This window comes from Hemitrygon akajei, chromosome 7 (genome assembly GCF_048418815.1).
Source record: "Hemitrygon akajei chromosome 7, sHemAka1.3, whole genome shotgun sequence".
Taxonomy (NCBI): Eukaryota; Metazoa; Chordata; class Chondrichthyes; order Myliobatiformes; family Dasyatidae; genus Hemitrygon; species Hemitrygon akajei.
In genome coordinates this window covers 27,217,333-28,370,765 of record NC_133130.1, presented here as the reverse complement: position 1 = coordinate 28,370,765, position 1,153,433 = coordinate 27,217,333, and the positions used below count along the sequence as shown (strand labels likewise).

The following is a 1,153,433-nucleotide window of genomic DNA, read 5'->3' as shown; positions in this document are numbered from 1 at the left end:
GTGTGTGCCTTCAGGCTTCTGTACCTCATACCTGATGGTAACAGTGAGAAAAGGGCATGCCTTGGGTGCTGGAGGTCCTTAATAATGGACGGTGCCTTTCTGAGACACTGTTCCCTAAAGATGTCCTGGGTACTTTGTAGGCTAGTACCCAAGATGGAGCTGACTAGATTTACAACATCCTGCAGCTTCTTTCGGTCCTGTGCAGCAGCCCCTCCATACCAGACAGTGATGCAGCCTGTTAGAATGCTGTCCACGGTACATCAGTAGAAGTTTTGGAGTGTATTTGTTGACATGCCAAATCTCTTCACTCCTAATAAAGTATAGCCACTGTCTTGCCTTCTTTATAAATGCATCGATATGTTGGGACCAGGTTAGATCCTCGGAGGTCTTGACACCCAGGAACTTGAAGCTGCTCACTCTCTCCACTTCTGATCCCTCTATGAGGATTGGTATGTGTTCCTTCATCTTGCCCTTCCTGAAGTCCACAATCAGCTCCCTTGTCTTACTGACGTTGAGTGCCAGGTTGTTGCAGCGGCACCACCCCACGAGCTGGCATATCTCACTCCTTTTGGCACATCTTCATGGAGCGGTGCCTTCGGAAGGTGGTGTCCAACGTTAAGGACACCCGCCACCTGGGACATGCCCTCTTCTCATTGTTACCATCAGGTAGGAGGTACAGAAGCCGAAAGGCACACACTGAGTGATTCAGGAACAGCTTCTTCCCCTCTGCCATCTGATTTCTAAATGGACATTGAACCCTTGGATACTACCTCACAACCTTTTTTATATTTCCACTTTAGCGCTATGCATTTTAACTTAACCATTTAATATACATTATATACTTACTGTAATTCAGCTTTTTCCCTTTATTATTTATCATGTATTTCAATGTACTGTTGCCATGAATTCCACAACATATGCAGCTGATATTAAACCTGATTCTGACTCTGACAAGATAAACTGGTTAGTAGGTTAATTTGTCATTGTAAATTGTCCCATGATTAGGCTCGATTACATGGGAAGATGGCTGGGCAGGGCTGCTGGAAGGGGCTATTCGTGCTGTACCCCGTTAACAAATAATTAAGTAACTGGTCGCCTGTATTGGAATGATGTTTATTATTACTGTATTAGATAACTTGACATTTGCTATTTTACAACAGCAATTCTGTAAAATTATGAAATTACAAAATAGAGGGGGAAAGAAAGAACAATGAGGCAGTGTTCACGGACAGTTCAGAAATCGGATATCAGGTATTAGCATTTATCTCAAACTCTTACTTCACACGATTCCTTATCCATCATTTATGATTTAAATTATTATTCATTTAGATATTATTTGCTTTTCCTTGTATTCTTCTTTTGCACATAATTTGCTTGTCAGTCTTTGAGTGTGGTTTTGCATCGATTCCATTGTATTTCTTTGTTCGACTGCGAATGCCTGCAAGAAAATGAATCTCAGGGTCGTATATGGTGACTAAAGTGCTAAAGTCTTAGGCGCCTATCTAAATCAAGGGCGTCGAAGACCTTTTCGCAGGACTGTAGTAATCTTATGAATCGCACTGTTCTGCTGCCGCCAAAAAAGGTAATGATAAACCTGATTCTGATACGGGTCTCTGTGGCTGAGAGAAGTTTGGAGGCAGGGAGAGGGGAATCATGGTTGGGAAAAAGAGAAGGGAGCAGGAAACACCAGAGAGACAGTCTGTAATGATCAATAAACCAATTGTTTGGAATCAAATGTCCTTGCCTGATGACTTAGGGCTGGGTGTATCTGCACCTGCACCACCTCCTGACCCTGGCACTCCTCCTCTGCCACCATTCCCAACATCATTTCTCCCGCCAGATTTACAAACTCGCCCTCCACACTGGTTTAAGAGAGAGTACTGTGTCAAAGTCTTCGGCATCCTAGCTATATGCACTGTTACGTGCATAAGACTTTACACATCACTGTACATACTTTGATAATAAATTTACTTTTTATTTTCTCGGATGAGGATGAGGTAATACAAGTATCTGGGAGTACAGTTAGATGAGAAGCTAGACTGGACTGCCAACACAGATGCCTTGTGCAGGAAGGCACAGAGTCGACTGTACTTCCTAAGAAGGTTGGCGTCATTCAATGTCTGTAGTGAGATGCTGAAGATGTTCTATAGGTCAGTTGTGGAGAGCGCCCTCTTCTTTGTGGTGGCGTGTTGGGGAGGAAGCATTAAGAAGAGGGACGCCTCACGTCTTAATAAGCTGGTAAGGAAGGCGGGCTCTGTCGTGGGCAAAGTACTGGAGAGTTTAACATCGGTAGCTGAGCGAAGGGCGCTGAGTAGGCTACGGTCAATTATGGATAACTCTGAACATCCTCTACATAGCACCATCCAGAGACAGAGAAGCAGTTTCAGCGACAGGTTACTATCGATGCAATGCTCCTCAGACAGGATGAAGAGGTCAATACTCCCCAATGCCATTAGGCTTTACAATTCTACCGCCAGGACTTAAGAACTTTTTAAAAGCTATTATTAATGCTTTTTGAGATAGTGATTTAGATGCATATCATATTCTTTACTGAGTTAAGTATTGTATGTAATTAGTTTTGCTACAACAAGTGTATGGGACATCGGAAAAAAGTTGAATTTCCCCATGGGGATGAATAAAGTATCTATCTATCTATCTATCTATCTAATAATTCTATAAAGCTGTATTGGGATAACATCGTTGTTTCTCTTATCCCACTTCTAGACAAGGATTTAAGTTAATTTTCAACGGCTGCTGTCCGTTGTGTCTGACGATGACATGAAACCTGTGCGGGAGAGTTTTCTGTAAAGTGGAAATGCCTTTGCTCTGGGGCAGTTCCACTCTCTCGACATCAGAAGTACGGGTCCAGTGGTACGAACAAGCCTCAAACTGGCGTCTTCCTTGTTTGCAGCGACTGATCTTCCGTGGCTTGTCATACTGGAGCGCTGCAGTGCCGCCTTCGGAGCTGTAGATTTCATCCCCGCAGCCCGCCGGAGCCGACTTCAAATTCCGGGACAGGCATGTCCCTAACACACCGGGTATTGGGCAGCCAGCTACCCCCATCTGGTTTAGCCCACCTGTCGATGCGATTACCGGGGTATGGCCTCTGTCCGATGCAAACATTTATTTGGAGTCACGGATGAGAACTGAGTGTCCGGTGGGGTCAAAAGGTGAGTGAACTGCCCCAGAATGGACACGACAAAGCCCTTCATCAGACATGCTTCTCCTCCTTCGACACTCCATACACCCCGAATTTTCAATAAATTGCCTATTACGGTATACCAGGCAAACCGGCAGAGAAACCTAACCTGGTCCCAACACAGCAGGACGTCCATTGCACTCGTGTCGGTTCAACCCGTACTCTCACGTCAGTGGGTTGGAATTTGAATCCACACCCCACACATTCAGAAATCTTCCTGCAACTAGAAAAGTAACACCTACAAAATGCTGGAGGAACTTAGCAGGTCAGGCAGCATGTGTGGATGAAGGCAAGGCAGTGGATGTTGTCTGCATGGAATTTAGTAAGGCACTTGACGAGGTCCCACGTGGGAGGCTGGTCGAGAAGGTCCAGTCGCTCAGCATTCAAGATGAGGTCGCACATTGGGTTAGACATTGGCTTTGTGGGAGAAACCAGAGAGTGGTCATGGAGGGCTCCCTCTCTGACTGGAGGCCGTGCCTGGTGGTGTGCCACAGGGATCGGGGCTGCGTCCTTTGTAGTTTGTCATCTATATCAATGATCTGGATGATAATGTGGTTAACTGGATCAGCCAATTTGCAGATGACACCAAGATTGTGGATGCAGTGGACAGTGAGGAAGGCTATCGTGGCTTGCACGGAGATTTGCATCCGCTGGAAAAATGGGCTGAAAATGACTGATGGAATTTAATGCAGACAGGTGCGACGGTAGGACCAGCCAGGATAGGTCTTCCACAGTGAATAATAGGGCACCGAGGAGTCTGGTAGGACAACGGGATCTGGGATTACAGGTACATAATTCGTTGAAAGTAGATTGTGTCGAAAGGAAAGCTGTTGGCACGTTGGCCTCGATAAATCAATGTATTCAGTACAGAAGATAGGATGTTATGTTGATGCTGTTTAAGAAGTTGGTGAGGCCTAATTTGGAGTATTGTGTGTAGTTTTGGTCACTTCCTACAGGAAAGATGTACATAAGGTTGAAAGAGATCAGAGAAAATTTACGCAAACACGAGGAAATCTGCAAATGCTGGAAATTCAAGCAACACACACAAAATGCTGGTGGAACACAGCAGGCCAGGCAGCATCTATAGGGAGAAGCGCGGTCGACGTTTCGGGCTGAGACCCTTCGTCAGGACTAACGTTAACTAACTAACCAACTAACGTTAGTCCTGACGAAGGGTCTCGGCCCGAAACGTCGACAGCGCTTCTTCCTATAGATGCTGCCTGGCCTGCCCCGTTCCACCAGCATTTTGTGTGTGTTGTAGAGAAAACTTACGAGGATGTTGCCAGGTCTGGAGGACCTAAGTTATAAGGAAAAAATAAATAGGTTAGAACTGTATTCTTTAGAATGTAGAAGATTGAGACGAGATTTGATAGAGGTGTACTAAATTATGAGTGGTATAGATAGGGTAAATATAAGCAGGCTTTTTTCACCTGAGGTTCTGTTGATCAACAGCCAGAGGTCGTGGGTTAAGGGTGAAAAGTAAAAAGTCAGTCTTCACTCAGAGGGTCGTGAGAGTGTGGAAAGAGCTGCCAGCACAAGTGGTCCATGGGAGCTTGATTTCAAAGTTTAAGATAAGTTTGGATAGGTATATGAATAATAGAGATATGGAGGGCTATGGTCCCGGTGCAGGTCGATGGAAGTAGGTTATTTAAATAGGTTTGGCATGGACTAGATGGGCCAAAGGGCCTGCTTCTGTGCTGTACTTTTATATGACTCTATGCATATAGAGTTGATGTTTTGTGCTGAGACCTTTCATCAGGACCAGTGAAGCAAAGCTCACTTTATTCATAAAAGTTGAGAGTTTATTTTTAATTTATTTGACTCTGCACGGTGCTGAGACCAGCAGCCGCGGCCCATCCCTAGATGTTGGGGAAGTTAACGGCTGAGGCACCTTCTGAATCTGTGCTGTCCTTTTGATACAGGGTGGGACTGCAAGTCCCAGGGTTTGGACATCACCCTGTAAATATGTTTCCAAATGAGGGTGGAGGGGAACCTGCAGCTGGTGGTGTTGCCATGCACCTGTTGCCCTTGTCCCTCTTGGTGGGCGAGGTCATGCGTTAAAGAGAGGGTATCAGAGTGCTGTCAGGGCTGAGAGAATTTATGTCTGGAATTTATGAGAAATATGAATATAAAGTGTCACTGTTGTTTCCGTACGAATGTTTCACAACCTCTTTAAACCTCGCCACAATATATTTCTGCAGATATTTGCTCCTTTGCTCTACGCTTGTAATAAAAATGCACAGCTGAGTGTCGGAGCGGAGCCAAATCGAACAGGCATTGCAACGCTGTGAGATAACTGAAATGACGCAAATGAACCAAACTCGTTCCAAACGGGAGCGTGGTTCTCCTTCCGATACGGTAGGGACAGCTCCATCTGCGTTGTCTGCACCGTTACATTCCCAGTCTCCGGGAACGCGCATGTCCCGTCCGCGCACACGGACCCACGTGACCGTGCCTATTAAAGCGCGGCGGCGGGGGCGCGCTCCGGGCTGCCGCTTGCTCCAGCCGGGGGTCGGGTGAGGGTGTGCGGACGGAGTGTCTGTCTGTCTGTCTGTCTGTCGGTCGGTGAGTCAACATCAAGGCAGCGGCAGTGCAGAGCTCACCTGTGGGTGAACATTCAGAAAGGTTCCCTTTTGTGCTCGTGTGCAGGCAGTAGCGGCAAAGCATCATCATGTCCTATGTGGAAAACCGTGCCATGACCTTTGTCGAAAACCGTTCCACGACCCATGTAGAAAATCGCCGGGTGACCCAGCTGGAGAGCCGCTCGACGACCCAGACAGAGACCGTGCAGTACAATCACAACTATGAGTACGAACTGCAGGACTACATGATGCAAGAGGACGATTGGGACAGAGACCTCCTCTTGGACCCTGCCTGGGAACAACAGCAGAGAAAGGTTGGGGAGCTTTTGTATTTTCTTATTTTGTTTACAGGGAATGAGAATTGTCTGTAGTGCTGACTTTGAATAGCGATTAATTAGAGCCAGAGCAACGCATAAAGAACGTGTATTGCTCAAGATTTCCAGCATCTGCAGCATCTTCTCCATATTAAATTGAGGGCATTTGCCCGCAGCCCTACTTCAAGTCTCTCTTCAAAAGACTTGGGCTCAAAAATGTTGAAGTTCATTGTCTTAGACGTGCTTGTACACGGAAGGAGTAATTGCCATGAAAATAGGTTTTTTTTTCTAATTACAACAGCAGGGTACGTTACAATCTGCCAAGTGCAGTACTGAGGGAATGCTGTGCTGTTGGTCACGGTGTTGTGTTCTCAAGAGGAACAAGAGTGTGATCCCGATGACCAAGTTGGCATCTTCCAGTCTACATCACAAATGGATTTATCTAGGCGTTTACGTTTTCTATATTATGCTAGCGTGCGTGCTGTTCAAACCAGTGTTGGTTGTGTTGTTACGTGCAAGAGGGTTGTCTGTGCAAGTCCATTTTGGGGGTCTCTTAGGTACACCTTAATGTTAACAAAAACCAAAGCAAACCAAATCAAAATTATTTATTGTGGTCTGCATAATATATGTGACAGTCTGCTGAAAAAAATTAAATTGTATGTGCAGAGTAAAGAACAAGAATTAATATTCCTGCTCTTACTCCTATTTTCTGCTGGACATGAGATGTGCTGAGAGTTATAACAGCTGATGATGTCTTCTTTTAAAATAGACGTGACAACTAATAATAACTAGAGTTCCTCTGTATTATCATCTCTCCTAATCCATTGTATTAAACTAGCATTATATGAAGCAGTTGTTCCCTCACATTGATATAAAGCCATGTCAGCCGCTGCACTTTTCACATTAGTCACTGACAAGTAATAGTGTCACCTTCGCCTACTATTAGTGCCTTAGTATCTTGGAAAGAATTGAACAGAGCCACTACTACATCTCCCCTTACCACAATTCTGTTGTGTACCATTCAGCTAGGTCTTCTAACTATGCAGTCACAGACTACAAGAAACTCAGCTGATCAAATTATAAGCATGTTTATTACTTGTAAGGGAAAGTTTACTTCCATTTGTTAAGTTGTCAGTAGGTAGCTTCAATCTTATAGCTCAAAACAGACCATTTTTATAGTAATGTGTTTAAAATCTAGTAATTCATCAACTTCATGTCTTTGAGGTCATTCCATCCCTGAATTGCATTCCTTTCTTATCTGCATTCATCTTGAATGAGCCCATTTGTCTTTGAAGCTTCTTTCTCCCCCTCCCCTTCGACAGCTGTGTCCTGCTTTTCACTGCTGTCTAAACAGTTCCTCCACAAAACACATACCCCCCCTTGCAAGCTTCCCATCCAAATACATCAACAAACTTGCAATGCACTCTGGAGTCACACAGGTTCCATTTTGTCACATCACATGTTTAAAAAGCTTACTTTTCTTCACCGTTGTGAGAGGGTCTTCATGGGGGCCGATGTGGTGCTGGATGGTCCTGTGGATCTGCTCGTTTGTGTTGTGGTCCAAGTATGAGATGCCCAAGATGTTGTGATAGCATCTCATTTCCAGTGCCTGTATCTTTGGTGAAGAAAAGAAAGCTGAGATGGTATGGTCATGTAACAGCCTTGCAAAGACTGTTCTAGAAGGAAATGCGGAGGGGAAAAGGAGAGGGAGACAGAGGATAAGGTGGACGGACAACATTAAAAATGGACAGAGAAAACATCTGCGGTGACCCAGGCCCTGGCACACAACCGCGACAGATGGAACAGACTGGTGAAAAGCTTGTCCTGATGGCGCCCCGACGACTCCACCAGGAGTTAAGGGTGCAAGGCAAGGCAATGTTACAAAAGTTATGAATTCACAAAGTCTTCAGGGTTACAGATATATTTCCTCAACCCCCAACCCCAAATTTATAAATTCTACTTTGGCTGGATTTCTGTCCGTGAAAAGACCCAGAAAAAATATAACAGGTTTTTTTTTTAAAAAAAGAGGAAGTAATGCAGACACAAGAGACTGCAAATGCTAGAAATGTTGAGCAATGCCCAAAAATGCTGGAGGAACTCTTCTTTAATGGGGTTGTTTTGTGGCTGCCTGTAAGGAGACAAATCTCAAGATGGTATAATGTTATACATATTTTGATAGTAATTGTACTTTGAACTTTGAAATCAGTGGGTCAAGTAACATCTATAGAGGAAAAAGGTATTGGATTGAGACCTTCGTCTGGACCTGTCCATAGATGTTGCCTGTCTTGCTGAGTTCTTCTAGCACTTTCTTTATTATTCTGGAAGACTGGTAATGCCTTGTGAAGATTATGGGAGGGACTGGTCAGATCCAGTGCTAAGTGGTGTCATCTACACTTGCTGAACTTAAATATTTGTAAGCATTGGTTGGAAGGAATAGTAGCAGATTATTTTAGATTAATACATCACTTCAGATATCTGGGACCTTTAGCTTTTGAGAGGTGAATGGATCCAAAATATTGTTGAAGATTCAACTTGTGCTATCTATCACTGAAAGATTGGATCACTACTGCATATTTTTAATGGAACATAATGTTATTTTTACCTCTTTTTAAATGAACCCGTGGAACATTTGGTCAGCATCTATTAAAGGAGAGTTTTGTCATTAGTCACATCATCCAGCAGCATATCCACGTTCACTCCATTTCTGAAAATCAGTTTCACTGAAGTTGCTGAAATCAAATATCAAAGCCACAAACAAATTTTTTTGCCTCCATCACCAACCTATTTTTACTCAAACCTGTACTATCTTTCTGTATTCATTCTCCTTGTTGAACCAATTTGTGTGGAAAAAGGAAAGTATGCCTCATTAATTATCTGAGTATGGAATTTCTTCAGGTGTGTAACCGTGCTTGTGTTTCAGAATGCCTAGTGGAATTATGTCAATATCATGCACAGTCAGTTTTTCCTCCGCAGATTACTTTCACGTTGGGATTCTGGTGAAAAGTATTCCATGAGAAATACAATGCTGAGCAGGTTGACTTTACCTCTGGTGGCTCTCTGAAAGGTTGTCACATTTCACACCCTTTCTCCATGTTCCTGTGCATTTTCTTTTGTAAGTTACCACGGAGTCATGTTCCACTGCCTTTAAAGTAAATGAATTGTCTATCACGAAACTTTGCTGCCTGCACAATGTTTTCCCAATCTCAATTCCTTTGGCGTTAGTCAGTCCCCCCCTTGTTGCCAATCTTCCTACCATTGGAAACTTTCTCCTTAAACTCCATACAAACCCTTGGTTATTAGTCTTATTTGTTGCTGCCTGGTCCTACCCCACACTTAATTTATGGAACAGATTCCATCTGGTGAAGGGAAAAACACTAATTCACCTCGCTGAGGAAAGGGCAATTCATTTCATGGAGGTAGAAAAAGCCAGCTTTAATGATAATTATAGAGGGACCTTATTTTGGAAACAATGCACAGAGATCTACAATGAAAGGAATTATAAAGTAACATAAATCACTGATGCCGTCATAGATCTGTGCCCATCTCAGGTTCCAATCGGGCTCTGGACTGTTCAGCAGAGCCAAATGACCTTGCAGCAGTTGTTTGGAGTGGAGCAAGGGAATTAATGAGTCATTAGTAATGAATAATGGGCATTCACTAAGTATTTTGGTGGCAACAAAATTAAATGGAAGAATATTGGAATTTTGATCTGCCACAGAACTGAAGGTGCACAATTCAGGCATTGCATTTTAGTTAAAATTATAAATACTCACAGAATTAAATGTTTTTGTGTGTGAACAGTGTAATATTCCATTACATATTCTGAAGAACCAGTGAAAGTAGTTTGCCCGGATTTCCATGCATTGTTTTAGCTATGGTAGTTGAGTATAATTTATAACTCTGTGAATTCGGGCTGGTGGTGTAGTGGCATCAGCACTGGACTTTGAGATGAATGGCCCTGAGTTCAAATCTGGCCGGGTCCCAACCTGGACAGCAGCAGTATCTGTGTGGAAGAAAAGCCTGGCGATCTACTTCTGTATCTTGCCACAAAAACCCTATGGACAACTACACTATCCATAAGGTTGCCATGAGTCGACACTACAACACTCAACATCAACAACAAATCCCGATTACGTGCTTAATGTCCAGAGGACCCATTCAAGAATTTAATGGTATAGTGATCAGTGGGCCTCAAAAACAAATGTTTGTTCATTCTGGACAACTTCAAAATTGCTACATCTGAATCAGAATCAGGTTCAATATCATCGGTGTACGTTGTGAAATTTCTTGCCTTTGAGGCTGCAATACACAATAATAGAAAAAAAACTAATTACAGTAAGTACATACTTGGAAGCAAATTGGCAGAATACAATTAATGCAGAGGAGGACAGAGGCTGGATTCAGGGTAACATATATACAATGCAGATGTGGATGCAATTGATAAATTAAGTATAAATTTATCGGATTTGATTTTTTTTCCGAAGAATTGGGCCATGTGCTCTTGTGAAAATTATCTGAAATGTGTAGCAGTGTTGTGCAGGTTCGTGTTATACAGCACTGAGTCAGAGCCTTCAGCTTAAGTTGTCCCAGTTGCCATATCCCTCCAGACCTTTCATATCCATACACAGTACCTGTGCCAATTCCTTTGACTTGTTGTATATGTATACACCTCGACAGATTCCTCTGGCAGTTTGTGCCGTAAGCTCATATGGAAGAAGCAGCCATTCAGGTCCTCAAATCCTTCCCCTCTCACCTTAAACCTGTGCCCTCAGTTTTAGAATTCCCTACTCTGGGAGTGGAGAGACACAAATTCCATTCTCCTTGTCAAAAGCCCTCATGATTTTTTTCATCTTTATGAGGTACCCCATGAGCCTCCTGTGTCCCAGGGAACAAAAGTATCAGCCTATTCAACTTCCTTATAACTGAAGCCATTCAATCCTGGTGACATCCTTGCAATTCTTTTCTGCTCCCCTCTCGGCTGAATGACCTTTCCAATATAGCTAGGCGACTAGAACTTCAAACGCTACTTTAAATTAGTAATGCTTTTCTTAAAAACTTAAATGAACACTGGATTCATTTCCATGAGAGTGTCATAGAAAGGTAGAGGAGTTGTATTTGCTTATATAAACTTGTTTCCCCTTTAGGGTGTTCAGTATGTAACACCGTTTTCTGTATTATAACTAAAAAAAAGTTATGGAGTCTGTTCCAGTGAGTTGTAGTGTTAACATATCCCCTTGATCTCATTGTGCTTTCCAACTCTGAGGTGTCTTTTGCATGAGGCAATGAATTGAGACCTCACCTGCAACCAGAGTGTTCTTGGAAGATCCACTTACACAATTGGTGATAACATTTACCTGTTGACTGTGCAACGTTTTACTAACCAATATCAGAATGTTTATAAAAAATCTGAAGTAGTGATTATTTCATTCTTTGTTGAGGGAGCTTGCTGCCTGCCATTTCCCTACTCTTCAGCATTGAATTTGTCCATGTAGTTGATGTAGGTAATGGGAAAAGCACAATACAAGTTCAATTTTTTCCATTGCATGGGCTCCAAACCTCAACCACTGATGTGCAAGGAGCACGAACCATTTTGATGATTAATGAGGATTAGAAATTAATTGTCTGCTGTATCCAAAGCACCTGGTATTTCAGGCAGGTGTATACAGAGCAGCCAATGCCTCATTCAGGGGCTGTTTTTACTTAATTACCTGCAAAAGAATTGGTTTTCATTTTGCACCATCTGTGTTAACAGTTATTTGGTGTATCGCGGTAGTGTAGTGGTTAGCACGATGCTTTACAGTGCCAGCGACTTGGGTTCAGTTCCCAACTCTGCCTGTAAGGAGTTTGTATGCTTTCCCTGTGACTGCGTGGGTTTCATCCAGGTGCTCCGGGTTTGCTTCCCACGGTCTGAAATCATACCAATTGGTAGGTTAATTGCTCATTGTAAATCGTCCTGCGATTAGGCTAGGATTAAATCTCTGGACTGCTGGGTAGTGTGGCTCTCAATATAAAAAAATAAAATCATGCTTTGTAAAGGTGCAATGTATACTTAATCCTTTTCACTTTAAAAAAAATTATTGAAACACTGAAATTTGCTTTGAAAAATGAGTAGTTCACTAGGAGCGCTGGTGAAATCTCATAACCTTTAATAGTCTGTTTAATATCAAATATTACTATATTTGTATAAACTGACCAATCTTATCCATTTCAGAGATCAGTCTTGTGAACCTCCTTGACCTTGCCCCCGAGCAACAATATTATTAGTTATTATTTTTGGGTTGTTTGGAGTTCTGTGGAAGGAGGGAGAACATTAGCCATATTCTGAGAAACCACAATTATTCTTTAAAAACTTAACAGATAGAATGCTCTGTCTTGACCACTTCTGTAAATAAAATAGACGAGACAGAGATTAGATCTAAGTAGATTAGTTTGGATTTATTATGGTTACAAATGTTACAGGCACAATTATCCAATTTGACTTTAAGGTTAAGCATCTGTTACTTTTTATGGCCCTTTATGGTTTAATATTTGTCTATCATATTTCCCTATGTATCTGGTGACACATTTAAAATTATACATGCATTGTTGAAACAGTGATTCCAAGGATGTTAGAAAATTCAGTGTGAGTGGATAATAAAAACAAAATTTTCTGAAAAACGCTGCAGGCCAGGCAATATCTATGGAAAGAAACAGTCAAAATTTTGGGTTTCATCAGAATGAGTAAAAGTTAGTTATCAAACATTGTATTTTTCCTTTTTTCCATTAATCTGATTTACTTTTTTTAAACAGATTGTCCAGACAGATCAATTGCAATGAATTATCTGTTGCACTCTCCCTCGGCTGGCGCAACCAAAATTTGTATCATCCATTCTGTTTTGGCCTTCACGTTCAAAGATTCAAAGCATATTTAATATCAAAGTATTTATACAGCATACAACCCTGAAATTTGTCTTCTCCACGGACAGCCACAAAACAAAGAACCATGGAATTAACCCGTTCAAAGGAAAGCATCAACCCCTATTGTGCGTTTTTTTTTTAAATCGCACAAATGGCAACAAAAGGAGGGGAAGCACAGAATATAAAACTCAAAATCAAAAGGTATATTTCAGCTCAGCGCAGTGTTCACTATCTGCAGGCCACCCCAATTCAGACCCCTTTGGCCACCCAAAGGGAGCAGCCAGAATTAGTACACAACGTGAACCTGAATTAGAGTCCACAGTCCACAAACCTCATCAACTAAGTCTTGCTCTGTCACTGTCCTCTGACAGCATCAGGGTAGAGAGAGAGATCATTCGAATGCAGCGAGGGAGAGGGGGACTGTCACACATTGACACCATTGAATGAAAGACTGGTAGACGATGCTGAACACTCGCTCGTCTTCTGCATTGGCTCCATGATTTCAATCTTCCTCAGCGCTTTAATCAGCTGGAAATGGAGTCAATCATGGGCCTGCACCCTATCTCCTGGCCTCCCTGCTAGACACTTGCCTTGCAGCCTTGTGGAACCCTCTCGGAGACAGCAAAGCGTCCCACCGGCCCGAAAACACTGGCATAACATGGATAACAGGCTCCAACAGTAGCAGGACCAGATCTGAAATAGAAACAAGACATAAAAGAAGTGAAAGTAGTTGCTTCGTAAACTGTCTTGAAGATATCACTTCCAGTAGTGTTGTTTGCTGGTGCTTTCTTCTTCCGGAAGAGCAACACTCACACAGTCGCAGCCATTGCCTTTATTCTGTCCTATCCCTCCCCTTTCCTGCAACTTAAAACATGTTCGATGTCTAACTTCCCTGATCCCTCGATGGGTCCTTGGCCTGAAATGTTAATTCTCCTTCTCTCTCCACTAAAGTTTCCTCATCTACTGAGTCCTTGAAGCATTTTATTTCTATTTCAGTTTTCCATCATCTGCAGTTTTTTGCCTTTTGATTCGGTGTAAATGGGAGTTTATTTCTTTGGAATCCTCTAGAAGTGGAATAGAATGGAGTTTACAACTCAGTGGCCAATAAATTGGGAGGGCAGATCACTCTCTGCAAGCTACGTTAATGCACTCAGTAAACGCTCAATGTCGAGAGTAGAGGAAGCGGAATATAAGAACATAGAAGCATGAGGCCATTTAGTGCCTCCAGCCTGCTTTGCCTTCAAAAAGGATAATGGCTGATCTATTACTTCAGCAGCTTTCTGAATGCATTTCCCTCCATTTATTTAATAATAAACTTCAGTCACTTTCTGTCTTAAACATGCTCAGCAATTGACTCCCATGTTCAAAGTACATTTATTATCTAAGTATGTACACTACATATAACACTGATATTTGTCTCCTTATAGGCAACCCCAAAATACAGAAACCCAATAGAACCCATTTAACAAAAAACACTGTCAAGCACCCTCATTGTGCAGGAGGAAAAGATCAAATCATGCAAGCCACTTATTTGGTTGACTTGTTGTGGGACTGACTCCTGGTTCTTGATAGCCAGGCCAGGGAAAGGTCAACTTCACATCTATCATGGCTTGTTGGAATTCTATACATTTCAAATGCTCATTTCTGCTTCTAATGCAAGTGACAAACCCATCATCCCAGGATTCGATCTGGTCAACGTTAGTCACACTGCCTCTCTCACAGATGGGCCCAATCATGCAAACTGTACCGTAAGATATAGGAGCAGAAGTAGGCCATTCAGCCCATTGAGTCTGCTCTGCCTTTCAATCATGGGCTGATCCAATTCTTCCAGTCATCCCCACTCCCCTGCCTTCTCCCCATACCCTTTGATGTCCTGGCTAATCAAGAACCTATCTATCTGTGCCTTAAATACACCCAATGACTTGGCCTCCACAGCCACTCATGGCAACAAACTCCACAGATTTACCACCCTCTGACTAAAGTAATTTCTCCGCATCTCTGTTCTAAATGGACGCCCTTCAATCCCAAAGTCATGCCCTCTTGTCCTAGACTCCCCTACCATGGGAAATAACTTTGCATATCAAATCTGTTTAGGCCTTTTAATATTTGGAATGTTTCTATGAGATCCCCCTCATTCTCCTGAACTCCAGGGAATACAGCCCAAGAGCTGCCAGATGTTCCTCGTACTGTAACCCTTTCATTCCTGGAATCATTCTCATGAATCTTCTCTGAAACCCCTCCAATATCAGTATATCCTTCCTAAAATAAAGAGCCCAAAACAGCACACAATACTCCAAGTGTGGTCTCACGAATGCCTTATAGATCCTCAATGTCACATCCTTGCTCTTACATTCTATGCCTCAAGAAATGAATGCCAACATTGCATTCGCCTTCTTCACAACCAACTCATCCTGGAGGTTAACTTTTATGGTATCCTGCTCAAGGACTCCCAAGTCTCTTTGTATCTCTGCATTGAGTTCTCTCCCAATCTAAATAATACTCCGCTCATTTATTTCTTCCACCAAAGTGCATTACCATACACTTTCCAACATTGTATTTCATTTGCTACTTCTTTGCCCATTCCCCTAAATTATCTAAGTCTTTCTGCAGGCTCTCTGTTTCCTCAATACTACCAGCTCCTCCACCTATCTTTGTATCCTCGGCAAATTTAGCCACAAATCCATTAATCCCATAGTCCAAATCATTGACATACATCATAAAAAGCAGCGGGCCCAACACCAACCCCTGTGAAACTTCACTGGTAACCAGCAGCCAGCCAGAATAGGATCCCTTTATTCCCACTCTCTGTTTTCTGCCGGTCAGCCAATGCTCCGCCCATGCTAGTAACTTCCCTGTAATTCCATGGGCTCTTGTTAAGCAGCTTCATATGTGGCACCTTGTCAAAGGCCTTCTGAAACTCCAAGTACACTACATCTACTGCATCTCCTTTGTTTACCTTGCTTGTAAGTTCCTCGAAAAAATTGCAGTCGGTTAGTCAGGCAGGATTTGCCTTTCAGGAAGCCATACTGGCTTTGGTCTATCTTGTCATGTGCCTCCAGGTACTCTATAATCTCATCCCTAACAATTCCAACAACTTCCCAACCACTGATGTCAGGCTAACAGGTCTCTAGTTTCCTCTCTGCTGCCTCCCACCCTTCTTGAACAGCGGAGTAACATTTGTAATTTTCCAGTCATCAAATGACTCGGTCTGCCTTTACAGCAAAATCTGACAACAGTGAAATTACACAATGGCCTCCATTGGTCAAAGAGTCATAGAAAGGTCTCAGCTCAGAAACGGGCCTTTTGGCCGATCTGGTCCTTGCCGAGCCATTTAAATTGCCTGCCCCCATTGACTTGCACCGGGACCATAGCCTTACCATCCATGTACCTATCCATATATGGTCTTGTCACTGTCCACAGGAAGTGTGCATATTCAATGTATCCTGGATTACAGTTTGCCAATGTGGCCAAACCGTCACCCCTGGACAGTCAAACTTCCCCATGATGTATTGCGTCAACTACTACCCAGTTCTGACAGGTGGAAGAATATGAACATAAAATCCATCCCAGTCGTCTTGGGTAATTGCTTTTAGTTCCAGCACTATCTGCTGTCTCCTCTTCTACTTATAATATCTAGTTTGTGGGTGGGTGGAGGTCGGATAATATCTAATTTGTGGGTGGGTGGAGGTTGGATAATATCTGATTTGAATGTGGGTGGAGGTTGGATAATATCTGATATGTGGGTGAGTGGAGATTGGATAATATCTGATGTAGCTGAGTGGAGGTTGGATAATATCTGATTTGTGGGTGAGTGGAGATTGGATAATATCTGATTTGTGGGTGAGTGGAGGTTGGAGTAATTAATCCATACTGTCTCTCAAAACAAAAATTATCTGCTCTATATTGTTAAGTGCAACTGACACATATAATCATAGCTGCAGCTTTTGGACATATCCTGGGATCTAAAATAAGAACTGATTCTATTTCCCAGGAATGCGAGAAGGAAATACTGCAAAAATTGCTATCTGCCAAGCTGGAATTTAGAGCTTGTGCCTCTAAGCTTTGTAAGTAATGCATGGTGAAGTACTGATTGTACATGTCACCACCTAGAACTTCGTAACCTGGATAACTGCATTCTGTGACCATTGTGTTACCTTGTAACTGGATGAAAGAATGTTCTGCTGTTTTCCTCGAAGTCCAACTGTTGGTATTGTTGGCGGAGTGCCCCTTGACTCCATAAAAATCCTTGACATTTAATAACCAGAGTTGGTTGATAATTTTAGGATCAGTGGTCATGCCTTGTTTTAAGAAGTCCAGTGACCAGATGCAGATATCAATCCACTTGAAATAGTGAGCAAGCAATTCTATTGTCATAGATGTTTTTGATGGATACTTTTGGTACATTTTAATGAACTGTGATGGAGTCTCAGATGTTGGGAACCTCAGAAGCAAATGCTTCTGGAAGTGCATCAGTAGCTGCTGGGTGTAGTCACCCTGATGTCAGTTTTGAAACTGTATCAGTGTGGAATTGGGTGCAGTGCTGATTGTACCTAAGGGAACAGCACAGCAGCTTACCAATGTTGTCTGGGTGCCTGAAGAAAATGTAAATTATTAGCGCTGGTAAAAAGCTAAGCTTTGACATAGAAATTGCCGGTATAAAAATTGTGGTTAAGTTTGTTACAAGCTTGCAAAAGTTACCTAATTACTAGTTTTCAAGCTTCTAATTTATTTCTAACTTGGGGAAGTTTTGGAGAGTTTTTGAAAATCAAGAACATAGAACAAAGCCGTACAGGCCCTTAAGCTCACAATGCTGTATCAACCTTCAACCTGCTTTAAAGTCTATCTAACCCTTCCCTCCGACATAGCCCTCTGTTTTCCTATCATCCTTGTGCCTATCTAAGAGTTTCTTAAATGCCCCTAATGTATCCGCTTCTACCACCAACCCTGGCAGTGTGTTCCATGCACCCACACATTCCATGTAAAAAAAAAAACCCACCTCTGACATCCACCCCTATACTTTCCTCCCAATACCTTAACATCAAGACATCTCTTTAGCAATGATTTCCTGTTTGTGGCATTCAGTTAGCAGCTCTCTGCCTCAAAACAAGCAAAGATTTATTTATCTCCATGGACATTGCTTCCACCAGGAGTAAAGAGTCTATTTTAAAATAAAATTAAGACTGTAGATTAGAGTCTGGAAAGAGGATTATAATTTACAAATGGGAATAATTAGAAGATTTAATATAATTAAAAATAAAGCCCAAACAAATTGTTATTAATTTTGCGTGCATAGAATTTTTGAACTGCAGAGAATAACTCTTAATACAAGGAAAACAACAAATGTATTCTGTTTAAAAACTTGGGCACTGCATTCAGTAATATTTCAGGGTTTTATTGCCTTTTCAGAAGGCAGGTGTATGGGTTTAAGTGTGATCCTGGATCAGCCATGATGGAATGGCAGAGCAGATTCGATGGGCTGAATGGACTAATTCTGCTCCTATGTTTTATAGTCTTATAGTCAGAGTCGTTGACTTTATTAATTATTAAATGGTTGAAGTTCTCATCAGTTCACTGATTTCTTCAGATTACTTTGGCTCAGTTACACAACAGTGAAACACAAGAAATCTTTGACAGATAGTTGGGGATTTTCATGTTTAAGTACAACTTTGCATACAGTGGGTTTTGGTGACTGATTTTTTTGAGTACATTCTGAACCTGAGTTCTCTCATCACAGATTTTGTCCAGTTGCCTTTCAGGAAGTCATAAAGGAAGGGGACAGTGAAGCTTGTATTTGTAGCCAGGCCAAATTAGTCTAACCGAATGAGCCCGACTAGTAATACTCCACTTTTAAACCTCAAGATGTTTTTTTTAATTCTTAAACTTGCATGCTGGCATATTTTGATTTGTAAATTGGTTTATTATTGCTGTATGTACTAAAATATAGTGGGAAAACATCTGTCTGAATATGAATAATGTAGTGAGAGTTAAGGGGCTTATTTTGCACTGTTTTCTCCACAAATGTTTGGAGTTTCTTCTCCGGGAGGAACAAGGATAGATCTGTTTTCCCTGAAGCAGGTAGGCTGAATGGGACACGACAGAGGTGTATAAAGTTAATAGAGACTGAGGTTAGGAGTGTGGAAAACCAGAGGGGATAGGTTTGAGGTGAGAACGTGGTTTAAAAAGAATCTGAGTGTTTTTTTTACAGAGTAGTTAATATCTGGAATGAGCTACCAGAAGAGTTGGTGAAGACAGAAACAGCGTTTAGAAACATAGAAAATCTACAGCACAATACAGGCTCTTCAGCCCACAAAGTTGTGCCGAACATGTCCCTACCTTAGAAATTACTAGGCTTACCTATAGCCCTCTATTTTACTAAGCTCCATGTACCTATCCAAAAGTCTCTTAAAAGACCCTATCGTATCCGCCTCCACCACCGTTGCCAGCAGCCCACTCCACGTACTCGCCACTCTGAGTAAAAAAACTTACCCCTGACATCTCCTCTTTACCTACTCCCCAGCACCTTAAACCTGTGCCCTCTTGAGGCAACAATTTCAGCCCTGGGAAAAAGCCTCTGACTATCCACACGATCAATGCCTCTCATCATCTTATACACCTCTATCAGGTCACCCCTCATCCTCCGTCGCTCCAAGGAGAAAAGGCCGAGTAGCTGTAGCTCTGAGTTTGTGCTGCAGAGCTCAATAAAAGCCTTTTAATTTTAAGATGTAATTCTGAGAAGCAATCTTCTGGAACTCAGACTGCTGATTTGCGAGGAAACCCTGCATCAGGACACATCAAAATGTCGACAGTTCCTCCCAACAATGCACCTTGATCCAGAGTTCGTCCAGCAGATGCTTTCTTCCTCTAGATTCTGCAATCATCTGCAATCTCTCATGTCTGTGTTGTACTTCTGAGAATATTGGTTTAATGGATGTATGTATAATTAGTGGAGTGGAGAGCTATGATGCTAGATTGGATTAAGCAACAGTACTGAAAGGCATGTTAATTCGCATGACACACCATTGAATGACTGGATACAGATTATAGCAGGTGATATTGGTAGTAGTAACAGCAATAATATCAACTGACTAACAGCAATTTAACATTTTATATTATCTCAATTTACCTGACACTGACATTTGTAGGAAATCAGCCGAATTTTGAAGGAGTTACCCATTCATTGTGGTCTGTTTTAATTAACTTGCAAGTGTTTCATTCTTTTGTGACATTTCAAAGATCCTTTAGACATTGCTATGATATGAAAGGCTTTTGTATTTTGCTACTAAGGTGTATAAAATTTTGACAATCAGAATGTTGTGTTAAATTCACATGAATTTTCCAGACAAGCAATGTAAATAGTCTTTACTTTCTTCTCCTTTCCATAGTTTTGTTTCAAAACCTCTTAAAACAACTGAATCTTCTCATTAACTAGTCCAAATCTTACACATTATTGGAATTATTCTGACCAATTTGCAATATATGGATTTAATGTCCTTTCCACAATGGCACACCCAGAATAATGTATTGCATTGCGCATTACCATTGTATCTTGCAAACTGATCATTTCCTTTCACACTTGGTTTACACCAGTTATGATATCCATGGTTGTTTTCAGCTAAACACTCAATAGCACAAGTAAATTTGACAAATTTATCTTGAGCCTGCTGGTACATGCTCTCATGTGTTTGTATCTTCTGCCTGGCTGGAGAGGGAAGGGAAGGGTGGAGGGTAATGTTGTATTGCTTCAAGTTTATATTGTTGTAGTTAACGTGACCTGCTTGGGTTTCTGATGCATTTGTCCACATCTGATAGGAGTAGGGTCTGTCCATTTCAAAGTCCAAGTTCAAATGGCTGTGGCTTGAACACTGGCATGCTGGTAGAAGTGCTGTCTTGCTCTTTTAAATCAGCCTGCCCTCTGTTCCTGCACAGCTGCAGTGGTAAGTGTCCATCTCATGGTCCAGGTAAACTCCAGCACAGCAGTCCACAGGTTCATTTTAACATGTTTTACTTCTCAGATACAGCTCTCTGACCAGTACCTCAGTGCCACAGTGTTTATTTACTTTGAGGATCGTGGCATTGAATATTTTTTATCTTATTTAACATGGTATTGAGTTTCTTTATCTTTCTCTTGGTTAGAACCATAGAACATTACAGCACAGAAACAGGCCTTTTGGCCCTTCTTGGCTGTGCCGAACCATTTTTCTGCCTAGTCCCACTGACCTGCACCTGGACCATATCCCTCCATACACCTCTCATCCATGTACCTGTCCAAGTTTTTCTTAAATGTTAAAAGTGAGCCTGCATTTACCACTTCATCTGGCAGCTCATTCCACACTCCCACCACTCTCTGTGTGAAGAAGCTCCCCCCCCCCATGTTCCCTTTAAACTTTCCCCCCTTCACCCTTAACCCATGTCCTCTGGGGGTTTTTTCTCCCCTAGCCTCAGTGGAAAAAGCCTGTTTGCATTCACTCTATCTATACCCATCATAATTTTATACACCTCTATCAAATCTCCCCTCATTCTCCTACATTCCAGGGAATAAAGTCCTAACCTATTCAACCTTTCTCTGTAACTCAATTTCTCAAGTCCCAGCAACATCCTTGTAAACCTTCTCTGCATTCTTTCAACCTTATTAATATCCTTCCTGTAATTCGGTGACCAAAACGGCACACAATACTCCAAACTCGGCCTCACCACTGCCTTACACAACCTCACCATAACAGCAGTTCTGAACAGCTTTGCTTCATGCCATCTTTAAAGATAATCTAAAAGGTTGACACTTTTGGCTAGACTTTTGATTTACACTGATCCAAAGTGTAGATTGTCATCTCCTCTTTAAGTCACACCAGTTTTATTCCATAAAATATACACCTTGAATCAGGGGTGATTGAATCATGAAACATAGTGGAGAGTTGGTGATGAAATTAATATTTACAAAGCAATGAGAGGCGTGATACCAGCTGTCAGTTTCCTGAGGCAAAGTCACAACTGTTTCATCCGGTGTCCTCATTATCTGAAAAATGTGCTCTCCTTTGCAACAGTAAAGGTGAAACCCAAAGGACTTTGCAGTACACCCATTCCTGAGTCTGAAGGCATAGAGTGTTGCTCATCACCACTCATTCATGGATTGTTGAGAACTCTATTCACTAATCCTTCTTTTGCTTATCTGTTCCTTTCCCTAGGTCATACAATAGAAATGAGCAGGGACACTTAATCTCAATTTCAGTTATGATATTTTAGAAATGTCAAGGTGTCCCCATTGAACTAAGCCTGAGTATATTGATCCTTAACCCCACTCCAGATTCTCATCCCTGTTCTAGGAAGTTAGGAGAAAACGAGCAGGTAGTGAATTGAGAGGGCAAAGATGAATGTAATTGTTGGAGGACATTGCTACTGGAGTTCCTTCATTTTCAACTACAAATAGGATTGAACATTGTGCTGCAGCAGACAATGTTTGCATGTGGCAAGATCATACAATATTTAATGGCATTTTAATATATTTATTTTGGGGCATGCTTGTTTAGTGTGGAAATGTATCTGTAACCCTGAAGTCTTTCTGAATTTGTAACTTCTGTAAAATGTATTGTGACAAAATGGAACCCATGAAACCCCAAGGTGCTTTGCTGAGTTGAATGTGAGGCTTACAAGACTGAGTGTGTTTTTTTAATGACGGGATGTGTTTTATGGTTGGGGGGGGGAATGTGTTGCCAACAGAGGTAAACAGGACTCAACTTCTAAAGAACAAATATCAGAACAAGGTAATGCAGGAGTGTTATGGAGTGAAACAACCTAATTACTGTGCTCTGTGAAAAGTATTAAAATGTTTGAGAGGTAAGATTTTCCAGACTCTTTTTCAGGAGACAGAACCTCTCTTGCAAGAAAAATAATAAATATGCTATGATGTGATCCACTCTGAATTTGTTGTAATTTGTCTCTGTATATTAGCAGATATATTAGAATGGTACACGGCATTAGCTGCCCATACTGAATTTAAGAGCTTAATGCTTTGTAAAGAAATTGATCACCAGAGCTTATGTGGGGTTGAAATTAGACCTCTTCTACAAAAATTACTGGGCACAATGACCAACTCAAATTTTGTATGACAGACCATCTATTCTACTGGTCCCTGAAGACAGTGAAGTTAACTATTTTAATACTGTGAAAATGATATTATGGTGTACATTCTAAAAACAACCTTTGTATTATTATTGCTTTGTTGTTAATGTTATGTGTGATAATAAGAAGACTGGTGCTAACTACAATGATACTTTGCAGAGGCCACGACTTGTATGCATTCAGACTATCAAACATCCAAGAACAATTTTTCTCCGCACTTTCCCTTTGACCACTTCCTTATGCCAAAATTTGCATGATTCCATTCGGGGATTGATCATAGACAAAGTAAGCCAACATTGAGTTTCGTGGTTTCCATTTTCTGCGATACTTTTCTCATTGCTTCAAAGACCAACAACGACATATCCCTTTCCATAAGGAGACCATAGCCATTCAGGTGGGGGGGGGGGGGGGGGGAGAGTCAATCAGGTACTGCAGTTAATTTTTAAAAATACAGTTAATTCATGAATAAATTCAGAGTGGCGGTCCAGAATTTGGCAGCTTGTCAGTAACATGGGCATTGTGATATTTTAGTCACTAAAACACTTTAGAGTACAGCCCTTTCTGAACTTTTGAAGTTCATCAGGCAGAATTCTGACAGTCAACCAATACTGACATGAGTTGGGATCAAGTTACCACCAGTTGTTAGTCTGCATTGACATTTGTCATCCTTACCCTGTCCAGTAGTGCAATAATGTTTCCTTTATTGTACATTGTAATGTATAAGTAGGAGCACTTGTCTGTATAATGAGATGCTTTACATCACAACAGAAGATGCCATGGGATATTTTGAGGGAAGTAGTGTAAAATGAGCATTGTAAACTGAATCATAGTAATTAAAGAAAATTGCACATTCTCTGGACTAATTCAAATAAAGACAACTACTGTGAGAACTTAAATGATTCTTATGTATTGAGATGTTGGTTTCTTGCATTTAAGGTTCAACCACCTTAATTGCCTCAGCCAGTGTGTCCTATAGAGATGCTCCTGGCCTTCTTCCTTCCATCCTTATTTATTGGGATACAGTGAGGAATTGGCCCTTTGAGCCACATCACTCAGCAAACCCCTGATTTAATCCTAGCTTAATCATATGATTACAATGATCAATGATACAATTTACAATGATCAATTAACCTACCAACCAGTACATCTTTGGACTGTGGGAGGAAACCAGACCACCTGGAGGAACTCTACGGGGTCACAGGGAGAATGTACAAACTCCTTACAGGCAGGAATCGGATGTTTGTAGTGACGGTGATTGTTAGGCATTGGGTAAGAAATTATTTTAGATGGCCTTTGTGGTCAATTCACCTTGGAGATAATAGACTAGAAGTTTATCTTTACTATTTAATTAATACCAAATTTGGCATTTTTGATTTTTACAAACCTGTTTCAAAAACCCACAAAAAAAAATTTCAGGCTTCAAACTTTTTCCGAATTAATGTTGTAAATTTCCCTGTTATGCTCAGTTTCAGCACGCGCTCTTGTATTGATCTTTTACAATATCTGCAGGTAGACTACCTTGCAGTTAAGATCTAAAGTGGTAGCCCTTGCATATGTGTTGTGCACACATGGCACCTTCCTGCTATGATGAGTGTGGGTGCTTCAAGAATATTTGCTGCAATGATGAGAGAGGGACTTGGAATGAATAGGCTTTCTGGATCAAAGTAAATTTATTATCAAAGTATGTATATGTCACCATATACAACCCTCAGATCCATCATCTTGTGGGGGATACTCAACAAATCGATAATAGAATAATAACCTTAAAAGAATCAATGAAATAACCCACCAACCTGGGCATTTAACCAGTGTGCAAAAGACAACAAACTGCAAATACAAATAGAAAGAAATAGTAATATATAAATATTGAGAACATGAAATGAGTCCTTGAACGTGAGTCCATAGGGTGTGAGAACATTTCGGTGATGGGGTGAGTGAAGTTAACCCCTTTGGTTCAAGCGTCTGATGGCTGAGGGGCAGTAACTGGTCCTGAATCTGGTGGTGTGAGTCACGAGGCTCCTGTACGCACTTCCTGATGGCAGCAGTGAGGAAAAGAGCATGTCCTGGGTGGTGGTGGTGGTGGGGCGGAGTCCTTGATGGTGGACGCTACTTTCCTGCAACGATGCTGATATGCTCAATGGTGGGGATAGCTTGACCTGTGATGGATTGGGTGGGCCATGTCCATGATTTTTGTAGGATTTTCCTTTCAAGAGCATTGCTGTTTCCATACCAGGCTGTGATGCAGCCAGTCAATGTCCTCTCCACTGTACATCTTTACATGTGGAAAATTACATCTTCTGCAGGCATGTATATTGGAAGGAGATCAAAGTTCCTCTTAGCAGGAGGTTGCTAATGAAGGTTATGTAGGAAGCTATATTACATGAGTGCAGTCCTATAAATACCAGTATTTTAGGGAAGCCTGCAATTTGTTTTGCTGCCGTGTGTGACAGAAAAGCAGTTGGAGGCTTCTGTCCTTGCCTGTGGAGTTTGGATGACCTTCCTTAAGCAGCGGTTAGCAGCAAACTGAAATTTTGCAGAGATCAGCAGCAGCAGCCTGAAATGAATTTGAAGTTAGGAATCTGAGTGACAATGACTTTGACTTCCTCAGGCAGAGTAACCTAGCCATGGCATCACAGGAAGTCACATCTTCAATGCAGTCCATCTTGGTGAAATCCTGCCTGTATCGAGATAGTTCCAGACAGTAATGATAGTGAGGGTCCTGTCACCCTGCTGGGTGGGTAGTATCTTTAGTGCTGAGCATCTCACACTTGGTCTCCATTGCTGCTTACTATGTTCATACTTCAAATGTACATTCAGTAGCGTCAACATTTAAAATAAAATCTCAGCACCATAACCACTTGGTAAGTTGATTTATTATTGCCACATGTATTGAAGTAGAGTGAAAAACTTGTCTTGCGTACCTTTCATACAGATCAAATCATTACAACAGTGCATTGATGTAGTACAGGTGTCAGCATCCTCTTTCAGGCCAATATCCCCTTCTTGAAGCCTTAACTACTTTCAGTTGGCTAAGTTTGGAAGATCATATAATCTGCGAGTCCTACACTACACGCCCTCAACAGTTCTGAGCTCTCCAGTGGGAAAAGATGACCGGACAGGAAAAATAGATTCAAGGATCTGATTAAAATCTCCATGAATTCCAACATCTGCAATGATTCTTGGCAACTTCTGGCTCCTGACTGCTCAGAGGAGGAGTGGAGCATTCGGATTGACATTGAGAACCTCGAGCTCATGTATTTGAGAGTACGTGGAGACCCTAGTAAGCTGCAGAAGAGCGTACTAACTTCACAGACGACCTACCCGCTCCATCAGCCAGCACCTTCCCTATCGGTGCAAGTTCCATGTATTTTGTTTCATGCAGTTCCCATATTGGCATAATCCCAGAATCCCCACAGTCAGAAATAAAGCATCATTCCAGATGCTGAGAGATTGCCAGAGAAGGCAAATCTATTTACATCACCTCTCAGGGAATCTGTTCCTTTACTGATCACTTTAATATTCCTTTTTCACTTCGCGCTATCAGCCTTTTGTCAATTAATCGCTTCTGCAATCTTTTTGGCTGTGCATAATTTAGGTCATGGACGAATGTCAATCAGCAGCCAGTTTCGACCTAGATGGTGTTCTGTAGGTAATGTATTTATTGCAAAATGAGTCACTTGGTCGAGAGTGAGAAGCCTGCACATTCTGCCAGGGTCTTCACTGTAACTTTTTACCAAGCACCTAAAACAGTTGTCTAAACATTACCATAGTGCTGATTGTGTGAGTTTGCTGTGACCAAATGGGTTATTGTGGTTCTCCTAATTACAATGACTACGTTTCAGAAGTATTGTTTTGGCTGTAATGGTCTTGGATGTTCTGAAATCATCGCTGGTGTAAAATAAATTCAAGTGTTATTTTCTTCTATTGGCTTATAGCAAAAAAAAATTGGCAGGAAAGCAGTAAAGGAAGAGTGATTTTGACCACTATCTGGGGCTGTAAAAAAAAAAGGAAGGAAGCAGAATAAAATTTATGCAGAGAACAGCAACTTTGATGCTGTAACAGCAAGCTGCATTTAATAAAAAAAAACCACTTTAGTCCACCCACTTTAATCATAGCCTACAAGGAACGTTTAAAATACGTGAAATCCATTGAATAGTTCTGAAGTTGAGGCTGATGACAGGGAAGTAAAACCTTAAAACTGGTGAAATAAAATTAATTTTATGATGAATTACTGTTTTTTTTGTAGGTTTAATTGGCTATGAGTATTTTGAACTTGTATCCTGTTTCACATTTATTTTGTAGTTGCTTACCTTAAATTGTTCCATTTACCAACAGCTGTAACTTTAAATAACAAACTTTCCACAATGCATTGTTCATTATAAAGTCATTCTTAGTCATATTGATCCCTTTATTGTTTGGTTTTTAGTATAATCAGTATTACATGTCGACTGGCACACACTGTTATTGCCTTTTACATGAAAATGGTATTTGTGGATTTTAACTTTAATGTCTTGGGTTTCTGATCTTAGAACTATGTTTCCTGTTTTGATCTTGAACATACAGTTCAGAATAGTGCTGAAAACACTGCCTGCCAAATTGAATGCAGTACAGTTGGAGTGTGGTAGTTGAAGAACATCAGAACACGATGGCCTTTTTTAAAAAAAAAAAGTATCTATGGAAATGAATACACCCAGCACTATAGAGAGCACTAGTTAAGAGTCAATATTCCAAATTTCCTTATCCCTTAAAGCACACAGCTCATTTTGCAAATTCCAGTAAACTTCAGAGCAACTTAACTGGAAACCAATGAAGTTCCGTGGTTGCAAGACCCAAGAGTGTAGAAGTTCAGTAAGCACAGAATCAAGATGATAAACTGACTGCACTATTGCTCATAATTTTGAGTAATTATCGTATCAATGTTCTTGACATCGTAGAAGAATTACTGTATAACAATCTGATGAAGAACAATCCCAATGAGAGATCATACCTTGTGAAATTTAAAGGGGTACAAATGTTTGAAGAGAAATGGCAGATTTTGAAAGACTGAAAAGACGCTTCTGTTTGTTGAAAATTCTTGAAGTACAAAAGGAGAATCAAATCATAAGGTGCTGTGTTTAGTCAATTGAAAACATTAGACTAATTAAAAGAAAGGTACGGGAGTCAAGAGGGGCGAGCATAGTGGTTTTGTTTTAATTTACGCGAGGCAAGAACGTATAATGTGGTAGCGTCATAATGAATGCAATACAATTATTTTTACATATCCCATAATGAAATATTTAAATGAACAAGAATGCTTAAACAATATATTTACAGTATTACTCAAACACTATTGAAATATTAAATATACAACATTCCTCCCTGCTTAGCTATAAACTCCAACTCAATATAGAATACATCTCAAATATATACACAATATACTCTATAATAGAACTACTATACAGACATTGACAGTGTAGTAAATTTGAAATTGTCCCATTCAGGCCTAAAGATTTAATTGTTGTGGAGGATTTTCTATTCTTGTGAGATAACATCATGCCTGACGAGGGTAATCACTCTGCTTGGCCAGTGAGACTTGTGGCTGTGAAACGATCTTGGGTTCTGGGGCCTACTCCATAGTGGTTGTAGGAATTAACTCTGACAGTCAATTGAAGTCATTCTGATATCTCTAGACACCTTTCTTCTCCTTTTCCTGGCTTTTCTCTCCGGATCTATTTTGATCCTTCTCTTTTTCTTCCTTTTAGGATGTGCATCTTGATCTTGGGAAGGTACATTTAGTTTACTGGAGTAATCACTTATTAATCCCTCTATTAATCTCTTTATGATCTTGTCTCTCTCCTTGATTTCCTCATCCCCAACATCATCTGACGAATCCTCTGTTTCTGTATCTGCAATGACTTCTTCCTTTTTGGCCTTCCATTCATAGCTGGGTTTGGCCTTTGCAACTGCTTTTGCAGATGACTTTTTGCCTCCCGTTTGAAATTCATGCTTCTTAATACTCACAAAAGCTGAAAGCTTGCAACTTTCCTGGATGCTCTTCCAGTTTAAAGTCAAGCTCCATTTCACAAGAATCTGTGTAATTAACATATCAGAAGCTTTTTCAGATATGTTGCTTACAAAAACGGCTGTAGACAGACACTGCTTTCGTCAGTTCCACGCTTCCTCTGAGCAGTGTGGTCCTTCCTTGGTCCAATATGCTTTCCAGTCAGAGGCACAGAGGTTGGCATCTGCCTTCTGTTGACTCTTTTGCAGGGGTCATGGCATGCAAATGCTAGCTGGATCTTCAATCAAGTTTTAGTTGCTCAGCCAATCACGTCCCCACAGTGCTGGCCCCTCCCATTTTTTTTAAACCACCTACAAGCCCAGTGTGGCTTATTGGCTGTTACAATTCACTGTTATGGATGTCATACACAGAGTTTTCTTTCCTTCAGTACGAGTTCTTAGTTGGATATCTGCAGGCTTCAGTTCAGTATCTTTGAAATGCCGTTCAAGCTCATTTTGCAGAATGGCTGTAACAGCTGAGCCAGTGTCCAATTCCTTTTTAATCAATTTGCCTTTTTACTTCTGGTGTAAGCCATATTGCTTGTCTCTCATCAGTTTTCACATGTAAATCTCAAGGCTACTTCAACCTGAGTCATTTTTCACATTATCAGATATTTCATCAACGGCATCCAGATTAGTGCTCTTTTAAAAACTGCAACTTGACTTTTTCTCTTCCCTCTGCAGTCCATTTTTTTTGACAGACCAACATAATTTTTTTATCAGAATCAGGCTTATTATCACCGGCATGTGCCATGAAATTTGTAAACTTAGCAGCAGCAGTTCAATGTAATACATAATATACAAGAAGAGAAAAATAATAATAAATAAGTAAATTAATTATACATGTATTGAATAGATTTATAAAGTGAGGTAGTGTTCACAGGTTCAATGTCCATTTAGGAATCGGATGACAGAGGGGAAGAAGCTGTTCCTGAGTCGCTAAGTGTGTGCCTTCAGGTTTCTGTACCTTCTGCCTGACGGTAACAGTGAGAAAAGGGCATGCCCTGGGTGCTGGGGGTCTTTAATAATAGACGCTGCCTTTCTGAGACACCGCTCCTTGAAGATGTCTTGGGTACTTTGTAGGCTAGTACCCAAGATGGATGACTAAATTTACAACCGTCTGCAGCTTCTTTCGGTCCTGTGTAGTAGCCCCTTCATACCAGACAGAGATGTAGCCTGTCAGAATGCTCTCCACGGTACATCTACAGAAGTTTTTGAGTGTATTTGTTGGCATACCAAATCCCTTCAAACTCCCAATGAAGTATAGTCACTATCTTGCCATGTTTATAACTGCATTGGTATGTATCCTACTTTGTTGCATTTTCTGCAAGTTCCACTTTTAAACCTGCTTTGATGTTGTGTCTGAGGGCCCCTGCCACAACGGTAACACAGTTTGTTTGGCCAAGCTGGTTTCTGTTTCGGTGTTGCAATTTTGTTCATCCCCACTTTCATTCATGAATGTAACTCTATTGTGTCTCTGTTTGCAGTTTCAATTGAAACAGCTATTTCAACTGTTTTTTTAAATGTAAGGTGTGCTTCAGTTGGGAACTATTTTTGAAAGCTTTCTTGTAAGATTCCACAAACTAAATGATCTCTCAGTGCATCATTAAGTCCATCATTGAACTGACAATGCTCAGGCAACTACTTCAATTCAGCCACGTAAGCTGAAATGGACTCCCCTACTTTTTGATTCCGCTTATGAAACCTAGAGCATTCTGCAATCAGCAGTGGTTTTGGTTCTGAATATTCCTGCAGTACTTTCACGATATCAGCAAAGTTCATTTTGGCTGGTTTGGCTGGAGCAAATTATGCCCCTTTAAATCCAATGGCCTCAGCTAAATTGGCACTTGTCTCTTCATTGGCTATTCCATTTGCTTTAAAATATTGCTCATTTTGCTCCATTTACAATATCCAGTTATCTGTTGTGTAATGGGACACATCAATCTTTACAATAGGTCAGCCATTTCTGCCCTTTTATGATTATTATCACCTGACATTCACTGTTTATGAACCTATGAGTTCTTCTGTTTTTTGCCTTTTTAATAAAGAACTCAATCGTGTCTTCCATTCCAAAGAACACGGGCTGTGCTGCATTTTAACGCTAATGTCTCGCTGCAATTCCACAGATAGCTAGTCATCTCAGGTTCATTTTAAAAATACATTGTTGTTACTGTTTCCTTTTGTGAAATCGAAAACATTGAACTAATAAAAAGAAAGATACGAGAGTCAAGAGATATGACTATGTTAGTTTCATTTTACTTCAAGCAAAGTGTGCACCTATCAAGTGGTAGCATTATGATGTATGAACCATTTATTTTACAATTAGCAATGGATTATTTAGGTGAAGAGAAATGCTTAATCAAACAATATATTTACAATAACTCTCAAATACTACTGAAATATTAAATACACAATGAGGAAAAAGTGAAATGAAGTAAAATTAGAACTTGTGTAAGATGGAAATGGTCTGTAGTTAGCTGGAAAGTAGCTTCACACTCAGCACTTAGTAAAGTGAAATTAGGGTCATGGAGACATCATTTGTGATTTGATTTGCCTTGCAGGGAATTTGTACTTGGAAAGTTAGAGGTAGTTGTTAATATTTCTGGTAGACTAGCCTAAACTTGCCTTGTGAGGCACAAATGTGCACCTGCTCCTCCTGACAGCACGAAATGAGTTAAAATAAAGCTCAGCCCTGCTCTCGATGGAGAACCCAGAGTATTTAAGCATTCTGGGCATCCAGGCAAATTTGCAAACAGATCATGTTCGCTGTATATATGCAGAGATGGAACTTACAGACTCAGATGATCATTCAAACAGGTTGAAATTTAAGAGAAGAAATATCAAAAGTGTAGATGTTGGAAATTTGAAGAAAAACACAAAATGCTGGAAACACCCTTGCCAGAAAATATCTGTGGAGAAAGTACTGGAATAAGACATCCTGGATACACAATGTTAACAGTTTCTCCTTAAGCAGTGGCTGCCTGACTTTAGTGTTTCCAGCATCATCTGTTTTTGTCAACATTTAGCGATGAGGTTCCTACTATTGTCGGTAGTGTAATCTGGCTGAGTGGTGCCACAACAGGGAGCTGATTATTGACTTCAGGAGGAGGAAACCAGAGGTACATGAGCCAGTCCTCATCAGGGGATCAGAAGTGGAGAGAGTCAGCAACTTTAAATTCCTCAGTGTTATCATTTCAGAGGATCTGTCCTGGGTCGAGCACATAAGTGCAATTACAAAAAAGTACGGCAACACCACTACTTCCTGAGAAATTTGTGAATACTTGGCCTGACATCTAAAACTTTGATGAACTTTGTGGGGTGGAGAGATTATTGACTGTTTGCATCACAGCCTGGGATGGAAACACCAATGCCTTTGTATGAAAAATATCCTACAAAACGTAGTGGATATGGCCCAGTCCTTGATGAGTAAAGCCCTTCCCACCAATGAGCAGATCCACACTGAGCACCATTGCAGGAAAGCAGTGCCCATCATCAGGGATCCCCAGCTTCCTGGCCATGCTCTCTTCTCATTGCTGGCATCAGGAAGAAGGTACAGTCACCTCGGGTGTCACACCACCAGGTTCAGGAACAATTATTACCCCTCAACCATCAGGCTCTTGAACCAGAGGGGATAACTTCATTTGTCCCATCACAGAACTGTTCCCACAGCCTATGGACTCACTTTCAAGGACTCTTCATCTCATGTTTTTGATATTTATTGTCTGTTTATTTATTGTTTTTTTTTCTTTTGTACTTGCACAGTTTGTCTTCTGCACATTGGTTGTCTGTCCGCCCTGTCGGGTGTGATCCTTCACTGGTTCAGTTATGGTTCTTGGATTTGCTGAGAATGTCTGCAAGAAACCAAATCTTGAAGTTGTATACAGTGACATATACGGACTTCGTTAATAAATTTACTCTGAACTTTATCTGGAAGATTCTTAATTATATGCTTCCAGTCTGCCCCACAGGAGAATCTATACTTCATTTCATGTTTCTGTACTGTAATTTCCTTTCCTTCAGCCAGAATTTCAGTCTTGCCATTCTCACTCTGGCAGTGGAGTGGATGTTAAATATGACTGCGGACAGAAATAGAATGTATTTTCATTTCTGCCTGTGATCCAATTAATTTTTAATTTCACTGTTTAAAGATCTAACAATAGTGCCTTTGCCAGAATATCATGGCAGAGAAGTACTGATATTTGGCTATTCCGTCAGCTCCAGTTGTATTCCAGTGATTTTTGTAATCAAATTAATGAGCAACCTGCCGCGCCCATCTTGTTAAAAATTATGGGCTTAATAAATTAGATTCTGTGTTATGTGACTTTAGTCTTATAAAATGAATAAGATGAATCTTATAAAAATTACATCAGACTCGGGAGTTACTTGGGGCAGAGATTGCGAATAAATGTGATTAAAATGCTTCTGTAGCCTTGTGCAAGGCTTTCTCTTCTGTTCTATTCAAAGTCCCTCTCTCTGGATGTCCTTGTTCTTATTTTACTGGTGTCGGTTTCATCGATGTCTCTTCATTTTCCAGTAGGATTTTCCTCATTCTTACGATTTTGCTCTTTTTGTCTTCTCTCTCACCCCCATCAACTTTTAAATTTTGCTGCTGTTTTCAGTGTTGGAAAGAAGCAGGTTTCTTGATCTGTAAGTTACAACTTTTAGACAGTGGATGAAAGGGTCCATGCTATTTTAAAATCATTTCACAATTAACTCCATACAGATTTGTCAAAGATGTCTGATTTTGATTCAAAGTTTAATGACCTAAGATGGGAGCCATCTCGATTATAGTCCATTAATGCAGAATAATATTCTGAAACATGTTAGAAAGCAAAAGGTTGGTGATTTTTGTGGAGCATAAGATGGAAACCATCTTTATCATGCTGGAAATATATAGAAACAGGTATGACCAGCGAGTCATATGTGCTGTAAATTCTGCATAATGGAATTGACTGGTTGATTTCCAACAAGACTGTTTGAATATTTAGCAGTAAGATTAACTTTTCCGGGAAATTATCATCAAGATGCAATTATGCAAAATTAGGAAACGTGTACTAAAGTTAACAAGGAATTAAGACTGAGCAAGGTGGATTTAGAAAGAATGTTTTGTTGCTCTTCAGCAGTTTGACATATGAAATATGATTTCTATTGTCTCGAACAATCCCAGGGGAGCAGAAACTTGACCGGAGTTCATCCTTCCCCATAAGTTGCCAAGTTTATTGATGTAATACTTAATCATGATTGATATTTGGATTAGTATATCAGCCTCATGGGTGTGATGTGATACTTTGGTTCTTTGTTCCAACATGGCATTCTGTTTCTTTGGCAGACTGTGAATGCCATACATCCTCTTCTGGCTCCGAGACATTGGCTGGGAATGTACTGAGGGATACACTGTGCAATTGGATATGTTCCTGCAGTGGACACAGGCCTGCTCTTTGAATGTTGAAAAGGTGGGAGGGCGTGTTCTAGGACATCATGCTTTGCCAGTCTAGGCGTCTGAATGGATTACAACCTCAAATTGAAACCAGTGATGTTGTTTGTGCTGGAACGTTTTCCAGCTGAATAGAGGTTTTACAATTGGCATAACAAGGTGATAGTCCTTTCCTGCCTTTCATGTAAACACTCAATCTAATGCCACGCCACTGCTGAATTCCACAATGATGTCCTAAAGAGCTATATGGAAAATCTTGCTCATTATCACTTTAATACCACTGCTGCTTTCAAAACCCTTCATATTTTATGCTCAAGGTTGCAGTCCTTTGTTGTGAAGAAATATTCTAGAATGTGTCAGAAAACCAAATGTTGGGTGCTGTTATAAAGAGGATCAACAAATGTAGATGTCACACTTTTTTGTGTTCATTTCAAAGTATCTGGACAAGAGATTGAGGATATATGACTTTTGGACTTCTGAGAACTCTCTTTCTGCTGCAGAGATACAAAATTAAGAAAACATAAATAAAATCATATTGGAAATCTGAAACGTGAAGAGAGAATCACTCAAGAGGTCAGCCATTATGGCTAGCCCAATGTTTGTGCGGTGTGGTGGCCCAAGAAGCACCTAATGTGATGCTTCAAAGCTGCGGAGGGCAGAGTTCAGTCCCGACCTTGGGTGCTGTCTGTGTGGAGTCTGCATGCTCACTCAATCTCTCTAACCTTGTGCATTTCTCCTGGGTGCTCCAGTGTATTCCCACATTTCAAAGAATTGTGAATTGGTAAGGTCATCTTTGAGGCCCACCGTTGGTCTTGGTGGACCATGGATATTGCATCGTAACTGTCCATGTGTTATGTAAACCAAGGCAGTACAATATGGAGAATAAGCTGTTGCCCTTGCAGTGGGCTCCCTCACTCCCTGCTGCTGATGAATCCAAATAAATGGCAGAGACTGATACAGTTGGGCACCAGCGGCCAACTGTAAATCTCATATTGTCTTAAAATCTTCAGCACCTTCCTTGAGTTTCAGGATGTATATTGTATACACTTCTTCGACATTGAATGTACCTATTGACCTACCGACTGAAACATGGGCCTAGTATATTGCGCAGTAAATTTTTTCATTATAAACTCATTAACATCAGCCTCTTTCAATACACTGTTGAAATTGTTGACTTTATTGAACAATTGAGATTAGCTTCTCCCAATGGGAGTTTGATTTCTCCAGTTTAGAAGAAACCATATCATGATAATTGTGTTCATTGCACTGACTGTAAAGAAGTCAAAGTGAATCACTGCTTCATCAGGAAGAAATATGTCGAGTTTGGAGGGTTAGGAGGAAAGTCAAAAGAGATGTTGCTTTTCCTGAGGTTGGATGGGAAGTGCCATAAAAAGAGTTTATGACAATGGAAGAGTTCACCAGCAAGTCCCAGAGCACTTTTTTATTCCTGACCCAACTATTTCCGGTATTTTATTTTATTTCTTCAGAGTTCCAGTATCTTTAGTTTTATTAATTTTCAGCCCTAGAGGTCACAGTGCTTTCAGAATACCAGAATGGGAGGGGAAAGAATTTCTGGAGGTGTCACCTTATGATAGTAACAGATTTTATGGAAGAATAATGTAGAAGGCGAGAACATGGGTATTCCTTTCCTTGATCTCAGAGGGAGGAGAGTAGGAGAATGCAGAAGTATGGGAGATGGAGCAGCTGTAATTGAGAGGTATATCAGAAGCATTGGTGTAGAAGGTATATTTATCAGAATGGATGGGACAAAACTGGAGAAACTGGTGAATGAAATGGAAATCTTGTAGGAAGAAGTGCCAAGATATCAAAGGGACATTTTGGCTGTCGGTCACTATCCCATTGGATGGGCATAGCAAATACAAATTGCCGCTTTCATTTTCAAAGCTTGGGTCCATTTGACTTCTCGTATTTTTGATTTATAATTGCATTTAAAAGAAAATTGTTCAGTGTGGGAAGTTAGGCCAGGTTAAAGATGGTGGTGTTGGAGCCTGGTGAAGCCTTTGTACAACGCAAAAGTGAAGGGCCTTCAAGTCATTTGGTTATGGGATGGAATTGTGAAAGGAATGGATATACAAGGTAAAAACAACACAGAATTAGAAAACTAGAACTGACAAAGTGTCAGATATTACAAGGGATCACAGGTCTAACTGTGTTGAGACTCAATAAGGAGAGAAACATTATGGGAAGGAATGTGTTTGGTGGGACAAGAACAGGCTGAAATAATATCCTCCATGATCTTGGAGGGGGTAATAATGAGTAGTATTTGGTTGGAGACCAAGGACTGGGGGGATGATCTCCAGATGAGATGATGTCCATGACTGTCTGGGACATGGTGGCCAATGCTCACTGGGATATGGTGTTTAGGGTAGCATGAGGAGGTGTAAGAGAGCTGACATCCAGTCTCAGAGGTATTTTGCCAAATAAAATTATCATCAACCATGTCAGCAGGTTTGATAATATTGTGTTGTCGGTCTGTGAGCATTGTGCTGCATTTTAGAGGGAAGAGTGGGAGGTTATAGTTTGTACAAGCAGTGGAAATCTGGAGGTAATCAATGTCATGCTGAAAGTTGGTGGATTTATTTAGTGATAAAAGAAGCCAGAAGATGATATTCAGGTTGATCAGGGATTTGAAAATTGAGAGATGAGTTCACAATCTGAAATAATGTTCCTGGCCCAAGAAATAGAGACAGAAAATGATCTCAGCAACATGCCAGACTGAATTCATTAGGGGAGGGGTGCAGGGAGATGAAGCAGAGACTTCTGCTGAGGAATGATTCTTTGGAATCAGAGAGGATGATCGAAGTGGTGGTGAAAGCACAGCAAGGCATAAGGCCTTGGTGGAGGATTTCAAATGCATCAGTATATGTTCATTAACTTTGCCTTATTTTCCTTCCATTATGGAGGCACATGATAAAGTAGGCGACAGTCAGCATGGTTTCTTTAAGGGAAAATCTTACCTGGCAAATGTGTTGGAATTCTGAGAAGAAATAGCAAGCAAGATACAACTGGTGCATATTGTGTTCTTGGATTTTCAGAAGACCTTTGACAAAGTGCTACACATGAGGCTGCTTAACAATGCCTATGGTATTACAGGAAAGATATTAGCATGGATAAAGCAGTGGCTGATTGCAGGAGACAGAGTGGGAATAAAGGGAGCCTTTCCTCGTTGGCTGCTGGTGACTAGTGGTGTTCCACAGGGGTCAGTGTTGGGACCAATTCTTTATATGTTATCTGTCAGTGACTTGGATGACAGAATTTATGGCTATGTGGCCAAGTTTCTGGATGATACGAAGTTAGATGGAGAGACAGGTAGTTTTGAGGAAGTAGAGAGGGGATTATGAGAACGGGCAAAGAACTGGCAGATGGAGTACAGTGTTGGGAAGTGTATGGTCATGCATTTTAGTAGAAGAAATAAAAGGGTGGACTGTTTACTAAATAGAGAAAAAAATTCAAAAATCTGAGGTGCAAAGGGACTTGTGCAGGATTCCTTAAAGGTTAATTTGCAGGTTGATTCAGTGGTGAGGAAGGCAAGTGCAATGTTAACATTCGTTTCTTGAGGACTAGAATATAAAAACAAGGATGTCATGTTGAGGCTTTATAAGGCACTGGTGAAACCTCACTTGGAGTATTGTGAGCAGTTTTGGGTCCTTGATCGAAGAAAGTGCTGACATTGGAGAGGGTTAAAAGGAGGTTCACAAAAATGATTCCAGGATTGAATGGCTTATCATATGAAGAGTATTTGATGGCTCTGGCCTTGAATTCTTCTGGAATTCGGAAGAATGGGGGGGGGGGGGGGGAGGTGGCCTAATTGAAACCTATTGAAACCGATCGAATTGTGAAAGGCCTCATTAGGGTGGATGAAGAGAGGATGTTTCCTATGGTGGGGGAGTCTAAGACCAAAGGGCACAGCCTCAGAATAGAAGGGTAACCTTTCAGTGTGGAGAAGAGGAGAAATTTCTGTAGCCAAAGAGTGGTGAATCTGGAATTTGTTGTCACAGGCAGTTATGGAGGCTAAGTCATTGGGTATATTTAATGCAGAGGTTGATAGATTCTTGATTACTCAGTGCATGAAGGGATACAGGCAGAAAGCAGGAGATTGGGCTGAGAGGGAAAATGGATCAGTCATGATAAAATGGTGGACCAGACTCGATGGGCCAGGGGGCCTAATTCTGCTCCTATATCTATGGTCTAATGGTTGTCCTATTAAAAAAAAAAGCTGGACATAATGAAACAGGATATTCTATTGCTTTAACTTTACTTTCAGAAATTCAGTCTTGAGAACCAGTTACTGCATTGTTCTTCAAAACAACACAGTCATCATGTAAAAAGAATTTTTATTTTGTTTCAGACTTTCACTGCTTGGTGCAATTCACATTTGCGGAAAGCTGGCACTCAGATCGAAAATATTGAAGAAGACTTCAGGAATGGCCTTAAACTTATGTTGCTTTTGGAAGTTATTTCTGGTAAGTTGAGTCAAGTTTTCACCCCTTGATCTTGGTGATTTGGTTCATTTCTCTTGAGGGAAATTTTTAAAGTGAAATTTCACTTTGCATCCCCAACCCCACCGGCTTCTCTTTGGTGTGATGCAGCACAGAACACTGTATATCAGAATCGCGTTCAATCACCACCTTATGTTGTGAATTTTGTTAATTTTGTGGCAGTAGTGCAATGCATTACATGATAAATATAGAAATTGGATGGCAGAGGGGAAGAAACTGTTCCTGAATTGCTGAGTGTGTGCCTTCAGGCTTTTGTACCTCCTTGATGGTAACAGTGAGGCAGGGGAACAGTTGGTTAAACCTCCAGCTCTTCATCCCTATACATTTTCGCTGAATTTCTGTAAAAGGTAAACTGCAGCTTAAATTTGATACTTCAACCACTTAAGCAGTCTGCATTCACTCTGAATTCACAGCAGGTACTTGTTTGAAGACCAAAAAGCTGTACTGCCTCATGAACCAAACACAGCAAAAAGTTTATGGGCTATTAGGAAAGGAGAGAAAAATGTTCACTCTCTTACGTATTTATAAAGTGTTCTTTAAGCAATGGAATTTGAGACTTGAAAGGAAAGAAGGTTTTTGTTGAAGCACTCTGTTGAGGATGTAGTGGAACTGTGCATCCAAGATAGGTTTCAAATGGAGATGGGTCATTCTACTTGGAGAGAGATCGTTCAATGTGATCATGCAGTTGTATTTTTATGAAAATTCATTGTCATGCACACGCACACTTTATCTCATTCCTACCATTACACTGGTTGACACCAATAATGGTTCCTCCTGTATAGTTTGTTATTTTCTATTTCAGATTTGGTTTGTGGCCCAAGATTTAATGTCTCCTATTTAAGGTGTCTGAAAGTCTTCCACATTTTATTGATATCTCAACAGACTCTGGTTATATCTGTGCTTACAGAAGGCTTAAATGTATTAGAAACAAAGAAAACCTACAACACAATACAGGCCCTTTGGCCCACAATGCTGTGTCGAACATGTGCTTATTTTAGAAATTACCTAGGGTTACCCATAGCCCTCAATTTTTCTGACCTCCATGTACCTATCCAGGAGCCTCTTAATATTTTTGAGGTACTTCATCATATTTAATGCTACTTTCTATCATTCATTCCGTTTACACATCTAAATTGGCAGTTTGTGTTTTTTTTCATTTATTCAGTCCTCTAATTAGTTGATAATTATATTTCTTTAAAACTGTGTCATTTCTGAGCCTGAACATCCAAGAAGTGAGCAAGACACAAATTAGGAAGTCACTTTAGCCTCAAATTTTGTTGCCCTTCTGTTTTAAGGAATGGCTTGAAGAAAATGAGAAGGCCTCATTTTCTCATTTAAACAGAGAAAACAGAAGGGTTCCTAGCACATTTTAAATCTTTTTCCATCACCCGGAATCCCCACCACCCAGGCCATGCTCTCTTCTCCTGCTGCCATCAGGTAGAAAGTACAAGAGCCTCAGGACTTGCACCACCAGGTTCAAGAACAGTTAATACCCCTGAACCATCAGGCTCCTGAACAAAAGGGGATAACTTCACTTGCCCCTTCATTGAAATGTTCCCACAACCAATGGACTCACTTTCAAGGACTCTTCATCTTATGTTCTCATTATTTATTGCTATTTATTTATATTTACATTTGCACAGTTTGTTATCGTCTGCACTCTGGTTGAATGCCCTAGTTGGGTGGTCTTTTATTGATCCTGTTATAGTTACTATTCTACAGATTTGTTGAGTATACCCACAAAAAGATGAACCTCAGGGTTGTATGGTGACATACAAATACTTTGATAACAGCATTTACTTTGAACTTTGAGTTATGTCTCTTTTTTTTTGTACAGGTGAGCGCCTCTCAAAGCCAGACCAGGGCAAGATGCGGTTCCATAAAATCGCGAATGTTAACAAAGCTCTGGACTACATAGCCAGCAAAGGAGTAAAACTTGTATCAATTGGTGCTGAAGGTAATTTGATTGGAAAGGTTTAGCTTCTGTAAGATCAACCTCGAGAATGAGTGCCCAATAACAGGACTACTGAAGAGACCGCTAGAAAAAGTAATCCAAGAAATTTTCAGCCTCTACTCGTATCTCCTCAAATCACAATACTCTGGCTTGCATTCAGCACGTTAGAGACGTCTTCCCATCTTTGGGATTAAATCCCATTCCAATTTATTGACTGAACTGTGGGAGCTAGCCGGTTCCCTGCCCTTACTGACAGCAAGTTGCAGGCAGTTTCATTCCCGATATCACACCAACAGGATCTGAATTACACCCAAATCCCAATTTGGTTTGAACCTATGGTTACCGGAACCAGTACGCAGAGCAATTGTTCTTCATGCCCAGTTGAGAGCAGTAGTAATTGTTCGGCTATTACACTTTCTGCTCCCACAATACTACTCACTCATTTGTACAGACGCAATATGATTTTCATGTTGTCTTGTTCTGAATCTGCAGCAGAAGTACTTTGTAATTTCACATTTTTTCTTGCATTTGATGGCTGGGGTGTTGTTTAATAGTCAAGACTTGTGAGATTCACATTGATTATTGTTGGAGCTCCAGTATCTGAATGAAGTGAAACATCTATTGATTAAGAATCTTGATGAATGTTCCTCAAGAGGACCACAGCCTTGTCATTGGGTTTGGAGGCTTGCATGCCTCAATATCCAGGTCAGCTACGTTGGCTGGAGCAGGGCTTTATGCTTTGGCTCTTGGTCGGATCAAAGAGTAGAGTCCAGACTAAGAGTGGTCCACTGGTCCACCAGGTTCGGTGGGGGTGGGCAGGGGATTTCAGTTCAGGACTAACAACCCTGACTGGTAAAACAAAATTGTTGCGGAAACAGCAATGAAGAATCCTTCGACATCTGAGTGCGACAGTATTCCTGAGTCTCATCCCGGGACTTGGATGACTGACAGTAGTGAAAACCAAGATGAAGAAAGCCATGAACACCACCAGAGATGGAGGGTTTTAATTTGCTGCCCTGAACTCCGGCAGTGTAATGGGTAGTAAGTATCTGTGATGAAGGTGCAATTACCTGGATCATCATCTCTGATTTTCTTTGCACAGGTGATTTTGAATAGTTGAGTGTTTCCAGCACTTTTTATTTTATCTCATTTATTATAGTTTTACTCTGACATTAAGATCTTTATGCTGAATGGTGTGAATTTATATAACGATTCTCAGTTCTACTAACGGGCTGGTTCTATTTTAGAAATAGTCGATGGGAACGTAAAGATGACACTGGGAATGATTTGGACGATCATCCTCCGTTTCGCTATTCAGGATATTTCTGTAGAGGGTGAGTGAAAAGACTGTCCATCGAATACACCATGTTCTATGTCTCTGTGCTGTATGACTATGAATTCCAGCGATCTGGATGATGAAGCAGTTCACTGATTCAGTAAATTTGTGGATGACACCAAGACTGGGGGTGTAGTGGACAGTGAGGAAGACTATCAAAGCTTGCAGAGGGATTTGGATCAGCTAGAAAAATGGGTTGAAAAATGGCAGATGGAATTTAATGCAGACAAGTGCGAGGTGTTGCACTTTTGGAGGACCAGCTAGAGTAGGTCCTACACATTGAACGGTAGGGCACTGAGGAGTGCTGTAGTACATAGGGATCTGGGAATACTTCATTGAAAGTGGGGTCACAGGTAGATCGGGTTATAAAGAAAGCTTTTGGCACATTGGCCTTCATAAATCTATGTATTGAGTACAGGAGTTGAGATGTTGTGTTAAAGTTGTATAAGATATTGGTGAGGCTTACTTTGGAGTATTGTGAACTTTTGGTCATCTACCTCGAGGAAAGATGTAAATAAATTTGAAAGAGTCCTGAGAAAATTTAAAAGGATGTTGCTGGGATTGGAGGATCTTAGTTATAAGGAAAGACTGAATAGCTTAGAACTTTATTCTTTAGAACATAAAAGATTGAGGGGAGATTTGATAGAGGTATACAAAATTATGAGGAGTTATAGATTTTTTTTTCTACTGAGGTCATGGGTTAAGAGCGAAAGGTGAAATGTTTAAGGAGAACATGAGAGGAAACTTCTTCACTCAGAGGGTGGTGGGAGTGTGCAGTGAACTGCCAGCACAAGTGGTGGATGCGATTTCGATTTCAACATTCAGGAGAAGTTTGGATGGAAGGGATACAAGGGGCTATGGTCCAGATGCAGGTTGATGGGACTAGACAGTTTAAATGGTTCGGCACAGATTTGATGGGCTGAAGGGCATGTTTCTGCGCTGTGCGTCTCTATGACTATAGGGGATTCAAGTCAGAATGTGTATAAAATGCCAGAGGCAGGAAGTTGAAGGGTTTGGAGGAAGCTCCAAATACAGGGAAACGTCCAGCCATGAAGGAATTTGAAGATGAGGAAAGGGAATTGTAATTTGAAAATGAAGGAAAAGAATTGCTGTCTTTTGAGTCGCTGCTGCTAGCATTTGGTGGCAAAGATAGAGCCCGTTTCAATGTCACTGACTTCCATGATAACTTGGTTTCACATTGTTGTTGTGCTGAGAATGACAGCAGTGTTATTAAATCATTTTCCAGTTTGAAATTGATCTTTGCTGCAGTTTCACCTGCGGGGGAAAACGCAAAGATAATTACAATAGAAATCCTCAAAACTGTCCAAAGCACCTCTTTCTGATCGCATATAATGTGTGTTCCTGATGGGGGGAGGGCTCTGCTCATCTTCATGTAATTCCCCACCTTTTTATGCCATCTGCTGTCTGTCTCATCGATGGAACTTGTCCTGGTGTCCCCTTAAAAACGGACTTTTCTCCATAGAAACATCTGCTAAGGAGGGCCTACTGCTCTGGTGCCAGAGAAAGACTGCTCCATATAGGAACGTAAATGTGCAGAACTTCCACACAAGGTAAGTCATGCTCAGTATAGAATGCCAATTACAAGTTATAATTATCGTGCTGGAAGCATGCACACAGAATTGTGCATTCTCAGCACATAATGTTCTGACTGTGATTGGGTACGGGGCAGTGAAGTTTTCGAGTATATTCCTGTGTGCACACTCTGATTGCAGAAGAGATTAAATCATTTCCATGTGATTTTATTTTTAGTATATAAACAAAATGGCTGGCATTGCCTGTTCAGTGCTACTTTTGACTCGTCTCAGGAGAATCTGGACCAGATTGTACTGGGAGTCACCACTGCTGGGACTGATCCACCCAGTGCAGCCTTTGATTGGGACTTCCAGTGTCTTTTACTAACCTTTTCATTCTTCAGGCCCTCCACCTCCTTGCTGCTCTCCCAACTCTGAGTCTTGAGCCACAATCTCATGACTGACAACTCAGTGAACACTGTCCTCAAACAATTTTTGACTGCCCATCGGTGTTAACTTGCTGTCTCCCAATCGCATCATTTGTTGAAACAGGGATTCATCACTTTGCCTCAGACTCAGAATCAGGTTTATCATCACCAGCACGTGTTGCAAAATTTGTTAATTTAGCACCAATTCGATTGTTAACACCGATTCATTACAGTGTTCTGCTACTGTCGATTTCTCTACAAACCCACGAGGAAGCTCAAATGGCAGCTTCCATGGGTCAAAGGTGACCTGGGACTCGGGCCGGCTGGTGTTTCCAGGACTCCCTGTGAATGCAGAGCTGCGTATTTCAACAAGACGGGGTGCACAGTGGAAAATGGCATCAAAGAGCACAGGAGGTGTATCCATTTGGGTTATACTGAGAAATTGGCAGTAGCAGAACATTAAAATAACAATGGCCATGGGATTGACTTTGGCACAAGACTACTGCGTCATGCCAGTGGCTTTTGGGACTGTCTGGTGAAGGAAGTCAATGAAATAAAACTAGAAGAAAATTTTTTAACAAAGACGAAGGCCTCGTTCTAAGTAAGAACTGGAATTCAATTTTAAACAAGGTAGGAAAGTAGAAACTTGATTGGATGAAGACTAACCAATCAGGAGGCATGGACGATGGGGGTATAAATACCACCAGGCTAGACATGCCCAAGCATCATCCCTGATGAAGTTGACAGAGTTTGACATCGAAACATTGGTTAAAATCAGTACCTGTACCCATCTGGAAGCCCAAAAAGAGTTTATTCGTCATATATGCTGGGAAAGCACAAGATCCTTTTTCATTCCTCTATGATTCTCCAAAAAAAAATGTACTTTGTCTGTCCTTGGATTGATAGGATTTAAGGAAATAGTACATATAGAGAATCAAGTCTAATGGAAGTTTTAGAAATGCATAATACTACTTTTTTTATATCTTGGAATTTACAGGGCATGCGTCCATTTGAAACTGATGCATGATTGTGTCCTCATCTTGTTACTCCATAATATAGCTTTGCTTTGAACCTGCTGCAGAGTACAATCCCAGTATCAGGTGTCAAAGTGCAAAATTAGAGAATGCTTAGTACAACTGTGCTGAGGTTTGGAATAGCATAACCTTGGGTTCTGCATATCATGTCCTCTTGCAGGCAATGCAGTGGTGTGGTTTCTGGAATGAAGGGACTCGTGCATTCCCCTAGTTCTGGATTCTCTCACCAGAGGAAGCATCCCAATGACATCTTCCTTGCTGAACCCCATCAATGTTACTGAACAAAATCACTGCTTGTTCTTTTAAGCCACAGACAGCATAAGATCTGTTTACTGAATAAATAGTCAATGGGCCTATTTTGTCTGGAGCGTAGAAGTACAAGAGGTGATTTTGTACTTTCCAATGTAATTCTGAGGTGGAGGGGGAGTGGCTTGATGCTCTGATAATCTGCCTCCTCAGCTGAGGTTAATTGGAATAAGGGGCATATACTTGGGATAAATGGTGATCCAATCATATCTGAGCTGAAGGAGGGGCTCTTTCTTCTGGGCTGGTGAACTTTGAAAATCTCTACCCATGGAAATGTTCTGCTGAATATAAAATATATTTGGATTGTAGACTGCAGGAGAATTGGGCAATGGGGGAGAGTGGGAGGCAACGGACCAGAAAGTGAAGTTGAGGTCAAAATCAGATCATCTATGATCCTAGTGCATAGTTGTGCAGATTGTGGATGATCTACAACCTATTCCCCTTGACCCTTTGTTGCTCTTTCCTTCTCATTTCATAGATTTGTAATTGGGTTGTAATAATTACAACTTTGTCTACTGTTAGGTTGTATATAATTGTGCCAATGATAGGAGGATATAATAAAGCAATATGTTTCAAAGTTACTTAATTACTATTTGCCTGGGCTCCCATATCTTCCCCCCACGCACTTGGGAAGTTCCTTTTACTATGGATTGTCTTACTGAAACAATTAAGAACCAATGAAAGCACAGCTGTATGAACCTGTGATCTGTTGGGTTTTTGTGTGTAAGGGGAGGTTGGGGGTTTGGTGCTACTGTTGTCATTCTTTTCTGTGAGTAAGGGGGATTGTTATGTGTAGGGGTTCGGTCATGTTGGGGTCTGCGAGGTTGTTTCTTTTTTGTGCTGGGGGGGAGTTGATTTTCTTTCAACATCCATGGTCTTTCTGTGTATAATGGTAAAGACAAATAGCAGAGTTGTATTGTACATGTATACTTTCACAATAAAATGTAACTTTGAACCTCCCTAAATGAATATTCAACATTATCAACAAATACATGGAAGGCTCTTGGTATTTATTTACCTTCCAGTTCAGCTGTTAACTGTCTTGCATTTTCTTTCCTAAAAGTGTGCATTGGAAATTACTTCCTGCTTAATGAACATGTTATAGTTGTATGTTATTATTTTAAAGCTGTTTATTCACATAAATTTGTTCCTTCTGACACACTGTAATAGGACATCTGTATTGGAATGGATATATAGATTTTTAAACAAATTGGAGGATGCTGGTATAGATCCTCTATTTATTTGAAACTTGATGCTGTAATTTATACTTAAATTCTTGTTTGGTCTCATTTGTAAAGCTGGAAAGATGGCCTTGCTCTCTGTGCGCTCATCCACAGACACCGACCTGACCTTATTGACTACTCCAAGCTGCAAAAGGTCATCTGACTCTCTGTCTTGTTAGCATGCTGATGTGCCATATGTGCTGCTTGCTCTTTATGCATGTCCCGTTGGAAGAGATTGTTTCCATTGGCCAAGCTGGACAACTTTGAATGCTAAGTGAGAATACTATATAGCTAGCTAAATCTGATTTCCAAAAGTCCTTGGAAATGTGCCATGAATGCTTGTGTATTTTGCTTGTTTATAAATTGTGTTCATCTGCTATGTACTGTTTATTTTCTTCATCTCTTCTTTCATAAATCCATTGGTAGTGGTGATATCACGGCCTCCACGTAGAACAAGCACTAAACTCCCATATTAAACTTTATTCCTCTCACTGTGTCCGTGTGTCAGTATTGATCTGTTCTTAATGCTGCAGGTTGCAGTTAATGTTGTTTGTAACTTGTTGGGAAAACTGGGTCAGATAGTCGCAGAAGTTCATGGGTCTTTCACAGATAAAGTTCGCAAATGTAGTTCCGCTGTTTAAGAAAGGAGGGAGGCAGCAAAAAGAAAATTACAGACCTATTAGTCTGACATCGGTAGTTGGAAAGTTATTGGGGTTGATCCTCAAGGACAAGGTTATGAAATACCTCGAGGTGCATGACAAGATAGGCTTCATGGTTTCATGAAGGGAAGATTCTGCCTCACCAACCTATTGGAATTTTTTGAGGTAGTCTCAAATAAGATTGACAAGGGAGAGGCTGTGGATGTTGTGTATTTGGATTTTCAAAAGGCCTTCGATAAAGTGCTGCATAAGAGGCTGCTTAATAAGGTGAGAGCCCATGGAATTACAGGAAAGATATTGGAATGGGTGGACCATTGGCTGATAGGCAGAAAGCAAAGGGTGGGAATAAAGGGATTCTATTCTGGTTGGTTGCCGGTTACTAGTGGTGTTCCGCAGGGGTCGGTGTCGGGGCCTCTTCTTTTTACACTGTATATCGATGATTTAGGTTATGGATTAAATGGTTTTGTGGCTAAGTTTGCGGATGACACCAAGAAAGGTGGAGGAGCAGGAAGTGTTGAAGAAACAGAAAGGTTACAGAGAGACTTGGTCAGTTTAGGAGAGTAGAGAAAGAAATGGCAGATGAAATACAATGTTGAGAAATGTACAGTTGCACATTTTGGAAGAAGAAATAACCAGGCAGATTATTATTTAGTTGGGGAGAAAATTCAAAAATCGGAAGTGCAAAGGGACTTGGGAGTCCTCATGCAGGATTAACCACCAGGTTGGATCGGCAGTAAGGAAAGCGAATGCTATGTTGGCATTCATTTCAAGAGGAACAGTGTATAAGAGTAAGGAGGTGTTGATGAGGCTCTATGGGGCACAGGTGAGACCCCATTTGGAATACTGTGTGCAGATTTGGGCCCCGATCTTAGAAGGGATGTACTGATGTTGGAGAGCGTGCAGAGAAGATTTATGAGGATGATTCCTGGAATGCAGGAGCTAACATATGAGGAGCGTTTGTCAGCTCTTGGACTGTATTCATTAGAGTACAGAAGAATGAGAGGGGATTTAATAGAAACATTTTGAATGTTGAAAAGTTTGGACAAGAGTAGATGTGGAAAGGCTGTTTCCCTTCATGGGTGAGTCCAGGACAAGAGGCCACAGTCTTAGAATTAGAGGGTACCCATTTAAAACAGATGAGAAATTTTTTTTAGCCAAAGGGTCATGGATTTATGGAATTCCTTGCCATACAGCTGTGGAGGCCCGATCACTGAGGGTGTTTAAGGAGGAGATAGGTATCTAATTAGTCAGGGTATCAAGGGATCTGTGGAAAAAGCCGGAAATTGGAACGAGATGGAAGAATAGTTTAGCTCATGGTGGAGTGGTGGAGCAGACTCGATGGGCTGAATGGCCTACTTCTGCTCCTTTGTCTTGTGATAAAATGGAGAGTTACTTTCAAATAGAAATAAAAATTACTACAAAGTAACTAACTATTAGAAATGTACCTGTGGATGTTATGGATTTGGAGAAGTATTAGTTTTAACAAAAACTTAACACCAAAGACTTTTCTCCCTAAGGCTATTTTCTGCAGGGTTCTTTCTATCTGAGGTTTTGTTTTTGACTGATTGTCAATAGGGTATACCATATGTAATGTGTAACATGTTTAACTTTAGCATTTGGAGATCCTTAATTTGTTTTCCCAGAAGAAGGCAATGGCAAACCATTTCAATAGGATTTGCCAAGAACAATCATGGTCGTAGACCTTGATTGCCCATGTCATGTGACATGGTACATAATGATGATGCATACGTTTTTAATGTTTGCCGAAAGCTTGGCCTTGCACTTAAGAACTTACCAAATGATATTGGTCTAGAGAAGAAGCAGAAAGTTGAGATATTTACTTTGGTCATTGTTAAGTGCATTTCCCATTACTGTCCACCATGAGAACTTAAAGGATGATCTGAAAACCAAACATTGTCAAGTGTTGTATACAGATCTACACGTCTGAAGTAAAGCTGCTTACTTGTGGAGTGGTTGGGGCATTTTGTCCTGCTTTTAAAGCTTTTGCCATTTTCTAGTGAAAGAGTTTAGAACCTTTCTTCTGCTCATTTCTCCAGTTTGGAGGGCAATGTCTCATCCAGTCAAACCTACTGGGGCATTGGCCGCAAACAGTGGCTTACCAGAGTCCTCCTGTCCTGGGCCATGGAGGGCTATGTGAGAGAATGGTAGCCTACCCTGGGATCTGGTTTTTTGACCTCAAAAGACTTCATAGTAAATAGTAAAGTGATGCCTCGGTAATGTAGCGGTCAGACTTCAGAGTTCAATTCTGGTGTCCTCTGTAAGAAAGTTTGTACGTACTTCCTGTGTGTACGTGTGTTTCCTCCAGGTACTCTGGTTTCGTCCCACAGTCTAAAGACGTACCAGTTAGTGAGTTAATTAGTCATTGTAAATTGTCCTGTGATTAGTCTGGGGTTAAATTGGGGGGTTGCTGGATGGCATGAGTTCAGAGTTTTATCTCTAAATAAAACAAAAAGTAAATAAATTGCTTTCAGTGGGGATCAATTGCCTTTTGCCTTGAGTAAAGCTTCTTGAGTCAGTGTCTCAAGTTTGAGGATGAGCAGTTGTTGCAAAAAATAGCAGAAGGCTTCATTAATGAAAATAATGCTCACTCACTCCAGTGAGTGATGGGATCTGTGCCCATTTGGCCTCCTGCTAAATGAATAGCTTCCAATTGTATTTTGGGCCTGTAGTGATGAGGGTGATACTTGTGCTGTTAATGATGTTGCCAAATAAAGGCCAATGAAATCACTACCTTTGTGCTTAAATTAATGACTGTGCTGCATTGCTGCCCATAGTTAAATTGACAAGCCAGTATAATTGAAATTAAGAAATAAAAATTCAACTACCTTTACTCTTCGCCATTTTCTAATGCTGTCTTGTTTATCAATTGCCTACCTTAAAGAGTTTTGTTTCTTATGATATCAATCCTCTTTATTCTCTCACTGCATGCTTGCTCATCTGTCCTGTTGCTGCACTGTGACTGTTGATTTGCACACGTGCATGTAGTTAGAACAGGTGAACATGTAATGCCTTCATTTGCATACAAAGGACTGATCTTATTATATGTGACAAGCTGTGTGTGGTACTTAACCTGCACCTGCCTTTGAATATCGCAAAATATGCTTTAATATTAATGCATGTTATAAAAGCAAATTAAGAAAAATCTGGGTTGATATTGATATTGTACGGTAATATAAATTGGGTGTTTGTCAAATAACCCAGTTCACGTCTCTGGTATTAAATATTTATTAAAGTTAATGGAGGAAATAATGAAAAGTTCACGGTCACCTATTTTTCAGTGTTCTGCAAAGACAAAATCTATGACATGAAGTTTTCGGTTTTGCACCTGAGTACTCGTTGCTGCACACTGCCATTGTGTCCACAGGGTTTAGAAGCCATGCAAGTCGAAATATCAGTTTCAGAAGTGCTAAACCAAGGCAGTTTCATTGTTCTTCTGGTGAATACATTGGATATTACAAATATCTCGACTTTTCCCAGGAGCAGAACTTGATTTACTGTTCCATCATAAATACTTAAGAATCCCTAAAGCTATCAACATTCTAAAAATATAATGTCTGTTCCAAACTTGCACTTAATTAATGTGCTCACGTTTTCCTCTGCTACTTTATTTTTTGACCTCATTAAAATTTTTGGTCCTGTCTAAGGAGCCAACGAGAAGTCTTATAAAAGTGCTTATAGGTAAACAAAGTTCATTCATTTTCCATTACACTTCAGTTCTGCACTTGGTTTCAGGTACATAGCTCTGCATTTGAAGCTGGCCATTCAGAAACAAATTTGTTAGCGATAGAAAGTAACCATTACAATTATGTGAAATAATGCTACATTAATTTCCATTGAAATCCTTTATATATACAAGATAATAGAATTCCATTTGTAACCCGACTTTTAAATAATATTGATATCTTGGTCCCTCATGATGTTTGTAATTATCAATCTAAAGGAATCATACCCGGGTTAAGATAGATTACTCAGTTTTTAAATTAAATTGATGACTATTGACTACACATAACATTTGGCTGTATACTATGCCTTGGTAGATGGATGCATTGCAATTTTCTGACAGGGGTTGTATTTCTGAGTAACAATCACTGAGTAACTCTCTCCTGTATATAGGATGATGCCCTTTACAACTTGAACCTTGCCTTTGAGGTCGCAGAAAAGGAACTGGATATTCCAAAAATGCTGGATCCAGAAGGTAATGAGTTCTCTTGTACAGGGGTTCTCCCTTTCCTCTTGTAACCACTATCTGGAATGCAAATATCAACAACTGTGGGGTAGAAATTGGGAAACTGGTAGTGACAGAACAGGTGCCAAGCCTGATTTCTTTGGGATTCTCAAATGTGTATTTAAGCCACAACAGCCATCTGCAAAAGGTACTACCGTAATTTCAGGATAAAAACTTGCCTGAAGGTTAATTGATCCTTTAAGTTCACAGCATTTGCAGCTAACATCCCTTTTCTTCCACTTTCACCTCAATATGCAGCCTCCCCAAATACTATCATCTCAGTGGGGGGGAGGAGTGGATGAACATGATCATCTCATTTAACTTTACATACCAGAATGCCGTCTGGTAGCTCACCCATTCCCCATTCATCTTTGTGTCGGGGGGGGGGGGGGGGGGGGGGTTACTAATCATCTTTATAGAGTTTGAACGAAAGCAGTTTTCCCCTATAAACTTTTCAATAGTTTTAAAAAGAAAGGTTAAGTTTTGAAACCATAATTATTCCCTTAATTTTATTCTGTTAAGTTCTGTAATTTTATTGTTTCAAATACTAAATAAAATATGAGCATGTGAGAGCATAGATATCAAGTGGAGTTCTAGGAAAAATGACAAATTCTGCCAGTTTACTGGTGCATAGGTGATACTATTTTTCAAGTTTCCACCCCATCCCTTTGTACTTTTAAAGATAAGTTTTAAAGTGACGGTGTGAAATTTTAAATCTATAGCAAGGAAAGCAACCAACATTCATAATTTTAAAGTGGGAACAAAAAAGGGACAGATGTTGGTATCTTCTCTGATCTGTATTTCATAACAAAAGCACTTGTAAAGTGAGGGCACTAGGTTACAAAGCTGTAAGCACGAGAGATTCTGCAGATGCTGGAAATCTTGAACAATACACACACAATACTGGAAGGACATAGATCAGACAGCATCTAGAGGGGAACAAACAGTTAACATTTCAAGCCGAGACCCTTCATCAGGACTGGAAGGGAAGGAGGCAGAAGCTAGAATAAGGTGGTGGAGGGGAAGGTGTGCAAACTCTCAGATGATGGTGAGACCAGGTGAGGGGGAAGGTAGCTGGGTGGGGGAGGGTGAATCAGAAGTTGGGAGGGGATTGGTAGATGAGGCGAACAGCTGGAAAAGAGAGAACGTAAGATGAGAGGAGAGTGGACTCTGGGAGAAAGAAGGAAGAGGGGAACCCAAAGGGAATAATGGGCAAGTGAGCAGAAGAAAAGTAATGGGGAAGAGGGGAGATATTAGCTGAAGTTTGAAAAACTTCATACCATCAGGTTGTAGGATACCCAGTGGAATATGAGATCTTGCTCCTCCAACCTAAGTTTGGCTTCATGATGGCAGTTGAGGAGGCCATGGGGTAGCAAAAAAAAAAATAGGCATGATCTCCTGGTAGCAAAAACAAAGTGTGGACTCCTTTAGGTTGTTGAGACCCAATGCAGATTGAAGAACTATTTATCAAGCCCTTCTGCACTGTCCATCACAAAAGGCAGGACCTCCCAGTGGTTGCCGAGTTCAGTTCAGCTTCCCATTCCCCTTCTGACACGTCTGCCCATAGATAGTGTTTTAAAAGGATGTGGAGATAAGGCAGGTGGTTGGAGTTTGTGAAGTGATCCTACTGCCCTCAATCCAGGCACGTGTCCTGAAATATGCTTCTTGATTCATCGTGGAAAAAGTCTAGTCCAGTTTATTGTCATTTAACAATATACATGTATATAATTTATATAGAAACGAGACAATGTTTCTCCAAAGCAGGGTATAAAGCACAGTAGTATACAAAACACATAATAACTTGTGAAAAAGGACAACAAAAGGGAACTTAACAAAGCATTCAGAAAAAGTTCCTGATTATTTTCATATTTTGCAGCAATACCTTTAGGCTAGTGTATTAGCAATAAATAGTCTATTCAACAAATTTCTGAGTTTATCATGTTTTTGTTGTAGGGATGGTGTTATTTTTTGCCTTTAGTTGAGATGGAAGGAGCAGTGAACGCTAATGTTCTGGTAACAGTTCGTTGTGGTCTTAAACATCTTCCTTTTCAGTGGAAATAAGATTTGGCACTGATACAAATCATCTGCTATTACTCACTGGCTTCTTCAAATGTGCTGGCGATGGTGCCTGATTTTCGTGATCTTTCCTTGTCCAACGTAACAACCTAACTCGATGCTTAGTAAAGTTACAATTTTCTTTCTGTACAGATTTTGTAAATGCAGCAAGACTTGACGAAAGGGCTGTTATGACTTATGTTTCCTGTTACTACCATGCGTTTGCAGGTGCAAGGAAGGTGAGGTCAAAAGCTGTGGGACGTCTGGACACTTGACTTCCAACTTTCTGATTTCTAGCTTCTACATTCTCCATTGTTTACTCAGCTGGACTGCTCATTATTTTTCCCACTTTTCAGTAGTTTTAGACTCTCTGATTTCTGGCATTTTCTTTATTGCCATCTGATCGGTTTTCCAATTTTTCGTATACTTCAGCTGTCAGTGTTAATTTCTCCATCTGAGAAATAAAGTCTAATTGTTTGCAGCCATTGGAGGTCTCCTAAAAGGCAGTCTGATGAAGGATGATCCAGTTAACATAATGTCCGAACATGCCAGTTAACCTACCAACGTCATACTGCATTAGTTCTATTGATCATTCGGAATGAAATACAGCCATTGTACAACAGGAGAGACTTTCTTTTAAGAGTCCTCGAAGTTTTATTCCATTTGTTCATTCTAGAGATGGAAGGATTGAGGTGAAAGTATCATTTAATGAACTGTAGTCCTGGTGTGTAATTTAAAAAAAACAAAGACTACTATGTTGCACCTTGATTATTCCACCTTTGTTGTCATTCTCTTCCCTTTTTCGTCATTTTATTATTTATCATCCTCACCAGATATTGTGAACACACCAAAACCTGATCAGAGGGCTCTTATGACATATGTTTCCTGTTTCTATCATGCTTTTGCTGGAGCAGAGCAGGTATTTGCTGTGTTGCCTCTGATTTTTGCTGGAATGTATTTCGCTTGTGTCTGCATGCCCTGCTTTACATTGATTCTCCAACCCTGATGTATTATTCATAGAGTTCTTGAAAAGTACACCACAGAAATGGGCCATTTGGCCCATCTAGTCTGTGCTGAGCCATTTAAACTGCCTACTCCCACTGACCTGAACCGGGACCATAGCCCTCTATACCTCTACCGTCCAAGTTTTGCTTAAATGGTGAAATCGATCTTGCATGCACCACTGGCAGCTTGTTCCCTACTCTCACAATCCTCTAATTGAAGAAGTTTCCCCTCCTGTTCCCCTTAAACTTTTCACCTTGCATCCTTAACCCATGACTTCTGGTTGTAGTCTTACGCAGCCTCAGTGGCAAAAGCCTGCTTGCATTTACCCCTCATAATTTTGATATCTTTATCAAATCTCTTCTCAGTCTTCTATGTTCTAAGGAATAAAGTTGGAACCTATTTAATCTCTCCTTATAACTGAGATCCTCCAGACCCAGCAATATCCTTGTTCATGTTCTCTGTACTCTGTCAAACGTCTTTACACCTCCTGTGGGTAGATGTGCATGATTCACATTGACCCCATCATTATTTACATGACAGATAGTTATTGCTAAAATTCCAGTTGCCAACACAGCACTTGGTATGTTACTGCAATGCAAGGGAAGAATTCATTTCTGCAGCAAGTACTGTGGGGGTTTTGTTGTGAATGGGGTACCTGCTTTATCAGCTACGTAGAGCAAGAGATGACAATATGAATCAACGTTTTGGTCACTTGTGTCCTCTGTCAGGAAGGCAAAATCTGTTGCGAGCTGAGTTGCGGAAATCAGGGAAGCAGGGTCTGCTGAATCTTTGGTACGCCAAGTGTTATCCAGGTGAGGTACTGAAATATATCAGTGCCAAGGAACTGTGTCCCTGTATGAACTGGTACCTCTTAGAAAAGATGGGAGAAGTGGAAAGAATATCAGACATGATGAATGTGATCTGTCTCAGTACAGACACCATTGGCCATTGTGCCTCATTTTCTAATCTACATCCCTGTTAATCTAGACTTCTCACGAAGAGCTTGGCCTTATCATTTTGCAGCTGTGTCCCATAACAGTGATGTTGGTTTTCTGCCCTTGTGTTTGTAGAACATGTCTCAGGCTGTTTTTAATTTTAAATAATGATGGGTCAATATTGCCTGATTTTTAAAGGAATAAACGAGCCAATGCTGGATCTGATCCTTGCGGTTCTTCCAGGATTCAGGAATGATGAGTAATCTTAATTCCAAGATTTCAGTTTATTTTAGAGTAGAAACAAACATACAAATATTGAGCAAACTAAATAAAGAGCTGAGAAATTATGCTATGGGGTGTAAGACCATACAAATTGTTAGAAAGTACAAATCTTAGTAAAAAGTTTTGTCTAAAGAAACAGTGGTTTCAAACATTAAGCTCTTGTGACATTGGACATAAAGCTTTAAACAATTCCAATCTTCATGTCAAGCTTAGAAAATATTGGGATGTTTGTACTGAAGATTGGTTGAGATTGTGGAAGAAATGCAATCTTAATGTGAAAGTCTGGGGCAGCTGACCTTTTAAATAAGCAAAAAAAAAACAGATTGTAAATGCAACCTATGCACGAATTTCTCCTACTGTAGGTCAACTTTTATAGGCAACAAGCTCAATCTAAGAATGTTTTATTTTCTATCATTTCAGTTTTTCAAAATATACATTTGGTTACATCATATGATTTAACAATAGGTAAAAACAGTTTATATCAGTATGTTGCATTCTCATTAAATATCTATCACCCAAAGCTTTCTTTCAGACTTCAGTGATTCCCAAGGCTGGTAAGAAATAGAAAAGAGTTGCTTCCTGAAAAGTAGGTCCAATTAATTAATTGTGGTTTAGATCAACTATTAATCTACGGGCTTTAGGCATTGCTATACAATGCTCTGGATTTCCAGCATCTGCAGAATCTCTTGTGTTATTGGTATACAATGATTTATTTTCAAAAGAGTTGCCATATTAGGATGAGAATGGATGTACAGTGGAACAATGGAAAGGTAGTGTGAAGTAATAGAGAAGGAAAGGAAGAGAAAAGTGGGTAGGAAAGGCAGATATGAAGAGGGAGAGCAGAACTGAGTGGTCTAAGAGAAATTCTTGATATTTCTAATGATTGAAATATTGAAGATTTGAGCGTACTGTGGATAAAAATCAAACACAATACTGATCTAAAAGTCTTAATGTAGGTATAATGTATAGGAAACCCAGAGACTGAGTTAGACATGTGTCAGATGTGGTACTGGATGAAGACAGAAGGCCGGGCCTCTGCACATCTCAAGTCCCACTGCAGGTTGAGGTGCAACAACAGATCATAGGATGTGAGGTTAGTTACAAGCAGATTTTTTTTTCCATCTTGCCACCCGTCCACAGCAGGCCCACTTCACAAGAAATTGGAAATTTAAATTCACTTTAGGGAGGAGTTTCAGACCAAGAAAGTCAACGTCTGTCTTAAATTAAGTTAGACCTTAAGGCATAAATGAAACTTGTGTGCAAATCCACCTTCCTACCATCTCTACTTGATGTACTTTCCTTTCTCCCTAACTACTGTTCCATACAGATACACAAAGGAGCCCCAGACATTTTGTTATTAATATCAATATTATAGGATCCTTGAATTGTACAGCGCAGAAGCAAGCCCCTTTGGCCTACCGTGTCCATGCTACCCATGTTGGACATCTCTGCAAATCCCATTTGCCTGCGTTATCTCTGTATACTCTGAATTACCAAGGCTTCACAGTATTGATTAACAGTTTTGTGTGCTTTAAGCTATTTCAGCATGCTTAACATAATGTTGCACATAATCTTTTCAAACTTCAAAGTGAACCTAAAGTTGGATAAATTGATCAATGCAGGGTTTTCTTCACGTTTTGGACTTTAATTATGCTTTTGTTGTTCTCTGCAATGTGAACACTTGCTGCCTGGGAGCATCTTAGCTAAATGATCATTGTCACATGTACCAAAATACAGTGGAAATCATGTCTTGCATACTGTTTCTACAGATCTATTTGTTGCAATAGTGTGTAAAGTTAGTACAAAGTAAAACAATAGCAGTGTAGAATACAGAATTACTTTCCTGAGCAGAGCTGTTCTACCACTTTTCTGTACTGCTCTGTGGGTATGTTTGTGTCTCAAATAGTTTATTTTTAATCGCAGGCTGAGATGGCTGCTAACAGAATTTGCAAGATACTGGCGGTTAATCAGGAGAATGAAAAATCAATGGGAGATTATGAGAAGCTGGCCAGCGAGGTAAACTCAGACTAAATTCAACCTTCCCTCCCTTTTAAGCTAACAACTTGCATGCCTGTAGGAGAAAACCTGAGCAGCCAGAGGAAACCCATATGAAGAACATGCAAACTCCACATGAACAGCACTGGAGGTTGGTATTGAACCTGGGTCACTGGAGCTCTACTGGTTTGCACGACTGCATTGCCCTGAGTAACTGTAGATGTTCCATTTGGTGATCTCCCCAGTCGATCACTGAATATACTCATGTATTTTTTTTAACATTTTCTCAATAAGTGGGCTTATGCCTGCAATAACAATGCTCAGTGTGAGTGTGAAACATGGACAGTTCCAAAAAAAAATCCGTGCAATCTCTTCAGAATCATGAGAGCAGAATTAGCAACATGCTGTCCCGTGATTTCTGCTGATGCAAATACCTGTCATTGTCTTAGACATAAGTGGAGAGATGGGGATCTGCCTCCCATTGAGAGCCATTAAGCCATGTAATAGGCGCAACAAACCCTTTGGCCCTGCTCATCTGTGTCATCTCAGCTCGTCCCATGTGGCCTATATCACTCTAAACCTATCCTTTCGATGCACTGTACCTGTCCAAAAATCTATTAAATGTTGTACCTGCCTCTACCACTTCCTCTTTAACGGCTCATTCCATAGACTCTCTATTCTCTGGTTGGGAAAGGTTTCCCAAAAGGTCCCTTTCAAATCCTTCCCCACATTCTCTTCACCTATGCCATTTAGTTTTAGACTTCCATACCCTGTTTCAATCGGAGGAAGTATCTCAAAGGGATTGCAAAGGTGTTGAAGTCAGGCGGTGGCAGGAACTTGTACTGTAATTCTGATTGGTGAGCTGAATTCCTGTCCCCGGCAGCTCCTGCAGTGGATTAAGAGGACCATTCCCTGGCTGGAAAATCGGACCCCGGAGAAGACCATGCAGGCCATGCAGCAGAAGTTGGAGGATTTCCGAGACTATCGCCGTCTGCACAAACCCCCCAAAATCCAAGAGAAGTGTCAGTTGGAAATCAACTTCAACACTTTGCAGACCAAGCTGCGGATCAGCAACAGGCCAGCCTTCATGCCTTCTGAGGGCAAAATGGTTTCAGTAAGTCATTGGAAAAGCCATTGTCAGATTTGAGATTTCAGTGTTAAATTTCAGTCAGGTAGTTTCAGTACTCATGCCTTCAGAGGGCAAAATGGTTTCAGTGAGTCGTTCAAAAAGCCATTGTGAAATTTTCAGTTTAAGGTAGTTAATTATATTTTGAATGGCCGGTGGCTTTACAGAAAAGCTGCTTGATTTCTCATTATGGCCCGTAACAGCATTGTTGTAAGGTTCATACTTTGTTGGAAGTTTTGGTGGCTGAAGTAGCTGTTTTATTTTGCACAGTGCCAGAGTATCACTAATCCTCACCTTTGTCCATTGAGGCCGGCAATATTTATCAATTGTCATTGAATTGTAGGATTGTTGCAACATTGAAGAAAACAATTCAGCCCATTGTGTCTATGCCAGATTCCAGTCGGCAGATCCAATCTCATCATAGTTCCCTGTTCTTTATTTCCCTGGTTGTTCCTTATTAATACACTCAATAAAAACCAGTGAGGGAGAAAACAAAAATATACTGGTTAAGAACTATCAGAGGGCTAGCATTTTATGTTGACCCCTTTTGAAGTTGAGATAAAACTTTCTTTATCCTGAAGTAAATTATTGTTGCAGGGTTGTTGGGTCAGAAATAAATACTTTAAAATACAAAATGCAAGCAGTGAGGTATGAAAAGAGTACAAAATATTCATTGAAAAGTAATAGTGCAAAATACAGATGTGGAATGAAACCATATACGGTACTTGCATACTTAAGGAGGAGGAGTTGTGTCTTACAGCCACAGGGAGAAAGGATTAAGGTTTGATGATTCAGTGATTTTCACCATCTCAGTAATCTGCTGAATAAGTAACCTCCTGGATTTCAATAACCATTTCTTGTTAATCAGTCCTCTCATTCTTTACGGAAACTCTTGTTTCTGTAAGGATTGTACTCAAAGGAGACCCTGAAATCAATGCATTGGGTAGCTGAAATTAAATAGCTATATTGTAAACTGCTTGTTAGCATGTGTAGAACAGCAAAATAAATTACAGCTAATGATGCATTGGAATATGCATTTGTTTATTGTGAATATAACAAAGACTTTAGTCCTCCCTCCTGTCTGACCTTTTTTGTCTTTTTGTGTGATCTCTTTTACTTCCAGTGAAAAGACAACATTGCAGAAGTTCACAATTTCAGGAATAGTTTTGCACTTTTTACATTAAAAATACAAATTATGGGCAAATTAAACTGCTCCACCATTCAGCTAAGTCGTGATCTGATCTTAATGTTACATTCCGTCTACCCACAGTAAAGATGAGTTTTGTGAGAACTCTAAACTTTGTGAGTTAAAATCACGTTGAGAATGAGTGTTAACATGTGAAGTAAAAGACAATAGACAATAGGTGCAGAAGTAGACCATTCGGCCCTTCGAGCCTGCACTGCCATTTTGAGATCATGGCTGATCAACTACTAGCAATACCCGGTTCCTGCCTTGTCCCCATATCCCTTGATTCCCCTATCCATAAGATACCTATCTAGCTCCTTCTTGAAAGCATCCAGAGAATTGGCCTCCACTACCTTCCGAGGCAGTGCATTCCAGACCCCCACAACTCTCTGGGAGAAGAAGTTTTTCCTTAACTCTGTCCTAAATGACCTACCCCTTATTCTCAAACCATGCCCTCTGGTACTGGACTCTCCCAGCATCTGGAACATATTTCCTGCCTCTATCTTGTCCAATCCCTTAATAATCTTATATGTTTCAATCAGATCCCCTCTCTCAATCTCCTTAATTCCAGCGTGTACAAGCCCAGTCTCTCTAACCTCTCTGCGTAAGACAGTGCAGACATCCCAGGAATTAACCTCGTGAATCTACGCTGCACTGCCTGTACAGCCAGGATGTCCTTCCTTAACCCTGGAGACCAAAACTGTACACAATACTCCAGGTGTGGTCTCACCAGGGCTCTGTACAAATGCAAGAGGATTTCCTTGCTCTTGTACTCAATTCCCTTTGTAATAAAGGCCAACATTCCATTAGCCTTCTTCACTGCCTGCTGCACTTGCTCATTCACTTTCAGTGACTGATGAACAAAGACAAGATGGAATAAAAAGAAAGGAAAGTATCTGTCATGATGCTTTCTTCTGCAAAAACAGGCAGAGTTTTAGCTACTTTCTGATGTTGAGAAATAGCTATTTGAGATATTTATAGGAAGGTGAAGTCCTAGGTTTCTTTTGGTATTCCTGTGATCTATTCAGGATTTTTCTTAGCAGTTCCTTGGGTTTGGGTTGTGATCACAAATGATTTGATTTGCAGGGAGAGGCTTGGGAAGAACAAAGCAAAACAATTCATTTCTCCTATTCCCTCCCTCCTCACCCACTCCCCAAATCCAGGATATTGCAAGTGCGTGGCAGCGTCTTGAGCAGGTAGAAAAAGGCTATGAGGAATGGCTCCTGAGTGAAATAAGAAGGTTGGAGCGTTTGGAGCACCTTGCTGAGAAGTTCAGACAGAAAGCCACATCTCAGGAAGTATGGTCACATGGTAAGGAACCATCTGGAAAAACAATCTATGTCTTTGCATAGTTATATCTCTATAACACCCTAGCACCATTAATCTATTGTAATTGCTAAACAGAGATATGAATTAGAATGTAGGCCGATGGTCAATATTACATATGCTTGCAATAAATTCCTGAATAATTGACTAATAAGCCATGTTGCTCTCCAGTTCCTGATCCACTTTCTGTTTCATTCATTCCATCATCCATCATAGCCTCTGTTTTTATCCACACCCTGATTTGAAAGTTCAAAGTAGTTTAGAGCACAAAGCTCATGTGGGCTCCTTTTCTCCACAGAGAAAGATTATATTTTGATGCAAAAAGACTATGAAACTGTTAGTTTGACTGAAGTCCGGGCCTTGCTGAGAAAGCATGAGGCTTTTGAGAGTGATCTGGCTGCACACCAGGACCGAGTGGAGCAAATAGCTGCCATCGCACAGGAGTTGAAGTACGTTCCATTTACAGGCTGACACCTGGTTATGATTCGGTAACAACTGGCCTCTGTATAATCAAACTGTTTAAATTTTGAAAGGCAACAGAAAATGGCTGTGCTTTGAGTTTTGATAACAGCTGAACTCATTAACTGAATGGATTTGGGATTTTTGATTGTTAGTTTCACAAAGGTTTTGACTTAAAAATTAATGGAATTTCCCTCAAGGTAATAATTAATACAGGTGATAAAAGTTGTTTTTTTTCCCATGATGTACGAAGTAAAACCTATATTTTAAAATATAAAACAAATTATTTCAAAAATGAGTTGGTGTAAGTGCTGATTTTTAAGTTTCGAAAGGAGAAGTTCTGCGCACTTTACTCAATCCTGAAGGACTGCTCTTTCAGTTTTGCACATATGTATTTCTTGCCTTGATTACCACGAAGCATGACTCATTTGTTCCATATTAGCTGAAGACATTTAGTGAACTGAAACTTCTGGATCAATAAGAACTGCTTGACCTTGCAAGCTAGGACCATTGGTGGTAGAACTTCACTTATGATTCTAGCCCAGGGGTTCCCAACCTTTTTTATGCCATGGACTAATACCATTAAGCAAGGAGTCTGTGGAACCTAGGTTGGGGACCCCTGCTCTAGCGTTTTGTTCTCAGACATCTGCGTCAGATGGTCAAAACAGTAAACTGGTCACCAGTATTGATTTAAGTGAGCAGTATGCTTGGAGAAAATCTCATAAGAGTTGGAACAAGGTGTCTACTTGGCAGACAACAATAGCAACTGTTAAATAGAGCCAAACTGTTAGATTTTTTTGTAATGTTTGAGATAAAACTTATCTCATAAAGTATCTTTTGGAAATAAACTTGCTCTGTTCAAAAATAAAGGGAAAGTATTTGTTGGGTTATTAAAGCATTGTGCAATATTTTGTAATGTTGGGATCCTGATGTGTTTCAGTGACACCTCATGCTTTTTAAACTGACATTAATTGGTTTCCTTGGTAACTTAAATCTATAATAATAAAATTCTTAATTAATATTTGTGGTATTTTCAGGGCAGAGGATCTGACACGCAAAGTCTGATTTAACAACATTGAAAGAAAAAGGAGTTGTATTTATTTTAAATGGCTCATTTGCACTATTGATACACTGTTCTCGGTGGTGATTTACACTCCTTCATTCAAAATAGCATGCTGCAACTCTGGTTACTCCCAGTGACGACAATATTCAACAAAACTTTCATCGTTCGCCCTCTTTGTTAAGGAGCATTTAACATCAGCCTTGCTTCTCCAATTGGAGCAGTTGGTGGACAAGTAGATTTTACTTTATCTGGGTCAGTTCCCTCAGAGGCAGGGTCAGGCTGCTGGTCCCCTGACTGATTATAAATGAATCCAATGCCTGCAGTTAAATCAGAGTCCTGGAGGAACGTTGTTTTGTGTTTACTGTGTACTGTACCGGCATTTTATGGTCGAAATGACAATAAGAAGTGACTTGACTTGATAATTTTGTCTCATAGCTTGAGTTGCTTGGGCTTGGATGGCATGGGAGCTTTGGTGCAGCTGCCCAGGGAACAAAATCCCCTTGTTCCCATCCTTCTGGTAGAATTCTGACAAGGTAGAAACCTGTGAATTCTCAATTTGCTTTCCCCAAGTCACAGTGGAGCCACTGATTTCTCTCGGCACATATGGAAGAGGAGGACGGAGCAGGAAGCTTGATTCTGTTCTTTTGGCAGTCGACGTCAATTCACTGTAACTGGCTGCATGCGATCTTCATGTTTGCTGAGGTTGCTGTTGCAAATGAGGTAGAATTTTAGTGGTGGGTAAGGTGGACTCTGAAGGCAAACATGGATAGGTAGTTTAAGAACAATTCAGTTCAGTGTTAGTTGCAGTAAATCCACATGTACAGCATGTCTGGCTGGACTTCAAACCTGTTCCTGTTCTTCCCCCAGCCCTGTTCCAACAAGCCTATGTCTTATGAAAACTTCTGCTCTTTACCCTCAGTTCTGATGAAGGGTCTTTGATCTGAAACTTTAACATTCCACAGGTGCTGCCTGATTTTCTGTGCTTTATCCACTGATGTCTTTTTATATTCTTGATTTGGGATGTTGTCTGCTAAGTAATTTATTTTACTTCGCGTAGATCTTGTGCTTGAGCAAATCTCCACATTTTTTGATCTCAACACCAAAAGCCTACTGATGATTGGATGATGTCTTCATGAATGCCACAGGCTGCAAGTATGGTCAAATCACAGGAATTACAGATGTTCAGTCAGAGGAAATGCAGTGTGGCTGTATCATGTTGCGCTGAATCACACAGATGCCTTGTGCAGGAAGGCACAGAGTCGAATGTACTTCCTTAGAAGGTTGGCGTCATTCAATGTTTGTAGTGAGATGCTGAAGATGTTCTATAGGTCAGTTGTGGAGAGCGCCCTCTTCTTTGTGGTGGCGTGTTGGGGAGGCAGCATTAAGAAGAGGGAAGCCTCACGTCTTAATAAGCTGGTAAGGAAGGCGGGCTCTGTCGTGGGCACAGAACTGGAGAGTATGACGTCGGTAGCAGAGCAAAGGGTGCTGAGTAGGCTACTGTCAATCATGGAAAACCCTGAACATCCTCTGCATAGCACCATCTAGAGACAGAGAAGCAGTTTCAGCGGCAGGTTGCTATCGATGCAATGCTCCTCAGACAGGATGAAGAGATCATTACTCCCCAATGCCATTCGGCTTTACAATTCAACCGCCAGGGGAAAGATATGTTAAAGTGCCGGGGTTATGACTGAGCTTAAGTTACCATTCAATGTATTTTAGTAAACTATTTAAGAACTTTTTAAAAGCTATTTATTAATGCTTTTTTTTTGAGAGGGTGATTTTAGATGCATATCATATTTATACTGAGTTAAGTATTGTATGTAATTAGTTTTTGATACAATAAGTGTATGGGACATTGGAAAAATGTTGAATTTCCCCATGGGGATGAATAAAGTATCTATCTATCTATCATGTCAGTTTTGGCTCTTGGTTCCAAATCGAGACATGATTCTTCACACAGTCAAATCAATGTAGTTCCCGGATGTTTGTATGTACGCTGTGAAATTCCAAGACATGCTAATATTGAGAGATTCAAGAGTTGTCAGTTTGCCCTATTGCTGAACTCCTTGAGACCCAGAAACAGAAGCCAATTTTATTGAAATTTCCCTATATCACACAGGGAGAATCTCCTTGTTGCTTCTGTGCCAGGTCTGAGCTGTCACAAGACCCAAAGCACCATTAATAACAATAGGGTTTGTAGAATACAGGTTTAATATTTTGAATTATTTATTAATTGTGTATTTTAAGCTAACTTTATAAACCACTGCTTTAATTTTAAAGTATCTCTGAACTGCAGGGTCATTTGTAATAATGAAATCAACATGGATGGCTCTTAAATACATTGGCAAGCCATTTAGTTGACCAGGGTAATTAGGAAAGAGAAATAAATTCTGACTTTGAGAACGACCAATTCCTCCTAACCATACAGTCAAAACAAAACTGTCAATTTGAGTAAGTAAGAACTCACACCAAATAGAAGGGACATTTCTGTTCTCTCAGTAACTTTTCACTTCCTCAGCTTATCAAGAATCTACTTCTCTGTCTTAAAAATACTTAAAGAGTCTGCTTCTGTTGTTCTTTGAGGAAGCAATTCCAAAAAGTCAAGACCATCTGAGAGAAACAATATCTCCACACCTCTGACTTATTTTTAGTGATTTTTCTACAAAAGCAAGCATTCTTTCCATGTGTACCCTGTCAAGTGCCCCCCTCCCCACAATTTCTTTTTCAGCTGTTACCTCTATTTTCCAGTGGATAAACTCCAGCTCATCCAACGCTTCCTTATATAAAATGTGGGCATTTCAGACACCAGCTTAGTAAACCTTCCAAGAACTGATTCCAAAGCACTTACCTCCTTCCTTAAATAAGGAGTCCAGTGCTGTGCATTGATCTCCAGATATGATCTTGCCAGTGCGCAACATTAACTTTGAATTCTGCATTCAATGTTCTTCGTTCTAAATTAAAACATTCTATTAGCTATCCTAATTATAACTGTACCTGCATCCCTGCTTTTTGGGAATCTTGTACTCGGATCCTCAGATCCTATACATCAGAGAGCTCTGCAGTCTTACTTCATTAAAAAAATATATATTTAATTTCCTACATTTATTTTTATGTTAGATCTTTACCCATGCCCTTAACTTACCCACATCCCATATAGCTTCCATATATCATCTTCATTTTTGCAATTAAAACTTCTGTTTTAAATTGGCGCTCTTGAAGATGTGGGACAGCTTACTGGTAGTTCAGAAGGCAAGAGATTCAACTAAAAATGTTACTTATAATAGCTTTCCTGAAGCAAGTTGTGGTGAGCTATCATTGTAGACAGTGAGGAGGCAGGTGGAGGTGAGGCTAGTTCGAGGGGTCAGCTGTCCTGGGGCATGGTGAGGCGCATCGTGTTCGAGCCAGTGTCGCAGACAGAGTTGCTATTACTGCCGGAATGGAGTGAACGATTTGGAGAGGAGTTGATGTGGAAGAGTTTCGGTGCCCGTCTACCTAAACCGGGTGCAAGGTTGGATCACTCCAAGCGTTGAGCCGATTTGTGAGATCGTGAATGGCTTTGGACTAGGCAGCCTAAGCGTATCGTGGCTCCAAAGTCCGGGTTCTAGAATGAGGCACTACCCTGTGCTTCGACAATTTAAATACTGGCACAGATAAGCTGGAAGCCCCAGTGGCTGGAACAGACGTGAGGGTTGGGCTGACTTCGCTCGCTCTCCCATGAATTTTCATTTCCTCTCTGCGGCGCTGAGGCTGGGAACTGATCTTGCTGCTGTGCATTTTTTGCCCCACTGGTGTGATGAACTGGGACCGAGGGCTGGGCCTACTCCAGCTGCTCCGGGAGTTATCTGGAACTCGGTCTGGTTCAGAATACCGTTGGCTTGCTTAGATTGTTTGCATGATTTGTGTCTTTTTTTCTCTCTTTCTCTGCGCAGTCTTTTTAAAAATTGGATTTGGTTTCTTGTTTTGTGGCTGCCTGTAAGCTGATGAACCTCAAGGTGTATAATTTATACATTCTTTGATAATAAATGTGCTTAAATCTGAATTATCCACAGCATTTTGTACTTGTAAAGAGAGCCAGTTGGTTTTGTGATGATTTTGAAGGAATTTTACTGATTTTCTTTTTGAAGTGAGTTGGATTATCACAATGCTGCTGGAGTAAATGAACGATGCCAGAAAATTTGTGATAAATGGGATAATTTTGGAACTCTCACTCAGAAGCGGAGAGAAGCTTTAGAGGTAAGATTTATTTGAAGGAAACTACTTGCGTGATGGTATTTTCTGAATATTGTCTCTGAGTCTAACCTACATGATGTAAGGGTGAGGCCGGTGTTCAAACATGATCTGCCATTTTCCATGGAAAAACCAGTGTTCCAAATATACACAGCTATTGCATCAACTAACTGTCAGCATGTGTTGTTATAGGACATCCCTGCTGAATACGATACCAAAAAGTAACTTGACAGCACTTGCAGAGTTTTTTTTTGTTTTACACGGCTCAGATATATTGTGACAGTTTATAATCGCAGCTTTAATTTGAAGCCATTGGATAAAATTTGCAATGTGAATGCAAAATTGCTGTCTTTTTTCCTGTCATCGGTAAGACTGAAGCCAATGGAACTGAGTACTGGGTGGCAGGCAATTGTGATACTTAACAGAACATGTGGTGGCCTGGAAGAAATTGTGCAAGATTTTAAGGTTTTTAAGTCTGACACTCATGGTCATGTAGTGGTCAGCACAGCGCTTTACAGTGTCAGCGACCTGCGTTCCATTCCCGCCCCTGCCTGAAAGGAGTTTGCACGTTCTCCCCGTGACCAGGTGGGTTTCCTTGGGATGCTCCGGTTTCCTCCCACAGTCCAAAGACATACCAGTTGGTAGGTTAATTGAACATTGTAAATTGTCCTATGATTAAGCTAAGATTAAATCGAGGAATGCTGGGCAGTGCTGGTTGATGGATAAGAAGGTCCTATTCTGTGCTGTATCTCAAATAGATGGTTAGTTTTTTAACTTCAGTCCTCATCCATTGAGCAGCCCTTATCCTCTAGAAAGGAGTAAACACTAGTGAAGCCATTTGCCTTTTACATTGTCATCCATCTGGGATTATGTTGATTGCTTACTGGGTGGTTTATGAATTAAAAGTATTGAGCATTCCTTGATGTCTCATCCATAACAGAATCAGGTTTATTATCACTGGCATGTGTCATGAAATTTGTTAACTTAGCAGCAGCAATACGATGCAATGCACAATAATATAGATAGAAAATAAAATAAATAGATCAATTACAGTAAGCATGTAAATGTGTATTAAATAGATCAAAAATAATGCAAAAAATGGAAGTAATATATATTAAAAATTGGCCATTCAGTAATGTTTACATTCAGTTTACATTAGTGAATAGCTAATGTTTACTGAACAGTGTTCGGACTCTTGAAAAGATACTCACATTGACTTTAAGTACAAATGGAAATTTAACCCTGGGTCACTCGAAGTCTGTTGCATTGCTTTTTCCGAGCTCTGTGGCCAAAGAACTCGGGTCTCTGGGCGCACAGCCAGCAGCCAGCTTGCTGCTTTCGATCTTCTGTCTCCCACGACGCACCGATTTCCTGTGGAGGCACCAACCTCAATTCTGCCCACCTCCAGAGCTATGGAATCCCAGAACCCCAGAGGCGTGCTAGTCTTCTAGGCCGCGTCCTTGGTATGTCGAATAGTGGTCAGTTGTAAGACCCATTCCCACAAAGATTCGAAGTCAGCGTGTAACTCCAGGTCAGGGTTTTCAAAAGAACCTTGAAAGGGAAAAATAGAGATATTAAGGATAGAAATAGAGCTGTTTTCGAAGATGCAAGCAAAAGAGTCACTGTTAGGCGCCATTATCTCCTAAGCTCCACCCAGTTCGTGGTTTATTGTCCATTCAGAAATCTGATGGTGGAGGGGAGAAACTTCTCCTGAAACATTGAGTGTGTGTGTTTTCAGGCTCCTATGTGTGCCCTAGGTGAGGAGGGGGGTCCTTAATGATGGTTGCCCATCTTCTTGTGCCATCATCTTTTGAAGGTATCCTTGATGCTGGGGAGGCAAGTGTCCATGCTGGAGCTGGCTGAGTTTACTACTTTCTGCAGCTTTTTCCGATCTTCTGCTATGGTCGCTCCATACCAGACGGTGATGCAATCAGTTAGAATGCATCCACGGTACATGCGTAGAAACTTGCAAGAGTCTTCGGTGACATACCAGGTCTCCTCAAACTCCTAATGAAATATAGACACTATCATGCTGCCTTTGTAATTGCATGAATATGTTGGACCCAAGAGAGATCTTCGGAGATGTTGACACCAAGGAACTTGGAACTGCTCATCCTTTCCACTGCTGATCCCTCGATGAAGACTGATGTGTGTTCCCTTGACTTCCCCTTCCTGAAGTCCACAATCAAATCCTTGATCTTCCTGACATTGAGTGCACGGTTGTTGCTGCAACACCACTCAACCACTTAACCGTAACCCTGTACGCTGCCTTGTTACCATGTGTAGTCCTGTTCATCGGCAAACTTACAGGTGGTGTTTGAGCTATTCCTTGCCACAGAGCAGTGTGTTAAGAATACATCCTTGAGGCGCACCAGTGTTGATTGCCAGGGAGGAGAAGATATTACTTCTGATCCACACAGACTGTGGTCTCCTAATAAGGAAGTCAAGGATCCAGTTGCAGAGGGAGGTACAGAGGCCCAAGTTTTGGACTTGATGCAAACGGCGATTAATGTGGTTATTATCATTGTCTGGGTGATCAAAGGCCAAGTGGAGAGTCAGTGAGATTGCATCGCTGTAGACCATATGCAAATTGCAGCAGGCCCAGGTCCTTGCTTAGGCTTGACCGATGTCTCAAAGCTCTTCGTCACGGTAACTATGTGTGCAACTGGGTGATAGTTGTTGAGACAGCTCAGCCTGCTCCTCTTGGGCACTGGAATGATTGTCGCCCTTTTGTATCTCTGACCTCTGACTGCAGCAGTGCGAGATGGAAGTTATCCTAGAACACTCCCACCAGTTGGTTGGCACAGGTTTTCAATGCCAGACCGGGTGCACCATTGGGGCCTGGCACCATGAGAGGATTCGCCCTCTTGAAAGATGTTCTGACTTCTGCCTCCAAGACAGAGATGACAGGGTGTCACCAGATGCCGCAGAATTTTCACAGGTGTTGTTTTATTCTCCTTTTCAAAGTGTGCATAAAAGGCATTGAGCTCGTCTGGGAGTGAAGCGTCACAGCATTCATGATGTTAAGTATCGCCCTGTAGGAAATAAAGGCTTGCAAACCCTGCCAGAGCTGATGTGCATGGGAGTCTCGAACTTCAACCAGAATTCTTTATTCACTATTAAAATAGCCTTCTGTAGATCATACCTGGACCACTTGTATAGCTGGTAATCACCGGTCTTGAAAACCACACATCTAGCCCTCAGCAGACTATGAATCATCTGGGTCATCCACGGCTTTTGCTTTGGGTATGTTTGGCACACACTCATCTACACAAGTCTTGATGAAGTCAGTCAGTCTCTGAATATTGTCCCATGCAGCAACTCAAAGCAGTCCTGTAAGCACTCCTCTGCCTGCCTTGACCTTGCCTCCCTGTCCTCGCCACTGGTGCTGCGGGCTTTCATCTCTGCCAACGTGCCGGGTGACCAGGCTTTCCGATGTGTGGGCAGTAAGTGTTCTTGATGGTGGTCAAGTGTGTTGGCTGCTCTGGCTCCACTGCTGATATGTTGGTGGAAGTTGTTCAGAGACTTCTTCAAGCTGGCCTGAAGCCCCCCACAATGACAGGAAAAGCATCAGGATGTGCTGTCTCGTGTCTCTTGCTCGCAGAGCGTAGCTCCTCCAGTGCCTGGCTGACGCTGGCCTGAGGTCAAATGTACACTGCCACAGGACGATGGCAGAAAACTCCCTTGCCAGATAAAAAGTGCAACATTTGACTGCCAGATGTTCCAGGTCGAGTGAGCTGGACTGGGACAGAACTGCCACGTTCTGTCTCAGTCCTGCTCATGAAAAGGTTAGACGTGAGCCACATTCCCATGAAGCAAAGTACACAGCTATCCCCGACGTCTCTGGTACTGCAATCTTGCTCTGATCTCTTCTATTTTATTTTCTAAACACTAAATTCTCTAGCAGGATAGTCAGGTATTGGCAAACCAGTGCACCATCCCCACTTCCATTTTCATAAAGGGGAACTGCATTCACCACCCAAGTCTGTAGTCTGGAATCTGCTGCTCTCACTAGGTTTAAGTATCAATAGGAATTTTAAACGATGTTGCTTACTGAAGTACCCATCGGTGTGAATGTGGATTTCAATTGTAGCAGGAAAACAGTGGGTTTCGTTTAATTGGAATATATCATACCCAGTATATTTTGGGCCAATTAAATGGTGGCCCCAAATAGCCAAAGTTTCATGGAAATAGCTGAAAGGTATAAAAAAGAGAAACTACCATTTAACTGAGTAGCAAATTATGTATTTAAACAGAACAAATTAGAAGACTACTAAACACGAGGTCCAACATATAATTCTCCGTAACTTCTGCCACCTCCAACGGGATCCCACTACCAAGCACATCTTTCCCTCCCCTCCTCTTTCTGCTTTCTGCAGGGATCACTTCCTACATGACTCCCTTGTCCATTCGTCCTTCCCACCAATCTCCCTCCCGGCACTTATCCCTTATCCTTGTAAGCAGAACAAGTGCTACACCTGCCCTTACACTTCCTCCCTCACCACCATTCAGGGCCCCAGACAGTCCTTCTAGGAGAGGCGACACTTCACCTGTGAGTCGGCTGGTGTGGTATACTGCGTCCAGTGCTCCCGATGCAGCCTTCTATATGTTGGTGAGACCCGACGTAGACTGGGAGACCGTTTCGCTGAAGACCTACGCTCTGTCCGCGAGAGAAAGCAGGATCTCCCAGTGACCACACATTTTAATTCCACGTCCCGTTCCCATTCTGATCCATGGCCTCCTCTACTGCCAAGATGAAGCCACACTCAGGTTGGAGGAACAACATCTTATATACCATCTGGGTAGCCTCCAACCTGATGGCATGAACATTGATCTCTTTAACTTCCATTAATGCCCCTCCTCCCTTTCTTACCCCATCCTTTATTTATTTATTATTCCACTTTTTTTCTCTCTCCTTTTTTTCTCTCTCTGCCCCTCTCACAATCACTCTTTGCCTGTTCTCCATCTCCCTCTGGTGCTCCCCTCCCCCTTTCTTTCTCCCAGGGCCTCCCGTCCCATGATCCTTTCCCTTCTCCAGCTCTGTATCCCTTTTTCCAATCAACTTTCCAGCTGTTAGCTTTATCCCTCCCCCTCCTCCTCCTCCTATCATTTCGGATTTCCCCCTCCCCCTCCCACATCTCTTACAATCTTTTCTTTCAGTTAGTCCTGACGAAGGGTCTCGGCCCGAAACATCGACAGTGCTTCTTCCTATAGATGCTGCCTGGCCTGCTGCGTTCCACCAGCATTTTGTGTGTGTTGCTAGAAGACTACCAAAATTACAACAGTACTATAAAACTGACTATTTGTTCCTAATGGTTATCGACAGAGGAATCCCTGCAGTGTACACTGATGTGTTCTTTCGATTGACTGTAAATGAACAAAATCAGCGTAGCCACCCAGTGCAGATAGTGGATTGCCTTCAAGCAGTGCTTTTGATGATTGCATCCTCCAAATCTTCATTTTAATTGTAACATTCAAAATGATTGTCAATGCATTCAAATTCTTCATAATTTCAAACTTTTTGAAGAAGTGAAATAGCTTCATTTTGACTGCTGGCATCTCCAAGCCTGAAGGCTTGAAACTGCAGCCAGCAAATTGTTTCTGAATTCCCTTTCTGTTTATTGCTGATCAACTATAAGTGACTGAAGTCACTGCTTTTTGAAAACATACAAGTGACGCTATTTCAAAACTGTTCACTCTAACCATGCTGTAGTGTCTATAACAGCCACACGACGTGTCCGCGATTAACACTAGTTAGAAAACATTCGGCAACAGTCTCTTGTCCCAATTAAGCAGCATAGTGTCCCAAATAAACTAAGGGAATCCAGTCTATTTTCCAGATTTGTGTTGGTTGTTTGAGTTGTCTCAAATAAGGAGTTGCCCCAATTAACTGGAATCCATTGTACTTGATGCTTCCTCTTCGTGCCATCTTTCTCTCTCAGAGAAGGTTGACAAAGGGAATGCAATTGTCTGGTGGTTGAAGTTTCTGGCAAAGGCTGATTAATAAATTCAGGCTTGTGGAGAAGGAGGGCTTACCGAGCTTGATAAAGGAATAGAGCACCTGATTTGTGAAGGTTTGGGTCTTGATCCTTTACGCCTCTGAGACCTGGGCTACTCACTGCAAGCAAGCATAACACTGCTAATATACCACCAATCTCTCTTGCACAAAATCTCCAAACTCCCTGGAATGATAAACAAGTGAAGGCAGGTGTCCCCTGCCAGTACTGAGTCTCAGTTGAAGTGGCAAATCATGTTGTTCAATGTCTAATTCCCGATGCTACAGGATCAGGGGATATGGCCTTCGATCTTGAACAAAAAGCACTGAGTGATGTGGGGGGAAACCATACAAATAAATAGTCTATTCAACAAATTTCTGAGTTTATCATGTTTTTGTTGTAGGGATGGTGTTATTTTTTGCCTTTAGTTGAGATGGAAGGAGCAGTGAACACTAATGTTCTGGTAACAGTTTGTTGCCGGTTATATAAAAGAACTTTTGAGTGGAACAAATTCAACGTTAGCATTCATTTCGAGAGGACTGGAATATAAAATCAGGGATGTAATGCTGAGGCTTTATAAGGCACTGGTGAGGCCTCACCTGGAGCATTGTGAGCAGTTTTGGGCCCCTTATCTAAGAAGTGATGTGCTGACATTGGAGAGGATCCAGAGGAGGTTCACAAGAATGATTCCAGGAATGCAAGGGTTAATGTCTGGGGTGCATTTGATGGCTTTGGGCTTGTACTTGCTGGAATTTAGAAGAATGAAGGGGGAGCTCATTGAGACCCTATCGAGTAATGAAAGGAACACATGAAATGCTGGATAAGCTCAGCAAGTCAGGCAGCATCTATGGAAATGAGTAAACAGACTGAGATCCTTCTTCAGTACTGAGAGGGAAGGGGGGAGATGCCTGCATAAAAAGGTGGGGGAGGGGAAAGAGGCTGGCTGGAAGGTGATAGGCGAAGCCTGGTTGGTGGGAAAGGTCAAGGGCTTGTGAAGGAAGAATTTGATAGGAGAGAAGAGAGGACCACAGGAGAAAGGGACCCAGGGAAAAGTAATAAGCAGGTGAGAAGAAATAAAAGGTGAGAGTGGGGAATAGAGGGCGGAGGGGTGGAATTCCTTCACAAGAAGGAGAAATTGATATTCATGCCATCAGTTGGAGGATACCCAGACGGAATATAATGTGTTGCTCCTCCACCCCGAGAGTGGCCTCATCGTGGTACATGAGGAGGCCATGGATTGACACGTCAGACCAGGAACGGGAATCGGAATTAAAACGTTTAGCCACTAGGAAGTCCCACTTGTAGTGGATGTGCTTGACAACAGGTCTCACCAAAGTAGAGGAGGTCTCCTGAAGAGCAATGGACACAATAGACAAGCCAGCAGATACTCAGGTGAAGTGTTGCCTCACCTGGAAGGACTGTTTGAGACCCTGAATAGAGGCATGGGAGAAGGTGAACGGGCAGGTGGAGCACCTAGGGTGCTTGCAGGGATAGTGCCTGGAGGGAGAGGAACAAATGGACAAAGGAATCCCAGAGGATCACTGTGGAAAGCGGAGGTGGGGGAGGCAAAGATACGTTTAGTCATAGGATCGCTTTGAAGATGGCGGAGGTTGTGGAGGATAATGTGTTGGACATGGAGGCCTAGACAGAGTGGATGTGGAGAGGGTGTTTCCGATACTGGGGAAGCCTTGGACCAGAGGGCACAGCCTCAGAATAGAGATATGTTCATTTGGAATGGAGATGGGGAATTTCTTCAGCCAAAGTGTGGTAAATCAATGGAATTTGGAGCCCAAGTCGTTGAGTGTATTTAAGGTGGAGTTTGATAGGCTCTTAATTAGTCAGGGTGTGAAAGGTTATGGGGAGAAAGCTGGAGAATGGGGTTGAGAGGTGAGCTGTGATGGAATGGAGGAGCAGACTCAATGAGCCAAATGGCCTGATTCTGCTCCTTTCTCTTACGCTTTTATGCAACTGGATGCCCACAAGCAAAGCTGGAATCCTGGATGGTCAATGATTTCAAAAGTTAAGCACTAGAGGAAAAGAAATTGTGTAGCTTTGGAGGCAATTTGTGTGAATACAACTAACTGGTTGTCCTGCAGAGCTGATACGGAGAGCCTAAACACCCACCTTTATGCCTAATGACTCTATGACTTGTATCAGTGTGTCTCTTGGCATTTTCCTAATTGTGCAGGCCACTCTTGGTTGATAGAGAAAAGGATCACAATCTTGCTTTCATCCACTAGGTGGCATAAAGCATCAACTAACTGAATGCCCTTAAAAGCTGTTGCCCATATCCACTCTTCCCTCTGCCTTTGCATCTAGGGGAACTGGAATGGCAGTGGGAAGAAGGGATGTGGGCAGCAGATTTCTGAGGGGGTCCCAAACAAGTGCAACCAAAGCTGCAGGTGCAATAAAAAAGTGTTTTAGTTCCATGATTAATGACTAATGACCTCTGTATTTCACAGTCCTTCCACAGCAGGGAAGTAAATGTTCTTGCTCTGTCCAACTTGCAGAGAACTGAAAAATTACTGGAAACTATCGATCAGCTCTTCTTAGAATTTGTAAAGAGGGCTTCACCCTTTAACAACTGGATGGAAGGAGCAATGGAAGATCTGCAAGACATGTTTATTGTTCACAGCATTGAAGAGATTCAGGTACAGTTAAAATAGTGGATAACAATGGACACAGTGATGTTGCTTTGGGAAAATATGCTAATTTGTTCTAATTGTAGACTTGATATTTCCATATCAAGCTGTGGGATGGAGCTTTGCATGCTTTTGCTTTGGCAACACACACAAAATGCTGGAGGAACTTAGCAGGTCAGCAGCATCCAAAAGGAATAAACGGTCAACGTTTTGGTCCAAGACCCTTCAGGACTGGAAAGGAAAGGGGAAAGACACCAGAATACAAAAAGTTGGGAGGGGAGGGAGGAATGTTAGAAGATGATAGGTGAAGATGGGTGGGTGGGAAAGGTAAAGGGCAGCAGAAGGAATCTGATAGGAGAGGAGAGTGGACTACAGGAGAAAGTGAAGGAGGAAGGGACCTGGGGGAGATGATAGGCAAGTGAGAAAAGGCAAGAGGCCAAAGTGGGGAATAGAAGAAGAGAGGAGGGGGAGTTAAAAAAATCTTTATACTAGAAAGGGGACTCAATGTTCATGCCATCAAGTTGGGGGCTACCCAGATTGAATATGAGGTGTTGCTCATTTACCCTGAGGGTGGCCTCATCGTAGCACAAGAGGAGGCCATGGACTGGCATGTTGGATTGGGAATGGGAATTGGAATTAAAATGTTTAGTTACCGTGAAGTTATGCTTTTTGTGGACATAGCAGAGGTGCTCGACAAAGTGGTCCCCCAATTTACGATGGGTCTTAGCAGTTTAGAGGAGGCTGCATCGGGAGCATTGGACCCCAGCAGATTTGCAGGTTGAAGTGTTGCCTCACCTGGAAAGGCTGTTTGGGCCCTGAATAGAGGTGAGGGAGGAGGTCGATGGGCAAGTGTAGCACTTTGGCCACTTGCAGGAGAAGTGCCGGGAGGGATGAATGGACAAGGGAATCAAGGACAGAGTGATCCTGTGGAAAATAGAGAAGAGGGGAAGGTAAAGGTATGTTGGGTGGTCAGTACTTGGCATTGGTACTTCATTAGACCAATTGTTTTCATTGTACTCTAGATAAAACAATCCTTTCAATTATATTTTATTTATTTAAATAACAACATGCAGAAATGTGCTTGCTGTTGTCACGGGTTCCAGAGGAAAGGGCTGGCATTTATCTGCACTCCGAACAAACCAGGGACTTGCATGGACCTGATCTTTAAAAGTGACAATTACAATATTATCTGTGCCACCAATAAATGATCATGATTTATAATGAAGCTTTCTTTCTGCACATTTCTCCTGATGTTCAGAATCTTGTAATGGCTCATGAACAGTTTAAAGCCACCCTTTCAGAAGCAGACAGTGAGAGACAAGCCATTCTGGGAATTCTCAATGAAGTGCAGAAGATTATTCAGACCTATGGCATTTCATCTGCAAAGTCCAATCCATATACCACCATAACCCGTGAAGAAATTAATGCCAAATGGGACAAGGTAAGATCAGAAAAATCACTCTCAAATATCCTACTAAGAACAGAATGCAGGAAATGGGCAACATTGGTGACTTCTGAAAAGCAAGCTAAATTGCTAAAATATTTTAAGCTTAGGGTTTTTGCTATTGCTGATATTTTTTCATTGGTAATGCACCGTCTCAAACAACATTTCTTTAGTTTACCCTCTGGACAGTGACAAGTCTGCCATCGATTTTTAATAGTGGTTGGTTTTATTTTTTATTGCATGACATTTATCATTTTGCTTTATGAATCAGACTGGTTTATTATCACTTTATATAACAGGAATTTTTTTTTTGGCAGCAGTACAAAGCAAAGACACAAGATGACTACAAGTTACAAAACAGTGAAATAAAATGGATAATGGGGTAGTATTCATGCACTTTGACAGAGAGGAAGAAGCTGTTTCTGAATCATTAAGTGCTTCAGGCTCCTGTGTTCACGGGTAGTAGCATGCCCCGCATGCAATTGAGGCAAAAGTGATTTGAACAACACACAAAATGCTGGTGGAGCTCAGCAGACCCGGTAGCATCCACGGAAAAGTGTAGACAGTTGACGTTTCGGGCTGAGGCTTTCAGAGGAGAAAGTGAAGGACGTTTTGGAAATATTAGAAGCTACAGTGCAGTGGAGAAAGGAGAGGGCAGTTAAATAGTTTTTGGCTTTTACATTGTAATGGACTCGACACCCTCCTGTGTGTATTCTTCCGATTTGTGATTCTTAGTTACTCTCAGTGTCACAGCTCAAGATGACATGGGCAATAGCCTCAGGACTCGCACCATCAGCTTCAAGAACAGTTACCACCCCTTAACCATCAGGCTCTTGAACAAAACAGGATAACTACACTCATTTAAGTAATCTTTTATCTTGTTATTTCATGCTCCTTATTGTTGCTATTTATTTGTATCTGCATTTGCACTATTTGTTGTCCATTGTTTACAGTAACTCTTCTGTATGCCCGCAGGATAAGAATTTCAGGGTTGTATCCAGTGACATGCATGTACTCTGATAATAAAATTTACCTTGAACTTTGAACTTAATCCACACTGGCTCAAGAGCCTGGTGGTTGAGGGGTAATAACTGTTCCTGAACCTGGTGGTGTGAGTCCTGAGGCTGCTGTCCCTCCTTCCTGATGGCAGCAGCGAGAAAGGAGCATGGCCTGGGTGGCGGCGTGCTTTGAAAATGTGCCCAATGGCGGGAGCAACTTTTCAGGATTCAAAATTGTTTAATGCCATTTCCTGTATGCAAGTGTAAGCAGAACAAAGTAATTGTTACTCAGAATCTGGTACAGCACAAAAAAACACAAATGATAAAGAACACAATAATTTAAAACAAAAACAAATATAAATACTTAAGATAGGTTACATACATTGATTGTGTGTCCATAAAGTGACACGAGGCTGTGCATAAGATGCCTGACAGGAAATGATAAAGTACTGATGGAGGGCTGGTTAGTGGGCGAAGGTGTTGACCAGACTGACTGCTTGGGCAAAGTCACTGTTTTTGAGTCTGGTGGTCCTGCCGTGCAGGCTACGTAGCCTCCTCCCTGACAGGAGTGGGATATGCATACCTTGAGTAAAGTGGTGTGATCCTTTATGATGCTGCCGGCCCTTTTACACAACTTCCCGTTATGTTTTGTAACTTGAAAACATTAAATTAAAATGAAAGCAAGGAGACGGGAGATAAACATGTGAACTTGTTTATTTACTTTTCGCAAGGTGCACACATATCGTGGTGTCATGATGGACGCAATGCACGTATTCTTTACATATAACCATAATGAATTATATAAACAACAAAGAATGCTTCATCAAACAATATATTTACAAGATTACTCAAATATTACTGTAATATTAAATAGACAACTCTCTCTGTAGCTATGTCCTTTATGGTGGGTAGGCAGGTACTGCTGATGTGTTGGGCAGAATGAACTGCCCCCATTGTGGAGCCTTCCTGCCCTCCACATAGAGGTTTCTGTACTCTGCAGAGATGTAGCATGTTAGGATGCTCTCTGCTGTGCATCTGTAGAAGGACATGAGTGTAGATTTACACAGTCCAGCTCTCTTCAGCCTCCGGAGAGAGTAGAGGTGTTTGTGAGCTTTCGTGACAGTGTACAATGTGCTCTGGGGCCTTGAACGGTTGTGTGATTTGTCCACTTCCAGGAGTTTGAAACTGTTCACTGTTTCCACTGCTGTGCTGCTGATGTAAAGAGGGGTGTGAGTGAAGCGAGTTCTCTCAAATTTGATAACCATCTCTTTTGTCTTATTGACATTGAGAAAGTGATTATTTGTCTGGAACCAAGCTTTGAGCTCTTCCACCTTTTCTCATCATTGATGGTCAGGAGCCCCACCACTGTGAATTTCAGTGAACTTGACAATGCAATTGCTCGGGTGTTTGGCCGAGCAGTCTTGTGTGAGTAGAGCATGTTGAGGATGATGGAGAGGGAGGAAGTGTTGTGCATCCTCACTACCTGAGGTCTGTTGGTTCGGAAGTGCAACACCCAGTTGCACAATGGTGTACTTAGATCGAGGAGGAGGAGTTTGTTCACCAAGATCTGTGGGACAGTAGTGTTGAATGCTGAACTGAAATCCGGAAGCAACATTCGGAATAGGCACGACGGATGAGTTGAATCAGTGGAGGAGCAGGAAAAGTGTGTTGAAGGTGAGGAACTGAGTGTGTTGATGCAGTGAGGAAACAGGTAGGGAGAGATTTGGAGCTTGACAACAATAGATTGCAGTCACTCTCAAACAAAACCAGGCAAGCAGGTCAAGCTTTGTAGAGTCATTGCGTGGAGCTTCTCTTCCCAGAGCGTTGGGGGGTTTCACCCCTTTCTGTAGAGCTATTAGATCAGGGGCACAGATGCCATTGTTACTGAGGGGACTCGTGTCCGGTTTACGGGGGTTTATTCACTGATGAAGAATTTTAAATACTTGCCAACGTTGGAGCTGAGAATGAGTTTGTATATCTGGCAGGAGCAAAGGATGTTGGGAATGGTGAGGGTGGAGTGCCGTGGGAGGGATGTGGGAAGGTGACAGGGAAGGAGTTCATGGTAGAGTGGTGATGTTGCAGGTACACCCAGCCCTGAACCACCAGGCAGGGTCACTTGGTTCCAAATGATTGGTTTACTGATCAATGCAGAACGTCTCTCTGCTGCTTCCCACTCCCTCCCCTCCCCTATCCCCTTTTCTCAACCACGATTCCCCTCTCCCTGACCCCTTCCCATCCTCAGTTCACAATTGAGACTGATATCAGAATCAGGTTTATCATCATTCACATGTGTCATGAAATTTATTTTATTTTTGTGGCAGCAGTACAGAGTAAAATGTAAAATTGCAATCAAGTTGCAATAAAAAATACAATGTAAGATGGTATATAGCAAAGAAAAATTTGGATCCTTCTATGATGGAGGTGTGTAAAAGTCTCAGATTCGCATGTGAATGTGCCGGGAATGGAGGGATGACTCTCTCTCCCTCCTACCCCCTTTCACATGCCAGATTCCCCTCTCCCTGCCCCCTTCCCATTCTCACTGTACACCAGAGAATCAGTCCGACCCTCCTTCTGCCCCACCAGCCCCTTTCCTCAGCTGCTCCCTCCTCACCTCCCCACACCGACAACCTCCTCCAGTCTACCCTCTCCATCCCAACATGGGGTTCCGGATCCCGGAATGTCGAGTGTCCCTCTGCCCCCACAGATGCCACTCAGACCACAGAGTTCCCTCCACTGTGGACACGAGAGATGCTGACAGTGAGATCTGGAACAACACACAGATTCTGTAACCTTTCTCTGACGGGGAGGGGTGTGGGGGCTGGAGGGGGTTACAGAGTCACATCCTCTCCTTCCCTTTGGCCCCTATGCTTCTCTATCCTCCACAACCCCATCTAACCCTAACCTACCGATGTACCTGTTTCTATAACCTCCCACTGGACCCAACACACCTGTCTCTGTGAAACCCTTCAGCCCCTGCACCCCTTCCTGTCTCTGTGAAACCCCCAGCCCCTGCACCCTACCTGAAAATTCTCCGGCCCCTAGCCCCGTCCTTACACTAGGTCCTTACAGCCTCTAGAACCCTCCCTGTCGGAGAAAGGTTACAGAATCAGTGTGTTGCTCTAGATTCCAGCATCAGCATCTGTCGTGTCCCCAGTGGAGGGAACTCGGTGGTCTGAGCGACATCTGTGGGGGCAGAGGGACACTTGATGTTTCGGGGTCAGGAAGCCTGTGTCGGGTAGGAGTGGGTGGACGGGGGAGGTTTGGAAGAAATGGCTTGGGAAAGGGGCTGATGGGGTAGGAGGATCAAACTGAGTCTCTGGTGCACAGAGAGGATGGGAAGGGGACAGGGAGAATTTTACATGCCTCCATCGTATCAGTCTCTACTGCCAATCCTTGGCAGAACATTCCAGGCATACTCCCCCCATGTGTGTTTTTTAAAAAAAAAACTGAAGAAAACTGCAAAGTTCCAATGTCATCGTGCGACTCCGGCTCCTGCTAATCTTTGGGCTTTGGTCCGAGCGGTCTGGGACATGGCTGCCCAAGTTGGTGTTACTTCAGTGATCTGTGAGTTCCACATCCAAACACGCCATAGGATTCCTCGCAGTACAGAGTCCGGGTGGTGGTGGTGAGTTGCTGGTGGATGGAGATGGAGGGAAAGAGGTGAGTTTTTGGGGGATGGAAAATCTGTGCCATTGTATTTCTGCACACACGCTTCCACCTTCTCCTCCTGTGCCCCCTGACCCAGGGATACAGAGACAGGAAATGTACACTGTACACCTGGAGTGAATCTGACCCAGGGATACAGAGACGGGAAATGTACACTGCACACCTGGAGTGAATCTGACCCAGGGATACAGAGACAGGAAATGTACACTGTACACCTGGAGTGAATCTGACCGGGGAATACAGAGACGGGAAATGTACACTGTACACCTGGAGTGAATCTGACCCAGGGATACAGAGACGGGAAATGTACACTGCACACCTGGAGTGAATCTGACCCAGGGATACAGAGACAGGAAATGTACACTGTACACCTGGAGTGAATCTGACCGGGGAATACAGAGACGGGAAATGTACACTGTACACCTGGAGTGAATCTGACCCAGGGATACAGAGATGGGAAATGTACACTGTACACCTGGAGTGAATCTGACCCAGGGATACAGAGACGGGAAATGTACACTGTACACCTGGAGTGAATCTGACCCAGGGATACAGAGACGGGAAATGTACACTGTACACCTGGAGTGAATCTGACCCAGGGATACAGAGACGGGAAATGTACACTGTACAGCTGGAGTGAATCTGACCCAGGGATACAGAGATGGGAAATGTACACTGTACACCTGGAGTGAATCTGACCCAGGGATACAGAGACGGGAAATGTACACTGTACACCTGGAGTGAATCTGACCCAGGGATACAGAGACGGGAAATGTACACTGTACACCTGGAGTGAATCTGACCCAGGGATACAGAGACGGGAAATGTACACTGTACACCTGGAGTGAATCTGACCCAGGGATACAGAGATGGGAAATGTACACTGTACACCTGGAGTGAATCTGACCCAGGGATACAGAGATGGGAAATGTACACTGTACACCTGGAGTGAATCTGACCCAGGGATACAGAGACGAGAAATGTACACTGTACAGCTGGAGTGAATCTGACCCAGGGATACAGAGACGGGAAATGTACACTGTACAGCTGGAGTGAATCTGACCCAGGGATACAGAGACGGGAAATGTACACTGTACACCTGGAGTGAATCTGACCCAGGGATACAGAGACGGGAAATGTACACTGTACACCTGGAGTGAATCTGACCCAGGGATACAGAGACGGGAAATGTACACTGTACAGCTGGAGTGAATCTGACCCAGGGATACAGAGACGGGAAATGTACACTGTACAGCTGGAGTGAATCTGACCCAGGGATACAGAGACGGGAAATGTACACTGTACAGCTGGAGTGAATCTGACCCAGTGATACAGAGACAGGAAATGTACACTGTACACCTGGAGTGAATCTGACCCAGGGATACAGAGACGGGAAATGTACACTGTACACCTGGAGTGAATCTGACCCAGGGATACAGAGACGGGAAATGTACACTGTACACCTGGAGTGAATCTGACCCAGTGATACAGAGACGGGAAATGTACACTGTACAGCTGGAGTGAATCTGACCTGGGAATACAGAGACGGGAAATGTACACTGTACACCTGGAGTGAATCTGACCCAGGGATACAGAGACGGGAAATGTACACTGTACACCTGGAGTGAATCTGACCCAGGGATACAGAGACGGGAAATGTACACTGTACACCTGGAGTGAATCTGGCCCAGTGATACAGAGACGGGAAATGTACACTGTACACCTGGAGTGAATCTGACCCAGGGATACAGAGACAGGAAATGTACACTGTACACCTGGAGTGAATCTGACCCAGGGATACAGAGACGGGAAATGTACACTGTACACCTGGAGTGAATCTGACCCAGGGATACAGAGACGGGAAATGTACACTGTACACCTGGAGTGAATCTGACCCATTGATACAGAGACGGGAAATGTACACTGTACAGCTGGAGTGAATCTGACCCAGTGATACAGAGACGGGAAATGTACACTGTACACCTGGAGTGAATCTGACCCAGGGATACAGAGACAGGAAATGTACACTGTACACCTGGAGTGAATCTGACCCAGGGATACAGAGACGGGAAATGTACACTGTACACCTGGAGTGAATCTGACCCAGGGATACAGAGACGGGAAATGTACACTGTACACCTGGAGTGAATCTGACCCAGTGATACAGAGACGGGAAATGTACACTGTACAGCTGGAGTGAATCTGACCTGGGAATACAGAGACGGGAAATGTACACTGTACACCTGGAGTGAATCTGGCCCAGGGATACAGAGACGGGAAATGTACGCAGTGTATCTGGAGTGAATCTGATTCAGAGATACAGAGACAGGAAAATAAGTAAACTAGGTGAAGGAAATGATATACATATAGATGATCATACAGTAAAGGCAGGCTGTTTTAATGCTTCAATACCCACTAGTTGAAGGAGAGAGGGTGAAATTTCCAACCTCAGATTGTGGTGAATCATTGGAAAATTCACAAGATGTCAAGCCTAAAATCTCTCTGTATTGTCCTGCAGACTAGAAGATCCAATACCTGCATATCTATCGTAATAAGCTGTTGACCAGAGGCTCTTTGTTGACTTTTCCTGTGACAGGAACTGCCTGGTATTAGAAAGTATCAATGGAAAGCGTGCAATAAAGGCAGGCTCACCAGGCTAAGCAGTCACTGGGTGTGTGGTTCTGAATGGAGAGGACTAATTCTTTAGATGAGTGAAGGGGATGTAATTATATTTGGGGGAACCCTTGGATGAATAGAGACTATAGGCTGAGACAATGGGAAGAGAGGAATGGGTCAGGTGATGGGGCTGAATTAGTTTCCTGTCTCATTTCTGACTGGATTTGTGTTGGTGGAGAACTCACCAAAAGGCAACTCTTGCAAAGGCATAGAACCCTTCTCAGTGGTTGAAAGACCGGTGGCTGGGTCCTTGAACTGATGTCTCTGCTTCTTCTGATGCTTTCTACTGTTGGAGAAGAATAGAGAGAATTCACTCTGTGTCTAACCCCGGGAGAGTGTGATGGGATGCTCCAGCAGACCTTTGTTAACTGATTCTACCTCTAACCTCCTGAGCCCCAGTCCCTTTGTACTCCAGCCTCAATGCAACACTGCAATATCAGCCCTCCCCCCCAAAAAAAACCTTATTTCCTATCTAATCACTCTGGGTATTTAGTTGCCTTCCTTACACCCTCACCTGTTATCTCTATGGGCCCATTTACTCTGACCACGTGCCAGTAACTTACCTGCTGTAGAAATGGTTTGTACATTCAGGTAAAGAGCCATTAAGTTTAACATTACCTTTTTCCCTCCACTGTCCATAATTGCTAATGTATTTTTGATGTTATCCTGTGATACTCTGCTTTTCTGGACTTCTCCAGCTGCCTTCTGGTTATTCCTGGTCTTTTCCTGTGGAATCTGAACGTTTGTGTTCCCCTCAGCTGTCCTCCAAGCCCCCTCCCCTCACTTGGGCTGGCCTCTCATTGCCTGTTTGTTTCTGGGTCACTCACTCTACTTTGCTGTCTCCTCTTATCTCCCCTCTCGTTTTTCTCTACTCACAGTATTGTTTTTAGAATGCTATTTCTACACTTACTCTCCCATTTTCTCACTTCCTGCTCTTTCTCTTGTATCCTCATTGCTTTCTCCTTTCGATCTTTTCACTTACTTCACACCCTCACTGTGCCATCACGGACGACTCGCTGCTTCACTTCTGCCGTGAAATGAAGAAATTAATTCTGTAAGACACCTGACTGTTATAGTTCCAACTGTGATGCCTCATGACATCACCATTGTTGAAATTAGAAGTTCAATTCTAGTTTCAGAATTTGGAGGAACAACCACCAATCACCGTGGTAACTGTGACCAGGGAACAAGTGGGTTAAAACTGATCAGGTTCATTCATGTCTCTCAGGGGAGAAAGTCCCTGTCCCCACTTGGTTTGTCATTTAAAGTAAAATTGGATAGGTATATGGATAGGAAAAGAATGGAGGGTTATGGGCTGAGTGCGGGCCAGTGGGACTAGGTGAGTGTAAGCATTGGCACGGACTAGAAGGGCCGAGATGGCCTGTTTCCGTGCTGTAATTGTTATTTGGTTATAATATGTGACTCTGGACCCAACAGCTCTTGAATACCCCCTGAAATTTCCCAGCGGGTCACTCTGTTGCATTGTTACAGCAACATCCAAACAGGAACCCTGGAAAATAGTTTATAATAAGCTTGCTAACTTTGCAGCAACAAGTTCAAGTTGAAACTTACTGTCATGGGCAGACATAGCCAGGGTGTAAATAACACAAAAATAAGCTGTTTGAAGCTGATTTGAACATTTTGCAGACAATAACGATAGAACAAATTATATTAACATAAATTAACATAAATTATACATAATTTATTTGACTCAATAATAACAATTAACTAAATGTCTCAGTGCAAGTTGAGGGAAATATCATCTGAGGGAGGATCAGAACATAGAACAGGACAGCTCAGTGTGGGCACTTCGGGCCACAATGCCTTGTGGACAAATATAAACATCCATGATCAATCTAAACCGTCCCTCCTACACAATCCATAACTCTCCATTTCTCTGACACCTTTGTGCCTGTTGAAGAGTTTATGGCCCTATTGTATCATCCACTACCACCATTCCTGATGGTACATTCTGGACAACTAGCTCTTTGTGTAAACACCTACCTTTGACGTTTCACATTAAGTGATGTCCTCTGCTATTAACCATTGCAACCCAGAGAAAAGTTGCTGGCTATGAACACTATCTGTTGTGCCTCATATCATCGTATGCAACTCTATCAAGTTACCTTTCATCCAGGGGAGGGGGTTTACAAGCTGATGGTGTGTTTGAAGCCTGGTCCCTGAGGGGGACAAAAGCATACCTTCTGCCTGGGGGGGGTGGGGGCGAATTATGGTGCACTCCCTCTGTAACTGTGAGCTTCACCTTCGAAGCCCTGTGATACTCCCTCTCATTAATCTCCAACCCCTCCTCTCTCCGGTTCTTACCTTCCCTTTGTCGTCTGGCAGGCTGGTCTTCCCAGGGTCGAGTTGTCTTCCTGTTGAATGAAGTGGTGCCAAAGTTGGCTGGACTTCAGGGTTGGATACAGAGCAGCTCTGCGATGCTCCTCACTCTCTCGTCTCTCCCAAACATCTGTCCCATACCTCACCTCACCAACGGTCGCAGGGCCTGGAGCTCTGTGACATCACAGAGCAGGAGATGTCCCAAGGAAACCCCTTTGTGAGGGCATGGAGAGGGTGGGGGAAGGCAGGCCTGAGTCTTTCCCTCTTTAAAAAGCGGGTTGGCCCTGCCCCTTGCACCCTGTCGGGCTCCCCTCTGGCGCCTGCACAGCTTGTCCATGAATCCAAGCACTTGACAGGGTAGGTGGTCTGACCTCTTACAATTAGCTTCACCAATAAATAAAGATAATGCAGTTGAACATGTGGTTAAGGAGCTGGTGCAGGAGGGAGGGCATCAGGTACATGGATAGTTGGCTCCCTTCCAGGCCAGGTGGGTCCAGTGCCAGAGGAACGGGTTGCATCTAAACTGGAGGAGAACCAATATCCTTGCAGGGAGGCTTAGTGGTGCAGCTGCTGGTCAGAAGAGTTCAACCTAGAGTGTGGGGGGGGGGGGGGGGGAGGTGCTGTGAAGCAAAGAGCAGATCAGTAAATGGAGGGATTGATGCTAAGATAGAGATTAGTTCAGGGACTGGATCAGGAACGTGGTGGGTCCGATGGGTGGAAGAAAACTTATTTCAGTCCAAGGAGTTTCCGTTGTAAAGCCGATACTCGTGCCTGTGTCAGTGTACAGGAGTATGATGGTGTGGGCATTGTACAGACTTTGTGAGGGAACGGGACTGACAGCTCAGAGTTATAGATGTCAATGCTTTAGACATGCTGGAGAGCGAGGTGAGGAGGTGGTGCAGTTACATTACTCACCAGAGAAATGAGAGAGACAGGCATTCTAATGAGTTTGGGCAATTTGAGATCAAGAAGGAGATGTTGAGTCTCTTCGTAATGATTTTTTAAGAGTAACCAGATTCTGAAATGATTCTGGAGAACTGAAAAATTGCAAATGTCACTCCACTCTTTAAGAAGTGAGGAAGACAGGATATTATAGGTCAGTTTGCATGGCTTCAGTGGTTGGTTAGATGTTGGAGTCCATTGTTGAATATGAGATTAAGGATTCTTGGACATACAGGATTAAATAGGAGGAAGTCAGCATAGTTTTCTTGCCTGATGAATCTGTTGGAATTTTTTGAAGGAGGTTACAAGCAGGATAGACAAAGGAAAATTGGTGAATGTTGTGCTCTTGGATTTTCAGAAGGCCCATCATAAGGTGCTGCACATGAGGTTGCTAATCAAGATGAGAGCCCACGGTATCACAGGAAAGAAACAGATGAAAGATAGGTTGATTGGAAGGAGGTAAAAAAGGGGACTAAATGTTTTTCCCTGGTTGGCTGCCAGTGATTTGTGGTGTTCCGCAGGGGTCAGTGTTAAGACTGCTTCTTTTCACATTTTACGTCAATGATTTGGATATCAAAACTGATGGCTTTGTGGCCACATTTATGGACAATATGAAATTGTTACTTGACTAGTCAGGGTGTGATAGGTAATGGGCAGAGGTTATAGTTAGCTAGTGTTGAGGAAGAGGTGAGTCTGCAGAAGGACTTGGACAGTTTAAGAGAAAGGGCAAAGAAGTGGCAGATGGAATAGGTGGATTGGAGAACACAGAAGATAAATTACACAATAATAAAAATAAAAATAGAATAAATGTAAATACATAAGATAGCTTCAATTCATTGATCATATGTTCGTAAGATGACAGATGAGAAATAAAGTAGTAGTGGAGTTAGTGGGTGAAGGTGTTGCTCAGCCTTACTGCTTGGGGAAAGTAACTTTTTTTTAGTCTGGTGGTCCTGGTCTGGAAGCTATGTAGCCTCCTCCCTGATAGAAGTGGGACAAATGGTCCAAAAGCAAGGTGGGTGGGATCCTTCATGATGTTACTGGCCCTTTCCTAGCACCTTTCTCTATCCAAGTCCTTGAAAGCGGGTAGGCTGGTGCCAGTGATGCTTTGGGCGGTATTGACTACCCATTATTGAGCCTTCCTGTCTGCCACAGTGCAGTTTCCATTCCATACTGTGATGCAGCTACTTGGGTTGCTCTCTACTGCGCATCTGTAGAATGACCTGCAAAGTCCAGCTCCCTTCAGCCTCCTCAGAAAGTGGAGGTGTTGGTGAGCTTTCTTGATGTATTGGATGCTTCCTTGGGACCATGAGAGGTTTTGTGTGATGTGCATTTTCAAGAGTTCAAAAGTGGTTGCAGATTCCACTGCTGTGCTGTGGGTGTAAAGGTGGCGGGGGTGGGGGGGGGGGGCGAGTTCCTCATTCTTGGGCATTGGTGTTTCCATACCAGGTCATGACAGTTAAAAGAGCTTTGACCAGCAGCCAATCCGGATATCGGACGTTCGGAGAAGAGGGGACTTCAAACAGGTCCACAGCCCGAGGATTAAAGGCGGGAGCGGGTCGTGGCAGCGTAATAGAGCTTTGGCCAGCAGCCAATCGGTGTTTGGAATTGATTAGTAAGAGCAAATTAAAGGGAGGCAGGGGCAAGTGCAGTGGACGTTGTCTGAGTGGACAAAGTCAGAGTAGTGATCTTGAGGCTTCAGCTCTTTAGGTCACCAACGAAGACGGGCTTCAGTCAGAGAAAGGAAAGAAAAGCTCAGGTCCTTGTTTCCTTCTTTATATCTGCTCGGCCAGGACAGTAGAGGCATCAGGCAGGGTATTGCATTGCTCCTCTTGCGGGATGTGGGAAGGCAGGGAGACCTCCAGTGTCCCCGACCACTACAATTGTGAGAAGTGCAAACAGCTGCAGCTTCTAACATATTACGTTAAGGAGTTGGAGCTGGAACTGCATGAGTTCTGGATCATCTGGGAGGCAGAAGGGATGATATTTCAAACATGTAGTTACACACAAGGTGCAGGATGCAGGAAACTGGGTGACAGTCAGGAAGCGGAATGAGGTTAAGGAACCAGTGCAGAGTACCCCTGTGGCCATCCCCCTCAACAACAGGTATATCACTTTGGTTGCTGTTGGGGAGGTAGTCACAGTGGTCAGGTCTCTGGCATGTAGTCTGCCTCTGTGACTCAGACAGGAAGGAGGAGAGAGGCACACTGTGGTGATAGGGGATTCATTGGTTAGGGGAACAGACAGGAGGTTCTGTGGGCAAGAGCGAGATTCCTGGATGGTATGTTGCCTCCAGGGTGCCAGGGTCTGGGATGTCTATCGAGTCCTCAGGATTATTAAATGGGAGGGTGACTAGCCAGAAGTCTATAGTCCAGGTAGAATGAGTGATGAGGTTTTGCAGAGGGAGTTCAGTTAAGTTAATTTCTAAGTTAAAGGGCAGGACCTCCAGGGTTGTGATCTCAGAATTGCTACCCATACCTCTTGATAGTAGGGCCAGAACTATGAAGATTATAACAGTTTAATACATGGCTAAGGAGTTGGTGTAGGAGGGAGGGCATAAGATTTTTGGATCACTGGGCTTTCTTCCAGGGAAGGTGGGACCTGTACAGAAGGGACAGTTTGCACCTGAACTGGAGGGGGGCCAATATCCTAGTGCAGAGGTTTGTTAATGCTGCAGGATGGGCTTTAAACTGGAGTTGCTGGGGGATGGGAACCAGAGTGCCAGAACATGTTCATGGAGAGGTTGTGGAGGCAGTTGTTGGTAAGACTTCAGACAAAGTTAGGAATCAAAAGGTTGGGCATGGGGTGAATACAGGACTGAAGGTGTATCTAAATGCACACAGTATAGGGAATAAGGTGGATGAACTGGCAACACAATTGCAGGTTAGCAGGTGTGATGTTGTAGGCATCACTGAATCATGGCTGAAAGATTATAGCAGGGCAAAACGCACCAAATGCTAGAGAAACCCAGTCAACTGTAGATGCTGCCTGGCCTGCTGAGTACAATAGAAAATGGATGCCAAAAGGGCAATGTTACAAGAGTCATGGGGGATTTCAATATGCAGGTAGATTGGGACAATCAGGTTGCTGCTGGATTACAGGAGGGGGGAGTTTCTAGAGTGCCTACGAGATGGCTTTTTAGAGCAGCTTGTGTTTGAGCCCACTGGACGATCAGCTATTCTGGTTTGGGTGTGTTGTGCAATGAATCAGAATTGATAAGAGAGCTTAAGGTAAAAGAACCCTTTGGAGAAAGTGATCAAAATATAATTGAATTCACACTGAAATGAGAAGAAGCTAAAGTGGAGTACATGGAATTACAGAGGCAGGAGAGAGGAGTTGGCCAGAATTCATTGGAAAAGAACACTGGCAGGGATGATGGCAGAGCAGCAATGGCTGGAATTTCTGAAAGCAGTTTGAAAGGCACAGGGTGTGTACATCCCAAAGAGGAAGAAATATTCTAAAGGAAAGATGACACAATTGTGACTAGCAAGAGAAATCAAAGCCAACATAAAATCCCAAAAAAGGGCATAAAATAGAGGAAAAATTAGTGGGAAGCTAGAGGATTGGAAAGCTTTTATAAACCAACAGAAGGCAACAGAAAAAGTCATTAAGAAGGTAAAAAAGGAATACGAAGGTAAGCTAGCCAATAGTATTAAAGAGGATCCAGAAGTTTCTTCAGATTCATGAAGTGTGAAAGAGAAGCAAAAGTGGATATCGAACTGCTAGAAAATAACCCTGGAGAGGTAGGAATAAAGAACAATGAAATGGCAGAAAAAGTGAGTAAGTATTTTGCATCAGTCTTCACCGTGGAAGACACCAGCAATATTGTGGAATTTCAGGTGTCAGGGGTCATGAAGTGTGTGAAGTTACCATAACTAGAGAGAAAGTTCTTGGAAAACTGGAAGGTCTGAAGGTAGGTAAGTCACCTGGACCAGATGGTGTTTATCTCAGAGTTCTCAAAGAGGTGGCTGAAGAGATTGTGGAGGTATTAATCATGATCTTTCAAGAATCACTTGATTCTGGAATGGTTCTGGAAGACTAGAAAATTGCAAATGTCACTCCACTCTTCAAGAAGTGAGAGAGGTAGAAGAGAGGAAACTATAGGCCAGTTAGTCTGACCTCAGTGGTTGGGAAGATGTTGGAGTTGATTATTACGAATGAGGTTTCAGGATACTTGGAGGCACATGATAAAATAGGCCACAGTCAGCATAGTTTCCTCTAGGGAAAATCTTGCCTGACAAATCTGTTAGAATTCTTTGAAGAAATAGCAAGCAGGATAGACAAAGGAGAATTGGTTGATGTTGTGTACTTGGACTTTCTGAAGGCCTTTGACAAGGTGCCACACAAGAGGCTGTGTGACAGGAAAGACTCCAGCATGGAGAAAGCAGTGGTTGATTTATGGGAGGCAGAGAGTGGGAATGAAGGGAACCTTTTCCGGCTGCCTGCCGGTGATTGTGGGGTTCACGGGTCTGTGTTGGGATCAATTCTTTTTAAGTCATATGTTAATGATTCGGATGATGGAATTGACATCTTTGTTGCAAAGTTTGCAGATGATTTGAAGATAAGTGGAGGGGCAGGTAGCTTTGAGGAATTAGAGAGGCTACAGAATGACTTGGACAGATCAGGAGAATGGGCAAAGAAATGGCAGATGGAATACAGTGTCAGGAAGTGTGTGTTCATGCACTTCGGTAGAAGAAATGAAAGGATTGACTATTTTCTAAATGGAGAAAATACAAAAAGCTAAGGGTTAAAGGGATTTGGGTGTTTTTGTGCAGGATTCCCTAAAGGTTAATTTGCAGATTGAGTCTGTGGTGAGCAAGACAAATGTGATGTTAGCATTCATTTCAAGAGGACTAGGATATAAAAGCAAGGATGTTAAAATTTTACCAAGCACTGGTGAGGCCTCACTTGGAATATTGTGAGCAGGGTTGGGCCCCTTATGTGAGAAAGGATGTGCTGAAGCTGGAATGGGTTCAAAGGAAGTTCAAGAAAATGATTCCAGGATTGAATGTGAAGAGTGTTTGATGGCACTGATCCTGTATTCACAGGAATTCAGAAAAATGAGGGGTGACATCATTGAAACCTATCAAATGATGAAAGGCCTTAATAGAGTGGATGTGGAGAGGATGTTTCCTATGATGGGAGAGTCTAAGACCAGAGGACACAGCCTCAGAATAGAGAGGCATCCTTTTAGAATGGTGATGAGGATGAATTTCTTTAGCCAGAGAGTGGTAAATTAGAACCATCGAACCATAGAACATTACAGCACAGAAACAGGCCTTTTGGCCCTTCTTGGCTGTGCCGAACCATTTTTCTGCCTAGTCCCACTGACCTGCACCTGGGCCATATCCCTCCAAACCCCTCTCATCCATACACCTGTAAAGAAGCCCCCACTAATGTTCCCTTTAAACTTTTCCCCCTTCACCCTTAACCCATGACCTCTGGTTTTTTTTCTCCCCTAGCCTCAGTGGAAAAAGCCTGCTTGTATTCACTCTATCTATACCCATCATAATTTTATACACATCTATCAAATCACCCCTCATTCTCCTACGTTCCAGGGAATAAAGTCCTAACCTATTCAACCTTTCTCTGTAACTCAGTTTCTCAAGTCCCGGCAACATCCTTATAAACCTTCTCTGCACTCTTTCAACCTTATTAATATCCTTCCTGTAATTAGGTGACCAAAACTACGAACCCATTTGTCCACTTATTTTCCAGGTCATTTATAAAAATTATGAAGAGTAGGGCCCCAGAACAGATCTCTGAGGCACACCACTGGTGACTATAACTGTGGAATTCTTTGCCACAGGAGGCTATAGAGGCCGTGTCTTTATCTATATTTAAGGCAGAGGTTGATAGATTCTCAATTGATCAGGGTATGAGGGGTTTCAGGGAGAAGGCAGGAGATTGGGGGTGAGAGGGAAATTGGATCAGCCATGATGGGATGGCAGGGTAGACACGATGGGCCAAATGGCCTAATTCTGCTCCTATATCTTATTGTCTTATGATACAACCAATCAGGATACTCTCCACCAAGCATTTAGAGAAGTTTGTCAATGTTTTAGCTGAATGCCAAATCTGCACAAATTTCTAAGAAAGTAAAGGTGTGTTGTGACTTCTTTGTGATAGCACGGTCCCAGGACATGAAATGATAATGTCAAGGAATTTAAGGTTACTGGGAGTTTTTTAATCCCCCCCAGGATGGAAATGTAAAATATTAATGGCCATATTTTTAAGGTTAGAGTGGGAAAGTCTAAAGGAAGTTTCCATTGAATGATTTTCTATTCGCACAGATGGGTAAGTGTCCAGAACGTGTAATTAGGGAAGGTGGTGGAAGCAGATATGATAGCAATATTTAAGAGACATTTAGATGGACACAATGATCAGGCAGGAATGGAGAGATATAGACTATGTGTAGGCTGATTTGCAGTTTTAATTGGCATCATGGTCAGCATAGAGATTGTGGGCTGAAAGGCCGTTCAAGCTGTCTTGTCCCATGTTTATGTGTTGAGTGCATTAGGAGAATTTATTGTCATCTTTCTATGATATATGCTTAGCAATATAGTTTGTTTCTGCTTATCATTTCTGCTGTCAATTAGATATTGGACTTATCGCAATTAGGTATGCAGAAAAAGACTGTTGTATTCATTGCTTGTGTCAGGTCTGATACCACCTGAAAAAATAGTTACAGAAGCATTGAAACCATGGTCTGGTCATTCCTGCTGTGAAAGAGATGCTGGCTTCCTGATGAAATATCACTTGCGATTCTTTGCCAGGGTCTGTGTAAGTCGGGTCTTCTCACCTGAAAGGATTTCTGCCCACTGACCGGGTGGGGGAGGGGGTAAGCATCAAATCGTACAATACACTCCAGGTCCTTTGCTCCATTGTTTTGCAGACCATATCCCTCCATTTTCCTTCCATCCACATGCCTTTGTAAGAATCTTTAAATTTAAATTAAAAAATAAACTATATTGCTAAACATCTTTCATAGAAAGGCAATTCTAAATTCTCCTAATGTAGTCAACATTTGAACATGAACATTACACAGGGTCAATACTGACCTTGTGCCAATTTAAACTTGTATCAGCCTCTACCACCACTTTGTGTTTTTTTTTAAATCTACCTCTGACATCTCTCCTGAGCTTACCTCCACTGATCATAAATGGGCGTCCTCTGGTATTGGCCAGTGCGTCTTGGGAAGACGTGCTGCTGTCTACTCTATCTACATCTGTCATAATCACGTACACTTTTATTTAGTCACATCTCAACCTCCTTCACTCCAAACAGGAAACTACTAGCTTTCTCAACCTTTCCTCATAAGACACGTTCTCTCATCCAGGCAAAATTTCCTTTGCACCCTCTCTAAAGCTTCCACATCCTTCCTGTAATGAGGCAATCGGAAGTGAAAGGATACTCCAAGTACAGTCTATCCAGAGATTTACAGAGCTACTTTGTGGCTATTGAACTCCATCTCCCAACTAATGAAGGCCAGTACACCACACACTTTCTTCACAGCACTATCAAATTGTATGACAACTTTGAGGGATTTATGGACTTGGACCCCACAATCCTAAAATCTGAAACTTGCCTATCGCCACAATGGGTCTGCAGAGGATACAATCTCAGTTGCTCTCTACTCAACCTTGGGTCACCAGGACAATAGTAATACCTATGTCAGGCTACCATTTATTGCCACAGTTCAGCATGCAGCATCTCTGAAGATTATTATAATAATGCAATTACAAAGAAGGCATGACAGCAGCTATATTTCATTCGGAGTTCGAGGACAATTGGTATGTCACCAAAGATACAAATTTCTACAAAGGTACTGTGGAGGGCATTCTAACCATCTGGTATGGAGGATCGGAAGGTGTTGCAGAAAGTTGTAAATTCAGCTGTTCTATCATGGGTAGTAAGTAGCCTCCCAAGCAACGAGGACACCTTCAAAAGGCAATGCCTCGGGAAGGCAGCATCCAGCATTAAGGACCCCCATCACCTCGGACATGCACACTTCTCATTGCTACCATCAACATTTCAAGAACAGCTTCTTTCCCATTTGCCATCAGATTTCTGAATGGACCATGAACACTACCTCACTTTTTTTCCATCTTTTTGCACTAAAAGTTTTTATTTCTTTATTTATTTGCCCAAGACTTTTGCACAGTACTGAACCTCAGGCAAATTTCTATCACCAAGCACTAGACACGAAAACTGCTGTGGCCCAACACTCATTAAATGATTATCAAATTCAGTTTATTGTCATTTAGAAACCACAAATGCAATGCAGTTTAAAAAATGAGACAATGCTCTTCCAGAATGATATCACAAAAGCATATGACAAAACAGACTACACCAGAAAATCCACATAACGTATGGCAATCCCCAATCCAGAGTCCAGAGAGGCTGCTGTGTATTAATAGCACACTAGCATCTTATCAATGCAAAGCAAGCCAGTGCCCTCTATATCAAATGTTTGATTCATTTTGTATTTGGTACAGAAATTTCAAAGTTGAAAGTTTGAAGCAAATCTTTCTTTTCTTTTTAAATCTTTTTATTAATTTTTTAAATAAACATACATGAAACATGAATACAAAGTGTTTGAGAGTACATAATTAATAGTTTAAGTAGACATTCAAATATATAATAATCAATTTATATAGCCTCCCAAACTCATAGTATTTATGAACAAAAGAAACAAAAAGAAAAAAAAACCCAAAAAAAGAGGGAAAAAAACACTAACCAACATGGGCCGTTGCATGATGTTAAATACATACAGTAGTGCCAATAACTCCGAACCTCCATCCAAATAATTAAGGATAATCAAAGTGAGATTTAGGAAAAGACAATTTAACTCACATGAAAATGTTGAATAAATGGTCTCCAAGTTTCTTCAAATTTAACTGAAGGATCAAAAACAACACTTCTAATTTTTTCTAAGCTCAAACAAGAGATAGTTTGAGAAAACCACTGAAATATAGTTGGAGGATTAATTTCTTTCCGATTCAATAAAATAGATCTTCTAGCCATTAATGTAACAAATGCAATCATTCGTCGAGATGAAGAGGATAAACGACTATTATCCACCATTGGTAAACCAAAAATTGCAGTAAAAGGATGCGGTTGGAAATTGATATTCAGAACTCTTGAAATAATACTGAAAATATCTTTCCAGTAATTTTGTAAACAAGGGCAAGACCAAAACATATGGGTCAATGAAGCAACTTCAGAATGACATCTGTCACAGGTTGGATTAACATGAGAGTAAAATCGAGCAAGTTTATCCTTAGACATATGAGCTCTATGTACAACCTTAAATTGTATTAGGGCATGTTTAGCACAAATAGAGAACGAATTGACTAATAGTAAAATTTTCTCCCACTGCTCAGTGGGCATAAGACAATGAAGTTCTTCTTCCCATTCCTTCTTAATTTTTTCTGATACTTCTGGCTGTATTTTCATGATCATATTATAAATAACAGCTACTAAACCCTTTTGACAAGGATTCAGAGCTAAAATTCTTTCCGTAATGTCCAATGGACATAGTTTCAGAAAAGACTAACTCATTATACAAAAAATTTCTAACTTGCAAATATTAAAAAAAATGGGTTTTAGGTAAATTATATTTATTAGATAGCTGTTCAAAGGACATAACGCTATCATCCAAAAACAAATCACGAAAACATGTTATACCTTTTGTTTTCCATAAAAGAAAAGCTTGATCCATAAGAGAGGGCCGAAAAGAATAGTTAGATATTATAGGGCATGATAAAATAAACTTATTCAAACCAAAAAATTTACGAAATTGAAACCAAATTCACAATGTATATTTGACTATAGGATTAGTTATTTGTTTATTCAATTTAGATAAAGAAAAAGGAAGTGAAAATCCTAAGATTGAAAACAATGAAAAGTCTTGTACAGATTTACATTCCAAATCTACCCATTGTGGGCAAGCAGCTGTAGTCAATTCTTGTGTCCAAAATATTAAATATCGTATATTAACTGCCCAATAGTAAAATCTCAAGTTTGGCAAAGCCAAACCGCCCTCCTTAGGCTTCTGTAAATATTTTTTGCCTAGTCTAGGATTTTTATTCTGCCACAGATAAGAAGATATTTTGGAGTCAATAATATCAAAAAAAGATTTAGGAATAAAAATTGGTAATGCTTGAAATAAATATAATTTGGGTACTACCATCATCTTAATAGCATTAATTCTACCATCCAATAACAAAGATAGTGGAGACCACCTGATAGCAAGTTGCTTAATTTGGTCAATTAAGGGTAAAAAGTTAACTTTAAATAAATCTTTGTTTTTTAGTAATTTTAATACCTAAATAAGTAAAATAATCTGTAACAACTTTAAATGGTAAATGTCTATAAATTGGAACTTGCATATTTAATGGAAATAATTCATTCTTATTAAAATTCAATTTATAACCAGAAAAGTTACTAAACTGAGCAAGCAAGGACGAAATAGCAGGAATAGATCTTTCAGGGTCGGATATGTATAGTAACAAATCATCAGCATATAATAACTTATACGTCCCCTCCCCACGAGTAATACCCAAAATATTAGGTGATTCACGAATGGCTATAGCCAAAGGTTCCAAAGCGATGTCAAATAGTAAAGGACTTAAAGGACAACCTTGCCTTGTACCACGGAATAACTGAAAAAAAGGAGATCTTTGATTATTGGTAAAAAACAAATCTATTATCAAAGTGCGTATATGTCACCATGTACCTTCTTGAGATTCATTTCTTTGTGGGCATTCACAGTAGAACAAATAAAAACAAGAATCAATACAAAACTACACAAAGATTGACAAACAACCAAGGTGCAAAAGAAGACCAACGGCAAATAAAATTAATTACATAAAACTGAGAACACGAGTTGTAGAGTTCTTGAACGTTGTGGAATCAGTTCAGAGTTGAGGTGAGTGAAATTATCCATGCTGGTTCAGGAGCCTGATGGTTGAAGAATAGCAACTGTTGGGAACCTGGTAGTTATCAATATGATATTAATATCCTATATTATGATAAGAGAGAATCCTATAAATAAATGGATAAGAATTATATCAGATGCAATAGGAATTCTGATTTTCTTCTGTGTTCACGTACAAGATTGCTTTTGAGAAATTCAAGCAAATGTGATGGAATGAATAGGTTCATTGGCTCAGTTATTTTAAATGGCAGATGAAGCAAATGGTTCCTCAGAGAGACTCGGCCCTGCAAGAGGAGGTTGTACGGCAGCATTCCAATGAGCGTCTCCGTCGGCAGTTTGCCAGCCAAGCTAATGTCGTTGGACCTTGGATCCAGCGTAAGATGGAGGTAAGACACCTGCTAGCTTCTTTATATTAAACTCAGTGTCCAATCATAAAGCCCTTCAAATATATCCCAAGCATAAAGGAGACTGTCTAACAAGGGGGTAAATCAAAGGGTTAACCCTCTCGTTGAGTATTACAGTCACAGAATTGTCTGATTATACAATATTCTGACTCTACTTAACCAGAGTGTTTGGGTTGTCCCAAGCGTTAATCAAACACTTCACCTTTGTAAAAATTTCAAAATGGGTTTTCTCCAATGAAATAATTTTGTAATGTTTATCTTTGTTATTAAATCCTATGGCAATGTTATTCCATCCTGATACAAGAGATTGAACTTCCCGCTGTCTTTAGAGTAAACTTCCTCTGCTCCTGTTCTTCATTATTTCTGTCGTACTTGGGATCCTCCTTGTTTCTTTTCATCAGGCTGTACCAAGGGTATCTTTCTGTACATGAGGAATACAAAACCTTGGAGCCTGCCCCACCATATGGTAAATTACTGACCATTGTGTTGTCTTTCCCCCTACTTAATGCTGTTTAATAAAGATCCATCTGTCTCAGATTAAAAATTTAGCATTTGTCATCAATCTTTTGCCATTTGTGCAAGAGAATTTCAGATTTCTATCAACCTCTGTATCCGAATTATTCCTGAAAATCTTGGCTCAAATTTTTAGGTGGACCCTCCCCAAAATATAATTGCCAGATTTGTTACGAGCAGCTTTCCAATGAATGTGGATTTACTTTAAGCTCCGTGAGAGCTTGTATTTCAGTTAGGATACAAGGTAAAATAGCACAAAATGCTAAACATAGCCTGTGAATAAGTGAGCACAATCAGAATCAGGTTTAATATTACCATCATGTATCGTGGAGTTTGTTGACATTGCAGCAGCAGTGCAATGCAATACGAGATAGGCAAAAACTGAATTAGTTGCTAAATAGTGCAAAAGCAGAAATAAACTCGTGAGGGAGTGTTCATGGGTTCAATATCCATTCAGAAATCAGATGGCAGGGGGGTAGAAGTTGTCCCTGAGTTGTTGAGTGTGTGCCTTCACGCTCCTGTACCTTCTTTCCTGATGGTAGCGATAAGAACAAGGCATGACCTGGGTGATGGGGGTTTTTAATAATGGATGCCTCCTTTTTGAGGCATAGATTCTTGATTGATGTCCTGGGTACTATGGAAGTTCGTGCCCTTGATCGAGCTGGTTGAGATTACAACTCCCTGCAGCTTACTTTGATCCTGTGGAGCAGGCCCCCTGCACCCCCACCCCCCGGCTCAGACAGTGATGCAGCAAGTTAGAATGCTCTCCACGGTACATCTGTAGAAACTTGCAGGTGACTTCAGTGACAAAACAAAGCTCTTCAAACTAATGAAACCTAGCTGGAGTCATGCTATTTTTTTTAGCTGCGTTGATATGTTTTACCAGGTTAGGTTCTCAGAGATACTGACACCCAGGAACTTGAAATTGCTCACTCCTGATCCCTCTGAGGACTGGTGGTTGTTCCCTTGTCTTACCTTTCTGAAGCCCACAATCAGTTCTTTGGTCTTACTGATGTTGACCGCAAGGTCGTCGTGCTCAACGTAATATAACTACATGAATTTAATATAGTGTGATGTATTAGTTTAATTATTATAACTACATGAATCATAATGTAACTACTTGAATTTATGAACAGGATATAGCTCAAAGTTCTATTGCAATGAGTGGAACGCTGGAAGATCAAATGAACCAACTGAAACAGTACGAGGAGGTGGTCATTAACTACAAACCCAATGTTGACAAGCTAGAAGGAGAACATCAGCTCATTCAAGAGGCCCTCATCTTTGACAACAAGCACACCAACTATACCATGGAGGTACTGGATTCATAGAGTTGTAGAGATACAGCACAGAAGAGAATAATGTGAATGTTAGATCTTCTAACCCATTTAATTGAAATTATAAATAAATATATATTGCTAATTGATGCATGGGAGCCTGCTTGTTTTATGTTATGTAGAAAATATCTGTTAATACAAAGTTTTTGGGACCTGAGCACGAAAAATTTACAGTAATGTGCCACAGTAATATGAAAACCTGTAACATGAAAATCTACTCAGAATTGCAGAAATACAACACAGAAAGGCCAACCAGTCCCCTGACCTCTGCTTTGATCTCAAGTCCTTCATCTAACCCCAAGTTTAACCTGATGTATACATATCCCCCACCAACCATCACCACCACCAAATGCTTATCTAGCTTTCTTTTAAATACACCTGTTCTTTTCATATAACTACCTTTGGGACCAAGTTCCATGTCTCTGGGTAGGAAAGAAGTTGAATGTTTCTGATTTCCACACGTTGAATCAGCAACAACAGAGATGCTGGTTACCCATGGGTAGTACCACGATAACATATGCCATTTCTGTTGAATCGTTGTTCAGTGAGAAAGTGAAATGTTCCAATCAACTAAAGTTTGACTGTACTGTTTAATTCTTGGTATGCTGCTGAGACATGTTTAAGAACATTCTTTGTTACTGATTTTGGTAGCACATCCGAGTTGGCTGGGAGATGCTGCTCACTACAATTGCCAGGACTATCAATGAGATCGAGACGCAGATTCTAACAAGAGATGCAAAAGGAATCACTCAACAACAAATGAATGAATTCCGGGCTTCATTCAACCACTTTGACAGGGTACACTGTTCCTTTCATTCAGTGTGGTGCTTTTAAGATCCGCATGTTAAACATTTAATAGAAATAACGAATTCACACTTTATAGTGGCTCTCGTTCTAACACACAACCTCCCACTCCATGTAACATCACACCTCCAGAGTATCCTGGACTTAACCAAAAGTGGATTCACTTTGCATGTTGCACCTCGATTGTGTGTGAAGCTAGGGTGATTCTGGCAAGCTGTGACCAAAGGAATTCAAAGCCTGGCCTGACTCAGCAAGTTTGGACATGTTGGAAATAATAACTGGGAGAGCCAAAGTGAATATAGAGTACTGTATTTACTTTATAATTATTCATTCATGGTATGTGGACATTTCTGGCAAGGCCAGCATTTAATGTCCTTGGGTTTTGTACAACCCAGCTAGCATTTACGTGTGCATCCTTTCCCAATTCAAAAAGTGAATAAGATCAGCTGGAAACAGAATTGTACATCTTTCACATATTTTATAATGTTGGACTGGAGAAGGCTGCTAGAGCATACAAGGTCCTAATATGCATTATTTATTACATTTAAAGTTAAAACATTGGGGAAAATAAACAAATAACAGTCAGCTCAGAAAATATCCTGTTTATGAAAAGTGTGTCATATGAATTTAACCTTATTTACCTTGCATATCTGTTGTTGACTATTTTACAGATGGTCTCCTTTATCATTATAGCTACCTGGCCTGATGTAGTTGTTCCTTGCACGCAAAAAAAATTGAAGTACATGCAACTAAACTAGCTAATATCACAAAATACCAAATTCTAAAAGCTACTCAATATGTTGTCCCACTTTGTTCTGATGTGCAAATTAAATTAAACACTGAACTTGGCAGCACTGGTTAATACAATGCACACTGTTCCAGTGTACCTTGCTGTATAAAAATGTACTCATTGAAGAAATCCTAAATACATTGGCTTCCAATTTTACAGTATTTGCTTTAATCTGAATTTGACTGAAAGGATCACTCTTTATGGAAAATTTAAAATTGAGAAGCATACACTGAAAATTATGCCAAATGTTTCCAAGAACAGGCAGTGGTGTGATGGGATGAATTACTTCTTGCTTTTATTTAAAATTCTGTGGTCATAATCTATCCATTTGGCTGGTTGCTATACTGTGTGGTCTAGCACTATCCAAATGCAATGAAATCTTTGCCTTCCAAGACAATTGATGTCTTCCCAAATTATTGAGGGTTTAGATCTTTTCAGGGGGTATGTACCAGGTCTCAGCTAGCAAGAGCTGTATTTCATGGGCTAGATTCATCTATGTATCTATCTCTTCCTCTCCACTAACACCACCCCCCCCCCCGACCCCGCAGCCCCCAATTTAAACCTAGCCTAATTACAGGACAATTTATAATGACCAATTAACCTACCAACAGTACAAATTTGGATTGTGGGAGGAAACTGGAGCACATGGCAAAAACCCATGGGGTCTTGAGGAGAATGTACAAACTCCCTGCAGAGGATGGTGGGAATTGAACCTGGGTCGCTGGCACTATCAAGTGTCATGCTAACCACTGTGCCTCCCAGGAGAGTTCTGTCTCATGATCTCTGACATCAATTAAAGAGCAAGGTGAACGACGTGGGACCTGTTTGAAAAGAGCAACTTCAGTCAGATGGTCAAGCTATTGTTTCCTTTCAGACCCAAGGGTACAAACACTGGTCATTCACATGGCACACCCAAGACCCAGCTCAAGTGCGCTCTGATTCAAAGGATGCTGAACTTTACACAGATGTAACTGACTTCCCTTCTCACCCAGCCACACAAAATGCTGGTGGAACGCAGCAGGCCAGGCAGCATCTATAGGAAGAAGTAGAGTCGATGTTTCGGGCCGAGACCCTTCATCAGGATGAAGGGACACGAGTCCTGACGAAGGGTCTCGGCCCGAAACGTCGACAGTGCTTCTTCCTATAGAGGCTGCCTGGCCTGCTGCGTTCCACCAGCATTTTGTGACTGTTGTCTAGCTAGCCTTTTACTTCAGATTTAGTGTATGAAAAATAATTGCCAACTTGGGGTTAATAGTAGCTTACAAGTTCGAAGCATACACCAAAATATCTATAGCTGTTTTGTTGACTTAAATAATGTTAATTGGGCTTAGAAACATGTTCACTTTACTCTGTAAAATACATACTTTAACTTTAGTACATCCAAAGTTCAGGCAACATTCAGTGGACGGGCAAGTAGTATATAAAGCAAGTTCATCTACAACTCGAGGATGCCCTTTCTATGCCATGACTTTTTTTTGAAGGTGACCATTTAATAAATAGAGGTACAGTGTTTTACTGAAGAGTGAGCTGCTGTTTTGATCCTCTGCACTGCATGCTATAAATCGCAATGAATACCAGATTAACACTGCATGCTGCAATGATGTGTGAAACTAGATGATTCTGGCAAGCTGCGACCAAGGGGATTCAGAGCCTGCCTCATCAACCTTGAACATGTTGGCAATGATATACAGGTACTAACTGAACTGTTTTATTATTTTTGCATATACAGGTAAAATTCTAAATTTCTTTCTTTTGCCCTTTTGTGTCTTAATTGTCCTTTTATCCTTGGTTTACATCAATGATTTGTTCTTTGTTTCACGTTTGTCCATAATCTTCTCTATTCCACTTGTCTGATTTATCTTTGTGTTAGTTGCTCTGTTCCACTTACAATACTTCTTTTGGCCTTATTTGGAACTGTTGAATCTTTGGGACTTCAAATGAATCATTTGGGTCTGGTCCTTGCTGCTCTACTTCGTCTGTACACCTCGACATCTGTGGGCTGTTCGGGATCCGCTTGCTGGAAATACCTCAACTGTTCCTTTTGCTTGCTGATCTGTTCAATAGAAGAAGAATGGAGCGATGGAGCATGATGATCTCAGAGCTTGTCTCATCTCCATGGGTTTTGATCTGGTACGATCGATGCATGTTTACTATTTTTGAAGTTAGAAATACGTTTTGGGGTTACCATCCATTTTGAACTTACAGCAATAGAAATTATGTTTTCAATAGTACTGAGCTGACCTTGGCCCAAACATTCACAGCAAATGTTTGTGGGAATTGTACCATTTACGTCATGCTTATAAAGTGAGAGTTTATTTAGGATATGTTCTGTAATTCCATAGTCCTTTCATTATTTTGGTTACGTTACCATTTGGGAAGATGCTGGTGAACCTGGTTCCACCGCACGTAAGGGGAATGTATTGTAGACTACAGAATAAATTTACCTCCTCTATACTCTGGCTTTTACTTGTAACTATTTTAAGTTTGAATCCTGAAGTAAGTAATTGTCTTCTTGATGCATGCTTCTCTCTAGCTACTTTGATCATCAGGTTTTACTTGGAGGGTTGTATTCAGTTCTGGTCACCTCATTGTAGGAAGGCTATGGAAGCTTTAAAGAGGATGCAGAGGAGATTTACCAGGATGCTGCCTCAATTCGAGAGCACGTGTTATGAGGATAGTTTAGGCGAACTAGGGCTTTTCTGAAGATGAGAGGTAACTTGATAGAGATGTATAGAATGATAAGTTACATGGGTAGAGAGGAGAGCCAGTCCTTTTCCAGGGCTAAAATGACTAATACAAGGGGGTATAATTTTTAAATAATTGGAGGAAACTGTAGTGGGGGGGGGGGACATCAGAGGTAGGATTTTTACGCAGTACTGGGTGGATGAAAGGTGCTGCCAAGGGTGATGGTAGAGGCGGATACATTAGGGACATTTAAGAGACTCTTAGATCGGAACATAGATGAAAGAAAAGTGGAGGGTTATATGGCATGGAAGGGTTAGGTTGGTCTTGGAGTATGTTAAAAGGTTGGTACAACATCATGGGCCAAAGGGCCTATTCCATGCTGTATGTCTTACGTTTATGTGAAACTTTTCAAATCTTTCAGAAGTTGGAACGTTGGCATATCTGTTGAGAAGGTTTTTTTCATTTTGTTGGACTTTTTTCCTGTATTGTCCCCTCTCTTTTTGTTTTGTCACATTTCAAAATTACACCTCTTTTGGCAGGGGGAGGCTGAGTTTGCTCGGATCATGAACTTAATTGATCCAGATAATACTGGCAAAGTGACCTTCCAGTCCTTCATCAACTTCATGACCCGAGAGACTGCTGACACAGACACAGCCGATCAGGTCGTGGCTTCCTTCAAGATTCTAGCAGGAGATAAGGTAAGTTCTGCATACCAAAGATTCAAAATACATTTATTATCGAAGTATGTATGCAGTAAACAACCCTGAAATCTTTTAAATACAGAAATTTTAATATATTTGCAGAAGGCCTTAAGATAGAGGAGCAGGATTAGCCATTTGGCCCATTGAGTCTGCTCCATCTCTTGCCTTCTCCTATAACCCTTTACCTCCTTACCAATAAAGAACCTTATCAGTCTCTGGCTTAAATACATCCAATGACTTGGCCTCAACAACCCTCTGTAGCAGTGAGTTACACAGATTCACTACCATCTGCTGAAGAAATTCTTTAGCTCTATAGAGACATCCATTTATTTTAAGGCTGTGCCCTAAAATCCTAAACTATATCCTATTAATGTAAACATCCTCTTCATGCAACACACACAAAATGCTGGTGGAACGCACCAGGCCAGGCAGCATCTATAGGAAGAAGCACTGTCAATGTTTCGGGCCGAGATCCTTCGTCAGGACCCGGCCCGAAACGTCGACAGTGCTTCTTCCTATAGATGCTGCCTGGCCTGGTGCGTTCCACCAGGATTTTGTGTGTGTGAGTTGCTTGAATTTCCAGCATCTGCAGATTTCCTCGTGTTAACATCCTCTTCATGTCCACTCTATCAGGCCTTTCAGTCAATCTTCCTTGTGAACTTCCTGGACTCTCTCCAGGACTAGCACATCTTTCTTTGGGTATGGCCAATTATTGCTTTCTGCATTGTGGTTGCTGGGAGCAGCAGAAGATCCTTGTTCTTCATTTTCTAGTCTGCTTGTAATGAATGCTAACATTGCATTTGTTTGCCTTACCAACTGAAAGAACAAGTTCAACCTTAATGGAATCCAGAACTAGGACTCCCCATCTCTTTGCACCTCTGACTTCTTAATTTTCTCCCCATTTAGAATATAGTCTGCCTTTATTCTTCCTACCAAAATGCATGACCCCACACTTCACTATGCTGCCATCTACCACTTCATTTCCCACTCTCCTAAATTCTCCATGTCCTAAGTTTTCTCTACCTCTGGAATGCCACCTGCCTCTTCACCCATCTTGGTACTACTTACAAAGTTGGCTAAAATGTCATCAGTTCCTTCACCCAGATCATTAATGGATAAAGAGAAAGGTTGTGATTCCAACACTGACCCCTGTGGAACTCCAGCAATCAGCAGCAGCCATCCTGACCAACGCCTTTATCCTCACTCTGCTTATTGCCAGTCATCCAAGAATCCTTGATGTGAAATGTGTCCTGTTTCTCTGCTGCCTGACTTGAGTACTTCCAGCATTTTAATGTCTGCTAAGCTTGTCATTGCAGCAAATACCGTAGATTTCGCACTACAGAGCGCACCAGATTAAAAGCCGCTGGCTCTAATTTTAGAAAGAAAATCAATTTTGTACTTGTACAAGCCGCACCGGATTTTAGGCCGCAGGTGTCCCACGTTGTAATATGAGATATTTACACAGAAAGATATTACACGTGAGGATTTTTTAACTTTTAATTAAATCCATATGGTAACATAAACAAATACATATTGCAAATGCTTTTTTTCGAACCGTGCCTGTAACGCGGCTACTTTTAAATATACATACATATCGGTAACACACAAATTACGTTGCGTATACTTTTTTACTGAACAACATTCCAATATCTCCTAACGACTGGTAAAAAATATATATTCTGCAGCCTACCAGGAAAAGTTATTGATCGCCTTTAACTTAAAAGCAGCGTTCGCTCGGGTCTAATGCCGCTCACCCCCCACCTTCCCGTTTATCGCAAACCGGTATTTCCCACAAGACGCGGCGAAACCGGATGTGACGTCATAGCATCCCGGGATGTAGTACAGAAAACAAATATACCGGGTACTTAAAACACTTCTAACTTTAACTAGAAAATACTAACAAATGAATTACTAAGCGAAAATATTATAAACTAAATAACTGCCATAAAGGCAGCACAATGCTTCGAGTGTTTTCCATGTTGATGAGGGTGAGTACAAATGACTGATTTACAATAATTTAATTGTGAAAGTGCGCTTGATTTATCGTACAATTTCATTGGACCTCTGTGAACTACTCATCAATTTTATTGGTCTACTGTTACGAGGCAAAATGTTTTTGGCGGCATGAAAAAAAATCATGCATTAGCCGCACCGTAGTAAAGGCCGCAGTGTTCAAAGCTGTTCAAAATGTGGGGAAAAAGTAGCGGCTTATAATCCGACATCTACGGTAGTTCTTATTTCTGATCATGTAGTTTAAATTCTGTCCTGCACTATGAAATTGGGCACTTTTCAACTCCTCCAATGCAAATTTATTAATTTACTTATCTATTGAGGAACCAGCCCTTCCAGCCCCTTGAGCCGCACTGCCCAGCAACTCCTGATTTAACCCTATTCTAATCACAGATCAATTTACAATCACCAATTAACCTGCCAACTGGTACATCTTTGGAAATCACAAACAAGGGAAAATCTGCAGATGCTGGAAATCTAAGCAACGTACACAAAATGCTGGAGGAGCTCAGCAGGCCAGGCAGCATTTTGTGTGTGTTGGTTATAACTTTGGACTGTGGGAGGAAACCCATGCAGTCACAGGGAGAATTACGGACAGCAGTGAAATAGCAAACAGGTTCTGTCTGTACACATGCCCATAAGCTGATTTTACCCACAATCAAAAAAATACACAAAAAATACTCTTAAGGTAACAATTAACTGCACAGTTTTGTAATAAACAATGTCAAAAGTACATAAAACTAATAAGAACAATTACTAAAAGTGCAGAAAGATGAAACTAGTTCTGCCATTCCTAAGAATTAATTTACATATGTCAGACTTCAGAATTTATTATTATGGGACCTCATTTGCACTGTATGTATCGGTGTCCATAAGTCAGGTATTCATATCCCAGTGGTGGCCTGTTAGTAGAAATTTTGTATTTTAACAAAGAGCTTTTCAAGTAAGATTTTGGAAGACATTAATCTTTATGTTTTAAAATGGACTTGCAAAATAACTTTTGTTTTTCAACAGCCTTACATTCTTCCTGAGGAACTGCGTCGGGAGCTGCCAAGCAAGCAGGCTGAGTACTGCATTTCCAGCATGCCTCCGTACCGAGGACCAGGCAGCGTTCCAGGAGCCCTGGACTATGTCTCATTTTCAACTGCGCTGTATGGCGAAAGCGACCTGTAATGAAGAATTCTCGCAATCTTTTCTTTCCAAAGCTTAAATATTTTAATGGTAGAAAGTGTGGAACAATGAATAACCTTGAATGCAAAATTAGAAGTGAATGTCTAAAATGGATGTAGTGCTGTGTGTAGCACTTTCAAAATGAAGAAGAATGTCAGCCTGGTATGAATTTTATTAATGTCTGGGGAAAATCCATTAGTATTTGATAAGACTGAATACCTTTTTGTGACTCAAATCTGACCCCAAACCATATTTAAAAATTTGAAAATTTACCTTTCCTGGTATTAAAGTTGACTCAGATGACTTGATAGAATTGTTCATGACAGCATAAAAGGAAATTATCTTTCCAGTTGTAATTTAAAATAAGCAGTTCATACTCTTATTACAGTATTTCTATGGAAAAACTCGATTATTCATCATTATTTAAATGCAGTTTGTGACAGCAATCAAGGAATAAAATTATGGGCCAGTCGTGAGCACAAGAATACTGTGCACATCTCTCCCTTTGGCACCTGCTGCTCTCCCATGTTAGTACTTCAGGGAAAAAGAAAACTGCAGATGCTGGAAATCTGAAATAAAAACAGAAAATGCTGGAACTATCCATCAGGTCAAGCAGCATCTGTAAAAAAGGGAAGCAAAGCTCATCTGAAACACTTACTCCAAACACAAGAGGCTCTGCAGATGCTGTAAATCCAGAGTAACACACAAAACGCTGGAGGAACTCAGCAAGTTGGGCAGCATCAATGGAATGGAATAAAGAATCCACATTTCTGTCGAGACCCTTCAGCAGGACTTGGTATAACCCAAAACATTGTCCCTTTATTCTTCTCCACAGATGCTGCCTGACTTGCTGAGCTCCTCTAGCATTTTGTTATGTTACTCTGAAACTTACTAGCTTTTTGCACAAATGCTGTCTGACCAGCTGCTTCGAGCATTTTCTTTTAATTTGCTTCAGACCTGTAGGTTGGTGAATCTGTTTGGTTGGCACATGAAGCTACTAGGTATGTTTGGTTGCACCATGCTGGATGTAGTCTGTGCTGTATACTTATCACTCCTCTATGTAAATTAATTTAATGATCTGTTCCCCCATCCTTTTCAGACTTGGATTCCTAATCCCTTTCCTTTGTAATATTTGTAATTGTCAAATGTATGACATAGAAACCATTGTGGAAGACATTGAACTTGAAATGTTTCACAGATGCTGCTTTATCTGCTAAATACTTCCAATGTTTTGTGACCTTTTTCAAATTTCCACCATCTGAAATATTTTGTGTATTGGGCTTAGTATATAAAAAACACCTCTGTTAACAAACTGATGTATTTTCACCTGGGTTGAGTTTAATGTTGGATGTCAAAAATCAAGAGAGATGTGAACTACTGACTTAACATTATCTGTGACACAAATTGTACAAAGAACTGTCATTAATCATAAAGAATTCCCAGTTTCTGATTTTTTTTTTAGTATTGGGTTTTGCAGATTATGCTTCTTGGCATTTTAAAAGCATATATTTAAAAATGGGCATATTGCAAATCCAGGCCTTATGTATTCCTTAGTTTATTATGGGAGGGTGGGGGTGAGGGGAGTTGGAAAAGCACATCCTCTCCTATTTTACAGGAAAGTAGTAAAATGTTCTGGAGATTTCAGCACTTTGCCCCTGTAAAGTTACTTGTAAAATATAACAACATGTTTTTATCCTTAGTGATGATTGAAACTTTATTAAAATGAATACTTGCTAAACTGGTTGACTCTGTAACCTTATTTCGTAAGTTTATTTACTGTTGCATTATCACTTAATTGATATAGATGATGTGTTCAGTATTGATGGAGAGTGCAAAGAACACACCAGCACGACATTCAACTGAACTTTATCGACATTGCTACTTGTACAACGTGGGGACGGCTGAGTGACAAAGGAATCACCTGTAAAGTACCACAACAAATAATGCCTTGCTGTGAACAGAACACTGAACAACTATTTATTTGAAGCTTTAATAGCATGGTGACATGATAATTGTGGAAACTTAAAACTGCGATGAATTCTTGAAATCTGAATTCTGTATTATTTATTAATTACATAAATAGACATCCGTTAGTCTTGCGAGACCATGGATTTACGTCTTGGAAAGTTTCCAGGGCACAGGCCTGGGCAGGGTTGTATGGAAGACCGGCAGTTGCCTATGCTGCAAGTAAGTCTCCCCTCTCCACGCCACCGATGTTGTCCAAGGGAAGGGCAAGGGCCAATACAGCTTGGCACCGGTGTCGTTGCAGAGCAATGTGTGGTTAAGTGCCCTGCTCAAGGACACAACACGCTGCCTTAACTGAGGCTCGAACTAGCGACCTTCGGATCACTAGACCAACGCCTTAACCACTTGGCCACACACATAACTCAGGCGTATTTCTGTTAATTCATTAATTTCTGTGTGGTGCTCCAGTTCTATTGAGGAGAAACCAAGAATTATTAATATAAAAACATTTGAGGGATCATATTAATAGATGAATCATGAACCGGTTTCTTTTTCCATAGATGCTGTTTGACAAGCTGAGTTCTTCCAGCATTTGTTTTGTTACGGATTCCATCAAATACAAACGAATGAAAAATCAGCTGTTAATCCAAGTCTTTCCATACATGTGTTTGCCTTTGAAATTCACTACTGTGAAGTCTCTGCCAGTGATGCCTACATTGAAGAAGTTTAAATCTTCTCTTCGACGGGAGTTCAGTGAAACCCTCTCTCGCTGCTCCCCATCTATAATTTCTTCAGCCCTTCAACTTTTCGATCTTCTCCTATCATTTCACATTTTCCCCTCCCCCTCCTACTTTCAAATCTCTTACTATCTTTCCTTTCAGTTAGTCCTGATTAAGGGTCTCGGCCCGAAACGTCGACAGCGTTTCTCCCTATAGATGCTGCCTGGCCTGCTGCGTTCCACCAGCATTTTGTGTGTGTTGCTTGAATTTCCAGCATCTGCAGATTTCCTCATGTTTGTCTTTCCATACATGCTTCTTGACTTGATGTTTCCAGCTTTTTCAGTTTGCCTTCCAGATGTGCAGGTTTTGAGCAAATATAAAGAAATTGTGACTTTTTTAAAGAGATTTACAAGGATCAGCCATGGACTGATTCTCTGTGCCAGGAATCTAATCCTGATGAAGGGTCTTGGCCCAAAACATTGACTCTTCGTTCCCCTACATCTACGCTGTCTGACTTGCTGAGTTCCTCCAGTACTTTGTGTATATTGCTCACGATTTCCAGCATCTGAAGAATCACTCTAGTCTTTGCATCCTCGATGTGGTAGAGATGCAGTCACATCTGTCAGGATTGCTGATGTGTAGTAACACTTTAATGGGACAGTTTGCCATCTGTATATTAACACCGCCTGGTGAGGTTGAAGTGACAATTCAAGTTTAAATGTCACTCAACCATACTTGAATGCGGCCAAATGGAAGTGTTTCTCTGGGGCCAAAGTGCAAGCATGGTAGCAACAGTCACATGCAACACATATACGTAATTATGATAGCAGAAAAACAGTTACTATATGCCCAAAACATCCAACTATACTTTTTCCCATAGATGCTGCCTGCCCTGCTGAGTTCCTCCAGAATTTTGTGTGTTGCATCTGCAGAGCTTTTGGCTTGTGATAAGGCAATCCCTTGCACTGTTTCTTGATCCACGCACTGCCTCTGAGCTTGCCCCTTGGGTGGATGTAGCCGCTGACCAGACGATGCCAAGCCAGCAGCAGTTCAGACCTGCAGTACACCATATCCAGCGGTGTCTTGCGATTGCTCGGAAATCCGAAAGGACTTGGAACCGGCGAGGCCGCTGCGACCCAGGGCACCACCATCCTACCGGAAACCTGCCTGTGGACACAGCTGCCCAACCGGGGGAGGTCAGGGTTCGGAATAGCGCCTGCGCACTGGAGATGAGCCGGGGCAGAAAATGGCGCCTGCGCACTGGAGAAGGGACGGCAGGAATGGCGCCTGCGCACTGGAGTATGTGAGCGTGCTGTAGTGGAGAGTGGGAACTGGTTACTGGAGCTCAGGATGGGCTTGTTTGGGAGCAACTGGTCCCGACGAGAACCTTCACGGTGCTGCTGATCGCGGGAGCGAGAGGGGCCCGGGCTGTGGGCCGCGCCGGGTACCGGACGAGGCTGAAAGCTGCCAGGCTGGCACACAGAAGACGCATGGCGCCGGCTTGCGCGACGGGATCGGTGGCAGCGGGTGAGTGGAGGTGGGCCGTGGGCGGGCTGAGCGGCCAGTGGGGTGGGGGCCGCACCGAGAGGGTGAAAGGGGGTGATGGGGGAAGGCCGAAAGGAAGCCCTACGGGTGAGGGTCCTCCTGGCACGGGAGATTTTGCCTAGTGCACAAGTGCGGTGTTTTAGATCACATTGACATGTCCACGGAGGGCACTGAAATTCCGTGCTCACGTAAAGTTGGACGAGTACAATAAATACAACCACACACGCAAAACAATTGAATTGTGCAAAGGTTTTGGCTCAAATTGAAGTAATGCATGAAGATTTGTTAAAGTGACAATGCCGGAATTCGAGAGAGGTGGAGTTAAGAGCAGAGGAATTTAGCACCACCACCTGTGTGTGTGTGTGTGTGTGAGGGAGAGAGAGAAAGCGATGATTGACAAGTTCAGGAGTGGCTGTTGTTCAGTCACCGGCAGAGGCAACATCCACAGAGCAACGAAATTATTGTTTCAGGTCTCTGGCTGGTTTCTGCCGCAATCCAGAGGATATATTCCCATTTAACTCTTGCGTTTACGGGGATGCAGCGCAACTGGAGATCCCTTCCTGCAGGTGCGATGTTACTCGGAGCATCTGTTTGTTATCTCGAGTGGATTTGACAATATTTTCATGTAATGTTGATATTCAACCAAAGGGATTTTAAAATGCTGTCTGCTCACGTATGTTGCTGTTTTGGATCCTCGCCGCGACTTGGTTGGCTGTTCTATTTTGTTGCAAAAATTGATCTTGTAATTTAGGTTATCTGTAAAACTTTGGCATGTCCTTAGGACATTAAAGATACAGTAGATTCCCGTTAATTGGGCCATCGGTTAATCGAGGCAGCCGCTTATTTGGGATAACTCCTAAAGAACGAAAACTAATCGAAGTAGCCGGAATTTCCTTAGTTCATTTGGGACACTATGCCGCTTAATTGGGACAGGGGACAGTTGCTGAAGAGTTGCACTGCACTGTGTTTAGAATGAACAGTTTTTAAAATAGTGTCAGTTACCTGTGTTTGTGTTCAAAACTCGGTGATAATGTGCCACTTATAGTTGGCAAGAAATAAGCTGTAAGTCAGTTCAGAACTGTTTTGCTGACTGCGGTTTCAAGCATTCAGGTTTGAAGATACCAAAAACGGTCGGCAGTGAAAATAAAAGTATTTTACTTATTCAACAAATTAGGAACTATGAAAATTTTGAATGAACTGACAATCATCTTGAATGTTACAATGAAAATGAAAGTTTGGATGCAATTGTCGAAAGTATTGTATAAATACAGTCCATTATCTTCACTAGGTGTCTGCACTGATTTTGTTAATTTATAGTCAATTAAAAGACGTACACTGAATGAATAATTCTGTCGATAACTATTAGGAAATAATGCAGTTTTATAGTACTGTAAAGGTATTGATAATGTTCTAATGTGTTCTGTATTTCATTTTAATATGCAATTTTTCTTAGTTAAATGGTAGTTTGACTTTTTTTAATACCTTTTTAACTATTTCCATGAAACTTCAGCTGATTGGGGCGGCACTTAATTGGGCCAAAATATACTGGTCCTGATATGTCCCAATTAACCAGAATCACTCTATTACACAAGAGTACGTTCTTTTACTGCAATTGTGTGCTGTAATCTTAATCTGTGCATTTCATCATCTATTCTTTATAATCTTTATAAAGCTGATCTTTGTCTTTTGTTTTTATCTGATAAAAGTATCACTAAAAATCTGTTGATGGAATAATCACGAGGATGTATTGCTGAAGCAAAAATGAATTTCTGATGAAAATCCAAATATTTATGTTTTAACTGTAAAGATTCTTTAGTGCTGAGGAATGTTTGTACAGGTTTCCCCCTGCTATCCGAAGGTAGAGCGTTTCTGTGAAACCGTTTGTAAGCCGAAATGTCGTAAGGCGAAAGAGCAATCACCATTATTTTATATGGGAAAAATTTTTGAGCGTTCCCAGACCCAAAAAAATGACTCCTACCTTGGGCCACAAACTTATTAATCACCCCTCATATTTTTAAAATGTGTGTTGTAACTTGCACTTGATTTTAAAAAGAAATCATCTCAATTCCAGAATTAAGGAACTGCACTCAAGATGAATTTAAAAGAATTCTGCAAAAGCGTATCATGGTGCTGGATGGAGGAATGGGTACCATGATTCAGCAATGTAAACTTGATGAAGATGATTATCGTGGTGAGGAATTCAAAGATCATCCTAGGCCGTTAAGAGGGAATAATGACCTTCTCAGTATAACACAAGCAGACATTATCTGCAGAATTCATGAGGTATGGCAAAAACCTTCACCTTAGATTAAAGTTACAGAAATTGTAAATGACAGACTTACTTTGATTAGTTAAAAACCATTGACGATCTTTCTGGGAAAGAAAATCGTGAACATTCTCTACTTCATTTGTGTGGCTGCTGTTCAGTCCTGATTGCTTTCCCTAAAAGGGAAAAAAAAGGTTTGCCACTCTTAGAGAGCAGGATCTGAGTTTTACAGTTCATGTGGTTTGGCATGTTTTGTGCAGATATGAGCAGAGAAACAGTCTGGAGTCCTGAATATTTTGCCTGGAAAGCAATTAAGGGGAAGTCGCACTGAAAATCAGGCCAAAAGGTGGAGAATGTAGGCCAGGGTCATTATCTTTAGTGTTTTTCCCACATTTGAAGAATGCCACACCTTTTTGCTTTCATATTATTCACCTTTCCTCTATTTGCCTATCCAACATCAATTCTGTCTTCACTTTGCCGATCTCTGCTCCATCACCATTTTTGGAATATAGACTGTCATTAGGAACGATAGAAATGGAGTGAGGGAAAGATTGATTCAAGTTCTCAGGAAGGACGTGAGACCCAATGGCCACAAGGGCACTGGAGTAAATGAAGCAGATAGTGATTAAAGTCTGTGTTTGACAGTGTTCTTAAATACTTGAAAAATTAATGTACTGCATCAGGTACATGCTCGTGTGCATAAAGTGTACTGCAGCAACTCAACATGTCATTTTCAACACTATTTCAGACTTTTGCTTTCCACAATCTAGATATGAGTGGGGCAGCTGAATGAGAACATCATATGCAAATTCCCCTCCAAACTGCAAAATATCTGAATTCAAATTTTAACACTTTTTGTTCTTGGGTAATTATCCTTGAACTTTGGGCGGCACGGTATCATAGTGGTTAGCACAACGCTTTACAGTGCAAGTGACCCGGGTTCAATTGCTGCCAGTACCTGCAAGGATTTTGTACGTACTATGTGGGTTTCCTCCCACATTCCAAAGACATACTGCTTGGTAGGTTAATTATTCATTGTAAATTGTCCCCTGATTAGGTGAGGATTAAAGTGAGGGATTGTTGGGCAATGTGGCTCCATGGGCCTATATCAATGTTGTATATCAATCCTAGGCCATTAAGAGGGAATAATGACCTTTTCAGTATAACACAAGCAGACATTATCTGCAGAATTCATGAGGTATGGCAAAAACCTTCATCTTAGATTAAAGTTCCTGTGTTGTATATCAATAGAAAGAACTTCCACTCTTTCACTGAAAGGATTTCATTGGCTCAGGAAGGTGGCTGTCAAGTGGTTGGGTATGGCCTTTTTATGTGAGCTCTGCCATTGAAGGGTAGGTAGTATAATAAGAATGATTGAAAATGAGATTTATAAAAGCAAGTTCCCTGAAGAAAACATGGTGGCCAGTGTAGCGCAAAACTGAATTTAAAAAAGTAATTTCCCAAAAGTTGACTTAAGAAGTATAACATCACTCCTTCCTGGATGATAAAGATTTTATTTCTTTTTCTGAGCAAGGTTGTGTTTTTAATTTAGGAGTATTTGCTGGCTGGAGCAGACATCGTGGAGACAAACACCTTCAGTAGTACGAGAGTTGCACAAGCTGACTATGGATTGGAGCATTTGGTAAGAAATTGTTCTGCTACCTGGAAATGGATGTCATTGAGAAAAAGTATGAGAAGAGAATATCATTTTTTTTATTCAAGATGCTTTTTTGTCCCTGCTTCAGAGATGTTCTTGTGATTAACTTTAGCTGTCCTGGAGAGGTAACAGGAGAAGGGGGCTGGAGTGTGGATAGCAAAGGCCATTCTCAACCTGCTCAACAATTCTTCTGCCATGCATCCAAAACACATCGGAATTAGAATTAGGTTTATCATCATTGGCATACATCACGAAACTTGTTGTTTTGTAGCAATAGAACAATGCATGCAAGTTTGCTGTAAATTACAATAACAGTGTCAAGGTGAAGTAAAGCACAGAAACAGGCTATTTGGCCGATCTCGTGCCAAACTACTTAAGCTGCCTACTCCTATTGACCTGCACCAGGACCATAGCCCTCCGTACCCCTACCATCCATGTATCTATCCAAACTTCTCTTAAATGTTGAATTTGAGCTCACATGCACCATGTGCTGGTAACTTGTTCCACATTCTTATGACCCTCTGAGTAAAGAAGTTTCCCTTCATGTTCCCCTTAAATTTTTCACCGTTCACTCTTAACATATGACCTCTAGTCCCACCCAACCTCAGTGGTAAAAGCCCACTTGCATTTGCCCTATCTGTACTCATAATTTTATATACCTCTATCAAATCTCCCCTCAGTCTTCTACATTCAATCTTTACTTATAACTCAGGTCCTCTAGTCCCAACAAAATACTCTGTTCTCTTTTCAACCTTCTTTACGTCAAATTTATTTACTTATCACATGCACATCAGAACATTCAGTGAAATGCGCCATTTGCTCCAACAACCAACACAACCTAAGGATATGTTGGGGGAAGCCTGTAAGTGCCACCAGCAAAGCATAGCCATTATGTTCAGCAGAACAGCAATGGCACGATAACAGCAACCAAACAAAACAACAGCCAGATAAGTTCCTTCCCTGCCTCCCACTCCACTCACACACAGACAGGCCTCTAACCCTGGACAGGCCACTTCCAGGCCTCCAGCCCGGCTCAGAGACACAGACATCCTGTGACTTCAGGACACACCAACCTAGGACTTCAACCATCAGGCTTTGATTTCTGAGTTGTGTGAGAAAGAGGAATGGTGAGGTAGTGTTCAGAAATCTGACGGCAGAGGGGAAGGAGCTTTTTCCTAAAATGTTGAGTGTTGGTATTCGGGCTCTTTTGGTACTTCCCTGATGGTAGTAATGAGAGGAGGGCATGTCCTGGGTGGTGAGGATCCTTAATGATGAATGAAGCCTTCTTCAGACACCACCTTTTGAAGATGTCCTTGATTGTGCAGAGGCTTGTGTCTGTGATTAAACTGGCCGAGTTTACAACCGTCTACAGCCTCTTTCAATCCATACCAGGCAGTTGATGCAACCAATCAGAATGCTCTCATTTGTAACAATCTGCAAGTCTTTGATGACATAATGCTAATGAAATATAGCTACTTATTATTGTTTGATTGTAGACTAGTCCTCTTTTTGTGTAGTGTGGCTATCACAAATTGGTGGTGCAGGAGTTTTAAAAATTACGATTGCTATTAATAAACTTGTACCGTTTGTATAAATTAGCAAGAACATTGGCCTTGCATGTAATTTGTGTAATTAAATAAACTAATTTCTGTAGGCATGTGAGTGAAGTTCAGCTGATGGTGGTTAGAGTTTCACATTAAGAGCATAATTCTTCTTAATTTTAATTCCTGCCTCTGGGAGTGAAGGCCATGCCTGACCTACCCTTTTTCTATGGCTACGTGCACACTACACCAGATAAATCTGTAACCGAAGCTTTTTCTCTTCATTTTTACCCTCCGTCCACACTAAAACGGCGTTTTCGTCCTCCGAAACTGGAGCTTTTCAGAAACGCTTTCCAGGGTGTGTATTTTTGAAAACACTGTCAGACAGAAGCGCGCCATTTCATTGTTTTCTTGAACGCAACCTAACAATTTCAGAACAGACGGCAACGAGACTGAAGCCAGAGGAGTTAGAAATGTACTCACCAAATACTTTGACCCATAACTTACTGAATAAATAAATATACTCACTTTGCCCTGTTTTCTGTCGATGCTTGTGTGAAGGTGGTTTACCTATTTATGCAAGTACTTCTCTGACAATAGATGTGTAACAGCCTAATGTAACATTGTATGGAAATACAAGATAATACTGATGCAGACATGTCTTACACATTTAACAAGGTGCTTTATTAATGCAACAGTGTTAGTCAGTTTTTCAATGTTGGTCGTCAGCCAGGTCAAGCTGACCATGACTCCCTGTCGGTTGCTCCGGACGCTCCAGTATTTGTTTTTTGTTACTTTTAAATCCTTCTGCGCGAGAGCCAACAGCTGCCCGTCGTTTAAGTTTTTCTAGTTTGTAACTGAACAAACACGCACCAAGTCTTTCACGATGAGATTCGACACCAAACACGTCGCTTGTTTTCGGTAGATGTGTCCTGCGAATGCTCAGTAGGAGGAGATTCGCCAAAATCTCCGTTTTTATGTGGACAGAGATATTTTTTTAAACGCATAATGTGGATACCTATCGTTTTTACGCAAAACTGGTGTTTTCAAAATTACCCGGTCTAGTGTGGATGTAGCCTATATTTGTTTGTTTCTGTTCTCACACTCATTGAGAGATAAACTGTTTCCAGCTAATTCCCACAATTAGCAGATCAGACACATCCCCCGCCCTCCCTGCAGCTTCACAAACCACTGTCTCGGTTTTTAAGTTCTAACAAAAGGTCCTTTTGATTGGAAGCATCAACTCCTTCTCTGCTGGCTAATGTGCCCTGATCTGTTTTAGTTCATAGTTCAGCTTTAATTGCCATTCAACCGTACATAAATACAGCCAAATGTTACTCTGGAGCCGAGGTGCAACACACAGTACCAACAGTCATACACAGCACCAATAAGTCTGGCAAATCCTCTGATCCATGTTGACAGGAAAGCGGGAAATAAAATCACTGAATATAAATTATTTGGGAACTGCTGTGTTTTGGCAAATCCACATCAGACATATGAAAGGTGTTTAAAGGCCAACTGCACAGAGTATAGGGCAGGTATCCCCCAGTAAGAAGGAAGGAGAAGGATGTTGAGAGAGCTGGTGGTGAATTTAGTCAAGCAGGAGAAGGAAACATATATCCAGTTTAGGAAGCTAAAATCAAGAAGAGCTCTTGAGGGTTCTAACGAAGCCAGAAGAGAACACCAGGATAAACCAGGATGGGCCATGAAGTAGGATTAAAGAAAACCCCAAAGCATTCCCAACATATCGATGCAGTTATAAAGAAGGCAAGACAGTGACTATACTTCATTGGGAGTTTGAAGTGATTTGGTATGTCAACAAATATACTCAAAAACTTCGATAGATGTACCGTGGAGAGCATTCTGACAGGCTGCATCACTGTCTGGTATGAGGGGGTGGGAGATACTGCACAGGACCGAAAGAAGCTGCAGAGGTTATAAATTTAGTCAGCTCCATCTTGGGTACTAGCCTACAAAGTACCCAGGACATCTTCAAGGAGCGGTGTCTCAGAAAGGCAGTATCCATTATTAAGGACCTCCAACACCCAGGGCATGGCCTTTTCTCGCTGTTACCATCAGGTAGGAGGTACAGAAGCCTGAAGGCACACACTCAGCAATTCAGGAACAGCTTCTTTCCCTCTGCCATCTGATTCATAAATGGACATTGAACCCTTGGCCACTACCTCACTTTTTTAATATATATTCTATTTATTGCACTTTTTAATCTATTCAATATATGTGTATTATAATTGATTTATTAATATTTTATTTTGTTTTTTTCTTCTATATTATGTATTGCATTGAACTACTGCTGCTAAGTTAACAATTTTCACAACACATGCCGGTGATAATAAACCTGATTCTGATATATCACGAGCAAGAGGATGGGGATGATACGAAGGTTTGTGGTGTTGTGGATCATGTAGAGGACTAGCAAAAAATACTGTGCAGAAGTGTTTGGCTTGACAGGTTTTTTTACATGTGCCTAAGACTTTTGCACAGTACTGTAGATCGTTTGCAAATATGGGTAGAGAAATGGCAAATGGAGTTTAACGCGGCTAAATGTGAAGTGGCGTACTTTAGGAGATCGATGTAAATTGACAGAACACTGTTAATGGCGAGACCTTTAACAATGTTGATGTGCAAATGGATCTTGTAGTCCAAGCCCATAACTCCTTGAAAGTGGCTACACAAGAATGCGTAATGCAGAAGGCACATAGGCATGCTTTGCTTTTATTAGTCGAGGTCAAGAGTCAGGAAGTTATGTTGCAGCTTTGTAAAATTCTAGTTAGACTGTATTGCATTCAATTCTGGTCACCCTAATAAAGAAAGGCTGTTGAGACTCTGGAGAGGGTGCAGAAGAGGTTTACCAGGATACTTCCTGGTTTAGTGGACATGCAGAGGTTGGTCATATTTGGGATGTTTTCTCTGGAGAAGTAGAGGCTGAGGGGAAATATGATAAAGGTTCTAAGATTGAGAGCCATAGCCAGGGTAGACAGCCTTCCCTAGATTCCTTCCCCAGAGTTGAAAAATCTAATATCAGGGAGATGTATTTAAGGTACGTATGGATAAGTTCAAAGGAGCTGGGCAGGGCAAATTTTTTTCACACAGAAAGTGGTTGATGTGCTGCCACGGTAGTGGTGAGGGCAAATATAATTGAGGCATTAAAGAGGCTTTTAGATCGGCACATGAATGTACAGATGAAAGAATATGGACACTGTAAGCATTTGGCATTTGATTTCCAGTTTAATTTTTATGCCATAACATTATGGGCTACAGGGCCTTTTCTTGTTCTGTGTCCTTGCTTAATGCCCAATATTTACTTGCATAGGAAAACAGTAAATATTTATTGTAGACACAAGTCTGTATTTGCTGGGATCTGGAGCAACAATCTGCTGGAGGAACTCAGTGAGTTCAGTAGCATCTGTAGTTTGAAAGGGATTGTATATTTCGTGATACAGGATTTCGCATTCATAGTCAGTGTGGCCTTCAGTAAATACCTATGCACATCCAGTTTACTACAGATGTCATGTTATCGCCACATTAAGGTTACAGCTCGATGAAGTTAAGTTAATCTCAATCTGCATGAAGGAATACAGGATCAAATGCTGCAGTTGACATTATCCAGTGTAGCAGTGGCTGGCTGAAAGTTCACCACAAGCCTGGAGACTGTTGTCATGATCTTCTTGAGTGGGTGGTGCTTAGAAAGTGTTCCAGTTGGTTGGTTTATTCATTTGGAAAGATGTTTTTACACTGGGATTAGTGACTGTCATTTGCTCCTAGTTCTCAAGTAATTGAATGCAGCTCCACCTTCAATACTATAATTACATTCAAACTCATCATCATACTCCAGACCCTGGGAGTTAATGTCTCCCTCTGCTATTAGATCCTCAACATCCTGGTCATCAGACTACAGTCAGTAAGGCTACATCCACATTAGACCAGATAATTTTGAAAACACCAGTTTCGAGTAAAAACAATAGGCGTCCACACTATGCATTTTTGAAAATATCTCTATCCACACTGAAAAGGAGATTTCAGTGAATGTCCTCCTTCTGCACATGCGCAGGACACATCTACTGAAAACAAGCGACATGTTTGGTGTCGAATCTCGCCGTAAAAGTGCGCGTTTGTGTAGTTACTGACTAGAAAAACTTAAAACGACGGACAGCTGTTGGCTCTCGCGCAGGAGAACTTAAAACTAAAAAAAACAAATACTGGAGCGTACGGCGGCAACTGACGGCGTTCACAGACAGATTGACCCGGCTGACGATTGTCGTGGTTTCTCGTGCCTCACAAACGACCAGGAGACACAGAAGATTCTTCAAGAAGTATTAAACTTTAATTTGCAAATCAAAGCTGAGACGTCATTGAGCTAGTCGCTGATTGCCCACCGATCCTTGTACATAGCATTTTTTATAGCAATCTCCTGGTTTAGTTGCATTAGCACATCCAATCGGTCTACAGTTGCGTATCACAAGTACATCCGCCACTATTGTTTCTACCCATTGACTTAATCATGTTTTTAATCTACATCTCTTAGCTACCTCTCATTAACATACCATTATCTTCTACATTCTTAAGATTTCATTCTCCTACTAAATTGGATACATGCATAGCAAATAGCAAACTCAAAGCTGACTACATAGTTTTGGTTACACAGCAAACAGTGCAACTTTTATACTCCAATACGATGAACATTGAAAAACTGACTAACTGTTGCATTAATAAAGCACCTTGTTAAATGTATAAAACATGTCTGTCAGTGTTATCTTGTATTTCCATACAATGTTACATTAGTCTGTTAGACATCTATTGTCAGAGGGGTACTTGCATAAATAGGTAAACCACCTTCATACGAGCAAGGACAGAAAACAGGGCAAAGTGAGTACAGTATACTTATTTATTCAGTAAGTTATGGGTCAAAGTATTTGGTGAGTACATTTCTAACTCTTCTGGCTTCAGTCTCTTTGCCGTCTGTTCTGAAATTGTTAGGTTGCGTTCAAGAAAACAATGAAATGGCGCTCTGCCGTCTGATAGCGTTTTCAGAAGTCTCCGGTTACGCTGTCCACACTGATCTGCCCAAGCAGCGTTTTCAAAAACCACCCTGGAAAGCATTTCTGAAAAGCACCGTTTTTGGGGGACGAAAACGCTGTTTTAGTGTGGACGGAGGGTAAAAGCGAAGAGAAAAAGCTTCAGTTATGGATCTAACCGGCGTAGTGTGGATGTAGCCTAAGAATAGGCAGCAACACCTCATCCATGATTATTATAAAAACTGGTGCAGAAATATGCCTCCAGGGCAACATCCATGCACCATCAATCTACAGGCCGTGACATTCAGGGACCTGGGTTACATTATTACTTTTCAATTTATTTTTGTTAATGAATGTTTTTATATGTGCTGTGTGTGACTGCTGGCTCTGTTTTACAACTGGGCTTCAGAGGAATGCTGTTTTGTTTGGCTGTATTCATTGTGTGTGGTTGAATGACAATTAAACTTGAACTTGAGCTCACTACACAGCATTGCATTCTCAGACCCCTCAGTGTCAGTAAGGTGGAGTTCTGCATTTTGGAAGGGATGTGAAATCAGGTCTTCACCTCTCTACTTAAAACACACTGGAGAAACTCAGCAGGTCGGGCAGCATCCATGGAAACGAGCAGTCAACATTTCGGGCCAAGACCCTTTGTCAGGACTGAAGAGGGAGCGGGCAGGGGCCCTGTGAAGAAGGTGGGGGGAGGGTGGGAAGGAGAAGGCTGGTAGGTCCCAGGTGAAAAACCAATCAGAGGAAGGATCAAGGGGTGGGGGAGGGGAAGCAGGGAGGAGATAGGCAGGAAAGGTGAAGAAGGAATGTAAGGGAAAGCACTGTGTAGTGGAAGGAGGCAGAATCATGAGAGAGGTAGGCAGCTGGAAGAGGAGGCAGAGTGAAACTGGGATGACGGGAGGGAGAGGGAGGGAATTACCAGAAGTTGGAGACTTCTGTTCATCGAAGAGTATTGGCCCAAAACGTTGACTGCTCGTTTCCACGGATGCTGCCCGACCTGCTGAGTTCCTCCAGCATGTTGTACGTGTTGCTTTGACCACAACATCTGTAGTGTACTTTGTGTTTACCTCTCTACTTAATTGGGTGGATTGGTGAACACAGAAATTGACCACCACCCTGTCTAATGTTCCTTCTACCAAAAACATGAATTGTGGAACCTCAGAGTTTATTACTTTTTCCTGAATCGCAATCTCTGTAGCTGTACTTAAATCAATTGATGAAATGTGAGAAAGGACTGTGTGATTGAATGCTCTGTTATCTTATTGTGGTAATGACCTGCAGGTTCTTCCTGTTGAACATGTGTTGATTTTCTTCATCCCAGGTTTATCGACTAAACAGAACTGCAGCAGAGCTGGCCAGGAAGGTGGCTGATGATGTGGGAGCACAAACAGGTTATCATTATCTTTGTGTTGTCAAAATAAGTTGTTATCAATATTGGCCAATAACCACAGAACCTGGAAATTCAGAGACAATTTTATCCAAGAAGTAGGGAGAAGGTGACATTTATGAGGATAATAGATGGTTAAATTGAATAGTTCAGTTCTGCTTCAGCATTATCGAGGGAACATATGGTGTGGCGGAGGAAAAGGTTGTATGGTTTAAAACTGGATACAGAAGAATGGGAAGAGTTATAATGCTATATACCACTTGGATTACTTGGGCTGGCATAACAAACAGGACGCTAATGGTCAATGATATGAGTTGAATGAACAAAATTGATTAACTGCAACAGAGGTGGGTGTAGAAGGAATCAAACTGGGCAAAGGACAACCAAACTAAAAGGTGAAGATGTGGCAGATTTGACATCTTAACCTTCATATCATCAATTATTACACCATGGTAAGAGTGAGCATAGCAACAAGACACAAGGTGGTCATCCTGCATCAGCAAGGTCTCTTCCAATCAGAAATTTTGTGCCAAACAAGTGTTTCTAGGCAGTAAGGCATTTGATAAGGTTCCCCATGTAAGGCTCCTTCAGAAAGTAAGGAGGCATGGGATCCAAGGAGACCTTGCTTTGTGGATCCAGAACTGGTTTGCCCAAAGAAGTCATAGGGTGCTTGTAAATGGTTCATATTCTGCATGGAGGTCGGTGACAAGTGGTGTTCCACAGCGATCTGTTCTGGGACCCCTCCTCTTTGTGATTTTTATAGATGACCTGGATGAGGAAGTAGAAGGGTGGCTTAGTAAGTTTGCTGATGACACAAAGGTTGGGGGCGTTCTGGAGAGTTGCCAGTGGGACATTGATGTGTGAAGTGGTTCATTGTGGTAGGTCCAACTTGAAGACAGAATATAATATAAATGGTAAGAATCTTGCAAGTGTGGAGGATCTGAGAGGTTGACAGGACACTCAAAGCTGCTGCACAGGCTGACAGTTGTTAAGAAGCTGTAGAGGGTGTGTTAACATTCATCAACCATGGGATTGATTTCAGGAGCCGTGAGGTAATGTTACTGCTAAATAAGACCTGGGTCAGACCCCACTTGGAGTATTGTGTTCAGTGCTGGATGTGGATGTGGATTAGGATGTGGATACTGTGGAGAGAGTACAGAGTTAGATTTACAAGGAGATTGCCTGGATTGGAGGGCGTACCTTATGAGAATAGGTTGAGTGTACTTGGCCTTTTCTTCTTGGAGCAACGGAAGATGAGAGGTGACCTGAGAGAGGTGTATAAGCTGATGAGTGGTATTGATCATGTGGATAACCAGAGGCTTTTTCCTAGGGCTGAAATGGCTAACATGAGGGGGCATAATTTTAAGGTGCTTGGAAATAGGCACTGAGGGGATGTCAGGGGTAAGTTTTTTACACAGAAGGTGGTGGGTGCGTGGAATACACTGCTGGCGGCGGTGTTAGAAACGAATACAACAGGGTCTTTTAAGAGCCTCTTAGATAGGTGCGTGGAGCTTATAAAAATAGAGGGCTTTGCGCTAGGGAAATTCTAGGCAATCTCTAGAGTAGGTTACATGGTCGGCACAACATTGTGGGCTGAAGGGCCTGTAATGTGCTGTAAATTTCTATGTTCTATATTCAAATTGTACTGTAACAAGCTCTTCTGAAGAAGCACAAAGAAATGGGCAAGGCTGTGGACTTAAATACAGTGGTCAGCCATGGAAACTGAATACTGCAGATGAGAGGTATGACAAGCTGACATACCTTCTAAATCAGAAGTTGAACACTGCTATCAGCTCTGAACTCACAGAAACCACTAGAACCCAGTATCAGCCCTCTACAGTCCAGAGAATTCTTGTCAGAAGTTGTCTTCATGAGAAAGTTGCTTTCAAAAAGTTATTCCTCCAAAGTGGAAACAAAGCCAAGGGATTTACCTACACCAAAAAAAAACAGGGACTGGGGTGCTGAGCCATGGCAGCAAGTGCTCTGGAATGAGTCACAATTTGAAATCTTTGGCTCAAACAGGAGGCAGTTTATCTGAAGAACTGGAGAGCATTATATGGACGAGTGTCTGCAGTCAACAGTGAAGCACAGTGAAGTTTCCCTGCAGGTTTGGGGCTGCATTTCTGCGAATGGAGTTGATGATCTGGTCAGAATTAATGGAATCCTCAATGCTGAGAAGTACAAGCAGATTCTTATCCATCATGCAATACCATCAGGGAGGCATTTGATCAGTCCCAACCTCTTTCTGCAGCAGGCATGTGTGTTGCCTTTTTGAGGGTGTCCTCAATGCTGGGGAGGCTAGTGTGTATGATGGAGCTGCTTAACTTTACAATTTTCTGAAGCCTTTTCTGATCCTGAGCAGTGGACCCACCATACCAGATGGCGATGCAGCCAGTTAGAATGCTCTTCACAGTACATCTCTAAAAAATCGTGAGAGTTTTTGGTAACATAACAAATCTCAAACTCTTAATGAAGTATAGCCGGTGTCATGCCTTCTTTGTAATTGCGTCAGTACGTTAGTACTAGGATATTTTCATATGTTGACATCCAAGAACTTAAAACCGTTGACGCTTTCCATGGTTGATCACTCAATGAGGACTGGTGTGCGTTTCCTCAACTTTCCCTTCCTGAAGTCCATAATCAGTTTCTCGGTCTCACTGACATCGAGTGCAAGGTTGTTGTTGCGACACCACTCCTCCAGCTTATCTGTGTCACTCCTGTACACCTCCTTGCCACCATCTGAAATTTTGTCAATAGTAGTTGTGTCATTGGCAAATTTATGGATGCTGTTTGAGCTGTGCCTAGCCACGTAGTCATGAGTAGAGAGAGTGGAACAGTGGGCTAAGCACACATCCTTGAAGTGCACCAGGGTTGATTGTATCTTGTGATGAGGAAGTCAAGGATCCAGTTGCAGAGAGGTTTACAGAGGCCCAGGTTTTGGAGCTTGTTGATTAGTGCTGAAGGGATGGTGATGTTGAATGCTGATCTGTAATCAATAAACTGCAGCCTGATGTAGATATTACTATTGTTCAGGTGAGTGGAGAGCTAATGAGATTGCATCTGCTGTAGACCGATTGTGGCGATAGGTAGTTGCAGCGGGTCCAGATCCTTGCTTAGGTAGAAGTAGATTCTGGCCACGACCAATCCCTTAAAGTACTTCTATCAGTGTAGATGTGAGTGCATCATCAGAAATCTAAATCCTTGGACTCCTAACCCAGTGACACTCTGGGAGCACCTTTACAAAATGAGCAGCAGTGCTTCAACTGGACAGCTTTCCTTTTGATAGTTCTTCGGGAGCCATAGATTTTGGACCTACCAGTGACATCCACTTTCCATTAAAGATAATCTCATTGAGTGATAGATCAGGTTAGAGGGACCAAATTGTCTACTGATGTTTTTATTTAAATTTGGCTTGAAAACGTAAAATGTGCTAAGCGTTTATGTCGAAGTACTTAGTATTTATCGGTCTTCCTAGATACTTTGGCTTTCATTTGTTATGCTGTTTGTTACAGGTATCCGAAGATTTGTGGCTGGGGCAATAGGACCAACCAACAAGACACTGTCAGTATCACCATCTGTGGAGAGACCAGACTACAGAAACATAAGTAAGAAGATATTGTCCATCCCATTGGGGAGTTTAGAACTTGTCTCTAAAACCAAGGATTGTGTTAAGATGTAGTTATCCAAGTTACCAGTGATTTCTATTCTGTTGATTTTTATTTTATTTGTTTTGTAAATACACTATTTTACAAAAGTCTTAGGCACTAGTATACAGCTAAAGTGTCTAAGATTTTGCATTGTACTATATATTGATTTAAATGGGAAGGTGGTTGGGAAACAGAAGTAAGAATACTTCGCATTTTATTATATACACGAGAAACTGCAAATGCTGGAAATCCAAAACAACACACACAAAATTGTGGAGGAACTCAACAAGACAGGCAGCATCTATGGAAAATAATAAACAGTCAACATTATGAAGGTCTCAGTGACTTGCTGAGTTCCTCCAGCATTTTGTGTGTGTTGCTATAGCTTTGTATTAGCTCAGTAGTATTAAGTGTTATTTGGTAAGTGGAAAGGCATAATATACCATACTATGCAAAAGTCTTAGGCACTCTAGCTATGTATATGTGCCCAAGACTTTTTCACAGTACTCTATAAAGAGGGAAATTTACATACTGTGCTCTAAATTTATGAGTAGGTTGGTAGTGTCGGCTAAACAGTGTTGTTTGGCTTCAGCGTTTCCCAGTGTTATTATAAGGTGTAGTTTGTACCACATATGGTTTTATAATAGAAACATAGAAAACCTACAGCACAATACAGGCCCTTCAGCCCACAAAGTTGTGCCGAACATGTCCTTACCTTAGAAATTACTAGACTTCCCCATAGCCCTCTATTTTTCTAAGCTCCATGTATCTATCTAGAAGTCTCTTAAAAGACCCTATCGTATCCGCCTCCACCACCGTTGCCAGCAGCCCATTCCACGCGCTCACCATTCTCTGCATATAAAAAAAAATTACCCCTGACATCTCCTCTGACCCACTCCCCAGCACCTTAAACCTGTGTTCTCTTATGTCAACCATTTCAGCCCTGGGCAAAAGCCTCTGACTATCCACACGATCAAAACCTCTCAACATCTTATACACCTCTAACAGGTTACCTCTCATCCTTTGTCGCTCCAAGGAGCAAAAGCCGAGTTCACTCAACCTGTTTTCATAAGACATTCTCCCCAATCCAGGCAACATCCTTGTAAATCTCCTCTGCACCCTTTCTATGGCTTCCACATCCTTTCTCCAGTGAGGCGACCAGAACTGAGCAAGGTACTCCAAGTGGAGTCTGACCAGGGTCCTATATAGCTGCAACATTACCTCTCGGCTCCTAAATTCAATTCCACGATTGATGAAGGCCAATGCACCATATGCCTTCTTAACCACAGAGCCAACCTGCACAGCTGCTTTGAGTGTCCTATGGACTCGGACCCCAAGATCCCTCTGATCCTCCACACTGCCAAGAGTCTTCCCATTAATACTATATTCTGCCATCATATTTGACCTGCCAAAAGGAACCACATCACACTTATCTGGGTTGAATTCCATGTGCCACTTCTCAGCCCAGTTTTGCATCCTATCAATGTCCCGCTGTAACCTTTGACAGCCCTCCACACTATCCATAACACCTCCAACCTTTGTGTCATCAGCAAATTGACTAACACTTACCACCACTTCCTCATCTAAGTCATTTATAAAAATCACAAAGAGTAAGGGTCCCAGAACAGATCCCTGAGGCACGCCACTGGTCACCAACCTCCATGCAGAATATGACCCATCTACAACTACTCTTTGCCTTCTGTGGGCAAGCCAGTTCTGGATCCACAAAGCAATGTCCCCTTGGATCCCATGCCTCCTTACTTTCTCAATAAGCCTTGCATGGGGTACCTTATCACATGCCTTGCTGAAATCCATATACACTACATCTACTGCTCTTTCTTCATCAATGTGTTTAGTCACATCCTCAAAAAATTCAATCGGGCTCATAAGGCACGACCTGCCTTTGACAAAGCCATGCTGACTATTCCTAATCATATTATACCTCTCCAAATGTTCATAAATCCTGCCTCTCAGGATCTTCTCCATCAACTTACCAACCACTGAAGTAAGACTCACTAGTCTATAATTTCCTGGGCTATCTCTACTCGCTTTCTTGAATAAAGGAACAACATCCGCAACCCTCCAATCCTCCGGAACCTCTCCCGTCCCCATTAATAATGCAAAGATCATCGCCAGAGGCTCAGCAATCTCCTCTCTCGCCTCCCACAGTAGCCTAGGGTATATCTCATCCGGTCCCGGCAACTTAACCAACTTGATGCTTTCCAAAAGCTCCAGCACATCCTCTTTCTTAATATTTACATGCTCAAGCTTTTCAGTCTGCATTACAATCACTAAGATCCTTTTCCACAGTGAATACTGAAGTAAAGTATTCATTAAGTGCCTCTGCTATTTCCTCCAGTTCCATACACTTTTTCCCACTGTCACACTTGATAGGTCCTATTTTTTCACATCTTATCCTCTTGCTCTTCACGTACTTGTAGAATGCCTTGGGGTCTTCCTTAATTCTGCCTGCCAAGGCCTTCTCATGGCCCCTTCTGGCTCTCCTAATTTCCTTTCTAGGTTCCTTCCTGTTAGTGTTGTAATCTTCTAGATCCCTAACATTACCTAACTCTCTGAACCTTGTGTAAGCTTTTCTTCTTGACTAGATTTATTACAGCCTTTGTACACCAGGGTTCTTGTACCCTACCATAACTTCCCTGTCTCATTGGACGTACCTATGCAGAGCTCCACACAAATATCCCCTAAACATTTGCCACATTTCTTCCATTCTTTTCCCTGTGAACATCTGTTCCCAATTTAAGCTTCCAATTTCCTGCCTGATAGCCTCATAATTCCCCTTACTCCAAAGTAGAAAGGATAGTGCTGAGTTGAACAGATACAGGCTTCATCTGGACCACCCTGCTTTGAATTATAGCTACAGAGTTTATGTGATTGGTTAGAGGGGTGGAATGATGTGTTTACTGGCGTATTTAAGATCTTAAACGTACAAAACCTTTAGGAGCTGTTATGTCACTGGAAAAACAGTTGTGGGGAAGATGGAGGCAGACTGTGACATGGATCGCAGATGGAATGGAATGCAAGAGTCAGGGTCTGATTTTAATTTTTGAACATCAGGCAGATATTTGGCAAGGAATTATTTTGCATTTTGTTTTTGGACTTGGTTAGACAAATGCACTGAATTGAGCTTTTCTAATCCCGTGTACTCAGACAAATAGTGCTTTAAGCTTGTGTGAGTTATAGTTGGTTAACAAAAGAGAAATAGTGCAAAGCAAACCGGATGTTGCTCAGACAAACTGCTACTTTGAAATCAGGATTGCAGGAATCTGCAGAACATGAGAAAGGTCTTCAGTCACTTTGGCTTGCTCTGTCATTCATAAATGTTCTATACATCCTCTCCATTTATCTGTCTTTTCCACCACACACCTAGCAAAACTCCATCTGGACTCCTATAGCCCAAGTCTTTTAAAGAAAGACTAATAGACTGTATCCTGGGGGAGGTAACTCATTTATTTTGTTGTCTAACTCTTGTCCTATGATATCTCTGTGTCGATAAATCTATTTTACAGCATTTGATGAGTTAGTTGAAGCTTATGAAGAACAGGCCAGAGGCTTACTTGATGGTGGGGTTGACCTTCTCCTAGTGGAGACCATCTTTGATACAGCAAACGCAAAGGTAAAAGAATTAGCAAATCCCAGCCAAAGCTGAAACTAAGTCTTAAAGTATTTACTAACTTCATCTTACATTTCTGGAATCTTGCTGTCCTTTATGGTTACAATCCTGCCAGAAATCTGTAACCTTCAGTAACTGCAAAACCCCAGGTTTGCACTTCTAAGCAGAACTGCTTTACTTGTGGAGCTTAATAGCACGAGTTTGGATAACTCCAATCACAAACGAGAGAAAATCTGCAGATGCTGGTGATCATGGTTGCATCTTAGTAGCTCACTGGTGTGTTGAGGAGGCCACCCAAGCTTAACACTCAAGAGGAAAGGACCCATCTTTAACCCACAAGGGCAGGCCAAGCAGCTGTGGGGGGGTGTGATAGCTCTGGGGCTTTCCTATGGTGCAGGAGTATTGCTCCTTCCAGACACTCCACTGCCTAGCTGTAACACTGCCTGATAATCACTCAAAGTTCAAGTTCAAAATATATTTTTTATCAAGGTACATATATAGTGGCATGCAAAAGTTTGGGCATCCCGGTCAAAATTTCTGTTACTGTGAATAGCTAAGCGAGTAAAAGATGACCTGATGTCTAAAGGGCATAAAGTTAAATATGACACTTTTCTTTAATATTTTAAGCAAGATTACTTTTTTTATTTCCATCTTTTACAGTTTCAAAATAACGAAAAGGAAAAGGGCCCGAAGCTAAAGTTTGGGCACCCTGCATAGTCGGTACTTAGTAACACTCCCTTTGGCAAGTATCACAGCTTGTAAACGCTTTCTGTAGCCAGCTAAGAGTCTTTCAATTCTTGTTTGGGGGATTGTCACCCATTCTTCCTTGCAAAAGGCTTCTAGTTCTGTGAGATTCTTGGGCCGTCTTCCATGCACTGTTCTTTTGAGATCTATCCACAGATTTTCGATGATGTTTAGGTCAGGGGACTGTGAGGGCTATGGCAAAACCTTCGCCTTGCACCACTTGAGGTAGTCCATTGTGGATTTTGAGGTGTGTTTAAGATCATTATCCTGTTGTAGAAGCCATCCTCCTTTCATTGTCTGCTTTTTTACAGACGGTGTGATGTTTGCTTCCAGAATTTGCTGGTATTTAATTGAATTCATTCTTCCCTCTACCAGTGAAGTGTTCCCTGTGCCACTGGCTGCAACACAAGCCCAAAGCATGATCAATCCACCCCCATGCTTAACAGTTGGAGAGATGTTCTTTTCATGAAATTCTGCACCCTTTTTTCTCCAAACATACCTTTGCTCATTGCAGCCAGAAGGTTCTATTTTAACTTCATCAGTCCACAGGACTTGTTTACAGAATGCATCAGGCTTGTTTAGATGTTCCTTTGAACTTTTTGAATAGAACTTTTTGGCCGCATTTAGAAGAATGGGCGGAAATCCCCCAAGCAAGAATTGAAAGACTCTTAGCTGGCTACAGAAAGCATTTACAAGCTGTGATACTTGCCAAAGGGGGTGTTACTAAGTACTGACCATGCAGGGTGCCCAAACTTTTGCTTTGGGCCCTTTTTCTTTTTTGTTATTTTGAAACTGTAAAAGATGGAAATAAAAAAAGTAATCTTGCTTAAAATATTAAAGAAATGTGTCATATTTAACTTTATGCCCTTTGGACATCAGGTAATCTTTTTACTTGTTTAGCTATTCACAGTAACAGAAATTTTGACCAGGGGTGCCCAAATTTTTGCATGCCACTGTGTGTCACCATAAACAACCCTGAGATTCACTTTCTTCCAGGCATTCACAGTAAATAGAGAGAAATACAATAAGCAATAAGCATTGAGACGTGAGATGAAGCGTCCTTGAAAGTGAGTCCATTGATTGTGGGGACAGCTCAGTGATGGGTGAGTGAAATTTTCCGCTCTGGTTTAAGAGTCTGATGGTTGGGGGGTAATACCTGGTGCTGAACCTGGTGGTGTGAGTCCTAAGGCTCCAGTACCTCCTTCCTGATGGCAACAGTGGCCTGGGGGGTAGAGGTCCTTGACAATGGATGCTGCTTTCTTGTGACAGCACTCAGTGTAGATGTGCTCAGTGGTGGGGAGGGCTTTACTCATGATGGATGGGGCTGTATCCATTTTTTTTGTAGGCTTCTCAATTCAGAGGCATTGGTGATTCCCTACCAGGCCATGATGCAACCAGTCAATATACTCTCCACTGAGCATCTGTAGAAGTTTATTAAAGTTTTAGATGACATGCCGAATCTTCACAAATTTCTAAGAAAGTAGAGGCACTGTAGTGCTTTCCTTGTAATGGGACTTAAGTTCTAGTTGATCTTAGGTACATTATGGTCAGTACGACTAAACAACCTGCCAGGTATATGGTCGAGGAACCTATTGTTAATTTCAGATTCGGGGGTGGGGGGGGAGGTTATCACATCCTTGGGAAAACAATGTTAACATCCACTGTTTTAAGGTAATTTGCTTTGCTAATGTTAGTTGTCATTTTCCTAGGCTGCCTTGTTTGCCATACAACAGTTGTTTGCTGTGCAGTATGAGCCCAGGCATATTCTAGTAAGTGTAAAGTACTCCTTTGTTCATCTTTCTGTTCATCTGTCAGCGACCTTGTTTGAAAAGTTTGTTTTTGATTTGCTACAGATTTCTGGAACAATAGTGGATAAGAGTGGGCGCACTCTTTCTGGTCAGACAGCAGAAGCATTTGTCGTCAGTGTATCCCATGCAAAACCACTTTGGTAAGGTAACTGAATAAAACCAAAGAAAGAAACTGGGATCAAACCAGCACCTTTCATGATTACAATATCTTAAAGTATTTCTCATCTGATGAAGTACTACAAAAGGCGAGAAATAGATAAGGAAAGAGATGTTGCATTCTTAAGCTAATTGGCAACAACTGGTCCATAGTTCTGAATTTAAAAGCTGAAAATGCTCAGTATAGCGGTAGAATCAGTGCAGAAAGACTGTCAGTAGAAAAGTTAAAAGTATCACCAACAAGAGTACTCTGTTGTAATGCTATTTGGTGGAATGTGTTCTTGACTATGTTTGGTGTCAGGGATCTATTTTTGCAGTTTGTGCTGATCATCCCATACTTCACATGTAATATATCCCAAGCACCTGTCAGACTATATGGAACATGTAGCAACTATAGAACCTGTGCTCCTTGATTGAATCTGACATATGCATTTTTACTATAATTCAGGAGCATTATTTATAACTTTATTTGATCACAGTTTAAGGGTTTGTAGGAACATCTCAATACTGTAACAAAATGCATTATGCTACACTAATACCTGGTTAAATCTGTTTATGACCCAATTCTGAGGATTTTAAAAATTTCAACTTTTTATCTTGGATAATTTTGGCAAGTGGTTTTGCATCTGTTGAGCTCCTTATCGTCTGTCTGCAAGGCTTGAAGGAGTATTGTGAAGGTTTAGATGAAAATGATTGCCTGCATACCTACAGGAACATTAGTTGACAGTCAGCTGTTAGTATCATTGTGATCAAAACACTTGTTTGGTGGCTTTTCAAATATGCTACAGTAAGCACTTACTGTATTTATGGACAAATAATCATCTTCCTTGGCTATTAATATGTGCCTAAAAATAAACAATTTTCACTTGACCACCCATAATTTATGACAATTAAAGTGATTTTCATTGAATGCCCTTTCTCAGTCTTGTGCCGTTCACAGATTTCAGCATTTGAAGTTTATTAATTTCCCAGTCATTAGAAGGGATTCCTTGATTTTCTTTCTGGTTGGTGACTAGCAGTTGTTAACAGGTTGAATTTTAGCTGTTCACAAGTGACAAGTTACTACATGGACAGTTTTGGATAAATCCACCATAGCGAGAAGGGCAGCCATGAATTCAAAATCATCTGCATAACTGAAGATTGTGGCTATTTGTGAAGATAAGTAGCAGCTCAGATTTGCTTTACATCTTGTATGCCTGGATTTTCCACTTTCTCATGCAGGGGATAATCTTCTTGTACTGACCGTGAAGAAGTTGATCGTTATTTCTATCAGTACTGACTCAATTGAGATGATCAGTTTGAAATTAGCTTCAAAAGAAGTATGAATCAGTGTTTCTCCAACAAAATCTGTCATATTAAAGTACAAGTATAAACAATTTCTTAAGAATCCCACACAGCTCTTCAGGTAGTATACTGAAATGTAAAATCAAACTTTTGCCTATTGCGTGAGATGCAAATGCTTCAAGAAGCTTCCCCCCCCCCCCCCCCCCCCCCCGCACAACACTCAGACTTGATTAATATCAGTGATCATCAAATTCTTATTATCTGTAATCAAGATTTCGGAACTTCCAGACTGTCATGCAAAATTGACATTTATTTATGAACTACCTCTCACAACTGAAGATTTCATCGAGCGTGTTGCGGAAATTAAGGATGTTTGTACTCTCTGAGGAGATTATGAATAAGTTACCACATGATAATAAGTTATTTTCCTCCCAGCATAGGATTAAATTGTGCTTTGGGAGCTGTGGAAATGAGACCATTCATAGAAGCAATTGGAAAATGCACAACTGCCTTTGTGTTATGCTATCCCAATGCAGGTTAGTAGTTTATGTTTTTAATTTATTGTGAGAAACTAATATTAAATACATAGCAAATGCAAATTATTTCAAGGCAAACAGACATAGTATGTTGCTTCAAAAGCCCTTAATGTAATTGGGTTTTTTCATTTGGAACATCTCATTAGTTCAAATAGTCACTATTTTGTAAGTCCCAAAGCCATTGAGAACTACTAGGTGACATTTTTCAGTACTGAACTTGTGTGGACGAGTGAGGAAAATTGATTTAAGTCCCTGTTCACCACTGGGACTTGAGAAAAATAAAGTTGGAGAAATTTGCAAGAAAAGAGAATTTAATATTATGTCTTTAGGGAATCATACAATCAATGGATTTCTTTCAAAATGTGATTTTTTTTCCCCACTGACATGTTTCACAGCAAATCTGTGAGCAAATGGGTCACACAAACAGAAAATAAATCATATTACAAACATAGGAATAGGAGGAGAGTAGATAAATTGTACCCCACAGGCACTTTGTGCCATTTTATAAGATCATGGCTGGTTCAACCGTAATATCAACTCCACATTTCAGTCTAGCCATGGTAGCTTTTCACCCCATTGCTTATTAAGTATGCTTTCTCTGCCGTAAACAAATAATTCAAACATTTGCTTCCACTACCCTTTAGGGAAGAGAGTATCATAGACACATAACCTTTTAAGAGAAAGAAGTTGCCTTACCTCTTAAATGGCTGATCCACTTATGCTTAAGCAATGAACCCTAGTACAAGATTTCCACACAATAGGGAATATCTTCTCCACATATACTCTGCTAAACTACAGTCCTGGAACCCTGTATATTTCAGTGAAGTCATCTCCCAGTCTTTTAAACTCTAGCAATTACAAAACTAGCCTGTACAACCTTTTGCCAAGAAAGGTAGCAAGATGGCTAGCCTATTTCAGTTTTAATCAAATAAACCTCTAAACTTCTCTTGAGTTATGTTCAGGTATTTCTGTGTCTGAGAGTTTTGAAATGCTTTTTCATATTTCCTGCCAAAATCAACTATCTTATTTTTTGAACCACAAGACACTGCAGTTGCAGGAATCTGGAGCACCAAACTAATTCCTGGAAGAGCTTATCAGGTCAGGCAGCACCTGTGGAGGGAAATGGACAGTCCACAATTCAGTTTGAGACCCTTCATCTGAATATAAAGTTTCCTATGTTTTTGTCCATTCACTTAACTTATTGACAATATAACTTTCTGTAGCTTACTTGTATTCTCTTCACTATTTGCTTTTTTATCTATTAGACCATAAAATATAACAGCAGAGGTAGGCCATTTGGCCCATCGTGTCTGCTCCGCCATTCATTCATGGGCTGATCAAATTCTTCCAGTCATCCCCACTCCCCTGCCTTTTCCCCATACCCTTTGATGCCCTGGCTAATCAAGAACCTATCTATCTCTGCCTTAAATACACCCAATGACTTGGCCTCCACAGCCGCTCGTGGCAACAAAGTCCACAGATTTACCACCCTCTGACTGAAGTAATTTCTCCACTTCTCTGTTCTAAGTGGGCGTCCTTCAATCCTGAAGTCGTGCCCTCTTGTCCTAAACTTCCCTACCATGGGAAATAACTTTGCATATCTAATCTGTTCAGGCCTTTTAACATTCAGAATGTTTCTATGAGATCCCCCCTCCTTCTGAACTCCAGGGAATACAGCCCAAGAGCTGCCAGACATTCCTCATACGGTAACCCTTTCATTCCTGGAATCATTCTCATGGATCTTCTCTGAACCCTCTCCAATGTCAATATATCCTTTCTAAAACAAGGAGCCCAAAAACTGCACACAATACTACGTGTGGTCTCGCGAGTGCCTTGTAGAGCCTCAGCATCACACCCCTGTTCTTATATTCTGTACTTCTAGAAATGAATGCCAACATTGCATTCACTTTCGTCACCACTGACTCAGCCTGGAGGTTAACCTTTAGAGTATCCTGCGCAAGGATTCCCAAGTCCCTTTGAATCTCTACATTTTGGGTTCTCTCTCCATCTAAATAATAGCCTACCTGTTTATTTCTTCCACCAAGGTGTGTGACTTTGCCCATTCCCTAAACTATCTAAGTCTCTCTGTTTCCTCAACAGAGGAACCTCAACAGCTCCTCCACCTACCTTTGTATCATTGGCAAATTTAGGCACAAATCTGTAGCTGAATTTCAAAATCATCCATTTTATTTCTTATGCTGCATGCGTTCAAATACAACACTTTCAGTCCAGTATTTGCTGCTTTCTGTTTTAAATGCACCATGCCTCCTTTGCCCCGTAACTCATCCCACTGGCCGTGATTATGCCTCATCTCCCGCCTGTCCTTTCCATCATCTCTGTTGCACACTATCTTTGATTTCTTTCTGCTTTCCCCTTCCTCGACCCTATCACTCTGGTTCCCATCCCCTGCCAAATTAACTTAAACCCTCCCTAACAGCTCTATTGAACCTGCCTGCTAGGATATCGGACACCTTTAGGTTCAGGTGTAACCTGTCCTTTTTGTTCAGGTCTTACCTCCCCCAGAAGAGGCTCAATGATCCAGGAACCCGAAACCCTGCCCCCTACACCAATTTCTCAGCCATGTATTAATATGTCTGATCATGCTATTCTTGCGCTAGTAAGCACGTGGCACAGGCAGCAATCCTGAGATTACTACCCTGGAGATCCTGCTTTTCAGCTTCTTACCCAACTTCCTGAATTCTCTCTTCAGGACCTCCTCCCTTTTTCTACCTGTGTCACTGGTACCAGTGTGTACCAAGACCTCCAGGTGTTCACCCTCTCCCTTCAGGATACCCTGCGCCTGATTTGAGACATCCCGTACCCTGACACCTGGGAGGCAACACACCATGCGGTTATCTATATCAGGCTGATAGAACCTCCGGTCTGTTCCCCTCACTATGGAATCCCCTATGACTACCGCATTCCTCATCATCCTCCCTCCTTTTTGCACCATGAAGCCAGGCTCAGTGCAAGGGATCCGATCGCCATGGTCATCCTCTGTCAGGTGCCCCCCTCCCCGACAGCATCCAAAACGAGATAACAATTACTGAGGCAGATGGCCACAGGGGTGCTCTCTTCTATCTTAGCTCTTCCCATCCCTTCCCTGACAGTCACCCATTTATCTAACTCGTAGTGACTAACTCCTTGTAGCTCCTATCTATCTACTGCTGACTTTCCCTGATAACCTGTAGGTTATCAAGCTGCAGCTCCAGGTCCCTAACACAGTCTCTCAGGAGCTGCATCTTGGTGCACCTGGTGCAGATGTGGCCATCTGGGAGACTGGAAAATTCCCAGCATTCCCACATCTGATACCCAGAGCAAAATACTTAACCCTACACACATGCTCCTTATTCCTCTGGAAAAAAATGGAAAGAAAAAAAACAAAGTCCACTCACCCACTTACCTCACCGAAGCCCACATCTTCAAGTTAACAGCAAATACAGCAACCATGCTTTCATTGGTGTGTGGAAAATAGAAAGGATTGCTATTTAAAAACTGTTGCTGAATTTTTGCTCAAGTTATGCCATAGAATGCTTAATATTGATAACCATTCATAATGTGGTGTCTAGACAATACACTCTTGGTATAATATACTGTTATGTCAGAATGGAAGACAGGCTGTGCAAATCTAATGAGGTAGGAATCTCTGGAAAAGTGAAAAAAATGAATAATGCTGTGGAGCAAAACTAAAACAATGGCTGAATAATTTTGGGTGAGGAGAGTAGGCAAAAATGCATGATGGTAGCTAAATCTAGCTAGACAGTGTAGTGGTTGGCTTAGTGGTTTACAGCAGCCAGGTGTGAGATTAGGGTTCAATTCCTGCCACTGCCTGTTACAAGCTTGTATGTTCCCCCGTGACCATGTGGGTTTCCTCAGGGTGCTCCGGTTTTCTCCCACATTCCAAAGAAGTGTGGTTAGGATTCGTAAGTTGTGGGCATGTTGTGTTGGCGCCAGTAGCGTGGTGAAACTAGCAGGCTGCCCGCCCAATCCTCACTGCTTTGATAAACACTGTTTCAATGTACATGTGAAAAATACAGCTAATCACAATAAATGTTTGTTACAGAAAAACATCAAATAAGGAGATCCTCTAGTTTACATAACTTAAGTCTTTTAATATTTTACTTTCAGGATTATCTTGGCATTAATTAATACTGTCTTTCTCTGGAGAAGTAATGTAAATGCAGACTGATGGAAAAATGACATAATTTTCTACAGTTTACCAAATATAGGAACTCAGCTGAAAAATCGTTAAGTACCTAACGTACACTCAAAATGCTGGAGGAATTCTTGTGTCTCCAAGTGCCTGATGTATCTCCATTGTATTTTTGTTTAACTTAAGGGCTTCCCAATTCATTTGGAGGATATGATGAAACACCTGAAATCACATCAAAGCACCTTAAGGTATTGTTCATTATCTGCACTCTACCTGCTGTTAATTACACTTACGTGTGAGTTCCATATAATGTTCGGCTATCCAATATCATCCTCCAATCGTGTTCTCTTGCAAGGGTAAAGACCATGTTTATTTTAACGCAGACAGTCAGACATCTTCATAAGACCGAAGGAACAGAATTCGGCCATTTGACCCATTGAGTCTGCTCTGCCATTCAATCACGGCTGATCCTTTTCACTCCTCTTCACCCCCTCTCCCTGGCCTTCTCCCCATAACCTTTGCCATGTTGAGTCAAGAGCTTTAAATACACCCAATGACGTGGCCTCCACAGCTGCCTGTGGTAATAAATTCCACAAATTCTCCACCCTCTGGCTCAAGAAATTTCTCCACATCTCTGTTTTAAATGGACGCCCCTCAATCCTGAGGCTGTGCCCCCTTGTCCTAGACTTCCCCACCATGGGAAACGTCCTTTCGATATCTACTCTGAGACGCCTTTCAACATCTCATCAGTGTTTGCATTGCATCACACCTGTTTCCTTGCAAGTGTGTGCTGAAAAAATTGTGATCCTTTCTAATTTTCCTTTGGTATGAAGGCAATGCCCTCCCTATTAACTTCCCTCTTGTTTTCTTTGTTTAAATAAAATCCACCCCAGCCTAAGCATTTTCTCCTCTTAGCTGTGATTCTCTGGCCTTAGCATCATCTTGATAAATCTCTTGTACACATCTCCAATGCCATCACGTCCTTTACGGTAGCATATTTAGAAGAATTGTTTATAGAATGTTTTACACTCTTTGTTCCTGTATTTTGTGCTGCAACAAATAAACACCAATATCTGATATGCCTTCTTAGTCATCTTAGCTACATTCTTTTGGAGGCACATGGACTTGCATTCTAAAATCCCCCATTACTCTATGCTGCCATTGATGGTGTCCTCTCTGCCTTGTTCGCTCTGCTGAAATGTATCATTTCACACTTGATTGATGCAGAACACAAGAAAACCGGGAATAGAATGGTCTTTTGTGTCCGTTTCATTAATTGTCAAGATTAAGGTTGATCTTTTTCAGTGTAATTCAAATGCCCATATTCCTTCTTTCACTTAATATTCTGAAATATGTCAATCTCTGTTTTGAATAAACTCAGTGATTAATAAATTAGTGATTCAGCCTCCACAGCCATATTCTCAGAGAAGAAAAAATGTCTCTGTATCAATTCTAAATGGCCTCGGCCTTCATCTGAAGCTGTGACTGCTGGTTCTAGATTCCTCAGTCAGGAAAAATATCCTTCCTTCATCCAGCCTGTTTGAAGAATTATCGTGAATAAAAGAGCCTTTAATTGCAGGACTAATCTTTTTTTTAACTATCTTTTATTGCAGGAATTTGCCATGGATGGGCTGGTGAACATTGTTGGAGGTTGTTGTGGAACAACTCCAGCTCACATCCGGTACTTTGCTGAATTTGAAAATCAGTTGAATACATGTTGAAATTTAACATGCAAAGAGACAGCTCTTCAAAGTTATATGGACGTGGCTACAAACTGGTATTATTTCTGTCAGTGGGATGTGATGTTCAAAGGAAGAATTTCAGAGTGTGTTATGCCTTCTAGTGATATTATTGCATCCATTCTCAGTTACAGGTTATAAATGGCAGAAATAATAAATAGTGAAATATAAACAGACATTGCTGGCCATAATTTACCTTCTGAAAGAGGTAGTTGAAGAGATGGTGGAGACATTTGTAATAATCTTCCAGGAATCACTAGATTCTGGAATGGAAGATCATCAATGACACTCCTCCCTTTAAGGGGGGTGGGGGGAGAAGCAAAGTACAGGAAACAGTAGGCCAGTTAGCCTGATTTCAGTGGTTGGCAAGATCTCAGTGTTTCTTTATTAAGGATAGGGTTTTGGGGTTGTTGGAGGCACAGGATAAAATAAACCGTTGTCAGCATGTTTTGCTTAAGGGGAAATCTTGCCTGACAAATTTATTAGAACTCATTGAAGGAATAACCAGCAGGATAGACAAAGGAGAGTGAATGGCTGTTGTTTACTTGGAGTTTCAGGAGGCTTTTGACCAGGTGCTACACATGGACCTGCTAAACAAAATACGAGACCATGTGTGTTACAGGAACGATACAGCAGGGACTTAAGATCGACTGACTGGCAAAGGGCAAGGAGTGCGGATAAAGGTGGCTTTTTCAGGTTTGCTGCTGGTGATGAGTGGTATTCTGCAGACAAGAGAAAATCTGCAGGTGCTGGAAATCCAAGCAGCATACGCAAAATGCTGAGGAACTCAGCAGGCCAGGCAGTAGAAAAAAGTACAGTTGACGGTTTGGGCCTATACCCTTCGGCAGGACTAGAGAAAAAAAGTTGAGGAGTAGATTTAAAGGGTTAAGGGAGAGGAGAGAGAAACACAAGGTGATAGGTAAAACCTGGAGAGGGGAAGGATGAAGTAAAGAACTGGGAGGTTGATTGGTGAAGGAGACAGAAGGCCATGGAAGAAAGAAAAGGAGGAAGAACACTAGAGGGAGGTGATGAGCGGGCAAGGAGATAAGGTGAGAGAGGGAAACGGGGTTAGGAAATAGGATTGGGGAAGGGAAGGGTTGGGGATTGGGGGGCATTACCAGAAGTTGAAGAAACTGATATTCATGCCATGAGGTTGGAGGCTACCCAACGGAATATGAGGTGGTGTTCCTCCAACCCGAGTGTGGCCTCATCACAGCAGTGGAGGAGGCCATGGACAGACATATCGGAATGAGAATGGGAAGTGGAATTAAAATGGTTGGCCACTGGGAGATCCTGTTTTTTTTTCTGGCAGATGTGGCACAGGTGCTCAGTGAAGCAGTCTCCCAATCTACAGAGACCGCATTTGAGACCACTTCTTTTCATGTTGTATGTCAGTAATCTGGATGAGAGAATCGATAGTTTTGTGGCCAAGTTTCTGGACAATAACAAAGATGGGTGGAGGTGCAGGTAGTGATGACAAAGCAGGGAGTCTGCAGAAGGGACTTGAACAGATTAGGAGAATGGGCAGAAAAAGTACAGATGGAATACAGAGTAGGGAAATGTATGGGCATGCACTTTGGTAGAAGGAATAAAGACTTAGACCATTTTCTAAACAGTGAGCAAATTCTGAAATCAGAGTTGCAACCGGGCTTAAGAGACCCAAAAGTAGTAAAGTAAGCATATATAATGTTAGTACTGTATTCATTTTAAGAGGACCAGAATATAGAAACAAGGATGTCAAGCTGAGGCTTTATAAGAACAATGGTCAGACCACATATAGAGTATTGTGAGCAGTGTTGGGCACCATATCTAAGAAAGGTTGTGCTGGAATTGGAGAATGAAAAGGTTAACGTGAGGAGCATTTGATGCTCTGGGCCTGTACTTGCTGGAGTTTAGAAGAATGAGGGAGCATCTCAATGAAGCCTTCCTAATATTAGAAGTCCTGGTTAGTGTGGGCGTGGAGAGGATATTTCCAATAGTGGAAGAGTCTGGAACCAGAGGCTGTAGCCTCAGAATCCCTTTATAAACAGAGATGAGGAATTTCATTGGCCAGATGGTGGTGAATTGTGGAATTCTTTGCCACAGACGGCTGTGGTGGCCAAGTCATTGGGTACATTTAAAGCAGAGGTTGATGGGTTCTTGATTAGTAAGGGCGTCAAAGATTGTGGGAAGTAGGCAGGAATGGGGTTGAGAAGGAAAATAAATCAATTGTGATCAAATGGTGGAGCAGACTCAATGGGCTGAACAGCTTAATTCTGCTCCAATGTTTTATGGTCTTATACTCACCAGAACTGGCAGCATTTCAATCTGAGTCATGATTGAGGAAAGTGAGTCCTTTTTCTTTAAACCATCTATGTTACCCTTAATTTTATATATTTTTAACTAAATCTTCCCAATTTTCTTCTTTTCAAAGAAAACTGTGTTTCAGATTAATACAACCCATAGAAAATGCTGGAGGAACTCAGCAGGCAAGGCAGCATCTATGGAAAAGAATACAGTCGACATTTCAGAATCAGGTTTATTAATAGCGGCATCTGTCATGAAATTTGTTAACTTAGCAGCAGCAATACAATGCAATACATAATATAGAAGAGGAGGAAATAAGTACATCAATCAATCATTCAATTACAGTATACATGGAATGAATAGATTAAAAATCGTGCAAAAACAGAAATAATATATATTTAAAAAAGTGAGGTAGTGTTCACAGAATTAATGTGCATTTAGGAATCGGATGGCAGAGGGGAAGAAGCTGTTCCTGAATCACTTGAGTGTGTGCCCTCAGGCTTCTGTACCTTCTGGTGACAGTGAGAAAAGGGCATGCCCTGGGTGCTGGAGGTCCTTAATAATGGATGCTGCCTTCCTGAGACACCACTCCTTGAAGATGTCCTGGGTACTTTGTAGGCTACTAGCCAAGATTGAGCTGACTATATTTATGATCCTCTGAGATTTTGGGCCAAGATTCTTTAGCCCAGTCCTGCTGCAAGGTCTCAGCCCGAGATGTTGACTGTACTCTTCCATAGATGCTGCGAAGCCTGCTGAATTCATCCAGCATTTTGTGTGTGTTGCTGGATTTTCAACATTTGCAGATTTTCTCTTGTTTGTGTTTCAGATTGATTACTTTTCATCAGAAAATCTGAAATATAAACTGTTCTTTACAGCTGGTTTGTGACCTGTTAAATTTTTTTAACATGTACAGTTTTTTAGCTTTTGCATGATAAATAATTACTTTCCTCAGTACTTGTCAGGAGATTAAAATGAAGAGCTGATTCTACAGATGCTGGAGGTCTTCAGAAGATAAAGCCCTTTGCTATAGAAAGGCAACAGTTAACTGATAAAGTGGTCAAACATAGCTATTTACTATCTATGGTAGAAAGTTTGTAAATACTATAGATACTGGCACATTGAGTCAAATAGTTATTTCTATGCTGTAAGTAGTTCATAATTTAAAATATTCTATTTAAAGTCCCCACTTGGTTGTATTTTTTTAGGGCAATAGCAGAAGCAGTACGGAAATGTAGGCCGAGAATTCCTCCTCCTTCTGTTTTTGAAGACTTCTTGTTGCTGTCTGGTAAGTAGATTAAGACCAGTAAATCTGCTCATCCATTCAATTTGTATTCCTCTTGGAGTGTTGGTTTATGTCCTAAATCAGCCTTACATCGTGCAAATGGTTCTATTGGTAGTTATGAGCATTATAAGGGGGGAAAAGGATTAGCCATGATTGAATGGCAGAGCAGACTCGATGGGCCAAATGGCCTAATTCTGCTCCTATGTCTTGTGGTCTAAAATAATTTTTTAAGAAATAATTTAGGACAAGGTAAACAATGTTAATTATGATAATGGGTGTTTATTAAATAATGTGGGTTAATATATATTTTTGGCAGAGAAATTTTATCAGACAACAAAAATGGATGGTGATCGAGATGTTTTTGATAATAGATCATTAGCTCATCCAGGCTAACTTCTAAATCACAGAGTTCCTTTCTCTGATCAGTCTGTGTCCCTTCCTTCGGATGAGACAATCCTGTCCTTTCTCTGCCATGCCTAACTCAAGGCAAACCATTCTTAAAATGTCCTTGTTTCTTCAGCATCTCTACGCTTTCATATATGTTCCCTCACCCTTAAGCCTTGTGCCTAGCGCAGCGATTGTCTTAGACTTGAAATTTTCCAATAAGTCAAAACCCTCAAATGCTCATTTGAGTTCTCTTTTCCTTGTCCTGCTTCTGACCTATTTCATTCTTTTCTCCATCACTGAGTGAAGTCCTTTGATTAAAATATTTCCTACCTTAGCCCCTGGGTTGAGATTTTTTAAACTCAGTTTCAGGATCTTGAAATCATAGGCAAGAGCAGCATCTTTTGCCTATCCTCTATTGCTTTTGGCACAGGTATGATCTTGAGCTTTCAGATAGTGAGATATTATGTTAATTTAGGTTTTTATTGCTATAATTTGAGGAAAAGGGAGAAAGTCTGTTTTACTCAGATACTGTATAGGATTTGTAATGTTTACTGAACAGCTAGTTGGCACCATTAAAGATGTTATGCACTTTGTTGAAATGTTCACCCAGGATTGTGTGTTAAGACCTTTAATCTGAAAGTTAAATAGTTATTGTATCTATATTTTGAAATTTTTCTAAGGCCTTGAACCTTTCAGAATTGCTCCATACACCAACTTTGTCAACATTGGAGAGCGCTGTAATGTGGCAGGATCTAAAAAGTTTGCTAAACTTATAATGGCAGGTAATTATGAGGTAAATTGCGGTTTCATTTTCAAAACCCATTTTCTGTAATCCCATAATTTTCCCAAACTGGGGAAAAGTTTAAATGTTTTTGAATTCAACATCCTTGTGGCACGAGGAAGTAAGTTTCTTTAATAATCCCAATTCAAGCTTGTGTATGGTCGAAGTTGAATTTATTACCATCTGCACAAGTACAATGGAAATTTTATTTGCAATAGCATCACAGGCACGTAGCATCAGATAGGGAGTATTCATAAGAGAAGCATAAATTAAGCATATATTTTACACAATTAGAACAAAAAAACTCCAGTGCCAAGTGGCTAATATTACTTGTAAATTACTTTTATCTTATAATATCATGTGGCGCAAGCATCATTGGAAAGGTATTGAGGAAGGGATATTTGCCCTGTAATGTAACCGGGTTGACGAATCTTTCATGATGCTGTTAGGTGGGGAATTTTAACATCTTAACTTATTAAAGGTAAAGGCCACAGTTTTGGGGGACCTGTATCCAAGAAGGTTTGTTGATTTCACCAGTACACCTTTTATAGTTAGGAGGAAGAGATGCTTTTGTTTTCAGAGATGTCTGAGTAAAAATGCTACTGGCATGACTGGGTCAAGAAAATGTGGAATTGGGACAACCCGAAAATGGCAAGTGGCATTACTAGTGGTCTGAATTTTCATCTTCCTCCGAAAAGATCTTTTAAAGGATGTAATGTAATAGTGTTTTACTTAGGAAAAAATACATGACTTTTTTGATGGAGCTAAATCATCAACACCTCATTGTCGATTGAAAGTAAGGTACAGGTTGTATGTTATCTTCTGCCTGATGTTCAAAGGCCTGTTAATCTGTAATTTCAATGTGATTGTAGGAAGCCTTGAATATAGCAAAGATCCAAATCAATAAGGGAGCTCAGATCCTGGATATCAACATGGATGATGGAATGTTAGATGGCAAGAGTGCTATGGTCAGATTTTGTAACCTTGTCTCAACAGAGCCAGATGTTGCCAAGGTTAGTATAATAATTGTCTAAAAGCAATGTAGTGGAAGCATGATCTAATGACCAGCACTTCTACACAACAGCATTAACTCTGTAACCAACAATATTGGTGGATGTCTTTGAATAACAGTAAGCACTTGTTTGTCTTTTTTCTCTTAAAGGTCCCAGTTTGTATAGATTCTTCTAATTTCAGTGTGATTGCAGCAGGCTTAAAGTGTTGTCAAGGCAAATGCCTTGTTAATAGTATCAGTCTGAAGGACGGAGAAGACGACTTTCTGGCGAAAGCACGAATAATTAAACAATTTGGAGCTGCTGTTGTGATAATGGCATTTGATGAAAAAGGGCAGGTAAGCAATTTGGATGAAACAGAGCTGGTTTATTGTCTTCTTGCTGCACTCTCTAATACCCTTTGCCTGTTAGTTAATGTTATCAATTTCTGTTGAATTGTAATTGTCTCAGTTCTTATTTTCTACTGAATTTGTTTTCTGTTAGAGGTGTAGAGAGAAATTAAGAGCTATTTCCCTGCACTGTGAATAGTGATTCTTATTAAGAGGGATCAGTTCAGAATCCCATTTGTAAATGTTAGTAAATTTTTGGGATTCATTGGATTGAAACAGGAAGAGATTGTGAGGAGTTTATTTCCTGCCTTTCTTTTTGCAACATATCACACTGTCAAGTAGCACCCTATATTGACGTTCCATTCCACAATGCTAAATTTTCACTTGGTCATACTGTCACACAAATGTGTGCCATTTATAAGAATGTACCACTGTTACTTGTCCAGGGCCTCTAAAACACAGATGTGGACTGGAATCGGGTATGAGACTATGAGCATCTGCAGATTCCAGTGAAAATCACACAGTCATCTTGGAAGTACAATGCTGTAAATCTAGTTTTCGGACTCCCTGCCCAATAGCACCGTGGAAGTCTGTGCACCAGAAGGATGGTAGCAGTTCAAGGAGGCAGCTCATCACTATCTTCCTAAGTGTGATCACAGACAGATACTCAAAAAAAGATTTATTAATAGCCATATAAGTAAATGTATGGGGGAATTAAAAGCAGGTTTAAGGAGATGATTTTTAAGGAGAGATGTTTGGAGCCCAGGCCACACTGCCCACATCCCAAAAAATGAACAACTGAATAATTATCAATGCAAGCAGGCCCTGCCTCTCCATGCTCAACTTAAGCTTTGACTGTGCTGTGTTTCCAAGAGGATTTGTGATGGCTAAAAATTGTCCAACACTTTTAAGTTATTGTAATAGTGGAGCTTTGCCACTAGATGTCATCTGGCTATACAGAGTCTTCCAGAAAACGACTCAATCTTTCCCTGTGTGAAGTTCCCACCAAAGGTACTCTGTATCAGATTTGGTTGGCGACATTTCTAGGCCAATCAGCAAATTAAGAAACAAATTCTGTAGTAAATCATCAAAGACATACCAATCAATGGGTTCACATGGAACCTCGATGGTTTGCCCGCATTTTCTGCCAAACTCGTTTTTCAGTGAACCCTCAGGGAGCCTGCTGTTGGCTGTGCCATGCAGTAAAGAAGTTGACCAAGTCAGTCCATCTCATCTGTTTCCTCCTCGGCCTCTCTCTCCCCCCCCCCCCCCACCAAACCTCCACAATGTCACTTAAGCTGTGGCCTGACATGGAGTTGCCTTTAGATTCTTACATGCTTCTGAGCTGTTAGTGCAGAAACGACTCAGCATCTGCAAGCTGTTGGGAGAAAACGACAGACTGCAAGAACTTGAGTTCCACCAGTGGTTTGTTTCTCCAGCTTCTGCAGTTTCTAACTCCTCGGTCTCTGCTGGGAAAATAGAAATTGTGTATCAGTAAGGAGAAAAAACATTGATGATTCTTTGAGCTGGAACTTTCATCAACTGGAGCTGACATTCAGAAATTATAGGTTGATTAAACAACTATTGGAATGTACTTGCAAATTTTAAAACATGTTCTATCTTGTTTAGGCTACTGATATTGATTCCAAAGTGGCAATATGCACTAGAGCCTATTATTTGCTTGTGAACAAAGTCCAATTCAACCCTGGTGATATAGTATTTGATCCAAATATACTCACTATTGGAACTGGAATGGAGGAGCATCGTCTCTATGCTGCAAACTTTATCAAAGCTACTTCAATTATAAAGGTAAGTCCATAATTGAGAATATATCCCTCTAAATTAATCACCAGTAAGGAACTGGATGGTGCATAAGGAGACAAATGATTACTTGCTCCTGTAACCCTCAGGTTCTGTCGGCTGTGTAAGTCTAGGGAAGGCGGTCTCTGGCCCTGCCAAACGTGTGAAATTGAGGTGCAAAACCTCCTGTTTGTGTGGATGCTGTATGATTTGTTCGCCTGTTACAAATCAGTGCTACGGAATAACGGACAATACACCATATGCAATTAAGCGATTTAGCTTTATAATAAGTTGACTCAAGAGTTAGTAAAGAAAATCAAAAAGAAAAGGGCCCATTTCAATGAAACAGTCCAATGTGCACAAGTTGGAGCTCACAGTTTCCCTTTCGCCGATCCTCCATCCATTTCCCCGGGCTTCATTGTCTCCTGGCCCAACTCCAAGTCCAATCCTTTCTGGTGTCTGCAACCTCTCCTTTCCAGCATCTTCTCTCTCCATCTTCTGCTGAACAAAGGACCTAGATCACCTCAGTGTCAGGCACACTTCCCTCATCGGACGGCTCACATTCCAAAGCACCCGTTATCTCTAACCATAACCCAAACACTGCTTCTACAGAAAGACCATTGTGTTAGCAGTGAAACCTTTACCAGCGTGTTACACTCCCTTTCATATGATGTGGTTGGAAATCTGATTTCTCAGAAAATCAATACATGTACAATAGAAAATAATTAATAGGGAAACAGCTAATTTGGACAATGCAACCTGACAAGTTTTGAAACAAATCAGTATTTGTGAGCAAAATATATTGATTATAAGAATCTTGCAATTTCACATTTAATAAAGATTATAAAAAAGATTTTGCTTGACAGATTAGAAATCTGAATATTTCAAAATGTTTGTAGTTAAGCAGCAGAGTTAAAAGTAGCTGAGTATACCCCTTGTCATAACACTGCCTGTTCAATTTACTTATTTATTTGTTGGCTTTATTTATTGAGATACAGCGTGGAATAGGCTCTTCCAGCCCTTCAGCTGCACCGCCCAGCAGTCCCCCAATTGAACCCTGACCTAATCACTGGACAGTTTATGATGACCTATTAACTTACTAACTGGTACTTCTTTGGAGGTGTGGGAGAAAACTAGAGCACCCGGAGGAAAAACCCGTGGTCACAGGGAGAACTTACAAACTTCTTACAAGTGACGGCAGGAATTGAACCTGGGCCACTGATACTGTAAAGTGTTGTATGAACCACTACGCTACATGCCAATTGGAACATTTCACTGACTTGGCTGCACTTGTATTCAATTCAGACAAGGGTGTGTTAATCTGTGTAAAATAGAGGCCATGAAGCCTTTGGAGCAGGAAATGCAACTAATGTAGTACTGTCACTAACATACTGCATAATGTCTGATGGTGCTCTTTGTTGTAAGTTATGTGTGAGCACTGATAAATGTTTATGCAATAAGGACAAGAGTCGTTAAAAGAAAGTCTTTCTAAATTTATTTTTCTTGAAACCAAATGAGCTATTCCAAAATAATACTACAGTCTTTTATGAGATTGCAAAGTCTGTAGTTAGTGTCAATAATTAACAAATATGAGCTTGCAACTTTTGTGTTACTTTGACTTGGTGTCTGTTTCCAGTATGCTACTGGTTATATGTCCTTTAAATTTAATTCTGTTGTTTTTTTCCCCCCCCCCCTTAATCTGTGCGGATGAGTTACCTGAGTATTCCAATCAGTTTCAGGCCTCGAATGAGTATATTGCATGATATTACACTATCCATTTTGTCTTGTCAATGCCTTGTATTTCTCAATCTGTAATTAAGAGCCAAAATGAATTAAAAGTGCTCATCATTTATCGTTCCTTCTGTAATAATCGATCTGATCACTTTCTCCTGCGATTCTATTTATTGTCTTTTATATTGATTTACTTGTATGCTTTTTTATTTGTGTAAAGGGAACACTACCTGGCGTCAAAGTAAGTGGAGGTCTTTCGAATCTGTCCTTTGCGTTTCGTGGAATGGAGGCAATCCGTGGAGCCATGCACAGTGTGTTCCTTTACCACGCCATCAAGGTACAACATGCGTAATACTCTTTCAGCTCATCAATGTGCAGAGAAGTTTCACCAGGATGCTGCCTGGATTAAAGAACTTTAGTTAGGGGAGAGATTGGATAGGCTGGGCTTGTTTTACCTGGAGCAAAGGAGGCTGAGGGGTGATTGGATAGATGGATATAAAATTTTAAGGGGCAAAGATAGATTCTGTCTTTCTACTCTTTATTCCATAGTGATGTGTCAAAACCAAAAGGGCATAGGTTTAAGGTGAGAGGCTTTTAAACCATAAGACGGAGCAGAATTAGATCTCTCGGCCCATCAAGTCTGCGCCACCATTTCATCATGGCTGATTTATTATCCCTCTCAACCTATCTTCTCCCCATAACCTTTGACACCCTGACTAACCAAGAACCTTTCAACCTGTGCTTTAAATATATGCTATGATTTGGCGTCCACAGCTTCCGTGGCAGTGAATTCCACAGATTCACCACCCTCTGGCTAAAGAAATTCCTTATCTGTTCTAAGTTGATGTCTCTCTGTTCTGTGCCCTCTGGTCCTGGACTCCCCCACTATAGGAACCGTCCTCTCCACGTTCACTCTGTCAAGACCTTTCAGTAGTCGATAGGTTTCAAGGAGATCCCCCTTCATTCTTCCAAATTCCAGTGAGTACGGCCCAGTGTCATCAAACGCTCATCATACATTAACTCCTTTCATTCCAGGAATCATTCTCATGAACTTCCTCTGGACTCTCTCCAATGCAAGCATGTATTTTCTGAGATAAGGAGCCTAAAACTGCTCACAATACTCCAAGTGCAGTCTGACCAATGACTTATAAAGCCTCTGCTTCACATCCTTGCTCTTACTTTCTTATGCTTCTTGAATGGAATGCTAACATTGCATTTGCCTTCCTTAGCACCACGTCAACCTGCAAGTTAACCTTTAGAGCAGGGGCTCCCAACCTTTTTTATACCATGGACCCTTACCATTAACCAAGGGGTCTATGGATCCCAGATTGGGCACTCGTGAGGGAATCCTGCTCAAGGACTCTGAAGTCCCTTTGCACTCTGATTTTTGAATTTTCTCCCCATTTAGAAAATATTCTATGCCTTTATTCCTTCTACCGAAGTGCATTTCCATACACCATACACTCCTTACACTGTATTCCATCTGCCACGTTTTTGGTCATTCTCCCAATCTGTCCAAGTCCTTCTGCAGACTCCCTGCTTCCTCAACATACCTATCCCTCCACCTCTCTTTGTATTGTCTGCAAACCTGGCCACAAAGACATCAGTTTCATCGTCCAAATCGTTGACACACAGCGTGTAAAAAGGTCATCTCAGCACTGACCTGTGGAGCACCAGGCAACTGCAGTCAACCAGAATAGAGCCCTTTATTCTGACTCTTTAACTCCTGCCAGTCAGCCAGTCTTCTATCCATGCCAATTATCTTTACTGTAGTTCCATGGGTTCTTATTTTGTTAAGCAGCCTCATGTCTGGCACCTTGTCAAAGACCTTCTGAAAATCCAAGTAAACAACATCCACTGACTCTCATTTGACTATCCTGATTGTCAGTTCCTCAGAATTACAATAGATAGTCAGGCAAGATTTCCCTTAGGGAAACAATGCTGTTTTCAGCCTACTTTATCTTGCGCCTCCAAGTACCCCCTGAAACTTCATCCTTAATAATGGACTCCAGCATCTTTCCCACTACTGAGTCAGGCTAACTGGCCTATAATTTCCTTTATTTTGCCTCCCTCCTTTCCTAAAGAGTGGAGTTGACATTTGCAATTTTTCAGTCCTCTGGAACCATTCCAGAATCCAGTGATTAGAACATAGAAATCGACAGCACATTACAGGCCCTTCGGCCCACCATGTTGTGTCAATCATGTAACCTACACTAGAAACTGCCTGGAATTTCCCTATCACATAGCCCTTTATTTTTCTAAGTTTCATATACCTATCCAAGGGTCTCTTAAAAGACCCTCTTGTATCCACCTCCACTACTGTTGCCAGCAGTGCATTCTGTGCACTCACCACTCTGTGCAGAAAAATTTACCCCTGACATCCCCTCTGTACCTACTTCCAAGCGCCTTAAAACTGTGCTCCTTGTGTTAGCCATTTCAGCCCTGGGTAAAAGCTTCTGGCTGTCCTCACAATCGATGCCTCTCATCATCTTATACACCTCTATCAGGTCACCTCTCATCCTCCATCGCTCTAAGGAAAAAGGGCCAAGTTCACTCAACCTATTCTCATAAGGCATGCTCCCAATCCAGGCAACATCCTTGTAAATCTCCTCTGAAATCTTTCTATAGTATCCACATCCTTCCTGTAGTGAGATGACCAGAACCGAACACATTACTCCAAGTGGGGTCTGACCAAGGTCTTGTATATGATTCTTGAAAGATCATTGCAAATTCTGCACCTCTTTCGGAACTCTGGGGTGTAACACACCAGGTGACTTACCTATCTTCAGACCTTTCAGTTTCCCATGCACCTTCTTAGTAAAAGCAAGTACATTCACTTCTGCTCCTGATCTAGTGTCTTCCACAATGCTTACTAAGTTCATCTGCCGTTACTTTGTCCCCCATTACTCCAGTATCATTTCCCAGCTGGCTAATAATACACTCTCTCCTCTCTTTTATTCTTTATATATCTGAAAAAAAACTTCTGGTATCTTCTTTGATATTATTGGCTTGCTTGCTTTCGTATTTCATCATTTCTTTCCTTATGGATTTTCTGGTTGCCTTCAGTTGGTTTTTAAATGCTCCCAATCCTGTAACTTCGTGCTAATTTTTCCTATACTATATGATGTCTCTTTTGCTTTCCTGCTGTCTTTGGGATGTATCTGTACTGCGCCTTATTGAAAGCAAAAGAGACTAGCCACTGCTGTTCTGCTGCCGTCTGGATGTGTGTCCCCTTTCACTCAACTTTGGCTAGCTCCTCCCTCAAAGTGCATGGTGAATTCTATATTATGATCACTGCCTGCTGAGAGCTCAAGCACAAGCTGCTCTAAAAAGCCATCTCATAGGCATTCGACATATTTCCTGTTTTAGGATCCAGCACTGAACTGATTTTCCCAATCTACCTGCATATTGAAACCCACCACCCCCATAACGATCATAACATTGCCCTTATTACATGCCTTTTCTATTTCCTGTTGAAATTTATATCCCACGTCCTGGCTGCTGTTTAGAGATCTGTATATAACTTCTGTCAGGGTCTTTTTACCCTTGCAGTTTTTTAACTCTACACACAAGGATTCTGTATCTTCCAATTATATGTCACTTCTTTCTAAGGATTTGATTTCATTTCTTATCAGCAGAAACACCCCATCACCTCTCCCTACCTGCCTGTCCTTTCAATACAGGGTGTATCTTTGGATGTTAAGCTCCCAACTATGATTTTAAAGAGAATTTAGGGGCAGCACGATGGCAGAGCAGTTAGCTTAATGCTCTTACAGTCACAGCCACATGGTTCAATTCCACTGCTGTCTGTTAGGAGTTTGTACGTTCTCCCTGTGACGGTGTAGGTTTCCTCCTGGTACGCTGGTTTCCTCCCACATTTCAAAGACGCACTCATTAATAGATTAATTGGTCACATGGGTGTAATTGTGCAGCACAGGCTCATTGAGCAGGAAGGCCCTGTTACTGTGCTGAATCTTAAAATAAAAATAAAATATTTTTCACAGAATGTGGTTGATATCTGGAACTCGTTAAATATAGTCACTACATTTAAGAAGCATTTACACAGGCACTAAAATAGAGAAGGCATGGAATGATACAGATTTAGTTTGAGCAAATGAGATTACTGTAGATGGACAGAACAATCAGGATGGATCTGGTGATTCTCTATGATTCTATGACTAATAACCTTATTAAAGTAGTTTAGGAACTTTTCACCAGTTGTGACTCAACTGGAGCACTGTCATAAAGCCATAGCAAGGACATGTTGCACTGGAGAGGCTGCAGAGTGTTGCTTGGAATGTGGCATATAGGATAATAATAATTAAAAAAAACAAAAGACGTGATAGCTTGCTTTGTTTTCCTGGTAGTGACGGAGATTGCGGGTGGACCTTATAAATGTAGGCAAGATGAAGAGAGGCAACAACAGGGTAGATGATGGAAAACAGAAGAAACTGCAGATGCTGGAATCTGGTACAAAAAAAAACATGCTGGAGGATCTCAGAAAATGTTTAAGTCTGGACCTTTGCTCAGTGATAAACCTTTCTCCTTAAAAAGAGTCAAAAGCTGGAGAACATCCTGAAACTTTAGGGTGAGGGGAGAATCTTAGAGGATATCTGAGGTGGGGAAATATTTACCCAGGCAGTGGTATCAGCAGGCATTCTTAAAACATGGAAGAAGTATCTAAATGGGCACTTGAATCACCAAGGCAGAGAAAACTATGGATTACCCGCTGGTTAATTATTTAGTGGTGGTGGATAAATGACTGTCAACACAGGTATGGTGGAGCAAAGGATCTGGTTTTGTATTGCATGACTTCACAACAAGTTGGAGTTTGAGTTTAATTGTAAATATACCTGTGATTGATATAAGTTCAGTGTCTGATCTCTTGTTGAAGGGATGGTAATTTCTGTACAAGGTGACTTGCATTTTTGTCACAACAATCTTCCACTTCCCATCTACCGCAACATTGTAATAAGTCTTTTCTTAGGCAGGGATGGATATGGGAATTGTGCACGCAGGGAACCTGCCTGTTTATGATGACATAGACAAAGAACTTCTCGAGTTATGTGAGAATTTGATCTGGAACAAAGACCCTGATGCTACTGAGAAATTGCTCCATTATGCACAGGTAAGGTCAAGAATTGGTATTTTATGGGAAAATAAAAGTCCTGAGTGATGCTGGCAACCTTTGTGTGCTTTATCTTCCAAGAAATCACTAGTTGTGATACATAGTTTGATATCAGAATCAGGTTAAACATCACTGGCATATGTCGTGAAATTTCTTGTCTTTGCTGCATTGATACATAATAATAGAGAAAAAACTGAATTACAGTATGCAGATATATATTTAATAGTTAAATAAGTAGTGCAAAAATTAAAAATAAAAAGAAGTAATGAGGTAGTGTTCATGAGGTCAATGTCCATTCAGAAACCAGATGGTAGATGGGAAGAAGCTGTTCCTGAATTGTTGCGTGTGTGCCTTTAGGCCCCTGAACCTCCTTCCTGATGGTAGCAATGAGAACAGGGCATGTCCTGGGTGCTGGGGGTCCTTAATAATTGATGCCACATTTTTGAGGCATTGCTCCTTGAAGATGTCTTGGAGACAATGGAGTCTAGTACCCATGATGGAGCTGACTTACTTTATATTTCTCTGCAGGTTATTTCAATCATGTGGAGTACCTTCCCCCGTACCAGATGCTGATGCAGCTAGTTAGAATGCTCTCCACCGTACATCTGTAGAAATGTGCAAGTGTCTTGATGACATACCGAATCTCCTCAAACTCCAAATGAAATATAGCTGCTGTCATGCATTCTTTGTAATTGCATCAGAATGTTAGGCCTAGGATAGATCTTCAGATGTTGACACCCAGGAACTTGAAACTGTTTACTCTTTCCATAGGTGATCTCTCAAATGAGGACCGGTGAGTGTTCCCTCAACTTCCCCTTCCTGAGTACAACATCACTCCTCCAGCTGATCTATCTTACTCCTGTACGCCTCCTTGCCACCATCTGAAATTTTGTTAGTAGTAGTTGTGTCGTTGGCAAATTTATGGATGCTGTTTGAGCTGTGCCTAGCCATATAGTCATGGGTAGAGAGAGAGGGTGATGGGGCTCCTTTATGATGGATGCTGCATTTTTTTGAGGCATTGCTCCTTCAAGGTATTACGGATGCTGGGGAAGCTGCTGTCCATGATGGAGTTGAGTTCACAACTTTCTGTAGCTTTTTCTGATCCTGTGCCATGGCCGCCCCCTGACCACCCCACCATACTAGATTTTGATGCAGCCAGACAGATGCTCTCTACAGTACGTTATTTTAAAGAGCCAATTAAAGGAGAGGGGAGAGGCTTAGGAAGGGAATTTAAACTTGGGACCAGCTACTGAAGGTGCAGCCAATCTCAGTGGCAGTCAGGAATAAATCTGCATGCAAGAGATACATAATGGGCGCAGTAAGGTTTATTTTTTGGATGTCGAAAGAGCTGGGGGAAGATGCAGTAATGGGGGACAGAGAGTCATGAAAACTTCAGATATGAGGATCAGAAATTGAAATTCAAAGCTGTGATAAGTGTTTGAGCTATCAGCATATTCATTGGATAGGTCTCTGCCATTCAAACCATGTACACTACTTCACCAATTATTTTTTGCTGCTCTGTTTTTTGCACTATTATTCATCAGTATACAGTTTATAATACTTTTAACCATAATCAACCTGACAGTAAGAGTTTGAAAGGATTGCAAGTTATCGGCTCAGCGTGAGCGAGTTAATAACCTATGGTAATTTATTCTTACCAAACTTCTAAACTTGAATTTATTTTAAAGATTTAAAATCCTAGTTTTTTGCCCATCGCTAAAGTATTCATTGAACTCTGTTCATTTTCCACATTGTAAGCTTCCATTTGATGACGACATACTGATGTCAAGAACAACTGAAAGCCAATGTGTATTCAGTTACTGGAATTATAATAAAGGAGCATCTTTCTAGGATATCCAGTTGTTCCTTTGATTGCATAATGAAATGAAAACATTATCTTCCATAAATTTTCATGGCAACATTGGAACAAGTTTGCATTCTAGTGCTGATCAACAAGGTAGATCAGAATCAGACTTATTAATGACTTAGATAACATGAAACCTGCAGAACAATGCAGACATAAAGTGACTATAAATTTCAAAAGTATACAGTGCAATAATGCTGCTCATGAACCATTCAGCCATCTGATGGCAGAGTGGGAAGAAGCCGAATTGTTCAGTGTGAATCTCCTGCTGGTAGTGAAAAGAGGGCTTTACCCAGATGGTGAGGGTAGTTGGTGATGAACGCAGCCTTTGAGAGGCACCGACTCTTGAGGATGTCTTTAGTAATGGGGATGGTTGTGCTCAAGGTGGCTCTGACTGAGTCTGCAATCCTCTGCAGTGGAGATTCCATACAGGCTGCGATGCAACCAGTCAGACTGCTCTCCACTGTACATCGACAGGAACTTGTAAGAATCTCCTCAAACTCCTAACAAAGCAGAGCTGCTCTCATGCCTTCTTTATGATGGCATTAATGTGTTGGTCCCAGGATAGAGCCTCCGAGATGTTGTCGCCCAGTAATCTGAAGTTGCTCACCCAATGTAAATCATGCTGGATTTACCATTTTCCCAACTGGAAAAAATAATCTAAGGCATTTTCTGCTTTAGATTAAATATTTCTTAACTTTGCCATGTGGCACGTTAAGTTTTATCCAACACAATATAATAATGATAAGCATATCCAAAAAAGAACTTTACTTTTGTACATTAACAAACTGTACCATGGTTCTTTGATTATTTTAGAATCATGCCGGAAGTGGAAAAATCATAGTAGCCACTGATGAATGGAGGAATGGTACCGTTGAGGAACGTCTTGAATATGCTCTTGTTAAGGTAAGCAGTTGACTGTGTATTCCTTCTGCAGTCTCTTTTCTGCTTGTGTTTGCTGCATGAGTTGAAGTTCTGTCATTACCCTTTAGGGTATAGAGATGTACGTAATCGAAGATACAGCAGAAGCAAGAGCCAATCAACACAAGTACCCCAGGCCCCTGCATATAATCGAAGGCCCTCTGATGAATGGCATGAAAACGGTGGGGGAATTGTTTGGAGCAGGAAAGATGTTTCTTCCACAGGTAAAACTGGATAAATGTTATCTCCTTATATAAAGTGGTAAAATATATTTATGAAAAACAGATCAAATTTATACTGAACTATATCAATCAGAATCACAAAATAAGATTGCTGAGATAAATTTTTATCACAAATAACCCTTCCAAAATTAAATTTGGAAGAACAGAAAGGATTAGATATGCCCTTTACATTAAAAGAGGTTGAAGAAGCTTTAGGATCACTTCAGAGTAATAAATCCCCAGGAGAAGATGGTTTTCCTCCTGAATTTTATAAAAAATTTAAAGATTTATTAATTCCTCCTTTTATGGAATTAATATATCAAGTGGAAAGAATGCATAAACTCCCACAATCTTTTTTAACAGTGATCGTAACTGTATTGCCAAAAAAAGATAGAGATCCTTTAAAACCAACATCATATAGGCCTATTTCTTTGTTGAATACAGATTATAAAATAATAGCAAAAATTTTATCTAATAGAATATCTAAATATTTACCAAAATTAATACATATGGATCAAACAGGTTTTATTAAAAACAGACAATCAATGGATAATATAACCCGGTTACTTAGTATAATTCATTTGGCACAAAAAAGAGAGGAAATGAGTGTGGCAGTTGCTTTGGATGCAGAAAAAGCATTTGATAAATTGGAATGGGATTTTTTATTTAAGGTACAAATATGAGTTAGGAAAATCTTTTATACAATGGATTAAAACCTTAAATACTAATCCTCAAGCTAAAGTAGTTACAAATGGTTAGATTTCAACACCATTTTGCTTAACAAGGTCAACTAGACAAGGCTGCCCATTATCACCTGCTTTATTTGTATTGGCAATAGAACCATTAGCTGAATTAATTAGAACAGATTCAGACATTGGGGGCTTTAGAGTTAATCAAGAAGAATATAAGATTAATTTATTTGCTGATGATGTTTTGATTTATTTAACAAACCCATTGCAATCTTTGCAAAGACTATCTTTTAGATTGGAAGAATATGGGAAAGTATCAGGGTATAAAGTAAATTGGGATAAAAGTGAGATTTTACCCCTTACCAAAGGAAATTATAATCAATGTCGATTAGTAACTCAATTTCGTTGGTCAATAAATGGGATAAAATATTTAGGTATTAGAGTTGATAATTATGTAAAAAATTTATATAAACAAAATTATTTGCCATTATTAAAAAAAATAAAAGAGGATCTTGATAAATGGATGATGTTACCAATAACATTAATAGGTAGAGTTAATGCTGTAAAAATGAATATATTTCCTAGATTGCAATATTTATTCCAAACTTTGCCAATACAATTGCCTCAGAAGTTTTTTCAAGAACTGAATAAATATGTAAGGGAATTTCTTTGGAAAGGAAAGATGTCAAGAATATCATTGGAAAAATTGACATGTAAATTTGATTTAGGAGGGTTACAACTTCCAAATTTTAAGAATTATTATAAAGCAAATCAACTCAGATTTATTGTGTCTTTTTTTGATGAAGAAAAACCGGCATGGATTAGAATAGAATTAGATAAGATAGGAGAAAACAAACCAGAAGATTTTATATATAAATGGGAATCCAAATGGATACGGGAAAAAAAAGAATCTCCTATATTAAGACACTTGTTTGATTTATGGAATAAGGTAAATATGGACAATGAGATAAAGAAATCTTTATTAGCAAAAAGGACTTGAATTCAAAATAGGCTTATTCCTTTTACAATGGATAATAAACTTTTACATAATTGGTTCCAAAAGGGGATTAAATATATAGGTGATTGTTTTGAAGGAGGTATATTGATGTTGTTTGATCAATTAAAAAATAAATATAAAATATCAAACAACACTCTTTTCTGTTATTTTCAATTAAAGGCTTATTTACGAGAAAAGCTGGGTCAAACAATGTTGATGCCAAAACCTAGTGAAATAGAAATATTAATTCAAAAAGGAAAAATTAAAAAATTTACATCCTGTATGTACAATTTGATTCAAAAACAGATAATTAAATCAGGAATTCATAAATCAATACAAAAATGGGAATCTGATTTGAATATTAAAATTGATGGAAAAAGCTGGTCAAGATTATGTTCTGATAGTATGATAAATACAATAAATGTTCAGCTTAGATTAATACAATATAGTTTTTTACATCAATTATATATAACACCACAGAAAATAAATAGATTAAATTCAAATATGTCTGACCAATGTTTTCGATGTAATGAAGAAATTGGTACTTTTTTACATTCTACTTGGTCTTGTTTAAAATTCAATCATTTTGGATAAATCTAAGACTTTTATTGGAACAAATTACTGGAGTACAACTCCCACATAGTCCAATATTATTTTTATTAGGAGACATTGAAGGGACAATACCGAAACTTAAATTGAATAAGTATCAGAAAAAATTTATAAAAATTGCATTGGCAGTAGCCAAAAAAGTTATCGCAGTTACTTGGAAATCTGATTTATATTTAACTATGGATCGTTGGAATAATGAAATATATAGTTGTATTCCACTTGAAAAAATTACATACAATCTAAGAAATGAATATGATATATTTTTTGAAAATTTGGCTCCCATACCTACAAAAGATAGGATTAAATACATAGGTCCTTTGAAGATAAAATTATAAAGTAATTGGGGAAAGTAAAAATAAATATTAAAATTATTTTGAACTCCATGGAGCATGTGGGGATCCTCCGATATCCAGGCAATCTTTCTCTTTCTTTTTTTTTCTTTCTTTAGCCAAGGGTTAAGGGGGGGAGGGGGGAGGGTTAATATTATTTTTTCTCTTTCTTACTATTTTATCATTACATTTATTCTTTGTAATTTTCTAAAAATTTAATAAATAAAATTTTTTTAAAACAGATAAAAGAGTATTTTGGTTGAATCCCAAATCTGAAAGCTTTTGTGTTGTAGATTTTTATTCAATGTTTTGTAAATTTTGTGCCGTCAGGTCATTAAATCTGCTCGTGTGATGAAGAAAGCTGTCAATTACCTTATCCCTTTCATGGAGCAGGAGAAAGAGAAGCTGTTGATGCAGACGGGACATTTTGAAGAAGCTGTAAGTTATCAGTTCTGTAACTGGGGTTAGAATACTTGTGTTTAGGAAACACCAGCAATTTGTGCCTTCAGCAGGTAGTGAATCATCTTGAACCTCTATAGTTTTTCCTTTGGACTTTGTCATAAAATTCTGAGATCTCTTTATGACTGAAACATCAGGCTGATTTTAAAAACAACTTTCAATTCCCTAGCAGAGATGGCTTTTGAGGTAGAGAGTACATTATTTTGTCTGGATTCCCTCCATCTCTCAAGTACCCATGTAACATCTCTGATTAAAATTTAAAATAATTGACAGGAGGTAATATTCTCTATGATGTTTAAGAAAAGTGTAAGTTGCTTTTAAAGCAAATCTATTTTTATTCATCAGTGACATCACATACTTTGTTTTACTACATGTGTTAACATAACAAGCCTGTAAAATAAAATCTTTAATCTATGCTTTATCTTTTACAATTCTGACAACTTCTCTGTGGGAACATTGTAGATTATATCAGGTTTATTATACTGACACGTCATGAAATTTGTTTTGTGGCAGCAGTACAGTGCAAGACATAAAACTTGCTCTAAGTTGCAATAAGAAATACTAGATAATAAATATTGCAAAAGAGGAATAGTGAGTGTATTTCTTTGAATTAATTTTGCATATATTATAATAACTTTAGTAAACAAATAAAGCAATCTTAAGCATTCTAGTCTTTGATTTAAGTGCAGTTCATCAAAGAGTTGTATCATTTTGCAGAGCCCATACCAAGGAACCATTGTGTTAGCCACTGTCAAGGGGGATGTTCATGACATTGGCAAGAATATTGTTAGCGTGGTGCTAGGCTGCAACAATTTCAGGTAACTTTCATATTGTCATCTTCAGCAACATACTCTTCTTGTTTTTTCTCATTTTTGTTCTAATTTTGTTTGCTTGAAAGTCATGCCCTTTTCAAAGGAGGATGGTTCTGACTTCAGAGAGCAATCATCTCATCTTCAGGACATTGCTGTATGAATATGCTCAGCCCAATCTTTGATTGCTTCATCAGTGACATTCCTTTCAGAGAAGTGGCATAAGGAATGTCCACTGATATTCTGTTCTGAAAAGGCAATTGAGCCCATGCAAGACCTCAACAACTTTCAGTCAAGGACTGTGAAGTGGCAAGTGACGTTCACACCAAATATCATGAGGGAAATCATCATTTACTGGACGTCACTTCAGACCAAATAACTTGTGTGTTTCTCACACCCTGCCCACAAACAGTAATACATCAACACATACAAAAGCTGGATGAACTCAGCAGGCTGGGCAGCATCCGTTGAAATGAGCAGTCAACGTTTCGGGGCAAGACCCTTCGTCAGGACTCATGACTTGGGAGCAGGTGTAAGCCACACATCCTCTTGAACCTGTTTTAACATTCATTTATACCATGGCTGATCTGATTATAACCTCAACTCAGCATCTCTGCCTAACCCTGGTAACCTTTCCCTTGCTTATCAGGAACCTGCCGATCACTGCCTTAAAAAAATTCTAAGACTGCCACTACTGCTGTTTGAAGATTCCCAGATCTCTGAAAGTGAAAAAATAAATCACCTCTTTGCATTAATTGGGTGTTTTCTCAATTTTAATCCGTGACTCCAGTTCTAGATTCTTTCACATTCTCTCATTCTTCTCTTCATGAGTAACATAGCCTTCAATTGAGTTGTCTCTCGCTTTTCTAAATTCCAGTGGATACAACTCTAGCCTGCCTAAACTTCTTTCTTAAGACAACTTACCCATTCCAGGTACAGTAATAATCTATTTAGTGTTCTCTGAGCTGCTTTCAGTGTTCCAAAGATACAATTAAGTAGCAAAACATTTATTCTTCCCTCCTTCCTCGTTTGTGCCATATGCAAAATAAAATTCAAAGTTCAAAGTAAATTAATCATCAAGGTACATATATGTCATCATATACTACCCTGAGATTAATTTTCTTGCAGGCATTCATAGCAAATAGAAAGAAACACAAAACTACACACAATGAAAATGGGCAAACAACCAATGTGCTAAAGACAACTGTTATGCCGTTGGCCCCCTCCTTTGTGAAAATCGCAAGAACTCTAGTTAAGGGGGGGTCAGCTGACCCAAAAGAGAGAGACGTGCGAAAGACCACGTTCTCCCAAGAAGCAGAATAACGGTGACTTTGACTATTGTCTCATGGAGACCACGTGAAAAGCCCTCGGGCAAAGTGGGCTGGTTGAGAGAAAGATCGCATTACCTGCAACTTGATTGATACCTGCGATCCCGTGAAGAAGTATAAAGGCGGGTCTGAGGGGAGGACCCTCAGATGCACCTCAGATGCACCCAGCAGACGCACCCAGGAGACACGAGATCGATTCCCGTGGGAGCGGGACGCCATTTTGAAGGAAGCCACGTACGCTAGATTCCGACTTTGAATCTGTGGCTAAAACCAACGAAAGACTGCTTTTAAAATAACATCGGGGAAGTCTGCTCCCCTGATTCCAAGGATTTGCTCTGCCAAGACGACAGGCAAGTGTGCATCTTTTCTAAATTATAAAGGAAAAAGCCTGCAAACTTCTGAGTGACTCTTAAGACTTCCGTTGGACTCAGTATTACCCCCTAGACAACTGTAGAGCTTATTTCTGATTGATTATGGTTACACCGGTGTTTTAGATTGAGTTTTGACGATCTGAATGTTTTGTATTAACCATACGTTTGTGCCCTTGTTGAATAAAACGTTTGAAAATAGTAGCATCCGACTCAGCTGATTCATCTATCTTTGCTGGTAAGTTACCTGGTTACGGGGTTTTCGTAACACAACAAATTGTGCCTATATGAAAAAGAAAAAAAACACGAAGTAAATCAGCATTAAATATCAAGAACATGAGTTGTTGAGTCTTTGAAAGTGAGTCCACAAGATGTATCAGTTTTGTGTAGGGGTGCAATATCTGCCATCAGGAAGGATGTAGGCAGAAGAAGAATAAGACATCACCAAGTCATCATAGGTTCCCTCTGGTCCTCACGCTGTTTCACCATCCTTTATTGCTGGAACTTGGAACCCAACAGCATTATGATAATATTTTCACCAGGATGACTATTAACAGTTCAGATAGGTGACTTGATATCTGCTCCTTGAGGGCAAGTAGAGTGGGCAGTAAATGTCAGTGATCACTTTGCCAGTGGTGTCCATATTCTCCAAAATGAGTATGGAATATGTAAACCTCACTCCCTAAAGTTGAACATGGATTGTACAGCTCACTAAATCTTTGAATTAATTTTCATATTTTTATTTGTATTTCAGAGTAATTGACTTGGGTGTTATGACTCCATGTGATAAAATACTCCAAACTGCTATCGACTATAAAGCAGGTAAATATATTAGTATGAAGACAAAAGAGAATGCAGGTACTGTGGCAAAGTACGCGCGTGTACACACACACACACACACACACACACACACGCTCTCTCTCTCTCACTCACTCACTGACTGCTGGAGCAGCATCATTGGAGGAAAGGAATCATTGATGTTGAAGGTCAAGGCTAAATACAAGAGATGCTGTAAATGCAGATTAACACACAAAATGCTGGAGGAACTCAGTAGGTCAGGCAGAATCTATGGAAGTGAATAAACCGTTGATGTAGATAGATGCTACCTGACCCGTTGAGTTCCACCAGTATTCTGTGTATGTAACCCTCCTGTTTACATTAGCACCTTGGCTCTAAGAGATTAAGACTAGTAGTTACGCACAGTTACTGATACATTGAAATTTTTCTAAGAATTATTTGTGTTGCTTGTTTTCCTATATTTTTATTTCCTCTGTTCTGGGCACAATGTGCACTGGGCAAGGAAGATAATCCTGAAGTTTACCTAAGAGAATTCAACAGTATTCTTGCAAGTGTGCAGGAGTAAATTGCCACCAGTATATTTTTAAACATAAATATCAGTTTTAGCCATGTTAACTCGATCAGTTTTTAAAAATAGCTTTAGAACTGGGTTTTTTTTGTCATTCCATGATATTCACCTGCTTTTCTACAGCTGTGATTGAGATTAGGAGTTTAATACACAACATTGCCCTTAGTTTCTTAAACCCATCATCCCTACTGGGGCATAAGCCACGAATAGCAGCTGGCCAAAGTCCTTGAGATTTTTGGAGTTCTGTTGGCATCTCTAGCACTGGGTTTTTACGGGATGGGGTGGCTAGCCCCATGCCCAAACCACCTCCTTTTGAAGCTGGGCTTTGGACCATCCATGGTGGAGTTCAGCCATTTGATATTGCAATTTTAGTTTTTAGAGTAGAGTTCTGAATGTATTTTCTTTTCGGCAGATATTATTGGCCTGTCTGGTCTTATCACACCATCTTTGGATGAAATGATACATGTTGCTAAGGAAATGGAACGGATAGGTTTGAAAATGCCTTTGCTAATAGGTGGAGCAACAACCTCAAAGTAAGTACTTATTCAGTTAAAAAAAGGATTTATACTTTCCTGCCATACATGACGAATAAACTCCTCTCGGGCTTCCAACCTGTTTCCAGCTAGAAGCCTGAGAAGAGTTTATTTGTATTTATTCATTTCTGTATCGTATTCAGTAGAGTATTATGGTACTATATATTTACAGTGTACTGTAAAATACACAGTTCTGGTTGTCCCATTATAAGGAAAGATGTCAGTGCTTTGAAAGTTGGTAAGAACTTTCTGCAGGGGCACAGTTGAGAGCATCCTGACTGGCTGCATCACTACCTGGTATGAGAACTGTACTTCCCTTAATCACTGTACTCTGCAGAGAGTGGTGCGGACAGCCCAGCACATCTGTAGTTGTGACCTTCACATGGTTCAGGACATTTATAAGGACAGATGTGTAAAAAGGGCCCATAGGATCACTGGGGACCCAAGTCATTCTAATCACAATCTGTTCCGGCTGCTACCATCTAGGAAGCGGTACCGCAGCATAAAAGCCTGGACGAACAGGCTCCGGGACAGCTTCTTACACCAGACCATCAGACTGATGAACTCATGCTGATTTGAGTGTACTCTATATTACATTGACTGTTTATTATAAATTATTATGATTGCACATGGCACATTTAGATGAGACGTAACATAAAGATTTTTGCTCCTCACATATGTGAAGAATGTAAGAAATAAAGTCCATTCAGTTCAAGGCTGCGGAAAAGGTTTACCAGAATGCTAATTGGATTAGAGGACAAGTGCGATAAACTTGGGTTGTTTTCTTTGGAGTGGTGGAAGCTGAGGGGGCGATCTGATAAAAGCTTCTAAGATTATCAGAGGCATAGATAGAGAGCTGGTAGTTTTTTTCCAAGGTTGAACTAGTGCTAGAGGACATGAGGGGATAGGTTCAAAGGAAATGTTCAAAGTAAATTTATTATCAAAGTACATATATGTCACTAAATACATCCCTGAGATTCATTTTCTTTGTGCATTCATAGTAAATACAAAGAAACACAATAGAATCAATAAAAGACTGCACCCAACAAGATGGACAAATACCAGTGAGCAAGGGACAACAAACTGTGCAAACACAAAAATTTTAAAAGAGCAATAAATATCAAGAACATCAGGTGAAGAGTCCTTGAAAGTGGTTGTGGGAACAGTTCAGTGATGGGGCAAGTGAAGTTGTCCTCACTGGTTCGAGAGCCTGATGGTTGAGGGGTAATAACTGTTCCTGAACCTGGTGGGGTGAATCCCGAGGCTCCAGCGAGAAGAGAGCATGACCTGGGTGACGGGGTGTTCCTGATGATGGATGCTACTTTCCTGCAACAGTGCTCCATGTAGATATGCTCAGTGATGGGGAGGGCTTTACCTGTGATGGACTGGGTTGTATCCACTGCAGTTGTAGGCTTTTCCGTTCAAGGGCATTGGTGTTTCCATACCAGGCTGTGATGCAACCAGTCAATATTCTGTCCACCACATATCTATAGAAGTTTGCCAAAGTTATAGAAGACATGCCAAATCTTCACCAACTTCTAAGAAAGTAGTAGGCTCCATTCATTCTTAGTAATGGCACTTACCTGTGGAACCCAGGAAAGATCCTCTGAAATGATAACACTGAGGAATTTAAAGTTTCTGACCCTCTCAACCTCTGATCCCTCTGGCTCATGGACCTCCGATTTCCTCCTCCTATAGTCAATAATCAACACCTTGGTTTTGCTGATACTAAATGGCAGGTGTTGTTGTGGCACCACTCAGCCAGATTTTCAATCTCCCTCTTTTATGCTGTTTCGTCATCACCTTTGACAATGACGTTATCTTTGTCAGCGAACTTAAATATGGTATTGGAGCTAAGCTCATCCTAGATAGCCATAAGTGTAAAGTGTAGAGCAGGGGACCAAGTACAGAGCTTGTGGTGCACCTGTGCAGATGGTGGTTGTGAAGGAGGTGTTGTAGCCAATCAAAACTGACTGAAGTCTGCAAGTGAGGAAGTTGAGGATCCAGTTGCGCAAGAAGGTACCGAGGCCAAGCTTGAAGCTTATTGACTGTTGAGGGGATGATAGAATTGAATGCTGGGCTGTAGTCAAAATGAAGAGCATCCTTGTGTATGCATCTTCACTGTCCAGATGCTCCAGGGTTGAAGCGGGGTCTGCTGTGGACCTTTTTGTGATGATAAGCAAACTGGACTGGATGCAAGTCACTTCTCAGGCAGGAGTTGATGTGTTTCATCACCAAGCACTGTGTGGGACAAGTTTTCTGTGCAGTCTGTTGGGAGCCTGGAAAGTGCTGCCAGGAGTGGTGAATGAGGCAAGTGTATTGGTGGTATTCAGGAGGCTGCTAGATAAGCATTTGAGTGTGTGGAAAATAGAATGATACGGACATTGTGTAGACAGAAGGGATTTATTGGGCGGTTGATTACTAATTTAATTAGTTTGGCATAATGTTGTGGGCGCCGCTGTTCCATGCTCTGTCTAATTAACTAGTCAGAACATGGATTCATCATTTTCCCCTTTCAGGTTTATCACACCAGTCTTCAACTCAAACTAAAATTTTTTATTACAGCTGTTATATATTTCACTCTTCTTGTCACAAGAGATGCAACTTCCTTCAAAAACTTATTGAGAGGGATAGAGGGAACTTTGAAACAAGTTGTCTTGCAGTTTCATTGCTTGCTGAGGATCTTAAGATGTCATCTTACTTTGTCACGAGCTCCTCAGTGCTTTTCCTATAAACTTCAACACATAATCTAAGAGTTTAGTTTCATCATCCTGTGTTAAAGAACTGCTTCTTAATAACTCTTAAGTGTACTCTAGACCACATGGTCATTGACTGGTTCATGAGAACTTTAACCAACTGACATATTAGATGTATCTCTGTTAGATGGTGCAGCATTTCAGCCAGATTTTCTTTGTTAGACGTCCTCATGCCAAAGAAAGGTTTTATATTATCATTTCAATCTATATTCTTTACAGCACTGGTACATGTGTCTTTTCAGCAACAAGGAAGAAAAAGATGTGGATTTCCCCTTGCATTCCTCAGTATACGTGTGACAATGTGTCCACCTGATGGTCTGAATGTAATGCCTTATTCCAAATGTGGCATGTCCATTATGTAGCATTGGAGTGACAGCTTAGCGTTTTGTGTATGAGTCATATGGCTCCAGATTTACTGTACTCGCCTGAAAAAACTTCGTAATTAAAGTTTAACACTTCTTGAAGAATCTTCTGCGTCTCCTGGTCGTTTGTGGGCCACAAGAAACCACGACAATATAAATAAGTTAATGATGCTATTACTTCACATTCGTTAAAATTCAAGAGTAGTTTTTAATACAGCTCTGTAAAGTATTTGTCATGAGGTGATTCCTTTCACTGTGCCTGTGCAATGTTGCTGCAATTAAGAAATGAGTGATGATTTATGGCTGCCTTTTAGGTACTGCTGTTCATTACTTTCTCTGTTTGTGTCAGTCAACAACAGTCTCTGAACTGTCTCTGCAACCTCTATATTTTGTTCCACTTTTATAGTACAAAATTGGCCCTTTGGCCCACCATGTCCATGCTGTTTTGCTCATGTACGCTAAACCCATTAGAAAGCATTAGGTCCATGTTCTTCTGATGAATGTGTTTGTCTAAACAATTCATACACGTAACAATTGTTTCTGCCTTCACCTCCTCTTTTGTTGTGGAGTTTCTATATAACAACCACTTTCTGTAACAACTTTCTTCTCAGATCCCCTTTAAAACTCCTTCCTCTCATCTCATCCATCTCTCCCTCTTGTTTTTGATATCATTACCATGGGAATAAAAGATTCCATCTCCTCTATTTATGCTTCTTAGAAGCATTAATAGTCTTGTTTGCTCCTGGGAAAACGTGGCCAGCCTATCTCACCTCATAACAAAAGCACTCCAATCAAGGTGATATCCAAGGTATTGTTTCCTCTGCACAATCACATCTTTCTTTTAGTGTGGCAGACAGAACTGAATACAGTATGTCAATGTGGTGTAACAATTGTTTTCTAAAATTCCAGAATTTTTAAACTGAGTGACTAATTTTAATTTGATGCACTGTACCAGACAGAAAAAAAATTATCAATTTTTCATTCTGCACCCTATCCTGTAAAGGCAAACATGCTATATTCCTTCACCTCCCTATTTACCTGTGTTGCAATTTTCGGGGATCTTGAACCCTCAGATTCCTTATTTCATCAGTATGCCTTAGTGCCCTAACAAAATGTGACTGTCCAAAACGCGTTACCTCTCATTTGTTGATATTAAATTTCACCTGCCAGTGCTCTGGCCAAATTCCCTTCTGATCTATACTGTAGTCTCAAACAGCCTTGCTCATTATCCATAATACTACCCCACCTTTTCTGTCATTGCTTTAAAAATTGTTTAGAGTTTTCCTGATTGTGTAACTTTGGTTCTTGTTGCTTTATCGTAATGAATAACTGTCTTAGTTTGCTATCATGATATTTTGTTAACTTGATCTGGTTTACATATATTTAAACCTAAATTGCTATTCATTTTTCCAGAACACACACAGCTGTCAAAATTGCACCAAGGTACAATGCACCAGCAATTCATGTTCTCGATGCTTCTAAAAGTGTTGTTGTGGTAAGTCTTCTGATCAGCTTGTCCTCGCATCTGTCTTGTTCCTGATAATGTAGAGATTTTATTCCTTGTTTTTTGTTATGTTGCTCATTTTAAGTTTTTATTGTCACCATTTCTTTTTGCAGTAGATTGAGGGAACAACTCAACATGATTACAAGGGCATTCATTCTTGTAAGGGAATTGGCACTTCAATCAGGATCCTGTCCCGTATTTAAAACTGATGATTTGATCCTCCTTAGATGGAGAGATGTTGCCCCGCCCACTCATGCGCAATGGCTTAACGACATTATGTCCTGCTTGGACCTCGAAAAAATTCATTATTCAGTTCTTAGTTCGGATCTAAAGTTCCATAAGGTCTGGGGACCTTTTATCGAGTACTTTCATAACCTTCCTCTTGACTAGGGTGTTTTTTTTTCGTTTTTTTTCTTCTTTTCGGTCCCTTGCTTTCAGCTCCCTTTTTTTTCTGGTAGTAGGCATTACTATCCTCTGTTGCTAATTGTATTCACAGTCTGGGAGTTTGACTGTCCTGACATATACTCTTTATACTGTGTTGTGGTCGGTCTGGAGTTGTTTTTTTTCTTGTGTTGTGGGGCTTGGGGAGGACACTAAGCTTGCTTGTCTTTAATTTGGGTGCTTTTTTGTTAAATTCTCTTCCTTTGTAGCATATTGTTACTGTATGCTTAATTTTGCATTGTATTAATGCTCCTCATTGGGATTTGGGGTTTTTAATTTGTAAAATGTTTTGAAAAACTAATAAAAAAATTATTTTTTAAAAAACTGATGATTTTATCCATCATTGTTAAATTACTAAGCAGACCAATTTTATCTTTCCATAATTCCATAGTTGTATTGGTAGGTAATTGGCTGCTGTAAAATTACCCATTAGTGTGGGTAAGTGGCAAAAGAGTCAAAGGGGAATTTGATGGACGTATGGGAGACAATATGTAGGGGAGAATGGAAGAGTGGGTATCAAGGCATGGTATTGCTTTGCTGGGAACTAGCATGGAGCTGATTGGTTGAATGGCCACCTTCTGTGACTTAGTAACATTTCCAAAGTGGATGGCCTCAAAAAATTCTGACCAAACACGTGTATTATCAAGCCCTGGTCCTGACCATTTTGAAATAGCATCTAATTGTTTTGGCATTATGGTTAAGCATGAGCCTCAGACAATGCTGATGGCCCTGGGGAAGTGGAGATGGAGCTTCTTGAATCATTGGAGCCCCCTTAGTCATTGTTTCCTTAAACACTAAGGTTACAGAAACAATTTCATTTTTCCTTGGATGATAGGATGCAGAAGTGGGCTGAGAAGTGGCAGATGGAGTTCAACCCGGAGAAGTGTGAGGTGGTACACTTTGGAAGGACAAACTCCAAGGCCTAGTACAAAGTAAATGTCAGGATACTTGGTAGTGTGGAGGAGCAGAGGGATCTGGGGGTATATGTCCACAGATCCCTGAAAGTTGCCTCACAGGTAGATAGGGTAGTTAAGAAAGATTATGGGGTGTTAGCTTTCATAAGTCGAGGGATAGAGTTTAAGAGTCGCGATGTAATGATGCAGCTCTATAAAACTCTGGTTAGGCCACACTTGGAGTACTGTGTCCAGTTCTGGTCGCCTCACTATAGGAAGGATGTGGAAGCATTGGAAAGGGTACAGAGGAGATTTATCAAGATGCTGCCTGGTTTAGAGAGTATGGATTATGATCAGAGATTAAGGGAGCTAGGGCTTTACTCTTTGGAGAGAATGAGGATAAGAGGAGACATGATAGAGGTGTACAAGATATTAAGAGGAATAGATAGAGTGGACAGCCAGCGCCTCTTCCCCAGGGCACCACTGCTCAGTACAAGAGGACATGGCTTTAAGGTAAGGGGAGGGAAGTTCAAGGGAGATATTAGAGGAAGGTTTTTTACACAGAGAGTGGTTTGTGCGTGGAATGCACTGCCTGAGTCAGTGGTGGAGGCAGATACACTAGTGAAGTTTAAGAGACTACTAGACAGGTATATGGAGGAATTTAAGGTGGGGGGTTATATGAGAGGCAGGGTTTGAGGGTCAGCACAACATTGTGGGCCGAAGGGCCTGTAATGTGCTGTACTCTTCTATGTTCTATGTTCCTCTGCTGTCCAAAACAAAGACCCTGGGTAGAAATATTTGGAATTCACCTTTTTTTTAAAATATAGTTTAATTGTCACAGAACTTGTGTAACTTCTGTTCTTCACTGAACTTCATAGTTCAATATGTTTTTAGCTCGTGGTTCTCATTATACTCCTGTTTTTTTTTGTATTATAGTGCTCTCAACTTCTAGACGATGACCTCAAAGATGACTACTTTGAGGAAGTAACTGAAGAATATGAAGAGATTCGACATAATTATTATGAGTATTTAATGGTCATTATTATGAATATTGAATGAAATTTAATTAGATACTTAAGGACAGCTGGCTACTGCATCTCTGAAAGGGGAGGATAAAGAGGAAGAGTGAAGAGTGTTTTCTGAGAAAGAAAACTGTTCCGATTGAATAGTATAGTATTAGGGTATATGAATTACAATTTTAGATGGGGAGAAAAGTAGATTAATGAGACCATGGAATATTCTTCATTGTAGGGGGAGCAGACAGACATCTCTATGGTCATCAAAGAGATTCTCAATTGGTCTGTGGCACTTCCTCACCCAAACATCGATGCCAGAGTCAGATGTCACAGTGTATTCTGAACAGGAACAGCAGTGTGTGTTCTACGTATGTCATTACGCAGGTATAAGAAGGGATGGGGTCCTGGTAGTAGGTTAACAAGCAAGACCTGTAAAGGAGTAATCTCTGGATTACTTCTGGTGCCAATGGCTACTGAGAATAGGAGTGTGAAGATAAATCAGAATAAAGTGTGACTAAATTAATATTGTAAGAGGGAAAGGCTTTAGAGTTTTGGATCATTGCACTCTTTTCTGGGGTTGGTGGGATGTGAACAAGCAGGCTGGGTTGCAGCTGCACTGGACTGGGTCCAATATCGTGTTCCTCGTGTTCCAGGGAAGGTTTTAAATTCATTTGGCAGGCAAATAGGACACAGAGTAGATGTCTAGTTGGAAGGGAATTACAATCAAGTATAGAAGGAAAGCTAGGTCAGTGCAGTAGGTACAGCCATTGTGGCCAGAGAAAGACATGAGAGGATGGGTGAACAAGATCGCATCAATGTTAATGCAAATGAAACTGACCAGTAACTTGAGATACTGATTTACAGCCTTGCAGCTATCAGGTGACAAAGTTGAAGGAGGTGCAGAACTGGCAACTCCTGTTCCATGGTATGGAATCTTTAGTTGTGATGAGTGAGGATATAAAAGAGGAAGTGGCATTGTAATGATTAAGGAACCCAATTCTTGGAATAATGCAGGAGGATATCTGGAATACTCTTCAAATGATGCTGTATGGGCAAAGATTAAGAATAAAAAGGGGATATCACTGATAGAAAGAACTACAGAGTGAGGCATTAGATATCTCAGTGGATAAATCCCCAGGGCCTGATAAGATATATCTGACGTATTTATGAGAAGTGAAGGTGGTGATTACTGGGGCCAATGCTGAGGTGCCAGAAGACTGGAGGACAGCAAATGCAGTTTCTTTCTTTCCAAGGATAGCAAGGATAAGCTAAGTCACTACAACCCCAGTGAGACCTATGCCACGGATAATAGAAATCAATGGCAAAAGATTAAAAGGCATTGTTGGTGGGTGATCTTGTCTGACTACTTTGAATGAGGATTTTTTTATATTGAAGATGCAACTAAGCATATGTATAAATTTGATATGGTCTGTAAGGCATTTTACAAGGTTTCTGTGTGCTGTTTCCCCAGGGATGAAGGAGGCAGTTGATTTTATAGAGGTATACTTATGGAGAGACACAGATAGGATAGGCAGTGGTAAACTTCTCCCCTATAGTGGAAGTGTTTGTAACCAGTAGAGACGGGTTTAAGATGACAAGTAAGAGGTTTAGAACAGATATAAGAAAGACTTATTTTTAACCCCAAGGGTGGTTGTTATTTACAATCCCTGCATGAGAAGGTTGAGTGAAAGAGGCCTTTTCTCCTTGGAGCGACATAGAATGAGAGGTGACCTGATAGAGGTGTATAAGATGATGAGAGGCATTGACCGTGGATAGTCAGGGGCTTTTTCCCAGGGCTGAAATGGCTAACATGAGAGGATATAGTTTTAAGGTGCTTGGAAGTAGGTACAGAGGAGATGTTGGGTGTAAGTTTTTTACGCAGAGAGTGGTGAGTGCGTGGAATGGACTGCTGGCAATGGTGGTGGAGTTGGATACAATAGGGTCGTTTTAGAGACTCCTGAATAGGTACATGGAGCTCAGATAAATAGAGGGCAATGGGTAACCTTAGGTAATTTCTAAGTAAGTACATGTTTGGCACAGCACTGTGGGCCAAAGGGCTGTAGGTTTTCTATGTTTCTAAGGTGATAGAGGCGAAGACTCACAGCATTTGAGTTTCTAGATGAGGACTTAAATCAGTAAGGCATATCTAATACTGGTAGATAAGATCAGTATAGATGGGTATTTGAGGTGAACTGAAAGGCCTGTTTCTGCAATATGGCTCTGTAAAATAATTCTTTCAGACTCAAAATAACTGAGGATGAGTCCAAATTAAAACAATTACACATTGCCTGATGAAAGAGCAAGCTGACGAACCAAGCAACCGTTCCTTTCTCTCATTTCATTTTTGCATTCTCACAAGTGACAATTCTGATCCAAGGATACAATTGCATTCATTTAGTCAGTGATGTGGATGGGTTGCCTGTTTACTGATTGGGAATCTTAACCTTTTTCAGGAGAGAAAATACTTAACTTTAGAGCAAGCCAGGAAGCAAGCATTTCACATCGACTGGCTCTCCTATCCTAAACCAGGTCAGTAACAGAATTTGGGTATAATGACCTACAGGTCACTCCTGCTGAAATTAAGAATTCTTTTGTTCAGTATGCGTCTTAACTCATTTCTCTACTTCCCTACTCCCAGACTCCTCCCATCACCAAAACCAAAGTTTGAAAGTTGACGCTCTTGCACTCTTCCCTTGCCAGCTGGTTGTGCTCAGCTGAGAGCTCTTTCATGTGTATAATACATGGATACAAGATGCTGTGTATTCTTACTGTGGAGGTGATAAGTGTGTGGGTGGTTTTAGATAAATATGTTTGACAGTACCAACTAGCGTGTTGTGAATGTTCACTAAGAGACTGATGGAGAACACATTCAAATTTTATAAATCTTGCAGTTGTTGGCCCTCTTAAAGTAATTATAATCATTTTGTTCTTTTGCAGTAAAGCCAATGTTCATTGGCACCCAATCCTTTAATGAGTATGACCTATGGAGACTGACAAGCTACATTGATTGGAAACCTTTCTTCGATGTTTGGCAACTGAAAGGGAAGTACCCAAATCGGGGATTTCCTAAAATCTTTAAAGACAAAACAGTGGGTTAGTACCAATTAAGTGACTCTTCAAATTAATTAGGACTTGAGATTAAAGTTGCATTCTTCATATTTCTTTAATATTGTCTCATGTGGTGGTGTGTTTGGATGGCTGTTAGTTGGGCCGTTTGAAGGCCATATCAATCTGTGTTAATAATATGAAAGGTAACCTCAGTCTGGTTCCTTAAGGTTGTTATAGCCAGGGTTGGTAATGGGGACAAGCTCCCACTACCTATTAAATGCTCCCAATGGTGTGCATCTCAAATCGCCTCTGATGGCTAACTCTAGCTCCTGGCATTCACGTGTGGCTTAGCAACTACGTATGGCAGAACTGTTTTTATTGCCAGGAGAAGGGACAAAGGCAAGTTGTTGGCACCTTAAAACCAGTAGTTTTATGCAGATGGGGCTCGACAAGCCATGGTTGGCATGTCATCTAAGAAAAGGAAAACTAATCGCAAACCTTGACTGCCTTGTGACTATACTCACTCAAGGGGTAGGCTTCGGGAGTAAACCCTGAGGAAAAATTCAGAGCTGGAGTCTAGTCTGTAAGGCTGCCCGTGTTGAGTTCATTACAAACTGACAACTCCTGTGACGCCGCTGGTGATGTTCCTTTGCATCAGCTATGTGGAGAGGGGGAGCCTGCTGCACGGGCAACAGCTTACCCTCCATATCATACTGCCCTGACTTGCATATCACGTAGACAGCTGGGATGTAATAATCATGGTTGACCCCAACCAATGGAGGGCCTCAACCTTTGTGATTTTTCTTTTTAATACTGATTTTGATTTTCTTGAATCCACTGGTCATTACAGACATTGTCAAGATTAGACCAAAGGCTGTCAGACACAGATAAGGAAATGTGATGTCTGACTTGCACCCTGCCTCGGAACTCTAACCTTCTCGTAGAATAAAAGACACGGAGGCAAAGCTGGATCATTCAGCTCATTGAGTCTGCTGTGCTGTTCAACCATAGTTGATCTTCCCTCTCAACTCCATTCTCCTGCCTTCTCCCTGTAATGTTTGACACTTTACTAATCAATAACCTATCAATCTCCATTTTAAATACACCCAATAACTATAATATAACCTGATAACCCGTAGGTGAAGAAGCCAAGAAGCTTTTTCAAGATGCACAGAATATGATGAACAAACTGATCGAAGAGAAGAAGTTGAAGGCCAGAGGAATTATAGGGTTCTGGCCAGCTCAGAGTGTTGGGGATGACATATACTTGTTTAAAGAGGATAATTTCCCTCGCAAAGATGAACCTGTGGCAAAGTTTTATGGCTTACGACAACAGGTATGACTTTATCTTTGCAGTTGAAAATAACTCCTCCAGTTTCTCAATTAAATACACTTCCCCTGTTTGGTACAAAGGCACACGGACCTGGTACATTTAAATGCAGTTCCTTATTTGTGCTACAGTAGCTGAGAACTTACTCAGTTTTGTCACTGGTTTACCCAGAGAAGGTAAAAATTGGCCTCTGCCTTTGAAATGTTAGGCTTGTATTTGGAAGGTAATGTTCTATTCAAGATTCTAATATTTTTAATCTTTAAAACTCAATCTGTTAGTTTTTAGATCTCATGTTTACTTTTATTTATATTTCATCAGCTCATATTCTAGTTTTTGAACAGGAAGTTGTGGGGAGAGGCTTTTTTTTCATATCGCACCTCACACTAAGCTTAGGCATTAGTTGCTGAGGATGATGCCATTTGGTTCTGGTTACATTTTAATAGTTTTCTTTATTAATAATTAAGTGGTGCAATCAAGGATGCAATCTAAAAAATCCGATTTCAAGACAGATCCTTATGCTTCAAGCCTAAGGAGAATAGGAGTATTTGTACAAAATATTAATTTGTTTATTACTTGGACTTAGCAAAAATTGAAATGGAGTAATGGCAATCTGGATGTTTGCAAGTACAAAACAATGCATTAATAGAGAGGGAAGCATTGGATGAACATTGTGTTGTGAGCAGTTCTCCAATTACAGTGGCTGGATACAGAATTTTCAACAGGTCTTCAGTCCTGTAGACAGTTCTATTTCTGGTAGACAAATACTATTTTCATAATTGTTGTACATGATGTGTTTGCTAATAAATATACATATTGTTTTGTATGTCCTCCAGGCAGAAAAAGACTCCTTTAGTACAGAAAAGTACTGCTGTATTTCCGACTTCATTGCACCCAGGGACTCGGATGTGCCGGATTACATCGGCATGTTTGCGGTTGCGTGCTTTGGTGCTGAGTTGCTGAGCAAACAGTATGAAAAGAAGGGCGATGACTACAGCAGCATAATGGTGAAAGCTCTGGCCGACAGACTGGCTGAAGTGAGGCTCATAACTGAATAACTATAATATTTAACCTTTAGTGATTGTAATATAAAAGAGGCTTAATTAAGTTTACTAAGATTTTCAAATTGTATCTGATAGTGGCAGGATAACAAGGCAATGTTTGGCTGGGTTTTTTTTCATTAAAAGTGTATTGAACTTCAAAGTAATTTGGCAACACAAAGGAAAGCTTCTGTTATTCCAAAAACAGCTCTATTGATTTTCAACGTAAAATTAACTAATATGTCCCAAAGAAAACTGAACTAGTGTTTGATGATGAGAATTGTCCGCTGCCATTTTATAAGGAGTAATGTCATTACTATGTAGAGAATAGATATCCATAAAGAACAGGCCAGAGTAAGAGATAGTTGGAATCCTTTAAACAAGCTGCTTATCCAATATTTTACAACACCAGTAAACAATATACCAGTTCTTGCTGTTGTATTTGCAATCAGGACAAAGTTTAGTGAGTAGAATGACTGAAGAAATCATTGTACTCATTACATACATACAGTGGCATGCAAAAGTTTGGGCACCCCAGTCAAAATTTCTGTTACTGTGAATAGCTAAGTGAGTAAAAGGTGACCTGATTTCCAAAAGGCATAAAGTTAAAGATGACACATTTCTTTAATATTTTAAGCAAGATTACTTTTTTATTTCCATCTTTTACAGTTTCAAAATAACAGAAAATGTAAAGGGCCCGAAGCAAAAGTTTGGGCACCCTGCATGGTCAGTACTTAGTAACACCCCCTTTGGCAAGTATCACAGCTTGGAAATGCTTTCTGTAGCCAGCTAAGAGTCTTTCAATTCTTGCTTGGGGGATTTTCACCCATTCTTCCTTGCAAAAGGCTTCTAGTTCTGTGAGATTCTTGGGCAGTCTTGCATGCACTGCTCTTTTGAGGTCTGTCCACAGATTTTCGATGATGTTTCGGTCGGGGGACTGTGAGGGCCATGGCAAAACCTTCAGCTTGTGCCTCTTGAGGTAGTCCATTGTGGATTTTGAGGTGTGTTTAGGAACATTATCCTGTTGTAGAAGCCATCCTCTTTTCATCTTCAGCTTTTTTTTTTTACGAACAGTGTGATGTTTGCTTCCAGAATTTGCTGGTATTTAATTGAATTCATTCTTCCCCCTACCAGTGAAATGTTCCCCATGCCACTGGCTGCAACACAAGCCCAAAGCATGATCGATCCACCCCCATGCTTAACAGTTGGAGAGATGTTCTTTTCATGAAATTCTGCACCCTTTTTTCTCCAAACATACCTTTGCTCATTGCAGCCAAAAAGTTCTATTTGAACTTCATCAGTCCACAGGACTTGTTTCCAAAATGCATCAGGTTTGTTTAGATGTTCCTTTGCAAACTTCTGACGCTGAATTTTATGGTGAGGATGCAGGAAAGATTTTCTTCTGATGACTCTTCCATGAAGGTCATATTCGTGCAGGTGTCGCTGCACAGTACAACAGTGCACCACCACTCCAGAGTCTGCGAAATCTTCCTGAAGGTCTTTTGCAGTCAAACAGGGGTTTTGATTTGCCTTTCTAGCAATCCTACAAGCAGTCTCTCAAAGTTTTCGTGGTCTTCTAGACTTTAACTTGACCTCCACCATTCCTGTTAACTGCCATTTCTTAATTACATTATGAACTGAGGAAACAGCTACCTGAAAATGCTTTGCTATCTTCTTATAGCCTTCTCCTGCTTTGTGGGCATCATTTAGTTTAATTTTCAGAGTGCTAGGCAGATGCTTAGAGGAGCCCATGGCTGCTGATTGTTGGGTCAAGGTTTGAGGAGTCAGGGTATTTATAAAGCTTTGAAATTTGCATCACCTGGCCTTTCCTAACGATGACTGTGAACAAGCCCTAGCCCTAAGAAGCTAATTAAGGTCTGAGATTTTGGTAAAAGTTATCTGAGGGCTCAAATCTTTTGGAGTGCCCAAACTCCTGCATGGTGCTCCTTTTTTTCCACTCTATAATTGTACAAAACAAAAATAATACACTAATCTTGCTTAAAATTTTGAGAAGAATGTTTCATGTTTAACTTTATGACTTTTGGAGATCAGTTCATCGCTTAACTATTCGTGGTGGTAGCATCCGTCGGTCTCGAGAGACCATGGATCTGCGCCTGGAGTTTCCAGGGCGCAAGCCTGGGCAGGGTTGTATGGGAGACCGGCAGTTGCCCAAGCTGCAGGCCTTCCCCTCTCCACGCCACCGATGTTGTCCAAGGGAAGGGCACTAAGACCCATGCAGCTTGGCACCGGTGACGTCGCAGAGCAATGTGTTGTTAAGTGCCTTGCTCAAGGACACAAACACGCTGCCTCAGCTGAGGCTCGAACCAGTGACCTTCAGGTTACTAGTCTGATGCCTTGCCCACTAGGCCACGCACCAACATTGCTTAACTATTCACAGTAACAGAAATTTTGACCAGGGGTGCCCAAACTTTTGCATGCCACTGTAGCAAAGTGTATAAAATAGGTACAGGCAAATCAGTTTGAAATTTCTTTGTGCCAGTGTGGGCCTAGTAGTAGTGCTTGCATTTTTGACCCATCTGTTTTGGAGAGGATTTCTATTAATAAAGGGGCTGCAGAGAAGGATTTGGCATTGGATTCCTGAACCACTGAAGGGAAAGTTGAGAGAGAATGTAGGTGAAAGTTATGAATAGCTGGAAGTTTTTTGCTATCTACAGAGTACAATTTCAATAGGGCCTATACAGCAAATGGAAGTGCACTGATTATTGCGGAACAGACATCGGAGTTCAAGTGCATAGTTTTCTGAAAGCAGCCACACAAGTAGACAGACTGGTGAAGGAGGTGTTTAGTGTGCTGGCCTTCATCAGTCAGGGCATCGTGTGTGGAGGCGGGGATATCATGTTGCAATTGTATAAGTTATTGGCGAGAGGCCAGACTTGGAACATGGTGTAAATTTTGGTCGTCCTGTCACCAGAAAGATGTGGTTAAACTGGAAGAGTGCAGAAAGGATGATTGAAAATGTTGCCATGTCTTGATGGCCTGTGTTATAAGGAGAGGTTGGCCAGGCTAGCTCTTCATTCCCTGGACCCATGAGAATTAAGGGTAATATCATGAGGGATATGGATTAGGTGGACGGTCAGTCTTTTTCCCAAAGCTGGAGAGTCCAAAACTGGAAGGCATATTACAGGAGTTTTAAAAGAGACCTGCGAGGTAACTCCTGTACACAGGGTAGTGATTATCTGGCATGAGCTGTGAGAGGAAATGGTCGAGGTGGGTACAATTGTAGGAGGCATTTGGATATGTATATGGAGGGGAGAGGCTTGGAAATCTATGAGCTGAACACAGGCAACTGAGATGAACAGGAAGGGTATTGTGGCTAGTATAGACCAGTTGGGCAGAAGGACCTGCTTCTGTGCTGTATAATCCTATAATTCTACAAAAAAATATATTTTCAAATTTAAATCAAGATAGAGCTTCTTCTTAGAAATGATAAGAGCACCAGAGAATTGGCCCAGAAGTGTATCATTTGAAAAAATGGTCTGTAATTCAATATGATCAGGACTGGAGAGAATTATTTGGGTTAGGATTTATGAGCACTTGGAAAACCACGGCCTAATTAGGGAGAGCTAGCATGACTTTCTGGCTTCGTAACTTGATTGAGTTTTTTGATGAGGTGATTGAAGAAGGTAGAGCTGTTGATGTTGTGTACATGGATTTTAGTAAGGTGCTTGATAAGGCTCCTCATGGGAGGGTCATCCAGAAGATTAAGATGCATGCGATCCATGGTGAATTGGCTGTTTGGGTTCAGAACTGGCTTGCGCATTGAAGAAAGAGGGTGGTGGTCGAAGGGATTTATTCCAGCTGGAGGTCTGTGACTAGTGGTGTTCTGCAGAGGTTTGTACTGGGACCTTTGCTGTTTGTGATCAAAACAATTGACCTGGACAAAAATGTAGATGGGTATGTTTGCAGGTGATACGAACATTTGTGGTGGTGTGTATAGCTTAGAAGACTGGGTTATGGATCAGTTGGTGATATGGGCAGAAAAATGGCAGATGGAGTTTAATCCGGCCAAATGTGAAGTGCTGCACATATCCTTAACAGTGTTGATGAGCAGAGGGATCTTCGGGTCCAAGTTCATAACTCCCTAAAAATGACAGGTTAATAGAGTGATTAAGGAGGCATATGGTATGCTTGGAGTCCTGATGAAGGGTCTCAGCCTGGAACATCAACTGTTTAACTCTTTTCCATAGATGCGTCTGCCTGCTGAATTTTTCCAGCATTTTGTGTGTGTTGATATGGTATGCTCGTCTTTATTAGCATCAAGTTCAAAAGTCAGGAAGTTAAGTCGCAGTTTTAGAAAATTCTAGTTAGGCCACATCTGGAGTATTGCATGCAGTACTGGTCACCCCAATATAGGAAAGTTGTTGAGGCTTTGGCGAGGGTGCAGAAAAGGTTTAACTAGATGTTGTATGGATTGTGCAATAACAAGAGATTGGACAAACTTGGGTTTTCTCTTGAGCACTGGAGGCTGAAGGAAGATCTAATAGAGGTTTATAAGATTTTGAGGCATAGTTAGACAGACAATGTCTCTTTTGAAGTGTTGAAATGTATGATACCAGAGGGCATGCATTTAAGGTGAGAAGGGATCATTTCAAAGGCAATGTGAGGGGTAAACACGAGAATATCTACAGATGCTGGAAATCCAAAGCAACACACACAAGTTAGTAGAGGAACTCAGCAGGCCAGACAGCATCTATGAAAAAGACTAAACAGTCAACGTTTTGGGCCGAGACCCTCCTTCAGGACCTGATGAAGAGTCTCAGCCCAAAACATCGTTGTGTGTATTGATGTAGGGGGCAAGTGGTGGGTACTGGAATGTGCTGCCTGGGGTGGTGGTAGAGACAGAAACATTAAGAGTCTTTTAAGACACATTTAAAAAGGCAGATAAATGCGAGGAAAATTGAAAGATATGGACATGAGAAAAAAAAACACCAGACAGGGTACAAAACCAATAACTTCTTTTGGTTTGGCACAACACTGTGGGCCAAAGGGCCTTTCCTGTGCTGTACTGGTCTATGTTCTGTTTTAACACCACTCTGTATCAGTTCCACATCTTACATTAAAAAAATTGATCATCTCTTTAAGTACATCCAATACTCCCAATGTTCTTTTGAGGTAAAGAATTTCAGAGGAATTTCCTGCACAGCTCAGACTTAAGTAACTTTCTACTTATCTTGTAACTATATCATAGAAACATAGAAAACCTACAGCACAATACAGGTCCTTCAGCCCACAATGCTGTGCCAAACATGTACTTATTTAGAAATTACCTAGGGTCACCCATTGCCCTCTATTTATCTGAGCTCCATGTACCTATTCAGGAGTCTCTTAAAAGACCCTATCGTATCCAACCCCACCATCGCCAGCAGCCCTTTCCATGCACTCACCAGTCTGCATAAAAAAACTTACCCCTGACATTTCCTCTGTACCTACTTCCAAGCACCTTAAAACTGTGCCCTCTCATGTTAGCCATTTCAGCCCTGGGAAAAAACCCCTGACTATCCACACGATCAATGCCTCTTATCATCTTATACACCTCTATCAGGTCACAACTCATCCTCTGTGCTCCAAGGAGAAAAGGCCAAGTTCACTCAACATATTCTCATAAGGTATGCTCCCCATTCCAGGCAACATCCTTGTAAATCTCCTCTACACCCTTTCTGTGGTTTCCACATCCTTCCTGTAGTGAGGTGACCAGAACTGAGCACAGTACTCCTAAGTGGGGTCTGACCAGGGTCTTATATGGCTGCAACAGTACCCCACAGCCCTTGAACTCAATCCGACAGTTATTGAAGGCTAGTACACCGTAAGCCTTCCTAACCACACAGCAGCTTTGAACGTCCTAGGGTTTGGACCCCAAGATCCCTCTGATCCTCCACACTGCCAAGAGTTTTACCATTAATACTATATTCTGCAATCATATTTGACCTACCAGAATAAACCACCTCACACATATCTGGGTTGAATTTCATCTGCCACTTCTCAGCCCAGTTTTGCATCCTATCAATGTCCATCTGTAACCTCTGACAGCCCTCCACCTTTGTGTCATCAGCAAATTTACTAACCCATCCCTCCACTTCCTCATCCAGGTCATTTATAAAAATCACGAAGAGAACGGGTCCCGGAACAGATCCATGAGGCACACCACTGGTCACCGACCTCCCTGCAGAATATGACCCATCAACAACCACTCTTTGCCTTCTGTAGGCAAGCCAATTCTGTATCCCATGCCTCCTTACTTTCTCAATAAGCCTTGCATGGGGTAGCTTATCAAATACCTTGCTGAAATCCATATACACTACATCTACTGCTCTGCCTTCATCAATGTGTTCAATGCACACATTGTTATGTTTATCCAAAGTTATCTGCAGACAGTTCAAGTACTGCAAGAGTTTTACCCAGAGCAAAATCAAGTTCCAGATAGTACTCTCATTACCAGAAGACAAGTAGAGCCCTCAAACCCTCTTCGTACATTAACCCCTTCATTCACCAAATCATTCTCCTGAACCTCCATTGTTCCTTCTCCAAGCCAGAACACCGTTTCTTAGAAAAGAAGCCCAAAACTGCTCACAATACTTCAAGTGCAGACTGACAAATGCCTTAGAAATAGCAACTTCACTCGTTTCTGCCCACTAACACACTTGCATTCTGCGAATGTCTTCCATAGTGAAGACTGATGCAGTCTGTAGCGTCATTTTCCAGTGGTCCGTAATCCACTCTCACCTCTCTTTTACTCTTTATATATTAAAAAAAGAAAATTTCCTGTATCCTCTTTTATATTATTGGCTAGCTTCCCTTAATATTTCATCTTTTCCCTTGTTGTAGCTTTTTGACTTGCCTTCTGTTGGTTTTCAAAAGCTTCCCAATCCTCTACCTTCCCAGTAATGTTGCTATATTATATGCCCTCTCTTTTGCCTTTATTCGGCCTTTGACTTCCCTTGTCAGCCCGGTTGCCACATCCTCCCTTCAGAATATTTCTTCTTTGGTACATATCTATACTGCGCCTTCTAAAATTCCGCTGGAAACACCAGCCATTGCTATTTAGCTGTTATCCCTGCTGGTGTCCCCTTCCAACTTTGACCAGCTCCCATCTCATGCCTCTGTAATTCCCTTAACTCCACTGTAATACCAACACATCTGACATTAGCTTCTCCTTCTCAAATTGCAGGGTGAATTCTGACACATTATGATCACTGTCTACTAAGGGTTCCATTACCTTAAGCTCGCTAATCAAATATTGTTCATTACATAACACCCAATCCAAAATTGCCTTTTCCCTTGTGTATTCAACCACAAGTTACTCTAAAAGGCCACAATGCAGGCATTCTAGAAATTCTCCCTCTTGGTATCCAACATCAACCTCATTTTCCCAATCTACCTGCATTTTGAAATCCCCCATGACTATCATAACATTGGCCTTTTCTATCTCCATTGTAATTTCTACCCTTTGGCAACCTGTATATAACTCTCATCAGGGTCTTTTTATATCTGCAGTTTCTTAACTCTACAACTTCTGAACATTGTCACCTCTCTTTGGATTTCATTTCATTTTTTAAACCAACAGAGGCATTCCATACCCTCTGCCTACTTGCCTGTTCTTTCAATATAATGTGTATCCTTAGATGTTAAGCTCCCAACTGTGATCTTCTGTCAGCCACAACCCAGTGATGCCCACAATATCATTCCTGCCAATCTCTAACTGTGCTACAAGATCATCTACCTTATTCCTATGCTGCGTGCATTCAAATGTATTCACCCTTTTTGATTGTGCCCCAACTCCTGCTCATCCCTCTGACTGCAATTTTGTTCTATCATCTGCCTGCTTTTCCTCACAGTCTCACCGCACACTGCATTGAATTGTATACCAACTGTTCATCACTCTGGTTCCCATCCCCTTCAAGAATCAGAGAAGAAGCTTGCTCACTGAACCTTGTGGAGAACGCATTTCAACCTCCCCGTACTTTACATCTGATAGTCAGATGCTCCTCTTGTTCGTGATAAGTAGTAGAAATTTCTTAACATCTATCCTGTCTTAACCCATTTAACATCTTTTACTTTTCAATCTGATCACCCCGCATAGTTCTACGCTCTGGCATAGGTAATTGGGATAATAATGTGAGGAACAAAAAAAGTCTTAAACCTTTGTATCTGAAAGCAATCAGACCATCACAGCAGAGCATATGTCTTGTGATTTGGAAGAATTGTAGAGTAACATGCAAGGTCATATTACATTAAGAGCGCAGCCTCAATTAGCAGGATATGAGGAAAGTGTAATTGCATTTTCTTCTAAACAAAGTACCTTCTTGTGAAAATCAAAAAGAAAGTTATAGTCAGATTGAATTGCATTGCTTAAATAGTTGCATTATTAAACAGGCATAAATCACAGGACAGATGTAGATCTGCAGATGAAAACTTAGTGAGTTACTCCATAACCAAGCTAAAACAACTCACACTCATTGCAAGCAGACAAATTACAAAAATTTAAATTTCTCTCTTCAAACCACTGGAATGTCACAAATTTTCATATGTCCAAAAGACTTAAAAAAATTATTAACTATGTGCACGAATCCAAAAGCAGAGAAAAGAATCTGGAAGTGACATTGAAAACCTCTCTTGTTCAATAACTATTACAATTAACAGCTACATAATTTCCGTGCCTTGGTGTTGGAAGAAAATATCCTGTGGAAGAATATTGAATTTATATTTACATGGGGAGAATGTTTTAGAGCAAATCACTAATTGAATAAGATATTTTTCTTTAAGCATTCTCTTAAAATTTTTCCCTTCCAATTTTTGAAAGAATTTGATGCTGAGTAATTAAACATTTTCTTCAACTTGGTTACTTTGGAGAGGTTTGCTTAGCATTACATAGGTATACAAGATATTAAGAGGAATAGATAGAGTGGACAGCCAGCATCTCTTCCCCAGGGCAGCACTGCTCAATACAAGAGGACATGGCTTTAAGGTAAGGGGAGGAAGGTTCAAGGGGGATATTAGAGAAAGGTTTTTTACTCAGAGGGTGGTTGGTGCATGGAATGCACTGCCTGAGTCAGTGGTGGAGGCAGATACACCAGTGAAATTTAAGAGACTACTAGACAGGTAAATGGAGAAATTCAAGATGGAGGGTTATATGGGGGGCAGGGGTTAAGGGTTGGCAAAACATTGTGGGCCAAATGGCCTGTACTGTGCTGTATTGTTCTTTGTATTACCAAGATGCAGAATGAAATCCAAATTTTGACAGAGCTCTCCTTGAAAATCTTTGAAAATTAATTTCTTAAAACATTCAACAAATAAACTACTCTGGAGTTTAATTTCAATAGTTTGGGCTGGATTCAGTGTGAAAGGGCTTTTTACAGAGCGACTGCCCTGCTTAATCTGCACCCTGATTGTTTCTATCAATCATAGTTACAGATAAGTTCATACGTAAGCTGTAGACAGCTATTTACTTTGCATATTTAGCATCATCTATGCTTCTTGCCAAGCCAAGACTATATTCCCTCTTGAAAAGAAAGGTATAATTAAGTTGCAACCTTTGTTCATGGGTGTGTCCCAAAATCACAACAACAGATTTTGTCATTGTAATAACTTAAAATACCAGATCTGTCAATTTTATTGTCGTTAATATGAACATGCTTTATATGAGTAATAAGCATCAGAAATGGGAAGAAAAGTACTTTACCTAAAAGCATTGGAAATATCTTCTGTGGGCTACCACAATAGACTGTGTTGCTCTCAAAGTATGTAAATTATGGTATTGTTGAATTGGTCTGTCGACATCTTGTGACAAATATAACACACGTTTCCAGGCATAAAATGTGTTTCACGTTACTGATGCCTAGGCTAAAGTCAGTGGGCCAAATGGCTTTCTATATTATAAGCAGAAATGTGTATTAATACCTCCAACTGGTTTTGTACTTGTTCACAGTTAAGAGCAATGGGTTGAAAACAGGATAAGGAAGGCTCTGTCAAATGATCTTATTTACCATGTAGTAAGATGAAGATTGAGACTTGTTGCTTGATCACAGTATTTTTTGGTTGAAGTTTTCAGAAGTTTTTATTTCTCAATCCCAAGGCCTTTGCTGAAGAAATGCACGCAAGAGTCCGTAAGGAATTTTGGGGCTATTCTCCTGATGAGAACCTCACTGTTGCAGATTTGCATCGAATCAAATATGTGGGAATCCGCCCTGCTCCAGGGTACCCAATCCAGCCGGATCACACTGAAAAGAAAACAATGTGGAAGCTGGCTGAAGTTGAGGAGAGCACAGGTGAGACTCTTCCAAAAATATGCTGTTCACCAGGAATTGATTTGGTGGTTTAAGAATTCTTGCATACAAGAACAACTTTATAGATTGATGGAAATTTTTAGGTTCTCAATTGTTGATGCCTATGACGGTGTCCTCCTTCCTCAAATTATAGCTTAACTTGAGCTTTATTTTTCAGAAACAAAATATTGCCAATTAGATGAAAAATAATTAATTAGTTCTGTACATTTACTTTAAAATTTAGTGCATTTTAAGATTGAGTATTGAGGTTTCTCCTTCTGGACACCAGCCTGAGAGGATTTCTCTTTACTTTCAATGTAGGCATTGCGATGACTGAATCCTTGGCCATGACTCCTGCAGCTGCAGTCTCGGGGCTTTACTTTTCCAGTCCGGAGGCTACATATTTTGCAGTGGGAAAAATTACAAAGGATCAGGTAGGTTGCAAATTTGTACGGCAGGCTTAAGAGTGAACTGCTTCGTCCATAGGAAATGAGAAACAAAGCTCAAGTACGTTGAATTTGAAGGTAGAATACAGGGTTAACGACAGCATTCTTGGTTGCATGGAAGATCCAAGGGATCTTGGAGTGCATGTTCATAGATTGCTCAAAGTTGCCATGCAAATTGGTAGTCGTTAAGAAGGCATATGGTGTATTAGCCTTCATCAGTAGTTGAGTTCAAGAGCCACCAAGTAATGTTGCAACTCTAAAATTCTAATTAGACCACACTTTGAATATTATGCTCAGTTCTGGTAGCCTCATTATAGAAAGGACATCAGAATCAGTTTAATATCACTGGCATATATTGTGGAATTTATTAACTGTACAGCAGCAGTACAATGAAATGCATGATAAATAAATAGAGAGAAAAAACTGAGTTACATTAAGTATATGTATGTCTGTTAAATAGTTAAAATAAATAATGCAAAATAACAAATAAAAAAAGTAGTGAGATAGTCTTCATGGGTTCAGTGTCTATTTATCAGATGGCAATGGGGAAGAAGATTGAGAGGGTACAGAGGAGGTTTACTTGGATGCTGCCTGGATTAGAGAATATATGAGGATAGGTTGAGTGAGCTAGGACTTTTCAGTCTGAAGAGGAGGGCGAGAGGTGACTTGATAGAGGTGTACAAGATGATAAGGTGCACAGATCAAGTGCATGGCCAGACTTTCCCCAGAGCAGAATTGGCTAATATGAGGGGGCATAATAGTAAGATAAACTGGAGGAAAGTATAGGGAGGATGTCAGAGGTAATTTTTTGTTTTAAAAAAAAAGCAGTGGTGGGGGTATGGAATGCCTTGCCAGGAGTAGGGGTTGAACCAGATACATTAGGGCATTTAAGAAACTCTTAGATAGGCACATGGATGATGGAAAAATAAAAGGCTATGTAGGAAGGTAGGGTTAGATTGATTTCAGAGCAGGTTAAAAGGACAGCCCAATATCCTGTGCCAAAGGGCTGTGCTGTAATGTTCTATGTTCTAAATATTGGAATCTTTCTCTCATCATTACGAGATACAGGGCCAGTTAATTAGAATAGAAATGTCTTGAAATTACCTTTTGTCAGAAATTTTCTACTGTAAGGTTACTTAGGTGAGATCATTAGAAGTACTTAAAGTGGCAGGGGATAATTTTTGAACTATTAGTGAATTAATGGTTTATAGGGAACTGGAACAGAAGAGGAATTGAGACGAGTTTGATTCAGTTAGATCATATAGAATGATTTATTGTTTTCATATGTGCTGAGCATGTGTATGGATATGTAAGATTTTGCAGACTATGCATGTATATGTTGGGTAGACTTGAGTGGCCTGAAGACTTTTTCAGTTTTTAGCTTTTGTGTTCAAATTTATTCCACTATTCATAATAGCTAAACAAATGAGAGTTAATTAAGTCTCTTCCTCTCAGAAAATGTTGTAAGATTTCTCCAAAGTTGATTCTGATGCATTATTGTTTAGTTTGCCTTGTTGTGTCCACACTGGCTTCTGTGGTTCCCTACGTTATTAATAGTGATGTTATATGAGCAGAACATCTTGTTCACATCACCATAACAAGTGCCTTCAGGATGTTATGCTTCAGTTATTTTTTTTAAACTCTTCTAAACTGCAGCATATACAAGCTGAACCTGTCCACACACCCTTTCCAAATATGATTCCAGGAAAACTTCAGTTTACATGCTCTGAGCTACCCTGTTGGCAATTTAGATTTTAGAACTGCAGTGTTCAAATTTGCCATTTCTAAATGTGCAAATCAATATTTACATCAGGTTACATTTATTCTGTTTTGAAATTAATGCGTGATTTTGATTTCAGGTCGAAGATTATGCCACCAGAAAGCAAATGAAAGTAGAGGATGTGGAGAAATGGCTTGGACCTATTTTGGGATATGATACAGATTCATGATACCTTCTGATGGTTTGTCTTGACTGAGCACAATTTGCTAAGTTAATCATGAAGCCAGAGAATGTTGCAGGTACTCAGCTGGCAAGAACTCAGCGTGGAGGAAAATAAACAGTCAATATTTTGGGCCAAGTCTCTTCATCAGGACTGGAAAGAAAGAAGGCAGAACCCAGAATAGGAAAGTGGAGGAAGGGGAGGAGCACAAGGTGACTGGTGAGAGGTGAGACCAAGTGACGGGGAAGGTGGATGCAGTGGGGGGGAAGGGGGAGATGATGCAAGTCTGTTGGGGTCATTTATCGCATGCATTGTTCCCACCTGTACATCGGTGAGTCCCAGTTCAATCTGTCATTCCTGCACCAATACAACTAGGGCCTCTTCTGCTATGATGAAGCTAAACACAGGCTGGAGGAGAAATACATCATATTTTGTTTGGGTTACTGCCAACCTGATGGCGTGAACATTGATTTTCCCAAGTTCCTGTAACCAGTCCACTCTATTTTACATGCCCACAGACAGACATACTTTATTGATCCCGAGGGAAATTGGGTTTTGTTACAGTTGCACCAACAAAGAATAGTGTAGAAATATAGCAATATAAAACCATAACTAATTAAATAATAATAAGTTAAATCATGCCATGTGGAAATTAGTCCAGGACCAGCCTATTGGCTCAGGGTGTCTGACACTCCGAGGGAGGAGTTGTAAAGTTTGATGGCCACAGGCAGGCATGACTTCCTGTGACGCTCAGTGTTGCATCTCGGTGGAATGAATCTCTGTCTGAATATTTCCCTATTCCCCTCCCTATTTCTGCATTTCCCCCATTTTGGTGATACTCTCTTCCCTTGTCCTCCCAACACATTATTCCCTTCAGCTTCCCTACATTCCATGGTTCACTGTCCTCTATCATGTTCCTTCTACAGCTCTTCCACTTACCACCACACACCCCTATCTTAGCTGTACTTCTACCCCCCTCACCTCCACACCACTTTATTTTGGCTTCTGTTCCCTTCCTTTTCTGGTCCTGATGGAGAATTTTAGCCCAAGATGTCAATGGTTTATTTCCCTCCATCGATACTGCATGACGCAGTTTCCCCAACATTGCTCAAGATTTCCAGCAGCTGCAGAATATAGTTTCTTAGACATAGTCTTCCTCACCAATGGTGCTGACACTGTTAATGATGTTGCAAAGAAAAAGACTTTAGCACAGAAATTTGGAACATTGGTTCTGAACTTAGTGGAATTTTCATGAAACCTTAATATGTTTAAGAATGGAATTAAACAACATGGTAAGAATCTGCTTTATTTTCCCTTTCTCATTTGCACCCCCTCCCCCATGGACTATAATATTACCAACAGGTACTTCATCTTCAGAGATCAAGAAACAATCTACCAAGATGAAGGGGTGTAAGGAAAACTGAAATAAGTAGGTTATACTGCAATTACAGTTTGAACTGCAAGTTGTGTTAGGTTTCTTATAATCTTTAGGTTAGAATTCTCTCTCTTTTAGGACAAGAACCTTAGTTAGTTTAGAAATTGCTAAGTGTGAATGATCCTTCAGGAGATCCAATTCATTTGCCAGAATGAGTGCTACCTTTGTGGCTCACTTTCTGAAACTCATCTAATTTGTCAGTACCTCCAGAATTCTATATGATAAGCTTATCCTCTGGGGAAAAAAGTAGAACCATTCAGCCAATAATCTTTCTCATTTAGTTCTTCTACCTCAGATTGGTATTGGTACGTATTCCTGAAATAGATGAGATTTTAAACAACAAAGATGGTCATTATGGTACTGGTTATGGTTCTCCCAAATCAGCAGGGATGACTTTTGAATTGCTTTAGCTCAAAAGCAAGGAAGCATTTTGCTCATCATTTAATGTTCTACATGAAAGTGTGCCTCATTTGTTGAAAGAACCAAGAATGGTGGGAGATGGGGAAACAATCATGGGAGACCTTCGAGATCCATCCAGTCACCAGGATTCTAAAGGACATCACTGCTTTGGTATTTGATACCCCTCCTGTGCATTAACAAAAGTATTGATGGGTCAAATTTCTGAAAAAATCTCCATTATGGTCCTCTGGGTGGAAAAAAAGAAATTCTTCCTCAGGTAGTTTCAAAACCTCTTACTTAACTCCTTAAACCTATATACTTTTCTCCCCGTGGTAGCTTCTTCCCGTCTCTGAATTGTGTACCTGCAAGCGTAGCTAGCTTAATTTGAATGATAAACTTTTAACCAGCATCTCAGTCACCAACTTTAAAAAATTGTGAAAATATGAGTGTCACAATACCATCCAAATTGTCCAGAAATTATTCATCTACAGTTAAAAGGTAAACAATAAAAAATTCAATATCATTTTATTGAAAAGAAATTCTTGTACAATAAAAAGTACAATATCTGAAATGAGAAGAATCAAAACAAGAACATTTAATGATGGCTGACAGTGTAATTAATTCACAATTTTTATCATGCCAAGAAACAAATTCACATTTTTTTTTTTAAATTGTAATTCTTCCATGTTCCTCATTGGGATTTGGGGTTTTTTAATTTGTAAAATGTTTTGAAAAACTAAAAAAAAATAAAAATAAAAACTCTCTGCCTTACTGTCTTCTGGCTATCCTGTTTTAGAGAAGGAAATTTGAGCTTATTTAGTGGTTTCAACTGAATTCTGAGCTCAAATGTCCTTTATTCAAAAAGAGTAATAGGGTACCTCAAAAGAGAATCAGTGCAATGTTCTCAGGTCCTTGGTCACTGGGCAATAATTCATTCTTCAGTCAGGTACTAAGCAACCATTGAGCTAGAGCAAGCTTGATAATTTTAGAAGATTCATTGCCTGCTGTTGATAAGCTGGAATGTTTTATAGTATTAAAGAAACTACTAAAATAATTTCTGCTCCCCACAGCAAAGTCAATCTGAAGATCTGATTAGTAATCATGAGATAAAGGAAAAGCAAAATCTGAAATGGGAAAAATTTTTTTAGCAGGTCTGGCAGCATCTGTGGAGAGGAAAAACAATTAACACTGAAGGTCAATAGCATTTCTTCAGAATTAGAAAGCGCCAGAAAATCAACTTGATTTAATGCTGCCGAGAAGAGAGAGAGAAGGTTGTAATAGGATGGAGAATAAATTAGAGTATTTCAAAAGGTGGTGTGCTGCTGAAACTGAGATTTCAAAAAGTGAATGCTTGAAACAACCAGCAGGTCTGGCAGCATCTGCACAGAGAGGAATAGAGTTAGGTTTATGAGCCACTTCCGCTACCATTCAGAAAGGCTTAGTCATCCAAACATTATTAATGTCAATGTTGAATCATTAATGAAAGATGAGATTATGTTCCTTGAGCTATTTGTATTTTGAATACATTCTTTTTGTATGGACAGTATTGGGCTGTTTTCAGTAAAAAAAAATTGTTCAATCCAGAGGCAGTAGAATGGATCATTGGAAATCAGTTACTACAGAAAGTAGGAAAGAATTCAATGATAAGTTAACTAGCAATAGACAGTTCAGAATAATTTGCACTTAAACGAATAAGGAAAAAAAACAAAGCTTTAAAAGAAGGTTGCTTCTAAACTTCACATCCACAAGGCTCACTTTTCACTGAAAACAAAATACACATTTTCATTCTTGGTACTGTGTATACTTGATGGAGAAGGTCTTTTGCATATTCACAGCATTTAGTGGAAAAAAGAAACACTGGAAAATGTACAAATAAACTGACCTTGCATCTGTTACTTTTACTGCATGAGAAACCTGAGCATTTCAAAATTGTTTGTCGCAATCTGATCTTGCACCTGTTTATAATCAAGCAAGTCTTTTGTGATAACACGAGCCAAAAACTCCTTCATTGCCTTTTGGTTTCTTTGAAACTAAAGTCCTGAGTTCATTATTACGAAACAAAAATTTGCATATATTTGCATGGCAGTCAAAGTGGGAGTGTGGAAGCCACAGCTAATGATTTTATATTCTTATTTGACTGCACAACGAAAACCTCACGAGTAACAGTGAATGATGTACACAAATTTCATTCGGTTATCTCTTTAACTATAGTGAAAGATCACATGGTGCTCAACAGTTACTGAATCTAGTAAGTCCACTTACCAGAATACAGTGAATTTTCCGGTGCTGTATCAATGCGACCTCACAGTCCAAGTTCCAAAGATGCACAATGATTTGTCATAAAATGATTCAGATTGTGCTCACTTAGGTTAATCTTTAGTTTTCTTTACCCATTACTCTATCCTAACAAGCTTAATACACTAATACAGTGTAATATTACACTATCTCACTATATCATTATCTATACCTCTGTACCATTTATAGTTTGCTCCAACTCTAAATCAACTCCTGTCTGAAATTTTATTTAATAGTTACCTTGTGGTGGTGGGGTGGAAAATAATATTTAATAATAACTTTGCTCCAAATCAGTATAATCTCAAGTTTGAATTGATCTGGATCATCAAAGAAAATTTCACATAGACTAAGAAATGGATTTGAACTTTAAATTGCATTGCAGTTTGACTAAAACAAACTAAGAAAAAAGATTTTTCCTGGTTTCATGTCCTCAAAACTCCAAATACAATCACTGTCAATAAAAACAGCACTGATCACACTAAAAAAGTTTTCCTGAATAAGGAGAAATCAGTACATTAGAACTTGGGAAACAAAAGAATAGGCCATTTAGGTTCTGCATTTCAACAAAATTATTGTTGCTCTAGTCGTAGCCTTAACACCATTTACCCACTTCCTCCATACAATTTTTAAATATCGGCTCAGATTCTGCAGTCATCCTGAGTATGACTATTTACTGCTGATCTAATAAGGGTGGCACTATGGTGTCCTGTAATAGGAATCCCAAACCTAACAGCAGTGGATGTTACTGAAGCTGGACAAGCAGGTAATTGCATTATTGAATTTTCAGACCACGAACCAGGAGAAAATACAAATACTTATCACAGGGCAAAATAAAGTCCAGAAAATACATATGTAAGATCAAAGTTGAAATTACATAAAATTTTACATTCTATGAAATCTTGAAATATTTGTGTGACAGAAAATAAATTTATAAATATAACTTGGGAATCTTAACAACCAGAGAACATAATTTTAAATTTGTTTAACCTCCTGCAACAAAGAACTACATCAAGGCATTTAACATTATGGATTTGTCACAAACTTTTAAATTTTGAAGAATTCAATTGATTTCCTTCCATTCCAATACAAAAAGACTGTAAAACAGCACAGTCCTTGACAGAAAGAATAAATCATTGACAACAACTCTGTGGTTTTGCTTTGTTTGCATGCTTAAAAGGAAATTGAAGCAGCCATCAGTTTCATCATGTGTATCAGCAAATGAAATCTGAGCTAATGTCAAACAATGAGGACTTTACTGGCCATTTTTGGAAAAGGAATTTGTATCAATTTCAAAAAGTATTAAGGTTTTTGATATTTAATACTTAATGCTCATTTCAATAACTTATCAAGGAGAGTTAGTGACTTAATTTAAGATGCAAAAATATTCAGTGATAACAATTTTAAAAATAGAATAATATAGCTTGATTGGGATGTTCCTGCAGAGCTGATTGGAAATGCTGCACCACAGTCTTGTCAAAACAAGCTTTTCCTAATTTTCCACCCAAACTCTTCAATTCTCTGTAGGACTGAACTTTTTAGCCATTGTAGACCTAAAGAGATTTATTTTTACAACTTTCATCTGTTGCTTCATATGATGAAATAGCCACTTTATAGTCTGTCTATTTCCTTCATTTTAATTTGGATTAATAAATCCTCCTCCATCACTACTTAACCCAAAAAGTGTCCCTCACCAACAGATGTTTTTTTTTAAAAAAAAAGACAATTCCTTGCATGATCCTTTACTATACACATATTACAAGATGTTATTTTCTTAGATTAATATAGTTCTTTTTGTTTCCAATTTAATAACATGTCAAGCACAATTCAAGCTTTTGACTTAAACGTAAATTCACTTAACTATGGTAACTTTGTACATTTTCTTTTGTTAATTTTAGAGACTTAGAATGTTCTTTTTCCTGTAATTAGGAAATAATGCATCTTTTGGTTGTTGAAAATAATCAGCAAGCAAGGAAATTCACAGATCTGAATTGGAAGAGTTGAATGGTAGACTCTCTCTTACAAGGCTTTTAATTCAAATCTGTTTTAAGTTATGCCTTTTAAATGGAAATCTGAAAGGCTCAGATAAGTGGTTAGACTGAACAAAAGGGAAGATGCTTAATGATTATAGGTTGTGTTTAAGTTGTTCAGTTGTGAGAATTAGCTGATCTCCAGCTGCTATGAAAGGCAATGTTTAATGTTCCCAGAGAAATTTAGTTATTAATAATATAGAGATGATGCTTCAGTTACGGTAGCTTCAGGCACAACTTGACAGAATGGAGACCAATTACATCATTTTACTGAGTTTGCAAACAGTTGACATTTTTCCATGAAAGCTACAGCTAGCATAAGTCGCCACTGAAATTAAAATGTACGGGGTTGTTTAGATGATCTGGGCCAAAATACTAAACCATCTAGAAAGAATGGTGAAACCTTGTGTACTCTTCACATTTTGTAAACTACAGTAAAAGCATTTGACAGATGCACCACTGGGGATCTGAAAAAGTGCAAGATATACATCTTAAAACTGTTTAGAAGGTAAAAACCACCATTTTGCACCAAGAAAATTCACAAACTTCTCAGATGAATTTTTGACAGCAATGGAGTACTTAAATATGAACTGAAGACCACAATGATGTGCTGGTTAGAGATAGGAATATTTCTTCCACCACTTCCCCTGAAAAAAAAATTGCTGAGATCCACAAGGAATGTGTCATGACTTATTACTCAGCTACGACTATTCAAAAAAGGTGAGAAAAAATCTCAAGATTTTTCTCCAAACTATTCAGGACCAGAGAGTGAATGATACATACAAAATCATCTAAAATTTATATTTCATTACTTGTGTATTAAACAACTCTTAGAACCCTGATTGTTGATTACATGAGAATAATGTAAACAACAGGCAGATCTACTGAGTTTTTTCAAAGATGGCGAGAGGATGTTGATTGAAAGAAACAAGCAGCTAATATCTTCATAAACCATGTTCATCAAAGTAGACTGCAACAATTAAAAAGCATGCAAGTTCTCTTAAAATCAGAGAGATTACTATATCTGAAGAACCAAGCTGGCTGCAGAAATATTGTCACCACCACCTACAGTCTGATACACCTCAGTACATACCAGCACTGGAGCAACACAGATCTCATAATCATACTCTTCCCAGCAAGAAACAGGTCGATTTTCTTTGAGTGGAATTTTCTTACTCCCTTGCACACGGCTCACAGAAAAAGAATCATCCATGATCAACTTGGCTTTGTTGGGATCAATATCTGGTGAGCCACAAACGTGCCGATTTGCAGTTAATGAAGCTTTGGCGGTTGCTGACATGGTGTTTCTCCAAAAGGACCCTTTGGCAGTAATGATTGCTTGGAAAGCAAGAGTATGAACATGCAGCCGCGTGAGCTTGCGTCGTGTACTTGTTATCTCCTGAGAATTTAAGATGCGATAAACTTCACGCATTTGATCAAGTATACTTGCCACTCTTGGATATGGATCAGATATGAGAGTGATGTTGGCCCCCTTTAACATACTCAGCAGGTTGGGTAACTCCTGTTCATTCATTCCTAGGGAGTCTACATGAGTAATGATGCTTGTAAAAAGATGGTTCATAAAAGTATCATCCACAAAGGAAGCCATTTCAAAATGAATTCTAGTGGTGCTGTCAACTGATAACATGAGATCCTTGAGCAATTTCAGCCGTTCTTCAAGTTGACCTGTCAGCAAAATAATTTTGATGATTAGCCACAATAATGAGTTCAGGGGAAGGATAGTATGCAGTGGTGCTAGAAAGTTAGAACCCTGTAGAATTTTCTCTATTTCTGTCCAAGTCTGACCCAAAATGCACTTAGATCTTCAAGCAAGTCCTAAAACTTGATAAAGAGAACCCAATTAAATAAATAACACAAAACATTGTACTTTTTCCAGAGCAAAAGATCTGCAGAAATATCTAGAATTTGCTGAAGTCTCAGTTCATCTGTCCACTATAAGAAAGACATGGTGTTTGTGGAAGGACACCACGGAGGTAACCACCGTTCTCCAAAAAAAAACACATTGCTACATGTCTCAAGTTTGCAAAAGACCACTTGTGGGATAATGTTCTGTAGACAGATGAGTCAAAAGTTGAACCTTTTAGCAAAAATGCACACTGCTATGTTTGGAGGTAAAAGGGCACTGCACACCAACACCAAAACCACATCCCAACTTTGAATCATGGTTTGGGGCTGCTTTGCTGCCTCAGGGCTTGGACAGCTTGCAATTGTTGAGGGTACAATGAATTCAAAATTGTATCAAGACACTTTACAGGAGAATGACAGGGTAGCAGTCACCAGAAGCTTAATAGAAATTGGATGATCCAACAAGACAACATTCCAAAAGACGAGTAAATCAACAAAATGGTTTAAAAAGAAAAAAACTCCTGTTTTGGAATGGCCGAGTCAAAGTCAAAAATTCCTCCATGCCAACTTGCAGGGCCGACCAACAGTTACCAGAAATGTTTGGTTGAAGTTATTGCTGTTCAAGGGGTTACATCAATTACTGAAAGCAAAGGTTCACATAATCTTTCCAACAAATACAGGTAATATTGGATCAATTTTCTCAAAAAATAAATGAACAATATGTTTTTTGCGTTATTTATCTAATTGGGTTCTCTCCATCTAGTTTTAGGACTTGTGTGAAGATCTGATCACATTTTAGGTCATATTTATGAAGAAATAGAGAAAATTCTACAAGATTCACAAATTTTCGAGCACCATTGTTCATGACTCCCTAACCAATCAGAATTTAAAATAATCCTCAAAGAAAAAAAAGTTAAAAATGTCTTTTAAAACAAGATTTCAGATGACTTGTTATAATAAACTAATTTCTCAAATAGTCAATTTTGAATTGACCAACTTTAAAAGAGCCACTCCCCTTTAATATTTCATCAGCAAGTCATTTTATAATAAATGTGGCCAAAAACCAATGTCGTTCAGATATATCAGAGCCCAAGATAAAAATATACATCTTTGAAAATATGAAGTTCAGCATGAAAAATCATTTTCAAATAGACCCCCAACTATTAAATTTAAGAGCAAAAAAATGATAATTAGAAGAATTCCATTCCTCTCTTAAAAAAGCAACTCACTGGCAAATATTAACCCCCCACCCCAAGAAATAAGATCTAACAAAAACATTTCCCCACATATATTAATCCTTATAACAGCCCTACAGTAGTAACTTGTTTGCTTGCCTCCAAATTGAACTATCATCTAAATCTAATGTCTTGTCAAATCTTTTGCAGAAGCTGAAAAAACTGATTTGAACAGAAACTACAGCAAAACAAGTAACATCTAAATTATTTTGCTTTTGATGGTTTTTAAATGAAAATTTTCAAACTCAATGTTTGAATCAAAATTTAATACTTTAAACTATCTCTGACTATGCTCTCCACTTGGATATTCTGCCAAATCCTCTTGGGCATATTCTGTGTGTGGGCCTCTGAACTGTACTGCTTGAAAGCTAACCACCACAGAGAGGTCATACCAACCCATTTCAGAACCAAAACACCCTAAAACTTTTGGTCAAAGATGGAAAAAATGTCTAAAGGGTAATAGCATAAAGGTGAACAACACACAAAATACTGGAGGAACTTAGCTAGTCAGCCAGCATCTCTGGCGGGGAATAAACAGTTGATATTTCTGAGACCCTTAATCAGGACTAGAAAGAAAAGAGGCAGAAGCCAGAATTAGGGTAAGGAGTACAAGTTGGCAGGTGACTCCTACAGGACTCTCAAGAGATTCTGTGACTCCTTTGTCCCCTTGTCCCTCCCCAGAGCCCTAAACAGTCCTTGCAGGTGAGGAGAACTTAACTTGGGATCAACTATTGTATCCTGTGCTCCTGGTATGGCCCCCTCTACATCAGTGAGACCTGATTGGGGGGCAAGTTCATCTAGTACCTTTGTTTTCTCCACTGCAACAGCCAGGATCTCACAGCGGCCACCCATTTTAATTTCATTTCCCATTCTGACATGTCAGTCCATAATGAGACCAAACTCAGGTTTGAGGAGCAATACCTCATATTCTGTCTGGTAGCCTCCAACTTGATGGCAAAAACATCATTTTTTCTTATGGTAATTTCTGCTCCCTCCCCATTTTTTCAATTCCCCATTCTGATTACCATCTCACCCCTTCCCTTAACACCTCCCTCTGGTTCTCCTCCTCCTTCCCTTTCTTCCACCTATCCCTGCCCAGCTCCTTGCTTCATCACATCTCCCTCCCCTCTCACTTTCCTGTCAGCTTGCAGTCCTTCCCACCACCTTATTCTGGCTCCTGTCCCTTTCAATTGAAAGGTCTCAACCCAAAACATCAACTGTTTATTCCCATCTTTCCTTGCCGAGTTCCTCCAGCATTTTATGTGTTGCAAGATGTCCAGCAAAATATTGTGTACCAGTGGCATCAAGGTGATTGAGGAGGGAAACAGAAAGGCTTCAGGGAAACAGATTAAGATTAAAGAAAATTGCTTTGGGAAATGGGGAGTCAGTTAAAAGTAGTGTGGGCAGTGGTAAAAGGCTGAGCAGCAATTAATAAAGATAAAGAGAGTTATGCTTTGCTTATGCCCATTTACTGTATTTAGGTACATGCTCCCACTGTCAGCCTGATCCCATGTTTCCTCACTTTCCTGCAAATATCCCTTTCATTCTTTGGCCACTTAGCCTATCAAATTACTAGCATAAAGAAACCGGATAACCTGCTAGATACCAGCACAGCCACAAAGAGTATAAACTCCACATAGACAACACCCAGGGTTGGTATTGAACCTGGGTCTGTGGAGGCGCATCACTACATTGGCTAGGGCACTCAAATGATGAAAATATTTCAGTGCAAATTAATGCAGGTGAAGTCAGAAGGATGGAGTATGTAAGGAGCAATTGGTGTGGGGGTGGAGAGGAGAAGGTGGAAGTGGCTGGGAGGCAATATCCTCAGTTCATAACTTCAAACCAGTATTTTGTATTATTCCTACCCAAGTACACAAATGTATCAGCTGGCCTGTCAACACAAACATAATCAGAATTGCTGGCAGAGAGAGAAACTAAATAGCAAACAACTCCTCCAGAAAAGCTGTAGTCAGACAATGGACGGTATGCTGGGTATAGGCTGATAACATTCACGCCACACAGCTTCAAAAGAGGAAGAGGGAACAAAAACGTACAAACACAGGGCAACAGATAGACATAGAGAACAAGCACCTTCCCTTTACTTCTAGTGGAGTCCCTCACCATCACCTCTCCAATGTTCACAACAACGTCTGAAACTTTTCCTCAAAAGTTCTTCCACTATCCACATGGCACAAACCAAGAATCATTGGAATTCACCTTTCTGGAAGAGTGTAAATCCAACACTTAAACAGATCAGTACCATTGAAGTTTCACCACCTCACGTACCACTGTCCTGTGCTGTCATCCGTGAGGCAGAGCAAATCACCAAGACATCACAAAACCTGCAACCTCTACTATCCTTAAGTAGTGAGTTCCACCCCCACAACCCAACCCCAATCACACACCTAAGGAATCCTGCCTTCAGCCTGCGAACATGAAAAAACTTCAAGTCACCACTCACCTTAATGTTCCATTGCCATCACAAGTCTGATCTCGGCCTGCAATGAAGCCCAACATAATTGCAAAGAACAATATCTGAACTTCTGACTCAGCATGTTACAAGCCTCATTACTGAGTATCAAATAACCTGCCCAGGGCAATTGTGATGAAACTGCCACTTAATCAAATTTTCATCTCTCCACAGATGCTACCTATCTGCTGAGTATTTGGCAACATTTATTTCAGAATTGCAGCAACAGTCATGTTCTGCATCTTACAATTTTAAAATCTCCTCCTTGTTTTTTTTCCATCCTCACCAAACAGATGTTTTGCATTCAGCAACCTTAAGCACTGTCACTCACCATCAGTTTCCAATGTAGCCTTTGTCTCCATCCGATTACAGACATTCTCAACCCTACTATCTTCTCAGCAACATAAAACTGCTCCTCCGATACTAACTTTATGCAACTGTGATGATCTCACTGATACTGCCTTTGTTTCCAATTCTGTAGAAAATTACCAACCTACTGAGCATAGTAAACATTTTTTTGCAATTTTTCTTTTCAGTTTTAGTAGAGTACAGATGGTTTTCACATGCTGCATTATTGCCACTGGAGAAAGTTTTCCACCTTGTGAAAGCATTTATTCCAACCACAGAACTCTGATTACATACGAACTCAGAACTGAAGACAAAACATAGATGGACCTGATGGTAGTGAAAGATAAGAAAGTAAAGTTGCTTTTCTGTTGCAAGAAACATGGAAGACAACTGCGGGCACCAAACCAATACTGCACATCTTCCAGTAATCCTATATAACCACACCCAGCAGTACCTTGGGACAAAGAGTCCACAGAATAATGACCATGGGCCCATTCAAATTTCTGACTTCAGAATAATGTATTCTTGAAACTGAATAATAACAAAGAAATCACACTGGCAGGGGGGGGGGGGGGGGGAGAGACAACTGAGAAATGCAAAATACTGTGACATATTGACTGCTTTCCAAGACACCAAGCATCTAACTCCAATATCTGTGCTACATTCCTCAGCTCAGAGATTTCATTGTTAGCTCCTTACAATAATAAGTCCGACTTCAAAGCCAATATATACACCAAATCATGAAAATATCTAATGTTACTTAAACATTCCATCATGAAATAGAGATTTAAGCATATAACCTGGATTAGAATCTTGATCAATGTGGTAGATGCAAGAAATTTGTGACGAACAAACTTACTAAAATTAACTAATTCTTGACCAACAAATGTCATTAGACTGGACTATAATTTACAATAGCTTCAATGCAATCCTATCATTTTATGATTTAGTACAACTTTAATTGAGACCAGTAGGTTTCTGAATCATTTCCCTCCTCCTCTGTACAAACAGATTATTGACTTGGAGCAGGCAGAACAAATTCCAAATTTAACTGATTTTTCTGTTAAGTGGCGTAAGTAGACAAGTGCTGGCAAATGGAACACATTTTCCCTAATACATTTTCTGAATTAAAACTTAGGCTAACAGTAATGCTGATACCAAAAGAAAAATCTAGACTATTTCCCATCAATCTCTGTAAGCCAGTACTGCTATGGGAGAAAATAATGTTACAACACAACTATATTGTTCTCAACCAATTAAAACAATCTGAAAAATAAACTTGGAATAGGATTCTCATGTAGAATAGATGAGGGAAATTTTGCAATAATTCCTGAAATAAAATATGTCAGATATTTAATAACTTTGGAAATGTATTTGAATTGAATTGACTTTATTACTTACATCCTTAATATACACGAGTGAAAATCTTTGTCTGTCTAAATGTGATATTTATTGTAATTTATAATAAATAGTATGTACAATAGGATAGTAAATATAACAGAAATACAGTTGTGTCAGCATGAGTTAAGCAGTCTTATAGCCTGGTGGAAGAAGCTGTCCCAGAGGCTGTTGGTCCTGGCTTTTATGCTGCAGTACCATTTCCCAGATGGTAGCAGCTGGAACAGTTTGTGGTTGGGGTGACTCAGGTCCCCAATGATCCTTCGGGCCCTTTTCACATACCTTTGTAAATATCCTGTATAGTGGGAAGTTCACCTCTACATATGCTCTGGGCTGTCTGCACCACTCTCTTTGGAGTCCTGCGATTGGGGGAAGTACAGTTCCCATACCAGGCAGTGATGCTCTCAATTGTGCTCCTATAGAAAGTTCTTGGGATTTGGGAGCCCGCACCAAACTCCTTCAACCGTCTGAGGTGAAAGGGGTGCTGTTGTGCCCTTTTTCATCACACAGCCGATATGTACAGACCACGAGATCCTCGGTGATGTTTATGCCGAGGAACTTAAAGCTGTTCACCCTCTCAACCCCAGATCCATTGATGTCAATAGGGGCTAGCCCATTTCCATTCCTCCTGTAGTCCACAACCAGCTTTGTTTTTGGGACATTGAGGGAGAGGTTGCTTTTTGGACACCATTGTGTTAGAGTGGTGACTTCTCTGTAGGCTGCCTCATTATTATTTGAGATTAGGCCAATGAGTGTAGTGTCATCAGCAAATTTAATTAACAGATTGGAGCTGATTTACACTCACCTGGTTTAAATGGGAAGTTATCCATCATTTGAAGTCCACTAACTATTAGAAGAGATGGATTGAACTGTTTAAGTTCAACCTGAAAGTCCTCCAGTGATTCCAAAATGGGATTGGATGTGTCGCTGTGGATTATGAACCTATGGAAACAAGGAGTTTTAGCATTAAAGCTGCCAACTCCACCATATTTCACAAAATTAATATACTAAGAATCAAATTTGCATGGGAAGAAAATGTAGAACTGCGGAAACACATGTAGTCACTATATATGAGAATAGACATTACTTGATCTACGTGCAAATTCAAAACTGCTCCCCACAAAAACTACTCCTTTATTGTTCCATTGGCAACTCAGTTTTCAGAATGTTGTGTCCATTGGCGAGGTCAGCATATATCACCTATCCTATCTGCCTTTGGAAAGATGATGGCGAGCCTCCTTCAACTGCTGCAGTCCTTTCTGGAACAATGCTGTTGATTGGGAATTCTGGGATTTAAACTCTGTGATAAAGATTTAGTTTCCCCATTGCAGGGGAGAATTCATCAGCACAAAACAAAGCCATAGAATCAAAGTACGTATATGTCTCCACAGAAAACACTGCCATTCATTTTCTTGTGGGCATACTCAGATAATCCAAGAAATTTAATAGAATCAGTGAAAGACCACACCCAACAAGGTGGGCAAACAACTAATGTGCAAAAGACAACAAACTACAAATGCAAAAGAAAATAGAAATAATAAAGAATAATTGCAAATAAACTTCTCGGGCTTCCAGTCAGGTACAGGTATCGATTTTAACCAACATTTTGATGACAAACTCAGCCACCTTCTTTAGAGATGATGCCTGGGCACATCTAGTCCGATGATATTTATACATTCCCTCATCGTCTGTTCCTCCTGATTGGTTAGTCCTCATCAAATCATGTTTCCACCGGCCCACCTTGTTTACAGTTGAATTCCAGTTCTTCATTTAAGCAAGGCCTTCATCTTGAAAGTGAGTCCATAAGTTGTGGGGTGAGTGAAGTTATCCCCACTGGTTCAAGAGCCTGATGGTTGAGGGGCAAGAACCATTCCTGAACCTGGTGGTGTGGGTCCTGAGGCTCCTGTACCTTCTTCCTGATGGCAGCAGCGAGAAGATAGCATGGCCAGCATGCTGAGGGTCCTTAAAGTGGGATACTGCTTTCCTGCGACAGTGCTCTGTGTTAATGTGCTCAATGGTGTGGAGGGTTTTATTCATGACAGACTGGGACACATCCACTACTTTTTGTAGGATTTTCTGTTCAAGATTTTTATACCAAATTGTGATGCAATCCACTCAACACACTCTCCACCACATGTATAGAAATTTGTCGAAGTTTTAGATATCATGCTGAATCTTTGCAACCTTCTCAAGATGTAGAAGCAGTGTTTTGCTTTCTTCATAAATGCACTTACATGGAGAACTCAGGACAGGTCCTCTGAAATGATAACTCCAGGAATTCAAAGTTGCTGACCTTCTCCACCTCTGATGAGGACTGGCTCATGGGCCTCGGGTTCCTCCTCCTGAAGTCAATAATCAGCCCCTTGGTCTTTCTAACATTGACTAGAAGGTTGTTGTGGCACCACTCAGCCAGATTTTCAGTCTCCCTCCTTTTTTTTTTGCCCAAAGACACTAAATTAGAACTAGTACAAATGAATCAGCCTGGATTTATTGGGTCCCTGATAATGAAAAGAGTTAAAAAGTTAGGTACCTTCTGCATTTGATGGATAAGGTGCTGTGAGGAAGGGAGCAAGTATTGACAGAGATAGAAAATCATCCAGGGAAGCAGAGAAAATGATCCTTTCAGAATGCTGAAAGGGTTTGGGTGAGAGGTGGAAGATAATTCTGAAGGTGAGAGGATGATCTGAACATGTTGACTGTTAAGGATGAACTATGCAGAGGGAAAGTTTGCAAAAATATGGAATTTCATGCACTCATCTAAATACTTCTTAAACCTCAAGCAACACATTCCTGATTTAATACTTTTTTTCTTCGGTTGTCCATCAAAATCCGATGACGACGTCCAATCTTTTAACAGTGAGATTTTTGATGACTGTACAGTCCTATCCTGGACCCACATGCTCTATTGCAGGTGGGACTTGTATAAGTGGTAGTGATGGCAATTATGGATGCATTTCTCCTGGCTCTCTTCTGCTGTCTTCTGGTTGTTCTTTCCATCTCCAGAATATGAACTCCGTCCCTACACAGCTGTCGCCAAGTGATACGGTCAGCAACAACATCATCCAGGTCCTCTGGTCTGATCTTGCACTAATTTAAAGCATTCTTCATCTGATCCTTATAGCGCTTCTTCGGCCCTCCAGCTGAGCGTCGACCATGATGTAGCTGGCCATATACAACACTGCGGGGTAGCCAACATGGGGGCATCCTTATCACGTGCCCCAGCCACTGCAGCTGACGCTGGGTTATCATGGCCTCAATACTTCTGCAGTTGGTCTTTGCAAGTTTTTCAGTGTGAGGCATCCGCTCACGCCAGGTAATTCCCAGGATGCGCTGGGAATACACTTACCAGGAGAAACACATCTTGTTCCATCCCTGCTTCTCAGGCCTTCCTAGACTACCATTCAGTATGTATTTCATAGCCTAATAGGTAATCATAAAATTCATTGCCCCACTTTTTGCAGGTTGAAATTTCATCTGCTAATTCTCTGCCCATCATACCAACTAATCAATACAATTCTGTAGCCAAAGACAACCTTCTCCGTCATCAACACCTCTGTCAATTTTCAATTATATATTCATATCCAGATCATTAATGTAAATACCAAAGAGCAAGCAATCCTATGGTATACACCAATAGTTGCAGACTTCTAATCACAAAAGCAACTATAAATTAACATCCTCTCACCAAATCAATTTCAAATCCAATTTGATGAACTGCCCTGGATCTCATGGACATTTATCTTTTGGACTAATCTCCTTTGTAGGACTATATTAAAGCTGTTAACTGTGGTACACATAGATAACATAAAACACACTTAACCAATCTCCATCGAGAAGGACCAGTAGTAAATACAGTTGTGCATCATCACAGAGTCCAATTTCTCATACTATCTGCCCAACATCACTTAAGGAGTCTTTCACCAGAAGGACAGCAACAATTCATAGTGGGTAGCCATCTTCTCTAGGATAATTAGATAATACATGCTGGTGTGGCCAGCAACACTTATAATACTGGACAAAAGTCTTAGGCACATATACATAGACTTTTGCACAGTATTGTAGTAATTTATGTATTGCACCATACTGCTGCAAAAAAAAGTCATGACATATGTGACTGATTATAAAGCTGATTCTGATACGGGTCTCTATTGTAGGGAGAGGGGAATCATGGTTGGGAAAAGAGGAAGGAAGAGGGGAGGGCGCAGTAAGCACCAGAGACATTCTGCAATGATCAATAAACCAATTGTTTGCAATCAACTGAACTTGCCTGGCATCACAGGGCTGGATGTGTCTGCACCACACCACTCCCACCCTAGTACTCCTCTGCCACAACACCCCCGTGGCATCCACCCTTGCCATCCTTTGTTCCTGCCAGATTTACAAACTCACTCTCCACTCCATGCTGACAAAGACAGTAACGTGCAAAAGATTTAGACACCCTAGGTATATAATATGTGCCTAAGACTTGCACAATACTGTAGGTTCAAAAGAAAACTGAAAGCACTAATCTTCAGAAGTATTAAACCATAAAGAAATTTTGCATAAATCAAAGGCAAGGACTTAAAATGAAAACTAAGATTTTCTTACATCTATATTTTCTTATATATTAGAACCATAGAACATTACAGCACAGAAACAGGCCTTTTGGCCCTCCTTGGCTGTGCCGAACCATTTTCCTGCCTAGTCCCACTGACCTGAACTTGGACCATATCCCTCCATACACCTCTCATCCACGTACCTGTCCAAGTTTTTCTTAAATGGTAAAAGTGAGCCCACATTTACCACTTCATCTGGCAGCTCATTCCACACTCCCACCACACTCTGTGTGAAGAAGCCCCCCCCCCATGTACTCTTTAAACTTTTCCCCCTTCACCCTTAACCCATGTCCTCTGGGTTTTTTCTCCCCTAGGCTCAGTGGAAAAAGCCTGCTTGCATTCACTATCTAAACCCATCATAATTTTATATACTTCTACCAAGTCTCCCCTCATTCTTCTATGCTCCAGGGAATAAAGTCCTAACCTATTCAACCTTTCTCTGGAACTCAGATTCTCAAGTCCCGGCAACATCCTTGTAAACCTTCTCTGCACTCTTTCAGCCTTATTAATATCCTTCCTGTAATTCAGTGGCCAAAACTGCACACAATACTCCAAATTCGGCCTCACCAATGCCTTATACAACCTCACCATAACCTTCCAACTCTTATACTCAATACTTTGATTTATAAAGGCCAATGTACCAAAAGCTCTCTTTACTACCCTATCTACTTGTGACACCACTTTTAGGGAATTATGCATCTGTACTTCCAGATCCCTCTGTTCTACTGCACTCCTCAGTGTCCTACCATTTACCTTGTATGTTCTACCTTGGTTTTTCCTTCCAAAGTGCAATACCTCACACTTGTCTGTATTAAAGTCCATCTGCCATTTTTCAGCCCATTTTTCCAGCTGGTCCAGATCCTTCTGCAAGCTTTGAAAACCTCCTCACTGTCCACTACACCTCCAATCTTTGTATCATAAGCAAATTTGCTGATCCAATTTATTACATTATCATCCAGATCATTGATATAGATGACAAATAACAATGGACCCAGCACTGATCCCTGTGGCACACCACTAGTCACAGGCCTCCACTCAGAGCAGCAATGCTCCACTACCATTCTCTGGCTTCTCCCATTGAACCAATGTCTAATCCAATTTACTACCTCTCCATGTATACCTAGCGACTGAATCTTCCTAACTAACCTCCCATGCGGGACCTTGTCAAAGGCCTTACTGAAGTCTATGTATACAACATCCACTGCCTTCCCTTCATCCACTTTCCTTGTAACCTCGAAAAACTCTATAATAGATTTGTTAAACATGGCCTACCACGCACAAAGCCGTGTTGACTCTCTCTAATAAGTCCGTCTATCTAAATACTTGTAGATCCTATCTCTTAGTATTCCTTCCAATATTTTACTTGCTACTGACGTCAAACTTACCAGCCTGTAATTTCCCAGATTACTTTTAGAGCCTTTTTTAAACAATGGAACAACAAGAAAAAGGTTATAACTGACATATGGCTTTCCAGTACTTACTCTACTCAACAATATTTTACTATAACTCAGACAATTGTCCAATATCAATTGACTATCCATTGTGCCACAAACCTGTTTGCTCTTCTTGACACCAACTGTCCCCATTTGGAACCAGTTGAATATTCCAGGATGAGATGAATGTCAGTTTCGTCTACTGGCTTGCTTGTAACTAGAAGGGTTAAGAAAACAACAATTGAAATGTGGCATAGAAAATGTTGTTTTAAAAAAATCTAAACATTAATATAGGATTGTGCTTGTTATACCCAAGGTTTTGCAGTTTCATCCATATCGGTAGTTTAACTATACACTGTCACTTACAAGGATAGCTGTGAGCATTCCAAATAATCTTAACTCCAGTTTCCAATCTTTGCAAGATCAATTTGATTAACAGCAAAATACTGGAATTATTTACTAAAACTACAGGCTAGAAGTGTCTACAAAACTAAATTAACCTATTGCATCTGAGTTCCCACATACTGCACATGATAAGAATTGGGAGGGATTATGGATTGATTTATCATACAAAGCACCAAATTAAATATGATTAAATAAAAGGAAGGATAAATGAGGAAAAACCACCAACTACTTATTAGCATCTTAAATTTAATGGTGCAAAATCATCACAATCACAATCCTAGAACAAATCACTATGACAGTACTCCCCAACATAATAATGGTACAGACTGCAAGGAAAGCTAATAAGTAGTAAAAACAAAGGCATATCCTGTTAAAATTTCAGCATCTAAAAATACCTCATTTCCTCTTCATCCTAATGCAGGTTAGATTAGAAAATGAAAATTAGGCCATTTTGTTTATAGTAAAAACAAGTGTGTAGCCACTATGGTTTTTCTATTATCCAAATAGAAAATGACAGGCAGTACATAATCTCGATGGAAGATTGGAAGTATTTTAAATTGAAGCTATCCAAAGATTGGATTAAAGTATCTTTTAAGTTATTATAAATTAAAGCTTTGAGGATTTACAACTAATTCCCAAGTTTGTTGTTTGGTATAGTATAATTTTAGAACATCTACACATATAATATCCTGAAGAGAAGCTTTGATCGGTAAAATAAATGCTCAATACCAACGTGTCCTTACTTACAAAATGAACTATTTATACATCTTCCCACTTGACCTCCCATCCTTCACTCCAGATTATAACTCATCTAAAACACTATAGCTCAACTTTTGACCCACAATAAAAGTGCTCATTCCTCTTTTCATTAAAGATCCCTACCGATGTTCCATTTAACTTAAAAATGTAGTCCACATGCACGGGCTTTTTCTCTTCAACCTTATAGCCCCTTCTAAACTATTCCTACAACTCCTGCTAAACCACACCAATGAGCAAAATGTTAATGTCTTGGTCCTATCTTCAGAACTTTATCCAATCATCTTTAATTATGGCTATCCAAAAGAGTTTCAAAACAAATCCTGTCAATCAAGCTTTCTAATGTCCATCTAATTTCTCAACCCCTTTGTCATGACATTTTTCTTGAACACCAATTAAAAGTAAGTTGGGACATAAAGTGAAGGTGCAAGTTGTTGATATGGTTGTTAATATAGATTCAACTTCTTGATATAAAATGGCTTTCTTTACATTATGTAAATGAACAACCCAAATATGAATTTATAGACACAAACCAGTTATGTGCTCTTGAAGAACTGCAATAAGGTCAGGTGTTAGACGACTCCCCATAAGCACTTCACAGCCTTCCTTTGCAAGACGATTTGCCATGACTGGTGCATTTCCACCTAATGACCATCGTACTCGAGGGAGTCCTTGGGTGGCTTTTACCAGTTTACGAAACAGCGTAACATTGGAAATAAAGCGCCTGAAAAAAAAACAACTGTCATTAACAATCATTTTGAAAAAATTTCAGTATTTTAACTGGCCACAAAACTACAATTCAGCCCATAAGATTTGTGCTCCTCCAATTTGCTAGCCAAATATTATGCTTCCAAGCCTATTCCCATACCTTAAATTTTGTTATTTCATGTATTTATCCCCTCCTCTATTATAAGCTAATAAAAATTCTTCTTCCATGCTGTTTCTGTTAAGTTAAATTACATTCTAATGTTCTGTTAAAACCAACCAAATTTTGTTCCCATTATAAAAATATTGTAATTTTATATATTTCAATTGGCTCTTCTGCTATCTTTCTTCCTCAATCTATCCTTCTTTGTAATACAGATCTGAAACCTCTCAATTTCAGCCAGCCTACAGAACCCTTTCCCTGCACTGCTAAACTGTAAGAAAGTGGCCCTCTCAAACACTGAGTCACTAAGGATGCAATGAATACTTTTCAGGACCAGTAGTTTAGAATGCGGAGTATTTGTTATATATTTTTTAATCCAATAACTTGAACTATGAAATACCATGTTATATTAGGAAAAGGCATCTCTTGGTATAAAGATGTTCCATATGCAACCAGGAAAGATTCAAGTTCAATTGCTAGGTAATATATAGATTTGAGCTAGAATTTAAGTGTATAATGGTACAAAAGGAGTTACAAAAACTTATGAGTGGAGAAAAGAATGCCATGGTTTGTATACCTACCTGTGGTACAACACAAGTAAAAATTCACAAAAATCAGTACCAAATAAAAAGTACAGCATATGCATTAATAGTAAACAACTAAATGACTACAGCTCCTCAAAGCTTTGGGGGCACAGATTTAATCCTAGCCTCTTACTGTGCAGAATTTGTATTTCCACTCTAGGTTCTATGGTTTCCTCTCATATCTAAAGACATTAAGGTTAGTGAATTGATTACTGTAAATTATCCCTCCATGTGAACAAAATGAATCACGGGGGAGAGAATAAGGAGGCAGATGGATTGCTGGTTCCTGGGAGGGAACTGATTGGCCAAAAAGCTTATTTCTATATTATAATTAATATTCTATATTTCTGCTCTTAAAAGAATGAGATGGCCTTTTCTTACTGTTTGATGGCTATTCTATTTTACTGCAAATACAGTAATCCTGTTTTAATATTATTTGGGTTCAGTAACTCAACAATTAAGAGCCCAAGTCTGCAAGCCAAGTGTGGAACTGCCAAATACAGCACTCATAATTAACATTGCAGTCATCTTGGACAGCTTCAAAGGAATTACTGGCAATCGCAATCCCAAGAGGAATTTGTTGAAAGCTAAACTTAAGTCTGATTCTTTTTACATTTAACCACTATGGTTCTAATAAAACAAATAATTTGCACTTTCAAATGAACCCATTATTATTGTGATCTGAAATTATGTTACTCTGTTCTTCAACTCCACTGAGCCTTTCACTGTCAAAGAATGAAGATGTATTTTTGCTACAATACACATCCAATTTGGTACATCTCATTCACGCCATTGCCTTACTCGGATGCGGCTCCAGCAGGAAAGAAGTATGCAAAGCTTTCTGCCAACTGTTCTTCTGATATGATGTAATTATGGTGCACTGGATTCTTGCTTGGTTTGATGCCAGCTTTTTTTAAGAGAGCAATTCCATCTGCAACAATGTCAAGACAACCTCCAAAACCTACAGCAAGACCAAATGAAAAAGAGGTAATTATTAAAAGTTAGCGATGTAGCAGCTCACATGTGCATGCTATGTCATATCAAAGAGATAAAAATGCTCAGATAGTTAGGAATATCTCAAACTCATTTCTGAAACAGTTCCTGGGGACACAAAAATTCAGAGGAGGAGACTCTCACAGTTTGTTATCTCACCTGAAAGATGTCAGTGCAACACTCATTTCTACATAATAGACTACAGAGATATGTCAACTAGGAATTTTGTTTGTGAATCACTAACCTTTTGTTCGGATGCAAATTATGCAAAATACAAGCCATATGACAATATCCCAATTTTGAAAAGATGCCGATTGTGCAAGATAGCATGTTAGAATCGTAACAAAAGCAATGACTGCGTTTGAAAGGAACTGTGAAACATTGAATGAAGTCAAAATTTTGAAGGAGACATGGTCAGAAATATTAATCCAAGATGAGAGGCCTAAGAGGAGTAAAACAGTCGGGATACTCCTTCCACAATGAAAGCAGCAGAAACATAAGAACAACCAGAATAGCTTTATGCTGAGTAAAAAAGCTAACAGTTGGAAAACAAGAGGAAGAGTACAATTTAAAAAGCAAACACGAGGAAATCTGCAGATGCTGGAAATTCAAGCAACACACACAAAATGCTGGCCAGGTAGCATCTATAGGGAGAAGCGCTGTTGATGTTTCGGGCCGAGATCCTTCGTCAGGACTAACTGAAAGGAAAGATAGCAAGAGATTTGAAAGTAGGAGGGGGAGGGGAAAATGAAGAAATGATAGAAGACCGGAGGGGGTGGGGTGAAGCTGAGAGCTGGGAAGGTGATTGGCAAAAGGGATACAGAGCTGGAGAAGGGAAAGGATCATGGGACAGGAGGCCTAGGGAGAAAGGGGGAGGGGAGCACCAGAGGGAGTTGGAGAACAGAGAGAGTGATGGGCAAAAAGAGAGAGAAAAAAGAGGGGGAGGAACTATCAAGGATGGGGTAAGAAGGGGAATTAACAGAAGTTAGAGAAGTCAATGTTCATGCCATCAGGTTGGAGGCTACCCAGCCGGTATATAAGGTGTTGTTCCTCCAACCTGAGTGTGGCTTCATCTTGACAGCAGAGGAGGTCATGGATAGACATATCAGAATGGGAATGGGACGTGGAATTAAAATGTGTGGCCACTGGGAAATCCTGCTTTCTCTCTCTTTTTGCCTATCACTCTGCCTGTTCTCCATCTCCCTCTAGTGCTCCCCTCCCCCTTTCTTTCTCCCTAGGCCTCCCGTCCTGATGCACCATCAATAACTCACGCTGAGACTTAGGAAGTGAGATATCGGCTTTTATTGACTGAAGAACAGCACTACATCCTGGGAAAATGAGAGAGAGCAGCAGACCACAGTCGCCTTTATACAGGGGTCTGTGGGAGGAGCCACAGGAGCAGTCAGCAGGGTCTGTGGGAGGAGCCACAGGAGCAGTCATACAGGTATATCTAGTTCACCACATTCTAGTTCACCACACGTCCCATGATCCTTCCCCTTCTCCAGCTCTGTATCCTTTTCAGCAATCACTTTTCCAGGTCTAAGCTTCACCCCACCCCCTCCAGTCTTCTCCTATCATTTCGCATTTTTCTCTCCCCCTCCTACTTTCAAATCTCTTGCTATCTTTCCTTTCAGTTAGTCCTGACGAAGGGTCTCGGTCCGAAACGTCAACAGTGCTTCTCTCTATAGATGCTGCCTGGCCTGCTGTGTTCCACCAGCATTTTGTGTGTGTTGCAGGAAAAGTACCATATTGCCTTCTATGAACCATTCTCATCTTCTTGCATTTACACCAGCTCAGAAATGTACATGGAGATAGGAATTACTCCAGTTAACCATTATTTTTGTGTCACATTCAGATATCTCGAACTCCAAACATCAGTGATTTTGATGGCCAACGGTTGTGCCATTACAGTGAGAAATGGTGAATTTCATCACCAATATTTGCTTTCACTACAAAGTAGCTCCTGATATATCCAAAATGATTCACAGCTTACAGAATCTTGTTAGGACCTTTATTGTTGAATTGTACAACCAGGGCAGGCTGTTGGAGGATCTTTGTCTTGCAATTGTTGAGTATAATATCAATTTTCTTGGATATTTCAGTGAATGCATCAATGAGAACTTGTAAGTCAATTTTTGAACATGCATATATCCCAGTGATGTCTGTGTACTGCAGCTCACTCACTCATGTTACATGATATTGGCTCTCGTGTAAATATAATATAGGTTGAACAGGTTATCATTTGTCTCTGTCTTTTGTCCCTGAACTCTGGGTTTTTAAAGTAATTGTTACCTTGACAAATTTTATCTTCATCCAAGCACATCTTATGAGAAAAGATTGAGAGAGCTAGGGCTTCTCTCTTTGGAGAGGAGAATGAGGATAAGAGCTGGTTTGATAGAGGTGTACAAGAGGATAAGAGGCATAGATTGAGTGGACTATCAATCAATATTTTATGATAATTGGAGGAAAGTATTATGGGGGGGGGGGGGAATGTCAAGTTTGATTTTTCACACACAAAGAGTGGTAAACATACGGAAAGCCCTGCCATGTGTGATGGTCGAGGCAGATACATTGGGAGCATTTAAGAAACTTAGTTAGGCACATGAAGGACAAAAAAATGGATGGCTGCATTAGATTGATCTTCAAGTAGATTAAAAGGTCAGCACAACATTGTGGACTGAACAGCCATTACTGTGCTGTTCTGTTCTATGTACAACTTCCTTTACCCCTCCAGCTTAACATGCTTGCTTTCTCACTTTTCTGAATCTGATGACAGATCCTTGATCCAAAATGGCAACTATTCTCTCTCCACTAACGTTGATTGTCTAGCAGAATGTTTGGAGCATTCTTTTGTTTTGGGGGTCCTGTCCAGCACTGGTAACTTTGCTCCAAATCAAACTCTTTTAAAGTTTGCAATCCAATTTTATTGTCACCAAACAAAATAAATTTTATAATTTATCTTCTCAAGGGCAACTAGGGATGGGCAATAAATACTGGCTTAGCTGGCAGCACCCACATCCTGTAAATGATTTTAAAAATATATTTATTATTTTCCAATGTTGTGAATATTTAGAAGTACTGTAGTGAGAAAACTTGAGGTATGTCAAAAGGCAAGGTGGGTTTGTGACAATCAAGTGTATTCAGAAGAGTTGTGGGACATCACTCTATTATATTACACAAGCCTTTCCACAGTGTCTCCAGAACCATGCCCAAGCCAGCATGATCAGCCTTTTAGCTCCAAAAAATGTTCAAGGAAATGGGGAATGTAAGCAGCAACTATAGGCACTAATCATCACTGGGGAAGCTCCAGGATCTGTTTCCCTTTCCAGCTCAAGGTGATGCTGATCTGCTTACTATTTCAAGGAAGTGCAAAGTGGAAACTTGGAATATCCCCCCATGTTATTTGCATGCTTACATAGTAGAATCAACAGAAATCTAATATATGATTGTGAATTTGAGGTTTGATGCTTGAGAATTCTTCAATAAGAAAGCTAAGCTATCTCCTCAAATATCATTGTTGCTAGATAACATGGATCCTCTTAATTTGCTGTTTTATGAGACCTTTCATGGGAAGCTTACTTCAAGTGAGGCAGTGAACATTACAGGATCACTGCTAAATACTAACTCCATGCCATAACTCTGGAGGAAACACAAGCACGGCTGCACAGGCCACTCTTCGTGGAGAGACTGCATTCCAAGAACACAGGCTATATCTTCATTTTCTGAAATGCAAAGCCATGTCATCTACATGTCAAGAAATGAGAGTTTTAAATAAATTGTGTTAATTTATTTATTATTTTGTTCCCACTTAAATTCTACGACAGTAAAGTTTATGCTCTAAAGTTTATGCTGAAATGTGAGATGCAGGATAATGATTCAAAAATTCGGGCATGACAAATTTCCTGAACCTAAACAGATCTAATATGAAGTCGCCTATAAGTCCTAAACTACAAGCTACAGCAAGTTTAAAACAAAAATTAATTGCAGGCTTCCTTTTTGACCTCCAACACTTCCTTTAAGTATTAGAGGTTAAAGTGAGATAGATCAAATTATTCAAATTCCATTACCACTATTTATTTATTATCACTATAAATAAATAAATCCAAAGTATTTATTTTGAGTAATACAATTAACAAAAATAATCAAGACTTGATCTTGTATGCTTTACTTTTTTTTCTCCATTTACAGTAATGCTGGCCCTAATAAAGTTAAGAACTATTGATTTTGACAGCTAATGCATCCAGAATTCAACAGAAATAAAATAAACAAGCAGATTAACAGTTTGAATTAGTCATAAAGGCACTTTGGGATTCACCTCATGCAAAAACAATCAACTCTGATGCAGTAATTTAAATTACCATTGCTCAATTAGCATTTTTGAAGTTAGTCAAGTTAGACTCAACTAAATACACACATAAATAAGTTGAAACAAGTTAAATAGTCTGTAAATTAACAAAAATTATTTGTCTTTTATACTACAGTCTCCCAAGTTTCATAGTTTGCTTTTTCTGTACCACGAGTCCAATTCCCCCTCCCTTTTTACCACAGCTTTATTTATACAGAATTAATTTTTAAAAAACACATATCCACAGCTTGCACTCTATTCATATGCAGCATTCATCTTTGTTATTAAGATCAGCATGTCGGGGCCTGAGGCGAGGTACAGACCGGTTCAGATTGCTGCTCCACAATGTTTGCTCAGCTCTGTGCTCAACTATGCAACTCTCTTGTGGACTTCAGTTCAGAAACCTATTTGCTTGCACTTTTTTTTTCTAGCCATTGGGTGCTCCAACAGTCTTTTTTAAAAAGTGGGCATGATGATTTTTTTCCCTTTGCACATTGGGCGTTCAATGGTCTATTTTTAATATGGGCTCTTTTGGGTTTCTTCGCTTCGTGACCGCTTGTTAGGAGGCGAATCTCAAGGTTATATAATGTATAAATAAATATATATCTGATAATAAATATACTTTGAACTTTTAATTTGAAGATTGTATTCCCGTTTTTGTGTGGTTACAGAACTTAAACATGATTATCCAAGTGCATAAAAATTGGCCTTCTCAGATAAAGTTTGTCCATTACTGGTACACAGCAAGAAATTATGCTGCTCATCTTATGATACAAGTAGTTTTATGATACATAAACCATCAAAATTAAGATCGTAAAACATAAGAACACAGGAGCGGCATTAGGCTATTTGGCCCACCAAGGCAATACACACAAAATGCTGGAGGAATTCAGCAGGCCAGGCAGCATCTATAGAAAAAAGTAGTCGACCATTCGGGCCAAAACCCTTTGGAAGGTCTGGATAAAAAAAACTGAGGAGTAGAGTTGAAAGGTGGGGGAGGGGAGAAAGAAACCCAGGCAATAGCTGTAACTTGGAGGGGGAGGCATGAAACAAAGATCTAGGAAAATGATTGGTGAAAGAGACAGAAGGCCATGGAAGAAAGAAAAAAAATGGGGGGGGGGAGGAGCACCAGAGGGAGCCAGTGGGTGGGCAAGGAGATAACATGAGAGGGACAATGGGGATGGGTAATGGTGAAGGGCGAGGGGAGGGGGGTAAGTTTGAGAAATCAATATTCATGCCATCAGGTTGGAGGCTAACCAAATGGAACATAAAATGTTGTTCCTCCAACCTAAGTGTGGCCTTATTCCAACAGTGGAGGAGGTCCTGGATGGACGAATGGGAATGGGAAGCGGAATTAAAATGGGTGGCCGCTGGGAGATCCCACTTGTTCTGGCGGATGGTCTCCCAATCTACATCGGGTCTCACTGATATACAAGGGGCCACACCGCAAGCGTAGAGTCACCAGTGTAGGTTTGTAACGTAGACCGAATACAGTATATGACCCCAATAGATTTACAGGTGAAGTGTCACCTCACCTGGAAGGACTGTTTGGGGCCCTGAATGGTAGTGAGGGAGCAGATTGAGAAAGGAAAGGGAAGTGTTGGAATGGACCAGGTGAATTTGAGAGCCAGGTGGAAGTTGGAGGCAAAGTGGATGAAATCGATGAGTTCAGCACAGGTGCAGGAACAGCACCAATGCAGTCGTTGATGTAGTGTAGGGACAGTCACCAGTGTAGGCTTGTAACATAGACTGTTCCACGTAGCTGACAAACAGGCAGGCATAGCTGGGACCCATGCAAGTGCCCATGGCTACCCCTTTTTCACCCTTGGCCCACCAAGGGTTCACTCTCATGAAAGATGTTCTAATGTCAGCCTCTGAGACAGATTTACAGGGTAGTTTTATTCTTCTTTTCAAAGCATGCACAAAAGCTCATGTGGAAGTAAAGCATTACAGCCATTCATGACATTAGGTTTCATCTTGTAGGAAGTAATGCCCTGCAAACCCTGCAGAGCTGATGTGCATCCAATTCCATCTCTAACCTCAATTGGAATTGTTTTATCACTCTTAACATAGCCTTCCATAGATCTGGATCACTGGTTTGAACACCACAGATCTAGCCCTCAGCAGATTATCAATTTCCTAGTTCATCTACCACTTTTGATTTGGGTAAGTCTGTTATGTTCTCATTCACACAGATCTCGATGAAGTCGATGACTGACAACTGTGACATATTAATTTAGATCCAAAGATGAATCCCTGAATGTCGTCCAGTCCACCAACTCAAAGCAACGTGCTGATTGTGATGGGCTCTTGATGTATTCCCATCCAACACAACCATGTTTGCTTGAAGCTTTTCAGAACACAAGGACACCCAGGGATCATGGATATACAGCAAATCAAACAGGAGAAAATAGTCTGAAAATTAATAACTTTTATATACACACACCGATTTTATTTGAGTAGGTTATTGAATGATTCATCGACCCTACTTAATACAATTGTTTGAAGAGATCGAGAAATAAAACTGCAGATACTGTAAATCTAAAATATAGGAAATAGTTCACAATTCAGGCAGCACAGGGAAAGAGAAACAGTTCAGTACACATCGGTATAAACAGAATTTCAAACAAGCTTAAAATATGACTTTATAAGGCTCTCAAAACTGGCTCTGGTCTCAACTCTTTCACAGCCCTTTTCTCATAGCAAACCTGCTTCTAAATGCTCATAAGCTCATTAGGTGTTAAGATGATGAGAGGCATTGATCATGTGGATAGTCAGAGGCTTTTTCCCTAGGGCTGAAATGGCTAACACAAGAGGGCAAAGTTTTAAGGTGCTTGGAAGTAGGTACAGAGGAGATGTCAGGGGTAAGTTTTTTCATGCAGAGAGTGGTGAGTGTGTGGAGTGGGCTGCTGGCGATGGTGGTGGAGGCGGATACAAAAGGTCTATTAAGAGACTCTTGGATAGGTACATTGAGCTTAGAAAAATAGAGGGCTATGGGTAACCCTAGTTAATTTCTAAAGTATGTACATGTTCGGCACAGCATTGTGGGTCGAAGGGCCTGTGTTGTGCTATAGGTTTTCTGTGTTCTAAGTTTCTAAGTCCTAAGCCCATATCCCTATTTAAAATTATCACCTTTGCTTAGTATCTCTGCTTGGGAATAGCCAATGTAACCTCAAAGTTTAAAAGAAGAGGTAGAGAGAAAACCGAATTATTATCCACTTAGCCGGATGCTGGTGGCAGAAAAAATGCTCAAGTCTATTAGAAAAGATGTAATAGCAGCACACTTGCAGATGAGTGAAAATGGACTGTTTTTGTTCTAATTATGATTTTTCTAATGTAAACTGAGAACAATTTATGCTTTTCTTATGAATGCTATGTGATGCCGATGTTTGTCAATAACCTGTGGATTTTTGTACTTGTGTATTTGACAATAAACTTTGAAAGTAGCAGGATCAGATGAAGTCATTATGGATTCAGGAAAGAAAATTCATGCTTGACAAACTATATGGAATTTTTATTTTGAGGATATAATTGACAATGTATGTGGTGTATTTAGACTTTCAGCAGCTATCAGTACAGTCATATGAAAAATTGAAGCACACGGGATTAGGGATAAAGTGCTGCAAGTGATAGAGAACTAAACAGTACAGCGCGTGCTTTCCCTTTGCACCACTATGTACACACATATGATGATAATAGTCTAACTAATCCTATCTGCCTGCACATGATCCATACCCCTGCTTTCCCTGCTTGTTCATGCATCTATCTAAATGCCTCAAACACTGCATCTATCACCTCCAACGGCTGCACCTATTGGGCGATATAAATAAATTTGCATCAAATGTCCTTTAAGCTTTATTTCTTTGCCCTCTAATATTTAAAATTTCCACCTCGGAAATATAACTCTGAACATTTCCCCTATCCAAGCCGTTCATAATTTTATAATTCTGTACACAGTTCAGAACGTCACAAAAAACAGCTTCTCCTCCACAGATGCTGTCAACACTTGTCACTACCTCAGTGAAGCAGCCAGCACAAAGACCTACTCATCTCAGATATCTTCTCTTCTTCTACCTACCCCACCCCGCCACACCAAATCAGGTAGAAGATACGAGAACCTAAGAGTATTGGCTTCTGAACGGTTCCAAGTATGGTAAGATCTACCTCATCTTGGCCTTGCACCTTATTAACTGTCTGCAGTGCTTTCCCTCTGTAAATGTAATATCTTACTCAACATTCAGATTGGTGCTGGATTCCAGGAGGGGGAATTTCCAGAGTGCCTACGAGATGCCTTTTTAGAGCAGCTCAGGCTGAACCCACTAGGGGATCAGCTATTCTGAATTGGGTGTTGGGTAATGACCCAGAATTGATTAGAGACCTCAAGGTAAAAGAACCTTCGGGCAAGTGATCGTAATATGATCAAATTCACCCTGAATGTTGAGAAGGAGAAGCTAAAGTCAGATCTATCAGTATTACAGTGGAGTTAGGGAAATACCAAGGCATGAGAGAGGATTTGGCCAAAATTGATTGGAAAAGAACAATAGCAGGGATGACAGTACAGCAACAATGGCTGGAATTTCTGGAAGGCACAGGATATATATATATCTCAAAGAGGAGAAGTATTCTAAAGGAAAGATGACACAACCATAGCTAACCTGAGAAGTCAAAGACAACTTAAAAGTCAAAAGGGAGGAATATAATAGAGCAAAAATTAGTGTGAAGTTAGAGGATTGGGAAACTTTTAAAAACCAACAGAAGACAACTAAAAATGTCATCAAGGTAAAGATGGAATACAAAAGTAAGCTAACCAATAGTAGTAAAAGAGGATACCAAAAGTTTCTTCAGAGACAGAGTGTAAAAGAGAGGTGAGCGTAGATATTGGACTGTTGTAAAATGATGCTGGAGAGGTAGTAATGGGAGGACAAAGAAATGACAGTCAAACTGCATAAGTATTTTGCATCAGTCTTCACAGCAGAAGACTGTACCAGTATGGTGAAAGTTCCAGGTGTCAGGGATCATGAACTGTGTGAAGTTACCATAACTAGAGAGAAGGTTCATGGGAAACTGAAAGGTCTGAAGGTAGATAAGTCACCTGGACCAGATGATGTACACCCCAGGGTTCTGAAAGAAGTGGCTGAAGATTTCTTGCAGGCATTAGTAATGATCTTTCAATCATCGCTATATTCTGGAATTGTTTTGGAAGGCTGGAAATTTGCAAAATGTACTCCACTCTTCAAGAAGAGAGAGAGGCAAAAGAAACTACAGGCCGGTTGGTCTGACCTCAGAGGCTGGGAAGATGTTGGAGTCAATTATTAAGGATGACGGTTTCAGGGTACTTGGAGGCACATGATAAAATAGGCCACAGTCAGCATGGTTTCCTCAGGGGAAAATCCTCACCTGACAAATCTGTTGGAATTATTTGAAGTAATAACAAGCAGGATAGACAAAGAGAAAAAAATCGGTTGATGTTGTGTACTTGGATTTTCAGAAGGCCTCTGACAAGGAGCCACCCATGAGACTGCTTAACAACCTACAAGCCCATGGTATTACAGGAAATATTATAGCATGGATAAAGCAGTGGCTGACTGGTAGGAGGCAGAGTGGGAATAAAGTGAGCCTCCTCTGGTTGGCTGCCCATGACTAGTGGTGTTCCACAGGAGTCTGTGTTGAGACAGATACATTTTACATTATATATAAATGATTTGGATGATGGAATTGATAGCTTTGTTGCAAAGTTTGCAGACGATATGAAGATAGGTGGTGAGGCAGGTAGTTTTGAGGAAATAGAAAGGCTACAGAGGGACTTCAATTAGGAGAATGGGCCAAGAAATGGCAGTTGGAATATAGTGTCAGGAATGGTATGATCATGCACTTTGGTAAAAGAAAGGAAAGGATTGACTATTTTCTAAATAGAGAGAAAATACAAACTGAGACGCAAAGGGACTTGGGAGTACTCGTGCAGGATTCCCTAAAGGTTAATTTGCATATTTAGTCTGCAGTGAGGAAGGCAAATGTGATATTGGCATTTATTTCAAGAGGACTCAAATACAAAAGCAAGTATGTAATGTTGAGATTTTATTGGTGAGCAGTGGTGAAGCATTGGTAAGGCTTCACTAAGAATATTGTGAGCAGTTTTGGTCCCTTATCTTAGAAAGGATGTGCTGAAACTGGAGAAGGTTCAAAGATGGTTCACAAAAATCATTCCAGGATCCAACGACTTATATGAAGAGCGTTTAATGGATCTGGGCCTGCATTCACTAGAATTCAGAAGAATGAAGGGTGACCTCATTGAAACCTATCGAATGGTGATAGGCCTTGATAGAATGAATGTTGTGACGATGTTTCCTGTGCTGTGAGAGTCTAAGACAAGAGGACACAGCCTCAGAGTAGAGGGGTGTCCTTTTAGAACAGAGCTGAGGAGGAATTTCTCTAGCCACAGAGTGGTGAATCTCTGAAGTTCTTTGTCACAGGCAGCTGTGGAGGTCGTCTTTATGTATATTTAAGACAGAGGCCAATAGATTCTTGACTGATCAGGGCATGATGGGATATGGGGAGGAGGCAGAAGATCGGGGCTGAGAGGAAAATTAGATCAGCCAATATGAAATGGCGGAGCAGATTCATTGGGCCAAATGGCCTAATTCTACTCCTATATCTAATGGTCTTATTCTATCATTGTTTTTCCTTGTACTGCCTCAATGCACTGATGTGATGGTTATCTGTATGGATGACATGCAAGACAAAATTTTCCCACTGTAGTCACAGATCACTACAGCAGAATCACACCTTTCAACCTATCTAGTTCATGCTCAACTATTATTCTGGCTAGTCCCACCAACCTGCACTTGGACCATAGCTCTCCATATCCCATCCCATCATGAATCTATCCAAACTTATCTTAATCCACAGTACATGTAATAGTAATAAACCATTTATACTTCGATCAGGTCAACCTTCAGCCTCTGACACTCTCTCTTCCAGCTAATGCACTCAAATCCAGGAAACATCTGCACCCTCTTTTACCTTTCTATAGTATGGGGACCCAAACTTCATACAATATCCACAATGTGACCGAACCAAAGCTTCAATAAGCTGCAATGTGGCTTGTCAACTTCTGTACTCAGCACCCTGACTAACATCCTACCCATCTGTGTTGCCACTTTCAGAAAAGTATGGACTTTTAAGCAGCTGGCTAACAGAAAACAAAGTGTAGGAATAAGCAGATCTTTCCTGAGTAGCAGATTGTGAACACCAAGGTATCACAAAGATCAGTATTGGAACTCCAGACATTCACAATACATATAAATGATATTGAAGAGGAAATTAAATGCATTTCCAAGTCTGCAGACATTACAAAGCTGGTAATGAGGAGGATGCTTCAGTTTGATTATGACAGGTTAAAGGGAATGGGAAGATACATGATATTGCAAATAAATGTGTGATTACGCACTCTAGTGGCAAAAATAGGAAGGCAGATGTTCACTGAACTGCAATAGACTGGCAGAGGGGCGGTGTAACAAAGCAGTGACTGGTTATGGTAGCAGGATACAGCAGGCTTTCAGAGCAAGAGAATTCAGGCTTTGGAGCAGGGATGTTGTGCTGCAATTGTATGGGGCCACACCTTAAGTAAAATATGCAGTTTTGGTCTCCTTATCTGTTTTTGCCATACGGGAAATTCAGTGAAGGTTCACCACACTGATCAAGACTGACATATGAAGAGTGAATGGATCAACTAGTGTTCACTACAAGAGGGAATCTTGTAGAAACTTTCAAAATGCTAAAAAGTTAGGATCAGTTAAATAGAACACGCAACAGTACAGCAGAGGAACAAGCCTTTTGGCCCAAAATGTTGTGCCAAACAAATTACATTAATAATCAAAGGCCCAAATAATCTAATCATTTCTGCTTGCACAATATCCATTTCCTGCACACTCATGTGTTTAACACGTGTCATGTGTTGAACACATCTACTGTGTTTGCCTGTGCCACCAACTCAGGCAGCACATCCCAGGCTCCCCAACATTCTGTAAATCAAACCCTGCCCCCCTCACCTTAAATGTATGCCTTCTGGTATTAGACATTTCAACCCTGGGGAAAAGATTCCCTATCTATGCCTTTCATAATCTTATAAACCACTGAGGTCTCCCCTCAGTCTCTATCGCTCCAGAGAAAACAAACCTAGTTTGCCTAAGCTCTCCTTCTAGTACATGCCCTCCAGAATCCTGATAACAATTAGGCCACTCGGCCCATTAAGTCCACACTGCATTCCATCGTGGCTGATTTATTATTCCACTCAACCCCCATCCTCCCGCCTTCTTCATGTAATCTGACACCTTGACTAACCAAGAACCTATCAACCTCCACTTTAAATATATTCAAAGGCTTGGCCTCTATATATAGCTGTCCATGGCAATGAATGCTACAGATTCATCACCCTCTGGCTAAAGAAATGCCTTCTCATCTCTGTTCTCAATGAACACCCCTCTATTCTGTAGTTGTGTCCTCTTGTCCTAGACTATAAGAAACATTTTCTTCACATCCACTCTATCTAGGCCTTTTAATGTTCCCCCTCATTCTTCTAGATTCCAGAAAGTACAGGCCCAGAGCCATCAAATGTTCCTCATATGATAACCCAGACTTCTTGAGAATCTGCTCTGGACCTTCACCAATGACAGCAATCTTTTCTTAAATAAGGGACCCAAAAACTGCTCATAATATTCCAAGTTCAGTCGACCAATGCCTTAGGTTCCACAAAGAAGGTTAGTTAGGAAGGTTCAATTGTTAGGTATTAATATTGAAGTAGTAAAATGGATTCAACAGTGGCTGGATGGGAGTTGCCAGAGAGTAGTGGTGGATAACTGTTTGTCAGGTTGGAGGCCAGTGACTAGTGGTGTCCCTCAGGGATCTGTAATGGGTCCAGTTTTGTTTGTCATATACATTAATGATCTGGATGATGGGGTGGTAAATTGGATTAGTAAGTATGCAGATGATACTAAGGTAGTTGGCATTGTGGATAATGAAGTAGGTTTTCAAAGTTTGTAGAGAGATTTAGGCCAGTTAGAAGAGTGGGCTGAAAGATGGCAGATGGAGTTTAATGCTGATAAGTATAAGGTGCTACATTTTGATAGGAATAATCCAAATAGGACATACATGGTAAATGGTAGGGCATTGAGGAATGCAGTAGAACAGAGTGCATTCTAGGACAGATCTAGGAATAATGGTGCATAGTTCCCTGAAGGTGGAATTTCATGTGGATAGGGTGGTGAAGAAAGCTTTTGGTATGCTGGCCTTTATAAATCAGAGCATTCAGTATAGGATTTGGAATGGAATGTTAAAATTGTACAAGGCATTGGTGAGGCCAAATTTGGAGTATTGTGTACAGTACTGGTCACCGCATTACAGGAAAGATGTCAACAAAATAGAGAGAGTACAGAGGAGATTTACTAGAATGTTACCTGGGTTTCAGCACCTAAGTTACAGAGAGAGGTTGAACAAGTTAGGTCTTTATTCTTTGGAGCGTAGGAGGTTGAGGGGGAACTTGATAGAGGTATTTAAAATTATGAGGGGGATGGATAGAGTTGACGTGGATAGGCTTTTTCCATTGAGAATAGGGGAGATTCAAACAAGAGGACATGAGTTGAGAGTTGGGGGCAAAAGTTTAGGGGTAACACGAGGGGGAACTTCTTTACTCAGAGAGTGGTAGCTGTGTGGAACACGCTTCCAGTAGAAGTGGTAGAGGCAGGTTCGATATTGTCATTTAAAAAAAAATTGGATAGGTACATGGACAGGAAGGGAATGGAGGGTTATGGGCTGAGTACAGGTCAGTGGGACTACGTGAGAGTAAGCGTTCAGCACGGACTAGAAGGGCTGAGATGATCTGTTTCCATGCTATAATTGTTATGTGGTTATATGGTAATAAAACCTCAGCATCACATCCTTGCTCTTACGTGCTAGTCCCCTCAAAACGATTGCTAACATTGCATTTGCCTTCCTTACTACCAACTCAACCTGCAAGTTAACCTTCAGGAAATCTTGCACAAGGACTCACAATTCTCTTTGCATGTCTGATTTTTGAATTATTTTCCCCCCATTTAGAAAATAGTCTATGCCCTTATTCCTTCACAATACTCCTGATAAACCTCTTTTGCACCATCTCCAAAATTTCAACATCCTTCCTATAATGCAGTGACCAGAAGTAAATGCAATATTCCAAATGCAGCCTAATTAGTTTCATAAAGCTGCAATGCATCTCTGACTCTCAAATTCATTTCATGGACGAATAAATCCAAGCCTTTGTATGTATGTTTTAACACCCCGTTAACTTACAAAGCCACTTTCGAGAAGCTATGAACTTGGACCCCAAGATCCTTCTGCACATAAACACCCTTAAGGGTCTTAAGAGACAGAGTACTGCCTCTTCACATCTGATCACCCAAGTGTTACACTTCACATTTGGCTGGGTTAAACTCCATCTGCCATTTCGCAGCCCATATATGCAACTGATCTATAACCCAATGCATCCTTTTATACTATTCACACCACCACCAATCTTCATATCATCTACAAACTTCCTAACTCACCTATCTATATTTTCATCCAGGTCATTTATATACATCACAAATAGTGGAGATTACACCTCAGATCCCCGCAGAACACCACTAATCACAGACCTCCTGCCAGAATATGTCTCTTCAACCACGACCCTCTTTTTTCCATGGGCAAGCCATTTCTGAATCCAAACAGGTGGCTCCCAGGCATCAAAATCTTCTGGATGAAACTCCCATGAGAGACCCTGTCAAAGGCTTTACTAAAATCCACATCGTCAACATTCACATCTCTACCTTCAACAATCACCTTTGTTAACTCCTCAAAAAAAAACTCAGTCACGTTAGTAAACGGCTTGCCCAGCATGGTCATGTTGACTGCTCCTAATTAGGGTATGGTTTTCCAAATACTCAAATGTTATCCTCAAGAATCCTCTTCGATTACTTCCCTACCACTGACATGAGACTTACTAGTCTATTGTTTCCAGGATTATCCCTATTTCCTTTCTTGAACATTAGCTATTGCCAGTCCTCTGGGACCTCACTTGTGGCTAGAAAGTCCATCTCCCACCCCGCATCCTCATCACATTCTACAGGGGTTGTATTGAGAGTATCCTGAGCAGCTGCATCACTGCCTGGTTCGGAAATTGCACCATCTCAGATCACAAGACCTTGCAGTGGATAGTGAGGTCATCTGAGAAGATCATCAGGGTCTCTCTTCCCGCCATTACAGACAGTTACTCTACACGCTGCATCCACAAAGCAAACAGCATTATGAAGGACCCCACGCACCCCTCATACAAACTCTTCTCCCTCCTGCCGTCTGGGAAAAGGCACCAAAGCATTTGGGCTCTCACGACCAGACGATGGAACAGTTTCTTCCCCCAAGCCATCAGACTCCGCAATACCCAGAGCCTGAACTGACACCTTACTGCCCTATTGTCTTGTTTATTATTTATTGTAATGCCTGCACTGTTTTGTGCACTTTATGCAGTCCTGGGTAGGTCTGTAGTCTAGTGTAGTTTTTTTGTGTTGTTTTTTTTACGTAGTTCAGTGTAGTTTTTGTACTGTGTCATGTAACACCATGGTCCTGAGAAAACGTTGTCTCATTTTTATTATGTACTGTACTATTTTGTTATGGTCAAAATGACAATAAAAAGTGACTTAGCTTGAAAGGATACAAAGATAACGGTCAGCAACCCAGCAATCTCATCCCCCTCCTCTCTCAGTAATCTGGGGTATATCCCATCAGACCCTGAGGAATTATCCACCTTAATATTCTTTAAGACACAATGCACCTTCCTTTATCTCAAAAAAACCCTAGTAAATTAGCATGCTCCACACTGATCTTCCTATCTGCTATGTCCTTCTTAACAAATACTGAGGCAAAGTTCTCATTTAGGACCTCATCCATATCCTCCACCTCCTTCATACAAAATCGCTCCTTTATCCTTGAGTAGCCCAATCCACTCCCAAGTTATCCTCTTGCTCTTGAGGAAAGTATAGAATGCCTTAGAATTCTCTTTAATCCTATCTGCCAATGACTTTTCATAGCCCCAATTGGCTTTCCTAATTCCCTTCTTGAATTCTTTTCTGGCTTCTTTGTAATCCTCAAGTGCTCTATATGATTTTAGCATCCTAAACCTTCCTATTTCTTTCTAACTAAATTCTACATCTCACTTGACATACAAGATTCTCTTGTATTGCTATTCTTGTCCTTCCTTCTTACCGGAACCAAACTGTCCTGAGGTCCATTCAGTTGGTCTTTAATCACCCTTCACATGTCAGATGGAGACTTGCCCAAAAACCTCTGTTTCCTATTAGCTTTCTCCACTTCCTACCTAATGCTCTTGTATTTTGCCCTGCTCCAATTTAACACTCTCCAGCAAAGTCCATATTTATTATCTCTAGCCATCTTAAAACTTAAGGAGCTACAAATACTGTGTGGATACACCAAGTATGTTCCCAAATGGCAGGGAGTCCAGGACTAGCGACACTATTAAAGACTGAGATTAGATGAAACTGCAGTGAGCAAAGTGATTCTGAACTGTCATTACTTATTTCTTGCAAATTATAAGTGTCAAAAATTACTGCTTTTATTGGCTCTAATCACAGTGTAACATCTTGGGCGGGGTGGGGAGAGAGAGACTCTTACAATGGCGTTAAGTTTTTGCTTTAATAGTGCTATAGTGCCTTCCAGGAGGGAGCTTCTGGAAAAAGCAATTTGCAGGGTGGGTGCTGTCCACATTGGGCAATATCAACATTGGCTGTCAAGGCAATAAGAACTACAAAAAAAATCTAAGAAATGCACACCTCTGCAAGTTTATGTTTGGTAGCTTCCTACCTACTGCCCTTTCAGCGAGTATTAATAATTTGGTAAACTGCCTTCTCTCTCATCTGCTTTATGATACAAAGCAGACCATATTGTGCAGCATTCAGACCTAAATGACATGCTGTCATAATCCCAGTTCTCATTTTGAGACACTGTCCACAAAATGCTGGAGGAACTCAGCAGGCCAAGCAGCATCTCATTTCGGGCCCAGACCCTTGTGGTATATCATCATCATGTGCAGTGTCATATGAAGTGGGTGATTATGGTCTATCCATGACCATTATTGTTTCTGGTTTGCCATTGATGGGTGTCTCCAGTCATTATCAATATTCTTCAGTGACTGCCTGGTGTCAGTGGTCAGTATAACATGTATACACAAACACACCAAACGTTTCGAAAGAAGCTGCAGGATGTTGTAAATCTAGTCAGCTCCATCTTGGGTACCAGCCTACAAAGTACCCAGGACATCTTTAGGGAAAAGTGTCTCAGAAAGGCAGCTTCCATTATTAAAGACCTCCAGCACCCAGGGCATGCCCTTTTCTCACTGTTACCATCAGGTAGGAGGTACAGAAGCCTGAAGGCACACACTCAGCAATTCAGGAACAGCTTCTTCCCCTCTGCCATCCGATTCCTAAGTGGACTTTGAAGCTTTGGACACTACATCACTTTTTTAAAATATACAGTATTTCTACTTTTGCACATTTTAAAATGATCTATTCAGTATATGTAATTGATTTACTCATTTATTTATGTTTTATTTATTATTATTTTTCTCTCTGCTAGATTATGTATTGCATTGAACTGCTGTTGCTAAGTCAACAAATTTCACTCACATGCCAGTGGTAACAAACCTGATTCTGAGATCAAAAACATTACAATAACGTCTGAGACCTTTTCTCCTTTCTACAGGACTTTGCCATGCAATCACTAGAGATGCTACAAATACTTGTTTCTTTCTTCTCCACCGCATTCCCCCATCCCAACAATCCAGGGCCCACGACAATAGGTACATTTATTTATGTCAGAGAAATGTATGCAATACACATCCTGAAATCATGGCTGTTGCCATTTACATTTCTCCATGATCCACATTAGGTCTCCCTTATTTCCCTTTGATTTTCTCCTCCCTTATTTTCCTTCCCTGCAACACAGCTGTTTCTTCGCCTACGATTTCTTTAACACTGAACCAAAACATTAACTGTTCGCTAATTGTCAGCTGCTGCACACCAGATTTTACTTCTCATCTCCAGCAGGTGTGTTATTTTGCCTCCGAAAATCCCAATTTCATTCAGTGTCCCTGGTCTAGCAACATTATTTATAAATGTTCTTCCAAAGTCCTCAGTATTATTGGCATACATGTCAGCAATTCTGGCTTCGCTGCTCAGCACACTGGACTGATAACAATACACACTAAGATAACAAATATACTGAGTGAATAATTACACACTTTGTTTTTTTAAGTATTTCTTTTAGTTACACTGAGTACTGTTTTTCTAAACAGCAAATTACAACTCAGCAGCAGAAGAGCGTTTAAAGATGCCGTCAGGGTAGATTTTTTTTCCAAGAAATCAACTGCTTTTGGAGAAGTTAATCGCTGGAACGATACACTGACAGGACGTCTCGTTTAACAAAGCTCACTTAACAATCGGAAGCCATCCCATTGCACCTCCGTTTCCTCACCTACTGCCACTCGGGGCCGCCGGTGCAGGTCCACCTTCCTTTCGGCTTTCAGTAGCGACGAGAGCACCGTCTCCAGCCGCAAGTCCAGCTCGTGGTCCACCTGATGCCGGTACCAATAAGCCATGAAGACGGCGCAGACGGAGATGACCACCCCGCACTTGAGTCCGTGGCCCATGGCGAGGGCTGCCGGTGGGTCCGGTGGGTCACCACGGCAACCAGAACGGCAGCCGAGATCGAAACGGAGTTCGCGAGCGACAACCTCCACTCGGGTGGGAGGGGTCGTTACCACGGTAACACACGGGTGACGCTGACCCCGATCCTGCGCGGATTCGTTGAAGTGAAAACAAAACGGGGAGGAAATTAGTCTAAATAAGAACTGGTACAACTGTCAAGATCAAAAAGCACGGATGTGTTTCACCAACAACGCCCCCATATTCCGGGATCGAAAACCCCGGAGACGGTTGTTGCCAAGATTGACCTCCCTATCCACCAATAAGAAAAAACCAGGAAGTCCCGTTGGTCCAATGAGGCTTCCGCTGGGGTCAGAATGGCGTCAAACGAGAACGGTTTAACAATAAAGTCAGTTGGAGCGAGAAAGGGGCGGGACGAGACGAGACGAGCACCGTTCCTTGGCGAATGCGGCTGATTAGCAGGGCGGCTGCCCAATCAAATTGGCCGAGAGATATGTGCCTGCGGGTGTGTTGGAGTTGCGCGTATATCTACGTTGTGCAATTTGACGTCTTCAGCCCAACGTGGCGACCTAGTGAGTTTGGATCACGGATTAAAGAAGTTTGGAAAGAGACTTGTTCATGTTATTGTCTATGTGGCGATTCTTTGGAGGCGTTATCCAGTTAGTTCTACGCTATCAGCATTGTCCAATGTCACTGTTATTGACGGCAAGCTGGGGCTCATGCCAACACTGTGTGGTTAGGGATGGTGGGTGTTAAATATCGAAAGGAATACACTTAATAAAAGAGGAATATAGCATCTTTGAAAGCCATGCGTCTGTTCTCTATCTGCATCGTATTCTATGTCGCATGTTTATTATGGTAACTAGTTTCATGAGTGGGGGCGTGGGAAAAGAGAAGGGAATAAATTATGTATTCTTGCTTTTGTAGTAGCTGGAGGCCGACCGATGTTGAATCTTTTGCTGAACATTCAATTATGCTTAGTTTACACTTGGATATGCTTCAGTTTCATCGATCAAGATTATGTTTGCTAATTGGAAATAAAGGATTGCAGTACATGCCCTTGACTTTTGGAGCAACCACTATTTGAGTGAAGTCACAACATGCGAGTATAACAAATTTGTAGTTTTGCCGGCAGCAGCGGTTGTTTTGACCATGACAGTGGAAATATCACCTATCTCGATGAATGGGCGTTCCGGAGTAGAGGAATGAGAAATCTGGGAATACAAGATAGACAAATCATTGAAAATAGTGCTGCTGGTTAGGAAAGCCATGATAAAAAAAAACATGTTGTTAGGTCACTCCTGATGAAGGGTTTCAGCCCAAAACATCGTCACTACCTCCTCCCATAGATGCTGTCTGGCCTGCTGAGTTCTGCCAGCATTTTGTGTTTTTATGTTGTTAGGTTTCTTTCTTTATTGTTTATTTGGTTTATTAGTAAAGAACAAAAACATGGAAGTTATGCAAGGCCTATACTGAACTCTGCTTAGATCAGAGCTATTAGGAGTTTGAATAGATTTGGCATGTCAACAAATACAGTCAAAAACTTCTATAGTTGTACTGTGGAGAGCATTCTGACAGGCTGCATCACTGTCTGGTATGGAGGGGCTATTGCACAGGACTGAAAGAAGCTGCAGAAGGTTGTAAATCTAGTCTGCTCCATTTTGGGCACTAGTCTACAAAGTACCCTGGACATCTTTAGGGAGTAGTGTCGCAGAAAGGCAGTGTCCATTAAGAACCTCCAGCACCCAGGGCATGCCCTTTTCTCACTGTTACCATCAGGTAGGAGGTACAGAAGCCTGAAGGCACGCACTCAGAGATTCAGGAACAGCTTCTTCCCCTCTGTCATCCGATTCCTAAATGGACATTGAAGCTTTGGACACTACCTCACTTTTTAAATATATAGTATTTCTGTTTTTGCACATTTAAAAAAAAATCTATTTGATATATGTAATTGATTTACTTGTTTATTTATTATTTTATTTATTATTTTTTCTCTCTCTGCTAGTTTATGTATTGCATTGAGCTGCTGCTGCTAAGTTAACAAATTTCACGTCACATGCCAGTGATAATAAACCCGATTCTGATTCTACTACGTATAGTTTTCGGTCAGCTTGTTATTGTTGTGTATTTACACCCTATCTTAGTAGTTAATTTGATAGTATATATCATGACACTATGCTTCATGCTCTGAATATGTCTTTATTTTTCATTCTCACTTCCATGCTCCCTGACATCACGTGTAGCTCTGTCTCAGAATAATGACATCATCACTGTACTTGACAAATGTCAAACATCAACTGACCTTACCATTTTAATACATAACATCCCTCAAAACTTGAGAAATGAACTTCACTGTTTCAGACCACATTCAACTCACTGATTTAACCATTTCAATTCAAAACATATTCTCTGATATGCATGACTGTAACCAACATATTTTCTGTTTCAACTTAGTGATAACTCTGGAACAGAAAACTTCATTTTCATCTTACAATAGTTTTCATTGTTTCAAAACCCACAACCCACAACTCTACTTCAGTACAAAATCATTAAACTTCAGAGGTTGTTATCTAACCCTTTGAGTCTCTACCAGGTTCTCTTTGCCTTCAATATCTGGTATTGTAATGGCTTTTGCTCACTATGAACCTTAGCTTGTTCATAACTGTCCATCATGTTGTCCTGCTGTCCCGGTAGCTCATTGTCAAATGTTTGAATTTCCTCCCGCTTGTCAAAACTCTCTCTTGTGTCGAACTTTTTTACACATGTTCCTTGCATACCGCACTCCAGTTAGAGAAATTGATTTTCTGTTTTGCTCACCACCCTGTGTGTTGTTGAGTTGACAGGTGTGGTGAACTTGTCCACTTTTTCTTGTCGGACAAGCACAGTGCCCCCAACTTTTACAGTAGACTCTTCTGCGCCTCTGTGATTGTCTGCATACAGCTTGTACTTTCCTTTTTGTTCTGTTTCCCAATCTTGTACTTCCATTTCTGCTGCGTGTACCTCCTTGATGTCTGGTAACTTCCCCCTCATTTTGTGGTTGTAGAGAAGTTCAGCAGGACTTCTCCCTGTAGTTGTATGTTCCACCCATCTGTACACAGTCCCATACTTTCTCAGATCATTTCCAGTCAAGTCCTTCTGCTCGAGCAATTCTAATTGTTTTCATCAGGGATGCATTTTGGTGCTTCACTTCACCATCTGACTCAGCCCACTTTGGTGTTTTTTTTCAGGTGTTTTTGAGTCCAATACTCTCATAATATTCCTTGAACTGTTCAGATCTGAATTGAGGTCTATTATTTGATTTGATATATATGGGCAGTCCATGTCATCTGAAAATGTTCTTCAGACTGTCAATAACTCTGCAATTGTAGAGGTCAAAATATCATATTCATAAAATCGGCTGTAGTAATAAACTACTACTAGAATGGAGTGGTTTGCTGGCAATTGTCAGAGCAAATCAACAGCTACTTCCTGCCAGGGACCATCTGGTAATGGTGTCGGTTTTAGTGGTTCTGGAAGGTGGGTCTAGATACAGTTTGACAGCCATGACAAGTTTTGCAGTGCTTCTCAGCTGCTTTATCCATACCAGGCCACCAAACCTTGGTTCTGAGATACTGTTTTGTACCAACTATTCCCAAGTGTCCTTCATGATCTCCAGCGAGTGCCCATGTGTGCAAGGATTTAGGTAACACATTCCCTGTCCCTCTGAGGATAGGATGACCCACTACACACAGCTCATTTGCAATGGGTGCATATGCCTTACAGTTCTCAAAGTGTCTATTCATGATGGCTTTACGCACCTCCTGCAGCTCTGGATCTGTGGCTGATGCTCTCGCCGCCTCTCGTGTTGTCAGGGTTTTAAGCATAGCACTCACAGCTTTGAACCTGACATATTCTTCTGAATCGTGCTTGTCTCTCTCTTCCTGAGCAGTTTCTCCGAGAAGCCTTGACAGTGGGTGTGCAATGTTCTGTTCTCCTGGCATGTGTATGACTCTGTAGTCATGTGGTTGCAATCTCAAGGCCCACTGCTCTGTACGTGCACATGGTTTAGATCTTGGGCTGTAAATCATCTCCAAAGGTTTGTGATCTGCGATCAGGTCAGACTTTCTCACGTACAAATAAGGATGAAGTCTTTCACAGACCCATACTAGCGCTAATGCTTCTCGCTCTGTTTGTGAGTATTTTAGTTCAACTTCTGTGAGATTACAGCTCACATAGCAGACAGGTACCATTTCTTTATTTTGTTTTTGTATGAGTGGTGCCCCCAGTCGAACTGGACTGGCATCTGCTTTTACTTTAGTTGGCGCATCTTTATCAAAATAGGCCAATGTACCTGCTCTTGCTAGCTCCTCTTTTACGGCTTTGAATACTTGTCTCTATTCTTCTCCAAACTTGAACTAGTCAACCGCCTCGGTGGTTCTGACAAAGTTGCAAACTGTGGTATGAATCTGCTGCTGTAGCTGACAAGACGTAGGAAATGCCTCACTTCTGTGGTTCACAGGTCTCCATGACTGCTCGCACTCTCTCCTCAGTTGCCTTTCTGTGACGAGAATTCCCACGGTAACTGGTCTGTCCATGTTGAACTGACATTTCTCCTGGTTCAGTGTCAGTCCACACTCTGCGAGTCTCTTTAAGACAGCTTGCAATCTCTCATCATGCAGTTTTTGGTTAGCCACATGTACAATCACATCATCAAGATGTTTCCAACTCCTTCAATTCCAGCTGAAGCATTTGCTATCTCATGCTGGTACTGCTCACTGGCTGATGACACACCAAGTATCAGACTCTTGTACACTCAATTATGCACAGCAAATGTGATTATCTCTCTGGATTCTGGAGTTAGCTCTATCTGGTGATAGCCCCATTTCAAGTCTAGTTTGCTAAACACTGCAGCACCATTCTTACCCTGTCTACAGTTGGAATGGGATATCCTTCCCTCACAATTACTTCATTTGCTCTTCTCATGTCTAGGCACATTCTGATGTCCTTGTCGGGTTTTACTACTGGGTTAACCAAAAGAGATGGGCCTTCAACTTCCTCAACGTCCATTTTCATTAGCTGTTCAATTTTTTTTCTTAAAAGCCTCCCTTAAGTTGGAAGGTATGCATCGGAGTGGCTGGGCCACAGGCTTTACCTTGACTGGGTTAATAGTCTATTAGTTATAGTCAATGTATAGACTGATCTGCTGAGCGGTCAGCTTTCCTACCCCTGCAAACACTTTTGGGTACTGCAGCTTAAGTGACTCTTTAACATCTGTCACTACTGATATATTTTCTCCACTTCTTAATACACCCAATTTTGTAGCTGTTTCTCTCCCTAGGAGTGGTTCACTATTGCCTTTTATCACGATGAACTCTGCTTAGTCTGTTCTGTGTTCAATACTTCTTTTCACATTCAAACACCCACTTAACCTCCAATAATGTGCTAGATCTTCCATTTGGGAATACATGAATGTCACTTTATCTTCTATGACTTAAATTTTTCCCACACATTTGCACCCAGTACTTTACTTCTGGCTCCTGAATCTAATAGCATGCACTGATTTACACAAAAAGTATTTTTTTTTCCAGATGATTCTGTCTCATTAACAACAAATGCAAATTCTTCCTGTTCATCCTCAACATTGTTCACTTTTTGTGCCTTTAATCCTTCTGACTGGCACATTTTTGCAAAGTGGTCCTTTACAGTGCATTTTATGTAAGTCTATCTATGAGCTAAGTACTTTGGGTCTCTATCCAGGTGATCTGTACTTCCACATCTGTAGCATTTCCTTTCATTTGAATTAATAGACTTTTTTTTCCTTCAGGGTGTGAAACATGGTGCACGGTCTCTGCCTGGCTCCCTTGGAGTGACACGGCTGACAACTCACAGAAAGTGCTGGAGGAGCTCAGCGGGCCAGGCAGCATCTTTGGAAAAGAGTACAGTCGATGTTTCGGGCTGCACTGTTCCTCTACTTTTTCACATTGTGCCGCTATTTCCAGTGTGCGGGCAAGCAGTGAGCGTTGCATATTCTGCAGTAGTTTTCTCTCACAGGTAGACCTGAGTTATGTTTTCCCACTATGGCATCCCTGATTTGGTTGTCTGTGTCAGTTAGAAAATTTGCAGTCTTTTGCTGCCTGCCAAAGGCAAGTAGAGAATTGTTGAACCGCTCCACCTTGATCTTGGGCAAGCTGATGAAAATGCTGCTGGGCAAATGGAAGGAAAGGCATTCCATTCAACTGATCAAGTAAACTCTTCCTTTAAAAAATAAGTGTAGGCTATCAATTTAACAAATCACCAAGAAATACCACAAATCACCAAGAAATACCACAAATCACCAAGGATTGAAAAGGCACTTATTTACTCCAAAAGTAGTGATAATGCAGAAGTCACTCTTGCAAAAGTAATTGAACTAAATATAGACACACTCAAGGGGAACTACTCAAAAAACAAGAAGAAGGGTTACACCGCAAGAATGCACTTGTGCATACATGTACTTGTCAGACTTGATCGTAAACGGATCTTGAAAATTTGATGCTGTTAATTTAGAGAGCTGGTCATGCTTTCTTCTGGCTGCTTCTGTCCGGAAGGAGGTGCATACATGAATTTCCAGGAACAGTTATGACCCTTCAACCATCAGGCTCCTGAACCAGCATGGATAACTTCACTCACCTCAAATCTGAACTGATTCCGCAACCCATGGACTTTGTACGTCAGTCTTTGTATGTAGGTTTTCATTGATTTTACTGGATTTATTCCATTGTGATTGCCTGCAAAGAAGGAGAAGCTCAACGCCTTCAATGCTTGCGTTGACTGTCAAACCATGGTTGAACCATCACAAACTTCACAGCCTCTGATGATCCAATGATTTCAGTCTCTGAGACTGACATGAGAGCATCCTTCAGGAGAGTGAGCCCACAGAAAGCATCCGGCCCAGATGGGTATGAAAGACCCCTGCTGATCAACTGGCTGGAGTGTTCACTGAGATTTTTAACCTCTTGCTTTAGCAGTCTGAGGTACCTAACTGTTTCAAGCAAGCTTCAATTATACTGGCGCTTAAGAAGGAAGTGGTAATCTGCCTTAATGACTATTGCCCAGTAGCACTTAGATCCACAGTAATGAAGTGTTTTGAGAGTTTTGTGATGCAACATCAACTCCTACCTAAGAGGTGGCTTGGATCTGCTCCAATTTTCCCACTGGCACAACAGGTCCACAACAGATGCATCTCATTGGCTCGTCACTCAACCCTGGAACAGCAAAGATGCATCATCAGAATGCTCTTTATCAATTACAGCCCAACATTCAATATCATCATGCCTTCAAGACTAATCGATAAGCTTCAAGACCTTGGCCTCAGTACCTCCTTGTGCAATTGGATCCTCAATTTCCTCACTTTCATGCCCCAGTCAGTTTGGATTGGTAACAACATCTCCTCCACAATCTCCATCAACACAAGGCTGTGTGTCTAGCTCCTTGCTCAACTTGTTTCACATTAAGCACAGCTCCACTGCCATATTTAAGTTTGCTGACAACACCACTGTCATAGGCCGAATCAAAGGTGGTGATGAATTATCATGTCGGAGGGAGAGGTGGCCCAGTCCATCGTAGTTAAAGCCTTTTGAGGTACCTATAAGCTTCGATTATACTGGTGCCTAAGAAGAAAGTGATAATCTGCCTCAACGACTATTGCCCAGTAGCACATAGATCCACAGTAATGAAGTGCTTTGAGAGTTTGATGATGCAACATCAACTCCTACCTGAGAAGTTATTTGGCTCTGTTCCAATTTACTTACTGGTACAACAGGTCCACAACAGATGCATCTCATTGGCTCGTCACTCAACCCTGGAACATGAGGACATTGAGCACATCTACATAGAGTATTGTTGCAGGAAAGCAGCATCCATCATCAGGAACCCCCACCACCCAGGTCACGCTCTCTTCTCACTGCTGCTGCCAGGAAGAAGATACGTGTGTCTCGGGACTCACACCACCAGGTTCAGGAACATTTATTACCCCTCAACCATCAGGCACCTAAACGGGGAAATAACCACTCAGTTTCACTTGTCCCATCACTGAACTGTTCCCTCAGCCTATGGACGCACTTTCAAGGACTCTTCATCTCATGTTCTCTATTTATTGCTTAGTTATTTATTATCATTATTATTTCATTTTTTCTTTCTTTTTGTATTTGCAGTTTGTTATCTTTTGCACGCTGGTTGTCCGTCCTGTTGGTGTAGTCTTTCATTGATTCTACTATGGTTATTGGATTTATTGAGTATACCTACAAGAAAATGAATCTCAGACTTATATATGGTAGCATATATGTACTGTGATTAAAAAAACATTACGTTGAACTTTGAGAAAAGATGGGAGTCTCAAGTGGAATGCAAATGTCTGCTTGAACAGATTGGCCCATTAGGTTTGTACAGCCTATGTAATTCTATGGTAACTGGCTGTGGGTAAATTATTGGAAATAATTAAAACCAACTTGATAACACTTCATTTAGAAAAGTAAATGGTTAAATGGGCACAGTCTGGATTTGTTAAATAAAGAGGGTATTTGACAGAATTTGCAACACACTCAAAATGCTGGAGGAAATCTACAGACCAGGCAGCATCTATGGAAAAGAGTACAGTCGATGTTTCAAGCTGAATTTTGGACAGGGTTTGATGGAATTCCCTGACGAAGTTACAGGGAGCATTTGTGAGGACAAAACATTTAAGATAATCTCCGAGGCTTCTGATGTCCACGGGGGCCAGTCAAGAAGTAAAAGCTCATTGTATCCAAAATTGGCTCAGTGGCAGGAAGCAAAACATAATGCTCGTTGGGTGATTTTTTTTTGTGACTGGGAAACTGTAAATAGTGAGGTTCCACAGGATGCAGGATTTGGACACTTACTTTTCGTAATATAAGTTATTTAAATTTAACTGCAGAACACATGGTAGAACATTGACCATGTGGTTGAAAGTGAAGAGGAAAACTTCATAAGCACAAGGTACTCTGCAGATGCTAGCAATCCAGGGTGACACACACAAAATGGTGGAGGAACTTAGCAGGTCAGACAGGAATAAACAGAGGGGAATAAACAGTCAAGCCGCACTCGTTTCTCGCCAAGTCCCTTCATGAAGAGATCTTTATACTGCAGAAATTTAAGAATAATCTGATCATTTAGGCAGTACAGGTGCAAATGAAGTGTGAGGAAATGTATTTGGAAATGCAGAAAAACTAGGAGACTAATAGGAGGATAATGAGTGATGAGGAGGAACGAACAGTACATCAGGGATCCTTTAAGATGACATGACAGGTCAATGCTGTGGTTTAAAAACATGCAAAGTGGTTTTCATTTATTACAGTTACGGATCCCGTAACCTGTCTGCATTGCAGGAGCATTTATTAGCAGAGGCAGAAAATATAAGGGCTTGAACTATGCACAGTACTTACTGGACCACAGCTTTGAGAACAGCGCACATTTCTGGTAATTACATTAGAGGAAAATTATGATTTCACTGGAGAGAGAACAGAGCAAATTAATGAGGATTTAACCAGGATAGAAAATTGTAGCCATTTAAAAAGGATAGGGCTCTCCTTGAAAGGTGAAGATAGAATCAAAGTGATATAATCACAAAGAGAATATGAAAAATAAAAATGAAAAACCTACTTCTCAAAAACCTGATGGCAAAGCCTTAAATTTGTAAAATGATTAGAAAAGAGATGAAGAAACAAATAGTTCACCGCCTGGTAACAGGAACCTGAAACTTGCTGCCAAAAAGAGTGGCAAAAGTAGAAATCCTCATCTAAATAAAAATGTGCTGAAAGATCCATGACCTGTTTCAGATTGTGGGTTGAGGGAGGGTTGTGGTTTTTTTTAATTGATAATAGTTATAATGAGCTGAATGGATCTGAACCAGGCATGGTCGTTGCAGACCCTTGACAAGTGCAGACAAGTGGTATCCAAAACGTGCCTCCACGGGTGTCATAAATTTTCTAGGAGTCTATGAATGTTTTAAAAAATTCATGGTTCATTTGGTGATGGCCTTGAAATTGCACCTATAGTTACAGATGATGTATGTGTTGGTTCTCCAGCCTTTAAGAATGTCCTTCAATATCACATGAACAAATTGCATCACCACAAGTATCCAAAGTAATAAAATATTTTATCGACAATCAAGTTAAAATTAGGTAATTAATTGAGGTTATACTGACTCAACCTCACTCCCTTTTACTTTTAACTTTACTGCTTAACTGCACTGCACTTTCTCTGTAGCTTTACCACTTTATTCTGCTTTATTATTACAGGGAGGGGTAGCAACTCTAGTGAAGGGGCTTGTCATGTCCATTGTGGGGCAGCTCACTCACCCTTGGTCCTCACCAGACACTCAGCTCCAGGTTGCTGTTGGCATGCGGCAGTGGCCACACCCCGGTAAACCACTTTGACAGGTGAGGTTCAGCAGCCTCATAGCCTGTCCTAGCACCTGAAGTCAGCGACAGTAGACTGGGTGGGTGAGATCAACAGTGAGCGGTACTGCAACACTCCATGGAGACTGAAGGGCTTGACAAGGCATAGACGACGTCATGGTCATCCATTGAAACCAAGGAAGACCCCAGTTTGTGAGGCTTGTTCGTACCACAGGACCTGGGCTTCCGAGGTCTGGAGTGTGGAACTGATGCAGTGCAGTGACCTTTCCACTTTAAAACTCTCCTGCATATGTTTCCTGTCATCGTGGGATACAGTGGACCGCCACCAGTCATCTGTTCTACTTCTATGCACAGTGTAATGATTATGATGTGTATGAACGCTTTTCCTTATTTCTTGGTACATGAGATAACAGCATACCAATACCAAAATTGCTTCTTCAGGTATTCTCCAAGCAAAAGATACAAGCTGTCTCTCTCCTTCTTTTCTCTCACCACACCTGGCACCCCAGCTGTTCCAAGCTCTTCCTGTCTAACAACTTTTGCTGTGTTCTCAAGGTCTTGCATACTGTACATCAAACCATACAGTGAAATGCATCATTTATTTTAAAACCAACACACCCGAGGGTGTACTGGGGGCAGCCCCCAAATGTCGCCACACATGCCGGCACCAATATAGCATACCCACAATACTCGGTAGAACAACACTGAATAAAACAAATAACAAAACAACTGCAGCAAAACAAGCCCTGCTTCTCCCTCTGACCCACACACATATGCAGCCCATTAACCCCAGGACAGGCTTCAGCCTGCAGCAGACCCTGATTCAGGCATGCAAACATTTAGCTCCGACCTCTCCAATGGACTCACAAAGATTTTCAGGCTGGGCTGTGGCCAGCGGGCCTCAACTTTCAGACTTCCGATTCAACTCCCCGGCTTTGATCCTTGGCATCAATTACAAGGCACACTGGTCACTTAACATTTGGCTTCAAACTCCCCTGTCTGTTCCCAAAACCATCCTACCATCCTTACAAATCTAAATACCAATTTTTAAAAAAACTAAATCTGGGTTGTGACTGAACAAAGGTTGCAGCTTGGCATGATCTTGAAGAACCCCACTCATCCTACCGCTCTCTCTTCCCAATCCATCACCCCAATTCCACCCCACTCACCCCATATCCTACAACTAGATCCAACCTCTCCCTACTGTAATCCACGGTTCCCACTAGTTTTTAAAAGCCCCCTTTCATCCTGCTGCCAAAAGCAAAATGTAAAATGATTTTAGTTTATAGATGCACCATTAGAAAGCATCCTATCAGGATGTATCATAGCCTGATAAAGGCAAATCTACCCAAGACTGCAAGAAATTCCAGAGTTGTGGGCACAGCTCAGTCAATTGAGAAAACCAGCCTCCTGTCTGCATTATATGCTGCCTAAAGAAAGTAACCAGCATAATCAAATCCCCTCCCACCCTGGATATTCTCTCCCCCCGCGCCCCCCCACCCCCGAGTGGACAGAAGACACAAAAGCTTGAAAACATGCACCATTTTCAAGCCTTTTGTCCCAAGTTGTCAGGAAACTTCCAGGACGGTCCAGTGAGGGGAGAACTGTGTTGGTCTCTAGTCTGTCTCCCAGTTTGACGAATTCCAGAGTGGTGTGTTACTCTAGTTTTCTAGCATCTGCAAAATCTCTTGTGTTTATCGGTCTCTAATGCCATTTTAGGCTGTCAAAACCCATCCATGATGCCTCTCTAGTCCTTTTACTTAGTGTTTTCATTCTATAAGTGCTGGAATTAAATATTTCGTAATGGTTGGTTCTCTGTGATCTCCAACAATGATGGGACCAGTGCGGGAGAGTTTTTGAAGTGGAAAAGCCATTGCACTGTGACAGTTCCACCCTCTCAGCTTTGGAAATCCAGGACCAGTGGTACGAGCATGATGCACCATCAATAACTCTCTGAGACGTGAGGCGAGATATCGGCTTTTATTGACTGGAAGAAAGAACAAGCAGCAATTGACCACCATGCTACATCCTGGAGACTGAGAGGCAGGGCTCAGGCCCCAATCGCCTTTATACCGGGGTCTGTGGGAGGAGCCACGGTCAGTGGGAGGAGCCACAGGAGCAGTCAGCAAGGGGGCGTGTCCAGACAGGTATATGTAGTTCACCACATTCACCCCCCCTTTGTTTTAAAAGAGAGTCCCCATGGGGTGAAGTGTCTGACAAGTATATTTACAGGTTAAGTCTATCAGGTGGTCGAATCTGTCACTGCGATCTACGTAGCACCGGCTGTGATTGCACAGGTGCCGGTGGTGATTGCACCGGAGACGGTGGTTGTGCTGGTTCCGGCCTAACTGGAGGTGTCAGCCCACTAGGCGTCAGTGATCCCTCATGCGTGTGCGAGGCGCCTGGTATATGCGCATGTGAGACGCCCGGTATAGGAGTGTCGTGAGGAGTCTGTGTAGGGCTCGGTGTGCACGGTGTTACCTCGGGTACAGGGTTCATAGTTACCGTGGAGTGTTCGGGGTAGAGGTCTGCTGCTCCTGCGGGCACCAGGTCGGTACAGGATATCATAGTTGTAGGTGGAGAGTTCTATTCTCCACCGCAAAATTTTATCATTTTTGATTTTGCCCCGCTGTTGGTTGCTGAACATGAACGCAACTGAGCGCTGGTCGGTCAGCAAGGTGAACCTTTTGCCAGCGAGATAGTGCCTCCAGTGCCTAATAGCTTCCACTATGGCCTGGGCTTCTTTCTCCACCGCAGAGTGCCGAATTTCAGGGCCTTGAAGGGTACGAGAAAAGAATGCTACTGGCCTGCCTGCCTGATTGAGGGTAGCAGCCAGCGCGAAATCGGAGACGTCACTCTCTACTTGGAAGGGAATGGTCTCGTCCACTGCATGCATCGTTGCTTTGGCAATGTCCCCTTTAATGCAGCTGAAGGCCGCGCGGGCCTCGGCAGAGAGGGGAAATGTGGTAGACTTGACCAGGGGGCGGGCCTTATCTGCGTAATGGGGGACCCATTGGGCGTAATAGAAAAAGAAGCCCAGGCACAGTCTGAGGGCTTTGAGGGTGGTGGGAAGAGAGAGTTCTAACAGGGGGCGCATACGGTCGGGATCAGGGCCAATGACCCCGTTCTCCATGACATACCCAAGGATAGCGAGTCGGGTGGTTCCGAACACACACTTGTCCCTGTTATAAGTAAGGTTCAGGGCTTTGGCCACTTGGAAAAATCGTTGGAGGTTGGCATTGTGATCCGACCAGTCGTGACCACAGATGGTGATGTTATCCAGATAGGGAAATGTGGCCTTCAGTTGGCACTGGTCCACCATCCGGTCCATTTCCCTCTGGAAGACAGAGACACCATTTGTGACACCGAAGGGGACGCACAGGAAGTGATAGAGCCTGCTGCCCGCCTCGAAGGCAGTATAGGGGTGGTCCTCTGGGCAGATGCGGAGCTGGTGATAAGCGGATTTCAGATCTATTGTCGAGTACACCTTGTACTGAGCTATCTAGTTGACCATATCCGCGATGCGGGGTAGGGGTTACGCATCAAGCTGCGTGAACCTATTGATGGTCTGGCTATAGTCCACGACCATCCTATTTTTCTGGACGTAAAATACTTTCCATGTTGTAAAACTTCCAGTCAATAAAATTGATGCACCATCAATAACTCTCTGAGACGTGAGGCAAGATATAGGCTTTTATTGACTGGAAGAAAGAACAAGCAGCAATTGACCACCATGCTACATCCTGGAGACTGAGAGGCAGGGCTCAGGCCCCAATCGCCTTTATACCGGGGTCTGTGGGAGGAGCCACAGGAGCAGTCAGCGGGGGGATGTGTCCAGACAGGTATATGTAGTTCACCACAGAGCAGTTGGCACAAACTGCAGTCTTCCTTGGTTGCAGTGGATGACCATGTCTGCTTCTGTGCCTTCTCACGCCCATTGCTGTTCCAGGCTGTTGGGTCTTACTGGATCTCATCCGTCCAGTCTGTCAGAGCTGACCATATATTCTAGGAGAGGCATGTCCCTATCTCACCAGGGGTAGGAGGCTCACCTGGTTTAGTCCACCTGTCGAAGCAGTGTACCTACTGGGGTGTGGCTGCTGTCGCATGCAAACAGTTACTTGGTATCACAGGTGAGAGCTGAGTGTTCAGTGAGGACAAAAATTGAGAGAGCGGCCCCCTTCACCAGAGGTGCTACACCACCTACCCCATAATATATCAGACAATGTTTATTAGCAGTAATTTCCATAGGTCTCTGAAGATAGTTTTGTATGGTGAATGAAAGAGAGCCTACAGGAGTAAGTTTTCACTTTCTGACAAAATTCTGGATTGCATTTGTTGCCATGGTAACCACTTTTCAAGCTGCCACTTCTCCCCTTTCTCCGGTGATTCCTCTTTCCAGAAGCTGTCATTACTCAAATGTAATAGCCATGATTAAAAGCAAATCTAAGTGGAAATTATAAAAATATATCTCCTCAGAAAAAGAGAAAAAATATATACTATTTCGCTCTGTATCTGAAGGAAAGAATAGTGAATTGTTTTGTAAGATGCATTCTTGCTTTGTATTATTTTTGTCGTTTTGGAGATTTTCCATCAAAGTGAATGACAAATGCCACATTTTATCTGGAGACTGGGAGATTAACAAGAAACTTGACTCTGAATTTTGAATTTGTTTCCTGTAAATGAATATATTAGATTTAATCAGAAATTTAGATTGTTAAACCTCGGAATCATTGCAAGATAAAATCTGCAGGTTAATAATTAGTTGGCTCCTAGAAAGGTGCACTGAAACAGGGAATTGACATAATTTTTGAGTGTGGCTCATTGCAGCTGCATTCCATCTTTATGTAATGCAAAGCAGGTGTTGGCAATTTTGTATTCCCAGACAGGTTTCTTCTCTGAGGTTTGGTTGTGTAAAGCTAGCCAAGGAAGTCAGTTGGGCTACTGTTGCATGAGAGAAAGGGTAGCATAATAACTGTATCATGAGGTACAAATGTCCCGCTTGGTGGCGCAATAATATCAGCGCCAGACTCCGGAGCGAAGGTTCCCGAGTTCGAACCCAAGTCGGGTTGAGCATCAAGCTAGCAACTTGGCCCCATAATAAAAAAGAATAGCTTGCTACGGAAAAACCGTCAAAAAGACGATGCCCCAATAACTCCACTGCCAAGTTAAGGGCTATTCTTCTTCTTCATGAGGTATAATTACAAAGGATCAGGTTGAAGATGAGGCTTGATCAAGTAAGCAAAAAGAGTCAGAAGCTGATGGAGAAAAGGCAATTAGAAGCTGAGAGCTGATTGTACAGACCATCTGGTGTTCGAATGAAGTGATTAGCACAATGCTTTACAGTACCAGTGACCCGGGTTCAATTTCCGTCGCTTTCTGTGAGGAGTTTGTATGTTCTCCCCACGGCCACGTTGGTTTCTTTTCACAGAAAAGACATCTTGGTTGGTAGGTTAATGGGTCTTTGTAAATTGTTCTGTGATTAGGCTAGGATTAAGTCAGTGGGTTGCTGTACAGCATAAATCAAAGGGCTGGAAAGGCCTACTCCACACTGTTGCTCAATAAAAAATAAAATAATGATGGTTTATTTGGCCAGTGTGATCAAGGAATTTAAGGCTGTTAGACAGTTTGACAGGTGATCAATATTGTCAAGCTTAGGTAATCAGAGGTTATGTGACAGTATGGGCAATGGGTGACAAAATATCAGTGAAATAGGAGCCCAGTTTTGATGGGTATGAGGGGAGGGGAGCCTTTGGAAGGAACTGCAGCAGGCCAGGTAAGATTTGGCTGCTGTTAATTAATGTTGAACCATGGGGAACTGAAGTTCCCCATTTGCAGCTTTGACTTTCATGTGGTTGATATCCCTGTGTACCACATGCATATGTGGTTATAAACATGAAACAAATTTCCATTATAGATAAAAGCTAAGAAATTCTATTATGTAGCGCATATTTGATATGACTATTTTGAAATTTCAAAAACAGAAAACATGAGAATACAAGGATTAGAAGCAGGTTGCCTGAGAATGACCAATCATTTAAACATAGAACATAGAAACATAGAAATTTACAGCACATTACAGGCCCTTCGGCCCACAATGTTGTGCTGACCATGTAACCTACTCTAGAAACTGCCTAGAATTTCCCTACTGCGTAGCCCTCTGCTTTTGTAAGCTCCATGTACCTATCTAAGAGTCTCTTAAAAGACCCTTACTGTTTACATTGGTAAATTGATTTATTATTGTTACATATACCAAGATACAGTGAAAAACTTGTTTCGTATGTCATCCATACAAATAATTTTATTACAACAGACAAGGGATGGTATATCATTCCTCACCATTACCATTTTTGTGCTGTCTTCACATCTTAAATTTCTCTAATATCCAGAAAGCAGTTGGAATCCACAGATATTAATTAGAGTTAATATTAAGAAATTAATTTTGCCTCATTTAAATGATGCTCCCAATTTACAATTTCTGTTCTACTGTTTGTTCCTTCTATTGGATTCAAGCCTGACTAGTTTAAGCATGAAAGGTCAGAATTATGCTAGGTACTTTCTCAGGTAAGGACATGTTCTGCACAGCTTGTGGGCCGAAGAGCCTGTATTGTGCTGTAGGTTTTCTATGTTTCTAATTGTGTTTGAGTAGCTTGTCACCATTTTTCAGTATACGGCAATTACATATCCACAGTTTCTGGATGTGAGTGGCAATAAAAATGTTCCCACTTCTTATTTGACCAGGCATGAAAAACCCAGCGCAACAATTTCAAAATGTCATTGTCTTAAACAACAGATGGTCAGGTGGACCTGTTGATAGGAGGTGTGTGCTGAAGCAGCATGAGAATGATGAAATATCCAACCTCTGGTATACTAATTCAATCATAGAGAATAAGGAATAAGGATTTTCTACCTTTAACTGATGCAGGAGCAGGGCCAATTTCTTCCATAAAATAGGAATAATAGCTACTTTTGTCATTTCTTTGATTATGCTCCCGTAAAATGTCTTAGACATTTTTGTGGAACATCAAACATGCAATCAAAATGGAGGTGGTTACTATGGTGACAGGTTATTGCTCAGCATCTACCAAAAGCATGATGGGCACAGAGACTTTGATAGTGGCATGAGTGGCCTTTAATTGCACTTATATGGACATCCATTCATCACATTCATGCAATATGTATGAATGTGCCCATGATTGTACTACTGGTATTAATTTTCCCAACAATTATAATTTCTTTATAGGATAGTGTAGAGAGCAGTTTGCTTGGCAGAGCACACGCAGAGTCGCCAGTTACAGGCGCCATCTTAAACTTCATCTAATATAACATTATATAATATAATATAATTCTATAATATTGCCCTTTAGGAGTATTAAGTATCAAAGATAACCTTAGCAGATCAGAGCTCTTTATCAATGACTAATGACATCTGTCCACCTTTCCCAATTACCAGCTGATTACTACTGCAGTCAGCTGGATGGTATTATAATATGTTCATCACATAGCAACTATCAGAATTCCCTGGGTTTGGTCTAAGTGCTCATATGAGTCTGATGGTGTCTTCAATCGCATTTTGGTGCATCTTATGGCCAAGTTTTTCATCGTATACCTCAGTATTATAATTGTCACATATACTGAGGTACAGTGAAAAACTTGGCTTGCATAGCACTCATACAGATCAATTGAACTGCAAACAGAGTCTGTGAAGGGGAGGCTGGTTTCCATGATCTAGTGAGCTGTATCCACAATATCTGCAGTGTCTTGAGGTCATTGTCAGAGCAGTTGCTATACCAGATTCCATATAATCTCAAAGACTGTGGTTATGTGTAATATGTTGAAGAACTTAGCTTTGTTGTGGACTATGAAGACTTTAGAGAGAGAAGGGAAAGGGACATCTTTAAGAAGCGGTGTCTCAGAAAGGCAGTATGCATGATTAAGGACCCTCAGAACCCAGGACATGCCCTTTTGTCATTGTTACCATCAGGTAGGAGGTACAGAAGGCAGACTCTCAGCGATTCAGGAACAGCTTCTTCCCCTCTGACAGCTGATTCCTAAATGGACACTGAACCCATTGAACTCACTTTTTAATATACATTATTTCTACTTTTGCATGATTTTTAATCTATTCAATTTACATATACTGTAATAGATTTACTTATTTATTTATTTTTACTTTTTTTTTCTTCTATAGTATGTATTGTATTGAACTGCTGCTGCTAAGTTAACAAATTTCATGATACATGCCGGTGATAATAAACCTGATTCTGATTCTGATTGTCAACTGATCTTGGTAGTCAAGCAAAAGATGCCTATGTTTTCATCATATCTTTTGTTTTGGCTATTGAGAAGGACCTTTTCTGAATTGTATTTCTGTTCATCCTATTAATAATCATGTAAAGATTTTCCTTGATGATGCTAAATCAGTGTACTGTTCCCATGTTCTTAGAGCCCATGTGTGCTGCTTCAATAACCTTTGAAAATTGCACTGACTCTGACTGAGTATGCCACAGCTGTCACTGACTTCATTAAAACCTGTGTGGATGAGTGTGTACCTATGAGAACTTACTGCACATTTCCAAAGCAAAAGCCCTGGATGAACCAGGAGCTTCACAGTCTGCTGAGTGCTAGATCTGTGGCATTCAAGTCTGGTGACCCTGGTCCATACAAGAAAACCAGGTATGAGTTGTTGAAGGCTATGTCAAGAGCCAATGAGGAATTCCGAGAGACATCAGATGTACATCAACAATGGCAGGGTTTGCAGACCATTACTTCCTATAAAGCAAAACCCAAAATCATGAATAGCTGTGATGCTTCAGTTCCAGATGAGCTTAACACTTTGAAAGGGGGAATAAAACTACTGCTATGAGGATCCCTGATGTATCTGGTGATCTCTGTCTCAGAGGCCAACGTCAGGCCATCCTTCAAAACAGTGAACCTCTGCAAGGTGCCAGGCCCTGATGGAGTACCTGGAAAGGCTCTGAAAACCTGTGCCAACCAACCAGTGGGGGTGTTCAAAGACATTTTCAATATTTCATTGCGACAGTCGGAAGTTTCCACCTGCTTCAAAAAGGCAACAATTATACCAGTACCCAAGAAGAGCACCATGAGCTGACTTAATGACTATCGTCCAGTAGCACTCACACCCCCAATAATGAAGTGCTTTGAGAGGTTGTTTATGGCTAGAATCAGCTCCTGCCCCAGCAAGAATCTGGACCCATTGCAATTTGTCTTTTGCCATAATAGGTCTACGGTGGACGTGATCTCATTTGCTCTCCATGCAGCCTTGGATCACCTGGACAATACACATACCTATGTCAGGATGGTGTTTATTAACTACAACTCAGCATTTAACCACCATCATTCCCACAGTTCTGATTGAAAAGTTCCAGAACCTGGGCCTCTGTAGCTCCCCCTGCAACTGGATTCTAGACTTCCTAACCAGAAGACCACAATCTGTGCAGATTGGAAATAACATCTTCACCTCACCAGCAATCAGCACGAGCACGTCTCCTGGATGTGTTCACTGCTCCAATCTCTCTACACCCATGACTGTGTGGTTAGGCTCAGCTTGAATGCCAACTATAAATTTGCTAATGATGCAGCCACCGTTGGCAGAATCTCAGATGGTGACAAAAGGATGCAAGATATACCAGTTAATTGAGTGCTGTTGCAGCACTCAATGTCAGTAAGACCAAAGAACTGATTGCGGGACATCAGAAAAGGTAAGATGAGCCAACACACAGCAGTCCTTATAGAGGGGTCAGAAGTGGAAAGAGTGAGCAGTTTCTAGTTCCCAGGTGTCAATACCTCTGAGGACAAAATCTGGACCGATGCAGCCATAAAGAAGGCTAGCCAGCGATATTTCATTAGGAGTTTGAGGGGATTTGGAATGTCACCAAAAATACTCGCAAATTTCTACAGGTGTACCATGGCAAGCATCTAACTGGCTGCATCACTGTCTGCTATGGGGTGGGGGTCGGTGTCTGTACTGGATCGAAGTAAGCTGCAGAAAGTTGTAAAATTTGTCAACTCCATAATGGACATTGGCCTCCATGGTATCCAGAACAGCTTCAAGGAGTGGTGCCTCAAAAAGGCAGTGTCCGTCATTAAGGACCCCCCCTCAACCCAGGACCTTTCTTGTTCTCATTGCGACCATCAGGAAGGAGGTACAGAACTGAAGGCGCACACTCAATGATTCAGGAACAGCTTCTTCCTCTCTGCCATCCGATTTCTGAATGGACATTGAGCCTATGAACACTACCTCATTACCTTTTATTTCTTTCTTTTTGCACCAGTTATTTAAGTTAACTCATATACTTACTGTAATTCACAGTTTGTCTCTCTAGTATTATGTATTGCATTGTGCTGCTGTCACAAAGTTAACAAATTTCACAACATATGGTGGGGATATTAATCCTGACCCTGGTTCCATTCATGAGGCAGCGGGGTTCCAAAAACGACATTTTTTCTGGTTGCATCTTTGCCATTGCAAAGGCAATATAATTATTATAAGTGCAAACATGAGGAAATCTGCAGAAGCTGGGAATTCAAGCAACATACACAAAATGCCGGTAGAACGCAGCAGACCAGGCAGCATCTATAGGAAGAAGTACAGTCGATGTTTCGGGCCGAGACCCTTCATCAGGACTAACTGAAAGAAGAGATAGTAAGAGATTTTGGAGGGGGAGGGGGAGATCCGAAATGATAGGAGAAGACAGGAGGGGGAGGGATGAAGCTAAGAACTGGAAAGTTGATTGGCAAAGGGGATACACAGCTGGAGAAGGGACAGGATCATGGAACGGGAGACACCACTCCTTAAAGATGTCCTGGGTACTTTGCAGGCTAGTACCCAAGATGGAGCCAACTAAATTTATGATCTTCTACAGCATCTTTCAGTCCTGTACAGTTAGCGCCCCCCCCCCCCCATACTAGACAGTGATGCAGAAGTTTTTGTTGACATACCAAATCTCTTCAAACTCCTAATGAAGTATAGTCGCTGTCTTGCCTTCTTTATAACTGCATCAATATGTTGGGACCAGGTTAGATCCTCAGAGATCTTGACACCCAGGAACTTGAAACTGCTCACACTCTCCACTTCTGATCCCTCTATGAGGACTAGTATGTGTTCCTTTGTCTTAGCCTTTCTGAAGTACACAATCAACTCTTTCATCTTACTGAGTGCAAGGTTGTTGCTGCAATGTCACTCCACTAGATGGCATATTTTGTTCCTGTACACCCTCTCGTCTCCATCTGAGATTCTACCAACAATGGTTGTATCATCAGCAAATTTATAGATGTTATTTGAGTTATGCCTAGCCACACAGTCATGGGTATATGGAGAGTAGAGCAGTGGACTAAGCCCACACCCCTGAGGTGCACCGGTGTTGATCATCAGCAAGGAGGAGATATTATCACCAATCCACACAAACTGTGGTCTTCCGGTTAGGAATTTGAGGATCCAATTGCAGAGGGAGGTACTGAGGCCCAGGTTCTGTATCTTCTCAATCAGGATCGTGGGAATGATGGTGTTAAATGCTGAGCTATAGTTGATGAACAGCATCCTGACATAGGTGTTTGTGTTGTCTAGGTTGTCTAAAGCCGTGTGGAGAGCCATTGAGATTGTGTCTACTGTTGACCTATTGTGGTGATAGGCAAATTGCAATGGGTCCAGGTCCTTGCTGAGACAGGAGTTCAGCCTAGTCATAACCAACCTCTCAAAGCATTTCATCACTGTAGATGTGAGTGCTACTGGGCGATAGTCAATAAAGCAGTTCACATTATTCTTCTTAGGCACTGGTATAATTATTGTCTTTTTGAAGCAAGTGGGAACTTCTGCCCATAGCAGTGAGAGGTTGAAAGTGTCCTTGAATACTCCCACCAGTTGGCTGGCACAAGTTTTCAAAGCCTTATCAAGTACTCTGTCGGGACCTTCTGCCTTGTGAGGGTTCACTCTCTTTAAAGACAGTCTAACATTGGCCTCCGAGACAAATCACAGGATCACCGGGTGCCGCAAGGATCTTCACAGCTGTAGTTATAGAAACATAGAAAACCTACAGCATAATAAAGGCCATTCAGCCCACAAAGCTGTACCGAACCTTATAAATTATCTAAGGTTACCCATAGCCCTCTATTTTTCTGAGCTCCATGTACCTGTTCAGGAGTCTCTTAAAAGACCCAGTCGTATCTGCCTCTGCCACCATCATCGGCAGCCCATTCCACGCCCTCACCACTCTCTGTATAAAAAAAACAGAGATCTCCTCAGTACCTACTTCCAAGCAGCTTAAAACTGTGCCCTCTCATGATAGCCATTTCAGCCCTGGGAAAAAGCCTCTGACTATCCACACGATTGATGCCTCTCATCACCTTCTACACCTCTATCAGGTCACCTCTCATCCTCCGTCGCTCCAAGGAGAAAAAGCCACGTTCGCTCAACCTATTCTCATAGGGCATGCTCCCCAATCCAGGCAACATCCTTGTAAATCTCCTCTGCATCCTTTTTATAGTTTCTACATCCTTCCTGTAGTGAGACGACCAGAACTGAGCACAGTACTCCAAGTGGGGTCTGACAAGGGTCCTATATAGCTGCAACATTACCTCTTTGCTCCTAAATTCAATTCCACAATTGATGAAGGCCAATGTACCGTATGCCTTCTTAACCACAGAGACAACCTGCACAGCAGCTTTAAGTGTCCTATGGACTCGGACCCCAAGATCCCATGATCTCCCTCACTGCCAAGAGTCTTACCATTAATACTATATTCTGCCATCATATTTGATCTACCAAAGTGAACCACTTCACATTTATCTGTGTTGAACTCCATCTGCCACTTCTCAGCCCAGTTTTGCTTCCTATCAGAATGTAGAATATATTCTCTCCAACACTAACAAATCTATTCTTTCAATAAACGATCACAATCTTCATTTTTCACTTCATGCAATGCACTTTTCTATTTTTCCTTAATTTCTGTTCATTACATTTCTGGTCACTGTCTGTGACACACAAAAATCTGCACATTGCCTGGTAACAGTCCCAGCGCCTTGTGGAATTTTCCATTTGTGACATCATGTCAACACTCAAGAAAAATTTGGATTTTGGAAGTTTTCAGATTTTGGATAAGGGGTACTCAACCTGTCGTGGTACAGGAAAATAAGGAAAGAGAGAGTGGGATTAAAGGGATTTAACTGCGGAGACCTGATGGGCCAAATTATCTTCTGTGGCCTTATAAGAAATGCCCATGCATTCATTTCAGTTGCCTGTGTCTAGGGTTACCTTGTGCAGAGAAAGTGAATAATCCATTAGTAAAGAAGGCTATGTTACTCTTGTTAGATGCTACTCTTCTTTCAATCTGTGATTAAGCAAATGGACAATAGACAATAGACAATAGGTGCAGAAGTAGACCATTCGGCCCTTTGAGCCTGCACCGCCATTCTGAGATCATGGCTGATCATCTACTATCAATACCCGGTTCCTGCCTTGTCCCCATATCCCTTGATTCCCCTATCCATAAGATACCTATCTAGCCAGGATATCTATCAAAGCCAGGAAAGAGAAAAAGACGAAGAGTTCTGAAAGGACAGAGTTTCAAAGTTTATTATCAAAGTGTGTATACTATTTACAACCTTGAGATTCATCTCCTTACAGGCTGCCACAAAACAAAGAAACCTTGAAAGAACCCATTTAAAAAAAAAATCAAAGGCCCAATGTGCAGAGAAAACAAATGTACAAACAGTAAAAGTAAGCAAATAACATTCAGAAGTGAAGTTTTACGAAAGACGCAAAGCCGCACATCACTGCAGCTGGAGCAAGCCACAGCACCAGTCCATCACAGAGCCAAGCAGAAATTGCGGGGCTACAGACACAAAGCCAGGCATATCAGGACAACTTGAGCAACCACAGCCTTAGTTCAGCACAAAGCTGGGTGCAAGCAGCGAGCAGAACCAAGCAGAACTGGCCCACCTCTCACCTCCAGTCCCAACACCTTGACCTTTTCAATCTGGCCCAGTGCTTAAAATGGCCAAACATCAGATCATTGCTCACTCTCGGACAGCTCTGGGGCTTGGACCCCACCGCCACAACTCAGCCCATACCCGACCTTTCCAATTTGACCCAGCACTTAAATCTATCACATATAGGGTATTTCCTCGCTCCTGCTCCCACTTGCTCCACATCCTCCTGCATTCCTAGCCTCGCCTCTCCATTGTTTGCAGTGATCTTTATCAAAAAAGTGTTATTAATAAGGTGTTTAGTAGTTTTTTTTCTTTTGCATTTGTGGGGCAGCACCTGTGCCATCTTAAACTGTTTGGCATGTGATTTGTGATTGTGTTATTTGTCACATTTTTTAAAAAAAGGAAAACTGAGAAATGATCAAAACATATGTCATATCTTGAGTTAGTTTTATTAACCAATACAATTTAAGGGTTTTCTCAGTAACAAAAATGAAATAGAGTTTTAAACCAGTAATAGTTAAAAAACCAATAGACTCACAGGACTGTAGATGCAGGAAATCTGGATCAACACGCAAGACCAGGTGAAAAGCCGAAGGGTCTCAGCTGAGGTGTTTCTTTCCCTCCATATGTGCTGCCTGGACCATTAAGTTCCTCCAGCATTTTATGTGTGTTTATCCATAAAATAGAACTAGTTTAGTAATTTTGTAGAACAAATTTTAAGCATAAACAATATTCTTGCCATTTTGAGTTAACTTAGTTCACTTTAGTTATTTTTTTCTGTTTTGTTGTCATATCTTTTATTTACACTATCTCACTGAACTACAGAATGGAAATATTTGATGATGCCATTAATTGAAGGGGAATCACATTTTAGCTGGTGAATTATTAGAAATGTTCAACAGGTGGGCTGTTAAAAATAACACAAAGTTTCACAGAAATTGAAAGAACTGAAATAATATCAAGTCATGCAGAAGTCAGGAAAAGATCACTTTGTCCTCTGAACATATTTTAAGTGCATAAAATTATGTTGCAATGGCACTTAATTTTATAAATTTAAATCTGTGCAGCCAGAGCAAATCTCTTTCTAAGCACGTTTCAAACTAATTTGTCTCATTCCTGTAATTGAAACATCAGTTATAATTGATATCTGTACTCAGCTGGAAGCCCAAGAAGAGTTTATTCATAATTTGTCTAATTTTTAAATGGAGAATTACAAAGGTATTCATGGGTTCCAAAAGCAAGCAGCCCGCCCATAGCATGTGGGACTGTGAAGACACTGGAACTCTTAATGGATTTACAAACGTTCTCTCTGCAGGAGGCCATACATAAAGACCCATGGGAAATGTCCCAGGTAGTAAGTAGAGCCAGGGTCAAAATCATTATAAGATACAGAATTTAATAATTTTCTGATTTACAGCTATATTATTGGTACCAGCTTTAAATAAAGGTGTATTAACCTCATGTATCAGCTGTTGATAATTCACAGATTAGGTTAAGCACGTATGATACTTTTGTACCTTATTTCTGTAGCTAAGAAAATGCTAAACGAATCAATTTTGCTGTGAATTTAAAAAATATTCACACATTTCTGTTTTATCCAAGAACAGATGAATAAAGATGAATTTATTTAATTCATCTTTAGCATTCAGGAGCCAGTCCTGTCGACCTGATGGGAGCAGTCCTCAATATACGAAATTCAACTTTTTTATGTGTACTTAGAGATAAGACAATTACGAAGTAACAATGTAAAAAGGTTTAGTTATCACACAGGAGCTACCCCCCACTGAGTAATCAGCATGCTTATTATGACTATAATCTCCAGATAGTGTCAGAGGGGTTTGTGGAATTGGTATTTCTTTGTTCTAGCTTATTGTCTGTAATGCAAGTCTAATTGAGGTTTTTGGAAGGTAGCCTTTCAACTTGGTTGAAATAAATTCATTGTCTACTCACCTCTTCATCAAGATTGAGATGGTTTACTTCCACTCCAACCTGGTGGGCTTTGAGGTGGTTATGAAAGCCAATTGTCTCCTGTAAGTGAGGAAGGTGCTGACTATAGGGATAGTCAGGGAGATAGTTTGTGAAGTGGTCCATCTTCTCTGTCATTTATTCATCAAGGCTGAGTTTTAGGATAATCATCTGCTCATGAAGCCTAGTTATTTTTCATTTGGGGTCAGCTCTTTTCAACTTCTTGTCAGCCAGGAATGGCAGCAAGATGGACCCAGAGTAGCTGCAGCAGAATGGAATCAAGTGTGCTCACATTAAGAACAGAGGTGATATTGAGGAGGTCTTTGTTCCTACCAAAGGGTCCTGATTTCTTTTGTGTCCTACTTCTTGCAATCAGTAAGGTGGGACCTTAGATGTTGGGGCCATAGATAGCTTTTAAAGCACTGAAGAATCCATTGAGCCTTCATCCATCTTCTGATCTTGAGGTACTGGATGATAAGTTGGACCCTTTCCTTCAGGTGCTTTCAAAGCTGTTATTTTTATATTGAGGAAAGATGGTGTTTTCATTCCAGGAGCACTTCACATTTAGTATCACAGTGTCCTCATCATTCTTCCTCAATTTGGTCCTAGCTCAGCTGTTGGAGAAGCTAAGGGTCTCCCCACAACTGCCAGTTGTGGCAGATTTCAGGGTGACCTATAAACGGTGGACACTATGAAGTTGCTGTCAGCTGGGAATTGAAATTTATGTTCTGTGTGACAGGTGCAAGATTTGAGATGTCCTTGAAAACTTTGATATTCATCTCCTTGAGGCAACACTTCTAAAGATTCTATGTTTTGCGGCCAAATTAATTCCAATACATTTTAGTGGAAGCCATTACTGTTTATCTTTTGCTCTGCTCTGTTACCTCAGAGCATCTACAGTGAGTGCTGTCGTAAGAAAGCAGCATCCATCACTAGAGATCCCTACCACCCAGGCCATGCTCTCTTCTTGCTGCTGCCATTAGGCAGGTACAGGAGTCTCAAGACTCACACCACCAGGTTCAGGAACAATTATTAACCCACTACCATCGGTTCTTGAACCAGTGGGGATAAATTACATGGCCAGATCAGCCACGATCTTATTAATGGTGGAGCAGGCTTGACGGAGCAGATAGCCTGCTCCTGCTCCTATTTCTTATGTTCTTGTACTTTTATTACACTTACCCCATCATTGAACTGTTCCCACAATCTATGGACTCATTCTCAAGACCTCTTCCTCTCATATTCTTGATATTTATTATTAATTGTTTATTATTATCATTTTCTCTTTTGTATTTGCACAGTTCCTTTCCTTTTGCACATTGGTTGTTTGTCCACCCTTTTGGGTGCAGTTTTCATTGTTTCTATCGTTTTTCTTGGATTTAATATGTATGCCCACAAGAAAATAAATCTCAGCGTTGTATATTGGGACATATTGTGTATGCACTTCGATAATAAATTTATTTTGAACTTTTAAACTGCTCAGAGTATGTCAGCCTATCTTAAATCATCTAAATCTCATGGAAGTGAAAGTTGCTAATACTGTCCTGTATTCCTTCATTTTATTATCATTATCAATTAAAAATATATCTTTAATATTTATTTGTCGCATTTGAAGCATCAAGTTAATCTCGAACTTCAATTCTATTTCTTAAAATAAGGTGTCACGTTTTTTGTACTTACGCTTTGTACAACCTGTGTAAGGTCATCTCTTCTAGATTTATAACTTCAAACAAAAAAGATTGAACATGATTCTGTCACGTCAAAAATCATTTTTCAATTATACAATGATGTGCTAACAAAAATATATTTTAAATCCAGTGAATTTTTAACTGTATATTAAAACAAAATCACCAAAGAAACTAATACTAGCGTGTGATTGTCTCCCAAAAATGGTAAAGACTGAAACCTTCCTTAGCATCGATCAATATCTATCTTTACCACAAATATACAAGATAGATTTTTCATTGGTTAGCAACATCGAGTGACAAATCAATCAACTAATTAAATGGAAACTACAATTAATGGAGTGAAAAAAATTTGTAAGTCACCTTCGTTAAGCAGGGATTACTGCAGACATCTACTTCATTTGAAATACTAAATAATTGTAATTATTTCTGTGTACCAGGTGTAAATTACATTCTGAGATACTCAAAAACAAATAACTGCAGCATTTTGTGAAGGTTATCAATTGTTGTTGAATCTAGGTAGCTTTTATCATTGTCCACGCTGTGCCACACTTGAGGGAAAGGTGTAGGTATGATATGTAGAATGAGGACACCTGTGAAACCACAACTGTGAAGGTTTAAATTGATCCATTCCTTTCAGTGTCACTTATATAGTATTCTGATCGTGTGTGAACTTCAACAAGTTACTAAAGAGTGTTTACAATTTTTTTTGGTTATACCATGGATCTGGATTGCTGATCATTTCATTGCTGCTGGTCTCTGCAGAATCTACTTCACCTCAATCATTCATCTTCCGAATTGCATAAATAATCTCCCTCTTGCATATTTCATTAAATCCAGCATTAACTTTTAATTTGCAGTTAATTCTCTTGTTAAGTGGGAACAGGTAGTCTTTCATTCCGAAGACTTATCTAATAATGATAACAATATGACAGCATATTGTTTTTTTAGAACAGTACACCATGAAACCAACAAGGAAACAATCTGTCTTTGGACGTCTTTTGTGTATTGAGACAAGATTAATTAGTAATCTTGTAATTAAGAATATTCCATTCAAAAGTGATCACATACAGTAGAATTTTATGTGCAATTGGAGATACAGATCAGTTAGAAACTAAAGTTTTCAAATTAATTAATGCCAATTATGTGGTTTTGGGGAGGGCATTGATTAAAAACATTGGAAAATGATTTTGAAAGAATTGGCAGTAGATAGATACTGAAAAGCATGACAAGCAACAATTCAAAATTATCAACAAATGTGTATTTCATTAAAATTTAAACCTTTTTAAGAAAAGTGAACCATCTGAATTAATGAAAGATGGTAATGATAGTATTAGATAACATGAAGCAGAGGGAGGGGGCTGCAGACTTAGTGTCTAAAGACAGGATTAGAATTGGTAGTTATATTTTGACCAACTATACAGATTGGCCTTCTTTTCTAAGATTAATGTTCTTTGATTATAAAAATCTGAGATTTTCTTCAATTTATCAGAAAAAGATAAAAACAATACAGGTCCAACTGAAGTAATGTTAAGAGAAATTATAATTAGGAATGAAGAAATGACAGCGACATTACAAAGATAATTTATATTTGACCTCTGTAAAGACGTAATAAGTGTAACAGAAATCGAAGCAAGCTGAGCATTAAATGATAGTGAAGAAATAAATTAATATCACTGAAGAGAATTTATTGAAGGGGAGCAAAACTAAAGAAATCCCTCTAGATCTGATGACATGTATCCCAGGCAGCAAAAGTAGCACCACAGTTTCAGAAAGTAGTGAGGAAAAGAAATTGATAATTATGATTCAAGTTGTCTATGAAGTAATATAGTCAGGCTAACTGAGTGGATAAGAAGCTGGCAAATGGAGTATAATGTGGGAAAAGATACAGTTACGCATTTTGGTTATAATCACTACAGTGCAGATACATGAGATTAATTAAAGGGATGAGTGAAAAAAGATTGAGTGAGAAGTAGCAGAGTTTGGAAGAAAGAGGAGGAGACGCTGGGCTCTGAGATGGAGTCACAGAATAGATCCTGACAAGCTATTTGCTTAAACTAATGAATCCAGTTCAATGGGCTATTGTTTTAGGATAAGGAATTAGCCATTAAGGACTGAAATGAGATATTTTTCAACATGGCAGGCTGTAAATGTCTACATGTTCCACTGCTGAATAAACTCAAGATCAATTAGTTTTTGGACACCAAGGCAATAGGGGAAAATGGGGATCTTGGCCAGGGGCACTGATTCAGTTTAATGAATTGTGGAGTCACATGTGTTACCTTTAGTTAAATTTCTTAGGTTCTTCTGACTGAGTTTAATACAAGTTTTGAAAGAGAGAAGTACAAGACAGATATTGGGATTACAGATTTTGTTAAGGCCATGGTCCATGCAATACGACAATGCCTGGTAAACTGTAGAAATTAAAAGGAAGTGTTCAGAAGGCATTTAATGAGATGCAGAATCAATCCATTACGTCAACAACAAGAACTTTAATTACTGTCATAAGAATAATCATGGAGCAAGTAGGGAATGGTACTCGAATGATGGAATGTGATGGCAACAACCAGAAAGAAACCATTTTAGAACTAATTGTGATGTTCATACATAGATTATCACATAACAAGGGAAAAGCTTCCTCCCTTTTTGTCCTATGTTGTAACGTCCCTCTTTCTGAAAATGGAATATGGTCATCAGTAATATGCATTGACGGGATTTTCATCCAGAAATATTTCACCTTGCCGGAATGTTCATTCAGAGTCCCCAGATGATCCAGCTGCTCTTCTATTACATAATGTTAAACAAGTGGTTTGTTGGAATTCTGAGATTTTTTTCTCTTGTAAAATAAATACAAAGTTAATACTTACATAGCATATTTGTTGCAGTTGAATATTTAAAGATGTGCATAGTTAAGATTTTCTAGGAGTGAACTGCCTACTGGTTAATAAATTCATAACCTTATGAAAACTACTGTAGTCTGCAAAATGGGTCTTAGATCCAGTTCTCTTGATTTTTAAGCCACTAGTTTTTACTCTAAGTAACACCTCAGGCCACTCAGAAACTGAAATCAAGAATCACAGATCATAGCGATCAGTGCTGGAACTCTTGCTTGTGATACAAGCTGACTCAAGTTTACATTAACACAAAAATGGGTGGTATTCTGCATGGTGAAGACAGTTGTCAGAGGATACAGTAGAATATAGGTCAGTTGGTGATAGGAGCAAGGAAATGTTAGCTGGAGTTTAACCCATCAGACATAGGAGCAGAATTAGACCATCTGGCTCCACCATAGAGCCATGGTTGATTTGTTTTCCCTGTCAGCCTCATTCTCCTGCCTTCTCCCTGTATCCTTTAATGCTCTTACTGATCAATAACCTATCAAGCTTCAGTTTAAACATACCCAAAGACTTGGCTTCCACAGCCATCGGTGGTAATGAATTCCACAGATTCATCACCCTCTGGCTAAAGAAATTCATCATCATCTTTGTTCTAAAGGGATGTCCCTGTATTCTAAGCTGTGCCCTCTAGTGCTAGATCCCTGCATTATTGGAAACATCCTCTCAATATCCAGTCTATCAGACAAGTGTTAGGTGAGCCACAATGGGAGGGTAAGTGTTAGGGGAAAGTATACAGGAAATTGAAGGACCCTGAGGAACACTGATGTACAGAGGCATCTTGCATACAATTCATACAAATCAGTTCATTACATCAATGCCTTTAGTTAGTGTAGATGTTGTGGCAAGGTTAGCATTAAGACAATGCAGAGGCAAGGATAGCTCACAGACCATGTGCTGTCAACTGAGGCTAGAAAGGTCTTTGTGGCCTTAGCTCCCCTGTGCACAGCACCGGGCTGGAACCATTTGGCATACTGAGACAAGGATGTAAACGAAGCAATCTATGGTGACATTTACTTTTGGACAGTTATTTTACTAATTAGCTTTTAAAGTATAGTTTCTCAAAAAGCTGGATGAACTCAGCAGGTCGGGCAGCATCCGTTGAAAGAAGCAGTCAACGTTTCAGGTCAAAACCCTTCATCAGGACTAAAGAAGGAGGGGGCAGGGGCCCTATAAAGAAGGTGGGGAGAGGGTGGAAAACCAATCAGAGGAAAGATCAAAGGGTGGGGGAGGGGAAGCAGGAAGGAGAGGGAATGGGGAAGGGAGAGGGAGGGAATTACCAGAAGTTGGAGAATTCGATGTTCATACCAAGGGGCTGGAGACTACAAAGACAGTATATGAGATGTTGTTCCTCCAACTGAAGTTTGGCCTCATCATGGCAGTAGAGGAGGCCACGTATGGACATATCTGAATGGGATTGAGAGGGAGAGTTGAAATGAGTGGCAACCAGGAGATCCTGTCTGTTGTGGCATCCCACCTCTACTCTGTCTCCTCTTCTAGCTGCCTATCACCTCTCATGACTCTGCCTTCTTCTACTACCCATAGTGCTCTCCCCTTAGATTCCTTCTTCACCTCTCCTGCCTATCCCCTCCCTGCTTCCCTTCCCCCACCCTTTGATCTTTCCTCTGATTGCTTTTCCACCCTCCCCCCACCTTCTTTATAGGGCCCCTGCCCCCTCCTTCTTTAGTCCTGACAAAGGGTTTTGACCTGAAACGTTGACTGCTTCTTTCAACGGATGCTGCCCGACCTGATGAGTTCATCCAGCTTGTTTGTACGTGTTGATATGACCACAGCATCTGCAGTGCACTTTGTGTATAGATTCTACTGGCTATTAACAGCTGTAATTTGTGCTCGATTATGAAATAATGAATCTGAATATCTACAAGGTTACCAATCGACCAATATCTGCATCACACTAGTTAATTTCTATGTAAAAATGTTGTTTCTTGGTTCAAAGTTTAGAACAGTTTGGTGACAGAGGCCAAGGAAGCGCTTACAGAGAAGTTGCAGTGTGGGTAAACAATAAGGTGCAAGGTCATAACAAGGTAGATTGTGAGGTCAAGAGAGGTCAAGAATCCAGTTAATCATATGAGGGAAATCGCTCAATACTATTACAAAAATAGGTTACATGCTATTCAGAGCCCGATGCTATGTGCTTTCAGGCTCTTCTATCTTCAAACTTAATAGAAGGGGAGAAAAGAGAGAATGTCTGAGGTAGGTGGGGTATTTGATTACGCTGGCAGACTTATTGAGAAAACAAGAGGCTTAGACAAAGTCTACGGAGGGGTTTTGCTTCCATGATGTACTGAGCTGTGTCCACAGCTCTCCGCAGTTCTTTGTGGTCATTGGCAGACCAGTTGCCACACCAAGCAGAAATTCTTGTGTGGCATATTAATAAAAATTGGTGAAAGTCAAAAGAGACATGCTGAATTTATTGAACCTCCAGGTGAAGTAGAGAGGCTGGTGAGTTTCCTTGGCTGCAGTGCTTACATGGGTTGATTGGTAAATTTGCAGAGAACATAAAATCTATGACATAGACCAGTTGGAAACGTGGGCAGAGAAATGACAAATGAAGTTTAATCCAGACAAGGGTGAGGTGATGCATTTTGGGAGGTCTGATGTCAGAGAGAAATATACAGTAAGTGGAGAATTGTCCATCGGTCCCTGGATAGGGTAGTAAAAGAGTCAATCAGAATACTTGCTCTCATTGTTCAGAGCATGGATGGTAAAAGTCGAATTGTAACTGTATGAATGTTTAGTTAGTATTGTGCCCCTTCCCAGAATGATGTGGCGAGTGTATGGAGGAGGCTCAGTTGGATTTTGGCTGGATTGAGCCCATCAGTTTGAAGGAAAGGTTGGATAAATCTGAATTGTTTTCTTTTCAGTATCAGAGACTGAGGGGCAACTGATAGAAGTATCTAAAATTATAAGAAGCATAGGCAGGTAAAAATGTTAAATACTGAAAGGTTTAAGGGGAGATAGGTGAGAGAATTATTTAAATTTTTATTTAGAGGCAGCGTGGTAACATGGGAGATGGAGGAGCTAGAGATGGTGTCAGAGAGCTACTTCTTTCAGTTCATCCATGAAACAGTTTAATTTCTTCTCCTTAATGTATTTTCCTTCCTTTTTAAGGTGGCTGGGGTCCTGTCGGAATCCATGATCTACACCTGCACTCAAACTGCGGTTCTTTATGGCGCTAGGTTCCGGATTTCGGAGGTTGCTGTGCGGTCTAGCATTTTCGATATCTCCAGCAACGGCTTGGAAGACAGGTGCCTTCCAGGTGCGGCCCTGTGGACAACCTGATTCCTTGTCAGTGCCGCCGACTGAAACGTCGTGGAAACATCAAGACAGCAGTGTACGCTGCTGTCAAAACAAGAGTAATATCGAAACAGCGAGCTGTTGGCCTCCCCTCTCGTTGTGACAGGAGTGATATCTCTCTCTCCCTCATGAGTAAGAGAGAGGGAGAGCACCTGTGGGATGTCAAGGTGTTGGGATAGACAGTGGCTTTTTTGATGGGGGGTGTTGAAGTTCGAATGTTTTCTGTCATTCATTCTTTGGGGTTTTTCTTTGGTTTCATGGATGTCTGTGAAGACTAAGAATTCCAAGCTGTATACTGAGAACGGATACATTCTCTGAAATTAAATTGAAGCATTGAACAGGCCCTTTTAGCCCAACGAGCCTATGCCAGCCAATCACACCCATATGACCAATTAACCCATTAAACTGTATGTCTTTGGAATGTGGGAGGAAGCTAGAGAACCCAAAGGAAATTCATGAGCGAACATAGAAATTCCTTACCGACAGCGACAGAAATGAACCTGTGTCCCTGACATTATAATAGTGTCACACTGACCATTAAGCAATCATGTTGCGCCGCCCCCCCCCCCCCCCGTTCTCTTTTGCACAGAGAATGGCTGGTGCCTGAAACGTGGTGGAAGCAGATCCAACGTGTGGAAGCGTTTAAGAGATGTTTAAGTAAACTTCTGTCCAGGCAGGGAATAGAGGCATCCAGACAATGTACAGGCAAATGGGAACAGTTTGTACAGGGATCATGGTCAGCTCAAGCATGCTTAACTGTTTCATTTGATCTTCTGAGAGAAAGCTTTGACATAAAAATCCTCTAAGTAATTCCAAGTACAGTATCTACATCTTCCTTATCTCCTTATGCCTTGGTATAGATAGGTCAGCTAACTTCTTGTCCCTGGCAGCTTTTGATGGTACAGTACCTTAGAGGGCTGATCTTTATAATGTATCTGATTGTGTATCTAGAAGTGACAGGGAACAAGATTCTTAATGTAGTCTCCCAGGGGGCAGATTTGCTTTGAAATTCCACAGTTGAAATTAATTACTTTTCTTTTGTTTATCTAAGTATTTTAGAAATGTTCTATTTCAGAGATTCTTCATTGAGCTTTATTTTAAAACAGACTAATCAGCTATTCCTTAGATTCCTTTATAAAATTATGTTTACTTTAGAAAAATCTGCCCATCCTTATTGTTTTCCAATATCCTAGCTGAGGGTAAGATTGAAGAGAGAAACCTCCCAGGAGCCAACAATTAAAGGGTGGACATAATATACAAGGAAATAAGGTAGAAGAAATAAAGTGCAACACAATGTGTAACATAAAAAATACTAGTGTATTGATAACTAATATCTGTTAATTGTATTTACCTATCAGCTACAGTCTATTATGCCAGCGAGCTGTGTTTGGAAAATAACTTGGAAACCTTGGATTTGGTGTACCAATTAAATCCAACAAGACAAATAGATCCTAATTGTAATATAAGGAGATTATTAAATTAGAACATTTATAGATCAGTAGGTTAACTAATCACTTCAACACCTCGTGCCAACAAGTGAGCAATAGTTTTTGGAGCAGTCATGAGATTATGTGTTCATGCCCTAATTCAAAGACTTTAATACCCAAACTAAACATTGCTGCCTCATTAGAGTTCTGAGGAGTGTTGTGTTATTGGAAATTCCGTCTTTCCTTTGAGAAGGTAAATAGAGCTAATGTTGCAAAAAGATCATAAAGTGCATTTTTTGAAAACCAACAGCAGTGTTATACTTAATGTTCAGGCCATTTTTTAAATCTCTGTCACTTTCCCAAAATTATCGATGTTATTCTATTTAACTAGTTTTTGGTCTATTAACTTATAATGCCATATCTATTTTGGTATCGTAAAATTGTGGGAAAAATATAAGCCAAAGGAAACTGAACCACAAACACTGGTGACAATAAGAATTCATAATTTTGCACTTTATAATAAAGGAAACATAACTGGTCTCGAAACAAAATAGTATAAATGCAAAAATTCTTAAGTAAAAATAGAAACACTAGAATAGTGAGAGAAAAATAATAAGCATATAATTTCTCATCTGTAACTTCTCAACTGAACAAATCAGCACCAAGCTGAAGAAATGAATGAGATGACAATCAGATGAAATACTGTAGTCCACTATTCTCTGGGGAATGAACCATCTCCTAAAATCTAATCCAGACCAGGCCTTGCACAGGTCAAGTTTGTGATTCCTGGAACTGGAAAAAAACTCTCAAAGAGATCATGATGAATTCCTTTAATCAGTTTAATTAGATTACCTTTAATTCTATGTTTATTTTTGGAAAAGTGAGCAAAAGTGAGCTCTTTATTATGGAAGTTAGTCTATCCATTTGCATCATTGTCAAACCATAATTTCATCAAGCATCAGTGCAAAAGTTAATACAGTTCTGAAAGTGAAACTTGATAAAATTTGTACAAGGTCAAAGTAATATAGTTTCTCTTAAGTTTAATGTTGCATGCATTAGAACGCTTGGACATCACTTCTTCCACATTCTTAATGCATTTTCTTTTCCCTTAAAACTGTACAATAATTAAACATTTACCTTTTCAGTTTATATCATGCTAAAGTTATCCAGGTGAAACATTACTTACCATTTAAGTATCTAATCATCCCTGAAGCATGGTCCACAGTATTAACAACTTGATAAAAGTATCATTTGCAGTTCTGCGCATTGTTCTGTGACACACTCCTGCAGCCAAATAATGAGACAGACACACAGTAAGTATAATCTCACATCACTATTAAAACATCTGCATGTGATTGTTGATATAGACATTCTAATCCTGCACCAGCTTAAATATTGTTAATATTAATACTTTTCAATGTTTTATTGTAAAATATCTTGGTTATTATGAAGAAAATTGCACCTCATATTTCTCCTTCGTCAAAGATGGCCAGCACTTACAATTGCATGCAGTTGGTTGGTTTTCGTTGAACCAGGTGGGTGTGCAGTCTTCCCCATCTTTTGTGCCAAATGTCGGGAATCATAAAGTGAGATGACCAATATTGTAGTGCTTCTTGACCATCAAAAAAAATGAGCTGCGGGGTAAGGTCTGGTCTTCCCTGAGTATACTAAGAAGCATAATAATTCAAATGTAAGTCTATAATTATTTACGACTGACCAAATTCTCACCTAATCAAACAAACAATTCCTTCATGTGACTGCACCAGATGAGTTTCTGAAGTTGACTCTCCCAGATATAGGCAGTGAGGCATTGAACTGTGTTAATGATGTAAATCCTTATCCCTGTACATTTGCCAATAAATATCTCCCTTAAATGAATCAGTACATCGTGATAAAGTCTTAAATTAGTTACCAAGTTTGTGTTCATTATATATTTGTTAATGTTTCAATGCCAAACCCACAAATGGAGGTAATTCAGTAAAGAATTGATACTTAGGTAAAATAATGCAGGCCCTCTCAAATAAACCATTTGTTACTACAGTTATTATCAAAATTGTTGTTAACAATGTCCTAATGAAGGGTCTCAGCCCATAGAGTACACTGTTTATTCACCTCCATGGATGCTGCCTGACTTGCTGAGTTCCTCCAGTATTTTGTGTGTTGCTCTAGATTTCCAGCCTCTGCAGAATCTCTTGTATTTTTTGACAATTCTTTTGTATTTTCTGATGAAAAGTAAATATTTTTAAAGTAGATCATATTAATGTTTAAAAAAACAGTAATAATAAGTACTTTATTGATCCCAAGTGGGAAATCCTTTTGTTACAGCAGCAACATTTAAAAACACACTTAGCAGTGTGCAGACTTAATTAATAATGAAGTACAAATAATACACAATAATAATTTACCAATGTGCAATAAAGTGCAATAATAATGTATGAAATAATAAAACAGAGACTATTTACAATGATGTGTGTTCTCCTGTTGCACAGAGATGAACTGTTGTATACACTTATTGCATTTGGTAGGAAAGATTTTCTGTAACGATCCTTGTGACAGCGGAGCAGAGTGAGTCTGTTCGAAAGGGTGCTCCACAGCTTATTCAGTAGGTCATGGAGAGGATGTGCCTGATTGTCCATAATGGATAACAGTTTGTTTATTGACCTGCTCTCCACCACTAACTCACCAGAGTCTGAGGTTGCAGCCAAGGACAGATCCAGCCTTGTTGATGAGTTTATTGAGACTTTTTGCATCACCAGCACTGATGCTGCTCCCCAACATAAAGCTGCAAAGAAGACTGCGCTCACTACAACAGACTGGTAAAAGATCTCCAACATCCTGCTGCACACATTGAAGGATCTCAGCTTCCTTAGAAAATAGAGTCTGTTCATCCCTTTCTTGTAATCAGCCTTGGTGCCGGTTTTCCAGTTATGCCTGTTGTCAAGTTGCTGAAGTATTTGTACTCCACCACCATGGCAACCTCTTCTCCTAGAATGACTCACCACAATCCTCTTCCTCCTAAAATCAATCACTATCTCCCTGGCTTTGCCCACGTTCAGGAGCAGGTGATTCCTCCCGCGCCACCCCACAAACCTGTCCACCAGTCCTCTGTACTGCGACTCCTGCCCATCTCTGATACACCCACCCACCGCAGAGTCATCCGAGAACTTCTGCAAGTGACAAGACTCGGATTTGTACTGAATGTCTGAGGCGTACAGTGTGAACAGAAACAGAGGTAGGACAGTCCCTTGTAGTGTTCCAGTGTCACTCACCACCATCTCGGACAGAGAACTGCCCAGCTGTAGAAACTGGGGTCTATCTGTCAGGTAGTCAGTAATCCAGGAGAGAATGGATTTGTCTACGCCCATCCTTTTCAGCTTCTCGCTCAAAAAAAATGGCTTATCAAACACATTTCAGAAGTTTGTAATAATCGTGACCTGCCGAGTTCCTCCAGCATTTTGTGTGTGTTGCTTTGAATTTCCAGCAACTGCAGAATCTCTTGTGTGTGAGTATTTAAAAATTTTTTTCACTCTTTTGGAACATGAGCATGCTTACATGCTTGTAAGGCAGCATCTATTGCCCATCCAGAATTACCCTTGAGAAGGTGGGCTTGAGCCTCCTTTTGGAATTGTGGAAGTTTGTCTGCTGAAGATAATCCACAACACTGGGATTTCCAGAATTTAGACCCAGTGATGACAAAGAGCAACCGATAGAATTTCAGGCCAGGACAGTTTGAGGCTTGAAGAGGAATTTGTAGCTGGTGGTGCTTCCATAAACTTATGCTTTTGTCCTTCTTCATGCTGGAAGTTGTGAGTTTGAGAGGTGCTGTCAAGATATCATGGTGTGTACATATTAAAATTACATTTTGCCACTGGTGTGAGGAATGCCAATACCAGTGGTGTATAGGGTGCCTATCAAATGGACGGTGTTACATTTCTTGAAAATTGTCAAAGTTCACTCATTCAGACAAGAAGAAAGGATTGTATTATGCTCCTGACTTGTGGTTATGCACATGTGGGAAAGCTTTGAAAGCTTTCAAGCTGCCCTGCCTCTGAGCTGCTGTTGTAATCATGGTGTGTATGTAGTTGGTTTAGTTAAGGCTCTGGAACAAAGAACTTCATGTGATATTTTAAAACTTTAATTATCTAAGAAACCAGACCTTTGCTTCACAAGGTCTTAGGTCATACCTTCATCCCAAGTAGGAAATTGTCCATGCGTGAGCCATTTCTAGTAACGTCGAACAGGGCACAGCAGAATCTGTGGCACTCATGTGCACTCTGGTGTCCCGACACATGTTGAAGAATTTTGAATCGTAGTGTCAAGCCACCACCAGCCTTCGCTTGGCTTTTATGTTGAGGGTACTGATTATATTTGAAAATGTAACTGTTCCATAAGGTATTGATTCCTGGAAAGTGTCCTCTGTTATCCACCCAGCTTGGAGTACAGCTAAACAACTTCTGATGTGCTGAGGAGAAAATATAATTCAACAAAGCTTAATCATTTATCCTAGATCCAGAGAAATAGATTGAGTAAGGAGGACTGTAATTTGGTCATTCAGCTTCTTGAGCTGGTGCTAGGGCTTGTCCTTTGCAGGATCCAAAAATGATTTTACGTGTCATTATAGACAGTCCATTGGGACTGGAGTGGAAGATGACCGTAGGAGCTTAGGAGACAATGGCACCTAACGGCAACTCCTTTGCTTGCATCTTTGGAAACAGCTCTACTTCTATCTTTAATATCTCTCTATATTTTCCCTTTCAGTGTTCTTTTGAAGACCCTGACCTGGAGTTACACATTGACTTTGGTTCTTTGTGGGAATGGGACCCGCTCTTGGGGTCTCATGACCGGCTGTTATTTGATATACCAAGGATGCAGCCTAGAAGATCAGCTCGCCTTTGGAGTTTCGAGCTTTCACGGCTCTGGAGGCAGGCGGACTCGAGGTCGGTGCCTCTGCGGGAATTAGTGTGTCGTGGGAGTACACACAAGATTGAAAGCAGCAAGCTGGCTACTGGCTGTGTGCTCAGAGACACGAGCTCTTTGGGCACAGAGCTCGGAAAAGGCGACACAACAGACTTTTAACATCATAAGTCAGCGAGTTGTTTTGTTATGTCTCCCCTCTCATTGTGAAACGGAGATATCTCTTTTTCCCTTATTTGAGAGAAAGAGCCTGTGGTATGTCGAATTACCGAATGAATGAGCAGTCTTTGGGGCACTGCAAGTCTGTGACTTTACTGATGCTTTGCTACACGTTTGATTGTTTGGTGGGGGGTGCTGATGCTTTTTTTTGTGGGGGTGGGAGAGGGGTGGGGATCGTTGCTTTGCTGCTGCTTGTGCGTGGGAGGGTGGAGCTGGGGGACTTTGGGGTTCTAACATTTAACTGTTATTCATTCTTTGGGGCACTCTTCTGTTTTCGTGGATGGTTGCAAAGAAAAAGATATTCAGGATGTATATTGTATACATTTCTCTGACATTAAATGTACCTTTGAAACCTTTGAAACACCTATCATGGGCTTGAAGGAGCAGGTTCTTGGTCTAATGGCAAAATCTTTAAAATAGTTGGTGACACAAATTTTCTTGTCACTCAGAAAAATGTAGACACAGACACATCCACTTTATGTTACATAGATGCACTCTGAATATATGTACAGATCTTACCCCATAATTCCCCACCGCCCTCATCACCTTTGACCTTCAGTCCTCCTTCCTCTTTCCCTAACTCTGACCATAGGGAAGGAGTTAAAGGAAAGGAATTGAATAATGAGAAAGGAAGCTGAGAGGGAATGGGATGATTGATGGGGCTACATCAATCGTATTATGATTATTTTATTATCTTGAATTGAAATTATAATATCCTGATAGTTGTGGTTGTATGCACCATCAAGATTAGAAACTGATTTCCATTTTAATGCTGGGTAGAAAGGCTCAAGAATGACTAAATTAAATAAACATTTTCAATTAATTTCTGTCAGTCATCTTCAAATTTTCATCTTTTCTTTGACACTTTATAATAAGAATACCAAATAAACACAGCTGAGGCTGGGAACTTGGAAAAAAATAGAAAATTCTAGAAATGCTGATCAGGTTAAATGTATAAAATAATAATGCTTTCGGTCAATAACTTTTCAGCAAAAGTATGGTCATAATTAATTGCTTTAAAATATTAACTCATTTTTTTATTTTTCCATATGCCATTGAAGGTTTTCTATTTTCCTATTTAAGACCACAAGACCTGGGAGGAGAATTCGGGGATTTGGCCCATTAACTTTGCTCCACCATTGCCAATGAAGGAAACCATTTCAGCCCATCAAATCGATGTGAATTCACACAAGAGGTCTCATTGCTCACTAATTTTGTTCCATGTAACCAAATCGCCCACATTACTATAGTTGAGTTCAAGACAGTAAAGGGACATATGCCTTTGTAAGGGTGAGTGGATTGCTTTGAAGCAGTGTGTGTTGACAGGGAACTATTCTATTTTAATTTATGTTCCAGATTTTGCAGGAACAGTCACGATGAAACCAAGGTGTTTTCCATCATCAGCATATTTCAAAACAGGTTCAGAATTGTCCTGCATTTGTGGTCAGAGGGGAAAATCCCAAAGGTACCAGCAGTGCTTAAATAGGCTTTGATGCATGTACTCCTCTGCAGACATAATTCATCATAATGTATAGATCTGTAATTTTCTAATATTATACTTAGCTGTAATTATGTCAGCAAACTATGCAGATCTAAAACAAGTAGCTTTATTGAAGTGCATTTAAATCTCTCATGGCAATATTTCAATTTATGATGGTTTTCAGGATTTTTTCTACTGTTAGCAATATATATATATGGAATTTCAGATTCATCGCAGTCATAATTTTGCTTTGATCTTTATTTGAAACTATGTGTAATATTTAAATTTAGGATTAAGTTCCCTTTGCCTTTCTTCATCTAAGAATTTCAGTGTAACTGCCTGATTGAATTTTCTTAAAATTTTAGTTGTGGTGGTTGGACCAGTATAATATTTATGAGAATTAATACAAATAAAAGTTCAGGTAATATTAAAATTATTTAACTCTGATATTGATATTTACTGTTTTATAAACTATCTCTATTCACCTGACGCACTGCAGCATTTCTAGAAGAACCTGGATATCACTCCCGAAATATTGGTCTTAGATCACATCAGAGAAATGTTAGTCAATGATGTCAGCAGTTTCATGTACTTGGGCTCGTGGTACAGCTGATGAAGATACACAAAAAGAACTGAAAGATATGTAAAGCTATCTACCAGACATCCCACCCTGCAAAAACTCATTTCAGGGAGGTAGCACCATCAATTTGCGGGAGTCTCCCGGGAGAGGTGGAATGTCTGCAATAGAGTATCTCCTTAGCAGCTAGCCAGCTAGTTTAAATAATGCTAGCTATGCCAATGAACGAATGACACCTGTTAAACTCACCTCAACATGTCTTTTACATTTTAACCCACCGGGGCAATAGAAAAGTCACTGTTGCAAACAGTGCAGCGAGCAACACTGTCATTATCTTTTACCCCTATTAGGCAGGGGTACACTTTAGTGTAGTCTGGGGTGAAGTACGTTTAAAATTTTCTTTTTTTGGAACATTCTGCCATGTTTTGCTCTCTCTCTCTCTCTCTCTCTCTCTCTCTCTCTCTCTCTCTCTCTCTCTCTCGCTCTCGCTCTCTGTCTCGCTCGCTCGCACTCTTTCTCTCTCTCACTCTGTCTCTCTCTCTCGCTCTCTGTCTCGCTCGCTTTCTTTCTCTCGCTCTCTCTCTGTCTCACTCGCTTTCTTTCTCTCGCTCTCTCGCGCTCTCTGTCTTGCTCGCTTTTTCTCTCGCTCTCTCTCTCTCTCTCACTCTCTCTGCCTCGCGCACTCTGTCTCTCGCTCTGTCTCTCTCTGTCTCTCTCGCGCTCTCTCACGCTCTGTCTCGCTCGCTCTGTCTGTCTCGCTCGCTGTCTGTCTGTCTCGCTCTCTGTCTCTGTCTGCTCGCTTTCTTTCTCTCGCTCTATGTCTGTCTCACTCGCTCTCTCGCGCTCTCTCTCTGTCTCACTCGCTCTCTGTCTGGCTCACTCTGTCTCGCTCTCTCTCTGTCTCTCTTGCTCTCTCTGTCTCTGTCTCACTGGCTCTGTCTGTCTCACTCTCTCTCTGTCTCGCTCTCTCACGCTCTGTCTCTCTCACTCTCTCTCGCTCTCTGTCTGGCTCACTCTCTGTCTCTCTCTCTCTCTCTCTCTCTCTCTCTCTCTCTCTCTGTCTCACTCGCTCTCTGTCTGTCTCACTCTCTGTCTCTGTCTCGCTCTTTCTCTCTGTCTCTCTCACGCTCTCTCTCTCACTCTCTCTCTGTCTCTCGCTCTGTCTCTCTCACTCTCTCTCTCGCTCTCTGTCTCACTCACTCTGTCTCTGTCTCTCTCGCTCTCTCTCTGTCTCGCTCGCTTTCTTTCTCTCACTCTCTGTCTGTCTCTCTCGCTCTCTGTCTCTCTCGCTCTCTAAAAATCGATTTCCGGGATATTGTATATAATTTGCGGGAGTCAGGAAGCTGCTATCAATATGTGGGAGACTCCCGGAACTTCCAGGAGAGGTGGGATGTCTGTATCTACTATAATCACAGTATCAGGTATCTTAAACCATCTTTAAGAAGATTTTTGGGTGTATGTCTCTACCAAGGGAGGTGTAAGGCGCTCCCTCTCCCCGCTAGCCTGCAGGTCACCTTTGGGCAAGGCATAGTCCTTGCTTAGACCCCCCCCCCCCCCCACCCGAGCATGGTCAAGTGATGCCATGGGAGCTGGTGGTGGATGGTCACATGACCGTCTGGTGCACATCAACAAGTCCTGGTTATGCAACCACTGACATCAGGCAGACAATCTCGAATATTGAATATTAAATATGGCTGGGGTCACCCATTTGTAAAGACACTGCCCAGAAGAAGGCAATGACAAACCACTCATGCAGAAAAGTTTGCCAAGAACAACCATGGTCATGGAACAGCATGATACGACACAGCATGTAAAGAACGAAGGATAAGAAGATTTATTTAAATTTCAAGTGTGATCTCCATACAGTGTTCACCATTTGCGCAAAGCTGTCTGAATCGACAAAATTAATTAATTAATGTTAGAGGGTTTCAAAATATGGCAACAAAATGTTCAAGGTTCTGCTTTGGCAATGTAAAAGCACCTCAGACAAACTGCCAGCTATGACATTACAGCAAGTCCAGTGGCAGAGCTTCACTTAGCCAGTGGTCTGGTTTCAATCCTGACCTAGACCACCATTTTTGTGGAGTCTAAACTTTCTCCCTGTAATCATGAGAATTTCTTTTGAATGTTCCTGTTTCTTCTATATCTCAAAGACATGCAGATTGGTCGAAAAACTGGCCACTACAATTTGCTCCTCTCAAAGATGATAAGACCATTGGGACATAGGAGCAGAATTAGGTCAATCAGTCCATCGATCTTGCTCCAGAATTCCATCACGAGTGATTTATTATCTCTCCTAGCCCAATTCTTCTGCCTTCTCCACATATCTTTGATGTGCTGCTAATCAGGAACTTATCAACCTCAGCTTAAACACGGTATATCCATTTGTTTGGCCCCCACAGCTGCCTGTGGCAATGAATTCCACAGACTCATCAACCTCTGGCTGAAGAAAGTCTTCTTCATTTCTGTTCTAAAGGGACATCCTTCTATTCTGAGAGTGTGCCTTCTGGTCCTAGATTCCCCAACCATAGGAAACATCCTCTCCACATCCACTCTATCTAGACCTTTCAATATTTGATAATTTTCAATGAGAGCCACCCCTCCTCCCTCATTCATCTGAACTCCAGTGAGTACAGGTCCAGAGCCATCAAACACTCCTCTTATGTTAACATTTTCATTCCCGAGATCATTCCCATTAAACCTCTTCTGGAACTTCTCCAATGCCATCATCATAATTTTTTCTTAGATAAGGGGCCCAAAACAATTAACAATAATCCAAGAGCAGTCTCATCAATGCCTTATAGAACCTCCACATTACATCCTTGCTTTTATATTCTAGTTCTCTCAAAATGAATGCTAACATTGCATTTGCTTTCCTTGTCACCAATTCAACCTGCAAATTAACTTTGGGGGAATCCTGCAACAGGACTCCGAAGTCCCTTTGCACCTCTGATTTCTGAATTTTCACTTCATTTAGAAAAGAGTCTCTTGTGTAGGTGAATGGTAGAACCTGGGGTGAGTGGAGTTGATAGTCTGTCAGGAGAACAAAATTAGATTAGTGTAATGTTGGTATAAATGGGCAGTTGATGGTCTTGCTGGAAATGAGTAAATTTTGTAAAGCAGCACAGAATTGTGATGGAATTTCATCAATATTGGTGTCAAAATGTTTGTTGCCTTGCATCTAGTGTGGTAGTGTAGTGGGTAGTGGTGGTTACTCTCACTTTCAGCTTCTACCACTGGCTAGCAGTCTTGCAAAAAGGAGAGTGGAATGTGTCCATATGTAGCCTCTCCAACAGCAAGCCTCCTCGCTGGCGACACACAGAAACTGAACTCCTTTTGGACTCAGGATGAACTACAGAGGACGGAGAGGAGGTCTGACCCCTGCATAAGGAGAACGCAGGCCCACCAGTGTGTGGACATGCCCCAGTGCTCGTCCATACGTGGCCTCCTCTACTGCCATGATAAGGCCAAACTCAGGTTGGAGGAGCAACACCTCAGATACCGTCTGGGTAGTCTCCAGCCCCTTGGTAAGAACATTGAATTCTCCAACTTCCAGTAATTCCCTCCCTCTCCCTTCCCCCATCCCACTTTCACTCTGCCTCCTCTTCTAGCTGCCTATCACCTCTCTCATGATTCTGGCTTCTTCTACTACCCATAGTGCTTTCCCCTTACATTCCTTCTTCACCTCTCCTGCCTATCCACTCCCTGCTTCCCCTCCCCCACTCCTTGATCTTTCCTCTCATTGGTTTTCCACCTGGCACCTTCTACCCTCCCCCCATCTTCTTTATAGGGCCTCTGCCCCCTCCTTCTTCAGTCTTGCTGAAGGGTCTCAGCCCAAAATGTTGACTGCTCATTTCAACGGATGCTACCTGACGTGCTGAGTTCATCCAACTTGTTTGTATGTGTTAATCTGATTAAGGATAGTCAGCTTGACTTTGTTAAGGGCAGGTCGTGCCTTACGAGCCTGATTGAATTCTTTGAGGATCTAACAAAACACATTGATGAAGGTAGAGCACTGGATGTAGTGTATATGGATTTCAGTAAAGCATTTGATAAGGTTCCCCATGTAAGGCTCCTTCAGAAATAAGGAGGCATGGGATCCAAGGAAACCTTCCTTTGTGGATCCAGAATGGGCTTGACCACAGAAGGCAAAGAGTAGTTGTAGATGTTTTGTATTCTGCATGGAGGTTGGTGACCAGTGGTGTTCCACAGGGATCTGTTCTAGGACCCCTCCTCTTTGTGATTTTTATAAATAACTTGGATGAAGAAGTAGAAGGGTGGCTCAGTAAGTTTGCTGATGACACAAAAGTTGGGGATGTTGTGTATAGTCTGAAGGATTGTCAGAGATTACAGCAGGACATCGGTGGGATGCAGAACTGGGCTGAGAAGTGACAGATAGGCTTCAACCCAGATCAGTGTGAAGTAATTCATTTTGGTAGGTCGAATTTGAAGACAGAATATAATATTATTGGTAAGACTCTTGGCAGTGTGGAGGATCTGAGAGATCTTGGGTCTGTGTCCATAGGACATTCAAAGCTGCTGTGCAGTTTGATAGTGTTGTTAAGAAGGCGTATGGCGTGTGTTGAACTCAAATGTGGGATTGAGTTCAAGAGCCGTGAGGTAATGTTACAGCTATATAAGACCTTGGTCAGACCCCACTTGGAGTACTGTGTTCAGTTCTGGTCACCTCACTACAGGAAGGATGTGGATACTGCAGAGAGAGTGCAGAGGAGATTTACAAGGATGTTGCCTGAATTGGAGGGCGTACCTTATGAGTATAGGTTGAGTGAACTTGGCCTTCTCTCCTCGGAGAGACAGAGGATGAGAAGTGACCTTACAGAGGTGAAAAAGATGATGAGGGGGATTGATCATGTGGGTAGCCAGAGGCTTTTTCCCAGGGCTGAAATGAGGGGGCATAGTTTTAAGGTGCTTGGAAATAAGTACTGAGGGATGTCAGGGGTAGGTTTTTCACAGTGAGTGGTGGGTGTGTGGAATACACTGCCAGCAGCGGCGGTGGAAGCGAATCCGACAGGGTCTTTTAAGAGCCTCTTAGATAGGTACATGGAGCTTAGAAAAATAGAGGGCTATGCACTAGGGAAATTCTAGGCAGTTTCTGGAGTAGGTTACATGGTTGGCACAACTTTGTGGCCCGAAGGGCCTGTTATGTGCTGTAGATTTCTATTTTCTATGTTCTAAGTTCATAATGTTTCCGTTTGTCTACGTTGGTGAGGCCCCGAGGGGGATCTTAACAACTGGGCATCTCAGGATCTCCAAACCTTCTGCCCAAGCTTGTGATGATGATGATCATTATCTATTGCCCTTAAAGACAGATGGATGCCAACCATTTAATATTACATAAAGGAGCATAACTGCACCTCAAAGCCTATATTACTTCATCCTATCACAGAAGTTCCCTTTGTTCTCCTCCAAATTCTTTTCTATCTTCACTAACTTGTTTTCTTTCTTTCTCAATTCTGAGAAGGGGTGCATGTCTAAGGCTTTTTCTTGTTCAAGGTGATCATTTCCAAATTATGTTATGTGAATGCTGCTTGTATGGGGCAGAATGCTGGTATAGTGCCGTATGGCAGAGAATGAACTTGCCAGCTGTTCTGATTCCACACCACAAGCCTCCAGAAGATATAACATATAACCATATAACAACTGCAGCACAGAAACAGGCCATCTTGGCCCTTCTAGTCCATGCCGAATGCTTACTCTCACCTAGTCCCACCTACCTGCACTCAGCCCATAACCCTCCATTCCTTTCCTGTCCATATACCTATCCAATTTTTTCTTAAATGACAGTATCGAACCTGCTTCTACCGCTTCTACTGGAAGCTCGTTCCACACAGCTACCACTCTCTGAGTAAAGAAGTTCCTCCTCGTGTTACCCCTAAACTTTTGCCCCTTAACTCTCAACTCAGAAGATCCTCCATTTTTTCCAGCTGAGAAAGATCTCCAACCATGCCCCACTTCTTCAGTGTCAGCAAGAGGACATGGCCACAGTCATCATGAGGAAACATTGGAGGTGGATTGGGCATGTAATACGAAGAGATGCCAACTCCATCATTAAGACAGCACTTCATTGAACCCCTGAAGGGCAGAAGAAATGTGGGAGAGGAAAGACAACTTGGCGCCGAACCACAGAGGCAGAAGTGAGGACTCTGAACCATACCTTGGCACAATGGAGCCACAGGATTGGTTCAGTGAAAAAGAGCTTTGATCAGCGGCCAATCTGAACATTAAAAGTTTTGAGAGGAGGGGACTTTAGCCAGGTCCATACATAGTGCTAAGGGGAGTCATTGCTCTGAAAGAAAAAGATCCATACATTACACTTCCTCCCTCTTTACATTAATGTAACATAAAACTATGTAAGTAACAAAACGTTCAATTTTCCTTGAACAAGCCATACTCAAATAGACAATAGACAATAGGTGCAGAAGTAGACCATTCGGCCCTTTGAGCCTGCACTGCCATTTTGAGATCATGGCTGATCATCTACTATCAATACCCGGTTCCTGCCTTGTCCCCATATCCCTTGATTCCCCTATCTATAAGATACCTATCTAGCTCCTTCTTGAATGCATCCAGAGAATTGGCCTCCACTACCTTCCGAGGCAGTGCATTCCAGACCCCCACAACTCTCTGGGAGAAGAAGTTTTTCCTTAACTCTGTCCTAAATGACCTACCCCTTATTCTCAAACCATGCCCTCTGGTACTGGACTGTCCCAGCATCTGGAACATATTTCCTGCCTCTATCTTGTCCAATCCCTTAATAATCTTATATGTTTCAATCAGATCCCCTCTCAATCTCCTTAATTCCAGAGTGTACAAGCCCAGTCTCTCTAACCTCTCTGCGTAAGACAGTCCAGACATCCCAGGAATTAACCTCGTGAATCTACGCTGCACTTCCTGTACAGCCGGGATGTCCTTCCTTAACCCTGGAGACCAAAACTGTACACAATATTCCAGGTGTGGTCTCACCAGGGCTTTGTACAAATGCAAGAGGATTTCCTTGCTCTTGTACTCAATTCCCTTTGTAATAAAGGCCAACATTCCATTAGCCTTCTTCACTGCCTGCTGCACTTGCTCATTCACCTTCAGTGACTGATGAACAAGGACTCCTAGATCTCTTTGTATTTTTCCCTTATCTAACTCTACACCATTCAGATAATAATCTGCCTTCCTGTCCTGTTCTTACTTCCAAACTGGATAACCTCACATTTATTCACATTAAACGTCATCTGCCAAGTATCTGCCCACTCACCCAGCCTATCCAAGTCACCCTGAATTCTACTAACATCCTCATCACATGTCACACTGTCACCCAGCTTAGTATCATCAGCAAATTTGCTGATGTTATTCTCAATGCCTTCATCTAAATCGTTGACGTAAATCGTAAACAGCTGTGGTCCCAATACCGAGCCCTGTGGCACCCCACTAGTCACCACCTGCCATTCCGAGAAACACCCATTCACCACTACCCTTTGCTTTCTATCTGCCAACCAGTTTTCTATCCATGTCAATGTCTTCCCCCCAATGCCATGAGCTTTGATTTTACCCACCAATCTCCTATGTGGGACCTTATCAAATGCCTTCTGAAAATCTGAGATCCACTGGATCTCCCCCATCTAACTTCCTGGTTACATCCTCGAAAAACTCCAACAGATTAGTCAAGCATGATTTACCCTTGGTAAATCCATGCTGGCTCAGCCCAATCCTATCACTGCTATCTAGATATGCCACTATTTCATCTTTAATAATGGACTCTAGCATCTTCCCCACCACCGATGTCAGGCTGACAGGTCGATAGTTCTCTGTTTTCTCCCTCCCTCCTTTCTTAAAAAGTGGGATAACATTAGCCATTCTCCAATCCTCAGGAACTGATCCTGAATCTAAGGAACATTGGAAAATGATTACCAATGCATCCGCAATTTCCAGGGCCACCTCCTTTAGTACCCTAGGATGCAGACCATCTGGACCTGGGGATTTGTCAGCCTTCATTCCCATCAGTCTACTCATCACCGTTTCCTTCCTAATGTCAATCTGTTTCATTTCCTCTGTTACCCTATGTCCTTGGCCCATCCATACATCTGGGAGATTGCTTGTGTCTTCCTCAGTGAAGACAGACCTAAATACTTATTAAATTCTTCTGCCATTTCTCTGTTTCCCATAACAATTTCACCCAATTCATTCTTCAAGGGCCCAACATTGTTCTTAACTATCTTCTTTCTCTTCACATACCTAAAAACTGCTTTTGCTATCCTCCTTTATATTCCTGGCTAGCTTGCATTCGTACCTCATTTTTTTCTCCCCGTATTGCCTTTTTAGTTAAGTTCTGTTGTTCCTTAAAAACCTCCCAATCATCTGTCCTCCCACTCACCTTAGCTCTGTCATACTTCCTTTTTTTTAATGCTGTGCAATCTCTGACTTCCGTTGTCAACCACTGTGGCCCCTTTCCCCCCTTTGAATCCTTCCTTCTCCGGGGGATGAACTGATTTTGCACCTTGTGCATTATTCCCAAGAATACCTGCCATTGCTGTTCCACTGTCTTTTCTGCTAGGATATCCGTCCAGTCAACTTTAGCCAGCTCCTCCCTCATGGCTCCATAGTTTCCCCTGTTCAACTGCAACGCTGACACCTCCGAGCTGCCCTTATCCTTCTCAAATTGCAGATAAAAACTTATCATATTATGATCACTACCTCCGAATGGCTCCTTTACTTCAAGATCGCTTATCAAATCCTGTTCATGACATAACACTAAATCCAGAATAGCCTTGTCCCTGGTCGGCTCTCATACAAACTGTTCCAAGAATGCATCCCGTAGGCACTCTACAAACTCCCTATCCTGGGGTCCAGCACCAACCTGATTCTCCCAGTTCACCTGCATGTTGAAACCCCCCATAACTACTGCGACATTACCTTTGCCACATGCCAATGTTAACTCCCTATTCAACTTGCACCCAATATCCATGCTACTGTTTGGTGGCCTGTAGACAACACCCATTAGGGACCTTTTGCCCTTACTGTTCCTCAGTTTTATCCACACAGACTCTACTTCTCCTGATCCTATGTCCCCCCTTGCAAAGGACTGAATCTCATTCCTCACCAACAGGGCCACCCCACCCCCTCTGCCCACATTTCTGTCCCTACGATAGCACATATACCCTTGTACATTCATTTCCCAGGTCTGATCTCCCTGCAGCCATGACTCCGTTATCCCAACAACATCATAGTTACCCATTCGCACCTGAGCTTCAAGCTCATCTGCCTTATTTCTGACACTTCGTGCATTCAGATATAGAATAAACATACCTTCACAATAACAGTCCATAACTAGCTTCACTATACAAAAGATTCAGTCTTTTGGGCTGTGCTCTGTTTCTTTCAAGAATCACTTGATTCTGGCACCATCCCGGAGGACTGGAAGATTGCAAATGTCACTCCATTCTTTAAGAAGGGTGGAATGCAAAAGAAAGGAAATTATAGGCTAGTTAGCCTAACTCAGTGATTGAAAAAGTGTTGGAGTCTATTATTAAGGATGAAGTTTCGAGGTACTTGGAGACTAATGATAAAATAAGTCAAAGTCAGCATGGTTTCTGTCAAGGGAAATCTTGCCTGATAAATCTGTTAAGAGTTCTTTGGGGCAGTAACAATCAGGGAGGACAAAGGAGAGGCAGTGGATGCTGTTTACTTGAATTTTCAGAAAGTGTTTGATAAGGTGCCACACATGAGGCTGCTGAACAAGATAAGACCCTATGGTGTTACAGGAAAGACACTGGCATGGATAGCAGTATGGCTGACAGGCAGGAGGCAGTGAGTGGGAATAAATGGAGCCTTTTCTGGTTGACTGCCGGTGACTAGTGGTGTTTCTCAGGGGTCAGTATTGGGATCGCTACTTTTCAATGATTTAGATAAAGGAATTGATAGCTTTGTGGCAAAGATTGTAGATGATATGATGATAGGTGGAGGGGTAGGTAGTGCTGAGGAAGCAATATGTTTGCAGCAAGACGTAGACAGATTGGAAGAATGGGCAAAGAAGTGGCAGATGGAATATAGTGTTGGGAAATGTACGATAATGCATTTTGGTAAGAGGAACAATAGTGTGGACTATCTGAATGCGGAGAAGGTTGATACATCAGAGGTGAAGAGGGATTTAGGAGTCCTTGTGCAAGACTCCCAGAAGGTTAATTTACAGGTTGAGTCTGTGGTGAAGAAGGCAAATGCAATGTCAGCATTTATTTCAAGAGGGATAAAATATAAAAGCAAGGAGATAATGCTGAGTCTTTATAAGGCACTAGTCAAGGCCGCATTTGGCATATTACCAACAGTTTTGGGCCCCATATCTCAGAAAGAATGTTTTGTCATTGGAGAGAGTCCAGAGGAGGCTCACCAGGATGATTCCGGGAATAACGCAGTTAGCATATGAGGAGCGTTTGGCAGCTTTGGGCCTGTACTCTCTGCGATTTAGAAGAAATTGATTTCATTGAAACTACCGAATGTTGAAAGGACTAGGTAGGGTGGATGTGAAGAGAATGTTTCCTATAGTGGGGGGGTATCCAGAACTCAAGGGCACAGCCTCAAAATTGAGGGGCAACCCTTTAAAACAGAGGTAAGGAGGAATTGATTTTGCCAGGGAGTATTAAATCTGTGGAATTCTCTGTCACAGATTGCGGTGGAGGCCAAGTCCGTGCGTATATTTAAGGTGGAAGTTGATTGTTTCCTGATCAGCCAGGGTATCAAAGGATATGGTAGATGTGTGGGGTTGAGTGGGATCTGGGATCACCCATGATGGAATGGCATAGACTCGATGGCCTGAGTGGCCTAATTCTGCTCCTTTGTCTTATGGTCTTATAGCATCTTTGGACCTGTGGAGTGGCATCAGGTTTGGCAGGTATCTTGTCAAAGACACCTTTCACTGCAGGTATCACATAGCTGGTAGTGACATAATCATCACTGAGAGGTAAGTCCAGTGACTATAATGTGTTTGTCTTGTTGGATGCAGTTGACTCAGGTGTGTTCTTCAGCTGAGCATCCAGTATCTGTTCCACATGACGTCTCCATATATGATCTCCAACATCAACTGTGTACATCAGTGGTCCATTTCTAGTAGCTATCCGACCGGGGGTCCACTTGTCTTCTCAGTAATCATGTGCTTGGACTTCCTGTCCAACCTCAAAGCTACTTGCTGATTCACTTGGCAACTGGCTGAACTGTTTATTCTGGACTTCCTTCCATAGATCTGGTTTCAGGAGGTCTATGTGAGATCTCAGATTCCTGCTCAGGAACAGCATTGCAGGTGTTTGAGTTATTATTGCATGAACAGAGATCCGATACACAAAGAGGAAATAGTCCAATTTGTGCTGTAGAGAAATGTTCTCCTTGTCCATAGCTTTAATGGTGTTCCTGAAGGTTTGGATAAACCTTTCAGCTAACAAATTCATTACTGGGTGATGGGATCTGACTTGAAATGTTTGATGCTATTTTTCTTCATGAAGAATCTGAACTCTTCTGGCATGCAATCTGGTCTGTTTGTCACTCACAATTTGTTCAGGTAAGCCATTTCTGGCAAAGATAGTCCTCAGAGCAGAGACAGACTTTGCTGAGATGGTTGACTTCATTGGTAATCAGAACATGGAGGCCATAAATAGCCCAGTGAAGTCAACCACACATAGCTCCAGGCAAGATTCTTCATTTTGACTGTGTCGGGTGTCCTTCATGCAGATTCTCTAACAATCTGGTGTGCAGTTTAGAGGGAACCACAAGACAAGATCCACATATCAGTGTTCTTTGACAGACAGACGTCTCACTCATTTCTCGGAAACATAGGGTTACCATGAATTGGCCATCCTTGCATGGTGATGTCATAGACTTTTGACAATGTTGGATCATTCCTTGTTTCCCATTGTATTTCAGAATGTGTTTCCGGTAACTAGTCCACCAATGCTGTATGAAGCAAATCTGCTGCATCATGGAATGAAGACTTTCCTTCTGTGGATCTTAAGTGGAAGATGTAACAAGCCGTCAGTGTTGCTGTGTTGTTTGGTACCCTTGAACTCTATGTCCTAAGAGTGGGCTCTTAGGAAAAGTGCCATACATTACAACCGGGTAGCAGTTGTCATTGGGATTTCCTTCCTGGGATTAAAAATGGGCACGAAGGGCTCATGATCGGTCACTAGCATAAAATTTTGTCCATAGAGGTAGTGGTGGAACTTCTTTATTCCCCATACTAGGCTAAGGGCCTCTTGGTCGATCTATGCGTAGTTGCGTTCTGCGTTCGTCAGTGATCTTGAAGCAAATGCACTCGGATGTTCAGATCCATCTTCCATAATGTGTGATAAAACAGCTCTAGTGGGAATGTTATTGGAAGGTAATCTAAGGAACAGATATACAGGTATTTGGATAGACAAGGACTAATTAATAATGGTCAACATGGGTTTGTGCGTGGTGGATCATGTCTAACAAATCTTCCAGTGTTTTTCAAGGAAATTACTAGGAAAGTTGAGGAAGGCAAGGCAGTGGATATTGTCTGCATGGATTTTAGCAAGGCCTTTGATAAGGTCCCACATGGGAGGTTGGTCAAGAATGTTCAGTCGCTTGGCATTCAAGATGAGGCAGGAAATTGGATTAGATGTTGTTTTTATGGAAAGAGCAAGAATATGCCATAGATGTTTGCTTCTCTGATCAGAGGCCTGTGAATAATGGTGTGCCGCAGGGATCAGCACTGAGTCCATTGTTGTTTGTCATCTATATCAATGATCTGGATCATAATGTGGTTAATTGGATCAGCAAATTTGTGGATGTTACCAAGACTGGAGGTGTAGGGGACAGCGAGGAAGGCTATCATGGCTTGCAGTGGGATCTGGACCTGCTGGAAAAATGTTCTGAAATGTGGCAGATGGAATTTAATGCAGACAAGTGTGAGGTGTTGCACTTTGGTAAGACAAGCCAAATAAGGTCTTTCACAGTGAATGGTAAAGGACTGATGAATGTGGTAGAACAAAGAGATCTGGGAATACAGCTCCATAATTCATTGAAAGTGGATCACAGGTAGATAGGGTTGTAAAGAAAACTTTTGGCACATTGGTCTTTATAAATCAATGCAGCAATTGGGATATTATGTTGAAGCTGTACAAGATGTTGGTGAGGCCTAATTTGGAGTACTGTGTGCAGTTTGGTCACCTACCTACATGAAAGATGTAAATAAGGTTGAAAGAGTGCAGAGAAAATTTACTAGTACGTTGCTGGGAGTTGAGGATCTGGGCTCTTGGGAAAGGCTGAATAGGTCAGAACTTTATTCCCCAGGATGCAGAAGATTGAGGGGTGGTTTGATAGAGGTATACAAAATTATGAGGGACATATTTAGGGCAAATGCAAGCAGGCTTTATTCCACTGGGTGAAACTGCAACTAAAGGTGATGGGCTAAGGGTGAAAGGTAAAATATTTAAGTGGAACATGATGGTGAGAGTGTGGAACTAGCAGCCAGTGTAAGTCATGGATGTGAGTTTGATTTCAACATTTTAGAGAAATTTGGATAGGTACATGTATGGCAGGGTTATGAAAGGCTATAGTCAGGGAGCAAGTTGATGGGACTAATGGTTTGACATGGACTATACAGGCTGAAGGGCCTGTTCCTGTTCTCTAGTGTTCTATGACTCTTTTGGGTGGAAGAGCCATATCTCTAAATAAATAAATACAGTGCCTATAAAAATATTCTCTCCTCCCCAGAAGTTTTCATGGATTATTGTTTTACAACATTGAATCATAGTGGATTTAATATGGCTTTTTTTGACACTGATCAACAGAAAAAGACTTTCGTGTCAAAGTGCAAATCGATCTCTACAACATCATCTAAATTAATTACAAGTATAGAACACAAAATAACTGATTGCAAATATTCACCCCCCTTTAATATGACACACCAAATCATCACTGGTGAGTCTGTATCCTGGCAAAAACTACACCATGAAGACAAAAGAACACTCCAAGCAACTCCACGAAAAGGTTTTTGAAAAACCGAAATCAGGAGACCGATACAAGAAAATTTCTCAGTCACTTGGAGTATAGCTAAGTCGATTATCAACAAGTGGAAAGAATATGGCACAGCTGTAAATCTGGCAGGCTGTCCTCAAACACTGAGTGACCATACAAGAAGGGGACTAATGAGAGAGGCCTATGACAGCTGTGGAGAAGTTACAAGCTTCAGTGGCTGAGATGGGAGAGACTGCACATGCAACAACTATTGCCCGGGTGCTTCACCAGTTGTAGCTTTACGGGAGAGTGGTAAAGAGAAAGCCACTGTAGAAAAAAACACTCACATGAAATCTCAGCTAGAGTTTGCCAGAAGGCATGTGGGAGACTGAGGTCAGCTGGAAGATGGTCTGATGAAACCAAAATTGAACTTTTTGCTCATCAGACTGAACACCTTGTTTGGCATAAGCCAAACACGGTACCTCACAAAGACATCCCTACTGTGAAGCATGGTGGTGGCTGAATCATGCTGTAGAGATGCTTCATTGCAGCAGGCCATGGAAGGCTTGTGAAGATAGCGGGTAAAATGAATGCAGCAAAATACAGGGAAATCCTGAAGGAAAACCTGATGCAACCTGCAAGAGAACTGAAACTTGTGAGAAAATTTGTTTTCCAGCAAAACAATGACCCCAGGCATAAAGCCAAAGCAAAGCTTCATAGAAATGGCTTAGAAACAAGAAAGTTAATGTCCTGGAGAGGCCAAAGCAAATTCTGAATCGAATTGAGAATTGTGGCTGGACTTGAAAAAGACTGTTCACTCACAATCACCATGCAATCTGATTGAACTTGGGCAGTTTTGTAAAGAAGAATGGGGAAAAATTGCCATGTCCAGATGTGCAAAGCTGATAGAGATCTATCCATACAGACTCAAAGTTGTAATTGCGCCAAAGGCGCATCTACTAAATACTGACTTGAAGGGGATGAGTAATCATGCAATCAATTATTTTATGTTTAATAACTAATAAATTTAGACCAATTTGTAGAGATCTGTTTTCACTTTGATACAAAGGAGTCTATTAGAAACATACTAAACCTACAGCACAATACAGGCCCTTCAGCCCACAAAGCTGTGCCGAACATGTCCTTACCTTAGAAATTACCTGGGGTTACCCATAGTCCTCTATTTTTCTGAGCTCCATGTACCTATCCAGGAGTCTCTTAAAAGACCCTGTCGTATCTGCCTCCACCACTGTCGTCAGCAGCCCATTCCATGCACTCACCACTCACTGTGTAAAAAAAAAACATACCCCTGACATCTCCTCTGTACCTACTTCCAAACACCTTAAAACTGTGCCGTCTTGTGCTAGCAATTCCAGCCTGGGAAAAAGCCTCTGACTATCCACACAATCAATGCCTCTCATCAACTTATACACCTCTATCAGGTCACCTCTCATCCTCCGTCGCTCCAGGGAAAAAAAGGCCGAGTTCACTCAACCTGTTCTCATAAGGCATGCTCCCCAATCCAGGCAACATTCTTGTAAATCTCCTCTGCACCCTTTCTATGGTTTCCACATCCTTCCTCTAGTGAGGCGACCAGAACTGAGCACAGTACTCCAAGTGGGGTCTGACCAGGGTCCTATCTCGCTGCAACATTACCTCTTGGCTCCTAAACTCAATCCCATGAATGATGAAGGCCAATGCACCTTATGCTTTTTTAACCACAGAGTCAACCTGTGCAGTAGCTTTGAGTGTCCCATGAACTTGGACTCCGAGATCCCTCGATCTTTTTCTGTCGATCAGTGTCAAAAAAGCCAAATTAAATCCATTGTGATACAATGTTGTAAAACAATAAAGCATGAAAACTTCCGGGGGTGGCGCAAATACTTCTTACAAGCACTTCTTACTGTAAGCTGTTTGAACATCAAGTTTCAAATTTCTTATAAAGCACTATATTTTCAATAAAAGTTAAATATCTCCCCAATTGAAATATGTTAGTTGCAGGTTTGATACTGGATGGAATATTATTTAATCTATCAGCAACATCCATCTACAGAATGCTATGTCTCAAAATCACCAAAATTTCTTTACAAGCATTTCCCAATCCCTCAAACTCGAGGAACCTTAAAGGACAAGTGCAATGGGCATTTGGGAACACCATCACCTTCAGCTTTCTCTTCAAGTTATACACTGTCCTGACTTGTAAATATATTGTAAATCCTTGAGACTAGATATTGTGACTGGACTCTCAAATCACTGTGGGAGTGCTTTCTCCATACAAACTGCAGCTCTTTGAGATGGTGGCTTCCTGTCAGCTTTTAAAGGCTGACGGGTAATAAAACATTTTGGCTTTGCCACTGACTCCAACATCACAGATTTGAATTTTTTTTTTAAAATGAAACAATTCAGTAGTAAGCTGTTCTGGCTCACAGCAAACTGTTAAAATTTGGTTCACAATATTATTGGACCCAGGGTCTAGGAAAAGGAATTAGCACCAAATCCCTTTGAATGAGTTCTATTTGATGTAGTACAATTTTTGAGATGATTAGAGACTGAAATTATTGGTGCTCATTTTCACAGTAGGGAATTAAAACCAATATGGAACTGTATACTTTATATGCAGGTGGTGAAAGCAGAGCTCTTCCTCAGTGGAATCTCTGTCCATAGTGTTAACTGGGTATTATGACTCTTCAGAAATTCAGTTCAGCACCTATATTAACGTTTGGCATGATCAACCAAGGATAATCTCCTGCACTGTGCACAGTGTAAAAGATCATGTTATTCATTTGTATTCCCTTCTTTTTGGTGTGATTAGATTGTTAAAGTGTGTGAACAGCAACATATAGTTTCACCTCTGCTGGTGACAATCCTGTCAGGGACGGCAAAGCACCGAGACTCATATTGTCAGAAAAATGCTGTCTAAGCTGCTCTATTATTAGAAACACCATACTTATATTATTAATAATACAGTTTTAGTCAGAAGTTTGTCTTTGATCATGCATTAAATGTGTGCCAACATGTCAGCTGGTCGTTAACTCACTTCAACAGGTTTGATTCTGTTGGATCTAGCAAAATGTCTTGAAGCAGAGGCAAAAGTCACAATTGTCATCCGCTAAATTCAAAAGTTTATTCACATGATGTACGTAGTAACGTTATAAAGTAAGCACTTGTTTCTGGTACACAACTCAAAACATAAAATCCAGAACTGAATACTCTAGTGTTGAAACTTATAGCTTACACAAAATGTGTACCATAACTGTGCTGCGTATTGCTACACATGCAACATACAAATATAAGATTCACTGGTAAGGTTTTGAATCTTGATGAGAATATTATCTGAGGAATTACCACAAATATGCATTGTTTACCAAAATTTCAGAAAACGTAAGCAGTAATTGATTTGTGTCTTTCAATATTCATTCATGCAGCACATTAAATACAATCAGATGCTAATTGGGTAAGTTTGTATGATTGTAATAATGGTTTTTGAATTACATTAAGGCAGCATAGAGGGTCTGCTGTTTGAAATGATTTAATTGGAAGTACTTAACTCTATCATGACCATTGTTCACTGAACTTCAGGGATCATTTATGCATTGAGATACTCCAAAACAAACAGTTGCAGTATTTTATTGAGATTTTCAATTGTTGCTGGATCAAGATTAACCTCGTTATCTTCCATGGTGTGCCACAATTGAGGGAAAGGTGTCGGGATCATATGCAGAACGGGAACACCTGTGAAACCAAAACAGTGAAAAGTTAATTGACTTCTCCTGGGGTTCATTTCCATCAATATCCAACACTGGCTTTGCTGACTTTATTGACTTTCCAACAGCAGTACAATGCAATACGTAATAATAGCCAAAAAATGGGATTTACAGTTAAGTATATATGTTAAATAGTTAAATTAAATAAGTAGTGGTAAATCAGAAATAAAAAAAATAGGGAGGTCTGCTCATGGGGTCAATGTAAATCCAGAAATCGGATGGCAGATGGGAATAAGCTGTTCTTGAACTATTAAATGTATGCCTTCGGTCTCTTGTACCTCCTTCTCGATGGTATCAATGAGAACAAGCCATGAGCTGGGTGATGGGCATCCTTAATAATGCACACTGCCTTTTTGAGGCATTTTACATTGTAAAAGTATAAACTTAGACTTAAAAGAATAGTAAATATATCCATGTAGAGACTCCTTTGAATTTCATCCCTTATTAAAATGCACGAGGCTTCGTTCGGCATTGAACCCCAGTGGTGAACTTGCCCTGTATGGGATGGGGCTGGGTGGGGGAAGAAGGGACATTATGGTGTGTGGCTAGAACTGGGCATAAGACAAGAGGACACTCCACACTATGATATGCAACTCTTCATTATTTTCAAATATTACCTAGAGGGAATAATTGTAAAGCAAAATGCTGTTGGCATTTAATCATGTTTTCCCTCAACTGCAGTGCTTTTATGAACTTGGTGTTGCAGGAATTGGGCAGGAATATAAGTTCAAAGTAAACTTATTCTCAAAGTACATGTATGTTACCATATACTACCTTGAGATTCATTTTATTCAATGATTCCACTGAGTTCAGCAGGAAGGGGAAATGAGAGAAGGGAGAGTATGCCCAAGAGAAAGGTGAGAATTGGTGGTCTTGTAGGTGTGGTGAACTACATATACCTGTCTGGACAGGCCCCCCCCCCCCCCCCACCGCTGACTGCTCCTGTGGCTCCTCCCACTGACTGTGGCTTCTCCCACAGACCCCGGTATAAAGGCGATTGGAGCCTGGGCCCTGCCCTCAGTCTCCAGGATGTAGTATGGTGGTCAATTGCTGATTGTTCTTTCTTCCAGCCTATAAAAACCTATATCTCGCCTCACGTCTTAGAGAGTTATTGATGGTGCATCAGTAGGTATGCTGAATATAGAATAAAATTACAGAACTTAACTTTCAAAAAACAATTGCACTGAAGTCCATTAATTGAATAAAAAGTAGTGAAACAAGCCAAAATATATCATTTTAAACTGATAAACTGAGCTTCTAAGTCTGTATTTTGGCATCTGGCTGTCGAGGAATAATCCACTCATCTCTGCAAGTCGATTCAGGCAAACATTGGATGAACTGGGTGTAAATTATATATTTGATTGACAGGCTGTTAATTTCAATACTTGTCACTATTTTAAATGGGTTAATTTTCTCATAAGGCAGTAGGAATTTTAACAGAATGCATTAGTATTCTCTCCATGTATCATGAAGAGTACTCTAACTGGCTGCATTGCCGGCTGGGATGGTGTGTTGGGGCACTGCACAGGATTAAAATAAGCAGCAGAAAGTGGTGAACGCAGTCAGCTCGATCATAGGGGACTGAGGCACAGCATCCTGGACATCTTCAAAGATCATTGCCTTAAAAAGGTGGCATCCAGCATTAAGGACCCCCATTACCCAGGATACACCCTCTTCTTATTGCTACCTTCAGGAAGGAGGTTACGGAGCCTGAACAACTCAGGAACAGCTTCTTCCCCTCTGCCATCAGATTTCTGAATGGAAATTGAACCCATCAACACTACCTCACTTTTTTAAAAAAACTTGTACTATTTATTTAATTTAACCTCTTTAATATGTATTCTTTTTACCGTAATTTACAGCTATTATTATGTATTGCAATGTACTGCTGCTGCAAAGACAACAGATCTCATGACTCATGCAGGTGATATTAAACCTGATTCTGGCTCATTTTTTTAAAATAATGCAGAAGGAGAGCTTTTCTCTTCCAGCAGCTTCTGAATTGATCTTGCATTTAGACAGTTTGCTACATCAGATTTAAGCTCATAAGCTGCTTTCGGATTTTTTTTCACAAATGTGACAGTGAGAAAGAGTGCAGAAGGGCCATTTGATTATATATTGTGTCCTACAAGCTTTTTAAAATCTGATCAGTCCCATTTTGTAGCTCTATATTGAGTACAAAAGCATAGAAGATGTACAAAATATTAACATATCTATTATGATTCATGATTATCTTCTACCTCGCTGCAGAAATGGCACATGATCATCAATAACGTGCGCAGCTCGCATTCTGGTCCAGAAGTATTTGACCTCACTTTGATGGTCACTCAGTAAACCCAGACGATGAAGGCGTCGTTCTGTTGGATAACATTAAACACATGTTAGTTACATCACTTTTTATAGTTGACTCAGTAACTCCATATGTTTCCAGCATTAATGCATTGCCACTGTAACCTATCATAACACTGTAATACTGATACTCTATCTTTTCTAGAATCACAAATAATCTACACAAACGACAGCAAAATCACAACAACGAGAAAATGCTTGAAATGTCATTGATTATCCATAGAGAGCTGAAAATTATCCTCAACAATGCTGAACAAGGAAAATACTACTTTAATGTATCCTTCAGTTAAATGATAAGAGCAACAGGCTGTATCCTTTCAAATATGAAGTAACCGTACCTGAAGATTCACTTTTAAAGTATCACTTTTAATTAATCACTTGTATTTTAAAATATTCAAATACCATTTTTGGTGATTGTTGTGGCATGCTCTTAAATCTTCCAGCTGATCAACTAAATTGATGACAAGATACTGAAAAAATACTTTGTTTTCTGTAGTGGCCTTCATATCCTTTCCAGAATTCCCTTTATTCCAATAATGTAGCAAATTACCTTTTATACAAATGATGTACACACACATAATGTAGCAACTGTCGTAGAGTCTTTCCTGTTGTTGCATAAATCACATTTTTACTTTATTCTGTGTTATCTATATATTTATGTTGTTTGTACTCCCTCCCTGACCTAATGTTTATCTTCTGTTGAAAGTGATACTGACAACCAAACTCTCTAATACCAAGTATTTTATATTTTTTTACATGGAAATGTCTTTTGCTTCCAGTGGCTGTAAATCACTTTAAAACATTCTGTGAACTGCCAGAAAGTAGGGTCACAAACTAAAACCAAAGAAACAAACAGGGAAGTCGCTTGAGCTAAAACAGTCCAGCTGCACTGTCAGCCTGCAACTGATGACAAAATTATCCAGTCCTTAGATGCACTTCTTCAGCATTTCTTTTCCAGCAGATGGAATGGTGAGGAGAATAAAAGTCTTTATGCTGCATCTTCTACTCCTTCTTCAGTTTGTATGGGGTTTATATTATTTAATACTGTGAGCTCAAAGTCTAAAAATCTCTGGAAGTGTAAGGTTCCAAATATTTAGTTTTTCAGTGCTTCTCATATGAATCCTTGGCTCTGCAAGATGACAACCGCACTTACTGCTGTAAGTACTCATAGTTTAGATATTTTGCAACAGTTAGATATTCTGCAGTTTTATTTGTTTGCAAGTAACAGAGTTCATTGCATAGTGTCTGTATGGAGAAGCAGTAGGAAAAATATTCTTTCTATACAAAGGCTGAGTCTTTTCAAAACTTATTCCTCAAGTTTTTAGAAGTATCTCAATCCTAAACATCAATAGTTCTTTTCTTCCTCACAACTGTTGCTAGATCTTCTGAGTTCCTTCAGCAATTGCTTTGGAATCCTCTCTCAACACTCCTCTCACTGCTGGTCGACTTCTTCCTCTCTACTCTCTGCCCTAATGTAGGCTTTCAACCTGAAAAATTGACAGTTTTCTTTCTTCCCGCAGATGCTGCACGTCCTGCTGAATTCCTCCAGCACATTATTTGTTCATCTAGCAGTATGTTTCGTGCTCCATATTCCAGCTTTTATCGGCTCTGGTGTATTTATGTTGAGGCTTTATAAAGCACTGGTGAGGTCTCACTTGGGGTATTGTGAGCAGTTCTGGCTCCTTATCAAAGAAAGTATGTGCTGACCTTGGAAAGGGTGCAAAGGAGGTTCACAGAAATGATTCTGGGATTGAAGTGCTTATCAAATGAGAAGTGCTTGATGGCTCTGGGCCTATACTCATTGGAATTCAGAGAATGGCGGGGGGGGGGGGGGTGAATATCATTGACATCTGTCAAATGGTGAAAGGCCTCGAATAGTAAATGTGGAGAAGATGTTTTCTATGCTGGGAGAGTCTAAGACCAGAGAACACAACCTCAGAATAGAAGGGAGTCCTTTTAGAACGGAGATGGGGAAGGATTTCTTTAGCCAGAGAGTGGTGAATCTGTGGAATTCGTTGCCACAGGCAGCTGTGGAGGTCAAGTCATTGGGTGTATTTAAGGCAAAGGTTGATAGATTCTTGATCAGTCAGTGCAAGAAGGGATATGGGGGGACTGCAGAAGATTGGGGCTGACAGGGAAATTGGAGCAGCTGTGATGAAATGGCAGAGCAGACACTCATATATCTTCTGGTATTATGGTCCCACTTAAAATTGTTTTAAGTTAATCTAAAGTAATTTTTTTTTAGAACTCTTTCAGGGAAAATGACATTTATTATGGTTATTGAAAAGAATTCCATGTGCAAGGTTTTCCAGTGTCACAGCTGAAGGAGAAAATACAAGAGTATTGGTCATGCAGTCAATAATTAGAGGGTAAATACAATGCAGAAAAGTAAAAATTGCAAAATGCAAGGGAGGATCCACAACTGTTGTGATGCATAAAATCCATCAACTACATAATTATCGATATGTAAGTAATGCTTACTAATTTGAGTTACCTATTAGCTGCAGTCTTCTATGCCACCAAGCTGTATTTGGAAAGTAACTTGGAATTCTCGGATTTGGAGAACCGAGGAGATCCAACAGCACAAATAAATCCTAAAAGAAATGCAAGTAATTTATCAATAAGGATATTTCAATACCTATTGACTAGCCAAAAGATCTTGTAGAATTTCCTATCGAGTATTTATTTCATGACTAACATATCTACTGTCAAATGTCAGTGGTACCTATGTTAGTATCACATTGCCTCCAAACTGAAGCACATGAAGCCCCACTCCAGGGATGCCCACACAATATTCTGGCCTGTAATTCCAGTGGAACAAGTCAGAAATATATTTGATATGAAGTACTGTATTAAATTAGAGTCCTATTTGCTTCAAGTGGGGACATCTCGCAGAAGACAAAATGAGTATCCATTGCCAAATTTCATGCACAATTCCACATTTTGTAAGTTGCTTATCTGATCATTATCACATGGGACTTTGTGTGAGCTTGCTGGTATCATTTTGGGGGATCTGTCCTGGTTTGAACATGTCAGTGCCATTACAAAGAAACCACGGCAGTGCCTCTACGTTGTTAGAATTTTCTGAAGATTCGGCATGTTATCTAAAGCTTTGATAAACTTGTATAGGTGTGCAGTGGAGAGTATATTGACTGGTTGCATCGTGGCCTGGTATCAATGCACCAATACCCTGAAATGGAGGAGCCATAAAGAAGTAGTGTATACAGTTCAGTCCACATGGGTGAAGCCCTCCCATAACTGAGCACATCTTCATGGAGTGCTATCACAAGAAAGCAGCATCCATCGTCAAGGACACCCACCATCCAGGCCATGCTCTCTTCTCCCTGCTGCCATCAGGAAGGAGGTACAGGAGCCTCAGTTCCCACACTACCACATTCAGGAACAGTTATTACCTCTCAACCACTGGACTCTTGAACAGAGGGGAATACTTTGATCCCCAAAGAGGCCACGAACACAAGAAATTTGGAACATGAGTAAATAATTTGGGTCTTCAAGACAACCTTGTCATTTACTATGATCATGGCTGATCATTGCTGCCCTTCACTCCTCTTTTGTGTCATTTCTCTGTGTGATTTTATTCATTGATCTATAAATGCCCATCTTTTATATACTTGTACACACTTTTATTGATTGATCTTCTGCCACCCACTGAGCCAGAAATTCACCATCCTCTGGAGAACACATTTCCATGTAATTCAAGTTAATAACTGTCCTGTTACCTTGACACTACATCCCCTTATTCGAGACTCACACTCATGAAAACATCCCAGCCTCTCCCCATCAGGTCGACAGTAAACCAATTGGTTTATAGTTCAAGGTTACTTTATTGCAATAAACTTTTAAATCAGAACTCTGATTTATTCACTCTGATATTAATGTTAATTCCCCAGCTTGTCTGGTGGCATGGAATATTACAACTCTGGCTTTTCATCCAGTAGCTTAAACATGACACTGTTGTATCACTTTCCAGAAAGTCAAAGTGGGAAGATGTTTAATAGATCTTTATGAACATTGACTTTAGTTTGTGCTTCATAGATTTAAATTGTTATTCTTCAACATGTATTTTCTCAGTCAGGTTCACTTTCTGCACTCAGATGTTACCTACAATTGCATGCAGCATGTTGGTTTCATTTGAACCAAGTGGAAAAGCTGTCCTCTCCATCTTCTGTGCCAAATGTCGAGAACCATACAGCGAGTCATTCTCTGACCAATATTGAAATGCTTCTTCTCCATCGAAGAAAATGAGCTGCAGTGTAAGATCTGGCCTGCCCCTGGTATTCTGAACAAAAGAAAAATAATTTAAATACAAATTATTTGTGTGCAGTTTTGGGCTCCTTATTTTAGAATGGATATACTGTCATCGGAGAGGGTTCAGAGAAGATTTACGAGAAATGATTCTACGAATGAAAGTTACCATATGAGGAATGTCTGGCAGCTCTTGGGCTGTATTCCCTGTAGTTCATGAGAATGACAGGAGGATCTCATAGAAATATTCTGAATATTAAAAGGTCTGAACAGATTAGATATGGCAAAGTTATTTACCGTAATAGGGGAGTCTAGGACAAGACAAGATTTAACAATGTCCATATAGAACAGAGATGCCAAGAAATTACTTTAGGAGAGCATGGTAAATCTGTGGAATTTGTTGCCATGAGCGGCTGTGGAGGCCAAGTCATTGGGTGTATTTAAGGCTGAAATAGATAGGTTCTTGATTAGCCAGGGCATCAAACGGAATGGGGACAAGGCAGGGGAGTGGGGATGACTGGAAGAATTGGATCAGCCATTATTGAATGGCAGAGCAGACTCGATGGGCCAAATGGCCTACTTCTGCTCCTATACCTTATGATCTTATAATCCAAAGTCAATATATCCTCACTAAAAAATAGAACATCTAGTAAATTTCAGACGGAGATGAAATTTCTGTTAAGATATTCTCAAACATAAAGTGATGTTTTAATTTGTCAAGTTACTTATTTAACTTCGTGGTTATTGATGTATCATGTATTAAGGAATACCTTTAAATGAAGTAATGAATTGTCCAGTGACCGAGCCAGTTCCAAAATCATAGCACATGGCACAGCAGCATCTATGGCACCCATGTAAACTCTGTTGTACCACCACTCATTGAAGTATTTTGAATCATGATGACAGGCAAGCACCAGCCTGCGTTTGGCTGAGGGTTCCAGCGTCACAATGATATTTGAAAATGTAACTGTTCCATAGGGTATTGCCTCCTGGAAAGTGTCCTCTTCAATTACCCAGTCAGCCTGGAGTTCACTTAACTGACTTATGATATGCTGTGGAAAGAAAAAAAAACAATTTAACAAGTGTAAAGGAATCAAAGATAGTTCAAAAAAAGACTTTGCTTAACAGACATTTTATTCTGCTATTTCTGTTGACTTTCTTAACTTGAGTCATTATCTAAAATACTGGCAGTCATGTCCAGGGCAAATGTGATCAAGAAAATATGAAGTGGTCTTGTTGTCAGTTCTGCTTTCTTGCTTCAGTTATCAGCTTTCTACATCTGATAATGCAATTGTAGAAGCCAAGCAAATAAACACCTGCCCGAGAACGTCCGCACACAGTGGAAATTCAAATGCTGGCAGCATCTCTGGAAAAGAGCAAACAGTTGACATTTTGGGCCAAGTCCTTTCATCAGCACTGGTGAATACCTGCCCTCACTTCAATTAAATAATAAGAGCATCAGGATTTCTTCTTTTGAAAAAAATAGGGATTTTACCTGAAAGTTCACTTTTAATTTATAACATTTAAATAACATTCTTGGTAATTGTTGTAGCATACTTTTAAAGCTTCAAGGTACTCCCCTGCGATGGAGAAGATACTGAGAAAAAGACTAATTTCTATTTTGGCTTTCATATCCCTTCCAGAATGTTCTGGAGCCCTTTACAACAATGATGGACATAAATTAGTTAGGGACTGTTGTAATGTAGTGTCTTTCCTGCTCGTTTTTCAAAATTATGTCATGGAAACTGCTATTTGCAATTTTGAGAGGGCAGGTGTGGTCTCTATTTTATCCAAAAGGTCAGAATTCATACAGCGCAACAGCCTGGATACTTGTGCTTTGGGAGTGTGCCTTGAATGTAGCATCATCTGACTTGGATATAGATTACTCACCACTGAGCCACAGCTGAGAAAGTGAGCACATTGCATTAATTGTTTATTTGTCAAAAAGCTGCAAAACATTAACCAAATTGGACAAGAATTGACATCTGCAGTTTGGAGTCAAAAAGGCATTCCAGGAAAGTAACAGGGGAGCTTAAACATTATTTGAACCGTAATAGCAATAATCTTTCTGTGGCCTCCTCCATGGGTACTGCGCCTCTGGTAGTCACTGGGAGTGGCTTCTCCACAGCGCAAGCCAGGGCAGAGTTGATGTGGAGATCCGTCTGTTGCCCATGCATTGGATCCCCTTCTCCATGCTGATGACAGGTCCAAAGGGACGACTAAAGTTGATACAGTTTGGTGCCAGCAGCATTGCAGGAGTTGCCGTGCCAGTGCTGGGTACAACAGTCAGCCGCCTTCAGGACTCCGACTCCGGAACTTTCCTCGGACTTTACTCCCAAAGCCTTTCCCGTGAACGGGTACAGCCACAAGGCAGCGGAGGTTTGAAATCGGATTTTTCCCTCCCCTAAATGAGCAACCATCCATGGTTAATGAGCCCCAGCTGCCCGGAACAACTGGTTTTAAGGTGCCAGTGGTCAGCATTTGCCCCTTCTCCTGTTAGTGAGAACTATGCCACTCATGAAGGCCAGGACTCGGCCTTGGTTGTCAGAGGCTGATTGAGACGCACGCCGTGAAGGGCATTTGTTTAACAGTGGGAGCTCGTCCCCATTACCACCCTTCGGCTATGACTGCCCTTGGAGCCGGCAATAATCTTACCCAACGATTATGGTGAGAAATCTTAATGACTCTTTTCAAGCAGATGAATCTCAGATGTTTGAAAAGTTCAGGGTAAGACACTTACTTCTAACTAGCCTTTTCATTAGTCAAATATGATTCAGTTAAAAAAACAGCTTAATTAATGCAGAAACATTCCAAGACAAATTAAATTTGATTGAGCCATTGTCTTACAGACCCTATTCGCTCACCTGCCGCACTGCAACATTTCCAATAGATCCAGAGTATCTTTCCCGAAGCATTGGTCTCAGATAATTGTACCACATGATGGAAATGTTGGTCAGTGAAGTCATATTGCGGACATCATTTGTAGTCAGGTATCTGGGTTTATGAAATAGCTGGAGGCGTGAGAACATTGAGAATGTGAGATAATTTAAGGTCTCTATGTTACCCCCACAATTTTTCAGCATTTGTTAGGAGATTTGGCACCACAACCATATATTTTAACACTTTTGAAAAGATAATATATATAAATCTTAAATTAGATTTTAAAATCACTTCTCCTCAGTGCTGCCAATCAACAAGTCACGGTAAAGTCGACCATAGATTAGACAAAGAATACTGCATAAATAATGCTCTGTGTACTGTATTACTATGGGTGGTGAGGTGGACCAAAGGAGGCATCAGGTGCTGCTTCCCTCCACTAGCCTGCAGGTCACCCTTAGGCAAGGTGTAGCACCTGTGCAGCTCCCTGGATTAGAATCATATGAAGCCATGGGAGCAGGTGGTGGATGGTCTTTTGAGCAGCTGGTACATAACACAAGTCCTGGTGATACGACCACTGACGTCAGGCAGACAATCTCTAAAGAGTATTGATAGTGGCTGGGGTCACCCATCTTGTAAAGACACTGTTCGGAAGGTGTCGATGGCAAACCACTTCTTTCGAAAAAGTTGCCAAGAACAATCATGATCACCATCATTGCCCACCTCATGTGACAAGGCACATAATGATCTGATGATATTACTACAGTGCTAAATGGACAAAATAATCAATTTTTCCAGTGGTTTTAAAATGTTGGGATAAACAAAAACACAATGCCTACAGCCTTAAAACTGTGAGTTCTGAAATAGGCCAATAAATCCACTGTCTAATCTTGTTTTATTATTCTGACATCATAAATCATGGAATCAGATACTTACTTCTGTCAGAACAAGACCTCTTATAGTAGCTTCATTTTTCTAGAGATGCATTTGCTGCCCAATTTTCGAGATATTGTAGTAATGCAGAGAACACTGAATGAGAGGAATATCACTTGAAGATGCCTCTTGCAACAGACAAATACCTAATCTCCTCATTATTTTCCCATTGTTCAATTTCTAGTTTATTGTTGTCATAGGCATATATACACAAGGTATAACTGCATGAATGTTCACTTTTGCAGCAGCAAGAACAGCACAGTAATTACAGGCAAAGGTCAAATTTACTATGTTTACATAAACTTAGTACTGTCCAAGAGTCTTAGGCACATATACAAAGTAGTATCTACAGTGCCCATAAGAAATGTTCACTCCCATGGAAGTTTTCATGTTTTATTGTTTAACAACTTTGAAACACATTGGATTTAATTTGGCTTTTTTGACACTGATCAACAGAAAAATACTCTTTCGTGTCAAGGTGAAAACACTGCAGTACTGATTGACCGGGGTTCAAATCCTGCCACTGCCTGTAAGGAGTTTGTATGTCCTCCCTGTGACTGCATGGGTTACCTACAGGTAGGTTAAATTAATTGGTCATTGTAAATTACCCTGTAATTAAGCTATGGTTAAGTTGGGGACTTGCTAGCGTGAGGCTTGAAGGGCCAATTCTGTGCCGTATCTCAATAAGTAAGTTTCCCCCAGCCCTCAAATTCACTTGGTCCATCTCAGACGCTTCTCTCCCCTTTCTCGATCTCGCGGTCTCCATCTCTGGAGACAGACTATCCACTGACGTCTTCTATAAACCCACTGACTCCCATAACTACCTTGATTATACCTCTTCCCACCCTGCCAAATGCAAAAATTATACTCCCTATTCCCAGTTCCTCCGTCTCCGCCACATCTGCTCCAAGGATGAGGCTTTCCATTCCAGGACATCCCAAATGTCCTCTGTCTTTAAGAATCATGGTTTCTCTTCTGCGGCCATCAATGATGCCCTCACCTGCATCTCCTCCATTTCCCACACTTCAGCCCTCACCCCATCCTCCCATCACCACAACAGGGACCGTGTCCCCCTTGTCCTCACCTATCACCCCATCAGCCTCCAGATCCAGCATATTATCCTCCGCAACTTCCGCCATGTTCAACAGGACCCCACCACTAAGCACATCTTTCCCTCTCTACCCCTCTCTGCTTTTCACAGGGATCGTTCTCTCTGCGACTGCCTGGTCCACACGTCCCTCCCCATAGATCTCCCAACTGGCACATAACCCTGCAAGCGTAAGTGCTACACCTGTCCCTACACCTCATCTCTTACCACCATTCAGGGCCCCAAACAGTCCTTCCAGGTGAGGCAACACTTCACTTGTGAGTCTGTTGGGGTAATCTATTGCATCCGGTGCTCCCGGTGCGGCCTCCTCTACATCGGCGAGACCCAATGCAGATTGGGGGACCACTTCGTCGAGCATCTCCACTCCATCTGCAACAACAGACAGGATCTCTTGGTTGCCACCCACTTCAACTCTCCTTCACATTCCCATTCGGATATGTTCATACATGGCCTCCTCTACTGCCATGATGAGGCCAAATTTCGGTTGGAGGAACAACATCTCATATACCGTCTGGGTAGTCTCCAGCCCCTTGGTACGAACATCGAATTCTCCAACTTCCGGTAATTCCTTCCCCCTCCCTTCCCCCATCCCACCTTCACTCTGTCTCCTCTTCTAACTGCCTATCACCTCTTTGCGGTGCAAAGCGGGGGGGCGAACATAAGTGGAGATGTGGAGAAAGCGAACCAGCTGAACAACTTCTTCAACAGGTTCAACAGCTCAATCTCATCCTCACCGCAGAAATCCACACCAGGCTTACTTCCCTCACAGGAAAATAGCCACTCACAGGAGACCTTGCCCACGCCCAGGATTACGGCTGCACAGGTGGAAGGTCAACTGAGGAAGATCTGTACCAGCAAGGCGGCTGGACCGGATGGAGTTTCCCCACGATTACTGAGGGCCTGTGCGACTGAGCTGGGAGAACCACTACAGCGCATCTTCAACATGAGCCTGGAGCAGAGAAGAGTACCCAGACAGTGGAAAACATCCTGTATTGTCCCGGTACCAAAGAAACCACAACCAAAGGAGTTGAATGACTTCAGACCTGTTGCCTTGACGTCACACGTGATGAAGACCATGGAGCGGCTGATAATACAGAATCTGAGGCCACAAACCAGGCACGCCCAGGATCCTCTTTAGTTTGCGTATAAGGAGAAGGTGGGAGTGGAGGATGCTATCACATATTTGCTGCACAAATCACTCTCTCACCTAGATGGGGTCAGTTGTGCTGTGAGGATTACATTCCTTGACTTCTCTAGTGCCTTTAACACCATCCAGCCCAAGATCTTAAGGCACAAACTAACGGAGATGGGAGTAGACTCTCACATGGTGGATTGGATAGTGGACTACTTGACAGATAGACCTCAATATGTGCGGTTGGGAGACTGTAGGTCTGACACGGTGGTCAGCAGCACAGGAGCACCGCAGGGAACCGTACTCTCTCCGGTCCTGTTCACCCTGTACACATCAGACTTCCAATATAACTCGGAGTCCTTCCATGTGCAGAAGTTTGCTGATGACACGGCCATAGTGGGGTGTGTCAGGAATGGACAGGAGGAGGAGTATAGGAAACTGATACAGGACTTTGTGATATGGTGCAACTCAAACTACCTGCGTCTCAATATCACCAAGACCAAGGAGATGGTGGTGGACTTTAGGAGATCTAGGCCTCATATGGAGCCAGTGATCATTAATGGAGAATGTGTGGAGCAGGTTAAGACCTACAAGTATCTGGGAGTACAGTTAGATGAGAAGCTAGACTGGACTGCCAACACAGATGCCTTGTGCAGGAAGGCACAGAGTCGACTGTACTTCCTTAGAAGGTTGGCATCATTCAATGTCTGTAGTGAGATGCTGAAGATGTTCTATAGGTCAGTTGTGGAGAGCGCCCTCTTCTTTGTGGTGGCGTGTTGGGGAGGAAGCATTAAGAAGAGGGACGCCTCACGTCTTAATAAGCTGGTAAGGAAGGCGGGCTCTGTCGTGGGCAAAGTACTGGAGAGTTTAACATCGGTAGCTGAGCGAAGGGCGTTGAGTAGGCTACGGTCAATTATGGAAAACTCTGAAAATCCTCTACATAGCACCATCCAGAGACAGAGAAGCAGTTTCAGCGACAGGTTACTATCGATGCAATGCTCCTCAGACAGGATGAAGAGGTCAATACTCCCCAATGCCATCAGGCTTTACAATTCAACCGCCAGGACTTAAGAACTTTTTAAAAGCTATTATTAATGCTTTTTGAGATAGTGATTTAGTTGCATATCATATTTTTTACTGAGTTAAGTATTGTATGTAATTAGTTTTGCTACAACAAGTGTATGGGACATTGGAAAAAAGTTGAATTTCCCCATGGGGATGAATAAAGTATCTATCTATCTATCTATCTATCTATCTATCATGACTCTGCCTTCTTCTACTACCCATAGTGCTTTCCCCTTAGATTCCTTCTTCACCTCTCCTGCCTATCCCCTCCCTGCTTCCCCTCCCCCACCCCTTGATCTTTCCTCTGATTGGTTTTCCACCCTCCCCCCACCTTCTTTATAGGGCCCCTGCCCTCTCCTTCTTTAGTCCTGACGAAGGGTCTCGACTCGAAACGTTGACTGCTTCTTTCAACGGATGCTGCCCGACCTGCTGAGTTCATCCAGCCTTTTTGTACGTCTTGATTTGACCACAGCACCTGCAGTGTACTTTGTGTTTAAATATTAAGTGTTATTTGGTAACTTGAAAGACGTAATATACAGTACTGTGCAAAAGTCTTATGCACTCTAGATATATGTGTGTGTATATATATATATATATATATATATATATATATATAGAGTGCCTAAGACTTTTCCACAGTACTGTATAATAACATAAATAATATATCTTAAAACACGACTTGTTACAGCAGTCATTTTGTAGTAAAAGATATGAATGAAAATACTTTAGTATTACATGGGGAAGCAGTGTTATTCAACTCTAGCATTTTACTAGCTTCCTGATTTTCTAAAGGAAAATTCTGCATCTAAAATACACACCGGTAGTTTACAGTTGCAACTTTAATGCAAATACACATTTTATAACTGTTGCCATGAAATTCATTATATATTGTTAACTCACCAAATTTTGAAGCCCTGAATTATTACACATTATCCCAAGCAGAAAGTTTATACTATCTGGAGGAGAGTTTCTTGACTAAGTCCCGTTGTATCACTGCCAGTTTGAACAAGTACTAAAATAACAATGCTCAAGTTTGGAACCAATACAGCCAGCATTCCCGGCTGTTGATTACATTCATTCAAAATAAATTGTATTGTGGTTCACACTGGGGTGGACTAAAGATGTATTGATTCTCAATAAGTCAGTTACATTAAAAAGGAAAAAAATGTAACTTGCACATTTTTAAGGAGAACCTCCTATCATGGATTCATATCAAAGGACAAAATTACAAACTGCTGGAGAAACTCAACAAGTTGAACAGCAGCTGTGGGGCAAAGGAATTGGAATGTTTCTGTTCAAGACCTGCATCAGATCTGAGAGCAGCGGGGGTTAGCACCAGGGTGAGGCAGGGATCGGTAGTGAGGGATGGCCAAACCAGGAAGACACGGAGAGACTAATCCCCATGAAGGACATAAAGGGGTAAGGAGAGAGTCACTTGTGTCATCAAAGGACAAAATTACAGTCCCTTTGAAGGATATCACACCATTTGACGTTGCAGCATTCGCGGAGCAATTAGAGTTCAAACATTTCATCACCACTCAAGATGACATCCTCAGCACACAGCTGCTGGAATTCATAAGAGTGCAAATTTGTGACATGATTTTCACTCTTTGTTGTGAATTTCACAATATCCGATAGAGTAGTGTGTTTCTTTAGAACTGCAATGTTTGAAGGTAGGCCAGAATGTACTTGTGTAAAATTATGATAGACCTAAAGAGACTGAATCAGAAGGATGGCCCCAAAATGAATGGGATAGATTTGAAATAATTATAGTAGGGTTTAAAGCAGTTGAGGAAAACATTTCTCAGCTAGAATCTGGAACCCACTGCCTTAAGGAATGATAGAAGGAGCAACCTTACCAAATTTACTTGGATGTGTATGGAAGAGTTTTAATATTTGGATTAGGTGAAATGGTTTGAATTTATGCTTTGAAATTGCTTTGAATTTATGAAACCATCTTCATGTGATGCTTTAGGCACCAAACGAAAACTGTCTTAGGAGTCTGAGTTATTATGTCAGTACATCAGGAGCTTGAGGAGATTTGGAAGACATTAAAGACTCAATGGTTCCATTTTGCGTCAGAGAAGTATACATTATACTGTATAACCTGAAATTCTTATTCTCCGCAGACATCCACAAAACAGAAGAAAAGACAAAAAAAGTAATGACAGAAAAAGTGTTAGAACTCAAAAGGCCCCCTCCCCACTCAGAACCAGCAACAAAAGCATTAACCCTCCCCCTAACCCCACTAAAGTGTGTCAGCCCCTCCCCCCACCCACCATGTAAGCAACAGCAAAGCCCCCAAAGACCACGATCTAGAGCCCAACACTTCAATATCTCAACAGGCCCTCTCTCTCACTAATGAGGGAAAGAGAGATATCACTCCTACAACAGTGAGAGGGAGATCAACACACCTTAAAGATTTCTATGGATCACAACTTGGTACGGAGCCTGCAATACACAGGATCGCAAGTGTTTGTAGAGAGAGACATCTCCAGCACAGGTACAACCCTTCCTACCATTGAGGACACCTTCAAGAGGTAGTGCTTCAAGAAACTGCAACCCTTACAATCCAGGACATGACCTCTTCTCATTTCTACCATCATGGAGGAGGTAAAGGAGCCTGAAGACCCTCATTCAATGATTTAGGAACAGCTTCTTTCCCTCACCCATCAGATTTCTTAACATTGCCTTTTTCTCTTGTATTATTCTTTTTTTTAATCTATAGGATTTAATGTCTTTGAACCGTACGGCTGGCACTAAACCACAAATTTCATGACATTTTAGTCAGTAATAATAAACCTGATTTTGATTACTGTAACCATCCCAAGTTAGTTTAAATGCCTAGGAATTTGGCAGCTATTCACTGAAAAATGTCAACAGCATTTGAAAGTTGAGTTGATTAGTACTCATCATGGATTAGAGACATTATGTCAGGCTTACTACTGGATCTGCTCATGAAGCCTGGACAAAGGGGGATGAGGTTAATTATGAGGTGAAGTAGCGACGCAGATCCAGATGACACAAGGAAGCTGGTTCCTGGATTCTATATCCCACCACCATATTTCTGGATGCCCTTCACCATATGTGGCATTCTTTGAGGTTTGGCATTGATGGATTTCTGTCGCTCTTGTGTCTACTAGCCAGGAGACAGATTCCACTGAGAATCCATTCTGTTGTGTTTGCAATGAAACCCAGGACTTAAAATTACCAGAGCTTCATGCCATCTCTGGTTGTGAACTACCATCCCCCCCCCCCACCAGCTTAAAATAGGAGTTTCAAATTTTTTTACGCATTCTATTGAAGTTAGGTGATAGAAAAAACTGAATTGCAAACTGGCTGTATGGAAAACATGCTTACTACCAAAATACAGGAGGTGATTTCTTTTTCTAGTGATGCTGTACCTTGTATCCTATTAATAAGAACACTCAGAGAAAGAGAAGCTCAGCTGAAAACTCCTGCCTTTTTCTCCATTTTAAAATATAAAGCATAACCTTTGTGCACAATATTTGCTTCACAGTGGAACTTCAATCTATAAAACCTACCTTTTCTTCTGTCCACGGAGCTTTGTATTCTCCTTGTGTTTCCACTTGGCAGAAAATTGCTGGCAAATTAACTAAAATTGCACATAGAAGAAAATTCAAGATATTGTTGCAAGCCATCTCTCACTGTGGAAATAAGCAAACACACAATTTCTTATCCTCTTGCTCTCTCTCTCTCTCTCTCTCTCTCTCTCTCCCTTTCTGTCGTCACAGAGTAGTGAGCAATTTTGTGAGTCAAATCAGAACCTTCAGGGCACTTAAAAAGCTTTGAATTTTCACTTACGTCATTTCCAGACTCCATTTGATTGGCAAATGAAGAATGAGATTATCTTTACCAAGATCTATTGTGTTTTATTGGCTATGCTCCTGTTTAGGCTTTCTTTTAAAAAAAAATGCAATCCTAACTGAACATAGAGAGCTCTTAGACGTTTTAAAGCTGCTTCAGTTTCCCCTGGAAAAGCAGTTAACGTCAGCGAATTCCATATGGTTTGTTAAACACACATAGCATTAAATTATTTTAATGGAAAATGTTCTGCGGATCACTGAAAAATTATGAATGGCTGCTGCTATTTCAGAATTGTAACAAATAAAGCTATTTTAAGAACATTCAGCAACAAGACAAGGTGGCACAACATGTTTATCGCACATATTGTGCTAAGTGATTTTTGTGCCATTTTAAAGGCTAATGTTCTCTGATATTTTTCTAATAACCCCTCATCAAACTGCTGATAACCTCATTGGGTAGCATCCCCATGGTGAATGTGACAATATAAGTGCCAGTAGGTCACAGAAGAACTCACTGCTGAGCCGATTCTACGATCACTTCTTCACCGCTGGTACTCCTTGAAGGGGCCACAGTTGAGGCTAATATCAACTGAAGTATCAGAGGTTACTGAGAAGGAAGTGCTAATACAGGGGGAAATGACCATTTGTGAATCAAAGCTATTCTCATTCTTTGAAGGTCCAGAAAATTGTCAGGGAACTGGACTCTTTAAACAGTGTGCTGTCCAAGACAAGCATTCCTCATTCAACCACAACATTTATTTAGCATCTTTGCTGCAGCAGAAATTCACCAAGCCAGTTAACATAAGGCAAGTAAACAGAAAAAATGATATATTTGGTGGCATCAGGTTATGACTGAGCTGAAAGATCACAGAAGAGAAAATTCCAAGCATCTGCATCTTGACAGAATTTCAGGGCTACAATTTATGTTTTTATATTCCAGTATGCACATTTCCACTATAATAATTTTCTGTGCAGAGTAATGTTCTGGTGAACAGTGGGCTAACATTTTCATCTTCTGTTAGTTCTTATTTAAAATGTTTGGATCAAAGTTAAGATCATCTGATTGGAAAGTTTAAACTATGGTTGAAAAGAATCTAATTATTTTCAACAAACAGTAAAGGTACAAAGCCACACATTTGGTACAAATTTTAGTTATGTGGTTTTTCAACTATGTTGCCCTATCCTAAGATGTTTCACATATTCTGAAAACAAAGCAGACTTCTACTTTCAAAACTCTCCCATTAGTATGACAATGTGTTGTTAGCTGGTGATCTAATCTGACTTTAAAAAGGTAATTTTTGTGGAAGACTATTTTGTCAATCTACTTTGTATTTGTTTGCAAGAAGACAATGTAATACAAAATGCATCATCAACTGAATTATGTGCCGATCGTTTCATGAACAAAATTATTCTTTGTACTCACTCTAGACGAGGTTGGCATTTATTACTAATCCCCAGCAGGCAAGCGAGGAAGGTGGGTTTTGAACTGCAGTGATCTCATTTAAATGTCCCCCAGACAATGTTTCAGTGCCTACAGCATTGGGTGGATCTGGAGTTACAAACAGGAGACATCCTGAAAGGGCATCTATGGACCATTTGTGGACTTCCAACAATCTGATAGCTTCATGGTCACATTCAGGATACTGCCTGTTCTTTCCTGAATGTTAGAAAGATCAACAAGTTCAGGGCAAACTTGGAACATGCATTTTGTATATCATTATTGCAACCCTTTGGATTACTATTCCAATAACATGACTACTGCACTGGTATTCCCCAAAAGGAGACTATTTTTACTTATTCCTGAAGAAATAGTGAAACCTGTCCTTTCAGAAGAGTTACTGCCCCTTTAATAAATGCTGCCCTGCTCTGGACCTCCCTGATGATTACAATATTCTGTCCCAACTGTTTACAATAGAGTCGTTTTACAGATGTTGTATGATTGAAACCAGATGTGCATTTTGAACATGTCATCAATGAGCAAACCTTTCATACTCAGGGAACTTTATCAGTTTTAACCAGCCAGTTCTGAAATGACAGAAGGGGAACCACAGTTCTGGCCTGTCCAGGAATCCATTGGACAAAAGAACATAAGCCATCGGAACAGAGTCGGTGGTCTGGCCTGTTGAGTCTGATCTGATTATGGACTCAGTTCCAACTACCTGTCTTTCTCCTAAAACCCTTAATTTCATCACTATTCAAACATCTATATAACTGTGTCTTAAATATGTATATTTAACAGCCTCTGCTATTTCACTGGGCAGAGAATCTCAGATGTACTACTCTCTGGGAGGAACAGCCATTCTTTATCTTCATCCTAAATCTGGCATTCCTCCACCCCACCCCAGAATCCTGAGGCTATGTCCCCAAGTTCTAGCCTCCTAACTTTATCCTGTCCCCTTCGTAATTTTATATACTGCATGTTTCTATAAGATCCACCTCAGTCTTTTAAACTCCAGAAAGTATAGCCCCAGGCAACTCAATCCGTCCTTACAGGTCTCAGCCCGAAATGTCAACAGTGCTTCTCCCTATAGATGCTGCCTGGCCTGCTGTGTTCCACCAGCATTTTGTATGTGTTGCGTAGGTTAATACCCTTTATTTCCGGAACCAACTCAATAAACCTCCTCTGCAGTGCCTCTCAAGCCAATATGCCCTTTTTGAAGTAAAGAGAACAAAGCTGCACATGGTACTCCAGATGCAGCCTTACCAGTGCCCAGTACAATTGCAGCATAACCAGTGCCCAGTACAATTGCTCTTAAATTAAATCCCTTTAGCAATGAACCAACATTCCAAATGTCTCCTTAAAAAAATAAACAACCTGCAAACAAAATTCTTGCAATTCATGCACAAGTACTCACAAGTCCTCTGCACAACAGTATGCTGCAATCTTTCACCAATAATATAATCTGATCTATTTTTCTTTCCAAAGTTAATGACCTCATATTTACCAAAACTGTACCCCATCTGCCAGATCCATGCTCGCTCATTTAATCTTTCTATATCTTAGCATATTCTCTCCACAATTTGTTTTCCCACTCTATTTAGTGTCATTGGCAAATGTATATACACTATATCCAGTACACTCTTCCAAATCATTAATGTATATTGTAAACAGATGCAGGCCCGCACTGATCCCAGTGGCACTTTCTACACTACTGATTGCCAAGCAGAGAAACACCCATTTATCTTAAATCTCTGCCTTTTATGGGTTTACCAATTCTCTGCTAATACATTCTTCCCAACTCCATGCATCCTTATGGATTAATCTTTTATTTGGCATCTTATTGAACCCCTTCTGGAAATCCAAGTGTACAACATCCACCTGTTCCTCTTCATCCATTGTGCTTCCTGGATCTATGCTGATGGAACCACTTCTATCCAAATGTTTTGCTATTTCTTCCTTAATGATAGCTTCAAGCATTTTCCCAATTACAGACATTAAGGTAACCAGCCTATATTTACTTGCCTTTTGCCTACATCATTTTAAAAAATGTGGCTTGACATTTACTGTCCTGCAGTTCAACAGGACCTGCCCAGTGTCCAGTGAATTTTGTTAAATTATCACAGCGCCTATTCTATAACCTCTGCCATATCTTTCAGTACCCTGGAATGCATTCCATCAGGATGAGGGGACTTGTCTACCTTCAGGCCCACTAATTGCTCAAAACTGCCTCTTTACTGATAATGATTGTATTGAGATCTTCACCTCCCATAGCATCCATAACATCTCTCTTTGGCACATTAAACGTGAAGTCTTATTCAAAATTGTAGTTCTAAGCCTCACATTACCCAATATTAATTCCCATTTCTTCTTTTCCAAGGGATCTAAGTTCACTTTAGCCATCTTTTTTTGTCAGTTCTGGTTGCCTCACTGTAGGAAGGATGTGGAAGTATTGGAAAGGGTACAGACGAGATTTACCAGGATGCTGCCTGGTTTAGAGAGTATGCATTATGATCAGAGATTAAGGGAGCTAGGGCTTTACTCTCTGGAGAGAAGGAGGATGAGAGGAGACATGATAGAGGTATACAAGAGATTATGAGGAATAGATAGAGTGGACAGCCAGCACCTCTTCCCCAGGGCACCACTGCTCAATACAAGAGGACATGGCTTTAAAGTAAGAGGTGGTAAGTTCAAGGGGGATATTAGAGGAAGGTTTATTACTCAGAGAGTGGTTGGTGCATGGAATGCACTGACTGAGTCAGTAGTGGAGGCAGATACACTAGTGAAATTTAAGAGACCACTAGACAAGAATATGGAGGAATTTAAGGTGGGGTTATATGGGAGGCAGAGTTTAAGGGTCGGCACAACATTGTGGACCGAAGGGCCTGTACTGTGCTGTATTGTTCTATGTTCTAGTAATGATCTTTCAAAAATCACTAGATTATGGGATGGTTCCTGAAGACTGGAAAATTGCAAATGTCACTTCACTCTTTAAGAAGGGAGAGAGGCAGAAGGAAGGAAACTATAGACCAATTAGTGTGACGTCAGTGGTTGGGAAGATGTTGGCATCTATCATTAAGGAAGGGGTCTCAGGGTACTTGGAGTCACATGATAAAGAAGGCCATAGTCAGCATGGATTCCTTCATGGAAAAATATTGCCTGACAAATCTGTTGGAATCCTTTGAAGAAATAACAAGCAGGATAGACAAAGGAGAATTGGCAGATTTTGTGTAATTGAGTTTTCAGAAGGCCTTTGACAAGGTGCCACGCATGAGGCTGCTAAACAAGATTCTAGCATGGATAAAGCAGTGGCTGATTGGCAGGATGCAAAGAGTGGGAATAAAGGGAGCCTTTTCTGACAGGCTGCCAATGACTAGAGTTGTTCCAGAGGGTTTTGTGCTGGGACTGATTCTTTTTACGTCATAGGTCAATGATTTGGATGATAGAATTGATGGCTTTGTTGCAAAGTTTGCTGATGATATGAAGATAGGTGGAGGATATAGGTTTGCGGAAGCAAAGGGGCTTAGATGGGTTTTGATAGAGGAAACAGTAGGACTTAGACAGATTAGGAGAATGGGCAAAGAAATGGCAGATGGAATACAGTATTGGGAATTGTATGGTCACATACTTTAATACAACCATATCAAAGGATTCCGTAAAGGTTCACTTGCAGGTTGAGCCTGTGGTGAGAAATGCATATGTAATGTTAGCATTCATTTCAAGAGGGCTAGAATATAAAAGCAAGGATGTAATATTGAAACTTTATAAAGCACTGGTGAGGCCTCACTCAGAGTATTGTGAGCAGGTTTGCGCCCCTTATCTTAAATTTCAGGATTGAATAGCTTGTCATATGAAGAGTCTCTGATGGCTTTGGGCCTGTGTTTACTACAAATGAGATGAATGATGGGTGACCTCATTGAAACCTATCAAATGGTGATGGGTTTTGATAGAGTGGATGATGGGTGTATCTAAGACCAGAGGACAAATTCTTTGCCACAGGCAGCTGTGGAAGCCAAGAATTTATGTGTATTTAAGGCAGAGGTTGATAGATTCTTGATTGGTAAGGACATGAAGGGATACAGGGAGAAGGCAAGAGACTGGGGATAAGAGGAAAATTGGATCAGCCGTGGTGAAATAGCAGAGCAGACTCGATGGGCTAAATGGTTAAATGACAATTAAACTTGAATTGAATTCACCACCTCGGATACAGAGAGGAAACCTTACAAGCTCAGCGGGGAGAATAATGGAGGGAGGTGAGTACTTCTAAATTTAAGTAATTGTTGGACAGATTGATCAGGTTCTAGTGCATAGGAAAAATAATCTGTGAACATGGTCAATGATGTCAGAATTTTATGCATTGTAACTATTTGATAGTTTTTGGGACATTCTGTCATGGCAAAGAATTCAAGAAAGAAACAGAAAATTTCAGTTAAATCTGTTAATATTCAGCACCTGTCAAAAGTGGAAAAAATGGTCATTATTTGTTCTGCTTTGTTCACATTACAAAGATAAATGCAAAATAAATACATTGACTGTACAGTTTTGAAGTCATCTTTGCATGTAACGAGTCTGGAAACAAACCAGTGCTGCTTGTGCTGACCCTGAATGCTCCAAATGTCAAGGACATATCAAGCCCTTGATTCAGAGTTACTGTTTTATTTTTCACTAGATAGGCATAAATGTATGTTTTATGTGATGTGCTGCTGTTTCCCCTTGAAATGTGGAAAAAGAACTTCTGTTGAAGATCTTTGAGAGATTTCTGAACCACAGCAAAAAAGATTACTTCTGAAGTTGTTAAATATTATTACATGGTTAATTGGACAAATTGTGCTCAGTGTACAAATAACAGAAGAGGTTAGATCACCTTTGATGGCTTGGTCAGCAGGTAAATATTGACCTGGGAAATGTTGTAGTCTAATATTAAGGATAAGATTTCAGGCACATGACAAAATGGGCCAGAGTCAGCGTGACCTCCTTAAGGGGAAATCTTGCCTGACATATCTGTTGGAAGTCTTTTAGGAACTAATATGCAGGGGAAACAAAGGAGAGTCAGTGGATGTTGTTCATTTGGATTTTCAGAAGGCCTTTCATAAAGTGCCGCACATAAGGCTGCTTAACAACATAAGAGTCCATTGTTATTCATGAAAGATATTAGCATGGATGGAAGACTGGCTGACTGGCAGGAGTCAAAGAGTAGGAATGAAGAGGGCCTTTTCTTGTTGGCTGCTGGTACCGCAGGAGTCGGTATCAGGACTGCTTCTTCTCACTTTATACAGTGCCTATAAAAAGTATTCACCACCTCCCTCGGAGGTTTTCATGCTTTATTGTTGTACAACATTGAATTACAATGGTTTACATTTGGCTTTTTTGACACTGATCAACAGAAAAAGACTCTTTAGTGTCAAAATGAAAATAGATCTCTGTAAAGTGATCTAATGACAAATATAAAACACAAAATAATTCATTGCCTAAGTACTCACCCCTTTTAATATGACACACTAAATCATCACTGGTGCAGCCAACTGGCTTTAGAAGTCACATAACTAAATGGAATCCTGTGCAGTCAAGGTGTTTCTTTTGATTGTAGTAAACACACACCTGAATGTGGAAGGTCCAAATGCTGGTGAGTCTGTATCCTGGCAAAAACTACACTATGAAGACAAATTAACACTCCAAGCAACTCTGCAAAAAGGTTACTGAAAAGCACAAGTCAAGAAATGGGTACAAGAAAATTTCCTAGTCACTGAATATCTCTTGGAGTACAGTTAAGTCAATTTTTTTTTCCAGTTATATTAAAAATAAAAGGGAGGTGAGAGTTGATACTGGACCACTGGAAAACGATGCTGGTGAGGTAGTAATAGGGAACAAAAAGAAGGCAGGTGAACTTAATGGGTACTTTACATCAGTCTTCACTGTGGAAGACACTACCTGTATGCCAGTGATTCGTGAGTGTCAGGGAGGAGGAGCAAGTACCATTGCTATTACAAAGGAAGAAGTGCCAGGCAAACTGAAAGGTGTTGAGGTGGATAAGTCACCTGGAGCAGATGAACTACATTTCAGAGTCCTGAAAGAGGCTGCTAAAGAGATAATGGTCATGATTTTTTAAGAATCACTTGATTCTGGCATGGTCTTGTAGGACTGGAAAATTGTAAATGCCACTCCATGCTTTAAGAAGGGAGGAAGAGAAAAGAGTTAGAAAAGGCCAGTTAGTCTAACCTCAGTGGTTGGGAAAGTGTTGGAGTCTATTATTAAGGATGAGGTTTCGAGGTACTTGGAGACTAATAATAAAGTAAGTCAAAGTCAGCATGGTTTCTGTAAAGGGAAATCTTGCCTGACAAATCTGTTAGAATTCTTCGAAGAAATAACAAACAGGGTGGACAGGTACGGTAGTACATGTCATTTACTTAGATTTTCAGTAAGCATTTGATAAGGTGCCTCATGTGAGGCTGCTTAACAAGATAAAATCCTATGTCATTACAGGCACGATGCAGTGGGTGGGAATAAAGGGGTCTTTTCTGTTAGCTGCCAGTGACTAGTGGTGTTTCTAGGGTCATTTTTGGGAATGCTACCTTTCTCATTGCTTGTCATTGATTTAGATAGTTGAATTGATGGCTTTGTGGCAAAGTTTGCGAATGATGTGAAGATAGATGGAGGGGTAAGTAGTGCTGAGGAAGCAAAGCAGTTGCAACAGGACAGACAAATTGGAAGAATGGGCAAAAAAGTGGCAGATGGAATACAGTTTTTGGAAATGTATGATAATGCATTTTGGTAAATGGGGGTAAAATTCAAACATCAGAGGTGCAAAGGGACTTGGGAGTCTTCGTGCAAAACTTCCAGAAGGTTAACTGACAGTTTGAGTCTGTAGTCAAGAAGGCAAATGCAATGATGGCACTTATTTCAAGGGGAATAGAATCTGAAAACAATGAGATAATGCTGAAGCTTTGTAATTCATGAGTCAGGCCACACTTGGAGTATTATCAAAGGTTTTGGGCCCCTTATCTCAGAAATGATGTGTTGTCATTGGCGAGATTCCAGAGGAGGTTCACAAGGCAGATTCTGGGAATGAAGCGGTTATCATATAAGGAGCTTTGGGTCTGTACTCACTGGAATTTAGAAGAATGTGTGGGGATTTCATTGAAACCTTTTGAATGTTGAATGGACTAGATAGGGTGGATATGGAGAGGATGTTTCTTCTGGTGGGGTATCCAGAACTAGAGGGCACAGCCTCAACATTGGGGGCAACCTATTAGAACAGAATTAAAGGTAATTTTTTTTAAGCCAAAGAGTGGTGAATCTGTGGAATGCTCTGCCACAGACTGTGGTTGAGGTCAAGTGCAAGGGTATATTATAAAGCAGAAGTTGATAGATTCCTGATTGATTGGGGCATTAAGGGATATGGTGAGAGGGCAGGCATATGGGGTTGAATGAGATCCAGGAACAACTATGATGAAATGGTGGAGCAGAATCAATGGACAGAATGACCACATTCTGTTCCTATGTGTTATGCATTTCTGAATCCTGGATGTCTAGATACATACTGTACCTTAACTTAGCAGATCAATCAGCTTCTGTGGAGATGAAGGTAACACATTTGGATGAATGGCCTTTATCAGATGTGTATTTTTAAAAAATCTGTTTCAATCTTCTCCACAGATGCTGCCTGACCAGTTGAGTATTCTCAATATTTTGTGCCTTCATTTCTGATTTCCAGCATATTTTTTTTGCCTCTGTTTTCATAAACAGTACTACTTCTAAAGAAAAGTTATTCTAATCTCCCATGGGACAATAAAGATCAGAAGCCCCTACTCTAACAGGTATAAGAATGGATACCGGCTCTCTGCCTATTAAATCTCCAATGTAGTATGTGTCAATTGAAAGCACTCTCAGAGGTTTTCCCAAATTACCCAGTTGTTTCCAAGGGTTACAATCACACGCCAAAATACCCTGCACCACACTGTCGTGATTTTGTATGCCAATTACAATGAAGTATCAACCTTCACCTTCCCTTCTGTTTTGGAATAATGGTCTAAAGAATTGTTTTCAAAAATATATCAGTATTTTTCAACAAAACTTTTCATCTGAAATGCATTATCTGAAGAATTACGTGTTAACTCTTGTAGAACCAGGAGGGAAATTATATTTGAATTTGCAAATTCCTCGATTAACATCCAGACTGGGAAATTTCCAACGGGCACCTCGCTGCTTTCCAGACTTTGCAATTTAAGTTTACTTGCAGCGCTGCAATGTAGAACATTAATGCACATTGCACACAAGGGATAAAATGAAATTATGCAACTTGAACAGTGATAAACGATAGATGATGCGGAGTCTTCAGTGCCGATAAACCATCCACATCGGTCAGCGATCAAAACGCCAGGAGCAGCCATATTGTGAAGGTGCGGAACACGGCCATGTTGTGAAGGGATTACGGAAGGTTCCATATTAGTAAAGGATCCTGGGCTACGGAGCGGCCTTGGTAGGGGAAGAGTGAATCGTGAGCGGACCGGCCTTCCGCCAGCTTCGTAAAGGAGTCCTGCCGGCGAAATTCGGCCATGTTAGCGGAATGTGGAGTGAAGCTGCAGGAGCCCCGCTTCTCTGAATGTATTGTTGGTACTAACATGCTGCTTGTTCAGTTTATTTAACTGAGCTGACATCGTGGGGGAAGGGATCGCGGCCGAAGTCGAGTATGGAGGTGGAGGCGGAGGCGGCCAGGCTGAGGAATGAATTGGCCAAGAAAGAGCAGGAGGTGGAGAGGCTGAGGGCAGCGATCGCATGTCTGCATCAGGTATCAAGTGGAGCAGACCCCACTCTCAGCTTTCAGTCAGCCCCACTCTCCCTTTGCATTGCTCATTCACTGTTCACCCCAATTCACAACTTTGTTCTGTTGTTCGCAGGAGGATAACAGGCCCTACTCTGTAAACAACAGTCTTTTCTTCACAGATCAGAAATCCTGAGCTTTTCGTGTTCATTTCGGTATATCAGAGAGCAGTGTAATTGAGTTCTGCATCACTGCGGCCCCATCTAGTTCTGTCTTCCCTGGCTTGCTCCATTTACCTATCCTCCCTCCTCATCTCAGTATCACCTCCCTTGCTTATCAGATAACAGCATTTGCAGCCATTTGTGTCTTTATTTATCTCCTATAGCATATGTCAACGCCACCCACTCCCCCCCCCCCCACACTCGTTCCAGCTGCCCCTTGTTTCCTTCAGTTTGTTTCCACCTATCTCTAATTTGCCTCTATCCCATCTCAACTCCTTCCCCTCCATCGCCTGGTGCAATTTGCCTGTTATCATCCTCATCTGGTTCCACTTATCATCCTCTAGCACCTGTTACCACTTTATACTGGCTAAAAGTAGTGGATACAGGTGATGCACCATCAATAACTCTCTGAGATGTGAGATGAGATATCGGCTTTTATTGACTGGAAGAAAGAACAAGCAGCAATTGACCACCATGCTACATCCTGGAGACTGAGGCCAGGGTTCAGGCTCCAATCTCCTTTATACCAGGGTCTGTGGGAGGAGCCACAGGAGCAGTCAGCAGGGGGGGCTTGTCCAGACAGGTATATGTAGTTCACCACAACAGGTCTTCCACCTGATGTATCTGCCTTCACAGATACTTCTCAGTTTTTCCAGTAGTTTGTTTTTTTCTTCTTCTGGAATCTAACATGAATTTTGTTTTTGTTCTCCATTTGCCCAACTCTTTTTGCTTCAGATCATCATGCAAAGCCCCAACTGCTGAAGTGCTGGAGCTATCCACACAGTATTTTCTAGTAGGATTGATTGTTCCAGGCTGACACAGTCACAATGAGATGGCCTACAGAGAAGAGGTAGCAAACAAAAATAACCTCTTCCTCAATGTTAGCAATAGTATGGCGATAGTAATCAACTTCAGAACTTACGCCCCTGTACATCGGCAGCACAACAGCGGAAACCGCTAACAGTTTCAATCTTCTGGAAGTGCTCATCTTGCACAAACTCTCATGTTCCCAGAACACACCCAACACAATCAGGAAAGCTCATCAATGCCTCTACTTTCTAAGCCTTTCCCATGAGTGGGTATGGCCGCAAGGCAGCGGAGGTTTGAAATCAGAGTTTTCCCTCTCTTAGATGGACTGCCTTCCCAGGCTGACGACTCCATCTATCCAAAGCACTGGTTTTAAGGTGCCAGGACCCGCCTTCGCCCCTTCTCCTGTCAGTAGAAACAGCCACACGAGAAGGCCAGGAGTTGCACTTGGCTGTCAGTGCCGTCAAGGACGTATATACAGAAAGATGCTGGAAAAGGGCCAGTAATATCATGAAGGATCCCACCCACCCTGGCTCCTAGATTGTTTATCCCACTCATATCAGGGAGGAGGCTACGCAGCATCCATACCAGGACCACCAGACTCAGAAAGAGCTTCTTTTCTCCAATCAGTAAGGCTGATCAACAACTCCACCCACTAACCCAGCCCGCCATGCCGCTAATCACCACTACTTTATCATTTCCTGTTGATCACCTTATGAGACTCCTGTGCCTAGCGGCACTTTATGGACTTAAATCAACATATGTATATGAGCTATCTAATGTATTTATATTGTGTGTTTTTATTATTATTCTGTTCTCTATCTTTTTTGTGCTGCATCAAATCCAGAGTAACAATTATTTCGTTGTCCTTTACACTTGTGTATTGGATATGATATTAAATAATCTTGACTGGCCAGTCAGGGCCAAGTAAATCTTTGAAAAAGTGCTTTTGAATAGACCCCAGAGATGTATTTTAATGACAAACGAGAAAATCTGCAGATGCTGGAGATCCAAGCAGCACACAGAAAATGCTGGAGGAACTCAGCAAGCTCAGGTAGCAGCCACGGAAAAGAGTACAGTCGACTTTTTGGGCTGTGCTCTTTTCCGTGGATGCTGCCTGGCCTGCTTAGTTCCTCCAGCATTTTGTGTGTGTTGTATTTATTTGTTGTGTTTTAGACAAATACCAATTAACCAACCAATTGGTATGCCTTTGGAGGAAACCAGAGTATTTGGAGAAAATCCACGGGGAGGACTTGGAGACTGCTTACAGATGACGTTGGAATTGAACTCTGAACTCGGCAAGGCCCCAAGCTGTAATAGTGTCGTGCTAACCACTACCCTGCGTGGTGCCATCATCAGATGCTGTTCTTCAACTTTATAACATGCAGCTGAGATTGGAAATGGTATAGAAAATCATAGGTACAGGCAACCCGAATTTGAGGATCACTCTGCAGACTGAAATTACTTGATAATTCATTTCCAGTATTTACTCTATAATTGACGCCTGGCTGATTGCTCTATATAGTTTTCTGTTTTATCTCTTTTGGTACATAGTGGGATTGCATGTATTAACTTCCAGTCTGTGGAAAATGTTCTGTCCTCGTTTGAATTTTCAGGCTGTCAACATGTGCATGTACTCTACTAGCAACCATTTTGTTTACAATTTTTGGTTGTCAGGTACTGGGAATTCGTTATCTTTTAAATGGCTAATGGTAATGTAGTGGTTATCACAATGCTTTACAGTACAGGCGGCCTGCTGCTGCTTGTCATCAATTTGTACATCCGAGACCGTGTGGGTTTCCTCAGGGTCCTCAGTTTCCTCCCACAGTCCAAAGAGGTCCCAGTTGGTAGGTCACTTGGTTATTGTAAATTGTCTTGTGATTGGTGGGATTGCTGGGTTGCAAGGTTCAAAGGGTCAGGAGGGCCTATTCCATGCTGCACCTCAATAAATAAATTAATAAAATTTTCCAGCACAAACACTTTGCTGAGTGTAATTCTGTCATTTGCTTCATCAACTCTATACATAATTAATTTACTTTTGGATTTTTGAACTTTGATCATATATCTGTGAGTCTCTTTGTGTCTTCCATGAAGCTGGACCTAAATGTAAGGATACTCTGTGCCCTTAAATCTTAAGTGACCCAGCTCTTTCTGGCACCACTGCCCCCCCCCCCCTTCTCCCCACCATTATAAAAGTCATGACTAACATTTCCCAAGTGGTCTTGCTGTTCTTATATAATTAAATTTTGCTGGGAATGCTGAATTCTTGTTTCTATGGTTTAATCTTCTTCTGCTTCGCTCTTGGTTTTTGGCAAAATATTGCCAAGGAATGCCTCATGAAAATTTTTAATTTTGTGTGTCCAGTTTTTATCATGACAAAAAAACATTGAGTCAGGTGGATTTAGAATTTGTATAGTCACTTATTTTGTTCATTTTATTACGGGTATTATGGATTTCTGTGGAATTTTAAAGACCATTGTATTCATTCTCTCAGCCTGATAATGCTTTTTTTTTTCAGAATTCTCATTCTGGAAATAAGTTCACATTAGTTCAACAAGTTACAGAGATTCCTACACTGGAAGATAAATCACTCTCCAAAGAAGAAATCATGAGGTACAGCAGACAGCTTATCATTCCAGAAATTGGAGTCAAAGGTATTGATAGAAAAAAGTAGAATGCAAATTGTATGATTTTAATTAACATGTAAAAACTATATTGGAGTGGTGGTCATGGAATTGGGCCACCAACCACAGAGAGCAGAAGTTCATATCCCATAATGGCGAGTTGTGAAATTAAGTTCAGATAAACAAGACTGGACAGCACATTTGGAGTTCAATTTTGGCAGTAATGCAGGCTTTTGTGACCTTGTTCTAGAAAATGGAACGGTGTGTTCAGGTTTTTTCATGAATTATTGTCATTTGTTAACTATTTAAATTCATTGAAATCAACCATGCCAAATTTGTTTCATTACGATTTAGAACAATTGTGTTCTCTGAGTCGTAAGAATTCACTTCCCTCTTGCTGAAATTATGTTTCAGTTAATTTTCAACAGTGGATAGTACAGCAAAGTACAGTAGCAAGTCTTAATGAACTCAGAATTCTATTAAATCTGTCAGGTTATAATTCTTTAGCCTGCTTTCATGCACGTTTAAGTAACTTGTTTGTTCAGAAAGTGTGTTTGAATTTCTGATTGGGGTTAGATTCCTTGTTTATGCCTAAGTCTGGGATTTAGCTGAATGGAAAAACAGACAAATCTGGTATTGCTGCTTTCATTTGTTGTTTACTTTCTGTCAAAACCTAAATACCAAGCTTTTTACCACAGAGGATGGACTACAGATTTTGATGAAGCCATGACCAATATCCTTCCGCAGGACTGATTGCTTAGCCAGATTTCAAATTGTTGTTGCAGAGTTCAAATGATTAATCAAATTCTGTGATATTAAGCACAACAGCTCGTGTCTTGAACTGGTGCTCTGGCAATTGAGAGAGAACATGCACAGTGAAGGGAAGGGACCATAATTGGATTGAAGACCCGAGTGACCTTGGTAGACAAGTCCAAAGATGAATACAGGTGACAGCACAAGTAGATGAGGTGGAGAAGGAGGCTTACAGAATGTTGATTTTCATCAGCTCGGCTAATTTAAGTGCATAAGAGCTCCTGGTACAATCTTACAGAATTTTGGTGAAGTCCCAGCAGGAGCAGTATGTATAATTCTGCTTGCAGCATTATAGGAAGGATGTGATTGGTGCATGCACAGATGAGATTTATCAGGCTGTTGCTTGCAATGAAGTGTTTCAGTTATGAGGAGAAACTATATAGTCTGGGTTCGTTTCCCTTTGAACTGAGGAAGCTGAGGGGGAATCTGATAGTGGTATGAAAAATTATGATTGCAAGGGTATAGTGGATAATAAGAATTTTTTTTCTCTCCTTAACAGAGATGGCTTATAAACAGATCAAAGGTTTCATGTGAGGAGTTAGAAAGGATAACAAGAAAAAAATTATCAGTCAGTGGGTGTTTGCAGTTTAGAAGCACTATTTGAGATGGAGGTGCTTTCAGAAAATTTAAATCATATCTGGACGAATGCTTGAACCACCACGGCATGGAGGGTTAGAAGCCACGTGATAGTAAGGGGGAGTGGTAGAGTTCGTACTTGAGGGTCATCATTGATATGGTAGAATGAGGACCCTGCTGCAGTGCTGCGTAACTGTGACTCTGACACGTTTGAATGGCATTATGGCATTTGGCAAATTTGCAATCAAGTAATTAAATACAGCTGAGTAAAATATCTAGAAAAAAATCGTTTAGGATGATCATGAAAGTATTGAAATTTTGTAGAAACCATGAGATTAGCTTGTGTCTTCTGTGTATGGAAATGTGATGACCGAATTTAGTTTCTTTATATGCAACTCTTAACTGCATTTCAAATGGCCTAGCAAGCCACTTGGGGCAAAAAGCAATGAAAAACAAAAGCAAGTGAATGATACCTAATCCTACGAGAAAACAATTAAAATTTTTTACCAAAGGCAAAATTCCTTTCATTCTCCTTATACTTTTAGAATAACCAGTATGAATGTCATGCAAAATCAGTTTTTTTCACTGTATATTAATACATGTGACAATAATAACCCAGTTATATGGTAGTGATATACTAACTTGCATGTTATTTTAGTTTTATTATTTGAGATACAATATGGAATAGGCTCTTTCAGTCCTTTGAGCTGTTCCCGATTGTAAACCTAGTTTAATCCTGGGACACTTTACAATTGACTAATTAACCTAGCGTTCGGTATGTTTTTGGACTGTGGGAGGAAAGCAGAGCACTCGGAAGAAACCCACACGGTCACCGAGAGAACATACAAATTCCTTAGAGACGCCAAGGTCACAAGTAATGTAAAGCATTCTGCTAACCACTATGCTACCATGCCTCCTTTATTTAATATTTGAAATGCAATCTAGTTTTGGGTCTGCATAAACATTTTACCCATCTGCTTAGAGGTGCCGAAAAATAATCTGTTTGGCTATGTCAAAAGAGGACAGCTTTAAAGCTTATGTACCATTTTTTCGACACAAAAATCACCTGTACTAATCTTATGCTCAGTTTTCTCAACAGTTCCACCATGTGGCTGATCTCTGTATTTACACTCGAAGCAAGTTGAGAAAAGCATGCAATTGTATGATCACAGGATTTTCAGATATCATGTGATAATGTGCTTTACACCTCAGGGAAACCACAAGCATTATAGATGACAATCACAATGAAACGCCTAATTCTTCAAATAGAAAATTTCAATATTTTATTATATAGAAATTGGAACACAAAACAAAGCTATTTGGTGTAACCAAACCTTGTTTATTGTTGTTCTGTCATCTATTTGATGACATTTTCAGTCTCTTCTAGTTATCAGTGTTATTCACTCACACAGACTGTGTGAAAAGAAGTTAGTTGCTTTGCACAAATCTGTTGATGCCATATTCTTCACTGTATAATTTTACTTAAGATTAATCTTTGTTTAAAAATCTAATGTTAATAGGTCAACTCAACCTCTCCAAGAAAGCTGTTCTAATTGTAGGATGTGGAGGGCTGGGCTGTCCCGCTGCGCAATACCTGGCAGCTGCAGGCATTGGTAAGATCATTGTCAATTTTGTTTTCTTTGGCCCCTTTTTCTCCAAAAGACTTTGCTGAAGATGTCTTAAAGGAAATTGACAGAGGTTTCCTTTATTTTATACTCAGGATAAATAATGCTTATGTATACTTGATTTCCTGACTAATTGGCTGAGGCAAGTGAAGCTCTGCAGAGACCAGACTAGAGTTTCAGTTTTTTTTAACCACACCTATTAATAATTTTAAACACGTGAAATTCTGCTGGAAGTCCAGAGCAGCACACACAAAATGCTGAATGAACTCAGCAGGTCAGGCAGCATCTATGGAGAGGAATAAATAGTTGGTGTTTCAAGGTGAGACCCAGGGTGCCCTCCATAGGTACTCCATAGTTCCTCCAGCATTGTGTGTGTATTGTTGCTCGATATTAATAATTTGTTGTTGCATGCACAAGTTCAGGATGAATAGTTTAGTTGTAAGATATAGTATATTGTATGGGTGGAGAAAGAACGATAAGAAACCACATGGATTAAATGAGAGCAAAACTGTGGTGTATCGATTTACCTGTGGGAAAGAACATTTCATTCTGTGATAGATGAACTAAGAAGTTCAATCAATGGTGGAAAAATAGGAGCAATGATGAGTAGAACACTTTACATGTTGCTTGGTATATTTCTTGTCAATCCAATTATTGTCATAAAATTGCAGGCAATGTTTTTTTCTTCCTGCTCCCCATCACTAATTATGCTCTTTCCCAAGGGCTTCCTCGGAGTCTTTTTAAAACCTGTATCTGTACTTTCAACAGTGTCACCTGAAACCACATAACAGTCCATGTGATGCTCGATGACAGCCAGCTTTACCTCACCCTTGCCTTTCTGGTCCTCTCAGCTGTCAGTAAATTGTCTGATATCCATTAATGGATGAGCAGAAATTTACCCAACTCAAAACTCTTTATCTTCAGTCTGTGTCACAGTCTATATTTTCTAGGCACTGACTCCATTCTTCTGCTGGTAACTCTCTAAAATTGACAGAATGTTGAAATGTTTTGGTGTAATGCTGAGTTTCTGACTAGTTTTCAATGCCATCAATAAGACCATCTATTTCTATCTCTTGACTCTGCCACTGATTGCCTTCTGATACTCTAAAGGCTAATTTATACTTGTGTGTCGCATCAATGCCGTAGGTAACGTGTACCCTACGCCATACCTACACCGTACCCTACACTGTAGGGTAACATGCACCTCTCCAGAAAAGTTACTCACGCGTCGTGGCGATGCAGACCACAACAACTGTAATTGGTCCGCTTGGTAGCATTGCATTTCCAGTTACTTTTTCTGTGTCATGTCTGTAGGCTGTGCGTACACCGATGCAAAATAGATGAACCAAATCGTCAAATCTACCTGCCAACATGCGAAAATGTTTGAAATGTATTTCCTTATCCGTGTCTCTCACGAAGAAACTCAACACAGTGGCATAGAAACCCCACCGTCAACTAGCGTTTTGGCACACGCCAATGCATGCTTGCTATGGCGCAGACCAACGCAGAAGTGAAAATCAGGGTTACGGAATGGGCAGCAGCGTAGCCCGTACGCACAGCCTTTAGTTATTTCAACTGGCACTTGAGTAGCTTCCCTTGTAGCAGCTGAATAGTTTCTCCTGTGTCTGCATTCCATGGAGGATGACCATTTGAATTATGAATTGCAGACTATTTTAATAAATAGGAGTATATTACCTGAGTTGTCATAATGTCTCTTAATAAATTATTCTCTTTTGTTTTGCTGACTGCAACAAAAACAAGCAGTTTTATAACATGCTCAAAACTCTGGTGCTGTGGGGTTAATTCAGAGTGGATTTCACATTCTGTCTCACAGAGAAACATCTGTGTATTCGTAGTTTTTCCGAAGTAGTAAATAGTTCATTTCAACAGTGGCAACAGCACCCCTAAGACCTGGTAAAGTTGTACGGAAACCAATAATAGGCTGACTCTTACTTTCCAATATTGGTTCTGTAAAAAGCTAACTTGTTCAGCAGCATATTTTAATAAATCAGTGTTATAAGGGACAAGATCCAAAGATCTGTGGGAATGTTTAGTGATATTTGAATGTCGATTTAGGTCGATTGGGACTTCTTGATTATGATGATGTGGAGCTCAGTAACTTACAGAGACAGGTTCTCCATGCCGAGGATAAGGTGGGCATGTCGAAAGCATTGTCTGCGGCAACTGCAATAAATCGGTATGTGAAGTTCTTTAAATCTGTTATTTTTCTTTGAGAGTACCAAAGAAAAAGGTTTTTCTTGGGTGCAGTACAATCTCATTAAGACGTCTGAGTGGATTTATGTTGTAGTGGTTTCCTCATGTCAGTCATGTTGGTAATTAAATGAGCATACAGTCTAGATTATCAATCTTAACAGACGTCAGTGGAGCAACTTTAGAATTGAAGTGTGTCCACCAATATAGCCAAAAACAACATCGCTTTTCATGAGTTCTTTCTATTGATCTGCAGTTATTGCTGTTATTACCTGGATTTTATTATGAAAAAAAATTTCAAGTCTAAGGGAAAAGAATAGGGAAATAGTCTGTGGATTCCTCTCAAAGAGATAACACAGTGGTATGAACCGAATGACTGAATTTGTTGTAATGATAAACTGATTTTGTGAATTTATTAAAAATGTAACTTTAAAATACTAAAATTGTGAGTCCTTAAGTTGCAATGATTTGGTATTAATTAACATGGAATAAATTGTAGTTAAAAATAATCTCTTCCAAACATATTTATGCTGACAAGTCTGGAAAGTTTGTGTGCATGATTTCCAAAGAGGATGTCAAGGATGTGATACCTAATTAAGTTCCATCTTATCAGACTGATTACTAACTTAGAACTTGCTCTATATTCAGATATATTGTAATCAAAATTATAGACTTTGAAATATTAAATGGATCTGCTTTAAAATCAAGCCCCTGACTTGAGGGACTTCCACCTGTTTCTTTGCCAGTTTTCCCCGACTCCTCTTTCATTTACTGTTGACTACTTTTTGTTTGATAATTCTGTGGCTACTAATCATCCTCTGGAAATGATACTTACTTGAGGTGTGCTTTTGGAAATGCTTGTCCTGGTTTAATGAACAATGGTATCCCCTTATGTGTCCTGATGTGAATCTTCTCACTTTTCTCTTAAGGAGACAAAGATTCTCTGACCAGATTATCCAGTTTCCCAATTTGTATTCTGTCAGATAAGCAGATAATTCAGTTTTTAAAGACATTTCAATTGCAGCTTTTCAAATATTTGCCTGTGAAAGTGAGATTTTTCCATTTGAGACATTTTCTTATTTAAGGCCCATTGCTTAACTTCACATATTCATCATGCTATGCTTTGTATCAATTTTGTATACATCCTCCCAAACCCCTTTGATGCTAAGGAATTGAAAATTGCAAGTATTAGAAATGTATTTTTTCGTATTTACATAAAGTGTTCAGCACCCAACTCTTTACTCACGTAAAATAATATTACAGCCAGGGATTTTGATTGATTTAACTGAGAATTTATTATTTGTGATTCATGTGCTCCTTTTATCATGGTAGAGCCCATAATTCTCTGTAATTTCCACCCTCTCCAATGGGATCCCACCACCAAGCACATCATTCTCTCTGCCCCACACTTTCCACTTTCTGCAGGGATCGCTTCTTACATGACTCCCTTGTCCATTTGTCCCTCCCCACTGATTTTTCTCCTGATACTTGTCTTTGCAAGCGGAACAAATGTCAAACCTGGCCCTAACCTCCTCCTTCACGACCTTTCAGGGCTGCAAGCAGTCCTTCCAGGTGAGGCAACACCTCACCAGTGATGCTGCTGCGGGTCATCTAGTCTATCCGGTGTTCCCAGTACAGCCTCCTGTATATCAGGGAGACCCGACATAGATTGACAGACTGCTTCGCCGAGCACCTAGGCTCGCTTGCCAGAAAAAGCTATCTCCCAGTGACTACCCATTTCAATTCTTCTTCCCATTCTGACACGTCTGTCTATGGCTTCCTCTGCTGCTATGATGAGGCCACACCCGGGTTGGAGGAGCAGCAACTTGTGTTCCGTCTGGGGAGCCTCCAACCAGATGGCATAAACATTGATTTCTTGAACTTCTTGTAATTGCCCTCATCCCTCTCCTTCACAGTTCCTGTTTCCCTCTCTCGTTTTATCTCCTTTACTGCCCAACACCTCTCCGTGGTGCTCTGCCCCCTTCCCTTTCTTCCATGGTCTTTTACCCTCTCCAATGAGATTCCCCCTTCTCCAGCCCTTTATCTCTTTCACCAACCAACTTCCCAGCTCTTTACTTCACCCCTGCCCCTCTCCTGATTTAACCTATCAACTGCTACCTTGTACTTCTTCCTTCCCTACCCCTACCTTCTTCATCTGACTTCTCATCCTTTTTTCTAATCCCGATGCAGGCCCAAAACATCGACTGTTTACTCTTTTCCATAGATGTTGCCTGGTTTTGTGAGTTCCTCCAGCAAGTTTTGACAGATGTCAGGTCAATAACTTTATTTTTAACCAACATGTTTTAACTTGAAACTCTTCTTGGTCTGCAGGTTAAATTCAAATGTTGAATGTCTGCCATATCACTTCCAGTTGAATTTCAAGAACGCAAGTCAGCTAATTCGACAATATCCTTTTTGTGTTTTATTTAGTGACTAAGAGTTGAACTATGTTTTGATCAACTACATTTTTCTTAACTAATTTTATGTATGATATTGTAGTAGATTGTTCTGACAATGTTCCAACGCGATATCTTGTCAGTGATGCCTGTGTTCTGAATGGGAAGCCACTTGTATCAGCCAGTGCTCTCAGAATGGAGGGGCAGGTAAATAATGAATACCTCATCAATAAATTTCTCCACTGTAAATCTGTGTAAGTTCTAAAGTCACTTCTGTCGAATTCGACAGTGAATACCAGAGATAAATTATAAAAAGAGATTTTGATTGAAGAATCAAATCATTTTATATAAGGTTGTATCTGCAAACTAACCTTCAGTGTAAGAGAATTGTTTTGTATATAAGGTTGTATTTGAGATGTTTATAATATTGCATTTTGTGTACATCTGTCATTGCCTTGAAATTCAGACGGTTTAGAGAACACCAGATATTAGTGATGTAGTTAGATGAGAAGTGCTTGTCATCTGGGAAATAATCCCTTTTTGATGTAGCAGTGAGAGGAAAAAAATACAAAATCTATGAAATCAGTTGCACAGTTTGCCTTTTCAAGGGTTGACTTGTGAGCTATGGTAGCCCTTCCAGTATGCAATCGCTACCTTTGAGTCATAAAGTCATACAGCCTAGATACAGGCCCTTTAGCTTTACTACTTGTCGAAGCTGAACTAGTCCCATTTGCCTACGTTTGGCCCAGATCCCTCTAAACCTGTCCAATTCATGTGCCTGTATAAACGTCTTTTTAACATTGTAGTTGTGATGACCTCTAACTCCACTGGAAGTTTGTTCCATATATTCACCTCTTCAAAATGTGAACGGTAATGTGGAATGAGTGAGTAACTTGGACGGTTTACATTTAAATAGTATTCCTCATTTTAAAATATGAGTAGAAGTAAGTTCTGAAACGTGTCAGAACACTTGGCACTTAGAACACTTCAGTCTAACAAAGGGGGACGATTGTGCAACAGCCTGACATTTTGGCTAGAAAGACTGATGGGAAAGAATTTTAGTCTAGTTAGAGTTGAGTGAAATACTTCTAATTTTGTTGATGTATTTTAAAGTATTGCAAGTCATCCAGAATTTAATGGCTGCCTGGAATTCCTACAGAAACAGTTGCTAAGAGAGCCATGTAATTACATATTTGTAGTGAAACTCTATCATTTTCTCTTTACTTAGACCATAACATATAGGAGCAGAATTAAGGCATTTGGCCCATCGAGTCTGATCCACCATTTCATCATGGCTGATCCAATTTTCCTCCCAGCCCCAATCTTCTGCCTTCTCCCCGTATACCTTCATGTCCTGACCAATCAAGAATCGGTCAGCCTCTGCCTTAAATATACATAAAGACTTGACCTCCACAGCTGCCTGCGGCAAAGAATTCCACAGATTCACCACTCTCCAGCTAAAGAAATTTCTTCTCATCTCCTTTCTTTGATGATGTCCCTCCTCTGGTCTTAGACTCTCTACCCATAGGAAACATTCTCTCCACATCCACTCTATCAAAGCCCATCACCATTTGATAGGTTTCAATGAGATCAACTCTTAATCTTCTGAATTTCAGTGAATACAGGCCCAGAGCAATCAGATGCCTTCATATGACAAGCCATTCAATCCTGGAATAATTTTCGTGAATCACCTTTCAACCCTTTCCAGTTTCAAGACATCCTTTCTAAGATAAGGGTCCCAAACTTGCTCACAACACTCTAAGTGAGGCCTCACCAATGCGTTATAAAGTTTCAACATTACATCCTTGCTTTTATATTCTCGTCCTCTTGAAATGAATGCTAACATTGTATTTGTCTTCCTCACCAGACTCAACCTGCAAATTAACCTTTAGGGAATCCTTCACAAGGACTCCCAAGTCCCCTTCCACTTCAGGGTATTTTCTCTCCATTTAGAAAAAAGTCAACTATTTCATTTCTTCTACCAAACTGCATGACCATACACATCCTGACACTATTCCGCCTGCTATTTCTTTGCATAGATAGATAGATAGATACTTTATTCATCCCCATGGGGAAATTCAACTTTTTTTCCAATGTCCCATACACTTGTTGTAGCAAAACTAATTACATACAATACTTAACTCAGTAAAAAATATGATATGCATCTAAATCACTATCTCAAAAAGCATTAATAATAGCTTTTAAAAAGTTCTTAAGTCCTGGCGGTAGAATTGTAAAGCCTAATGGCATTGGGGAGTATTGACCTCTTCATCCTGTCTGAGGAGCATTGTATCGATAGTAACCTGTCGCTGAAACTGCTTCTCTGTCTCTGGATGGTGCTATGTAGAGGATGTTCAGAGTTATCCATAATTGACCGTAGCCTACTCAGCGCCCTTCGCTCAGCTACCGATGTTAAACTCTCCAGTACTTTGCCCACGACAGAGCCCGCCTTCCTTACCAGCTTATTAAGACGTGAGGCGTCCCTCTTCTTAATGCTTCCTCCCCAACACGCCACCACAAAGAAGAGGGCGCTCTCCACAACTGACCTATAGAACATGTTCAGCATCTCACTACAGACATTGAATGACGCCAACCTTCTTAGGAAGTACAGTCGACTCTGTGCCTTCCTGCACAAGGCATCTGTGTTGGCAGTCCAGTTTAGCTTCTCGTCTAACTGTACTCCCAGATACTTGTAGGTCTTAACCTGCTCCACACATTCTCCATTAATGATCACTGGCTCCATATGAGGCCTAGATCTCCTAAAGTCCACCACCATCTCCTTGGTCTTGGTGATATTGAGACGCAGGTAGTTTGAGTTGCACCATATCACAAAGTCCTGTATCAGTTTCCTATACTCCTCCTCCTGTCCATTCCTGACACACCCCACTATGGCCGTGTCATCAGCGAACTTCTGCACATGGCAGGACTCCGAGTTATATTGGAAGTCTGATGTGTACAGGGTGAACAGGACCGGAGAGAGTACGGTTCCCTGCGGCGCCCCTGTGCTGCTGACCACCGTGTCAGACCTACAGTCTCCCAACCGCACATACTGAGGTCTATCTGTCAAGTAGTCCACTATCCAATCCACCATGTGAGAGTCTACTCCCATCTCTGTTAGTTTGTGCCTTAAGATCTTGGGCTGGATGGTGTTAAAGGCACTAGAGAAGTCAAGGAATGTAATCCTCACAGCACAACTGACCCCATCTAGGTGAGAGAGTGATTTGTGCAGCAAATACGTGATAGCATCCTCCACTCCCACCTTCTCCTTATATGCAAACTGAAGGGGATCCTGGGCGTGCCTGGTTTGTGGCCTCAGATTCTGTATTATCAGCCGCTCCATGGTCTTCATAACGTGCGACGTCAAGGCAACAGGTCTGAAGTCATTCAACTCCTTTGGTTGTGGTTTCTTCGGTACCGGGACAATACAGGATGTTTTCCACTGTCTGGGTACTCTTCTCTGCTCCAGGCTCATGTTGAAGATGCGCTGTAGTGGTTCTCCCAGCTCAGTCGCACAGGCCCTCAGTAATCGTGGGGAAACTCCATCCGGTCCAGCCGCCTTGCTGGTACAGATCTTCCTCAGTTGACCTTCCACCTGTGCAGCCGTAATCCTGGGCGTGGGCAAGGTCTCCTGTGAGGGAAGTAAGCCTGGTGTGGATTTCTGCAGTGAGGATGAGATTGAGCTGTCGAACCTGTTGAAGAAGTTGTTCAGCTGGTTCGCTTTCTCCACATCTCCACCACTTATGTTCGCCCCCCGCTTTGCACCGCATCCGGCGATGATCTTCATCCCATCCCACACCTCCTTCATGGTTTTTTTCTGCAGCTTTTGTTCTAGCTTCCTCCTATACTGCTCCTTTGCCCCCCTTATCTGTACTCTTGAGTTCCTTCTGAACTCTTTTAAGCTCCAACCGATCACCATCTTTAAAGGCCCTCTTCTTCTGGTTTAGGAGGCCTTTGATGTGACTAGTGATCCAGGGCTTATTATTGGGATAGCAGCGAACAGTTCTAACAGGAACAACTGCATCCACACAAAAGTTAATATAGTCCGTTGTGCATTCAGTGACCTCCTCAACGCCCCCACAGAGCCCCCCTTGCAGTACATCCCAGTTAGTAGTACCGAAGCAGTCTCTCAGGGCCTGTTCAGCTTCAGGTTCTCCTAATCTGTCCTAGTCCTGTAACATCTCTATTTCTTCAAAACTACCTGCCTCCTTCTATCTTCATAGCGTCTGTAAAATTGGCAAAAAAGCCATCAATTCCGTCAATCAAATCATTGACATTTAATGTTAAAAAGACCGAACACAGACCCCGGTGGAACATCACTAGTCACTGACAGCCTGTCAGAAAAAGCTCCCTTTATTCCCACCCACCCTTTGCTTCCTGCCAATCAGCCACTGCTTGATCCATGCTAGAGTCTTGTTAAGCAGCCTCATGCATGGCACCTTGTCAAAGGCCTTCTGAAAATCCAAGTGCACAACATCAAATGATTTTCCTTTGTCTATCCTGACTGATACTTCTTCAAAGAATTCCAACAGATTTGTCAGGCAAGATTTTCCCATGAGGAAACTATGCTGATTACTGGCTATTTTATCATGTGCCTGTGAGTACTCTGAGATCTCATCCTTAATAATATACCTCACTAAACATCTTCCCAACCACTGAGGTCAGGTTAACAGCCTATAGCCTCCTTTCCACTGCCTCTCTCCTTAAAGAATGAAGTGACATTCGCAATTTTCCAGTGTTCTGGAACCATTGCAGAATCTAGTGATTCTTGAAAGATCATTACTAAAGGCTCCATGATCCCTTCAGCCACCTCATTCAGATCTCTGGGGTGTATATCGTCAGGTCCAGGTGACTTATCTACCTTTAGATATTTCAGTTTCCCAAGAACCTTCTCTGTAGTTATGGTAACTTTACACACTTCATGCCCCCGACACCTGGAATGTCCACCAGACTGCGAGTGTCTTCCCCAGTGAAGACGGATGCAAAATACTGATTCAGTTCATCTGCTATTTCATTGTCCCCCATTACTACCTCTCCAGCAGCATTTTCCAGTGGTCCGATTATCTACTCTCGCCTCCCTTTTACACTTTATGTATCTGAAAAACTTTTGGAATCCTGTTTAATATTATTGGCTAGCTTACTTTCGTATTCCACCTTTACCGTCTTAATGACTTGGAAGATATAATGGCTTTGTGAAATTGAGACACCTCTTTCTCCCTTATTTGGGGGGGGGTGCGAGAGAGAGAGAGAGAGAGAGAGGAAAGAAAGCAGGTGGTATTCCGAATACCGGGTGAATGAGTAGTCTTTGGGGTTCTGCAAGTCTCTGTCTTTGCTGTTGCTTTACTGCACGGTTGAGTGCTGTATTTTACTGGTGGTGGGGGGGTTGTTGCTTTGCCTCTGCTTACATGAGGGAGGGAGGGAAGCTTGGGGGGGCTTTGGGGTTCTAACATTTAACTATCATTCATTCTTTGGGGACACTTCTATTTTCGTGGATGGTTGTGAAGAAGAAGCATTTCAGGATATATATTGTATACATTTCTCTGACATTAAATGTACTTTTGAAACCTTTGAAATCTAACTGCCTAATAATAAATATCTGGAGCATTTTTCCCAGCTGAGAAAGATTTTAGTTTTGATCTGGATGCAAAGCTGCCTGGACAAGCTGCTGCACCAATTTTGTATTCGGCACAATTCTCCAACTATATTAGGAAAGGTAGAGGTTCAAGAGGCTAAAACTCATGTCTCATAACAAGATTCATTGAATGATTCTGAGAATTTATACCTCTGAACTATTTTGTTCTCTGAAAATGGGTTAAGCTATTCAGCATTGATAAGCACTATACTGTGGAATTTCTGTTTCATCTGCTGAACTGACTTAACCCTTTGTATGTTAGTCCATTTTGTATGCAAATGACTATATTTTTCCTTGTGTTAAAACGGTAAATAAAAAAAATTCTGTAGTGCATTCCTCAGTGGTATGAGTCAGTTAGTAAGTTGCAAAAGAACCAGAGTGGCACTCCTCCACATTGTATTTGAAAAAGAAATCAAGAAATAGATCAATTTAAAGGGATACAATTTTTATTGTTGTTCTCTTAGTGCATGTTTACAACTAACATGCAATAAAAATGCTAAGTATTTCCTTAGAATTGCACTGCCTGTGCTGTTTACTGATGATGGAAACATAGAAACATAGAAAATAGGTGCAGGAGTAGGCCATTCGGCCCTTCAAGCCTGCACCGCCATTCAGTATGATCATGGCTGATCATCCAACTCAGAACCCTGTACCTGCTTTCTCTCCATACCCCCTGATCCCTTTAGCCACAAGGGCCATATCTAACTTCCTCTTAAATATAGCCAATGAACCGGCCTCAACTGTTTCCTGTGGCAGAGAATTCCACAGATTCACCACTCTGTGTGAAGAGGTTTTTCCTCATCTCGGTCCATTATCCTTAAACTGTGACCCCTCGTTCTGGACTTCCCCAACATCGGAAACAATCTTCCTGCATCTAGCCTGTCCAATCCCTTTGAATTTTATACGTTTCAATAAGATACCCCCTCAATCTTCTAAATTCCAGTGAGTATAAGCCTAGTCGATCCAGTCTTTCTTCATATGATCTTGAGTCATTTCAAAGAACTTCATGCTACTATTGTGGGAGTAAACATTTCTTAATTGGTTTTAAATGGGTTAAGGGAGACATTTCCAATGCTGGAAGGGTCAATAAAGAGTGGAGTTAGATTTGATCTAATTGCAGAAGAGCAATTTATTTTATTTAGAGATACTGTGCAGATCAGGCCCTTCCAGTCCAATGAACCATGCGGCCGAGCAACCCCTCTATTTAACACTGGCCTAATCACAGGACAATTTACGATGAGCAATTAACCTACTAACTGGTACATCTTTGGACGTGGGAAGAAGCTGTTTCACCTGGAGGCAACCCACATGTTCACAAGAACGTATAAGCTCCTTACGAACTCTGAACTCCAACCCCTGCGCTGTAACAGCATCATATACTAACGGCTATGCCACTGTGGCACCAACTGATGGTGACATGAGGGAATTTCCTTTTACATATTTAGTCTTATAAAATGTTTTGTCTGAAGCAGATAAACTGTAACTATCATTTGGGAAATGTGTTAACTATTTGAAAGGAAAACAAATTATTACCAGGTTATGGAAAAAGCAAAGAAGGGTGAACAATTGGATATATCAAAGTGGCAGGCAAGCGGCCTTTCTCTGTTGTATCATTCTGATCTAGAATATAGAATTTAATCACAGTGTTATAAGTGTCATTTTAAGTGCATGTTTTTTTCCCCCCTTAAGGAGAGAGCCAGTGGATGTAGGTAACTATGAAAATGGACAAGGGAGAGCCAGTGGATGTAGTGTACCTGGACTTCCAGAAAGCTTTTGATAAAGTCCCACATAGGAGATTAGTGGGCAAAATTAGGGCACATGGTATTGGGGGCAGAATATTGACATGGATTGAAAATTGGCTGGCTGACAGGAAACAAAGAGTAGCGATTAACGGGTCCCTTTCCGAATGGCAGGCTGTGACCAGTGGGGTACCGCAAGGTACCGCAGCTGTTTACAATATACATTAATGATTTAGATGAAGGGATTAAAAGTAACATTAGCAAATTTGCCGATGACACAAAGCTGGGTGGCAGTGTAAAATGTCAGGAGGATGTTATGAGAATGCAGGGTGACTTGGACAGGTTGGGTGAGTGGGCAAATGTATGGCAGATGCAGTTTAATGTGGATAAATGTGAGGTTATCCACTTTGGTGGCAAGAACAGGAAGGCAGATTACTTATCTAAATGGAGTCAAGTTAGGAAAAGGGGAAGTGCAACGAGATCTAGGTGTTCTTGTACATCAGTCAATGTAAGCAAGCATGCAGGTACAGCAGGCAGTGAAGAAAGCTAATGGCATGCTGGCCTTTATAACAAGAGGAATTGAGTATAGGAGTAAAGAGGTCTTTCTGCAGCTGTACAGGGCCCTGGTGAGACCCCACTTGGAGTATTGTGTGCAGTTTTGGTCTCCAAATTTGAGGAAGGACATTCTTGCTATTGAGGGAGTGCAGCGTAGGCTCACAAAGTTAATTCCCAGAATGGCGGGACTGTCATATGTTGAAAGATTGGAGCAACGGGTTTGTATACACTGGAATTTAGAAGGATGAGAGGGGATCTGATTGAAACATATAAGATTATTAAGGGATTGGACACGCTGGAGGCAGGAAGCATGTTCCCGCTGATGGGTGAGTCCAGAACTAGAGGCCACAGATTAAGAATAAGGGGTAGGTCATTTAGAACAGGGATGCGGAAAAACTTTTTCACCCAGAGAGTGGTGGATATGTAGAATGCTCTGCCCCAGAAGGTAGTGGAGGCCAAGTCTCTGGATGCATTCAAGAGAAAGTTGGATAGAGCTCTTATAGATAGCAGGGTCAAGGGATATGGGGAGAGGGTAGGAACGGGGTACTGATTGTGTATTGTCAGCCATGATCACAGTGAATGGCGGTGCTGGCTAGAAGGGCCGAAAGGCCTACTCCTGCACCTACTGTCTATTGTCTATTGACACTACTGACTGTGTTAACATTTAGTATTAGAAATGAGAGTGTGATTTTTTTTTTTGCTGAGGAATCATTTGATAACTTTGGCTGGCTGAAAGATTCTGTTTTCTGTTTTTAATATGGCTTTCATGACCTTCAGAGCAGATAGGACATTCATTTAAAAAATTCCATGTAATTTGACTAAAGAAGAACAGTTAAAATTTTGCAGTAGTGCCAAATCTCAAGGGTCCATTATCGAGTTACATGTTTGTTAACAACTGGACAGTCTTCAGTTCTTTTTGAGAGAAACCAAGAACCTGTTAAAACAGAAAGTGAGGTGCAGAGCAATCTTGGAAACTGATACAGAACACCACCTTGAAGGAAATGTGTGGGAAAAGTGACGATTCTGTCTATTGGCTGTGTGTCGTTGTCGTCTGAACCCTTAGTGCCTAGGTGGCACATGGGGCCTCAATTGGTTGTGGGTATGGTGGGATTAAAAATGCTAATTCTTTTTATCTTTTGCAAAGATGTTTTAAACTATATTTTTGGTTTGCTTCTCAGCTCACTGTGTATAATTACAATGGTGGACCTTGCTATAGATGTCTCTTTCCAAAACCTCCTCCAGCAGAGACCGTAACCAATTGTTCAGATGGAGGCGTGTTGGGTGTAGGTGAGTCTTTTATTAACAGTTGATTTAAACTACATAAATTTAATGTTATGTATTCAAAATCATTCCTTGATTTTGCATCTGACTGGAGGAAAAAAAATCCTGTAGCATGTATAGAAATATTATGTACTATGTGGAAATAATAAGCACTATATATATAGAAGTACTATGAAAGTCTTGCCTGTAGTACTTTCTATGATGAGCTGAAGGTTTTCCAGAAGTATCCTTAATATCGGTTTGCAGAAAAGCAAGGTATTTTTCCTTGTTATCAGCTTGAATGAAACATATCCAATCTCACAGTAACTTTAAATTCCTCGTCCCCTTATCTTGCTGATACCTTTAATGATGCAGGTTAGATTTTTAAAGTTAGATTTTTAGATTCTTCTTTTAAGGTTATGCATCTCCAGAAAATTTAAGCTGATCTTTATAGTTTGGGTTGGAATAATTTTGTTGTCTTCTCTAGGACAGATACCTTTACATCTTGTGATACTGAAAGACTATTTTGATATTTTAGACGAGATATCATCAATAGTGTACAAATCATTGATTAGAAGGATCCCTTTTTGTTCTAGTCATTACTATTGCCCAACTCCCATTCTCAGACAACACACAGAATTTAAGTTTCCATCATCTAATTTAAAGATTGCTCTCGGCTCTCCTTTCATGTTCTCTTTTCTTTCTGCTTAAATGTCTCAAATACAATCCCTGAGTACTTAGTATTTTTGTATGTGACAACGATTAAGGGGAGAAAAGTTAATCAACTGCACTGGCCAATGATAAGTTCAAGTCTTTGTTAAATTCCTTTATTTTATTTATTTTTATTTAAGAGAGAGAGAGAGAGTGCAGAGTAGGCTGTTCTGGCCCTTTAAGTCATGATTCAACACTAGCCTAATCATGGGACAATTTACAATGACAATTAGCCTACTTTGGATTGTGGGAGGAAACCAGAATTAGCACATGCATTCTACCTGGAATGTACAGAGTCCTTACAGAGGACACGGGAATTGAATTCTGCACTCTGATGCCCTGAGATGTCATAGCATTGTGTTAACTGTTACACCACCGTGGCCCTCCAGATAAAGAGGGTGAACAGTGCAAATTCACCAGACTGGTTCTTGGCGTGATAATGTATCATGTGCACGGTTGAATAGATTTCTAATACATTTTCTAAAATCTTTAGATTTTAGAAAAATAAGAATTTACCTCTTTGAAAATACAAATACCTAAAGGGCTTAACAGAGTAGATGTGGAGAAGGTGTTTCTCCTGGTTGAAGAACTTAGAATTGGGGTGAGTCAAAATGAGGGGTAGACCATTTCGGACTGAAATACAGAGAAATTCTTTCAGTTGAAGGATGCTAGGATTTGTTTAAAATTTCTCTCTTGGAAGGTTGTTAAACATTGCTCAGTGTGACACACTTTGAGTTTTTGCTCTAAATAAGAAGCCACCTATATCATCAAATCCAAATTTAAAAAGTTAAAATAAATTTATTATCAGATACATACATGTCACCATGTACAACCCTGAGAATTGTTTACTTGCAGTATTCTCAGTAAATCCAAGAAACACAGTAGATGACCACATCCAACAGGGTGGACAAATGACCAGTGTGCGAAAGACAACTAACTGCAAATACAGAACAAATCGGAGATTCCACCAGTGAGGACTGGCTTGTGGACCTCCAGTTTCCTTCTCCTAAAGTCAATAACCAGCTCTTTGGTCTTGCTGATGTTGAATGAGTGATTGTTGTTGTGGCACCGTTCAGCCAGACATTCTCCCTCTTTGTACTGATTCATCACAACCTTTGATTCAGCCAAAAATAGTGGTGTCATCAGCAAACTTAAATATGGCATTGAAGCTGTGTTTAGCCTCCTAGTCATAAGTATAAAGTGAGAAGAGCAGGAGACTAAGCACATAGCTTGTGTTACATCTGTGCTGACGGAGATTGTGGAAGAAATGTTGCCAATCTGAACTGACGGGTCTGCAAGTGAGGAAATTGAGGATCCAATTGCATAAGGAGGTATCGAGGCCAAGGTCTTGAAGCTTATTGATTAGTTTTGAGCGGATAATAGTATTCAGTGCTGAGCTGCAATCGATAAAGAGCATCCTGATGTATGTACCTTTGCTGTCCAGATGTTCCAGGGTTGAATGAAGAGCAAATGAAATGGCATCTGCTGTGGACCTGTTGTGCCAGTAGGTAAATTAGGTTGGATCCAAGTCACTTCTCAGGCAGAAGTTGATATGTTTTATCACCAACCTCTCAATACATTTCATAACAGTGGATGTCAGTGCTATTGGGTGATAGTGATTGAGGCAGGTTACCACACTGTTCCTGGGCACCAGTGTAATTGAAACCTACTTGAAACTTGTGGGTACTCAGACTGACAGAGTAAGGGATGAAGGATATCAGTGAACTTTCCAGCCAGTTGATCAGCACAAGTCTTCGGTACTCTGACAGGTTCTGCATCTGGGCCGGATGTCTTCCAGGTGTTCACCTTCCTAAAGGATGCTCTCACGAAGGCCTCAAAGTCTAAAATCACAGTCATAGGGGGCTGTGGCAGTTCATGATAGTTCCTCCATGTTTTGTCTGTCAAAGTGAGAACAGAGTAGGCATTGAGCTCATCTGGAAGCAAAGTCTTGTTGTTATCTATGCCACTTTGTTTCACCTTGTAAGAGGTAATAGCATTCAAGCTCTTCCACAGCTGTCGAGCATTCTTCAGCTGATTTGTTTAGTCTGGAATTTCCACTTGGCCTGTGAGATTGCTTTCTAGTGATTGTCCCTGGACCTCTTGTATCTTTCTTGGTCGCCAGACCTGAATGCTACTGATCTAACCCTCAGCAGATTGCAGATCTCATGTTTCATCCAGGGCTTCTGGTTGGGGAAAACTGAATGATTTTTGTGGGGCTACACTGGTCTACGACTGTTTTTATAAAGAATGTGACAACCGTGGTGAATTCATTCAGATCTGAGTCTTTGGAGAAGGCTCAGTCCTCTGTCTCAAAGCAAAACCCTAGCTGCCCCTCTGCCTTCCGTGACTATCTCTTTGTTGTTCTTATCAAGCAGAAAAATGATAAGAAGTTCAATGTGTATTGACTTTTAGTACAGTGTGTATACTTCACATTCCATTAGGTCTACTTAACATACACAGAAACCAGCAGATCACCATAACAAATGCAATGCTGAGTCAGTATATGCTGTTCTTTTAGCAATAGGATTAATCAGCAAAGTGTGACTTGTATATCCAGTGCAGCCTACCTTCCATACAAGACTTAATATTTTATAATTGCCTTCTCGTTCTCATCAGCGTAAATTTTTTTCTGGGCTTTGTTGACTAAGAACAGTTTTGTGCATTCATGCATAGCAGTATTTTCAATATATAGTCAATATATAGCAGTATAGTCAATAGTATTTTCCTTGATTTAAGTATCATCAGATCAGCTACCAAGATAGTAGAATCTCATGCCTTTAATGAATATGTCGATTTAGGAAGATAATTGCACCTGCCTCACAGTAATGTATTATAAGACCATCATACATAGGAGCCTAATTAGGTCTTCTGGCTGATTCAATCATGGCTGATCCCTTTTTTTTCTCCTCATCAACTCCAGTTCCTGGCCTTCTCCCTGTAACCTTAGATGCCATGTCTAATCAAGAACTATCAATTTCTGGCTTAAATACACTCAATGACCTGGCCTCTACAGCTGCATGTGGCAACAAATACCACAAATTTGAAATCCATTGACTAAAGAAATTTCTCTGCATCTCTGTTTCAAAAGAGCGCCCCTCTATCCTGAGGCTGTGCCCTCTTGTCCTAGACTCTCCCACCATGGAAACATCCTTTCCACATCTACTCTGTCTAGGCCTTTCAACATTCGAAAGGTTTCAATGAGAGCCCCCCTCATTCTTCTGAATTCAGCGAGTACAGACCCAGAGCCATCAAACGTTCCTCGTATGATAACCCTTTCATTCCTGGAATCATCCTTGTGAACCTGCTCTGGACCCTGTCCAAAGTCAGCACATCTTTTCTAAGATGAGGGGCCCAAAACTGTTCACAAAACTCAAGGTGAGGCCTCACCAGTGCCTTTTAAAGCCTCCGCATCACATCCTTGCTCTCGTATTCTAGACCTCTTGAACTTAATGCTAACATGGCATTTGCTTTCCTCGCCACCAACTCAACCTGCAAGTTAACCTTCAGGGTGATCTGCACAAGGACTCCCAAGTCCCTCTACATCTCAGATTTTTGGACTTTCTCCCTGTTTAGAAAATAGTCTGCACATTTATTTCTACTACCAAAGTGTATGACCATGCATTTTCCAACATTGTATTTCATTTGCCACTTTCTTGTCCATTCTCCTAATCTATCTAAGTCCTTCTGCATCCTACCTGTTTCCTCAACACTACCTGCCCCTCCACCAATCTTTGTATCATCTGCAAACTTGGCAATAAAGCCAATTATTCCATATTATAAATCATTTATATACAGCATAAAAAGAAATGTTCCCAACACCGACCCCTGCAGAATACCATGATTCATTGGCAGCCTTTTATCCTTTTATTCCCACCCGCTGCCTCCTACCAATCAGCCAATGCTCTGACCACGTTAGTAACTTTCCTGTGATACCATGGGCTGTCAACTTGATAAGCAGCCTCATGTATGGCACCTTGTCAAAGGCCTTCTGAAAGTCCAAATGTACTGCTGCTCCTTTATCTATTCTACTTGTAATCTCTGTTACGAACTGTAACATTTTAGAAACAAATCAGCAGCAGAGATCTCACACGGAGTCCTGTTTTAATATTAAAATCACTATTAGTATCTACTTATGATATAGTAACTTAACCAAGATAAACAGAAGTTAACAGTGTTATATACGTGTGTTAGTTACAGCTCCCAAATTATCGAGCTTGGGGGAACGAGGCTTAGAGTCTTGAGATGGTAAAGTAGGAAAGTTCAGTCAGCCACGGAATAAATGATGGGAGAGAGGCCTTTGTAATCCACGTTGTAATGGAGAGAGAAGGTAAGCATGAAGTATTCCACAGGTTCCATGCTGGTAAAACGGGATAACAGTCGCCATAGATCTAGGCTGTTGTGTCGTTCCAAATCCACATACGAATTATCACCAAAAATGACCTGTCACAGGAATATTGTCTTCGAGTGGTTACCACACAACATACCCAGGCAAGGGTTAACACACAAATGGTCCCACAGGATATTCCAAAATCCACTCCTATGGATTATACGAAGTGACAGTCACTTTTCCGTAATGCTCTGCGTGCCGATGGTCAACCCATCCTTGTGGGCACAGGGTTTGGAGAGTTCCAAACCTCAGCTGCGACAAGCTGAAGCTACCGGCTTCCTCAGTCTCTCCCTCTCCCTCTCCTCTCCCTCTCTTCCTCTCCCTCTCTGTGATTAAGACCACAATTAGCAGTGTCAGCCTGTGACTGATGTCATAGTCCTGCCTCACTCAGGCGCTCTTAAGGAAACAGTCTCAGTGAACGACCGTGGGCTTGTAACACCTCAAAGGAAGAGTTGTTTCGCATCTTGCGAAATGGCAATTTAGTGAGACAATATCTGAGTTTCTTACCTACCATGCCTATTGTACATTGACTTGTCTTTTAAATATGTGTGCCTGTATTTGATAGACTTGGGTTTTACCAGGAGGCTGACCCTCATCTGGATGAGTACAGTTCCAAAATACTTACAAAATTAAACTCCAAGGCATCCATCCTCTATCTTGAATGTTAGCATCCTTCACCACTTCTGAAATGTGACTGCAGATTGCTGTACTGTGCCTTGTGCAAGATGTTAGAAGTTTATCATGTAGGAACTTGTCAAGGCTTCAACCTCGCCCTCCAAATGCATGGTCACTTTCACTGCAAAAATAGAAACACCATTTCCCATCAAAACCCACACATACCATTCTTAACTGGTATTCTTTCATGTTTACTGTGTTAAATCTGTAATTTCTTACCTAATTCCATCTTCATATGTGGATTACACAGGTCAAGAATATGACTCGCCACAGCCTATCAAATTTTCAAGTGCATAATGTGAAAGCACCCCAATGTAGGAGGTGTTTTCCTTCAGCTGGCACATCAGCTTTTAAACTCTGAGCAAAGGATAAAAGATCCCAAGAAGCAGTTTTGAAGAGTGGAGAAATTATTAGCAATGCTCTGTTCAATATGTCTCCTTTGACTAGAATCACCAAAATATTATCTGGTCATTTTCACGTTGATGACCGAGTTTTTGTGAAATTTGATGACCAATTTGGTTATCAATCAGCAGTAAACGATTTAGATCTCTGAATACATTGTAAAGAACCATGTACACTCAATGGCCACATTATTAGGTACAGGGGTGGAACCCTGTGTGGCCTTCTGCTGTTGTGGCCCATCCACTGCAAGGTTAGACATGTTTTGCATTCAGAGATGCTCCTTTGCACACCACTGTTGTAATACATGGTTATGAGTTACTGCCTTCATGTCAGCTGAAACCAGTCTGGTCATTTTTCTCTGACCTGTCATTAATGAGGTGCTTTAGTCCTCAGAACTGCCGCCCACTGGATGTTTTTTTGTTATATCACATCATTCTCTATAAACTCTAGAGACTGTTAGGTGTGAAAATCCCAGGAAATCAGTAATTTCTGAGATATTCAAACCACCCCATCTAGCACCAACAGTCATTCCATGGTCAAAGTCACTTAGATCACATTTCTTCTCTATTTTGATGCTTGGTCTGAACAACAACTGAACCTCTTGACTATGTTTGAATATATTTATGTATTGAGGTGTTATCGTATGATTGGCTGATTAGTCGGTTGCATTTAACAAGCAGGAGTACAGGTGTCCCCAGTAAAATGGCTACTGAGTGTATATGTGAGTCTCTCTTCTTCTAGGAATAATTAAGTGTAAACTTTTTCTTTTTCAGTGCCTGGAATTCTGGGATGTATTCAGGCCCTGGAGGTTTTGAAGATTGCTTCAGGAATAGGACGTATCTTTTTATATTATTATTTATCTTTTTGATTTTATTATTGAGAAACTTGAACCAAATGTTAGCTGCCCAGTTGCAAGTCAAAGTATTTCTGTACATTGGGAGACTCAAGTAAATGACAGTTGGTAAACTGAAAATGCTGATAGTAGTCTTGATGGATTGCAAATAAATTTTAATTGAGTTTGAAGATTTAGTATCGTAAGTTAAATTGCAGTGAGAATACAAGAGCGACAGGAGGATGAGCTTGGACAATGCTGTCACATCGTGGCAGTTATCAGCTTTTGGCGGTCACTCTGGTTAGCTTTGGTAATTTGTTTATTATTGCCATATGAATTGAGGTGCAGTGAAACGCTTTGATGCATGCTATCTAGACAGATTATTGAGTACGTCACTACATCGAGGCAGTACAGAGGGAAAAACAATGACAGAATGGCAGAATCCTTAAAGGCTAGATGTATAGTGGGATGTTGGACTCCTGGTCCTTAGCTCCCTGAAAGTGATGCACAACTCAATAAGATGGCAAAAGAGCTCTATGGCATGCTTGTCTTTGTTCGTTGAAGCACCGAGTTCAAGAACAGCTTTGTAACATTCTGGTGAGAAAGCATCTCGAGTACTGCATGCAGCTCTGGTTACCCTGTTATGGGAAGGATATGGAAGCCACGGAGAGTGTGCAGAAGAGATTTGTCAAGATGCTGCCTGAATCAGAGGCTAGGTGCAGTAGGGAGAGGTTGGTCAAACCAGGGTTGTTTTCTCTGGAGTCACGGAGGCCTGATAGCAGTATATCAAATTGTGAGGGCTTTGGTAGAGCAGAGAGCCAGTATTTCTCCCTGGGTTGAAATGCATGTAAAGTGAGAGGAGTGTGGCATTTTTTAATCTCACAGAGTGCTGGGTGCCTGGAATATGCTGCCAGGGGTCATGATGGAGACACTTAAAAGGTTCTGGCTATGCAAGGTATGAACTATGTGCAGGCAAAAGGGATTAGATGCATTAGCTTAATTAGTTTGGCACTGCATCATGGACCAAAATCCTGTTCTTGTGCTGTAGGATATTGTATGACAGTTACAGAGATACTGCAGTACAGATAGTTAGATGAGGTATAAGGGCCATAATAGGACCATAAAACAGGAGCAGAATTAGACCATTTGGCCCATTGAGTCTGCTCTACTATTCCATCGTGGCTTATTTGTTATCTCTCTCAACCCCATTCTCTTGCCTTCTCCCTGTAATGTTTGACACCCCGACTAACCAGAACCCAACAATCTCCACTTTAAATATACCCTGTGACTTGGTCTCCACAGTCATCCGCAGCAATGAATTCCACAGGTTCACTGTCCTCTGGCTGAAGAAATGCCTTCTTATCTCTGTTCTAAAGGGATGTCCTTCAATTCTGAGGCTGTGCCCTCTTCTTAGATATCTCCACTGCAGGAAACATCCTCTCCATCCACTCAGCCTTTCAATATTCGATAATGAGGTAGATTGAGAGATCAGGGGTTTTTTACAGGAGGTCCATTAAAGTGCTTAAAACACTAATACTTTGAGAAGGAGGATTTAACAACTTGCTGATTTTTGTTTCTTAAATTTGTCACTTTTTCCTATTCTCTTTCCAGATCTAATAATTTTTTTAAAAAAAAGCTGTCAATCATTAATCTTGTTACATTTATGTCAAGTCTTTGGAATTGCGATAACAGCAAAATATTACAGATGTAAGAAAGATCATGAAAAAGAAACAAAGTTATAGAAGTACTCTTGACAGATCAGGCAGTACTGTACTGGTAGAGCCAAGAACATAATAGATCTTTCAATTGCGAGGCTTGAATGACGACAAAGGATACTTCAGTCAAGAAAGTATAATTCTTTAACAGCAACATTTTTATAATCTCTCATTTCTCCTGATTCATTGCTGCCATATAAACATAATCATTAACCATGTTACCAATTGGCCATTAATGCAAATCGTCCTGTATTTTTTATAGGTTAATTAATAAATGCAGAAAGATGAGATAAAATCAAGTAAGGCATAAAGGCTAATGAAAAATGCAAGTTCTGCCTCTGATCTTTGAAAGATATAAATTTCTACAACAATTGAGGTATGCAGTATTTTAAAGTGGTTAGCATAGAGAACCCATGATTTCCCTGAGAATGCAGGAAGTCTATGGGTGAATACACTTTGAAAATCTTTCAGTTCCACCTGCTGAGGTCTATTGAGTTAAAATTTATGCTTTGTATTTCTCTACTTTTATACCCTCTTGGGCACAGCCATTGTCTGGCTAAGTGGTTCAGATGCATTGCGAGCCAAATCTATACTCTGCAGATCTCAACTAGCAGCAACTGCGCGTGGTACTGTTCTTGTGTGTGGATTTGATTAAAATGAAAGATGTTAATGCTAAGGAAGAGAATGCCTTCAAAATTGATAAGCTGTAGGTTAAGAATAGCATATCACGCAGTGAGGCTTTCATCATACAATTGTGTACTTTTAGCAGCCACCCCAGAATATCTGAGCCAGATGGTGTATTGATGTAAAATTATACTAAGCTTTGTGATAGTGATCTTTGTTCACTAGTATTGAACTAGAGTGAAATGGCCTGGACAAACCATATCTAGAGTGAAAGGAAATGTCCTAGCTTGTTACCCACTGCCTATACACAATGATAAAATCCTCTTTGAGGACAAAAGATTCCCCAGCAGATAAGACTTGATCTCATAAGAGCACGAGTGAATTGCTAAATCAAAATGCTTTCCTATTTAAAAAGCTGAGAGATGTATTTGATCAGGCACCAGCTGCTTGCACAGCTGGAGCCTTTCATTAGCAATGCTAACCCACTTCCTGTCACAGAAATAAGTTTTCCTGCTATGGTCCTTAATGATAACCTCTTCAGCATCGTACAGCCAACAGATGTTGGTATTTGATGCTCTGGAATCGCGATTTCGCACCATTAAGCTTCGACAAAAACAGCCGACATGTGCAGTGTGCAGTGAGAATCCAGCAGTGAAGGATTTGATCGATTATGAGATATTCTGTGGCTCAGCAGCCACCGATCAGGTCAAGAACACTGCTTTGTTAGATCATAGAACTGAGTTTAAAAACAGAAGAAAAAACATTGACTGCAGAAAGGCTGTTTGCCAGAATTGTGGTTTGTTTAATAATAAGTTCACCTGAAGATGTCAGGAGTAGGAGAGTGGTGAGTGCATGGGATGGGCAGCCAGCGGCGGTGGTGGAGGTGGAAACCATAGGGTCTTTTAGGAGACTCCTGGGTTGGTACATGGAGCTTAGAAAAATAGAGGGCTGTGGGTAAAGCCTAGGTAGTTGTAAGGTTGGGACATGTTCGGCACAGCTTTGTGGGGCAAAAGGCCTGTATTGTGCTGTAGGTTTTCTGTGTTTTTATGAAGTGTGATTGGCACATTAATTAGAAAAGATTCTGGTATACGCAAAGAAAGAGAAGCAGAGTGGTATTTACTGGGGAGGGAAAGTTTGGGGCCCTTGGCATAGGCAGCGATGATTATTATAGTGGGCAGTTTCTCCACTTCCATGTAAAGGCAGCTTGAGAGTGGGTGGTGGTGACTGAAAAGCAGACCACGTGGTCAGAACAAAGAAACATAAAATTCTGAAAAGGGAAGCAGGGGTAGAACTATTTAATGGTGACATCCATCTGGATGTATCAGGAATGGGGCAACAGGAACTATTAACTGTGAAAGCTGGCGTGGGGTAAGTTGGTTCGTACCTTAATTCTCAGATAGATAAGAGATGGGAGCGGGCGTAGCTGAAGTCTCTCCCAACTACAGGAGAAGGAAATCTTCAGTTTATACTGAGAATCAAAGGTGATATTGCCCCAACAGATGTGATGGAGATAAAGTAAGGATGACTTTGGGCACCTTTATCCTAAAGCACTGGGATAAGATACTGGGTGCAGTTCACTGTTACAGCTCAGGTAATACACTCTGTAGATTAGGGTGCAACCAAGCCCAGTTTTCATTGTTTCTTTTAATATGCTGTTAATGATTAATGATTAAGTTGTATTCCTTTATAGATAGCTGAGATTAATGGTCATCACTTCATAATTTCTACTTAAGATATCTAATTGCTGTTCATTATTCTGATGTCTAATTCTCTCCCATCATTTATGCATTGTGATTTTAGTGTAGGAAGCTTAATTTGTTAACTGGAGATCAGAGAATAACCGTACAGGTAAGCTGCTTTCTATTTACTTTCATAACAAGGGTAAATTTTGCTTTATGTACACTTCACTTGAAGTGTAATGGCTCTGTTGGATGCATTTTATATGCCTGAAAATTGGGTGTATTTGTATTGTTGTACAGAGCAATGGTGTAGTTTGTAAATCCAAATTATTCTCAAGACTCTTAAGTTTCTTGGAATGCTAACCCTGTTATAATTTTCTTCTCCATAACTTTAGGAATATAAACGTCATTTGGATGAAGATATTCCTCATGTTTTGGTGGATGTTCGTCCACAGGTGGAGGTTGACATATGCCATCTACCGAACTCTATTTGTATCCTTCAGTTTGTTTTTCATTTTGATGGTTAGTACACTGGAGAGAGAGAATGAGCATAATTTTGTAAGCATATCTGGATCCACTGCATTCATTCTGTATTAAAAGAGGTGTGGTGCTGAGAATTTTCATTACTGAGTCCCAATGATTCAAATCCTGGAATGAGCTAAGTGGCTGTGTGGGAGCAGGAGGAGGTTGGAAGTGATAAAAAGGTGATTGGACATAAGGAGCTTTGAGTGGTGAAGGTGGTGTTGGAAGGCTAATGGTAAGTTTGTGGCTTGTTTTAGGTGGAAAGCTTATGGGTTAGTATGTGGAGTCAGGATGTCTGAATGACAACAGCTGAGGAAAAGATCATATGACATAGGAGCAGAATTAGGCCATTCAGCTCATTGAATCTGCTCTGCTGTTTCAACATGCTCATCCATTTCCTCTTAACCCCATTCTCCCGCCTTCTCTCTTTGCACCCTCTGACTAATCAAGAACCTGTCAACCTCCACCTTAAATGCACCCACTGACCTGGCTTCCACAGCCACCTGTCCTTCTATTTTGAGAGTGGTTCTAGACTCACCCACCCAAGGGAACATGCTCTTCCCATCCACTCTATCCAGGCCTTTCAACATTCGATAGGTTTCAATCAGATCCCCTCCCCCCCCAGCCACCACCATCATTCTTCTAAATTCTAACGAGTACCTGCCCAGAGCCTTCAACTGCTGCTCGTATGATAACCTTTGCATTCCTGGAAGCCTCTTCGTAAACCTCCTCTGAACTCTCTCCAATGTAATAAGGGGCCCAAAACTGCTCACAGTGCTCCATTTGAGGCCTCACCAGGGTCTTGTCCAGCCTCAGCATTACGTCCTTGCTTTGTTATTCTAGTCCTCTTGAAATGAATGCTAATGTTGCATTCACCTTCCTCACTGCCAAATTAACCTACAAGTTAAGCTTTAGGGAATCCTGCACAAGGACTTCCTCATGATTTACCCTAGTGAGGTTTCATTACAGTGGTGCGCACTCTGGAGACCTAATTATTCTAGGTCATTTGCAGGTTAGTAAGATGACATTTTCTGACCCATGTAAACCTGCAAGTGTCCGGTCAAAATGTCCTGGAAATGTTTCTCATCACATCTTACTCCATGTTGAGTACATTTTCATTTGAAGGTTATAAACTCATTTCTGCAGATCTAATTCTGAGGCCAGAATGTTCTCTCTTTGTCAATTTTTTTCTCTAGTTTCTGTTGAAAGTAATTATATACGTGGGAGAGGAAAAACTGAAAAAAGGAAAAGAAGATCTATTTAATTTGGATTTCACTTCTATAATTCCTTCCAAAACTTTGCTCTCTAGCAGTACTTTTAGACATTTCTCAGACTGCTGATTTAAATGATTAAATAAAATATCCTTTCAGTCTTAAATCTCTGTATTCTGTTTCATCCTGTTATTGCTACTTGCATTAATTCTATATGACAATTTTATATTGCAAATGAGGCTAATTTTAAAAAATTATGTCTGATGTTAGGCATTTTAAGACTTGGGAAACAGTTATTTGTTGGGACAGCAATGCTGTTGTGAACAAGAGATTAGTTATGAGAATTCAATAATTGATGTAATCCATTTTATAAAAGATTCGTTTGATTGTACAGGTTAATGCAATTGAATTTTTTTTTAAAAAGTAGTTATACAGCAGCATAATGTGCATTTTTGCAACTTTCATGTTTTAAGATATAGATATTTCTATGATCTTGCAGTGATTCTTCAGCTAGTTTTGCAGTTATGCTTGCTATCATAACCAAACATCTTGCAAGCATTCTAATCTTGAAGAAAGAATTTACTTGATCTTGAAACACTAGTTTAACTCAGGACTTCAAGTGATGTCAAACAAAGAGTGTGAAGCAATATCAACTTCTAATTCAATATTTATTGCTACTTTCAGTAGCAGATTAAAGAGAACGGGACAGTGTACATCTTTGCCGTCTCAAATACTGATCAAACTCATTTCTTCTATTTACAAATCCATTTGAAAAGGAGTTGTCATGGCTGTTTTCTTTCAGTCTGACAAGTTTCACAGGAATACCAAACACTACTTGCTATATGTTGTCAAAAGTATGCTTAAGATTTATGAAGTTGCTGGATGTTCTTTTTTTGTGAAATGTGTCTTAACATAAACTATTGTACTTCATCTGGGCACAAAAGCAGCACAATCATTGTGTATTGTAAATTTTTCTCCTTTGCAGTGTCTAAGAAAATGCTTTACTGCTGTACTCAGCTAATACATTTTTATTTGCTGAATTTACTCTTGTTTCTTTTGATTGAAGTTTGGTATTATTGCTTTTCCCTGTTGTCATGTACTTGTTTCTCAAATTTCCTTTGAGAGCTTTTGCTTTACTTTCACAATTGTTTCTCATCTACTTGGATTAGCTAAGCGAGCAGTCCTATTGTTTTACAAGCTATTAATATAAATATTTGCCTTATCTTCTAGCAAGTAACTTAAAACCTGGTTAAGCCATCATGTTCAGTGTATGGGGTCTGTCTTCTACCTATCTGAGATATTTTCAGGAGCACTGCATATGCAGGGCTTTTAGCATTGTCAAAGATCTCTCCCATCTGTCCCACAATCTCTTTGGAATCCCCCCCCCCCCCCCACTTCACCATCAGGCTGGAAGTACTGTAGCATTGGAACAAGGACTGTCAGGATGGGAAAAAGCTTCTTCCCCAGGTTGTGAGAGGACTGAACTCCTTGCCACTACCCAGGCCTCAACATGTACAGAGCCCTAGTAGCATTATACTGTTTACTTTTTAACTTGTGTCATAAATGCATCTGATGGTAAATGTCAATCTTCCTTTTTTTATTATTTGTTAATTTATTTGTGGTATTATTACCCTGTGTATGTGAGTTATGTATTGTGTTGTGCACTTAGTCCAGAGGTATGTTGTTTTATTTGGCAGTATACATACATACAGTGTAATGACAATAAAGTTGACCTTAGTTCGGGCATTTAAACTTATCCTGTGACTTAAGACAGCATACTGGAAAAATTCATGTCAGTCAGGCTAGATCTATGGAAAGAGCAACAGAGTTAATCTTTTGGGTTGAAGGCCATTTGTCAGAAATGAGGAGGAGAGAAAATTAGTTAGTTTTAAGTTGTAGAGGAGGTGGGGATGGGACAGAAGCCATAATGGATTCACTGGGAAGAAAGCAAATAGTTACCAAGAGTTGGAATGATTGGTACGCCACGTGCAGTGTCCAGAAGTCAGTAGTAGGACCCTTGGACTTAACAGTACAGGAGTTCAGGTTCAGAATGTACAAAATTTGAAAATGCTGTGAATGTTTAGCGGGTCTGCCCATATCACAGAAAAAGAAAAAGCTAGTGTTGCAAGTTCAAAGTAAAGTTTATTTTCAAAGCATGTATATATCATCATATACTACCCTGAGATTCATCTTCTTGAGGGCATTCACAGTAAATACAAAGAAACACAATAGAATCAATGAGAACACAGAACATGGACGAACAGCCAATAGGCAAAAGACAAAAAAGTATACAAATACAAAAAGAAAAAAACGACAAACAAATAATAATAGTAAATAAATAATAAATGTCAAGAACATGAGATGAAGAGATTATGGGAACTGTTCAGTGTTGGAGGGAGTGAGGGAACATATCCCCTCTGGTTCAAAATCCTGATAGTTGAGGGGTAATAACTGTTGCTGAATCTGGTGGTGTAAGTCATGAGACTCCTGTACTTTCTTCCTGACAGTAGCAAAGAGAAGAGAGCATGGGCTGGATGGTTGGGGTCTTTGTTGATGGGTGCTGCTTTCCTGTGACAACACTCTGTGTAACTGCACTCAATGGTAGGTTTTACCTGTGATGAATTGGGCTATATGCAAAACATTTTTGCAGGCTTTTCCATTCCATTCCATTCCAGGCTGTGAAGCAACCAGTCAATGGACTCTCCACCATCCATTTATAGATGTTTGTCAAAATTTTAGGTGTGCCAAATCTTCGTAAACTAAGAAAGTAGTGGCACTGCCTTGCTTTCTTTGTCAAGTCAAGTCACTTTTTATTGTCATTTTGACCATAACTGCTGGTACAGTACACAGTATAAATGAGACAACGTTTTTCAGGACCATGGTGCTACATGAAACAACATAAAAACTACACTGAACTACATAAAACAACACAAAAACTACACTAGACTACAGATCTACCCAGGACTGCATAAGATGCACAAAACAGTGCAGGCATTACAATGAATAATAAACAAGACAATTGGCACAGTAGAGGGCAGTAGGTTGGTGTCAGTCCAGACTCTGGGTATTGAGGAGTCTGATAGCTTGGGGGAAGAAACTGTTACATAGTCTGGTCGTGAGAGTTCGAATGCTTTGGTGCCTTTTGCCAGGTGGCAGGAGGGAGAAGAGTTTGTATGAGGGATGCTTGGGATCTTTCATAATGCTGCTTGCTTTGCGGATGCAGCGTCTGGTGTAAGTGTCTGTAATGGCTGGAAGAGCGACCCCAATGATCATCTCAGCTGACCTCACTATCCACTGCAGGGTCTTGCGATCTGAGATGGTGCAATTTCCGAACCAGGCAGTGATACAGCTACTCAGGATGCTCTCAGTACAACCTCTGTAGAATGTGATGAGGGTGTGAAATGGACTTTTCTCAGCCTTCGCAGAAAGTAGAGACACTATTGGGCTTTCTTTGTTATGGAGCTGGTGTTGAGGGACTAGGTGAGATTCTCCACCAGGTGAACACCAAGAAATTTGGTGCTCTTAATGATTTAATGATCTCTACCGAGGAGCCATCAATGTTCAGTGGAGAGTGGTCGCTCCAGGCCCTGCTGAAGTCAACAACCATCTCTTATGTTTTGTTCACATTCAGAGACAGGTTGTTGGCTCTGCACCAGTCCGTTAGCCGCTGCACCTCCTCTCTGTATGCTGACTCGTCGTTCTTGCTGATGAGACCAATCCTGGTCGTGTCATCGGCGAACTTGATGATGTGGTTCGAGCTGTGTGTTGCAAAACAGTCGTGGGTCAGCTGAGTGAACAGCAGTGGACTGAGCACACAGCCCTGGGGGGCCCCCGTGCTCATTGTGATGGTGTTGGAGATGCTGTTTCCGATCTGGACTGACTGAGGTCTCCCAGTCAGGAAGTCTAGGATCCAGTTACAGAGGGGGGTGTTCAGGCCCAGTAGGCTCAGCTTTCCAATCAGTTTCTGAGGAATAATTGTGTTGAATGCTGAACTGAAGTCTATGAACAGCATTTGAACGTACTTGTCTTTTTTGTCTAGATGGTTTAGGGCCAGGTGGAGGGTGATGACAATGGCGTCGTCTGTTGGACGGTTGGGACGGTACGCGAACTTCAGGGGTTCCAGTGAGGGGGGCAGCAGGGTCTTGATATGCCTCATATCGAGCCTCTGGAAACACTTCATGATGATGGATGTGAGTGCAATGGGATGGTAGTCATTGAGGCAGGACACTGAAGACTTGTTCGGCACGGGGACGATGGTGGTCGCCTTGAAGCACGTTGGACTGATGGCACTGCTCAGGGAGATGTTGAAGATGTCAGTGAGAACACCTGCTAGCTGGTCTGCACATCCTCAGCACTCTGCCAGGAATATTGTCTGGTCCAGCAGCCTTCCGTGTGTGCTGGACCCAGGACAAACCCTCTGAAATGATAACACCGAGGATTTTAAAGTTCCTGACCCGTTTCACTTCTGATCCCCTGATGAGGACTGACTCATGGACCTTTGGTTTTCTCCTCCTGTAGTCAATAATCAGTTCTTTGATTTTGCAGACATTTGAATGAGAGGTGGTTGTTGCGGTATCGTTCAGCCAGATTTTCAGTTTCCCTCCTAAATGCTGATTCGTCAGCACCTTTGACTGCCAGCGACCACAAACTCAAATATGGCATTGGAGCTGTGCTTAGCCTCACAGTATCAAGTTTATGACTTCTCATCAGAATAGGTAAACAACTCCACTCTGATGAAATATCTTTTGACTTGAAACAATAGTGCATTTTCTCTTCCACTGCTGAGTATTTCCAGCAGTTTCTGCTTTCAGCATCTGCAGTTGTATTGATTTTCAAAATAACATTGCTGCTTTTGTATTTTATGCTTCTGGTAATGAAACATGGGTATCCCAAATACTTTAATAAACAGTCTGTGAATATGCCTCAGTGACTTTACGTATTTATGTAAATCTTCACTTGGTTGTCTCTGCTCATACGCTCTCTTTAGAACGCTTCTGTCAAAGTGGGTCACTTTGCTCTTTGCACTTTCATCTTAGGTTTTTCATCTGTTTTATCAGTCCATCTTCATTGTTTCCTAGATTATTACTTTCCTCTTCACTTTTTGCAATACTGTCTTGTTTCATAGCATCAGCAAATTTGGAAATTTTAATCATGTATGCTCATAAGTGAGTCATTAAGTATATATTGAAGAAAGCAGTGGTCCCTCCATTGACCCTGAGTGCTCCATTGTCATACTTCTGTCTGGAATAATAACAATCTACTGCTACTGCCTATCCCTCATGTCCCTAGTCATTACCCAGGTGTCTGGATTATTGGTTCAGTAAATTAACCTCCCAGCTAGACATCTACAGTATTCTCTTATTTGTAATTATTTTGGTTTAGCAATTCATAATTTTGTTTCAGATTGAAGGCCTTCAGTATTGTTTCTTATCCACCATGTCAGATATTCCATTGGCTGAATTAGAGGAAAAGCGTGTAGAATACATGAATGTTTTACAAAATAACATCAACACAAGGAGACATAAAACAGATGCTGACAAAGACACATTCCCAGGTACAGTTATATCACATGGCTCATTGTTGAAATTGTGATGGTCTTTTGTAGCTATGATTTTTTTTTTGGGAAAAAACGATCTTAAAGCACTTGGCAAAGTTCTCTCACAGCTCCAGACACATAGATTCAGTCATGACCTTGTGTTCTGTCTGGGTGGAGTTTGCATGTACTCACTGTGACTGTTGTGATGATTAGTGTAACATTGTTAAAAGATCAGCAATGATCTTATTACATGGTGTAATTGGCACAGAGGCTGCCTTTGTTTCTTAAAGTCGAGTGAAATGGAGAAATCTCAGGTGTAGACAATATTCTTAAAGGTGAGTTTATGCATTTGAGCAAATGTGATTATGGATTAACATAAAAAGTAGGATACTGAATTTTTTTCAAGGAACTGATTATCCAGTGTTAAAGAAAATAATTTTCATTTACAAAATGCCTTATTGCTAATGATGTGAGGTGACTGTTTTGTAGGTGAATGCATCGGTTTTTTTTGTGTGACAAGGCCTCACGGATATGCTAGGTGATTTGGTGAAGGGTGGAGAGCAGTGCTGTTATTGAAATAAAATTAACCACTGGGCATTTCAGGGAAACTAGCTGACAAACTGTAAAGGATATAGTAAATCTCAATTAGCGTTATTACCAGGATTGAGGTATTATTGCTATGCGGTTGAAACGTATTATTAGATGATTTTACAGAAATTTTTAAAATGTGAGGTTTTTTTTGTGGGGAACTAGTGAAGATTATTTCAAATGACTTGCAAAAATTGTGTTGAAGCACAGACACTTTTAGAATTTTCATTATTAGTTGCATTTACTACAGTGCAGCAGAACATGAAATGCTTTCTAATTTGAAATAGTATTGCATGTAAAAGCATGATATAAAAGCATTTAGAAAGCAAGATTTGCATAATAGTTACACCTCTATTATCACTTTGCAAAGACTAATGTAATGAATATATATTGTGTACTTTTGATATTCACAGTGGTGCAAATGCCTATAAAATAGTTGTCTCCTGATAAGTTCCTATCCACTGTTTAAGCATTTGTTTCAAAAAAACTTTACAGTGACTTGCTGGAGCACTGACAGGGGCGACAGCATGACTGACTTGAGAGTGAAAACAGCACTTCAATGGATAAGCCAGTAAAAATTCTCATAGCTTTACGTCAAGAACTAAAGGGGAATATAAATGGAAAACTGATTTAAAATGTAACACACAGCACAGTTGTAACACCGTGTGCAAGAATGATTTGATTTATTTATTAAGATACAGTGCGGAATAGGTTCTTCTGTCCCTTTGAGCCATACTGCTCAGCGATCCCCCAATGATACCCTAGCCTAATCACAGGACAATTTACAATGACCAAGCAACCAGTATATCTTTGGACTGTGGGAGGAAACTGGAGCACCAGGAGGAAACCCATGTGGTCACAGGGAGAACGTACAAACTCTTTGCAGGCAGTGGTGGAAAATGAACTGGTTTTTAGTCCACTAGATAAGATTTAAATGCTATTCATGCTGCAGCTGATGACAGTAGAACTCCTTTGGGTATGTAGTACCCACTTCAACAAATAGTAGCAGAACCATAACAACCGTGAAAGCTTTTTTTCTGAGATGGGTATTTAATTCTATTATACATGGAGGTCAGTGCAATCATTTACAAGTGTTTCAGTGTAAGTGCTCTTTTTGTATAACATTATCATACAATGGTTTTTCAATAAACAACACTTCTGTTGAGTAGCATATGGGTAACCTGAGCATTAAAATTGATTAAATTAATGTTAAACTCTGTGGCTAAATTCTTCTTACTTGATCAGAATGAATTAGTTGATAATTTGAATTCTGAAATAAAGAACTGAGAGAAAGCAAAATTATAATGTACTAATTTACTACAGATCTGTCAGTGCCAAAGTTTTATTTTCATGAAATGAAATGCTCTTCTGTAACAGGCAAAAGTGTCCATATTAACTTGCAAATATATAGTTAATAGAGTAAGTACCACACAGCACAGCAACAGAAACTTCAGCCCATCTCGTCTGTGCTAACCTGATTCCATATCACCACACCTGGAGCAAAGAGTAACGTTCTTTAAACAGTGCAGGAAACCCATTGTGAAACTGTGTTAAACATGGGACTGTATTTGCTACATCTCATTTTACAAAATTGTGTGGAACTACGTAACAGCACAGAAAATATTACCGCAAAGTCAAATATTTCTGGAATTTGATTACGTTGCAGGGGAAGCTACCTCATTCATCAGAAACATTGTCACATTGGGGCATTATGTTTGCCAAGTGATTATTCATTTACCAACCACACATCACCAAATCTCAGTTGTAAGTCATGGAAACATGTAGATACTGAAAGGCTGTTCCCTCTAACCCTGAGACTACAAATTTTGAGGGCCTAGTTTCAGGAAAAAGATAAAGAAATTCACAAGAGATAACTCAATGTTGTTCACATATTGCAAATGGAGGGTTTTGCCTCCATGTAGTGGTGGCACAGCTGTCAGCTCCCAGGCTCTCCCCTTGATATTTTGGCTCCTTTTGTCCTTCCCTAATATGAATTTTCCACTTTCTTTGTTGCTTAGGATCTGAGGCTGAACAATTTAATTTGAAAACTTGGCAGCCTTAATGAACCTGAGCTGAACACTTTATCTAGTGCCCTTTCATTAGTAAACCTGGCTACATACAACTCTGAAATATTACCCGTCTCTTTCACTATCAATTTCTTGATCTCCTGGTAATTGCCCACCCCTCCCTTCACCATTTTCCCCATTCTTGTTTCCCTCTCTCACCTTATCTCCTCACCGGCCAATTACCTCCCTCAGGTGCTGCTCCCCCTTCCCTTTCTTCCAACACCTGCGCATTTTCTCCTGTCTCTTTTTTGCCCTTAGTTGCTAAGCCTCTCATAAATGCCAGCCTCACTTTTTCCAATGCTTGTCTTGTTGGCTCACCATGTACGTTGGCTTTAGCTCATCTAATACCTTATGCCTATATCCAGAGTATTAAACTATTGGGCAAGGAACCACTCCTGCTTTAATTTGTTCCATGAAACCAACCTCTGAGCTTTTTGCCCATGTCTGAATTTCCCTGTGGCCCCACAGAAACTGTTGTCTGATGTTGCTTCATTGAAAAGATCTTGGGGTACTAAATGAAATTCTGTGGTATTTGTAAATGTTGCACAGTAGTGTAGTGGTTACTATTATACTATTACAGCCCTAGCAGTCATTGTCCAATTCCCACTGCTGTTTTTAAGGAAATTATCTGTTTTCCCCATGACCACATAGGTTTCCTCCTGGTTCTCGAGTTTCCTCTCACATTTCAGAGACACGTGGGTTAGGATTCTTAAATTGTAGGCATGCTGTGTTGGTCCAGAAGCATGGCGATATTTGCAGGCTGCCCCCAACACATACTCGGGTTTTGTTGGTTGTTGATGCAAGTGATGCATCTCATTGTATGTTTCGGGTTTTTTTTTGGTGTACATGTGACAAATAATCTAACCTTTAAATCTTTCTATCTTGGGTAAATCAGTTTTGAATTTTCATCACCAGAGGGGGCTCTTGATTTATCTTTTAGGTGGATTTTCAGCCTACTAGGAACACCAGCAACACAGTAAAACAGGGAAAACATCTATTATTTTCTTAATATACAATATGACATCAATACTATATTTTCAGAAAATTATTGAAACTTGCTCATCCAAGAAAGGATTGCTGATTCACTGCAAATTCTGTGGTATATGTATCAGTGCTCAATTTTGCTCTTGACAATAATAGTGGTTTGTTTCAAATTATGCATCCTAAATCTTGACTAATGACTCGAGTGACTCTAATCATTTGGAAGAATGAGACAACAGGTGAAACAGTCTAATTTTGTTTCTTTTTCTCCACCTCTAGTCTATGTTATCTGTAAACAAGGAAATGATTCACAGAAGGCTGTCAAAATCCTGCAAGAGATGTTAAGCAACGAGCTCTGCTCATTGTCGGTGAAGGATATTCAGGGTGGATTGATGGCCTGGTCTCAAATGATTGATCCAGCCTTCCCACAGTATTGATTGCTGGGAAGGGGGGAAAAGTTTTCAAAATTATTGCCTAAAGTATACTAAACTTTCAATGTGTTGCAAATGGTTGTATTTCAATAAATACGTGTGGAAAAGTATACTGTTTGGAAAGCTCTGACTGGAAAGAGAACTTGCACAGTATTTAAGTGCAAATGTTAGCAGTCAAGACTAGGTAATGTGACTTCTAATTTTGTATTGCATACATTTGAACTGCTTCCGAAGGCACAAAACAATTAGTAACTAAATACAAGTACATGGGAACTCTGGTTATTGTGCTGATTCATTTTATTAAGTGCCTTTTGTTATAGATACTGCGCTACTAAATTAATAATCATGGTATATTATGAAAACTATAAGGTTAGCTGTTGAGTGGCAATTGATAATGATATCATGGACATATGAGATAAATAATCCATGTGGAAATTCTGGCAAGAGAGATTTGTTATCTGATGCATTTAGCAATCATGAGTAAATTTATGGCAGTTCTGATACTGAGAGAGTTAATATAACAATATGTTTTCAGATTTTAGCAATTGGTCATTTTAATGGCTATTTATCTCAGTGAATAATTAAGTGCTGTTTCTTGTATCCTGTAAAATCAAGATAATTGAATCATTAATGCTAGCAATGACACTATTCACTTAGTATCTTTTCAATTTTTTTCAGTGTTACAATTACTCAGTTACACTGAATTACTTTTTTGTTTAAATTTGCACACTTTTAGCATATTTAAATGAGGAAATGATATCTCCACTATCTTTTTATCACACTTCAAAGGCACATTCAACTCTTTATGTTGGAGGGATCATTTAGAAACCCACTGAAAGTTAAAATACTGTATATTTTAAAAAAAGTATTTTTTATTGCTGACCATAGATCTCATTCCTGCTATGTATGATTGACACCAGATTAATAACATTTGGAAATCAGTTGTAGCATTTTTTCTGGTATGAATAGTGAATGCAGTCTGATGTAACACAATTTATCAAGTTATCTTACAACACCTAATGATTTCCCCACACACATCTTCTGCAGAAGATGCTAGTATTTTGCGGAAAAAATTCCATTTATATTATCTGTATAAAATTTACATTTTATCACTCAAATTTTTGATGAGTCTTATCACTAGTGGTTTTGGAAATTAAAATAACATTATAGACTTTAACCACATAAGATAAAATCAGTCTTTAATTGTTTTGCTTTCAGTTTTCTACAGGAAAGTGCGTGTTATTCTTTAAATATTTTTAATTGAAAAGGATCAAATTAAGTTTTGAAGCACAGTACTGGCGTTTTTCTTGAAGCTATACTTCAAGTGCCTTTTTCCTTCATTTTCCATCCTAAGGTTCTTTCAGTTCTGGGCATCACCCTGAAGCAACATCTTTGATATTGACATTATCCACAAACATTGCAGATTTCCAATACACTATTTCAGATTTTGTGTTTGAAATATTTTTGTAGTTCCTTGTTAAACAAAACCAGTAGACACTCTGTACGGTGCAATCTCACAAACAGTGAATTTTATGAAAAATTGCTACAGTTTTAATTTTGGGGGTGAAGTAAACCAATTCACATCTCCTTGCGTTTCAGCAAGTAAAATGGTATAATGAATCGTTCAAAGGATTGTACCTGTTCAGAGCTATGCTTTGTCAGTCAGAGAAAATCAACATGCTGAAACATGCTTTTGATATTTTCTAATTCTGTAGAATTTTTTTCCATGTGCTTCCAAATTTCTCGCAAGAGTTTTAATTTCCAAGCAAGAGCCAGAAACTTGATATTACATAAAAAACCTACAGCGCAATACAGGTCCTTCAGCCCACAAAGTTGTGCCGAACATGTCCCTACCTTAGAAATTACTACGCTTACCTATAGCCCTCTATTTTTCTAAGCTCCACGTACCTATCATATCCGCCTCATCTACCGTTACTGGCAGCCCATTCCACACATTCACCACTCTGAGTAAAAAACTTTACCCTGACATCTCCTCTGTACCTACTCCCCAGCACCTTAAACCTGTGTCCTCTTGTGGCAACCATTTCAGCCTTGGCAAAAAAGTCTCTGACTATCCACACGATCAGTGCCTCTCATCATCTTATACACCTCTATCAGGTCACCTCTCATCCTCTGTCGCTCCAGGGAGAAAAGGCCGAGTTCACTCAACCTATTCTCATAAGGCATGCTCCCCAATCCAGGCAACATCCTTGTAAGTCTCCTCTGCACCCTTTCTATGGCTTCCACATCCTTCCTGTAGTGAGGCGACCAGAACCGAGCACAGTACTCCAAGTGGGATCTGACCAGGGTCCTATATAGCTGCAACATTGCCTCTCGGCTCCTAAATTCAGTTCCACGATTGATGAGGGCCAATACACCGTACGCCTTCTTAACCACAGAATCAACCTGCACAGCTGTTATTGTTACATTGTCTTGATTACTTGTAGAGTTTTAGGTCATAAGTTAAGAGTGAAAATTTTAAGGGGAACCTGAGGGGGAGCTTCTTCAGTCTGAGTGTGGCATGGGTGTGGAACGAGCTGCCAGTGGAAAGGCAGAATGCAACATTTAGGAAAAGTTAGGGTAAGTACATGGATGGGAGAACCAAGGTCCAGGTGTGAGTTTGACTGCAGAATAACAGTTCAGAGTCAACCGGATGGACCAAAGTTCCTGTTTCTGTACTGCAGTGCTCTACGACTGTATTAGGTTAAATTATACATATTTACAATATCAGTTATTAATATTACATTTTAAAATGCTTCAGGCAATTAATTACTGTGTTTCAACTTGGAGTGAAGATCATGGATAATGTACAGCTATGTTAATCAAACAGTGACAGTTAACTGGATAACTCATTTATACTTAGATTATTATTGTATGGTCTAAGAGGTAGTTTTATAGAACCGAGATAGAAAAGTTTTACAGCTTTAGTGACCTAGGGACAGGTTAAATATTCTGCCAATTGAGATGGAACACAAAGTATTGTGGGGATTTGCATTTGAGAACAAGATCAGGATCAGAGTGCTGGTGAGGGTAAAGGTTGAGAATAGTTTGTACAGGTGGTGAGAGGCAAACCAAAAGGTGAATTTATAAGCAAGAATGTAGAGTCTGACAGCAGGCTTGGGGTGTTGTGTTGGATCTCAGCATTGTAGAGACTAGACCACATATTTTTATTTCACAGCAGAAAAAGGAATAATATTTGTAGAAAAGGAAAAGAAATGGTGAATGACTGTGAGGAATTATATGTAATTAATATCTAAGGGAAAATAGTGGAAAATACTAAGGGAATTAAAATCTGCTACTTCTAAACAATAGTCTGCATTCCGAGTCGAACTGAAAAAGCAGCAAATGCTACATCTCTATTGATGGAATGGAAATCAGGCTGACAGCTGTAGGTAAAATGTAAAATCATCATTAAGAACATGGAAAGGACTGGAATCTGCTGGCCTGTGTTTCACAGTCACCTTCATTATACCTCCCAAGCCTTGGTGCACTAGATGTGTGGCTACACTATTACGTATACTAAACTTATGTGACCTCATAGCTTCCAACAAATGAGGCTCCATCATTGCAATTGTACTGAAGAGTGGCAGCAACGAGTAACTAGGCCTTAGGGTGTAGTCACATCTCATATTCATTGTTTTAGTTAAACAACAAATTCAATTAACACGGTTAACGGTTTTAAATTAAAGTATTAATATTTAAATAACATTTAATTTAAGGTCAGCAACTCCCAGTTAACATAATAGGATATTTCTAAATGCAGTTGAGGGATTGAGTATGAAAGGTATCTAGCTTCTCAGCTCAGATGAATCAGTACAATCAATACACTTAATCCAGGACAGAGTGGGGGTTTAGATGCACCTGCATCTGTCCTCTAGCATGTCTTCTACTGATGTACTGCAGAGCATAGATCCAGAATCTGCTGATACACATACACTGCCACAAACCAGAAGTTCTGTATGGATGCTGCTGGCTAGCCATCGGCATGATCCAGCCTAACAGAAAGATGCACAGTTAACTTTGTGGGGGAGAAAATAGAGTTTTTGGTTGTAGAGGTAACAAGCAGGGTAGATTAAGGGAACCATTGGATTTAGTGTAACTACATAACAGGATACCCAATAAATATGGCATGCAAAGCTTAGATGGCTGAAGATAACATTGAAGGACAGAAACAGGAGGAAAGGCAAACTAGTTACAGTATCTTCAGGTTGGCAAAATTTTCATGCTGTTCCATGAAGACCAATATTGGGCTTTGAGCTCATCACATCTTTACAAAAATTACAGTAATGTAACATGGTGTCAAGGTAACAACTTTTCCTTTAATGTCAGCAAAACAAAAATCAAAACTGGTCATTGACTTCAGAAAAAGAGTTTGGAGGGGTGAGGTTGTGCACATGCTCCTAACTACATCAGTAGACTCCATCGATACTTCTTGCAGCCTCAGTAAAGCAGCCAGCAGAATCAAGGACCCCAGGACACCTTCTCCCATTGGGCAGAAGATGCAAAAGCCTGAAAGCACATACCATTAGACTCAAGGACAGCTTCCTTCTTAATCGGTACTTGAAAGTACCCCTTGAATCATAAGATGGAACTTTGGCCTCATAATTTACCTCATTCTGATTTTGCACGTTATTGTTTGCCTGCACTGTGCTCTTATCAGTAGCTTTTCCATTTTATTCTACACTACATTATTCCATCTCAATGTTCTGTATAATGATTTGATCTGTATACAGTTTGCAAGACAAGCTTTTTACTGCTGGGTGTTTACATCATTTTCTCTTTTGATGGAACAGCTGAATATAGTTGGCCCTGAGACATTGTCCACAGGACCACTTTTAATGTTCTGGAACTGTGATGATCAATCCCTAGCAACTAAAATCATTTTCATTTTTCTAAGGTATGACTCAGTGTCTTTGTTCATGATAGGACAAAGATTGTAATAAGCTCCTGCATGCACCCAATCCCTATGAATAGTTCTAGTTAAAAAGTACTCATTTCGATGTTGTGTATCACTTTAAATTAAATTGCATCTGCCTGTCAACCTCATTTCATATTGTTATGTTTATTCATGTTGCCGAGCTTAGTGTCCTCTGCAAAATATAAAATTATACACATGAGAAAGACTGCAGATGCTGGAAATCCAAAAGCAGCACACACAAAATGCTGGAGGAATTCAGCAGATCAGGCAGCATCTAGGGAAATTAATCAACTGTCAATATTTGGGGCTGAGACCCCTACAGGACTGAAAAGGAAGGGGGAAGACATCAGAATAAAAAGGTGGGCAGGTAAAGAGACTAGCTGAAAGGGATAGGGGAAGCCAGGTAAAGGGCTGCAAGGAAGGAATCTGATAGAGATGGTGGATCATAGGAGAAAGAGATGGAGGATGAGACCCCGTGGAAGTGATAGCCAGGTGAGAAGAGGTAAAAAGCCAGAACGGGGAAAAGAGAAAGAGGACTGGGGGGGGGGGGGTGATTTTTTCAACCTGGAGAAATCGACGTTCATGCAATCAGGTTGGATTCTTATTATATCCAAGTCTATAGGTAATTTATTATGTTTGAAAACATGGTCTTAAAATTGACTGTTGGCGGCCCACACTTCCAACTTTGTAATAAAGATGTGGTTAGATTCCCAGAAGGCATTTGATAGATGGCACATCAAAGATGGTTGTGGGAAAATGAAAACTCATTAAGTAGGGGGTCGTAGCTGTGGACAGAAGATTTGCTGGCTAACAGGAAACAGATAGTTGGCATGAATGTGTCAGTTCCTGACTGGCATAGTAATGAGTAATGAGCCACAGGGGCCTCAATATCATACAATTTATGTAAATGACAGATGAAGGATCAGAAGACAAGTTTGCTAACTTTTCTGATGATACAAAAATAGATAGGAAATTAAGTTTTGAAGAGGACATGAGGTAGGTTAAGTAGGTGGACGAACATAAAGCAAATGGAGTATAATGTTGTTAAATGTGAAATTGTTCATTTGTCCGAGGGGGGAAGAAAGCTCTAAATTGTAAGTAAAATGTATTTGCAGAGGAATCTGATCCTAGTACATGATTTGCAAAAGACTAGTCCACAGAGACAACAAGTAATTAGGAAACAAACAGTGCTTTCATTGAGACACAACAGAGACTGCAGATGCTGGAAATCTGGATCAACACATACTTACATGTTAGATGAACTCAGCAAGTCAGGCAGCACATATGAAGGGAAACGAACAGTAAAGTTTTCAGGCTGAGACCCTTCATTGGGGCTGGGTGGAAGGGTCTTGAGCTGAATGTTGACTGTTCATTTTCCTCCATAGATGCTGTCTGAGCTGCCGAGTTCCTCCATCATTTTGAGAATGTTTTCATTTTATTGTAAAGGGAGCTGAATGTAAATATACAGAGATAGTTTCAATTATATATGCCATTAGGGTGACATCAGCTGGAGTACTGTCAAGGCAGGATGTAAGTGTGTTTGAAGCAATTCAGAGATGTTTTACCAGACAAACGTGGAATGGGCAGTTTATCTTAATTGATGAATTGTTTGAAATGCTGGGCTTGTAACTTTTGGTGTTTTAGGATAGTGATTTCATTGAAATAAAGTCCTGATGAGTTTTGACAGAGTAAATGTGTAGATTTTGCTTCCTCTTGTGGGAACATATAGAACTAAGGGGTCATACATGGAAGATAAAAAAGGGGAAACTTATCCCTTCTCTGCAGGTATAAACATTTGCAACTCCTCTATCAAATTTTGGCAGAAACAGAGTCTGAATATTTTTAAGGCAGAGGTGGATACAGTGGATATATTCTATACAAGAGAGTAGATGAAATGTTATTGACACAGACAGGATTGCAGATTTGAGACTACTTTACAGTCAAATCAGACTTGATTTTATTAAACAGTGTCCAGGTACTTCGGGTGCCCAGTCTATCACAAGTAAAGCCCTTCTTATCACTGAGCACATCACCACGGTAGCATGGTGGTTAGCACAGTCTTTATAGTACAGGTGACCCGGGTTCGATTCCCGCTGCTGACTGTAAGGAGTTTGTATGTTCTCCCCATGACTGCATTGGTTTCCTCCCACAGTCCAAAGATATACCGGTTGTTAGGTTAATTAGCCATTGTAAATTGTCCCATGTTTAGACCAGGATTAAATCAGGGGAATTGCTGGACAGCTTGGCTCAAAGGGCCAGAAGGGCTTCTTCTCTGCTGTATCTCAATAAATAAGTAAAATCTACAGAAAGTGATGTCACAGGAGAGTAACATCCATTGTCAAGAACCCACACCATCTCTCTTCTTGCTGCTGCCACCAGGAAGAAGACACAGGAACCTCAGGACCCACACTACCAGATTCAGGAACAGTCATTATCCTGTAGACTTCAGGCTCTTGAACCAGAGGGGATAACTTCACTCACCCCAATACTGAACTGTTCCCATAACCTATGTTTCAACGACTCTTCATCTTATTTTCTAAGTGTTTATTGCTTAATTTAAAAAAATTCTTATTATTTCTTTCAAATTTGTTGACTTTTGCACATTGCTGTCTGTCTTGTTGGATGCAGTCTTTATTGATTCTTATTGTTTCTTGTAGTTACAGTAAATGCCCACAGGAGAATGAATCTCAGGGCTCTGTACTGTGACATATATGTACTTTGATAATTTTTCTTTGAACATTGGTTGATTCTTGCTTATAACTTGTCTATTATGTGTATACATGCACACATCTTCTGAGCAAGTATTTTGAATATAGTGAAATAAAAGTGCTCAGCAAATACTTATTGTTTTCAAACTCCAGTAACATGAATAGCAAAAGGTCACATAATGGTGACAGCACAATAACAAAAAAATGAAAGTTTGTTAGTTTATGGGCTTTCTCCATTGGACACTTTGTTCAAATAGGTAAACGTCTTTTCATTTTGCTTTTGCTGTGGTGATCAGCTTAAGATTTGCCCCCACCCCCCAGGATCAGGTTACACTAACATGGTTTATATTAAATGTCAATCTAAAGGATTGTCATTTAATAGAAACAGAATATGCTGGAAATAATCAACCATGTTGGCAGGTTCTGTGGAGAGAAAATGGATTGTTATTTTTATTTCGGACCATTGGCTGCTAGTATAAAAGGAAGAAATATCATTTTAAAAATAAAATGCAAGATGATGTGAGAGATGAAATTGAACCGCTGGCCAGAACAGTTTGAGAAGGAGTGAGACAGTGAAGACGGAAATTGAGTACAGGCAGAAAGTGCTGCGAAGTGCAGTATCTGTTATAGTGGGTGGACCCAAAATGTGAAGAGTGGAATTTCAATGGAACTCGATGTGGAATAAGGCAGAGTCCGAGCAAGTTGCTGAAACTGAGAAATCCACATATAATGGATACAAGAATCAATCAGAATCAGGTTTAAAATTACAGGCATGCCATGAAATTTCATGCCATGAAAGTTTATTATACTTTTTATTAAGTATAGATTACAATAAGAAATGTACTGTATATAAAAATTTAAGTAAGTAGTGCAAAGGGAGAGAAGAAAATAATGAGGTAGTGTTCATAGATTCATTGTCCATTCAGAAATCTGATGGAGGGGAAAAGAATATCTTCCTGAAATGTTGAGCGTGTGTCGGCAGGCTCCTGTACCTCTTCCTTGATGGTAGCAATGAGAAGAGGGCTGATAGGGGTCCTTAATGATGGATACCATCATCTTTTGAAGGTGTCCTTGATGCTGAGAAGGCTAGTGCACCGATGTAGCTGGCTGAGTTTACAACTTCTTGCAGCTTTTTCCGATTGTGTGCAGTGACCCCTTCACACCAGACAGTGATGCAACCAGATAGAAAACTCTCCACAGTACATCTGTAGATATTTGCGAGTGACATACCATTTTCCCTCAAAATCCTAGTGAAATATAGCCACTGTAATTGCATCAATATGTTGGGCCCAGGATAGATCTAAAGAAATGTTGACTCTAAATATTTGAAACTACTCACCCTTGCTACTGATGATCATTTGATAAAGACTAGTGTGTTTTCCATCAACTTGTCCTTGTTAAAGTCCTCAACCAATTTCTTGGCCTTACTGACATTGAGTGCAAGGTTGTTGTGAAACCACTCAACCAATTGATCTATCTCACTCCTCTATGCCTTCTTCTCACCATCTGAAATTCTGCCAACAATAGTTGTGACATCAGCAAGTTTACAGATGCTGTTTGAGTTGTGCCTGGGCACACCGTCATGGGTGTAGATGGAGTAGAGCAGTGGGCTAAGCATGCAGCCAAGAGGTTTGCCATTGTTGATTGTCAGCGAGGAGGAGATGTTATTTCTAATCCACTCAGACTGTGGTCTCCCAATAAGGAAGTCAGTTACAGAAGCCCAGATTTTGGAGCTTGTTGATTCGAACCTAAGAGTATAACAGTGCTGAACGCTGAGATTTAATCAATAAGTTACAGCCTGACACAGATATTACAATTGTCCAGGTGATCCAAGGCCGAGTGGAGAGCCAGTGAGATTGCATTTACTGTTGATCTATTGCGGTAATGAGCATATTGCTGTGGGTCCAGCCCTAGCTTAGGCAGGAGTTGCTTCCAGCTATGACCAACCTCTCAGAGCACTTCATTGCAGTAGATTTGAGTGGCTTTGAGCAGTAGTCATTTAGACAGCTCACCCTGCTTTTCTTGGGGCCTAGTATGATTGTTGCTTTTTTGAAGCAAGTGGGAACCTCTGACTGTGATGCACCATCAATAACTCTCGGAGACGTGAGGCGAGATAGGCTTTTATTAGCTGGAAGAAAGCACTGTCAGCAGCAAGAGACCATCACACAACATCCTGGAGACTGAGGGAGGAGCAGTGCCTCCAATTGCCTTTATACAGGGGTCTGTGGGAGGAGCCACAGGAGCAGTCAGTGGGGGGGGGGGGGGCGTGTAGTTCACCACAGAGTGTAGCAATGAGAGATTGAAAATGTCCTTGAACACTCCTGCCAGTTGGTTGGCACAGGTTTTCAGAGCCCTACCTGGTACACTATCAGGGGTTGACACCTTGTGAGGGTTCACCCTCCAGAAAGAGGTTCAGGTGTCAGCTTCCAAGACAGATCATAGTATCACCAGATACTGCAGGGAGTTGCACAGGTGCAGTTTTATTCTCCCTTTCAAAAAAGAATTGTTCATCTGGGAGTGAAGCATCACAGCCATTTATGAAGTTAAGATTTTGCTTTGTCTGAAGTAATGGCCTGCAAACCCTGCTGGAGCTGACATCTATCCAATTCTGTCTCCAACCTCAATTGGAATTGTTTTTCCCTCTGAAAATAGCCTTCCATAGGTTGTACCTGAATTCCTGGTATAGTTCTGGATCACAGGACTTCAATGCCACAGATGTAGTCCTCAGCAGACTATGAATCTTCTGGTTCATCTATGGCTTTTGGTTTGGATATGTGCAGGCACACTCTCATCTGCACAGGTCTTGAAGTCAGTGACAACTTTGAAGTATTCATTCAGATTCGAAGATGAATCCCTGAACATTGTCCAGTCCACTGACTCAAAGCAGTCCTGTAAGTGCTCCTCCGCCTTCCTTGTCCTTACCTTCTTGGTCCTCACCACTGATGCTGTGGTCTTTAATTTCTCTAGGTGGGTGTGGGATGGTATGATTAAGTACTCTTGATGGTGGTCAAGTATGTTGGCTTTTGGTTCTGCAGGTGATATATTGGTGTTAGATGTTCAGAGATTTCTTCAAGCAGTCCTGGTGGAATTTCCCCGCAACGATAGGGAAAACATCAGGGTGCACTCATTTGTGCTTGCTGATTACGGTACCCAGCTCCTCAAGTGGCTGCATCATGTTAGGCTGAGGTGGAATGCACACTGCTTCTAGAATGATGGCAGAAATCTCTGAGCAGATAAAATGGGCGGCATTTGACTGCTTGATGCTCCAAGTCAAGTGAGTAGGAGTTAGACTAACCCAACATGTCTGTGCACCATGAAGAAAAACTGAGAGCAAGGGAAGGTAAAGAAAAGCCCCACAGAAAAGAGCATTTTTAAAGAGCAAAAAGAAATACTCTGCAGGTCCTCCGTAAAGTGAAATTGTATTCACATTTCAGGCCTTCAACGCTGAACAACTTTTTTTTTTACAATATAAAAATTGTAGAAGAGACATCCCGAGGAAAAGTTACTGCAATCCCAGGGCAAGCTATTCGGGCACACCGAGCAGTGATTGACAACTCCACTGGCCGGTTACGTTTTAGTTCCCATGGAAACAGCCTCACCATTGGGCCGGAATTGACTCCAATCCCCCTCCACCCCTTCGGCGAATCATTAGCAAACGTGATTACAAACATGAACGACCATGATGTGGTGGGACGAGAGCTCTTTTAGTGATGGGCCAGCAGACGCTTTCACCGCCGAGAGCAGGGTCCCGGTCCTAAACCGTTAGAGGTTGCACTTCCCCTTTCCCTCCATCTCCACCGTGGCGGGTCGCTGGTTACGCCCGTCTGCGTGAGCGGCCGAAAGGGATGCTGGGAGTTGAAGTTTTCGCGCCTCATTTCCCGATTGTGTGGGAATGGGAGTTCTTTCTTTCCCCGACATTACTACAGGTCCCGGAATGCAATGCGAAACCTACGCCCGCTGCTCCCCAGTCTCCGACAGTCCTGCGGTTACGCAGTTGCGGATGAAATGAACCAGAATTGTAGAGTGCAGAAAGTGGTGCAAGAAAAAACTTAAGCAACTCGCATAAAGAGTGAGTATCTGGTATTTGGAAGCTAATTGCAACTGGTAAAATAGGTAGGATAAAGTTTAGAAGTTGGGAAAACTCACTTAGAACAAAACATAGCGTTTATCGCCCGGCTGATGGGTATGTTTTAGTATAAAGACAATTGAATTTGGTTTTCTCTCTGTAGGTAATACAAACGTTGGTTCTGTTTTCCTGGCTTTTTGTTGCCGCAAATAGCATGGCGTGAAATCAACAGGAGTTTCGCATTATCATTCGTTGCGTTGTATATTCCTGACCGAATCGATCACAACTCGGTTGTTTTAACCAATAATGAACATCTGTAGCAACTTTTCCGCCCGGTGTGTCGTCGAATTAAAAAGGTGTGTGTAAAATGTCCACTAAGTATCACTTCCAGCTTGACGTGGAGAGGGAGGGCGAGTAGCATTTAAAAGAACATTCCTATTCCTCACATAACTGAAATATAGACATCCATTAGTCCTTGCCTTTCATTGAACCAAGTAAACAGCTGAAATTTTAATTTGACTTGCAGCTTTTAGTGTTGTGACGAGACTGACCCATTTGGGAAAATCCTAGTGGAATAACGGAGCCTTCTATTGGTAAAAGCTGGGAGTGGGCGTCTCCGGGGCACCTATGGCCCTTATAAGAAAAATAATTGGGAGTATTTCTCATTTCGGTATTTGGAAATCGGCGGTGTGACATGTCATGATACACTCTTCGTCACAGTTACTGTTTCCTAAAATAATTCACGCTGCTTTATGAGACCAGAAGCAATCGTGTCGTCTTGCCCTTATACAAAGCCCACAGTAGGCAATTATATAATGTAAGAACGATTAACATGGTTCCACAATATTATATGCTAGAAATATTTTAATCAATTTAACCTTTAGATCAGCAAAGAAGAATAGTCGGGCACAGTACTGCCAAGAGTTCCATCGTCAATACTTATTATTCACCTTTTTAGATATAGTTGAAAGTTTCTTGATTTAAACAAACCATTACAACAAAGTTACTTGCCTATTGGGACTCTGCACCACGGTGGGCCAATTTATTGCAAATCTACATGCAAATTTGTTGACAGATACTAACTTTTTATATAAACTATTAAAATAAGTTGAAGCCACTAGTGGGGAATTATTAGATTGTCAGTAATTAAGTATTTACAATTTTCTCGTGACGATGTTTGGATCTAATGCAACGGTTAACAGCCATTGGCTGCGTTTTTGCAAAGAGAAATTTGCGGGGCTTTCCAAAATTGGGGCTGACCTAAGGATACGTTCCCTAGATACTCAGTGAAGTTTTATTCTCTTGCTTTAGTTTTCCAATGTTATGCATCTTTTTTATTCCTTATCAATATTATTTCGGAATAGGTTTCTTTAAAACTTTACCTGTGTTAGAAGTGTTAAAGTTATGTAAGTACTGTGTTGTGTAGTTTTGAGTGTGATCTGTAATTCCGCAAACTGGAAGACGTGTTGCACAAGTGACGGCGAGATTCAGGAATCGGCTTAGCAGTGTTGCCCGAAGCCCACCGGGTATCGCGATAGCAGTCTTACCCTTCTCAGCTTAAGACTGGCGCACTCATTGGGGTTTGTGACCCCTGTTGTGTTCTCTTTCCATCAAATGCGAGAGGCGCATGGAACCCAGTCAGTGCTGGTTTTTACTCTCGTCGTCCCGGCTCTGATACGTGGTGTATAAAGGAATATGCAGGTAATTGTGGTGTTACAGGGTCGGTAGCCCTACAACATTAAAACAAAGTGCATCTCCGGTTATCAGTACTTCAGAGTCAGGTGTAATATCACCGGCATATATCGTGAAATCTGTTAACTTTGTGGCAGCAGTACTCGATAATATAGAAAAAACTGAATTTCAGTAAGTGTATATATGTACAGTATATCAAATAGTTAAATTAGTAGTGCGAAAACAGAAATTAAGAAGAAAAAGTAGTGAAGTTGTGTTCATGGGTTCAATGTCCATTTAAAAATCGGATGGCAGAAGGGAAGAAGCTGTTCCTGAACCGCTGACTGTGTGCCTTCAGGTTTCTGTACCTCCTTCCTGACGGTAACAATGAGATGAGGACACGTCCTGGGTAATAATAGACTCCGCCTTTTTGAGGCACCCCTCCTTGAAGATGTCTTGGATACTATGGAGGCTACCACCCATGATGGAGCTGACCAATTTTACAACTTGTATGGACAACTTGATATTTCTTATTGAAAATACATTTTCTAAAATCGTTATTTCAGCAAAGTTAGAACAGTTAAACATTTTCTAAATTCTGTTTTCATTGACTAATGGAACGTGTATGTGTGGAGGTTAAACAAGCCCATTGGCCACATTGGCCAGTAATAACTCTTTGATTTGAACTAATAATCCGATTGTTTGCACTAATTTTACACTCTCCAAGTAACAGGCATTATGTCTGTATGTGAACATTTGAATACCTGTTACGCGTGACCGCCACTGCACTATAAATTGTTGGTGGTGTCTCCAGGGTACTACCCAGTTTATGAACTTTGAATAGTTCATTCCTCTCCATAAATGCTGTCTGACCTGCTGCGTTCCTCCTGCATTTTGGAGTAGAGTTTATTTTGGGATTGGAATCGCCTTAAAGATCCCGTTAGTCAAGATGCACCAGTACGTACCCATGGATGTCAATCTTTTCCCAGCGGAATGCTATCTATCACACACCGGATCAGCGATTGGCACAACCGCGTCCAGCTGGATGGAGATTAAATTCCACTGTACGGTACAAGTGCTGTAGTCACCTCCACTAACCTCCCAGTACCGTTATTATGGATCTGCAGTTGAAAGCAGCTGTTGGTGTGTCAGGCGCAACGGGGACCCCTGTGGTTTGCTAACTGATGGTTTGTTTTACGATTGGTGTCATCAGATCCTCGCGCATTTAGCGATAAATGTTTCCGGGCAAACTCGGCGAGACACCCGAGCTCATCGAGCCCTTGGAAAAAAAATAAGTCGGAAACAGAGCAGCAAGCCAGTAATGTGAATGGGGATGAACGGATATTAGAGATTTAGGACCGGTTTGGCCCAGGCAACACCGTTCGCATTTCCCTCCTCGGGAATAGTGAGGGGCTGCCCGTTTTGTGGCGGTTACCGATCCTGTGCAGTTGAAAACAAATGATTTCCAACACTAACTTCACCCATCAGAAGGGAAACATCAAAATCTCCCAGTCGGTGAATGCAGGCGCCCTAAAATAAATCGTATACATTTGCAAATTCTTTTCTCCCCCCCCCCCCCCCCTTTGTTGCTGGATGCACATGTCGGAAAGTTGGTAACGTATCTAAAAAGCATCTATTCAACGAGCCGCCCCTCTCTTTTTTTCCTCTTTTGCAGAGCATTTCCGGTGACGGACTGAGCGTCTGTGACGGCGGATTGAAAGTACAGGGAGAGAAGAGCGGAGAGAGGGGAGGGGGAACATGAGTGAGATATCAGCAGAGTGCTCCCGCTGAACAAACTTGACGGCAAATGGCAGACCGCCGGAGTGCAAACCCAGTCCCGCTTCGCTGAACCTTCGGGGAAAGTGGCTCGCTTGGACCGCTGCCCTGTTTCTTTTTCTGTTTTTGTTTTTGTTGCAACGCTGGAAGTTTCAGAGTGGAAATCCATCGCCGGGGAGCCAGCCAGATGTCAACCAACAGCAACTCGTCTCCTCCCGTGTCCCAGAGATTGCTGCCGTCCACGCTGCCGCTGCCCGCCTCTTCGCCCACGCCGTCGCTGTCGCCGCCGGCCACCGCTGTGCTCTCCGGCCGGGTTTCCAATGGCAGCCTGAGCGCCCCGAGCCCCACCAATTCCCGGGGATCCTTCAACGGCGTCTCCTTCCTTCTGCAGATCGGCCTGACTCGCGAACCGGTGACCATCGAAGCACAGGACATCTCTCTCTCTGCCGTCAAGGATCTCGTCTGCTCCATCGTGGACCAAAAGGTACAATTATATATAAAACATTTAATATTTATAGCTTAACCAGCGAAAGCCACTTTGTTGGGGGTGGGGGGAGAGTGGAGGGGGACTGAGGAAAGAGCAATGCCGTATGAAGTTAAAAGAACAATCAAAAGTTGTTGCTAAAGTTTCTTATTTCTGTTCTGAGCTCTTGAAACACACTTGTGTAGAGATGTTCCGTTTCGCCTGGGAGATCTAACGGTTCTCTTTGTATAGTTTGAACTGGAGAGGCGCGACCTGTCAAGGCGAGATGCAGTCTTTTTAAATAGTTCCTCGATCAATCTCCTGTTCAACAAGGTAGCATTCCACCCCTCCCCACTAATAAAGTACTCAGTTTCTATGCCAACGCAAGACGTTCATCATTGTTACATTTAGATCAGAAGATGGAATATACACCTTTATAAATGGGCGGGGGGGGGGGGTTCTTAAGGTTCCATCAGTTTTTGTTCTGTTTTGCTATCATTTCCATGTCAAAGTTGTTCAAATTAGTAATTCAAAGTGGCTTATTACTTTGTAGAATATTTATCATGCTGTTTAAATAATTAAGTATCCATGATTTTAACAAACACAGCTATTATGCCTTAGCAGTGGAGGACTTGAGTATTAAAGCAAACAATTATGAAGTTTTATTCGGTGTTAATTTAGTACAGGCTGGAAACTGCGCAACAATCTCTTGCACACTTAACGTTTTCTTCTGGCGGGTTCAACGGCTGCAAGTATGCATAAAATGCTGGATATTATGTAATTGATTTAACTTGTTACAGAATCAGTGTTCTGTACAGAGAATCCATTGTATTGCTTTGATAAAGCAGTGGCTCAAGCTTGCAATGTGCAATTTTCAATTTTACCAGAATGTTCTTTTTTTAAAAAAAGGGGGCTATTAACTTTGCTACTGTGGATTTTTGGTCCATTCATACCGTGCTTGCAAGTAAACACCTAGGTGTTAAAGATATCAAATTAAAATTGTATTAAACCATAGATCTGCATATTGCATTCTCTTCAATGGCTTTTCAAGATGTCACATTGGAAAACATCTGAGTTCTGGAAGACTGACTCATCAGTTTAATTGCCATTGACTCAAGATTCTACAGATGAAGGAAATCCAGAGAGAAACACCCACAAAATGTTGGAGGGACTCTGCAAGACTTAAAAAGTTGATGTTTTGGGCTGAGACCCTTCAGGCCTGAAACGTCGACTCTTTATTTCTCTCAACAGATGCTGCCTGACCTGCTGAGATCCTCCTGCATCTTGTGTGTTGAACACCTTTGAACACAAAGGACATTCAGAGATTTCTTTTTTAGGTTGGGGGCACATTGTGCAGTGTTTGCACAGTGAAGACTTTAAACAGAATTGGATGCGACAGGTAGTTTGGCAAAATTGGTCTCTATTGATCATGTTGCCTTCCCTGTATTTTTGGTTTTTATTTTTCCTCTGGGCACGATGAGTAAATTTTAGAGAAAATCTAAAGTGTAAAAAAAAACCCCCTCATTTCAAGTCCCTTTCAGTACACCAAGGAATTCTTTAACCCAATCTGCTCATTGGGAAATGACTAGTTTACATGTATTTCTATATTTGTACAGCCACCCTGATTTCACATCACATACAAACAAATGGAATGGAATTTTGTGTGAGTTGTAAAATCTGCGTTCCATCCAGTCCACCCCTTGAGTTAGGTTATAATTGCTAGCAAATCAATTTTTAAAAATTAAGAAGGAATTTCTCGACAGAATGCTCCCAAAGACAAATTTAAACAGAATTAATAGATTTGCTAGTGGCTATCTTAATTTCTTCACAATCACCTAGTTTAATCTCTCTTTAATTTACTAAAATATTCATTCTTTGTTTTTATATGGAGAGTAGAAATTTTATCAATTCTTTAGTATTATTCTGTGCAAAGTTCTGTTTAAATTTATTGGTTTTAAAATCATTTAAGTTTTCTAATGGAAACTTGATTGTACTCCTGGTCTTTTTCGTTGTGGCAATTATTTGCTGTGATTATGTTGTAATGGAGTTGTGAATTAACTTCGAAAATTACAGATGGGTTGCTAATCTAAATATTCATTTTACTGCCTTAAAATTCTGAAGAAACAAAATCTGATAGTTTACCCACTTGGGTGGGCTGGATTACATTTCTGCCAGATGGGATTCGTAAACTTTTACTTGACCTTTTGGGCTCTACTCTCTATTTCACCTACAGTTTCTTGAAATTAAAGTTGGTTTTCATCTCAAAAATTGCAAAAAGGTAGCCTTTTGCAGATACACCTACACTTACTGTGCAGGATAGAGCTCTCAAATATAATTATGCCCTAATTATTAGGGGAGCACCCCGCCAACATGAAATGTGCTGTGTTTCTTTTCATGGAAGAAGAGACGTACTTGTTTCAGTAAGCGAGTATATTGCCAATCCGTGAATATGTGTAAAACATTCTAGTCTATTGGGGAAATGCAGGGTAACACTCTGAATTGCTGGGTCATGTGTGCTAGATTAGAAATAAGTTCCCATGAACATAGTTGTCGAGAACAATTCTTCATTCATCAGTATACCACTTTTGTTCTTTAACAATCATGAGAACACTTTATTAGTTTTGGTAGTCGGACCTTCTGAAATATTCTTGTGACCTAGATGGAGCATATTTGACCCATTGATTTCATGTCAATTCTAGGAGCAATCCCATCTATCTGATTCCCTCACTTGTTTCACTGTAGCCTATTCTCTCTTGTGCTCTTCCATTTACCCAGATTCGCACCGACCTACTCTCGGGAAACTTGCAATAGCCAATAAGCTGATCCACTGGCTTGTCTTTGGGATATGGGAGAAACCAGGAGAACTTGGGAGGGTTGGTGTTAACTGTTCCAAACACAGGGAGAGCATATGAACTCTGCTAAGATCAGGCTTGAACCGAGGTCGCAGGAATTGTGTGCGGTGCCACTAACCAATGCCAACCATTGTGGGGACATTGATACTGCTTTGCTGTTGTCACATGTACTGAGATAGAGCAAGAAGCTTTTTGCTTTACAATCCAAGACACATCGTGTCATATGTAATCACATAGAGACAGTAGATGGAAAACTGAGCAGAGTTGAGTTGCAGAGAAAATGCATTGCAGGTTGACAAGAGTGCAAGGGCTACGACGGGGCAGATTGGAAGAGCGCATTCATTTATTGCCCTTTTCTAATTGGAGAAGACCAAGGAAATCATTGGACTTCAGGAAGGCGCAGATGAACCACCCGTCCACAAATACATGGCTGCTCCATGGAGAGAGTTAAATGCACCAAGTTCCTGGGAGTTCAAATCACGAATGATGTTACTTTGTTCCTTGATATCCTCTCCCTGAACAAGAAGGCACAGCAGTGCCTCCTGAGGAGATTGGGAAAAGTGAGGCCCCCTCCCCCCCACCTCATCTTAACTTAATTTTACAGGAGCATCATTGAGAGTGTCCTGAGTGTCTGGTATGGGAGCAGCTGATAAGTTCTCTATAAATAACTGAGAGGACATCAAAGGGGTCTCTCTCCCATTCATTGGGGACATTTATTAGGAGCGCTCCCGCCCATGCATCCAGCATCCTCTTAAACTTTCAACGATCAGTCAGGAGACGCTGCATAAAAACAGGAATGGTCAGGATAGGAAACAGTTTTTCTTTCCCCACGGGCTGTGAGACTTCTGAACTCGGTGTATCACTGGTTAATCTGTTCTGTACCTTACAATATTTAATTTTTGCTCTTTAGTTTGTTTACCTACGTGTACTCCATCTGTAGTTTTTATCCTTGTGTTATTACGGTGCTCTACACTCTGGAGAAACATTGTCTTGTTTGATAAACATTTATATAGTTAAATGACAATAAATTTGACTCGGTGGCATTTGGACAAGTCGTGGTGCTGGATGAGCATTGAAATAAGTGTAATGCCTTGGTTCATATTTTTACTGTTATGCTGTATGTATCTCATTTGGCAGTTCTGTAAGAGCAGTCTGTTCGGGTTATTGTTGAAGATGAGGTTTAAGGAGAAGGGTATGCCATCCAATGAGGAAGGTAGAACTGAGGGAAGGTTTCTCCGGTGAGGGACACTAAGGTTGGGCTTGGGGCTTTTGTTGAGCGGGGGATGAAGAGAGAAGACGCTGGGGAGAACCCGTCAGAGGATACGACCTGGTGGGAGACCTGTTTGTTTGAGATGGATTGTGAATGACGTTTAGAAGGTGGTGCATGTTTTCACATTGACCGAGGGCCCAGCGCGTGATTGACAGAGAAGTTCAAGGTGAGCTCCGACTTGTGCACATTTGACTATTTCATTAAAATGGGCCCTTTTTGTTTTTCTTTAATAACCTTTTAGTTAAGATTCATAAATATAATTTAATCATATGCCATGTACTGTCTGTTATTTTGTGGCACTAATTTGTAACGGGGTAGCAAATGACACAGCATCCGCACAAACAGGTTTGTGGTGGGAGAGCCGTCTCAATCTCACGAGTTTGGAGGGACCGGAGGGGGTCTTCCCTGGACTTGCACAGCCAAGGAAGCCAGGGGTCTCTGTAGGCTTTTGGCTCAAAGGCGCACTTTTACAGTAGTACTGCATCGTCCATTTTTACTGTTTGCCACATTGTCGTCGGATTCCACCACTCACCTACGCAACAGTAGTGTACAGTGGTCAACTGACCTATCAACTTGCACATCTGTGAGATGTGTCATGAAACTGGAAGGGATCCACACGATGAGGAGAGTATTCAAACTCCACGCAGGTAATGCTGAAACTCGGGGCACGAGAAGCATCTGCACTACCTGTGGTCCCGCAGTGCACTGAGTTGCTGCCTTGAACTGCCACCGTCCAAATATGGGGGTGAGTAGTTTGCTCAGCCATTTCATGGAGGGCATTTAAATGCATAGATGGATTTGATTAGCATATAGGTTAGACTAAACAAGGATGACAGCTTTCTTGAGGGCATAAGTGAACCAAATGTGTTTTTACAACTGTCTGGTAGTTTTGTTGCCTTTACTCATTTGCTTTCATTAAGTTCCAAATTATTAACTGAATTCAAGTTCAACAGCTGCTGTGGTTGGACTTGAACTTTGGCCTACTTAAACACTGCACCATCTCCGTACCCTAAGGACCTGAGAGTGATTTTTGCTTCTATTCATTTAAGGTTAGTCTGGAGAAAAGAGTACTCGCTGCCTCACGATATCAGCAAACCCCAGTTCAGTCTTGACCCTGGCCGTTGGCTGTGTGGAGCTTGCATGTTCTCCATGTGTCCACGCAGTTTTCCTATCACTTTCTCCAATTTCCTGCCAAAGATGTGGATTGGGAATTTGTTTGGATACCATAAATTGAGTATAGTGTGGTAGAATCTGAAGGGACTTGATGGTATTGTGGATGGATGCTTGATGGTTGCTGCTACTCTTTGAGTAAAATATCCTGTTCACATGCTGTATAAGTAGCTGCAGGGAAGGCATGTTTGATTTGTACGCCAACTCTGCCCTGCTAAAAGTAGACTATTATAATTACCATTCACGTACGCTTCTTTACAGTTAGAGGCCAATATGAGACGAGTGAAGAAACTGGATGCAAATCAAACCCACTTCACATTTGCATTACTGTAGTTTGCAACATTTCTTATGGCAAAGAAATGAATTGTATGCATTAGTTCATCTAATTTGAATGCCTTGATGAAAGATCTAAAAATAGTTTCAGACAATGAAATGAATTACTGATTGCCGCTCTACCAGTCCAGGATTAAACCACCATTTCTCTTTTTTTTTGGAAATCACTGCTTATTTCACTAAAGATATTCTCCTTGGCTCATTCCAATAGAACCTAGTTTGGTAGTGATATTCGTTAAGGGTTCAATGTGAATTGTCCCATGGTGAGCTTTTTTTCCTGCTCTTGGAAATTTTAAAATTTGTTGTTAGCAGTCTCATTTGAAAATGTATTTAGTAAGTCATTGACTTATTTGTTGTAGTTTGCTACTGAATTATCAGTTATGTAACAACTAGTCTTGTGCATAATTTTGTTCAAATAGACATTCATTTCATCATGATTACATACAGTGGCTTTTAAAATAGTGTAGGATAAAACCCTAATCACATTTGAAAGGGACTGAGACTTGGAAGTGGGAGAAACACCTTTTCATTTGGTTGGGCACATTGAGCTGAAATGCCATGTTTAGTGCGGTAAAATGCTGATTCAGTGATTGCTTGCATTGTGTAATTGCATGGAACCTGATAGGTGATTTTCATTAATTTGTATAATTTCAATACTTTAAAATGATTAACATGACATCTTTTTGCAAATCATCGTCTGGAAACATTTTGCTGTTGCTCCTTAAATGCTGGAGAAAGTTCTTAAGTGACACGTGTAGTATTTCATGTTCTAAGAATCTGCAGCAGCACCTCTGACTTCTTTAAAAACTTGCACAGATTCTGCATGTCATCTAAAACTTCAACAAACTTCTATAGATGCCCAGTGTCCTGACTGGTTACATCATGCCTGTTGTGGAAACAGCAGTGTCCGAGAATGGAAAAGCCTACAAAAGTGGATACGGCCCAGTTCATCACAGGAAAAGCTCTCCCTACCACTGAGCACATTTACGAAGAGCACAGCCGCAAGAAAGTACCATCATTCATCGAGGGTCCTCATCAATCAAGCTATGCTTTCTTCTTGCTACTACCATTGGAGTGGAGTTACAGGTGACCGTCATGCTCAAGAACAGCTCCTGAACTTGGTGGAATTTCCTGAATCAGCACAACCTTAAACTGATCACTGAACACAAACTATGCATTGACCTCGAAGACTCTACATCTCATTCTCTGCGTTATTTATTTATTATGGTTTTTTTTTGTATTTGCATGGTTTGTCTTTTGCATGTTGATTGCTTGTCAATCTGAGTGTAGTTTTTATTGATTCTATTTTTTTCCATGAATGCCTGCAAGAAAATGAATCACAGGATAGTATTTGGTGACATGTATACATACTGTACTTTGATAATAAATTTACTTTGAATTTTGAAATCTAGCGCTCATTGTAATCTAGTTACAGTTTGGAACGTGAATAATGTGTCAGCACGGTATGTAAATTTTTGCTGGCTTTTTACAAAGCTGAAATGTTAACTGCTCTTTCTATAGACGCTGCCTGAAATTGAGTCACTATTTTTATTTACAGAATTTGCAGTTTTTTTTCACTTTTGTTTTAAAGCTTCCTTTTAAAGCATTGCAAAGCTCGTCACGTTTCAGTTAGTGCAAGATGCATTGAGCTGGTGTGCTAACTTGTACACAAGGCGTGAAAATATGAATCAGATTCAGAACACTTTAAAGAATTTTTGATTTTGTATGGGTATTAAAATACGAAAAGCTGTTAGAACTTCAGCTTTCAACTAGAAGTTTGCAAAGAAAGATTGATTTACAAGTGAAATTGCAAAGATAGTTGAATGAACTTAGCTTCTTCCTTAAAATTAATTGAATTTTAATCTGAATATTGATCTTCCATTGGCCTGCTTGAAATGTGAATAGATTATAATCAAAGGAAGTTAGAACAAGGGTACAGAGTCTTGAGAGGAAAGGAAACACATAGCAATTTTCACAAATTTTAGCTGTAAAGTACTTTTGAACATTGAAGCTCTTCTGAATTGTCATGGTTGTAATGGAACTTTTGAAATTCTATCCTTGAAACTGAATTTTGGGTATCAATGTGGAATTTTTGATATCAATAGTTTTTGTTGGGGAAGGACATGAAAGAATGTGAATCGGTTATCGAGTTGGCAGTGCTGAAACCTGCCTGAGAACTTGAGTGGCCTCCTCTTGTTTCACTAGCGTCACAGCAAATCACGTTGTATTTAAAGCCAGCAGTCTTGAGTTCAAGAAGCCTCTGGTCTTGGACTCTCGAGTGAACTAATATAAGTGGCCAAGGTTCTCTTTGACATGCTTATTCATCTGAACTCTAACATTGTCAAGTGTTATTTCTCAGGAATGTTAATTTCATGCTGTGAATTTATTACTTTTTATTTGTCTTTGTTGAAAATAACTTGGACAGTTGGACAGAAGAGCAGCGTAACCTTGCTTTATTTGGAAATTTAGCATACAAATTTGGTGTAGGCCATTCAGCCTCTCAAACATGCTCAACCTGTTAATAGGATTACGGCTGATACGATTGCAATTTTGTCCCTGAATTTTTGTAATCTTGACCCATAGTAACCTTTCAGCCCTGCTCGTCCAGAGTCTATCTGCCTCTGCCTTAAAAATATTCAAAGTCTCAGCTTCCATTGTCGTTTGAAGAAGAGAGTTCCAAAGATTCTGATCCTCGGGACAGGAAATACTCACCTTCTCTGTAAGTGGGTGACCGCATTAAAAAAAAAATCCCTAATTTTAGGTTATTTCACAAGAGGGAAAAGTGCACATCCTTTCTGTTAAAATCATTGAAGACCTGCTAGGGAGCAGCTCAGAGCTTTTCCGCTCCCAATGAATACAAACTCAACTTTCAGATTCACCAATATTGAATGGAACTAATGCTGGGTGAAGTCATTCTTGTGCTGGGGGGTTTCTTCAATAACTGTAAATGCTATTCATTTCTTTATTCAAAGCAGTTATTGTTCTATTTGACTACTTGTGTGTACTGTTTGATTATGCTGGTGTGTAAGATGTGTATTCAGTATTTGGATTTGTTTGCATGACTTGTGTCAGCTTCAACATGTAAGCCATGCTCCTTATCACCTAATGTACAAAGTATTTAAGGTGGAGTGCATTTGGCATGCACGGTGGAGTCTCTAATTGCTATAGAGAGTTCATTGTGATATCACATGTTCTGAATCATAGTCATACAGCCTGGAAGCAAGCCCGTCAGCCCAATTGATCCATGCAGACCAAGATATCTATTCAAGCTAGTCCCATTTGTCTGAATTTGGCCCATATCCCTCGCAACCTTTTCTGCTGTTGCATCCGTCTAAACTTGTGATTGGACCTGTCTCTACAGCTTCCTCCAGCAGCTTACTTCAAAAGACCACATCCTCTGTGTGGAAAGAGTTTCCCCTTGGGTTCTTTTATAATCTTTCAACCTCACCTTAAATCTATCTTCTAGTTTTAGGCTCCCCTGCCTTTGAGGGGTGGGCAGGGGGAAAGTGTGACCATTTATCTTATCTACTTTATGTTCCTCATGATTTTCTGTATCTCCAAGGTTGCCATTAAGGCTCTTCTGCTGCAGGAGAATAAGTCCCAGCCTCTCCTTTATAGCTCAGACCTTCTCATTTTGTAACTGCTCATGAGTCTTCTCTACACCCTTTCGAAGCTTAATGCTATCCTTCATAGAAGTGGGTAGCCAGAATGGTGCATAGTACACCAAGTGTAGTCTCCCCACTGACTTGTACAGCTCAAACGTGGTGTCTGGTGTCCTGTACTCAATCACTTTAGATGGTGCGTGATATCATTCATAGACTTTTAATAATGCTGCCAATGCAGTTAGCCTGATACAGTTTGATTACACCTGGAGTAATGTCTATATTGAATAGGTGTCCTTGACACGCTAATACTTTGATTGCAGTCATTAAAGCATCGACCTGAATTCAATCAAAATGTCTGAGCACTTAAAAAAAAATATTGTCTCTGCTTTGCTGACACTTTGCGTCTGAGCTGGGTGTGATGGATGAAGGATAATTTAGAATTTAAAAAGGACGGATATCATGTTTTTGTTCTTCAGTCTCTTAACTTAATTGAGAAGGGTGTGGTAAGGCAGGAACTTACCAAGGAGCAGTGTTCCACACATTCCACTCCACTGTGAATTCATCTGCAATTCCCAGCAGGGCAGGTAAATTTCACATTGGATCCCAACTGCATAGACTTCATTGTGAATTGCACATTTTAATAGTTCTAAATATTGTAACTGGAATGCATTTTAAAGTTGTGTTGCAGCTATGCTACAATTTAAAAAAAAACATTGAACTGAGTATGTACTAATATTCATGGAAAAGATTGTATGAAAGTACATTGTACGGTTGAGGTTTTTCCAGTCTTGTCTCTACACATTCGTATTTTTAGATTGGGTGAAACCCAGCACTGAGTGTAAAGCACTCCTTACAACTGCACTCATAGGATGGTGTTTATTATCACAATTTGTCATCTTTTGCCTGTTGGTCGTCTTGTCAGTTCTTGTAAATAGTTTTTAAAATTCTATTTATTTCTTCCTGTAAATGGCTGCAAGAAAGCAGAACTCAAGATGGTATATGCTAAATTTTATGTACTTTGATATTAAATTTACTCTGAACTTTGAGAAGTGTGGGGGAAAAAATAAGAAATTTTCATCTGCAGTGGGGAAAATTTAATTTTATAAATTAGTTTCAATAATTGGAGTGAGATTTTTTCCCCCCATAAAATCTGAATATCTGCTGAGAGATGAGAGAAATTCTTAATTCTCTGTTTCTCAATTGCCTTGGATGTTACTCTGGTGGAGGTGGTTCAGATCCTTGAGCTATTCTTTAATCATTGCAGAGAAATCAGACCAGATCCAATCCAGTTGCCCTGGAATCACTGGGCTAGTAAATAGATTTTTAGCAAATTGTCAAACTAGATGGGTGAAGGGCCTGTTTCTGTTGCTGTACTTCACTTATGAAGTCGTAGTCAGCTCCGTCTTGGGCAGCAGCCTACAAAGTACCCAGGACATCTTCAGGGAGTGGTGTCTCAGAAAGGCAGCGTCCATTATTAAGGACCTCCAGCACCCAGGGCATGCCCTTTTCTCACTGTTACCATCAGGTAGGAGGTACAGAAGCCTGAAGGCACACACTCAGCAATTCAGGAACAGCTTCTTCCCCTCTGCCATCTGATTCCTAAATGGACTTTGAAGCTTTGGACACTACCTCACATTTTTAATATACAGTATTTCTGTTTTTGCACATTTTTAAAATCTATTTAATATATGTATTTTACTTTATTATGTTTTATTTTATTTATTATTTTTTTTCTCTCTCTGCTGGATTATGTATTGCATTGAACTGCTGCTGCTAAGTTAACGAATTTGACATGCCGTCACATGCCGGTGATAATATACCTGATTCTGAAGTCAGACCATAAGTTATATGATTATCAAAGACCCCTCCTGCCTCCCACTGGGTAAAAGATAGAAAATCTTGGAACATGGACCACCAGGCTCAAGGACCGTTTCTATTCCACAGTTGTAAAGACACCTGAACAGATGTCTTCTATCGTAAAGCTCTCCCGATCTCTCAGTCTACCTCGTCCCAGTCCTTGCACCTTATTTTGACTTCCTGAACTGCACTCACTCTGTAATTGCAGCACTTCCCCAGCATTCCGTTGTTGTGTTTCCCTTCTGTACTACCTCAGTGTATTTCTGCCTGGAATGACTTCTCTGAATGGCATGTGAGCAAGGCTTTTCACGATATCCTGGTAAAAGTGACAATAATAAACCAATTACCAATTATATAATTACGTACCATAGAAAGATGCTGTGTGACTCATTATGTCAGCATAGCCGCTGGGGGAAAAGAATCTAACCATTTAGTCTCAGCCTGCTGTTCTTTGTTCACAACATTGCAAATACTTTCGCTTCTGTGCTCAACTCTGTTCCTTTTAAAAGCTGTTACTGAATCTAATCCACTGACTACCCTTTCAGGTAGTGCAATCCAGATCAGAGCTCAGCGCAGAAGATTTTTTTGTCACATCTGATTCTTTTGATAGCCACCTTAAAACCATAAGATATCAGAGCCTTTTGCATCTGTTCTGTCATTGAGTTATGACTGATTTTTCTTTTAATTTCACTGTTCCGCCTTCTCCCTGTGACCCCTGACCTGCTTTGTTAATCAATTTCTACTGATACACCAAATGACTTTGGCCTCCACAGCTCTCCTTGGTAATGAACTCTGGATATTCACTGCCTGGCTGGGGAAAAAGATCCTCTTCACCTCTGTTTTTAAAGGAACGTCCCTTTATTCTGAGACCGTGCCCTTGGATCCTCGACTCTCCTAATTAGAAACATCCTCTCCACATCCAATCTATCCAAGCCTTTCAGTATCCAGTAGGTTTCAATGAGATTCTCTCCCCGCCCCACCCCGTCATGTTTCTGACAACCCCAGAGGCTCCTTGTTGGTTAGGCCCTTTATTCCTGGAATCATTGTATCCCTGACCTCTGTATTAAATTGTTATCCTTTATTTTATATTTCTGACACTGGCAACAGAAACGTTCTCATTTAATGTGTCAGAATTCTTTGTGCTTAAAATGGATATTGCTGAGTACTGCCAATCTTAAAGACTTTTGTTTTGGATTTCTAGCTCTCTGTGCTTTCTGTTTTGCTCCATATGCTGTAATGCATCGCTTGCCTTTTAAGTTAGTTGGTTTTTGGAGAACAGTCCCTGTTTTCTATTCTGTCCAAAGCAAAGTCTCTCATGCCTGGAACCACTCCAGTAAATCTTTACTGCACCAAGCGCTTTCATCTTCCAGCAAACCATTGGAAAACGATCTAGTTAGTTCAGGAGAGCCGGCATGATTTTGTAGAAAGCAGATCGTATTTCACTAACCTCAGTGAATTTTTTAACCGAATTCAAGGGAAATCTACTTATTTTCAAATACACTTATTGTAATTTATAGTTCTTATTACTATGCATTGCAATGTACTGCTGTCGCAAAACAACAAATTTCACAACGTAATGACAATTTTATGAATTCCGATTCTGAATGCAATGGATGTTGGATGTGTGGATTTTAAGAGAATTTGACAAAATACCACAAAAGTCTGGCTGATATAATTGAGGTCATGGAACAGGAGAATCATTGTGGACTTGGATTAAGGATAGAAAATAGAGTTAAATGTTTTTCCCTTGTACTGAAAGATGGGGAGGTTATTAATTATTTTCATGCTCAATTAGGTGAAAATAGAGTTATAAATGCAAAGAAAAGCTTTACATTTGAAGTGATCCAGCTGTCAGAAGGGCTGTCCTCCTGATTATGGCTCACCAGGCAATATGGTCCTGAGCTGAGCTTGACTTCAGAGCAATGTATTCAAAATGCTGGAGGAACTCAGCAGGTCACTAAGCATCTTTGACCAGGAATAAACAGTCGCTGTTGTAGGTCGAGACCTGATGAAGGGTCTCGGCCCAAAATGTCGATTGTTTATTCCTTTCCGTTGATGCTGCCTGACCTCCAGCATTCTGTATGTTGTTTCTCTGGATTTCCAGCAGCTGGAGAATCTCTTTTGTTGATGAGCTGAAGCTTTCCAGCTTTTTCCTCCGGTCACCACTTTGTGCAGGTGTTGTTTTTAGCAAAAATTCGCACTCAAATAAGATTCAGAGCTTAGTTATAACAGTCCTTCCTGTGCGAACCTGATCTTATGACACCGTTTGAACGGCTGAAGGGCCCCTCTTTCAACAGGTGAATTCCTATTGTATTGACATCCTGGACGGTTATCTTTAATTGTTTATTGTTACAGTGAATAGCTTGTCTTGCATACTGTTCAATACAGTTCAAATCATTATGCAGTGCAAGGTGAAACAATGTGGAATAAAGGGTAACGGCTACAGAGAGGGTGCAGTCCAGATGAACAATAAAGTAATGACACAAGATCATAACGAGGTAGGTTGTGTGCCATAGATCGCAAGGGCAAGTATTGATCTTTTCATACAAGAGAGCCATTTAGCAGTCTCCTAACAGAGTGGTAGAAGCCGTCCTTGGTTCTGGTGATAGGTGCTTTTGCATCTTCTGCCTGATGGGAGAGGGGAGAAGAGAAAGTGTCTGGGGCTCTTTGATTATACCAACTGTTTTATTGTTACAGTGACAAGTATGCACTAAGTTCATAGAGGGGAGGCAGGTTTCCAACATGTGCTTTTGATTCATGACCTTTAATGCCAGCTTAACATCTTTTTCCACAATCACTCCACTCTCTGTTCTGGTGATTTGGTTCCCATCCTCCTGCAACCCTTGTTTAAACTCTTCCTTCCTCCCCCCTCCCCCCCCCCCCCATGCAGCATTAGCAAACCTTCCTGCTAACAGATTCATAACAGACTTAATTTTCAATATATTAAGTCTAAATATCAGGACATTTATTTTAGTTTAAGCTTATATAAAAAAATAAGTTACAACACAAGTTGATAAGTTGAGTTTCCACCATATTTATCATTTCAATGATAACATGTAATTGTGTACCTTTGAAAGATGTACAACTTCGGATGCACTGTGCATTGTGTTCTTTCTGCTGTTTTTGTTAAATAATTGACATGGAGTTGTGCTTCAGAGTTGTTGGTGATGTTGAAGAATAGCAGCAATTTTCAGTGTTGGAGCCAGTCATTTTGAGGTGTCTTACTTGGGGCCAGCGTTGACAATTTAATTAGGCGTTTGATTGAAAATGCTTGGGTGTTAGCCAGATTGTTCTTTTGACCTTGGTCTCCAGGCTTGAGATAATGAAAACTAATTTGTAAAGGACCTGCTCAGTTGATGGCATGTTCACTTCTTTAGAATGATGTGGGTTTGAGCGCTGCTTCCCAATGTGTAAGGAGTATTTCAGCAAAGAGCAACAATACGTATTTTACCATTGTGCTCCACAGCGCCATCAAATTACATGTGACACATACATTAAGAACCATGCTGGATGGTCAATAAGTCGGTCTGGAAGTAAGAAAGATGATAGAGGAGTTGAGAGGGGCAGTGAGGGCAAGTGTTTCTGTTTAAGTGAAGGCGATGTTACTGGAAAGCAAATGAAAACCCTGCAGATGCTGGAAATCTGCAGGAAAAGCAAGCAGCTCCTGGAAAATCAACGAGTTCATGTTTCACTCAAAACCCTTTTTATCTGGGGTTAAAAAAAATCTGTAATCAAGGTTGTGGAGAAGGTGGGAGAGAGCAAGCTGGATGGTGTTCAGGAGAGACTGAATGATTGGTCCTGGCTTGAGAGGGCAATCAAGGTTTGTTAATAGCTTGTATGTTTGGAAGAGGTCAGTGTGGGTGGGGGGAGAGAGGGTGTGGATACTGGAGCTACATACTTGCTATTTGTAAGTTATTGAAGTAATTCTAAGAGTTTTACATTTGCAGGACTATTTTGATGGTAATCTAAAAAATGAGACACATCATTCTGCTTCTAAATCCTAGCATTCAACTTTATCAGAAGAGTGCTCTCCTTAGCATTGTAAGTTCTCATCTTCATGCACATGTTGATGCACAAGGTGATGCTGAATAAGTATTCTGACAGAAAAGGGAATGCTGTGTGCACAGGTACGGCCCACTGCTGGTACCTCTGCACCCTACTCACATTAATCGCACACGATCAAGCCCTGATTTGGCACACAAACTCTGTGTAGCTTCCCTCAACACTGAAATGTTAGGGGGAGAAATAATCAGTTATTGAAGGCAATAAATCCTGAACTCTCAGTGGGTGACTTCAGTCAGTGTCAAGAGCTGTGCAGTTGCCAGGGTTGACTTGCAGGAAAGTTATCTTGTCATCTCCAGTCTTGATGGGAATCGATTCATGGTAAGCCAAAACACACCAAGTTTTTGCACTTTATCCAGGAACTCAACTACTTTTCATTATTCAGTTTTTTTTCTAATTTTTGTTAATTGGTAACTCTCTTAAATTTAAGGTTGCAGTTCTGAAATGCAGACCACTCAAACCCTTGGGCTTGGAGATGCAGGAGACTACAGGTACTGGAATCTGGAGCAAAATGCAAGCTGCTGGAGAAAGTCAGTGGGTCAGGTAGCATCTCTTGTGGGAAATAGAGAGCCGACATCCTTCAGGTGCTCCAGGTACTGCCTGAATCACCAAACCCTCCAGCAGTTTGTCTTTTTGCTCATTGGGGATGCTCTGTTATTTAGCAAGATCATCTAATTGTAACCAATCTCCCATTTCTGTTACAAAGCAGAAGTGCATCTGTCTCTGCGTTATAATATTCATTGTTTCCACCATTCGAGGAAGTGTTTCCAAAGACTTGTGACCACTTGAGAAGTGGTCATTACTGCCTTTATGTGCAACCATTTATTTTTAAATAGTTATCTCTATTCAAGGGAAGGCACATGTATTCTTCCAAGATTCTTCAGGACCTTGTGTTTCAATCAGGTAGGTCCCATTTCTTGTAAAATCCAACTGATAAATGTAGGCTTACCAACCTTTTTAATAGTGTGTCTTGTTCATCCCAGGTAGTTAGTACTCTCATTATTGTGAATGGCTAATTGTTGAAGGTGAAGTTTGCTTCCAAAAAATTACTCCCTCCCAGAAATATTGGCTTAATAGAATTGCTTTGGAGATTGAGCTGATTGGTCACCTTCTGTGCTAAGATGCTACAGAAGTGTTTGTTCCTTTTAGAAAAGATGATTTGTGATGTACCAAAAGTTGAACAGTTGGTAGTGCTGCTTTGCAAAGGCTGGTAAAACAGCAGAAACATTAACTGCATTGTTGAAAGTGTTTACATTGCTTGCTTTTACTTGCTCAAAGTGAGTTGACAGAGTCCATTAAAAGCTTTCAGAATGATCGAGGAAATATTGCAGTGCTGAATTTAGTGGTGTGCTGGAGTATTTACATAAATGGTAGAAGTATTTTTCTCCTGCAGCATGTCAGCCAGATACAGCTGTGTTGCCAAGCAAAGTATTTTAAAAACTGTTTCCATTATTTTTTTTCTTTCCAAAGTGAAAAATGTAGTCTCGTGTGTAAATTTCTAAGGAATAAGCTCTTGTAGATCTGTGGCAATTAAACTACATGGGTGTTATAGCCTATTAGATTGTTAAAAATTTCTTTGGATGACATGCACTTTTAAAATGCCTTGCTGTAAACCATGATCCTTGCGCGATGGATGAAATACTGAAGTTCATTTTGGACATTGAACGTGGTACAAAATACTGTGGTCTTGCATAACAACGAGTGTTCTTTAAGTGGTTATTTTCAAGCACAAGTTGATACTGCAATGAATCCAAGGATTCCCAAAAGTGTAATGGAGATTAGAATTTTTCTTTATCAACTTTATCTGAAGATTAAATCTGGCAAATTTCTATGGAGGATAACCCTGGGGTCACAATAGAGAAACGCTTGATGTATTTTGGGTGGGGTGGTAAGATGTCCATCTACCCGCACTGTGGCCACAAATGCTGTTGAGCAGACTTCCTTAAAATATGCGAGTGAGAAATCTCTGAACACCTCCTGGGTGACTGTATATAAAGTGCAGTTTTGAGTGGTACTTAGAGCTCCGTTCTGTGTGCTCTGACTTTGATACATTATAGAGTCGGCCATTACCATTGGTTCAGTACTGATTATTTTTAGTGATTGTTCTGTGCAGTTGCTCTCTCTCCTCTCTCTCATGCTGGTGAATATTGGTAGCCTGGGTTGAGGCGTTTGATGTTGTGGTATTCGCCAAGCTTGTCAGTTAGCATGCAGATGTTTCACCACCAGTTGAGGTGACTTCCTCAGTGGGCAGTTATTGGTGTTTTTCTCTGGGAGTGCTCGCATTTTTATATAGATCCCTGTTCATTTGCCTCTGTCCTGATCGGCTTCCTCTTCAGTTGACCTTTTGAATTTCATTGGCTCACGTTTCTTTGGCGCTTAGCGGCATCTGTTTCCGGTGTCCGTCCCTGTAAGTGAGTTGAGAGCCTGGCTGGCGTAGTTCTTGTTGCAGTCTCTGCAGGTGATCCTGTAAACCACATTACTTCTGTCGGTTGTTTTTACCGGTACCTCGGTCCTCTTGGCGTTCTCTTTTAATAACTCCGTAAACAAACATTATCGAAATAGATGCCATCTGTAAGAGCCAAGGAATTGCAAGCAAATAGAATTCAAAGGTCAACAGAAGGGTCAATCAGGACCGAGGCAAATGAACGAAGACCTATATAAGCACGTGCACCCACAGAGAGGAACACCAACAACTGTGCACTGAGGATGTCAGCTCGACTGGTGATAAAACGTCTGCAAGCTAATTGCCAAGCTTGGTGAACACTGCAACATCAAATGCCCTATCTCTCTGTGCTGGTGAATACCAATACAAAATAGCCTGTGGACAGAACGTAAAATGATGGGTAGAATTATAGTCGTGCTGAAGAGTAAAATTTGCAAGTAATTTACCTTGTCTTTCATTAACTATACTGTAATTATCATTCTATAGTATTTTCACGTTTTCATTGAAGCAATTGCATCCCAGGTAAGAGTTGTGCAAATAGTCTTTGTGTGGAGCTTTCCCCAATTTGTGTTGGGGGGGGGGACTGGTTCCTTTTGGAATTCAGAAAAGCAAGTAAGCTATGTTCCCTCTAATTTTTTTTTTTACAACTGCGCAGACCAACCGTTTCTCTAAGCAGGAAATTTTTACAAGGCCTGTAAACTGCATGGCACTTCAGATTTTTCTGTAAAATGCGTACTAAGGTTATTTAGAATGAAAATTGGAAAAATCGCAAACTTTATTAATTGAAGGTTTTAAGCAACGCAGTACAAAAAGAATTCATGTTTCGTAAACTTTTTTTTTTCATCTGTCTTTATCCCTGCTGTGTGGCAACGAAGGCTATGTGTGTGGAAGCATCTCAGTTTGTGTGTGGCCATGCACCCGCGTAGTTTAGAGAGAACTGTGGCTTTAAGCACTTCCTACTCAAAGTCTGACACTCTGCTCAATCTGAGTGGTTAACTCAGAGATCATGGCTTTTCAAACATGACTGTTTTATGCTTTGCCACACACAATCTTTTATGCAGATTAGGTGTTCTCCTCTCACACCTACAAGTCAGCAAGCTGAGCGTTCCCAGTTTGCCCTCATTCGGGGAATTGTTTATTGTTGACAGATGGGTGCAGGAACCCCTTTTGGTCATGTTAATGTTGTTATTAATTCCTTGACCAACAGTTGTTTGAGTAAAGTCACTCCATGTTTTCCTGCTGTAGTTTACTTGCTTTTTTGGGCCCTTAGCTCCCAGTACAGCATAGGTCATTGATGACTTCCTGTCTCCATTGTCCTCGGAAGTCGATGGTATGGTTGGAGTCCATCGATGCTCTGAAGCTATTGCATCTAACATACAGGGGATTGGCTTGTATAGCTTTGCCAGAGTCCTGCTGGCCAGCCATGCCATTTCCATCTCTTGCGACAGGGGGCATAGGGTTGGACTTTGAGAGGCCCCCTGTGGCATTTGGCTTCAGAAGTAAGGCCAAGAATATTGTATGGATTTATCCAGCTGATGCAAAAAATATTGACAAGCAGTCAATTAAAAACATTGACTGGATTTGCTTTTGCTGAGGCTGGCCTATCAGTTACTTAATTTTTTCTTTGCTTCTTATACAACCTCATCCTCTATAAGGGTTTACGTTTGATGGCTGTGGCCTTGAACTCGCTGACGTTTAGAGGAATGAGGAGGGATGAAATACCAAGTATTGAAATGCTTCGAGCGGACGTGGTGAAGTTATTTCCAATAGTGGGAGAGTCCGGGACTAGAATGCCCAGGGTCAGAATAGAAGGATGTCTCTTCAGAACAGAGATGTTGGAATTTCCACAGGCAGAAGGTGGTGAACGGGTGAAATGCACTGCACAGATGGCTGTGGAGGCCAGTCATTGGGTATATTTAAAGCCAAGATTGATAGGTTTTTGATTAGTAAGGTTAAGGGTTATGGAGAGAAGGCAAGAGAATAGGGCTGAGAGAGAAAATAACTCAGCCATGATTCAATGCACAACCGACTTGACGGGCTGAATAGCCTAATCCTGCTCCTGGGTCTTAAGGTCTTTTAAGGTTTATGTTGAAGCCTGATTGGCCCTGTTCCAGTCAAAAACAGATCTGATTGCAGGACTTTGTGGAAGATTTTGTGTTTAAACTAATCCTAATGAGTACAAACCAACATCTCAGCAGAATTCGGCCAGTGTCCAGATCATTTTGTGGGAACTCCAAGCAATTGTGTTTGGATTTTGCAATTATTTCTAATCATCAAACTGAAATATTTAGTTTCCCTTTCTGCTCTTCCTTCTTTCCTTTCTCCTCGGGTGCATTCTCATCTCTGTCAGATTTTGTTTTTCATCTCTGGCCGTTTCCATTTCCACCCACCTGGCTTCACCTGTCACCTTCTAGCTCATCTTCCTTCTCTTTCTGCCTCTTCTCCCCCCCCCCCACCCCACCTTTTTATTTTGGTGTCTTCCCCCCTCCTTTTCAATCCTGAAAAAGGGTTTCGGCCCAAAACTTTGTACAGTCGGCCTTCCTTATCCGTGGATTCCGCATGCGTGGATTCAACCAACCAAGGATCAGGAAAACCTGGAAGTTCTCTCTCCAGCACTTGTTGTTTGAGCGTGTACAGACTATTTTTTCTTGTTATTATTCCCTAAACAATACAGTATAACAACTACTTACATAGCATTTACATTGTATTAGGTATTATAAGTAAACTAGAAATGACTTAAAAGTACAGGCAGTCCCCGGGTTATGAATGAGTTCCATTCCTGAGTCCGTCTTTAAGTTGGATTTGAAGTTGGAACGGTACATCCGGTATTATTTAGCGTCAGTTAGTCAAACGTTTTTCTTAGTATATAGTACATATTTTACCTTTCTATGCATATAAAACACTTAAGAAACATACATATTTCAATAATTTAACCGCTGCGTTGCTTAGTAATAATTGTAGCTTTCATCAGAGCAGGGCCTTGCACATGCTCCATTAAAATTGTTCCGATCATTGGCCTAACGCTTTTCCATCAACCGATGGTGTTTCACCTCTTTCCGATTGCATTATTACTTCCACCTTATTTTCAATCGCAGTCGTGCTTATTTTTGTGAACGGAAACACTGCACATTCAGAGCTGCACTGCCAGGTCCTAATATCCACTGCACGGAGGCATGTTAAATAAAGTCCGGGTTTCTGCTGGGTCCTAAAGGCCACCGCACTGATACATGTTAAGTAAGAAACTTGAGCATCCGCGAATTTTGGTATCTGCGGGGGTGGGGGGGGGGGGGTCCCGGAACTAATCCCCTGCTAATAAGGAAGGCAGACTGTTTTTTTCCGTAGATGTTGCCTGACCTGCTAAGTTTCTCCAGCATTTTGGGTCTGTGTGTCTCTGTCTGGGTTGCAAGCGGGGGCGGGGGGGTGTAGCGAAGTGGCACAATGTTCCTGTTTTGGGTCCTGTTGATTATAGTAGCTCATTTAAAAAAAACACTCCAGCTGTAATCAAAATTGTTAAGTAATGATTACCCGGGCATCAGAAGTCCCCAAGGTAAAATCTGTGACTTTGGCTCTGCTTTTTACAAAGGGGATAGCTGTGTAAATGCTCAGTTGCTAATAACTGTTTAGCACTGTTGTTTGTTGCAAAGTCATTTTAACTTGAATCCTCAGTTAACATAAGTTTGGAGGAATCTTCTGGTGTGTTTGTTTGGTTTGCTTTTCTTTGTTGGAACGTAGTGTAAACCTCTTATTTTAATTAGGTCTCCATTCTCTGTTCCAGCATGGAACTTGCATTCCCATTCATTCTATGGTTACAGAAAACAGCACAAAATCTGTATCAGTTTTTAAGAAGTACATAGTAAACTTTCCATGTTCTTGGCTACTGTTCACTGTGATGTCTCATTGCGAGTGGGAATTTATTTGACACATACTTGTTCCTTTGCATGACTAACAGATGAAATTCATTCGGATCAAACTAAAATGCAAACTCCTCAGGAGGCGTGCATTTCAAAAATCATATTGGGTGCTGGTGGAAGTAATATTCATGGATCTGAACTCCAGATAAACTAACCCACATGTGGATCAATATTGGCTAAACATTTGTTGTTCCTCTGAAGACCACACAAGTAGGTGTGAAAAACATCCATGTTCCATTCAAGAGTGTGAGAAGTTCAACCAACAGGGTGGTCCGCATCAAGTTTTGGATACAGATTCTAAAACCAGTGTGTGAACTCACTCGAGTTCGAGCTTGCAAAAACATGAGCGCAAGTAATTGTGACAGAGTACAGATTGCTTTTCTCCATTAGTTGCTGCTGGAGAACAATGGTGTTTCACTTGTGAACACTAGACCTGTGTGTCAGTATTTACTCACAAAGGTGTGATTATTTAATTTTACCTCCTATGTCAATCTAAACCAAGCCAATGTCAGTGGCTGGAAGCCGCTTATTTTTGTGACTAAAGGGCTGCTTGTACTTGGTGTTGCTGACGTGGTATGTTCCTGGCCAATTCAGAAGGAGCCTGAGAAAGTTGCACACTGCAGGCACATTGTTACTACAGTGACTGCTGAGTGGTTCAACATGGTGGCCAACTTTGTTGCGCGCGCTCCATGTCATGTTGGAGAGGCAAGCAACTGCAGATGCTGGAATATTGAGTGATTACTGGAAGCACTTTGTGGGTCTTGCAGCATCTGTAGTGATAAATGGACAATGGATGTTTTCGGTCAAGACACTTCATACCAAACTGTCCACTTCCCACCACATGTGTCTCACTGAGTTCCTCTACCAGTTTGTTTTTGTTCCTAGAACTGTTACTCCAAGAAGATCCTTCCCCATACTCCAGTCATTCCATGGTGTAACCATCCCCATTTACTGCCTTCTTACTACACTAATTGGAAAGTAGATAAGTTTGTTACTCATGGTTGATTCTTGGCTGGCACAAATGGCCTTTCTTCCCCACATATTGTATTTTTTTTAATGTGGAAGCACCAGTGCTCTTCTCCTGTGTGTTGGTAGCAGAATCCTGAAGGATTGCTTTGTCCTCCCTGGAGATATTGGAGCCATCCTGAAGGATTAATGAGGTGGATTGGATTATACTGACTTTGCAGGTAGCTTGGATGGATGCAAGTTGTTAAATCCAGAGGTGAAAATAAACTGGTGCATGATAGTATGAAAATGGCTGACACAATTCAATGCACTTGGGTAAAATTGGCAATGTTAGTGATAAGACTGTGTACCATTAAGAAACTTAAGTTATTTTCATCCCTGGCTAAAACTGATATTTGATCCAAATTATTGTGTAAGGCGTGAAAATCTGGGACTGGATAGTTTGGAAAGACTAAACGAACTGCCCCCCCCCCCCCCCAAGATTCTTGTGTCTCATAGACGCAGCAGAGGGTTAAGGAAACTGGCGACTACTGTGGTGATTGTGGAATTCTGGATTTGGGGACAAGTGAGAAGGCAAATTTCTATTTTGCTTTGTTTTATTTTTGGTTTAGTATTTTGTACTTTTTAATATTTCTGCTTTATGATGTTGCTGATATTCAGAAATTCAAAAAAATATTAAGTTCATGATATATTTCATAGCTGGCAAAGGTCTTTCCTTGGCTTTGGGAGTGCAGCTTTCTGATGCATCACATGAGGCCGTGTTACCTGAGGATTAACTGGAGAAAACCACATGATCTCTCAAACTTGAGCTGCTCGGAAAGGTTTTGACTGGTTCTTCATCTGGTCCACTTTTCCTCACATTCTCCACAACTTGGAAATCCAAAAAAAATTCTTAGGATCTTGGCATTTGGAGTGCACGATGACCGAGAATCCACAGCCCTGTGCGGTCGATGATTCTGAAGATTTGCAGCCTTCTGATAAAAGGCTAATTTCTGCCCCATCTGTTTCTCTTGAGTTGTATCTGTTTGTTTCTTAACTTCAGAACATTTAAACTAATTCAAAGCAAGGCATGGAAGTCCAAAATGCAGGTCTAACTTTGAGTTTACTTTAAGCGAGGCGCGCACATACAACGTGGTAACGTGACGATGTATGCAATTCATGTATTTTTATGTACAACCTGAATTAGTTAATAAAACAAACAATGCTTAATCAGGCAATGTATTTACAATATTACTCAAATACTACTGAATTGTTAAATACACAACAGTATCCTCTTGAATCAGAATCAGAATCAAACTTTAATCGCCAAGTACCTATGCACATACAAGGAATTTACTTCCGGGAGATGTTGTCTCTCTGCTCATAACAATAATAATGATAAATATAAATGAAAATATAGATTATACATACAGATAGTGCAATCCAAGTAATAGTTAGCCGACAGTTAACCGGCAGTTAACTCATATATGTCAAACTCAAGGCCCGTGGTGGAATTATCTTTGGCCCGTGAGATAATATCTAATTACTGTTAAAGCTGGCCCCAGTAATCGAAGCGCCTATGGCGTATGATATGGCTAATGCTGAGTTTATTCAGGTACCAGGTTTTCAGGGTTTTTAGTGTTTATTCGGCAGTCTTCTTCATAAGAAACGGAATTTGTAAAGTGAAACACTTTGTAGTTATAGCAGAGACTGAGACACATGAGAGCAGGCTGAAAAACCGGAGGCAACGAAAGCTGCGTTCGCACGCGTCCGACTGATCCGGCCCGCATGAAGCTGCATTTTGCTCAATCCGGCCCGTGACCTAAAATGAGTTTGACACCCCTGAAACTGTTCAGCAAAGTGACCGCAGTAGGGAAAAAACTTCTCCAGTGCCTATGAAGCCAGATGAAGTGACCACTTAACATCCACGTCATTGGGCCTTCACAGAAACTCATCTGTTTCAGTGAGCTCACCTTCTATTGGCCTATTTTGCTCGCTCTTTTCTCAAAGGATAAGCCCTTTATTTGAACAGTTAATGAATCCACATTGCACCTTTTCTGAAGCATTTTGTTTTGGTGTGCAGTCTCACCAAAACCTGTCATAGTTGCAGCAAACCTTCCCTCACTTTCATCGTCCAACATTCCAAAGAAGTCCCGTCCCTTTTCCTTTTATAATTGCTCTATTGCACCTGATGTGTGCAGCAGTGGCCCTCAGCTTTATAGTTTCTAAAGACTAGAAGGTCTGTAGATGCTGGAAATCCAAAGAAGCAGACGGAAAGCACTGGAGTGGCTCAGCATGTGGGGCCGCATCTAAGGAAATGTATAAATAGCCGACGTTTTGGGCTGAAACCCTTCCTCAGGAGTGAGAAGGAAGAGGGAGATCCCAGAATAAAAAAGTGGAGTGAGGGGATGGAGGCTCACTGGAAGGTGATGGGTGAAGCTAGATGGGTGGGAAATATGTCCTGAAGCAGGTTCTTGACCTGTGGAGGCAGAGAGGTGACTGATGTTGTGTTCTTACAGCTGTGTGTCTTTGTTCTGGATAAAAGCATCTGCAGTCCCTTGTGCCTCCATCTAGAAAACAATTCCTCCTAGCTGAACCTTGCCTTCTCCATGGTGTAACCCATCTTGCCCGCTTCCTAGCCCATCTGTGTAACTGTTAGCTGGCTGTTTGCATCCGTCTCACAGGGCACTTTCCCCATTGTCAGCATGCGAGAGGTGAGACCGGGCATCACAACGGATTTAAGAAACTATGTGGGGTTAAGAAAGTGCATAAATCTCTAAGTCAGGGGAACCCCCTGCTTGAAGAACTTTGGTATTAAAATTGCTGGCTGCTTGACAATCCTGCAGTGGGAAGCTAACCAAGTGGACTTGATGAGTCACTGCTGTCTAATCATGATGTGAAAACCTTTCCATGAAGTGGAGAATTTGTATTGCCAGCAAATGATGGAATTTGCTTTTGACTGGATCGGAGGACATGAGGCTGCAGACATGATAATATGCAGTAAGGAGATTATACTGCTGGAGGAACTCGGGGTGAGGTCTTCGAGCAATGAAGAAGGAAAGGCTTATCACCCTGTTGGGGTATGGGGGCAGAGTTAATGCAGTGGTGGAGTCAATAATTGTTGAGCTTGTGAAGATGCTCTGTGTTTGTGCCTGCTATGGATGTGTTTAATGTACCCCTCCAGAACACACCACATGTACATTCTTAGGAACACCAGTGAATGAGTAAAGTTTACAGTTGTTTTAGTTGCAGTGTTACGTACCCCGTAACTGGGTCACTTACCAGCAAAGATAGAGAGGTCCGTTGAAGTCTGATGGTACTATTTTTAACAGTATTTATTGATAAAAAATACACAAAAATAATATCAATGCAAACACACAGATAATATACGTCGTCAATACTAAATCTAAAAGCGCGGGTATAATAATAATCAATAAGAAATAGCTCTATCGTTGTCTAGGGGATAATGTATTGTCCGATGGAAATATAAAAGTCACTTTAGTTCAGTCAAGCTGTAGGCTGCAGCCTTTTTGGTTGGAGAGAAAGACGGAGGTTTAACTTGCCCATTCCTTTTATGATGTCAATCCTTCGAGAGTCGTTGGGAGTTGATTTCCCCGTTGTTAGCTAAAGCCGTGCTTCTGTGGCAAGATCCACCAATTCCGAGGCAAATGGAAAAGGGCGCACGTGGGCTGGTTCCACTGGCTTTCGCTGTTACGCTGTTACAGGAGTTCTAGCATTTCTTCTGGTGCGTCTGAAGGGGCTGTTCCTCAGACCCTCTTTTATCCTGACTCACAGGGTCTCAGATGTCAATCAGGGTGGGATGATGCAATCCCTCCACCAACCCCCCCCCCCCACCCTCGGTTCATTGCCTGGGGCTTCGATGCATCGTACAGGATTCAATACACAAGTCCGTCTCCAAGAGACAATAGCCGTTATCAGTGGTTCCGCCTTTCAGAGGCCAGGACACATTCCAAACTCTTTGTGGATTCTGCATGTCTTTCTCTCATTTCCTGGGTCTCCTGACTCAAATCAATAGCGATCCTGCCATTCTCAAAAAGGAGGGGGCCACGGGCGTAACAGCAGAAGGTTCCTTTAGAAATGGAAGTACTTACATGAGAAATTGTGTATTTTTTTTCCGAGTGAAATATAGGATGGATAATGTAGCTTAGAAATAGCAGATTTTCTGGAAGCTTTGGGAAAATTGCCTGAGTGTGGGTCACTTGGGAAGAACGCATGTGGATATGTGACATTACGGAATGACAGGATGTGTACACCATGTTGAAACGAGTCTCGCACAGTTGTGGAAGGAACTTTGAATGTTAAGTTGCAGAAATATCTGGTTGTGAGTGAAGTTCTGGTAGATTAATAAGGGGGAGCGGGAAAGTGAAAATTGATGCAGGACGCACAAAATGCTGGCGGAACTCAGTGTCTGTGGGGAAAGAGCGAGCAGTCAATGTTTCGGGCCAGACCCTTTTTCCAGGGCTGAAAGGTAAGGATGAAGATGGCTGGGTGAAAAGGTGGAGGGTGGGGAGGGGAAAGAGGCTAGCTGGAAGGTTATAGGTGAAGTCAGGTGGGTGGGGAAGGCATGGGCTTGGAAGAAAGAATCTGGTAGAGGAGAGTGGACAATAAGAGAAAAGGAAGGAGAAGGAGACACAGGGAAAGTAATAGGCAGGTGGAAAGTGAAAGGTCAGTGGGGAATAGACGGGGAGGATTTGTGCACTGGAAGGTTAAAAACTGATGACTCGATGGCTTTTTTCATCGGAGAAAACCACGGCTTTATTCTTTCATGACAGCTTTTGCAAATGTTGTCTGCACTGATATGCAGTAAAACAAAATAGATGATTGTCTTAATTAAATTAATGCACTTATTTTTGTCATTGGTAATTTCAGTCTGTGCATTCAGTGATTACATTGTACATTTGAAGTTGGCTCCTAATTATTTATTAAGAAGTTCTTAAAATTAATTTGCTGTTTTAGGCAATGAGTTTTGTCTGGTTGCATTTGAAGGTGACCATACATACGGCATGTGTGATGCACCATCAGTAACTCACTCTGAGACGTAAGAAGCGAGATATCGGCTTTTATTGACTGGAAGAATGAACAACACTACATCCTGGAGAATGAGGCCGGGCTCAGGCCTCAATCGCCTTTATACACGGGTCTGTGGGAGGAGCCACAGGAGCAGTCCAGACAGGTATATGTAGTTCACCACAATGTGCTAACCTGCAATTGAAACTGATGAAATTGTATGTCTTTCACTGAACAGTTTTAGTTGTTTGAACACTTTAACATTTGACTACCAGAAGTTGACCGGGTGATGCAACATGGCTTTTGTACACGTCTCTGGTACAAATTGTGGCAGAATGTTGGGGAAGGTTTAGTAATCTTGTGTTATGAGAATCCACAGAGATATGCAAATTTTACTTGAGAATGTTCAGTTCAATGGAAATAGTGCAGACTATAAGTGTTGTGATAATATGTGTTACATTCTGCTACTCTTTCAATACCTACGGAATTCTGTACTCCAGAAATATGTATTCTTGGTATGGAAGCATCAGTACCCAGGCACAGTAAAGGCTACAGAAAGTGATGGTACGGGCACAAGATGCAACTTCCCTCCATTGAGTACATTTATGTGGAGCACTGCCATGAGAAAGCTGCAGCCATCTTTGGAGATCTCCACCATGAAAGCCAGGTTCTCCTCTTGCTACTTCCATCAAACAGGAAGCCTTGGGCCCTACACCGCTAGGTTCAGAAGCAGTTGTTACCTGACAACGATCAGATTCCTGAGCCAGTTTGGATAACTTCACTCACCACAACGCCAAACTAATTCTGTGACCTATAGATGCAATTTCGAAGACTCGTGTTTTCAGCTCGTCTTTTCAGTATAGGTTTTTTCCCTTTGAGCAGTTTCTCACCTTTTGCACATTAGTTGTTTGTCAGTCTTTGTTTTTTTTAATAGATTCTATGGTATTTCTTTATTTTTCCTGTAAATGTCTGAAGAAAAATGTATTTGAAGGGAATGTGTGATAACATGTGCACCTTCATAATAATTTACTCCAGAGGACAGTGGAAGATCAATCATCAGGTTCTCCAAAATGCAGTGATAGCTCTCTGGATGTTAAGGGAATCAGATGATATGAATATTGTTAAGGTATAACGCTAAGGCAGAAGCTCAGAGTGATACTGAGGAATGGCAGGGCAGGTTTGATGGGTGGGAAAGTCTGTTCCTTTTTCTTGTGAATAAGATCTTGAAACAATGCAACAGTTTCTTCCCCCAAGCCATCAGACTCCACAATACTCAGAGTCTAGACTGACATCTACATTATTTATTATTATATTGTAATTTGTCCTCTACTGTGCCTGTTGTCTTGTTTATTAATTACTGTACTATTGTACTGCACTGTTTTGTGCACTTTATGTAGTCCTGTGCAGGTCTGTAGTCTAGTGCAGTTTTTATGTTGTTTTACATAGTCTAGTGTAGCCTTGTGCTGTCTCACATAGTCTAGTGTGGTTTTGTGTTGTTTCATGTAGCACCAGGGTCCTGGAGGAACGTTGTTTTGTTTTTACTGTATACTGTACCAGTAGTCAATGGTCGAAATGACAATAGACTTGACTTGGAAAAACCGAGTATTGAATAAAATGAGTCAAAATCATTGGCATCTAATAGCACGGTCATAGTCTGTTTTTTGAGTGTTCTATTTAATGGAGGGATGCATGCATTGGTGGAAAGGTCTGCAGTCCTGTCCTTTCCTTTCCTTTCTGATTTTTGAGTTGCTTTCTTGAACTGTGAAGTCCTCATGATGAAGATACTCTCACTTCCATTAGTTAGACCAGGTGGCAATTATATTTCGGCGCATAACTTGGAGGTGAACAGAGATGGCATTGTTGTGCCCCAGCTGATTTGCCCCTGGTCTTGCCAGTTTTGGTGTTTTTTGGAATTGGTACAACCATATTGTATAGGTAGTGGATGGAGTGAACATTTAGCTGGTGGATTGACTGCCGTTTGAGAATTTGCTTTGAGCTGATAGTTTTAAGCTCCTTGACCCCTAATCTTGTTCATTATAAGCAAGTGGGGAGTAATCTTTTACAGCCATGACTTGTGCCTTGTGACTAGTGGAAAGATCTTGGGGAGTTGCATTCGCATCATTTCCAGTCACAGTATTGCTGTTGCTGGCCCAGAGGCTTCTGGTTCGAGGCGTATCCTATGACATTTATTGTGAACTTGAAATGATTGCTGTTAAGGTCTGTCGTATGAAATAATATCTCATTTATGCTGAACTTGGGGAGTCACAGAGATATGCAAAATTAATTTCTTTGGTTAGAGATTTAATGATGTGGTTATAAATGTTGTAGAGTGAGAGTAAATTAGAGAAGCACGATCTATCCAAATAATTTTTTGAAGTTCCTTGTCAGGTGTGGCTATTAAAATCAGTTTTGTAATGCTTATGAATTGGGACTGTTGGATTTCGATGTTTAAACCCAAGGTCCTTTTAGAAGTCAAGAACTTGTTGCTTCATGATTGTTTTATTAAGAGTTAATAAAACAAAGGGAAGTTGATACAGAGGGACAGAAGTCTACAACTTGAAGAGAAACTAAAGAAAAGATTATGCTTAGCACAAAACAAGCTACTTTTATACCATAAAGATGAGAAAAATTCCATGGATAAGAGACTACCAATTAGAAAATACTTATTCAATACTGTAGTTAAAAAGTTATCCAATGAGGAAATACTAGCTACTTAATGCAGTACAAAGCTTCCAGAATTGTACTTTGTAGTGCTTCTAGAGGCATGTTAAACTGTATATAAAGGCCACATAAAATACAAGCAGAATTATTAAACTGATAATTTAAACAGTCAGTCCTAACAATGGGTTTTCGAAATGGACACAAGTAATCTTCTTGTTAGGGTTGTGTTCTGAGAAAATAATCTGAAGTCAGAGAACTACAGCACTTTGGTCCATGTAGTCCATGTTGACCTGATCTGTCTTGTTCCATCAACTGCACACAAACCATATTGCTCCATGTACCTATCCAAACTTAAATATAGCAGTGTCTGCTACTTCTGATGGCAGCTTGTTCCATACTCCTACCGCTCTTTAAGTGAATAAATTTCCCCTCAGATTCCCCTAAATTGTGATTTTTTTTCCACAACATGAAACCACACCTGTGCATTCTTCTACAAATACCTGTTTTGGAGGGGGAAAAAAATCAAGTTCAAGTTAATTGCCATCTGACTGTACATAGATACAACCAAATGACATAATGTTCCTCTGGACCATGGTGCACCTGCAAATATATATCACACACACACACAGCACACTAAACAAAATATTACCATAAATAAGTTAATGAAATAAATTCAAAAATGCATGTAGTGTGCAGCAGAAGTAAACAATACAATAAAATATAAAATAATCTCTTTGCTCTTTCTGCCATATAAATTTGGTCAGAGCAAATTTTATTGTGATTTCATTTTTTTGGGCAGTGATTTTTGAACACTCGAGGATGAATTTCTGTAAAATGAGCAGCTGTGATGTGGGAATTGTCTGAATTCAAGGGAAGAAATTAAAGTTTAACTTTTCGACATACAGCAGAGAACAGGCCCTTGCAGCCCAATTGCCCAGGAACCCACCCATTTAACATTAGGATAATATACACCAAACAACTGACCACCTAATCTTACATCTTTGGACTATGGGAGGAAATGCACGCACGCGGTTCATAGGGAGAATGTACAAACTTCTAATGGAGGGCTCCGGAATTGAATGGAATTTCAGAATGCTCTGAGCTGTAATAGCATCATGTAAACTGCTATGCTCCACATTCTCCCAAGATGTGGCAGAAAACTGAGATGATTGGGTCACTTTGAGCCATTAGTATCTGCAGAATGATGGACAGTATTGTACCACTGTGCTGAATTTCCAGCAATAAACTACTTTATTTGGAACTATTCCTACCTGCTTATCAGCAGTATTTATACTTGTGAACAATGCTGACGCTATGGGAACCGGGAGGCTAATTTATTCTTTCTCCTCTTCTCCCTTTCACCCAGTGGGATACAAGGAGAGGTTGCTTTCTTGTTGGTATGAGTTTGATAATGATTTAGTAAAGGTTGTTTTTATTATGTTGAAACAGCTTGAAAAAAAAGGATATACTATCTGGCAATCCTTTGGGAAACTGCTCTTAAGTCTGGAATTTCTTCTGCAGTAGAAGTCTCATGTACAAGATTTTTAAAAATGAATGTAGTTGAAATACGTCTAAAACACTTTGAGTTCAGGAGATGAGTTGAAAGTCAATAATAACATCCACAAAATGCTGGACAACTCAGCAGACTAGGCAGCATCTGTGGAAAAGATTAAACAGTTGATGTTTTGGGCCAAGATCCTTCAATAAAACAACAGTCCTGACTCAATAATGGCTGTGTATCTTCAAGTGTGTAAAGATTTAGTTGAGCATGAGTGGAAACAATTTTGTGATGAGAATTTAAAAAAAAAAATTCCTGGACATCATTTTAGTAAATTACTCTTTCAAGTAAGTATATGAAATTTGGAAGTGACAGATTTGACAGGTTCGGTTAAGCAAAACCAAAGACTCATTGCACATTTGTATTCTCTACAAGCAATCTGCAAATTCTGAAATAAGAACAAAAAGTGCTGGCAGTTTTCAGCAGGTCATGCAGTATCTATGGCAAGGGTTAATGTTCCAGTGTGACTTTTCATCAGAACCAGCGCAATTGGAAAACAGAGATGAGTGGTGGGAAGGACAAAGGAAATGTCAGTGATGGGTGAGACCCAGAGAAGCTGAATGAGAGTTGTCGTTGCTGACTGAGAGGGTAATGGGAGCTTGTTAATCTCAGCTGATCTACCTGCAGATGATGCAAATAGAGGTGAACAGGTATGATGGAGGGTTGGAGGAGACATATTTAAAACTTGAGATTATAGAGCACACTGCTACTAATCTAAACTACTGTAAACATTTGGTCAACGTCCATGGGAATGACCTTGCACCAGAACTTAAACTGGTTCTGCCACAAACTCCATTTGTTTTCATTTTAATTTTTCTTTGATTTAATGCTGAGCTGATGGAAGTGGCATCTTTTCTGAAAAGCGAAATTATATTGCTAATATTTAAATAGTGTTAAGATTTAGATGTATGAAATGGCTTCAAAACTTGTTGCTGCAATACTGAAGATTAATTTCTTTCATGCACTTTAATCTTATATCCCAGTTAACATTTGAGTCTGATACCTTATCCCTTCCTGCCTTATTTTAAAATCATAATGTCTTGAACTTTTGTTTTATAGTGACAGGAAAAATGTCAGCCTATACTGTTTTTACAGTGATAAACTGACAGCAACTTAGAAGTAGTCAAGTGTGGAAAAAATACTTGGAGTGCTTTGCTGAAGTTTATGTGGATTGGAATCTTTTTGAAATGGCTGGAGTGTTGAAATTTTCAACTTCATCCATATTTTTCTCACCAAAGCATACAGAGGAGGGAAAAGTTAAATCTTTGCTTTCCTTCATCAGCTGTGACACTGAATAGAGGAATTAGGAATCATATTCCGTTGTACGAAATTTTGGTTAGACCACACCTGTGTTATTCCTGTGGCTGTGTTATGGGAATGATGTAGTTCAGCTAGAAAGGGTACAGAAAAGGTTCAAAAGGATGTTGCTTGGAAAGGAGAGTATTGAGGTATTAAGATTGAGATAAGCTTGGATTGTTTCCCCTGGAGTGGAGAAGCTGAGGGGTGTATAAAATTGTGAGGCATAGCTAGCATTGAATGGTCAGTAGTTTTCCCAGCTATGGAAGTCTGAGCTTAGAGCAGATAGCTTTAAGGTGAGAAGGGAAAGATTTGGAAGGAATCTGAAAAGCAAGTTTTACCCAGACACAGGTGGAGGGTGCTTGGATCAAGCTGGTAGAGGTAGGTATAGTTACAATGTTCAAAACACAGTTTAGGCAGGTAAGTGATTGGGAAAGAGTTGGAGAGGTAGGCAAATTGGATTAGCCCAGATACACATCTTGGTCAGTAGTATGGATGAGTTGGGCCAAAGGGTCTGTGTAACTCTGCTCTGAATGGAGTGTAACCTAGTCTTTGATTAATATACTGTTGCAGTTATTGCTGTGCAATATCCCTTGCCCTGGAAAACAATTGTTGGTAAGATGTACATGGATCTCTTTTTTAAAAAAAAAGGTTGGAATAAAATTTGTCAGTTCAACCTTTATTTAATGGCACAATCATTTCCATTCTTGAATAGGAATTATTCAGCCTAGGTCCTCATGAAGGGTTTTGTTCCTAAATGTTGACTGTTCATTCCACTCCATAGATGCTGCCTGAGTTCCTACAGCATTTTCTGTGTGTTGCTCTGGATTTCCAGCATCTGCAGAAACTCTTGTGTTTATCGTAAAACCACCTGGTTTGCAGATAATGAAAGTTCGCCTGTGTCACTGGTGCTCCCCCCGCTTGATAGCATCCTGTGGGTGGATCCGAGAATGAATTTCGGGTTGTAAATGAGAAGTCTGAGCCATTGTCGGGAGCTTCTGAGTCAGCATCAAATGGGATATCACTTCATGACAAAATCTGATTTTCTTTTCTAAGCTACTTATAGTCTTTTATAACTCTAGCCAATTATCCAGCTGTAGCACACTGGCATTGTTTTGATTCAGAAGTTTCTTGGTCAAATCTCCTGAGACTTGAGGACAAGTTGACACTGGAACAATATTGTAGGACTGCACTGTTTAAAGTGCTGTCTGTGCTGGAGAGGTCCAACAGAAGCTCCACCTGCACCCTCAGTTGAATGCCAATGGTCACTTGAGGCGATCGTAATGAAAAACAGATGTATTTTATCAGTACGTGTTTCATGCCGACTTCATCTGAATGCTTAACATTATAAATAAAAGCTAACATCTTGTAGCTGCAGTATCACTATCAGGGTTGTTGTCGCTGGCGTATAGCGTGTTGTGAAATTTGTTTCGGCCGCAGGGCACAGGAGAGGAATGATGAGGTGGTGTCCATGGGTTCATAGACAGTTCAGAAATCTAATGGCAGAGGGGAGGATTCTGTATCGCCTTCCTGACGGTCAATTTTCTAAGAATGAGGAAAAGTTGGGAATGAAATAGGTTGTAAAAAGGAGCTGCTGCACACGACTTGTTCATCTTTAATATGGTCATCACACATCTGTTTTGATGAGGAAGTATATTTTTGCAGTATATTGATGCACATTTTAGCCCGATTATGCTCTCTCTCCAACTGAATTTGCTGCATTAAAATACTTCCATTCTTTGTTTCAACCTTTTAAATCTAACTTTGAACAGATAAGGATATGGTGGTGTGGCAGTCTTGAGGAAAAGGAGTGAAGTCTCTTAAGTTGACATTTTACTTGCATGTTCCGTTGAAATCTTCTGTGGTTTTGAGATCCTAACTAGGTCTTTTCAAAATGATGGGTTTAGGTTCACCAGCTGATATTTTTTGGTTCAAAATAGCTAATCACAATATTGGAATGCTCTCAGTTTTGAGTCGTGGCATAATGCAAGTTGTCCCATCTGAATAAATTGACCCTGTACGTGTTGCATAAGTTCAGCCTTGCTGGTAGATGAATGATATCCCTCTTTATCCACTGTTTATTTGGTAGGGGTTTGGAGAGATTTGAGGAAGGGTTGAGAGTCTCCGGCAAATAGTTTCTTTTTTCGGCTGCAAGAGATTCCTCTTTTTAGTTTTGAGTCTAGCGGCTACAGTAATGGCTGAGGCAGTGTGAATAAGAACATAAGAAATAGGAGCAGTAGTAATAATCCATCTGTCCTGTCAAACCTGCTCTACCATTCAATAAGATCATGGCTGATCTGACTATGGACTTAGTTCCACCTACCTGCATTTTCCCCATAACCCTCAATTCCCCTACTATGCAAAAATCTATGCAACTTTTGTCTTAAATATATTTACTGAGGTAGCCTCCACTACTTCAATGGGCAGAGAATTCCAGATAATCAAATTGTATTCAATCAAATGTGTATATTTTGACAGACCACATTCTATTACTGAAGTCATCTTTTTGCAGAAGGGAGTTTGTAGCAGAAGTTTGAAAGTATTTCTTGATAGTCTCTTTGGAAAATTTTCATATGGCAAACCTCGCCTTCAGGAGAGAGCAGATACTTCGAAAGGAAACAGATAATTGCTCAGCTACAGGTTCTTTAAGTGAAAAGATTGCAAGTCTCAGGTAGAGAATTGGCTAATCATGTAGATAGTGCAGGTTCAAGCAAGACTGGAGCAGTTCAGGTATTGTTTTCAAGGCTGAAATCTTCTTGTCCCAAGGGAATCCTGGAAGTCTGGGATTGGGTGTACTGTGCAAGGAGCGAATGTGGAGAAAATATCAACCATAATACTGTCCACCAATTTGTGAAGTTTAATTTGACATTATTCCATAATTCAATTGCCAATAAAAATAAAGTGAATGTGGGTTGTATTCCAATATGCCATGGTTATACACTTAACATGAGGGATTTCCCTACATAGCTTTAGAGCAATTTTGCTAAACATTACTCATTCTACAATGAGCAATGCTATCATGTCCTTTTTGCTGTTTAATTTTCTTGCCCTTATTTTGTTACGGAATTTTGAAGGATTGCTTTATTAAATTTTAAATTGCTCTTCAGTGATATCAAATTATTACTGTACAACATGTTCCCAATGAGTCATAATGTTTGCTGGAAGTCATTATCTCATGTCCTAGTTCGATGCTTCTTCTGTGAGGCTTCAAGAGCAACACCTGGCATTTATTTATTCGTTGAGATGCAATGCAGAAGAGGCTCCTCCCGCCCTTCGAGCCGCACTGTCCAGCGATCCCTGATTTAATCTGAGCTTAATTTACAATGGCTCAGATTAATTTACAGTGACCAATCAACCTACCATCCGGTATGTCTTTGGACTGTGGGAGGGGAGACCGGAGCACCCGGAGGAAACCCACACGGTCACAGGGAGAGCGTAGAAACTCCTTGCAGGCAGTGGCGGGAATTGAATCTGTCTCGCCTGTACCGTAAAGCGTTGTTCTAACCACTGCGCTACCGTGCCGCCCAGTTGTATCTCAAGCTTTAACAGACTGTGAAAACTAAATGCATTGTGATGGAGAGTAGTGCTTTAGTGCATTTGAACCGATCAGTTAAAGTACACCAGCACCGAAGGTATTCAGCTGTTGTGAGCAAATGGACCTTGAAGCTCGCGGTTATGGATCCCACAACCCACCTGGGTTGTAGGGACGCTGTACAGATGAGCGCTGTACCATTTGCCTCCAACTCTCACGGTTGTGGGCGAGGGCCCGGGTTGCAGCAAAGCTCTCTCTGGTCCACTCTGCAACGTTGTCTGCCCATTTCTTCCTTTCCACTGCGCAATTTCCTGAAGAATGGTCTTTGAGAGTCCACTTGATCTTGTGTGGCCATTCCATCTCAGTTTCCTCTTTATATCGTGGACAGTAGATCTTTGTTGTCTCATGTGCAGGGTGAGGTTCTTCGCCCCAACTGTAACTGTGCTGTATTTGACTGAAGGCTTTTATTGACGTTTTGATCTGCTGCATGTGTAAGTAGTTACGTTTTTCCGAGGATTTTGCTCCCAAGCTTATTTCATGTCAGATGTTCAGTTTTAGTAACGACAGTGCCAGTTTCTCAAAAAAAAATTATCAACTGCCCCGGAGTTCTGGAATTTATAACAAGTTTTGCCATCAATTGTGGATCAGTGCAGTGCATGTTTCCAATATAATGGTAAATGCTTATGAAGTATATAGTTTGTTGTCTTAATCTGTGGCATTATTCACTATCATCATCAGTCATCCTGTGAACTGTAATAGAATTTCATGCTGTCTGATTTAATAGGAAAATCAATTGCAGAATTATCATTTGTAATCTGTTCAATTGAACTGGTTATTTTGCTGTTGGGAGTTAATTGGTGTTGGTGTGTTAACCAAAAATGAAAATCAAAGTGCATAGAAAAGATGAAAAATGTTGGACACTGCAGATCAGATGTTGTGGTGAAAAGAGCAATGTTTAACATTACTAGTCCAGGACCCTTCAGAACAATGAGAGATGTAAGTTTGGTCTTGGAAGCTGAGAAGTTGGGGGAGGTGGGGTCAATGGGTGGAACAAAGTGAATTTCTCCAATTACTTGAAGTAATGGGGAAGTCGAGATTCAAACTTAGTCTGTGTAGAGTGCAAATTGGTTTATTTTTATTTTCAGGTATAGTGGAGAAAACTTTCGTTTTGCCTGCCATCCATGTAGATCATTTCATCCAATCAGTGCATTGAGGTAGTACAGGCAAAATGAGAATGGTTTGCAGAATAAAGGGTTACAACTGCAGTCAAAGTGCCGTGCAGGTGGACAGTCAGGTGCAAGGCCATAATGAGGTGGGTTGTGAGGTCTGGAGTCCACTCCTTTCGTACTAAGGGACCACTCGGTAGTCTTCCAACAGTTGGATAGCAACTGACCTTGGGCCTGGTGCTCAGAGTTTTCCTGCTTATCTTTAGCCTGATGGAAGGGAGGAGGTGAAAGGATTTCCTGGGTGGGTGGGGTCTTTGATTATGTTGGTTGTTTTAATGAGGCAGTGAGAAGTATGGTCAGTTCATGGAGGGGAGGCTTGTTTCTGTGATATGCCGAGCTGTGTCTATAACAATTTCTTGCATTCTCGGGCAGGTAGAGTATTTGCCACACCAGAGCAGGTGCATCAATTTAAAAAAAAAAGAGATGAGACTCAAAGGGGACGTGCAAAATTTCTTCAGCCTCCTGAGCAAGTAGAGATGTTGGTGAGCTTTCTTGTCTCCCCACTACTGCCAAGTGAAGGCGAGGCATAGGTTAGAGGAACAACACCTTATTCTATCTTGGTAGTCTCCAACCTGATGGTATCAACATCAATTTCTCTAACTTCCGCCTGTCCCTTCCCATCCTCTTGTTTTGCTTCTCCCTCTGGTCCCCTTCCCCTTTCTCCTTGGCCAATCTGAGCCTCACAACCTGCCCATCACTCACATCTTCCTCCCTCTGATTCCTCATCTCCATCTCTTTATTCCATGGTCCTCTGTCCTACTGCAATACTGTGTCTTCAGCACCTTGCCTCTTGCACCTATCACTTCTTAGTTTCTCATATCATTCCCCCTTCCCACCTCTCACCTGCCTGAAATCCCTCCTTCTCCCATCCTATTCCTTTTAAAACACCTAAACCCTGGTACCTGCATCAGCCAATCCTCCCCTTCCTCCAGCCAAGTTTCAGTATTGGCCACATCATCGTAGTTCCATGTACTGATCCATGCTCTAAGTTTATCCCCTTTATTTGCCTATTTGCTTCAGTATTGTTTTAGGCCAGAGGTTCCTTTTTATACCAGTGAGCCTTGTCATTAGCTAAGGGGTGTGTTCGCAGGTTGGAAGCCCTGTTCAGGCTGACTACATGGACTAGTTTTATCTCGGTGAATGCAATGCTTACCTTCCATCGTCATTGCAAGGATGTTGCTTGATCCTACCACCAAAGCTATCTTTACCACTGCACGCCCCCCCCCCCCCCACTGCTTCTGCCCCGCTGGGATCCCTTCCTCTGTGGTTCCCTTGTCCGTTCGTCCCTCCCCACAAATCTCCCTCCCGGCACTTATTCCTGCAAGTGGCCAAAATGCTACACCTGCCCATTGACCTCTTCCCTCATTCAGGACCCCAGGTGAGGCAACACTTCTTGTGTCTTTCCTATACACTTGGTTTCACCTGTTGCCTTCTAGCTATCTTCCATTTCCCCCCCCTCAACTTTTTATTCTAGCATATTCCCTCTTCTCCCTCAGTCCTGAAGAAGGGTCTCTGCCAGAAATGTCAACTGTTAATTTCCATATGTGTGCCTGACCTGCTGAGTTCCTCCAGCATTGTGTGTCTGTGTGTGTAGCATCTGCAGAATCTCTTGTGTTTGAGATGTTGTTTCCTGCTTTTATGTAAATCATTACTGCTTGTCAGTTTGGGAAAAATTGATATTTTGTGAAATATTTTTAAATATCCACATCCATTTTAGATGTTACAATCTCACTTTATCTACAACTGGCTGCAGTTGTATTGCACATTAAGCTTTTCAGTTTGACAGGTAATCTTAATTGTAATAAATATGGAACTTAAAATGTGAACAGAAAGTTATGTATACCAGTAGTTAGATTACCATTGCTGCACTTTTGATCACTCAAAGTACATAAATCTATTGGCTTCACCAGATTCTTATTAACCCTCTTTTATGGGCTAATCCTATTATTTAGATCAAAATCCAGGAGGACAGGTATTAGAAGTCTTAGTTGACAGAAGTGTTTTCCCCTCCTACACACTAGAAAATAGTAGATGGCAGAAAATGGATTGAGGACTACATATAAAAGTAATGTTCACCTGAAGCTGTCACTGAAGTGAATTTTGTCAGGGTGAGGAAGATTTAAAGGATAAGCAAGGAAGTTGCAGCCTCCAAATTTGTCATGTGTATGGTGTGTGGTTCCAGCTATGTAAGCGCACGTTATGCTTATCTGATTTAATTTCCTCCTATTTCCAGAGTTGTTCATCTCTTTCAAAGTACTGGGATAAAAGTTCCTAAATGTGTGTATCTTATTATAATTTCCACTTAAGACGAGCAGAACAATATTTATAATTCAAATGAGAATCTGGTTTAATATTACCAATGTATGTTATGAAATTTGTTGGCTTAGTGGCAGCAGTACAATGCAATACATGATATAGAAAAATGAATTACAGTAAGTATGTACATCGGTATATCAAATAGTTAAACTAAATAAGTAGTGCAAAAGAAATTTAAAAAAAAAACGTGGTGAGGTAGTATTCATGGATTCAGTGTCTATTTAGGAATCGGATGGCAGAGGGGAAAAAGTTGTTCTTGGATCGCTGTGTGTGTGTCTTCAGGCTTCTGTGCCTCCTTCCAACAGTAACAATGAGAAAAGGGCATGTCCTGGATAGTGGGGGCCCTTGATGATGGACATTGCATTTTTGAGGCTCCTTGATGCCTTGGGTACGATGAAGGCTTGTACCCATGATGGAGCTGACTAATTTTATAATTCCCTGCAGTTTGCTTTGCTCCTGAAATCCTGAAGATTCAGATATTTTCTGAACAATTGAATGCTTTTTGCAATTTCAAAATGATGGCAGTATTTTAAGCATATTGGTCCTTGGTGACAGATTGTCTTCCAAATGTACGGAGTTATTGTTTGAGAGTAATGTGGAAGCAAATCTCTATTTCTGACAGCTTGCTTAGGCATTTGTTTTGTGCTGCCTTTTGACCTAATTTTTAGAGTTTTTTTTTCTTGCATAATGCCTTTTACATCCTCTGGACATCCCAAAGGTCTTTACAGACTGGTAATTGTTGAAATGCAGTCACGTTTCCCTATTGGCAACCAGCATAGTTCATTGCATACCACAAGGCCTGGCAAAGAATTAATCTGATTTTGATGGTTGTGGATAAGTAATCAGTGTCAACTTGTGCTTTGGAAGAATATATTTTTAATTGTCCATCTAGCAAGACAACTAGGTATTACTTTGTCTGAAAACAACAAAGGTAAAGTCTCTGCCAGCACTGTCTTATTACTGTGTGTTAAACCTTGATTGTATGCTTAAGTTTTGTCATGGAAGCTGAAGTTTTGTCATGGAAGCTGAGCCTGTATCATTCTCATCTGTTTTAATAAGCTGAAGACCAGATAAAATAAAAAAAATACACTTGCAGTGCACATTTTGATTATTAAAAATGATAAAATCAGGCTCGTATCATAATAATGTTGTCAAGCAGAGATGTATAGCATCTAAGCTCTTATCACAGTTTGACAGAATAGGAGAAGAACTCTGAAAATTGTAAGTGGACAAAGTAGGGGACAATAGCATTTGTGGGCAGGAAGTGAACTGCTCCTCAGATTGGCCCATAAAAGAAAAACACCCTTCTGCTTGTTATCAACATGGACTCGATGGGCAAATTGTCATTGAGTGAAAGTCGCCCATTTTGTGAAGTCTTTTTGAGGTAATAAATGATGCGCACCAAGCAAAATTGATGAACAGGAAGACTTCTTCCTTGAGTTTTTATGGCAGTTGGCATCCACACTGTTGCATTACTGCTATCTTCAGGATTTACTGTCCCTCATTGTCCATTCACTTGACTGCCAAACAGAATGACTGATGGGGGTCTGGGAGGAAGGGTAGATGGGACAGTGAAAAAGGCATAGGGCTTGCTTGCCATTGTGGGTCATGCCATGGAATATAAAAGTTCAGCTGTGAATGTGCAAATGTGATTCACTAGGATTGTGTCTCAGCTGGAGAACTTTGCTTGTGGAGAGTGATTGGATGGGTGGGGTTTGTTTTCTTGGGAGCAGAGGAGGTTGGGTTTGGAGCGTGTTTGCCAAAGAGTTTATTTTTCCCTCCATGGTCGTCGTCGTCGTCATCATCATTAGGTGCCATGCCCAGTTTGAGCTTTGACTGCCATGGCCCACACACTCCTGTTTCAGGTCAAGTGGATCAATTCATTGGTATTCATTTCCAGTTCCATGGTACGGGTGTTAAAATTAAGAGGTTATGGGCTTAAGGTGAGGGAGGGAAGAGATTTTTTAAAATGTTGCTATCTGGAAGATGTGCTTGAATAGGCAGGCTTTAGAAGGATGTAATCTAGATGGGCACAAAGGTTTGTGTGTATGTGGTGGCCCAGAGGGCCTGTTCCTGTGCCGCATAGCTCTGTGACAAGTTTGCTTTCATGTAGCTGAATGAAGCCACTCTGCCCCAAATCTAAATTTGTAATGCGAGTGGGTCATTTGAGTAGGTTAAAAGTTGAAAGGCCTGTACTGTGTTGTAATTTTCTATAATCTATTAAAATGAGTCCTTTACAGGTCACAATCTCAGATTATTCATTGGTCCTATTGTAATTTTAACTTCAGTTTTCAGTGTTTTAAATATTATTGGATCACAGGAATAACTTGAAACAAATAACAGAACCAGTTTTGATTTTCTCTTCTCATATAGAGCTGAGTGCCTACTCCAGTAACAGCTTTGGCACTGGATTACACTGGAACCTGAAGGCAGGGTTTTGACTGAGGCAAGATGTTGGATATCCTGCCCTTTGAAGTTGAGATTCTCGCAGTTGAATCATTCCTTCAATAAGCTTAATGATGGTATCAAACACCTGTGGCTTTGCATGAATATTACGTATCAGGAATGTAAATTTTGGTGTGAATGCAGTGCAGTATGTGTTGTGATAGGGTTGGAAATTCAATTCAGTGTGCAGTGACTGTTTATAATTAGTCCTCTAGTTAACCTAAATTTTTTTTCTCAAATTTTAAGGTTAAATACTCCATTAAAACAACTACAATTAAAACTTATGTATTGTATACGTAAGATGTCCAGAGGTTTAATGGACATTGAAGAATGATGTTCCAGCTGTGATTGAAATACAATTTAGAAAGGGAGAACTGTCTGCCTAATGTTATTGGTTGGAGTGTTTTCAGCTGAGATAGGGAAGAGATAATGAGAGAGTTGGTGGTGTCAGTTTTTGTGAAAGCAATTGTATCAGATTGAATCTGCAAGATACAGACTAAACAACCAATAGATTCTGCTGTTGGGAGTGTGCTGGAGACTTCCAACAGTAAGAGGGAGGTAGAAGAGCAGATTCATTTGCAAAGCAATGATGTGCGAAAGAACTGGCACAACACTTCTGGAGAAGTTTTGACATTAACCAAGATGTAATTAGTATAAAATTATACTGAGCATGGAATTGCTGAAATATTTTAGGGGCAATTTCTTAAAGCCGGAATGTAGCGACAACTGAAAGCAGAAAAGTGGCCAGTTAGAGATTTGGTTCTAAGGAAGACTTGAGGAAGTTGGACAGGTGGAGTTATTGTCATTGTAAAAGCATGTACTGTGAAGAGCATCACTGTCTGGTTTGGGTGAGGTGGGGGGCTATGGCATAGGATGAAAAGAAGCTACAGAAAGTTTTAAAATTAGCTCCATCATGGGCACTAGCAGTGCCTCCAGAAAGGTGAAATCCATTATTAAGGACCCCCATCACCTGGGACGGGCCCTCTTATTGTTAACCATCAGGCGAGAGGCACCTATTCAGTAATTCAGAAACACTTCTTCCCCTTTGCCATTTGATTAGATAGATAGATACTTTATTCATCCCCATGGGGAAATTCAACTTTTTTTCCAATGTCCCATACACTTGTTGTAGCAAAACTAATTACATACAATACTTAACTCAGTAAAAAAATATGATATGCATCTAAATCACTATCTCAAAAAGCATTAATAATAGCTTTTAAAAAGTTCTTAAGTCCTGGCGGTAGAATTGTAAAGCCTAATGGCATTGGGGAGTATTGACCTCTTCATCCTGTCTGAGGAGCATTGCATCGATAGTAACCTGTCGCTGAAACTGCTTCTCTGTCTCTGGATGGTGCTATGTAGAGGATGTTCAGAGTTATCCATAATTGACCGTAGCCTACTCAGCGCCCTTCGCTCAGCTACCGATGTTAAACTCTCGAGTATTTGCCCACGACAGAGCCCGCCTTCCTTACCAGCTTATTAAGACGTGAGGCGTCCCTCTTCTTAATGCTTCCTCCCCAACACGCCACCACAAAGAAGAGGGTGCTCTCCACAACTGACCTATAGAACATCTTCAGCATCTCACTACAGACATTGAATGACGCCAACCTTCTAAGGAAGTACAGTCGACTCTGTGCCTTCCTGCACAAGGCATCTGTGTTGGCAGTCCAGTCTAGCTTCTCGTCTAACTGTACTCCCAGATACTTGTAGGTCTTAACCTGCTCCACACATTCTCCATTAATGATCACTGGCTCCATATGAGGCCTAGATCTCCTAAAGTCCACCACCACAATTAATAAATATTCATTGAACCCATGAAGACTACCTTATTTTTAAAAATTATTTCTGTTTTAGCATGATTTAAAATGTAACATTTGCTCTACATATATATTTACATACTGTAATTCCTTACTATTTTTTCTATATTTATCATACTTTGTTGTTGCGAAGTTAGCAAACGTCATGACCAGTGCAACCGATATTTAACCTGATTCTGATTATTGTTTCACTGTGCTCAGAAATCTGAGTTTCTGAGGGGCTGAAAAGATGAGCTTCATGTCGAGGTGGTTCCGGTTCCTGGTGAATACTTTGTGCAAGTGATAATGAGCAGGAGTCAATGTTAAGTGGGAATGAATGGGAATATTGGAATGGATATACACAGTGCGAGAGGAAGCATTAAGAGGTTTAACATCTGTAAATCACAAGGCTCAGATTCAAAGAAGCAAGGGAGGAAATTGCAAAGGCTCTGAATAAGTTTTCCATTCTGCTTGGCTACAGAGATGGTGCCAGACGACGGAGGCTGTTAACTTTGTATTGCTTAAAAGGAAAAGAATAACCTCTGTAGTTAGATGCCAACTTGGTTAGTGAAACTATTGAAATCAGTAGTGAAGGATGGTGTGAAACTTCATTTTAGAAGGAAATGGATTAAACACAGACCTTGTTAAGGCAAAATTGAAGGTATGTTTGAATGCTTTTGCGGCAGTAACAAGGAGGGTTGATGTGGGCAATGCCTTTGTGGCCTCTGTACATTAAAGTGTTTGACGCTTCTACCTGACGGTCAAAAATTTTTAAAGCACGGAGGCTCCAATTTCATGACAAGTTGGATCCCAATGTGGGTAAGTAGTTGGCTTCAATCACAAAAAAACCTAATCTTTACCTACTGTGATTGTGTGATTGGAATGCTCTTACTGCTGGGCTTGGAATCAGTCCTTCTGGCTTTTTTTAAAAATATCTATAACAAGTTAGATTTAATGCTAGGGGCATGGGAGATTTAATGGAGTACACAGATGAAGAAGTTAGATGTGTGTTTGATACTAATTGCAAGAGCGGGAAGTGTAAAAGGCCAGAAAGAGTGATTAGTTGGCCAGAAGCATGACAAATTGAATTTAATCCCGTGAAGTGTCAGGAGCTACACTGGGGTAGGGAAAGCAACAGCACAAGAAAGAGTATAATGAAATATTCAGTGGTATACAGGATCAAAGGAATCTTGGAGTCTACCTGCACAGTTCTATAAAGTTAACAGGACATCAGGAAGATGGTTTAAAAAAAAGGCGCCTGGATGATTTCCATTATTGGCAATGGCACTGAGTACAAGAGCAGGCATGTTATGCTTCAGCTGAATACAAGACCAGTAGTACCACAGCTTGAGTGTGGAGTCCAATTCTAGTCAGCATAATACAGAAAAAGTATGATAGTGAGGCTCCAGGTACTTGTACGAATATTGCCAGAACTGGAAAATGGTGACTAATAGGGAAGATAGAATAAGCTAAGAATCCATTCTTCAGGGAGACTTTCGGTGTAAGTTGACGACTATAAAAATGAAAACACTCTTAAATTTCTACATTTGTACTGTGGAGAGCATTCTAACTGGCTGCATCACTGTCTGGTTTGTTGGTGGGTGGGGGGGGGGGGGGGAGCTACTGCACAGGATTGAAGTAAGCTGCAGAGTGTTGTAAACTTAATGAGCTCAGTCATGGGCACTAGCCTGCATAGTATCCAGGGCATCTTCAAAGAGCGATGCCCCAAAAGGCAGTGCCCATTGTAAAAGGACCCCCATCACCCAGGTCATGCCTCGTTCTCATTGTTACCATCAGGAAGGAGGTACAGAAGCCTGAAGGCACACACTCAATGATTCAGGAACAGCTTCTTCCCCTCTGCTGTCGAATTTCTGAATAGACACTGAACCCATTAACACGACCTCACTGGAAGAGACTACATTACTGCCTTTTTAGGTCTACTACTTATTCAGTTAAACTAATTAATACATATACATTTATTGTAATTCAGTAATTTTCCTCTTATTTCCTCCTCTTGGTTTCCTCTCAATCAAGCAGCATAGACTAGAGATTTGAGGGTAATATTTTTTCACCTGGTGGATGGTAGGAATGTTGAATTTATCATCTGAAAGAATGGTAGAAGGTGCAAAAAAATTACTCCACTCAGCGAGAAAGGTCATAACCTACAGAGCAGCAGGCCAAGTAGAATAAGGTTCAGTTACTTGTGACTGGTATGAACATGATGGGCCAGATGGCCTTGTGTTATAAATTTACTGAGTCTGCAAATAAAAACCTGATCAAAAGTTTACCTTACAAAAAATTCTTCAGAGAGACCTGGCATATGGATATTTAATAGCGTGGGCCATTAATCAGTTTTGTTGAGGGTTTGTTTTATTTTTTCTAGGGGTGTTCAGGTAGTAGGACCTGAACACAGACCTGGAAATATCTGTACAGGATGTATTGAACAATAATGCATTGGCATAGCATTAGTCAGCTGAAACCACTTAACTTGGTTGAAGCCGGAAGTAATACTCATCAGATATTTTAATAAGATGAGATCATCTTTGAGTTACTGAGATGACATGCTTCTGTTAAATTTACCCTGCTGCTCTGTAACTGCTTAGAAACTTGACAGAAGATCCAGTGAAAATAGAGTGTTCAGTGAAGTAGCTTTTGCTGAGAAATCAATTAACTTGTTGATTGTGGTTGAGAACAGACAAGACAAAAAAATTATTTTAACAGGAGGGAATGAAAGTTAAATAAAATCTTTATCCACTGCCTTCTGGAAAAATGGATATCAGAGTAATATAGAAAATTGAAAAGAGTTTACGGACGGTGACCTACATAGTACACTATTCACTGTTTTACCAAATGTCTCAGTGCCATTTCCTTTCTCGTTAATGCTTTTCTTGCATCACTCACCTTTTGTGGGAATTTATCATCTTCTCCCACCTCTTTTCCCATCCAGCCCCCAGAAAGACTCGTCAGATCTCCCACACAGCTCAATTCTCGACATTAAGTGCTTGTGTGTCACGTCAGTGGAGGAAGACAGCAGAAGGGCAATAACCCCTCAAGCTTGTTCCTGCTTTCATTTACTTGATGGCTGATCTCTAGCTTACTGGCATCTACCCACATTAATTCTGTAATTCTCTTGCTTAAGAAAAATCCATCCCTCTTTCCCTTCCCTGCAGCTCTCCCCCCAACCTCAATCCTCATAATCACTAACTCTCAGAGCTACAGGAGCATAGCGCGGAAGAGTTTTAGAGGACTTTCATCCTTTTCAGCATCACTCTAGTAAAGCCTATTCAACTTCCCAATATCCCTATGTTCTGCACTTGAAGAGAATGTGGTTGTAGTCTTTTTTTTAAAAAATTTGCTCTCATTACCGAATAGCTTCAGTATTGCAGGAGTTTAATGAGCCAGAAATGAGCAAAAATGTGAAGGATGCTGGAATTCTGAGATGGAACTAAGGGAATTATCAGCACTTCATCCTGAAAAGTTAACTTTTATATTCTCTCAAGTGTTTTGGGAGAACACTGAGTACTTCCAATGTGTATGTGCTCCTTTCTTGCTGCTGCCATGAGGGAGAAGGTACAGGTGCCTCAGGACTCGTATCACCAGGTTCAAGAACAGTTACGACCCCTCAACCTTGAACCAAAGGGGATAACTACACTCGTCTATTGAGATTTTCCCGTAACCAATAATCTCACTTTAAGGTAGTGGTCACCAACCTTTTTAAGCCCAAGATCCCCTACCTCGGCCTTAATAAAAGGCGATAACGACCCCACATCAATTAGTTACACGCATGCGCACCAGGGCAGAAAAGACCGGAAGTAAAACCCCGTGACCCAGAAGTAGAAATAATATATAAACACCGGGGGTACCCACCCTTTTTTTGTTTTTGCACCGCGGACCGGTTTTATATTGATAATATTCTTGCGGACTGGCCGACGGGGGCGGGGGGGGGGGGGGTGTTAAACACGACTGGAATACAGCGATACTCGAAGCAGGTTCTTTATGTTCAGTCTATTCTAGTTTTCATGGCTCTCGGCTTCTGTCCCGCTTGCTCACTTTTTTTTTCCGCTGAGAAAACTCAGTGGGTTCATCTTTAAGTGCTGGGTGTTTGGACTCAGGGTATTGAAGCAGTTTTGAGACAATGCCTCATTAGACAGCCTCCGGGCCTGAACTCAGCCTCCCGCCCGCCCGCCAGCAGACGCCTTGGCCAGGTGTGGCTGGTCATGGGTGGGGTGAGAGGACAAGGTCAGGGCCAGAGGTCCCCGTACCGGGGCCCCGGCGGTCACAGTCCGCAGAGCGTGGCCGACTGAGCGGGGAGTGCGACAGAGCACCTGTCCGCCCCCCTTGTAGGATCTATCGGCCGACAGATGTTTGTTTCAGTAGATCGCAGCGCGGTAGCTGCTCTGATACTTACGAAACGCTGAGTCCGAATTAGGTCGTCTGCAAATATTTTAGCACCGGTTTCCCCACGAACATTCGGTGTGGTAAACAGGTTTAGAAGCAGCGCTCCAGGCCAGCAGTGGCGGCACTTCCTGCCAACTGCCCGAGGCCAACCAGTGATCCCTGGCACGAGGGTATCACTGCGTTTAGTCAACTGATGACCTTGTGTGGGTTCAAGTTCAACAGTGGGCTGACAGGGAATGAGGAAAAGTGTAGCTGACTCATATCGTTTCCTCGCGTCCTGGTGGTTGGGGACCACTGAATTAAACTGTGTGCACTGGACAGAAAAAACGGAACGAAAACCCCGCAACCTGGAAACAATCTCTCAACAGTATTTGTGTATTTATTTTTTTCTTTTTTTTTTTTCGGGATCAGCTGGGAAAGTCTCAAAGATAGACTAGTCGATCACAATCGATGGGTTGGCGACCACTACTTTAAGGACTCTTTATTTTGCTATTTCATGCTCTTGCTATGTATTGCTAATTATTTGTATTTGTACTTGTGCAATTTTTGTCTTCAGTGCTCTATTCGATCTGTTATTCATCCTGTTATAATTACTATTCTATAGATTTTCCCGAGTATGGCTGCAGGAAGAATAATTTCAGGGTCGTATGTGGTGACATATACAGTGGCATGCAAAAGTTTGGGCACCTCTGGTCAAAATCTATGTTACTGTGAATAACTAAGCGAGTAAAAGAGGACCTGATTTCCAAAAGGCATAAAGATGATGCATTTCTTTAATATTTTAAGCAAGATTACTTTTTTATTTCCATCTTTTACAGTTTCAAAATAACAAACAAGGACAAGGGCCCAAAGCAAAATTTGGGCACCCTGCATGGTCAGTACTTAGTAACACCCCCTTTGGCAAGTATCACAGTTTGTAAATGCTATTTGTAGCCAGCTAAGAGTCTTTCAATTCTTGTTTGGGGGAGTTTTGCCCATTCTTCGTTGCAAAAGGCTCTAGTTCTGTGAGATTCTTGGACTGTCTTGTATGCACTGCTCTTTTGAGGTCTGTCCACAGATTTTCAATGATGTTTAGGTCGGGGGACTGTGAGGGCCATGGCAAAACTTTCGCCTTGCACCACTTGAGGTAGTCCATTGTGAAGTTTGAGGTGTGCTTAGGATCATTATCCTGTTGTAGAAGCCATCCTCTTTTCATCTTCAGCTTTTTTACAGACGGTGTGATGTTCCAGAATTTGCTGGTATTTAATTGAATTGATTCTTCCCCTCTACCAGTGAAATGTTCCCCGTGCCACTGGCTGCAACTCAAGCCCAAAGCATGATCGATCCAAACCCGTGCTTAACAGTTGAAGAGGTGTTCTTTTCATGAAATTCTACACCCCTTTTTTCCTCCAAATATACCTTTGCTCATTGCGGCCAGAAAGTTCTATTTGAACTTCATCAGTCCACAGGACTTGTTTCCAAAATGCATCAGGCTTGTTTAGATGTTCCTTTGCAAACTTCTGATGCTGAAATTTGTGGTGAGGACGCAGGAATGGTTTTCTTCTGATGACTCTTCCATTAAGGTCATATTTGTGCAGGTGTCGCTGCACAGTAGAACAGTGCACCACCACTCCAGAGTCTGCTAAATCTTCCTGAAGGTCTTTTGCAGTCAAACGGGGGTTTTGATTTGCCTTTCTAGCAATCCTACGAACAGTTCTCTCGGAAAGTTTTCTTGGTCTTCCAGACCTCAAGTTGACCTCCACCGTTCCTGTTAACTGCCATTTCTTAATTACATTATGAACTGAAGAAACGGCTACCTGAAAACACTTTGCGATCATCTTCTTGCCCTCTCCTGCTTTGTGGGCATCATTTATTTTAATTTTCAGAGTGCTAGGCAGCTGCTTAGAGGAGCCCATGGCTGCTGATTGTTGGGTCAAGGTTTGAGGAGTCAGGGTATTTCTAAAGCTTTGAAATTTGCGTCACCTGGCTTTTCCTAACAATGACTGTGAACAAGCCATAGCCCTAACAAGCTAATTAAGGTCTGAGATCTTGGTAAAAGTTATCTGAAAGCTCAAATCTCTTGGGGTGCCCAATTTTGCATGGTGCTCCTTCCCTTTCTTTCCCCCCCCCACAAAAATAATCCACTAATCTTGCTGAAAATGTTGAAAAGAATGTTTCATATTTAACTTTATGACTTTCGGAGATCAGTTCATCTTCTACTCAACTATTCATAGTAACAGAAATTTTGACCAGGGGTGCCCAAACTTTTGCATGCCACTGTATGTACTTTGATAATAAAATTTGCTTTGAACTTTGAATCTTGTTGAAACCTACTGAATAGTGAAAGGTTGAGAAAGAGTGAATGTGGAGGGGATGTTTCATGTGTGGTGGAAATCATGGACCAGAGGGCACAGCCTCAGAACTGAAGGATGTACCTTTAGAACAGAAATGAGGGATTTCTTCAGCTAGAGAGCGGTGAATATGTGAAATTCATCGCCACCCATGGCTGTAGAGGCTAAGTCATTGGGTATATTTAAAGTGGAAGGTGATAGGCTTTTGATTGCTGTCAAACGTAATAGTGAGAAGACAGAATGGGGAAATGATAAGTGGTGATTGAATGGCAGAGCAAACATGATGGGCCGAATGGCCTAATTCTGCTCCTGTGACTTATGGAGTTTGTCTAAAATTTTGCTTCAAACAGCAGGTCCCTTTTCCCTGTAACGTATTGCTCATGAAAATAAGGTATTCAAAATAGTGAGCGGATTGGATGCTGTAAATTTGTTTGAGAAACTGAGCACAAACTAGGGAACATAGTTTTAAATCAATAAGCTACAAATGTATCCTTTAATTGTAAATTTATTTTTACTCTGGAGGTGAATGCATGCAAATAGTTTATTATTATGACAATTGGGAATGGCAGCATGACTGTTGTTGAACTTTGAGTGTTCTGGACCATGGTGACTAATGACTGCCCACAACGTTGATGCTGGAGTGATAGGCATTGTGCGTGGAGAGATAGGAAAGGTGGGTGCACAAGTTTCTCTGGGTGAATTAGCCTGTAATGGAGAGAAATATCTGTTCTTAATTCATATTATGGAATTAGGGAATTTATTTTTCCTGTCAAACTGACCCTCAGGAGGCTAAATAGATCAAAGGGCTCCTTGCTATTGTAAAACTTCTAACTAATTACTGTTGCATCCTGGATATAATGCTGCAACTGCGTTCTGCTTTTCAAAAGTTCAAAGCAAATACATCATCAGAGTACAAACATGTCACCATATACAATCTTGAGGTTCATTTTCTTATGGGGATACTCAATAAATCTACAGAGTAATAAACCCTATCAAATTAATGGAAGATTGCTCCAATTGGGCATTCAGCCAGTGTGCAAAAGACAACTAACTGGGCAAGTATAAAATGAAAGAAACAACAAATAAATAAGCAATAAATATTGGGGACATGAGATGAGTCCTTGAAAGTGGGTCCATTGCTGGTGGGAGCATTTCAATGATGAGGCAAGTGAATTTGAGTGAAATTATCCCATTTGGTTGGAGAACTTAATGCTTGAGGGGTAATAAAAGTACTTGGACCTGGTGGCGCAAATCCTGAGGCTCCTGTACCAAATTGATGGCAACAGCGAGAAGAGAGCTTGCTCTGGATGGTGGGGTCTCTGGTGATGGATGCTGTTTTCCTGCGACAGCTTTTCGTGTAGATGTTCTCAGTGGACGGGGGAGCTTTACCCCTGATGGACTGGGCCACGTTCATTACTTTTTTGTAGGATTGTCCATTCAAGGCCATTAGTGCTTCCATTGAGATGCAGTCAGTCAATACACTCTCCACTGCACACCTACTGAAGTTTGTCAAACTTTCAGATGTCATGCCGAATCTTCACAAAGTCTTAAGAATAGAGGTACTGTTGTGCTTTCTTCGTAACTACACTTGTGTGCTGGGCCCGGGACAGGTCCTCCGAAATAATAATACTGAGGAATTTGAAGTTGCTAACCTTCTCCACTTTTAATTGTTTTGACCGTGGATCCATCCAGAGTCAGATTTTGGTGAAGTGAATTGTTCTGACTTGAGTAGACTGGAATTGCCTGATGTTGGTATAACTACTCAGCTGTTCACTGGCTTTTTCCTGACACTTTTCATTTCAAACATTCAAGTAGTGGGATGGCTTGTATTTGAACAACTTGTACCCATTGCTTCAATCTAGCTGATGTAGTTAACTTTTGGTTCCAAAATAAAACACTCATTTGAGGTGCTCCTGCTCAAGAGAGGTGACTGAGCATACCCTCTTAATTCCCTTTTGTGTTTCAACAGAATCACCTGTTGTTCAGTGAGTGCTGCAGCCTGCTCGATCTGTTTTCATATGTCAGCTCCTTAATCCCAGGAATCAACCTTATGTAACACAAGTACATCAATCCTTAAGTATGGTAATTAAAACTACATCAGTCAAGTTCTGTATCAAGCCATGCTTCCTTTTATATTCAATTCCACTCGTAGTCAAGGCCAAGTGCAATGAAATTAAAATGCAGAAGTACTTACTGTAGCTGCAATCGACCCTTTTTTGCATTTCATGTATAAAGATTCACAAATTCCCTCATAGCACAATATTTTGTAGTCTTGCTTAATCATTCTTCTTGTTGCTGTTTACATGATCTGCCATTGTTGTGCTGTTTTTCTTTGACCGGCTTCCATGGTTGTCTTTGTTTTGTGGCTGTCTGGAGAAGATGAATCTCAGAGTTGTACGCTGAATACATATTTTGATAATAAATATACCTTGAATTTTGAACTTTTAGTTTTCTCCTAATATTTCTGTATATGCCATCTGTCTCACTCAGTTAACCTATTCAAATTCCACTGCAGACTTTTTGTAGCCATACAATTTGCTGACCTGCTTATATCATCAGCAAGTTTGGTTACTGTATACTCTGTCCATTCATCTGTTATTAATGCAAGCACTAATCTCCGTGCATTATCCAGTAGATGATTGCCTTTCCAGAAGTGTCCCATTGATACCAACAGTTTTCTGTTAGTCAATCCCCCATCCTTGCCAATACAGTGCTCTAGTCCTGTCTCTAACCAGTGCAGTTCCGTTTTATGGCATTTCAACAAATTCTTCCTGGAAAGCAAATGCATCACATGTGCATTCTATGCTGTTTAAATAAAAGAAAGAATTGGTTGCAGAGTGGCCCTAATCAGAGCTTCCAGAGACCTATAGGGCTGTATAACTGTAGTGAAGTTTAGTCAACTTTTTATATATTTAAAGCCTCCCTCCAGGTTTTTATAGTTATGAAAGGTGCATGGTGTTGCTGATTTTCCTTGATCATTTGTCAGTGACTTTATTTTTCCCCACAATCTTGTTAGTTGATTGACGACTTTTTTGGAAAAAATGTAAAGATGCACATCATCCTGTGATAGTGCATGACTGGATTTGTGTTGGCTCTAAGTCATGTAATATGTACCAGAGAAGGCAACTTGATGTCAAATAAAAGCCAAATGTGATCTATAGTAGATGAACAGGCCATGGAAAGTGTGGAGAAATTACTTATTTAACAGGGTATTTAAAAAAAAACTTTTTCCTAAACCATGTGTACCATTGTTTAGATTCTATTTTTGTTACCATTGAGTAATTACCTTCTAAATAATTGAATGACCAATTTATTGTGATTTCACCAAGAATTCACATTCATAGAACTGCATATTTGCACCTGTCATCTGCGAATTAAGTATCACTGGAATGAGCTAAATCTTTTTTAAAAAGAAATCAAAAAGAATGCTTTTGTCTCAGTGGCCTTCATAAATCAGTACTGGAGATGGGTAGGCAACACACACAGAATGAGATGGGATGTTATTGCTGAATTTCCATAAGACATCGGTGAAGCATTATTGAGTATTATGTGCAGTTTTGGTTACTTACCTCCAGGAAAGAGAACAGAGAAAATTTACAAGTATGTTGCTGGGTCTGAAGGACCTGTCTCTGAATGTGAACAAAACAAAAGAGATGGTTGTTGACTTCAGGAGGGCATGGAGCGCCCACTCCCCGCTGAACATCGATGGCTCCTCAGTAGAGATCGTCAAGAGCACCATATTTCTTGGTGTTCACCTGGCGTAGAATCTCACCTGGTCCCTCAACACTAGCTCCATAGCAAAGAAAGCCCAGCAGTGTCTCTACTTTCTGTGAAGGCTGAGGAAAGTCCATCTCCCACCCCCCATCCTCATCACATTCTACAGGGGTTGTATTGAGAGCATCCTGAGCAGCTGCATCACTGCCTGGTTTGGAAATTGCACCATCTCGGATCATAAGACCCTGCAGTGGATAGTGAGGTCAGCTGAGAAGATCATCGGGGTCTCTCCTCGCCATAATGGACATTTACACTAAACGCTGCATGCGCAAAGCAAACAGAATTATGAAGGATCTCACACACCCCTCATACAAACTCTTCTCCCTCCTGCCGTCTGGGAAAAGGCACCGAAGCATTCAGGCTCTCACGACCAGACTATGTAACAGTTTCTTACCCCAAGCTATCAGACTCCTCAATACCTGAGCCTGGACTGACACCTTACTGCCCTATTGTCCTGCTAATTATTTATTGTAATGCCTGCACTGTTTTGTGCACTTTATGCAATCCTGTGTAGGTCTGTAGTCTACTGTAGCTTTCTCTGTGTTTTTTTTTACGTAGTTCAGTCTAGTTTTTGTACTGTGTCATGTAACACCATGGTCCTGAAAAATGTTGTCTCATTTTTACTATGTACTGTACCAGCAGTTATGGTCGAAATGATAATAAAAGTGACTTGACTTAACCTGAGTTACAAGGAAAGATTGAGTAGATGTGGATTTTATTCCTTGGAACAGAGAAGCTTGAGTGGAGATTTGATAGAGATGTACAAAATTGAGGGGTTTAGAATGGGGTAAATGCAAGCACTGAGGTTGGGTGGGACCACAACATGAGATCATCGGTGAAAGGTGAAATGTTTAAGGGGAGCATGAGAGGGAGCTTCTTCACTCAGAGGGTCTTAAGCATGTGGAATGAGCTGCCAATGCAACAATACAAGCTCGATTTCAACATTTAAGGGAAGTTTGGATAGGCACATGGAAGGTGGGGGTGTGGAGGGGTGTAGTCTGGGTGTAGGTTGATAGGACTGGGCAGTTTAAATGGGTCAATGCAGACTAGATGGACTGGAGGGCCTGTTTCTGTGCAGTAATTTTCCATGACTCTGTAATGTCAAAAGTTCAGTGGATGAATATTAATTTTATAATTTCTCACAAGTAATCAATTCCTTTGTGTGTATTTAGTTGCAGTGTTAGAGCACAGAATAGGTACTCCAACCCACTCTATCCATGTCTATACTTGTCCCATTTTGTCTTCTACACCTTTGCAGTTCACATAACCATCTAGATACTTGAGTATTATGTGCGTCTATGTCTCCACCTGCTCTTTGTGTGTGCATTCTGGCAAGTAAAACAGAACTTGGTCTTGGGTGAACCATTAAGGGTTTCTGATTCTCTGTTCCCCATATTCCTTGCTGAGGACACCTATTGAAGTCCTTTTCTCCTAAAGTATTGGAAGGGCTTTTTGGTCATCAAAGTTGCATGCTAGGGCAAACAAAATGAAGAAATTCATACACAAGGAAATCTGCAGATGCTGAAAATTCAAGCTACACACACAGAATGCTGGTGGAATGCAGTAGGCCAGGCAGCATCCATAGGAAGAAGCACTGTTGATGTTTAAGGCCAAGACCCTTCGTCAGGACAAAGGGTCTCGGCCCAAACATCGACAGTGCTTCTTCCTATAGATGCTGCCTGGCCTGCTGTGTTCCACCAGCGTTTTTTGTGTGAAGAAATTCATTCCTGGTTTTTGTTAATTTTCCCCTGGCAATCTGAGAGAAGGCAATAAAAATTGCCCATTTGTTTGAGTTCCTATAATACCATTGCAAAATGTGTGAATTAACCACACAGAGTAAAATACCTTTAATATGGTATGCACAGAACTTTGTGCCAGACTTATTGTTTATTGCAATGCTTCTAAGTATTCACAGTTGGTAAAGTAAGTGCCCACCATCAGCAGCCTGTAATTGCTTGACGGTGTCATGAGCTACATTTTAATGTATTTGGCCTTTTAAGGCAATCTTGGGGAACCTTTTGGGTTGGTCAGCTGAAGTGACCATTATTTTTTTGTGAATTTTCTTGGAAAGCAGTCTCAATGTTTTTAAAGCCACACCAATCTTTAATGATAAGCACAAGGGATTCTACAAATTCTGGAAATCTTCAAAGTTCAAAAGTTCAACTTTGAACTTTTTCTGTTCTATTCTCAAAAAAATCTAATTTATTACCTTGAAAATCATGTTGCCTATTTGAAATACATGTATAATTATTGTGTTCAGGAAAAAGACAATATTTTGCATTTTTACAAGAAAAGAGAGACTTGTGTTTACCCTTATGATGTCTTGAAGTCTCAAAGTATATTACAGCGTATTGACTAAATTTAAAGTATAGTTGTAATCTGAAACGGTGGCAGCCAAATTTCACACTTCAAACTTCCACTGAAAGAAAAGTGATAGTGCCGAGCTAGTCTGTGTTACTGATGTTGGGCAAGGATGAATATTGGCCGGGGCTCTGGCAAGACATGGTGTGCTTTGCATTGGGGTTTTGAATGCATTCCCGAGAGAGCTTCCACGCAACTTTGTGGTGCCACGCTCCCACAGCACTGCACCGGAGGTAACGCTCTGGTTTTTGATCTCAACTCTGATTTGAACTGCAAACTTCTGACTGTGTTTGATGTTCCTTTCTGTAGAAAAGTTGTGTTGCCATGGGACCTAGCATTGAAAATAACATGGGGCCGTCCAGATCATAATAACCCAGCTTTGATTCCTGGCAGTGTCATGTCTGCTTGCCTCAGCTGGATCAGCAGACTCCAACTGAGTTCAAGAATCAAGGCCAAGTGGTAGAAGAACCTGCCAGAACTCCCATTCTCAGTTGCTGGGTAGTGACTCTTACTGGAAAGTGCTTGTGTATGCCAAGTGAAAATGGAGTCTGCGCTTTGCCTCCATTATTAGATGGACACGTCTCCGTTCACTTCTGAGGGCGAGTGGATGGGGAATGTCAGCTTGGGGTGCACTGTTCCTCCAGGTTTATGGATGAGAAGGGTAGTGCGCAAACCCAAAGGGGGCACTTACAAGTTGACCTTGTTTTCTTGTCCTTTGATCTGTGTTTATCCCAACTAACTAAACTCTCTTGGAAAGAAGTGACTTATTCGTCACCCCTGTTTTAGCCATTTATCAGATGGGCAGTATTTCATGAACTTGGTAAACTTCAGTGAAACGTCTTGGGATTATGCCCATGTTGCAAGCTGTGCAATTGAATATTTTTATTTGCAAGTTCAGTTTGCTGCAAGCCGGACTACTGTTCATTGCATGGGGGAAAAACAACAAAGGGAACTTGTTTGGATAACTGAATATGAAATGCGGTGGAGAAAATCCTCGAACATAATGAATCGAGCTGCGTGGGCTCTCGGTTAAACATTCTGTGGCCCACCATTCAGGAAGTCCAATTCAATTGTTCTAAAAGGGTTAGGATATTTCAGAATTCCTCGCTTGATTTAATAGTGCTTTAGTTGGCAGCTGATGACTCCAGCCAGCAAAGCCATAAATGGATTATCAACCATTTACAATTATGTTGTATGAGAACAGTGGGAAAGGCTTTTATTGTTGTATTGGATACGTTGTTGACTGATACAGATTTATTACTTTTGTCCTTCTATACATTGGGGTGGAGTGGGATTGAGTGTTTGGAAGTGGGGGAGCTGAGCCAGAGGCCTCAGCTATCTGAAAAATTCCACTGAAGGTAGATTCCATTTAAGTGGACTTTCTTTGCAGTGGTTTACATGTGTGTTCGTCAAGCATGTTGAATTATTGAGCCTCTAGTTTTGCAATTGTTCTCTTCCTATTGGGTTCAAAATAGTGCACAGTGCCTTAGTGGTATTTTGAATATCTGAAAATGCCATTTTTACAACTGTGATCCAAGTGTTTGGGGGAAGAGGGAGTTGAAGGCAGCAAGTACTGGGATAGAGAAACATCTGTCTTTGCAGCAACTCATTTAATAAGTAATAGTTCAAGAGAAATGTATCCACCTGGACTTCTGAATGAAGCAAGTATGTCCTTGGCTTCCAAAGAAATCATAAATTCCCATGGTAAAATCTGATTAAAGCTTATAATATTTGCAGTGAATTAAATTGCATTTGTATATATTTATAAAAGGCCTTTTGTTCACTTACTTTTCAAAGATGTCATTGATTGAAAGCTGATTATGATGAAATTCCTGAGGGTGTTTGAACTTAAAGATAATTGACATTTTTCAGCCCATATATGCTTCTCAGTTGAAGTTTTTTTTAAACAAAGTGTTGGAGGGAAAGTTACACCACAGTTTTGAGCTCTGAGTGTACTGGAGTTGGACGAAAGGAGAATGCAAGTAAACAGTATTTACCCTTGGCGGAATGGGAAAGATTGGTTATACTGATCTTTCAGAAGCAAACACGGCAATTAGCATATTGATCTTTGATAGTCTATCATAGGAATTAAGTTTTTGCAAGTGAGAACTTAATATATAAAGAAACAAGCTGAATTGGCAACCTTGTACTGCAAATAGTTCAGTGCATAAAGTGTGTGCTAAAAGTTACAGAAGGTATTGATGTGACATTTTTTCTGCTTTTCATTTTAGCTTCTCATTGAAACATAATAGGAAAAGTTAATTGTGATTAACTTTTAATTGTATTTATACCAGTAGTTGTTTATCCTTGTGTTTTTACTCATCATAATTACTAATTAGTAAATTGGAAATAGCTGGATGTGGCTCTCACTATCTTAAACATCAAGAATTCTTTGTGACTTTAATGTTGCTGTGATGTGCTTGATGTTTAAGAAAGTATGGTTCAGTGTCATGGTTGCGATTTGGTGGCCTGTTTCTCCCCCCCCAGATAATATTTATACTATACATATTCTCAAACATTTTATTTTTATGCCAAAAAGAGTCTGTGTTTTTTTGTCGAAAGGAAACTAACCGTTGATGCCGGCAGCTGTTGCTTGTGAGGATGTATTCATGAGGTCTTTTTAATGTGGTTTGCTGCCATGCAGTTAGGATGTTTGCTCTGTCACAACAAGCACTGCCTGCTGGAGAATAACATCTCCATTGATCTGTGATAAAACACACCTGTGTACTTTGCAATGCTCTAACTTAATTAGGGTGGGAGATCCTGAGAATGCTGGGTTTGAAACAGTTCATACAGTTGGGTCTATTTTGTATTCTGTGGAATCAGATTTCAAAGTAAATTTATTATCAAAGCATGTATATGTCACCTCTTACAACCCTGAGATTCCCTTTCTTGCGGACAATCACAGCAAAAAGAAGAAACACAATCGAATCAATGAAAGTCTGCACCCAACAGGGCAGGCAACAACCAATGTGCAAAAAGAAACAACAAATAGAGAGAAAAAAATACATAAGCAATAAATGTCAGAAATGTGGCGAGTGAAGTTCAAATTCACTCCATCAGTGGGAACCTTTAATTTTTCCAGATTCACAAACCAAATGTGCTGCCTCAGCTCAGATCAAATAACTCAGCACAATTTAACAGTTGAACCTGACTCATTTCTTGATTTTTAAAAAGGCTTTTTGAAGGGCTGGCAGCTTAAAAGGTCACAATTTTATGAATGTTGGTAGAACATGCAAGTTCTGCAGCCACAAAGAATTTTTATTCATCAAGTTGGTACTTCATATTAAAATAACTTTTATTGATGGGTTTGTGGTGCCAATCACAAACAAACTCTGTATCTAGTAACTAGCTGCCATACAATGTGCAGTTAATGGGTCAAAATCTTTGAGAAATACCCTATACCAGTTTGACTTTATCAGGTGTTATTTTGTGCATCTAAACATTGTGAAGTATATCTTCAGTGGTTTTACTCTCCCCCCCCCCCCCCCTCCCTTTCTGATCGAGAGATTCTTTTACTAAGTGTGTGGCTTTGGTGCTGCACTGAATTGGAATAATTAACTTTACTGAGCTTTAAAATCCTGGTTCAGTTTTTAACTAAACAAGGTGTGGGAGCTCTTCACAGTGAAAATAATGGTGACCCTGAAAGTCTTTGTGATTTTGTTTTTTTTGAGATTCCACCTCCTCATTCTCAGTGAAAAGTCCCTTCCCCTTGAGTGCTAAATCTCAAGGTAGTATATAATGATGTCTAGATACTTAGATAATAAAAATACTTTTACTTTTTGAGTGTGGAATATAAAGTTAGACCAGGTAAAATGGTACTTTATAGAAAGTTGAAGCCGGAAAATGTAGGAAGAGCCTCCCTGTTACAACAGCAGGGAATATTAAACAACAGATGAAGGCCATTGGCATTCTTGTGACTGCTCCTCATTCAGTAAGGTCATGGCTGATCAATTTACTTCAACAACTGAGCCTTCACTGCCCTGTTGGGTACAGAATTTCTAACGTTAACCATTCTCTGAGTAGGCCGTCCACTGCAAGAGACTGATCTCCAAAATCCCCAGCTGGGAGAACTTCCCCCCCTCGTATCTACCCTGTCAAACCCCATGTCAGTTTTGTCTGTTTTATTGAGATCGCCCCTCATTCTTCTCCACATAAAAATTTCAGTGCAATCTTCTGCATCTCCTCATGTTACAACAATCTTGTCTTTTGCCATTCCAGAAATCACCTATCCAGTATAAAGTCTTGGGTCAGCCGCATCTGGTAAGTGGAAATCTTTTGCCGGGCTTTGCTAAAGTCCCTGTGGGCTTGGCAAAGGTCAGCTGGAGGTCTCCTCAGCTCCTGAGAGCTGTTGGGCATAGTGGTAGTTTAAATGAGTCTGCTGGAGACTCTTATGTGCCAGGATGCTATATAATTGCAGTAAGATGTTTTTACCCTTGTATTCAACCGTTGCTGCATTCCTGAGCAAGTCTGGGAAGTGAACAGTAATGATGGACATACAGAAAGATCAGTCAGTACTTTTGTGGCCTAGCCAGATATTGCAGATATCATTTCAATCTGCATTATATCATCTCCCTTCACAACTGTGATACTTGTACCTAAGGGAGAAAAGGTGGTATTAATGGACATTTAAAAGACAGAGATAAAGGCATATTTAACTAAATAAAATACTTTGAAGGCCACTGTCCTGTTTGCTTAAAGTTCGGAATGCACAAGAAGTCAGAATTGAAAGATCGCAAAGCTGAGCTGGAGGGATGACAGAAAGGAAATGCAACACCGTGCGGAGTGTTTGGAAAAAGTTGCATTTCCAGTTCTGTAAAATGGTCCATTACTTAAAATTCAGTATTTAATAATTATTGAGCAGATGATACTTGGCTAAATCCTCTTATCTTTCAAAAATGAGATTATAGCAGCCCAGCAATGTGCCAGTGGAATATTTGATTAATATTTAATACTTGCCGGGTTAATAAGCTTTGCAGTTCTGACAGCAGCTTAATGAGGTGAAATGAGGTCATTGTTGCAACAGAGTGTTGTCCTAGATTTCGGTGCTGGACAGGTATTTGAACTCAACGTGTGAAATCCACTGTTGAAACCACAGCTGACATGCATGATACCCTGTTCTTTATACAGTGCAGTACTGTGTTCAGCCTAACAAAGCAAGCAGCATGTGTGCTAACACGGTAAATGGAGAAGCGTTGCCCTGTGCGTTAGCTTTAGGTAGCTTTTGAAACAACAGCCAATCATGCAGCTTTTATGAATGTACCACAAATATTACTTGTGCAAGCTGATATGTGCCACCCTGCACTAATTTGTCTCAGATTTAGTGCTGCATGAAAAGTGAAATGCGGCTCCATAGTTAGGGATTTTGAATAATCCTGTTGGCAACAGGTGCCTGATCATTCTAATCCCTATTAATGATGCTTGAACTGCTTCACAACCCCAGGGGAATGCATTGATCCGATTTGATTAATACTTTTGAGTGCTTGTTGGAGGAGGAGAGTTGAGCATTCTCAGTCCTGAGGTGCACAAACGAGTTAGTAAAACTGAACGTTTTTTTGGGTAGAATTACTCAAGCCGTCGGCGTTGGGGGGGTGGGAAGCCTTTCGTGGGTAGCAACAAATTTGACTTTTAAGATTAGGCTTTTCCACCATCCTGTTCACTTTTCCACTGCCCCCGCCCCCCCACTCATTACTAAAGGTTTTTTAAAAAGAAAGAGTAAACTGTTAATGCAGAAGTGAATCCACACACGAAGCTGAAATGGAGTTATCATACCCAACATTCTTGGTGCCCAATACTCCACCTGTGAGTAACCTAAATTTTAGATCATTGATACTGACAAATATATAGTCAAGTTAATACCGATGAACACTTTGTTTAAAATAATGTCACGAATTTCTCATGTTCTTATTTTAAACAGTGTTTGAGGATGGCAGAGTAGTGTAATGGTTTGCATGAAGGTTTACTGTACCAGCAAACCAGGTTCAATTCCTATTGCTGTCTGTGAGGAGTTCGTACGTTCTCCCCATGGCTGTGTGGTTTCCTCCAGGTACTCCGCTTTCCACCCATAGTCCAAAGACATACTGGACGGTGTGTTAATTGGTGTTAGTAAATTGGCTAGCCATTAGGCTAGGATCAAATCAGGGATTGCTGGATTGTGTGCAGTCAATTAACTAAATAAAATCTGCAGTTGCTGGAAATCCAAAGCAACGGACACAAACGCTGGAGGGACTCGGCAGGTCAGGCAGCATCTATGGACGTGAATAAACAGGTGATGTTTCGAGCCAGGACCCTTCTTCAGGACTGGAAAGCAAGGGGGAAGACGCCAGAATAAAAAGGTGGGGGAGGGGAAGGAGGATAGCTGGAAGGTGATGGGTGAGGCCAGCTGGGGTGGGAAGGGTAAAGGGCTGAAGAGGAAGGAATCTGGTAAGAGAGGAGAGTGGACCATAGGGGAACGGGAAGGAGGGGCAACGGGGGAGGTGACCAGCAGGTGAGACGAGATAGGAGGCCAATGTGGGGAATAGAAGAGGGAATGGGAAGGGAAATTTTTCTGCACCGGACTGGGAAATCAATGTTTGTGCCATCAGGTTGGAGACAACCCAGACGGAATATAAAGTGTTATTCTTCCACCCTAAAGGAGGTCATTGTGGCATTAAGAGGCTATGGACCGCCATGTCCTAATGGGAATTGGAATTAACTGGCTGTTCCAAACCTAATCCTGCTATGTATTGTAACTCCAAAGCTTTGAACTAATTGAAAGGAAAGCAAGAGAGCCAGGAATGTGAGTCTAACTTCATCTTTACTTTTAAGCGAGGGCTGTGCATATCGTGGGATGTTATAAAAACTTATGCCATTTATGTAGTCCTACAGATGACCTACAATGCATTATGTAAACAACAAAATGCTTAAACAATTTATTTACAAAATTACTGAAAGATTATTGAATTATCAAATACACAACACTCCTCCCTGCTTAGCTATGAACTCCAATTCAATATAGAGTGCATCTCGACTATATACCCAGTATTCTATATGATACAACTACTATGCAGACATCCACAGCATAATACATTTTAAATTGTCCCATTGGGGCCTTGAGATTTAATTGCTGTGGAGAAGTTCTTACTTTTGTGCGTAACATCTTTCCTGACGGGAGGTCACTCTGCTTGGTGAGACTTGTAGCAGTAAAAGCAATTTCTGGTTCTGGTTTTGCCTCTCTGGTGGTGTAGAGGAGCTGTCTCTGAGACTGCAGGAAAAGGTTCTGACAGCTTTGGGCACTTTTCTTCCTTATTTGGCCTTTCTTTCTAGATCTACTTTGATTCTTGCTTTTCTTCCAGTCCTGGCTTTATCTCTTTTTTCCTAGCCTTTTTTTTTCCTTTCTCACGTTTTCTTTCATGTATTTCTCTTTCACACCCTTTCTCTTTATCAGTTCTCTCCTTTTCAACTTGTATTTTTCTTGCCTCTTTCATTCTCGGGTGGGCAAATTGATCTTGGAAAAGTACATTTAAAACTTTTGCTCCCTTTATGATCTTGGTTGTCTGCAGATTTCAGTTCAGTGTCTTTGAAAATGCTGTTCAAACTCATTTTGTGGAATGACAAACAGCTGAACCAGTGTCCAATTCCATTTTAATTAATTTGCTTTTCACTTCTGGTGAAAGCTATATTGCTGTCTATTGTTAGTTTTCACATTGTAAACCTCAAGGCTACACAGTCCTGTATCATTCTCATCATTATTAGACTTTTCATCAACAGCATGCAGATTAATGCTCTTTTTAAAGTGCAATTTGACTTTTTTTTATCAGTTTCTCTTCCCTGTGCAGTCTATTTATTTTTGTCTGCCTAACATCGTGTGTGTGTGTCCCCCTACTTTGTTGCATTTATTGCAAGTTTTGCCTTTAAGCCTGCGTTGGTCTGGTGTATGGGAGCTTCTGCAACAATGATAGTCTTTAGTGAAGAAAATGTGCTGCTTGGAGGAGAGAAAAAAAATGTGCTGCACTTTTAAAAATAATTCATTTGTTTCTTGCTGTGCTTTTATAAAAAAAAACAATGTTTCGCTGCACTTCAACAGGTAGGTAGTTGCTTAAACCTTCCTCATCGCCACTTATGTTTTGTAATTCCAGAACCTTAAACTAATTGAAAAGGAAGACGAGGGGAAGCTGAAAATGCTAGTCTGACTTGTTTTTTTCACTTTAAGTGAGGCTTGTACGTGTGACATGGTGGCGTAATGACATATGCTGTTTACGTACCGTGTATACTTTTACATATAACCTGCAAGACATTATGTAAACAAAGAATGTTTAATCAAGCAATATACTTAAAATATTGTGGCAAGCATTTGGTCCATAATGACAGACAAGGAAGCTCGTTAACTCAACAACCGTTTTATTGTGATAAACACAAAACAGACCGGGCACCAGGACCTGGAGAGTGAACCCCATCAGTCTCATACAGAATTCTATTTTCTTTTTTTGCAAGTCTTTCTATGCTTCTTTTCATCTTCTGTCACTTTGGATTTGTGTCTACCGGTGCAGATGGAGGGAGCAACCATCTTTTTAAAAAGAAACATTAATATGAAACAATGTGCTAAATAATTGATAATTGTAGGTGGAAATGTCAGATGCTGGAGGGAGTGTGTGCTTCCTGATTATTCCTTTTGGATGGCCAGGTTCTAGTTTTAAACATGAAATTCTGCAGATGGTGGGAAACCAGAACAACGCATACAAAATGCTGGAGGAACTCAGCAGGTCAGGCAGCATTTATAGAAGTGAATAAACAGTTAGCATTTCGGGCAGAGACCTTTCATCATGACTGGAAAGCAGGGGAAAGAACCCAGAATATGAAGTTGGAGGGGAGGGGAAGGAATATAAGCTGGAAGGTGATGGGTGAAACCAAGTGGGTGAGGGAGGGGAGGGAATGAAGAAAGAAATTAGGAGGTGATAAGTGGAAAAGGTGAAGGATTGGAGAAGAAGGAATCTGATAGGAGAGGAGAATGGATTGGAGGAGGAAGGGACACTTTTGGGAGGCGATAAGCAGGTGAGGAGAAGAGGTAAGGGGAGTGGGTAGCCAAAGTGGGGAAATGAAGTTGAAGGTGGAGGGGGAGTATTTACTGGTGGTTGGAGAAATTAAAACTATGTTGGAGAATTCTAAACTTCTCCTACCTTATTCTGCATTCCTCCAACATGAGGGAGTGGATTTTGTTTCTGTTGAATCCTTTTGCATACATCAATCAGATCACCTGCCATCAAAAACCAGAGGATGAAAAGCTAATTTTGATTTTTAATTCTTTATTTCCCCACTCTGCTCCCCTTTAACTACGTCTCCTCATTTACCTGTCACCTCTCACTCATGGCCTTCCCTCCTTCCCTTTCTCCCACGGTCTCCTCCCCTCTCCTTTCAGATTCCTCCTTCTCCAGTACTGAGCATTTCCACCTATCACTTCTCAGTTTAATTCATCCCCTCAAGGGTATTGACATAACAGAAGGTATAAAATTCAAAAGGAAAGCAGATGGTGATTAATAGTTTGCTGTCATTTGTAATAAATAACGTTCAGTTATCTTGACCTTGTGTGCAGCATCTATGAATAGTTTGTTTTTCTCCAGTCATAAAGCAATGCGGCTTGGATACAGGCCCTTTGGCTCAATGGATCCATGCTGATCATGGTGCCCACTAGGCTCATCCCAATTTTTTGCACTAGGCCTATATCCTCTAAGCCCTGCTCTCCCTCTACCTGCCTCAAATACTTCCTCTGACAGCCCGTTCCATATACTCACCATCTTCGGTGTTTAAAATGTTGCGCCCCCCCCCCCCCCCCAGGTCTTTTTTTTTAAGTCTTTCCCCTTTTAATCTAACCTGTACCCCCTAGCTTTGAACTCCACTACATTGGGGTAAAGTCTGTTGCCATCTGTCAAACTGGCAGCATCCTCATAGATCTTTACTGCACTCCTTCAGGTTGAAACACATCTTCCCTATAGCAGGGTGGCCAAAACAGTCCACAGTACTCCAGCTGTGCCTTCTCCAATCTTTATCTGAAATAGGCTAATTTATTCCTTGCGAATAACCTTACCCAATCTGGTCTCTGTGTGACACCATACCCATCTTGTGTGAGTGACCCATATGCCCTTTGAATTCACCTAACAATCAATTTTACTTTTGCTAGTATATTTTAAGGAGGGAGGAAGAAGGATCAACGCCTGGCACTGATTTTTGCAGTTCCATTTAAGAAACCCATGCAAGTCCTCATCACTGATATCTGGGGATGAGTGTCTAAATTGGGAAAGTTGTGTCACAAAGTAGGCAAGTGACCTGAAGTAGTTGGTATTGCTTACTGAATCAGCTTTATATACAATGTGCTAGACAACTATATCACAATCCAAAAGTGAGCCTTGCCTCATCGGCAATGCAGAACCAGCAGAGCAGGGAGTCTCAATCTTTTCTTTTTTAAATGCCATGGACCCCTACCATTAACTGAGGAGTCTGTGGACTCCCAGTTGGGAACGACTATAGTGGAGCTAATAGCACAGTGCGATGTATTGATGGATGAGAAAAGCCCGTGGACTCATCACCCTCTGTCTCAGATCCCATGAAGTTTCATGCATCGGGCAAGGGGATCTCACCACCTCAAATTCTGGATTAGCTCAATTGATGCCTTGGTGGTTCATGTTTGACAAGGCAAGGACAGAGAATACAGTGGCCATTCCTGCGTTTGCTAGTGATGTGTGAATGCTGCTTTGCATCACTTCTATCACTTTGCTGATGATTTGAGAGAGATGTTTTGACAGGCTCAGTGAAAGCATGAGGGAAAGGCCTGGTATTGAAGTCCAGTAGCTCATCATCCATCTGTGGCATTGGCTCAGTTTTGTCTGGTGTTCCAATGCAGAACCGGCCCTTTGAGCCGCACCACCCAGCAACTTCCGATTTAATGCTGGCCTAATCATGGGACAATTGACAATGACCAGTTAATCCACACAGTACGTCTTTGGACTGTGGGAGGAAAACACACACATTCCATGGGGAGGACGTACACACTCCTTGCAGATGGCGTCAGAATTGAACTCAGACGTCCCAAGCTGTAATAGCGTCGCACTAATCGCTACGCTACCGTGGTGCCAAAATCAGCTATTTCCCTCTCTTCGCCAGTTACAAATTTCATAACTTGAATTTGGATTTTGGTTGGTTGGATAATATCACACGTTGAATCAGGGTTGATATGGAGAGTAAAGACGCAGGTCAGCCAGGTTTTATGGCAATCCAGGGTTAATGAGTTGACTGATCCATTCCTGAGTTACTTTTTCTGGTCTAGTTGCTTGCAGACCTGCAAAAATCTGTGGAATTTTATGGAGGGATGTTGTGAAAAGCTGTTGGTATAAATCTGACTTTCTCTGGAAAATAGCTGAAAATTTAGCTCGAAGTACTGGCACTCAAGGCGATCATTAAGAAAGTCGTCAAGTTGTCAGTACTGGTTCAGCATCGACACCTTTCTAAGAGTGCTTGTTTTCAAACAGATGTGAAAATAGCAGGAGAGGGGACAGCAGATTGGAACAGCTGTTGCAACATTTGCTTAAACCGCTTCCTTTCATTTGCTTGGTAAGGAGGGAGTTCATTCCATATGGGCTGGTTGAGGAATCTGATACATTTAAGGGAAGGTTGGCATACGAGGGAAAGGACTCGGTTATGTTGGTTGTTCAGTGGAGTCTCAAATATCTGTTAGACGAAATGGCCCATTTTAGTGCTACAGATGAATGGAAATTCATTTCCCATCTGTCGTGAGCAAAGTGCAGAATGATTTCATGATAGTTCTGTGCCAGAATATCTAAACAATGACCCAATTTCAAAACCAGAAGATTCAATCATAATTTGTAATCAGATTTTTTTGGCTTTAGAATTTTCATTGGCAGGAATACTAAAATTGGTATTGGACTTTTAATGAAATAGATGGCTTAATAATGCAATGGGATTGTGATATGAACTGCAAAATAAGACATTGGCCTCCTTCCTGGTTGCTACAGAACTTTATTTTCTGGGCAATTTCCGGTAATTGCCCACCCTCTTCCTTATCATTCCCCCATTCCTGTTTCCCTGTGTCACCTCATCTCTTCACCTGCCCATCACCTCCCTCTTCACCTGCCCATCACCTCCCTCTGGTACTCCTCCTTCCCTTTCTTCCACGATCTTCTGCCCTCTGCTATCAGATTTCACCCCCACCATCCCTTATCTCTTTACCAATCAACTTCCCAGCTCTTTATTTCACCACCTCCCTTTCTCCTGGTTTCACTTATCACCTGCCACCTGTACTACTTCCTCCCCCCCCCACCCCACCCCACCTCATTCCTCTGACTCCTTCCCCTTCGTTTCCAGTTCTGATGAAGGGTCTCGGCCTGAAACATTGATTGCTTGCTCTTTTCCATGGCTGCTGCTCGACCTTGTGTTGCTTGGGATTTCCAGCATATGCAGATTATCTCTTGCTGCAGAACTTTATTTTCTGCTGCAAGACTTCTGGGGAATTGGGATGTCATCTCTACTTCCTGAATTTCAGATGCTGTAGTTGGAAAGTTAGATGATATAATGCAAACTTATGCTATATTTGGGTAGACCACAATGCACTGAATGGTGTCTCTGTATGTCTGTCATTGCAGTTCACTTCTCCAGTCTTGTCCAGCAATGATCACCAACAGTTTTCTCTGTATCTTCATGGTCATATTCAGTAGCAAGTGTGAGAGGTGCATGGTCTTGGACACCAGGATGAAGTCTGCATCTTCCGCTGTTGATCATCTTCATTCCTTAAGCCCACCGGTCAAATTTACTCTGATCTTTCCCTGTGCCCCAGTCATAAACTTGCTGCTTTCTTTAGTTTCTTTTCTGCTTTTCCACAGAGTACTTTTTAAACTCAGAGCTATCTAACAACGTGGCTACTGAGTGTCATTGAAATTTGATGCTTTGTGACAGCACTACAGTGCAATACATAAAAATAACTAAATTACATGAAGAATTTACATTAAGCAACTGTTCATGGACCATTTAGAAGAAGCTGTTCCTAAAACATGACATTTAATTGTAAATTAATTAAACTTGATGGTAAAACAATATTTCATTATTCTTTTCTGCTCTACTTACTTTATAACCTACAGTAATTTTATGGTTTTGCACTGTATTTGTACATTGAATGAAGAAGTATTATTTCATCTTTTGTAAAACTCTTAGTCCATATCTTGACACTGTGATCCCTTGGTCTAGGCAAGGGTTCCATCTTGGGTGTCCACAGACCCCTTGTTTAATGGTAAGGGTCCGTGGCATTAAAAAAAAAAGTTTAACAAGTTCTACAACCTCCAGAAAGGAAAAACATCCAATCTGTCAGAAGTTTGTGTGCTGTAAGAACATTCACTCCCTTATTCTAAACTCCAGTCAGAACAGGTCCAGTTGATCCAAACTCTCTACACAGTCCTGCCATCACAGGAAATACTGGTGAACCTTTATGCACTCCCTGTAAGGCAAATTTTTACCAACGTGGATAACAACATACTTTATATTATTGTGGCTGCCATCGAGTTGCCAAAGCTCTCAATCCTACCCATTTTCATGTTTTACATTTGGTTCCTCATCCAAATCTTGAGGGATGTTGTGAATAGCTGGGGCCCATGTACTTGAGCTTCTATTTCCCACCCTACTCTAACCTTTGACTGTCAGACTTCATCAAAGCCTTCTGAAAATTGAAATGCACCTCATCCAGTGATTATCCCTGATGTATTTGACCATTCACATCCTTGTTTAAAACAAACTCCAGTAGGTTTGTGAAACATCATTTCCTTTTCACAAATTCAGTTAATCTGGATTTCATTCTGAGCGAATCAAATCTGGATTCAAATGTAAAGGGGTAACTGGAATGGGGAAAAACGTAAGAGGAACTCAGATGGTGGGTTGATAGAGCAAATGTGTGAAGTTCAGACTGGATGGTTTTCTTGTAGAGAGATGATGTTTCTGGTAGTCAGTTGTGAAATGACATTGTTGACACCTAGTCTGGCAGTAAACTGATTGTAAACACTCTGTTCTGTGATATGGAATTCCCTTTCCTATTGTGAATTCTGTTCCAGATTTTGTTTATGATAGCATTAAGCAGGCAAAGTTGTCAAGCACAAGAGAAAATTCTCACAGCAACCCAGGACCTGGCGACTAATTTTATAAGTTGTTAATTTAAAAAACTTAGCAGATGATGGAATTCTGAAATAAACAGAACATGTTGGAAAATCTCAGTGGATAACTCGGATGTGAAACTCTAACTATTTGTCTTTCTATAGATGCTGACTGACCAGATGAATGTTTTGAAAATACCCTGTTTTTTTCTTTGTTAAAGATTGGAATACAAACAGCTAGGGTTAAAGCAGAAGTTTAAATACCTGAAATATTTCTTTGGATTTTTCATTACTTTAAAAACCCATGAATTTTTTTTGGATGAAATGGAGAAACATGTTAAAATTACTTTTTAAAAAAAAGAATCAGAGGTTGTTCATTCATGAGTGCTAACCTGTTCAAAACCAAGTCATTGACAAAGGCATTCCTTAAAGAGTGAAATGTGTTTAAAAATATAAACCCTTGCTTTGGTGACTTTACATCAGAACGGCAAACAAGTCGAGGAGGAGCAAGTTCTAGACTTTGCCATTTAAAGCACAGCTGTAGTCACCAGGTTTTGCTGTGTATTAGTGATTAACGTTTGACAGGGTTTTCTATGCTACAGGTACAAACTTCAAGCCTCCTCATAATTTGGACAATAGCTTTTCAGCGTCAAATTAGTACAAGTTACCATTTATCAGCAACAGTCTGTTGTATGAAAGTTAATATTTTACTATTAAATATTAGTCATTCATATTAGGAGAAAGATTGCTTTTTCTAATGCCATAGCTGACACCTAGAAACAGTTATAATGAAAATAACCCACTTTCAAAAATCATAGCACAATGGTCTATTTTCCTGGCAGTGAAAGTCAGCACAGTCATATCTTAAAGCTGCACAATCCATGTGGAAAATATGCATGTCTAGAAGTTGCATTTCTTCATCTTTGTTTAAATTTACTCATATCGTACCTTTCTGGGCAAAGAGAGAATTTTTCCATACTGGTGAAGGTGTCATAATTTCTTGTAACCAGGTATTGAAGTGTTTCAAAATCTTCCATGGTACATTTTTGTACTTCAGCTTGCAATTGAGCTGGAACTAGCTGAATTAATTTGATCAGCTGATGTGAATCAGATGTGGACTTGCCCAATTGCAGCTGCTCCCTGTCTACTCTCCCCGGCATCTATCCCTACTGTTATAATTAGCCTCCCCCTCCCCCCCCCCCCCCACCAGTGTCCATCTTAGCCAAAACTGTCCAACAAAGTAGAGTTGGAATCACTGCTCTCCTACTACATTCTGATCATCTGGCCAACCTCATTCTCCCACACAAGGCCTATAGGTCAAGCTGGACTATCCTTGTTCTGTGTCAAGAAACCATCCTGGATGCGCCTTTCAAATTCTGCTCCATTTAAGTTTCTAACACTGAGATCGCTTCTCGCCGTTTAGGCTAAGGCCGAGTGTAGTATGTTATCAGTTCGGGACGGGACAGCAGTACAATGCTTTACAGTGCCAGGGGCCTGGGTTCAATTCCTACTGCTGCTTGTAAGGAGTTTGTATGTTCTCCCCATGACCGCATGGGTTTCCTCCTGGTGCTCCGGTTTCCTCAGTGTTCAAAGACTGGTTGGTAAGTCATTGTAAATTGAACTGTCATTAGGCTAAGATTAAATAGGGGACTGCTGGGCAGTATGACTCAGAGGGCTGGAAAGGCACATTCTGCGCTGTATTGCAATAAATAAAAATTGATAATTATAAATTCAAAGACATGCACTATGATAATCCTTTTGCTTTCAAATCTTTCCATTATCTGACGACGTGCCCGATCCTTTATTGCCTGCTGGCTGTAGAATAACCCCATCATAGTATTGATACCTTTCCATCATCTGAGCTTTACCTATATTACCCTCCAGGATATGTGCCACCGTGACATTCTCCTTGATCATTGGTGGAGTTGTGTGGGGATCTCATTGAAACCTACCGAATGTTGAAAGGACTAGATAAGGTGGATGTGGAGAGGATGTTTCCTGTGGTGGGGGTATCCAGAACTAGAGCACACAGCTTCAATATTGAGGGTGGCCTTTCAGAACAGAGATAAGGAGGATTTTTTTAGCCAGAGAGCAGTGAGTGTGTGGAATGCTCTGCCACAGCCTGCAGTGGGGGCCAAGTCCGTGGGTATATTTAAGGTGGAAGTTGACAGTTTCCTGATCAGTCAGGGCTTCAAAGGATATGGTGAGAGGGCAGGTGTATGGGTTGACTGGGAGCTGGGATCAGCAGACTCGATGGGCTGAATGGCCTAATTCTGCTTCTGTGTCTTACAGATTTCAGCACCTCTTCAACATCTGTCTGTTGCGTATGAAATAACTGAATCCTGGTACACTGAGCTCGCAGTCCTGCCATTCTCTCTACCAAGTTTCTGTATTGGCTGAAACATCATAGTTCCATATACAAATCCAGGCGCTAAGTTCATCTTTATGGTAACGCTCCTTGAAATGAACTAAATACCCATCGGCATCACTATGTTCATTAACCTGGCTGTGCCTGTCTGTCCTTCCGACTTGACGCAACCTCACCCTTCCTGACATTCCCTGTACTCGCTGACCCAGAGCTGTAAAACGTTATGCTAGCCATAACGCTACCATGCTGCCCCATTTAATCTTTTATTGTAACCTGTAGTAATATTTTATGCCTCTCACTGCACTGATGCCAGAAAATGGCAAATTTCATGACTTGTGTCAGTAATAATTTTGATTCTGACTTTGAAATTGGGCTTTAGTAGTAATTTTAAGAGCTGTATGCACCAGGTGTTGTGCTGGATGATGACATAAACGTTGGGTAGCCCTCAGCTGAATGTCACAGACATGATGGACTCGATGGGTTACTTAATTTGTTATTAAGGTCAAATTATTCCCAGATTTTGGCAGATTTCAAGCTTTGAGGTCTGATCTCTTCAGCTCAAAGATCAAGTCCTGAAGTGAGAGAGCTTCCTCCAGAGCTCTGCTTTCGGGCTTTCTGTGTATCGTTTGCCTTGCTTTGGTATGATTTCATCAGATAGGCCACCTAACTTAGGGTTATTGACTTAAAACCTGCATCCTACCGGAACTGATGACCGTTCTGAATTTTTGGTTTTTAAGTTCAGATTTCGTGCATCTTGCAGTTAATTTTGATTTTTATTTTCCCTGAATGTTAAGTCTGTTCTGATTGCTCCTGTATACATTCCTGAAACCTTGCTTCTCTGGCTAAGCTTTGCCTGGCTCCGATGTTGATGTGCTTTAATGTTAAAAGCAAATCATCAGTCCAGTTGGTTGTATTGGTAATATTCGGAGATTGAATTGTGCCCTCTGTTACCTGCTGTAACATTGAGTTGGTAATTTTGAGACAGCCATCTCTTGAGAGGAATGTTCTGTGACCAAAAAAAACCAAGAACGTCTGCAGATGCTGGAAATCCAAGGCAAACACACAAAATAGTGGAGGAACTCAGTAGGTCAGGCATCATCTGTGGAAATGAATAAACAGTCAACGCTTCAAGCCGAGACCCTTCATCAGGCCTGTCCTACTGAGCTCCTCCAGTATTTTGAAATGTTCTGTGTGCTGTGTTGCTGAGCGTGACTCTGACCTTTGTGTCTGTGCATTGAAATCAGGAAGTTTGAGAGGAGCTGCTGGCAGATGCTGAATCTGATTGCCATCTCCCTTTACAGATCTTATGAAAGGGACTCCTGTTTGACTAATCTGAGATTGTAATAAGCAGAGTAGATAAGGTTAACCAGTGGATGTGGCTAATTGGACATTCAGAAACCCTTTGGCAAACAACTGGCCATTTTAAAAACGGCATTTAAAAATGTGGATTGGTTAACAAGTGCAGACGAACCCTTGGTCATCGTAGATGTGGGCTAAAATATCAGCTTTTCAGCTGTTCAGTTTCAATGCAAAAAGTACCTTTTGTATAATCTGGTCACTTTTGGTTGATGGGCTGGAGTCAGTGGGGGGGGGAGGTGCTGCAGGAATTTCTGTGGGGGGCTCAGCTGCTCACTCTAGTGATGTGGAGGAGATGAAGCAGACTACATCTGAATTTGCTGATGATACAGAGTTGAGTGGGAGTGAAGAAGCTCTCCCCTTGTGTTCCTCTTAAACATTTCACCTTTCACCCTTAACCTGTGATCTCTAGTAGTCTTACTCAACCATGGTGAAAAAAGCTTGCTTGTATTTACCTTATCTATATCCCTCATAATTGTGTATGTCCATCAAATCTCACCTCAGTCTTCTAAATTCCAGAGAATAAATCCTAACCTATTCAGTCTTCCCCTGTAACTCAGGTTGTCAAGTCCTGGCAACATTCTTTTAAATATTCTCTATACTTTTTCAATCTTACTGTTGTCTTTCCTATAGGAAGGTGACCAAAAATGCACACAAAACTCAAAATTAGATCTCACCAACTTCTTTTACAACTTCAATGTAACATCTCAACTCCTGTACTCATACATTGATTTATGAAGGCCAATGTGCCAAAAGATTTCTTTACGACCCTATCTACCTGTGAAGCCACTTTCAAGGAATTATGGATCTGTATTCCCAGATCCCTCTGTTCTACAGCACTCTTCAGTGCCCTACCACTCACTGTGTAACACCTACCCTAGCTGGTTCTCCCAGAGTGCAACACTTTACACTCTGTCTGCATTAAATTCCATCTGCCGTTTTTCAGCCTATTTTTTTTTCCAGCTGTCCAGGTCCCATTGCAAGCTTTGGAAGTGTTTCTCGCTATCCACTACATGCCTAATCTTGATGTCATTTGCTTGTCCAGTTTACATTTTCTCATCCAGATTACTGCTATCTGCTTCTAAGCTTGTGGTTTTCCATCATCAACCTGCTGGGGAGTAGGGTAGCCAAACCACAATAGAAATTGGGAGCTAAGTTTGACAGCCCGAGTCTCGTGATTCCCATGAATGGATCACTGACATCCACTGTGTAGACACAGCCCGACGCTGAACTGCTTGAGTGTCTAGCCTGTCAGTATTTTTATAGGGGGACATTTAAAGGTTGGGAAACACCATTGAGCTACATGTTGTATAAAGTTGGTCCACACTGAGAGGTGGGCATTCGGGTGAAGCAGCAAACAATGTTATTAAAGTGAAAGCAAACTCCGTACTTTGAAATGCTTCACTGAAAGTCTCAGTGCAGGAAGCTCACTTCTACATGGTGTGTGTATAAATTGAAGGATATGATTTTTACCTTTTGAGTTGGGGCTTAATGGATATTAACGAAACAATCCAAGTCAGGATATGGGCAAGGTGGTGATTTTGACTGTGGATAGTGATTATGTATGACTTTTGGAAGAGATGAGCTCCAACTTGTGCGCATTTAACTGTTTAATTATAATGGGCCCCTTTTGTTTTTCTGTATATTCTTTACTAACCCTTTTAGTTAAGATTCATAAAGATAATTTCTTTAATCGTGTGCAGTGTACTGTCTGTTATTTCTTGGCACTGAGTTGTAACAGTAGCAAAATGCAAAGCGTCCACACAAACCAGGGGTATGGGGAGGAGGGCCATCTCAATCTCATGGGTTTGGCGGGACCAGAGTGTGTATTCCCTAGATTTGCGCAGCCAAGGAAATCAGGGAGGTTTCAATTATATTTTATATAATTCTTTATTTATAATTGCTAAATGTTGTTTGTTGTATGCCATACCCTGACCAATTTACCACAGCGATTTCCTCATGAAGTGATCAGGCCCCAAAGCTTGAGATCTTGTAAGTAAAGTTGATCCTTAACCCTTAAGAGGAAAGTATTGAGTGAAAGTGGGTAAAGGAGGGATGCTGGCCAATTGGGAATGGGGGCGGAGGGAAAATGTCCAGATGAATCAAGGCAACAAGAGGAGCTGGTTACCTGAAATGTTAAAATGTAATGTCCATGTTGAGTTGTAGACTATCCAGGCAGGATATGAGGTGCTATTTCTCTCATCTACCTCAACGAAAGGGTTGGTTGGAATCTGCCAGGAGCAATGGAAGCAGAGGCTCTCGTAATATTTAAGTGTACAGATGAGCCTTGAGTCAGCAAGGCGCAGAAGGATGTGGATTGAGTGAAAGTAAGTGGGCTGGTGTTGGATGTTTGATGGTTAGTGTAGAGTAGTGGTCTATTTGGACCATTTCTGTAATTGATGACCAAGTAACATTCCAGTGGAATTATGGCTAATAACACATCTCAAGACAAAAATTGTTTAGCTCTCGAACTGTTGATTGCTGAAGAACTTGTTGAAAGTAGGTTTATTTGTTGCTTTCAACTGATATGGAATTTTGTTCTAATAGGGTTGAACTCTATTTAGAATATTTGCTGCTGCTTAAGTAATTAAGTTGAAGTCTTTCAGAAACACAAGTTAGTCTGCTATTCTCAATCTTGTCATGAGTGCCTCGCAACTAAAAGAGCTTTGTGTGAGACATGTAATTGTCCAGTTATTTCCAACAATTAGCTGATGAAATGTAGAGTAGAACTGGCATCAGAAACAACAAAAAAAATTAAATTTTAAAACTTCTGAAAAATCGTACCTTGAGTATAATGTATTGGGAGTTAATATTTGGTCTCCGTGGGGCCAGTGACCTGTATCTAATGAGAAGGAGGAAAATGGTTAGAGCAAACAAAAATGAAAGTGAAATGATTTTGTTTTTAATTTGCAGTGTATTTTTGTTTTCAGTGACCAGTTGTATTTGTTTGTGGTTTACTTATTAACAATCCATGCATTGCGGTGGCTGTTAGGTGAATTAGATTGTAAGTTGGTGTATCATCTCGTTTGCCAATTGTAGTGCTTATCAGGAGTAGAATCTTGTTTATGCTTTTTTTTAAAAAAAAAGTTGACTATTACAAGCTGCCACGTGGGCATCACGGAGTGAGATCTCAATCCCAGATGAGGGGAGCAATTACTTAGTCTTCCTATCCCCTTTTAACCTCCTGTCCTAAAATTGTTCCATGGTTCACCATCAAATATCGTTTGGTGATCTTCCTGTGAAGTCGCCTTAAGATATTTTGCGACATTAGATAGAAACAGAAATTTTTTGTTGAAACTGTCATTTAGAGTTGTGTTTAACGCAGATAACATTGTAAAATAATTTATTTGATCCTGGAATAAGGATATTGCACTTTTAGAAACAATTGAAAATATTTGGTGAAGAGGCACTCTACAGTGCGATGTTACCCCGTCACAGATTTCCCCATGATCCTCTCCATTATCCCTTTGCTTGGCAACCTAAAACATTTTGGATTTCTAAACTTCAGATGTGATAGAAGTACTTTAACATAAAAATATTTCTTTCATCTCTCTTCAGATTCTGCCTCAGTTTATGAATGTTACAACATTTTTCATTTTAATTTGGGCTTTCAGTATTTGCAGTGCATAGTTTTACTTTTCAATCCTTCACTCTCCCTACTTTTTATGAAGAACCAAATAATAAGACCTTAAGATATAAGAACAAAATTAGGCCTATTGAGTCTGTAAATAATATTTTTGTAAGGGACGTCTATCTTTGTAGAACCAAATGTGTTTGGGAAAGTAAGTGATGGCTTTGTGAATCAGCAACTATGTTAGGAAGTCTTGATGAACGGTTTCAGCTTGAAACATTGACTGTTCATTCCTCTCTGTTGATGCTGCTTGACATGTTGAGATCTTCCAACATTTTGTTTGTGCCTCTGGATTTCCAGCATCTGCAGAATCTCTTGTGTTTATGACTGCAGTAAGGATTTGTTCGTGTCTCAGTTCCCTCATTTATGCTCTTGCTTCCACGTGTTTGTATTTTTGCTGTGCGTACTTCATTTCCATGGACTTGAGAACTCCTCCTCATCTCAAAAGATCAATTTCAAAGCTTCTCCTTCCTGTTGTCTAGCAGCCTAGAAGCATATAATGTAAAATAATAAATGAATCATTCCTTTCTAAATCCATAGTGACCATAAACAAAAGATAACCCATCTGGTCATATGCTCATCTATACCTGTGTCATCGATCCAAATGTCACCAACTTCCCCACATCAGCCTGGTTGTCCGCGTTTTCAGCATTCTTTGTTTTGTGGTGTTTGCCTTCTCAGCTGATGTTTTTCATTTCTGCCTGTCCAAGCTGTCATCACCCTGAATGGTTATTTTTTTCAGTTTCTCCTTGCTGGTCTTCTCCAGTGCATGCTATGCCATTTGAATTCTGTCTTGTATGCCCATTGGCTTTACCCTTCATTATGCCCTCTGCACTGTAGGCTTTGCTCCCATCTTATTCCACATTGCCCTCCCCCCATCCAAGCTAGTGTTTCCTACTTCACTGCTGTCAGTTATCGTTCATTCTCTGGCCTGCAGCCGCCATCATCAAGAATCAGGCTTCCAGCTGTGATGCCACAGCTGTCAGCTTTAGTTTTTGTGCACTGTTTCTCTTCAATCTTGTTTAAAGAAAATCATCAGCTGTGCTTTCAACTTCTTCAACCCATCCTTCACATCCCTTATTTCTTGCTCTTTTTTTTCTCCTCAACCCACCCTCACTGACTGTAAGGAGTTTCTACATTGTCCCTGTAACTGCGTGGGTTTACTCTGGATGCTCCGGTTTCCTCCCACAGTTCAAAGACGTATGCGTGCATAGATTAATTGGTTATTTTCAATCGTGCTGTGATTGGACCAGTGTTAACAGAGGAGTTGCTGGGTGGTGAAGCTCATTGGGCTGGAAGAGTCTGTTCCATTCTGTACCTCTAAATAATAGATAAATAAATCGAAGCCACAAATTAAATTGTAACTTGAAGACTCGTAATACCCTCGCAGGCAGACTTGTATTTACTTTCTCAGCGATATCCATCGCTGCTGAGCAGAAACAAAACATCTGCTACTGTGCTGTTCTTACCATCCTAGCATTTTTCCCTCCGCTTTCCTAATTATATTTTGGGGTTTCTTCATTTTTTTTTTTTAAAGATTTTTGTTCAGAATAATTTGGTTTAAACAATTTGCAACTCTATTGCGTGCTTGCTGTGCAGAGCAATCCTCAGAGAACATGCGAAAAGCATGAGAATTTAAAAATTATGGACCTGGCCTTAAAGGAAGATATGAGGAACAGATGTCAAAAGATTAGCTCGTAGTAGTTTTGAAGTAGATTGTTCATTGGAGAAAGCAAGCTTACTGGGTGCAGGGAGTTTTTTTTTCCAGAGATTGGAGCCAAGGAATGTAAATAAAATATATTGACCAACATAAAGTCAAAGGAATTTGTTTCCAAGAGTGGGGGAAGTTTAGGACCAGTGGGCACAGCCTCAGAATAGAACAGAGATGAGGAATTTCTTTAGCCAGAGGGTGTTGAATCTGTGGAATTCATTGCCACAGATGGTTGTGGAGGCCAAGTCATTGGTTTTATAGATTCTTTGATGGCTGGTTCTTTGCTTGCGAAGATGAAGCGGGAAGAAGGGTCCTCAGGAACGACAGCATGATCGTTGGTGATTACAGAGGCCAATTCTGGATCTACAAACTCGGGAGCAGTATGGCCGCAGGAATAGTTGAGATGGGGGTCCTTGGGTTCTCGAGCAGTAAGGGTGTCAAAGGTTACAGGGAGTAGGCAGGCGAATGGGCTTGAGAGAGATAAAAAAAAATAAACAATTTAGAATTGTTCTTTAATCTTTAGCTTATAAAATGTTGTTTCATATTGGGGTGAACAGGTCTCTTCCTCCGAAAGGGTCTCAGCGTGGTGCTAGTTGCTTGTTTTTGTTGAATAAACCTCTTCTGTACTGACTAACTTCAGTCTGTCTCTCTCCAGAGATTTTGTTCACACTACAAGTAGTATTACTAAGGTGAAGCTGGGTGAAATCTTTTTATTTAGAGGAGTCTTTTTTTTTTAAAAAAAGCATATTTAACCTCCTGATGCATACATTGGAATTCCTTGAGCCAGTCCTCATTGGGGGAATCAAAAGTGGAGAGGGCCAGCATTTTAAAATTCCTTGGTGTTATCATTTCAGAGGACCTGTCCTGGGCCCAGCATGCAAATGCAATTGTGAAAAGGGAACAGCAGCGTCTCCACTTGGAAGTCTGCAAAGACGTCTTGCCGAGTCTAATACTTTGATAAACTGCTGTAGATGTGTGGTGGAGAGTATATTGACTGGTTGCATCACAGCCTGGTATGGAAACACCAAAACCCTTAAACGGAATATCCTGCAAAACGTAGGAGGTATGACCCAGACCGTCATGGGTAATACCTTCCTCTCCATTGAGCATATCTACATTGAGTGCTGTTACAGGAAAGCAGCATCCATCATCAAGGACCCCCACCACCCAAGTCAATCTCTCTTCTGTTGCTGCCATCAGGAAGGAGAAGCCTCAGGACTCACCACCAGGTTCAGGAACAGTTGTTGCGTCTCAATCATCAGGCTCTTGAACCATTGGAGATAACCTCACTCAACTTCAGTCGCCATTTCAATGAACTCTTTCTACTACCTATAGACTCAGTTTCAAGGACTCTTCACCCTCATGTTCTTGATATTTATTGCTTACTTATTTATTATTACTATTGTTCTCTTTTGTATTTGCACAGTTTGTTTTTCACACATTGGTTGTTAGTCATCTCTGCTGGATGTGGTCTTTCATTAATTCTATTATGGTTCTTGGACTTGCTGTGATTGCCTGTGATGCACCATCAATAACTCACGCCGAGACTTAGGAAGTGAGATATTGGCTTTTATTGACTGAAGAACAACACTACATCCTGGGGAAAATGAGGGAGAGCAGCAGGCCACAGTCGCCTTTATACAGGGGTCTGTGGGAGGAGCCACAGGAGCAGTCAGCAGGGTCTTGGGAGGAGCCACAGGAGCAGTCAGACAGGTATATCTAGTTCACCACAGCCTGCTAGAAAAGAAATCCCAGGGTTGTATATGTTGACATATATGTACTTTGATAATAAATTTACTTCGAACATGTTACTACTTCTGTTTCTCTTGTGCCCTGTATCTATCAGGTAAACCTGTAAACAGTGAAGTTTATAAAATCCTAGAGACTTCATCTTCCTATGTACCAAAAAAGCTTTATTGAGTCATTCTTGTCCCTTTGTTACAACAGTATAATTTTTGTTTCAGTACAGTTTAATATTATTACCACAGTAGTCGGAACTGGCCCCTGCCTCTTCTCAAACTGCTCGTTATGATTTCCATTTCTGTGCCCCTTGTCCTTAAATTAAAGTTATTCTGAAAAATTTAACTTTATATATAGGTTTTAGAGTGCCCATCAAAACACATTTAATGCATATCTGGGGAAGTTTTATTCCCTATTTTTAAAAAAGAAACCAATATGCCATTGAATCATTGAAGTACAATCTTCATTTGGATCATGGTTGATTTGATATTTGTTTTCTTCTGCTCTTTGATGCATTCTGCACTTAGAAGCTTAACCAACTCCTTAACGATAGTCCCAAGCTTGACCACTGTGGCAGCGAATTGCACCAGTTTAGAATAAAGAAATTCCTTCTTGTATCAAACTTAAACCTCATGTCCTGCAACTTCAGACCCCTTCCTTTCCCTGGTTCAGGTGTCTGGATAATTTCTCTATCCAGGCGATATGTTATTGGTGTAATTTTTATATCATTGAGGAGAGGAGGGTGTGATCATGTTAGAAACTTTTAAAGTCACATAAGTTGGAACTCCCTGAGAACTTTGCATTTCTATAGTTCTTGGCCTTCTGAGCTTGCAACGTCGGTGTGTCTCGAATATCCTTCCCTCATCTTGCTCAAACTAAGTTGCTCTACTGTTGACACATTTGCCCTCAGATGACAACACCTTTTGTCAGTCCTTCGCTGTAATTCTCACACCAGTTCACTCATACCCTTTCAGACTTTTGTTTTAGCATTCAAATCTGGATAAAGTGACTTGTCTCACGTGGGGAGGGGCATTGCACATTTTCTTCGATTAGGGTTCCTAGATGTTTGACTAAAATAAATAGTGAGTACATATTTAGTTATTTTTGTTAATTGTTAGCCAACTGTTTGAGGAAGGTCAGCTGGTCCCAATGAAATTAACATCAGACATGGGAGCAGAATTTGGCATTCAGTCATGGTTGATCTGTTGTTACCCTCCTCAGCCCCACTTCCCGGCCTTCTTCCTGTAACCTTTGATGCTGTGTCCAATCAAGGACCTATCAAGCTCTGCTTCAAATACACGCAATGACCTGGCCTCCACAGCTGCACGTGGCAAAAAATTCCACAAATTCACCACCCTCTGGCTAAAGAAATTTCTCCGCATCTCTGTTTTAAATGTGCAGCCCTCTATCCTGAGGCTGTGCCTTCTTGTCCGAGACTCCCCACCATGGGGAACATCCTTTCCGTATCTACTCTGTCTTGGCCTTTCAACATTTGAAAGGTTTCAATGAGATCCCACCCTTGTCCTTAGTTCCAGCAAGTACAGATCCAGAGCCATCAAATGTTCCTCGTATTCCTTGTATGATAACCCTGTGGTGGTCAGTACTATCATGTTTGCTGTTGTGTGCTGAGGCAGCAGGCTGAGGGTAGCAGACACCAACAGAATCAACAAACTCATTCGTAAGGCCAGTGATGTTGTGGGGGTGGAACTGGACTCTCTGACGGTGGTGTCTGAAAAGAGGATGCTGTCCAAGTTGCATGCCATCTTGGACAATGTCTCCCATCAACTCAGTGTACTGGTTAGGCACAGGTGTACGTTCAGCCAGAGACTCATTCCACCAACGTGCAACACTGAGCGTCATAGGAGGTCATTCCAGCCTGTGGCCATCAAACTTTACAATTCCTCCCTAGGAGTGTTTGACAACCTGAGCCAATAGTCTGGTCCTGGACTTATTTCCACTTGGAATAATTTACTTATTATTATTTAATTATTTATGGTTTTATATTTCTACACTATTCTTGGTTGGTGCGACTGTAACAAAACCAAATTTCCCTCGGGATCAATAAAGTATGTCTGTCTGTCTTTCACAGAATCATCTTTGTGAATCTCCTCTGAATCCCCTCCAATGCCAGCACATCTTTTAGATGAAGAGCCCAAAACTGTTCACAATACTCAAGGTGAGGCCTCACCAGTGCCTTATAAAACCTCAGGATCACATCCTTGCTCTTGTAAGACCTCTTGAAATGAATGCTAACATGACATTTGCCTTCCTCACCAACAACTCTACCTGCAAGTTGTTCTGCACAAAGACTTCCAAGTCCCTTTGTATCTCAGATTTTTGGATTTTCTCCCCATTTAGAAAATAGCCTGCACATTTGTTTCTACTACCAAGGTGCATGACCATGCATTTTCCAACAGTGTATTTCATTTGCCACTCTCTTGCCCATTCTCCTAATCAAAGTCCAAGTCCTTCTGCAGCCTTTTGTTTCCTCAGAATTACCTGCTCCTCCACCAATCTTTGGATCATCTGCACTGTTGGCAACAAAGCCATCTATTCCATCATCTAAATCATTGATATACAGCATAAAAAAGAAGCGGTCCCAACACCGACACCTGAAGAACACCACTAGTCACTGGCAGCCAACCAGAAAATGATCCTTTTACTCCCACTCGAGCATCCTACCAATCAGCCAATGCTCTATGTTAGTAACTTTCCTGTAATACCATGGGCTCTTAACTTGGTAAGCAGCCTCACATGTGGGACCTTGTCAAAGTCCAAATATACGCCATCAATCTACCCTACATCTAATCTCCTCAAAGAATTCCAACAGCTTTGTTAGGCAAGATTTTCCCTTGAGGAAACCAATTTGACTTTGTACTATCTTGTCCTGTGTCACCAAGTACTCCATAACGCTACATCTTCCCAGCCACTGAGGTCAGGCTAATTGGCCTTTAAGTTCCTTTCTGCTGCCTTCCTTCTTAGGCAGCAAACCAGAGTCCAATAATTTTTGAAAGATCATTTCTTTTTTTGAATATATTTTTTATTCTTTTTTTTTCTACCAACAAACAACAACAAAAAATACAGCACATCCACAAAAACCACAACCGTAACAAAATCAAATTAAATATTGAGCAGCAAAAGGGCGAATAATATAAAGGCAAAAGTAAACACACACAGCAGTGGCGCACCGCACCAAAAAAACCTCAGTCCTCACCCCGTAAGAAAGTCCAGTACAGGGCCCCATATCCTTTCAAAGATGTCACCTCTGTCCTCACTACATAGTCTCAGTCTCTCCAAATGTAAAGTGTTTGTCAATTCTCTTAGCCACAGATCGTACGTAGGCACAGAGTCCATTTTCCACATTTGCAGGATTAACTTCTTAGTAATCACCATTCCAAACAGTACAGCCATTTTTCATACTTATTGGCTGAAGATAGGGAGCTTGTTGCTCCAAGGATGACTATGAGCGGGTCCGGTTCCCACCGCTTCCCAAAAGCCTCAGAGAAACAGTGAAAAATACTTTTCCAGTATGCATAAAGCTTACAACACGACCAGAATGAATGTGACAAGTTACTGTTCTCAGATTTACATCTATTACAAACTGGTGAAATATCAGGATAGAAGCTGTGCAACTTTTCTTTGGAATAATGGAGTCTGTGTTTTAATCTGTATAAGTCTGTGTCAGACGTTGACTGAACAATCATGTATACTCTTCAAACACTCATCCCAGACCTCCTCTGTCAGTCCTATACCCAATTCATTCACCCATGCCTATTTAAGACCTGCAGTATTCACCCAAGCTCCATTATGTAGGATCTGATAAAAATAGGATACAGCACTGAGTATCCGGATCAAATTTATTTATTGCCTCCAGGGACTCATGTTTGTCTAAAACTTCGAAATTAAGTATATATTTCCTGGCATAATCTCGAATTTGTAAATATCTAGAAAAAACTAGATGCAGGGATATTGTAAACTGCTTGTAACTGAGCAAATGAGGCAAAGTTTCCATTAATATATAGGTCACCTATACTACAGATGCCACTCTGTTTCCAGGATGAGAAAACAGAATCATTCAGGCCAGGCAAAAAGGAATGATTGTCACAAATCAGAGTGTCAATATAAGTTTTTGGGACTTTAATTTGTAGTTGAATCTGCTTCCAAATTCTTATAGTGCTGCCAGCCACAAAGCTGTTACTAAAATGTGACTTATTAACTGCAGTGGGGCAATTAAGAAGAGCTGGTAAGGAAGTCTTCTTACAAAGCACTCACTCTATGAGTAACCATACTGGGCACGAGTCTGAGGTAGAGTGGTGGGCCTTTTTTGCACCATGAAAGAATGGATAGGTGGGCAGCCCAGTAATACATTTTAATGTCTGGTGGGGCAAAACCTCCTGCTTCCTTGGGCTTTGACAAGGGTTTTTTTTAGATCATTTCTAATGCCTCCACAATCTCTACCCCTACCTCTTTCAGAACCCTAGGGTGCAGTTCATTTGGTCCAGATGACTTGTGTGCCCTTAAGTCTTTCAGCTCTTTGAGCACCTTCTCCCTTGTGATAGTAACTGTACTCACTTCTCTTCCCTCACACCCTTCAACACCTGGCACACTGCTAGTGTCTTCCACCAGTGAAGACTGATGCAAAATACTCACTTAGTTCCATCTGCCATCTCCTTGCCCGTTATTATTTCTCCAGCCTAATTTTCTAGCGGTCCTATATCCACTCTCATTTATTTTTTACATATTTGAAAAAGCTTTTGTGGTCCACTTTGATACTGTTTGCTTTCATATTCCATCTTTTCCTTAATGATTCTTTTTGTTGCTCTGTCGGTTTTTAAAGGCTTCCCAATCCTCTATCTCACTGCTAATTTTTGCTTTGTTATATGCCCTCTCTTTTGCTTTTACATTAGCTTTGACTTCCCATCTCTTACGTTGAGAACAATTGTTTTCAAGTTTTGTCATCCTTTGAAGCCCCATCCCCACTTTGGGAAGATATTGCTCATATCCTTCTGATACTCTTGTGCTCTTGTTTCTAAATTGTAGTTGGCTTGAACAACAGAAATAAGCTATTCTGCTGTCAGTGGTTGGTCATGGCAACCAACTCCGATTTCTGTGACAACAGTTTGAAGAACATTGCTTTATAGTGGGGGAAGAAAAATGAAATTGGCCTGTAATAACACAGGCGGACTCTGGTAATGTGGCAAAGCTATTAAAGAAATGCATAATATTGAAAAGTGAATTGTGTTATCAGAGAAGGCAGCTGAACTGGGAAGAGAATGGCTGAAAATAAAAACAAGGATGAGTAATCAAGGGTTGAGTGGATGACGCAGATCAGAAAGGGGTTAAATGATGGTGTGTATAGAATGAGTTCTTGATTGCAGATCTAATTTAATTGGTCTGTCTTCCTTTATTTGTAAGTCAGCAGATGCCAGAAGTTCTTGGGAAACTAATAGTAAGTAAAATGATTGGGAAAAAATGCAAAGTAATAAGGAAGTGGTTTGTGAAAGGCAGGAACAGGTACAGAGTTAATTGTAGAGTTTATTTGTTAATAATGTTGCTCGATCAGCAGGTGAATGAGACCTTGTTTTATGAGCCTTGTTCTGCTGCTGCCTTTGTAAATGGAGGACGAGGTAAATGTGGGAAATATTTCTTTTTGTACCTTATCCCCGATTGTATTGCTGAGAGCATAATAAAATTGTCAGTAATTACATATTATTTATACAAATGACCCACATGCTATGGCCATTGAGGTAATTGAAATTCACATGTAATTTGAGATGGGGACTATGGATCACCTTTATAGAACTGTGCAAGATAAAGTAATGAAATAAAAACAATTTTGTTTTCAACTCCTTATTTCATGATGCATGTACAAGTGATGCAACTTTGTTAATGAAATGATTTGCCAGCGGTTTCTTGTTCCCATAAACTATAAGAAACTTGCTGCATCTGGGAAATAGACTGTCGTGATCTAGAACTAGATTCATACTCCCTGTATAATGTAAGCTCTTATTATGGTGTTTTTCATTTAAATGGAGTAATCAAAAGGATGAATTGCAATAAGTTGTGATGGAAGACTATGAATGTACTTTAAATATTTATAAAACTATATTCATAATTGTTTTGTTTTTAAAATATATTTAAGCTGTAATTTGTAAATAAAATATATGGAAATTTAAAATGGACGATTTTTCAACATTGACCTTTTCGCCCTGAGAGAGAATTTTCAATTGTTACTTGGATGTAAATTGGCAGCACTTAAATAACCTTGAATTTTGATCTTGCAGAGTTTCATCTGCATGTCAGTTAGCTTAAGCTGTGTTCAGGGTATTTTGTTGGAAGCCAGCCTGTCACCTTGTCAGATGCATTGTTCCTCAGTGATGCACTGTTAGAAAGTACACTGTCTCCGATGACCTACATTTATGTCGGAGCCTTGAGGAGTTCAGACACACAAACTTTGGGGGGGGGGGGGGAGGGGGGGAGAGAGAGAGCAGAACTACTGCTTGAGGACTTCTATCCTTTATTACCGATCTTGCAGACCTTCAGCTGGTGGGTACTGACTACACTGAGCTCGTTTTATGGCTGATGTCAGCACCTTGGGGGAATATCAGCTATCCCTGTGTGGGGTTTCTTTTTATCGGAGACCTGAGGATTTTTCTGGCTCAATGCCTGATCTTGTGATCCAGTTCAAAATTGTGCACCACTCCAATGACAAATGCAAACCAGATGAAAGACAGGGTAGTGTGTAGTGGTTTCACAGATGTGTCACGTTGATTCACTTAAATTTAATCCCAACAAGGAGTGGGTTGGGGGCAGTACATGAGAATCTTCTTAAACTGCAGGCATTTAATTTGAAGCAAAAGATACATGCACTAAGTTTACATGTGTGTATAAACCTCTCGGCTTTGTTTCCACTCTAGTTTAAAGACTGCTTCCAGCTCTTGACTATGATCAGGGCTGTATTCACTGTCCAATGGATATGGTCTGTGTCTACTTTAAACTGCCTCACAGTGATTTCAAGGATATAATTCTTAGTTTTAACAAAATTGTTTAGTTGCTTCAGAGTTTGGTTCTGTCTCTAACTATCTCTGGCTAAAACTTGATTCCGGCCCCAGCTACTGGCATGGGGAAATCTAATACCAGCCGTTGTTAGGGTCAGTAGAGCTTTAGTAGAGGATTTCATGTAGTCCTTTCCTAAAAGGACTTGAGGCCGAGACGCAGCCTGCCCTGGGTTTGGAGCTTGTGTCGGTGTTGCCTTGCCTTGTTGCTGCTGCTTGTGTTCTGCTGAACGTTATGGGCACGTGCTGGTGTGGGAACAAGTGACAGTACCTGTGGCCTGTCCCAAGTAAATCGCTTGGTATGTTGCTTCTTCATGCAAACAGCCATTTCACTGTCTTTTCCGATGTATGTGACAAACGTGAATCTGAAACTTGCTTTTAAACTCTTACCTTGTTCACCTGCGTTCTGTGTATTTATGTGTTGACCGCATGGCTAGCTTGTCTTCCACCTAAACAGGAAATGCTTTATTTAAAAAAAGCAAGTTGTTGTGAATTCCAACACATTGGAAGCAATAGAGAAGTGATCAGGATAATCAAAGCAACACACACACAATGCTGGAGGAACTCAGGCCAGGGAGCCTCTATGGAAAAAAAATACAGTCGATGTTTCGTGCTGAGACCCTTTGGCAGGACTGGAGGGAAAAAATGAGTTGAATTTAAAAGGTGGGGGAGGGGGAGCACGTTTAACGCATATTCATAATATGAATTGTTTGCTCCCTTGTTGAAAATGGCCCAATAGCAATCCAAAGCATTGGACTGAATTGTAATTTTTGATCTTTAATTCGAGGTGAGGTTTTATGCGATGCATAAGAAGTTGCAATTTTTCATTTATGAAAAGCAACTGAGATTTCTGCACAAGGAAGGATATTTTATATAATGCCTTTTGCAACTTTTGGATATCCTGACAAGCTTCCCAAATAACTTGAAATGCTCTCATTGGTGTAGGAAACATGATAATAACTTTGCACACCAAGGGCCACGGTTGCCAAGTGAAAGATCTGCTTTGGTGGCGTGGCTTGAAATACATGTATACATACCAGCTGTTATGTCAAGGGTAGATGGGGTTTTGGTTTAGCCTTCACTTGGAACATGGAGCCTCCAACAAGGTCCCTTCAGTGTTGTGCTGGAGTACAAGGCTATGTTCTATTTATTTAGCCTACAGCGTGGACGTAGCGTTAGCAGTTATTGCAACACTATTACAGCTCAGGGCATTTCAGTTCAATACTGGTGCCAGTCTGCAAGGAGTTGCTGTACGTCTTCCCCATGGCATGTGTGGGTTTCCCCTGGGTCCTCCGATTTCCTCCCACAGTTTAAAGACGAACCAGGTAGGTCCATTGGTTGTTGTAAATTGCCCTGCGATTAGGTTAGGGTTAATCAGGTTTCAAGGGTTGCTGGGGTGGGGTGGTGTGGCTCAAAGGGCCGGAAGGGATTATATTACTACCGTAGATTCCGGACTACAGAGCGCACCTGATTAAAAGCCGCTGGCTCTAATTTTAGAAATAAAATCAATTTTTTACTTGTAAAGGCCGCACCGGATTTTCAGCCGCAGGTGTCCCACGTTGTAATATGAGATATTTACACAGAAAAATATTACACGTCAGGATTTTTTAACTTTTAATTAAATCCATATGGTAACAAAAACAAATACATATTGCAAATGCTTTTTTTCGAACCGTGCCCGTAACGCGGCTACTTTTAAATATACGTTGCGTATACTTCTTTACTGAACAACATTCCAATATCTCCTAACGACTGGTAAAAAATATATATACTGCAGCCTACTAGGAAAAGTTATTGATCGCCTTTAACTTAAAAGCAGCGTTTTCGCTCCGCCGCTCGACCCCCTCCTTTCCGTTTATCGCAAACGGCATTTAAAAGCAGCGTTCGCTCAGATCCAAAGCCGCTCGCGTAATGCCGCTCGACCCCCGCCGTCCCGTTTATCGCAAACTGGTATCCCACAAGACGCGGCGAAACCGGGTGTGACGTCATAGCATCCCGCGATGTAGTACAGAAAACAAATATAGTTAAAACTCTTCTAACTTTAACTAACAAATGAATTACTAAGCGAAAATATTATAAACTAAATAACTGCCATAAAGGCAGCACAATGCTTTTCTTCGAGTGTTTTCCATGTTGATGAGGGTGAGTACAAATGACTGATTTACAATAATTTAATTGTGAAAGTGCGCTTGATTTATCGTACAATTTCATTGGACCTCTGTGAACTACTCATCAATTTTATTGGTCTACTGTTACGAGGCAAAATGTTTACGAGGCGGCATGAAAAAAAATCATGTATTAGCCGCTCCGTTTTAAAGGCCGCAAAGTTCAAAGCTGTTCAAAATGTGGGAAAAAAGTAGCGGCTTAAAATCCGGAATCTACGGTAGATAAAGAAATATTACGTAAAAACAAACTTAATGGTCAGGAACTCAGTAGATCAGGCAGCATCTCTGGAAGCAAAAGGGTAGTTGACGTTTCAGGTTGAGACCAAGCATCGGGACCGACGTGTAATGGAGAGACGGCCAGTATAAAGAGGTGGGGGCAGGGGAAATGAGACAGGAATTGACAAGGGATGGATGGATCCAGTTGAGTGGTTGATGGGCAGATTGAGACAAATTTGAGAATGGATGAAGGAGGCATAGAGGTTGGGAGTTGAATGTTGGAAACAACAGGTTTGCGACTGGGAATTGCTTGACATTTTGTATCTGAGTCAGTGCCCTGATTGGAATGAGATGACCGGACAGTGGCTGATAAAATGCTGTTTTTTGCGGCCCCTTTGGCACCAATGGATGCCATACCACTGTTACAGGGCTGTGACACCTGGTAAATCATAACAGTTGACTGTGAAGTATTTTGTGATCCCCAGGTTTGTGAAGAACACAGTGAGGCTCAAGTCTTTGAAGTTTAATGTTTAAAATTGTGCATTTGGGGAAGATTACCCTCTGTGGCTTGGGGGATATTTTCTACCATTCATTGGCAAGGTACCTCCTGAAATGACTCTGTGTAACATGAGCAACTATTGATTTTGAATCTGAGCAGATACCACAAAATTGGAAATCCTTTGGAATGGGTTTTTATCTGCCTTGAGAGTGCTGAGAGCAGTTTTGGGCCCCTTGCCTAAGAAAGGGTGTGCGAGCATTGGAGAGGACAAAGAGGAGGTTCATGGAAATGATCCCAAGAATGAAAGGGTTAACATATGTGGAGTATTTGGCCTGTACTTGCTGGAGTTTGGAAGAATGAGGGGGGATCTCATGAAACCTGTCAAATAATGAAAGGACATGGAGAGGATGTTTGCTGTAGTGGGGGAGACAATGACTAGGGGGCAGTGTGTTGGAATAGAAGGGTGTCCATATAGAATAGAGGTGAGGAAATTTGCCACTTTTTGTCAGAGTGGTAACTCTGGAAATCATTGTCACTGATGGATGTGGAGGCCAAGTTGTTGGGTACCTTTAAAATGGTAAGGCCATCAAAGGTTATGGTGAGAAGACAGGAGAATGGCATTCAGAGGGATAATAAATCAGCCATGACAGAGGCAGTGGGCCAAATAGCCTAATTCTACTCCTATGTCTTCTGGTCTTGTGTCACTTCGTGTTGTTGTTGAGACCTGCATGTCCACTTTATAGTGTCTTTCTTTCAGCTTACAACACATTTTAATTGCATTGGCTTATGAAAGAGCAGAACATTTAATTTTGCAGCTGATCATTTAAGTATTGTGCTGCTGATAACTCGCTTATGGGCTGTTAGAGTACTCAGTGATGAGATCTATTTATTTCCAAGGTAGAAATTCTTATCTCACTCAACATAAGCAGCCTTACCACCAAAAGACTTCCTGTAGTGTTTGCTCAGAGCTGTAGATAAGTAATGAACACACAAATATATCACTACAAAGGGTCCAATTGCAATTCATCCTTTAACGAAATTGTCTTCATACACAGTCTGCCAAAAAGCACATTATTCCTTGGAGTATTTTCCAGAGCTAGGTACAGTGGGGCTGCAAAGAGATTCTGGGACTTCTGTTGACTTGTATTGGGAAAAGTAATTTTTAACTTGGTGCGCATGTTTACTTTGGGATGTACAGCCAGTTAAAAATGATCACGTCACAGGGTGTATACAGTGCATTTGTTGCAGAATGATCCACAGTGTGAGATCAAAAATGTCTGTGGAATTTCCCTTTTCAACTCTGTCTGTCTTTCTGTCTCGTTCTTTGACAGAAATAAAATACAGCAGAAGTTAGAAAACTGAAATTAAAAGTCAAAAATGTTGAAGATCTGAAATAAAAGCAGAAGATGACAAAAATCTGAAATGGAATAATAAATGATAAATTGGGACAGGCATTGTCATTGGAGAGAGAAGCAGAGTTAATATTTTAATCAATGTTCATTTAATCGATAGCACAATTTCAGTGTAATTTTCTCGGGGGGGGGGGAGAAGTATCTATCCTTGTTATGCATGGGCTGTTTTGATTTGCAAAGATGTGCCAGGTGACTTGTAGAATTTATTTATTTGAGTCATGACTTTGAAACTGTGCACTTTCCATCTCGAGCCTTTGCTCAAATGCTGTTCCTAAAATCCTTGGTTGTTGAGCCTTCAATAGAATGTTGCTTGACCTCTGGAATTCCTTCCTGAAAAATATTTCTCACATCCAAATGCATCATTGGCCAGCCTGGTTTAAAATCTTGTTAAGCATCTGGATTGGATAGTCATTGCTGTGAGGTGCCAGAGGATATTTTAGTTCATTAAAGTTGCAATGTGGACACAAGTTAGTTGTTGAGAGCATGAAGTGGTTGAATGATTGGCCAGTATATTGTTCTGGCAGAACAATGCAAGATCTCCCAAATGATAACTGAGAACTTGTTTAGGAATGCAAGTAATGCTATAAAAGACAGTTCTTACTAATTCAAAACACTTACTGTCAAAAAGATTTTTATTGAGAAATATATTGAGATGATATGAGAAAATAGAAGTTTGGTGTGCTTTAGTTTTGTTGAACAAGGGGATGGGGGGCAGGGAAGGTGAGAAGTGCAAATATAGACAAGATCTCTTCTATGGTCTGGCTGTAGTCTAAATTGCTTCACACAAGACAGCTGCACCACACTGGTGAGGTTTGCAATAGAATGATTGATTAACGATATTGTAGCAAATTCAGATTGATCCCTGTGCTGTGAATGAGCACAAATTCATGTTTGCTTTGTAGCAGTGTGCTCAGTGAAAACATGGCATTTGAAAATTGAAGCAACACACACAAAATGTTGGTGGAATGCAGCAGGCCAGGCAGCATCTATAGGGAGAAGTACAGTCGACGTTTCGGGTTGAGACCCTTCGTCAGGTCCTCGACCCAAAACGTCGACTGTACTTTCTATAGATGCTGCCTGGTCTGCTGTGTTCCACCAGCATTTTGTGTGTGTTGCTTGAATTTCCAGCATCTGCAGATTTCTTCGTATTTGCAATTTGAAAATTGAAACCAGTTTCATTGCAGGTCCACAATCCCTTATCTGAAATTCTGAAATCCAAAAAGCTCCGAAAACCAAAGTTTTTTTCCGCCAACAGCTGACGTCACTCAGGTGTGACACGGCAGCATGAGCAGAGGCCGCCAGACGTCAGTTGTGGCTCAGCGCTCGTACTGGTTACACGTGCATTTGCTGTTTGTTGAGATTTTGTGTTCACTGTTGACTTTGTGTTTAATTTCACTGTGAAAATGTTCAAAGACCTTCAGATACCCCTATGGGTAACAATGAGAAAAACAGAAGAAAGCATCTATCATTACCAATACTGCAGAAAGTGGAGTTATTGCAGAAGTTTGATTGTGCTGTGTCTGTGCGGTGTCTTACTGAAGAATATGGTGTTGGAACTACCACTGTATATGATTTAAAGAAACAAAGACAAGTTACTGAAGTTTTATAGTGACAGTGACATTCTATATTTATTCCAGTAAGTCATTTACCATGTGTTTGAATCCGTTCGTTTGAAGCTGTATAGTTTTATGTTTTATTGAATGTTTTTGTTGGAAATAAATTTTTTTCTTGTCATTATTCCCTAAACAATACAGTATAACAACTATTTACATAGCATTTACATTGTATTAGGTATTGTAAGTAATCTAGAGATGATTTAAAGTATACAGGAGGATGTGTGTAGGTCTGGCATTCCGCCGGGTCCTAAGGTCCACTCGCACTGAGACAGTTTAAATGAGGGACGAGCATACGTGTTTTTTGGTGTCTGTGGGGGGTCCCGGAACCAATAATGAGGGATTCTGAAATCCAAAATATTCTGAATTCTGAAATGCAACTGGCCCCAAGGATTTCGGATAAGGGATTGTAGATCTGTACTACCTTCAAGAATATGAAACAACCGGACTTGTCATAGGTTCATCATCATGTATTGCACTGCATGGAATGAGGAACCATTGGGTCATTCAATTATTCAGATGCTGGCAGTGTTTTGAAAAACGGCTTGAAAATATTATCATGGGAGTCAGTGTCATCTTATATTCAACTTGGAATTGCTGCTCAATGTATATTCTTGTGCACCAGTTACATGTGTATGCTTGTCTTGACTTTAAGTTACTGTAGAATTGTATCAGAGTTGTTTCCAGATTGATGCTTCAGTGCACAGGAGGCTAACACATTTCTGACTTGTGCCCTGTATTTACAGATTGTGCAAAAGTATTTGACACAAGTATATAACTAGAGTGCTGAAGACTTCTCCACAATCTTGTAGCAATTTTATGTATTGTACTGCTGCTGCAAAATAAAAAAAAGTTTCATGGAATATATGGGTGCTGGGAGACCTGATTCTGATATGGGTCTCTATTGTAGACTGTGTGTGGGAAGGGGGAATTGGGAAAAGAGGAAGGGAGAGGGGAGAGAGCAGGAAACACCAGAAAAACAATAAACCAATTGTTTAGAATCAAGTAACCTTGCCTCGTGTCTCTGGGCTAGGTGTGTCGGCGATATATCTCAGGCTTTTACACAGTACTGTAGGTATTTAATTGCTAAGATCCATTTTTATTATTCCTGTTAGTATGGCAGTAATTTTTACGTATGTAACTAAAATTAGATCTCCATTTGGAGAACTGTGGGACTTGATTTGCTATTTATTGGCCCTTCAAAACTCTGCTCCAATGCTGTATTTAACTTCACTGATAACCAAGCTGTTGGCTGAATTAAAGGTGGTGCCATTTTAGAGAGAGGTTGAAAATCTGTTTGAGTGATGCCACAAGAACAACCTCTCTCAGAGCTGATTATCGACGACAGGGGGAGAGAACTGGAGATCATTAGGGGAATGGAGCTGGAGAGCGTCAGTCGCTTTAAATTGTTTGGCATAAACGTATTAGAGGATCTGTACTGGATCCAGCACATAAGTGCCAGTAGATAGAAGGCATGACAGTACCTCTACTTCCTTAAAAGTTTCTATAGGTTCAGCATGTTGCCAGAAACTTTGATAAACTTCTGTAGATGCACAATAAAGAGTATCCTGATTGATTGCGTAACAGCCTGGTATGGAAACACCAGTGCCCAGGAAGGGAAAGGCTGCAGAAAGTGGATACAGCCCAGAACATCACAGTTAAAGCTCTCCCCGCCATTGAGCACATTTACATGCAGCACTGCCACAAGAAAGCAGCCTCCATCATCGAAGGCTCCCACCATGGTCATAATGAGGAGAAGGCCGTGCTCTCTTCTCGTTAACTACCATCAGGCTGCAGGTACAGAAGCTTTGGTTCCAAAGCTATCTGGTCAGAAAGAGTTGTTACCTTAAAGCTATCATACTTTGGAGCTGGCATGGAGAATTTCATTCACACAACTCTGAACTTGATTCTGCAAACAACGAGCTCACGTTCAAGGACTCATACAACTCGTGTTCTCAATATTTTTATTTACACATTAATTGTTTGTCAGTCTTTATTTATAGTTTTTCATTAAATTCTCTTGTGTTTTTTCCTGGAAATGCCTGTGAGAAATTGTATCTCAAGGAAGGAGTATTATGGCAACTTGTACATACTTTAATAAATTTACTTTGAACCCTTTGCCTTAAAAAAAATTTACATTGAAGTGTTCATGTTGACTGTTTGGTTCAATATGGGGTATTGCCTCCAGTGGCTCTCATTGGCATTCCTGCCTTGGATTCCATGGAACAAGTGTTCGTGTTTCACTTCAGAGCAGGGGTTCCCAATTTGGGTCCATGGACCACTAGGTTATGGGTAAGGGTCTGTGGCAGTTGAAGGTTGGGAACTCCTTTTGAGTGCTGAACACCAAAACCCCCTTAACTGTTACTCAGGGACAACATTGAGGCTCTTCCAATTTGTGAGATGTGCTGTCATTTGAATAAGACGTTAAACAAGGCCTAAATACCCAGGGAGAAAGAAGTCGGTCATTTGGTTTCACAGGCTTGACCACCATTCAACAAGATCATGGTTAAACTGCCCCCTGCTTCAACACCTTGTAAGAAGTTAGCACTGGTCAGGAGGTTTATCAGTTCGGCAATACTTGAAGAAACTGATTGTACTTTCTGTCACTTTGATTGAACTCGGCTAATGGGGACAGTAGTTGACTGGATTGGATTGATCATGCTTATTGTGGACACAGATCAATTTTTCATCTGATCTGGTAAAGATTAGTGTTTTAGGTAGAATGGCAGCAAATGGAATGTTTCGAGAACGTACCAGGCGTGCCTAGTCATTTTTTTATGTTGCGTGAAGAAAATATATCTTGCATTACTTTGATCGTGCTTCAAAAGCATTTAGGCTGCAACATCCCAAGGTTATTTACAACTTATTGTAAACTGCAGGGTTTTTTTTTCTATATGTGAGGGACGGCATGCCTTTCAGATTGGCTTTTGATGCTGTCGGACTACAGATGATTTGCAGACATATTCAGCAGAATTTTCTTTACATCTTATTAATCACTCTTGTTTTATCATAACCAGCAAAGATAATGGTGAAAAAACGCTTGGACTTAAAGATGCATCAGTGCTGTATTTTGATGGTATAATGCTGTATATTGATAGTACAATGCCGTGTATTGATAGAGGCAGCAGAGTAGCGCAGCACAACGCTTTACAGTATCAGCGGCCTGGGTTCATTTCCTGTTGCTGTCAGTAAGGAGTTTGTGTTCTCCCCTAATCGCATGGATTTCCTGCAGGTGATCCGGTTTCCTCCCACAGTCCAAAGATGTACTGGTTGGTAGAAACATAGAACCATAGAACATTACAGCACAGAAACAGGCCTTTTGGCCCTTCTTGGCTGTGCCGAACCATTTTTCTGCCTAGTCCCACTGACCTGCACCTGGCCCATATCCTTCCATACACCTCTCATCCATGTACCTGTCCAAGTTTTTCTTAAATATTAAAAGTGAGCCGGCATTTACCACTTCATCTGGCAGCTCATTCCACACTCCCACCACTCTCTGTGTGAAGAAGCCCCCCCCCAATGTTCCCTTTAAACTTATCCCCCTTCAACTTTAATCTATGTCCTCTTTTTTTTTTCTCCCCAGCCTCAGTGGAAAAAGCCTGCTCTCTGTATGCCCATCATAATTTTATATACCTCTATCAAATCTCCCCTCATTCTTCTACACTCCAGGGAATAAAGTCCTAACCTATTCAACCTTTCTCTGTAACTCAGTTTCTCAAGTCCAAGTAGGTGTTAATTGGTCATTGTAAACTGTCCCATTATTAGGCTAGCATTAAATTGAGGAATTGCTTGTTGTGTTGTGGCTCGAAGGGGGCAGCTTGGTGCTGTATCTCAATAAATAAAAAATAAATAAATAAAAATAGATTCCTTTTTGATATTGAGTTGTAGTTCGCAACTACAGTTACTGGAGTAACATACACAAAATGCTAGAGGAGCTGTGTTGTGTATTTAATATTTGTGTAATCATGTGTTTAAGCATTGTTCATTTAAATAATTACAGGTTATATGTAAAAATACATCAACTGCATACGTCATCACACTATTGTGTGATGTGAGTGGACCTCGCTTAAACTAAACTCAAAGTTAGATGCATATTTTGGACTCCTGTGTCTTTTCTGGATTAGTTTAATGTTTTGAAGTTAAAAAACATACCTCGCAGCGGGTCAGGCTGCATCTGTTACTGTCCCCCCCCCGTGCCTAGAGGCGCATTTGGCAGCAACCTTGCCTTATCTTCGGCATTTGTGTTTTACGAGGCAGAGCTGCTGGCTTGATGCTCAACAAGAATGGATGGAAAGTGTGCGAGGAGCCAGCCGGGTTTGAAACGGGGACCACTCGCCTCGAAGTCTGGTGCTCATGCCACTACGCCGCTGGCAGGCAAGGCTGCATCTGCGAGGAGGAATAAAGAGCCAATGTTTCAGGCTGAGATGTCTTAGCAGGACTGGAAAGGAAGGGAGAAGCCAGAGTAAGACACAGCAGGAAGGGTCAGAGTACAAAATGGGAGGTGATGAGGGGGAAGGTAGATAGTTGGGTCTTTATTCCTCTCCCTAGAATCTGACTGACCTGCTGAGTTCCTTCAGCATTTTGTCTTGTGTGGCTTTCCAGCATCTGCAGATTCTCCTTGTTTATGAATTGCAGCAAATTACAGGTGCCAGTTCGAGTGGTTTTCGCAAGCTGCCCCTAAATCCCGAATCCCGAACAAACTTCTGTTGTTTTAAAAAAATAATAATTCTACTGTTTAGTGAGTGGATATTAAACATTAATAAATGGCGGCAAATTTATTTCCTTAAAATTGAGAATTTGTACCCTTTTGTCATACATTATTATTCATAGTCAGCTAAAATTGTGCTTCAGGCTTTTATAAAACAAAGTTATCCATTCCAAAGTCAACATGTGAAGCCTTTGCTAATTTTCTTTCTATTCCTTCATATTGAAGACAATAAAGGGTTGGAATGAACTGGGGGATGCATAGAAGCTGGGATCAAAGGAAGCTTGAGCTTGAGCTTGTCCTTCCAATATCGTGAGCCTGATGTTTCTAGTTATCCACCGTGCCAAATGTTAACTTGATTCAAACGCAGAATGATTCTTCCCAATAACTATTTGATGGAGATGGGGTTGTTGTGAAGTGAAGTAATGACTTTTGAGCCTCGGATTTATCTGAGTGAAACTTCTGCCTGTCCCCTGTTTTGGCTGCGTCTGTTTCATGTTCAATCATTTGATCTTTCTCTCTTTTGAATCGTTTGCATTCCCTCCCCTCTTGCTTGTCCTGGCTCTTGGCACTCCTCCTCCCCTCCCCCCCCCCCACCCACTTCTGTACCACTGCTCGCCCCCTACTTCACACACAGACCATATGTGTGTCTGTTCGTATTGGTATCTTTGTATGTGTCATTGCACATCATGCTGCTCTCTGGTATTTTCCCCTGCCACAGAACCGCTACCATGCCTGGAATCATGTATTTGCATTGTCTGGGTCAGTCTTTTGCTCTTCTTCGATATTAATTGTTTTCTAATATCAGGACAGCATCAGGCTGTTGCATTGGGTCAGATTTTTCTGAGGGGGGCAGCAGCTTGCAGGTCTGGTCATCAAGCACGGTGGCCTACGTGTCAGTCTGTCTGGTTTATTTATGGATTGATTGATTGAGCATTGAATAGGCCCTTCTGGCAACCCACCTATTAAATCCTAACCTAATCACAGGACTCTGGGAGGAAACTGGAGCACCTGGGGGAAACCCACGTGGTCACGGAGAGAACATACAAACTCCAGCGATGGGAAATGAACCCAGGTTGTTGGTACTGTAAAGCATTTTGCTAACCACTACGCTGTTGCTCAGTCCCTCATATCCCAACTTTTGCTGTTGGATGTCAGTTCCACACATCTGGCATCCCTGTCGGAGATGTAATCAAGCTGGGTGAAGTGTATTTGAAATGTCCTCATCAGCAAAGCCCGAAGTAAAAATAAGAAAGTACATTTTCACGTGCATGTTTCACAGGATGATAAAGACTGGAACATGCACAAGGTCCTAAGAAGTTGAAACAAGAAAAACCAAAAAAAAATTAAAAATAATGCATTTTAAACACAAAGGACAAACTGCATTCAAAACTTGTGTGTGTGTGTACCTGTGGAAACAAGGGATAGGTTGAAAAGCACTTTATTCCCTGTAGTTTAGGAGAATGAGGGGAAATCCGAGAGGTATACAAAACTGAGGGATATAGACAGAGTGAATGTATGCAGGCTTCAGCCCTTCAGTTTGGGTGAGACTTGAGCTAGAAGTCATAGGTTTAGGGTGAAAGAAGAAATATTTAAAGGGAATCTGGAGGGTGGGGGATTTCACTTAGAGAGTGGTGAGTGAGTGGAACAAACTGCCAGCAGAAATGGTAGCGCCTGATTCAATTGTTACATGTAAGTGGTTTGGAGAAGGGCAAGATGACATATGTGTGGAGGCTCATGGTCAGCATGCAGAAACCAGGGACCAGGCAGAAACTGGGGCTTGTGACCGGGGTGCTAAATATTCCTGTGCTGCAGTGCTCTCTGACTAATAATGGCTTAGTGTGCTATCAAAAGCTTGGACAGATGACAAAAAAGGAGAAGCATGCTGGGTGTTGCATAATGGCAAATAATTTGGCGCTTAATTGTCACTTTTTTTTCCGAAGTTGACTTGAGAAGTTGCAATACATTGGAGCCCTTGCAGAAACAAGAAATCAGCGGTGAATTCTGAACTTCCTTGTCATTTATAGAGTGTGCCACATGGATACCTGCAAATCCTGGTCCAATTCAGAAATACTGAATAAGGAAGTCACTCAATGATTAGTGTCAAAGTAGTTTTATCTTCAGAATGCATCATTATCGTGGAAGGTGAAGTTCAGCTGAGCTTGTTGTTTGCTCTCTTGCTGCTACCATTGGGCAGGAGGTACAGGAACCTTGGGCCCCACAACACCAGGTTCAGGAACAGTTATTTCCCTTCAACCATTATGCTCCTGAACCACCTTGGATAACTTCAGAACTGGTTCCACAACCTGTGGACTCACTTTTAAGGTCTCTCCAAGGAGACAAATCTCCGGGTTATACATACTTTGATAATAAATGTACTCTGAAATTTGAGCAAGTGTTGTTCTCAATATTTATCTATCTATAGCTACCTTCTTATATTGCACAGTTTGTCTTTTTCCTGTGTAGATTTTCATTGATTCCATCGTATTTCTTTGTACCTACTGTGAACGACTGAAAGAAAATAAACCTTGCAGTAGTGTGAGGTGGCTTATGCTTTCAAATTTAATTGTCATACAACCATTGATTTGAATACAGTCAAATGAAACGAAGTTCCTCTGGGGCCAAGGTGCAAAATGCAGGGCCAATGCTCTCAAACGGCACATACCGCACATATAATTGTGATAACTGTTACGTACCCCGTAACTGGGTCACTTACCAGCAAAGATAGAGAGGTCCGTTGAAGTCTGATGGTACTATTTTTAAAAGTATTTATTGATAAAGGGGCACAAAATAAGACTAATACAAACATACAGATAATATACGTCGTCAATACTAAATCTAAAAGCGCGGGTATAATAATAATAATCAATAAGAAATAGCTCTATCGTTGTCTAGGGGATACTGTATTGTCCGATGGAAATATAAAAGTCACTGTCACTCAAGCTGCAGCTCTTTGGGTGGGTTGGAGAGAAAGACGGGTTAAAACTTGCCCGTTCCTTTTATGATGTCAATCCTTCGAAGTTCGTTGGGGGTCGAGTTCCCCGTTGTCAGCTAAAAGCCGTTTTCCGTGTTACTAGCCACCAGTTCCAGGCAATGGAACTGAACGCACGTGGCCTCCTTCAAATGGCTTCCCGCTATTACGGGATCGCTAGCGTTTCTTCTGGTGCGTCTGAGGGGCTGTTCCTACAGTCCCTCTTTTATCCTGACTCGCAGGGTCGTAGATGTCAATCAGGTTGGGGGATGATGCAATCTCTCCCCTTCACCCAGCCCACTTTGCCCGAGGGCTCTCACGTAGCATAGGATCTCAATCCACAAATTTGTCTCCAAGAGACAATGGCCATTTCCCCTAGCTTTACATCGCCGGGGAACGAGACAGTCCGCACGTCTCCTTCTCATTTCCTGGGCCCCCTGACCCAACTCAATAGTGATCTTGCGATTCTCACAAAGGAGGGGGCTGCGGGCATAACATAACATAAAAACATATAGTTATAAAAAATAATAATCTAGCCCAAGTCCCTGAGTGTCATGGCCTGTGGATTGATGGTGCATGGATGTTGCCTTGGAGCCAGGTTTCTGCAGAGCCGGCCACAGTTCCTCGTATTGTGCAATGCAACTGCAAACACACGCAATCCAGCTTGTCTCCCACCGAATGACCGCAGCAGGACAGCACCTAAGGGAGCGGCTGGCAGAATCCATCTCTGGTGTTCCTTTCCTTGGTGGCTACAGTTGGCGATCCCCAAGGCATGAATGAGGGCCTAGTCTGTACCACAGCAAAGGCCACCCAGCTCCCCTGCTGTCGCTTTTTCCAATGAACCAGTGAATTGGACTCACGGATCTCTGCATCAAACAATGGCCAGCAGGGTCATACTATTTCAACAGAAGTGTCCGAGGCAGTCGTCCTCTGTTGGATCACGCACCGCCGGGCACCTTCCCTGGGTGGCTGGAGCAGGCTGTCGACATTCATCCACCAGCTTGCTAGTGGGATAGACTGCAGTACCAGCAGAGTCTTGTTATTGTGAAGGATGAGAAATCACACCTTCGTTCAGACCCAGAAAGGCTGCTTCTCCCCCAGCGCGCCATCATCGTACTGGAAGCCATTAAGAGTTATTGTACTTAATAAATTTACTTTGAACTTTGGAATGGAGGTATAATATCCAGGGAGCTTTTAGCTTTCAAACCCATTACTGTCACCAATCTATTTAAAACTAATAATTTCTTTCAGCTACTCAGTCACCTTAAGCATGTTGTTCACTGTTTTTCGGCTGCTATCTGTGTAAGCAGGCTCAAAATAATTATTTAATTTCTCTGCCATTTCCTAATTCCCCAATATAATTTCTCCTGTCTCAGTTTGTAAAGGCACACATTAATATTTGTTTATCTTTATGCATTTCTATAAAATGGAACAATCTTGCCCATAGTTTTCATTTTTCTGGTGGAAAAAGTAGTGAAATCCTTAGGAATTTTTTAACATTTAAATTTACTGTTCCACAATACGAAACTATCAGGCAAATATCTAAGTTTCTGTCAGGATTACTGATAAAATGTTTTGAATAAAGTGAGTTCAAATAATTTTTTAGAAGCTGCTGTTTTGTTTCATTTCGTCCTTGCTGTTTCATCTTTGGGAATTGTCAGAAATTTTTTTTTGATTACTTGATTGATAAATAAAACATTTGATACTTTCTACTTCTAAAACACAATCTGGAATAAGTTTGTATCTTGTGTAACGTGAATATTCAGGACAGCTGTGTGGGACTGAATAGATAATGTAGGTCAGTGTATTTATTTTCTGTGAACAGCTGGATCATTTTAGAAGATGGAATAACCCTGAATGTTTAAAAAAACTTGTATGTGTAAATTTTGATTGTAATGGGATTTCTACAGATTTTTCTACAGTTTTTGACTGTGCAAAAGATGCACAGGTTTGTTACAAATCTGTTGAGGGTATATGTTTCTAACGTTTACCCAATGTACTAAATAGCTTTAGGGTTATTTACCCTATTTGGGACAGTCTGCCAATTGATTCTGAAAACAATGGTTATTGTAGAGTATTGTTAAGTGTGACTTTTGCTTGAGGCATTATTTGGCTACAATTGAGTGGATTTTGTTCATTTGACCCTTCCTCATGAGCAGTCTGATGGTTATTTGATCACCAGTGGGAGGGGCAATGGAGCCAAACCTAGTGCTGTCTTCACCTTCCAGTGCTCAGTTCTTTTTGTAGCCATCAGAGAAGAGGTACAGGAGCCTCAAGACACACTCAATGTAGGAACATCATCTTCTCTTCTGCCATTAGATTTCCAACCCTGAACATTACTGTTACATTTTGTAACTTCAAAGCACGAAACTAATTCAAAGGAAGACACAGGAGTCTGAGAATGTGTGTGTATTAATGAAATATTAAATGCATAAATGCATACTTATATACTATAAGTATATATCCATTTACAATTCGGAGGTTCATCTTCCCCTGATAGCCACGAAACAAACTACATGAAAATATTTCAGAGAGAAATGTCAGACCCATTCTCCGCACGAAAAAAAGCATCTTGATCATTAACCTTCAAAACCCTTTCCCCGCCAAAACGGAACATCAACCCCAAAACTCCCCTCACCCAACACAAAATGCAGCAAGAATATTGACCCCCGTGTCCCCCTTCTCTGCACAAAATGGAACACAAACATCAACCCCCAAATCTCCACCCCCCCCCCCCCCCGCACAATAAGGTATGGGTGAAAAGCAGAATATAAAAACCATAATCTGAAAAAAAGTCCACGGTCCATAAAAGTAAATAGTCCAATCCATAAACACAGAACCACAGTAACATCCTCCTCAATCATCAAAAGCAAGGGACATCACACGAATACAGAGAGGCCTACCTGCCTGCCACAACGAGCCACACAGCTGTAGGCCCCTCATGTCACAGATTTATTCTCTGGCAGCGATCAAAAGGCAGGCAGTCACCTTCCCCATTCGTCTTCATGTCTCAATTTCCCTTGCTGTTTTAATGGACGATTCATGGATCCTTTAGGTGGTGAAATGGAGTCAGACGTAGGCTTGCATTCTGTCTCAAAGCATCTTCACCTCGAGGACTTTTGAGCACGTGCTCACTTCCAGCAAAATGCTGGATCACTCAGTCAATCTTCAGACTGTAAATCACTGGCTCTAACAGTTTTCAGAAGCATTTTTAAGATGGAAAAGCAGACATAAAAGAAGTAAAGCAGATATTTTCGAGGGCTGTCTGGAAGATGTTGACCGAAGGAGTGTTATACGCTGGTGCCATCTTGGTGTTATTATGTAAGTTATAGTATCTTTTTATATATTGCACTGTTTTGCTGCAAAACGACAAATTTCACGCCATATGTTAGTGATGTTAAGCCCGCTCTGATTGAGTCTTGAAAGAGAGTAATCGGAAACAATTGATACTCAGCTGAATTAGTGAAGGCAGCCCGTACAGTACAGCTGATCAGCCCTGGTTTGTGCTGATGTTCTTCATCTGCACCATTCCAAGCTGGTGGGTTAACAGGGACCCATTGGAGGAGTTCTCTGTTTTAATACCACACCCACTCATGCTGTGTAAACTAATTAGAAAATGCGACACCCATGCAAAATCCAGTTTCAAATGGTGTTTTTTTAAAAAAATAATACTGATCTCATGTCAATGTTGTAAAGTTTTTGACTGGGGTTAATCACTGTTTTAAAAAAAAAATTGAATGAAAGTGAGCTGTAAACCTAAGCTCTGAAAATTTATTAATCTCTGATGTACATTGAGCAAATTATAAACAGCTGTTTTTCATGATTCTGAGGAAAAAATAATAAGATTCAAACTGGCTTGAGTCACAGCATCAGGTACCAGTGTTTTCAGTTCCTGAACATCCTTCTGACCAGATGTTGCTTTGCAGTCTCTACAATATTTTGGGATCTTTTTGTGATGATAGAATATGATGCAATATTGACCAAGAATTTTTGGATGAATGATTGCTATTTGTCTTGTAATTCAGATAGTATGTTACTTGAAGTTATTGGGCTGTTGCATTGGCTTATTGATTCAGATATGGGTTTGGATCTTGCTGTGGCAGTGAGGAAATTCGCAATAATAGAGATCTATTGACTGAATTAGCATTTAAAAAATGTGATTCACTTTGCTCTTTCGGCATGTAATTTGACAGTCTTAATGTATTTTCTGTGTCCGTTGACCTCCCAATATGGTTGACTCTTCACTTCCATTTGAAATGCTGAAGCAATAGGGGCATTGAGGGAAGTATGGTACACATCGGCCTTGTGGGAGATGACCATATCTTGTGAATGATTAAGTAATAAACCCCTTAACTTCTGAATCACCCCCAAAAGGCCATTACATCTTGTGTATAAACTGCAATATTTCTTGGAAATGTCAAAGATTAAACCTGCCATTAAAGCAGGATTTATCAAGTGTTATAGATTAGTCCTCAAGAGATTTGAGATCTTAATCCATTTTTCTTTATTCTGATTCTGGGATAATCAGGATAAGTCCTGTTGAACTTGGTGAACCAGCTATTAGGTGTTAAGCATTGCAAAATTGAAATTTTAAGTAAAATTAGTTTTCAATTTAAAATTAGCTATGTTTGAAATTTGATCTTTCACAGTCACTTTGCTGGTATATTGAACAGATCTCATTATTTTCGATTTGAAGTCCTAGAATTTTAACTCATTTCTCAACTGCCATACTGGAATTCAGAGTTGTTTCACCTGATCAATAGTCAGGGTTTCTGGCACAAATCCACTAGTCTAACCGCCATGTTACAAATCAACAGTAATTTTTCATTTTCCCAGCTGCTATTAAATGTTAGCTGTGCATTTTGATAGATCAGTTCCATCTTTGAATGATTTTACAGTAGTGATGCTTTTTTTAAAAAAGTCATCAAATAGGAGGAAAGGTTCTGAATTGGGTCAAACCCAATTTTGCTGGATTGGAAGCTGGTTTAGTCAAGTGGTCTTAAATCTTGCAATTTCTCTTGGTAGCAACACACACAAAAAGCCCAAAACTGCACAGTGTAGAAACCCCTGGACTTGCAAGATCTTTGGAGTTTAGCATCAGGCAAAAAAAGTTAAGTTCATCATAAACAGCCTTGTACTAAAGAAAGCATGGATAAATATTGAAAGCATAAGTATGAAATTAAACTAAAGAGAGAACATGAAAAAATTCTGGTAGGTAAAATCAAAAGTGCTTTGTAAACTTGAGGATAAGAAAAAAAGTGGAGCCTGTTAGGAACCAAAATGGTATGATAGGGTAGTAGTAGATGTGGTTAGGATTCTTAATAAATACTTCAATACCAATTTTGTTTTAAGGATCTGTTAAATATTAGATGGGACAAGCATAGTCAAAGGAACTATTATGCGTTTAATATCTCTGAAAATCACCAAATGCAGGTGAGCTGCTTTTTTAAAAAAAACAACTTGTAAATTGTAGACATCCTGAACTTTTCAGCATTCCTGGCCCAATAAATAATGCTGGATGACTGGGAAAATACTAGTATTATTTCGGAAGAGAGGCTGGCTAAACAGAGCAAAACCAGAGCATTTGGTCTAAGGTGAGTATTGAATGTGTTATTGAATCAAGACAATTGACGTTGATTTGTTAAAGGAAGATCTTACCTCTACAACTTTATTGACATACAGTGCAGAATAGACACTTCGAGTCATGCTGCCCAGCAACCCTGATTGCCCTATCACAGGGTAATTTACATTTATCAATTAACCTGTCAACCGGTACGTCTTTGGACTGTGGGAGGAAACCAGAGCACCTGGACGAAACCTTCAAGGTCACAGGGAGAATGTTCAAGCTGGTACTGTAAGGTGTTGTGCTATGACTACGCCACTGTGCTTGATGACAGTATTTGAGATTATGGAAAATTGGTGAAGGGAATAAGTTTGGTATTGTTCGCGTAAAGACATTGGAGAACATCTTGCATGGTAAGGAAAATGGTGCATGGGTTGCACAGATCCAAGGGAGAGAGCCTTATTGGATCAAGAATTGACTTGGGTCAGCAAGCAGAGAATAATGGCGTCTATGTGTTATTGTAACTGGAAAGCTGTTGCCTTGACTTTGAAACCAAGATTATGGTGCTTAGACCAAGGTGGGGACTCTTTGCAGGCTGTCCTCAACAAATCCTCTCATGGCATTTATTATGATCATTCTACTGTTGATATTATTTTCTCTGTCATTATCTCTCTGGAAACTAGGATTTCCCACTGTATCTCTTAACATGTGACAATAATAAACCAATGATACTGGGGTCCCTAAAGGCTCAGTCCTTTGTCCTGTTAATTTGTATTTATTAATGATTTTGAATTTGATTAATGCACATAATAAATAATGTTTGAAAATGATAAAAAAATATTTACCATGTTTACAAGGAGAAGGAAAAGTTTTGACTTAAGAAGCATAGAGTTGGGCAGAGAGAAGGTAAATTGAATTTAATCCTGGGAAGTGATGTACTGTATTTCGGGAGGTGCAGGAAGGCATGGGCATACAGAATTAATGGCAGGATATTGTGTGGTGTTAAGTATTTCTGTGTCCACATCCTTCAGGGTGCAGAAGTCTTACGCACATACAGTATATATAGCTAGATGTTTGCACATTACTGTAGTAATTTTATGTATTGCACTGTACTCTGCTGCCACAAAACAAAGACGTGATGATAAACCTGATCTTCATATGGGTCACTATTGTGGACTGAGAGTGGGAAGGGGCAGGGAGAGGGGAATCTTGGTTGGGAAAAGATGAAGGGAGAGGGGGAGGGGGTGGGAAGCACCATCGGGATGATATGTAATGATCAATAAACCTTGTTTGGAATTGATTGCCTGGTGGCTCAGGGCTGGGTATGGCTGCACCTGTGCCACCCCCCTGCCCGACACTTTCTCTGCCACCTGCCCCACACCCCTCCCATGGCGCAGTACCCTCACCATTCCCAACATCCTTTGCTCCTGCCAGATTTACAAGCATTTTCTCGTGTTGACAAATACAAAGCCTAGCCGAGCTGTATAGGATATCAAAGACCTTTGCTCAGTATTGAATACTAAAACTAAATACACCTATGCATTGTTTTAAAGTTCAAAGTACATTCTATTATCAAAGTATGTATAAATTATACAACTTAAGATTTGTCTGCTTACAGGTAGCCACAAAACAAGAAACATGAAGGAACCCAATTTTAAAAAAAAACAATGTGCAGAGAGAAAAAAACCCAAATCAAATCATGCAAGCAATAAAGCAATTATCAGCATTCAGAGCAAAACGGAGTCCGTAAACCCGCAGCCGGAGTAGGTCCATGGCCTCAGCCCATCACACAGAGGTAAATCGCTGTGGAGCTTGCAGACATTAAGTCTGGAGCAGCCAGGGCACAGCACAGCCTCAACCTCAGTGCTGAGGAGAGCCCTGTCCAACTGTGAGCACCGCATTACAAGGCAGATCTGATTTATGGGGATGCTTCCAGGATGAGGAAGAAGTTTGCTTTGAGGAAAGATTGGAAAAGTTATAGTTGTTTCACTTGGAACCAAGAAGGGATTGGTGGATCTGACTGGAGACTGGATTGAGGTGTACCAAATTGTGAGATCCTTGAATAAATAAGGGAGGTCCTACTTTTCATAGCTGAGGGGTCAAAAGCTAGGTGTTAGAGATTTCAGATAAATGGCTGAAGAATGGAGAGTTTTCATCACTTTCTTTCCTCAGGATGATGATTGCAATCTGGAACTTGCTGTCTGAGAGGGTAGTGGCTGCAAAATCTCCATCACATTGAACAAATGCTTGGATATGTATCCAAGGGACACTGACCTGTAGGACTACTGACCTTGTGCTACAAAGCGGAATTAGGATGAGTTATTTTAGGCTACAGTGGATATGATGGGTTGACTGGCTGCCTGTCTCTCTGGCTTCTTGTTTCCTCTTGATTTGATAGCTCACTTTGGAATGGCTTTCTTCCTATGGCTGAATGCAGTAAGCTGCTGGTAGTTCAATTGATGTGGTGTAGTATTCTGTAGCCAGTGATAATTGTATGCGCTTGTAACACCCGGGCTAAGATTTTATTGCTAATGTCAGGTATTTCATTTAATGGTTTTTTGTAGAAGCAGTGTGTTCTACTGCTGGTAATGTCTGAGTTACCATTAAAGATATGGGATGTGATGTTCATGTTAGGAATGTGGTGTCATCTGATCAGGATGGTGGAATTAGAAGGTTCTAGAGAACGCTGGGTGGAGAGGTTTTGTGACAGACACTGGGGCGGGTCGAGGTCTTTTTGGCAGAAGATGGAGACAGAAGAGGCTCAAGAGAACCAGCTGTAGGATTTGATCCAATTGGAATGCACAACTTGATGGAGACCAAGAGGGAAATCATACCGATGATTGGTGAATAGGAGTTGGTGCCACAAGTGCATTGGACATATCAGCTTTTTGGGAAGATTTGAACTCCAACCTGTGCATGTTTGACTGTTTTAATTAGGATGGGCCCTTTTGTTTTTCTTCTGCTTTTTTAATGATGGTTTGGTTAAGTTAACATTTAGAAATATATTTTATAATTGTATGTAGTGAATGATCTGTTATTTCTTGCTGATGGGCAATTGCACGGGGCCAGTATTTATACAGTATTCACATAGATCATGGTTTGGGTCGGACAGACATCCCACCTTCCCAGTTTTTTTGGAAACCCAAATCATATCGACCTGAGATGTACGGAAGTCTGGTAGAAAGGGGTTTCATGCATTTTTGTGAAATCTTATATTGTACTATACGTACAAAGCCAAGGAACTTTTAAGTACATTTAACTCTAAGAGATCTTGGTATTTTCATTTCAGAATTTTTAGGCTTTTTCCTATAATTTCCAAGGGGCATAATTTTAAGTTGAAGGGTAGATGTCAGAGTTAGGTTTTTTTTTTACACAGAGCAGGGAGTGCATGGAGCACCCTGCCAGGAGTATTGGTGGAGGCAGGTACATTACGGACATTTAAGAAACATTTAAGGGCAAAAAGCAAAAAGAGCTACTTTTCAACATAATTGTATAAGGGCTAAGAGTGTTGTAAAAACAAGCCTGAAGGCTTTGTGTGTCATTGCGAGGAGCATTCGTAACAAGGTGGATGAATTGAATGTGCAGATAGTTATTAATGAATAACTAATGACTGTATGACTGCATCTGTGGGAAGGGGCACGGGGTTAACATTTTGGTTAACATTTCGTGTTGAAGACCCTTTGTCAGACCTAGGGAAGAGACCACTTTAATTTGCAGGAAGAGGAACACATCACTGATAGGGGAAACCAAGGGTGACCATGGAGACAAGGTGGTTTACCGAGTGAATGTGAGAAGATGTACAAGTGGTGAAATGCAAAGTCGGGAGATGTGACCAGCAGGCTGGGCTGGGCTGGGCTGAACTGGGCTAGTCTTCCACTAACCCCACCCTTGCTCATGAGATCCTTTCCTACTTCAACTATTAATGCAAGCTAGCTTTGCCTTTTCCATATTGGAGTTCCTGTTGGCCTGTTGGGAATTGGCCCACTTAAATAGAAAGAATGAATGTGAAGAAGAGCAGGAGGAGAATATAAGGAAACAGCCCTTGCATCTGTGCAATTGAAAATATTACGGACCAGGCTTCCAATGACAACAGCTTGCCTGAGTGAAATACCTGCCATTCAAGAGTAAAAAAATGTATTCTGAGGACCAGGCTTTGTGAATGTTCTTTCAGTAGGTCAAAGGCAACAGGGAAATTGATAAGATTGTAACTGCAAATGCTCTTTATACTGTAATTGAAATAGGAATAGCACAGTGCGACTACTGCCACGAGAAAAATTGTTGGCCGCAAGTCTTGTGATTCAACCCTTTACAAGCTGGTTTTAATGTTGCAGGAAGCTTACAAGTAAGCAGTCCAAAGCAATGCACACAGAATGCTGCAGGAACTCAGCAGGTCAGACAGCATCCATGGAAAAGAACAAACCGTTGAAGTTTTGGGCCGAGACCCTTCTTCAGGACTAAGAAGGAAGGAGTAAGATGCCAGGATAAAATTGGGGGGAGGGGAAGGAGGCGAGCTGGAAGCTAGGAGATTTGAACTTCAGGGTAGACATGCCTCGAAGAGACTTCGCAGTGGAGTAGCAAATCATAAGCACCAATGTCAGGTTCAAGCTTTGCCGCTGAAAATCATGCTGGAAGTGCATTGTTTCTCATGCAGATTTCTGTACTTCATCCAGGGGTGATCTGGTACAAATTGTCCTTCTACTCAGCGCACCAGTTAGCAGTAAGTGTTGATATTTAATATTTATTTGCCCACAGCAAACATCATAAAATGACACCAACTGAACACTTGGCAGTACAACAAACTGACAGTTAACTTAATGCCAAGCTTGGGAGGAAGGTGCTGAAAAAAGCAGCAATTCTCTAAATGTGCATGGGTGGGGTGAAGGAGAGAACCTGCAGCTAAAGAAAGTTTGGAGGCCCAAGGCAAAAGGTGAATGCAGTTTCTCAGGAATTTCTCCATTGTTGATGAGGGTGCAGACTTGATCTCTTTGAAAGTACTGTGGTTGGAGCTTGGCAAGAGCTATTTTTTAACTTGTGGATACAGGGCTGTAAACACTGAATAATATTTCATCATGCATGTGGTAGTAAATTCAGAACTGGTATTCAACGAGTTCTGCTGCTAATCCCTCATGAGGTAAAGAGACTTGCCAAGGATCAGTCAATTTGAAGTTCTCTGCTGGATCGCTGGTTATCTATGGTCCTTTACAAACTTCTGTGAACTCTTAATTGGTGTCTGCATCAGAGAATGATGTCACCTTCAGTAAGGCTACTGGTTATCATGTGACTATTTAGGCAGTTTAAGAAAATCTGATTGGTCTACCAACAGAAAATCTGGTTTGACTCTCAACAGGACATAATATTACTTGTTTTCCATCAAGTCGTCTTTTAACTTTTGTTAAGGAAATACTTTTCTCAATGATTATCTAATATCCTAATAACACTGTAATACTTTTTTTTATCCACTTCTCTGGCTAATCTTTGATGTTACACCTTAAACTTGTGTGTTCAACGATCAACTACCAGTGTCTCCTCCTCTCTAATTTGAGGAGCCGGCCACCTGTGCTTTTTAATCCATGTGAGCTGCAGGATTAGCATTGACTCGATTTTAAAATTCTGTTTGTTTTTTGAAATACCACCTTTCCTTTGTGACCTCCTTCAGCACCAGGGCAACTGTGCCTTAACCTGCCAAGAACCTAAACTTCCTCTCTATGTTTCTGCCTTTTTACCTTATCTGGCTTGTTCTGTGAAATGCTTTGGGATCCTTTCTTGCAGGTGCTATATAAAAGGTACTATTTAGGATGGCACCCTAGTGACGCATTTAGTGTAATGCTTTACAGCACCAGTGACTGGGGTTCAATTCCTGCTGCCGTCTGTAAGGGGCATGTATGGTATATTCTCCCAGTGTATGGTATTTCCTCTGGGTGCTCCGGTTTCCTCCCTCATTCCAAAGATTTAAGGTTTAGTAAGGGCATGCTACGTGGCTGTTGGAAGCATCCTATAGGTCTGTGTTGATCATTGATGCAAATGGTTCATTTACTTGTGTTTTTTTTTATGTGCATGTGACAATAAACTAATCTTTATCTTTAGGTTCTGTTCATGAATTCTGCATTGTCCAGCTATTGGAATCCGAGGAATTATTTAGCTCATGAAAAGTGTACTTCATTAATGTTAAAGGGTATTTTTCTGTCATCCCTCGTAGTCTACAATGAAAGTGTGTAGGCGAGAATCAGTTGTGATAACCATGGTAAAGAACAGAGCAGCTAGTTTAGGATCTAGCCCCAGTGATCTATTATTGGCAAGTCTTCTCTTGAGATGTACTCGAGGTTCATGCATTTAATCAGTGATTGCTACTGCAATGTGTGACGTTTAGGGCAGCAATGAACGTCCTCCATCCCTGGAAGTGTTCACAGCTTCCTTTTACTTTTCACTTCTGTCAGCCATGCAAGCCCTGGGTGGAATCTCAAGAATACCATTGCACTCAGATGCAGAAAGATTCCTCATTGCTGTTTCCAAAATAACTTTGTTTTTACAATCATTTTTGTCGGCTCTGAGCTGAACGCCCTGAACCTGGAGGACCGGTGGACCACGCTCTGTCTGGCCTCTACCCTTTGACGTGTTTGGCATCGGTGACCTCACCAAGAGCCAAGGCATAAATCCCTGACTCCAGCCAGCATAGCTCTCCGTGTCATTGAGGAACGCAAACTTCCAAACCACAACAAGGCTCTGGTCCTCTTGGAGGAGTTTGTGGATAACAGCATCAAACCTAACAGTGATTTGATATATTTTAGTTTGTATAATGTAGCACACCTCTACTTTTCCCTGTAAAATGCTTTCTCAAGTATAATCCGTCCTGTAATTAGTGCCTTGTGAAGTACACTAGAGTGGGTTGAGATGGCATTTTCTGGAGAGCTTTGTGTGATTTTTCACCTTTCTAGATTCAGTTAGTTATCCCTGTTGCTGAGGTTACTGCCTTGTTATAGTTATGTAACACTACTTGCTTAGTTGTCATTTCTTTTCACCTGTGCCCAAGAGGTTGGTAATGCATCTGGCCATGCCTCTCTGTGGGTGGATAAGCTGTTGCTGCCACACGCCAGTGTAGATTATGAACTGTTGTGAGCTCTCTCTGCAGTCTTTGCTTGTTACCTGGAGCCTGTGCGTGCGCAGTTTGAATCTACAGCAGTGTATCATGAAATGAGAGAACTTTGACTGCATTAGTGGGCACATTCCATGGAGACCAATACGCTCTACCTCCTTGCCCCGTGGATGCCACTGATGCACAGAGCTTGGCTTGTTCCTGAGACATGCCGTTAATCAATTAGGTAGTCAAATCCGCAAGTACAATGGGTCCAGTTTCAAGCATTCCCCATAGGTTGCCAAGTAACCGATCCAGCAGCATTTCAATTATTGCATGAATAACTATCGTTGTCATAACACTATAACTTGCAGGCGAGGCACAGTAACGCTGGGTGGCCGTTCAGTGGTCAGTTTCTTTCCGGTGTGCCATCGCTGTTCTTTCCATTCCTTCATGCTTCCTGTTGTAAAATACGAAAGCCCATTAGATTATGCACCTCTAAACCAGTATGTGGCTCAAGTGATGATGGCGTTCAGTGCCTTGCTGTCTTTTTCCTGTGAAAGCTTGGCTTGTTGATTTTTTTTTGAGGTTGTGGTATATCTGTAGCTTAATAAATAAATCACGTAAGTGCATAAACATAGATGGGCATTCTGTGAAACAACACTTGCCTGGAACATCTTGCATCAGTATTTCTCAGTGTTCCGTATCTCCGTGAAGTTCATAACTGTCTAACCTTGGAAAATATTTTCTTGTGCTTTACTTCCGACTTGTATAGTGCTTATATTGTGCCTTTCTCATCCTGAAGCAGCCTCCTGCACTTGAGGGCCAAAAAAATCTCCATGTAGGGAACACTGTAGCCAGTTTACAAGCCTACTGCAGTTGTGTGATACCGAGCAGATTATACAGTGCCTATAAAAATTATTCACCATCCCCCCCCCCAGATGGTTTCATGTTTTATTGTTTTACAACATTGAATCACAGTGGATTTAATTAGGCTTTTTTGGCACTGATCAACAGAAAAGACTCCTCTGTGTCAAAGTGAAAACAATTGTCTACAAATTGGTTGAAATTTATTACAATTATTAAACACAAAATAATTGTTTGCATAATAACCCCCCCCCCCCCCCCATTCAGTGTTTCGTAGATGCACCTTTGGTAGCAATTACAGCTTTGAGTCTGTGTGGATAGGTCTCTATCAGCTTTGCACATCTGGACACTGCAATTTTTCTCCATTCTTCTTTACAAAGTTGCCCAAGCTCTGTCAGATTGCATTGGGAATCGTGAGTGAACAGCCCTTTTCAAGTCCAGCCACAAATTTTCAATTGGTTTGAGGACTGGACTCTGACTTGGCCGCTCCAGGTCATTAACTTCGCTGTTTTTAAGCCATTCCTGTGGCTTAATCCTTGAGGTCATGGTCTTGCTGGAAGACAAAAGTTTCTTCCAAATCGCAGTTCTCTTGCAGACTGCATCAGGTTTTCCTCCAGGATTTTCCCTGTATTTTGCTGTATTCATTTTACCCTCATCCTTCACAAGCCTCCAGGGTCTGCTGCAGTGAAGCATCCCCTCAGCATGATGCAGCCACCACCATGCTTCACAGTAGGGATGGTGTGTTTTTGATGATGTGCGGTGTTTGGCCTACGCCAAACAAGACGTTTAGTCTGATGGCCAAAAAGCTCAATTTTGGTTTCATCAGACCATAGGACTTCTTCCAGCTGACTCAGAGTCTCCCACATGCCTTCAAGCAACCTCTGTCTGAGATTTTATGTGAGTTTTTTTTTCAATAGTTGCTTTCTCTTTGCTATCTCCCATAAAGCTGTGACTGGTAAAGCACCCGGGCAGTAGTTATTGCATGTACAGTCTCTCCCATCTCAGCCACTGTAACTTCTCCAGAGTTGATAAAGGTTTCTTGGTGGCCTCCCTCTCTAGTCCCCTTCTTGCACGGTCACTCAGTTTTTGAGGATGACCTGCTCTAGGCAGATTTACAGCTGTGACATATTCGTTCGATTTCTTGATGATTGACTTTAACTGTACTCCAAGGGACATTCACTGACTTGGAAATCTTCATGTATCCATCTCCTGACTTGTGCTTTTCAATAACTGTTTTGCAGGGTTGGTTGTTCTTTTGCCTTCATGGTGTAGTTTTTGCCAGGATACTGACTCACCAGCAGTTGGACCTTCCAGATACAGGTGTATTTTTATTGCAATCAATTGAAACACTTTGACTGCACACAGGTCTCCAAAAAGAGATCTCCATTTATCTAATTATGTGATATCTTTAGCCAGTTGGCTGCACCAGTGATGATTTGGTGTGTCATATTAAAGGGGGTGAATACTTATGCAATCAATTATTTTGTGTTTTATATTTATTATTTAGATTACTTTGTAGAGATCAGTTTTCACTTCAACACGAAAGAGTCTTTTTCTGTTAATCAGTGTCAAAAAAAGCCAAGTTAAATCCACTGTGATTCAATGTTGTAAAACAATAAAACATGTAAACCAGGGGTGTCAAACTCATTTTAGGTCACGGGCCGGATTGAGCAAAATGCAGCTTCATGCGGGCTGGATCAGTCGGACGCGTGCGAACGCAGCTTTCGTTGCCTCCGTTTTTTCAGCCTGCTCTCATGTGTCTCAGTCTCTGTTATAACTACAAAGTGTTTCACTTTACAAATTCCGTTTCTTATGAAGAAGACTGCCGAGCAAGACTGCTGAATAAACACTAAAAACCCTGGAAACCTGGTACCTGAATAAACTCAGCATTAGCCATATCATACGCCATAGGTGCTTCGATTACTGGGACCAGCTTTAATAGTAATTAGATATTATCTTGCGGGCCAAAGATAATTCCACCGCGGGCTGGATTTGGCCCGCGGGCCTTGAGTTTGACATATATGATGTAAACAGTCAGGAGAGGGAAGTGTAGGAGTCAGATGCTAGAGGGCACCCCTGTGGCTGTACCGCTTGACAATAAGTACTCCTGTTTGAGTACTGTTGGGGGCAAGGGGGATGGCCTACCTGGGGGAAGCAACAGTGGCCGTGCCTCTGGCACAGAGTCTGGCCCTGTGGCTCAGAAGGGTAGGGAAAGGAAGAGGATGGCAGCAGTGATAAGGGACTCTATAGTTAGGGGGTCAGGCAGGTGATTCTATGGATGCAGAAAAGAAACATGGATGGTAGTTTGCCTCCCAGGTGTCAGGGTTCGGGATGTTTCTGATCACGTCCACGACATCTTGAAGTGGGAAGGAGAACAGCCAGAGGCCGTGGTACATATTGGTACCAATGACAGAGGTAGGAAAAGGGAGGAGGTCCTGAAAACAGACTTCAGGGAGTCAGGGAGGAAGTTGAGAAGCAGGACCAGAAAGGTAGTGATCTCGGGATTACTGCCTGTGCCACGCAACAGTGAGTATAGGAATAGTGTGAGGTGGAGGATAAATGAGTGGCTGAGGGATTGGAGCAGGGGGTAGGGATTCAGATTTCTGGATCATTGGGACCTCTTTTGGGGCAGGCGTGGCCTGTGCAAAAGGACGGGTTGCACTTGAATCCCAGGGGGACCAATATCCTGGCAGGGCGGTTTGCTAAGGCTATTGGGGAGAGTTTAAACTAGAATTGCTGGGGGTTGGGAACCGAACTGAAGCGACGGAGGAAGGGGCTGTTGGCTCACAAATAGAGAAAGCTTGTAGACAGTGTGAGAAGGAGGATAGGCAGGTGATAGAGAAGGGACACGCTCAGACCGATGGTTTGAGATGTGTCTATTTTAATGCGAGCAGTATTATGAATGAAGCGGATGAGCTTCGAGTGTGGATCAGTACTTGGAACAATGATGTTGTAGCCATTACAGAGACTTGGATGACTCAGGGGCAGGAATGGTTACTTTGAGTGCTGGGGTTTTAGATGTTTCATAAAGGACAGGGAGGGAGGCAAAAGAGGTAGGGCCATGGCACTGCCGATCAGAGATAACGTCACGGCTACAGCAAAGGTGGAAGTCATGGAGGAATTGTCTATGGAGTCTCTGTGGGTGGAAGTTAGGAATAGGAAGGGGTCAATAACTTTACTGGGTGTTTTTTTATAGACCACCCAGTAGTAACAGGGACATCGAGGAGCAGTTAGAGCAGCATGTCCCTAGAGTGAGGGGTTTAGATGGGGTAGAGTTTGTTAGGTGTGTTCAGGAAGATTTCTTGACACAGTATGTAGATAAATCTACAAGAGGAGAGGCTGTACGATCTGGTATTGGGAAATGAACCTGGTCAGGTGTCAGATCTCTCAGTGGGAGAGCATTCTGGAGATGGTGATCACAATTCTATCTCCTTTAGCATTAGAGAGGGATAGGAACAGACAAGTTAGTAAAGTGTTTAATTGGAGTAAGGGGAAATATGAGGCTATCAGGCAGGAATGAGAAGTGTAAATTGGGAACAGATGTTCTCAGGGAAATGTATGGCAGAAGTTTGGCAAATGTTCAGGGGATATTTGCATGGAGTTCAGCATAAGTACGTTTCAATGAGGCAGAAAGGACGGTAGGGTGCAGGAACCGTGGTGTACAAAGACTTGTAAATCTAGTGAATAAGAAAAGAAAAGCTTACTAAAGGGTCAAAAAACTAGGTAATGATAGAGATCTGGAAGATTATAAGGCTAGCAGGAAGGAACTTAAGAAAGGAGTTAGGAGAGCCAGAAGGCCAAGAGTAGGCCTTGGTGGACAGGGCTAAAGGAAACCCTGAGGCATTCTGCAAGTATGTGAAGAGCAAGAGGATAAGACGTCAAAGAATAGGACCTATCAAGTGTGACAGTGGGGAAGTGTGTATGGAACCGGAGGAGATAGAAGAAGTACTTAATGAATACTTTGCTTCAGTATTCACTACGGAAAAGGATCTTGGCGATTGTAGGGATGAATTACAGCAGACTGAAAAGCTTGAGAATGTAGATATTAGGAAAGAGGATGAGCAGGAGCTTTTGGAAAGAAGCAAGTTGGATAAGTCACTGGGACTGGATGAGATGTACTCCAGGCTATTGTGGGAGGCAAGGAAGGAGATTGCTGAGCCTCTGGCGATGGTCTTTGCATCATCAGTGGGGACAGGAGAGGTTCCGGACGATAGGAGGATTGCAGATGTTGTTCTATTATTCCAGAAAGGGAGTAGAGATAGCCCCGGAAATTATAGACCAATGAGTCTTTCTTCAGTGATAGGTAAGTTGATGGAGAAGATCCTGAGGGGTAGGATTTATGAACATTTGGAGAGGCATAATATGATCAGGAATATTCAGCATGGCTTTGTGAAAGGCAAGTCGTGCCTTAGGAGCCTGATTGAATTTTTTTGAGGATGTGAGTAAACACATTGATGAAAGCAGAGCAGTGGATGTAGTGTATATGGATTTCACCAAGGCATTTGGTAAGGTACCCCATGCAAGGCTTATTGAGAAAGTAAGGAGGCATGGGATCCAAGGGGACATTGCTTTGTGGATCCAGAACTGGCTTGCCCACAGAAGGAAAAGAGTGGTCGTAGACGGGTCATATTCTGTATGGAAGTCGGTGACCAGTGGTGTGCCTCAGAGATCTGTTCTGGGACCCTTACTCTTTGTGATTTTTATAAATGACCTGGATGAAGAAGTGGAGGGATGGGTTAGTAAATTCGCTGATGACTCAAAGGTTGGAGGTGTTGTGGATAGCATGGAGGGCTGTCAGAGGTTACAGCAGGACATTGATAGGATGCAAAACTGGGCTGAGAAGTGGCAGATGGAGTTCAACCCAGATAAAGTGAAGTGGTTCATTTTGGTAGATCAGATATGATGGCAGAATATAATATTAATGGTAAGACTCTTGGCAGTGTGGAGGATCAGAGGGATCTTGGGGTCCGAGTCCATAGGACACTCAAAGCTGTTGTGCAGGTTGACTCTGTGGTTAAGAAGGTGTACGGTGTATTGGCCTTCATCAATCGTGGGATTGAGTTTAGGAGCAGAGAGGTAATGTTGCAGCTCTTTGGGACCCTGGTCAGACGCAACTTGGAGTACTGTGCTCAGTTTTGGTCGCCTCACTGCAGGACGGACGTGGGAAACAATAGAGAGGGTGCAGAGGAGATTTACCAGGATGTTGCCTGGATTGGGGAGCATTCCTTATGAGAATAGGTTGAGCAAACTCAGCCTTTTTTTCTTGGAGCGACACGGAGGATGAGAGGCATTGATCGTGTGGATAATCAGAGGCTTTTTCCCAGGGCTGAAATGGCTAACACGAGAGGGCACAGTTTTAAGGTGTTTGGAAGTAGGTACAGAGGAGATGCCAGGGGTAAGTTTTTTTTTACACAGAGTGGTGAGTGTGTGGAATGGGCTGCCAGCATTGGTGGTGGAGGTGGATACGTTAGGGTCTTTTAAGAAACTCCTGGACAGGTACATGGAGCTTAGAAAAATAGAGGGCTATGGGTAACCGCAGGTAATTTCTAATGTCAGGACATGTTCGGCACAGCTTTGTGGGTCGAAGGGCCTGTATTGTGCTGTAGGTTTTCTATGTTTATATGTTATATGTTTCTATGAAAACTTCCAAGGACCGGGGGGGGGGAGGGGTGAATACTTTTTATAGGCATTGTATGGTTGAGAGAAGTTACTTGAAAAGTAAATATTGTCCCGGATATCAAGGGAGAAATGCTTTTGATCTTTAAAATAGTTTAGCAGGATCTGTTCCACCTACCTGAGCTACAGGGCTTCTACATTATGTCCCAACCAAGGACCACCACTTCCGTCACTGTCCCTCATGCTGGTTTTGTGCTATCGTCTGGAGTGTGAGATGGAAGTTTGTGTGAGGCAGGCATACTTGTAGAAATGTTCGGTTGATTGTTGCTTTTTATAGAAACCATTATTAACTTTGAGCAATCTGGTTTAGGGTGAACAGGTATTAAAATAAAAACGAACGTTCAGGCTTTATTTAAAAGAAAACTTTGACTAAAGGAGACCCTAAAGATAATCTCCCTGCAGAAGTGTAATTTTCACCAGTGAAAGTCTCTACTGATAGTGATTGCTAACACTACACAATTTACCTCTTCTTTGCTCCATGAGACCTTTGAACTACTCATGTGGACCATTGACCCATCCAGTAGGCTAATTAATGTAGTAAAGGTCGTGAAAAGGGCCAAGGGAGTGTAATTCCACGGTAGTGTAGCAATTAGCATAATGCCATTCAGGCGCCAGTGGCCCAGGTTCAATTCTGGCCGCTGTCTGCATGACTGCTTTACTCTGGGTGTTCCAGTTTCCTCCCACCTTCCGAAGAGGCACAGATTAATTAATTGGTGACTCAGGCTTATTAGGCCCCAAGGGCCTGTTAGCATGCTGAATCTCTGAATAAGTAAAATAAAATAAATTTGGCTCGAAGCACGAGGTTTTCACAGAAAGACGCAAGGGAATGAAACCTGTCCTATTCCGTTCTACAAGGTTTGATTCAGTTGTGCTGGAATTGACCTGACCTTTACCCTTGTAAGTGGCACATTATCTGAAAGAACAGTCCTTTCACGTCGAGGATCAAGGGTTCACGGCACAAGAGGAGCCCTGTACTTACTCGTCTGAGTATAGAATTATACTGTGACGGATTAAGCTGATAATTTTGCTGTCACTCCAGGCATTGTGAAGATTACTACATAAATATAAGTGCGAAAGTGTGCCTTTAACATGTTTCTTCATTTTCAATGGTTTGTTGGATTTATTTTGTACTGTTTTTTTGATAGTAACTACAATGAATGTTCCCACAGCTCTTAAACAGTTTATTTTTGCTCATTTTGAAAGGTTAATTAGTTTAAGGACATTTTTAATTGACTGTATTGCTTCCCTCAAAACACCTAATAGATTGGATTCAAATTTGCTTTGCCACAGAAGAAGTGTAGGGGTACTATTGTGATGGGAGGTCACCATGGTGTTTTGCAGGGAACATTTATGATTTAAATGGTTTGGATCAGAACAGCTTGGGCTGATTAATAAGTTTGCAAGTGACGAAAGATTGGTAAAGTTGAGAATTTACTTGTCTTAAAATTTAGTTTAGTTACTTTGGAATATTGTGTGCCTTTTTAGGTAGCCTCATTACAGGAAGAATTTGGAGACTTTGGAGTTGGTGCAGGAGAATTTAATCAGGATATTGCCTGGATTGGAGAGTATTAGCCCTAAGGCAAGATTGGTCTTCTGCAGTAGATTGACTGCATTGGTGCTGCTTCATGCACCCATGCTCATCAATTTCATCAACTCCAGCTTCCATCCGGCCTTTCACTTCACTTGGCCCATTTCTGAAAACCTCTCCTCATTATTGATCTTTCTGCCTCCATCTTTGGAGGCAAACTGTCCACTGACATCTTTTGTAAACCTACCCCATTTCCTGCCCAAAAAAATGCTCTTCCAGTTTCTCAGTTCCTTCGCTGTTGCCTCTGTCCCCAGGGTGAAGCTTTGCTTTCGAGGACATCAGAGATGTCCTCCTTTAAAGAACTGGGTTTCCCACCCTGCTCCATTGATGCTGCCTTCACCTACATCTTCTCCATTTCCCAGACATCTGACCTCACCTACCACCCCATGAACCTCCTCATCTAGCATATTCTCCGCAACTTCTGTCAGCTTCAACGGGATCCTATCACAAAACACATCTCCATCTCCCCCACCCCCCCACCCCACCCCACTCTCCACTTACTGCAGGGATTGCTTCTTCTGTGATTCCCTTGTCCATTCAACCCTCCCCACTAATGTACCCTCCTGGTACGTATCCCTGCAAATGACACTAATGCCGCATCTGCCCATTCACCACCTCCCTCAGTGCCTCGAACAGTCATTCTAGGTGAAACAACACTTCACCTGTGAATCTGCTGGGGGTGTCCATTTATCAAAATGCTGGAAGAACTCAGCGGATCGGGCAGCTTCTGTGGAGATGAATCAGCAGCCGGCGTTTTGAGTCAAAACCTTCCATCAGCGCTGAAAAGGGGGTGGGAAGATGCCGGAATGAAAAGGTGGAGGGAAGGCAAGGAGTACAAGTTAGGGGGTGATATGTGAGGCCTGGTGGGTGGGGGAGGGGGAATGAAGGAAGAAGCTGGGATGTGATAGCTGGAAAAGGCAAAGGGATAGAAAACGAGGAATCTGATAGAGGAGAGTGGACCATGAGAGAAAGGGAAGAAGGAAGGACACCAGGTGAGGAGAGGTAAGACACAAGTGTAGGGCCTCTTATCTTTACCAGTGCCAGTGTTGTGTGTTAAATTCGAGACTACTTACATGCTGTTAAGTATAAGTTGAAAGCCACGCTCTCATGACTTTTGTCCATTAACAACCGGAGCCTGTCTTCATTACGTGCTTCCAATGGTACCTGGCTACAAAGTGCTGCTTGGGTATCATCTGGCTCGATACTTTATCCAGGTTGGGATGATTTCTCACTATTACCTGTGCTGGATATGTATTTGCTGTGTTGTTCTCCACAGGTTAGCAGCATGACTGAGATTGTTAGTTACAGCTAGCCGAGAGCTGAGCTTGAATTCTATACTCACACGGGTTACTAATCCCAATTTTCCCATATGCTAAGAGTGTCTGCTGTAGCTTATCACTAACATTGGGCAGATCATTAACTTCCAAAAACTTTGACTCAAAGTTCGAAGTAAATTTTATTATCCAGGTGCATATATGTCGCCATATACAAGCCTGAGATTTGTTTTCTTGTGGGCATACTCAATAAATCTATGGAATAATAAGAATAACAGGATCAATGAAAGATGATGTTCAGCCAGTGGGCAGAAGACGACAAACTATACAAATACAAAGAGAGGAAATAATAAAAATAAATAAGCAATAAATATTGAGAACATGAGATGGAGTCCTTGAAAGTGACCGATAATACCAAGCAGTAAAGCCAGATATTATAATTATCCAGCAGTAACGTACCAGACAGTGTCACAGCTGACATGTCCAATTGATGTTTAATCATGAAATGAAGTGCTTTTTTGATTACCCATGAAACTTGGAGATTTTTTTTTAGTTGCACTGTATAAGAATATTTTCAGCTTTTAAAAAAAAACACATTACTTTTTATTTAAGGTCAAAATAAAAGGTAAAATAAACATGGAGCAGAACATAGGGTCTTGCATTTGGTTTTATTGCATGCTGTGCTGTAATTGGATTCTAATATAATAGCTTAAGATATATTCCACATAATGTACACACTTTCGAAGACCTGAAAGCCAGATGAATTTGTCTCATTGCTCTGCACAGTGGCAAAGTAATGAGATAAACATGTTCCAAATTGCTTTGTCCATTATCATTAAGCTTGGCGATAATTCTGGAAGAGCAATATACAATTTAAGAATTTTTCTATTTATAAAATTCTGATCATGCACTTCACTAATGCATTCTCTGGTATACTTGCACATAAAATTTTTTTTTTGCTAATATTCTGTGCAGAATCTATACAAGTCTCTGGAAAAGAGATTTTTGGAATAAATGACACTGCTTGTAATCAATATTGGAAGAAATTACCGAAATATGAATGGAAATGAATGTATGAAAAGCCATATAGTAATACTGCACAGAAATAGGCCCTTCAGCCAAACTTACTGAACTTTGGTTGAACTTTTCCATGAGCTCAGTGCATCTCGCATATTTCACGAAAAAAATCTGTTGATGGAAAACCACTTTTATAAAGCTACTTTGCGCTTGTCCTTTTAATTCATTTTGGTCTTTTCTGCTTTATTTCAAATTTTAGTGAAGGGCTGATGTGTTGTGGCTGGAAATTGGCCTGGGTGACATATTCAGCTTGTTTCATGCCATGCTTCCTTGCAGTGCCCCTCCTCCCCCCCCCCCCCCCCCCCCCCGGCCAGACCTGCCTTCAGAACGCAGTCCTTTTATTGTGAAAGTGAGACCGTTTATGGAGAACAGCGCCATGCATATTTAACTGTACCTTGGGATTGGAGTGAAGTGGTTAACGGCAGTCGTGTAAAGTTACTCACTGGGTGCCCTGCATTTCTGAGCTACTTGCCGCAAGTATTCTGCAGTTTTCAGGCAATTGGTAACTTCATCTGATCATAAAGAAATTTCTGAGCGCCTCTTGGGCTGATGATGTGTCATCAGTAACAGAAAGCTTAAGTCGTCTAAACTAAAGCTCCCCCCTTTATTTATCAGGCCCATGGGGCCAAGACTTGACTTGTGTGACATTTTACGAAAATGCCAAGATTTTGAGCTGATTAGCAGGTTGAATGAGGGAAGTCATGTTACCTAAATTCCGAGGCATTGCAGAGTTCTGAAATGAAGAGTGCACTTGAGGTCCTTGTGCAGAATACATGAAAGGCTACGATGCAGGTACAGCATGTAATTAAGAAATCTAGCAAGGTTAATGGTGACGACTAGGGAAGGCGTCCCATCACTGAGGATCCTCACCATTTGGGCCATGCCCTCCATTGGTGGTGGGGGGGGGGGTAGAGTACAGGAATCTGAAGAACCTGAAGGAGGAACAGCTTCTTCCCTTCTGCAATTAGATTTCTAAATGGTCAACGAACACTACCTCACGATGCAACACACAAAGTGCTGGAGGAACTCAGCAGCTCAGGCAGAATCCACGGCAATTAACAAACAGTCATTATTTCAAGCTGAGAACCTGATCAGTCCTGCAACATTTTGTTTCAGCGATACAGTGCTGAGTAGGCCCTTCTGGCCCTCTGAGCTGTGCTGCCCCATAACCCTAACCTGACCACTGGACTGGATCACCTGAAGAAAGCCCGTGTATTCCATGGGGAAGACTTTCAGGCTCCTTTCAGATGATGCCAGAATTGAACTTTGAACTCCGATGACATAAGCTGTAATGGTGTTGCGCTAACCACTACGCTGCCGTGACGGCCATTTTGTGTGCGTTTCTGTGGATCTGTAAAATCTCATGCTTATGATTTATTACCTCAGTATTCCTGTTTTGTACATTTATTTATTTTTTAACTTGCAGCTGTTTTTATGTTTTGCACTGTACTACCAAGAATCAACAAGTTTCGTGACACAGGTCAGTGATAATGAACCTGATTCCGATTCTGATAAGTGGCATGCTTTGAGGGGAGGTGCTCATGCTTCAGTTGCACATAACACTGGTGGAATTACATCCGGAGCCCTGTGCACTGTATTCATCTCAGTTAGGCATAGTTAATGTTTTGGAAATAGTTTGGTGGAGGTTCACAGGATACATGTGGACTGGGCAATTGTCTCATGGGGAAAGATGTGCAGGTCATCGACTGTTCCTCCTGAGGTGGAGCCTAATTGCTGACTTTCATGGAGGTTGGTAAAATCATGAGGGATGTAGATAGGGTCGCAGACTCTTTCCCAAGGTAGGAGAGTCTGAAACAAAAAGTCATAGATTTAAAGTGAAAGAACAAAGATTTACAAGGGATCCGATCCGAGGGCCAAGTTTTCCATCACAGGGTGATGGATATGTGGAACAAGTCGGCAGAAGTAGGTACAATCATCGCATTGAGGCAGCAGATGGAAAGATTTAGAGAGAGCTGGGTCAGTTACAAGCAATGGGATTAGCATGGATCGGTCAGCACTGATGAGTTGAGGCTGAAGGCCTATTTCAGTGCTCTATGAATCTGTGATGTATTGAAGTGTGGGGTGACATCCCCTGAAGTGGGAAAGGTCTGGAAAATCTTGTGGGTGTGAATGCGAAGAGTTCCTTCTGCAGGAGAATTCAGAGCTGGGGGTGTCTTGAAATAAGGGTTGAAGAAAAGTAAGGCAGTTTTTTTCCCCTATCTTCTGTGCTGTAGGTCTTTGGAGCTCTCTTCGTCAAAGGGCAGGTGAATCATAGAAACATAGAAAACCTACAGCACAATACAGGACCTTTGGCCCACAAAGTTGTGCCGAACATGTCCCTGCCTTAGAAAATACTAGGCTTACCTATAGCCTTCTATTTTTCTAAGCTCCATGTACCTATACAAAAGTCTCTTAAAAGATCCTATTGTATCTGCCTCCACCACGGTTGCCGGCAGCCCATTCCATGCACTCACTGCTCTCTGAATACAAAAACTTACCCCTGACATCTCTGTACCTACTCCCCAGCACCTTAAACCTGTGTCCTCTTGTGGCAACCATTTCAGCCCTGGAAAAAAGCCTCTGACTAGCCACACAATCAATACCTCTCATCATCTTGTACACCTCTATCAGGTCACCTCTCATCCTCCGTCACTCCAAGGAGAAAAGGCCAAGTTCACTCAACCTATTCTCATAAGGCATGATCTGTAATCCAGGCATCATCCTTGTAAATCTCCTCTGCACCCTTTCTATGGCTTCCACATCCTTCCTGTAGTAAGGCGACCAGAACTGAGCACAGTACTGCAAGTGGGGTCTGAGCTGCAGCATTATACTGCAGCATTACCTCTCTGCTCCTAAATTCAATTCCACAATTGATGAAGGCCAATACACTGTATGCTGCCTTAACCCCAGAGTCAACCTGCGCAGCTGCTTTGAGTGTCGTATGGACTCGGACCCCAAGATCCCTCTGATCCTCCACACTGCCAAGAGTCTGACCATTAATACTATATTCTGTCATCATATTTGACCTACCAAAATGAATCACTTCACACTTACCTGGGTTGAACTCCATCTGCCACTTCTCAGCCCAGTTTTGCGTCCTATCGATGTCCCGTTGTAACCTCTGACAGCCCTCCACACTATCCACAACACCCCCAACCTTTGTGTCATCAGCACAATCAGATTCTGCTGCCTCAAGATAAAAATCAAGGGATATGGCTTCTTGAAGAGGGAGGGGCTGATGGCCAGGAATGCAGAATAGAGATTGTGGTCGGATTCAAAGGAGGACAGACTCAGGGCTGAGTGCCCTCCTTTCGCTCGTGACGCATGTGTTCACACGTTGTCTGGGATAAGTACACTGAAATTGTCCATAAATTACAGCCTGGATGCCGGTGTACTAACCTCATTCCCAAAAAGCTAGACTCTTATTTTTGGACAATGTAGAGGGTGGAACCCTCTTGTACTCCGATAAATTTGAAGTTGATAATTTTTATCTGTCGAGGAGAAGAAAGGGGGGGTTATTGCAGGGGAAGGGTGCCGATGAAGAAATTGGGTCACTGTTCAGCCACAGTCGCATTGAAAGGTGTGAGGGGAGTGGGAACTGCTTGCTCTTTTTCTTCTTCCTGTGTTGCTGAACTGAGGCATTATTCAGGTTACCCCGTTTAGGACGCAAGAGGCAGCGGTCAGAAACACAGCAATAAATGAAGCATTGTTCTACAAAGAATACATCTCATGCTCCTGCCGGCATGGATACTGGTGGGCGCCAAACACTGAATTTATTTTGGCAAAAAGTTGCAGCCACTACCTGCCCCTCTCTGACTCAGGGCTGAAGTGTTAATCGCTGTACCTTTTTCATCTGTTCAGAACAAGTGTGGTATTGGGATTTTGAAAAGAAAAGGAAACAATTTTGCATGCTGGATGATTTTAAATCTTTCCAGAAGAGCACAGCAATGGGCGTAGCAGTTGGCGTGAGGCTATTACAGCTTGAGGCGACAAGAGTTCAGAGTTCTGACGCTATCTGTAAGTGCCTGTACTACCTCCCCATGGAATGTGTGGGTTTTCTCCGATTCCTCCAGTTTCCTCCCACAGTCCAAAACCTACTGATCAGTAGGTTAATTAGTCACTGTAAGTTGTCCTGTGATTAAGCTCGGGTTAAATCAGGGCTGCCGGGTACTGCGGCTCAACAACATTGGAACACTGCATCTGCCTTTAATAAGAGGGTTTGTGGTAGTGTCATTCCAAAGATTTGTCCCAAAATATTCTGCCATTTATTGAGGAAAAACTACAGGTTTGTTGTACAGAACAGAACAGTTCCAAATACTTTGAAGAAATTGATGGTCTTTTGTGTAGCGACATGACTGAGTGACAGCCTGTGACTCTGTTAATATTTCTCAGTGCAGTTAACTGACTAGATCGGAGCTGGTTTCATTCAGATGAGCCACTGTGACTGTTTTGCTGCAGACTGGTCATCTTTTTCAATTGAGATCTGTGTTCAGTTGAAGTGTGTTAGATGTCCGGTGCAACGTTCCTTTTGATTCCCTTTTACAAGTTACTATCGGATCGTTTTCAATCACCCGTTCAGGCAGAGCATCATTCCAGTTAAGCAGAAGATTGATTTTCTACTTCTGGCATGGGCTTAAAGCAGTGCTCCAGAAATTCCAATTGCAAAGCAGTTTTTAAAAAAAAAAATTATGCAGAAGATAAAATCAATTGCAAAATGCATTTCCACTTCCATGCAACATGAAAGCAAACTGTCAGGTATGTGCAGTCTTCGGTTGGCGGCTGCTGACTACACAGTAGTTGTTAAAGGTGTGTCTGATGCTGCTGCCGGATTTGTGCTTATCTGCAGAAAAAAGTGGAGGCTGCTGATTGGAAACAGTCCTCGAGGCGGAAGAATGGAGTGGGAGTGAAAGAGACCATGATCAGCTGTGTGATCTCCTTCACTTGTGTTCAGGTCTTCAGCCTCAAGAACTTCAGTACAGTGAGCACAAGCAAAGGAGGCAAGTGCAGTAATTCGATGAAGCCAGCCTCTACCGTGTATCTGACCTCCATCTTTGTTATCACTCACCTTTCCATGGGGCATTCGATTTGTATGTTTCCCCTCCCCCCTCCACCCAAATCTCTGATCCTCATCTGCCCATTAAGACTTTTCAGATAAGGCTCTTTAAGGTAATGATTGCAATCAACAGTTGTAATGGCAAACAGCCCTGTGCTTAGCACTGCGATCTTGGATCGCCTTGGTGCATGCTCCCTTATTAACGGTCAAGATCAGATTGGTGTCTCATGAGCCTGCATTGCAACTGATGCAGAATATGATGTAGGTTTGCAAAGTTAGAGTCAGACTGCCAATCAGGACACTCGAAAGGAAATGCAGGGGTGTGGATGAGGAGGGCGTTGTCCTCTGCCCCTCAGTCTGGGGGAATGCCGATTATAGTGGCTGTGAGAGCCAGGGGGAACTTGGGCTGATGTAAACCAGAAAGATGAACGTACTTCACTACCTGCATCGGATGAGCATGTGACCACAATGGAAAGGAAATCGTTAAAGCATAACCACAATACAGAGGCGACAAGTGCGAAGATCGTGAAGTAAAGTGCTGAATTTATGCACGATATTGACAGGAGATTCTTCTGTAGTTTGTAACACCACGTACAGAAAGCCATTTAAGGAAGCAGTGAAGTATTGCATGCAGAAGAGAGGTTACCTTAATCAAGAAATTCTGTAATTTCAGCTATCTTCAGCATGGGTTTTGAAGATTAAAGAGGGTTCACAGGTGCTTTCAAAGATTTTCTTCGGGTAAACAATGAAGATGTTTTTCCCCATGATTTAGTGTATGGAGAACCTGGATAATCCTGAATTACAAGGAGAAATTGAGTGAAAGTCACACACGAGCCACTTTAATGTGGAAATATTAACCACGATAGTGACTAACACTTTGGCAACCATCAGTATGGCTTCAAGTCAGTGGCTAGGCCAAGTTAGAGCTGAACTCTGAATGAATGATTGTGGTAAGCAGACAAGTGGGTTAAAGCAGTTTGAAAGTGTTTGCTCCTATTTAGCGGGCTCTATTTCACTTTCCCCTTCAAACTTAAACAGTGACAGCAAAGCAAAAGTCAGTCCTATGACCTTTAGAACCCCACCCAACAGAAGCCCTTTGTTAACTGCAATTTCCTTTGCTGTCACAAGTTTTGGTGCAGCATTCATAATTGGAAACCAAATCACTTGATTTTCTGCTTGCTCTGTAATAACTAAAATATATCCTGTAGAAAAGTGGTAGAGTTGACTTGATGTCACGGGTAACCTCTTATCCGCATTCGCCACCACACACCCACCACACTGTTCACTCACTAGATGAATTCCAACCACCTTGAGGCCTCTGATACCCAACTGTACTAACTCTACCCTTAAAAGCGGTATTTCTTGGCAGAAAATGCAGTTCTTTTATTTTATTCCTGAAATAATTAAAAGCGGAAAGCAAGTATCAGCTTTAGTTCTGCGGAGTGAAAAGAATAGATGTGTGTGGTTGTCAGTGGGAAAGTTCACTCTTTTAAAGAGTGGAAGTCAGACTTTTAAAAAGAATTGGACTTTTAAGATTGATTATTTAAAAAAATAATTAGTTAAATACTGAGCTAAACATTATAAATACTAATTTTTGGTTACTTTACAATAGACCCTTTTTAACCTATTTTAATAAACCTTTTTTTGAAAACCAAAGGCAATGGCACCATGCTAATGTTCCAGTGGAAACTCCTGGTGGAAAGCCAAGGGGCCTTGAACAGTATTTTCAGATTATTCACTCTGAAAAGGAATGGAGACACTTGGGCTTCTAGCACTAAAGACTTGGGGACATAACATCATTGTGCAAAACTCTAAGGCACATATATTTAGCGAGGGAAACTAAGGCTTTTTTGCACAGTACTATAGTAATTTTACGCATTGCACTGTACTGCTGCCGTGAACAAAAAAGACATTTCATGATATACGAGTGATGATGAACCTGATTCTGATATGGGTCTCTATTGTCGACTGGGAGCGGGAAGGAGGCAGGGAGAGGGAAGTCATGGATGGGAACAGGGGATGGAAGGGAGGAGGGAGTGGGAAGTACCAGAGACACATTATGTAGTGATCAAGAAACCAATTGTTTGGAATCAAATGTCTGGTGTCTCAGGGCTGGGTGCATCACTGGCACTCCTCTGCACCTGTCCCACACTCCTCCCATGGTATTCACTCTCGCCATTTCCGATATCTTTTGTACTGGCTAGATTTGTAAACTCACTCTCTGCTTCACACTGACAAATACAGTACTGTGCAAAAGTCTTGTGCTGTACAGACTTTTGTACAATGCTGTACTTCAAAGTTTGTAAGAGCAAACTCCTAGCACTGATACCATTATCAGTGATAATATGCCAGCAGTTTTTAAAGGAGTTGGTAATAATCAGGTTCTAACTTACCATTACTTCTGCTTTTTTTTCCCCCACTAGAAGTGCACTCTCTTTGCTCTTTTAGAAACAATACTTCATGACTGTGTGCTAAATTCATGCACACTTTTTAAAAAGTTTGCCAACAACTAAATCCCATGCTTCTAAGAAGATTAAATCTGCTTAAACTTAACTTGGAGTCATGCCACTATCAGATCTGTCAGATTAAATGACTTCCTAAGGCACTCCAGTCAGATAGAAGATCCTTAAGAGTTTTATTGTCAGTGTTCTTTGGGAATGGTGAAAGGCTTTGTCAGTTTTAGCGGGAAAGCTGAAAGGCTGTGCCTTTACCAAACGGTCAGATTTCCAGTGGAGATTCATGTTATGGTTTCTTCTCATCGGAATACTTGCCCACGTCAGATTGTTTGATCTTGACCTTGTTTCCTGTCAGGATGCTGTCATTCAATCTGTGGTCACTTGGACCAGCAAGTTTCAGCATTAGGAGAAGGTAAATTCATGACATCTGTGTACTAGGAGTTTGTCAAAATCCAGCCCATCGGTATAGCAGAATGGCTTTTTGATTGTTACGCCTTTAAGATTTTCTTTCACACATTCTGAAGTGATAATATATATTGTGTAATTCCATGAGAATTTCAGGAAGTATGTTTTCAGATCGTACTGACTTTGGTTTAAACCATATTTACAAGTGTGAAGGAATTCTCAGTTTTGTGAAAAAACTGTGGTGCCTTTCCTTTAATTGTGCATTTATGTTTGCTGTGGATTTTGTAACACAAAGTTACACTTTAAGGCAATTTTAGGCCTAATAGAGTAATTTGAAATTGTGGATTCATGTTTAATAGCTTGCGGTAGAATTTATCACAAGTTTATTTACAATTTAGCCCTGTGCTGCCTCAAACCTGAGTCATCAGATATGTTTTTGTTTCCTGCAATCAGATGGCTATAAAGACTTGGGGCATAACATTTTTTTAAAAAAATTCTTTTCGTCCAAGACTAAAGATCATAGCCAATTTTCGAGCTACAAACAACAGCACAGCTCTGCATTCCTGTGTTGTTGCCACGACCAGCTGTTTCATATTAGTATTTAACAAAGGCACTACTCTCAAATTGTCCTGGATGCTTTGCTCTGTATTACTTAATGAGAAGGGAAGTCTTTGTAGTAGTCTCAAACTTCACAGGGTGATGGCTAAAGAAATGTATTGACTGAAAGAAAAATGTTACGTTGCCAAAAATTGGCTTGCTCTGGAAAAGAGCAATTCTGTGCACGTTTCTGATTGTTTTTCTCACACTTGAGTCTATTTAATCTCCCCCTTTTCCTCAAGCAGGAATTTTGTTCTGCCCAGTTTCTTCTTTTTTCTGGTTGTAAGCTCTCAAATGCTGCCAGTGGTGATGCAATGTGCAAAATATATCTGCAGTAAGATTTTCAGCCTCTTTGGTATGAAAAGTGACATATTTGGCCATTAGGCATCATCCAGATTTTACTGTTGGACCAAATAGTTGCTTTTTTATAAGTTTTCTTTAACAAAATATACTTTATTCATAATAAAAATGTTTACAAGAATAAACTGTGCAACCTTTAGATCCAAAATCAGTGCTTTCAATCTATTTTTTCTGTTAAGTTGCTCTGACTTATCCAAGTGGTTACGATATATAAAGCCTTTTTATACCGGCTACTCCCTGTTCCGACGTGGGAATTCCACCTGAAATGTCCCCCCCCCCCCCCCCACAAATGATGCTTGGCTTTCTGAGTTCCTCCAACCCATGTTCATTGCTGCAGGTATTGGCACCTGTCTGTGGCATCTCAATTTATTATGTATGGAAGAGAAGGAAATGCTGAGTCCCTCCAGCATTTCGTGTGTGTTGCTTGGATTTCCAGCATCTGCAGATTTTCTCGTCTGTGATTTGATTAACAATCTATCTGCATTATTAAATCTTTTAATCTATCAATTTTAACTTTCAAGATAAAGCATATATTAAACTAGTTCAATTTAACTGATTGTTGCAGTAATGCTGTGTATTGCTACTGGATTTCAGTCTGTATTGGGATGGCAGTGATAGGGTAGAGGGTACCAAGAATAGAGCCATACCAAGCAGAAGAATTGATATAAAGTGCCCTTCTTGACAAAGATTAAAAGTAAAGATGCCTCTGAATTCCAACATACTGTCAACTGCTAAATTGAATTAGCCAAATGTGTGGTGTGCCTAATGTACCAAGACTCAGCAGTCAAATCTGGTCTGCTCCACTAAATCTTTTCTCTTAGGCTTACAGCGGTTTCTGTTCTCATTTTTCAAAACTGTTTGACAAATTACGAGAAGGCAATTTGCTTTGAATGACATACTGTACAAAGATTAGAAATGTATGTAATTTGAACAATGTGCCCCTTTGGTACAGAGGGAGCAAGTGCCAAGTGAGCATGAAAGAAAATGTCTGTGTGTTTAATTAAAACAACATTAAAACTACATCAAGACGTACAAAAAAGCTGGATGAACTCAGCAGGTCGGGCAGCATCCGTTGAAAGGAGCAGTCAACGTTTCGGGTCGAGACCCTTCGTGCAGTCCTGACAAAGGGTTTCGACCCGAAACGTTGACTGCTTCTTTCAACGGATGCTGCCCGACCTGCTGAGTTCATCCAGCTTTTTTGTACGTCTTTATTTGACCACAGCATCTGCAGTGTACTTTGTGTTTATTAAAACTGCATCCTGTCTGTATTGAAATTTTGAAGAAGAATGGTTTACACCTGTGGAATAGATATTCCACAGGTATTAGCTATGGATGATGGAGAGGCAAAAGTCATTAAAAGAGACAATAAGATAACTAAAGTTTCAATTTCATTTTGTTTTGGGTTACATTTTGAAAGGAAAGAAAAGAGCTTTTGAAAGGAATAAGTGGCAGAGGAGGGTAATTGTTTCATTGTGGCAATTAACCCGGCTGTGTTCTCACTTGAGAGGGGAATAGATATTGGTCCTTGAGTTAGAATAAATAATCCTTTCCTCACAATCCACGACGTGCTGTCTTTTCATTATCACCATCCTGAAGGAGTTGAAGGAGCCCGAAGTCCCACGCTCAATCCTTTTTCCCTAGTGCCATCAGAGTTCTAAATCGTCCAGGGACGCTACCTCATTATTCCTCTTTGGAACGATTTATTGCATTTGTAACTGCTAGTAAAATTTTATGTCTTGCACTGCACGCCTGCCACAAAACAAGTTTCATGAAATAAGTCAGTGATAGTAAATGTGATTCTGGTTTTCAGTCAGATCATGTAAAATGTCAATAATCTGGCACCCTTGTGCCTTCGGTACTAAATTAACAGATTTTCTAGACAACTGGATGTCGCTCCTGTGAATCTCCAAGCAGGATTTCAATTCATTCTATTTAATCGTGTTACACAGTGGTGTAGAAAGGGAGTGGCAGAAGTACAAGCATTCTGGGCCCCAACTCCAGCTGCAGATTTGCCCACATCCCCGACCACTGGTGTCTTGAGATCCAACCCTGCTTTTAGCTGCGGAGTTGGCTAATATTCTGGACACTGGCCCTTGTGGAACTGAGGCTCTCTCGTTTGCATTCTGGACCTTCAGCTTGCACTCCAGCCTAATGAGAGATGGATTCCAGACCATCAGGATTTCCAAACAGTCGGATGCCAGAGTACTGGAATTTTATTTGTGCCCTGTGAGCCAAGTTTGAGATTCAATCAACTTCTTTCCTTAACTACAAACAGAAAAGTAGGACAATGTAAGGGAACACAGAAGTTGGGCAGATTATAGGTGAGATAGATGGTGTGGCAGAAAGAAGACCGATTGGTGGAAGGTGAAGAGATAGAAGATGTAATGGGAGAGAAGAAACTAACTTTCTCCTGATAACTCCACTGCAGAAGCTTTCTCCTGATAATCTCATTGCAGAAACAGCAGTCTTCCATATCTGCAAAAGGAAGTAAGTGAAAGAGATGAGTAAGCTGATGAATTTATATAATCGGAGGAAGAAAAAAAAAAGTGATGGGGACCAGCGAATGGGAGGTTCTTCTCTACTGCACACTGGAGACAAGAAACAAAGTTAGTGTTTTCAGAGTACTCTGCACGAAGCTGTGGGGATAGTTAGAGAGAAGCACAGCACAGAAACAGGCCTTTTGGCCCATCTAGTCTATGCCAAAACCATTTAAACTGCCTACTCTTAATGATCTGCACTAGGACCATAGCCCTTTGTATCCCTACCATCTACGTACCTATCCAAACTCCTCTTAAATGTTGAAATTGAGCTTGCATGCACCACTTGTGCTGGCAGCTCATTCCACACTCTCATGACTCTGAGTGAAGAAGTTTCCTCTCAGTTTCCCCTTAAACTGCTCACCTTTCAGTTTTAACCCATGACCTCGTTGCAGTCCCACCAAACCTTGGTGGAAAAACCCTATCTATACCCCTCATAATTTTGTATATTTTGGATCTGCATAATTTTGGATCAGCTAAAAATTATAACTAAATCCACTTGATGTTGTATTGTTCTTTCACGTGACAGAGAAGGAAGGTATTTCAGCTTATTGAGACTGTCAGCTTTTAGAGTAATCCTATTCCCTTAATTACTTCCCCGTAACCCTTTACATCTCATCTGCCCCTCAGCTGCATCCTAATTCTCCTACAAGTTATATTAAATGCTCAACCACTGTGCATACGGAACGTGTCAGGAATTGAGAGAAATAGAGGGAGAACCACCCAGCCATTGAGAGAACATGCAGACTACACACAAACAGCACCTGGGGGTCAGGGTTGAATCCAGGCTGTTGGAACTATGAGGCCACATCACTGATCCGTAACTGCGCCACCTTTTCTCCATTTAAAACAAGATCGTGTCTTGTGCTTGTAATGGTAGTTCCCTAACCTGAGAAAAGCAGTGGTCATTGAGTGCCGTCAAGTCATTGACTCACGGTGTCTGTACGGATAGTGTAGTTGCCCAATAGGGTTTTTGTGGCAAGATGCAGAAGTAGATTTTACCAGGCCTTCAGATACTGCTGCTGCTGCCCAGGTTGTGACCCAGCCTGATGAGAACTCAGGATCATCTACCTCGAGGTCCAGCGTCGATGTCACTTCACCACTGGCTGGCCCGAAAGCAGTACACTTCCTTAATGGCCACTGCGTGGGAGTTCTGCACCTTCACTGGTGGTCCATCCAAACTTTCCCAAGGGCAATGAGGAATAAGCATCTTCATGTACAGAACAACGACCTGTAGTGGATGTACCTCATCACCGTTAATAAGACGGTATAATTACAGTGTGATGAATTTACCTTGGTGAGTTCCTGTATCACGCATACTTTGACAATAAATGTACTTTGAATCTTATAAGCATGGAAGCTTTACTTAAAAATATGAGGAGCAGGATGCACTGGAAATGAAAAGAGAATGTCTGGTGTTTCAAGCAATTTGTCCTAGTCTATTTATGGCCCTGTAAAACATTGTTTCGTTTTTACTGTGCACTGTACCAACAGTTATGGTCGAAATGACAATAAAAAGTGACTTGACTTTTTCATTTTATCACCATTATATTAAAGGACAATACTAGATTTTAACTGAATAACACAGACGATTTATTAATAATAAGAGGATGACTGGAACACGTTTGGCAGGGTGAATTATTCTTAAGTCTTTGTTTGTTTGTATCATGTTTATATGGGCTCACTGAGCTATGCTTGGAACTAAAACAGCCTTTCCCTTCATTAGTAAAGCCAAATGTGAGCGATTTGGAGGAACACAAACGTGATAATCAAAATGATTATCGCAGTAAAATAACAATGTGTTAGTGAAGGGGAAAATGAGGTGCAGGAGCCATGCAACCCTCTTCTGTGTTGTGTGTTTATTTTGGTAACCTGAGTGGGGACGTGGTAAAATTGAAGGGAATGAGTTATGTATACCTGGTTTGTTCTGGGCAATTTGGGCTGGAGAGGGACAAATGTCATATCAGAATCTGGTTTATTATCACCGGCATGTGACGTGAAATTGGTTAACTTAGTAGTAGTAGTTCAAAGCAATACATAATCTAGCAGAGAGAGAGAAAAAAAATAAAACATAATAATAAGTAAACAGTAAATCAATTACATATATTGAATAGATTATTTAAAAATGTGCAAAAACAGAAATACTGTATATTTTTTTTAAAAAGTGAGGTTGTGTCCAAGGACTCAATGTCCATTTAGGAATCAGATGGCAGAGGGGAAGAAGCTGTTCCTGAATCGCTGAGTGTGTGCCTTCAGCCTTTTGTACCTCCTACCTGATGGTAACAATGAGAAAAGGGCATGCCCTGGGTGCTGGAGGTCCTTAATAATGGATGCTGCCTTTCTGAGACACTATTCCCTAAAGATAATCCTGGGTACTTTGTAGGCTAGTGTCAAGATGGAGCTGACTAGATTTACAACCTTTTGCAGCTTTTGTTGACCACTTAATTTACGATTAATTACGCTTAAGTTTCATTGCTTCCAGTTTGCATGTTATTTTGCTAGTTGCTAATAAAGGATCGAATACATTTTTTTGGAACATCATTGTTGGAGTGATTGTCATACAAGCATAACAAATCGTGGGGGTCACCAGCAGCAGCAATTGGCTTGCTAGAGTTGGCCGCTACATAGGGATTGCAATTTCAATTGGCCAAGCCATACGGTGCAAAATTTGATCATGTTCGCCGATTTTGTACCCTTGCCAATTTTTAGAAAAGGGTTTGAAGGAGAGTATCAAGTTTCCATATTGTTGCCCAGAATAAAATTTGTACCATATATCCCGTGGAAGCAATGCATCTCAGGATTGAAGAGCTGGTTTATAACTCGTTATTCATCCGTGAGATGCATTTACGTCAATCAGATTAATAAAACTAGAACCGAATTTCCGATTAGAATTTGACTAATGGCGAACCTGCATATTCCCATTTCCAGATCAGATGCAACTCCAGATAAGTGAGGGTGTCAGCCCGAAATATCTACTCTTTAGTTCCCTTCTGAGATGCTGCCTGACCTGCTGAGTTCCTCTAGCATTTTGGGTGCGTGTTTCTCGTTGGATTTGGGGAACTGTGACAGCAAGAAAAAATATTTAAACACTTAGAGGTTTCAGGTTTGTAATCAGTATTATGTCAGGATTTCTTTCTCATTTTTGACAACGTTATTGTAGAAGCTCAGATACCAATAAATCTTGATTATTGAGAGTAAGAGCCTAGACCCTTGAAGGGTTAAACAGCTGCTCGCTGCTCTGTGTTTTAAGGTTCTGTTAGAAAGCAATTATTGTTGGACTTGTAACATAAATAAGCACTTGGTATTCTTTGGTTTGCAGTATTGTGGGGAACATGACCCTGATTTGAGGTCTATCTTAGTACTCATTTTCAACTAATTTTAAAATATAATTTTCAACTATTAATAAGGATACAAGCCATTTACTTGTGAATTCAGGGCTGATAAATGGAAGGCACTAACTGTGAAATCCTCACACTAAGAGCAAGTCCCTGGGTGGTGAGGTCAAGGTATGTCTCTACCAAAGGAGGTGTAAGGTGCTCCTTACCTCTGCTTGCTTTGAGCAAGGTGTGGCACTTGCTTAGCCCTACCCCAGCCGATCAGGGTCACGTGAAGCCGAGCGAACAGGTGGTGGATGGTTGAATGAGCAGCTGGGGCATATCACAAGTCCTGGTTATGCAGCCGCTGACACCAGGCAGACATTCTCTCTGAGGAGTATTGCTAATGACTGGGGTCACCCATCTTGTATAGACACTGCCCAGAAGAAGGCAATGACAAACAACTTCTGTAGAAAAAATTTGTCAGGATCAGTTATGGTCATGGAAAGACAATATCACTCATGATATCCTGCTTCTTTACATTTTGGTCGTATACAGGATTGAATTAATCACTAATTTAAGTAAGAAAGCCGTAGACAAAAGGAATACAAAAAATAAGTGTCAGAGTTTTGATTTCCCCCTTGTTTACTTGTTTCTCAGAAAAACAGATGTCTTAAATGCATATATTTTATGAACGCACTCCCCAAAAGTTGTCATTCATCTACTGATGCTTGCTTTAAGATACTGGTGCCAAATGGTTAAAATAGAACAATATTTCCTTTGTATTTTGCCTTGTGGCAAAATAATGCACATTTTCTCTTTAATTGCTTCATTCTGTTCTTGCTAAAGCTAAAATCTTCATTGTATACACTACTGTAAAATATAGGAGAACTCAGCAATGAGGACAGAACGTACAATGCATCTTCATGTGTTTGTTTGATACTGTACAATTGTTTAATGGCTGGTTTTGCTGAGTAAAGATGACTTTCTTTGTTTCAAACACAAGGAAATCTGCAGATGCTGGAATCCAAAGCTGTGCACACAGGATGCCGGAGGAACTCAGCAGGTCAGGCAGCATCTTTGGGAAGGACTAAACAATCAAAGTTTCGGTCCTGAGATCTTCCTTTGACGATCCGAAACATCGGCTGTTTGTTCTTTTCCACAGATGCTGCCCGACCTGCTGAGTTCCTCCGGCATTGTGTGTGTGTGTGTGTTGCTTTCTTTGTTTCAATGTCTGTTCGATTTCCCACCTTTTGAAAACTCATTTGAAGGTTAGATTTGGAGATGGAGATGTTTACCACTCTTCTGTTTCACCACTTTTGGTTCTCCCTGTTAACATCCATCAATCGTCATAATTTAGCAGTCAATTTTTATTTTAGTATCCGGTTCCATTTGCCTTTTCAGGAGTGATGCAGATGCATGGGGTAGAGTGACTGCTCATCAGTTGTCACCATCTTAACGAAGAGACTTGGATGTAATGCCAGGAGATAGAAGATGATGAGTTGTATGAGCTTGGCTCACGTGGGGATGTGCTTTGAGCACAGAAGCTCATTATTTGTCAGTGTGACTGTTGAATGTTTGTGAAAGGGTCATTTATATAAACATTTCGTAAGACTTGTGTTGACTAATAGTGTTACTTAAACTTTCCATCGCGTCAGTCTTTCTCCCTGTGGTCCCTAGTTCTGTCATCTGAAGTTGGCTGCATACTTGGTTTAAATATATTGTGGCTTTGAACCTGCCATTCAAACCATTGAATCAAATTTAAAATGATTAGTTTTTCCATGCCATTGAATCAGAATTCCTACTTTAGTTAGTAATTTCTATGGAATCAGGTCATGGGTGGATCATTTGGAATATGGTCAAAATACAAAATTCTGGCCTAACCTCTTGTGTAGGACAGTTATCTTCCCCTGCCTATGTTTAAAGTGGCTAGTTGGTGAATTGCTGCTGGCTGTGCAGCGGTTCTGATTACAGATGAAACGATGACAAAAAAAAATCCTTACTCTGTATGTAATACTTTTATTAAAAGTTGAGCAGTTATAACATATATGTCAAACTCAAGGCCCGCGGGCCAAATCCGGCCCACGGTGGAATTATCTTTGGCCCGCGAGATAATATCTAATTACTATTAAAGCTGGCCCCAGTAATCGAAGCGCCTATGGCGTATGATATGGCTAATGCTGAGTTTATTCAGGTACCAGGTTTTCAGGGTTTTTAGTGTTTATTCGGCAGTCTTGCTCGGCAGTCTTCTTCATAAGAAACGGAATTTGTAAAGTGAAACACTTTGTAGTTATAGCAGAGACTGAGACACATGAGAGCAGGCTGAAAAAACGGAGGCAACGAAAGCTGCGTTCGCACGCGTCCGACTGATCCGGCCCGCATGAAGCTGCATTTTGCTCAATCCGGCCCATGACCTAAAATGAGTTTGACACCCCTGAGTTATAATGTTCTTAATTTGATGGCTGACTCCAGAAGATCCTTTGTCTGTTCCTCAAGATGAATACTGTATGTACTTGTGACAGGTCTGGAAGGCGGTGTTCCGAGACCTGCCTTCGAGTTTCTGAGCAGGCCACAGCTCCTGGTGACCAACTGGGTCATTTTCCCTGAATGGAGTTTCCCTGTTGACTGATCGTCTACTCTTTCAGACAAACTCTTGCTGTTGCATTTAACAGTTGTAATTCCAGTTTTCCCTTTGATCTAAATCTTGTTCTGCCCTTCATCTTCTAGTGGGAGGAAGCAGCAGTTCTGTCTGCAATGTGTGTCAGCTGTTTGATAGCTTTTAATGTGACAAAGTTAATAATTCTGAATTCCCTTCCAGGTGGTCAAACACAATTCAGCATTCATCATGCAGTATATAGTTCAATAAGATTTCAGATGAAAATCCAGCTTCTTAATGTTGCTATTTGCAAGATGCTTAATTTGTTCTGATGATCTATTTTTGATTTTTAGCACTTCTAAAAGGTTGCAGAACAGAAACTGACAGATACCAGTGAAGTAACATCGTTGAAATAGAAGAATTTCAAGCAGGAGAGGTGGTGATTGTTTTGTTGTCTGCAGACACAAGCTCTACCTGTGATTCAGTGTCTGCACCATCACCTGTGAATAAAACAATTCTCATTAATTGCAGGATATATTTTTAAAAGCCTTCACAAACCATTTGATTATCATGTTCTGGTACATGGATAGATTTTAAAAATAAGTTTCTGTTACTGAACTGCCATCAAAAGAAACAGCTTAAAAATTTCTGCAAAGGCCGCTTATTGAACAAGTTTAGAATACACTTTCTCTGATGAATTTGATCTGGCTTCGCTCAATTTTCAGAATCATGTTTATTATCACCGATTAAATATATATTACAAAATTTTGTTTGGTGGCAGCAATGCAAGACATAAAATTACTATGGGTTACAATGAAAAGAAGTGTGGAAGAGTAATAATGAGGTCGTGTTCATCGTTGCGAAGTCTGATGGTAGCAGGGAAAAAGCTGTTCCTGGAGCACTGAATGTGCTGTTCCCAAAATATGAGTGTGGGTTTTCAGACTCCTGTACCACCTCCCTGATGGTAGTAATGAGAAGAGACGGATCTAGGGTGGCAAGGGTCCTTAATGTTGGATGCTGCCTTTTAAATGTGTCCTCTGGCTGGGGAAGTTGTGCCTGTGATGGAACTGGGCAAGTCTGCAACCTTCTGCGGCCTCTTTTGATCCTGGGCATTGGGGCCTCCACACCAGACTCTGAAGCATTCAGTCAGAATACTTTCCACAGAACATCTGTAGAAATTTTCCAGAGTCTCTGGTGACAGACTAAATCTCCTCAAACTTCAAATGAAATACAACTGCTGGCATGCCTTCTTGGTGATTACATCAGTATGCTGGGCACAGGATAGATCCCAGTGGACCTTGCTGCCCAGGAACTTGAAGGTGCTCACACTTCCCATCACGGACACTGGAGTGTGGTCTGTCACGTGCAGGGTTGTTGTCACACCACTTGACAGCAGATCTGTCACTGTTTCGTCACTGTCTGAGATTCTGCCAGCAACGATCGGCTGTGTGCAGCTTTTGCAGATCAGTTGAAAATATTGAGGAAACTCTGCATTTGGTGTTATTAAAGTTCCTTGATCCTTGGGTTTCGGTGATTTTATGTGAACTTCTGCAGAAAACAGCCAATCAGATTACAGTTTTTGTACACTGATATTTGTAAAAGAAAGTTGAACAAAAACTGTATGCAGCTTAAATCACACCATATTTTCATTAAACATCTTCCATGAGTAGCTTATGCAGATCAGTAACATGGACATGGTTCATTAAAGTTGTCATAGCCATGGGAGTAGTGGGAATAATCTAATTACTGAGTCGTGACTGAAAGAAGGTCATAGTTGGGAGTTTGACATCAGAGGACACAGCTTGTATCAAAAGGATAAGCAAGAAGGCACAGGCAGTGGTGTGGCTCTATTGGTAAGAGATGGAATTACATCTTCAGAAAGAAGTGAAGATAGGGTCAGAGAATGTTGAATCTTTGTGGGTGGAGTTAAGAAACTGCAAGGGTTTTTTAAAAAAAACACGCATGGGAATCATATATAGGGCTCCAAATAGTAGCCAAGATTGACATTGCAAATGGAAAGGGTATGTAATAAGGGTAACGACACAATTGTAATGGAAGACTTCAATATGCAAGGGGATTGGGAAAATCAGGTTGGTGTCGGATTGCAAGAGAGGGAATTTGTTGAATGCCTGTAAGATGGCTTTTTAGAGCAGCTTGTTCTCGAGCCTACTCAGAGAAGGGCTATTTTAGATTGGGTGTTATGTAATAACCCAGATTTTATTAGTCAGCTTAATGTAAAGGAACCCTTCAAGGGCAGTAATCATAATATGATTGAATTCAGTCTGCAATTTTGGAGGAAGAACATTGTCACATCTATCAGTATCGCAGTGGAATAAAGGGAATTAGAGACATAAAAGAAGAGCTTGCCCAAGTGAATTGGAGTGGGATACTGGCGGGGATGACAGCAGAACAGAGACAGCTGAAGTTTCTGGGAATAGTTCACAAGGCACAAGATAAATTATCCCACAGAGGAGGAAGTTCTCAAATTGCAGGGGTAGGCAACCGTGGCTGACAAGGGAAGTTAAGGACTGCATAAAAGCAAAGGAAAGGGCATATAAGGTAGCAAAAGTGAACGGGAAGTTGGATGATTGGGAAGTTATTAAAATCCAACAAAAGGCAACTAGAAAAGCTATAAGAAGGGAAAAGATGAAATGTGAAATCTTCATGATTTTCATAAATGACCTGGATGAGGAAGTGGAGGAATAGGTTAGTAAGTTTGCTGATGATAGAGGTTGGAGGTGCTGTGGACAGTGTTGGAGGGCTGTCAGAGGTTACAGTGCGACTTTGATAGGATACAAAACTGGGCTTAGAAGTGGCAGATGGAGTTCAACCCAGATAAAAATGTGAAGTGGTTCATTTTGGTAGGTCAAATATGATGGCAGAATATTGTATTAATGGTGTAGAAGATGATGAGAGGCATTGGTCATGTGGATAGTCAGAGGCTTTTTCCCAGGGCTGAAATGGCTAGCACGCAAGGGCATAGTTTCAAGGTGTTTGGAAGTAGGTACAGAGGAGATGTCAGGGGTAAGTTTTTTTTTACACAGAATGATGAGTGTGTGGAATGGGCTGCCGGTGACAGTGGTGGAGGCGGATACGATAGGGTCTTTTAAGAGACTCCTGGACAGGTACACGAAGCTGAGTTCCTCCAGCATTTCATATGTGTTGCTTTTAGTATTGATTCTAGTATTAACAAACCTTTACCACTATATATTGCTCAGCAGAAAATGTTGATTAAAAGATTGAGTGAGCTGTCTTATTCTCCCCACACCTCTTCTCTCCTCAGTCTCTACCCCTAACACAAGTTGACTGCATTTCCAGTGCTTCTGTTGTGGAAGCACTCTGCTGTTTAGGCAAAAGTAGTATTTTAGTCTCCTGTTGTAACCTTTAACCTTGCCTGTGAGCTGCTGTCCTACTCCATGGAAAGATAGCTGACAGGTGAGCTTGCATCCCCCTAGTGGCTAATTCCAGAACTGCATTGAATAGCCCCAGTGGAAACTTTTCACCAGTCATTTACTCACTACTCATTTTCTGCTCACTGGCTGACTAATATCCAATATAATAAAGTAATAACCTTGCCTCTGTACCCACTCCCATGAATTTATGACTCTGAAAAGGAAGAAAATTAACCTGTCACATTTGAATTTGAGGAGATCTTGAAGCTAGCCCTACAGGAGGCTGTAATAACTAAAATAAAAAGGCACTTCAGTGACAAATGATTTGGTTGTGTGTTTTTGCAAAACTGAGAATTCTCACACAAATTAACAAGCTGTGTGTTTAAGAATTGTGATTTGAATGTTTATGAAAAATTTGCTAACTAATATTATGCAAATTTACTCACCACAGCAAATCATTGCAGCTTAAAGCTTCAGGTAGTGCATTTGGATGGGTTTCTTGTGTGTGCTATGATCTTTGGTGCATCAGCAGACTCATTTCCCAGCAGAAAGGGGAAAGTGGAGTGTAAATCTCTGGATTGTTCCTGCCCTCCCAACAGCTGTTTGCTGGGAGAATCCAGAGCCCAGCTGGGGAGGCTACAGGCAGGAAAAATAAGTCCCTGAAGAGGAAAGAGCTTTGTTGAATTGAAAATTATGACCGGTGTGTTGATAAAACTTTTGACATAGATTGAAATTGAGCAAATACCATGCATTTAACTCGGTGTACAGAATTCTGGAACAAATAGAACGTGGGAACAGGAGTAGGCTATTCAGACCCTTGTCCCAGATCCACAACGTTGTTGATTATGGCTGATGCGCACACCTCACCTCTGTACGTGTTTTGTCAAAATGTTTACCGTTTAGGGCAGGATGAGCAACAACTTCCTCCAAGTAAACTTGAGAAATCAAAGTCACAAATTCTTCCTCTGGTAGTACTTCTGTTTATCTAGTTCATTTTTGATGTTTTGGGCTGACCTAGACTGTTCACTTTTTTTAAACCCAAACTGAGATCTTGTTTGGATCCATTTTCTATTATGTTAACAATAGTTATCTTTGAAAGTACCTTTTCTAAACTTTGAAATTTGTGATACCTCTGAATGTCCATTTGATGCTTAAATTTTACCTCATTCAAGAAGTATTGTTTTTTTAACCTATTCTTCATCTCTTTCTCTCACTGACTAGTGCTCACACCCAGATCACCAATGCCTGTTTTAAAATTTCTATCCTCCAAGTTCCCCCATGTTACACTCCATCTATCTTCATTGGGCTGATAACCAAAATGTGAGTACCGCATTCTCCAAAATGTCCCATGCCTCTTGTTCCTTGACTCTGTCATTGGCAACATCGTCTTAATATGCTAAAGTCTTCAGTTTTGGGAATTTCTCCTGACCACCAAGGCATTAAGCTGGAATTTGCTCGTTGGCAGAAAGGGTCAGCATATGCAATCTCACTGGCTCTTCACTTACCCTTGGATCACCTGGACAATGGCAATACCTTTGTCAGGCTGCTGTTTATTGGTCAGAGTTCAGTGTTCAACACCATCATACCCTCAGTTCTAATCAACAAGCTCCAACACCTGGTACTCTGCAACTGGATCCTGGATTTCCTTACTGGAGGCCATAGTCCGTGCTGATCGGAAATAACACCTCGCTGATGATGACACTGGTGCACCTCAAGGATGTGTGTTAACCTACGTCCTCATCTGTCTGGCTCGGCACAGCTCAGACACCATCTATAAATTTGCCAATGACACAACTATTTTGGGTAGAATTTTAGATGGTGACCCCTCAACCATCAGGCTCTTGAATCAAAGGGGATGACTTCACTCAACTTCACTTGCCTCATCATTGAAATGTTTCCACAACCCATGGAGTCACTTTAGGACTCTTCATCTCATGTTCTCTATTTATTGCTCATTTATTTATTTATTATTTCTTTCTGTTTGTAATTGCACAGTTTGTTGTCTTTTGCACACTGGTTGAACATCCAAGTTGATGCAGTCTTTCATTGATTTTGTTATGGCTATTATTCTGTGGATTTATTGAGTATGCCTGCAAGACCCTGCAAGGGTTGTATATGGTGAGATATATGTACTTCGATAATAAATTTACTTTGAACTTTGAGGCATACAGGAGTGAGATGGATCAGCTGCTCGAGTGGTGTCACATCAACCTTGCACTCAACGTCAGTAAGAGCAAGGAATTGGTTAAGGACTTTAGGAAGGAGAAGTTGGGGGAATTCACACCAGTTCTCATCAAGCGATGACTCAGTTTCAAATTACTGGGTGTCAACATCCCTGAAGGTCTATCCTGGGCCCAGCCTATTGATTCAGTTACAAAGAAGGCACAGCAGCAGGAGTTTGAGGAGATTTTGTATTTCACTAAAGGCTCTCGCAAATTTCTGCAAATGTACCGTGAAGAGCATTCTGACTGGTTACATCAACATCTGGTATGAAGGGCAAATGCTGCAGAACGTTGTCATCTCAGTCAGCTCCATCATTGGTATTTGCCTCCCCAGCATCGAGGACACTTTCAAATGGCAATGCCCCAAGAAGGCGGCATCCATCATTAAGGACACCAGTCGCCCAGGACATGCCCTCTTCTCATTGCTATTGTCAAGGAGGAGGTACAGGTGACTGAAGACACCCATTCAATGATTCAGAAACACCCTCTTCCCCTCAGCCATCAGATTTCTGAATGGACAATGAATCCATGAACACTAACTCAATTCTTTTTGCTCTCTTTGCACTAATATAATTTAATTTTAATATATTTTTCTTACTGTAATTTACTTTTATTGTGTTGCTGCCCCAAAACAACCCATTTTATGACATATGCCAGTGACATTAAACCTGATTCTGATTCCTTTGACCAGTCTCTTGCACTTCCTTCCTTGTCTCTGGGTTTGTTATCTGATTTATGCTCTCCCAATCCATAACAGCTTGTTCTGTGTTACTAATTCATTATAAAGCAGATTGTGTTGATTGGATGGACTTCAACAAGGCTCTTTGACAAGGTCCTGCACGGAAGACCTGGGGCAGTACTAACCGTTTATTGTCCGCATGGGTCCACATGGATCGTTCAAGGTGGCTGTGATATCCTCTGTATCCCTTGAGCGTGTTGCTAGACTAACTGGCTCCTGTAAGTTTATCCTTATTGAGGCAAGTTAAACAAGTGTGAAAGGGGAACTGCTGGGGACCTGCGAGGCAGTGTTGCAGGGATTGCTCAGTTGGGTTCAGTGTGGACTTCATGTGCGAAATGATCTCTGATATAATAAGTAAGGGATCTTCCCAAATTTATGTTCAAAGTAAATTTATTATCAGAGTACATATGTCACCACGCACACCACTGAGATGCATTTTCCTGCGGGCATGCTCAGCACGTCTGTAGAATTGTAACTACAAATAGGATCAATGTAAGAATAAGTAGGAAGATAACAAACTGTGCAACTACAAGTATAAATAAATAGCAATATATAACGACAGCATGAAATAACAAGATACAGAGTGCGTAAAGTGAGGTACAAAAAATACTGGAGGAACTCAGCAGGCCAGGCAGCATCTCTGGAAAAAAGCACAGTCGACGTTTTGGGCCGAGACCCTTTGGCAGGACTCAAAGTGAAATCATTGGTTGTGGGAACATCTCAACAGATGGGCAAGTGTGAGTGTAGTTATCCCCCTTGGTTGAAGAGTCTGATGGCTGACGGATAGTAACTGTTCTTGAACCTGGTTGTGAGAGTCCTGAGGCACTTGTACCTTTGACCTGAAAAGGGTATAGCCTGGGTGGACATGATGTTTGGGTGTTGCTTTCCTACGACAACATTACATGTAGATGTGTTCAATGACTAGGAGGGCTGTACTTGTGACGTTCTGAGCTGAATCCACTGCCCTTTTATAGGATTTTCTGTTCAAAGGCACTGGTGTTCCCTTAACAGGCTGTAATGCAGCTTGTCGATACACTTCCGACTACACATCTATAACCCGCCTGATTAGAAGTGGCAGGCTATCTGTGATGGATTGGGGTGGTTTTATTGGTTCATGCCCCATAAAACATAGACATTTTTTATTATATGAGGCGTGAACCATTGAAACCACCTCACCCACTCAAAGAAAACCCAAAATAACTGCCTAATTTGCATTGCTCTGCAATTATGGCAAAGGAACGGAGTAAACCATCTCCCCTTTCAAGAAATCTTAGAAAGTTTAATGGAATTTTAATCCATTCTATGCACCACATCTGTAGTGATAGTGCACGGTGATGTATGATGTGGTCTTCCTGTGGACTATTATATATATGGTTCCTTGTTTTTTTAGAGAGATATTGTTTGGAATATTACTATGGCAACAGCTGCAGCAGAATTGACCTGACTGAGGTCAGAATTGTTTGTCAAATGCTATTTTGTCAAATGCTGTTTTGCAGTGTTAAGCAGGGAAGCCTTGGTACTGCTGCAGGATAGGAAGTGACAAGTTAGGAAGTGCTTGTCATATCCTTAAAAACATGGGCTTCTTGTCGATATTTACAATTTTTTCTTGACCAGCAGGAAGTTTTGTCCAGTCATGTAGCAATGAAGTTAAATGGAGTTCAGACCATTTAATAGGGTGAACTATTTATTTAATAGATTGAGCATGCTCGAGGCCGCTGGTGTGGCTGGAGGCTGAAAGAGGGCTGTCCTGGGTCTGGAGGACAGTGTGTGGGGGCGTGTGTGCATGGCTGGATGGGAGGGAAGAAACAGGACTTAGTTTGCTTTTGTTTCTTTGTTCTTGGTATGTTCTGCTTTATTGTGTTCTGCTGAGCAAGGCGGGTGCACTATGGTGGCGACACTTGTGGGCTGCCCTCTGTACACCCTTGGGTGTGGTCAGTAACACAAGCGACAACATTTCACTCTTGTGTTTCAATATGCACGTGATAAATAAACCTGATTCTGAAATCTCCACTTTTCAGTGTCCGCACTGCGATTCTCCTCAAGGAAAACCGAAGATCTGATAAGCGGAACTCCCCGGAATTCTCTAATTATAGTTGACAGGGCTGGATTATTAGGAGAAGCAGAGTTTATCCCATGAGGAGAGATGAAGGAAACTGAGCCTTTCTTCTTCAGAACAAGAATGAGAATGATTTCACTAAAGCAATCCAAATTCTTACCAGTCAACAAGATTAAGGCAAAGATGAAAACCTATTTTAAATATTTACAGAGGCCTGGGGCTTTAGTTTCTGAGACGAGCAGGAGTCTTAGTGGGCATTGCCGCACAGACTTATTTATGCCGTTTAAATTATACGATTGAAACAATAGGACTAGCGACAGTTCTGAGATGCCCCTCGGTTATAACAACTCATCAGTGGTGGGAAAGCCACAGGAGAGGATTCTGACAGACTGGATCTATTTGCATTTGGACTGGCAAGGGTTGATTAGAGATGGTCAGTATTGCCTTATGCATGATAAATTGTTTTCATAAATTTGATTGCATTCTGATTTGAAGAGGTAATCAAGAGGATTGATGAGGACAAGGTAATAGATTTGATCTACAAGGACTTCATCAAAGCTTTTGTCACAGTCCTGCATGGTAGACTGCTCTGAAAGGTGAGATCGCATGGGATCCAGGGTGAACTAGACAAGTGGGTTGAAAGAGTCAGAGATCGGTGATGGAATTCTATTTCTCAGATTGAGAATCTCTGTCCACCACACAAACAATATTAGGGTCATCCATAAACTCACTATTCATGTCAGCTACATTCTTATCCAAATCATTAACATCTCTGACAAACCGCAGAAGAACCAATACCCGTGCCGTAGTCAGTGAAGATTGTCAGTGTCTTGTACAGTTGTAGAGTATCATCCTCGCTCTCGTTCTCAATGCCCTTAATGATGAAGGCTAGTGTATCATATACTACCTTCACCACCTTGTCCAAGGTTATAACAGAATCTAGATTGACTGGGAAAGTGGGCCAAGGAATGGCAGGTGAAATTTAACTCAACCTGCGAAGGGATGCATTTTGACAGGTTATCTGGGGCAGACTTGGAGTCAAGGCTGAGGCCTTGAGAAGTGTCGTGGAAAGGAGATACTGAGAGGTACCTAACCTTAGTTTCTTGAAAGTGGTGTCATGAGTAGACAAGAAGGTGAAGGTAGTATATGATACACTTTATCAGTCAGGACATTGAGAACAAGAGCGAGGATGATATGTAACAACTGTACAAGACACTGACAATGCTATTGGAAAGGATATGACTGAGCAAGAGAGGGTGCATAAGATTTACAAGCATGCTACAAGGACTGGAGGTCATAAGTAATAAGAGGCTGATTAGGCTGGGACTGTTTTCCTTATTGTGAAGAAGGCCAAAGGTGATCGAATGGGGGTATTTACTATAATGAGGGACAGAGATAAGGTCATGGTCTTCTGCCTAGTGGCAGTATAAACTGAGACCACATAGGTTTTATGTGCAAGAGGAAAAAGTTTAAAGGTAACCTGAGGGACAAGGTTTTTAGTGGCTGTTGAGAACAATTAAAAGGCATTTGGACAGGTACGTAGATAAGAAAGGTTTGGAGGGATATGTGCCGAACACAAGTAAGTGGGATCAGTTCAGGAAGGCACTTGGGTTGGTAGGGACAAGTTGAGCCGAATGGCCTGTAACATTCAGTATGATTCTGACTGTGATGAGGAGAACTAAATTAATTTCAGTCAATTCGGAGTTGCTGCTTTCAACTTGGAAATTAGACCCTCCGCCTTTGGAGCTTGCTTGTTTAGTACTCGTGGTTGATGAATGCAAGGCAAAATTGATTATTTCAAGTTTTAATTGTACTCTGTGAAGGATTTATTTCACAAGTAATGAGATAATTATGTTATTTATTCATGAGGTTTGGATGTTATGGGTATTGCTGATGTTTATAGTCCACCTCTAATTTCTCAAAGCTGAGGGGATGCAGTAGCTACGGGCCTGGAGTTGCACACTGGCATGTAAACGTTCCCACCCCTCAAGGATATTGGTGAACCAGACGAACATTTGTACTGATCCTCTAGAGCAGGGGTTCCCAACCTGGGGACCATGGACCCCTCGGTTAATGGTAAGACTCCATGGTATAAAACAGGTTGAAAACCCCTGCTCTGGAGTCCCGGTTACCACGCCTGTGACAAACTGCATTATCTCATGGTAGAATTCAAGCTTCTCCACCTTGACCAATAGTCCAGGCCTCTGTGGCTGTTGGTCCAGTAGTTTACGCATTATAAATGTTTGTTCACGATCAGATTGGTAGCTTTTGATTTGCAAGTTGAATACTTAAGCAATCACCCCTACTGGGGCATCGGCCGCCGCTAGCAGCTCACCAAACTCCTCTATTTAGAGTCACTTTTTCAGGTTGTCCCCAGGTGTGACCTGTTTTCAAAGGAGCTTCATCTCCCAGGGATGGAGCTTCTATTGGTCTTTCTCTAGCTCTTGGTTGTTATGGGGATGGGGTTGCTAGCCCCCTGCCCAGCCCCCCCTCCTCTAGCAGCTGGATTGGGACCGTCCATGGTGGAGCTGCAAGTTGACGAGCAGAGCTTAATTTGAGGCTTATAGCAATGCTGCTGGGAGTTTCAAAGTCAAGAGTGCTGGAATAATAATTCAAATAGCTTGAGGGAAATCTGTTTAGTGAGCCAAATTTGATTATCAGTAAGTGATAAACTTAAACCCCAGAGAATTCTTTGAAGAGCAAACATGATGAGTAAATGATTCCTTTAATGCCCATGGTAGTTGTTGTTAGGCTATGGATTTCTTTTCTTGCAGTATCAACAGATGCATAACAGTCATCTGTGCGCACAAGTAGGAAGCCCTGGTAATAGGCAATATTTATACCATAATGTGCGTATGTCTACTAAATGATAACCCTTAATAAAAGAGAAGCTTAATACCCCTTGTTGATATTTAATAGCAGTGTCGTTGTTGAATTTCTTATCAACCAGAAAATTATTAAGCAATTGGCTTATCTCATGATCCTCTAAATCATTACATCCAGTTGAAAGACTCAAACCCAAGATGAGTACAGGATCAACAACAGTTTAAAGCAAAAAGGAGGTTTTAAAAAGAACTGAAGAGTCGACTTTGCAATTATGCTGCCTGAACATTCAGTGCTTTCATCCCGGCTTAATGAAGCTTCAGAGTGTGCCCTCTGTCAGTTGCAGTGTTGGAGCTCACCGGAAGTTCAGAATCAGGTTTGTTATCACTGGCATACAGCGTGTTGTGAAATACGTTTTGTGACAGCAGTGCAGACATAAAAATTACTGTAAGTTCTAAATAAGTATTGCAAAAGAGGAATAGTGGGATGGTGTTCATGGACTGTTCAGAAATGTGGTGGCAGAAGGGAAGAGGCTGTTGCTGAAGTGTGGCGTGTGAATGTGTAGAGTTGAGACACAGATCAGCACGTCAGGCAAGCTAGCCTCCCCTCAGTGGGCACAGGACACGTCTTGCTGCCTCTGTTACAAAGGCAGCTCATAATCAAAGACCTCACTCAACATGGTTATTCTCAACTCTCCTCTCCCCCCCCCCCCCCCCCCACTGGGTAGAAGATGCCAAAGCCTGAAAGCACGTGGCACCAGACTCGAGGATGGAGTTTCTATCCCACTGTGATAGGCCTATTGAACAGTTCCATAGTATGACAAGATGGACTCTTGACATCCATCTGTCTTGCTGTGACTTTGCACTTTATATTCTACCTAAAATGTACTTTCTCTGTAACTGTAACACTTTACACTTTATTGTTTTACCTTGTTTTGCGATGATGCACTGTTGTAATGAACTATATGTATGTCATGTAAGATATGTTTTTCACTGTACCTGGGCACATAAGATATCGGAGCAGAAGTAGGCCACTTTGCTATCGAGCTTTCTCCGCCATATCATACCTGTAAGTATTCTTGAAAGATTACTAAAGCACCCAGCACCATTTCCTCAGCCACTCACTGATCTGAACTATCAGCCTATTCCTGCCCTGGCTAACGCACAGTACTGGGAATAATCTAGAGATTATTATCTTTGAGGTCCTGTTCTTCAACCTCTTCTCTAACTCCCTACACTCAGTGCACAGGACCTCTTTCCCCTTTTCTGCCTAGCATCACATGTCCAATGTATATACGTCACAATTATGAAGCTACCTGCCAGTTCCAGCATCTCTCTCCATCACACTCCTGACGTGCTTTGTAGATGGCAGCAAATCCTTCGGATATTGAAAGATGAATAACTTGCTGCAGGCTATCCAGATGCTGGCATCCTTTTGTCACCACAGTGTTTCTGATTGGTGCAATTCGTTTTAGGAATTTAACTTTAGGAGATCTAGGCCTCATATGGAGCCAGTGATCATTAATGGAGAATGTGTGGAGCAGGTTAAGACCTACAAGTATCTGGGAGTACAGTTAGACGAGAAGCTAGACTGGACTGCCAACACAGATGCCTTGTGCAGGAAGGCACAGAGTCGACTGTACTTCCTAAGAAGGTTGGCGTCATTCAATGTCTGTAGTGAGATGCTGAAGATGTTCTATAGGTCAGTTGTGGAGAGCGCCCTCTTCTTTGTGGTGGCGTGTTGGGGAGGAAGCATTAAGAAGAGGGACGCCTCACGTCTTAATAAGCTGGTAAGGAAGGCGGGCTCTGTCGTGGGCAAAGTACTGGAGAGTTTAACATTGGTAGCTGAGTGAAGGGCGCTGAGTAGGCTACGGTCAATTATGGATAACTCTGAACATCCTCTACATAGCACCATCCAGAGACAGAGAAGCAGTTTCAGCGACAGGTTACTATCGATACAATGCTCCTCAGACAGGATGAAGAGGTCAATACTCCCCAATGCCATTAGGCTTTACAATTCTACCGCCAGGACTTAAGAACTTTTTAAAAGCTATTATTAATGCTTTTTGAGATAGTGATGTAGATGCATTTCATATTTTTTACTGAGTTAAGTATTGTATGTAATTAGTTTTGCTACAACAAGTGTATGGGACATTGGAAAAAAGTTGAATTTCCCCATGGGGATGAATAAAATATCTATCTATCTATCTATCTATAGTTATTTCTGACCTCAGATGTTAACAATGTGAGGACTTGGCAATTTAATTCAATGTCAAGGGTAGGTTGTTAGATTCTTCCATTGGAGATGATCATGGCGTTGCTCTTCTCAGCTCATGTCTAAATGCTTTAATGTGTGTCAGCATGAAGTGGTCCATTTGATGAGTTGTGAAAAGAATGGAACCTTGTGCAATAATCCAAGACGGAAGAAAGGTCAGTGATGCTTTTGAGCTGAGATGATTAACCTCCAACAATGAGAGTCATCTTCCTTTGTGCAAAATAGGATTATTGTCACTGGAGCTTTCTTGATGTCTGCTCACTTACATTTTACCGGAGCTGCTTGCTGTCCCACTTGATCAAATACTTGATGGTAAGGGCAATCATTATCACCTTGCCTCAGATTCAGATTTTGGATCCATGTTTGGTCTGTGGCTGTGATGAGCTCCAGAGGTCAGTGGGCTTAGTGAAATCCAAAACTGGCCATTGGTGAGCGAGGTACACCAGTACTGATGATGGCTTCCATTATTTTGCTGACTGGAGTGGACTAATTTGGTTGTACTTGTACGATCTGTTCACAAAACGCAGGACTTACCAGGTTACAATTGGTACGTCCATCAATCAGTCGCTTCTTGATAGCCAATAAATTGGCTGGGGCATGGCTTTTGTGATGGTGGGAATTTCAGGAGGAAGCCAAGAAAGAGAATTTGCCAGTGACTTAGCTCTTTCATTCCTCAAGTAATCTCTTGTGATGGAACTTGAAGTAGATTGGACAACCGTGGCTTACCCACTGTTATTGTCTCAGTGCTGGGCTGGGCTGTTCCCAGGAGAGGATGGTGACATCTGCTGTATCTGCCATGAGGTACGGAGATGGCATCTGTTGGGACCTTACTAGTGCTTTGTGGAGGCTGTAATGTGCTGTCTGTACTTTCATAGCATACAGCAGGTGTAACTGTTAACTGTGTTGATTTTGATTTGCATGCCACCATTGTATGTCAATATAAATCAGTGTTGTCCTTTTTCCATTGTTGCTGGACTTTGTGGTGTAGCTTAAACAACACACACAAAATGCTGGAGGAACTCAGCAGGTCAGTCAGCATCTATGGAAAGGAATGAACTCGGTGTTTTGGGCTGAGAACCTTCAGGACTGGAAAGGAAAGGGAAAGAAGCCTGAAAACGTTGGTGGGGGTGGGGAGGAATACAAGCTACAAGGTGATGGGTAAAGCCAGGTGAGTGGGTGGGGGGGGATGAAGTGAGAAGCTGGGAGATGATAGGTGGAAAGGGTGAAGGGCTGAAGAAGGAGGATTCTGATAGGAGAGGAGAATGGACCATGGGAGAAAGAGAACATGGAGAGGACTTGGGGGAGGTAATCGGCAGGTGAGAAGAGGTAAGAGGAAAGCCAGAGTGGGGTATGGAAGAGGGAGGGGGAGAAATTACTGTAAGTTGGAGAAATCGATTTTTGTCACTTCAGGTTGGAGGCTACCCAGGTGGAATATGAGATGTCGCTCCTTCACCCTGAGAGTGGCCTTATGGCAGTAGAGGAGGCCATGGACTGATATGTTAGAATGGGAATTGGGATTGGAATTTAAATGGCCACAGGGAAATCCTGGTTGTTGCAGTGATAGTTTAAACTGTTTACCACTAAAATCCTTACGCCCTTCTGTCATTTTCATTGACTGTTTCACTTTATTTTGTATTGTAGTATGTCTTCTGCTTTCTAATTTGCTTATCTATGCTTGACACTTCAACCTCCGTTCAGTCCCCAAATTTACAAATAGCACCATTCAATTGGTCTTTCTCTCAACTTAACATCATTACGTGCCGTGTCATATTGATGTGGGCGATCATGGTCTGTCCATGACCATGATTGTTGCCAACTTTTTCTACAGAAGTGGTTTGCCATTGCCTTCACCTTTACAGTTCACCACCTGCTCCCATGGTTCCATGTGACCCTGATTTGGGAGCGAAGCAGGTTGCCCAGGAAGGGTGACCTGCAGGCCAGCAGAGGGAAGGAGCACCTTGTACCTCCTTGGCAGAGACGTATCTCCACCCCACCATCCATTCTCTCCACTACACCTCCCGATTTGGAATCAGTTGCAGATTAGTTGCTCCCTTGCGCTCTCAATCAATCTTTTACCACAAATCTGGGGAAAAAATGATTGCTGCATTATCCTATATCACTTCTTTTCCATAAACAAGCCATTTTTCTGTTAAAGTAACGTTTGCAATCTGGTAAAAATTATCCATGTTTTCTCCCTGTCTGCAAACGAGAAAATCTGCCGATGCTGGAAATCAGAGCAATACACACAAAATGCTGGAGGAACTCAGGCCAAGCAGCATTTATGGGAACGAGTACAGTCAATGTTTCAGGCCGAAATCCTTCGCCAGGACTGGAGAGAAAAAGCTGACGAGTAGGTTTAAAAGGCGAGGGGAGAGAGAAACACCCTTTTCCCTGTCCTGCTTGATGCTTTCTGCGTTGTGAAGTCATCTGCAAACTATTTTTATGAAACCTAGTGACACAAGAAGTTGTTTCCTGGCAGTAACGTACAACCTTTCGGTAACTTCATTAAAGCAGTGTCAAACATTGTAAATGCTGAGTTTAATGTTTTTGGAGTCTTCATGCCCAATCTGCCTTGCATGTTATTGGGTGTTTTCTGAATAAGTCTTGGGGCTTAACTGGGAATGTTCTCAGAAGTTGATGAAATAGCGGTATAAATGTGGTTTTGGATTTATTTGCGTTGTTTCTACATTTATGATGTCTTATAAATCACACTACCTTTTGGGGAATAATATACTTTCTAACAAAAGTTTTCTTCCTTGTTGCTGTACATTTGTACCCTGCATTGCCAGGACTTGACTATGGCATCTGGGATTTGCTTTGGTTTAGTAGGTGTTACAGTTTTGAAATGAAGGAATTTCTTTGTTGCTTATTCAGTTCCATGTGATGTTTCACACGAAGCCAAGGAAAAACAAGCTGTGGAGCACATGGAAACTATATTGGTTTATAAGGTGCTACGTGAAAGCAATCAATTTAGAGCTTGGACGTGGTACAGCAAGTGTTGCTGCGGTGCTCAAGGAGTTAAGGTGTTTAACTTATTCCACACACAATTTAAACATCAGGGCTGAAAGAAGTAGCAAGTTTATAGCTTGCCACGTAAAGGCGCTTGTCAGGAGCTGGAACTGAATGCTCTGTGCAGTTGCCATTAGTTTAATGTTCCAAAAATCTTCCCCCAGCAACAGCCTTTCAGCAGATGCAGAATTAATTCGATGCAGTGGTAAATCTAATTTGAATGTGAAACCTAAAAGAAAATATTATGGTTGGTGGCGGTAATTATTTAATGATGGTCATTGTGACTGTCTTTGTCAGATATAGAAGCTCCATGTGAGGCCGCTGTTGGAAGGTCTCCCTTAATTGAGAAATTGGAAAATGTTGAAACTCATATCAGGTAAATAGAAATAGGGGTGTATGGAGAAGTGCAAAGCTGTTCAGAGCCTCGGTAAAGATAAATGTGTTTAACAATTAATATTCTACTCTATGCAGGTAGAAGAATGACCAAGAAAGGTGTTACCAAGGTTTCCGTATTGGTTTCTTGGCATTCTTCATTGACGTACAATATTTTGGCAGCATTCCTATAGGCAGAGTATCAGCTTCCAATTGCAATGTGATATTGTACATTTCCTTCCCAGCACCAGTCTGTTCATTCAGTGCAAGCTTTTTCCAATTTAGCAGCAGCATTTGGATTTGTCGCAAGCTCCATGTTCAAGCACCCTGTTCCAGCTCTTTTCTTTCCTCAGTTGTTTGTTGCTGTTGAAGCTTGCGGGAGGGTTGCATTGACATAATGTCCTGTTTTGGTCTCAGTTCAGTACTCTATCCAACGCTCTGTACTCCATACCCCAGGTAGTGAGACCTCTGAAGATCCAGTTCACATTATTTATGACAGCACCAGTAGTATTAAAGGTTGTATGTTTAACTGTTTGTCATATGTACACTTTATCTCAATTTGTACATCTACAATATTTTATTCGTTATATTATTGAATGTGCTGTAAGTGATACATATACTGTTTTGCACCTTGGTCTGGAGGAACGGTGTTTTGTTTAGCTGTGTGTGGTTCAATGATGATAAACTTGAACTTTGACACATTTCTATCTCTATCATTGTCCATGTTGACTTTCAGCAGCCCACGGTCATCTCTAACCTGTGCTTCCCTGTATTCATTTGCGCTCAACACCTTTAGCTGCGTCTCCCATAACTACTTGAACTCTTCACAAACCAGTTGTACCTTCTCCACCTCCTGTTGACTCCATCCCCATGACCTTGAGTTTGAAATGTTTGTGTCAAAGTGGCCCTCATTCCAGCCTTGCTCTGCAAACCACTGCAGAAACTCCAATATCTGATCCTGATACCAACTCACTGATCCAATTCTGGATTCCCTGCTTCACCACCACCTCACTTAAGAAAAGAGCACTTGGTCGTCTTTTCTGTGTGGTGGAAATCTCTCTGCTGCCTTCCAGCAGCAGAAGTTGGTTTAAATTCTTGCCAGTACTTGCTGGGACCAGATCCTCTCATTATGATTTTGCCCAACTCTTGATGGCTCAGAATATTCACCGAAAGGGAGAAATTGTTAAATATGTTCAAGAACACGATCCAGAATTTTAGGAGTTGGGTTGACAAGAACTGAGGCTAAGGTAGGATTTGCCAGGGCAGAGCAGTTTTTAAAAAAATTTGTCTTGTGCTCTGTTATTCTATAGGTACATTTTATAAAAATGTGTGTTTAGCATGTGAAAATGCAGAAATAATGCATTCATGAGCTCAATATATTCAAATTTAACTGAGAGTGAGGCATCATTGCTTTTCCTAATTCTATGCCATTAATAAAGTAAAATATCCAGTCATTTTCTTTTTAATAACATTGCTGGTGGTAAAGAGGGCTATTTGTTTATTTTTCATTTGGCGCAAAATTAAGGATCTTTTGCACTTTTTTTGGATCACTTAGAACTGGAAAATGCATAAGTACATTGGAAAGATTTAATGGAAAGCCTAGTGTTTACCTTGTATTATGATAGTAATCGATATCCGTGTAAGTGTAATGATAACGACAAGTAATTTTTTTTGTTCAAAGTAACAAATTTTCTAAAGTTGATTGGGACAGTAAAAATGAGGTTATTCGTCATGTTTGGATTCTTTTGAAGAAAATACTACATTTTAAGTGTTGAGTTGTAGTGAAGATCAGTTGTTAAATTTCTAGAATTTGGCATTTGTAATTTTTATTTAATATGTTTTTATTTTAGTTCCCAGAATGTGGCTTTTTTGGAATGTATGACAAGATCTTACTCTTCCGCCACGACCTCAATTCTGAGAACATCTTACAGAGGCTGATATCGGCAGAAGAAATTCATGAAGGGGACTTGATTGAGGTTGTTCTTTCTGGTAGGTGGTCTCATTAGCTTACTATTTGCTCATTAGTTATGGACCTAAAGATGCAGAGTTACCTTTTTCTTGTATATAATATTTGAAAACCTGATGACTGTTGTGCATGTTAACATTACCCTTCTCTCAAGGTATTCTCTCCTTCGACCTCAGCACAGAGGGAACTCTTCTCGTATTTGGAATGTTATTTGAAAAGTTTACTTTTTCATAGTCTTCATTATAGATATTGTTGTAGTCAGATATACTCCTCACCTGGAGGGCAGTCGAGCATTTGCAATCTTATGTAAAGTTTCAAAGCAGGCTATGAATAAGTGTTGCACATTTTCATTATAAAAGTAGTTACTTTTCTGAAAAAGGATCTCACACTTTCCCGGTGTATATGGTGAATAAACTTGTCTCTGGCTTCCAGCCAGGTACAGGTATCGATTTTAACTGTTTCAATGACAGACTCTGCCATCTTCATCAGGGATGATGCTTGGGCATGTCTAGTCTGGTGGTATTTAGAACCCTGCTGTCCATCCCTCCTGATTGGATAGCCCTCATCCAATCAGGTTTCTGCAGTCCCACCTTGTTTACAATCCAACTCCAGTTCTTACTTGGAGTAAGACCTTTGTTTTTGTTAAAATTCCTTTCCTCTAGTTTTATTTCAAAGGCTTTCTTCACCAGGCAGTTGCCAAAGCCATTGGCATGGCACTGTAGTTCTTACAAAATGGCTACAAGTTGAAGGAAATCAGTTGGGTCCTTAAAAGGCTCAACAGAAAACCCTGGAAACCTAACAAAGAGGAGGAACCTGTCGCTACCCGCCCGTCTTCCCTGCATTTCCATGGTTTCTGGAACGATCACCAGGATCTTGAAGAAATACTGGATTAAAACCATCCACAAACCATTAAGGAAGCTTAGATCACAGCTTACGTGAGTCAAAGATGACCTGGGACTCACCACAGCTAGCTTTTACAGGATTTCCTGTGAATGTGGAGCGGTGTATATCGGCCAGATGGGACACATGGTGGAAACCTGCAGCTAGGAGCACAGGAGGTGTATCCATTTGGGTTACCCAGGGAAATTGGCAGTAACAGAATATTGCATTCGCAATGGCCATAGGATTGACTTCAGCACAAAAGTACTAGGCCCTACCAATGGCTTTTGGGACCGCCTGGTGAAGGGAGCCATTGAAATAAAACTTGAGGAAAAGAGTTTTAGCAAAGATGAAGATCTTGTTTGAAGTAAGATCTGGAATTCGATTGGTGGGCAGCAGAAACCTGATCGGATGAGGACTATTCAATCAGGAGGGACATCCAATGCCGGACTAGACATTGCCAGGCATCATCCCTGATGAAGATGGCAGAATTGGTCATCAAAATGTTGGTTAAGATCGATACCCTTTCCTAGCTGGAAGCCCAAGAAGAGTTTATTCACACTTCTGTAAAAGTTCCTTACTGTAATGCAAATTGTTAAGCTTAACATGGGTGCCTCAATAATAGCTGTATAAAAATGAGGTTTAACATGTAATTTCCAGTCCTAAATTGGAGCGAGGAATAGTGTGGATTTATTACAGCAATTTGTATTTCAGCCTGCAAGGTATCTTAAACAAAAGATCATAAGAAAATAGGGCCAAGAATAGGTAGCCTGTTTTCCCAAGTCTGCCTCACTATTAAATATGATCATAGCTGATCTGCCAGAGACATAGTGTCTTATGTGCAGCTCCCCACAGCCCTCAGTTCCCTGATCCAACAACATGACACCTACTTCTGCAGTGAAAGCTTGCATTGATCTGTGCTTCACAACCCACTGGCACACAGGTAGAGAATTCTAATGATTTGACTTTCTCTATGAAAACTCCCTATGCATCTCTGTTTGATATGACTGTCCACTTATAATTATTTACCCATAGTAGTGAACCCTCACCCCCACTGGTGGAAACATTTTAAATAGCCAATTTGTTGTGCCCCACGAGGGTCTAACATGAAAAAAGATTGCCTCTGGTCTTCTAAACTTCGAAGAATGCATATCTGCTGCATTTAGCTATTTGTGATGGGAGAGCCTTTTCATGCCAATAATTAGCTAAGTGATTGTTTCCAGTGCTCATACCTACTTCCTTAAAAGAGTGGATCAAAACTTAAGCCACTGCTTCCAGGTGTGACCTCACCAATGCCTTGTGCAAGTACCAACAATTCCTGACTACTTGTAAACTCAGTCACCTTAAAGTAAAAAATCAATATGCCTTTGCTTTCTGAGCCAGCTGCAGCAGTCACTAACATTTTGTGATCTGTGCACTGGAGCATCTAAATTTCTCTATTCCATTTATTTGCGTTCTTTTTCCGTTTGGACAGCAATCTGCCTTTTAATTTCCCCTTAAAGCACATGACCTCGCTCCTTGCCACATTAAGCTCCATTTTCAATTTTTTTTTTACCCATTCACTCAACTAATCTGTACTTTTGTAGAGTCCAATTATTTTCACCATAACACATCCTCCCATTTGGCTTGGAGAAAGTTACATTCTTCTCCCTCCTTCTAAAAAAGTGAATAATTGAAAGCCAAGGACTAATCCCTGGGGCACTCCAGTACTTGCATCCTTTCAGCCACAGAAAGGCCCATTTATTCTGACTCCCAGAATACAGAGATCAGTTTTCAGTCCATGCTCGCACATTGCCCATACAACAACATGGAACACGACAGACCTTCCAGCCAATGATGGGAAACTACTCTAAAATCAACCTAACCCTTCTCTCCAAAATAGCTCTCCATTTTTCAGAATTGGGTTTAATATCACTGGCATATGTTGTGAAATTTGTTCTGCTGCAGCGATACATAATAAAAACTAAAAAGAGTCTCCCTCAGATTTCCCTAATGTATCACTTCCACCACTTCTGGCATGGCTTTCCTTGCACCCACCATTCTGTGTTGTTTAAAAAAAAATACAACTTGCTTCTGACACCTCCCTAGACTTTCCTCCACTCACCTGGAATTTATGCCCTCTCATGTTTGTCATTACCGCCCTGGGGGAAAAGATTTGTGCTGTCTTTTTGGTCTATGTTCTTCTCAGCTTGTCCACCTCTTATCCATTCCAAAGAGAAAAGCTGCGGCTTGCTCAACCCATCCACGTAAGATATGCTCCGTAATCCAACATGAGCCCTTGTACTTCTGGGTGAAATTTCTGCAGAGATGTCCCTTTTGAGAAAGCATGTGTAACCGGGTGACCATCTAATGCTATTCATTATTGTTAAAAAGTGTACAGAGGCATTCATCCGGGTAATGCTAGAATAGTTGTCTGTGCCTTTAAGTGGAGATGGTGACATCATTACGCACGCGCGGGATACTGCGGAGTCCATTTTGTTTTCTGCTGCCGAAGCTGGTGGGTCGTTGGAATCAAGCTTCCCCACCGGAGGTGCTGGGCTTGGTGAGGAAAGATGTTCACAGGGTAAAGAACTCGACGCCGGATAGCGTGGCTTGCAAAGTTCCTCACCAGCCAAGTTCAATTGCCACTACCGTATTAGTACTGTATTGGTTGTGTGCGGTTTTCTTTATGTATTTTTATACTGCATACGCAATTAGTGGATGCACAAGCATGTGGATCGAAGGTTAAGCGGAGATTGTAACGGCAGCACCTGACTGTAAAGTCATCTGTTTTGTTTTAAGATCCTCTTCTGGAACTTAAACATTTAAAACAGATAAAGGAATTAAAACCCAAAAAAGTAGTTGTTGTCCTGTGTGTGTACTTTCCCCCGGGCCACAACACATGTTTAATTTGTCTTGTAGACCCTAACTTACCTTTAACAATATGCATTAATTATCAATCAGTAATGGCATCTACTGAAGCTGTGATCTTCAAATGACTTAAAATACCCAGAACTTCCGCACAGTTCCAGTTATTAGTTGTGTACTGATGGAAGGCACATCAAACAAGTGTGTTCTTCATTGAGGCTTAATTGGAGTGCTGAGGATTACTGATGAAGCAAGTTAATCTGCTAGTGAGCAGATGGTGGTGTGTTTTATGAATTAATGTTGAACAGTGTATTTAAGGGTAGTGTTTATTCCCAAGGATAATATCAGAAGATAGCAACTTTTCCCTGAAGTGTTAGTGCAGGTTAAGTACCCCTTATCCAAAATTCCAAAATCTGAAATCCTTCAAGATCCAATTTTTTGGATTGCTGATATGATGTCACAGATGGAAAATTCTACAAGAAGCTGTGTTGTTTTACTTACCCTGCACACATTATATTATATTAATGGTATGTAATAATTTTTACTGTTCAGTACATGTGCAATAAACAAGTGTAAGAGGAAACTGCTTTCTGGTAGCACATAAATTCAGAGTTGGAAATGATGGTGATCCCAAGCTATCTCATTATTTATTCCAAAATCCAAAAGACTTCCAGCCCCAGATATTTTGGATAAGGGGTAAATCAACCTGTAGTTTAACTATCTGCAATATTGGAAAATTCCCTGAATGTTGATGAAACAGGCGTCTTTGTCTCATGAGAGACATGATTTTTCATCAACAGTGTTGAATCACTGTTTTGCGTGCAACTGCTAAATGCCCGCACCATGGTTGTGTGAAACAGGCTGAAAATATAATTTGTTGATTGATTGATTTATTCACTCACTCACTTATTTTCTGTATACCAGTTCTTGAATTTTCTTCCAAATCTTAAAATGTTTGTGTAATAATTTGTGAGTTCTGTAAGGGCAAATTTCTGTAACATGGAGCTCACCTGTGAACTCCTTGGGATATACCTACCATTGCTTTCTTGCAACCTGTCTTTGTCTTCCTGATTTCATTTTGTAAGCACCTCCCAGCATTCTTTATTCATCTGTTTCCACTCTGGAGTTAGTGGGAATATATTCTTTACATCAAATGTCTCTGTGCTTATTCGATTTTGATTGGTAAATGTAGCTTTTCGGTGTCAGGCCACTCTTTTGCACTTGTCTCTCGTGCTTTCAAATTCTAATGTTACAGAACAGGCATGATGAAAGATCAGAATTTCATGAATTCCGCATCTGGGGTACTGTTTTCCTGTTGGTGTGCACTGACCACTGTTGTACTTCAGTGAGTTCAATCGGCAGTTGACCACGGGATAATTGTCAACAAATTGCTTTTTAGCTGTTGGTCATTACAGCTGCCCACATGTCTGCAAAGCTTCCTTATTTTTAATCACCTACAGAACATTGAATATTATGGATGTCAGGCAGATAACTAAATTCAGCAAAAACACATTCTAACTTGTACTAAAATTTTGCCTGTATTGTTTCCAGTCGACTGCCCTGTCTGATGTGCACTGGAAAATTAATGATAATGATTTGTGTAATCATAATATTGGCTTTAACATAAAATTTATTTTGTGTTAGATATAGAGGGGATATGCAATCTAATAAAATGTCATTAAAATGACGGATGAGACATTAGTTACGTAGTTCAGTACTTACTGATATCAGTTCTGTTGCATGCACAGAGCCCATGCTTGGCCAGATAGTGGTTAAGTTAGGATTTACTGTTCATAAATTGTGTAATTGAACATAATTTTGACTGGAATATGGCTCACAGATGTACTGTGGAAAGTAGATGATATTCACTGTTAGGAAATAAAGGATTGCATTTGGAATGTCATACTTTCCAAATTTTGTCCTCAAAGGAGCAGGGAATTATGTTGTATGGATAGAATCAGATATGGGTTACATTTTGTTGAGTTAACAAAAAAAAATATTAGGCTCTGCAAGTCCAACTGCTCAGACATAATTGTGATAATAACTGATTAGCACTTTGACTCACAAAAGTTTGCAAATCAATGTTACTAGCAGGCACATCGAGAGTTAAAGGAGTGGAAAGAGTCCCTGTGCTGAAAATCATGGCTGGTCTTTAAAACAGCTCCATTGTGAGTGATTTCTCTTTTGTAGTAATGTGCTTGTCTGGTCAAACTGTGGGCCTTTATGTCCTTTTCTCAGTAATTGGGCTGAGCACAAAATTTACTGCTGTAGAAGACTTGGTACTTCCAGGAATTCAACATTTGTTTTAACCCTGATCCCCTCCAGAAAAGCGCGCGCGCTCTCTCTCTCTCCTCTCTCATCTCTCTCTCTCTCTCCCTCTCCCTCTCCCCTCCTCCTCTCCCTCTCCCTCTCCCTCTCCCTCTCCCTCTCCCTCTCCCTCTCCTCCTCCCTCCCTCTCCCTCTCCCTCTCCCTCTCCTCTCCCTCCCTCCTCTCCCTCTCCCTCTCCCTCTCCTCCTCCCTCTCCCTCTCCCTCTCCCTCTCTCTCTCTCTCTCTTCTCCCTCTCTCTCTCTCCTCTCTCTCTCTCCCTCTCTCTCTCTCCCTCTCCTCTCTCTCCCTCTCTCTCTCTCCCTCTCTCTCTCTCCCTCTCTCTCTCTCCCTCTCTCTCTCTCCCTCTCTCTCTCTCCCTCTCTCTCTCTCCCTCTCTCCCTCTCTCTCCCTCTCTCTCCCTCTCTCTCCCTCTCTCTCTCCTCTCCTCTCTCCCTCTCTCTCCCTCTCTCTCCCTCTCTCTCCCTCTCTCTTCCCTCTCTCTCCCTCTCTCTCCCTCTCTCCCTCTCTCCCTCTCTCCCTCTCTCCCTCTCCTCCCTCCCCCCTCCCCCTCTCTCCCCCTCCCCCTCCCCCTCTCTCCCCCCTCTCTCTCTCTCTCTCTCTCTCACTGTTGCTAATGCCTGTTCCTTTATTTTAGATACCAGTTTGAGAGCAATGCTTATATCGTTGGTGAACAAAAAGATTTGTATATCTTTTTGATTTACATTGTTAAATCTATCAGAAATGATTCAGATGTAATGAAGAAAATGTGAGAAATTTAGTACATCATAAATGAGTGAATATATTTTCAAGTGGTGTTAGAAGTGACTTGGATCCACTTCAATTTGCCTACTAGAGCAATGGGTCCACAGCAGATGCCATCTCACTGGCTCTTTGCTCAACCCTGAAACATCTGGACAGCAAAGATGCATACATCTGGATGATTTTAATGGACTGCAGCTCGGCATTCAATACAATCATCCCCTCAAAACTAATCAATAAGCTACAAGGCCTTGGCTTCAATACTTCCTGTGGAATTGGATCCTGAATATCCTCACTTGTTTACCCCAGTAAGATTAGACTGGCAACAACATCTCTTCCAGGGTCTCCATCAGCACTGCTGCACCGCTACTCACTTTACACTTATGACTGTTTAGCTAAGCGCAGCTCCAGTGCCGTATTCAAGTTTGCTGACCACACCACTGTTCAAGGCTAAATCAAGATTGGTGAGAATCAGCATACAGGAGGGTGACTGAAAATCTGGCTGAGTGGTGTCATAACAACCTTGTAACTCAGTGTCAGCAAGACCAAGGAGCTGATTATTGACCTCAGGAGGAGGAAACCAGAGGTCCATGAAGCCAGCCCTCATCTGGCATGTGTTGAGAGGGTCAGCAACTTTAAATTCCTCCTTTCAGAGGACCTGTCCTGAGCCCTACGTGCAAGTGCAATTATGAAGAAAGCACAGCAGCACCTCCACTTCCTTGGAGCTTGCAATGATCATACTGGTGCCCAAGAGCAGGTAACCTGTCTCAATGACTATTGCCCAGTGGCATGCATCCACAGTGATGAAGTATTCTGAGAGGCTGGTGTTGAAGCATATCAGCTCCTGTCTGAATAAATAACCATATAACATATAACCATATAACAATCACAGCACGGAAACAGGCCATTCCGGCCCTCCTAGTCCGTGCCGAACTCTTAATCTCACCTAGTCCACCTACCCGCACTCAGCCCATAACCCTCCACTCCTTTCCTGTCCATATTCCTATCCAATTTTACCTTAAATGACACAACTGAAACTGGCCTCTACTACTTCTACAGGAAGCTCATTCCACACAGCTATCACTCTCTGAGTAAAGAAATACCCCCTCGTGTTTCCCTTAAACTTTTGCCCCCTAACTCTCAAATCATGTCCTCTCGTTTGAATCTCCCCTACTCTCAATGGAAACAGCCTATTCACGTCAACTCTATCTATCCCTCTCAACATTTTAAATACCTCGATCAAATCCCCCCTCAACCTTCTACGCTCCAATGAATAGAGACCTAACTTGTTCAACCTTTCTCTGTAACTTAAGTGCTGAAACCCAGGTAACATCCTAGTAAATCATCTCTGCACTCTCTCTAATTTATTGATATCTTTCCTATAATTCGGTGACCAGAACTGTACACAATATTCCAAATTTGGCCTTACCAATGCCTTGTACAATTTTAACATTACATCCCAACTTCTGTACTCAATGCTCTGATTTATAAAGGCCAGCGTTCCAAAAGCCTTCTTCACCACCCTATCTACATGAGACTCCACCTTCAGGGAACTATGCACTGTTATTCCTAGATCTCTCTGTTCCACTGCATTCCTCAATGCCCTACCATTTACCCTGTATGTTCTATTTGGATTATTCCTGCCAAATGTAGAACCTCACACTTCTCAGCATTAAACTCCATCTGCCAACGTTCAGCCCATTCTTCTAACCGGCATAAATCTCCCTGCAAGCTTTGAAAACCCACCTCATTATCCACAACACCTCCTACCTTAGTATCATCAGCATACTTACTAATCCAATTTACCACCCCATCATCCAGATCATTTATGTATATTACAAACAACATTGGGGCCCAAAACAGATCCCTGAGGCACCCCGCTAGTCACCGGCCTCCATCCCGATAAACAATTATCCACCACTACTCTCTGGCATTTCCCATCTAGCCACTGTTGAATCCATTTTATTACTCCAGCATTAATACCTAACGACTGAACCTTCTTAACTAACCTTCCATGTAGAACTTTGTCAAAGGCCTTGCTGAAGTCCATATAGACTACATCACTGCCTTACCCTCGTCAACATTCCTCGTAACTACTTCAAAAAATTCAATAAGGTTTGTCAAACATGACCTTCCCATGCACAAATCCATGCTGGCTACTCCTAATCAGATCCTGTCTATCCAGATAATTATAAATACTATCTCTAAGAATACTTTCCATTAATTTACCCACCACTGATGTCAAACTGACAGGTCTATAATTGCCAGGCTTACTTCTAGAACCCTTTTTAAACAATGGAACCACATGAGCAATACGCCAATCCTCCGGCACAATCCCCGTTTCTAATGACATCTGAAAGATCTCCGTCAGAGCTCCTGCTATCTCTACACAAACTTCCCTCAAGGTCCTGGGGAATATCTGGTCAGGACCCGGAGATTTATCCACTTTTAAATTTCTTAAAAGCGCCAGTACTTCCACCTCTTTAATTGTCATAGGTTCCATAACTTCCTTACTTGTTTCCCACACCTTACACCATTCAATATCCTTCTCCTTAGTGAATACCGAAGAGAAGAAATCGTTCAAAATCTCTCCCATCTCCCTCGGCTCCACACATAGCTGACCACCCTGATTCTCTAAGGGACCAATTTTATCCCTCACTATCCTCTTGCTTTTAATATAACTGTAGAAGCCTTTCGTATTTACTTCCACCTTATTTGCCAAACCAAACTCGTAACTTCTTTTAGCTTTTCATTTTAGCAATGACTTGGATTCATTTCAATTTGCCTACCAAAGCAACATGTCTACAGCAGATGTCCTCTCATTGGCTCTTCACGCAACCCTGGAACATCTAGGCAGCGAAGATACATACATCAGGATGCACTTTATCGATTATAGCTCAGAATTTAATGCCATCATCCCCTTAAAACTAAACAGTAAAACTCCAAGACCTGGCTTCAATATTCCCCTTGTGCAATTGGATCCTGGATTTCCTTACTTGTAAACCCCAGTCCCTTCGGATTGGCAAAAATATCTCCTGCACAATCTCCATCAGCACAGGAGCACCACAGGGATGTGTGCTTAGGCCCCTGCTTTACTCACTTTACACCTGTGACTGTGTGGGTAAGTACAGCTCCAACACCATGAACAAGTTTGCTGATGACACCACTGTTGTGGGCTGTATCAAAGGTGGGCATGAATCAGTATACAGGAGGGAGACTGAAAACTGATTGTGGAGAGGGAAAGCAGAGATCCATGAGCCAGTAATCGTCAGAGCATCAGAGGTGGACAGGGTCGGTAACTTTAAATTCCTGGGTGTCTTCTCAAATAGTAGTGTAGGACTTTAGAATCTGAACCTTCAGTTTTGGTGCTTGAGAGAAAGATTAGCTTTACTTGTCACTTGAAGGATGATACAGGAAAATGTGTTGTTTGCATCAATGAGCAACACAGTCTGAGGATGTGCTGGGGGCAGCCCGCAAACATCGCCATGCTTCTGGTACCTACAACGTACTAACCCTAACCCGTATGGCTTTGGAAAGAGTTGAAGAAACTGAAGCATTCTTCGAGGAATCCCATGCGGACACGGGGAGAATGTCAAACACTTCATAGAGAGCAGTGGGCATTGAACCCGGGCTGTGATAGCTTTACACTCAACACTACACTAGCGTGCCACCCTACAAAGAGAAATAGTGAGGTAATATTCTTGGGGTCATAAGCCATTCAGAAATCTGATGGAAAAACTGCAAACTCGGTATAGGCTGCACTGAGGTCAGGATTGAGCCTGTGTCTGGGCTGTGAGATCACAGTCTCTACTCACTGTGTCACTCATTGTTTCCGTCTTCTCCCTGCAACAATATTGTATCTGAAGTTGAAAGTGTAAAAATAACTCCCCGAGGCAGCCTTGAATCTCTGAATGATTTTGGTGCAAATCTGATGTAGGTCAGATTTTTCTCTGCTTGTGCTAGTTAGTGTAACAGTTGGCACTACACTCCTTTCTCACCTCGTAGCCATGCAATTTTTTTTTTAACCCTTTCCAAATCATCCAATCTTTGTGAAATTGGTTGAAATACCTCAAAAGTTTTTTTTCCACTAAAATGTTTGGCCTTTTAATGTAAGTTGAGTTGAAGCTGTTGGAAAGGCAAATCCAAAATAAAAGTGAAATGGACAAAGCCAAAATTTTCCATCCAGTGCATTTTTTAATGGTCTTTTGGCGCAATCTTCCTTCCAAGTATTACAAATAACCAAGAGGATTACAGATCATTTGTACTTGCTTCTGGTTTCTGACCCTCAAATTTTTTGGCAAGGGTCCTAAATTCCTTCCTCCATTGTTCTCGTAAAAGATAGTTTTGAGGTGTTACACTTGGTTTCTGGAACTTCCTGAAAACCCTTGGGATATGCTGCAGCTATTAGCAAATCATATTTTAGTCCACATGAATACAGAGCAGGCTGAGGGGCCAACCTGTAGAGATGGACAAAATTAGGAGGTGTTTCGATAGGGCAAATACATCCCTTTAAAGATGTCTAAAACTGGAGAGTATAGTTTAGGATAAAAGAGTAAGTGATTTAGAAGTGATCCAAAGGAAGATTTTTATTTCCATCTAGATGGTGATGGGATCTAGAGCACCTTGCCTGAGTGGGTGATGGAAGAGCATAATCATTATTGTTAAGTGTAATATGACAAGGGTGATCGTGGTCTTTCCATGACTGTGATTGTTCTTGGGAAATTCTTCTATGGAAGTGGTTTGCCACTGCATTCTTCTGGGCAGTGTCTTTATAATACGGGTGACCCCGTTCATCATCAGTACTCTTCGGTCATTGCTTGACCAGGACCTAACCGCCTGCTCTCATGGCATCACGTGACCCTGATTTGGGCGGGGAGGGTGGGGTGCAGGTCGAAGCAGCTACTGCACCTTGCTCAAGCGTGACCTACAGGCTGGCGGAGTGAAGGAGTGCCTTAGACATTCTCAACTTTTAGGAAGTGTCTAGATTGAGTAGCAATGCATTTACTGTTGGGGAGAAAGTGGCGTTAAGTGGCATGAATGTAGGTAATAATTAACTGCTGACATGGACGTGCTGGCTTGAAGGCAGAATGACACTATGACTTCCATAACACTTAAATCAAAATTATGAACTGTCTGCTCAGCCAGTTAAAAATCTCTTAAATCTTTTAAAGTGAGAATTTGACCACTATCCAGTTAGTATTTATGTTGGCTGTTCCTCCTTTATGTATACAATGCATGATAAAAGTCTGCATTAATATTAATATCCCACTGTATGCCCCACTAGCATGGTTTATTTGGCTTATCTTGTAAATTCTGGGTGGCCTCTCTCAGTTCTCATTCCTTTCCAGGCAGCTTTTGATTTCATCTGCAGGTTTGATGATGTTTCTGAATCCACATTATTAGCCTTAATTAGAAATAAGTGGTCCCAACTCGATATTGTCCTGGGATTGTGCTTGCCCCTTCGTTTTGTAGTTTTATTTTTGAACTATTAATCCATGAATCCTCACTACTCTCAATTTCTAGCCTTGCGTCATGGACATTGTTTGATGCCTTTTGGAAATTTCTGCTTTTCTCCCAAGTGCTAGTTGGCTGGATGAAGATGGTTGCCAGCTTTCATTTCCCTCCCAGATGTACTGTGGTACTCCTTTCTTGATTGCATCAGTTTTCTCATCAGTGCCTATCCTTCAGTATTCCCTCTGTGATTCCAGTCAGATGAGAAGTTACGTGAGGGCTTTATTCTGCTTTTCCCATGGGATGTTTCAGTTAAAGAGGGCTTCTCTTGTTTCTCAACTAAACACGTTTCCCTTCATCGACACTATCGGATGTGGTTTAGCAGGTCAGAGTTCATTTGTGCTTGGTGGGATCTGTATAAATTGGCTGCTGTGGTTTCTTATCTGCAAACTGTGACCACACATAAAGCAAACCATTAGATGTTTAACCCTTCAGGGCTTCACAAAACAGTAGATACCTTATTATTTTGTGATGATAAATCACTTTGTATTGGATCATGACTAGAGCCAGATGATGCTCCAACATCCTGTGAGAACAGTCATTTCAATATAGTTTTTACTTTTGAGTGTGACCTCACTAAATAAATTACTTGTTGGATTTCTCTATTTTACTCATTCCTGTTTCTTTTTATGAAGCAAAATGCAGCATCATTAAAGTTCAAACTAAACATCTTATCAAAGTGTGTATCTGTCATCATATTCTACTGAGGGTCAAACACCTATGTGAGGATGCTGTTCGCTGACTGTAGCTCAGTGGTTAACGCCATCAATTCCCACAGTCCTTATTGATAAGCTACAGAATCTGGGCCTCTGTACCTCTGCACTTGGATCCTTGACTTCCTTGCTGGAAGACCGCAACCTGTGCGAATTGGTAATAGTATCTCCTCCTCGCTGATGATCAACACTGGTGCACATCAGGGGTGTGTGCTTAGCCCACTGCTCTACTCCCTCTATATCCATGACTAGCTATAGATCAAATGCCGTCTATAGATTTGCTGATGATACAACTGTTGTTGGTGGAATCTCAGTGGAGATGAGAGGGAACACATACCTCATAGAGGTATTGGAAGTGGAGAGAGTGAGCTATTTTATATTCCCGAGTGTCAAGATCTCTGAGGAAATAACCTGGTCCCAACACATCAATGCAGAAATAAAGAAGGCAAGACAGTGGCTATAGTTCATTAGGAATTTGAGGAGATTTGGTTTGTCACCTAAAACACTCAAACTTCTGTAGATGTACTGGGAGAGCATTCTGACTGGCTGCTTCACTATCTGGTATGGTGGTGGGGGTGGGGCATGGCTACTGAAAGAAGCAACAGAAGGCTGTGAAATTAGTCAGCTCCATCTTGGGTACTAGCCTCTGTAGAATCGAAGACATCTTCAAGGAGCGGTGCCTCAGAAACGTGACGTTCATTATTAAGGACCCTCATCACCCAAGCTGTGCCCACTCCTCATTGTTACTGTCAGGAAAGCCGGACAGAAGTCTGAATGCATCCACTCAGCGATCCAGGAACAGTTTCTTCCCCTCTGCTGTCCGATTCCTAAATGGACATTGAACCCTTGAACACTACCTTGCATTTTTTAATAAACAGTATATGATTCCTGTTTGCACTATTTTTTAATCTGTTTAATATACATACAGTCGGCCCTCCTTATCCACGGGCGATTGGTTCCAGGACTCCCCGCGGATACCAAAAAACATGGATGCTCAAGTCCCTTATTTAACCTGTCTCACTGTGGTGGTCTTTAGGACCCAGCGGAACCCCGGACCTTATTTAACCTGTCTCAGTGCGGTGGACTTTAGGACCCGGCACAGCTCTGAATCCGCAGTGTTTCTGTTCACGAAAATGATCACGATTGAAAATAAAGTGCAAGTAATAAAGCGATCGGAAAGAGGTGAAACGCTGTCGGTCATTGGAAAAGAGTTAGGCTACAGTCAGTCAACGATTGGAGCAATTTTAATGGAGCATGTGAAAGGCCCTGCCCCGATGAAAGCTACAATTATTACTAAGCAATGCAGTGGTTTAATTATTAAAATACATACGTTTCGTAAGTGTTTTATTTGCATAGAAAGGTAAAATATATACTGTATACAAAGACAAACGTTTGACTAACTGACGCTAAATAATACTGGATGTACCTGTTCCGACTTCAAATCTGACTTAAAGACAGACTCAGGAATGGAACTCATTCATAACCCGGGGACTGCCTGTACTTCCAAATCATCTCTAGATTACTTATACAGGTAGTCCCTGAGTTACGAACATCTGACTTACGGGCAACTCGTACTTATGAACCGAGGAAGGAGAACGCCATCTGCCATTTTAAGTCATTGCCGTTGACACTGTGTTGAGTGTTTAACTTTGTATTTGGTTTAAAATTTTCTTAGTAAGATTCACCCTGACCCCGCCCCTCCATTCCGGTGGGCTGGTGGCGCAGTCAGATCAGTGCCGGGTTCGAGAACGGAGGTTTCCGAGTTCGATATAGTGACAGACCGCTTCTGTGCCGGGTTGATGTCGATCCAGTGACTCTCATACCATCCATGCCGGGTTGATGCCGAGCTCGCAACTCAACCTCGTAAAAAAAAAAAGCAAATACTGCCACCTCCAATTTAAATTCCCACACGGAATATTGTGGAGGATCAAATACCCAAACCCAGCACAGCCCCCACTTGTCCCATTTAGCCTGTCTCAGTGAGGTGGACTTTAAGACCCGGAGAATTCACTGTGGTGGTCCTTAGGACCCAGTGGACCTTGGGACCCGCCGCCCGCAGTGTTTCTGTTCCATTGACGGGAAGCGATTGAAAATAAAGTGGAAATAATAAAGCGTTTCGAAAGAGTTGAAACACCATTGGTCATTGGAAAAGCGTTAGGCTACAGTCGGTCAACGATTGGAACAATTTTAAAGGTTAACGGATAAAGTGAGAATAATGGAGCATGTGAAAGGCCTTGCCCCGATGAAAGCTACAATTATTACTAAGCAACGCAGTGGTTTAATTACTGGAATTCATACGTTTCTTAAGTGTTTTATATGCATAGAAAGGTAAAATATATACTATATACTAAGACAAATGTTTGACTAACTGACGCTAAATAATACCAGATGTTCTTGTTCCGACTTACGTACAAATCCGACTTAAAGACGGACTCAGAGCCGGAACTCGTACGTAACCCGGGGACTGCCTGTAGTACCTAATACAATGTAAATGCTATGTAAATAGTTGTTATTCTGTATTGGTTAGGGAATAATGACAAGAAAAAGTAGTCTGTACATGCTCAAACAACAAGTGCTGGAGAGAGAACTTCTGGGTTTTCTCGATCCGCGGATAAGGAGGGCGGACTGTATATGTAATTGATTTATTTATTTTTTCTTCTATATTTTGTATTGCATTGAACTGCTGCTGTTAAGTTAACAAATTCCACGACACATGCAGGTGATAATAAACCTGATTCTGAATCCGTTTCATAGAAACATAGAAAACCTGCAGCTCAATACAGGCCCTTTGGGCACGAAGTTGTGCCGAACAAGTCCCGACCTTAGAAATTACTAGGCTTACCTATAGCCCTCTATTTTACTAAGCTCCATGTACCTATCTAAAAGTTTCTTAAAAGACCCTAACGTATCTGCCTTCACCACCATTGCCGGCAGCCCATTCCACGTACTCACCACACTCTGAGTAAAAAAAACTTACCCCTGACATCTCCTCTGTACCTGCTCCCCAGTACATCAAACCTGTGTCCTCTTGTGGCAACCATTTCAGCCCTGGGAAAAAGCCTCTGACTATCCACACGATCACTGCCTCTCATCATCTTGTACACCTCTATCAGGTCACCTCTCATCCTCTGTTGCTCAAGGAGAAAAGGCCGAGTTCCCTCAACCTGTTTTCATAAGGCATGCTCCCCAGTTCAGGCAACATCCTTGTAAATCTCTATGGTTTCCACATCCTTCCTGTAGTGAGGTGACCAGAACTGAGCACAGTCCTACAGTGGGGTCTGACCAGGGCCCTATGTAGCTGCAACATTACTTCTCGGCTCCTAAATTCAATTCCACGATTGATGAAGGCCAATACACTGTACGCCTTCTTAACCACAGAGTCAACCTGCGCAGCTGCTTTGAGCGTCCTATGGACTCGGACCCCAAGATCCCTCTGATCCTCCACGCTGCCAAGAGTCTTACCATTAATGCTATATTCTGCCATCATATTTGACCTACCAAAATGAACCATTTCACACTTATCTGGGTTGAACTCCATCTGCTACTTCTCAGCCCAGTTTTGCATCCTATCAATGTCTCGCTGTAACCTCTGACAGCCCTCCACACTATCCACAACACCCCCAACCTTTGTGTCATCAGCAAACTTACTAATCCATCCCTCCACTTCCTCATCCAGGTCATTTATAAAAATTTATTAAAAAGTTTCTTGCAGGCATTCCCAATAAATACAAAGAAACCCAACAGAATCAGTGAAGAAGCTTCACACAAATTGCTGTGCAAAAGACAAATTGTTCAACTACGGAAAGAAAAGCAAAATAATAATAAATTGATAGATAATAAATACGGAGAACGTGACCAAGATGGAGCTGGCGATACACAACTTTTTATCATAATTAACTAGGATCCATATTCAAATAATTGAAAGCAGGTGATATTCATTCCTGCCTAAGAGATTTCATTGAGTATGGTCCATAAATGATGTCAAAAAGTATTTAGAATTGTCTGCTTTGTGGGTGGTGAAAGAGATCTGCTGAAGTGCTTGAAGGAGAAGACTGCCAGGAGTATTGGATTGTGTTTGGAGGAACTGGCAGAGGACTGGGGAATGAAATGGTGCCACGAGGACCAAGGAAAACGAGACAAAACGTTGGGTTATAATTCCTTTATGCAGTTCCTTTACAGCTTAGCTCTGACTTTCTGCATTGGTACTTTTGAGAGGAGAGGGTCTGTGCTCCTTGCCGGTGGTCTTCCAATAAGGGTGATGAATCTTTTTCAAACTGAAGTAACTAGTGTGCATGAAACTTAGAGCAGCAATGTTAATCATAAACAGATCTTCCAGTGTTTCTTCGTTTCCAAGAAACATTGAAACATCTGTTTATAATTAACATATTATCCATACGTGTCATACAGTTCAACATGAATAAGTATACTGAAAATTCAGTTGGGTATGAGAAGAACATGGATAATATTCAGGATTCCTGGCTTATCAGGAAATTTCTTCCACTTCTTTCTCCCTGTCATTGTCAGGATGAAAGATCATATGTACTCTAGTGGTGATTTTATGACCTGAAGGTGTCATGTGGAGATTATCTGCAATATTAGCATGTTCCTGCTGGATATTGTCTGATCCGGAGTTTATGAACATCTTTTAATGGCCAGTGGCAGCAATCATGTCAATTTTTTAGCCTTCCTCACAGGAGAGTGGGGTGGGACTTAAACGTTGAACAAAGTAAGTTTTAGCTTTAACTGTCATCTTTAAAAATGTTTCAATAGCAGACATTTATGTATCAGCTTTATATTCTCCTGAGGTAAAAACGTTATTGGAACCCAGAGTATTCATCATAAATGTTTTCTCCATTCTAATGGAGAATAATATTAAACATGTGTCAGTCAGGTTTAATATTATCCCTTGTGAGAGCAGTTGTTTAGTTATTAACAAGCATACAAGGAACTGAGTATTACATTTTGGGTAATTCATATCCTTATGAAGAAGGTAGTTAGCCTAGGAGGGAGGAATCATGGCTTAAGTTGAGTGAATGATGTAATATTTTCCACAGTCTCTTAAATTGAAAGGGATAGTTTTGAAGACAATGTGATATTGAGGTAGTTCCTGCTCTGGTAGTTCAGACCAAGTGAGATTGAATAAAAGTTTTAAGATTGACTGGCATTTATACAAAGTTTGTATGGCTATAACTACTGGATTCAGCAGTGAAAACTCACCTTTCTCCAGCTTCATACATCTTGGGAATTTGTGACTTTGGTCCTGCCAGATCCATGAGATTGGGATGTCTCGCCCACCCAAGTTCCAGTTTGTGTGAATGCTGTGTGATTCACTGCCCTTGCCATAGCCTGTCGGCATGAAATTATAGATCACGCACTGCATACAATTATAAAGAAGTATATTTATGAACATTAGTTTAACCAAAGAGTTCATAAAGAAAAAAAAAGCACAAAGGGCCCATTATAGTTAAACAGTCAAATGTGCACCAGTTGGAGCTCTAATCTTTCAGAAGCCATATTCACTGATCCTTAGTAAATCTTCACACCTTGGCTCTGTCAGTTCTTGTTTTCCCACTGGATCGAATCCTACAGCCGGTTCTCTACAACACCTTCTCTCCATTTCCTGCAGAATAAAGACCAAGACCACCTTACTGTCTCTCACAAAACCTCTTCCCCCAGTGTTCTCTAGAACCTTCTCCCAGTTCCACCATCCCAATCGGATGACGCACTTATCTTCAGCAATAACCCAAACTTGCTGAAAGCAGAGCAGACTACTCTTTTGAAACTGCTAAGGTGAATTGCCTACAACATAGCAGTAAAAATGTGGATCCGGGCATTACACTCATTTTGTGCCTTTGGTGTAATAAAACTTTTCAAGGAGTCATAGAAAGGTCTTTGGATTTATGGCTTGGTTAGAGAGCTAGGTTTGAAGGATTGCATTAGACTGGAGGCAGATAAGATTAGGAGGAGATGGTGCTTGGTTTAGGGGATGTTAGTTGTCTAGGCAGCTGAAGTCAGTTGACTGTGGTGGAGTGATTAAGATCAGAGATGGGTGAAGCAGGTTGCAGAGATAAAGTGGAGGTGTTAAAGGATATATATAGATGAGAATGAAAGTTTAAAAATTCAGTGGTTGACAGAACATGTGGAAATCCAGGGTATTAAAGAGTTAGGATCATGGGAGAACAGTATGGCTACAATGGCTGCACTCTGGCGCATTGAGGTCAGAGTTTTGCACATGTTCCTTGCACCAAGCTTGTCAGCAAAGGTAGAGAAAGAATTAGGGAACAACACACAAAGGGATGGTGTTTACCAAAGAGGCATCTGTCAAATGTGAATTGAATGTGTTTGGGAAAGGACATTGGGAAATTAAAGATTTTTTTTTGCTGTGGAGCAAGTTCATCTCGATTTGGTCCATGAATTTCCTTAAATCTACATGAGCACATTCTTGCAAAGTACTTGTCCTAACTGTCAGATTATATTATCTCTCTGACCTTTTAATGGATTCTATCCCTAGATACCACCATTCGTCATGGCAGTCCATTATAGCGATTATTCACCATCTTTCAAAAGAAGTACTTTGTTCTGTAGGTAATGTAATTGGGAGAATTGTACGTTATTCACAACCACTGACATTGCGCTGGGGTTTCAAACTAAGAGGCTGGTTTGACGTGATGACATTCTTATGCAAAGTTTTTTAGCGTGCTCTTGTTTTATGGGTTTTGCAGTTTAATAAAAATGTGTTATGGGTTTCATTAAACATAAAATTCCTCAGTTTGTTTTATATGTGAAAACCTACAGGTCTTCACTTCAGCCTAGCTTTGTGCATCCTGTCCTGTTGGAATGCTGCCTGTATAAATCTGAGAATATTCTTGCAGCTTTTCTTTCCCAATCCTGTTGGATATCAGCTGGATTGTGAGTTGAATAAGATGTTCTCTGAGATAGAATTGTTTTACAATATTTGTGGAACTTTACTTGGTGAGCAATTCTTTACACCCAAAGCCTTTCATATCAGGAGTCAGTTTGATTCCTGTTTACTTTGCAGTCTCTTTGAGGATGTACAGTGCAATACTTTAGTGCTGGAGCAGTATCAACTACAGCCATTGTGATAGTGCATTTTGGCCAGAGCATTACTGTTTCATGGCGTTTGGGGCTCCAGTGCATCCCCCCAGGTCTCGAATCTTCCCTTTGAAGATGATTATCTCAGTCTCAGTCCATCTAGATAAAAACGTTTCTCTAACTCATCCAGCCCAGTAAGAACAATAAATCTATTGACAGTTAAAGAACTGAATTAACCCCAATAGTAGTTCAGCTGTTAGTATTCAGCTTCCTGATATCATTGCTCACTGTTTAAAAGAAACAATGCAAAATTAAATCAAAAACGTTCTTGCACACAAGATGATTTTATTCTCTTTTTGCAGTTGCCATCTCTGTTTCGTTGCATGACTTGGCTCTGGGTGGCGTGGCCTTGTGTGCCACATTGATAGATGGATATGTAGTTTTTGCTCAGTGGAGCAAAATTTGGCATAGCTTCTCAGATTGTCTGGCAGAAGTAGTCCTGGATGAATGGCTGTGCACACCATTTGCATTATAACATCACCAGGAGAGCTCCTATGCTATGTTCTGCAGTGGAGGAGGAAGGATTTATTACGCATATATATGCCAAAACTGAATGGTGCATATACTTCTCAATGTTTAACACAGGAATCAGTCTAAATGCAATAAATTACATGTGTGCAAGATTTAATACACCTCTGGCACGAATGGCGAACATGGTTGTAGAATAAGGATGGAAGTTTTATTAACATCACACATGGAAAGTTACTAACTCAGAAGGAATCAGTTGTGTGTTCAGGCCAGCAAAGCTCAGCGTTACAACCACTCCATCGGCAATGGAAGAAACTTGACGTGGGTTGAGTCTTTCTGCTGCCTATACATACAGTACCAAAATAAGAATGTGCCTTCATAAACCTGCACATTATTTAAAGTACATGTCACTGTAAAAGGACTACAGTGATTCAAGAGTTTAAAGAGCCATCCTATCTTTGGTCAGCTGCCTAGACTGGGCAAAAATGAACTAGTAATTACTGATGAGCAAATTACTGATGACCAAAAAAAATGAAGTTGAAACAAAATCTGGAACTTGTAGCATCAACTCTTCTATTGATAGCCTCTTGATCTGAAATATTTCTCTCCCCATTGATGCTGCTTGTCCTGCAGACTGCTGTGAATTTTCTATTAAAGCTGGGTTGAAGAAGAATTACTTCAGCCAGAAAATGGTGGATTTCTAGAATTCATTACTTCAGATGACTGTGGAGGCTAAGTCACTGGGTTTATTTAACTTGATACGTTATTGATTGTTACTCATTTCTAGTAGGAGTTGGGGGGAAAGGTTGAGAAAAGGAAAAAAGCCATGAATATATGGTAGAGCAACCTTGATGGGCTGAATGGACCAACTCTACACCTGTATCTTAAAGACTTACAGAAAAAGGGGAACAGCTTAGTGTTGAGATTTATGTAATGACTTGGTTGTCCAGCTTGACTCCTGAAGATGTGAGACCACACTGAACATAGTCAGGCTGTTGAATACAATGCAGCCGAGCCCAATCCTCAAACAGCAAGCACTCATGCAGGATGTTGTGGGGAATATCTCCGAGGGTCAAACCTGCACCCAACATCTCGAGGCGGCTACAAAGGAGGCACGACGGTGGCTATATTTCATTAGGAGTTTGGGAGAAGATTTGGTATTTCTGCAAAAAAAAAACCCTCACACTTCTACAGGTGTACCTTAGAGAGCATTCCAGCTGGCTGCATCACGGTCTAGCGTGGGGTAATGGTGACTGCACGGGATTGAAGTAAGTTCCAGAGAGTTGTAAACTTTGCTCCATTGTGGGCACTAGCCTCCGTAGTCTCCAGACATATTCAAGGAGTGGTGCCTCAAAAAGGCAGCATCCATCGCTTAGAACCCCTGTCACCCAGGCCATGCCCTGTTCTCATTGCTACGAGGAAGGAGGTACAGGAGCCTGAAGGCACACACTCAGTGATGCAGGAACAGCTTCTTCCCCTCTGGTATCTGATTTCTGAATGGACATTGAACTCATGAACAGTACCTTACTACTTTTTAAAATTTCAATATCTGCACGACTTAGTTTAACTATTTTATATGTGTGCATTTACTGTAATTCAATTTTTTTCTCTCTATTATGTATTGCGTTGTGCTGCTGCAGCGAAGTCAACAAATTTCACAATGTACGCCGGTGAAATTAAACCTGATTCTGATTTCTGAATGGAAAGAAAAAGGATCATCTTTCTATTTTACTGAGTGGAAGTGTCTTGACACCATCCTCACTTTGAGGAGATCTAGAATTGGAATGTAACTATTTTTAATTACCAGATACCACCACTCTGCACAATGCTGTGCTGGCTCCAGTCTACCCAGTGGTAGGTGCTCTTGCTCAACCTAATAGAATCATGATAGATACCACCCCCAGGAAGTCAGAAGGATTATATGTGGAGGCTGAAAGTGTGAGTCCAAACAATGAATATCTCGAGTGGCTTCCTGTGCTAGCGCTCGATGAACCTGATCTCTGCAAGGAAATCATTCTCCTTAAAGACCAGCAATGGCTGACAGCCAGCAAAGCCTTTCCCACAGGCAAAGGACCTGAGACCCAGTCCTGTGCACGTGTGTGAAGAGTAGCTGTCACACTGGAGCAGATTGCAAATTCTGCTAAAGTAATTTCAGGGCCAGCTGTTGATTCAGCACTTCATGCTATGGACTGCAAACAAAATCTGTCATCTTGTGACCCAGCTGACCAGTGAAGCCCCAGACTAAGTGGCAGAGTAGCATAGTGGTTAGCACAAAGCTCTACAGTACCGGCAACCTAGGTTCAACTACTGCCGCTGCCTGTAAGGAGGTTGTCTGTTCTCGCTGTGAATGCCTGGGTTGCCTCTGGGTGCTCCAGCTTCGTCCCAACGCCTAAAGACATACCATTTGGTAGGTTCGTTGGTATAGTTGTAAGTTGCCCAGTGAGTAGGCTGGGATTAAATCTGGGGACTGCTGGGCTCTATGGCTCAAAGGACCGTGAGGACCTGTTCCACCCTGTATCTCAATAAATAAACTAGCTTCCATCTTGTATGGAAAGCCTGGATAAACCTCATCTGTTTAAGGCCAGACTTGGCTTCCTGGTTCACAAGTGGAATATGAGGAACGGCTCGGCTTGTCAAGGCAGAACATCACCTGCAAACTGAAGTCCAGGCCTGCAAGAGCCATTTCCGGTGGCATCACAAGCATTTTTGCTGCCTGAAGACATCCAATGGAGTGCTAACCTTGCCATCAATTTGGTAACCTCACTGGGCATGTTTAGATCACCGTACTACAGGGTCATCGCATATCCTTTTAAACGTGACAGACTCTGTGTTAGCAGGATTTGGAACAAGCAAGATATTGCAGAAGAGGGGAAATTAACATTGTTGTTCAATGTTATCTTCGTGCATTCTTGCAAAATGAATCTGAATGAGATTTTCCACAAAACAATGAACAAAATGCATTGCATCTTCTGTGCCAAAATTCCTCTCTACCAATGACAATCTTAGAAGAATGAACTTCTGGCTTTGTCATTTGGTATTCATGTAAGGATATTTTCCTCTCCTTGTATTTTAAACACTGATATAACCGACCTTAAACCAGAGTCAAAATTTGTTCCAAACGTGAACCATCTCGGAAACCTGACTAACTTATAATTTCCCATTCAATACATCTGGCTGCATTTATTGGATATCAGTAGGAAATGAGAAAAACATTCTGCTGGGTGTATATGACTTTATGTTAACATTTTTAACGTTCTGTTTCTTGACTCTTTCAAGCAAGGACATTGATGGAGAATGTGCATAACACAGTTTGGAAAATTTTTAAATGTTTATTAAAATATCTGGTTTCCTACTTTGCAAATTGCTCCAGGGTTTTTGGCAGTGTGGTGACTTCCATGGCTATTTCCACACTAAATGCAGGCGAGGAATAATCATACAAGACCCTGCCCCTCTCCTGTGGCTCCATGCACATATAACCACGTTGATCCTTAAGGGACACGGTTCTCTCGCCAGTTACCCTTTTGTTCTGAACGTGCTTAGAGAATTCCTTAGATTCTCCTTTACCTTATCTGCCAAAGCTACATCATGTTCTTTCCCTCTGATTTCCCTTTAAGGTACTCCCACATTCCTTCTGCTCCTCAAGGGATTCGCTTGATCCCAGCTGCCTCATCTTTAGTTTCTTGCCCAGAGCCTCAATATGCCTTCTCAGCCAGGGTTCCTACTCCTGCCAGGCTTGCCTTTTACTTCATCAGGAACCTGCCAGCACTGAACTCTCCCAGTTACATTTCTGAAAGCTGCTGTATAATCCCTGTAGAGTCAAGAAGGCCGATCTCTTTTCCTGGAGGGCAGAAGTGAATCGGATGAGTTTTTACCAAAAAACAGCTGGTCGCTTCATCTTACTGAAAAGTTTTTTTGTGTAGTTCCACATTTTAAAGGAATTGTTACTTGAGTTTAAATTTTCCCAGCTGCAGATGACACTTGAGTCTTGGGATCAACAATCTGAATTCTAGGAACTTGATCTCTGTATTATCATATTCTCAACTTGGCAGAAGTCTTTCAAGTTTTATGGCTGTGACTGTAAGGGGTGTGCAGATCATGTCTATCCACAAGTAAAGTGTGAGTTTCACACCGTGACACCTCTGAGAAGTGTTGCGAACACATCAACTACATGGCTTCTTAACTTGACTAAAGACTTGGCTCTTGTCAGTTGGGACAAATTCAAAGTTCAAAGTAAATTTATTATCTAAGTACAGGTATGTCACCATATACAATCCTGAGATTCATTTTTTGGGGGCATACTGAAAAAAAAATCATCACAGAATAATAACCACAATAGAATCAGTGAAAGACTGCACCAACTTGGACATTATTCCAATGTGAAAAAGGCAACAAACTGTGCAAATAAAACCAGAGTAATTTATAAAAATTTAAAAAAATAAATAAGCAATAAATATTGAGAGCATGAGATGCAGAGTCCTTGAAAGTGCGTCCACAGTTTATGGGAACATTTCAATGATGGGGCAAGTGAAGTTATCCCCTTTGGTTCAAGAGTCTGATGGTTGAGGGGTAATAACTGTTCCTGAACCTGGTGGTGGGATCCTGAGGGTCGTGCACCACCTTCCTGATGGCAACAGTGGGAAGAGAGCATGAGCTGGGTGATGGCGGGGTCCCTGGTGATGGATGTTGTTTTCTGGTGAATATGTGGATATATATGTGGAGATATATATACACACACACACTTCATGTGGATATGCTCTGTGGTGGAGAGGGCTTTACCTGTAATGAACTGAGACGAGAACAACCCAAAGAAAATTGACTTCATCTCATGGTGGCTAGCAAGCTACAATCCTCATCAAAGGGCCCATGACAGATCCAATCTCAGTGCTGATGAGTGTTAAGCAATTGCCCCACAACTCTTTCAATCTTTCTCACCATGGTGTTGCACTTCTCTAGTGAGCTGATCAGCAGGACTAATGGACTGTGCTTCAATCTGTGTCACATTCATTCCAGAGTCATGGTCACCCCAGCCTCCCTAGTTGAGATGTCGTGGGCAGATGATGCTTGCATCCATATGCATGCAGAGACCAAGTTCTAAATAATTTCTGATTTATTTATTAAAGCTTTAAGGATGAGGAACATTGGTGGTTCCTCTGTAGTAGAATTATACAAAAGTACAGCACAGAGAAAGGCCCAGAAATACCAAACCATTTAACCTGCCTACTCCCATTCACCTGCACAGCACTGTAGCCCTCCATATCCCCACCATCCAGGTAACAGTCCAAATGTCTCTTAAATGTTGAGAACGAGCTTGCATGCACTACTTGTGCTGGTAGCTCGTTGCACACTCTCACAGCCCTCTGAGTGAAGAAGTTCCCCTTAAACTTTCACTTTTCACCCTTAACCTATGACCTCTAGTTGTATTCCACCCAACCTTCGTGGAAAAAATCTGCTGGCATTTACCCTATCTATACCCCTCATAATTTTGTATCCCTCCATCAAATCTCTTCTGTCTTCTACGTTCCAAGGATGAAAGTTCTAACCTGTTCAATCTTTTGTTATAACTCATGGCCTTTAGACCCAGCAACATCCTTGTGGATTTTCTCGGTGCTCTTTCAACCTTCTTTCCTGTAGACTTCAGGAAGCTGCAGGCTGGCCACTCCCTACTGCACATCAACCACTGAGGAGAGAACGGGCACACCATGTTTCTTGGAGTGCAGATCACGGATGATCTCACCAGGTCCCTAAACACCACCTCTTTGGTTCAAGAAAGCATAGCAACATTTCCACTTCCTGAGGAGAGTGATGTGAGCGAGGCTTCCCACCCCGATTCTAACCGCTTTCCACTTTTGGAATTAGACAAGGGTTACGGAATGCAGAGCATGGAATTTTTCACCCTATCTGAGCAGTAATAACCAGACAGTATGTGCTACAGTTAGAAGTAGCTATGTAGGTGGTTTGGAGAGAAGGGTGGGTGGGTGTTCGGGCAAATCTGTGTGGAAGTATTATCACAGTGAGAGGAAGGTTAGTCTGTGGAAGATTATTAATCTTAGTAGGTGGGGACTTTCCATATGCGAGTTGGATGGGCCTCTTTGAGAACTTAATTGTTAATTTGTGGCAGAACTTTCATTGTAAAATGAAAGTAATTTGGAAAAAACCTTTTGTAAATACCGTATGGCAAATTTAAAAGCTGCACTTGCTTCCAGAAGAGAATGCAAAAATAAAAGTTACAGTGTAGAAGCAAAAATCAAGAGGCTTGATGTGTGTGTTACCTTGTGGTTGCTGTGAAGGAAAAATAATTCACATTCGCTCCTCTTACCATATCAAATGTCCACAGCTTCTGGCACCGACGCATGAACAGTCAATTTTGGAAATTAAGAAATTGTCATTAGTACAACCCTGTACTTTAATAGTTAAATAAAAATTGTGGCTTTTTACCTCCTTGATTCCCTGCCCCTGTCGACTATTTAATGGGACAGAATCTCCACCTTGGGTGCCACCCAGCGAATGAAAGAGAGGAAATCCATACCGTTCAGCCCACTGAGTCAGTGTGAACCTATTTCCACTTTGCCACTGGTGACCATCCTACTTGCTGAGGGTGGGGAAAACAAATAATTCCAGATTTGTGCGTTAATAGGAAGTAGCTGTCTCTTGAGTCCCTATTAGAATTGGACAGACTTACTGGGCAGTTTGTCAGTACCTCCAGTGATGCACCTGTATCAGTGGGGGATATATTCTCTTTACCAAATGGGATTTTCAAATAAGAGCAAACACAAGGAAGTCTGCAGATGCTGGAAATTGAAGCGACACACACAAAATGCTGGTGGAACGCAGCAGGCCAGGTAGCATCTATGGGAAGAAGCGCTGTTGACGTTTCAGGCCGAGACCCTTCATCAGGACGTCAAAGAAGAGTTGGGCATCATCGTACATGGGGAACCCCTGTTTTATATAGGGGAATCACAAGCACAGAGGTGAATGACCTGAGCTGACTGCGCAGAGTAGTTGTCATATTTCCCGTGGTACGTCAGTGGCCACTGTTCAATGTAAGGAGCTTTGATATCACGTAGGATCTATATGTATGTCGATCTTCCTATTCACCTGCTCTTTTGGTTTCATTCTATTTAATCTTTATTGTAATGCTTTGAGAATACTAGACAAATCCTTTTCAGCCATTTGATAGCATCTATAGTAGCGTGCAAAAGCTTGAAGCACATTTTTATAGCTAGGATGACAACTTTTTCACGGTACTGTATTTGTCAACGTGGAGCGAAGTGTGAGTTTGTAAATCTGGCGGGAGTTGAGGGTGTTGCGAATGGTGAGGGTGGAGCACCGCTGGAGGTGTGTGGAACAGGTGGCAGAGAAGGAGTGAAAGGGATGGGGGGGTGCAGGTGCAGACACAGTCAGCCCTCAAACACTAGGCAAGGTTGTTTAATTTCAAACAATCCTTTTATTGATCATTACAGAATGTCTTTCTGGTGCTTCCTGCTCCCTCCTCTTTCCCTTCCCTTTTTCCCCAACCATGATTCCCCTCTCACTGCCTCCTTCCCACTCTCAGTCCACAATAGAGACTCATGTCATCACTCCTATATGTCATGAAATTAGTTTTTTTGCAGTAGTAGTTCAGTACAATACGTAAAATTACTACAATCCTGTGAAAAAGTCCTGGGCACCCGAGCTATATGTTTGTGCTTTAGACTTTTGATAATGTCAATACAGTAGATAATGTCAATATGCAACCCAAAGGCTGTGGCTTCAAGTTCCTTTTCAGGCATGCACTTATCAATACTTATAACCCAATGCAGTGTGGAAGGAATGCTCCAATTTGTCCCTCAACCAACATTGGTTAAACAGGTGATCTTTTATTTATCGCGTCACTGGTGATTGGACAAATTTTTGTCTGTTTCCTTTCTTGTAACCTCGGTCACCTTAAAAATATTCCAGTGGTATTAAAGCACTTTAGAATGTCCTGTCATCTTGAAAGTTAATGCTTAAAAGAAAGACTTCCTATATTCCGGATTCTTTATGACATTTGCTACCTATCTGACAGAGGTAGTTTTAAAATTTGTTTTCAGTTAAGTCCTGCCAGAAAAATCCAAATCTTAATAAATGTTGGGCCCCAAGAGACATTTACTCATACTGCGTGGACTTCCATAGCATAACAATGATACCCTTTGAGCCCTTGTGTTTCTCTTTGCACTTTAAAAGAGTTTCAAAACTTCTCAATCAGAGCCACATCATTACTCTTTCAAGGAGCTAGCAGAGGTTTTGCCTCTCGATCAGTATTAATCTGATTCACTTTTGAAAGTAACTTGTTACATCTGCTTCCAAAAGCCTTTCAGGAAGTCCATGCTGGATAATGGAAACCGCTGCATTGTCTGTGGATGGGATGAAAAACTGCTTTTTGCTTTGAAAGAATTGAGCGGGAACATAGAAGTATTGGGGTAGAGCAGGTGTCTGCAGTGTTTTTCATACTACGTGCTCTGTTAGTCCTCTGAGGCTCTGTGGTTAGTTATGGTGATGTACCAGGTGTTACACAGTGAGTTGGTACTCGAGCAGCAATACATTGTTTGCTATCTTCTAGCTCTAAAGTTTCCTGTGTCAGACCACAGCGCTGGGTTGTTCAACACACCTCCCTAAGCTGCAGTTGGTTCTGTTTTTTCTCTGTAAAGTTTATTTGAATAAGGAAGTCATGTGATTGTGTAAATAATCAGTCGTGCCCAGTGAGATTTTGAAGTGTGTTTTCCCCCAAATAGATTATTGCAGGTTACTTAGTGTTTGTATTCACCTCAGCTGCTTAAAGTTTCAAGTTATATTTGAGGTACCCCATTAAAATGTATGTGTTGTTTTAAAGCCCTCCCACCCCTCTCAGTGTTCATGAAATATATTTCTTTTTGTGATCTTCAGTCCCAGTGCCGGACTTCGTAAGCCAAACACAGTTCTGTCTCTTCGATCTTGGGGAGCACTTGTCCAATCGGATCATATTTTCTGGGACATTTTGGTGGGGTGAGGAGGAAGAAGAGAAGCTTTTTTTATGACAACATTGTACCCACTGAAGTGGGTGACGTCCTTGTTTACCTGCAAGCAACACATTTCCACCATCGCAATCTACTCAGGGTTCAGAACTATAATTTCAGTTTTGATTTAAAGCAGTAATCGGGACCTTGCCTCACACTGGAGAAGATCAGTGCTCTGCCTTGGAAAATGGAGTGCCAAGACATTTGTTATACATGTTTGTGGGACTTTACGCAGTGAACAAACTTGGGTGACTTTATAGAAGTGAAGTCCATATGAGTAGAATGCAGTGAGTGTTACAATAATACTAATCAGAAGCACTACTGGTGAGGATCCTCTGTGGACTGCAGTGCAAAGACTGCAATTACTTTAACTCAGAAAATAAATGGTGAAAAAAAAAGGAATAATGTAGTATTAGTGGGTTGATGCGCTAATCGGAAATCGCTGATGAAGGGGGAAGAAGCTTCTCATGCTCTGTTGTGTAGTCATTAGGCGCCTCACTGGTGGTGGTAATGAGGGAAAGGCATGTCCTGGATGTCGAGGATCCTTCTTGAGGCACTTTCTTTTGAAGATGGTGGGAAGTATTGTGCCTGTGATGGAGCTGGTTGAGCTGACAAATGCGGCTGTCTTGCAGTCCTACGCATTGGAGGCTGCAGTGCTGTGATGCGCCCTGTCAGCATGCTCACGGGCAACTTCAGTGGTGTCATTAACCGAGAAGAAGCCAACGCAGTACTCGAAGTATATAATACCATCTGCCCGGGATAGAGGATATCTTTGCAAACCTTTTTGGTGGAAAGCACTTCAGTAAAGTGGACTGAGGCCTATGGACACATGGAGATGAAGAGAAGTCCAAAGTGTTTCTTACCACATACACTCACAAAGGGCTTTATTGTTATAATAGGCTTATTTTTGTTGTAGCTTCTGCACCTACACTCTGGCAGAAAGCTATGGACCAGATCTGCAAGGATGTCCAGACTCTATGATATCTGGATGTCATTGTTGTTACCAGGAGGGATGATAGGAAACATCTCCAAGTTCTCAAGACATTGTTAAAATGATTAGAAAATTATTGGCTCAGGGCATGGTTGTGGAGGATTTTGGCCAACTAGGTTCGGTAAATAACCTTTGCAAGACTATAGAATTGTGTGCCTGTATTTCTTAATGCCTGGATCAGTAGAAAATCGTGGTGCTGCCCTCTACACAGCAAGGTTGTCTTTAGTGTTACCCTTTAGCCTACTGCTGTAGATAGAAGATTATGTGAGTTGCCCTCTGCTGTACACCATGAGGCTATGTGACTTAGGTGTTTTTCCCTCTTGTTTGCTTCGAACAATACCAAATATGGAAATGTTGAACAAACCGTACCCGTTAGAATCAACTATAAAGAGGATATGTGTACTTATGTGCAGAGTCAGAGGGACGGCTCTCCGTGTCACGTAAATAAAGAGTCTCCTAACGAATACCTGGGACTGAGTCTTGTGTGGAAAAGGAAATTCCCTAACCATGATGCAACAAGTATGAATTCTTTAAACCAAGCATCACTTACTGTGGTCACACCTTTGACGCACAAGGATTACACAAGTGTACTGAGAAAATGCAGGCGATGGTGGATTCCTCAAGGACAAAGGGACTTGTCATATTTGAGGTTTTTAGGATTTGTCCATTGCTCTAACAGGTTCCTGCCGAACAGTGCAACATCCTTTGAATTTATTACTACAGGTCGGAAAGAAATGGCAACGGACGAAGCAGCGTGAGGTGGCTTGCAAAAAGGCAAAGGAGATGGTGGAGTCAGACACTGTACTCATACATTGCGGTCCACATCGTCCAGTGAAGCTTGCCTGTGATGCATTACCTTATGATATAGGTGCAGTCATGCCCCATGTTATGAGTGATGGTAAAGAACACCCCATAGCATCACTTTCAATTACTGCTGCAGAGAGAAGTTATGCACAGATTGACAGGGAGACCTTGAGTCTGGTTTGGAGTTTAAAATGTTTCAACCACTATTTGTATGGGATAGAATTGATCATCAATCACTAGTGTCGGTTTTCAATTCACAGAAGGTTGTTCCACGAACAGCAACAGCACCAATGCAGAGATTTGCTCTGTTTCTTGGAGGACACCTTTAGAAGATCAGTTTAATCATGGAAATGAAGATCGATTGTCTTGTTTACCCTTGGGGGAAAAAGTAAATACCTGAAAATTTTGCAGAAGAGGACACTCCTCTTGACATTAGAACAACCCCTAATGCAGATCGAAAGTCAGCCAATCTTGGCAGAGATGATCCAAAGGGAAAGCAGAAAAGACAGCACACTGTCTCAGGTTTACATGGCAACACCCAATGGCTGGAATGTGCAGGAGAATTCCCAGTTCCCCCATCTTTACCAGCAACAGAACGAACTTGCCCTTGAGGGAGGTTACCTTAACTGAACTGAGAGCTAAAGTGTTGGAGGAGCTGCATGCCAATCATCTAGGTGTGGTCGAAATGATAGTGTTGGTTCAAAGCTTTGTCTGGTGGCCTGAGGTAGATTAGCAGGATGAGTAGCTTGCCAGGAGCTGTTCAGGATGCCAACACATCTGGAAGAAAGGTGTTCAGAGTTGTCAGAACCACTTCCTGCTGTCCCTGTGTCAACTCCTACAGCCACCACAGAGGAGGCGCCAGAACCTGAGATGGCTTCACATCCACAATGCTCACATGCCAGGGTGATCTCTCTTGTCAGGAAAGGCGTTATCCCACAAGAGTGAGAAATCTTCCATGTCGATTAAATTGAATGGGACAATTTAAAATGTACTATGTTGTGGATGTCTGTATAGTAGTTGTATTATATAATATACTGTGATGCATTCTATATTGAGTTAGAGTTCATAACTAAGGGGTGTTATGTATTTAATATTCAAGTAGTATTGTAAATGTATTGTTTGATTAAGCATTCTTTGTTGTTTTCATAATTCATTACAGGTTATATGTAAAAGTATGTAAATGGCATACATCATTATGCCACTTTGTCATATGCATGTGTCTCGCTAAAAGTAGAACTAAGAACGTACATGAGTTATTCCCAGCTCCTTATTTTCCTTCTGATTAGTTTTATGTTTGGGAGTGACAAAACACAACATTCTGCATTGCATATCTCTAGAAGTTTGTAGGAGTCCTTGGTGGCAGACTTAATCTCCTTGCATCGGTGTCTTGGGCCCAGGGAAGACCTACTGAGATGTTGGCACCCAGGAGCTTAGAACTGCTCACCTTTTGCACTTCTACGTGAGGACTGGTGTGTCCTCTCCCAAATTCCCCTTCCTGAAGTCCACAGTCAATTTGTTGGTCTTGCTGGTGTTGAGAGCAAGGTTGAATTCCATAAATCCTTAAATTATACCAAATTATTCTTAACTACAAAGCTATGACAATGTGGTAGTAATTTTGTGTCTTTGTTCTGTCTGCAGAGATTCTTTCTGACATTCAGCGGAAAGAATCATGTCAAGGGCTTTGATAAAAGCCCCAGTAAAAACAAAGATGGGTTAGAGCATCTGAAGGTATAATTTTACATTGAGAGAAAGAGGTTGCCAGAAATACTTAAGTATCTTGGCTATGATTTTAAAGGCCGATACTAGTGGCATTCTCGAAGGATGTGCAAAGGAAGTGGAAAGAAAAGTACTGAAGATAAATATAGATAAGTTTTTATTTCCAAGGTAATGGGTTTAAAATTAGAAAAATCAACAGACCCAAATGGTACATGGCCCAGAATACTGACAGAGCTTGAGGAGGTGATTGCAAAGGCAAGCTATAATTTTCAATGTGAATCTCAGGGAAGTGGAACTGTGCCATCGTATTGCAAACTGCCAAATTCTTTAGCCCTGTTTGAGAGAGGCTGGGCAAAGTCAGGAAAACAGGCCATTAACTTGAATGGAAAACTTCAAATTAAAATTTGTAGTCTGCAGGTGTTGATACTGTGAACTTGTCGTAGATGAAATCAGTGAACAATTTGTAATGTGGTGTATTCATAAAAATAGCATTTATTTTAGTAAATTGAAGACATGTGGTAATGGACATCAATTATTTCAGTAAAAAGATCAGATGTCATCTATGTATCCTACATTCAAAACTTTCCACTCATATTAACTATAGCCCTGTGGCTGGAAGGCAATCAGAGGACAGAAATGCAAGACTGCGTATAGATGATACTGTTCTAGGCAGATATGAACTGTGACTTGTTTTGACTAATGGCTTGAATATGGTGAATTATCCTTATTCATGGCAAATTAGATGCTGTATACAACCAGGTGAAACAGAGCAGATAGGGGAAATATGGATACAGTTCATGCAAATAATGAAAAGACGTCTCCTTGTTGCTGCTGACTTGGGCAGCACTTTGGGCTCAGTGATGACTCACTTTGACTCTGGTCCAGTGTGTTCTGAGCTTAAGAGATATGAGAAGGATGCACAGTCTGCTCAACAAGGAAACTGGATAGGTGAATTGTCTGAGACAATGTACTCTCCTGCCACTATTTATGGATGGCCTCTGTGTGCTCCTTACAATAGTGGAGAAATGTCACCGATCATAAACAAGAGATTCTGCAGATGATGCAAATCCAAAGCACACACACACACAAAATGCTGGAGGACCTCAGCATGTCAGGCAGCATCCATGGAAAAAAAATAAACAATCGACATTTCGGGCCGAGATCCTTCTTGAGAACTGGAAAGGAAGGGAGAAGATGCCAGAATAAAAAGGTGGAGGTAGGGGGAAGAAGGATAGCTCGAAGGTGATAGGAGGAAAGGTAAACAGTTGGAGAAGAAGGAATCTGGTAGAAGAGGAGAGTGGACCATTGGAGAAAGTGAAGGAGAAGAGGTTCGGGGGAGGTGATAAGCAGGTGAGAAGAGATAAGAGGCCAGAGTGAGGAATAGAAAAAGAGGATGGGGGATGATTTTTTTTTACTGGACGGTGAAATCAATATTCATGCCATCAGGTTGGAGGCTACCCAGATGGATTATCAGGTGTTGCACCTCCACCCTGGGGTTGGATTCATCGTAAGAAAAGAGGAAGCTGTGGTCCAATATGTCGGAATGGGAATTGGAATTAAAATGTTTGGCCATTGGGAAGTTCTGCTTTTGGTGGGTGGAGCGGAAGTGATCAATGAAACAGCCCACTCTACATTGGCATTACTCAGCAATGTAGAGGAGACTGGAATGGAAGCACTGGACACAGTCGACTACCCCAGTAGATTTGCTGGTGAGGTGTTGCCTCACCTGAAAGGACTGCGCTGTCTTCACACAATCCTTCAGATGCACGGGTAGGATGGGTGATGTCCTCTCCCAGGCCAGCATCCCGGACCAAGGTTTTCAGATTAATTATAGCTGGAAACTTGAAGTAGTTTCAACATAAGCAAAAAATATAAGGAGCGGAATATGTAGTTTGTAGCAATAAACCAGCACAGTTTGGGCATCTTGTATGGTACACAAGTAGACCCTTCAGCTGCACTCATCTGTGCCAACCAAGATGCCAATCTCTGCTATTCCCATTTTCCTGAATTTGGCCCATGTTGCTCTCTACCCTTCCTGTCCAGGTACTTTTTAATTGATGTTATTGTACTTGACTCTGCTACTACCTCTGGCAGTTTGACAAATACCTAACACCCTCTGTGTACAAAACTGTCCCTTCATTCTCCTGTAAGTATTTCCTCTCACCTTAAACCTGAGCCCTCTAGTTTTACACTTTTCTGTCCCAGGAGAAAGCCTCATGATTTTATAATCCTCTCAGGTCATCCTCAGTCTCCTAAATTCCAGTAAGAACCATCCCAGCCTATCCAATCTCACTTTGCCATTCCAGTCCTGGTGAATCTCCTTTGAATTTGTTTTGGTGCAACCACCATGCAGATAATATTCCAAGTGTGGTCTAATGAACGAGGAGTGCATGGTTGTGTAGTGGTTAGCACAACGCTTTACAGTACCAGCGACCTTGGCAGATCTCTTCGGCTTTCGTTTTGGTGCAGACTATTATCTAAATGGGGAGAAAATTCAAGCATCAGAGGTGCAAAGGGACTTAGGAGTCCTTGTGCAAGACTCCCGAAAGGTTAGCTCACAGGTTGAGTCTGTGGTGAAGAAGGAAGATGCAATGTTGGCATTTATTTCAAGTGGAATAGAATATAAAAACAAGGAGATAATGCTGAAACTTTATAACACATTTGTCATCTGATGGAGCTATCCAGAACTAGAGGGCACAGCCTCAAAATTGAGGGGCAACCTTTTCGAACTGAAGTGAGGAGGATTTTTTTAAGACGAAGAGTGGTGAATCTGTGGAATGCTCTGCCATAGACTGCAAGTGAGAATTCCGTGGGTCTATTTAGAGCGTAAGTTGATAGATTCCATATCGGTCGGGGCATCAATGGATATGGTGAGAGGGCAGGTGTATGGGGTTGAGTGGGTCCCAGGATCAGCCATGATAGAATGCAGCGTGGAGTCGATGGGCTGAATGGCCTAATACTGCTTCTATGTCTTGTGGACTTTGTACATTCTCCCTGTTACCACGTGGGTTTCCTCCGGATACTCTGGTTTCCTCCCATCATCTAAAGATATACCAGTTGGTATGTTAGTTGGTCATTGTGAATTTTCCTGTGATTAGGCTAGGATTAAATTGGGGGATTGTTGGCCAGCGTAGCTCAAAGGGCCGGAAAGGCTTCTTTAGCACTAAATCTCAATAAATGGTAGATAAAGCGACGTGATGTTCCAAATCTTATACTCAATGTTTTTCCTCTGAATTCAAGCAACGTAAATGTCTTCTATACTATCCCATCGACCTGTGCCACCTTTTTCAGGCAGTTGTAAATGTGCACCCCAAGGTCCCCCAGTTCATCATTGCTTCTGATATTCCTATTGTTTACTGTATATGCCCGACCAGAATTAGACAATGTCAGATGCATTGCTTGGATTAAATTTCATCTCCTACTGCTCCACCCAATTTTCCAGTTGATCTATGTTTTTCTGTATCCTTGGGCAATCATCCCTCATATCTACAGCTCCACCAATCTTCCTGTCATTAGCTGATTTAGTAATCAGACACAGACATTATCATCCAAGCCACAGAGAGAGAGCCCTTCACTGCTACCTTCATAAGCCAGTTGATGATCCAGCCTCTGTGTCTTTGTGCCAGACAGCAAAATTCCATCACGTGCTTTTCTTTTGGTTTATTATTGTCACATGTCCCAACATACAGTGAAAAGCTCGTCATGCATACAGATCAAATCATTGCATGGTGCATTGAACTCGAATAAGGCAAAGCAATACCAATGCAGAATTAAGTGTAAAAGCTACCCAAAAAAGTGCAGTGTCAGTGAACAAAGTGCAAAATCATGATGAGGTAGATTGTGAGGCAAGGAATCATTCTTATTGTACAAGAGGTCCATTCAAGAGTCTGATAGCAGTGGGATAGAATAGAGTAGAACGTTATTGTCATTTCTCAAAACAACAAGATTGCAGTGCTATTCCAGTCCATGCAAAATAGATATTTACAGTGCATGTGGTGTGCATATGGCCTTTTTTTCAAAGAATCCCATATTTACATGCAGCAAGTGACTTCCAGAGCCTGTCGCACTCCAAGGCCATTGGCAAGCCAGGTTGTAGTCTTATTCAGCAGTCCTCAGGAAGAAGCTGTTCTAAGGTGTTTCTGTATCTCTCACCAGATGACAAGAGATTGAATAGACAGTGTCTGGGATGGGATGGGTCTTTAATAATTTTACGAGCACACTATAGGCATCCAGAGTTGTAGTTTATCTCCAGGTCCAGTAGAAGCTGTCCTTGAACCTGACAATATGTGCTTTCAGGATTTTGTATCTTCTGCCCGATGGGAGAAGAGAGAATGTCCAAAATGAACAACATCTTTGACTATGTTGGTTGCTTTTTGGAGGCACTGAGGAGGTTGACAGGGTCTGTAAAGTTGCGGATAGTTCCTGTGATGTGCTGAGCTGCATCTCTAACACGCTGCCGTTCGCTGCAGTCACACGCAGAGCAGTTGCCATACCAAGTCATTATACATCCAGACAGAATACTTCCTGTGGTGCATCGTAACAAATGGGTTAAAGTCATCGGGGACATGCTGAATTTCTTTAGCCTCCTGAGCTTTCTTGTGACATTAAAGTGGTTGGACCAGGGCAGGTTATTGACAATGTTCACACTTGAGGTATTTGAAGCTATCAACCCTCTCAACCTCAGCAGCACTGATGTAGACAGACAGGAGCGTGTGCAGTGATTCCTTCCTGAAGTCAACCACTAATTCTACTGTTTTATTGACATTGAGTGAAAGGTTATTGTCACGACACCATGTTACTAAGCTCTCTAGCTACCTTTCTGTTCTCTGAGTCATCATTGTGTGAAATCCAGAGATCTATGCACAATACCTCGCACTCAATCTTTTGTCTGCTGAAAGATCACATGATTAGCAAGTGAAATCAGCCGGATCACTGGAAAGAGCTGAGTGAAGGAAGAACTAAGGGAGATGGTGAAGGGGCTGTGGGAGCATTGGAAGTTGTTATTCTCACTTGGCAGCTGAACTGCAACCTGGACAGCGAGAGAAACTGCTTCACTGGCAAGGTGAAAAATGGAAATGTAGCTTCTATCATCCAGGAGTTAACCTGAAAAAGGATAAAGAAGTTTGGAGCATAAAATGTTCATCCGATGAAATGTCAGATGATAGCCTTGCATCAACATATTTACAACGTGTAGACATTATACCAGATTTATTGCTAAAGAGATTCCACCATCTTGGGCTGGCACAGGAATGTTGCTCTGCAGTACCACTGACTCGGATTCAATTCCCGCTGCTGTCCGTAAGGAGCTTGTGTGTTCTCCCCGCAACCAATGCCGTTTTCTTCCGGGTGCTCTGGTTTCCTCCCACATCCAAAAGATGTGCAAGTTTGCAGGTTGATTGTCACATGGGTGCAATTGGGTTTCCGTGGATGCTGCCTGACGTGCTGAGTTCCTCCAGTATATTTTCCTTAGAAACCTCAGTCCTGTTTATGCACAGCTGCCAAAGCTGAGCAGGCATGGCACAGCTCTTTTTGGGTAATAGATTGTCCACTTAGCTGCCCTTGACTGTTCTGCAGGAGCCTCTCAATATCCTGTGTCCTCTGTATTGGCAGCTAACCGCTGGAAGGAAGGTCCGTGGTGCAATCGTGGTATTGAGACTGAATGAAAACAGGGTTTTGTTGGCAGAAGTCATTCCCCGATCTGACCATTGGATTGGCTGGTTGCTTTATGGCTAACGTTAAGCTGCATTTCACTGTATACTTTTGAGCTCTCTAGTCACTGCAGGATTTCTTTAAATGTTTAGCTGCTAACAAGCTCAGTTTTCTGTCGTGTGGCATAGTTAATGTAATTAGTAGTCCTCAGTGCCCTTGTTCAAGGCTGTGTTCAAGGAAACATAGTGTTCTATTTCTGGTACTTGTACCGATGCCACTGATTTGATTTGAAATGAGTCCTTGCATCTGGAGGAGCTGAATTGTCACTGAGCCAGAGGTAGGGGCTGGACCATTGGAGCAGGAGCTTGAATGAGATGCAGGTAATGCTGGAGACCGGGGTAATGGAGCAAGTCAGTGGATGGATTTGCATGCTGACAGATTGGACATATACATTATTTCTGACTGGGGTATGTGGTATCACGGGACACCAGAGGAGGCTTAAGTTTATTGATGGTGCATTGAGGGTGGGGATACAGCAGTTGTTGGGCAGGATCTGAAAATCCATGATGATAATACATTGAAAAACCAAGGCTGAATTTTGACCTTACTATCCCTATTGAGAATTGGGATAAAATTCTTCAATTAGTTAATACATCATCTATATGTGCTAAACATTCATTAATACAGTTTAAGGTTGTGCATAGGGCTCATATGTCCAAGGATAAATTGGCTCATTTTTATTCCTATATAAATCCTATTTGTGACAGATGTCATTTTGAGATAGCGTCTTTAACTCATATGTTCTGGTCGTGTCCGCTTTTGAAAAAATATTGGAAAGACATTTTTGATATTATTTCTACGGTATTGAACATTGATTTACAACCTCATCCTATTACTGCAATTTTTGGTTTACCAATGATGGACTCACTCCATTTATCCTCTTCTGCTTGTCAAATGATTTCATTTCTTACATTAATGGTGGAAGATCTATTTTGTTGAATTGGAAAGAAATTAACCCTCCTACCGTATTTCATTGGTTTTCCCAAACTATGTTATGTCTAAATTTAGAAAAAATTAGAAGTGTTGTATTTGATACTTCTATTAAATTTGAAAAGATATGGAGACCATTTATTCAATATTTTCATATGATGTAATATGACCCTGTTCCAAGCCTATTTGTTTTTCCAGTTTCGATTTTATATATGTTGAGAGGATCGGAGTTGACGACACTGATGATTTTGTATTTTTGTTAGATATTATAAACAGCCCTTTTTTTCATTTTTTCTTTTTCTCTTTTTCTTTTTTCGTTTTTTTCCTTATTAGTTATTAGATTATTAGCATAATTTTTTTTGCATAATTTTTTTTCTTTTTTTCTCTTTTTAAAAAAATATATATTATGATATACCTAGGTTTGCCTTGTTTATTTGTTACTTGTATCATCCATGATTTGGGAATACTTATTTATACTGTATGTGTTGCCTTTATGGCATTTGTTTAGTTATAATATTTTCGCTTTAGTAATTCGTTTGTTAGCATTTTTTAGTTAAAGTTAGGATAGTTTAAAGTAAATTCGTTGTCTGTGATATATCGCGGCATGCGATGACGTCACATCTGGTCTCGCCACGTCTTGTGGGAAAGTACCGGTTTGGAGAAACGGGAAGAGGGGGCTCACATGTGCAAGATCAGCGCAAGAAAAGTTGTCTTTCTACGCATTAGAAACATAGTGAAGCAACGCCGTAAGTTCACGAGATAATCGATGTGTTGAATTAAAATGTTAATGCTGATTCTGTTAAAAGTAATGATGGTTGATAAGGTTTATGTTTTCGTTAGTTAAAGAGTTGCGGATAGTTTGTGTTGAAGTGTATTTAAAGCAGTCAATGGCATAGGTAGATTCCGACTGTATGCTGCATTTTAATGTAATGTAGTTGTTGTAGTTTACTTTTGCAAGTATTTACGATGTAAATGTGATATCAAGAAGGAAACAAATACTGTACAAATTTTGTATTGTTTTATCAACAGTTTTCACCATACGTTAATGTGGAAGAGTGAACAGTAAACGGTTAATCTTACTGCGATCCTGTTTTCATTGACTATGGTTTACCTCTGTGTTTAGTTCAGAGTTCTCTTACACCTGAGCGAGAACACTACACTGTAACTATTGCTTATGTATTCTTTCATGTTCAGTTGAAATGTGTATGTTTGTAATCCCATTATCTATGTATCAATTTTATTTTGTTGATATTAATAATAATAATAAAAAGATTGAAAAAGAAAGAAAGAATTTTGTACTCACAGCCAGCTCTACCGATTACAGATTCTGTGCTATCATGTGTAAATTAACACATTTTGAAAATGACAAAGAAGCACTTGTGCAATTAGCCTTTGCATTCGGCACATCGTTCTCCGCAACTTCCTCCATCTTCAACAGGATCCTCGCACCAAACACATCTCTACCTGCCTCCCATTCTCTGCCTTCTGCAGGGATCACACCCTGGATGATTCCCTTGTCGATTTGTCCGTCCCTCAGTAATCTCCGTCCTGCCATTTATCACTACAAATGGCCAAAGTGCTGTATCTGCCCATTCACTTCCTCCCTAACCTCCATTCAGCCCCTCCAACTGAGGTAAGATTTCACTTGTTGGGGTCATCTATTGTGTTTGGTGCTCTCGATGTGGCCTCCTCCACATGGGTGAGACCCAAAGTAAATCAGGGAACTGTTTTGTTGAGCATGTCTGCTTGATCTATAAAGAGTGGGATTTTCCAGTTGGCAATCAATTCCATTCCTATCCCTGTTCTGACATTGTCGGTCCCTGGTCTTCTCTTGTGCCATGATGAGGCCACACTCGGGTTCCATCTGGGTACCTCCGACCTGATGGCATGGACATTAATTTCTCCAACTTCCAGTAATTTTTTTTTCCCTTCTCCTTTCCCGGGTCTCCATTTCTGGCCTCTTACCTCTTCTCCTCACCTACCTCTTAACTGACCCGGGTGGCCCACCTCCTTCCCTTTCTGCTGTGATCCACTCTCCTCTCCTGTCAGATTCCTTCTTCTCCAGCCCTTTACCTTTTCCACTTACCACCTCCCAGCTTCTTTCTTCATCACCCACCTGGCTTCACCTATCACTTTCTAGCTTTTCCTTCTCCCTCACCCCCTTCCCCGCCTGCTTATTCTAGCATCTTCCGCCTTTTTTTCCAACCACGATGGAGGGTCTCGACCCAAAACATCAACTGTAGATGCTGCCTGACCTGCTGAGCTCCCCCAGCATTTTGTGTTGTTGACATTTGAAATACCTAGGTAACCTGGGCAAAGAGCTGCACAGTGGGATTCTAAAGTTCGCTTGGTTTAGTCACAATAGTCTGAATAGACTCCTTCTGTGTTTAAATTGCTGGTAATGAATATTTGTGGTTCACCCCAGCTTTTCAATTTTGGGTTTTCCAGCTGTCCATTTCAAGAGATCTTTTATTAGGTAGTGGATTGTGCCATGAGCAATGTTTATGTTGAAACTGTGCATGTTAGCAGCACTGGTTACTGTTTGGTTACTGTGCAGTTGTGTGTGTGGTTACGAGGTTGGTTAATCAGTGATTTGTTTACCTTTGTTTACCCATTCTTCCAATATTCCAGTTCTTTTATTTAATATTTCAATGTCATGGGCGACTTCCGGTAAGATGGCGATTGCTTAGCTGCTCCGAACTTTTGTTCCGTTACTGTCGCTATCTTTGCACCAAATGTCTCCATTTTATAAAGCTTAGATAGGAATTATTTCGGTATCTCTTACTTGCCTGTGAATATATCTAACCTACAATGTCTAGCAAGAGCTCTAAATCCGGGAGAAAAGAAACTACGACTTCGTCGGGCATGACGATGGAGGCGCTTGCAAATCTCCGAGACGAAATCTTAAAGCAAATTAAAACCGCTTTCAAACAGTTAGAAGACAAACTGGATCGGATCAACGATAAAGTGGACAAACATGCTGAACACTTATCTCGCATCGATTCGACTTCTGAAGCTTTAGAAAGTCGGGTTCGATACTTGGAGACTCTCTGTTCCAGCTTAGAGGAAAAATCTAATATTTCAATGTCATTATGTCTGATAACTGGTAACTAAATATACTGTTTTTATCTTGTTTCTTGGTGGTTTGTGAAGCAGAAAAGCAGTTGAGAAGAGATTGGTTGATAGTTACTTTTCCTTTGATTTACTGAGATGCAGTGCTGAATAGGCCCTTTTGGCCCTTCAAGCTGTGCCGCCTAGCAACCCGAGCCTAGAATGACCAAGTAACCTACCAGTATCTTTGGACTGAGGGAGGAAACCCTCGTGGTCACCGGGAGAACATACAAACTCCTCACAGACAGTGGCAGGAATTGAACCCGATTGTACAGTACAGCATTGTGCGAATCACTGTGGTACCATAACGTCTTTCTCTCTTGCAAGTATTTGAAAGTATTTCTTATAATGGGGCTAATAATCCACTTCATGGCTTCCACCATGTTAAATGAGTGGCTTATAGGTATAGCAATTAATACTGCTGCCTCTCTGCTCCTGTGGCCAGGATTGATCCTGACCGTGTGTGCTGGCTGTGAGGAGTTTGCACCTTCTACCTGTAACCATATTGATTCTCCAGTTTCCTTCCGTATCTCAATGCTGTACCATCAGGGTACAGTACAGTTCCCCTGAGCGAAGGTGAGTGGGAGCAGAAGCAGGGGAGTTGATGGCATGAGAGACAGGGTGAATATATGACAAGGAAATATTTGAGAAATGGACTTGTATGGACTCAGTTGGTGGAATAATCTCCTGTGTCATAAGAAAATATGAGATTATTGAGAAACTTTAATTCTTCTTTTCTGAAGCATCAGAGGCTGAGGGGAGGCCTGTGTATTTAGTCCCCTGCGCTATGTGCTTTACACTTACGACTGTGTGGTTAAGCGCAGCTCCAACCCCGTATTCAGGTTTGCTGATGATACCCCTGTTGTGGGCTGAATCAAAGGTGAATCAGTGTACAGGAGGCAGCTTGAAAATCTGGCTGAGTGGTATCATACCAACAACTTCCTCACTCAGTGCCAGCAAGACCAAGATTATAAACCTCAGGAGAGGGAAACTAGAGGTCCACGAGCCAGTCCTCATTGGAGGATCCGAGGTAGAAATTCCTGGCTGTTACTATTTCAGAGGACGTGTCCTGGGCCTTGATATGAGGAGAGCACGGCAGCACCTCTACTTCCTTTGGAGTTTGCGGAGATTTGGCATGACATCTAAAACTTTGGCAAGCTTCTGTTGATGTGTCGTGGAGAGTATATACGGACTGGCTGCATCGGTACCTGGTATGCAAACACCAATGCCTTTGAATGGAAAATCCTCCAAAAGGTAGTGGATTCAGACAAAGCCCTCCCAATGAAAGCCTGTCGAAGGAAAGCTACACCCATCATTAGGAATCCCCAGCTGTGCTCCGCTGGGCGTGCTCTCTTCTCGCTGCTGGTATGGGAGCCTCAGGACTCGCACCACCAGGCTGAAGAATAGTTACGTGCCCTCAACCGTCAGGCTCTTGAACAAAAGGGGATAACTACACTCAACTTCACTTGTCCCATTATTGAAATGTTTCTACAGCCATTGATCTCATTTTAAGGACTCTTTATCTTATGTCCTCATTACTCATTGCCATTTATTTATGTTTGCATTTGCACAGTTTGTTGTCTTGTTGATCTTTCATTGATCCTGTTATAGTAATTATTCTATAGATTGAGTATGCCCGCAAGAAAATGAATCTCAGAATTGTATATGGTGACAAATATGTACTTTGGTAATAAACTTCACTTTGAACTTTAATAAAGTTTATATATCTATGCGAGATATGGATGGGGTGGACGGGCAGAATCTTTTCCCCAGGGTTGAAATGTTAAATACTACAGGAGATGCATTCAAGGGGAGCAGGGGAATGTTTAATGGAGGCAAGATTTTCACAAAGATAGCAAAAGGTCCCTCGAGTGGGCTGCCAGGGTAGATACAATGGAGGCATGGAGCATAGAGGAGTACAACACAGGAACAGGCCATTCAGCCCACAATGTTGTGCTGAACCAGCTAAAAAGCAAATCGAAAAGTTATCCAAACACTAATCCCTCCTGCCTATACCATTTCCATATCCCTCCATTTTCCTTACGACTATGTGCCTATCCAAAGCTCACTTAAAAGCTTCTAATGTATTTGCCATACCAGGTAGCGCATTCCAGGCATCCGTGACTCTGAGCAACAAAACTTAACGCTCACATCCCCCTTGAACCACCGCCTCTCACCTTCAACGCATCTCCTTTTGCAGGCATTTTAAGAGGCCGTTGGATGCATGAACATTCAAGGAATGGAAGGATGTAGATTATGTGCAGGCAGAGGAGATTCGGTGTAATTTAGTATCCTGTTCAGCACAGACATCTCAGTTCATCAGAGTCCTGTTGCTGTGCTGAACCATTTTCTATGTAGGGCTAACCTGATACAAAGTGAGGAATACACTTGATTACAAATTGTTAAAGGGCCAGATGTTGCTAATTTAGTTTTACAAAAGTACATATTGTGATTGAAAATGAAGTTGAAATGTATTTTAGTAGTGAAAGGCATTAATACAGAAGGATTAATTATCTCTTACTTTTTTACCAGCACTAGCTACTGTTGAAGATTTCCAGATCCGACCGCACACTCTTTATGTACACTCCTATAAAGCTCCAACCTTCTGTGACTACTGTGGAGAGATGCTGTGGGGATTAGTACGTCAAGGCTTAAAATGCGAAGGTGAGAGTCCATTTATACAATATTTCACAGAAGCTACTTGTAAGTACATAATAATGTCTCATCTCATATGTAAAAGTCTAAATTTGACACTCAGCAGGAGTGCATCTCCCCAGTGCTAAATGCTTCCTCCCTTGCGAAGGAAGAAGGTTGTGTTCAGATGCTGTCGTAGTTCACCCTGAGCTGAGACGGAGATAGGACCTCTGAACGTATAAAAGAATTCTCTGATTTGCTGATCCATGCTAAACAGTGTCTCTACAGATTTCAAAAGAGTTGATGAAAATCGATGCAAGGATAGAAAAGTGGAAAGAAAGATCCATAGAGTTGTAGAATGAAGGGAGACCGTAATCCGCTGGTTGTAAATGGGCAGTAGACTTCAGAGGGGGCTGTGGGGTTGCTGCTGTTGTGCTTTTTCTTAATGCCAGTAGCCATCGCAGGGCTCATGAACGCATCCCAAAATACATAGAAGTGCAGAATGAATAAGCAACCAACTTTTAACTGTTGTTGATTCCCCGTTTGTCAAATCTGTTTTCAAGGGTGACTGAGTTATGCAAATATTGTGGTCAAGAATAATGCTATGTATTCATTACAGGAGTGTACAGCAGCCCTCCAACCATATAACCACACATCAGCAGTCTTTTTGAGTTACAGCTGATGTCCCTTGTTGTGCCCTAATATCTACATTACAACCCTCCCGCCCCACCCCCCACTTCCATTTTGACAATGCGAGTGCACTGGTCTGTGCGGTAAAATATTTGTTAAATTCAGCTTCACTCAGTTGGTCGAGCACGTTGCGGTTTTGTGTTTTAGAGAACCCATCCACAGGTGTCTCCAAAACAAGCTCTCGAGACCAACAAAGTAATCCAGATCTCCAGGACTGCAAATTTGCCTCCCGCCCAACCTGGCTAAACTTATTTCTTCTCTGGTCTTTTGTCTCATTCAGTTTTATCAGACCTTGTGGTACGTTCCAAGGTGGTACAGCAAAGAACAGATATGGAGCAATCTCAGATTGCTTAAAGTGTAAAATTTCATATATTCTGAAGTAATCCAAAAATATAAGCGTATGAGTATATAATTATTTTAAAATTTTATTTAATGATACAGCACCGAGTATTTCCTTTTGGCCCTTCAAGCCATGTGCTCTAGCAACCCCACAACCCCGATTTTACCCTAATCTAATCATCGGACATTTTGCAATGAGCAATTAACCTACTTGAAAATGCCTTTGGACTGTGTGAGGAAACCAGAGTATTACACAGGGAAGATGTACATGATACAAAGATTAGGGGGAGGTAGTTTTGAGGATGTAGTGAGGCTACAGAGGGACTTAGACAGATTAGGAGAATGGGCAAAGAAGTGGCAGATGGAATACAGTGTCGGGAAGTATATGGTCGTGCAGTTTGTTAGAAGAAATGAAAGGGTTGACTATTTTCTAAACGGCGAGAAAGTACAAAAAAATGATGTACAAAGGGATTTGGGAGTTCTTGTGCAGGATTCCCTAAAGGTTGATTTGCAGGTTGAGTCTGTGGTGAGGAAGGCAAATTGCGATGTTAGCAGTCACTTCAAGAGGACTAGAAAACAAAAGCATGGATGTAATGTTGAGACTTCAAAAAGCACTGGTGAGCCCTTGCTTGGAGCATTGTGAGCAGGTTTGGGTTCCTTATCTCAGAAAGGATGTGTTGAAACTGGAGAGGGTTCAAAGGAGGTTCACGAAAATTATCCCAGGATTGAACAGCTTGTCATATGAAGAGCATTTGATGTCTCTGGGCCTGTATTCACTAGAATTCAGAAGATTGAGGGGTGACCTCATTGAAACCAATTGAATGGCAAAAGGCCTTGATAGAATTGATATGGAGAGGATGTTTCCTCTGGTGGGAGAGTCTAAGATCAGTGGATACACTCTCAGAATAGAGCGACATCCTTTTAGAACAGAGATGAGGAATCTGTTTAGCCAGAGAGCGGTGAATCTGTGGAATTCGTTGCCATAGGCAGCTGTGGAGGACAAGTTTTTTGTGTCTTTGAGGCAGAGGTTGATAGATCCTTGATTGGTCAGGGCATGAAAGGATACAGGGGAGAAGGGAGAATATTGGGGCTGAGAGGAAAAATGGATCAGCCATGAAGAAATGGCTGAGCAGACTTGATAAGCCAAAGGGCCTAATTCCACTCCTATATTTTCTGATCTTATGGTACAGAGACTCCTTACAGAATGGAGCTGGAATTGAACTCTGAATTGGTCCAAGCTGTAATAATAGTAGGCAACCGTCAATCCCAGGGGATCATGGGTTTGTGCCTCTGGTGGACTGTGTCCTCTTCAGGGCGCAAGCCTGGACGGGAGGATTTGAAGAACCGGCTGTTGCCCACACAGCCGGCCCCCCCTCTCCACGTCACTGATGTCGTCCAAGGGAAGGGCAAGCGCCGATACGGCTTGGCACCAGTGTCATTGCGGAGGTTGCCAGAGTGAAGTTGTAAACGACATCAAATGCCTTAGGGACCCCGGCTCTGCATCTCTTCCTTAGGGTTTACTCCTGAAGCCTCTCCCATGGGTGGGTATGGCCACAAGGCAGCGAAGGTTTAAACTCAGCATTTTCCTTCTCCAAGGCGGGCTGCTGTCCAAGGCTGACGAGCCCCACCTGCCCGAAGGGAGTTATCATAACTGTAATAGCATCATGCTAACCGCTACACTACAATGATGTCCAAATAGCAAAGAGTAGAGGGAATATGAACTATCGATTAATGGGGAAACATGTTTTACATGTGTCCTAAATTAGCCTTTAAAAAAGATTCATTATCCTTGCCAAATAGGTTTAAAACTTGAGTTTCACTTCAATTGAAGTAAGAGTTTTCTTAAGGGCTTATTTCTGTCTTGTGAGATCTGTACGTGTTTATTTGGCCGATTGTGATAGAGTACAATGACAGGAGTTTTAAACAGTACTATTGCTTAGGTAGAAAATGTTCTTGTATACAGACTTCAGGCATCAGTGTGCTCACAGTCTGATTTGCCAGAAATCCATCTGCTGTTGCAACGCACTGAGTGGGGAGCACGGAAACAGAAGCAACATGATTTGCCATAGAACACATTTGCCAAACCAGAAAACTATTCAAAGTTAGGCAGTGTCAGGGGAGAAATACATTACAATTTTTTGATAAATGAAAATATATATTTTCATGGACTATTTTTATATTTTAAAAAAGTGCGTCATCTTTTTTAAAAATAAAATTTAGGTTCAGAGGAGATGTCGGGTAAGTTTTTTTACGCAGAAAGTGGTCAGTGCGTGGAATGGAGTGGTGGTGGTGGAGGCGGAAACGATAGGGTCTTTTAAGAGTGCTGGATAGGTACATGGAGCTTAGAAAAATGGGTAAGCCTAGGTAGTTCTAAGGTAGGGACATGTTTGGCACAGCTTTGTGGGCCGAAGGGCCTGTATTGTGCTGTAGGTTTTGTATGTTTCTATCTGTGCAAAGATATTCACTTTCAAAGGAAGCATTGCAGAAGTTAATTTGACTTGTCAGAACTGTGGAGGATTAGATCCCAGTTCACTCTCCAAATACGGCTTTGGGAAGAGAATGATTTAATGGTGAATGATTCATTTGCTCTTTGAACATCTGCAGAGACCCAGTGTGCCACCTACTGGCAATGTTCAAAGTATCAATCTTTGCAGATGTAGATGACCTTAAAAGTTCAAAATCAATTTATAAACACAAAGTCTGCAAGTGCTGGAAATCCAAAGCAACACACACAAAATGCTGGAGGAACTGAGCACATCGGGCAGCGTCTATGGAGATGAAAAAAACAGTTTTTGTTTCGTGCTGAGATCTTTCTTATGTCACCATATGCAAGACAGAGATTCACTTTCTTGCGGGCATGCTCAGTAAGTCCAATAATCATAATAAAATCAATGAAAGACTGCACCCAACAGGGTGGACAACGAGTTTGCAAAAGACAACTGTGCAAATATGAAGGAAAAAAGAAAATAATAATCATAAATAAATAAGCACTAAATATTGAGAACATGAGATGAAGACTCCTTTAAAGTGAAGAAGTAGCATAGTTTAGAGATACTTGCAGTGGATTGGAAAAAACTGGAAGAATTAAGAAATTGTCTCTTTCATCATTCACGGACAACTTAACTCATTCCAAATGTGAAGAACTTTGACATGTCTGTGAACAAGACATTGTTGGTGTGTCAGTGTATGAAGAAAAACACTACTAATTTTTCATTCATAAACATAAATCATAAACATAAATCTGCAGAAATCCAAGCAACACACAAAATGCTGGAGGAACTCAGCAGGCCAGGCAGCATCTATGGAGAAAAGCACAGTTGACATTTCGGGCCAAGACCCTTTGGCAGAAATGGAGAAGAAAATATGAGCAGATTTTAAAGGTGGGGGGAGGGGAGAGAGAAACACAAGGTGATAGGTGAAACCAGGAGGGGGAGGGATGAAGTAAAGAGCTGGGAAGTAGATTGGTGAAAGACATACAGGGATGGAGAAGGGAGAGTCCGATAGGAGAGGACAGAAGGCCATGGAAGAAAGAAAATGGAGGAGGAGCACCAGAGGGAGATAAGATAGGGTGAGAGAGGGAAAAAGGGAATGGTGAAGGGGGGGAGGCAGGGGCATTACCGGAAGTTTGAGAAATCGATTTTCATGCTATCAGGTTGGAGTCTACTCAGAAGGAATATCAAGTATTTTCCCTCCAACTTGAGTGTTGCCTCATTGCGACAATAGAAGAGGCTATGGATTGGCATTTCATTTCAATGATTTTAGGTTCCCTGGCCTCCATCATCTTATTTTCACTATGGATGTCCAATCCCCATGCACCTCCATTCCCCACCAGGAAGGCCTCAAAGCTCTCCTTTTCTTTCTGGACACCAGACTCAACCAGCTCCCCTCCACCACCACTCTGCTCTGTCTAGCAGAACTTGTCCTCACTCTTAATAATTTCCTCTTTGGCTTCTCCCACTTCTTTCAAACAAACTGTGTAGCCATGGGCACTCGCGTGGTTTCCAGCTCTGCCTGCCTGTTCATTGGCTGCTTGGAGCAGTCTGTGTTCCAAGATTACACTGGTGTCTGTCACCCACCTTTCTCACTCTACATCGACAACTACGTTGGTGCTACTTCCTGCACCCAGGTGGAGCTCATCAAATTTGCCTCTAACTTCCACCCTGCCCTCAGATTTACCTGGTCCATTTCTGGCAGCTCCCTCCCTCTTCTTGATCTCCATCAGGACCCAGCTTATATACTGATGACTATTATAAACCAACGGACTCTCACAGCTACCTGGGCCATACCTCTTCCCACCCTGTTACTTGTAAAAATGCCATCCCCTTCTCTCAATCCCTCCATCTCCGCCACATCTGCTCTCAGGATGAGGCTTTTCTTTCTAGAACGAAAGAGATGTCCTCCTCCTTCAAAGAAAGGGGCTTCCCTTCCTCCACCATCAACGGTGCCTTCAACTGCATCTCTCCCATTTCACACATGTTACTATTTTGTTACTATGTACTGTACCAGCAGTTATGGTTGAAATGACAATAAAAGTGACTTGACTTGACATCTGCTCTTATCCCATCATCTTGCCACCCTACCAGGGATAGGGATCCTCTTGTCCTCACCTACCACCCCACCAGCCTCCGCATCCAGCACATAATTCTCTGGAACCTCCACCATCTCCAACAGGATCCCACCACCAAGCACATCTTCCCCTCTCCCCCCATTTCTGCTTTCCACAGGGATCGCTCCCGACACGACTCCCTTGTCTGTTTGTCCCTTCTGGCACTTAACCTTACAAGCTGAACAAGTGTTACACCTGCCCCTACACCTCCTCCCTCACTACCATTCAGGGCCCCAAACAGTCCCTCCAGGTGAGGTGACACTTTACCTGTGAGTCTCTTCGGGTCCTATATTGGGTCCGGTGCTTCCAATGTGCCCTCTTGTATACCAGTGAGGCCCGATGTAAATTGGGAGACTGCTTCGCTGGGCACCTGCGCTCCGCCCGCCAGAAGAAGCGGGATCTCCAACGGCCACACATTTGAATTCCAATTCTCATTCCCATTCCGATATGTCAATCCATGGAGTCCACTACTGTTGCAATGAGACCTCACTTGGGTTGGAGGAACAACAGCTGGATAGCCTCCAATCTGATGGTATGAACATCAATTTCTCAAACTTCTGGTAATGCCCCCCACCTCTCCTTCACCATTCCCCATACCCCTTTCCCTCTCTCACCTTGCCTGCCCAATGCCTCCCTCTGGTGCTCCTCCCCCCTTTTCTTTCTTCCATGGCCTCTTGACCTTTTCTATTAGACTCCCTTTTCTCCTTCACCAATCAACTTCCCAGCTCTTTACTTCATTCCACCCCCTCCCAGTATCACCTTTCACCTTGTGTTTCTCTCTCCCCTCCCCCCCAACTTTAAAATCTACCCCATCTCTTCTCTTCTCCAGTCCTGCCGAAGGGTCTCGGCCCGAAATGTCGACTGTACTGAGTTCCTCCACTGTTCCCTGTGTGTTGCTGAGAGAATTTCTAGCATCTGTAGATTTTCTCTTGTTTGTGATTGGATTAATCAAGGATCAACTTTAGTCACCATATGTATTTATGTGCATTAGGAAATTGCTGTGATGTGTTGGTCATAGCGCAACATGCAACAAAAAGAGAAACATCCAACAATTATAAAGAAATATATAATGAATAATGTTAAAGGTTAAAATATTTTTTATGGAATAAAATATGCATCATAAATAAATACCAGCATGTGCTTACAATGTGGTTTCAAGAGTATAGTAATCTTGTCCATTGTTCTAAAATGCCTCTTGCTGCTTATAGAGACACAGTTGAACAGGTCCTCCTGCTTTGTCATCATCCTCAGATCCCAGAGATGAGAATAACCTGTTGTCTATGCATGCCTGTTGGCCAGCGATGGAAACCAGAGCTGAACAAGTGGTGCTGCTTGTTCATGGGAGATCTGCCTTATTGGATACAACAGAGCTCATGCTGGCTCCCAGCAAAGCAAGCCTATCGATCAATGAGAGATAACAGCGCTGGATTCTGGTGTTTAAATCCAAGGTTCTTCCAGAAGTCAGGGAGGAGGCTTCGTGGCCATTTCATTTGGAGTTGATAGAGCAGAGGAAACAGGGACAGAACAGTGGCAGATAACTACCAACCAGAGAGAGGCAAGGCAACAAAGATAGCACCTATCATCGCAAAAATTGTTATACCACAGAGATAAAAAAAAATGACATTCAAATCTATAAATAAGAGATAACCGGTTAGAAAGTACTTACAGCGCTGCAGTCGGGGTATGATTGTCTAATGGTTAGCCCAACGCTTTACACTACCAGTGACAGAGTTCATTTCCTACCGTTGCCTGTAAGGAGTTTGTAAGTTCTACCCCGTGACCGTGTGGGTTTCCTCCCGCAGTCCAATGACATACCAGTCGGTAGGATAATTGGTCCTGAGATTAGGGTAGGATTAAATTGGGGGATTGCTGGGCAGTGAGGCTCAAAGGGCCAGAAGAGCTTTTTCCGCACTATATCTCAATAAATACATAGTGAGAAAAGACTTGTTCAAGCAATGCAGAACAAAGAAACTTCCAGAGCTTTCCAGAATTATGCTTCATATAGCCACTGGAGGCATATTAAAATGTTATATGCAGATGATATGAACAAGCAGATTGTTAAACTGCAAAGAAAGTAACAATTAAACAGTCTTAGCAAAGAGTTAAACAGTTGGATCCAACACAGTGATAGGATTTTAGTTTGTTCGTGCATTCATGCTGGGCACTTTTGAACTTTGAAGTTTATTTTCAACTTAGCTGTCTTAACTTTCATGACTGTTCCTTGACCTGTTACATTTTCAAGGATTACTTTGGTGACGGGTTTGGCGTGCTGCTGTTCTGAGATTGCATTTTAATAATATGCGGTGGTTGTCTTTGGAATCCAAGAGCTGTTCCAACCCAGATTTAAAAGATTAAAGTCTCTTCTCTTTGACAGTAAGGGTTCTTATTAAAAGGGATTGGCTAAGGCCCTCAGCCTTAGACTGCCTATAAATCTGCACAATTGGGAATATTCAGGCAGTATCCTTCTGGGGGGCATACAAGGGCAAACAGGCTTTGAAGTTTAAAAATTCATGATGCTGCTGTGCCAGGCATGCGTGGCATCCAAGAAACATAACAAAGTTTGGCCAAGTGGTGGACAATCCTTTTATTTAAAAAAATAAAGGTTAAAGCTTTTAAAAGCAAGAACACTAAATTTGATCATGGTCATCAAAGTGCAATGTGCTAGTGGCTTGGTGGCAGCTTTTAAATTAAAGTTGTGGAGCACCAAGTATTTGATCACACATCTAACTAAACAGACCAATGGTTGCCATTAGCGAATCGAGGAATTACTGAAGGAATTGAAGAAAGTTCTACGCTGCGTGTTTAATACTTGCAGCAAAAGAAACTAGACAGCTACTGGATAATCTTTAAATGATGTTATTTGGTGTTTGGAATCAAAAAGGAATGAGGATGGTAGATTTTTTCTTGTTTGTGAGAAAATTGCATGAGTTAAATGTTACATGTTAAATCCGTGTAGCTGGAGGTGTCCCACAGGAGAAGACACTGCACATGCTGTTTTCAGACCTTTATTTAAAGAATCCTGTTGTTGTTTCTCCACACAGTATGTAATTTATTTATTTATGAAACTAGTAATTTAGGTTCCATGTTCTTATTCACTGTAGCTGTGTAAAGTGACCTTGTTTTGGCCTGTTTGAATAGTAGTCATTCATTTTGTGGCCAGTAGATTGGTTTCACTATTCACTTCAGGGATGTGCTTGGGATCTTTTTGACTCGAGGTATAGTAGTTTTGCTGTGGGTAGCTGTGGTGGATTATTGGAACGGATGAGCTGTCCCTTGAGATGTTGAGTTCCTGATTCTTTTTGTCACTTGGCATTGAAAGCACAGGGTCCTTTGATTTATCAGCTTTTAACTTCCATAGTTTTCCATCATCACTGGTGCACCGCAGGGCTGTGTGCTTAGCCCTCTGCTCTACTCGCTCTGCGCTTGTGACTGTGAGGCTAAGCACGGCTCCAGTGCCATGTTCAAGTTTGCTGATGACACCACCATTGTGGGCTGGGTCAAGGGTTTTGGTGGAGATTGAAAATCTGACCCAGTGGTGCCAGAATAACCTCTTATTGGCATCAGCAAAATCCGGGAGGTGATAGTTAGCTTCGGGGGTGGAGGGGGTCCGTGAGCCGGTCCTCATTGGAGAGGGTCGGCAGCTTTAAATTCCTCAGTGTTACCGTTTCAGAGCAACTGAGCAGGGCCCAACACGCAGATACAATTGGAGCAACGCACAGCAGTGTTTGTGCTTCCTTGGGAGTTTGGCAGGGATTCAAAGTAAGTGTATTATCAAAGTACATATATGTCACCGTGTACAACCCTTAGATTCATATTCTTGTGGGCATTCAAAGTAAATCATAATGGAATCAATGAAAGAAAGACTACACCAAGTTGGGCATTCAACCAGTATGCAAAAGACAAAGTTCAAATGCAAAATGAAAGAATAATAATAATAAATAAGTAATAAATATCAAGAACATGAGATGAATTGCCCTTGAAAGAGAGTCCGTAGGTTGTGGGAGCATTTCAAGTGAAGTTGAGTGAAGTTATCCCCTTTGGTTCAAGAGTCTGATGGTTGAGGGAGGGGTAATAACTGTTCCTGAACTTGGTGGTGTGAGTCGTGAAGCTCTTGTACCTTCTTCCTGATTGCAGTACTGAAAAGAGACCATCTGCTTGGGTGGTGGGGCTCTCTGATGATGAAAGCTGCTTTTCTGTGACAGTGCTTCATGTAGATATGCTCAGTAGTGAGGAGGGCTTCACCTGTAATGGACTGGGCCACACACGCTACCACCTGTGAGATTCTGTGCCCAGGGGCATTGTAGCCTCCTCCAGCTAATATGCTGTCCACCACACATCTTTAGCCAGGGGATGTTAAATCTGTGGAATTAATTAGCAGGCGACTGTAGAGGCCATGCCGTTGGGTATACGTTTGTGATTAATAAGGATGTCAAAGGGGGTGCCAGTAATCTTTGCTTCGTCTCTTGTCAGTAGAAATGGTTCCGTTGGGCTAAGCCACATGAGGCCCGGAGCTGGACTTGGCTGTCTGAGACTATTTGAGACGCACGCCATTGGGAGCATTGAATTGTTAATTGGTGTTATCCCACTACCCTCCCCCCGCTCTCAACCCAGCCATAACAACCTTCAGGAACTTTGATCAAATAATTTAGTACAAATCAGACATCAACCAGTTCAATGTCTTGATAACATTGACAGATGTGTTTTGTGGTCAAGTCACCGAGATGTCGACAGGCAGAGTTCCAATCTGTGTCCTCGGTATCTGGACGCTGACCACTATCAGAATCATGATTCTGAGTAGCTTGGTACAAATTTTACCTTCCGTTATATGCAGTCAAATATCCGTGAGTATTTGCATCAGCACAAATGCTTTATTAATGACACTGCCTGGTTTCTAAGTCCTCTACAAAGTCGTTGCACCTCCTATTAAAACTTGCAAAGAAATTCGGAATCTCAAATCAACTTGGCAAGACCACTGGACCTTGGAACAGTGTGACCATCTAAGTCCTAAAGTCTGTCCCACCATTGTTCATCACTAAAAACCAGCTTAATGCTGCCTCTGTAAGTTCTCCAGCAACATGGATGTTGGGCTGGCAGATCACTGGGGAACTGCAATGATGTCTTCTGGAGCAGATGGCCAAGAGCATGTCAAGGTTCACAACTCCCCCAAAAGCAGTCTAATTATTGATCTTTCTGTTTGCACAGGGGATTGGTGTCATTTTATAATAAAGCACTTTTAAACCTATCAAAACTGAAAATCATTAATTATTATGTGTATTTAAGTGTATCATTAAGTGTATTTAATACAATCATAACCAAATTCTCTTCAGCCATATCAGTGGCCCATGTTTTCTATGCAGCCTCCAAATCTGCAAGGCCCATGTTGTGAGTGAAGAAACTGCATTGTTATAGTGATGGGATTGTCATGTTTATTTCAATAGTATAAATGCTGATAAAGGGAAGGCTGGCAGTGTCTATTTTTGCATTGGACTGAGAAGGATAATTTATCAGATGCTCTGTGGAAAATAATTGGATCATTGTAACTTGAAGAGCAATCTGTAACAGCGTGAGTTATTTGACAGTGTGCCTCTTTGTTATTGTTAGCACCTCTTAAAATCGAGATCTGAACTCTCATAAATTCTTTCATGAGGCGGGTTGACACTCCCATGATCAGAATTAGTATCTGTTGAATTGCCCATTCATTTGTGCGCCTGGTTATCTGCTCCAGAAGACATAAGTTCCCTTGTGGTCTGCCAGTCCACATCTCTGAAGCTTTTCTGAATCTTTCATTTTGCTCCACGAACAGTCAAAATTTGCAGAATCCCCAGACGGGTGGACTTGATGGATAGATCTTTGCTGACTGTGTCTATTTAAATTATGTTGCTTCATCAGAATCTGGTTTAATATCACTGGCATATGTTGTGAAACTGTTTCTGAAATGTGGAGTGTGTGTATTTGGGCTCCTGTACCACCTCCTCGATGGTAGCAATGAGAAGAGGGCATGTCCTGGGTGATGGATAGTGTCTTTTTGTGGCATTGTCTTTTGAAGGTGTCCTTGAAACTGGAGGAGACTGCTGCTGATGGAGCTAGCTGAGTTTACAACTTCCAGCAGCTTTTTCCAATCCTGTGCAGTGCCCCCTCCATATTAGACCGCTGTAACCAGTTAAAATACTCTCCACGGTACATCTGTAATAATTTGCTAGAGTCTTTGATGACATACCAAGTATCTTCAAACTCCTAATGAAATATAACCACTGTCATGCCTTCTTCGTAATTACATCAATGTGTTAGGCCCAGGATAGATCTGGTGCACTGGAAATGTAGGGGTGATGATCAGGCAACTTAGCTCGCAATGCATTTTTCATGTACTATTACCCCATTTGAAAATTTTACCAGCAATGTGGCAACATTGAGGAAAAATACTTGAAAACCCCTGTTTTTAAATGCAGTCTCCTCAAGTTATAAGGTAACTCGTGATCTTGTGCCTGACTTGGTATCTGGCACCCCCTAGTGGCCAGATATTTCAGAGAGGAAGGTCTGAAGATAAGGTCTTCCACTTTGCTTTGGTGCAGACATAATTGAGTTTTTGTGTTGCTGTTTACCCAGCCACAGTGTTTCCATTTGATTTGGCCCGTGCTGTGGTACATTTGAGGTTTGCATCCATATAAAATTTGCTCTGCATGTGTTGGAACACTGCTTCGACATTGCAAACAAAAGTCAAATTGAACCTCTTGGCACTGATACAGTTTCAGCAATGCAGGTGCCAACAAGGAGCCGCCCACTGCTTACTTTATGGTGTTTCACCTCTTTGTGATTTTTCGATGATGCCACGTGTATGCAGTTGTTACTGGGTCGAGTTGCGCAGAGCCTGGTGAAAGGTTACATATGTGGAACGGTGTTTAATTTCAAGGTGTTGATGCTCAACTATTAAGACTGGAGATCTAAGCTATTATGAAATCCTCAAAGTCTTTTTTTAAATATATATTAAGTTACTCATCTTGCTAGTGCAGGTTCCATGGATCCACTATTGATGGAAGAGTGTTATTAGAATATGGAACGTAATATGCTCCTGTGATGATTCTTGTTAAGCCAAAAGCAGACAATCTAAATCTTTTCATGAACTAAGGGATGGATATAGTGAGTGACATTAAACTTTCCAGTAAGATGGTGGCTGGTTTAGACGCAGCAGCCTCTCCTTGGCCAACCAAAGCTCTTTTCATCTTTTAAAAACTTTTTTTAACGATTGCAAGTCATTGCTGGACATTAAGAGCTTCCAAGTACTGAAAGTCTACCCTGTCAGTGAGCCACTTGTCAGCGGAGGAGTTGGACTGTCTGCTGGACAACATTGGAGGCAGGCCCTCCTGTCAGTGCTGCCCTCCAGTGTTCATTTAGTGGAACGACAAGGTGGATTGCATATGATAGATAGATAGATAGATACTTTATTCATCCCCATGGGGAAATTCAACTTTTTTCCAATGTCCCATACACTTGTTGTAGCAAAACTAATTACATACAATACTTAACTCAGTAAAAAATATGATATGCATCTAAATCACTATCTCAAAAAGCATTAATAATAGCTTTTAAAAAGTTCTTAAGTCCTGGCGGTAGAATTGTAAAGCCTAATGGCATTGGGGAGTATTGACCTCTTCATCCTGTCTGAGGAGCATTGCATCGATAGTAACCTGTCACTGAAACTGCTTCTCTGTCTCTGGATGGTGCTATGTAGAGGATGTTCAGAGTTATCCATAATTGACCGTAGCCTACTCAGCGCCCTTCGCTCAGCTACCGATGTTAAACTCTCCAGTACTTTGCCCACGACAGAGCCCGCCTTCCTTACCAGCTTATTAAGACGTGAGGCGTCCCTCTTCTTAATGCTTCCTCCCCAACACGCCACCACAAAGAAGCGGGCGCTCTCCACAACTGACCTATAGAACATCTTCAGCATCTCACTACAGACATTGAATGACGCCAACCTTCTAAGGAAGTACAGTCGACTCTGTGCCTTCCTGCACAAGGCATCTGTGTTGGCAGTCCAGTCTAGCTTCTCGTCTAACTGTACTCCCAGATACTTGTAGGTCTTAACCTGCTCCACACATTCTCCATTAATGATCACTGGCTCCATATGAGGCCTAGATCTCCTAAAGTCCACCACCATCTCCTTGGTCTTGGTGATATTGAGACGCAGGTAGTTTGAGTTGCACCATATCACAAAGCCCTGTATCAGTCCTGTATGTGCGTACTTACATCTGTGAAATGTGGAGGGATGCTTGTTGCTCATGACACCCATGCACCATCAATTTACAGGACATAGACTTGGGCTGTATATTCTTTTGTGTGACTGTTTGTTTACTTGATCTCTTATACGTGCTGAAGGGGCAGTGTCTCAGAAAGGTGTCCATTATTAAGGACCTCCAGCACCCAGGGCATGTCCTTTTCTCACTGTTACCATCAGGAAGGAGATACAGGAGCCTGAAGGCACACACTCAGCGATTCAGGAACAGCTTCTTCCCCTCTGCCATCTGATTCCTAAATGGACATTGAACCCTTGGACACTACCTCACTTTTTTTAACATATAGTATTTCTGTTCTGCACAATGTTTAATCTTTTCAATATATGGATACTATAATTGATTTACTAATTTATTTATTATTATTATTGTTTTATTGGTTTTTTCCCTTCTATATTATGTATTGCATTGAACGACTGCTGCTGCTAACTTAACAAATCAGAATCAGATTTATTATCACCAGCAAGTGATGTAAAATTTGTTAACTTAGCAGCAGCAGTTCAATGCAATACATAATCTTGCAGAGAAAAAAATAAAATAAAAAGAATAATAATAAATAAATCAATTACATATATTGAACAGACTTTTTTTTAAAAAGTGCATAAACAGAAATACTGTATATTTTTTTTTAGAAGTGAGGAAGTGTCCAAAGATTCAATGTCCATTTAGGAATTGGATGGCAGAGGGGAAGAAGCTGTTCCTGAATCGCTGAGTGTGTGCCTTCAGGCTTCTGTACCTCCTACCTGATGGTAACAGTGAGAAAAGGGCATGCCCTGTGTGCTGGAGGTCCTTAATAATGGACGCTGCCTTTCTGAGACACCGCTCCCTGAAGATGTCCTGGGTACTTTGTAGACCAGTGCCCAAGATGGAGCTGACTAGATTTACAACCTTCTGCAGCTTCTTTCAGTCCTGTGCAGTAGCCCCTCCATACCAGACAGGTGTGCAGCTTGTCAGAATGCTCTCCACAGTACAACTATAGAAGTTTTTGAGTGTATTTGTTGACATGCCAAATATATTCAAACTCCTAATTAAGTGTAGCCACTGTCTTGCCTTCTTTATAACTACCGGTACCTCAATATTTTGGGACCAGGTTAAGTCCTCAGAGATCTTGACTCCCAGGAACTTGAAACTGCTCACTCTCTCCACTTCTGATCCCTCTATGTGGATTGGTATGTCTTACCCTTCCTGAAGTCCACAGTCAGCTCTTTCGTCATTTCACGTCGTTTGCTGGTGGTAATAAATCTGATTGTGATTTTGCTGTGTGTGACTGTTGGAACAGTGTTTTGCATCTTGGCCCTGGAGTAACATTGTTTGGTTTGACTGTTTTCATGGGTGTTCATGTAAGGCAAGTGAACTTGAACTTAAAATGGTAGTTAAATGATGCCTTGATTTTCCGACCATGATTCCAGAAGCTCAACTGCTTTGTTTATTCTGAAAGCATCCTTTTTTAGAGATTAGCTTTATATGCCACATATGCTGTATAAGAAGAGTGTAAGAAATGTACCAAGAAAACTTGACTTTTACAGACTTTCACAGCTACCTGGTCCATTTCTGACATCTCCCTCCCCTTTCTTGATCTTTCTGTCTCCATCTCTGGAGACGGCTTATCTACTGATATCTACTATAAGCCTACAGACTCTCACAGCAACCTGGACTATTCCTCTTCCCACCCTGTCTCTTGCAAAAATGCTATCCCCTCCTCACAATTCCTCCGTCTCCGCCGCATCTGCTCTCGGGATGAGGCTTTTCATTCCAGGATGAAGGAGATGTCTTCCTTTTTTAAACAAAGGGGCTTCCCTTCTTCCACCATCAACTCTGCTCTCAATCGCATCTCTCCCATTTCCCGCACATCTGCCCTCACCCCATCCGCCCGCCACCCCACTCGGGATAGGGTTCCCCTTGTCCTCACCTACCACCCCACCAGCCTCCAGGTCCAACGTATAATTCTCCCTAACTTCCGCCATCTCCAATGGGATCCCACTACCAAGCACATCTTTCCCTCCCCCCCTTTCTGCTTTCCGCAGGGATCGCTCCCTATGCGACTCCCTTGTCCACTCGTCCCCCCCATCCCTTCCCACCGATCTCCCTCCTGGCACTTATCCTTGTAAACGGAACAAGTGCTACACCTGCCCTTACACTTCCTCCCTCACCACCATTCAGGGCCCCAGAAAGTCCCTGCAGGTGAGGCGACACTTCACCTGTGAGTCGGCTGGTGTGGTATACTGCGTCCGGTGCTCCCAGTGTGGCCTTTTATATATTGGTGAGACCCGACGCAGACTGGGAGACCGTTTCGCTGAACACCTACACTTGGTCCGCCAGAGAAAGCAGGATCTCCCAGTGGCCATACATTTTAATGCCACGTCCCATTCCCATTCTGATATGTCTATCGATGGCCTCCTCTACTGTCAAGATGAATCCACACTCAGGTTGGAGAAACAACACCTTATATACCGGCTGGGTAGCCTCCAACCTGATGACATGAACATTGACTTCTCTAACTTCCGTTAATGCCCCTCCTCCTCTTCTTACCCCATCGCTGACATATTTAGTTTGTTTTTTTCTCTCTCTCTGCCCATCACTCTGCCTGTTCTCCATCTCCCTCTGGTGCTCCCCCCCTCCCCCTTCTTTCTCCAAAGGCCTCCCATCCCATGATCCTTTCCCTTCTCCAGCTCTGTATCACTTTCGCCAATCACCTTTCCAGCTTCATCCCACCCCCTCCGGTCTTCTCCTATCATTTCGCATTCCCCCTCACCCCACTGCTTTCAAATCTCTTAGTATCTTTCCTTTCAGTTAGTCCTGACGAAGGGTCTTGGCCCAAAACGTCGACAGTGCTTCTCCTTATAGATGCTGCCTGGCCTGCTGTGTTCCACCAGCATTTTGTGTGTGTGGTTTGAATTTCCAGCATCTGCAGATTTCCTCATGTTTGCTCGAAGAAAACTTGACCTGAGTTGTAGGGGAAGGTTGAACAGGTTAGGACTTTATTCCCTACAGCGTAGGAGAATGAGAGGAGATTTGATGGACGTATAGAAAATAGTGAGAGATATAGATAGGGTAAATGTAAGCAGGCTTCGGAGGTTAGGTGATGCTGGAACTAGAGGTCATGGGTTAAGAGTGGAAGAAGAACTGTTTAAGAGGAACATGAGGGGGTGGTGAGAGTGTTGAACGAGCTGCCAGCACAATTGATGGATTTGGGTACACTTTTTAAGCATTTAAGATAAATTTGATGGGCCAAAGTATTTCTCTCTATGACTCAATGTACAGTACATGGAAACGTACTGTGTCCCTAATGCATTGTTTGTGTCAAGACAAATCAGCAAGAATTCTGCAGGCAACCTGAAAGTGTCGTCGTGCTTCCTGCATCAGTATACCGTACCCCTCAACTCACAATTACTAACTGTGTGTTTTCGGAATGTGGGAGGAAACCAGAGCACCCAGAGGAAACCCACATGGTCACTGGGACAATTCTGCCTTCACATCCTCCTATGTTAAGTTCTTTTTGAAATAGTAGGAGAATGATATTAATATTCGCAGAATGGATGCGTCTAATTGAATACAATAAAATTTAGCTAATCAGAGTGCAGATAACCGGTTAAATCCGGAGCATAAACCTAGAAGAATTAAAACAGCTCTATGAACTCTTAAATATACAGCACATCTGGTTTTAAGTTCACAGTGGCTGAGACATGTGTTTGACCCTGATCTCTGGAAATGTCCATGTGAATTTTCCCATCAGTGCTCCTTCTATGACACAAAGTGAGGTTGATTGAGAGGTTAATTGGACACTATGTAGATACGAAAGAGAGATAAGGATAAAGATCAACTTTGTCACACGTACATTGAAATGTGGTGAGTCGTATAAACATCCTTCCAAGTTGCATCACTGCATGGTATGGAAACTGCACTGTCGCAGACAGGAAGGCTCTACCATGGGCAATAGAAATTGCCCAATGCATTACCGGCACCAACCAACTCACCATCAAGGACTTGTACACAGAAGGGTGCCGGAAAAGGGCCAGTAACATCATGAAAGATCGCACCCACCCTGCTCATGGACTGTTTGTCCCACTCCCATCAGGAAATTGAATTGAATTGACTTTATTTCTCACATTCTTTGCTTACACGAGGAGTAAAAATCTTCGTTACATCTCTGTCTGCATGTACAATCGTAGTAATTTATAATAAATGGAACAGACAGTGTAACAGAAATACTCTCAAATCAGCGTGAGTTCATCAGTCTGATGGCCTGGTGGAAGAAGCTGTCCTGGAGCCTGTTGGTCCTGGCTTTTATGCTGCGGTACCGTTTCCGGATGGTATCAGCTGGAATAGACCGTGGTTGGGGTGACTCAGGTCCCCAGTGATCCTACAGTCCTTTTCTCACACCTGTCTTTGTAAATGTCCTGAGCCACGGGAAGTTCACAACTACAGATGCTCTGGGCTGTCTGCACCACTCTCTGCAGAATCCTGCAATTGAGGGAGGTGCAGTTCCCATACCAGGCAGTGATGCGGCCGAATTCCTCAACTGTCTGAGGTGAAAGAGGTGCTGTTGTGCCTTTTCCACCACACAGCTGGTGTGTACAGACCACGTGAGGTCCTTGGTGATGTGAATGCCATGGAACTTAAAGCCTCTCAACTCCAGGTCCATTCATGTCAATAGGGGTTAGCCCATCTCCATTCCTCCTCTAATCCACAACCAGCGCCTTTCTTTGCAACATTGAGGGAGCAGTTGTTTTGTTGACACCACTGTGTTGGGGTGATGACTTCTTCCCTGTAGGCCACCTTGTTATTATTTGAGATAAGGCCAATCAATGTAGTGTCATTGGCAAAATTTCATTAGCAGATTAGAGCTGTGGAGGTGGGGGAGCCCACTCTTACCACCTGTCAGCGTTCTGACAAGAAGTCCAGGATCCAGCTGCACAAAGAAGGGTCAAGACCGAGGTCTCTGCTGCCTATTGAGCCTGGATGGAACTATGGTGTTGAATGCTGAACTGTAGTCCAAGAACAGCATTCCCACATAAGCATCTTTCTTCTCCTGATGTGTAAGGATGGTGTGTAGAGCTGTGGCTATTGCATCAGCTGTCGATTGGTTGTGTCTGTAGGTGAATTGTAGGGGGTCCAGTGTGGGTGGTAGCAAGCTGCAGATGTAATCCTTGACCAGCCTTTCAAAGCATGTGAGGTGAGTGCGACAGGACGCCAGTCGTTCAGGCATGTTACCTTGATCTTTTTTGGTACAGGGACAATTGGTGGGTGTTTTGAAGCAGGAGGGCACTCTACCCTGGGAGAGGGAGAGACTAAAAATGTCTGTAAACTCACCTGCCAGTTGTGCTGCGCACATCCTGAGTACCTACCCTGGGATGCCGTCCGGTCCTGCAGCCTGGCGACTGTCCACCCGTTGGAAACGTCTATGTACCTCAGCCTCAGCGATGACCAGGTTGCAGGTTGATGACCAGGTTGCAGGTTGTGGCGGTGGCTTTCCTCGGAGGCTCAGAGTTAACGACATCGAACCGAGCGTAAAAGTGATTGAGCTCATCTGGGAGACAGGCCGCGATGTTGGTGACATCACAACGTTTGTCTTTAAAGACTGCAATGATATGCAGCCCTCGTCACAGGACACGGGCATTTTGTAGTGAATCTTGAATCCATCTTAACCCTTTATTGTTGTTTCGCAGCCTTGATAGTTTTGTGCAGATTGTAGCTACTTTTCTTGAGCTCTTGCTGATTACTGGCAGCGTAAGCTCGATGTCGTGCGGTAAGTGCTGCTCGCATGGAACTATTGATCCAGGGTTTCTGGTTTGGGAAGACCCTGACCAACCTCTGGGGGACAACATCGTCGATGCACTTCTGGACGAAGCACATGACTCATCAGTGAACTCGGAGGCATCCTCATCACGGAAGCCATTCCAGTCGACGTCAGCGAAGCAGTCCAGCAGCATGGAGACCGATTGGTCGGACCAACAGTGGTCAGTTTTAATTATGGCCGCCTCTTGCTTCAGCTTCTGCCTGTACGTTGGGAAAAGCAGGATCGAAGAGTGACCTGATTTTCCAAAAGCTGGGCGAAGGAGAGCTTTGTAAGCGTTGTGGAAGGGAGTGTAGCAGTGGTCAAGTGTGCTATCTCCACGAGTGCTCACCTCAATGTGCTGACAAAACTTCGGAGAGACTTTCATCAACGACGCTCGATTCAAGTCACCGGCGATGATGAAGACAGCCTCTGGTTGTGCAGTCTCCAGCGCGTTGCTGGTCTTGTACAGTTCCTTGAGAGCCAGGTCAGTATCAGCCTGCGCGGAATGTACACCACTGTGATGATAACAACTGTGAACTCCCTAGGCAGCCAGTAGGGTCTGCACAGCAGCACCAGATATTCCAGGTCTGGGGAACAAAAGGAACAAAATTCTTTCAGCAAGTGGCAGGAATTTGACCCCGATCAATTGTGTACAGCAAGAAGGATTGGGGGGGGGGGGGGTGAACTACATATACCAGAATGGTTTGCTCCCAACAGACCCCTGCTGACTGCTCCTGTGGCTCCTCCCACAAACCCCTGTATAAAGGCGAATGAGGCCTGAGGCCGGCCCTCATTCTCCAGGATGTTGTGTTGTTCATTCTTCCAGTCAATAAAAGCCGATATCTCACTTCTTACGTCTCAGAGTGAGTTATTGATGGTGCATCAGGGGGGTCAGTGTGTCTGCTCTGTTTTAGACCATAGACCATAAGACAAAGGAGCAGAAGTCGGCCATTTGGCCCATCGAGTCTGCTCCGCCATTTTATCATGAGCTGATCCAATCTCTCCTTTAGTCCCATTCTCCTGTCTTCTCACCATAACCTTTGATGCCCTGACTACTCAGATACCAATCAATCTCTGCCTTAAATGACTTGGCTTCCACTGCTGCCTGTGGCAACAAATTCCATAGATTCACCACCCTCTGGCTAAAAAAATATTTTCGCATATCTGTTCTGAATGGGCGACCTGCAATGCTCAAGTTATGTCCTCTCGTACTAGACTCCCCCACCATGGGAAACAACTTTGCCACATCCACTCTGTCCATGCCTTTCAACATTCAAAATGTTTCTATGAGGTCCCCCCCCCCCCCCCCATTCTTCTAAACTCCAAGGAGTACAGTGCAAGAGCGGTCAAAGGTTCCTCATATGTTAACCCTCTCATTCCCGGAATCATTCTAGTGAATCTTCTCTGAACCCTCTCCAATGTCAGCACATCCTTTCTTAAATAAGGAGCCCAAAACTGCACACAGTATTCCAAGTGAGGTCTTACCAGTGCCTTATAGTGCCTCAACGTCACATCCCTGCTCCTATACTCTATTCCTCTAGAAATGAATGCCAACATTGCATTCGCCTTCTTCACCACCGACTCAACCTGGAGGTTAACCTTAAGGGTATCCTGCACGAGGACTCCCAAGTCCCGTTGCATCTCAGAACTTTGAATTCTCTCCCCATTTAAATAATAGTCTGCCCGTTTATTTCTTCTACCAAAGTGCATGACCGTACACTTTCCGACATTTAATTCATTTGCCACTTCCTTGCCGATTCCCCCAATCTATCCAAGTCTCTCTGCAGACTCTGTTTCCTCAGCACTACCGGCCCCTCCACCTATCTTTGTATTATCAGCAAACTTAGCCACAAAACCATCTATTCTATAATCCAAAGCATTGATATACAACGTAAAAAGAAGCGGCCCCAACACGGAGCCCTGTGGAACACCACTGGTAACCGGCAGCCAACCAGAATGGGATCCCTTTATTCCCACTCTCTGCTTCCTGCCAATCAACCAACGCTCTATCCACATATGTAACTTTCCCGTAATTCCATGGGTTCTTATCTTGTTTAGCAGCCTCATGTTTTGTTCAGTTTTTACGTGCAGGGGAGGGATTTGGGGGTCAATGTGCCTGATCTGGTTTGCTTGGCTTTTTGCGGGAGAGGGTGATCTGGGTTCCTCTGTTTTGCGGGGAGGTGGGATTTGCGGGTTGATGATCGTGCTGCGTTTCCTTTCTTTCTCTTTTTTGGTTTCGTGGTTATCTGAAGAATTGAAGAATTTTGATATTAAATGAACCTTTGATCAGTGATCATTGGTGCTGTAAAGCGATTGCAATAGCAGCTGTGTGAACCAAGGCGAATTGGGGGGATGTGAGATAATGACTTGTAAGATAATGACTCGCATACATTTCTTGGAATGTATGTGGGATGGTTTTCTGAACCAACTAGAGAGCAGGCCATTCTAGATTGTGTATTGAGCAATGAGGAAGGGTTAGTTAGCAATCTTGTCGTGCGAGGCCCCTTGGGTAAGAGTGACCATAATATGGTGGAATTCTTCATTAAGATGGAGAGTGACATAGTTAATTCAGAAACAAAGGTTCTGAACTTAAAGAAGGGTAACTTTGAAGGTATGAGACGTGAATTAGTTAAAATAGACTGGCAAATTATACTTAAAGGGTTGATAGTGGATATGCAATGGCAAGCATTTAAAGATTGCATGGATGAACTACAACAATTGTTCATCCCAGTTTGGCAAAAGAATAAACCAGGGAAGGTAGTGCACCCGTGGCTGACAAGGGAAATTAGGGATAGTATCAAGTCCAAAGAAGAAACATATAAATTAGCAAAAAAAAGCGGCACTCCTGAGGACTGGGAGAAATTCAGAGACCAGCAGAGGAGGACAAAGGGCTTAATTAGGAAAGGGAAAAAAGATTATGAGAGAAAGCTGGCAGGGAACATAAAAACTGACTGTAAAAGCTTTTATAGATACGTGAAAAGAAAAAGATTGGTCAAGATAAATGTAGGTCCTTTACAGTCAGAAACAGGTGAATTGATCATAGGGAACAAAGACATGGCAGACCAATTGAATAACTACTTTGGTTCTGTCTTCACTAAGGAGGACATAAATAATCTTCCAGAAATAGTAAGGGACCGAGGGTCTAGTGAGATGGAGGAACTGAGGGAAATACATGTTAGTAGGGAAGTGGTGTTAGGTAAGTTGAAGGGATTAAAGGCAGATAAATCCCCAGGGCCAGATGGTCTGTATCCCAGAGTGCTTAAGGAAGTAGCCCAAGAAATAGTGGATGCACTAGTGATAATTTTTCAAAACGCCTTAGATTCTGGATTAGTTCCTGAGGATTGGAGGGTGGCTAATGTAACCACACTTTTTAAAAAAGGAGGGAGAGAGAAACCGGGGAATTATAGACCGGTTAGTCTGACATCGGTGGTGGGGAAAATGCTAGAGTTGGTTATCAAAGATGTGATAACAGCACATTTGGAAAGAGGTGAAATCATCGGACAAAGTCAGCATGGATTTGTGAAAGGAAAATCATGTCTGACGAATAATAGAATTTTTTGAAGATGTAACTAGTAGAGTGGATAGGGGAGAGCCAGTGGTTATGGTATATTTAGATTTTCAAAAGGCTTTTGAAAAGGTCCCACACAGGAGAATAGTGTGCAAACTTAAAGCACATGGTATTGGGGGTATGGTATTGATGTGGATAGAGAATTGGTTGGCAGACAGGAAGCAAAGAGTGGGAGTAAACGGGACCTTTTCAGAATGGCAGGCAGTGACTAGTGGGGTACCGCAAGGCTCAGTGCTGGGACCCCAGTTGTTTACAATATATATTAATGATTTAGACGAGGGAATTAAATGCAGCATCTCCAAGTTTGGGGATGACACGAAGCTGGGCGGCGGTGTTAGCTGTGAGGAGGATGCAGGGTGACTTGGATAGGTTAGGTGAGTGGGCAAATCATGGCAGATGCAATTTAATGTGGATAAGTGTGAGGTTATCCACTTTGGTTGCAAGAACAGGAAAACAGATTATTATCTGAACGGTGGCTGATTAGGAAAAGGGGAGATGCAACGAGACCTGGGTGTCATTGTACACCAGTTATTGAAGGTGGACATGCAGTTCTACTGCAGTTGTACAAGGCCTTGGTGAGACCGCACCTAGAGTATTGTGTGCAGTTTTGGTCCCCTAATCTAAGGAAAGACATTCTTGCCATAGAGGGAGTACAGAGAAGGTTCACCAGATTGATTCCTGGGATGGCAGGACTTTCATACGAAGAAAGACTGGATCGACTAGGCTTATACTCACTGGAATTTAGAAGATTGAGGGGGCATCTTATTGAAACGTATAAAATTCTAAAGGGATTGGACAGGCTAGATGCAGGAAGATTGTTTCCGATGTTGGGGAAGTCCAGAACGAGGGGTCACAGTTTAAGGATAAAGGGGAAGCCTTTTAGGACCGAGATGAGGAAAAACTTCTTCACACAGAGAGTGGTGAATCTGTGGAATTCTTTGCCACAGGAAACAGTTGAGGCCGTTCATTGGCTATATTTAAGAGGAAGTTAGATATGGCCCTTGTGGCTAAAGGGATCAGGGGGTATGGAGAGAAAGCAGGTACAGGGTTCTGAGTTGGATGATCAGCCATGATCGTACTGAATGGCGGTGCAGGCTCGAAGGGCCAAATGGCCTACTCCTGCACCTATTTTCTGTGTTTCTATGTTTCTATGTAAGGCAATCAGCCGGAGATCAAAACTGATGAGATTACTCTGCGATCTGGTGCAGACTTGATAGACCAGGTAATCTCCTTTCATTTGTGGAAACGCGATTCATTTTTAAAAAACAAAAACCTAAATATCTTTTTAAAAAACAGAAATTACTAGAAATAATCAGCGGATCAGATAGTTTTATATATAAGCAGAGTTAATATATGAGGCTCTCATCGCATGCAGACTATGTTATGGGAGTTCCCTGTTCGATATTTTCTCCTTGCAAAAATTCTGCCTTATGCTCAAGAATGTGACAGGAACATTATTCACTGTGTAAGACACCGAGTGAAGAACGGTTTGAAATAGAATCTGATGCTAAAATGTTCAGAGCGTTCCAAGTTCCCTGTGAAGTTGTAACTGTGACCTTAATAGTACGACAGAGCTTCTGTCTGTGAACTGTGCACAGTTAGCGGACTGCGTGGCGCATGACAGTGTGTTTATAAACTGACTGCAGTGAAGTTAGTCACAAAGGGTCTCTGCGCATCTGTTTGGATGGTACTGACAGCTCATTTTTAATGCTTTCTATGCAATGGTTGAAGAGTTTCCAGGCAATCTGCTGGACCATCTGTGCATCAATATATCTGAAATTGTAGTGCAGTTGGTACGCATTCCAAACCGGGTGTGACTGCTTCCAAGATGATCTCAAATCCAATGCTTTTATTGAGCCTCCAGTCAGTTTGGTGTTTGGCCCATCCCGCTATATTCAACTCTCATGAGCACCTGCAAACCGCCCGACGTTCAGGAAGATCTGACAGAATAACTCTGGCATATGTGGTGCCTGAGCAGGCTGCCTCAATCTTCTGTGCACTGGCACCTCAGCAATATACTGTCGCGGTATAGCAAATTCTGAGGAGTTGCAGTTCTTTTCTTGAGATCAGTGCAGCTGGATTTGTGAGCTTTATTTTTCATGGATGAACTGACCAGATTTCTTCTCTACCCCAAATCTGAACAGGTTGTGGCCTGAATTATCACAAACGATGTGCCTTCAAAATTCCTAACAATTGCAGCGGCGTGAGGAAAAGGCGCCTGTCCAACGTTTCCCTGCCAGGCCTCTCTGTTCCAAGACCTGCACTGGTGGACTGCACGGGAGTGGTCTCAGAGGAGGTAAGATTGACTGACGCAGGGAGTGTGGTATTTACAATATCAACAGCTTCAAATGCGGAGTAAGATGTGTGAGAAAAAGGTATGAATAGAATTCACCAGGAACTTTCAGGCATTGCATGAAACATATGAGGCTGATCTGGGAGCGTTATATTCTTACCTCATGTGAGTTTTACCCTTCTGCCCGCCAATTCCTTCTGTAATTTCAGTTAAAGATTTAAAGATTAATTTTATTTAATGTTCAAAGTAAATTTGTTACCCTGAGATTAGTTTTCTAGCGGGTGTCCACAGCAAATGTGAAGAAACATAATGGAATTGACAAACTGCGCACAAGACCAAAAAACCAATGTGCAAAAGACGACAAACTGTGCAAATACAGAAAGAAAAGAAAGCACTAATAAGTAAGTAAGCAATAAACATGAGACAAAGCGTCCTTGAAAGTGAGTCCATAGGATGTGGGAACTGTTCACTCTTGGGTTGAGTGAACTTATCCCCTCTGGTTCAAGAGCCTGATGGCTGAGGGGTAATAAATGTTCCTGAACTTGGCACACATACATTGAAACATATGGTGCATCAAATCAGATTAGCAAGGATTGTGCCAGGGGCAACCCGAAGTGTCGCCATGCTTCCTGCACCAACATAGCATGCCCACCACTTACTAACCGCACATCTTTGGGACGTGTGAGGAAAGTGGAACATCTGCAGGAAACCTGCACGGTCACAGGGAGAATGTACAAACTCCTTACCGACTGTGGTAGGAATCGAAGCCCCCCTCACTGGTGCGGTAAAGCAATTGCGCCAACGCTGTGCCACCCCTTGTACAATGGGAAGACTTCAGATTACTGTCAAGTGAAAGTGGGAGTGCAAGGATTGGTGAAGAGTTTGGTTGTGGGTGGTGGTGAGGAATCATCTTCAAAATGTATACAAGTACGTGGGAAGAAACCGCCCTCTAGGGGAAGGGGTTCAGGAAGGCAGAGCAGGAAAGGCAAACCTAGAACTGCTCCTGTAAATAACGTTCAACAGAATTTAGGTGGGAAAGCAATGGGAAGGTGGTTTTTGTGATTGGAAGTGCATGACCAATAGTACACTGCAGGGATTGGCAATGGGATTCCTACTATTTGTCTTATACAGTATATTAACGGTTTAGGTCTGATGATTAATTAGTATTTTCACAGATAGTCACAGAAATTGGTGGTGGTGTTGATTGTGAGGTGGACAAACGCGCTCCAGGGTAGTCATGAGTTGAGTTAAATGGGCAGTATAATGGCATACAGAATTTAGTCCTAGTAAGTGTGCCTTGGGAGGATGAATGAGACTAGACAAAAAGACATCAAGGGACCTTGATGGACATGACGAAGAATTCTTGAAGGTGGCAATGTAAGTAGATAAGGTGGTTAATATGGCTTTGAGTGCCTTTGTCAGCAGTAGCATTGAGTACAAAAGCAGGGGGATGTTGTGCAACTATATAAAACACTGGTTCAATCACAGCTAGAGAACTGTGTGCACTTCTGGCTGCACTACAGGGGGATGTGATTTAAAGTGTGCAGTCAGGTGCTGGAATGGGTGATTCTCCAGATACTACCTAGATTGGAGGGCTTCGTTTTTAAGGGTAGACCGGATTGATTGGGTTTGTTTTGTAGCTGAGGATGTGAAAGAGGGGGATTTGGTTATTGGAAAATGCATGGATTAATAAAACATAATGTCACTTAGTCAGCAAGGTGTTACCTGGATTGGAGGTCTTCAGTTCTGGGGGACATTTGGTTAAGTAGCCTTGCTTTCCCCTGTAGACGATGAGAGGTATAGAGAGATGATGTTGATGGTCATTTTCCTTTCCTCTCATGGAGGGTATGGGTTTAAGCTGCGAAGAAAAAGTTTTTGGAAGGGACCTAGGGCAAGGGTCACCAACCTTTTTTGCACCATGGACCAGTTTAATATTGACAATATTCTTGCGGACTGGCTGACACGGTGGGTGGGGCCACGACTGGAACATAGGTGATAAGTCAACTATAAGTCATTTATAAGTGGCTAATACACTCAATTTCATTTCTAAAAGGGTTTATCTAACGAATTTAATGAATGTAATATTAAACACATAGCACATATTTTCCTCGCATGAATATAGTGATAAGTCACTTATAACTCACTTATAAGTCAATAGCATCATAACATTTTAAGTAACGTTTGGATATTAAACACACAGCGCATATTTTCCTCGTATGAACATATAAAATCATTGCAACACACCAATATCGCTGAATCAGTGGGAGCCTGTAACAAGACGGTTCCATTGAGGGGTGACGGGAGACAGCGATACTCAAAGGGAGTTCTTTATGTCCAGTCTGTTCTGCAGTTTAGTTTCCATGGCTCTCAGCATTTGCTTCTGTCCCGCGTGCTCACATTTTTTTCGCTCAAAGAAAACTCAACGGGTTTGTCTTTAAGTCAGGGTGCTTGGACTCAAGGTGCCGAAGCAGTTTTCATTGCCTCATTAGACAGCCTCCGGGCCCGAACTCCAGTCTCCCACCCACCCGCCGCCAGACGCCTTGGCCAGGTGCGGCTGGTCATGGATGGGGTGAGAGGACAAGGTCCCCGTGACGGGACTGCAGCAGTCGCAGTCCGGAGAGAGTGACCGACCGAGCGAGGAGTGCGACAGGGCGAGTGCTCGCCCTCCTTGTATGTAGGTAGGATCTAATGGCCGACAAAAGTTTGGCTTGAGGGATGACTTTCAGTAGATCGCAGCGAGGTAGCTGCTCTGCTACTTACGAAACCCTGAGCCCGAATTAGGTCATCTGTGAATATTTTAGCACCAGGTTCCCCACGAACATTCGGTGTGCTAAACAGGTTTAGAGGCGGCACCCATCTGTCCGCGCTCCAGGCCAGTAGCGACAGCACTTCTCACTGGTCGCGTGAGGCAGCCGGTTACCTGATGCCAACCAGTGATCCCTGGCGCGAGGGTATCACTGTGTTTAGGCGACTGATGACCTCGCATGCGTTCAAGTTCAAAAGTGGGCATGACAGGGAATGAGGAGAGGTGCAGCTGACTCATTGTATATCGCCAAATCATATCATTTCCTCGTGGCCCAGTAGCACATGGTTGGGGACCACTGTCCTAGGGAGTAAATTTTGTGAGCAAAGAGTGGTTGATGAGGCAACCAGAGGAGGTAGTAGAATTGCATGCAGTTATTATATTGAAGAGGCATTTGGACACACAGGGTATTAGCCAAGGTAATGCAAATGGGGAAGAATGGGTGGGCAAGGAAGTCAGCATGGACCTAATGTGTTAAAGAACTTTGACAACCAGAGGTTGATGCTAACTATAATTTCCAGCAGCAGATAGCAGTTCAGCTTTGCTGAGGTTCTCTGTTTCTGTCTGAGGAAGAGCACGATTCCATTATGAATTGCTCTGTAAGATTTCTTTCAGAGAATGTGGTAAAGTTCTTTATTTTAATTTGCCGCCTTCAAATTAATTTTTAAGTATCTTAAATGTACATACTGCTGGATTCACCATCTGTTGGCTGGTTAACCAGTGCAAACCCATTGCTATCCCTCCTGTTGTGAGGAAATTGATTCCGAATTGCCAGCTAGTGGGAGGTGAATTTTTCTGGATAAAATTCAGTTGCAAGTTGCCGTGTGATTCTGATCAGTGCAAGGTACAAGGTGCACCTTTCATGTCAAACCTTTGTAGCTCAACGTCTGAAACAGCTTCAACATAACACCCCAGCTCTTGCACCCACTGCTGTGATTTACGAAGGCCAATGTGCCAAAGGCTTTCTTTACAACCTATCTATGCACAACGCCACTTTCAAGGAATTTTGGATTTGTATTTCCAGATCCCTTTGCTTTTCTGCACTCCTCAATGCCCTACCGTTAACTGAGTCACTTCTCCCTGCTTTGTCCGTCCTCAGTTGTGATGCCTCACACTTGTCTACATTAACTTCCATCTGCCATTTCTTCAGCCCATTTTTTCCAGCTGGCCCAGATCCCACTGCAAGCTTTGATAGCCTTCCTCACTATCCACTGCACCCCTAGTCTTGGTGTCATCTGAAAATTTGCTCTTGTGCTCTATGACTCTGACACACTTAAAAACGATTGAGATGGAGGTAACTGAACTAAAGATGCAAACGTGCATAAACAATATTTTTAAAATATTTAAACGACTTGTGCCTTTTCTTTGCCTCCTGAGACTTTGCTCCATAACCGTCGCTGAAACCAGCGGCATCTTATCCTGTGACATCTGGCCTGACAGAGGATCAAAGAAGTGACTCCCCATTGCACAGCTGGGGAATCCCGGGAAGAATGGGCTCTGCTGACAGTCCAGTGTTGCGGACTTTCACTTCCCACAGCGAGTCCATGACATTCTGTAATTTTATCATCTGAACACAGTTGGTGTGCATCTGAGCCATCCAGAAGAATATAAATGATCCAGGCCGCAGCTTCAGATGGTTCCAATCTGAAGTTGTTATGCCTTGCCAGCTGAACGGAACTAATCAAAAACCTCGGAACTGTTGACTCATGACCAGATAAGGGGAAAGATGAGCTTTTAGTTTTACTTCAGCACGAGAAGCAAGAGGGAACCACCATTCAGGCCAGTGTCCAGTCCTTGTTGCTCTTGGAGCAAAGAGTTTGGTGGACTGTATCAAAAGACGGTTAGGAGTCAACTATGTCCTATCACTCATCCGAACAATATATCTTCTGAATTAATTCCAACGTGCTATGTGTCAGCAGACATAAACTGACCAGAGTGAGTAAGAGCAGTAGATGTCCCACTTTTCACGTAGGAAGCTTTTGCACGGCAGATACTCACTTCAAAATCTCGATATGTGTAATGAATTGAAGGTAAATTCCCCAGCTCCTCTGTTCCTGATAGATTAGTTCATCCCTTCCAACTGCTACCCACTGCCATTGATCTCTTAACAATACTTGTCCAGCCGTCTTGCATTCCATGCCACTGGTCCGTAACCCTGATCTGCCAATGGCAGCCCACTTATCGGCCACCCCACGTTAAAGAAAGTCACAAACAGGCGTTCTCCATTTAGAGAATCGGGAGACAACCCCTCCGGGGAGCATCATATTCGACCTGTGTGATGGCACAGCTACTCTTTGTCTAGCAGTGCATCAGTAATGAGGATGGTGTCCTTGAGCCTGGTGCACTTGAGGGTAGGGAGCATCATTGCGATGGGGTGGTGTAACAGTTAGTGCACTTAGAGTGACCCCAGTTAGTCATGACTCTGCTACTGTGTCTTTGTGGAGTTTCCCTGTAACCACTTTGGTCTCCAGTAGGCGCTCCGATTTTCTCTTGCGTTCAGAGACTTGCAGGTTGTTAAGTTAATTGCTCATTTATAAATTACCCACAGTGTAGTTGGGTAGCTGGGAATTGGGAGAGGGGAGACAGTTGGCAGACATGTGCACGATTCAAAGTGCATTTAGTATTAAAGTATGTACACAGTATGCATCGCTGAGATTGGTCTTTGCGTGGACAGCCATGAAACAAAAAAATGCCATGGAACCCATTCAAGAAAACAGCGAACGCTCAGCGTACAAAAAAAAAAGAATAAAGTGTGTGCAAAATGCAAAGAAACATGCAAATAACAGACAGAATATTAAACACCAAACCACAGAGTCATTAAAACAGTCCAGAAATGTTCAGTTTAGCTCAGTTCAGTTAAATTTAGTGTTGTGTCTTTCGTCGGCTGCAGACTGCAGAGCCAGTCCGCCCCGATCAAAATTGCGCAAAAATAGCGATTAAAAGGGAGAAGCCACAAAGCCAGAAACACACATAACATCAGCTCCAGTCCTCTAAAAATGAGTGCAAAACCACAGGCGGCACCAGTCGAACCTTGCCCAAGACCCAAGATTCTTACACCTTCCCCCAGCTGCTGAGGGCGACAAGGAGACAGGCCAAATGCAGGCAGATGGTGCTGAACACCTGCTCGCCTTCTGCTCTCGTCCTTGTTGATTTCAGTCTTGCTCGATGCTCTAAACGGTGAGTTGGTCGAGAATTGGAGCTGATCATGTGTTTGCACTCCGCCATCAGGCACACTCCATTCTCAACGTCACTCTCAACCAAGCCGAATTCCCTCGGAGACTTCAAAAGCACAAGATCGCCCTTTTGGCCCAGAAGCACAATCAAAGTGTAAATTACAGGCTCCAATCACACACAGATTAGTAGTAGAAATATATTTAAAAGAAGAAGTGCTTGTTTTGTAAACTGTCTACAGGAGGTCGCCGTTATCTTCTCACCAGAGGAGAGATTATAAGTAAGTTAGTGGGTGAGTGTGATCATTTGGGCTGCTGAGTGGTTGAGTAGTTGGGTTCTAACACTGCAGTGAATGGTGCAGAAGGGAGCAGTTCTCGAGTCAACCCTTTTGTTAGTTCCTTCCACGTTCCTACGGCTCATCCTGAACTAACCTCCTTTGAGTTCACTGTCAGCATTCCCACTGGGATTTGGTTGATTGTATCCTGGAGGTCCGGCCTACTGTTCAGCATTTTCTGTATTTCAGCTGAGTTTAAAGAGAGTGATTTTTGTTTGATGCAAATCGTCCAGTTTCAACACTAATAAAACCAGAAACTTCCATTGGAACTCCTTTTCCCTTTCCAAAAATGCACTCTGATCTGCTGAGTGTTTCTGCTTTTGTTTCAGATCTATGGGTTCTTTTGTCACCTATGTTATCGGTTTGGTTTCAGCTGTGGATTGCACGGGGGTGGGGGATGGTGAGGAGGTGCCAGTTGCGTTGGGGGAAATCAGGTTAAATTTTGAAGCCGAATAGTCATGTTGCTTTACCATACCAAACCATAATAACATAGGAGCAGAATTAGGCCGGTTCACCCAAGGAGCCTGTTCGGCCATTCAGTCAAGAGTGTATTTAATGTCCCTCCCAACCCTTGAACTCTGTACAGACAGCAGCAGGATTTGAGTCTTGATCATGGCACTGCAAAATGTTACGTTTGCTGCTGCACTACCGTGGCAAAGTTCTTCTAGCTTTTGCTCCTAGTGTCTATGGGACAAGAGTTTCAGCACAAAACCAACGTGGGAAATACTTCATCCTCAAAGAGAGACCATTTTAAATCATCTGAACATTTAGTTCAATGGGTGCACTTGCGACCTCCAGAAAATTTGGCACAAAATCAAAACTAGTAGTGAAGAATGTTGCACTGGTTTGGAATGGCATCCTCTGTTTGCGATATGAAACTGGTGCCTTATCACACTTCATGAGCAAACAGATAGGATCTTGGAGCACCTCTCAAACGAAAGGTTCTCCTGATAGCCTGTTCATTGTGTTTTATTCTTCAAGTAAGACTGGATTCACCTGATTATTCCCCTGATACTGGAAATCTGAACAACACACACAATGCTGGGGGAACTCAGCAGTCCTGCCGAAGGATTTTGGCCCGAAATGTCAACTGCACCCTTTTCCCAGATGCTGCCTGGCCGGCTGAGTTCCTCCAGTGTCTTGTGTGTGTTGCTCACCTGATTATTTACATTCTGTGTGCTGCTATCTTTGGCAGTGGTGTGGATGACTTAGTGACAATCATGTCAACACTTTGAGTGCTGAACTACATTTGGGTTGATTTGGGACAGTGCTGTTGAACATTGGATTATGCTAACTGTTAGAGCCACTCATTGTTAATCACGTAAACCTTCATGACAGATTCTAGTATCTAACAGCCAGAGGGCATGCATATAAACGGGGAAAACGACGCCAGTGGTTACCTAACATTTATTTTTCCTAAAGCTTGCTTTGAAATGTAAACATTAAATTTGAGGCAGAAAGGAATCTTAGGAGTAAAAGGTTGTGGAGTAGTGCAGCATTCAAGTGTTCTAGTTACATCCCACATCACAAAAATATGCTGGTAGGTTACATTACGCACAGTGTAGTTGGGTGACAGGTGGATTAGGAAAGAGATGATGAGGGAGAACAGGGCACAGGGGAATAAGTATGGGAATGAAATAAGTGTGAAGATGTAATGTTGACTCTTTATAAAACACTGATGAGGCCTCACTTGGAGTATTGTGAGCAGATTTGGGCCCCTTATCTAAGAAAGGATATGTTGACATTGGAGAGGGTTCAAAGGAGGTTCATGAAAATGTTTCAGGGATTGATAGGCTTGTCATATGAAGAGTGTTTGGTGGCTCTGGGCCGGTACTCACTGGAATTCAGAAGAATGAGGGGTGACCTCATTGAAACCTTCTGAATGTTGAAAGGCCTGGATAGAATGGATGTGGAGAGGGTGTTTCCTGTGATGAAGGAGTCTCAGATCAGAGGACAGACTCTCAGTAGAGGGATGTCCATTTAGAATGGAGATGAGGAGGAATTTCTTTAGTCAGAGTGGTGAATCTGTGGAATTTTGTTGCCGCAGGCAGCTGTGGAAGCCAAGTCTTAGGTATAACGAAGGCAGAGGTTGATAGATCCCTGATTAGTCAGGGCATGAAGGGATAAGAGGAGAAGGCAGGAGATTGGGGCTGAGAGGGAAAATGGATCAGCCATGATGAAATGGAGGAGCAGACTCAATGGGCCAAATGGCCTAGTTCTGCTCTTATATCTTATGTTCTTGTGGAATGCAATGGATGAGAATGCTTGGAAGGTCAGCATACACTCAGCCGGCAGAAATTGGTTCATGAGTTTTTAAACCACCTCTTTGGTTGGTAGGTGGGAAGATTCAGTGTGGTGATGGAGCATGTGGGGTTAACATCAACGTGAGTAGAAGCCTTGGTGACTAAAATGTTTGTAATAAAAGTAGCAGGAATTACAGTACTGTGGCTGTAACTGGATTAATTCAGTATTGTACCAGACAGTACACTAGCACAGTGGTTAGTGTCACACTATTACAATGCCAGCAACGTGGGTTCGATTCCCAGCCCTGTCTGTAAGGAGTTTGTCCATTCTCCGTGTGACCGTGGCAACGTGGGTTCGATTCCCAGCACTGGCTGTAAGGAGTTTGTCCATTCTCCGTGTGACCGCGGCAACGTGGGTTCGATTCCCAGCACTGGCTGTAAGGAGTTTGTCCATTCTCCCTGTGACCGTGGCAACGTGGGTTCGATTCCCAGCCCTGGCTTTAAGGAGTTTGACCATTCTCCCTGTGACCGTGGCAACGTGGGTTCGATTCCCAGCACTGGCTGAAAGGAGTTTGACCATTCTCCCTGTGACCGTGGCAACGTGGGTTCGATTCCCAGCACTGGCTGTAAGGAGTTTGACCATTCTCCCTGTGACCGTGGCAACGTGGGTTTGATTCCCAGCACTGGCTGTAAGGAGTTTGACCATTCTCCCTGTGACCGTGGCAACGTGGGTTCGATTCCCAGTACAGGCTGTAAGGAGTTTGTCCATTCTCCCTGTGACCGTGGCAACGTGGGTTTGATTCCCAGCACTGGCTGTAAGGAGTTTGACCATTCTCCCTGTGACCGTGGCAACGTGGGTTCGATTCCCAGTACTGGCTGTAAGGAGCTTGTCCATTCTCCCTGTGACCGTGGCAACGTGGGTTCGATTCCCAGTACTGGCTGTAAGGAGCTTGTCCATTCTCCCTGTGACCGTGGCAACGTGGGTTCGATTCCCAGCACTGGCTGTAAGGAGTTTGACCATTCTCCCTGTGACCGTGGCAACGTGGGTTCGATTCTCAGTACTGGCTGTAAGGAGTTTGTCCATTCTCCCTGTGACCGTGGCAACGTGGGTTCGATTCCCAGCACTGGCTGTAAGGAGTTTGACCATTCTCCCTGTGACCGTGGCAACGTGGGTTCGATTCCCAGCACTGGCTGTAAGGAGTTTGACCATTCTCCCTGTGACCATGTAGGTTTCCTCCCGGTGCTCCAATATCCTCCCACAGTCCAAACACGTATGGATTAGTAGGTTAATTGGTCACATTGGTGTAATTAGACTGGTTGGGACAGAAGGGCCTGTTACCCTACTGGATCTCTAAATAAATAATCTAGAGATAAGTCTTCAGATCAGGGAATTTAAATTCACTTAAATAAAATCTTGAAAATAAACACTGGTGTTCGTAGTGGTCTCCTGTGGATATGGTCATATCCATCTCATTCAGTGGTGTCATTCAGCGAAGGAAATGTAGTTTGCCTCACCTAGTCTGGCCTCTATTTGACTCCAGTCCCATGGTAATGAAGCTGAACTTTAACTCAGAAAAGTACAAGTCAACCATTTTGGTCATCGACAATATGGGTTGAACAGTAAATGCAGCAGCAATGCCTAGGTGCTGTAGAAAATAATTGGAAATGCAAATACAGATGAGGATGAGATTTGGGTCTATTACCAGCTGGTGACGAGAGGGTGAATTGAACAGATGTCAGTGTTAACAGGGAAGCATGGGCTTTTTTCATGGGGGGGGGGCAGCACCAGGAGTGATTTTTCTCTCTAATCCCCCAACACCTCCACACCACATTTGGACTTCAGCCTTTTACGGCACATTTCACAAGTTCCTCACCTTCAAAAGCTGGAAATGGCAAAGTGACAGAAGAGGAGAAAATACAACATTGCATGTCATTGAAGTAAGTGAGAGACAGTAACTCAAGACTCACTTTTTACAAATCTGCGGAATATCAGCTAACATTTTGTATTATTGATTCAAAGTTATGCTATCGTTGCTGCTCCTTCCCTTTCTCCTCTGGTCCACTCTCCTCTCCTAACAGATTCCTCCTTCTCCATCTTTCCTACACACCTAGCTTCACCTATCACCTGCTAGCTATCCTCTTTTCCCTCCCCACCACCTTTTTATTCTGGTGTCTTCCCCCTTTTTTCCCCAGTTGCAAAGAAAGGTCTCAGCCTGAAACATTTACTTCATTTCCATAGACGCTGCCTGATCTGCTGAATTCCTCCAGCATTTTGTGTGTGTTGCTTTGGATTTCCAGCATCTGCAGAATGTTTCATATTTACAATTACTGCCAATTTGTCTTGTGCTACTTCATAGAATTTCACTCTGCCTGGGAGATAAATAGGTTCAAAGTAGATTTAATATCAAAGATGGTATACTATATACAACCTTGAGATTCGTCTCCTTGCAGGCAGCCACAAAACAAAGAAACCCAATGGAACTCATTAAAACAAGACTATCAAACACCCAAATGTGTAGAGAAAATAAAGCAGATTATACAAACAATAAACTTAAGCAAATAGTATCCAGAACTGAAATTGCCGATTCAGAAGCTTGCTAAATGCAGGCCACAGCCTCAGTTCAGTGCAGAGGAGAGTAAACCTTGAGGAGCAGCCCGTCCCTGGCCTCTGACCCTGACGCCCTGACCTTTCCAAACTGGCTCAGCCAGATTGAACACTGACATTGTCTGGGTCCATTGATCAATTAAATATACTTCTTCCTCAGACTGTGAAGTGATCTATCCTATTGGGGATTCTGTCTTTGATAACTGTAGGGAGATTTTTGCATGATTTATTTTTGATGGGAAAACCGTATCATTAGATCAGCTGTCCATTTAGAGCCCAATCCAAATTTGCTTGCTTTGAAGTCAAAGGCAAATAAGTTTAATTGGATATATATAAAAAGGGAGCTGATCTGATTTCCCCATCATGACCTAGCTCTTTATGCATTTCTAGGAAGAAATTATGTTTACCAACTGATTTTTTTTGATGTACTGAAAGTTGAATGCATTCCAAGATCCACATTGCTTTCAACGAATCCCAAATTCCCATCTCACTGTGGTTAACTTGTCTCCAGAAATCTGTTTAGATGGAGTTTGAGGTAATGAGGTTCCCAATCTTCATGGCAATTTGAGTTTTCTAGGTATTTGATGATCTGAAGTAAGAAGGTAAGGAGGGAAGAGTGGAATTGAAAATCACCTTATTGTCTCGTGGGAGTCTGGCTTTGTGCACATGTGGGTCTAGTTATAACAAAAAACTGAAATGGAAGATGAAAAACAGAAGAGATTATAGAAATCCAGGTTGACACACACAAAATGCCAGGGTAGTTCAGCAGGTCAGAAAGCATCAATGGAAAGGAATAAGGAGCCAACATTTGGGGCTGAGACCCTTCATCTGAATGGAAGATTAAATATGTGCAAGTTGTTTAAACTTTGGAACTACAGGATTACAGACAGACAGACATACTTTATTGATCCCGAGGGAAATTGGGTTTCGTTACAGCTGCATCAACCAAGAAAAGTGAAGAAATATAGCAATATAAACCATAAATAATTAAATAATAATGTTAATCATGCCAAGTGGAAATAAGTCCAGGACTAGCCTATTGGCACAGGGTGTCTGACACTCTGAGGGAGGAGTTGTAATGTTTGATGGCCACAGGTAGGAATGACTTCCTATGACGCTCAGTGTTACATCTCGGTGAAATGAATCTCTGGCTGAATGTACTCCTGTGCCTAACCAGTACATTATGGAGTGGATGGGAGTCATGACTGTGCAGCCAGATTCAAGGGGAACCTGATCATTAAATTTGCTGATGATACCACAGTGGTTGGACTCATCAGCAAAAATGATGAAACAATGTACAGGGAGGAGGTTAAACACCTAGAGAGCTGGTGCAGTGACAACAACTTGATGCTTAATGTCACCAAAACCAAGGAGATGATCGTCGATTTCAGACGGTCTCAACCTGAGCACACACCCTCAGCATCAGCGGCTCCACAGTGGAGAGAGTGGAAAACATCAAGTTCCTTGGGGTGCAGATCTCGGACAATCTCACCTGGTCCAGGAACACCACTGGGATTGTGAAACGAGCCCAGCAGAGATTGCACTTTTTGAGGAAGCTTAAACAAGCATCACTCCCCACTAACATCTTAACTACATTCTACAGAGGAGTGGTTGAGAGTGTGCTGACCTTTTGCATCACAACCTGGTACTCCAGCTGCAGTGCTGCCGACAAAAAAGCCTTGCAGAGGGTGGTTATGGGAGCAGAGAAGGTTATTGGGGTCTCCCTACCTTCTGTCCAAGACCTCTTTCAGAGTCGATGCCTCCAGAAGCCGCAGTACATCATTAAAGACCCCTCACACCCTCTCCATGAACTGTTCTTCTGCCATCAAGTAAACGTTACAGGAGCATCAAAACTAAAACCACAAGGCTACTAAACAGCTTCCTCCCACAGGCAGTCAGACTGCTAAATAGTTGCTCTACCTGACTCTGCTTTGGACACTTTTAACTTTGCACTAGACACTTATAACTTGTTTTTAACTGACATGTGGGTATTGTGTTTTACTATTTATTGTTATGTTTATTATTTAGTGTTGCGTTTGTTATGTTATGATTGCACTGCTCCTGGGAAACGCTGTCTCATTCTGCCATGCAGAGCTGATGTACGGTTAGAATGACAGTAAAGTTTTTGAATCTGGAATCTTGAATCCTCTTTTCAGACACCACCGTCAGAGAGTCCAGTTCCACCCCCACAACATCACTGGCCTTACGAATGAGTTTGTTGATTCTGTTGGTGTCTGCTACCCTCAGCCTACTGCCCCAGCACACAACAGCAAACATGATAGCACTGGCCACCACAGCCTCGTAGAACATCCTCAGCATCGTCCGGCAGATGTTAAAGGACCTCAGTCTCCTCAGGAAGTAGAGACGGCTCTGACCCTTCTTGTAGACAGCCTCAGTGTTCTTTGACCAGTCCAGTTTATTGTCCATTCATATCCCCAGGTACGTTAGTGTGGTTGAGAATTGTGACCATGTAATGGAGTTACGAGCAAAGTACGCAAGGAGAAAAAAAAATGCTAAAGTGACAGTAACAGAAGAGTTTGAGTTAAAGGTTGGAGAATATCAGCAGACTCGATGGGTTGAATGGCCTAATTCTGCTCCTATCATTTATGGTGTAACATGGCAGCGGCCACTCAAAAGAGAATGTTGATGGGGTAATTGGTTCAGATGTCTGATAGCAGTGGGAATGTTGATGGGGTAATTGGTTCAGCAGTCTGATAGCAGTGGGAATGTTGAAGGGGTAATTGGTTCAGTCTGATAGCAGTGGGAATGTTGAAGGGGTAATTGGTTCAGCAGTCTGATAGCAGTGGGAATGTTGAAGGGGTAATTGGTTCAGCAGTCTGATAGCAGTGGGAATGTTGAAGGGGTATTTGGTTCAGTCTGATAGCAGTGGGAAAGTTAAAGGGGTAATTGGTTCAGCAGTCTGATAGCAGTGGGAATGTTGAAGGGGTAATTGGTTCAGTCTGAGAGCAGTGGGAATGTTGAAGGGGTATTTGGTTCAGATGTCTGGTAGCAGTGGGAATGTTGAAGGGGTATTTGGTTCAGTCTGATAGCAGTGGGAATATTGAAGGGGTATTTGGTTCAGATGTCTGATAGCAGTGGGAATGTTGAAGGGGTATTTGGTTCAGATGTCTGGTAGCAGTGGGAATGTTGAAGGGGTATTTGGTTCAGCAGTCTGAGAGCAGTGGGAATGTTGAAGGGGTATTTGGTTCAGATGTCTGGTAGCAGTGGGAATGTTGAAGGGGTATTTGGTTCAGTCTGATAGCAGTGGGAATATTGAAGGGGTATTTGGTTCAGATGTCTGATAGCAATGGGAATGTTGAAGAGGGTATTTGGTTCAGATGTCTGATAGCAGTGGGAATGTTGAAGGGGTATTTGGTTCAGATGTCTGATAGCAGTGGGAATGTTGAAGGGGTATTTGGTTCAGTCTGAGAGCAGTGGGAATGTTGAAGGGGTATTTGGTTCAGATGTCTGGTAGCAGTGGGAATGTTGAAGGGGTATTTGGTTCAGTCTGATAGCAGTGGGAATATTGAAGGGGTATTTGGTTCAGATGTCTGATAGCAATGGGAATGTTGAAGAGGGTATTTGGTTCAGATGTCTGATAGCAGTGGGAATGTTGAAGGGGTATTTGGTTCAGTGATAGCAGTGGGAATGTTGAAGGGGTATTTGGTTCAGTCTGAGAGCAGTGGGAATGTTGAAGGGGTATTTGGTTCAGTCTGATAGCAGTGGGAATGTTGAAGGGGGTATTTGGTTCAGATGTCAGACAGCAGTGAGAATGTTGAAGGGGGTATTTGGTTCAGATGTCTGATAGCAGTGGGAATGTTGAAGGGGTATTTGGTTCAGTCTGATAGCAGTGGGAATGTTGAAGGGGGTATTTGGTTCAGATGTCGGATAGCAGTGGGAATGTTGAGTCAGTGGAATTACAGACTGGAAGGAGGTAACTGTTGTTCAAGAATCCATGTATTTATAGTGAATTGGTTTTTATCTAACGATTCAGTGAGGAGCAAACCCTTCCAGCTCTTTGAAACACACCGCCCCTGTAACCCTACAAATTGATTAACCCTAACCTAACCATGGGCCATTCGGTTAACCTACCCCAGTACATCTTTGGACTGCGAGGAAACCGGAGTGCCCGGGGTAGACCCACATGTTCCATGGGGAGGTACGTAGAACAATGCCGGCATTGAGTCTGAGTTCCAGAATGCTTTGAGCTGTAATAGTGTCGCATTCTCTACTCCTCTACTGTAGCAAGCGGTAGGTTTATATAAGCAGAGACATGTATGATGCTTAAGAGAAGACAAAGGTGTTCATCTACATTAAGTGATGGTATGTAGAGTCAGGTGTTATACTGGGAGGAGGTTGTGATCACTATTGCATTCCGTCAGGGCCAATTCACACGCTCAAAGGGATCTACAAGGGAATAGTGAAGATGGTTGTAAGGAGGAGATACCAGCGGCAGCTGAAGGGAGAAATAGTACAGAATTAGATGCAGCTGTGGAGATTACTGCAGCCACTTTGCGAAGATCAGAGATGGACCAGAGGAGGATGCTTTGAAAATATGCCAGCTTGGTAAGCTGGAGAACGAACTTGAAGTTATTGAGGCTGGCATCGAAATCAAGTGATAATGAAAGGCAACTAAACCATAATGGTGGAGAAAATGAGATGATTGGATGTGGCTTTACTCTTTGTAACTTTGGTTTCTTCCCAGCAAAGCAAAGCAAACCCACAACTGTTTCAAATTTGTTCATTTTCATTTTGGATACTGTCCATTTTTCTTTCCAGTTAAGGCTTCTCGTGGTTAGGATGCATGAACTGTGAGCTTAGTTCAAAGATTACAGTTTCTCAGAATTACACCCTGCTTTCTCTCAATCATGCCTTTCGTCACTGGTACATTGATTAGGATGAGTTTAAATTTGCTTGATGGATTATTGAATATCTTGTTGGGAAATATTTTCAGCAAGGTTTCCAATGCAGTTTTGTTTCATTTGTAACTAATCATTATTTCAACTAACTGACTCTCATGGAATTCCAGTGATAACAGAAGTAAACTTAAATTTCTCCAAATGTATGTCCTGTTGGGAAACAGTTAGTTATAGTTTTGATGATACAGGCCTCAGTATCTCCTGATGTGATGACGTGGGATTGCTGCAATCAAAATGGCCAGTTTATAGCTTTTTGGTGGAGAGAGGGGGAAAAGGAAACATTGAGTAACAACTCACCAACTTTGTTCAACACCATCATTCCCTCAAAATGAATCAATAAGGATCACGACCTGGACCTCAGTGCCTCCTTGTGCAATTGGATCCTCGATTTTGTGCAATTGGTCACTTGCAGACCTCGGTCAGTTTGGGTTGGCAACAACATCTCCATCAGCACGGGTGCACCACAATACTGTGTGCTTAGTCCCCTGCTCTACTCGCTTTACCGTTCAGACTGAGTGGCTGAGCACACCTGTAATGCCGTATTCAGGTTTGCTGATGACAACACTGTTGTTGGCGAATCAAAGGTGGTGATGAATCAGCATAAAGGAGGGAGATTAAAAATCTGATGAGTACAGCCATAACAATGACATCTGACTCAATGACAGCAAGGCCATTGTGGTGAACTACATATACCTGTCTGGACACGCCCCCCCTGCTGACTGCTCCTGTGGCTCCTCCCACAGACCCCGGTATAAAGGCGATTGGAGCCTGAGCCCTGCCTCTCAGTCTCCAGGATGTCGCAGGGTGGTCAATTGCTGCTTGTTCTTTCTTCCAGTCAATAAAAGCCGATATCTCGCCTCACGTCTCAGAGAATTATTGATGGTGCATCAATTTTATTGACTGGAAGTTTTAAAACATGGAAAGTATTTTACATCCGGAAAAATTAGACTTGGACCCTCAAAACTCAGAAGCAGCTCTTGCCTTTGAACTCTGGCTTGCATGCTTCCAATCATACTTGGAGGAGGTTCGTGCGACTGAGCCCGCTATTATGCACAGAATTCTCCTCTCGCGGGTCACCCCGAAAGTTTATTCACTTATCAGGGACCTGCCGACCTACCAAGAGGCACTGGACGCCCTCAAAAGATAGTACCTGCGGCCGGTGAACACCGTCTACGCAAGACATTGCTTAGCGACGCGGCGGCAGCGACCCGACAAGACGAGCGCTGCATTTCTCCGAGCCCTACAGACACTCGTGCGAACTTGCGACTGCAAAGGTCTGACGGCGGAACAACATGCGGAGGTACATACGAGACGCCTTCGTTACAGGGATCAGGTCAGTGTACGTGCGCCAGCGGCTGCTGAAAAATGCCGATCTTACCTTACGCTCGGCGATCGAGACGGCCGACACGCTGGAGGCTGCTCTGCACAACACTGACCCTGTCCAGCCGCGCGATCCCCCGCCGGTCCATGGACACCTCAGACCCCACCACCAGTGAGCGAATTTGCCAACGCCGCTGCCAGTTGCGAGTCCACGAACTCCCCGAACCCGACCACAGCTGCTGCCAGTCGCAAGTCCACGCAGTGTCACTTATGTGGACTCGAAAAAACGCTGCCCGGCCCGAGAAATGACCTGCTCCAGCTGTGGGAAGAAGGGCCATTTCGCCAAGGTCTGTAAGTCTGAACCACGAGCGGGGTCGAGCAGTGCTGCGTGTGAAACATGGGGGCCGCCATCTTGCATGCCCGGATGTGGGCGGCCATCTTTGTCGGCACCAGCATGCACCGCCCCCGACCCACCGGTGCTTACCGGGCACCAAGACGGCAGTTCAACTCTGGCCTCCGTAACCCTCGACCAAATCGCCCCACACCAGCTTGCAAGGTCAATGATGGACATCCTGGTGGAGGGGCACAGGACTAGCTGCCTGTTTGACACGGGCAGCACTGAGAGTTTTATTGACCCGGAAACAGTGCAACGCTGTGGACTTGTGACACGGCCGGTAAGTCAGAGGGTCACCTTGGCTTCTGGGTCGCATTCCACAGACATTCGGGTGGGTTGTGTAGTGACATTGGTGGTGCAGGGCACAGAATATCGGAACTTTGCGCTACTGGTCATGCCTCAACTGTGCGTGCCTGTGCTATTGGGGCTGGACTTCCAGGGCCACCTGGAAAGTGTGACTATGGCATATGACGGGCCCCTCCCACCACTCACTGTCAGGAATCCTCAGTTTGGTGGGACTTCGCCATATACCCCGCTACTGACCACACACACACACCGACCCACACATCCCACCCAGCACCATGCTGACAGCTGTGCTACTGACACCACTTGCAGCCTCTCCACCCACAAGATTCTTCCCCCACCGCTGTTCGCCAACCTGACCCCCGACTGTAAACCGGTGGCAACTAAAAGCAGGAGGTACAGCGTGGGGGACAGGGCCTTCATTCAGTCAGAGGTGCAGCGGCTGCTCAGGGAGGGGATCATTGAGCCAAGCACAAGTCCTTGGAGGGCCCAGGCGGTGGTTGTTTAGACCGGGCAGAAAAATAGGATGGTCATGGACTATAGCCAGACCATCAATAGGTTCACGCAGCTTGACGCGTACCCCCTACCCCGCATCGCGGATATGGTCAACCAGATAGCTCAGTACAAGGTGTACTCGACAATAGATCTGAAATTCGCTTATCACCAGCTCCCCATCCGCCCAGAGGACCGCCCGTACACCACCTTCGAGGCGGGCAGCGGGCTCTATCACTTCCTGCGAGTCCCATTCGGTGTCACAAATGGTGTCTCTGTCTTCCAGAGGGAAATGGACCGGATGATGGACCAGTGCCAACTGAAGGCCACATTTCCCTATCTGGATAATATCACCATCTGTGGTCACGACTGGTCGGATCACAATGCCAACCTCCAACGATTTTTCCAAGTGGCCAAAGCCCTGAACCTTACTTATAACAGGGACAAGTGTGTGTTCGGAACCACCCGACTCGCTATCCTTGGGTATGTCATGGAGAACGGGGTCATTGGCCCTGATCCCGACTATATGCGCCTCCTGTTAGAACTCCCTCTTCCCACCACCCTCAAAGCCCTCAGATGGTGCCTGGGCTTCTTTTCCTATTACGCCCAATGGGCCCCCCATTACGCAGACAAGGCCCATCCCCTGGTCGTCTACCGCATTTCCCCTCTCTGCCGAGGCCCGCGCGGCCTTCAGCTGCATTAAAGGGGACATTGCCAAAGCAACGATGCATGCGGTGGACGAGACCATTCCCTTCCAAGTAGAGAGTGACGCCTCCGATTTCGCGCTTGCTGCTACCCTCAATCAGGCAGGCAGGCCGGTAGCATTCTTTTCTCGTACCCTTCAAGGCTCTGAAATTCGGCACTCCGCGGTGGAGAAAGAAGCCCAGGCCATAGTGGAAGCTATTAGGCACTGGAGGCACTATCTCGCCGGCAAAAGGTTCACCTTGCTGACCAACCAGCGCTCAGTTGCGTTCATGTTTAGCAACCAACAGCGGGGCAAAATCAAAAATGATAAAATTTTGCGGTGGAGAATAGAACTCTCCACCTACAACTATGATATCCTGCACCGGCCTGGAAGGCTCAATGAGCCCCCTGATGCCCTATCCCGGGGAGCGTGTGCCAGCGCACAGCTCGACCAGCTATACGCCCTCCATGCACATCTTTGCCACCCGGGGGGTCACCCGATTTTATCATTTCGTGAAAGCCCGGAACCTGCCGTACTCCCTTGAGGACATCAGGACGATGACCAGGGACTGCCAAGTCTGCGCTGAGTGCAAACCGCACTTCTACTGTCCTGAAAAGGCGCAACTTATCAAGGCCACCCGCCCCTTTGAGCGACTGTGTGTTGACTTTAAGGGCTCCCTTCCCTCCACCGACCGCAATGTCTACTTTCTCAACATTATCGACAAGTACTCGCGGTTCCCCTTTGCCATCCCCTGCCCCGACACCACTGCCACGTCCGTCATAAAAGCCCTGCGCCAGCTCTTCACTCTGTTCGGATATCCCTGCTATATCCACAGTGATAGAGGGTCCTCCTTTATGAGTGACGAGCTGTGCCAGTACCTGCTGGTTAGGGGCATTGCTACTAGTAGGACCACGAGCTATAATCCCCGGGGAAATGGACAGGTGGAGAGGGAGAATGCCACAGTGTGGAAGGCCACACTTTTAGCCCTTAAGTCGAAAGGGTTGCCGGTCTCTCGATGGCAGGAGGTCCTCCCCGAGGCACTCCACTCTATCCGCTCCCTGTTATGTACATCCACCAATGCCACTCCTCACGAGCGCCTATTCTCTTTTCCCAGGAAGTCTGCCACTGGGACCGCCCTACCAGCTTGGCTGACATCCCCAGGGCCAGTGCTGCTCCGGAAACATGTGAGGAGCAATAAATACTCCCCACTGGTCGAGCGGGTTCACCTTCTACATGCGAATCCCCAGTATGCCTACGTGGTCTTACCTGATGGGCGGGAGGACACGGTCTCTGTCCGCGACCTGGCGCCCGCAGAAGCAGCAGACCACTACCCCGAACACTCCACGGTAACTATGAACCCTGTACCCGAGGTGACACTGCGTACATCGAGCCCTACACAGACTCCTCACGACACTCCTATACCGGGCGTCTCGCACGCACATATACCAGGCGCCTGGCACACGCATGAGGGATCACTGACGCCTCCAGTTAGGCCGGAACCAGCACAACCACCGTCTCCGGTGCAATCACCACTGGCACCTGTGCAATCACAGCCGGTGCTACGTAGATCGCAGCGACAGATTTGACCACCTGATAGACTTAACCTGTAAATATACTTGTCACAAACTTCGCCCCATGGGTACTCACTTTTAAAGCAAAGGGGGAGTGAATGTGGTGAACTACATATACCTGTCTGGACATGCCCCCCTGCTGACTGCTCCTGTGGCTCCTCCCACAGACCCCGGTATAAAGGCGATTGGGGCCTGAGCCCGGCCCTCAGTCTCCAGGATGTAGCATGGTGGTCAATTGCCGCTTGTTCTTTCTTCCAGTCAATAAAAGCCGATATCTCGCCTCACGTCTCAGAGAGTTATTGATGGTGCATCAGCCATGGAGCTGATTATTGACTTCAGGAGGAGGAAACCAGTCCTCATCAGAGGTGGGGAGAGTCAGCAACTTAAAATTCCCGGTTGTTGTTATTTCAGAGGACCTGTCTGAGCCCAGCATGTTAGTGCAGTTACGAAGAAAGCATGGCAGCACCTCTACTTCCTCAGGAGTTTGCAAAGGTCTGGCATGACATCTAAAACTTTAACCAACTTTTATAGATGTGAGGTGGAGAATATGTTGACTGGCTCCATGGTATGGAGACACCGATGCCCTTGAGTGGAAAATCCTACAAGAAGTAGTGGATACAGCCCCGGCAATCACGGATAAAGTCCTCCACGCTATTGAGCACATCTTCATGAGACGTTGTTGCAGCAAAGCACCATCCAACATCAGAGAGCCCCACCACCCAGGACATGATCTCTTCTCACTGATGCCATCAGGAAGAAGATGCAGGAGCCTCAGGACTCCCACCACCAGGTTCAGCAGTAGTTTCAACCCCTCGACCATCAGGCTCTTGAACCAAAGGGGATAACTTCATTCACTTTCCCCATCATTAAACTGTCTCCACAACCTATAGACTCACTTTCAAGGATCTTCTTCTCATGTTCTTGATATTTATTGCTTATTTATTTATTATTATTTCTTTCTCTTAGTACTCGCACAGCTTTTGTCTTTTGCACACTGGTTGAACACCCAAGTTGGTGCGATCTTTTATTGATTCCATTATGGTTATTATTCACTAATGGATGCACAGTATTGAGTATGCCTGTAAGAAAATTAATCTCAGAGTTGTCTATGGTGGCATCCAGTATATGCGTTTTGATAATTGACTTTGAACTTGAACCTGGGAAGGTACTTTGTACACTTTTCCCCTTCTGATGTCGAACTCTTCATCTCTGCAGGGGCTCCATTCAGCGATCCAGCCAAAAAGTGATGAAGTACGTTTAATCAAGGTAAACAAGTTGGAAAGATTAGAAAGCCAATAAATTTGTTTCCTGGTGGAATTAAATGCTTATTTATTGCTGTTTTCTTTTAGTTCTCCAATTCAACCATGTCACATTTGTAGTTGTACCTGAAACTAACCAGATAAACTCATGCAATTTCCTTCAAAAACTGGGCAATTTCCTTTGCTGCTTCTCCACGTCTGTCTCCTTTAAGATGCCCTTTAAAATATCCCTCATTGACCAAGGTTCTGCTCACCCAACATCTACTCATGAGGCTTAAAGAACTTAACAGTTGTACTTAAATGAAAAGGCCTTGAGGCAGTCAGAGATATTTTGCATCATGAAGTCTATTCTTTGTATGAAGTAAGATGTATTCCAAGCCAGGAATTGTGGGTATTGACATTTGATGTGTTAGAACATAAAACATTACAGCAGAGAAACAGGCCCTTCGGCCCACGGTGTTGTGCTGAACCAAATTAATTAGTAATTAAATGGCTGACTAAACTAATCCCTTCTGCCTATACAATGTCCCTGTACTTCATGTTTCTCGCATCCATGTGCCTATTGAAATGTCTCTTGAAAGTCCCTAATGTATCTGCCTCTACCACCTCTCCAGGCAGCACATTCAAGGCACCCACAACTCTCTGTGTAAAACAATTTGCCCCTTGCAGCTCCCTTGAAATTGCCCCCTCTTACCATTAATTGCATATCCTCTGGTATTAGACATTTTAACCCTGTGGAAAAACTTACTGTTTATCTACTCTGTCAATGCCTCTCATAATCTTTGAACCTCCTTTGGCCTTCACCCTTCCAGAGAAGACAACCCAAGTTTGTCCAAACTTTTGTTATAACACATGCCCTCTAACCCTGGCATCACCTTTGTAAACTTCTTCTGCACCCTCTCCAAACCCTCAATATCTGTCCAATAATGTGGCGACCAGAACCGTGTGCAATACTCCAGATGTGGCCTAGCTAGAGTTTTATAAAGCTGCAACATAGCTTCCTGACTTTTGAATTCACTACCTCAACTTAGGAAGGCAAGCATTCCATATGCCTTCTTAACCACCCAATCAACCTGTATAGCCACTTTCAGGGAACTGTGAATTTGGACTCCAAGATTGCTCTACTCATCAACATTGTTAAGCTACTTGACCTTAACAGTGCTCTCTCTCTTTACATTCGACCTACGAAGGTGCAACACTTCACATTTGGCCAGGTTAAACTCCATCTGCCATTTCTCTACCCATATCTGTAGCTGATTTATATCCCACTGTATTCTTTGCCAGTCATCTACGCTATTCACAGCATCGCCTATCTACGTATCATCTGCAAACTTAATAACCCACTCATCCACATTTACATCAGGTCATTTATATACATCACAAACAGCAGAGGTCCCAGTACAAATCCTTGTGGAACACCATGAATCACAAACCTCCAGTTAGAATAAGTCCCTTTAACCACTACCCTTTGTCTTCTGTGGGGAAGCCAGTTCTGAATCCAAATGGCCAACTCACCATGGATCCCATGCATCTTAATCTTCTGGATAAGCCTTCCATAAGGTATCTTGTCAAAATCTCTGTAGAAAACATTTACAGCTTTACCTTCATCAGTCACCTGCATCACTTAGCCAAAAAGCTCAGTCAAGATACACCATGACTTGTCCCGCACAAAGCCATTCCAGTTGTCCTTAATTAAGGCCAGGTTTTCCAAATGCTCATAAATCGTATCCCTCAGAATTCTCTCCAGTAACTTCCCTCCTGTTGACGTGAGATTCACCGATCTATCATTTGCAGAATTATCCCTGGTTCCCTTGAATAATGGAACAGTAATGCCTACTTGCCAGTCCTCTTGGACCTCGCCTATGGCCAGGGAAGATGCAAGGATATTTGTCCAGGCCTTAGTAATCTCTTCACTTGCCTCTCTCAGTAACCTGGGCTGTATCCCATCAGGCCTGGGGACTTATAGAAACATAGACAACCTACAGCACAATACAGGCCCTTCAGCCCACAAAGCTGTGCTAAACATGTCCTTACCTTAGAACTACCTAGGCTTACCCATAGCCCTCTATTTTTCTAAGCTCCATGTATCCATTTAGAAATCTCTTAAAAGACCCTATCGTTTCCACCTCCACCACTGCTGCCAGCAGCCCATTCCACGCACTCACCACTCTCTGCATAAAAAAACATACCCCTGACATCTCCTCTGTACCTACTTCGAAGCACCTTAAAACTATGCCCTTTCATGCTAGCCATTTCAGCCCTGGGGGAAAAGCCTCTGACTAACCACATGATCAATGCCTCTCATCATCTTATACACCTCTATCAAGTCATCTCTCATCCTCCTTCACTCCAAGGAGAAAAGGCCGAGTTCACTCAACCTATTCTCATAAGGCATGCTCCCCAATCCAGGCAACATCCTTGTAAATCTCCTCTGCACCCTTTCTATAGTTTCCACGTCCTTCCTGTAGTGAGGCGACCAGAATTGAGCACAGTACTCCAAGTGGGGTCTGACCAGGGTCCTATATAACTGCAACATTACCTCTCAGCTCATAAACTCAATCCCACGATTGATGAAGGCCAATGCACCGTATGCCTTCTTAACCACAGAATCAACCTGCGTAGCAGCTTTGAGTGTTCTATGGACTCCGTCCCCAAGATCCCTCTGATCCTCCATGCTGCCAAGAGTCTTTCCATTAATACTATTTTCTGCCATCATATTTGACCTACCAAAATAAACCACCTCACACTAGGTTGAACTCCATCTGCCACATCTCAGCCCAGTTTTGTATCCTATTGATGTCTCGCTGTAACCTGTGACATCCATCCACACTATCCACAACACTCATGATCCTCCTCTGAACTCTTTCCAATGACAACGCGTCTTTTCTGAGATATGGGGCCCAAAACTGTTGACAATACTCCAAGTGCAGCTTGACTAGTATCTTATAAAAGCTCAGCATTATCTCCATGTTTTTATATTCTGTTCCCCTGAAAATAAATGCCAATAAGCTCCTCGTAATTTTATAGCCCTCCAGAACAGGTGTTCCCAAACTGGAGTCCACAGACCTCTTGGTTAATGATAAGGCATTAAAAAAGGTTGGGAACACCCCCCCCCCCCCCCCCCCACAAATCCTACTGAAAAATAGAGACTAAAATCCTAGCTCTCCAGTCTCTCTTTATTACTACAGCTCTCTCTTCCAGGCAATGTTTCTGGTGAATATCTCCTGCACTCCCTCTATTGCCACCACATCCTTCCTGTAGCGACCAGGCCTGCAAGTGATACTCCAGATGCAGTCTGACCAGTGTCTTGTCGAACCACAATGTGACAACCCAGTTCTTATACTTAATACCTTTGCCCACGAAGGCGAACATGCCATAAGCTTGATTCCTTGCCATTCTGCCTATCTCACCGTTTCTAGAGAGCTGTGAAGTTGCTGTGGACTCAGTAGACAAACACAATTGAATGATTTTTTTTTAAATGAAATGAATCTCCTTAGTTTGGAGGTTAAATCATTGCTTCCTGAACGTGTTACTGCTGGAATGTTGCCGTCTGAATTTGTGGCTTGTGATTGTTGTTGCAGCGTTGTCACCAGGAGACCAGCAAGAGAATCCCTTCATGGAGTGGGCGTCCAATTTGGATGGAAAAGATGGTGCTGGGCAGGGTAAAAGTACCACATACCTTTGTCATACACTCCTATACACGGCCCACTATTTGTCAGTATTGCAAGCGGCTATTAAAAGGTCTATTTCGACAAGGAATGCAGTGCAGAGGTAAGGGCCATGCATGTACAAATGACATAAATTCTGGCTAAAGTAATGTGTTAGAAATTTTGAGTGAAGGATATCAGCACAATATTTAGTCATAGAGCTCAGAAACAGGCCCCTCAGCTCATCTAATCCTTGCTGGCTGGGTTTTCTGCATAGTCCCATACTCTGTACTTAGTCCACAGCCCTCAGCATCTCTCTTTTCTATGTACCTATCCAAATTTTCTTCTTAAATGTTGCATTTGAACCCACATCTGCCACCTCTGCTGTCAGCTTGCTTCACACTTGCACCACCATTTGAGAGAAGAATTCCCCTCAGATTCCCCTTAAGTGTTTCACCTTTCACCCTAAACCTGTAACATCTAGTTTTAGTCTTAACCAGTCTGAGGGGAAAAGCTTGCATGTAATCTCCCTATCTACTGAATACCCCTCATAATTTTGTATACCTCTATAAGATATTCTCCTTATTCTCCTGCACTCCAGTGAATAAACTCCTGACCTACTGGATCCATTCTTGTAACTCAGAACCTTGCATCCTGGCAACATCTGTGTAAATTTTCTCTGCTCTCAATATTTGTGTGAATTCTGAACATTTGTTATCCATACTTTTTATCCTGTGAACTATCTATGTGAAGTAACTTCACATGAAAGAACTACGCATCCAAATGCTAATAATGTGAATTACAAGCAAACAAGCATTATTATTTCCAGATGCTTTTTAAGTATTGACTTCCATTTATTTGCATATTGCCAATTCATTATTGATTACTCTCTTCTATCATTTCCTTTCTCCAACTTGGAAATTTGGGGAATCTATGAAGTTAAATTTTGGAATTTGAAGTTCAAAGTAAATTTGTTATACTGTTTATGTCACCACTTACAACCCTGAGATTCTTGCAGGCATACTCAATAAGTCCATAATAGAACCAAAATAGAATCAATGAAAGATACACCATCATGGGTGTCCAACCGTTGTATAAAAGACAACAAACTGCAAAGGCAAAAAAGAAATAAATAAATAATAATAATAATAAAAAATAAGCAATAGTTTTTAAGAACATGAGATGAAGAGTCCTTGAAAGTGAGTCCATAGGTTGTGGGAAAATTTCAGTGATGGGGTGAGTGAAGTTATAATTTCATGTCTCTGTTATGTCATGAATTGAATTTTGTACTACATGCCAAGCACTTTTCATTTACCAATGCTTTTTGTAAACACTGCAACACTGATATAGTTATATTTGTCAGTATACAGTGCCTAGAAAAAGGATTCCACTCCCCCCCAGAAGTTTTCATGTTTTATTGTTGAACAACATTGAATCATTGTGGGTTTAATTTGGCTTTTTCTGACTGATCAACAGAAAAATATTCTGTATCAAAGTGAAAACTGATCTCTACAAAGTGATCTAAATTAATTACAAATGTAAAACACAAAATAATTGATTGCACAAGTATTCACCCCCTTTAATATGACATACCACAGCATCACTGGTGCAGCCAATTGGTTTTAGAACTCACATAATTAGTTAAATGGAGATCGCCTGTGTGCAGTCAAGGTGTTTCAATAGATTGTAATAAAAATATACCTGTATATGGAGGGTTCAACTGCCGGTGAGACTGTATCCTGGCAAGAACTACACCAAGAAGACAACACTCCAAGCAACTCTGTGAGCAAGTTATTGAAAAGCAGAAGTCAGGAGATGGATGCAAGTCGCTAAATATCCCATGGAGTACAGTTAACTCAATCATCAAGAAATGGAAAGAATATGGCACAGCTGTAAATCTGCCTAGAGCAGGCCGTCCTCAAAAGCTGAGTGACTGAGCAAGAAGGAGACTAGTGAGGAAGGCCACCAAGAGACCGATGACAACTCTGGAGGAGTTGCAAGTGTTGGTGGCTGAGATGGGAGAGACTGCACATACAGCTGTTACCCGGCTGCTTCACCAGTTGCAGCTTTATGGGAGAGTGGCAAAGAGAAAGCCACTGTTGGGGGAAAAAAATCACATGAGATCTCAGCTAGAGTTTGCCAGAAGGCATGTGGGAAGTAGGTTCTATGATCTGATGAAACCAAAATTGAAAACTTTTTAGCATCAGACTCAGCACTATGTTTGGCATAAGCCAAACACCGCACATCATCGAAACACAATCTTCCTATCGTGAAGCATGGTGGTGGCTGCATTGTGTAGTGGAGATGCTTCACTGCAGCAGGCCCTGGAAGACTTGTGAAGGCAGAGGGTAAAACGATTGCAGCAAAATACAGGGAAATCCTGGAGGAAAACCTGATACAGTCCGCAAAGGAAATGAAACTAGGGAACTTTGTTTTCCAGCAGGACAGTGACCCCAAGCATCAAGCCAAAGCTACACAGGAATGGCTTAAAAACAACAAAGTTAATGCCCTGGTTGGCCAAGTCAGAGTTCACACCTCAATCCAATAGGGAATTTGTGGCTGGACTTGAAAAGGGCTGTTCACTCATGATTCCCAATGCAATCTGACAGAGCTTGAGCAATTTTGTAAAGAGGAATGGGGAAATATTGCAGTGTCCAGATGTGCAAAACTGATGGAGACCTATCCACACAGACTCAAGGCTGTAATTGCTGCCAAAGGTGCATCTACTAAAAACTGACTTAAAGGGGGTGAGTAATTATACAATCATATTTTGTGTTTATTAATTGTAATAAATTTAATCAGTAGGTTTCAATAGGTACATTTAATGTCAGAGAAATGTGTGCAATATGCTACCTGAAATTCTTTTCTTCGCAAACATCTACAAAAACAGAGGAGTGCCCCAAAGAATGAATGACAGTTAAATGTTAGAACCCCAAAGACCCCCCAACTCCCCCCTCCCTTTCACAGGCAGCAGCAATTCAACACCCCCACCCTCCCCACCAGCGAAAAAGCATCACCACCACCCCCCCCACCGAGCACCGAAGCATGCAGCAAAGCATCAATAAGGACACAGACTTGCAGTACCCCAAAGACTACTCACTGATTCGGTAATTCAACTTACCACAGGTGCGCCCATTCACGCTCTCTCTCTATCTCTCGGAAAAAGGTGTCTCCATTTCACAGCGAGAGGGGAGGCATAACAAACAACTCACAGATTTATGATGTTAGAAGTCTGTCGTGTCCCTTTTACCGAGCTTTGCGCCGAGAGAGTCGGCCCCAAGGCTCAGCTCTCTGGATACACAGCCCACGGCAGCTAACCCACTGCTCCCAATGTTCCGCGTTCTCCCACGATGCCTCAGTCAGGGGCACCAGCTTTGAATCATCCCGTCTCCAGAGCCACAGAAGTCCGGCACCCCGAAGGTGCGCTAGTCTTTCAGGCCGCGTCCTTGGGATATCAAAAAGCAGCTGGCAATGAGGCCCTGAGAGCGGCTCCTGTTCCCACAAAGAATCAAAGTCAGAGTGTAACTCCAGGTCAGGGTTTTCAAAAGAACATCAAACAGGAAAAAAGAGATATGAAAGATAGAAGTAGAGCTGTTTCTGAACTTGCAAGCAAAGCAGTTGCCATTTATCGCCATTGTCACTGTTTAGCGCCAAATTTGGAACCATATTGTAGAAATTTGTTTTCACTTTGACTCGAAAGACTAATTCATATTCTATCCCCACTGGTATTATTTTCTGAGTAATAAACATCTGAAAGTATTGGGTGAAATGTGGAATTGGTTAAAGGCAGATAGAATGTGAGTAGGCAAAAATATAGCAGGTGGAATATAAAGTGAAAAGTGCAAGATTGTCCATTTTAGCAATAACATAGTGTATTCTGTAAACAATGAGCTCAAAAATGCAGAGTTCTGGTGCATTATTTGAAAATGGTTATACAAGTACAGTTGATTAGGGAAACCTAACAAAGTTATTGGTCTTTGCCGGGGGAATTGAATACAAAGGTGATGAGTTTATGTTCCATCCATAAAGGGTGTCAGTCAGGTCCCATCAGCAGATCTTATCTGATTGAAGGCTTTTGTCAACCAGCATCAACATTTTGTCCAATTCTTTGCAAAGCTGCACATTTGCCCGGTCAATTTTATATGGAGCTGATCTTCTGAAGGAATGGGAGCCCATTTAACCAGACAACTATACTTCACAACCGAGATCACTCTAAATTCAATGGCTAGGCTGCAGAATATGGGTGGTCTTCCTGCTGTGCATACTCGGAGGCCAGTTTCCCAAATCATTGTCAAATCGTTCACTGAAGTACATGAGTGAACCTTGCACTCATCTTCGCCAAGACAACGGTTTCTGCTGTATAAGAGCATCCTATGATCAAAGGTGTCGGGTGATCTGCTTTGGCTTCTAATTGTTACGTCACTTTCACATCACCTAAACCTTTCGTGTAACTTTACAGATTGCAGGTTTAATTGCCACAAGCGATGTGCATCCAAAGTACCCAGGGACTGTCTCGGCGAAGTTGTTTTTAATGGAGGTAAGACGTGCCCATAAACCAGTGATGAGTTATTCCGTGCTAATGTGCGATGTGAGAATAAAAGCAGAAAGTACTAGAAATACTCAGCAGGTCAGCCAGCATCTGTGGAGAGGGAAACAGATTTAATGTTAATATCTTAAGTTGGTCTTGCATCAGAACAGAGAAAAATAAGATCATTCAAATTTTTTCTTTTAAGATCTGTGTAATTTTTAACCATTGTTGTGTAGAACCTAATGTTCTGAAATTTTAACTGAAATTACTTGTTCAAGTGTACACTCAGTGGCCATCCTATTTGGTGCTTTCTGCATCTAATAAAGTGGCCACTCTGTCATGGTCTTCTGCTGTAGCCCAGTGACTTCAGGGTTGGATGCGTAATGCATTCAGAGATGCTCTTCTGCACACCACTGTTGTAACGTGTGATTGTTTGAGTTAGTGTCACTTTCCTGAGAGTTAGAAGTAGACTGGCCGTTCAACTCTTGTTCCTCTCATTAATTAGGCGTTTTCACTCACTGGATTTTTTGTGTGTTTTTTTTTGCACCATTCTCTGTAAACTCTACAGATGTTAGGTGTGAAAATCCCAAGAGATCAGCAGTTTCTGCAATACTCAAACTACCCCGTCATTGAGTTTCTGAGATACTCAAACCAACAATCGTTCCACGGTCAAAGTCAGGTCACGTCGTCCCTATTCTGATATTTGGTGTGAACGGCAACAGACCTTCTTGACCACATCTGCATGTTTTTATGCATTGAGTTGCTACCACGTGAATAGGCTGATTAGGTATTTGCATTAACAAGCAGATGTACCTAATAAAGTGATCGCTGAGTGCATAGTGTTTCTACTGCAGAGTGATTAGACTTGCTTGGGTGTTAAAGGCAGCACCTCATATCAAAAATAATGCAGAAAATGCAAACCTAATTCTAGGTTTAATCAGAGGATGTGAAGTTCTGGGTGTAAAATTCAGCATGTAATCATGAGCCTGCTAAAGCCAGATTCTAGTGTCGAGAACATAGAACAGTACAGCACAGCACAGGCCCTTCAGCCCACGATATTGTGCTGACCTTTTAATCTACTCTATGATAAATCTAATGCTTCCCTCCCTTATAAGCCCTCCAATTTCATTTGTGTGCCTAAGAGTCTCTTAAATCTCTCTAATGTATCTGCCTCTCCTACCATCCCTGGCATTGTACTCTATGCATTTACCACACTCTGTGTATATAAAAAACACACTACCTCTGACATCCTCCCCTTCCTTCCCCCCCCCCCACCATTCTCTGTTTCTATCACCTTAAAATGTTGTCCTCTCTCAATAGCCATTCAGCCCTGGGGGAAAAGGCTGTCCACCTTATTGATACCTTTTATACTTCTTTGAAGTCATGCCAACCTGATGGCACAAGTATTAATTTCTCCTTCTGATATTTTTTCCCTTCCCCATTTCTTTTTGTCTCTTCCCACTCTGGCCTCCTGGCTCTTCTCCTCACCTACTTCTCACCTCCCCATGGTGCCCCTCCTCCTTCCCCTTCTCCCTGTTCCACTCTCCTCTCCTACCAGGTTCCTCCTTCTCTAGCCTTTTACCTTTTCCACCCACCTGGCTTCACCTGTCACCTTCTCACTAGTAGTCCTTCCCTTACCCCACCTTTTTATTCTGGCTCCTTTCCCCTTTTCAGTCCTGAAGAAGGGTTTCAGCTGGAAACGTTGACTGCTTAATCATTTCCATAGATACTGCCTGACCTGCTGAGTTCCTCCAGCATAGTGTAGGGGTTGCATTGTAACGAGGAAGGAAAAGACTGAGATAACCTGATCAATATCTCTAAAACCACGGGGAAATTTGATAATGTTGAGGCGTGGAGGATATTTTAATTTGTGTAAAACAAGATAACCATTAGGTGCTCTTGATGAGTCAACTAATACATTCTGATGAAGGCTCTTTGCCCAGAAATTGACTTGAAGGTGGGTTCACTGGAGTGGTTGAGGTGGTAGCATAAATGCATTCAAGGAGAAGATGGATCAGTAAATGAAAGAGTATAGACTGGAAAGAAATCTATTTACTGTGTTGTATGAATTAAGAAATGAGGAGATTTGTGTGGAGCTTAAGGCCAACAAGGGACCATGTGGTAAATGATCGGTTAACTGTGCAATACATTTTCTGTAATTAATTGCATTGGATAACATTACATTTAGTTCAGATGGTTCCATTTATTATAAGAGAATGTACACAGTACACAACTTGAAATACTTCTCTTCACAGACATCCACAAAAAATAAAAAAAAAACCCAGAAGAATGAACGATAGAAAAACATTAGAACTCCAAAGTCCCCTCTCCCCTCTCCCGGCTGCCCTCTCCCCCTCCCCTCTCCCCGCTCCGTGCTCCCCCACTGTTCTCCCCCTCCCCTGCCTATTTCATCAAAAAAGCATCAGTGCCCACTGCCCACCCAGCAACAGCAAAGCAGAGAGACCATTATCTGCAGTCAACAAAAAACTATTGTTTACCCGACTGTTCGACGTGTCACACCACCTCTCTCACTAATAACGAATAAATTATTGGCAAAAATATATTTGCAGAAAGCTTACTTGGGTTTAATATCTTTAAAAATGGAGCTATAGCCACCTAATAAATAGCTTTTTTAATTGTTTGTCATGGCTCTGTTGAAATTTATCTCAGCCTTCAGCCATAGGGGGAGTCAGTGCCTGATCTATCTTCATGTAAACTTGTGCTACGTTTACCAGAGCTTGTAAAAGATCTCTCTCCAACGTGGACATTGGACCCATTGTAGTAAGATCTGTGACTTATTTCAAGTTACTTAACACCCACCTGGAATTGAAGACTACTTGGCTTGTGTGTCTTCTGAATTGAAATCAACATTTTTAAAAAACCTGCAGATGCTGGAAACCCTGCTATAAAAAAAAATTGCTGCAAATGCTTGGTAGTTCAGGCAGCATTAGTGAGGAAGAACACAGGGAAGTATTTGTCAGGGCGATCATCTTTGTTCATGAATTCCCTGAATGGAACTGTTATGCCTTTGGCAGAATCTGAGCTGTTATCTCTGACATTCCACCTCGTGCCTTGCGTGGTGGGTTTGATTTACAGTCTTAGCTCTGACACTGGGGTTCAATTCCTGCCACTGTCTTAAGGGTTTTGTCTGTTCTCCCACTGCCTGCATGGGTTTCCTTTGGGTGCTCGGGTTTCCTCTGGGTGCTCTGGTTTCCTCCCACAGTCCAAATATGTACAGGTTAGTAAATTGTGGACATGCTTTGTTGGCGCTGGAAGCAGGGCAGCTCTTGCAGACTGCCCCTCACACATCCTCAGACTGCGTTGTGCTCACTGAAACAAATAAGGCATTTCACTGTAAGTTCTGATGTTTCAATGTATGTGTGATGAATGAACTGGTCTTGAACTTTACCACTTGCAGAGCCGGCCAGCCCGGGGCCTGACTCAGATATGCCTATGGAGGTGGACAGCAGTGACATGAACAGTGAAGGCAGTAGGATGTTGGACGACACAGAGGAGCCGTCAACATCAGAGGAGAAGTTGTATTTTATGGATTCCTCTGATTTGGATGGAGAGAAGGATGAAGAACCTGTCCGAACAATCAGGTAATCTTTTCCTCCAGCATTTTGTGTGTGTTGCTTGGATTTCCAGCTTCAGTAGATTTTTCTCTTGCTTGTAATATTTTCATTGTCTGTTTTGTTCACTGTCCATGTGAGAATGAAATCTGTCGTGTCTGACAATGTCCAGTGTATTGTTGCTGGACTTCCTGGAATGTGGCTCCGTGGCTGCTTCATAGAATCTGATATTTTGGAAGCAGGCTGTGTCATTATATTGTTATTATCAACACCCAAAAATATCCATTTTTGGATCTGCTATAAAGAATGACTCCGTTGTTGGCTATCAGAGTATTCAGCTGAATGTGAAATCCATTTCAGCAAAGTTAATGTGGTTTTGTTATCTAGTTGTGCTCTTTGGGAGAGGTCATCCAAGATTACTGGGAAATCTACTTCCAATCCCAGACATTTATTTCATGTTTCAATTAACGTTAGCTCCTTTTAACACACATACACATTTGCAAGGTGAGGAAAATTTAATCTTTGCTCTTGTTGTCTTGAGAAGCTGTCCAGGTCAGCATGCCTTTCAGAACACCTTTCTGGAGTTCTGATCTTTCACAACTTTTATGAAAGTGTGGTGATGTTTTTAAATTGCAAGCTCATTGCCGGTCATTTCTTGTCCATTACATTTTATTGCTATCAGACTAAACTTACTGCCCGTTACATTGCTAGCGTTTAGGACAGCACCGGAGGTCCACCATCTCTGGCGGTGTTCACGATTTCCTTCGTCGTGTCAGTAGCTCAGTTTTCACTACTGTCAGTCATACAAATCCTGGGTGGATACTCGGGAATACCGTTGCAGTCAGATTGCTGTTTCTGTAACAGTTTTGTTTTACCAGTCGGGGTTGTGAGCCATGAGCTGAACCCCCAAACCTGTAGGACTGGTGGACCACTCTACCCTTTGATCTGATTGATATGGGTGATCCTACTAAGACCCAAAGCATAAAAGCCCTAACTCCAGCCAATGTAGCTCTCTGAGTCATTGAGGAACACAAGCCCCCAAACCACAACAAAGTAGTGGTCCTCTTGGGGGTATCAGACTAAAGCTATTCTTAGAAATATAATTATTCGGTGGTCTTCTGTTGTGTTGCTGTATTTGGTCAAAATAATTCATGTTGGGCAGGTTTGGAAAGCACAAAGTCCATGATAATAGGCTTGCATTCGCAATTCACAATCAGAATTCTGTATAGGTTTTTTATGTTCAGTAACTTGGAACATTTTGTTCCAGTCCTTCAACAAGCAACAATATTCCTCTCATGAGAGTTGTACAGTCTGTTAAGCACACGAAAAGGAAGAGCAGCACTATGGTGAGAGAAGGTTGGATGGTCCACTACACCAGCAAAGACAATCTGGTAAGCATATTTACTTTGAAACTATTTGTGCTTGTAGAACTGATTGTGAATCTAATCTGTGGAGATCTGCTTCTTAGCTATAAAAGCAAACAGATATTTGATCTGACTTTTTTTCCCCCCTCACACTGAAGGGTGGCTCAGTGAGATCCCAGGTTCATTCTGAACATTGTTTTGTGCCCAGAAAGAATGTTGGGCATTCATCTGCGAGTAGGAATGTTTGCTCATTACAAAGTAATGGGTCATTCGTGCCCAAGTGAATCCTCATAAAACATTGTGAAATTATGTATTGAAAATGGGGCGGCACTGTAGTGTAGTGGTCAGCACAATGCTTTACGGTGCTTTGGGCTCACTTCCCGCCGTTGCCTATTAGTAGCCATTCTCCATGTGATCCAACGGGTTTTGTCCAGCTGCTCATGTTTCCCCTCCCACAGTCCAAAGACGAACCAGTTGGCAGGTTAATTAGTCTTTGTAAATTGTCCTGTGACTAGGCTGGAGTTAAATGGGGGGATTGCTGGGCGCCTTGGCTTGAAGGGCCAGAAGGGGATACTCCACACTGTATCGTAATAAATAAATAATAATTTTAAAAAGCTTCTACATTGCCTGGTCACTTTGTTTTCCAAGTTATATGATGAATGCTTCCTCTTGTTTGCTTTAGATTTCAGATTTGACTGATTTTCTCCCTAACATCACAGTAGAAAGACAGATTTCATTCAGTAAAGGCCACCACAGTAGGACTTGATTTAAACTGAAGTCTGTTTTTGGGGCAGAGTGGATGTTGACTTTTAATGTTTAGCCAGATCTGGCTGAAAGCCCACTTGATATCGGAGGGAATGTGATGAATCCCATTTCCGTCACAAATATCTACAATGAAACTAAAATTGAATTCATTGCTCTTCCGTGCATATTATCCCATCTGTAGCATTCCGTAGTTCAGAAAAAAAGGTCATATATATTAAAAAAAATAGAATTGTACTTAACCTTTATCTAGGATTTCCAGCAATTATGCTTACTGTTGAGGATTTGATATAACAAATGTTTCCTTTGAACAGGTTATGCTCTGATGGACATCGTCAAACAGTATGTCAGAGATTGCCAGTGAACATCTTAGAAATGTGTTGCATGTTTTTTATTTATTTTAACATACTGTTAAAGAGGTGTAGAAATGTCTGTGAATGTACCAAGTATTTCTCCATGGAGACGACAAATATGATATAACCACATGGTTCATTTTGACATGACCCACGAATGGAAAGAAGGACACAGTAATGAGCTGGTTCAAGTAATTTTGTTGCCCCAGTGCCTACATTCAGACCCACGTTTGACTTAAAGTAAACATTTTAATGTCGATGGCATAGCTATCTCAAATAGGGCTAATTTAGGATACCGTCAATCTAGTTACCAGTGGGTTTGTGTTCTGAGAGGAGAGGAAGAGATGGAAATGTTATTGAGGTAGAAACCTGACGAAGGGTCTCGGTCCGAAACGGCAACTGTGCTTCTTCCTACAGATGCTGCCTGGCCTGCTGCGTTCCACCAGCATTTTGTGTGTGTCGCTTGAATTTCCAGCATCTGCAGATTTCCTCGTGTTTGCGTGAAGCTTGTTTTACAGTATTACTTCTTTGTGGATGTGCCCTTCTTTCCAGTATATGTGAAGATAGAATTATCAGTCTCTCAAAGATAGATGGTTAGGAAATAGAAATGCATATCAGAAATTTAAATTAGGTATTCTTATGATTGAGTCTGATCTTGTTATAGTGTTATTTCTTGGGTTATATCTCTGATCTGCAACTGGATATTGTCTAGATTTTTCCCCCATTTCCTAACTCTAACATCCCTTTACCTCTAAGCAATTTCATCAAAAAAAATTTGGAATGAGTTTTTGAAAGTGCTAATCGGGTAGGTCTGTTTCTTTGGTCATATGAACAATATAGAGTTTCAGCTTTTTCAGCTTTCTTAATAGATGCATGTTCTTTTCGTGGTTTGGAAAACATCAGCATGTTCCCAGCTATCTAGGGCACCCTTAATTTATGGAAGGCCCCTGCCCTGCCATTGTTGCTTGCAATGGCCTCACTTATAAATTCTGGAAGCTTTCTCAAATGCATGAACTGTTTTAAATAGATCTCTTTTCCTTTGTCATACAGCATTGTCAGAGGCCCTTCAGCCCAAATTCTCCATGCTGACCAAGGTATCTATCTGAGGTTTGCCAGCATTTGACCCATGTACCTCTGAACCAGGGGTTCCCAACCTGTAGTTCACTCAGTTGACGGCATAACAAAGATTTAGAGACCCCAGCTCTAAAATTTTCCTATCTGTTTACTTGCTTTAGGCCCTTAGCTCCCATCGATGACCTCCTGTCGCTGTCGTCCTCTGAAGTCGATGGTATGATTAAAATTTATCAATGCTTCTGGAATCCATTGCACCCTCTGTACATGGGGTAGGCCTGTTGGCCGGCCTTATTCATTTCCACCTCTCACGGTGGGGACATGGCGCTGGACTTGGAGAGGCCGTGTTTAAATATAATTGTACCTGCTTCTACCACTTCCTCTCGCAGCTCATTCCTGATCCTGTGAGATTAAGTTGCCAATCATTTAAATCTTTCCCCTTAGGTTCTCCCGCCCTGGGAGAAAGGACTAATTGTCTGCTTTATCTTTGTCGTCATGACTTTATGAACCTTTATAAAGTCACTCTCTCAGTCTGTGTCTCACTCCAAGGAAAACAGTTACAGTCTCTCATAACTCAAGCCCTCTAGTCTGAACAACGTACCTCTGAATTTTTTGTGCACTCTCTCTAGTCTAATCACATACTTGTTGTAGTGTTGTGTGCAGTTGTGGGCTTACTAATGTCTTATACATCTGAAACATGGTGTCCCAGCTTCTGTACTTAATGCCCTGAATGATGAAGGCAAGCAAAGCACGTACTTTTTTTTTACCACCCTGTTTAGATGTGCTGTGAATTTGGGGTTACTTTCTCTTCTATAAATATCTGCAGTTTGCATCATTGGTAAATCTCAAAGTATAAACCCAAGGGATTTCGCAGATGCGGGAAATCCAGAGCAACGCACACAAAACTGGAGGGACTCGGCAAGTCAGTCAGCACCTATGGAAATGGATAAATAGTGACGCTTCAGGCCAAGACCCTTCTTCAGGACTGGAAAGGAAAGGGGAGGACACCAGAATGAAAAGGTAGAGGAAGAAAAGGAGGATAGCTAGAAGGTGATAGGTGATGCCAGGTGGATGGGGAAAGGTCAAGGGCTGGAGAGGAAGAAATCTGATGGTAGAGGAGAGTGGACCCAGGTAGAGATGATAGACAGGTTAGAAGAGGCAAGAGGCCACAGCAGGGAACTGAAGAAGAGGGGAGGGATTTTTTTATGGACAGAACGTAAGACGTTGCTGCTTGAGGGTGGCTTCATCTTGACATGAGGAGGCCGTAGACTGACATGTCGGAATGGGAATTAAAGTATTTGGCCACTGGGAAGTTCTGCTTTTGGCAGATAGACTGGAGGTGCTCGACGAAGCGGTCCCCCAATTGACAATGGGTCTCACCTATGCAGAGGAGGCCACATCAGGAGCACTAGACACGGTAGACAACCCCAGCAGATTGACATGTGAAGTGTTGCCTCACCTGGAAGGACTGCCTTGGGACCCTGAATGGAGGTGAAGGAGGAGGTGAATGGGACTTAGTTACCATTTCACTGCTAGCCTCTGCATCAACTTTCTCTCCTCCATCCTCCACCTCCATCAATTCATCATTCACCACCCACTCATACGCCCTCGTTTGTTTCCAGCTCTCACCTTCCAGCCCCTGTCTCACTCCTCCTTCAATAGACTGGCCATCTTCTTCCTGCACTTCCAGTCTTGGTGCAAGGTCTCAACCTCAAAACGCCCGCTACCCCTTTGCCTCTACAGGTGATGCTTGACCTGCTGAACAATGCACAGAAGCTGCTAGAGGAACTCAGCAGGCCAGACAGCATCAATGGAAAGATGCCTGGACCGTTGAGTTCCTCCAGCATTTGTGTCTGTTGCTTGGATTTCCAGCATCCGCAGATTTTCTCTTGTTTGTAATTGAGATTTTCCAGCAGTTTTTTTTTTCTTTGTTTGAATCTCTGCTGGGTTCTTTATTCATTTTTGATTAACGTTCTTCCCAAGTTTACAGCACGTTCTGCGTGGTTTTCAATTATTATTGGTACTTATGAATCCCAGCCTCGTCCCTAAGCAGATATTTATCTAATTTTTTTTTTGTCCTTGCTTTTAATCAAGACAACACTGGCTGCTGTGACAAGAATCCAAAGTTTGGGTTGAAGGAGCAATTAAAACAAACACTTAGTATCTATTTAGCCCAGGATTGATTGTTTTTGTACTTGTCCAAATCTCTATCAGATAACCTTGTTACCTCTGCATTACAAATTGCATCCTGCATGTTTAAAGCCTAGTTTACTCTGCAAGATATCACAGCCTCTGCATTCTGCCTGATGTGTCATCTCCAACAAGATTGCATAACCACCTTTCACTTGCTACTCGTTTTTACCCTGCTTCTTTGTTTAATTAGAAAAGTCCATTCTGGGTCTCTTCAGCTTTAGATTCCAGTTGCTCTTATCTACTTCCTGAACAGTTGCCATCTTGTACTCAAAGTGAGTTTCTCGTTCATTCCTACTTCTGCTCAGAACCATCTCACTTTTCACTGAATCCTATTTGTTATCTATCCATGTTGGTCCTAAATTTAAACCTTTGTACCGAATTCCACGCTGCCTTTTTTTTACCACTCTAAAGTTCAAAGTGCATTTATTGTCAAACCATGTACAGTCTTGAGTTTCATGTAGTCAGCCACAAAACAAAGAAACACAATAGATTCCATAAGAAATTCCACATGACAAAGATTGTTAGGCATCCAGTGTGTGGAAAAAGAACAGGCAGTAAAAAAAAAGTAAACAAATAATACAGAGATTGAACCACAGGGTCTGTGCAAGTGAGCCCGCAGCTACAGTTAGTTCAGTGCTGAGTTGAGTGAAGCCTCAGAGTTGTAAGCTGGATACTGGTTCATCCTTCACCCTCAGCATTGACACGTTAAACCTTTTAGTCTGGCTCGGTGCTTAAATTGGCTAAACAGCAGTTCGTCCTTCACTCTTGGGCTCAGGCCCAGCCCCCGTTGCTTCAATTAGGCCCCAAGTCTGCTCCAGCAATGGCTGCCGTGACCGTCCCTGCATTTCTGAGGGCCCAGTTTGCCGAATCTTTCAGGATACCAGACAGGTATACATAGTTTACCACAGTCATTCAGATGGTTCAAAAGCACAACTTCCAAAGGGAAAGTGCAACCTGTGGATTGCAGTGTTCCTAGTCCAGGAAAAGTATATTTTGTACAATAGTTAGTAGCTTTGTTAGCTGCCCACAAAACATCACTGTATTTTGGCCAGCAATATCTCCAATTTTTTTGAAAATTAATCTTTATCAAGTAAATTTTGTGACCTGAACTAATGTCAGCTCTTTTGGCATATTCTGGATAGAAAGGATGTATATTAATTGAAGTTTCAGGCTCTTTTCACAGCCAATGTGTGTCACAACATGCTCTCTTGAACTTCTCTCCAGGTTGTCCAATGCATTGCTATCGTTGGATTTGAGCGCGAGACGTTCAGCAGTGTACACATTAATGTCACTGCTGTGAGTATCAAGCAAAAATCGCCTGCTTTCCCTTCATGAAATACCTGTGAGGTGCATCCCAGATCATAATTGGTCATCTTAATAACTGCTTTGCCCTTAACTGCAACTTGCTATGACAAGTGTTTCAGATAACAGCCTCTAAAGGACTAGTGAGCATTTTCCCTGCTGCTTTACATTTTCCATTCCATTTCTCAGGTGCATATTCATTCTTTTAACGAATGCTGTTTAACCTGCACTGTCCTCTAGTCCTCAGGTACAACTCTTGTATTTCTGGATCCCCTCTATAAGTGGAGCATATATTGGTTCAAACGCATGAAGGGCTTGCAGAGGTAACATGATTTATTGAGAGTGTTGCTCTATAAAATTGGTGTTGGGCATTTCTCCCTTAACACATAGCAGAGTTGCAAGAAATCTGTGGGAGATTCAGAGCACCTTTTTCAAGACTAAAATGTTCATGATGCCCTGTCCTCCTTTTTAATTCAGAAATTGATGATTATTTTCATGATATTTAAAATCTGGTGATGGAAAAGGCTTTAAGTTTGCAGGCTTTGATCTTTGGGAAGCTTCTTTTCACTAACATGCATTGTTGCAGGTATCAACGTGCAGTATTTGTGATCAGGCTTGATGCCTGAAACAGGCTCATTTTTCCACTTTGAAAGAAATCTTAATGTGTTCTTAAAATTAAATAAGAAACTAATTCGCAATGATTTGTCTGTTTTTTAATAGAGGAAAAGACATTACTGGAGGTTGGACAGCAAGTGCCTTACACTCTTTCAAAATGACACTGGAAGCAAATATTACAAGGTAAGAACACGTTTAATTTTGTATGGCATTACAATATTTCAATAGTATGAAGAATATTTTCATCATGTTACTTAACTGTTCAATTAAAATGTGTTTGATGCTCTAAAATTTTGATTCATAGTTTTGTTATACATTCTGAAGTGAGAATCAGGAGTGATTAATTACACTCACTAGATTTTAATAACATCACACAGAACCTGGTTTAATGCCCAGTTGTCCTGAAGAAACTGGTGGTTTGGGATCTATAGTTGCCATTTGTTTAAGATCGCCCCCTGCTGGAATGTGTGTGCGTGTGTTTGGGGTCTTTACGCGTGGGGTGGGATGGAAACAGTGAGAGCAGATTTGGTTTGCCCGTTGAGCCTACACTCAAATATTCACGAGTTTTCTGGCCTTTTGGGTACATGAATTAGAAGCCGACCTGCAAGTGTTGGCGAACGCTGAGTCAAACCGCAAAATGAGTCATGCTGTCGGGAAAGTGGGGGGAGAAACCGTTTTGTGGAGGCTGAAGATAAATGGACAGTGAAATGTAATCTGCTTGTCAAATTGTTTGTCTGAGTGCAGTTATGACAAGACATCAGGAAATACTGAAACACTAGTGACCTTCTCGAGAAACTCAGTGGGTTCAGTTGAGAATGTGCAGTTGAGCCCATGTTGGGTAATGTTGATCGTAAGATATCCTTGAGTGGGCTGCGTTGTATAGCGTAGTTGCACATTAATACGACCTTTTTGTAAACTCAGCTACTTCAGTGAATGGCCAGGATTGTGTGAACTTTTCTGAGTAGTCCACGTGGGTGCAGCTTATCTTTGGTCAGGCTGTTAGTCACAGTTTACCCCTTTGGAATTTTATTGGTCTGTGTCTTCTCATTAGAAACTCCTGGTCTTAATTGACCTTTGAAGTTGATAAAATCTGTGCACTATACATAATGCAATTTTCTATCAGTGTTTCTGAGATTCTTGTCAAATCGGCCATGCTGGTTGGATCATCTGTTTCTCCATGCAGTGAGCCTGCTGCACGTGATGTCTCCCAGTAGGGTCCCATCCATTTACCGGTCAGGGCTGAGCCTGCTTTGAGAGGTTGGTGACAAAACATGTCAAATCCTGTCTTAAGGAGTGATTTTTGGATCCGCTCCAATTTGCCTACCTTCACAACAGGTCCACAACAGATGCCATTTTATTGGTTCTTCAGTCAGCCCGGGGACATCTGAACAGCAAAGATGCACACATATGGATGCTCTTCATCGACTACGGCTTGGATTTCAATACTACCATCCCCTCAAAACTAACCAAAAAGCTTCAACACCTAGGCTTCAGTACCTCCTTTTGCAATTGGATCCTTAGTTTCCTCATTTGCAGACACCAGTCAGTTCAGATTGGCAAAAACATCTCCACAATATCCATCATAACAGGTGCACCACAAGGCTGTGTGCTTAGACCCCTGCTCTACCTACTTTACACTTATGACTGTGAAGCTAAGTTCCAATGCCAGTCTTAAGTTTGCTGATGACACCACTGTTGCTGGCTGAATCAAAGGTGATGTCAAATCAGCGTATAGGAGGGAGATTGAAAATCTGGCTGAGTGGTGTCACAGCAACGACCTCTCGCTCAATGTCAGCAAGGCTAAGGAGCTGATTATTGACTTCAGGAGGTTGAAACTGGAGGTTTGTGAGACAGTCTTTATCAGGGGATCAGAGATGGAAATGGTTAGCATCTTTAAGTCCCTCTACATTATCATTTCAGAGGAAGTGTCCTGGGTTCAGCATGTACTGCAAGTGCCGTTACAAGGACTTGACAGTGCCTCTACTTCCTTCAGAGTTGGTTCATTAGAACAGTGTAGAAGATTGGGGTGGAATGCAGAATGTTCCTTTGTATTTTTTTTATCATGAATAAAGTCTATTTTTGAAATTTGAAAAGAAATGGAGAATAAACAATTAAAGCTCAGGGTCAGCCTTGTGGACTGTACGGAGCTGTACTACAAAACAGTCATCCAAACCTTATTTGGTTGCTCCGATATGTAGGAGAGTACGTGGAGAACAGCAATTGCAGTCCCCTCAATTGAACACAGTGCAAGTAAATCAATGCTTCACTCAGTTTTTCAGCTTTTTGTTGGTTTTGATTTCAGATTTCCATCGTCTGCTGGTTTTCTGTTTGAATTTTCGTTTCATTGTAGAATGTCAGTGCAGTTAAATGGGTGCTGCCACAAATGAGGCCCCTCTAGTAAACTGAAATGGTTTGTTCTCTTGATTTCGTTGTGGGTCTGTTGCAGACTTTAAGATGTCACTCTGCTTCAGCGCACTCTCTAATTATTTAAATTGCAGCATTTACGGGTCACAGGACTGAGTCACGCAGACCAACAATGTTACTTGTTCAATGCTTGATCATCTTGGGTAGCAGGGCTTCTCTGGGACACCAGCTGAGGCAACTTGCGGACAGAATCAGTGGGTCAAGGATGAGTAATTGTCATGAGTAATTCCTGTTCATCATCATTCTTTAATACCTTTGTTTAATATTATACATGGATGGACACTGTACGAGGGAGGAGTTGAACTCCAGTTGTTCCTTTGGCAAAGTCAAATTGTTTCACAAAGAAGGGTGTGGAGTGGGTATTAGGGATTAAGCTTTCTGAACCCGAGCAGCTCTTTTGAAGAAATACTTCAGTTAGTCCCTTCCTGTGTTACTTTGTATTTGTTTTTCCTTCAAGTGCGTTTCTAATTCCTTTTTGAAAACCTTAATTAACTCTGTTCCAGCATCCTTTCTGATACTGTATTGCAGATCACTTGCTTTTAATAGAGTTATTCTTCCTGTCTTGTCGTCTTTTGCATGTCCTGACTCTTCCATCAAAGGAAACAGCTTCGGAGACTGACTTCTGATTGAAAATAGGCTTTTTGGCCAATTGACCATCTCTTGGCAAGACCAATCCAGCTAGTCCCATTCTCCTGCCTTCCAAATAACTCTGCAAATTCTTTCTTTTCTTACCCAGCTTCTTCCTGAATTCCAAATTTGAATCTCAGGGTTGTATATGGTGACATATATGTACCTTCATAATAAAACTTGAACTTCGGACTTTGAATCTGTCTCCGTGACCATACCTGGCATTCAAGTCAAGACTTTTCAGATATTTCCTCAATCTGTCAATAATCTAGGATGCATCCTGTCTGGACCAGGTGATATATCCACTTTTCTGCCCAGCTAGCCTCTCTTGGTATTTGCTCCATTAATATCTTGTCTGTTCATTATCTCAATTACATCTTCACAAGCTAAAACTCCAGACAGTTGCAGCTTCCTCGTTCACGACCAATGTAGTTCATTTAGTACCACATCCACATCCCATTCTCAATGAGTAAGATGTCCCTTTTGGACTCTTCTCAGCCGCGCCTTTCCTCCCTCAATTTTCTTGTTCACATACTGTTAGCATATTTTTGGATTCCTTTTTGTTTGCTGTCAGGCTTTTACTTCCTTTTTTACTTCCCTCCAGAACTTTCTGTGAACGGCCTGCTTCTCACATGTGATAATAACCCGGCATCTGCTTTGTACTTCTATCTCTGTTCAGGTTCACCCTGTCAATTTCCTGCTGCTCACTTTGCACAGATCTTATGACCCTGAACACGTGTATGAAGTCACCTCTCTATTTTCTCTGCTCTAAACTGAGCAACCCGAGCTTTTCCAGTCAAAACGGAAACTGCACTGAACTGAAAATGAAAAGGTTCTCAAGGATGATTCCAGGAATGAAGGGGTTAACATATGAGGAGAGTTTGGCAGCTTTGGGCCTGTACTCACCGGAATTTAGAAGGATGGTAGGGAATTACATTGAAACCTAGCGAATGTTGAAAGGACTAGATAGGGTGGATGTGGAGAGGATATTTCCTATGGTGGGCATATCCAGAACTGGAGGGCACAGCCTCAGTGAGGAAGGACCCTTCAGAGCAGAGTGGAGACAGGTTTTTTTTAAGCCAGAGAGTAGTAAATCTCTGGAATTCTCTGCCACAGACTGCGGTGGAGGCCAGGTCTGTGCGTATATTTAAGGCAGAAGTCGATCATTTCCTGACATCAAAGGATATGGCGAGAAGTCAGATGTATGGGGTTGAATTGGGATTTGGGATCAGCCATGATTGAATGGTGGAGCAGACTCGATGGATTGAATGGCCTAAATTTGCTCCTCTGTCTTAATGGTCTTCTTTATGGTCTGAACTTCTGTTTCCTTGCAGTCGATCTTTTGGTATACAGGTTTCCCCCACTATCTGAAGGTAGAGCGTTCTTATGAAATGGTTCGTAAGCCGAAATGTCGTAAAGTGAAGAAGCAATTACTATTTATTTGTATGGGAAAAATTTTTGAGAGTTCCCAGACCCAAAAAAATAACCTACCGAATCATGCCAAATAACACAAAACCTAAAATAACAGTGACATATAGTAAAAGCAGGAATGATCTGATAAATATACAGCCTATATAAAGTAGAAATACTTTTCTGCAATCATTGCAACGCTGTCCACCGTAGTGAAAATCTCACGCAAGCACTTTCGAAAGAAAGATTCTCTCCAGTAACCTTTAAGCTAAGAAGCTGCCAAATCATACCAAATAACAAATCGTAGCAAATAACACATGAAATACACGGCCTATATAAAGTAGAAATAATGTACGTACAGTGTACTATTACTTACCGGAATCGGGAAGACAGTGAGCACACTGATGATGGTGTGTTAGGCTGAGTTGTCGAAGGTCTGTTTCCATCAGGGCAGGCAGGTCATTTTCTATGTCTGCTGCCTCGATGTCGAAGGTCGAGGTTTGTCGTCTGCTGTGGCTGATGTGGAAGGCTTGAAAAATGACAGTATGCTTGACTGCTTAGCCTCGTGCATTTTTCTATCATACAGTTCTTTGTAAGCACTCAAACTATCCTGCAAATATGCCCTAAACCTATGTACCCTTTCAAAGTTAAAGTCATCCTTTTCTGCAATCACCACAGCGTTGTCAATCAGAGTGAAAATCTCACGCAGTTGCTTCACGTTCAGTTCCTGGATGACTTCACTTTCAGTCCGTTTGCTACTGCGTTTGGTTTCGATTGTTATCCTTTCCTCTTCCAATTGCATCAGCTCTTTATCTATCAGTTCTTGGTCATGGGATACCAAAACCTCTTCAACATCATCTTCGTCAACTTCCACAAACCCTTAGCCAAACTCACTTTGTCCTTACTTAGTTCACCACGATTGAAACGCTTAATTATGTCTTGTTTTATGCTAAATGTAACACCCTTACAAGCTCTTATAGGCTTTTCCAATACCTTAGAACTCATCTTGCTAACGGATGCACAAAATAAATTGACATAAAGCACAAATGCTCACAGGCACGTGTTTAAACAACGCCGGCTAGAATGCAGTTCCGGGGGAGGAGCTTGGCTGCTCAGCGTGTGCGTTGCCTTTTTTCGAAGCAGTGAAAACACCTTCTGTTAGTGAAAACAGGTAACTAATGTATGTCTTTCGTAACAGCAAGGTGTCATAAAGCAAACGTTTGAAAAACGGGGGACGCCTGTACTTGCTGAAAATCTTCACATTCTTCCCTAAGTGTGCGGTCTGGATTTATCATGTATAGATGCATGGTGACCAAAACCGTGCTTTTTGCTTTGGAAATTAAACACCACTTCCATGAGGTTGTCATTATATCTGGTCAATTGATCAGATTTTAAACAAACTAAAGAACATCGGGTTAGTCCATTCCTGAGGTAAATGATCTGCCGTGATCTGATTGTGGGCTGGTGTCTTGGAGAGGCAAGATGGTTCAGCGTGTCCGGGCTGGAGCTGACTTGGAGGTAATCAGATGTGGCAGAGCTGAGGCGAGGCGAAGTGGAGGAGAGATCCGAGGTTTAACCTATTTAGGAGTCGTGATGGACTGAAAAGGTTGGGTAGTGGGCGAATCGAAGCGGTGGAGCCCGAGGGCACATTGAAGTGCCAGAGAGTGGGTAATGACCCGAGGTTCGGCCAGATTGAAATGGTCAGGGCGTCTGGGTCGGAGGCGAGTGACCTGAGACCCGGTTCTGCTCAGCGCTCCGCGAGGCTTGCTGATTTCTGTGCTGGACCGAGGCTGTGGCCTGCGACGAGTGGACTTCAGGATGGGCTGCAGTGATGCCGATGCTGTGAGCTTCAGTCCTGAATGCAGTTTGCTCGCTTTATCATTTGCACGATTTGCTTTTCTCGTTCTCTCTCTGCACATTCAGTGTTCAGCGGCCTTTTGTTTTTAATGGGTTCTTTGTAGCTGCCTGTAAGGAGATGAATTTCAAGGCTGTAAAAAAAAAACCTACTTTGATAATAAATGTACTTTGACCAGTGGATCATGCCAGAAGGCTGAATGGCCTCTTCGTATTTGTGTTTCTCATATTCTTTGTTGAAAAGGCCACACATTTCCAGGACAGTTTCTCAACCATGACCGAGGATCTCATAGAAACATAGAAAACCTTCAGTACAATACAGGCCCTGCGGCCCACAATGCTGTGCCAAACATGTACTTACTTTAGAAATTACCTTGAGTTACCCATAGCCCTCTAATTTTCTAAGCGCCATGTACCTACCCAGGATTCTCTTAAAAAACCCTATTGTATCCGCCTCTACCACTGTCGCCGGCAGACCATTCCACGCACTCACCACTCTCTGCGTAAAAAAAAAAAACTTGCCCCTGACATCTCCTCTGTACCTACTTCCAAGCACCTTAAAACTGTGCCCTCTTGTGTTAGCCATTTCAGCCCTAGGGAAAGGCCTCTTGACTGTCCACACGATCAATGCCTCTCATCATCTTATACACCTCTATCAGCTCACCTCTCATCCTCCATCACTCCAAGGAGAAAAGGCCAAATTGATTCAACCTATTCTCATAAGGCATGCTCCCCAATCCAGGTATCATCCTTGTAAATCTCCTCTGTACCCTTTCTATGGTTTCCACATCCTTCCTTAGTGAGGTGACCAGAACTGAGCACAGTACTCCCAAGTGGGGTCTGATCAGGGTCCTATGTAGCTGTAACATCAGCTCTCGGCTTTTGAACTCAATTCCACAGTTGTTGAACTCAATCCCACCATATACCTTCTTAACCACACAGTCAACCTGTGCAGCAGCTTTGAGCGTCCTATGGACTCAGACCCCAAGATCCTTCTGATCCTCCACACTGTCAAGAGTCTTACCATTAATACTATATTCTGCCATCACATTTGACCTGCCAAAATGAGCCACCTCACACTCACATTTAATGATATTAAATCATTAGAAAGGGTTAACATAGGATCGGAAAGTACAGAAACTTTATGGGTTGAGCTAAGAAATTGCAGGGGTAAAAGGACCCTGATGGCAGTTATCTACGGGCCTCCAAACAGTTGCAGTGATGTGGACAACAAATTACAACAGGAAATAGAAAAGGCTTGCCAGAAGGGCAGTGTTATGATAATTATAGGGGATTTTAACATGAGAGTGGATTGGGAACATCAGGTCAGCACTGGATCTCGAGAGAGAATTTGTAGAATGTCTACGAGATGGCTTTTTAGAACAGCTTGTTGTTGAGCCCACTAGGGAATCGGCTGTACTGGATTGGGTATTTGTAATGAACCAGAGGTGATTGGAGAGATGGAAGTGAAGGAACCCTTAGGAGGCAGTGATCACAACATGATTGAATTTACTGTGAAATTTGAGAAAGAGACGCCAAAATCCGATGTGTCAGTATTTCAGTGGAGTAAAGGAAATTACAGTGGCATGAGAGAGGAACTGGCCAAGGTTGACTGGAAAGGGACACTAGCGGGAAGGACAGCAGAGCAGCAGTGGCTGGAGTTTATGCGAGAAGTGAGGAAGGTGGAAGACAGATATATTCCAAAGAAGAAGAAATTTTTGAATGGAAAAAGGATGCAACCGTGGGTGACAAGAGAAGTCAAAGCCAAAGTAAAAGCAAAGCAGAGGGCATGCAAGGAAGCAAAAATTAGTGAGAAGACAGAGGATTGGGAAGTTTTTAAAAGCTTACAAAAGGAAACTAAGAAGGTCATTAAGAGGGAAAAGATGAACTATGAAATGAAGCTAGCAAATAGCAAAGAGGATACTAAAAGCTTTTTCAAGTATATAAAGAGTAAAAGACAGGTGAGAGTAGATATAGGACCGATAGAAAATGATGCTGGAGAAATTGTAATGGGAGATAAGGAGATGGCCGAGGAACTGAACAAGTATTTTGCATCAGTCTTCACTGAGGAGGACATCAGCAATATACTGGACATTCAAGGGTGTCAGGGAAGAGAAATAAGCGCAGTCACAATTACGACAGAGAAAGTACTCAGGTAGCTGAATAGTCTAAGGGTAGATAAATCTCCTGGACCAGATGGAATGCACCCTCGTGTCCTGAAGGAGGTGGCAGTGGAGATTGCGGAGGCATTAGCAATGATCTTTTAAAAGTCGATAGATTCTGGCCTGGTTCCTCCAGAACCTCCCTCGGCCCCATTGATGATGCAGAGATCATTGCCGGGGGCTCAGCAATCTCCTCCCTCGCCTCCCACCTGGGGTACATCTCATTTGGTCCCGGCGACTTATCCAACTTGATGCTTTTCAAAAGCTCCAGCAAATCCTCTTTCTTAATGTCTATATGCTGAAGCTTTTCAGTCCACTGTAAGTCATCCCTACAATTGCTATTGTCCTTTTCTGTAGTGGATACTGAAGCAAAGTATTCATTAAGTACCCCCACTACCTCCTCCGGTTCCATACACACTTTTCCACTGTCACACTTGATTGGTCCTATTCTCTCATGTCTTATCCTCTTGCTCTTCACATACTTGTGGGGTTTTCCTTAATCCTGCTCACCAAGGCCTTTTCAGATCCCTTTCTGGCTCTCTGAATTTTATTCTTAAGCTCCTTCCTGCTAGCCTTATAATTTTCCAGATCTCTATCGTTACCTCGTTTTTTCAACCTTTTGTAAACTCTTCTTCACGACTAGGTTTTCTACAGCCTTTGTACGCCTTGGTTCCTGTACCCTATCATCCTTTCCCTGTCTCATTGGAATGTACCTATGCAGAATGCCATGCAAATATCCCCTAAACATCTGCCACATTTCTGCCATACATTCCCCTGATAACATCTGCTCCCAATTTATTCTTCCAAGTTCCTGCCTGATAGGTTCATATTTCCCCTTACTCCAATTAAATGCTTTCCTAACTTGTCTGTTCCTATCCTTCTCCAATGCTGTGGTAAAGGAGATAGAATTGTGATCACTATCTCCAAAATGTTCTCCCACTGAGAGATCTGACACCTGACCAGGTTCATTTCCCAATACCAGATCAAGTGCAGCCTCTCCTCTTGTAGGCTTATCTACAAATTGTGTCAGGAAACCTTCCTGAACACACCTAACAAACTCTACCCCATCTAAACCCCTTGCTCTAGGGAGATGCCAATTAATATTGGGGAAATTAAAATCTCCCATCACGTCAACCCTGTTGTTACTGCTTCATTCCAGAATCTGTCTCACTATCTGCTCCTTGATGTCCCTGTTACTATTGGTGGTCTATGAAAATACACCCAGTAGAGTTATTGACCCCTTCCTGTTTCTAACTTCCACCCACAGAGAACCTATAGACAATCCCTCCGTGACTTCCTCCTTTTCTGCAGCCGTGACACTGTCTCTGAACAGCAGTGCTGTGCACCCACCTCTTTTGCCTCCCTCCCTGTCCTTTCTGAAACATCTAAAGCCTGGCATTCTAAGTAACCATTCCTGCCCCTAAGCTATCCAAGTCTCTGTAATGGCCACAACATCATAGCTCCAAGTACTGATCCACGCTCTTAACTTCATCTGCTTTGTTCTTAATAGTCCTTGCATTAAAATAGACACATCTCAAGCCATCAGTCTGAGCTCATCCCTTCTCTATCACCTGCCTATGTTCCCTCTCACACTATCTAAAAGCTTTCGCTATTTGTGAGCCAGTTGCCCTTTCCTCTGTCTCTTCAGTTCGGTTCCCACCCCCCAACAATTCTAGTTTAAACTCTCTCCAATAGCCTTAGCAAACCTCCCTGCCAGGATATTGTTCCCCCTGGGATTCAAGTGCAACCCGTCCTTTTTGTACAGGTCATGCCTGCCCCAAAAGAGGTCCCAATGATCCAGAAATCTGAATCCTTGCCCCTGCTCCAATCCCTCAGCCACTCATTTATCTTCCACCTCATTCTATTCCTGTACTCATTTTCCCATGGCACAGGCAGCAATCCCGAGATTACTTCCTTTGAGGTCCTGCTTCTCATCTTCTTTCCTGTAGTCTGTTTTCAGGACTTCCTCCCTTCTCCTGCCTATGTCATTGGTGCCGATATGTACCACAACCTCGGCTGTTCACCTTCCCACTTCAGGATATCGTGGACGTGATCAGAAACATCCTGGACCCTGGCACCTGGGAGGCAAACTACCATCTGCGTTTCTTTCCTGCGTCCACAGAATTGCTTGCCTGACCCCCTAACTATGGAGTCCCCTATCACTGCTGCCATCCTCTTCCTTTCCCTACCCTTCTGAGCCACAGAGCCGGACTCTGTGCCAGAGGTACGGATAAACATCACCGAGGATTTCATGTGGTCTGTACATAACGTCTGTGTGGTGAAAAAAGCACAACAGTCCCTCTTTCACCTCAGACGGTTGAGGAAGTTTGGCATGGGCCCCCAAATTCTAAGAACTTTCTATAGGGGCATGATTGAGAGCATCCTGACTGGCTGCATCACTGTCTGGTATGGGAACTGTACTTCCCTCAATCGCAGGACTCTGCAGAGAGTGGTGCGGACAGCCCAGCGCATCTGTAGATGTGAACTTCCCACTATTCAGGACATTTACAGAGACAGGTGTGTTTTAAGAAAAAAGAAGAAAAGGTGGTTGGGGGAGGGGGGGGGGGGGGGAGTAGTCCTGAAGGATCATTGAAGACCTGAATCACGCCAACCACAAACTGTTCCAACTGCTACTCTCCGGGAAACGGTACCACAGCATAAACTCCAGGACCAACAGTCTGCGGGACAGCTTCTTCCACTAGGCCATCAGACTGCTTAATTCATGCTGATGTAACTGTATTTCTATGTTATATTGACTATTCTGTTGTACATAATATTTATTATAAATTACTATAATGACACATTGCATATTTGAACAGAGACGTAATGTAAAGATTTTTACTCACGTATATGAAGGATATAAGTAATAAAGTCAACTCAAAATTCAAATTCAAGGTAAAATATGTCACTTTGGTAATAAATTTCCTTTGAGACTTCCTCAACCACTTGGAAAAATTTGTCATTTTTGTAAACCCTCAAGCTGCCTGTTGCTTTACCTTATTTCGAATTGGACGCCTGGTTCTTCCTAACAAAATGTATCATGTTGCTGTCATTTATCTGTTGTATGGCTGACTGGGGTGCCAAGTTAGCTCAATGCTTTACAGTACCAGAGATCTGGGTTCAATTCCTGCCACTGGTTTGAACGTTCTCCCTGTGACTACTTGGGTTTTCCTCTAGGTGCTCTGGTTTCCTCCCACAGTCCTAAGACGTACTGGTTGGTAGGTTAATTGAACGTTGTAAATTGTCCCATGATTAGGCTGTGATTAAGTTAGGGCACTGCTGTGTGGCACGGTCTATTCTGTGCTGTATCTCAATAAATAAATTCTACTAACCTGTTTTCGCTTGCAAACTGTCAGCATCCCCATCACTGTTTACTACTGTTCTGTGATTTGAAGGATCAAAAAATCTTGATACAGTACCCCAGACTAATTCAGTCATGGTTATTATAGAAAGTGACGATCCTCATAGTAAATCTTCATCCCAGCTGAGAAGTAGCCAGTCAAACACCAGTCTTTTTTCCTGAGTTCAGTAAATTTCTTAAAGAAAGTTATGCACTTCCACTTATCTGGTAATGTATTGTACCTTTTGAAAATTGAAATGCATCCCATCCCCCTCGCTGACTTCTCTATCACTCCTTCTGGGCGCTATAGAGTCACTGCCTCACAGGTCCAGTGATTCCAGTTCAATCCAGACCTGTGTTACTGTCCCTGTGGAATTTACACATTTTTCCAGGTTTATTTCCCCAAGTCCCAAAGATGTGTGGGCTGGCCATGGTAAATGGCTACTAGACTGTAGGTGAAGGGCAGAATTTGTCAGTCATCGATGAGAATGTGGGGAGAATTTAAAATGTGTCAGTGTAAACGGGTGCTCAATGATTGGACTGAAGTCAGTGTACTATCAGGCCTGTTTCTGTGTCATATGACTGTAACTCTGAACATTTCTAACGGAACCATGGAAAATAAAGCTGATGGACAACATAGAGAAATGTGAATTAGGAGCGGAGTTGGTCAATTGACACTTCAAGCCTACACCATTTGATAAATTCATGACTAATTTGACTACATTCCTCTATATAAAGATGTAATGCTGATGTTTTATGAGGCATTGGTTAGTCTGCAGTTGGCATACTGAGAGTAGTTTTGGGCCCCTTATCTAAGAAAAGATGTGTTGGGATTGGCGAGGGTACAGAGGATGTTCACGAGAATGATTCCATGAATGAAAGGGTTAATGAATGAGGAGTGTTTAACGGCTCAGGGTCTCTACTCACTGGAGTTTGGAAGATTAAGAGGAGGATCTGATTGAACCTACCGAATATTGGAAGGCTTAGATAGAGTGGATGTGGAGAGGATTCTAGGACCAGAGGGCACAGTCTCAGAACAGAGGGATATCCATTTGGAACTGAGATGAGGAGGGATTTTCTTAACCAGAAGGTGGTGAATCTGTGATACTCATTGCCAGAGATGGTTGTGGAGGCCAAGTCATTGGATATATTTAAAATAGATGTTGTCAGGTTATTGATTAGTCAGGTCATCAAGGGTTATGGGGAGAAGGAAGAAGAATGGGGTTGAGATGATGAAATGGCAGAGCAAACTCAGTAGACCAAATGGCCTAACACTGCTCCTATGTCTCTTGGTCTACCTTAATTAGCTTTTCAACCTCTTTCTTATTGAGAATCTCAATGCCTTTGCCTTAAAAACTGTTGATTCTGTTTATCACCATTTGAAGAGAGCCCCAAAGACATGCAGTCCTGAAAACAACACACACAAAATGCTGGTGGAACACAGCAGGCCAGGCAGCATCTATAGGGAGAAGCACTGTTGATGTTTCGGGCCAAGACCCTTTGTCAGGACTAACTGAAAGGAGAGATACTAAGAGATTTGAAAGTAGTGGGGGGGAGGGGGAAATGTGAAATGATAGGAGAAGACCGGAGGGGATGGGATGAAGCTAAGAGCTGGAAAGGTGATTGGCGAAAGTGATACAGAGCTGGAGAAGGGAAAGGATCGTGGGACAGGAGGCCTCGGGAGAAAGAAAGGTGGGAGGGGGAAGCACCAGAGGGAGATGGAGAACAGGCAGGGTGATGGGCAGAGAGAGAGAGAAAAAACAACTAAATATGTCAGGGATGGGGTAAGAAGGGGAGGAGGGGCATTAACTGAAGTTAGAGAAGTCAATGTTCATGCCATCAGGTTGGAGGCTACCCAGCCGGTATGTAAGGTGTTGTTCCTCCAAACTGAGTGTGGATTCATCTTGACAGTAGAGGAGGCCATGGATAGACATATCAGAATGTGAATGGGATGTGGAATTAAAATGTGTGGCCACTGGGAGATCTTGCTTTCTCTGGCGGACCGAGCCTAAGTGTTCAGCGAAACAGTCTCCCAGTCTGCATCGGGTCTCACCAATATATTTTGTGGCTGCATGTTAGCAGACGAATCTCAAGGTTGTATAACCTGCTGAATGGTCTAGGTAAGGTGGATGTGGGGAGGATATTTCCTACGGTGGGGGTATCCAGAATTAGAGGGCACAGCCTCAAAATTGAGGGGCAGCCCTTTAGAACAGAGGTAAAGAGGAATTTTTTTTAGCCAGAGAGCAGTAGATGTGTGGAATGCTCTGCCGCAGACTTCAGTGGAGGCCAAGTCCTTGCGTATATTTAAGACGAAAGTTCATCATTTCCTGATCAGTCAGGGCATCGAAGGATATGGTGAGAAGGCAGGTCTATGAGTTTGAGCGGGATTTGGGATCAGCCATGATGGAATGGCAGAGCAGACGTAATAGGCTGAATGGCCTAATTCTGCTCCTGTGTCTTATGGTGTATATATACTTTGAACTTTTCTCATATATACTGTCAGATACTTTAATCTTTTTAATCTTGTTTTGAACAAGTCATCCCTTCTACTTATTAATTTCCTGCAGATACAAGCCTAGTCTATACAGGCTTTCCAAAGAAGATCCACCTGTTCCAGGTGTTAGCTGTCAAACCTTTTCCTGTATCATTTTCCACGTGGTGCCTGTGGCTCAGTGCACTGTAATACTTCTGATTTCTCTTTCTACAGCAATAAGCAGCAATATACTTGCTAAAATTGACGGTTTCACATTTTACCCAATTGTACTCCTGTTTGGTACTTACCCACTTACTTCATGTATCTGTATCCTGTTGTGGCCCCCTACCCTCCTTGCTTTCCTACTGGGTATTTGTCTACAGCAAAGCTGGAAACAGTGTGTTCATTTTAACTGTTAACAGAAATTGTGGAAAAGTGAAGTCCTGACACTGATCCCTACATTTTGCTGAGTTGCTACTTCAAAGGATTCTCTCTCTATGCTAAACTAATTGGTCTGTAGCCACCTTGCTTTCTGATTCCCTCACTTTCTGGTTAGGAGTTATATTGGCTGGTTTGCATAGAGCCAGAGCATTCCCTGAAATGAAGATGATCTGAACAATTAAATCCATTGTGTTAGTTATCTCATTGGGTCAGCAGAGACTCAGTGGGTTGAAGGCCTGCTTCCGTCCCATCTCATGTCGTGCCACTCTGAGCTCTGCCAGTCATCCAAAACAAATTGTCTTAACCCTCCCTTTTTAAACTTGCATGTGATAACTGAACTTCAGGCTCAAAAGTCGTGTTCCTATTTGTGTTGCTTCTGTCACAAATTTGTCCATTTTGAATTTATTTGAAAGACACACCCTTTTTCTATTCCCTGTGCTATCCCTGCCTATAACTCCCTCTAGTGCTGCTCCTCTTTCCCTTTCCCCCATGGTCTACTCTTGTCTCGTATTCCTCCTCCTTCTGCCCTTATCTTTTCCACTTATCGCCTCCCAGCTTCTCACTTCATCCACCCCTCCGTCACTCACCTGGCTTCACTTATCACCTTCTAGTCTGCACTCCTTCCCCCTCACCCACCACTTTATTCTGGCTTCTTCCCCCTTCTTTTCCAGAGTCTGGGCCTGAAACGTCAACTGTTAATTTATTTCCGTAGATGCTGCCTGACCTTCTGAGTTTCTCCAGCATTTTGTGTGTGTGACTCTGAATTTGAGAGGGAAATATTGGGGGGGGGGTGATAATTGCTGAAAGTAATGGGATTTAAAAGATTGACAAAAACTATAGCTGTTCATCATAGTCAAAGGCTGGAGAATATTTCTGCCATTTTACTATTTAGATGGGAACCTTGGCTGGCAAGTTCCTGTTGGGCCATAGGGTCGGTTTCTACGCTGTGTGGCTCTAGCTGAAAGGTTATAGTTTTGTAATTTGTAGTAAAATTGAATTTTTGCTGATGCACAGAATATGTACAGGGTTCAGATGGCACTCAGCCATACCAGGCCTGAGGTTGAAACAGATTGATAAAAAGGGAAGTATGAAGGCAACAGTGCTATGTTCCAGTAATGTAAATGAATGTGCTGACAGATCCTTTGGGGTGTATTTGTTGGTTTAATTCCAGCTTTGAAAGTGGTTGCCCAGACCTCGTCTATTATGGACCTAACCGTGGAATAACCATTTCTAATGATGCCACTTCCATCATTCCAACAAAAACTTCAGATTTCTACTTCTGTTTGATGCTAGATTTAATATTTCTTCTCTGATGATCCTGTTTTCTTGAAATTGTGCCAAGCTTTCAACTTCCTTGTTGTCAATAACCCTTTTCCCTTTCGCCCTTTACCACAAGGTCTAACCCACTGTCTGAGCGTGCTTCCCTGAATGCATGTGGTCCAGTAACAGTCATGATAGGGTCATGGCATTAATTGTTCCTCTACCCTCTCTCGCATGGCTTTGTGGCTCTGGTGGAGCAGGGGAAGATAGTCTTGACACTGTATATTTTATTACTTAACTTCCCACTAATCTTCGGATCTTTCTACAACTTTTTAAACTTTGTTTGGAACCTTGTTAACTTTGAGATAAATGTGGCTCTTGGATTGAAAATATGCCATGCATTTTGACTTGGGAGTGGGAAGAGGAGCAGTTTAGCACTGCTATCTTGTTTTGGTGTACTTCTGGAATGCTGGCCGCACACTGCTCTCTACAGATGTACATCTGGGTTCGGTTGAAGTAGTTTAACACTGGTTTGGAATCAGTTTGTCATGATGGATTTTGGGTTCATTTACCAAAGTGCAAATACAAATAAAAATTGGGAAAATTATCAGCAGACACAAACTTATTCCAGACGAGGAGTCTCAGCACAAGACAGTGACTATCATTTCCTTCCTCAGATGCCCCCTCATCTGCTGAGTTCGCCCAGCAGTTTGTAGTGTCCTGCTGAAGGTTTTCAGCCCAAAACGTCAACTGTACTTTTATTCTATAGATGCTGCCTGGCCTGCTGAGTTCCTCCAGCATTTTGTGTGTTTTGAACAGTTTTTTGTTGGAGAAATGGTGGAAGTTCAAACTGAATCTGGGAGGCATAAAGCATAGCCAGTGTTTTGTTCAATGGTCTTCTGTCTAAACTGGGAAATATTAGAGATACAACAAGATCGTAGGGATCCATGGCACAGAAGTGGGCACTTCTGCTTGACACATCTTTGCCAACCAAGTTGCTTGCCTGAGCTCATCCCTAAGTGAAGAAAGACCAAAAGAGAAGGATTATGGCAGGGGTTAATGTTGTGCATATAATATTTTAATTGTATTTGAGTAATCTTTTATATGCTCTATATTGTGTGATTAAGCAGTCTTGTTCATTTAAATAATTATGTGTCATATGTAAAAATACGTTAATCCGTTATATGTGTGCGCGTCGCTTAAAGTCAAAACATGAAGTTAATTCAAGGAAGACACGGATTCTGGGAATGTGTGTCAGGCTTCATCTTAAGTTTTGTAACTTCATGTTTTGAAATTATAAAACATAAGGTACCAACCTTTTTTATGCTCTGAGGCAATACCACTAAGCAAGAGGCTTGTGGACCCCAGGCTGGGAACCACTGGATGATGATAAACTGGAAGAAAGAAGGGATTAAATGCCAAAAGAGATGGTTAGTTGGTGGAAATTGGTGGTCATGAGTTGGGAAACAAAAGGAAGGCCCAGCAGAGGTTTGAACAGCAGCAGCAGAATTGTTAACAATAATGCCGGCCCAAAAAAATGGATGCTGTCGTGAACAATTTTAAACTTGGTGTTATGACCAGCAGTTTGTAAAGCGTCTAATTACTGTTCCTGGAGCCACCATTGAGTTTAACTGGATTTTTACAAGAAGGTGCATCTGAAATAACTCAGTAATGAAAATAATGTTGAAAAGGTCAGGGGTCTGCTTAGAAACTGAACTGATGTGATCTGTACTGATTTCTTCGTTATTGATTTCCCAACTGAAAAAAAGTATCTGTTGTCATGGAATGTATGCAGGACCGCAAATACTGAAGACAATCTCTACCCTGAAGCACCATTTAATCATGAAAGCAACTCACTTGTCTAGTAGCTGGCTGAAGAATTCAACTCTTTAATGACCATGCTCACAGAGCGGATGGAAAATTAATCAACAGACGATGTTTGAATCATGGTGTGTATCCTCTGTCTTCCACTTCAACAATGGTGCTTCTGTGTGCTGAAGATATGGTTAAAGAGGGAAGATAATGCCCAGATGTATCATCGGTGTGAATGAACTTTTGACTGCCCGGAACATATTTTTCCTCCCAGCACTGACAGGAATGCGGATGATGAGATTGTCAGGGTAGGATTGTCCAACAGATATGAACTATTGAATCCTATGTGGAAAATTTATGACCTCCTGGGGCTAATTTTTTTTTTACTGGTTTCTCTGAGGGTTCAGTTAAATGTTCATCTAGAATGAGTGTGAGCTTACAAACGTTTAATGTACACCAGACAGAATTGTGTTGGCAGTTTAAACAGGAGTTCAAGCATTCAACGTTTGTGCATGTGTGTTTGAATTGGTAGCGGGGAAGCGGATGTGTGTAGGATGTGGACACTCACCAGAAGTATAAGTATGTAACTTATGGCTTAAAATTGAATGAGTAACCTAGACTAAACTCATCTGGGAGACTCTTGAGTCCATTTTTACCACTGGTTTAAGGACCGTAATAAGCATCTGTGAAGGATGGAAAATTGTGGTAATTGTGCATGCCAAATGTATTTGGTATGGTGAAAGAATGCTGTGTGGGTATTGATTACTGGTTGCAATATTGTGGTGTGGTCATGTGCTGTCGCTACTCCGTGCTTGTTACTATGGTGATGAGTAGGCGTGGTTGTTGTGATTGTTTGCACTGATACTATACCAGTTCAAAGATTGCTGGTACTGTCTGCTTGCTGTCTGGGCTGATGTCTTGAGTTAATAGCAGTGTAAAGTAATGCTAATGTTTTTATATAAAAAAAAGTATATTTATCCAGAGACCAGAGTATGAGCTGTAAAAAAAAAAAGTAGTATAACCCATTTTGGTTCAGTATGATTTTAGGCCTTTAATTAAATATCTTCACAGACATTGCTAGTAAGGCTAGTACTCACTATCCGTGGCCAGCTCCTGCCCGTGATGTCTCATTCCAGGCAGCAATATCAGTGTCAGTGGCTCTGGGCAGCAGCATCCTAGTGTGGTGTTGCTGAGTCTTTCCATAAGGGTCCTGTCGCTCAAGGTCCCAGATTTGAGAGAACAGTGGAAATGGTCTGTGTGTACTTGATTTTTAGTTTGATCTGACTGTTCCTCATTAGCTACTGCACGACTGACAAATACAGTTGTGAGGAATGGTCCCTGACCCAAACCATTAACTGGTTTCTCTTTCCACAGATGCTGCTTGACTCTTTTTGTTATTTATTCATTTACGGGATGTGGGTGTCGCCAGCTCAGCCAACATTTATTGCCAATCCCTAGTTGCCCTTGAGAAGGTGGTGATGAGCTGCCTTCTTGAACTGCAGCAGTCCCTGAGGTGTAGGTACACCTACAGTGCTTCTGGGTGGGGGTGGGGGGGAATTCCGTGATTTGAAGGAATGGCGATATGTTTCCAAATCAGGACAGTGAGAGACTTGGAGGAGGATTTCCAAGAGGTGGTGCTCCTAGGTATCTGCTGTCTTTCTAGATGGTCGTGACCGTGGGTCTGGAAGGTGCTGCCTGAAGAACTTCATGTTGTTGCACTGCATCTTGTAGATGGTACACACTGCTGCAACTGTTCATTGACTGGCTGAGTTCTTCCAGCATTTCTGTGTTGGTTTCAGATTCCAGCATCTGCAGTTTTTATCCCAGTTCCTCCGTCTCCGCCGCATCTGCTCCCAGGATGAGGCTTTCCGTTCCAGGACTTCTCAAATGTCCTCTTTCTTTCAGGATCGTGGTTTCCCTTCTGGCGTCATCAAAGATGCCCTCACCTCCTCCACTTCCCGCACTTCAGCCCTTAACCCATCCTCCCGTCACCACAACAGGGACAGGGTTCCCCTTGTCCTCACCTACCACCCCACCAGCCTCCGGATCCAGCATATTATCCTCCACAACTTCCGCCACCTTCAACAGGACCCCACCGCCAAGCACATCTTTCCCTCCCTACCCCTCTCAGCTTTTCGCAGGGATCATTCCCTCCGCGACTACCTGGTCCACAAGTCCCTCCCCACAGAACTCCCACCTGGCACTTATCCCTGCAAGTGCAAATGCCAAACCTGTCCCCACACCTCCCCCTTACCACCATTCCCGGCTCCAGACAGTCCTTCCAGGTGAGGCAACACTTCACCTGCGAGTCTGCTGGAGTTGTCTATTGCATCCGGTGCTCCCGGTGCGGCCTCCTCTACATCGGCGAGACCCGACGCAGATTGGAGGACCGCTTCGTCGAGCACCTCCGCTCCGTCCGTCACAACAGACAGGACCTCCCGGTTGCCGCCCACTTCAACTCTGCTTCACATTCCCATTCGGATATGTCCATACATGGCCTCCTCTACTGCCATGATGAGGCCAAACTCAGGTTGGAGGAGCAACACCTCATCTACCGTCTGGGTAGCCTCCAGCCTGGTGGTATGAACATTGAATTCTCCAATTTCCAGTAATTCCCTCCCCCTCCCCCTTCCCCTATCCCAGGTCCCTCTCTGCCTCTCTCCCCTTTCAACTTTCTGCTTCTTTATCTCTACAGTTATTTCATTCTTATCCCCTCCCCCTCCCCCCTTTATCTTTCCTCTGATTGGTTTTCCACCTGGCTCCTCTAGGCCCTACCCCCTGCCCTATCTCTATTACTGGGCTTCGGCCCTCTCTTCCCCCCCCCCCCCCCCCATTCCTGATGAAGGGTCTCGGCCCGAAACGTTGGCTACTCTTTTCTCACGGATGCTGCCTGACCTGCTGAGTTCTTCCAGCGTTGTGTACGTATTCTTTGATCCACAGCATCTGCAGTTGTATTTTTGTGTTTTGTGCAGTTTTTATTTGTTTTCCATCTAAGTTCAGCCTGGGGGGGGGGGTGTCTAATGTGATGAGCTGGGGGTGTGGGAGAAAACCAACTTAACTACAATACACCATGCAGTGTTATTTTTTCAATCAAAGATGGCGACTTCAGTCACACGAATGGGGTCATGCCTCAGACGCAACTTGCTCCAAGTCCTCACTTAGCAATGGAATACTGGAGTTCATTGGGGTTTAATTTGAGCTCGGTTCATTGGGCATGAACAGACTCTTGTTTTGCAGCTGGTTGACAGTTCTCTATAGAATAACTGGCAAGGAAATGGCACAACCCAGCTCATTGATTCCTACTGTTGCATTAACTTACTTGACTTTGCTCTACATTAAAAAAAGTTGCTTTGTAATATCCATCGATCCTCCAACTTCTCTGCTGCTCTTCTCTAGAGGACTTCAGACCTGAAATAATAACTATTCCTCTTTCTACATTTGCTGCATGACCAAAAAGTTCTAAGTAAATGTATTTTCCAAGTACTCATATGTGACCATATGCAACCCTGAGATTTGTTTTCTTGTGGGCAAAGACAGTAAATCCAAGATACACAATAGGATCAATCAAAGGCTGCGCTCAAAAGGGTGGACAAACAACCAGTGTGCAAAAGACAACAAACTGTACAAATACAAAAGAAAAAAAAGCTAATAATAAATATCGAAAACATGAGATGAGTCTTTGAAAGTGAGTCTGTGTGTTGTGGGAGCAGTTCATTGATGGGGCAGTTGAAATTATCCCCATTTGGTTCAAAAACCTGATAGTTGAGGGGTTCCTCTTGAGGGGAAACTCAAACTGTTCCTGAGTTTGGTGGTGTGAGTCCCAAGGCTTCTGTATCATCCTTCTGATGTGAGAAGAGTGAGAAGAGAGCATGCCTGGATGGTGTGGTCCTTGATGATGGATGCTGCTTTCCTGCGACATCGCTCCTTGTCAGTGGATGGACTGGACCGTATCCATTGCTTTTTGTAGTTTTTTCCGTCGAAGGGCATTGGTGGATCCAGTCAATACACTGTCCACCACTCATCTGTAGAAGTTTGTCAAAGTGTTAGATGTCATGTTGAGTCTTCACATACTTCTAAGAAAGTCAATGTGTTGCCATGCTTTCTTCGTGATTGTACTTGCATGCTGAGACTGGGACAGATTCACAAAAATTATAACACCAAGCAAGTTTAAGTTGCTGACCCTCTCCACCTCTGATCCCCCAATGAGGACTAGCTCATGGACCTCTGGTTTCCTCTCCTAAAGTCAATAATAAGCTCCTTTGTCTTGCTGACATTGAGTAGGAGATTGTTGTTGTGACACCACTCAACCAGAGTTTCAATCTCCCTCTTAGGCACTGATCCAGTACCATCTTTGATTTGGCGAACAACAGTGGATCTTAGATTTGGCGAACAACAGAACTTCAGCAAACTTAAGCATGGCATTGGAGCTGTGCTTGGCCTCATAGTATAAAGTGAATAGAGCAGGGGGCTAAGCTCACAGCCTTGTGGGGCACCTGTGCTGATGGAGATTGTGGAGGAGATGTTTTTGCCAATCCGAACTGACCGGCATCTGCAAGTGAGGAAATTCAGGATCTGATTAGATTAGATTATGAGGACACTCAGTCCTTGTTTATTGTCATTTAGAAATGCATGCATGCATTAGGAAATGATACAATGTTCCTCCAGAGTGATATCACAAAATAAAAAAAAGGACAAACCAAGACTCACACGGACAAAACCACATCATTATAGCATATAGTTTCAGCAGTGCAAAGCAATACCGTAATTCAATAGACGCAGACCATGGCCGTGGTTTAAAAAAAAGTCTCAAAGTCCCGATTGACTCCAATAGTCCAATATCAGGCAGAAAAAGGGAGAAATTCTCCCTGCCATAAACTTCTAGGCACTGACAATTAATGCCTCGGAAGTACCCGATGACAGCAGACTCTGAGTCCGTCCGAAAACTTCGAGCCTCCGACCAGCCCCTCCGATACAGCCTCCTGAGCACCATCATCTGCTGAGCGCCTTTGACCTCGTCCCGGCCGCCGAAACAAGCAAAGCCGAGGTCTCGGAGGCCTTCTCCTTCGGAGATTCCGGACCGCACAGTAGCAGCGGCCGCGAAGCGGGCATTTCAGAAGTTTCTCCAGGTGTCCCTCCACGCTCTCACATCTGCCTCCATCAAATCAGGATTGTGCACGGATCCCTACTTACACGTAACAGATATCCATTCTCCGGAGAGGCCGCGCGCGTTGCGTCGCACCGCCATCTTCTCCTCCTCCTTTTGCACAAAAGGAGGTTTCCAATTGCACAAGGAGGTACTAAGACCAAGATCTTGAGGCTTATTGATTAGTTTTGAAGGGATGATAGTTGTGAATGCTGAGTTGTAGTTGTATGCATCTTTGTTGTCCAGATGTTCCATGGTTGAACGAAGAGCCAATGAAATGGCATCTGTTATGGACCTGTTGTGATGGTAGATAAATTGTGTGGATCCAAGTTGTTTCTCAGATCCAATTTGATGTGTTTCATCACCAACTGCTCAAAACACTTCATCACAGTGGATTTAAGTGCGACTGGACAAAAGTCATTGAGGCAGATCACCACATTCTTCTTTGGCACTGGTATAATTGAAGCCTGCTTGAAGCAGGTGGGTACTTCGAGAAGTTAAAGATATTGGCAAACACGATAGCCAGTTGAATAGCACAGGTCTTTAGTACCCGGCCACGTACCCTATCTGTGCTGGATGCTTTGTTTGAGTTCACCCTCCTGAAAGTTGTCTCATGTCGGCCTCAGATACTGAAATCACAGGTTGATTGAGGGTTGTGGGAATTTGTGAATGCTCCTTCATGTTTTGATGGTCAAAGTAAGCATAGAAGGCATTGAGCTCATCTGGGATCAAAGCCTTGTTGACACCTATGTCATTTGGTTTCACTTTGCAGGAGGTGATAACATTCAAACCCTGCCACAGCTGTTGAACATCTTTCAGTGATTCAAGTTTTGGCTGGAATTGTCACTTCAAATATACCTGGACTTCCTACATCTTTCTTGGTTCCCAGACCTGAATGTCACAGGTCTGGCCCTCAGCTGATTGTGGATCTCGTCGTTCATCCAGGACTTCTGGTTTGGGAAATCTCTGAATGATTTTGTGGGGACTCACTTGTCTATGACTTTTTAGGAAGTCCGTGACAACTGTGATGTATTCATTCAGATCCTCTGAGTCCTTGAACATGACCCAGACCACCAACTCAAAGCAATCCTGGAGCTGCTCCTCAGCCTCCTTTGGCCATCTCTGTGTTGTCCTTGCTTCTAGAGCCTTGCTCTTTAGCCTCTGCTGTATATAAGTGGCAGGACAGCCAAGAGATCAGATTTCCTGAAGTGCAATCTAGGCATGGAACAGTAGGGATTACTGATCCTAGTACAGCAGGAGTCAAGTGTGTTAGGACCCCTGAGGCTGCAGGTTATATGCTGATGATAAATGGGCGGAGCTTTCTTCAAGCAAGCCTGATCGAAGTCCCTGACGATGATTTGAAAGGCATCGGGTTTTTTGTTTGCTGATGGCAGCATTCGGTATCTCAAGTGCCTGCTTAATGTTGGCTTTTGGCAGTATGTAGACTGTGGTCAAGATCACGGAGTCTCTTTTAGTAAGTAGAACGGACTGCAGTTAATCATTTGATGTTCCAGGTCACGGGGAGCAAAAATGTGACAAGACTGCTGTACCTGAGCACCACAAAGAGTTTGTCATGAAACACAGACATTTGCCTTCTCCAAATCAGCAGTCTGGTCCTTCAGGTATCCTGCATGTCCGGAGGGAGCCATGTATCCTTGAAACACAGAATGCAGCAATTTCTCATTTTCCTCCAATATTGCAATCTTGCCCTTAGGCCCTTAATCTTGTTTTCCTGTGACTATACGTTTGTTAACAAGATGCTGGGTAGAGGGAGTTTCATTCTGGCTTGGAGTCTTCCTCTCTGCCTTTCTCACAGCCATGGCAATGTACCTACATAGGCTTAAAGCTGCCATACCTGTATGCTTGAGAGTTAAATCCGTTGAGTTCTTCAGAAGATCGTGAAAATGTTAGTTCATTTAGATGGTTCAAAAGTACATTGCTTAAAGGGAAATTACAGGCTGCAGATTGCAGTGAGAGGAGTTCAGGAGAAGTATATTTAGAAGTTTTGTAAGCAGCCCGCAATATGTCACCCTGGTTCAGCAGCGCATCCTGCCAAACTCAACAGAGCTTTCCAGCAATGTGCTGAGTGCTTCCTGCATTTTTACATAAAATTCTCCTGGATCATGCAATAATTGTTGTCCCTCAAAACTTAAATAGATTTTCATCATTGTGTTTCATTCATGGGGGGGGGGGGGGCTTCAGGGGCAGATGCTCTGTTGTCCCAAAGTAACTCTCCATCTATAGTTGGATCGCAATTTTTGTATTTGTCTCGTCTCCCGAGCCAAACAGAAATACATCTGTAATACAGGGCATCCATCTTTGCTTCACTCAGTTCATTTCTGGGGCTGCTGTGTGGGGGATTACCCTATGAAAAGGATTAAGCAGACCCTACCTATACACTCCAGAGCTTTGAAGTGTATAAAATTCTGCTGGGTTTTAAAGGATAGATAGAGAGTTGATATTTCTTCTGGTTGTGATATCTAGAAACAAAGGTCACTGTCTCACTTAAGTGAAGACTGAAATGAGGAGGAGTTCTGAACTCAAAGGGTACTGAACCTTTGAAACCAATGAGACATAGTTACTGAGAATATTCAAGTAGAAATCTGATAATGAGTGGGTTTAGTAGGCTGAGGCTCAGCTGCCAGGGTCTTAGCACTCAGATCTGCAGCTGGATCTTCAACTTCCTCACAGACAGGACCCAGGCTGTAAAGATAGGGGACAAGCTCTCCTCTACAATCACTCTGAGCACCGGTGCCCCACAAGACTGTGTACTCAGCCCCCACTGTACTCACTGTACACCAATGATTGTGTAGCCGAGTTTCCATCAAACTCAATATATAAGTTTGCTGATGACATCACAATTGTAGGCCATATCTTGGGTAATGATGATTCTGAGTACAGAGAGGAAATTAAGAACTGGTGGCATGGTGCAAAGACAATAACCTATCCCTCAATGTCAGCAAGATGAAGAAATTGGTTGTTGACTTCAGAAGGAGTAGCAGACCACACAACCCCATCTACATCGGTGGTGCGCAGGTGGAACAGGTCAAAAGCTTTAAGTTCCTCGGGGTGAATATCACAAATGACCTGACTTGGTCTAACCAAGCAGAGTCCACTGCCAAGAAGGCCCACCAGCACCTTTACTTCCTGAGAAAGCTGAAGAAATTTGGCCTGTCCCCTAAAACCCTCACTAATTTTTATAGATGTACTGTAGAAAGCATTCTTCTAGGGTGCATTACAACCTGATATGGAAGTTGTCCTGTCCAAGACCGGAAGAAGCTGCAGAAGATCGTGAACATAGCCCAGCACATCACACAAACCAATCTTCCATCCTTGGACTCACTTTACACCGCACGCTGTCGGAGCAGTGCTGCCAGGATAATCAAGGACCCGGCCCACCCAGCCAACGCACTTTTTGTCCCTCTTCCCTCCGGGAGAAGGTTCAGGAGCTTGAAGATTCGTACGGCCAGATTTGGGAACAGCTTCTTTCCAACTGTGATAAGACTGCTGAACGGATCCTGACCCGGATCTAGGCCGTACCTTCCAAATATCCGGACCTGACTTGCACTACCTTACTTTCCCTTTTCTATTTTCTAATTATGATTTATGATTTAAATTTTTATTATATTTACTTCGATTTGCACTTCAGGGAGTGCGAAGCGCAGAATCAAATATCGCTGTGATGATTGTACGCTCTAGTATCAATTGTCTGGTGACAGTAAAGTAAAGTAAAGCTGTGCTAGGTGCCCCAGTTACAGCTGGCTCGAAGCTGAGGGAACAGAGCGGAGCGGAACGCAGCCCTTGTGTTTTGTCCTTTACAAGTATGACCCTGGACATTGTGGTGATTTGCCTCCAATGCATTGCATAGATACAGAACTCTACCATGGATAATACTATGTTTGCAGCGAGCCACCAACTATCTGCTTCGTCAACCAAGCTTTCAATGTTAACCTGAGCCAGTTCATTACAAATTGTGAAATGTCTGTATCATCCATGTTCTTTTTGCTGCGTTGTTGACCACAGAAGCCTCCCATCCCAGTGGTAAGATGAGTGAACCAGCATTCACGTCTTCTCTGAGGCCAAAATGTCCAGCAAGGAACCTCTGGTTGCTTTTAACATCCATTTAGAATGGAGATGAGGAGGAGTTCTTTCAGCCAGAGTGCTGAATTTGTGGAATTCGTTGCCACGGGTGGCTGTGGAGGCCAAGTCATTGGGTGTATTTAAAGCAGAGGTTGATAGATTCTTGATTAGTCAGGGAATGAAGGGATATGGCGAGGAGGCAGGAGAGGGGAATTGGATCAGCCATGAAGAAACGACAGAGCAGATTTGCTGGGCCAAATGATCTAATTCTGCTCCTGTATCTTTTGGAATTGAGAGCCCTTGATGGCTTCGGGAGCATGCAGAGCCCCGAGTATCCCATGGAACAAGCGCATCTGCTTGCAAATTGCATAATGGCTTGTCCCATCAAGCGCTCTCTGGCTCACCTCGGGCAGACTGTGTAGATTCCACACTAAGCTCATCAGTCACATCAGAACTCACAAAAATAGAATGGAAGCAAGAAGCCAATGATAAGATTCTCGGTTGCCGACCACAGAATGTCCAATTTAGATGCAAAAGGAAGTTCCCAAATATTATTACATCATTATCTTCCTGGAATTTAGTTATTTCTGGAGTTTTGATGATTGTTGCATAATTACGTTTTGATGGTTTTCTCTTTTTGTTTACATAAGTGTTCTTCACCCTTATCACTGCATAGAACTGAGATGATTTATTCAGAGATACGCAGTGGAACAGGGCCCTCTGGCCCAACAAGCTGCACTGCACAGCATCACCGATTTCACCTTAGCCTAATCACAGCTCAATTTACAATGACCAATTAACCTAATAACTGGTATGGTCTTCGGACTGTGGGAAGAAACCCATGTGGTCACACAAAGAAAGTGCATACTTCTCCCAGACAGCACTGGAATTGAACTCTGAACTCCGATGCCCCGAGCTGCAATTGAACTGTGCTAACCGTTACGCCACTATACCGAGTCATTTGTTTCAGGCCCCTGGAACTCGCTTTAAGACATCCCATGTCTTAGATTCTATGCAGGATTGGAGACTGGTCCTCAGTAATGTACTACAACTCATATAATGTTGGTCTTCATGCTGAAGAATAGATTGACTCCATTGTTGTTTTCTTTCTTCTGAGCCTCAATTCATTCCCTGCTTCAGTTATTCAATATTAAATTTGAAGAGTCAGTTTTCCACTCAGACTGCAGATTTCCAGCTTAGCTAAGTCACATTTCCACCTGCACTTTTGAGGGCTCTGTGATGAAAAGAGAAATGGTAGTATCTAGAATGAGCATTTTCCTGTAAGTCCTGATCTGTTATTTAAACCTTGTGCCAAAGTTTAGGATTTAAATGTACAAACTGGAACTACAGTGAAAGCTCAGTAAGATTCCAAGGGACACCTCATGGGACAAAATTGTCCCTGGACCTCTTGCATGGCTGACTGCTGTAAATTACTGAACAACGCTGGCCTTTTGGATCAGAAAATGGTGAATTTGGGGAAAATGGTCTCTCTTCTTCCCCTTCTTTCCCCCCCAGCATGTTACTTCCTTAACGTTAGCAGCCTTACTTTCATTTGTTAAGATGCAGCAATTTGGAATTCCCTTCAACTTACTTTCCCCCTTTTTTCTCGACTCTTGTTTTTTATCGTCACTTCTCTAAACATTTCCTTTGGCAAGTTTGTATTGATTTTGCCTTTATGTAGCATGATATTTATCTTCTGATAAAAGCACTTTATGAATGAATGTCATTGTGGGGTATGTGGATATTTTAGATGTTTGATGTTGTGGTGTTTGCTGAGCTTAGCAGTTAGTTTGCAGATGTTTCATCACCGGTCGAGGGGACATCCTCAGTGCGCCATCGTTTGTGTTTCTCTCTAGGGGTGCTCGAGTTTATGTAGGCCTCTGTTCCCTTGCCTCGATCGTGATTGGCTATTCAATTGACCTTTGAATTCTATTGGCTCATGTTTCTTTGGCTCTTTGGAGATTGTAGATAGCATCTATTTCAATATGTTTGCTTACAAAGCTATCAGAAGAGAACAACACTTCTAGAAATTCTTGTGCCGCCTTCATGTTTGACTGCGCCCAAACCTCAGCCGTGTTCCAGTTAAACTGGTGCCCTTCTCCGTCTTCATGTACGGTGTCTCCGTACCAGCAGTTGGTGATCCCATAAGCAAGTTGAGAGTTTATGTCTTGGCCTGACCGTCAGCTGTTTACTCTTTTCCATAGATGATGCCTGGCCTGCTGAGTTCCTCCAGCATTTTGTGTGTGTTGAGAGCTTATGTCCTGTCTGGCCGACGTGGTTCTTGTTGCAGTCTCCACAGATGTCTGTTGTATTTTTTTTAAGCAGAAAATAAGCTGAGTGTTGGGCTGCTCTTTTTTAAATATATAACAGCTTCAAGCTTTCTCCTGAGTAAATGGAACACTGTCTTACTGAATGCTATATGTCTGTTGTGTCAGGTGATACTTTACCTGGAGAAAGACTTGATGCTGCTATTAAGGGAAGCCATGTAGCGTGATAAACTGTATGTAGTGTATAATTCACCTGCTGAAAAATGGCTAATTTCTATGTGAATGCAAGAAATAAGCAACAAATCAGTCTCATTGAAAATTAAACTTTTATGTCTTCATCCTTTGAATCTTTTTGCAATTAGCAGCAAAGCAATGCGTTTTCCACCCTGCGCCCTGAGTGTGGGCGGGAACACTGTTACAAAGCTTGCTGTCTGTTGTGAGAGAGAAATCCCTTTCCTGAAGCAACAGAAGAGAAAGAGGGGGGGAGAGCAGAAAGCTAATGTAAAATAGAATAAGTTTGAATTTCCTATTCAGTATTTCACATTGGGGTATCTCCTGAAAGCTTGTGCCTGATGAATTTTCTGCTTGTGATAAGTTCTGTTTCCGGCTGAGTACTTTATATTGTTACATGAACCCTTATTTGGCTACCCTGCTTGTGCAAAGGGATGCTGCATCCAGATGCAAGTAATTCTTAGACCTGGGGTCCACAAACCCCTCATTTAATGGTAAGGCTCCATGGCATAAAAAAGGGTGGAGCACCTGTCTTAAAGGGTGGTGAATCTCTGGAATTCCTTGCCCTTGAGGGTGATAGAGGCCAGATTGTTAGATATATTTAAGGTGGAGATAGATAATTATGGAGTCACAGAGTCATACAGTAGGGGGAAAAGGCCTTTTGGCCCATCTGATCCCTGCCAGTTAAGATGTCCCATCCAAGGTAGTCCCATTTGCCAACATTTGTCCCCTAATCTTTTAAACCTTTCCAATCCATGCATCTATCCAAATGTCTTTTAAAGGTTATTGTACCGGCTTCAAGCACTTCCTCTGCCAGCTCATTCCACATAGATACCACCCTTTATTTAGAAGTGTTGTTCCTTAAATTTGGCTTAAGTCTCCCCCCCCCCCCCCCCCACGCCTTAAGCTTGTCCTCTAGTTCTTGATACCCCAACTCTGGGGAAAAGACTGAGTGCTTTCACCCTATGTTTGCCCCTCATGATTTCATGCACCTCTATAATATCACCTCTCAGTCTCTAACACTCTCAGGTGTAAAATCCTAGCCTATCCAATGTTTCCTTGTTGCTCAGTGCCTCAATTCCTGGAAGCTCCTTATAAATATTTTCAGTTGAATAAAACCTTTCCTGTTGCAGGGTGAGTAAAATAGAATGCAATATTCCAAGAATCTCTGGAGAGACATCTCACATGTTTAGTGGGAATTCCGGACTAAGCTTGAATCACTGAAGGACCCTCGACAAGTGTAGCAAGATTTTTTTATGCTATTACCTCTTACAAAGTGAAACCAGGTGACGTAGGTGACAACAAGGGCTTCACTCCCAGAGCACTCAAAGCCTTCTATGCTCACTTTGACCATCAACACACAGAGGCCCTTCACGAGCTCCCACAGCCCTTGGTGGCCCTGTGATTTCAGTCTCTGAGGCCCACAAGAGAGCATCTTTCAGGAGGGTGAACGCATGGAAAGCATCTGGTCCAGATGGGGTACCTGGCCGATTATTGAAGAGCTGCGCTGATCAACTGGTTGCAGTGTCCACTGAAAGCATTCACCTCTCACTTCGGCAGTCTGAGCGTCCCACCTGCTTCAATTATACCAATGAAGGACGTGGGAACTTGCTTCAATGACTACTGTTCAGTGACACTTACATCCACTGTGCTGAGGTGCTTTGAGAGGTTAGTGATGAATCAGCACATAAGAGGGAGATTGAAAATCTGGCTGAGTGGTGCCAAATCAACCTCTTAACTGAATGTCTGCAAGACGAAGGAGCTGATTATTGACTTCATGGGGAGGAAACCGCAGGACCATGAGCCAGTCCTTGTTGGGAAACATCAATGCTCTTGAATGGAAAGGCCAACTAAAAGGAGTGGATATGGTCCAGTACATCATGGGTAAAGCCCTCTCCACCATTGAGGATGTTTGTACAGAGCACTGTCGCTGGAAAGCAGCATCCATCATCATGGAACCCCCGCCACCCAGGACATGCCCTCATTCCACTGCTGCCATCAGGAAGAAGGCACAGGAGTCTCAGGACTCATGTCACCAGGTTCTGGAACAGATGGAATAACTTCACTCGCCTCATCACTGAATTGTTTACATAGCCTGTGCACGTACTCTCAAGGACTCTTCAGCTCATATTCTTGATATTTATTGCCTATTTGTTTATTTTTTATTTTGTATTTACACAGCTTGTTGTCTTTTGCACATTGGTTGTCTGTCCTCTTGGGTCCAGTCTTTCAATGATTCTATTGTGTTTCTTGGATTTACTGTGTATGCCTGAAAGAAAATGAATCTCACAGTTGTATGTGGTGACATACATGTATTTTGATAATTTACTTTCTTTGCCTTTTGAAATTTGAAGTGCCACCTCATTGCACTATGCATTCACAGCTTCAATACTCAATGCCCGGACTTATGAAAGCCAGCATGCCAATAGCCATGGTGTCTAACTGTGGCTGCAATTTCAGAGAACTACATGCTAGTACTCTAAGGTCCTTCTGTTCTGCAAAACTCCCCATCCCTGCCATTCATTGTGAAAGTTCTGGATTTGACTCTGGGAAATGCAACACCTCACACTTACCCGAATTAAATTTCCTTGGCCCACTCAGATAATCAAGATCCCCTCTAACTTTTGACAGCCTTATTCATTGTCCACTGTAGTGTCATCTGCAAACGTACTAACCATTTCTTGCATATTCTTATCCAAATTGTTGATCTGGATGACAAACAACAATATCCTGAGCATTTACGCATGAGGCCTATCACTAACTACAGGCTTCCAATCTGAGAACCATGCTTCTACTATGACCTTTCTATCATCTGTCCAATTGTATATCCGATTAGTTAACCCTCGTTGGATTCTATACGACCTCACCTTCTAGAATAGCCTTTTACATGGAACTGTATCAAATGCCTTACTGACATCCATATAAACCACATCTACCGCCCTGTCCTCATCAACGTTTTTAATCACTTAGTCAAAAAACTCAGTGAAGTTCAGAGAACATAATCTGCCCTGCACATAACTGCACTGATTACTCCTAATTAATCTGTCTTTCCAGATGTATGAATATCTTAACCCTCAGAATCCTCTCCAATAACTTCCTAGCCATAGATGGTAGATTTATTAGTCTATACTTCTCAAGTTTTTCTTTGCTACCCTTCAAATAAAGACACACCATTTACTATTTTACAGTCTGCTGGCATCTACTGGTGAACAATGAAGTAAGTATCTCAGCTAGAGCTTCTACGATTTCTTCTCTCGTCTCTCACAGAGCTTTTGGATATTCCTGGTCAGGGCTTGGAGATTAAGACATTCACCAACTGCTCTGCTGTAATGCAGGCTATCCCCAAGACCTCCTCATTTTAGTTCCAAGGTGTTCTTAATCTTCTCTGCTAAAGTTATCTTAAGCCTCTTTTTTTGCCCTCCTGATTTCGTTCTTTAGTACACTTCTACATCCCTTGTGCTCCTTCAGAAATTCACTTGATCCCAGCGGCCTGCACCTGATCCATGCTTCCTTTTCCTGGCTAGGACCTCAGTATCCTTTGACACCCATTGTTCTCTACTCCGACTAGTCTTGTCCTTGATTTTAACAGAAACATGCTGACATTGAGCTCTCCTGATTTCGCCTTTAAAAGCCTCCCGTTTGTCCCTTTGTGTTCAAACTACCTACTCCACTCAACCTATGCAAGCTCCTGTGGCATATGTCAAAATTCGTCCTGGGCCAGTTTAGAACTTGAACCAGTTCTATTTGCAACATAAACCAATCGAACCATGGTCGCTGGTCTCAAAGGCTTCCCTAATGTCACCTCAGTCACCTACCCCACCCTAGTACCCAAGGGTAGGTTGAAATTTTCCCTCTCTCTAGTAAGGACTTCTATATATTACAAGGAAACTTTCTTCAATGCACTTAACAAATTCTAATCCATCCAAGACCTAAATGATATGGCAGTTTCTGTCTCTGTAAACTCCCTTACTAAAACAACCCAATTATTCTTGCAACTCAGTGGAATCTCCCTGTTTGTTTGTTCTTCTAGTTCTTGTTGGAGGCTTATAGTACAATCTCGGCAATCTCACCCCCTTTTTATTTCTCATCTTCACCAATAAAGCCTCCCTGGGTGATCCTTCAGAAAATTCATCTCTTATCACTACTGTGACATTCCCCATAATCAAAACTTAAATTTATTTGCAAGAGTACTGTCATGGGGAAATGGAACAGGGTTTGAGGCCAGTGTAGAGCAGTCATGATCGCATTGACTGATGGGGAAAGTTTAAGGTGGCCAACTGGTGTTTTTGTGTTTTGGTTTGGTGCGGTGCAGCATTACAATGCACTATCTGAAGGAGCTATTTCAGCTGTTGACGTGGACAATTTAGTGTTCAATGTGTTTGGATGCTCCAGTTGGAAATGTGCAATGTTTGGAAGTGTAGTTGCAACTTCATAAGGTGGCACGGTAGAGTAGAGTTTGGAGTGATGCTTTTACAGTGCCAGCGACCCGGGTTCAGTTCTGCCACTGTTTGTAAGGAGATTGAATGTTCTCCCCATGACTGCGCGGGCTTCCTCTGGGCTCTGTGCTTTCCTCCCACGTCCCAAAGACGTATGGGTTTGTTGCTTAGTCGCATGGATGTAATTGAGCAGCATAGGCTTGTTGGGTTAGAAGGGCCTCTTATCATGGTATGTCTCTAAATAATTCTTTAAAAACTCCCACCTTCATTGTTATATCTGTGAAGGCCAAAATGATAGGGTGTCCTCACCAACTTAAATGTTCATTCTCTGTAAAACAGGCAGAATGACTGGGGTTGGAAGCCAGAGGCGGCCTGTCCTAGGGTTGAATTGAATTGACCTTATTTCTTACATCCTTCACATACATGAGGAGTAAAAATCTTTACGTTACATCTCCGTCTAAATGTGTAATGTGCAATCATAGTTATTTATAATAAATAGAACAGTCAATGTAACATAGATCACACTCAAATCAGCATGAGTTAATCAGTCTGATGGCCTGGTGGAAGAAGTTGTCCTGGAGCTTGTTGGTCCTAGCTTTTGTGCTGTGGTACAGCTGGAATAGATTGTCTTTGGAGTGACTCAGGTCCCCAAGGATCCTTCACATCCTTTTTACACACCTGTCTTTCTAAATGTCCTGAATCATGGGAAGTTCACAACTACAGATGCACTGGGCTGTCAGCACCACTCTCTCCAGAATCCTGTGATTAAGGGAGGTACAGTTCCCATACCAGGCAGTGATGCAGCCAGTCAGGATGCTCTCAATTGTGCCCCTGTAGAGAGTTCTTAGGATTTGGGGGCTCATACCAAACTTCCTCAACCATCTGTGGTGAAAGAGGTGCTGTTGTGTCTTTTTCACCACACTGCTGGTGTGTACAGACCACGTGAAGTTGTCAGTGATGTGGATGCTGAGGAACTTAAAGCTGTTTACCCTTTTGACCTCAGATCCATTGATGTCAGTAGGGGTTAACCTATCTCCATTCCTCCTGTAGTCCACAACCAGCTCCTTTGTTTCTGTGACATTGAGGGAGAGGTTGTTTTCTTGACACCACTGCATCAGAGAGATGACTTCTCCCCTGTAGGCCACCTCGTTATTGTTTGAGATAAGGCCAGTCAATGTAGTGTTGTCGGCAAATTTAATTAGCAGATTAGAGCTGTGATTCATGGGTATATAGGGAGTAAAGGAGGGGACAGTACACAGCCCTGAGGGGCTCCAGTGTTGAGAGTCAGAGGGGTTAGAGGTGAGGGAGCCCACTCTTAACACCTGCCGGTGATCTGACAGGAAGTCCAGGATCCAGCTGCACAAAGCAGGGTGAAGGCCAAGGTCTCTGAGCTTCTTGTTGAGCCTGGATGGAATTCTGGTGTTGAATGCTGAACTTTAGTCCAAGGACAACATTCTCACCTAAGCAGCCTTCTTCCCCAGATGTGTAAGAGCGGTATGTAGGCTGTGGCTATTACGTTGGAGGCCTGGAGGCAGCCTATCCTGGGATTGGAGGAACCTGTCTGTTTGTGTATATGAGTGGGTGGAAGGTTGGGAAAGGGGCTTGTTTTACTGTTGCCTCGTTGTTACTGTTTGGATTGTTCTGCTGAACATTGTGGGCATACTCTGTTGCCACCAGGGTGCCCCCAGTACATCCTTGGCTGAGCTGGCTGTTAATACAAATGACAACCCTAACCCTAATGTTCTGATCCACCTGTGATAAATAAATCTGAATCTGATCAGTACTGTGGGAGCAGAGAGTTTAGGGGGTAGCTCATTGCATATTCCTGAGATGAGCAATCAAGTGTTACCTGAAGCACCAAAACCCCAAAAAGAGAATGGACAATAAAAAAAATCGGTCTGGAGATGCTGCTTTATCCATGTACCAGGGTCTCCCTTTTGACTTGGCTGGTTTGGTTCAAAGGAACATGAGAGTTTATAAACTGGGATGAGTTTGGCCTAATTCTGCTCCGTTGTCTTGTGGTCTTGCCGGGTATGCTGCAGGAGTTGCTGGTGCAGGTGACCTTCCTGCCATCAGCCTTCAGGTGCTCTGCTCCCAGATTGGCTGCCGTCTCAGGGCCAAAGGTTCTCTTTGTGAATAATGCTGGGAAAAAAAATAATCATCAAGTTATGGGGCTTGTTGGTCTTCTGATAGAATTAACTTCAGTTGGGATTCCTTTAGTCTCCCCATCCTGATCAAGGCAAACTGACCTCTACCCCACACTCTGAACTAAAGCAGGTTGTGTTGTCTGTGATCATGGCAGAAGCAGCTTTTTGACCTGGACTTGCTGTACATCTTCTATTAATTTGTACTTCTCCACCTACAACTATTGATGCACCATCAATAACTCTCTGAGATGTGAGGCGAGATATAGGCTTTTATTGGCTGGAAGAAAGAACCAGCAGCAATTGACCACCACACTACATCCTGGAGACTGAGACCAGGGCTCAGGCTCCAATCGCCTTTATACCGGGGTCCATGGGAGGAGCCACAGGAGCAGTCAGCTGGGGGTGGGGGGGGGGCGTGTCCAGACAGGTATATGTAGTTCACCACAGTACTGCAATACAGTATATAATATTGCTTTCGCTTGGAGCACTTGTGCATCGTTTCTTTCCCATCCTTCTTCTAACTGGACGTTGCTTGATGCTCTCAGAACCGCTTTTGTCAATACTCACTTCATCAATCAGTATTGGCTTTAGAGAAATCTCTGATTCCACGTAAATCATTCTTCACTGAGCTGTCTGCTTTTGAAAGGTAAACAATGGCCAAATTTGTCGGCTGATTGAGACAGGATTGCCCAGTTGATAGATCACACTGCTCTGTTGTCAGAGGTTAACTGGTTTTACCACAAATCTGTTATGTCAAATTGCATTGAATTTGTAGTCCACTCTGATTATGTTGAAACTGCATTAGAGGCTCCTCTCAACAACTTTTGCCTCCACTGTCCCCTTCAAATTAATGGCAGTTTCTTTCAATTCTACTTGTGTGTCCACTGTCCATGTTTACCTCCCTTTTAAGTAGATCAGCTCATGTGGCTAATGGGGGAGATGCAACTTACAGAGAGGGTGAACATGTCAACTTCCAGACCCACTTCCACAAAAGTCAAGGCCTTCATTCTATCCCTGATAACACAAAGCAACTCAAGTAGACACTCAGAGGTACCTCCTGTACCTAATAAAGTGGCCACTTAGTGTATATTTGTGGTCTTCTGCTGTACCTCATACACTTCAAAGTTTGACTTGTGCATTCAGAGATGCTCTTCTGTGCACCACTGTTGCAACGTGTGGTTATTTGAGTTACTGTCACTTTCCTGTCAGTTTGAACCAGTCAGGCCATTCTCCTCTGACCTCTCTCATTTTTGCCCACAGAACTGCTGCTCACTAGACATTCTTCTCCCCCACACCATTCGCTGTAAACTCTAAATACTGTTGTGTGTGGAAATCTCAGGTGATCAGTTTCTGAGATACTCAAACCACCCCATCTATTACAAATGATCAATCCACAGTCAAAGTCACTTCCCGATTCTCGTGTTTGGTCTGAACGACAGCTGAAACTCTTTGACTATTTCTGCATGTTTTTACTGCCACATGCTTGACTGATTAGATATTTGCATTAATGAGCAGGTGTATCTAATAAAGTGGCCACTGAGTATATTGCTAAGTGCCAAAAGTGATCATATAGTGGTCGATGCCAGTTGTGTGGCTTTCTCTCCATACATTCTATAATACTAAGAAACTATCTGTAAAGAGGAAAGTTCTGCACAGTGAATCTTCTTCTTTATAATCAAGCCCAAGTATAAGATGATGAGAGGCATTTATCGTGTGGATACCCAGGGCTGAAATGGCTAGCATGAGGGGGCATAGATTTAAGGTGCTTGGAAGTAGGTACAGAGGGGATGTCAGGGGTAAGTTTTCCACACAGAAATGCATGGAAATCATTGCCAGAGAAGGTGGTAGAGGCGGATAAAATGGGGTCTTTTAAGAGACTCTTAGATAGGCACATGGAGCTCAGAAAAATAGAGGGCTATGAAGTAGGGAAATTCGAGGCAGTTTCTAGAGGAGGTTACATGGTTGGCACAACTTTGTGAGCTGAGGGGCCTGTTATGTGCTGTCGATTTCCTATGTTTCTGTGATTCTGAATGTTGGTCCACGTGTTGCTGGAAGTCCCAGACATCCACCGAATTAACATCCTCAAAAATTTGAGAGAGTCTCTTCTGATATAAGTCACTATTTGCTCTTTGTGGTGGAGCATGGTCAGGATGGCTGATTTAAGCCAATTGATACCAAATTTAACGGTGATGAAACATATCAACTCCCGCCTGAGAAGCGATTTGGATCTGCTCCAATTTGCCTATCAGAGCAGCAGGTTCACAGCTCGTGCCATCTCATCGGCTCTTTCCTCAACCGTAGAACATCTGGACAGTGAAGATGCACACATCAGATGCTTCTTATCGACTACTGCTCATCCCCTCAAAACGAACAAATAAGCTTCACCATATTGGTCTCAACACTTCCTTTCGCAGTTGGATCCTCAATTTCCTCACTTCAGTTCCCAGTCATTTTTTGGATTGGCAACAACATCTCCTCCATGATCTACGTCGGCACAGGAGCACCACAAGGCTGTGTGCTTAGGCCCTGCTCTACTTGCTTTACACCGATGACTGTGTGGCTAAGCACAGCTCCAATGCCATATTCAGGTTTGCTGATGGACACCACTGTTGCAAACTGAATCAAAGGTGTTGGTGAATCAGCATAAAGGAAGGAGATGAAAAATCTGGGTGGTGCAACAACCTCTTACTATCAGCAAGACCATGGAGCTGATTATTGACTTCAGAATGAGGAAACCAGAAGACCACGAGCCATTGCTCATTTGGGGATCGGTGGTGGAGAAGGCCAGCAACCTTAAATTCCGAGGTGTTATTACTTCGGACAACCTGCCCTGGGCCCAGCAGGTAAGTGCAATTATGATTAAAGCTTGTCAGCACCTCTACTTAGGAGTTTGCATGATATCTAAAACTTTGACAAACTTCTATAGATGTGTAGTGGAGAGTATATTGACTGGCTGCATCATAGCCTGGTATGGAAATAACAATGCCCTTGAACAGAAAATCCTACAAAACGTAGAGGGCACAGCCCAGTCCTTCATGGGTAAAGCCCTCCCACCCATGGAGCACATCTACACAAAGTGATGTTGCAGGAAGGCAGCATCAATCATCAGGTACCTCCACCACCCAGGACATAATCTCTTTTCGTTGCTGCCATTAGGAAGAAGTACAGGAACTTCAGGACTCTCATTGCTAGGTTCAGAAATAGTTGTTGGATGCTTAAGTTGGTGTGGTCTTTCATTAATTCCACTATGATTATTATTATGGATGTTTTGAGTATGCCACAGGAAAATAACTCAATTTGAATATGGTGACATATCTACTTTAATAGTAAACTTGCTTTGAACTTAAATGACATAAAATTTGAGATTTGCTTTGCTAGTAGGCAGCGAATAACGGTCAGATGTTTTAACCAATGCATTATTCTGTGGGAGATTTAAATAGTTCCTATATTTGTTTTGGAATATTTTTTAATGAACCCAGGCATTTTCAATTATTGTGAATATATTGGAATATTTAAGTAATTGCTTTGTCAACCCCTTTTTTGTTTGAGTAAATGAAGTGACATAATTAAATTAAATCAGAACTGTAGAAACTTAGCCAGTTACGAGCATTTATAGGGACTATATATTTTGCAATGACAATGATGCAACTTCCAAGCATTCAGACCAGATGATTTTTGCAGCATTTATATTTCCTTAAGCAGCATTGTGTCATAATTCACAATGAAAGATATGCTGCTGCCTACAAATCACTATTGTTCCGTGCCTTAAAGGGAGGAAATCTCATTCAAGCTGAAATACAACGTTAATAATGAGAAGAAAAGTAAGTAAACTAAAGGTTCAGAAAGGTGGAGGGAAATGCAAAGCTAAGCAACAGAAAATCTGTATAAATTGTACTTTTTGAATTAACAAAAATTGAGTAAAAGAGAAAGTAGAGGGGTATAAGGAGAGGGGGGAAAGCAGGGTGTTTTGGATTACTTCTGTTTTTTTCCCGGTTCCTCTTTTAAGCTTTTCCCAGTCACACATGTAATGTGGTTGAGAGAGAGAGAGAGAAATCTGCTCTTGGCTCAGCACTAATGTCATTCTTACCAATTTGTTCAGAGGCGTATTTAAGTGGCCACTTGGCCCACGTGCCATTCAGACTAGGCTTTCTTGTTTACTCGCTTAGTTGATACCCACCGCTGCTTTCAAGTGTGTTGCCGTAAGGGGCTGATAATACAGTTTTACTTTATTGAGTTGTACTGATCTCTCTCAGAGCACTTCTGGTAAGTCTTTTTAACCTGGTTTTGCAGTAGGCATTGATTTTATAAGTGTCAATTGTGATAACTGGAGATGAGTGACTGCCAGTTAAAATCAAGTTAAGATCTAAGAGACTTGAATATTTCATGGAGTTGAAATGATGTGTGTGGAATTCATGGAAGTGATATCACATACTCAAATCATAAAAACTGTTTTTTTCCGTAAGACATGCAAAAAAAAATTAATCACTTTTTCTACCTTGGATTAAGTTGGAAGTATCTACAATGAATTGTTTTCCATTAACCCCATCTTATTCACCATTTTGATTATATACCAGATGAAGTTAAATGGAGCACAAAGGCAGATGAGTTTTAGATCCAGCATACTCCTTCAATGTCTTTTTATTGAGATATGGTGATATGTGGCTGCATATTAAGACAATTGAGGTATATCAAAGGATATCAGTAAAAAATGGAAATAAGGTAGATTATCAATCATGAACTGGCTCATTCTTCCTCATAATTCTTTTGTTCTTACCATTTCATAGTGATTGATCCTAGGATAGTTCATTTTCAGTTTTTAAAACTTATTTTTAAACTGTATAAATCAATGTGAGTTTTATTTACCTGAACTTTGGCTGTAAATGCTCATTCAATCCTTTGTTCCAATTACATTTTTACCATTGCTATATTATTTTTCGACTTGTACGCCGATTGGATGCATACAGTTTCTTTGCTTTTGCTGCTCTTTACCTCAGATCACCATTGCAGGCTGGATGTAGCCATAAAAATGCCCTGCGCCACGTCATCTGTGTCAAATGTTGGAGCTGTTGCTGCTTCTCTAACAAATGCTGCCTGCACTCCAGACCACAGAGTCTCTGAGTGTGCACCGTAGATGCTTTCTTGCAGCTAAATTTCTCCTTTCAGTCTTGGCTTAAAAACAACGAATTGAAGTCAAAAGTGACTGCAAGTACATTCCCAGTCCTCCTGTCCCATACCAAGCCCAGACATTTCACCCTTCATACATATACTGTACGTTTAAGAATGTATATGTTTTCATATACTACCTTGAGATAGATCTTCTTGCAGGCAAGAAATACAATAGAACTTACAAAAAGCTATACAGTAAATAACAAAGATTGGCAAACAGTCAATGTGTAAAAGAAGACAAAATGTGAAAATAAGAGTAAATAAATAATAGTGAGAATGTGAGCTGTAGAGACCTTGAAAGTGAGTCTGTAGGTCGTAGAATTAGCTCACAGTAGTGGTGATTGATTGAAGTTATCTCTGTTAGTTCAGGAGCCTGATGGGTGTAGGGTAATATCTGTTCCTGAACAAAATGGTGCGGGGCCTTAAGGCTCCTGTATCTTCTGCCTGATGGTTGTCATGAGAAGAGATTTGGCCAGGATGGTGGGGTCCTTGATAATGGATGTGGCTTTCTTGTGGTAGCACTTCTTGGAGATGTGCTCAATGATGGGGAGGGATTTGCCTGTAATGGACTGGGCTGTATCTAGTACCTCTCATCAACACGCACAAAATGCTGGAGAAACTCAGCAGGCCAGGCAGCATCTATGGAAAAAAAGTATAGTTGACATTTAGAAACATCGACTTTTCTTTTTTTTTCCCATAGATGTTGCATGGCCTGTTGAGTTCCTCCAGAATTTTGTGCGTGTTGCTTGAATTTCCAGCATCTGCAGATTTTCTCTTGTTTGTGCTTTGTCCACTACTTCTCTCCTGCTTGCGCATTCCCTATGCTGTCTCTGCTACCTGTTTGACACGATGTACTTTTATCCTTCTGCTCCCTAAATGCAGCACTTTGTTGTCGGCACACTACTTCCAATGCCCCCTTCCCCTTCCCCCAACTCTTTCCTGATCTTTTGCCCAACCTAATCTCGCACTCAGTCTCCCTCACCTGATCCCATCCAGTTCTTCTGTTTGCTGTTTAGCCTGGCACCTTTATGTCACCGCAGCTATCCTCACACTACATCCCACCCCTCACTGTCTCTCTACACTCCTCATAGGTTCACTTTGAAGTGGCATTGAACTGAAAGTAAAAGTGAGACAAAGATTTTAAATCAAGACGCTTTGTGGAAGGTATAGTTTTTGAATTTGAACTTACAGTAAAGTGTGTTGGGGCATTTCTTTCCCTGGGCTCTCTCGCAAATTACTCAGTCATGAATTTTACTCAGTCTTACATTATTGCTTTCTTATCTCTTAGATGAGTGCATAGTTCAGAAGTGAATCACCACCTTAAGCAGCAACTTTGATACACTTTTCAAATTTTGCCCACATGAAGATGAATGCTCATGGGATCAAACATTGTTTGCACTGAGATGTTTTTTTTTTGTAAACCACAGAAAATGTACTTCTAAAGTACTTTAAAGTACATCAGCAGCACTGGGTGCTGTTATATGATGGCATGATTGTGCAGTGGTTAGCACTGCTATCTCACCGTTTCACTGTCCCGAGTTCGATCCTACCTGGCTGCAGTTTGGATATTCTCCCTGTTCCTGCATTGGTTGCTTTCTGCATTCAAAAGATGTGCTTGTGGATTAATTACTGAAACTAAATTGCCCCTAATCTGGGTTAGTGGCAAAAAAGAATCACAAATGGAGTTAATACCCATGTAAGAGAGAATCAGTCATTGTCTTAATCATCATCGCTATCGTTACGTGCCGTGTCGTATGATGTGGGCGATAATGGTCTTTGACCATGGTTGTTCATGGCAAATTTTTATACAGAGGTGGTTTTCTGTTGCTTTCTTCTAGGCAGTGTCTTTACAAGATGGGTAACTCCAGCCATTATCAATATCATTCAGAGATTGCTTGGTCAGTGGTCACATAACCAGGACTTGTGATGTGCACCAGCTGCTCATACCACCACCTGCTCCCATGGCTTCGTGTGACCCTGATCGGATGGGGTAGGGCTAAGCAGATGCTACACCTTGCCCAATGGTGATCTGCAGGCTAGCGGAGGGAAGGGGCGCATTACACCTCCTTCGGTGGAGACGTATCGCCACCCTGCCACCCGGATTCATAGTCATAGGGCACAGAATTGGGCCTTATTGCCCACTGCATCCATGCCAACCTATTAGCCCATCTCTACTCAGCTGCAAAGTCACAGGGGAAGAAGGAGAGGAGTCAGTGCTATCGTTAGCAACTTGATGGGGCCAGCCATTTGTGTTGTAATAAGTAATTAGGTGGTGACTGGATGGAACCTGGAGTAACTGCTAGTTTATATTCATGGATCACCAGTTGAAAGGACCATCTGACTGAATCCCAAGGAAGAAACAATCGTGCTGACAGATAAATCGTGGATGCGGAAGTACCATATTATGGTTAAATATTATCAGGGCATAACAGATATTAGACTCTATTCATTTTTAATACATGTATTTAAGCCCCGAGGGACACTTATCTGCCATCACCTTCAGGGTAAGCTTTCAGTGAGAGTGAGTCACTTGTTTTGTATCAAGTGGCAGAAGGGAAACCAACAAGTAAATTTTGGTCTCTGTCTGACCTTGGTGAGTACAGAATCAGAGCACAGGAGAAGAGTATTAAGCTCATTATGTCTAAGCCAGTTCTCTGCCACAGCAACTCGTTTTCCACCCCAGCGATTTCGCCAGTGTCTTGCATTTTTTTTCTTCACCTTATTTATTCACTTCCCTCTCAAAAGCACTGCCACCATCTTCACTTCTGTAGGGAGCTCCTTCCTTATCACAATGCGCGCGGCATGAAAGCTTTTCCTCATTTGACCATTGTCGTCCCCTTTATTCGTGTGATCCTCAACCCCTTCGGTACTAGGAGTGGCATCCTACCCTGCACACGCTGTCCAGACCCAGTCCCGATCACTTTATAACAAAGCTTTCCCCAAACCTTTTGAAAGGAAACATTCTCTGCCCCTTTAATCAGGCCTTGCAACTGTACATTCCAGGATGTTCTCTGGATCCTCGCAAGTGGCTTCATGCCCTTCCTAGAATGAGGGAAGCAGAATTGAACACAGTGCTCCGTTTGAAGCTAGACTGGAGTTTAACAAAGCTTCTATCTAATTTCCCTTCTTTTTATACTGAGCCGTTACTGATGAAGCCCAGAATTGTTTACACCTTATTTGTGGCATTCTTACCCCACCCTCGGGTTACTCTGCTCCTGTTTCCTCTATACTGTTTGTTCTCAATTGCCGCTCGTTATTCCTGTGAGTAAAACTTAACCACTTCATCTTTTTCTGCTTTAAATATTGTCTGCCCATTTCACCACACTGTGTCCTCCTGCCTGCAGTTTATCAGTCTCTATTGCAGTGCTGCCACGTCCTCTGCCATTTGCAGGCTGAGCAATTGTGGCCTGTAGTCCCAGTGTAGGTCAAGAAGCTATACCAGTCAGGCATTTAGGTCAATCTTTGCACTGACACTCCTACACAATATACACCGCTGAAGTTGGATTCTTCCTTAAGTGCAAGTTATTTTGGTTAAGACATATAAGATAATTTTGCTTCTGCTGGAATAATTGTACCGAGTTAGACTTCACAGTTAAACATTTAGATAGGGTCAATGCACACAGTCTTTTAAACTAGAATCAGAATTATGTTTATTATCACTGAAGTATGACACATCGTGTCATGTGGATGAAAGAACTCTGGGAGGGAAGTGTTAGGTTGATCTTGGAGGTTAAAGGGTCGGCACAACATTTTAGGCCGAAAGGCCTAGACTGTGCCATGTTCTGTGCATTTTTTTTTTGTTTTGTGGCAACTGTAGAATGCAAGAGATTAAAAACAACTGTCTGGACCTCATAAATATTTGAGAGCTTGTTTGAGGTGAACTGCTAAACAATTCAGCCATGCATGAAGTCTGACGTGTTGCATTTCCTAAAATCATATGTGCCTTCTTGTGGGTCTTTAATAATGATGTTTGGATGATCTTCCTGTTCTTGTCACTGGACAAGGGCACTGCTGCATCATACACTGGTACACCACGTTGAATGAGTGAAGATCAAACTCCAGTGGCCAGCGTGTTGGACTGTTACAGCTTTCACTTGAAGTGAAGTACTTGTCAAAGATTTGGGTGCTAGGTCACAAAAGAGTTTAGAGTGTTTGAATCAGAGATGCTGTTTCCAGCTTGGTTCTTGGTTCTTTTTTTCTTTTAAAAGGAGAGGGGATGAAGTTGAGTTCCATAGGATGGGTCCATGTTGATGGTGATCCTCTGGAGGCCAGAGCCAGAGAATCAGGTTTGTTGGGGATGCTGAACTTCATGCTAGAGCAGGTTCTTAAGTTGAGGAATGGAGGAAATAAATGAAATGGGCAGAAGTGTTGGAGACATTCACAAATAAGATGATAGACTTTGGTCTTGATGGTAATAAATTGGGAGTATTTAATGCTCAGTTGATTTGATGAGTGAATTAGTTGGAGTAGCAACAGTTAGGGGTAATTGTGAACCAGCTAAAATTTATGGTTGTGCTTTGGAGGGCTGAAAGGGCTCATGTTAAGAAAATGTGTATCAACTATTCGGATCATCTAAGGAGCATTTTAAACTGGCTCCATAGTAGTGTAGTTTTAGTGTAATGTCATTACAGCTCCGGGCTTTCCAAAGTTCAGAGATCAATTCCTGTGCTGTTCTGTAAGGAGTCTCTGCACATCCTTCACGTGGAATGCATGAGTTTTCTCCGGGCCCTCCATAGTACAAAGATGTGCCAGGTAGGTTAATTGATCGTTGTAGATTGTCACGTGATCAGGTCAGGGTAAAAATGAGTTTGTCGGATGCTGGGGCAACGTGACTCAAAGGGCTGGAAAGACCTTCTCTGAACTGTGTTGCTCAGTAAGTAATCTTTCCTTCAAAGCATTTGGTAGAACAACAGTGGGTTGTGACAAAAAAAAAATGCTTTCTGAACTATCTGTTGTCCTATCTCTGCAGAGCTGCCAGGGGCTACTGAAGGTATTGAGTTCTGCTATGGTTCTCTCTTGTACCAAACATTGTACCCTCAACCTTAGAGCAATTTTATTCTAGCTTGTCAACACACATGATTTCCAGCATCTGCAGAATCTCGTGTCTCCCTTTTATCAAGTGAAATCCAGCGGGCTTTCCCAGTTAAAGCAGTTCTGTCAATGTGGAGGGAGTTGAGAGTTGTTCACAAATTTTGATCCTCACTGTGTTGGTGTTAAGCCTGTCCTTTTGCTGTCACAATCTCCAGTTACATTGTCAATATCAGTAGCTTGTTTTATCTGATGTATCCATGTAAAAATGCATGCTTGACATTTTAAAAAGATACCTTGCTGTTGAATCTGACATTTAAATATCTTTGAACAGACAGTATAAGAACATAAGAAATAGGAGCATGAGTAGGCCATCCAGCCCATCGACCCTGCCCCGCCATTCAATAAGACCGTGGCTGATCTGTCTGTTAACTCAGCTCCATCTACCTGCCTTTTCCCCATAACCCTTAATTCCCTTACTATGTAAAAACCTATCTAACTGTTTGTTAAATATATTTAGTGAGGAAGCCTCAACTGCTTCCCTGGGCAGAGAATTCCACAGATTCACCACTCTCTGGGGAAAAACTGTTTCTCCTCATCTCCATCCTAAATCTTCTCTCCTGAATCTTGAGGCAATGTCCCCTAGTTCTAGTCTCACCTACCAACTATTGAACATGGTGTCGAATTGTAACTATACACCTATTCAACATGGTGTCTAATTGTAAATGTTATATTTTGTAACTCCAAAGCATAAAACTAATGAAAAGACAAAGACAGGAGTCCAGAATGCATCTTAGTTTTTACTTTAAGCGAGGCACGTACGAATGACATGGCGTGATGACTTATGCCATTTACGTACTTTTACATATAACCTGCAATGCACTATGTAGACAACAAAGAATACCTAATCAAACAATATATTTACAATATTACTGAAATATTAAATAGACAACAATAAAGAAACAATTTATTATATTCAAGTGAGATGGGCTGCTGGGAAAGCTACACTTAATTTTGCCCTTCTTGTCCTTTGTGCTTGTAATGTCCAGACCTGTTGACCTTTGATCTGAGGCTTATGAGGCAGTTTGTTTCCTGTCACCCCACATTAGTTTGAGTCTGCAGTAACTTAACGGATTGCATTCCCCGAGGGAAGTCTGTGGGTTCTTAAAACAATCTTGTAGTTTGCTGGTTGGTAGCCAACTTCGTGTTCCAGATAAATTAACTGAATTCAGATTCATAAACTGGTTTGATGAGATCCCAATTGGATTTTCAGTATTATTATTCCAGGCTCCTGGATTACTATCTTGTAACTTAACCACAATATTGTACTTGTGTATAAATGGAAACGACTGCTGCCTACTGCAGTTTTGTAAACCGCTGTTAGATTTACTTTTTCTGGACTTCTGCGTATGATTTGGCAACATTTATCTGAGAAAGTAACTGAAATTGCTGCATTATTATTCTTGTGTTTCCTTTCAGTTGGTTACAATTGCGATGTTCTAAAATACTAATCCCCTTTGCATGGGATTTTACCATCTTTTATCACCATCTGTGTAGGGATTTCCCCCTTATTTAATTTAGGGGATCTGTACATTCAGCGTGAGTTCATAGATTCTGCTGCTGAACTGAAAGGATTTAGCCTGGCCTCACATTATAAAGTTTATGCATTGTGTTAGCTCTTGCTGCCTCTAATTATAGCAAAGTGCTAGTATCTTTGATGCATCTGTCTCTGGTTTAACCACCACCGCCTTCATTAAGAGTTGTAAACTCAGAGACTGCTCAGGAAGTTGAGAAATGATTCAATCTTATTGGCTCAACGTTTTGGGGTTGGCTCTGCATAACTGGCGGATACTCAAAGGACAGAATACATTTCTGGTCTTATTTATGTTGCCCTTCAAAGTAGCATGCGGCAGGTTTTGAAAACGGCCTCATGATGGTTGCAGACTCTTTCTAAGACATGTATTTGCTCTCTGTCACTCAGGAAATCCCACTGTCAGAAATCCTGCAGTTGGATCCACCTCGGGACTTTACAAATCTGGCTCAAGGCAGCAACCCTCATTGTTTTGAGATAATAACGGACACCATGGTGTATTACGTTGGAGAGAATCTTGGAGGCAACTACCAGAATCACGCCCTGGCTGCCACAGGAGTAGGTTTAGATGTTGCTCAAAGCTGGGAAAAGGCTATCCGGCAAGCTCTGATGCCAGTAACCCCACAAGCCAGTGTCTGCACCACAGCAGGTCAAGGCAAAGAACACAGTAAGTGATTCTCATCCTTCTAACTTGTCGAGCCAATAAAAGGATTTTAAAAAGTGCCATGTAAAGACACGATTAATTGGCAAATTATACTACATAATGTAGTTATGCTTTTTTTTGTGAAGATACCAACATTTTATTTTCTAATGCAGTTCAATTGAGATTAATAATGTATTTTATCTGGATGGTCCTGTGAATATAGTCACTTGTTATATGAGAAAACCTTGGTAAATTGATAAAGGCAGACCTGAGACTGTTGTTCCATCTGTTTGATTTCCCAGGATAAATATAAGACCATAAGAGATGGGAGCAGAATTAGGCCATTCAGCCCATCAAGTCTGTTCTGCCATCTCATCATGACTGGTTTATTATCCCTTTCAACCCTTCTGCCTTCTTGTAACGTTTCATGTCCTGACTAATCAAAAACTGAGCAACCTTCACTTTAAATATACCCAATGACCAGTCCTCCACTTTTTCTCTTTCTATCATCTTTTCTCTTCACCCCCACACATGCTTTTTCCCACCACTCTGCCACACATTCTCTGCACCAGACAATAAATATCTTAGATCTGGACTTGTACTTAAGTTTAGTTTTGGTTAATGCATCAGTAAGTTTCAGTATGACCACCTGAATTCTGGCATGTTACCATTGCTTGCTGCTGGCTCAGCAGTGTTCAAAATTAACATGATTTTCTAAGAAACTCTCATTACAAACTCACTATCATTATTAACACCTACTAAGTTTGCTTATCTTCTCTCTCCCTGGCAGATTAGAGCTTCAATAGTGTGAAAGTTAGTGTAGAAGTGTGAATTCAATCTTGTTGATTCATCTCCTAAAACAGACCCATAACAGTTTCTGAGCCAGTTGAGGCTCCTTATCCACAGTGGCGTTGGATGTCATCAGACTTCATGATGCTGATAATCTTCTCTCTGTTTCCTGATCTCCCTTTTAATGAGAGTCCAGAGAGGATTCACTGGTCAGAACACTGGCTGATTTCCCAAGTTGCTGCCCTCTAGGTAACAGGCTAAATGATCGTGCTCTGATAACTTCCAATGGAGAATAAATTATCCTCACGCTAGTATCATTTCCCCTCGGCTGCTGACACGTTGCCGGGTGTTATTTGGGAGAACCCCTGGTTGTTTTTTCATTAGCAAATTTGCATTGATAGCCTGAACCTCACAATTGAGTGATTAGGATGTTGGATTTGTTAGTATTCTACATCATTGGAAAATCAGATGTTGAAAATTACCAGGAAAGACATGCAAAAATGCATTTCACGACAGAACTTTGCCCTGCTGATCCGTATTTGGTTCAGAATCTTTATTATGCATCTTATGAGTTGTCAGCTTGTACAGTGATCAGTTGATTCTGTATTGTTTGATAGATCTGGAAATAAAGTCTAGATAATGAATTTGCCATCCATGTCCTCTCTGGCCTATTGGCAATTCAACTATAATGCTAGTGATTACAGACTCCCTTGAAATGAAGTAATCCTGTGAATGAACATAAAGAAAAAAGTTTTTAGTTTAGTTATACTCCTTAGGAGGAGCATCTGTTAAAAGAAAATTAAATTAATGGGGGTTTAAGGGACTTGTAAGAAAAATTATGCACTTTCCAGTAACCTGGCGGTATTGCCCTTAGTCCTCATTATAGCTTAACATTTCTGACCGAATCCAGATGCAGGATCTGAACCGAAACATTTTCCTTTCTCGGTGCTGCCTGACCCCCTGAATTCCTTCAGTAATTCTCCAGGTTCCAGCATCTGCAGTCTGTTGTCTCTCTTGTAGCAACTCTCATTAGGTCCCCACGTGTGCACATCCAAAGTGAACAAGGAGCGCTCCTTTCCCTGTCTTTCACACTGAGAAGGAGATCCTAAAGTTAATTACAACTCAGAAAAACACAGTCTGAATACTAACCTTCAGAGATGGGAGGAACTGCCTAGACTCAAGGTTGTGGGAAACAAGTTCTAGTCCATTTAACCAGAGTATCTGCAATCTTGCTCTGTAGATACCAATTTAGGTTTTAAATTTTAAATATGTTCTTTATATATTGTTTAAACCTTCCTTTATCTACCTGCGATTTATTACTGTTTAGTTTCATTTTTTTCTATAGTCCATAGACAATAGTTGTGCAATCCTCTTTTTTTGTAATTTTAAAGAGGAAAAAGATAGACCCATGGCAACAAAGCCCCTATTTCAATTTTGATGTACTATGTATGAATACTGTAAGTACCAAGCAAGGTTTACTAGGTTATCTGGAAATCTGAAGAAAAGTAGCTGCCTGAAATTCTCATTGTTCAGGCAGCATGTGGAGACAGGAGCGATGTTTCAGGTCAATTATCTTGTACCAGAACTAGGTTCTTGTTCATCATTTCTAATGAAAGGTCATTGAATTGTAATGTTCCTCTCCACGTGCTGCTTGACCTGATGATTTTCTAGCAGCTATCTCAGAGTTTTCAGCGTTTTTGAAATCAGTGTTGCCACTCCTCCATGCAAAGTGTTTCCAAGGCAGCCGGGTGAAGTACAGTTGCATGGTATTTTTGGAGAAAGAAGTCTTTTTGAATAGTTTTGCTGATTCCACGTGCCCCTGGGTCTACTCAGATGGCTGTGTGTTCTACATCTTACCAATAGGGACACCTAAACAACTATTCATGTCAGAGCCTCCTGTATATCGGTGAGACCCAATGTACACTGGGAGACCGTTTCGCTGAGCACCTACACTCCGTCTGCCAGAAGAAGCAGGATCTCCCAGTGGCCACCCATTTTAATTCCACTTCCCACTCCCATTTTGATTCGTCCATACATGGCCTCCTCCACTGTCATAATGAGGCCACACTTAGGTTGGAGGAACAACACCTTATGTTCCATCTGGGTAGCCTCCAATCTGATGGCATGAACATCAATTTATCTAACTTCTGGTAATGCCCTCCCTTCACCATCCCTTTTTTCCTCTCTCACCTCATCTCCTTGCCTGTCCATCACCTCCCTCTGGTGCTCCTCCCCCACTTTCTTCCATGGCCCTCTGTCCTCTTCTATCAGACTACCCCTTCTCCATCCCTGTATCTCTTTCACCAATCAACTTCCCATCTCTGCTTCATCCCTCTCCCTTCAGGTTTCACCCATCACCTTTTGTTTCTCTCCCCCCTCCCCCCACCTTTTAAATCTATTGCTCAGCCTTTTTTCTCCAGTCCTACAGACGGGTCTCAGCCTGAAACGTTGACTGTACTCTTCTCTATAGGTGCTGCCTGGCCTGCTGAGTTCCTCCAGCATTTTGTGTGTTTTGCTTGGATTTCCAGCATCTGCAGATTCTCTCTTTGTTTGTTCATGTCAGATCACTCTTATATCAGCTTGCCAAACAAGAAAATCATTTGGTCCAGTGACAGATTTGCATTCCATCTCCACGCATAACTTCATAGGAAATAAATGAAGAGAAGAACCCTTAAAGACAATTTAGTATTGAAATTCAACCCTAGTTCACATGCACCAAACTTGTGATATAACAATGTATGGTGCATTTTGTTCCTTGCAAAATTCAATCCTGCTGAGCCTTGTGATGTTCTTGAATTTCAGAAGCAGAGTACAGCATGTATCTACATATTACATACTGAATGTTTGCAACCAAGGGCAAATATCTGCCCTTGTGTTTTTTCACTCTGTTTGTTGTTTTCCCGATACAGTATTGTTCTAAGTAATTCAAAGAAAGCATTTGGGCTTTATCTTGAGTTATTTGTATTCGCAGAACCAAAAACCAATCTTTTTAACTGGAATGGTATGGAAGTTGTAGAAGCTACAAAAATGCCATTGAGTGAGTTGGTGCGTGGGGGGGGGGGGAGGGGGAATCAAAGAGAGAGCAGGTTGAGTAGCTGAAGATTCTGGAAATAAAGTATCTTGGGAGCTGGTGCAGTGCTGGTTTTAATTTAACCAGATGCTTTTAGTTTAACTTGACATTGAGGAAACGTAATGACTGAGCTGAATAACAGGGTCTCACGAAAGATGCAGTTGAAGGAGACGCACGTGACTGCAGATTTTGGAATCTGGAGCGTAAAAAAAATGCTGGAGGAAGTAATTGAAGGATAATTGGTGCTTTTCCAAAAGAGGTGGTAAATCTGAGGGAGAGAAATTAGAATTTAACTGATTTTGTGTGCTCATTCTGTCAAGTTATTTTGATCCGGAATGCTTTGCATGTTCAGAAGGGAAATATTACCAAGGCAGACGGGAGAGATGAATAGAGGAAGGACTGACAGTTCAGGGTTGATCTAGGGATTGCTTTCAGCGCTGTGAGGTTTTGTAATCTATTTCCTGCACCTTCCTTGAGGACTGATCATTGTAGGACTGTCTGTGAGCGGTGTATGATTGTTGTGTGTGCGCATGGCTCCTTAAGGGAAAAGTGAGATCTTCTGCTTTCCATCCAACTGTGGACCTAGCAAATGCTGGGCACTCAGCGTGCCAAGATGCATTTCTGGCTTTAGCACGTTCAAGTCACTGGCTCACAGTGTTGGTCATAATTAGTGGGACTTGATGTTGCTGATGCTTAGCTGCTTCAGGCTGGACTGAACCAGGCAAAGTTGTCCAGCAGCCTTAATTGTAACAGGTTAACATCAGATCTGAGATCGTGGAAATGACGATAAACACCTCCAGAAGTCTTTCGACCTTCTAAAGTGTTCTGTTTTTATTTACTGCTGCCTACATTTATCATAGCCCATTTCTAGAGTAGCGCAGAACACTCAAAGTGTTTTAATGCTTATCATTTTTCTGCAATATTCCCCTCTGCTTTGCACTCATCAGCTAACTGAAAGAGCTTGGAAATGGCAGTGGAATAATTTGACTTTCTTTAATCAAGGGAGCTGCCAGGTTTCTACAGTGCATCTGTTTGGCAGAACTGATGAGACCAATAACTTATTCTTTAAGAAATAGTTGCTTTGTACTTGGAATCAAATGTTTATGAAGTTTACCAAATAAAAGGCTTAGTGAAGGTTGAACTTTGGTCCATTGGGGAGCCTCTGGCACTATGACACACACCTACCAAGCATTAATTCAGTTGTGCAACAGGAAATAACTTTGAAGATGATATCCAAATATGATGATAGCATGGCCCAACTTCCAGCCAAATGCTGAAGCAGGTCTTCAGGCCAGTTGAATTGGACGGTTGAATTGAAACAAGCACATTTTACAATGTACAGAAATATCTATAGTTTAATACATTTCAATGAATGGCAGCTGTTCTCACTTCTTCACTTGATATTGTTTTGTTTTTCTCTCTTCCATCAGCTGCCACCTCCAATTTTTATTATTTTTTCTTGGTTTACGTCCACACACACCACTTCCTCCACCGGAGAAAATGAGCATTAAATATATTTTCTTCCAGAGCTCTGTCAAAGCCACAAAAGAAACATGTAGAGGAAGGAAGCAAGAGCAAACAAATTTGACCTTTATTTGCATAGTGCAGTAGAATTCACTAGAATCTGGTAATGTGAACATTCTCTAACCCCAAAGCTCTTTAATGATGGATGCAGAGCTCGGGCTGAACTCCATGCTTCCAGAGATGAAGTAAGGAGCAAGTCAATTACAAGCCAAAGAACTTAATGTCAGTGACTGGGAATTTGCTTGAATCCATGCAAAGGCCGAATATTTGGAAAACTATGTTAACTAGAGAGAATAAAAACGTTTGTGAAGTACATTTATGTCAGCCCAATCCAGAAAAGTTTTTGGATGGTTAATGGAGGTTGGTGGTGGGGGGGGGGGGGGGGGGGGGGCAGTTGGTGGTGTCGTCAGTTGATTCCATGAACTTGAATTTTCACGAATTCAACAAGATTCGATATGGATTTGTCAGAAAAATTCATGATCATGAATTTGGAATAAGAGCAGGAAAATTATTTGCAAGTTTAAATTTGAAGGGAGCTAGACATTCTATGTGCCAATTTGTTGTACAGTTGATTGTTAATTTTAAATCATAGTGTCTGAGAAACTTTCATTGACTAAAACATGAATGGATATAGGACAAGGCAGACGTTTGAGTTTTGTCAGACAGGCCAAACAGGCTTCAGGCACTACTGTTATTCCATTACCTTTTTGCTAAGAGTAGAGGATGATTTTTTCTTTCAAGTCAATGGCAACGATGCCCCACAGCAATCATTTAGGCTCTGGTTTTCTGTTTTTATATATTTGCTATGAATTAGAAGGATGGTAAATTTTGAAGAGAGTGCAAAATTGGGAAAGAATGTTGAATGTAGAAGTGACTCATTTCACCCAACTTCATTTCGCTTGGGTTAATACTTGCTGATCTCATCAGCTTTTCCTTTTCTTCGTTAGCAACTCGTCTCCACTTCATCCTTCCTCAGCAACTTGGCTCTGCTCAGCCCTTCAGTGATCTCACCACACCCCTCCCCCATCCATTAATACATTCATTAAAATCTTTCCATCTCTGTATGAAAAAAGACAACTGATATTAACAGAATTTACGGACTTGTTAATGTCCCCACCTTTAAGCACAAAAATACTGTCACTGGTCACTTTCCATTTTATACCCCTTCTCTAAGTTGTTTCAATCCTTACACCTCTGAGCCAACACCCACAATCTTCTTTCCTCTCTCTAGAGTCTTGAAGTTTATCCACGTGGTAATTTTGTTATAACTTTTATAACTATTCATTTATGGGAACTTCTTTTCAATCCTTAGCTTATTTGAGCTCACTTTAAACGCACAGTGATCCATGCCTCTTGGAGTTATGCAGCCAAACACACCAGATGCTGTGGTTTCAAAATTCTGATGCAGGGTTTCAACCTGAAACATCGCCAATTCTGTTCTCCCCACAAATGCTGTTCAACCCATTGAGTTGCTTTACCGCATTGGTTTGTTGCTCCTGATTTCAGCATTTGCAGGCTCTTTCGTCCTTTGAAATTTCTCTCTACTTCCAAGTTGACTAAACACATCTGAGTGAATTTTTTGAGGATGTGACTAAACACATTGATGAAGGTAGAGCCATAGATGTAGTATATATGGATTTTAGCAAGGCGTTTGATGAGGTCCCCCATGCAAGGGTTATTGAGAAAATAAAGAGGCATGGGATCCAAGAGGACATTGCTTTGTGGATCTAGAACTGGCTTGCAAAGAGTGGTTGTAGGCAGGTTATATTCTGAATGGAGGTCAGTGACCAGTAGTGTGCCTCAGGGATCTGTTCTGGGACCCTTACTCTTTGTGAGTTTTATAAATGACCTGGATGAGGAAGAGGAGGGATGGATTAGTAAGTTTGCTGATGTCACAAAGGTTGGAGGTGTTGTGGATAGTGTGGAGGGCTGTCAGAGGTTACAGCAGGACATCGATAGGATGCAAAACTGGGCTGAGAAATGGCAGATGGAGTTCAGTCCAGATAAGTGTGGGGTGGTTCATTTTGGTAGGGCAAATATGATGGCAGAATATAGCATTAATGGTAAGACTCTTGGCAGTGTGGACGATCAGAGGGATCTTGGGGTCTGAGTCCATAGGACACTCAAAGCTGCTATGCAGGTTGACTCCATGGCTAAGAAGGCATACGGTGCATTGGCCTTCATCAATTGTGGGATTGAGTTTAAGAGCCGAGAGGTAATGTTGTAGCTATATAGGACCCTGGTCAGACCCCACTTGGAGTACTGTACTCAATTCTGGTCGCCTCACTACAGGAAGGATGTGAAAACTATAGAAAGGGTGCAGAGGAGATTTACAAGGATGTCGCCTGGATTGGGGAGCATGCCACATGAAAAGAGGTTGAGTGAACTCGGCCTTTTCTCCTTGGAGCGAAGAGAATGAGAGGTGACCTGATAGAGGTGTACTAGATGATGAGAGGCATTGATCGTGTGGATAGTCACAGGCTTTTCCCCAGGGCTGAAATGGCTAGCATGAGAGGGCATAGTTTTAAGGTTGTTTTGAAGTAGGTACAGAGGAGATGTCAGGAGTAAGTTTTTTTACACAGAGAGTGGTGAGTGTGTGGAATGGGCTGCTGGCAGTGGTGGTGGTGGTGGCGGAATAGATGGGGTCTTTTAAGAGTCTCCTGGATGGATACGTGGAGCTTAGAAAAATAGAGGGCTGTGGGCAAGCCTAGATAGTTCTAAGGTAAGGACATGTTCGGCACAGCTTTGTGGGCCAAAGGGCCTGTATTTTGCTGTAGGTTTTCTGTGTTCCTAACTTCCCCCATGACTTTGCTATACTATCTTGACTTTGTATTTTCCCAAATACATGTACTGAAAATGTTTTTAAACATTATTGTCAAAGCCAACATTTAATTCTCTGAGCTGAATGGCTTGCTAGACTATTTAGGAGCACATTTGATATTCAAGCACATGTAGCACATGTGGTTAAGAGCAGCAAACTCTCTTTTCTAAAGGGCATTAGTGAATCAGATATTTTTTTTTAAATCTGGATTTTCTTCCTGGCAATTACAAATGCCAGCTGCTTGTTTCATTATTTAAATTTCCCAGCTGTATTAGTGGGATTCAAGCTGACACTCCAAGATCAATAGTCGTGGTTGGTTGATAATTAAACAGTAAATAAGCCATTTTCTTCTTTTATCACTAAAGACTCACTTTAATTCCAGTTACTTCTCTCCCACTCATTGATTGCAGCTTAACAGCATTCTGTTCTTTGCAAATTTCTCTTTTCCTGCTTCCTGGACATTGCCCTCATATTGAAACTAATTTTGTCCTTTATGTAAATTTCAGTCTCTAAACTAACCTCCTTCCTGTTCTGCTTCATCTTTGCTGTTTTGTCATTTTTTGGGATGTGTGTGTCACTAGCGGGGTCCGGTTCCGTTGCCCAGTTCCCGGCATCCTCGAGAAGTCCCTGCTTTGGATCATTGCTTTCTGTGTGGTGAAGGCACCCTAAGTCTTGTTGGGCCTCCCAGGATTCTCACTCAGTGACAATGAAAGAGTGGCCATGGTACGTGATTTGAGGGTGAATTCTTAGTTGGTAATGTTTTTAAGGGCCCGCTTCACTTATCACATTGTCATAGAGGATTGACAGGTCCGGTCAAGAATTGTTCTTATGACTTGCAAGATAATACCGAGTTAGTGGATATGACCATGGTATTCAGGCTGAACTGTAGCCAGGTTAAACAATAATAAATATTTTTAGCCTGAGGTTACTTTCTTCAACTTCATTCCATTCTTCCACTTTACCTGTCTTTTTCCTGTCTTCTCATGATTGACGTTTTCCAGACTGGTACACTTTAAGATGTCTTTCATTTTCTATTAACTGTGGCTCCCACTCTACCATCGTTGACAGAGCATCAACGGCATCCTCTCTATTTCTTGTACTTCTGCTCCCAGCAAGATTAAGGACAGGGTTTCCCTTGTACTTGCCTCCACTTCAACATCCCCCAATCCACCATAATTTGTACGCCGTTCGACATCATTCCACCACCGGACTCCCTATTCTCCACATCGCTTTAAGCTTTCCCTCGACACCATTCCCTCATCAACTCCCCGGTCTGCTCTTCCAATTCCAGTTCCACGCGGTCCTTACCCAGAGAACTGCAATAACACCAGTTTCCTTTCTATATCTTTCCTTCCTATCGTTCCAGAGTCTCAAACACACTCTCCAGGTGAGGCAGTAATTCCACTTTGACTGCACTGGGAGAAACCAGTCACCTCCATTCACTCCACAAGAGTGCCCCTGAACTTTGAACCTTCTGCAACCTAAAATTTCCTTCCAACTCTCGGTCTCACTTCTACCTTGGCCTTCTACATTGCTTCAAATATGCCCACTGTGAGTTTGAGGAGCACCACGTCATTGCAGCCCATCAGACATAATAGCAAGCATGAGAGTTTCAGGTGATCACCTTTCTCTCCCTCATGCTCTGTCTTGCTTGAGGGAGACCTCAACAGACCACCTGCCAACAGATGTGTTGAATTTATCAACTTCATTTTGTCTTTTGGACATGACAGTACAAGCCCTTTGGCCTATGGTGTTAATGCTGACCTTTTGACCCTTCCCACTTACAGAGCCCTGCCCCCCCCCCATTTTTCCATCATTTATGTGCCTATCTAAGAGTCTCTTAAATATCCCAAATGCATCTGCCTCTACCATTTCTCCTGGCAATGTGTTCCACACACCCACCATTCTCTGTATTGAAAAAGAAAACTTGCCTTTGACATTCTCCCTGTACTTTCCTCCAAACACCTTTTTCTTCCTGTTCTGTCTCTGCTTGCAAGATTTCTTTTTTAATTTCTACCTCTACACCAAGATCCCATCTCGGACACAGAACGTAGGATGGGCCCTTCTGCCATAATGTTGTGCTGAAACAATTGTTCATAATCAAATAGCTAAACTTATTTATTCTGCCTACACAATGTCCATATCTTTCCATTTTCCTTACACGCATTTGCCTATCTAAACATCTCTTAAAAGTCCCTAATGTTTCTGCCTGTACCACCACCCCAGGCAGTGCGATTTTGTCCCTCACATTTCCTTGGAAATTACACCCTTCACCTTAATACCTGCCCTCTAGAAAGATGCTGTCTGTCTACTCTATCTATGCCTCTCATAATCTTATCAACCTCTATCAGATCTCCTGTTAGCCTCGGCTCCAGCGAAAACAACCCAAGTTTGCCCAACCTCTCGTTATAGAACATGCCCTCTAATCTAGGCAGCATCCTGATAAACCTCTTCTGCACCCTCTTCAAAGCCGCTATATCCTTTCTATAATGGGGGATCAGAACTGTATGCAGTACTCCAGATGCAGCTTAACTAGAGTTTTACAAAACAGCAAAATAACTTTCTGACTTTTGAACTCAATGCCTCAACGAATAACGGCAAGCCTGCCATGTTCCTTCTAAACCACCCGATTAACCTGTGTAGTCCTTTTCAGGGAGATGTGAACTTGAACCCCATGATTCTTCTGCTTATCAACACTGTTGAAGATCTTGCCCCTAATAGTGCCCTGTCTCTTTAAATTTCACCAACCAAGGTGCAAATCTTCACATTTGTCCGGGTTAATCTCCATCTGCCATTTGTCCGCCCATATCTGCAACTGAACAATATCATGCTCTACTCATAAAGTACACTGCAGATGCTGTGGTCAAATCAAGACGTACAAACAAGCTGGATGAACTCAGCAGGTCGGGCAGCATCCGTTGAAATGAGCAGTCAACGTTTCGGGCTGAGACCCTTCGTCAGGACTGAAGAAGGAGGGGGCAGGGGCCCTATAAAGAAGGTGGGGGGAGGGTGGAAGGTGCCAAGTGAAAAACCAATCAGAGAAAAGATCAAGGGGTGGGGAAGGGGATAGGCCGGAAAGGTGAAGAAGGAATGAAAGGGGAAAGCACTGTAGGTAGTAGAAGAAGGCAGAATCATGAGAGAGGTGATAGGCAGCTAGAAGAGGAGGTAGAGTGAAAGTGGGATGGTGGAAGGGAGAAGGAGGGAATTACTACAAGTTGGAGAATTCATTGTTCATACCAAGGGGCTGGAGGCTACCCAGATGGTATATGAGGTGTTGCTCCTCCAACCTGAGTTTGGCCTCATCGTGGCAGTAGAGGAGGCATTGTATGGGCTCTATTCTTTGCCAGTCTTCTATGCTGTCCTCAAGCTATCTCATAAACTTTATCCGGAATAATTCTCTCCGGTAATTTTCCTACCACTGAAGTCTATCGTTTTCAGGATCAGCCCTGGATCCCTGCTTGAATAATGAAACAGCATTAGCTACTTGCCAGTCCACTGGGACCTTAATTGTGGCTAGAGAGAACATTGGTCAAAGCCACAGCAATCTCTTCTCATGCCTCTCTCACTGACCTGGGGTAAATCCCATCAGGCCCTGGAGATTTATCCACCTTAATGCTCTGATAGGCTGGGCACTGATCACCCTATCTTCCCCGTCCTTCTTGGTAAAGTTCTCAATAAGGACCTCAGCCATGTCCTCTTTATCCAAGCAGATACTCACCCCAAGGGGTCTTGCCCTCTCCCTTGCTCTTGACGTATGAAAAGAAGGCCTTGTGATTCTCTAATCCTTCTTGCCAAGGACTTTTCATGGCCCCTCCTGGCTTTCCTAATTCCCTTGTGTACTTTTCTGGTTTCTTTATAATCCTCGAGCTTTGTTTGATTCTAACTTGCTAAGCCTTGCATACTTCTTTTTCTTCTTGACTGAATTCATCACCTCCCTTGACATCCATGGTTCTCATACCTTGCCATCCTTGTTCTTCCTTCTGACCAGAGCATACCTATCCTGCAGTGTTTTTAAACACCCTCCACAAATTGGATTGGACTTGCCCAAAACAGGTGTTCCCAATGAACTCCTCCTAGTTCCTGCCTCAGGCTCTCACTGTGCCTTGCTGCAGCTTAATACTCTCCTGCAAGGTGCATCCTCAGCCTATCTGTAGCTATTTCAAAACTTGAAGAGCCATCGGCACTCTCCGCGAACGTTTCACCCACTGAAAGGTCGGTCACCTGGCCAGGCTCGTTACCTAACACCAGGTCCAGACATTTTGTCCATTCACTTGATGATGACTGATATTATCTCTTCCTTTTGCAATTATTCCCTAGTTCACTGAATTTAAATTTATCAGATGCAATGGTGGGAATTGAACTCCATACTGCTGATTATTAGTCAAGGCCTTTGGATTCTTTGACTGCCAGAATAATTGAACCACTTTAGCAGCTGAATAGCATGTCTTTGTTTCCAGGTGCCATTACTCCCAGTTATTTCTGCCAAGTTCCTGCCCTTGGCAGACTTTCATATTGTACTAATTTTAACTTCCTCCATATTATTATCTGCATTGTTCTGTCATTCCTCTTCATTTATTTACTGAATCGCACATAGCCATACAATTACATTTTAATTCAATCTTCCAGTCTACTTGTTCACAATTAATACTTACAGATGTAACTGCCATGAAATGGCCTTTAAGTAGTCTACAGATATTGTAGATCTGAAATACAAGTTCCTGTTTTCAGAGTTACAGGCTTAAAATCATTGGCATTCTGAAATGCTTTGATGTTTTACTGCATAAAAGGTGCTTGTAATTATGTTACTATTTTAGTTGCTCTTACTAGTGATAGGATCTTGGGGAAACATCACCCACCAGCCCCCAGGAGATAATTTCTGTAAGAAAGCAAATTAATTTGTCAGGAGAAAAAATACGGGTTCCAGTTCTATGTAATTTGTAATTTTTAAAATAATAATTATTTCAGTGGCACTCAGGAATAATTAATAATAACAGAAAATGCTGGAAGCTCTGAGCAGGTCAAGAAACTGTGCTGCACGGTAGCATAGTGGTTAGCACAGCACTTGACAGTATCAGTGGCCCGGTACTGTCATTGCCTGTAAGAACTTTGTATGTTCTCTCCGTGACTGCGTGGATTTCCTCCGGAGTGGTCCGGTTTCTTTCTACAGTCCAGAGATGTACCGCTTGGTGGGTTGTCCTGTGATTAGGCTGGGGTTCAATCGGGAGTTGCTGGGCGGTGTGGCTCAAAGGGCTGGAATGGCCTATTCAGCACTGTATCTCAATAAAAAAAGAGGTCAGAGAAAAGTTAAATGTTTCATATTCAAGAGTCTTCGACAGAACCTAAGGTCTCAGAAAAGCTGATTCTGTGTCTCTTCCCACTGATGCTGTTTGATTTGCTGGGTGTTAACAGCATTTCCAGTTGCCAGTATAGATCTTGAGCATCCTCAAACCACTTTTCTATATTTTTAACATGAATTATTACAAGTAATTAGTTGCTGCGTTTGAGAGGAAGTTAGATTAATGCAAGCAAAAGGAGTTGAAAGATATGCTGATGGGGTTAGATTGCTGGATGGGAGGAGGCTTGTGTGAAATATTTGAAAAAAAAGCATAAACAAATTGGCAGAGTGACCTACATATGTGGGTATGAGCTAAGTTTATCTTGAGTAATTCAAATGATATTTATGCTGCTGGATAATAATTTCAATTCCATCATTCCATTAATTACATCTTCTCCCTATTATTTCCACAGAAGACCTATCTCTCAGCATTTCTGTATCTAATTGTCAAGTTCAGGAGAATGTGGTAAGTTGGACTTTATTCTTCCTCAAGGGCTTCAATAATATACAAAACTTTAAACTGGTAATTTAGCAGCCAAATCGTCTATAGCAGGGATTCCCACCCTGGGGTCCACAGACCCCTCGGTTAATGGTAGGGGTCTATAGCATAAAAAAGATTGGGAACACTGGTCTAAAACACAATAAGTAACTTGAATCTACAGTAAAGGACATAGCAACAAAGGATTAATAGCCCTTGGATCATCCTAAGGTCCTTTTTTGACATTTTGTTTTACACACTTATATGTTCAAAGAAGTGCATGCCTTTATATAGAATTCAGGAAGTTTTTTCCCCCCAAGATGATCACTGATCAATAAGAATGATCTGATTATATGAATTTACTGAAATCAGCATTCTAATCTGCTCTAAAAGAGTATTCAGCAGGTCAGGCTACATCTGGTTCTCTCCCCATGGATGCTGCCTGACCTGCTGGGTACTTCTGGTGTTGTCTACTTTTCAGACTTCCAGCATCTGCAGGTGCTTTGTGTTTCCATTCAAGTAAAACCAAATGTGGGGACATGACAAGTTGCAGTTGGTAACAGTTTGGGTAGATGTGTGACGGGAATACTTGAGAATGGGCAAGTGTGAAGTGATGTGTTTAAATAAATTGGAAAAGAAGAATATTTGAAATGTAAAAATCTGAAAGAAAAGATCATATATATACACTGATAGTGTTGTAAATTAATGTCCATAAAAGCAAGAGATACAAATCAAAAAGTACCTCAAACTGAAGGAGGTACTAGCTGGAGTACTGCTTGCCACTCTCAGTACTCCTTGAATTAAAGAAGATGGTTTCTAGTAAATTTAGAATGTGGAACTTCATGCCACAGGCTGGAGGCACTTAATAAACAACATAAAAAATACATTTAAAAAATTAAAGCAGTGGGGAACAAGTAAGAAAGGAGGATAAGAGGTGAAGAAACTTACTGACATAGACTTGATGGGCCAAAGCCCATCTTGTGCCTTGTGCATCATTGAAATATTCTGTCAAACTAAAACATCTATCTACATATAGTATTGGGAAAAAGACAGAGACACACGCACTTTTGCACAGCGCTGTAGTAATTTCATGTATTGCACTGTATTGCTGCTACTGCAAAAGAAAAACAAGTTTCATTACATATGTGAGTGATGATATACCAGATTCTGGTGCTCACTGAGAGTGGGAAGGGGACAGAGAGAGGAGAACCGTGATTGGGGAAGAAAGGGGCAGGGAGAGGGAAGGAGTGGGGAAGCACCAGGGAGACATTCCATAATGATCAATAAACCAATTGTTTGGAATCAAATGGCCTTGCCTGGCTGTGGTCTGCACCTGCGCCATCCTCTGCCACCTGTCTCACACCCCTCCTGCAGCGATCTACCCTCGCCATTCCCAACATCCTTTGCTCCCGCCAGATTTACAAACTCACTCTCCACTCCACGTTGCCAAATACAGTACTGTGCAAAAGTCCAGCTATGTATCTTTGCACAGTACTGTAAAATCTCAGTCAGTAATGTTGAGATTTTGAGAGTCATATCTACCTGTGGTCCTTCTCTGGAATATGCTCCCACGGTATCTATTTAAAATGCTCAGGGGAATCAAGTCATGAGATCACAAGGTCCAATGTCCTTTACCCTGATAGCTGATCTGGCTCACTTTTGTAACTCCAAGGTGAGGAAGTAGACTTGTGGTCTCACAGCTTTTAAGGAAATTGTGGTCCAAGAGGCAAGGTCAGCAAAACTTTTACCGATGTTTACACTGATCTTGTCGACTACTAATTTGCTGAAGTTCAGGGCTTGAGAGAAGTTCAGAATTACTCCATTATCTTTTCTATGGCCCATTGTTGTGCCTAAAGTTTACGAAGTCATCAGCATATTATGCATTTGCACGTTTCACAGGGAAATGATCACAAATGTGAAAATACACACAAACAGCTGAAACTGTGATTGCGGGCCTTGTGCCTAACATTTTGTGCTAAGTTTACACTTTCAGATCTGTCCTACGTATAAGTTACCAGTACTTTCCGAACTTCCATTGGGAGTTAGCTTGTCAAGAGGGAGCTGAGCGTTGCTATGCAAAGGAGGGGGGAACACGGAAACACCATTATGTTCATGAATGATGGAGTAGATTTGCAGAGGTTGTGCCTAATTTGAAGCACGTGACTGAGAATACTGGAGTGCAGAGTAAAAGCTGCATCAATCTAGAAGCAAATTTCCGTGACTGTTTATGCTGAAAATCAAAATAATTTGTCAGAGGTAACCAGCATTGCTGCGTGCTCACCTACAACTCCATTCATTGAACTTAGATCATGTGTTCTTGTTGCTTAGTGCCTGCAATTTCTGCATTTAATTGAGCAGAACTCTTTAGACCATATGTTGCAGTATTGGAATTGGTTCATTATTGTCACGTACTGAGATACAGTGGAAAAACTTTGCTTGCAGATTGTTCATACAGATCAAATCATTACACAGTGCGTTGATCTAGAAGAAGTTAAACCCATAATGCAAAATAAAAATTAACAGCTGCAGAGAAGGAGAACAGTTAAGTGCCAGATACTAACATTGTGTTGGCACGTGGCCAAGTGGTTAAGGTGTTGGTCTAGTGATCTGAAGGTTGCTAGTTCGAGCCTCACCTAAGGCAGCGTGTTGCATCCTTGAGCAAGGCACTTAACCACACATTGCTCTGCGACGACACCGGTGCCAAGCTGTATCGGCCCTTGCCCTTCCTTTGGACAACATCGGTGGCGTGGAGAGGGGAGACTTACTTGCAGCATAGGCAACTGCCGGTCTTCCATACAACCCTGCCCAGGCCTGCGCTCTGGAAACTTTCCAAGGCACAAATCCATGGTCTCTCGAGACTAATGGATGCCAAGTCAGTCTTAACTGACTTGAACTGAACCATTTAAATAGCCTTATAACTGTCCATCTTATGTATCTTCTGCCCAGCAGAAAGCAAAGCATTAATTTATCCAGGACCTTTACAACTGTATTCTGAGCAATGTCTTATGAGCAGAAGCTGATGAATATTAGAGCCACTTCTTGCAGCTCCTCCCCATAAAGGCTGTTGATTGCTTCACGCATGATAACTTCCGTTTTGCATTGGAAATTTTATAGCCAAGGTGTTTGTTCATTTGTTATGCGCCGTGTCATATGACATGGGCGATCATGGTCTTTCCACGACGGTGATTGTTCTTGGCAAATTTCTCTACAGAAGTGGTTTGTCATTGGCACTTCTGGGAAGTGACTTTACAAGATGGCTGACCCCAGTCATTATCAATATTCTTCAGAGATTGTCTGCCTGGCATCAGTGGTCGCATAAACAGGACTTGTGATTTGCACCAGCTGCTCGTACGACCATCCACCACCTGGTCCCTTGGCTTCATGTGACCGTTGCCCGAGGATGATCTGCAAGCTGTTGGAGGGACGGAGCACCTTAAGGATAACAGTGACATTTGCCCTCAGTTGCTGGAACATTGGCCACTGTTTATTGCCCTCCGTAGACGCTGCCTGACCAGCTGAGCTTCTCCAGGATTTTGTGTGTGTTCCTCAAGATTTCCATCATCTGCAGAATCTTTTGTGTCACTGATTGTATTCATCTGCCTCGGTGCATTTCCATTTTACCGTATTTAACAATGAGGAGGTATTTTGTTTTAATTGGTGAGGGATAAGTAATAGCTACAGTAAATTGCTGCCAGTTTGCTGAGTGAAAGTTCTGAAATCCTGATGATTCAGTGTGTGGCTCACTGAGCAATGTTTCCAGCATTCCAGTGCTCTGTTTCCATACATCTTCGAAGTTCCACAGTCCTTAGAAACTCGCTGAAGCCCCATTCCTACCTCCTTCAAGGGCACTGAGACCCTGTGTTTTGCATTTTCTTTACAATCACTTTGTTCACTGAAAAAAAAATTCTGCAATTCTAAAGGAAAAGAAGGATTGACAGGCCAGAGATGGGTTCAAATTCTACAGTGTCAGCTGTGAAAGTCACAATTCTCTTTTCCAAATTATTTGGAATTCTGTGAACAACTCTTCTGGGTTACGGCGATGGGAACTGCATTAGTGTAAAATTCATCTGCTTCACTGATGTGTTAGCATGGTACGCAGATCAATCATGATTACTAATTTACTTCACAATCGTCTTGTTGAGGGGAATTAGTGGCTGGCAAAGAACACTGGCCTCGCTACCATCCTGATGAGTGTAAAAATGTATGTTTATTGGACTTCCTTCCCTTGTCCCTGTGAATTTGCGTTCCTAAATGAGCTAATGTCTAAACTGAAAGTTCTATTGAGGGCCTTCATGGCTTTGAGAGAAGAGTGATGGGTGACCATGGAAATGCCTGTCCTGGGATTCAGTGGAAGCCCTCAAAGCCCTGGCCACCTTTGTGAATTGTCTGAGGCTCCAGGTCATATCCACAAGTTCTAAGTGCAGCGTTTACTAATTCTGTCTATTCCTGTTCTGCCAGGTTTTATCTTCATTCATTTTATCTAAATTAGTTGTTTGGCCCAGTGGGTAATATCCACTTACAAAGTCTTCTAAATATATCTCCACAGTGCAAAAGCTGGAACCTTCTGTAATAAAGACTTGAACTGTTAAATAAATGTGGGTTTTCATGTTAGCCTAGCAGTTCTCAATCTTTAGTTTCCTTCCCCATCAGTTTCTCCCATGCGCCCATGTTGGGTGTGTGTATGGGTCTTTCAACACTGCGGCCAAAGTTTGATGATTAATATTAAAGTCAACATCCTAAGCACTTTTAACACTGAGATCACTGTCAAGTTTTAGTTTTTCAGTGAATCAATTCAGTGAATATCCTCTCTAAGACAGTAGCTTCCTGTATAGTAACCTTGAGAAGCCACCTGGCTATCATGTCATTCGGGTGATAAATGTGTTGTGGATGTTTAGTCTTGGCATTCGTGCTGCCTTATATTGGTGTGTTTGACTGTTAGCAGAAACCCCCATTTCATGCTTCAACAGCCACATGTGGTTGGGAGGGGACGGTACAGATGATCACACAAATGCACTGCAGTGCGTTTGGTTTTAATCTCATGCTATTTTTATTGCAGGATATCAGCTCTGTATACCAGATCTTTGCTGACGAGGTTCTGGGCTCAGGACAGTTTGGAATAGTGTACGGGGGTAAGTCACACTGCACTCCTGGTCAACGTTGCAGTCTTTTTCCCAAGCAGTATTTTCAGTTGGAATCATCTCAGCTACAGTAACTTGATATACCTCAGTGCCCAGCGAATGTAACCATAATGCAGAGCTTAAGTGAAACTTAAATTCGGAGTACTTCCAGTTGCTACTTCCCTGTTTGAGCATTTACTGACAAAGCTGTACCCACATTAGTCTTCTTGCTGGAAGTTAACCATGCACGCCTCGTTAGAGTTGACAGGACCCGACCAATTTAACACTAGTTGGGATGAGAATAAATTCTGGGTAGGAAAGGACAACAAGGCTTAGTTGGATTTTATTGGTGACTTATAGCAGGACACTTAATCACTCTGCTGAGAACTCCAGTCAGTGACTATGTTGTTGGCTGACTTTGAGAGAATATACAGTAGAATAGAATCAAGGAAGCAGAAAGTCAGGGTGAGTTTATCTACATACCTAAAGAAAGCTTGGTGCTTGAAAGTAGGTACAGAGAAGATGCCAGGGTTAAGTTTTTTTTTACGCAGAGAGTGGTGAGTGCGTGTATTGGGTTGCCGGTGAAGGTGGAAACAATAGGGTCTTTTAAGAGACTCCTGGATGGATACATGGAGCTTAGAAAAATAGAGGGCTATGGGTAAAGCCAAGGTAGTTCTAAGGTAGGGACATGTTCAGCCCAGCTTTGTGGGCCGAAGGGCCTGTATTGCGCTGTCTGCTTTCTCTGTTTCTAAAGCAATTAGTGAAGGTTTCACCTATCATATTGGGTGCTCTTTTTATTTGTTACATGAACAAACAATATAAGTTATATTTGACCAACAAAATCGATTGTTGCAAGCAGCCCTTATTAAAAGTTCTCTTACTAGTTTGGAAGGATATGATTATTAAAGTCACACCATTAAAGTTGTAACACAAATCCCAGACTTTTCATTTGAATCCGATTAAATGATTCTTCTGAAATCTTTAAAATTGGTTTCAATCAGTCGTTCTCCTTGATCAACTGATGAAGAATGTAATCCTAAAAGTAGTTGGGTTGCTATGGCTGCAACATCTCATTTCTATATGTGATGGAGTATTAATGTACATTTATATGTTTATGTTCCTTCGTGTGCAGAAGTGTGTCATGAGCGCATAGAGTATTTGTGACTCCCCCTTGCAGAGATCCCCAGTCTTGAATCTGTTAGTATGCAGAGTGATCCTAAAACCAACAATACAAATGTGCAAGTAGAAATTAATCCACTAAGACTTGTTTTTTTTTGGTGGCAATGATAAATATTCTCTGAATAAAGGTTTGAATTTTTGTTTTGTGTTTGCAGGGAAGCACAGGAAGACTGGGAGGGATATGGCAATTAAAGTGATTGATAAAATGAGATTCCCCACAAAGCAGGAGAGCCAACTACGCAACGAGGTCGCTATCCTTCAGGTAGGCAAAGCAATGTCTCTTACAGCACAAATTCAGAGATAACCGCCAGTGTTTCCTATGCAAATTAAGTGCTTTCAACATCTTCACGGTTTGCTTTTTTATCTTAGCATGGTTGATTGAATAGATAACCATTTTCTGCCTGTGTTGATGGGATAAAAATTATTTGTTGACCGAAAAGGACATATTTAACATGAATTTATGTAGCTATATTCTACCTGTAAAAAAAAATGCACGCACATGGTTTAGTACCACTTATTACTGAACAGTGTAGTTGTCAGTCTCTCACAAAAGATGTTTGTTGTGGGAAATTAAACTGTTGAAGTTGGGGGTGTTTGGTTTACTTGGTAGCACCCCATTAAGAGCGACCTCCATTCAGCAACAAACTATAGCTGACCATCTGTGCAGTGTTCTGTCGCTGGAGGTATTAGGCTGAGAGATAGGCCTACACACATGTAGAGTCAAAGCATAGGAGTGGTGTATGGTGTCGGTGGTCAGATGTCGGTGCATTTGTCTACTTCCTCTGGCCCTGGACCCACCATAACACTCCATGTTGTCCTAAGGGTCTGGGTACACATCTTTCTGGTCCCTCCAGCCTTGTTAAAGTCATCCCTTGCTGACCTCAAGCAAGAGATATTTTTTCTCTTCATCTTATTTAATACTATCACCTTTACTTTCTAAAAGCAATTTTATCTTTTTTACGAGGGGTGATTGATAAGTTCATGGCCTAAAGTAGAAGGAGTCAATGTTAGGAAACCTAGCACATTTATTTTTCCTACATTTACACGCTTAGTCCAACAGTCATGGAGCATGCGGATCCCTTCTTTGTAGAAGTCGGCTTCTTGGACCTCCAGAAGTGGTTCTAAGGTAGAAGGAGATGAGTTAACAACTTCAAACTTTTTGCATAATCACTCAGAGTTGAACTGCACGTGCATGTAAGGAGCTGTATAACTCATCTCCTTCCACCTTAGGCCATGAACTTATCAATCACTCTTGCTGTGGACCACTTCTACAAAGAAGGGATCCGTATGCTCCATGACCGCTGGACTAAGTGTGTACATGTAGGAGGGGACTATGTTGAAAAATAACTCTGCTAGGTTTTCTGAAATTGACTCCTACCTTAGGCCATGAACTTATCAATCATCCCATGTATATGTTTTTGAGTGTTCATTACATGTTTTTCTGCTGTTTCTCTGAATATCTCTGATGATTGGAGACATTCAGTAAGAGCGGAAAAGTCATTTGATGGCTCGATATATTAGAAGACCATCAGTGCGGTGTAAAGGAGTTCGTCAGTTCCCACCACTTATGGACAGCTTCACTTCGGAGAAATACACATGTTTCCTGTGAGTATGCCCTTGAGGCATGAGCGAGGTCCAGTGCAATCAAGTCACTTATCTTTAGGGCATAACACTAAACAGATACTGCCTGTCGTACCACCATTCAGCCTCTTTGGTTAGACCAACTATAGCCTTTCAAATGTCACCATTAACGAAAAAAACTAGTCATTTACTTAACTGAAGCTCTTTCATGCAGCAGATAATTACCTACCACGTTTGTCTACATAACCATACTGACTCAGAACTGTAGACTGCCCACATTTCAAAATGTAACTTAGATGTTTCAGTGGTAAGTATGTCCCATTTGAGATTAAAATTTCAGATATGATTGCCATTAATTACCAGAGCCAAATCTTGCTATAACTAATTCTTGTATCTGATATATTTTAAAAGATCATATCTGAATAAATAACATACTGAGCTAATTTACTATAGAAAACATGTACTGTATATAAAGTTCTCATTGAGATCCTACTATTTGATATTTTTCCTCATTGTTGAGTAATTCGTTAGCATTTCCATTGACATTACATTTATTTCTAATAAAGAAAATACTCTGTGCAACGATGCTAGTTTTCATGACGAGAGGTGAAGCTGCTCAATTATCTGCCTTCATTGTATTAGTTTCCATACAGCCTTCTCCTCCCACTAGAAATGACATCATGATCTAATACATTGCTAAAGCATGTCTACCAGCCCACAGCCTAGCACACGATGGTGGGATGTTTGATTAGACCACCACACTGTTACACCAGCCCACTCCTATTTCAGCCCTTCATCTCCCTTTCCCTCCTCCACTTTCCACCCCTCTAATTGTGAATGTGGTGACTCACAAAGCCGGCTACCCACTCGAGGGTGGGGGCACAGAATATCGCCACCTACTGTTAGAGTCAATGCACTGCAGAAAATTCCCCGGTTAGTTAATTAGGCTGGTATCCCATCATGTGTTTCCAGGGAATTCAATAAATGGGAAAAACAGACCTACCCGGGTTTATTGGCTTCCAGTGAGGATTATTATGACTATTTCTCACACTGCATGAAGTTTGGTGCTGCTCTCTGCTGCTGCTGTGCGTTGGCACAAACTAGAGTTGATGGGACCGCAACATTCATTAATAAGCCTTAATCTTGTGTAGAAATATGAAGATATTATAACTGACATTTACACACATTTTAAAATAACAAAATAATTCTCCCATGTTCAGAACCTTCATCATCCAGGAATTGTAAATCTTGAATGCATGTTTGAAACTCCTGAAAGAGTCTTTGTTGTCATGGAGAAACTCCACGGAGACATGCTGGAAATGATTCTGTCCAGTGAGAAAAGCCGCTTGCCGGAACGAGTCACCAAATTTTTAGTCACACAGGTAATTTCTGTTTGATTCTCTTCGTGTACTAAACCTCTCCTTTCTTCTAACAGCAGCAAGCTTCAGTTACTTGCATCCTATTTCAACAATGCCTGTTATTCCTTTTTAACTCCTAAATGCGTGGGGAAAATTTAAGGATTTTTGTGTCTGAAATTATGTTGCCCTCTCTTTTAGCTGAGTCAGTATAGTGTACAGGGTCTTATAACTTGTGTTATAAACAATCATTGCGGTATCATGGCGTTTTAATTGACATCATGAAAGACAGAGTTTAGATAGGCCACAGATAGCTGTGGAGGCTGTGATAGAGTATATTTAAAGTACAGGTTGGTAGGTTCTTGATTAGTTAAGGTGTCAAAGGTTACGGGGGGAAGGCAGGGGATTTGGGTTGAGAAGGATTATAAATCAGCCATGATGGAGCAGACCCAATGGGTTGAATGGCCTAATTCTGCTCCTATGTCTTACAGTTTTAAGGATCTGACTTGCCAACCCAATTTCTCTCAGTGCAACATTTACATAAGTGAAGAAAGGAATAGAATTGATTTGCTTTGGTTTAGACTTTTTTGGTTGAAGATGTCATCACTGCATGAGTATCTCTTAATACCCAGAATAGCAATTGTTTTCCTGTGTGTATTGCTGTTTGACATCTCCATGCCATTAGGAGCATAACTAACTATTCATTGAAGATATCCCTATAGCAGTGATCAGCACAAGCTCATCCCTGCAATGGTAGACTTGAGCACATGGGAAACATAGTAGAGTGGAAATGTTGGCGTCTTCTGTTCTCTCTGACCCTTGAGCATGTATCAATGGAGCAGCCTTTAGGAGAATTTTCATAGATTTTCCTAATCTGCCATAACAAGTTCTGGTAAAGAGCAACAATGAATCTAATAGCCACTCCCCCTATAGAGATGCTAACTTTATTAGAAACTGGAGAAAACTTACAGATAACCTTTTGTGTCCATTCTAACTGTAGATTAGAGACCTTGCTTGAAGTTATGAAGTTACCACAAGATGTGCCCCCCCCCAAATGAGATCCCAGTGTGTGCACTTGCAGTTCATATTAGTTTCTTAAGAAATGATTACAGCAACTCCGATTGAGAAGAAGCAAGCAGAAAGCTGGGCTTTATCTGTGGAAGAGAATGTTTTGTGATTTGTTGATTATTATTTTTCTCTTTCTCATCTCTATCACTGAACACGAGTTGGTTATTGAATTGAATTGACTTTATTTCTTACATCCTTCATATAATTGAGTAAAAATATTTACCGGTACATCTCTGTCTGAATGTGCAATGTGTTATTTATAACAAATAGTATGTACAACAGGACAGTCAATATAACATAGAAATACTATTATCTCAACATGAATTAATCAGTCTGATGGCCTGGTGGAAGAAGCTGTCCCAGAGCATGCAGGTCCTGGCTTTTATGCTGTGGTACCATTTCCCGGATGACAGCAGCTGATAGAGTTTGTGGTTGGGATGACTCGAGTCCCCAGTGATCCTTCGGGCCCTTTTTACACACCTGTCTTTGTAAATGTCCTGAATAGTTGGAAGTTCACACCTACAGATGTGCTGGGCTGTCCGCATCACTCCTGCAGAGTCCTGCGATAGATGGAGGTACAGTTCCCGTCCCAGGCAGTGATTTAGCCAGTCAGGATGCTCTCAACTGTGCCCCTGTAGAAAGTTGAACGGGCTCAAACCATTCACCAAGAAGTCTATACGGGAAGAACTCCACTCATGTGGACCACTTCATAGTGTCATCTGTCATAATTTTTATAACACTGCTGATTTTCAGGATCCAAGTTTGCATTTGTGGCCTTGTGTACTTAACTGAAGCCAACACAGTGCTGGAGATTTGTCGTTGGTTTGTTGCAGCTTGTTTGTCAGGGTGGCTTTGTAGTGTAGTGGTTAGCAAAATGCTTTACAGAACACACAATCTTGGGTTCAATTCCTGCTGCTGCTGCCTGTAAGGAGTTTGTATGTTCTCCCTGTGACTGCATGGGTTTCCCCCAGGTGCTCTGGTTTCCTCCCACAGTCCCAAGACGTACCAGTTGGTAGGTTAATTGGTCATTGTTATCTGGCTCGTGATTAGGCCAGGATTAAATCGGGGATTGCGGGGTGGCGTGGCTTGAAAGGCCGTGCTGTATCTCAATGAGTAAAAAGAAACTAAAGATGCAAGAGTACAAACATGCTGGGTAGAATTGTGTTTGCTTCAAATTAACAACGCAGCAGAATACAGAACCAGTCACATTTATAATTTCATGTTGCCTAAATTTATCTCTCTTCACATATCATGGAATGAAAACACATCTTTCAGAAATTTTATAACTTAATATATTTCTTTTAGTGAATTTATCTTTTTTTTTAAAGATTCTGGTGGCTTTAAGACACTTACACTTTAAGAACATCGTACACTGTGACCTGAAGCCTGAGAATGTACTACTTGCTTCAGCGGATCCTTTCCCTCAGGTGTGTTTATTATTACCAATGAGTTTTTATTTTATTGTAAAGTCTTTACTATGGTTTAAAGTAAATCTCAGAAGTAACCACTTTATCTCATTGCACTTAATAACTGTTCCTTATAGTTAGCTATAAGACTTCTGATCCATCTGTCCAACTGTCTCATTTGTTACTTTTGGAGAAGTCACAATTGTAGGCTACAGCCTCATGTTCTGATGCTATTCACTACTTACTGAGCCGAAGAGTCAGGTGTATTGATTTGAGTGTATTATTGAATACGTACACAATCAAAACAAAATCATTCTGTGTTCACGACCACTATTTCCATTAACTTTAAAACACTGCTCTTCCATTGGCTCTGGATCTCCTCTAAGCCGGTGGCAGCCCTTTACCATGTAAATACAAATGCTCAGCATAAACATGGAACCAGTGTGTGACTTGGAGGACAGCTTGCAGATAGAGATGCCCATATGTATATTGTCTTTTAAAGCTATCTTGAATAAATGCTGAATTTTGGCTGCTTTCTGTTGATCGTCTCCTAGGTAAAGCTCTGCGACTTCGGCTTTGCTCGTATTATTGGCGAGAAATCATTCCGACGGTCTGTGGTGGGAACCCCGGCCTACCTTGCTCCAGAGGTCCTCCGGAGTAAAGGATACAACCGGTCTCTGGACATGTGGTCAGTGGGTGTAATAATCTACGTCAGCCTCAGTGGCACTTTCCCGTTCAATGAAGATGAAGATATTAATGACCAGATCCAAAATGCAGCATTCATGTACCCACCAAACCCATGGAAAGAAACTTCCAGTGAAGGTAGAAGTCAACCATAAGCTCATACTTTTATAACAACAAATTAATGTGCTAAGAATGTTCGATAACTTACAGCTTTAGATACTGTTAGTGCTGAAATCAAGTTCACTGTTCATGAGGGTACCCAGTCTTGGAATGTGAAACTGAATTAAAATATAATAGTCCTCTCAAATTCTGAACAAAGCTGTAATTAAACATTAGTAACAATGGTAAAACATTATATCCTTTCAGTTACATTCTTATCTGCATGATTACTCTGATACCCTATCTTGCCTATATATGTCAATGACAGCCATCTGCTAGTCTTCCGCTCTAATAACCTGCTTGCTGACATAATGTATGGCAAGAGATCTAATCTTGGATGAGCCTTTGCTTTCTCCAGCTAAATAAAATTGCCATACTGTTAAATTTATGTCCTGATGAAGGGCCTTGGCCCAAAACATCAACTTTTACTCTTTCCCATTGATGCTACCTGACCTGCTGAATTCCTCCAAACTTCTGCGTGTTTTGCTTTGGATTTCCAGTATCTGCAGACTTTCTTATGTTTATTGCTAAATCTGTTTATATTCACGTGTACTGAGGTACAGTGAAAATCTTGTGTACTGTTCAAACAGATCAATTCATTACAACAGTGCATTGAGGTAGCCCAGGGTAATAGAGTGCAGAATAAAGGGTTACAGTTACAGAGAAGTGCAGTGGAGGTAGACAATAAGGTGCAAGGTCTTAATGATTGTGAGGTCAGGAGTTCATTTTACCATTTCAGGAAACCATTGAATTGTCTAATAACAGTGGGATAGCAGCTGTCCTTGAGCATGGTAGTGCATGCTTTCAGGCTTTTGTGTCTTCTACCCCAAGGGAGGGGGTAGAAAAGAGAGAATGTCCTGGATAGCTGGGGTCTTCGATTACGCTGGCTACTCGACTGAGGCTGCAAGGAATGTGGGCAGAGTCCACGGAGGGGAGGTTGTTTTCTGTGGTGAGCTGAGCTTGTGTCCACAGCTTTCTGTGGTTCTTGAGGACGTGGTCAGAGCAGCTGTCATACCAATCCGTCATGCACCCGGGTATGACGGTGCATCCATTAAAATGTGTAAGGGTCATAAGGGACGTGCCAAATTTCTTACCTCCTCCTGAGGAAGTCGAGGTGTTGCTGAGCTTTCTTTGCTGTAGTTGAGAGATTTCGGGGAGACCACGTGTTGTCTTCAGCTCCTGTCACAAAATGTTCTCATGCCACTGAGTTGATTCCCTTTCTTTGCACTAACGTATAAATGAGGCAAGCAGCTCATGATCTTGCCAGTCAACCTCACCTGCAACTGATCTTTTCTACCTTACTCCTTTGGGTTACTTCCCCCTGAGTAAATGGCTCGACCTCTCTTGGCTTTTGCCATTAAACCATTTCAAGTTGAAACCAGAAAGTATTCGAAATACTCAGCAGGTTAGGCAGCATTAGTGGAGAGTGGAACAAAGTTACGGTGTCAGGATGAATAAACCTTCACAAGTACTGTTCAAGAACCATCCAAAATGCTATTTTTTCCCCTGTCTCTGAATGTACCTTATTTAATGGATAGGCCTAGTATTTTCTGTTTCACTAGTTCATATTTACAGCATCCATAATACATTGCTTCATAATTCCAGTGCTCCCTAGTTAGTATCCAATTCTTGACCATCTTCAGCCATTAGTCCTCACTAGCTTCCTCTTGCCCACCATTCCCAGTTCCATTGTACCCTGACCGTCGATGATTCAAATTTAAAATCTTAATCTAATGTTCAAATTAACGTTCACTATCTGTTCAGCCCAGTGGTTGCCCACCTGAATACACACTTAATTTCATATGCAATTTGATTGCCAGCTTTACCCTCACATCAAGATCCTTGTTTTGAATACCATTGCAATTTTTTTTTCTGTTTCATAACACATAGCAAAAAAAAATAAGGAAGTAAACTGTCTTTTGTGATATCTGGCTGCCACAAAGTACTGAGAAACCTTCAAAAAAAATTATAATGTTGCCATTTTAATCCCAATCTGTTTGCTCACTCTGTAACTGAATGTAGTCAACTTGATATGTTTGTCTTCTGTTATGATACACAATATCTTGGCATATTGCTGCCATTTTTAAGTACTACTAACTGATTTTTTTTTCTCTCTTGGGCTAGCCATTGATCTGATTAACAACCTGTTGCAAGTGAAGATGAGGAAACGTTTCAGTGTGGACAAATCACTCAGTCACCCTTGGCTACAGGTAAATCTACGTGATTTACAGTAAATCCTGTTAAGTGGAGCTCCAATATAATTTTGCAAATACTGTTTTATTAACTTTGCAACTGCCTGTGTTGTCTTCAACAGTCCTTTTAAATGGCAGTTTCATTCAGTGAGAACTTGCTTTTACTTGAACAACTAAATTGGGTTTATACTGAAATTGAAAGCTTCCAATTTTCCAAGTGTCTTTCCTTGAGTTTCATTAGTTTTCTGAAGAAGTAGAGAATAAACACCCAAGATGATCAGAGATACAATATAGCATTGAGAGTTTTGTGTAACTGTCATATACCACCGTTGATTTCAATACTGAAGTTGTGCAGCTTTGAGGTATACTGGTAGAACAATACATGACAGTGTATCTGACACTTGCTGGCTAGTTAAAAATTAATTATTAATTTTAATTTAAGGTCTTATGTTAGACATAGAAACATGATCATTTAAGGCGAATGAACTTCAGCCTTTGGAGTTTAATAGTCTAATGCTTGAATAAAGTGAATAATTTGTTCAACTGTTAAGGTTGTTGCAAAAATATACAATTTTGTTTTGGTATGCTTAAGTATTCAAAGTAAATTTATTATCAAGGTATGTACTACCCTGAGATTCAATTTGTCAGCATTCATAGTAGAACAAAGAAATAAAATGGAATCAATGTGCAGAAGTTCTGAAGTTAGTCAAGGCTTAAATGTTTTCTTGCCATTTTGCAGGATTACCAGACATGGCTAGATCTTCGTGAATTTGAAACCAGGAAAGGAGAGCGTTACATCACGCATGAAAGTGATGATGCACGTTGGGAAGAATATTCCAAAATACACAATCTCCAGTATCCCAAACACTTCATCATGGCACCCAATCTTGATGATATGGAGGAAGATCCTTAATGTATCAAACTGGGCAAATTGCCAGGAGTGAATAATGTTACGGCAAAGATGTGGAAAACACTGCCACTGGGTAAAAGGAAGCTAAGACTTGTTGCTGTTCGATGTACAACGGCCAAAGTGGATTGGATGCTGCCCAGCTCGTTACATCAGCCCACGTGACATTGAAGGGATCTGGTGTAAATGGAGACTGCAAACCTATAGCACAGCTGGAGACTTACTGACTAATGTATGAGGAGAAAGAGGACATGTATATGCTGTGAGCTATAGACTCTAAACCAAACATTCCTTTTTTCTAGTATTTAGCTGGTTTAATACTATCCACCCAAGTACCTCTTTGGTACCAAGCCATAAATTTACTTGTTTACTAAATGCAAAGCTAGATCAGACAATCTTTTTCACAAGTGTTTTGAACTTAAAAGTGTAGTTATTGAGAATAAATGTCCATTGTAGGACAAGGGCTATTGCTTGGACCAAATTTTGTTTAAATAGGGATCTTTGGTTATATAAAAGTTGGATGGCAGGTTTGAAAGTAAATAATCAATTTGTTCACACAACTGTTTTGTTATTTTTGTACATCCTGTTCTCTCCATCTTGTGGTTGACAGTTCTAGGTTATTGCAACAGTATTACACTATTAAATGTGAAGGCCTCTCAGAGAATGACAGTAAATGCTTTCATTGACTCCTGAAAGAAATTTAAAAAGTAAAGTTGCAGCATCTCTCTTTATAGTGGAAGCAAAATTCAATTACGTGTGTTCAAAAATGTAAATTTCTGCGGTAAAATAACATGAATTGGTGTAGAATGAAGAAAAAGCACCGAAGGAAGATACCATTCTGTAGTGCTGTAGAGTATTCTGTAGACCAGATTAAGCTGTGAACTCAATGGTGGAATGGATGCAGTTGGAGTGAACACGTTTCCTTGGGTCCATCCTGTTATTTCAGGATCTAGTCACTGGAGGGCACTGCGGAGAGGCTTTGATTTGTCAGTGCCAGAAGCGTGTTTGACTCTCTGGTGTGTAACCAATTGTCACATCATTTCTCGCTGCATAGCATAAGTACAAATTTCATTTTCATAAAACTCATCACTTTAAACTTTTAACTATTTAAATCTATATTTTAATGCTGCTAGCCAGCATTCCTGTGTGGCAGGTAACTGTCCTGTCAGATGTTGTTGTTCAACATTAGTGGCAACAGGGAGATGGTGTGCACGTTTGAATATGCATCAGAGTGTCACAAGTGGAGGTTGTATGATGGACCAAATATACCTTTCAGTGTTCTGTATATCATGACTTCAACTGCTCTTGGATCAGTATTTGCTGTTCAGGCTTCAGTTATTTGTTTTGTCATGCTTCAGGCAGCACAGCCCACGTGTAGCTGAAAGCCTCTTGCCTTAAAGTGTGAAGCTATGCATTAAGTGTGAAGCAATGAGTGGGAAGCAGGACTGCTATTCCCTACCCACTCGTGAGATCTATTTTAACACAACAAGGACCTCATTGGCCAAGGCAGGCATGAGATTAAAAAAGGCTAATGTTCTTTTCCAAGTATTATGCGACACAGTCAGTTCTACTCAGCCTAAAGACTTCAGAGCCTAGACACCACGAAATAGATAACTTGCACAAAGCAGTCTAAGTAACTTAAAAAGTATCGTGTGCAAAAAATGACCACTCTCCTTCACTGTGATAAGTTTATAAACCATTCCACAGTATATGCTGTGATGTGAATATTAACCAATCCATGGTCTGCAGACTGACATAACTTGTAATTTTATTCAAAAGTAATTTTTCTTTAAATAGAAAAGGACGGCCTAGTAAAATCATTAGGATTACATATCAGCAGTTTGCTTTTAATCTGAGTGGCACTTTTGACCAACTTTACTATTGCCCTACAACAGGAATCTTTTAGGGAAATGAAAATTAATTAAAGAACTCGATGAAAAACAATAAATTTGTTTAAAAAAAAGTTAAGGTGCAACTCAGCAAATACTTTTATTGTGGACAGGCTCAGCAAAAAGGACACAGCAATTGCCAGTCCTTAAGCCTCTCACTCCAGCCTCCAAGCATGTGCAGAGTCCATTAACCTCTTCGTGTCACCAACTCTAATGTATCACATTGCTGCCGCAAAGGTAGAGACCAGATATGTATGTACATCTCAGAGATAGTTTCACCAGTGCCCTGTAAAAAAACAGAAAAAAACTGTTTATATTCCATGCCCCTTGCAACAAAGGCCAACTTCCATTGGCCTTTCTATACACGTGCTAACTTTTGTGTTTCAAAACTAGGACTCCTCCTGCTCCCTTAATACTTAAACTTCTGTTATCTCACTACAAACAGATAAAAATTTGCTTTTTGATTTTTCCTTCCAGAGTGAATGACCTTACATTTTACTAGATTATATTTCGTCAGCTAACTTCTTGCCCATTGCTTTAACCTATCTATACATCCCTTTGTCCATCTCATAATTTGCTCAATCATCTACAGTCCTGTGCAAAAGATTAGATTTAATATATCAGCATTGACGGGTCAGGGATATGATTCTGTGCAAATGTTTTAGGCACCCTAGCTGTACATGTGTGCCTAAGACTTTAGCATAGTACTGCATTTGTCAATATGGAGCGGGAAGCAAGTTTGTAAATTTGGCAGGAGCACAGGATATTGGGAAAGGGTGGAGCACTGCAGGAGGGGTGTGGAACAGGTGGCAGAGGAGAGCCGGGGCAGGGGGTGGCAAAGGTGCAGGCACACCAAGCACTGAGACACCAGGCAAGGTTGTTTGATCCCAAACAACTGGTGTACTGATTATTACAGAACATCGCTCTGGTGCTTCCTGCTCCCTCCCCTCTCCCTTCCCCTTTTCCCAACCACAATTCCCCTCTCCCTGCCTCCTTCCCAGTCTCAGTCCATGATAAGAGACCCATATCAGAATAAGATTATCATCACTCATGAAAATTTTTATTTGTGGCAGCAGTACAGTGCAAAATATAAAATTACTACAGTACTATGTAAAAGTCTTAGGCGCTCTAGCTATATAATGTGTGTGTGTGTGTGCTTAAGACTTTTGCACAGTACCATATCTTTGCATCATCCAATTTGTTTACAGTACACTAAGTCCCTTCATCTGAGACAACAATAGATATTAATTGATGTCCCTGCATTGATTCCTGAGGCACACCACAAGATGCTGACTGTCAATCTATAGATGACCCATTTACCCTAATTTGCTGTTTTCTGTGAGTCACTGCCTTATCAATGCTGGTATCTTAAATTCAATCTTTTATTCTTATCAAATTCTTTCTGGAAATCTAAATTAACTACATCTACTGAACATGTTCTCCATTATCCCTGCTGTTTGTTACATCCTTAGAGCACAAGAAAATTTATCAAATACGACTCCCTTTGCATTAAAACATAAAGTGCTGGAGCAATTTGGCAGGTCAGGCAACATTCATGGAGGGAAATGAACAGTCAGCATCTTGGGCTATGATCCTTCCTGATAAAGAATCTCAGCCCGAAACGTGACTGTTAATTTCCATCCGTAGATGCTGCCCGTCATACTGAGTTTCATCAGCATTTTGTGTGTTCCTCGAGCTTTGCAACATCTGCTGTTCCTCTTAGAGTCTTAACTCAGCTTGATTCTCTCATGATTTAAATGTTCTGTTATTCCACTGCAGACAGAATTTAAGCTACGTATTAGATGGTACAATCAGGTTGGGTGCTGTGCTATATTTATGGCCTTGTACATAATTAGGAATTCAGTTATAACAGTTATGGTGAATAGTTACAGCAAACCATTCTGTTAACATTCAAACCTGAGCAATTTACTGAGTACACTGAAGAAGACACCCAGTCAGGGAGCAGAGAATCATCTGACAACTGATTTTGGATCACTGTTGATACTCCAGTAATTCCTGTCACATTTTCTCACTCGAAAAACTGATAATCTCACCAATTTTCTCTTTGAAAATTCTGGATCACTGTTAGATTAGATTTTTCTTAAAATCCTACGTACAGGTCCAAAATTTAAGGGGTGTTTTTTATTATCTTCCTCTTTTGCTTTCTTTGTTTAGCCGGTCTTGCTTGATCAAGCAGTCTTGGTTGAGTCTGATTCTATTTAACTCTGGGCACTTTCATCATGGATTCTTTGGAAAACTGACCAGGAGCCAATCTGTTTCCCAGCACTGTGACCAATGGGTTCTCTCAAAGGTCTTTCTGGTTAATGCAATTGTGTTCAATTTACTTGTCCCATTAATTTACTAATTGAACTGGGTAGGATTCTGACTACATCAGCACTTCCCTCCATTGCTTTCAACATTGGAATACTGGTCTTTTCTGTGTTCACTACTAATATAAGACAGTGTTAGAGTTTACACTTAACCATAATCAATGAGAGACGTGTAGAATGGGAGAAAGTCCTTGTCTCTGATGAATTATTATTCTTTTACTCAAATGCTATTCTATTCAATCTACTCTAAAACACATGTTTTTAAGACATCAAATAAACATTAAGATAATAAAGTTTTGTGTCCAGGACAACAAAAAAGGGTTGCTTCATTGTCCTGAATACACAACTTCTGTACCTCCTGTTTAATGTCAGCCTGTCCATTCAGTAAAATTCTGTTCTTTATAATATTATTTGACAATCCGTTTTTCCAGATAACATCGTGTTTTATCTTGCCATAGGACTGTCCAAGAGTCTTCAAGTTAATTTGAAAAACCTGGCTTAAGATGCTGTTACTTTAGTTTTTAATTAAATAAACAACCATTCTAATCAGTAATTTAAGGAGAAAATTTTCTATTATATTTAAACCTGTAGCCAAAAAGATACTTGCCCCCAGCCAATTGTCTAATATTGTTAACATCTGTTTTATTGAAGATTGGTCAGAATTTTTACTGCATATTTGGACAATAAAATTCATGGTTTCTAATGCATTCCTGCAGCTGTGTGAAAGGTGATGGTAGAACAATTAGAATAGATAAATAGCTATAATCTTATGTTTTTGCAATGCTGTAAGAATTTTCTAACATTCTATGTCTGGGGTTTTCACCAGTGCATAAGGACTGTTAAATTTTAAATACAGCTTACTTCTAGCTTATTTTTTGCTGTTTGGCAATTGGAAGGGGATAGTCAATGACACGTACAAGCAGTGGTAATGGAACCATGATTTCACCTGAGATGACACGTTTTTTTGCTAGTAATTATGAAATTGCTGCCTATCAAACTGAACAAACATTTAACTTGTCTTTTTTGGGAGGGTAGGGGTGAGGAGAGTGCTAGTGGTGATTGGGAATTCTCATGTATGCTTTCGTGTTAGCCATTTGCTTGTGCTTGTATATTTAAGTTTCCTATAGTTTGTCTGCATTAGTTATAACTGAGTGTTATTAGACTAAACATTGCACTCCAATACTGGAAGATAATCTAAGGAGTGAAGTAGCTTGGTTATGGTCACAAACATTCCCAAAATTAAGTTTCCCATCTGGTTTGAGAGATATATATATATATATATAGTTTTTATGTATTGCAACTGTGCTGTTTGCTCTATGTGATTTAAGTGCAATTTTGGCAAAGGAAGCAAATTAAGTTTAGAGTCTATTTTAAAGATTTAATACTTGTCGAAAAACAAGGTTTACCTTAGTACTTTAATAACCTCTTATGATTAAGAATATGGAAATATACTAGATCTAGTATAGTCAAATTATATAAAATTAATAAATTAAAGTAACTAAACTCATATCACATGAATTATTTTGTACAGTCAACCCATCAGTTATGCATTTTGCTTGCAAACTATTTGTTGCTGCCTGTGCACATCTATCAGCAGGGACCAAACTGACCCCTACAATTTGTACTGTACAGAATTACAAATTGGGCAAAGAAAGAATAAGGAATTTAATTTCTATTTTCCTAAATCCGAGCTGATTTAGGAATATTAATGTTTAAATTGCACCATTGTTTAATATTGCTTCTGCATTCCTAGTCTTTTATCTGATAGGGATCTTTGTCTCTTCTTTTATGTTGCTATTTACCTTAAGACATGGTGAATGTTCCAGAGTTGGTCTGTAAAGGTGGATAAATACTACAGTGAATTTGATAGCGTACTTGGATTTGTATATTAAAGGGTTGTTGTAACTTAAAGATTCTCAATTACATAACCCAACATTGATTCTCAACATCACTGATATCCCATGGCTGCTGCCTCTCTGATCCAATCCTATAATATTGGAATTTAGACAGGTAAATAAAATGTTGCATTACTCTTTACAGTGAAAAACATTCAAGCAATAATCACCCAGATTTTATAATTTAATGTTATTTAAATATTAGAATGAAGAATTTAATGCTCGAAAGGTCTATCTTTTAAAAATTGCAGCGCAGAGCAAAGATTGGAACAACCTCTCTGGCTCGCTAATGCACGTAGGATAAACAGATGTTTGGCAAATTGCTCACAAAATACATCCTTTGGCAAAGTTAGTAAGAAGGCACTAGAAGTGTAAAAGATTTTGGAAAACTATTACCAAGTTGTCAATTTGAGCTAAAAAAAGGGAAATAGAACATGTAATCAGGGGCCAGATGATGGAAAGCAAAACCAATGTTTGTTTCTCTAACTCAGATTTTTTTTAGATTGGTTTGACCTACCATAATGGATACTTTGTATTTGTCTGTGAGATTTATAAAAAAATTTTTTGCTTACCCAGGTGTGTGCTGAATAGTCAAACTATATACAGTGATGGTTTAATAAGGGCTCTCCACCATCTTTACAATGCAACAAGTCAGTGCAGTTGCCATGACCTATAATTACTATTCAGTGTGATGGAAATAAGGAACCAGACTTAAGACAACAACACGAAAAGATTGGTCAACTCATAATAACTGTTGGGGAAATATTTACAGGCTGTTACTGAGAATCTTTACATCATCAGTGTTGCCACTGGCTTGGCAGGAGTCTTATAGAAAAGTGTTTTGTATATTTTAGTACTTACAGTTTAATAAAACTGATTGGATTTTCAAATCTAATTTTACTGTTGTTATTGCAACATTACAGTTCAAGCACTGACATTTGTAACAATACCATTAACCTTAAAACATAATTGATGTGATGCAAGGGAGGGCACACGATGGCAACAGAGTGGATAAATGAATGTTTTATCAAGCTGAGATTGAGGGAAGTTTTAAGTGGCAGAGATTGTATACCTAAAAAAGCATAAGGGGTAATGCCAGACAGTAAGAAAGTGCTGTTGGGAAAGGAACTTGGTCAGATAATACTAGTTGTTACATTGAAAGAGTTGAGTATTCAGGGAATTTGGCTATGATGGGCTAAGACAGCAATAACAAGACATGTGTAGTAAAGACACTAAAATAGGAGTATTAGAAATGGAAGAGTGGTTTTGTTGATAAAGGACATTTGCCTAGAAAATTAATTGCCTTATGGTGCATTGTTCAATTAAAAACTTTTGAAATATAATCATTACCACTCCCAGATCTATTCACATGACTTAAAATCCTACCTTAGACTACTTGTCATTAGTCACCCACTGTAATTTCCACATCAGGACACACAAGATGTCACTCCCTAGACAATACCCTTTTGGAGCATTGCACTCAGGATGATGTCATTCCCTGTACAACAGTGCTCATTAGGATCGCCTTCTGATGGGGCTTCTGCTGAGGGAAACAAAGCTATCATAACCACAACTTGCAAACCCCCTGGATTTCTCTTCGGTACTAAGTTGCACATATCCTTTGACCTTCCTCATCTACTATCCCAGAAGGACATTCCTCCCTCACAAACCAGGCTCCAGATTCACCTACCATTGCTGCCAGAACAATTTTTTTTCTCTTATTTTAAATCCTTCCTCTCTATATTCCCAATGAACTTACCAGCCTCCACTCTTCATGGACCCACTCCTCAAAAAGCATTTAGTACCTCAGCAGCTTCCACCATCACAGAAAGTCACCTTTGACCAGAAACTCAAGCAGACCACCTACATTACTCATGTTGCTACAACACCAGGTATTTTGTGGTGCATGACTGATGTGTCTTGGAGACAGCGAAACAGCCAAGTCTACTGTACTGAGAAAACTTTCCACTTGTCTGGTTGAGTACAGCTCCAAGAAGACTCCATGCAGGACAATGCATCCTGTTTGAGTAGTGTATCATTTACCAATCTAAACATTCATTCTGTCTGCATCAGTGTACTCCACTTGTACTTTGTATTACAAGTTTATGTTTCAATAATTTCATTTGAAAAAAACATTCAGGACACATCACTAAAGCTTATGCACCTGGGCAACAGATAATTCTTTCTAAACCCCTGAGCAGCAGGCACATTGGAAACCACTATGATTCTATTCTGATGTGTAATGATATCACAGCTCCTTCACTGTCGCTGGATCTCACTTTTTTTTTGTGGTAAGGGTTCTCAGTGGGTAGTGAAGTCTGAAGAGGCTGGGAGTAAATATCCACCTTGGGAAAATGCCCAGATCTGAAAATTGTATGAATAAATCTTCCACTCAGTCTCTCTCCCTGCCACACCACAGCCTCTCTTCCAAACCTAGTCCTTTCCACTCCACCCAACAACCAGAATATGTTTGCAAATGATATAGGTGCCTCTAAAAAAGTTGCCAAAGGCTAAAATTAGTGACACAAAGAGATTTGTGTGCTGACTCTAACCGAGGAAGTTAACACCATGCACATCAGATCAATGTGCTCACCACAATGCCAATTTAAAGAAATCCTATCTGCCTCCACGTGGTCGCAACCCCTCCATCACTTGCCAGATAGTTAGCATGGAAGTGCTGGAAGCAAGGAGCATGGAAACATGTAGACGGGTGATTATTGTGAAAGCTGAGCTTGCCAAGCATATATAATTGAGAAGCAAGATCCAGCAAAACAGACGCACAAGAGACATGAGAGCTGCTTCAAAGAGGCAAGATAAACATTAATAAAAAGGCTGAAGAATTAAATCAATAATCCACTACTGTCCAATTCATAATGAGAATTCCTTATTGCTTAAGGGCATTAGCTGTAAACAAATGGGAGGACGTTGTGAAAACTTAGGAATCAAATACCCAAGGAGGGAGAGAAATAGACAGGCACGAAAGAAATGATGGTAGTTTAAGGGGAGAGAAGATGTGTGAGAAAATGGCCACTGGTATAAATGTCACAAAAGGAAGGTCAAATTCATGAGAAAAAGATTCTCTTCACTGCATAAGAGAAAAGTAGACTGCAGGTCCAGTGATTAGAAAGGAAAGATGATGAAACCAGTCTACAGGAATTGCTTTCAATGACAGAAAAGTCACTCAAGCACTTGCTTTAAAATTATTTTCAATCAGGCAAAAAAAAACCCCGAAATTCATTGTTGCATGTAGTACTCGGAGGTGAGACGTTGAAGTGAATTAGGATGCCTGCAGGATGAACTGCTGTGCAATGGTACAAACCCAAAACAATGATATCAATCGATACAGCAAAGCAACCTCTACAGCAGTTAGAATCTGCTCATTAATACTGACACACAATTTCTGTTTTCCCATTCCTAATTACAGCACATTCCTCCTGCCCCTATAGTTTTAATTCATTCATTTATTTGCTCATAATGAAGACTGAGTAAGTGCCAAGTTTGATTGGCACATTGAACATTCACCACTTTATCCGAAGAGCAACTGACTGGACAAGTGACATCAACAAATTGCATTCTTAAAAGTGGTAATCAAGGCAAAAACAAACACTTACCACTTGCCCAGATGCGTGCAGGCACAACTCAGTTTCATAACATCCAAACACCAGCCAGCTATCAACTTGTAATTTAACACTATATTCCCTCTTTCCACTGCAGTATATGACACAGCCTCAGAATGGAGGGGTATCCTTTTTGAACAGAAATGAGGAGGAATTTCTTAAGCTAGAGACTGGTGAATCTGTGGAATTTATTGCCAAAGGTGGCTGTGGAGGCCAAGTCATTGGGTGTAATTAAGACAGAGGTTGATAGATTGATTAGTCAGGGCATGAAGGGTTATGGGGAGAAGGCAGGAATGAGAGGGGAAAATGGATCAACCATGATAAAATGGCGGAGTAGACCTGATGGAACAAATAGCCTAATTCTGCTTGTATATCTTATGGTCTTATGATTCCTAAATAAAGTGTGCAGACTGAGTAGTAGTAAGTAGAAGTTTGGTTGAATAATTTAGCTTCAATCAATAACAAACACTTCCTTTACAAATTATTCCTATGACTAGATTTACATAACCAAAATGGATTGACATTGGACTCAGTGGTGTGTGTTTATTCACTTACAGTGAAAATCATGTTTGAGGAGTTATTCCTGGCGCTCCTTTAAAACTGCAGTTCACTGAATCCTGCCACAGGTGATGCTGTTTGGTCACGTTTCACGAGCTTATTAACTTGACTTAGTACTCTACTATGAGGCACCAAAGCGAAAAACTTAAATCGTTTTCCCATTTTCTCTGGATTCATTAACATATCATAGGATTCAGTTAGGTGTTTGTGTGTGGTTGGGTCAGATGCATTTTTCAGCAGTACCTAAAGAGGGTAAAGATCAAAACAATGAGGGAAAAAAAATTGGTTATTAAAAAGGATTATTTTAATTTCCCCAAATGATTACAAACTATAAAGGGAAACAATAAATATGCTCTATATATGAAAACAGTACACACAAATTTTGGTGATTTTAACTCTCCTAAAAGCAACTCAACACACCTTAGAAGTCTCGTAAGGGGATCCCTGATCATCTGTACAGCTGTCACTTTCCGGTGTAAGAAGTGCAATTCCAGACACAGTGAAAGGCTTCCCTACTACACTGAGAAGAGCTGAGCTGGCACTCAGCTGAAAGAAATGTGGCAGGTGTGCAGTGCAGGCTCACCTATGTGCAGGCTATAATGGTGCCTCTGGGCTATGACACAAAGATAATCCCAAAGAAAATCTAATCATAGACAATGCTCCTGTTACACTGATGTGAATTAGACATGCATGTTCGGCACTAAATTGATAGCAAATGAATTTTACAAACTGCCAGCTGTAACAAAAGCAGGCCAGAGTTTGATAAAGCGGTAAAACACCATGCATCAATACTGGTGTAACAATGAATTATTGACAGCAAGCTGCCCAATATTCATAGAGAACTACTACATAGAAACAGACTCTTCGGTCCACCTAGATCTTACTGAACCATTAATCTGCTTAGTTCCATCGACCTGCACCTGGACCGCATCCCTCCTTTCCAAATTTCTCAAATGTTGAAACTGAACCTGCATCCACCACTCATTCAGCTCGTTCCACACTCTCACCGCTATCTGAGTGAAGAAGCTCCCCCCACATATTCCTCTTAAATATTTCACCCTTAACCCAACTCTTAGTTGGAGACCCACCCAACCTCAGTGCAAAAAGCCTGCTTGCATTTAGCCTATCTATACCCTCCCCCCTCCCCATAATTTTGTTTCCTCTCTATCAAATTTCCCCTTGTTGTCCTACACTCTAGGAAGTAAAGCCCTAACCTATTCAACCTTTCATTACAACTCAAGTCCTGGCAGCATTCTTGTAAATTTTATCTACACTTGTTCAATCTTTCCCGAGGGTAGCTGACCAGAACTGCATACTAAACTCCAAATTAGGCTTCAACATCTTATACAACTTAGCATCCCAGCTTGGAGTTGGAGTTATGAAGGCCAATGTGCCGAAGGCTCTCTTTACAACTCTATCTATCTGTGACAGCACTTTCAGGGAATTACAGATCTGTGTTCCCAGATCCCTCTTTTCTACAGCACTCCTCAGTGCCGTACCATGTATGCTGTATGATTTACCCTGGTTTGCCCTCCCAAAGTGCATCACCTTAGACTTGTCTGCATTAAATTCTACCTGCCAATTTTCAGCCCATTTTTCCAGCTGGTCCAGACACTGCTTTAAGCTTTGATAGCCTTCCTTGCTGCCCACTATGCCCCCAATCATGATGTGTCATCCACAATTATGCTGATCCAGTTTACTACATTATCATCAGGATTGTTGATATAGATGACAAACAATGAATCACTACTCACGGGCTTCCAGTCAGAGAGGCAACCATCTACTACCACCCTCTGGCTTCTCCCGTAAAACCAATGTTTAATCCAATTTGATACCTAATCCTAAATTCCAAGCAGCTGATCCTTCTTGACCAACCACCCATGCGGAACCTTGTCAAAGATCATAAGACCATATCCATACGACACAGGAGCAGAATTAAACTTTATTTTGTTAATGATTTTGTAGTTTCTTTTCAGAATTAATAATGGTCCTGCCGTGGCTATTTAGAGATGGTAAACTTGACTTTTCTTTACTGGTCCAACATCCCACTGATGTTCTCATTTCTCCTCTCCCCTTTCCTGCCCCTGAACTTCCTTCAAAAGTTTAACATGGATGAAATGTCATCTGTGGGAACAATGCACCATTTTCTGTCCACTTGGGTAATAGAACTTTCTTTATAAGATGCAACTAGATGAGTCATCTTTTCAAATTTATTGCTACATGTAACCAATTTTGATAGCATTAAGTATTAAGAAATTTTCAGAAGTACCTTGATCAAGTTCTGGAAAAGATAATTAATAGTAATTATTTCAATGGTCTAAAAGAGAATTTTCTGATGCTAAAGACCCATTGTTAGTTGCTGTAAATCTTGCCCAGTTCCTCCAACAAAATATTGCAAAAAATATATTTTTCCTCACAATAACAAAAATATTGACAAAAGAAAACTGCTGGAAGAACTCAGGGGGCCAGGCAGCATTTCTGCAGGGAAGTGACTAGACAGCACTCTGGGCCAAGACTAACTAAGTCTTGCCCTTTTTCCTCTAGAAAGAGAGAGTTCCTCAAACAGTTCAGTTTGCTCCAGATCACAGCACCTGTTGTCTTATGAGTCTCTGAAATGTTGACCAAGGAGGTCAACAAATATGAAAAGAGGAAAAAATTGGAATGTGTGGAGAATATTTCAAATCCCTAGGAGTTTCTAGGAACCTCTCCTTTCAGATTCAAATCTAGACCACTGATAAGTAATACTGACAATCCAATAGCTTTGAAAAGGATCAAAAAGGGCTACATGGTAGCATCGTGGTTAGTACAACACTTTACTGTGCTATCTGTGGGATCAGGGCTTGATTCCTGCCACTGCCTGCAAGAAGTTTGTACATTCTCCATGTGACCTCATGAGTTTCCTCCGGGTGCTCCATTTTCCTCTCACGTTCCTAAGATGTACAGGCTAGGGTTGGTGAGTAGTACGCATGCTATGTTGGTGTTGAAAGTGTGGCTGCCTAGCACAATCCTTGCTGACTTGATCTGATGCAAACGCCGCATTTCACTGCATGTTAGGGGTTGGAGCTTAGGAGGATTAATGGCGCCTAACGGCGACTCCTTTGCTTGCACCTTTGGCAACAGCTCTATTTCCATCTTTAATATCTCTATTTTTCCCTTTCAGGGTTCTTTTGAAGACCCTGACCTGGAGTTACACACTGACTGCAGGAATTGGACCCGCTCTTGGGGTTTGACAATTGGCCGTTGTTCGGCACACCAAGGGCTCGGCCTGCGAGCTTCACTTGCCTTCGGAGGACTGAGATTTTGTGGCTCTGGAGATGGGCGGATCGAAGGTCGGTGCCACGGCAGGAGGTCGGTGTGTCATCAGAGTCGGAAGATCTACGGCTGTGTGCCCAGAGACCCAAGATCTTTGGGCACAGAGCTTGGAAAATGTGATGCAAGGGACCTTTAATATCGTAAACCAGCGAGCTGTTTGTTATGTCTCCCCTCTCACTGTGAAACGGAGACACCTCTTTCTCCCTTATTAGGGAGGGGGAGCCTGTGGTATGTCAAATACTGGGTGAACAAGTAGTCTTTTGGGGTACCACATGTCTGTGTCTTTGCTCACGTTTGAGTGCTCAGTGGCGGGTGCTGATTTTTTTTGCCGGTGGGGGGGTTGTTGCTTGCTGCCGCTTACGCGCGGGAGGGGGGAGCTGGGGAGGGACTTTGGAGTTCTAACATTTAACTGTCATTCATTCTTTGGGGGCATTCCTCTGTTTTTTGTGGATGGTTGTGAAGAAAAAGCATTTCAGAATGTATATCGCATACATTTCTCTGACATTAAATGTACCTTTGAAATCTCTAAAACCTATGTTTGTGTGTACATATGACAAATAAAGCTAATCTTTAAAAAAAAGCTCTTTAAAACAAGAAACAATATACAGAAAAAGAACTGTCAACAACTTACCTGAAGTCTTACACCAATGCCCATATTTTTTAGAAATTCCTGCTGTGTAACCGGTCCTAAGGTGGCCACTTTGCCCCTTGTCATTTGCCGAAGGAAGCTGAAATCTACATCTGCTGTCAGGTCTGCCATTCCAGGTGCTGTGAGCACCTCATGCAGCTGATGTCCACGAAAAGCCTTTGTAAATGACATCAATTAGACGTTATTTTTAAAAACAAGCTTAACCAGCACCTGAGTCAGAGAAACAGACTATATGGCCCAACCAGTCCATGCCACTCATGGGCTAGTGCTGATGTCCTACATTCAGCCCATATCCCTTCTTTTAAAAAAAATTTTTAAATTAAATTTTCAAATAGGATATATAAGATAGAAAAGAATAGTGAATAATATCAACATCCCTTTAAGCCCTGCCCCCTCCATGTGTCTATCCAGTGCTTCTTAACCACCTCCACTGGCAGCTCATTCCATATACATACCACCCACTGTGTGAAGCAGTCCGCCCTCAGGTCCTTTCAAACTCTTTCCCCTCCCACCCTAAACCACCACCTTCAGAAAAATGTCACCCTTTCCAATTCACTGACACAGCAGCTGAAAGTCACCTCTACAATATGTTGTAGCCTAGCTGGGGCAAAACCTGATCTTTCCATCAATTGGAATTTATAGAGTTATACAGCACACAGAAACAAATCCTTCGGCTAAATTCTTTGGTCTAGTTTCTCAGTTCTTTGTTTTCCCCACTGCCTCCTTTCTTCAAACATACCAAACAAACAACACCTTACTGACCACCAAGTCTCTACCACAAGTTTAATGGAGACCACAATATGTCTGTCATAAACAAGTTTTTGTTTGCAGTCTGCACTAGTCTGGTGGCGCAGCAAACCACTGTTTAGCAGTGCACCATGCAAATTTGTGAACAGATGTGGCCAGCTACTACCAGCTGGAGGGGAACAAGAGCAGCAAGAGCAGGCAAGACAACAAGAACAGCAGCGTAAAAAATCTAGAGCAAAGTTGACTGTGAGGAGCTAGAAAAAGGCAAGGGTGAGGTGCCACTGGCAAGTCTGCCAGGCTTTTCCAATGAGTACACCCTTCTGGATGTGCTGTGAAAATTACTTCATCCAGAAAAATACTCACAAACTCTACTTCATCTAACCATTCCTTCGCAAACCATTCTTAAATCACTTGCACACTTGTAGGAATCCTTTAAGCAAGTACAGTGTATTAGCAATATTCTTCTGTTAGTGTGATTTGGTCAGATACTGCTAGTACTTACCTGACCACCAAGCTGGAACTGTTAATGATTTCAATGAATGGGAGCCCTGTATATGAGCAGAGTGTAGTCTACAAGTACTTACACTATGTGAATGTCTTCAATGGCCTCAAATACCCACGTCAGCTCTCCTAACTCTGATGGTTGAACAGATACAGAAAGTCTCTTCTTCTGGAGGAACGACCATCAATATCTCCCTAAAACAGCACTGAAAAATTACATATGTCCTGATGAACAGTCTTGGCCCAAAAGGTTGACTATACTTTTTTTTCCCAGAGATGCTGGCTGGACTGCTGAGTTCCTCCAGCATTTTCTGTGTGTGGCTTGGATAATTTCTCTTGTATATGTTAGCAGGTGTAGCCTGGAGTTACATTGATGTAGAAGGATCAAAGTTAAGATGACAATGTCCTCAATAACAGTCCAGGCACACATGTAAGCCGGCACGGTCACAAATCTTCAGCAACATCCTTTCAGAAGTACACCCTATCCTCGTTATACGCGGGGGATACATTCCTCGCAGTCGACACATAATGTGAAATCGCATAATAAGAATAATTATTTAAATGGAGAAAATAGGGATGCGTTCCAGAGGGCTTTCTAAATATGTTTTATCTGTAATTGGTTCACATTTTCATACCAACACAAGAGCAGTACCACAAGGCAACATTCAAATTATATTTCATCAATTTAAGGTAATATTCAACATAATAAATCATAGAAAGTTAACATACTAGGGTGCACAGTACTCACCAACAGTGGCAGGTGTGTTCGCTCTGGGAATTGAGTGGTGGTTGTGGTGCCGGGCAGCTGTACTAGGATAAGGTGGATGGTTGTGGTCATCAGGATCATCAAGGACAGCAAGGGGTGAAGGAAGGTTCACAGAACTCTTAGAACTGCCGGCTGCAGGAGATGACACCAGTTGGAAGAAAGTGCTGAGGGTTATTTGCTTGGCAGCATTTTGTTTTTCAGCATAAATTTGCTTGTAGGGAAGAAGGGTTGACGGCAGAGAACGACTGAAATGCTGACTCCGTTCTAAACTTGGGTCCCTGTCCATCGCCATTTGTGCCAAGTGTTCCGACTTCCACCATTCCCTCACCGTTGGTAAACTCCCGGGATTTTCAAAATTGTCTGCTGCTTGCAGCATCTGAGAGATAGTTCGCCATTAAAAAAAAAGCCTTGGATATGGATCACACCTTGTTCGAGTGGTTGAATCAGCGATGTTATGGTAGAACGCACTATTATGTTAGGATGAATGCTGTCCAAATGTTTAGGATGGGCTGGTGCATTGTCAAGCAACAAAAGAACTTTAAAGGCAAGATCCTGTTCCCGGCAGTAGCATCCCAGAGCTGTGTTACCTTCACCTGATGCCGTGCTGTTCATAATTTCCAACTTTTATCCCCCAAGTGTTAAAGCGGTTAACTGCCACTCAGCTGATGGCCCAGGACATGGCATCGGACGCTTAGGAGGCATAGTTAAATATTTCAAGCACAAAATCACTGCACCGTAGGTAAAACCAACAAAAGTTTAAGAGTGCAAGATCACACATCCACACCTTGCCAAAACCAAGGAGAGACTGGTGGGAGTGAGATTGCGAGGCGCGTGCACCTGACTTGTATTGGTGGGAAAGCGATGCTTCTCATCCCAAAACTGAGACTGTGAGTTGTGCGCACTTGACTTGTATCGGCGGGAAGGCAGTGCTCCTTGCATAACTGTGAGTTTTGGATGCATATAAGGAGATGTTGGTAGAAATAGGTTCCTCACATAACTGTGAATCCGCATTGTCTGAAGATGCAAATAATGAGGATAGGGTGTATTGCCTGCAAAGATATTACTCCTCCAAGAAGTCTAGCAAACAAAGTTCTCCGTAAATTCAACGTGAATGAGGTCCTCCTTAAGGAGCCTTCTTCTGTCTCAATGTGATCCCAACAGGTAATCTTAGTTACATGTCATTTAGAGAGGCAAGTCAAAACAAATCTCCACAAATTTCGTTTGTGAGAAACTGTTTAAGATGCAACAAGATGCAGCCTTTAGCTCTATGCTATGTGCAGAGTGATGTGGTGTAGAGTTACTAGGAATTTTAATTTTTTTAAAAATTATCATTTTCATGGCCAGCATTTATTGCCCTAAATGCAGTGCTTCTGATGAAGTTACTCCCACCATGCTGTTGGGTTGACAGTTGCTGGATTTGGGTCCAGCAATCAAGGTAACTGATGTATTTCCAAATCAGGATAGTGTGGATTTGGAGGGGAATAAGCTGAAGACAATATTCCCTGCTTCCGAATCCTGTGTCCTTCTGAGCAAATGTACCTCTCACTGCTACGGGTGGAAGTTCCCACTTGCTTCAAAAAGGCAGCAATTATACCAGTGCCTAAGAAGAACAATGTGAGCTGCCCTAATGACTATTGCCCGGTAGCACTCACATCGACAGTGACAAAATGCTTCGAGAGGTTGGTCATGACTGAACTGAACTCCTGCCTCAGCAAGGACCTGGACCCATTGCAATTTGCCTATTGCCACAATAGGTCAATGGCAGACGCAATCTCAATGATTGTTCAAGTTGTCTGGCTCTGACTAAACAGACTTAGGCGTAAGCAAGCTTGGGCAATCACAGTAGGTACCAACAACATGGTTAGGAAAAGGGAGGAGGTCCTGAAGAGAGGATATAGGAGTTAGGCAGAAACCAACTCCTACAGGGTAGTAATCTCTGGAATGCTGCCAGTGCTACGTGTCAGTAAGGGTAAGACTAGGGTGATTTGGTAGGCAAATTCATGACTGAAGAATTGGTGCAGGGGGTAGGATTTCAGTTTTCTGGATCATTGGGATCTCTTCTTGGGAAAGTAAGACCTATTCAAAAATCCTTGCAGGCAAGTTTGCGAGAGCTGTTGAGGAGGGTTTAAACTAATTTGGCAGGGGGATGAGAAGCAGAATGATGCAGCTGAGGGTGGGCCAGTTAGTGTACAATTAGATGCAGTGTGCAGTGAGACTGTGAGGAAGGGCAGGCAGATGATAGGGCAAAATTGCAGTCAGTGGGATGAGTTAAAGTGTAACAGAGGACCAAGAGCAAAAAAGGTAATGAATATAGGAATACGTTTGAAAGCACGCAGTATACGGAATAAGGTAGATGATCTTGAAGCGCAGTTAGAGATTGGCAGGTATAAATTTGTGGGCATCTCCAAGTCATGGATGAAAGAAAATTATAGTTGTGAGCTTAACATCCAAGGATACGCAGGTAGGTAGGCAGAGGGGGGTGAGGTGGCTCAACTGGCAAAAAATGAAATCAAATTCTTGCAAAGAGGTGACGTTGAAGATGTTGAATCCTTGTGGGTTGAGTAAAGACACTACAAGATTTTGAAAACCCTTATGGGAATTATATACAGGGCTCTGAAAAGTAGCCAGGATGTGGGCTACAATAGGAGGTAGAAAAGACACGTAAAATGCGATGTTGTGATAATCATGGGGGATTTCAATATGTAGGTAGATTGTGAAAATCTGGTTGATGTTGGATCCCAAGAGAAGGGATTTGTACAATGGCTACAAGATGGTTTTTTAGAGAAGCTTGTGGTTGAGCCCACTAGGAAATGAGCAATTCTGGATTGGGTGTTACGTAATGACCCAGATTTGATTAGGAAGCTTGAGGTAAAGGAACCTTTAGGAGTGATCAATGATAGAATTCACCCTACAGTTTGAGAATGAGAAGTTACAATAGTATGCATCCGTGTTACAGTGGATCATGTAGTGCTTGGGAAGCGGAAAAGTTCCAAGGTTCAGAGAGGTAATAAATCAGCCATAATAGAATGGCAGAGCAAACTTGATAAGCCAAATGGCCTAATTCTGCTCCTAGGTCTTATGGTCTAAAAGCACCAACACAGAAAATGCTGGAGAATTCAGCAAGTCAAACAGCATCTATGGAGGAGAATAAACAGTTAACATTTCGGGCCAAGACCATTCATCAGGACTGGAAAGGAAGGGGGCAGGAGTCAGAATTAAAAGGTGGGGGGAGGGGAAAGAGTACAAGCTAACAAATGATAGCTGAGACCAGGTAACGCAGAAGGTGAGTGGGTGGTATCGGAGATGGTGGACCATGCAGTGAGGAAAGGAACCAGGGGAGGTGATGGGCAGGTGAAGAGAAGGGAAGGAAAGAAGGTAACAAGAATGAGAATGGAAAAGGAGATGAGGAGGGAGTAAGAGAAGAAATCTATGAGTAATATCACATTATATTGATGTTAACGATGAAATTTCAAAGGAATAACTTTAGACTGGTGCTTTTAATCCATCATATTTTGTTAATTTATATTAATTCAATTCTAAATGCTCAAATGGCTAAAAACTTTCACAATCACAAAATGACTGCCATAAAACCACGAGATAGGAGCAGAATTAAGCTTTTTGGCTCTTAGATCATAGCTGATCCAATTTTCCTCTCAGCCCCAATCTCTTGCCTTTCCCCTGTATCCCTTCATGCTCTGACCAATCAAGAATCTATCAACCTCTGCCTTAAATGTATATAAAGAAATGACCTCCACAGCTGCCTGTGGCAAATAATTCCCCAGATTCACCACTCTAGAGAAATTCCTCCTCATCTCCATTCTAAAATGACACCCCTCTATTTTGAGGGTGTGTCCTCTGGTCTTATGACTCTCCCCAACATCCTCTCCACATCCACTCTATCAAGGCCCATCACCATTTGATAGGTTTCAGTGAGGTCACCCCTCATTCTTCTAAATTCCAGTGAATATAGGCCCAGAGTCATCAAGCGCTCTTCATATGACAAGTCATTTAATCCTGGAATAATTTTTGTGAACATCCTTTGAACCCTCTCTAGTTTCAGTACATTCTTTCTAAGATAAGGAGCCCAAAACTGCTCACAATACCCCAAGTAATGCCTCACCAGTGCTTTGTAAAGTCTCAACATTACATCCATGAAAAACAATAATAATTACCAGTCTGTGATTTAATAAGTTTTTTCACGATCCTTACCACTTCAAAGCAATTTGTAAATAACAACATTTTTTCAAAAAAAAAAACAATTTTTGGAATCTCCAAGCAAAAGTAGGTCAAATCTTCTTTTGAATAAAAAGACAAACAAAGCTATTGCCAAGAGTAGATTTCATTCATGAGTGAAATGCCTACTGAAAACACTGTAGTTAGCCTGAGGGAGTATTGCAAAACATTTTAATAACTAAATGGGCTAAGTCAAAGGGAAAATTAGTCAAACATAACAATGACATTGTTATGTTAGACTTTGTTATGACATTGACAGTCTGAGGTATCCACCTGCTCTAAACAAGCTTCAATTATGCCAGTGTCCAAGAAGAAAACAGCAATCTGCCTCAATGGCTATCGTCCAGTAGCACTTAAATCCACTGTGATGAAGTGCTATGAAAGGTTGTTGATGAAACATATCAACTCCTGCCTGAGAAGTGACTTGGATCCACTCCAATTTGCCTCATGGCAAAACAGGCCACCAGCAGATGCCATTTCATTGGCTCTTCACTCAACCCTGGAACATCTGGATAGTAAAGATGCATATACCAGTATGCTCTTTATCGACTGTATCTCAGCATTCGATACTATTGTCACCTCAAGACTAATAATAATTACTAATAAGCTTCAAGACCTCGGCCTCAATACCTCCTTATGCATTTGGATCCTCGTTCCCCTCAGTTGCAGATCTCAAGTCAATTTGAATTTGCAACACCATCTACTCCACAATCTTCATCAGCACAGATGCACCACAAGGTTGTGTTCTTTATGCAACTACCCTCCCACCCGCCCAGTCTACTCACTTTATATTTATGACTGTGAAGCTGATTGCAGCTCCAATACCATACTAAGTTTGCTGATGACATCACTGCTGGTGACGTAATCAAAGTGGTGACGTATCAGCATATAGCAAGGAGACTGAAAATCAACAACAACTTCTCACTCAATGTCAGCAAGGTCAAGGAGCTGATTATTGACTTCAGGAGGAAACCAGAGGTCCATGAGCCAGTCCTCATTGGGGAACCGAGCTGGTGAGGGTCAGCAGGTTTAAATTCCTCAGTTATCATTTCAGAGGATCTGTCTAGGGCCCAGCTCGTAACTGTAATTATGACAAGTCACATCTCTACTTCCTTAGAAGTTTTTGAAGGTTCCACATGACACCTGAAACTTTGACAAACTTCTATAGATGTGCAGAGTATATTGACCGGTTGCATCTCGGCCTGGCATGAAAACGCCACTGCTCTTGAACAGAAAATCCTACAAAAAGTAATAGATACTGCCCTGTCCATCTTGAGTAAAGCCCTCCCACCATTGAGCACACCCACACAGAGTGCTGTTGCAGGAAAGCAGCTTTCATCAAGGACCCTACCACCCAGGTTATGCTCTCTTCTCACTGCTGCTATCAGGAAGGTGGTATAGGAGCCTCAGGACCCACACACCACTAGGTTCAGGAAAGTTATTACCCCACAACAATCAGGCTCTTCTTGAACCACTCAACTTCACTCGCCCCACCACTGAACTGTTCCCATAACCTCCAGACTCACTCTCAAGGATCCTTCATCTCATGTTCTCCATATTTATTGCTTATTTATTTACTATTAGTATTTCTTTTTTTCTTCTGTATTTGCACAGTTTGTTGTCTATTGCATATTGTTATCATCCAGTAGCATTCACATCTATGGTGATGAAATGCTTCGAGAGGCTGGTCATGGCTAGAATCAACACCTGTCTTAGAAAGGACCTGGACCCACTGCAATGTGCCTATTGCCACAATAGGTCTATAAGCAGGCACAATCCCAATGGCTCTCCACGCAGCCTTGGATCACCTGGACAATGTAAATACCCATGTCAGGATGCTGTTTATTGATTATAGCTCAGCATTTAACCACCATCATTCTTACAGTCCTGATCGAAAAGCTACAGAACCGAGGCCTCTGTACCTCCCCCTGCAACTGGATCCTCTGCTTCCTAACCAGAAGATCACAATATGTGCTGATTGGAAGTAACATCTCCACCTTGCTGACAATTAACACTGGCACTCCACAGGGACGTGTACTTAACCCCCTCCCCCCCACCCCCCCCAAGCTCTACTCTCTCTACACCCATGACTGTGTGGCTACGCATAGATCTAATGCCATCTATAAATTTACTGATGATACAATCATTGTTGGCAAAATTTCAGATGATGACAAAAGGGTGTACAGAAGTGAGATATACCAGTTAGATGAGTGGTGTTGCAGTAACAACCTTGCACTCAACATCATTACGACCAAAGAGCTGGTTATGGACTTTCATTAGGAGTTTGAGGCGATTTGGTTTGTCAACTAAAACACTTGAAAACTTCTACAAATATACCACAAAGAGCATTCTGACTGGCTGCATCACCATCTGGTATGGGGGGGGGCGCTGTTGCACAAGATTGAAGCAAGTTGCAGAAACTTGTAAAATTACTCAGCTCCATCATGGGGACCAGCCTCCGGAGTATCTAAGACATCTTCAAAGAGCGGTGCCTTAGGAAGGTGGTGTCCATCATTAAGGATTCCCCCACCACCCAGGACTTGCTCCCTTCTCATTGGTAGCATCGGAAGGAGGTATAGAGGCGTGAAGGCACACACTCAGCAATTCAGGAACAGCTTCTTCCCCTCGTTCTGTCAATTTCTAAATGGACATTGAATCCTTGAACACTACCTGACTACATTTTTATTTCTGTTATTTTGCATTATTTATTTTAATTTAACTATTTAATAAACATACATATACTTAATGTAACTCAGTTTTTTCCTATATTTATCATGTATTTCATTGTACTACTGCTGTAAAGTTAACAAATTTCATGACATATGTCAGTGATATTAAATCTGATTCTGATTGTTGTTTGACCTGTTGGGCGTTGTCTTTCATCGATTCTATTATGTTTCTTGGATTTACTGAGTACACCCTTAAGAAAATGAATCTCACAGTTGTTTAGAAACACAAAATGCTGGCAGAACTCAGCAGGCCAGACAGCATCTATGGGGGGGGAGGTAGTGACGACGTTTCGGGCCGAAACACTTCATCAGGAGGGTTTCGGCCCGAAACGTTGTCACTACCTCCCCACATAGATGCTGTCTGGCCTGCTGAGTTCTGCCAGCATTTTGTGTTTTTATTTATTTCCAGCATCTGCAGATTCACTCGTGTTGCCTTTGAATTCACAATTGTTTAGGGTGGTGTATATGTACTTTGATAGTAAATTTACTTTGAAATTTCACTCTAAATGAAGATTAAAATATATTTTAAAATATTTAAGACATATCACAAACCATTCACCTAGGCATCAGTATTAATCCTTCCACAGAGTGGATCTGGGGAATCTGAAGAAATAAACAGGAAACATGGCCCCAAGGTAACATGTTGTAATGTTCTGCCAGCTCAGAACTTAAGCTGCTAAACAGAGGGGAAACAATTACCTTTGGAAGGCAAATATTAATTTTAAAGGACACAGCCAAAGGAGGTCAGGAATGCAGGAACACACACACTGGCAGACACAGGTGTGCACACACATCTTAGCAGCAGTCTTGCTGCAGTGGTGCCAGATTACTATTCAAGTAAGACTTGAAGAATAATTCCATCTGTATTCTTTGAAGGACAAGGTCCCATGGTACTATGCGAAGGATAAATATTGTCCTGGTCTTGGACAACATTTATCCCTCAGCTAAACAATTTGTTGTTATTTTGATGCTTTTCATGAAATCTTGCTTTTTTATATATAAAACTAACTTTAAAGGGAATTTCACATACCATATATCAAAACTTAAGTCATAATTTATCCAGTGAGTTAAATACAGTTGAGATCCGCATGCACGGATTCAACCTACCACAGATCAGGAAAACCCAGAAGTTCTCTCTCCAGCACTTGTTGTTTGAGTATGTACAGACTTTTTTTTCCTGTCATTATTCCCTAAACATTACAGTATAACAGGTTAAATAAGGTCCGGAGCTGCGCCGGGTCCTAAAGTCCACCGCACTGAGATAGGTTAAATAAGGGACTTGAGCATCCATGTTTTTTAGTATCCGCGGGGGGGTCCCAGAACCAATCCCCTGCGGATAAGGAGGGCTGACTGTATGTATAATATGTTGTGTTCAGGCTTACATTTAATCATCTTAAAATAAATTATTTTAAAATTATCTGTATCAAAGTAGCTTCTGTATTGTTTAAAAATTATTTGAATACTCTTTAATGAGCTATGATCAGAATTCTGTGCTGGTGTGCTGATCATTTAGATCATAATCCTATGTTCCAAAAATTCTTTGGCAATTATCACTGATTCCTTTCAAAGGTGATGTTTAAAAACATGTAGATGAACAGTAGCGCTGAGCATAAGATTAATTTAATTCTCTGTTTTTGTTTGAATTCTCTAGAAACAATGTCAGAATGTGATAAAACACACAACTCAAAATTGCTTACAGTATTATTACTCAGACTAGCAAAAAGCATTGTCAAATATCTAGGGATAATTAAATGGGAGAACCATACTCAAGACCTACTAAGAAGATACTTCACTAAACTTACTCTAAATGTGTCAGTCTTTGTTCCGTTATGGCCATAGTCAGCTATTAGTGCTGCTCCACCATCTTCAGCAATTCGACTAGCTAGGCTATGGATGATGACACCAGCCTCAGGGCAGATCTCCAGGTGGTTTCGTTTATCATCCATCTGTTTGAAAAGTTAAAGACTTCAACTATTGAAATAAACAGCAAAAGTAAAATACACCAAGTAGTAAAACCACATTTAACTTTTAAGGCATAATTTAAAAAAATTATAAATCCATCTATTGAAAATACCAATTAGATACAACTGATCAAAATTGTATAATTGATTGCCCCATGCAATGACACGAGAAATTAAAAGAGTTCCGTAACCTGTATTATATAGTGAATTCTGGCTAATTAGGCCGTCAGTTAATTGGGGCAGCCGCTTATTTAGGACAACTCTTAAAGAACAAATGTTAATCAAGAAAACAGCCGGAATTCCCTTCATTTATTTGGGACACTATGTCGCATAATTGGGATCGGGACTGTTGCCGAATGGATTCTAACTAGCGTCAGTTGTGTGCTGATGTGAAAGTGGGAATGAGAATAGGAACGAGAGTTGAAACAGCACGCAATCCAGAGGACTCATGTGGCCTCCTCTACAAATGTGACAACTCTGAATAAAGAACTCTCAAATAAAGAAAATGCTGAATTGCAATTTTGCATTTAGCCACATTAAATAAGCAGATACAAAACAAAGTTGGTTAGATTTTCACTTCTTTTGTCTTCCTGTGTGATATTATGAAGCTATTACACTGCACTTCATCGGTTTTTTTAAAATCTTGTCCAACAGGCTCTCCCCACTATTTTGCCCAACTTTGGGAAAAGTAAATCCAGCTTAAAAGCAGAGGGTATTCTCCCCCCTGTATTTTTAAAAATCTAAACTAAATTCATTGCAGCAATACAATTTAAAATTCACCTGAATTAACGTTTTTGAAGCAAAAGTGGCAGAGGGTGCCAGGACAAACCGAAGCTTTTCTGGTGAATGTGGTTCAATGTCAATCAGTATTTCACGCCATCCCTGCTTGGTTTTCTGTAAAGTTAACAGCACAAAATCAAAATGACCAGTTAAAAAAAACCTATACTAACCATATTTTATTTCATATCAATAAGATAATGTTATATCAGACCATATGAGCAGAGTTAGTCACCTTCTGAACTCTGGAAACTTTACCAATGGCTAATGATGAAGCAAATATCCCTGCAAGGACCTTCGCAATTTCCTCGTCTCCCACAAAAGCCGAGAATGCTCTTGGTGAGGCCCTTCGGATTTATCCATCTTAATTTGCTATAAAGCTGTTAGAATCTTGTACCTGGTAATTTGAATATTTTCCAAAACATCTCTACTCATTTCCCTTAACTCTTAAACGACCATGATTTTCTCTTAGTAAGCGCAAAGGAGAAATATTAGTTGAATATCCAACCCATCTCCTGCGGTTTGAGACGAAGGTAGCCCCGCTGATATCTAATGGCACCCGCTTTCTCTCCAACTTCCTTTGTACTCTGAATATAGCTATTAAACCTCTTTGGATTCTCCTTAATCCTATCTGCTGGATCTATCTTATAAAGAATAAGATCAGTCTCATACTAAGATTGGCATCGAATGGTTAGGAGGAGAAAATAGGCTCCTTTCATTTTCAAGATGAATGTTCCAACACATCGATTTTGTGTTTATAAATATTAACTGTTTAACTGGTCTATTTGCATGCCCTGTGGCAAAACAGATCAAGAGGAACGAAAAGAGAAACAGAAATTGCAAAACAAAACCGCTCGGTTTACCTGAAACTTGTGGATTGGAAGCACATCAAAGAATTCATGTGCAAGATAAAAGCCAAAACCTGAAAATGGAAATGTCATTTGTAAAAGTTATTGTGATCATTCCAGTTGTGAAATGGTTGAAAATTTCATTTAAAGTATCTAATTACAACTAAACACATCTTTTGCACATCTTCCATTCCAGGTAATGATACATGAAGTTCAAAGAAATATGGGCACAATTATGTTGGAAAATTAGGTACACAAATTCCATCTGAGTCATCAACTAAACAGGGTTAGAAGTGGAATAAGCAACAACTGAGGCCTGAACAAACAATTTTATAAAGAATTAGGGTGCATTTCACACTAAAATCTGAAACTCAAAAAAAGTAGAACTGAAACCAAATCAGCAAAAAAAAACAAAGCTTTTGCTTAAAGAATGTCCCACTCAATAAGTTATATTAATGTTACACTTCCTGCAACATGCCTCCTGCCTTCTATCACAATGCGACTTTCTATTTTAGCCTTTTCTTAGATTTCCCTTCTCAGTTAAGGAGGAGATAATCTCACCTTTTGGTACATCCTGTAAATCCTTGTACCAGGCAATTGGAAGCCCTGTCTTGGTAACTCCTGCCTTATAAACTTCAGCACTGGGATCATGTAATAAGCTGTGCTCCCCTTCAGTTAAAATCCGTGCTTGAGTTTCACTGAGCTTTGGACTCACTTCAACCAAGTGTATAGAAATCTCACATGTCCTCAATACCGAACTGAGTTGGCTGAAGACCTAATTACCACCAAAAGGAAAAAGTACAAACAAGTATTAACTATTAAATTTGGTGCAGTTGAGGAAGAGTGTGATTAGAAAAAAAAAGGCAGTTTAAAATGCTTGACATGCTGTGCAAGATGGCATTACACGCCCAAGGCTGAGATTGCTCTTTTATAATATAGATTCCATTCTTCGATTTTTAATCTTCACTGTTTAACTTATTATTGTTTCTTGTTTCAAATATAGTTTCCTTAAGTGGTGACAATGAGGGGGGACAGTGAAGAAGGCATATGACATTCTTGCCTTCTAGGTTGGTCACTATATATAAAAGTTGGGACATTTTACAAGTTACTAGTTATTCCACATTAATGCATAGTTCAGATCACCACACTGGAGAGAATACAGAGGACATTCCCCTGGATGTTGCCTTGATTGGAGGTCTTTAGTTTTAGAATGAGATTGGTTAATTAAGTGTGGATCAAAGAAAACTCAGCAATAATCTAATAGAGTTATATGAAATTATAAGAGGCATAAATAAAGTTCCAAGTTCAAAATAAATTTATTATTGAAGTACATATGTGTCACCACATACAACCCTGAGATTCATTTTCTTGCGGGCATACTAAATAAAGACATAATATAATAATAATCATAATATAATCAATGAAAGACCACATCAACTTGGGTGTTCAACCAGTGTGCAAAAGACTGAAACTGTATTTACTAAACAAAAGAAATAATAATAAATAAGCAATAAGTATTGAGAAAGTGAGATGAAGAGTCCTTGAAAGTGAGTATGTAGATGTATGTATGAAAGTGAGAGGGGCAGATAGTCAGAAATTCCACTTGCACCCCATGGCAGCGATATGAAAAACTAGAGCGCATGGGTAAGGTGAGAAGAAAGACTTCTAAAGGAAAAGCAGTTTTGTTTTAATTTTACACACACACACGTCATATGAGATAGTGGAGTCAAGTATTCAAGTACAATTAACTACATTTAAGAGACATTTAGACAAGGCACTTAAATAAATACATAAATAAAATATAGAAGAATATAGATCCAATGTGGGCAAATGGAATTAGTATAGACAGGCAGTAAAGTTGACATGGACATGGTAGGCTGACAGATCCGTTTCTGTGCCGTACTGCTCTGTGTCTGACTCCACGATGCCTGTATTCTCACAAAACATGGAAATCCTTTGTGATTTCACCAGAGTCAACAAACTCCTTAATTTGCACAGGGTATAGAAAATTATTTGCTGATATCCATTCATTCTCTTGGTAACTGCAACCATTAAGAATCACTACAAGATGAAGCATGCTGAGAAGCATTTAATGGACAGATCGGGCAACGTATGTGATGTCATCATGGAGTGCTGATGGTGAACTAAAGCAAATGAAAGCATAATCAAATACGATTAACATAGTAATTCAGGGTTGAGAATGTTTGATGTGACAGTGGATTGAACAATTTTTCTTTGAGATAACTGAAGGGCAGTATCAGTTCATGACATTGTGTCTATCTGTTTGCTTAAGAATTTCAATGTCATAAGAACATCAGAAACAGGAGCAGGAGTCGGCCATCTGGCCCATTGAGCCTGCTCTGCCATTCAATAAGAGCATGGCTGATCTGGAAATGGACTCATCCCCACCTACCTGCCTTTTCACCATAACCCTTAATTCCCCTAATATGCAAAAAGAGAGTCATAGAGAAGACATGGAGTCAGAAGTATGGCACAGAAACAGGCCCTACAGCACATCTAGCCCATGCTGAAACTATTTAAGCTGCTTGCTCCCATCAACCTACACCAGGACCATAGACCTCCATACCCCTGCCATCCGTGTATCTACCCAAACGTCTCTTAAACATTGAAATCAAGCTCACATGCACCACTTGTGCTGGCAGCTCATCCCACACTCTCATGACCCTCGAAGTGAAGAAGTTTCCCTCACGTGACCCTTAAACTTCTCACCTTTCACCCTTAACCCATAAACTCAGGTTGTAGTCCCACCCAACCTCAGTGGAAAAAGCCTGCTTGCACTTACCCTATCTATACCACTCATAATTTTTTTTATACACCTATCAAATCTCCTCTCAATCTTCTACATTCTACAGAATAAAGTCCTAACTTATTCAATCTTTTCTTATAACTCAGGTCCTCCATACCTGGCAACATCCCTATAAATTTTCTCTGTAGCCTTTCAGCCTTGTTTACATCTTTCCTGTAGGCAGGTGACCAAAACTGCACACAATACTCCAAATTAGGCCTCACCAACGTCTTGTATAACTTCAACATAACGTCCCGTCCCCTATACTCAATACACTTATTTATGAAGGCCAATGTGCCAAACGCTCGCTTTATGACTGTACTACCTATGACACCACTTTCAATGAATTATGGACCTGTATTTAGGAATGAAAGGGTTACTGTATGAGGAACATCTGGCAGCTCTTGGGCTGTATTCCCTGTAGTTCAGGAGAACGAGGGGGGATCTCATAGAAACATTCCGAATGTTAAAAGGACTGAACAGATTAGATATGGCCAAGTTATTTCCCATGGGTTAGAGATTCTAGGACAAGAGGGCACAATTTCAGGATTGAAGGTCGTCCATTTAGAACCAAGATGCGGAGAAATTACTTTAGTTAGAGGGTGGTGAATCTATGGAATTTGTTGCCACAAGCGGCTGTGGAGGCCAAGTCATTGGGTCTATTTAAGGCAGAGATAGATAGGTTCTTGATTAGCCAGGGCACCAAAGGGTATGGGGTTCACTTTTGAAGGCCTCTCACTTACCAAATACACCTTTGCCATAAAACAGCCTGTACCAATCCACTCTTGCCAGATCATTTCTGATAGCATCAAAATTACCTTTCTCTCATTTAGAATCTCAACCCACGGACCAAACCCATCTTGCTGCATACTTACTTTGAAACTAATGGCATTGTGGTCACTGGATGCAAAGTGTTCCCCTACACAAACTTCTGTCTCCTGCACTGTCTCGTTCCCTAATAGCAAATCCAGTACTGCATGCTTGTTGGGACTTCTCCATACTGACGAAGGAAACCTTCTTGAACACATTTGACAAACTATGCCATCTAGTCCTTTTACAGTATAGGGGTTCCAGTTCACATGTGGAAAGTTAAAATCACCTACTATAACAACCTCGTGCTTCTGGCAACCGTCTGTGATTTCTTTACAAATTTGTTCTTCTAAATCCCTCAGACTGCTAGGTGGTCTGTAATATAGCCCCATTAATATGCTCATACCTTCCTTATTTCTCAGTTCCACCCATATCACCTCATTAGACGAGTTCTCCAGTTTGTCCCAACAGAACATTACAATGACATTTTCCCTGAGTAGTAATGCCATCCCTCCTCCTTTTAATCCCTCACGCTGTCACATCTGAAACAATGAAACTCCAGAATATTGAACTGTCAGTGTCGTTGCTCCTGCAACCAATTCTCAGTAATAGCTACAGTGTCATAATTTCAGGCGTTGAACCATGCCCTGAGCTCATCCAGCTTTCCTATGATACTACTCGTGTTGATTTCTGAATTTGTCTGCAGTCTTACCAACATCTGTCTCTGCAACCTCTTCACTAACTGTTCTGGTACTCCGGTTCCCATCCCCCTGCAAATTTAGTTTAAACCCCATAGTGCAGCATTAACAATCCTTCCCACTAGGATATTAATCCCCCTCTAGTTCTCGTGCAAACCATTTCGTCTGTACAGGTCCCACCTTCCCTAGAAAGGAGCTCAATGATTTAGAATCTGATGCCCTCCCTCCTACACCAACTCCTTTGCCACATATTAAACTATATGATCTTCCTAGTTCTGGCCTCACTAGCACATGGCACGGGTAGCAATCCTGAGATCATAACCCTGGAGGTCTTGCCCTTTAACTTAGCACCCAAATCCCTTAACAGAACCTCACCATTCATCCTACCCATGCCATTGGTACCTACATGGACCATGACCTCTGGCTGTTCATCCTCTCTTTGAAGAATGCTGCAGACTCGATCAGAGATGCCCTGGACCCAGGCACCCGGGAGGCAACATACTATCTGAGAATTTTGTTCTCCCCCACAGAACCTCCTTTCTGTTCCCCTAACCAATGATTCCCCTGTTACAACAATGTGCCTCTTCTCCCCCTTCATTTCTGAGTCACAGAGCCATACTCCATTCCAAAGACCCAACTGCTATGACTTTCCATGATGCTTATAATTTTATCAACAGTGTTGGATTTTACCAGCCCCATATGAAAAAAAATTGTGTGTGCCTTTTCTTTCAGAGAAACAAATTTTATACTATTTTAGAATATAAACTGTTAAATCAAACTTGGAAAATAATTTGTCACCTGAATTTATGCAGATTCCGAAGGAATAAAGGAAATTCAGTGAATCACAGTTCATTGTGCTGTTGGTTAATCAGGCAGCCACTTATTTGAGACAACTCCTAAGGAACAAAAACTAACTGAGAAAATAACTGGAACTCGCTTCATATATTTGGGACACGACACCGCTTAATTGGAACAAGAGACTGCTGCCGAACAGTTTCCAACTAGCATCAGTTGTGTGCACTTGCGTGGCCTTCATACACTGTGCTTAGAGCAAACAGTTTCTAAATAGCATCAGTTTCATGTAATTGTGTGATATTATGCATTTGGACTGATGGATGCAGATTCAAAAAGTGATTTTTTTTAAAATAAATTTTATTTAATTGCATTTTTAAGTGATTACAAGTATGGAAAAAAAAAGTATGTATCCCTTCCCCCCTCCCCTTAACCCCTCCCCCCTAACTTCCCTATATAAAAAAAGAAAAATTAAGAAAGAAAAAAAAAGGAAGAGTGCCTGGTTGTTGGAAGGTCTCCACATGCTCCATGGAGTTCTTAATAACTTTAGTATATATATTTATTTCTTTCCCCAAGTAACCAATTATTTCATCTTCAGAGCACCTATATATTTAATCCTGTCTTTTGTAAATAAGGGCACCAAATTTTCAAAAATGTTTCATATTTATCTCTTAAATTATAAGTAATTTTTTCTAATGGAATACAGCCATAGATTTCTTTTTTCCAACAATCTATACTTAAATATGTATCTGATTTCCAAGTAATTGCAATAGCCTTTTTGGCTACAGCCAGTGCAATTTTTATGAATTCTTTCTGATATTTATTTAGTTTGAGTTTCGGTTTTATCCCTTCAATATCACCTAGTAAAAGTAATATTGGATTATGAGGAAGTTGTATTCCCGTAATTTGTTCCAATAAAAGTCTTAAATTTGTCCAAAAAGGTTGAATTTTAGGACAAGACCATGTAGAATGTAAAAATGTACCAGTTTCTTGGTTACATTGGAAACACTGATCAGATAAACTTGGATTTAATTTATTTATTTTTTGTGGTGTAATATATAACTGATGTAAAAAGTTATATTGCACTAATCTTAACCGAACATTTATTGTATTTGTCATACTATCAAGACATAGTCTTGACCAATTTGTTTCTTCAATTTTAATATTCAAATCACTTTCCCATTTTTGTCTTGACTTATGGACTCCTTGTTTAGTTGCCTGTTTTTGAATCAAATTATACATACAAGATATAAATTTTTTAATATTTCCTTTTTGAATTAAAATTTCTATTTCATTAGATTTCGGCAATAACATTGTTTGACCTAGTTTTTCTCTTATGTAAGCCCTTAGTTGAAAGTAACAAAATAAAGTGTTATTTGATACTTTATATTTATTCTTTAATTGATGGAATGACATTAATATACCTCCTTCAAAACAATCTCCTATGTATTTAATCCCTTTTTGAAACCAATTATATAAAAGTTGATTGTCCATTGTAAAAGGAATAAGTCTATTTTGAATTAAAGATCTCTTTGCTAATAAAGATTTTTTTGTCTCATCATTTCAGTTAACAAGATCAACTAGGCAAGGTTGTCCATTATCACCTGCTTTGTTTGTGTTGGCAATAGAGCCATTAGCTGAATTAATTAGAATGGACCCAGATATTAAGGGTTTCAGAGTTAATCAGGAAGAATACAAGATTAATTTATTTGCTGATGATGTTCTACTTTATTTAACAGATCCATTACATTCATTATGTAAATTATCTTATAGATTAGAAGAATATGGGAAAATATCAGGTTATAAAGTAAATTGGGATAAAAGTGAAATTTTACCTCTTACTAATGGAGACTATAGTCAATGTCGATTAATAACTCAATTTAGATGGCCGGCAAATGGTATAAGGAGAAGTTGGGAGTGGAGGATGCTATCACGTATTTGCTGCACAAATCACTCTCTCACCTAGATGGGGTCAGTTGTGCTGTGAGGATTTCATTCCTTGACTTCTCTAGTGCCTTTAACACCATCCAGCCCAAGATCTTAAGGCACAAACTAACGGAGATGGGAGTAGACTCTCACATGGTGGATTGGATAGTGGACTACTTGACAGATAGACCTCAATATGTGCGGTTGGGAGACTGTAGGTCTGACACGGTGGTCAGCAGCACAGGAGCGCCGCAGGGAACCGTACTCTCTCCAGTCCTGTTCACCCTGTACACATCAGACTTCCAATATAACTCGGAGTCCTGCCATGTGCAGAAGTTCGCTGATGACACGGCCATAGTGGGGTGTGTCAGGAATGGACAGGAGGAGGAGTATAGGAAACTGATACAGGACTTTGTGACATGGTGCAACTCAAACTACCTGCGTCTCAATATCACCAAGACCAAGGAGATGGTGGTGGACTTTAGGAGATCTAGGCCTCATATGGAGCCAGTGATCATTAATGGAGAATGTGTGGAGCAGGTTAAGACCTACAAGTATCTGGGAGTACAGTTAGACGAGAAGCTAGACTGGACTGCCAACACAGATGCCTTGTGCAGGAAGGCACAGAGTCGACTGTACTTCCTTAGAAGGTTGGCGTCATTCAATGTCTGTAGTGAGATGCTGAAGATGTTCTATAGGTCAGTTGTGGAGAGCGCCCTCTTCTTTGTGGTGGCGTGTTGGGGAGGAAGCATTAAGAAGAGGGACGCCTCACGTCTTAATAAGCTGGTAAGGAAGGCGGGCTCTGTCGTGGGCAAAGTACTGGAGAGTTTAACATCGGTAGCTGAGCGAAGGGCGCTGAGTAGGCTACGGTCAATTATGGATAACTCTGAACATCCTCTACATAGCACCATCCAGAGACAGAGAAGCAGTTTCAGCGACAGGTTACTATCAATGCAATGCTCCTCAGACAGGATGAAGAGGTCAATACTCCCCAATGCCATTAGGCTTTACAATTCTACCGCCAGGACTTAAGAACTTTTTAAAAGCTATTATTAATGCTTTTTGAGATAGTGATTTAGATGTATATCATTTTTTTTACTGAGTTAAGTATTGTATGTAATTAGTTTTGCTACAACAAGTGTATGGGACATTGGAAAAAAGTTGAATTTCCCCATGGGGATGAATAAAGTATCTATCTATCTAAAATATTTAGGTATAAGAGTTGACAATGACATAAAAAACTTATACAAATTAAATTATTCACCACTTTTGAAAAAAATTCAGGAAGATCTTGATAAATGGATGGCATTACCAATAACATTAGTAGGTAGAGTAAATGCTATAAAAATGAATATATTCCCTAGACTACAATATTTATTTCAATCATTACCAATACAATTACCCCAGAAGTTTTTTCAAGAGATAAACAAATATGTGAGGAAGTTTCTCTGGAAAGGTAAGATGTCAAGAATATCGTTGGAAAAATTGACATGGAAATTTGATCTAGGAGGGTTACAACTTCCAAATTTCAAGAATTATTATAAAGCAAATCAACTTAGATTTATTGCATCTTTTTTTGAGAAAGATAAACCGGCATGGATTAGAATAGAACTAGATAAAATAGGAGAAAACGTACCAGAAGATTTTATATATAAATGGGAATCTAAATGGATATGGGAAAAGAAAGAATCTCCTATATTAAAACATTTGATTGATTTATGGAATAAGATTAAAAAAAAGTGATTTTTGATCGGTTTTTTTAAAGTTTTGGCTTTTAAAAATTTCAAACCCAAAATGCCACAAAAAGATTTGACACTAGCCTAAAAAAATACACTACTAGATCATATTATAAGCCAGCATGCTAGGAAATTTATTGTTGGATTACAACACCACTTCATGCAGGAAGGCAGTGAACGCAGTCCATTACCTGCAGCAGGTGTCTGCACTGATTTTGTTCGTTTACAATCAAAAGAACATGACAGCGTACAATGTATGTCCTCTGTCGCTAATTATTAGAAACCAACACAGATTTTATAGTGCTGTAGTAGTATTGATAGTGCTCTAATTTGTCTCGTATTTCATTTAAATACATAATTCCAGGGTGTTACTATTTCAAAGGATATGTCCTGGACACAACATGTAAGTGCAATTCCAAAGAAAGCACGTCAGCACCTCTGCTTCCTTAGGAGTCTGCAGAGATTCGGCATGACATCACAAATGTTGACAAGCTTCTATAGATATGAAGTGGAGAGTATATTGACTGACTGCATTACAGCCTGGTATGGGAACGCCAATGCCTTTAAACAGAAAGTCGTACAAAAGGCAGTGGATTCAGCCCAGTACGCCATGGATAAAGCCCTCATAACTACTGAGCATAGCTACATAAAATGCTGTCGCAGAACAGCAGCATCCATCATCAGATATCCTCGCCACCCAGGCCATGCTCTTTTCTCACTGCTGCCATCAGGTAGAAGGTACAGGTGCCTCAGGTCTCACACGACCATGTTCAAGAACAGTTCCTACCCCTCAACCATCAGGCTCTTGAACAAAAGAAGATAACTACACTCACTTGCCTATCCATTGAGATGTTCCCACACCCAATAATCTCTCTTTCAGGAATATCTTGTTATTTCATATTCTCGTTATTTACCGCTATTTATTTATATCTGCAGAGTTTGTTCTCTTATACTCTACTTGATCTTTCATTGATCCTGTTATAGTTCCTAACCTGTGAATTTGCTGAGTATGCCCACAGGAAAATGAATCTCAGGGTTGTATGTGGGGACATACAAGTACTCCGAAAATAAAACTTACTTTGTAGTCAGAATGTTTATGTGATTGGGCCAGTGAAGTTTCTGGTTAATGGTTCCCAGAAACTTGATGGTGAAGGACACAGTGAGGTAATGCCACCGTATCATAAGGTTAAATGGTCAGACTCTCTTATCCGAGATGATCAGTGGTTGTTACCTGCATGGTAGGAGTGTTCCTTGACACTTTTCTGCTCATAGCTGAACGCTGTCAAGGTCCTGTCACATGTAGGCTTGATGTGTTTCAGTTGCTGAGGAGTTGTGAATATCAGCAAAGATCACCACTTCTAACTTTATGACAGAAGGAAGGGGTAGCTGGAGGTGGCTGGGTCTCGGATACTGCTCTGACTAGCTCACACAGCTAAACTGTAGCATAACTAATTACTCGGTGTTCTCCTCCTGATGCTAGTTAACTTCCAGGAAATCCTTCATGAAATCAAAATATTGTCCTTGTGTCAAGATCTCTCACTCTCAAGATTTCGAAGTTGGTGCAGCATAACTGCGGGAGATTGCCTCGGACTCTATCGGACAGTGATAACGTAAGGCACTGCAGATGTTACCCTGTCTCGTGGGGGCACAGACGAAATGGGAGCTCTGTAGCCTCGGTTGTAGGGAGGACTAAAGCCTCAAGCCTCGGACTTGCCTGCTGCTGCAGACCAGATGAGAAGATGTAGAAACGTTACAGCACGGCATCTACACTTGGCTTGGGCCTGGCCCCTCCTGTTGGACCCGACCTCCTGGATCTGAGAGGTGGAATGACAGGGTGGATTGTGTGCGTCTGCACACTGCCCGGAGTCTGTACCATCCATTACCAAACACCGTCGCTCAGCGTTTTGGACTATATACATGTTTTACTTTAAAGTGAATATGCTTCCTTGCTTGCTATTTTGAATTATGTTACTCACTACTTCGAATGTTTGCTTTCTATTTTGAATGCTTTGCACCTTGGCCCCAGAGGAACGCTGTCTCATTCAGCTTTATCTATGTATGGTTTAAATGATAATTAAACTTAATTTGATTTGATTTCATTCCAGCATCTGCAGTGTCTCTTGTGCCCCTAGCATTTTGACGATGTTTAGAGCCAAGTAGTCCTCATGGAACCTAAAATAGAAATTGGCATGCAGGTTATTGGGAGATTAGAATACACCTTTTGGCCTAGACCCAGCATGTTCCATTTCTACATGATGAATGAGAATAAGCTGGGTAATAATTTGCAGATTGGTCATGTCCTCCTTTTTGTGAACGCAAGTTACTCAGGCAATTTTCCTCATTGTCAGGTCGGTACTAGTGTTCGTACATTCACACACCAACAAAATGAATTAAGAAGTGATTAATAACTTACCCTCAGAACATCACTTGCTAAAGTACCCCTGCCAGGCCCAAGTTCTACCAGATGAAATGCCTTAGGCTTACCAGCAGCCATCCACTCACTCACGCACCAAATTCCAAGTAGCTTGGAGAACCAGGAGAAGGATGGGAAAAAAAACATTATTCTGAAATTTAAGTTTTGAAATCCATGCACTTAAATTATGAACTGAATAGTTTAAAAGATTTTATTCACATAGCTACTTTTTAAAATATCTTTAAGCACTTTACAGCCTATAAAATTTACTTTACTGATTCATGGAAACATGGAAGCCACTAAGAATATTGACAGCAGTAATGATGTTAATCTGATAAGGTCTTTTATTAATGTTGTCTAAGGTAAATGGGCCATGTTGGTCACGTTATCTAAATAACACTCCTGCTCTACATTAAAACAGTACCAAAGACCAGAGTGAGAAGACAAAGTCTCTGTTTAAAGCTTCATTTTGACAGTATAGTGTCACACTAGAACATTAGCCTAGGTGCTTGTGCTCACACCTTTAATGTGGAAATAGAGCTTTCATTTACAGCAGAAAGCACTACCAAATGGTGAGGTGATCTGATAAATTGTGACATGAGTAGATAAAGGGACCAAGAGGACACTGAATGAAGATGATAAACGTGAGATATTCTGCAGACGCTGGAAATCAAAAGCAACCTACACAAAATGCTAGAGGAACTCAGCAGGTCAGGCAACACCTATGGAAATGAAAAAAGGGATGGAAAGGAACAAATCTGATAGGAGTGGAGAGTGGACCAAAGGAGAAAGGGAAGGACGGGGAGGGGGGGGGGGGGAACCCAGGGGGAGGTGATAGGTAGGTGAGAAGAGGCTGGAGGCTAGATTGAGGAATAAAAGAGGGGAAGAGGAGGGATTTTTAAAAAATTAGACAGAGAAATCAATGTTCATGCTGGAGGCTGCCCAGACTGACTATAAGGCGCTGCTCTTCCACCCTGAGGGTAGCCTCATCTGGCACAAGAGGAGGCCATGGTCCGACGTGTCAGAAAGGGAATCAGAAATAAAATGCGTGGCCACCGAGAAGTTCAGTTTTTGCCCAATGGAGCGATGGGTCTCATCAATATAGAGGAGGCCACATCAGGATCACATAATGAAGACGACTGGCATGGTAGCGTAGCGGTTACCATTACAGGTTCAATCCTGCCATTGTCAATAAGGAGTTTGCACTTTCTTTCTGAGCTTGCGTGGCTTTCCTCCAGAGGCCCCGGTTTCCTCCCACATTCCAAAGATGGGCAGGTCAGAAGGTTAATGGGTCACATGGGTGCAATTAGGTGGTGCAGGCTCATTAGCCCGGAAAACCCTGTTATGCTGTATCTCTAAATAAACAACAATTAGATGTAACTAGTTATTAAAGTAATATAATATTCCCAGACATTAAAGAATCATAGAAAAATTAAAACATTCATTCAAGTTCATCCAGGTCTATCTCAGAACAATCCAGCTAGTCCCACTCACCTGTCCTCTCCCTTTAGCCCTCGAAATTCCTTTCAGATATTTCTTCAGCTGCCTTTTGAACACTATAATTGAACCTGTCTCCACTACTACCCCAACTATTCACTGTATACAAAAGTTTTCTTTTCATTGACTTCTGACTGTTTCACCAATCACCATCATTCTGTGCCCTCTTGGTTCCTTTGTCTACTTCTGTCACAATTTAAATCTGTTTACACCGTCACCAGCAATTTACATCTTTCCAAAACGTGTAGCACTTGAAACTGGACAGTAGTCAAGTTATAATCAAATGTCATTGCTGATGAGAGATCAGGACATAATATGATAGCTAATGAGAGCCAGATTTGTCGTCAACATAGACAGGAGTACAGCAAGGGGAAAGGAAGAACCACTGGCTTTACATTGCATTTATTTTAATGCAAGAGGCTTATGGGCAAGGTTTATGGGCAAGGTGGATGGACGGGCATGGATTGACTCTGGGGACTGGAATCTCATACCCGTAACAGAAGCAGGTCAGAAAAAAATTACAGCTCACTGTTTCAAAATAAAGATGCTACAGATGTGGCAGAGGTGGAGTAAGAGAGTACAAAGAGTTGCCTCCTTGGAGGAAGAGAACATAACAATGTTTCTTACAGAGGATAACCTCGGGGTATCATCCAGTGCGGCTATATGGTTAGAACTTAGAAACGAGAAGGAGATACTCCTTCTGACAGGATTGTATTGTAGGCCTCCCCATAGTCAATGAGAGTTGGAGTAGCAGATATGTGGAGATTACAGCCATGGTAGCATAGCAGTTAGTGTAAGGTTATTACAGCTTGGGGCATCAGAGTTCAGAGCTCAATCCCAGCGCTGTCTCTAAGTAATCTCAGTATGTCCACTCCATGGAATGCGTGGGTTTTCCCCGGAGGCTCCAGTTTCTTCCCACAGACCAAAGGCATACCAGGTAGTTTAATTGGTCATTGGAAATTATCCCATGATTAGGCTAATCAGGAATGTCGGGGGTTGCTGGGGTATCATGGCTCGAAGGGCTGGAAGGGTGTGGTATTGCTAAAATAAATAAATAAATAAATAAGTAACAGGGTAGCATTAACAGGAGATTTTAACTTTTGTAATATAGATGAGGCCAATCATAGTGTAAAAGGCTTGGACAGAGTGGAACTTGCAAAATGCATTCAAGAAAACCTTCTTTATCAACATGCAGAGGGTCCTACTAGAGAGTATGTGACCTTCTCCTGGGGAATGAGATAGGGCAAGTGGCAGAAATGTCTGTCAGCGAGCACCTTCGGACCAGTGACCACAATTCCAATAGCTAAGGCAAAGGATGCAACTGGTTCACGGGTTAGGGTCCTCCAAGCACTAGGCAAGATCTTGCAGAGGATGATTGAGCAAAACTGTTAGCAGGGAAAGGAGCATCTGCCAAGCGGGAACTTATGAATGAATCTCTTGAAGACTACAAGAAATGTAGGAGAGCATTGAAGAAGAGTTAGGCACATTAAAAGAGGATACGAGAAGAATTTGGCAAATAAGTTGAGACAAAAAAAAAAAATCACAGGAGATTCTACAGGTACATTGGAGTAAAGGGTGGCGAGGAAGAGAAACAGGTCCTTTTAAACATCAGCATGTTTTTCTCTGTGTGGAACCAAAGGAAATGGGAGAGATTTTTAATATTTCTCATTAGGTTTTTATTATGGAGAAAATGATGGAGGCTAAGGAAATGAGTCTTGAACTACCTACCACTTTCTATGCAAAAGAATTTGCTTCACACACCTCTTTTAAAAATACCCCCTCTTATTCTTACATTTCCACCTGGGCAAAAAGACTCTGGCTAATTTCCTTACCTATGCCACTCAACTTTTTTCTATTGTCAAGTCTCCTCTCAAATTTGTCCCAAATTGTCTAGCTAATAGTCTCAAATCTAGGTTATGTGATGGTGAATCTCTTCCACATGATCATTCTTCCTGTAATGCAGTGACCAGAACTGCACACAATACTGCAAATGCGTTAAAAGTTCTACATAACTGCAACGACTTTCCAACTTTTACAGTCAATGTCACAACTGATGATTCCTAGCACCACGTGCTGCTTCTCATGCCCTACTATCCCTCTGTACATCAATGTTTCAAAGGTTCTTGCCACTTACTGTATATTTTTCTCTTATATGTTTGATCTCTCATCTGAACTAAACTCCATCTGCACTACTCTCCAACATATCTTTATTCTGATGTATCCTTTGACAACTTTCTTCACTATCCTCAGTTCTAACAAGTTTTTCCACCTATAAACTTACTAATCAGCTTGTCTACATTTTCATTCAAATCATTCATGTAAAACACAAACACGTGCAAACTCCGCCTTCTGCCTCCTTCCTTTCCTGTCTGTCTCGATAAGGGCCTCAGCACAAAACATTAACTGATTATCCCCTTCCATAGATGCTGCCTGACTTGCTGAGTCTCTCCAGCATTTTTTCTACTTCTCAAGATTTCCTGCGTCTGCAGAATCTCGTATATGTACTGTATCACAAACAAGAAATAATAATGATTATACACAAATTTATTCCCACATTATTTACATTACAGTACGTATCAAAAGTACTTCCCCAGATATAAAGTGTCTTAAGATAAATCAAATGATGATTTGCAAAGACAAAAGCAAGAACTTTCCCCAACTTACTTCTCCAAAAATCTGACTAATCTCAGGTGATGTAATAAAATCTCCTTGTGCTCCTAGAACTTCTCTGTGGTAATAATAACCCTGAAACACACAAGACCAAAATTTGGATTTACTTAATTCTACATTTTATATGATAATGTATGCAGTGCCAAAATTATAATACCAGCCAGCTCCAGCATGGTATCAAAAGGAGGCAAAATTTCAGCCTAATCCAGAAGTAGCAATTTTGAAACAGTCGAAAATGAATTACGTACTGCGACAGGATTCGTTAAAACTTCTCTCATGTATTCTGCAACAGAGATTGGGCCTGTTGACTTTATTTTTGCAATTAGATGCTTTAGCATCAGTCTGCCATTATCATGTACTTTTGTATTTTTTGAAGTTGTGGAGCACGACCTCAGCAACTGACCAGCACATAAACCTCCAGAATCTGAAAGAAATACAGTATAAAACAGAAGCGATTTTACAGTTGCACACAACATCCATTTTACAAAGTCAATTTCATAGACTGCAATTTATATAAAAAAAAGGGCAAAAAAATCTATCTTGGGTAATTGGACGCAAATACGCGCGGAATATGCAACAAATACCTAACAAATTCCTAACGTTGTTGTCTGGTTGAAAGACCTAATGACTGATTTTGATAACTCTGAAATCAGCTGGCTTCTTCCACCATACCTGGAAAGTGTTTTCTGGTAATAGCATTAGAAATGCATTTAGAGAGACACCTCAGACCCGCTAAGAATTTCATCCCGTTCAATTTAATCATCCTACACAGGACAAAATTCTATCACCACCTCACAGCATTAGGACGCCTCTTTATTGACCTCTGACCTTTCACTCCCTCAACCAGCCAATCACTATCATAGGTCCTAATCGCTAGGTAAAGAGCGCGGGTCTGACAGAAAAAAAGAGAGATTTAACCTATCTATTTCGGAATATAAAATGTTTATAAATTTTTAACAGATAACATATGCTATAGATTTAGATAGACGTATACCGTGGTAAGATTCCTTGCCGTGTATGTATCTGATATGGCCTGGGCTGGGCTGGCGCAGTGACTATTGACATGGCGGCGGCAGCGGAGGAATTAGAGTTCGGAGGCGATCCGGAATGTGAGGACGATGGAGAGGAAGAAGAGGAAAGCGGAGACAATGAGTTCACGCTGGATGAGGTGTTGCGGCTTGGAGGGACAAAGGTATGAGATCGAGGAAGGGCTGTCAGTTTCTTTTGGAGGTGATGGTTAGCGGCCGGACACCGGGCATGGCGGCGTCTCTGTCTACACGTGGGCTCTGTGCCGTTGGGGGTCCGGCTAATCGCCCGTGGTCGTGGCGGAGTGAGGGAAAGAGTGGACACTTAAGTGCAGAGTTAAGCCTACTATCACCTGCCTAGCAAAGTAGACCCAAGTTGTAAGCTGTTGGTTAGTACCCAACCATATGTGCGTCTATCGCCTGTGCTTACCATGGAAAAAGACATGCGGGCTAAGGGATTCAGGGGAGGCAACATAAGTATTCTGGAGCATATCAAAATTACAAAGGCCGAGATTATGGAGGTTTGAAAGTCGAAAGGGAGGGGATAACTGCTCAACAACTGACATTTTTTTACTGAGTTAAGTATTGTATGTAATTAGTTTTGCTACAAGAAGTGTATGGGACATTGGAAAAAAAGTTGAATTTCCCCATGGGGATGAATAAAGTATCTATCTATCTATCTAGCTATATTTTAGGATCTAGGCAGGTACTTTAATGAGCAAGACCTCGTGGGATATGGAATTAATACAGGTAAATGGGATTAGTATAGATACTATGGTGGCAGCCTACCCGTTTCAATTCTGTGGAACTCTGTGAAATCTGAGAGACATTTGGATGATATAGGAACCTGGAGCTGTTTGGCCCAGACAAAAATCTAAAATCAAAAGTTCAATCATATATGGTCTTCATGGGAGGAGACTGTTAGGGGTGAATTACCCATTTGGCAGGAAACTTTGAGATTTGCTTTAGAAAAATTCAAGTGCTCAAAATGTGGGCAGGCAAGTGGAGTCTCCTGTGATCTTCTGGACTCTCATATAGTAGGTTCCAGATTGCTGAATGACTTTTGGTTTAATTGGAGATTTGTTTTAAAGGATTTCAGACTTTGAGTCACATGTTACTTTTCATGAACTCCAATTATGCTGGAACTCTTTAAACAGTTGATGTGAGTTCATTGGTTAGGTAGGGTTAAGGTGATAATTGATTTATGTACTCACGAATAAACAAATACATTGTGATAATCTATTTTGATGCTTAAGAGATAAATATTGTCCCGAATACTGAGAATAGCTCCTCTGCTTTTATTTGAAATAGTGACGTTATTACCCTACAAAGAAATTTTAAGTACCACTTTGCCACTGTGCTGTCTGAGTATCTAGATTTGGATCCCAAACTTGGAAATTTTCTTTCTAGGAACCTTTGCTGTAAGACACTCTTTAGAATCTAACTCTCTTCTTGTCTAAAAATTCCTAATGCTTTCTCTCAAGTATTGAATATGACATCACTGAAAATCCCTAATATGGACCATAAGACATAGGAGCAGAATTAAGCCATTTGGCCTATTGAAGTGCTCCACCTTTGATCTTGGCTGATCTATTGCCCTCTCAACCACATTATCCTGTATTCTTGCCAAAACCTTTCACACCCTGACTTATCTATCAACCTCCACCTTGAGTACACCTAATGACCTGGCCTCCATGGTCACCTGTGGCAACGAATTCCACAAATTCACTACCCTCTTGCTAAACAAATTCTTTTTCACCTCCATTATAAATGGACGTCTCTCTATTCTAGACTCCTGAACCATAGGAAACATCATCTCTAAATCCATTCTATCTAGGCCTTTCATAATTCAGTAGGTTTCAGTGAGATCCACACCCCACCCCTTTCCTCAAAATTCTAGAGACATCAAACTCTCCTCATATGATAAGCCTTTCGTTCCCAGAATTTTTTTTGTGAACCTCCTTTGAACCCTCTCCAATGACAGCACATCCTTTCTTAGATAAGGGGCCCAAAACTGCTCTCAGTACTCCAAGTGAGGCCTCATCAGTGTTTTATGAAGCTTCAGCATTACATCATTTTTTAAAATATTCTAGTCCTCTTTAAATGAATGCTAACATTGTATTTACCTTCCTCACCACAGACTCAACTTGCGAGTTAATTTTTAGGAATCCCTGCACAAGATTTCCAAGTCCCTTTGCACCTCAAGATTTTTAAATTTTCTCCCCATTTAGAAAATTGTCTACACTTTTGTTCCTTCTATCAAAGTCCATGGCCGTACACTTCTCAACACTGTATTCAATCTGCCACTAATTTCCTAACCTGTCTTAGTCCTTCTGCAGTCTCCTTACTTCCTCAACACTAACTGTGCATCCACCTATCTTCATGTCATTCGCAAACTTGGCCAAAAAAAAACATCAATTCTGTCATCAAAATCATTGATGTGCAGTGTAAGAAGAAGTAATCCCAGCACCGACCCCTGCAGGACACCATTAGTCACCTGCAGCCAGTCAGAAAGGCTCCCTTTATTCCCACTCTGTGCCATTTACCAATCAGACACTGCTCTATCCATGTTAGTATCTTACCTATAATACCACGGGCTCTTATGTTGCAAAGCAGCCTCGTGTGTGGCACTTTATCAAAGGCCTTCTGAATATCCAAGTACACAACATCCTCCGATTTTTCCTTTCTGTTCTGCTTGTTATCTCCTCAAAGAGTTCTCACAGATTTGTCTGGCAAGATTTTCCCTGAAGGAAACCATGCTGACTTTGGACTATGTTATCATGTGCTTCCAAATACCCCCAAACTTTTCTCCTTAACAATCAACTCCAATGTCTTCCCAACCACTGAGTTCGGGGTAACTGGCCTATAATTTCCTTTCTTCTGCCTTCCTCCCTTCATGAAGAGTGGAGTGTTATTTGCAATTTTCTAGTCCTCAAACCATGCCAGAATCTAGTGATTCTTGAAAGGTCATTACTAATGCCTCCTCAATCTCTTCAACTTCCTGTTTCAGAACCCTGGAGTGTAGGCTATCTGGTACAATTGACTTGTCTACCATCAGACCTTACAGCTTCCTAAGCACCTTCTCCCTAGTAATAGCAACTACACTCACTTCTGCCTTGAGATTCTTGAACTTCTGGCATACTGCTAGTGTCTAATACAGTGAATACTGATGCACAGTACTGATTCCGTTTGTCTGTCCTTTTCTTGTTCGCCATTACTACCTCTCCAACATCATTTGTTAGTGGTCCAATATGTACTCTTGTCTCTCTTTTACTCATTATATATCTGAAGAAAGTTTTGGTAGCCTCTATAATATTCCATCTTTATGATTTTTTTAATTGCCTTCTGTTGATTTTTAAAAGCTTTCCAATCCTCTAATTTTCCAGTAGTTTTTGCTCTCCATGGCAAAGAAGTATGGCCTTCTATTCTGGTTGAGGAAGGTGAGATCATCAATTCCTGTGGAAGTATTTTCCTTCCACCTGTTAGTATTTAAGTGATTTTTGTTTACTGGGTTTGCACTTGTTTTCAGTTGTTTGATTACTTTATCAACCCCTTGCCATGTGAATAGTGCCAATTTTGCAATGAGTTAGTAGAAAGAGCTTCTTTGAAGCATATTTAGTTTGTTTATTACATTAAAAATGCACTCTAATGCACTCCTTATATTCTTGTATTTAATCAGAATATTTCTGCTTTACACCAAAATTGCCCTTGTTAATTGCTAAAACTATTGACATTATACAGTAAACCAAAGAAATATACTCTACATAGGGGCAATAGCATACACTGTAATTGTATATTTTCTTTTATAGGCTGATTACCTAATGCTGGATCACTTAAATGAGAATGAAGAACTGGTTGATGGTGGAAAAAAGTCAGCAATTGATGATCTGGAAGAAGGTGAATTAGAAGCCTTTGTCCAGAAAATAGGCATAAGAAAATACGCTAAAATCGTGCAAGAAGATGAAGAGAGTGCTAAAGATGAAAAGCAAGCAAAAAAGGAGGGGATACAAATTGACAAAAAGAGCAAGAAAAATAAAAATAAGGAACTGAAAGAGAAAATTCAAGATGGAAAGGCTGATAAAAAAGGTCAGCCTGGCAAAACTGGAAAGCAAAAAGATAATCAGGAATCAAGTACATCTGAAATACCAGGACGGAAAACTAAACATCAGGATATCTTTGAATTTCACCCCAAACAATTCTTATTGGTAAAGCCAGGTGGAAAGTGGTATGATGTGGATTATGCAAATGAGCACACCTCTGAGCCACAAGATGAATCGTTTGTCTCACAGTATAAAAATCTTGCTAAACAGCTATATGAGCACGAAACCAATCTTTACTCAAATAAGAAAAATCTCCAAAAAGGAGCAAATTCAATGTGGATGAAAACAGTTGTCACAACAGGCACATTGGCAGACAGGATGGCAGCCATGACAGTTCTGATTCAGGATGCTCCGGTGCACACTCTTCACTTTGTAGAGATATTAGTCAATCAGATCAAGAAGAAGGGAAGTCGGCGGCAGTCCCTAATGGCTTTGAGCACACTAACAGAACTACTCATCTCTGACTTGCTTCCAGACAATCGAAAATTACAAACTTTCTCGCAGCATCCTTTTAAAAAGCTGGAAGAGCTTGCCAGTGGTAACAAAGATGCCAGGGACAAGCGCTTAATAATATGGTACTTTGAACATCTCTTGAAGCACCATTTTGCAGAGTTTGTGCAGGCTTTAGAAGCTTTGACTCATGACAATGTGCAGGCAACGAAGGCTCAGGCCTTGGGTACAATTCATGAGATCCTCTGCAATAAGCCAGAGCAAGAGAAAGCCTTGCTGATTCAGTTAGTAAATAAGTTAGGAGATCCACAACATAAAATGGCCACAAAGGCCTCCTACCTTTTAGAAACATTGCTTCATAAACATCCCAACATGAAAACTGTTGTGTGTTGTGAACTTGAGCGGCTTCTATACAGGCCTAATATTAGCTTGAAAGCTCAGTACTATGCCGTTTGCTTTCTCAACCAAATGGTCTTGAGCCACGAGGAGAGTGACCTTGCTGGGAAATTAATAGCCATTTATTTTTCATTTTTCCATGCCTTTGTTAAAAAGTCAGAAATAGACTCTAAAATGCTAAGTGCTTTGCTGACTGGTGTCAATAGAGCTTTTCCTTATTCCAAAATGGATGATGAAAAAATAATGGAACAGATGGATACGTTGTTCAAGGTTGTTCATTTTGTGAATTTCACAACGAGTGTCCAAGCACTCATGTTGCTATTTCAGGTTATGGACTCAAAACAAGCTATATCCAATCGATACTATGTCGCACTTTACCGGTAAGATTTACTTGATACAAAAACTTTTGATATGAAGTGACTGAGAATTTCAAATCATTTCCTAGAAAGTATAAGAATTTCTAGAATGCAATCTGATCCGTAGAAAAAAACTGTGTAATTACACTCCTTGTAGCAATAGTGATTTTTAAAGTTATCAAATAATTAATGATTAATGCAACATAGCATTTACAGCATTTTAAAAATCTAGAATGGTTTTTGACAGCTGCCTTTGCATACATGTAGGTATGCTATTTCCATAATGTAAATTGGTTATAATTGATTCTCTGTCATCTATTATGCCGCTGGGGTTAGGGCAGCAATTAAGGTCCTCCTCATCTGGTGGTGTTCGGGGCATCATTCATTGTGTCAGTAGCTTAGTTTTCACTTCTAGCAGTTATGCAAGTCCTGGAGGAGACTCGGGAACACTGTCACACTCGGATTCTTTATTGCTGATTTTGTAACAGTTTTATTTGACCAGTCAGGGTTGTTACCCTGAGCTGAACCCCCGAACCAGGAAGACTTTTTCTGGCCTCTACCCTTTGACCTGTTTGGCATGGGTGACACTACCAAAGGCCAAAGCACAAAGCCCTGACTCCAGCTAGCATAGCTCTCCAGGTCATTGAGGGGGTGTGTCTCTGTGCTGCCTTCACATTACAGGCACATTTTATACTTAATTTAGAACAGCAATACTGATGTTGAAAGAAGTAAGCTATTGCAAACAACATCAGCTTATGAGCGTAAAATTAATCCATCTGATTTGACACTAACTCGACACTCCCCCCAGTCCCCAGAAGATAGATGTTGGGGTATATAATTATTTTGAAAGTTGCTCAAATCTACAGAACTTTTAAAACAAGAAGCAAAACTGATTAGGGTGAAATTATAGACACATTGCATAAATGTAGTACATTTTATGTATTCCAATCACATACAAAAGAAAATCTGCAGATGCTGGAAACTGAAATGTTACGTACCCTGTAACTGGGTCACTTACCAGCAAAGATAGGGAGGTCCGTTGAAGTCTGATGGTACTATTTTTAACAGTATTGATAAAAATACACAAAAATAATATCAGTGCAAACATACAGATAATATACGTCGTCAATACTACATCTAAAAGCGCGGGTATAATAATAATCAATAAGAAATAGCTCTGTCATTGTCTAGGGGATAATGTATTGTCCGATGGAAATATAAAAGTCACTCAAGTTCATTTAGGCTGCAGCTTTTGGTTGGAGAGAGAGACGGGGTTTAGAACTTGCCCTTTTCCTTTCTATGATGTCGATCCTTCGAAATGTCGTTGGTGTCCTTTTCCTTTTAGCTAAGCCGTCTTCCGTGGTCAGCCCCACCAATTCCGAGGCAAATGGAAAAGGACGCACGTGGGTTTTCCACCGGCTGTCGCTATTACGCTGTCACGGGATTTCTAGCGTTTCTCCTGGTGCGTCTAAAGGGGTTGTTCCCCAGACCTTCTTTTATCCTTACTCACGGGGTCTCAGATGTCAATCAGGTTGGGATGATGCCATTCCCCCCCCCCCCCCCCCCCACCAGCCCACATTGCTCATTCCTTGAGGGCGTCGATGAATAGCACAGTGCTCAATACATAATTCCGTCTCCATGAGACAATGGCCGTTTCCCGTGGCTTTGTATCGTTGAGGGGCCAGGACATTCCAAACCCCCTGTGGATTCTGCGTCTCTCTCTCTCATTTCCTGGGTCTCCTGACCTGAATTAATAGCGATCTTGCGATTCTCAAAAAGGAGGGGGCTACTTTGTACCCTTCGGCCCTTCAGAGTTGGGGCACAGGCGTAACAGAAGCAACACACACAAAATGCTGGAGGAACACAGCAGGCCAGGCAGCATCTATGGAAAAGAGTACAGTCGACGTTTCAGGTCAAGACCCTTCAGCTGTCTTGGTTTCTAAAGATAGGAAGAGTTTGGTTGACTCTTAACAGCAACACAGACATTTGGGGCTCAATGACCAGTGCATTCTATGTAATCTGTTAATATTGGTTTCCTGTGTGCAACATCATTTAATGCTGCATTTAATTTAATAATTATTATTTATTAGATAATCACTGGTATTTGTTGTCATGGTGGATATTTATTAATTATCATTGACATTCTGTAGGTTCTGAAATTTGTTGTTGTATAGCAGCCATATCAAACAAAATATAAAAATTACAATAAGTTACAAAAATTAATAAATCGATAAATTAAAAGAATTGGGTTGCTGGAAGTATTCTTTTGAATGGAAATTTGATAAGGTGGCTATAGAACAATATAAAGAAGGATGATTTACATCAGTTGTTAAGGTGATGTGGACGTTACTGGCAATGCCTGCATTTATTGTGCAACTGTTGAACTGAGAGTCAACAACCTGGTGGTCCTGAAGTCTCTTGAGGGACATACTGAATATTCATACACTGAAGGATATTGGTGAATCGCTTAGGGTTTTACAACATTTAGGCAGATTCATAGCTATCATTACTGACGATAGTTTTTTAAAATTTCAGATTTACTTAATGACTTGAATTTAAATTCAGTGACTGCCTTCAAGTTTTTCTCAAAATTAATGGTTTAAATGTCTAGATGCTAGTCTATAGTATGCTACCACAGTCAACTATGATAGTTCTGGCTACAGAGATTTAATAATAGTCTTGTCTCTTCTATCATTCAATGTGCTTGAGACAAGTATTAATGTAATTTTGTAGATGATTTAAAAATCTCCTATCTTTTTCAGGAAACTGTTGGATCCAGGACTGGCACAAAGTTCTAAACAAGCAATGTTTCTAAATTTGCTGTACAAATCTCTGAAGTCTGACATTGTGCTTCGTCGCATCAAAGCATTTATAAAAAGGATCCTGCAGGCTACTTGTGGCCAGACACCGGCATTTATATGTGGAGCCCTCTACCTTATTTCTGAGATTTTGAAGCTGAAGCCAGGTGTTCAAGCACTCTTAAAAGAACATTGGGTATAGCTTCTACTATTTCACCAACCTATTGTGTTCTTTAATATAGTATTCTACATTAATAAAGAAGGCATGGTCATAACATCTTATAGAAATCAACGTTGTCAAATGAGCATAGAAAGAAATTATGCAACATTCTGTATACTTAAGTACATTGAAACATAACTAAAAGTATATTAAATGCTCATTTGCTATGTAATAATGCAAAAAAAGGCAGAGTTCAAATGAAGTGGAAAATATTAGTTTACTTCAGGCAACTCCTAAACTAAACTTAAATATTTTAAGTTTGATTATAATATGTGGAATATTTGTAATCTGTGCTAACCTGCAACTATAATACACTAATAAGAAAGGTTCTGGTTATGATTCCTACACCGTACTGAGATAATTCATCAATAATGAGGTGCTTCTATTCTGTGTCGTGATCAAAGATTACCAATGGGGACAGCAGTAATATTGAAGCTGATGGACATGTAACTGCAGCTTGATTAGCACCTGTAGAAAAGAAAGAAGCAAAATCTTTGGTATTTTGTAACAATAATCTTTTATTCTTCAGATATTGCATTTCATGTATGACAGCTAAAGTTATAGATTCTGAGATAGTAATGCTTGGATAATATTTAAAGTTGCCGAATATTTTCTACTAAGGAATCTGATGAAGAGGAAGATTTTAGAGATGTTGATGACAGTGAAGATAAATCTGAAGATCTTAATAAAGAGAATATGGTGAACAAATTGCATGAAGAGGAAAAATGTGGCAATGCTAACAAAGTAGAAGAAAGCGTTGTTCAGAATACAACTGCAGCCAAAAAGCCTGAATCAACTGTCTCTGTATCATGGTTGCACCACAAAAATCAAGAAGGTAAATTCAGTTTTGTAAGTTTTGTTTTGTTCAGTATTGTAAGTTTTTCATTATTTTGCTTTACTGGGTGAAAGAATAAAATCTCTATCTACATGTCACCCAACCAGGACTCACATTACTGACCAGTGACACCCTATTCAAAAGGCTATGTGTGAATCAGATTAGAGTAGACTGCAGTTTCAAGTCATCTGCCAGGACTTGTACAAATGTACCTCTTTGTTGAATTGTGCTAATATTTGTATTTTGTTAGGCAAAATCCAGCAGAGGCTTCCTTAGTGATAGAGGTTAACTATTCATAAAGTTTAGCATCCCAAGTTGTGAGGTTGCCATTCAAATCTCAATCTGTTTACATTTTATTGAAGTGGGCAAAATATTGCTATTGAGCTCTACTCTTTGTTTTAGGTGGAAAGAGTCTAGGAACCTACGATCCACTCCACAGGAATCCCCTCTCTTGTGGAGCAGACCATGCCGGTCTCTGGGAATTGAGAAAGGTAAAATATCTTGTTTACTGTTATGTGATCATGTGCAGCTGGTAACTTTTTTTTTGAAAAGTAAAACTCTAAATATGAGATACTGGTTCAAAAGATGAGGATACATGGGACCCAGGGCAAGTTGATAAATTGGGCTTAGTATTGGCTTGGCAGTAGGAGTCAGAGGATGATGCTAAGATGTTGCTTTAGTAGTTGGATATCTATGACTAATGGTGTCCCACAAGAATCAGTGTCAGGGCTGTTACTGTTGTCACAAGTATAAGCCAGTTGTTTTTATGTGGAAGTAGGATGCTTGATCAGTATGTTTGCACTAAGATTAGTTCACAATATGAGCATGAGATTCTACAGATTCTGGAAGTCCAGAGCAACACAGAAAATAATGGAGGAAATCAGCAGGTCGGACAGCATTTATGGAGGGGAATAAACAATCAACATTCTGGGCCGAGACCCTTCATTGGCACTGGAAAGGAAGTGTGAAGAAGCCAAAACAAGAAGGTGGGGGTGGAGGAGGGGAAGTTGCATCTGCTGACAGCTGAAGCCAGTGGGATGAAGTGAAAAGCAATGGGTAGAAAAAGAAACAATTTGAAGAAGAGGGAATCTGATAGGAGAGGAGAGTGACCATGGGAGAAAGGGAAGGAGGAGTGGCACCAGTGGGAAGTGATGGGCAGGTGAGCAGAAGTGAAGGGGCAAGAGGGGAGCGAGAATGGGGTTTTGCAAAAGAGAGGGGTGGGGGGAATTACCAGGCTAGATAAATCAGTGTTTATGCTGACAGGTTGGTCGACAGTCTGGTGGGTAGCCGTAGGCCGCAGGGTGATATCAATGTGTTAGTAAAATGAGCTGAGAAATCACAGAGCAAACACAAGGAAACCTGCAGATGCTGGAAATTCAAACAACACTCACAAAATGCTTCTCCCTATAAATGCTGCCTGGCCTGCTGTGTTCCACCAGCGTTTTGTGTGTGTTGTTGTGAGAAATCACAGATGCAGTTTAATCCTGATAAGTGTGAAGTGATGCATTTTGGGAGTACTTATGAGAGACTAGATCGTGCAACTTGAATGGGGAGTATTCGGCTTAATGTATAGGTCCAAAGGTCCTTGAGGGTGGTGGAGCAGGTAGATAATGTGGTCAAGATGGCATATGGATGAGACTATAAGAGATGGGAGCAGAACTGGGCCATTTACCTTGTGAGTGTGCTCACTATTTCATCATGGCTGATTCGTTTTCCATCTCAATTCCTTTCTCCTGCCCTTCGATTAATCAAGAAACTATTAACCTCTGCCTTAAATACACTTAATGACCGGGCCTCCACAGCCACCTGTGCAACAAATTCCACATACTCACCACCCTCGGGCTAAAGAAAATCCTCCTCATCTCTGTTCTAAATGGACATTCCTCGTTCTGAGGTTGTGCCTTCTGGTCCTAGACTCCCCACTATAAGAAACATTGTCCTTTACATCCACCCTATCTAGACCTTACAATGAGATCCCCCATCCCTTGTCCTTCTAAATTTCAGCAAGTACAGGCCCAGAGCCATCAACTACTCCTCATATAATAACCCTTTCATTCCTGGAACCGAAAGCTTAACTGTCCGTGTCCCTCTACACAGGCTTCTGGACCTGCAGAGTTCCTCCAGTGGATTGTTTTTGTTCTATATTTCAGCATCAGCAATCTCTTGGTTCTTTCTTTCCTAATTCCTATTTGGTTTTATTCTACCCAGGCTGCTTGTCAGGCTCCTCTATCCTCACTACCAATCAGGCCCCAAACAGTCCTCCTAGTTGAGGTTCCACTTCACCTGCAAGTCTGTTGGAGTCATCTGCAGCATCCGGTGCTCCCGGTGTGGCCTTCTGTATATTGGTGATACCAACATAGATTGGGAGACTGCTTTGTTGAGCACCTTCGATCCGTCTGCCACAAAAAGCAGGAATTCCCGTTTCATCTCTACTTCTTATTCCCATTTCAACATGTTAGTCCATGGCCTCCTCAACTGCCACAATGAGGCCACATTCAGGCTGAAGGAGCAATCTACCTTATCTGGGTAGACGCCAACCTGATGGCATGAACATTTCTCAAACTTCTGGTAATTATCCTTCCCCCCCCCCCCCTTTTCCTTCACCATTCCCAATTCTTTCTCTCTCTAACCTGTTCTTCTTGTATGCCCATCAGCTCCCTCTGGTGCTCCTCCCCTTCCCTTTATTTCATGGTCTTGTGACCTCTCCTATCAGGTTCTCCCTTCTCCAATCCTTTATCTTTGCTACCAAATCAACTTCCCAGCTCTTTACTTCACCCTTTTGCCCTCTCATGATGTCACCTATCACTTGCCACTTTGTACTTGTTCCTCCCTTCCCTGAAACATCGACTACTTATTCCCATCCATAGATGCTGCCTGACCTGCTGAGGTCCTCCAGCACATTGTGTGTATTGAGCCAGATATAATCTGGTGCCTGGCATTAATAGCATTAGAATTTGCAAAACCATACTTTTTTGATACTTCAGATGTGTCTAATTCTCTTATAATCCTATCATAATGATATCTCAATCATTTGCACGAGTCACCAAAATGCTCTTGAAGTAATTAGATTATTTGATGATTATGCTTTTAAATAATCGGCAACAGGGAAGTATTTAACTGTAATAACAACTTGTATTTTCTTTCACCTAGTTGAGTGAACATTTCCATCCATCTGTGGCTCTCTTTGCAACAACTATCCTGCAGGTGATGTACATGTGGTTTGTATGATTTGCTGTTTTTGTGTCTCTTTCGTGTACTTTCCATTAACAAGATAGTTAAGCAGTGTTACTTTATACAGTATTTCCATATAAAGTGCCATTTAGAGTTGTTGCTACGGTTGCTAAATAATCACATCAGTATTTTTCCCCGTTTTCACTTTTATTTTCTTAATGAAAATTGCAGATCTACAGGTTACATCATATCATTTGACGCAACAAGATGTTATAATAGCTCCAGTTCACACGTAGCATTTCATGTGGAGGTTAATTGTTACTCTTCAGGATTGGAAGATTATCACTTCTGTCATCCAGGGATTTTGCCAGCAATTATGGCATCTTCCTTCCCTTAAAGATTTGTTTAGATAATGATATTGAATCTGTTGAGTGATTGCACCTTAAACTACTTTCAGAATTATTCAAACAAATACTACTGACATGCAACAGTTGCCTCTTTAAACAGTTTGGTTTACATTACGTTTTTTTCAAATGAAGTGAATTTAGAGAAGTAATTCCTGTATTTCGAATATACTCTTCTCGGGCTTCCTTCTAGGTACAAGTATCGATTTTAACTAATGTTTTGATAACAAACTCTGCCATCTTCATTAGGGATGACGTCTGGGCATGTCTAGTCTGGTAGTATTTATACTGCCGTCATCTGTCCCTCCTTATTGGTTAGTCCTCATCCAATCAGGTTTCTGCTCTTCCACCTTGCTTACAATCAAATTCTAGTTCTTACTTCGAGCAAGACCTTTGTTTTGTGAAAATTCTTTTCCTTTAGTTTTATTTCAATGGCTTTGTTCACCAGGCAGTCCCAAAAGCCACTGGTGTGGCACAGTAGTTTTGTGCTGTTGAAGTCAATCCTATGGCCATTGTGAATGCAATGTTCTTCTACCATTGATTTTTCCAGGTGACCCAAACAGATACACCTCCTGTGCTCCTTGATGCAGATTTCCACTGTGAGTCCTGTCTGGCCGATATATGTTGTTCCGTATTCACAGGGAATCCTGTAAATGCTAGCTGTCCTGAGTTCCAGGTCATCTTTGATCTGCCTAAGCCATAATTAGAGCTTCTTTATGGGTTTATGGGTGGTATTTCTTTAGGATCCTGACAATCCTTCCAGAAACCATAGAAATATAGGGAAGACAGGCGGTAGCGACAAGTTCCTCCTCGTTGTTAGGTTTCCTGGTTTTTCTGTCAGCCCTTTTAAGGGCCCGATTGATTTCCTTCACCTTGCAGCCATCTTATAGGAATTCTGTGGCCATTCTGCAGGGATTCTGTAGAATGACAGCTACCATCATGCCTCCCAATGTAGAGTGGTTCTTTCTACTTTGAAATGTATGATAATGCATTCTGGTAAAAGGAACAATAGTACAGACTAATATCTAAATGGGAAGAAAATTCAAACATGACAGGTGCAAAGGGACTTGGGAGTCCTCGTGCAAGACTCCCAGAAGGTTAATTCACAGGTTGAGTCTGTGGTAAAGAAGATAAATGCAATGTCGGCATTTATTTCAAGGGGAATAGAATATGAAAACAAGGAGGTTATCCTGAGGCCTTATAGGGCACTAGTCAGGCCACACGGAGTATTGTCAACAGTTTTGGGCCTTATATCTTAGAAAAGATGTGTTGTCATTGAAGAGAATCCTGAGTAGGTTCACAAAGAAGATTCCAGGAATGAGGGAGTTAACATATGAGGAGTGTTTGGCACCTTTGAGCCTGTACTCACTGGAATTTAGAAGAATGCTGAGGGGATCTCATTGAAACCTACCGAATTTTGAAAGGACTAGATACGGTGCACGTGGGGAGGATGTTTCCAATGGTGAGGGTATCCAGAATTAAGGGCACAGCCTCAGAACTGAGGGTATCCTTTTAGAACAGAGGTAAGGAGGAACTTTTTTAGCCAGAGAGTAGTGAATCTGCAGAATACTCTGCCACCGGCTGCAGTGGAGGCCAAGTCTGTGGGTATATTTGAAGCAGAAGTTCATAAGTTTCCTGATTGGTCACGGCATCAAAGGATATGGCGAGAAGTCAGGTGTATGGAGTCGAGTGGAATCTGGGATCAGCTGTGATGGAATGGTGGAGAGACTCGATGGGCTGAATAGCCTAATTCTGGCTCTATGTCTTACGGTCTAAACTTGCGAAAACTATTTCAGACGGCAGCATCTCCATGAGGAAGTAAAACAATTACGCACAACGTTCCTACAGAATGGCTACAGGGTAAAGGAAATCAACCAGGCCCTTAAAAAGGTTGACGGAAAATCCAGGAAACCTAACAACGACAAAAGACTGGTTGCTACTGCATGTCTTCCCTATATTTACACAGTTTCTGGAAGGATCACTAGGAGCCTGAAGAAATTCATCAGATTAATGCCATCCACAAACCCATAAGTAAGCTCAAATCACAGCTTAAGTGGGTCAAAGATAACCTGGGACTCAGGAGAGCTGACATTTACAGGATTCCCCGTGAATACAGAGTAGTGCATATCCATTTGGGTTACCTGGAGAAATCGGCGGTAGAAGAACATTGCATTCACAATGGCCTTATTATGGATTTCAACAGCACAAAACTACTATGCTGCACCATTGGCTTTTGGGACCACCTGGTGAAGGAAATGATTGAAATAAAACTACAGTAAGTGACTAAACCTGATTGGTTGAGGACTAACCAATCAGAAGGGACGAACGATGGGGGTACAAACACCGTCAGATTAGATATGCCCAGGCATCATCCCTGATGAAGATGGCAAAGTTTGTCATTAAAACGTCAGTTAAAATCAATGCCTATACCTGGCTGGAAGACCGAGAAAAGTTTATTTGTCATATACACTGGGAAAGCACTAGATCCAATTCCTATATTTGATAACTCCAGTAAAGGTTGATGTGTAAGGTAAGAGCTTGTGCCGTTGAGGGTAGCATTGAAGGCTGCATATCATCTAGAGGACTAAGTGAAATACGGTAAATTAATCTTTTCAAGGCTGGAAGGATGTACAGTCGGCCCTCCTTATCTGTGAGTTCCACATGCGCGAATCAAGAAAACCTGGAAGTGCTCTTCCAGCACTTGTTGTTCGAGCATCTACAGACTTTTTTTCTTGTCATTATTCCCTAAACAATGCAGTATAACAACTATTTTACATAGCATTTACATTGTATTAGGTATTATAAGTAATCTAGAGATGATTTAAAGTATACGGGAGGATGTGCGTGGGTTATCACAGATCGGGATTTTAAAAAATCGGAAATTCTCTTACTAAGTAAGTTGGAACAGGTACAGCCGGTATTATTTAGCATAAGTTAGTCAAACATTTGTCTTAGTATATATTTTACCTTTCTATGCATATAAAACACTTAAGAACGTATGTTTCAGCGCTGGGCTCAGGAACGGAAATTCCCGAGTTTGATCCTGTGACAGATCGCTCCCGAGCGCCCTCTCCATCCATGCCGGGTTGATGTGAGGATCAAAAACCCAAAACCCCAAAACCCAATAATTAAACCACTTCGATGCTTAGTAATAATTGTAGCTTTCATTGGGGCAGGGCCTTTCTCACTTTATCATTTTAAAGTTGTTCTGATTGTTGACTGACTGTAGCCTAACGCTTTTCCAATGACCAATGTCATTTCACCTCTTTCTGATCGCTTTATTATTTCCACTTTATTTTCAATCGTGATCATGATTATTTTCGTGAACAGAAACACTGCGGATTCAGAGTTCTGCCGCCAGGTCCTAATGTCCACTGCACTGAGACAGGTTAAATAAGGTCTGGGGTTCTGCTGGGTCCTAAGGCCCACCGCGTTGAGACAGGTTGAATAAGGGACTTGAGCATCCACGTTTTTTGGTATCTGTGAGGGGTCCCAGAACCAATCCTTCGCGGATAAGGAGGACCGATTGTAATTATCACAGTATCTCAAGGATGGGTTGTTGGCCCTCAAATATTTCCTGTCTTTTTAATGAATATGGGGAAGCAGAATATAACCTATTTAACTTTACTGTTAATGTGAAAAATGGGTTATTTGAATGCAGTTATATCAGAATTGGTTTATCATCATCACAATGTATGAAGTTACAGTGAAAAACTTACCTTGCATGCTGTTCATACAGATCAGATCATTAAGCTGCATTGAGGTAGAACAAAGGAATCTGAAACAGGATATAGATTGAGTGACCAAAAACATGGCAAATGGAATTTAGTCCAGAGAATTGTGGGTCATATGCTTCAGTAAGGGCAAATCAGTAGACTATTATCAAAGTGGAGGGAGATTGCAAAAGAGTGGTGTTGTGCTGGAAGTACAAAGAGTTAGCATGAAAATGCAACAAACTGTTAGATGGCAAATTGCACATTGGCTATATTGCAAGGGGTTTGGAGTTTAAAAACCTATAAGTATTTCTGCTGATGCTACACCTGGAGTACTGGCACAGTTTTGATCGTTTTTTTTTAAAGGATATACTAGCAGGAGGTGGTCCTGAGGAGATTCACTTGCCTAAGTCGTTGGAGATAGTTAAAGATGGTTAAAAGATTGGGAGTTGAAAGCTAGTTGTAGCTGGTAACAAGGAGTTGAGGCCTGGGGCAGATGAGCCATTATTGTATTGAATGGTAGAGGAGGCTCAAAAGACCATGTGGTCTACTCTCCTTATTTTTTTGACATTTGTTGTGCAGGTTGAAAAAATAAACATTGCTTGTATAACCTACTTGCAGGGTAATCATATCCAATATTCTGGAGACCCTCTTCAGGATTTCACGTTAATGAGGTTTCTTGATCGCTTCGTGTACAGAAATCCCAAACAGCAGAAAGGCAAAGGTAAACATCATCTGTAATTTGAACAAAATAAATTATTATTGCACATTATTCGAATGATACATGGTATTCTATCAATAAGGTGATTTATGAACTTGCAGTGTATGTATTTCTACAGCTCCATGTTTTGGTATTGCATACTATGTCACTTTTATAAGAGATTTATAGTTTTTTGTATTTCAGCTGGTTAGTTACTCTAAAATGCGTTAATATATTTCATAGGACAAGATAACCTCATTATGTAAAATTGTTTGAAGAATCTTGTTAATTAACACAAAATGCATAATGATACAAAGGATGGCATAGTGACACAGCATATCGTCCTGATGTCTCCTAGCAGATCAGAGGAAACCATGAATATCTCACCAATGGTAATATATTAGATTAGTGTATATGAATACCTTAAAATTACTGTACCTTGTCATTTTGTTAAAGAACCAATAATTTTACACAGGTGGGCAGAAGGGCCTGTTTTAATGTTTTATTACCCTAAATTTCATAGATATTAGAAATTTTTTTTTTGTAATGTTACGTACCCCGTAACTGGGTCACTTACCCGCAAAGATAGAGAGGTCTGTTGAAGTCTGATGGTACTATTTTTAACAGTATTTATTGATACAAATACACAAAACAATGTCAGTGCAAACATACAGATAATATACGTCGTCAATACTAAATCTAAAAGCACGGGTATAATAATAATAAGAAGAAATAGCTCTATCGTTGTCTAGGGGATAATGTATTGTCCGATGGAAATATGAAAGTCACTCAGTTCATTCAAGCTGCAGCTTTTGGGTTGGAGAGAAAGACAGGTTTAAAACTTGCCCATTCCTTTTATGATGTCAATCCTTCAAGAGTCGTTGGGAGTTGGTTTCCCCATTGTTAGCTAAATCCTTTCGGCTGTGGAAAAGGGCCCACCGATTCCAGGGCAAATGGAACCAGACGCACGTGGCCTTTCCCCTGGTTTCTTGCTATTAAGGGATCGCTGGCGTTTCTTCTGGTGCGTCTGAGGGGCTGTTCCCCCAGACCCTCTTTTTATCCTGACTCACAGGGTCGCAGATGTCGATCAGGTTGGGATGATGCAATCCCTCCACCAACCTCCCCCTTGGTTCATTGCCTGGGGCGTCGATGCATCGTACAGGATGCAATACACAAGTCCGTCTCCAAGAGACAATAGCCGGCATCAATGGGTCCGCCTCTCGGAGGCCAAGACACATTCCATCGCCTTGTGGATTCTGCATGTCTTTCTCTCATTTCCTGGGTCTCCTGAATTGACTCAATAGTGATCTTGCGATTCTCACAAAGGAGGGGGCTACCCCGGCACCCTTCGGCCCCTCAGAGCTGTGGTACATTCATAACAGTAACCATACATCTCCAAGGAATTCATACTTGCAAAGTATTTGTCCAGGTGTCCATTTCAAAGGCAATATATTTCTTTCATTTGCACTCCAGGTGATGGCTTTAATCTGTTCCAGTCAATAAGGGATTTTCTAAACTTTTTAAAGTTGCTTTATGTTTTCTACATCTTTCCCAAATGAACATAGAACATAGAACAATACAGCACAGTACAGGCCCTTCGGCCCACAACGTTGTGCTGACCCTTAAACCCTGCCTCCCATATAACCCTCCACCTTAAATTCCTCCATATTCCTGTCTAGTAATCTCTTAAATTTCACTAGTATATCTGCCTCCACCACTGACTCAGGCAGTGCATCCCACGCACCAACCGCTCTCTGAGTGAAAAACCTTCCTCTAATATCCCCTTTGAACTTCCCTCCCCTTACCTTAAAGCCATGTCCTCTTGTACTGAGCAGTGGTGCCCTGGGGAAGAGGCGCTGGCTGTCCACTCTGTCTATTCCTCTTAATATCTTGTACACCTCTATCATGTCTCCTCTCATCCTTCTCCTCTCCAAAGAGTAAAGCCCTAGCTCCCTTAATCTCTGATCATTATCCTTACTCTCTAAACCAGGCAGCATCCTGGTAAATCTCCTCTGTACCCTTTCCAATGCTTCCACATCCTTCCTATAGTGAGGCGACCAGAACTGGACACAGCACTCCAAGTGTGGCTTAACCAGAGTTTTATAGACCTGCATCATTACCCTGCGACTCTTAAACTCTATCCTTCGACTTATGAAAGCTAACACCCCATAAGCTTTCTTAACTATCCTATCTACCTGTGAGGCAACTTTCAGGGATCTGTGGACATGTACCCCCAGATTCCTCTGGTCCTCCACACTACCAAGTATCTTGCCATTTACTTTGTACTCTGCCTTGGAGTTTGTCCTTCCAAAGTGTACCACCTCACACTTCTCAGGGTTGAACTCCATCTGCCACTTCTCAGCCCACTTCTGCATCCTATCAATGTCTCTCTGCAATCTTCGACAATCCTCAACACTATCTACAACACCACCAACCTTTGTGTCTTCTGCAAACTTGCCAACCCACCCTTCACCCCCACATCCAGGTTGTTAATAAAAATCATGAAAAGTAGAGGTCCCAGAACCGATTCTTGTGGGACACCACTAGTCACAACCCTCCAAGCCAAATGTACTCCCTCCACCACGACCCTCTGCTTCTGTAGGCAAGCCAATTCTGATTCCACCGGCCAGACTTCCCTGGATCCCATGCCTTCGCACTTTCTCAATAAGCCTACCATGTGGTACCTTGTCAGTTTTGTTTTAAAGTTTGTAAAGAAATGATTGTTTGAATTTTGAGTTGTTGGAATTTTATTTATTGTAGCTTGATGGGATTTGTTCATCTTTTTCTGTCCTTTATTGTTTATTCTTCAGTTTGTAGAGTTCTCATGACATTGTGTTTTTCTCACAGTGTATATTGTTTTTGCAGGGAATACTGACAGCATTGTAATGCAGCCCAAACAGAAACTTCTGTTCAGTGATCCACATAAACTGCAAGGTAACTTAAACAGTAAATGTGTAGTAATAAAATACATTGCATGGTCTTGTTTTGGATATGCTAGAATTAATGCATTTAAATGCACTTTCTTCCTATTGCATCAGCTTCGATTCAAAGTCGTGGAATAACACAGCTGTCTGACATTATTTATTTATTTTAATTTAGCTCTACCAATGAACTATATACCAATATAATATACTAAGTCTATATCAGCCCCATCAATTTTCAGTGCCTGCTAAAGTTTACCAGCATTTATGTCTGTAAATTTGGGCTTTGAACATCTGTTTGTGAGGAAAAGGCATGGAATATTAAGAAGTTTTGCAATGTGACAAAATATTCTTACATTTACAGCTCTGTACTAGGTAGATATCTAAATAAAAATGTAATTAGATGTAAAATAAAATTTAAAATCTCTAAAGTCATGTGAACTAATATATCAATCAGTATAGCAAAAGTGTAAATTATAATTTTTATGTGTTAAAACAAATATTTTAAAGTGAAAATAAGTATTCTAAAATGTTAAAAATAACATTTAAGGTAACTGGCAGTAAATGTGGGATGGAAGTGGAATGAAAGATATCTGCATTTAGCGGGCAATGAAGAAATACAGTTCCTGAAATGATGGAGGAACGGTGATTCAGTAGTCACTTTCTAAAAATTATTGGATAAGTAATCAGATAAAAAATGCTATGTGATGGAAAATTTATATGAGTAGAACGGAGTATTTAATTTATTAAAAAAGCGGGATCTAATTGATGTTTGAGCTCCTGTGAACTATAATGATTCTCTCTCAGCAAGATGAATCAGAATCAGATTGCAACCACTGTTGACCTATTGTGGCGATAGGCAATTTGCAGCGGGTCAGGACTTTGCTTATGCAGGAGTTGATTCTGGCCATGATCAACCTCTCAAAGTTCTTCATCACAGTAGATGTGAGTACAATGGAGCGATAGTCATTGAGGCGGCTCACCCTGCTCTTCTTTGACACTTGTATGATTGTCACCCTTTTGAAGCAAGTGGGAATCTCTGACAGCAGCTCTGAGAGATTGATGAGGTTCCTGAACATTCCTGCTAGTTAGATGGCACAGATTTTCAGTGCCCTACCAGGTACACCATCAGGGCCTGACAATTCGCAAGGGCCTCATCATGAAAGATGTTCTGACATCAGCCTTTGAGACAGAGATTACAGTGTCCCAGATGCTGCAGGGATTTTCACAGGTGTAGTTTTATTCCCCCTTTCAATGTGAGCATAAAAGGTGTTTAGCTTATCTGGGAGTGAAGTATCATGATGTTAGGTTTTGCCTTGTAGTAAATAATTGCCAGTAAACCCTGTCTTGTATTTTTCATGCTCTAAATGCATGGAAAATCTACTCAAACCATAGAACATAGTTCAAAGTAAAGTTATTATCAAAATACATGTATGTCACCATAAACAAACCTAAGATTCGTTTTCTTGCAGGACAAACTGAGTAAATCCAATGACCATAATAGAATCAATGAAAGACCGTACCCAACAGGGCGGACAAACCACCAATACACAAAAGACAACAAACTGTGGAAATACAAAATAAAAAATAATAAGTGCATATTAATAATAAATGAATAACCCATAAATATCAAGAACATGAAATGAAGAGTCCTTGAAAGTGAGTCTATCGATTGTAGGAACGATTTAGTGATGGGCAAGTGAAGTTATCCCGACTGGTTCAAGAGTCTGATGGTTGAAGGGTACTAACTGTTCCTGAACCTCGCACTGAGGCTCCTTACTACCATCCTAATGGCAGCATCAAGAAGAGAGCATGACCTGGGTGGCGAGGGGTCCCTGATGATGGATGCTGCTTTCCTGCGAAACTGCTCTGTGTAGGTGTGCTCAATGGTGGACTATCCACTACTTTTGTAGGATTTTTCATTAAGGGCATTGGTATTTCTATACCAGGCTTTGATGTAGCCAGTCAGTATACTCTGCACCACACTGTTAAAGTTTTAGCTGTCATGCAGAATCTTCTACTTCTAAGAAAGTAGGGGTGCTGCCGTGCTTTTCCCATACTCGCACTTGCATGCTGCTGCACAACACAGATCGAGAAGTACAACACAGTAATGGGTCCTTTGGCTCACCATGTCTGTGCTGACCATGATGATCTGATCTGTTTGCATGTTATTCATCTTTCACGAGTGCAAATGCATTAGTAGTTTGATGTATTAAATTTAAATAATGCTTTAGTTAAAATGTACAAAGACTTATCTTAATGGTGTGAAATTCAAATTTTAAAATTACTACTTTGCAAGCCTAGTTCCAAAGTAAGATATTGAGAATGTCATTGATATCCATATGGTTTACAATGTTTGCAGTAAATAGTAAGAAGTTTATTGAACAAGAGGAGAGTCAGATCCCAGTGGATGAAATATTCTTTCATAGGTAAGTTTTGATTATTTTTGATGTTTGTACTATAGTTAATGTATCTAAAGAGAATCATTGCCACGCAACGTGGAGGGACATACAGGCAAATGAGGAAAAGAATGCCTGAGAGTCTTTAGACTGTTCAGAATGGGAGACTTCGTATTATTCTGTAACTTTTTTTTTAAAATGAATATGTAAACACCTTTCATTACTTCAGAATATCATTGAATGATTTGCATCCACTGAGTATCTCCTGATGTGTAGTTTATTGTAATGTAAGTCAAGTATTGAATTTACACAGTGCAATCATTTGATAAACTTCCACATGGGAGGTTGGAGGAGAAAGTTCAATGGCTCGGCGTTCAGGATGAGGTAGTTAATTGGATCAGACATGGGCTTGTGGGAGAAGCCAGAGAGTGGTTGTGGACGGTTGCCTCTGACTGGAGGCGTGTGGCAAGTGGTGTGCCAGAGGCATTGGTGCTAGGTCTGTTGTTGTTTGTCATCTATATCAATGATCTGGATGATAATGTAGTAAACTGGATCAGCAAGTTTGTGGGTGACACCAAGATTAGGGGTGTAATAGACAGCGAGGAATGCTATCAGAGCTTGCAGCAGGATCTGGACCAGCTGGAAAAAGGAGCTGAAAATAGCTGAATTAAATGAGACAAGTGTGAAGTGTTATACTTTGGGAAGACAAACCAGGGTAGGACTTACATGGTGAGCAGTATAGCACTGAGGAGTGTGGTAGAACAGAGGGATCTGAGAATACAAATCCTTAATTCCTTGAAAGTGGCATCACAAGTAGATAGATTCATAACAGATGGGCCGAAGAGCCTGTTTTGTGCTGTAGTGTTCAATGCCTTCATGACTCTAAATAGTTTTGAATATCTTTGGGTGAGGGATTAATGTTGGCTACGATTTGGGAAAATTTTCCCTTTCCCTGATCAGAATAATGACACAATTTAACACCTTACCTGAAAGACAGAACATTTGCCAGTGTAATATTCCCTCAATGTTGCCCTGGAGTGCCAGCCTAGATATGTTTGCACAAGTCTTTGGAGTAGAAAATGAACTCTCAGCTTGCTTACTTGCATATTGTAGTGCCACTGAGTCACAATTGACAAGTTAATTACCTTGCCTGCATTTCACAGTACCATGAGCAACAGACCTTTACATTTTAACAGGTGTCTTCTGTTAGTTTCTTATGGCAGTTTGTATCCTGTGTTTCGTTACTATTTAATGCCTCATTCTGGTGAACTATTCCTTGCATGCAGATTAAAATGCATTCAAAAATCCATATTTTAGAGATAATTTTGGTTAGAATTTAGTCTGACATAATGAAAAGGAATGATCTACCTCTGGTTTAGCAGCGGCTTTCAGTGTGCTCCATTAGTTAGGAAATGAAATAGATTGACATTCGGAAGGAAACGGTGATGAGAAGACTGATGGGACTGAAGGCTGACAAATCCCCAGGTCCAGATGGTCTGCACCCTAGGGTACTAAAGGAGGTGGCCCTGGAAATTGCGGATGCATTGGTAATCATTTTCCAATGTTCCTTAGATTCAGGATCAGTCCCTGAAGATTGGAGAATGGCTAATGTTATCCCACTTTTTAAGAAAGGAGGGAGGGAGAAAACAGAGAACTATCGACCTGTCAGCCTGACATCGGTGGTGGGAAAGATGCTAGAGTCCATTATTAAGGATGAAATAGTGGCATATCTAGATAGCAGTGATAGGATTGGGCCGAGCCAGCATGGATTTACCAAGGGTAAATCATGCTTGACTAATCTGTTGGAGTTTTTCGAGGATGTAACCAGGAAGTTAGACGGGGGAGATCCAGTGGATGTAGTGTACCTCGATTTTCAGAAGGCATTTGATAAGGTCCCACATAGAAGATTGGTGGGTAAAATCAAAGCTCAGGGCATCGTGGGGAAGGCATTGACATGGATAGAAAACTGGTTGGCAGATAGAAAGCAAAGGGTAGCGGTGAATGGCTGTTTCTCGGAATGGCAGGTGGTGACTAGTGGGGTGCCACAGGGCTCGGTATTGGGACCACAGCTGTTTACCATTTATGTTAACGATTTGGTTGAAGGCATAGAAAATAACATCAGCAAATTTGCTGATGATACTAAGCTGGATGGCAGTGTGACATGTGATGAGGATGTTAGGAGAATTCAGGGTGACTTGGATAGGCTGGGTGAGTGGGCAGATACTTGGCAGATGACGAATAAGTGTGAGGTTATCCACTTTGGGAGTAAGAACAGGAAGGCAGATTATTATCTGACCGGTGTAGAGTTGGGTAAGGGAGAAATACAAAGAGATCTCGGAGTCCTTGTTCATCAGTCACTGAAGGTGAATGAGCAAGTGCAGCAGGCAGTAAAGAAGGCTAATGTAATGTTGGCCTTTATTACAAAGGGAATTGAGTACAAGAGCAAGGAAATCCTCTTGCATTTGTACAGAGCCCTGGTGAGACCACACCTGGAGTATTGATAGATAGATAGATACTTTATTCATCCCCATGGTGAAATTCAACTTTTTTTCCAATGTCCCATACACTTGTTGTAGCAAAACTAATTACATACAATACTTAACTCAGTAAAAAATATGATATGCATCTAAATCACTATCTCAAAAAGCATTAATAATAGCTTTTAAAAAGTTCTTAAGTCCTGGCGGTAGAATTGTAAAGCCTAATGGCATTGGGGAGTATTGACCTCTTCATCCTGTCTGAGGAGCATTGCATCGATAGTAACCTGTCGCTGAAACTGCTTCTCTGTCTCTGGATGGTGCTATGTAGAGGATGTTCAGAGTTATCCATAATTGACCGTAGCCTACTCAGCGCCCTTCTCTCAGCTACCGATGTTAAACTCTCCAGTACTTTGCCCACGACAGAGCCCGCCTTCCTTACCAGCTTATTAAGACGTGAGGCGTCCCTCTTCTTAATGCTTCCTCCCCAACACGCCACCACAAAGAAGAGGGCGCTCTCCACAACTGACCTATAGAACATCTTCAGCATCTCACTACAGACATTGAATGACGCCAACCTTCTTAGGAAGTACAGTCGACTCTGTGCCTTCCTGCACAAGGCATCTGTGTTGGCAGTCCAGTCTAGCTTCTCGTCTAACTGTACTCCCAGATACTTGTAGGTCTTAACCTGCTCCACACATTCTCCATTAATGATCACTGGCTCCATATGAGGCCTAGATCTCCTAAAGTCCACCACCATCTCCTTGGTCTTGGTGATATTGAGACGCAGGTAGTTTGAGTTGCACCATATGGTTAAGGAAGGACATCCTGGCTGTAGAGGAAGTGCAGCGTAGATTCACGAGGTTAATTCCTGGGATGTCTGGACTGTCTTACGCAGAGAGGTTAGAGAGACTGGGCTTGTACACGCTGGAATTAAGGAGATTGAGAGGGGATCTGATTGAAACATATAAGATTATTAAGGGATTGGACAAGATAGAGGCAGGAAATATGTTCCAGATGCTGGGAGAGTCCAGTACCAGAGGGCATGGTTTGAGAATAAGGGGTAGGTCATTTAGGACAGAGTTAAGGAAAAACTTCTTCTCCCAGAGAGTTGTGGGGGTCTGGAATGCACTGCCTCGGAAGGTAGTGGAGGCCAATTCTTTGGATGCTTTCAAGAAGGAGCTAGATAGGTATCTTATGGATAGGGGAATCAAGGGATATGGGGACAAGGCAGGAACCGGGTATTGATAGTAATTGATCAGCCATGATCTCAAAATGGCGGTGCAGGCTCGAAGGGCCGAATGGTCTACTTCTGCACCTATTGTCTATTGTCTATTAGTTTAAACTGGGTCCAAGAGGGGTGGGTTGAATATAGAGATTAACATCATTTTGAATCTGAATTCTTTCTGATCAGAGTGGCAAAACTGAAGATTATTTTGAGAAACTTAACATGTGATGTTTGAAATTTCTAATTATTACATATGAACCTTATTCAGGTATTACAAAAAGCTTGATGCATTGCAAAAATCACAAAGATTTCACAGAGGTGAAGAAGCTGTGGAAGATGTGGATGATGATGAGTTTGAACAATTGCTAGGTAAACTTTTATTAATCTATATAGTTTCAATAAAAGTCTTGGAGCATTTATGTGTAATTATGAATAGTGCTTATGTATAAAAACTGCTTCTCTCTAAATGATCAATCAGCTGTTGTTTCCATTGTACAAGTCAAAAGTGAAAAATTTTAAACACTTATGCTATTTACCATTTGCAGATTCCCTTGAAGGAGATAAATATCTTAAAACGATTGAAGACAGTTTAGATTTTGCAAGGTAATATTGCATTATTTAATCTACCAACCTGTTTTCTTTGAGAGTGTTTGTCCTTTTGCTTATTACATGCTGTTTGGTTTAAGCCTATCTGTTGAAGCAAAACACTGCAAATGCTGGAAATACAAAACAAAAACTGTAAATGCTGAAAGTATTCAATGGGTCAAGGCACATCAGTGGGAGAACAACAGATCCAATGTTTCAGTTCGAGAACCTGTCGCCAGAGCTGGCTAAGTTCCAGAGGAAGACAGGATAGTGAGAACTGAGGAAATAGAGTGGGCACAAAAGATCGCATGGTAGTAATTACTTTTAAATGGAAAATAACTAAATAATTTGAAACAGAAAAGTACAACACCTCTGAGGAGAAAAATAAAAATGATGTGGTTACCTGGGAAACTCTACTTTCTCCCAATCCATCAATCATCTACAGTGTGGCTCTATTCTGTCTCTCTCCTTTTTGCTGTGTGCATTCTCCAGTTTTAGAACTGGTGCAAGGTTTGACCTGAAACAGCAACAATACTGACTCCCACAACTTCCACAGATACTGTTTTGCGCTGTATCTCAATAAATAAATACTATATAATCCACTGCAGAAGTTGCCTCATATTCCAACATCTGCAGTAACTTCATGTATTTAATTTGACTGAGGAGATTGTAATCATCATACAAAATAGAAATAACTAGCAGAAAGTGTTTTGCTATACTTTAAGAACATGGAAGAAAAGCCAACAGCAAATTGCTTTCTCGTTAGGCAATTTCCAATACTTATTTCTAAGACTTGTGGTTGTCATTGGAGATTTTTTAAAGAATCACTCACTAACTGAAAAAATGTTTACTATGTTAACAGTAATATGAAGCCAAAATCATCAAAGGAAACTGAGCAAGTTGATTCAGATTCAGACGACGACGGTGATGAGATGGGTAACCTGGATGATGAAGAAGTGTCATTAGGAAGCTTGGATGAGGAAGATTTTGGTGACGTTGTGGGAGAAGATGGTGGTCTATTCATGAATGATACAGATGATGAAGGTACTATTTGTATATTCAGTGTTATTCAATAATATTACCAGTTCACAATATTGATTCTCCCAGCAGGCTGTCAAGGAGAAAAAGATTATTAACATATCCTTGGCTTTTAAGTTAATGTGCACTCTCATAAATAGAAGATATTAGAAGATTTGCTTAACTGCTTAGTGTATTCAGGTGCTTCATCTGTTGAAAACTAAATAGCAGTTCTAATTTCAACTCTACAAAATACTTAAGTAGGGTTTAAAGTAACAATTTCCAACTTTTATTTTACCTTCTCAGTGACAGTGAGCAAGGGGAAAGGGGTTCATGAGCCAGTGCAGAGTACCTCTGTGGCCATCCCATTTCAAAAACAGGTATTCCACTTTGGATGGTGTCAGGGGGACTGAGCTAACAGGAAAAGTCACAGCGTTTGGGTCTCTGGCACTGAGTCTGCCTCTGTGACTCAGAAGGGAAGGGGGGGGGAGAAGAGGTGCGCTGCAGTTATAGGGAATTTATTAGTCAGAGGAGCTGAAAGGAGGTTCTGAGGGCAAGAACAAGATTCAGAGATGGTATGTTGTCTCCTGGGTGCCAGGGTCTGAAACTTCTTGGATCGAATCCTCAGCATTCTTAAGTGGGAGGGTGAACAGCTAGTTGTCATGGTCTGCGTAGGTACTAATGACATGGGTAGGACAAGCGACAAGGTTCTGCATAGGGGGTTTAGGTGCTAAGTTAAAGGGCAGCAGGACCTCCAGGGTTGTGATCTCAGGATTGCTACCATGCCGTGTGCTAGTGAGGCCAGAACTAGGAAGAGTATACAATTTAATTAGTGGCTACGGAGTTGGTGTAGGAGGGAGAGCATAAGATTTTTGGACCATTGGGCTCTCTTCCAGGGAAGATGGGACTTGTACGGAAGGGATGGTTTACTCCTGAACTGGGGGGATAGGGGGTGGAACTAATATCATAGTGGGAAGGTTTGTTAATGCTGCACAGTGGGGTTTAAACTAGAGTTGCAGGGGGATGGGAACCAGAACAGTTAGTGGAGAAGCTGTGGAAACAGATACTGGTAACCTACAAAAAGACGAATCAGAAGGTTGAGCATGGTGTGACCAGTGTCCTGAGCTGCGTATGTTCCAATGCAAGAAGTATCATAGGAAAGGCGGATGGCTCAGGCCATGGATCAACATCTGGAATTATGATGTAGCCATTAGTGAGACTTAGTTACAGGAGGGGCAGGACTGGGAGCTCAATATTGTGAGGTTCCATTGTTTTGGATGTGACAGAGCAGGTGGGGTTAAAGGAGGAGGGGTGGTGTTACTAGTCAGAGTAAATGTCATGGCAGTGCTTCATCAGGAAGACTGGAGAACTCTACTGAGTTGGAACTGAAATAAGAAAGGTATGACCATGTTAATGGGGCTATATACAGACCACCCAACAGTCATAGAGATTTAGAGGAACAAATTTGTAAAGGAATCGCAGACTGTTGCAAGAAACATAAGATTGTTATTGTAGGTGATTTTAACTTTCCACATATTGACTGGAACTCCCATACTGTAAAAAGACTAGAAGGCATAGAGTTTGTCAAATATGTTCAGGAAAGTTTCCTTCATCAGTACGTCGAAGTCCCAATGAGAGAGCGTACATTACTGGATATGCTATTAGGAAATGAGATGGCAGGTGACAGAAGTTTGTGTAGTGACCACAGTGCCATTAGTGTCAAAGTAAATATGCAAAAAAGATAGATCTGGTCCATGGGTTGAGATTCTAAATTGGAGACAGGCCAATTTTGATGGTATCAGAAATAATCTGGTAAATGTGGATTAGTACAGGCTGTTTTCTGGCAAATGTGTACTAAGTGGAAGACCTTCAAAAATGAAATTTTGAGAGTACAAAGATTGTATGCACCTTTCAGGATAAAAGTTAAAGATAACAAGTGTGTCGGGAACCTTTTTCCCCCAAGAGATATTAAGGGCCTTGTTAAGAGAATAAAGGAGGTGCTGCAGATATAAGCAAGCAGGAACAAATGAGGTGCTTATGGAGTTCAAGAAATATAAGAGAACACTTAAGAAAGAAATCAGGAGGGCTAAAAGAAGGCATGAAGTTGCTCTAGCAGACAAGGTGAGGGAGAATCCTGAGGGATTCTACAGATACGTTAAGAGCAAAAGGATTGCAAGGGACAAAATTGGACTCTGAAAGATCATGATGGTAATCTGTGTGTGGAGCTAAAACAGATGGGGAGATCTTAAATATTTTTTTTCTATCTGTATTTACTCAGGAGATGGACAGAGAATCTATAAAAGTAAGGCAAAGTGGCATCATCTTCATGGACCCTGTACAGATTGCATAGGAGGTGGTGTTTGCTAGCCTGAGGCAGATCAGGGTGAATAAATCCCCAGGGCCTGACAAGTTGTTCACTCGTACCCCGTGGAAGGCAAGTGCTGATATTGCCATGGCCCTGGCAGAGATTTAAATTATCCTTAGCAACAGGGGAAGTACCAGATGGTTGGAGGAGAGCCAGTGTTGTTCCGCTGTTTAAAAATAAATCAGTAAATTATAGGCTGGTGAGTTTGACATCAGTTGTGTGAAAATTTTTGTAAGGTATTCTAAGGGACTGGATATGTAAGTATTTGGATAGACGTGGATTGAGTAAGGATAGATAGCACGGCTTCATGCAAGGTAGATCATGTCTAACCAACCTTACAGAATTTTTCGAGGAAGTTACCAGGAAAGTGGATGAAGGCAAGACAGTGGATGTTGTCGGCATAGACTTTAGAATGGCATTTGACAAGGTCTGACATGGGAGGCTGGTCAAGAAGATGCAGTCACTCAGCATTCAGGATGAGGTAGTCAATTGGATTAGACATCAGCTTTGTGGGAGAAGCCAGAGAGTGGTTATAGAAGGTTGCCTTTTTGATTGGAGGCCTGTGACTACTGGTGTGCCGCAGAGATCTGTGCTGGGTAATAATACCAGGATTGGGGGTGTAGTGGACAGTGGACAGTGAGGAAGGCTGTCATGGCTTGCAGAGGGATCTGCATCAGCTGGAAAAATGGCAGATAGAATTTAATGAATTGAATTGAATTTATTTCTTACATTCTTCACATACATGAGTAAAAAATCTTTACATTAGTCTCAATTGTGTAATTTATACTAATTTGTAATAAATAGTGTTTACAACAGGACAGTCAATATAGCATAGAAATACAATTGTATCAGAGTAGTTATTCAGTCTGATGACCTGGTGGAAGAAGCTGTCCCAGAGCCCGTTGGTCCAGGCTTTAATGCTGCGGTACCATTTCCCAGATGGTAGCAGTTGGAACAGTTTGTGGTTGGAGTGACTCAGCTCCCCAATGATCCTTCGGGCCCTTTTTACGTACCTGTCTCTGAGAAATGTCCTGAATAGTGGGAAATTCACGTCTACAGACAAGTGCAAGGTTTGGATAGTAGGGGTATGGGATTTGGCAGTTTAACTGGTTTTGGCATGAACTAGATGGGCCAAATGGTCTGGTTCTGCGCTGTACTTCTCTATTACTCGATTGAATACCTTGCTGTGCATTCAGAATAGACACTTTGCAATGTAATTTAACCAAATGCTATGCAATGCTTATGCACATGTACAGAGGTCGACAGTGCACCGGCAGTGAAGAAGAGTAGTAAGCCTGGCAAAAGGAAAAAAGGTGACGACTTGGATTTTTCAACACGTGTTAAAGGTACAGAAACTGCTTTGTGTTACAAGACTTAAAGGCTTGAAAGAATTGTTCTGATTTATACTTCATTACCAAATTCATTTCTCAAACACTATTTCATCACTACCACAGTGTTTATGGGGGTGAATACTGACATGCTATTTGACTGTGGGGTGTATCAATACTAAACTTTATCTTGTCCTCGTCAGCTGAATAACTGTCTGCGGCCTGAATCTTGAACCATTTAGCACCATTATTGATCCTTTCAGCCAAGATGAATGAACAGTCCAATTTTCTGAAATCCATTTTTGTCTGAACCCCTTGTTACAACTTTATTTTTTTCCCTTACTGTATAGAACTCCACTAACTGCATGTGCTTCACACTCAAATCATGTTATGCTACTTGCATCACGTTTTGCTTAGCACTCCTAGATTAAGATCAGCACATAGTGGTGGGTAATTACATTTAAATGTTAGCCTATTACCCCATTGAATTTGTAACAGGAAATAATTGAATAATACATTGGTATTATAACTTTTGGTAGAAGTCAGGAAGTGTATGGTCATGCACTTTGGTAGAAAAAATAATTATTTTCTAAATGGAGAGAAAATTCAAAAATCTGAGGTGCAAAGTAACTTGGGAGTCCGCATGCAGGATTCCCTAAAGGTTAATTTACAGGTTGAGTCTGTGGTGAGGAAGGCAAATGCAATGTTAGAGGACTAGAATATGAAAACAAGGATGTAATGCTAAGACTTTATAAGGCTCTGGTGAGGCCTCACTTGGAGTATTGAGAACTGTTTGAAGCTCCTTATTTAAGAATGAACATGCTGACATTGAGGAGGGTTCAAAGGAAGATCACAAAAAAGATTCTGAGATTCAAAGGCTTATCATATGAGGAGTATTTGATGGCTCTGGGCCTCTTCTCACTGGAATTCAGAAGAATGAGGGATGATTTCATTGGAACCTGTCAAATGCTGAAAAGCCTTGATAATGGATGTGGAGAGAATGTTTCTTGTGCTGGAGTCTGGTAACAGATCTCAGAATAGAGGGACGTCCATTTAGAGTGGAGATGAGGAAGTTTTTCTTTAGCAAAGAATGGTGAATCTATGGAATTTGTTTCCAGAGGCGGCTGTGGAGGCCAAGTCATTGTGTATATTTTAGGCAGGGGTTGATAGATTTTTGATTATTCAGGGCACGAAGGGATAAGTGGAGAAGGCAGTAGATTGGGGCTGAGAGGGAAATGGATCAGCCATAATGAAATGGTGGAGCAGACTCGATGGGGCAAATATTCTACTTCTGCACCTGCATCTCATGGTCAAAAACTTTCAGGAAAATACAATTTGATAATATCCTAGATATCACCACTAACAGAAAAATCAGGATTCTGATATAATTAGAACAGATGTATTAACTTGGCTGATTTTCTTGTATTTTGTATGAAGTTAAATTTATTTCATAAAGTTATGTTGTCCTCTTAGTAGATCAATGGGAAAAGTAGTTAATTTTGTGAAGTGAAACAAGTCATTGTAAGTTCATGTTCTGAGTCAAAACAATTATTTCTTGCCTTGTTCTGTTTAAACTTATTTCGGTAAACAGTGACTAAGTATTTAGAGGTTAACTTTAAATGTGTATATTGTAGTGTATGTGGATTATAATTAATTTGCAACTGAAGCTAAAGATTTTTCCCAATGAGCTATTTTTCATAATGATCTGTATGCATTGTTGCAGGAAAGAAACGGAAAGGGGGTTTTAAGAATGATGGTGACATGTTTGCTGCAGCAGAGGAGGTAGGTCCTACAGTGTCCTCTTCAAACTACCTACATAAAGGTGACAGTTATCACTGCAACAGTCTGCACTGAACTTCGGGCAGTTTTTTCATGAACGTGTTATTCTGGTCGACTAGTTTAATAATATTTTGTTACATTTGGTTTATTTGATGTCACTTTAACCATTTTTTGTTCTCTTTCAAAAGTTTGGTTGTCTACTTGATGAAAATGCAGGATCAAAATTTGACAATATTGGAATTAATGCAATGGCAAACAAAGATAAAGCAAGTAAGTAACCAGCATTATTTAATTAAAACTATCAGTATATAAAAGCTGTGATAAACAAATAGATCACTCAGTAGACATGGACTCAATCAAAAGTTTATTAAATCCCATCAATCCATTTTGTAAATCTCCTGTAGTTGAAGATGTACAATGTATTTACATTTGTGAAAATGAAGTTATTTTGTAATTGATTATTTATCAAGAGAATTTCCTCCCACTTGTGTAGATTTTAACCAGTAGATCTGATGGGAAAACTTTCCAATGTGGAAAATTCTATTGTCACTACTGAGTTTCATTTATTACTTTTGCAGGTGTAAAGCAGCTACAGTGGGAATCTGATCGCGATGCTTGGATCAGAGGCAAAGATGCACATACGCTCAGAAGGCAGAAGAACTTAAGGGCCAAGAGACTGAAAAATAAACAGAAAAGATTTTTACACAAGAAGAGATGAAAAATGTTCACTAAATCAGATTATTTAAAGTTGAATAACATTTTATAATAGACTTTGTACTTACATACTCACTGCTTATGTTTGCTGGACCAGGTTTCCTGATCCAGTTCTCTAATTCCATAAACTCCTGCCCATTCATTGGATTTATAATAAACTGAAAATTGTAAACAATGTTTTTAAAATCACTAGCTTGATTGATGGATTTGTCTGCATATTTTCTATCTCTTAAACTATGAATGATCATTAATCCGGATAACAAACGTCACACTGAAGGGCAAGGCTTTAGTTTTAGTTCATTTTAAGATAAACATGAAAGCAGAGGGATTATATAGTAAGGGGATGAGGACCTCAACTAGTGAAACATTGAATTGGAAAATACATCAGAACAATTAATATTCTGTCTTTTTAACAATACAATTTTACAAGCACATGCACTTTACATTAAGAATAGGTTGCTTTACTTTTAACTAAGAGTGGATAAGGATTTTTCCTACCACCCCCAATTTTCTCCCCCCTCCATCCCTTTGTTTTTACTGTGTGGGGAAAAATAATCCCAAATTAGAATACTCCTTGGAAGCTTCCAAACAAAACACAAACGTACAAGAGTACTTACCTTCCAAAATGGAGGGAAACCTTTTGTTTACCTTATATCTGAACTCTGAAAAATAAATGCACATACGGTACTTTAATTGTGGTTTAATACAAAGTCATCTGAGAGCTCAAATTTGTTTCATCTCTTTATTTTGAAAACCGGTTCGGAGGCAGCATCTCCAACACCAACACACTGAGCATGAGGGCCGCCCAGGGCTGTGTGCTCAGTCCACTGCTGACCCATTACTGTGCTGCAACACACAGCTCGAACCACATCATCAAGTTCGCCGATGACACGACTGTGGTGGGTCTCATCAGCAAGAACGATGAGTCAACATGCAGAGAGGAGGTGCAGCGTCTAACAGACTGGTGCAAAGCCAACAACCTGTCCCTGAATGTGAACAAAAGAGATGGTTGTTGACTTCAGGAGGGCACGGAGCAACGACTCCTCGGTAGAGATCGTTAAGGGCACCAAATATCTTGGTGTTCACCTGGTGGAGAACACCAGTTCCATAGCAAAGAAAGCCCAGCAGCGTCTCTACTTTCTGCTAAGGTTGAGGAAAGTCCATCTCCCACTCCCATCCTCATCACATTCTACAGGGGTTGTATTGAGAACATCCTGAGCAGCTGCATCACTGCCTGGTACGGAAATTGCACCATCTCGGATCGCAAGACCCTGCAGCGGATAGTGAGGTCAGCTGAGAAGAACATCGGGGTCTCTCTTCCCGCCATTACGGACATTTACACTACCTGCTGCATCCGTAAAGCAAACAGCATTATGAAGGACCCCACGCACCCCTCATACAAACTCTTCTCCCTCCTGCCATCCGGGAAAAGGCACGGAGCATTCGGGCTCTCACGACCAGACAATGTAACAGTTTCTTCCCCCAAGCTATCACACTCCTCAATACCCAGAGCCTGGACTGACATCAACTTATTGCCCTCTACTGTGCCTATTGTCTTGTTTTTTTATTTATTGTAATGCCTGCACTGTTTTGTGCACTTTATGCAGTCCTGGGTAGGTCTGTAGTCTAGTTTTTTTCTGTGTTGTTTTCACATAGTTCAGTGTAGTTTTTGTATTGTTTCATGTAGCACCATGGTCCTGAAAAACGTCGTCTTGTTTTTACTGTGTACTGTACCAGCAGTTATGGTTGAAATGACAATAAAAAGTGACTTGACTTTTACTTAAAACAGTAGAATTGTTCACATTGCCTATTCTAAATTTTGATCCATACTGTGAAGTAAGAGGTTTTATTAAACCCTTCATGAAATGTAATCAGTTTTTTTCTTGGTAATTGTATTAGAAATGGCAAGGTGGAAATGCAAGTCTTTCAAATCACTAAAAGGAAAATGTAATGTTCCTTTCATATTCAAGTAAGTCCTACTTTAAACTTAGCTAATACATTAGGCCTTGCATATGAACTTGAGATTCCAGCAATATAATTAACAGACCAAAAAGTAAATGCAACTTCAGTGGTTAAACTAAATAAAAAATGTTCCACTGCTTTTAGGTGAAAGATATGATCATCCTTACCTTGACTGGTATTCATTCTATGGAAGAGCCAGTATGCTCCCATTACTCCTGCGACCTCCAAGAGTATAACTCCCTTAAAGATCCGTATTGCTATTGGTTCCATAGATTTAGGTGCCATTCTTAAATAGAGAATCTGTAAACAATTTTTTTTTAAGGTTTGTGTTTTAGTAGGCTTGGAAGACAATTACCGGTACCTTAATAATCCTTAATTTTCAATAATTGTTCTTAATGATGTAAATTCATATTAGATTGGCATTTGATCCAATATTATACCATACACAGTACAGCAGTCCACAATATTTACACCAAATATAATGCAAAATTAAACTAAATCTCTTTTGCCTGTAGATGTTGCATTACCTGTATACTCAAGTGTCTATCATGATGATGAGGTCCGTCAGTCAGGGTCAAATATGGATGTTGTAGAAACAGAAAACATACAGCACAATACAGGCCCTTCGGCCCCAAAGCTGTGCTGAACATGGCCCTACCTTAGAACTACCTAGGCTTTACCCCAGCCCTCTATTTTACTAAGCTCCACGTAGCCATCCAGGAGTCTCTTAAATTTTTTTAAGACTTAAAAGACCGTATCGTTTCTAACAACACCACCGCCGGGAACAGCCCATTCCACGCACTCACCACTCTCTGCGTGAAAAACTTACCGCTGACATCTCCTCTACCTACTTCTAAGCACCCTAAAACTATGCCCTCTCATGCTAGCCATTTCAGCCCTGGGGAAGAGCCTCTGACCATCCACACGATCAATGCCTCTCATTATCTTGTACACCTCTGTTAGGTCACCTCTCATCCTCTGTTGCTCCAAGGAGAAAAGGCTGCATTCACTCAATCTATTCTCATAAGGTATGCTCCCCAATCCAGGCAGCATCCTTGTAAATCTCCTCTGCACCCTTTCTATGGTTTCCACATCCTTCCTGTAGTGAGGCGACTAGTATTGAGCACAGTACTCCAATTGGGGTCTAACCAGGGTCCTACATTGCTGCAACATTACCTCTCGGCTCTTAAACTCAATCCCACGATTGATGAAGGCCAATGCACCGCATGCCTTCTTAACCACAGAGTCAAGCTGCACAGCAGCTTCAAGTGTTTTATGGACTCGGACCTCAAGATCCCCCCGATCCTCCACACTGCCGAGAGTTTTACCATTAATACTATATTCTGCCATCATATTTGACCTACCAAAATGAAACACCTCACATTTACCTTGGTTGAATTCCATCTGCCACTTCTCAGCCCAGTTTTGCATCCTATCAATGTCCCGTTTTAACCTCTGATAGCCCTCTACACTATCCACAACACACCCAACCTTTGTGTCATCAGCAAATTTACTAACCCATCCCTCCACTTCCTCATCCAGGTCATTTATAAAAATCACAAAGAGTAGGGGTCCCAGACCAGATCCCTGAGGCACACCACTGGTCACCGGCCTCCATGCAGAATATGACCCGTCTACAACCACTCTGCCTTCTGTGGGCAAGCCAGTTCTGGATCCACAAAGCAATGTCCCCTTGGATCCCATGCTTTCTCCTAGCTGTGTAGATATGCAAGTCTGGACAGTACAATATGGAGAGTAAGCTGTTGCACCTGTGGTCAGCTCCGCTTCTCCACACATCTGATGAACCAAAAGGAACAGCAGAGACCAATACTGTATGGCAACAGCAGCGTCACAGGAGTTGCCAGTCAGCGTTGAGTTCAACGTAGGGCTGTCTTAGCGATTCTAACTCCGGGATCTTCCCCTCAGGGGTTTACTCCCAAAACCTTCCCCATGAGTGGGTATAGCCACAAGGCAGTAGAGGCTTGAGATCAGAGTTTTCCTTCTAGATGAGCTGCCAACCACAGCTGATAAGACCCATCTACCTGAAGCAACTGGTTTAAGGTGCCAGTAACCTACCTTTACCCCTTCTGTCAGTAGAAATGTGTCCATCTAAAAGCATCTTCAATACCATTATTGTATCTGCTTCCACCACCACCCCAGGCCCATTCCAGACACCTACTATTCTCTATGTAGAGAAAGAAATATTGTCCTGCACATTTCCCATAAACTTACAACCTCTTACCTTAAATGCATATTCTTTAGTATTTAAAATATCTACCTCATGTATGCCGCTCATATTATAAACTTATATCACGTATTTCATCAGCACCAAACCCTCCAGAGAGAAAAAAAAGTACACCCATCTTCTAATGATTTGTACTCGCCAATCCATGCAGCAATCTGTGGACCTCTTCCGTATTTACAGTTTCCACATTCAGTCCTTTGCAAGGGGGGACATAGGATCAGGAGAAGTAGAGTCTGTGTGGATAGAACTGAGGAACAGTAAGGGCAAAAAGACCCTAATGGGTGTTGTCTACAGGCCCCCAAACAGTAGCATGGATATTGGGTGCAAGTTGAATAGGGAGTTAACATTGGCATGTGACAAAGGTAATGTCGCAGTAGTTATGAGGGATTTCAGCATGCAGGTGAACTGGGAGAATCAGGTTGGTGCTGGACCCCAGGATAGGGAGTTTGTAGAGTGCCTACGGGATGCATTCTTGGAACAGCTTGTACGAGAGCCGACCAGGGACAAGGCTATTCCGGATTTAGTGTTGTGTAATGAACAGGATTTGATAAGCGATCTTGAAGTAAAGGAGCCATTAGGAGGTAGTGACCATAATATGATAAGTTTTTATCTGCAATTTGAGAAGGATAAGGGCAGATCGGAGGTGTCAGTGTTGTAGTTGAACAAAGGAGACTATGGAGCCATGAGGGACGAGCTGGCCAAAGTTAAATGGACTAATATCCTAGCAGAAAAGACAGTGGAACAGCAATGGCAGGTATTCTTGGGAATAATGCACAAGGTGCAAAATCAGTTCATCACCCAGAGAAGGAAGGATTCAAAGGGGGGAAGGGGCCACAGTGGTTGACAAAGGAAGTCAGAGATTGTACAGCATTAAAAAAAAAGTATGACAGAGCTAAGGTGAGTGGGACAACAGATGATTGGGAAATTTTTAAGGAACAACAGAACTTAACTAAAAAGGCAATACGGGGAGAAAAAATGAGGTATGAACGCAAGCTAGCCAGGAATATAAAGGAGGATAGCAAAAGCTTTTTTTTATATAAAGGTATGTGAAGAGAAAGAAGATAGTTAAGAACAATGTTCGGCCCCTGAAGAATGAATTGGGTGAAATTGTTATGGGAAACAGAGAAATGGCAGAAGAATTTAATAAGTACTTTAGATCTGTCTTCACTAGGGAAGACACAAGTAATCTCCCAGATGTATGGATGGGCCAAGGACATAGGGTAACAGAGGAAATGAAACAGATTGACATTAGGAAGGAAACTGTGATGAGTAGACTGATGCGACTGAAGGCTAATAAATCCCCAGGTCCAGATGGTTTGCATCCTAGGGTACTAAAGGAGGTGGCTCTGGAAATTGCGGATGCATTGGTAATCATTTTCCAATGTTCCTTAGATTCAGGATCAGTTCCTGAGGATTGGAGAATGGCTATGGCTAATGTTATCCCACTTTTTAAGAAAGGAGGGAGGGAGAAAACAGAGAACTATCATCCTGTCAGCCTAACATCAGTAGTGGGTAAGATGCTAGAGTCCATTATTAAAGATGAAATAGTGGCATATCTAGATAGCAGTGATAGGATTGGGCCAAGCCAGCATGGATTTACCAAGGGCAAATCATGCTTGACTAACCTATTGGAGTTTTTCGAGGATGTAACCAGGAAGTTAGACAAGGGAGATCCAGTGGATGTAGTGTACCTCGATTTTCAGAAGGCATTTGATAAGGTCCCACATAGGAGATTGGTGGGTAAAATCAAAGCTCATGGCATTGGGGGTTAGACATTGACATGGATAGAAAACTGGTTGGCAGATAGAAAGCAAAGGGTAGCGGTGAATGGGTGTTTCTCGGAATGGCAGGTGGTGACTAGTGGGGTGCCACAGGGCTCGGTATTGGGACCACAGCTGTTTACGATTTACATCAATGATTTAGATGAAGGCATTGAGAATAACATCAGCAAGTTTGCTGATGATACTAAGCTGGGTGGCAGTTTGACATGTGATGAGGATGTTAGGAGAATTCAGGGTGACTTGGATAGGCTGGGTGAGTGGGCAGATACTTGGCAGATGACGAATAAGTGTGAGGTTATCCACTTTGGGAGTAAGAACAGGAAGGCAGATTATTATCTGAATGATGTAGAGTTAGGTAAGGAAGAAATACAAAGAGATCTAGGAGTACTTGTTCATCAGTCACTGAAGGTGAATGAGCAAGTGCAGCAGGCAGTAAAGAAGGCTAATGGAATGTTGGCCTTTATTACAAAGGGAATTGAGTACAAGAGCAAGGAAATCCTTTTGCATTTGTACAGGGCCCTGGTGAGACCACATCTGGAGTATTGTGTACAGTTTTGGTCTCCAGGGTTAAGGAAGGACATCCTGGCTGTAGAGGAAGTGCAGCGCAGATTCACAAGTTTAATTCCTGGGATGTCCGGACTGTCTTACACAGAGAGGTTAGACAGACTGGGCTTGTACACGCTGGAATTAAGGAGATTGAGGGGGGATCTGATTGCAACATATAAGATGATTAAAGGATTGGATAAGATAGAGGCAGGAAATATGTTCCAGATGCTGGGAGTCCAGTACCAGAGGGCATGGTTTAAGAATAAGGGGTAGGTCATTTAGGACAGAGTTAAGGAAAAACTTCTTCTCCCAGAGAGTTGTGGGGGTATGGAATGCACTGCCTCAGAAGGCAGTGGAGGCCAATTCTCTGGATGCTTTCAAGAAGGAGCTAGATAGGTATCTTATGGATAGGGGAATCAAGGGATATGGGGACAAGACAGGAACTGGGTATTGAAAGTAGATGATCAGCCATGATCTCAGAATGGCAGTGCAGGCTCGAAGGGCCGAATGGTCTACTTCTGCACCTATTGTCTATCCTGTAACAGGGTAATCAGAATCGCATAATCTTCCAAGTTTTTGGAATGTCTTATTGTCACTTGAAAATTATTGAAGCACAGCATTACTAAACTAGACCAGGACAAAGTCAAGAACCTGCTTTCCAGACATTTCACTAAGGGCATAGAACACCATTTAGAATCTTGTGTTATTTGAATCATGTTTCTAAGAATAAGGTACAGGTTTAGGATAAGAGGTTTAGACAGAATCTGAGGAGAATGATTTTTTAAAAAAACTCAGAGGCAGTTTGCAATCTAGAATCCATTGCTTGATGAGATGGAAGCAGATACCATCACATACAAGTATCTACATGAGGGCTTTAATCATTAAGGCATCACAGGCTACAGACCAACAGCTGGTAAATGGAATTCGTATAAAGTGAGAACTTAATGGTACACATGTCAATCATAAAACGTTTTTCTGTGCTGTTTGACTCTGTACAATGTCATTAGTTATACTGCAGAGTAGATTCCTGAAATTTTGCTACATTTTCTAAAGTGTCAGAAAATAACATACAAAGCCATGCTGCCATTTTAATAAAAAAATGTACAGTTCTTTACAAATCTAAACACAAGATGATTCAATCTTTTTCTACAGCACTTTGAAAAATATTCTGAGTCAAGAACTCTGTTCCAGGTCTTAGGCTACAATCATTTAAAGTCTTTCTTTCCTTCAGGCAATGAAGAAAGATCTTATGACAAAACTGAAATCATTCTATCAGCAACTCTTGACCTCTAATCCAACTAGTAGTTTGCTGTGGCCCAGGAGTGTTCATCATTTGACTGTTCACACCCAAGCTAATGAGAAATTCAATCATGCCAACCTTACTGAATTTCAGTCCATTTGCTGTTCAGATCATAACGATGATTTTGGGCTCAATTAATTTAAATTTCTCCACATAAAAATCTTAAGCTACCAATAGATGAAAGGGTCCTCAACATCCAAACCATTTATTTTGAAAACTCCTTGTCTTTTCAAGGTGTTACTGAACTCCAAACTGCAACTTTCTCCAGCTTGTGTCTTTCGACAAACAAGTTTTTTTTTAGCTGGGTTTTTATGAATTTTCCATGTCCTGTCAAGCATCAATTTGAGTTTTAAAACTACAAGCCTACATTGGTTCCCTTTCTGAACTATAAACCTTGTTCATCTAACAATGGCAAAGACATTCTAAAACATTATCTCGACTTCCACATTTCTACCCAAATACTTCAACTTTTACACGTTTTCAACTACTTTGTTCGGTTATGAGTTTTCCCTGGAATGTAGGAGGCCGAGAAGTGACCTGAAAGTCATGAGAGCATAGATAAGATGAATAACCAAAGCTTTTGCCCCAAGTTAAGTGAATCCAAAATTATAGGGCATAGGTTAAAAGGGACCCGAGAGGCAACTTTTTCCACGAAAAGAGAGATGAATATATGGAACAAACAGCCAGAGGAAGTTGTAGAGGCTGGGACAAATGCAACATTGAAAAGGCATTTTGATTGATAAACATTAGAGGCACATGGGCTAAATTGTACTAAGTCAGTATAACTATGACTCTGTGATCCATCAATAACCTCATACACAAAGTACCATTTAGTACCCAGACTGAGGCAAGATATTGAATCCTTAAATCCACCCCAAAGCAGACGCAGGCCAGTTGCTGGCCTGAGACAGTTTCCTCAATAACCTGCCTGAGGTGCCGACACACTGACCTTGAGACGTGCAAAGCACAAGAGACTGAGATGCTGGAAAGTGGAGCAAAATCAAATTGTTGGAAGAACTCAACAGGTACAGTATCTATGCACACAGAGGATTGGCCTCTTTCCTATACAACCTGATGCAGATTTTTGACTCAATGTCAACTAGCACTTCCTCTCCACATGAGTTTCCACACAGTGAACAGCTTCAATTTCCTAGGTGTCAACATCTCAGAGGATCTATTCTGGGCCTAACACATCGACACAATCTTGAAAAAACAAGCCAGCAGTTTGAGAAGATTTGGTATGTCACCAAAAGATTTGCAAATTTCTATAAATGTACAGTGGAGACGATTCTGGTTGCTTGCATATCAGAGTCTGGTATGAAGATTCCAATGCACGGGATTGCAAGATGCTGCAGAGGGTTGTAAACTCAGCAAGCTCCATCATGGGTACAACTCTCAACACCACTGAGGACATCTTCAAGAAGCAGCATTCATCACTAAGGACATGACATCTGCTCTTTGCTACCACCAGGGAGAATGTAAAGGAGTCTGATCATCACACTCAATGTTTAATCAACAGCTTCTTCTCCCGCTGGTATCAGAATTCTGATTAGTCCATGAACGTTACCTAGTCATCCTTTATTTTGCACTGTTATTTATGCAAAATAACTTTTTTCACATTTTATATCATAATTCCATGTCGGCACTGTTGCTGCAAAATTATATGGATCAGGTCATGCAAGAAGGGCAGCCTGTTGGGGCTGGGGGCGGGGTGGTAAGTACGTCACTTTATAACACCAGCGATCACCAGTGACGGTTCACTCCTGCAAATGCCCATAAGGAATTTGTACGTTCTCCCTGTGACACCATGGGTTTCCTCTGGCTGCTCTGGGGTCTGCCCGCATTCCAAAGACATGCACGAAGTTGTGGGCATGCTGGGTTGGTGCCGGAAGCATGGCAACGATTACACAAATTCCTCATTCCTCTGACTCAAAACAATACATTTAGAGTCATAGAAAAGTACAGCACAGAAGCAGGCCCTTCAGCCCATCTAGTTTGTGCCAAACCATTTAAATTGCCTACTCCCATCATTTCACTGTATGGCTTGATGTTTCAATGTACATTGAGAAATAAAGATAATCTTTAAACTTTACAAGATAGTGATAATAAACCCAATCCTGATTCTGAGACACTGCCTGATCCACTGAGTTCCTCTAGTAGTTTTTTTTTAAACTTGAGACACAGGGATACGAGACCTGAGTCCTGGCCTGAGAGAAAGACACACTGTCCCATCAGTTCCTGGCCAGAGAATTCCAATACCAGATTTAAATTCATATAACATAGAACAACACAAGACACAAACAGTCCCTTTTGCCCACACTGTGCCAAACTTTTTTTTAAAACACATCTCCTTTAAATTTTCCCCCAGTCTTTGATTTTTCTACCCCAGGAAAAATATTCTGACCGCTCACCTATGCTTTTCTCATCGTTTTCATAAACTTTTAGCAGGTCTCCAACACTCCAGAAAAAATAGCAATTCAAGATTGCCCGACATCTCCTTATAGTTAATCCCAGCAGTATCCTGGAAAACCTCTTCTGCATATTCTCCAAAGCCTGTACATCCTTCCTAACCGCACAAAATAATCTAAATATGGCACAACCAATGTTTTATACAGTTGCAACATGACTTCAAAACTTTAATGGGCCGCACGGTAGCGTAACGGTCGGGGGCAATACATTTTACCCGTAACCGTGGCGGTTTCCTCCCAGTGTTCCGGTTTCCTCGCACATTCCAACGAGTTAGTGAACTGTGGGCATGCTATGTTGAGAGCTGGAAGCATGGCGACACTTGCGGGCTGCTCCCAGCACATCCACTGATTGTGTTAGTGTTGACGCAAACGGCGTGTTTCACTGTATGCGAGACAAATCAATGCCCCGGTCCGGGGAGACAAGAATGGCGTACAACTGCCACTTTCAGGGGGCTATGTACTTGTGCCGAAGATCCCTCAGTGCATCAGTGCTCCTCACGGGACGAATGCAGCTTATATTTGACCTCTCCAAGTGAAACACCTCACACCTGTCCGAATTATGCTGTATCTAACAACTTCTCTGCCCATATGCCCAACTAATCTGCAATTCGTCTCTCCAATACCTGCTAAAGAGTGAAGAACCCGCGGTTGCGTGTCGCCAGCCGGCGGTGTTGAGCTGCTCGGTAGCAGGACCCTCTTCCCCGGGACACCCAGCGCTGACGGTCCCTGCAGGCCACCGTACCCACCGGGACGCGTTCGCGCATTTCGAATTTCTTTCAGGAATAAGATGTTTCCTCACCATGAAGCCCCATAATTTAAAAAAAAAATCCCCATAGGATCCAGATCTTCCTCAATGCACCGTGTCTGAACGGTTGCAAGGGGTTGAATGAAAGAGTTGTCTCTGCTGTCCGGGTGCCGCTTTAAGAGGCCTGGAAGGGGGCGGGATGAAGCCGCGGCGAAGATGGCGGAAGACACGTCGCGGTACCTGAGCGGGGATTATTATCCCCGCAAATTCGGGCCCAAGCCTGACGTGGTGCCCTCGGGGGTGACCGAGAGGAAGGTCGCGCCGTTCGGCATCGGGCTGGACAAGCCGGACATGGTGGCGGTAGATGTGGTGAATGTGAAGGAGGAAGAAGGTGAGAGGAGTCGAGGGAGGCCCCGACCCTGTCCATTTCCCTCAGCCCGACACTCACAAAACGACTACCCCGGTTACCAACATTCCCAGCGTCTGTTCAGCTCCGGACCCAGTATATCCCACCCCCGTAGCCTCTTCAACTTCCCCTAATAATATTTGCCCTTACTGAGTAACTCCCCAACTTTGCCACTCCAGTAATCACCTATCCTCAGTAAACTTCCTGCAACTAGTCCTGGTTTATCAGCCAGATCCAGTGAAAGCTCCCTGCCATCCGGAACCCTCTCAGCCTCAACAACTTGCTTCACCAACCAACCAACCCAACCCCAATCCCAGTAACCTCCCAGACTCATAAAACTAACCCAGTCAATATTTGCGCATTCCCAGTAATCTCCCAAACCACTACCACCTAGCAATCTATCCCTAATAATCCTACCCCATCACTAGTAACCCTTTTGCAGCTTCAGTGATTTACCCCGACTAATCCTTGTCCATCTCCATCAGCCCCCTACACCAATCTTAGTCCATTCTGCCACCTCAGCAATCTCCCCACTCTGAACCACCAATCTCTTGATTCTTTACCCCGAGCAAACCTTTCTAGCTTGAAAAATACTATAGGTCTCCCATCGCTCCACCTGCTACAGCAAGTCATAGAACATTAAACACTACTGGGCAGTACAGACCTTTTGGCCCACAGTGCTGTGTTGACCCAAAGACTACTTCATTGTCATAGAAATCTATGCTATTCAGTGATGTTCTTCTGTGGTAGGGATGGGGAGTGGTATGGGGAGAGAAAATCTAGTTCTTTGAGAAATGCCAGACCCACAGAAGTATAGATGTTCTGAAATGACCTAACATGTCCCTCATCTTAAAAGGTCATTTAATGAAGAGCAGTAAACAGTGGTAGTTGATGATTCTGTGTTGAATTTATTTCAGTTAGGCAAAGTTAAAACACTGTGAATACTACATTTATTTTTAATCTTTCATGATTAAGTTTCAAGGTATTCTATATAAGCAATAGGTGTAAAGTACATAAATGATTAAGAAATTAGTATTGACAACCTCACTGGAATATCATCCCACACAAAATGCTGGAGGAGCCCCAAAGATCAGGCAGCATCTATGGAAATGAATAAACAGTTGACATTTCAGGCCGAGACTCTTCCTCAGGACTGGAAAGGAAGGGGGAAAACGCCAGAATAAAAAGGTGAGGGGAGGGGAAGGAGGTTAGCTAAAAAGTGATGGGTGAAGCCAGGTGGATGAGAAAGGTAAAAGGGCTGGAGAGGAAGGAATCTGATAGAGGAAAGTGGACCAGAGGAGAAAGGGAAGGAGGAGTGGCACTGAGGGGAGGGGCGTGATAGGCAGTTGAGAAGAGGTAAGAGGCAGTGTGGGAATAGAAGAAGAGAGGAGGGGGTTGAATTTTTTTTACAAGAGGAGGAATTGATATTCATGCCATCAGATTGGAGGCTACCCAGATGGAATATAAGGTGTCGCTGCTTCACCCTGAGAGTGCCCTCATCGTGGAAGGGGAATGGGAATAGGAATTAAATTGTTTGTCCACTGGGAAGTTCCACTTCTGGCAGATGCAGCATGGTGCTGGACGAAACGCTCCCCCAAACTATGCCAGGTCTCACCAGTGTAAAGGAAGCCACGTCGGGAGCACCAGACACAATAGATGACCCCAGCAATCCACAGGTGAAGTGTTGCCTCACTTGGAAGGACTGTTTGGGGCCCTGAGTGGAGGTGAGGGAGGAGGTGAATGGGTAGGTGTAGCATTTTGGGGTAGGTGTTTCCATTCCTGTTCCAACATAACAGTCCATTGCTTCCTCTTGGGCCACAATGAGGCCACCCTCAGGATGCCTATCACCTCCTCTTGGGTCTTTTCCTTTCCTTCCTGCTATGGTCTACACTCCTATCAGATTTCTTCCTCTCCAGCCCTTTTACCTTTCCTACCCAACTGGCTTCACCCACCACCTTCTAGCTATCCCCCTTCCCCTCTCACCACCTTTTTTCTCTGGCATTTTCTCCCTCCCTTTCCAGTCTTTAAGAAGGTCTCAGCCCAAAACATCAGATGTTTAATCATTGCTGTAGATGCTGCCTGACCTCCTGAATTCTTCCAACATTTTATGCGTGCTACTTTGGATTTCTAGCATCTGCAGATTTTTTTTTGTGTTTATGGAATCCCTGCTGTTTTTCCAAATCAAATCCACTAGTTACCGTCACAATAGGCTGAATGGCTTTCTTGATGCAGTTTCCTTGCATGTTTGCTGCTGCAAGGGTTTTCCTTTAAAACGTGGAATACCAAAGCTAAGATCAAGAGGTTTTAATTACTACAACACAGTAGGAAGCTATTTTGCATTAGGTCCAGTTACAGTGTAGTACTGTCTTTTGCCAAAAAATGACAAGTGCTCTCTAATGTTGATGTCGTTCACTTGTATTTGGAAAATCTAAATGTCCATTATAGATTTGGAATTCATAACTTTTATTTTAAGATTTTTAACTTAATTAGGGTCTACTTTATGTCCTGATGAAGGGTCTCGGCCCGAAACGTCGACAGTGCTTCTCCTATAGATGCTGCCTGGCCTGCTGTGTTCCACCAGCATTTTGTGTGTGTTGTTGTTTGAATTTCCAGCATCTGCAGATTTCCTCGTGTCTACTTTATTCGATGGCTTTGTTCTGGAAAAGGTAATCGGGCACAGATTTGTTATTTGGTCAAAATGTTGAGAATTAGAGGCAAAATGAAAGGTGACAGGAGGGAATAATTTTACAGAGTAGTTGTAATTTGAGAGCTGTCCAAAGTAGCTAAAGTTGATCTATTTCTAGTTTTCCAAAATAAATTGTGCATGTATTGTACTTGAAGGCAAAAGTGCGAGGATAACAAGAAAGTTGTGGACAAGATTAACTTACTGCGTTTTTAAGAATGGCTTTGCTCAAGTGTAGTTAAGGTTCTTTAGTAGGAGATTTTGGCCCCAAATAAGTTTAAATAGTTTGAATATTTGCATATTTGTCCTAGATGTTTGAGGAAGAAGCTGTACAGTGCAAATGTGACTTTGTGTAAATTCTGCCATACCATTATTTTAAAGTACTTTTCAAGTGAATAACAAAATATTTCAGGTTATTTATCAATCAATGCATACAGTAAAGTGTTAGGTTAATTACTCAATGAAATGATAAAGTTATAGCAAGTGTATAAGGAGCAATACAATATTGGTTACTTTGAACATGGACATTTCTGACTGTGGAGACAACGGCTTAAAGGCAATTCTCAGGAGCAGAAACCTTGTGTGACATGTTACTGCCTTGCCAGTCGCACCAAATCTTCTTGGTATTTCTTGTTACTTCACCAGAAATAATTAAGTACCAATAGAAACAAGTTTTGGAGCAACAAGGTTTTCCCCCAGTGTGTTTGGTCTTCTAGACAAAGATGAGTAAGTAAGTTCGTGGAATTGTACAGCACAGGAGATGATCATTCAGCCCATCAAGTTTGTACAAGGTTTTTGTGAAAGTATCTAGTTAGTCCTGGTATTTTAAGTCCTCCGGAGGGAGGGACAAACATTGAGAGCTGGGTGAAGGTTGAATAGGAGTAGTAAAGTGTAGGTTGAATAAAATTGCAATACCACAGGATGGTCTCGAAATTGAAACAAGGCACTGCAACCCTGAAAGTTCAAAGTTAATTTAGTATCAAATGGCCTATATGTTACCATATACTACACTGAGATTCATTTTCTTCATCGATTCAAGGTATATTTATTATCAAAGAATGAATAAATTATACAACCTTGAGCTTTGCTCACTCACAGGTAGCCACAAAGCAACAAACCTGAAAGAGCCCAATTTAAAAAAAGACCAACACCGGATATGCAAGAGAAAGGGGGAGGGGAATACAAATTATACAAACAATTCAAGGGAACAACAACCTTCTGAACCAGAGATTGAGTTCTCAAATCTAAATCTCAGGACAGCCCAGGGTAGGGCCAGAGCCTCACTTATAAGTTCATCATATAAGCGAGCATGGAGCGCAACCACCGGAGCAGTCTTTATATCCTCAGCGCCATAGAGAGAGGTGTGACCATCATGGCGAGCAAACAAAATGCTCTTTTAGGCATTTGCAAAAAAAAACAATAGAATTATTTCTGAAACGATATGTAAGCAAAGACTGATGCACAACCAATGTGCAAAAGAAGACAAACTACAAATTAAAATAATACTGAAAACATGAGTTGTAAGGAGACCTGGAAAGTTAGTCTGTATGTCATAGAGTCAGTTAAGAGTTCTGGTGAGTGAAGTTATCAATCTTGATTCAGGAGCCTGATGGGTATAAACTTCCTGAATCTGATGGCATGCGACCTAATGGTTCAAAGTTCAAAGTACATTTATTATCTAAGTAGGTATGCAGGATACAATCCTGAGATTCATCTTCCCCACAGACAGCTACGAAACAAAGAAAACTATGGAGCCCATTCAAGCAAAAGCATCACCCCCCCTCCCCCACCACACGCAAAAAAACAAATTGTGCAATTGGCAACAAAAACATCAACCCCCCCCCCACCACACGCAAAAAAACAAATTGTGCAATTGGCAACAAAAACATCAACCCCCCCCCACCACACGTAAAAAACAAATCGTGCAAATGGCAACAAGAAAGAATGAGTGAAAACACAGAATATAAAAACAAAAAATTGAAAAAGTCCAATCAAATTACAGACCGATCCACAAACTGCAGACCCGTAACTTCAGTACCATCCACTGACAGCATTGTGAGAGAGAGAGATACCACTCCAACATGGGCCTTCCCTTGGGAGCAGTGAGTGAGAGGCTGGTAACAGCACTGAACACTCGCTCACCTTCCGCACTTGCTTCGATGTTTTCAATCTTCCTCGATGCTCTAATCAGTCAGAAATGGAGCTGATCGTGGGCTCGCGTCCCATCTCTAAACTTCTTGGCCTTGAGGCCACATGCCTTCCAGAACCTTCTGAAAGACAGTAAAGTGCCAGATTGCATAATCAGCACCATCAAACTGTAGATTACAGGCTTCAACAGTACCAGGAATACATTTTTTTTAAAAAATAAAAGAAGTGAAAGAAAAAAGTTTTGTAAACCATTTGGAAGATGTCACCCATGCTGGTGCTCATATAGTGTGAAGAGAGTATGGTCTGGATGGTGGGGGTCTTGGATGGATGCTGCTTTCTTATGGCAGTGCTCCATTAAAATATACTCAATGGTGAGGAGAGCTTTGTCTGTGATGGACTGGGCTGTATCCATTCCTTTCTGGGGTCTTTTTTGTTCCTGGATTTTGGCATTTCATACCAGGCCATGTTGCAATCAATCAGGGATGCTCTCTGCTGGTGACATGCTAAATCTATGCAAACTTCTAAGAAAATAGAAGTGTTGTTGTGCCGCCTTCATGATGACACTTATGTGCTGGTCCCAGAACAGATTCTCTGATATGTTAACACCAAGGAAATTTATAACTACTCCTCTTCACCTCTGTTCTCCCAATGAGGAATGGCTCATGGATCTCTGGCTTCTTCCTCCTGTCATCAATAATAAGCTCTTAGGTTTTGTTGAAATTGAGTGAGATGTTATTGTTATGGCATTACACATAGAACATAGAATAGTACAGCACCGTACAGGCCCTTCAGCCCACAATGTTGTTCCGACCCTTAAACCCTGCCTCCCATAAACCCCCCACCTTAAATTCCTACATATGCTAATCCTTCCTAATGTATTTTAACAACTCCAACACCTCCCCTCCCTTACTATCAACATGCTCCAGAACATCAACCTCACTCATATGTCCTCACTGTCATCAAGTTCCCTCTTATTGGTGAATACTGAAGAGAAGTACCGTAGATGTCGGATTATAAGCCGCTACTTTTTTCCCACATTTTGAACAGCTTTGAACACTGCGGCCTTTACTACGGTGCGGCTAATGCATGGTTTTTTTTCATGCCGCCAAAAACATTTTGCCTCGTAACAGTAGACCAATAAAATTGATGAGTAGTTCACAGAGGTCCAATGAAATTGTACGATAAATCAAGCGCACTTTCACAATTAAATTATTGTAAATCAGTCATTTGTACTCACCCTCATCAACATGGAAAACACTTGAAGAAAAGCATTGTGCTGCCTTTATGGCAGTTATTTAGTTTATAATATTTTCGCTTAGTAATTCATTTGTTAGTATTTTCTAGTTGAATAAAGTATCTATCTATTTGTTTTCTGTACATCCCGGGATACTATGACATCACATCCGGTTTCGCCGCGTCTTGTGGGAAATACCGGTTTGCGATAAACGGGAAGGTGGGGGGGGAGCACATTAGCTGAGCGAAAACGCTGCTTTTAAGTTAAAGGCGATCAATAACTTTTCCTGGTAGGCTGCAGTATATATATTTTTTACCAGTCGTTAGGAGATATTGGAATGTTGTTCAGTAAAAAAGTATACGCAACGTAATTTGTGTGTTACCGATACGTATGTATATTTAAAAGTAGCCGCGTTACAGGCACGGTTCGAAAAAAAAGCATTTGCAATATGTATTTGTTTATGTTACCATATGGATTTAATTAAAAGTTAAAAAATCCTCACGTGTAATATCTTTCTGTGTAAATATCTCATATTACAACGTGAGACACCTGCGGCCTAAAATCCGGTGCGGCTTGTACAAGTACAAAATTGATTTTCTTTCTAAAATTAGAGCCGGCGGCTTTTAATCAGGTGCGCTCTGTAGTGCGAAATCTACGGTATTCATTGAGGACCTCGCTCACTTCCACAGCCTCCAGGCACATCTTCCCACCTTTATCTCTGATCGGTCCTACCTTCATTCCTGTCATCCTTTTGTTCTTCACATAATTGAAAAATGCCTGAGGGTTTTCCTTTACCCTGCTCACCTTCTCATGCCTCCTTCTTAAGCTCCTTTCTTACTACCCTATATTCCTCAATAGACCCATCTGATGCTTGCTTGCTAAACCTCATGTATGCTGCCTTCTTCCACCTGACTAGATTTTCCACCTCCCTTGTCACCCATGGTTCCTTCTCCCTACCATTCTTTATCTTCTTCACCGGGACAAATTTATCCCTAACATCCTGCAAGAGATCCCTAAACATTGACCACATGTCCTTACTCAACCAGACCTTCAGTCTCCTTCCTAGATTCTGATTCATTTCCACTTTTGAATTGGCCAACAGTAGTGATGTCATCAGAAAACTTAAACTGCTTTTTTTCGTATTTTGTATTTAAGTAGTTACCAAGGTTTAAGTGTTAGTCATTGATTATTGTACTAATCATTATTGTTATTCCACAACAAAATAGATATTTTTGTATTAAGTTATTTACCTTGTGAGACTGCAGTAACAAGAAGAGTTGCACACTGTTACATTAATACCTGTATATCAAAAAATTGCTTGATAGGTCTTTGTAATCCTGGTAGTCTCATTCATTCTTTTCCCCATTGTCAGATGTATCAAAAATAACAAGTGAACTGGACTGATATTTTGAACATGCTTTGAAAAAGGTGGAGCACCCAAATTATAAAAGATTCGAAGATCTCAATAATATGCCCCTTGTGACATTCTTTTAAGGGGAAAAGACAATAATTTCCTTTATAAAATAATCAACTCTTTTGAAGTTTAAAACTATAGTTGTTTAAAGTGTCTTAAGCAAGCACTAATAATAAGCCATTCCATGCCTTCCTTGTTATTCCAGTGCACAGAAGAAGACCAGATACGAGTACTTATCTTTTGGTAAGTACAATACATTTATAAACTGATTTCCTATTGTCAATGTACCAAGGTACAGTGGAAAAACTGTTTTGGATGCCATCCATACAGATCATTTCATCACAACAGTGCATTTAGGTAGTACAACGCAAAACAATAACGCAATGTACAATACGTTTTTACATTTGCAAAGAAAGTGCAGGATAGGCAGAAAGTAAGGTGCAAGGCCATAAACAAGGCAGTTGTGAAGTCTAGTCCATTTTTATCATAATAAAGAATCTTCAGTAGTCTTGTAACAGCAGAATAGGAACTGTCCTTGAGCCTGGTGCTGTATGCTTTCATTTGCAATTACCTGGTTTTGTGCATTAATTACTCAGAAAATGTGGTCTGATCTTCATCTCAGTCACAATAATAGACAAGCACAATCTGCCTAAACTAATAACTCAAAAACAATTGTGTTTTTCATCTCTTTATTAAACACATTGTTTAATCATTCACAGTCCAGGCTGCAAACAGTATGTGAACCCTTGTACTTAATAACTGATAGAACCTTCTGTAGCAGCAATAACCCTCAGAAGACATTTCCTGTAGCTCCTTGCATAGTGGCGAAGAAGAATTTTAGACCATTCCTCCATACAAAGCTGTTTCAGTTCATAAATATTTCTGGGATACCTTGCTTGAACAGTCCTCTTCAGGTCATGCCATAGCATCTCAATTGGGTTAAGGTCTGGACTCTGACTTGGCCATTCCAAAACACACATTTTCTTCTTTTTAAATCATTCTGTTCTTGATTATTCTTGTGTTTCAGATCATTGTCTTCTTGCATCAGCTAATTTCTATTAAGCTTCAGGTGAAAGTCTGCTACCCTGACATTCTCCTGTAAAATGTCTTGATACAGTTTTGAATTCATTGTTCCCTCAACAGTTGCACTGTCCAGGCTCTGAGGCAGCAAAACAAGCCCAAACCATTATGCTCCTTCCACTATACTTCCCAGTTGAAATCAGGTTTTGGTGTTGGTGTGCAGTGCAGTGCCCTTTTCCCTCCAAACATAGCAGTGTGTATTTCTGCCAGTATGTAACGTTCTCGCTCGGGTGTGAAGTAACGCCGAGGTAAACGTCGAGATAAACCAGAATCAATGCAAACGAGACCGCAGTAAGATTAACCATTTACTGTTCACTCTTCACATTAACGCATGGTGAAAACTGTTGAAAAACAATACAAGATTGGTACAGTGTTTGTTCCCTTCTAAATATCACATTTACATTGTGAATACTTGCAAAGGTAAAACTACAATAACTACATTACATTAAAGTGCAGCATACAGTCAGAATCTAGCTGCTCCATTGGCTGCTTTAGATACACTTCAATACAAACTATCCCGACTCTTTAACTGACAAAAAGGTAAACCTTACCGACCGTCGTTACTTTTAACAGAATCGGCGTTAACATTTTAACTCAAAATACCGATTATCTAATGACTTACAGCGTTGCTTTCACTGTGTCTTTGGTGCATAGAGAGACCCTAGTCAGCGTTATGGTCGCACATGTGAGTGACCCCCACCCTTGCGTGAATCTCAAACCGGTAATTCCCCACAAGACGCGGCGAACCCGGATGTGACGTCATCGCAGCCGCGATGTATTACAGACAAATCAATTGATTTAAACAATCCTAACTTTAACTAAAAATGCTAACAAATTACTACGCGAAAATATTATAAACTAAATAACTGCCATAAAGGCAGCACACTCCCCGCTTGGCCTTCGTAAGGTCACAATGAACATAATACAAACTTCAGTCTCTAAATCAGTCGTTAGGTAGAAGTAGAATGACTTCTGTAACAGGCCTTTGGTAAATTTTCCCATCGCCTTGGTCGGTAGTTTTCAACTCGACTTCCCTGACATGTCCATCCCTACTAGGGAATGTGGCAGTGATTCTGGCCATTGGCCAGCAGTTGCCGGCGATTTGCTTGTCCTTGAGCAGGACTAAATCTCCAACTTGAAGGTCCCTTCTCCATTGCTTTGTGTACAGGTCCTTATCGGAGAAGTCCCCTGGTGGAGGGGCAGCTCCTGCCTTCTGCGTAAGGAGCATTGATGGCGACAGTATGAAGGGGTTTTCCGGGTCAGAAGACACGGGTAGGAGTGGTCGTGCATTCGTAATGGCTGTGACCTCTGCCATTGGTGTGCCCAGTACCTTGTGGGTCGATCGGATGCTTTGCTGCATCTCAGGTCTCCTTTTCGTGGTTTTTTGCAAGGGCGTGAACCGCTTGACTGCCTGCTCTTTGTTGTTTGGCAAGCACTGGCATGGTTCTCTGAAAGGTAGTGGGGCGACCCCACTATTTGCTTTGTCTCTGAAGACCTTGGTGTCCTCCGTTTTTAAGATGATGGCGTCTTGAGCCGATGGAGCGAGTTTATTATCATGCTCCTTTTGAGCAAAGACAGACTGACCCAGCGTCTCGTCAGTTACTTTGCGCTTGTTAAAGCCTTGTGGTGCTTCCTGGACGCACATGGAACTTGTGCGGTGTTGAAGAATCATATGGCGGCTACTCTCTAGCACGTTGGTCTTGAGTGTGTTAACCGTTGATTTGTGTTCGTTGCCAGGGCACACCTCTCCTATCACCACCCAGCCCAGATCCAGGCGTTGGGCAAAGGGGGCGTCGTGTGGTCCATTGACCTGCTGCCTAACCTTGTGTACCCGGAGAACATCCCTCCCTAATAGCAGGAGTATTTCTGCTTCTGGATCCAGCTCTGGGATGTATTTGGCGATGTGGTGGAGATGTGGTTGGTGTAGCACCGCACTTGGCGTCGGGATCTCAGTGCGGTTATTCAAGATTTTCTCGCACTCTACGAGTGGGGGGAGACAGATGAGGACTTTACCATCCAGGGACTCGATCTGGAAGCCTTCGGCCCTCCTTCCGTAAGTTTTCATGTTGCCTGAGCAAGTTCTAAGGTAGTATGGGAACTGCTCACTCTCAATGTTGAACAAGTTAAAGAACTTTGGACTGACTAGCGAGCGGTTGCTCTGATCGTCCAGAATTACGTAGGCTTTGATGGCCTTGTCTTTGGCTCCCTTAGGGTACACCTTAGTGAGACAGATCTTTGAACAAGAACGGCTTGCCTGAGCTTGACCGCAAACTTCCGTACAGCTCGAGCTGACAACAGTTGTCCTGGAGTGAGCTTCTCCCTCCCCGCCGTCCTGTTGTGGGGGTGAAGGAGCGTTGTCGGTTTGCGGTGACGGGCCAGGATGCATGGCCCAGTCGTGATTAGTGCTATCACATTCCAGGCACTTCACGGCGATCGTACACTCTCTCGCACAGTGAGAGGTCGAGGAACAGCATCTAAAGCATATTCCTTTCTCCTCGAGGAGGGCCTTCTTCTCTTCAAGGGGTTTTTCCCTAAACGTTCTGCATCTTTTGAGGGGGTGGGGTTTGTTATGCAATGGACAATTCTTGCTAGAGTCGTTGTTAGTTGTAAGGACTTCAGTCTTAAGCGCTGAGACTGGTTTAGTAATGTTGGAATTATTCGAAGTGGATTTATCTGGCTTGGTGTAAATTGTACTGCTTCCTGGACCTATGAGGCTAGGATCGTTTCGCTTCTTCGCCTCCTTGCACACGAACCTGGTGAAATACTCGAAGGGAGGGAATTGACCTTCGTGTTCTTCCTTGTAATCTGAGGCAACGGACAACCACCTGTCCTGCAGCCCGAATGGAAGTTTGTCCACGAGTTGTCTAATCCCGGTTGGAGTGTCTAGGTATACTAGACCAGCTGAGTGGCCATCTTCTTTGGCGCCTTGAATCTCCATGAGTAAATCTCCAAATTCTCTTAGCTTGGTGTGGTCCTTGGCTGACACCTTAGGAAAATTTCCCAAACGTTGGCATAGCGCCGCCTCAATAATTTCGGGGGCTCCGTAGCCCTCCTGAAGTCTCTCCCATGCTTTCTTCAATGCTAGCTCGGGTTTGTTGATGTACACTGAACGCATGCGTCTCACCTGTTCGCATGATTCTTTTCCCAGCCATTTTGCCATAAGATCCAACTCCTGGGTTGCTCTGAGCTGGACTCCGTCGATAGCGTTGGTGAAAGTGGAGTACCATGCACGGTAATTTTCAGGTTTATCGTCGAACCGGTATAGTCCTGAAGTGACGAGATCCCGTCGTGCGAAATACCGTGCTGCGGATTCGTCTGCAGGTGGCGTGCGGGCTGAGGGAACATGTCCACAGGTACATGACTGAGGGCGTACATCTGTTATGGGATTTGCTGGTCTGGACTCAGTCTTTGCCTCTCTTCTCCCCAAATCCGGTAAGTTCGGTGTCGAGAAGTACTTGTCGTGAGCCCTTGCATTCCTGGGTTCATCGCGGAGTTGCGAGGGTAAATTATCTTCCTCGGATGGACGTGATGCCGTCGGGCCTCTCCAAGACTCCTCGTGAAGTGGGACGTTATCGAATAAGTAAGGAGAGGAAGAAAGAGTCTTCCATTCCATTTGAGATTGGACATAGTCCCTTGTACGTTCCAATCCGATCTTTTCTGAGGTAGATTTTCCGTCCTTCGGATCATGCATTTCTTCGGCGTCTTCTATTAACTCTGCTTCCACCTCGGCAGCTGCTGCTTCTCGTTCTAGCTTCAGCGCTTCTAACCGTGCCTCTACCCTTTTCCTTTCCAATTCGTTTTCGGCTTCTCTGGCAGCCGCTTCGGCTTCTCTGGCAGCCTTTTCCTTCTGGTTTTCGGCTTCTCTGGCAGCCTTTTCCTTCTGGTTTTCGGCTTCTCTGGCAGCCGCTTTCATCTTTACTTCTAATTCTTCTTTGGCAAAGCGCGCTCGCACCTTGGCGGCTTCTGCTTTCGCTCTTGCTTGGGTGGCCTTACTTGATGCCCTACTGCCCCTATCGCAGGATGACGATGACTTTGACAACGACTTGATGCTGGATCGGGTTGACATGGCTGCACTTTAAACACCTGATAATGCCGCTTTTTCACTGTAACATTCTCGCTCGGGTGTGAAGTAACGCCGAGGTAAACGTCGAGATAAACCAGAATCAATGCAAACGAGACCGCAGTAAGATTAACCATTTACTGTTCACTCTTCACATTAACGCATGGTGAAAACTGTTGAAAAACAATACAAGATTGGTACAGTGTTTGTTCCCTTCTAAATATCACATTTACATTGTGAATACTTGCAAAGGTAAAACTACAATAACTACATTACATTAAAGTGCAGCATACAGTCAGAATCTAGCTGCTCCATTGGCTGCTTTAGATACACTTCAATACAAACTATCCCGACTCTTTAACTGACAAAAAGGTAAACCTTACCGACCGTCGTTACTTTTAACAGAATCGGCGTTAACATTTTAACTCAAAATACCGATTATCTAATGACTTACAGCGTTGCTTTCACTGTGTCTTTGGTGCATAGAGAGACCCTAGTCAGCGTTATGGTCGCACATGTGAGTGACCCCCACCCTTGCGTGAATCTCAAACCGGTAATTCCCCACAAGACGCGGCGAACCCGGATGTGACGTCATCGCAGCCGCGATGTATTACAGACAAATCAATTGATTTAAACAATCCTAACTTTAACTAAAAATGCTAACAAATTACTACGCGAAAATATTATAAACTAAATAACTGCCATAAAGGCAGCACACAGTAAGTTCAACTTTTTTCTTATCTGTCTACAGAACACTGTCCCAGAAGTGTTGTGGGACATCCAGGTGGTGTTTTACAAACTTAATGTGCAGCAATGTTTTTCTTTCAGAAAGCAGTGGTTTCCTCTGTGGTGTCCGTCCACGAGCACCATTCTTGTTCAGTGTTTTTCTTATAGTGGACACATGAACAGAGACTTCAGCAAGTTCTAGAGATTGCTGCAGGTCTTTTGCTGTTACTGTTGGGTTCTTTTTTCTCTCCATCAGCATTGCACATTGTGCTCTTGGTGTGATCTTTGCAGGGTGTCCACTCCTAGGGAGGGTAGCAACAATACTGAATTTCCTCCATTTGTAGACCATTTCTCATACTGGTGACTGATGAACACTCGGGTCTTTAGAAATGCTTTTGTAGTCTTTTCCAGCTTTGTGCATCTCTACAATTCTTCTAATGTCCTATGAAAGTTGTTTTGATCGGGGCAGGCTCTGTCAATAACCTGACTTTGTGTGTCTTTTTTATAGAGCAGAGCACCACTACAACCCACACCACCAATCTCATCTCATTGACTGGAACATCTGACTCCAAATAGCTTTTGTAGAAGGCAGTCCAGAGTTTCACATAATTTTTTGAACCTGTACGGTGATTGTACTGAAGTGAAGAAGTACAATTGTTTGTGTGTTATTAGCTTAGGCAGATTATGTTTGTCTATTATTGTGACTTGGATGAAGATCAGACCACTTTTCATGAGTAATTAATGTAGAAAACCAGGTAAATGCAAAGTGTTCACAAACTTTTTCTTGCAACTGTATCTGCTGCCTGATGGGACCAAAGTCTTTCTGGTTCTTTATTAATGCAAATCTTGTCAAAATCTGCCTTGGCTCCCTTGCAGTTGTCCAGTTTTAGTGAGGATATATGAAAAGGATGACAAGATCTGAAATGCCACAGCTGAACCGCAGGCACCTGGCAATGCTCTTTGTGTATCCATTAACTGAATTTCCAGGTTATTGATTCTTATGTCGAGGCCTTTTTGAAACCATTTTAGAAACCATTGGGGGGGGGGGGGGGGAAGAGTACTCAAAAATGGTTTGCTTTATTTAAAAACGAAAGGTACACATGGCAAGGAACAGCAGCATAGTGGTGCAGCTGGTAGAGTTGTTTGTCACACCTTCGGTGATCTAGGTTTAACCCAGACCTCCAATGCTAACCATGTGGAGTTTGCAAGTTCTCCTTGTGATTACGTGATTTTCTCTCTGTTACTCTTAATTCCTCCTATCTCCCAAAGATGTGTCGGTTGTCCTTTGTGAATAGAAAATAACATAGGATTAATCTAAATGGGTGTGGAACCAGTGGGGTGAAAGATGTGTTTCCATGTTGTACGTTGGGGTTTAAACAAATCAGTCATGATTGCTAGAGCTGACTCAATGGGCCAAATAGCATACTTGTGCTGCTGTATCTTACAGTGACATTTCTGTAGCCCATTATTACTCCCCCTCCCACCATCAGTTTATTTTGCTCAAGTTCAATGTTCACCTTATAGTAGTTTTTGTGGCACCTTTAACATTGTAAAATATTTCAACTAGTTTGTGAGTTGCTCAGGTAGTTAGCCTGACTTACCAATGCTGCTGCTTAGCAGCATGTGAGAGGTTAAACTTAATAGCTTTACATCTGATGCAGCTGCACCAAATATATTAAAGCAATAAGTAGTTTGTCCCAGCATATAAGTACGAATTTATATAAATGTATGAAAACCAGCTTGAAAAATGACAGGTGGAATTTAATACAGACAAGTGTGAGGTGTTCCACTTTGGGAGGACAAACCAGGGTAGGACTTAAATGGGGAGTAATGGGGCACAGCAAAGTGCCGTAGAACAGAGGGATCTGGAATACAGATCCATAACTTCTTGAAAGTGGTATCATAGGGTTGTAAAAAGAGCTTTTGGCATTTTGGCTTTCATAAATCAAATTACTGAATACAGGAATTGGGATATCATGTTGAAGTTTGTATAAGATGTTGATGGGACCTAATTTGGAATATTATGTGCCGTTCTGGTTGCTTACCTATAAGGAAAGCTATCAATGAGATTGAAAAACTATAGTGAAAATTTACAAGGATGTTGCCAGGACATAAGGACCTGAGTTGGGAAAAATTGAATAGGTTAGGACATAGAAGAATGAGGGGAGATTTGATCGAGGTATACAAAATTGAGGGGTAAATTGTTAGGGTAAATGTAAGCAGACTTTTCCCACTGAGGTTGGGTGAGACTAGAACCCAAAGTCATGATTTAAGGATGAAAGGTGGACTGTTCAAAGGGAACAAAACAGGAAACTTCTTCACTCGGGGTGGTGAGTCTGTGGAATGAGCTGCCAGAGAAAATGGGTTCAATTTCAATGCTTTGGATAGGTACATGAATAGGAAAGGTATGGACAGCTGTGGTCCAGGTGAAGATTGATGGGACTAGGCAGAATAATACTTCAGCACATACTAGATGGGCCGAAGGGCCTGTTTCAGTGCCGTAGTATTCTTTGACTTATGACTAGACTTCTGGGTATATAGTTCATAAAGACCACTAGATGGAGCCATTGTAAAACTAATCCCAGTTAGGTTGGTTCTAACGGTAAAAAAATCAACATTATAGGTTATGTTTTAAAATTTTTCATGTCTAACAAAATGAATACTGACATGAAAAATTGGTGTATGTACAAATAAAACATGAAGTTGTGGGTACAGGGAGAAGGCAAGAGAATGGAATTGAGAGTGAAAATGGATCAGGTGTGATCAAGTGGGGGAGCAGACTCTTAGGTATTAGACAAATGGCCTAATACTGCTCCTTTGTCTTATGGCCTTATTGACAAAATTCTACTTGAAATGAGTACATGGAACTACCCCCTATCGTTGTGGTACAATTATTAGCTTTCATGCTCCTGTACTCTAGGAATCATCTCAAAGCAATTGTTTTTTTTTACAGAAAATTAAAATGATAATCTACAATGTTTTGTCAGACTTTGTTTGAATGTAGACATAAAACCAGATGCTAGAATCTGGAGCAAAAAAAAACAAACTGCAGGAAGAACTCTGTTAAGCAGCACCTGTGGAAACAAAGATTTGGTCACTGTTTCAGGTTGAAACCCTACAATGGTATTGAGTGTGGAGATAGAAGATACACGAGGGAGAGTTGAGACAGGTGGTAGGTTATGGGCTGAACTAGGTGCAGATAACACCAAATTCTGTGCTGTAGTGGGCAGTTTTGGATTAACTGGGAAAGTGGGTCATGGAATCTAACTCGGAGAAGTGCAAAGTGAAGTATTTTGGGAATGTAAAACAGGGCAGGACTTCCAAAGACACGGCCTTGGAGAATGTTGTAGAACGGAGATCCAGGGGTACACCCATGTAACCATGTAACCTACTCTAGAAACTGCCTAGAATTTCCCTACTGCGTAGCCCTCTATTTTTCTAAACTCTATGTACCTATCTAAGAGTCTCTTAAAAGACCCTATTGTGTCCGCCTCTATCTCTGTCGGTGGCAGTGCATTCCACGTACCCACCGCTGTAGGGGAAAACTTACCCCTGATGTCCCCCTTTTGCCTACTTCCAAGCACTTCAAAACTGTGCCCCCTAGTGATAGCCACTTCAGCCCTGGGAAAGAACCTCTAGCTATCCACATGATCAATGCCTCTCATCATCTTATACATCTCTATCAGGTCACCTCTCACCCACTTTTGTTCCAAAGAGAAAAGGCCACGTTCACGCAACCTTTTCTCATTAAGGCATAATCTCCTATCCAGACAACGTCCTTGTAAATCTCTTCTGCACTCTCTCTATAGTATCCACATCCATCCTGTAGTGAGGTGACCAGAATTAAACACAGTAATCCAAGTGCTCCACTTGAGGCAATCTACAGCAACTGATTAACCTACAAACCCACAAGTCTTTGGGAATGTGAAGAAACTAGGACACCCAGAAGAAACCCCTGAGAACACAGGGTGAGCCTACAAGCTCGCACAGACAGCACCGGAGTTCAGGATTAAACCTGGGGCTCTGACTCTGTGAGGCAAATGACTCTATATTAGCTGTGTCACTGTACTGCACAAAGTTGTAAGCTTAAAAGACTGATAGATTTAAACATATTCAGTAGGAAAAAGAGGAGAAAATTACATCTAATAGTAAATTTAGAGCAAGGATCTCAATTTCTTTTCATTCCAGGACTTCTGAAATGTCCTTTTTCAGGAAATTTGCCTTCTCCTCTATCACACTTGATGACGCCCTCATTCATGTTTTAACTATTTTACAGACATCTGCTCTCACCCCATCCCCTAAAACAAAATAGAGATAGAATTACCTTGATCCTCACCTTTCACCCCACCAGCTTCTGTGTCCACCATGTCAACTGTCACCATTTCAGCCAGCTACAACAGGATTTCTTCCCCTGCTTCTGCTTAATGCATGGACTGCTGTCTCCCATGATTCCCTGGTCTGCTCATTCCTTCCCAGACCCATGGCACATTCCCTTGCATCTCTAGGAGGTACAACGATATAGTTATACCACTTCCCTAATCACCTTCCAGGAGCTTAAACAGCCTTCCAGGTGAAGTTGAGATTTGAATGCATCTCCTCCAACCTCATCAATTGCATTGATATGTCCCCAGTGTCAAAACTAAACACGGTGAAGCAGCTTTTAGTTACTATGCTCCACATATCTGGAATAACCTTCCAGAAGATCTGAGGTCTGCCGCTGCTTTAAGCTGTTTTAAATCAAGGCTTAAAACTTTTCTCTGTAGCTTTTAATTAGAATCTTCTGCACTGTAACTTCTATTCATCATATCCATTTTTGTGATTTTATTCTCTTTATATATTGTATGCAATTTGATCTTTGATTCTTGTTCTATGTAAAGCACTTTGAACTGCCTTGTGTTTGAAAAATGTTATACAAATAAACTTGCTTGATGTGGCCTCACTACATCATCAAGACCAAGTATAGGCAAGGTGACTATTGTATGACCTACTTGCATTGTGTCTTCCGTGGCCACCTCGAACTGCCATTTGCATATCACTTCAAGCTCCCTTGCTATTCACACACTGATCTGATGCCCTTAGCTTTCTCCACTGTCTTAGTGAGGCCAAATGTAGACTTGAAGAACAGCATCTCGTGTTACACTTGGGTCGCTAACAATCTAATGGAACTAGCATTGGGCATTATTGGAAAAAAAGCAGAGAGAAGTTGTTAGAGTGAGAATAAGATGGGAATTAAAAAGACAATTAACTGGAAACCAATAGTCACCTTTGCAAACTTATTGGAGATGTTCTACGTCACGGCCATCCGATGTATGGTTGTTTTCTACAATATCTTCATGGATGTTGTGTAAGCTGTTAAGTATTTCCAATATTTTTGATTCCATATTTCAAACATCTACTTTTTTTTGCTTTTCCTTCATTTCCACTCTCCCCCTCTTGATTGGCCAACTTTTTTCATGGCTTAATACTGACATTTGGTCAATGTGTCTATTTTTATTCACTAAGTACTGCCAAATAAGAATACCCCTTGATACAGTCGGCCCTCCTTATCCGCAAGTTCCGCATACACAGATTCAACCAACCGCGAATCAAGAAAACCCGGAAGTGCTCTTCCAGCACTTGTTCTTCGAGCATGTACAGACTTTTTTTCTTGTCATTATTCCCTAAACAATGCAGTATAACAACTATTTACATAGCATTTACATTGTATTAGGTATTATAAGTATTGTAAAGATGATTTAAAGTATATGGGAGGATGTGCGTAGGTTATTGTGGATCGGGATTGAAAAAAAACGTAAGTTCTCTTACTAAGTAAGTCGGAACAGGTACATCCAGTATTATTTACTGTCAGTTAGTCAAACGTTTGTCTTAGTATATAGTATATATTTACATTTCTTTGCATATAAAACACTTAAGAAATGTATGTATTTCAAAAATTAAACCACTGTGTTGCTTAGTAATAATTGTAGCTTTCATCGGGGCAGAGCCTTTCTCACTTTATCCTTTAAAATTGTTCCGATTGTTGACTGACTGAAGCCTAACACTTTTCCAATGACCGATGGCATTTCACCTCTTTCCGATCACTTTATTATTTCCACTTTATTTTCAATCGCGATCGTGATTATTTTTGTGAACAGAAACACTGTGGATTCAGAGCTGTGTCGGGTCCTGAAGACCACCTCACTGAGACAGGTTAAATAAGGTCTGGGGCTCCGCCGGGTCCTAAAGTCCACCACACTGAAACAGGTTAAATAAGGGACTTGAGCATCCGCGTTTTTTGGTATCCGCGAGGGGTCCCAGAACCAATCCCTCGCGGATAAGGAGGGCTGACTGTATTTGCACTCTTGTAGTTCAGAACAATGTGATTTCAAATTAGTATTTTCAGGATTACCATTCTCTAATAGTTCAAAGTCCAAAGTAAAATTTTTTTACCAAAAATGTCTGTATTACCATATACTGCCTTGATATTAATTTTCTTGTGTGCATTTACAGGATAAATAAAGGATGCAGTAGATTTTTTGAAAAAATGTACCTAACCAACATGTGCAAAAGAAGACCATCAGTGCAAATAAAGAAGTAATACTTAGAGTATGAGATACAGAGTCCTTAAAAGTGAGTCTGTAGGTTGTATAAGCAGTTCAGAGTTGAGGTGAGTGAAATTATCCATGCCAGTTCAGGAGCCTGATAGTTGTAGGGTAATAACTGTTACTGAACTTGCAGGTGTGGGACCGAAAGGCTTCTGTACTTCCTGCCCAATGTTAGTAGCGAGAAGGAAGCATGGCCAGGATGGTGGGGTCTGTGATGGAAGCTGATTTCTTGTGACAGCATTACATGTAAATGTTCTAAGTAGTGGGGAAGGTTTGCCTGTGCTGGACTAGGCTACATACACCATTTTCAACTGTCTTTACCATTCCTGCCCATTGCTGTTTCCCTACCAGGCCATGATACAGCCAGTCAGGATACTCTCCACTGAACGTCTAAAAGTTTGTCAAGGTTTTTGATAACATGCCAAATTTACACAAACTTTCAGACCTGGTAGCAAAGCAGTTAAAAAGGGTTTATGAACATAGCCTCATGGTGCACTGGTGCTGATGGTGAGTGCAGAGTGAATGAGTATACCAATTCATACACATTGGAGGTAACCAAAAGGAAATTGAGCATCCAATAGCACAGGATGGTCTTAAGGTCCAGGTGCTGAGGTTTAATGAAGAGTTTTGAGGGGATGATGGCATTGAATGGTGATCTATAGTAATTCAAGAGCATCTTGACATATACATCCTTATTGTCCGGAGCTGAGTGAAGAGCCAGTGAAATGGCATCTGCTGTTGACGTGTTCCAGTAGTAGGCAATCATGTACATAGGCGCTACTGGACGATAGATACTGAAGCAGGTTACTATGTTCTTCCTGGGCACCAGTATGATTAAAGCCTGCTTGAAGCAGGTTAAATAATCCTGCGATCATGTCTTAAATTGAATTAAGTTGACTTTATTACTTACATATTTCATAAACATGAGGAGTAAAAATCTTTGTTATGTCTCCGTCTATGTGTGCAAAGTACAATTTAGAGTAATTTGTAAAAAAAAAGTATGTACAACAGGACAGTCAATATAACATAGAAATACAATGGTATCATCATGAATTAATCAGTCTGATGACCTGGTGGAAGAAGCTGTCCTGGAGCCTGTTGGTCCTGGCTTTTATGCTGTGGTACCATTTCCGGATGTGGTGACTCGGGTCCCCAATGATCCTTCAGACCCTTTTTGCGCACCTGTCTCTGTAAATGTCCTGATTAGTGGGAAGTTCACATCTGCAGATGCATTGGGCTGTCTGCACCATTCTCTGCAGTGTCCTCCAATTGAGAGAAGTACAGTTACCATACCAGGCAGTGATGCAGCCAGTCAGAATGCTCTCAATTGTGCCTCTGTAGAAAGTTCTTAAGATTTGGGGACCCATGCCAAACTTCTTCAACTGTTTGAGGTGAAAGAGGCGCTGTTGTGCTTTTTTCACCACACAGCTAGTAAATACAGACCACATGAGATCGTAGGTGATGTGTATGCCAAGGAACTTAAAGCTGTTCACCCTCCCAGCCCCAAATCCATTGGTGTTAATAGAGATTAGTCTGTCTCCATTCCTCCTGTAGTCCACAACTAGTCTTTTGTTTTTGTGACATCAGTGGAGAGGTTGTTTCTTGATACCACTGTGTCAGAGTGATGACTTCTTCACTGTAGGCTGCCTTGTTATTGTTTGAAATAAGGTCAATCAATGTAGCATCATCAGCAAATTTAATTAGCAGATTGGAGCTGTGGGTGGCGACACAGTCATGGGTATACAAAGAGTAAAGGAGGGGGCTTAGGACACAGCCCTGAGGGGCACCTGTGTTGAGAGACAGAGGTGAGGGAGCCCACTCTTACCACCTGCCGGCAATCTGACAAGAAACCCAGCTACACAAGGCAGGGAAGTCTCTGAGCTTCTTGTCGAGCCTGGAGGGAATTATGGTGTTGAATGCTGAACTGAAAATCATAGGCCATCATTTTCCCTATGCATCCTGTAGGTTTGTACTTTATCATTAAAGCATGAAATTATATCATTTCAATTATTTAATCTCTTTTAAATCTTTGAACCATACAAAGATCTTTCTATATTGGAAGGGTTATTAAGTTCAAAACTCTTCTTGATGAGAAGCAAAGTGTAAACAATCCCCCCAGACAATAGCAGTCAAAATATTACAGCTTCTGTTTGCTGTAAAATTGAATAATTTGTGTCAGCCCTTGCTAGAGGGAAAGGGCATGTAAACTGACAACAAAATAGCTAGTCTAAGTATAGCAAACTGAAATGTCACTGAAAAATCTCCATTACCGGTATTGACTGCATGGAATCTTGCTTGTACATGTTGTCTAATGGACTTCAGAACTGTTTGACTTTAATGGATACAGTGTTCTGTTTTAGTAGGATAATATTTCAGTTAATGACCATGATTTATCTTGCCTTCTAGTAATCTGTCCGGTTGGTATAGGTTTTCAGTAATAAGTGAATGTGCAATTTGTAATCTGGAAAACTCTGAATTCTGGAAAGTGTGCATTCAAATGTTCCATATATGTCAGCACGTTATGATCAAATGAGACATAATTGAACTTAATCTTATTAAGGTCTGATAACATCATAAGAGTTCACCTGTCAGTTCATTGAAACAAAAAATGTTTTACTGTATTAACAAATGGATTTTTTTCAGTCATTTTACCCATTTTTTTTGTATAGGTGAGTGAAGGAGAAATAATGAGCAAGTTTTCAGATGATACAAAAATTAATGGTGTTGTGGACACATCACAATTCAAGGTTGTTTAACATAATTTCCAGGACACAAGTGTAAAGGAAAACAAAAGTATTGTTACTCCGGATCTGATTTATTACACAAAAAAAACACAAAGATAAGGAGCACAATAATTTAAAAAACACAATAATTATAAATATATTAGATAGCTTAAGTACATTGATTGTCTATAAAGTGACACCAATGCCCAGAAATGGTGAACACTACAGAAAGTGGTGGATATACCCTAATCCATCACAGGCAAAGCCCTCCCACCACCTCCCCATACAATCAGACAGTTCAAATAAATGACATAAGACAGAAACATAAAAAACATAGAAAACATACAGCACAGTACAGGCCCTTCAGCCCACAAAGCTGTGCCGAACATGTCCCTACCTTAGAACTACCTAGGCTTTACCCATATCCCTCTATTTTTCTAAGCTCCATGTAGCCATCCAGGAGTTTTTTAAAAGACGCTATCGTTTCTGCCTCCACCACTGCCGCCAGCAGCCCATTTCACGCATTCACCACTCTCTGCGTTTTAAAAAAAAACAACTTATCCCTGACATCTCCTCTGTACCTACTTCCAAGCACCTTAAAACTATACCCTCTCGTTCTAGCCAATTCAGCCCTAGGGAAAATCCTCTGACTATCCACACGATCAGTGCCTCTCATTATCTTGTACACCTCTGTTAGGTCACCTCTCATCCTCCGTCATTCCAAAGAGGAATGGCTGAGTTCACTCAACCTATTCTCATAAGGCATGCTCCCCAATCTAGGCAACATCCTTGTAAATCTCCTCTGTATCTCCTCTATGGTTTCCACGTCCGTGGTGAGACGGCACCAGCAACCAATGCGTCTAACAGCAACGTCCTGCAGACAGTTCATAAAATTACTACTACTGCTTCTTTAAATATATTTCTGCTACTGATCTGTGCAACTGAACCCTGTAATTTACATTTTGTTTGTGTTTTTGGGTGACTGAGCGATCTTGGTCTTTTGCGCTTCCCGAGGGAATTCGACTTGAGATCTAGGTTGGGAACTGCGTGTGCTGCTTAGTGGCAGAGGCCAAACCGATGATTGGCTCCAATTCTTGACCAACTTTTGGATTCAAGCGTTGAGCAAGATTGAAATCACCGAGGGTGAGAGAGGAAGACCGTCTGCATGCACTTGACTGGTCTCCCTCTACCTTTCAGTTGCTGCTGCTGGAGGAAGGTGCCAGAGTCTTGGGTCTCTGTTTGATTGGCAGGGTTTGTGGATTGGACTCGTCTTTAAAGGACTCTGCAGTTCATGTTATATGTTTCTGATTTCTGGTTACTCCATTTTTTTTATTGCTCTTTTGCGCAATTTTGATCAGGGCGGACTGGCTCTGTGGGCTGCAGACAATGTACAACACAGCGCTAAATTGATCTGAACTAAACTGAGCATTCCTAGGCTGTTCCAAGGACTCTGTGGTTTGGTGTTTATTATTCTGTGTTATTCACTCGTTTATTGCCATTTGCACAATTTGTTTTGTGTGTGTTGCGTGTTTGTTTTCTTTGAATGGGTTCCATGGTGTTTCGTGGTTGTATACTGCATAAATACTTTGATAATAAATGTATTTTGGATCTTTGAATACTAAATCTCCTGAAACTCCGAATGAAGTTGAGCTCCTGGAGTGCCTTCATTAAAATGGAATCAATATTGTGGGCCCAGGACAGATCCTCTGATATATTAATAACAAGGAGCTTGAAATTACTCACCCTTTCCATCGCTGATCCCTCAAAGGGACTGGTATATGTTTTCCCAACTTCCCCTTCCTAAATTCCATAATCAGTTTCTTGGTCTTGCTGATGTTGAGTTGTGACATGACTCGACCAGCAGATTTATTTCATTCCTCTCCATCTGAGATTCTGCCTACAGCATTAGGACCATTGGCAAATTTATAGATGATGTTTGAGCTGCAGTGTAGCTACACAGTGTAGAAAGAGTGGAGCACTGAGCTAATTACTTAACCTTAAGGTGCACCTTTGTTGATTGTCATGAGGAGGAGATGCTGTCACAAATCCATACCGACTGTGGTCTCCCGATGAGGAAGTCAAGGATCCTGTATAAATGCCCAGGTTTTGAAGTTTATCACTTGATAGAGTGATTGATTCTGGATGTTGTTGCCAGAGGAGGTGGTGGAATCAGATTCAGTTACTATATTTAAGAGTTTAGGCAGTTAAATCAAAGTTCAAAGTAATTTTATTATCAAAGTAACATACAGTGACTATAAAAATTATTCACTCCCCCTCCCTTGGAAGTTTTCATGTTTTATTATTTTACAACATTGAGTCATAGTGAATTTAATTTGGCTTTTTTTGACACTGATCTTTTGTGTCAAAGTGAAAATAGATCTGTACAAAGTGATCTAAATAAATTACAAATATAAAACACAAAATACTTGATTGCGTAAGTATTCACCCCCTTTAATATGACACACCAAAGCATCACTAGTACTGCCAATTGGTTTTTGATGTCACACAATTAGTTAAATGGAGATCACTTGTGTACAGTCAAAAGATTGTAGTAAAAATACACCTGTATCCGGAAGGTCCAGCTACTGGTGAGTCAGTACCTTGGCAAAAATGACACCATGAAGACGAAAGAGCACTCCAAGCAACTTCTGCAAAAAGGTTATTGAAAAGCACAAGTCATCAGATGGATACAAGAAAATTTCCAAGTCACTGAATATCCCTTGTAGTGGAGTACAGTTAAGTCAGTCATCAAGAAAGGGAAAGAATATGGCACAGCTGTTAATCTGCCTAGAGCAGACCTTCCTCAAAAACTGAGTGACTGTGCAAGAAGGGGACTAATGAGGGAGGCCACCAAGAGATCCAAACCACTATTTGAAAAAAAAACTCACATGAAATCTCAGCTTGTGTTTGCCAGAAGACATGTGAGAGACTCTGAAGTCAGCTGGAAAAACGTTCTATGGTCTGATGAAACCAAAATTGAGCTTTTTGCCCATTAGCCTAAATGCTATGTTTGGCGTAAGCCAAACACCGCACATCATCAAAACCACAGCATGCCTACCATGAAGCATGCTGGTGGCTGCATCATGCTGTAGGGATGCTTCACTGTAGCAGACCCTGGAAGGCTTATGAAGTAGAGGGTAAAATGAATGCAGCAAAATACAGAGAAATCCTGGAGGAAAACCTGCTGCAGTTTGCAAAAGAACTATGACTTGAGAAGATTTGTTTTTCAGCAAGACAATGACCCCAAGCATAAAGCCAAAACTGTATAGGAATGGCTTAAGTACAGCAAAGTTATTTTCCTGGAGTGAGTGGCCAAGTCAAGAGTCCAGACCTCAATCCAATTGAGAATTTGTGGCTGGACTTGAAAAGGGCTGTTCACTCACGATTCCCAATGTAATCTGACAGAGCTTGAAGCACTTTTGTAGAGGAATAGGGAAATATTGCAGTATCCAGATGTGCAAAGCTGATGGAGACCTATCCACACAGACTCAAGGCTGTGATTGCTGCCAAATGTGCATCTACTGAATACTGACTTGAAGGGGGTGAAAATTATGCAATCAATTATTTTATGTTTAATAATTGTAAAAATTTAGACCAGATTGTAGAAATTTGTTTCACTTTGACTGGAAAGAGTCTTTTCTATTGATCAGTGTCAAAAGAGCCGAATTAATTCCGTTGAAAACATGAAAACTTAAAAGGGGAGTGAATACTTTTTATAGGCAGGTATGTCACCATCTACAACCCTGAATGCAGTTCTACTGTAGGAAAATGAGGTAGGTGAAGGGGTCTATTTTTGTGCTGTACAAGTCTGACTTGGGTTTTTCATGTGGAGGCATCAGTAAGAAGGAAATTTCGTCACATTGTATTTCATTGTTTTTACGGGGTTTATTTAAATGTTTCATTTTAGTCTCTGAATGGGTATAATGTATTTTAATGCTAATTTTCTGAAAATTTAGAGGTTGAACATGCTATTCTTTCTGACATCCAAGAGCAGTGTCTTTTACTTAAGAGTTAATTACGGTACATCTCTAGTAAGGTAATATAGAAAATAATGAATAACCAGCAGGATTACATAAGTGACCTGTATGGAAAAAAATGTTTGCGTGTAATCATCACGTATTGGAATCTTGCTGCTGATTAATAGGTACACCGAGGATACAAGTCCCCATTAAATCAAAAAGGATCTACTGCTTTCCCGGCTTATGCATATGATGAATACACTCTTCTCAGGCTTCCAGCTGGACACAGCTATCAATTATAACCAACATTTCGACGACAAACTCTACCATCTTCAGATCTGCTGAATTCCTCCAACATTCAGATGAAGATATCAGAGTTTGTCGTCAAAATGTCACTTATAATACCTGTACCCGGCTGGAAGCCTGAGAAGTATCTCCCACCAAATCATTTATGTTATCACAACAGAAGCCAGTATAATATTTTTCCTCAGTTTTATTAAAATAGTGATTGAAGTATTTGGGTGATAATCTGTTGTGCTATTATTAATAAAACTGAAATGGATTTATCATACCAAAGACCCGATACTCTTATCTGTGAATAACCTAATTTTTAAATCACCAATACAGACAAATATCTAGTCAATTTCTTTATAATAACACAAGAAATTCTGCAGATATTGGAAATCATAACCACACATACACAATATGCTGGAGGAACTCAGCAAATCAAGCAGCATCCATGGAAATGAAAAAGAAGTCAATGTTTCAGACTGAGAACTTTCTTCAGGACAGAAGTGGGCAAGTTGCCAGAATAAAAAGGTGGGGGAGGGGAAGCTGAAAGATGATAGGTGAAGCCAGGTGGGTAGGAAAAGTAAAGGACTGGAGATGAAAGAATCTAATAGGAAAGGAGAGTGGACCTTAGGAGAAAGGGAAGGAGGAGGGGCACCAGTGGGAAGTGAGAAGAGTTAAGAGGTCAGAGTGGGGAATAGAAGAAGAGGGAACTTTTTTGACCAGAAGGAGAATTCAATATTCATACCATCAGGTTGGAGGCTACCCAGATGGAATATAAAGTGTTGCTCCTCCACCCTGAAGGTGGCCTCATCATAGCACAAGAGGAGGCCATAGACCGACATATCAGAATGGGAATGGGAATTTTTCTGCAGGGATCACTCTCTTCGTGATTCTCTTGTCTATTCATCTCTCCCCACTAATCTCCCTCCTAGCAAGCGGCCAAAGTGCTACACCTGTCCATTCACCACCTCCCTCACTTCAACTCAGGGCTCCAAACAATCCTTCCAGGTGAGGCAATACTTCATCTGCAAATCTGCTGGAGTCACCTGTTGTGTCCATCACATCTGATGCGGCCTCCTGTACATTGGTGATATTATATTAATCAAACATAATGATTTTTAAACCTGTGATAAAATCTTTGAAAACTTTATCTGCACTTTTTATATTTATTTTGAATTTGCTGATCAGATTTTTCTACCTCAACTTCGCTGAGAGATTATGTGCAAAGTAGAAGAAACCTTGAATTTATTTTTATATATGGCTGACTTCGCTGCATAAGGAATTACTTTCTCTGGAATACCAAGCTGTGTTAGCAGACAGTAGCAAACAATGCTAACCTTCTATACCATGCTAGTTTGAGATGATGTGGTTCATTACCTTTTGGGGTGGGGGGTATGTTCATTTATATAATATTGGTTAATCTGTTTTATATTGATGAATGAGTGTGTTAAGAGCTCTCTGGAATATTGTCATGAGAACATCAGACCCACCTAAATAAATGAATCTCCATTTAATACCCCTGAAAATTAATACCACTAGAACAGTAAACTAGCACCCTAGGTATGGTGGTAAAATGAGTTATATTCACTTTTATTAAAATAGATTGAATAAAACAGGCTACTCAGGCCACCATGTACACACAGACCAGTGGAAATCCACCTGTATTTTACCCACTTGGCCTGTACCCTTCTATGACTGGATAACTTATGTGCTCATCTATACACCTAAGTGTTCTTAGCAACTCTGCTTCCACCTCTCATCTCTGTCAGTGCATTCTGGGTATTTGCCACTGTCTAGTTGAACAAGTCCCACTGAGATCCCCTCTAAACCTAGTGCTTCTCCCTCCCCCCTTCTTTCTTCCAAGGCCTTCTATCCACACCTATCAGACTCCCCCTTCTCCAGCCCTGTATCTCTTTCACCCATCAACTTCCCAGCTATTTACTTCATCCCTCCCACTTATGGTTTCACCTGTCACCTTGTGTTTCTCTCTCCCCTCCTCCACCTTCTAAATCTACCCCTCATCTTTTTTTCTACAGTCCTCCTGAAGGCTCTCAGCAACAAAACGTCACCTGTACTTTTTTTCCATGGATGCTGCCTGGCCTGCTGAGTTGCTCCAGCATTTTGTGTCTGTTGCTTAGATTTCCAACATCTGCAGATTCTCTCTTGTTTCCCCTATAAATATATTATATCCCGCCTTCAATTTGTGATATACTTGAAGTTTTAAGTAAACTTGTTTTCCTGTAATTTTCCTTTCAGGGAACTATTCATCCATTCCGCAAAACTCACAGGTCTCTAGGTGGAAGGTTTACTCAGGAGTTCTTGCTGGTTGCAGCTGACAGGAGGGTAAGTACACCCGGAGTCTTTGCATTACAAAAGAAAATAGCTGTGTTACTTTGGATCTGCTGATCTCTTGCACAACTCCTATGGTTACATAACTTTTTTTAGCTAATCAAATGAAGTGTAGCTTGGTTAATGGATAATTTTGAAGGTACTGAGTTCTAATCAGCTGGAAGTTCCTTAAGTCACATCTTGGTCACTTCAGTATTCCCACTGAATGCCGTTAGTAATGGAATAAGATCCATCAACCACTACTCTGTCTTCTATGGGCAAGCCAATTCTGAATCCAAATTGTCACGTCATTCCTCTTCCTAGTGATTGTCTTGCTCTTGATGTGTGTGAAGCTGTATTGGAACATGAATATTCTAACACATCATTCTCATGCCTTTTCAATGCCACATGAATTTGTTGGCTATTTCAATCCATGCTCATATGAAATAGCAGGATTAGTATTCCTTTCATTCAAAATGACTTGGTGTAGAAGTTGCAATGCTGTTAATGCAGTTGTTTTTACTTTGCAGTCTTGGAAAATCTTGCTGTTTGGCTTATTGAACTTGATTTGCACTGGCTTTCTACTGATGTGGTGCAGTTCCACGAATAGTATGGGTAGGTGTGAACTTCCGTTATTTGCTGATTGGTTGCATTTGATTTTAAAAAAAGTTTGATGTGTCATCTCATCCAATTGATCAGTCTCCATATGTCAGCTTGAGTTTTACTGTATGTTAGAATATCTCTATGAACCCAGCTACACAGTTACTAATGGGAATAAACTAGATTATTGTTTTGCTTCCCCAGCTGACATAGTGAGACTAGACTTAGTCGTGTATTGTTCTTTTACTGTAGCTGGATCAGATCAAGAATTCAATAAATATTTCAGATGTTTTTTTACCTGTATTTGTCCTAGAATCTTCTCTGTTTATTATGATTGTCATGAATTGGTCTGTATTCTATTTGCCTTTAAGATTTGGCTTCAACATTTGCAAGTTAAATATTTAGACTGGGAAACACTGAAGTAAACAGGTTGAATCTTAAGATCTAGGTGAAAGTAATACTATATTTCACAAATGCAACACAAATAATTGAAGTATTCCTGGTGTTGACCATTGGAGCAAGCCTGCTTTTTGTGTGTCACCAATTGTGCATTTTAAAATATTGTTGCATTTTCAGTGCAAAGAGTATATAATCACGATAGACAGGTCTTGCCAGTTCATTAAATCTATTGATTAAATTAATCTCTGCCTCCAGAATTCACCACAAATGCATTCTTTTATTCAAATATTTCCCATGTATTCTTGGTCAAAGGGGTCAATGCTGTCATCAGTTTTGCAGGCTTGGCAAGAGTTTTTTCTAGTCCTTTTTTAATTAGAACTTTTTATGTATTGTGAACATTTATTCCTTTATTGTTCTGTTATTAATTCCTTGAAAAATGCCTTTCTTTTTGGTAATCCAAATTATGTTAAACACTTTCAGAGTGCTCCAGTTGAATGTTCTTAGAAATCCTTTATGTGATGTGCACAAGAAGTAGGGAAACTTTTGCATTTCCTGTGCTCTCCGCCCCAGAAAAAAAAATTGTAAGAATAAACTTGGCTTTTTCTAGGGAAATCCTGATTCTTGCCATTGATTTATGCTCATTTTAAATTTGGGCTCTGACTGATGTGTAAGAGGAAAAATACCTGGGTATAAATTTGCATTTACAAAGCTTTTGGATCAGTTTACATTTCTCATTTGGTAAATTAGAGTTCAAACACCAAACCTTTACACACAGGTTTGGCAGGGAAAGTAAAATGTATCTTACTGTTCTCAACCCCCATCTGAATCTAGATTGTTACTTCTGAGGTAAAGAAAGGGCTGGGGTGCTTTAGCTCTGATATAGATCCATTACCTTGCGAGGTAAGTTGAAAACCTGTTTTGTTGCAAAATTGATTTTTTTTATCATAAGGGCTTTGTTCACCAGAAATTGGATAAATTGTGACTGTCGAAAATTTGGCAAATAACCAAATAAACAATTGACTTGTAGTTTTTTTTTAACTAGGATACTTTACATAGCATATAACTTGTTTTTTATATACTTGTATAATAAACTTTGAAAAGTTGATTTATAATTGAACAATAAAGACCAGTGCTGCAATCGTTAAACTTGCTACTAGTCTAGGTAGCATTGAAATTCATTTTCATATCAAAATAACAATATTGTTTAAGCTGTGATACTAATTGTGGCCCTGATACGTTGGCAAGAGTGACCTGTGAAATGGTTTTTGTTGATTCAAGAAAGTCTTGGATTTAGCAGCACATCACTAATAGTTAAAAGTAAAGGCTTATGGAGAGAGGAACAATAGAAAGATGATCCAGAGAATGGAAATAAGTTTTTAAAACTAATCTCAAGCATAGGTTTTTTCCTCAATATCTTCTTTAAATCAGCTTGATGTCTTGAATTGTTTTCTGTAAAATGACTTTAAGGATGAAGGAACTATCAAAGTTCAGAAGATTGGTTATCTTGGCTATTGGCTATTGTCTATCAGAAGTGGGTAGGAGTAAAAATGATCTCTGTTATATTCTGTCTTTTGGGTAGTTTGATTGGCACCCGTTTCATCAAATCATAAAATCTTGACTTTTTAAAGTAATATTAATATTTTGGGTATCTACTGTCTTTTTGCTGGGCAAGATTGAACTGTGCAAAGCTGAGAGAGTAGACTTAATATTAGTGTCTTTTACCTAGGATACAGTAGTGAAGTTGTAGACACTGAAAAGAAGAAATAATAGAGCATAGGCCACTATTCATGATTATGTCCATTTTTATATAGTGTATATTCTATATTTTAAATATGCACGCATCTGCCCTGTTGCACCATCCCGCCATTTTCAACTCTTTGACTGCAAAATCTCTTAATCTAGGATTTCTTTCCAAAAGTTCAATTCAGTGAGGTTCTTTGCCTGTGCCATTGTTCTTTTGTTGTGTAATATCAGCTATAATTTTTTGGGTTCTCAGCTCTTTTTTTTAAGGAGCTTTCATAGCGTTTGCCTTCTAGACTATGTAATGTTCCATAGAGTAGAAACTCCAAAGGTGGAACATAACTGCCGTATAATATTTGGTGAAAAGGGAGTCAATGAAGTTATTGTCTGTTTTTTCTTTTGTTTATAACATAATGAAGTATGGAAATGTGATCCTGGTGAATATGTGTCTTATGAAGTAGAGAGTGATTTTCATTAATTGGCTGTTTTATTTTCTGCTTGATGGGTCAAAAGAATCAAAACCAGTCTTATAAACAAGTGGCGGAGCTGTTATTATACAATTATGTTAGTGGGAGATGCATTAAAAATACGAACAGAAAACTCCAGGGGTGAGAACATTAAGCATTGAACCCTCCAGAGATGGCGCAGGTGTGTTAGACTTAATGAGATTCCGCCTAATAATCCTTTAAAGGTGTTTTAAAAAGTAATTTAAATGGAAAGCCAAGAAATAAAAATACTACATATATCGGTGTACTTGATATTTACAATATTTATCTCTGGTTGTGCTCTGTTAATGTAATTAGTGTCCTTTTCAGAAGCCCTGCAACAATGTTTGCTTTAAATTGAATCATGAAAGGTTTTTCTCAATCCCTCAAGCTCAATTAAACTTGTTATGAATAATTAAGATACAAACATATTTTTGTCTTAATTTTAACGATGTGTATTACAGGAAGGTTGTAAAGAATCCTTAAATCAATATGATTGAAGGTACTGAAATAATCAGATGTCAGGACCATAATTAATATGACCAGTAGGCTGCTTCTTAGCTTGACTTCAGACAAAGTTGTGCAGCTTATAGAACCTGATAAGGGCTGTATGTTTAAAAATGTAAGCCATTAGTGTGGACTTAATACTGTAGAATGCTCAATTGAAATGAATGGCCTATTAAAGGAAGTAAGAACTTGGATACATGCTTATTAATATGTTCTGATGGAAAGCTGCTAGGTTAAAAAAGAAAAACGCTGCTCCATTTAGAAACACTTCTACTACTACAGGATCAACAGATGTACGTACTTCAGACAAAAGTAATAAGTTTAATTAGGTAATTAACTAAACACAGTGTGAATGTTGATTAGGTGTTCCATGAACAAAACAAATGATTGAATTTGGCATAGCTTCCTACTGTTGCCATACAAAGGATAATCCTAAGAGGCATTTCACCTTCACACAACTTCACATTAGAGGTTGCTTTCTACTAGCACATTTATAAATTACTAAAATCCACTTCTCCCTGTCTAGCAGGATTGGTTTACAGAAAGGCGTACATTCATTGTACCTTCCATCTTGAAAATGTGTTTCCATGTTCACATCAAGAAGTGGAGTTTTATTGCCACAGTTTATTTATGAGGGTCTTCTAACCAATTGTGCTCCAGCTACTGAAAGCTCAAGCCTTGACTTATCAGTCATTGAATGATGACAGTCTCCTGATGTTGCAGTTAGGAGATAGGGTGATGGGAATGGGTGAGGTAAGTAAATTAGAGGTGGCAGAGATCTTTACCTTCCTGATGGGGATGAGTGAACACATAACTTTAAGCCTGTGACACTGAGTTATTGTTGATAATTAACCAGATCACTAATGGAGTCTAAAAGAGAAAATCTCTCTTTGGAGTCGCCTTTGCATTTGTCTCCACTCAACTCTGAACAATCTTGACAGGCAGTACACAATCCACTGGTGGTCCAGTTTGGACAAGTGCTGGAGAGTTTGTGTTCTCTACCTGGAACCTGTGGGCTTCTAGTAGATTGACATCCAGTAGTGCCCTTTTGCACACTTGAACCATATTTCCTCCAACTTGCTTTAAGCCACCTGTATGTAGAGTGTGGTGTGTCTCAAAGTAATTATGTGCTTCTTTTGGCTTGAATTAATGGGGAGGGGGAGAGAGAGAGAGAGAATGAGAACTGAACACCACTCTACTCCCTTTGCAGTTTTTGCTCATTTCTTTCTCAATTCCTGTTAAAACTTGTTTACATTTACATCATTTATTATTATATTGTAATTTGCCCTTCACTGTGCCTATTGTCTTGTTTATTAATTATTGTACTGTCTTGCACTGTTTTTTGCTCTTTATGTAGTCCCATGTAGGTCTGAACTCTAATGTAGTTTTGTGTTGTTTCATGTAGCACCATGGTCCTGGAGGAACGTTGTTTTGTTTTTACTGTGTACTGTACCAGCAGTTATGGTTGAAATGACAATAAAAGCGACTTGACTTGGCTTGATAAAGTTAAATCGATGAAGCTGATATGCTCCTTCGAGCAGAAAAGGTTAAGGGTAGATTTGATCGACATTCAAAGTATGATTAGACAATAAAGTGTGAGTACCAGTGGCCACAAAGTTCATAAGGTGGAATCTGGTTTTAAAATGACAGTATTCATTGGATTTATTATCTGGTATTCACTACCTGGAGTGATAGTGGGTACAATTTGTTATTGACTTCAATAGATAATTGGGTAGACAGGTGAAGAAAAATTATTTTCAGATTGAGCAAAGCAATGGGAATGTTCTTTCCATGTTCTTTTAGAATAATAGAGCATGGAAAGAGGCCTAAACAAAAGAGATTCTGCAGCATCTGGAAATTCAGAACAACACACACAAAATGCTGCAGGATCTCAACAAGTCAGGCAGCATATATGGAGAGGGATAAATTTGATATTTTGGGCAAAGATCCTTTACCATAATAATTAAGTTTCAGATTAATTTACTGCTAATTCAGAATGTCTGCTGAAATTGAAAGAAATGCTGTCAGTGGAGCATTGTTATCAAAATTGAATGATTCTAGTGGATGTACCGTCAGTAGAGGTGTTTGAGGGGAAATATAATCCCTACTTTTGGAATGATATGGGTGATAAGTTAGTGTTTTACGAGGGAGGGAGTTTGGGGCATGGGGTTTCATGTTCTAGCTGCTGTTTTCCAGGTGGACGATCTGTTAGTTTTTGTGCAAAGGAGGGGTTTGGGGTTTAAGACAATAAGACCATAAGATATAGCAGCAGAAGTAGACCATTCAGCCTATCGAGTCTGCTCCACCATTCAATCATGGGCTGATCCAATTCCACCAGTCATCCCCACTCCCCTGCCTTCTCCCCATGCCCTTTGATGCCCTGGCTAATCAAGAACCTATCTCTGCCTTAAATGCACCCCTTGACATGGCCTCCACAGCCGCACGTAGCAACAAATTCCACGGATTTGCCACCCTCTGACTAAATAATTTCTCCGCATCTCTCTTCTAAATGGACGTCCTTCAATCCTGAAGTCATGCCCTCTTGTACTAGAATCCCCTACCACGGGAAATAATTTTGCCATATCTAATCTGTTCAGGCCTTTAAGCATTTGAAATGTTTCTATGAGATCCCCCTCATTCTCCTGAACTCCAGGGAATACAACCCTGGAGTTGCCAGACGTTTCTCATATGGTAACCCTTTCATTCCTGGAATCATTCTCGCTAATCTTCTCTGAACCCTCTCCAATATCAGTATATGCTTTCTAAAATAAAATTACCCGCTGCAAGCTCTATCAGCCTTCCTCACTGTCGACTAAACACCCAATCTTGGTGTCCCAGTATAAAGATACACGGTGTTATTCAAGAAGAGACATTTTTGCTGCTATTTGATTGATTAAAAGGTTCTTGAAGCTACAGGTTTGGCACATGCATCAGGCAGCAGGTGAAATGTAGTGTATTGAGCAAAGGTGGTGACACATGGCACAGCGAAAACAAACAGATAGTGAAGAATGGCCTTTGGCCTTCTGAGGAAAAACTCATGGTTTATTGGGCAGTATTGATCCCTGCTCTCCATTTCACTCTTGTACATGGAGGCCGGTGACCAGTGGTGTGCCTAAGGGATCTGTTCTGGGACCCCTACTCTTCGTGATTTTTTTAAATGACCTGAATGAGGAAGTGGAGCGATGGGTTAGTAAATTTGCTGATGACACAAAGGTTGGGGGTGTTGTGGATAGTGTGGAGGGCTGTGAGAGGTTGATAGGATGCAAAACTGGGCTGAGAAGTGGCAGATGGAGTTCAACCTAGATAAGTGTGAGGTCAAATATTTTGGTAGGTCAAATATTTTGGTAGGTCAAATATGATGGCAGAATATAGTATTAATGGCAAGACTCTTGGCAGTGTGGAGGATCAGAGGGATCTTGGGGTCCGAATCCATAGGACTCTCAAAGCTGCTGCGCACGTTGACTCTGTGGTTAAGAAGACATGCAGTGCATTGGCCTTCATCAATTGTGAGATTCAGTTTAGGAGCCGAGAGGTAATATTGCAGCTATATAGGACCTTGGTCAGACCCCACTTGGAGTACTGTGCTCAGTTCTGGTTGCCTCACTACAGGAAGGATGTGGAAACTATAGAAAAAGGTGTACAAGATAATGAGAGGCATTGATCGTATGGATAGTCAGAGGCTTTTTCTCAGGGCTGAAATGGCTAGCACAAGAGGGCATAGTTTTAAGATGCTTGGAAGTAGGCACAGAGGAGATGTCAGGGGTAAGTTTTTTACGCAGAGTGGTGAGTGCATAGAATGGGCTGGCGGTGGTGGAGGCAGAAACAATAGGGTCTTCTAAGAGACTCCTGAATGGATACATGGAACTTAGAAAAATAGAGGGTATGGGTAAGCCTAGGTAGTTCTAAGGTGAGGACATGTTCGGCACAGCTTTGAGGGTCGAAGGGCCTGTATTGTGCTGTAGGTTTTCTATGTTTCTATCTTTATATTGGCCTCAACACTAGGCCAATATCCTCAACACTGAGATCTAATAACATTCATTTTTGCTGGGGCAGGCCACACTTTCTGAAATAGGCACCTTATTCCAAACTCTGCTACATACAAGATTACAAAATGAATGGAGAAAAATTAAAAGATGCTCTCAAGATTTTCAAGTGCAGCATGCCTTCGGATCTCTGGGAATATTTGTCAGTGGAAAAGAAGCATTTGAGATAACTCTGACTTCCAAGACTCCATGTGTCCACAGCTTATAGAGGATTCAACACACCTACTACTTTTCTGAAGTCATTATGGCTTGGTTATTTAAAGGCTTATTAGTGGAGTGATGATTCAGCAGCAACAGGAAACAGCATAAATCTGTATCTGAAGTTTAAGAGACTACTAGATAGGTATATGGAGGAATTTAAGGTGGGGGGTTATATGGGAGGCAGGTTTTGAGAGTCAGCACAACATTGTGGGCTGAAGGGCCTGTAATGTCTTGTACTATTCTGTGTTCTATCTCTAAAATTATACTTGGCTAAATCTTACATATGAAGAATCAGAAGTAATCTTTCATCAACTTGCCCCTTACACAAGAGGAAGTTACTGAATGCAGACACTACAAGGAGCCTGAAGACACACACTCAACATTATAAGAGCAGCATCTACTCATATTGCTATCAGTTTTCTGAAATGGTCTTGAACGTTACATCACTATTTTGCAAGTCAAAAGCAAAAGATTCTGTAGATACTGGAAATCCAAAGCAACACACACAAAAAGCTAGAGGAACTAAGGAGGTCAGGCAGCATCTTGACCTATCAGCTCTCAGCTTACTTCATTCCCCCTGCCCCCCAATATGGCTTTAGCTGTCACCTCTAGCTTGCCCCCTTCCTCTACCGCCCACTTATTATTCTTGCTTCTAAGCCTTCCTTTCTAGTTTTGATGAAGGATCTCGAAACAACGTCAACTACTTATTCATTTCCATGGATGCTGCCTGACCTGCTGAGTTCTTCCAGCATTCTGTTTGGGTTGCCCACTATTTTGCACACTTTGCACTTTTAAAAATACTATTTTAACTTAAATTTTATTTATTGAAGTGCACTCTTGCTGCAAAACAATGGAATTTGCTACATATGTCAGTGATAATAAACCTGATTCTATGTTGCTACCTTGTATAAAATTTACTGTTGAATCATTCTGCGTTCATCTCAGCAGCAAAAAGTAAACCCATTCCACCTAACAGCTTTTTTGAAGGCAAGGCAATATAATTAGGTTGCTAATACTGTAAATTTAATATCACAGAATTACTTATAATTGAATTATTAGTACTGGTAGCTGCAGCCCTGTATAGAAATGAAAGAACATAGGTAGTTAAGTCGCTCTTTGCTAGAACAATGGATGTGGAAAATGCTTGTAGATATAAAGCAGATAGAAATAGCACAAAATTAATTTAATGATCTTGAAATGCCCACATTTTGAACAGCCCAAGGACCAACAATGTGACAAGCCACAATCTAATAGTCTGAAGAGCTTGTTTTCAAAAGAACAGTTGGCACCCAATTCAGAACCATTAACCAGTAACCACAGTCGTTAATCCCAAGAGATCTTGTATAAAAGAGCATCTATTATATGATCTCGTAATGGTTACCTGCAACACGTGTACGTGATCCTTTTTGACTTTTGATTTCAATCAGCTATTGACACTTCATCACTGAGGAATGTTGCGGTGTAAGAGGGAAGATTGTTCAAGAATTGAGAAGTGAAACAAAATTCTAGAAGAACATCTATACAACCCTGAAAACAAGATTATACAAAAAAGTAATTTCCACCTTCAACTAGATGTATTTTACTTTCTTGGGCTTGAATATTCATCAAAAATTACACATTCACTTCAACATGGACAAGCCTGTCACATTGTCTCAAAAACTATCTTTAGTAAACTTTCTCTGAACTGCTTCCAGTGTACTTGCATCCCTCCCAAAATATGGGAGCAAATAATGTACACTGTGTTGCAATGTGAAGTCAAAACTACCTCGCATAATTGAAGCAAATCCTCTCAGGTTCTGTATTCAATCTCCCTACCAATACTCAAAGCTGTCTTTGAGTTTTCCTAATTACTTGGAGTACCTTTGCAATTTGGAGCTCTGCAGACTTTCACTGTTTAGACTGTTTCATCATTTTTCTGCCAATGTGGACAGTTTCATATGTTTGCATGTTATACTGTACTTCATTTGCCAGTATTTTGTACACTGGCTTAGCCTATCATATTTCTTTGTAGCTTCATTGTGTCAACTTCACAACTTTATTTTCCCACCTTTGAATCATTTAATACGACTCTACAGAGTTAAAATGGTAATATATGCAACCAACACAGCAGGGGAAGCAATTTAATAAGTTGCCAGTTTTGTTAATCTGATCCTTTATTTGTGAAGCCTAGTTTTCGTATAGATTCTACTCGCATCTTTTTGGGAATTGGGTATTTGATCCCCTAGGTGTCTCTGTTCATCCATGTCCATTATTGTTTTTCCTTGTGCTTCTTCTTAACATTGTTCACATTACATTTGACCTAAACATGTTATCATGTTTTTTTTTCACTTTTATTGTATATCCTTTGATTTTGCAGTGTTCAAATTTATTTCAGCAGATTTTTATGTTTTATTCCCATACCTAGATTTGAAATAACTAGATTCTGGGAACCAATGTGGACCAGCACTGACCTCTGTTGTACATCATCCCATTATTACAATTCAGCTGTTAATCTAGCTGCTGATTTGCAGTCTGTTCGTGTTTTTTTTGATGCAGGCAAATGTCTTGTACTACAGACTTTCAACTTTCAAGTTTCTTGCTTACTACTTTATCAATTTCCATGTACCGTCTATCCATTGCCTTCAGATCATCCATCTAGTTCTTAAGCCTCTGAATTGAAATATGTCAGTTATTCATCCAATTTATACTAGCTCTTATTGATTGACCAGTACGTTTTCAAATTCTTTTGAATTGTATTGCAAGTTTTGGTTTGTGTAAACACTCGGAATTCAGTGAACAGGAACTACTTTGTACTTAGTTATCCTTCACTCCAGCCCAGATTTTTGTTATTACTTTATTATGTGAATTGAAAATATGTGGAAAAAAATCTGACCTGTCGTCTCATGTTTTCATTCAGCACATTAAAGGATGTGCCATCAAATACAGGTAATTTGTCCACCTCATACTCTGCTGTTTTCTTTTTATCTCTCTGAATGTACTTTTTTAAATAAACTAAGCTTGATCAGTCATTCTGTGTCTCATGTTAAACCTGTAATGTTTGCAAACTCTGATTCAAAAATACATGCTTGCTAATTTTGTTTTTACCTCCAGCCCCCTCTAACAGATTAGGAGGTAGGGGTGGAGGTAATTGTTCAACAAAGCCTTGTGAAGAGCAGAAATTTTTATCCCCATTTGAGCCAGTAATGCCCAGTAGTGCTTGTATCATTTATGTAAGGGATTAATCCTCCTGGGAAAGTGACCTCAGCTTCAGACTGTAATACGAGTTTGAGTTCTGACAGCTCCTCATTCCCATTCATTAATTGCCATTTAGTTACTCTAATGTCTTTAGTCTACTCTGACATCTGTGGTACTGAATTACAGAAATTGCAGCAAGATTCTTATTAATCATAAAAGTTTTTGACAGATTTGATTTAAAGATAAAGAAAAACTACATTAAAATTTTATTTGAATTATGTCCATTATGTTTTATCTGCATTTCTGTAGTGCTCAAGACATTCTGCAAGTTTTGATGCTGTTACAGGTATTAAAATGCCACCTAGCTACATGTTTCAAATGTTTAATATGTGGCCCTTTCTGGCTAATTTAAACAGTCATTGTGTATTTTCTTTGTTTAAAAAAAAATATAAAAAATCCCTTCAGTTTTTTTATCCCGGCTTGGTTATACACAAATTATAGCCAATGCCAAGACTTTACAACTTTACCACCACCAGTCAGACAGTTATACCACAAAACAAATGTAAAACTTTGTAATGTTGATTGTGCCTCTGCAAAAAAAACTTAAAATAACAAAGCATTTTAATTTTACGTAAAATCTAACCTAACATCATTCATTAGCCTGATAAATTAATTGAATCATTATTATTTATTTCCAATGCATCTTATCGCTCTAGCCTGGTGGTATCATCTTTGAAATATTTAATTTGTGGCTTTACTGTTGATTGTATTTATTCAGTAGAAAATTAGAATTAATTATACAATTAAATCATTCCATATATTTTGACTACTTTGCCGTGTGGCCAAGTCAGTTCCAAATATTTTCTTTGTTTAGTTACTGCAAATGATTAGTTTGATTTGATTGTGGGTGTTAATTCATAATCGGCATTTGGGATTGATTAGCAAGAGCAAATTAAAAGAAGGCGGGGTGTGTGCAGTGACCATCGTCTACGTGGACAGAATCAGAGTGGTGATCTTGAGGCTTTAGCTCTTCAAGGCTTCCATGAAGGAAAGAAAAGAAAAGCTCTAGGTTACATTTATTTTTCCTTCCCTTCTATATATTTGCTGAGTTACAACATTAGAGATGCCAGGCAGGATAATGGAATGCTCTTCCTACTGGATGTGGAAAGGCAGGGAGACCTCCAGTATCCCTGATGACTACAACTGCAAGTGCATCCAGATGCAGCTTCTAATAATCTGTGTTAAGGAGTTGGAGCTTAAACTGACTGAAATCCAGATCACTCAGGGGGCTGGGGGGTTTTAGAGGGGTGATAGATAGGACAGATCAAGAGGCAGGACATAGGAAGCTGAGCAAAAGTCAGGAAGGGGAAAGGAGTTAAGGAGACAGAGTGCCCCTGTGGTCATTCCTGCAACAACAGGTATATCACTTTGGGTACTGTGGGGGGTTTGACCTAACAGGAAAGTCACAGTGGTCGGACTCTGGCACTGAATCTGGCTCTGCGACTCAGCAGGGGGTGGTAAGAAAAGGCGCGCTGCAGTGATAGTGGACTCGTCAGTTAGGGAAAACAGACAGTAGGTTCAGTGGATGAGAAAGAGATTCCTGGATGGTATTTTGCCTCCTGGGTGCCAGGGAACGGAATATCTCAGATCAAGTCCTCAGCATTCTTAAGTGGAGCCAGAAGTAATTTTCCATGTTGGTACAAATAACATGAGTAGGACGAGTGATGAGGTTCTGCATTGGGAGTTCAGGGAGCTAGGTGCTAAGTTAAAGAGCAGGACCTCTAGGGTTGTGATCTTAGAATTGCTACCCATGCCATGTGCTAGTGAAGCCAGAACTAGGAAGTTTATACAGTTTAACATTTGGCTAAGGAGTTGGTGTAGGAGGGAGGGCAGAAGATTTTTTTTTTATCACTGGGCTCTCTTCCAGGGAAGGTGGGACCTATACACCTTCCCCTTATTTCTACTTGCTGCCAACTGCCTGTCAGCCATTCCTCTATCCATGCCAGTGCATTTCCTGTAAAACCATAAAACTTTATCTTAAGCGGCCTCATGTGAGGCACTTTATCAAATCTTAAGTAAATGCAGAGGTTGCGCCGTTGATCTGTTGGTATTAAATTAAATCATTAGAAAGAGGTGACATTGGGTTGGTAGGTGTTGAATTGTTGTGGATAGAACTGAGGAACTGCAAGGGTAAAAAGACTAATGGAAATTGTATACAGGAGGGGGAATCTCTAGAATGCCTGTGATATAGTTTTTTAGAGCAGCTCATGGTTGAGCCCGCTATTCTGGATTGGGTATTGTGCAATGAACTGGAATTGATTAGAGTTTAAGGCAAAAAAACTGTTAGGGGAAAGTGACCATAATATGATCAAATTCACCATGAAATTTGAGAAGGAAAGGCTGAAGTTGAATGTAGCAGTATTACAGTGAAGTAAAGAGAATTACAGAGGCATGAGAGAGAAGCTGGCCAGAATTGATTGGAAAAGAACACTATCAGGGATGATTGCAGAGCAGTAATGGCTGGAATTTCTGGAAGGCACAGGACATACATCCCAAAGAGGAAGAAGTATTCTAAAGGAAAGATCTGTGTCTAGCAAGACAAGTCAAAGCCAAAGAAAGGGCATATAATAGAGCGAAATTAGTGGGAAGCAAGACGATTGGAAAGCTTTTAAGAATCAATAGAAGGCAATGTAAAAAAGTCATTAAGAAGGTGAAGATGGGATATGAAAGTAAACTAGACAATAATATTAGAGTATACCAAAAGTTTCTTCAGATACAAAAAATGTAAAAGAGAGGTCAGAGTGGATATTAGATCACTAGAAAACGATGGTGGAGATGTAGTAATGGGGGACAAGGAAATGACAGACAAACTGAATAAGTATTTTGCATCAGTCTTCACTGTTGAAGACACCTGGTGGAAGTTCCAAGTGTCAGGAGTTATGAAGTGTGTGAAGTTATCATAACTAGAGAGAAGGCTCTTGGGGAAACTGAAAGGTCTGAAGGTAGATTAGTCACCTGGACCAGATAGTATGAATCCCAGGATTCTGAAAGAAGTGGCTGAAGAGATTGTGGAGGCATTAGTAATGATCTTTCAAGAATCACTAGGTTCTGGGACAGCTCCGGAAGACTGGAAAATTGCAATTGTCACTTCAGTCTTCAGAAGAAAGGAAACTTTAGGCCATTTAGTTTGACCTCAATGGTTAGGAAGATGTTGGAATCAATTATTAAGGATGAGGTCTCAGGGTACTTGGAGGCACATGATGTGTGGTGGAGAGCATATTGACTGGTTGCATATGGAAACACCAGTGCCCTTGAATGGAAAAGTCTAGAGAAAGCAGAAGATATGCCAGTCCATCACAGGTAAAGCCCTCGCTACCATTGAGCACATCTACATGTCCCAGGAAAGCAGCATAAATCATCAAGGACTCCCAACATCTAGGCTATGCTCTCTTCTAGCTGCTGCCATCAGGAAGGAGGAACAGGAGCTTCAGGACCTATACTATCAGGTTCAGGAATAGTTAAGATGGTGCTGGTGAATCACAATGATGTGTTGCAGGCTGCTTACAAGTTCTAAATATAATTTTGAATTACTCTCGCTGCAATCTGCAGCCTGTAATTTCCCTTTAAGCAAAGTATTTTTGAACTTTTAATGAACTAACAATTTCACGATCAAAAGGACTCAGCAGACTTAACTCTCAAGCATGCAAGTATGGCAGCTTTAAGCGGACGAAGGTACATTGCCATGGCCAGAAGAGAGGGGGGAGGAATGGATACCAATCCAGCCTGAAACACCGAGGAATGAATCTCCCTCTACCCAGCATCCTGTTAGCAAGTGTGCAGTCGCTGGAGAACAAGACTGATGACCTGAGGGCAAGAATACTGTTTTGGTGAGGAATGAGGAATTGCTGTGTTCTGTGTTTCATGAATACATGGCTCACTCTGTACACACCAGATATGTTGGTAAAATCCGAGGGCTTCTCAATAAGCCTGATGGACCAGACTGCTAATTCAGAGAAGGCAAAAGGTACGACTCTTTGTTTCATGGTTGACTGCTTGGGGTACTTAGAGCAGCACTCTTGTTCCCCCAACCTTGAACTTCTGATAATTAAGTGCTGACCGTTCTACTTACCAAGAGTTCTTCTCCATAATCCTGACTGCCAAAAGCAGATACTAAACAACTTGAGGTCCTCAAAAAAATGACAGTTGACTGTTGCTCCTTAGTGGGGTCCTCTTCAAGGGGTAAGAATGAGGAGGTGTCTGAGTTGTCACCTGGTCTCAACAAGGCAGAGATCAGTCCACCAAACTACTATAGAACCCACTTCTCTGCAGGTTTGATGGTGAGGTGATTATTAATGCAGAGAGAATAGAGAGCAGTGCATTTGGAAAGAGTGATGTTTGAAATGGACAAAGGAGTGGTAAAGTTGAGATGATTGATGTCTTAGCAGTTAGCAATGAAAAGATCCAGAGCAGGCAGAAGACCAGAGCGGGGCCTCCAGGAAGAGGAGGGGAGTTGAAGACAGGAGAAGGGGATCATCAGTGCAGGCTGGAGAGTCCTTGCCAAAAAAGTAGGCTCGGAGATGAAGATGGCAGAAGAAGACCTTAGCGTCATGGTGGGCTCGGAACTCACTGAGATGTTGGCTCAGTCCCCATGAAGAGTTTCAGCCGGAACTGTAAACCATTTTCATTTTTCTACAGATTTTGCATGGCCTGCTGAGTTCCTCCAGCATTTTGTGTGTGGATTGATGTTTTGAATGCTATAATTAGCAAACAAGAAACAACCTACCCCAATACTTTTCAAATCGTAGTCGGACTCTTCAGTCAGGCTTGTTTGAAGAAATCTTTGGCCAATTATCATCATCATATCACCTGCAGCACTTGGAGTGACTACTGTTACACTACGATTAGGAATGCCTACCGTTCTATGCTTAGTTTGCATTTCAGGAAATCTGATCACTTAACTGTCTTCCTCCTATCTGCATACAGGCAGAGGCTGAAGAGCAAGGCTCCAGAGATGAGGACAACAGAGGTGGTCGCAGGAAGCTGAGGAGCGGCTAAGGGATTGCTTCAAGTTGGCAGACTGGGCCCTGTTCAAGGACTCATCAGAGGATCTGAGCGCATACACCATGGTTATCAAGAAATTTATTAAAACACCTGTCTACAAGTGTGTCCCCAAAAGGACACTCAAATTGTTCCCCAACCAGAATCACTGGGTGAACCATGAGACCTGCAACCTACTGAAGGCTAGGTCAGTGGCATTCAGGTCTAATGACCAAGTTAAATACAAAGAGATCCAGGTAGAACCTCCAGAAATCTATCTAGTGTGAAGTGGCAGTTCTGGACCAAACCTGAGTCACTGAAAGGTGCTTGATAGCTGTGGCAGGACTTGAATGCTATCACCTCCTACAAAGTGACACCAAGCCAAGTAAGTGACAAGGATTCACTCTCAAATGAGCTCAGTACCTCTTATGCTTGCTTTGGCCATCAAAGCATGGAGGCACCTTCATGAACTCCCACAGCCACTGATGACCCTGCGATTTTAATCTCTAAAGCCATGTGAGAGAATTTTCAGGAGGGTGAATCCACAGAAAGCAATCAGTGCATATGGTATACTTGGCTGAGTACTAAAGACTTGTGCTGATCAACTGACAGGAGTGTTCACCAATATCTTTAAACTCTTGCTTCATTAGTCTGAAATACCCACCTGCTTCAAACAGGCTTCACTTCTACCAGTGCCTGAGAAGAATGTGGTAACCTGTCTCAGGGACAGTGTCCAGTAGCGCTTACATCCACTATGATGAAGTGCTTTGAGAGGTTGGTGATGAAACATATCAATTCCTGCCTGAGAAGTGATTTGGCTCTGCTCCAATGTGACTGCTGTCACAACAAGTCAACAGCAGATGCCATTTCATTGGCTCTTCACCTAATCCTGGAAAATCTGCACAGCGAAGATGCATACATCAGGATGCTCTTCATGGACTACAGCTCTGCATTCAATACTATTATCCCCTCAAAACTAATCAATGAGCTTCAAGTCCTTGCCCTCAATACCTCCTTGTGCAACTGGATCCTCAATTTCCTCACTTGCAGACCCCAGTCAGTTTGGATCGGCAACGTCATCTCCTCCATAATCTCCATCAGCACAGGTGCACCAAAGGCTGTGTGCTTGACCCCCTGCTCTACTCACTTTATACTTATGTCTGTGAGGCTAAGCACAGCTCCAATGCCATACTTAAGTTTGCCAAGGACACCACTGTTGGCCAAATCAAGGATGGTGAGTGGTGCCACTACACCAACCTCTCACTCAATGTCAACAAGACCAAGGAGATGATTATTGACTTCAGGAGGAGGAAAGCGTAGGTCCATGAGCCAGTCCTCATTAGATGTAGATGGAAGAGAGGCAGCAACTTAAAATTCTTCGGTGTTACCATTTCAAAGGTTTATCCTGGGTGAATCATATAAAGGCCATTACAAACAAAGACTCTACTTTCTTAAAGGTCTGTAAAGATTCGGTATGTAATCTAAAACTTTGACAAATATCTGTAGATGTGTGATGGATAGTATATTGACTGGGTGCATCATGGCCTGGTATGGAAACACCAATACCCTTGTACAGAAAAGCCTACGAAAAGTAGTAGATACAACCAAGTCCATCTCGAGTAAAGCCCTCCCCACCATTGAGCACATCTACATGGAACGCTGTTACAGGAAAGCAGCATCTGTCATGAAAGATGCCCACCATCTAAGCCATGCTCTTCTCACTCCTGCCATCAGAAAGGAGGTACCAGAGCCTCAGGAACCGTACCATTAGGTTCAGAAACAGTTATTGTCCCTCAACCAGGTTCTTGAACAAGAGGGGATAACTTCACTCACCTATCACTGAACTGGATTCCCTTTTAAAGACTCTTCACCTCTTGTTCTCTATTTATTGCTTTATAGTCAGTGTGGACATGGTGGAGGATTACAAATACCTGGGGATATGAATTGACAATAAACTGGACTGCTCAAAGAACACTGAGGCTGTCTACAAGAAGGGTCAGAGCCGTCTCTATTTCCTGAGGAGACTGAGGTCCTTTAACATCTGCCGGATGATGCTGAGGATGTTCTACAAGTCTGTGGTGGCCAGTGCTATCATGTTTGCTGTTGTGTTGTGGGGCAGCAGGCTGAGGGTAGCAGACACCAACAGAATCAACAAACTCATTTGTAAGGCCAGTGAAGTTGTGGGGGTGGAACTGGACTCTCTGACGGTGGTGTCTGAAAAGAGGATGCTGTCCCAAGTTGCATGCCATCTTGGACAATGTCTCTCATCCACTCCATAATATACTTGTTAGGCACAGGAGTACATTCAGTCAGAGATTCATTCCACTGAGATGCAACACTGAGCGTCATAGGAAGTCATTCCTGCCTGTGACCATCAAACTTTACAACTCCTCCCTCGGAGTGTCAGACACCCTGAGCCAATAGGCTGGTCCTGGACTAATTTCCACTTGGCATAATTTACCTATTATTATTTAATTATTTATGGTTTTATTTTGCTATATTTCTACACTATTCTTGGTTGGTGCCACTGTAACGAAACCCAGTTTCCCTCGGGATCAATAAAGTATGTCTGTCTTATTATTTTTTCTTCTTCTTTTTGTATGTGCAGTTTGTTGTCATTCACACATTGGTGTTTTTCCCTTCCTATTGGGTGTGGTCTTTTATTGATTCTACTATGTTATAGTATTCACTACACCAGTGCCAAGCTGTATGGGTCCTAATGCCCTTCCCTTGGACAACATCAGTGGCATGGAGAGGGGAGACTTGCAGCATGGGCAACTGCCGATCTTCTATGCAACCTTGTCCAGGCTTGCCCCCTGGAAACTTTCCAAAGCGTAAATCCATGGTCTATCGAGACTAACGGAGGCCTACACATGCAGTATTCACTGTGAATGCCAACAAGAAAATGAATCTCAATTTGATGATAAATATGTACTTTGAAAGTTGACCCAAGAGTGGAAAACAAATCACTGTACAGCCCAATTACTCTGAGCTGATTAAAGTGTCGAGACAGATTAAAGCTTTGAGGACTGACAGTGGAAAACGAACTGGTGTTCAGCTGCATCTGACCGTGTTTGACCCATCTCCCTCTTTTCTTGCTACTACCATCGAGCAGAAGGTGTAAGAGTGAATGCCTGCAAGAAAATGAATCTCCGGCTTGTATATGGTGACATATTTGTACTTTGATAATAAAATTACTTTCAACTTTTGAATCAGGATCAATTAGATTCAGTCGATATTTTAACAGGTTATTAATAACAAATAGATCTCATTTTCATTTTCATACCCCAGTGGCTGGTTTATTTCATCTTTTAAAAATAAACCAATCTTTGAAAATTGTTAAAAGGTAAAGCTGAGATTGCAGAGGAATAGAAATGATTTAATAAATTTACTCATTTGAACATTTTCTTTAGGTCAGATAGTGTTGTTCAAAGTGTTCAGTGTTGTGAAGATTTTCTTATGACGTTCAAAATTATCACAAAATTGAATTTTTTTAAAAAGTTAATGCAGTGTTGCTGCACTTTTATAGATAGAGTTTGCTCCCATGTTGCTAAAATTTGTCATTACAGCAATATGTATAGAGAAATGTATTACTGATAGTCCTGCTATGCTAGACCATGCCCTCTCTGTGCTTGACATAGTGATGGGAAACTGACATGAACTGCCCTTCCTGCTGGTGTGCACCTCTGTTGGGAATCCGGCTCAAAGAAATCTGATGCAATGTTGCTGGTTTTTTTTCAGAATACCATACTTGTCTTTTCTGTCAATCAAAATAAAGGATCTCAATGTTGAAAAAATATGGAGCAGAGCACTCTTTGACTCAGTACTGAGGTTCCTTGCGTTAGTTTTGTCATAGAGCGTTTTCTCAAAGTTACAACAAGGATGATTCTTCATTGTGTTTCAACCTGAGATTCACTTAACACATTTGATAATCTTGAGTTCATTAGAAATGTGCCATTAAAATTCAGCCTTTCCTGAATTCAGATGCGCAAGCATGGCAGAGACATTTTGCACACTTGGTTAACAGGCATGAAGCTTTGTTGAACACTACACACCCATCTGGATGTTAATGTACTACTTGAAGATACAGACGTTGTTCATGATAGAGGAGGCTAAACTGTCCTTCTTGTCTTTGCAGAAACTTGGTCTTCCTTTGGGTGGTTTCAAATAACACCATTTTATGAGAGACACAGAAAATGCTAGCTATTGATTGTTCCCATTGACATGAGTGTTGTAACTCAGCTGATCTCTTTGTTTTGCACTCTACATATTCATACTATTTCAATTGATCTCCATACTCAAACTTCCTATTCCTTACTAAACTTTGCGCTTTCTCAGCAGGACCCTAGATTCATGCTCCCTCAAACCTATGAATAGTTCACCAGCTGGTGTTAATGTATTTCTCTGATCTTCACCATATCAATACCTATTTCCATTTTTAAAATACAACATGTGTGTACTTTGGGTTGTTTGAATGTAAAACCTATTAACTTTTTTACTAAGAGGAAGAAAAGATTACAAAGATTAATGTACAAAATAACAGTAGAAAATAAATCTAGCAATAAAAACTGCAAAATAGTTGAGGAGTGAGCACCACCAAAAAGATCATTGCAAGAGACATTTAAAATGAACTTTATGTATGAGCGGTACCTTGGGAGATCAAGTAATACATTTTTAAATATTTCTCTACAGTTGTACTAAATTTTCAGCATTAACCTTCAAACCCAGTCTGGCAGAACATAGTAAACAAACTTAACTTGCTGGCTGTGCCATGAAGCAGCAAAGTGGAAATCTCAGATGAGGTATGAAATCTGTGCAGCCTAGTCGACAGTATCTGCTGTAATGTTATGACAGCTCAATCCATCTGGATGTCTGGAGTTGGCTAAAGTGGGAAGATTGTCTTAGTGACTGGTAGGAGACGGCTGCCTTTATCAACCTGAATCCACAGCCACTAATGGTAGTTTTGCAGGGACGCATTGACGCAAAACTTCCTTTTAAAGTCTTAAATTTCTTTTTAGAATGTACCAAGTGGATTCTTGTTTTCAGTCAATAAAGCTTTTAGTTTACTTATTGAAGAATTCTCTTTTAATGCAGAGCATTTTACGACATCCGACACTGAGTGGTCGATATGTGTTTCATGAAGCAATGACAGCAGAATGCTGTAGTTTGCAAATCTCTTCTCCAAGTCTGAAAACTAGCTAAGATTTCGGTATCGGAAATCGAACATTTCTACACCATTCTATTGGCTCAGTTGCTGCCGTGCCAAGGGAATGGGCTAAATGTAGCATAGATGGATGGGAAAGGGCAGCGCCTTTAACTTTGCTGATCCCTTGGTAGCAGGCCTGCAGTTATTTAGGAAATGTATCTGTCCCCAGAGCAGGAAATAAAATGGCACAAATAAAGTGGGAGAGTATATGAATGTTTGTCTTGTGTTCTGCAATCTGCATTAAAAATTAAAACACAAAGATGGATTAATTTACCTTTATTGTTCTTGTTTCTTTTATCTTGATTGGCCACTTTTGTAAACATACACAGCTGACCTTATCCTGCTGCTGTGATGCTGTTCTCAAACATCAGTGTGCTGCGTTATGGTATCAAAGTGCTTTAATGGAGCCAGAAGTTTGTAGAATCTTATGAAGTCTTCTCAATGTTTTTCTTCTTGCATCAGATCTAGTTCTGCCACACCTGCAATCATTCATGTAACCTCTTGTTGTATTAGATATTCCAGAAACATTGAATTCATGTGTGGAGGAGCATGTAAGTTCACTATGTGGAAGCAGTATTATCCAAATGAATCTTCTTGGAAGTCCATTGGGAATGACGATGACATCAGCGATGCCTCTGATGAGGGCGAAGCCTGAATTGGGAAGCGCAGGTGTGCCTGCTGGTCGGGCACGTTACGGCCATTGGAGGGTCAGGTCGTCTCTTCTTGCAGTCCTGGCACTTTTGGTTGAGGTCCTTCAGCCACTGCTCTTCGAATGTGCTGGTGCCTTTGTAGACTGTCGGGTGCCAGGCATCATGGTCATAGGCCTCTCAGCCAGTCTCAGAGATATTGCATGGCTTCAAGGATGCTTTCAGCAGTCTTTATAGCACTTTGTGAGACCTCCCTGCCTCTGGTGCCATGTGCCAGCTCAGAAAAGAATACCATCTTTGGAAAGTGGTTGTCTTCCACCCGGACTACATATCCAATCCATCGAAGTTGAGCCTTCATGATCAGTGTCTCCGTGCCAGAGCTCTCGGCCCATTGCAGCACTTCTGTGGTGGGGACACTGTCTTGCCACAAGATGCCCGTGATCTTGCAAAGGCATCACAGATGGACTGATTATCCAAATGTATCGACTTCCTTGAAATCCGGCATGTTTGAGTATGCGGATTGATCCATCAAAACTAAGATGGTAAAATTAACTGCAGTCACAATAGTTGTGCACCAAATCAAAAAAAATATTGCTTCACACACCTAAGCCAATATGTGGGTGGCAACTAAACCACGTTTTAAACCATTTCCTAGCTTTTGCTCTCAATTTAGTCACAAACAAGAGAAAATCTGCAGATGTTGGAAATCCAAGCAATACACGCAAAATGCTGGAGGAACTCAGCAGGCCAGGCAGCACCTATGAAAAAAGTATAATCGACATTTAGGGCCGCGGTTCTGTAAAACATCGGTGTAAATGCACAATTTTCTGAAATTCCTGGAAACGAGCACCACAGAATTGGGTCCTTTTAGCCCACCTCATTGAGCCTATTTGCTCTTATTAGATCCATATCCTTGCTTGCCTTTTCTCTCCAACTACTTATCAAAATATCTTTTCAAGTGTTGTGATTGTATCTGCCTCTACCACCTCCTCTGGTGGGCTATCTCATATATTCACTACTTTCTCTGCCAGGAGAAACATGTCCCTCGGGTCTTACTTCAATTCCTCCCCTTCCTGTAAACCTTTCCTCTCTAGTTCAGGACATCCCTGCCCTGGGAATAAAGATGTTGACTATCTTATTTATTCTCTTCATTTTATAAATCTCTGTAAAGTCACCCTTCAGGTGCCTACATCCCAATGAGAATAAACCCAGTCTATCCATTCTCTTCTTTTAACTACAGCCTCTTATTCCAGGCTACATCTAAATGAATTTTTTCTGTACTCTTTCAGTTTCTACCATTATTATCATGTGGTTATCAGAACTATTGTAATAGTCCGACTAATGTTCTGTACAGCTGCAATCTGACATCTCAACTCTTAAACTCAGTGACTCAACCTTTGAAATGCAAGCATACCAAGTGCCTTTTTTTTTACTGTTTTATTCTTCTTTGTTGCCATTTTCAATGAGATATGAATCTGCACCCCAAGTCTGTATATATCAGAACTCCAAAGGTGTTTAATCTATACGTCCCACAGGAAATTGACTTCACAAAGTGCATTACCTTGAACTTGGCTGGATTAAATTCTATGTGCCATCATTTCATCCAGTGATTGTATGGGTGCATACGGTTAGCACAACGCTATTACAACTCTGGGTGTTGGAGTTTGGAATTCAGTTCCGGCATCCTCTGTAAGGAGTCACTGCGCGTCCTTCCCGTGGAATTTGTGGGTTTTCTCCAGGTCCTCTGGTTTCCTTCCACAGTACAAAGACATACGGGGTAGGTTAATTAGCCATTGTAAATTGTCCTGTGATTAGGTTAGTGTTAGATCAGGGTTGTCGGGAGTTGCTGGGTGGTGTGCTCCAAGGACCAAATAAGCCTATTCCATGTTGTATCTCTAAATAAATAAAAAATAAATAAACTCTACTGCCTGGTGAATACCAATAGGAAGTGTTCATTTAGGATTGAACTCATATCCCATGATCTTTGCCTCTCTAGTCCCTGAGAGGACCTATTCCTTCCAGTTTATTTACAAAATGATTTGGGGTTTTCCATACTCATATCTGTCAAAATCATTTAGTGGCTTAATTTTGCCTTCCTAATTTCTTTCTTGATTTCTAGTCGATATTCCCTACAGACTTCAAAGAGCACTCTAATTTCCTATACCTAGCATATGCTTCCTCTTTTTCTCTGATCAAATCTTTGATATTCGTTGCTAATCAAGATTCCCTAAACTTACCATTTTTGCCTTTTGGCTTACAGGCACATGCTGTCTCTGAATTCTTACTCTTTTGCTTTGAAAGCCTCCTACTAATCAGTTGTTCTCCCTTGCAGCTGCTGCTCCCAATCTACTTATGCCAGATTCTGTCTTGTGTTATTGAAGTCCACCTTCCAGTTTCGGGCCCTAACTTGAGGACCAACTTTGCCTTTTCCCTCGACTACCAGGAAGCTCACGAAATAATGGTCACTGTTCCAAACAAGTTCCTCCTGCAATCCCTTAGATGAGATCAAGTGCAGTCCTGTCATGGGTGGGACTCTGCACTGCTTCAGAAACCCATTTGAATGCCTATTAAATTCAATTATCTTCAAAGTACCCATGACAGCAAGATATCTTGTGAATACGCTGTCCTTCGAACCTCACCTCCCATTCACCCTTTAAATACCATGATGTAATTCCAATGAGAAAGAGACTAACAGCTAATCATCTGCAGCTCAGCATCAGTAAGATAAAGGAGATGGTGATGGACTTTGGGAATACTAAACTGACACTGCTCCCTGTTACTGTTGATGGTGAGGACGTGGATGTGCTGAGGACCTACAAGCACATGGATGATAGACTTGAGTGGAGCACCAACACAGAGGCTGTGTACAAGAAAGGCCAGAGTCACCTCTACTTCCTGAGGTCCTTTGGAGCAGTGGTGCCCAACCACCGGGCCGCAAAGCAAGTGCTACCGGGCCGTCAGGAAACGATATGATTTGGCAATATGAAATGATAATGAATCAGCTGCACCTTTCCTCATTCCCTGTCACGCCCACTGTTGAACTTGAACGCATGTGAGGTCATCAGTCGCCTAAACGCAGTGATACCCTCGTACGCAGGGATCACTGGTTGGCTTCAGGTAACAGGCCGCCTTGCGCGGCTGGTGAGAAGTGCCGTTGCTACTGGCCTGGAGCGCAGGCAAATGGGCGCCGTCTCTAAGCCTGTTTAGCACACCGAATGTTTGTGGGGAACCTGGTGCTAAAATATTCGCAGACGACCTAATTCGGGCTCAGGGTTTCGTAAATAGCAGAGCAGCTACTTCGCTGCGATGTACAGATCTCTCGAGCCAGACTTTTGTCGGCCGCTCTCTGCGAATCATTGATACATAACATAAAAAGAATTGGTCCCGAAACAGACTACTGTGGAACACCATGAGTCACCAGCAGCCAATACAAGAGGCTCCCTTTATTCCCACTCTGTATCTCCTGCTAATCGGTAATTGCTTTATCTGTGCTAAATCTTTCCTGTAATACCATGGGTTCGTAGCTTGCTTAGTAGCCTCATGTGGCACCTTGTCAAAGGCCTTCTGAAAATCCAAGTACACAGCATCAACTGACTCTCCTTTGTCTATCACGTTTGTTATTTCTTCAAAGAATTCCAACAGATTTGTCCAGCAAGATTTCCCTTGAGGAAACCATGCTGACTACAGCCTATTTTATCATGTGCCTCCAAGTTCCCTGAATTCACATCCTTAATAATCAATTCCAACGTATTCCCAGCCACTGAGGTCAAACTAACTGGCCTGTAGTTTCATTTCTTCTACCTCTCTCCCTCCTTGAAGAGTGGAGTGACATTTGCAATTTCCCAGTCTTCTGGAACCATTCCAGAATCTAGTGATTCATGAAAGATCATTACTAATACCTCCACAATCTCTTCAACCACCTCTTTCAGAACCCTGGGGATGCATACCATTTGGTCCAGGTGACATCTACCTTCAGACCTTTCAGTTTCCCAAGAACCTTCTCTAGTTATGGTAACTTCACACACTTCATGACCCCTGACACCTGGAACTTCCACCATACTGCTGGTGTCTTCCACAGTGAAGTCTGATGCAAAATATTTATTCAGTTCGTCCGCCATTTCATTGTCACCCATCACTGCCTCTCCACCATCGTTTTCCAGTGGTCAGACATCCACTCTCACCTCTCTTTTACACTTTATATATCTGAAGAACCTTATGGTCTTTATATATCTGAAGAACCTTATGGTATACTCTAATATTATTGTCTAGCCTGCTTTGGTGTTCCATCTTAACCTTCGTAATGACTTTTTACATTGCCTTCTGTTGCCTTCCTCTCACTTCCCACTAATAGTTGCTCTATTATATGCCCTTTTTTTGGTTTTTATGTTTGCTTTGACTTTTCTTTGTTAGCCACGTTTGTGTCATCTGCCTTTAGAGTAATTCTTCCTCTTTGGGATATATATACATACAGAGAAAAGGATGTTCTAAATTATTAACAGGAATTCCAGCCATTGCTGCTCTGCTGTCATCCCTGCCAGTGTTCTTTTCCAATTAATTCTGGCCAAATCCTCTCTCATGTCTCTGTAATTCCCTTTACTCCACTGTAATACTGATACGTTTGACTTTAATTCCTCCTCCTCAAATTTCAGGATGAATTTCATCATATTCTGATCACTTTCTACTAGGGTTTTTTTTTTACTTTAAGCTCTCTAATCAATTCCAGATCATTGCACAGCATCCAATCCAGAATAGCTGATCCCCTAGTGGGCTCAAGGACAAGCTGGTCTAAAAATCTATCTTGTAGGCATTATAGAGATTCCCTCTCTTGGGATTCAGCACCAACCAGATTTTCCCAATCTACCTGCATATTGAAATTCCCCATGCTTATTACAACATTGCCCTTTTTACATGCCTTTTCTATCTCCCATTGTAATTTGTAGGCCACATCCTAATTACTGTTTGGGGGTCTGTATACAACTCCCATCAGGGTATTTTTACCCTTGCAGTTCCTTAGTGCTATCCACAGTGATTCAACTCCTTCTAATCCTATGTGACCATTTTCTAATGATTTGTTTTAATGTTTTACCACCGAAGCAATGCCACCCCCTCTGCCTTCCTGACTGTCCTTTTGATACAATGTGTATTGGACATTTAGCTCCCAGCCATGATTCAGTGATGCCTACAACATCATGCCTGCCAATCTGCAGCTATGCAGATTGGCAGGCATGATGTTCATCTACCTTATTCTGTATACTACAGGCATTCAAATATAACATCTTCAGTCCTGTATTCACCTTTTTCGATTTTGTCTACCTTTTACATTGCAACTCATCGTGTTGACTGCAATTCTACCCTATCAACAGCTTTTCCTCACTACGCCTCTGTTTGTTAGCCAACTACCTCATCTTCAGCACCACCACCCATGTTTCCTACAATATTTCTTGCGTTGATATATACACAGCTCAGAACACTAGCCGCACCATGCTCAACTTTTTAATTCGTAACTTTTTCTGAGGTATTACCAACATCTGCCTCCACAACCTCTCCACTAACTGTTCTGGCACTCTGGTTCCCATCCCCCGCAACTCTAGTTTAATCTCCACTGTGCAGCATTAATAAACTTTCCCGCTAGGATATTAGGATTTTGGTCCCCCTTCAGTTCAGGTGCAAACCGCTCCTTCTGTAGAGGACCCACCTTCTCTGGAAGAGAGCCCATTGATCCAGAAATCTTATGTCCTCCATCCTTCACCAACTCCTTAGCCATTTATTAAACAGAACTTCCCAGTTCTGGCTTCACTAGCACGTGACATAGTTGGACTCCTGCTCTTTAACCTAGCACCTGACTCCCTGAACTCCCTATGCAGAACTTCGTCACTCGTCCTATCCATGTCATTGGTACCTACAAGGACCACAACTTCTGCCTGTTCACCCTCCCATTTAAGAATGCTGAGGACTCTATCCGAGATATCCCCGGTTCTGGCACCCGGGAGGCAACATACGATCCGGGAATCTTGTTCTCACCTCGAGAACCTCCTGTCTGTTCCCCTAACTAATGAATCCCCTAGCACCACAGCGTGCCAGAGACCCAGCCATTGTGACTTTCCTCTGTTAGGTCAATCCCCCCGCCCCCATCACTATCCATAGTGATATACCTGTTGTTGAGGGGGATGGCCGCAGGGGAACTCTATACATATGATGTAAATAGTAGTAAGAGCAGCATAAATCCTGAGATGAGCACATTCATCCCTCCCTGTACTAAATTGATACTCATGTGACTACATTGTGTTGCAAGTCTGTTGGGCCTTTAAACTCTTATTGTTGGACCTTAAATGACATTAGCCCTATTTGTGTTTTCTCATTTTATCAAAGACGTTGGTGTACCTAAGTATGATATTTATATTCGGATAGATCTGTACTGTTTTCAAGTTTCTATTAGTAACCTTATGTTGGTATGCAGGAATGACAGTAGTTGTGTTATTGTGTCAACAAATGCAAGTAAAAGACTCAAGCAAGGGGTCTATAATATTCAAGCTATGTTTAAAAGTGTGGAAAGGATTGTTCTTGGTATTATTACCTCCTTTGATAAATGAGCTCAAAATCGGAGTACATGGACCAGCATTTTGTTTTATAAAACTAAACATAAACACAGTTTAAGTTTTATATGTTTCTAAACCTCAGTGGTACACTTCAATGTCACCTTCAATAAGTCAAGCTTGGATGCAAAGCTACTTTTGCTTTTCTGTCATAATATCTGCCATTTGACTCCCTGTAGTTTATATCACTTCTATCCATTAAACTTGTCCATTTTATAGTGGTTATTCTATATTGTAATCTGAGAATATTGAATTAAATCTGTTTTTATTATTGTAGCATTTATTTTCAATATTCATTAGATTTAACCAGTTGGGTGAACTGTAGTCATTTATAATAAAATATTCATCTTTATTGTTGAACTATTTGCAGAGTGCGAGATGTCTTATCTATACTCCAAAGGAAACATGCCAGTTTTGTATGGCTGTTAGAATGTTTAAATATTTGCTCTATATTTCAGGATGATCTCTGTTACTGTGTGTATGTTTGTTGTACTGACTGGAGGATTAGCTGTGCACATCAGGGATCCTCTTACTGCAACCATGAGTCTTGTTGCTGCCTGTATTCATGTCCAAGGCTTGATTTAATGCATTTAACTTGGAGAACAGCCATCACGATTACTGTTGCAGTTACTAATACTGCAAGGCAACAGTCATTAATTTAGGAATTAGACTGATACTTTCTGCACAACTCTACGGAAATGTATGAAGGGAATCGGATATCCTCTCAGATGACTAAAGTTTGGTCTCTTCTCTAGCTACTCTCTGGAAAGGCAAGGGGGTAGAGTGTACTCTTCATTTAGAAGATTGTTAGCCATACACCCATTTATGATTTTCTATAGCAGCAAATAAAAGAAATCATGCTGTAAGATTGGTTTGGATTTTAGTTATACATTATATAATCTGATTATCATAAGATGATGAGCATCAAGTGCTTCTCTAATAGCTGGATTTTTGTTGTATTTGGAGGAGATGGGTTTGAAAATGAATATAATTCTGAATAATATGGAAAAATGCAGATCGCTCATTTTTGACCCAGCTGTGTTTATACATGAGCTGCAGACTTTGTGCTTATATTCTAAGATTTCAAACGACAGCAAAACATTTGATAGAAGTGATTTAAAGCAATGAAAGGTTTAGATGGAGGTACTGCTTTCTTGGTCGATAACCAGATAATAGAGATTTAATGTGACTGATACCTTTTAAAAAAAAATCATAAAGTAATATTTGGATACTACAAGTATTTATAATCCATTACTGATAGTATGATGTACATGGATGCTATGGTACTCTTCAGTGATAGTTAAACTAGTATTAGTTTCTTATTACCATACCCAAATTTACTGGAAAAAATGTGTAGTTTTGCAAGCCATCCATACTGATAATTTTAAAACATAGACACTTTGAGGTAGTACAAAGAAAAAGCAATAATTGAATGCAGAATATAGTGTAATAGTTGTAGAGGGAGTGCAGGTAGATAGCAAGATACAAGAGGAATGATGAGGTAGATTTGATCGTTCACTTACAAGAGGTCCATTCAGGAGTCTTATAACAGTGCGATAGAAGCTGTCCTTGTGCCTGGCAGTGAGTGTTCTTAACCTTTAGCATCTTCGGCCCAAGGGAAGGGGGGAGCGTGAAAGAGAAAATCAAAAAATGCAGATGCTGAAAACGTGGACACAAAGACATAGAGCAATCACAGGAGTAGACCTTCTGATCCCTTAAACTTGCTTGAATGTTTAATATGATCATGGCTGTTCTGCCATAGGTATCACTACTCTGGTGTGCCAATTCCCCATAGCTTTGAATTTCCTGATCTTTCAAGCATGTATGTACCTCCATTCTAAATACCTCCAATAATCTGTCCCCATAACCATTCAGGGTAGAGAATTCTGTGGAGGTGCACCACCCCCTGCGAGAATTTCTAAAGCCCCTCAGTGTTAAATGACAGCTCCCTAAGTTTTTAACTATATCCCTTTGTCATGATTTACTTATGGGGACATCTTGACATAGTACTTGTGTGCCCCATTAGGATCTCGTTCTTCATATTATCATCTTCAGTCTTCTGAATTCCAAGGACTACAGATCTAATACCTTATTTGCCTGAGGTAGGACAACAATCTCATCAGGAATTAGCCTACTAAAATTTTTATTTTCACTTATCCCTTTGCTCCCTAAGGGGGTTAAAACCCTACATGGTCCTCTAAGAGCAGTCAAACCAATAATTTACATAATTTAAATAATTTCCCTATTTCTAAGCTCCAACCTCTTACAATTAAAGTTAATATGCCATTTCCTACATATTTGGTGCATTTGCCTGTTAATGTTTTATGACTCATGCACAAAAGTAGCTGGATCCCCTTGTACTTTGATAATCTGCAAATCTTAGATCTCACTTACCCTCACCCGTTCCCTCATTAAAGTTCATTTGCCAAATTTTCATGCATTCATTCAACCAATCTATACTTTTTTGAAGACACCTAACATCCTCATCAAAACAGTCACATAAGCTCCTGCTTATTTTCATGTCTTGAGCAAACGTGGATATCATGCACTGTGCCCACTCCTTCAGGTAATTAATATAAACAATAAAAAAGTGAGGACCAAGCACTGAGCCTTGCGAAACTCTGCAAGTAACATCCTAACAGCCTAAAACCTGACTCGCTTTGTTATATGACAGTTAATCTTAAATCCACATTAGGACACTTTCCTTAATACCACGAGCTCTTGTGCTTCATCCTCTCATGAGACACTGTCAAATGCCTTCTGGAAATAAAAAGAATTTGATGGAAACAGACATTTCTCAGATGCTGCCTGATCTGCTGAATGGTCTGCATTTTTAAAATTTGATTGCCACATCCCCTGTATCCTTTGCATGTATGTGCTTTTGGGAAAAATACATAAAAATAATTAGAATTACCTTTTGCCCTTTCTTAATTTATTACATCACTCCTCCATTGAAGAGTTTGTTGCATATATCTGGTGACTGATTAGCAGGAAGTTTTGGTTAGATAACCTTGAGCATTTATGTAGTGACTGTTTCAGGAACAATAAGGACTTAGAGGAGGTTAGTGGAACTCTTAGAGGAAATTTCATTGAAAGGCAATGTGCAGATCCTTGGATTATCCAACCTTGAAGACTACGTCAATGAGAGAGTAATCACGATCAGTCTGAAACCCGATATATGAATTCATGTCCCCTTTGTTGATGTAAAGGACAGTCACAGGACTTTCTACACTGTTCAATGATGAGATCACAATATTTTCCAGTTATTAATACTTGTTTAATAATATTTTAACCTTTAATTTCCCCTTGTGTGCTGTGGTAAACTAGATCTGCTTCAAGATTATTTGTGAAGTAAGAGATTAATCTGGAGAATGCAGTCTTGGTAACATTAATGCCAGCCATCATAATAGAGAGAGCAAATACTCGTCAATATATGATGTATTCTGACTGAATACTCTAAAGGTCAATAGGAAAATGTCACTGACTCTGTGACCAACAAGCTTAACATGATTTAATGCAGCAAACGAGTATCTTATCAATGATACTTCAGATATAGCAGGCATTCCGACTTTCAGAAAATAATAAAGGATCCTGCTGGGTTTTGTAGTATTGGTCTGCTTTGTTAATTAGATTGTATCTGTCAGCAGAGGATTCTGGAGTTATCTAAATATAGTAGATATTAATTCAAACAAGAACCAGGCTTCAGTTCTTATTGTAAATTTTATTAAGTTCAGAGAGCTTGCAATAAGCCTTCATTTTTTTTAAATTACAAGCAGTAAACTGAAGTTGAAATCACAGATAAACTGATTGAATATGCGAAAGCCAAACGTTATAACAGTGAGATTGTGTTAATTGTCTTGCACCACACCAGGAAATGTGGCTAAATTACTTGTACCATCGTGACTTGCGAGTGCAGGCAAACCAGATGGATGTTGTCACTTAGCAGTTCAAACATGATCACAGGTATAAGCAATCAATAGGTTTTTGTGCGCTTACATATTTGTGTACAGTACTCATAGACAGCCCTGACAACATTAATTTCCATTGTCTGCTCTCTGTCGTCAAAAGGCTTTAGAATATTTGTGTTAATTAGTTTCTCCCAAAGGCATTTGGACCTTCAGAGGTAAACAATGTCATTGTAATTATTGAAATTTTATTGAATCACCTACTGTTACTTTTCATCTTAAGGGTATAAAAATGTGATGTACCTTTAGGGTTGTGAGCCTCTCTGAAAGTATCTCCAGAATGATGCCTGCTTGTTCTGCTGAGTAAAGACTTTTCTGTCCCTCTTGTGACTTTGATCACGGTCACAGCAGAATCCAGTAGAACAATTTCTGAAATGTTGAAGAATTTGAGGGTGAATTAATACTTAATAGTAAATTATGTTTACATACCACAGTAAATAAGCAAACAGAATACTATTTTAAAAAGAGTTCTTGAATTAAAAATTGATGAAATATTCATTTGATTAAAGAATTACTTGAAAACTGGTGTTTATGCTAGGCTTATAAATTTCACTTATTTCCAACGGATAATGAAAATTATGTGCTGGGCATAGTATGTGAAAGTTAATTTGATTTTTATCTCCTTTTCTCTACAGCTTTGACTGCTTATACATATCTTACCATCTTTGATTTTTTCAGGTAATTCTTTTAATAATTACCCTATGAATTTAATTGCTTATGCCTAACAGGACTGAAGATTGATTAATACGTGAAATCTTATCTTTGCCTCAGTGCTTGAAATTTTGGGTGGAGAGAGTAGAAATAAAGACAGTTCACCACATCAGACTGCACCTGTGGAGAGAGAAACAAGAGTCAGGGTTACAGGATGATAGCTTTTCATCAGACCATTGTGATGGAGAGCTGTTAATCTAAAACATTAATTCTGTTAACTTCTTTGATGCTATCTGACCTACTGTGTATTTCTGCAACATCTGCTATTCTTCCAGATTCTGAAAATATTTTTGGAATTATTTGTCATCCTGTGTCAGATTTCTGTCAGATGATCAGTTAAATGTGGCTTGCAAGCCATTTGTTTAACTTTTTTTTTGTGCTTAGCCAGTTTCTTCAGCAATGTCCTCCTTGTACTATGCTGCATTTATTTTTGATGCACCATCAGTAACTCACTCTGAGGCGTAAGAAGTGAGATATCGGCTTTTATTGACTGGAAGAATGAACAACACAACATCCTGGAGAATGAGGGCCGGCCTCAGGCCTCAATCGCCTTTATACAGGGGTTTGTGGGAGGAGCCACAGGAGCAGTCAGCAGGGGTCTGTTGGGAGCAAACCACTCTGGTATATGTAGTTCACCACAATTGTCACTGCTTTAGTAAATGCAAGAACCAGCTTTTGGACCTCTTTTTCCACTGGGTTAATGCTGACACTTCTGCTGGGTTTTTTTCCACTGTTCTGCCTTCTAATTATTTTTATACTAATGGTAAATGTGCATATTGTTTCTCAGGAATTGGCATAAATGAGGTTTGGTCTATATGTCTGATTCTTGATTGAGAATTCAGCAAGACAATTCCCATAAAATCCTGTTCAAAACACCTTTTTGCAGATTGCAATTATTGGAGTTAGATGAGGGAATATTAACCAAACTACACCCATCAAATGAAATAAATTTGAAAAGGGAAAATATCTGAAAAAGAAAAATAGATTGATATTTAGGAAATGACACCAGGCCCTTTTTTATTTCAGTGAGACACCTTCTGCCCTTTGCTGAAGGAAATAGGTCAACTGGCCATATCTGTGATGATATCATTTGAATCAAAATAGAGAGTGGTATATTTTAGCAAAATGTATTTTGCTACCTGCTGCATTTTGTTACTTTTAAGTTGAGCATATAACTTTTTTTGCAAATGAAATTCAACATTTTATGTTAGTTTCTCTTTTAAAAATGTTTCTCTGATCACTGGTGCAACTATAATGAAAAGGGGAAAAATTGTTCTTGTTATGTACAAATTAATGAAATTAAAGAGTACCAAATTAATGATTAGTACAATGATGCCATTGGGTTAATTATTTCTAGCAGTACCAAACAAATCAAACCAGCTTCCCAGAAAATTGTTACTTGATTATAAGTGTTAATAGTGATAAAACAAATGGTAAACTTGTGACATAATTAAATCCCTCTATATAATCACTTTTCTGTGAAATATTTGGAGTTTTAAATTGAGGTATAGTGCGGTGCAAAAGCCTTAGGCACACATATGTAGCTAGGGTGCTTAAAACTTTTGCACAATACAATGTTTCCCAATTATTAACAAAAACAAGACTCACAGATATTGGTGATTCAAGGGCAAATAAAGAGAGGATGGAGTAGGATGTCTTTCCATCATGTGCTTCAAATCAAATCAAGATTAACCAATGCAGGAAATGATATTTAAGTGAAATCCCCTTTTACTGGGCGTCTCTGGAGATGTGGCTCGTTAGCCCCTCACTAACAGTCTCTGGATTCCATGGCAAGAACCCACCACCTTTCTCCAGCTTTGTACATCTAGGGAGTATGTGACTTTGGTCCTGCCAAGTCTGTGAGATTGGGACGTCTGACCCACCAAACCCCGATTGTGTGAATGCTATGTACCTTATTACCCTGAAATAGCCTGTCGTCAAGAAATAACAGATTGCACACCTTTACAATTATAAAGAAGAATATTTGTGAATGTTCTCTTAACCAGAGTTAGTAAAGAAAAAGAAAAAAAAACACAAAGGGCCCATTATAATTAAACAGTCAAATGTGCACAGGTTGGAGATCTAATCTTCCAGAAGCCATATTCACTGATCCTTGGTAGATCTCCGTGCCTTGGCTCCATCGAATCACGTTTTCCCATCGGATCGAATCCTATAACTGGTTCCCTCCAGTGTCTTCTCTCTTCATCTCCTGATGAAAAAAGACCAAGACCAACCTTAGTGTCCCTCACCAGACTTCTCCCCCAGTGTTCTCTAGAACCACCATCCCTAATTGGATGACATGCATTCCTCAGCATCCCTTATCTTCAACAATAATCCAAACAGTCTGAAAGCGGAACACACTGCTCTTGCAGAACTGCTAACTTTAAATATTTACAGCATAGCAGTAGAAATGTGAACCAGGGCATTACATAAGAAAATGCTTACAGTACTGTGTAAATATGAACACAGTTGGCTTTGCTTTGTCCCTTATTTTCAGTCCAGTTTTCATCTGTTTATTTCACAGTTTGGTATCTTCCTTGATAAGTTTCTGGGTGACTTTGAAGAAGCCCAGTCCGGGATATTCTTTTGGGTAAGTGTATGTTTAAGGAACAGTAATCACTTCCAAATTTTGTATATTATCAGAGAAGTTTTGAAGAAAGCACTGTACTTTTATTCACTTTAATAATATCAACACACTAAACTTTTGTATAAGCATTATTTTATGAACGTCCTCAAATACAAATGTTTCAAGACGTGATCGGACTTCACCATTGTGGTTTACCGAGGAAAATATTGAAGACAACATTGGCTTTGGTTCATACACTATTGCACAGCCGTTACAATAATCAATCAACTGTGTATGAGACTTAGCAGAGTGATACCGCATCTAGATGCGATGTATAATCAATGCAGCATTGATAATTGAGTAGCAGCCTGGATCATTAATGGAAACTATCTCTGGAAGTTAGGACTTCATCTGATTGGCTCATGATTACTTACCAAGTTACTTTTCTACTGGATTAGATAGTTCTGTGTGGACAAGGAATGGGAACATTGACCAAATACCTTCTGCTATCTGCAACTCTGGATAGGAAACATCCCAGGAGAATCCAAAAGGGCACATGACTAAAAAAATGGCAGATATCATACCCTTGTTGAAAATATCTGTGATGGCATGCCTGGCAACCAGAGAAAAGTTTGTGGTAGTTTATCTGCATCTTGGGAGACAAGCTAATTACTGACATTTACTATAAACACACCAACTCCTATAGCTACTTTGACCACACCATCCTCATCTCAGTCTCTTGTGAGGACTTCATCCCTTTTTTCTCAGTTTCTCCATCTCCACTGCATCTGTACTCAAGGTGAGGCTCCCGCTCTGGACATCTGAAATGGCCTCCCTTTTCAGGGAAAAAGGCTTTCTCCTCTAATGCTGGTAACGGAGCCCTCACTTGCATTTTCTGAACTTCTGCTCCTGCCACCCCTCCACCCAACAGCAAGGTAGAGTTGCATGGTCCTCATCTTTCACCCGACGAGGCTTCTCATCTGAAACATCGTCCTTCATCACTTCCACCCGCTGCAACATGATCCTGCCTCCAATCACAACTTCTCTCCACTTTGTTTTCTGCTTTCCTCAGGGATTGCACTCTCTGTGACCCTCGGGTTCATCCCTACCTACCCACCCCAGCCACTGCATGGCCACTCTGTTCTAACTCTATTTACAAATTTGCAGGTGGCCCCACCATGGTAGGCCAGGTCTCATGACAACATCCTTTCCCTCAGTGTCAGCAAAACAAAAGGGCTGGTCATTGACTTCAGGAAGGGGGCAGTTCACATGCTCCTGCTTACATCAAGGGATTGAGGTTGAGAATTAGTTGAGAGCTTCAAGTTCCTAAGAGTGAACATCACCAATAGCCTGTCCTGGTGCAACCAAATAGATGCCACGGCCAAGAAAAATCATCACCTTTTTTCCCTCAGGAGAAGTTGTAGGTCTTGAGTGTTCGGTCAGATTCTCTGTTATTTTGATGTAATTATTGTAAGCACCCACTAAATGTTGGACCAAGTTATCCTAAATGAGGCTCATAATCCAGATTGTTAACCATTCCCCCTGCCCACTTTCTCTGATTGCAGAAGTTCATTTCCACACAGGAGGTCATTGAAATAGGCACATTCGTCTGAAAGTATGAGAAAATAATAATCTTGGATCTATCCAGCATGGTGTTGCCCCTGAGCCCAGCTGTGAGGACATAGTGTGGTTCAGTGTACTTATTTGGATCTGGTTTCTAAACAGAAACATATTGCAGCAAAATTCTGCTGATTATCTTGAGAAAGATGAGCAGCAGCTTAATTTCAACCTGTAGTTTAACCAAGGAATTGAAAAATATATTCTTAAGCAATGTACACCCATATTAGCTACTCCCTACTTAAATGCAAGTGCCAACTTGTTTCTGTGTTCTATGGATAATCCCAAGGTCTAATTATTCAGTTAACAAAACCAAATTCTGTCAGAAAGATCAGTGCTTATCACATTCTTGCACTGTGGAACTCATGTTATCCAGACAATATGGAGACAACATTGTATAAACTGAAAATATTTTTATTCTAATAACTATGAACTGAGAGACAAGACAGTAATGGAGAGAATTTTTTTTAAATCGGCATGCTTTTTGAGGTTCATAAGTTTATTTTATATGACCATCCCTTTCACTTGTACAAGGAATCTCTTTATACAGAATTATTATTTACATCCATCCAGTAAGCTGTCTTAGTTTCCAGTCACAAGATGGGTGAACCAAGAGCTTTTCTATAAATCAATGGGCCAAAGTGTTGAATTCATTTGCTGGTGGTTCAGGAGTATCTGTTAACCTCTCCTGTCATTGAAGCATGGACAGATGTTGGCATAGCTGTCCTGTCACTCCACTGCTTAACTGGGCGCAGAGGGTCCAGATAAGAGGTGTATCTAGCCCCTCAGCTCACCATGGCTGAGCTCCACCTCTGGACTGCAGTGAGCTGAAGGACATTAGCTTAATGCCAGCCTTCGCTGGGGTATAAAATGCAGTCCCATTCAAATAAATGGGATTATTAAACTGGATTAGAAAGATGATTGGGGCTTTTTCTTCATTTAAATTAATTAAAAACAATGTTACTTAAATGTATTATAAATACATTTATGTTTTTGTCAGTTGCAATATATTTCAACTGACAGTCGAAAAGGCCTTTTACAGTATGAGTTGCCAAAGGGCTGTTGTGGGGTTTGGGAGCAGGGCGTCACAATACGTGATAAGACATGATCTGAGACATAGACCTGCTGCTTAGAAACCACCCAGTTTCACAAGACAGTGGCTGCTGCTGTAAGGGATGGAGCTTTATTTTCCCACAAGGCTGCAGGGATAGTAAATACAGCTGCGCGATGGACTTGGCCTGGCGTCTTTATTGTCATGTATGCTGTCTAGAGTTTTTATTAAGCTTTTTCCACATTTCTGTAGTGTCATGACGTTACTCAAAACACCTCCAGCATTTTGTGTGTGTTGCTTGACTGTCTGTGATTAATTCCTGCCTTTCAGTCAAACATTAATCCTCTTCTTCAAGCAAGCGAGTTTATTTGTATAGCACTTTTCAAACACAAGGTAATTCGAAGTGTTTTACATAGTACAAGATATAAAAATCAAATATCAAATTTCAGACAATATATAAGAGAATAAAATCACACAAAAATAGATATGATAAATAGAACTTACAGTGCAGGAGATTCTAATTAAATGCTACAGCAAAAAGAAAAGTTTTAAGCCTCAATTTAAAAGAGCTTAAAGTTGGGACAGACTTCAGATCCTTTGGAAGGTTATTCCAGATATATGCAACATAGTAGCTATAAGCTGCTTCACCATGTTTAGTTTGACCCTGGGGACAGTAGGCAGATTCGCCCCAGACAACCTGAGAGCTCGGGAAGATTCGTAATGCAGCAAGAGATCGGAGAAGTATTTCAGCCACTCAGTGCCTTGTAAACCAGCAGTAATACTTTAAAGTCAATCCTCTGAATGACAGGAAGCCAGTGTAGTGGAGTGATGTGTTCTACTTTCTTGGTCTTAGTGAGGACTCAAGCAGCAGCGTTCTGCATGAGCTGCAGCTATCTGAGGGATCTTTTACAGAGACCTGTGAAAACACCATTGCAGTAGTCAAGAATACCAAAAATAAATGCATAGACGAGTTTTTCTAGATCTTGCTGAGAAATAATCGCTTTAACTCTCATTATTTTTTTAAGATGGTAGTAGGCTGACTTTGTAATTGTCTTAATGTGACGGTTAGAATTTAAGTCAGAGTCCATCAGAACACCAAGGTTCCTGGCTTGGTTTGTGATCTGCAATGACAGAGATTCTACGTGAGCACTGCCTTTTAATCATGCTTTTTTGGCACCAAATTTTCTCTTTGTTTAACTGAAATTTTGGCTCATTGAATCAGTGATTTGTTCAATACAGTTTTTTTAGTAATTGCACTTGATGACACTGTTATATAAATCTGAATGTCATCTGCATCATTAAGGTAAGATGTTTTGTTGCTTGCCATGATTTGAGCTAGAGGGAGTATGTATATGTTAAACAGAAGAGGCTCTAGTATGGACCTTGAGGCATTCTGCACATCAGTTTTGTTCAGTCAGATATGCAGCTACTAAATGATACAAAGTAGTCCCTGTCCTGTAAATACGATTTAAACTACTTTAGGACTACCAGAAAGTCTCCCCATTTTTCCAGTCGGTCCAGTAATATGCCATCGTCAACTGTGTCAAAAGCAGCACTAAGATCCAGTAAAACCAAAACTGAAATTTTATCATCATAATGGTTCAAGCGAATGTAATTTAAAATCTTGACCAGAACAGTCTTGGTGCTATAGTGTTGTTGAAATCCAGACTGGAAAACATCCATGCAGTTGCTTAGTGCCAAAAATGCTATTAAGTTGCTTAACCTTTTCAATAATTTTACTTAAACATGGTAAGTTTGATCTAGGCCTGTAGTTATTAATTACTGAGACATCCAGATTATTTTTTTAAAAGAGGCTTAATAACTGCAGTTTTCAGGGCTTTGGGAAGCAGCCTGATAGAAGAGAAGTGTTGGCTATTTGCAGAAGTCTGGTGCCGTGCAATTCAGAGTCTTTTTTTCCTCATTATTTTCTCTACCACTGACCTTAAGCTCAAAGGACTTTCATGATCAAGCTTAACCCTGTTACTTTTCGTGAAAAGGGAGCCATGTTAACTGTATTTCAATAATCTGGTACTTCACTTGTTTTCACCAAATATTTAAAAATCTCAGCTAGAGCCAAAGCAATCTCTTCCCTTGCCCCCCAATTTAATTGGGGCCTGAAATTTTGAAGCAAATCTCTTCACTACACTGACATATTGTTATCGTTGAGCTATCTGAAAAATTGGATGGACCTGCTGCCTCGCCTCGCCTATGTTCTACACACATCAAATTGAATTCAGCTCCAAAGGGAAGTTACAAACTATTACTCACGATAATTGTTTGCCAGGAAAAGTGTGATTAGCAAAATATTTAGTTGTTTTCCTTGTTTCATTAGCCACCAGTAGCTTCCAATCCTCTGGAACCTCATCTCTTGCTAAGGATGATTTACATATCTTGGCTAGGGCCCCTGCAATTTCTGCACTTCCCTCCCACAAGGTCTGAGGGAACACCTTGTCAGGCTTGGGGATTTGCCCACCCCAATTTAGCTCAAGACAGCTAACACCACCTCCTCTATATAATTGTGTAAGGTCCATGACCTTACTTACTGCTGCTTTGCCTCACTTCTGTGACAATCTTCTGAGTAAATACAGATGTAAAAAACCCACTTAAAATCTCCCCCATCTGTTTTGGCTCCACGCATACATTACAGTAATTTTTTTGTTCTTAACATATCTGTAGAAGCCCTTCAGATTCTCCTTCATCCTGTCTGCCAGAGCTACCTAATGCTTTCGTTTAGCCCTCCTGATTTCTTTCTTAAATGTTCTCTTGCATTTCTTACACTCATGTACCTCATTTGTTCCTAACTGCCTATACCTACAATGCAGCTCCTTTCTTTATTAATCTGTGCCTCAATGTCTCTTGAAAACCAAGGTTCCATAAACCTTTTATCCTTGGCTTTTATTCTGGCAGACACATAGTGGCTTTGTACTCCCAAAATTTCACTTCTGAAGGCCTCCCACTTACCATGTGCACCTTTACCAGAAAACAGCCTGTCCCTACCAACATTTGCCAGATCCTTTCTGATCCCGTCAAAATTGGACTTCCTCCAATTAGAATCTCAACCTGAGGACCAGACCTATCCTTTTCCATAATTACCTTGAAACTGATGCCATTATGAACACCTGAATCAAAGTAATACACACGCAGTGCTGGAAAAACTTAGCAGGCCAGTCCTTCATCAGGACTGGAGGAAAAAAGAAGTGAAGTCAGAGTAAGAAGGTGTGGGGAGGGGAGGAAGAAATACAAGGTAGTGGGTGATAGGTGAAACCCAGGAGATGGGGAGGGGTGTGAAGAGCTAGGAAGTCAATTGCTGAAAGAGATAAAGGGCTGGAGAAAGGGTAATCTTTTAGGAAAGGACAAAAAGCCATGGAAGAAAGAGAAGGGGGAGGAGCACCAGAGGGAGGTGATGGGCAGGTAAGGAGATATGGATAGAGACTGAAATAGGAATGGGGAATGAAGAAGGAGAGGGGATGAGGCAATTACCGGAAGTTCAAGAAATCAATGTTCAAGCCACTAGGTTGGAAGCTACCAAAACGGAATGTCAGGTCCAATTACAAACCAGAGAAAATCTGCAGATGCTGGAAATCCAAGCAACACACACAAAACACTGGAGGAACTCAGCAGGCCTGGCAGCAATGGAAAAGAGTATAGTCAACGTTTCGGAATGAGACCTTTCATCAGGACTCTAAGGTGTTGCTTCTCCAACCTGAGTGTGGTCTCATAGCAGCAGCAGAGGGAGGCCGTGGACTGACATGTCGGAATGGGAAGTAGAATTGTAATGTGTGGCCGCCGGGATATCCCACTTTTTCTGGCAGTCAGAACATAGATATTCAGCGAAGTGGTCTCCCAATCTATGTCAGGTTTCACCGATATACAGCAGGCCAGACTGGGAGCACCAGATACAGTAGATGACCCCAACAGATTCACAGGTGAAGTGTTGCCTCATGTGGAAGGACATTTAGGGCCCTGAATGGTAGTGAGCGGGGAGGTGTAGGGGCAGATGTGGCATTTGTTCTGCTTGCAAGGATAAGTACCAGGAGGGAAGAATAGACAAGGGAGTTGCAAGGGGAGTGATCCCTGTGGAAAGCAGAAAGTGAAGGTGAGGGAAAGATGTGCTTGGTGGTAGGATCCCGTTGGGGATGCAAAGTGTTCCCCTTCTGTCACCTATCCTGTCTCATTCCCTAATACAAGATCAAGTATTGCACACTCTGTCCTTGGGATTTCTATGTTCTGATTACAGAAACTTCCCTGAACTCATCTGACAAACTATCCCATCTGGTCCTTTTACAGTATGGGATTCCCAATCAATATGTGAAAAGTTAAAATCACCTACTAGAACAACTTTATGTTTCTTGCAACAGTCTCTCTCTGCAAATCTTTTCCTCTAAATCCCTCGGACTGTTGGCTAGTCTATAATATGGCCCTGTTAACATGGTCAAACCTTTCATCTTCCTCAGTGTGTCCTGACTGAGCACTGCAGTGACATTTTCCCTGACTAGTAACACCACACCTTCCCCTTTAATCCCTCCTGCTCTAACACGTCTAAAACAACAGAAACCTTGGAGGGGCTGCCAGTCGTGCCCCTCCTACAACCAAGTCTCACTAATGGGTACAATATCATAATTCCATGTATTGATCCATGCCCCAAGCTCATCTGCCTTTCCTACAATTCTTCTTGCATTGAAATGTACAGAACTGAGGACATGAATCCTACCATAATCAACCTTTTGATTCCTGACTTTGTCTGAGGTCTTAACCACATTTGTCTCTGCAACCACTCCACTATCTGTTATGACACTCTGGTTCCTATTACCCTAGTTTAATTCTGCACCCTCCTCCCCGGGCAGTACTAGCAAACCTTCCTGCAAGGATATTAGTCCCCCTCCAGTAGTTTAGGTGCAAATTGTGTCTTGTGTACAGGTCCCAGTTTCCCTGGAAGAGAATCCAGTGATCCAAACATCTGAAGCCCCCTCCCCCACCAACTCCTTCGCTACACGTTAAACTGTATGATTTTCCTGTTTCTGGCCTCATTAGCACGTGCCATGGGTAGCAATCCTGAGATCACACTCTGGAGGTCCTGTCCTTTATCTTAGTACCTTACTCCTAAACTCACTTTGCAGAGCTTTGTCCCTCTTTAATAAATTTCACGACACATGCCAGTGATAATAAACCTGATTCTGATTCTCTTCCTGCCCATGTCATTGATACCAATGTGGGCCATGACCTCTGGCTGTTTACCCTCCCACTTAAGAATGCTGAGGACTCAAACATAGATATTGCAGATCCTGGCACCCAGGAGGGAACACACTATCCGGGAATCTCACTCTTGTCTACAGAACCTCCTGTCTGGTCCTCTAACTAATGAATCCCCTATCGCCACAGTGAGCCATGGACCCAGACTCAGTGACAGGCACCTGATTACTGTGACTTTCCTCTGTATATTTTCCAGGTTTGTTTAAAACATCATGATTCAGCACTGTATAATGTTGTTTCAACAATTTCTTTTTAGGTTTAACATGATGAAATTATTGAATATTACTTAAATTTTCTATAGTGTGTGTAATCTGTGGTTGAAATCTGGAAATATTAATACTCTGGTTTTCTGAACATTTGAATAATTTATCCTTGGGCAAGGGAAATAAACTTTGATCAAATCCTATGAATATAAAATACTGAAGATGCTAGAAGACACAAAATGCTGGGAATGTTCATCAGGTTAGAGCAATTTTAGTTATGTCCCGCATCTCTTTCTACTTTGCACAGAATAGATTATGTACTGAGAACATGCATGGATTGTTTTACAACTGTGACACTTGTTTTCCTGCCTGATGCTTAAATTTCAGGTTTGAGAGGTTTGAAGTATTAACAGTGTTCGCTGCCACTGTCCTGGCACAGCTCGGGGCTCTCTTTATACTCAAAGAAAGGTAGGAATGTGGGTCTTTTTCATTTGATTGACACTTAACATTTTACCATGAAAATTTATCCTAGTCTGACACGCATCAGGCTAATCAATATTTTATGAATGCAATGAACACAATTGTTCCTTTCAAACTTAAAGCAATAATTGGGGAATTTGAGAGTATTTTAGAATTGTGCCAATAAATGGGCGTGGGTGATGGAGCACATTTTGATTATGCATTAGTGTTACTTTAAGGTTTTGTTCAGATTTAATTAATTGATTGGTTTAACCCAAAACAAAAACTTCATAAGTACAAAACCCAGAAACTCTATTTGAATCCATTATTATTTAATAACATGGCAAGTATTCTAAGAGTTAATTTTCTTAAGGCCATTTCCAGTTATTTCTTGAAAAATTTTCATTACGAAGAATATAAATTTAAAATTTTACATCTATAAATAGTCAAGTATATCAAAGCTTCCTCTCCAAATTACTTTGAATCTTCCTTATTCAGACAGTTAATGTGATGTGAATAAAATGTTTATTTATCTATCAGGAACATACACAACTATCTTGAGATGCAAAGCAAACTTGGCATCAGCCAGACATTTGTAAGGATATCCTTAAGTATAATAGTCCAGTGCTTGTCCAATACTTTCTACTTGCATTTAGATATCTTACTCCAAGATGTACTTATAAGCAGTGCAGGGAACTTGGCCTATGGTGCTAGCCCAATGTTGTTGTCAGACAAATGTGTGAAGTGAGAGTGCAGTTTTGATTTTGTTTTATTTCTTCTTTCCTTCTCCCTTCCTTTTAAATTATTACCATCCAGTTCCTCATTCCTGACGAAATTAATAACTTAGTGACTTGCTCTTGGCTTCAGTTATATCTATGATGTAGATAATTGTTGGAAGTATCAGTCTATGCCTAACATCTAAAACATTAACGTTTACTTCCCATTTTGCCCTCCATGTAGAAAATTTTAAGCTCTCTTAAAAAAACAGAAAATTTTGGAAGTACTTATTAGGTTAGGAAATATTTGTATTTTATGTCTATTTTTTCTTCTTTGATGAGCAATTTCCTTCTTTAGGCACTATGTCCATGAACCTCTTCCTCTGGTTTGCACATTATTTACCTAAAGTAAAATCATATGCTTTTAAATCTCAAAGATTGACACAATTGTTAATTAGAAGCATTGAGCTCTTAAAAACAAGCTCTTTTTCTCAGTTCATCTTGGATGAATGGACTAGGAAATGCTGAATGCCCTTCCTCATACATATCTCATAATTGTAATGAATATTTTTTCACACTGACTCTGGAAAAGCTGGATTGTATTTAATTCAAGCCAAAAAGAAAATAATAAAAGATTTGGACTCACCATGTTTAATGTTGCTTTCCTGCTCTAATGAAGATTTTTATCTTGTGCTGAGGTGCTGTTCATTTGTATGAACAACTATCCAATGTTTTATTTTCATAAGTAAGTCTCACTGAGTTTTTCCTGGAACTGCTGAATTCAATCTTAAATATCATTCATAAATTCATTCATTCATTCAGCAAAATCTGACTGATGTTTTCCCCTGTTTTACTCTGTTCCTGTGAGCCTCATGAACACAGCCTTTTTTTCTGTTCTGATTGAAATTATTTAAGAATCAAACTGATATTTTTGGATCACAATCCTCAAGGATATAAATTAGGAATATTTTTAAAAAGCTATGTTGTTACTGCTGATAAAGAAATAAGTGTATCAATATCAGTATTAGTAAATGTCATTGAAAATTCAGTTTTTCTTATCTGCAAAATAAATAGGAAATAAAAGAATGATTGATTTTATTGTTTTTTGTAGTAGGGTGATTTCATTTATTTGGTTTCTTTTTAAATAGTGTAGAGCGATTTCTTGAACAGCCAGAGATTCACACGTAAGTTTATTTTTGGTTAAAATTGTTATAGTGACAGTAAAATTATATTTCTTAAGTTCATTTGTCAATTTCCTGCAGCCTTGTGGTAAGAAAAATAGTTTTTATATCTTGACTAAACGTGTATGATTTTCTTCAAATTAATCCATGTTTTGGTCACAAAAGATAAATTGAAAAGCTTTCAATTCAAATTTCAATTAAACGTTTAATATGAAACAAAAGTGCTTGGGAAGCTGAAAGGTCTGAAAATTGATAAGTCACCTGGACCAGTTGGACTACACCCCGGGCTTCTGAAAGAGATAGTTGAAGAGATCGCGGAGGCATTAGTAATAATCTTTAAAGAATCGCTAGATTCTGGAACGGTTCCAGAGGATTGGAAAATTACAAATATCACTCCACTCTTTAAGGAGGGAGGGAGGCAGAAGAAAGGAAATTTCTTTAAGTGAAGTTGGGAAGATGTAGGAATCTAGTTTTAAGGAAGAGGTTTCAGAGTTCTTGGAGGTACACGATAAAATAGACCAAAGTCAGCATGGGGAAATCTTGTTTGACAAATTTATTAGAATTTATTCTTATTTTTATTGTTACTGAGATACAGTGTGGAATCTGTCCTTCTGGCCTTACGAGCCACACCACCCAGCAGTCCCCCAGTTGGAGAGGGTCCAGAGGCGATTCATGAGAATGATTCTGCACGTGAAGTGGTACTATTAATATATGAGGAGTGCTTGACCCAGGGCCTGTACTCAATGGAATTTAGTAAAATGAAGGGGGATCTCATTGAAACCTTTCGAATATTGAAAGGCCTATATAGGGTGAATGTGGAGAGCATACTTCCTGTAGTGGGAGAGTCTAGGATCAAATGGTACAGCTTCAGAAAAGAGGGACAACAATTTAGAATAGAGATGAGGAATTTGTTTAGCCAGAGAGTGGTGAATTGCCACAGATGGCTGTGGAGGCCAAGTTATTGGGTACATTTAAAGCAAAGGTTGATAGTTTCTTGATTAGTCAGGGCGTCAGAGGTAGCAGGGAGCAGGTAGGAGAACGGGGTTGAGAGTGATAATAAATCAGCCATGATGGAATGGCAGAGAAGTTTTTATTGGCCTAATGGTCTGTTTCTGGTCCTATGTCTTATGGTCTCAAAACAACTGAGCACATAGGCCTGTATATAATTATGACCACCTTGGACGGGAGGGAAATCACATATTTCCTCATTCCTCCAACTGAATTTGTTTTCCTATGAATGGTAAAATATTTCTATGACATCAGCATCACCTTATCAAATAGCAAAATATTACATGCACTGGAAATCCTTGTCAGGTCAACCAGCATCTTAGAGGAGAGAAATCATAGTAAATCTGTTTAATTTTATAAACTAGGTATTATATTAATGTAATTAATGTTTTTAATCATTGCATGTTTAGTAAATCCACAGATGAGTCAATATTTAGAAATAATTACAATGTAGGTATATAATTATTAAAATTAACATTATTTTTCATGGTTTGCCTGAAAATCTCTACAGGGGGCGTCTCCTTGTTGGCACCTTTGTGGCCCTGTTCTTCAATTTACTTACCATGCTGTCTCTGAAGAATAAGTCTTTATCTTATGTTTCTGAAGGTATGTTGTTTTTGAGCATGGTGGCCACAGTGTCATTTGGTAATGCTCTGATATTCTGGCCAACACAGAAAATGTCTACAATATAATGGAGTAGTGTCATTTTACTTGCAGCAATTTGTGAAAAAGGTAACTTAAAGTTGCCTTTTAAATGAAAATTAAGGAAAATGAAAAATAAATAATTTCTTTATAGACTGGACATCTGGATATTTTATGTTTTCTTGTCATGTTTGGGCATTATACACTGAAGATCTTCTGCATCCTAAAATAAAAGCAGAAAATTGCTGGAGAATATTCAGCAGGTCAAGCAGCATCAATAGAGGGAACAACAAAGTTAATATTTCAGATTACAGTCGGCCCTCCTTATCCGCGGGGGATTGGTTCCGGGACCCCCCGTGGATACCAAAATTCGCAGATGCTCAAGTCCCTTATTTAACATGTATCAGTGCGGTGGTCTTTAGGACCCAGCGGAACCCCAGACTTTATTTAACATGTCTCTGTACGGTGGACATTAGGACCTGGCGGCGCAGCTCTGAATCCACAGTGTTTCTGTTCATGAGAATAATCACGATCGCTATTGAAAATAAGGTGGAAGTAATGACGCGATTGGAAAGAGGTGAAACGCCATCAGTCATTGGAAAAGTTATTAGGCTACAGTCGGTCAACAATTGGAGCAATTTTAATGGATGGTGTGAAAGGCCCTGCCCTGATGAAAGCTACAATTATTACTAAGCAACGCAGTGGTTAAATTATTGAAATATGAATGTTTCTTAAGTGTTTTATATGCATAGAAAGGTAAAATATGTACTATATACTAAGAAAAATGTTTGATTAACTGACGCTAAATAATACCGGATGTACCTGTTCCGACTTCAAATCCGACTTAAAGACGGACTCAGGAATGGAACTCATTCATAACCCGGGGACTGCCTGTACTTTTAAGTCATTTCTGGATTACTTATAATACCTAATACAATGTAAATAATATGTAAATAGTTGTTATACTGTATTGTTTAAGGAATAATGACAAGAAAAAATAGTCTGTACATGTTCAATCAACAAGTGCTGGAGAGAGAACTTCCAGGTTTTCCTGATCCGAAGTTGGTTGAATCCGCGGATAGGGAGGGCTGACTGTATAACCTTTCATTACAAATTTCCAATGGAAGATATTTCCTTGTTTGTATCTATTGTAGTCTTGCTTTCTTTCCAACTTCACTCCTGAATAATCTTTATGCTTTTTTATATTGCTGTCAGATATGGAAATTGATTAAAAGTGAATCTTGGCCTCAGCAACCAAGGGAGCTATTTTAGGATTTGCAATTGCAAATTAAGCACATTTTCCAATCCAACTGTAAATTACTATTGAATTCCTTCTCATTCCTTGATATGTGTACAGTCCTTGAAACATTCAGCACTCACTGATGAAATCAAAGTCATACCATTAAAGGGGCTCTGGATGGTGAAATACTCTCATCCATTTTTTGTTTTGATGTTTAGTTGCAGGCAAACTATTACACAGATTATAAATTAAATGCTGTTATCTTCTAACTGTTTTTAATGGTGAATGGATATTTTGATCGTTTATTAATATAAAGGGTAAAGACTTAGAGGACTCACTTAAGTCTTTATCATGCTGATGCACCTGCTACTTGTGAGCAGTAGAAGCTTCATATAAATTATTCTCTCCAAACTCTATATCCAGTGATATATTCAAATGGAAGAAAGAATGGAGGTTGCTTTTCCATTCTGCTGAGCCGTGGTCTCTGCCGTATTGTTATGGGGCAAATGATGAGTGAGAGGCAGGTGCATACCTTTTGTGAAAGTCATCATGGGGTTCATCTGGAATGCCTCCTGGAAAACAGCTGAATATTGATTATGATGGAGTTGACAAAAGGGAATCAAAAAGACAAAATAGAGTAATAATCTCAAAAACAATCAAGCTGTTAATCGATTGGAATTATAGTATATAATTATTTTTCATTAAAAAATGAAAAATTTTAAGGTATTTAAAGGTATTTAAAATTATGAGGGGGATAGATAGAGTTGATGTGGATAGGCTTTTTCCATTGAGAGTAGGGGAGATTCAAACAAGAGGACATGAGTTGAGGGTTAGGGGGCAAAGGTTTAGGGGTAACACAAGGGGGAACTTCTTTACTCAGAGAGTGGTAGCTGTGTGGAACGAGCTTCCAGTAGAAGTGGTAGAGGCTGGTTCGATTTTGTCATTTAAAAAAAATTGGATAGGTATATGGACAGGAAAGGAATGGAGGATTATGGGCTGAGTGTAGGTAGGTGGGACTAGGTGAGAGTAAGTGCTCGGCACGGACTAGAAGGACCTTCTTCAGCCCTGTATCTTTTTTACCAATCAACTTCCCAGCTTCACCCACCCCCCCCCCACCCGCTGCCCCACAGTTTCACCTATCACCTTGTGTTTCTTCCTCCTCTCCCCCCCCCGCCCTCTTATTCTGATTCCTTGTCTTCTTTACTATAGCCTTGATGAAGGGTCTTAGCCCGAAATGTCGACAGTACTCTTCCATAGATGCTACCTGACCTGTTGAGTTCCTCCAGCATTTTTTGTGTGTTGCTTGGCTTTAAAGACCAGTTGGTATCAGGAATGAACTGCTAGAGGAGATGGTAGAGGCAAGTACAATAACAACATTTAAGTGGCATGTTGACAGATACTTGAATGAACAAGGCAAAGAAGGATATGGACTTAACACAGGCAAGTGGGATTAGTCTAGGTAGTCATAATGCACCTTGTCTTTGTGCTGTACAATTCTGATTCTATAAAATACAATTAAGATTTTCTATAAACCAGTAATTTTTCATGAGAACAGGGAATATGGTTCTATCAAAGCCATTTTGTTGGCATATAAACTTGCTACAGTTCAGTACACAGTTGAGGAAGTACTATATTGTTGCTGTAAAAATAAACAAAACTACGGGTGCTGGCAATCTGAAATATAATAAATGGAACACTTAATGTTTCAGCTCAAAATTCTGATGAAGGGTCTTCATCATTAACTATGCTGCCTGACCTGATGAATTTTTCCAGTATGTTCCTGCTCTGTTTTAAGACACAATTAAACTTCTTCTAGAAGGAGTATTGGTTACGGGCAAGCACAATTATGAAATTATCAGTTAGATTCTCTGTAATCAGCAACATTAGCAAAGGAATATTCTTCTATTGCACTGTGAAACAATGCAAAAATATTGTTAATGAGAGCTAGAGCACAGATTCATGGATACAACCTACCCCCGCACCACTACTTCATAACTTGCTATGAGAGTAACCTTATATACAGACACTCCTGTGACTAGCATCACTTTATGGACATACAATCTATATAGATAGATATATATATAAAGAATATCCTTTGTATTTGTATTTATTGTGTTTTTTTAATTATTGTTTTCTCCTTAACTTTATTGTGTTTATTTTTGTGATGCATCGGATCCTGAGTAAAGACTTCCTTTACACTTGAATGCTGGAAATGACAAAACAATATTGACCTTAAAAAGAAATAATATAATGGGCCTTCCTGCTCTCTTTGCAGCTGCCAGTACAAGTTGGCTACAGGAACATGTTGCTGATCTAAGCCGAAGGTAAGAGTGATTCTAAACTGTTGGTTGATGTGATGTAATATTGTTCTATATGTAAAAAAGTTGAAGACCCATATAGCATGTTGAAGTACTGTATATTTGAGAGCCAATGAGTGCTATAGAGTCAAAAACTATGAACGAGAGTCTTCAGCCCATTGTGTCCAACCCAATCAAAAAGGTACAACCCTGCCTTATGCACTTTATAGCACTGGGTCCTGACTGTATGGTGCACTTCCAATTTATTTTTGAAATGTTTCTCCCAATAGTTTCAGACTCTGTATCAAGCTTTGAGTGAAAATTTATTTTCTCACCTCCCTTCTTCTATCAAGAGCTTAAAATTTATGACCATGGCCATTTAAGTCACCCCTCTGCCTCATTTCTTTTAAACATAAATATCCAATACAGCTGCATTTCTTTAGCCTTATAAATCTCCCTTGCAACTTTCCTGTGCAATTGCTGTAATGTAATCAAACTAGAATTCCATCTGTGATCTAACTAATATTGTACACAGTTCTACCATGACCTCCAGGTATGATATTCTCAACTATGGTTAATAAAGAAAAATTATTAAAGCATGTGCACTTTTAACCATCTTATCAACATGTCCTGCTGCCTATAAACATTTGTGGCCATGCACAAGTTATCTTCCTCTTTAATGAGTAGAATCAGTTTTAATATCACTGCCATATGTTGTATGAAGGTTTATACTGTCCTACACAATCGATTACAATAATTTGCCCACCTTCAGCTAAACTAACTTGCCTGTAATTATGTCGTTTATTCCTTTCTCCTCTTTTATTCAATGATACAACATCAGCAGTTCTCCATTCCTCTGTTATTGAGATAGTTACATTTGTTAATGCAGGTAATTTGAACAGAGTATTAGAGGCCTGGTTTAAAGCCTCTATACCACAAAAGAAATCATTGTGCAGAAGAGTGTAATTTAAGACATCTTCAAAACCTAAATTAAATACCTTGATCTTACTACAAGATGCCGAATTAGAGGTTTTTGAAGTAGCTGAAAGGTAATTGTTGCTCTAATTTGTTCTTTCCTCACAATTGGGCAGATTGATGTGATTTAGATAAAGATTAACCCTGTTGAGTAGGGGCATAGTAGATGATCACACAGAGTCCCAGTGGACTGCACTTTCACAAAACCACCTGCTAAAGATCAAACATTTGAGGAGTGTGTGCTACAATCACAAACTCCACTCTTGGGCATGAAGGTAATCCTGTAGTTAAGAAAAATGTGTTTTTCACATTTGCTTCTTTTATGTTAGCTGCAGGTATAATAATGTATAATATTCTCACTTTAGCTACAAATTGAGAACTGTTGTATAGGATTGCTGTCATGCTTTAATATCATGGATAGGAACAGTCATTGGCACCTGCATTTTAAGAGAAAGGAGAAACTTGAATATATGAATAGCATAATTATACAGTAAAGCATATTGTTTAATTCATAAAATAAATACCCTGGAGTAACATCAAGGCTGTAATTTCATCGTTGGACTCTGATGATTATAAAGCATTAAAGCTTCACTCTCGAAGATTATTACATCATCTTCAATGTTGGATCAGGTTACTGCTTCTCAATCACACCCAGGGATTCGCTCTATTATCATGTAAGTGGGTTGGAGAGAGTTGTTTTGCAAATGGAGACTTTTTTTTGCCAGCTGCATAAATTGTAATTATTTCCATCAATTTATTCTTCACTGTGTGTGACTCGAAAATTTTAAAAGCAGTTATGTTAAAATTATGATTGGTGCAGATGATAAAAAATGGGGCGAAATAGATCTGCAGACTATTTTAAGATCATAATTACTTTAGGCACATCATGTCATGATATATCAACAAACCATTTGACTGCTTGTTGTTGTCCATGCTGTGAATTGTTAATTTATTCATGCTGGAAAAGTCAAATTTCAGCAACTTACTCAAAAAAAAGAGCTGATCAGAGCATATTAAATTTCTCAATGTATTAAAAATTGAAACAACAATCTTGTTTGGTTTTCTTTGACCTCTCCAATCTATTCACAGATTTGCTTAGATTTTCTTCTTGCAGGCTGTGCTTCTCCAAGTCCTGGTGAGAGCTTTCAGGACAGTTCTTGATGTTGGTTGGTTGAGATAACAATGAAAAACAAAATGTTTTCAAAAATGTTGTTATAATGCTCATGTCAAATAAATTATTGTACAGTATGTCCATAATGCTATTAAACCAAAAAGTAGTGTTTTACTTATGAAGTGCTATTCCTGAAAATTCTAAAAGTCCATAATTATATTTTACTTTCAGCTTATGTGGAATAATTCCTAGTTTAAGCAGCATTTTGCTTCCTCGCATGAACCCATTTGTTCTCATTGACCTTGCAGGAGCATTGGCGCTCTGCATCACCTACATGCTGATTGAAATAAAGTAAGTGATGTATGTTGGATATCTGCATTATATTTGACCTCTGACAAATTTGAAAACCAAGTGTAAAGGTGTAGAAAATGCAGTTAGAAGATCTAAATCAGTTTAAGTTATTCATTGTGTTAACATGGAAAGAACATCTTTGGTTTCCCCTCTCTGTGTATTAATTGAGTTATTCTCTCTTATGTCTCTCTTCCAATATTGCATTGCATGCAATTGTTCTTGCTTGCTTCTTTGTCACATAGCTAGTCCCCTTGGAGCTTAAGTTCCTTTTCTGCCTTTTTCACTGCAGCTATAAATAAGAAAATTCCTTTTCTATTGCCCCAAGTATTACCCTTGGCTTTCTCCTAGTTCTTCTACTCTCTCTGATGTTTTAATATATTTCAAAGAAGTGATGTCATCTGTAGGGAGATGCCTTTTTTAAAAATTACTTCTATTCATTCTAAGGACATAGCTTTACAGGTTGATCCAGCATTTAATTGCCCATTCCTAATTGCTCTTGATAACCGTTGTAATTCCTGGGGGGGGGGGGGGGGGGTGTGTGTGTGTGTGCGCGCGCACCCACTAGGCAAGGATGTTCTTGGACTTTAAACCAACGGCAATAACTCAGTGACAGCCTGTATGTTTGCTGCACCTAGCTCTATATCTCTCAAACCCACAAATGTATTGTCAGCCTGCTTAATTAGCATCATAATTAAACAAGATTTTTCAACTGAACTCTGGGATGCTTGAAGTCATTGTTGTAGCTTCTGTCACAGTATTTCCAATTAGTTCACCTGAGTTCATTTTCCACTGGGTTTGGGAGAGAATAGAACTAAAGATCATGTGTTGGGGTGAAAGGTGAAGTGTTTAAGGGGAACATGAGGAGGAACTACTTCACCCAAAGGATGATGAGAGTGTGGAATGAGCTGCCAGCAGAAGTGCACGATTTCAATATTTATGAGTAGTTTGGAAGATGGAAGGGGTATGGAAGGCAATGGTCCAGGTACAGGTGGATGGAATTAGACCAAATCATAGTTTGGCATGGATTAGATGACCCAAAGGACCTGTTTTTGTGTGGTAGAGCTCTACGACTCTGACACCATCTCCTTTTGCACCTTTTCGCTTCCCAGTTAAGCAATAACTATAAAACTATTGATTTCTAGATTTTAACAAATCCTAAATCCAGTCACTCACAATTACAATTTTCACTCTGCAGATGTCCATGATCATTCCAGTTCAATCTCTCCACCCTCTCCACAGTTAAGACTTCCTTTGCTGAAATGCTCATCTTCTCAATCACACCGAGACTCACTTGTTGATCCTCTGATTCAGCACTCTAACACTAGCTACTCAAAACTATGCTGACTCTTTCTTGTATAACTTAGATCTTACTTGGATCCTGCATCTTAAATCTTAAGTGTTGTTTTCCCTCAATCAACATTAATGTTCTAACTTACAATTAGAAATCCTCAATACCTTTTACAGTTCCCTTCATATCTTTACCACATACCTTCTCATTCACCTCCTTTTATTCTAAAGTACATTAAATATAAAATACAGAAATAAAACATTCAACATTCTGAGTGTGGTGACATATAAACTCACCGCACATCTGTAACAGGGCTTCAGACCCAATGAATTGGCGTTAAAGTGTTGTTACTAGACCATAAGACATAGGAGCAGAATTAAGCTATTTGGCTCTGCCATTTCATCATGGATGATCCAATTTTCCTCTCAGCCTCAATCTTCTACCTTCTCAATGTATTCCTCATGCCTTGACCAATCAAGAATCTATCAACCTCTGTCTTAAATTTTCATAAGGATTTGACCTCCACAGCTGCCTGTGGCAATGAATTCCACAGATTCACCACTCACTGGCTAAAGAAATTCCTTCTAATCTCCATACTAAAAGGACATCCCTCTATTCTGAGGCTGTGTCCTCTGGCCCTAGTCTCTCCCACCACAGGAAATTTTCTCTCCCCATCCACTCTGTCAAGGCTTTTCACCATTTGATTGATTTCAATTAGGTTGCCCCTCATTCTTCTGAATTCTAGTGAATGCAGTTTCCATCTATTCTGTTCATTCCATCTCAGCTTTTCAGCATTATCTTTCTGTTCTGTTTACCTGATTTTGTTTCCTTTAAGAGAATCTATTCTATCTTCTCTTCTTTCCCAATGATCATAGTTTAAAGATCTCTATCATGTCAGTTCTTGACTTTACTATGCTTCAAAAAATATGCCCAAGTATGTTCACTTTCTTGATAACACTTCTTTATTACTTTTTCATTTCTGATACCATGCACTATTGGTAGTTTTCATATTGTATTTCTGGCTTTTAGCAATTTAATATTAACTTAAATAGTTTGAAATTTGATCCTAGATATACTTCTGGTTTTAGAAACTTTCAGATGTCTCAATAGATACTACCTCACTACTCCTTTTAAATTTCTCTGCCATGTCACTTTTGCATTTCCACGTTTAAAACACTCTCATAATACATCAAAGCTTTCATTGCCCTCCTTAATAATGTCCTTTACAGTTTTGTACCTGCTTACTTTATATTATAAAGAATTGAGACTTTTTAAATCTAAAGGGTGTGTAAAGATGCAAATAGTTAACTTAAAATAAAAATGGGAAGTGTACAGGTCTATATTATTATCCTTTACTCTCTATTTTTCTCCATCATTCCCAGTAATTATTTTGCAGTGGATACAGCTTCAGCTATAGCTATTGCAGTTATGACGTTTGGCACGATGTATCCTATGAGTGTCTACAGTGGAAAAGTGTTACTTCAGGTAGGTGTTCTTACCAAAAGTCAACCAAAGGTAATAGAAAATGTGTTGTATGAGTATCAGTAAATTAGGGTCTTGCTAAAACTGTACTGAAAAGATAATTTTTCAAAAAGATCTTCTTGAAGCTTGATAATAGAGTATGTAAACTGATTTAATATTATATCCATTTGATCTGTATATTTTAATCTGGATTTGAAAGACATAATTTATTATTCTGCATATTAGATGGAATTAGATTATGAATTAAGAGTACAATATAAAAGTCATGTTCAACAGCATTAGGAACTGTTGACTTAGCTATTTATTGATGTTGGGAATGAGGTCTCAATAAGAAGAAATGGAATGGAAAAAAATGGGGCAGTAATTCATTTTAATGAATAGTTTAGTTTTCTGCATAACAATGCTGTGATTACAACATACTGATTTGTTTTTGCAGACAACACCTTCACATGTGATTGGACAGTTGGATAAGCTTTTGAGAGAGGTATGCATTGAAATGAAGGTTTTTGATTCACTACTCATTTACATTATTTAATGTATGGATATGATTAAATATTCCCATTTCAACATGCAACTGCATCCAAGGTCTGTACAGTTAATAAGGATGTTTTAATGCGATTGAACAATCTATTGCTGCTTAAAACCGATGGAAACAATGTTGGTTGTGGCTGTACTTCTCATCAGACTCCTCACAGGAAATATGACTGTCGGTCTGGGCTACAAGTGCGTTTAAAGATCAGGGTTTTTGACTCTCAATATTTTTGACTATATTGCTGGCATATGTACAGTCTCCAGTAAATAAAAGTGATGTTCTTAGAGTAAGAGTGCTGTATCAGAGCATGTTAGGACTGCATGCATCCTCTGCTTCACGGAATCCTGGTTAACCCTTTCCATACCAGATGCAGCGGTTCAGTTTGATGGGTTCACTATACACCATCAAGATCTAACTGTTGAGCCTCTCAGAAACAGAAGTGGAAGTGCATGCCTCATGACCAATTCCTCTTGGTGCACAAATGTGACAGTGATATCCCAATTCTGATCACCAGACCTGGAATATCTCGCAATGAAGCGTCAGCCATTTTACCTACAACAGGAGATCTCTGCGATCATTTTGTAGTGTATACATTCCACCTCAGGCCAGTGTCAAACAGGCTCTGAATGATCTGAGCATGTGCAAAACAGCACACCCTGATGCCTTCACCATCATTTTGGGGGAATTCAACCAGGCCAGCTTGAAAATGTCACCAAATAATTATCATCAACAAATCATTTGCAGTGCCAGAGGAAACAACAGACTGGACCACTGTTATACCACCACCAAGAATGTCTACCATGGTTTTCCACATCCACACTTTGGAAAGTCTAATCACCTGCTATACTTCTACTCCCTGAGTATAGGCAGAGTCTGAAGACTGCAGCACCAGCAGTGAGGACCAAGAAGGTATGGACAAGTGGAGCACAGGAGCGCTTACAAGACTGCTTTGAATTGTACACTGAACTGTATTCAGGGATCAACTTCGAATCTGGATGAGTATGCCACAGTCGTTACCATCTTCATTAAAACCTGTGTGGACGGGTGTGTACGTACGAAAACCTGTTGTGGATTCCCAAACCAAAAGCCATGGATGAACCAGGTTTGTACAAGAAAATCAGATATGACTTGCAGAGGGTTATTTTAAGAGCGAAGAGACAGTTCTGAGCGAGATTGGAGGTAAGATCGGATGCACGTCAACTCTGGCAGGGTTGACAGGACATTACACAGCAAAATCCAGTAGCGTAAATGGCAGCAGTGCTTCACTACCTGACGAGCTCAACGCCATCTCTGACTGCTTTGGAAGGGAGTATATAACTACAACTGTGAAGATCGCATCTGCACCCAGTGACCTTATGATCTCTGGTCTCGGAAGCCTACGTCAGGCTGTCTTTCAGGAGGGTGAACCCTCACAAGGCAGCAGGCCATGATGGAGTACCTGATAAAGTTCTGAAAACTTGTGCCAATCAACAGCTGGGAGTATTCAAGGACATTTTCAACCTCTCACTGCTACTGTCAGAAGTTTCCCCAGCTTCAAAAGGGCAACAATTATACTAGTGCCTAAGAAGAGTAGTGTGAGCTGCCTTAATGACTGTCATCCAGTAGCACTCACATCTACGGTGATGAAATGATTAGAGAGGTTGGTCGTGGCTGGAATCAACTCTGCCTCAGCAAGGGCCTGGACCCAGTGCAATTTGCTTATGTACAGCTAGGTCTACAGCAGGTGTAATCTCAATGACTTTTCCAATGGCCTTAGATCACATGGACTATACATACACATATGGCAGGATGCTGTTCATTGACTACAGCTTGGTGTTTAACATCATCATTCCTGCAATCCTGATTGATGCTGGCATGGATAGCAGAATGGCTGACAGGCAGGAGGCAGCAAGTGGGAATAAAAGGGGCCTTTTCTGGTTAGCTGCCGGTAACTAGTGGTTCTTCTCTAGGGTCAGTATTGGGACTGCTGCTTTTCACATTGTTTGTCAGTGATTTAGATAATGGAATTGATAGCTTTGTGGCAAAGTTTGCAGAAGATATGAAGATAGGTGAACAGGTAGGTAGTGCTGAGGAAGCAATGCGATTGTAGCAGGACTTGGACAAATTGGCAGAATGGGCAAAAAAGTGGCAGATGGAATACAGTGTTGGGAAATATATAATAATGCATTTTGGTAAAAGGAACAACAGTGCAGACTATTATCTAAGTGAGGAGAAGGTTCAAACATCAGAGGTGCAGAGGGACTGGGGAGTCCTTGTGCAAGACTCCTAGAAGGTTGAGTCAGTGATAAAGAATGCAAATGCAATGTTGGCAGTTTTTTCAAGGGGAATAGAATATAAAAACAAGGAGATAATGCTGAGCCTTTATAAGACACTGGTCAGGCCAAACTTCAAGTATCGTCAACAGTTTTGGGCCCCATATCTCAGAAAGGATGTGTTGTCATTGGAGAGATTCCAGAGGATGAAGATGGGAATGAAGGGGTTAACATATGAGGAGTGTTTGGCCGCTTTGGGCCTGTACTCACTGGAATTTAAAAGAATGTGGGGTGGGGGAGAGATCTCCTATGGTGGGCATGTCCAGAACTAGAGGGCACAGCCTCAGAATCGAGGGGCGACCCTTTAGAACAGAGGTAGGGAGGAATTTTTTTTTTAGCCAGATAATAGTAAATCCATAGAATGCTCTTGCTACAGACTGCGATGGAGGCCAAGTCCATGTGTATGTTTAAGGTGGAAGTTGATAGTTTTCTGATTGGTTAGGTCATCAAAGGTTATGGTGAGAAGGCAGGTGAATGGGATTGAGTGGGATACAGGATCAGTCATGATGGAATGGCAGAACAGACATGATGGGCTGAATGGCCTAATTCTGCTCATGTAAATAAGCAGAATCTGGTCTTGTAAATAACCTACAGAACCTGGGCATCTGTACCTCCCTCTGTAATTGGATCCTTGACTTCCTAACTGGAAGACTACAATCTATGTGAATTGGTAATAATAGATGCCCCTCGCTGACTATCAAAACTGCTGCATCTCAATCCACTATTTTTCTCTCTCTTTACCCATGTCTCTGTGGCTAGGTATAGCTCAATTGCCACCTATAAATTTGCTGATGATACAACCGTTGTTGGCAGAATTTCAGATGAGACAAGAGGGTATACAGGAGCGAGTTTTGAGATTAATGAGATAGTTGGGTGGGTGTTACAGCAACAACCTTGCACTCAATGTCAGTAAGACCAAAGAGCTGATTGTAGACTTAAGGAATGGTAAGCTGAGGGAACACAAACTAATCTTCATAGAAGGATCAGAAGTGGAGAGGGTGAGCAGTTGCAAGTTCCTGGGTGTCAAGATCTCTGAGGATCTAACCTGGTCCCAACATATCACTGCAGCTATAAAGAAGGCAAGACAGCAGTTATAATTCATTAGGAGTTTGGTCTGTCACCTCAAACACTTGAAAACTTCTATAAATGCACCACAGAGAGCATTCTGACAGTCTGGTGTGGATGGGGAGACTACTTCACAAAATTGAAAAAAAAACTGCAGAAAGTTGTAAAATTAGCCAGCTCCATCTTGGGTACTAGCCTCCATAGTATCCAAGTCATCTTCAAGGAGCAGTGCCTCAGAAAGGTGGCTTCCATAATTAAGGGGCCCCATCACCCAGGACATATCCTCTTCTCATTGTTACAGAAGGAGGTACAAAAGTCTGAAGGCACACACTCAATGATTCAGGAACAGCTTCTTCCCCTCTGCCATCTGATTCCTAAATGGACATTGAATGTAACAAGTCATTTTCCTAAATGCATGAAACTGAGACTATCTGTCATAGTTATCTTTTCATTTTAAGTACATGTTTTACTTTCTCGCCAGTGTAAGTTGAGAAAACAAATCTGATCATTTGTGCACTCACAGGAGTCAAGACAAAAGTAACCATAAAAATTGCTGGATCTGTTTTTATTTAGTATTCTAAAATGCTAAAATCTTAAAGGCAACATTCAAGATTGAAATTTTTTCTCAATTTACCATATTCCCTATGTTGCTGCATTTCAGCTGGCTTAAGTGTTTCCTTTGTTATTTAATTTGAAATATATAGAGAGGATCTGTAAGCAGCCATAGTGTAGCTCATCTTCTTGAGCAAAGATTGAGGTCTTTTTGCAGACACATATAAAATTTCTTTCATTTTCATTTTATTGACTAATATTAGACCTCTTGCAATGGAGAAAATTTGATAATAATGCATCAGCATATGTAATTTTCTTGCTAAAATTGTGTAAGCAAAAAGCAAAAAAAGTTTAAAAATCCAGAAACAAGTGATGAAATAAAAACTCAGCTGACCAGTGTCTATATATGTTAAGCATTTGAAAGCACCTATGGCTGAAGTATTAGCACCTGTTCCTTCAACATTATCTGAGCATTTCAGTTATCTGGCATTTCAGTTTGTATCTGAAGTTATTTTTCCTTATTCCTAATTCCTTATTTTTTCCAATATATTTTTCCTTATTCCTTTTAATCTGTTTTATTTTACCTAGCTCTGTTTTGTTCACTCATGCTTGAGGATTAGATCCTACTGAGAACAGGACTTGAAATTTATAAATTCATAGATTGTCCTAAGAATTGTGTAGCTTCCATAAAGAGGGTGAAACCTACCTTTGGTATTGATACTCTGATCACTTAAATAGCCAATGATAGTATAAATATCAGAGTTTTAGACTTCGAGACACCAGATATTGTCCAGCAGAAAATACTCCAGGTAATTGTTCTGATGATGCTTCCTGTAAAATCAGCCAGTGCCAGATACCAGCTTACAAAGCAAGAGGAAATTCTTGATCCACTCAACAGAAAAATGAAATCAATTAAATCAAAAATTTCTTTGCTCATAGAGACAAAAGTACAAACAAACCAAAATATTATGTGTGTAAAATGAACTTGTAAGCAAATATTTTAGGCTGACATTTTATTATAGTACTAATAGAGTACCAAATTATTTGAAATATTGTCTTTTACTTGAGTCATGAAATTGAGGTGGATGCAGAAGATTTAATGTCCTATCTGAAGAAGTGTGGTATTCTTCCTGATTAATTTTTGTCCTTCTGCAAACGTAGCAAAGGGGAAGACTTGTTACAGCAGCTTGTTCTTCAATGTTGCCTTGTACACAGTAAAATATCCCATTAGCTACTTAATCCCAGTAACCTTCCTGTGAACGTCTACCTGACAATTTTTTGATGTTAGAATAATGAAAACTCTTCAAAAGTATTTCATTTTCTGTTACTTTAGGGCATCCCGATGTAATAAGAGAAGCAACAAATATAACAGTCTGCTGAAGCAACTCAGCCAGTTAAACAGAATTTGTGGGGGTGGGCAGAATGAGGAATTGTTGATGTTTCATGTCAAAACCATGCCAGCAGGAATCTGATTGGTTGATCAAAAGAGGGTTAGGGATGGGTGACAGATTGAGCCAAACAGGGGAGTTGAGAGACAGAGACATGTGGATGGTAGATGGAGGTAGGCAAATAAAAGAAAGAAAAAATAGAGTGCTGCAGCGCAGTAACAGGTCTTTTGGCCCACCTAGTCTGTACCAAACTGTTAATCTGCCTAGTCCCATCAACCCATACCCAGACTATAACTGTCCATGCCCCTCCTATCCATTCACCTATCCAAATTATTGTTAAATGTTGCAATCGAACCTGCATTCACCACTTCTGCAGGTAGCTCATTCCACACTTTCACCACCCTTTCAGCGAAAAAGCTCCCCCTCAGGTTCCCCTTAAATATTTCACCTTTCACACTTAACGTGTGACCTCCAGTTCTAGTTTCACACAACCTCAGTGAAAAAGCCTGCTTGCTTTTACTACATCTGCACCTTTCATAATTTTGTATACAATACCTCTGTCAAATCTCCCCTGTGGGGAATTGAATTGAGTGTCTGACAATGAGGACAGTATATCATAGTTTTCACAGAAGCAGGAAATGTGACAGTTCAAAACAGCAGGTCCTGAGCCATTCTCCAAGCTGTTTTTCCATTGTCAGACATGTTGTTTTCCATGTCCAGCATGAATGCTTTGAGCATATAATAGAAACAAAAAGTAGTTTGACAGCAGCATAACACATAAGCTGATTTTTCAAAACCATTAAGTATTACCAGGTAATAGATAACCTGACAGCTCCTAATGAAAACAAATCTAGATGTTTATTAGTTTAGAAATATTAACCATGTCTGAAAGTAAATCCTAAGGCTTAAGTCACTGCAGTTATTTTTTTTTTGGTGTCTCTGTGACAGGTCTCAACTCTGGATGGTGTTCTTGAAGTGCGGAATGAACATTTTTGGACCCTAGGATTTGGAACTCTGGTATGATCTTTGAATCTGAATTTAGTTGTAGAGAATTGAACTCTGAAATGCTCTGAGTTGCTTATGAATATTACTTCTAAAAAAATTTCTAATATTTCAGAATTGTAATAAACTCCTATATGCAATTAGTCTGATCTCAGTGGTTGGGAAGATATTGGAGTTGATTATTAAGGATGAATTCGCAGGGTACTTGGAGGCACATCATAAAATAGGTAGTAAGCAGCATAGTTTCCTCAAGGGAGAATCTTGCCCGATAGATCTGTTGGAGTTCTTGAAGAAATAACAAGCAGTATAGGCAAAGGAGACATCGGTTGATGTTGCATACTTGGATTTTCAGGAGGCCTTTGATGGGATGCCACACATGAAGTTGCTTAACAAGCCGTGAGCTCATGGTATTGCAAGAAAGATTCTAGCATGGATAAGGCAGTGCCAGGAGGCAAAGAGTGGGGAAAAAGGGAACCTTTTCTGACTGGCTGCTGGTGACTTGTGGTGTTCCACAGGTGTCTGTGTTGGGACTTTTTATGTTATATGTCAATGATTTGGATGATGGAATTGGTGGCTTTGTTGCAAAGTTTGCAGATAATATGAAGATAGGTCTAGAGGCAGGTATTTTGAGGAAATGGGGACGCTACAGAAGGACTTAGACAGATTAGGAGAATGGGCAAAGAAGTGGCAGATGGAATGCAGAGTTGGGAAGTGTATGGTCCTGTACTTTGGTAGAAGAAATGAAAGGGTTGACTATTTTCTAAATGGAGAGAAAATTCAAAACCCTGAGGTGTAAAGGTACTTGTGCAAGATTCCTTAAAGGTTAATTTGCAATTTGAGTCTGTGGTGAGGAAGGCAAATACGATGTTAGCATTCATTTAAAGAGGACTAGAATATAAAAGCAAGAATGTAATGTTGACGCTTTATAAAGCACTGGTGAGGCCCCCATCCCCATGCAGCTGATGAATCCAAAGGAACGGCAGAGACTGATACAGCTTGGCATCAGTGGCATCGCAAGAGTTGACAGTGTTGAACTCAACAAGGATTGCCTTAGGGACTCCAGAGGATTTTTCCTCTGGGTGTACTCCCAAATCCTTCCCTGTGAGTGGGTAGGGGCAAGGGAACAGTGGTTTGAGATTAGAGTTTTCCTTCCAGATGAGCTGCCAAAGGGGGCTGATGAGCTCCATCTGCCTTAAGCGCCTGGCCTTTGCCTCACTTCCTGTCACTAGAAACCATTCTGCCGTGCTTAGTAACTAAGCCACATGTGAAGCCTAGGAGGCTGACTTGGTTGTCAGAGGCTAGTTGAGCCACACATTATTGGGAGCATTTAAAAGGTAGTGGGAGCATATCCCTATTACCTCCCCCCTCCCCCCCCAAGACAACCTTAAGGAACTTGAATCTATTTTGCAATAAAAAGTAGTTTCCCATCAGAATTTAAAAAAGCCTTTACTTATCCTGTTGCATCTTTTCTCATCATTGTTCCTGTTATTTCTCTTATTTTCATTAGTAATTTTATGTTTATTACTCTCCTATGTCCTTTATGTTCTGTCATTGCAATCCATTATCATATAGAAAAAAATATTTTTCTTTGCCTTTTAAGGTTCAGCTTTCTATTTGGAAGTGGGAGAAGTAATTTTAAAGAATATAGAGCTCTAGAGTCATATCTTACAAATGAGATCAACAAAAAAAACTAATGACAAAGCTAGTTCTTCCGCCTTATGAAGGGCTGATAGAGAAATGGGTTTGAAAAAATCCAGATAATCTGGAAAATAGCTTCACAAATTAAATATAGTTTGTGACATGATTACGTTCATCAAAATATAGTAAGGAAGCAAAGCATTTGACAGGGCAAATCTGGGAGTGATGGGAGGAAATTAGTTGCAAAGGAATAATTACTGCCTAAAATGTGTTTTTGGATTGGATGAAAGAGTCTATGATTTAGAGAAAAATGTGTTTCTTTTGAATTGGAAATGTTAAAGGTAAGAGTACTTTTGCAACAAAACCAGTTATTATCTGCAAATTCAATTCCAAAATCGAACAAAATGGACAAAATCGATATTTGTCTGTTGAGTAACAAAGGTACATTCAAACTGCTTTCAAAGCAAATAAAGCACATTTCAAATCTGTCACTTCTTTCCCCTGTTGTGTATTTTCCTGTGTAATTCTATCATCTTTGTTTATGTTCCTGCTTGATGTCAATAAACCATTAAATGTCGCTGTTTCTCCTCATAGACACATATTGAGCTTTGCCTACTTACTTCTGTGTAAAAATAGATCTTGCAACATTTCACTTAGATCCACTTGGGAAATATTTCTAAACAAACAGACTTCTTCACAAAATATATTAACAATCTGTATTCACAAACATAGGTACACATGAATTTTTTTGTATGGCAGAGTTAATAAAGTACTGCATTATTTTAATTGCTTTCACAAATACATGAATCAGGCTTCCATGCTTTATTGGGTATGTGTATCACATACGATAAGGAACTGGTTATAAACAAATAGTTTTGTTGGGACCATATTGGAACATGTTTCTGGAGAGCAAAATGTTTAATTACTTGTTGCAAACAATTAGGCCCAAGAGAGCAAATCAGCATTAGAGAGATTAGTCTCAAGCCACATCAAGTGCGAACTTGCCACACACCAGACACAGTAGAAAATCTGAAGTAACAGGTGTGAAAATAGATTGTGAATCCATTCAGTTGTTATATTTGTAACACACATACTTTCCACTGAAATCCCTCTGCACCATACTCTATATGAACATTTCTTAATACATACCCTAGAATGAACCTTGTGCTGCTGATACATAATATTTTAATTTTTTTAAACCCTACTTCCTCTTAATTCCAAGTTTAATTTTGAAATTGTTTCTTTATATTTGGTCAGAAAGCTGTAGTATGCATATTTAATACTTAGGGAAAAGTTTCATTTTCTACCTGATTTTACCTGTATTAATGAGCCAAGATTTGCTTTACTAGTTTCCATCTCACCCACAAAGGTAGGTGAGGTGGTGATGGATGGCTGGAATTCACAAGTTGACATTGTAACTCCTATCACGGTACCTTACTGTAAGTAGAAACCACCAAACAATATCACTTACACTGAGATTACCTTGTCAAACCTGTGGCATTTTGTTATCTGCTGCCTTTGTACTTTATATTGTCTTGTTAAACTAGTTATCCTACTCGTAGAATTGCAGATGTTTTTATTAGCCATGAAGTTGCATCTCCACAGATGGCTTTGCTGATTTGAAGACAGAAATTTTACAAGTCCAGTTGAAAGGCATGATCATGTAGTTTTACCTTTCCACTAATTGCAGCACAAGTAGAAATTTTGAAAGGGGGGGGGGGGGGGACAAATTCAGTAGCCAGTCTGCAAGCAGCAAGACCTCACAAGCAGTGTTGCAGTTAAGGTCATGATACTCTATTTTACTGTTGTCAGTTGAGATGCAAATATCAGCTATGACAATCAGAACTCTCCCATGCTTCAAAGAGTGTCATAAGATCTTTTATTTCCACCTGAGAGTGCAGACAGAATTACATTGAAACTGTTGCCTAGAAATGTTACTCCTCTTCATGACCTTGAATGCTTTTCTGGTTATTTTTGCAGGGCATGTTATCTAGGGGATAATGTTTTTTTTGCAACCTCATCTTCAGATAATTTGCACTGAATTTTAGAAAATTGTCTGCTCAATCAACTTTTTGTTTTTTAATGATTGTGATTGCTGTTAAGTTGGTAATTTCATTAGTCTGGTATGTGAACCTGCAAAAGTTGGTTGACTTGACACCCATACTCTTGCTCCTGCTGGGGTGTACCCCTGGCAAGACAGCAATTCCAAACAATCTCAAAGTCATTCCATTGTCATTTTCTTTTGCATTCAGAAAATGGGTCACAGACAATATCTTGAAGGTCACTCCAGCCTTTAATACATCCTCTGGATTATTAATAACTTAACCAGTAGATTACTCTTTTAACCTCTGTTGTCCTCATGCCATTGCCAAGATCAATTATTTCTTGAATACACATGAAAGGATGCACAGCACTTCTTCACTATATGCCTATTAAAATATAAGCAGGTATTTAGCAAGGGAGTGCTTTGTTTCCCTTCATTCACACTGTCATGGTCCCCAATCAGAAATGGACTCATGGAAAACAGCAAGTTGTTTTCCATTGCCAAGTCCACCAGAAAATGATAGGGCATGATGCAAATTGCAAATCATCACATAAAGATATTTTCAACTCATAGGCTCAGTCAGCATGGAAACTCGTCCATTAGTCCAACAAGTCTTGAACGAGGTGTTTATATTTCACCACCTCCTTTAGCACTGAGTTCCAGATATCAGCCACTCTATGTGTGAAATATTTAACCCCTCAAACCACTTTAAAACTCCTTCCTCTCAACTTAAACCTATGACCTCTAGTTTTGATAGCCCTACCATGAGAAAAAAAACTTATGGCTCTTTACCTCTTATAAATTTATATACCTTTATCAAAGCACCCACAGCCTTCTTCAGCCCAGGGAAAACAAACCCAGCCTATTTAATACCTCTCCATAAGTGAAGACCTTCAAACTAGACGGTATTCTGGCGAATCTCTTCTGCATTCCCCAGTGCAACCACATCCTTCCTATAGTGTGGTGACCTGCAATTAACATAATTCCATATGATTTGTTAAGATGCAACATTACATCAGAACCTTATATTCCATGTCCTGATCCTTGAAGGCAAGCAAGCATGCAAAAGCCTTCTACAGTACTCTACTTACCTGTGTTACCATTTTCAGGGAACAGTAGACTCGTACCCCTGTGACCTTCATCAACTTTCCTTAGCACCCTACCATTTACTGTGTATGTCGCGCCTTATTGGCTTTCCAGAATGTATCACCTTGTGCTTGTAAGGATTAAATTTCATGTTCCAATGCTCTGCCCTTCCTCACTCCAACAGCACCATTTTCGTGTCATCTGAAAACGTACTGTTCACACCTCCTACATTCATATCAAAGTCATTATCTCAAACAACAGGAGTCTCAACACCAATTCTTGTGGTATAACACTGGTCACAGACTTCCAGTGAGTCAGGTCATCTGTGTGCCTTTGGGTCAGTATACCATTTGGGTCTTGCATACTGGAGGAGAAAAATCTTTTACTCTACTGGGTAGTTGACAACCAAATGGCATGAATCTTGAGCTTTCTGACCTTTCCTCCCTTTCCTTTTAACCCCCTTAGCCCATCGGGCAGCATCTGTGGTGGGATGGGGGGAGAAACTGTTGATGTTTCAAGACAAATCCTGCATAGCAGAATTGAGAGTGGAGAAGCAAGATGGCCAGCAGCTTTCTCTCAGGCTCACACTCCTATATCTCCCACCCCACTCCCTTTCAACCCTGCCTTGCTTCATCTGTTGCTTTTTTTTCTTTCTTTGTCTGCCTCCATCTGCCACTCAGACCACTAATTGTCTCAAAGTCCTTTTCTTGCTACTCCCCTTCTCTCCATTCTCAGTTCCAACATGCAGGATTTGAGTCGAAACACCAGCAGTTCCCTTCCCCTGACAGATGGTGCTCGATGCACTAAGATTGGTTGTTGCTCCAGATTCCAGCATCAGCAGACAAGATCTTCTGTCCACCATAGTGGATGTTGTCAAACATGTTACTAATATCCATGTAGACAACATCTACCATTATGCGTGCATGAGTCTTCTTGTTACCTTCTCAAGAAACTCAATCAAATTAATGAAACAGGATTTCCCTGCACAAAGTCATCCCTGATTAGCACCTACCTTTTCAAATGTACATAAATCATACCTATATCCCTCAAGATTTTCTCAAATAATTTTCCTAGCACTGAAGTAAGCTACACTGGCAAGTAGTTACCTGGTGTTTCCCAGCTGCCCTTCTTAAATAAAGATATAAAAATCTGTGTCAGGACCCCATCCATCTCCTCCCTCATGAAGTCTTTGGGATTTATTAACCCTTGCACATCTAACACCACCTCCTCCTCCTCCTCCTCCTCCCCTTGCTCCAGATTATCAGCATATTCTTCCCTAAACTCACTATCTTCTATGTCCATCTCCTTGGTGAATACTAATAAGCGTTCATTCAGGATCTCTCCAACATCATCTTGCTCCACATATGGATTGCCCCAATCTAAGGGGGCCTGCCCTTTCTCTGGCTACCCACTTGCTCCTGATACACCTGCAGACCACTATTTTCTTTATCTAAATGTTGACCATCTTGTCATTTATTTCTAAATACAATTATAGTCTTCAGTATTAGTAGTCTTCAACCCAATGTTATTTTCAGTAAGGCAGCTACTATTATACCCTTTCTGATTCCCTTTTACTTCCTTTTTGCTTATTTATTTAAAACTTGCTGGAATAATTTTAAGATCTTAGTAAGTGCTATAAGTATCCCTATATACAAAATAGTTTTCTATAAGCTCTGGTTGGTTCCTTTTTGTAGAGTATTTCATTGTAGCTAATGTATCAGCTGCATTTGTTTACTGTTTGTGACTCTTAAGTTTGCTGTTTGACTGTTTTGTACACATGTATGTGCCATATCCTGGAAATTTGTCCCAATGGGTTATAAAGCAAAGCACAATAACATGTTATGCTGATTAAAAGAATGAAAAATATTATGAGTCCAATACCACAGTGGAATGCAGTGACACAAGAGCATTGAAAAGCCATCAGGACTGTTCCCTTCTCACAGTTAGCAGGCAGTGTTAACTGGTTAATACATTTTTTTAAGTTCTTAGGGATGGTGGCAGAGAGGGGAGTTAGGGATCAGATTAGAATTTACTTTACTTTACTGTCACCAAACAATTGATACTAGAGCGTACAATCATCACAGCGATATTTGATTCTGCGCTTCACGCTCCCTGAAGTACAAATCGAAGTAAATATAATTTTAAAAATTTAAATTATAAATCATAATTAGAAAATAGAAAAGGGAAAGTAAGGTAGTGCAAGTCAGGTCCGGATATTTGGAAGGTACGGCCCAGATCCGGGTCAGGATCCATTCAGCAATCTTATCACAGTTGGAAAGAAGCTGTTCCCAAATCTGGCTGTACAAATCTAAGGTCAGATGTGGAAAAATTAGACGATGGGTCAGAGACTGAACTTCCACTCCATGTACGAAGATCGGCAATATGGATGTAGTCAGATGTTGAGTCAGCAAACCAGCGAGGATGAGGGTTGTCCCTCCCCCCCCCCCAAGGTCAGCAAGTTGTTGGCATGCTCTGGGATCGGAGTTCTGTGCAAGCGGGGGCATGAGCAATGGTGATTCTCAAGGTACACGTGTCAATGAGACCAGAGTTGAAGACCTAATGCTCAGGGTCATCACTCATCCTCATTGGCAAGTCTCTTGGGTTGATACCAAAGATCAAAATCCAAACATCAATTGGAAGTCCAGATCAAAATCTGAATGGTCGATCAACAGTCCAGAAGCCAAGGCCTGATAGCCGGAGCCCTAAGTCTGCAAATCCACTGGAGTAGTTGGAAACCCAATGTCTGTGAATCCACAAGTCCACTGGAGGCCCAAGACAGCTTGTTTGGGGTTAGAGAACTGAGTATGTGTGCAAGGGTGTATGGGAAAGGGAAGAATGGGTTTCGTTGCTTGGTGTGTTCTGTGTTGTTCTGCTGAGCATGGTGGCAAGTCATTTTGGCACTGGAATGTATGACATTTGTGGGCTACCCCCAGCATATTCTTCGGTGTATTGGTTGCTAACATATTTCACTAGGTCTGAATTTGAGACAGGCTTCAGAGAGATCTGTGGCTTGGTTTTGTCTGAAAACTGAAATTGTCCATTCTTGGTAATAATGTGGCAGAATTGTGTAGTGAGATTGGTGAAGAAATATACTACAAATAATTATAATGTGAAAGGGTAAGAAAAAATGAGGAAAGTGCAAGACAGATATATTCCAAATAGGAAGAAATTTTCAAAGGGAAGAAGGACACTAGCATGGCTGACAAGTGAAGTCAGAGCCAAAGTAAAATCAAAAGAGAGGCATACAAGGAAGCCAAAGCTAGTGGGAAGATAGAGGATTGGGAAGTTTTTAAAAACTTGCAGAAGGAAACTGAGGTCATTATGAACGAAAAGATGCATTATGAAAGGAAGCTGGCGACTAATGTTAAAGAAGATACTAAAAGTATATAAAGGGTAAAAGAGAGTCGAGGGTAGATATAGGACCAGTAGAAAATGATGCTGGAGATATTGTAATGAGAGACGCAGAGATGGCAGAGGAATTGAATGCGTATTTTGCATCAGTCTTCACAGTGGAAGACATCTGAAGTATACCGACATTCAAGAGTCTCAGGGAAGTGAAGTACGTGCAGTGAAAATTATGACTGAGAAGGTGTTCAGGAAGCTTAATGGTCTGAGGGTGGATAAATCTCCTGGAACTGATGGAATGCACCCTCAGGTTCTGAAGGAAGTAGCTGGAGAGATCGTGGAGATATTAACGATGAACTTTCAAGAATCAATTCTGACATTATACTGGATGACCAGAAAATTGCAAATGTTACTCCGCTATTTAGGAAGGGTGGGAAGTAGCAGAAAGGAAACTTTAGAGCTGCTAGCCTGACATCAGTGGTTGGGAAGTTGTTGGAATCATTTTTAGGGATGAGGTTACGGAGTACCTGGAGGCATATGACAAGATAGGCAGAACTCAGCGTGGTTTCCTTAAAAGAAAATCCTGCTTGAAAAACCTAGTGCAATTTTTTGAGGAAATTACTAGTAGGCTAGACAAGGGAGATGCAGTGGATGTTGTGTATTTGGATTTTCAGAAGGCCTTTGACAAGGTGCCGCGCATGAGGCTGCTAAACAAGATAAGAGCAGGGATGTGATGTAGAGGCTCTATAAGGCAGTGGTAAGACCTCACATGGAATACTGTGTGCAGTTTTGGGCTTCTTATTAAGAAAGGATGTGCTGACATTGGAGAGGGTTCGGAGAAGATTCACTAGAATGATTCCAGGAATGAGAGGGTTAACATATGAGGAACGTTTGACCACTCTTGGACTGTACTCCTTGGAGTTTAGAAGAATGGGGGGGACCTCATAGAAACATTTCGAATGTTGAAAGGCATGGACTGAGTGGATGTGGCAAAGTTGTTTCCCATGGTGGGGGACTCAATTACGAGAGGACATGACTTGATGATTGCAGGGCGCCCATTCAGAACAGAGATGTGAAAATTTTTTTTAGCCAGAGGGTGGTGAATCTATGGAATTTGTTGCCATGGGCGGCAGTGAAGGCCAAGTCATTGGGTGCAGAGATTGATAGGTATCTGAGTAGTCAGGGCATCAAAGGTTATGGTGAGAAGGCGGGGGAATGGGACTAAAGGGGAGATTGGATCAGCTCATGATGAAATGGCGGAGCAAACTCGATGGGCTGAATGGCCAACTTCTGCTCCTTTGTCTTATGGTCTTATAGTAATTGTGGAGATTTCCAGCAATCTTCCTCTGAACTTGCAAAAGATAATGGAATTCTCTTGGAGAAGACATTAAACCAAGGTGCTTTCTGTCTGCTGGAACCTGCAGAATGCACCATGGCACCATGCCAATAAAACCATCCTCTTTGAACACCACCTCCAGAAATTGATTCTAATGCACTGCTAATTCACTTGCATCTGCCAACAAAACATAAAAATGATTAAACAGTTTCAATGAAATAGCTTTTATTATGTTGTAAGTCTTCAAACTGACTGGTTTCTCAAATTAAAACTGTTTTGTTTCACAAGGATCTGAAGATCTGTTTCAGCTGATTCCAATCCCAGTTCTTAGGAGTCTGTCACGTTGCAGAATATGATATATCAGGAGACTTTCTGAATGTAATGAGGGTTTCTGCTTCTATTGCATTTCCAGGTAGTGAGTTCCAAGAAATATACCCTGTCAAAACAACATACAACTGTTTGCATAGAAAATAAGATCCTTTTAGACTTGTTCAGCACATGAAATCTAATTACTGCAGTTATTGTTTATACACACTGGGCTTAATTTGTGAATGTTTTAAACCAATGTTTGGGAGCCAAATGAGCAGAAATAGTAGAACTAACCAATTCCTTCCTTCCTTTAGGAAGGGAGACCTAGTTTGCAAGTAAACTTTTCACTTCAATATAGATAAATCGGGTTATTTTAATGTTCTGCCTTTAGCTGTGTGTTTTTTTACGCAGCACAGGAACAGTTGTATTTATCAAATTGGTCTCAGTGTGGCTTCTTCTGAATTGGCTTCACCCAAATTGTAAAATAGAATCACTCCCAGTGATTGAAGCCCAAAGCTCCCTTTTCTTGAAGGAAATGGGAATAAAGCCATGGGGCAATGCAGCACACAAACAGGCCTTTCTTGTCTGTGAGCCAAACTGTTATTGTGCTAGTCCCATTGTGCAGTACCTGGATCATACTCTCCAAACCCCTCCCATCCATGTGCTTTGCTGCACAAATCACTCTCTCACCTAGAGGGGGTCAGTTGTGCTGTGAGGATTACATTCCTTGACTTCTCTAGTGCCTTTAACACCATCCAGCCCAAGATCTTAAGGCACAAACTAACGGAGATGGGAGTAGACTCTCACATGGTGGATTGGATAGTGGACTACTTGACAGATAGACCTCAGTATGTGCGGTTGGGAGACTGTAGGTCTGACACGGTGGTCAGCAGCACAGGGGCGCCGCAGGGAACCGTACTCTCTCCGGTCCTGTTCACCCTGTACACATCAGACTTCCAATATAACTCGGAGTCCTGCCATGTGCAGAAGTTCGCTGATGACACGGCCATAGTGGGGTGTGTCAGGAATGGACAGGAGGAGGAGTATAGGAAACTGATACAGGACTTTGTGATATGGTGCAACTCAAACTACCTGCGTCTCAATATCACTAAGACCAAGGAGATGGTGGTGGACTTTAGGAGATCTAGGCCTCATATGGAGCCAGTGATCATTAATGGAGAATGTGTGGAGCAGGTTAAGACCTACAAGTATCTGGGAGTACAGTTAGACGAGAAGCTAGACTGGACTGCCAACACAGATGCCTTGTGCAGGAAGGCACAGAGTCGACTGTACTTCCTAAGAAGGTTGGCGTCATTCAATGTCTGTAGTGAGATGCTGAAGATGTTCTATAGGTCAGTTGTGGAGTGCGCCCTCTTCTTTGTGGTGGCGTGTTGGGGAGGAAGCATTAAGAAGAGGGACGCCTCACGTCTTAATAAGCTGGTAAGGAAGGCGGGCTCTGTCGTGGGCAAAGTACTGGAGAGTTTAACATCGGTAGCTGAGCGAAGGGCGCTGAGTAGGCTACGGTCAATTATGGATAACTCTGAACATCCTCTACATAGCACCATCCAGAGACAGAGAAGCAGTTTCAGCGACAGGTTACTATCGATGCAATGCTCCTCAGACAGGATGAAGAGGTCAATACTCCCCAATGCCATTAGGCTTTACAATTCTACCGCCAGGACTTAAGAACTTTTTAAAAGCTATTATTAATGCTTTTTGAGATAGTGATTTAGATGCATATCATATTTTTTACTGAGTTAAGTATTGTATGTAATTAGTTTTGCTACAACAAGTGTATGGGACATTGGAAAAAAGTTGAATTTCCCCATGGGGATGAATAAAGTATCTATCTATCTATCTATCTATCTTATCCAAATTTCTCCAAACCCTGCATCTGGCATTTTGGGTAGCTTGTTCCACACTTGCACCATCCTCTGAGTGAAAAATGCCCCCTAAACATATAACAACGACCAAGGCAAATGGATTATCGACGACGAGAGAGAGATACATTTGCGGCAAGGTTTGTGAGAACAATCACGACCTAAAGATCCATCAGGCCAGAATGAAGTGCTTGAGCAGGAGAATGCTGCGCAGTGCACAGGATTTACGCCTGGTGAGTCGCAGGAGGAGCCTGGCCTGGAGTCACCCCACAGAGCCCAGAACCTCCAAGTGCCAGAAGCTTCTGTCCCATGCAACATCGTTCAACAGCGCCAGGTCATGTGGCCCCCAGCCAGCAACAAGAAAGGGTGGCTCCAGTTCGATGGGGTTGTAGCAAGGATCATAGAGTTGACAGCCAAGGGAGATGTTGACAGATAGCTTCAGACAATGACCACCATCATTGTCAGCTTTGCCACAGAGAGGTTTGGAATAGAGGAGGGAAAGACCACCAGATCCCAATACACTATGAACCACAGGGCAGCCCAGATCCACCAACTGCGCCAAGAGCTCCGGTCCCTGGCACGGCAGTTCAAGGTAGCAACGGAGGAGGAGAAACCTCCCCTAGTTGAGCTCTGGAGCATCTGTAGGAAGAAGCTAATGACCCTGCGCAGAGCAGAATAGCACAGGAGGCGAGGGAGAGAAAGCCAGGAAGCGAACTGCCTTCACAGCCAATCCGTTTAGTTTTACAAAACAGCTCCTAGGGCAGAAACGCAGTGACCACCTTATGTGCTCTGAAGAAGAGGTAGACCATTTCCTTCATAACATCCTGAGCGACCCTGCGAGGGAGTGAGAGCTGGGCCTCCACAGAGCCCTTGCAAAGCCAACCACTCCCCATAGTGGAGTTCGATGTGAGGGAGCCCACCTGGAAGGAAGTCCAGGAGATTGTGTCTTCAGCCAGAGCCAGTTCTGCGCCAAGATCCAGCGGAGTACCCTACAAAGTGTACAAGCACTGCCCAGAGCTTCTCAAGATTCTTTGGAAGATCCTTGCGAGTGATCTGGTGCAGGGGGACAGTGGCAGACCAGTGGAGGTACGCAGAGGGGGTCTGGATCCCCAAGGAGGAAAATTTGTCGAACCTGGAGCAGTTCAGATCCATTCTGTTGCTTAGTGTGGAAGGGAAAATCTTCTTTAGTGTCTTGTCCGGCTGGATGACGGACTTACTCCTCGAGAATGCTTACATCGACACTTCAGTGCAGAAGGGTGGAATTCTCGGAGTGCCTGGGTGCCTGGAACACACTGGAGTAGTCACCCAGCTAATCGGAGGTGCACGTAGGGAAGGGAAACCTGGTCATGCTTTGGCTAGATCTCGCCAGTGCGTGTGGGTCAATACCCCACAAACTGGTGGAGTTTACACTGGACCAGCACCATGTTCCCAGAAAGGTTAAGGACCTCATCATGAACTACTATGGGAACTTCAGACTGAGAGTCACTGCTGGAGCTATGACATCAGGCAGGCATAGGCTGGAAAAGGGGATTATAACTGGGTGCACAATCTCCATTATTCCCTTTGCCCTTGCCATGAATATGATGGCCAAGGCAGCTGAGGCAGAGTGTAGAGGCCTGCTGACCAAGTCTGGTGTTCGGCAGCCCCCGATCAGAGCCTTCATGGATGACCTCATTGTCACAACAACATCAGTTCCTGGCAGCAGCTGGATCCTCCAGGGCCTGGAAAAGCTCATTGCATGGGCAAGGATGAGCTTCAAACCAGCTAAATCCAGGTCCATGGTGTTTAAGAAAGGCAAAGTGGTGGACAAGTTTCATTTCACCTTGGATGGCACTACAATTCCATCTATCACTGAGGAGCCAGTCAAGAGCTTGGGGAAGGTATTCGACTGTAGCCTCAGAGATGCAGCTGCCATCCAATCAGCTTCCAAGGAGCTTGAGAGCTGGCTCATCACGGTGGACAAGTCAGGCTTACCTGGAAGGTTCAAAGCCTGGATTTACCAGCGTGGGATCCTAAGCCGAATCCTATGGCCACTATTGGTATACGAGGTGCCTGTGACAACTGTGGAGTTGCTGGAGAGAAAGGCCAGTAACTACCTTCGAAGGTGGCTGGGCCCACCTCATAGTCTGAGCAGCACAGCACTGTACGGAAGATGCAGTAAACTGCGACTTCCCTTCAGCAGCCCCAACGAGGAGTTCAGGGTTTCCCGCACAAGAGAGGTGCTGCAGTACAGGGATTCCAAGGACCCCAAAGTGGCAGCAGCTGGCATCCAGGTATGGGCGGGCAGGAAGTGGAAGGCACAGGGAGAGCTGGTGGTAGCAGAGTCATCATCAAGTTGACAGTTCCCTGGGAGGACCGCATTGAGGAGGCAAATGAGAAGAAGCGGGCCAAGTACCAGGAGCTGGTGGGGCAGTGCTGAAGGCAAGACTGGAAGGCTCACTGCGAGCCCTTCAAAGTAGGGTGCAGGGGTTTGCCGGCCGCTCACTCTGCAGAGTCTACACCCTACTTGGCATCAGTAGGGCTGGCAAGAGGAAGGCGATCAGGACCATCACAGTGACCACTGGGAGAGCCTCCAGATGGCTCTGGATCGGGAGGGGTGATCCGTGGGCCAATGCTGCTGGGACACAAGCTGGGGTCTGATCAGTCCCTGCTGGGTCACCTGGGCAAGGCTGGGTGATGCTGAAAGACCTGAAACACCCGACGACCCCAGGTTACATCACTGATGATGTGTCCCAGCGCATCCGCAGGATGTATCTCAGAATTAATCTTTCACCCTTTGGACTCACTCTCAAAGATTTGGTGACTCATATCCTCAGTTTTATTTATTTACTATTATCATTACTTGTTTCTATGTATTTGCACAATTTGTCAGTTTTTTTGAGTGTGGTTTTTCACTGTTTCTGTTGTACTTTCTTTCTTCTACTGTCAATGTCTGGAAGAAAATGAATCTCAGGGTAGTATTTGATGACATATACATTCTGTCTCAAACAAACTCAGTGGAAAAAACCTGCTTGCATCTACCCTATCTATACCCTCAAATTTGTATAAAATCTCCCCTCATTCTCCCATGCTCCAAAGAATAAAGTCCTAACTTTTATACAACCTTTACTTATAACTCAGGTCCGCATGTACCAGCAACATCCTTGTAAATGCCTCTGCACTCTTTCAAAGTTCAAAGTAAATTTCTTATCAAAATACGTATACGAAATACAACCTTGAGATTCATCTTCTTTCTGGTATCCACAAAACAAGGAAACACAATAGAATCACACACAAGAAACCAATAAATGTCAAATGTGCAGAAAAAGAACAAATTATACAAATATTTTTAATTAAAGAATTAATACACAGACAATAAGCTGCAGAATCCCAGAAAGTGAGTCCACAGCTGCAGTCAGTTCAGTGCTGAGGCGAGTGAAGCCGGTGCATGGCAACAACTGCCCCCGGACCTGGTGGTATGGGACTCAGGACTCCTGGACCTTCTGCCTGATGGTAGTAGCAAGAAGAGAGGGAGATGGGTCAAACACAGGCAGATAGCACTGAACAACGTTTGTTTTTTGCTGTCAGGTCTCAATGCTTTAATCTGTCTCGGTATAGGGTAATTGGGCTGAACAGTGCTTCGTTTTCCGTTCTCGGGCCATCTTTCAAAGTCCAAAGTAAATTTATTATCAAAATACATACATCTTAACATATAAAACCTTGAGCATTTTCTTGTGGGCATTCACAGTAAATCAAGAAACACAATAGAATCAATGAAACACCACACACAACAGAACAAGCAACCAATGTGTAAAGGACAACAAACTGTGCAAATACAAAAAGAAAGAAAAAAATAGTATTAATAAATTGCAAAAAATATAGAGAACATGAAATGAAGAGTCCTTGAAAGTGAGCCCATAGGTTGTGGGAACAGTTCAGTGATAGGGCGAGTGAAGTTTTGCCCTCTGGTTCAAGAGCCCCTCAAGAGCCTGATGATTGAGGGGTAATAACTGTTCCTGAACCTGGTGGTGAGAGTTTTGAAGCTCCTGTACTCCTTCCTGGAGGTAGCAGTGAGAAGAGAGCATGGCCTAGATGGTGGGGGTCCTTGATGATGGATGCGGCTTCACAGCAAAAGTACACTAGTAGTTGTGCTCAATAGTGAGGAGGAATATACCTGTGATGGACTGGGCCATATCCACTACTTTTTGTATGCTTTTCCGTAGAAGGACATGGGTGTTTCCATGCAAGGTTGTTTTGCAACTAGTCAATATACTCTCCACCACACATCTATAGAAGTTTGTCAGAGCTTTAGATGACATGCCAGGTCTTCATAGGTTTCTAAGAAAGTAGAGGCACTGCTGTGATTTCTTTGTAATGGCACTTAAGTGCTGGACCCAGGCCAGATCCTCTGAAGTTATAACACTGAGGAATTGAGAGTTGCTGACTCTCTCCACCTCTGATTTCGCCACTGAGGACTGGCTTATGGACTACTGGTTTTCTCCTCCTGCAATCAATAATCATCTGACGTCCTGACGAAGGGTCTCGGCCCGAAACGTCGACAGCGTTTCTCCCTAAAGATGCTGCCTGGCCTGCTGTGTTCTACCAGCATTTTGTGTGTGTTGTTGTTTGAATTTCCAGCATCTGCAGATTTCCTCGTGTTTGATCAATAATCATCTCGTTGGTCTTGTTGACATTGAGTGAGAGGTGGTTGTTGTGGTACCACTCAGCCAGATTTTCAGTCTTCCTTCTATATTCTTAATCATCACCACATTTGATTTGGCCTGCAACAGTGTTATCATCTGCAAACTTAAATATGACATTAGACCTGCACTTAGCCTCGCTCATAATTATAACGCAAGTAGAGCAGGGGGCTAACCATATAGCCTTGTGGTGCACATGTGCTGATGAAGATTGTGGGTCTTTCAATCTAATTAATATCTATCCTTTAGGTAGGTGACCAGAACTGCACACAGTGCACCAAATTTGGCCTCACCAATGTTTCATTCAACTTTGACATAACATATTAACTCCTGTATTCAGTACTCTGATTTATAAAGGTCAATGTGCGAAAAGCTCTCTTTATGACCCTATCAGTGATGCAAATTTCAAGGAATTATGTATCTGTATTCCCAGATCCCTTTGTTCTACTGCACTTAGTGCCCTACCACTAACGATGCAAGTCTTATCTTGGTTTGTCCTCCCATATGTGCAACACCTTACACTTTTCTGCATTAAGTTCCATCTGCCACTTTTCAGTCCATTTTTTCATCTGTTCCAGATCCTGTTGCAAGGTTTGATAGCCTTTCTCACTGTCCAGTAAGCCCCCAATCTTGGTGTCATCTGCAAATTTAGACAGGAAATGGTGGCAACACTAGTCCCTTTGATGGATTTCTTAAAATGATGTGCTGAATATTAGTAGTGTTGCATTTCCTTAGTGTATTCAAGTGAAGTATTATCGTGGCTGTTTTATGCCAATGCTGTGCACTTTGGAACTAAAACTGTGTATCTCAAGTGGAAGTCTTGTTGATCTTGCCATATTCCATATACACTGGAATTTAGAAGGATGAAAGGAGATCTGATTGAAACATATAAGATTATTAAGGGATTGGACACACTGGAGGCAGGAAGCATGTTCCCACTGATGGGTGAGTCCAGAACTAGAGGCCACAGTTTAAGAATAAGGGATAGGCCATTTAGAACAGAGATGCGGAAAAACTTTTTCACCCAGAGAGTGGTGGATATATGGAATGCTCTGCCCCAGAAGGCAGTGGAGGCCAAGTCTCAAGTCTCTGGATGCATTCAAGAGAGAGTTAGATAGAGCTCTTATAGATAGCGGGGTGAAGGGATATGGGGAGAGGGCAGGAACGGGGTACTGATTGTGTATGATCAGCCATGATCACAGTGAATGGTGGTGTTGGCTAGAAGGGCCAAATGGCCTACTCCTGCACCTACTGTCTATTGTCTATTAGTTTTCATGGTGTAATTATATATTGCACTTTACAAATATTGTTCTGTTTGCAATTTTACATGTTCATGGTGAAATGCAATAATTACTTTTCAGAAAGGCATTTGCATTTTTCAAAACATCATTGATAACGAACATAATTAATTAAGAAGATTAGCATGACAAAAAGCTCAAACCTCTTAGAAAGTTAACACTAGCACCGCTTGAAAGAAGGTAAACAAATAATTGTACCTCTGGAGAATTTTAGCGATTTACTTGGATCTGTCTGGTCATGTTCTGTCATTTGGATACAGTCACAGACCCTGAAAATAGTCTGTGCAGCGCCAGTTAATACTGTCCCAAATGGTCTACCATCTCTCTGCTTCAGATGGGGAAGTAGATGTGTTGTCCTCAGGTGTGTTTAGCCCATCAGCAAACACTCCAGGTAATGCATGTTGAGGCACTCAAGAGATGTCCTACACAAACATATCTTTTGTTTCCAGCCTTTAAGCAATATAGCATTCTAACAAAACGAAAGTCTTAGGGGGAAAAAGATCCCTGGGTGACTGTGAGGTAAGCGCTTTGTTTCATTTTGTTGAATTTCTAGTACAAATAAAAATTGTTTTCTCAGCAATATTACCAAGTTAAAGCAGCAAAGAGTTTTGATACTGTATTTATTACCTTTGACCTTTTATTGTTCAAAATATAGCCAGATGGCTATGGCTTCTTACATGCATGAGTGATGGTGACGTTTCTTAAGTTGCAATTATCGTTTGTCAATCACAGGTTGTCTGGAACAACCAAATTCACACTCATGGATAATTCTGTATGTAGTACAGATGCATGCCAGATGCAGATCATTTAATTGTATATGTTGGAGAGAGACTGGGAGCAATCTTTGCATAAAATGAGTAACGGCAGTAGTTTAAGACGGAGGCTCATCATCATCTCAAGGGCAGTTAGGGATGGATAATGAAAGATGACCTTGCCATCAACAGTCACATCCCATGATAGAAAAACACAAATGGAAAGTAATCTGCTGGGATTCATAAATTTCTTGTGCTACAATATTACATTATCATGAGCTGGTATCTCCTGTAGGGATTGAGCTGTAACAGCTTAATGTTTAGCTGACAAATGTGAAATTCCTCAAGCACAACATGCATCATTGTTCACTGTGGAAATACTGGGCTGATCTTTATCACGCTTATCACTAAAGGCAGTATACCTATTAAGCAAGTGGCTGCTCGAAATTTAATAAAGCTAATTTGTGAATTAGCCACTGGTAGGGAAATGTCTCTGAAACAATGCTTACAGCCTATTAAACATATAGCATTCATTCACATGAACTCCTTTGGTGTAATTTGAAATGGGAATCCCCATATTTGTCCCTCCCCATTATTTTTTAAGATTTGTTTTAGTTTATTTAGAGATACAGTGCAGAATAGGCCTTTCTGGTCCTTTGAGTTGCTCCACCTAGCAACCTCCGACAATTCCAATTTAACCCTAACCTAATCACGGGACAATTTTACAATGACCCGTTAACCTACCCAGAACATGTGGGAGGAAACTGCAGGACCCGGCGAAAACCCACACATACCTTGGGGGGTGGGGGGGTGGTGATGTACAGACTCTTTACAGGGGACTCCAGGATTCAACTCCAAACTCCTTTGCCCCGAGCTGTAATCACATCGCGCTAACCACTGCTTACCATGGCTACACACAGCACCATGATCTAGTCTTGGCTAAGATTATGCTATCTGTCAGTGATTTGGACTATGGGATTAATGGATTTGTGGCTAAATTTGCGGATGATACAAAGATAGGTGGAGGAGTGGGTAGTGTTTAGGAAACAGAGAGCCTGCAGAGAGACTTAGATAGTTTAGGGGACTGGGCAAAGAAGTGGCAAATGAAATACAATGTTGGAAGGTGTATGGTCATGCACTTTGGTGGAAGAAATAAATGGGCAGATTATTATTTAGATGGGGAGAGAATTCAAAATGCTGAGATGCAAAGGGACTTGGAAGTCCTTATGCAAGATACCCTAAAGGTTAACCTCCAGGTTGAGTCAGTGGTGAAGAAGACAAATGCAATGTTTGCTTTCATTTCTAGAGGTATAGAATATAAGAGCAGGGATGTGATGTTGAGGCTCTATAAGGCACTCGTGAGACCACACTTGGAGTATTGTGTGCAGTTTTGGGCTCCTTATTTTAGAAAGGATATACTGACATTGGAGAGGGCTCAGAAGATTCATGAGAATGATTCCAGGAATGAAAGGGTTACTGTATGAGCAATGTCTGGCAGCTCTTGGGCTGTATTCCCTGGAGATCAGGAGAATGAGGGGGGATCTCATTGAAATATTCCACATGTTAAAAGGCCTGAACAGATTAGATATATTATTTCCAATTGTAGGGGAGTCTAGGACAAAAGGGCAGGACTTCAGGACTGAAGGATGTCCGTTTAGAACAGAGATGCAGAGAAATTACTTTAGTCGGTGGGTGGTAAATCTGTGGAATTTATTGTCATGATCGGCTGTGGAGGCCAAGTCATTGGGTGCATTAAAGGCAGAGCTAGATAGGTTCTTGATTAGCGAGGGCATCAAAAGGTATGGGGAGAAGGCAGGGGAATGGGGATGACTGGAAGAATTGGATCAGCCCATGATTGAATGATGGAGCAGACTCGATGGGCCAAATGGCCTTCTGCTCCCATATCTTATGGTCTAAGATTAACCAACTTTAAAGATTAAGGATCAAGCAGTGATGCTTTTACATCAGCTCTGCGTGAGCAGAGAGAGAGGAATAATGCTTTACTCCAATATTTTCACACTTTCACAAAGATCACTTCTATAACTTGCCAGAATCAATCATGATAACTTGTCTGAGATTAGAAATGCTTAAATTCCATGAGTTTTCAGTACACTCTTTAATTGTGTACATTATTGCTATTTGTAGGTAAATGTTTTTTCTCTCTAAAATTGTCTAGGGCCCTGCTGTACTCACCTAAAAACTTTGATCTTTGCTCTTCTTTATTTTTTAAAGTAGAAGAATAACAGCACACAACTGGTGATGAAGCACACAACTTAGATGTTTTCCATTTGTTTTCAAAAGAATTTTTTTCATCTTCCCTTTAAATGTGCAGTGTGTAAGATCCTCTGTGAAAGTGATGAGAATAACAGGTTGGATTAAACTTCACTCTAAATAAGAAAAGCCCAGGGAGAACTAGTAATTTTAAGGCCAAATAGCTCACTACAAAGGCAGCTGCATTCTAAGGAGAGGACATCTGAGAAGCAGCACCTTGTCTTCAAACCATTGTTACTCGGTTGTGTGAAATGCTTTGTGCTGACAGTGAAAGGTGTGAGATCTCTGCAGCGAATTTAATTCCACGTGCATAAATGTGGTTTCCATGAAAATGTAAATGTTTTTGCTAATATTTCATTTGGTTATCTCCTCCTGCCTATATCCCACCTCGTTTTTTTTTAATCAATCTACTGTTTTGAGTTCTCTTAAACTCCTTTCACATATTGCCATTTCCTCATATCAATTATTGATTAAAACCCCCTAAATCTTGTGGTTTGCTTAAAGGGTAATGATACTGGGAATGATTGCAAGGCAGTAATCTGAGCTGATATCATAAATCATGAGAACGTAACTTGATCGTGTATCTAAACTCTTTAGATGAAATTACAGCACAAAATCGTTCCACAATATTCACCAGTCTATTAATAACTATGTAATCATTTTATTCCTTTTTAAGTAGCTTTGGGTAATTATCAGTGCACAGAAACTTGCTTTGCAATTGTTCCAATTCATAGTTTGATTTAGGGGAAATTGAATTGAAGTAGTCCAATAATCTCTTTGACTGCTCTACCAACAGGTAGGAGGTAGCGTAGCATTAGGACAAGGGTTGTTAGGATTGGAAACAGCTTCTTCCCCACACCGTGAGACTACTGAATTCCCTGCCACCACAAGTTAGGTTACATGATAAGCTTCATCACATATGAAGCGCCAATAGCGTTATGCTGTTCACTTTTTACTTGTGCCATAGATGCACAAGTTATTATTTTTTGTGACAACATTATTTGTCTTGTGAGAGTTATATGTACTGTGTTATACATCTTGGACCATTTTAGGAGCACTGTACTGTTTGGCAGTATACAGTGCCTATAAAAAGTATTCACCCCCCCCCCCCCCTCCCGAAGTTTTCATGTTTCATTATTTTACAACATTCAATCACAGTGGATTTAATTTGGATCTTTTGACACCAATCAACAGAAAAGACTCATTTGTGTCAAAATGAAAGCAAATTTCTACAATTTGATCTAAATTTATTACAATTATTAAACACAAAATAATTGATAGCATAATTACTCACCTCCTTCAAGTCAGTATTTTGTAAATGCACCTTTGGCACCAATTACAGCCTTGAGTCTGTGTGGATAGATATCAGTTTTGCACATCTGGACACTGCAATATTTCCCCATTCCTCTATACAAAACTGCTCAAGCTCTGTCAGATTGCATTGGGAATCATGAGTGAACAGCCCTTTTCAAGTCCAGCCACAAATTCTCAATTGGATTGAGGTTTGGACTCTGACTTGGCCACTCCAGGAAATTAACTTTGTCATATTTAAGCCATTCCTGTGCAGCTTTGGCTTTATGCTTGGGGTCATTGTCTTGCTGGAAAACTAATCTTCTCCCAAGTCACAGTTCTCTTGTAGATTACATCAGGTTTTCCTCCAGATTTCCCTGTATTTTGCTGCATTCATTTTACACTCTACCTTCACAAGTCATCCAGAGCCTGCTGCACTGTAGCATCCCCACAGCATGATGTAGCCATCACTATGCTTCATGGTAGGGATGGTGTGTTTTTTGAAGATGTGTGGTGTTTGGCTTATACCAAATTTAGCATTTAGTCTGATGGGCAAAAAGCTCAGATTTGGTTTCACTAGACCACAGAACCTCCTTCCAGCTGACTTCAGTCTCCCATATGCCCTCAGGCAAACTCTGGCTGAGATTTCATGTGAGTTTTTTTCCCCAGTGGTAGCTTTCTCTGTGCTGCTCTCCCATAAAGCTGCAACTGGTGAATCACCTGGGCAACAATTGTATGCGCAGTCTCTCCTATCTCGGCTACTGAAGCTTGTAACTCCTTCAGAGTTGTCAAAGGTCCCTTACTAGGCCCCTTCTTGCACAGTCCCTCAGTTTTTGAGGACAGCCTGGTCTAGGTAGATTTACAGCTATGCCATATTCTTTCCATTTCTGATGATTGACTTAATTGTGCTCAAGGGATACTCAGTGTCTTGGAAATGTTCTTGTATCCATCTCCTGATCTGTGCTTTTCAGTAACCTTTTTGTGGAGCTGCATGGAGTGTTCTTTTGTATTCATGGTGTCATTTTTGCCAGGATACTGACTCTCCAGCAGTAGGACCTTCCAGATACAGATACATTTTTACTACAATCAATTGAATCAACTTCACCCCACACAGGTGATCTCCATTTAATTATGTGACTTCTAAAACAAATTGGCTGCACCAGTAATGATTTGGTGTGTCATATTAAAGGGGGTGAATACTTACGGAATCAATTATTTTGTGTTTTATATTTGTGATCAATTTAGATCACTTTGTAGAGATCTGTTTTCACTTTGACACAAAAGAATCTTTCTGTTGATCAGTGTCAAAAAAGCCAAATTAAATCCACTATGATTCAATGTTGTAAAACAATAAAACATGTAAACTTACGGGGAAGATGGGTGAATACTTTTTATAGACACTATACATGGCAAGTTGGCAATGGTTCACACAGATTTTTGCCTGCTTTAGTGATCCTTCTGACTGCCCAATTGAAAATGACTTTTAGTACATGAAGCATACTTTATAACAGAGGGTCCCCCCACCTTTCCAAGTTTTGGTGGTTTGTGTCAAATACACATTTAAACCACAATATTTCCAAACTGGATCTTCGACTTCCTAACCGGAAGACCACAATCTGTACAGATCAAGAATAACATCTGCACTTCACTGATTGTTAACACTGGCATACCTCAGAGATGGGTGCTTAGCCCTTTGCTCTTCTCTCTCTCTACACTCATGACTATGTGGCTGGACTCAGCTCAAATGCCATTATTTAAAATTTGCTGACAATACAACCACTGTTGGTAGTATCTCAGTTGGAGATGAGAGGGTATACAGGAGCAAGTTATACCAGCTAGATGAGTGGTGTTGCAACAACAACCTTGCATTTAATGTCAATAAGACCAAATAACTGATTGTAGACTTCAGAACAAATAAGACGAGGAACATACACTAGTCTTCATATAGGGATCAGAAATGGAGAGAATGGGCAATTTTAAGTTCCTGGGTGTCAATGTCTCTGAAGACCTAACCTTTTTTTTCAATGATTCAGGAACAGCTCCTTCCCCTATGCCATCCAATTCTGAATGGATATTGAGCCCATGAATACTAACTACTTCAGTACTTTTTTATTTCCATTTTTGCACTAATTTAATTTAACTATTTAATATGTGTGTGTGTGTGTGTATCTATGTGTTTGAATATGTATATAATTTTTTCCCTCACCCCTTATGGGTATGTGTATGTTATACACATACACATATACATCCAGGATCCTGTTACGGTATGTGTATTTTTCCCTTAATCTCAGGTCCTCTACAGTAGGCCTGAAAGCTTGAGGGTTTGGCGCTGTATCCTTTCAGTTCCTAGTAGTGCACTCTTCTGGACCAAGATCTCAGATGTTGTTCCCAGGATTTGTTGGAGCCACATTCTTTCTATCTGCTCTTTCAAGCCCTGGTATTTCTCCAGCTTCTTATATTCTTTCTTCCTGATGTTACTGTCATTTGGGATTGCTACACTATTACTATTGCTTTCTTCTGTTCCTTTTCCAGTATTACTATGTCTGGTTGGTTGGCCAGTACCTGCTTATCACTCTGTATTTGGAAGTCTCACAGCTCTTCTCCACTACCTTCTTGGGTGTTTCCCATTTGGACTTGGGAGTGTCCAATCCATACTCAGCACAGATGTTCCTCTACACAATCCCTGCAACCTGGTTGTGCCGTTCAGTGTATGTTGTCCCTGCTTACATCTTGCACCCTGCTACTATGTGCTGGATGGTTTCTGCAGATTTCTTGCATAGTCTGCATCTTGGGTCTTGTGTGATAGACTCCTGCTTCTATTGCTGTTGTGCTCAGCGCCTTGTACAGCCATGAGCAGCGCCTCTGTGCTGTCCCTCAGCTCTGCCATTTCCTCCCGTTGGTTGGACTTTCTTATGTCAGCACCCCTGATATCTGGCGATGGTACATCCTGTGCAGTGGCTTGTCCTGTCATGGCCTCTGGTCCTCTGGCTCTGCTTCACCCGCTTCCATTTCCGTATCCCCTGCCTGCTGTCTGAGGTATTCATGTAGCAGGTCATCCTTGGGGTCATCTTCCTGACATACTCATGAATGTTTTGTATTTCTTCCAGGACTATGGCCTTGATACTTCCAAGTCCCCATCCTCCTTTATTCTGGCAGGTGTGCAGTTGCTTGATGTTTGATTTTTGGATGGAATCCTCCATGTATTGTTAGTAGTTTCCAGTCTTGATGTCAGCAGCTTCCAGTTCATTCCTTATCCTGCATTGTAGCTGGGTATCTGATGGCTGGTAAGGCAAATGTGTTGATGGCCCTGATCTTGTTCTTTCCATTCCGCTGGCTTTATTAGACCTGTCTCACTCTTCAAAGGTACTTGGATGTTGCACCCTTCCTTGTATCCTCATTTTGGCTTCCTTGTCCTGCAGGATCCCAAGGTATTTGTATCTGTCCTGTACATCTGGTATGTGGCCTTTAGGTAACTTGACTCCTTCAGTCTTGATGAGTTTGCTTCTCTTCACTACCATCGGCTGCCCTTTTCCAGTCCAAGTGACCTCCTGATGTCTCTGCTATACACTCTTGCCAGATGCATTAGTGAGCCAATGTGTCTCCCATTTCCTGCATTCAGCTTGATGTCATTCATGTACAGGTGGTGGCTGATGGTCACTCCTGTACCCACATCCACTCTTTGAGATAATCTGGCTGGGGGTGGGGGTTTCAAGCCTGTGAAGAACAGCAATGGGGATAGAGCATTACCCCAGTATATTCCACATCTGATGGTCATTTGGTCTAGTGGCTTTGAGTTGCCTTCTAGCATTGTCTTCCAATGGCCTGCTGAGTTCCTGATGAAAGCCCTTAGAGTCTTGTTAGGAATTTTGGAGGCCAACACTGGGAATTGTCCAGGCTCCGTGACGCGGTGGTCTGGAGTTCAGGCCCCAGTGCTGACAGCCCGGCAGGGGTCTTAGGCTGGACCCCTCGTGCTTAGGCTACATCTGCTCACAAAACCCTCCAGATGACAGTGTCCAGAACAAGAAGAGTCATGCTGGCTTGGACATCACCCAGATTAACAAGGTCACCATCAGCACCAATGGTTGGGGAACCAGGACCATCTGGCAAGAAATATATGTGTATCTGTAGGCGGCATGGGATACGGCAGCAGCGGCCTTTCGGATCAGGTGCTACTTTAGGGTTTAGGGCAATGGATAACAGAGCAACTATCTACCATCGCCAGATACTGCTACAACAAAGAGATCACCCAAAAACAAACCTTCATGAAAATTCGCTGGTTAGATTGCGCAACCTCGGCTTGCTGAGGGAATTGGGCCTGCAGTCCTCGGAGTCGCCTGATGCCGGTGACCGGAAGTGGGGACGTCATAATCAGTGTGCGAGGAAGCGGAGGCGAGGCAAGTGGACAGGAGTCTGTGCCAGGAAAAATGTAAACCCTAGCCGGCTGGCTCTCCCGTCCATTCTGCTCTCCAATGGACATTAAATTGGACTACATCTGTGGCAACAAAATACTCGGCGGGAGTACAGAAACGGACGAAATCCCCAGACACCGTCGTTCAGCTGTTTACTTATGTAACAGATTTTCCCTCAAGCCATTGGATTACCAACCTACTGCTCTCTGCTGTGCCTATTGTTTATTATTTATTGTAATGCACTGTTCTGTATACTTTATGCAGTCCTGGGTAGGTCTGTAGTCTAGTGTAGTTTTTGTGTTGGTTTACGTAGTTCAGTGTAGTTTTTGTACTGTTTCATGTAGCACCATGGTCCTGAAAAACATTGTCTCATTTTTACTGTGTACTGTACCAGCAGTTTATGGTCGAAATGACAATTAAAAAGTGACTTGACTTGAAATTGGCTACCAGAACAAACCATAAATGGATGAGACTGGACAATGTGGAAAAAATATATATACACACACTCTTACTGTAATTCACAGGTTTTTTCCCCTCTAGTATCATATATTTCATTGTACTGCTGCTGCAAAGTTAACAAAGTTCACGACATTTGCTGGTGATATTAAACTTGATTCTGATTCTGAAATATCACATGAGGATACGTATAATCAGTAAACTGAACTCTGTTGAAAGCTCTTTTGTAATTTAATCACTGGATTAATGTCCAAATTACTTAACTATTTATTTAGTTTTCAACTATTAGTCGAAACCATTTTCTTAGTCATGGGGAATGAGCTTTTTAACCATTGCACTAATCTGAAAGGCTGAATCAATGATCTGTGTAAACTTAGAACTGTAATATTCCTTATGAAAGTATATCGATATGATGCTATATATAGTCAGTGTGTTTGAGCTCCTTAAATCTTTAATTTGTGGGAGTAGCAAGTTCTTTCAGGGCAGGAATATCACTGAGATTTTAAAACATTAAATCAGCCCAATAAAGAGACTTATTGAACCTTTCAAAAATGTACCGATAGCTTGAGTTTTTAAGTGTGTGGGTTAAACTACTCTTGAAAAAAAAAGTTTCAGGTTGTTCATTTTTACCTATATCTCATGAATTATCAAGGAGTTGGTGTTGCAAGAAAATGGTTTCTTCCAGAAGAGTGCTTAATAATTACAGAATAATTATTTTCTTTTTGCTGTTTATGAAAACTTCCCATGCTTAAAATGACTCTTATAACTCAGTATAATTTCTTCTTAGGTTTTTTAATGAGACATATGAGGAAATTCAGTGGTTAAAACTTTTTAAGTCACCTTTTGAAATCCCACTTAAAAACTGCATAAAGGAAGTGGGAGGGGGCTATTATTTATTTTATTTGGCCAACGTTGGAAACAGCCAATATTGCATCCACTATTTTTCTCTTTGAAGTTAAAGTAATTGAAATTGAGATGAAACAGGCAACTAATTTGATATCACCCTTTCTAACTGTTGCCCCCAAAGAAACAAGACCAAATGCAGTATTCATGTTGAATAGGGATAAGAGCTTGTGGGTTGATTAAACGCAAAGAGATCACTACTGACAGTCGTGGTTTTCTAATTATCTAATGTTCTAATTATTTGAGCTGTCCAAGTAGGACTTACCCTCGGAGTGAGTAGAGGGGCACAGATCTCTGGAGTTATTTGTATTCACCTAGGAAGAGGAAAATGTCAACCTGCGCAGCAGCTGAACCTGAACTCCAAGATCTCGCTGATCCTCCATATTCTGTCTTCAAATTTGACCTACCGAAATGACCCACTTCACACTTAGGTTGAACTCCATCTGCCACTTCTCAGCCCAGTTCTGCACATCGATGTCCCGCTGTAACCTCTGACAACACTCCAAATTATCCAAACACCCCCAACTTTTGTATCATCTGCAAACTTACTATCCCACCCTTCTACTTCCACATCCAGGTCATTTATAAAAATCACAAAGAGGAGGGGCCCAAGAACAGATCCCTGCGGAACATCACTGTCACCGTCCTCCATGCAGAATATGAGCCATCCACAACCACCCTTTGCTTTCTGTGGTCAAGCCAATTCTGGATCCACAAAACGAGGTCTCCTTGGATCCCATGCCTCATTACTTTCTGAATGAGCATGGCATGGGGAACCTTATCAAATGTCTTACTGAAATCCACTGCTCTACCTTCATCAATGTGCTTTGTTACATCCTCAAAGAATTCAGTCAGGTCCATAAGGCATGACCTGCCCTTGACAAAGCCATGCTGACTATCCCTTAATCAGATTATATCTCTCCAAATGCTCATAAATCCTGCTTCTCAGGATCTTCTTTATAACTACATCAATATGTTGGGATCAGGTTAGATCCTCAGAGATCTTGACACCCAGGAACTTGAAACTTCTCACTCTCTCCTCTTCTGATCCCTCAATGAGGATTGGTATGTGTTCCTTCGTCTTACCCTTCCGGAAATCCACAATCAGCTCTTTCGTCTTACTGACGTTGAGTGCAAGGTTGTTGCTGCGACACCACTTCACTAGTTGGCATATCTCACTCTTGTATGCCCTCTCGTCACCACCTGAGACTCTACTAACAATGGTTGTATCGTAAGCAAATTTATAGATGATATTTGATCAGTGCCTAGCCACACAAAATTTTGCCCCTTACATCTCCTTCCAACTTGCCCCCCAGCCTTAAATGCACACCCTCTGATATAGAACATTTCTGCCTTGGGAAGAAGATACTGTCTGTCTCCTTGCTCCACACCTCTCAGAATCTTATAAACCTCTAACAGATCTTCCTTCAGCCTCCACTGCTCCAGAGAAAAATAAACAAGTTTGTCTAACCTCTCATTATAGCACATGCCCTCTAAACCAGGCAGCATTCTGGTAAACCTCATCTGCACATTCTCCAAAGCCTCAATATCCTTTCCTATAATAGGGCGGCCTGAACTGTATGCAATACTCCAGATACTGTGTAACTAGAGTTTTATAAAGCCGCAACATAACTTCCTGACTTTTGAACTCACTGCTTCAACTAATAAGGCAAGTATGCTACATGCCTTTATAACCACCCCATCAGCCTGTGCAGCCACTTTCAGGGACCTAAAACTTGGACCACACAATCCCCCTGCTCATCAACATTGTTAAAGGCAAGACCCTTAAGTTCAGTGTACTGTCTCTTTACATTTGAGCTACCAAGGTTCAACACTTCACATTTAGCCAGGTTAAAATCCATCTACCGTTTCTCACCCCATACTGAACTGATCTATATCCCACTGTATTTGCCAGTTTTTTTACACTAATAGAACAATTAGTGTAGAAGACTGGCAAGGTCTTCTTATGCAGAAACTTTAAAGTTTAATGTCACTGCATATAGGAGCAGAAACATAAACCTATGCTTTTTAGTTTCTTGGCAGAATAGAGCATTGGATTTTAGAAATAATATTCATCTTTTCATCTTTGTTGCCTTTAAATTTTCAAATATCCCATCCAGTGTACACTTCTGATTCATATAGTCACCGCATTAGTGGTGACTTGCGTCATTTGTTTTACTCCTGATGTCCTGAACATTTAGACTCAGTTTTGGCCCGTCAGTTTTAAAAATAAAGGCAAACCAATCAAGAAGTGACATACTAATTCTAACAATGGCCAACAGGCACACTTCGATGATCATACAATTTCTTTTGGCCATGTCACATCTAATTCACTTTTATATGATAGTTGAAAAGCCTGAAACTTGATTGCAGAATGCATCTTTGTAGAATTTTTATTCAATCAAGTAATGTGTGAGTGCTCCAGATTATAGTATTTAATGTGCTTCACTAAGATCTGGATTTAAGGATTACAACAGTATAAACAATGGTCATTCCTAATGACTTCTATGCTGAACAGCTGGAGCTTTCTTCTGTGGTCTGTCATGGATCAGCTGGATGGTTCAGGATTGTTGGGCAGGATGATTTTATCTGTAGACTAAAACTTGAAATGAGTCCAGTTTTGAAAGGTTGTCGTCAGTTTCAATTAACATCCAAGTCACTGACCACAATAGTGATTAACACTTAAATATCACTCTCTACAATGCTTTCACATATATGGGTACTCCTCCTGGTTCAAAGTAATTGTCAAGAATAGAAATTCTGAAAATAATATTAATGCACCTGTCCAAATGAATTTTAGACGTTGCTAAGAACTAAAGAAGTGCAGCATTGTCAAGGTGTCAATCCTTTTGATTAGATATTTTATAAAGCGCCTAGTTCAATTCTCCAGCCGGTAAAAAAAAATCTCATGGCCAAACATATAGAATACCGTTTCTCACTACTGCATATATCTCCATTCAACATCACTTTCTTTAAAGGAAGCCAGTTGTCTAGACATAATCATGTGAGATTTTACAGCAGTAACTACGCTCAGAAGTATTGGCCATTAAAGTAATTTGAGATGTTGTGATGCATGAAAGATGCTATTTAAATGTACCTATTTTTTGTAAATGGAAGGTAATTCTGTCAGTGAAATAGACTATATATGGAGATAAATAAATGGAAGAATGGTACAATCGAACATAGCTCAAGCTAAAAGCTTAAGCTGCTAAAATTGTACAGTTTGAGGATTTTGGCTTGAGAGTCAGGTTCTCTCTTCAGTTTTTTACTCTTTCCCCTCTTGTATTTTTGCCACTATTTTGTCCACTGAGTCACATTTCTCATGCAGATTTAATTTGCAAGGATTCTTAATTTCCCATATGCAGAGGGAAACAACTACCTATTTTCCTCGTAAAATCTCAGGCCTCGTCCATCCTACTTCAATATATTGGCAATGGTTTGTACCATTTCGTGATTTGCACAAGTATCAACAAGTAAATTTTTGTTACTAAATTTTAATCAAGGGGACCAACATAGTAAACTTCCTTTGAAGTATTCCATCTGAAACCTTTCACGCTCCTAAGAAACTGGAGTAGGAATAGACACAGTAGGCTCCTTGAGTTTAACCAACATTCAGTAAGATTGTGCCCCATTCAATCTTAATTAAAATTTCCGTTATCGGCTTTCCCCACTATAGCTTAAGTGTGTGTCATTTTCCACCTTGAATATATTCAATGAGCCCATTGCCAGTTGTTCTGTGGTAAAGAATTACAAGGTTTCATCATCTTTTGATAGAAAAAAAACTCTCATCTCTGTCTTAAATGGTCAATCTCTTATTCTTATTATGTCCCTTAACTCTGTATTTCTATACATCCTCTCAATCTCTCTGACACCCTATCAGTCCCTTGCAGTATCTTGTTAACTTCAATACGATCACCTCCCATTCCTCTAAACTCTATTGAATATAGACTCAACCCTTCATCATACATCCCCTCATCACAGAAATCAATAAACTGAATTTTCTCTGCACTGCCTTCAGTGCAGTTATATCTTTCCTTCATTTTGGGAGTCAAAATTGTTAGCAATACTCCAGTATGGTCTCACAAACACCCTGTAAATTTGCATCCAAACTTAACCTGCTCCTTGTAATATAAACCAACATTCCATTAATCTACCTAACGATGACTTGTACCTGCCAGCCAACTGTTCTATTCATCTCTTCTCACCAATCTGAATCCCCTGCAAGCTCTTTTTGTCCTCAGCCCCCAGCTTGCTAACCCACCTGTCTTTACATCAGCAGCACCTTTGGCTGCAAGTCAAAACAGATTATTAATCGTGACGTCCCAGCACTGATCACTATAATGCTCCACAAGTTATTGTTTACCAATCTAAAAATGACACATTTATCCCAGCTCTCTTTTGACTTTCACTTCTCTCCTATCTATAATAGTATTTGTCCTCATCCCTCTGTGCTCAAGTTTTGTGCAGTCACCTATTATGTTGCACCTCATAGAATTCCTTCTGGAAGTCCAAATATTCTACATGTACAGATTCCCCTTTATCCATCCCATTTATTATATCCTCATAGAATTTCAGGTAATTAGATTGATAGTATATCCCTTTCATAAATCCACATTGACTCTGCTTGATTATATTAGGTTATGTTATTAGCTACTAAATAATGAATTCCAGCATGTCCCAATGATAGATGGTTGGCTAACTGGCCTATAGGCTCCTGCTTTTTGTCTCCCTCATTTCTTGAAGGAGACATTAAATTTGTAGTTTTACAAGTTTTACAAAAGTTTTACACTGTCACCTTTCCAGATTCCAGGGAGATTTTGTATCTGTAGGAAGTTCATAGATTGTCCTCAAGACTCTGTGGGTTTCTTCTAGGTGCTGCAGTTTCTTCGCACATTCCAAGGACGTATAGATTAGGGTTAGTAAGTTGTGGGCATGCTAAGTGATCATACTTGTGCCCTGCCCCAGCACTTCATGGACTGTGTTGTTCAATACATTTCACTGTGTATTTCAATGTACAAGTGAAAAATATACCGCATCACGGTTGCTTAGCAATTAGCAACCCTTTTACAGCTCAGGGCATCAGAGTTCAGAGTTCAATTTCGACATCAGTTGTAAGGAGTCTACGTCCTGCAGATGGGTTTGGGTTTTCTCCAGATCTTCTGGTTTCCTCCCATAGTCCAAAGATGTACCGGTTAGTAGGTTAATTGGTCATTGTAATTTGTCTAATGATTAAGCTAGGGTTAAATCAGGGAGTGCTGGGCGACGTGGCTCAAAGGGCCAGAAGGGCCTATTCCTCTCTGTATCTCTAAATAAATAAATCAAATAAAGCTAATTTTTAAAATAGAATTCTATCTTTCCTTTCAATCTAATACTATATTTAAATACTTTTGCTAGTCACAGATATTCTTTTTTACTCACTGCTATATACTTAAGTCTTAGCAAAGATGTCTCTAAAAATCTGCCATAGCTGGCCAGCAACTCACCCTTTTATCTATTCTCCCAGTACACTTTAACCAACTCTGTTTTTGTACCATTGCGAGTTTAGGCGATGAGCTTTTGACCCAAGTTTCTCACCTTTAAACTGGATTTTAAATTATATCATTTGCTGAAAACCTTGGTTTACAATACGTGGAATTTATTTTTCAGAATTTGTTTTCATTATTGATTTGTAATATGGATTACAATGCTTACAATGCTATGTAATTACGTCATATCGTGGTAAAAGATTTTTTTTGCTTTTCTCTCTTCAGGTTGGTTCTATACATGTACGGATTAGGAGAGATGCAAACGAACAATTAGTGTTGGCTCACGTGACCAATCGCCTATCCGCACTTGTTAAAACCTTAACAGTTCAGATTTTTAAGGATGATTGGGTTAGGCCATCGTTAGTTACAGCATCAATCCCAAGCAACATATTGAACCCACTGGACAATATTAATGCACCAGTTTCAGCTGTAAGGCCTCTGGGAGACATGAACCCCATCACCTCGACACCAACAAAACCAACCAGCCCCCCTCCTGAATTCTCCTTCAACACACCGGGCAAGAACATCAACCCAGTTATCCTTCCAACAGCTCCATCAACTCGACCTTATGGTTTAGGACTCAACTATGGAGTTGCTGCATATGGAAGTGCTTTTAATCATGGTATGGGAAGGCCAGGAACTGGAATGACTCAGGGATTCAGATCTACATTGATTAACATTCCAAACAAATACCCAACAGGTACTCAAGGACATGTCAACCAGTTCAGATAATTGGTGTAGCATAGTCCTACATGATGTGAAGACCTATTTCAACAGATTTCAACAAGTTGATTCCTCTTACAAAGGGCAACTGAATAAAATATTTTAACTGTGGAGAATGTATTTTGGGCCTGTTACATCAAATTTGTTTTATTTCACGTGCCTGCTCCTTAAATCATATATTCTTCTCCAAGTGCTTTTCAAAATCAAACTAAATATTTGGCTAAGTGTATAGTTTTTGGCTGGGCAGGCCATGAGGACCTGCTTATAAGCTTTATATCTGACCGTCAGGCTAAGTAAGCTGTCAGAGCACTGACAACTCTTTTGCTGTTGCCCATCTGATGGTCTGGATGAGATCTGAAATCATACCAATATAGGGAGCAATAGTGTACAGAAGGGCATTCAATGAAAAGTTTTGGAATAATTTCACGTTTTGGGTGACTTCAGCAAGTGGCCCCAAAGCCTTTGGTTATAAACACTACAGTTGTTCAGTTCAGATTGTTAGTTTTCCTGCTTGCAAATGAATTTCACAGAGAATATTTGTAACTAGTGCTACAAGATTGACATGATGTCACCAATGAAGGCTTCAGCATGGCCATGGCTATGAAATCTCAATTCATTTTTGGAAAATCATTTTTATCCTGTGAATCTGTTTATTAAGCAAAGGATATGATTAGTGATATCAGTGTTAAGAAACTTCAGAATTGTTATTTTGGAGACACTGCAGTCTTCCACTAGCTTAAGCAGACAGATCATTAGTGGGAAGTCTAGTCTGTTTTAGCTGTTTCTGAAACCAGGGTATCCATGCATTATGTTTGGTAATCCTTCAGGTATTCAGCTATGATTTGTCATGTCTGATTATGATATCTGGTTGAATTCATTGTAGAGTGGGTTGTCACTGTAAATATCACCTATAAAAGTCTAACTTATCTGTTATGAGAAATGAACTGTACAGTTGATACTTTTGTTCAGAGATTTTCAAGAAAAGGTGGAGATTATTTAAAATACTAAAATATGTCTATAAATATGTTCTGTATTTTGTACTATGGATATAAGTTTGATATATTTGGCATCAATATACATAAATCAGATTTTTGGGAAAAACTGGATCAACTATGACAGAAGCAAATTCAACCTGTTGTGAATATGTTAAAGATAATTTGTTTTGTTTTGCATAACAGTTATATTGACCAATAAAGTGGGAACCAAAATAGCAAACTGCTGTGGTATTAGTAAATTAGCGTAGTTGTGAACTTGGCACTCCATTAAAATGATCTGTCTAACACTATCTTTTTTCAAGTGTACGTGGAATAAATACAGTAAGATGCCACGTTTAAGTTCAGGATTACCACTTGTGAAAACATCCCAACCTCTACCCTGTTAAGAACATAAGAAATAGGAGCAGGAGTAGGCCATCTGGCCAGTCGAGCCTGCTCCACCATTCAATAAGACCAGGCTGATCTGGCCATGGACTCATCTCCACCATCCTACCTTTTCCCCATAACCCTTCATTCCCCTACTATACAAAAATCTATCCAACCTTGATTTAAATATATTTACTGATGTAAATATATCCACTGCTTCATTGGACAGAGAATTCCACAGATTCACCACTCTGGAAAAAGCAGTTCCTTCTCATCTCCGCCCTAAATCTACTCCCCCGAATCTTGAGGCTATGTCCCCTAGATCTAGTCTCACCTACTAGTGGAAACAATTTTCCTGCCTTTATCTTATCTATCCCTTTCATAATTTTATATGTTTCTATAAGATCTCCTCTCATTCTTTTGAATTGCATTGACTACACTCCTAGGTGACTCAATCTCTCCTCATAGTCCTACGCCCTCATTTCTAGAATCAACCTTCTCTGCACTGCCTCCAAAGCCAGTATATCCTTCCTCAAGTAAGGAGACCAGAACTACATGCAGTACTCCAAGTGCAGCCTCACCAGTCATCTGTACAGTTGCAGCATAACCTCCTGCTCTTAAATTCGATCCCTCTAGCAATGTAGGCCAAAATATCCATTTGCCTTCTTGATAGCCTGCTGCACCTGCAAACCAGCCTTTTGTGATTCAGTCCCCTGAATGTCTTATATGTTTGAATAAGGTCACCCTTTATTCTTCTAAACTCTAAGGCCAAAGCTATTTGGTGTCTCTTAGTTGGACAATCCTCTCATCGTAGGAGTTGCCTTTAGCCTTGCCTTCAGTTTTGCTATGGTTTTTGTAGCTGAGGGGGACCAAACTCTGTGCAATATTCCAAGTGAGGCTTCACCAGCACCCCATTCAACTATTAACAAAACCACATTTTTAAACTTCAATACCTTTGGAACAAATGACAAATTATTTGCTTTAACTACATTTTGGACCTTCTAGCTTTTTGTAATTCTTGCACAAGATGACCAAGATCCCTCCTTCACAGGATGTCTCCATTGAAATAATCTGCATTTTAGATTTCTCTAATCAAAGTTTAAAGTAAATGTATTATCAAATTGCAAATATATCATCATATTTTCTTTTTGGCATTCATGGTAAATATGAAGAATCAATAAAAAAACAACACAAAGGCAGACAGCCAATGTGTAAAAGACAACAAACTGTGTAAATACAAAAGGAAAAAACAATAATAATAAATAAATATCAAGAACATGAGTTGTAAAGTCCTTGAAAGTGAGTCCATAGGTATTATTTATTCACCATCCTTATTCTCCATTGGCCCCACATTCACTTCAAGAGCCCTGTTCCTATTCATACATCCATTTTACTGATTATGTAAGTTTTCCCTGAAAATTCGTTTCCTCCATTCCTGTGAGCTTTTTAGTCTTCTGCTACGATGTTCCACCCAGTGAGAGTATCCAGAATTAAGTGTAGTTTCAGAATAAGAGATACTTATTTAAGGCAGATGAGAAAGGATTTCTTTTCAGAGGGTTCTGACTCTGGTACTCTCTACTTTGGAGAATTGTGGAGATAAAGTCATTGAATATACATAAAGCTGTTTTGACAGGCCCATGAACTACAAGGTAGTTGAGGGATATGAGGAGAGTATGGGACAGTGGGTTGAATACTGGAGCAAGTTTTTGGATCAAATTACTTACTTCAATTACTTATTTAATACAACATAGAAAATGGTTGGGCCATTTGGCCCACGATGTTGCACCAATCTTGATGCTAATTTAAACTAAATATCCTCCTGTGTATGATTCATATCCTTCATTTTCCTTCCTATTCATTTGTCTCTCTTAGTTATCCTCATTTTGAAGTTTTCTGCACTTTATCATTCATTTTTCCAATGCCAATCTCCTGTTACTTTAAGATGGATTCTACTCAAAGGAGAGTATAGACTGATGAGTTTGCCACTCATTGTTTTCAGTCCTCCAAACTTACTATCATCCAAGCTCTGAAGAACATTATCAATGGCCTTCACCTGATCCTGTGCAGTTGTGACGTAGATCTTCAAGTAGTATCTGCCTGCAAAAATAATCACTTATGCGCGTCACTTGAGTTGATGCTCTTTTCTTCTGGAAGGATCTTGTAGACATTTTGCACTGCTTGTCAGCTCCTCCAAAGCAATCATCGGAATAAATTCCCACCATATGCAGAATGATGTGGCAAAGAGAGTCTTTTATCCCTTGTTCATCTCTACATTTGGTTAATAAATGTGAGTCTGCCTGCTCTTCGACCATGTGCTCACCCAGACCCACTACCACAGCAGATTCCTTCTTCTCCAGCCCTTGACCTTTCCCACACACCTAGCCTCACCTATCACCTTCTGGTTAGCCTCCTTCCACACATGCCCTCACCCCATCTTTTTATTTTGGCATCTTTCCCCTTCCTTCTCAGGGTCTCGACCTGAAGCATCGACTATCTATTCATTTCCATAGGTTCTGCCAGACCTGATGTATTCCTTCAGCATTTTGTGTGCCTTGCTTTGGACTTCCAGCATCTGCAGACTTTGTTGCATTTATGTCTAATATATTCTAACCAACGTTGGGAGAAAAATGAATTTAATTAAGAACCCGAGCATGTAGACAGCTCTTTCAGTGATTTTTTCTATACATTTGCTTAACTAGTTCATATTTTAATCATAAAATCCATGATTAAAATATAGTTAAACAAAGAGAGCCAAAAAATATGATTTTTTTGCCCCTAGCTATGTACAACAATAACTAATCAGACATGTTTACTGGATCATGTAAACACAAAGAATCCAGGTCAATGCACTCTCATACTCAATGATTTTGTTTAACTCTTCACCCCGGCTACAGAAATGGTTTCAGCTGAAGAAGTGGTTGTCCACTGATGGTAAAGGGTTAAAAGGTTCACTGCACTCTGATAATAACTGGTATTGTTTAATAGCAAAGCTGATGTGCGCACAGGCCAAGACAACAGCTGCAAATTTCAGAGTTCCTCGTGGTTATGTGCCAGAAACCCCCACTGTTACGAGGTTAGCACTCAGCAGCTCATTGATCCATTTGACATTGCACAAGACTAATGTCATATGTGTGTTCACATCATGTTAACTGAAATCCAAAATTGATTGAGAACTATGTTGCTGTCTTTGCCAACAAAATTTAAATTATTCATTTACATAATGTGAGTCTTGCTTACTATGTGGACATTCATTGTGCATCTCAAATTACTCCTAAATTGAATGGTTTGTTGAATCATTTCAGGGGGCCATCAGGAGTCAAGAATGTAACTGTAGGTAATGGGTCACATAAGTGAAGACCACGCAAGAACAGTAAATGTTGTGCCCTGAAAAATATTGGTCAGTGAGATTTTTTTGACAGTTGCTTCATCATTTCACTGTTATCGACATTATCTTTTCTATACTTCTAAAATTATTTAACCACTTACGTTTAAATTCCTCACTTCCCCTAGTTGGAAGTGAACTTAGATCAATAATCCACTTATCACCACAATGGTACCACATCCCTATATTCATAAAATTATTTTAAATAATTTGCCTATCACTGCAATAGGTCTACAATGGATGCAATCTCACTGGCTCCCCATCCAGCCTTGGACCACCTGGACAATAGCAATTCCTACGTCAGGATAATGATTATTGACTATAGCTTGGCGTTCAACACCATCATACCCTCACCACTAATCAGCAAACTCCAAAGCCTGGGTCTCTGTACCTCCTTCTGAAACAGGATTATTGATCTCCTCATTAGGAGGCCACAGTCAGTGTAGGTCAAAAGTAACATCTGCTCACTGACAATCAACACTGATACACCTTAAGGATATATGCTTAGCCCATTGTTCTACTCTCTCTGCACCCACAACTGTGTGGTTAGGCACAGCTCAAATGTCGTCGGAAAATTTGCTAATGACAACTATTCGCAGAGTTTCAAATGGCGATGAGGAGGCATACAGGAGTGAGATACATCAGCTAGTTGAGAGGTGTCACAACAACCTTGTACTCAATATAAGTAAGACCAATGAATTGATTGTGGACCTCAGGAAGGGAAAGTCAAGGCAACACACACTAGTCCTCATCAAGGGATCAGCACTGGAAAGGGTGAGCAGTTTCAAATTCCTGGGTGTCAACATCTCTGAAGATCTATCCTGGACCCAACATACTGATGCAGTTGCAAAGAAGGCACACCAGTGTCGATATTTCATCAGGAGTTTGAGGAGACTTGGTATTTCACCAAAGACTCTAGCAAACTTATACAGATGTACCGTGCAGAGCATTCTAACTGGTTGCATCACCGTCTGGGAATGAGAGGCCACTGCACAGTATTGGAAAATGCTGCAGAAAGTTGTAAACACAACCAGCACTAGCTTCCCCAGCAGCAAGGACATCTTCAAAAGGCCATACCTTAAAAAAGCTGCATCCATCATTAAGGACCCCCATTACCCAGACATGTCCTCATTGCTACCAGCAAGGAGGAGGTACAGGAGCCTTGAAGACACACACTCAACATTTCAGAAACAGGTTCTTCCCCGCCACCAGCAGATTCCTGAATAGACAATGAACCTATGTACACTACCTCACTGTTTTTGCTCACTCTTGCATTACTTATTTAATTCATTATATATATATATATATATTCTTATTGTAATTTGTAGTTTATCATTATTATGAATTGTGTTGTACTGCTGCTGCAAAACAACAAATTTCATGACATATGCCAGTGGTATTAAACCTGATTGTGATAGTGATTCTGAAAATATACATATACTACCTGTACAGTAAAAATCAGTAGCCAGGTGATTTTGATTTATTAATCACCTATTATCTGGGCTTCCTGCAATATTACAAATAAACATTATGCATAATTAAAATTATTTCAACTCTCAAAACTTCATTATATTTCCAGAGAACTTTTACTTTACTACTCAATCTTGGTGGTCAGTTTTCAAACATTATATTGGACCCAGCTTTTTTTTTAGTTATCTTTCTTCCCTTCTGGTATCCCCTGAACAAAGAGGTAAGCAATCCATTTCTGTGACCATCCAGAGACAGGCAAAAGGCTTTATGCAGAAGACTACTGTAGTTTGATACAAGGAGTGAGAATGAGACTACTGCATCTTTTAAAGGAAAACCAAAAGAAACACCACTAGTCTTTTGTATCCACGGCACTTCAACTTCAGCAGCACAGAACTACTTGGAGAAGTTCCAGGTGAGATCACAACTACCACTTTCCTGAGATGTGCTAAAGGAGTCCGACACCAAATCTGTTGATCATCTCCACGGTGGCTATTTGTTCAACAGTACTTGTTCCCAGTTAGAGTAGGGCTGGATGATTTATTTCTGTATAACATCAAGACCAAGGGATGTGATAAACAATTTGAAATGTGAGGTAGTGTGCAGAGAATAACTAACTGTGGTCAACCCTCTGTGTAATGACAGTGTTGTTGGAATGTTGCACATCTTTACAGTTGAGCATAACTTTCTAGTTTACTGAGGATATTCCAGGAATCATTGCTGACCCTGACTCTGCTGAATGTCTGAAGGTCGTACCAGCCTGAACTGTGACTTTTCTCTTTTATCTTCCACATTTTTAACTTCTTTATTTTGAATTTTGATTCTAGTTTTAATTAAACAATTCATACATTCAAGATTGGTTACAGAGGGAAGTATGTAATTACTTAAAGAAGCATAACAGGATTTGTCTCTGAGATTGCAAATAAGCTAATGGAATGACTTCCATCAAAGAGGTAGCACAAACAGAATAGGCTTGAATAGTGTTCTTCAGTGCTGTGAAGTTCTTTGGCTCTGATTGAACTTACTCAACAATTTCCTCCCTCGATGGCTTGAAAGCCAACTTCAATCATAACTTCAAAGTTCAAAGTAACTTTATTATCAAAGTACATACTGTATATGTCACCGTATACAATCCTGAGATTCACTACCTTGTGGTCATACTCCATAAATCCAATAACTATAATAGAATCAATGAAAAAAGCACATCAACTAGGCATACGATCTGAGTGCAAAAGACAACAAACTGTGCAAATACAAATAGAAAGAAGTAATAATAATAAATAAACAATAAATATCAAGAACATGAGATGAAGAGTCCTTGAAGTGAGTACACAGGTTGTGGAAATTTTCAGTGATGAGGCAAGTGAAATTGAGTGAAGTTATCCCCGATAGCTCAAGAACTTGATGTTTGAGGGGTAGTAACTTTTCCTGAACTGGGTGTTTTGAGGCTCCTGTACCTTCCTGACGGCAGCAATGAGAAGAGAGCATGGCCTAGATGGTGGGGTTGCCTGAGAATGGATGCTGCTTTCCTGCAACAACACTCCTAGTAGCTGTGCTCAATGATTGGGAGGGGTTTACCTGTGATGGACTGGGCCATGTCCACTGCTTTTTGTAGGATTTTCCATTCAAGGGCATTGGTATTTCCATATTAGGCTGTGTTGCAGCCAGTCAATATACTCTCCATCGCCATCTATAGAAGTTTGTCAAAGTTTTAGATGTCATGCTGAATCTTTGCAAACCTCTAAGGAAGTAGAGGTGCTGCCGTACTTTCTTCGTAACTGCGCTTACATGTTGGTTCCAGGACAGGTCCTCTGAAATGGTAACGTCGCGGAATTTAAAGTTGCTGACCCTCTCCACCTCTGATCCCTCGGTGAGAGCTGGCTCATGGATGTCCAGTTTCCACCTCCTGAAATCAATAATCAGCTTTTGTCCATCAAAGGGAAGATTAACCAGTACAAAATTAAAATTAAGACTGTGACACTAACTGTAGTGAAAGAGACTGCATCAGCACAGGCGGCAAGGATAGAGAAGCAAATATGGTGGTTGAACTGGTGCCAAATGCCTGTTAGCAGTTTACATTACACTCAGAGTCTGATGCTGTTGTGTTCCATGTTGTAAATCATGTCTAGAATTTACACTTTTAAAATAATCAATTTGCAGTCAAACTGGTACAAATGTTGCTAAGGTCAAAAATGGCACAAAAACCTAAAAGCTGTTCCCCACTTTGCAGTCTTAGAGTTCAATGAAGCAGTACTTTGCCAAATATTTGAAATAATTCGAGATTGATAATCATAATCTGTTACATGTCAAGAAAGTATTTTAAAGGAGAAAGGTGAGCTTTACCCACTTCTGAAATCCAGTTTTATTAACTTTAAAAGAACTAAATTTCAGTTTCCAGGTTCAATATCAATTGCCAATCCATAAGACCTAAAACCATAAGACATAGGAGTAGAATTAGGCCATTGGCCCACCAAGTCTGTTCTGCCATTTAATCATGGCTGATCCATTTTTTTCCTTCTTCAGCCCCACTCCCCGGTCTTCTCCTTGTAGTCTTTGAGGCCATGTCCAATCAAGAACCTATCAAGTTCTACTTTAAATACACCCAACGACCTGGCCTCCACAGCTGCCTGTGGTAATGAATTCCACAAATGCACCACTTTCTGGCTAAAGAAAGTTCTCTGCATCTCTGTTTTAAATGGACGCCCCTCTATCCTGAGGCTCTTTTCCTAGACTCCCCCATCATGGAAAATATCCTTTCCACATCTACTCTGTCTAGACCTTCTGACTTTCAAAAGGTTTCAATGAGATCCCCCCTCATCCTTCTAAATTCCAGTGAGAACAGACCCAGAGCTATCAAACATTCCTCGCATGATAACCTTTTCATTCCCAGAATCATCCTAGTGAACATCCTTTGAACCCTCTCCAATGCCAGAACATCTTTTCTTAGATGAGGAGCCCAGAACTGTTCACGATACTCAAGGTGAGGCCTCACTGGTACCTTATAATGCCTCAGTAGCACATCATCGCTCTTATATTCTTGAAATGAATGCTAACATTGCATTTGCCTTCCTCACCACCAACTCTACCTGCATGTTAACTTTTAGGGTGTTCTGCACAAGGATTCCCAAGTCCCCTTGCATCTCAGATTTTTGGATTTTCTCCCCATTTAGAAAATAGCCTACACATTTGTTTCTTCTGTCAAAGTGCATGACCAAGCATTTCCCAGCACTGTATTTCATTTGCCTCTTTCTTGCCCATTTGCCTAATCTGTCTAAGTCCTTCTGCAGCCTGCCTGTTTCCTCAACACTACCTGCCCCTCCACCAATCTTCGTATCATCTGCAAACTTGGCAACAAAGCCATCTATTCCATCATCTAAGTGATTGATACTGTATACAGCATAAAAAGAGGCGGTTCCAACACTGACTGCTGTGGAACACCACTGACAGCCAACCAGAAAAGGATCCTTTTATTCCCACCTGCTGCCTCCTACCAATCAGTCAATGCTCTAACTATGCCATAACTTTCCTGTAATACCATGGGTTCTTAACTTGGCAGGCAGCCTCATGTGTAGCACCTTGTCAAAGGCCTTCTGAAAGTTCAAATATACAATATCCTTTATTTATCTTGTAATCTCCTCAAAACACTGCAACAGGTTCATCAGGCAAGATTTTCCCATAACCTCAACCTTAACAATTGAGTCCAACATCTTCCCAACCACTGAGGTCAGGCTAACTCGTCCATAATTTCCTTTCTGCTGCCTTCCTCCTTTCTTAAAGAGTGGAGTGACATTTGTATTTTTCCAGTCCTCTGGTACCATGCCAGAGTCCAATGATTTTGAAAGATCATTGCTAATGCCTCCACAATCTCTACTACTAACGCCTTCAGAACCCTAGGGTGCAGTTCATCTGGTCCGGGTGACTTATGTACCCTTGGGTCTTTTGGCTTTTTGAGCATCTTCTCCTTTGTAATGGTAACTGCACCCACTTCTTTTCACGCACTACAACATCTGGCACACTGCTAGTGTCTTCCACAGTGAAGACTGATGCAAAATATTCATTTAGTTTATCTCCCATTATTATTTCTCCAGCTTCATTTTCTAGCAGTCCTATACCCATTCTCATCTCTCTTTTATTTTTTACATATTTGAAAAAGCTTTCACTGTCCACTTTGATATTGTTTGCTGCTTTCTTTTATATTTCATCTTTTCAGACAGACAGACATACTTTATTGATCCCGAGGGAAATTGGGTTTCGTTACAGTCGCACCAACGAAGAATAGTGTAGAAATATAGCAATATAAAACCATAAATAATTAAATAATAATAAGTTAATTATGCCAAGAAGAAATAAGTCCAGAACCAGCCTATTGGCTCAGGATGTCTGTCACTCCGAGGGAGGAGTTGTAAAGTTTGATGGCCACAGGCAGGAATGACTTCCTATGACGCTCAGTGTTACATCTCGATGGAATGAGTCTCTGGCTGAATGTACTCCTGTGCCTAACCAGTACATTATGGAGTGGATGGGAGACATTGTCCAAGATGGCATGCAACTTGGACAGCATCCTCTTTTCAGACACCACCGTCAGAGAGTCCAGTTCCACCCCCACAACATCGCTGGCCTTACAAATGAGTTTGTTGATTCTGTTGGTGTCTGCTACCCTCAGCCTGCTGCCCCAGCACACAACAGCAAACATGATAGCACTGGCCACCACAGACTCATAGAACATCCTCAGCATCATCCGGCAGATGTTAAAGGACCTCAGTCTCCTCAGGAAATAGAGACTGCTCTGACCCTTCTTGTAGACAGCCTCAGTGTTCTTTGACCAGTCCAGTTTATTGTCAATTCGTATCCCCAGGTATTTGTAATCCTCCACCATGTCTACACTGACCCCTTGGATGGAAACAGGGGTCACCGGTGCCTTAGCCCTCCTCAGGTCCACCACCAGCTCCTTAGTCTTTTTCACATTAAGCTGCAGATGATTCTGCTCACACCATGTGACAAAGTTTCCCGCCATAGCCCTGTTCTCAGCCTCATCTCCCTTGCTGATGCATCCAACTATGGCAGAGTCATCAGAAAACTTCTGAAGATGGCAAGACTCTGTGCAGTAGTTGAAGTCTGAGGAGTAGATGGTGAAGAGAAAGGGAGACAGGACAGTCCCCTGTGGAGCCCCAGTGCTGCTTACCACTCTGTCTGACACATAGTGTTGCAAGTGCACGTACTGTGGTCTGCCAGTCAGGTAATCAATAACCATGACACCAGGGAAGCATCCACCTGCATCACTGTCAGCTTCTCACCCAGCGGAGCAGGGCAGATGGTGTTGAACGCACTGGAGAAGTCAAAAAACATGACCCTCACAGTGCTCACCGGCTTGTCCAGGTGGGCGTAGACACAGTTCAGCAGGTAGACGATGGTATCCTCAACTCCTAGTCGGGGCTGGTAGGTGAACTGGAGGGGGTCTAAGTGTGGCCTAACCATAGGCCGGAGCTGCTCTAGAACAAGTCTCTCCAGGGTCTTCATGATGTGGGAGGTCAATGCCACCGGTCTGTAGTCATTGGAGCCACTGGGGCGCGGCGTCTTCAGTACAGGGACGAGGCAGGACATCTTCCACAGCACAGGAACCCTCTGGAGACTCAGGCTCAGGTTGAAGACATGGTGAAGCACTCCACATAGCTGGGGGGCACAGGCTTTGAGCACCCTGGGGCTGACACCATCTGGGCCTGTAACCTTGCTTGGGTGGAGACGATTCAGCTGTCTTCTCACCTGTTCAGCTGTGAAGCCCACTATGGTGGTTTCAGGTGTGGGAGGGGTTGTAGTCACGAGAGCAGGGTGGGGGGGCTGTGAGGAGGGATAGAAAGGGAGAATGGAGTATGTGTTGGTTGGGGGCCGACAACAGATGAATCATGTGGGGGATGGGCGGGGGCCACAGTGTCAAATCTGTTGAAGAACAGGTTAAGTTTGTCGACCCTGTCCACACTGCCTTCAGCTCCTCTGTTGCTAGTTTGCCAGAACCCAGTGATGGTCCTCATCCCACTCCAGACCTCTCTCATGTTGTTCTGCTGGAGTTTCCACTCAAGCTTCCTCCTATACCTGTCTTTAGCCTCCCTGATCTTGGCTTTCAGGTCCCTCTGTATTGTCCTCAGCTCCTCCTTATTTCCATCTCTAAATGCCCTCTTTTTAGTGTTCAGGATGGCCTTTGTTACCCATGGCTTATTATTTGAATAACAAAGGACAGTTCTTGCCGGAACATTGCAGTCCACACAGAAGTTGATGTAACCAGTGATGCACTCTGTGAGCTCATCAATGTCCTCTCCATCTTCCCTCCTAATAATTCTTTTAGTTGCTCTCTGAAGCTTCACAGCTTAAAAGCTTCACAATCCTCTGTCTTACCACTAATTTTTGCATTGTTGTATGCCCTCTCTTTTGCTTTTACATTAGCTTTGAATTCTCTCGTCAGACACGGTTGTACTATTTTGCCATTTGAGTATTTCTTTGTTTTTGGAATACATCTAACCTGCACCTTCCTCATTTTGTCTAGAAATACACGCCATGCAGCTCTGCTGTCATCCCTGCCAGCAGCTCCTTCCAATTTACTTTGGCCAGCTCCTCTCTCATACCACTGTAATTTCCCTTACTCCACTGAAATACTACTACATCAGACTTTACTTTCTCCCTATCAGATTTCAAGTTGAACTTAGTCATATTGTGATCACTGCCTCCGAAGAGTTCTTTTACCTCAAGCTTCCTGATTGCCTCTGGTTCATCATGTATCACCCAGTCCAGTATAGCTGATCCCCTTGTAGGCTGAACTCAAACTGTTCTGAAAAGCCATCTCATAAGCATTCAACAAACTCGCTCTCTTGAGATCTATTATCAACCTGATTTTCCCAGTTGACCTGTTGAAATCTCCCATGATTATCATAACATTGCCCTTTTGATATGCCTTTTCTACTTCCCGGTGTAATCTGTGGTCCATGTCCCAGCTACTGTTGGGAAGCCTGTATGTAACTGCCATCAGGGTCCTTTTGCTCTTGTAGTTTCTTCACAAGGCTTCAACATCTTCCAATCCTGTGTCACATCTTTCTACTGATTTGGTGCCATTCTTTACCAGCAGAGCCACGCCACCCCCTCTGCCGACCTTCCTATCCCTCTGATACAATGTGCAAACTTGGACATTCAGCTCCCAACTACAACCATCCTTCAGCCACGATTCAGGGCTGGCCAATACATCATACCTGACAATCTGTAACAGTGCAACAAGATCATCCACCCTTTTCCTTATACTGCGTGCACTGAGATATAACACTTTGAGTACTGTATTTGCTACCCTTTTTGATTCTGCTGGCTGCAATTTTGTCCTATCATCTGCCTTCCCTTCCAGCCAGTCTGAGTGCACGCTATCTTTGTCTTTTTACCATCCATCCTAACCTGAGTCCCTTCACTCTGGTTCCCACACCCCTGCCAAATTAGTTTAAACCCTCCCCAACAGCTCTAACAAACCTGCCCGCGAGAATATTGGTCCCCTTCGGGTTCAGGTGCAACCCATCACTTTTGAACAGGTCATACTTCCCCCAATGGTCCAAGAACCTGAAGCCCTGCCCCCTGCACCAGCTTCTCAACCACGCATTTATCTGCCAAATCAGCCTGTTTCTACTCTCACTGGCAGCAATCCAGAAGTTACTACCCTGGAATTCCTGTTTCTCAGCTTTCGACATAGTTCTCTAAATTCTCTCTTCAGGACCTCTTTTTGTTCCTTCCTATGTCATTGGTACCAATATGTACCAAGGCATCTGGCTGCTCTCCCTCCCTCAGCAAAGACCTCCCTGACCCTGGCACCAGGGAGGCAACATACCATTCAGGTGTCCTGGTCACGTCCACAGAATCTCCTGTCCGTTTCCCTATTGAGTCCCCTATCACTACTGCTCCCCTCTTCTCCCTCTTTCCCTTCTGCACCATGGACCTATGCTCAATGTATTTTTAATGCATTCAACATTCTACTCCATTGTGTTTCCTGTTGAAAGGAAAGGTTTAAACCCACAATAACCCATTAGCACCATTAAAAGGAATCCAATGATTATTACAACAGTTTCAAAAGATGCTTTCTCTTTGTTACAGAGAAACAAACTGTTTTTCTAATCTGTGAGGAATAAGGATATAGACATCCTGTGGATAACAGGAAGACAGATGTGATGTTAGCATTCATTTCAAGAGAACCAGAATATAAAGGCAAGGATATAATGCTGAGGCTAGATAAGGTATTGGTCAGACTGTACAAGGAATATTGCGAGCAGTTTTGGGCCCCTCATCTAAGAAAAGATGTGCTGGCATTGGAGAGGATCCAGAGGAATTTCACGGGAATGATTCTGGGAATGAAAGGATTAATGTATGAGGAGTGTTTGACAGCTCTGGGCCTGTACTCACTGACATCAGAAAAATGAGGGGGGATTTTATTAAAACCTATCAAATATTGAAAGACCCAGATAGAATGGATGAGAAGAGGATGCTTCCTATAGTCCAGGACAGGAGAGCACAGCCTCAGAATAGAGGGATGTTCATTTAGAATAGAGATGAGGAGGAATTTCTTTAGCCAGAGGGTGGTGAATCTGTGAAACTCACCACCCTCTGGATGGAGGCCAAGTCATTGGGTATATTTAAAGCAAAGGTTGGTAGATTTTGATTAGTCAGGGTGACAAGGGCTATGGGGAGAAGGTGGGAGAATGAGGTTGAGAGAGATGATGGAATGGTGGAGCAGATTCGATGGGCCAAATGGCATATCCCTGCTCCTATATCTTATGATCTTATGGTTTTATAACAGACCAAAACGTGGGTACTACTAAGACCACTAGCAATAACACAGAGACTGCAGTGACATACTGCAGCCATCCTTCCAAGACTATAACAACGTCTATGTATGCTTCAGCTTGTCCATAGCACACGCAGCACGCACTCTAGTCCATGGCTCCAGCCACAAGCCTAGCCACATTTATGACTGCCTCCCCCCACCCCACACAATGCCTCAGATTCCTGATGAGATTTCAGCTGCTCTGACTATTGATGTTGACAGCACAAGACATCAGACACAATCCGTTCAGGATTCACACACACAGGAGGGTGTTCTGCAGGAATGCAACCTATTCACTAACACTCTCAGTAATATAAAGCCCACATCATGAATGTGCAGATACATGGTTAAAAAGTCAGCAGAAAACAAGGACTCAGGGTAATGCATTCACGCATCCTCTAGTGACTATTTTTTGCACATTGAAACAAAATTTACTGCAGCACAGATTAATAGGCAATTGGCTTATTATTGCCACTGCACTGAGGTACAGTGAAAATCTTAGTTTCACATACAGATCGAGTCACGACATCAGCACAAGAGAAAGCAATAACAGAATGCCAAATATAGTGTTACAGTTACAGAGAGACTGTAATACTGGTTGGCACTGAGGCGCAAAGCCATGACAAGGTGAATTGTGAGCTCAAGATTTCATCTTATTGTACAAGTGCTCTGCTCAGTAGTCTTATAACAGTGAGATAGACACTGTTGGTGCGTGCTTTCAGGCTTTTGTATCTTCTGCCCAATGGGAGTGGAGATGATTAAATTTAACCATATGATATATTGACAAGTCATAGCACTAAATACCACTGTGCTTTATAACCATATAACAATTACAGCACGGAAACAGGCCATCTCAGCCCTTCTAGTCCATGCCGAACGCTTACTCTCTCCTAGTCCCACTGACCTGCACTCAGCCCATAACCCTCCATTCCTTTCCTGTCCATATACCTATCCAATTTTTTTTAAATGACAAAATCGAACCAGCCTCTACCACTTCTACTGGAAGCTCGTTCCACACACCTACCACTCTCTGAGTAAAGAAGTCCCCCCTCGTGTTACCCCTAAACTTTTGCCCCTTAACTCTCAACTCATGTCCTCTTATTTGAATCTCCCCTACTCTCAATGGAAAAAGCCTATCCACGTCAACTCTATCTATCCCTCTCATAATTTTAAATACCTCTATCAAGTCCCCCCTCAACCTTCTACGCTCCAAAGAATAAAGACCTAACTTGTTCAACCTTTCTCTGTAACTTAGGTGCTGAAACCCAGGTAACATTCTAGTAAATCTCCTCTGTACTCTCTCTATTTTGTTGACATCTTTCCTATAATTCGGTGACCAGAACTGTACACAATACTCCAAATTTGGCCTCACCAATGCCTTGTACAATTGTAACATTACATCCCAACTCCTATACTCAATGCTCTGATTTATAAAGGCCAGCATACCAAAAGCTTTCTTCACCACCCTATCCACATGAGATTCCACCTTCAGGGAACTATGCACCATTATTCCTAGATCACTCTGTTTTACTGCATTCCTCAATGCCCTACCATTTACCATGTATGTCCTATTTTGATTATTCCTACCAAAATGTAGCACCTCACACTACTCCATCTGCCATCTTTCAGCCCACTCTTCTAACTGGCCTAAATCTCTCTGCAAACTTTGAAAACCTAATTCATTATCCACAACGCCACCTATCTTAGTATCATCTGCATACTTACTAATCCAATTTACCACCCCATCATCCAGATCATTAATGTATATGACAAACAACATTGAACCTAGTACAGATCCCTGAGGCACACCACTAGTCATCGGCCTCCAACCTGACAAACAGTTATCCACCACCACTCTCTGGCAACTCCCATCCAGCCACTGTTGAATCCATTTCACTACTGCAATATTAATACCTAACGATTGAATCTTCCTAACTAACCTTCCATGTGAAACCTTGTGAAAGGCCTTACTGAAGTCCATATAGACAACGTCCACTGCTTTACCCTCGTCAACTTTCCCAGTACCCTCTTCAAAAAATTCAATAAGATTTGTCAAACATTATAAATTTGCACCTTTTCTTTCTTGCAAAATTAGCCAAAGAAAACACTATAATTATGATGTATATGGTTTTGGAAAAGCAAACCATAAATAAAGGTTGCAGGAGAAATGCAATTTGGGCTATTCCAGTTACAGTATTTAGCAGATGGCAATGAGAAGAACTGCAGAGGGATCACAGGGAGGGATCAGTTCTCTTCAAAAAACATCTACATGGGAATGGAAGTGGAGCTCTGCTTGCAGTAATAAAGCCCCTCTAACTTTTTTTTAAATCAACTTGTGTGATGCAGAAGAGTACAGTCGACCTTTCAGTCCGAGACCCTTCATCAGGTCCTGATGAAGGGATTCAGCCCAAAATGTTGACCGTACCCTTTCCCATAGATGCTGCCTGCCAGTTCCTCCAGCATTTTGTGTGTGTAACTTGGATTGCCAACAGCTGCAGGTTTTATCTTGTTTGTGTGACACAGATAGCTATTTATTTGAAATTATGTGGATCTTGAATTTCTAGCAGCAATCCAGTTTTCATTGGTGAGTCAGAGGTAGAGGAAGTAAGCAACTTTAAATTTGTGGCCTTTACAGCTTGGATGACCTGTCCTGGACTGCACATATACGTGTAAGGGTTTCTTCTTTCATGTTACTTGCTAAGGCTTATAATAAATGGCTTCTCTGTAATGCTAACTGCTGAGGTAGTGGGTTCTCTGTAGCAGCATGTTTGGGTTATAACTGATAATGGGGCTTTGGAATTCAGTGCTAACCAATGGAAGAGATGTTATTCTTTCTGTCTGTGTGAAAGCTGTTAGTTTGCGCGGGCTTCGGGGAGAAGGCGCGAGGAGGATGAAGAGAGAAGACACGGCTTGAGGAGACGGTGGGTGGCGAGACCCTCTGGGCCCTGGGCTCGGAGCGGGAGCCCAGAGTCAGCGACAATCGAAGGGGGATCAGTGAAGAGAAAAATTTGTGTGCTCCAACGATTTGTGCACTGGACTGTCTATTGAGATTATTGGTGCCCTTTTATTTTATATTTTGTTTCTCTACTAACCCCATAGTCAAATATAAAATCTTAATCGCTTAACCGCACATTGTGTACTGCTGGTTGTTTCGGGGTACTGATTCTACACAGGGGACACCACATGCAGCATCCACCCAAATGAGAGTGCTAAGGTTTGGCCGGGCAGGGGGCTACCACCCCGTGATCATGCCACTAGGCAAAGCGAGTGTTACATATGCAATCACAAAGAAGGCAGACCAGAACTTCTACATTCTCAGAAACTTAAGGAGATTAGGCAATTTATCAAATATTCCAACAAACATCTATAAATGCACAGTTGAATGTATCCTGATTGGTTGTACCTGACCTGGAACTGCAATTCCAATGCAGGATGATTCATTGGACATCGCCCAATCCCTCTTGAGCACAGCTCTCCCCACTATTGACAACTACTGCATGAGGTGCCTCAGGAAGGCAGCATCTATCATCAAGGTCCCCTCCATCCAGGTCTTTCCCTTTGCTTGTACTTACCATCAGGCAGGAGGCACAGAACTATCAAGTCCTGCACCAGCAGGATCAGGAACAAACATGAGAAAATCTGCAGACACTGGAAATCCAAAGCAACACTCAAAAAGTGCTGGAGGAAGTCAGCAGGCCAGGCAGCATCTACGGAAAAGAGTAAACAGTCGATGTTTTAGGCTGAGACCCTTGTTCTCAGTCCAAAACGTTGATTGCGAACTCTTTTCCATAGATGCTGCCTGACCTGCTGAGTTCCTCCAGCATTTTGTGTGTGTTGCTTGAGATCAGGAACTGTTACTTTCCTACAGCTATCAGGATCCTGAACCAACTTGCACAACCCTAGTCCTACCTCAGCAACGGAACACTGCAGACCACCTCAGCTAGCTCCATCATGGGCACTTGCCCTCTTCTCATTTCTACCATCAACGAGGTACAGAAGCTTGAAGACACACACTCAACGTTGCAGGGACAACTTCTACCCTCTGCCACCAGATTTGAATGGACAATGAACATTATAAATACATGCATAAATATATATAAATATAATTATATACTCTGTACATGTATGTTTGTGTGTGTGTATATATATAGTATTGTAATTTACAGTATTTTATTATTATGTATTGCAATGTACTGTTATTGCAAAGCAACATATTTCATGACATACGCCAGTGATATTAAATGTGATTCTGATTCTGTCCTCCTGCGTTCTCATGAACATGAACTTGTCTCTGATTATGGGTTAGTATGTTAATTAGCACAGTCTATTTTACTCTCCTTCCCTTTTTCCCATGTTGCACTCTCTTCTCTTATCAGATTCCTTCTTCTTCATCCCTTTGCCTCTTCCACCTATCACCTCGCAGCTTCTCACATCATCACCCCCTCCCCTACCCACCCAGCTTCCCTCTCACCTGGTTTCACCTATCACATGCCAGCTTGTACTCCTTCTCCTCCCCCCTTCCTTTCCAGTCCTCATGAAGGGTCTCAACACAAAACATTGACTGTTTATTGCTCTCCATAGTTGCTGCCCAACCTGCTGAGTTCCTCCAGCATTTTGTGTGCATTCCTCAAGATTTCCAGCATCTGCAGAATTTCTTGTTTGCTATTGTTAATCTGCACTGTTTGCATATAGTTTATGTTTTGTGCAATGTCTGAGCCAAATTGCTATGATGGTGCTGCAAGTAGGGTTTTTATTGGCCCAGTACCTTACTATACTTGTGCACATGACAATAAGCTCAACTTGCCTTGTTAAACTTGACTTGGATAGGACAATTTGTTCAGAAGCAAATGAACCACTGCTTGAAAGATTTTCTTCCACCTCACCTCATCTTATTTTTTGAGAGCATTTTTTCAATTTTCTGATAAACAGTAGTATCTCAACTCCTAATATGACACCAGCACAAAAACTAAGAGTTGAACATAAACATCACTAAACTTAGACCACAAGGCCAGAATTTATAGGAGCAGAATTAGGCCATTTAGTCCATTGAGTTTGCTCCATCATTTCATCATGAATGATCTAATTCCCTATCAACCTCAATCTCCTGCCTTCTCCCTGTAACCTCATGCCCTGACTAACCAAAAAGCTATCAATCTCTGCTTAGGTATAGCTAGTGTGTGGAATTAATGAACAAGATGACAGATGAGACTGTAAATAAATATTAATATTTGCTGTGCTGAATTCCTCCAGGTATCAATTCACAATACTTGATTCACCGTACCCTTCTTCATTAGAAAACCACTTCAGTTAAAAATGCCTGGAGTCACACGCTTTGCAGAATTCCAGTACGGAAAGCTTGTGGAAAAGGGTCCAGGTGGAATTACAAAATTCTTTCGCTCTAGATTTTCAACAGAAGCCGACTAAGAGCATAAGACATATAAGAATTAGGCCATGCAGCCCACTGAGTCTGCTTCATTATTTCATCATGGCTGATCCCAGAGCCCATCCATACACATGCCTTCTTGCCATATCCTTTGATGCCCTAACTGATCAGGAAATGATCAACTTCTGCCTTAAATATACGCACGGACTTGGCCTCCACTGCAGTCTGTGGCAGAGCATTCCACAGATTCACTACTCTCTGACTAAAAAAATTCCTCCTTACTAACTCAGACTGCAGTGAGTGCAAGATATTTCATGTAATTTTCAACCTTCATTGCATGTCAGACTATTAATGACAGAGAAGGAGGCCTTCGAGCCTCCTGTTAGAGTCCGCCCCCACATTCCCTGCTGTTTTCTTGAAGCTAAGTACCGTAGATTCCGGATTATAAGCCGCTACTTTTTTCCCACATTTTGAACAGCTTTGAACTCTGCGGCCTTTAATCCAGAGCGGCTAATACATGGTTTTTTTTCATGCCGCCTCGTAAACATTTTGCCTCGTAACAGTAGACCAATAAAATTGATGAGTAGTTCACAGAGGTCCAATGAAATTGTACGATAAATCAAGCGCACTTTCACAATTAAATTATTGTAAATCAGTCATTTGTATTCACCCTCATCAACATGGAAAACACTCGAAGAAAAGCAAGACCCGAGCGCGTCAGACCCGAGCGCATCAGACCCGATTAGACCCGATCGCGTTACGCGAGTGCGTCAGACCCGAGCGCATCAGACCCGATTAGACCCGATCGCGTTACGCGAGCGCGTCAGACCCGATTAGACCCGATCGCGTTACGCGAGCGCGTCAGACCCGATTAGACCCGATCGCGTTACGCGAGCGCATCAGACCCGAGCGCGTCAGACCCGAGCGAAAACGCTGCTTTTAAGTTAAAGGCGATCAATAACTTTTCCTGGTAGGCTGCAGTATATATATTTTTACCAGTCGCTAGGAGATATTGGAATGTTGTTCGTGCTGTTCAGTAAAAAAGTATATGCAACGTAATTTGTGTTACCGATACGTATGTATATTTAAAAGTAGCGGTGCGGCCTAAAATCCGGTGTGGCCTTTACAATTAAAAAATTGATTTTATTTCTAAAATTAGTGCCAGCGGCTTTTAATCAGGTGCGCTCTGTAGTCCGGAATCTACGGTAAATTATTTCCCCTCAAATGCTTATCTACGGTAATTCCCTTGTGAAAACATGATTGATCCCTTTCTGGCAGCCTTATAGACAATGAGTTCCAGAAATTGTTCTCTTCATTTTTACATTCCTAATGGTATCATTTAGGGTGTATTTAAAGTGGAGGGTGATAGGTTCTTGTTCTGTTTTGGGGCAAAAGTAGGAGAACGGGGTTGAGAGGGAAAATAAACCAGCTATGATTGAATAGCAGAGCAATCTTGAAGGGATGAATAGTCTAATTCTGCTCCTATGTCTGATGGTCTTGTGCTGAAAGCTTTTTGGAAAGAATAATGGTCAGGAAGATACAATCTTATTTCAGATTGCACCATAAAACACTGTTTGTTTGGTGTTTCAAGAGAGCATTGTAAAAGCCACGTGAATGGAGGATCTAAAATCATTTACAGTGCTGAGCAAAGTCTTTTAATCCTTTGAGGAATGCAATAACTATTCAATATTAACATACCTTAATTCACTGGAATTTAATCATATTGAGAAATCAGAACCTATTGAATTCTATTTTCAGCTACTTATCGTCACTAATTTACCTGAAGTCTAATCATTCACATGATATGCTGAAAATTGTTGTGTATCCCTATTCCCTAAACTGAGGAGTCAGTGAACAATTAATGACACTGTGGTGGGTCACAAGTAGACCAGACCCAGGAGGAACAACAACATATTTCATTCTCTGATGGCTATTGTAATAAATATTCACTTTTTGGCCAGTATACCTCTTTCTCTTCCTTGGTTGATTGCTGGTCGTGCTTTCTAAACAAAGCATCTGCCACTTGTAAGATTACAAACAGATGGAAGTAAATTTCAGACTAACAGTTGTTTGACTTCTGGTCAAAAAGGGAAGTAAGTCAGTCTTTAGTTCTTAAAATTTAAATGGCAAGTACTAATCTGCTTGATGTAATACAAGTATTGTCTAAAGGCCAAGCAACACATGCAAAATGCTGGTAGAGCTCAGCAGGCCAGGCAGGATCTGTGGAAAAGAGTCGACGTTTCAGGCCGAGACCCTTCATTAGGACGAGAACAAAAGATGAGAAGTTAGAGCGGGGGGGGGGGGGGGTGAGGAAGAAGAGTAAGGTAGTCAGTGATTGGTGAAACTGGGAGGGGGGAGGGGTGAAGGAAGTCGATTGGTGAAAGAGATAAAGGGCTGGGGAAGGAGGGATCTGATAGGAGAGGACAGAAGGCCATGGAAGAAAGGGAAAGGGGAGGAGCAGCACAGGGAGGTGATGGTCAGGTAAGGAGATAGGATAAGACAGCCAGACATTGTGGTCCATGTAGGTACCAATGACATGGGTAGGACAAGTGACAAGGTTCTGCATAGGGAGTTCAGGGAGTTAGGAGCTATGTTAAAGGACAGGACCCCTAGGATTATGCTATCCATACCATCTGCTAGTGAGGCTGGTGTTAGAAAGATTATACGGCTTAATAAGGAGTTTATGGTAAAGGAACCCTTTGGAGGCAGTTATAATAATATAACTGTAATAATATTATAATATAATATTATAATAATATGATAGAATTCACCCTGTAATTTCAGAGGGAGAAGTTATCACTATTACAGTGGAGTAAAGGGAATTACAGAGGCATGAGAGAAGAGCTTTCCAAAATTGATTGGAAGGGGACACCAGCAAGGATGATGGCAGTGCAGCAATGCTGGAGTTTCTGGAAGCAATTTGAAAGAAGCAGGATAGATACATCCCAAAGAAGAGAAAGTATTTTAGAGGTAGGATGACACAACTGTGGCTGACAAGGGAAGTATAACCCAACAAAAAAGAAATAAAAGTGGGCATACAATAGAGCATAAATTGGTGGGAAATTAGAGGATTGTGAAGTTTTTAAAAACCAACAGAAGCAACCAAAAAAAAGCTACAAGGAGGGAAAAGATGAAATGTGAAGGTAAGCTAGCCAATAATAGCAAAGAGAATACCAAAGGATTTTTCCCCCAGATATATAAAGAATAAATGAGTGGCAAGAATAGATATTGGACCACTGGAAAATGACACTGGAGAGATAGTAATAGGGGAACAAGGAGACGGCAGATGAACTGAATAAGTATTTTGCAACAGCCTCCAATGTGGAAGACACTAACAGTATGTTGGAAGTTCAAGAATGTCAGGAGGCAGAGGTGAGTGTAGTTGCTATTACTTGGGAAGCTGAAAGGTCTGAATGTAGATAAGCCATCTGGACTACACCCCAGAGTCTGAAAGAGGCAGCTAAACAGATTGTGGGGGCATTAGTAATGATTATTCATGAATCACTAGATTCTGGCATGGTTCTAGAGGACTGGAAAATTGCAAATGTCACTCCAGTCTTCAAGGGGAGAGAGAAACAGAAGAAGGGAAATTATAGGCCAGTTAATTGGGAAGATGGTAGAGTTGATTGTTAAGGATGAGATTTCACCATACTTGGAGGCACATAGTAAAATAGGCCAAAGTCAGCATGGTTTCCTCAAGGGAAAATCTTGCCTGACAGATCTGTTGGAATTCTTTGAGAAATAACAAGCAGCATAGACAATGGAGAATTGGTGGATATTGTGTACTTGGATTTTCAGAAGGCCTTGGACAAGGTGTTGTATGAGGCTACTTTGCAAGATAAAAGCCCATGGTATTACAGGAACGATATTAGTATGAATAGAGTATTGACTGATTGGCAAGAGGCAAAGAGTGGGAATAAAGGGAGCCTTTTCTGATTGGCTCCTGGTGTTCTACGTGGGTCTGCCTTGGGACCGTTTCTTTTTACATTGCATGTCAATGATTTGGATGACAGAATTAATGGCATTGTGGCCAAGTCTGCAGATGGTACAAAGATAGATGGAGTGACAGGTCATGTTGAGGAAGCAGAAGGACTTAAGACAGATTTGGAGAATGAGCAAAGAAGTGTCAGATAGAATACAGAGTCTGAAAGTGGCAGAAGAAATAACAGCAGAAACTATTTTCTAAATGGGGAGATGATTCAAAAATCCAAGGTGTGAAGGGACTTGGGAGTCCTCGTGCAGATTTCCCTAAAGGCTATTTTGCAGGTGGAGTCAATGGTGAGGAAGGTAAATTCAATGTTAGCATTAAATTTGAGAGGACTAGAATATTAAAAACAATGATGTAATGCTCAGGTTTTATAAAGCACTGGTGAAGCCTCACCTTGAGTACTGTGAGCAGTTTTGGGCCCCTTATCTAAGAAGGATGTGCTGACATTGGAGAGGGTTCAAAGGAGGTTTGCAAAAATGATTCTGGGAACAAAAGGCTTATCACCTAAGAAGCATTTGATGGCTCTGGGCCTCTACTCACTGGAATTCAGAAGAATGAGCGGGGGTGTGGTTAAGGATCTCATTGAAACCTATTGAATGTTGAAAGGCCTAGATGGAGTAGATATGGAGATAAGGGGGAGATATGGAGATAATGGGTAGTCTAGCACCTGAGGGCACAACCTCAGAATAGAGCTACATCCATTTAGAACAGAGTTGAGGAAGAGTTTCTTTAGCCAGAGGGTGGTGAACCTGTGGAATTCATTTCTACATGTGGCTGAGGAGGCCAGATCCTTGGGTGTATTTAAGGTGCAGGCTAATAGATTATTGATATGTCAGGTCCTGAAAGGTTATGGGGAGAAGGCAGGAGAATGGAGTTGAGAGGAAAATGGAACCAGCCATGACGAAGTGGTGGAGCGCACTTGATGGGCAGAATGGCCTAATTCTGCTCCTATGTCTTATGGTCTATGGTCTTATAACTTAACATTATGACACCAAATATACCATCTGCATGTCTCTTCCTATTTTACTAATGATAGACTCCATGTATAATTGTTTAAATCTTCCCACTTTACTTCATTTAGGATTAGATCAAACACATTTTCCCAATTTCTGTGTTTTCCCAGAAAACTTTAACAGAGCAAACCTACTAAATCTGTTCTGTCAAGCCATATAATTTTATCAACCAAATATACAAATTGTTTTAGTAATATTAAATATAACACAAATATCAGTATTTGTAGGCTTGGTGGTCTTATTTGTTGCTTTATACCCAAATAAGAAACGCATTCACCTTGTGACAATATAACGCTTTAAATGTCTCAGAGGTCCCAGAATTACATCTCCATTTCCAAAGAAATTACAACAGAGTAGATTAAAAAGTTATCAGGAGTATACCATTCTTCAGGGGTAGCTATCTTTCGCCTCCTGGTAAGTCTTCTACCATTGTATAAGATGACACACAAAATATCATGTTAGATGGTTTTAAAGTCCAACGTGTAAACCATGATAAGATAATACCATCATTAACAATGAACGACATGTTTACAAAGCACATTATATAAAATCTTAAGGAACATATGTGAAGTTACCTATGTTAAGAAGTAAAAATGTAGCATCCAAAAGAGGCAAGTGAAAAATAATGTCTGTTGACTCCTCTTTCCATGGGATTGTGTTACTAAACCAATTATTCATGAAAGACACATCCCAACACCTCCCCCCACCCCCCATCACAGATGAGGCGAGAAACGTGCATATCCATACGCAACATTTGTGATCAGGACTAGGAAAAGGAGTTTGATTTCTTCTGTGGTGGAGATTATGCCACAGTTTCAGGTGTGGGAAAGGATGGCATCCCAAGTCAGTCAGTTCAATATCTACCATCCCACAGTAGTTAGGATGCTGTTGCAGGTTGTCAGAATATTTATTCAAAATATGTTGCAATTCCACTCTGATCATTTTATCCTGATGACAGTCGAGCTCTTTCTGAAGATATAGGTCTCATTCATCCAGTGTAGTTGCATGGCTTGTTGATTTAATTCTAGTATGAATCCAACAGGAAACATCTAGTTTCCTATCTAGTGTTGCTTTGAATTTCCAGCATCTACAGAATTTCTCGTGTTCCTATTAGAAGTGCTAATTTAGTACAATCTGGGGCAAGCTAGTGTGAAGAATTTTTGGCTACTTCTATTGTTTGTATACCTGTATGGGAACTTTATAAGTTGGGCACTCCACCTTGTTTCCATGTATGTCTACAATTTTAATTTTCCCTGTCGGCTCCCCTAGTTTATCTCCTTGAATAATATCAGAATTGAATGTCCGCACCTGTGTCAAATTGGCAGGGTTGAATTTTGCCAAAAACACAAGCTTTGGCATAGGGAAAGGTGAGACTAGGTATGCCTATATCCCATTCGTCAGATGGAGCATTTTGAGCAGAATTGTTGCTGGAATTCTCCTGTGCAGTTTTTATGACATTAACATTGATTGACCTTCTCCTTCTTTACATTTGAGCTTCAGGGGTGGAACAGGACATTTGGGGTAGACCCTGCCCCTTTGTATATTTAGAGGGTGGTAGATGAGGTGGACCTCATGGTGTGTGCTCAGTGTCATATTCTTCTCCATAACATCGATGGGGCCACTGAATGTTCCCTCTGCCCCAGAAGGAGTTTCTTGGTCTAAAGCTTCCTTCCACAAAGAAAGGGATTGCGCTAAAGGTCGTGGCCTATACCTAGTATCAAGCCATCCAGGTAGTGGGTGAATATCTCTTCCGAAAGCTGGCGATCTCCGGGGAACTTGTTTGATTTGCTGATTACCTCTTTCTTGCTGAGGGGCTGGTGTAGGAGAATGCTGTGAATGTGATCAAGGTTGGTTTGATGACTTTGTTACTGACCCTACATGCCCTTTGGAAGGTAAAGAGGAGGAGCCAGTGCTGGCACCTCGTTGCCCTTGTGTGGGAGCAAGAGGTAGTGTGGCTGTGCAGGATCTCTTCAACAACCTGATCCAGGGCTATTCCACACATGGTGCAGGGCTCTTCACTAGGATACAGTAAAAGGGTAACATTATAGAATGAACTAGGTCCCAGTCTGCCTTTGCCATTTGTTCTCTGATCTTATATGCTGTTATTATATCCTGGGTTTCGACTATTTTACTCAATTCAGTACTGTCCTCCACAGATATCTCCAACGATTATATCTGAAGTGGATTTCTGCACATGTGGAGGAGAACAAAGCCTATAGAAATTAACATTAATAATGATGTTTTGGGAGTATGACCAGGCCAGAGGGCATCTTGAAATAGCTACTTCAGAGTTCCTTCAGCATCAAGCTAGAGGCACAGCAAACTCTGAGTAGTCTAAAGGTCTAAAGACCTGATGAGAAGTTTGTACTGGGGAAGCTGCAGCAGCTCCCTGTACAGGAACCTGTCCCTTTACTGGCTATAGTCAATCTTTTTCGTAAGTCTAGTGCACGTTCCCAAGCATCTGTTTCCAGTCTTCATTAATAACTCTAGGGTTTACTGGTGTGGGCTGTACCTCATATGCATCTGGAAGGAATACACGATATCCCCATGCATCAGAATTAAGATATGGGGTACCGGGATCTATCGCATAAGCATGTTGTCCCTACCCAAGTGCTTGGTTTTTTATCTAAAATGCAGCCAATTGTTTTGTCTCAAGGCACAGATGACTGCTACATTGTCAGGATCTGGTACAAACGACGGTCTGAGTCCAGCGGGTTGTACAGTGGGACTTGGTCTGTCTAATCTGCAACCTACTCCATGCTTAACCCCTTCGTTATACCAGTGTCCGACTTGAAGGGCAAAATATTCATTATGTTCAATTTGAGGAGCAGTCAGGGTATTATCCCATATTTCTGATATATTATTAACACATTCATAATATCAACCAGCAATTATCAAGAGTTCTCCGAGTTGGACTAATGATTCTTTCTAAAATAGTATTTGGTATAACACGACCACGCTGGGAACCAACTGTGATGCTATTGGGTTTGCTGACAGAAAAACTCTAAACTCAAATGATAAGCCCTATTGGATATAAATAGCTATGGGTACCCTGACTAAAGGGAGATTATATTGTAACGACCCAATCTTCAAAGACTAGTTCACTTCCCTGTTTATTCTGCGCAGTGAATTTAACTACCAATGCCCACTATTTGAGTGGTGGGTCCCTCTTGTCTACTAAGGAGAAGGTACTTACAGCTAACAAAGTGGTTTAAAACATAGTTCATTTATTTTTCAGAAACACCTTTAAATCCACACATTCTTAAAACGCACTTAGAACTCACAGAGGATTTCCCAACATTTCCCAATGTTTATTTCCCAATTACAAACTAAAAAGACACTCCATGATCTGTACAAGCAAGTCATCTGTCGCAGAAACCAAAGCTAGAAGAATGGATTCTATTCACCCCGTCTTCCTATCATTCTCCTTGATGATCTTCAATCATTCCTAATAAGCCTGAACTTCTTTTTACATGTGTACCCTTTGTCTAACGCTTGAGCGACCTCACACACATATGATATTTCCTTGGATGTCCTTTTAACACAAATGATCTAAAAGCATTTTGGAGATATAGTTCAACTGCCTACATTAATGCTAACTTCCTTGAGCACATACTTTCCAAATGTAAACATATCATAGTTACTGATATGTTAAAGAATATTATCCATCTGTTCTGCAAGCTTCCTTGAACCAAGCAATTTAAGAGTCAGCTTGTCTGTTTAAAACAACCCAAATTAAACAACCCATTGTCTTATACTGCACCTTGAGCAGTAATAAAGCAATTGTAGTAAGAAGAACCTTACTTCTCCCTGACAGAACATCTACTACAAACAAAACTTGTTTGCAAAGCCAGTCTTTAGAGAAAGATGAAAGAATTTGAGGATGCTGGAAATCCAAGCAACACACACAAAATGCTAGAGGAACTCAGCAGGCCAGGCAGCATCTATGGAAAAGAGTAAACAGTGGATGTTTTGAGCTGAGATCCTTCATCTGGACTGGGAAAAAAGTGGATCAGTTAGAGCATGAAGGCGGGGGGAGGAGAAGAAGAAGTACAAGGTGATAAGTGAAACCAGGAGAGGGGGAGGCCTGAAGTAAAGAGCTGGGAAGTTGGCAGGTGAGAGAGAAAAAGGCCTGGAGAAGGGGAAATCTGATAGGAGAAGGTAGAAGACCAATAGTGAGTAATTGCCCCTTTCCACTTCAACTTCACCATTCCCACTTAAGAATGCTGAGGACTCTCTCTAAGATATCCCGGACCCTGGCACTCGGGAGGCAACATACTATCTAGGAATCTCATTCTCGCCTGCAGAACCTCCTGTCTGTTCTAACTAACAAATCCCCTATCACCACAGCGCGCCTCTTCTTCCCCTTCCCATCCGAGTCGCAGAGGCAGACTCAGTGCCTGAGACCCGACCACTGACTTTCCTCTGTTAGGTTGTCCTCCCGACAGTATCCAAAGTGATGTACTTGTTGTTGAGGGGGACAGCCACATGAGTACTCTGCACTGGCTCCTTAACCCCTCAGCCCTCGCTGCCTGTCACCCAGTTTCCTGTGTCCTGCACCTTGGGTGTAACTATTCTCTTCTTGTCCTATCTATCACCCCTTCAGCCTCCCAAATGATCCGGATTTCATCCAGTTCCAGCTCCAACTCCTTAACGCGGTTCGTTAGAAGCTGCATCTAGATGCACTTCTCGCATTTGAGGTGGTCAGTGATACTGGAGGTCTCCCTGCCTTCCCACATTCTGCTACAGTATTGCACTAAACTACCTGTCACCTCCACCTAGCTGAGCAGATACAAAGAAGAGAAGGGGAAAAAAACTAGAGCTTTGCTTTCTCTGAGTAAAGCCTCTCTTTGCTGAAACCTCGAAGAGCTAAAGCCTTAAGATCACCACTCCCTGTCCACTCACGCAAGAGCCACTGTAACGTTAAACCAACCTTAACCACTCTGGCAAACCTGCCAGCAAGGATACTGGTCCCCTCAGGTTCAGGCGCAACCTGTCCACGTTGTACAGGTCATACCTCCCCAGAATAAGTCCCAATGATCCAGAAGTTTGAAACTCTGCCCCTGCACCTATGGGTGTTCACTCTCATGGGGGAGACATGACCAATCCTTATTTTGTGACTTTTTTTTTCTCCCTGCAAGCTTTGAATTAATTGTACAGACAAAATTCTCAATAGGAGAAATGAACTCTTCCTTACTTTTGTAATGTTTCATTTTTGTGTCTATTATTATATTGTGAAATAATGTAACTGATGGATATAATTTTCTGTAACTAAAATGTGAGATTACTAATCTTTAGGCAATAAATGAATGATTGGTAACCCGTTTACAAGACTTGTTTTCGGGAAACCTGAGTAAAGTCATGCACTGAATCAAAAGCCCTGTGAAAGAGATGAACTATCTTCAGCTTATTGAGAGACTTTGTGAGCTGACCTGATGAATGAACAGCAACGGGAGCAGCACAACATGTTTGTTGGGCAGATCGTCAAACTCAGAACTGGACATTCATCGGCACCTGAATGGGTTTGATCTGCCCCGATCGAACCAGTCACATTGCAACAGCCTGCAACCACTAAGAAGGACTGATCACCAGCACAAGCCAATTCTTCCATTCCAAATCAACCCACTGCTCAAATCCTACAGGTAACCTTCTTAAAGCGAGCCAAAACAATCAACGCCTATTGGCTGACTTTCACTGACTGGTCGTTGTTCCCACCAACATCTCGCACGTTCTTGGTTAAACCATTTATATAGCAACACTTTGGAATGTACTGTTGGAATTTTGAGATTTTTTGAACTACTATGGTTTGTGCTGAATAAAGGTTTATTTCGAGTTCTGGCTTTGTTCTGTCTCCTGGCTTTGGGACTCATCAGTAATTATGGGTGAGCAAACACAACATAAATGTAGTTGGAGCAGAACCTGCTATGCAATCTTGAATGTACTGCAAGTAGAATAGGGGACTGAGGACCCAACCTTGTGGAGCACCAGCGTTTAGAATAATCATTGCAAAGGTATCAAAATATATCAGTAAATATACTTAAGACAAGGTTGGATAGATTTTTGCATAGTGCAGGAATTAAGGGTTATGGGGAAAAGGCAGGTAGGTGTAGTTAAGTCCATGGCCAGATCAACTATGATCTTATTGAATGGTGGAGCAGGCTCGACAGGCCATTGGCCTACTCCTGCTCCTATTTCTTATGTTCTTAGGTGCTGTTATAACTCAGTATTGACCACAGCACAATGTTATATATGTGTTTGTAAACTCTGATTGTTGCCAGTGTTTATGATCCTTCTCTAATTGCTTTGAATGGGTAAATAGGACATTTCAAGGGAAATTAAATTTTAACCAATTACAGAAGGCCCTGACTCACATATACAGGATGTCAGAGAGGAAAGGCAGCTTTTATTCTCTTAAGGAATTTGATGAACCAGGTGAGTTTTTAATGAAAATCCAATAGCTTCATGGACACGGTTCCTGTCACAGGGTCATAAAGTACAGAACAGGTCCTGTGGCCCTTCAGCCCAACTCATCCATGCTGACTATGATGGCTGTCTAAGCTAATCCCATTTGCTCATGTTTGGCCCATTTGTGTTTGTGTGTGTGGTATGTGTATGAGTGTGTGTCTATCTGTGTCTGTCTCTCTGTCTGTCTGTGTCTGTGTCTGTCTCTCTGTCTGTGTTTATATGAGTGATATCTCATTGACAGGCTCATTGTCCAACCTGGGAGCCATCGTAATGTGAATATCACAAAGGCCATTATTGGCACAGATGACTGCTGGACAGATCATTGCCTGATCTACTCCACCATGTCCACCAGACCCACGGAAAAGCTCCTCTTCATAAGCTTCATAAGACGGAGACCAGACCAAGACTAAAACTCGAGAGCCTGCTTGACACTGCCAACCAACAACATCTTCAGGCCTCATTTGAGGAAAACCTCCATAGGAATACCCAGAAGATATCATAGAACACAGGAGTCTGCTTTAAACTGCCATCTTTGATACCTGCTAAAACATCCTTGAGTACAAGTCCACAAAACATTAGGATTGGTTTGATGATAATGGCTTGGAGGTAGAACAACTTATCTCCAAGAGAAGGAAAGCATTATGTGCCTGGCAGAATGGCATCGACAGCAAGGCCAAAAGAGAAGCTTAGTCAGGAGCAATGGCAAATGTCCATTACGGGGTGAGGGAACTAAAGAATTCTTGGTGAACTAAGAAAGCCCTAGAGATCCAGAGACTGGCAGACTCTGGTAACATGAGAGGCTTCTTCAGGACCACCAAAACAGTCTATGGTCCAAAGCAACACACACAAAATTATGGAGAAACTCGCCAGGCCAGGCATCATCCACGAAAATAAAGAAAATGTCAACATTTTGGGTCAAGACCCTTCTTCAGGACTGGAAAAGAAGGGGGAAGACACCAGAATAGAAAAGGTGGAGGGAGGGAAAGAAGGATAGCTAGAAAGTTATAGGTGAAGCCAGGTGGGTGAGGAAGATAAATGGTCAGAGATGAAGGAGTTCAATGAGAGAGAAAAGTGGACCATAGAATAAAGAGAAGCACGAGGGGAACCGAGGTGAGGGGGTGATAGACAGGTGGAAGGGGTAAGAGGCCAGAGTGGGGAATAGAAGAACAGGGAAGGAGGAGGCAATATTTTTTTTACCAGAAGAAGAAATTGATATTCAGGTTGAAGCTTACCCAGATGGAACTTAAGGTGTTGCTCCTCCACTCTGAGGGTAGCCTCGTTGTGGCACAAGAGGAGACCATGGACCAATGTGTCAGAATGGGAATTAAAATGTTGGGCCAGCAGGAAGATCTGGTTATTGCAGATGAAGCAGAGGTGCTCAACAAAGCGGCCCCCCAATTTATGATGCGGCTTGCCACTAAAATATGAGAGCCCACTTGACTCTGCCACCCAGCAGCACCTTTGGGCCTCATTTGGGGAAAACCTCAGGTCTATGGTCCAAGCTACTGTTAAAACCCCTGTACTCAAAGGACAGGAGGAACTTGCTGAAGGATCGGAAGGACATCACTGATGAAAGAGGTCCATGATGCCACAAGGACCAACTAGCGGGAGTATTCAAGGACATTTCCAACCTCTCACTTCTACAGGCAGAAGTTCCCACTTGCTTCAAAAAGGCAACAATTATCCCAGTGCCTAAGAAGAATAATATGGGCTGCGTTAATGACTATCACCCAGTAGCACTCACATTGACAGTGATGAAATGCTTTGAGAGGCTGGTCATGACTAGACTGAACTCCTGCCTCAGCAAGGACCTGGACCCATTGCAATTTGCCTATCGCCACAATAGGTCAACGGCAGATGCAATCTCAATGGCTCTCCGCACAACTTTAAACCACCTAGACAACACAAACACCTATGTCAGGATGCTGTTCATTGATTATAGCTCAGCAATTAATAGCATCATTCCCACAATCCAGATTGAGATGTTGCAGAACCTGGGCCTCTGTATCCCCCTTTGTAATTGGATCCTTAACTTCCTAACCGGAAGACCACAGTCTGTGCAGATTGGTGATAACATATCTTCTTCACTGACGATCAACACTGGCACACCTCAGGGGTGTGCGCTTAGCCCACTGCTCTACTCTCTGTATACACATGACTGTGTGGCTAGGCATAGCTCAAATAACATCTACAAACTTGTTGATGATACAACCATTGTTGGTAGACTCTCAGGTTGTGACGAGAGGGTTTACAGGAGTGAGATATGCCAACTAGTGGAGTGGTGCTGCAGCAACAACCTGGCACTCAACGTCAATAAGACGAAAGAGCTGATTGTGGACTTCAGGAAGGGTAAGATGAAGGAACACATACCAATCCTCATAGAGGGATCAGAAGAGAAGAGAGTGAGCAGCTTCAAGTTGCTGGGTGTCAAATCTCTGAGGATCTAACCTGGTCCCAACATATTGATGTAGTTATAAAGAAGGCAAGACAGCAGCTATACTTTATTAGGAGCTTGAAGCAATTTGGCATGTCAACAAGTACACTCAAGAACTTCTATAGTTGTACTGTGGAGAGCATTCTGACAGGCTGCATCTCTGCCTGGTATGGAGGGGTTACTGCACAGGACTGAAAGAAGCTGCAGAAGGTTGTAAATCTAGTCAGCACCATCTTGGGCACGTCTACAAAGTACCCAGGGCATCTTTTGAGAGTGGTGTCTCAGAAAGGCAGTGTCCATTATTAAAGTCCTCCAGCACCCAGAGCATGCCATTTTCTCACTGTTACCATCAGGTAGGAGATACAGAAGCCTGAAGGCACACACTCAGCGATTCAGGAACAGCTTCTTCCCCTCTGCCATCTGATTCCTAAATGGACATTGAACCCTTGGACACTACCTCACTTTTTTTAATATGCTATTTCTGTTTTTGCACATTTTAAATAATCTATTCAATATACATAATTGATTTACTTAATTATTTATTATCTCTCTCTCTCTCTCTCTCTCTCTCTCTCTCTCTCTCTCTCTCTCTCTCTCTCTCTCTCTCTCTCTCTCTCTCTCTCTCTCTCTCTCTCTCTCTCTCTCTCTCTCTCTCTCTCTCTGTTAGATTATGCATTGCATTGAACTGCTGCTGCTAAGTTTCACGTCACATGCCGGTGATAATAAACCTGATTCTGATTCTGAAAAGCAACAAAGCCTCTGGTTTTGATGGGATCCCAGCAGAGAACCTCAAGGAAAGTGGATCAGCATTCCTGCACCACATATATGCCCTTCTCCTAAAGGTCTGGGAAAAGGAACAACTGCCTTTTGAAATAGTGGCCCATATGTAATAAAGAAGACTAGCCAGATTGTTGAAATTACAGAGACATCTCCTTCCTGTCAAGAACAGGCAAAGTGCTTGTTGGTATTCCTGTCAACTGATTCCTTCTGCTATCTGAAGAAGTACTTGCTGATTCACAGTGTGGCTTCTGCCCATCTGGAGGCGCCATAAACACCAGATTCACAACACGCCAATTACAAGAAAAATGCTGTGAATAAAGGCAACTCGTGAACTTGGATTTCATAGATTTGACAAAGGTACTTGATACAGGGGTCCACCAAGCTTTCTGGCACATACTGTCAAAACATGGCCGCCCTGCCAGGCACTTACAAATGCTGAGGCTACTGCATGGAGGCACGTCAGCCGCAATACTCAGCAGTGGTGGGGCTGAATCAGGTCCCTCACTGTCAAGACAGGAGTGAAACAGGGCTGCATCATTGAGCCCGTCTTTATTGCTGCCATCCTTCACCTCACTGGTCAAGATCTGGCTCAGGGAATCCCAATTGTATATAGAATGGACAGCAGGGTTTTCAACCTTAGCTGGTTCAAGGCGAAGAACAAGGTCGGCACCAACATGATTACGAACCTTCAGGATGATAATACCATGGCAGCACACTCTGGAGAAGACCTTCAGTGTATCCTGATAGCCTTTGCCGAACCACATTGTCCCCTGGGTCTTGTTTTGAATATAAAAAGAGACATGGGTCCTACATCAGCCACTGCCCAACCAGTCCTCCATTAAATTTGATGATATCACTCTTGAAAATGTGGACCACATCCCCTGGCTTGGCAGCATTCTCTCCTCAAAAGCAGACATTGTCTCAGAGAACATCTATCGCCTGAATAGTGCCAGTGGATTAACCAAAAGAGTCTTTGAAAACTGCGACGTACAGGTCCAAACAAAACTTCTGATCTACAGAGTAGTTGTCCTTCCCACATTACTGTATGGAGCTGAATCATGGACTGCAGCTGCAGTAGACACCTGAAAGCCCGGGAACGATACCACCAAAGAACCTTGCAAAAGATTCTGAGGATCAGCTGGAAGGACTGATGCACTCACACCAGCGTACTGGAGGAGGACAATGTGAACATTATGTCCACCGTGATAAAGCAACGCCAACTGCAATGGATGGGCCATGTCACTTGGATACCCAGCTCATGTTTTTCCAGACAAACCCTTTACGCCCAGTTGGAGGAAGGTCAGTGAGCCACTGCAGGGTAAAAGAAATACCTCAAAGAAAACTTCTGAATCATCCTGAAGAAATTCAACATTACATCTTAAAAACTTGGAAGACATTGCACTCAGTAGATAGACCTGGAAGAAATCTGTTCAAGAGGGAGCTGCGCTGCTTGAGATCGACTGCTGCTGTGCCACGGAGAGCAAGCGGCAGATGTGAAAGGGGAGAGTGAACAACCAAAAGATCCGACCACTGACCACAGCCACAACTGACCACAGCCATCACTGACCACAGCCACAACTGACCACAGCCATCACTGACCACAGCCACAACTGACCACAGCCATCACTGACCACAGCCACCACTGACCACAGCCACCACTGACCACAGCCATCACTGCCTCTTGCCCACACTACACCAGAATATATGATCCCGGATCAGCCTCTACAACCATCTGAGGGCCTTTGGGAGAACTTCATACACAACTCGAGGGATTGCAATACTACTACTGTGTATGATCATTGAGGAAGGGATTGAGAATGGAGTATTTATTCTTTAATACCCAGACCAATGTCACAATTTCCCTCAGATTAACTGTAAACATAGAGCATAGAACAATACAGCACAGTACAGACTCTTCGGCCCACAATGTTGTGCCAACCCTCAAACCCTGCCTCACATATAACCCCCACCTTAAATTCCTCCATATACCTGTCTAGTAGTCTCTTAAATTTCACTAGTGTATCTACCTCCACCACTGACTCAGGCAGTGCATTCCATGCACCAACCACTCACTGAGTAAAAAACCTTCCTCTAATATCCCCCTTGAACTTCCCTCCCCTTACCTTAAAGCCATGTCCTCTTGTACTGAGCAGTGTTGCCCTGGGGAAGAGGCGCTGGCTGTCCACTCTATCTATTCCTCTTAATATCTTGTACACCTCTATCATGTCTCCTCTCATCCTCCTTCTCTTCAGAGAGTAAACCCTAGCTCCCTTAATTTCTGATCACAATGCATACTCTCTAAACCAGGCAGCATCCTGGTAAATCTCCTCTGTACCCTTTCCAATGCTTCCACATCCTTCCTATAGTGAGGCGACAAGAAACATGGTAAAAACACCAGGTTAAATATTTTGTTTAAGATGAGTGATGACAAAAGTCCAGCAACAAAGGCCTTCGAACAGTTGAATGGCTCATACAGAGAACGGACATGGAGAAGACTGAACATTAAGGGAAATAGAGAGGATGGAAAGTGTTAATAGGTCTAACAGAGGTTTCAGGAGACCTAGCTAAATAACAATGGAATGTCTTCTCTAAGGAGCAATTCTTCTGGAGCAGCCAAGGGAAACCCTTGTGGGTTTCCTCTCGTACTCCAGTTTCCTCCTGCATACCAAGGACATTCTGATAGGGGAGGTAATTAGCTACTGTAAATTATCCCTTGTGCAGCTGAGTGGCAGGAGGATTAGGGAGAGCTGATCACATGGAAGATGGAAAAATTGGATTAACAAGTGATAAGTATAAATAGGCACTTGATAATCAGTGTGGATACGATGGGCCAAAGAACTTTATTCTGTGCTGAGAAACTACGATTCAATAAAAATTGGTTGCATTTTCAGGAAAAAGTAAATTACGAAAGGTTTTATTTAGAGGACTCTATAAATCGGGATTGGAGTAAAGCACAAACACCGATACCGTCTGGTGGGTCAAATAGCCTGTTTCTCTACTATAGATTTTATGTAACACACTTGGCACCATTATATAAAGGACACTATTCCCTCAAAGACCAATTGTTTTAATAAGAAAGATCATGAGTAGTGATACTATCATGAAAACATATGCACGTGAAAGTTATATTCTTCAAACAGACCTTAGCTGTACTTAAAGAATATGTCATGGTGGAGTCAGATTATTTGCCGCTAACTTTGATACCATATCAGCCAACCGGCTTTCTCAGGAGGATCATTAGTTTGAAGACAATGTGCAAGGGATGTGGGTGATATAAAAGGTAGTTTGGACAAACTTCTTTAAAATCTCCAGGGCTTTTCAGCGGTTGTTGCTATTCTTCTTAACAGAAGAAGGAAGTCTCCTTAAACTGACTGAGCTGTCACCCTGATCAGAACATTGCCTCTTTTCTTCAGTTTCAGTTGCCGTGGAAACAAGTCCTTGGTTAAGCTGCACAACAGGATCAAAAGGCAGATTATGAATTGTTCTAATGGAGTTCATTAATAGGACACATTGTGCAGATGTGAAAGCTTTAAGTTGTTGATAAGTTAATGAGGTGTGATATCATCCGCAAATATATGTAAAATAAACAAGCTTCTGAAAAGGATAACTCTCAAGAAATAAGTTTTAAACCTCAAACATTAAAAAGAATGATTGCAATGGGAATATCAGCAAATTGATTCTGGGCCAAAGTCAGGCCCCATTTGAGCAGGATCCAAAACAGTAAATGTATAATTCCCTCCGCTGCTGAAATGGTAAACTGAAGACTTGGCTCAAGTCCAATATTCCATTTTACCATTAGAGAAAGGAAAGAAAATCTGCATTTATCCAGAGTTGGATTTACCAAAGCTCAGATTTCCTTGACTGCCCAAGTTTGAGCCCACTCAGATTTCAAGCTCAGGTTTGCACTCACTCCTAAGTATTAACAATTCAGATAATGCACACCAATTGTTTTTTCAATCCTGCTAGACATCCTTGTCCAGAAGGACATGGCTAATATAACAAACTGATTGATTTTTGCCATTTGAATTTAGTTACCTTAAAGTAAAAATATTGTGGGTTCAGTTTTCTTCCTAATGTGATAGTGTGAGGAAAGAAGATGATCATATGTGCCCTGGACTATTACCATAATCATAATTTATAGATTATCATTTACTTGGTAAATATATTTTGATGCTTTACAAAACTATAAAAAAACATGAGGGCATATGGTTAAGATGAGAGAAAGAAATTTTTAAAACAACTTAAAGTGAAAGTATTTTACACGGAGAGTAGTTGAGACCTGGAACTCACCACCAGAGGAGCTGGTAAAGTCAGATGCAATCATTGTGATTAACAGATATTTAGACAGGAACTTAAGCAGGAAAACCTCCAAGAGGACCACAACCTTGTTGCGGTTTGGAGGCTTGCTTGTCTCAATGACCTGGAGAACTATGCTGATTGGAGTCAGGGCTTTACACTTTGGCTCTTGGTAGTGTCATCCATGCCAAATAGGCCAAAGGGCAGAGGCCAAACTGAGAGTGGTCCACCAGACCTCCAGGTTTGGGGTTTCAGCTCAGGGATAACAACCCTGATTGATAAGATAAAATTCTTACAGAAACAGTCATGAAGAATCTTTCTACATCTAAGTGTGATGTTATTCCTGAGTCTCCACTTGGGACTTGCATGACTGGCAGTAGGGAAAACCGTGAAGAAGCTACTGACATGATGAAGGAAGCCTTGAACGCTGCCAGAGATAGTGGATCTTCATTGTTACCCTAAATGCCAGAGGTGTAATGGGCAATAAGTAAGTAAGTAGGCAAAGCATAGAGAGATGCAAACCTAATGTGGCAAAGGGTCAGAATAGTGGGCTGAATGGCTTTTATCTGTGCTGTACAACTCTGAATGACCAAAACAGAATAGACTCCAGGATAGGGTGCATAGGTCAGAAGAAATAGTTTAAAGATTAGACAATAAGACTGAGGCTTTGCTAATATGGTTAGAGCTACTGAGGAAGGATATTTTTGAAAAGAACTGTCAATGAATAGATCTGACTCAGTGAAAGGAGCTGCCACTGAAGCTAGTGCTGGAGAAGGGTAAGTTTTGCACTCTTAGCTAGATGTCTGTCGTACAATGCCAGTGGCAGCTGCTTAAAGAGGGTTATGCTTTCCCTGAATGGAAACTGGTGGGTGTGTGAATTTGATAATTAGCAGACACAGGGGACTAAGTAAAGACGGGAACAATATCGGCATGGTGGAGGTAGAAGGATCCTATGTGAGGTAGAAAACATAGTTAAAAATGAGTTGAGACTCCTGAAGTGGTTAGAAAAAAATCTTCTGATGCCCCTAAAAATAAACAATAATTTGAAGGGATAAATCATGTGGTTTAAGGCTCAGCTTGCGTCAAAAATAAAATTCAGGCAGTTAGGAGGAGAGCAAAGCCAGAAACAAAACAGCAAAGGTCAAGAGATAAATGTAACTCTCTGTGATCTACCCAACATTCAGTGGGAAGAACTCTCAGTTACACGACTTGATGTAGCTTAGATTAATTTTGTCATTGCTGATTTAAACAGGGTTCTTTTGGGGATAATTGTTGGCAACAAGTAATTAAGCATTTCACTCTGCAGAAATACGTTGTAAACACAGCCATGTGTTTACAGCCAAATCCGAGTTATTGGTGATTCAACTGAGAATTGGCAGGTGACTCACTCTGGATTACTCTCACACTTTCTCTGATGGCTGATTACTGACGTCCATTGATATGACCTTGAATTTTAGCTGTCCAATTCCAATCCTCATGGCTGGTGACCAACGTTGACATTTACTGAAAAGACCAAATCAGCAAAGTATAAATACTCCAAAGCTTAATTCTTGGAAAATCTCAGCAAGGGAAGCAATTCAACTATTGACAGATTGTATTAACTGTTATCAAACAACTGAGTACTGCAGATGTTGGAAATTAGAAATAAAGAATGATAATGCTAGAAATGCTCAGTAGGTCAGGAGCACTTGTAGGGAGAGAAACAAAGTTAATGTCTCAGATCAATGATCTTTCATTTTTCTAATAAAAAAGGTAATTGACCTGAAAATCTAAATTTAAATCTCTCTCTCTCTCTCTCTCTCTCTCTCACACACACACACACACACACACACACACACACACACACACACACACACACACACACACACACACACACACACACACACACACACACACACACACACACTGAATCTGTGAAATTCATTGCCACAGCGGACTGGTATGGAGGCCAAATCAGTGAGTATATTTAAAGTGGAGATGAATAGGTTCTTCATTAGTTAGGGCATCAAAAGTTACACGGAGAAGACATGACAATGGGATTGCAAGGGAAAATAAACCAGCCATGATTGAGCAAACACGATAGGCCGAATCGGTCCTCTCCCGTTGTTCTTAACGACAAGGCAGAGAATCAAGCCTGGAAATCAGTTCTCCAGTGACCTCACCCTAACTTCTTTGAATTGCTTCCCCTCAAAAATATCCAATTCTGTGAGCAGAAAATGTTAATTAATGATTTGCTGTTATAAATAGTCTGTAATGAATTTTCTACTGGCCATAGCTAGAATATATACTGAGTTACAGTTTACTGCCATGATAGGAGAAAAATACTGACCAGAAGCATAGAATGAATCAATAGAGAAAATGGCCGTTCAGGCCTTATTGCTTGTGCCAACTTTGGGATGGCTTCCAATTAGCCCCAAATTCCCATGGTACTGTACACTTTTCCATTCAGCTCTATTTCCAGTTAGCTACTGAATCTACTTTCAGTGCACTTTAAGGCAATACAACAACCACAAATGTTTAATCATAAGAAACCATCCCTGGGCACTTCACAGGACTGTTCATGAACAAAATTTGAATCACAGAAGGAGACGTTAAGGCACAGGATGGAGAGCATGGTCAAAGAGACAGATTTCAAGGAGAGTTTTAAAGGACTAGAGAAAGAGAATTCCAAAGCTTAGGATTAAAGATTCTAAAGAAATGACCAATGATTGAGGGGTACAAGAGAGAAAATTGGAGATCCAAAGATTTAAGAAGAGTGTAGACATGAAACTACTCCTTACAGCTAATACTCTCTAATCTAGGCAATCCTTCATTAGAAACACTTTATGATTGAGGATCCTGGACTGAAATATTATCTGTTTCTCTATCCACAGGTGCTGCCTGACCTGCCAAAATGTTTTGAACCTTCTCCATTTCTATTTCTTTCTGAATGCATTTGCTAATGTTTCAGCATCTTCTTTTCACACTTCTATTAGACTCTGATCATTGAAAAATCAGGAGCCTCCTCCTTCTCCCATGAGCTGGTTAGTTATTCATCACTATTCACAACTAGACGTGCCAGCTTAGATTGTATCCATAATGCTTGTGAGATCACTAAATTCTCTTTATAGGTTGCTGCTTCTGCTGTTCAATGTGCATCAGGATTTATACTGGGGCTGTTGGCCAATGACTATATGTCGGTACATGAGACAATAAGAAATCAATCCCAAAGTTTACTTACTTCAGTAAACTGGAAAGCTTGCAGAAGGCTGAGAGGTTGGTCTTCATCAGAGAAGTTGGGTTCCAAGCTACAAAGTCCATTGGATATATCTGGCACCTGTGTTTACAATGTCAATCAAGAAAGAAACAGTTCAAGTTGTGAGCTGAGTCTCATTTCTATGTGTAGCTAATTACTGTGAGAGTTGTGAAAAATATCAGCATCAGGTTGAGAATGATCAGTTCTTACCCTGCCTTGATTTTCTCCGTTGCTTTTCTCCCAGCATACTTTTAGTTTTTACATGATCCAAGTTTAGTCCATCCTCCTTTTCTCCGGTTCATACTTTGTTCTCATTGGTTAAGAAGGTACTTTGTTCATGCTGACACAGAGGAAGCTTCTGGACAACCTACTTCCTCACCCTTCCTTACAAGTTTGTTCTTTCAGCAAGGTGGGTGAAAATTTTTTTTTTTGAGCTGAAGAGAGTGGTGGGAAGTCTGACTGCCAGTAGATCCCATAAGTTGTCCTGGCCTTGCAAGCTCTGCCCCAGTAGGTCAGCTGGGACCTAACCCTTATTGAGGACTCATGATGTAATCCTTAATGGTGAATTATTCATAACCTATATTTTGGCAATTCAGGGCTTTGCCCAGGAAAAGTGTAGAATAACATGCTGCCCATAATGCCCTTAAGTGACCTATAATATTGAATGTCATGGTGTTGAAGAGACAACTGGAAAATGGGCCAAACACAGGCAAATGGTGTGAGCTCAGATTCAGAGTAGTTGATTGTTATATACACTGGGGTGCAATGAAATTTCTAGCTTGCATAAGGCTCACAGCATAAACAGTAAACATGCTAATAATAAATACAACAATAAATACAATAACAAGGGCAAAACAACAGAATGGTGCAAATCTGAAGTAGTGCAGACAGGGGTGCTGAAGTGACAGTAATGGAATATTTGAGAATGGTAGAGTTATAAGTACGAAAACTCAGTTTTGGAGCTTAGTGGGCATAGATAAATGAGACTAAAGGGCCAGTTTTCTGTGCTCTACCGCTCTACAAATATCCCACTGGTGGAAGTGGACTGTAGCTTTGATTTGGAGAAATAAAACAAAGCAGGTTTTCTATTCTGCATCAAGCACGTGCTACAATTGACTTGGGAGTTTCTCGTGTTGACAATGGATGGAAAAATAGAGAAAAATGTTCCATTCCCTAGTACAACTTTCTATTTGATAAACAGTAAGCACACACACACAAGCATCCATCCACTGTAGAGTAGATTATGTTTGAAACAGGTACTACGGTATGCGACTGAACTTTTCACCTGACTAAAGGTAATTTTCCTTTGGGGGTCCTATTCTATTATTTTAAATTTTTTAAGAATCACTTTCATTCACCCTAACTCTAAACTACTTATTTTCTGCCCATTATGCCGTTGACGTTTAGGGTTGCAATGAAGGCCCTCCATTTCTGTCTGATACTGTTCAATACCAATATAGAAGGATTCTTCATTGCTATTTCTGTAACTATTTCTTTTGAGCAATCGGGGTTGTTAGCCCTGAGCCAAATCCCTGAACCTGGAGGACCGATACTCCACTCTCAAAGGCCTCTGCCCTTTGACCTGTTTGGCACGGGAGACCCTACTGAGAGCCAAAGCACAAGACTTTGTGATTCTGACTCCAGCCAACGTAGCTCTCTGGGTCATTGAAGCACACAAGCCTCCAAACCTTATGACAGGGTTTTGGTTCTCTAGGAGGTTAACCCTAATACATGCCATTTATTCTCTGTTCATCTATGTAGTACTCTCCTCCGTAAGGTGGAACTGGTCCTCACCCTCTATAATTTCTCCTTTGGCTCCCCCCATATTCTTCAAACCATAGGTGTAGCCATGGGCACTCGCATGGGTCCCAGCTACTGTATGCCTGCCTTTTCTTCAGCTACATTGAATGGTCCATATTCCAGGCCTACACAGGCATCAGTCCCCAACTCTTTCTACGCTGCATCAATGACTGCTTCCTGCACCTCAAATTTGCTTGGTGCATTTCCTCTTTTTCCCCTTTCTCGGTCTCTCTGTTTCCATCTCAAGAGACAGTCAATCTACTGATATATCTTCTATAAGTGCATTGACTCTCACAGCTATCTAGACAAAACCTCTTCCCACCCTGTCACTTGTAAAACTGCCATCCCCTTCTCTCAGTTCCTCTGTCTCCAATGCCTCAGCTCTCAGGATGAGACTTTTCATTCCAGAATAACTGAGTTATCTTCCTTCATCAAAGAAAGGGGCTTCCCTTCCTCTACCATCACCCTCATGTCTTCCATTTCACGGACATCTGACCTCACCCCATAATCCCACCTCCATAACCAGGATAGGATTCCTCTTGTCCTCACCTACAAACCCCACTGGCCTCTGTGTCCAGCAAATAATTCTCCTTAACTTCCACCATCTCCAATGGGATCCCACCACCAAGCACATCTTTACCTCCCCCGCACCTGCTGCTTTCTGCAGGGATCACTCCCTACATGACTCCCTTGTCCACTTGTCCCTCCCCACTGATCCCCCTCCTGTTATTTATCCTTGCAAGCGGATCAAGTGCCATAACTGCCCCAAGACCTCCTCTCTCACTACCATTCAGGGCCCCAAACAGTCCTTCCAGGTGAGGCGACACTTCACCTGTGAGTCTTTTTGGATCATTCACTGTATCCAGTGCTCCCAGCGTAGTCTTCTATATAGCAGCGAGATCCAACGTAGATTGGGAGATCGCTTCGCTGAGCACCTTCATTCTGTCCACCACAAAAAGTGGGATCTCCCACTGGCCACCCATTTCAATTCTACGTCCCATTCCCATTCTGACATGTCAGTACATGGCCTTCTCTACTACCAGGATGAAGCCACTCAGGTTGGAGGAACAACACTTTATATTCTCTCTGAGAAGCCTCCAACCTAATGGCATGAACATCAATTTCTCGAATTTCTGTTAATGCCCCCTTCACCATTCCTGATTCCTGTTTTCCTCACTCACCTTATCCGCCTATCACCTCCCTCTTCCCTTTCTTGTATAGCCTTCTGTCCTCTCCTATCAGATTCCCTCTTCTCCAGGCCTCTATCTCTTTTACCAATCCACTCTCAGCTCTTCATTTCAACCCTTCTCCTTTCTCGGTTTCAACTATCACCTATGATCTTGTACTTCTTCCTCCCCTCCTCCCACCTTCTTACTCTGACTTCTCCCCTGAAGAAGGGTCTGGCCCCAAAATGTCAACTGTTTACTCTTTTCCATAGATGCTGCCTGACCAGCTGAGTTCCTCCAGCATTTTGAGTGTGGCTTTAGATTTCCGGCATCTGCAGATATTCTTGTGTTTGTTTAGTACTTTTATTTGAATTCTCAGCTTAAGCTTTCATAGGTTTAATGGACCAGATTTTAAAAATGAAATTTGATACACGGATACACAGGCAAACAATTTTATATTAATAATTTTGTTATTTTCTGATTGAACTCACGAGCAAATAGGATGGACACAAAATGCCTACTTGGCACAAAGCCTGCATTCCTGTAAATAAATAGAAGCTCACTCTGCTTATTTATGTTTTCTTGAGTGCTAAAGAGATTTGTCTTTTTCAGCCTTTGACACTAAGTGTTAGTAAACTTTATTTTGTCTCAAGATCAAAATGTAGTTCTACCATTTGGCTGCTTGGCTCAACCAGGGAACAAGATACTTATATTGTGAGAGTTCAGAAAATAACTTCTTAAATTCTTTTACCTTATTATCATTAAGATTATAAATCCGGACTTCAATTTCTAAAATTGTAATTTTGGCTTCTTAGCGTAAGCAAATGGGTTTGCATTTTCTTTGATCTCTTTCCAGTTTTTGACATCAGTCTCTGCCCTTTCCTCAAACTGATCTCTCAAGGTATTCTCTCCATCGTTCTAATCCATCTACACTCATTTATCCTCATTTAATTCAACTCTATAATCTGACTGTATTTATTTTCAGTTTCTTTGTAAATTAACCATCATTTTCACATCTACACACAACTATTGAGATTTGCATAAAGTATATTTGGTTTATTTATTTGGTATATTTAATAAATGTTTTTTAATCTCTTCTGCATATCTTTATTTGTGCCAGCAGCCACTGTCTGACTATGTTCAAATGTGAAATGGAAGACCTTTAATTTGGAGAATGTGCCAAGTGAATATTAATCATTGGTCATTTTAAAAATCTGGCTAATCTCTGTTGTGCAAATTTCTGTTTTTCAGGTGTTGAAGGCTGTTCATAGTTCAAAGTAACTTTATTATTGAAATACATATATATCAGCATATACTATACTATTTAAATTCATTTTCTTGCAGGGATTCACAAGAGCAAAGAAATACTATAGAATCTAGGGGAAACTACACACAAAGACTGACAAACAATGTGTAACTGAAGACATACTGTGCAAACACAAAAATAATGATATATAATACTGGACAATAAAGATTTTGTTTCCTGAATACTTTTGGATGTACCTTATGGATTTTGAGCTGTTGGTCATGAAAATCACCCTGAAATTTTCCTACCATGCACAATTTTTTTTTAATTGCCTATTTTTTTAAAATTCATAATTCAAGTCAGAATAACTGATGCCATCAATGGAAGGCGTTCAAGGATGTTGTTGAAAATTTTCTTGGCAACTTCAGGGCACCAAACTATGTGCAGCTGGTTGACAACATGCTTCAAGCATACAAATCTATGAAATGCAACATGTCTCTGAAGATTATTTTTCTGCATTTCCATATAAACTTCTTCCTTGCAAAGCTTAGCACTGTCAGTGACAATCATGGTGAAAGGTTTCACCAGGACATGTTTTTCATGGAGAAAAGGTATCGGGCAATTGGAATCTGTCAATGCTCGCTGATTATTATTGGACACTTAAGTGAGAAGCCTCAGACACTGAGTAGAAGTGAAAATCATCAACAAAATAGGTTTAGCTTAGTTGAAATATTGTAAAACATCAGCACCATTATGCAATTAAATGCATTATATTCAATAAAAGTTAATTTTTTGTTTCCCCAAATTCCTACATGATGCAAGTAGTCTGAAATCATATTTGTGTTCAGCTTCAAGTTGTCTATCATGAACAAAAAGAAGCAACACTGCCGACAAAGATTGTTGTCCAGTGTAATTATGTCATTCAATAAAGTCGCCTTAGCAATTGTGGGGATGACTCACAACAGACTGAAGTTCTTGAGCATATAGACATTAAGAAAGAGGCTGTGCTGGAGCTTTTGAAAAGCATTAAGTTAGATAAGTCGCCAGGACCGGACGAGGTATACACTAGGCTACTATGGGAAGTGAGAGAGGAAATTAATGAGCCTCTGACGATGATCTTTGTATCATTAATAGGGAAGGGAGAAGTACCAGAGGATTGGAAGATTGTAAATATTGTTCCCTTGTTCAAGAAAGGGGGGTAGCGATAACCCAGGAAATTATAGAACAGTGAGTCTTACTTCAGTAGTGGGCAAGTTGTTGAAAAAGATCCTGAGAGGCAGGATTTAGCATTTGGAGAGACAATCTGATTAGGATTAGTCAGCATGGCTTTGTCAAGGGCAGGTCGTTCCTTACGAGCCTGATTGAATTATTTGAGGATGTAACAAAACACATTGATGAAGGTAGAACAGTGAATGTAATGTACAGTATATGGATTTCAGCAAGGCATTTGATAAGGTTCCCCATGCAAGGCTGCTTCAGAAAGTAAGGAGACATGGGATACCTGGAGACATTGCTTTGTGGATCCAAAATTGACTTGGTCACAGAAGGCAAAGGGTGGTTGTAGATGGTTCAAATTCTGCACGGAGGATGGTGACCAGTAGTGTTCTGCAGGGATCCGTTCTGGGACCTCTCCTGTTTGTGATTTTTATAAATGACCTGGATGAAGAAGTAGAAAAGTGGGTTAGTAAGTTTGCTAATGACCCAAAAGTTGGGAGTGTTGTGGATAGTGTGGAGAGTTGTCAAAGTTTACAACAGGACATCGATAGGATGCTGAACTGGCTGAGAAGTGGCAGATGGACATCAACCAAGATAAGTGTGAAGTGGTTCATTTTGGTAGATTCAATTTGAAGACAGAATATGCGGTAATATAAATGGTAAGACTCCCGACACTATGGAGGATCAGAGGGATCTTGGGGTCAATTTCCATAGGACACTCAAAGCAGCTGCGCAGGTTGACAGTGTTGCTATGAAGGAGTATGGTGTGTTGGCCTTCATCAACTGTGGAATTGAGTTCAAGGGCCATGAGGTAATGTGAAAGCTATATAAGACCTTAGTTAGACCCCCGCTTGGAGTACTGTGCTCAGTTCTGGTCACCTCACTACAGGAATTATGTGGAAACTATAGAAAGGGTGCAGAGGAGATTTACAAGGATGTTGCCTGGATTGGGGAGCATGCCTTATGAGAATAGGTTGAGTGATATTGGCTTTTTCTCCTTGGAGCGACGGAGGATGACCTGATAGAGGTGTATAAGATGATGATCATGTGGATAGCCAGAGGCTTTTTCCCAGGGCTGAAATGGCTAACATGAGGGGCATAATTTTAAGGTGCTTGGAAAAGGTACAAGGGGAATGTCAGAGGTAAGTTTTTCACATGAGAGTGGTGGGCCAGCAGCAGTGGTGGAGGCGGATACAATAGGGTCTTTTAAGAGAATCTTAGATAGGTACATGAAGCTTAGAAAAGTTGAGGGCTATATGCTAGGGAAATTCTAGGCAGTTTCTAGATAGGTTACATGATTAGCATAACTTTGTGGGCCGAAGGGCCTGTAATGTGCTGTAGATTTCTATGTTCTATATTCTAAGTATTAATCACAGTAAAGAATCCTCACAGGTAGCAAAAAAGAAGATGGGAATTGATTTGTGTTTAATTATTATTTTAGCGGTTTTGAAAAGTTCAAAATAAAGATGCGAAAATATACATTTAAAGCAGAAACTGGAATATCACATAGGGTTTAAATTAGCAATCATTTAAGATGTATTACATTTTGAAATACTTAAGGGAAATGGATTCATATTTGCCATTCTTTTTAACAACCTGAATCTTTATTTCTTCAGTAAACAGGTTATAACAGTTCACGTCCACCTTAAGGTTCAAGATGTTCATGGTATATGTTGATAAATGAGTCATGGGTACCTGGAACTCTTGTTAGCTCTTCAGGAGGAATGCTGAATCACTGGCAGATATTTTAGGACTTTCTGCATTAAATTACACCCTCAGAATTCTCTTTATTGACTATTTTATGCTGCAACAATGACATCACAGACTGTTCAATCATCAATACAACTTTAACATTGGATTCCTTCCTACTTATAGTTTATAACACAGAATTTGGTTATTTATTTATTGAAATAAAGCGTGAGTAGGCCCTTCTGGCATTTCGAGCCACACTGACCAGTAATCCCCTAATTTGATCCTAGCCTAATCATAGGATAATTTACAATGATCAATTAACCTACCAACTGTTGAGTCTTTGGACTGTGGGAGGAAACTGGAGCACACAGAGGAAACCCACGCAATCACAGAGAAATGGTGCAAGCTCCTAACAGGCAGCGGTAGGAATTGAACCAGAGTCACTCGTACTGTAAAGAGTTGTGCTAACCACTACGATCCCATGCTGCCCTGTATATCATATCTCTTACATTCCTTTACATTAAAAAGGAGGCAATTCTGCCCATTGAGACTTTGCTAGCTCTCCAAAAAGTTCAATCAGTCCCCTTCCCCCACTTACCTCCCTGCAACTCATTTACATCCACATAACCCTCAGCTTCCCCCCCCCCACCAGATTTTCTGCCACCCACCTACACTAAGGATAATAAACAGTGTCCAATTAATCCACCAACCTGCAGCACTTTTGGGATGGAAATTGGAACACCCCGGGGGAATTCATGCGGTCACAGGGAACACAAACAAATACCACATAGACAACACCGAGATCAGCATTGAACCAGGGTGACTGGAGGTACAGCACTAACGTCTGCATAACTGTGAGCCGAGCAGCTGATAAACAGAAAGCATTTGGGAAAATGCATGTGCTTGGGAACCAAAGACATAAATAGAAAAATCCCTCTGGTAATAAGACCAAGTTCCTACATAATCTGGAACAGCCCAGTGTACAGCACAATGCAGCAGTGGCTAGTTTATTGAACTAGCACCCAGAGCTGAATTCAAATCTGACTACAGAGTCTGTATAAAACATTAAAGATAACAGGGCATTCATATCAGTATCCATGTGAAATCGCAGGATGGTTGTAAAGGTGCCTTTAGTCACTAATATACAGTTTAAGATGGCGCTGGCGAATCTCAGCAACTTCTGGCTGGTGGCCAATGAAAGAAGGAAAACAACTAAATACTTTGTTAACCTCTCTTTTGTCTGGTAAATGATCATCGGAAGCAATAGTCTGTACCTTCCCTTATAACTTGGAGGCATTTTGATCTGGCAGAACTGAGGCGAGGCGAAGCAGATGGCCCATCACCGAAAGTGAAGAAGACCCGAGGTTCGATCGATTTAAGTGCTGTGCCGAAATGGAAAGGTTGGGGGCAGGCCCAGTCAAGTTGGTGGGATCCAGGACTCAGAGCTCATTAAGGCAACTGAACCCAATGTTTGGACGATGATTTAGGTGCCAGGACAGATTGAAAAGATCAGGGTGTCAGAGCCAGAGACAAGCATCGGGCTGGTTCAGCTTGCTGCTCCGCTCCACACTGAACTAAGAGTCTGTGGACAAACTCTCTTAGTAGACTTCAGTTCAGAATGCCATTTGGTTGTGTTTATTGTTTACAGGATTGGGTATTTTCACATTGGGTATTTGATGCTTTTTTCAATGAGTTGTTTTGGGTTTCTTTGTTTTTGTCTGTTCAGAGACAAATCCCAAGGTGTTATAATATATATATACTTTGATAATAAATGTACTTTGAATATCCTTCAAACAAGGAGATCTTCCACCCTCATCTGGTCTGGACTATGTAACCCCAGACTCGTAGCAATAAAGTTGACTCTGAAGTAACTCTTGCTAGCTCATGGAGAATCGAAGATTCCAATATGTGCTGCAACTGGGAATGTCCTAACTTGTGAATGAATTTTTAAAAATGTACGACATTGCCAAATGTGCCTTTTAGGAATCCAGCAGCAACTGACCTGTAGTTGGATAATATGTTAATGATTATTCTGGTGTTATGAAATTATGGATAACAGATATTAATTAAAATGAGAACAAGTCTTCAGGAAATAAAAACTTTCACAATTCCATAAGTCTGCTCAGCCATTTTATCGTGGCTGATCTATTTTCCTCTCAGCCCCAATCTCCTGCTCCAACCTGCCCAATGTCCTGATGAAGGGTCTTGGCCCAAAACGTCGACTATTTACCCCTTTCCACAAATGTTGCCTGGCCTGCTGAGTTCCTCCAGCAATTTGTGTGTGTTGTTCCTGCCTTCTCCTAGTAACCTTTCATGCACAGACTAGTCAACCTCTGCCTTAAGTATACCGGGGACTTGGCCTCCACAACAACCTGTGGCAACGAATTCCACAGATTCTCCACTCTTTGGTTAAAGAAATTCATCCTCATCTCCGTTCTGAATAGATATCCCTCTATTCTGAGGTTGTGTCCTCTGGTCTGAGACTCCCCCACCACAGGAAACATCCTCTCCACATCCACTCTATTGAGGCTTTTTCACATTTGAGACTTTCAATGAGACTCACCGGCATTCTTCTGTATTCCAGTGAATACAGGCCCAGAGCAATCAAATGCTCCTTATCTGATAAACCTTTCAGTCCTGGAATCATTTTTGTGAACCTCCTTTGAACCCTCTCCAATGTCAGCACATCCTTTCTTAGATAGATAAGGGACCCAAAACTGTTCACAATGCTCCAAGTGAGGCCTAATCAGTGCCTTATAAAGCCTCAGTGTTACATTCTATATTATAGTCCTCTGGAAATGAATGTCAACGTTGCATTTGCTTTCCTCACCACTAGCTCAACCTATAAACTAGCCTTTAGGGAATTCTGCACGAGGACTCCCGAGTCCCTTTGCACCTCAGATTTTTGAACTTCCTCTCTATTTAGAAAATAGTCAACTCTTTTATTTCTTCTATCTAAATGCATGACCATACACTTCCCGATACTATATTCCATCTGCCGCTTCTTGGTCCATTCTCCTAATCTGACAAAGTCCTTCTGCAACCTCGCTGCTTCGTCAAGGTGCCCCTCCACCAGTCTTCACATCATCACAAACCTAGCCACAAGGGATCATCCAAATCATTGACGTACAACGTAAAAAGAATCAGTCACAATACTGACCACTGTGAAGCACCACTAGTCATTGGCAGCCAACCTGAAAGGGATCCCTTTATTCCCACTCTTTCCTCCTGCCAATCAGCCAATCCTCTATCCATGTCCATATCTTTCCTGTAATACCAAGGGCTCTTAACTTGCTAAGCAGCCTCATGTGCGGCAACTTTGTCAAAGGCCTTCGGAAATTCCAAGTACACAACATCCAGCGGTTCTCCTTTGTCTATCCTGCTTGTTATTTCTTCAAACAATTTAAAAGATTTGTCAGGCAAGATTTTCCCTTTAGGAAACAATGTTGACTAGGGCCTATTTTATCATGACCTCCAATTACTCCAAAGCCACATCCTTAACAATCGACTTCAACATCTTCCCAACCACTGAGGTCAGACTATCTGGCCTACAAATTCCCTTCTTGAAGAGTGGAGTGACATTTGCAATTTTCCAGTCCTCTGGAAGCATGCCAGAATCTATTGGTTTTTGAAAGATCATTGCTAATGCCTCCATAGTGTCTTCAGCCACCTCTTTCAGAACCCTAGGGTGTAGACCATTTGTTCCAGGTAATTTATATACCTTTAAACCTTCTGGATTCCTTAGGATCTTCTCCTTAGTAATGACAACTTCACTTAATTCCACCCCTGACACTCTCGAACTGCCAGCATACAGCTAGTGTCTTCCACAGTCAAGACTGATGCAAAATACTTATTCAATTCATCCTCCATTTCCTTGTCCAGCATTACTACCTACCCAGTATCATTTTCTAGCAGTCTGACAATTACCCTCGCCTCTCTTTTATGCTTTATATATCTGAAGAAACTTTCAGTATCCTCTTCAGCATTATTAGCTTACCTTCATATTCCACCTTTTCCTTCCTCATGACTTTTTTAGTTGCCTTCTGTTGGTTTTTAAAAGCTACCCAATCCTCTAACTTCCCACTAATGTTTACTCTATTATATGCCCTCTCTTTGGCTTTTAAGTTGGCTTTGACTTCTCTTGTCAGCCGTGGTTACATCATCCTGCCTTTACAATGCTTCTTCTTTAGGGTGCATCAACCCTGTGACTTCCAAATTGCTCCCAGAAACTCCAGCCATTGATGCTCTGCAGTCTTCCTTGCTAGGGTCCCCTTCCAATCATCTTTGTCTGGTTCCTCTCTCATACCTCTGTCATTCCCTTTACTCCGCAGTAATAGTGATACATCTGACTTTAGCTTCTCCCTCTCAAGTTGGAGGGTGAATCCCATCATGTTATAATTATTGTTACCAAAGGGTTCCTTTACCTTAAGCTCTCCAATCAATTCCTGTTCATGTTATTCCAACTCCCCCACAACAATAACAATCCCCAGCCCCCTCACTAGCAGAAGAGAACAGTGACAATAGCATCAAACCCCCCACACAAAAAATTAACAGATCACCCACCCGCTAATCAGACACAAGAAGGAAAACACCAAAAAAACGGAAGGAAACCAATATAAAGTACAGTCTAATGATCACAAAACTCTCAGAATATTGAAAACATTGTTTCGTCAGCATACGCGGAGAGCTTCCGTATGAACTCAGTCCTTCTGTGGAGAGTGACAACCACGTCAGATCCAAATGCCACTGACCATCCGGTGGCCTCCATTGGGAGTGATCACTGACCCCTTCCACGTGCACCTCGATGCTTCAATCTTCCTCGCCTCTTTGAGATGGAGTCGCTAATAACCCCACTCTCTGTCTCTGGTCTTTTCCATGAGTCAACTCGCATTCTCAGTCCTTCTTTGAGAGACCCAGTCTTTGATCTCCCAACACAGCAGAGCGCTAGATTGTTCGACTGAATTCCAAGCTGCACGTCACAGGCTTCACCAGTTCCTGTAACACCAACAGGACAAAAAGAACAAGCAGAAAGCATAGAAAAAGTGAAATAATTGAAGAGGTTGGCTATCTAGAAGATGTCGCTCAGGGAATTGTTGTTCGCTGGTGTCACCTTGACCTAATTCTTCAACCCTTGTCTGCCGAATCATAGTTACAGCAGTGAGAATGACTCCAGAGGAGGAGCTGCATTCTTTGTGTAAGATGTGGGTATTCTGTGAGACCTACCACCTTCCAGATAACCACATCTGCACCAGGGTACATGTTAAGGAACTGGAGCTGCAGCTCGATGACCTTCATCTTTTTGGGAGATTGAGGAAGTGGTAGATAGGAGCTACAGGGAGGTATTCACCCCGAGGTTGCAGGAGGCAGGTACCTGGGTGACTGTCGGGAGAAAGAAGCTAAATGGGCAGCCAGTACGGAGGACCCCTGTGGCTGTTCCCCTCAATAATAAGTCAAGTCAAGCTTTTTGTCATTTAACAATATACATGTATATAACATAAATAACCATATAATGTATATAGAAATGAGACAATGTTCTTTGAACCAGGGTGTAAAGCACAGTAATACACATGACACACAATAACTTATCAAGGTATGGATAAAATCTACAGATGAATCACACATAATTAACAAACTAAGTGCATTAATTTTAAATACCATAAGGTACAGGATAGATTAACCAGTGACACTTCGAATACGATGCGGCAGGGAGTTCAGAAGCCTGAGGGAAGAAACTGTTTCTCATTCTAACTGCTCTTGATTTTATGCATCATAGTCTCCTGCCTGATGGTAGAATGTCATAGAGGATGCTGGATAGATGGGTGGAATCCTTAATAGTACTAAGGACCCTGCGTATGCAGTGCTCCTGATAAATGTCCCCAATGGATGTTAGGGAGACCCCTATGATCCCCTCAGCTGCTCTCACAGTCCTTGTAGGGACTTCCAGTCCGATGCTCGGCTGCCCCCAGACCAGATGGGGATGCAGCTTGTCAGTATGCTCTCAACGATGCTCCTGCAAAATGCAGCTAAGATGGGGGGGGGGGGGGGGAGCCTTGCTTGCCACAATCGTCTTAGGATTTGGAGGTACTGCTGTGCCTTCTTGTTCAGGGAGGTGATATTAAGGGACCAGGTGAGGTCAGCTGTGATACAGTTCCCCAGGAACTTGGTGTACTTAACTCTCTACAGAGAAGCCATGTATTTGCAGAGGGGGATGGTTTGTCTGCACTTTCCCGAAGTCTGCAAAGATCTACTTCATCTTCTCCATGTTCAGCCTTAGGTTGTTCTTCGCACACCAATCCACCGGCCGCTCAGCTTTCTATATACACCCCGTCTCGTCATTGTTATTGATAAGGCTAACCACTGTTGTGTCATCTGCAAACCTGATGACATGTTTTGAGTTGGATCCTGTGCCTCTGTCACACACCAGTGAGGGTAAGAAGAGGAGCATTTGTTCAAAGTTCAAAGTAAAATGTACTATCACCACATATACATGTGCTCTGATAATAACTTCTTTTTCCCGCAGGCATACTTAGCAAATCTTCTGTATGTAACAGTAACTGTAAATAGGATCAATGAATAACAAACTGTGCAAATGTGAATATAAATAAATAGCAACAAATGAGAGCATGAAGTAACGAGATAAAGAATCCTTGAAGTGATTTTTTTCTGCGGAGGAAGGGGTAAAGGATTGTGGAGTTTGCATGTTTTATTTCATTTTCTTTTACGTGCCGGGGCTGGGGTAGTTGATGTCTTTTCTTTCAACAACTTCTATGGTCTTTCTGTATTTCATGGCTGTCTGGGGAAGGCGAATATCAGCGTTGTATTGTACATGAATACTTTGACAGTAAACTGAACCTTGAACCTTGAAGAATAAAGAAGAAAATGAAGAAACTTACCAGACACTTAACCTCACCCAAGCCTGATCTCACCTAAGCCTGATGAACTAAAGCCTCTCCAGTCCAACACTAGTCCGTTTACACAATGGCCACTTCGCTTGCACCTGCCTTATTTTTATTCACCCTTGCTAATGAATCCCATTCACTGATTGGGTGAAGTTCAAACTCTGAAAACTGCCGCAAAGCGCTGTTTTTTTAAAATCTTCAACCACAGACCTGTGTCAAATTGCCTCCTCATCTGGTATTCCCATTCACTGACTGGGTACAAATCTAACTCCGGATTCAACTTCAATTGACAATCGAACCAAGGATTAAGTATGGGACTGATTCTGTACCATTGAAATCACGTAGGGGAAGCCAATGGATGAGAGTTCATGTTAACTGGTGGTCATTGAAAACAAGATGAGATTAGGGAAGGCATCTAGTGGCTATCTCCTGTACTAACATATTGTTAAAGGTGTATCCCTGCTACTTAATGCACAATAACAGGTCTATATTGTGTTGCTTCATATGCAGGTGAATATTCAAAGAGCTATCTCTTCATACTGTAGTAAAAGAGGCATATACAGTGTGGGTAAATGAGGTCTCTCACAGGTAATGCGCTCGCTAATAATGAACCTATCTACACAGGAAAGCAGCACCCACTACCAAGGACCCCCACCAACCGGGCCATGCTCACTTCTCACAGCTGCCTACAGGAGCCTGAGGACCCACCCCAGCAAGTTCAGGAACAGTTAGTACTCCTCAGCCATCAGGCTCCTGAACCAGAGGGGAATAACTTCACTCAACTTCACTCACCTCGACAGGTGAGCTGTTCCCACAACCTGGCGACTCACTTTCAAGGACTCTTCACCTCATGTTCTTGATAGGTATTTTACTGATTTTTTTTTAATTATTATTATCATCATCATCATCATCATCATCATTATTTTCTTTTGTATTTACACAGTTTGGTTTTTTTTGCACATTGGTTGTTTGTCCGTCCTATTGGGTGACAGTATTTCTTTAGTCCCAATACATTGATGCAGTTATAAAGAAGGCAAGACAGCGACTATACTTCATTTGGAGTTTGATGAGATTTGGCATGTCAACAAATACACTCAAAGCCTTCTACAGTTGTAGCATGGAGAGCATTCTGACAGGCTGCATCACTGTCTGGTATGGAGGGGCTACTGCACAGTACTGAAAGAAGCTGCAGAGGGTTGTAAATTTAGTCGGCTTTATCTTGGGTACTAGCCTACAAAGTACCCAGGACATCTTCAAGGAGCGGTGTCTCAGAAAGGCAGCATCCATTATTAAGGACCTCCAGCACCCAGGGCATGCCCTGTTCTCACTGTTACCATCAGGTAGGAGGTACAGAAGCCTGAAGGCACACCCTCAGTGATTCAGGAACAGCTTCTTCCCCTCTGCTATCCAATTCCTAAATGGAACCCGTGAACACTACTTCACTTTTAAAATTTATATTATTTGGGTTTTTTTTGCAGGATTTTTAATCTATTCAGTTTACGTATACTATAATTGATTTATTTATTAATTATTTTTTCTTCTTCTTTTTCTATATGATGTATTATGTTGAACTGATGCTGCTAAGTTAACAAATTTCACAACACATGCCAATGATAATAAGCCTGATTCTGATTCTGATTCTATTGTGTTTCTTAGATCTACTGTGGTGACATATATGTACTTTGAAAATAAATTTACTTTGATCTCTGAACTTTAACATACCTTGGGTGTGTCACCAAAGACTCGAGCAAATTCCTAGAGAGCATTCTGACGGGTTGCATCACTGGCGGGTATGGATGCGCCAATACACAGGATCAAAAGAGGCTGCAGAGGGCTGGAGATGCAGCCAGCTCCATCCTGGCACAAGCCTATCCACCATCTAGGGCATCTTCAAAAGGTAATGGCTCAAGAAGGCTTCATCAATAATTAAGACCCCTCACCACCTGGGATATGCCCCCTTTACATTACTGCCATCAGGGAGGAGGTACAGGAACCTGAAGACCCACGCTCAACATTTTAGGAACAGCCTCTTCTCCTTTGCCATCAGATTTCTGAACGGTCCGTGAAGCCATGAACATTACCAGACTATTCCTTTTTGGCATTATTCATTTATTGTAACTTAGAGTAATTTCTCATGTCTTGCACTGTGCCGCTGCCACAAAACAGCAAGTTTCACAATCTATATCACAGATTACAAACCGGATCTGATTCTGATAAACATTTGCATTTAGGTAGGGTATTTTCTGTTCAGCAATATCAACGGATCTGTGGCAAGTTACCCATTTCCTTTCAGGTGACACTAGTTGCAGAATCTTTTCTTTCCTTTATTGATATTCAAATGTATGCATGTTGAAAAGTAGAATCTTGTCCCTAATATCTGGTAGAAATATGGCTTCCACACCTGCAGCATACAATAGAGGACCCTATATACACATGCTATTAAGAAAACATGACAAGATATCTTTAGATCTGATATCTTGCTGAACAATCATTGTAAAATTGAACAAGCTATTTGTGTGAATATGAAAGCATTAAAGTGAGGTTTCATTTTATTCCTCACAGCAATAATTGTAGGATTTGGACCGACCTGGGTATATTTTTTCTTGTTCTTTTCAACAATGTTAGTTTTGAAAGAGAAAATCTCTTGGGTGTAGGTGTTCTTTTGCAACAGTGCATTTAAAAACACCAAGGAGTAATACATAGTTATTTGCTGTTGCACCTTATAATATTATTAAGCCCACAGTAGTTGGACTTCAACATTACAAACCATCTTTCCACCTACACTGCCACCTTGCTAGAATTTAAGCTCTCCTTTGTTCCCCACCACTGATTGTCAGAGGTTAAGAGTTCATTTCAATTGGCCTAATGATGCTAAAGTGGCTCACATGAAGCTCTTTGTGCTTATGTATGAAAAACCTGATCTTATCTTTTTTACATTCCCAGTTGTCTTCTCTCTGGTTACTGCACCTTACAGGGCTCTCCGCAGGATCAAAGTTTTTGTATCTGCAGCTGATTGTGCTGATTTGACAGTTTCAGCAACAACCTGTATCAACTTCATTGATTGTGCATTTCTCCAATATGTCAATGTGTCTGTCTTTATGCTGATATTATCAAATACATAACTCGTGCTATTTATGTTTTGCATGCTTTTGGATATGTTCTGGCAATATCTCTGAAAATGAGACAGGAAATACAGCTTTGGAATTGGAGAACAATTTCTGTTTTTAAGGCAGAAAATTATTGCACATTCTTATTCCTTGCTAGTTGAGAATCATAAGCCACTTCAGATAGGGGTCTTTAATGTTCTAATTCTAACCTCCCCGCGCCCGTCCCTTTTGTTTATAGGTACTATTCACATTTAATAGCTATCAAGAGGCCTCATTTTTTTTTCCAAAGGAAAGCATCACAATACAAGAGGTTCTGCAGATGCTTGAAATCTAGAGTTAGTTCATTCCTCACTGTGCCTTGCAGCAATCTTGCCATTTCTTTAGCACTTGCCTGTTTCTTATAGGGCCGAGTTGCTAGCTCAATGCTTAACCCAGCACGGATGGAAAGCGTTGCAAGGAGCTGGCCAGATTCGAACCCAGGACCTCTCACCTCAAAGGTTGTCACAGCTGCTGTTACACCACCAACCCACCAAGGAAGCTAGAGCAATATATACACAAAATGTTGGAGGAAGTCAGCAAGAAGGGTAGCATCGACGGAAGGGATAAATGGTCATCGTTTCGGGCTGAGGCTGAAGATTCCCCTCCATAGATGCTGGTTGACTTGCTGAGTTCCGTGATGCGAGAGCATCAGACTTATTTGGGGCTGTAACTGCTCCTGTTGCAAAACATTCCCACCTATGCCCGCCCATCTTTCTCCATTCCAAAAGCAGATTACTGTGCTGGCTTGATCCGACAAAGAGTCATTCACCTGAAATGTTGACGCTGTTTCTCTCATCACCGCGGTAACTCGAACTGATGAGTATTTTCAACATTTTCTATTCTTACTTGTTACTCCTCTGCACTTTCACCCATCGAGGCATGCCTGTGCTTTATAACTGTCACTCCAAAAACTACTCACTCTCCTTAAATATGCCAGACTGGTGCCATCACATCTGAAAGCCCGAGATTTTGAGCATAAGCATTGCAAGTCACAATATGTATGCATTGTGATTAAATTACTGCTCTGTGGTATCCAGAGACCTGATAGTCTAGGTCGTGAATTTCATTCATATCACAGCAACTGAAATATTTAAATCCAACCAATGAATAAATATGGAATTAATGATTTATTGTATGAAAGTAATAAATATTGGCTAATGGGATTAATGGTGACAGAAAACTACCTGACAGTCATTAAAAATAAAGTTCATTAGGAAAGGAAGTGCCTTCTCTCCTTGTTGGTTGATATTTAACGATAGACCTTTCAAACTGATGAAAAAGAAATCATTGATATGGTATATAAATTAAAGAGCAAGAAAGCAACAGATTGGAATAGATATGATATGTATTTAATTAAAAACTTCATTGACTGTGTTGTGAAACCACTGACTCATATCTGTAATGAGTTTTCAATTGCTGGAAAATTTCCCAATAAAATGAAAATGGCCAAGGTCATTCCAATATACAAAGCTGGAGATAAGCATGTGTTTTCAAATTATAGACCAGTTTCTTTACTCTCACAGTTTTCCAAAATATTGGAAAAAGTATTTGTAAGAAGGTTAAATGATTTCATAACAAAACATAATATACTCTGTGAACAGCAATATGGTTTCAGAAAAAACAGAACCACTACAATAGCATTAATAGATTTTGTAGAAGAAATATCAATCGCTATAGAAAGAAATGAATACACAGTGGGAATATTCCTTGATCTAAAAAAAGCATTTGACACCATTGACCATAAATTATTATTAACAAAATTAGAAAGATATGGTATTTGAGGGGTGGCACATGACTGGTTAAGTAGTTATTTGGAAGACAGGTATCAGTATGTACATATAAACAACTCGAATTCAAAACTTTTGAGGGTAACTTGTGGGGTCCCACAAGGTTCAGTGCTTGGTCCATTGCTGTTCATTTTGTATATAAACGATATATGTGTGGTTTCTCAGACATTAAAATGGATATTATTTGCTGATAATACAACTATATTTTGTAGTGGGGAACATCTGAAACAACTTTTGGATACAGTGGAGGGAAAGAGCTAAAAATTATAAAGAAATGATTTGATACTAACAAACTATCACTGAATCTAAGTAAAACTAAATTCATAATATTTGGAAACCATGTACCAAACTCATATCGTAAACTTAGAATAAATGATGTTGAAATTGATAAGGTATCTGAAACAAAATTCTTAGGAGTGGTAATAGATAATAAATTAAGTTGGAAACCACTTAAATTATGTCAAAGCAAAAATGTCAAAATCTATTGCAATACTGTACAAAGTGCAGGATTCCTTAAATCAGGAATCTTTGTATATACATTATACTGTTCACTTATAGTCCCATACGTAGCTTACTGTGTAGGGGTACGGGGAAATACATACAAAACAAATACAAACTCAAAAGAAAGTTATATGAATTGTAAATAAGACAAGTTATTATGAGCCAACCAACAAAGTATCCGAAGGTTGTTTAAAATGAGAGGAAGTCGACATGATTTGAGAGGAACATGTATATTTCCAAAACAAAGGATAAGAGCAAATATAAAAAATCATTGTATTTCAGTCAGAGGGGTGAATCTATGGAACAGTTGTAGTGAGAATTTAAAAACATGCACCACACTTAACAAGTTTAAAAAATCACTTAAAAATAATTTTAATGAACAAATATAAAATACAAGATTTAAAATGAATGGGAGTAATGTAAGTAAATGATACTTGGAATTGATTTTGTGTTAAAAGATGATGAAATTTTTTGTTTTGATGTGATGATTGACGCTTAATATGTTTTTGTATAAGTAAGAGGGGTAGGCGTAATAAGCTGTGGCTTCAGCCTACACCCTTTCGGTCTGTTTTAAAGAATATCTATGTTTTTTGTTGTAATTTTGTCTTATGAAATCATCGTTATGAAGTCATCATTGAAAATTATGTGTTTTGTTATGTTTGTACCGACTGAAATAAAAATTTCATTCATTCATTCATTCATTCATTCATTCAAAGTGAATCATTTCTGACGGCCTTGGGAGATGGCCTGGGAAGCCAGTCTTTTCCAGGGTGCTTAGGAAAAGACTGGGAGTGCTGGCCTAGTCAGTGGTATCCACATCCCACAAATGGTTTTGTTTTAACTTATTTGCCACAGATGTTAAATCTAGTGCTCAAAAGATACACTTTTTGGTGATTCCTTTTGCCTCTGCCTCTGACACTGGTGTGTTCTTTCTTAAACAAGGAGACCAAAGCTAGACCATATTTCAGCTGTATTCAATGGGAACAAAACTTCTCTGTTTTTAAACTCCAACCTCTTTGCAATAAAGGTCAATATGCTACTTGCCTTCCTAATGACTTGCTTCAGCTACCTGCTTTTTTTTTAGTGATTCATGCATGAGAACACCTGAATCCCTCTGTACTGCAGTGGTTAAGCATATTGTTTTACACAGTTAGCAGCAGGACCGGGGGTTCCACTCCTGCCACTGTCTGTGAGGTGTTTATACACTCTGCCTGTGATCACATGGGTTTTCCCCAGGAGCTCCAGTTTCCTCCCACATTCCAGGGATTAGTACGGTTAGTGTTGATGAGTTGTGGACATGCTACAATGGGAGTATGGTGACACGGTGGCACTGGCAGTCTGCTCTGCACAGTTCTTGCTGATTCGACTTGAGGCAAAACAGCGTCTTTCACCGTACGTTTAATGTACATGTGATAAATGAAGCTGATCTTCAAAATCTCTAAAGATCTTTAATCTGCAAAGTTCCCTCAATTTAGATAATAGTCTGCCTCTTGATTCCAGTTTTGGAAGTGGGTAACCTCGGAATTTTCCACATTAAACTCTTTTAGCCAAGATTTGCCCACTATATATCCTGCCACAGAGAACAATAATACTCTTACGACATGCTGTTCCATTTATTTAAGTGTCATTGTGAAACCTTACAAACTCCTCCAGGTTATTAACATAAATAGTAAATAGCTGAGGTCAAGAACTGATTCTTGGACACTACAAGCCATTATCTTCCAGCCTGAAAATCATCCATTTAATCTGACTTCATCTCTTCAGAGTGATAAACAGATTTTAATCCATACTGATGCACTTTCTCCAATATAATAAGCTCTTCTCTTGTGTCCCACCTTTAATAAGGCAGCTTGTCAAATGCCTTCTGGAATTCCAAATACACGACATCTATAGGTTTTCCTCTATAGAGTCTGCTTGTTACATTCTCAAGGAACTCGAGCAATTTTGCCAAATGTGATTTACCTTTCATCAAATCATGTTGACTTGATTTGATTACATTAAGCTTTTCTAAGTGACTAGTTATTTCTTCTTTGATTGTAGTCTCAGGCATCTTACCAACAACAGGCATTAAGCTAACAAGCCTATAGTTTCCCACTTGGCTCTCCCTCCCCTCTTGCACTTCAACACTGAGGCTGTCTACAAGAAGGGTCAGAGCCATCTCTATTTCCTGAGGAGACTGAGGTCCTTTAACATCTGCCGGATGATGCTAAGGATGTTTTACGAGGCTGTGGTGGCCAGTGCTATCATGCTTGCTGTTGCGTGCTGGGGCAGTAGGCTGAGGGTAGCAGACACCAACAGAATCAACAAAAACTCATTCGTAAGGCCAGTGATGTTGTGGGGGTGGAACTGGACTCTCTGACGGTGGTGTCTGAAAAGAGGATGCTGTCCAAGTTGCATGCCATCTTGGACAATGACTCCCATCCACTCCATAATGTACTGGTTAGGCACAGGAGTACATTCAGCCAGAGACTCATTCCACCGAGATGTAACACTGAGCGTCATAGGAAATCATTCCTGCCTGTGGCCATCAAACTTTACAACTCCTCCCTCGGAGTGTCAGACACCCTGAGCCAATAGGCTGGTCTTGGACTTATTTCCACTTGGCATGATTAACTTATTATTATTTAATTATTTATGGTTTTATATTGCTATATTTCTTCACTATTCTTGGTTGGTGCGGCTGTAATGAAACCCAATTTCCCTCGGGATCAATAAAGTATGTCTGTCTGTCTGTCTGTCTATCTGTTTGTCTGTGGTTTTTCAGTCCATTGGCACTCTCCTGTAGCTCAGAGAGCTTTGAACATTTTTAGTCAATGACTCCTCTGTCCCTGTAGCCACTTTCTTTAAAATGCTTGAGTGTAGGCCATTGACAGCTGGTGATTTTCAACCTCTCACTGCCACAGTTGGAAGTCCTCACCTGCTTCAAAAGGGCAACAATTGTACCAGTGCCCAAGAAGAGTAGTGTGAGCTGTCTTAACAACTATTGTCCAGTAGCACATCTACGGTGAAGAAATGCTTTGAGAGGTTGTTCATGGCTAAAATCAACTCCTGCCTCAGCAAGGAACTGGACCCACTGCAATTTTCCTATCGCCATATTAGATCTATGGCAGATGCAATCTCAATGGCTCTTTATGTGGCCTTTGATCACCCTGACACCTATGTCAGGATGCTGTTCGTTAACCATAGCTCAGCGTTTAACACCATCATTCCTACAGTCCCAATCAGAAAGCTACAGAATCTGGGCCTCTGTACCTCATTCTGCAATTGGATCCTTGACTTCCTAACCGGAAGACTACAATCTGTGAGGATTGGTAATAACATCTCCTCTTCACTGACGATCAACACAGGCACACCTCAGGGATATCTGCTTAGCCCAATGCTCTACTCTCTCTATATCCATGACTGTGTGGCTAAACATGGCTCAAATACCATCTATAAATTTGCTGATGATACAATCATTGTAGGCAGAATCTCAGATGGGGATGAGAGGACATACAGGAGTGAGATATACCAGCTAGTTAAGTGGTGTGGCAACAACAACCTGGCACTCAATATCTTTAAGACCAAAAAGCTGATTGTGGACTTCAGAAAGGGAACACATAGCCATCCTTAAAGAGGAATCAGAAGTGGAGAGAGTGAGCAATTTTAAGTCAATATCTCTGAGGATCTAACCTGGTCCCAACATATCAACGCAAACTATAAAGAAGGCAAGACAGAGGCTATATTTCATTAGGAGTTTGAGGAGGTTTGGTTTGTACCTAAAATACTCAAAAACTTCTACAGATGTACCATGGAGAGCATTCTAACAGGCTGCATTACTGCCTGGTTTGGGGGGGGGGCGGTGGGCAGGGAGGGGGTCAGTGGGAGGCTACTGAACAGGATCGAAAGTAGCTACAGAAAGTTGCAAAATTAGTCCGCTCCATCATGGGCACTAGTCTCCATTGTATCCAAGACATCTTCAAGGAGTGGTGCCTCTGAAAGGCGGCGTCCATTATTAGGAATCCTCATCAACCAGGGCATGTGCCCTTTTCTGATTGTTACCGTCAGGTAGGAGCTACAGAAGCCTGGAGTCACACACTCAGTGATTCAGGAACAGCTTCTTCCCCTCTGCCATCCGATATCTAAATGGGTTCATTGAACCCATGAACACTACCTCACTTTTTTATTATTTCTGTTTTTGCACTACTATTCGCAATTTAACTGTAGATATTTATTTATTATAATTTTTCTATATATATGTGTCATTTATTGCATTATACTGCTGCCACTGAGTTAACAAATTTCATGACATATGCTGGTGATGATGAACCTGATTCTGGTTTGTCTACCTTTGGTCCTGTTAGTTTGTCTGACACCTGATCCCTCGTGACAGGGATTGTTACGATTTCTTCATGCTATTTGGATCCAGTCCGTCTGCTATAGTTGGGTTATTTCCAATGTCCTCCATTGCCGACACTGAGTCAGAACAAAAATGAGATTTATTAGCACTGACATACGATGTGAGGTTTGTTTTGCAGCAGTAGTTCACTGTAAAGTCATAAAGTTACTATAAACAAGAAGGAAGGGTGACCATGGGTTCAAAATGTGTTCACAAATCTAGTAGTAGAGAGGAAGAGACTGTTCTTGAATCACTGAGTGTGGGTCTTCAGGCCTCATTACCTCCTCCCCAATGGTAGCAACTGGTTTATCTTAGTAGATAGATAGATAGATACTTTATTCATCCCCATGGGGAAATTCAACTTTTTTCCAATGTCCCATACACTTGTTGTAGCAAAACTAATTACATACAGTACTTAACTCAGTAAAAAATATGATATGCATCTAAATCACTATCTCAAAAAGCATTAATAATAATAACTTTTAAAAAGTTCTTAAGTCCTGGCGGTAGAATTGTAAAGCCTAATGGCATTGGGGAGTATTGACCTCTTCATCCTGTCTGAGGAGCATTGCATCGATAGTAACCTGTCGCTGAAACTGCTTCTCTGTCTCTGGATGGTGCTATGTAGAGGATGTTCAGAGTTTTCCATAATTGACCGTAGCCTACTCAGCGCCCTTCGCTCAGCTACCGATGTTAAACTCTCCAGTACTTTGCCCACGACAGAGCCCGCCTTCCTTACCAGCTTATTAAGACGTGAGGCGTCCCTCTTCTTAATGCTTCCTCCCACACCACAAAGAAGAGGGCGCTCTCCACAACTGACCTATAGAACATCTTCAGCATCTCACTACAGACATTGAATGACGCCAACCTTCTAAGGAAGTACAGTCGACTCTGTGCCTTCCTGCACAAGGCATCTGTGTTGGCAGTCTTCCCTGTTACTAATTCCCTGTCTCACTGTGCAGGGCTGTAACCCTTACCTTAGCTACCCTCTTCCTTTTTATCTACTCATAGAAGCTCCATCATTAGGTTTGCTTTACTTTGGTTGTGCAGATCAAGAAGTCCCCTTGTGTGTATCCAACACTTTGTTCCCAAGATAATACACACAAAATGCTGGAGGAACTCAGCAGGCCAGGCAATGCCAACGGAAAAGAATAAACAGTCATGTTTTGGGGTGAGATCCTTCATCTTTTCCCTGGATGCTGCCTAGCTTGCTGAGTTCTTCCAGTATTTTTTGTGTACGCATTACTTTAATTACCAGTATCTAAAGATTTTCTCTTGTTTTAGTAAATTCCCAATTCTGAACTTGGAAACTCGCTGCCTGACAGAAATTTCACCTCTCTTTATGCATTTTTCATTCACAATGCAGTTCCGACTGGCTGATCTGCCTCAAAACGAATTAATTCCTTTTTCCTACCAAATAAGAATAACGTTCAGTTTTGCAAGTTATAAGCTTAAATTTCAGTCCAGTAAGTAGCATAAGCTTGGTTCCACTTATCCACTGCTTATCTGCCGCTCACCACTGGGTTCCTGCTCTCATCAAATTCCTGCTGTCAGGCATTCTTACTCTCATTCTGGTCTCACCTTACTCCATCAACAGACGTCCTTTCAGCAGGACCCTGATCTTATATCACCAGCACTTTCTGCTTTAAAAGCAGAATTTTAGCCTCTTTGCCTTCTCTCTTCACAACATTCACGCAGCAAAGAAGCTGACGGAAAAGGAATTGTCCAGTGTGATTCCTGAAATAATCAGTCCATTTCTAATGACAGTTTTCAATTATCCCCTGAGATTCGGCAGCACTGTGGTTATCCTTTGAAAGAAAATAAATCACTTCCATTTGGGTATCCTGTTCTTTACTCCAGCACGTGTTCACAGTGGACAACATTCTATTAATTTATTTCTGTTCATTTTGTTTCATTCTAAGCTTTGCACACATAATGGGATGAACTGAACTGGATCCCTTTCCCAGCCTTCCAAATGCATATGGTCAATACCCCACACCTAAATGAACTGACCCTCCCTTCCTGCTCCCCTGCATCCTGGAGGCTTCCGGTGACCTGGTGCTGAGACCCCATGCTCAGAAGGCATTGGTAAAGCAAATTTGACGTAGAGCTAATGTTCAGAGACATCTAAAATCAATTAGGATTGCTTTAGAACATATATGTCAAACTCAAGGCCCGCGGGGCAAATCCAGCCCGCGGTGGAATTACCTTTGGCCCGCGAGATAATATCTAATTACTATTAAAGCTGGCCCCAGTAATCGAAGCGCCTATGGCGTATGATATGGCTAATGCTGAGTTTATTCAGGTACCAGGTTTTCAGGGTTTTTAGTGTTTATTCGGCAGTCTTGCTCGGCAGTCTTCTTCATAAGAAACGGAATTTGTAAAGTGAAACACTTTGTAGTTATAGCAGAGACTGAGACACATGAGAGCAGGCTGAAAAAACGGAGGCAACGAAAGCTGCGTTCGCACGCGTCCGACTGATCCGGCCCGCATGAAGCTGCATTTTGCTCAATCCGGCCCGTGACCTAAAATGAGTTTGACACCCCTGCTTTAGAATATGCATTTTTAGAATGATTTTAAAACTTTTTAGAATGATTTTAAAACATTTTAAAATGAAAATAATTAAATGCTCTTTAAAACATTAAGAAATAATTAAAAATATTGAAATCAGGCAATTGCTCTCTGCATCATGTTACAGTGTTTCAGTGTAAGCTTCCAAGGACGTTTGTCCCTGCTGAGAAAGCCACTGTAGGAAATGCTGCTTCACAGAGTGTAAGTTCTGACATGAATAAAGAATGAATATCAAGATAATTTCCACACACCGTTGTTTTTTAATGGGGGAAGGGATATCTGACATCATGAGTCAGAAATGCAGAAAATGTAGGCTGGGGCAGAACCAGGGTAGTTAGAGGGGAGGCTACTGACCTTTCTTGGAGTAGGGAACCACTTATCTCAGCAAATGGTCAATATGAAATTCAGGTTGTATTAGCATGACTTACACCTACAAATCTCTGTGCCATTCTAATTCCTGTCCCCTGTCTACTTCTCCAACGTCCTTTTCAACATCTACACAATGCAGAACAAGAATCTACAGATCCTGTCCAAGATGGGCCAGCTAAGCTTCATTTCTCCTGAGCACCCCTGTAGTAACTGAGTTGGACACAGAACCTGAGTTAACCACCTGTCTGTAGAGGGGAGATTGTGTACCACAATATTAGCATGTAATAGGTAGAAACAATCCATCTATATTCCAATATAGATATACTGTCTTTAATACATGTTCACCAATAATTTTGTCAGCCTTAATGGTATTTCCACCAGTTCTTAACCCTTCACCAACCAATAGCCAAATCAAGTTCTACATATCAGTATTGTTGCCAATGGCAGGTAAGTAGTTAACAGAACTATTTGATGTAAGATTGCCCTTGCCACTATTCTAATGTTTTCATCAAGATAACGGATTGGGCAATGTAATAGCTTTTTAGATGCTAATTGAATAAATTGGTTGAAATGTCAAATCTGGCAGCGTAAAACACTGAGCTACACATTATGCAATAGTTGATTTTCCCTCTTGGGAAAATTTATTTCACAATTTTGATTGAAGTCCCGTAATAGGCAGCAGCCACTCCTGCACTTTGACTGAAGTACTTTTTCAAAGCTTAAAAGTCCATTTGCTCTGGCAGTGAGCATCCAAAATTTAGAGACTTGATAAATATTTACAGTCTATCCTACTTTAGACTCTAATCTCTAGTCTGTTTTTTAGACGGGTGATTGTTAGCAAATTCTCATGCCTGGTGTCTCTTTGGGTACATAAATGAGTCTGATAATGGTTGCAGAAACAAAATATTTGCTGGGCTTTGCAAGTCCATTAGCATTTGGGAGACAAATGTGGTTGGTTTCACATATGGCTTTTCATCAGAAGGTGATGAATTAGCCCAAGTTTGTTTATCTGTGTGTTCCCCAGTACACCCTCCTGATTTCCTTGAACATTAATGTCGGGGGGAGGCTCACCCCGACTGATGTTTGGCCACACTCTACCAACGTCTGACAAGTCAAACTTTCCAGGGGTTTGCAGGAGATACATGTACAGGATCTTGCACTAGAATAAAATAATCTAATTTAGGTAAGTTCACCAGGCCCAGAACAAAAATATCTTACTCAGCTCAAACTGAAATAAAATTCTAACAAGGGTGTCCTTATGCCTTTCTGGAGGACAGAGGCTGAAGAAAACTTAAGTGAAACTTATTGTCTTTTTTAGGTATGAGCATTTTTGCAGTGAGACTGTTACCGATTGGCTGGCTGAGAAAGAATAAACCACATATGCATCTGCCCGCTGTTGGATTGTTGTGCCAATTAGAGGAAATGATCATATTATGATATGATGTGGTTAGATGTTGAAGTGTTCAAGTTGACAGCTTGCTGTCAGAAATATTCATCAGAATACTTCCATCATGTAATACATTGAGACACTATTGGTAACACAATGCAGCATAAGCATATGCCTTCGAGACACTGTGGAGCAAGTTCAGCCAATACAAAATTCAGTGTGTAGCCGCCAAGCTTTGTGCATATGTCCAATTAATAAGTGGTCATTTAGCACAGCCCTATTACACTCTGTGCAACAGCGTGAAGCAACATATAGTGTAGCTTCACTCTGACATTGGCAAATGAAACTTACTCACCTTTCAGCCAACACCACATGATTTTACATAAATGCAATCAGTACAGAGCAAAATCTCTGAATCAGAATCAGGTTCAGAGTCACTGGCATTTGTCATTGATGCACCATCAATAACTCACGCTGAGACTTAGGAAGTGAGATATCGGCTTTTATTGACTGAAGAACAACACTACATCCTGGGAAAATGAGGGAGAGCAGCAGACCACAGTCGCCTTTATACAGGGGTCTGTGGGAGGAGCCACAGGAGCAGTCAGACAGGTATATCTAGTTCACCACAGTCATGAAATTTGTTGCAGTTGTGGTAGCAGAACAGTGCAAAACATAATAATAGAGAAAGAACATGAATTATTGTAAGTATATATATTAAATAGTTAAAGTGAATAAGTATGCAAGAAAGTAGTGAGGTAGTGTTCATGAGCTCGATGTTCATTCTGAAATCGGATGGCAGAGGGGAAGAAACTGCTCCTGAATCGTTGAGAGTATGCCTTTTAGGTTCCGTACCTCCTTCCTTATGGTAGCAATGAGAACAAGGCAAGATCTGGGTGATGGGGATCCTTTATGATGGATGCTGCCTTATTGAAGGCACAAAAACCATAAGACAAGGCTTCAGCATGTGGCAATGCAAACTCATTGCATTTGTCCAAACTTCCTTGCTTCATTAATCTAGAAAGGGGACTAACTGTTCCAAAATAAGTAGGCTAATGGTTGTTAAACTCTGTTGAAAATGTTACTTCAGGGACAGATGTTGCAGTTGCAACATCTGTAAACAGAATACCATTCACACTAACTGGGCTGACATCAACAGATACTCTTCTCAAACCAATACCTTGCTACTGCTAGTCCTGCCTTACCCTGTGAGCTTTCCACAGATGGACCAGTTTCATAAAAGCAGAGTATGTCAATTAAGCACTGATTCAGAATAACTGGGTTTATCTGAATTGCTTAACGGAAAAAGATACCAGAAAGTACAAGGTCAGAGGTTCATAATCTTTATGTTTACAGATGTTGGCCTTCCATTTATAATCCCAAGTATACTGAGGGTTTAAACCCCTGTCCGGACTATTTGTTTTCATTTGCAATTATAACTTTGGCAACTCAGTAAATCGTTTTGAATGGAACTTTAAAGAATGCCTCTCCCAGTTAAAATTTGGACTGGGCAAATTTTTCACTTTTCATCACTGACAATACCTTGGTTGAAGCTACTTGCTTGTTCACAGAGGTTCTGAACACCTTCATCTGTGGGCTGTTAAACTATTTGGAGCATGATTGCAGTGAGGTCATCATTATAGTAACTTCTATAATGGATAGCAATACACCCAAGACAGTGATAATAGAACATAAATAACTTCCATTAGTGACATGATTTCCTCAGCTGAAGATGGAATTTCTTTTGCTGTGCGTTCATTGCACCTGCTGGATCTGCCAAAATCTTCATTTAGAATCACAGGGCATGAGAAGAAGCCCTTCGGCCCATCACATCCTTGTCAACCATCAACCATCAAGCACACATTAACACTGATCCCCTTTTAATTTTCCAACATTTCCATCACATTCTTTATATTCTTCTACCTACATAATTTATGGCAGCCAATTAATCTATCCTTATGTATTGGGTGTTTATGGAGATTGATCAAAATTTCAGTTCTCAGATGGTTTGATAATGTGTCTAATATCTATATTTAAATATAGATCAGAAATGTACATACATATCCAAGAAATCCATAAGTGAGCAGTTAGGTTTGTTTTCTGATCACCGTCCACTTCTAAAGATCAAAACTCAGGCAAAAATCTTAAATGAGACCATTGTGTTTGGGATTAAATTCCAGTGAGACCTCTAACGGGATTGGAGTCCACTTTGCTTCGTCACTGGTGACTTGATGAAAATATATTTCACATATAAATCAGATGTTGACTTTATAGAAAAAGTGCTTATTGTTTCTTAAAACATGCTTGCACATTATCTAAAAGACATAGCTCAAGTATTCCTGATTGAAAGTAACACATACATTATTCACAGTAGGATCTTCTATTTATTTATTTGTTTTACTTATTTATTGAGATACATCGCAGAATGGGTCTTCCAGCCCTTCGAGCCGTGCTGCCCAGCAATCCCTTGATCCAACTCCAGCCTAATCACGGGGCAATTTACAAAGACCAATTAACCTACCAGCCGGTACATCTTTGAACAGTGGGAGGAAACCGGAGCACCCAGAGGAAACCCACGCGGTCACGGGGAGAACATACAAACGCCTTACAGGCAGCAGCGGGAATTGAACCTGGGTCGCCTGTACTCTAAAGCGTTGTGCTGATCACTCCCCTACCATGCTGCCCCAATTTTAAAAGTAAATATTTTGTCTCTTAGAATTTAACCATCTATAGAACTAAATACAGTCATCGTTTAATTCAGTGTTTAAAGTTAAATCCAATTTCAAGCCTTGTTGTATTAAAATGCTAAAAAGGTGCAGTGTGATTCTGAGGTACTATCTAATTATATTACATTTTGAACTTGGGTCTGATTCCATCCAGGATACGTTTGGATTTTAAGCCTTTATTGATCCACTTTATTATGGTGCTTGTAACAGCATTTCTCTGTGGTGGAGACCCGTTACTCACAAATGTTTAGTGTGGGGGCTACTTTCCTAACAGTTTACCTCCTGACTTCTCCTCTCAAGTGAGAACTAACTTATCCCCCTTATGAGCAGCATGGACATAAGGTCACTTCTGTGCAAGAGAGCAACATGGTTCTTTGTTCTCGGGTTTGACCCAGCTGCATGTAACAGAGTATTTTGTTGGGAATAATCATTAGGGACTGGGATAAACTGGTCAGATTGCACTGGGACTTTTCTGAGCCATTGATAAGATCTAGCTTTGAACAGTTGCTAGGCAAGATTAAATTTCTAATTTAAAGCGGCAGAGCTCACGGTGCTTTTATCCGGACACTTTATAACTAGCTGATATTGCCTTTGGAATTAACTTATAAATTTAAATCATACTGTATGCTTGAGGCCAGAAGCACACTCAAATCAGCTGCCTCTTTTATTATTTTTTAAGAAAATTGATTTTCCTTTCCTTGGCTGTGAACAGGATTGCAATGAGAAATAATTTTAAAAGGCTACGAAGTTCAAAGTCCAAGTACCGGTAAATTTATTAACAGAGTATGCCTATGTCACCATAAACTACCCTGAGATTCATTTTCTTGCAGACATTCACAGTAGGACAAGGAAACACAGAAGTATTAATGTAAAACTACACACTGGCAAAGACTGACACACAGCAAGTGTGCAGAAGAAGATAAGCTGTGCAAAAACAAACAGATAAATAAATATATAAATAGACAAACAAACAGATAGATAGATAGATAGATAGATAGATAGATAGATAGATAGATAGATAGATAGATAGATAGATAGATAGACAAATAAATAAATAACACTGAGATCATGAGTTGTAGAGTCCTTGAAAGTGAGTTGATAGGTTGTGGAATCAAACATAATATCTGCATCCATATCGTGTCTATCTGATCTCATCAAGACATTCTAACATGCTTGACTTACTTTTAGCTACTAAGTTTTTGTTCTGAGGGCATTGCTGGCAAAGCCAATATTTGTTGCCCATGTTAGGGTGTATTTTGGAGTTAGGAGATGTAGCAATATATTAACTTCAGCAACCAATCTTTGGAGCAGAATATGGATTGTAGAGTAAATTTTAAATGCAGCCCTGGACAATAGTTCCCTGGAGCTGTGGACACCAGTCAATTGAAAACCAGACAATGCCGATTAACATTCATTTTGTGTGTCCTGAGTGTGGGTGCAAAGAAGGAGGTGTGAAAATGTTATGTAATTCAAAGGAAGAATTGTAGCTGCATTGTAACAATAGAATTGTTCTACTTTTATCTTTGACCTATGGCATATAAAATGCCATGTGAGATTGGGTAAGCAGGCCTCTTCCTCCGAGAGTGTCTCATTTTGTTGGTTAAAACACTTGTGTATCCACTAGCTCCAGCATCTCTCTAGTCACTTTGTTCACGTTATAACAGCCCAAACCTTGTTATCCTAGAGAAGGTGGTGAGGACTTAGCTTCTTGCACTCCCAGAATGCTGTGGAGTAGTTGTGTTCCAGGATCTAGAATAATTCTAGTACTTAAGAGGAACAATAAAGATAAAGCGTAACATTTCTATGTCAGGACAATGAGCAATTTGAAGGAGAAACGGTGGTGTGGGTGGTTAGAACCTCTCTGGTGCTTTTGCGGCATCAATGCCTCCTGTGGAAGCTGCCCTGATTGTACAGATCACTTATGTGTTTATTACTATTATTTTGTTTTTACTCTTTCTGTGTATTTGCACAGTTTGTTGTCTTTTAGACATTGGTCATCTGTCCGTCTTTGTTGTGTGCAGTTTTTCATTGATTCTATTGTCTTTCTTTGTATTTACCTTGAATGCCTGTGAGAAAATGAATCTCAGGGCAGTATACGGTGACTGTGCAAAGTCTTAGGTGCACGTATATCGCTAGGGTGTCTAAGACTTTTGCACAGTACTGCATTTGTCAACATGGAGAGGAGAGCGAGCTGGTAAATCTGGTGGGTGCAAAGGATGTTGGGAATGCGAGGGTGGAGTGCCACAGGAGGGTGTGGGACAGGTGGCAGCGAAGGAGTGCCAGACAAGGTAATTTGATTCTAAACAGTTGGTTTATTGATCTCTGGTGCTTCCCTCTCCCTTCCCCTTTTCCCAACCAGGATTCCTCTCTCCCTGCCCCATTCCTGCTCTCAGTCCACAAAAGAGATCCATGTCAGAATCAGGTTTATTATCACTCACATATGTCATGAAATTTGTGCTTTTTGCAGTACAGTGCAATCCAAAATTTACGTGTAGCCACCATGTACACATAAGAAGACCCCCACAAGCACCGTTGTGATCAATATACTGTAAACTCTTTCTTATTGCGGAACATGGGATGTTGGTAAATTCTTGACTCAAAGGTGCTGACAGAAGGAGAGTATTATGCAGAGGGTCAAATGTTTCTCAGGAAGGAGGGACCAAACATCAGAAATCCGGTAAACTGATACAATACATCTCCTAGTGGCTACGACTACAGGGGTAGTAGAGGGCACTCTTCAGGATATGCATTTCATTCACATTTAAGATTAATCACTGAACCATAGACTTACAGCTTCATTCTGACATGATCCATGAATATCTGAGTGACAGGCAACAGCCTGTGTGTCACCATTCAATAAATGGGCGCCTTTCTTCAGTGAACAGGCCTTACTTATACTGTGAGCCGTGTTTGAAAAAAATAATTTAAAAATGATTGTAAACGTGTTTGTTTTTCATTCTGAGAACAAGGTTTTCTTGTCTTGCGTTAGCATAGATATCTCTATGTTTGTGAGTGTGTTAGAATGGAGCAGATCACATAAACTGGAAAGCTCAGAGCTTTGCTGTGACGCAACACTTAATCAGATGTACGCATCTGCTGCTATTCCATAACCTTGTTGCCTGAAAAGCAAGTCTTCTACATTACAGGACAATGAACACAATGTGCCTCAGATAGCAGATAAGCAGGCCTTGTTTGCACAGGTAAAACTTTGTTCAGCAGGCAAACAAGATGGTTTTCAGGTGTAAGGAGAGGGAGGTCCCCTGCTCCCCTGACCTAACCATGATGCAGATCATCTTACGTGGCACAGACTGCCCGCCGCCAAAGCCCGAGATAAAAACACAATGCTCCATCTGCAGGGTCCTTTCTCCAGCAGTGCTGCATATGGTGAACCAATTGCGGAACACAATGCAAAAGCAGCTCTGGTTACTGCGAGGGGAGATAGCCCAAAGCCCTGCCTAATGAACTTCTTTTTAAATCCAGGTATAATGTTATTGTTGATATGTGCTGCCTGCACAGCGAAGGATGCAAAACGGATATACAGTGCTCACTAACATATAGTGATCTATGCGACCAGATACCTTGATGGAGAGCATTGTGGCCACGCTCCACTCGAAGAATGATTCTATTCTCCTGAAGTGATTCTTCACACTGCCCTTTGTTGTACGTGTTCTGCCAAGTACAACACCGGGGTTAACATGCAGCCTCAGCCAAACAATAGAATGTTTCTAACAAGAATGTGGCTGCAAGAGAGCGCAGGTATTTACTTCCCTTTGCCCTGTTTTAAACTTTATTTTAAGTGACCTGTTGATGATATTGAAATAAAAATTACATGCAAGGTCTTTCCCAAGTGCAAAAATAAAACATAAATACTTCGGTGTTTAGCCTGCAAAACTAATGCAAACAATACACACAGGGATCACCATTTAAAAGTAAGGGGTTTGTCATTTAAGATCTATTAGAAATTAGACATTTTGTTGCTCTGGCGCTCTTGGTAGATAAATTCTTAATAAGCAAGAACATTCAGAGATCAGAAAAGAGATTTGGGATTCCTCAAGGTTAACTCGCTGGTGGAGTCTGTAGCAAAGAAGGCAATTGCAATGTTATCCATCTTTTTAAGAGGACTAGAATATAAAGACAAAAAGCTATTGTTGAGGTTTTATAGGGTGTTGGTCAGACCACATTTGGAGTATTACGAGCTATTTCGAGCCCCATATCTAAGGAGGGATAGGCTGGTTCTGGAGAGCGTCGCGAGGTGGATCACAAGAATGAAACAATTAACCTGTGAGAAGTGTTGGATGTCTCCAGGCCTGCACGCGATGTTCAGAAAGATGGGGGTGGGGAGGAGGGATCTCATTAAAACCTACCGAATACTGAAAGGGTGGATAGACTGGATGTGGAGAAGATGCTTCCAGTAGTAGGAAAGTCTAGAATTCAAGGGCTTAGCCTCAGAAACCCCTTTAAAACTGAGGTGGAGGAATTTCTTCAGTTAGAGGGTGGTGAGTCTGTGGAATCCATTGACACAGGGGGTGGTGGAAGCTAAGTAATTGGGAGGGTTAAGGAAGAGATTGATCATAAGACCTTAAAACATAGGAGCAGAATTAGACCATTTGGCCCATCAAATCTTCTCCACCATTATTGAATGGCTGATCCTTTCCCCACTCCTCAGCCCCACTCCCTGGTCTTCTCCCCATAACCTCTGATGCCATGTCCAGTCAAGAACCTGTCAAGCTCTGCCTTAAATACAGCCAATGACTTGGCCTCCACAGCTGCCTGTGGTAATAAATGCCAGAAATTCACCACCTTCTTGGATGAAGAAATTTCTCTACATCTCTGTTTTAAATAGACATCCTTGCCCTCTTGTCCTACACTCCCCCACCATGGGAAACATCCTTTCCTCATTTACCATGTCTAGGCCTTTCAACATTCGAAAAGTTTCAATGATATCCCCCCTCATCCTTCTAAATTTAGGTGAGTACAGACCCAGAGTTATCAACGTTTCTCGTGTAATAGCCATTTCATTCCCGGAATCATCCTTGTGAACCTCCTCTGAACCCTCTCCAATGCCAAAACTGTTCACAATATTCAAAGTGATTGGTAAAGGGGTTTAAGGGTTATGGGGAGAAGGCAGGAGATTGGGGTTAAAATTCATGTGGTGTATTATGCAGTTGATCGGCTACTAACTAAAGGCAGAGCCTACAATGAGAATTCACTGCATAAAATGGATGGGATGATAGAAAGTAGACATCCTATTGCAACTTTTCAAGTGGGTACCTGCCTAGGTCATTGCTCACCCATTCTGGAGAAAAACTTCCATGGATATTAGTGCCCTAATTTACATTTGTGAAATTCTAACATGAGTATATCCCAAAGCACTTCAAAGGAACATAGACAAAAGCAAGTGCTATCAAAACCAAGAACATTATGATAGATGATGCAGACAACTTTGAGTTATATTTAATTTAATTTTCTTATTTTATATGTACAAACCCCATTTCCAGAAAAGTTGGGATATTTTCCAAAATGCAATAAAAACAAAAATCTGTGATATGTTAATTCACGTGAACCTTTATTTAACTGACAGAAGTGCAAAGAAAAGATTTTCAATAGTTTTACTGACCAACTTAATTGTATTTTGTAAATATACACAAATTTAGAATTTGATGGCTGCAACACACTCAACAAAAGTTGGGACAGAGGCATGTTTACCATTGTGTTACATCACCTTTCCTTTAAATAACACTTTTTAATCATTTTGGAACTGAGGATACTAATTGTAGTAGATTTGCAATTGGAAATTTTGTCCATTCTTGCTTGATATAAGACTTCAGCTGTTCAACAATCCGTGGTCTCCATTGTCTGATTCTCCTCTTCATGATGTGCCATACATTTTCAATAGGAGATAGATCTGGACTGGGAGCAGGACAGTCAAGCACACACACTCTGTGTCTACAAAGCCACGCTGTGGTACCCTGTGCAGAATGTGGTCTGGCATTGTCCTGCTGAAATAAGCATGGACGTCCCGGGAAGCGACGTCGCCTTGATGGCAACATATGTCTCTCTAAAATCCTAATACACGCCTCAGAGTCAATGGTACCTTCACATACATGCAACTCACCCATGCCGTGGGCACTGATGCACCCCCATACCATCACAGATGCTGGCTTTTGCACCTTTTGCTAATAACAATCAGGATGGTCATTTTCATCTTTGGCACGGAGAACTTGACCCCCATTTTTTCCGAAAACTAGCTGAAATGTGGACTCAGCTGACCACAGCACACGGTTCTACAGTCTTTCGGTCCATCTGAGATGAGCTCGGGCCCAGAGAACTCACCGGCGTTTCTGCACAGAGTTGATGTATGGCTTCCTCCTTGCGTAATACAGTTTCAAGTTGCATTTCTGGATGCAGTGACGGATTGTATTAAGTGACAATGGTTTTCCGAAGTACTCCCGAGCCCAGGTGGCTATAATTGTCACAGTAGCATGACGGTTTCTTAGGCAGAGCCGCCTGAGGGCTCGAAGATCACGCACATTCAACAGTGGTTTCCGACCTTCCCCTTTACGCACTGAGATGTCTCTGAATTCTCTGAATCTTTTCACAATATTATGTACTGTAGATGTTGAAAGACCTAAATTCTCTGCAATCTTGCGTTGGGAAATGTTCCTTTTGAACTGACTAACAATTCTCACGAATTTTGGCACAAAGGGGTGAGCCACGACCCATCCTTGCTTGCAAAGACTGAGCCTTTGATGGACGCTACTTTTATACCCAGTCATGATACCTCACCTGCTACCAATTAGCCTGCTTAATGTGGAGTCTTCCAAACCGGTGTTACTTGAATATTCTGTGCACTTTTCAATCTTATTTTAACTCTGTCCCAACTTTTGTTGAGTGTGTTGCAGCCATCAAATTCTAAATTTGTGTATATTTACAAAATACAATTAAGTTGGTCAGTAAAACTATTGAAAATCTTTTCTTTGTACTTTTGACAGTTAAATAAGGGTTCACATGAATTAACATATCACAGATTTTTGTTTTTATTGCATTTTGGAAAATATCCCAACTTTTCTGGAAATGGGGTTTGTACTTTTGGCTGTAATTTATAGTATTTATTAAGAATTGCAAGGTACTGCTGTTGCAAAACAACAAATTTCATGACATTTGCCAGTGGTGTTAAATCAGATTCTGATTCTGACCAACCATCTCCAGGCGCCACTGTCCCTGAGGATCACTCCTACTGTCCAAGTGTCTTGCCTCAAGCCCGTTGTCCATGGAGCACTCAAACCATCTGAGCCGGCACCTCCAGAACCAAGGATGGTGAAAGGTGGCCCAGTGTACATGGATCACTGGTTGATGGATTCTCATCGTCATGGATAGGGTGTGCACGATCTAGTCACCTGGGAAGGTACAACCCGGAGGAGAGGTCTTGGGTCCTGTCCAGTTTCATTTTGGATCCATTGCTCATTGACGACTTCCACCAGCCCCATCTGGATCATTCTGGGCTGTTGGGTGCTAGCTGTGGGAGGGCAGGAGTGTCAGACCTGCACAGGCTATCACCTCCCAGTCTCCACCCAGCCACTTGTTTCCAACTCATCACCTGCAGCCTATTCAAACCCAACTCTCATCCACAGTGCTTTGTTCACCCATCGAACCAGCAGGCCTCAACTAGTTGCTCCTGGGCTTCAGTTATCTTGCTGCCTTGTTGTGTCAAGTATCTGTTCTACCTTGTTTTAGAACATAAGAACATAAGAAATAGGAGCAGGAGTAGGCCATCCGGCCCATCGAGCCTGCCCCGCCATTCAATAAGATCATGGCTGATCTGTCCGTAAACTCAGCTCCATCTACCTGCCTTTTCCCATAACCCTTAATGTATTAACCCTTAATCTAACTGTATCTTAAATATATTTAGTGAAGAAGCCTCAACTGCTTCCCTGGGCAGAGAATTCCACAGATTCACCAATCTCTGGGGAAAAACAGTTTCTCCTCATCTCCGTCCTAAATCTTCTCCCCCTGAATCTTGAAGCAATGAACTCTTGTGGCCCCTTGTAGTTTGTATTTTGCAGTTGATTAGTAAAATATTGTTTCCTGCTAAATTGCCTCTGCTGCCCTTCTTTTTTGTCAAGTCTCCTCTACATTTCCTGAGAAATATTCCTGATGTTACAAGTGATGAACAGACCTGGTGGTCAATGGAGTTAACCATTCCCAACCCCCCTCCTGAGAACTACGAACTATTGCTGTTGCTATGCTGCTCATAAGAGAGAGAGATGAAACAGAGGCAAGAACATCTGCTACAGATAAGAGGGGGAGAGAGACTGTTGATTTACTGTATTTTGATTCTTCCTGGATTATTTACCTTCCACTACAAGGATTTTACTTTGCTCGTTAACATTCCTCAGGAGATAGCAGGAGTGGCCTGATTTGATGGACACGGTCATTCAGAGTTGATGGATAGCTGAGACCCCGTGAGTCGGGATAAAAGACAGGTCTGGAGAGACACCCTTCAGACACACCAGTGGACACTGACTGAGTGTTGGGAACCCACAGAAAGGTGGGGGCTTCGGAGACCGAACCAAGGGATCGGTCAGTAAAGCTCACAGTGTTACAACAGGGCCGGTGGGGACTTGTGTGCGTGTCCACTCATGCCAGTGTGACGAGTCCACCACAGAAGAACGGTCTAGCTGAAGACCAGAGGGGTCATAACTGAATGACCACAACGACACGACGGATTAAGAAAGCCACAAAAGGTTTGCCTGCCGCAGCTGTTGCTGTTACATCTCACTCGCTCTCTCTCTCCAACGATTTCAATACAACAACAATAACCACCTCAGCATTTATGAACTGAACTCTATACTTTCCTATGACAATTCATTTACCCCTAGACATCAATAGAGCTTGTTTATTATTGATTATTATTATTCCTACACTTTTAGGTTTATTACTGCTAATTTGTTTTATATGTATATTTGCATTTTTGATATTGTATTGTGTAGTTTACTAATAAACACCTTTAGTTTGGTACCACCAGACTCCAACGGATTCTTCTTTCTCTGCTGGTCAGACACCCAGTTACGGGGTAGATATCACTGACTAAAGTATCAATAGGCATCTCAGGATTCTGTGCTCATAAGGTCCTGAGGGAAGCGATACTTGAATTCAACAGCCTTGGAAAAGGGAGTAGGTCCTTGAGGTTATCTCAGTTGATGAATTTTTTACCTGATTTCTATTCCATGAAGTCATACTGTCTCTCTTATTAGATTGTCAGTTGTCATTAGTGATAATAGAATTCTATCCAAGATTTTATTTAATCATATGATGTTCCTTAAATTTCCCTTTTCCTCTGCTGGAATCTATGCTTACCTGCCCCTATCAATAATCTAGACCTCTGAAAGGTCTTTCAGGAATATAAGCACTATGCTGCTGTGAGGAAGAGTACAGAAATATCCAGGAAGATGTCGATGAAAAAATAATTCTGATGCAGTGTATATGCTGGCAAATCAGCAGTTTAGCATGTGACCAAAGATTCAATCTTAAGAGGCTATATCCCACAAGCCCCCAGAATGTTAACTAGCGAATGTATAAATGGCACATTGCTTTGTAAATTTCTATGGTGCTGTAAATAATTTTAAGGAATAAGGAACTGTTTAAAGAGAGAAAGGTCAAGCCACCTATCCACGTGGCTATATAAGCACAGTGGGTCGCTCTACAGGTGTTAGATAGAATTAAGATATGTGACAGTGGCTGAATAATTAACCTAGATAGACCATTCCTGTTTCCATGTTACAATGGGCTTCTGGATGCATCCAACAATCAAAGGAACATAGACTACTTCTGTGACCGCAGATTGTGTGGACAAGCAAACTTAACTGCAGGACAAACTGTCAAACTTAATGTAATGTTTTGATTAAAATACAGTTAAAGTTCAATCATCTCCTCTTCATCTGGACCCACCTTTCGCTTATCAGTTTTCCCCTTCACGTTTTTATATTGTCCATCTCTGCTCTATTTTCTCAACCCAGATGAAGGACCCTGAGCATTAACTGTCCCTTTCCCTCCACAGATGCTGCCTGATCTGCCAAGGCCCTCCAGCAACTTGCTCTTTTAGCTCCAATCAGAAAGCTAATACAATTAAAGATCTTGGCTTCTTCTCACCTGAAATGGGAGGTTGTAGGAGTGAAACTGGACACTGCATGGACAGAATGGACAGGAGGAGGAGTATAGGAAACTGATACAGGACTTTGTGATATGGTGCAACTCAAACTACCTGCGTCTCAATGTCACCAAGACCAAGGAGATGGTGGTGGACTTTAGGAGATCTAGGCCTCATATGGAGCCAGTGATCATTAATGGAGAATGTGTGGAGCAGGTTAAGACCTACAAGTATCTGGGAGTACAGTTGGACGAGAAGCTAGACTGGACTGCCAACACAGATGCCTTGTGCAGGAAGGCACAGAGTCGACTGTACTTCCTTAGAAGGTTGGCGTCATTCAATGTCTGCAGTGAGATGCTGAAGATGTTCTATAGGTCAGTTGTTGAGAGCGCTCTCTTCTTTGTGGTGGCGTGTTGGGGAGGAAGCATTAAGAAGAAGGACGCCTCACGTCTTAATAAGCTGATAAGGAAGGCGGGCTCTGTCGTGGGCAAAGTACTGGAGAGTTTAACATCGGTAACTGAGCGAAGGGCGCTGAGTAGGCTACGGTCAATTATGGAAAACCCTGAACATCCTCTACATAGCACCATCCAGAGACAGAGAAGCAGTTTCAGCGACAGGTTACTGTCGATGCAATGCTCCTCAGACAGGATGAAGAGGTCAATACTCCCCAATGCCATTAGGCTTTACAATTCAACTGCCAGGACTTAAGAACTTTTTTAAAGCTATTATTAATGCTTTTTGAGTTAGTGATTTAGATGCATATCATATTATTACTGAGTTAAGTATTGTATGTAATGAGTTTTTGCTACAACAAGTGTATGGGACATTGGAAAAAATGTTGAATTTCCCCATGGGGATAAATAAAGTATCTATCTATCTATCTATCTATCTAATTACTTAATCCAGCTGAAAATATAGCAAAGAGGTGCTGCTGTGTCAGAGGTACCATCCTGCAGGTTAAGTGCAAACTAAGGCTCTGTCTCATGCTTCAGGTAAGAATTAATGACCTACTCAAATCAGGTAAACACAGACATTCTGCTGATGTTGGAAACCAAGGGTAATACACACAACATGCTGGAGGAACTCAACAGATCAGGCAGCATCTATGGAAATGAATAAAGAGTCAATGTTTTAGGCCAAGGTCATTGTCCTGATAAAGAATCTTGGCCTGAAATGTAGATTCTTTATTTCTTTCCGTAGATACTGTCTGATCTGTTCCACTAGCATCTTATTCAAATAAGGTGGCGCTCTTGATAATACTTATTCTTCAGCCAGCAGACTATCTGGTCATGGATTCCTGATTATGAGATATTACTGCCTGTAAATTGGCTGCCATGTTTCCCTACATTGCAAGAGTAACAACACTTCAAACAAATTTGCTGCAAAGTGCTTTGGGACGTCCCGAGGTTGTAAAAGGCATTGTATGAATGGAAGCCTTTCTTTAACTGCATTGAAGAATGATTGTTGATAGAGTGCTGCTCACTAATCATCTCTTTCACTGTAGCCTTCTTGCATTATGAGTCCTGGTGGGCTTATGTTCAGTGCCTAAAGGTGCGATCCTTTTCAATGTTTCAGATTGAGATTCATTTTTCAACTGATATTGGCAGCCCTTTATTGTCATTCTGTCTACTTTTTGTTATATTAACAATATGATTCACATCTACAGTAGTATTGGAAAGATTGTACTGGTTTACATATCATATTCTGTTTCAATGAGTTAACTAGACATTACTCAGAGTCTATTAAATATGAAAGGGCAGTGTTGGATGATGCTATGAGGTACTAGACAAGATTTGATATCTACCACAATTTAATGAGCATAAAAATCATCCATAGATTATAAAAATTAAAATATTCCTGTTGCAAATTTTATTGCAATATTTTGAGTTTTGGCTGAAAAGAAATTTTTTTTTACAGGAAAAGGTAAAAGAACAATTTAATGGCCCACATCAAACTCAGCTGTTGAACAGATTGACTTATTTATTAACAATTTGAATTATGAGTGTAGAATCGCTGAACAAATGATTTAAAGCAAATTAAAACAAAGAAGCTAAGAGAAAAGAATAATAAGGCTGGACAGATATTTGTTAACATGCATAAAGATTAATAGGACAACAAAGCAGTGACTTCCAGTTCTTTATAAAAACCTTAGTTATTGCAGCCTTTAAATCATTTCTATAACATTCACCATTCATGTTTCTGGACTGAGTGTCTGGGGCAAGGGAGCTGCACTGGATGCATCGGTTGGATTTCTGGGTCAGGGTGAGTACCAAAGAGGCAGTGGGCCAGGCTGGTCTCGCAAAGATAGGGGTATTCCTACTTTCACAGCGCCAACAGAAATACATAGAAAAACTACAGTACAATACAGGCCCTTCGGCCCACAAAGCTGTGCTGAACATGTCCTTACCTGGGGTTACCCATAGCCCTCTATTTTTCTAAGATCCATATACCTGTCCAGGAGTTTCTTAAAAGACCCTATCGTATCCGCCTCTACCACCATCGCCAGCAGCCCATTCCATGCACTCACCACTCTCTGCGTAAAAAAAGCTTACCCCTGATATCTCCTCTGTACCTACAAACGTTTGTACTTCCAAGCACCTTAAAACTGTGCCCTCTTGTGCTAGCCATTTCAGCCCTGGGAAAGGGCCTCTGGCTATCAAATACAGCAGAAGATGACTGTTTTTTAGTTCTTTGGTCAGACTGAGATTGTGCAGAATCTCAAAAAAACCATTAATGTGTGACAGAAATCCCTGGTGTACATTAATTTTCAGAGGATATACCATAATATCCAGAAACTCTCCGTTTTTTTTAAATCAAAATCCCTATAAAACAGCAGAAGGAATTTCTAAAATATGACCTGCAATATCAGATGTAAGCACCATCTTGCCTTGCTTCATGTTGATCGTCTCTGATAGATAGAGAGAAAGGCCCTATGGTGGCCGTTTCACTGCCTGATTGGCTGCTTCCATCAGCCACTCCGCAACGAGGCCCCTGAATGTATTGCAAACAAGAGGGAAGATATTTCCTTTTAGAGAGAGTGGAATGGGTCAAGTTGTTTTATGGGAAGGATGTAATAGAGAAATGGAGGTCATTTAAGGGTGAAATTATGAGGGTACAGAATCTTTATGTTCCTGTTCGGTTGAAAGGAAAGATTAAAGGTTTGAAAGCGCCATGGTTTTCAAGGGATATTAGAAACTTGGTTCGAAAAAAGAGGGATGTCTACAATAGATATAGGCAGCATGGAGTAAAGGAATTGCTCGAGGAATATAAAGAATGTAAAAGGAAACTTAAGAAAGAGATTAGAAAAGCTAAAAGAAGTTACGAGTTTGGTTTGGCAAATAAGGTGGAAGTAAATCCGAAAGGCTTCTACAGTTATATTAAAAGCAAGAGGATAGTGAGGGATAAAATTGGTCCCTTAGAAAATCAGGGTGGTCAGCTATGTGTGGAGCCGAGGGAGATGGGAGAGATTTTGAACGATTTCTTCTCTTCGGTATTCACTAAGGAGAAGGATATCGAATGGTGTAAGGTGTGGGAAACAAGTAAGGAAGTTATGGAACCTATGACAATTAAAGAGGTGGAAGTACTGGCGCTTTTAAGAAATTTAAAAGTGGATAAATCTCCGGGTCCTGACCGGATATTCCCCAGGACCTTGAGGGAAGTTTGTGTAGAGATAGCAGGAGCTCTGACGGAGATCTTTCAGATGTCATTAGAAACAGGGATTGTGCCGGAGGATTGGCGTATTGCTCATGTGGTTCCATTGTTTAAAAAGGGTTCTAGAAGTAAGCCTGGCAATTATAGACCTGTCAGTTTGACATCAGTGGTGGGTAAATTAATGGAAAGTATTCTTAGAGATAGTATTTATAATTATCTGGATAGACAGGATCTGATTAGGAGTAGCCAGCATGGATTTGTGCGTGGAAGGTCATGTTTGACAAACCTTATTGAATTTTTTGAAGTAGTTACGAGGAATGTTGACGAGGGTAAGGCAGTGGATGTAGTCTATATGGACTTCAGCAAGGCCTTTGACAAAGTTCCACATGGAAGGTTAGTTAAGAAGGTTCAGTCGTTAGGTATTAGTGCTGGAGTAATAAAATGGATTCAACAGTGGCTAGATGGGAGATGCCAGAGAGTAGTGGTGGATAATTGTTTATCGGGATGGAGGCCGGTGACTAGCGGGGTGCCTCAGGGATCTGTTTTGGGCCCAATGTTGTTTGTAATATACATAAATGATCTGGATGATGGGGTGGTAAATTGGATTAGTAAGTATGCTGATGATACTAAGGTAGGAGGTGTTGTGGATAATGAGGTGGGTTTTCAAAGCTTGCAGGGAGATTTATGCCGGTTAGAAGAATGGGCTGAACGTTGGCAGATGGAGTTTAATGCTGAGAAGTGTGAGGTTCTACATTTTGGCAGGAATAATCCAAATAGAACATACAGGGTAAATGGTAGGGCATTGAGGAATGCAGTGGAACAGAGAGATCTAGGAATAACAGTGCATAGTTCCCTGAAGGTGGAGTCTCATGTAGATAGGGTGGTGAAGAAGGCTTTTGGAACGCTGGCCTTTATAAATCAGAGCATTGAGTACAGAAGTAGGGATGTAATGTTAAAATTGTACAAGGCATTGGTAAGGCCAAATTTGGAATATTGTGTACAGTTCTGGTCACCGAATTATAGGAAAGATATCAATAAATTAGAGAGAGTGCAGAGACGATTTACTAGGATGTTACCAGGGTTTCAGCACTTAAGTTACAGAGAAAGGTTGAACAAGTTAGGTCTCTATTCATTGGAGCGTAGAAGGTTGAGGGGGGATTTGATCGAGGTATTTAAAATGTTGAGAGGGATAGATAGAGTTGACGTGAATAGGCTGTTTCCATTGAGAGTAGGGGAGATTCAAACGAGAGGACATGATTTGAGAGTTAGGGGGCAAAAGTTTAAGGGAAACACGAGGGGGTATTTCTTTACTCAGAGAGTGATAGCTGTGTGGAATGAGCTTCCTGTAGAAGTAGTAGAGGCCAGATCAGTTGTGTCATTTAAGGTAAAATTGGATAGGTATATGGATAGGAAAGGAGTGGAGGGTTATGGGCTGAGTGCGGGTAGGTGGGACTAGGTGAGATTAAGAGTTTCGGCACGGACTAGGAGGGCCGGAATGGCCTGTTTCCGTGCTGTGATTGTTATATGTTATATGGTTATATGGTTACTCTGTCTCAATAATTGGTATGTTAGAAAAAATGTAATTCATTCAGTTTTCTTAGACATCTGTCTTATCCTTAAACAAGTAAATTATACTTGAAAATGTAAGGCATTATCATGTACTGAGAAAACAAAACTTAGAATTCAATAGATTGGGATGAGAGGAGGTGAGTACAGCAGGTGGCTGATATTGTTGCGAGTGCTTCGAGTTAATGACCATAGGAACAATGCTCTCCATTTATCTTCTAATCATAAAGTTTCCAACACAAAACAGAGAGTTATCATGAGATTATCATACTCTCTTGACAAGAGAAACCTCAGCTCCAGGTGTGAACAGAGAGAGTTTCCACTGTTTGTGAGCTTGGTGGATCCCACGAAGTACACACAAGCAAATTCTCTAAATGTGAGCTGTTGCAGGGCTACAGAAATAGAACTTTATTATCGTTGCTGTTGCTGGGACCAACGATGAGCTAAACGCACCAGTTTCCAGCTATGCAAACAAACACTATTCTGGGGCAATCATAATCTGTTTTACTCTCGCTGTCTTACTTAACGTGAAATTTGTTGTTTAGCAGCAACAAAGAATTGGTTTCAGAATTTGAGTTCACAACTTTGTATTGATCCTGTACAACCCACCCCCCTATACCAGACGTAAAATTACGATAAATTACAAAACTAAATAAATAGTGTAATGAAAGGAATGATGAGGCTGTGCTCGTGGACCATTCAGAAATCTGATGATGGAGGGGAGGATGCTGTTCCTGGATTGCTGAATGTTGGTCTTTGGCTCCTGTACCTCCTCCAACAATGGGAACAACAAGAAGGAGGCATGTCCTGGTCAGTAAGGATCCTTAATACCACTTTCTTGAGGGAACTCAGAAAAAAAGAAGCAAGTAAGTAAATAAATAATGTTGAGAACCTGAGTTATTGATTCCTTGAAACAAGGTCCAGAGGTTGTTGAATCAGTTCAGTTGAGATGAATGAGGTATCCAGGCTGGTTCAGGAGCCAGAAACAGAATTCGACTTAATATCATTGGCACATGCTGTGAAACTTTTTGTTTTGCAGTAGCAGTACACGGCAATACATCTTAATAAAAATCTATAATTACATTAAGTATCTCTCTCTCTCTCTGTACACACACACACACACACACAGTGATTGATAAGTTTGTGGCCTAAGGTAGATGGAAATGAGGTTCTACCTTCAAATTTTCTGCATTTTCACTCAGAGTTGAACTGCACGTGCATGTAACAAGAGCTGAATAACTCATCTCCTTCTACCTTAGGTCACGAACTTATCAATCACCCCTGCTGTGGACCACTTGGAGTTCCAAGACGCTCTCATTACATACACGTACAGGTCAACTCTTTGAGTGATAATGCAGGAAGTTTGAAGTTGATAACTCAGATCCATATGCTCCACGACCACTGGACTAAGTGTGTACATGCAGGAGGGGACTATGTTGAAAAATAAATGTGCTAGGCTTCTAAAATTGACTCCTTCTACCTTAGGCCACGAACTTCTAGTGAGGTAGTGTTCATGGGTTCAGAAATCTGCTGGCAGAGGGAAAGGAGCTGTTCTTGAATCACTGAGTGTGTGCCTTCAGGCTCCTGTACCTCCTCCTTGATGGTAGGAATGAGAAGAGGACATGTCCAGGGTGATGGGGGTCGTTAATGATACTTGCTGCAGTTTTGAGGCATCATTTTCGAAAGGTGTCCTTACTGCTGGGGAGGCTGGTGCCCATGATGGGACTGACTGAGTTTATAGCTTTTCCCTTTTGTCCCCTGCAGTGATCCCTCCATACCAGATGGTAATGCAACCAGTTAGAATGCTCTCCACATCTGTAGAAATTTGTAAGGGTTGGATGGAGTTGAATGTTGAGCTGTGATCATTAAGTAGCAGTCTGATGTAGGTATTCCTATTCCTATGTAGGTAATCTAAGGCTGATTGGAGAGCCAGTGAAATAGTGTCCACTGTAGACCTGTTGTGGCGATGGCCATATTGCAGTGGGTCCAGGTCCCTGCTGAGGCAGGAATTCATTCTTTCTATGACCATCCTCTCAAAGCTCTTCCTCACAGTAGATGTGAGTGCCTTACGTACACAACATACACGTTAGCGTTGTGTACGTATTCTTTGATCCACAGCATCTGCAGTTGTATTTTTGTGCTTTGAGATGCGAGTGCCACTGGCTGATTGTCGTTGAGGCGGCTCACCCTGCTCTTCGTGGACGCTGGTGTGACTGCCACCCTTTTGAAGCAGGGTGGGAACCGCTGACGGCAGCAATGAGAGATTGAAGATGTTCCCAAACATTTCCACCAGTTGGTTGGCACAGGTTTTTAGATCCCCGTCAGGCCCTGACATCTTGCGAGGGTTTACCCTCTTGAAGGATGTTCTGATGTCGGCTTCCGAGACGGATGCTGCAGTGGTTCGCACAGGTGTAGTTCTACTCTCCCTTTTAAAGCACGCATGAAAGGCATTGAGCTCATCTTGGAGTGAAGCATCACAGCCATTCATGATGTTAGGTTTCACATTGTATGAAATAGAGGCTTGCAAACACTGCCAGAGCTGACGTTCATCTGATTCCATCTCTAACCTCAACTGGAATTGTTTTATTGCTCTTAAAATAGCCTTTCGTATGTTGTACCTGGACTTCTTGTGTAGTTCTGGATCACCCATCGTGAATGCCACAGATCTATCCCTCAGCAGACTATAAATCTCCTAGTTCATCCATGGCTTTTGGTCTGGATACGTCTGGTATGTTCTCGAAGGCACACGCTCATCTACACAGGTCTTGATGATGACCTGGGAATAAACTTGGGAATGAAAGTGTTTGATGGCTCTAGGCCTGTACTCACTGGAGCTTAAAAGAATAAGGGGAGATCTTACTGAAACATTTCAAATATTGAAAGGCCTAGAGAGGGTGCACATAGAGAAGATGTTTCCTATATTGTGAGAGTCTAGGACCAGAGGGCACAGCCTCAGAATAGAAGGACTTCCTTTTAGACAGAGATATGGAGGAATTTCTTCAGCCAGAGAATGGTGAATTTGTGGAATTCATTGCAACACACAGCTGTGGAAGCCAGGTCATTGAGTTTATTTAAAGCGGAAGTAGATAGATTCTTGATTAGTAAGAGTATCAGATCTGATGGAGAGAATGCTGGATGGGGTTGAGGGAGAAAATAAATTAGCCATGATAGAAAGATGGAACAGTCTGGATGGGCCAAATGACCTAATTCTGCTCCCATGTCTTATTGCCTTATGGGCAATTATTTTATTCCAGTCGTACATTTTAAGGCATGATACAAGAATCTCTTTCACCAGTATTTAACAGTGCATTGCAGCACATCCTTATCACAACACAATACAGTAGCTTTGCAGTTAGCATTAACACAACACAGCCCAGTGATCGGAAGATCAGGGTTCAATTCCCTCCACCTTCTTGTACGTTCTTCCTGTGACCACTCGGGTTTCCCCTTGGTGCACCAGTATCCTCCCACTGTGGCCATGACAGGGCACCAGAAGCGAGGCAACACCTGTGGGCTGCCCCCAGCACATCCCTGGGCTGCGTTGGTCATTGATTCAAATGACACCTTTCGCAGTATGTTTCGGTGAACATGTGACAAATAAAGCTAAGCTTTATCTTTTAGTTCTCAACGGCAGTTAGGGTTGGGCATTAAATCTGCCTTTCCTGCTTGTATATCTACTTCAGAAGAAGAACTTTTATACCAGTCAGTGGAGAGATTTAATTTCGTCTCCCTCATTCTCGCTTTTCACCCCTGGATCTCAGAAGTATTCTGCTACAGACTTCAGGGAGCAGTGAAGGAAGCTTTCATAAAGCTAGACCTTAATCGTGCCTGACAAAACCCATACGTTTTTTCTCTTCCTATTGTTTATTTAGAGGGAAAACCATTCATCAGTTTCAGTGTTATTGGAAGTATAATGACCCTCTGCTTAAAAAGTAAAATCTTCGAACAGTAAGATTTCCCCTAAGCACATTGTTAAAGCATTTTTAATGGCAGTGGTTGTGTGTCAAAGCCTAAGCCTGCCTACGACTTGTTGCAATTGTTATTATTGTTAATTGAGTCTGATGACAGTCTTGTTCTTGATGTCAAATGTGCCTTCTCTTATCCTGCTGGAGCAGCATATCACGATCTCCGAATAAAGGCTGCTGGTTTTTCATTTTCAGCAAAACTGTAAACTGTGGCTTTGTGATCAGAGGCGCCATGGTGTGTGTTGTCCGGGCACAGCCGGAGTGCTGTCAGTGTTTGCCAGTTGTTTGTTTAAAAATCTCCCACTCCACCCCCCCCCCCCCCCCCCACCCACCACCCCTCCACACCCAGTGGTCACGGCACAGTGTGCCTACTTCTCATTAACTCAATTCGTTCACACGCTGTTGAGCACGAGAGCAGAGAAAGAGCTATTGTTTTGCAGAGAACAAAGGCTGGGCTTGCATTACCATTTCCCTGCCCCACTGCTCAGCCCTGCCCACACCTTTGCAAAGACCGTTCACCCTATTACAGGCCGTGCCAGTGTTAATGCAGCACCTGCACAAACTAAAAGGGCCTTAAAGACGGAAATGGAGACTTCACTAAGGTCATTGTATATGTGCAATCTCACCAACGAAAGCATCTTCAGAAGGTGATATCCCAAGAAGGAGGCATCCATCTTTCAGGACATGCCCTCTTGTCATTGCTACCATCAGAGAAGCAGTACATGAACCTGAAGACACAAACTCAATGTTTTAGGAACAGCTTCTTCCTCTCCTCCATCAGATTTCTGAATGGTCCATGTACCCGTGAACGCTATCTCAGTATTTTGCACTCTTTATGCACTATTACTTATTATTTTACATTTCTTATTGTTACTTCTGTTACGTACTGCTGCAGCAAACAAGATTCACGACTTATGTCAGTGATAATAAATCTGATACTGATACTGCAATATTGGGAAAAGAATGGATGTCACAAAGGCTGCTTTAGCTTCCCCTTACCTTCTCCCAATAGGTGTACCTCCACACCTTTGTCACCATTTGTCACCTCTCCCTCATTGTTTCTCAAAATTAAACAGCATCGGTCTGTACGAAACAATTCTTTCCCCGGGGCATTGCAAAAGCTAGGAGTGAGAACCTTTGGTCTCAGCAGGTCAGAAATATATGGCTGTGGGGTGCAGGACCTCTGGCACGGACAGTCCCAAAGCCAGCTGCGAAAGGAGAGTTGGGCATGGGGCCAGAAACTCTATCCCATAAAAAGCCCGGGGCTACTGGAATGCCAGCAGACCTCATTTCTGGGAGAGGAAGGATCTCCATCTGAAAGAAGTATGAAGAAGGGCTACACCTGGAAAACAACTTGAAAGATAGGCCCAGGAGAGAGGCCTCTGGAGAGCTGCTTTTGGTGGCCTATTCCCCAGCAGGGATGATGAGGCTTAAGAAGAAGAAGGGGTGTAGGTCTTCACTGTCAATGGACAAGATTATGGAGTAAACTAACTTCATCCTTCATCATATGATGTCTCTTTCCCTACAGCTAGTAACAAAAAAAATTATAAAGCATGATAGGACCATGTAAAGAGCTATTCTGGAAATTGTCAAAAATCATGTTCCAAGTTGATTATGAACCAGGTGACGTGGGATGCTGTCACAGCTCCAGTCAAAGCCTCGTTCCATTTCCTCTGGGTAGGTGAGACATCTGTTATTGATCTGCAGCTTTCAAAGGCCCTTAGCTAAGAGTGGTAGGTAAATCAGGGCATGGACAGTGTGTGATTGAGACATTGCCTGTTCCTCATCAATGGGTGGAAAGAACGCAAAGAGGAAAGTAAAAGGAAACAATTGTGATTGAAGAGAAATGGATTCAAGTCAAGTCAACTTTTATTGTCATTTCGACCATAACTGCTGGTACAGTGCATAGTAAAAATGGGACAACGTTTTTCAGGACCATGGTGTTACATGACACAGTACAAAAAAACTAGACTGAACTACGTAATAAGAAAAAACACAGAGAAAGCTACACTAGACTACAGACCGACACTGAACTGCATAAAGTGCACAAAAACAGTGCAGGCATTACAATAAATAATAAACAGGACAGTAGGACAAGGTGTCAGTCCAGGCTTCGGGTATTGAGGAGTCTGATAGCTTGGGGGAAGAAACTGTTACATAGTCTGGTCATAAGAGCCCGAATGCTTCGGAGCCTTTTCCCAGATGGCAGGAGGGAGAAGAGATTGTATGAGGGGTGCATGGGGTCCTTCATAATGCTGTTTGAATCTACCAAGTGAAATATCTGTTATGAAACAAATATTCCAGGATGAAAACTCCACCATAGGATGCCTTCAGTTCTGGACCTCTCTTCTGTTTTCAAGGAGTCAAATATTTTGCCTGATGTTATTGACAGTTGTCCCTTCTGGGTCAAAGCTTCTATTGAGTATCACTACATACTGAGGTGCTGGTACAAGGTTGGCCTGAGGTTGATTCATTGTAGGGAAGACCAGATTTATTGATCCTCCTGAATGAGGAGATCTGCCTAGTCACTTCAGAGCAAACCACAACAGGCATTGAGAAAGCTCATTTATCTTCCTATACATCTGCGGAGAATTCTCTCGGCAGTGTTGACTGCCCCTGAGCTGCAAGGAAGCCACACGTGGAATGCTGCAGTAATGTAGGTTACTTGAAGAACTATTGCCAAAGGCTTTTTGATAAAGTCACGCACTGTTATTAAATCACTGTATGTCTTCACTAACCATTAGGGGTCTGACAGGTCTAAACGAATCAGAGGTGTTGGTCCTCTGATCATCCCATGAATCAAAATGACAATCAGACCTCAGATAGAGAAGTCTGAGGCCCTGTTGCAAGATACACCTATCCAATGAGGACCTTTCAGCATCTGACCCCAGCCCACCCACTCTTCTAACTCACCCCCTCCACCCAGACATGCACACTTATGATCCCTAACATACCCACACTTCTGACTTTCCCTCCCAGCATACCCACACTTCTGACTTACACCCCAGTACACCCACACTTCTGACCCCCCAATACACCCACACTTCTGACCCCCCAGTACACCCACACTTCTGACCCCCCAGTACACCCACACTTCTGACCCCCCAATACACCCACACTTCTGACCCCCAGTACACCCACACTTCTGACCCCCCAGTACACCCACACTTCTGACCCCCCAATACACCCACACTTCTGACCCCCCAGTACACCCACACTTCTGACCCCCCAATACACCCACACTTCTGACCCCCCAGTACACCCACACTTCTGACCCCCCAGTACACCCACACTTCTGACCCCCCAATACACCCACACTTCTGAACCCCCCAATACACCCACACTTCTGACCCCCAGTACACCCACACTTCTGACTTACACCCCAGTACACCCACACTTCTGACCCCCAGTACACCCACACTTCTGACCCCCCAGTACACCCACACTTCTGACCCCCAGTACACCCACACTTCTGAACCCCCCAGTACACCCACACTTCTGACCCCCAGTACACCCACACTTCTGACCCCCAATACACCCACACTTCTGACCCCCAGTACACCCACACTTCTGACCCCCCAGTACACCCACACTTCTGACCCCCAGTACACCCACACTTCTGAACCCCCCAGTACACCCACACTTCTGAACCCCCCAGTACACCCACACTTCTGACCCCCAGTACACCCACACTTCTGACCCCCCAGTACACCCACACTTCTGAACCCCCCAGTACACCCACACTTCTGACCCCCAGTACACCCACACTTCTGACCCCCCAGTACACCCACACTTCTGAACCCCCAATACACCCACACTTCTGACCCCCCAATACACCCACACTTCTGAACCCCCCAGTACACCCACACTTCTGACCCCCAATACACCCACACTTCTGAACCCCAATACACCCACACTTCTGACCCCCCAGTACACCCACACTTCTGACCCCCAATACACCCACACTTCTGAACCCCCCAGTACACCCACACTTCTGAACCCCCCAGTACACCCACACTTCTGACCCCCAATACACCCACACTTCTGACCCCCCAATACACCCACACTTCTGACCCCCCAGTACACCCACACTTCTGACCCCCCAATACACCCACACTTCTGAACCCCCCAGTACACCCACACTTCTGACCCCCCAGTACACCCACACTTCTGACCCCCAATACACCCACACCTGACCCCCCAGTACACCCACACTTCTGACCCCCCAATACACCCACACTTCTGAACCCCCCAGTACACCCACACTTCTGAACCCCCCAGTACACCCACACTTCTGACCCCCCAATACACCCACACTTCTGACCCCCCAATACACCCACACTTCTGACCCCCCAGTACACCCACACTTCTGAACCCCAATACACCCACACTTCTGACCCCCCAGTACACCCACACTTCTGACCCCCCAATACACCCACACTTCTGAACCCCCCAGTACACCCACACTTCTGAACCCCCCAGTACACCCACACTTCTGACCCCCCAATACACCCACACTTCTGACCCCCCAATACACCCACACTTCTGAACCCCCCAATACACCCACACTTCTGACCCCCCAGTACACCCACACTTCTGATCCCCCAATACACCCACACTTCTGAACCCCCCAGTACACCCACACTTCTGACCCCCCAATATACCCACACTTCTGACCCCCCAGTACACCCACACTTCTGACCCCCCAATACACCCACACTTCTGACCCCCCAGTACACCCACACTTCTGAACCCCCCAGTACACCCACACTTCTGACCCCCAGTACACCCACACTTCTGACCCCCCAATACACCCACACTTCTGACCCCCCAATATACCCACACTTCTGACCCCCCAGTACACCCACACTTCTGACCCCCCAATATACCCACACTTCTGACCCCCCAGTACACCCACACTTCTGACCCCCCAATACACCCACACTTCTGACCCCCCAGTACACCCACACTTCTGACCCCCCAGTACACCCACACTTCTGAACCCCCCAATACACCCACACTTCTGACCCCCCAATACACCCACACTTCTGACCCCCAGTTCACCCACACTTCTGACCCCCAGTACACCCACACTTCTGACCCCCCAATACACCCACACTTCTGACCCCCCAGTACACCCACACTTCTGACCCCCAGTACACCCACACTTCTGACCCCCCAATACACCCACACTTCTGAACCCCCCAGTACACCCACACTTCTGACCCCCAGTACACCCACACTTCTGACCCCCAGTACACCCACACTTCTGACCCCCCAATACACCCACACTTCTGACCCCCCAATACACCCACACTTCTGAACCCCCCAGTACACCCACACTTCTGACCCCCAGTACACCCACACTTCTGACCCCCCAGTACACCCACACTTCTGACCCCCAATACACCCACACTTCTGACCCCCAGTACACCCACACTTCTGACCCCCCAGTACACCCACACTTCTGACCCCCAGTACACCCACACTTCTGACCCCCAATACACCCACACTTCTGACCCCCCAGTACACCCACACTTCTGACCCCCAATACACCCACACTTCTGAACCCCCCAGTACACCCACACTTCTGACTTACACCCCAGTACACCCACACTTCTGACCCCCCAGTACACCCACACTTCTGACCCCCCAGTACACCCACACTTCTGAACCCCCCAATACACCCACACTTCTGAACCCCCAATACACCCACACTTCTGACCCCCCAATACACCCACACTTCTGACCCCCCAATACACCCACACTTCTGAACCCCCCAGTACACCCACACTTCTGACCCCCCAGTACACCCACACTTCTGACACCCCAATACACCCACACTTCTGACCCCCAGTACACCCACACTTCTGAACCCCCCAGTACACCCACACTTCTGACCCCCCAGTACACCCACACTTCTGACCCCCCAATACACCCACACTTCTGAACCCCAATACACCCACACTTCTGACCCCCCAGTACACCCACACTTCTGACCCCCCAGTACACCCACACTTCTGAACCCCCAATACACCCACACTTCTGACCCCCCAATACACCCACACTTCTGAACCCCCCAGTACACCCACACTTCTGACCCCCAGTACACCCACACTTCTGACCCCCCAATACACCCACACTTCTGACCCCCCAATACACCCACACTTCTGAACCCCCCAGTACACCCACACTTCTGACCCCCAGTACACCCACACTTCTGACCCCCCAGTACACCCACACTTCTGACCCCCAATACACCCACACTTCTGACTTACACCCCAGTACACCCACACTTCTGACCCCCCAATACACCCACACTTCTGACCCCCAGTACACCCACACTTCTGAACCCCAATACACCCACACTTCTGACCCCCCAGTACACCCACACTTCTGACCCCCCAATACACCCACACTTCTGACCCCCCAGTACACCCACACTTCTGACCCCCCAGTACACCCACACTTCTGACTTACACCCCAGTACACCCACACTTCTGACCCCCCAATACACCCACACTTCTGACCCCCCAATACACCCACACTTCTGAACCCCCCAGTACACCCACACTTCTGAACCCCCCAGTACACCGACACTTCTGAACCCCCAGTACACCCACACTTCTGAACCCCCCAGTACACCCACACTTCTGACCCCCCAATACACCCACACTTCTGACCCCCAGTACACCCACACTTCTGAACCCCCCAGTACACCCACACTTCTGACCCCCAGTACACCCACACTTCTGAACCCCCAGTACACCCACACTTCTGAACCCCAGTACACCCACACTTCTGACCCCCCAATACACCCACACTTCTGACCCCCCAATACACCCACACTTCTGAACCCCCCAGTACACCCACACTTCTGACCCCCAGTACACCCACACTTCTGACCCCCCAATACACCCACACTTCTGACCCCCAGTACACCCACACTTCTGACCCCCCAATACACCCACACTTCTGACCCCCAGTACACCCACACTTCTGAACCCCCCAGTACACCCACACTTCTGACTTACACCCCAGTACACCCACACTTCTGACCCCCCAGTACACCCACACTTCTGACCCCCCAGTACACCCACACTTCTGAACCCCCAATACACCCACACTTCTGACCCCCCAATACACCCACACTTCTGACCCCCCAGTACACCCACACTTCTGACCCCCAGTACACCCACACTTCTGGTCCCCCCAGTACACCCACACTTCTGAACCCCCCAGTACACCCACACTTCTGACCCCCCAATACACCCACACTTCTGACCCCCAGTACACCCACACTTCTGGTCCCCCCAGTACACCCACACTTCTGAACCCCCCAGTACACCCACACTTCTGACACCCCAATACACCCACACTTCTGACCCCCAGTACACCCACACTTCTGAACCCCCCAGTACACCCACACTTCTGAACCCCCAGTACACCCACACTTCTGACCCCCCAGTACACCCACACTTCTGACCCCCCAATACACCCACACTTCTGACCCCCAGTTCACCCACACTTCTGACCCCCCAGTACACCCACACTTCTGACCCCCCAATACACCCACACTTCTGACCCCCAGTTCACCCACACTTCTGACCCCCCAGTACACCCACACTTCTGACCCCCCAATACACCCACACTTCTGAACCCCCCAATACACCCACACTTCTGACACCCCAATACACCCACACTTCTGACCCCCAGTACACCCACACTTCTGACCCCCCAGTACACCCACACTTCTGACCCCCCAATACACCCACACTTCTGACCCCCCAGTACACCCACACTTCTGAACCCCCCAGTACACCCACACTTCTGAACCCCCCAGTACACCCACACTTCTGACCCCCAGTACACCCACACTTCTGACCCCCCAGTACACCCACACTTCTGAACCCCCCAGTACACCCACACTTCTGACCCCCAGTACACCCACACTTCTGACCCCCCAGTACACCCACACTTCTGAACCCCCAATACACCCACACTTCTGACCCCCCAATACACCCACACTTCTGAACCCCCCAGTACACCCACACTTCTGACCCCCAATACACCCACACTTCTGAACCCCAATACACCCACACTTCTGACCCCCCAGTACACCCACACTTCTGACCCCCAATACACCCACACTTCTGAACCCCCCAGTACACCCACACTTCTGAACCCCCCAGTACACCCACACTTCTGACCCCCAATACACCCACACTTCTGACCCCCCAATACACCCACACTTCTGACCCCCCAGTACACCCACACTTCTGACCCCCCAATACACCCACACTTCTGAACCCCCCAGTACACCCACACTTCTGACCCCCCAGTACACCCACACTTCTGACCCCCAATACACCCACACCTGACCCCCCAGTACACCCACACTTCTGACCCCCCAATACACCCACACTTCTGAACCCCCCAGTACACCCACACTTCTGAACCCCCCAGTACACCCACACTTCTGACCCCCCAATACACCCACACTTCTGACCCCCCAATACACCCACACTTCTGACCCCCCAGTACACCCACACTTCTGAACCCCAATACACCCACACTTCTGACCCCCCAGTACACCCACACTTCTGACCCCCCAATACACCCACACTTCTGAACCCCCCAGTACACCCACACTTCTGAACCCCCCAGTACACCCACACTTCTGACCCCCCAATACACCCACACTTCTGACCCCCCAATACACCCACACTTCTGAACCCCCCAATACACCCACACTTCTGACCCCCCAGTACACCCACACTTCTGATCCCCCAATACACCCACACTTCTGAACCCCCCAGTACACCCACACTTCTGACCCCCCAATATACCCACACTTCTGACCCCCCAGTACACCCACACTTCTGACCCCCCAATACACCCACACTTCTGACCCCCCAGTACACCCACACTTCTGAACCCCCCAGTACACCCACACTTCTGACCCCCAGTACACCCACACTTCTGACCCCCCAATACACCCACACTTCTGACCCCCCAATATACCCACACTTCTGACCCCCCAGTACACCCACACTTCTGACCCCCCAATATACCCACACTTCTGACCCCCCAGTACACCCACACTTCTGACCCCCCAATACACCCACACTTCTGACCCCCCAGTACACCCACACTTCTGACCCCCCAGTACACCCACACTTCTGAACCCCCCAATACACCCACACTTCTGACCCCCCAATACACCCACACTTCTGACCCCCAGTTCACCCACACTTCTGACCCCCAGTACACCCACACTTCTGACCCCCCAATACACCCACACTTCTGACCCCCCAGTACACCCACACTTCTGACCCCCAGTACACCCACACTTCTGACCCCCCAATACACCCACACTTCTGAACCCCCCAGTACACCCACACTTCTGACCCCCAGTACACCCACACTTCTGACCCCCAGTACACCCACACTTCTGACCCCCCAATACACCCACACTTCTGACCCCCCAATACACCCACACTTCTGAACCCCCCAGTACACCCACACTTCTGACCCCCAGTACACCCACACTTCTGACCCCCCAGTACACCCACACTTCTGACCCCCAATACACCCACACTTCTGACCCCCAGTACACCCACACTTCTGACCCCCCAGTACACCCACACTTCTGACCCCCAGTACACCCACACTTCTGACCCCCAATACACCCACACTTCTGACCCCCCAGTACACCCACACTTCTGACCCCCAATACACCCACACTTCTGAACCCCCCAGTACACCCACACTTCTGACTTACACCCCAGTACACCCACACTTCTGACCCCCCAGTACACCCACACTTCTGACCCCCCAGTACACCCACACTTCTGAACCCCCCAATACACCCACACTTCTGAACCCCCAATACACCCACACTTCTGACCCCCCAATACACCCACACTTCTGACCCCCCAATACACCCACACTTCTGAACCCCCCAGTACACCCACACTTCTGACCCCCCAGTACACCCACACTTCTGACACCCCAATACACCCACACTTCTGACCCCCAGTACACCCACACTTCTGAACCCCCCAGTACACCCACACTTCTGACCCCCCAGTACACCCACACTTCTGACCCCCCAATACACCCACACTTCTGAACCCCAATACACCCACACTTCTGACCCCCCAGTACACCCACACTTCTGACCCCCCAGTACACCCACACTTCTGAACCCCCAATACACCCACACTTCTGACCCCCCAATACACCCACACTTCTGAACCCCCCAGTACACCCACACTTCTGACCCCCAGTACACCCACACTTCTGACCCCCCAATACACCCACACTTCTGACCCCCCAATACACCCACACTTCTGAACCCCCCAGTACACCCACACTTCTGACCCCCAGTACACCCACACTTCTGACCCCCCAGTACACCCACACTTCTGACCCCCAATACACCCACACTTCTGACTTACACCCCAGTACACCCACACTTCTGACCCCCCAATACACCCACACTTCTGACCCCCAGTACACCCACACTTCTGAACCCCAATACACCCACACTTCTGACCCCCCAGTACACCCACACTTCTGACCCCCCAATACACCCACACTTCTGACCCCCCAGTACACCCACACTTCTGACCCCCCAGTACACCCACACTTCTGACTTACACCCCAGTACACCCACACTTCTGACCCCCCAATACACCCACACTTCTGACCCCCCAATACACCCACACTTCTGAACCCCCCAGTACACCCACACTTCTGAACCCCCCAGTACACCGACACTTCTGAACCCCCAGTACACCCACACTTCTGAACCCCCCAGTACACCCACACTTCTGACCCCCCAATACACCCACACTTCTGACCCCCAGTACACCCACACTTCTGAACCCCCCAGTACACCCACACTTCTGACCCCCAGTACACCCACACTTCTGAACCCCCAGTACACCCACACTTCTGAACCCCAGTACACCCACACTTCTGACCCCCCAATACACCCACACTTCTGACCCCCCAATACACCCACACTTCTGAACCCCCCAGTACACCCACACTTCTGACCCCCAGTACACCCACACTTCTGACCCCCCAATACACCCACACTTCTGACCCCCAGTACACCCACACTTCTGACCCCCCAATACACCCACACTTCTGACCCCCAGTACACCCACACTTCTGAACCCCCCAGTACACCCACACTTCTGACTTACACCCCAGTACACCCACACTTCTGACCCCCCAGTACACCCACACTTCTGACCCCCCAGTACACCCACACTTCTGAACCCCCAATACACCCACACTTCTGACCCCCCAATACACCCACACTTCTGACCCCCCAGTACACCCACACTTCTGACCCCCAGTACACCCACACTTCTGGTCCCCCCAGTACACCCACACTTCTGAACCCCCCAGTACACCCACACTTCTGACCCCCCAATACACCCACACTTCTGACCCCCAGTACACCCACACTTCTGGTCCCCCCAGTACACCCACACTTCTGAACCCCCCAGTACACCCACACTTCTGACACCCCAATACACCCACACTTCTGACCCCCAGTACACCCACACTTCTGAACCCCCCAGTACACCCACACTTCTGAACCCCCAGTACACCCACACTTCTGACCCCCCAGTACACCCACACTTCTGACCCCCCAATACACCCACACTTCTGACCCCCAGTTCACCCACACTTCTGACCCCCCAGTACACCCACACTTCTGACCCCCCAATACACCCACACTTCTGACCCCCAGTTCACCCACACTTCTGACCCCCCAGTACACCCACACTTCTGACCCCCCAATACACCCACACTTCTGAACCCCCCAATACACCCACACTTCTGACACCCCAATACACCCACACTTCTGACCCCCAGTACACCCACACTTCTGACCCCCCAGTACACCCACACTTCTGACCCCCCAATACACCCACACTTCTGACCCCCCAGTACACCCACACTTCTGACCCCCAGTACACCCACACTTCTGAACCCCCCAGTACACCCACACTTCTGACCCCCCAGTACACCCACACTTCTGACCCCCCAATACACCCACACTTCTGACCCCCAGTACACCCACACTTCTGAACCCCCCAATACACCCACACTTCTGACCCCCCAATACACCCACACTTCTGAACCCCCAGTACACCCACACTTCTGACCCCCCAGTACACCCACACTTCTGACCCCCCAATACACCCACACTTCTGAACCCCCCAGTACACCCACACTTCTGAACCCCCCAATACACCCACACTTCTGACCCCCCAATACACCCACACTTCTGAACCCCCCAGTACACCCACACTTCTGACCCCCCAGTATACCCACACTTCTGACTTACACCCCAGTACACCCACACTTCTGACCCCCCAATACACCCACACTTCTGAACCCCCCAGTACACCCACACTTCTGACCCCCCAGTACACCCACACTTCTGAACCCCCCAGTACACCCACACTTCTGACCCCCCAATACACCCACACTTCTGAACCCCCCAGTACACCCACACTTCTGACCCCCCAGTACACCCACACTTCTGAACCCCCCAGTACACCCACACTTCTGACCCCCCAATACACCCACACTTCTGAACCCCCCAATACACCCACACTTCTGACCCCCAGTACACCCACACTTCTGGTCCCCGGGACACTCACACTCGAGACCCCCATCACGCTCACACTCCTGTGCTCCACACTGCAGGCACGGGCACAGCCACAGACAATGACCATTCCTTTTAGAATCATCTCCCAAAGCGAAGCATGGCTCAGCCCTAGTAACTAACCTCTGCTTTAAAAGAAAACCCTTTTGATAAATGGCCAGGGGACCTCATCTGCCACAGGGAATAAAAAATGCTTCAAACTCAAGGTGAGAGAGTGCATTTATGCTCAACTGCGCCAAGGTGCTGACTAGACGTGGCGAGACGTATCTCTGTGGAAGTAAATCAGTCTGCTTCTTTCTAGCAATCCAAGGCTTGGGCATTGCATCTTGTGTTGGTTGAATGCTGATAATCCAGAGTTAATGAGTAGCACAGATGGGGTTGGGTTTGAACTAAATCAGAGCTAGGAATCATCAGGACAAAGTTGAAAGAAGAATGAAGATGAAATGTCCTTTATCATGCACCCAGCCCTGAGTCACTGCCTCTAGCTGCCTCTAGGTGGAGCTCCAGGGCATGGGATTTAATTCATTCCCTTCCACTATGACCATATTTGGGTAAGGAGGTTTTTCTTTTCTAAAGCATTATGCAGCCATGAGGGAACAACTAATGAGTTAGTATGTTTGCCAGAGACCGAGATATAATCAAAAGCTGTTTGACATAAACATACCACGTGCAGCTTGCCTGAGCCAGGAAGGTGTCACTTTCGAATCAGACTCCGAATCAGGTTTGATATCGTGAAAAACAACAACACACACAAAATGCTGGTGGAACACAGCAGGCCAGGCAGCATCGATAGGGAGAAGCGCTGTCGACATTTCGGGCCGAGACCCTTCGTCAGGACGAATTTCCAGCATCTGCAGATTTCCTCGTGTTTGCTCTTAATATCGTGAACTTCAATTTATTTTCACACTTATAATGTCCCACTAGCCAGGAGGGCCTCACTCTGCATTCTAATTGAATTACTTGAAGCTGAACTTACAGTATGTATTGTGTATATAATATTTCAATAATATTAGAGTAATATCATAAATATATTGTTTGATTAAGCATTCTTTGTTGTTTACATAATTCTTTGTGGGTTATATGTAAAAGTATATGAATAGCATATGTCATCCTGCTGCCACGTCATTTGTGTGCGCCTTTCTAAAAGTGAAACAAAACCAAGACTTGCACCTCCCGGCTCCGTGTTTTTCTTTCAATTAGTTTTATGTTTTGGAGTTACAAAACACAACATCGTGGAGTCATACAAAGTGGGAAAAGGCCATTTGGCCCAACAAGTCAATGCTGACCATCAGCACCCATCCACATGAATTCCATTTTATTCTCCCCACATTCCCATCAACTGCCCCCAGATTTTACCACTCACCACGCCAGGGACAATTTACAGTGGTCAGTCAGCCTACTAACCTGTATATCTTTGAAATGTGGGAGAAAAGCAAAGCATCCAGAAGAAAAATGCAGGAAACATAAATAAATTGTTCCTCCCTCCTTCCCTTCATCTCTCCCCATACCCCATGGACAGGGTTGAACCTGGGTTGCTGGTGCTATAAGGCAACAACTCTACTCCCTGTGCCATCACACCACTGTTCAGAGATTTATTTGGGTTAAAAGAAGGATCTCGAAATGCACTGTACATGTTGGAACACAGGTCTTATGAGTCACTTCAGAATATAACACTGTGCAACTTATTTCTGGTGCTGCATCATTATATTAATGATATCACTGCCCTTTGCACAATGTTCTCTGCAAGCTGAATGGATCTGCCCCCCCCCCCCCCCCCCGGAGTCATAGAGTCATAAACAGAAATGGGCCCAATGTGTGCTGGAAGCTCATTCCACACTTTTATAACCTTCTGGGTGAAGAGGTTTCCACTTACATTCCCTTTAAACATTTCATCTTTCACCCTTAACCCATGGTCTCTAGGTGTAATCTCACCCAACCTCAATGAAAAAAAACCTGCTTGCATTTACACTATCTACCCCTCAAAATTTTGTATACCTTTAAAAAAAAAGTCCCCTTGATCTCTATATTCTAGGGAATAAAGTTCTAACCTATTCAGCCTTTCCTTGTAACTCAAACCCTCCAGTCCTGGCAATATCCTTGTAAATTTTATCTCTCTTCTTTCAAACTTATTTTCCTGTACGTAAGTGACCAGAACTGCAGACAATACTCCAAATTAGGCCTCACCAATGTCTTATACAACTTCAATATAACATTCCAATTCCTGTGCTCAATACTTTGAACTTTGAAGGCCAATGTTCCAAAAGTATTCTTTAACAACACCCGCTATCTGTGATGCCACCTTCAATGAATTATGAACCTGTATTTCCAGATCCCTTTGTTTTACCACACTCCTCAGTGTCCTAGTCCTCACTGGATAAGTCTTACCCTGGCTGGTCCTCCCAAAGAGCAACACCTCACACTTTTCTGCCTTAAATCCTATCTGCCGTTTTTCCAGTTAGTCCAGATCCCACTGCAAGCTCTGATAGTCTTCCTCGCTCTCCACAACATTCCCAATCTTGGTGTCATCTGTAAAATTGCTGATCCAGTTAACCACATTATCTTCACGATCATTCATATAGATGACAAACAACAACTGACCCAGCACCGATCCTGGTGGCACATCACTAGCCACAGGCCTCCAGTTAGAGAATCAATCATCTACTACCACTCTCTGGTTTCTCCCACAAAGCCAAGGTCCAATCCAATTTACAACCTCATCTTGAAGGCCAAGCAACTGAACCTTCTTGACCAACCTCTTATGTGGGACCCTTGTCAAATTCCTTACTGAAGTCCATGCAGACAACATCCACTACCTTGCCTTCATCAACATTCCTAGTTACATCCTCAAAAAACTTTTTAAGATTGGTCAGACATGACCTACCATGCACAAAGCCATGCTGACTCTCCCTAATCATTCCCTGTCTATCCCAAAACTCATATATTCTGTCTCTTGGAATACTTCTCAATAACCTTCCCACTACAAATATCAGATTCACTGGACTATAATTTCTTGGCTTATTAGAGCCTTTCTTAAATAGAGGAACACCATTAACTATCCTCCAATTCTCTGGCACCTCACCTGTCACTAAGAATGATTTAGATATCTCTGTGAGGGCCCCTGCAATTTCTGCACTTGCCTCCCACAGGGACCGAGGGAGGCCCTGCGGGTTTGTTTACCCTGATTTGTCTCAAGACAGCAAACACCTTCTCCTCTGTAAACTGTATAAGGTTCATGACCTCACTGCTGATTTGCCTCAGTTCTGTCATCTCTGCGTCCCTCTCCTCAGTAAATACAGATGCAAAATAAAAATCTGTTTAAGATCTCCCCCGTCTCTTTTGACTCCACGCATAGATTACCACTCTGATCTTTCAGAGGACCAATTTTGACCTTTGCAATCCTTTTGCTCTTAACATATCTGTAGAAGCCCTTCTGATTCTGCTTCAAACCTGTAACCAGATATTTTATAACACTATACAGGAACTGCACAAAGCCTTTTTTTTACTGTTTACACCAACTGCAACCCCGTTCCTTCTGCTTGTGAGTAAATCTAGTATATAATATTTGGACAGCAATAAAGCACAATCCAGACACGGTTAATTTGAGCATGCTGTTGAGCAAACTAGCTGTGCAATTCAAGCTGGCTAAGGCCAAGAACGGAGTAACAACAAGCACTTTATCACTCTGCACTGATACTCACAATATTTATGCATTGAGATCCCATCAATAGGGGCAGATGAGTTGAGTGGCTTTGAGTTTATGTCCTCTCACTATTGCTAAACAAAGTTTTTTTTTAATTGTTGCTTATGTTGTGTTCACATAGGGAGGCTTTATATGTACATCTCCCCCTCAACAGAATTAAAAAGTACATAACAAGGTTAAGGTTGTTTCCTCTTCAGTTCCCAGTTTTTTTCTGTTCCATACATGTAGTGACAAGATGAGGAATTATATAGTGATGACCCATACCTTATGATATAAGAGTCATTCCAGGCAGAAACTGTAACCTGATTTAAAGGCAGGTAAGATGGACTTCGGGAGATTTGGGAAGCGAAAGCTCACTCTATCATGGGCAAGAACTGTTAATAGATAAAACTAAATTTGTGTAAATGGAGAGGGTGTCCAAAATAACATCTGACTGATAGACTCACTGAGTTGACGTTTTAGTTATGGGAGGACTGGTAAATTCTGAGATTGTAATTTTGTAGGGGAGCCATTGGTTACAGGGACAATCAAAGAATCCTTTCTCTCTTCTTCTCAAGTCAGCTCAAGTGAAGTTTATTGTCATTTAACTATATACATGTATATAATATATATAACCATATAAGTAGACCCTCGGAATCCACGGGGGATTGGTTCCAGGACCCCCTTGGATACCAAAATTCGCGGATGCTCAAGTCCTTTATATAAAATGGAGTAATAACCCGCGCACATCCTCCCGTTTACTTTAAATCATATCTAAATTACTTTTAATACATAATAGAATGTAAATACATACATAGTTGTTAATTGCTTTTTAGGAGCCACTTTTTCACAGAAACAAAGGGTGCACACAACACAAGTAGCGAACGAACGAGACACGAGGCGAACAGTGCTCAAACAACGGGTGCTGGAGAAAGACTTCCGGGAATTTTCTTTTTTGAATGCAGCCTTTTTGAACCACAGTTGGTTGAATCCGCAGATACGGAACCCACGGATATGGAGGACAGACTGTAATGTATATAGAAATGAGACAACATTTCCCTGAACCAGGGTGTAAAGCCCAGTAGTACACAAAAACTTATGAAGGTAAGGATAAAATCTACAGATGAATCACACATAAATAGCAAATTAAAGTGCACTAATTTTAAATATTGTTTGGTACGGAACAGATTAACCAGTTACTCTTCAAATACGATGCAAGTATAGGATAGTCTGTTAACATACCTTTCCTCTACTTAGCGAATTACTCCTTTTTTTCACCTTATCAATGATCACTACAAGGTTTAGTTTATAAACACTATTATCTTTTTATGTTAGATGTACGATACCTTGTTACAACTATGTTGAATTTAGCAAGTTCTTCTTTGTAACTTCAGACTCCTAATCAGAATCACCTACCCCATTATAACAACATACTTTTTGGAAAAATAATTTCTAAATCTATGCTTAATATGGATAAAGCCAATGAAGTGAGAAATATATTTCTGAGAGGTGTTTTGCTTTATTCTCCCAGTTACACTGCCTTTTTGAGGCACCTCTCCTTGACGATGTCCTGGATACGACGGAGGCTAGTGCCCATGATGGAGCTGACTAACTCTCTGCAGCTTACTTCAATCCTGTGCAGCAGACGCCCCCCCACCCCCCCCACCCCAGTCCAGACAGTGATGCAGCCAGTTAAAATGCTCTCCACAGTACATCTGTAGAAATTTGTGAGATTAAGGATGGGGAATAAATACTTGCCTACTAATGATGCCTACGTTCTTTGTGAGTTCAAAAAAGAAACAAGGGGCTTCAGGTAACTTGATAATTTTAGGTATTTACATGGTAATCTTGCTGTGAAATGCACACAAAGTGCTGGAGGAACTCGGCACATCAGGCAGCATCTCTGGAGGGAGATGAACAGTTGATTTTTAGGCCCGAGACCCTTCCACAGGACTGGAAAAGGCAGCAACCAGAATAAAAGCGTTAGGGGGATAAGAAACAAGAGCTGGCAGGTGATAGATGAATCCAGGAGAGAGGGGTTAAATAGGAGGGTGGGGGAAAGGTGATAAAAAGAAATGATGTGAGAAGGTTTATCATGATTTCCAGCATTTGCAGCCCCTCATGTGAAATAGACTGAAGCGGTTATATCATTGAGCTACTAATGTATGTGATTTGTAATTCCCTTCTACACATAAAAATATGACATAAAAATATAAGATTTACGTTTATTTTGAAAGTTATTTTTTGTATTTTGGCTTTATTATCTAATGTTATTTGTGTTTTTCAATATTTATTCACTCCACTGTAAAATCTTCATTTGCTAAAGACTGTGTTTGCTATCTGCAAGGATTGGCTTAATGTGATTGGCTGTTGGAAGCAATGTAGGAAAAACTGAGGATTCTTACTATTGAACCTTTGGGGCAGTTTTCTATCAAGTCAGCTGTGAATACCACTGCATTGGTACTGATAATACCGTTTGCCAGGTAAGGGGAAGATTTTACTGCAAACATTTAGTACTGTGCAAAAGTCTTAGGTGCATTTATTAGGTGCACAATACTGTAATTGACAACATGGAGCAGAGAGTTAGTTTGTAAATCTGCTGGGAGCAAAGGATGTTGGGAATGGCAAGGGTGGAGTGCTGTGGGAAGGGTGTGGGACAGGTGGCAGAGGTGGGGGGTGGGGGGTTGTTGTGATGCAGACACACCCAGACCTGAAGCACCAGGCAAGATCATTTGATTTCAAAGTATTTGTTTATTGATCATTATAGAATGTCTCTCTGGTGCTTCCTGCTCTCTCAACTCTCCTTTCCCTCTTTCCCCAACCATGATTCCCTTCTCCTTGCCCCCTTCTCACTCTCAGTCCACAATAGAGACCCATATCAGAATGAGGCTTATCATCACTCACACATGTCATGAAATTAGATTTTTTTGTGGCAGAAGTACAATGCAATACATAAAATTACTACAGTACCCTACAAAAGTCTTTGGCACCCTAGCTATATACATGTGGCAAAGACTTTTGCACAGTCCTGTAGATGTGTACAAAGACATTTTATAACATAATATAAACACTGACCTTTTCATAAATATCTTTACTGTAAATATCCTTCAGATCAGAGTTGCCATGCAATTTAAAAGCAGATCCCTCTTTGACTGATATCTTGTCTTTGATTAAAAGCTATGTACCAGACATAATATATAGAGCGACAGAGCATAGACAGCCAGTCTGTGCAGACCACTGTGCCCACCGAGTAGTACCAATTTTCTGCAAGGAATATTAATAACTTAACAATAGAAAATGTTCATTTAGTTATATGTACTTATTTAAGTAGTGAGATTTAAGTGAGATGAAATTTTGTCTAAATTGATAGCAGATTTAATTAATGCATATAAAATGATGAGAGGCAATAGTAGAGTGAATGTGAATAAATTTAGCTGAGAGGTCATGAATTAGGGGTTATAAATTGAAGGTATCATTACAGAAAGATTAGAGGAGAGTGGGAGAAGAAAATGTTTCCAAAGAGCAGTGGGGATCTTTAACTCAATATGTAGACACACGGAGGTAGTATATGGAATAACTACCTTGTGAGTCGTAGCCTGCAGGGTTAAGTGAAGTAGGGTAACACAGGATAGATCATTTTCAGCTTGTATGGACTCAAGAAACCAAATGGTCATTCCGCAAATCGGAATCATACCAGCATCATGCCAGATGGATGCATTTTCATGATGACTTAACTTTGAGGATTTGGTCATTATCAGCTATGTCTCTGTTCTTTGATGATCAGTAGTAGTGCAGTCACTCAGGTTGAGTATAATGTTCTCTTAAGGAGTTATTCCCTTAATGGAGAACACTTGTGCAAGACTTTGTTTAACATGAGCAGCTACCGCATTGTCCTTGACAAATCAGGGTCAGGACCCAATGGCAACTGGGGAACCTTCGCCTCTGCAGCCTACATCCATCTTCACTACCCTTGAGTCATCATCTTCCACCAGATCCATTGTTGAGGTCTTGGTTGGATCGTTCCTTGTCTGGGACAACCTTGACCTTACCATAATGGGTGACAACCCTTGACCTTACCATCATGGGTGACCTACCACAAGCTCAGCATTGTGCTTGCGATCTCAGGAACTTAAAAGCCTCTACACCACAACAAGGTAATCATCCTCAGAGAGATTTGATGATCAACAAATGTCTCTCACACATGAATGAGTCCCACAGCCAGGAGCTTTGCACGTGGGCATTTGCTAAACCTCCACAAAACCTTGTGTTTTCTCACTTGTAGGAGTCAAACTTTGTTGGTGAGGAGGTAATGTGAAGGTCCAGAAATTGACCCATGTGAGACTAACCAAAACTCAGAAATTGGGGAAATTAAGTCAAGTGCACATAACAGTACTAATTACAGAGGAAGCCCCTAAACCAGCCATGTGGTCCATGTATCACAACTGTGATGATCATTGGAGATTTGTCGCTACTGATGCCAAGTGGACAAGTTGTGGTTCCAGATGTTATAAAGTTTTACATTAGAAGGTATAGTTAGAGAGGAGTACAATTGCATTTTATAAATGTGTTAAATCTAATGAGTATAGGCATGGGATAAATTTATTAATATATTAAAGTACTGTGGGTTCCTGGCATTGACTGAAGAGTGGGGGGGGGGGGGGGGGGAAGTTGGGATAGGGATGAAGAGCTGCTGGATTTGGTGGGATGAATGGACTGCTCCTGTGTTCTATAATGATATGAATGTATCACAGGGAATGGGAATTGTTTATCCATCTTTTTGGAAGTGGAAAGCCGCTCTCTTGGGTTGTTTCATTCTCCACAGTCCAATCAACATTTCTACCAAATGTATTTTCAGGGGTTTAGTATTTTTTAAAATAGATGAATTATCCTCAGTTATATGGGGTTGTGTGAGTCAAAGTCAAAGTAAGTTCATGATCAAAGTATGTACATATCACCATGAACGATCCCTCTTCTTTTTTACAGCTCTGCGGATCAACTATAGCTCTGAGAAGGAAATTTGTACACGGCCTGAAAACTGTGTGTCACTTTAATAAGACATATATAAGAAAATCCCTGCCTTGCGGCAAAAAGGAAATGTGTGTAGGAGTATTTCAGTTCCTGCGTGACTGCACAACCGTGCCCACACAGCACCGTAGAGGTAACAGTGGTTGCCATAAACTATATGATATTCATTTTCTTGCAGGAAAATCAGGAAATACAATAGAATTTATGGAAATACAAACCCCATTTCCAGAAAAGTTGGGATATTTTCCAAAATGCAATAAAAACAAAAATCTGTGATATGTTAATTCACGTGAACCTTCATTTAACTGACAGAAGTACAAAGAAAAGATTTTCAATCGTTTTACTGACCAACTTAATTGTATTTTGTAAATATACACAAATTTAGAATTTGATGGCTGCAACACACTCAACAAAAGTTGGGACAGAGGCATGTTTACCATTGTGTTACATCACCTTTCCTTTAAATAACACTTCTTAATCGTTTTGGAACTGAGGAGACTAATTGTAGTAGATTTGCAATTGGAAATTTTGTCCATTCTTGCTTGATATAAGACTTCAGCTGCTCAACAGTCTGTGGTCTCCATTGTCTGATTCTCCTTTTCATGATGCGTCATACATTTTCAATAGGAGATAGATCTGGACTGGCAGCAGGACAGTCAAGCACACGCACTCTGTGTCTACAAAGCCACGCTGTTGTAGCCCGTGCAGAATGTGGTCTGGCATTGTCCTGCTGAAATAAGCATGGACATCCCGGGAAGAGACGTCGCCTTGATGGCAACATATGTCTCTCTAAAATCCTAATATACGCCTCAGAGTCAATGGTACCTTCACATACATGCAACTCACCCATGCCGTGGGCACTGATGCATCCCCATGCCATCACAGATGCTGGCTTTTGCACCTTTTGCTGATAACAATCAGGATGGTTGTTTTCATCTTTGGCACGTAGAACTCGACGCCCGTTTTTTCCGAAAACTAGCTGAAATGTAGACTCATCTGACGACAGCACACGGTTCCACAGTCTTTCGGTCCATCTGAGATGAGCTCGGGCCCAGAGAACTCGCCGGCGTTTCTGCATAGAGTTGATGTATGTCTTCTTCCTTGTGTAATACAGTTTCAAGTTGCATTTCTGGATGCAGTGATGGATTGTATTAAGTGACAATGGTTTTCCAAAGTACTCCCGAGCCCAGGTGGCTATAATTGTCACAGAAGCATGATGGTTTCTTAGGCAGTGCCGCCTGAGGGCTCGAAGATCACGCGCATTCAACAGTGGTTTCCGACCTTCCCCTTTATGCACTGAGATGTCTCTGAATTCTCTGAATCTTTTCACAATATTATGTACTGTAGATGTTGAAAGACCTAAATTCTCTGCAATCTTGCGTTGGGAAATGTTCCTTTTGAACTGACTAACAATTCTCTCATGAATTTTGGCACAAAGGGGTGAGCCACGACCCATCCTTGCTTGCAAAGACTGAGCCTTTGATGGACGCTACTTTTATACCCAGTCATGATACCTCACCTGCTACCAATTAGCCTGCTTAATGTGGCGTCTTCCAAACCTGTGTTACTTGAATATTCTGTGCATTTTTCAATCTTATTTTAACTCTGTCCCAACTTTTGTTGAGTGTGTTGCAGCCATCAAATTCTAAATTTGTGTATATTTACAAAATACAATTAAGTTGGTCAGTAAAACTATTGAAAATCTTTTCTTTGTACTTTTGTCAGTTAAATAAAGGTTCATGTGAATTAACATATCACAGATTTTTGTTTTTATTGCATTTTGGAAAATATCCCAACTTCTCTGGAAATGGGGTTTGTATATGTACAAAGACTGGCAAGCACCTGATATGCAAGAGAAGGCAAATTGTGCAAATAAAGTAAATAATACTGAGAACATGAGTTGTAGAGTCTTTTAGATTGAGTCTGTAGGTTGTGGAATCAGTTCAGAGTTGAGGTGAGTGAAGTTATCCATGCTGGTTTAATTGAAGGTTAAGAATTTCCTGAACCTGGTTGTGTGGGCCCTGCACTTCCTACCTGGGTAGTAAGTCCAGAATAAGTCCATAAAACATAGGAGTACAATTAGGCCATTTGGTTCATTGAGTTTGCCGCACCGTTTCGTCCCGGTTGCAGCGAGAAGAGAACGTGAGGAGCAAAGTGGCGGCGTGGTCTCACCACTTCTGAGAGATAGTTCCTCGCCAATGCTGTGTTGTGGGGAGGACCAGTCCACTCCCCGCATCTATCCCAGCTCCTTCCGCCCCGCCCCCCCCGGTCATACAAAACTCTCTGTTCTTCCCCAGTAACACTAATCCGAGTCAGAACAATCACATTTCTCCAGCTCTGTCCACTTCCTTTTGCCCCTCCCTCAGTTTTGTCCATCCCTCGACAACACTGTTGCCTCCCCAGCAAAAGTGTTCTCCATCGATCCCTGCAGCACCTCTGCCCTTTAAACAGAGTTCTGTCCTATCTCTCAGATTATTAATGTCTTTTTAGTATTTGCTTTATTTGGGCTCATTTGTAATGTCAGAAGCCACACATTATGCTTTGACTTTGCTATATCCAGTGTATTAATATTGCTACTCTAATCTGTCTAAATGGATTTAGTTTAAACCAAGAAGTCATTGGGATTACATAGAAATCTCTGGTTGCCAACTTATTTTTCTTGCTGTTAAACAAGCTGCAGATAGCATCTGACTGGTGACACTGAGTTACTTGTGTGTATTATGAATGATAAACATTCAGTTCATATGCACCACTGACTATAGCAAGCTACGGTGCACTTTCACATAGATCTGCTGTACTCAGGTTTGAAGAAACAGACACTGAATACTGGGAGATCTGTTCAAAATACACAATGTCTTTATAAATTGATTGCAAAAACTATTTTCTTTTTTTTTTTGCAAAGACGTGGAAGTTGAGATAAAGACTCAAGAAGTAACCACAAACGTTATTCTAAATGGCAGCATGGTAGTGGAATGGTTAGCATAATGCTTTACAGTCAGGCGACCTAGGTTCGATTCCCACCTCTGTCTGTAAGGAGTTTATATGTTCTCCCCATGACCATGTGGATCTCTTCTGGGTGCTCTGGTTTCCTCCCACAGTCCATAGACATACCAGTTGGTAGGTTAATTGGTCATGTTAAAGCGCCCTGTGATTAGGCTAGGGTTAAATGAGGGGTTGCTGGGCAGTGTGGTTCGAAGGGCTGGAAGGACCTATTCCCCACTGTATCTTAATAATCAGAATCAGACTTTAATCGCCAAGTACCTATGCACATACAAGGAATTTACTTCTGGCAGATGTTGTCTCTCTGCTCATAACAATAATAATGATAAATATAAATGAAAATATAAATTGTACATACAGGTAGTGCAATCCAAGTAATAGTTAGCCGACAGTTAACCGGCAGTTAACTGTTCAGCAAAGTGACCGCAGTAGGGAAAAACTTCTCCAGTGCCTATTAGTCTTAGTCTGGAGGGATCTGAAGCGCCTACCGGACGGAAGCAGATCAAACAGTCCGTGCGCAGGATGGGAGGAGTCCTTTATGATGTTCCCCGCCCTCTTCTTCAACCTGGAAGAGTACAGGTCCACAATAGAGGGCAGGGAGGCTCCAATAATGCGCTCGGCAGTCCTCACTGTGCGCTGTAGTCTGGTTCTATCCTGCTTGGTGGTGGCTCCAAACCACACAATGATGGAGGTGCACAGGACAGACTCAATGACTGCAGTGTAGAACTGCAGCAACAATTCCTGAGGCAGACCATATTTCCTCAAGAGCCGCAGGAAATACATCCGCTGCTGGGCCTTCTTCAGGATGGAGCTGATGTTCTGCTCCCACTTCAGATCCTGAGAGATGGTGGTTCCCAGGAACCTGAAGTTCTCCACGGTGGACACAGGGCTGCTGAGGACTGTGAGGGGAGACATAGCGGGGGGGGGGGGGATAAGTAAATAAATAAATAAATGCTAATTTCATTAAAATTTCAGCATTTCTCTGAACCAATCAAAGCAAATTGAGAATAAATTTATCAATTTTTGTTTCAGCTGCATTTCTCTTTCTTTGAAGTGTATTCGCCATATCTTTGTTATTCACGGGCTCCACCTGAACCATGATGGGACCTGGATCCTAGCGAATCACATAAACAGGGCAATGGATAGGGCTTTAAACTAAATAGTAGGGGGTGGGTTCAACAGATTGGAAACATATAAAGTAAAAAAGGAAAGTGTGGATAAAGAAAAAACAAAAGATAAAAGAGAGAGAATTAAGAGTGGAGTGAAGAAAAGTCAAGTGCAAAAGAATAAAAGATTACAAGATTTTAAAAGCACAGCAAGTGTAAGGGCACTTTATCTGAATGCTCTTAGTACTGTATTTGAAACAAGGTCAGTGAACTTGTGGCTCAAATCAGTACGAAGGGGGATGACTTAATGACCATTACAGAAACGTGGTTGCAGGTGGAGAGGATTGGGAATTACATATGCAAGGATATCAGGTAATACAGAAGGAAAGGCAGGTGGGGGTAGCGCGCTTAATTAAAGATGAGATCAGGGCAATAGTGAGAGACCATATAAGATCTAAGGATCAGAATGTTGAATCCATCTGGGTAGAGATTAGGAATAGTAAAGGGAAAAAACTCACTGGTGGAAGTTGTCTATTGGCCACTGAATAATAACATTACAGTGGCACAGGCAATAAACTGAGAAATACCTGATGCACGGCACATTGAACCTTGAAGTGTTCAATGTGGATGGGCTACAGTAGCAGAAGACCATGAACATACACTCAAAGGCCACTTTATTCGCTACAGGGCTTACCTTATCAAGTGGCCACTGAGTGGATGTCCCTACGAGGAAGGGTACAATTTGAAAGTGAAATTTAAAGGGGACTTGGAGTGCATCTTCTCACACAGAGGGTGGTGGGTATCATGAACAAGTTGACAGAGGAAGCTGTAGGAGCAAGTACAATTATATATTCTGAAAGGCATTTAGGTAAGTACATGGATAGCCAAGATTTAGAGGGGTTTGGTCCAATGCGACTAGCTCGCACAGCCGATTTGGCTGGCATTCATGTGCTGGGCCGAAGGGCCTATTTCCTAGATCTGTAACTCTTTGACTCAATGCTGCACTATATTTACCAATTATATTGTGAATAATGTGCATATTTGAAAAGTAAGTATTCAGTGACATCATCTTTGAAAGGGTATCTGGGTGTTAGGATGTGATAAGCTTTTCATCTTGACTATTACCACACACTTTAAATGAAGGCTGTTTAACTTATCACTTGCACATCAGGTTGATGTACCTTTCCTGCTCTGTGTGAATATTACTGCTTTTCTTTGCAGGGGCAGCACAGTAGTTTATCAGTTAGAGTAACACAACCCGGGTTCGATACCCACCACTGTCTCTCTGGGGTTTGTACGTCCTCTCCTTGACCAAAGTGGGTTTCCTCCAGGTGCACCAGTTTCCTCCTACATCTCAAAGGCATGAAGGGTTAGTAGGTGAATTAGTCACCTGGATGTAATTGGGCAGCACGCTCTTGTTGGGCCTGAAGGGCCTGTAATGTACTGTATCTTTAAATAAATTAATCTGAGGCATGGAAGAATGGAACAGCAGTTATCAAGGGGGACTTTAACTTGCACATAGATTGTGTGAATCAAGTCGGTCCAGCAGTCTTGACGAGAACTTCATAGAATGCATCCGTGGTGGCATGATACTGAATCTACAGCAGGGATGTGCTACCTTAGATCCGGTCCTGTGCAATGAGACAGGTAAAATTACTAACCTTGTAGTTAGGGATCCTCTTGGAAAGAGTGATCACAGTATTACTGAATTTCTCATACAAATGTGGGGTGCAATAGTTCAATCTAAAACCAGTGTATTATGCCTCAACAATGGGATGAGGGAAGATTTGGCTAGTGTAGGCAGGGAAAACAGGCTGTATGTTGGGACAGTTGAGGAACAGTGGAAGACTTTCAGAGATATTTTTCACAGTGCTCAATGAAAGTATATTCCAGTTAAAAGCAAGGACAGTAAGGGTTGGGAGAGCCGGCCTTGGATAACTAAGGAAATAAAAGAAGGCATCAAACTAAAAGCACATGCATACAAAGTTGCCAAGAGTAGTGGGAAACTGGAAGATCGGGAAAACTTTAAAAAGCAACAAAGAACCACAAACAACACACACAAAATGCAGGTGGAACACAGCAGGCCAGGCAGCATCTATAAGGAGAAGCACTGTCAACGTTTCGGGCCGAGACCCTTCATCAGGACCACAAAGAACCACAAAGCGAGCAATAAAGAAAGGGAAGCTAGATTATGGAAATAAACTAACACAAAGTATAAAAACAGATAGTAAACATTTTTATAATTATATAAAGCAGAAGAGGGTGGCTAAAGTGAATGTAGGTCCCTTGGAGGACGAGAAGGGGGAATTGATATTGGGTAATGAAAAAGGGCAGAGGCTTTGAATGACTATTCTGTGTCGGTCTTCAAGGTGGAGGACACGTCTAACATGCCAAAGAGAGATGTCATGAATGCAATGGGAGGTGAAGTGAAATCTATCACTAAAGAGGTAGTGCTGAGAAAACTGGTGGGCCTGAAGAAAGGTAAATCCCCTGGTCCTGATGGAATGCATCCCAGGGTAATGAAAGAAATGGCACAAGTTATAGTAGAGGCTTTGGTGATGATTTACCAAAATTCTCTGGTCTCTGGGCAGGTCCCGGCAGACTGGAAGATGGTGCATGTCACGCCACTGTTCAAAAAATACGTAGACAAAAGGCAGGTAACTATAGGCCAGTTAGTTTAATATCTGTTGTCGGGGAAAATGCTTGAAGCCATCATTAAAGAAGAAATAGCAAGATATCTGGAAAGAAATGGATCCATCAGGCAGACACAGCATGGATTCGGCAAAGGCAGGTCCTGTTTGACAAACTTATTGGAGTTCTTTGAGGATATAACGAGTGCAGTGGATAGAGGGAAACAGATGGATATTATTTATTTGGATTCCCAGAAGGCGTTTGATAAGGTGCCATATACAAAACTCATCCAAAAGATAAGGATGCATTGACTTGGGGGTGATGTATTAGCATGGATAGAGGATTGGCTAACCAATAGAAAGCAGAGAGTTGGGATACATGGGTGTTACTCTGGTTGGCAATCAGTGGTGAGTGGTGTGCCACAGGGGCTGGTGTTGGGCCCACAACTGTTCATGATAATTATTAAAGATCTGAAAGAGAGGGCCAAGTGTAGTGTGTCTAACTTTGCTGATGATACTAAATTGAATGGAAAAGCAAATTGTGCAGAAGATACGGAGAGTCTGCAGAGATATAGATAGGTTAGGTGAGTGGGCAAGGGTCTGGCAGATGTAGTACAATCTTGAAAAATGTGAGGTCATCCACTTTGGAAGGAAAAATGAAAGAGCAGATTATTATTTAAATAGTGAAATATTGCAGCATGCTGCTGTGCAGAGGGACTTGGGAGTGCTTGTGCATGAATCACAAAAGGCTGGTTTGCAGGTGCAGGAGGCTATCAAGAAGGCAAATGGAATGTTGGCCTTCATTGCAAGAGGAATTGAATTTAAGAGCAGGGAGGGTATGCTGCAACTGTACAGGGTACTGGTGAGGCTGCACCTGGAGTACTGTGTGCAGTTCTAGTCTCTTTATTTGAAGAAAGATATACTTTGGAGATGGTTCAGAGGAGGTTCACCAGATTGATTCCAGAGATAAGGGGGTTCGACTATGAGGAGAGATTGGGTCTGGACTCACTGGAATTCAGAAGAATGAGAAGAGATCTTGTAGAAACATATAAAATTATGAAGGGGATAGATAAGATAGAGGCAGGAAGGTTGTTTCCACTAGTAGGTGAGACTAGAACTAGGGGACATAGCCTCAAGATTCAGGGGAGTGGATTTAGGGTGGAGATGAGGAGGAACTGCTTTTCCCAGAGAGTGGTGAATCTGTAGAATTCTCTGCCTAATGAAACAGTAGAGGCTACCTCAGTAAATATATTTGAGGTTTGGGTAGACTTTTGCATAGTAGGTGAATTAAGGGTTATGGGAAAAGGCAGGTTGGTTGAGATGAGTCCATGGCCAGATCAGCCATGATCTTATTGAATGGCGGAGCAGGCTCGACAGGCCAGATGGCCGACTCTTTCTTATGTTCTTATGAATGGGGCGATGGACTTTCCATGAATAATAGATTAAGGTGAGAGGGGGTAAATTCAATGCAGATGTGTGAGGCAAGTTGTTTTAGAGTGAGTGTGGAGTGTGCTAGGAATGCTCTACTAGGTGTGATAAGGGAGGCTGTCATAAGGGGACAGGAGGCTGGACCCAAGTGCAGGACACAGGCACTGGAGTACTAGGGGCAGGACGGGAACAACAAATGGAGAGACAAGACGTGGAGACCGTGGTGTGCATGAGGGACGTGACGTTCAAGGTGATGCTGGGGTTCCGAGAGAGTCTTAGAGTTCAAGCAGGTGAGGAGGGTCCCGGAGTTCGTTCAGGCAGGCGAGGAGGGTCCCGGAGTTCGTTCAGGCAGGCGAGGAGGGTCCCGGAGTTCGTTCAGGCAGGCGAGGAGGGTCCTGGAGTTCGTTCAGGCAAGATCTAGGATTTCACTGATTGGGCCGCATAATTCCTGGGCAGGGCCCGGACCTCCCAGGCAGGAACACAGGGGCCAGGGCAGGTCATGGGACATCTGGGTAGGTAGTGGGGCACAACCCATCAACAACGAGAGATAGGTAGGGGCAGAGACCTCTGGGCGGGCCACATAACTCCTAGACAGGGCCCAGACCTCCCAGGCAGGAACACGGGGGCCTGGGCAGGTTGCAGGGCACAACCCGTCAGCAGCAAGGGATGGTAACAGGCAGAGTCCCCCACCAGGCAACAGCCGTCCAGCCAGGCTTGCCCGTCAGAGGCAAGGGATAGGAAGGGAACTAGGTCCAGGGTGACTGACAGACTTACTCAAAGAACTCATCTTTAACAAGGGGAACTCCAAGCCAGGGCAACCAGAGGAACAGAATAGGCAAAACAACACCAACTCACTCCCAGAGCCCCCTATATACACTGCCAGCCGATGGGCATCAGGTGTGCCTTCTTGAGCCCCAACAAGCCACGATGATCCACAGGTGTGACTAATTGGGCTCAAGGGCGAAAGGAGGGATGGCTACAAGACCCGGAGTCCAGAGTCTGCGGACCGGATCAAGACCCAGATTGCAGGCTCTGGACTGGACCATAACAGAGGCAAATGTGATTAAAACTTTTAAGGGGCTTTTAGCCATCTAGACATGCAGAGAACTGAAGGATAAGAACTTTGCAATGGCAGAAGGGGTTAGTTTAGTTAGGTGTTCAATTACTAGTTTAATCAGTTCATCACAACATCATGGGCTGAAGACCAGTTTCTGTGCTGTAATATTCTATGTTTATAACAAAAAGCAATGCAGATGCCATTCTGGGCACTGGAAATAACACTAAAGCTGCAACGACACACAATGGCCGACCCCTCTGTGGATAGAGTAATTACTATGTAATTTTTCACTTTGTCGAATCTACCCACGTTCCTGACTCTTACCCTCATTCTCAACACAAACTGATTATTGTTATTTCACTACTGCCACACCCAGGTGCTAAATGTATTTCATTGTGTTGCAGACAGTATTCAATGGATGCAACAGGAGAAGGCTGTAGAGAACCTTTCCCCATCACTCCCACTGATGGTTATACTGCCAGCCAGGCAAGGACGCTGATCAGGGGAGACTGAGTCGGCGGAAAACAAGGACAGCATATTTCAAGGGGACGCAGACCATTGACTCACACAGTCAGCTGGTGATTGACTGAAAAACGGGAGATTTCCTACAGGAAGCAGACTCTTGGCAGTTTGACTGTGAGCCAGATTGAACTTAGTTTTCCCACGGCCTTCGATTCAACTTTATTTTTGCATCATGACTCGTTGAGTACAACATGAAAAGGCAAAGGTCATCTGGGACCATAGTGAATGGGAGGGCCAAGACTGTGTTTCCTGTTTCTTCTTCTATCTGGTTTAGATAAGCATTGGGACCCATTGGTGCTGCCTCTGCCACCTAGCTACACCCTGATGTGGTCCCTGTATAACTCCAACTCTTCCCATTCACTCCCAATCCCTATCATAGCTAAGAAGATCTCCTCCACGCCTACTGTCACCCTGGGGCTTTCTTTCCTTCCTTTGGCTGGACTCTAAGTGCTGTTCCCATTCTTCAGGTTAAGAGAATTGTGAGTTGCAGGAAGATGGAGATCAAAGGGAAATAAAGGAGCTATTTATTTCCTGAGATATGCATGGAATATGCCCTTGTGGCGCTTCAAGCCACGCTACCCAGCAACCCCTGATTTAACCCTAGCCTAATCACAGGACACTTTACAATGACCAATTAACCATTTTTGGACTTTGGGAGGAGACCGGGCCACCCAGAGGAAACCTACATGCTCATGGGGAGAACGCATAAACTCTTTACAGACAGCAGCAGGAACTGAACCTGGGCTACCTGTACTATAAAGAATTGTGTTAACCTTTACTCTACCGTATGTATTGAGGACAGAGAGGTGAAGTACAAGCAGAAGGCATTGGAATGGGTGGTTCATGAGCACAAGGTTCAGAGCTTAAAATTGGGTGCATGAAGATTTTACCAGCATGGAAGAGGTAATACTCGTAGCAATGACAATCTGGAGTAATAAGCAGTAAACGTCATGCTGAGGCTTTCTAAGACATTGGTCAGACCACACTTGGAATATGGTGATCAGTTTTGGTCCCTTTAAGAAAAGACGTTCTAGCATTGGAGAGGGTCTGGAGGTGGTTCAGGAAAATGGTCCCAGGAATAAGAACGAGAAGCGTTTGATGGCACTGGGCCGGTACTCGCTGAAGTTTAGAAGAATGATGGGTGATTTCATTGAAACATATCAAATGTTGAACGGCTTAAATAAATTGGAGGTGAGGAGGATGTTTCCTATAGTGGGGGTGTCTAGGACAGGGGCCACAGCTTCAGAATAGAGGTTCGTCCATTTAGAACGGAAATAAGGAGAAATTCCTTCAGCCAGAGGGTAGTGAATCTGTGAAATTCAGTGCCAAAGATGGCTGTGGAGGCAAAGTCATTAGGTATATTTAATGTGGAGGTTGATAGGTTCTTGATTAGCAGGGGCGTCATAGGTTACAGGGAGAATGGGTTTGGGGGGGGGGGGATAATAAATCAGCCATGATAGAATAGCAATGCAGACTCAATAGCCAAATGACCCAATTCTACTCCTCTGTCTTATGGTCTTATCCAGGAAATGCATGCAACCAGCACGTAGTGATACGTATGGACAGTTCAATGGATATTGCTAAGTCTTCTTGGAGATGGTGCAGAGGAAGTTCATCCCCTTTGGAACGAAAAATGAAAGAGCAGGTTATCCTGATCACATTTCAAGGAAGCACCCCCAAACGGGAATTTGCTTGCTTTGCAGTGTCAGGTGAGGGAATTCTTTTATTTCAAATGGTTCAATTGTTTCAATTATTTCATGTTAAAGCACTGGTGTAAAAAAAAGGGCTTATTTTTCAAAACAGATTAAGTGCTATGACTGCAGAATGATTTCAGAAAACTATTCTAATGGAATGGAGTCATTGACCCACATGATATTTGTTCTTAAATACAGTAAATCATTTTCTAATGGAAACAGTAGGTGACAGATGGTCAAAATATTTATAGAACCAGCCATTTTATTTTCCAGTTTGGGGTGTGTTTAGATGAGGCTCCATGCCATTAAACAAACTCGCATTAACTACTACAACCATCGTTAGTCTTTCTAGTGCGTAGAATAATAATATTTTGAATATTTTATCAGATTGTCAAAAATATATTTTTAGTCGCAATATCCTGTTATGATATTTAAAAGATAATTATAATGCATTTTGGCTGGCTTTAGCAACCTGGAAAGATTTGGTCTTGTCGTTTACTTGGATCACGTGGTCCTTCTGGAAGACCAACAATGTAGGGGCTCTTCTCATGATGGTAAGTTTGAAACTCAGACTAACGACTTAAGTAGGGATTTGCTCAGAGATGTTTGGCAAAGATAAAGAATTGAAGGACAGAATGCCATTTATTAGTATATCATGTATGTGAATAAAATATTATAATATTTTAAGGTGCACTTGCAGTTTGGTTTGTTAGTATGTCTTGAAGTACGTAGCAAGAAAGGTCCCATACTAAGGAGCAGAGATGTTTCCAGCAGGCAAACTCTGTAGTTTGTCTTCCAAGCAACATCCCAAAAATAACAAAAGATTTTTTTTCATCTTGGTGATATTTTAGATTCAGATTTTTTAAAATCACATGTACATCAAAACATACAATGAAATGTGTCACTTGCATTAACAACCAAGTATGCGCTGGGGGTAACCAGAAATATTGCCACACAGTACTGCAGCAACATTATTATTCAAAGCTAATCAGTAAACACCAAGCCCTGGGTTTCAGTACTCCCTTGGTCAATTGGATCTCGGATTTCCTCACTTGCAGACCCCAGTCAATTTGGATTGGCAAAAACATCTCTTCCACAATATCCATCAACACAGGTGCACCAGAGGGATGTGTGTTTAGCCCCCTGCTCTACTCACTTTACACTTATGACTGCGTGGCTAAGTACAGCTCCAACACCATATACAAGGTGACACCACTGTTATGAACTCTATCTAAGGTGGTGATGAATCAGCATAAAGGAGGGAGATTGAAAACTTGTCTGTGTGGTGTAATAGCAACAACCTCTCACTCAATGTCAACAAGAACAAGGAACTGATTGTAGACTTCAGGAGGAGGGAAACCAAAGGTCCATGAGCCAGTACTCTTTGGAGGATCAGAGGTGGAGAGGGTCAGTAATTTTAAATTCCTGCATGTCACTATCTTGGAGGACCTGTTCTGGACACATCATACAAATATAATTGCAAATAAAGCACAACAGTGCCTTTCACAAACAAGAGAAAATCTGCAGATGCTAGAAATCCGAGCAACACACACAAAACTCTGGAGGAACTCAGCAGGCCAGGCAACATCTATGGAAAAGAGTACAGTCAATGGTTTGGGTCAAAACCCTTTGGCAGGACTGGAGAAAAAATGCTGAGGAGTAGATTCGAAAGGTGATGGGGTGGTGGGTGGGGGGGTGAGGAGAGAGAGAAAAACACAAAGTGATAGGTGAAACTTGGAAGGGGAAGGTTAAAGTAAAGAGCCGGGAAATTGATTGGTGAAAGAGACAGAAGACCATGGAAGCATGAAAAGGGGGGAGGAGCACCAGAGGGAGGCGATGGCTGGGCAAAGAGGTTGAGAGGGGGATAAAGGGGATAGGGAATGGTGAAGGAGAGGGGGGTGGGGGGCATTACTGGAAGTTTGAGAAATCGATGGTCTTGCTATCGGGCTGGAGGCTCGGGTGGCGAGGAAGGAATGTGACGGATACGGCCCAGTACATCACAGGTAAAGCCCTCCCAACCATTGAGCACATCTACATGAAACATTTCTGTAGAAAAGCAGCATCCATCATCAAAGGACATCACTACCCAGGCCAGGCACCTTTCTCACTGCTGCCATCAGGGAGAAGGTACAGGTGCCTCAGGACTCACAAGAACAGTTACTATTCCCAGCCATCAGGCTCTTGAACAAAAGGGGGCAACCACACTCATTCTATTTCTGGTGTTCCCATAACCCATGGCCTTACTTTAAGGACTCTTGTTAATTCATGCTCTCGTTATTTATTGTTAATTATTTATATTTGCATTTGCACAGTTTGTTGTTCATTGATCCTGTTTACAGTTACTGTTCTACAGATTTGCTAAGTATGCCCACAGGAAAAGGAATCTCAGGGTTGTATGTGATGACATGTATGTACTCCGATAGTAAATTTTACTTTGAACTTTGAATATTACTATTACTGCCCATTACGCCCCTGGTGTTTAGGGCAGCTATGATGGTTCTCCATCTCTGGTGGTATTCAAGACATCCCTTATCATGTCAGTAGCTTCCTCTCGGTTTTCACTACTGTCAGTCATGCAAGTCTTGCGTGGGGACTCAGGAATACCATCACACTCAGATGCAGAAGGAGACTTCAGTGCTGCTTCTGTGACACCCAATTTTGTTTTGCCAGTCAGGGTTGATAGCCCTCAGTTGAACCCCCAAACCTGGAGGACTAGCGGGCCACTCTTAGTCTATCCTTCACCCTTTCACCTGTTTGGCATCAGTTCCCCTTCCAAGAGCCAAAGCGTAAAGCTCTAACCCAGCCAGCGGCACACAAGTCTCCAAACCACAACAAGGTTGTGGTCCTCTTGGAGGAGCAGCAACATGACAATGCCCATAATGCTCGGCACAAGCAGCAGCAACAAGAAGGGCAACACAAGGCAATAGCAAAACAAGCCCCCTTCCCACCCATCAGGCCTCCAAACCCAGCGCAGGCTGCTCCAAGCATGCAGTCCTGCAGACATCGAGCCTCTCACAACATTAGTCAGCACTCCAGAAACATAGAAAATAGGTGCAGGAGTAGGCCATTCGGCCCTTCGAGCCTGCACCGCCATTCAGTATGATCATGGCTGATCATCCAACTCAAAACCCTGTACCTGCTTTCTCTCCATACCCCCCGATCCCTTTAGCCACAAGGGCCATATCTAACTTCCTCTTAAATATAGCCAATGAACCGGCCTCAACTGTTTCCTGTGGCAGAGAATTCCACAGATTCACCACTCTCTGTGTGAAGAAGTTTTTCCTCATCTCGGTCCTAAAATGCTTCCCCTTTATCCTTAAACTGTGACCCCTCGTTCTGGACTTCCCCAACATCGGAAACAATCTTCCTGCATCTAGCCTGTCCAATCCCTTTAGAATTTTATACGTTTCAATAAGATCCCACCTCAATCTTCTAATTTTCAGTGAGTATAAGCCTAGTCAATCCAGTCTTTCTTCATATGAAAGTCCTGCCATCCCAGGAATCAATATGAACCTTCTCTGCACTCCCTCCATGGCAAGAATGTCTTTCCTCAGATTAGGGGACCAAAACTGCACACAATACTCTAGGTGCGGTCTCACCAAGAAGAGTCCAGGGTGCTTATTTCAGAAAAAAATAAAGGATTTGATGGACTTTGAAAGATAATATCAACAACATCCCATCAGTACTGCACATAAGCAACTGTATGACATGAACCTACAACCCAGTGACATGTTTGCACCCAGGTCACATGATATTAACGACCATTGTTTTCTCTGTAATTATGTTCTCTGTTGGCAAAATAATGAAGCTGGCCCAGAAGCTTGCCACAAAATTAATATCGATTGACGATGGTAATGTCAATAGTTTACTGTAGCACTAGCCCTAGCCACAGATGCTTCTGTCAGCTCAATGGAGTAGTGGTTAGCACAGTGCCAGCTCACTGTTGTCTATGAGGCACTTGTATGTTCTCCCCATGTCTGCATAGGTTTCCTCTCACATTCCAAAGACAGGTTGGGGTTAGTGAGTTGTGGGCATGCAGCGATGGCACTGGGCTGCCCAGCATAATCCTCGCTGATTTGATTTGATGCAAATGACACACCTTGCTGTATGTTTCAATGTACGTGTGACAAGTACAGCTTTTCTGTGCATACTCGTGGTTTTTGTATGTGAAAGGCAAATCTTTCCTGTCTTTTGCTCTACGAGAGCTTAGGAGCTCCTGCAACTTTGGTTATACTCACAAAATAGGGCTCCTCAAAATAGGACTATTGTCTGCTAAGGCTTGTTTGGGTTACTGTGCCTTGTGATAGGAATCTGGAAAGTAATAATTGGAGTAGAGAAAAATAAGAAATTAATGAACAGACCAGAAATTTCAAGTTTGAGATACGCTGATTGATATAACATCATGCAGTATTTTGGAAATGTATTGTTATCAGAATGTTTTAGACTCACTGAATTAATGACAAAAAAAGTCCAAAAAATAAACAACAAAGTTCTCAGCAATGTTACCTTCTCTTCATAATTGGCATCGATGACACATTTAAGGGCTGTAAAGAAACTGGAGATGAAACAGAGGGAGAAACACTACAGAAAGACTGGGAAATGCAAAAGACAGTCAGTGAGATTCCCCCTGTCTGACCCTTACAGGTAGTTGATGTGTGGAGCAAGTTATTGGGGACTTGTCTCTGAGGAGAGAGCCTGGCCACTGCTGTAGCTTCTGAATCACTTGGACCAGTATCTCTCCATTGCTTTGATTTACAACTGCTTTATTCTGAAGCACTTTGACTCCCTTTCTGTTGTTTCTTAATCCTGGAAGGCTTTTTATCTCAGAGATTTCAGTCTGGCGTGTCCTTGTTGAGTTTACATCCATGGAGCGGCCATTCTGCAACCTCAACGAAATAGACGGGGTAGGGATGGGGACGTGGCAAGTGGATCTTGATGTCTTGTTGAACACGTTCTCAGTCGGGTGCCAAATCATATTGGAGGCGAAACCCTCATTATGGCCAATTCAAGCAGCAATACTTTTCAACTCGTGGCCTCAAAATACTCTCCTACGTCGGTGGTTCTTTTTGCAGCTGTCATAATCACGATCGTGCAGAGATAATACATACTTTAAAAGCACGAAGAAACGCCTAATCTCCTATTTGGGTGTCTTCTAAAGTTCCTTAAGATTTGTCAGGAATTTTGCCGCATTTCTGCGCGGCCACCGTGAGCACAAAGGAAGCGCGAGTGGGAGAAATTCCAGTTGTCCCAGATGTGGAAAGGTCCGTCTCCTGACCAATGGTAGACAGTGGATCATGTTAACAATCCCGCCACTCCGTTTTAGCGCTGATTCATTTCAGGGCGCACTCTGGGATTTTCACAGATTTCAACATCTCACCACTGAAGGCCTAGCTAATTTCTAGTTTTGCCTGGTCGGAAACCGGACCGCAATTTACTCTTGCAATTGAAAACATTCAGTGTTTGTTGTTTTCGCGAGGGGGGGGGGTGGTAGAACTGAAAAGGTTAAATCCACGACGATTAACGCGAAATCTACAGTTCATACTGGACTCTGCCTCCTCTGTGTTACTTGGAGCCGATTTTAGTGTCGATTATTACAAACAGAAATCAACTGCTGAGGTTTAGAAAACCCGGTAAACCATTCCGGGTAGACAAGTGGGCGCAAATCTGTCCTTCAGCATAAATTCAAACGATTAAACTAACTTTGATTTGAACTAATTTGACAGGGTGATGGGAACCGAAGTGATAGGGCTGAGGATGGGGCAGTGGTGTACAAGTCCATGCATTGCGTAGTGAGACTGTGAGGAAGGCGGGCAGATGATAGAGAAAATTGCAGTCAGTGGGTGAGTTGAATGGGGGACAAAATCAAGAAGGGGACAAAATCAAGAAGGGGACAGGACTGAAGGTGATATTTTAGAAAGCACGCAGTATACACAATACGGTTGTTGATCTTGTAGCACAGTTTGAGTTTGGCAGGTACTCCGTTGTAGGCATCACCGAGTCATGGCCAAAAGAAGATCATAATTGGGAGCTTAACATCAAAGATACACATTATATCGAAAGAACAGGCAGGTACTAGGCGGGGGTGGGGGAGTTGCTCCACTGGTAAAAAAAAAATTCAAATCCTTAGAAAGATGACAGAGCATTGGAAGATGTACAATTCTTGTGGGTAGAAGAAGCTGCAAAAGTAAAATAGATCCTGATCAAAGTCTGAAAGGCGTCTGAATAGTAACCAGGATGTGGTATACAAATTACAACGGGAGTTAAAAAAGGCATGTAAAAAATGCAATGTTACGATCGTCATGGGGATTCCAATATGCAGATAGATTGGGAAAAATCGGGTTGGTGCTGGATCCCACGGGAGATAATCTGTAGAATGTCAACAAGATGTTTTTTAGAGCAGCTTGTGGTTGATCCCACTGGGGGAAAGGCAATTATCGATTGGGTGTTGCATAATGAACCAGATTTGAATAGGGAGCTTAAGGCAAAGGAACCCTTAGGAGACAGTGATTGCAATATAATAGAATTTACTGGGCAGTTTGAGAGGGAGAAGCCAAAGTCACATGTATCAGTATTTATGTGGAGTAAAGGGAATTACAGAGGCTTGCGAGAGGAGCTCGCCAAAATTGATTGGAAGGGGACTCTAGCAGGGATGGTGGCGGAGCAGCAACGGCTGGAATTTCTGAGAGCAATTGGAAGGTGCAGGACAGATGCATTCCAAAGATGAATAAGTATTTTGAAGGCAACTGTGACTGACAAGGGAAGTCAAAGGTGGCATAAAAGCAAAAAAAGAAGGCATATAATATTGCAAAAATTAGTGGTTAGAGGATTGGGAAGTTTTGAAAAACCAACTGAGCTCAACTAAAAAAAGTCATGTGGCTAAAAAAGATGAAAATATGAAAGTAAACAAGCTAATAATATAAAAGAGGATACCAGAAGTTTTTTTCAGATATATAAAAAGAGGTGAGAGTGGATATTGGACCAATGGAAAATGATGCTGGAGAAGTAGTAATAGGGGACAAAGAAAGGGCAGATGAACGTAATACAGTAAGTGCATCAGTCTTCACTGTGGGAGACACTAGTACAGTAGAATTTTGAGAGTGGCAGGGGGCAGAAGTGAGCGTAGTTGCTATTACTAAGAAGAAAGTGCTGGGAAGCTGAAAGGTTTGATGAATAGAAGTCACCTCAGATGGACTACACCTGGATGGACTACACCTCAGATGGACTACACCTCAGATGGACTACACCTGGATGGACTACACCTCAGATGGACTACACCTCAGATGGACTACACCTGGATGGACTACACCTGGATGGACTACACCTCAGATGGACTACACCTCAGATGGACTACACCTGGATGGACTACACCTGGATGGACTACACCTCAGATGGACTACACCTCAGATGGACTACACCTGGATGGACTACACCTCAGATGGACTACACCTGGATGGACTACACCTGGATGGACTACACCTCAGATGGACTACACCTGGATGGACTACACCTGGATGGACTACACCTCAGATGGACTACACCTCAGATGGACTACACCTGGATGGACTACACTTCAGATGGACTACACCTCAGATGGACTACACCTCAGATGGACTACACCTGGATGGACTACACTTCAGATGGACTACACCTGGATGGACTACACCTGGATGGACTACACCTCAGATGGACTACACCTCAGGGTTTTGAAAGAGGTAGCTGAAGTGATTTTGGAGCCATCTGTTTCAAGAATAATTAGATACTGGAATGATTCCTGAGGACTGGAAAATTGCAAATATCACTCCACTCTTTAAGAAGGGAGGGGTGCAGAAGAAAGGAAATTAAGGGCCAGTTAGCCTCACCTCAGTGGTTGGGAAGATGTTGGCATCTATTATTAAGGATGAGGTTTCAGGGAACTTGGAGGTACATGATAAAACAGGCCAAAGTCAGCATGGATTCGTTAAGAGGAAATCTTGCCTGACAAATTATTCAGGAAAGATACTAGAATGGGTACAAGATTGACTGATTAGAAGGAGACAAAGGGTGGGAATAAGGGGAGTCTTTTCTGGTTTGCAAGTGGTTACTAGTGGTGTTCTGCAGGGGTCTGTGTTGGGACCACTTCTTTTCACATTATAGTATATACCAATAATTTGGATGACGGAATTAATGGCTTTTTGACCATGCTTGTGGATGATACAAAAGCAGCTGAAGGGGTGGGTAATGTGGAGAGCAGGGAGCCTGCAGAAGGACTTAGACAAATTGGGAGAATGGGCAAAGAATGGCAGACAGAATATAGTGCAGGGAAGTGTATGGTCATACACTTTGGTAGAAGGAATAAAGGTATAGACTATTTTCTAAACGGGGAGAAAATTCAAAAATCAGAGGTGCGAATGGACTTGGGAGTCTTTGTGCAGGATTCCATTGAGGTTGTCTTTCAAGTTGATTCATTGGTAAGGAAGGCAAATGCAATGATAGCATTCATTTTGAAAGGATTCTAATAGAAGTGCTGAGGCTTTATAAGGCATTGGTCAGACCACATTTGGAGCACTGCGAGCAGTTTTGAACCCCTTATCTAAGAAAAGATAAGGTCTAATTAAATTAGAAGGGGAGGATGCTTCCAATAGTGGGGGTGTCTAGCACCAAAGTGCACAACTTCAGAATAGTGGATGTCCATTTAAAACGGAGATGAGGAGGAATTTCTTTAGCCAGAGGATAGTGAATCTGTGCAATTCATTGCCACAGACGGCTGTGGAGGCCAAGTCAATGAATATATTTAAAGCGGAGGTTGATAGTCCGGGCGTCAAAGGTGCAGGAAGAAGACAGGAAAATGAGATTGAGAGGGATAATAAATCTGCCATGTCAGAATGGCCGACTGGAGTGATTCTGCTCTCTTGTCTTATGGATTGCTTACAATGATAAATGCAGAGGGTTAATGCAACTGTAAGTGGACAAGACCCCATAACAAACTTCAGCACAACACCTTGCTAACAGTTAAGGTGCAGTATACGCGCATAGCGTCCATCGAATATTGAACCTTCATAATCAAGCGTAAGAACATAGTAATTGCGGAAAAGGGAGCCTGTTAGGTTGGTGGCTAAATATTTGCTCTCATCTCAGGGCGCTTCTCCTGCTTTGCCTCTTCTCACGCTCGAAACTGTCCGGAAGGTAGTGCGACAATGGCTGATCCACACCTTCAGATTCAGTTTCCATCATGAACCACATTCTCAGAATTACATAAATTGCTCCTCCAATTAATTCAAACTCTCTGAGTAACACAAAGAAGGCAGTGAGAAGCCACATCCAGCATGGGCGTTCATTCCAAATGCTAATTGCCATGAGCCACTACAACGGCTCGTGTGCGCCCTTTAAAGTTGGAGTTAAAATTATTAACGTAATTGCTTTAAAAAAGCACACCTGTTATGCTTATTTTATTACAACTTTTAAGTCACCCCAGCAACGTTGATGATGTCAGGCTGGAGACCACCGGTACGGAATATGAGGTGCAGCTTTCCAGTCTGCGTTTGGCCTCGACTTGGCAGTAAAGGAGGCTGTGGACAGACTTGTCAGTGTGGGAATGGGAAGTGAAATTAAAATAGTTGGAGATTCTACTGTAGCAAAGCAAAGTCCGCCGTCCCAACCAGAGAAAAGTTGTAGTTTTGGTGGAACAGCAATGTCAGACTTGATCATGACAGTTAAAGATATTGCATAACTACATTATTAATAGGACAAACATTGTTTTTTGCAATCGTGCTGTATGACTGTGAAAACTAGAAAATGAATGTGAATATCAATTAATGTTATTTCTAATTTGTTGTCTAGGCTTCAGGAATATTTTCTCCTCTGAGGCAGTTACTATGCTTTTATTCTTATATGCTTTCATGGACGTCCAGTTTTCCACTGCCATAATTTCTGGTCTCACTATTGTGTTAACATTTCGCAATAGAGCCATCTTAGCAGAAAGGAGCCTGTTCAATCCATCGCTGGTAGTTCCCTGTAGAGCGACCAAATCAGTCACATTCTCCTACTCCATACCCAGAGTCCTGTAAGCTTGCTTCCATCAACAGACACAATTTATTATCAAATCATTGATAGAGTGGCCCTTGCCCCTCATTGTAGCCACAATGTTCCTGATTATTATCACTGGCTACATGGAAGATTTCTTCCTTACTCTCTCACCTCCCAGTCCATCCAGTCTCTCGTATTCCCTAGTCTTTGTCCCTTGAGCTTATGGAATCAGTATATCTTTAGCTACCTCAACTGAAGTTGTACACCTTTATTAAATTTTCCCTCAACCTCATTTGCACCAATAAGAAAATAACTCTCATATACTCTCAGTAAGTTCATGCCACTTTGTTGCTGTAACTCTTTAGAATTGTCTATATTGCCTTTCCCCAACTCTTCTGCCAAATGTATCACTTCTCCTTTCCCTGTGCTAAATTTAATATACCAGTTTTGTACCCATTCTCCAAATCTGCTGATATCTTGTTCCATTCAATTGATATTGTTCTCCCAGTTCTCACACTGAGTTTGGTATCATTAACAAATTTGATATTTTATTCTTTATTTCAATGTTCAAGGCATTTATATATTTTTAAAAGAGCATTTGCCCTAGCAATGACTCCTATAAACAATTGACTGTAACAATATATCTGGATGCACTTCTAATCTTTGTGGATACAGTTTCCAAAGTTGCTCTCCCAGCTCAGTTGCCACCGGTTAACATTAATTAACTATTTTTGATGGCCAAGTGGCCTTATATTGTGCCATTCCATAGTGGTGATGTTAGACCATCTATGACGTTGCAGTTGGGAAGTCAAGACGATATAGAGTTTTAGGCAAAAGGTTTAGAAGTTAAGACACAATTGTTATAATTCACTTAAGATCCATTTCAATCCCCATATTGGAGCTAATGCATCCTGCTTTGTAAGATCCTATATTTTAATTTAATATTTTATTGTTGTATGTTAATAATGGAGCAATTTAGAACACAGAACTCTCTATTATTCGTCTACAGTAAAAACTGACCAGCTGAAGTCACAAAACTGAAGTTCTGATATCCCAGTATTGGCTTTAGACAAAATTTTCATTAGAAATGTAAAGGAATGTTATTATTGAAGTTGCCACAGGATGTGACAAACAACTGGAGTCTAAGAGTTAGTCAAGGTTTGTATATGGGCTTAGTCTCCATGACAGAAAATCCACGCCCTAGCCACCATTTCTTTTCTCTCTCTGGCATGTATTTGAAGTTGAACTTGATTGTTCACAGTATTGGTGCTCTTGGACCAAAATGTCAACTGTTTGCTCTTTTCCATTGATGCTCAGTTCCTCCAGCATGTGTTGCTTTGGATTTCCAGCGTCTGTAGATTTTCTCATATTTGTGTTCGCAATATTATTCCATATTTGACCCCAAAGTGTACCCTGGACTACAGATATATAACATCACAATGATTGCCTTCTTCTATCTCAGAAAAACGGGCTAATTTTGCTTTGCTTCTGCCCATTTGCTGGTTAAACAGTCAGTCACATCTGTAAAGCTCAAGGCTTGACTACTCTAATAGCTCCCATCCAGCTTTGATTGCTTTACCCTTTCGAAACTTCAGGTTAGTCTCAAAACTAGCCCATTTTATCCATTGCCTTGCAAATATTCCCCTACAAAGATCACCTTTGATGCACTCTCGTTATATTCCCACTCTCGTTTTCATATATCTCCAAGGCCTTGCTCCTCCCTTTGTAATTTGCTGCAATTCCGAGATTTCTGCTGTCTTCCAATATCATTGCCTCAGCCTTTTTTTATATTTAATTAGTCCACCATTGCCAAATCCCTTGACTCCAGAATTGCCTTATTAAACACTTCTTTGCCTTTATACGGTAAGACTTACCTCTTTTGGTCAGTACCTCACATCTCCTTGAGGCCCTATGACAAGTTGTGTTTTGTAAAACTTGTGAACTGTTTTAGAATGTTTTGCAACTCTGATGAGTTGTTGATGTTCCAACTAAATATTTTGATATTATCAAGTTCTCTGGGGTTAGGATCTAATTTCAACTGTAAATAAATATAGTTGTTGGTCGAAAAATGGGGACTATTTTGAAAACTGAACTTGCATTAACATTAAGCAAGACCCATTACTTCTGAATCTGATTCTTGCAGCTCTCCAACCTGCTTTATTTATCTGACTACTCATTAATGCTTTTTAAAGTTTACAGAGCACAAGATAAAAGCGATTATCTTGTTTATACAGTGTTGACATTTTCTCATTCTCTTGCAGTACAAACACATTACTGTCTTTGTTTAAAAAGTAATCGGCTGACCCCATTGGCAATAAATGAGTTAACATCTATATTGTTTTGAAATTCTGTAAAAACATTTTCAGAAAATGGAAAAGTATTCCATTAATGACAATAACCTGTCCTGGAATATTATGAGAAAATCTTCTTCTTCCTGAAAGGGAAAGTCAGATGCTCAGACTATACAGTTTTACTCAAATTCACGGAATCATGAAATCACACAGTGTGGAAATAACCCCCTCAACTCAATGGGTGCCTTTTTATGATCACTATGCCACAATTCTGAGCGAAAAGATAAACACTGTCCAGGCATTTATTTGAATAAATCCTACAATATAAAACAATAACGATGGCACTATAAAGGCGCAACAACAACTAATCTGTCATTATTTTATTTATCGGAAACTTTTCTTTCACTGTTTCGAAGTCTCAATGATTGAAGAAGAAGTCAAACGTAACTTGTCAACTTGAGCTGTCAGAGAAGTTGGGTGATTGGTAGAGCAGTAACACATTAGACAGTAAATTAGAGTTACTAGTTAACAAGGATGATAAACCGTTGTGAAAGCGAGTCTTCGGATTTACAAGACGCATTTCAGAGGAATGGAAATCGGGTTTTTGATATCTTCGGAAGAGAATACTGTTGTTTTGAGGGGTGCGGGTGCCCATCGACTGCATTGAGGAAGAATTAGCAGAGTTCTCCAGCTTCGTGCATTCACCATTTAAAAATATTCTATACCTGTTTCACCCATCTACCTGCTTAACTATCCATCTATGATCACAACGTTAACTCCGATCGCTAAATATTCGACCGGCTAAAAATGCTCGAAATTCGTAACCGATCCTGTTTAGAAGCGAGAAGGATGGGGCGCAACGATACATGTCGTAGACTATAGCTAGACCTGAGGTTTCGTTGACGATTTCCCCCCCTTGAAATAAATGCCATTCCAAAGAAAATCTTTGTTTTCACATGGCAGAAAAACCAGGCACTTTCTTCCTGGGAAAACTAGTAAGGAACTATTATTGGGTTTTGTTATCACAGGAGGAAGCTTGTGAAGTAATGCAATTTTTCTGAATTATAAGAAATTTCGCCACTCGGGCTCTCTTGACCCCACACAGGGGCTTCTTTCCGAAGCGATTCAGTCCGCGCGTCAGCACAAGCGTGGCTGCAGCAACGAACCTTTTCTCTTCTGCCCAAGATGCTCTCTTATATTTTTCTTTCGTTTAGTTTTATTTCTTTAAAAAAAACAAAATCCATTAACAAATAGTGAACAATAATTGCTGATTTTTTTCCGACGGAAGAGACATTCAGTGGGGGATTAGTATATTTAAGAACAAATATAAACATTGTAAAGACACCGGACGAAATATCATGGTCTGAGCTTTAATGACTGTGATCCACGACTTCATGTTTTTTTTAAAATTTCTAGATCCCCAATCTGCTTTAAGTTTGCAAACAGATACGGGCATGTTGTTAAAGTTCCAGTCTTCCCCGGAACGATTGACATTCACAAATTCACAAAGTGGTTGTAGGAGGGAAAGGAGGAGGGTGGGTGCGGGAGGCGGATTTTAACAAAGTGTATGTTGAGAGGTAGATTCCTCTTGCGAGAAAATCCGATCCCAGTTTAAAAAATAAGGGGTCTCCCATTCAGGGCGACGTTTTGAAAGGTTCTCGGGGATAGGAGGGGAAACGGCGCTTAGCATCAGATAAACCTTGATTTTACCGAATGGAGGAACGGGCTGGCTGGGCTGGGTGGCATGATCCCATTCCTAAATTTACTCTACTTCTCTAATTTAAAGGAAAGTCATTCTTTAGCAAGGAATTTTATCAACCAAGCAAGCCCCGAAGGAACGAGGAGATTTTAGAGCAGGTGACCAGAATTTGTCAGCGAGGTAGGACTTCAGAAATGTCTTCAAAGGTAGCAGGCACGGTTGCCTCAAATGGCATTTGTCTTGTTTTCTCTGGACTTTTGGATGCACTGATCCCAACTGAATTTTATAACACATGACTGGCAAGTGCAATTTCAATTATGTGACACCTAGAACTGGAAAATTTAAAGCATTTGGCCGAATTAGATTCGGCAGCTCGTTTGTTTTACCCCATATCCCAACCCTTCCTTCCAGCTTGTGGGTACACCCTAACAGTCATCCCCCAAGTAAAATGCAGCAACGCGTGATAAATTTAAAATTGAGGATATTTTATGTGGTGGACATCTTCATACATCAAAACACTACACGGAAAAATATTGCAGTTGATGATACAAGGCCAGGTTATGAAATTATTCCAGCGATGAATGACGAGTCATGGGCTCAAAAAATCATGGGCTTTACAGTATATACCCAAGCTGCAACTGTAATCATATCCTAAACAGCATTTAAATATATAGTAGAGACAGCATGCAATCAGCTCTTACAAAATATTTTCACGAGGAATGCGTTGCGTTTTTAAACAGAAACAGGGCTAGACCATTCGGCCCCTTTAAGCTTATTCTGTTTATTATCTAAGATCAATGAGTATCGCCATTCAGTTTATAGGATAATAATCTAGAATGAAGTGCAGGGTAACATTCCAATTAAAGTGAAATTTGACTTAAATAGATTTTAAAAAGTTGACGAATATGTAATTATAAATAGAAAAATTAGTATCCGGTGAATCTGACATATGTATTTTATCTTATGGTTTATCCCCTACTCCGTTCCGCAAAGCTCCTACAGATCTCCGCTCTACCGGCTGAGCTATCATCAATTGCACTGTCCAACTGTAAATTTCTCATTTCTTAGTTGATTTGTTTATGACTCTTCAGTCCTCGTCTGTTTTCTCTCCGGCGCCCCGTTGAAAATGCTTTCGGATTAAAATTTCTTTAAGCTATAAAATCGTGCAACATCGACACACCCGCTCTTTGGAATCCAAAGCAAATGTCTTGGACTCGCAGTTGACGCGTCCGTAACAGCTAAAGTTGAAGCACGTTCCACACAAGATTAGTTTAATCAGACTAATCAATCTAACAAATAATTTTTGGCAGTAAGATGGTTTTGTTATCCGGAGTATTAAATTCCGGGTACTAAACTTTTCTTTGCCAGAAAATAATCGCTACCCTGGATTATAAAAGGAAACGAATGAAGCGCAATTTTTGCTTTGAAAATTTAATTGCAGCGAGTATTGTAATTATATACCAAAAATATTAACAATAATACCTGGTTAAGACACAGAAATATCCCTCAAATATACTTATTATTTTCTTTATACACGGGACAAACAAAATTTTAAATTGTTTTGTAAAGGTCTCTGTCCTGGACTGTACTGAAATTACGTTTCCAACAATTGGTCTCTACAACCAGATATAAAAAGCGGCTACTTGATCTGGGCACGCAAATCCGGGTGATTTAGTAACTCCTATGAACATGTTTGAAGTGTGGAAATGTGTTAACATAATTTATTTCCACAGTGAAGGAAGCTTTTGTTTAAAGTCGAGGAGCTAAAAAGGGAGGCACTGTGAACTAAATAAAAATGCATTGTGCCCATATTTTCACACGTACGCGATGTAAGTACAAGGCATGGCAGAAGACAGCATTACAAGTCAGGGATTCAATCGGGTGTTTTACGCGCTGCTACAAATTCCTGGAGGGAACATTTTTTTAGTTTATGGCTGTTCAACGACCGCACGATTAAATTTCTGACTCAAACTCACTAGCCAACATTTGCTAATCTTTCTGAACGTTTAGTTTTTAATTCGTCACTAAACATTCTCTACCTCTCTATGGAGAGTATAACGCGTAATGCAGAAGTAGTTTGAGGTTAGGGAAGGGTCAGATCTAAAAACCAAAGGAACAGGTTTTGACATCTGGTGATATTTTCTTCTAGCGGTAACTTCGTAATGTAATACTGCCTGATGTAGCAAGTGAGAGAACATGGAAATGGTTACGCAATAAAGAAATAATACAAACGGCATATAAATTTTAAAAGTAGACTAACACTTGGTACATTCCACTAATATGCAAGGCAAATAACAAAGACAAAATACAAATAAATAAACTGTGTTGCTACTTGGTGCAACGTGCTGATCCCAGACCAAGTATGGTAATGTCATGTATCACAATTAAGCATTTTTTTCCAATTTAGTTAAGGAGACAGGTCGTAAATAAATGTGGCTCCTTATACACATAAAAAAAGTGGAAAATAACATCTTTATTCAGGACTCGTTCTCAAAAAGGTAGGGTCGGTATATAGGCTGAGAATCAAATAAGCCTTGTGGCGTAATAGAAACAGCATTAAACTCGTGAATCAGAGCGATGCTGCGAAATAACTTCATTACAAAATAAATGCCACAAAGTTTTATGACCGTGCTAACAAGGATCAGAATGTCCGTGGCTATGCCAAATATTTCCTTTAAGGATAGCGATTGTTTCTATAACCGCCTCAGCTCTAGGCCTTCGTTTTCACGCACGTTTACTATATATATGATAACAACTGGATAAGTTTATTAAAAATACAGAAATTGGGAATCTGAACGGACACCTGTCGCAATGCTAGTAAAACGAAACCAAGACGCCAATGAATGGAAGGCCCAAGACCTAACGCGGGTAAATGGGATTAGGTAGGATGAGGAAGAATGATGAGTATGGCCACGCCCGGGATTAAGGTCAGTTTGTGTGCTATGCAACCCTATGACTCTATAACTAGGAATCTTAATTTGCCGACGGCGAGCGGGAGTCAGATCATTGTTTACAATTAACGAATCGCGGGGTCATTTATTTTGCTGTTAGGGGAAACTGTTGAATGGCTCATTGCGATATAGCACACACGAGAGCCAACGTGCCCAAGCAGTAGATACATGGCTAGGGAGCTTTACAACCTCACCATCTCTCTCCTTCATCAGTACGTAGTCTGAGAAAATGTGATTAAACGAGTGTGAACTTTAGCCGCCCGTTACCCAGGCTTTACTGACGGTAACCGCTGAAAGTACTGGAAGTCCTCAGCAGGTCAGGCGGTATGTGCGGAGAAAGAGAGTTTACGTTTCCGGTCACTGGCACTTCATTAGAATCGTTCTGACGACGGGTCATTGATCTGAATCGCTGACTCTGTTCCTCTGTCCCCAGATACTCCCGGTCCAGTTGATTGTTCTGTTTATCTTTTTTAATCCAGATTCTTAATGTCCGCACTTCGGCTTTTTTTTTAATTACTGGAAGGCAGTCAGACTCTGAACGACCCTCTTCTGGGCCGTGAATGACAACGGTTCTGAACTGAAGTCTGGCAGAAAGCAAGAATTTAATTCTGCCGCTTGCTGACAGGATAACCTCGAACAAGTTTTCAGAAGCAAATCTTCCTGTTAATAATCAGCCTCGCCGCGATCTTTCTTGGGTAGGGGATGACTGCTGAGTCTTTGGAACCTCTCCCTGGTATTTAATCAATTAGATTGTACAACACCGCTTCATAATTGTTATTGATTGATTTTCGATATGTCCTATTTATTTTATTCGTTATCAGGAGCTGCTTTAAAAAATTATAGTTCTAAGCACGGGAAAACCGTAATTCCGACTTCATCGGTTTCGATTAATTAATTTTGGTTAATTATTTGTTTGGGAGAGAAAGGGAAAGATCAGATCTGATGTCTACTAAGCTGTCTATGGGAAGGGAATAATTTCCTATCAAGCTATTTTCTGGGCGATGATTATTAAAGCGTGTAGATCGGAGAACGAGATTTGCTATTGAATTGCTCGCAGACAGGGTGCGAGTCGGTGTCTAATCATCTTTTCAAGGGAAAGGACGGCATCCACTTAGCCACAAGGCACTTTCGATCTGATGATAGGAATCAAACAGCACAGCTTTGAATCAGTCAAAACAAACAGCAACATATATGTGTAAAATGCAGTCGCGGATTGGCGCGTGGCTCTCCCAGGGCTGCAGTCGCTTGGCGCCACAGATATTCGCTATCCGCCACACCAACCTCTAAAAGCAGACTTGCTCCCGGGAGAATGCTGGTTTTGAAACAAATCTATGTTCGCACTTGAAGATGACCCAAGACCCGGATTTAGCATCGTGTAAACAGCACCTACCCCACGGCCTGGTTCCGTCACTGCTGCCACATAGAATGCTTCAGCAGCAGTGCAGGCTCCCCGTTAGGACTTGCTAGGGTTACCTCTGCTCTAAAGTTTGCTGAAAGACGAAAGTCTGAGTTGAAGAAAATTCACTCATTTTTTTTTTAATTGGACGTGGAACTAGTTCCCATTGTATTCGCGTTGCGGGTGGATTGTTCTGTACACTGTACCACTACAACCGACTGTACTAACTTCAAAGCAGATCCATTGATCTGCAGAGGCGAAGAGAATTGCTTTGTTTTATTTAAATTCTCGATACGCGTTCCAACTCCACGTCTGAACGTTTTGAATCTTTGCCTATACGATGTCTTTGCGTTATTTATCGATTTATTGATTGATTGAGGTACTGTGTGGAATAGACCCTTCAAGCCGCGCCGCCCAGCAATCTCCGATTTTAATCCTAGTCCCATATTACGCTGTAAACCCTGGGTATGAGGGTGACTGCAAATTATTCCACCCTTCGATTCACAGACAGAGACAAGCTGTGAGAATACTGATGCGGTGTAGAGCCAAAGGGGGATCGTGGGACGTGGACATGGACTGGCCATGGTTACTATGGCCTCACAGACCGGTGATCGAGTTACCTCAGACCCCCGGCCAGGTGGCACGGGATCGCTTACCCGTCTCATCCTCTAGAACGTACAGTATATGCAGCGCAGCATCGCCTGTTTGGAGCCAAACTACATTTGAGTCGTGAATCACTTACATCTAGATGGGTACGTTCGGCCCATTGAGTCCCTGGCCGCACTCTGTTGAGCAGGCCCGCCTGCAAGCTTCAAATGTTCATTGAATTGCCCTTGGAAATAATTGACCGTCTCATTTACTACCCTCGAAAGCATGGCATTCCGGATCATTACCATTCACTGGGTGTTCCTCACAAACCTTCTACCTTTCTTGCCCCTCATCCTTGTACAATAAAGTTACTATACTAACTAACCCCTCCTTTGCCAGGGAGTCTGTCTGTACATCAGAGAGGTAGTTTTCTCTATCTTGAGGACGGAGAGTCATCGGCGTATGGTCCAATTGACCCACCTCCGGGGCAGGCTTCCCTCATACTTAATACCCGTTTGTTTTCTCTGGGGTTCACAACACCCCCTAGATTACCCTGTTTATGCGGCCAGCGCTCCCACAGAGCTGTCTTCAATCTCTGAAAGTACAGCGCCTTCTAAGGTGTTAAACCTATGCTCCCACATACCTGTCTGCAGTTTGTGGATCTACATCTTCAATTACCCCCTCCTACCCGCCCATCCACCCTGTCCTGAATCTCTCTCACCCGTCCTCAAAGCCCCGCACCTACCCCACCTCGCCTCCAGATTTGTTTCAATTGGAGTCCACAGGCTCTGTCCACTGCCTTTGGCGTTCCATATTTCGCCCCTAAATTGTGAACGCTCTTTCTTTAAGGTGAATTCCACATCACGTCTACTTTGCCTTTCCTGGGTTAACGTTCCTCTGTTAATGGGAACGGCTCCTTTTGATATCGCCGATGGATTAGGTCACGTCTGATCTGCCAGGTCTCGTCACGGTCACGCTGCAGGACCTCCGACTTCATAGATTCGATTGACCCGAATCCACCAGCCTTTTGGAGGGATTTCGCCTTCATTTGCGCGATGAAGGACTTCCCGATTTCATTTCTGAAAGGATAAACTCTAATTTTAATATTTTATTCACACCCCCCCCCCCCACGAACGCAATGCCCTCTTTCTTCACAGTTCCTGATTCACTCCCACCCAAGGGGCATGATTTCTCAGTTTCCATACCTACCCAGTCCGTTTAACATGTTGAACGGATCCTCCCGGCACAACGTCCTTTGCTCGAGGAATTTTAAAACAAATTCGTGCAATCTCCTCTCTTAACTGACGCTCCCGTTTTTATCTAATTTCTAAATGTCACTATACTGTACATCCACGAAGTGCGATTGCAATGTTTAAAGTACACTCCAAACGAATCAGTCTAGAAGCAAATGAAGGGCGGAGACGGAGGTAACAGTTTTAGAGATTTTGTTTTTGGATTATGCACGAAGTATGTAATAAGAGTTATTAAGTGGAAGAAAAGGGACGAAATAAAGACGGGATTATATTATTTATATTGTTGGCTTCCCTTTCCTTAATTATAGTGAAATCAGCACTTTACCCGGCAGTTAGCATTGACTTTTTTTATATAAAAAATTTATTTTATGATGTATAACCTATCTTTAAATTTTTGATTACAGAGTGGTATGCCTTTATGTGTTATGCTATAACATTTTGATCAATTTTATTACAATATATGAATGTACACAAGTTATGTTGAGATATATCTATGCGTTGCACTCTGTAAATCTTGTTTTTTTTCTTCTTCTGAATAAAAATATTGTAAAAAGAAAGCATTGACTTTTTTTCGAGTAAGGGGACTCGTAAACTTATCAATGGGCCTGAGCTGCAAGTTCCCCTACTGTTTGAGGGGACGTGTAAATAAACCGTTCATTTAAAAAAAATAATTGATTGGGCCGATATTATCTTGGATTACTCTAGCTGTATAATACCTTAAGATATAGGAACAGAATTGGGCCATTAGGCCCATCGAGTCTGCTCCGCGTCAAGGTTTATGTCCAAAGCAACAAACGCAAAATGCATCAGGGCCCGATGAAGGGTCTCGGCCCGAAACGTGGCATGTTTACTCTTTTCCACAGATGCTGTCTGATCTGCTGAGTTCGCTCAACTTTTGCGTGTGTTGCTTTGAATTTCCAGCATCTGCATTTGTTCGCGTGTTTGTAAGTTTATTTCCAAACCTTTTCTTCTAGTTTATCCCCGTAATTGAACGAGAAATTTGATCGACAGAATAGCCTGCAATGCGGAGGGTCAGAGGGGTCATTATTAGCCCAGTGCAATTACAAATAAGTATTAACATTTGTTTATTTCATGAAATTGGCATTTAATATTCAACGAATACGTACCCTTCCTGACTTCTGTGTAAACGTTGAACGCTTGAAAACCTAGTTGCTGCTTATTGAAAGATTGCTTCCCTCTTGAATTTACCAACTGACTCTCTGTGGCATATACAACCACTAAAGGGAGAAGACGAACCAAATAACTGGATCTTTAAAAGTGGAATGTTTTCGGATGCTCCCAAAGACTTCACAAATGTAGGCATGCGAAGTCCTAGCTACGTAAGGAAGATGATAGACAGCAGCGTACACATAAATTGCCGGGATACAGGCACATAATGAAACACCTGGGCAAATATACTTTGACACACAGAAATATTTCGATATAGAAACATGGAAAACCTACAGTACAATACAGGCCCTTCGGCCCACAAAGCTATGCCGAACACGTCCTTACCTTAGAACTACCTAGGCTTACCTACCCATAGCTCTCTATTTTTCTAAGCTCCATGTACCCATCCAGGAGTCTCTTAAAAGACCCTATCTTTTCCGCCTCCACCACCGCCGTCGGCAGCCCGCACCACTCTCTGCGTAAAGAAAACTGTCTCTAATATATATAAATATACATTTATATATTAGAGAGATACGCTTACACAGAAGGTGAATTATAGATATATATAGATAGAGAGACGTACGTTGCCAGCGGTCTGAGTACGCATGGGTACACAGAGAGACAAAGGCCCAGGGACAGATGCAGACCCAAGCAGGTAGGTTCACAGTTCGAGGCATTTAGAGATAGAGGTGTACAGACAGTATAATCAGGCACACACTCATCCACGTACGCACCAAGTTAGAAATGCACGAAGAAGTAAACATGAGCATCGAGAAATGCGACAACCCGACGTTCACGAGGTTACAATTGCGAAGTCAGGAACAATGTTAAAACTGCGGACAATCTCTTCGTGCCGTTCTTTGGGGTGCGAAGCAGTAATCTGGCAAAATCTTGATTAATGATTAATCAGAACTTCTTTATCTCCTTTATTAGTTCACAAATAACGGGCGCGTACTGTCGTTTATCGAAACAATTATAAGCCCATTTGTGATATGCGGGTTCTTCCTAATTAATTCTATCTGCACTATGGCTAATGAATTGGTGTTTAACGAAACGTAATTGCATTTCAAATTGTATTTCAAACATGACTCCGTCAGCGTGCGCTCTGTCAGTAATATTACCCAACTTGTTTTGAAAACAAATTGCTATAAATGTTGATTGTGAGTGCAATGGAATCAAATCGAGGTAGTCGAAATTTCACTTTAAAAATTATTTTAATTGAAAATGCCAACACAGCCCAATTATTCACTAGCAAGATCTCTTTATGCCACCTTTGCGATCCTGTGGAGGCATTTCTGCTATTTACCGGGAACGTGTGGCGGTGGGGAAAGGTCACATTTAGATTTTTACCCAAAAGACACAAAATTAGGTGAAATAAATTCATTAGTAGAAAAGGGTGGAAAAGAAATTTGAATGGGACGATTTCGCAGGACTATTTGGGAAACCGTGGGTCTAATTGGATAGCCCTTTGAATGAGCCCGTACATACACTTTGGGCCAAATGATGTCCTCAGGATTGGACGCAGCAAACAGTTGGCGGGTCGACCGCATCGCGGAGGGAAGGAAATGTTTGACGTTTCAGTTCGAACCCCTGAGGACTGAGCGCAGAGAAGACAGTGTAAAATGCCCATGCAGACAGTTATTGCTGGCAATAGACCGTTAGCGGATAATTCTTGAGACAGAAACAGAAGGAATAAAGTGATGAGAGATTTGTATGGTATCATCAAGGCTTTCTTGGCCTTTTCTTATGGCACCTGACACATCAAACACATAACAAGCATCAAAGGCCAAGACAAGTCTTCCTGCTCTCTCCTTTCCTCACAATATTAATAGATTAGGAAATTACTGCAAGCTGAAAATGTTTTAAGTTATTTCTTCAATCTGAGAGGTAAGAACAGCAAAATTAAATACTCCATTAAAATACAGCGACGTTCAAAACCGAGGGTTAAAAGGAAGTTATGCGGGTGATTCTTTCGTTTTATTTGGGGGATATTGGATTGATCACATATAGCCACAGAGATACTAAGCTGTGTCCGAATTAATCTTAATCAAGATGGAGATGGCAGAAACGGGAGCCAAAATTGACATCACCTTGGAGATGGCAGAAACGGGAGACAAAATTGACATCACCTTGCACAGCAAATTATTTACTCAAGGCTGTTATTCTTTATTAACTGGCACAATGTTTATATTCAATAGATGTAAAGTAGTTATGCCAAGAACCTGATATTTAAAGAAAAGTCCTCCAGTCCCTTTTGAGCCATTTAATATTTTATCTTTGAACGGGCAAATGCATAAAGTGACTCCCGGAAAGAAAACTTGGTGACCTCCCTTCCTTTGACTAGAATTCTGAACTATGGGATTAAGAATTATGTAAGTCAAGTCACAACAAGTAATAACTCAACTAAAATGACAAGAAACAAAGGTTTTTTAAAGACCTCGAAGGTATGTAATTTTAAAGATGCCTTCAAACAGGCGCAAATTCACCGAACCAACTCCTCTCCTCCTGCGCAGGTATCTCTTTCGTTCTATGATGCACAGATGGTGGTGGTGGGGGGGGGGAGGGGGGGAGGTGGTTTAATAATTGTGCGATTGTTGAAAGGTGTGCCAGCGGCAGACCTGGCTAAACCTTACCGCTTCTGCTAAACTTGAACATCATTGCAAGCAAGCCAGAGGACTTACTTATTCTACTGTTTGAACCAAAGGGCCGAGGAAGAAGTTTTATGAGATTGCATATTTTAATAACCCAATAATGATCAAAACTATTCCAACTGAACGTGTTCCGAGTTTACCTAAGGGGAGGGTGGAACAGGAAACTACCCCTGCTATTTAGTCTTTCAACATGTCCCGCTGATTCCACTCATTAACGCATAATTATGACCAATCAGCCGGATTTCAATTCCGAATATGGAGAAGATTCACAGCCAAAATCCTATTGCAATATTGGAGACAGTGCACTGCCAGGGAGAGGAATTCGGTTGCACCGAATGTAATACGATTGTTTTGTGTGTGTATGTGTGTGATTTAAAAATTAAAGACTGTCCTCCATCTAGTGTTGCTGCGAGTGCTCGGCTTTGTGCAATGGCCACAGTGAAGCACATTAGCACATCCAATGGCCTAGAGCTGGCTTGGTTCAAAAGCACACACACACACACACCGCAGATGCATTTAGTTTTGAACATAAGTCTTCCTATTGGGTGACTTGTCAATTTATATTTAAAACAAATAAATTCGGCTGCAACGTTACCGCAGCTGGATGCGAGGCCTCGTGTTCTTGTTCCATGTACATACAGAACCTGGGCATTTCTATGGATCACCCATCTTCTACCATCGGGACCAGTGATCAATGAATAATTAAATCCTTGTTCTAAATGCCGTGTCTTTAAAAACAAACTCCCAAATAAAGCAAAATATAAAACACAATCTACGTACAGTTAGTGTGCCAATCAAATGGTACGGTTCAGAAAATGGAGCACAACAGTCCCAGAAGATAGCTCTGGGAGCGCCCGGGAGTGAGACATGTGCATTGCGCTGAACTTGTCAGAGAGGTGGAGGGAAAGCTGGGGAACAATTCATGCTTTGTTTCCAGCGAGGCACACGAACAACTTGGGGGGAAAAAAAGATTAAAAGAAAACAATTAGAAAGATTCTTAAGGAAGATTTGATGGAAAATAATCTAACAAGCTGCTTTCGGTAGAGGGTTTACACTGACCCGGACTACCCCCGGGCCTTCAGTCAAACATACTTTCTCCGTTGCCCATATTATGACAAAACAGGGATACAAAACTACTATTTTCTTCATCCCTCCTACACACAGAAAAATATTTGGAAGTTGACTGTGAACCGGCATATTAATGATGAATGCTTTGAACATGCGCTTGAAATCAAAAAGTCACAGATATTGCTAGTAGAACCATAATCCCGGAAAGCGGAGGGTATTTTTGATCTCTCTTATGCTCGCCCTCAGATTGCTCTGTCTTCACTGTTTCCCATCAAATCCTCTGTTTGCCAGCCCCACTGCACAGTAGAGGGAATGCGTCCGGTGCCCGCTTACTCGACGAGTTCCGCAAAGCAAAGCTCTCTGATAGAACCCTCCAGCGACAGAACGTACACAAAATTGTGGCGGCAGTGAGTGCAGGGCAAACCTGCGGTTAGGTCACTTTCCGCTCAGCCTCATGCATTTTCCAGGCTGAGTGAGCGTCTGTATGGCTGGCTAGCGAGAACTCGATCACAATATCAAATTTATTTCAAAATATTCCCTGACAAATTGCAAGGCTCTGAATGCAATTATACCTAAACTAATAACCACAGAATATACAGAACAAACCTCGCTAAAAATAATTCTCCTTTAGAATGAAGACTGGACCACCACCGTGGGGATGTCGACACGTGATCCCTTGAATACATATGCGCAATATTATTGGCCACTGATCTGGGGTTTCCGCCATTCCCGAGTTGGGATTAATTCTAATTCATTGCATTTTCACTCTTAAAACGAGATAATCAGAAACATCACGGCTGTAAAGTGTACTAACCCGGATATAGTGAAAACTAGAAATTACGCTCAAGTCATTAAATATAAATCCATAGGTTTTGCCCTTCACAAGTCATGAAGCCGAGGCCCATACGAGGCTCCGCGCCTCTTCGGAAACATTTTGTGTTCTGTTTCTTGCACCAAATCCAAAGCACGTTTGAATTGTGTCGAAGATCTTGCAAAGTATTTGCACAACACACACACAAACAAACAATGCACAAGTTACATGAAATTTATATTATTTATCTGTTTTTTTTCTCTTTTGTAATAATTCGCGCGAAGTCCTGAGCGATGCAAACAAGGTTTCGGTAATTTGACTATACTGAAGCAAAGAAGAAATAAATATTTTCACGGCGGCCCAAGTTATATAGAAATCCTGTTTGACTGCATTTATTAAGGCGCTTTCATAGAGTAACGAGACAAATGGTGCAAACATTTTAGATAGGAACACAAAAAGTCACCTTTTTTTTACTACTTCCAAGATAATTAACACAAAATAATTAAATAACCTAAAGTGGTCGTGAGAGATGCCGTGTAACTTATTAATTTATGAATACATATATGTACATTTTTTATAAATAATAAATAGTGTCGAGCACTCAAAAGAATCAAACTTACTCCAACCGTTTCGGTAATATTTGGGGTTATGCAGTAATGTTACCTTTGGTTAAAGAGAAATCCAGATTTCAGATTAAAGGTAACGGTTTCCCTTTTTGCCGCGTTAATATTACAAAGCAAACCGGCTGCATTGTTTTTTTTTCTTCATTTAAACTAGAAAAAGGCAGGCGCTTTTTTTGTCCTTCGCAGCTGTGCAAAGTACAGATTAATATTTTTGTGATTACAGGGTGAATCTACAGCCTCGAGTTTCTTTAATCATTGTTTGTTTTTCCAGAGCAATTTAAAGTCAATTTTCGACTAATCCCAGATATAATAATCTAGCAAATGTGTTAATGCGGGGTTCCTGAAGTAAGGTGCAGCTGCAGCTTTGCATAGCTTTGCTTTGCTACCATCCGTAAGTCCGGGGCCTAGATCAGTGCAAAAATGAATTGCTGGGAGTCCCTCCGCTCTGCTGTGACAGGTAGCTGCTAAACCCAGCGGCCAGTCCTGATGGGAAGGTGGAAAGAGACGGTCTGAGGGTCTCGGAAAGAAGAGAAGCTGCCGGAGGGGAGCTGGAAGGTGCTCCCGGATTCCCCATCCCAGATCCGTTCTGGTGTTGCACCGTCTGCGTGTGGTGTAGGGAAGGGAAGAAATAGCTGGCCTGGCCTGACAGTAAGCTGACGGAGCAAGGGTTCACCGTGTATCCGTTGGCCAAGCCACACTGTACGGATCCCCTTAACAACGGGTGGGAGAAGTCACCGCTCGCCATCTGGTCGACTCCGGACCCACAGCCAGAGAGCAACGAGCTGTACGTGGGAGCCTGGTTCAAAAAGCTAGAGGCAGCGCTGCTGTAATTGAGCCCGTTGTGGGGATGGTGCAAGGACAGGAACGGAGACAGAGGCCAATACAAGGGGTTGCCCCGCTCCACCAAGCCCAGACCCGACGTCGAAAGGCGAAGCCCCCTCTTGAAAGCCAATTTGCCCCTCGACGTGGCTGATCTCCGCCGAAGTTTGCCCGTCGTTCCGCCGATGAAGACGTCGTCGCTGGACGGGTCGAGCATCCAGTAATTGCCCTTTCCCGGATCGTCGTAGTGCCGGGGCACTTTGACGAAACACTTATTGAGGCTGAGGTTGTGGCGGATGGAGTTCTGCCAACCCTGCTTGTTCTCCCGGTAATATGGGAAATTCTTCATGATAAATTCGTAGATCCCGTTGAGAGTCAAACGTTTCTCGGGGCTCTGGCGGATTGCCATCATGATCAGGGCGTTATAGCTGAAAGGCGGCTTGTCATATTTGCCTTGTTTCTTTTCGTCCTTCTTTTGCTCGCTCCCTTCGGTGACGACCTGTGTCTCCGGATGGTCCAGATATTTGAAATCGGACTTGACAGCCCCGCTCTCGCTCTCGCCGCTCTTACTGCTCGGGAAGCCGGCCTGTGTGTTCTGACTGCTGTCACTTTGCTGGATCTCTTCGGGCAGCAAGAGGTTCTTGATGCTGAAGGCTGTGGATTTCGGAACCATTTTCGGCTGCTTCTCATCTCCCATGCTCAGAATGACGCGCGCTCCCCCCTCGCCCTCACTCTCTTTTCAATCGTCGTTCAAATAATTAAAGGGAAGGTCAAGGGGAGCACGATGAAGTGATCGGAAGACGAGAAGCGGCGAGAAATAGCGCGAGACAACCTTCATCAAAACAGGTAATTAACTGGGGGCAGGGAAGCAACGCCTCCATCAATAAGTTACTTTAAACATTTTTTTCCCCGACAGATGTCCAATCAGGTGTGAGTGGAAGACGCTTTAACCCGCCTCTTTCTGGCCAATCAGCTTAAAGATGTTGTGTATCCATTTGAGCTCTGAAACTGATTTGAAATTGACCGACGCGATCTGGAGGGTGAACTGGGGAAGGAAAGCGGACACCGGATCGTGCAGGTATTGGATCGATTACCATTCATTGCGTTCGTGTCGTATATTCAACGAGGCTTTTTTTCTGTGACTTTAATTTTTGTTCTGACAGTGGTGAAACTCCCAACTACTGCTCGACAGTACTGGCGAAGAGCACATTCACATAATGTTCCGACAGCCGGGATTTATATTAAAACATGTTAAGTAACATGTCGCTTTTTTGTTGTTGTTGTTGTTAGCCATCATTGCCCTTTTAAGAATTGAAGGCTGCTTGCTCTTTAGGACACACTTTCACAAAAGTTGTGCGTGTCAGCAAAACTAATAATTAGTCGAGGAAAGATCAACAAAGCCATACATGGTAGAAGAGCGCAAGGAATGAGTCTTTAAGGGGCCCTTTTGTCTCGTACTAATTGGGGCGATGGAGCGCCGGTACGCACTTTCGGTCGTGGGTCAGTGCTGCTGAAGAACCCTTGAAGCCGGAAAAGAGAGTGTGTGTGTGTGGTGTGTGTGTGGTGTGTGTGTGTGTGTGTGTGTGTGTGTGTGTGTGTGTGTGTGTGTGTGTGTGTGTGTGTGTGTGTGTGTGTGTGTGTGTGTGTGTGTGTGTGTGTGTGTGTGTTCGTGCGCGCGCGCTTTAAAAGAAAGTTCATTACTGTCTCTCAAACCCCCCCAAAGCAGCAGGTACTTTTAAGTAACTCGGGTCCAGCTACTGCGATTGAGAAAGAAAAACTGGCACTTGGTCAACGCACTAGCGGAAGAAACACGCGAAAACAAATCTCCATTTTCCTCATCTTCCCGTCAATTCGCGGAGGGTGGGGTGTGGCAGATTAAAATCTAAAAGCTGCAAAAGGTGGGTGTGTGAAGTGGTGATCGTGCACTGACAGTGAAGTTGATTCCGTTTTCACAACATTCTTGTTATATGGAAAGGGAAGCTGATTACAACAGGAAGCAAGGGAATCGTTGAGGGAAAATAAGGAGGAGTGTTCACTTGGATAATCTCATAGTGTTACAATTAGAGATAAATCGACCCGGAAAAGCGGCAGTCCCGTTTACACCGGCGACTGTAAAACCACAGCACCGCGAGGCTCTTTTAGAAATGTGATGGCATCGTTTAAAATAAGAAGATAACTGCAGTATGATCCCAAAATGCATGTGACAAGGTTCAGATGTTTATAGAGCGAGTATCAAGGGAAGACCATGTTGTATATCTTCATTCTGAAAGTAAAGCGTTTGTTTATCGTTCGTTGAGAATAGAGATTGGTTAGGAGGCTGTGATTAAAATTCATAGATTATAAACTATTGGGAACCCCATATGTATGAAGATGTCCCTCCTCCTACATCATATACCTTCAATTTTAGAAACTCAGCCTTCTCAACGTATAAAAATAAACAATTAGCTTCCCTTCATCTAAACCTTAATTGGAGACAATATTTCTTTTAAGTCAATGTCTGAGATGTCTGAGCTTTCTAGAAACACTCAAAATTAATCACAAGTAAATAATTTGCGCTTATTAATTGTAGAGAATAGTTAAAACCGATTTCAAATGATCCAGGTTTGGGCAAACCGGATTATGCTGGAATAAAGACCAATTTACGGATGTTTTTCAACGGCGTATTTAATTACAATTAATTGGAAGCAGCTAATATACTTTTAAACCATCACAATCTCAATCCTGTGAGTTGATTGTCTATATTTTATGATGTTTAAAAGGCATTTGTAAATTGAATTTGTAGTTGTTAGTGGGAATTTGGAACATTTGCTTGGTAGTTTATTTTCTGGGCCGAAAGTCAGTGGATTCAACGTCAGTGGATTCCTTCCTGGTAGAGGATCCTTGAATATAGCACACAGCAACTTTAACCGTCTATTAAATGTAAAACTCAGAGAACGAATAAGTGAAGTTACAGTATGCTAGCACTGAACTATCAGGGAAATACACTATATATATAATACACAATACGCTTAGTTTACAAAGCGTAGACAAATATGATTAGTTTCGGAAAAGTCTGGAACGGCCCATTGAACAGGAACGAATAATGAATTATTGGCATTTAAGCAATTTTCTTCCCTACTACTGATGGAAGTTGTTTTCGCTCATCGACAGAATTCTTTCGTTGTTGGGGTTTAAGTGTGCGCTTCAATTTATTTATCTTTCTCGGTATCCGTTCAATTCTTTCTGTTTATATAAATGCCTGTTGTAGGCGATTGCCTCTACGTTTGTTGTCGAGGTATAAACAGACGTGTGTTCACAATTCCGCTCCAAGTTCTAGCCGAACAGACACAAACACGTCACCCTTCGTCGTTTGCTTAATGGTCCAGATAAACTAATTCCGATTAGTTCTATTTGTTTTAATTTCTCGTTATTTTAAGTTAAGACCATGCTGGGGTTTTTTTAAACCTTTTTTTTCTGGAACATTTTAAATGCAGCGTTCAGGGAGGAAACTTGACCAATGAAAATATTAAGAGGGGACACAAGTTCCAAAGAAGAGTGTGAAAAATAAATAGATTCGCATTAACTTGGAAGAGGTAAACAAAGGGTAAACAATACCCTTTCCTTCTTCGACTCGTTTGAGTAGTGCTTTACAAAGAGTAGCTGAACGTTGCCCCATTAGATAAGTTCCTCGCGGTCTGCGGTGACCACAACCACTTCAAACTTCGGATTTAGCAGTGGGCCAGGAAATTAAAGGTAAACATTCGGTCGGGTTAATATTGTACGTGCTTCGCTTTGCTCGAAATCGCCAAGGAGGAGCGAAGGGGACTGATTTATGAATTTAAACCATATTTCTAAGACACTTTTTATAAAAATACAGAATGTCCCGTTGGCCCTCGCTTCTAAGAATACCCCAGCCCTTTAACAATGCTCAAAACTCTCTGTTATTTCGGGCCCAATAGCAGCATGTGACAACTCTTCCACTCGGCTATCAAGTTACGGAATTATAATAATTAGACAGGGATCCATGTAGTTGGAATTTGTTGGTTGGTTTTTGACGTTAGTATTGCTTCGTTGTAAACTTCTGATCATACCATGTAGCCGGGTCCATCACATTTAACTCCTTAGGCTCGTGTTGTTCTCAAGGATGCGTTCTAGATTAACTGGGGTTCTCCACAGCAAATAAATACCCACAATATCCTACGCAATGATCAGACAGTTGGGCCAAAAGGGTTCCTCCGTCTATCGGAGATATGTATCACCGTAAATATTCACAACGAATTTGGGTTAGGCAAGGCACGTTGGTTCAAAAGGGTTCGAGGGTTCATTTATTATCAAAGTATAAAACTTGAAAATCTTTTTCTCCGGGTAGCCATGAAACCAAGGAAGCACGATCATCAACCCCCAAATCCCACCTCCCCGCACAGAAAGATACAAACAAAAACGAAACAGGAAACTTCACCAGAATACAATTTCAAAGGTGTAGCCTGAAGCTAGCGGAAATTAGGCTCCAGGTTACTCCAAGCAATTTTTACAATAAGTCGAGAATTTCTGTCACCATTAAATATCAGTCTGTAACGAGTAGTCTATTGTATTCTATTGTATTCCTATTTTGACCTGTTTGTTCCATTATCCTCTTCAATGAAGTTTAAGCCAAATACGTCATCTTCTGTTTAGGGTCAGTACAACCAGCAGGAAACAGTTTGCATTCAGCTATTGCAGATAACCACCCATTTTTTGCATTTGTACAAAACTGGCAAATTCTGATGAAGTGTCTCCCAATTTTAACTCCATCTCGCTCTCTCTCTACTGTTGTGTTCCCTTTGCCGTTTTTGTTTGTAGCTCTGTCGGCCTTTTATTTTCAGGTTAGCTCTAACAACAACATTAAAATACACATTTCCTGCTTTATTCGTTCATCTGCCAGGATGGGGTGTGACAGAGAAACATAAAATTAGAAGTTGAGAGGGGTTGCCTTCCCTTCCTTTAAGAAAATTAGAACAGCAGGTACTGGGCAAATGACCTTGCACGTTTCAACATTTCAAGTGCACATCCAAGCAAATGTTAAATATGTTGAGGATTTCTGCCATCACCTTCCTTACACACAGCACCTTAGACAGCACCTTTGTTACCCTTAGTCCTCCAATTATTTTACATTTATACCTTTGTTCATTGACTTTATTTTGTAAAGGGAAAAGTGATTCTTTCAATCATTTTCATCCTCTTGAAATTTTATGCACCTCAATTAATAGACCCACAAGTCCCTTGTTTTCGTTGTTGCAAAGAAAACAATTCCCATCCTGCCCAACTTCTCCTCAAAGCTCAAGTTCTCCAGCACTGACATGTCCTCTAACATATCACCCATGCTTCATCTGGTCTAATCAAATTCTTCATGTAATTCGGAATCAAACAAATGGCAGCTGTTAAAAACCAAAGTTCGAACTAAATTTATTATCGAAGTATAGATACAGTCTGTCACCATATGCAAATTGTCTTGTGGGTAATCACAGTAAATACAAGAACACAATAGAATTAATGAAAGACTGCACCCAACAGGATGCACAAACAATCAATAAAAAAACCAGCAAACTGTGCAAATACAAAAAGAAAGAGAAAAAAGTGAATAATAATAAATAAATAAGAAATAGTTATCAAAAACATGAGATGAAGAGTCCGTGATAGTGAGTCCATAGACTGTGGGAAAAGTTCAGTGAAGTTAAGTGAAATTATCCCCTTTGGTTCAAGAGCCTGATGGTTGAGGGGTAATAACTGTTCCTGACCTGGTGGTGCAAGTTCTGTAGCTCCCGTACCTTCTTCCTGATGACAACAGTGAGAAGAGAACGTGACCTAGATGGTGGTAGGTCCTTGATGACGGATGCTGCTTTCCTGTGACAGTGCTCCGTGTAGATGTGCTCAATGCTGGGGCAGCTTTACCTATGTTGGACTGAATATGCAGGTCTGGCAGCATCTGTGGAAGGAGAAGGTGTTCCATGTTGAATACTGTTCTAGATCTTCAAAGTGAACTGTTACCTCTATTTCTCTTTCCCCAATGCCGCTCAACCTGCTAATATTTACTACGATTTCTCTTTTTCATTTTCTTTCTCTATTTTAGTTGCCATGACTAGCTATGTTCTAAGGAGTGTTTATACCATGGGCTCCCAAACTTTTTTATGTCATGGACCCCTACCATTAACTAATGGGTCTGTGGACTCCTGGTTTATACAATTTCTGAAGAAGCCATTACATTCGGGTACTTCCACTCTCTCGACCTTGAAAGTCTGGGTCCAATAAGATGAGTGGTCACCTCATCTGGTGTCTTTCTTGGTTAACCGTGACTTCTTCTGTAGTTTATCATCCCTTTTTCCCCCACATGAAGTGTGCAAGACCACCTTCTTGGCCATTTGGTCTCACTGATGATCTCACCCATCCAGTTCACCAGAGCTGGCTTTGATAGGCATGTCCTTATCCCACCAGGGTATGAGCCACGATGGCTCCCCTCACCTATTTTAATTTTCTTGTTGAAGCAGTGTACTGGGGTGTATACTCCAAGAATCATCACTTTGTCATGTTGGAAAGTACTTTGAGTTCCTAAGATTCCAAAAGCAATGCCATCTGGAGTTTAGCTATCCAGCACCTAGCTCCTGATAGACTCATCTAGAGTCCTGGTAAGGAGAAGGGAGAGGTTCCAAAGAGCATTCCATCCAAGACCTCAGGAGCTGGTGGACGGTAGTGAAAGCGGAGGAAGGCTGCAGTCCCCAATCCCAGAAGGGTCCCCATTTGTCTTGCACTTTATGGACACAACAAGCGTATTCACCAGAGATGCTACCCTCCCTGGACACCACATACACCCCATTTAATATTGTATGTATCAACTAATAAGGGAAACTATCCTATAAGTTTTCTTACCGAAATTATCCAGATATCTTACTACATTCAAGGACTTGTGTACATGCATTCCAAATGCTCTCCATTCCTAAATATCCTATTGTCTATTTCTTGGCCCAATGCACTAACTTCTCCATGCTGAAGTCCATTCCCCCTTTCCCTCCCGCTTGATTTGTCTGTTGAGATCTTCCTTCATTTTATAACTTTCTTACTCACCCACAAGCTCATGGCCAATGTTTATGGTATTTACAAACTTCTCAGTCATACACTCTGCATGTAATTCTAAAGCATTGAACAGGAACGGAAGAAAATAGGAGTTTGTTTTAGGCCATCTGACCTCACAAGCTTATCCTTCTATTCAATACGATTAAATCTAACCTTCCTTAGGTCTCAACTCTATCAGTAACCTTCAATTCCCTGATCATTCGATGTTTATCTTAGTCTTCTTTAAATGTCTCCAGTGATCTAGTCTGCATGCAAACGAATTCCAGTAATTTGGCACACTATGAGAAGAAATTCCAACGCACTTCAGTTTTAAAAATGCTCCCCCAGCTTCTCCATACTCTCATTTGAGGGTCTTCTAACAGTGAAAGTATCTAAGTGTCTATGTTGTCATGTTCCCCATGAATCTTGTGCCTCCCAGAAGTCACCCATCTGTAGATCAACTCTTTAATTCCAAAAGGCCATGTTTTACTCCTGAAACAGTCACAAAATTGCTCCTTATCACTCGAGCGAAATTTAGTTCCGATTTCCAGTTTCATTTGGATTCCATGGACTTTACTGACTTATTAAAATCTTTACTTATTACACCCAAATGGATTAAGACCATAAGGCATAGGAACAGAATTAGGCAATTTGGCCCATTGAGTCTGCTCTGCCATTCCTTTATGGCTGATTTATTATCCCTCTCAATTCCATTCTCCTTCCTTCTCCCTGTAACCTTAGATGACCTGTCTAATCAAGAACCTCTCAACCTCCACTTTAAATATATCCAATGCTTCCACAGCCATCTGTGGCACAAATTCACCAACCTCTGACTGTTCTAAATGGAAGTCCCTCTATTCCGAGGCTTTATCTAGCTCTAGACTCCCCTCACTGTGACAAATGTAACACACACAAAATGGTGGAGGAACTCAACAGGTCAGGCAGCACCTATGGAAACGTCAACATATTGGGCTGATTCTCTTCTTCAGGACTGGAAAGGAAGGGGAAGATGCCAGAATAAAAAGTTGGGTGGTTGGAGAGGAAGGATAGCTTGAAGGTGATAGATGAAGCCAGATGGGTAGGAGAGGTAAAGGGCTGGAGGGAAAGGAATGTATTATGAGAGGAGAGTGGACCATAGGAGAAAGGGAAGGAGGAAGGGAACCAGGGGAGTTGATAGGCAGGTGAGAAAAGTTAAGAGGCGAGGTGAGGGGGAGGGAATTGTTTCTTGGGAGGAGAAATTGATATACATGCCACCAAGTTGGAAAATATACAGACAGATCATAAGGTGTCCTGCCGAAGGTGTTTGTCCAGAAATGTTAACTATATCTTTTTCCATAGATGCTACCTGGCCTGCTGAGTTCCTCCAGCATTTTGTGTTTGGTGCTCGGATTTCCAGCATCTGCAGATTTTCTCTTGTTTGTGGAAAATAAGGTGTTGCTCCTCCGCTGTGAGGCGTAAGAGGAGGTCATGGACCAACATATCAGAATGGGAACGGAAGTCAGAATTAAAATATTTGGCCGAAAGTAAATTCCACTTTTGGCGGATGGAGAGTGGAGGTGCTCAATAAAGTGGTCTCCCAATCTATAATAGGTCTCACCAATGTAGAGGAGGTTATATTGGGAGCACCGGACATGATTGACAACCACAGCAGATCTGCAGGTGAGGTGTTGCCTCACCTGGAAAGACTATTCGGGGCCCTGAATGGAGGTGAAGGAGGAGGTGAATGGGCAGGTGTAGCACTTTGGCTGCTTTCAGGGATAAGTACCGGGAGGGAGATTAGTGCAGAGGGATGAATTGTCAAGGGAATCATGGAGGGAGAGTTTCTTGTGGAGAGTGGTGGCGGTGGGGATGGGGGGAAAATATCTTTGGAGATGGTAGAAGTTGCAGAGAATGATGTGTGTTAGATGTGGAGGTTCATAGGGTGGTCAAAGACCAGAGGAATTCTACCACTGTTAAGGCGGCAGGAAGGTGGGGTGAGTGCGGATGTTTGGGAAATGGAGGATGCAAATGAGGACAGCCTCAATGGTGGTGGAAGGGAAAACCCATTCTTTGTAGACCTTAAGACAATAAGACATAGGAGCAGAATTAGACCATTTGGCCCATCGAATCTGTTCTGTCATTCAATCATGGCTGAACCTCTTCTCCCCTCCTCAGTCCCTCTCCCTAGCCTTCTTCCCGTAACGTTGATGCCATGTCCAATCAAGAGCCTGTCAATCTCTGCCTTAAATACACCCATTGACTTGGCCTCCATAGCTGCCTGTGGTAACAAATTCCACAAATTCACCACCCTCTGGCTAAAGAAATTTCTCCTCATCTCTATTTTAAATGGACATCCCTCTACCCTGAGGATGAGCCCTCTTGTCCTAGACTCCCCATTCCACATTTACTCTCTTTTGGCCTTTCAACATTCGAGAGCTTTCAATGAGATTCCCCCTCATCCTTCTAAATTCCAGCAATACAGACCCAGAGCTATCAAATGTTCCTCATATGACAACCCTTTCATTCCCAGAATCATCCTTGTGAACCTCCTCTGGACCCTCTCCAGTGCCAGCACATCTTTTCTTAGATGAGGAGCCCAAAACTGTTCACAATACTCAAGGTGAGGCCTCTCCAGTGCCTTATAAAGCCTCAGCACCACATCCCTGCTCTTGTATTCTAGACCTCTTGAAATGAATGCTAACATTGAATTTGCTTTCCTCATCACCAATTCTATCTGCAAGGTAACCTTTAGGGTATTTTGCACAATGCATACCAAGTCCCTTTGTATTTCATATTTTTGGATTTTCCCCATTTAGAAAATAGTCCGCACATTTATTTCTACTATCAAAGTGCATGACCATGCATTTTCCAACATTGTACTTCATTTGCCTCTTTCTTGCCCATTATCCTAATCTGTCTTAATCCTTCTGCAGCCTATCTGTTTCCTCAACACTACTTGCCCTTCCACCAATCATTCTATCATCTGCAAACTTGGTAACAAATCCATCTATTCCATCATCTAAATCATTGATATACAGCATAAGAAGAAGTGGTCCCAACAGGTGTAGCACCTCGTCAAAAGCCTTCTGAAAGTACAAATATAGATAAAGAGCATCCCCTTTATCTATCCTATGTGAAATCTCCTCAAATAATTTCAACAAATTCATCAGGCAAGCTTTTCCCTGAAGGAACCATGCAGACTTTGCCCTATCTTGTTCTGTGTCACCAAGTACTCCATAGCCTCATCCTTAACAATTGACTCCAACACCTTCCAACCGCTGAGGTCAGCCTAACTGGTCTATAATTTCCTTTCTTGCTGCTTTCCTTCTTTCTTAAAGAGTTGAGTGACATTTGCAAATTTCCAGTCCTCTGGCACCATGCCAGAGTCCAATGATTTTTTTTTGAAAGATCATTGCTAATGCCTCCACAATCTCTACTACTACCTCTTTCAGAACCCTAGGGTGCAGTTCATCTGGTCAGGGTGACTTATGTACCCTTATGTCTTTCAGCTTTTTGAGCATCTTCTCCTTTGTAATGGTAACAATACTCACTTCTCTTGCCTTGCATCCTTCAACATTTGGCACATTGCTGGTGTCTTCTATAGTGAAGGCTGATGCAATATATTCATTTAGTTCATCTGGCATCTCCATGTCCCCCTTATTATTTCTCCTGTCTCATTTTCTAGTGGTCCTATATTTACACTCATCTCTCTTTTATTTTTTACATACCTGGAGAAGCTTTTACTATCCCCTTTGATGTTGTTTGCTAGCTTGCTTTCATATTTCATCTTTTCCTTCCTAATGATTCTTTTAGTTTCTCTCTGTAGGTCTTTAAAAGCTCCCCAATTCTCTGTCTGCCCACTAATTTTTGCATTGCTATATGCCCTCTCTATTGCTTTTACAATAGCTTTGACGTCCCTGGTCAGCCACGGTTGTACTATATTGCCATTAGAGTATTTCTTCATTTTTGGAATACACTTGTCCTACACCTTCCTCATTTTTCCCAGAAACTCATGCCTTAGCTGCTCTGCTGACAACCCTGCCAGAATCTCCTTGTAATTTACTTTGGCCGACTCCTCTCTCATACCACTGTAATTCCTTTCACTCCATTGAAAAGCAGATACTTCAGGCTTTACTTTCTCCCTGTCAAATTTCAAATTGAACACAATCATATTGTGATCACTGCCTCCTAAGGGTTCTTTTACCTTAAGCTCCCTAATCGTCTCCAGTTCATTGCATAACACCCAATCCAGTATAGCCGATCCCCTAGTAGGCTCAACAACAAACTGCTCTGAAAAGCCATCTCTTAGGCATTCTACAAACTCAGCTGATTTTCCCAAATTGACCTGCATGTTGAAATCTCCTATGACTATCATAGCACTGCCTTTTGACATGCCTTTTCTATTTCCTGTTGTAATCTGTGGTCCACATCCCAGCCACTGTTGGGAGGCCTGTATATAAATGTCATTAGAGTCCTTTTACCCTTGCAGTTTCTTAACTCAATCCACAACGATTCAACATCTTCCAAACCTATGTAACATCTTTCTACTGATTTGATGCCATTTTTTTACCAGCAGAGCAACATGTTTCCCTCGGCCTACCTTCCTATCCCTCCGATACAACATGTAACCTCGGACATTCAGTTCCCAACTGCAACCATCCTTCAGCCACGATTCAGTGATGGCCACAACATTATACCCGGCAATCTGTTGTCAGTACCTCCAGTTGGACTCTGTCTTTTTGTGCGTTTTCCCCCTAGCCATCAGTCTGTGGTTTTGCATTGCCATGTGCTCCTGTCCCCGCTCCTGCTCTGCTCCGGCCCCTGTATCACTGAGTACTCCATCTCTCATCTGTTTCTCATTATTACCTGTATGTCCGCCACCCGTGTCTCATTGTGCTCCACCTATCATCTGCCTCTCTGTTTATTGCTCAGAGTATTTCAGACTTGTGTTTTCACCTGTTTGTTGCCAGATTGTGACAGTGAATTTTCCTGAGCCTGTCCATCTGTACTCTGTCCGTCTGAATATCGACTCTGCCTGTTTGCCGATTCTGGTTTTTGGATTTCTCTGGATGTTTTGATCTCTGCCTGAACTTTGACACCCCCCCCCCCCCCCACTGCTGTCGGATTTGCTACTCAGTAAATATCACAGTGCGCACAGTACTTGGTCAGCAAGTGGATCCCTGCTCCAGTGCCCTGACATCTGTAATAGTGCAACAAGATCATCCACCTTATTTCTTATACTCCATGCATTGAGATATAACACTTCGAGTACTGTATTTGCTACCCTTTTTGATTTTGCATCCCTACTGCACTGATACTCACCTTGCTGGCTGCAATTTTGTCCTATCCCCTGTCTGTCCTTCCTGACAGTCTGACTGCATGCTACCTTTTCTCTTTTTACCACCTGTCTTATCCTGAGTCCCTTTACTCTGGTTCCCACACCCCTGCCAAATTAGCTTAAACCCCACCCCCAACAGCTCTAACAAACCTGCCTGCAAGAACATTGATCCCCCTCAGGTTCAGGTGCAACCCCCCCACTTTTGTACAGCTCATACCTCCCCAGAAGACCCAATAATTCAAGTACCTGAAGCCCTGCCCTCTGCACCAGCTTCTCAGCCACGTCACATCTGCCACATCAGCCTGTTTCTACCCTCACTGGTGTGTGGCACAGGCAGCAATCCAGAAATGACTACTCTGGAGGTCCTGCTTCTCAACTTTTTGCCTTGATCTCTAAATGCTCTTTTCAAGACCTCTTTGCTTTTCCTCCCTATATCATTGGTACCAATATGTACCAAGACACCTGGCTGCTCTCCCTCCCTCTCCAAAATGCTGTGGACACAATCCAAGACATCCCTGACCCCGGCACCTGGGAGGCAACATAACATTCGGGTGTCCCGTTCATGCCCACCGAATCTCCTGTCTGTTCCCCTAACTATTGAGTCCCCTATCACTACTGCTCCCTCCTTCTCCTCTGCACCATGGACCCATCAGTAACCCAGTCGCTGTGGCATTCTTTTGGGAGGTCACCCCCCCCCCCCCCCCCCCCCACCCCAAGAACTGTATCCAAAACAATGTACTTAAAGGAGGACATCTCTGATGTCCTGGAAAGGAAAATTGCATCTTGGGAACAGCTGCAGTGGAATTTGTTGAACCTGTGTCTTTATAGATAACAGCTCCTACTGAATGTTTACAATAATTCACTCATTGCTGACATTAGGGTGACTATCCTGTCATTATTGCTTCTCTTCCTTTTAAACAGCAGTACCATTCGTCCAGCATTGTACTTGTAGCCACAGTGGTCAGGACATTATCTGACCTGGGTTAATCGTGTCACAAATTTTGTTTTTAATTTCTTGAACTTGAAAGGGCAAAGGGAAATTCAATTACAGGCAATGCTTTGGGTAGTGAGTGCTTATTTTTCAGTTAAATCTCTGTATGTGGATTTGGGATGAGTTTCTGGCCCACAATCAAATAGCCTAATAATTAGGATTGCACGGTGGGAGTGTTGTTCCCATATGGAAAAACAAATGATACGAGTTTTGGAATTGCCTTCTGGACGCGCTAATGAACTTTCTTTCCCAATCTTATTGAATCATTTTTAACGTTTGAGTACAACAATACACGAAGTATTAGATCACTGTTGGATCAATATCACTGCTGTTATAGGCAATCACAATGTTATAAAACCCTGCTACACTCACTAAGTGCACTGATATATATTCAGTTTTCAGAATGTGGAACTCTATCGGGGTAATTAGTGACCACTGGCTGCAAACCAGATCAGATGATTTTAACAAGCGCTTTTGCACAGAGTAATTAATAACACAGCCTTCTGCACAAAAAGAGGCAAGGTCACCTTGTCTACTGCCTCACATGGAATATGTTACAGCCAAAAGACATTTTAATGATTCATTGACTCTTATTTCTGCTGGAATATTAATTCTGACTGCAAAAGCAGACCATTGGTCTGAAACTAAAATAGAATTTAATCGCTTTCTCTGACTTTCCTCAACATGAATTACAGTTTATTTATTTTATTAAGAAGCAGCCCTTTTGAACTGCACTGTCCAGCGATCTCCCAATTTAATCCTAACCTAATCACAGGACAATTTACAATGACCAATTAACCTACCAACCTGTACATTTAGGACTGTGGGAGGAAAACCACGTGGTCATGGGTGAGTGTGCAAACTCCTTGCAGGCAATGCTGGGAAATGAACCCGGATCGCAGGTACTGCAGAGCGTTGTGGAGGATAGAGACACAAATCAGATTTTGAATATTAACCATTCTGTTTTGTCTTAAGTATCCAACAGTCAATAAAAGTGGGGGAAATAATATGTCAAACTACACTAAATGCTAGAGTCACTCTAAGTAAGAACTAGAATTCGATTGTAAACAAGGTGGGACAGCAGAAACCTGATTGGATGAGGACTAACCAATCAGGAGCAATGGATGACGGGGGTATATTTTTACATATACCATCGGACTAGACATGCTCAGGCATCATCCCTAATGAAGATGGCAGAGTCTGTCTTCGAAAATCAGTTAAAATTGATACCTGTACCTGCTGGAAGCCTGAGAAGAGTTTATTTGTAGTACTTTCTTGTTGAAAACTGCTTTAGCTCGCAAGTCCCTTGAGTTGAAAAGGAAGGTGAATTCCTGTACTGTGAATCGGCCAATCAGAAGCCAAATATATAACAAAGACATAATTACACACAACAAGTGACAAACAAAAATTTCAGGTGCAAAGATATTGACCATCTTCACCAATGCTGAAACTAACCCTGTGTTTTTCTGCCCATGAAGTAACTTCTGTTTTAATCAATCAAGTTGATTGAAATAAACTGGTTTCTGGTCATCCAATATAAACTTGACATGAAGGCTGCCATTGTATGTACATTTAAAAAAAATATTTATTGAGATACAGCGTGAAATAGACCCCACAGGCCCTTTGAGCCACGCTGCCCAGAAATCCCCCGATTTAAACCTAGCCTCATCGAGGCCAATTAGCTTACCAACTGGTACATCTCTGGACTGTGGGAGGAAACGAGCACCCGGAGGGAATACATATTACTCATCATTTAAGGAAAGCCATTTGTTGTTCTCCAAGTATCATGAAGACCATCTTTGCAGCATAGACGTTAGTTCTGCATGGCCTTGAATGTCGCTGAAGCTCTTTCAACACCGGACATTGATGCCTGTCACTAATGAGTGTAGATGAATGGGAAATAAAGTTCTCCTTTAAGTGATACATCACCCAATGTTTATGTATATTCCTTCTACGTTATTAGGTTAAAACACAAATCTTAATGGCATTTTGGTAGTGCCATGAACTGCAGTTAATGGTGAGAAACGCCAAACACCATTCTTTTAAGGCAATGAATGCCACGCTGAGTGTGATATGCGCATCCTCACTGATTAAGTTAATAATGTGCTTCTACAGTAGACTAAGTTGCAGGCATCTAGAGCTCTAAGAAGTACTACAGTGGAAGGAGGTGGTCAGGGCAGAAAGCATCATAAAGGATGTAGTATACCTGTCATGGCGTGTGCTGGCAGGTGACTAAACCCAGCTGAGGAGCAACGACAGGCTCCCAAGTAGAGACAGAAACAAAGCAGGAATTCCAACAGAACATCGGATGCTCGACCGAGCGACACGGCCAGATGAATCATTCTCGGCACACAAGGGACCCTGTGACAAACACTCACCGGGAGGGGAGTTTGCTTTAAACATTCACAGTACGCAGAAAACCCGTGCCAGTCAAAATAAACTTGACAAGATTGAACCAGAAAGCACAGGGGCTTAACAACTCTAGATAAGACAACAATTAACAAATACAGGAGCAAACAAGAGAGATGCTGGATATCCGAGCAACACACACGAAATGCTGCAGGAACTCAGCAGGCCAGGCAGCATCTAGGAAAAAAAGTACAGTCAATGTTTCGGGCCGAAACCGTTCGGCAGGATCTCTCAGCAGGACAAATGCCAGTGCACCAGTCCACAGGGCTCATGACAATACTTCATTCATACCTACACAGTGCTGGAGAAGGGCTTCATACTGACAGGTGGGGTGTCAGGAGAAGAGGTTCAGCTGGGTCAGCAGCAGCGCAGGCTGGTTAAAATGCCAGCACTTACTTTGCTGAGTTTGTGGTGCTTTTCTTTTCGGCAGTGCTGCCCGGGTGAACTATCGCTGACTCCCGCTGCAGGGGTGGCATCGCAGCCCGGCGGTTAGCGTACCGCTATTACAGTGGCGGTGATCTGGGTTCGATTCCCGCCACTGCCTCTGGGGTGTTTCTACATTCTCCCCATGGCCATGTGGGTTTCCTCCGGGTTCACTCCACGTTCCAAAACATTCAGGTTAGTAAACTGGTCACTTGGGCATAGTCACGGAATGTGGGCTCATTGAGCGGGAAGGGCTTGTTACCACATTGTGCCTCTAAACAAAAAAATAAATGCCCGAATTCTTCAACAAATATTATGTGTTAATTATTGCAATGAGCTTCCTTTCGAACTGTACTGAATGAGTGTACAAGCATTAGCTGATGACTTAAAAGCTTTAAATATGTGCTTACCACACAGTCGTTTAAAACATTACTGTCACTTGGAACAGTCTCCAGTCCCACACCCTTAGCAACATTCTGGCCATAAACATCTTGCATAAAATGCCATTGGTCATTGTGCATTGTCAACACACCCATACCGTCTGCGTTGTGAGACCTACCGACTAATCACAATTTTACAAGCGACGAATTGTGATTCTGAAGTTTGCGTTCCTTTTCAAGGCAAAGAAAGCCCCATAGCTACAGTAGAAGTGAAAGGAGTGGAGGCCATAGAGCAGGGGTTCCCAACCTTTTTTACGCCATGGGCCAATACCATTAAGCAAGGAGTCTGTGGACCCCAGGGTGGGGGACCCCTGCCATGGAGCCAGGCGCTACTCATCCTCTGCTGGGATCTGAAGAGTCAGGCTGTGTAGAGTGTCAGAGACAGGTAGGGAGGAAGGCATGTGGCAGCTGACTGCTGGAAAGTGTCTGCTTCTCTTCCAGTTGCTCACTAGGTTCTGCATTCTGTTCATCTTCTGAAAGCTCTATTTCTCCAGGAACCTTTCTGACAACACCAGAGCAACGGGGAAAAGCAGGGTTCTCAGCTTCTGACATCAGACCGACACATGTCCTTCTACTGCCTGTCCTGATGCAGGGTTTGAACCCAAACTGTGACAGATCCTTTTCTCTTGCTTGGCCCACTGAATTTCTGCAGCAGGTAGTTGTTCACGTTTCTAGCGTCTGCACTCTCTTGAGTCTCCTTCGTATCCTTTGTTCTGCTGGAAACATTTGTGCTGAAAGAGGGATGGGGCAGGGCTGTATACATGTGAAAACACACACACACACTCACTCACTCACTCTTCACACCTGGACAGTGAATACATCAGGATGTTCTTCATTAACTACAGCTCTGCATTCTATACTATCATCCCCACAAAATGAATCAATCATCTCCAAGACCTAGGCCTCAATATCTCCTTGTGCAACTGGATCCTCAGTTTCCTCACTAGCAGACCCCAGTCAGTTCAGATTGGCAACAACATCTCCTCCACAATCTCCATCAGCACAGGTGCCCCACAAGACTGTGTGCCTAGCCCCCTGCTCTACTTAGCTTATACTCATGGCTGAGGCTAAGCAAAGCTCCAATGCCATGTTCAAGTTCGCTGACGATACCACTGTTGGCTGAATCAAAGGTGGTCCAAATCAGGATATAGGGGGAAGATTGAAAATCCTGTTGACTGGTGCCACAACAACAACCTCTCACTCAATGTTGGCAAGATGAAAGCGCTGATTATTGACTACAGGAAGAGGAAACTGGAGGTCCATGAAGCAGTCCTCATTAGGAGATCAGAAGTGGAGAGTGTCAGCAACTTTAATTTCCTCAGCATTATCATTTCAGAGGATCAGCCTGCGTCCAGCACATAAGTGCCATTACAAAGAAGGCGCGGCAGCATCTCCCTTAGAAGTTTGCACAGATTCAACATGTCAGAGCTAGAGTTAGTGAAGAAAAATGTAAGAGTAGAGTGCATAAAAGTAAAAAGCAAAAATCACTTAGGTTACTAGATTCTAAAAGGACAATGAGTGTAAGGGCACTTTATCTAAATGCCCATAGTATTAGAAACAAGGTTAGTGAACTTGTGGCACAGATCAGTACCAAGGCATATGGTTTAGTGGCCATTACAGAAACCTGGTTGTAAGGTGGGTGAGATGACTAGGAATTAAATATCCAAGGGTATCAGGTAATACAGAAAGATAGGCAGGAAGGCAAAGGAGGTGGGGTGGCGCTCTTGATTAAGGATGAGATTAGGGCGATTGTGAGAGACGATATAAGATCTACGGAGCAGAATGTTGAGTCCATCTGGGTAGAGATTAAGAATAGTAAAGGGAAAAATCACTGGTGGGAGTTGTCTATAGGCCACCTAATAAAAATATTGCAGTGGCAGAGGCGATTAACCAAGAAATTACTGAGGCTTGTAAGAACGGAATGGCAGTTGTCATATGGGGGATTTTAACTTCCACATAGATTGGGTGAATCAGGTTGGTCAAGGAAGTCTTGAGGAGGACTTCATAGAATGCATCCATGGTGGCTTTCTTGAGCAGCATGTTAGTGAACCTACAAGGGAAAATGCTATCTTAGATCTAGTCCTGTGCAATGAGACAGGTAAGATTAACGATCTTGTAGTCAGGGATCCTCTTGAAAAAGAGTGATCATAGAATGATTGAATTTCACATACAGATGGAGGATGAAATAGTTAGATCTAAAACTAGTGTATTATGCTTGAACAAGGGAGACTACAATGGGATGAGGGAGGAGTTGGCTAATGTGGATTGGGAGCACAGGCTATTTGGTCGGACAGTTGAGGAACAGTGGAGTACTTTCAAAGGGATTTTTCACAGTGCTCAACAAAAGTATATTCCAGTCAGAAGTAAGGACAGTAAGTGTGGGGGGAGGCAGCCTTGGATAACTAAGGAAATAAGAGATCGTATCAAATTAAAAGCTCGTGTGTACAAAGTCGCAAAGAGTAGTGAGAGACTGGAGAATTGGGAAAACTTTAAAAAGCAACAAAGAACAACTAAACGAAATAAGGAAAGGGAAAATAGAGTATGAAAGTAAATTAGCACAAAATATAAAAACAGATAGAAAAAGTTTTTATAAATATATAAAGTGGAAGAGGGTGGCTAAAGTAACGTAGGTCCCTTGGAAGGCGATAAGGGGAAATTGATATTGGGTGATAGGAAATGGCTGAGGTATTGAACGACTATTTTGTGTCTGTCTTCACGGTGGAGGACACGTCTAATATGCCAAAGAATGATGTTATGGATGAAATGGGAGATGAGGACCTCGATAAAATCACTGTCACTAAAGAAATAGTGATGAGCAAACTAGAGGGCCTGAAGGTAGATAAGTCCCCTGGTCCTGATGGGATGCATCCCAGGGTGCTGAAGGAATTGGCAGAGGTTATAGTAGACGCATTGGTAATCATTTATCAAAATTCTCTAGACTCTGGGCAGATCCCGGCAGATTGGAAGACAGCAAACGTCACGCCACTTTTTAAAAAAGGATGTAGGCAACTATAGGCCAGTTAGCTTAACATCTGTAGTCGGGAAAATGCTTGAAGCTGTCATTAAGGAAGAAATAACAAAACATTTAGAAAGGAGTGGTTCCATTAGACAGTCACAGCATGGATTCAGAAAGGGCAGGTCCTGTTTGACAAACTTACTGGAGTTCTTTGAGGACATAATGAGTGCAGTGGATAGAGGGGAACAGGTCGATGTTGTATACTTGGATTTCCAGAAGGCGTTCAATAAGGTGTCGCACAAAAGTCTTATAAGTAAGATTCGGATGCATGGAGTTGGAGGAAGTGTATTGGCATTGATAGTGGATTGGTTAACCATCAGAAGGCAGAGAGTTGGTATAAGTGGGTGTTTCTCCAGTTGGCAGTCAGTGGTGAGTGGGGTGCTGGGCCTGCAGCTGTTTACCATTTACATTGATGATTTGGAAGAGGGGACTGAGTGTAGCATAGCAAAATTTGCTGATGACACTAAACTGAGTGGAAAAGCAAATTGTACAGAGGATGTGGAGAGTCTGCAGAGGGATATAGATAGGTTAAGTGAGTGGGCCAAGGTCTGGCAGATGGAATACAACGTTGGTAAATGCGAGATAATCTACTTTGGAAGGAATAATAGAAGAGCAGATTATTATTTAAATGCTGAAAGATTGCAGCGTGCTGTTGTGCAGAGGGACTTGGGAGTGCTTGTCCATGAGATGCAAAAAGTTGGCTTGCAGGTGCAACAGGTTACTAAGAAGGCAAACGGAATGTTGGCCTTCATTGCTAGAGGGATTGAATTCAAGAGCAGGGAGGTCATGCTGCAACTGTACAGGGTACTGGTGAGACTGCACCTGGAGTACTGTGTGAAGTTCTGGTCTCCATACTCGAGGAAGGATATACTTGGCTTTGGAGGCAGTGCAGAGGAGGTTCACCAGATTGATTCCAGAGATGAAGGGGTTAACCTATGGGGAGAGATTGAGTCGCCTGGGACTATACTCTCTGGAGTTCAGAAGAATGAGAGGGGATCCTACAGAAGCATACAAAATTTTGAAGGGGACTGATAAGGTAGAAGTAGGAAAGTTGTTTGCATTGGTAGGTGAGACTAGAACTAGGGGACATTGTCCAGAGATTCAGGGGAGAAGATTTAGGATGGAGATGAAGTGAAACTCTTTTTCCCCAGAGAGTGGTGAATCTGTGGAATTCTCTGCCCAGGGAAGCAGTTGAGGCTTCTTCACTAAATATATTTAAGTTACAGTTAAATAGGTTTTTACATAGTAAGGGAATTAAGGGTTATGGGAAAAAGGCAGGTAGATGGAGCTGAGTTTACGGACAGATCAGCTATGGTCTTATTGAATGGTGGGGCATGCTCGAAGGGCAGATGGCCTACTCCTGCTCCTGTTTCTTATGCTCATCTAAAACTTGACAAGCTTCTATAGCTGCGTGGTAGAGATTATAGTGACTGGTTGCATCATGGTCTGGTGTGGAAACACCAATGATCTTTTATGGAACAGCCTACAAAAACCAGTGGATGCAGCCCAGTCCATCATGGGTTAGGCCCGCCCCACAATTGAGCACATTTACAAGGAGTGCTGTCACAAGGAAATCAGCATTCATCATCAAAGAGCCTCACCATCCAGTCCATGCTCTCTTCTCGCTGCTACCATCAGGAAGGAGCCCACACCACCAGGTTCAGAAATAGTTTTCAGCCCTCAGCCATCAGGCCCTTGACGACGGGGGGATAACTAAATCACACCAACTCTGAACTGATTCCGCAACCTATGGAATCACTTCTAAACACTCTGCAACTCATGTTTTTGATATTTATTGCTTATTATTGATTATTACTTTTATTTCTCTGTTTTGCATTTGCATTTGTTGTCATTTATACATTGGTTGTTTGTTTTGTGTGGTTTTTCATTGATTCTATTCTGCTTCTTTGCACTTACTGTGAATGACCACAAGAAAATGAATTTTGGGGCAGTATTTGGTGACATATATGTACTTTGATAATAAATATACTTTGAATTTTTTAAACGGAGTGGTGGAAAGTTAACATCCTTAATTCAAGGCTATTTCTTCTGATTTCACCCGCAGATCATCAGGGGGCCTGATGATTTCATTAGTATCACCACAAACTGGTGCTCTGCCACAGTACAGAGCACTCAGATCTGAGCAGAACAGCTTTGTAACTGTAAACTCCAGCCAGCCTCCTCTGATATCTCCAGTCTGACACAGTGGAAGTCTGGTCAGGCAGCCAATGTGACAGTACAAACCAATGAACCTGTAGTACTGCCTCTCAGTAACTTGCCATCTCAGCTCCAAAAACACATATTGAGACACAATCACAGGCACTTTGTGCAGTCTTGTAGCTTGCATGGAACCTGGGAGACACAATCTTCAAAAGTCCTCCTTAGGTCTGCTTTCTACTGGCCGTATATATTTTAATTTAACATCTGATCCCCTTTACAAAGGTGTAGCATATTGCCCTGTACATTAATAGTAATTTAAAAAGTACGAGCTTCGGTCTTTACTAATAATCAAAGATCCCCTTTTTTTCAATTATTTCGGGGTACAAGGCAAGGTTGTCCTTTAAGCCCTTTATTATTTGACATTGCTTTAGAACCCTTGGCTATAGCCATTCGTGAATCACCCAATATTTTAGGTATTACCCGTGGGGAGACGATGTATAAGGTATCATTATATGCGGATGACTTGTTATTATATATATCTGACCCTGAAAGATCTATTCCTGCTATTTCTTCTTTGCTTGCTCAATTTAGTAATTTTTCTGGATATAAATTGAATTTTAATAAGAGTGAACTTTTTCCATTAAATATGCATATTTCAATTTATAATCATGTACGATATAGAATTGTTACAGATTATTTTACTTATTTAGGTATTAAAATTACTAAAAAACATAAAGATTTATTTAAAACAAATTTTTTACCTTTAATAGATCAAATTAAGCAACTTGCTAATAGGTGGTCCCCACTATCTTTGTCTTTGGTAGGCAGAGTTAATGCCATTAAGATGATGATACTACCTAAATTTCTATATCTATTTCAAGCATTACCAATTTTTATTCCTAAATCTTTTTTTGATATGGTTGACTCTAAAATATCTTCGTATTTGTGGCAGAACAAAAATCCTAGGCTAGGTAAAAAATATTTACAGAAGCCTAAGAAGGAGGGCGGCTTGGCTCTACCAAATTTAAGATTTTACTATTGGGCAGTTAATATACGGTATTTGATATTTTGGACACAAGAATCGACTACAGTTGCTGGCCCACAATGGGTAAATTTGGAATGTAAATCTGTGCAAGATTTCTCATTGATCTCAATCTTAGGATCTTCACTTCCTTTTTCGTTACTCAAAATGAATAAACAGATAACTAATCGCATAGTCAAGTATACATTACGAATCTGGTTTCAATTTCGTAAATTTTTTGGTTTGAATAAGTTTATGCTGTTAAGTCCTATAATATCTAACTACTTCTTCCGACCATCATCTATAGATCAAGCTTTTCTTTTATGGAAAACAAAAGGTATAACATGTTTTCGTGATCTGTTTTTGGATGACAACATTATGTCCTTTGAACAGTTATCTAATAAATATAATTTATCTAAAACCCATTTTTTTAGATATTTGCAAGTTAGAAATTTTCTATATAATGAATTAAAGTCTTTTTCGAAAGAATGTCCATTGGACATTACAGAAAGAATTTTAGCTCTCAATCCTTGTCAAAAGGGTTTAGTAGCTATCATTTATAATATGATTATGAATGTACAGCCAGATATATCAGAAAAAATTAAGAAGGAATGGCAGGAAGAATTGAATTGCCCTATATCTACTGAGCAATGGGAAAAATTTTATCATTGGTAAACTCATCCTCTATCTGTGCTAAACATGCCCTAATACAATTTAAGGTTGTACATAGAGCTCACATGTCTAAAGATAAACTTGCTCGATTTTATTCTTATGTTAATCCAACCTGTGATAGATGTCATTCTGATATTGCTTCGTTGACCCATATGTTTTGGTCTTGTCCTTGTTTACAAAACTATTGGAAAGATATTTTTAATATTATTTCAAGAGTTTTGAATATTAATTTCCAACCACATCCTTTTACCGCAATTTTTGGTCTACCAATGATAGATAATAAGCGTTTATCCGCTTCATCCCAACGAATGATTGCATTTGTTACATTAATGGCTAGAAGATCTATTTTACTGAATTGGAAAGAAATTAACCCTCCAACTGTATTTCAATGGTTTTCTCAAACTATTTCCTGTTTGAGTTTAGAAAAAATTAGAAGTGTGGTTTTTGATTCTTCAGTTAAATTTGAGGAAACTTGGAGACCATTTATTCAACATTTTCATATGAATTAAATGGTCTGATCCTGAACCTTATTGTTACTATCCTGAATTGTGTGGATGGAGGTTCGGAGTCATCGGCACTACTGTATGTATTTAACATTATGCAATTGCCCATGTTGGTTAGTTTTTTTTTATTAGTTTTTTTTTAAATTCTTTTAGTTTTTTTTTGGGGGGGGGGTTTCTTTTTCTCCTTTTTCTCTTTTTCTTAATTCCTTTACATTAATACTATGAGTTTGGGAGACTTTATATATTGATTAATACATATCTGATTGTTAATTAATCTATTAATTGTGTACTCTCAAATGTTTTGTACTCATATTTTACTTATGTTTTTCTTAAAATTAATAAAAAGATTTGAAAAGAAAGAAAGAAAAAGTACGAGCATAAATTTGCCCCCTTAAACCTGTTTTGCCATTCTGTTACCTCAACACAATTTTCAGGTAGTATTTACCAACTCCAGGGTCTGGTACAGAACCTTCGAGCCACTTTTTTTTTGGATGAGAAACAATAAAATCAGTCAAAACTGAAACAACAGCAAAACTGCAGATGCTGTAAATCCAAGCAACACAGACAAAATGCCGGAAGAACTCAGCAGGCTAGGCAGCATCTGTGGAAAAGCGTACGGTGGACTTTTTGGGCTGAGACCCATTTCTGTGACAGTTTCACTCAACTGACTTGTTAGTTTATTGCAGCCATTTTATTCAGATTAACCTTTGAATGTAGCTTGCACTTTGCTGTTGTATATGCCCTAGGCAGTTAAAGAAAAATGAGATTATTTGAGCTGCATGAGTTATGAGATTAGATGGACCACATTTAGTGAGAAACTAAAAATGAGATAATGAAAATAATGAACAGGGTTTTGAGTGTAAAACACCATTCCTTTCCCTCCATGTTTACACTAGAGGGTGTTTTGAATTTGCATTGAAAATAGAAAGAAGGTAAAATATACCATTGTCTGCTAGTTCTACGTAGGAGCCAGGTTATCAGTTTGTTACCCTCTGCAGTGATGTCAGAGTAATTTCTACCTCTTTTTAATCCAGTCATGGCATGTGAACATCATTTTCAAGGTCTATATTCATTGAGTGAAGGTGAGGAGGACGATTGATGAGGGTAGGGCAATGTATGTTATCTACATGACTTTAGTAAAGCACTTGATAAGGTCCATCATGATAGGCTGCTCTTGATGATAAAGGTGCTTGGAATCCATGGTAATTTGATAATTAGGAGCCAGAATTGGCTTGCCATAGTGTAGTGGAGGAAGGGTATTACTCTAGCAGGAGGTCTGTGGTCAGTGATGTTCTACAAGGATTAGTGCTAAACCCTGTCTTTGTGATAGACATAAAATGATTTGGAATGCTTTCCAAGATGGTACCCTGGTTTGTACCAGGGCAAATTCCTAGCAATACATAAAATAAAATATAAACTGCATATCTGAACACTGTTGAGGATATTCTAATGGGGATTTTTGTTGAGTCTTCGTAAAGCATTGGTGAGGCCTCGCTAGTAGTGCTGTGAGCAGCTTTGGGCCCTATTTTTAGAAAGATTGTGCTGACACTGGAGGGTGTTCAAAAGAGGTTCACGAAAATGATTCCATGATTGAACGGCTAGTCATATGAAGACTGTTTGATGGCTCTGATACGTCTTTGGACTGTAGAAGGAAATCAGGGCACTCAGAAGAAACCCACGTTGTCATGGGGAGAACATACAAACTCCCTACAGGCAGTGGCAGGAATTGAACCAGGGCCACCTGTACGGGATAGGGTTGTGCTGCCCTAGTGGATACTTCTGGGTTTCTCTGTTCTGTGGCTTCCAGTAAAGGAGATGAACCTCAAGGTTGTATAATGTATGCATACTTTGATAATAAATGCACTTTGAACTTTAAATACAGTTACAGAAAATACAGTGCAAGCATAAATTAGGGCGCAAGGCCCCGAGGAAGTAGATTATGAGTTCAAGAGTTCATCTTACCATAAGAGATGTCTGTTCAATAGTCTCCTAACAGTGGGATAGAATCTGTCTTGGTGGTATGTGCATTCGATGAGAAGCGAGAATGCCTCGGGTGGGATGGGTCTTTGATTATGTTGGCTGCTGTACTGAGGCAGAGAGAAGTGCAGACAGAGTCCATGGAGGGGAAGCTGATTTTTGTGATGTGCTGAGCTAATAGAAGTTTGTTTACATTATGAACACAGAAATGTACAGATTGAAAGTGGGAACAGCCTTGTATCTACAACTGTCTCCAGTTTTTCTTCCGGTATCAGGCAGAGCAGTTGCCATACCAAGCCACAAAAGGATGTGGCTACAGATACAAAAAATGGTGAAGGTCAATGGGGATGTGCTAAATTTCTCCTAAGGAAGTCGAGGTACTAGTGAGCTTTCTTGGCTATGGCATCACAGGCCAAGACTTCAGGAGGGCACAGAGCGACCACTCCCCGCTGAACATCGACGGCTCCTCAGTAGAGATCGTAAAGAGCACCAAATTTCTTGGTGTTCACCTGATGGAGAATCTCACCTGGTCACTCAACACCAGCTCCATAGCAAAGAAAGCCCAGCAGTGTCTCTACTTTCTGCAAAGGCTGAGGGAAGTCCATCTCCCACCCCCCATCCTCATCACATTCTACAGAGGTTGTATTGAGAGCATCCTGAGCAGCTGCATCACTGCCTGGTACGGAAATTGCACCGTCTCAGATCGCAAGACCCTGCAGCGGATAGTGAGGTCAGCTGAGAAGATCATCAGGGTCTCTCTTCCTGCCATCATGGACATTTACACTACACGCTGCATCCGCAAAAGAAACAGCATTATGAAGGACCCCATGCACCCCTCATACAAACTCTTCTCCCTCCTGCCATCTGGGAAAAGGCTCCGAAGCATTCGGCTTCTCCACGGCCAGACTATGTAACAGTTTCTTCCCCCAAGCTATCAGACTCCTCAATACCCGAAACCTGGACTGACAACTCACCCTATTGTCCTGTTGATTATTTATTGTAATACCTGCACTGTTTTAGTGCACTTTATGCAGTCCTGTGTAGGTCTATAGTCCAGTGTAGCTTTCTCTGTGTTTTTTTTTACGTAGTTCAGTCTAGTTTTTGTACTGTGTCATGTAACACCATGGTCCTGAAAAACGTTGTCTTATTTTTACTATGTACTGTACCAGCATTTATGGGCGAAATTACAATAAATGTGAATTGACTTGAATTGATTGATTGAATTGATCTACGTAGTTGGACCAGGACAGGCTATTAGTGATGTTCACTCCTAGGAACTCAAAGGTCTCGACCCTCCTGATCTCAGCACCATAGATATATACAGGAGTGTGCACATTGCTCCATTAGCCAAAGTCAATGACTAGCTCTTTTTCTTTTGCTGACATTGAGGGAAATGTTGTTGTCATGACAAACTTTTATTATCTTCTTCCTATAACGCAACTCATTATTATTTGAAATTTGGCCCAGTATAGGAGCGTAATCTGCAAACCTGTAGATGGATTTAGAGCTGGATCTGGCCAGGCAGCCGTGAGTGCATAGGGAGTAAGTAGGGGGCTTTGAATGCGGTCATTGGCTATATTTTAGGTAGAGGTTGATAGATTTTTGATTAGTCAGGCTGTGAATTGATATGGGAAGAAGGCAGGAGATTGGGGCTGAGAGGAAAATGGATCAGCCATGATGAAATGACAGAGCAGACTTGATGGGCCAAATGGCCTAATTCTACTCCTATATCTTATGGTCTTATGGATAATCTTGGCAGGCATATTGTTGCCTATCCTTACTGATTGTGGTCTGCTGGTCATTAAATCAAGAAGCCAGTTGCAAAGGGAGATGAGTCCCAGGTCTAGGAGCTTGAAGGCAGACCTGTAGTCAATAGTAGCCTGAGGTAAATGTCTTTATTATCCAAGTGCTCCAGAGGTGATTGTAAAGCCTGGGAGATGGTGTCTGATGTGAAACTGTTTTGACACTAGGTGAATTACTGTGGGTTGAGGTTGCCTGGAAGGCTGGAGTTGATGTGCGTCTTGAGCAGAATCTCAAAATACTTCATGATGGTGGACTGCCGGTATTTTTAAAATATAGAATTATTACATCATTGATCCTTCATCGGTTTTCTCTGCAGCTGGTTAGATGTGGTTCCCTTTGAATATTTATTCTTATTTTAATTTTTTTACATTATTAATTTGAAATTACTTTTTTAATATCTGAGTGTTTACTTCCAAATATCTTAAAATTTTCTGTCCTTTTAATTACAATGTAAATTAATCAGAAGTAGAATTTTGACTGCGAAGTAGACATGGCCAGTTGTTGAGGCCAATTGCTGAGAAATTCATCGAAATAGCTGTTTTCTTCACAATATTCAAATGAATTTGACTTTTATTTTCCCAGAATGAAAGGCCATGAAGCTGATTTGTAGATTACTTTGCGTTACTGTGATGAATTCAATCAACTGCTTCCAAGCATGAGTCGTATTTGAAGAGGAACCAGGAGAACTACTGTAAGTGAAGTACTGGATGGTGTTCCCTATCAGGTAAATATTATTTATCATTACTCCTTTGTGATGACCCTGACCACTACTACAGTGACAACCACCCCCAATCTGCACAATGCAAACTCACCCCTCAACCCCACCACCTGAGCCCCAGGTGATCCCCTGATCTGCCTACCCTCTCAATGCAACAGTGTGCAGATCTTTCTCCCCTTCGCCAGCAGTATATCAATGTCCTAATTTACCCTTCATTACTGTCCTTCATACCTCTCTGCCCTGCTCCTCTTCACTACCAATCTCATTTACTCACACCTGATCACCCCAGCCATAGCTTGGCCCTAATTCAGCCGTGAGTTGTTGGTTTAGAACCGTGTGATGCAGGTGAGAGAGCAGTTTTGACCCTGGGCATAGCTGATGTTTATTGCAGGAGATGGGGCTGGGCTGTGGGGGAGGAGTGGGTGTGAGGAGAGCAACGGGCAAACTTGTTCCCTGTTACTACACCTTTCTAACAAACCGCTTTGTGCGCACTAGAATTTCTTGATATCTATTATTGTCTGTCCAAATCCATCATTACTCTCTGCAGTAGCTCAGCCTCTGACAAAGAAGCTTCTGGTCAAGAAGGTTCAGTCGCTTGGCATTCAAGATGAGGAATTAAATTGGATTCAACATTGGCTTCACGGGAGAAACCGGAGAGTGGTGTAGAAGGTGGTTGCCTCTCTGACTGGAAGCCTGTGACTAGTGGAGTGGTGCAGAGATCGGTGCTGGGTCTGTCATTTCTGTGTTGTAGTGCTCCACAACTCTATTCTTTGTGCTCTTATAGGTAGTTCACTAGTTCATTGGATGTTGGCGTGTACGAGTTCATGAAGGGAATTATATAAATTCAGCAAAAATGGGCAAACTTATTCAATTTGCTGTTCAGGGTGACACAAAATGTCAATGGTTTCAAATCTTCCACGCCTACTTCTCTCACTTGCTCTCCCTCCCGTTAACTCTTCTTTTTGCTTCTTCCCTTGGCTGCTGCATTTTCCCTTTTGGGTCGAGGCATATGTCGTGGTTTTTCGTGCCCCACAAATGACCAGGAGACGCAGAAGATTCTTCAAGAAGGGTTAAACTTTAATTTGCAAATCAAAGCTGAGACAGTCATTGAGCTAGTCGCTGATTGCCCACCGATCCTTGTACATAGCATTTTTTATAGCAATCTCCTGGTTTAGTTGCATTAGCATATCCAATCAGTCTACAGTTGCGTATCACAAGTATGTCCACCACTGTTGTTTCTACCCATTGACTTAATCATCTACATCTCTTAGCTACCTCTCATTAACACACCATTATCTTCTACTTAGGAGATTTCATTCTCCTACTAAATTGGATACATGCATAGCAAATAGCAAACTCAAAGCTGACTACATAATCTACATCTCTTAGCTAGCTAGCCTCTCATTAACACACCATTGTCTTCTACATTCTTAAGATTTCATTCTCCTACTAAATTGGATACATGCATAGCAAATTCAAAGCTGACTACATAGTTTTGGTTACACAGCAAACAATGCAACTTTTATACTCCAATATATCCCCCCTTTGAGGGTCTCACACAGAGAAAGAAGACTAACAGTCCGCGCACAAAAGCCCCAATAAACTCAAGCACTTATTCGCAAATCTCAGGTTAAACTATAATTTTCTGCGCCAAGACCTTAAAGTATTCTCTCCCTGTTACCCTGGGCTGCTGAGCCAAAAACCTGTCCCTTTGTACCTGAGACAGGGGAAAAAAAACTCAAAAGCCCTTACAATCTACTCCCACACTGTCGTTTTGCTCTTGTTCATCCTGCAGGTGTTGTAGGCTGTAACAATACATCTTCGGTGCTTCTTTTTCCACTAAGCTTGCTTCAGTAATTGCCACGAGCATCGGAAGTTGTTTGGTTGCAGCACGCACTATTTATGTCCTCCGTGCGCCAGCTTCTCTAACAGAGTTATAGTGTCCTGCTCACACTGTTCCTTACTGTGGAGCAAATCAACAGGTCATCCACATACTGTAACAATGTACTTTCCAATGGTATGCCCTCTAGGTCTGCCTTCAACACCTGATTAAAAACATGTGGTGAATGTTTAAATCCTTGCGGCATTCTGGTATAGGTATACTGAGCACCTCTGTAAGTAAATGCAAACAGATACTGACACTGGTCGGCCAGAGGAATGCTGAAGAAAGCTGAACACAAATCAATCACTGAAAAGTAACTCGCTTCTGGTGGAACATTAGTCAAAAGCGTGTGTGGGTTGGGGACTACTGCTGGCCAGTCCTCTACCACATCATTTACCGCTCGCAAATCATGCACCAATCTCCACTTAGATTTATCTGCTTTTAAGACCGGCAGCAACAGGGTATTGCATGGACTGTTTGTTCTTTTAAGCTCTCCTATTTCAAGCAACCCCTGCACTGTCGATGCTATTCCCTCTTCTGCTTCTGGTCTTAGAGGGTATTGTGGTCTCCTGGGTGGAATTGCTCCCCTTTTCAGCCTTATTTCCACCGGACTAGCTGTTTTTATTTTCCCTGCATCCGTGTCATGCTGTGACCACAGAATAGATGGCAACTCATCTGACCTTCTATCTTTCTGCTGGCCTCTTTCCTTTCCCAGCAATGGCATGTGTGGTTGGGGAGTTATTTCGACCTCTCTCACTGTCCCTATTATATCTACACTTACCATTATTTTAATGCAATTGTCTTCTGATATCCACACCTCTGGCGTGATTTTCCTCCACACTGTTACGGTTTCAGCACTCTTAACTAAGGGTCCTAAGTCTTTAGACTGATATCCCTTGTTTACCAACAACATTACGTGGGGCACAGCCTCTGGTATCCTGTACCATTTTTCTAAAAAGGTGTTCCACTTAACTTGTAAAGCTGCCCCTTGCTTTCCAATTATCACAGCCTCCCCTTCCAGGTGCTGTTGGGTACATGCCTTCAGGTGCCATCTCTCCTCTAACTCCCTGTTCTGAGTCACGTCAAAAATCACTGTACAATGTAGCTCAGATTTGGGCATTGCAGCCCTGGGTAATATAGCCTGCACGACCTTTTTCCATTTTTCCCAGGTTTCCTAAATCTGATCTGCGATGTCTCCTATCCAAAAGACATTAGCCTTCTTGTCTTCTCGCACTATCAATTGAGCCCCTGCTCTTTCCACACTCAGCCCATTTCTGGTGCATTAATTTTAATTCCAGTTTCAATAAGGCATCTCTGCCTAACAAATTAATCGGAGTTCCTTTAAATACTAACACCGGCAAAACAATTCCTTTATTTCCCATTCTCAACTGCACTGGAGCCGTGCACTGTGTCAACTGTGTTTTCCCCGAGAACCCTACCGTCTTAAACTTTCCTGACATGGGAAGGTGAAGGGCATACTGTGTACACAAGTGTACGTGGCTCCAGTATCTATCATCATTGGTGTCAGTCACCCTTCTAACATAACCTGAACAATAGGTTCCTCGTCTGCCTCCCTTGTTATCATTGGGTAATGTCCCTTCCCACTCGAGTTCTCGGGGCACCCCTAATACCTCGCATAGGGGTTCACAGGTCCGCTTGGGCCTGTGGGGGCTGGTCCCCGGCTAAACTTTAGTTCCCTTCTTACCAGTTCCTGCTGGTGTGTGACAGGCCATGGTGTAAATGGACAATCTCTTCTCATGTGACCTGGCTGATTACATCCCCAGCACAATCTCTCTACCTCTCTTTCCCCCTGTTTCCTCACTGGTCCCCTCTGCCCATAGCTCCTCTGTCCCCCTCCTTGGGATTTCCAGTCCTGTCTGGGCAGTTTGAATTTAGTCTGTTCCTGATAGGGCATTTGTGGAAATGCTCCTCCAAAGACGTTGATTATTGCCATGGGGTTTTCCGGCCCTTGTCTTACAGTATGATCGGTTCCTCCATATAGCGGTGCTTCATCCAGTTCGATGGCTGTACTCGGACCGGTGGTTGCTGGCAGCATCTTTTTGCTTTTCTCTTTTTCCTTCTTTTTGAGTTCTTTGAGCTGCATTTGTATTAACTTTCTTTGCACCTCTTCCTGCTGCTCAGCCAACCTTCGTTTGTCTTTCCAGTATTTCTCAACCGCATGGACTACGTGGTCTCTAAATTCTTGTGGGGTCATTGACGTCAGCCCAACCACTTCCTCCAGTTTGGATTTTACTTGCAGAGGCATTGCATCCAAAATGCTGTGTCAGAACAGTGTGGTGATAAATAAGCTATTTTCCACCTCTTGCTCAGTCTCCAGTCTCCACCTTTTCAACTGGTTTTCTACGTAGGCTGCTGGGTTTTCAGTGTCTCCCAGTGGATCCCCCTTTAAGGCTTTGGGGTCCACTTTGGGTGGATAAAGCTCCCTGAAGGCCTGCCATACCCTCTGCCTCACTCTGTCAAACCTGTCTCCATCAGTTCTCGGGTCGTTCGAGTTTACTATGCCAGCCATTTCCATTAGTTCGTTAAATTTGGAGGTTCCCATCAACCTTAGCAACAGTGCCTTCAAATCTCCCATAGCCAATAATTGTCCCGCCGTTTCTTCTTCAAAGGCTCTAATCCATTTCCCTGCTCCTTCATGTAGATTGGGCAGTGTTTTTCAGCCCTTCTAGGTCCTGGGATCCCCAAGGGATATACTGCACTTGTCCTGATCCTTTAACTAACAACGGCATCATTCTTCCTCCTCCTTCCCACCTGCCCTGGCTCTCCTCCTCGCCTGACTCCCCATCTGTCTCAGGGTATGTCTTTACTGCCTCCCACACAAATTTCTCCGGGGTCCTCTTTTTCCCTCGGTCCCCCTGTGGAGTCCTTCCTTTCTGTCCTGAATCAATACTTGGTTGGCCTCTAGAGTATTTTTCGCATCTCCTCTGGCAATCCCCTCTCAGTAACTTATCTAGCTCTCTCTACTTCCGCAAGTCGCTCCCCTACTGCCTCCTTCTGCTCTTCTAGGCTTCTGCCTCGTACCTCTTCCCCACAAATTCTCGCATCTTCTCTCTCTCCACTTAACTCTTGCTCCTCCAATGAGTCACCTTCTCTTTCTTCCTGTCCGTGTCTGTACACCTGTGGCAGGAACTCCTCATGATCCTTACTCGTGCTTGATTCCCTTCTCTCTTGTGTTTCTCCAAGACTCTCATCTCCTATCTTTTTCCACTTCCTCTTGAATGCCTCATCTCTTCCTGCCCTGATGAGCCACTTTCTTTTCTAGTCTCTTTATTTCTATGGTATAACCGATACTCCTCATACTCCTTTTCCTCTCTCAAGTATTTCATCCGTTCAATCTCTTCTTTCATTTCTCTCTTTGCTCCTTCCATATCGCTGCTTTTTCCTTCTCGTATTCTTTTTTCCTCCTCATTATCCCAAACTTGTACTTCTCCCTGCATGTTTACTGTTCCCGTCAGCAGGGGGCACTGCTTAGGGGTTCCTTCCTCATTATAGGGAGGGGGCTTTTATGTTTCTTTCGCATCTGGGTACGGAGCTGAAGCCAGCTTCTCACTGTACCCTCCTCTCTCTCTAACAGGCTGTTTCTCCAGCACCTTAGTGTCTTCCTCGCTTGTAATCAATATTCTACCTGTCCTCCTCAGCCTTTCTCCCTCCGTTCTGAAGAGTTTTAGCACTTCCATTTCTCGTTATCTTTTTTGCCCTCTTCTTAGATTTATCTTTTGGTTTGTAATTTTTAATTAGTGCCTCCATTTCTTCGCACAAGCTTACTTCAAACGTTCCTTCTCTTGGCCATTTTGTGACCAAGTTTTTGGTTCTCTTTTCCCATTTTTCTGAAGTTTTTGTGATCTCATATTTACTGGGATTTTTTTGCTCAGAAGCTCTACTGCCGTTCACAGTTCGTTTACTCGATAATATTATTTACTCTAATTCTATGCCTAGTCTATCGTCTATCTACCAGCACTTTAAACTATATATTGGACTGTCCTTGTTTCCTATTCTGTTCTGCCCGTACAGACCTCTACCACAGAACTTTCTCTTTGCACCTCGTCTATTCAGACCCTTATCTCTTAAGGTGGTATCCACGAGGATTTTCTCTATTTTCCTTTCCCTGCCCATTCAGACCTTCGTTTCATACGAAGCAGTATCCACAGGGATTTTCCAACACCACGTGGAATTTTTCTTAACTTCTTATCAACTTATTTGTACTTACCCTCACTGCAGTGTTCTTGATCAATCCTCTGAGCCTCCTGTTAACCCCCAATTCTGCCAGATTCTTTGGACCGGAGAGACCCTTCGGCAGTGGTTCCACACTTCTGAGACTCCAAGACCCCTCCCCAAAACCAACAGAATTCTTAGTCCAAATTGTCGCAAAAAGCGCTTACCATTTGTTTGGGTGCACCCTTAATTCTGTTAGCCTTGTGGGGGTCCCTAGAGGACTGGGAAGCGTCCCCAATCTGCCATTTCCTTTCCGCGGGTCTCTTTCCGGTCCTGCCGCAGTCGCAAATTTTGTCGTGGTTTTTCGTGCCCCACAAACGACCAGGAGACGCAGAAGATTACTTTAATTTAAACTTTAATTTGCAAATCAAAGCTGAGACAGTCATTGAGCTAGTCGCTGATTGCCCACCGATCCTTGTACATAGCATTTTTTATAGCAATCTCCTGGATTAGTTGCATTAGCATCCAATCGGTCTACAGTTGCGTATCACAAGTACATCTGCCACTATTGTTTCTACCCATTGACTTAATCATGTTTTTAATCTACATCTCTTAGCTAGCCTCTCATTAACACTCCATTATCTTCTACATTCTTAAGATTTCATTTTCCTACTAAATTGGATACATGCATAGCAAATAGCAAACTCAAAGCTGACTACATAATCTACATCTCTTAGCTAGCTAGCCACTCATTAACACACCATTGTCTTCTACATTCTTAAGATTTCATTCTCCTACTAAATTGGATACATGCATAGCAAATAGCAAGTTCAAAGCTGACTACATAGTTTTGGTTACACAGCAAACAATGCAACTTTTATACTCCAATATATACAGGGCCCTGATATGAATACGCGCATGAATCTCTCAAATGATTTTGGCAGGTCTCTCACATACTGCTTCAAACATTTGTGATTGACGAGCCTGCTATCTTCATTTGTCTTTGTTCTTCTTCATTCCTCGTCTGTTAGGGCACAGTTAGTGCAGAGAATGGCTCCAGGAGCTGTGCTTTGTTCTCTGTGTGAGATGTGAGAATTCTAGGAGACCTCCAGCCTCCCACTTCGCCACAATGCTGCAGCTCCTCAGAAAATGTATTAGGGAACTGGAGCTACAGCTCGGTGACCTTTGGCTCGTACGGGCTACAGGGACGTAGCCGCCCCTAAGTTACAGGAGACAGGTAACTGGGTGACTGTGGCTATACCCCTCAATAATAAGTATACCGCTTTGGAGACTATTGAGGGGGAGCCACAGTGACTGGGTCTCTGCCACTGAGTCTGGTGCTGTGGCTCAGAAAAGAAGAGAGATGAAGAGGATTGCAGGGTGATAGAAGATCCCATAGTTAGAGGAACAGAGGTGAGGTCCTGTGGGTGTGATAGAGACACCCAAATGGTTAGTCACCTCACAAGTGCCAAGTTCAGGGATGTCTTGGATCAGGTCCATGGGATTCTAAAGGGGGAGGGTAAGCAGCCTGAAGTCTTGGTACATATCTGCACAAATGACATAGGTAGGAAAGATGAGGAGGTCCTGAAGAGAGATTATAGGGAGCTAGGTAGAAAGCTGAAAAGCAGGACCTCCAGGGTAGTAATCTCTGGATTGCTGCCTGTGCCACACACACCAGTGAGGGTAAGAATAGGGCAATTTGACAGGTGGATGTGTGGCTGAGGATCTGGATGCAGGCAGTAGGGGTTCAGATTTCTGTATCATTGGGATCTCTTCTGGGGAAGGTATGACCTGTACACAAGTGACAGGTTGCATCAGAACCCGAGGGGGACAAATGTCCTTGCGGGCAGGTTTGCAAGAGCTGTTTGGAAGTGTTTAAACTCATTTGACAGGGATGTGGGAGCTGGAGTGATTGGGCTGAGGATGGGGCAGTGTGTAGTGAGACTCCTAGCAAAGACAGGCTGATGACAGGACAACATTGCAGTCAATAGGATGAGTTGCAATGTAAAAGGGGGATAAAATCAAAAAGGGAGATGAATGCAGAATTGAAGGTGTTAAATTTGAATGCCTGCAGTATACAAAGTAAGGTAGGTGAACTTGTAGCATAGTTACAGATTGACATGTATGATGTTGTGGACTGAAAGAAGATTATAGCTGGCAGCTTAATGTCCAATGATACACATTGTACCAAAAGGACAAGCAGATAGGCAGAGGAGGTGGGATGGCTGTTTTGATAAAAAAATGAAATTGTTAGAAAGAAGTGACATAGCATTGAAAGATGCAGAATCATTGTGGGTCAAGCTAAGAATCTGCAAGGGTAAAAAGACCCGAAAGGGTGTTATACATAGACCTCTAAACAGTAACAAGGATGTGGTTTACAAATTATAATGGGAGATAGAATGTACACGTCAAAAGGGCAATGTTACAATAGTCATGGAGGATTTCAATGTACAGGCAGATTGGGCAAATCGGGTTGGTGCTGGATCTCAAGAGGGGGATTTTGTAGAATGCCTATGAGATGGATTTTTAGACTAGCTCATGGTAGAGTCCACCAGGGGATCAGCTATTCTGGATTGGCTGTTGTGTAACAAACCAGATTTCATTAGAGAGCTTAAGGTAAAAGAACCCTCAGGAGAAGGTGATTATAATATGATAAAATTCACCCTGCAATTTGAGAAGGAGTAGCTAAAGTCAGATGTATCAGTATTATAGTGGAGTAGAGGGAATAACATAGGCATGAGAGAGGAGCGGGCCAAAATTAATTGGAAGATAATACTAACGGGGATGATGGGAGGGCAGAAATGACTGGACTATCTGGCATATAATAAAGCAAAATTAGTGGGAAGTTATAGGACTGGGAAACTTTTAAAAAGCAACAGAAGGCAACTAAAAAGTCATAAAGAAAGATAAGTTGGAATATGAGGGTAAATTAGCCAAAAGTACTAAAGATTATTTCAGAAGTTTCTTCTTATAAAAAGTAAAAGAGAGGTGAAAATAGATTTTCGGGTTGCTGGAAAACAATGCTGGAGAGGTAGTAATGGAGACAAGAAAATGGTATACAAACTGAGTAAGTATTTTGCACCAGGCTTAACTGTGGAAGACTCAGTAGCAGTATGGTGGAATTCAAAAGTGTCAGGGGGCAGAAGTGTGTGAAGTTACCATTACTAGGGAATCTGAAAGGTCTGATGGTAGATAAGTTACCTGCAACTGATGGTGTACATCCTAGGGTTCTGAAAGAGGTGGCTGAAGAGATTGTGGAGGCATTAGTAATGAACTTTCAAGACTGAATTGATTCTGGAATGGTTCCAGAGGACTGGAAAATTGTAAATGTCACTCCACCCTTTAAGAAGGGGGAGAGGCAGAAGAAAGGATATTAGAGGCCAGTTAGTCTGACCTCAGTGATTGGGAAGATGTTGGAGTTGATTATTAAGGAGGAGGTCTCAGGGTACTTGGAGGCATATGATAAAATGGGTCAAAGTCAGCTTGGTTTCATTAACGGAAGATCTTGCCTGACCAGTCTGTTGGAATTCTTTGAAGACAATAACAAGCAGGATAGAGAAAGGAGATTAGATGAATTTTGTGTTCTTGGATTTTCAGAAGGCTTTTGACAAGGTGCCACACAGGAAGTTGGCAAGAATTAAGAGCCCAGTGTATTACAGGAAAGATACTAGCATGGATAGAGCACTGGCTGATTGGCAGGAGGCAAAGTGTGGGAATAAAAGGAGCCTTTTCTGGCTGACTGCCAATGATTTGGATGAAGGAATTGATGGCTTTGTGGCCAAGTTTGCAGACACTAAGAAGATAGGTGGAGGGGCAGGTAGTCTTGAGGACTCAGAGAAACTACAGAAGGACTTAGAGAGATAAGGAGAATAGGTAAAGGATTGGCAGATGGAATACAGTGTCGGGATGTGTATGGTCTTATACTTTGAAACATAGAAAACCTATATAGCACAATACAGGCCCTTTGGCCTACAAAGCTGTGCTGAATATGTCCTTACCTTAGAAATTACCTAGGGTTACCCTTAGCCCTCAATTTTTCTGAGCTCCATGTACCTGTCCAGGAGTCTCTTAAAAGATCCTATCGTATCCGCCTCCACCACCATCGCCGGCAGCCCATTCCACGCAATCACCACTCTCTGCATAAAAAAAACTTACCCCTGACATCTCCTCTGTACCTACTTCTAAGCACCTTATGTGCCCTCTTGTGCAAACCACTTCAGCCCTGGGAAAAAGCCTCTGACTATCCAAACAATCAATGCTTCTTGATATCTTATACACCTCTATCAGGTCACCTATATTCCTCTATTGCTCCAAGGAGAAAAGGCCGAGTTCACTCAACCTATTCTCATAAGGCATGCTCCCCAATCCAGGCAACATCCTTGTAAATCTCCTCTGCACCCTTTGTTAGAATAAATAAAAGGATAGAGTATTTTTGGAATGGACAGAAAATTCAAAAATCTGATGTGCAAAGGGACTCGTGCAGGATTCCCTGAAGATTAATTTGCAGGTTGAGTCTGTAGTGATGAAGGGAATGCAATGTCAGCATTCATTTCAACAGGATTAGATTATAAATGCAAGGACGTAATGTTAAGGCTTTATAAGGCACTGATAAGGCCTCACTTGGAGTATTCTGAGCAGCTTTGGGTCCCTTATCTAAGAAAGAGTGTGCTTCAATTGGAGAGGGTTCAAAGGAGGTTCAAAAGTTATTCTGGGATTGAAAGGCTTATCCTATGAGGAGCGTTTGATGGCTCTGGGAAGGTACTCACTGAAATTCAGAAGAATGAGGGGGTATCTCATTGAAACCGATCGAATGTTGAAAGGCCTTGATAGAGTGGATGTGGAGAGGATGGGGGAGTCTAAGACCAGTAGACAGAGCCTCAGAATAGAGGGACATCCATTTAGATCAGGGATGAGGAGGAATTAGCCGGAGAGTTGTGAATATGTGAATTTCATTGCTACAGGTGGCAGTGGAGGCCAAATCATTGGGTATACTTAGCGAGGTTGATAGGTTCCTGATTAGTGAAAGCATGAAGGGATAAGGGAAAAGGCAGGAGGCTGGGGCTGAGAGAGAATGGATCAGCCATGATGAAATGCCAGAGTAGACTTGATGGGCCAAATGGCCTAATTCTGCTCCTATATCTTATGGCCTTATCTCACACATTTTGTCAAAGGAGCGTGCAATGACTTGGAGGCTGAATTCAAACATCTGCACACCGCTGTTGTGTGTTGGAATGGTTATAACCCAGGAGTGGAAGTGTTTAGGCTGAACATTTTCCTTTCCATTCTGTACGAAAGCCCAACTCCACAGTGGCAATGGGAACAGAATTTGCTGAAGTACTCAGCAGGTCAAGCAGCATCTGGGGAAAGAGAAGCAGAATTAAAGATCAAATATTCTTCGTCAGACTCCGTTTCTCTTCATCAATCAGTCAGCAGGTCAGTTGCTGTCGTCTGTTGCTATTTCAGATTTGTAGCATCGGCAGTTTATTTTGGTTGATTTTTCACTCCAGTGGGAAGTCCATTATCCAGAGAAGGCACGAGTCCTTGACAAAACTCCTCCACTAACTCAGTCTCCCAACAACAAAGGGACCTTGGAAAACACATACCTCTTTCCACATCTCAGGAGCCGCCTGTCAGTGAAGCTAGATCTCAGTGATGAAATTCACTGTCTCCTCCAGTGTCACTAATTTTGACAGAATCAGAACCAGGTTTAACATCACTGGCATATGCAATGAAGTTGGTGTGTGTGTGTGTACACGTGATGTTCATGTCACATGTGCAGTCATAGGTGAATTTTGATACTTAAAATAGCAGCACAGAAAACATTTGACAAATTCAGCAGGCCAGCCAGTATCTATGGAGGGAAATAAACAACCGACATTTCAGTCCAAGAGCCTTCATCAGGACTCAAATTTTAAATGTCTTGTTTGCATTGAATACTATTATATCTTATAACTTTCCTGGTCAGATTTAATTATATCCCGGTATTTCTAAACAGTTTTCTCTTATTCATGGAAACAATGCAACAGGATGCCTATTAGAAATTTATACAAGTGGTACAAACAGTTTTAAACAACAACAAATACAGAAGGTGGTCATTCTGTCCATCAAGGTTATTCAGCCTCATCCCTTGTAGTTCTGCAAATGAGTCTTCTCTCAAGAGTGCACTCAGTTTTCTTTTGAAAGTATTGTTCAAAGCAGGCTTACCAGCAGTGAACGGGTGGTATTGTAGTGTAGTGGCTAGCGTAACCAGCACCAGGAGTTCAATTCCCACCACAGTCTGTAAGGAGTTTATTCCTTCTCTCCATGACAGCATTGGTTTCCTTTGTGATGCACCATCAATAACTCTTGGAGACGGGAGGCAAACGATAGGCTTTTATTAGCTGCAAAGGTGACCACAACATCTTGGAGACTGAGGGAGGGGCATGTCCAGACAGGTATACACATAGTTTACCACACTGTGTGTGTTTTGGTTGCCTCCCACATTCAGAAGACGTACGGGTTAGTAGGGTAGAAGTTTGTGAGTATGCTCTGTTGGCTCTGGGAGTATGGATATATCTGTGGGGTTGCCCCCAGCACATCTTCAGTCCGTGTTGACCTTTGACACAAACATTTCACTGTTCCGATGTTTTCGATGCACATGTGACAAATAAAGCTAATCTTTATCTTTACACATCATTACTATTTGTTATTTCCTCGTGACTTCCTGTAATTTTTGCCTTTCACAATAGCTGTACCTTCCTTGTGGCTGGAACTAAGGAGTGAAGTTCCTTGACTTGACATTTCAACCACGACTAACCCAACCCTACGTTTATTTAGCATTTTACAACTTTAAGATGTCATATTTTCATATGCAAAACAGTGGACTGCTTAGATAAGAGTTCCATGGGATACATAAATAGAATACAGTATAATACTGAAGTGGGATCTAAATTGCACTTCAATTTCATAGTCACAGTATGTTTACAAGCTAATGAAAATATACGTTAGTTGATTGCAACTTCAGCTGAAACCTCTCTGTTAGGGCATTATTTATTGCTAACTGTGATATTTTGTACTGTACCTCCATTGACTAAAATAAGAAGAAAAGTAGACATTTATAAATTTTTCTACGTTTTTAATAGAACCAGATTTATTTTTGTGGTTCTGGAAAGTTAGGCACCATAGAATTTTGTCCAGCAGTTGTGTGGATCTTAACACTGGACCACCACGTTTAAGCTGGAAAGGTTGGGTATGGGCCAAAATGTGACAGCGGGGTCTGGGCCCAGAGCATATCAATGCAAAAGAGCCCAGGTCTTAGTGTGAGGAACGATCCGATGTTAGGACAATTTAAACGGCGGGCCAGATGGATTGAAAAGGCAGGTTGTCAGGAACAGGGGCAAGGGCTGGGTCGCTTCTGCTCGCTGCTCCGTGATGTTTATTTGTCTCTGTGCTGCCCTGGGGCTGAGGCTGTGGGCCTGCTCCAGGCGTCGTGTCTGAAGACTCACTTTAATTGTATTTGCTTACTTTTATTCTTTGTACTCTCTGCACATCGGGTATCTGACAGTCTTTTTCTTTCTGGGTTCTTTTGTGTTTCTGTTCTGAGGCTGCCTGTAAGGAGACGAACCTCAAGGTTGTGTAATGTATGCATAATGTGGTGAACTACATATACCTGTCTGGACACGCCCCCCCCGCTGATTGCTGTGGCTCCTCCCACGCGGTATAAAGGCGATTGGAGGCACAGCCCCGTCTTCAGTCTCCTGGATGTTGTGTGGTGGTCACTTGCTGCTTGTGCTTTATTCCAGCCAATAAAAGCCTACCTTAACCCACGTCTTGGAGTTATTGGTGGTGCATCAATTTTATTGATAATAAATGTACTTTGAACTTAGTGCTAGAACCGGATTTACTTTTATATTATACAGGCTGCTAAATTTAAAGGACAATTCAAGAACAACACATTTTCTTGGATGAAAAGAACTCTTATTTCACATGTCAGTCTAAGATACTTCTCCTTCACTATGAAGGTGGGCTTTTACCTCATGCACGTCACTCATTCTGCCACTTCTATATCCACTTTCTTTCCCACACGTCTTAATGCTGTTCAGTGTTGGAATGCTAGATGTGCAGACTTGGCTGTGAGTTTCATTAAGCTGTTGACAGGAACAGTAACGGATCTGACCACAATCAACCTAATACTACCACTTGCACTTTCTTGCAGAGGTCATTGGATTAGGAGAGGAACCTGGATTGGTTGGCCCAGTCCTTGGGCCTAGGACGGTGAGGTCAGTTTTAGTATCATCTCAACCAGTTTGACCTGAGACAGCCCCAAGCCATATTTAATGCATTACCTTGACTTCTTTTCCTTTGAAAGTCACAGGATCCAGCACCTTTATTTTAACTGAGATTAATGACACTTTGATCAGGATCTTATTGCTTATTTACTAAGTTGCCCCATCTGTCTTTCTATAAGTATCACCGTTCCTCTGGTAGTGTCAAATAACTTGCATATTAAATAAAGAATTGGCTTGCAAAGTCAGCCCAGCAGAGGTTACACAAAATAAAAGTCTGGTGTTCATTTTGGCTCTTCTGTTTCCAGCCTACTTAAAACAAAGCATAAAGTTTCAGCTGCATGTAAACTATCACCGTGGCAGAGGTGGGAGCTGGAGTTAACGTATACAGTATACAGTACTGTGTAGAAGTCTTAGGCACATATATATATATATATATATATATATATATATAGCCGGGCACCTAGGACTTTTGCACAGTACTGTAGTCATTTTATGTGTTACACTGTACTGCCGCCGCAAATAAAAACAAATTTTATGATATATGCGAGTGAAGATCAATCTGATTCTGATATGGGTCTCTGTTGTGGACTGAGACTGGGAAGGGAGAAGGGAGAGGAGAGGGAGTGGGAAACATCAGAGGGACTTTCTATAATGATCAATTAACCAGTTGTTTGGAATCAAGCGAGCTTGCCTGGTGTCTCAGAACTGAGTGTACCTGCACCACCACTCCTGCCCCTGGAACTCATTTCAGCCACCATCCTACACCCCTCCCACGGGGGTCCACCCACACCATTCCCAACATCTTTTGGTCCTGTCAGATTTACAACTCACTGCTCCACATTGACAAATCCGGTCCTGTGCAAAAGTCTTGGGCACCCTAGCTACATATATGCTTAAGACTTTTGCACAGCACTGTACCTGGAATTATAATAAGGCTCATTCCAGCCATCAAACTCATCCTTTCTTTCAATAATACAACTCAGGTTATGTTGTATGACAGTTAATCTTGAGGCAATTTTCAATAGTCTTTTTCCTTCCTTCAAATAAAAATTAAGAACTGAATCTCTCTACTGTGATCTTTCAAGAACTGGAAGGCTACTTTGTTAGTCTCCATACTTGTGTGCATGAATTCAGCTAGCACATCTTTCGTTTCCAGCCTCTAGATCAATATCAGGCAGTTTACAGCAAATCCAAGGTTGGATGTAAGTTCAGCCTTATGGCAGAGCAGTGGAGAATCTTAAACCTGGTTTATGATACCAGGTTTTGCTTTAGGCCATTTGCTTGATTGTCTAAATTCTGCTCCTGAGACTAATTTAGATAGGTTAATCGGGGTCCATTATTACCATGGGGTCATTTTAACTTCATTTTAATTGGTAAATCCACCGACTTCCCACCTGAGGAAGGGGACTGGAAACTGATGAGGAAAATTTCTTTGTTTCTCTGGGTTCCTACCCACTCTTCTCTAACCTGCTCTCCAATTGCTCCAGACCTTCTCCATGATTTTCCTCCGGAATCTCCGGCTGTGTACTCATGTACAGTATGCCAGCCAGATGCCAGTGTCCGTTCCAGCCATGAACATGGGCAGCACGGTAGCCTAGTGGTTAGCACAACGCTTTACAGTACCAGCGACCCGGGTTCAATTCCCGCCACTGCCAGTAAGGAGCTTGTATGCTCTCCCCATGACCGCATGCGTTTCATCCAGGTGCTCTGGTTCCTCCCCCAATCCAAAGATGTACCAGGTGATAGGTCAATTGGTCATTGTAAATTGTCCCATGATTAGGCTAGGGTTAAATCAGAGGGTTGCTGGGTGGCGTAGGAGGTCCTGGAGGGCTGTATTCAATAAATAAAGTCAACCAGTAGCAAGTTATTAAATCCAAATCAAAGTTTCTTCCAACGCTGATCTTCTGCATTCTCAGCCTTAGCACAGAGTGGAAGTATTACCACTGATCTAAGAAACCCTGGATTGAAATGTTAGAAAGAAAAGCAAGAACCTGCAACACCTTTGAAAAAGATTGTTCACTCCCTGTCTGTACTCTGCCTCCCATGGGTGGGTTGGGCTGTTCTCCGATTTTGGCAATCCATTTGCAAACATTTCATCACCATGTGAGGAGACATCATCAGTGTGCTGTTCATTTGTCTCCTTATATGGTGACAAAATGGATTGCCAAGATTGGAGAACCAGACAACCCAACCATCAGCTACCCGAGCTACAAATTTTCAGATGCGCCAACTAGTGAATGATGTTACAAATAGGACACTTTGGCTTCATTTGGGCTTTAAAATAGCTTGCCAACATTCATATACAAAGTACTCAATTTAAGATCTGAAGTGCTTCTGACCTCCGGTAAAGATATCCTCGAGAACTGAGAAGGTGAAAAATTAAATAGAAGTAAACTACATCAGAAGTGCTGGTTAAATTAGTCTTTTGGGGAAAAGATTAACCAAACTACAGTAGTATGCCAGGGAATACCTCATTTACCCATGGCTATTTTCCCACCTTGAGGGATTGACTAGATTAGAAAGAAGTAATGGCAAAACACTTACTAGAGGAAGCAGTCTCAGAGGTCAGAATGGACTTGTTATTCTATATTTTCTTGTGTGTTAATTACTCATTAGTTTGTAAAATTGGTAGTTTGCAGTCATAACAAATAGAAGACTTGCAATTAATTTTTACTCTATATTCTCATAGGTCCTGTCTTGTTGGCAAACAGAGCCTGAGGTTGAAAAGGCGAAAGCATAACAGCAAAGAGATGACCTACTGCACTGGTAGTCGGTAACTTCGGACTGAATCGTTCTCATCAATAAGCTACCAGTAACTTCAGACTGAATCGTTCTCATCAATAAGCTACCAGTAACTTTGGACTGAATCGTTCTCATCAATAAGCTACCAAAGTTCTACTTTACAGTTGCATGATATTTTATTTGTATTATTCTCACATTTTGGAGAAAAAAAAAGAACTAAGAAGACAAAAGCTGGACCGAGGAGTGTAGGTGTGAATTGGTGTAAAGAGAAGCTCAAGACAGTGGAGATAGTATTTTTGATGCCTTTTTTCTGTGCATCTCTTTATAACATCACTACAAACAATAATGGATTGTTGATAAGATGCAACTCTGCCAATACATTATTACAATTATGCTTGTAATAGAAACATATAAATGCAGTTGTAACTTTCAAGAAATGTAATAAAAACAAATACTTTAAATACTGTAATCTGGATTTCCAGAATCTGCAGAATCTCTTGTGTTCATGAAGTATTTTAAATGTTTTTTTAAATATATCTTTATCAGTTATTTTTAAAAGAAAATCAAGCAGACCCATCTCATTGTTATCATTGTCCACTGCTCCATTGAGGGGTCAGGGTTGGAAAAGCAGAAAAGATGGGCAGCTTTAAGTCCTTGAGTGTCAACATCTCTAAAGATCTGTCCTGGGCTGAGCACACTGATGCAACCACTAAGAAGATACTCTGGTGGCTCTACTTCATTAGGAGCCAGAGGAGATTTGACATGTCACCAAAGACTAGCAAATGTCTACAGATGTGCAGTGGAGAGAACTCTGATTGGTTACACCACAGCCTGGTATGATGGCCCCAGTGCACAGGATCACAAGAAGCTGCAGATGCACCCAGCTTCATCATGTGTCGAACCATCCCCACCACTGAGGACATCTTCAAGAAGTGGTGGCTCAAGTAGGCAGCATCCATCACTTTGGAGCTTCATCATTCAGGACCTGCTTTCTTCTCATTACTATCACCAGGGAGGAGGTACAGGAGCCTGAAGATCCACGTTCAATGATTCAGGAACATCTCCTTCCCCTCCATCATCAAATTTCTGTATAGTCCATGAATGCTACCATTCCTTTTTTCCTGCACTATTTAGTTATTAGTGTCTTATTTGTTAGGTGTAGTAATCTTATGTCTTTGCACTGCAGCTGCAAGACAGCAAATTTCATCTCATTTAAAACAGTAATAATAAGCCTGATTCTGATTTTTTGCAAAGCTTCAGATCTGCCCTTTGTTGGATCTCTGTTTATTTTCTGATCTTTCGGGTTCTTCCAGGAGTCAGGAATGATGAGTAGTCTTAATTGCAAGATTTCAGTTTATTTTAGAGTACAAACAAACATACAAATGTTAAGCAAACTAAATAAAAAGGGGAGAAATGATGCTGAGAGGTGAAAGCAAAGGAATAAAGAAGCCAAGAGGCTCTAAAAATGTATCACTTTATAGATAAGACATTCTTTAGATGGGAATAAATTAGTTAATAGGCTACATAACTATAACAATTACATTTCATGGGTAATGTGCTAATACTTAATGAAAAATGAAAAAGGTGATAAACCGTTAGTTTAGCTGCTATACCGCTTTCTGCTAGTGTGTGAGGATGAACAACCACATACTGTGAAAAATACATGAGTTTGTTAAAAAGTGCAAATCTTATAAAAAGTACGATTTTAAAAAAAGCGGTTTCCAACACCTTTCTAACCAGTTGTCCAGTCATCAAATCAGGTCAATTAGATGAAACAGAACACAGTGGAAATCCTCATTAGGTCGAGCAATAAGGTGGAAAATTGCTGTTTGAAATCAGTCATCATGCACTGGAAATGATGAATAATTATTAATTATTAGAGAGAAAACACAAGGATCTGTGACTGAATGGGAAGTTGAGACTAAATCATAGAATCATACCTATTCAATCAGATTTTCAATAAAAACTTTAAAGTCTGACATTTACTGTGTTCAGTCCTGGTCACCTCACTACAGGAAGGATGTGGATACTATGGAGAGGACGCAGAGGAGATTTACAAGGACGTTGCCTGGATTGGAGGGCGTACCTTATGAGAATAGGTCGAGTGAACTTGTCCTTTCCTCCTTATAGTGGTGGAAGATGAGAGGTGACCTGACAGAGGTTTATAAGATGATGAGAGGCATTGATCATGTGGATAGCCAGAGACTTTTTCCCGGGGCTGAAGTGGCTAACACGAGGACACATAGTTCTAAGGTGCTTGGAAGTACAAGGGGGATGTCAGAGGTAAGTTTTTCACACAGAGAGTGGTGGGTGCGTGGAATACGCTGCCAGCGACGGTTGAGGCAGATTCAATAGGGTCTTTTAAGAAACTCTTAGATAGGTACAGTACATGGAGCTTAGAAAAATGGAGGGCTATACGCTAGGGAAATTCTAGGCAGTTTCTAGAGTAGGTTACATATTTGGCACAACATTGTGGGCCAAAGGGCCTGTAATTTCTATGATTCTTTGATTTAGTCTCAACCTCCCATTCAGTCACAGATCCTTTGTGTTTTCTCTCTAATAATTAATAATTATTCATCATTTCCAGTGCATGGTGACTGATTTCAAACAGCAATTTTACACATTATTGCTCGACCTAATGAGGATTTCCACTGTTTTCTGTTTCATCTAGTTGACCTGATTTGATGACTGGACAACTGGTTAGAAAGATGTTGGAAACCACTGTTTTTTTAAAATTGTACTTTTTATAAGATTTGCACTTTTTAACAAACTCATGTATTTTTCACAGTATGTGGTTGTTCATCCTCACACACTGGCAGAAAGCGGTATAGCAGCTAAACTAACGGTTTATCACCTTTTTTCACTTTTCATTGGTTAAGTATTAGCACATTCCCCATGAAATGTAATTGTTCTAGTTATGTAGCCTATTAACTAATTTATTCCTACCTAAAGAATGTCTTATCTATAAAGTGAACTGGAAAGGAAGGGGGGGGGGAGTGGAAAGAGGATAGCAAGAAGGTGATAGGATGATAGTTGAGGCCAAGTGGGTGGGAAAGGTCAAGGACTAGAGGAGAGTGAATCTGATAGGAGAGGAAAGTGGATCATTGGAGAAAGGGAAGGAGGAGGGCCACCAGGAGGAGGTGAGAAGAGGTAAGAGGCCAGAGTGGGGAATAGAAGAAGGGAGCAGGAGGAATTTTTTTTTACCAGAAGGAGAAATCGATGTTCATGCCATCAGGTAGGAAGCTACCCAGATGGAAAATAAAATGTTGCTCCTTCACCCTGAGGGGGACCTCATCATGGCACACGAGGAGGCGATGGACCAGCAAATACTTGGTATATAAATGCTCAGATCAGCAGAGAAGACCAGGCGACCTGAACTGATGAAAGGTAATCAATATGAAACACTAATTGTGTTTCTTGCTCATAGATACAGTGTGACCTGCCAAGGATTTTCAATGTTTTGTTTTTGTTTCAGATTTTCAGCATCTGCAGTATTTTACTTTCACATGCACGTGTAGATTCTGCTTATAAAAGGTGCATATTTTCTACCTGTTCAGAAGTTCTCTATCTCTATGAAGTGTGCAGTAGACTGAACTAAACTCTTTGTTGTTTGCTTCACTAGTTCTATAAGTAATGTTGATTTTCCTGTACTGCATCAGTGAATGGGGGAATACATTGGATAAGTTCCTAACTGAGCTTGTTAATGGAGATATGCTTCAGCAGAAGCCTTTCAACACTAGATATGATTGAAGTAGGCAGTGAATTGAAGCACTCCTTTGCGGGGAAGCCAGATGTACATGGAGATTGGGTCAGAGATAAGGTTGCAGCATTGTAGTCTCAGATTACAAGTCTCACAATTATTGTGTGTGCAAATTCCCAGGGGAAAAAGATTGAGTACGTGAAGTGGCTGCCTAATAAATCTTCAAAGGTTGCAGGGAAAAGACAGGAGAATGGGGCGGAGAGGGATAATAAATCAGCTATGATGGAATGGCAGAGAAGACCTGATAGGCCAAATGGCTTAGTTCTGCTCTCCTGTCTTATGGTCTTGTGTTAATCTAGAAAATGTAGAAGTAGAAAAGAATATTTAACTCATCACATTTATTCTTAGTCATCACAATCACTTCTTAA

The 1,153,433-nt window shown here is 41.5% G+C and overlaps 12 protein-coding genes and 1 pseudogene across 25 annotated transcripts; 6 read left to right on the top strand and 7 right to left on the bottom strand.

The window, feature by feature from the left end:
- The first annotated feature begins 5,670 nt into the window (after window positions 1-5,670).
- Window positions 5,671-111,273, top strand: LOC140730320 (alpha-actinin-2). Of its 5 annotated transcripts, none has more exons than XM_073050568.1 (22): window positions 5,671-6,095; window positions 38,948-39,062; window positions 40,936-41,055; window positions 42,300-42,386; window positions 43,872-43,959; window positions 46,987-47,065; window positions 51,705-51,786; window positions 54,025-54,110; window positions 58,017-58,109; window positions 58,972-59,202; window positions 61,564-61,711; window positions 62,025-62,175; window positions 67,373-67,481; window positions 75,982-76,122; window positions 77,372-77,554; window positions 99,373-99,507; window positions 101,175-101,354; window positions 102,027-102,180; window positions 104,584-104,660; window positions 105,034-105,099; window positions 106,194-106,352; window positions 109,380-111,273. In XM_073050568.1, exons 1-22 carry the CDS (start codon window positions 5,871-5,873, stop codon window positions 109,536-109,538), a joined length of 2,868 nt encoding a protein of 955 aa, XP_072906669.1. In that variant the 5' UTR covers window positions 5,671-5,870; the 3' UTR covers window positions 109,539-111,273. The 5 variants fall into 5 exon arrangements, with proteins under 5 accessions (XP_072906669.1, XP_072906668.1, XP_072906666.1 ...); XM_073050567.1 differs by lacking the exon at window positions 54,025-54,110 and adding an exon at window positions 54,705-54,790 and having other exon boundaries at window positions 5,672-6,095; XM_073050565.1 differs by lacking the exon at window positions 104,584-104,660 and having other exon boundaries at window positions 5,672-6,095; window positions 102,027-102,173.
- A 2,233-nt stretch (window positions 111,274-113,506) lies between these two features.
- mtr (5-methyltetrahydrofolate-homocysteine methyltransferase) lies at window positions 113,507-194,934 on the top strand. 4 transcript variants are annotated; one of them, XM_073050559.1, is made up of 33 exons: window positions 113,507-113,746; window positions 115,836-116,047; window positions 117,583-117,672; window positions 125,592-125,661; window positions 129,170-129,262; window positions 132,832-132,938; window positions 135,389-135,448; window positions 135,533-135,627; window positions 137,363-137,463; window positions 141,803-141,864; window positions 143,230-143,297; window positions 146,847-146,926; window positions 147,991-148,103; window positions 148,964-149,104; window positions 149,254-149,439; window positions 151,060-151,239; window positions 153,182-153,298; window positions 157,949-158,089; window positions 160,770-160,859; window positions 160,946-161,098; window positions 164,050-164,157; window positions 164,896-164,996; window positions 167,438-167,505; window positions 168,462-168,582; window positions 173,114-173,195; window positions 175,475-175,573; window positions 178,008-178,083; window positions 178,492-178,647; window positions 179,742-179,938; window positions 180,766-180,966; window positions 191,060-191,252; window positions 191,571-191,683; window positions 193,555-194,934. In XM_073050559.1, the coding sequence occupies exons 1-33, from the start codon at window positions 113,710-113,712 to the stop codon at window positions 193,642-193,644; spliced, it is 3,801 nt and encodes a 1,266-aa protein (XP_072906660.1). In that variant the 5' UTR covers window positions 113,507-113,709; the 3' UTR covers window positions 193,645-194,934. The 4 variants fall into 4 exon arrangements, with proteins under 4 accessions (XP_072906660.1, XP_072906661.1, XP_072906662.1 ...); XM_073050561.1 differs by lacking the exons at window positions 113,507-113,746; window positions 115,836-116,047 and adding an exon at window positions 117,161-117,228; XM_073050560.1 differs by lacking the exons at window positions 179,742-179,938; window positions 191,060-191,252; window positions 191,571-191,683; window positions 193,555-194,934 and having other exon boundaries at window positions 180,766-180,931.
- Window positions 194,935-195,977: 1,043 nt separating this feature from the next.
- On the bottom strand, window positions 195,978-236,109 carry adpgk2 (ADP-dependent glucokinase 2). Its single transcript, XM_073050563.1, has 6 exons — window positions 235,644-236,109; window positions 216,554-216,713; window positions 214,834-215,024; window positions 213,260-213,356; window positions 207,917-208,053; window positions 195,978-201,477 (listed from the first exon to the last, which is right to left on the bottom strand). Exons 1-6 carry the CDS (start codon window positions 235,816-235,818, stop codon window positions 200,810-200,812), a joined length of 1,428 nt encoding a protein of 475 aa, XP_072906664.1. The 5' UTR covers window positions 235,819-236,109; the 3' UTR covers window positions 195,978-200,809.
- Window positions 236,110-264,269: 28,160 nt separating this feature from the next.
- LOC140730118 (glutaminyl-peptide cyclotransferase-like) lies at window positions 264,270-282,111 on the bottom strand (annotated as a pseudogene).
- Window positions 282,112-295,721: 13,610 nt separating this feature from the next.
- Window positions 295,722-313,851, bottom strand: qpct (glutaminyl-peptide cyclotransferase). Its single transcript, XM_073050558.1, has 7 exons — window positions 313,662-313,851; window positions 305,866-306,012; window positions 303,772-304,053; window positions 302,862-303,035; window positions 301,230-301,329; window positions 298,627-298,743; window positions 295,722-296,354 (listed from the first exon to the last, which is right to left on the bottom strand). The coding sequence occupies exons 1-7, from the start codon at window positions 313,776-313,778 to the stop codon at window positions 296,209-296,211; spliced, it is 1,083 nt and encodes a 360-aa protein (XP_072906659.1). The 5' UTR covers window positions 313,779-313,851; the 3' UTR covers window positions 295,722-296,208.
- Window positions 313,852-323,822: 9,971 nt separating this feature from the next.
- Window positions 323,823-367,065, top strand: mocs3 (molybdenum cofactor synthesis 3). Of its 3 annotated transcripts, none has more exons than XM_073050555.1 (13): window positions 323,827-324,166; window positions 327,686-327,821; window positions 330,701-330,793; window positions 332,882-333,002; window positions 335,348-335,422; window positions 335,502-335,619; window positions 344,514-344,622; window positions 351,544-351,606; window positions 354,483-354,646; window positions 355,742-355,789; window positions 356,016-356,112; window positions 362,797-362,907; window positions 366,804-367,065. In XM_073050555.1, the coding sequence occupies exons 1-13, from the start codon at window positions 324,068-324,070 to the stop codon at window positions 366,959-366,961; spliced, it is 1,392 nt and encodes a 463-aa protein (XP_072906656.1). In that variant the 5' UTR covers window positions 323,827-324,067; the 3' UTR covers window positions 366,962-367,065. The 3 variants fall into 3 exon arrangements, with proteins under 3 accessions (XP_072906658.1, XP_072906656.1, XP_072906657.1); XM_073050556.1 differs by having other exon boundaries at window positions 323,832-323,991; XM_073050557.1 differs by lacking the exons at window positions 362,797-362,907; window positions 366,804-367,065 and adding an exon at window positions 362,757-362,776 and having other exon boundaries at window positions 323,823-324,166; window positions 356,016-356,142.
- Window positions 367,066-378,543: 11,478 nt separating this feature from the next.
- prkd3 (protein kinase D3) lies at window positions 378,544-742,356 on the top strand. Its single transcript, XM_073050552.1, has 21 exons — window positions 378,544-378,650; window positions 378,811-379,003; window positions 381,994-382,578; window positions 544,461-544,599; window positions 589,980-590,111; window positions 615,493-615,644; window positions 637,697-637,747; window positions 641,322-641,511; window positions 645,847-645,924; window positions 649,334-649,517; window positions 650,755-650,878; window positions 657,253-657,330; window positions 705,430-705,706; window positions 719,635-719,687; window positions 724,756-724,828; window positions 726,151-726,257; window positions 728,797-728,958; window positions 731,328-731,426; window positions 731,960-732,227; window positions 734,373-734,458; window positions 735,180-742,356. Exons 3-21 carry the CDS (start codon window positions 382,282-382,284, stop codon window positions 735,351-735,353), a joined length of 2,724 nt encoding a protein of 907 aa, XP_072906653.1. The 5' UTR covers window positions 378,544-378,650; window positions 378,811-379,003; window positions 381,994-382,281; the 3' UTR covers window positions 735,354-742,356.
- ndufaf7 (NADH:ubiquinone oxidoreductase complex assembly factor 7) lies at window positions 737,312-778,319 on the bottom strand. Of its 2 annotated transcripts, XM_073050553.1 has the most exons (11): window positions 778,180-778,319; window positions 777,756-777,931; window positions 777,502-777,582; window positions 773,341-773,451; window positions 762,721-762,934; window positions 762,175-762,233; window positions 761,315-761,428; window positions 760,376-760,519; window positions 749,580-749,753; window positions 745,634-745,879; window positions 737,312-737,522 (listed from the first exon to the last, which is right to left on the bottom strand). In XM_073050553.1, exons 1-10 carry the CDS (start codon window positions 778,268-778,270, stop codon window positions 745,673-745,675), a joined length of 1,371 nt encoding a protein of 456 aa, XP_072906654.1. In that variant the 5' UTR covers window positions 778,271-778,319; the 3' UTR covers window positions 737,312-737,522; window positions 745,634-745,672. The 2 variants fall into 2 exon arrangements, with proteins under 2 accessions (XP_072906654.1, XP_072906655.1); XM_073050554.1 differs by lacking the exon at window positions 745,634-745,879.
- A 194-nt stretch (window positions 778,320-778,513) lies between these two features.
- cebpz (CCAAT enhancer binding protein zeta) lies at window positions 778,514-812,663 on the top strand. Its single transcript, XM_073050545.1, has 16 exons — window positions 778,514-778,699; window positions 782,342-783,858; window positions 786,597-786,828; window positions 787,474-787,687; window positions 788,090-788,178; window positions 790,838-790,891; window positions 795,597-795,699; window positions 798,541-798,609; window positions 800,959-801,025; window positions 804,969-805,069; window positions 805,246-805,303; window positions 806,148-806,329; window positions 809,924-810,013; window positions 811,719-811,777; window positions 811,963-812,044; window positions 812,353-812,663. Exons 1-16 carry the CDS (start codon window positions 778,571-778,573, stop codon window positions 812,490-812,492), a joined length of 3,186 nt encoding a protein of 1,061 aa, XP_072906646.1. The 5' UTR covers window positions 778,514-778,570; the 3' UTR covers window positions 812,493-812,663.
- On the bottom strand, window positions 812,126-823,731 carry LOC140730312 (protein CEBPZOS-like). 3 transcript variants are annotated; one of them, XM_073050548.1, is made up of 5 exons: window positions 823,590-823,731; window positions 814,618-814,750; window positions 813,106-813,150; window positions 812,557-812,646; window positions 812,126-812,450 (listed from the first exon to the last, which is right to left on the bottom strand). In XM_073050548.1, the coding sequence occupies exons 1-4, from the start codon at window positions 823,590-823,592 to the stop codon at window positions 812,561-812,563; spliced, it is 267 nt and encodes an 88-aa protein (XP_072906649.1). In that variant the 5' UTR covers window positions 823,593-823,731; the 3' UTR covers window positions 812,126-812,450; window positions 812,557-812,560. The 3 variants fall into 3 exon arrangements, with proteins under 3 accessions (XP_072906649.1, XP_072906650.1, XP_072906652.1); XM_073050549.1 differs by lacking the exon at window positions 823,590-823,731 and adding an exon at window positions 823,414-823,568; XM_073050551.1 differs by lacking the exon at window positions 823,590-823,731 and adding an exon at window positions 823,006-823,121.
- slc30a6 (solute carrier family 30 member 6) lies at window positions 823,703-997,766 on the top strand. Of its 2 annotated transcripts, none has more exons than XM_073050547.1 (15): window positions 823,703-823,926; window positions 831,626-831,663; window positions 853,100-853,186; window positions 853,702-853,786; window positions 886,404-886,446; window positions 889,004-889,069; window positions 897,554-897,634; window positions 899,490-899,525; window positions 901,042-901,136; window positions 904,688-904,736; window positions 907,027-907,146; window positions 909,817-909,919; window positions 910,353-910,400; window positions 916,714-916,782; window positions 997,665-997,766. In XM_073050547.1, exons 1-15 carry the CDS (start codon window positions 823,752-823,754, stop codon window positions 997,698-997,700), a joined length of 1,131 nt encoding a protein of 376 aa, XP_072906648.1. In that variant the 5' UTR covers window positions 823,703-823,751; the 3' UTR covers window positions 997,701-997,766. The 2 variants fall into 2 exon arrangements, with proteins under 2 accessions (XP_072906648.1, XP_072906647.1); XM_073050546.1 differs by lacking the exon at window positions 997,665-997,766 and adding an exon at window positions 950,214-951,926 and having other exon boundaries at window positions 823,705-823,926.
- LOC140731282 (uncharacterized) lies at window positions 834,720-837,270 on the bottom strand. The gene is made up of 3 exons (XM_073052886.1): window positions 837,015-837,270; window positions 834,781-836,733; window positions 834,720-834,733 (listed from the first exon to the last, which is right to left on the bottom strand). Exons 2-3 carry the CDS (start codon window positions 836,564-836,566, stop codon window positions 834,720-834,722), a joined length of 1,800 nt encoding a protein of 599 aa, XP_072908987.1. The 5' UTR covers window positions 836,567-836,733; window positions 837,015-837,270.
- Window positions 997,767-1,102,651: 104,885 nt separating the features above from the next.
- LOC140729976 (forkhead box protein G1-like) lies at window positions 1,102,652-1,104,547 on the bottom strand. The gene has a single exon (XM_073050149.1). It carries the CDS (start codon window positions 1,104,424-1,104,426, stop codon window positions 1,103,320-1,103,322), a length of 1,107 nt encoding a protein of 368 aa, XP_072906250.1. The 5' UTR covers window positions 1,104,427-1,104,547; the 3' UTR covers window positions 1,102,652-1,103,319.
- Between the last annotated feature and the right edge of the window lie 48,886 nt (window positions 1,104,548-1,153,433).

Coding starts and splice junctions, on each gene's coding strand:
- LOC140730320 (XM_073050568.1), top strand. CDS start 5,871: ATGTCCTATGTGGAAAACCGTGCCATGACCTTTGTCGAAAACCGTTCC. Junction 42,387..43,871: donor TCAGGATATTTCTGTAGAGG/GTGAGTGAAAAG, acceptor TTTTCTCCATAG/AAACATCTGCTAAGGAGGGC. Junction 67,482..75,981: donor AGCGGAGAGAAGCTTTAGAG/GTAAGATTTATT, acceptor TCCAACTTGCAG/AGAACTGAAAAATTACTGGA.
- mtr (XM_073050559.1), top strand. CDS start 113,710: ATGGCGCCGGCTTGCGCGACGGGATCGGTGGCAGCGG. Junction 149,105..149,253: donor CAGAGCCAGATGTTGCCAAG/GTTAGTATAATA, acceptor TTTCTCTTAAAG/GTCCCAGTTTGTATAGATTC. Junction 164,997..167,437: donor CTAGGCTGCAACAATTTCAG/GTAACTTTCATA, acceptor TTTGTATTTCAG/AGTAATTGACTTGGGTGTTA.
- adpgk2 (XM_073050563.1), bottom strand. CDS start 235,818: ATGGGCCACGGACTCAAGTGCGGGGTGGTCATCTCCGTCTGCGCCGTC. Junction 215,025..216,553: donor CCTGCTGGAGCCGCATCCGA/GTAAGGCAATGG, acceptor TTTTTTTTTCAG/GCGCTTTATTTCCAATGTTA. Junction 208,054..213,259: donor GTGTCAAGAAGAGCAAACAG/GTTTGTGGCACA, acceptor TTGTTTCCATAG/GTTCATAATCCACAGCGACA.
- qpct (XM_073050558.1), bottom strand. CDS start 313,778: ATGGCTTGCAACAATATCTTGAATTTTCTTCTATGTGCAATTTTAGTT. Junction 303,036..303,771: donor ATTCATTACTTCATTTAAAG/GTATTCCTTAAT, acceptor TCTTTTGTTCAG/AATACCAGGGGCAGGCCAGA. Junction 296,355..298,626: donor TGTGCCATTTCTGCAGCGAG/GTAGAAGATAAT, acceptor TTGGTTTCACAG/GTGTTCCCGTTCTGCATATG.
- mocs3 (XM_073050555.1), top strand. CDS start 324,068: ATGGAGGTGGAGGCGGAGGCGGCCAGGCTGAGGAATGAATTGGCCAAG. Junction 344,623..351,543: donor TGGAGGCGTGTTGGGTGTAG/GTGAGTCTTTTA, acceptor TTTCTTTTTCAG/TGCCTGGAATTCTGGGATGT. Junction 354,647..355,741: donor GCTCAGCAGCCACCGATCAG/GTCAAGAACACT, acceptor TTGTGATTTTAG/TGTAGGAAGCTTAATTTGTT.
- prkd3 (XM_073050552.1), top strand. CDS start 382,282: ATGTCAACCAACAGCAACTCGTCTCCTCCCGTGTCCCAGAGATTGCTG. Junction 649,518..650,754: donor GAACCTGTCCGAACAATCAG/GTAATCTTTTCC, acceptor ATTTTGTTCCAG/TCCTTCAACAAGCAACAATA. Junction 726,258..728,796: donor ACGAGGTCGCTATCCTTCAG/GTAGGCAAAGCA, acceptor TCCCATGTTCAG/AACCTTCATCATCCAGGAAT.
- ndufaf7 (XM_073050553.1), bottom strand. CDS start 778,270: ATGATTAAATTGAACGGGATGAAATTCTTAGCGGGTCTGAGGTGTCTC. Junction 777,932..778,179: donor TACCAGAAAACACTTTCCAG/GTATGGTGGAAG, acceptor TATTTCTTTCAG/ATTCTGGAGGTTTATGTGCT. Junction 762,234..762,720: donor TTTACAGGATGTACCAAAAG/GTGAGATTATCT, acceptor TTCCATTTTCAG/GTTTTGGCTTTTATCTTGCA.
- cebpz (XM_073050545.1), top strand. CDS start 778,571: ATGGCGGCGGCAGCGGAGGAATTAGAGTTCGGAGGCGATCCGGAATGT. Junction 810,014..811,718: donor TTTTTCAACACGTGTTAAAG/GTACAGAAACTG, acceptor GCATTGTTGCAG/GAAAGAAACGGAAAGGGGGT. Junction 811,778..811,962: donor TGTTTGCTGCAGCAGAGGAG/GTAGGTCCTACA, acceptor CTCTTTCAAAAG/TTTGGTTGTCTACTTGATGA.
- LOC140730312 (XM_073050548.1), bottom strand. Junction 813,151..814,617: donor TAGAATGAATACCAGTCAAG/GTAAGGATGATC, acceptor TTTATTTTTCAG/AGTTCAGATATAAGGTAAAC. Junction 812,647..813,105: donor GTTTCCCTCCATTTTGGAAG/GTAAGTACTCTT, acceptor TACAATTTTCAG/TTTATTATAAATCCAATGAA.
- slc30a6 (XM_073050546.1), top strand. CDS start 823,752: ATGGCGGAAGACACGTCGCGGTACCTGAGCGGGGATTATTATCCCCGC. Junction 853,787..886,403: donor CAGTTCCACGAATAGTATGG/GTAGGTGTGAAC, acceptor TTTTCTCTACAG/CTTTGACTGCTTATACATAT. Junction 904,737..907,026: donor GTTGCTGATCTAAGCCGAAG/GTAAGAGTGATT, acceptor TTTTACTTTCAG/CTTATGTGGAATAATTCCTA.
- LOC140731282 (XM_073052886.1), bottom strand. CDS start 836,566: ATGTCAACCCGATCCAGCATCAAGTCGTTGTCAAAGTCATCGTCATCC.
- LOC140729976 (XM_073050149.1), bottom strand. CDS start 1,104,426: ATGGGAGATGAGAAGCAGCCGAAAATGGTTCCGAAATCCACAGCCTTC.